The sequence below is a fragment of the Canis lupus genome, chromosome 6, assembly GCF_048164855.1.
Source record: "Canis lupus baileyi chromosome 6, mCanLup2.hap1, whole genome shotgun sequence".
In the NCBI taxonomy this organism is placed as follows: Eukaryota; Metazoa; Chordata; class Mammalia; order Carnivora; family Canidae; genus Canis; species Canis lupus.
In genome coordinates, this window is record NC_132843.1 from 33,050,514 (window position 1) to 34,203,946 (window position 1,153,433).

A 1,153,433-nucleotide genomic window follows, 5' to 3' on the forward strand; every position below is an offset into this window, starting at 1 on the left:
TTGCCCATAAAGTTCAGGGTCCACTTCTGGATTCTCTATTCTGTTCCACTGATCTATGTGTCTGTTTTTGTGCCAGTACCACACTGTCTTGATGACCACAGCTTTGTAGTACAACCTGAAATCTGGCATTGTGATGCCCCCAGATATGGTTTTCTTTTTTAAAATTCCCCTGGCTATTCGGGGTCTTTTCTGATTCCACACAAATCTTAAAATAATTTGTTCTAACTCTCTGAAGAAAGTCCATGGTATTTTGATAGGGATTGCATTAAACGTGTATATTGCCCTGGGTAACATTGACATTTTCACAATATTAATTCTGCCAATCCATGAGCATGGAATATTTTTCCATCTCTTTGTGTCTTCCTCAATTTCTTTCAGAAGTGTTCTATAGTTTTGAGGGTATAGATCCTTTACCTCTTTGGTGAGGTTTATTCCTAGGTATCTTATGCTTTTGGGTGCAATTGTAAATGGGATTGACTCCTTAATTTCTCTTTCTTCAGTCTCATTGTTAGTGTATAGAAATGCCACTGACTTCTGGGCATTGATTTTGTATCCTGCCACGCTACCGAATTGCTGTATGAGTTCTAGCAATCTTGGGGTGGAGACTTTTGGGTTTTCTATGTAGAGTATCATGTCATCGGCGAAGAGGGAGAGTTTGACTTCTTCTTTGCCAATTTGAATGCCTTTAATGTCTTTTTGTTGTCTGATTGCTGAGGCTAGGACTTCCAGTACTATGTTGAATAGCAGTGGTGAGAGTGGACATCCCTGTCTTGTTCCTGATCTTAGGGGAAAGGCTCCCAGTGCTTCCCCATTGAGAATGATATTTGCTGTGGGCTTTTCATAGATGGCTTTTAAGATGTCGAGGAATGTTCCCTCTATCCCTACACTCTGAAGAGTTTTGATCAGGAATGGATGCTGTATTTTGTCAAATGCTTTCTCTGCATCTAATGAAAGGATCATATGGTTCTTGGTTTTTCTCTTGCTGATATGATGAATCACATTGATTGTTTTACGGGTGTTGAACCAGCCTTGTGTCCCAGGGATAAATCCTACTTGGTCATGGTGAATAATTTTCTTAATGTACTGTTGGATCCTATTGGCCAGTATCTTGTTGAGAATTTTTGCATCCATGTTCATCAGGGATATTGGTCTGTAATTCTCCTTTTTGGCGGGGTCTTTGTCTGGCTTTGGAATTAAGGTGATGTTGGCTTCATAGAACGAATTTGGAAGTACTCCATCTCTTTCTGTCTCTCCAAACAGCTTTAGTAGAATAGGTATGGTTTCTTCTTTAAACGTTTGATAAAATTCTCCTGGGAAGCCATCTGGCCCTGGACTCTTGTGTCTTGGGAGGTTTTTGATGACTGCTTCAATTTCCTCCCTGGTTATTGGCCTGTTCAGGTTTTCTATTTCTTCCTGTTCCAGTTTTGGTAGTTTGTGGCTTTCCAGGAATGCGTCCATTTCTTCTAGATTGCCTAATTTATTGGCGTATAGCTGTTCATAATATGTTTTTAAAATCGTTTGTATTTCCTTGGTGTTGGTAGTGATCTCTCCTTTCTCATTCATGATTTTATTAATTTGAGTCTTCTCTCTCTTCTTTTTTAAGGCTGGCTAATGGTTTATCTATCTTATTAATTCTTTCAAAGAACCAACTCCTGGTTCTGTTGATCTGTTCCACAGTTCTTCTGGTCTCGATTTCGTTGAGTTCTGCTCGAATCTTTATTAGCTCCCATCTTCTCTTGGGTGTAGGATCTATTTGCTGTTTTTTCTCTAGCTCCTTTATGTGTAAGGTTAGCTTTTGTATTTGAGTTCTTTCCAGTTTTTGAATGGATGCTTGTATTGCGATGTATTTCCCCCTTAGGACTGCTTTTGCTGCATCCCAAAGATTTTGAACGGTTGTATCTTCATTCTCATTAGTTTCCATGAATCTTTTTAATTCTTCCTTAATTTCCTGGTTGACCCTTTCATCTTTTAGCAGGATGGTCCTTGACCTCCATGTGTTTGAGGTCCTTCCAAACTTCTTGTTGTGATTTAGTTCTAATTTCAAGGCATTATGGTCCGAGAATATGCAGGGGACAATCCCAATCTTTTGGTATCGGTTCAGACCCGATTTGTGACCCAATATGTGGTCTATTCTGGAGAAAGTTCCATGTGCGCTTGAGAAGAATGTGTATTCAGTTGAGTTTGGATGTAAAGTTCTGTAGATATCTGTGAAATCCATCTGGTCCAGTGTATCATTTAAAGCTCTCGTTTCTTTGGAGATGTTTTGCTTAGAAGACCTATCGAGTATAGAAAGAGCTAGATTGAAGTCACCAAGTATAAGTGTATTATTATCTAAGTATTTCTTCACTTTGGTTAATAATTGATTTATATATTTGGCAGCTCCCACATTCGGAGCATATATATTGAGGATTGTTAAGTCCTCTTGTTGAATAGATCCTTTAAGTATGATATAGTGTCCCTCTTCATCTCTCACTACAGTCTTTGGGGTAAATTTTAGTTTATCTGATATAAGGATGGCTACCCCTGCTTTCTTTTGAGGACCATTCGAATGGTAAATGGTTCTCCAACCTTTTATTTTCAGGCTGTAGGTGTCCTTCTGTCTAAAATGAGTCTCTTGTAGACAGCAAATAGATGGGTCCTGCTTTTTTATCCAGTCTGAAACCCTGCGCCTTTTGATGGGGTCATTAAGCCCATTCACATTCAGAGTTACTATTGAGAGATATGAGTTTAGTGTCATCATAATATCTATTCAGTCTTTGTTTTTGTGGACTGTTCCACTGAACTTCTTCTTAAAGGGGAATTTTAAGAGGCCCCCTTAAAATTTCTTGCAGAGCTGGTTTGGAGGTCACATATTCTTTTAGTTGCTGCCTGTCTTGGAAGCTCTTTATCTCTCCTTCCATTTTGAATGAGAGCCTTGCTGGATAAAGTATTCTTGGTTGCATGTTCTTCTCCTTTAGGACCCTGAATATATCCTGCCAGCCCTTTCTGGCCTGCCAGGTCTCTGTGGAGAGGTCTGCTGTTACCCTAATACTCCTCCCCATAAAAGTCAGGGATTTCTTGTCTCTTGCTGCTTTAAGGATCTTCTCTTTATCTTTGGAATTTGCAAGCTTCACAATTAAATGTCGAGGTGTTGAACGGTGTTTATTGATTTTAGGGGGGGATCTCTCTATTTCCTGGATCTGAATGCCTGTTTCCCTTCCCAGATTAGGAAAGTTTTCAGCTAGAATTTGTTCAAATACATATTCTGGCCCTCTGTCCCTTTCGGCGCCCTCGGGAACCCCAATTAAACGTCGGTTTTTCTTCCTCAGGCTGTCGTTTATTTCCCTTAATCTATCTTCATGGTCTTTTAATTGTTTGTCTCTTTTTTCCTCAGTTTCCCTCTTTGCTATCAACTTGTCTTCTAGGTCACTCACTCGTTCTTCCACCTCGTTAACCCTCGTCGTTAGGACTTCTAGTTTGGATTGCATCTCATTCAATTGATTTTTAATTTCTGCCTGATTAGCTCTAAATTCTGCAGTCATGAAGTCTCTTGAGTCCTTTATACTTTTTTCTAGAGCCACCAGTAGCTGTATAATAGTGCTTCTGAATTGGCTTTCTGACATTGAATTGTAATCCAGATTTTGTAACTCTGTGGGAGAGAGGACTGTTTCTGATTCTTTCTTTTGAGGTGAGGTTTTCCTTCTAGTCATTTTGCTCAGTGCAGAGTGGCCAAAAGCAAGTTGTATTGGGAAAAAGAGAAAAAGAGAGGAGAGAAAGAAGGAAAGAAAAGAGAAAGAGAAAAAAAAAGGGAAGAAAAAGAAAAAAAAACGAAAAAAAAAAAAGAAAAAGAGAAAGAAAAAGAAAGGAGAAAAAAAGGGGGTGGGGGAAGGAAACAAATCAAAAAGCAAAACAAAACAAAAACAAAAACAAAAACAAACAAAAAAAGAACCACAGGGGAGTATCTTCTGATTCTGTGTACTTTAAGTCCCTTGGCTTCTCCTGGAAGTTGTCCGTCTAGCTGGTGTTCTGGGGGAGGGGCCTGCTGTGCTGATTTTCAGGTGTGAGCACTTGGGGGAGCTGCTGTGCCCCTGCCTGGTGCAGGGCTCAGTGGGGGTTGTTTACCCCGTGAGGCCGCAGGAGGAACAGCCCCAGTGGCGGGGCAGCTCTGGAAACCTGGATTCAGCTCCGGCAGGAACTCCGTCTGCAGGGCCTGGAGGCTCCGGGGCGGGGCCGCTGATGTGCTCAGCTGGGGCAGGAGCGTCCTTGCTGTCCTGGGCCCTCCCGGCCTCTGCCTGTCCCGGGGGAGGCGGGATCCTGGGCCGTGTCCCGGCGCCCTGTGCTCCGGAACCTGCGCTGTTGGATTCGCGCTCCCGGGCCGCGCAGCCCCCTCCGTGGAGCCGCCGCCCGAGCCCCTCCGAGCTGCTCCTGGAACCGCGCAGGCCCCTCCGCACGGAGCCTCTTCCTCCGCCCGAGCCCCTCCGAGCTGCTCCCGGGGCCGCGCAGCCCCCTCCGCGGAGCCGCCGCCCGAGCCCCTCCGAGCTGCTCCGGGTCCCGCCGGGTCCCGCCGTGCGCGCTGCAGCCCTTAGGGAGCTCGGCGCACTCTCCTGGGCGCGGAGTTGCTGTTACTGTCCCGGGGAGCCCGAGGGCATCCCCGCCCTCCTGGGTCCTGCTCCAACTCCCTGCGAGCCCCTTTCCGCCGGGAAGGTCGGTGCAGCTCCTGCTCCTCCGGGACGGGACGGGGCTCTCCTGTCCTGGGGACACTCGCCCCGGCCTCAGCCCGGCTCCTCGCGGGCCCCTCCCCCTTGGAGGCCTTTGTTTCTTTACTTCTTTTTCCCCGTCTTCCTACCTTGATAGAAGCGCGAACTCTTCTCACTGTAGCATTCCAGCTGGTCTCTCTTTAAATCTCAGGCCGAATTCATAGATTTTCAGGATAATTTGAAGGTTTTCTAGGTAGTTTGGTGGAGACAGGTGATTTGGAGACCCTACTCTTCCGCCATCTTGCTCCTCCCCCCCTCTCATCCTTTTTCTTAGAGGATTTACTTTAAGAAACTTGAAAATTTTATAAAAAGGATGTGGAAAGTTTATTTTTCCTTTGCATAAAGCCAGTTAACTAACATGGATGGATCACCCTAGTTATCAGGTAAATTTAGGATGAACTATGTGTAATAAATGGTGCTGTCAGCTCCATCTACCTGAATACTAGTTATTATTTATCTAGAGGACATGTAGGTGGTGGGTTGTATTTGCCTGACTATACAAAAGGGTAAGATTTTATTCTTTGAAATTGCTTACTGGATTGTCTGATGTGCATCACATTTTGGTCAAATGTTTATTCGATAATCAAATACTTTTCTACCACCATTCTGGAGAGGCTTTTGAAGTTGGGAGACTATTTTCTTTCAGTAGGCTACATGCCTGGCATGGAACCCAGTGTAGGGCTTCAGCTTTTGACTTGGGATCAAGACCTAAGCTGGGATCAAGATTTGTCTGCTTAACTAACTGAGCCACCCAAGTGCTCAGTTGTTGTTTTGTCTAACAACTTAACTTATAGCTTCGGGGCTTTGAAGGGAAACATCCTCAGTAGACGATGGAATGTGGCAAGAAATCATTTAGGTCAGGGTTGGCACTCTTTTTTTTTTTAACTTTTAAATATTATATTTGGGAGAGAAAGAGAACAAGTACAAGCAGGAGGAGAGGCAGAGGGAGAGAGAAAGGGAGAAGCAGACTTTGCTGGGAGCCCAATGTGGGACTGGATCCCTGGGCCTGGGATCATCACCTGAGCAGATGCTTAACTGAGCCACCCAGATGCCCAGAGCTGGCACTCTTATTCTGATCAAAAGGACTCTTGGCTGAGTAGGAGGCAAGTGAAAATGGCAGTACAGGGTAAGAAGTTCTCTTCAGCTCAGTCACTTCCCTGGATGTTTAAAAAATGTCCTTTGTATATGCTCTCTACTCCTATATTTGTCCAGGCATTTCCCAGACTTTGTTCCAGGAAAACTTTCTTGCATTGTTTTCCAGACTTCTGAGCTTTTCCATCTAAGAGTAGTACCTACTCCACCCTATGTCCAAATTAACATTCTCCTTTCAATACTCAAAACATTCCCTTCTTTTTTTCACAGCTGTTTGCATGTGGCTTTTCATAGAGGATTTATAGCCAGTTAAAACCCAGTCAAGGGGCAAGATGGTGGAAGAGTAGGGTCCCCAAGTCACCTGTCCCCACCAAATTACCTAGATAACCTTCAAATCATCCTGAAAATCTACGAATTCGGCCTGAGATTTAAAGAGAGAACATTTGGAATGCTACAGTGAGAAGAGTTCGCGCTTCTATCAAGGTAGGAAGACGGGGAAAAAGAAATAAAGAAACAAAGGCCTCCAAGGGGGAGGGGCCCCGCGAGGAGCCGGGCTGAGGCCGGGGCGAGTGTCCCCCGGACAGGAGAGCCCCGTCCCGGAGAAGCAGGAGCTGCACCAACCTTCCCGGGCGGAAAGGGGCCCGCAGGGAGGTGGAGCAGGACCCAGGAGGGCGGGGATGCCCTCGGGCTCCCGGGGACACTAACAGACACCTGCACCCCGGAGAGTGCGCCGAGCTCCCTAAGGGCTGCAGCGCGCACGGCGGGACCCGGAGCAGCTCCAAGGGGCTCGGGCAGAGGAAGAGGCTCCGTGCGGAGGGGGCTGCGCGGTTCCAGGAGCAGCTCGGGGGGGCTCGGGGGCGGCTCCGCGGAGGGGGCTGCGCGGCCCGGGAGCGCGAATCCAACAGCGCAGGCGCCGGAGCACAGGGCACCGGGACACAGCCCAGGATCCGGCCTCCCCCGGGACAGGCAGAGGCCGGGAGGGCCCGGGACAGCGAGGACGCTCCTGCCCCAGCTGAGCAGATCAGCGGCCCCGCCCCAGAGCCTCCAGGCCCTGCAGACCCAGAGCTCCGGAGTTCCTGCGGGGGCTGAATCCAGGGCTCCAGAGCTGGCCCCGCCACTGGGGCTGTTCCTCCTGGGGCCTCACGGGGTAAACAACCCCCACTGAGCCCTGCACCAGGGAGGGGACAGAGCAGCTCCCCCAAGTGCTAACACCTGAAAATCAGCACAACAGGCCCCTCCCCCAGAAGACCAGCTAGACGGACAAGTTCCAGGGGAAGTCAAGGGACTTAGAATACACAGAATCAGAAGATACTCCCCCGTGGTTTTTTTTTTTTTTTCTTTTTGATTTCTGATTGCTTCCCCCACCCTTTTTTTTCACCTTTCTTTCTTTTTCTTTCTCTTTTTCTTCTCTTTTTTCCTTTTTTTCTTCCTTTTTTCTTTTTTCTTTTTCTCTTTTCTTTCCTTCTTTCTCTCTCTTTTTCTCCTTTTCCCAATACAACTTGCTTTTGGCCACTCTGCACTGAGCAAAATGACTAGAAGGAAAACCTCACCTCAAAAGAAAGAATCAGAAACAGCCCTCTCTCCCACAGAGTTACAAAATCTGGATTACAATTCAGTGTCAGAAAGCCAAATCAGAAGCACTATTATACAGCTACTGGTGGCTCTAGAAAAAAGCATAAAGGACTCAAGAGACTTCATGACTGCAGAATTTAGATCCAATCAGGCAGAAATTAAAAATCAATTGAATGAGATGCAATCCAAACTAGAAGTCCAAATGACAAGGGTTAACGAGGTGGAAGAACGAGTGAGTGACATAGAAGACAAGTTGATGGCAAAGAGGGAAACTGAGGAAAAAAGAGACAAACAATTAAAAGACCATGAAGATAGATTAAGGGAAATAAACGACAGCCTGAGGAAGAAAAACCTACGTTTAATTGGGGTTCCCGAGGGCGCCGAAAGGGACAGAGGGCCAGAATATGTATTTGAACAAATCCTAGCTGAAAACTTTCCTAATCTGGGAAGGGAAACAGGCATTCAGAACCAGGAAATAGATCCCCCCCTAAAATCAATAAAAGCCGTTCAACACCTCGACATTTAATACTGAAGCTTGCAAATTCCAAAGATAAAGAGAAGATCCTTAAAGCAGCAAGAGACAAGAAATCCCTGACTTTTATGGGGAGGAGTATTAGGGTAACAGCAGACCTCTCCACAGAGACCTGGCAGGCCAGAAAGGGCTGGCAGGATATATTCAGGGTCCTAAAGGAGAAGAACATGCAACCAAGAATACTTTATCCAGCAAGGCTCTCATTCAAAATGGAAGGAGAGATAAAGAGCTTTCAAGAGAGGCAGGAACTGAAAGAATATGTGACCCCCAAACAAGCTCTGCAAGAAATTTTAAGGGGGACTCTTAAAATTCCCCTTTAAGAAGAAGTTCAGTGGAACAATCCACAAAAACAAGGACTGAATAGATATCATGATGACACTAAACTCATATCTTTCAATAGTAACTCTGAACGTGAACAGGCTTAATGATCCCATCAAAAGGCACAGGGTTTCAGACTGGATAAAAAAGCAGGACCCATCTATTTGCTGTCTACAAGAGACTCATTTTAGACAGGACACCTACAGCCTGAAAATAAAAGGTTGGAGAACCACTTACCATTCAAATGGTCCTCGAAAGACAGCAGGGGTAGCCATCCTTAGATCAACTAAAATTTACCCCGAAGACTGTAATGAGAGATGAAGAGGGACACTATATCATACTTAAAGGATCTATCCAACAAGAGGACTTAACAATCCTCAATATATATGCCCCGAATATGGGAGCTGCCAAATATTTAAACCAATTAATAACCAAAGTGAAGAAATACTTAGATAATAATACACTTATACTTGGTGACTTCAATCTAGCTCTTTCTATACTCAATAGGTCTCTAAGCACAACATCTCCAAAGAAACGAGAGCTTTAAATGATACACTGGACCAGATGGATTTCACAGATATCTACAGAACTTTACATCCAAACTCACTGAATACACATTCTTCTCAAGTGCACATGGAACTTTCTCCAGAATAGACCACATACTGGGTCACAAATCAGGTCTGAACCGATACCAAAAGATTGGGATCGTCCCCTGCATATTCTCAGACCATAATGCCTTGAAATTAGAACTAAATCATAACAAGAAGTTTGGAAGGACCTCAAACACGTGGAGGTTAAGGACCATCCTGCTAAAAGATGAAAGGGTCAACCAGGAAATTAAGGAAGAATTAAAAAGATTCATGAAGATACAACCATTCAAAATCTTTGGGATGCAGCAAAAGCAGTCCTAAGGGGGAAAAACATCTCAATACAAGCATCCATTCAAAAACTGGAAAGAACTCAAATACAAAAGCTAACCTTGCACATAACGGAGCTAGAGAAAAAACAGCAGATGGACCCTACGCCCAGCAGAAGACGAGAGTTAATTAAAATTCGAGCAGAACTCAATGAAATCGAGACCAGAAGAACTGTGGAACAGATCAACAGAACCAGTTGGTTCTTTGAAAGAATTAATAAGATCGGTAAACCATTAGCCAGCCTTATTAAAAAGAAGAGAGAGAAGACTCAAATTAATAAAATCATGAATGAGAAAGGAGAGATCACTACCAACACCAAGGAAATACAAACGATTTTAAAAACATATTATGAACAGCTATATGCCAGTAAATTAGGCAATCTAGAAGAAATGGACGCATTCCTGAAAAGCCACAAACTACCAAAGCTGGAACAGGAAGCAATAGAAAACCTGAACAGGCCAATAACCAGGGAGGAAATTGAAGCAGTCATCAAAAACCTCCCAAGACACAAGAGTCCAGGGCCAGATGGCTTCCCAGGGGAATTCTATCAAACGTTTAAAGAAGAAACCATACCTATTCTACTAAAGCTGTTTGGAAAGATAGAAAGAGATGGAGTACTTCCAAATTTGTTCTATGAGGCCAGCATCACCTTAATTCCAAAACCAGACAAAGACCCCACCAAAAAGGAGAATTACAGACCAATATCCCTGATGAAGATGGATGCAAAAATTCTCAACAAGATACTAGCCAATAGGATCCACAGCACATTAAGAAGATTATTCACCAACACCAAGTAGGATTTATCCCTGGGACACAAGGCTGGTTCAACACTTGTAAAACAATCAATGTGATTCATCATATCAGCAAGAGAAAAACCAAGAACCATATGATCCTTTCATTAGATGCAGAGAAAGCATTTGACAAAATACAGCATCCATTCCTGATCAAAACTCTTCAGAGTGTAGGGATAGAGGGAACTTTCCTCGACATCTTAAAAGCCATCTACTTAAAGCCCACAGCAAATATCATTCTCAATGGGGAAGCACTGGGAGCCTTTCCCCTAAGATCAGGAATAAGACAGGGATGTCCACTCTCACCACTGCTATTCAACATAGTATTGGAAGTCCTAGCCTCAGCAATCAGACAACAAAAAGACATTAAAGGCATTCAAATTGGCAAAGAAGAAGTCAAACTCTCCCTCTTCGCCGATGACATGATACTCTACCTAGAAAACCCAAAAGCCTCCACCCCAAGATTGCTAGAACTCATACAGCAATTTGGTAGCGTGGCAGGATACAAAATCAATACCCAGAAATCAATGGCATTTCTATACACTAACAATGAGACTGAAGGAAGAAATTAAGGAGTCAATCCCATTTACAATTGCACCCAAAAGCATAAGATACCTAGGAATAAACCTACCAAAGAGGTAAAGGATCTATACCCTCAAAACTATTGAACACTTCTGAAAGAAATTGAGGAAGACACAAAGAGATGGAACAATATTCCATGCTCATGGATTGGCAGATTTAATATTGTTAAAATGTCAATGTTACCCAGGGCAATTTACACGTTTAATGCAATCCCTATCAAAATACCATGGACTTTCTTCAGAGAGTTAGAACAAATTATTTTAAGATTTGTGTGGAATCAGAAAAGACCCCGAATAGCCAGGGGAATTTTAAAAAAGAAAACCATATCTGGGGGCATCACAATGCCAGATTTCAGGTTGTACTACAAAGCTGTGGTCATCAAGACAGTATGGTACTGGCACAAAAAGAGACACATAGATCAATGGAACAGAATAGAGAACCCAGAAGTGGACCCTGAACTTTATGGTCAACTAATATTTGATAAAGGAGGAAAGACTATCCATTGGAAGACAGTCTCTTCAATAAATGGTGCTGGGAAAATTGGACATCCACATGCAGAAGAATGAAACTAGACCACTCTCTTGCCCCATACACAAAGATAAACTCAAAATGGATGAAAGATCTAAATGTGAGACAAGATTCCATCAAAATCCTAGAGGAGAACACAGGCAACACCCTTTTTGAACTCAGCCACAGTAACTTCTTGCAAGATACATCCACGAAGGCAAAAGAAACAAAAGCAAAAATGAACTATTGGGACTTCCTCAAGATAAGAAGCTTTTGCACAGCAAAGGATACAGTCAACAAAACTCAAAGACAACCTACAGAATGGGAGAAGATATTAGCAAATGACGTATCAGATAAAGGGCTAGTTTCCAAGATCTATAAAGAACTTCTTAAACTCAACACCAAAGAAACAAACAATCCAATCATGAAATGGGCAAAAGACATGAAGAGAAATCTCACAGAGGAAGACATAGACATGGCCAACAAGCACATGAGAAAATGCTCTGCATCACTTGCCATCAGGGAAATACAAATCAAAACCACAATGAGCTACCACCTCACACCAGTGAGAATGGGGCAAATTAACAAGGCAGGAAACCACAAATGTTGGAGAGGATGCGGAGAAAAGGGAACCCTCTTACACTGTTGGTGGGAATGTGAACTGGTGCAGCCACTCTGGAAAACTGTGTGGAGGTTCCTCAAAGAGCTAAAAATAGACCTGCCCTGTGACCCAGCAATTGCACTGTTGGGGATTTACCCCAAAGATACAGATGCAATGAAACGCCGGGACACCTGCACCCCGATGTTTATAGCAGCAATGGCCACGATAGCCAAACTTTGGAAGGAGCCTCAGTGTCCATCGAAAGATGAATGGATAAAGAAGATGTGGTTTATGTATACAATGGAATATTACTCAGCCATTAGAAATGACAAATACCCACCATTTGCTTCAACGTGGATGGAACTGGAGGGTATTATGCTGAGTGAAGTAAGTCAGTCGGAGAAGGACAAACATTATATGTTCTCATTCATTTGGGGAATATAAATAATAGTGAAAGGGAATATAAGGGAAGGGAGAAGAAATCTGTGGGAAATATCAGAAAGGGGGACAGAACATAAAGACTCCTAACCCTGGGAAAGGAACTAGAGGTGGTGGAAGGGTAGGGGGGTGGGGGTGGGGGTGAATGGGTAACGGGCACTGAGGCAGGCACTTGACGGGATGAGCTGTGGGTGTTATTCTGTATGTTGGTAAATTGAACACCAATAAAAAATTAATTTATTAAAAAAAATAAAAAATAAAACCCAGTCAAACTATTAATAGCATAGGACTTTTTGAGGCTTTGCCTTTCAAAGTCCTGTAGGACCATGAAGGTGGTGATGGCACTGGGGAGAGATAGGGCTGGTTTCTCCAAATTCAGATTAAGTAATTAACAAATTTAAACAACAAAGCAGTGTTCATGTTTTTAAAAGAGTGAATTTTCTAATACTTTTTTAAAGTGCATGTAGATGAGTGCTTCATATTACCTGATCCGCATGGGCCTCTTTTGGAGCAGGATTTGTTTGCTTTGTAATTCACACAGTCAAGGGACCATTCTCCCCCTGTAATAGTATGTCTTGAATTCAAAGTGATGTTCAGAAATTTGGGCATCTCTTTGCCTTGATACTCTATTACCCGCAGTAAAGTTGTAGCTAAACATTAAAGGGCTATACATTATCTAACCAATATTTATATCACTTGGGGAAAGTTTCATTTTATTAAATGTTTCTCAATGCAACTTTTATTTTCTTTGGCTCCAATGCAGATAATGCCTAACAGTCAGGAAGCTTTCCTCTCTTGGCATCCACATCCATGCTGGCTGCTTCTGGATTTTGCTTTGGTGTTTTCTCAACCGTAGAATGGCACTTCTTTATGTCTTCAGTATCAGCAGCTAGCATGAGAGGGGACTGGTGAAATCCTTTTATCATGCAGTGTTGAATATTCACCTTGGTTATCCTGTGGGTAGTGGTGCTACTTTTTTCTCTATGTGCTGTAATGGCTATTTTCTGAGCCCTAACAGTGTACAAAAAAATTCATGGGCTTTTTAAATATGTTATTTAATTTCTAAAACCACATGGGATAGAGACTGTTTATATCTCTATTATCTTAGAAAAGAAAAACTGAAGGTTAGTAAGTTGCCCCTGGTCACATGGTAAAGCACCCTGTCTGGATTACAGAGGTGGGCCTTTCTTTAAGTATGTTGCCATACTACTGTAAAGTAGGTAAAGTTTGTATTTGGTTAGTAATCATAAATTGGTTCAATATAGCATTTATAAAGCAGGAAGCTAAATCAGTATTGTATGGTAATTAAGGATATAGCTCCATTGTCTGAATGCCTGTGTTGGTTGTTTCCACTACAATATACTATAATTAACAAACAAGGAGGCTAAAGATACTGCCTAAGTTTGGTAAGGGAACATGTCCAGCCCAAAGCACTCTTTGTCTAGATTATTGTAATGGAAGGGACTATCTTATTCTTCGAAGGCTGTTACCCACAGAAATCTCCCAACTCACCAGGTTCATCCATGAACTCAAAATCAGTAATTGGGGTAGCAAAATGAATCCATCTTAAAAAGTGACCAAAATATGAAATGAATTGAAAATAAGTGAAATCCAGACAGTCTGTCATTTCAGTTAACTCATTTGCTCACTATAAGATTAGGTCTTTGGAACACATTCTAGGGATATTGTATGCCACTTTCAAATAATAACTTCAAATTACATTTAAATTCTCAGATTCAAATAATACTGAGTAATAACCTTTGATGGGTTATTATCGGAATCTGGCCAGAGGGGTATCAGTCAAAATGAGAAGATGAAAGACAATTTGTACAGTCCATGAAAGCAAGAAATTGACTAACACTCGGGGCCTTTAAACCATCTATTAGCTTTATGAAAAATAACCCCTCTGTCTTGTCGGCCTGATATGATGACCACCCCTCAGCAAAATGCACGCTGGATTTGAACTGCAAAATCTATTTAATGCTGTATAGGGCTTTTGCTACATTTCATTTATAAACCTAAACAGCAAACATACTGGCCTGGAGAAGGGTTCATTTTTAGCAAAGCTGCCTTTTAATTCAGGTATAACAAAGTGCCCCAAGACTCTTGTAAACTTTTCCTGGTAGATATTTTCAGATCTATTTATCATGTTCACAACATGAAGTAGTTTCTGATTTATGGGGTGAGCTTCAGACTTTTGGTATTTTCTCTCTTGGCCTCAATCCATCAGGAAGCAAGTCTGCATCACATTTAACACCAATATAGCACTGTCGATAATGTCCCAGTACCCAGCGTGCATAACAAGGAGGGCCCTGGCGGAAATGGAGGGTCCAGAATGTGAGCTGGAAGTCTAAGCGGTCGAAACTGAATGATTTTTCAAATACATAGGAGTTTGTGTGTAAGTATGGCTTGGGGGGTGGGGGTAGGGGGTGTTAGATAATGTATGCTGCTGAATTAGAAAGCCAGAGAGGATATCATGTATAAATAGAGAATTATAGCAAAACTCCATGGATTTGGTATTTGAGGAAAAGGGGTTTTGGTGAGAGAGAAGGAGAGAAAGGGAGAGAGAGACAAAGAGAGAGCAATTTCTCAGAAGCCTGGTCAACCAGACTGGAGACCTCAGTGTCACCAGAGTCCTATTATCTGGCACAGAGCCTGAATATGGAAGGTGCCAACAATTATAGGTTGGATATAACTCAAAGTCAAGTCATGCTATAGTTGCTTTGACTTCTAGATTCCTAACTTGCACCACACCATCATTTCACACCTGTGCTTGACTGGGATGATACCTCACGTTTGTCAAACTACCTTCCTATCTAGTTTCTCATTTTGGTAGGGGAACCATTTGATGTTCAAATTCTAGTTGAAGTCATCTTGGCTAAGGAGAGACATGAAGCAAGTTACGTATTTGTAACTGAGTATCAATCTACTTTCTGAAGCCTAGCCAAATGCTTGTCTGTGATACTGCATTGTATCTCTGCACATGCTAGATACTAGATGTTTGGTGAATTTGCTGACTAGTTTAGATAAATGTAATAAAAAAGCAGGGCTGCCATATAGATGATAGAGAATTTGTAACAAACACTAGCCAAAAAACGTTTGTTGATTCAGCAAATACTTACTGAGCACATATTATGTGTCAAGTACTTGGGCTATATGCTGAAATTCCTCTGGGCACTGGGAGCTCAGAGTTTATTTTAGTAACACCCAGGTTAAGAAGGAATGACAACCCAGAGTGGGGGAAGCTAAAATGTTAGAGAACACACAGCAAGCAAATGGGGTGGGGATTTGGAAAGAGATTCACAGAAGAGAGCAAAACAAGACTAAAGGAATTGTTTTATTCTAAAACTTTTATGATTCAGCATACTTAAAGGAATGTGAAATTTGTACTGTATACTGGTTTATTACAAATTGAACATTCATGTAAAGCAGTGAACTATCTGTGCTGAAAGACCAGGTTTTCTTTTTTCCCCCCTAACCTACCAGTTTAAGAAAGCAATTGAAATAAAATACTAAAAAAGAAAAAGATAAAAATGTATACTTTTGGAAAGCCAGTAAAAATGAATTACCAGCAAAATGAAAGATAAACAAAACAGAACCCTTTATATTGCTATGTCAATTTTTAAGTTGGATTGATTGGTAGCAAGGAATTTAGCATTCTCCTTTTGTTTTTTTTTTTTTAAATTGAGGTATAATTGACATGTCATATTAGTTTCAGGCATGCAACATATTGATTCAAAATGTGTATATATTGTGAAATGATTGCCACAGTAAATCTGGTTAACAGTTGTCTCCATGAATATTTCCAAAATTTTTTTGTGCTTTTATAACTTTTAGAATCTACTCTTAGGGATCCCTGGGTGGCGTAGCAGTTTAGCGCCTGCCTTTGGACCAGGGCCCGATCCTGGAGACCCGGGATCGAATCCCACATCAGGCTCCCGGTGCATGGAGCCTGCTTCTCCCTCTGCCTGTGTCTCTGCCTCTCTCTCTCTCTGTGACTATCATAAATAAATAAAAATTAAAAAAAAAAAAAAAGAATCTACTCTTAGCAACTTTCATCAGTTATAGTCACTATGCTGTATATTACATCCCATGATTCAATAAACTGGAAGTTTATACCTTTTGAGCCCTTCAAAAAACCTGAAGTTACTAGTCAGATAAAGTTTCTGAACATTTACTCTGTTTCTCTACTTATCTCATATGGACTCATGCATTAATGCTGATCGTTAAGGTTCAATTACTAAACAAAACAAAACAAAACAAAACAAAACAAAAACCAACCATCTGGGATCCAAAATGGCAATGCTTGAAATACACAGAAAGGATACAGCATCAAAGTGAGGCTGTGGATTACAGTCAGAGGCTATCTCCCAGCAAGTGTCCAGAGAGGTCAGATGGAGGCTTCAATTGTCTTACAATACAGGGCCTTACTGGACATACTTTCTCTTTTGGACCATCAATGTGTACATAAAATATTTTGGATGCAGGAGTCCAAAACGGAGTTTCAGCTGGTGCTTCTTAAACCTGCTAGTCATGTAGGCACATTCATATGTATATATGTGACCATCTCCAATAGGTATTTCTCTATTATGGAAAAAATTGAACATCTTTTCATCCATTTATTGGCCATTGAGGTAGAAGTGTCATCTAGTGAAGTTTGCTGTATATTTTTCTATTGATTTTTACTTTTTCTTACTGATTATGGCAGTTTTTTTTATGTTCTGGATGTAATTTCAGATATATGTGTTGCAAATATATTCTCCCATTGTGTGGATATTTTCACTCAGAGATACTTTCTGGTGAATATAAATTATTAAAAATGTTTAATTGAAGTGTAGTTGACATAAAATAGTAAGTTTTAGGTGTATTTTCATAATACAATTATGTGTATTATGGAATGCTCACCACAGTAAGTGTATACAATATTATTGACCATATTTCTTATGCTGAACTTTTCTTAATGTAGTACATTGTGTTGGTGCTTTCCTTTTATAGTTAATAGATGATTTTTCCCATTCAAGACATCATTAGCCATCCCGAGATCATGAAGATATTCTCTCTATAATCTTATAGAAGCCACATTGTTTCACATTTCACATTCAGATATGTTTTGTATAATGCGAGGCTGGGGTCAAGTTTTATTTATTTTTTCACTTGGATACTTAATTGACCCAGAAACATTTATTGAAAGGGCCATTCTTTTCCACTGGTCTCTAGTAGCACCTTTGTCATAAATCATTTAAGTGTGGGTCTCTTTTTGGGCTTTCTATTATAACCAGTGATTTTTATCTTTGTGTCCATATCACACTGTCTCGACTACTATTAGTTTCATGGTAACTCTTGCTGACTGGCAAAGTCTTTCTGTCCTTACTCTTAACCCTTTATGTTACTATGTAAATTTGAGAATTAGCTTGACAAGTTTTACATCTGGTCAAAATTGTGATCATAGAATATGTCTCCATTCAAGTTTTCATTTGTTTTACTTATTTTGTACTTACGTGGATTTGCACACATTAATATATTTATTCCTATATGTGTTTGCTCTTCTGTTTTAAAATTTCACCTAGAAACACATTTTTGTATTTATCATGTACCAATAACCTTGTTAAACTCAATTATTAATGATAATTTATCGTTTGGATTTTTATAACCACAGTCATCTGCTAAAGTAATGACAGATTTATTTACCTTATATATCACAGTTTAGATACCCCTATAAGCAGACCCTGAGATACAATGCAGATGTTTTGAGAGTTGATCTCAGGAAAAAATAGTATTGGAGTAAAAAAGTGAAGGACAGTTGATAATTCCATATCAATCAAGTCACCTTGTAGGCTTAGTTACACTGGGGAATGTATGAATCACTTAGAGAACTTGTCTTAGAGTTATCACATCCAAGAGACCAGCAAAGTAAAGTACTTTTTTGTTGTTGTTGTTGTTTTTAAAGTCCTGTGTGACCGTAGTTGAGGGATCCTCCCAAGGATGAGTTAATTCCCAGGGGCAAATCATGTCTACCCTGCCATGAGAGCAGATGAAATGATTCCAACAGGGAAAAAAAGTTCTCAGCAAAGGAATGAAAGTGCCTGGTAATTGGCTGGTGTGTATCAGAATGATAAAAGTGAGGTGGTATTGACAAAGCACCAGTAGTACTCACTAAATTTTCCAATCCTTGTAGAATTTCTTTCTTTCTCTTGCCTGAGTGTACTGACTAGAACCTGTAGTTCATATTGAAATAAAAGAAGTAATAGTGGTTATCCTTACATGGCTCTTGATCTCAAAGAGAAGACTTTCACTGTTTTATCATTCGCTAGGATGTTTGCTATAGACTTATTATAAATACCCTTTATCAAATTAAGGAAGCTCTCTTCTATTCATTAATTTGTTTTTAAAATAAAAAATGGATGTTTAATTATATCAAACATTTTTCTGCATCTAATGAGATGATATGATTTTTCTCATTTATTTTGTTAATGTGGTGACTTACATTGATTAATTTTTAAATGCTTAACTAAACTCACATTCCTGGAATAAACCTGCCTTGTTTGTTTTGGTTATCATGTATTACAGAACTCATTTTGCTAATATTTAGCTTAGGAATATTGCATTTATATTCCTCTATGAGATTGCTGCTATTCTTTCTCTTGATTTACTTATCAAAATTTCTTATGAAGGTTATGTTGATTTACTTAAATGATTGAAAAACATTCTTTTTCTGTTCTCTTGAAAATTTTGTATATTACTGGCATTTTTCCTTCCTTAAATGTTAGGGAGAATTTGTTGATAAAAGGTATTTTGTTATAAAGATAGATCTAAACTAAAGTGCATAAGTTCACCCTATTTCTGATACTGAAGCAGCCAAAAATCCCATCTATGCTAAACCAAAAGACATAAACAATTTCTAAATAAAAGGTCATCATTCATATAGTATTTGTCAAGATGCCAATCTTTTTTGATCTATTAATCTATCCTTTGTTTGTAACCTATGCATACTCCAAGACTTAGAGAATATCATGTTTTGCAAAAACAGTTCTTTGAAACTTCAGCCCACTCCTATCTGCTTTGAACTTCTCTGCTATTGATGGATGGTTTACCCAGTGACTTTGCTATCGTATGTGTGTGTGAATACCCTCTTGAACTATGCCATAAATTCTACAAGGACAAAATCCATGAATTATGAATACATTAATCTATATATATAGACAAGTATGCATTTTATACGTATAAAATGGCAGTTGTATGTTTGGATGCTACCACTACAAATTTCTGCAAATTAGTTCTGGTGGCTCAATTTGGTCAGGGGTAAGGTTTTACCTTCATGTCTGCAATACCCTTAAAGGATGAAGATCTCTAGTCTCTTTTGTGGGAGAGGGGCTGAATCTTCAAAATGCCCATACTAAATAGTGGGAGGTGTTCATAACTCATGTGTTATACCAGAGTAAGCCAGAATCATTCAGCGCAGAATATTTTTAGGTGACACAAACAACATGCTAACCCATGGCAACCAGGTAGTCTCACCACATGATAATGGAAGACATTGCTCATGCTGACCCAGCTTCTCTGACACTTTCTAGCTCTGGTGACTCTGTAATTAGATAATTTAATTCTATCTCCATTTCTGTTACAGAATAATATTTGTGTCCCCTCAGAATTCCTATCTTGAAGCACTAAGCCCCAGTGTGATAGCATTTGAGGGGTGGCTCCTTTGGGAAGTAATTAGGTTTAGATACCATTATGAGGGTAGAATCTCCATGAGGGGTTTATTTAAGTTTTAAAAAAGATTTTATTTATTTATTCATGAGAGATACACAGAGGCAGAGCATAGAGAAGTAGGCTCCCTGTGGGGGAGCAGGACTCAATCCCAGGACCCCAGGATCAAGACCTGAGCCAAAGACAGATGCTCAACCACTAAGCCACCCAGGTGCCCCTTCCATGATGAGGGGTTTAGTTCCCTTACAAAAAGAGGCACCAGAAGGTGTCCTCTGCCCTTTTCTACCTATGAAGACACAGAAGGAAGGTGGTCATCTCTATCCAGGAAAGAAATCCTCACCAGGAGCTGACTTGACTGGCACCTTGATCTTGGAATTTCCAGCCTTCGGAGCTGTGAGAAGCCTACGTCTGTTGTTGAATCCATCCGGTCTATAGTACACTATCATAGCAGCCCAAGCTGACTGAGAGATTTATCAGTACCAATCCTCTGCTGTCCATATAACCATGTTCCTCTGTCCTCACTTCAGTCTTGGTGTCTTTTTTATCTAGCAAATCTGCATCTGAAGCTTTTCCTCTCACATGAAAGCCAGAAGCTTTTTAAAATACAGATATTCCTGGCTCTTTGTTTATAGTTTATAGTAGGTGATTCACATCTATGCATTTGGTCTGGTATATAAAAAGAGGACTACTAGAAACACTGAAGGAGGGATATGGAAGGCATGGGAACACTTAGAAATGTTAATCCACCTTACCTATTTATCTACCATCATACTTGCACTTTTTTATTGATGTACTTCAAATGCACTCCTGAGCTCTAATGGTGAATGAGCACAGGAACAGATGCAAGCCAATAAAGAAGTTAACAGCCTGTCTAAGGTACTCGTCCCCTGCCCCTACCCTACAATGCCTCTAGAAGGTTTTATTTTACTAATTAATAAAGTTGTAATTGGGTAATTTAATTCTATCCAAGAGCTTCTGGGAAAGTTTTCAGGAAAAAAGAAAAAATTATGAGATGACCTATTACCTCCCCGCCTCCCCATGAAAATAAATGAGACTTCACTTTTGGCAGTATTGCATTAGATAACTCTTACCAGTACTGTTTCAGAGGACAATTAGACAAGCTAAAGACTGAAAATTTGAAAATATCTGCTTGAAGGTATTGAGGAGCTAGCCAGACATTAGGAATTATCAAGCAAAAAAGCAGAACCTCCTACTGAGGACAGATTTTCTCCTGAGAGTGGCTGAAGGTTGAGTAAAGCAAACCAAAGGCAAACGAATAAGTAAGATAACCTAATCAACGAAAGAGAACAAACATGAAATAGTGAGGGTCACTAGGACCAAATATGGTTCTTTGAGAAGAGCAATACATTTGATGAAGCCCGGGTGATACTGATGAAGCAGAAGAAAAGGTGGCACAGAAATAGCAAATGTGTGTGTAGAAACACTTTTTATTACAAAAATGATAAAAGTCAATACATTTAAACATTTTAATGAAATGAAAAACAACTTTAAGGGACAACTTAACATGTGAGGAGAAATAAAAATATGAACATTCATATAGCTATTAAACTGAATCTGTAACTAAATATTTCCATAGAAAACAATTAAGTGTCATAGGCTAAAAATGTCTATCAATAGCACAGAAGCTTAAAGCATATAGATGTGGAAGTATTTTTGCAAGACGTGATATTCTTCAGATCTTGGAGCATAAGTAAGTTACAGTATATGGGAGCCAGGACATTAATAGAGTAAAACAGATTGGCATTTTGATGTGTACCCTATGAACAAGAACCTTTTATTCAGAAATAGGTTTTGTCTTTTGGTTTACTGTAGATATGACTTACACTGCTTCATTACTAGAAGTAGGGTGAACTTGTGCATCTCACTTTAGGTCTTTCACCATGTTTGTATTCAGAGTTACTAAAGCATTACAAATCTTGAGATTTGAGATTTGGAGGCCAATACTAGAATGACATACCTTTTGCATAGAACATTACAAGACTAGACTACAAAGACCAAATACCTGTAGTTAGGTGAATTGTCATGTTGATTTCTCAGTGAGTTCATTTGTACCACTGGCCACACTTCATAGATGGTGATTTTCTTGACTCTGAGACTGTGGCTTCAGGAGTTTGGAGTTTTATCCCAGGTCAGCAAAGACAAATCAATGGCAAACATAAATGCGTTCCCTTCTCCTAGCCTAACCAGTCCTCTCACTGATTCCAGACCACCTCAAGGGTCTTTCTGACCAAGATGATTGAGGCATTTCCTACAAACCCATTAGAGCTATCACACGGATTTAAAACTTACTAAAAAAATCTGTGGTTGCCAGGGAGTTTCAACCAGCTGAAAGAGACTGTGTTGATTAATAATAGCAAGAACACGTATGTTTCGGCTTTTCACGACCAGAGAAAATAGGGCATTATGACCCAGGCAATTAAGTTTTTTCTTTATTAATACAGCTCAATGCTAATAATTTAGAGTGAAGCTTTTCAAAGACATTTAGTCCTCTACTAGGAATTGAAAGAGTAGAAGTTGACTGGCAATGTCTGTCGTAACAAGGAGCCTTGAAGGTGGTAGCTCCTTGACTGGATGATTCAGTTTCTTTTTTCTTTTTTTTTTTTTTTTCAGTTTCTAAAGCTTATCAGATCTTTTTCTTTCCCCAGTTGTATTGGCTTTCCCTCCATGGTTCAGGGTTGGAAGATGGTTATCACAAGCATTGTCTCCTCCTACAATAATTTTCAACACAGGTGGGAAGGATAGTTAGGGATGACTCTACATTTTACTTTGTATTTATCAGGGAGGAGTATATTTCCAAGGGATCTTCAACAGAATTCCTCATAGATCTTTATTATTTTTCTTCAGCATAGCTCACACACAATGTTAGGTTAGTTTCAGCTGTACCACATAGTGCTTCAACGTCTCTATATGTTATGCTATGCTCATTACAAGTGTAGCTATAATCTATCACCATTCAATATTACAATATATTGATGATATTCCTGGGCTGTGTCTTTCATTCCCATGACTTCGTCCATAAATGGAAACCTGTATCTCCCACTGCCCTTCACCCATGTTACCCATTACCCATCTCTTCCCTCTAGCAACCATCAGTTTTTTTCTCTATATTTATAGGTCTAATTCTGATTTTTTTTAAAAGATTTTATTTATTTATTCATGATAGACATAGAGAGAGAGAGAGAGAGAGAGAGAGAGAGAGAGAGAGAAAGAGAGAGGCAGACACAGGCAGAGGGAGAAGCAGGCTCCACGCTGGGAGCCTGACATGGGACTCGATCCCGGGACTCCAGGATCGCACCCTGGGCCAAAGGCAGGCACCAAACCACTGAGCCACCCAGGGATCCCCATAATTCTGCTTTTTGTTGATTTTTTTCTTCTTTTTTTGGTTCCACATAGAAGTAAAGTAATGATATTTGTCTTTCTCAGTCTGACTTATTTCATTTAGCATAATACTCTCTAGGTCTTTTCATGTCATCACAAAAGGCACAGTGTTATTCTTTTGTAATATTCTGGGGTGTGTGTGTATGTATGTATGTGGATTACATCTTGTTTATCCAACTATTTATAGACTTGGATTGCTTCCATATATGGTCTACTGCAAATAATGCTGCAATAAACATGATCTTATGAAATTAGTGTTTTCTTTTTCTTTGGGTAAATGAAATTTCTAGGAGTAGAATTATGGGATCATATGATAATTCTATTTTTAATTTTTTGAGGAGCTTTCATACTGTTTTCCACACTGACTATACCATTTGACATTCCTACCAACATGGCATGAGGGTTTCTCTTTCTCCACACCTTGTCAACACTTGTTATTTCTTGTCTTTTTGATTTTAGCTGCATTCATAAGTGTTAAGGTGATCTCATCTCATTGTGGTTTTTATTTGCATCTCTCTGATGATGAGTGATGTTGAGCATCTTTTCATGTGTCTGTTGGCTATCTGTATGTTATCTTGGGAAAAATATTCAGGTTTTGACCGTTTTTTAATTGGATTTTTTTGGATGTTTTGTATTTTGTGTGTTTTTTTTTGAGTTGTAAAAGTTATGTATTTTGGTTATTAACTCCTTATCAGATACATCATTTGCAAGTGTTTTCTCCTATTTAGGAGTTGGCCTTTTTGTTTTGCTGATGATTTCCTTCACTGTGCAAAAGATTTCTTCTGATGTAGTCCCAATGGTTTATTTTTGCTGTTTTTTCCTTTGCCTTAGGAGAAATGACTAGAAAAGTGTTGGTGGGGCTGATGTCAAGTAATTGCTGCCTATTTCTTTTCTGAGACTTTGATGGTTTCAGATCTATGGTTAGGTCTTGAATTCATTTTGAGTTTATTTTTGTATATGGTGTAATAAAATGATTCTATTCCTTTTTTACATGTAGCTGTCCAGTTTACCCAGCATTTATTAAAGAGATTTTTTTTCCCATTGTATATTCCTGCTTCCTTTGTCATTACACGGGTGTAAGTGGGAATTTATTTCTAGGGTCTATATTCTAGTCTAACTGATCGGTGTGTCTGTTTGGTGTCAGTATCATACTGCCTTTATTACCACAGCATTGTAGTATATCTTGAAATATGGAATTATGGTACCTCCAGCTTTGTTCTTCTGAAGTTTGCTTTGCCTATTTGGATTCTTTTAAGGTACCATACACATTTTATTATTTGCTCCAGAATTTCCTTGACTCTGTAGGTTGCTTTGGGTAATAGGGGCATTTTAACAGTATTCTTCCAATCCATGAGCATGGGCTTTCTTTCCATTTGTTTACTGCTATCTTTAATTTCTTTCATCATTGTGTTTTAGTTTTGGGAGTGCAGGTCTTTTACCCCTTGGCTAAGTTTACTCCTAGGCAGTATTTTAGGTGCAATTGTTGATGGAATTGTTGTCTTCTCTTTCTGATACTTTGTTATTAGTGTATATAAATGCCACTGGTTTCTGGGCATTTTGTATCTTGTAACTTAATTAATTTATTAGTTGTAATAGTTTTTGGTGGATTCTTTAGAGCTTTCTATGTATAGTGTCCTGTTATCTGCAAATAATAGTTTCTTTTTTATCAATATAGATGCTGCTTATTTATTTTTCTTGTTTGATTGCTATAACTAGGATTGCCAGTACTATGTTGAATGAACATAGTAAGAGTGGACATTCTTGTGTTGTTGCTGATCTTAGAGGAAAGCTCAGTTTTTTACAATTGAGTATGATGTTAACTGTGGGTTTTTTCATAAAAACTTTATTATGCTGACTTATTATGTCTCTACACCCATTGTATTGAGATCTTTATGAACAGATGTTAAATTTTATTAATGCTTTTTCTACATCTATTGAGATAATCATATGATTTTTGTCCCTCATTTTGTTGATGTGGTATATGATGCTGATTAATCTGCAAATATTGAGCCATCCTAATATCTCTGGAATAAATATCACTTGACTGTGGTGAATGATGCTCTTACTGTATTGAATATGATTTGCTAATGTTTTGTTGAGAATTTTTGCATCTATATTTGTCAAGGGTGTTGGTCTATAGTTTGGTTTTCTCTTCGTGGAATCTTTGACTTTGGTATCCAGATAATGTTGGTGGGGTAGAAAACATTAGGAAGTTTCCTTCCTTTTGGTTTTTTAGAATAATTTGAGGAGAATAGGAAATAACTCTTCCTTAAAGGTTTGATAGAATTTACCTGTGAATCCATCTGGTCCGGACTTTTATTTTTTTGTAGTATTTTTTTTTAATCATTGATGGAATTTTGGTACTAGTAATTACTCTGTTCAGATACCCTCTTTTTTCCTGATTCAGTTTTGGAAGATTGTATGTTTCTAGGAATTTCTCCATGTCTTCTAGGTTATCCAATTTGCTGGTATATATTTTTTCATAGTACTCTCTTACAATCCTCTGTATTTCTGTTATGTCAATTGTTCTCTTTCATTTCTGATTTTACTTATTTGGGTTCTTTCTCTTTTATTTCTTGATGAGTCTGACTAAACATTTCTCAATTTTGTTTATATTTTCAAAAACCAGCTTTTGGTTTTACAGTTTTTTTTTCTATTGTTTTTTATAGTTTGTTATTTATTCCTGCTCTGATCTTTATTATTTTCTTCTTTCAACTTACCTTGGTTTTTTCTTTTTTAGTTCCTTTATGTGTAAGGTTACATTTTTTTTTTAACTTTTCTAGATTCTTAACGTAGGCTTGTTTCAATATAAATCCCTTTAAGAACTTCTTTTTCTCCGTTCCAAACACTTTGGACCATCATGTTTTTATTTTTGTTGTCTCCATGTTCATTTGTTGTTTGTTTTGATCTTTGATTTCTTCACTGACCCATGGATTATTTAGTAGCATGTTCTTTAACCTCCACATTTGTGTTCTTTCTTGGGATTTTTTTTTTTTTTGAATTGATTTCTAGTTTCATACCATCGTGGTCAGAAAAGATGCATGCTATTATTTCAGTCTTAAATTTATTAAGATTTCTTTTGTGGCCTGACATGTGATCTGTTTTGGAGAATGTTCCATGTGTGCTTGAAAAGAATATGTACTCTATTGTTTTTGGATAGAATGTTTTGTATATATCTTTATTTTTAATTTATTTTTTATTGGTGTTCAATTTACTAACATACAGAATAACCCCCAGTGCCCATCACCCATTCACTCCCACCCCCCGCCCTCCTCCCCTTCCACCACCCCTAGTTCGTTTCCCAGAGTTAGCAGTCTTTACGTTCTGTCTCCCTTTCTGATATTTCCCACACATTTCTTCTCCCTTCCCTTATATTCCCTTTCACTATTATTTATATTCCCCAAATGAATGAGAACATATAATGTTTGTCCTTCTCCAACTGACTTACTTCACTCAGCATAATACCCTCCAGTACCATCCACGTTGAAGCAAATGGTGGGTATTTGTCATTTCTAATAGCTGAGTAATATTCCATTGTATACATAAACCACATCGTCTTAATCCATTCATCTTTCGATGGACACCGAGGCTCCTTCCACAGTTTGGCTATCGTGGCCATTGCTGCTATAAACATCGGGGTGCAGGTGTCCCGGCATTTCATTGCATTTGTATCTTTGGGGTAAATCCCCAACAGTGCAATTGCTGGGTCGTAGGGCAGGTCTATTTTTAACTGTTTGAGGAACCTCCACACAGTTTTCCAGAGTGGCTGCACCAGTTCACATTCCCACCAACAGTGTAAGAGGGTTCCCTTTTCTCCGCATCCTCTCCAACATTTGTTGTTTCCTGCCTTGTTAATTTGCCCCATTCTCACTGGTGTGAGGTGGTATCTCATTGTGGTTTTGATTTGTATTTCCCTGATGGCAAGTGATGCAGAGCATTTTCTCATATGCATGTTGGCCATGTCTATGTCTTCCTCTGTGAGATTTCTGTTCATGTCTTTTGCCCATTTCATGATTGGATTGTTTGTTTCTTTGGTGTTGAGTTTAAGAAGTTCTTTATAGATCTTGGAAACTAGCCCTTTATCTGATACGTCATTTGCAAATATCTTCTCCCATTCTGTAGGTTGTCTTTTAGTTTTGTTGACTGTATCCTTTGCTGTGCAAAAGCTTCTTATCTTGAGGAAGTCCCAATAGTTCATTTTTGCTTTTGTTTCTTTTGCCTTCGTGGATGTATCTTGCAAGAAGTTACTATGGCCGAGTTCAAAAAGGGTGTTGCCTGTGTTCTCCTCTAGGATTTTGATGGAATCTTGTCTCACATTTAGATCTTTCATCCATTTTGAGTTTATCTTTGTGTATGGGGCAAGAGAGTGGTCTAGTTTCATTCTTCTGCATGTGGATGTCCAATTTTCCCAGCACCATTTATTGAAGAGACTGTCTTTCTTCCAATGGATAGTCTTTCCTCCTTTATCGAATATTAGTTCACCATAAAGTTCAGGGTCCACTTCTGGATTCTCTATTCTGTTCCACTGATCTATGTGTCTGTTTTTGTGCCAGTACCACACTGTCTTGATGACCACAGCTTTGTAGTACAACCTGAAATCTGGCATTGTGATGCCCCAGATATGGTTTTCTTTTTTAAAATTCCCCTGGCTATTCGGGGTCTTTTCTGATTCCACACAAATCTTAAAATAATTTGTTCTAACTCTCTGAAGAAAGTCCATGGTATTTTGATAGGGATTGCATTAAACGTGTATATTGCCCTGGGTAACATTGACATTTTCACAATATTAATTCTGCCAATCCATGAGCATGGAATATTTTTCCATCTCTTTGTGTCTTCCTCAATTTCTTTCAGAAGTGTTCTATAGTTTTTAGGGTATAGATCCTTTACCTCTTTGGTGAGGTTTATTCCTAGGTATCTTATGCTTTTGGGTGCAATTGTAAATGGGATTGACTCCTTAATTTCTCTTTCTTCAGTCTCATTGTTAGTGTATAGAAATGCCATTGATTTCTGGGTATTGATTTTGTATCCTGCCACGCTACCGAATTGCTGTATGAGTTCTAGCAATCTTGGGGTAGAGACTTTTGGGTTTTCTATGTAGAGTATCATGTCATCGGCGAAGAGGGAGAGTTTGACTTCTTCTTTGCCAATTTGAATGCCTTTAATGCCTTTTTGTTGTCTGATTGCTGAGGCTAGGACTTCCAGTACTATGTTGAACAGCAGTGGTGAGAGTGGACATCCCTGTCTTGTTCCTGATCTTAGGGGAAAGGCTCCCAGTGCTTCCCCATTGAGAATGATATTTGCTGTGGGCTTTTCATAGATGGCTTTTAAGATGTCGAGGAATGTTCCCTCTATCCCTACACTCTGAAGAGTTTTGATCAGAAATGGATGCTGTATTTTGTCAAATGCTTTCTCTGCATCTAATGAGAGGATCATATGGTTCTTGGTTTTTCTCTTGCTGATATGATGAATCACATTGATTGTTTTACAAGTGTTGAACCAGCCTTGTGTCCCAGGGATAAATCCTACTTGGTCATGGTGTATAATTTTCTTAATGTGCTGTGGATCCTCTTGGCCAGTATCTTGTTGAGAATTTTTGCATTCATCTTCATCAGGGATATTGGTCTGTAATTCTCCTTTTTGGTGGGGTCTTTGTCTGGTTTTGGAATTATGGTGATGCTGGCCTCATAGAACGAATTTGGAAGTACTCCATCTCTTTCTGTCTCTCCAAACAGCTTTAGTAGAATAGGTATGGTTTCTTCTTTAAACGTTTGATAGAATTCCCCTGGGAAGCCATCTGGCCCTGGACTCTTGTGTCTTGGGAGGTTTTTGATGACTGCTTCAATTTCCTCCCTGGTTATTGGCCTGTTAAGGTTTTCTATTTCTTCCTGTTCCAGTTTTGGTAGTTTGTGGCTTTCCAGGAATGTGTCCATTTCTCCAAGATTGCCTAATTTATTGGCGTATAGCTGTTCATAATATGTTTTTAAAATCGTTTGTATTTCCTTGGTGTTGGTAGTGATCTCTCCTTTCTCATTCATGATTTTATTAATTTGAGTCTTCTCTCTCTTCTTTTTAGTAAGGCTGGCTAATGGTTTATCTATCTTATTAATTCTTTCAGGGATCCCTGGGTGGCGCAGCGGTTTAGCACCTGCCTTTGGCCCAGGGCGCGATCCTGGAGACCCGGGATCGAATCCCACATCAGGCTCCCGGTGCATGGAGCCTGCTTCTCCCTCTGCCTGTGTCTCTGCCTCTCTCTCTCTCTCTCTCGCTCTGTGACTATCATAAAAAAATAAAAAAAAATTAATTCTTTCAAAGAACCAACTCCTGGTTCTGTTGATCTGTTCCACAGTTCTTCTGGTCTCGATTTCATTGAGTTCTGCTCGAATCTTTATTAACTCCCTTCTTCTCTTGGGTGTAGGATCTATTTGCTGTTTTTTCTCTAGCTCCTTTATGTGTAAGGTTAGCTTTTGTATTTGAGTTCTTTCCAGTTTTTGAATGGATGCTTGTATTGCGATGTATTTCCCCCTTAGGACTGCTTTTGCTGCAATCCAAAGATTTTGAACGGTTGTATCTTCATTCTCATTAGTTTCCATGAATCTTTTTAATTCTTCCTTAATTTCCTGGTTGACCCTTTCATCTTTCAGCAGGATGGTCCTTAACCTCCACGTGTTTGAGGTCCTTCCAAACTTCTTGTTGTGATTTAGTTCTAATTTCAAGGCATTATGGTCTGAGCATATGCAGGGGACGATCCCAATCTTTTGGTATCGGTTCAGACCCGATTTGTGACCCAGTATGTGGTCTATTCTGGAGAAAGTTCCATGTGCACTTGAGAAGAATGTGTATTCAGTTGAGTTTGGATGTAAAGTTCTGTAGATATCTGTGAAATCCATCTGGTCCAGTGTATCATTTAAAGCTCTCGTTTCTTTGGAGATGTTGTGCTTAGAAGACCTATCGAGGGTAGAAAGAGCTAGATTGAAGTCACCAAGTGTAAGTGTATTATTATCTAAGTATTTCTTCACTTTGGTTAATAATTGATTTATATATTTGGCAGCTCCCACATTCGAGGCATATATATTGAGGATTGTTAAGTCCTCTTGTTGAATAGATCCTTTAAGTATGATATAGTGTCCCTCTTCATCTCTCACTACAGTCTTTGGGGTAAATTTTAGTTTATCTGATATAAGGATGGCTACCCCTGCTTTCTTTTGAGGACCATTCGAATGGTAAATGGTTCTCCAACCTTTTATTTTCAGGCTGTAGGTGTCCTTCTGTCTAAAATGAGTCTCTTGTAGACAGCAAATAGATGGGTCCTGCTTTTTTATCCAGTCTAAAACCCTGCGCCTTTTGATGGGGTCATTAAGCCCGTTCACATTCAGAGTTACTATTGAGAGATATGAATTTAGTGTCATCATGATAACTATTCAGTCCTTTTTTTTTGGACTGTTCCACTGAACTTCTTCTTAAAGGGGAATTTTAAGAGTCCCCCTTAAAATTTCTTGCAGAGCTGGTTTGGAGGTCACATATTCTTTCAGTTGCTGCCTGTCTTGGAAGCTCTTTATCTCTCCTTCCATTTTGAATGAGAGCCTTGCTGGATAAAGTATTCTTGGTTGCATGTTCTTCTCATTTAGGACCCTGAATATATCCTGCCAGCCCTTTCTGGCCTGCCAGCTCTCTGTGGAGAGGTCTGCTGTTACCCTAATGCTCCTCCCCATAAAAGTCAGGGATTTCTTGTCTCTTGCTGCTTTAAGGATCTTCTCTTTATCTTTGGAATTTGCAAGCTTCACTATTAAATGTCGAGGTGTTGAACGGTTTTTATTGATTTTAGTGGGGGATCTCTCTGTTTCCTGGATCTGAATGCCTGTTTCCCTTCCCAGATTAGGAAAGTTTTCAGCTAGAATTTGTTCAAATACATATTCTGGCCCTCTGTCCCTTTCGGCGCCCTCGGGAACCCCAATTAAACGTAGGTTTTTCTTCCTCAGGCTGTCGTTTATTTCCCTTAATCTATCTTCATGGTCTTTTAATTGTCTCTTTTTTCCTCAGTTTCCCTCTTTGCCATCAACTTGTCTTCTAGGTCACTCACTCGTTCTTCCACCTCGTTAACCCTCGTGGTTAGGACTTCTAGTTTGGATTGCATCTCATTCAATTGATTTTTAATTTCTGCCTGATTAGCTCTAAATTCTGCAGTCATGAAGTCTCTTGAGTCCTTTATGCTTTTTTCTAGAGCCACCAGTAGCTGTATAATAGTGCTTCTGAACTGGCTTTCTGACATTGAATTGTAATCCAGATTTTGTAACTCTGTGGGAGAGAGGACTGTTTCTGATTCTTTCTTTTGAGGTGAGGTTTTCCTTCTAGTCATTTTGCTCAGTGCAGAGTGGCCAAAAGCAAGTTGTATTGGGAAAAGGAGAAAAAGAGAGGAGAGAAAGAAGGAAAGAAAAGAGAAAGAGAAAAAAAAGGAAGAAAAAAACGAAAAAAAAAGAAAAAGAGAAAGAAAAAGAAAGGAGAAAAAAGGGGGGTGGGGGAAGGAAACAAATCAAAAAGCAAAAAAAAAAATAAAGTAAAATAAAAATAAAATAACCACGGGGGAGTATCTTCTGATTCTGTGTACTTTAAGTCCCTTGGCTTCCCCTGGAAGTTGTCAGTCCGTCTAGCTGGTCTTCTGGGGGAGGGGCCTGCTGTGCTGATTTTCAGGTGTTAGCACCTGGGGGAGCTGCTCTGCCCCCTGCCCGGTGCAGGGCTCAGTGGGGGTTGTTTACCCCGTGAGGCCGCAGGAGGAACAGCCCCAGTGGCGGGGCCAGCTCTGCAGTCCTGGAGTCAGCCCCCGCAGGAACTCCGGAGCTCTGGGTCTGCAGGGCCTGGAGGCTCCGGGGCGGGGCCGCTGATCTGCTCAGCTGGGGCAGGAGCGTCCTCGCTGTCCTGGGCCCTCCCGGCCTCTGCCTGTCCCGGGGGGAGGCTGGATCCTGGGCTGTGACCCGTGCCCTGTGCTCCGGAGCCTGCGCTGGTGGATTCGCGCTCCCGGGCCGCGCAGCCCCCTCCGCGGAGCCGCCGCCCGAGCCTGCCCGAGCCTCCCCGAGTTGCTCCTGGAACCGCGCAGCCCCCTCCGCGGAGCCGCCGCCCGAGCCCCTCGGAGCTGCTCCGGTCCCGCAGTGCGCGCTGCAGCCCTTAGGGAGCTCGGCGCTCTCTCCCGGGGCGCAGGTGTCTGTTAGTGTCCCCAGGAGCCCGAGGGCACCCCCGCCCTCCTGGGTCCTGCTCCACCTCCCTGCGGGCCCCTTTCCGCCCGGGAAGGTCGGTGCAGCTCCTGCTCCTCCGGGACGGGACGGGGCTCTCCTGTCCTGGGGACACTCGCCCCGGCCTCAGCCCGGCTCCTCGCGGGGCCCCTCCCCCTTGGAGGCCTTTGTTTCTTTACTTCTTTTTCCCCGTCTTCCTACCTTGATAGAAGAGCGAACTCTTCTCACTGTAGCATTCCAGGTGTTCTCTCTTTCATTCTCAGGCCGAATTCATAGATTTTCAGGATGATTGGAAGGTTTTCTAGGTAATTTGGTGGAGACAGGTGATTTGGAGACCCTACTCTTCTGCCATCTTGCCCCTCCTCCTCCTGTTTTGTATATATCTTTTGTCCATCTGATCTAATGGGTGATTCAAAGACACGGTTTCCTTACTGATTTTCTGCCTGTATGATTTACCTATTGACATAAATGAAGTATTAAAAGTCCTCTACTATTACTGTATTACCACCAATTTTGCCCTTTATGTCTGTTAATATTTGCTTTATGTATTTAAGTGCTTCAGTGTCAAGTGCATAGATATTTACAATTTTGATATCCTTTTATTAGATTTATGTAATGTCTTTGTTTCTTGTTATAGTATGTTAGTCTATTTTGTCTGAATGTGTATTGCTACCCTGACTTTTTTTCCCCCACTTTGATTTACAATGTAAATGTTTTTCCAACCTTTCACTTTTAGTCTGTGTCTTTATGTGAGGTGAGTCTCTTGTAGGCGGTACATAGATGGGCTTGTTTTCTAAATTCCTTCTGCCATCTTAGTTCTTTTGGCATTTAGTCCATTACCTTTAAAGTAATTATTAATGGGTATTTATTTATTGTCATTTTGTTAAGTCTTTACTTGTTATTTTATTTTTGTGCTTCTCAGTTCCTCCTTCTCTTGATCTTGTTGGGCTTGACGAGTGTCTCTAATATTTGGCCTTCATTCCCTTTGTATTTTTTGTATATCTATTATAGGTTTTGGGTTTGTGGTTATCATGAGGTTCATACATAACATCCTAAGTATATAGCAGTCTATATTAAGTTGGTTGTCGTTGAAGTTCAAACACATTCTAAAATAATTTTTTTTACTTGATCCTTTACCTTTTATGTATATGTTGTCATATTTTACTTTTTTTTATTTTGGAATTTTCTAATGTTTAATTATGGCCTCTTCTTTTCCACTTAGAGTAGTGCCTTTAACACTTCTTGTAAAGCTAGTTTACTGGTGATAAAGTTCTTTAACTTTTTTGTCATGGAAACTTTTTCCCTCCTTCAATTTTGAATTTTAACTTTGCCAGATAGCATATTCTTGGTGGTTGATTTTTTCCTTTTCTTTTCCTTTCAGCACTTTGAATATATCATGCCACTTTCTTCTGGCCAGTAAAGTTTCTGCTGAAAATTCATCTGATAGCCTTACAGGGTTTTCCTTGTATGCAAGCTTTTAGTTCTCTTTTGTTTTTAAAATTCTCTATCTTAACCTTTGCCATTTTAATTACATGGACCTTTTTGGGTTCATCTTATTTGTAACTCTGTGCTGCTTGGACCTGGGTGTCTGTTTCTTTCCCTAGATTAGGGCAATTATTAGCTACTATTTCTTCAAAAAAGTTTTCTATATCCTGTTAGAGCTTATTGGATTCCATGCCTTTGCCTAGCTGCCAAGCTTGGAGACTACCTGCCAGGATATAAGTAGATTGAGGCATTTCTAATAAGGAAAGAAGTCAAGAGGAATTGCAACCAAAAAAAATAGCTGCCATATTTACCAAGTAAATATATTTTAATATTCCTCTGAGCTTTATTTTGGAGATATTCTATCACAATCATGAAGAAGTAAAGGAAGGAAATGGTTTTAATATTGATGACAATATCAATCATAATGCTAATTGTTCCCAGTTATGAGCACCTACTGAGTATTAGTGACTATACTACTTAATATTCTTTACATGGATTATTTCATTTATTCCTTAGCTCATGAGACAGCAAATATAATTCATCTCAGCTTATACATGAAAGGACTGATGCTCAGAGAGGGTGGAGTAATTTGTTCTCAAATAAAAAGGGAAAAACTTACATCCAAACTCAGGCAATCAGTTTTCAGATTATGAATGCTTATTGATTTACCATTCTACCTTCCTGGGAAATAATTGCATTCTTCCAAGAAATCAGTGTTTCTATCTTCTCTGAAAGGATTGGAGCATTCAGAAAAAGGGTATTGGGCTCACATTGACTGCTTGAAGAGCTGCCATGTTTCCACAAGCTGTGTCTGAGCATCTTGTGCAAGAAACTGGCAGAGAGGTCAGAAATAATCTATGTAAAAACTAAGTGCTGAAATATGAGGGTCTTTGAAAATCTAAGTTTTTGAAGGGTATGAATTGTCTTTCTTGTTCAAAGTAGTATTATCACTGCCTAACAGATTACATGTTAGGTTTCTAACAAATATTTATCCTTTGTTACCAGTTGTTATTACTTCTGGTGACCTCATATTGCATACAATGAAAGATGCAAGAGTTTGATTTAAATCTATTTGCAGTATATTTAAAAATTGCTAATGATTCTCAAAAATATTTTCTGAAACAGTAAGCCATTGTATATATAAATTAGCAAACCATAAGTGACTCTTAACTATAGGAAACAAATTGAGGGTTGCTGGAAGGGAGATGGGGAGATGGAGTAATTGGGTGATGGGTATTAAGGAGGACACTTGATGTAATGAGCACTAGGTGTTATATGCAACTGATGAATCACTAAGTCCTACACCTGAAACTAATAACCAATTTGAATTAAATAAAAATTCACTAGGTGTTAACTAAGTTGAATTAAATAATTTTTTTAAATTAGTAAATTGGGTCTCTTTGGTTTTGAGACAGTTGAGACTTGAAGAAGATATTAGGTAGGTGGTTATGGATTGGAAGTAGAGAAATATGAGGATGCTTATTTACATAGGGTATTATGCAGCAAGACTGAATGTGGAGAGATCCTAAATAGGGTAGTATGGGCACACTGAAACCTTGGACTAGGAGGAATAGGTATCTTCAGAAGAGGAGGGAACAGTTATTGTCATCAGGATTATTTCTACCTGAACCATTAAGATACTAAAACTCATTAAGATGTAGTGGGAAGAATTTCAGATAAAAGTAAAAGGTCCTTAATTTTAGATCTAATTTCACCAGTGATGTTGTGACTTTGGTAACTTTTCTACTGAACTGGAATTTAAACCCTTCTTTCAGCTATATAAGAAGCTTTAACGTACAGCTTTAATATTCCAGGATCCTGTGAGAGAATAATCAAATTTGCTACTTCTCAATAGCCAGAGATGTCAAAAGTGTGCAGATAGACATATCCATTCCTGGTCCTACTTTTATTGAAGACATTCCTAATCAAGAAGTACACTCTGTCCCGTGAAATGAGGGTATGGCTTCAGGAATCATCAACACAGCATACCAACAAGCTTTTTACTCTTCAATCTAAACTGACATATAGGTCATAATATCACTGGTATACCAGTTTCATAGCTGATTAAATGTGTCTGAATGCTAATATTATCATTTGTGTATTTTAGTACTATTTTAATTTCCTATTACTGCTGTAACAAATTGCCACAAATGTAGTGGCTTATAGCAACACGAACATATTACCTTATATTTCTGGAGATCAGAAGTACTAAAGTCAAGGTGCCAGCAGGGTTGTGTACTTTTAGAAGGGGAAAATTGTTTCATCTTCGAGTGTCTAGAGACTACCTGAACTCTTTGGTAGTGTCCTCTTTCTCTGCCTTCAAGGATAGCAGCATAACATTTTCAAATCTGTCTGACTTCTTCTATCATCACATCTACTTTTCTGATTCTACTTCCTTATTCTAATGACCCTCATGATTATACTGGGCCCACTAAGATAATCCAGAATAATCAGCTCATCTCATCATCCTTAATTACATCTGCAAAGTCCCCTTTTTCATGTGAGGTAACATATTCACAAGTTCTAAAGATTGTAACACGGACACTTTGGAAGCACATTATTGTTCCCACACAAGCGCTAAAAGTTTTTCCAAAGCACCTCTTTTATTCGTTGTATATCCTTACCGTATATTCTTTAAAGTATCTTCAACAATAGAAATATAGGCCCTGTGACCATTCAAATGTCTTTTATAAACAAGTTTGAAAATCAAGATGAGCAAAACTATTTTGGGTCAAAAATAAGACTTACCTACAAAATAATGAGGTAGATTTTCTTTTTGGAGCTACTAATCTAATTCTGAAAGCATTTAATGAGGAGGTGACCCAGAAATGTAGGAAAGAGCGGTGCTGTTTTAAATGTACAGTTTCCCAAACTGAATGTTCTAAATTGCATATTGATATAGATGTGTCTGTTACCACTCCAAGAAGAGTAATGCCTGTGTTTAGGGAGGTTGTATTCATACTCACTGTAAACAAATGCTTAGTACAGAGCCTGACTCATACATACACACTAAATGATTGAATGGATAAAATAATGGTGTAGATACCCAATATAAATAGAAGTGAATTGAAAGATCTAAAATTTTATAAAAATGGAAAATATTTTAAGGGGCATCCCAAAGTCTTGGGGAAGCCATTATATCAATATAGAAGCATATAAATTCTATCTGAAATATTTTGAAAGTACCTTGTCATCTTAAAAAAAGAAAACAGTGATTGCCTCACTTCTGTTGTCTGTTTTGCTATTTTCATCAGATTTAACAGTAAGAAAAATAGAGCATCCTTTGAAAGGGGGAATAATGAGTGCCATCCTTGGCGATTTTAATCACTTCTTAGCTGCTTTCCTGAGAGCCCCATCTGCCCTTCTAGTCCATCTGCTAGTTGTTAACACTTAGTCAGTCACTTGACAAATGCAAAATCTGAACTGAGAAGGGGGTGGAGGGTGAGAGATTATGGTTTCTGATGATTAGATGTTGTGATGATTGACACACACACACACACACACACACACACACACACACACACTATGATGCTTCTGTTCAGGCTTAGCTTGAGTAGGACCTAGAGATATTTTGATCCAGAAAGATAATGTCAGAATGGCTAAGGGAAAATGTACTGAGGAAGATGTTCGTGGTTTTACCAGATATTAATTTCTTCAAGAATCAACTTTGATTTGTCACAGAAGCTGATGATCAAATAACTTGTTTAATCACTAATACAATAAAAAGACAAAATCTCGTTTCCCATTGGAGGAAAACAAGGCTGTTGGAAATCTTAGATTTCTTTGTTCAATACTAGGGTCCATCAACATTCAGAACAAATTCCTTAACAGATGAGTTGAATATACTTAGAAAAGGAAAGGTTATAGAAGGGACTGACTCTATGGTCTTGTATTCAAAAGGAGCGTAGTAACTATCCAGGTGGGTCTTACTTACATTATGGCCAAGAAGACCAAAGTACAGCAAGGTCAAGGGATTACTGAGGGGCATTTATAATGCTTATCAAACTGCCTTTGGCTGGTAGAGAACATCCTTTCAAGTTACCTTCAAACCTTTTTAGCATCCATGCTCCTGAGCTCTAGGAACTCCACATAAGTCTGTCCTTGGTACCCCTCTCCACCAGACAAATTTTCACTCTGTTTTGAAAATTTTAGTAATGAGATGCCTACCAATTTCTGTTAGAACACAATCAGTGATGAGGTAGTTTCTTTGTTGGGATGGGGAAATGAGAGTGGGCATACAACACATTTTGCTGGATGCTTTTAATTGTTACAAATTATTTACAGTAAACTTTTTTTTTCGGTTAAATCCAATTCATTACTTATTTTTTTCATCTGGAGTTACACAGAATACATTTTGTTTCCTTTCTAAGTGGTAGTCTTTTAAATATAAGGACAAGTTACTGTTCATTAGAAGAAGATCCCTACTTTCATACCCATATTTTCAACAACATTTCTCAAACAGGGAAAAAATTATTCCAATCCAACATCTTCTCCTCCTTTGACAGTTTACTAGAAAAAGATTAGGAGACCAATAGCAACAAGTCTCCATGCGAGTTCAAGATAAAAACACAAAAGTGGAAAGTAATTCACGTAGAAACAATTTGTAATTTTTTCTTTAGAGCCAAGATGATGATGTGATGTTAAAAAAAAAAAAAGATAAGCTTAGACGTGGTGACTAGTGGTATAGTATCAAGGTGAGGCTGATTAGCTGTTCCACTGAAATGTGTATTGATGGGATGGCATTTAGAGTACTGTGCTTTGATTGGGTGGACTACAATAAGGAAAAAAATTGATACATAATTAAGAAGCCAAAAGAATGAATAGGGTATTCAGAAACCATGTTACATGAAGAGTAATAGAATTAGAAATATTTGACAAGAGAGAAAATCACTTTCAGAGAGACATGGTGACCTCAAGTAAATGTAGTATTATCAGTTAAAATGAGTTGGACTTAGTTTATATCACTTCAGAAAACAAAACTAAGTCCCTCAGTTAAAAGGTGCTGGAAAACAGAATTTGTCTTAGTATAAATAAGAAAGAATTTTTTAAAAGCTTTTATTCGTTTGAGAGGGAGCAAGAGCACAAGCAGGGGGAGTTGGCAGGGGAGAGGGAGAAGTAGGTTCCCCACTAAGTGAGGAGCCTGATGTGGGGCTCCATCCCAGGACCCTGGGATCATGACCTGAGTGGAAGGCAGATGTGTAACTGACTGAACCACCAAGGCACCGCAGGAAGAAAGAACTTCTTAAGAAGTAAATCTGCCAAGAGTAGAATGTTGAAATGCTGCCACTAAAGGCTGGAATGCCTGGCCTGACAGGGCAGGTGAGAAGATGTCTTTTGAGGAAAGATGTCCTTTATGTTTCACCCAACTTACATGCTAAAGTAAGGACTGCCAAGGATCTACTATGTAAAATGCACTGATAGATTACATGGGTTTTCACTTTTACTATTTTTTTAAAGATTTTATTTCTTAGCGCAAGAGAGAGAGAGAGAGAGAGAACATAAACAGAGAAGGAGTAAAGGGAGAGGGAGAAGCAGGCTCCTGGCTGAGCAGGGAGCCCTACATAGGACTTGGTCCCAGGACCCTGGGATCATGACCTAAGCCAAAGGCAGATGCTGAACCCACTGAGCCACCTAGGCACTCCAGATTGCTTGGGTTTTCTAAAAGAAGTATAGGACAAAGTTTATTTCTAAAAATACTTACACTCTAGTTAAGAAGTCAAAATATAAAAACATGAACATCTATATTATAAGCCTTTTGGAGAATGCATGATATCTAGTTAGGAAGATGGGATAATCGCAAAGGGTAGGAAGAGCCTCCCCCCCCCCAAAAAAAAAAACCCCACAAAAACAAAACAAAACAAAACACCTCATGGGAAAGACTTGAGGGGAATAAAAAGAATGATAAGATAAATGGGAACTTTGAAGGCAGACGGGGGGTGGAAGTGTGACTACACATAGTATGATAAAGAGATATGTCTGTTCAGGTTATTATGTTGTTCGTGACTATAATATTGGGAAGAGGTTGTGAATAGACTGCATTGCTTGAAATTCATATTTTGGAGTTTGACCTTTATTTTTACACAGTTGGGAACCATTTTGTGCCTTTGCTTGACAGAGAAATGGTATGCTGAAAACGGTACCAAAAGAAAAAGCCTGGATATGCTTGAATAAGGAGAATCTGCAAGTACTGAGCACAGGGAGACAGACTGTACTCTGGGAGAGGAATAGACAGAGTGCTTGGGATGGATAATATGCTGTAGGTTGCTTCAACCACTTCAGGCATCAACAATGGCCTTGACACTCATTTAGCAACTTGTCTATGTCAAATAATGAGAGTTACCACTTTATAGCCTTTAGCAACACAGCAACCACAGAACCATAACAATGTTGTTTATCATCTCCTTGTCCAGCCTAATGATGCATGTGTCTGTTGTTTCTTAGACAATTTAGGGAAAAAAAATCTGCCACAATACCCAGGAATATTAAATATTTCAAAAACAGATCAGGGTATTAGCCTCCTAAGTCTGAAAACTTGTTTTCATTACTAATTAGTTTTTAGAATTGTCAGAGAACACACGTCTTATCCCCTCACTCTGTGTAGGAACTTGGTAAATTTCATAAGGCCAGGAATTGTGTGTCTATGTGTGTGTATATAAAAGTATACACACACATATTATGTATAATTTCTTTATGCTCATCATAATTTTTGAGCATAGGTCAATAGATAGGATTTAATTACATTTATAGTTGCTGTAGAGATACAATGTCATAAATGGTCATGTCGTTTTCTGTCTTGGTCAAATCATAATCTTAACCATAACGTAACTCTTTATTGGAAAATGGTTTTTCACTTTTTAATTTCATGTAAAATTTCCTACATTTTAAGCTCCCTCTCATAGATTGAGTGAAGATAAACCTGAAATATGATAAATGGTAATCTTTTAGATTCCTGAGCCCTATTTTCCTCTACAGGACCTGCCAGCAATATTAATGCCTGATTAACTACATTCCAATAAGTATACTGCATAGTCCAAATTAATTTGGTTGTAATGTTTGTTTAATTACAGTACTTAACTTAAATTTTATAGTTGGTTATTCAAAGTGCAAGCTTATTTTTTTTTTCAAAGTGCAAGCTTATTTGATTTTAATTTAAAAAGGAGAGAGAATACTGTGCAGTTCACTTTTCTTGTAGCTATTATGATTACATAGCAAGGCAACTGGTTGATGCAATTTCCCCGAAAGGTCCAGTGGCTTGACCAAAAATTCTCTGCTACGTTGCTTCTTATGATAACTGAAGTGCTGTCATTAATCATTCATGAGTATTTGTTCTTTTCATAGTAATTCAGTACCTATTTTGGCCACTGTGTGTGCCCAGCTTTTTACATAGGAACATGGAGATAGAGTGGGAATGGAATACAATATGGGATAATATAGACACCTTAAAATTGAGTAGCTCAAATTAAATGTGACCCACAGAAATGTAAATTTCCAATTACATTAAAATGCAGTGAGTTACATAATAGACTTATATGAAGAGTTAAATGATAATGTAGGGGAAGAATCAGCTCACATTGCATGGGGGAGACTGGAATACTTCTCAGAGAATAGAAGGAGAGGTTCAAGGGGAAAAATCACCTTGTAGGATGAGTGTTTCTGCCATTAAGTGGCAGAAACAGATATAGTCAATGAATGGCAAATGGCTTTTTGTAGAGATGAAAATCAAGGTGGAGGTTGGGGTGTGGAGAGCAGGAGAGTTTTGCTAAGCAGATCTGAGTTCAGCTTGTGGAGGCGTTGAATATCATGATACCATGAGTTTGATTTTTTTCCCTGAAGGAGAAGAAGGATGCCTCTAGAAAGAAAGGAAAGAATCATAAGAGTGGATTTAATAGAGGAACAAAATGCCTGAAGAGGTATAACTTAGTTCCGGTTATGAAAATGGTGGGAGGGAGATAATAAGGAAAGAGCAGAAGTAAAGCTGAATAGAGAGAAGGATGAATTTGAGGTTATAATAGGAAGAGATGATTATTTTTGTTTTTATGTTTTTCAATAACACTCTAGCAAAAGGCATATCCTCTTTAGATAAAACGGGAAGCTTTTATCAACTAATATCTTAGCAGAGATTCAGTTAGCAACAGCTGACAGCATGGCCCCGAGAGTGGTGGATGGGACAATTAACTGTGGCTGGAAGGGTGACAGGCAACTGGTGCTGAGGATATTGCAGGCAGATGAGAGAGGAACCTGGAAGGAAAACTTGGAGGACTTGAACTATAAAATTTATTTCCTAAAAACCTCTTTTTTAAAGAGCAGGTTCTAGTTTATAAGATACAAGATTGCCTACTAAGCACTAAGGAAATCCATGTACTTGTGTATTCGTCCTTGTCAGCTTCTCTGAAGTGTGATGGACTCACTAAGCACCACTGGATGGGAGGAAGCCCTTTGAGATGGTCAGACCCTGAGAGAGTTCCATAGGCTCACCTTACCTTAAATGTGATTTTTATTGATACAAGGCCTTTAAGGATTGCAATGTGGTTGGGAAGCCATTGTAAAAATATTTTGGGGTTTTGATGCAGCTTGCATTGTTACAGCATTATGAACAAACAGGATGTAAGAGATTCTAAGGGCCCTCTATCTCTTAATGTGAATTCTCAGGACTTCAACTAAAAAAAGAAAAATTCTCACACAGTATCAAGAAAGAGGAACAAGTTAAGCATGAATAGGATAAGTGTGGTAAATTTTCAAGAGTACTCTACATTAACCATGAGGTCTGAATTGGTATCCTACTTTTGTCAATTGCAGTCCTTTAATTTTTTGAAGCAGTTAGAACCAAGTAAGAAAACATATCTGGAAAAAAAAGCTTTGTACATATATGACACATTAGTAGTAGCACCATGTTTGTGTGTGAGACACTTAAATATCACGTGCCATGTCTAACACATAAGTGCTAGAAATTGTTGATCTCAGGCTTAGAAACAAACAGAATTCATATTCCATATTTTAAAAACCAAGTTTATTTTTATTATAAAAATAATGCCTGCTTATTATAGATAGCTTACTACATAAAAAATAGACAAAAAAGTCATGTTTCTGTCACTCAAAGCCAACACATTCGGATGTGTTTTTCTTTAGAGATTTCCTGTGAAAATGTGTAATTTGTTTGTTTCACATAGTTGTAATCATACTTTATGAAATGTTGAATTGGACTTTTTCATTTAACATTAAAACATAAGGATATTCTCATGTTATTTTAACCTTAAAGAAAATCACTTTTAGCAACTTCATAGAATCCCAACCATTGAATATGTCAGCTTGAGTCTCATAAAAAATGTCAGAGTCTGTGGCTTCTGCCAGCATAACTTATTCTAATGTTAGCATATTTTAATTTGTTCTTATGTTAGGATATATCTAACTTAAAAGCACAAAACTCAGATTGAGGTAGGTAATTATGGGAAAGGCATGAAAAACAGGATTCAGTACAAATACTTTTGTTCTTGTTATCTTGGTAGTATAAAATAATTATCTAGATCTGGTATCCACAAATTTTGTTAAAGGCCAGTGAGTAAACATTTTGAACTTTGTGGGTCATAAAGCCTCTGTGGAAAAGCAGCCATAAGTACATCGCTTCAATAAAAGAAAGGATAAAAACCATATCATCATTTCAATAGACTCAGGAAAAGAATTTGGCAAAGTCCAACATCTGTTCATGATAAAAATCTTTAAGTAGGTTTAGAGGGAACATACATCAACATAATAAAGGTCACATATGAAAATCCACAGCTGACATTATAATCAATATGAAAAACTAAAAGCTTTTCTCCTAAGGTCAGGGACAAGAAAAGGATGTCTACTCTCACGACTTTTATTAAACATAATACTAGAATTCCTAGACATTACAATCAGACAAGAAAAAGAAATAAAAAGCATCTAAATTCATGAAGAAGTAAAATTTTCACTATTTGCAGATGCCATGATATTACATAGAAAACCTTAAAGACTCCACCAAAAAATAATAGAAATGACAAATGAATTCAGTAAGGTCACAGGAATACAAAAATCAATATACAGAGAGGCACCTTGCTGGCTCAGTCAGTTAAGCATCTGATTTCATCTCAGGTCATGATCTCAGGGTACTGGGATCGAGCCCAGTGTCAGCCTCCCTGCTCAGCCAGGAATCTGCTTCTCCCCCTTCCACTGTACCATCCCCCCATTTTGTTCTCTCTGTCTCTTTCTCAATAAATAAATAAAATCTTTAAAATACCAATATACAGAAATCTGTTGCATTTCTGTACACTAATAATGAAGCAGTAGAAAGAGAAATTAAGAAAATAGTCCTATTTACAGTTGTGTCAGTTGTGGGCTTTTGACACAAAATTACCAAAAAGGTGAAAGACTTACACTCTATAAAACATTGCTGAAGGAAATTGAAGATGACACAACAAATGGAAAGATAATTTATGCTCATGGGTTGGAAGAAAAAATATGAACAAAATGCCCATAATACCCAAAGCAATCTATGCATTTAATACAATCCCTGTCAAAATATCACCAGCATTTTCACCGAAGTAGAGCAAATAGTCCTAAAATTTGTATGGAATCATGAAAGACCCCGAGTAGCCAAAGCAGTCTTGAAAAAGAAACAGAACTGGAGCTATCACAATTCTAGATCTCAAGATATACTACAAAGCTGTAGTACTCAAAACAGTATGGTACTGGCACAAAAATAGACACATAGATCAATGGAACAACATAGAGAGCACAGAAATAAATCCAGTTATATGGCCAATTAATCTTCAATAAAGGAGACAAGAATATCCAATCGGAAAAAGTCTTTTCAAATGGTGTTGGGAAAACTGGACAACAAAAGAATGAAACTGGACCACTTTCTTAAACACAATTCAAAATGGATTAAAAATCCAAATGTGAGACCTGAAACGGTAAAAATCCTAGAAGAAAGCACAGTCAGTAATTTCTCTGACATTGGCCATAACATTTTTCTGCATATGTCTCCTGAGGTAAAGGAAACAAAAACATTATTTGGGACTATATCAAAATGAAAAGCTTCTGCACATCAAATGAAACAATCAGGAAAACCCAAAGGCAACCTCAAGAATGGGAGAAGATATTTGCAAATGACATGTCCAATAAAGGGTTAGTATCCAATATATATAAATAAAGAACTTAACATCCAAAAAACAAATAATCCAATTTAAAAATAGGCAGAAGATATGAACAGCTATTTCTCTAAAGAAGACATCTAGTGGCCAACAAACTACATGAAAAGATGCTCAACATCACTTATCAGAGAAATACAAATCAAACCACAATGAGATATCCCCTCATACCTGTCAGAATGGCTAAAATCAATGACACAAGATATAACAAGTGATGAGAATGTGGAGAAAATGGAACCCTCATGTACACTTGGTAGGAGTTCCAACTGGGGCAGCCATTTTAGAAAAACAGTATGGAGTTTCTCCAAAAATTCTTCTAAAATATTATCTAGTAATTCTACTACTGGGTATTTACCTAAAGAATATAAAAAACACTAATTCAAAAGGATATATGGACCTCTATGTTTATAGCAGTATTATTTGCAATAGCCAGAATATGGAAGCAACCCAAGTGCCCATTAATTGGTGAATGGTAAAGACAATGTGATAAAGCCATACAGTGGAATATTACTCAGCTATAAAAAATGAAATTTTGCCATTTGCAACAACATGGATGGATCTAGAGGGTGTAATGTTAAGTGAAACAAGTCAGAGAAAGAGAAATACCATATGGTTTCACTCATTTGTGGGATTAAAGAAACAAATGACAAAGAAAAAGCCAACTCAAAAACAGACTTTGAGCTATAGAGAACACACTGATGATTACCAGTGGGGAGATATGTAGAAGGATGGGTGAGATAGATGTAGAGGATTGAGCACACCTAATCATTATGAGACCTGAGTAATGTATAGAACTGTTAAATTACTATATTGTACACCTTAAACTAGTATAATACTTTAGCTACACTGGAATTAAAAGAAAAATTGAAGGCACATGGGTGGCTCAGGAGTTGAGCATCTGCCTTTGGCTCAGGATGTGATCCTGGAATCTTAGGATTGAGTCCCATATCAGGCTCCCTGCAGGACCCTGCTTTTCCCTCTGCCTATGACTGTGCCTCTCTCTCTCTCTCTTTCTCTGTCTCTGTCTCTCATGAATAAATAAATAAAATCTAAGGAAAAAAATTAAGGCAACCATAAACAATGTGTAAATAAATAGGTGTAGCTCTGTTCTAAAAAAAACTTTATTTACAAAAAGAGTCAGTGTGCTGAATTTGGTCCCCTGTGAAGTAGTCTGTTGGACTCATGCTCCTGATTATGGTTCCAGTTACCTATATTAACATGACAGCCTTTTGGACTTTCCCTAGAGGAGTGCGTATTATGGGATGGGGGTCAATCTTCCCATATTATTCCATATAAAAATAATTAAATGGTTCTTTTTATATGCCAGGTAATTTCTTGAAATATATTTATTCAATGAAACTTTAATAAAACTAGAGTTTTTCTAATGTCAGGTCTACTCCTCTATTCCTTGAAAATTCTTCTTTCCCTATTTGAATATTCTAATATGCTAATTTTCCCTAGGTTTTCCAAAATTAGGCTGCTGTTAAGAGAGGGTAGCACAGGTCATTTATATCAAATTTAGTGTTATTAATAATCATCAGGAAGTTATATCCCAAAGCATACACTCTTCCACTTAGGAGATATTGGGGACCATCTCTTTGTCCCTAATTCTCATCTCTAAAATGGGGGACTTTGATGGTTTTTACTGCTCACTATAAATCAGAATGACCATGGGGACTTTTAAAAATATCTATACATTTTGCAAATCTTTAGGGTTGGGCTTTGGATATGTATTCTTACCAAGCTCCATAGATTCTCTTAAAGTGGGTCTAGCGGCCCTCAGCTTAGTTGCATGCTCCCATTACCAGAGCATCTTTCATAGCTACTGTTATTTCCAGCCACACCTCTAGAGATTTTTATTTCATTGGTCAGGGATATGATATGGGCATCAGTATTCTTTGAAGCTTCTTAGGTGATTCTGCTGTGCAGCCACTGAACTATACTGTCATCTCATCCTTGTGCAAGAGCCACGCTAATCTCTGTATTGTTCCAATTTTATAGTATGTGTGCTGCCGAATCAAGTATCACTGAGCTACACTTAAGGTAGTACTCTGACTAGTGTTTGCAGATGGGTTTGGATGGATGTGAAGACATTTTTTCCTAACTCTCCTGAGAATCCATGATTTCACATTTATTAGACATGCTACAGTGGAATCTGGCATTTAGGTTATGGAAAATTATGATTATGTTAGGTCACGTTCAAGTTGTTACTTCTGTGTCCAAACTTACCTAAATTATTTTGAGAATGCTGCGCAGGGACCTTAATAAAACTACTTTGAGAAATATTTGCAGCCTAATAGAAATCATGATTTAACTCACAACCTTCTTGTAAAAATCAAAATGTAATTGTAGTGTATTAAATAACTCAATTCTTAGAGCAACTGGAGTAATGTCCTAAGACCATATTGAAGAGTAGAGTCAGTCTGCCGTTGCTTGTTTGAAACTGAATTCAGTTAGAAGATTTGGATTTGTGCACTTGAGGCTTAAAGATTCAATGATCAATCTATCACAGAACTAATTTATATCCTACATTGGTGTAAGAAAAGCACTCTTCTCTGCTGTGGAGGATAGTAAACTGAAGAAAATAAAATCTCTCTCAGTAATTTATAATCTTCTTTGATGACAAAACTGAAACATGAAACATAAGGCAGTCAACACCAAGTGCCAGCTGCTGTGAATCCGGAATAGCAAGGCTGATCTGTGTGCAAGTGGTAATTGGAGATGGCATAGAACAGTGCCATGGTATGCAGTGTGGGCCACTTTTATAAGAACACCTAGAGTGTGTGTTAAGAATGCAGATTCCTAGGACACATCCAGGCCTGCTCAATCAATCTCTTTGGACTAGAGCTTGGGAATCTGCCCTTTAAACAGAGTTTTCAAGCCTTTACTATATATACAAAGCTTGAGTACTGTAGATGAAGTAGAGGCAAAATAAGTTTGGCCGTCTAAGATGGGTTAGAGTTAGGGACTAGTAATTAGTAGTTTACATGTATTGAAAGCTAGACACGTTTTTTTTCTATTTATTTTTTAAAGATTTTATTTATTTATTGGAGAGAGAGAGAGAGAATCTTAAGCAGGTTCTGCACTGAGTGCAGAGGCTGATGTGGGGCTTGATCTCACAATCCTGAGATCACAACCTGAGCCGAAACCGAGTAGGATACTTAAGCAATTGTACCACCCAGGTGCCCTAGACAGTTTCAGATGGCTTAAGTGTATTCCTTCCTTTAAACTCCCCACCCCCGCAAACAAACAAAAACTACAAGTCAAGTTTTATTATTATCCCCATTTGACATATAGGAAACTGAGGCACATGGAACTTGAGCAGCTTGCTCAAAGTCACACAGCTCCTGAGTGGCAGTCAAGATCTGGGGACAGGCAGTCTCACTCCTGACTCTGTACTCTAAATGACTTTTTCTCCAAGCCAGAAGGAAGGAAGAACAACTTAATTCTGACAAACTCATGAATTCTTATGAACATATGGATGAATTACATATAAACAAAATTCATAAATGGTCTGAAAGGTAGTTATTGCAGTTAGAGCAGGTGAAAATTATAGTATAGTTCCTAGGCACAAAACCAGTTGAGCTGACCCTGGGTTGCCACTGAGAGGTGAAGGAAACATCATGAAGAGATTATAGTTTAAGGCCCTGATCCCATGTAAAAACTTCCCAGAAATACAGAGATTAGCAGGATTAGCAGGATTGCTGCTAAGGATCCTGACTCCCAGAAATATTGAATAAGACCATCGCTTATTCACTGCTCCCCTTATGACCATCTTTGCTAACATTTCCAGTGGAACCAAGTGAGTGAACCCAGACTTTTGCACCAAAACAGCACAGTTTAATTAGCCAGCCTTCCCTCTCTCGTTTGAGGCTGGAATCAGGTAAATTTATGGTAAATAAAGGGAAGTTTTCTTCAGAGAGTAGAAAATCAGTATTTTGGAGGTATCTTTAACTTGAACAAATATTCTTGTAGGCATTCTGGGCATTATCAGGGGAAACAGTGAGGGGCTGGTGTTAAAGTTGTTGAGCAGGGGCAGGGTCTTAAAGCTGTTGTGTGTGACACAGCCGCAGCTGGTGGCACAAGTACTGGGACTCTGACAGCTGAATGAACCCTGCTTGCTTCCTGTGCTGGGTAGCAGCCTGTAGCACTGGCCACAAAAGCAATTTCTGAACAGCCAGGCAAATGCACCAAAGGTGAGACAGAACCAATTAGCCTTGACAGCGTAGCAGACACATTAAAGCCTTTTTAGCTCGTTGGTTTTCGAGGACCCTTTTTTCTTCTTAAATATTACCATTGACCTCTCAAATAAACCTTTCTCAACGCTGAAGAAAAAAGCTGTTAGAAAGTCCATATGAAATATGTAGCACATCAAACAGGAATTAGATAGTTAACGTGACATGTGGCATTGCTGCTTGCTTGAGCTTACCTGCTCCAGACTCAACAGGTGCTATCTGCAGCTACATATTGTTTTAAAATGTAAGTTTTATTATTCTATTATGGTAAGACCCACAGATGACCAGATGATTGCTATTGGGAAGGCAGTTTGTTACAATTTGCAAGAGGAGATGGCACACCGCACCACACGGGGCCATCCATACAAGGAGACACCAGGGTGGGTCAGGAGGTAGAAGGAGCCATGGGAAAACATAGGCAAGAGCCTTTATTCTGGTGAGACAATGGAAACTGATTTAGGATTGAGTGAATATTTGCAGCAGGCCACAGGGCAAAGAGAATGTTCCTTGTTGCATGATACCTGATCCTGGGGTGTTTACAGCAGGGGAATATAGGTTCTAGGGTGTAAGAGCTCCTTAGAGGAGGATGAAGATGGGCTCCGGGGTTGGTTAGTTTGCATATGAAGAGTGTGTTCCTAGAGCAAGTGTTTATAGTAGGAATTAGCTAGTGTCTCCATAATCAGGGCTCCAGATGTCATAACAGCAGGGAGGAAAAGAAGATTAATACATACATGCTAGGTGCTTTATTTTAGGACCTGATACCAACAGTACAATTATTTGTTGAGAATGACTGAACCTAATGAGCGTCACAGTAGAACTTGGCTTTCTGCATAGGTCTGAATCAAATTATAGAAAGGACAGTTGTGTCCTATGTGCTGACTTGAGGGGCAAAGCATAGCTGACCACTCACTGTCCACATTTCAAGGCAACTGGGCTGCTCTTTCCATTTCTTCACATGCAGTATGATTGGAAGAACTTGGATAAACTCCAGATAACTAATTTCATCCTTAAGTTGTCACTGCTTGAATTTCTTGGTCATAAACATTTATTTCGAGTCCTAGAGCACTAATGCAGTATAAGTTGATCTCAAAATGCATTTTACTAATTTTAAAGCCTATAGAGTTATCAAGGATCTAAAAGAGCCACTTAAATATTTTTTGTGTTAATTAATTGTATTATAGAAGGAACATTAAATGACTAGACTCTTTTTAAATTTATAAATCTTCTGTTGTCTCAGGACATATCCTATGAGGATATCGTGTCTACTATCTATAGGTTTTACTATCCAGTAACCTTATGAAACCGGTTGCAAATACTATAATGTGGGGTTCCCTTTTAGAAATCCGAATTTGATTTGTATTACAAAAGAAACTACTGTGTGTAGAAAATACTGAGAAATAAAACAAATCCCAAAGATACTTACTTCTGAAAAAATTGAAATGTATAGTTTCAGATATAAAATATTTTTACAGAAAACTGAATCACTCCATGGGTGCCTTCTATTTGTAACTTAGATATTTCATTTTGTAAGTAGTGAATATATTTTCATTTCTAAAAATAGTTATTACATGATAATGGCTAATACCCCATTATATTTTTACACAAAGATTTATTTAAGCAATCCTCTATTTTAGGGTGTTTCAATTATTAAATGTTGTTAATTTCCTTAGGTTAAATTATTAGAACTGGTAATGATGATTCCAAGAGAATTCATGTTTTCAATTCTTTTAATATAAAAATAACTCCAGGAGAAGTTGATATAATTTACACTCTTCACAAGTATAGAAATATCGATTTGATATTCAGGAAATTATTCATTGTTTTCATTTACATTTCTTCTATTTCTTATGTGCTCTACTATTTTTTTTTTCATGTGCTTATTGTTAGTTTGTATTCTTTGAAATAATGCCTATTTCTTTGACCTTATATCTTTTGGTGGGTTAATGATTTTTTAAAACTGATTTCTTAGAACTCACTCTGTTTACAACACAGTAACTGTAGCAAATTCTTTTGATGCCCTGCATCACATACCCTTGACTTACCTCTTATTTCAGCCACAGCTGTGGGCAATAGTTCTCCACAAAGTCAGATTCTCTGACATGCATTTACGTTCTATTTTAGGGAATTCTCCAAAGTCTCTTCTTGGATGGAAAGGGTTAATACTTACTCTGTGGGGAATGGAAAGCAGTGGGGCAATGCCTCAGCCTCCTTATACTGGGTGGTTAATTCTGGGCAGCATGTTCTGGGTTTTCAGAGGTCCCAGTGGCTACCTTGGCCTTCAGCAATGACCTTGATTTTTGTTTTCTCTTCCTATCCACTTTCACTTTTCCGTGCTCTCTCATTTCTGCTTCCTGGTATCACTTCATACATAAACACTCAAGTCTTTGTCTCAGGCTTTGTGTTTAAGGGGCCTCAAATGACGACATTAACTCTCTTCATTTAGGCACTGGTATTTTAAATTTCTTTCCAGCTTGGGCCAACAGAGTTGTCTCTTATCTAAATTGACCTTTCACATCTGTTGATGTTTTTCTCTAGGTCTCCAGCTGTTTTTTTTTTTTTTTTAAAGGTTTTATTTATTTATTCATGAGAGACACAGGGAGAAAGAGAGGCAGAGACACAGGCAGAGTGAGAAGCAGCCTCCATGCAGGGAGCCCGACGTGGTACTCGATCCCAGGTCTCCAGGATCAGGCCCTGGGCTGAAGGCAACACTAAACCTCTGAGCCACCTGGGCTAACCCCCACCCCCTGCCCTTTTTTAAAAGATTGGTCTCCAGCTGTTTTTGTTCTGTGCCAAGCATATTGGCTTGCTTGTGTTGCTGTAACAAATTGCCACACAGTTAGTGGTTTAAAACAACACAAATATATTTTCTTATAATTCTGGAGATCAGAAATCTAAAATGGTTCTTACTGGGTTAAAAATACAAGTGTTGGCAGAGTTGTATCACTTTCTGGAAACTCTAGGGGAAAATCCATTCCCTGCTTTTTTCATTGTAAAGAAGCCACCTGCATCCCTTGCCTGATGGCCCCTGACTATGCATTCAAAGCTAACAGCATAGCATTTCCCAGTCTTTAACTCTGCCCCTTGTGTCTCCTTCTCACAAGGACCCTGGTGGTTACATCAGCCACACCCATATAACCCATAGTAACTTCCTATCTTAAGACCCTTAATCAACATGCAAAAACTGTTTTGTTATGTAAGGTGACATTCAGAGGTTCTGGGGATCAGGATTTAGACATCTTTGGGGAGCTGTTATTGTGACTATCAAGGTATGCTGAAATTTTACTTTTTGGTATCGAATTCTAGATCAAAGTTAGTGAGAAATTTCTAATTTGTGAATCTGCAGTTGCCAAAAGTTACTCTATAAGGGAGTTCTTCCAAATGATATTCTTAGAGATCCCTTGATCATTTCGGCATGCTCAGTAAAGTGCCTACCACTGGTTGTGGGGACAGTGTTTTCTGTATTTGGAACTCTACCTACCACTCAGTTCGGCTCTGGGCTGCATCATTTAGTTATCTTGTATATTCTGCATCAGTTTTAAAAATTCACCCCCTTGGAGGAAAATATCTCCTAATATCTTCATTAGGGTCTAAAGTGGAAAGGTATGTGTCATGGGTGGAATAGTAGACTCCATAAAACTTTGTGAAAAACTCCAGCATCTTCTCTGGATGCTTCATCTCAGGATTTTTCAGCTTAAATATTTCTTATCCACATCCAGTGCACTAGTGATAGGCTAGCGTGGGTATCACTTGTTGACTCAGTTTCCTGAAGAAAATTAGTTACTGATTTTATAAGATTGAGTCCCATTCTACCTTGGGCAGTATTACATGCTTGGTATATAGGAGATTCGAGTCAGTAACAAATTTAGGTGTGCCGGAGTCTTAAGAAAAGAACATCTTTGGAGTCGGAGATGAGATTGAAGTCTAACTCTTGTACCTATTGGTTGTGTGTCCTTCAGTGATGTACTTAACCTTTCTGAACCCTATTTTTGCCTAGTAATTGATATGTAAATAATCTATTGCCTGGAGAATGGGCAATTAGGGAATGCATGAAATAGGATATGCAATATATAATTTAGCATCTGACATATTGTATGGGCTTAGCAAATATTCACCATTTTAAAACAATTACTCAGCAATTCTCCCCTCTTGCATCATAATTTTTTCTTCTCCACCATGTCATTTAAAATCCTATTGTTTCTTCCATCTAAAGAATGCTCTCAGCCCCCCTTCCCCCTTAAGATATTACTCATTTCTTCTTTTCCCATTCATGATGACATTCTCAAAAGACTCATATGCTGTCTCCGACTACTCTTTTCTGTGTTTCTCCCTTATTGAGGCACAATTCATATGTCAATAACTTGACCACTTTTTGCGTACAACTCTATGATTTTCCTGAATAAATCCTTGTGGAATGATAATTTTAAGTGATGTACAGGATGTTTGTTGTCTGCCTAGATCCTGTTCACCTCCTAGGTTTGCTGCTAGCAGCTGGCACCTATGACCTTGAGAAAGTTACCATTGAGTATTGGAAACACCTTGCTTCTATGAAGAACAAACAGGAAGTGTCTGGGAATTCATGTCACCACCCCAACCCTGAAACCCCAAATCAAAGCCAGTGGCTGGCTGCTGTGGGAGTACTATACTAATACCCACCTCCTTTATCGCACAGTAGGACAAACTCTTGACTTGTGATTTATACTCCAGAGCTGCCCACAGGATCAGGCTGAGGCTGAGATGTGCTTGACTTCTTTCTCCTCCTTATCCTGATCCTTCCCTTCCTTTACTGCTGTCTCTTGAGGACACTTGCTTAATAAATCACTTCCATTTAAACCCTTGGCTATGGGTCAGCTTCTGGAGAACCTGACCTCGACAGGTGGCCAAATGTCGAACTTGTCACAGCCACAGGCAAGATTTATGTTACAGGCAAGGAAGGAACAGGCATTTATCACAGCAGGCCTGGGAGCAAAGTTCGAGTGTGAATCATTATGGCATCTTGAAGTGAGGGAAATTTAGGGAGAGATGGGAAGACCAGGGTCTGCAGTGGGGTGGTGTGAACAGTTCCTCTGAATATTTATTGAAACAGATGACCACTGGCTCTGCATATCATCGAGGTCCACCTCCTTCCCCTAGACCCATCATTTTTGTCTCCAGGGCTAGGCTCTCTTAGTCCATGTCTAGGTCATTGATGTTAGGTGTTCTGCCCTGACCTGTCCAAACTTGAATTTGTATTTGATTCTTTTCAAGAACCACATTTTGGCAATATAGAGGGGGGAGACCTTTGAGTTCTTAGATATTCTTTATTAAAGTCCTTTTCCCTCCCCTAAGGCCTGTACTCCCTGATTTTGGCTTTACAAGTTACCTAGTTTCAGGTAACTTAAAAGTATTTTGTGAGATCTGTAGTTCAAGCTTGTATTTCATGAAGCTGTACATGGAATGGAAGAGGAACAGCAATTCTGGGAGAAGCACACCCAGGAGGCAGGGGGAGTTGGGGAAAAAATATATGCCCACAGAGGAGGCTGGGCCCTGCCCATCTCTATAGATCATGAGGGTGGTCCTGACTTCCATAGAGGTAAGGTAGGTATGGTAGGTTCTGTTTAACATGGTAGGAAAGCACATGCTTTTGAAACATTGCCAATGAAATTGAATGGGTAGACATTTAAATTGTTAAAATTCAGTTTTATATAACACTTATTCAGAGCAGAATGAATTGTTATGATTTTTTGCCATTTCTATCCATTGAGCTATCCCTAAGACTATATAAACTCCTTTTAGGGGTTATTTTCTGTACTATTCTGTTTGCATTTCATAATTACTTATTATATCCTTATTATTCTGACTAAAAGTAGAATCTTGTGTTCACAAACTGTAGACCTTTGGAGACAGGACTCTATCTGTAGAGTCTCTGACTTGCCAGTTAATAATTATTTGTAAGGATTTATTGGTGATATTTTCAAATTAATGACCAATCCTTGTTATCTTACTTTGATACTTCCTTTGCCCCTTTTTGGATAAAATCCCTGAATTATTTGGATATTTAATGGGGGAAAAGTGAGTCAGATATAGTTCTGTGATATTGACAGTGTCCTTCTGTTCAGGATGTTCTGTTTATAGTTCATAACAAGGCCATATATGTGTGTGAGTAAGGATATGTTGGTGGCAGAGCATGGGAGGAAAATGGGTAGGCTGCTAAGTGGTATAGTGCTAGATTGAATCCTAGCTACTGGTTTTAATCAAGAGATCCAACCTGAAACCATCAAGTATTGGGCAGTGTCCTTCCTGATATTTTTTTTCTGCTGTACCTTTGGATTACTGGACAATAGCTACTGCAGCAATGCTGGTCAACAGGAGACCATTCATCCTCTTGCTTGTGGGGTCAGGGCCTGAGATGTCTTCTTGACCAACTAGGGCTTATCAATCATGAGCAGAGTGTCTTCTGAGCTCCAGATCTCCTTTCTGTGTCACAGCATCTTTCTGGATCCTATAGAGGGTGTTGTGAATGGGGCAGACATGTCTGACAAAGTCAGGGCCAAGGGAGGGGGGTGCATCTTGTTGTTGTTGCACAAGTAAAAAGCCCTGAAAGGCCCATGATCTTGTTAGTGGTACAGGATGTCAGAAGGTGCTTAGTTGCTTCCTCTTGAGCCTCAGCAGTACCGGCTTCCAATGGCAAGGGTTACAGTCATTCCCATTTATCCAGCATTTCCCTTTGCATGCTTTCAGTAACCTATGGTCAGCTATGGTCCAGAAGCAGATGATCCTCTTTCGGACTTACTGTCAGGAGGTCATCAGTAGCGTAACACGATGTCACAGTTTCTACATCATCCCCCTCACTTCCTCTCCTCATGTGTCATCACAAGAAGGGTGACTGTAGCACCATGAGATCCTTAGACCACATTCACATAACTTTTATTGTTATAATTCTTCTATTTTACTAGTTAATTCCTTACTGTGCCTAACTTTATTATAAGTATGTATGTATAAGAAAAAAACCTAGCACATATCAGTTTTGATTACTATCCACATTTGAGGCATCTGCTGTAGGTCTTGGAATGCATCCCCCATGAATAAGAAAGCACTGCCAAATTTGTTTTGTTGTGTTGGTTGTTGGTGGTCCATGAAAGGCTGTGCTTCTCTTTGCCCCATCATATCCACTCTCTGTTTTTATGTTGCTTTTGTCCTTCTTTCTTGGCAATCATTCCCCATGTTGTCTAGACTCAATGGTGTTAGGGAAGGAGCATAGGTGAGCTTGAGCAGAAATAGGACTTTGTTTTTGACAATCAGGGAAAATAGGAGGGGAGTCTATTTTTGGTACACCTACGTGTTGCATACTATACTGATATTCTACATAGGTAAACTCATCTAATCTTCATTATAAGTAATTTTTATTTTCTTCAATATTATGGGAAAATAAACTGTGGTAAGTATTTTGTTTGTGGACATATAATCATGTCTTTTTTATTGCAAAGGCCCTACTGACCTACTCTTTCTTGCCATCTGTGTTCCTGTTTTCTCCAATCGTGTGCAGAGGGATTCTCTGTCTGATGTTCAGGCAACTTTGTGGGAGGATGCTTTTCATACAAGTGAGTAGCAAGAAGGACCTAGAATTAGAAAATTTGGGCTGGAATTCCAGCTATAGCACTTATTAAGTGTGTGACAATGGATAAGATAAACAAGTGAAATCTGAAAGCAATGAGCATGTATAAGATAAATTAAAATAATCTGTTGCTGTGTTGCCTTGGGTGAATACTTACTAACCTTAGTTTCAGTGCCATCACCAGGACAGTGAAGCTGGCTCTATTCTTGAACAAATTGAGGCTCAAAAATGCTCAGATGCTTAGCCTTTGGCCTTCAGCAGGATTGTCTAGGGAGAAATATTGAATGTGGACTCTCACTGTCCCTCTTTTATGGTGTCATGATCTGAAGGACCAAAAGACCCATGCCCTCTTTCTTATCTCTTACAAAAATTTAGTTTTAGTACTTTAAGTCCCATGGAAGCTTGACTTCTTCCAAGGATTATGCATTTGAGCTAGGGTTATTGTGGTGAAGTATGTTAGTCTCTAACAGCCAGTGGAAAGATGCTCTTGGGAACAGCAGGCTCTTCTTGGTTTCTCCAAATTATTACAGGGGAAGATTATCAGTGTAAGATTGAATCTTAATGGTCACTATTTTGATGTCAGGCTGAGGACCACTGTGAGCTGAATAATGGCAATGCCTAACCTTCTATGGTGACCACTGTGTGCTAGACAAGACTTCACCCAAGTAGCCCCTGTGTGTGCTATTTACAGTCTGCCCTTCTGTCTCAGGTTAACCCTGGCTTAGTAAATCATTGTATTGAAATTTTAAATGTATTTTTGTCATCAACCAGGAATAGTGATAGAAATACCAAAGAAAGGTATACCTTAAAGTGGGTAATTTCCCTTTAAGAAATTGTAATACAGTATTCTCTCTTTGTTCATCATCCATTTCAGGATATTAAGAACAAATGTAGCTTTACTATCTCTTATCTATGATACCATAATCTAAAAAATTCCCAAAGCCAAAAGTTTTCATAAGGCTTGGATTTGATGAACCTCTTTTGACAGCCAAACCTGATCTGAACTTGAATTAAACAATAGTTTTCATACTGAAAACATGTATATGTTTTGTTGCTGAAAAATTAATATGCTTGGTTGAGTTACTGACCTAAATCTAACAGTATACTATGTTTGCACAGTATTGTCTTTCTACAATCATCAGAATTTGAAACTTAAGTGGCCCAAGGAGTTCAAAAAACGGCCAGTAGATTTGTATAAAATAGCATAAATAATACTGGCTAAAGGAATGCATTGCTTGCTGTGTGATGCTGAGGAGATTATAGTGTGTTTTGTCCTTGCCTTCAATAAAGTGGCCTGGCTTGGAATCACTAATCAGATTGTATTAGAGAATGATGCTTACTCTCCACCATACCACAGTTGACAACAACCTTTATGGAGCTGCTAAAATGGCAGATGGGAAATGTTGGTAGCATCTGTAGTAAAATTGGGAAGATTCTCTGAGAGTTTCTTTTTCTTTTTATTCACAAAGCCATCTGTAAATTATTTGTTCTAGAAATTTACTAAGGGTGGATATCCAACTTGGAAATGTGTAATTTGGACTTTTAAAAATTTTGTACAATTACCTCTACTTTTCTGAATTATTTCCTCTTTCCTACTTCCATCTGTCCTTATTCCCTCTTTGACTCTTATTCTCTTCTACCTACTTCTTCCCTCTTTATACAGTCTGGGAAGATGGGGAGAGAAAATCTGAAATTCAGAGCTAGGAGAGAGGCTAATTCCAGGACAGACCAGGGGCCACAGGTAAGAGATTAAGTAGCATCTAAGACCCTAGAATGGCAGAAAGCATCGCCTTAGCTCACCCTCCCTCTCAGCATCCTATTTTTTAAGTTAATTCTCGAATTCCTTTCCATCAGAATGAAAGTATAGATCTGGAAAGGCAGAGGTTTAGTAGAGATTGGGTATGTGCACAAGATAATGGGCAACAGGAAATCACAGATAAATTAAGTCTAAATTTCTACAGAGGATGAACGATCCTGGCTGGTCTGAAGGCAAGATTGAGTATCATGCTTTTCTGGAATCCTTCAGAGTGGTGGTCTTGAGGGGTGTTCAGGCCCCCTCTCCTTTATACCCAACATACGCATCTCCTCAGAGAACCTCTCACTGACCTGCATGTGGTCTTTTTTATAGAAGTCCTGATATATGCTTCCATCAAGGTTGTGAGTTGGGGTTCATCTATATGATTTGCTGCAGCACAGGCATGAAGTCATGTGTATACAAGTCCTGATTTTTATATCTGGCTAATACAAAGCAGAGGCCACTGTTGGATGGAAAGATCTGGTTATGAGCCCCGTTGTGTTTGTTCTGCATAAATTTGGGAAAAAAAGGTGGAGATGTTATTTAATGAGTACCTATGGTTGTAATGATCTCTTGGCTCACTCTGTGTGTCTTCATTTAGATAAGTCTTGTTTCTACTCAAGCAGGTAATCAGAAGAATGTGGGTGAGTAGTAGTCTTAAGATATGATTCTTGAGTGTATTTTTTCAGAGGAATGTAATAGGCAGAGAATACCATAACTTTCTAGGTATAGACTGGCTTCCCTTACCAGATGCAGGAAGTGGGAAACTTGGATCCCAGGCTCTTAGCTGAACTACTAATACCAGAAAGACTTTGATCTTTTCGATTTTGCAGTTCTACAGTTGTTAATAAAGTTTCCTTCCCCTTTTTTAGTTTCATTTGCAAAATGAAAAGATTAAGCTGTTTGAACTCTAAAGATATCTGGTTTTGCTTATTCTGATATTATGTCAGTCTTGTGGCAACATTAAATTTCTGTCTAACCTCTTCATTACTATGGTGGCCATAGATCTTGATTTGCCTGGGGCAGTCATGATTGATGTCTGCTGTGCTAGGATAATTATTAATTGAGCTCCTTTTACTCTGTTTAAATGATAATATACATGGTCATCGTACTGAAAGCAAACACTGTTCCTAGACACATTCTCTTTGCATCTGTCATAAATGTTCTCTAAGTAAGGGCATGTGATGAAGGCTTTGCTGAGCCCTGTAGGTGATTTGGCTCCCTTTTCCTTCCTGCCCTGACAGGTGATAAATAAATAAAACAAATAGCCTCTCAGGAACTTGTTGTCAACTTTGCTCCTATCCAGCCCCAATTTGAGGTGTTTTTCTGTTCCTGTCCCCATCACTCAGGCCTTGAAAGCTGATAGATTTCTGATTTCTTCCTTGAAACATGACATGATAAATAAGACTGCACACTTTACTGCAAGGGCCAAGGGAGAGAACTATAAAAAAGGGCTGTCCTGTACAATGGGACATTGTTTAACGGGTTTGGCCTTTTGCATAGGGGAGAGGGGCCTCTGTATAGTATGATTTCAGGAGTTCAGGGAAATTTTCTTCTCCATAGATCTGATGGATGCATAGCCTATTTAAAATGTTCTGAAATAAGGACAAAACATTTACTTCCCCAGTAAGAGAAATGGTTTGAATTATAAACAATTCAAGGGGGTGGATTTCAGTGACATCCAAACTGAGCCTTTGCCCACAGTCACATAGGTCCCATAAATAGAAATAGAGTGCTCCTGTCTGGGAAGGTAACAGTTCCTCTGTGCTCTGAGCTGGTTAGGGACACATCTGAAATATTGTGGCCAATTCTAAGTGTCTCATAAGTACTTAAAATGCCCAACACCAATGTGTTACTGTTTACAATGTCATCTCTATTATGGTGTGCTTGTTTTAGTTTTTTTGTTTTAGTGCTCAGGAGGCTTTTCTCTCATCACCTAGCAGATTTCAATTAGGTGGGAGGTGAAGACCAGGGAGTTTTTGAAGGTGTGTGTGTGTGTGTGTGTGTGTGTGTGTGTGTGTGTGTTGGTGGGGGTAAGGATTAGGGTAAGGATGAGCAAGGTAGTTTGAATCTAGAAGCACCGACAGAGGATTGCCTATGCTAGGCTTTAGTGACAGCATGGGGTGCTCTAGAGTAGCAGGAAGTAGCATCCAATCCAGGATGCAGACTGTCCTATCACCTTGATGAATTTTGAGTCTATCTACTTTTCTCTCCATTGCCTCGACCCTAATAATAAATTGAGCATTTTACATGTAATATTTAATTCTCATAAAAACCCTGGAAGGGAAACTCTGCCCACATGTTATAGATGATAAAAAGTGAAGCTTTTGACAGGTTAAGTAACTTCTCAAGATCATACAGCTAATATGTAGGAAAGCCAGGGTCAAACTCATACTTTTTCCCCCACTGATTTCTGTTGTTATTATTTTTTTCTGCTAACTTTTTATTTTCACCTAATTTCAAACTTAAAAATTGGAGGGGAAAAAATTAGTCCTGTGTACACTTCACACAGATTTCCCAACTGCCAGCATGTTGGCATATTTACCCTATCATTTTGTTTCCTCTCTGTATTGTAGACATGTGGTCTTTCTATTCTGAAATACCACAGTGTGTTTTCTAAAAATAAGAAATTTGCTTATATATCCCTAGTGTAGTCATTAAGATCAAGATATTAACATTGCTACAATAATATTGCCTATAAACTTTCATCAGAATTTACTTTTTGTCCCAATAATGTCCTTTATAGTCAAAGAAAATCCTAGATTATGTATCACATCTCACTTCTATGTTTCTTTAGTCTTCTTTAATTTGAATCAGTTCTACAGTCTATTTCATGACATTAACTTTTAAATGTCATGAAATAACATTTTGTATTTTTTTAAAAATATAAAACATTAAAAAAACACTTGTCAGTTATTTTGTAGAGTGCCCTCAAATTTAGGTTGTTTGATGTTTTCTCATACTTAGATTCAGGTTATACATTTTGGTTAGGAATTCCACAGAGACAAGCTCATGTTCTTAGTGTTAGATTCGGGGCATATGATCTAAACCTGTCCTATGACTGTTAATTTAATTTTTATCATTCAAGATAGTGTCTTCTAGGTGATTCCACTGTAAAACTACTATTTTTTAAGTTGATAATCAGTATCTTATCAGAAGATATTTTAAAGCTATAAAAAGTCCAAGTATTTGTCAAATTTCAACCTACTAGGTGAGATGACTATCATTCACAGATGATTCTTGCCTGAAACAATCATTAAGCTGATTACAGAATGTTAATTTTCTAATGCCAACATTCTTTCTACATTTATTAGCTAGGCAGTCTATAAAGAAGAAACTTTTCTCTGTCTTTCCTTTCCCTTCCTTTCCTTTCTTTCCTTAGTAATAAAATTGGACTTAGAATCCTTATTGAAGGATCCATTTTCCCAGCCTCAGCCCTGGAATCCACCATTCTCTAGAGAAGTCTTGTTCTACACAGTGGCGAATGCATTTGAAACCTGTATTTGGGCATTAATTAGGTTTGTAGAGTCTGAACTTGAAACCACTGTGATAACAATGTCACCAAAACATTCTTGTCTGTCTTCTGGACTCTAATAGTCCATTGAAGACGATGTTCTTGTATCCACTTGACTTCAATATGTCTTCCATACTATAGCATGAATATTTGGTTGGTTTGGAATTGGTTGGTTTATTTATTTTAATGTTGCCATGATTTTGTAAACCATGTGTTTTTTAAAGATTATTTGAGAGGGATGCCTGGGTGGCTCAGTGGTTGAGTGCCTGCCTTTGGCCTAGGGTGTGATCCTGGAGTCCCAGGATTGAGTCCCACATCGGGTCCCCTGTGGAGCCTGCTTCTCTCTCTGCCTACATCTCTGCCTCTCTCTCTCTCTCTCTCTGTCTCTCTGTCTCTCTGTCTCTGTCTGTCTCTTATGAGTAAATAAATAAAATATTTAAAAAAAAGATTATTTGAAAGAAAAAGAGTGGGCAGGAGTGAGAAGAGAAGGGATGGAGACAGCAAAGGAGAGTAGCAGACTCACTGCTGAGTGTGGAGCCCAACACCAACACAGGGCTCAATATCATGACCCTGAGACCATGACTTGAGCCAAAATCAGAGTCGGACACTTAACCAACAGAGTCATTCAGCTGCCCAGCCATGGGCTTCTAAGATTTTTTTATGGTATGCCTTTGCAATAGAAACTGAAAAATCCTTAACCTATGTCTTGAAGTCTCTTTAGCTCCTTCTTACTCTGCTTTTTTCCTTACTGTCTGCCCTCCAGGAACCTTTGTCTTGTAAAGTCCCTGTCCCTCCTGGTTTGGGGCTTGCCTGTGTCCACTCCTCTATCTGAAATGTTGTCAGTCCCAAGCCTCTGGCCTGTCTCCATCCTCATATCTGTGTTCAACTGTTAGGTTTTGAGACTTCAGTCTAGAGCAGTCTCTCATCAGGACCTATTTCTTTATCTCTGTTTGTAATTATGCACTTAATATTGTGATACTTTGTTTGAAGTCTCTCTTCTCCTCTTCACTGCAAACTCTGGTCTTTCTATTGCATCCCTAAAAACCAGGGTAGCACCTGACACATAGGGTTTGATTTAAGTTTGATGAATAAAGTGTGTACTCCTGACATGGAGGCATGGGTTGATTTAAATACTTTTGCAATGGTGATGCTCAGATTTAGTCTCTATTTTTTTGTAGTTGTTTTGAAATTATCATATAGTGGTTATGATGAGTAGTATATTATGAATGTAATATTTTAAAAAATATTTATTTATTTGAAAGAGAGAGAAAGAACATGGGGATGGGTGGTTGGAGGGCTTAGGGAGAGAAAATCCAAGCAGACTCCATGCTGAGTGCAGAGCCATTTCAGGGCTCAATCCCATGGCTCTGAGGTTGTGACCTGAGCCAAAATCAAGAGTTGGACGCTTAACAGACTGAGACACCCAGGTGCCACAAATAGTTGATACTTTTATCAATAAATAGAGTGAAATGAGATGTTCCATGTTTTGAATAATAAGACAACAGTAATTTGGGCTTAAACAGTCTTTTGGCATGAAAGAGATTGGTATTGTAAGGGACAGGTCTTTGAGGAAACAGCTAGTGGTTCTAAAATGAAGTTTGTAATGGAAATAACTTTTCTATCTTTTTAAACATAGTTGAAGATACTACTTTTGCTGTCATCAATGTTCAATTCTCAATGATTGTTAGATCCTAGTTTTTGAATCAATAGCAGTTAATAGTGCAATTAATAGTATAATATAATGGCATTACATTAATATGACAGTATATTCAATTATAGTATTGATAGGATTATACTAATATAGCACATTATTAATATATGTTAAGTATTGATGGGATTATACTAATATAGCATATTATTATTAATATATATTAAATGTTAATGGTACAATAGTTACGCTATTTATAATATATTCTCAATTAATGGTATAATATTCTAAGCAACGTCAGTGTCCAACTCTCCAGGTGATTTTTCCCATGATAAAATAGTTACCAAGCTATATTTATTCTTTAAGACTCATTTGTTCATTCTACTACTTTGTTCAATCTGGTACCTTGCTCAGAGATTATGCCAAACAATTGCCTATTCAGTTTTACCTTAATATTGATAGGAGAGAAGATGGGAGGTTTGTACTATACTTAAAAAGGCTTTTTAAAAAAATCTTATTCTGGTACTTTCTCTTTCTAAGGATTTTTAATTATCTTCTAGACTAATTTTTAATAGACTAGAAATCCACAGATGAGAAATAAAAACTCATATAAAAGGTGATTAAAATATAATGGAACATTATTCATTTTCACAAGTATCCTGAATTCCCATGGCAAATTACCAACTTTTACAGTTTTAAAACAGGAAAATGGAGATGCAGTGAGTAAAGAAAAATTTGCATTGGTGATAAAAGTTGTGCATATGCATAATACCCATAAGAAAGACCATTACTGCAGACTTACTCATTGGCCAATGGGCATTTGTCTGATATGCACTTGAGTTCTGTGAAAAGACTGACTCTTTAGCCAAATACCATCTGATGAAGGCAATTGAAAGAAGAGGAGTATGTTGAGGCATTTGTTGTCTGGCATTCTGACCAGGGACTTTGTCTTTAAGAGCATTGGACTTCTCTCCTTAAATTGGGACTTGGGCCTTCAAAGGATGCACCAAAGCAAAGACGAGAAGAGAATACTGATTCTGTAGTTCCTGTGTTTAGAATTGTCACTTTCAGACAGTTGTTAAAAATTGTGGCCTAGCAGTGTGATAAGCATAGTAAAGTACATAAAGCACACTAATATTATGGGTCAAACTGAAATTTTGCACATATACACCCAGGTAATCAGAAGTAAAGTTACATTTCTAGTACCCTAGAAGACTCTTGCATGCTCCTTTCCCATTGGAAAGGAGCCCCATATCCTCTTTTCTGCCCCATATCTACTCCCCTAGCTTCTCTCATATAATGATATCATACATTTTACATTTTATGTGTCTAGATTCTTTCATTCAACATACTATGTATAAAAGTAATCTATGTTGTTGAATGTATCTGTTTATTATATAAAATTCCATTGTATGAAAATACTGCTATTTATATGTCCATCTTTTGGGTTGACATTTGGACCACTTCCTGGTTTGGGTAATTTTTTTTTGTTGTTGTTTATTTATTCATGAGAGACAGAGAGAGAGAGACAGAGACATAGACAGGGAGAGAAGCAGGCTCCATGCAGGGAGCCTGATGTGGGACTCAATCCCGGGACTCCAGAATCACACCCTGGGCTGAAGGCAGGTGCTTAACTGCTGAGCCACCCAGGCATCCCTGGGTTATTTTAAATAAAGCAACTATGAGCGTTCTGTATGTCTTTTGGTGTCCAAATGAATTCATTTCTCTTGGGTATGTACATAGGAGTGGAATTTCTATGTCAAAGGGTATGTTAATGTTTAGTAGGTACTGACATAGTCTTCCAGCTTAGTTATACCCTTTCGTGCTGTTGTAGGAAATATATGAGGGTTTGTTACTTCAAGCTTTGCTGACGTTTGGTAGTGACAGTCATTTAAATTGCAGTCATTTCTGTATGTAATGGATTTTGGGGGGTAACTTTTAGTTTTATATTTTCACATGATCTCTGACTCTATCATTTTCATCCTCAGATACAGCACCCTGTTCTGCTATCTTCATATCTAGGCCAGCTTCTTTGATGTCACTTTTTTCAGCATACTCCAGTATGTGTTTGTTTGGAACTGTGTACTACCTATACTACCCTGGTTTTATTTTTTATCACTCTATTCCTAGACACTAAAAATTTTTAGTTACTCAGATATACCTCAAAAATAAGATAGAGCAACTAAAATGTATAGTTTTATTTCTGCTTACTTCTTTAATTAAAAGGTCACATATAGAGGTGCCTGGATGACTCAGTTGGTTAAGCATCTGTCTTTGGCTCAGGTCATGATCTTGGGGTTCTAGGTCCCACATTGGGCTTCCTGATTGATGGGGAATCTGCTTCTCCTCCCCATCCTCCCTCATTCTCTCTCTCTCAAATAAAATTCTTTTTTTTAAGGTCATATATATATATGGAAAAAGCACATAGAGTAAAAAAAAAAAAAAAAAAGTGTACTCTATGCCAGTACCTAAAAATTGCCAATTTGAGATCACTGGAAAGAGTTAGGTTGATGTTATCTATACAGATCCAAGTAGGATAGGAGATGGTCCTTAAGTGATGGTTAGGCTTTGTGTCACTGACCCAAAAGCTCATCCCGATGAAAGGAGTTGGGACTACTTTGGTATTTTTAGTTTTGGTAGCCAAGTTAGGAAAAGAAAAGAGAAATGGCAGTAAAGACTCAGTTAAGCAGGACCTATAGGTAGTGGTAATACCAGTTACAGCTCATGGGGAATCAAAAATCTGAACCAGATTAACACATTTTTGTCAAACGTTCTTGTTGGGTATTGTCTTTGGGTCCACATTTGTTTTATGTCTCAGTAAGGAGAGCATATTGAGCATGACTGACTGTTTCTGCAGACAAGGAATCTTAAAGCCTTGGTGACATCTTAATGGCTATGAATTCTCAGTGTTCCGTACTAAAGATAGAGACAGAAAATGAAGAGTTCACACTGAATTTGTAATGACTTGAGGATTTGCACTGGATTCTTGAAGTAAAATTGCTCCATTTGGTTTTCTTACCTTCTGCTTCTTTCTCTTAACCCACTGAATTGAAGAACATACTGTTGTCAGCTCTATTTCAATACCAATTAATTGAAACTTTATCATCATTTGCTAATGGATGTACTTAAAGTGAGAGACAGCTTAGAAAAACAGCTGAAAATCATAAAATCACACAAGAATACACAAAATCCATGTTATCATGACTCAGTGAAATTTACTTTATTAGGGAAAAGAAACAAAATCTGAACTTATCCCAGGACTGAAGGAACTGGTTTCTGGGAGTGGCATGTTGGTGATAAAATAACAAGATTTTAAATACAAAGGCTAGAGTCCAAACTCCAGATTGTGAATTGGGTATGACATTAAGTCTTTTTTTGTGAACCAGTTTCTTCAGCCTAAAAATGGAAAAAAAGATAGTAATACTTAAAGGTCATTATGATCAAATTAGAAGATGCACTTAAGAGTTGGGTAATGTGTGAAAACTTAGGTTGATGAGGGATATAATTATCTGGCGTATCAAATGGAAAGAAACATGGAGTGCCTGAGAGGGTGGGATGGGATGGGGGCGCAGTGTTCTCATGTGCTCTTTGGACTGATCATATGTATAGAGATGAGATGGTGTATCATTCAGTAATTAGTGAGTTACTCAAAGTCTCCTTGAGCTGTTTGATCGGAAGCAGCTAGGCTCACCTTCCCAATTTCCATCCTAATTGCTTTGGTTATAATAAACTGAAGCTCACCTATTTAGGGGTTATATCTGATGAGGGAAACATTATCTTTAAGTTATCTGATTAAGCATAATTTGAGTGAGAAAAACTGTCCATCAGTGACTTGTTCTAAAGACTGGGAGAAGCCCCTCAGTTATGTTTACAACCTGAAACAGGAAGATTTGAATATCGCAGATTTCTAGGAGAAAGGAGAAGACGAGTTGGTGTGTTGGAAAAGAAAACTCACTTACATCTGGATTTAGGCAGGAAGGAAGTAGGTGACCATGGAAAAGTGGCTTCTCTTCTTTGGACATCATTCTATTGTATGAAATAAGCGGGTGGTCCTCACATTCTTCATCCTTGTCTACTCCCCTAGTACCTAGTGTCCTTAGGATGTCTTACTGTCCTCTACCAACATTTGCCAGCAAATAATTTAAATCTGTACACACTAAGGCACAAAAAGGGGAGTTTTAAGCTAAAAGAATGAAGTGCCAGCTATAGAATTCCAGGCATTAATCAAAAGGTGGGGAAGTTATTTGGAAAGCAAAAAAGAACTTTCTGGTAGCCTATGATCATAACTTGACAGTAGCTATGCTTTGTATGCTATCATCTGGTGCAAGTGGAAAGATAAATAAGGGAGAGGCAATGGGCACGGGTAGTTAATCACAGTAGGCAGGCCCTGTATGAATGCCAAATGGGGCAGATGAACACCAGGGGAGAAGGACCCCTCTCCTTGCCCTGTTTGTCTAGTTTGTGTCTCAGCTCCCTCTATGTGGGTTCCAGCATACTTTATTTTAGGCTAAACATCACATATATAAAACTTGTTATTATACTCTGTGATTAAACAGAACTGTACAATTCTAAAAGAAAAGAGGCTTGCCTGAGTGTATTTAGTCTGTGAACCACTTAGAAGCTTAGCAGAAATGCAGAGTCTCTGACTCTCACTGAATCGGAATCTGCATTTTAACAAGATCCCTAGGTGATTTGTGTGCACGTGAAAGTTTGAGAAGCACTGAATTCATACATTGGGACATTTATTCCCCAGTAATTAAAATCCCTGGTGAGTGTCACCAAAGGCCCTTTTCCCTAATTTAAGTGGTTCTTCTTGCAATGCTGTTTTCATCCTCTGGCTACTAATATACAGTTGTCAGATCCCCCAGGCCCACTCTGAATCGCTGTGGAGCTCAGCTATACATATTTAGTTCTTTTAATGTTTGCTCATAAATCAAGTCCTGCATCTCCTTAATCAATCCAGCAACTCTCCACTGAATTTGCAGCAATTTGTCAACATCTTTCTATATCTGAGAAGCTCTAGGCCTGAATGTAATTTTCGATGAGGGGACACAGGTATTATTTACAGGATTTAAAAGTCCTTTAAGATATGTGATCAAGGCTAATAATCAAACAAAGTGAAGGCAGTGTATGTGCAAAGACTCAACAATCAGTTGGAAACTCATCTGATAGTAACATCATCATGATGGTGGTCATCATTATAAACTACAATTAGAAAGATAGCCCTTAGCCACAAACTGTGTAGCCTGAATCCTAAGGATACAGAGAGGTGTAAGACAGAACCACATTCCTTGGAAAAGTGAGTCCAATTGTAGAGAAAGGTATGCAGTAAGTAATGGAAGGCCAGAAAGGAGTATATACCGCGTGCAGAATCAGTGGTTGAGACTCAGTAGAGGGAAAGGGATGACTGTGGACCAGGGTTCCTAGGAAGCATTTCAGAGAGGCTGTAAGAACATGAAAAGATGTAGAGTAATGTGGCAAAGCAGAAAGCACATTCAGGAAAGAGTAAACAGGGTTAAAATTATGATTCTAAAGAAACAATTTTGAGTTTTGACTTTCTTCTTAATAGACTCCCCACCCACTGTGTTTTGAGATTCAACATTTATCTCTCTACATTTCCTGTAACCACCAAATGCTCTTTAGTTATGTGCTTTACTTTTAAAATGTAATGATGGGGCAGCCCGGGGGGGCTCAGCGGTTTAGCGCCGCCTTCAGCCCAGGGCCTGATCCTGGGGGCCCGGGATCGAGTCCCACATCAGGCTCCCTGCATGGGGCCTGCTTCTCCCTCTGCCTGTGTCTCTGCCTCTCTCTCTTTCTCTGTGTCTTTCATGAATGAATAAATAAATAAAATCTTTAAAAAAAATGTAATAATGCCTTATGAAGCAGAGGAAAAAATACTTAGGCTATGTTTCTTTAAATCATCTCATCCATCTCAAAGAAGGAAGAGCTGAGAAAAATAGTGTGTATAGAGAAAAAAACAAGGTCTTTTCAGCTGCCCTTGTCTCTCCTTTCAGTTTGGCTTCAGGAAGGGAGAAGGATAGCACAAGTGACTCTCTAAGAATATTTAAGAATATCTAAGAATATTTAAGAATATCTAAGAATATTTCCTCACAAAAAAATATTAAGTAAGATTCAAGGGACCTGAGTTCTATAGCTGGCCCTACTGTGACCAAAGTGTAAGACATTGGGTGTCACTCTCTCATCTGCCAAATGAAGATTATATTGCCATCAACCTGTACTTCATAAGAGCCTTTATTGGGGAATAAGACCATCATGTGGGACTTCCAATATCCTGATTTAAAACTATAATTACTGTTATCAAATAACCATATAATTTATTGTTCAAATCCTGACTTTTGAGGATTAAAGGGACCTCTGTTAATATAGACACCAGAACAGCTGGTATTAACTGGAACTGTCCCAGCCCATCAAGCTGTCTGCTCAACCCAGGTAATGTAGACCAGCCCATCTCTAGAACTCTGTTTTGAGAGAAAGAGAGAGGAATTCTTGGTCTACATAGGAACAGATTGTTTGGCTTTGTGAGACCAAGAATTTTATTCTCTGGAAGCAGTTCTGTTTGGAAGCCATGTTTGTGTGAAGGACACCTTAGTGCATAGGGTGAGAGATGGGGATTTGCTGGATATAATGATTTTCCCATCTCTCCCTCTCACCTCTGCTCTCACAGATTGAGTTAGAACTGCTCTCAAGGCCACAGAATAGATTGATGCATATTCTAATTCCTAATACCTGCAGGGCAATAATTCAGGCCGATTCCTTCAGCTACGATAACAAGGTTTATTTTATTGCAGTTTGAAGGCTGTTTGGGGCCTCAGTAGGAGAGCTTCTCCCCTGGCTCAAATAGGCTAAACATCTGCTAAGTTCTCCCCCAACTTTCTCCTTAACTTTGCTTTATTATTATTACCCTCAGGAGGCCACTAAGCAGAAGTTGGTGGGAGGAAGAATGGAAGTGACATTTGTATCATTATTCAGCACATTTAGGCAGTTTATTATCTAGGAACTCATTCCTCCACACCCCCCCCAAGGAACTTAATATGAAATAATGTTAACACATTAAGCACATAATGTGAGGCTGCATTAATTAATATAGTGTTCTGATCTCCTGCAAACTGTAGTGCAACTGTGCCGCTTTTACTGAGCTTAAACGTGGAGGTAGGTGCCAGTGTGAGAGAGAGCATGGTGGTCCGAGGGGTGACTAGGCATATGAGATGCCTAAAAACAACCTCATTCAGTGTGATGAATAGGAGAAATGTAAAAGTTATTTTCTGGAATTGGAGAGCCTGTCATAGGAAAAAGGAGTGCATTTGTATTTGAGGATCCAGAAGACACAATGAAAGCAGCATAAAACATAGCTTCCTGACAGGTAGTCCTGAAGCCATCAGATGAATATGTAAGGTATTTTAGAAGGGCTGGTTATTAGAAGTAGAGGAGCTTTGCACTGGGTAAGTGTAGATCTGTAAGGAAACGAAATATACAGGATCTGTAAATTGTAGATGGACCCAAAGTTACCTAGTTCTCAGCTGGAAATACATTTGAACCACGGAAATTCCTTTGAACTACAGAAATTCCTTGTTCAATTGTTATATTACTACTCTCTGAATATGTATGTACTCTCTACCCTGCAGAGCAGTAGTTCTTCTTATATATTCAACTGTGATCTCTCTCAAATTTCAAGAACTTTTATTTTCATTAGAAATGCCTTGCATATCATTGGTTGCCTCCCAAACATCCATTTCCTTCTTCCTGATAAAGAGCTAATTTTCCTCAGGTTTCTATCTCTTCTTTATGAAGTTGTGCTGTTCAAGAAAAACAAATCTATCCTCAGTATCAAAGATGAGCTCCAATTAAACTGTTCATGGTGTGTTCCTGTCAGTCATTGGTGTAGGAGTGCATGTGTGACTCGAGTCCGGCCTGTGAGACTCAAGGGGAAATGGTTGGAGGCCTTTGCAAAGGTTCTTGCTCTTATGAGAAAGGAAGAGAATTTTGTTTATTCTCCTTTCTCAGCAATGAGAAAGGTTGGCTTCAGTGACTGCTGGAATCCATCATAAGATCATGAAAAAATCCAGCCTGAAGAGCATCCATAGTGAGAGGAAGAAAGAAGAACAGAAATAAAGCAGATATTCCCATTGGGCCAAGCCAGAAGTCCACCTACCTGTGAACTTCCAGGAAGCCAATAAAACTTCTCTTTAAGATAATTTGAGTTGAATTTGCTTGCATCTAAAAACACTCTGATGACCTAATTCTGTAGGCCTTGATGACCAGGAACTTTATTCACTACCCATCTTATTATTTGACTTTTATTGTGGATTAATTTTAGATTGACAGGAGACTTAACAAAAATAGTAGAGTTCTCAAACCCCTCACCCACTTTCCCTAATGTTAACATCTTACATAACTATACTACAGTTATCAAAACCAGGAAATTAACTTTGGTACAATACTATTAATAAACTATAGACCTTATTTGAATTCTCCCCCTCTTGCCCTCTCCCTCTCTCCCTCTCTCCATCTCTCTCTCCCTCTCTCTCTCCCTCTCCCTCTTGTTTTAGGATCTTACCCCAAAATCCCACATTGCATTTAGTTACAATTTCTCCTTAGTTTCTTCCAGTCTGTAATAGATCCTTAGTCCTTCTTTATCTTTCATTTGGAAAGTGTGATCAGTTACTTTTCATGATCATTGGTTATACTTCTTCAGCTCTGGTTTTCAAATTGAAGAGTCTTGCCATTTTTGTGTATTTACAAATATGTGGTTCAGTGTTTTTGGTTTTTGGTAGTAGCCGCTCCTGGAAAATTGTTTTTTAAAAAAATAGTGGCAATCAACACAGAATAAGAGTTAATTTAGGAATACCTTCTAAGGTTTTTCTTTTTGTCTTTTTTTTAAAGATGTATTAGAGAGAACAGGGGGGAGGGGCAGAGGGAGAGAATCTCAAGCAGATTGAGTGCCTCAGGAATACCTTCTAGTTTTATAAGCAAAAGGGATGTTGTCTTAATTATTTTTTTGTCTTAAATAGACGAAAATTTTCCATGTAAACTCTCCAAGTCTTGAAATTTTGATGTCTGGTGTCTGAACTGTCAGACTTCCTTTAAGACCATTTACCATAGGAGTCATCCCCAAACTGGAGAAATAAACATGGAATCAACAGTATTAAAGCTTTTGCAAAGGTGAAGTATTAATGAAATATTCTTTGCCATAATGTTGAGCATTATAATTAAAGTGAACATGCTATTTTCCTAGAAACAATTGTCACTCTCTGAAGCTCAAAAAATATTGTAGTTATAACAATTGTAATTTGCTCTGAAATAGCTAAAATATGTGAAGCTTAATCTGTAATGCCTTGTAGCCAATGAAGCTGTGTTGGGTTGCTGCCACTGATTAAATGTAGTAGCAAAGCTGGAGCATTTAATCAATCATAAAAGCCACTTTAATGCATTGTATCACTCCAAAGCTGGAGCGATTAGAGCAGTTGCACTGTAGGCCAGAATGCAAAATGTGGAACAAAAAAGAAAGGCAAAAAGAATCACTTTTTTCTACATTCAGGTCTTCATGTCTCAAAATGTGCAGAATGGATGAAGTTTTGTATGCACTATGTGGATCATTCTAGCTGCATAGATGGGACAAAACAAGCATAATTTACAATGTATAGAGCTAAACCCACAGACGTGAGCATAAACAAGTGTAGTAGTTGGAAATAGAAAAATAACGGTGGATTTTTGAAGAATAATGAATATTTTATGATGTGACACTTCTCTTGAAAATTACTTAATTCCTTCCCAAATGGGAATTTCTAATATTGTTCATACTATAGCTACAGCAAAGAAAAGAAGCCAGAATAAGAGGGAAGAGGAGGAAAGGAAGAGGTAGTAGAGGAAGGACAGAGAAGAGAAGGAAAAGGAGGCAGATCTTACTGGTTTTCAGATTTGTAGAAGAAAATGGTCAGGCCTGTGAATCACAATGGGACATGGGGAATGATCTGGGACTGAGAGAAGCAACAGTGACATAGAATTCTCTGACAAAAGAAAACAGGGAGGGATCATCAATTTGGATAGGTGGATGAAGGCTTTTCTTGGTCCATTTTGAGGAGGAATTCTGCTTAACACAATAATTATATAGCGTACATCAATTAGTTATATTACCTATATGTTATATAGGTAACATATACGTGTGTGTGTGTATCTTTAGTTAAGAATAATCAGGGGCATCTCAGTGGCTCAGTGGCTCAGCACCGAAGTCTGACTTTGGCTCAGGTAATGATCTCAGGGTCCTGAGATCAAGCCCTGTGTGGGGCTCTGTGCTCAATGGGGACTCTGCTTGTCCCTCCCCTTCTTCATGCATGTGGGTGCTCTCTCATAAATAAATAAATAAATAAATAAATAAATAAATAAATAAATAAATATCTTTAAAAAAGAATAAATCTGTTTACGTAATACTATGTGTTGAATAACTTGTTTGCCATCTTTTTAAAGTCTCAAGGAAACAGAATTGAAGTGTTGTGAGGAGATATTTCTAAAAGCTGGTTCCAAATGTCATTTGACATTGAAACTGTGGATCCTAGAACTTATGGGATAGGCAAATAATACCCCTGCCAGTGGTCTCTTCTTGTACCATTCTGCACTGTTTAGTGCCAAAATGTTGACTCATCTGCAGAACTAATCTGAAAGGGAGTCTGAGTTCTTACTGCTTACCTGAAGCCTTTATTGCCTTCATTCTGTGCTCAGTGTTTTTCTGGCTCACCCTTTCGCCTTAGTGTTTTGGGATACAGTTCTTGATTATTTGTAAAAATAATCAAGTTGTACTTCTTGACTTTTTTAAGAAAACTACTTTGAGGTGTGATTGATGTAACCAAAACTGTACCAATTTAATGTATACAACTTGATAACTTTGGACATGAATATACTTTTTAAAAATATATATATTTTATTTATTTAAGAGGAGGATGGGCAGAGGGAGAGAGAATCCTAAGCAAACCCCACTGAGCACAGAGCTCAATATGGGGCTCAATCTCATGACCCTGAGATCACCATCTGAGCAGAAACCAAGAGTCTGACACTTAGCCAACTGCACCACCCAGGACACTGAATGTAATAAATATACTTTTATGAAAGCCTCACCACAGTCTGCTATCAACATATCCATCACTTCAAGAGGCTTTTTTTTTTCATGGATGTTAGTTTGATTGCACAATGATAGTCATACAATAAGCACTTTTTAAATGCTTTTAAAGTCAATTCATCTGGTTTGAAGTTTTGAGCTGTAGTGAGTATGATGAATGGTCACAGTCCTCAAGGAATTCATAATATTGAGAAGGCATTGTTAATATACGTGACATGACATGATGTGAACAGCTTATGTAAGGAGAGCATGTAAGTGTAAAATGCAGGATAAAATTCTTGTGAGACCTGAGAGAAGTTCAAAGGAAAATACAGTCAGTAAGACCTAAAGTGGTTTGGGAGAACTTCAGGGAGAAGGTGGGATTCAACTTGGGCCATCATGATGGATTTGATTAATTGACAAAATGGAAAGTTTGAGAAAATCCACTGGGGCCTCATAAACTGCAGAAGCTACCTGAGATATCCTGTGAAACAGTTGAGGGGACAGGGAGTTTTAGAGGTGATGGGAAACATTAGAGGAGACAATGCCCCAGAGGCCACTCTTCTTTAAAAAAACAGTTTCAAGATGAGTATTCATGGTATAGTGTCTGTTAATGTATTTCTGTTAATGACACAGGGTAGCAATGCTAAGGAAAATCACAAGAAAATGGGGCCAGGAGAACAGTTTGTTTTAAAAGACAAACTAAGAAGTGGTTCGGAAGGCACAGTGTTTTGAGGGCAGTATGGGGGTCACGGGGTTGGCACAGAGAAGTATTCAGGATATTGGAAGACTAATATCCTTTGTTCAGTTTTTTTCTAGTAGGTTCTGGATGTCCACATGTATGGCAGCAGTGGCTGTATTTCTTCCAGTTTCTATTATTTTTTCCTTTTCAGAATTAGATCCTCTACATGTTAGCTGGATATATGGCTGCCCAAAATAAACACTAAAATTTCCAGACTTGCTTGTAATTAGGTACAGCCGTTTGTCTAAGAGTTGGCCAGTGGGATGTGAGCAAATTCATGTGTTGAATTTCTAGGCCATGCTCCTAAAAGAGAGTAGGCCATGCCTCTATATCTTTTTGTTCCCCTTTTTCTGTGGAATATGGATGTGATGAGCTTTTTGTTCCCCTTTTTTTCTGGAATATGGATGTGATGAGCTATCATGGGCCACAGGCAAAAGGTAGCACCCTGGAAAGGATGGAGCCATAAGATGGAAGGATTCTGAATGTCCACTTCTGTGGCATCATCATGCCAGGCCCATACTAACTGACTTCTCTTTAAGAGGAAAATGTACTACTTTTTGACTTAAGCCACAGCAAATTTGGGAATCTCTTTTACATGGTGATTATTGTCAAGAAGTTCATATTTTAGTGTATGCTTCTTAAAGGCTTACCAATTACTTGAGTAAATTTGGGAAAGGTGTTTCAGGATACAGGCATAGCATGGAATCTGATAACACTTTCTTGTGAAGAATCTGGTTTTGTTCTTGGCATCAGACATAATTCACTCGGTAGGAAGGATGGCAGCTTCATGGCCCCATCTGTATTTTTCCCTTATTTATTCATGTTGATAGTGGAGTAAGGTACCACATATATATGGCTTGCTGTTTCAGACTGTTGGGTGTCACTGTTGCAGTGAACTAGACGAATATAGTAGCTTGTTTTATAATCCTTATTTTAGAAGCTCTTTTGAAATAGGATGTTAAAACATAGAGGCAGAGAATTTTGTTACAAGGGTTATCATGTCTCTACTTTGAACTTTCAAAAGACCAGGAGGAGTAATCATTTGCCAGCAGCTGTTGTGTGGGGTCATTCATGTCAGCCAGCTTATCACACTTGGTGACACAGAAGCTTATTCTCTGTTGGGTTTCGTAATTTTGTTTCTCTGACTTCATTAACACCAAATAGTTGATGAATGCAGCCTTTGAGACAGTACAGGTATGGATATCAGGGAAGTACAGGGCTCTGCAATGTTCTCAAGGGAAGAAATACTTTTCTAAAGTCATTGGGTGTTCGCTCCTGCTTTGTTTCCTCTGCTTCTTGCACCCTCTCATTCTCAAATCACTTCTGACTGAGGCTGAGGATTAGCAACCTGCAGCAATGTCCTTCCAGGTCTGCAGGGAAAGCCCTGGACTCTGAAGGAGAGAAGTGTGGTGTCACTCAGGTTATAAAACCACAGCCCCTGAGCTCATCAAGAGTGGAAAATATCTGAGGGGGCAGTGGCTGCTGGGTCATCAAAGAGTGATGGCTGTAAAAAATAGTTTAATATTAACAAATTCAAAATTCTCACTTCCTTTCTGCTTCCTTTCACTGAGCTAATAAATGCACCTTTGCTTCTGTTTATTCCCTCATTTTTGTTTTGCCTTTCCTATCTTTCATTATTTCTCTTTCCTTTTGCCGAAGAAATAGCACTTGCAAGGTTATACAGAGCTAACAGGAGGTTTGAGAAATGCAGGCTTAGTGACCCCTAAACCCCATGGGGTAGAGAAAGTAGGTAAGTGTGTCTCAGGAGCCACTGTTCTTTCTGCCTCAGAAGCAGCCCTGTTCAGTCTCTGTACCAGCCAGATACCCAGCAAAGATTCACTGACATGCAAGTATATCAAGCAGATTTCCTAATTTATGTCTGTGGGATTTGCAAACTTCACTGTAATGTATTCTGAAAATTTTGCATCCTTTCAACAAGATGTATTGAATCTCAGGCCCTGGGTTGTGATTGATCCCAATGCTGGGGTAATATGTTAGGGTGGTTCAGTGATCTGACAGGCCTTTTCTATGGATTTTCAAAGGCAGGTATCTTGGGTGAAAATCCTCAAAGGTCATTCCCGGGGAAAAATTTTTAGGATTCAGTAGTGGGTGTGAAATGGAGAGTTGTTTCCATTCGCCATGTGGCTGATGCTAAATATGTGGTGTTGGTTTCAGCTATCCGCATCAAGGTGTGGTTCATCTGTTTCGAGAACTGCCCTAATCCAAGATCATAACTATCATTCCCAAGTAGGAGACACTGATTTTTTTTTTTTTTTTTTAATTTATGATAGTCACACACAGAGAGAGAGAGAGGCAGAGACACAGGCAGAGGGAGAAGCAGGCTCCATGCACCGGAAGCCCGACGTGGGATTCGATCCCGGGTCTCCAGGATCGCGCCCTGGGCCAAAGGCAGGCGCTAAACCGCTGCGCCACCCAGGGATCCCGACACTGATTTTCTTAAACTTGTTCTATAGCTTTAGGGTGCCTGCAACCTTAGACCAGTTTATTCCAAATAAGTATCCCTGGGACCAAAAGGACCCCAGAGGAGTGTTAGTAGGCCATATCATCATAGGCATCCCTTTAAAAAATTGGGAAGTCAGTTAAACCTAAATTTGCCTATCTTTCCACCCAAACTCCTTACTCAAGCTTCTATCTGATGTTCAATCTTAAGAATCTCTGCAAAGGATACTGGTAATAACACAATTTGTGACTACTAACAGAGGTTTAATCAATGTCTTGAGGATTAAAAGCCCCAACCCTCAAAGGAATAAAACTGTAATGATTGAATGAAAGCCTATTTGGTTAATGTTTGGGGAGAGAAATGAGGACACAGTCCCCATAAATCAAATTGTTGACAGGCTTACTTCCAGCCTGGCTGACCCATTTCCTCCCCTGGGGTAAAGAAACCAAAACACTGACACAGTGATGGCAGATCAAGAGTTGCCAGCCGCATGCAAGGACATCATATAAAATTATTTTAGGGTACTTGTCCTGGGCTCTTTCTCAGACTTGCTGAGTCACCATAGAAGTAGTATTTCCTTATTGTCTCAAAAGAGGAAGTTAAGGTAAATGGTTTCATTTTCCAGCTTAAAGGTGATTTCTTTTGTCTCAGGCTCCTGTGGCACAGGGAAACTAGGAGAAGAATGAGGATGGTAATAAATACAGAAGCCCCAGTGAACTTTATTTAGCATAAAGCTAAATCTTTGTGAGAGAAAAAGGTGCCTTAACTCGAGAAGAATTATAAGGGGATGTTGCCTATAACACTCTTGAATTGATGACATTCCCACTCACTACTTCAGCAGAGCTGATTCTTTTAAAAAATATTTTTATTTATTTACTTATTTATTTATTTATTTATTTATTTATTTATTTATTTATGAGAGATACACACACACACACAGAGGCAGAGACACAGGCAGAGGGAGAAGCAGGCTCCATACAGAGAGCCCAATGTGGGACTTGATTCCAGGACTCCAGGATCACACCCTAAGCGGGGGGCGGGGGGGGGAGGGCGGCAGACACTTTAACCGCTGAGCCACTCAGGCATCCCGGCAAAGCTGATTCTAATTTTGCTCTTTGGATACTGTTTTGTGGAACTACTGCAAAGTGTTATTCTTTGCAACAGATGGCTTTCCATGTCTGTGGCAAAATTACCCTATTTTATTTGGGAATCAATCAAATTTTGGGAGGGTAAAATGAAATGATTTGGAACAAATAAGATACTTCCCCCACTCTGTCAGGTGCAAACTTTTAAAAATAAAGTTGTTTGCTGGAAAATAAGCATATGTAAACTCCAAACTGTATATACTCCTACTTTCAGGAGGGGAGAACTGGCACAAGGCTAAGCAGTCATCACTGTTCAGTCTGGAAGGGGAGAATGTCAGGACTCAGGACTAGAGCTACCAGTTTTAGGGTGTAAAGGAAACTAGCTTCTTCCCCTATGGTATGATTTGAAAGGTGAAGGTCAGGCCCCCCCTGAACCAAGAGAATTTGTGAGTTGCAGGGTGCAAAGAGTGAGGGTCCAGTCGAGTTTTAATCAGGGATTGTGGTATTACATAAAACACATGAATATACCTTAGATCACTGCTGGACACATTCAATCAATTTTAACTTTCCTCAATATCATTATAGGTCTGTCCCCACTGTTTCCCTGTGCACATGGCATCCTTTGCACTTACCCTAATATCTTACCACTATTGACTCATGTGCCTTTTCTCTTTGACTGCAGGCCCACAATGGTAGGGACTGAGGTTGAGTAAGCTATTTCTTAGCATTTTGTGCTCATCTAAATTTGGACATTAGATGTTAAAAAAAGGAAGGCAAGTTTTATTTTGCACGTGGAAAATTTCCTCAGCAGCTTGTTTTTCTACTTTCAGAGAAAAAGAGCAGCCGCGGCAAACCCATTCCAGATTCAATTAGTAAGCAGGGTCTGTCTCAATGGTCTCGTGAATCACAAGTCACCACACAAAGATAAGTGTGACCGTAGAAGTGTCTGAAGATAGGTTCACTCCATGCCACACCAACCTTCTCATGGCATGCACATGTTTCCTGTAGTGGCATGCTTCATTTACTGAGCTCCTGGGGCTCAGATGGTTATGATCTGATTCGGCCAGCTAGATGCACCTGGCTGAGACCTTAAAGGCAGATATAAACATCAGAACATAATGATGTGTAGGAAGTACATTCATGGAGTCCCTTATGATTCTTTTTTTTTCTTCTAAAGTTCTATTGGAGGTCCTGGTGTGTCGTCCCTAGTGTTTTGAATGTTAAGCAGTGGGTGGCACTATCAGTGAGATTTCTACTGAAACACCTCTGTGGTGTGGATGGACATCTCCTCTTGTTAAATTAAGAATAGACTCGGTTGCAGGCCTGTAACTGAGAACTGACCCACAGAATAATTGGAACCAGAAGTGGTTGCATGTTCTCAAAGAAATGAGAATTGGAATGGGCTTTATTATTTGGGTGGGGAAGAGTTACCATTAAGGATGGGAGCACTAGTAGTATTCCATGATGTCAAGAGCAAACTTCTGTTACACTTTATCACTTGGGGTTGCCTGGACTGAGGGAGTGGTTTTGACAGACTGTAAAAAAACCCAAAACCCTGTGGGGGAACATTATAGAGAACACAGATACAGGGGAAAGGACTGGATGCTTCTAACTACATTGAAGACCCGAACAACAGACTTGGGGGCTTAATTCCTAGGCTCAGTTAGAGAACAGAGGCATTTCAGTGCCTCACCTAAAACAGCCTCCTATAGCTCCAGGGCTGGTGTGTGCAAAAACAGCCATAGGAGCTGTTCCTGTAGGGTTCTGGATTGAAACATTGGGTGAATTAATGGCTTTATCCAGTCTCTCTGATAAAAGGTAGGGCATTGGTTGGTAAAGAAGTGGGCCCTGGAAGAATAGAATTGGAACATTTAGGAAAATTTGCTAAGTCCAGTTTCCCTGAACATCCTAGGGCAGCAGAAATACTCCTCTCCTGTTAATGAGGCTGATTCTATGATACCTAAGGCATTGTGATGACTTCACAGAATAAGATGCCAGGTTTCCTCCTGCCCCACTCTACCACCACATCTGACATCTGGAGTTAGATCTCAATATGCTCTTGGGGATCAATTACACATCAAACTTAGGTGTTGACTTAAGCATTTCAATATTTTGCATCAACAAAAAAATCTTGGGAAATATGGGAATTGGTCCTAAGGATGCAAGACCAGTGAGGGAGAAACATATTTTAGATGTGTTTGAATTTGTCAATTTTGGTGCATTTTCAAGAGATACTGGATTAATTCATATCAGTTCATATCAAATGAAATTAATTCATATTAGTTCATATCAAATGAACTCAAGTAACTGGATGCACATTTAACTATTATCTTGAATTGTTGATTAATACTGGACTCAGTAGTCACCTTTGCCAAATGAAGTGAAAATGACAGAAGCGTCTTGGGTTTAATGTAAAACAAGGAATCTAGAGTCTTAGGAAGACATGGGATTTGGAATAGATTTATCATGTACAACCAGCTCATTCTTTCAAAACATGTCCTGCAAGGGAACTTAGATGATACTCTCTTGATCTCGCATTAAAAAGACACTGATAAGGGAAACACCAGAGACTTTAATAATTACTTCACTGGCTATTCTCTCTAGGCTTGGATAAAAGCGAGAACAGCAACCATTTAAATGGCTTCCTGATTTCAACGAAAATGTTGGGTACTCAGAGAATAAGAGGCAAATTATTAGCCATTAATGCCCAGAAGCAAAATAAACATGTTACCTTTGAAGGCAGAAAAGCATAAATGGTAATCAGAATAATTTGCTCTACATGGAATTTTGGCCATAAATAATTGATCATGGGTTTTCTAAATGTGAAATGGATATTCCACTAAAATTCTGCTTGATTTGTATGCCTGAAAAAAAGATATATATATAAAAATAATTCAGAATTAAATGAATAGAAGCCTGACTTAGAACACTATAGAAACTTTCAGACTCTCAACCAACTAATAAATCTGACCTAGCACCATTGAAAGGAAGGTTCTTGTAAGTAACTCTCCAAGTATTTACTGTAAACCTTCCTCCTAGCCTTCCTCAAACAGACCTGTGGCAAATTCAAGTTTAATTATTTGCTGACCATTAGGAAATACCTAATTTTTGGGGGGGATTATTAGACATTGTCTTTATGAAAACATTACTCTCTGGTGATTCAGGACAGTACTGTGATCCAGAGGTCAGAATTGAGACTTATGAGGGCCAGGTGGTAGAGAATTTAGGTCTCACATTATCTAATAGTGGGCCCAGTGTGTCCACAGACCCATTACGGTCACTGCTGCATAGATGGAAAGGACGTATCCTCAGAAACAGGCAGGATTCTTATGTTAGTCTCCTGACTTATGGAATGGTCACTATTCAAAACTGAGTGGAAACCCTTGGAACTAAAGGAAATATATACTTAGAATAATTGCAGAGATTAGTCCATCTTTTATGGATTTGCAAGATTCCAAGATGGTTAATTTTTATTATATCCTACTTAATTCTCTTGTAGGGTCTATAGTGTGACAGAAGAGTCTTGGGGAATGACAATAGGTTATTATTGTACATGTAATTAAATAATCGCTCCAGTTGTAAGCACTGTTCCAGATGTGTTATTTTGATTATTAAATAATCCCAACTATTGGCTTCTGTTCTTCAGAATCTAAATATAGCTTGAAATTGTTGGTCCCTTCTCCACATACTAATAACACCAGAAATAGTTTATTTTCACCTAGAAGTGCATGAGTGTACCATAACTAACTTGATCTAGGCCATGTCAGTCACTGTTTGCCTTAATTTATTCCTCAGGAATATTCACCACCCAATTCCTCAGGACAACATGCTAGTCTACCAAAATGACATCTTGCTGATAGGACCAAAGAAGCAGGAAGTAGTAGGTATCCTGAATAGTTCAATGAGACACATGTGCACTGGCTGCCTCCATGAAGATATTGGGGATATATCCTTGAGCATATGAGGATATATCTGACAAAAAGAAATACAAGTTGCAGCACATGGTAATACCTCTCATTAAGAAAGAGGTACAATATTAAATATATCTATTTTTATTTTGAAGACAACATAAAGCATATAATTCCAACTTACTTACCCATAATGCTTATAGCCTTGAGAAAGAGAAGGGTCTGCAGCAATACAAGCAACACTGCTTTTTGGGTCTCATGAGCCAGATAATTCAATACAAGCAACACTGCTTTTTGGGTTTCATGAGCCAGATAATTCAAAACACCTAAGACAAAACCAGATGCTCTGTGGACCTGTCAAAAACTCAGTAGGATATATACCTAGTAGTGCAATTGCTGGATCATAGGGTAGATCTATTTTTTAATTTTTAAAAACTGGCTATACCAGTTTGCATTCCCACCAACAGTGCAGGAGGGTTTTCCGATTTCCCCACATCCTTGCCAATATCTATTGTTTCTTGTGTTGTTGATTTTAGCCACTCTAACAGGGGTGAGGTGATATCTTATTGCAGTTTTCACTTATATTTCACTTATATTATACCACTAATGATCAGTGGTATTGAGCACCTTTTCATGTGTCAGCCATCTGGATGTCCTCTCTGGAAAAATGTGTATTCATGTCTTCTACCCATTTTAATTGGATTATTCATCTTTTGGGTGTTGAGTTTTATAAGTTCTTTAAATATTTTGCATAGTAAATAGGTATTTGCCCAAAGAATACAAAACTGCTAATTCAAAAGGATACATGCAGCCCAACATTTATAGCAGCATTATCTATATAATAGCCAAACTATGAAAACAGCCCAAGTCTGCATCAACCAATGAATGGATAAAGAAGATGGTGTGTGTGTGTGTGTGTGTGTGTGTGTGTGTGTGTGTGTGTGAGAGAGAGAGAGAGAGAGATACACAGAAACATATACAATGTAGTATTACTCAGCCTAAAAAAGAATGTAATCTTGCAATTTATAATGGCATGGATGGAACTAGAGAGTATTATTCTTAGTGAAATAAATCAGAGAAAGACAAATATCACATGATTTCACTATGTGGAACTTAAGAAACAAATCAAACATGGGGGAAAAATCGGCAAACCAAGACACAGACTCTTAACTATAGAGAACAAACTAATGGTTATCAGAAGAGAGGTGGGTGCAGGGGATGGTTTCTCTAGGTGATGGGGATTAAGGAGTATATTTGTTGTAATGTGCACTGGTTGTTGTATAGAAGTACTGAATCACTAAATTGTACACCTGAAAGTAATGTTATACTGTGGTAATGAACTGGAATTTAAATAAAAAATAAACTCAATAGGAAATCATAGTTGAGGTTTCTAGACTTTCTTTAAAGTATGTATTTATTTACTTATTTATTTGAGAGCACAAGTAGGGAGGAGGGTCAGAGGAAGAGGGAGAAGCAGGCTCCCCACTGAGCAGGGAGTCCCATGTGGGGTTTGATCCCAGAACCCTGAGATCATGACCCAAGCCAAAGGCAGATGCTTAACTCACTGAACCACCCAGGTGCCTCAAGGTCTCTAGACTTTTGAAAGCTAAGCCAAGGCCTCTTCTTCAGAAACAAATAGATCCCTTATGAGAAGTAGTTTTTAGCTTGCCAGTGGATTCTAACAAAGAAAAGAATCCAGGAGTACCTGGTTACATTTGACATACCCTGTTTATTTTAAACTGAGAGTAATCAAACCTACCATGGTATAAAGTCAGATGAGCCCAACAATACTTATTAGCAGATTGTACTATTACTTAGGATCTTGGGCATAGGGAAGTCATGATGGAAAAAAAACAAAAAACAAAAAAACACCTCCTAGAAAGAATGCCTCATATACCAGGGTGCCTGAGCAGAGATGATGGGACTAGAACTCACTCGGATGGTTCTCTACGAAATAGCCTTCCTTCTCCTTTGGCTTCCTCTGGGATGGGAAACATACAAAACGTAAGGAGGCAATAAAGATCATTTTGTCATGAAGCATATTTGTCAGGGGTGGGTCTATGATTTTTGAAAAGTGGATGATATACCATTTTTCCCTATGCATTTAGACATTTGAGGAACTGAGCCTAAGAAGGAGTAAATGAATTGCCTAAGGTGACAGTATTAGGAAATGGTGCAGCTGATGTGGAAGTTCAAGGGCTCTCATTCCTCATCTCTATGTACTGTTTTGTTCTGTAACTTTGGTTTTGTTGTGCTTTAACTCTCATTTCTTGAAGCCTGCTAAGAGAATACTTCTACTCCAGGCTTAAAGCTATTAGAGTAGGCCCTCAGTCCCTGCTATGCTCCAGGGAATTTTCAGTTTTCTTATGGCCAAATAACCACCTTCACCTGGCCTCCCATCTAGTCACCCTTTCATCTTACTCCTTATGCATGAGTAATTGGTCTTCAGATCAGGCTAGTTTTCTTCTCAGAATCTGCCAGTGTCATTTTATCATTGCTCTTGTCCTTTACTCCTGTCAACATTGTGTTGATCTCTGCTCATTATTTAATTCATATCATAAAATTCCAAAAATCAGGTGTTGGGGAACTCAGAGCAAGAGCCAAGAAAATGCTGAAGTAGACAATAACAAAAAATTTTGGTCTTGCTTCACTTTCTTCGTACAGGCACAATATCTGTGATCTTGCTTTATACCTAGAGCCTAGTGCTGACCTATCCCTATTTTGTTTTCTGGGAAAGACATTTTGTTCTTTGTGGTCCTTTATGAACACTACCAAAGAGAATTCCCTGCCTTCTCCACCCTGTGACTCAGAGAGTTATTTTGACGTTTTGACAGCTATTATGTCGGTACTGTGTTTCTTTTATTTCCTCCTTTGACTTAGGTAGAGCTCTATGGAGCATTGGAGACCTTTTAATCAATGGCCCAAATCTTCATTTTTCACTGACTTTGACAACTGTCTCATATTTTTCCTTCCCTCCTCTGGCCCAGAGCTAGCCTGCTTCCCCTCTTGCAGGCACATGCGGGACCTCGCCATTCTGCAGGCTGACAGGATGGGACACAAGTGAATAGCGACTGGCCTGATGAGGATGTTGTCAGATGCAGTCAGCCTTTGCTCAGAGAAAGCAGGTCCTGAGTGCTCTTCCAGCTGCTGCCTCCTGGGCCCGTGGCTATGCCCTGGTTGCTCCAGGCTGGCAGTAGGGCTTTCAGAGAATGATTGTCATGGAGTTCTCAAAATCAAGCAGAGAAAAAGCCCAGCAGTCATTTAGCCTTGGGTGTGATATGTTCAAACTTGGAAGCATTCTCAGGAAAGCTAAGTAGGATTCAAGGCAACTCTTTAACTCTATCTGAAGGGTGGAGCCCAAGAAAGAAATAACTGATCAAACATCTTAAGTGCAGATTAACTTTAAAAACCAGGAGTTATTGACAGCTCCTGTTTCTGTTTTGTTTCTTTTTTTTGGTTCCTTTCCCCCAGATGCTGACCTCCTGGTTTCCAGTTACAGGCCTAACAGGAGGCAAAAATGAGAAAGTAAATGTATTTTCATATACTTAAGTGTGTATCCTTTATTACAAATACAATATTTGGTTAGGGAAGGCAAGTCCAGTAACCAGTTAAAAGAGCAGTAGATACTATACTGTCTCTGGTCCTGGGACTCTACAGGCTGGAAATGTCTCTGTATCTCTTTTACTTGTAAAACTACTCTTTTATTTGCCCTTTACTGATCAGTAGTGATTAAGTTAAAGTTCCTTTCCTTCACAAGAATGTAAGTTCTCTAAGAGGAATGGATTCCTCATAAATATGTATATTTCCTGTACGCTTTAGTAAAGTATCATGCCTATAAGGAGACAGTGCAGTGTAGGGGAAAGAGCAAAATCTTTGGCATGAGACAGATTGGATCTTTAGCTACAAAGTCCTTGGAAAATGCTGTATTTATAGAGGGAGATAAGTAGATGGCTGTTGTGCTCCCCTATTAAGTAAATATCTGTCAATTAATCACAGATATGCAATTTTCTTTATGTGTTATAGGTAAGATTAGATTATTATTTTATAAGGTTATAATAACCTTATTAGATTATTATCTTATTTAATTAAGATTATGTGATACAGGAAGTTATGAGTAAATCAGAAAGTTCTGGCAAAAGTAAAAAAATACCAAGGACAGGAAGCGCTAGGCAAGACCAGCAGTACTTTAGATGAATAAGATGCTATGCAATATGACGTATCAGCCAAGAATCTTTTTTTTTTTTAAGGTGACCCTCTTTTTTTTTTAAGATTTTTTTTATTTATTCACGAGAGACACACAGAGAGAGAGGCAGAGACATAGGCAGAGGGAGAAGCAGGCTCCATGCAGGGAGTCTGACGTGGGACCCGATCCTGGGTCTCCAGGATTATACCCTGGGCTGAAGGCAGCTCTAAACCACTGAGCCACCTGGGCTGCCCTCAGCCAAGAATCTTAAGATGAGAACTGATTGCCAAAAATTATCTGTTGTGTGTCCTGAAGTATCATTCTCTCCTGCTCTCACTCCTTATATGTAATTCCACTCTCCAAATGCATTCCAAAGCTGTCTGCTTTTATCCATTTCCTTAGCCACCATTCCAGAGGAAGCCACGGTTCTCCACCAGCAGGATTGTCTGATCTGTTTCTGTTCATTTCCCCTTAGGCCCTGCTCTGTACAGAGGAACGAGGGTGACTCTTTAAAAATATAAATCAAATCATGGCAATACACTGCTAAAATGCCTAATGGCTTCCTTTTGAAATGCAATATTTTAATACTGGTATACAATCTGCTTTTTTACTAAAAGATAGTACTGCATGTGGGTGTCTGGCAGATTATATTCTAACAGAACAAGGTTTGATGCCAGCGGTTTGAGACATGTGCGGAGGGCAAGTGGGTGGCTAGTAAATACTGTAAACTATATTAGATAAGAAGTGACATTTAATAGGGAGGAAATTTTTGTTTCAGCATAAGTCGTATGAAGATGAAGACCAAACCAGAATGATAAAATTAATTCTACGAACACCCTTTACTATTTTTATTTTTTTAAGATTTTATTTATAATTCAAGAGAGAGAGAGGCAGAGACACAGGCAGAGGGAGAAGCAGTCTCCATGAAGGGATCCTGATGTGGGACTCGATCCCAGAACTCCAGGATCATGCCCTGGGCTGAAGGCAGTACTAAACTGCTGAGCCACCCAGGGATCCCCTAGGAACAGCCCGTTAGCCTGGCTTTCTTGTCTCAAGTGTTTCCCATTCTGTCCCAACGGAACCTTCATTTGGTGACTAGAAAGAAGGCAGCTGAGTTTGTGTTTGTTTCTAAAAGGTGAGAATGAAAAGGTTACATAGTACAGTGAAACTTCCATGTGAATATGTGTTTTTATTTGAGTTATACAAAGCTTCCTATTAATTTCACAGAGGGCAAGAAATTCTGTAAAAGTTGAGACCTTTTGATCTTCTGAGCTTATGAAATGTCTGTTTATAGGCTTAAATGACTCTCAATCACATGTTTTAGCATCTGTTGGGGTTAAGTGCATGCTTGTGCCCTGCTCCTACTTGCCAAACACCAGAAATCCTTTCTTGATGGAAATTCAAATTTCTTGAGGGGTCAGCTACCTGGCTGTCCTATCAGATTACTTTCTAGTCCTTGATGTCACTCACATTTAAAAGTGGTTTCTCTTCTAGCCAGAAACTGCAGCTTGGAATGTCAACACTTAATATTTTATGGATGCTTATTATAATAAACAATGAAGGGAAAAATATAAGCACAGAGCTACCTTCAAAGGACCACAGAGTATAAATAAGCAACTGGGCTTAGGATAGAAAAATGGAAGTGCCATGTTCGAATATGAAGAGGAAAGATTTCCTAATGAAATGTGATCATAAGACCAGAATCACCAACAGTAATATATTACTGAATGAATCCAACATTTCCTAACTAACAGCATATATCTTTTTAAAACAGTATAATTAAGAAATGAAGCATTAAAATGTGGAACTGTCTCTGTCACTGTGGGAAATAATCTTCCCTTTTTTAATTTACAGAATGCTTTTGCAGAATTTGTTTTGTAAAGTTGACTAAATCATGTTGAAGCAAGGCATATCAATAAATATTTTGAATTCTTACTGTGTTTCCTGTTCTTGGATACACTGTGCAGTAAAAGAATAATAATAATAAAAAGAACCACCTTTGCTTTCCAGAAGTTTGCTGCCTTAGAGAGGAAATAAATCTATAAAACAAGACAGGATAGCATCAAATGCTAGAGTTTTCAGAATAGACTTCAAATGCTCCAGCATTTTACTTTTGTTGGGAGTCCTATTTGTCTCAAAAACAGATGGATGCCATTCAGAGTCTGGGGAAAATACAAAGTAGGAAAGATTGTTATCTGTGGGATGCATCCAAATGTCCCTGTCCACCTCTCTTCAAGGAGTGATATGGTATGCCCCCCTACAGCTATGGGCTGAGGCTCCTGGAAGCATCACATAGTTCTTTTCTACCACTTGTATCTCAAATTACCTTTCCTAAAATATGCCAGTACAGAAGGTGCAAGCCCTCATCTGACAAAAAAAAAAGTTTTCATTCTTAATGGCTTTTTAAAAAAGACTATTAACTGAAAATTCTTTCCAACTTGTCTCCAGCAAGTCTGTCTACTATGTTTAACTCCAATGGGTACCCAAGATAGGTGTGAATAAAAACTTGACCTAGTTACATTATCTTTCTTGTCTTTATGTCTCTTGTTCAAAAAATGGGAACAGATTTATACTAGATAAGATCTAAGGTTCCTGTCCTAATCAAAATATATTTTAAAATCTCATATTTGGGACATTCTCCAAGTGTCATTATGTTTTTTTTCATGTTTTTCTTTTACCCACTGGTGTATTTTTGATTATGTATATTCTCATCCATCTCTGCTAGTTAGAAATAAAATCCTGAAAGATCCAGATAACACCAAGTGTGGTAATAAACTAACCATTCAGAGTTCAAAACAATATTAGACATTAAATCCAAATAGAAATCTGTCCAGTTCCATTTATTGCATATGTGTATGTATGTATGTACATATATATATATGTGTGTGTGTGTATAAATTATGACTCCTGATTGCCTACATAAGGAAATTAACATTGTAAAAAAAAAACTGAAGCAATATTTTTTTAATATTAAATGTATGGCTCCATCCCCAATGTCTTGGCCATCTGTCCATCTCTTTTCCTAATATCTCCCTTTTTTTTTTTTAAGTACCTCTGCTCATTCCCTAAATGTTTTATATGACCTAATAACATTGTGATCTACCTTCTGGTTCAAGCTAGAAAACATTCTGATTTCGTCTTTGTTATCGGTCCTATCTCCTATTCATAATTAAATGTCATTGCTAAGTAGTGCTCGATCTTGGTAAATTACTTCTCATTGCTTTGATTTACTTATCTCTAAAATGGGGATGATTACAGTGTTTTTCCCATTGGATTGTGATGAGGAGTAGATGAGACAGTGTGCAATAATATGTTTTGAAATGTCCCTGACACATATTAAGATGAATGCTAACTATGATGACATTATCATCATTTGCTGGGCTAAATAAAGTATCTTTCTTTATCTTCTTGACATTGGTGTTTGAATTCCACTGGTCTTCCTGACAAAAAACCAGGAAAACCAGAATTATCTTTCTAAAATCAGGTTCTCATCATGCTGCTATGATTTAAAAGCATTCAAGGGTTCCTCCTATGTGTAGAATAAAGTCTAGACCCTTACCAAGGTGTACAGACAAATGAAAATGGTTTACAACTATTATTTCAGCCTTATCTCCAGGTAATAGTCAGCTTTGTATTAAAGATGGTGCTGACTTAGAGGACACATGAATAGGCAAGACTCAGCCTTTCTCAGGGCCCTATACCCTATGCTGTGGCTGCAATGAGTCCTGGTATAGTTGCTTGCCTCTGCTTTTGCTCAGTCTTCCTCCTGCTTTGAACATCCACTTGCCTCCTTTTCTCTGTGTAGTGAATGTGAACTCATCCTTCTAAGACTTACTAAGATGCCCTCTGCCTTTTGAAGCCTTTTCTATGATACAAGTGTATATATTTGTCTGCTCATTAGTGTTCCCACAGCACTTTGTTTCAGTCTTAGCACTAAAAACACAAAGGTTCTGGGTTGTTCAGATATGCGTTATAAACTAATCAAAACCATGAGCTGGGCTGGGAGCATGATGGGAGTTGAGAGGGGGCCTTCCTGTTATTTTTAAGTACTTTTCCAGGTATTTTTCTTATGTTGTACCATTTATTCCTTGCAGTGAGGCCATGAGGATTTATAGGCCCCAAATAACTTTGGGAGGTTAAATTACTTGTAACATCTATGAAGTATAAAAATGCAAGCTAACTCTCTATTAGGGATAGAATGTTCTCTCAAAAATCACTAAATGGATTGCAAAGATAACTTTTTTCAATACCAACATTTATAATATCCCCAACTTCACTGAGATGTAATTGACATGGTATCTAAAGATTTTTACAATCCCTGTAAAAATTCCAACGTCATTTTTCGCAGAAAGAGAAAAAACAACAACTAAAAATTGTATGAAACCACAAAAGGCCCCAGATAGCCAGAGCAATTGTGAGAAAGAACAAAGCTGGAGGAATTACATGTCCTAATTTTAAACTAGATTACAAGGTCGCAGTAATCAAAACAGTATGATACTGGCATAAAAGTGATGCAGGAAAGATGTTAGGGTTCGAAGCCAATAGCTAAGAAAGAATTCTTGAGATATCTGTGGTACAAAAAGATGGTTTTATTAAAGCAAGAGAACAGGACCAGTGGGCAGAAAGAGCAGTGCTGGGGGCATGGGGAGTGGTCCATTATGTACTTTCCAGTTGGGAAGGGGTTAGGGATAATGTAAGTCTCTAAGGAATTTTGGAAGCAAGGTTTCCAGGACCTTCAGGGGGCTAGTTATTGTTGGAGAAAGTTATTTTTACCCTCTGATAAAACCATAGTCATGAAGCCCTTCAGATGTGTATCAGTGGGCCATATGCTTGGGGGATGTTTGCCAACACTTATCTTGGGTGGTAGGGGTAAAGGAAGTTTCCAAAGGGATTTTTCTATGTTAAAGTAGACTTACAGGATCCTGGGGATCGGGATAATACTGCCTTTTGCCTTTAACAAAGTATGAACAGTTGAGTTTCTAGAGGAATGCCATTCTGTGTGTTTTAAGGACTTATGAATGTACTGTGAGTAGTAAGGAAACTTCATTTTTCTTTTGCCTTTGTTTCCTACATCAAAAGCAGCCACCACAAATCAGTGGAACAGAATTGACGGCCTAGAAATAAACCCTCATGTATATGGTCGACTAATATTTGATAAGGGAGTTAAGGATACTCCATTTGAAAATGATATCTTTTCAATACATGGTGCTGGGAAAACTGGATAGAAAAGTCTTTTGGATAATTCGTATCTCTATTTGTCTTCACCAAGAATTGACCCTTTTTTTCCTGCCAATGAAAACTTAAGTTTAGATTAACCCCTCTACACAGGGCAGCATTTTGCAGGCATCCTCAGAGGTCCAGCGTTCTACAGATCTTCCTTGAAGCTGCTTTGGGGGCAGGAGGGGAGTTCTAGCCCTTTGTCCTTAACCCCTTTTAACCAGAGACCCTGGTTAAAAGTACTATAGTACTTTGTACTTTGAATTGAGGTTCCTTGGAGTTTGGTTTTAAAAAATCCTGCTTCAAATGTTGAAGGTTTTCTGATCTATGTAGCATCTTTAGATCTTATACCTCATTATGTATTTCCCCAGTAACATTCCACCCAACACCACCCACAACAAATAAGCAGTAGTCCCAATTTTTAATTTAAAGTTTAAGTTATGGCAGTCCGTAGTGAAAAGGATTGCAGGATGAAGAACGTTTCTGAATTTCTTTTGAATCATAGATTGTTGGTCTTGGAGCTCCGAAAACAGGTACCTGCAGGGTTGAGAGGAAGTGCATTCACCTAGACACCAGGTGTGAAATCTCACAATCCGTGTCTCACTCCCAAGTGGGGCTTCAACAAACGCAGGAAGCCTTGGAGCTTTCATGGTGGGAAGGACCCACTCTCTGGGTCTGTTTTTGTCCATTCTGACCCCTTTGGCATGGAATCTTTCTTTTTAATCTGAATGGGAATGCAATTTCCCAGCCCCCCCTTGGAGGCTCAGCTCAGGAGGGAATGTATTCCTGTCCATGTGGCAGAACCACCCTGCAGACAGTGTCAATAGGAAAGGTCACCGGCTGATATGCTGCCAAGTGGCTAGTTCTTCAGGCCAAGATGTGTTCAGCCCCTCCCTCCTCAGGGGCAGAGGCATTAAAGTTAAATGTTACAGATGTGAGGGGATGGCAGCAAGCATGTTGGGCTTGCGAAAGAGCTCAGGCTGGGGATAAAAATGCTGTGCACGGTAATAGAATTTATTTTCTGAGCAGAAGGAGTTTTTAAGGACAAAAAATAAAAGGAAAATTAGTTGAAACTCTAGGGCCTCTAATAATCCAGCCCCATCCAATTTGCCCAACTGTATTTTTCCTAATGTGTATATGCATCTCTGATCTCTTCTCTGAGAGTCTGTACACATTTGATTTCCGTTTGAAGGCCCTCTACCCCTTGCCCTTTCTATCCATAAGCTACAGACTAAGTGGATATTTGTGAGCTAGTTTTATTTTTTTGTTGTTTTTATGTTCAAAGGCAAGACTATTGAACTGATTTTAAATGCATATCTTTTACATACAGGTCTTTCCTTTCTTAATATTATTTGTTTTCACATGCATATTTATGAAACTTATGAAGTCGTATAGACTAAGGGAGAAAGAGCTACCCAGGCCATGAGATTCATGTTTTAGGACCATTAAGTCTCTGAGTAGCAAATATAACTGATAATGTGTGATTGGTTGGTTGTCCCAGAGAATTGGCAGCTCATAGAATCTCCTTGTCAGAGATGAAAGCCGCAGTTGATAGTATCTTTTCTAACTGTCTGGGGTGATTAATGAGTGAACTCTCATATATGGGAAAAATATCTGCCATTTATTAATGGAGTGCATATTTGAGCTGATTTTCTAATAATAGAGATGGGTAGAGGTCTATTAGGGAAGCTCAGTCTCTCAGTTCTTTTTGCATTTGGTACTTAAATTTGTAAAATGAATGGTTGCACTTGCCAAAACGAGGCAAAAGTGGAGAGAGGTGTAGTAGTGAATCTGAACCAAGCATGGTCAAGAGTCCCAAAAGCAGACATTCAGAGAAAGCCCCCATAGGTAGATGGTAAGTATCAGAGACTTTGAGGGGCGCATGGCATGGACATAGCCAGAATGACAGAATGATGATTGTTGCCAGCCAGGACTCTAATTCTTTGCAGAAGGCTAGGGCCAGTTCCAAAGAACCAGGAGGGCACATTTAAGACCTCATAGTGTAAGTACAAATGCCCAGGATAATGAGACAGAGACACCATTGCTAGAGCTAAAGGATAAGGATAGTCAACAAATTAGGAGGTACCACACATGTCTTCATATGCTGGTATGGCACAATCCCAGAGAACCACTCTGTTTGGTGGCAGGTCCAATCCCACAGAAAAGACAAAGATAATTATTCAACTTTGGTTTACCTATTATTTCCCAAACTCCTCTTTAACTACGTGTGTGTGTGTGTGTGTGTGTGTGTGTGTGTGTATGAGAGAGAGAGTGAGACTGACAGCATCTAAGTTGGCCTAAGACCAGAAGCATGGGTAGTCTGTTCAGTGCTTCTTCAAGACCGAGTACATGTGTACAGGAGTAGGCAGCCATGCAGATTCCATGGTGGGAAGGTGTGGAAGTTCTTTTCTGATTGCTCCACTTCCCACACCCCCACACCAAGTGAAATAAAGTCATTAGCTAAGATAGAATGTGGAAAAGCTATTGGAGAGAGATGAGAAGAAAGAAAAATGATTATTTAGGAAAGGAGTCAATTCTCAACTTTATCAGACTCCTCCCTTGATTTTTTAAAGCATCTCAGCAAAGCTTGCAATAGCTTGCTGGTCCAGGGAAAGATTCCTCTTTTTTGTCTTTGGCTACTGTATTACAAGTAAATAACTTTCTCTTATATAAGTCTATATCAGGGCCAGATTAAAAGATACAGATATCCTTGGTAGACTAGTAATTTGGTGCCTTTTCAAAGTGATTTTATTTAAGTAGGGCAAATAAGGAACTTAATTTACTGTATAAATTGGCTCTCAAGCAGCTGCCCAGCTGGTTCACTCCTTACCTGAGCTCTGGCCCAAATGGCCACTCATAGTGAGTGATGGCTGAAGTGGCATATGGGGGCATGGAGCTAGAAAGGGCAGTGGGCCAGGAATCCAGAAATGTGCATCCTGGCCTGGGCCCTGTCAGTACCCACCTCTCCTACCTGCAACTTGGGAGCAAGTTACTTGTTGTTAATGGGCAATACTGTCTCATCTAGAGTTGGATTAATCTTTAATGTAACTCTAAATTCTAAAATAGGAAAGTAATTCCATTACTAATCACATGCATAGTATGTAAAAAGATGTAGCTACAGAAAGGGAAAATAATGTGAACGAGTGTTGAGCATCTTTTATGTTTCAAACAAATGCTGAGATCATCTTACCAGCTGCTGGCTGCCCAGAACAGTGCTGGCACATTAGCTCATTTAGCAGATCCAGACCCGTTAGATAAGCTTTAGGTGTCAATTGCCAGTACCCTCCAAGATCTGTCTAGCGGAATGGGAGAGAAAAATCTTATCTGTCCCTGGGTTATTCTTGCCTGGAAGGCCAGTTTTCATACTAATTTCTGTGTTTGCCAGACACAGCACCCTGGTTTCTCTGACTGTCCATGGAACTATGTATGAACACACATATAACACTGATCTTGAACATCTGCCTGTGTCCCTTCTATATACTGCTCCCTGCTCCAGAGAGCAGTGAAGTGGCCAAAGAAGGCTTGCATCCTGCCCCTGGACAAGTTGGTACCGGTTGTAATTTCTCTATGACTCAGATATGGTATGAACTGTCCTTAGTAAGGCTCCTGAGGACAACTGTATTTTAGCTTTGTCAGAGAGGATACGTAATACTTCATAAGCATGTTATGTTGAATTCAATTGGACTGAATATGCTAGAATTCATAATATCGCTCAAGGCCAGGGATGTTCTAAGAAGCAATAATAACGTAGAGGACTTTGCCAGACCCAAACACAAGTAAATGTCAACTAATGTGTCCAAATTGACTTGATAACTTGAGTTTTTCTATCTGATTTTATGTCTTGATTGGCTCAGAATAAATGTCCTATCTCATATTCCAGGTAATGATTTTTGTTAATGTTCTATTTTCCTTATGCCCTGTCCTACCCAAATGCACATGATTCTTGAACAGTGCATTTTAGAGACTAAGGGAATTGACTATCTTGACTCATTTTGGCATTCATGTGAATGTTGGTGGGGGTAGGGGCCAAAGCTAATTCCTTGGTGATTATTCTGCAAATGAGCACTGGCTAAGTTACAACAGAATTAATGTAAAATTAAATATTACAGTAAGGCTATTACCAAAAGAGGTCACAGTGATGAATGGCCTATTTAAATGAGACCACCAGAAGGAATTAGAGCTGGAACCTATTAATCCCAGTCAGTTTGTAGGACTCCATTTTTATGCAGATTAAACTATATTTCAGGTTGATAAATCAGCATGACGTTCTCTGTGACAGAGCCAAATTTCTTTTCCATTCTTTATTTCCATGAGGTTTGGGCCGCAGCTAGGTAGGTAGAGTATCCAGGAACAAGCAGCAGTGATTAAGGCTGGAGTGGCAGATGATTGTTTGGTTCATATTGCTGGACCTCAGGTCCGACTTCCTTTTCTTTTAGGATGACAGCCAGTGAATTTAGGCCTGCCAATAATTGTAGAATTATTTGTGTTGATTGTGTGAACATCTAGTGCTGTTCTTACTCCTACTTTTTTTTCTCAGGAATCCAGTTGTATTTCTGAGCTATTGTTTGTCTCTCTTTGGAAAAGTCCTGGTATCACTAATGTATTTTTTCTTCTCCCTAAATTAAGAGAAATTCAATGAAATATTTCTGGAAAAACCTATGTCCTTTATATAGAGCTTCAGAGGAAACAGTTGCAAACCTAAAGTAGATAAATTCCATGTTATTTGCCCGATTGGAAACGGTTGGCTCCAGAATATGTGATGAAAGAGAGTGATGGATAATGCAGCTGGGAGTGAGGGCAGCTAGTTTAGCCCTACACTAACCAGCTCTCTGACCTTGGACAAATCACTGAAATTAAAACATATAGCACAGCACATTGTGCATGATAGGCTCTCAATGAATATTTAGTATTCAGTGGAGTGAACTTAACTTCTCTGATCCCAGACTTCCTTCTAAATTAGGCAGCATATCTTGCATGGATGGAAAAGTGTGACAACTGCAATTGACCCACTTGCCTTAGAAAATAGGCCTGTCAGCTCTCAGTGGTCTCAACAAATGTTCTGGATGAACAACTTCCTGGTTAATTCAATATTGTTTAGTGTTTTAAAGTTTTTGAAAATGCTTTCATTTCTCTGATAGTCAGGTATTCCATCCAGACTAGGAAGAGTAGGCATCTTTATTTGCCTGATAAGGAAGCACAGGGGCAGAGATTAACATCTTCTCCAAAGTGACACGATGATTAGCCCTCCCACAGGGCTAGAACTCAGATGGGCAATGTTCAGGATTGTGTTCTATCCTTTACTCCTAACTTGTGCAATAACATAGAGGTGATACTATTTAATAAAAAAATAAGTGGCCAAAGAGAATAACCCTTCAGATCTGAAGGCCATGGACACCTGAAGGGTGGGTTGAAATCAGGATTTGCGGTGGTACCCCTTAGTGTCACTGTAGGTTGACTGAGCTCCTTGTCATTTTCTATACCACTTACTGACCCAGTGAGTGGTGAATGGGTTAGGGAGGGAAGGAAATTGGCTTGGTCCCCAGAAGTGTCACATTGCGGTTGAGGTGTGACCCAGTTATGTCATGAGCAGCAAGTCTCACAGAGGGAAAGAGTCTGGAGCCTGGCCAGTGCGGTAGAGAAGCCACATGGTCAGTGAGGACTGGATGCTCTCACTACAGCAGGAAGCAGCCTCCTAGCTGTGTGCCATCTTGGGAATTTGTGATCATGCCAAAGCTAAGGACAGGGACTGTTTGTACATAGAGGAGGTTACTCTCTGAGGGACTGTACTCTCTGAGGACTTCAGATGGCCTGGAGGAGTAAGACTTGCATTAGAAATATTCGGAACATAGCTACTGCAGTGATTAATTGTAGAGGGAAGAGATAGCCATTGAGATGCCTATCGGTAGGGTAGGCATTACACTGAAAGGAGAAAGAAAAGGAGTGTTTATAGCAAGGGATAGGAGATGAGCCTTCATCCCATCCCTTAGATTATTTTTTATGATTAAGAATTTTTTTTAATTCATTACGTTTGAGTATCATTTTTTTTTACGTTTGAGTATCATTACAGAAAATTTTATAGCACAGAGTTGTTTAACATTATTGTTCCTTTGCTCTTGATTTCCACATGAGTACTGTTAACCCTAATATCTGTACAAGACCAGTATTTGATTTGTTTGTTTGTTCTTTACAGTTTTACATATATTGGTTAAAAAGGCTGTCAGCACTTAAGGAAGCATTCCCCCTCCCCCAACTCCAATTTGTGTGGGATAGGGAGTTGAACCTACGATACCCACTATCCTACTGGCCATCTTATCCCTAAACCAGCCCAGTCTATTTGTCTGTCTTGTGTCCAGATACAACTCCTTTCCAAATTGTGATTCTAAAATTTTTAGGAGTCCAAGGTTTAAACCTGACTATATTAGCAATGCTAAAGTGCTAATCATAATTGATTCTCCTAGACTTCTGACTGCGCCAAACCCAGCTATTTGACTAGCTGACTTATCATACTGCCCACCCTTATTTCCCTTTGCATAATTAAGCAGTTATCCACACTCCATGCATTGAAATGTTTCTCAAATGGATGTGTAAAAGGAACCCCTAGGCTCAAATGTAGTAACCAAGAAAGTCCCATTCTAGCTACTCAAGTCACTTGACTATCCATGTGCATAGATGTTGGAAGCTTAAATCTTACCTGGCTTGAGTTTTGTCTCAATTCCTGAACTGAGCTTTAGATCTGTGCCTTAGCCCACCTTCCTGGATATTGAAGGGAAGGAAAGATTGTTCCTCTACTCATCAAGGTCTTCTAACTGGATTAAGAATTAGATTTACATAGGACAGTTTAATAGAAAAAAACCAAAGTTTTATTACATGAGCACAGTCTAATAATGACATTGAGACCTAAAGAAATGACCACAGCAGGCAGTTTTTATACTTTTTAGGCAAAGAGACAATAAATTGGTAAGGAATTGACAGGGCAAAGAAAACCTGGGAAGCTTAAATTCATAAACTTTTTTTTTTTTTTTTTTGAGAGAGAGAGAGGGAAAGTGTGTACACATGGGTGTGAGCTGGGGGAAAGGCAGGGGCAGAGAAAGAGGGAGAGAGAGAATCTTAAGCAGACCCCATGGCTAACACAGAGTCCCATAGAAGGCTCAGTCTCATGATGCTAAGATCATGACCTGAGCTGAAATCAACAGTTGGATGCTTAACCAGCTGAGCCACCCAGATGCCCCAAACTAGTAAGGAATTTTAAACAATTTGAATTAACGTATTAATTTAGTAAAACAAGAAAGTGTGTTTTCTACAACCTTCTTGGCTCTAAATCTCCTATGTCTGGTCATAAGGATATCTCTTTACCTCGTGGTAGAGGGAGGATACCTTTCACATGGGAGATGTATTTCCTGCTTTCAGGGAGAGAAAGGAGGGTCTGACTGTCCTTGCACAGGCTGTTTCTTCAGTAACTTTTATTTATTATTTTTAAATTAAGATTTATTTATTTTAGAGAAAGTGCAAGTGAGGGAAGGGCAAAGGGAGAGGAGAGAAGCCAACTTCCCGCTAAATATGGAGCCCCAAGTGGTGCTCAATCAACCGAATGAGCACTCAGGCACTCCTCAGTAATTTTTATTTATTTATTTATTTAATTTTTATTTAATTTTTATTTATTTATGATAGTCACAGAGAGAGAGAGAGAGAGGCAGAGACACAGGCAGAGGGAGAAGCAGGCTCCATGCACCGGGAGCCCGATGTGGGATTCGATCCCGGGTCTCCGGGATCGCACCCTGGGACAAAGGCAGGCGCCAAACCGCTACGCCACCCAGGGATCCCAGTAATTTTTATTTAAAATAATATGCCAAAATGGCACATTTTGGAGTGGTCTGCCCTTGGCCTCTGCAACATTACATCTGGCCTATCAACAGAGAATTTTTTTCTCAGAAACCAATCTAAGTTTTATAACAACCAGTGAAGAAGACAGAAACAGTTGGTGAGAAGGGTAGGCCACAGTGTGGAAATTGGAATGGAGCATGAATATTTCCTTGGTTCTGGAAAATATACTTATTTTCTACATTTTTGTTTCTGAATTCAGTGTATCCTATAACTAATAATTATATTGAATGCATAATTTTTTTTTCTTTTTTCTACTGAAAAACTTTGCTTGAATCTGTGTTAAGTTCTAAGAAGGAAATATGACACCTTGGTAGTATTTTGGTTACTTTGAGTCCTTTAAGAACATTCAAGTGTGTTGTACAGCTAGGAAAATTGAAATGAGGAGAAACTAAGAAAATCTGGGCTCAGTCAGAGAGCTTGGGACTTGATTTTCCTTTTGACTTCCAATTCTTTGATAAGTATTTCCTCTGAGCTTGTGAGTCTCCTTCCTGGTGGAGCATCTTGCACACTCAAGGCAACCGCTTTGTGTTTGAGGTTAAAGTTAGTGGAGGCTATGTCTAAATTCAATATCCTGCTTTCTTATGATGAACTGAGCCTTTATAGGCACAGGTAAGTCACAGCTCCTCTGTTACTTGCTTTTTTTTTTTTTTCTTTTGTGCTTATTTCTTACATGCCAGAGCAAGCACCTCATACACATTTTATAAGCTAATTCTCATAAAAACCTATGTAGTTTTGACTATGATTTTTTCATTTTTACAGCTAGGGCACCAGGCTTAGAGATCTAGAGATGCTCAGTAAATTACCTGTCTTTGCCTAAGAACTTTGTAAGAAATTTAACTATGTCTGTCAGTCTGTGAAGTCCATGTGATTAAACAGTCATTACCCTGAATTGCAATAGACTTTATACCTCCTTAATCAGATGTTGTGAAGATAGACATATTCTCACCACTCTCATGGATGCATACTATGTATATAATTTACCAGGGACTTTTTTGAGAACAGGTTGAGATCTGGGAGCATCAGGACAGGGTCCAACAGCACTCCAAGGATGAGGAGCAAATGGTAGAAAAAGAGGAGGGGTGAGCTTCAGTCCAGAGTCATAAGTAGTTATGTGTACAGAGGGAAGGAAGCCCCTATGGTGCCTACAACTGAGAACAAAGAGGGCAGAAGGTCACCCAATACTTTTCCAGTCTTCAGGCAGCTCCACATGTAAGCTATTCTGAAAGCATTTATGTGGAATTTGAAATGAAAATGTAGCTGCTTAGTCTTTAATAGAAGACAAACAAAATGCAGGAGTCTGTGGGTTGAATCTGAGCAAGGTACTTTTTTTTAAATGCATCACACCAGGGGGTGATCACATATTTGAAAGGGCTTAGAATACACACAAAGACTCTGTATTTTGACCTTGACTAATGCCAGAGAATGCAAATCCCCACAGCCAGAAACCCACACCCAAGTATATAAATAAAGGAAAAGGAGAAATAAATGAGCTACATTTTGGTATTTTTGTAACTGATCCCTTGGATTGATGAATAAAAAAAAACAAAAATACTCAATTTCACGTTGGAATGCTGAGATCCATAAGGTATGTACAAAATGCAAAAGATATTCTTCTTAACATTTCTTTTTAGGCTGGTTGTCCATGGGGTGATGTGAACGAAAATGTGTTTAGGGAGGAAGAAAAAAAAAGCATCACCCTAGGATCTTAGCTCTGCAACGCTTTAATTCCTTCTCACAGTGACAGAGACCACAGCTGATGCTTTTGAAGTTAAGTTTAATCTAAGAAAAGATTTGTAAGCTTTTAAGAAGACCTCTGGGTGTAAAAGCTGTATCAGGATTTTTTTTTTTAATCTTCTGAACTTCACTGCACAAAGCATTTGGAGACAAGGGAAGTGGAGGGCATTATTAACTGGAGGAAAAATGATGACTTTCCTTTTTTGTCCATTCTTAATAAATTATGTGCTTTCAGCTGAAATAAATGGCCCTCGGTGTTCATAACCATTTCACACTTCCATGTTAACTCTTTTTGGTTGTTCCTCAGCTCCATGTGGGCTAGGTTCTTTATGAAGGTTAATTTTTATTTTTCATTTTTTCATGAGATTATTTAGCATTCTAGATAATAAAGATTATCCTCTTAAACTAGGGACGAGAAAATGGACATAGGTAACCTGTTTTTCCTCTGATTCTCTGAGTGTAAACATAGTTGACACTAGTATAGATTGTAACTTTTGGAGGAGATTTTGCCAAGTTGTGTGTTGGTAAATGTTTAACAATGGGATTTCTGTGAAAAATGAAAGAGAAAAATGAAAGCCTGATTACCATGTTTGCCAATTTCCCTGGTGTCAATACTCTTAGCAACACTGATTTCAGTCTACCACTGCTTTAATAACTGACTTGAAAGTTCCTGATATTTTACAGTTAACAGCCAAATGGGTTGGCTTTGACACCACACTGACTTTCTCTCTCTTAATTATCCTGTCTTCTGGAAACCCTGTCCTTCAAAACTGGTTTAGTTATTCTAATAAGCAGCAGCTACCACCATCACAAAAATATATTAATCAAGACTAACTATGAAGCCCTGCAATACATCACTAGAGACTATATCCCAGCTTTACTGGTTGTGTCCAATTGTGGGCCACAGAGAGGGCATTAAAAACATAAGCCAATTCTCACTCCCGGGTATCTATGAAAAGTATTCAATTTATTTTCTTCCCTTTCATGGGTTTGTCAAAAAAAAAAAAAATCAACCAACTTAAACCAAAGTGATTCCCTTTAACCAAAAGTCTATGTATTTTGGCAGGAAAATTGAATGTGTTCATCATTGTACAGTTCCAGCCCCTGAATGTCAACCTACATTTCATGAAATGCTCTGTCATACTTTTGGCCTGTCACTGATGCATCTCCTTCCCAGCCAACAACCAAAAAAGAGCACAAGATTCATACTCAGCTAGTGAGACAACCTATAGGTTTGGCTTTGACCTTTCAGACTTCATGTTTATCATTAGGTTTGTTTAGGAATAGAGCTCACAGGCTCACTGGCACTCACTCAGTAGCCAGCTAGGACAAATAATACTGATGCACTTGTAGTTGCAGTTTGGAAGACCAATTTCCATAAGTTCATACATCCACACAAACTTAAAACGAGGGTGTTAACTCCTCGATGCTCAGGCTACAGTGTGACCACATGCCAGTTTGCCTGGAACTAAGGAGGTTTCCAGGACACGGTATTTTTCAGTACTAAAACTGAGAAAACCTCAGACAAACAAGGATGAGTTTGTCACCCTATCAGGATGGTAGACAGGTATACACTCTACTTGTATATGCCCAGGTAGTTTGTCTATACTACCAGGGAAATAATCCTGGTTCCAAGGCTAAGAGATAATGGGGTGTTTTGTCCTTTATTAATTAGGACTAGAGATGCTAACATATGCAATCTTAATCTCCAATTTCTCTCTAAATGTTTCTCTGCCTATTTATGGTGCTAATGCCAACCAAGAAGTCATCATTCCCAAACCATATCCACTTTCCCCGAGCTGCCTGAAGTCCAACCATGAGCAGACTTCATCACTCCCTTTGCACCGCCTAGCATCTATCTCCATTAACATTTCATGATTTATAAATGTTTAACTGGATCTTCTCCATTTGGTTGGGCTATCATTAAGTCCAGATATTTTCATCTTGTCTGCAAGAAGTCATGAGGGGCTGGCTTTCCTTAAGTCAACATGTAATAGGCCAATATGTTGGTTTGAGATTTTAACAGACACATCAAAAATGACATAAAATTAAAAGAAAAAATGGCAAAATGTCATGAAATGATAGTTTTGGAATTTTGAAAATTGATGATTCACTATTCAATAAAATATATAATCAACCTCTTCATTTTTCATTCATCGTGTTTTCATTTTCTTATCATTTTGGTGATTTTTATTTTATTTTTTACTTGTTTAGATTTATTTATTTGAAAAAGAGCAAGAACACGTGATGCAGGAGCCGGGGGAGGAACCAGTGGAGGGCCAGAGGGAGAGGGAGAGAGAAAAACCCTAGCAGACAGACTCCCCACTGAGCATAGAGCCTGACCTGGGGCTCAAACTCAAGACTTGGAGATCATGATTGAGCCAAAATCAAGAGTAGGATGCTCAATAGACTGAGCTACCCAGTGGGTAAAAATCACCCACCCCTTCACTTTGGTGATTTTTAAAAGGATATGTGACGTTGTGATTTTGATAGATCTGGTCTTGAATTTTGCATTCTTTGGTTGCCCAAATCATTGATCCCCTCAAGTTCCGATTTACCTTGTAAAAACATCCTTGGCAGAAAGCTTATAATATTTCAGTGAGATAATATACATGAAGAATCTGATCCATAGTAGATGATCAATATATAGCCACTTCCTTGCATTTTAATTTTTTTAAACAGCAGTACTTTGGCTGCGTCTAGTTTTCCAGCCCCCCTCTCACTGTGTTCATAATAATAGTGGTTCTATAACCACGTAATTCAGCAACTGTTGTAGGAGATACACTTATAACAAAAGACAGCAATTCATACAACAGAGTTTCTATTTCCACTATCCTGACACAGAATGTGCTAATAAATGTATCTGGTTACTGTCTTAATATAAGGCTAAAATTTGATGCTCAGTGCCCAATGTAAATGGAAACATATCTACTTAAGGTATAAGCAAGCCTTTGATGAGGATAATGAATCTTTCACGTTCATCCTAAATTGTCATTGAATATTTTTAGATACCTGTGCACCTTAACAAAATGACTCTAATCATAGTAACTGAAGTCAAGCTGCCAGCCCTGATTGATGAGTCATTTGACTGACTTGGCTAAAGTTAGCCTAAATGAACTCTCAGTATATATGTAGAGTCAGAAATGGAAATCAGCATGGAATTCTAAATATAAACACTGAATATTAGAGAGGATTTTGAAGATATGTTTAAGTTCATACAAATCTCCCATTTTGCAGATGGATAAAATAAGTATCAAAAGTGGTCTCAAAATCAAACAGAATTTACAGCCTTTTGGACAAAGATTAAAACTCTTGACATCCTCGTCAAGACTCTATTGTATTGCCTATTTTAAGAGAAAGATTCAGGGAGGGATTTGAAAGCAACGTCTTTTCTCCAATATTCAGGATACATGGTTGTTTTGTTAGTTTTTAAAGAAAAGATATCTTTTTCTTTTTGGGGGAAGAAAAGATATCTTATTAGATGTCTGTTTATATTTAAAAATTATTACATCTAGGGACACTGATTTAACAGGGTGGCAGGAAAGTTTGGTTACTGCCTTCCTGCAGGAAAGTTAGGTTACTCTGCTAATTGTTTTTAGGGGTTGTTGCCCAGGTCGATTGAGCGCTCACTCCTGTAGATGGCACTATTGTGTGATAGAAATCTCTTATCTCTTGACCTGTTACATTAATTGCCTGGTGTTGATAACCCTTTATCTAAACACATCCAGAGAAATAAAAGGAATGCCTAGTGGGGACCATCAGGGTAAGAGCCCTTTCCTAAGGAGAACCAAGATCACAGATCAAGTGACATTTGTCATTATCTCAAAAAGTGACTCTGTCATGAATATTGCTCTTGGATTTATTACCACTAGCCAGTAAAACATTTTACAAATTTAGTTAGTAAAGGAGATTGTACTACATCTCCTCAATGATAGATATGACAAAGTTGTACAGAGGCCTGCAAAAATAAAGAGAAAGGACAAAGGATTCATTGCCAAGCCATTCAATGCTGGGTGGAAACAAAAAACAAACTAGGCCAGAGAAATGGTCAGGCATTGTTTTCTGTTCTTGAAATTTTTCGTCAAATAAAGACCTCCAGGAGGGATTTTAAATCTATTGTTGAAGGATCCCTGAGGCATGTATCCATTTAAGTCTGTATTTTTTTGGAATGTCAAGTCCACACAGGATGAGAAGGAGGGTAGTCTGCCTAGAATCAGCATGGGAGATCAAAGTTAGTGGATATAGTTGAATCTTTTAGGTTTCCCACTTGTTTGTTATGGGGCATTTACCCTGGACAACACACTTTGCTAGATGTAGACAAAGGGTTGGGTTGACGTATCCATGATTACTGTAAGCCATTTCCAATCTCAGCTTTAAACAACAATTATTTATCATAGCTTCTGTGTCTTCAGGTCAGGAGGAGGCTGGTTGATTTTGGTTTAGGTGAACAGGTAGTCTTGAAACCATGGCCTCATCAAGCACTCAGTTCCATGCTAAATTCATTGCTCAGGCTCCCTCCATGTGTATCACTCCTTGGGTTCATTGTCTGCCTGAAGGAACCACTCCTCCCAAGAATGCCAGATGCACAAGAGAGAAAGCAAAACCACACAAGACCTCTTAGCCCCCAAGCTTGAAACATGTATATGTTATCACCATCTCATTTTATTAGCCAAAGCAAGTCCTGTAGATAAGCCCAAAGTCAAGGGACTTAGGTATAACTTGAGGGGAGTAACCACAAAGTCACAGGACAAAGTTAGGAAAATGAAGAGTTGTTGCCAAAGATGCCATCTACCACAGGCAGGCTGAGGGTGCAAAGAGGGTTAATGTGTGTAGTCCTTGCTTTCAAGAAAATCATAATATAGTAAGAAAAGAAAGAAAACAAGTAATTTATAAATTGGTAGGTGCCTGTGGGGTTTATGTAGATAGCTTGGCCAGATACCTTGTATAGAAAAATATATCCCGGGATCCCTGGGTGGCGCAGCGGTTTGGCGCCTGCCTTTAGCCCAGGGCGCCATCCTGGAGACCCGGGATCGAATCCCACATCAGGCTCCCGATGCATGGAGCCTGCTTCTCCCTCTGCCTATGTCTCTGCCTCTCTCTCTCTCTGTGTGTGACTATCATAAATAAATAAAAATTAAAAAAAAAAAGAAAAAAAGAAAAATATATCCCATATGTGTTTGACCAATGGGTGGGTAAACGAATTTTGTTTAGAAAAAGTAATGGTAATATTTGGTACAGATTCTTTCTGTTCCTTTTTTCTTCTCCTAGTCATGACTGTCCTCTCTTCTTTTTGTTCTCTTCTTTTTCCTTTCTCTTCCTTCACTTTTCCTTTCTTCCCCCTCTTACTATAATTTTTGGAAATCTAACTATGGGAAATTGAAAGGCTTGGGATCCTAATTCATTGTTCCAATGTAGTTTTCCTCCCTATGGCCAGTGTACATACAAGCTACTTGAATGAATAAATAGCTGAAAAGCACCTTTAAGTCAAGATATCTATATTTCAAGTTTTCATATGATGTATTATAGAAGTATTTTCCTCCCTAATTATGCTCTGAAAATCTTGTGTTCTGCAGACACTTGACAACATTTTGTGGGACAGGAATTCTCAAGGTCTTTGCTGACCTTTTTCTACCAGAAGACACTGAAATGGTTAGAGCCTGTGTAGTCTCAATGGCTCCCTTCAGGGGGTTGAGTTGCTTTGGAATTGATAGCTGGAAGATTTCACAGATCTCTATTTGCTACCCTAAAGGCAGGGCTGACCAGCTGTGAGGGAAGACTGTATGGCTAATTTTTTTAGGTGATAATTCAAAACTCTGTTTATTGTTTGCCTATCACCAATGCAGTGTCCAAAAACTTCTCTGTAGAGATGGAACTGGCAAATAATGACTAATAGACTGTAAGACCAAATGTTCTTATAAATAGAGTTTTAATGGTGCACAGTTAGATCTACTCATTTCCTTATTGTCTGTGATTACTTTTATACCAGAGTGGCAGAGGCGAGTATTTGTGACAGAAACTAGATAGCCTATAAAGACAACAATATTTATTATCTAGCCCTTTATAGACAAAGTTTGCTGACCTCTCTGTTATGGACACATCCCTCTGGGCTAAAGGTTATTGTCCAGTTGAAACATAAATACAGCTGAAGGATTTTGATTACTCGTGGGTGGGGAAAACCATAGGAAGGGAAGGAAAAGACACAAAAGGCATTCTCTTCTTTTTAATAAGAATTGACTTTTCCCTGGTTTTTAAATGAGATATTCCCCACCATTCCCTTCTTGTTTCCCATTATTTCTTGATACCTCCATATGATTCAAGTGGTTGAACTGACTGAGGGCTCACAGAATAAGTTATTTTCATATGGAAGGAGTAAAAGGCAGAGTGAAAAGAGCTGAGCTTTTTTTTGAATTTCAGCTATGTTATTTTATAGTGATAAAAATTTGTGCAAATTACTTAATTCCTCTGAGGGCCAATCCTTATTATAAATTTCATATTGCTGTGGAAATTGTTCTGAGTATTAAATACAATAACATGAGACAAGGAAAGATGTAACTTCACAAAGGAAAAATACAGTAACAGTAACAGTATTGAGAAGAAAGAATATTCAAACATACAGAATTGAAAATTAACTGTAGAGCTTAGAGATGAATAATAGAATCACTAAAATTAAAAAATCATTAATTAAACATTATAACTAATATTAAAAGGAATTAGATTGTAATTAATCAGATGTAAACAAAATTTTAAAAAGTATGGTAGAAAGTTGTTGAATAGCATTTAATCTATGTCAATTTTTTGTATAAAGTTTGTAAAGTGTGAAGCAAAACAATATTATGTATTTTACATATATAATATTTTCTTTCAGTTTGTATTTTATTTTATTTATTTAATTTTTATTTTTTTGTATATTTTTTATTGGAGTTCAATTTGCCAACATATAGCATAACACCCAGTGTTCATCCCGTCAAGTGCCCCCTCAGTGCCCATCATCCAATCACCCCAACCCCCACCCATCTCCCTTTCCACCACCCCTTGTTCATTTCCGAGAGTTAGGAGTCTCTCAAGTTCTGTCACCCTCAATGATATTTTCCACTCATTTTCTCTCCTTTCCCCTTTATTCCCTTTCACTATTTTTTATATTCCCCAAATGAATAGACTGCATAATGTTTGTCCTTCTCTGATTGACTTATTTCACACAGCATAACCCCTCCAGTTCCATCCACATCGAAGCAAATGGTGGGTATTTGTCGTTTCTAATGGCTGAGTAATATTCCATTGTATACATAGACCACATCTTCTTTATCCATTCATCTTTCGATGGACACCGAGGCTCCTTCCACAGTTTGGCTATCGTGGCCATTGCTGCTATAAACATCGGGGTGCAGGTGTCCCGGCGTTTCATTGCATCTGTATCTTTGGGGTAAATCCCCAACAGTGCAATTGCTGGGTCACAGGGCAGGTCTATTTTTAGCTCTTTGAGGAACCTCCACACAGTTTTCCAGAGTGGCTGCACCAGTTCACATTCCCACCAACAGTGTAAGAGGGTTCCCTTTTCTCCGCATCCTCTCCAACATTTGTGGTTTCCTGCCTTGTTAATTTGCCCCATTCTCACTGGTGTGAGGTGGTATCTCATTGTGGTTTTGATTTCTATTTCCCTGATGGCAAGTAACGCAAAGCATTTTCCCATGTGCATGTTGGCCATGTCTATGTCTTCCTCTGTGAGATTTCTCTTCATGTCTTTTGCCCATTTCATGATTGGATTGTTTGTTTCTTTGGTGTTGAGTTTAAGAAGTTCTTTATGGATCTTGGAAACTAGCCCTTTATCTGATATGTCATTTGCAAATATCTTCTCCCATTCTGTAGGTTGTCTTTGAGTTTTGTTGACTGTATCCTTTGCTGTGCAAAAGCTTCTTATCTTGATGAAGTCCCAATAGTTCATTTTTGCTTTTGTTTCTTTTGCCTTCATGGATGTATCTTGCAAGAAGTTACTGTGGTCGAGTTCAAAAAGGGTGTTGCCTGTGTTCTCCTCTAGGATTTTGATGGAATCTTGTCTCACATTTAGATCTTTCATCCATTTCAAGTTTATCTTTGTGTATGGTGCAAGAGAGTGGTCTAGTTTCATTCTTCTGCATGTGGATGTCCAATTTTCCCAGCACCATTTATTGAAGAGACTGTCTTTCTTCCAATGGATAGTCTTTCCTCCTTTATAAAATATTAGTTGACCATAAAGTTGAGGGTCCACTTCTGGGTTCTCTATTCTGTTCCATTGATCTATGTGTCTGTTTTTGTGCCAGTATCACACTGTCTTGATGACCACAGCTTTGTAGTACAAACTGAACTCTGGCATTGTGATGCCCCCAGATATGGTTTTCTTTTTAAAATTCCCCTGGCTATTCAGGGTCTTTTCTGATTCCACACAAATCTTAAAATAATTTGTTCTAACTCTCTGAAGAAAGTCCATGGTATTTTGATAGGGATTGCATTAAACGTGTAAATTGCCCTGGGTAACATTGACATTTTCAGAATATTAATTCTGCCAATCCATGAGCATGGGATATTTTTCCATCTCTTTGTGTCTTCCTCAATTTCTTTCAGAAGTGTTCTATAGTTTTGAGGGTATAGATCATTGGTGAGGTTTATTCCTAGGTATCTTATGCTTTTGGGTGCAATTGTAAATGGGATTGACTCCTTAATTTCTCTTTCTTCAGTCTCATTGTTAGTGTATAGAAATGCCACTGATTTCTGGGCACTGATTTTGTATCCTGCCACACTACCAAATTGCTGTATGAGTTCTAGCAATCTTGGGGTGGAGGCTTTTGGGATTTCTATGTAGAGTATCATGTCATCAGCGAAGAGGGAGGGTTTGACTTCTTCTTTGTCAATTTGAATGCCTTTAATGTCTTTTTGTTGTCTGATTGCTGAGGCTAGGACTTCCAGTACTATGCTGAATAGCAGTGGTGAGAGTGGACATCCCTGTCTTGTTCCTGATCTTAGGGGAAAGGCTCCCAGTGCTTCCCCATTGAGAATGATATTTGCTGTGGGCTTTAAGTAGATGGCTTTTAAGATGTCGAGGAAAGTTCCCTCTATCCTTACACTCTGAAGAGTTTTGATCAGGAATGGATGCTGTATTTTGTCAAATGCTTTCTCTGCATCTAAAGAGAGGATCATATGGTTCTTGGTTTTTCTCTTGCTGATATGATGAATCCAATTGATTGATTTACGAGTGTTGAACCAGCCTTGTGTCCCGGGGATAAATCCTACTTGGTCATGGTGAATAATTTTCTTAATGTACTGTTGGATCCTATTGGCTAGTATCTTGTTGAGAATTTTTGCATCCATGTTCATCAGGGATATTGGTCTGTAATTCTCCTTTTTGGTGGGGTCTTTGTCTGGTTTTGGAATTAAGGTGATGCTGGCCTCATAGAACGAATTTGGAAGTACTCCATCTCTTTCTATCTTTCCAAACAGCTTTAGTAGAATAGGTATGATTTCTTCTGAATGTGTATTCAGTTGAGTTTGGATGTAAAGTTCTGTAGATATCTGTGAAATCCATCTGGTCCAGTGTATCATTTAAAGCTCTCGTTTCTTTGGAGATGTTGTGCTTAGAGACCTATCGAGGGTAGAAAGAGCTAGATTGAAGTCACCAAGTATAAGTGTATTATTTTCTAAGTATTTCTTCAATTTGGTTATTAATTGATTCATATATTTGGCAGCTCCCACATTCGGGGCATATATATTGAGGATTGTTAAGTCCTCTTGTTGGATAGATCCTTTATGATATAGTGTCCCTCTTCATCTCTCACTACAGTCTTCGGGGTAAATTTTAGTTTATCTGATATAAGGATGGCTACCCCTGCTTTCTTTTGAGGACCATTTGAATGGTAAATGGTTCTCCAACCTTTTATTTTCAGGCTGTAGGTGTCCTTCTGTCTAAAATGAGTCTCTTGTAGACAGCAAATAGATGGGTCCTGCTTTTTTATCCAGTCTGAAACCCTGTGCCTTTTGATGGGGTCATTAAGCCCGTTCACGTTCAGAGTTACTATTGAAAGATATGAGTTTAGTGTCATCATGATATCTATTCAGTCCTTGTTTTTGTGGACTGTTCCACTGGACTGCTTCTTAAAGGGGAATTTTAAGAGTCCCCCTTAAAACTTCTTGCAGAGCTGGTTTGGAGGTCACATATTCTTTCAGTTCCTGCCTCTCTTGAAAGCTCTTTATCTCTCCTTCCATTTTGAATGAGAGCCTTGCTGGATAAAGTATTCTTGGTTGCATGTTCTTCTCATTTAGGACCCTGAATATATCCTGCCAGCCCTTTCTGGCCTGCCAGGTCTCTGTGGAGAGGTCTGCTGTTACCCTAATGCTCCTCCCCATAAAAGTCAGGGATTTTTTGTCTCTTGCTGCTTTAAGGATCTTCTCTTTATCTTTGGAATTTGCAAGCTTAACTATTAAATGTCGATGTGTTGAACAGTTTTTATTGACTTTAGGGGGGGATCTCTCTATTTCCTGGATCTGAATGCCTGTTTCCCCTTCCCAGATTAGGAAAGTTTTCAGCTAGGATTTGTTCAAATACATATTCTGGCCCTCTGTCCCTTTCGGCGCCCTCGGGAACCCCAATTAAAGGTAGGTTTTTCTTCCTCAGGCTGTCGCTTATTTCCCTTAATCTATCTTCGTGGTCTTTTAATTGTTTGTCTCTTTTTTCCTCAGTTTCCCTCTTTGCCATCAACTTGTCTTCTATGTCACTCACTCATTCTTCCACCTCGTTAACCCTCGTTAGGACTTCTAGTTTGGATTGCATCTCATTCAATTGGTTTTTAATTTCTCCCTGATTGGATCTAAATTCTGCAGTCATGAAGTCTCTTGAGTCCTTTATGATTTTTTCTAGAGCCACCAGTAGCTGTATAATAGTGCTTCTGAATTGGCTTTCTGACATTGAATTGTAATCCAGATTTTGTAACTCTGTGGGAGAGAGGACTGTTTCTGATTCTTTCTTTGAGGTGAGGTTTTCCTTCTAGTCATTTTGCTCAGTGCAGAGTGGCCAAAAGCAAGTTGTATTGGGAAAAGGAGAGAAAGAAAGAAGAGAAAGAAGCAAAGGAAAGAGAAAAAGAAAAAAGAAAAAAGGAAGAATAAGAGAGAAAAAAAAAAAGAAGAAAAAGAGAAAGAAAAAGAAAAAGAAAGGAAAAAAAAAGGGTGGGGGAAGGAAGCAAATCAAAAAGCAAAAAATCCAACCAAACAAAACAAACAAACAAACAAACAAACAAACAAAAAACACCGGGGCGTATCTTCTGATTCTGTATACTTTAAGTCCCTTGGCTTCCCCTGGAACTGGTCCGTCTAGTTGGTCTTCTGGGGGAGGGGCCTGTTGTGCTGATTTTCAGGTGTTAGCACTTGGGGGAGCTGCTGTGCCCCTGCCTGGTGCAGGGCTCAGTGGGGGTTGTTTACCCCGTGAGGCCGCAGGAGGAACAGCCCCAGTGGCGGGGCCAGCTCTGGAGCCCTGGATTCAGCCTCCGCAGTGACTCCGGAGCTCTCGGTCTGCAGGGCCTGGAGGCTCCGGGCGGGGCCGCTGATCTGCTCAGCTGGGGCAGGAGCGTCCTTGCTGTCCTGGGCCCTCCCGGCCTCTGCCTGTCCCGGGGGGAGGCTGGATCCTGGGCTGTGACCCGTGCCCTGTGCTCCGGAGCCTGCGCTGGTGGATTCGCGCTCCCGGGCCGCGCAACCCCCTCCGTGGAGCTGCCGCCTGAGCCCCCCAAGCTGCTCCCGGAGCCCCGCAGCCCCCTCCGCACGGAGCCTCTTCCTCTGCCCGAGCCCCTCCAAGCTGCTCCCGGGTCCCGCCGTGCGCGCTGCAGCCCTTAGGGAGCTCGGCGCACTCTCCCGGGGCGCAGGTGTCTGTTAGTGTCCCCGGGAACCCGAGGTCACCCCCGCCCTCCTGGGTCCTGCTCCAACTCCCTGCGAGCCCCTTTCCGCCCGGGAAGGTCGGTGCAGCTCCTGCTCCTCCGGGACGGGGCTCTCCTGTCCTGGGGACACTCGCCCCGGCCTCAGCCCGGCTCCTCGCGGGGCCCCTCCCCCTCGGAGGCGTTTTGTTTCTTTATTTCTGCCCCCCCCCCCCCGCCCCCGTCTTCCTACCTTGATAGAAGCGCGAGCTCTTCTCACTGTAGCATTCCAGCTGTTCTCTCTTTAAATCTCAGGCCGAATTCATAGATTTTCAGGATGATTTGAAGCTTATCTAGGTAATTTGGTGGGGACAGGTGACTTGGGGACCCTACTCTTCTGCCATCTTGCCTCTCTTCCCTGATTCCACACAAATCTTAAGATGATTTGTTCCAACTCTCTGAAGAAAGTCCATGGTATTTTGATAAGGATTGCATTAAATGTGTAAATTGCCCTGGGTAGCATAGCATAGACATTTTCACAATTCTTCCAATCCATGAGCATGGAATATTTTTCCATCTCTTTGTGTCTTCCTCAATTTCTTTCAGAAGTTTTCTGTAGTTTTTAGGATATAGATCCTTTACCTCTTTGGTTAGGTTTATTCCTAGTTATCTTATGCTTTTGGGTACAATTGTGAATGGGATCGACTCCTTAATTTCTTGTTCTTCCATTTCATTGTTATTGTATAGAAATTCCACTGATTTCTGTGCATTGGTTTCATATCCTGCCATACTGCCAAATTGCTGTATGAGTTCTAGCAATCTTGGGGTGGAGTCTTTTTTCTATGCACAGTATCATGTCATCAGCAAAGAGGGAGAGTTTGACTTCTCTTTGCCAATCTGAATGCCTTTTGTTTCTTTTTGTTGTCTGATTGCTGAGGCTAGGACTTCCAGTACTATGTTGAAGAGCAGCGGTGAGAGTGGACATCCCTGTTGTGTTCCTGATCTTAGGGGAAAGGCTCCCAGTGCTTCCCCATTGAGAATGATATTTGCTGTGGGCTTTTCATAGATGGCTTTTAAGATGTTGAGGAATGTTCCCTCTATCCCTACACTCTGAAGAGTTTTGATCAGGAATGGATGCTGTATTTTGTCAAATGCTTCCTCTGCATCTATTGAGAGGATCATATGGTTCTTGGTTTTTCTCTTGTTGATATGATCTATCACATTGATTGCTTTATAAGTGTTGAACCAGCCTTGCATCCTGGGGATAAATCCCACTTGGTCATGGTGAATAATCTTCTTAATGTGCTGTTGGATCCTATTGGCTAGTATCTTGTTGAGAATTCTTACATCTGTGTTCATCAGGGATATTGGTCTGTAATTCTCCTTTTTGGTGGGGTCTTTGTCTGGTTTTGGAATTAAGGTGATGCTGGCCTCATAAATCGAGTTTGGAACTATTCCATCCCTTTCTATCTTTCAGAACAGCTTTAGTAGAATAGATATTGTTTCTTCTTTAAACATTTGATAGAATTCTCCTGGGAAGCCATAGGGCCCTGGACTTTTGTGTCTTAGGAGGTTTTTGATGACTGCTTCAATCCCCCCCCCGGTTATTGGCCTGTTCAGGTTTTCTATTTCTTCCTGTTCCAGTTTTGGTATAGTTTGTGGTTTTCCAGAAATGTGTCCATTTCTTCTAGATTGCCTAATTTTTTGGTGTATAGCTGCTCATAATAAATTTTTAAAATCGTTTGTATGTCCTTGGTTTTGGTTGTGATCTCTCCTTTTTCATTAGTGTTTTTATTAATTAGAGTCTTTTCTCTTTTGTTTTTAATAAGTCTGGCTAATGGTTTATCTATCTTATTAATTCTTTCAAAGAACCAACTCCTGGTTTCATTGATCTGTTCTACAGTTCTTCTGATCTCTATTTCATTGAGATCTGCTCAAATCTTTATAAACTCTCTTCTTCTGCTGAGTGTAGGTTTTATTTGCTGTCATTTCTCCAGTCTCTTTAGGTGCAAGGTTAGCTTGTATATATGGGTTTTTTCCAATTTTTTGAGGGATGCTTGTATTGTGATGTATTTCCCCCTTAGGACTGCTTTTGCAGTATCCCAAAGATATTGAATGGTTGTATCTTCATTCTCATTAGTTTCCACGAAACTTTTTAATTCTTCTCTAATTCCTGGTTACCCTATTCATCTTTTAGCAGGATGCTCTTTAACCTCCGCATGTTTGAGATTCTTCCAAATTTTTTCTTGTGATTTAGTTCAAGTTTCAAAGCATTATGATCTGACAATATGCAGGGTATGATCCGAATCTTTTGGTATCAGATAAGACCTGATTTGTGACCCAGTATGTGGTCTATTCTGGAGAGAGTTCCATGTGCACTTGAGAAGAATGTGTATTCAGTTGCATTTGGATGTAAAGTTCTGTAAATATCTGTGAAATCCATCTGGTCCAGTGTATCATTTACTTGTTTCCTTAAATTCCACGTATGAGTGCAATCATGTAGTATTTGTCTTTATATATACATAATAATGGGTTCATTCCTGAGTTTTATTTAAAACTTTTTAAATTAAAAAAAGTATTTCAGAGTTTTCTATTGTGCTCTGTCAATCTATGTATCTACTTTTGTGCCAGTACCATACTGTTTTGATTACTACAGCTTTGTAGTATATCTTGAGATCTGGAATTGTGATGCCTTCAGCTTTTCTTCTCTTTTTCAAGATTAGTTTGTCTATTCAGGGTCTTTTGTAGTTCCATATGAATTGTAGGATAGTTTTCGTGTGAAAAATGCTTTTGGTATTTTGATAGGGATTGCATTAAATATGCAAAAGCAATATGTAAATTGCTTTGGGTAGTATAGACATTTTAACAATATTTGTTCTTCCAAACCATGAATTTTTTCCCATTTCTTTGTGACATCTTTAATTTCTTTTATTAGTGTTTCGTAGTTTTCAGAGTACAGGTCTTTTATCTCTTTGGCTAGATTCCTATCCATCTTATTATTTTTGGTATAATTGTAAATGGGATTTGTTTCTTAGTTTCTTTTCTTCTACTTCATTACTAGTGTATAGGAATGCAATAAATTTCTGTACATTGATTTTGTATCCTGTGACCTTACTGAATTTATCAATTCTAATAGTTTCTTGTTGTCTTTTGATGTGTTTCCTAAATAGAGTATCATGTTATCTGCAAACAGTGAGTTTTACTTCTTCCTTAACAATTTGGACATTTTGTATTTGCTTTTGTGGTCTGATTGCTATGGTTAGGACTTCCAGTATTCTGTTAAATAGTAATGGTGACAGTGGACATCCCTGTCTTGCTCCTGATCATAGAGGAATAGCTTTCAGTATTTCCCCATTGAGGATGATATTTGCTGTGGATTTTTCATATATTGCCTTTATTATGTTGAGTTATGTTCCCTCTAAACCTACTTTGTTGAGGGTTTTCATCATGAATATGTGTTATACTGTGTCAAATGCTTTTTGTGCATCTATTAGAATGGTCATTCTTACACTTTCTCTTATTTATGTGATGTATCATGTTGATTGATTTGCAAATATTGACATTCTTGCAACCCATGAATAAATCCCTCTTGATCGTAGTGAATAGTTTATTTTAATGTATTGTTGGATTCTGTTTCCTAGTATTTTATTGAGGATTTTGCATTTGTGTTCATCAGAGATACTGGCTTATATTTATCTTTTTTTTGCAGTCTTTGTCTGGTTTTAGTATCAAGGTAATGCTGGCCTCAGTATGAATTTGGAAGTTTTCCTTCCTTTTCTATTTTTTGGAAGTTAAAGAAGAATAAATATTAACTCTCCTTTAACTGTTCAGTAGAATTTGTCTTTGTAGCCATCTGGTCCTGGACTTTGGTTTGCTGTAAGTTTTTTGAATACCGATTTAATTTCTTTCCTGATTATTGGTCTGTACAAATTTTCTGTTTATCCCTGTTTCACTTTTGGTAGTTTCTACATTTCTAGGAATTTATCCATTTCTTCTAGGTTATCCCACTTGTTGGAATGCAGTTTTTCAAAATATTCTCTTATAATTATTTGTCTTTCTGTGGTATTGGTGGTTATTTCTCCTCTTTCATTTGTGATTTTATTTATTTGAGTCCTTTCTCTCTCTCTCTCTCTCTCTCTCTTTCTTGAGAAATCTGGCTAGAGGTTTATAAATTTTGATTGATTTTTTTTTTCCAAAGGAACAGCTCCTGATTTCATTGATCTGTTCTATTGTTTTTGTAGCTTCTATATCATTTATTTCTGCTCTACTATTTATCATTTCCTTCCTTATGCTGGTTTTAGGCTTTGTTTGTTCTTTTTCTGACTCAGGTGTAAGATTAGATCGTTTGAGATTTTTCTTGCTTCTTGAGTTAGGCCTATCTGCTGTATATGTCCCTCTTAGAACTGCTTTTGCTGCAGTTCCAGCATCCAGGTTTTGGAGTGTTGTATTTTCATTTTCATTTGTTTCTATGTGCTTTTAATTTTTTCCCTTGATTTCTTAGTTGACCTATTTGTTAATTAGTATGAAATTTACTCTCCATGTATTTGTGGTCTTTCCAGATTTCTTTCTTATAATTGACTTCTAGTTGTATGTATGGTATGACTTAGATCTTTTTGAGTTTGTTGAGGTTTGTTTTGTGGACTATATGTGATCCATTCTGGAGAACCATGTGCTCTTGAAAAGAGATGGAATGTTCTGAATATATCCACTAAATCCATCTGGTCCAGCATGTCATTCAAAGCTATTTTTTCCTTGTTGATTTTCTGTTTAGATGATCTGTTCATCGATGTAAGTGGGGTGGTAAAGTCCCCTACTTTTACTATATTATTGTTGATTATTTTTTATGTTTGTTATTAGCTATTTTATGGATTTGGGTGCTCCAATGTTGGGTGCATATTTACAATTGTTAGATCTTCTGGTTGGGTTATTCCCTTTATTATTATATAGTGCTCTTCTGTGTCTCTTATTACATAGTCTTCATTTTAAAGCCTACTTTGTTCTGTGTAATATCACTACTATGGCTTTCTTTTGACATCTGTTTACATGACAAATATTTCTCCATCCCCTCACTTTCAGTGTGGTCTGAAATGAGTCTATGGTAGCAGCATATAGATAGGTCTTGCTTTTTCATTCATTCTGTCCCTGGTGTCCTTTGATTTGAGTGTTTAGTCCACTTACATTCAGAGTAATTACTGATATGCAGTTATTGTCAGGTCTGATCTTTGTCTTTATTTCATGGTTTGTGGATTTTCTTTAGTGATATGTTTGGATTTCATTCTCTTCTTTGCATATTTATTAGTGGTTCTTGTTATATGGTTGCCATTAGGTTTATATATGTCCTCTTTTGCATAAAGCAGTCTACATATGTTGATGGTTATTTAAGTTTGAACTCATCCTTCAGTCCTTTCCCCTCTACCCATGTTTTAGGTATATGATAGCATATCTTATATCTTTTTATTTTGTGAGTTCCTTGACTCGTTTTTTACAGAAATATTCATTTTTACTACTCTTTTGTTTCCTACCTTTATACTGTGAATTTTGGTCTCTCCTTTCCCAAAGAGCCCCCCTTTAATATTTCTTGCTGGACTGGTTTAGTGGTCATGGATTCCTTTAGTTTTTGTTTGTCTGGTAAACGCTTTATCTCTCCTTCTATTCTGAATGATAGCTGTGCTGGGTAACCTGTCCTTGGTGACAGATTTTTCCCATTCAGTACTTTGAACACATCATGCCACTAACTTCTGGCTTGGAAAGTTTTTGCTGAAAAATCCCCTGTTAGCCTTATGGGTTTTCCCTTATAAGTTCTTTTACTGCTATAAATTTGTTTTCTTGGGGCACCTGGGTGGCTCAGTCAGTTAAGCATCTGCCTTCAGGCTCCCTGCTCAGTGAGGATTCTGCTTCTTCCTCTCCCTCTGCTCCTTCCCCTCCCCCCAACTTATGTGTGTTCTCTCTCTCTCAAATAAATAAATACAGTCCTTAAAAAGAATTATTTTTCTTTATCATATATTTTGCCAATTTAAGTATGATATGACTTTGTGTGGGTCTGATTTTGTTGATTTTGTACCTCCTGGATTTGGATATTTTTTTACTTCCCTAGATTAAATAAGTTCTCAGCTATGATTTCTTCAAATAAATTCTCTGCCCCCTTTTCTCTCTCTTCTTCTTCAGAGACTCCTATAATGAGAATATTACATTTGACGGAGTCACTGAGTTCCCTAAGTCTATTCGTATTTTGCGTCATTCTTTTTACTGTCTTTTATTCAGTTTAATTACTTCCCATTACCCTGTCTTGTAGGTCATGAATTCATTCCTCTGCTGTTCATTCAAGCAATCAGTCAGGTCATTTACTATGCCCTTTATCTGCTGTCATTCCTTATCTCTGTGTTAAGGGTCTCACTCATATCTTTCATTTTATTCTCAAGTACAGTGAGTATCCTTATGACCATTGTTTTAAATTCTCCATGAGGCATGTTTCTTATACCTGTATTGCTTAGACCTCTGGCTGGTGGCCTTGTCCTGTCCTTTCATTCAGGATAAATTTCTCTGTCTTGTCATTTTGTGTAAGTTTCTGTGCTGTTTCTTTGCATGTCTCTGTCTATGTCTTATTCTTAATGGAAATGGCCTGATGAAGTCCTGTAGTGTCCTGCTATATAGTACCTCCTGTTCCTCAGGGCCTGGCATTTCCAGGGATGTCTCCAATGTGTAGTGTGCGTGTGCTCTGCAGAAGTAGAGGCTCTGTTTGCCTGTTGTGGGCAGTGTTGTTTTCCTGGCCTGAATATGGTGAGTTTTCACTAGGTGGACCCTGGTCTATTTGTGAAATTAGACCTATTGCGAGTGCCACCAGAACTGAAGCTCTACAAAACCCCCTCTGGTTGGGGGATGCACTGTGAACAGGGGTTTGGGCAGGTTTTCTAGAGGAGGGGGCCAAAGTGCTGGGTCTGTGGCAGGTATGACTGTGGGACAGTTCCACTGGAATGGGGAGCACAGATTTTGTGGAAGCCTGTTAGGTAGCCAATGTTGGTGCAGCTCTGGTTCTTGTAGATGGCCTTGTGCTTATGCTGAGGGGTGAGGGAGGGAAAGGTACCCACCAGTTCCTTTGTTTCTGGAGAAGTCTTTCTCTGAACACTGTCTGTCTGGAAAGTACTCTGAGATGAGCAAATAACCTCCCAACTGGATGCCCCTGGTTCTATTCAGATCATTGTTTCATGCTGTGTGCTCCTGGGCTATTTGCTTTGCCTTCTCTCCAGGAGTAGCGCCAACACCCTCCAAGCACTCCCAGAGCCAAGTACACTGACCTTTAAAACTCTAGGTTTTAAGCTCTTCTGGTTGTACAAACTCACAAAATTCATCACCTCTTACTTTCTAAGCTAATTGGTATGGGGATTCATTTTTCCTGTATGCTCTCCTGTGTACTAGTCTTTCACCCTTCTATGACATATAGCTCCCTCTCTACTGCAGGGGCCAAGATCTGTTTCTCCTCTAAATCATGTCTCTGTACCTTCTTCGATGTGACCTCTCCTTTATCTTCAGTTGTAGAGTATATCCTACTGGTCTTCAGGTCAATTTCTAAGGGTATTTAGGATGATTTGATAGTTACCTAGTTGTATTTGTGAAATGAGGTGAGCCTACTCCACTGCCTTCTACTCCATTGCCATCTTCCTGTCTCTACCTAAGATATTGTCTTAAAAGTAAGAGATCTAAATCAGTAGCAAAATGCTATAATTTAAAAATATTTTCCTCAAACATTTTGCTGAGTTGGTTAGTGTTGGAGGAATGGATTGCATGTGAATTGGAAAGACTGGTACACTGAATATGCAGAGACTTGGAGATTTGTGTCTATTCTCTCACCAGTGAAATGTTTGATAGTAGATGCTAGTAATTATGAGTCTTAAGTGCTTTACTATTTATAAAGAAATCCATAGATTATCTCATTTAATTCTTCTAGATGAGGTAGATATAATTAGCAGTTTCATTGGTAGTGAAGCTGAGGCTCAGCTATATTTTGTGCCCAGGGTCTAAGGTTGTCAGATTTAGCAACTATAAATACAGGATGCCCAATAAAATACAATACTAGACAACAACAAAATATTGCTTTAGGATAAATATATCCCATGCAGTGTTTCATCTGGCAACCCTGTATTGCAAACAACTCAAGTAGTCCTGTCATATTAATGCCTGCTTTTACCCAAAAGTTCTCTCCACTTTATCGGAACTATGTCTTCAATCATCCATTTAATGTTTATTCTTTAGTACAACATTAGTGATCACATCATTTCTGTTTTTTGTTTGTTTGTTTGGTTTTATTTTATTTTTTTGTTTGTTTTTGTTTTTGGCTTGTGTAATTTAATGCTGAGGTCATCTCTTCAAGAAGATAACTAGAAATACAGCACTTGCAGGACAATTAAATATGGTAATAAAAAACATGTAATGAAGACAATTTGAGCACTGGCTCTGATTAAGTCATATAGAAGGCACTGCAAGGTAAATAAGAGTAAATTAAGCCTGATCAGTTATGAGGCTATATCCAAGGGATGGTGAATATTAATAGCTAATCCATGCTGTTGATGTTTGCTACCAAAGATACTAGCAATAAGATATTCCAAAGACTGTTGTACCTTTTTAAATTAAATGTTTATTTTGGGCAGCCCCGGTGGCGCAGCGGTTTAGCGCCGCCTGCAGCCCAGGGCGTGATCCTGGAGACCCTGGATGGAGTCCCATGTCAGGCTCTCTGCATGGAGCCTGCTTCTCCCTCTGCCAGTGTCTCTGCCTCTCTCTCTCTCTCTCTGTCTCTCTCTCTGTCTCTATGAATAAATAAATAAAATATTTAAAAAATAACTAAAAAAAATAAATGTTTATTTTACTTATAGTGTAGTTAACATGTAGTATAACAATAGTTTAAGGTATTCAGTAGTGATCCAACAAGTCTATATATTACCTAGTACTCATAATAACAAGTACACTCTTTTTTTTAAAGATTTTATTTATTTATTCATGACAGAGAGAGAGAGAGAGAGAGAGAGAGAGGCAGAGACACAGGCAGAGGGAGAAGCAGGCTCCATGCAGGGAGCCTAATGTGGGACTCGATCCTCTTCTTTCTTCAACTGACATGCCCCTCATGTAGATCTCATGTACTTTTGTAACTTTAAAAAATGGACTAAAGCTTTGTAATAATTCCCAAGTCTTTACAGCATCCTATGCCCCTCTCCTAAGTTCCAGACTCAAGTATCCAGTTGGCTCCATGTGACTCTCACAAATATCTTGACCTTGATGCATTCAAAACTACATTCTCTTTCTTGTCCCCAAATCTGTTCCTCTTCCGCTATTTGATATTACTGTCTCAGGGAAGACTCCGTTGTCCTCTGGTTGCCTGAGCCATCAGATTTTCAGGTCTGAATTACACTTCTATGCTTCAGATCTGAATTATGCTTCTTCCTTGCTCTCCACATTGACTCATTCACCTATTCTGCTAGTTGTATGCTCGAAATAACTCTGAATATATTTATTTCAGATCATCATCATCTCTTGCCAAGTCTCTCACATTTGGGCTATTTTCCCTGTAATCCATTTCTCACACAACCTGAGTCCCAATTCTGAGCATGTCACTTCTCTGATAAAAATCACTTATTGATCACCCTGACAAAAAAACAAATCCAAAGTCCTTTATAGGGTTAAAAAGCTCCTTCAAAATGAGCCCCTGGTTATTTCTTCAGTTCATATCATTTTACTCATCTTTTACCTTATATGTTCTATCCATAATGAGCTTCTTCAAAGTACTGTGCTTTCTTTCTGATCTCCATGTCTTAACTAACACTAGACCTTCTGCTTGCACTGCCCTCCCACCAATCTTGAGCATATTCCGATGCCCCTTTTTAGCCTTAAGGTTAAAGTTATTTCTTTGAATCCCTGAGAACTATAAAGAGTCTTTCAATATTGTCCAAGTCACTCTGTATTTTAATGGACTTTTTACTTGTCTGCCTCCTTCACTGAACCGTAAGTAAGTGCCTCGAGAGGTAGGGTAAAGCAACTGTAAAACACAAGATGTGTCACGTGGCAGGAATAGGACACCAGCCAAACGTAAATGACTCCTGAATCTATCATTCCAAATGAAGTCTCTACCTTAGTCTTCATACACATAACTCATACTACTAGGCTTCCATACCTCAGTATTTCATGTGCTGTGAGTTCAACACATTGAAATCTGTGCCCCCACCCCGAAAGAACCTGCTTTGTCTCCTGGGTTCCCTTTACTGGTGACTTGCACCAAATCCACCCAAATCAACCTTCACATCAATCTCTCAGCCTTCATCTTGTTATTTTCTGATCCATTCTTCATTTAGTCACCTGAGTGGCTTTCCAGAGGCTGAGTAGATCATGCTACTTCCCTACTTAAAACCATGTGTCCCGGCAGCCCTGGTGGCCCAGCGGTTTAGCGCTGCCTTCAGCCCAGGGGGTGATCCTAGAGACTCGGGATCGAGTCACATGTCAGGCTCCCTGCATGGAGCCTGTTTCTCCCTCTGACCATGTCTCTGCCTCTCTCTCTGTTTCTCATGAATAAATAAATAAATGATCTTTAAAAAGAAAATGTGTCCATTCTGTTGGTAGGAATGCAAGTTGGTACAACCACTGAGGAAGAGTATGAAGTTTCCTCAAAGAATTAAAAATAGAATTACCACATGATCCAGTAATCATACTACTGGATATTTACCAAAAAAAATATAAAAGCACTAATTCAAGGTATACCTGGCTGGCTCAAAGGAGCATGCAACTCTTGATATGGGGTAGTGACTTTGAGCCCCATCATGATTATAGGGATTACTTACATAAATGAATTTTCTCAGGAAAACCTCTGAGAAAGCTCAATGTTATTGGTATACATAGAGGGAAATAACCTGGAATGGAGAGGAGTCCTAGAAGTAGGAAGAAAACAAGACAAGAAGTGCTGTCAGTAGCCTGGATAGAAAGAGAACTGGGACAGTTGAATCTATCCTAAGTTAGAATAATACTAGGTAGATGTGACAAAAGGAAAATGTAACAGTAAGATGTTTGAAGTGATCAGAAAAGGAGGGTAGATGGACAAAGAGAGATGGGAGAAGGAAACAAAAATAATAAACATAATAATAGATCTCAGTGTGGTCAAAATATTGCTAATAGAAGTAATTCTGTGAGTGCTGAAAGAAAGAAAGGTTGTGGTCAGGGTGGAATTATTTTTCATATTTATGCACTTAAAATTGCACAAATAATGTATAAATGCATTCTTACTGAGAGTAATTCAGGGTACTACAAATTATATAGAGTAAAATACTGAAGTGACTTCTAGGTCTTCCCCATCATCAATCTCTTCCCAAGTAACCACACTCAGTAGTTTGGCATTTATCTTTTTAGAAATTTTTCTGTGCATTTACATATGTACACAGAGCTGCACATAATTTATTTTTCACCAAAATACATCATAATATTCGCTTTTCAATTAATATATTTTAGTGAACTTCCATTTGTATCTAGTGTATTTGTATTATGCAATGACAATAATTTAACCATTTTCCTCTGGGCCATTGAGTTATTTGAGAGTTAAGTTTCAGATCAAAGGTTTCAGAGGTGGAACAATATCGGCAGTGACAAAGTCCAATATGAGGGCAGAGGGTTAGATGGCAGGAATAGAACTGGTGACATCTTGGTGATAAAAATGTAGGGGAGTGGTACTGGTTGTAAGATGGCTGAAAACTGGGGTTACTAAGGGCACCCAGGGTGAGGGAAGAATTTGGGATTGGCCAAAGGATGGCACACTCTGACTTAAAGGAAGGATTCAGTGAATATAGGTGGGGTAACCAGGAGCATGGTAGATACCAATGATGAGGAGATATTGAAAAATGTATGACTAGGTGCAAAGAACCATGAGAGATTTTCTTTTTTGCTTTTTTTTGTTTGTTTGTTTGTTTTCTAAGGCTTAAGCATAGATGTTCTGAAAGGAGCACTAGAGACCTAGTGGCTGATAATGAGAAATTTCTATTTGAGATGCATTTATTGCACATAGTGTCCTACAGGCACTGTGCACTATCTGCCACAGCCTGAGAGGGGTAGGACAATTCATGAAGATGCTGAGGATGATGGGATTTCCAATGATAGGATCCAGTGGTCTCAAAGGAAATGCTTGTGGTTGGGAAGCAGTGGGGATTTGTGTCCTGGAAAGAGGAAGCCCAAGCAGCGTGGACCTGAGAGAAGAGGCAGGATGTGGGTGGGGATGATGCTTCAAATGTGGAGTAGTAGGTTTGGGTGGCCCTATGGCTTCCCGGGTGGTTAGTACTGCCAGGGCCCAAGTAGGTACTGTGAGTGAGAGGATTTGGGGCCTCTCAGGAGTTTGTGATCTGGCATGAGGGTGCTCTGGAGAGAATTCTGGTCACAGAAGAGACGCTGACCACAGAAACCAGTCCCTGGAACTGTCACCATGTACTGGAAATAACCCTTCTCTCCAGTGGGCAGTTGTGGTGTGGGAAGCACTGTCTCCACACCACAATCCTCTCTCCACTGAGAGGTATTCTCCAGTCTGGGCTCAGTTTCCTCATCTTTAGAATGAGTGGTTACTGGCAATTATCTTAGTGTCAAAATGTGTGATTTTAAGTATTCTAACTCTATTTCATAAGGTGTTTTTTTCCTTCTGAGAACATTATACCATTGTCAAGACTGGCATCAGCAAATAGTTCTCAGTGTTCATGGTTCTGGGTTTCTTAAGGTTTTATATGAGGTGTGACATTTATTTAAATGGGTTTGTTTCTTCTTCTTATTCCATGCTGGCTAGACAGCTGTCCTTGGGGTCTCTTGTCTATCTATGAAATTCCATTCATCATTCACAGAATCATTAATTTGCCTGTGTAGTGTCACCTCCTGAGGTTTTCTTTTTCTGTGTTAATAGACCTGAAAACTAATGTACATTTTTTTTAATTTTATTTATTTATGATAGTCACAGAGAGAGAGAGAGGGGCAGAGATACAGGCAGAGGGAGAAGCAGGCTCCATGCACCGGGAGCCTGATGTGGGATTCGATCCCGGGTCTCCAGGATCGTGCCCTGGGCCAAAGGCAGGCGCCAAACCACTGCGCCACCCAGGGATCCCTGAAAACTAATGTACATTTTATGTGTATTGCTGGGATGGGGCTTGGGGCATGAGTTGGAAAGACATTTCTGTTTCGCTAAAGGATGTACCATAATTCATTTGTTTTATGTGATTCTTGAAGAAAGGAACTCCCAGATGAAGTGAATTACCACTAAAAACATACTTATGCGTGTTAAGTCAGGCAGAGCTCTGTTCAGGTCAATTCAAATTATAAGTAGTTATTGAGTACCTACTCTGTGCCAGGCCCTACACTGGGCTGTCTAGGAGAAAAGAAAAAAAAAACATGAAACATGGTTTTGACCTCAGTTTAAAATTAGGGAGACCAAAATGAACATACAAATGAGTGAGTATGAAAATATGTAATATTTCTTGATAATTAAAGAGAAGGTATTACAAAGTAGAACTTGATTAATGAACAAATGAGCTATACAGACAAGAATTGCTGTAGACTGAAAGAAAATTAAATACTTCAGATTATGATAGACAAGGAAAACTTTGAGGGAAAAGGCTTGTTTTGTCTTAGATCTTCATGTCTTAAGTCTAGGTCTGAAAGTGTTGAATTTGAATACATGGACAAAATTCATAAGGTAATGTATAAGGGGACTGAGAGTGGTCTGAACAAAGACATGAAGGTAGCAAAATGCCTTGCATGTCTGTAGTAAGGCCCAAGTGAATGGAAACATGAGGACTCCAAGCCAGATGATGGGAGTTATGGAAGCTAAGCTTGAGGAATTTGGAGTCCTTCAGAGCCAATCTCTGCTCAGGACAGGGGGACATAGTTAAAACTGTCATATATGGATACATTTTGAGTGGTAGTAAAGAAAGAGGAAAGAATGGAAGTAAGGAGACCATGCAGTATGATGAGAAGGCAACAAAGCTGGAGTGAGTCTGAACAGATACAGGGCAGTGGGGATAAGAGAGAGAACCCTACTGGGAGAAGATAATTGGTTTCAATTCACATCACAAGTGTCTGGCCTCTTCTCCCTGCACACCTTCTTCCCAGGGCCCCTGTGTCCTTGATCCTTCCACCTGTAATGCTGTCCTCTCCTAATGTTGCAGAGCTGGCTTTTGCTTGTCTTTCAGGCTCTTGAAAAGTTATGTTTGTATATATGCTCCAGGAACTTCCTATTACAATATATTACCTTACTCTGTAAACTTTTTTTTTTTTTTTTACTACCCACAAGTATCTTACTCATTATTTGTTCACTCATTGATTTGTTTGCTCAAAATCTAACTCTCTTGATAAAATGAAAGCTCTGCAAGGAGAGTCCCTGGTTACAGTGATTCATGGCTGTTGTCCGAGGCACCCGGAATAATGACCAGCACATAGTAGATGCCCAGTAAATGCTTGTTGATAAAAGACTGAAAGGGTGCTATGGTGTAAGCATAATTTTCAAAGTCTGTTGCTAGCATTATTATCATATATAAGGCATAGTAATGAGTTTTTGCTTAAGGGATTACAAAATGAAGTTTTGGTGCCAGTGACGAGCAGAAAAATGTTACCCCCAGGAAATTAAATGTTGTGTCAAAGAACAGATGTGAGAATCTTTGTTCCCCTATCATGAGCACCCATAGGACTGATTGAGAATTCCTTTAATTCCATTGAAAGCATTTGCTACAGATTCTAATATACCAGCAATATCTCCAAGGCCCCTTTCCTTCCAATGCTAACACTCTATGATTTTAAGTTACTGAATTCACAATCCAAATCAATATTCTTTTCATATAAGTGCTCAGCAAGGGTGGCCACATGCTTATTTCACTGAAACTTCCAATATCTAAAACATTTATAAATGTTACCATAGGGGCCAATATTCATAGCTTGTTTCAAGAACCACATAATTAAATATGTCTCATAACTTGGTACACTTCAGTTTTTGTTTAAAGTTTTATGATACAAACCACTATTTTTTTAAATGAGCATTGAAATGCTTGCTAAGGTTGCATCTGATTTTTTCTACATAATCAGGTTTTGTACAGTGAGAAGTCAGAAGTGAAAACTGAACTTGTTATTCATTTGTTACTAACCAAGTATTGACTGAATCAAGATGAGTCTGAGATTTATTTACATCTCTTGAGCAAGGTTAAATAATATCTTGAATAGAAGGCATCAGAAACATTCCGGCAACCCTTGTATTTCAGTCCAATGAACAGCCTTGAACAGACCAGTTTATGTAGGGATTAGGGTTTAAGGGCTTCTGTATCTTCCCAGGGGAGTGGAGAGCTTAGGTGACCCATCTGGGAAGCAGGTGAAATGAATTCCTTCCATGAGGGTAGAAGAGGGGCAGTAGCATGGGCAAATGAGGTGACTCGTAATAAAAACTTCTGCTTTATCTAAGTAGTGCTCATTTATGCTTAAAAAAGCCAGAAACCTAATTCTTATTGCAAGAGAGTAGAGTTTCCTGTTCCATGAAGACTATTCCTCTTCACTCACTATTCAGCAGTGGTCTAGGTGTGTTATGATGGTGTTAAAAATAAGATTTAAACAGTCCTATTAAAGTGCAACTTAAAGTCACACAGAGCTGCCATAAATGAGTGGTGTGAGAGTCTACACCAGGAGCAGTCTTTGAGGAAGAAGGAAGAAATGAGAAAGGAAGAAGTAGCCCGACAGGAAGAGAATGCATGAAAAGCAAACTGGGGTTTTCAAAAAGGACTGTGTGTATGTTTTGTTTCTAAATTTTGCTCAGAAGTCACTTTCTTCTGAAAAGGAACTCTGGAAACCAGGGAAAATAACTCTAGCAGTGGTTCTCTTCTCTTCTCTGAAGTCACGCAGTCCAGCTTGAGAAAATTCTCTTCATCTAGAAACGAGGTAGATAAAAATCCTATGAGATAAAGCTATAGTGACATGATTGTGGACTTTCCTAAAAAGACCAGCCACCAAATAGAATAGACCACCACCACTAGAATAGCTCTATCAACCCATCCACTGTGGGACACATCAAGACATAACTCTGTGAACTTAGCTGAAGTCCACTATTATTATTACTATTAGGGGAAGAATTGATGTTCTTTAGAAGATGAGAGCTCCTTGGTTTTTAAAGCATAGATATGAAAAGAACAATGCAAAAGAAGTTTATGGTTCAACCTTAGTATATAATCTTCTGAAGTGTTTATAAATACCTGAGAAGTTTTTTTCTCATGATAAAGCTAAGATTTTTCTCTTTTACATAACATTAAAGGAGCTTGACTCTGATATTCTCTTTGGAGCTCTGGTTTGGAGTCCCTGGAACAGGATGATAACATCTTGGAGACTTATTCAAGGAGTATCCCTTCATGATTCCTTATTCTAGTGGTATTGCAAGGGGAATACCATCCCATCCAGTAATTGAATAAATGGTGCTTCAACAACTAGGAAATGCTAGTTGTTGATGATGGTAATGATAGTAATGCCCTTACTTCATTCAAAAAGTAATACATATATTTCAAATTCTGTTCAGCTTTGAACAAGGGTCTTTCTTTGAAAATGAAGACATTAGACTTTTTCCACTCTACAAAAAAATGCTTTTGGTTTTCTATTTTTCTATATAATAATTCTAGGGCAAGATTATATCACCAATGCTTACATTTAGTTTTAATTAGCAACCGCTTCTGAGCTGCACGATGAAATGCTTCAGTGAAAGAAGAGGAAAAATGTATTAGTCTGTCAGTTTGGGTGCAGAAACAAGTCTTTTTTCCCCCAAACTGCATATATTAGAGAAGTTTGCTGAAATACAGATTTTTAAACCTTTTTTTTTTTTTTTTTTAGATTTTTAAGCTTCTTATCCAACTGTACATCTCCTCTCAATCTCTAGGATTCTTCAGCTTTAGCATGTGCTGGATTACTCCTGAGTGTTCACTATCACTCTTGTCCTTCAAGCTCCCCAAGTCTCAGATGAGATAGACAGTGTTCATGTGTGGTTGGTAAATCTCCTTTTGTTGGCTGGAATTGTGCAGGCTAGAAATAACTCTTTTCGGAACAGTTTGGAAATGATTCTGAAACAGGGATCATCAAGTTGCATAGTGGGGTGTTTGGGCATACTGGTCAAAGGCAGGGGGTTACACAGACATACTGTGTCCTAGGAAATAATACCAAGTGAATTTAGTGGAAACAAGTTGAGTGTTTGTTCAAATATCTTATATATAAAACTTGATGTTTCATAGTTAGAGTAGAAGATTAGGACACTATAATTTTCATCCCCTTCCAATCAACCTGCGAAGCAGGCAGAACTATCAGCAGTTCTTTCCATTATTCCACAACTATTCATGGAGCATTAACTATGTGTCAGGCCCTGTGATAAGATCTGCTATTTCAAGGCAAAATCAAACACTGTCCTTATCTGAAAGGAACTTGCAGCTTGAAGCAGAGGAGGAATAGAAATATTTGCCTAGGATAGTGTGATAAATGAAGGGGAGTGGTTTGTAAAGACTCAGGGAAAGCACAAAAAATAAAAGTACCTACCTTTAAGGTGGGGCACTGAGTGTCAAGGGCAGGGCACAGAGGAGATGATGACTGAATTGAGGGATGAGCGGGGGTTTCCCAAGCAAGGTCATTGCAGAGCATAATAGATGCATGGCCACAGACAGCAGGCAGCAGGGATGATTCCAGAGACTGTGGGAAGTCTGATATGATTCTAGGAGGTATCCTTTTAAGGACAAGTTGAGTGGTTTTAGGGTTAGGACTGGTAAGTAAGCACCAAATCACGGAAGACATTTCTTGGAAGGCATATGGATTTAAATGTGATGTAGTTCTCAACTGTATCAAATATGATGTGAGAATGCAACTTAAAATCCAGTTTTTGCAGACTTACACATGATGAAATAGTGATTTAATGAAAAGATACATGACACAAAGCTATAATTCATTCAGTAATGCATTTGTAAGAATTCATACATTATTAATCAGTATCAAAGTACTTGCTGAACACTTGTGCCATTTACTGTGTTGGGAAACGGAGATGCACAGGATAGAACAAAACATTCCCGTTCTTAAGTTGCTTCATGTCCAGTGAGAGAATAGTTCGCAACCAAAACAGCACGTTGTGATCATTCCCATAATGGAGACCTCTGTAAGTATTAGAGGAATTAAAAAGATAAGAATATCCTATTGGGAGAACAGATATTGTAAAAATGTCTGTACTACCCAAAGCAATCTACAGATTTAATGCAATCCTTGACAAAATACCAATAGCATCTTTCGTAGAACTAGAACAAATAGTCCTAAAATTTAGGGTATGGAACCCTAAAAGACCCTGGAATAACCAAAGCAATCTTAAAAAATAAGAACAAAACTGGAGGTATCACAATCTCAGATTTCAAGATATGCCATAAAGCTGTAGTACTCAAAACAATATGGTACTGGTATAAAAACAGACACCTACATCAATGGAACAGAATAGAAAGCCCCGAAATAAACATATGCTTTTATGGTCAAGTAATCTGTGACAAAGGAGCAAGATTATACAATGGGAAAAATTCTCTTCACTAAATGGTGTTAGGAAAACTGGACAGCTACATACAAAAGAATGAAGCTGGCTGGCTTTTTTACACCACACACAAAAACAAGCTCAAAATGGATTAAAGACCTAAATGTGAGACCTGAAATTATAGAATTTCTGGAAAAAAAAAATAGGCAGTAAACTCTTTGACATCAATCATAGAAACATTTTTCTAAATCTGTCTCCTCTGGCAAGGGAAACAAAAGCAAAATTAAATTATTGGGACTACATCAAAATAAAAAGATTTTGCATGGTGAAGGAAATCATCAACAAAATAAAAACACAACCTACTGAATAGGAAAAGATATTTGCAAATGATATATCTAATAAAGGGTTAATATCCAAAATATGTAAGGAACTTAAACTACTCACCATCAAAAAAACAAATACTCCAATTAAAAAAAAGGGCAGAGGACATGAATAGACACTTTTCCAAAAGACCTCCAGATGGCCAATAGACATATGAAAAGATGTTCAGTGTCACTCATCATAAGAGAAATGCAAATCAAAACCACAGTGAGATATCATCTTACACCTATCAGAATGGCTGAAATAAAAAAAAAAAACATGGTGTTTCTACAGTGATGGTGAGGATGTTGAGATAAAGGAAGCCTCATGCACTATTGGGGGGTAAAATGCCAACTGAGGCAGCCATTGTGCAAAACAGTATGGAGGTTCCTCAAAAAAAAAATAGAACTACCATATGATCCCTGCTATACTATTCCATCCTTATAATACTATTCTACTATTGGATATTTACCCAAAGAAGACAAAAACACTATTTCTAAGAGCTATATTTACCCCCATGTTTATTGCAGCATTATTTGTAATAGCCAAGACATGGAAGCAACCAGAGTATACAACCATAGATGAATGGTTAAAGACTATATGTATAAAGGAATATTAATCACCCAAAAACAAGAACAAAATCCTGATATTTGCAACAAGATGGTTGGAGCTAGAGAGTATAATTCTAAACAAAATAAGGCAGAGAAGACAAATATCATATGATTTCACTCATGTGGAATTTAAGAAATGAAAGAACTGAACAACAAAAGACAAAACAGAGAAGAAACTGGTTGTTGCCAGAGGAGAGGTGGCTGGGCGAATAGGTGGAATAGGTGAAGGGGATTAAAAGTACATTTTCATGCTGAGCACTGTGTAATGTATAGAATTTTGAATCATTATATTGTACACCTGAAACTAATATGTGACTATGTCTTATATGTACTTATACATACATATATATATATAAATAATATATATGTTATACTTGAATAATTTTTTAAAATCTTAGTTTTCCTTGAAATTGTCCAAAAAATGTCACAGAATAAGGCAAAAAAAAATTTGAGAGAGAGAGCATGAGCTGGAGGAGTGGCAGAGGGAGTGAGAGAGAATCTCCAGCAGACTCACCACTGACATGGAGCTCACTGTGGGGCTCTGTCTCATGACCCTGAGATCATCACCTGAGCTGAAATCAGGGGTCAGATGCTTAACTGACAGAGCCACCCAGGCACCCCAGGCTTAATGTACCTTTTGAAAAAAGAGTAGGAACTTTTCAAAAAGAAAAAAAGGTGCTATAAAAGGGGGTAGAGGGCATTCCAGGAACAGAGAACAACTCATCAATGGCTTAGATAAAGGGAAAGGCAAAATAGGAACTTTCTGGAACAGCACACAGGTCAGAGGGATAAGAAATTATGATTGACAAGACCTCCTTCTGTCTAATATGGATAATGGTAATGAAAGTAGTGAGTTTTCCAAATGTGTAAGGGGTGGGAATATCTTTGACCATCTTGTTTGGTGTGAAGACTTCTGGGCATAAAAGCTTTTAGGTAGAACGTCCAGTTATTACTGAAATCTTTAGCAATTCTCTGCTTGGTTGAAAGTATAGGAAGAGGGGGTGGCTCAGTGGTTTAGTGCCTGCCTTGGGCTCGGGGTGTGATCCTGGAGATCCGGGATTGAGTCCCACATTGGGCTCCCTGCATGGAGCCTGCTTCTCCCTCTGCCTATGTCTCTGCCTCTCTGTCTCTCATGAAAAAATAAATAAAATCTTAAAAAAAAAACAATAGAGGAAGAAGCTCTGTGGAATTAAACATTATTATGAAAATGGGCATAAACTGAAATTATATATGCTGCTAATTTGAATATGCAGATTAGAGAGAAAATACCAAATGATCATATCTGCATTTTTAAAGTGCTATTCATCACTACTTTGCAACTTACTATTATTGGGCTATTACCTTGATGATTAAACTTTTCAATTATATGTTGCATTGTATTAGGCTTTCTACACTCATTAATTAGTTCACTCACATAAAACCCGTGAGGAAGCAGAGGGATTTTATGACCCACTGTTTCACAGATGAGAAAACAAAAGCAACAAGGTTAAGTGGCTTCTTGAATTTCTCCTGTCAGGTCTAGGGCCTGCAGGATGGGAGTCGGGCCCCCTGCATGGCCAGCCCAGCAAGGCTCCTTCAGTTCTGCTTTGAGCTGCACTCCCTCCACTAATTGGGAATGGGTGCCCCTGGGGTGTTCTTGGAAATTAATGATATTCAGTGCGACAAGTTGTATCTGTCACAGCCTATGTTTGTTTACTTGTGGCAATTAGCGACCATCTGCTTGGGAGGTGAGCGTAGGAAGCCCTCCTTCTCTGGAAATAGTGACTTCCAGGGTGGAGAATCTTCCTGGGCCTTAGCATTTAGGGAAGAGTTGACAAAGGAAGAAGACCTTGGGTCCTCTGGAAAGTTGGTGGAGTGTGCATGCCCAGCTGCCTGAGGGAGGGAAGCAATCAAAGTTGTTCATTCTCTGCTATTGGTGCTTTTCCTTTTATTCCATCTATTCACCTTCAATCCGTGCTCTCCTTTCCTAGACAGGGTTCCCCCTGGACTAGTAATAGTAAGGAGGTTGCTGAACAGGCAGTGTGGTCTCTCTGACCTTGGCCTTTTATGCCTGTGACTATGGCAGAGTTTGGAGGACGAGTCTGCCTCTGCACTGTTTGCACCTATGGCATGGGAATGGCAAGGAGGAGCCATGTGAAAGGAAGAGCATAGAATCACATAAGGGACAGGACACGAGAAAGGAGTTGCATGGTGATGAGGCATGTCCCTAGTGGCTGCCTTGTGGCCTTCCGGGATGATGAACTTGGTCACTTGGCCTCTGTCAGGTGTTCTCAGATCTGCAAAGACACCCAGGCATACTGGAAAATAAGAGGAAGTGCTTTTTTAAAAAAAGTATGTATATATATATATTGCAGCATAATTGATACACCAAAAATGCCCATATCTGATGTATATATCTTGATGAGTTGGGAACATACATATGTACCTGTGATACCATCACTGCAACTGAGGTACCAAACCAAAAATGTCCTTTTTTTTTTTGGTGGTGGTAGTAGTGGTCAGAGCACACAAGATCTAAACAAAACAAAAAGGGTGTTGCCTGTATTCTTCTCTAGGATTTTGATGGAATCTTGTCTCACATTTAGATCTTTCATCCATTTTGAGTTTATCTTTGTGTATGGTGCAAGAGAGTGGTCTAGTTTCATTCTTCTGCATATGGATGTCCAATTTTCCCAGCACCATTTATTGAAGAGACTGTCTTTCTTCCAATGGATAGTCTTTCCTCCTTTATCGAATATTAGTTGACCATAAAGTTCAGGGTCCACTTCTAGGTTCTCTATTCTGTTCCATTGATCTATGTGTCTGTTTTTGTGCCAGTACCACCCTGTCTTGATGACCACAGCTTTGTAGTACAACCTGAAATCTGGCATTGTGATACCCCCAGCTATGGTTTTCTTTTTTAAAATTCCCCTGGCTATTCGGGGTCTTTTCTGATTCCACACACATCTTAAAATAATTTGTTCCAACTCTCTGAAGAAAGTCCATGGTATTTTGATAGGGATTGCATTAAAGGAGAATACAGGCAACACCCTTTTTGAACTCAGCCACAGTAACTTCTTGCAAGATACATCCAGGAAGGAAAAAGAAACAAAAGCAAAAATGAACTATTGGGACTTCATCAAGATAAGAAGCTTTTGCACAGCAAAGGATACAGTCAACAAAACTCAAAGACAACCTACAGAATGGGAGAAGATATTTGCAAATGACATATCAGATAAAGGGCTAGTTTCCAAGATCTATAAAGAACTTATTAAACTCAACACCAAAGAAACAAACAATCCAATCATGAAATGGGCAAAAGACATGAAGAGAAATCTCACAGAGGAAGACATAGACATGGCCAACACGCACATGAGAAAATGCTCTGCATCACTTGCCATCAGGGAAATACAAATCAAAACCACAATGAGATACCACCTCACACCAGTGAGAATGGGGCAAATTAACAAGGCAGGAAACCACAAATGTTGGAGAGGATGCGGAGAAAAGGGAACCCTCTTACACTGTTGGTGGGAATGTGAACTGGTGCAGCCACTCTGGAAAACTGTGTGGAGGTTCCTCAAAGAGTTAAAAATAGACCTGCCCTACGACCCAGCAATTGCACTGTTGGGGATTTACCCCAAAGATACAGATGCAATGAAACGCCGGGACACCTGCACCCCGATGTTTCTAGCAGCAATGGCCACTATAGCCAAACTGTGGAAGGAGCCTCGGTGTCCATCGAAAGATGAATGGATAAAGAAGATGTGGTTTATGTATACAATGGAATATTACTCAGCTATTAGAAATGACAAATACCCACCATTTGCTTCAACGTGGATGGAACTGGAGGGTATCATGCTGAGTGAAGTAAGCCAGTCGGAGAAGGACAAACATTATATGTTCTCATTCATTTGGGGAATATAAATAATAGTGAAAGGGAATATAAGGGAAGGGGGAAGAAATGTGTGGGAAATATCAGAAAGGGAGACAGAACGTAAAGACTGCTAACTCTGGGAAACGAACTAGGGGTGGTGGAAGGGGAGGAGGGCGGGGGGTGGGAGTGAATGGGTGATGGGCACTGGGGGTTATTCTGTATGTTGGTAAATTGAACACCAATAAAAAATAAATTAAAAAAAAATAAAGCAAAACAAAAACAAAAAACACATGATATCTATTCTCAACGTATTTTTTAAAAATTCCAGTGTAGTTAATATATGGTGTTAATAGTGGTTTTAGGTACAACATAGTGATTCAGCATTATTACTCTGCGTTCATCAGAATAAGTGTACTCCTAATCCCCTTTGCCTATTTCACCACCCTCCCACCCACCTCCCCTCTGGCAACAATCTGTTTCTTCTCTATATGAAGAGTCTGTTTTTTTTGGTTTGTCTCCCCCCACCCCTGCCATCATTCATTCGTTTCTTAAAATCTATGTATGAGTAAAATTATGTGATGTTTGTCTTGCTCAGACTGGCTTATTTCACTTAGCATTATAGTCTTTAGATCCACCTATGTTGCTCCAAGTAGCAAGATTTCATTCTTTTATTATGGCTGAATAATTTTCCATTGTATATTTATATAGCACTTCCTCTTTTTTCCATTTATCTACTGATGGACACTTAGGTTGCTTCCATAATTTGGCTATTGAAGGTAATTCTATGATAAACATAGGAGCGCATGTATCCTCTTGAACTAGTGTTTTTTATTCTTTAAGTATCCAGTAGTGCGATTGTTGGATCACAGGGTAGTTTAATTTTTTTTTTTTTGATGAACCTCCATACTCTCTTCACAGTGGCTACCTCAGTTGGTATACCCACCAACAGTGCATGAGGGTTCCTTTTTCTCCACATCCTCATCAACATTTGTGGTTTCTTGCATTTTTGACTTTAGCCATTCTGACAGCTGTGAGATGATATCTCGTTGTGGTTTGGATTTGCATTTCCCTGATGATGAGTGACATTGAGCATCTTTTCATGTCTGTTGGCCATCTGGAGATCTTCTTTGGAGACATGTCTGTTTATGTGTCTGCCCACTTTTTAATTGGAGTATTTGTTTTTTTTTCGGGTGTTGTATAAGCTCTTTTTATTTGTATAAGTTTCTTTATATTTTGGATACTTACCCTTTATTAGACATGTCATTTGCAAATATCTTCTTTCATTCAGCAGGTTCTTGTTTAGTTTTGTTGGTTGTTTCTTTGGCTGTGAAGAAGTTTTTTATTTTGTTGTAGCCCCAATAGTTTATTTTTGCTTTTGTTTCCCTTGCCTCGGGAGACCTATCTAGAATGATACTGTTATGGCCAGTGTCAGAGATATTATTGCCTGTGTTCTCTCCTGGGATTTTTATGGTTTCAGGTCCCATATTTAGATCCTTAATCCATTTTAAGTTCATTTTTGTGTGTGGTGTAAGAAAATGGCCCAGTTTCATTCTTTTACATATTGATGTCTGGTTTTCCCAACACCATTTGTTGAAGAGACTTTTCCCATTGTATATTATTGCCTCCTTTATGGTAGATTAATTGACATAAAGCATGGGATTATGGGGATCCCTGGGTGGCTCAGAGGTTTGGTGCCTGCCTTCGGCCCAGGGTGTGATCCTGGAGGCCTGGGATCAAGTCCTACATCGGGCTCCCTGTGTGGGGCCTGCTTCTCCCTCTGCCTGTGTCTCTGACTCTTTCTCTCTCTCTGTGTCTCTCATGAATAAATAAATAAAATCTAAAAAAAAAAAAAAAAAAGAAAAAAGCATGGGATTATTTCTGGGTTTTCTGTTCTGGTCTTTTGATCTGTGTGTTTATTTTTGTACCAGTACCATACTATTTTGATTACTACACCTTTGTAATAGAACTACAAATCTGGAATTGTGATTTCTTCAGCTTTGTTTTTCCTTTTCAAGATACTTTGGCTACTTGCAGTCTTTTTTAGTTCCATAAAATTTTAGGATTTTTTTCCTAGTTCTGTGAAACATGCTGTTGGTATTTTAATAGAGTTTGTGATAAATCTATAGATTGCTTCGGGCAGTATGGACATTTTAGCAGTATTTGTTCTTTCAATCCGTGAGCATAGAATGTCTTGCCATTTGCTTATGTCATCTTCAATTTCTTTCATCAGTGTTTTAAAATTTTCAGAGGACTGATCTTTCACCTCTTTGGTTAAGTTTATTCCTAGGTATTTTATTATTTCTAGTGCAATTGTAAATGGGACTGTTTTCTTAATTTGTCCTTCTCCTGCTTTATTATTAGCATATAGAGATCCAGTGGATTTCTGTACATTGATTTGTGTTCTGCGACCTTACTGAATTCATTTGCCAGTTCTAGTAGTTATTTGGTGGAGTTCCCAGGGTTTTCTATATAGTATCAAGTTATCTGCAAATAGTGAAAATTTTACTTTTTCCATACGAGTTTGAATGCTTTTTATTATCCTCAACATATTTTAAAATACACAATATTATTAACTATAGGTACTATATTGTAGAGCAGATCTCAAGAACTTACTCATATTGCATAATAAATGATTTACTTCCCCCAAAAATGATTTACCCAAATAGTTAAATAGTATGGCTGATTTGAGAGATAACTAAACCCTAAGATTCCTGGCTGCATTCCCTGGCACACCCTGCTAACCTGACAAGTGACTCAGGTAAAACTGTTTTTCTCAGGCTTACTCTCCGTTTTAGGCTGAGATCTTGTCCTGGTTGGTTGAAATTATTTATTTGTGTCTTTATGGATTTCTTCTATTCTCAGGCCTGTCTTTGTCTCTATGCCTACCTTCTCATTTTTTAGTCTGATCTCTCATTTACTGACAAGTAAAACATGCATGTCCTATGTCTCCTACCATCATTTTTTAAAAGATTTTATTTATGTATTTATTCATGAGAGGCACAGAAAGAGAGAGAGAGGCAGAGACACAGGCAGAGAAGCAGGCTCCACGTAGGGAGCCCGACGTAGGACTCAATCCTGGGACCCCAGGATCACGCCCTGGGCTGAAGGCAAATGCTTAACTGCTGAGCTACCAGGCGTCCCTCCTACCATCATTTTTGATGTTGCCTTTCCAATGGCTCTTTCTCCACCTGTTGCCTGAAATTAGCACCTAGGAGAGTACAGGTCTTAAGTCTAATGCTGTAGAAACTCTGAAATTGGTACCTCTCTTACCTGCATCCTTCCCAGGATTTTTTTTTTCAAAGATGATGGCTGTGGCTGACACATGGGGTGTTTTTCCAAGGGAAGGATTCAGAATTGATGACTTCTGGTGGGTTTGGCCGTGGTGTGCTCAAGCTGGCTTCCATTGGCTTATAAATCCTAGTGCATACACTTCTTTCCCATTCCGTGTCCAGTGATGTTGGTAGTTTGAATCTGGCTCTGGTGGGTGCATTTAGACAATGGAAATTGGCAAACCTTACACATGAGGGCTGGATTTTTTTGGAGAGCCAGGCTACCAGTCAACCGTTACTATTGATAATGGCCAGCTACATGGTCTATTAAAGGTGTTTCTATCTGATCCCCTCTTTATATCTTATGCTTCAAGCTATGAGGTGTTCAGTGTGTTAAAACTATGGTACTCATAATGTCCCTGGCCTTAGTTGTACTGGAAGCAGGCTCTAGAGTGAGCCGAAGGAGCATAGCCTAATTTGAGTCCTATTTCAGGTTGCTGGCATGTTCTGGAGAAAAGAGCCCAGGTCTGGAATCAGAAACCTTATGGGTGTATCTGTGTTCTCCTACTAATCACCTACACTGTATAGGACAATTATTTTATACTCAGCCTTTTTATCTGCATATGTGGACACTAATTTCTTCTCACGTGGCTCTTTGTACGTTGTTCTGAGAAGCAACTTGAGTAGAGTCTTATAAACTGAAGGGCTTTATTTGACCAGGGTGAAGAGTATGAGCTGGGGAATGAGACATATTTGGTTCAAAAGCTGGGTTTGCCCTTTAAGGGGCCACTTGACCAACTTTGTCAATTCTAAAATTCAGCTATGGACACTAAGTAATCGAGATGGTTGTAACAATTAAATGAAGTAAGCCTTAAAAAGTGCTAAGGGCTCAATAAATGATTGCTGCTATTATTAATATTGCTTTGAACATGCTATACAAACTTTTAGGGCCTTTATTATTATTAATCTTCAGTGTATAGAATGTCTGTGTGATCACTTTGCCTAGTACCTAGCTTAGAATACCTGTTCAGTAATTGTTTTTAAGGAATTTGTGAAATTCAGTGGGGTTATTTTCAGTACAGTTCAAGTTCAGATGATTGACTTACCTGACTAACCAAATTCCTTAGAGTAAAAGAGTTTTTGCTGCAGATAAAACATTTTTTGGTAAAGTGACTGAAAGTTGTCCTTCAAAAATTTAAAGAACCTGGTAAGTGAGGCAGACTGGTGATAAATTGCCTTAATAGATGTAAGACATTATAGATTTTATCCTGAGGACTTGAGAGTTGTCATAAAAATGGCACTTACATTCTAATTTCTTGGGGGTTGTTTGTAAGATTCTTGTAAGTGTTCCCTGGGGAATTAACCTATTCACATTCAGCCTGAGTATAGAAATGTTCTTAGCTGATTCCTCTTAGAAATGTAAATCGAATTGAGTTCCACATTTATGCGGTACCAAGAAAGCAGCACCTCATCTTCAGCACCCCCAGCATAGAAAGCAAATGGGGATTTGATTGTTTTTCTGTGTGTAAAACTACTGGGGAGGCAATATGGTCTCTTCATGGTGAGAAAAATATTTCACCTCTCAGGGTCATTAATTTCATTCCTTTAGGTTAATGTCTTACTCCTGAGGAGAAAATAATCATGAAATAGTTACTAGGCTGCCTCACAAAAGGCTCTCATTGACTGTGTGAGCTAAGGAGAGACATTGAGACTTCCTTTGAAGGCCGGTAGGAGTGCTTGGTGAAAGGATGCCTCAGCTTCTAGATCCTGTAGAGTACCAGCAATCTTGGGCTAGTTGCTTAGCTTTTCTGAGTACCCATTTTCACATCTGAAATAGAAGGAAGATATTTGCTACTCTCTGGGAGGGGGGTGATAAGGATTAAAGGAGTTTGTATATTGGTAGTAGAGTGCTGGCTGGGCACAGATTCTGATCCAATGTTAATCTTCTCCCCATTCCCAGAAATTGGTTGTTAACTCTTGTGTTAAAAAAAAAAATCAGGGGTGCCTGGCTGGCTCAGTTGGTTGGGTGTCTGCCTTTGGCTTAGGTCATGATCCAGGGTCTGGGAAAGTGTCCTGCATTGGGCTCCTTGCAGGGAGCCTGCTTCTCCCTCTGCCTATGTCTCTGCCTCTCTCTCTCTCTCAATGTGTGTGTCTTTCATGAATAAATAAATAAAATCTTAAAAAAATCAATGGCACTAGTTAAAATATCATAAGGAAGATTTGGTGGGGGTCACTATCACAACAGGCATGGGGCCCGCTGTGACAGAATGCGGCAGTGGTGGGGAGAGATGAGGCTCACCTCCGGATGTGAATGTGTCATGGGCAAGTGGGAATTTATGGCCAAGGAGCAGGGTGGGGAAAATAACAAGAAAACATCAAGGGTTCAGGGAGAAGTGTGGGTGAACAAGACCTGACAGGATTCTCCTTGAAGGCAGGCGAGGGTGATCAGACTTCACCTGGTTGCTGGGGGAGGATGAGAGATTCAGGTTAACCTGGGTTAGCTGGAGTCCTGCTAAAGTTGGACAGTGCAGAGATGAATACAGGTGTACAAAATTCAGGCCTAATTTGAAAAGAATTCAGGGGAACCTGAGTAGAGTATTGTTAGGAAGAGAATCTTTGTCACCCCCTAGGGCACATTTGTTTCTGATTGCTGAGGTAATGGGTTCTAACTAGTGGGGGACAGAAATAAAGACAGAACCAGAACTAAGGTCATTGCCCTGAGAGTTAGTGTATGAGGCAAGGCTTAGAACTGCAGGTGGCCCATTTGTGGGAGCTAGGGGGTGGGGAGGAGTGTGGGGGAGTTCTGGCAAGTCTCTCCTTCTTTGCAGTTTTGTCCAGGCGATGTCAAGGAACTTGGGGACCTCCTGCCACTGGAACTGCTGCAAAATTTCTTAGGATTTTGACTCTACTTGGATTATCATTACTATTATTTAATTAGTTTATTTATTTGAGAAGGGGCCCCACCTAGACCACTTACCACAAGAAATTAGTCTTTTGACGGACAGTTCCAGTCCCCAAATTGAACATAAAGGGAAAGAGTGGTACTTTGTAAAAGGTTCCCAGGAAAATATAACTGTTGTTTAAAAAAAATAGGCAAGACCAGTCAGATGGATAAAGATGTATGGGTTAATTGCTGAATCTGTGTCTCACCTGCATCTTTTATGTGGCAGATATGAATGCTTTATAGGTAATGAGGTCCTCACAGGAGAGTTATGGCCTATCGGCCTGACATTTGTAAAGCTGTAAAATGTAGGGGAGATTTAACAAGCAGGATGAGCTGCCCTCCTGCATATTAACACAATTATGCACCTATGCACACGTCTAGGAGTAAATAGTGTATTTATAGCATTAGGATTCTCCAAAGGATATTAAGCAGACATTGCAATTTGCATTTTAATTTTCTTACAAGAAAACCTTTCTACTTGTCTTGAAACTTCCAGGAGCTCTAAGCCTTTTTAGCTGCTCCCGTGGTCTCTGGCTTTGTGCTACATCATGTGGCCCATCTGGCAGGACTGATGGCATGCTCAGGTGTTGGAGATGGAGGCCAGGGTAGGGGGTGGTTCAGGCTTTCTAACATGGAGACGTTGCTGCTCTCGGAGGCCAGAGGTTCTGGGGAGCCAGGAGGTGTCAATGCCCACTTCCATGTTGCTGTCAGCTTGTTTATAATATTGGGTTTCACTGTTCTTTGAATCACTTCCTTCCCTAAAAGTTTTTTTGGGGGGAGCCTAAAAATCTGTTGGAATAGCCTAACACTTGAAGTATTTTTATTTAAATAATGAGAGGAAATGAACATCTTTGGGCCACTGGAAGAAAGGAAATAGGTTAGAGAGTCAGCTAAGAGCGAGAGAGAATATCAGCACTGCTCTTTCCCTCGAACCAAGTTTTTCTGTTAAGAGCTCACAGCTGTCTCTGTCTCCCAGCCTGAGGTCGGCTCCCCTGAGTCACAGAACCTTAGGTGCCTTTCCTTGTTCTCTGAGGCCCTCCAGGTCTGAGCCCTCCACCTCCTGGCAAGGCTACTCACCAAGTTCCTGGGGGGGTTTTGAGAGGTTGGGAATCTTCAGTTTACTTCTGACTTGGCTAGATCAAGATGAAGTTGAGAGTCAGAGTCCTCTGTGCCTTCACCCCCATCTCCCCCAGCCCCCATTTTTTTTTTCCTTTCCTTAGAGGCTCAAAAAGACCAAACTCTTGCAGCTTTTCCCAACAACCCCTGGTGACACTGATCACCCTCACAGAGCTGCTATACTTCAGTGAACAGGTCATCTTCATCCTACTCTGTTCTGATTCAGCACTTCCCAAACTGGAATGTTTTCATGAATCATTTGGGAATCTGATAAAATGCAGATTTTGGCTCTTAGGTCTGGAGTGGGGTCTGAGATTTTGCATTTCTGACAGAGGATGTCCATGTTGCTGGTCTAGAGTCTAACTGATTTGTGTGTGCTGGTCTCAGCTGCCCAACTATGCATTTAATGGTCATGAACTATAAAAACCTGACCTTGTACTACCTGTATGACGTGTTGATGAGCAAGTGGGGAGGGGACGTATGCTCACTCAGTGGCGGCGATAGGAGGGAAGATGGTCAGGTGTTTGAATATCAAGGCACACAGTGTCAAGAACTGTGCAGGATCTGAGAATTTACCCTACTCTCAAGCTAACAAATTAGTCTTCCATGGTTTTATGAATGGTGGCAGCAGACACAAGACTCCTGAGTCTGAGACAAAGGGCACTTTACTACTCACAGGAGCTAGAATATCATCATGTGTGCCAGCTTCCAAACCGCAGTCCCCACGGGGCATCATGGCAACAAGGACAGAGTGATTCCTACAGATGCAGTGGGCTGCATTACAGAAAAGGGACCTCAAGGTTAGGAAATGCTAATTATTTATGAAGGGACTGAAAGCAAACATTCTCAACCTTGACTTCAGAGACAGACACTGTGTCTGCCATCTTGGACAGCAGGCATGTCTACCTTCTGTCCAAGAGGTAGATTCTCTATCTCCCAAACTTTTTACTATTCAGGCATCCTTGAAAAGATAGTCTGGATTAAGAGCTGTCAGTACCTCTGCTCACAAGATACACAGAAGTGTGAGACCCGTGGAAAATTGTTCCAGTACACAAGTAAACACAGAAGTGGATTGTATGATAGTTGATATGTTAGTTTTCTACAGCTGCCATAGCAAATTACCACAAACTGGATGGCTTAAAACATTAGAAATTTATTATTTCATGGTTCAGGAACTAGACGTCCAAAACTAATGTGAATGCAGGGCCGTGCTCTCTCTGAAAGCTCTAGGGCAGCATTCTCCTTGTGTGTCAGAGCATCCAATGGCTCCCACTGGCTCTGTCGTTCCTTGGCTAGTGTTTGCCTTACTCTCATCACTTCCTCTTCTGTCACATGACCTTCTTCCCTGTGTGTCTGTGTCTCTGCATCTCTAAATAGCCCTCTCCTTATAGGAACACTACTTATAGGATTTAGGGCCCACTGTAATCCAGTATGACCTTTTACTTAGCTTGATTACAATTCAACTCACAACAGTTAAGTAATAGAAAGAAATTCGCCAGCCCCTTCTAGTAGGAAAGATGAAAGTTATGAACACATGCCCAGGCTAATACTTAGTGTTGTGTAGCAGCAACCAATTTTAAAGGAGATGGACATATCGCTTGCTAAACTCTGTGCTGTTTCAGCAGGCCATTTGCTTTGTTCGAGAACAGCAGCTTAAGGTCTCAGGGAACCAGGGTGAAATAATTCTATGGTTTTGGCTAAATCCGGACTTAATTCTCAATCTTTCCTATGTCTGTATTTTTGTCCCTTAAGTAGAGATCCTATCACCCAACAACTACCCCCTTGAACTCCTACCCCCAATCTGTTCTATTTAATTGTGAATTTATATTTCTGGACCTTTTCCACCCCCTCAGAGGTAATTTGCCATTGCAAGCCTCATTGTGGAAGAAAAGGCTGTTCTCAAAAAAATTGTAGGTATTAGTTATCTGTGAACAGATTACAAAAATATTTTGAGGTAGGAAGCTTGTTCTGTTGTTGTTATCATCACTGTGGATGCCAAATCTGATTAATGAACCTTTGTTTGTGCATGGACACCAAAGAATTATGCAACTGGAGTTTTTCCTTTGCCTGAGTGTCTGAGATCTTTGCTCCCCCACCCCTCCTTCTTGGATCTGAGATAAGGTCTAGGGTGTGCTGTGGAAGGAGGGCAAAGCCAGAGACAATCCCATACTTAGTTGCTTCTAGCAACCTCTTATTTCTGAAAGCTGCTTTTTTGGCTTATAGAATAGCTTTGTTACTTATATGTCTTGTTCCACTTGTGGGTACATCTGAGATGACGGATGAATAAATACCCATTGGATGACCAAAATTATGGAATAGGGTACTGCCTTATTTGGCCTCAAGAATCTGATGAGGAGGTTGGTGTAGAGAAGAACAATACAGCCTCTTATTGTCTTAAAATTCCACGGTAGCACAGGCCATTCTAACAGAAGTTCCATATAACAAAGCTGTGTCTTTGTTTCAGAGCATAAGCCTGTAGTGGAAATTTGCTGATCTGGTTATAATTCACTACAATGAAAATCCACAGGACAGATGATCAGAGAGTTTTATTCTTGGCCAGACCATGAAATAGTCACCGTCTATAGCACAAATCTTGTGCCCTAGCATAGTTCCACTACAGGAATAAGAGATTCTATGGCTTTCTGCCCCTGTTTAAAAGAGAGAGAGAGAGAGAGTGAGAGAGAGAGAGAGAACTAAAAAGCTTCTATGTTCTTTTTAACCCATCACAACCCAATAGAAAATTGGTCCAAATTCATTAATTCCCTGCCCCCTCCCCCCACCATTGGATTCCTGAATAACCAAAATGTGACCAGAATAACTTCTCTTTCTTATTCAGAGCTCACCTCACTCACATCAAACTTTTGGGAAGCTCCCACTATTATTCAGGCACTGTACTAAACACTGAACTAGAAATATAAATGTTGGTCCCTGTCTCTTGGGAGCTCAGTAGCCTGAGGAGGAAAGACGGAAAGGTGACATAGAAGTAGGATGAAACAAATGGGGGAATGAGCTTACATGGTGAGACACATTTGTTGTGTACTAATTAGGCCAGGGACAGCTTCTGGAAGGAATAGAGGACTGAAGTGAATTATGAAGGATATTTAACATAGAACCAGGTCAAGCTGTGGAAGAGAGTTTTAGGAAACAGTATATGCAAAGGACAAGAAGCTATACCCAAGGGCTGGCAAGTGGTTCAGCCTGGCTGTCAGTAGACACTCAATTTATTGACTAATGCTTAGGTAGGCCCTCCCTCATTCTGGTGTAATTCCAGCCTAACAAAAGACTGAATGCCCAGTGGGGTTCATTAAAATGGGTGTGAAATATGTTGCATGCAGTGAATGTACATTACTGAAGGTTGCAGTACATTCATATATAGATATATATATGAATATATATATGAATATATATATCTATATATCTATATAGATATATATATAAGAACCTTGTCTTCTGTGTTGAGCTATGTCACTCCCTCTCATTTAATGTGATTAAAGGCAACATTTAATAGTTCCACAGAGCTTTCTGTGCTGATCCCTATCTCCTGGGTAGCAACCATTTCCTTTTATTCTACATATTTTGATACAAGATAAAAAACCGCAATGTGACATCATTTATAAAATGAATCTGGGTGAAAAATAAAATCACACAGGATTGTGATTCTTTGAATTCAGAACTATGAGGCAGATTTTATACACGTTTCTCTCTCTGTCTCCCTCTTTTTTTTTCTTTTTATGAGAGGTCTCTGCCTCTCCACTTAACAAAGGGAAAGCATGTGGGTGCTGTCTTTTGGTAGTGTGATGCTCTTCCTCTAATAAATTCAAGGCTGAATGATCAGCAGCAATGCCAGCAGCTAGATATTTCCACTGTCCACTATGTCTCCTTGTCTTTAGACAGTTGAATGAACTTCAGGGGGTGTGGATTTGTTTGTGGGTTGTAGGGCAAAGAATCCCAGAGGCTTATTACTAAATGAACCTGAAGAGGAGGTTTTCGTGGGTATAATTGCCTCTGTAGAATGAGTCAGCCAGCCTTAGACCTACTGGATGGAAAAAAGAAAGAGAGGGGTGATCTGAGGGGTGATGGGAATTTCCAGAGAAGTAGTTTGAAGGTTAAAACAAAATACGCTTTTCATAAATGAGAGAAAGGACCACCTCATGTGTAGATGTGTCCACTTCATTTATTTTTGGGGTATTGATTTTGCCTTGTATACTTGGGAGGCTTCAGAAGGAAAGATCTCTTCTTGAGACACATATCTAAGTGTTAATAGGTTTAAGTTTTTGATTCAGTTTCATTCAAAATTCTATAAGCTTATTAAACTTCTACATGTCCTTCATTAAGCTGATAGAGATATAGGAGAAGGGTACTGAGCTTGCAGCCTTATAGGGAAAATGCACATGGGCATGTGCATTTTGCGTATGGTTAGTAAAATTCAGTTCAGTTGTGCCTCAGTAAATTAGTATTAATTAAACATTTACAGAGTGTGTGGTGGTAGGAGGTGCATGAGAAAGAACATGGTCTTTGCCACTGTCCATCTGGGTTCCTTGAGATTCTTTGAGTCTACATTTCTCCAGTTGTAGCATGAGATGTTATCAAAAGCATCTCATCACATTCCAATGTGATGGCTGCATAGCAGCTGGTTCAACACAGGGTGTGCAATGGGTGCTTAATAAATAAAAGATTTTTTTCTCCCTTATCTTTTGATTAAGACCCTCCTCTGGAATTCTGGGTTTCTGGGGACTAAGTTTCTTGACCAAAGCTCCAGACTTTTTGAGACCAGCCTTCTAATAGCAATGATTTTATAGTTGTGGAGTCTCTTCTTAGTAGGGTCTGTCATCACTGCTCTGCTCCAGCTTCTGTTAGAGAAGACATTACTGAATCTCATGTCAGTTCAGGGCCCCTCCCAGCTGGAGGGATCCACACTCATGCTCATCATTATTCCTGGGCTGATTTCCTAGTTTAAAACATCTGCACTCAAGTCCGCTTTGCATGTCTTAATGTACTTGCAGTCTACTCTTCCTCTGGATAACCTCCTTTACTCCTGATACAGGCTTTTTTTTATTTTTCCTGGTTTGACCCAGAAACTACTGCCAAATCCAGTGTCCAGATGTTATTAATGTAGAGCTGGGAAATATACTAAACAAACCAATAAATTCAGAGAGTGATCATTTGCACTCCTCCTTCAGGTTTATGATAGCCATTTCAGGAGGTGGGAAGAGGGAAAGGATATACTTCCCAGGGTCTACATATGCCTCCAGTACTTGACATGTACATCTACAAAGTCCTGATCCATTGTCTCTATAATGCCATGTTATTTGCTTCTTTCAGGACACTGACTTCTAGAGATGCTATTTCATGTGGCTCGCCTAATGTTGGTAATTCAGTGACTTGTCTTTTTCTATCTTAGCATATATCCAAAAGTAGTTTATTACTAGCACACGCTCTGTAGCATGTGTGTATGTGTGTGTAACTCATCAGGTAGGGTGGTAGCACGAGTAACACTGTTATTTGTTAATGAAACACTTTGAAATTTTCGGTATGTTGATGTCTCCACCATCTCATCTGATTTTCACATGAATGGGTTTGGGGGAGTGATTAGAATTGTTTTTTTTCCTACTGATAAGGATGCAGCAATTCAGAGAGGTGAAGTTATCTGGCCAATGTCATGCAGCTATTTAGACTTAGAGTCAGGATTCCAGATGTGCTTGTTCCAAATTTAGTGTCTTTTTTCTACACAATCCTTTATTTTGTTAAAATAACTTTCAATGAGGCTTTAGTAGATGGAATAGGTCAATTTCTTTGGGGATTCTTACATTTCAGTGAAGATCTTGGATGCTTTAAACCTGGGGGCTCATTTCACTTAGAAAGTGTCCCAGGTACCATAGCAACCCTTATGAGATGATGGTGATAGAAGGCCCTGGCCTTATCCACTTGGTCTGTTGCCTCTGGCACTACCAGACCTGCCTGTCTTAGCTGATTTCAATCATGGCTCATAAGTATTCCATAAAAATGGTCTACTAGGTGCTCAATTTATAGGCAGGATTTCAGTTAATCTTTTTAAATCTTTTCTTTTTGAGAAAGAGAGTGAATGCCAGAAAGAGCACAATTTGGGGGAGGAGCAGAATGAGAGGGAGAAGCAGATTCCCCACTGAACAGGAAGCCTGATGTGTCTGTGTGTGTGGGGGGGGTGGCTACTAGGACCCCAGGATCATGACCTGAGCCAAAGGCAAACACTTAACTGGCTGAGACACCCAGGTGTCCCTCAGTTCATCTTCATAGGTAACTTCCTTGTCATGATTTTAAGTTAAATTTTCAGAAACTCTGTTAGTATCTCCATTTTTAACCTGAGAAAACAGGGATCGAGAGATGTTAATTAACAGACATGAAGCAGCTGACAGATCAGTCTTCACATCCAAGTGCGACTTAATCAAGGCGCATAAATGCTTGTGATGCTTCTGACTGGTCCTGGCCTTGGTCTTTTCCCAGCAGCCCAGAGCTGAGGCATACTGCCTGAGGCAGTTTCAGAATTGTATTTATCTCACCCCCTCTGCTGACATTTCCTTCCATCTTCCTGTTGTCTTTCCCTCTTGTCACCAGAGCAGCCATGCCAGGGGGAGGGAGCAGTCTCTGGGCTGGAAGCCCCTGACCGTTTCAGCAGGCTGCACAATGAACTGGTCTCGTGGGACCAGCCCAGTCAGCTCTGTGATGGTAACCTCCATACACCTCGGTTCTCCTTCTCCCGTTCCAAAACAGAGCATTAAGCACCTGGTCCCCTTTAATGTCTGGTGTACTTTACACTGAAGTCAGACTGTTAGCCACAGCTGGGTGGTTCTTTCTGACAGCAGTTCCTGCAATGAAAACCAAGCCTCCCAAATACTCCCAGCTTTTGTTATGTGTAAAGTTATATTTTTTCCATGCAGAAGAGTGACATCCTCATGGCAGAGTCTGTCTCCGACTCCATCGAAGCATAACAACCTTTAGCTAGAGGACCAGACTTCCATGGATTGCTCAGCTGCAGTGCTCAATTAGCTTTCCAATATTTTTTCCCTATTTTCTCCTAACACACTGTCAAACACGTCAAACACAGAGCAGCCTTTCTGATGTGGACACTGGCTCATTAGGCCCCAGCTGAGATCATTAAAATCTGTTTCTTTAAGGCTGATGGAAAGGGTAGATTTATGCTTCCTCTGATAGAGCTGGTCTTAAATTTCCTCCCTATTGTGAGATGGATAGTCGGTGATGAATCAGTGATATTTCAGACTTTACTAGAGGAAAACTGGCTGCTCATAAGATTGAGATTTCTGGAATAGAACAGCAGACATGAAGCCATTGAATGAACACACATTTCTGGTCTTGACTCCTACCATGAGTCAATCTTAATGATGCTGCTTCCTTTAAGAAAGGGTTTCTCAGCCTTGGCACTGTTCACATTTGGGCCAGCTCATTCTTTGTCGTGGGGAGGTGTCCTCTTCATTCTAGAACGTTAGCACCACATCTGGTTTCTACCTACTAGATACCAGTAGCACACCCTGTAAGTTGCAACAACTCAAAGTGTCCCCAGACATTGCCAAATGTTCCTTGGGTGCAAAGTCACTCCCAGCTGAATAACAGTGCTTTAGGATTTTTCAGGAGTTTGGCTGGCCCCCTCAAATTAATTCTCTATAGAGATTTCAACCATGAATCTAAGTTATAAGATGGTAGGCATGAAAGCATTTGATGGTAGTCACTAATATGGCCAGACTGGCAAAATTGTGAATCAGGGGAAAGCAAGTTTGCAGTGACTTCAAAATTGTGTTTTGTCTACCTCGCCTTCCACCCTAATCCCTTTTCTCCCCTGCCCACTGATACTTAATGCTCATCTGCTATGTCATAGCACATGAGTTCCCTACTATAGGCCGTATCAAAGTTGGATCTCTTGCTGACTTTGTACATTCTTAGGGCTTTAATTTTCTCGTCATAGTACCTATGAAACATTACTTTTATTTTGTTCTCCAAGAACTCTGCTTGCTGGAGAAACAATGCAAGAAACAAGAAACAATAAACAATCTTGTTTTATTTTAATAGGCTGTTATTGGTTGAATGGATCAATCTTCTCAGATTTATATGCTGTATATATCTAAATATATGCTTTTAATATTTAAAAAGGTAATGAGGGATTTAGACACCGTAACAGAATTCTAGAGAGGTTATAAGATTAGAAAGCCCTAAAATCACACCTCTACCTAACTATGCAAAACAGTCTCTAAGAGAGACTAGGACAACATTCTTCAAACTGTTACATAATCAGTAATCTATAATCTTTAAAAAAAATGTCTGGACTTCAATATGTATATATTATTTGTAAGCTTAAAGCATTAAAAAACCTAAATATTAATAAAGATCAAATTTTATAATTTTAAGATACTTTTTACAATTTGTTTAAAAATTTTATTTATTTGAGAGAGAGTGAGCAAGAGAGAAAGCACACATGCAGGGAGGAGGGGCAGAAGGAGAGGGAGAAGCAGAGGGAAAGGGAGAAGCAGGCTACCCACTGAGCAGGGAGTCCCACACAGGGCTCCATCCAAGAACCCTGGGATCATGACCTGAGCCGAAGGCAGATGCTTAACCGACTGAGCCACCCAGGTGCCCCTTAAGATACTTCTCATAACTGGAAGTGATCATGTTTTGTTTTTTTTTTTCTGTATCCTTCCAAAGTCATCTTATAATTTTATATCTGCCTGGACTCTTACTCTGGAAATGACTTCTTAATAATGAGCTTCAGGGGACCTCAAATTCTCTAAACCTGGACATACAATTTTGTGACCCTAAGCACATGCTTTATTTTTCTACAGAGAGGTCCATAGCATTCATACATTTTAAAAAGAGGTCCTTAATTCAAAAGATATTAAAGGCCATATGGTAGTCCTTGAGAGTGATCAAGCATTCATGCAATGAGCTGTGATAGAATTTATGCCTTTTTATAGGATTGCAAGGTTAGAGAGCAGCCTTCTCCTCAATGCCAGTCCCCCTTAGCCTCCTGATTCTGCATCAGGGTAGTTTGCCAGTCTCCCCCATTCCTTTCTGGTGATCATGAACTAAATCTTTGAATTTTAACCTTGCAAATATACAACCACCCTGATTTAAAGCTACAAAGGGTTTTAGAGATCCTCTAGTCTTCTTTTCTGTTTTTAGAGGTGATAAAAGCAGAGCACCCAAGGTCATCTAACTCTTGTCCCCAAGTGCCACACTGCTGCTCTGTGAAGATGGTTTTTATAATTGTTGCACCATACAACAGTTTCAATATTAAAAAAGAGAAAATTATAATAAACCCAGGGATTCTGGCATGCAAATGTTAAGAAATATTAAACATTTCTAGAATGTATCTTGAATCTCTCCCTGATCTGAGCAACTGGACAGAGTCACTGAAACAACATCCTTATTTAAATGGATATAAGTATTTGAGGAGAAGTAAATTAGAATGATGAGTAAACCTCTTGAGGAGCTAAGAAGACTCATTTCTTGTAGTCTGTGATGGGGCTGTTTTAGGGATATCACTGGGAGTGCATGCATGCATTAACACATCAGAGCTGTTTTTAAGTAAAAGAAATGACAAACAGCATAAGTACCCATGCCTTTTCCCAGACACTGACATTACATAATCATATGACCCAGAACAGAGAGAATTTCTCTTTTTCTCTGATGCCTGTTGCTTGTCTCTAGTGTTTCAATTCCTGTTCCCCAGGTAGCAGTCTATGGTTGCTATGGTGTCCCCCTCTCTCCTGGGTCAGGAAAATGAGTGGCGATGGGTGTGATTGTGCATCAGTGCTGTGCTACACTCACAGTGCTCAGGGGACTCTTGCCCCACGTGGGCAGAATGCTTCCTATTGTGCAGATATCTATGTCTAAGAGTCAAAGCTTGCTCAAGGCTAGCTTCTTCCTGCTCAAGCTTAGGACAACAGAGGGACCATTACGAGCAGCATATTTCTCCCTGTGCCTCCATTTTGGCTGACAAAGCCATGAGACTCTTATCTGTCGTGTACACTGGATTTCTGAATGACCTTTCCCCCCCAAAAAGTTTGGAAACTATCGATTTAGTCCACCATTCCACTTACGGCTGGTGGCAGAGTGACTTGTCCGTGGTCACTTTCCAGAATTGCTCCTCTAGAGTCACAGGGAATTCAAGTGCCTCTTCCCGGCAGGCCTATATTAAGCCCCCCAGACTTTATCTGTGCTTTCTTGTTTAAATTATGAAGCAAGAGAGTGGGTTTCTATCCCAGGCATTTAATCCTGGGTCCCCTATTGTGAAGACATGAAGATGATCTGACTCTGGCTCTCAGCCTGGACCTAGGCCCAAGGAAAGGCTAGCGGAGTGAAGCCAGGTGGTAGCAAGCATAAAGATCCAGGAGCCAGAAGCAAATACTGAGACTTATAAGCTGTTGAATTTCTTTATTTTTAAGGCGGCGCAACTTCAGTAAAAGCTCATGAAGGAAAGCACTTACTATGTGTCAGACACTGTTCTGAATGGTGGAATAGATATTAAACAAAACAATCAAAATATCTCCCCCAAGGAGATGATATTCTCACTCCTACCCCCATCTCTCTCTCTCTCTCTCTCTCATCTGTTTCTGTGTGTGTAGCATAATATATCTCGGTAAGTAGTGTTTTCTATGTGATGTATGGAAATAAATGTGTTCCCATGCCTGAGGACATGCAAGGAAGCAGCCTCCCTCAACATGTCAGGAATAATTGGCTCAGAACAGGAGAGGAAAAACAGCCATTAAAACACAGAGTAAGTTCCTAGCCAGGTGGGAAACTGGCCTGGGCTTTTTCCTCTTTGCGATCCAGCTTGCCACCAAGTGTCTTTACACTCTCTTCTGCCTTAGGAAGTTGCTCGGGGAAATTCCCAGGGCAGGAAACCAATAAAAATTTTCCCATTTAAAATATTCTAGAAGTGGTCCTGTCTCCACCACATGACATCAAGAGCAGCAGCGTCAGCCGCAGACAAAAATAGCAGTGACAGCTTCCATTTAAGGGCAGAGTGCTCCCAAGTTGACTGCCGCACTTGTAGCAGCCTGGGTAGTCCAGTGTTAGCATTTTAGTACCCAGTAAGAGAAAAACTTTTGCTTTATACAAGCGCCTCGACCTTACAAGGTCTTGACGGACAGATGGAGGATTTCTCCCAGGAAGCTGGTGAATAGTGTGTCCCTGCGAACACTTGCAGGCCATGCAACTTCCCTCTGCTAATCAAGCAGGTTTCATCGAATTCTCTAAAACTGGACACACAATTTTGTGACCCGTAAACACATGCTTTGTTTATAGTTTCAGAAATGCCACATGTCACCCATGACAGTGCAATCATTTGTGTCCTCCTAGAAAACACCTAGGCTGACTGGCGACAATTATATAAATACTCTTTATATAGTTAGAGTTCTCTCTCACACTTCCATATCCTCAAAACACACAGACGTTTATCTCTGTCTCTGTAGAGCATACTTTACTTTACAACCATTTTTACATTTACCCCCTCATTTCATCTTTTTAGCTGCCTTGTCATGTAGGTCAAACAGAATTTATTTTGCGATTCATTAATGTGCCCAGAAAGTTCTAGTAGCTGGCCAAAGGCAACATAGCTATAGAACCCAGTCTTCACATAGAAACCCCTTTCCAACCCATTGTCTGATATTTTTACCATTTTAAAATGCTTAGCAACCATCTCTTCTTACATTTTATGAATATCTGAAGACTTCAACATTTTTTTTTTAACCGCAGTTTCTTAAGAGAGTTGATGTTTTTAAAGGTAAAGGACAAGGCTGAATACCCTCCCCTGTAAGGAATGCCAAGAATGCACTTGATTAGGGTCTAAAATAAGAAAATGGAAAGGGTAGAACCCCAATCTGAAGGGTCTCAACTCAGTCTTATATTTTTGTGGTGGGTGTCCAGTTTAAAACCTGACGCACAGGGAATATTTACCACATTTTGGTTGAGCAAATGAATGCATAAATGTATGAATAAGTTTTCTAATCTAACAGCACATCATGGTAGGCACATGTAATCCGAGCATGTGGGGTACATATCTAAGAAAAATAAAGTGCTCTTTGAAATAGGGCACACACCCTGCTCTAAGAAAACAAATGCCTCCCAAGATGATTCCCGCTAACCACTCTACCTCACTGTGTCTCCCCAGCATTGGCTACCTGTCAAAATGCCACTTCTCTGGTCAGTGGTGACCACTCTTTTGGGCAGTGGGGAGAGGGGCCTCTTGCCTTCTCCTCCTTAGCTCTGTTGCACCACCTCAGAGTCCATAAGACATGTCTTTTTTATTATTATTATTCATTTATGATAGTCACAGAGAGAGAGAGAGAGGCAGAGACACAGGCAGAAGCAGGCTCCACGCAGGGAGCCCGATGTGGGACTCGATCCCGGGTCTCCAGGATCGCGCCCTGGGCCAAAGGCAGGCGCCAAACCACTGCACCACCCAGAGATCCCCCATAAGACATGTCTTAATTTTTGTTGTGACATGGCTTATCCACACAGCTGGCCAGAGCTTATAAACAGCTGCTCCTAGTGGGGAAGGTTGTACGTTTTTATCTATTTGGTGGGAATGGCAACATGACATTTTTGCCCACTCTTAACACTTCTTCAAGACACTGCTCAGTCTGCAGATGATGCTCTGGTGCATTTTCTGACCTTCCTCAGGGATTCTGAGCCCACCAGAGTTGATGGGTATGAGAGTGAGTCGGAATGTGTAGATGCCAGTTCAGTCTCCACCATTTATCAGACATTGCTCTGTGTGTAGCCAATGAACCTCTCAGGCTGAGCTGCTTAAGGAATGCCTTTTTTTTTTTTTTTAACGTAAAACTCTGTTTCAATGCAAAATAAAAGATACTATCTATTGAACATCTATGTATTTGGCAGGCAATTTTGGCTTTTCAATCTACAATCCTTATAAAATCCTAAAATTGAGGGGTTTCCATTATTACAGATAAGAGAACAGAGGGCTTTCAGAGAGGGCTTTCCCTGCTCTGGAATAGTTGGCTCTAGGGATCATGGTCTTCCATTTCCTGAAAATATGACTCAACTCAGAAACTTTGGTATTTCCCCCACTGAATAGCTAATCTAAGCCAAATTGTTTGGTTTGATATTCCAGACCCTCATCAGTGGTCAAAAGCTTCCTTGCCTAACTTCTGAACACTTTGTGACTTTTTCCTGGTTCTCTAATCTGTATACTTGGCTCTGGCTACTGCAACTTCTTTATTGTGCCTCCTTCTTCCCAGTTAAATCCAAACACTTTGTGAGCCCCTGCCTACAAGGTACCTTCTTCCTTGAGCCTACACAGAGGTACACCTAGTCTGGTCTCTTACAACAAAAGTGCCAGGAGAACTCAGCTAATTCCCACTAACATGGTATTTGTAAGTTGTTTCTTAGAACTGCCCTCTGTTTATATATTTATTCAGTTTCCGAACTAAACTCTAAACTCTGAAGAGCAGGGGGAAATAACTGACTTTTTTAAAAGCTTCCACAAGACTTGGCAGAGAACTCCAGCCTTTTTTCAGACAGCCTTACTTAATGAAATATCTGAACAAATCTTGATGGATTGTTCTCAGAAAGTTACCATCTTTAACTCTTCTTTGGTGACACCCAATTGCTCCCTAAAGCTGTTTAATAGTAATACTCTGTATAAAATTGTCCACATGCAAAGCCTTTATGTCATTGCTTAACTCAAGCTTACAATCAACTCAGAAGGCATCTGCTATTATCCCTGTTTTGCAGGTAAAAAACAAGTCTAGTGGCTAAATGGAGTGCTCAGGGTGAAACAGAGTTAGGGAGAAAATCAAAACTGGAACAAAAGACTTCTGATGTCCGATCGAGAGTACTTACACCTTCCAGGACACCTTTCTACCTTTCACTGCATTGCACCCAGTGTGGAGCTCTAGTCCATTTGTACCTTTACGTCACAGTGTTCTCTAAAGATTGCAATAATTGTATGCATATTAGCCTAATAAAAAAGTGATTTACAGTGGCTTACCAGATGTTACAAATTTTCTAGTGAGAAAGGTCTATTGAATCTGGGATTTATATTTTCGATAAGTAAAACCATTCTACTTTTTTTGTGTGAACAGGGTTACGAGAAATGTTTTCTGATAAGCTTGGGAGGACATGGTAACCTGGGAAAGCTCATATGTCATCTGCCAGTTAGAACTTTCAGACCTGAAGCCATCCTTTTGTGTCCTGGTCCCTCTTCCCTTCCTTTATTAAGGTGCAGCTCACCTGTGAGGATGTATTATTATTCCTTCAAGCCGATCTATCAGCTCACTGAAGTGCAAAGGCTTTTCGTACTCACATATAGTATATTCAGTGAACCGCTGGAAAATTACAGGACTCAATAAAACCCATATCCCTAAATTCAGTCCATGCTGTACAGTTTTCCATTTTCCTCACCCATTATTTCTTACAGGTGTACTCAGGGTTACACAATTTGATCACATTATACATTTAAAATTTCCTCACTGATCCCATCCTTCCTAGATATGTCGAAGATAAAATGTTTTCAAGTGCCATTTAGTACTAATGGAATCTGAGAAGTAATAAAAGTTATGTGTGTGTATTCAAAGTTTTTTTGGGTTTTGTGGGCTCTTTATGGGGGTGGGTAGGTAAAGTGGAATACACCACAAAACCGTTCTAGAAGATCATTTTCTGAGTTAATCAGGTTAGGATTTCGGAAATTTAATTTGAAGCAGGTTTTTGTCAAATGTAAGCAAATGATATGAACCAACAAAATATAACTTAAAAAGTAAATATGTTAATTCATTTGTTTAAAAATATTTCCCTAGATCTGTGTCATCCAATCGGAATAGAATATGAGCCAAGCCACATACCTAATTTTGCATTTTTAAACCATATTTTAAAAAGATAAGTAACTATAGTTAATTTTAATAATATAGTTTATTTCCCTCCATATATCTAAAATATTATTTCAATATATTCAATATAAAACTGTTAGGATATTTTATATTCTTTTTCTTTTTACTGTCTCAAAAATATAGTGTGCATTTCCACTTAGAAATATCTCAATTTGGACTAACTACCTTGCTGTAGCTAGCTTACACAGGAGTGCCAGAGCCGATTGTTAAATTTTCAGAATTTCATGACCTGGTTGATTTGTAGATTAAAATTAGGCATTGGAGGAGTATTAATTCCACAGATAACATCAACCATTGCAATTCGGCAGGGTGAGGGGCAGAGGGATAGCTCACTGTTAAATATTCATCAACACACCACTGCTCAACAGCCACTGTGGCCAGTAGCTACCATATTGGACAATGCATTCCTACATAATAAAGAAAATTATATATTTGTTAGACATGTTTCTTTTTTTAAGAATTATTTCTTATTTGAGAGAGAGCATGCATGCATGCACTCATGGGGAGGAACAGGGGTGGGGGGAGAAAGTCTTAAGTAAACTTTAGGGTGTGCATGGAGTGCATCTCGGGGCTCATTCTCATGACTCTCAGATAAAGACCTGAGCCAAAACTGATAGTTGAATGCTTAACAGACTGCATCACCCACATACCCCTATTAGATGTATTTCTTATGCACTTTTTTAGAACTCTTTAATTTATTCTAAGTATGGTGACAGTATGGCGCTTTTCATAGTAGACCTCACTTGGAAAGATACCAGGAGAGATAAAGATAAAAAAAAAGTGACTAAGAACCTATTAGTTTTGAGACCCCATAGCATAACTGCCCCTCTATTCCATACAGTTCCACATGGGTTTGTGCTTGGGAAAGGTTTGTTTCTTCTGACCTTAAGAATGGGTCTAGTTGTGAATGCTGGTATTGATGAGGAGAGGACTAGGGAAAGGAATTAGCATAAAAACATGAGCAAGTATGAACTTTCTTATAGATATGAGTACTGATTTTGTTTTATGAGAAAATAGGGTTTATATTAAGTTATTAGTTTATATATTTAAGCCTCATTATGGGTTATTAAATGTTATCTATTAAAAAGTCCATAATTCCTTCGGTTTTTAAGATTACTTACTATACTTCTAATACATTAAATTTAAGTAATTAAATCTAATTTTAGTGGATCTTGGGGTAGGCATTCTAGGATGTTTTATTATAAAAGTCTCTGATGTCTATAAGAAATATATACACTTCCATAAAACCAATAATAGCTTGCTTTTATTGGGTATGTAACTATATGCCAGGCACTTTAAATATTTATTTCAGTTGATTTACACAATGATCCTAAGTGGTGGATATTATAGAGATTCTAAAGAGTAGGGAAGAAGCTCAGGGACATTAGTGGGTTCAAAGTCAGTCATCTGGTAAATGGTAGACTCGAACAATGAACTAAGGTCTTTCATATTTCAAAATCAATGAGCTTTCCTCTAGGACAGACTAGGACAGACTAGCTTCCTTAGAACTTCAAGTTCACTCCATGTTTTTCTTAGTGGGGAGATGAGACCAAAGACAGATTGGAATTATCATGATCTTAGAAACAGTAAACTCTCTTGTGTTCAACTAGGGAAGGGTGGTAGGGCACTGAGACAAGTAGCAAGCTCAAATGCCAGACTATAAGCTTTATCTGGTTCACTCTGCTAACTGCAGTCCATATGCCAGTGCTAGTGTACTACATGTACTAAATACACATAGGTAGTGTGCTTGGATAGAAAAACAACAGCAGAAAACTCAAGTACAACAAAACCTCTATTCTCCAGGAATAATAATGGAAGATGGCATTTTCTGAGTACTTGCCACAGGCCAGGCCCTGTTCTAGGTGCTTCCTTGTATAGTTCTTACACTCATCACAAAAATTGTATGAGATAGGTACAATTAATATTTTCACTTTACAGATACGGAAAGCTGAGGCATATAAACAGTAAGATACTTTTTCATGTTAAGAATAAAGAGCTGACAGAGATGTAAACCCAAGCAGCCTCGGTCCACAGTTCATACTTCAAGCTACTCTAACATATGTCTGTCTCATTGATTGTATGGCAGACAAGTCACAGACACTTCAAACTTCAAATGAGAACATATTTGCTCTAGAGTGACTATGAAAAAGCAATCTGTCCACCACCATGCATCAGTTCAGTATGAATTTGCCAAATTAGAAATTAAAAATTCTGGTAAAACCTGAGCTCACAGATACAGAGAACAGATTGGTAGCTGCCTGAGGTGGAGGAGGGAGATGGGTGAAATCGGTACAGGGGGTCAAGAGATAAAAATTTCCAGAGAAATCACTTTCTAGTTTTAAAATATGGAAGATAGAAGTGTTGGAATTTAAACAGGCCAGTAAAGGAGAAGTGGGATTTGCATACACAGGGGACATTGAGAGCATTTTCTAGCTAAAGAAAGCAAGTATGAGCAAAGACATAGGAAACAAGTCTAAGTCAATACAGGGGGCAAAAATTTTGAAAATGTGCAAATGGCCAATAGCGGAAAGGTAGCTAGCAGTAAGAGCAAGCTTAAGTCTGTCTCCTGTGCAGTGGGGAATTGAGTTATCCACAGGAGACTCCCATTCAAGGAACCTCTATCACAGGCACCATGAGGACATTAACACCTTCTCTGAGGTGTTAAATTCCAGTGTGCTAGAAGACCAATAACTCTAACATATTGTAGGGGAAGATGAGTAACCCATCTGGCAAAGTGTCATGGAAGGAAAGAAGGAGAATACGGGTGTTAGAGGAAGGGAGGTATAGGGTATTCTCTTGAGGACTGTAAGGAAAGGTCTCATAGGTTATGCTTTGTTTAAAGTACTACTTTCATGGTGTTTAAAGCATCATAAATTAGATGATGAGGAACAGTGGGAGATCAGATTAGAAAGGTCAGTGGAAGTCATAGTGTGGAGCATGTCACATGCCGTTGTTCAGTAGGCAGCCCTGAAGAGTTTTGAGTTCCAGAACTAGAATTTTCAGATTTTCACCTCAGGAAAATATATCTGACAGTTATTAGTAGGATTAAGTGTAGTAGAGGAATCTGTGGGCTGGTATTCACATTGGTGGTTATTGTAGAAGATTGAGGACATGATGACTTTCTGAAATAGGATAGTGATAATAGATGTGGGAGGAAGAGGACATGTGAAAGTTTTTGGGTACCAAAAGAAATTGCTGAATATAATGAGGAAAACCCCAAGACTTGAGAGCAGGGAAATGGCAAGATCAATATTAAATGAGTTACCAATTCTCTTGTTCTCTCTTGCAACCATTTATATAGGTGCTGTGATTCAGAGAAGACAGGGATGGTGAAAATTTAAGAGTTTAGGGAGAGCTGATAGTATTTGTAAGATTAACCTTTTCAGTGGGTGGAAAGAAAGTTGATTATTTGTGGCATGGAGGTGGGGACAGAGAAAGGCATTCTCCCAGGATACAGTGTGAGAATAAATTAAACTATTCATTTCTTGAAGGGAGATATCACTATATACACTAGAAATATAGGTTATTTTTTTTCTTGGCCTAATGCAGATATCCAGGTATTTCTAAGTGTAGACCTCATATCTAGATAAACTAGGTATTAGTATTTCTCAATTATCTGTGATGAGGAGCCCTTTAGTTTAAAAAATTTCCTACCACTCATCAATGCTGTAAGTTCCTATAGAAATGAAGTGAATAAAAAACTGACACATGTAACTTGATGGAGGTGCTCATTATCCCTACAATGACAATCATATTGTAATATATAAATGTATCACATTTACATGGTATACACCTTAAATGTAATGCCATAAGTAAAATATTTTTCAATAAAAACTGGCATATCAATACAGATCCCAGTTTTAAAATTTTATTCAACAAATGTATGATTACTCTTTCAAACTGATAGATCAATATCTTTTTAAAAAGAATATTTTGAGAGAGAGAGTGTGTGTGTGTGTGTGAGCAGCTGGGCAGAAGGAGAGAGAGAATCTCAACCTGATTCCCCACTGAGTGCAGAGCCCCATGTAGGGCTCCATCTCAGGACCCTGAGATCATGACTTGAGCCGAAATCAAGAATCAGACCTTAACTGACTTAAGTCACCCAGGCACTCCAATGGAACAATTTCTAAATGTCTGTTCTCAGTTGCTGAGCTTGTCTCATTGTACCAGTAACAAACAGCTCTGGTACTAGCATCAGCTACACTGCCCACACATCAAGAAATTGGTGATCATATCTATGGTATGATTTCAAAGATTTTAGGAAGGCTCAGAAATTCTCTTTTCTTGCTTTCAAATCCTCCACATCTCTTTTGCCCATCTCCTGCATATTTGGTGTGTGTATGTGGGTACTAAAAAATGTTAATTAATCTTCTCTATTTTTAAACAATTAAGTGAAAATGTGCATACCTTTGTAATGACCTATCCTTTGTGCTACCTTTATGTATACCTTCCTGAGAAATGAACTAATTGACCAAATGGAAAGCAAATCAGTGCCACTACCCTACATCAACCCATTGTCTAAGCCTGTGTTGCATGTTCATCACCCTCTTTTGGTCTTTTCCTTCTTAGGCCAATTTCATTTAGCAAGATCTTCCTCCTTCCCCACTTGATGGAATTGTGAGCCTGCATTCCAAAGCCTGAATGCAGTTCGGGCTTCTTCAGTAGTTTCTCCCTGACCACTGCAATCCATAATCACTCTATCCTGCTCTGACATTTTCGGATCCATTGACTGTACTCCCATTTGGTATTATAACTAATTTCCAGGTGTGTCTTCTTGCTGGGATATTGTTTTTTCTTAAGCATATTTGTCTTGTTTTCTTTTTATGTAAATACAGATGGAAAGAGAAGCACGTTCCCTCTACTAGGCAACATCAAACTTTGACCACACTGGTTGTGCCAATATATACCTCTCCAAGCAGCATGTGACAGTTTCCACTGATGCATGTGCAAGGCATCACTTGATGTCATAGATATTATTAGTGCCCGCCAGGATTTTCTACTTCGTTTCTCTCTTCAGGAACAATAAGGCTGATTACACTTCCTCACCTCTTTTAAGGTAGCCAAAATCAAGTGACTTAGTCAGCCTTTGCTTTGGACAATAAGGTTGATTTCTGGGTGGATGTTTTTAAGTCCTTATAGATAATTTTCTATGTCCCTTCCATGCTGCAGCAGTTCCAGATGGCAGTGTCATAAAATGGTGAGACTTCTTTTAGCCTTGTCCCTAAGTTGTTATGTGCACAATCCCCTGTCAACCTCCTGTGTTGGCCTTAGCTTGTGATTGAGAAATCATCTTTTATTGTTTGAAGCCAGAGGATTAAAAAAAAATTACTGCTTAGCCTAGCCCCTATCCTGGTTTGATGCTTATTGTGTTGTCAGACTTTGTAATTTTTGACAGCCTAGTGATTGTGTAATTATATCATACTGAGGGTTTAATTTGCATTTCCCTGAATATCGTGACCTGATATTTTTTTTTTCATGTTAACGTTTCTTTGGATTTCTTCCTTTGTAAATTGTCTTCAGTAACTTTCCTCCTATTTATCCATTAGCTTGTTTGCCTTTTCCTTATTGATTCATAAAATGTCTTTATATGTTACAGATAATGTCCTTTGTCAATTAGATGCTTTTTTTCTTTCCCTCTCAGTCTGGGGTGTTTGTTTAAGTATAGAGAATCTTAACTTTGATTCTGATGAATTAATCAATTTTTGCTTTTATTGTCCTTGTGTTTTGTCTTGCACAATGAAGCTTTCTTGACCCCATGATAATGAAGATATTCTCTTCCTTTCTCTTCTAAAGTCTTTGGAGTTTTGTCTATTAAGTTGAAATCTTTTCTTTTTAATTGAATTTTGTGTGTTGTGGGAAGAAAATATCTAAATTTATTTTATTCCACAAGGATAACCAATTATCCCAGCATCATTTATTATATACTCTATCCTTTCTCTGTAGATCTACATTACACCTTCTGTCATCTAGCCCATCCATGTCCATATTTTATGTTATACCATTTATGGACACTCTGTATTGTTCCATTGATCTACTTGTCTGTCCATCAATTCCACACTGCCTTATTTACTACAGCTTTATAATAAGTCTTGATGTCTAACAAGATGAGTCTTCCATCTTTGATCTATTGCTTCAGAATGTTTTGGCTATTCTTTATCTTTGTCCATGCAAACACAGAATCAGTTCCAACAGTAAGATCTGTTGGAATTTAGATTGGAGTTATCTTAAACATATAGGTCAGCTTGAGGAAGGATTTACATCTTTATCATACCTAGTTTCCTAATCCAGGATCCAAGAACATAGAATCTCTTTCTTTTTAGGCCTTCTTTTAGTATCTCTCAATCATGTTTCATATTTTTTTTTCATATAGGGTTTGCAAACCATTTTGTAGATCTGTTTCTAGGTGCTTCCTATTTTTCTTTTAAAGATTTTATTTATCATGAGAGACACACACACAGAGAGAGAGAGAGAGAGAGAGGCAGAGACACAGGCAGAGGGAGAAGCAGGTTTTGTGCAAGAAACTCAACATGGGACTCCATCCCAGGCCCCCAGGATCACACCCCAGGCTGAAGGGGGTGCTAAACGGCTGAGCCACTGGGGCTGCCCTAGGTACTTCCTATTTTTGATGCTATTGTATACACTAGCTTTGAGATTTTGTTTTTCATTTTGTAGCTATTTGTTTTTGGCCTATAGCTGTTTATTTTCTTGTGGACTGATTTTGTGTCCAGAAATATTGTTAAGCTCTCTTATCAATGCTAATGTTTTATTTATGATTTCTTTTGGACTTGGTATGATTGCTTTTTTTTTTCTGTCCTTTCCAAATTTTATGCCTTCTGATTTTTTAAAAAATGAATCACTATACTGACTAAATAGAAATGGTGTTAAAAGACATATGGAACTTTCCTGAAAGGAAATACTTTAAATACAGAAATGTTAATTGTTATTTTTGCTTCTAGGTTGTTTTTTATTTAGTTATTTTCTTTTTTCTTTTTCTTTTTTATTTATATCAGGGTAAAGAAATTTCCTTCATTTTGTAGTTTACCAGTATATTTTTTCATCATAAAATATATATTGAATTTTAGTAAATGCTCTTCTAATATTTTTTAAAAAGATCTTATGATCATTTTTCTTTAATTGTGTATACAGTAGTTCCTATTAATTTCTGATGTTGAATCAGTCTTTAGTTATTACGATAACCCAACTTGGCCATAATTTTCATCTTTTTTATATGTTGTTTTTATTCATATGGTGTTTTAGATAATTATAGCTATGTTTATAAGTCATATTGGACTATAATTTTTAACCCCTATAACCTCCTGGCCAGGTATCAAGAAAATTATAGATCAATTGTCCTTAACTGAGATTGATTTTTTTTTCTTTCTAAGAAACATTCGGCAAATCTGGAGAAACTTTTGATTGTTGCAACTGGTAGGGGGATGCTATTGACATCTAGAGGGTAAAAGTCAGGATGTTGCTACGTATTCTTTAATGTACAGAACAGCACACCACAAAGATAAAGTATTATCTGGCCAAAAGTGTTAATAGTGCCGAGGTTGAGAAACTCTGTTGTAGCCTTATAAACTTGTATAATATGGGCAGCCCCAGTGGCCCAGGGGTTTAGTACCGCCTACAGCCTGTGGTGTGATCCTGGAGACTCAGGATTGAATCCCACATCAGGTATCCTGCATGGAGCCTGCTTCTCCTTCTGCCTGTGTCTCTGCCTCTCTCTCTCTATCATGAATAAATAAATAAGATCTTAAAAAAAAAAAAAAACTTGTATAATTCTAAGATTAGAATGATCCATTCCTAACTGTATGGTAGAGCTCATGAGTGAAGACATCTGGGCTCAGGGTTTTCTTTGTGGGAATATTTTTGACCGTAGGTTTCTTTAATGGTCATAGAATTAGTAGGTTTTCTAATTTTTTGCAGAGAGGAGGGGAAACTAATTTTGGTAAATCATACTTTCTGATAATGTAGTTCATTTAATACAAAAATTTGCTGACTAAAGTTGTTCATAATGTAACATAAACTTTTTAATGTCTATAGCATCTGTTGTGATCTCTCCTGTTTTTATTTCCTGAATCCATTTGTGGTGTTTGTATTCCCTTGGCCAGTTTTTCTGTTTCACTATTTTTTTTTTTCAAAGAATCAACTTTGGGTTTCTGGATTCTTCCTGTTACATACCTATTTTCCATTTTATTAATTTTAGCACCTAATATTTATTATTTCCTTTCTACTCTTCTTAGGCTTACTTTGCTATTTTTTTCTTAAGTACTTTGTTCATTAGATGTAGCTTTTTCTATTTCTAGTACAAGCATTTAAGGCTATAATAACCGTCCAGATTTTGTTATAGTTGCATACTCTTGGTATTTGTAAATGTTCCTTGTGAGCTTGGAAATAATTTTGTGGAATATTCTATATATCATTAGGCTGTGTGTTAATCATATTGTGAAAGTCTTCTAGTATATTCTTAGTTCTGTTTGTACTAATTTACTGAGGGATGTGTTATAATTTTGCAGTATGATAACAAATTGTCTTTTTCTTCTTGAAAATATGACAGTTTTATCAAAATATTTTGAGGCTACATTATTAGTTTCTTATTCAGTTTAAAATTTCTATATCTTATTGATGAGTTTTATTTTTATGTAATAAAATCTATCTACGGAAGCTTTTTGCAAAGAGCATATTTTGTCTAATGTTAATATAACTATATTACTTTTCTCTTGGTAGGGGAAAGCATCTTTTCTCTTTACCATCAATGCCTATATCATTAGGTTTTATATTTATTAGAAACCTCAGGTCTAGCAAATGCCCTTAAGATAAAAGCAGATTGCTGTACTCCCTTTAATTCTTTGAGATCTTGGTACTTTTCTTTCACTTATTGCCTAAGAATTCCTTCTCTCTTGTGTCTTGGAATCATTTTTAAGGAACAGTATAAATTTACATCTAAATGTATAATTTAAGATTTTTGTTGTTTTAGTAGAAGGACCAATGCAAATTTCTAGCCCATTTTATTATTAATATTTTGCCTTTTCTACTAAAACTAGTTTTCTAAAGGAATGAGTCTCATGTTTTTAAATATTTATCTATACTCTCTCTTATGATATCATACTTGTAATTGACACTCAATGTACTTTTTAAAATAAATGGACTGCTTTTATTTCCTCTCCTAATATTGAATAAAGTGCACCTTCAGCAGAAAAATTTTATGACTTGTGGATAACCTCTTCTCATCTCTGTGATAGTTGAATGACCTTTATACCATTTGTCCCATGTGGTCTTACAGCATCCACTTCTGTTTGTGATTAATTTCAATATTGTAACTCTCTCCCTCTCTGGAGATCTAATTTTATTTTTGGTTAATTCTGTTCGTTGAAAAACTCTACCTTATGTTGATTTGAAGAATCTTAGCAAGAAAGATGTGACATACATACATATCTGCACTTGAGAGCAATGTATAAATATAATTGGTAAGGGAAGACCTAATTGCTGAGACCAGAGAAGATCCATTCTGGTTGGGATGATTAAGAAAGAAGCAAGACATTTGTTTCTTAAAGATGAAAATATTTCTATGAAAAAGAGAGCTGCAGGAAGGGAGATTCAATGAGTGAAAGCAACTAAAGACAGTGTTTGGTGGTTGAAAAAGCATGGTGGTGTGTTATTTGTGTTTGGAAAATTATAAGTAGTGTGAACAATCTTGTATGAGGTAAAGTTGGAAATGTTGTTTGACAAGCTTCATGGAGCATATTGAAGGTTTCCATTATCTTTTGATTCTTTTTATTGTAGAGAGGGCTGATTTAGGAATATTAATGACCTATTAGTGTATAAAATAAATTATCAAGAGTCTGAAAGCAGGAAAAGTAGCTTGGCAAACACTTGTAAAAATTTAGGCTGGATATGGTTAGGAACTGTTTCAGAGCACGTATGAGAACAGAAGTAAAGGAATGGATTTAAGACATAAAGAAAATGGAGGACATGTCTTGAGTCCTGATCAAATGTGAAAAGGATAAAGAGAAAAAGCAAAAAAATTAAACTCTGGTACTTTTTGAGTGTTACTAGGAACATGTTTCAGAACTAGAGAGCAGAATTTTTGAAATTTTTGAACATGGTGATGATGAATTAAACTTAGGTATGCTGAGTTCATGACACATTGATGACAGTGTCCATTTTTTCTGTAATTGGACATATAAGACTGGAATCCATGAGAGATTTGAGATTAAAAGGAAATGTTTGAGAACCCTCTACCTGGGCATGATGATAGATGAAGCCAGAAGAGCAATCAGACCATCTATGTACAGTTATTTCACATTAAAATAAAAAAGTATGTATTTTAGTAGTGTGTCCAATTGTGCCTGGAAATTCAAAAAGTTCTTTAAGGATTTCTTTGACTCTCCACTGGTCAATTGGAAGTCTTTGATGTGGGGAATTGTGCGGCTGAGTATTTGGAAGCAAATGGTGTATTGAGGATTCCTAAGATCATTAGACTTTCATCTGTAGGCTCAATGAGATCTGTTCAATATAGTTTTCTCTTGGCATAATTGGTTTCCTGAGCACTTGCTACATCCAAATGCACACTTTAGCACATTTCTAGTAAGGCTCTGATTTCCTTTTGGGCCATCCCTGCCTTGATAATCTGTTGAAAGAACTGAAACTTCAGCAACTTCTATTGTTTTCCTTAAGGCCAAGACCAGAGCCAGACCAATACACCCAGCTGCTGTGCTTTTTCCTTGGCTTCACTAAGCCCTAAATAGTAGGAAGTGCCTCTTAAAGTCTAACCTTATTCTACCATTCTGAAAGGAGGAGGGGAAAGCAGGAGGGCAACAAGGAGGAAAACAATCCTGATATTTTCTTTTTTTTTTTTTTTTCTCACCACAGGATCACATTCTTTCAGGAGAATTACCTAACTGTGCATCTTTAGTGTTTTTTTTTAAAAAAGATTTTATTTATTCATTCATGAGACACACACACACACATACACAGAGAGGGAGAGACACAGGCAGAGGGAGAAGGAGGCTCCATGCAGGGAGCCCGACGTGGGACTTGATCCCAGGTCTCCAGGATCACACCCTGGGCTGCAGGCAGCACTAAACCGCTGAGCCACCCGGGCTGCCCAGTGGCTTTTTTAAATAAGGATTTATTTACTTAATCATGAGAGACACACAGAGAGACATAGGCAGAAGGAGAAGCAGGCTCCTCATGGGGAGCCTGATGCGGGAGTTCTTGATAGTAAGTTCCTGGGTTTCCGGAAGTGGAAAATAGTTGGTGAATAGAAATGATAGAATAAGAGTGAGTGAGTGTGTAAGAGAGAGGGAGGGAGAAAAGGGGGACGGAAAGAAGGGGGAGGGAGGCTGCGTATGTTTCAAGATAATAGCAGTGTTAAAGAGGTATTTGTTGACGCTGTGGGTCAGCAGTTTACAAAATTGTCTGCAATTCAAATAATTTGCATTGCTTTTTAATTGATAAGCACATGGACCACATCTCTAGAAGAGTCTAACTCAATAGGTCTGCATATGTTTAAAATATACACAGAATAAGCCAATCAACTTAACAGCTTCCCAAGTGATTCTGAGGGAGAGGGACCTTTCTAACTTTTGTGTCGTTTTTGTGAAATTAGGAAGGAATGCTACCTCACTCCTGACCCAGGGTAGATCCAACATTTTGCCAAGATGCAGGAGTGAGTGAGTGTAGTATTGACTGAATTTTAAGTCCTACCCACCTCCTCCTTGGCTAAATACCTTTGTATAGTACACACGCTGTAAAGCCAAGGATATCAACTATTATACTGGAGTATAATATACTGGAGGGGAGGAGTTAAATAGAGGAAGAGCAGGGGAACCCGCAGTTGTCCTTGTCCCTTCAACACAGGTAGATAAACGCCAAATCATTCTGAACATCCAAATAATCAACCTGAGGACTTAGAGAACAAAACTGCATGTCCACAAGTATAAAAACAACCACCTCATGGAATGTAGGAGCTGCAGAAAGTGGATTTGGGGGCAGTAAGAACTGTAGGTGCTGCAGAGGGAGGGATCCCCACTTACAGAGATTATTGCAAAGTATTATAAGCAGCAGAAGGCTAAATCTGGAGTTTTAGAAGTTTGTGACTGGCCAGCTTAGGGGAGCTTCTGTGGGGAAGAGGGTGAAAACCCAGGAGGAGGCAGCATGGTCTGAGGATTACCTGGGTCTCCCTGGGAGAAGCAGTTCTCCTACTTGGAGTGTTACTTGGGAGTGGCAGTACCACAGAAGAACTGGTGGTGCCAACATGCTGCAGTGTCTCCACGCATAGGAATGGGGAAGCCAGCTGAGGGCAGCAGGCCTGCATACTGATGTTCTCCTAAGCTTTATCACAAACTCCAAATTTCTGCATGGTCCTGCAACCGCTTTCCAGGGGGAAAAACCGGCAAATGGTAAAAATGCTGGGAGACCCTCCCTCAGATGATCAATGCAGGTCCGTGCCTCCTGAGTCCCTAAAGTTTATAATTTTGAAACTCAGCCACATACTTGGGATAAGATGTGGAAGTACTGTGCCACCTGGCAGGCAGGAGTGATCCATACTGACTGACCTTGGTGAGATAAGCAGTGCCACCAACAGGAGACTAGAGCGCTTACACCAAGACCTCCCCTACCACACTCTGCAGGTATCTCCGCTAGGGCAGGTCAGGCCTGAGAATCAGCAAAACAGTCTCCTCTCCCAGAAGACCAGCACAAACCCCTCCCACACACCACGTCTACTGATCATACAGTGCTGCAAAACTTCAATGCTAGGGGAAATGGGATCTGGTTTTCTTTTTCTTTTTATGTTTTTAAATTTTTATTTCAATTTTTAATTTTTAATTTTATTTTTATTAGTAGTATTTTTTTGACTGAATTTCCTTTAATTAGGCCAAACACATGTAGGATCTAGCTCCCCCCCCCTTTTTTTCTGGACAAAATGACAAGACAGAGGAATTCACCCCAAGATAAAGAATAGAAAGAAGTCACAGCCAGGGATTTAATCAATACAGATATAAGCAAGATGTCTGAACTAACATTTGAAACAATTATAAGGACATTATCTGGTATTATCTGGGCTTGAAAAAAGTATAGAAGACACTAGAGAATTCCTTACTGCAGAGATAAAACAACTAAAATCTAGCCAGGCTGAAATTAAAAATTCTATAATATAACAGAGATACAAACCCAAATGGATGCCATAACAATGAGGATAGACAAAGATGAGGAACAAATCAGTGATGTGGAAGATAAAATTATGGAAAAATAAGTTGAAAAGAAGAGAGAAAGAATGGTGTTGGATCACAAATGTAGACTTAAGGAACACAGTGACTTCTTAAAACATAATAACATTTGTATCATAGAAGTCCCAGAAGATGAAGAGAATGAAAAAGGATTTTATTTGAAGATAAAGACTTAGGGAACTCAGTGACTTCTTAAGGCATAATAACATTTGTATCATGAGTCCCAGAAGATGAAGAGAGTGAAAAAAGTTCTATTTGAGCAAATTATAGTTGAAAACTTAACTAATCTGGGGAAAGAAACAGACATCAAAATCAGAGAAGCACAGAGAATCCCATTAAATTCAACAAAAGCCAGCCTTTGCAAAGACATATAGTCAAATTCACAAAATACACAGACAAGAAAAGAATCCTGAAAGCAGCAAGGGGAAAACAAAGTCTTTATCCTATAAAGGAAGATAGGTTCTCAGAGTTCTGTCCACAGAAACTTGACAGGCCAGAAGAGAGTGGTATGATATATTCAGCATGCTGAATGGGGAAAATAGGCAGCCAAGAATACTTTACCCAGTAAGGCTGTCATTTAGAATAGAAGGAGAGAGGATTTCCTAAATAAAACTAAAGGAGTTTTTGACCACTAAACCAGCCCTGCAAAAAATATTAAAGGAAACTCTTAAAGCAGGGAAAATGACCAAGAGTAACAAAGACTGGAAAAGAACAGAGAACATCACCAGAAACATCAACTTTACAGGTAAACAATGGCACTGAATTTATATCTTTCAACAATTACTCCAAATGTAAATAAACTAAATAGATATAGAGTATCACAATGGATAAAAAAAAAAACCAAGACACATTTATATGCCACCTGTAAGAGGCTCATTTTATACCCAAAGATACCTGCAGATTAAAAGTGAGAGGATGGAAAACCATCTATCATGCTAATGGATGTCAAAAGAAGGCTAGAGTAACCATACTTATCAGACAAACTAGATTTTAAATCAAAGACTGAAATAAGAGATGAAGAAATATCATAATTAAGGGATTTATTCATTAAGAAGATCTAAGAATTGTAAATATTTATGCCCCCAATTTAAGCACACCCAAATATATGAATTAATTAGTAACAAGCATAAAGAAATTAACTGATAAATAATACAATAATAGTAGGGGACTTTAACACCCCACTTAACAGCAATGGACAAATCATCTAGGCAGAAATCAACAAGGAAACAATTGGCTTTGAATGACACACTGGACTGGATGAACTTAACAGGTATATTCAGAATATTTCATCCTAAAGCAGCAGAATACATATTATTTTCAAGTGCATGTTGAATATTCTCCAGAATAGATCACATACTGTCACAAATCAGCCCTAAACAAGTACCAAAATTTGAGATCATACCATACATATTTTCTGACCACAATGCTATGAAACTTGAAGTCAACCATGAGAAAAAATTTGGAAAGAAGGGCACTGCTGAGAGTGGCTCAACTGGTTATGTATCTGCCTTCAGCTCAGATCATGAGCTCAGAGTCCTGGGATTTAGCCCAGTGTCAGGTTCCCTGCCCAGTGGGGAGCCTGCTTCTCCCTCACATTCTGCCCCTGCATGTGTGTTCTCTCTCTTTCTCCCTCTCTCTCAAATAAATAAAGTCTTTTTTTAAAAAAAAAGAAAAAATTTGGAAAGACCACAAGTACACGGAAGTTAAAGAAATCCCTAATAAAGAATGAAGGGGTTTACCAGAAATTAAGAAATAAAAAGTACATAGAAGAAACTGAAACTGAAACCATGACCATCCAAAATCTTTGTGATGCAGCAAAGGTGGAGAGAAGTATATTGCAATACAGGCCTACCTCAAGAAGCAAGAAAATTCTTAAATACACTACCTAACCTTACACCTAAAGGAGCTGGAAAGGCAACATCAAACAAAACCTAAAGCCAGCAGAAGGGAAATAATAAAAATTAGAGCAGAAACAAATGATATAGAAACAAATAAAAAAACCCATGGTTCTTTGGAAGAATTAATACAATAGATAAACTGCTAGTCAGACTTATTGAAAAGAAAAGAGAAAAGGCCCATGTAAATAAAATCATGAATGAAAGAGATCAAAACCAACACCACAGAAATATAAACAATTATAAGAGAATACTATGAAAAATTATACACCAAAAAACTGGGCAATCTGTAAGAAATGGATAAATTCCTAGAAATGTATAAACTGCCAAAATTGAAATAGGAAGAAATAGAAAATTTGAACAGACTCATAACCAGCAAAGAAACTGAATCAATAGTCAAAAATCTCCCAACAAAAAAAGTCCAGGGCCAGATGGCTTACCAGAAGAATTCTCCTAGACATTTATTTTTTATTTTTTTAAATTTTATTTATTTATTCATGATAGACATAGAGAGAGAGAGAGGCAGAGACACAGGCAGAAGGAGAAGCAGGCTCCCTGTAGGGAGCCCGATGGGAGACTCCATTCTGGGACTCCAGGATCATGTCCTGGGCCAAAGGCAGGTGCTAAACTGCTGAGACACCCAGGGATTTCCTCTCCTAGACATTTAAAAAAGATATTGTTCCAAAATAATAGAAATGGGAGAAAATTTCCAAACTCCTTCTCTGAGACCAGCATTACCTTGATTCCCAAACCAGACAAAGACCTCACTAAAAGGATAATTATAGGCCAGTATTCCTAATGAACATGGATGCAAAAATTCTCAACAAAGTAGTAGCAAATAGAATACAATAGTACATTAAAAGAATTATTCCCTATGATTAAGTGGGATTTATTCCTGGGCTGTAGAGATAGTTCAATATTCACAAATAAATCAACATGATACACCACATTAATTTAAAAAAGGATAAAAATGATATGCTCCTCTCATAGATACAGGGGAAAAAAAAGCATTTTCCAAAATACAGCATCCATTCTTGATAAAATCTCTCAACAAAGTAGGCATAGAGGAAACATACCTCAAAATCATAAAGGCTGTATATGAAATACCCACAGCTAATATCCTCAATGGGGAAAAACTGAGCACTTTTCCTCTACAATCAGGAATAAGACAGGGATATCCACTTTCACCAGTACTATTTAACATAGTACTGCAAGTCTTAACCTCAGCAATCAAATAACAAAAAGAAATAAAAAGCATCCAAATTGGCAAGGAAGAAGTCAAACTTTCACTATTTGCAGATGATGTTATACTCTATATAGAAAATTCAAAACTCCACCAAAAAATTGCTAGAACTAATACATGAATTCAGCAAAATTGTGGGATATAAAATCAATGTATAAAAATTCGTTGCATTTCTATACACCATTAATGAAGCAGCAGGAAAAAAATGAAGGAATTAATCCCATTTACAATTACCCCCCAAAACCATAAGATACCTAGGAATAAACCTACACAAAGAGGTAAAAGATCTACACTCTGAAGACTATAGGATACTTATGAAAGAAATTGGAGAGGACACAAAGAAATGGAAAAACATTCCATGCTCATGGATTGGAAGAACAAACATTGTTAAAATGCCTATACTACCCAAAGCAATCTACACATTTAATGCAATCTCTATCAGAATACTACCAGCAGTTTTCACAAAGTTAGAACAAACAATCCTCAAATTTGAATGGAACCACAGAGGAGCCCAAATAGTCAAAGCAATCTTCAAAAAAGAAAAGCAAAGGTGAAGGCATCACAATTCTGGACTTCAAGCAATATTACAAAGCTCTAGTCATCAAGACAATATGGTACTGGCACAAAAACAGACACACAGATTAATGGAACAGAGTAGAGAACCCAGCAATGGACCCACAACTATATGGTTAACAAATCTCTAACGAGGCAGAAAAGAACATCCAATGGAAAACAGACTAGCTCTATGACAAAAGGGCAGCAACCTGTAGAAGAATGAAACTGGACCACTTTATTGCACCATACACAAAAATAAACTCAAAATGAATGAAAGACCTAAGTGTGAGACAGGAAAGACCATCAAAATCTTAGAGGGTAACATAGGCAGCAACCTCTTTGACTTTGGCTTTAGCAGCTTCTTACTGGACATGTTATTTGGAGGCAAAGGACATAAAAGCAAAAATGAATTATTAGGACTTCATCAAGATAAAAAGTTTTCACACAGTGAAGGAAACAATCAAAGAAACTAAAAGGAATGGAAGAAGATATTTGCAAATGATATATCTGATAAAGCGTTAGTATCCAAAATCTATAAGGAACTTATCAAACTCAACACCCAAAAGACAGATAATCCTTTTAGAAATAGGAAGAAGACATGAATAGACACTTTCCAAAGAAAACATCCAGGTGGTCAACAGACACATGAAAAGATGTTCAACATCACTCATCATTGGGGAAAAAGACATCAAAATCACGATGATATACCACCTCACACCTGTCAGAATGATTAAAGTTAACAAAAGAAACAACAGGTGTTGGTGAGGATGTGGAGAAAGGGGACCCCTCTTACACGGTTGGTGGGAATGCGAGCTGGTACAGCCACCCTGGAAAACAGTATGGATGTTAAAAATAGAACTACCCTTCCATCCAGCAAATGCACTAGGTATTTACCCAAAGGATACAAAAATACAGATTCAAAGGGATATATGCACCGTGATGTTTATAGCAGCATTATCAGTAAGAGCCAAACTATGGAAAGAACCCAAATGTTCATTAACTGATGAGTGGATAAAGATGCAGTGTGTGTGTGTGTGTGTGTGTGTGTGTGTGTGTATGTGTGTCTACACAATGGAATATCACTCAACCTTCAAAAAGAAAGAAATCTTGCCATTTGCAATAATGTGGATAGAGCTAGAACATATTATGCTAAGTGAAATAAGCCAAAGAAAGACAAATACCATATGATTTCACTCGTATGTGGAATTTAAGAAACAAAAAACAAATGAACATATGGCAAGGGAGAAAAAGAAGAGAGGCAAACCATAAGAGACTCTTAATGATAGAGAACAAACTGAGGGTTTATGGAGGGACATGGGTGGGGAATGGGGGATAGATATTAAAAGAGGGCACTTGTTGGGATGAGCACTAGATGTTGTAAGTGATGAGTCACTGCATTCTACTCCTGAAACTAATATTGTACGAGTATGTCAACTAACTAGAATTTAAGTAAAAATTTGAAGGAAAAAAAATATCAGCACTGTTTGTGGGCTACTCAGGGATGAATCTGTTTATGTAGGGCCACAGAATGTTGAGGTTTCAAATATAAAGATTTCCTATGTTTCCCCAAATATCATTGACAGCCCTGGAACTGGATTCTCACCAGTAGTAGAAAAATGCCCTTTTGCGTGTCCTTGTGCACCATTTCATCCAATCTCTCTTCATCTGCTCTTACTTGCTATCTCATGCAGTGCTCTGACTACTCAGTTGCTGGTCTCTAGCTCATGGTCTCCTCAGCTACCACCTCGGAATGCTCTCTTAATCCTGCAGCATTTATCCTGAGATTAACCTCTCTCCAGAGATAAAGAGGAATTCATTGGCCTTATTTAAATGGACTTACAAAGTCAACTTATCATATTTTGTTTAATTTGTAGGATGTCATCAATGGACTCACAACATTATATTGTCCCATTATTTTGTCAAGTGCATGCAGGCTCGGCAGGAATTATGTTCTAAGTGATTTACTAACACTGCCAGGATGAAGCAAAAGGAGAATGGGCCCCTTTGCCAATTTCAGCAGTGATACACTGCTGTGTCTGAAGGTGATTATTAAGGTGGCATGTACACCAACCAAGTAGTTGTATTGGTAAGTCATGGAACGTTTTTAGGTGCGTAATAGAAAATTCTCGTATATTTGCAAGTAAATTGTAGCGCTTACATTCATTTCTAATCAATCCTGCCCTTCTCTGTGACAGAATATGGGGCATATATCATGTCATGAGACTTACTTGAGTTTTTTCCAAGTCCATCCATGTTTTCTTCTGTTGGGCCTGAAATTCTGCCTTAATTGATTCCTGAATAATAAACAATCCCTAGATCATTTTCTATGTGAGAAAACTAAGTTTCAGAAGAGTAAAGTTGCCAAGGGCCACACGGCTATTTGTTCATGAAGCTAAAGCAGAACTGTGAATTCTAGTTTTATATGCTTTTTTTTTATATTGTGTTGTCTTTGAGTAAACCATCACTCTTGCTAGTATTCGATTTCACCACCAGTCTGAGAGACCACACAGTAAGTTCTTAACACTTCATTATGAATGAGTTAAGAGCTGTGAGATAGAGAAAGTCAGGATAAGATATTATTGGATCCTAAGAAACAAAGAGAAATGGAAAATTGTAAAGGAAAAGGAAGTTTGAAGAAAGAGAGATTAGAAGAGAAGCCTTGGAATGGTAGAGAGAATTTTTGACCAACCTAATTTTCAGTTTTGCCTTGGGCCAGGATGGTTTTGTGAAATATAAAGTGACGTCTATTGTTTGATCCCAAGACCAGTGTATTATCATTGTATGTATATCTGTGAAGCTTTTATTGCCAGTTCTTTTTGTCCCTATTCCTTTTATCGTGAAGGATGCAGACAGTTGTGCTGTCATCTAAGTAGGCGGTGCCATCTGCAGAAGTGTGCTGGTCCCATGAGTAGGGTATTGGTGCTCTTTTTAAAAGACTTTTAAATGAGAAAAGACTGCCACCTATCACAAAGAGAAATTCTTGATTTCCTTGATCCCCCTACTACCTTTTCTAACATGCCACTGCAGTCCTCATATCGCTGAAGGAAGTCAGACATGAAATGGTGTTCTATTTAGTTTAATGGTTAACAGCTCCAACAGCTGCATTCAGCACATTAGCCTCATGCTGAAAGACTTGGTAATTTTTAATAAGGTGAAAAGCTTTTGCTGTCTCATACTGTATGGAAGAAGTATCCTAGACCCTCTTTTTCTCTTCATTGTCACAAAAATGTATTGGAGAATGGTGCTCCATAATAGTGCTTTTCCAGCTTTTGCTTATACAAAGCAAACGGTTCTTAGCTTTATGGAGTTCAAAAAGGGAATTAAAATTGCAGAATTTCCCATAGATTTTGAAAAGATCTTAACAGTCCACTAGTCCAAGTCTTTTCATTTGTCAGTTAAAGAAATCCAATCCAGCAAAGTTGAGTGACTCCAGCATCTATTAAGGCACAACTTCTTTCTTTCCTTTGCTTTTTCTTTTCTTTTCTTTCCTTCTTTCCCTGCCTTCCTCCCTCTTTCCCTCTCTCCTTCCCTCCCTCCCTTCCTTCCCTCTTCCTTTATCCCTTATTTTTTTCTTCTTCCTTTTTTCCCTCTTTTCTTCCTGTGAATCTTCTTAGTGTCATGAGACTATTTATTTTAGTACTCATTCATTTAATAGATGAAGAAATAGATTTATCTGAAATCATGTTAAAACTTCATCTTCCATCTCCTCGAGTTAGGAATTAAAGACTTCAAGAAGAATCATAGTAATTATTGATAATTTTGACTAAAACATTAAGTATTTTGCAAACATAGATCATTATACTTATTTTTCAGAGTTGATCTCATGTTATCATCACGTGTGAGCCTTATAATTACCCTCCATAGTAATATAGAGACGATGTCATTGTCTTCATTCTGTAAATGCAAATTGATTTCTGGGATTTTACATGACTTGGTCAAGTTCACATGGTTTATTAATATTAGAGCCATAATTAAAAACCACATTTACTAACACTCAGCTCTGTGTTGTTCCCACTGTACCAAACTACTTTTACTTATGATAGAGATTACTGCTTGTATGTTTATCTAAGTAGGGAGATATGCCAGTAAGAATTGTAAGGAGAGTCAGACTTGGGAAAGCATGGCAGAGGAGGACAGGGGCAAGATAAAATTGCCACATTTCCCTGCAGGTCGATGTGCAGATAGTGGCAGGTGCCAAAGGGGGCTGAGAAACATCTGGTTCATGAAAAGTAGATTTCTCATCATTAGGGAATTGCAGGCAGGATCAGTCCTAGAAGCAGATTTCCAGGTATGAGGTAAGCACCAAGGACAGCTCCAAAATAAAGTACACTCTGAGACAGGTCATACAGGATACAGAAACACCGATGTAATAAGAAAAGAATAGTAACTGGAACAAATCAAATAATATAGCAGGACTGAAAATTTGGATCTTTCTGCCTTTTGGTCTTAAGTAGTCTATCCAAACAAATTTCCTTAAAAAAAAGTTTGTAGAATTTCTTTGATGCTTTTGTGTAACCTGAATGCATCACTGATGTGCTCTCAAGGATGTATTAAAGTCAGTCCCGTGATATTGTTGCATTATCCATTATCAGCTTCTCATTCTATGGCTCTGTGTCAGGACCTGGTATGGGGAACAAGATCTTCTAGCTTGGGACTTAATAAATGCATACTTGATTTTTCTTTGGCATCTTAAAGACTGATGTCTTGTGGATGTAAAATTTGTCCTGTGGATGATGGCGGATCGTGGTACCATTTAAGATGTTAGTGACATTTTGCTTCACTTAGAGGTCCCGTTGAATATGATGGTCTAAAGGATATGGTTTGAGTGTACATTGTCTCATGAGTCATTTCTAAGTTTATGTGACTAATTTTTGAATATAAAAATAATTCATTTTTCCAAAAGATCCTAGTTCCTTTAAAGTAATTATCACAGGAAGTTATAAGGAAATCCAAACATTTCTCTTTTTTTTTTTGAACTCTTTTGTATACTTGAAAACATTTCCTATAGTGTTTTATAGGATTTTGAAATAGATTAAATCCATGCTCCCCACACTTCCCCCCAACCAAAAAAAAAAAGCATGTTGATCAGTATCATGTACACCATGGGATTATGATTATAGAAATGGAAAGTAGAAATAATCTCCCCCAAAAATTATGGGGACTTTCTTGTTTCCTGTTCATCTGTTTTTTGGTGTAAGCCAGGGACAGTTTCTGGTCCAAGCTTTACCATTAATTAACTGTGTAGCTTTAGGCAAGTATTTTAACCACTCCATTTCTTCATCTAAAAGAATGGATTATATGACCTTTCAGTTTGCTGCCAGCTATATCAGTCTGTGTTTCTATGCTCTACATGATGCTAAATCCAGCATCAAGTTCACTTAGGGAAGGTGTGATCTATTTCTTTGAAATGTTGTCTAGACTCACAGATTTAATGGAACACTGCCAATGACCTGGGAACACTGTCTGTGATGGTTAGGTCATTTTATAAAGTGAAGATGCAGTATGAACTAATATCTTTTAAATTTCTTTTATATTTTGAGAATGTATTTTTTAGTTAAATTCTGAGCAATAGGGACATTTGCAAACTTTTATTCCAGTGGACAGAATGAAGTCTGCAAATAAGCAGCTAACTATATGTATTTATCTTCAATTGAGACTTCCAGAAAGAGCATTGCCAAGCCACAACCCTTGGATGAAAGCAGTACTCAAGAAAGGGGCGGGGGCAGTAGGCAGAGAAAAACAATATGAGAATAAGATAGTTGGAGAGTTATAAATATCCAGATTTTGAAGCAAATGACACAGATACAACTTTGAGCAATCATGGATAAATTCAAAAAATATAAACATAAAAATAAACATAAAGGGGGAGAACAACTGGAATTTTTTTTGGCTAAAACATAATTAAAAGAGACTGGAACATAACTTAGATATTAGCAGACCTCAGTATACTCCATAAGAATGAAAACCAGACCAATTCACCCCCGTACCTATGGAATGTCTCATGTCCTAATACTCAGTAAAATCCCAGAGTCTTGCAATTTCCTAAGCATTAGTGGCCTCACATCTTTCTTCCATCCAGGATTGGACTATATTATAGCTTCCTTCCCATGATGTATCTCCTCCCTACACACCTCATTGACCAAAGGTTGAACTCAGTATCTTGATGTGACTATTCAACAAACCTATTCAATGAAATGTCTGTGAATATACCAAATATTTGGGGTAATGTAGGATGTTTACAGCAATGGAAACTATCTATAATTGAATCTTGGATATCCGTATGGTAGACCATCCCACCATTTGGAGTTCTTTTCTGGTCTCCTTCAGTGTTTGCTTGCCAACCCTGCCCCGTCCCTGCCCAACACCATGAACTCTTAAGGCCATGTTCAAGTAGAAGGAAGAGGAGAATAGCATGACTATGTGTTGTAGTTGGGAATCATCATCAGGAAAGTGGAAATACTGAAGTTAGGAAAGACAAAGAGACCTTAAAGAGGAAGATGGGCATCTAGGAAAATGAAAGATTGAAGTGCTGTTACCCCAATGTGGAATCACATATTTGGGGCCAGGGCAATGATGAAAACAAGCAGGCAGGAATCAGGATGGATGGTAGAAAGAGGAGGAAGGAAGTGACAGGTGAAGGCTGGAGGGTAGTAGGATTCTGAATGAGGATACTATTACCATGCAAGTGCTCACAGGCCCCACTCTTCAAAAATAATTTTGGGTCTCTATCTGCCTCGGTTCCCCTTCTTCTCATGTTATCCCCCAGATGTTGCCAACATGCCTTCCTTACCCTACTCATCTTTTTGAGGGGAGTTCCTTGTGCCAGACTGAATCTTTGGACTTTGGAGCTGAATTTCCAGAAGGGGATGAGTTATGAGGGCAGAAGCTAGAGGGAGGGAGAAGATTCAAGGCTTGACTCATATAATGAAGAACTGAAGAAAAGGAGGAGAAAATTCATCAAGCTGAGTATAGAGGAAGACTTTTTATTTAGCTTTGGACTTTGTATTTAGCATTTCATTTTTTTCCCCAGGAGGTTTAAAGAAAGCATTTTGGAGCAACCATTTTAGAATGTGAAGAAGGTAAACTTTAGAGTCCAATGAATTTTAGTAAGTGTTGCCCATGGATTATATATTTAAACCATCCTTCTGCTTCTTGGGAAATAGAAGCACAAATGTTGAGTTATTTTGAAATGATTTTATTTGCTGGATTGTGTTTCTTGGTCCAAGAAGGGATAGAACCACATAGGTCTTGGCTCCATCCAAATTTCATTCTGAGTGTCAGCTTTTGGTACATGACACATAGTGTGTTTAATTGGAAAGACTAAGAAAGGGGTGAACATTTCTGGAGAGCTTCTGTAGTTGGATTATGAAGCTAGTAAAAAACATGCAAGAGCTTTATGATGATATAATTTTACCTGTGAAAGCCCTGAGCCTTAAGTAACACAGAATTCACACTAGCACTGAACTTCTTGTCTTTTACACACCTAGAGTAGCACATCCTCAATATCCTAACCGTGAGTTGATGCATGTGGTCTTCATGTTTCCAGAAACACTTAAAGTAAGAGATGTAAGTGGTATATGTCTGGCCTATGTCTCATGGAACTCAAACCAGACTTTCATTGGTCAAAGAGTGAATGCAGTTAAATCAATTAAAATGATTAATATTGACTAGGAATAAGGTTTCATATTCTAGCAGATGCTCTTTAAATTTGTCTATTCATATACCAGCATTGTAAATTTTAGATAAAGAAGGTATGTATTTCAAAACCATAATCACTTTTATATACTTGTCTAATTTTATACAATATCAAGTTAAGGATTTTGTACCAGTTTTTCTCCAAAATTACTAGCCAGATATGAGAAAGTCAAAATTATGACTTAGGCTATTCTAAATGATCAAATACCATCATTTTGCTCCAAAAGTAGAATGTGAGAAGAATCTCCGAGGTGAACTAACAAACTTTAAGGAGTGGTTGCCCCAAAAGTGCACATTCTACCAATTGCTGTATCATCTAATGGAGGTAGCATTCACCATGTATTTTTTTCTCTGCTTTTTCACTGCCATCATTTTTTTTTGGCATTCCTATGGAATGTATACATAAAACACAATTTTATGTCTTTTCTTTAGACAATGTTTAATGAGCCTCCCTTCTTCATTGCCTTTAGGATAACAATCTGAACCATTACTTTGGTTTCCAAAATTCTGTAGAATATCATTCCATTTTAAATATCATCTTTTATGAGTTCCATTAATAATAAGATTGATACTAGTCCAGCAAGAAAGCTTACCTAAAGAACCTATTCAAAATAGTTTAATCTCTTATCATAAAGAGAAAATATAACTCTATGTCTCAGTTTTTAAGTTCCCCTGTGATTACCTCCTACCTGTAACCTCTAGCTTTATTTGCCCTGACCTACTTCCCATACTTTGTCCAGTACTTGGAACTTCTCATGTTTTCTCTTGCTTCTTAAGATATTATATATGTTGATTCCTCTACCTGGAACATTTTACCCTAAACCTCCATGGTAGTCCTCTTGCTTCAGCTATCTCTTACCCATCTTTTAGATACCAAACCAACTCCCCCTTTCCTATGGAAAACTTTTCTGGGATACTTGAGCTTAGATACATGTCTATAGCATGCACTGCTGTATCATTTTGCTATGCTTTTATCATACATAGATATTCCCCCACTTTACTATAATTATTCCCAATTATCTGCCTTCCCTAAAAAAGCCAGAATCATGTTCATCCCACTCATCCTTATATTCCAGGACCTCTCATAGTTCCTGTATTATAGCATATGAATAAGCACAATTTGAAAATTGAGAATATAAAACACAAAGTTTTTGTGAAAAGCATAAGGCAACAGAAAGAAAAATGATAAATGCAAATTAGAGTCCCTAAATGATTTTGCAAACATTGTGTCTGAGTGGAGAGTATGGTCATGAACATGAAGCTAAAACCAAAGAAGCTTCTACTCTTCCTCTCAAAGCAGATATAGTTCCTTATATTTGCTCTGGGTTGTTTGGGTCATTACCATGCTGTAATTGCAGATCCACTTTCATTCACTTTATTTTGTTTTTCCAGTTTTTGAGGTTTAGTTCCTTCCACTTGTCTGAATCCTACTTTCAAAACCATTTTCAAATTTAGTTCTTACTGAAGGCCTCCTCTGACACCATTATCTTCTCTCTCTCATCCTTAAATTTCTGTCCCAGCGCTTGCTTTACTGTGACATCATTATTATTCCCAATTTGATCCTACGTTCCTCCAGGGCAGGAATAGGGCTTTGTTCACTTTTGGGCCCTCTCTCAGATTCCCACAGGTGCTGGTTAAGGACATGGCTAGTATTCATTAAACAAGCTACTGGACTGGAGCCCCTGGGTGGCTCAGTCCATTAAGCCTCTGACTCTTGATTTCAGCTCAAGTCATGATCTCAGGGTCCTGAGATCTAGCCCCATGTTGGGCTCTGTGTTCTTGGGGAGCCTGCTTGAGGTTCTCTCTCTCCCTCTCCCTTTGTCCCTCTCCCCACTCACATGTGCTCTCTCTCTAAAATAATAAATAATCTTAAAAAAAAAAAAAAAAAACAAGCTGCTGGACTAATCAGTTTCCCTGGGAGAAAGCATTTCATTTGGCAGGAGCAATAGTTATTTTACAAAGAATGCATGGGTTAAAAAGTAATAATCTCTTTAAAAATAATTACATATTTTCTTGGGTAAGAAGGTAAGATAAAGTCAAAACTACTTTGGGCTCTTACAAAAAGGTTTGGTTTAAAGTCTAAGCTGTGTGAGTGTAGGGAAGGCATGTGAACACTTTAAACTTCAGTTCTCTCATTTACAAAAAGGGAGGCTTGAATCAGAGATTTTTGATCTCTCCTCCAGCTAGAACAGTTCTGTGAATGTCATTGTGCTGTGCAAGGAAAGAGCCTCACATCATTTTTTATTTTCTACCAAGAATCTCAGTGTTTGTCCATGAACTGTTAAATAAGAAATCTATTGATAGAATACTCTTGTCTAAAAATTTCAGTGTATTTATAATAATGGATATATTTATTACAGAGGTCTTTTAAATAATGGACTTGGGAAAAATTCCCTATCTACCCTGGAAACCTTCTGCAGCATGATATAAAAAAAAATCAATCACCAAAACTCTAATATTATCATGTATCTTCAACTTGAATTGAGTTTTACTTTGCTGCTCCAGTGAGTACTACAAAAACATGCTGTGCTTGGTTAACCCCTGGACACATAGTCACACCTATTTAATGTGGAGAAGTTTGCGAATGCCACTTTCCAAAGCTTTCAGGAAGACCAGTCACAGCTAAATGTGTCCTTAAAGATTAATTACCACTCAGTTCTTTTCAGCTTTCAAATATACAATTGCATTAAACATAAATTTACCTTGCAGCTGCATAATGGACACTGGGTAGAGGACTTTTGCTGTTATGTCTTTGGTTCGAATTTATCCCCTGTTTAAGAGTGACTGAAAGTCATTATACTTTGTCACCTGCTCAGTGACTTACGAGATGAGTTACGGGTCTTAGTTAAGTTCCTAGCGTAGCAAGAAAACACCTTCACAATTGATGATCATCAAGAGCTGCTGGAAGTCTAGAAAGAGGGGCAGGGATTAAATTGGTTGTAGACATTGAATTAGCATGTCTCCAATCTTCCTTCTAGACATGCACTGAGATATAGAGTTTTGTCCTTTTCCAGAAGAGAAGAATCTAAGTCTGTAGGGTTGCTGACTGGACATCTTTTATTAGCATAACATGATGGAGACAATCATGTTAGCTTTCTTCTAATTAGGGCAGCACCATTATCCCCACTTTTTCCTTTGCATCAAGAGGTATGTGAAGGCTTAGTCATCTCCAGGAAAGGTTTGTTTTTGTTTTAAATTTCACGGTACAGAAAGAGCATAGCATTTGTTATCCATAGCCTTTGTTATCATTGTGTGTGGGGCAAGAACATGTTGGTATCAGATGATTGTTTCTACCTAGAAATAATGTGGTTTAGTAGAGAGCATCTTTGCATATAAAGGTTATTGCTGCCTGAGTCTTAGTTCTTGTTCTGCCTCTCTCTGTAAAACTTTGAATACCATTTGAAGCCTCAGTTTCACTATACGTAAGATAAAGGACATTAAACTGGATTTCTCAAACCAAACTCTCTTCTGACTTTATTAGATTCCAAGACATTTCCCAAAAGGTCTTGTGGTAATCCTAGAGCTGTGGGAACCTAAGACTTTTCTCCTAGAAAGGGATTAGTATTTTAATAGGTGACCCTTAGATGACAGAGTAGCTTCATTTGGAAGCCACTAGCTGAGAGACATAGAAAAATTCACATTTAATGACCAGTAAGGATTATTGATAGTGACAGTAGAGAACAGGTAAATGAAAGCTAGGATTTAAGTTCAAATGGGCAAGAGAAGCCTGTATAATGTCCCAAGAGGGCAAAAATGTAATTTGGAAGGACTGGAAGAGTCAGAGAAGTAAGAGGCCAAGTGTAAGATGACAGCTGAGTATGAAAAGGTCAGAGACTAACAGCTGGTGTCTTGAGAGTCCAAGGAATCCTATATGATAAGAACTCTCCTTTTCCGCTCCCCTTCTTTCTTTCTCCTTCCTCTCCTCCCCCTTCCTCCCTTGTGCTTTCTTCTTAGGTGACTTCCTCAATCACAATTTGAAAGTTGTCTTTATTTAAATAACTCCCAGATTAATTTCTTCACCTCAGTTCCTCTCTGACTTCTTAACTCGAGAGAAGCTAATGATACATCTCTACTTTACTTTTTCATAGACAATTAAAATTTAACATGTTCAAATAGAATTCCAAATCCCTCCCTAACTTCTTCATCTTTCCCATCTCAGTAAATAGCATCATCATAAACCAATTTTTTAAAAATTTAAGAGTCATCCTTCATTCTTGCTCTTTCCCTCTCTCATCATTGTATAATTTAACTAGTTCAGCTGATATAATTGGATTTTCCTTCTACTCTTCAAGTCTACCACTACCATTTTAGTCTGGACATTGACCATTTTCTGAACCGGTGTACAGGGATATAGCATCTTTTCCTCCCTGATTTCCAATTATCCCTCTCTCCCATCTTGAATTCTTTTTCCACATAATGGTATAAGTGATCTTTTTAAAACTATAAGTTAGAAAACAACACTTTTATTCTTAAAAACTTTTGTACTTTCCTATTTTCATATATATATATATATATATATATATATATATACATGTGTGTGTCTATCTATCTATCTATCTATCTATCTATCTATCTATTATCTATCTATCTATCTATCTATCTATCTATCTATCTATCTATCAGATTAGCCAAAGTTATCTGTGTAGTCTCAGTGTAATCAGAGGGGTCCTCATAGTAGGGAAGCAGGAGGGCCAGAATCAGAGGATGAGATGTGATGATAGAAGCAGAGATTGGAATGACGTGCTTGCTGGAAGGGAACCACAGACCAAGGAATGCAGGTGGCTTCTAGATTCTGGAAAAGGCAAGCAAATAGATTTTCCACTGGGGCCTCCAAAAGGAATACTATTCAGATGATATCTTAATGTTAGCCCAGTGCAACCCATTTCAGATTTTTGACCTCCAAAACCATAACTTGTGTTGTCTGTGGCTAATTTGTGCCAGCAACAATAGGAAGCTGATATAGTCAATTTTTCATTTTTCAACTGTGCCCTGCCTATATGTCTTTTTCTGGTTTTGGAATATAACATGCTGTATAGATCTTCAGGTTTTCTGCACAGGCTGTTTTCTGGGCCTTGTGTGCTTTTATACATAATTACAGGGCTAGTTTGTTGTTGTTGTTTTAATATCAGTTTGAAAAAAAAATAATATCAGTTTGAATGACATCTCCTTAGGAAGGTCTTATTTAATCACTTCTTTCTTTCATCACCTTGAATTTGTTTTATTTTGTTTTCAGATAGGATGTCTTAGTCCTGCAGTGTTTTATTTATCTGTGTACTACTTGGATTTTTTCCTCTTTTTCTTTCTATTGGCCTATTAATTGCCCTATTAGGCTCCATGACAGAAAAACAATCTATCATGTTTAGCACCATATCTTTAGAGTGGTTTCTGGCACATAGTAAGTTCTACATAAATATTCAATGCTTACTTGACAAACCGAATGAATGATTTAGGGGAACGCAGCATATTAGAGGGAGAATCTAGCTGTAGGGAAGGAAAGCTGTCAGATGCTAGCCAAGCATCCTCGCCATTAGAAGTTTCTAGGCTTGACTTTGGTGACAATGGAGATCAGGTCTTAAAAAAGACAACAGGAAAAACTCTGGAGTGATGTAAGGTGTCAAGGAGGAAGCCCAATCCAGATAATTGGGCAGATATAAGAAAAGCAGGTTGGTAAAGGTGTTTTGGGAACTTGATATGCTGAGAGGAGTTGGACCTGCTGTCAGGTGAAGCTTAGAGGCAACACAAGAACCCAGAAGGCAGACCAAGGTATAACTACTAGAATCAAGCAAAAATGAATGTAAGTGGAAAAGAGGGCAGGAACTGTTACTCTCTTGTCCAACTTGGAATCCTGAAAAATTGGTTTAATGTTAGGCACTTAAAAAATTATTAAGAAAAAACAGGCAAGACACATATGAGTGTCAAGTGAATGAATGAGTAATCTATACATGTAAAAGTGATTACTGGGATGCCTGACACTTCAGACCTTTGACTTCCCTCCTCTCCTCTTTCCCTTTATAAACTGTAGCCAAATGTTAGAGTTGATCCTGCCTTCAACATGGTCAGGTACAGCTGTGAGGTGGGAATGGGTTCTTGGGTGACTGGCAGACCATCTCCATGGAAGCTGGGAAAGACAAGTCTGATGGGAAAATGGAGAAGGGCCAGTCATACTGAATATTGCAATGAGTAGACTCCCCTAAGAGAATATTAATATTGTCAGTGTTCAAGTGACATTTCTTCAGGACTTGCTCAGTAAAGTGAATTAGATTAAGTGTTACATAATTAACCCTAAGAAATTAGCTTTAATCAAATATTCCATTCTGCAATTTCCTTGTCCCCTGATCTCTCTATTTCTTTCAAATCCTTTTGGCATTCAGTCCTATTTTATACTATATTGATATCTGTTGAATCAATTTCCATGGTTATCTAAATGACATTTGTTCTAAAAGAGAAATAGGAGGTCTTAATGTCCTTTGTGTATTAGTTTCCTAGGGCTGTCATAACAAAGTATCACAAACTGGATAGCTTAAAACAACAAAAATTTGTTTTCTCACAGTTCTGGAGGCTAAAGATCTAAAATCAAATTGTTGGCAAAGCAATACTACCTCTGAAGATTCTAGGAAAGACTCCTTCCTCATAGCTTCTGGTATTGGCCAGCAGCCCTCGGAATTCCACAGCTGGTAGATTCCTATCTTCAGTTTCTACTTCTGTCCTCACAAGGCCTTCTCCTCCACGTTTCTCTGTTTCCAAATTTTCCTCTTCCTGTAAGACCTTCCACGCTAATCTAGTTTGACATCATGGTCAAACATTATTATGTCTGTGAGGGTCCTATTTCTAACTAGGGTCACATTTGTAGGCTCTGGCTAGTTGCAAATTTTGGAAGGGGGACACTATTGAACCCACTACAGGTAGTGAGACCCAAAGTACTCTTGTGGGATAAGCCCAAACAGAAAATGTTGAGAGAGGTCTGGGGAATTTTTCACAGTCAATCGTGTTTTTTCACAGCTGCTTTTTCACAAAGGACTGTGCCTTAATCATTTTCATATGCTCCATTCTTACAAGTGGTTTTACACACCGTGGGTATTTATTGAATAGTGAAAATACGAATGTTAAGAAAGTAAGTGCTATTGTGACCCTCTTGGCTGCCCACTTCACGGTCCTCTACCACCAACAATGGAGCTTTGTTTTTGACTCAGCTGTTGGTGTGGGAGGTGTCCAAATGCAAATGCCTTGGTCTCCTGGGATTGCCAGACTTTGCTTCTGATGTCTATCACCTGGTCAATTATTCTTTTTTTTTTTTTTTTTTGATACTTGAATTTTGAGGCAATACTTTGAGAACTTAAGCCTGTACTATGAGGGATTATCTTTATTCATCAATGTTACTGAAAGACCAGTCTTTAAGTGAACTGTTTAAAGAATATCCATAGAGACAATCTACTTAAAATAAGAAATGATTGATACAAATAGCTGTTATTAGTTGATAGCAAGCTGTTTGGCCAAACTCAACTGCACCATTTAAAATAATACTTAGATAGTAAAAAAAAATAAATAAAATAAAATAATATTTAGCTAGTATAAATCCAAACCTTTCAACAAATGAGTTGTGGGGAGAGACAGTACTAATAATGTGTAATATTTGCCCAGCACTTTCTAATTATCTCATTTGATTACTACAAGATAGGAAAAATGGATAATTTTCTTCCCTTGTCCAAGAAGGAAACTGAGGCTCAGAGTTTGTGTACCACTATTTAAAACAAAAGGAGGGCGGGGATCCCTGGGTGGCTCAGCGGTTTGGTGCCTGCTTTTGGCCCAGGGCGTGATCCTGGAGACCCGGGATCGGGTCCCACGTGGAGCTCCCTGCATGGAGCCTGCTTCTCCCTCTGCCTGTGTCTCTGCCTCTCTCTCTGTCTCTCTCTGTCTCAAATAAATAAATAAATCTTTAAAAATAAATAAACAAAATAAAACAAAAGGAAATAATGAAGGTGTTAGGACTTGAGGTCTTCATATCCTAGTTACCTGCTCTTTCTTGAACACAATCCTTCCTCATTCCTGGGAGTATCTGAATGGTTACATGATAAGTTTTTGTTGTTGTTGTTGTTGTGTTTTTTTTTTTTTTTTTTATGTCTGCAGCCTAAAGAAGTTATAGTTCACATCTGTATTGGTTATACTATAGGTTTTATTAAGGAACTATTGGATTTTTTTATGTTCAATTAGTTTGAAAATTATTTTCTTTTTTCAAATTCTTCTTTTCTCACATCACAAATAAAAGCATCAAATTAAAGAGGAAAAGCCTGTGTACTTGGATAAGGGGTATCAGATCTAGAAGTTGCCAGCTTGAGTTTAAGTCCCATGGGATATGGGTGAGCTCTGCCCTCCAAGATAGCTCAAGTGAATGGAGCTGATGTGGGTCTCTGCATTTGATGACCCAGTGCTATTCCAGTGCCTGGTTGTGAGTGAGAGGGAAAGATGTGGTCAGAGGAACTTGAAAATACATTGGTCATTCTGGTTGCATTGCCAGTTAGACTTTGCCCAGCACATGAATGACTCTGGGCCTATTGATATTTGCTGTGACACTTAAATGTTCAGCACAGTATTGATTCTGAATGTCGAGCCCTCTGCTTAGATGCTGTTTCTGTGTGATGAGCAGATTATCACAGAATACTAATTGAACCCTTTAAATTCTCTCTCTCTCTCTCTCCTGTATGCACAGCACCAACAAACAGCAATTTAAGTGCCCATGTAGCTAGAACCAGCTCTTAATCTTAACAGAAGCAAAATAACAATGTTTTAAGTGTTCCTAAATAGTTTCTGGTTAGCATTGAATGAAATTTTTTAAAGGTGAATTGCTTTTTACCAAAATGCGTCATTTAACTGCTGCAAAATAAGGTTACATGATTCAAAATTGTACCTATGACAGTTAATTCACCAGATTAGGAATAAGGATGAAGTAGAATACTAATCTGAGAGGGGAATATATTACTGATTATTTACTCATGCATTAAAAAAAAAGGAAAAAATTAAATGTAATTTAGTTAATGCAGTTGAGAAGAAAAAGCAAGGTTTTGAAGAAAGTTTCTAAGTTTTCCCAAAGCATCTATAGGAAATTTGTAATATTTCATAAATATAATTTCACATACTTGAAAGACTATTTATTGGTAAATATGTAGAATAGACATGTAAGTTGATTAATGTTAGTCTACATTGTTGTGGAATTATTAATATTCTATAATTGATGATTTGGCATCTTGGAAGTATAAGCCAAACTAATAACCATAGGTTTCACAGCTGTGCCTCCCTGTGCTTTGAAAGGTACATAAAAATCTTGTTTAAAATTATCACCATAAACCTCAATGTCTGTTTTTCTTCCTGCCGAAGAGGGGATGACCCTACCTCACACTTTCATTCCACTATAGTAATAATGGCTCTCCTCCAAGCTTTCCCTTCACTCCTTCTGTCTCCTGGCCAACTAATTCTTCTCCATGTGGCTCTGTAGGGTGTGGTCTGCTCCTGCTCTTGGGCATTGTAATTAATAAATTCTGCTTTCAAAGACATTGACCTTTTCATGGTATCAACCCAGTCATACTTATAAATTAAATTCTGGGTACATTTAAAGCAGTCATTTTGAGAGTTCAATTTTAAATGATCCAACTATATGTTTGTGTACCTCTTTTGAAGTGTGTAGATAGAGGAATAGACTAACTCATTTTATCAGATACTTGTATACATTTAGTTTAAAATTAGCAAGAAAATCTTGGGGTGCCTGGGTGGCTTAGTTGAGTGTCCAACTTTTGATCTCATGGGTTGTGGGGTTGAGCCCCACAACGGGCTCTGTACTCAGTGGGGAGTTTGCTTGAGAGTCTCTCCCTCTGCCCCCCCCCCCCATAAATAAATAAATCTTGAAAAAATAGAATTAGCAGGAGAATCTTTAACTCACACCCACTTGAGAAATACAAGGTCTCATATCAACAAATCAGATATATCTGGTCAAAATTAGACCAATGTATTTTGTGATTTAATAAGTTAGCTGTGACGTTCTTCTATGCTATAGATCTCACCAGTCTGCTCTGATTCAGACATAATATTCAGGATCAGAATGGCCTACAAGTGAGAAGTGAATTCTCCTCAGTTATCATTCAGCAGTAGCTGCCTTCATCTTTCAGGTAGATTGCACTATGTTTTTCCTAAACATGGAAAAACAAAGAAGCCATAGACTTTGTTGGAAAACAGAACATGCTGGTTTACTACTGTGCAAAGACAAAGATACCCTCCTGGCAACCTACTCTACAACCAAAAATCATACCATCGATATTATCACCTGTTTATTTGAGACCTAGTGCCATAAACTGTGGTTTACAGTTTCCAATTCTTCAAAGCTGAGGCAACACTGTTTGAAATCTTCAGTGGCTTTGATACTTGAAAAGACCAGTGCAGACATCTTATGGGAAAGAAAAATACCTTTTTGTTATGACCAGTGGAATACCATCTAGAATAGTTCATGGATGAGTTTCATTACAGGAGTATCAAATTCACCCCTCAAAATAATGACATGTAAAACCTTGAGCCAATATTGGTTGTGAATAGTCCTTTCATGTTTCCTTGTGAAGATGAGGATTAACTGTGGCTTGCCAAGCATTTACAGGATAATCTTGTTTTTAACTTCAAAAGGCATGTTACATGTGATAAAGCTAGATAGTCCAGCACTATTATTTTAAATGTTATTTTCTTTGGCGCATACATGAAGCTAAATGCACTTGTGCTATTGGGGCACTTTCATAGGTCATACTATCAGAAAAAAAAGGGCATTTTAAAGGCTGTATTGGAGTCTGCTAAGTGTAATTCAATACAGTAGGTGTGATCCTGTCAAGTGCATGAGATATTCTAGAAGTTGTCCGGCAGTGTGTGGAGTTCTCCTGAGCTGACTTCCTCTGGTTCTGTGTAATTGTAAAGCCCACAAGGCAGGGGCCTCCAGTCTAATATCACAAAGAAGGTGACAATGTAATGATATGTTTCTTTTAGTCCGAAAGACAGAGGGATGCAATTAAATGCATGTCCAATTAGCTATTTTAAAAAACAGCTACTTGTTTGAATTTAATTTTGTTACATTTCTTAAATTATTTTATTTTATTTTTTAAGATTTATTTATTTATTCATGAGAGACAGAGAGAGGCAGAGACACAGGCAGAGGGAGAAGCAGACTCCATGCAGGGAGCCCGACATGGAACTCGACCCTGGGTCTCCAGGATCACACCCTAGGCTGAAGGCGGCGCTAAACGCTGAGCCACCTGGGCTGCCCAAATTCTTTTTTTTAATGTGTAGTTTCAGCTGTTAAGAAAATATGCCACTTGGATGTCATTAATACTTGGGTCCTGATTCAGAGAAAATGGAACTCTTTTCTCTCAGCTATTTGAACTCTCTCAGGGGTGGATACAATTCCAGGTCTCTCAATTCAGTTTGCAAGAGATATGGCTTCTAGTTATTTCCTTAACTTAATTTCCAAACCTGACTTTCTAAGGTTGGTAGGAAATTTTACATTAGATCATTTGAGGTTTATACCCTATAGTTTTGCCAAGAGTTGTACCAAGTTTTCATGTTTATAGGGAGGACTAATGTTCCAGGGAGACCTGTCTGATTCTGAGCCTTTTGGTCCATGCTGTTAATTGTGGAGATGGCTGTTGGCTTAGCTCCTATGGATCCTTAAGTCTTTAGTCACCACTCTTTTGGCTTGAAATGGATTTGGCATTTTTGTTGAGGTCAGGAGTTATGATTTACTCCATGCACCCAAGGCTTCCAAGTCCCTCCCTCTTACCCAGGACATTGCCAGTTTAGGGAAAAGGAAACTGCTTCACAGTTCCCCCATAGAAGTCACCCTTCTGTTCTCAAATCCACTTTTAGCAATCATCAAATCACATGGCTCTTGAGGCCAAAGAAGTAAACTAATAAATCCATTAATTTAGGAACCCAGGAGGCCTCTAAAATGGCCTCAATCTGGGACACTTAAAATAATCTTCTGAATGAGTAAGGGTTTATGGAAATGAAACATAGGGAGAAAGTCTTCCCAAGAAGTTCTACCTTCCACCCAATGATAAATCTCTTCAAACGCCAACTAGAAATACACCCCACATCCTTGTAGGTCAAGGGGATGCCAGAACTTGAAACTCTTCTGTGGAGGATAAAAATAACACATACTAGAAATGCAGCCTGCACACTCTCCAGGACAAAACCACACTCTTCTGATCCAGGAGTGCATCTTTGAAGTTACATTTTACTTCCCAGATGACTTCCTGCTAGTTTTCTTCTAGAGCTTCTTTCTCCCATTTTGTACCAGCTTTCCCTAACCCCTTCCCACCCCTATGACCTTATACTGCATCAATTCCTTATTGGATCAAGGATCTTGGAATTGAAACTCCTTGAAAAGAGAAGTTTGAGTCTACAATTCAAATGTAAGTTCATGCTGGTTTTCTTTTGTAGCCAGAGGCAGTCCCAGGGCAGGTCCTCTTTTGTTAAATAAATGGAGTTGGCCACTACTCAGGCTGTCATGATTGGGATGTCAGGATGAGCCAGAGGGAGTTCATGGTTTTATGCAGCACTTTTGACACATCTTTGCAAGGTCCACTTCTTTCAGTTCATGTAAATCCAATTTCTTGAGAGTAGTCTCATTAATGAAAGGCCACATTTCCTAACATCCAGCTGGGAATATGACTGTCCCCCTATAGCAGCTGGGCTCTAATTGCTGCACATAAACAAACATCATCTGGAATAGAGCCATCTTATAACTCTGGATGCTATTCATTTCCAAGACTGCCATGGTCATTTATTACTAATGACAGGAATTTGTAGCTGTCTGGAGTTGGCAATCATTGTCCTATGCAAGCAGCATTTCAAACAAGCAGTGTGCTTTTGGAAAAACAAATAACCTAAACTTATGGCTTTTAGGCCTTGATCTAATTTCCATGTCCTACAGAAAGTCTTCCCATGTCACAATATGATCCATCTGTTGTTTATGTAGTAAATTCATATAGAGTTGTGTATTATTGTCAGATGTTGCTATATAGGCTCTTACATGTGTCTATGGTGCATCGTTAAGGGATAAATGAGGTCCTTGCAAGAAGCAACCATTTCACATTGGAATTATTCAAAGCTGTAAGCACAAAAATTCAGCATTGTTGAGTGCATATAACTGTATGAGGGATTATCCAGTCCAAACCTGTTAGTTGACAATGAAAGGAAAACAGGGTAGGGTAGGGATAGAGCCCACAGTGGAAAATCATCTACTTAATTTGTTGGACCCCCACATATCTCCTTTCCAGAAGTCAAGGACACCTGGCCCCTGCTCAATCCTGCCATACAAAGTGGCATTACTCCTGCTTCAGATTAGAACAAATATAAGGAAAATTATGGCACAAAATTGGTTAACAGTTCATCCTTAATGTAGACCCATTCTAATCTTATATCTAGATTTTTAGTATTTGCAGTCTAATATTTTATGTTTCTTGGGGTAAACTTCCTAATACATATGCTGGATTTCATAACTGATTACCAATTTATTTCCTTTTGCAGTTCTAGATAATATTTTCAGTGTTCCATGCACCATTTTAAGTATTTTTTGTGTATTTTTATTTGATCCATCTAACTTCTCTGAGGCAAATACTATGACCCCATTTTACAGTTGAGAAAATTAAAGGAGAAAAAACGTTTTTTTTTTTTTTTTCCCCAATATCGCACAGCCAGTAAGTACCTAAGCCAGTATTCAAAGTCAGGGGCCAGACACAAGAGTCCATGCTGATAAAGCCCCCTCTCACTGTTTCTTTGACTTAATTTAAGGAAATGGTATTTGTTGTCAGTGGACATATTTGGACACTAGGTCCTATTGGTGGAATGAGGGTATAGGTGGCAAGAATGTCCAGGGAGGGCAGAGGGGCTGGAAATTTAGTTCAGTCACCAATAGCTAATAGTATAATGAATGGCACCTATGTAACAAAGCCTGCATAAAGACCCAAAAAAAGATGGGCTTCCGAGAGCTTCTGAGTTGGTGAACACATGGAGATTCAAGAGAGTGGCTTGCCTAGAAAAGGCATGGGAGCTTTGTACTCCTTCCCACATAGCTTGCCCCATGTGTCTCTTCCATCTGGCTGTTCCTGAGTTGTATCCTTTCATAGTAAACTGCTAATCTAATAAGTAAAATGTTTCTATGAATTCTGTGAGCCACTCCAGCAAATTAATCCAACCCAAGAAGGGAATCATGGAAAGCTCTGACTGATAGCCAGTTGGTCAGCCAGTTGACAACCTGGGCTTGCAATTGGTGTCTCAATTTGGGAACATTATAGGATTGGGCCCTTTACCTGTGGCATCTGATACTATTTCATGTAGATCATGTCAGGACTGAGTTAAATTGTAGAAAACCGACTGGTGTTACTTGATGGTGTGGTGGAAGAAATCCACTTGTTGGAATTGGGAGCAGAATCATTAAGGACATAATAAAGTCTAGTCAAGGAGACAGTGAATGTATAAGCAGACAGATATAGAGTGACCAGTGGAGAACTCTTCAGGTAAGAGGTAAAATGCATACTTAGTGCTAGTATCGAGAGCTAAGTCCAGTCCTTTTTGGCCATCAGGAAAAGGAAGATCAAAAGCAAAGTAGGAAAAGGAAGAAACCAGGACAAGATGAAAGGCAGGCTTAGGATCTTCACATACCCGCTTTGTCTCTAGAATACTTTCCCCTCTGACTCTTTACCAACCTCCAGAGGCTCATCTGACCCCCACTCTCTCCAATCTGTAATAGTTATTTCTGTTCTGTTTGCCTTTCTTAGGACACCTGGTCCTTCTCCCTTATGTAACTTAGTGTGTGTGTGTGTTTGTGTGTGTGTATTCATTTATGCTCATTAATTTTTTTATTGCGTATCTTTCCAACTCAAATACAAATTTTATGAAGTTAACATCCGTTTCTGTTTTGTTCACAATTGAATACTCAGGGTCTGTTCATAAATATGCATTGAATGAATAAATGAATAAACAGGGCTCAGGCATAGGGATAAAAGGGATTAGCCCATTTAATATAATGAATCTGGAGCTGAGAAGGAGACATTGGAGAAAAGAAAAGATCACTTATGTTGAATTACCACATTACCATTATTAGCAGTGATGAGCTACCCAAGCCCTCTGCTGCTAGATATTATAGATATATAACGAAGACAGAAGATAGAGATGTGTGCAAAGTCCCTTTCAAAATGTCATCAGTGGGAGAAGCTTTGTCCCCTAATATAAGCTATCTACTTGGAAATTCAGTTTACTAAAGTGCTGTTATATAGAATGCTCACCAGAAATGGGAATATATTTACCTAGTATTTTCAGTGAAACCTCTTTGAAAGTACAGAATTAAAATTTTAATGGGTTAGCATATTCCACTTATGCATATGTGACATGAAGTTTAAGAATATCAGATTCTTTCTATCTGCTCGTCAAACACACATACCAGCTTTTCCCTTTCCTCCCTTCCCCAGTGGCCTCAATCTTTTTCATTAAAGAAAAAAAAATCACTCTTTCAGAGTTCTGCTGAGGATGTGTGATTACAGATGATGCCAGGGAGCACTCCAGGAGCCTCTAATGGGGAAGACACAAGACAAAGCAATAGATGGTCATTTTTTCTAAGAGATGGGCCCCCTGCCATGAGGAAGCTCTTCAGGCTGCCTCTCCTTTTGTATTTTTAGTTGATTTTAAATAAAGAATATTAAGACTGTATGCCGCCTGCCCTCTTCAAATCCCCAAATACAGATTTGGATTTGAGAGCTAGAGGGAGGGAATGATAGCCCCATGAAAAGTGTGGAGCTAAGAAAACAATATGCAATGAACTTCTCACCTCTGCTCCCTGTCTGGAGGCGCAGGGAAAACAAGATGCCTCTTAAAGGGTTGACTGTTATGTGGGGTCTTGTTAGAGGTCTAGGGCTGCATTGGCAGGCCTGTGCAGATCCCATTTATCTATTATTGATGCCTGCTTTTGCCTTCTTCCTTCTCAGGAAGTTTCTCCTTTGCCAATCCCAAACCACAATCTCTTTTCCTCAGACACAGACCAGAGCTAAAAACAAAGTTTGTGTCAAAAGGTGTAAGTGTAGGAGCCATTATACTCATTCTGTCCTTTTTTTTTTTTTTTTTAAATCAGAGAAAGTAATGACTTCTACCATTTGAATAGATTGCATATTTACTTTGTGTTTTAATAAGACAACCGTGGGCACCCCGGGTGGCTCAGCGGTTTAGCAACGCCTTCAGCCCAGGGCCAGATCCTAGAGACCCGGGATCGAGTCCCACGTCGGGTTCCCTGCAGGGAGCCTGCTTCTCCCTCTGCCTGTGTCTCTGATTCTCTCTCTCTCTTTCTCTCTCTCTGTGTGTGTGTGTGTGTGTGTGTGTGTATTCTCATGAATAAATAAATAAAATCTTAAAAAAATGTAAGACAACCGTGTGGTAACTTCTGATTTTACTATTATTTGCGCTTCAATCAGTTCTGGCCTTTGTAGAACCACACCTAACAGACTAATAGAGGTGACGACTGAACTCACTAATGGTTCTGGAATGGTCATTCCGTCTCCCAGCTCCCTTCCTCTTCTCCCTTAAACAGAATGGTCTGGCCCAAGAATGAATAGCTGAACTTTGTAGGATGCTTTCCCAGGGGTGGGGCACTCCTCTCAAACCCCTGCCACTCTGCTGGACGCTCTTCTCCACCCTCTTCGTGTATGCATATCACTTGGTCACTGATACTTGCAATTTCACTAGTCTGCACTTAACTACTTTGTACAAGTTATCCCATAAAAGCTGTCCTCACTTCATTACTTTGTTTGTACAGGTTATCCCCTAAAAGCTGCCCTCAGATGCTCATGCATTAGTATGAATGGAGTCTTGATGCTTTGCAAGAAAGCAGGTGTGGCAATGAACAGAAAGGATAGGATCTGTGGACACTGGCCCCTGTAGGAAGGACAGCAGCCCAAGAAAACCCCTGAGCTGAGAGTGACAGAGATCTCAGAGGCTGTCAGCACCAACAAGGGTTGGCTTAATTAAGTTTTGCCAAAGACATCCTCTTCCTTTATTCTGAAATTCAAATTGGGAAATTTTCACCACAACCATTTGTTCAGTGCTGCTGGTGGAAAAGTATATACAGATATTTTTCCATGGCTGATGCTGGCTAGCATGGGACCAAAGCAGGAAGGAGACTGTGAAGGACACAGCAGGAGATCCATTACAGGATGATATATAGTGTGACATTTAGAATTTGTTTTTAAATAGATTTACAATGCTCCGTGTATTTTTTTTTCGTTCTTATCCCAGTTGTTTTTTGTTTTCTTTTTCTCCTCAATATTCTTATATGTTCTCTTTTAGGCATCATCTGCCTGTTAGGTAAGTCCATAAAAAATCTGTCTTTCTACATAGATCTATGTGTGTGTGTGTATGTGTGTGTACACTTGCACACTTGTGCCCTCAATGATGAGACTGAGGCACAAGTATTAGAGAAGAAATGACCAGATAATGAGGTTTTGAATTAGTCCAGTCTCCCTGCAGCACCCTCAGGCTGCCCTCTCTTGCATACCCAGTGGATGTCAGCACACCCTGCCCTGTTTCTTAGTGCCAGCTCTTCCTCACAGGAGCAGAGCCTGGTGATTGTATCCATCAGAAGGAAAATTAAGTTTATTCTTCAGCCAAGAGTTGGTGTAAAAGCCTGCTATAAAGTGACACTGGGAAAATGAGTCTCAAGCCACTGGTCAGTAAAAAAATATATTTAGTAAATAGGGAAGAAAATACTATTTGCTACTGAGAATGTTAAAGAAAGAACACAGGATGAGGATCAGCATCATTTGTGGGCCACTAATGAATGCCCTGGTCTTAGGGTAGTCAGTTTTGCTGGGGGTAGGGTAGGTTCATGTGCTCTCATGACAGAGAAGAAGATAAATTTAATGTCTCCTTTATGTATAATTTTATGAGTTTTCATTGCAGAATAAAATTCATTTATGTGGATTCTACCAAATTTCCAAAACCTGGCCCCTGTTCTCTTTCATCTTCCCCTATGCCTGTAGTGAGATAATCTTAATCTCCCTAGCTTTTATTATTAGAAGTCACTCCAATAAGGAAGTTCTACCGAAAGAAAAAAATTAAAGAGATAAGTCTCATTAGGGTATTTCACTGTATTGGGATTCTTAAAAACAGTTCTGAGGAAAGATTTTTAAGACAGTGATAAATAGTGGAATACTTATTTCTGATCACAAACCATTTCTCATTAAATCATACTTGCTCTACTTCCTGCTAAAGCCGTTCCTACTTCAATGACTCAGCTAAGTTCAGCGCATGCGTCCATGCAGCCTGGCCTTCATTTCCTCATTTGTTCATTCAAATACTTTTATTAATTTCTCATGCATAGTATTCCTGCCCATTAACATGGTACCCAGGAGGGAAGATGCCATTCCTGTTCTTAAGGAAACTCCATGTTTCCAACAGCTTCCCTCAAAGTGAATGGGAGATTTCACCTGGGTTCTTTGTTCCTTCCAGTTATTAGGGAAGGGGTCATGGAGGTTGCCGGGGGGGGGGGGGGGGTGGACATCTGCCTAAGGGAAAGCGAAAAAGAAAGGGATTCTAAAGTCAACAAAACATTTTTTTTTTTTACCTAGTGCAAGATTGATGATTCACTCTGCCTTTTAACTTGTGAATTAACAGGTGATGACTTTGGTCAAAGGTCCAGCTGGAGCACTGTCCTTGGCCCTGTGCATGATAGAGCTTGATCAAATACTGGCTGGTATGGCACTGCTTAAGTTCACGGAAATTCTTGAGTGAAAGTGGGGCTTAAGGAGTCAGATTAACACTGGGCCAAAAGGAGGGCATCCTGAATGGGTCAGGGGCATCAAATGGAGGATTAACTGTTACACAAATATGAGATGAACAGTATGGCTGGTGATCTTTTGCATCTTGAGAATGGAGAACTCAAGCCTCTCCAGAGATTTAACCATATAAATGGTTAATGAATAAAGGGTAGGAACTGAAGGCTGGTTGTCCCATACCAGAATTTGGGCTCTTCATGGAAGGAATATTCTGTTGGTCAAGAGCATTTAGAAAGCTGCCTTTAATCTCTCTGTGTGTATTCTCCTGATTTTAAATGTTGATCATGTAGTTATATTTTTAAATCCTTGCAGTAAAACAGAAGATGTCTGCTGGGTAGATTTTTTTTTTTAATTTTAAAAAGATTATTTCAGAAAGAGTGTGTAGGTGCACAAGTGAGGGGAGGGACAGAGGGAGAGAATCCTCAAGCAGACTCCCCACTGAATGAATAGAGATTACCTACGTGGTGAGGGGAGAGTGTTCTGGGCAGAGGACCACAGGAGCTCAATTACACAACTCATGAGATCATGGCCTGGCTGAAACCAAGAGTCAGAGGCTTAACCAATTGAGCCACCCAGGTGCCCCTGACTGCATAGATCTTTTATAAATACTATCAAGTTTGCCTTTGGACTCTCCATCAAGATATTAAGATTGATTTGATGGGGGATCCCTGGGTGGCGCAGCGGTTTGGCGCCTGCCTTTGGCCCAGGGCGCGATCCTGGAGACCCGGGATCGAATCCCACATCAGGCTCCCGGTGCATGGAGCCTGCTTCTCCCTCTGCCTATGTCTCTGCCTCTCTCTCTCTGTCTCTCTGTGACTATCATAAATAAATAAAAATTAAAAAAAAAATTAAAAAAAAAAAAAGATTGATTTGATGGATTTCATCACAGTCATTTCAAGAGACATTTCAAGAATATAGGAATGGGGTGGGAGATAAGCAACTCTGAGCAGAGAGACAAATTAGAATGGTGGTACTTGGTATCTATTTATACAGTGTGATAGAAGGGCAGAAAGAAAAGGCCTGAGAAAAATGGTTCTGTTGGGCATATATCTTCCTGGTGTTATGTGTGTTATTTCCATAATTCTTAGTGATTAGCTTTCAAGGAAAAAAATAGAGACAATAAGAAGGCTATTTGGATATATTTAAGGCTTTTCTTCCTTTTACTTTTCTAAAAAGTATCAACTAATTTTATGGTATCAATGACTCTTGTTTATACTTTCAGAACAGTGACCTCTTGGGAAAAATAACATTTATTTGCGTGAAGTTGTAAAATGCACAATTTGTATCTGAAAACCAAAACTTGACAGCAAGTTGCTTTTTTTTAATCAAACATTTCTGGAGGAAAAAAAAAGCCATTTCTCATTTTTATAGCTAGAAACAAGGTATCGTATAACAAGGATAGAGCTTTTCAATGGTGAAAAATGATGCCAGGAATGACTGGAAGAGATAAATTCTGCACACACACACACTCACAAAATGTTACAACATTCATGCCGTGTGTATCTATTCTTCTGAGATGGCCTTAAGCTACAAGAAATATATGCTTTCCCACAGAGGGATAGGGTCTAGACTGCTTGAGTTAAATATCAGGTCCCGCTTTCTACAAGGTCTCATAGTTATGAGTATTCACCATAATGCCATGAAATCACATCATAAATCTATGTAACCACTTCCTTTTACATTCATTATTTGGGAGCAGAGGCAATGCTCAGAATTAGAAGCAGCATCTACCTAGATTGTTAGGAAGGAAAGGCTTGTAATGCTATTTTTTAAACAAACTTATTTTGGCATATTGCACAATAATGAGAATGTATTAACCCAATTATAACAGCCATAATTTGAAAATGTTTCTTATCTGACTAAAAGTTACTTGATTATCTATAAATTCACATGCTATAATTATTTTAATGATAGCTGCATTCATTTTATCAGTCAAAAATTAAAATCTGAAATACTGTGTGTGTGAGGGGTGTCTAATAAAGTATAGCATACAACTGCTACCCTTCAGACCAGCATCTCAGCAAAATTGTATTTAAATAACATTCCTCTTGACTACCTAGATTCTCATTCAAACTCCTTTCTGTGTGTCCTTGGGACAGTCTCTCTGATGCATCTCAACCTTTCTGAGATCCTCTTCAGGAGATAACCTACTTCAAGATCTCTTATTCATTTCCTTATTCGAATTGCTGTCCAAATAGGCTTTCAAATTATTATTTATACTTTAGGATGAGTATGTCACTATCATTTTAAGGTATATTTCTAACTGTAATAAAAAGCTTTGGTTTATGGAAATGAAATCTCAGACATTTAAATAAAAAAGAATATATTTAGGGTAAAAAAAGTAATTTTCAAAGACCCCTAAAGCCACTCAAAGAAGGTAGCTACCCTATTATATTACTATCGTGGAATCCACACTTGTCCTCAGGGAGCATACAACATAGAGTTGGGATTAACATATGCAGGATGCCTGGGCAGTTTAGTGGTTGACTGTCTGCCTTCCGTTTAGGGAGTGATCCTGGGATTGAGGCCCACATCGGGCTCCCTACAGGGAGCCTGCTTCTCCCTCTGCCTGTGTCTCTGCCTCTCTCTCTCTCATAAATAAATAAAATATTTATATGAAAAGAATTAATATATGGAAAATAATTGTCAAATCAATTAATATATACTTTTTTACTCTGCTGTACTGTAGGATACCATGCAGAAGGATCCAGAAAAGAAAGGGTAGTAAGGGTAGTCAAGGAGTGCTGGATAAAGAACCCACATCATTTTAAAGAAAATTAGGAAAGAAACTTAGACACTTTGAATACTGAATTGGCTTTTGGACAATTTTATTCCTACTCTTTCCACACCCTTATGAATATAGTCCTGCAGGCTCCCTCAGTTTTCTCTGAAATACCAGTATTACTTTTAAATTTAGAAGCTGTTAGAATCAGATCTAAAAAGCCATGGCCATCTTTCACTTAGGCTGTTGTAAATGAATTCCATTAATTCATCAGTGAATCCTTGTACACTTCACTAGGCAAGTTTCAATCCATTTAAGAATATTCTTACAGAGAGAAAAAAGGAGAAAAATACATATATATGTATATTAGAAAAGTAAAGGAAATATCTCTAGATACTAAAATAGGCATCTGCAAGATATCAGAGTTAACTCTGTTATGTTAAATGATTTCATATGTCTTATATACTATTGTTTTAGTGCTGGGTTGAAAAGCTAAATCCTCCAAGTTGAAAATTGTGCCTACCATGTCAGGTGTCATCAATAGAGGTAGGACAGACACTAGAATGTCTTTTAAGAATTCTTATGTAGAAGACTGAATTAGCTTGTCCAAGGAGTGGAGTGGGATGTATCTCCCAACATTTTGACTCTTTTGTGTTCTCAAGAATGTTGTATCTCTGCTGTGCATTACTTACATGGAAATATAGTCATGTGAGACTGTGTCTCCAACTCTTCAACCCTACCTTATCTCTTTCTTTTCTTCCATGTTGAAAAAAACACCCAGGCTTCTCATGTTAACAAATAAAATGAGCTGTTATTCTTTATCTAATTCCTACATAAATAGTACTTAAAGTGACAATAATTTAAACTATGAACTTTTAAATATATTTACTAAAGAGACCAAAGTCATCTTAAAACTTAGATTGTGAAAATTTGAACAGAAAAAGTAGATGAGGTAAAAAGAATAAAGACAAAAATAAGAGAACAATATATTTTTAATAGTGAATTATATCTTTACTGTAAAAATTAATTGTATTATAGCTGAAATGATTTTTTGAAGATAAAAATTAAATCTAAAAGATTAGAAACAGTTAACTGAGAAATCTTTTAGTACTATGAACTCAATTTATGAACACCAATAGAATCACAACATACCCTCCAATCCAATTTGAGATGGACTGCAAATTTAAATATGAACAGTAAAACAATAAAGTTTTTAGAAGAAAACATGAGAAAATTATCATCATGACCTTGTAGTAAATAAAATCTCTTAATATGAAAAGTGCTAATTATAGGAATATACCATATTTATTGAAAGATATCATTAAGAGTGAAAAGGCAGCAGTGCCCTGGTGAGTCAGTTGGTAAGCATCTGCCTTTGGCTCAGGTCATAATCCTGGAGTCCCAGGGATTGAGCCCCATATCTGGCTCCCTGCTCACAGGAAGTCTGCTTCTCTCTCTCTCCCTCTTCCTCTCCTACTGCTCATGCACATGCTCTCTTTCTCTCTCTCAAATAAATAAATAAAACCTTTTTAAAAAAGTGAAAAGGCAGCACAGTTGGAGGGGAAAAGGATCATTACAAAACATATGCTCAAGAAAGGATTCTCAGTCAGAATGTAGAAAGAATTTCTAACAATAAATTTTAAAAATCATAGAAATGGACAAAATACTTGAATAGGCACCTGATAAAAGAGAATATCTAAATGGCCAGTAAACACATAAAAATTAATCCTAGGGAAATGCAGATTAAAACCATAATGCAATACCTTCCACATTCTATGTTTTGTCTCTTGATATGGTGCTAACTATATGAGTATATTCACTTCTTTGAAAATTATGGGATTATGATTGGTGTACTTTTCTTGAAAAGTGTGATTTGAGTACTTTTCTTGTATGTATATTTTTAAAGTGGGACATGAGGACCTACTGAGATCAATTTGTTCTTAGTGTTCTCCTACTCTACCTCCAGTATCTATTCTAAGAGAAAATAAGAGAAACCCATGGTCACTGAGAAAGGGACATTCTATAACACTTCTTTCCCTTCTGCAATTGAGTAGATGCCTGGAATCTGATATAGGAAGTATGTTGGGTTGAACTTGTTCTTCTAGTGAAGGAGGAGAAAGATATTAAGAAGCCTCTGTGAATATTTTCCTGACATCTCCTCCAAGAGAAGGGTTGCTAGAGTATTCTCTGCCCTGGAGAATGTCCTGCAGGAAGACCTCTTTTATTGTCATGGCAAGGAGAATGGGGTAAGTGAGGAAGCCTAGAAAGTTGCTGCACTCCCTAAAATTGGAACTCATTGTATGTACCATTGCAAGCCCAGGAAAGGGACAAGAGGAAGAAGTGTTTGAAGAGAACTCCTCTGTGGCAAATTCTGAATTGTTAAGATATGATGAAAAGAGATCTAATATCCTTGAGTAGGTGGCCTCAGCTGAAAAACCAAGGGAGAAAACTAAAACAAACCTCCTATCTACCCAAGTCAACCTCCATTGGCCATGAACTCAAACTGCATATTCTAAAAATATGTACAACTGGAAATAATGATTTATAAATTATCTGAAGCATGTATGTGAGTACACAAATTCTTAAAATGTGGCTATTTGTTTAGAGAATTACTTGGCTTCCAAATTTGCTTTTTAGAGTATTTGGCACAGGGAAGATTGCCTGCCGTCTTGAAAATTCAGGGTTTTGGACACATAGGAATCTTACCATGATGCATGAAACCTTCTGGTAAAAAAAAAAAAAAAAATTGTTAGAACAAGAGAATTTTTGATAGTTTTCCTTAGAACACTAATCATGATTTTTTTTTTTAAATTACCCAAATGCAAAACAATATTACAGTACTTCATGTCCATTTCCATTTTCTGGCAACATCTCATTTTCCTCTTACCCTCTTTTGCTATCTCACTAGTCTAAGACAGTGCTAATATCTATTAAGTGGAGATAATCGAGGTTCAAAAAATAGCACATGATACTGTTGACTGATTTATTATTTTATTATTCTCACTGTGTTGATTTTATTGGCCTGAATAACCTTAATAAGTGTCCACTTGGTCTTGAAATTCACATACAAAGACAACTTGCAGTGATTATCAAACAATAGATGAGAATTTGAAGTTTTTTGAAGCTTTCAATTTGTTTTTTTGTCCTATAGCATGAGAGCTGGGCTTTATTTCTGTGGCCACCTGAATCAGTGTGTTTCAGACAACATGGTTTGAAAATGCAGAGGCAGGATGAAAATTGCTCTTGAAGCTCTTATCCTTTCCAAATGATCATTGTTGGATCATAAGAGACATTTGTGAAAACTAATGATAACATCAGGTGTGCATCAACATTTATTTACATTTCCTAATAAATTGGAAAATTAATACCTTCTCCTGATGAAAATGGTGGATATATGTGTGTTTAGATAAATTTTATTAGCTAATGAATCCCGTGAAAGTCAGCATCTTCCAAGTCAGTAGTTTACATATTTAATTAAAACACCATCAACTTCATTTACTATTCATAACATTGATCACAGGATTCAAGGATTAGAGGACTTTTGTTAGGAATCTAGAATGTGCTGATATCATGGGCTTCCTTCCTAGATTTTGTGAATCTTATATATGGAAACAGACATTCTACATGTCTAAAAGGTTTGAGGTAAAGAAAGAGGGCTAAGCATTTGAGGAAAATGATTTTTTTTTCTTTCAAATTTCCCCACTTACATGTATACAGTTAATTTTAGTTTCCTAGGCAGAAAAAGAAGAAATTCAAAACAAGATTTTCTCTCCTAGATTGGGAGATGATAAGTTCTCTAGGAGCTGTAGATGGGGACCCCATATGTTAAAAATTACCATGTAACATGGGTATAGACTGAGCAGTGTAGATCCCTGTGCTTTGCCAGGGTTTCACACTGAAAAAATGGGTCTGCACTTGTTTAATTGTTTTTGTCATTAATGCTTTAAACTATTGTCAATGTATTTAAGCACATGTGTTTTAAAGTCCTTATTGCTGGTCTAGGAGTTAGATAGGGCAGCTTATGAATTCCAGTTTTAAGTGGGAATACTGAGTTCCAAGGAACCTGAAGTTTCAAGACTCGGCCAAAGTCACACAGAAAGTACATTGTAACTGTTGACTGGGTAGTTTCTTGAGTTTACACTTGTTTTTGCAAAATGCCTAAATTTGACTCACTTCATGCAGTCATAGGTGGCATTGTATGAAAGGAAAAACAAAATTAAGGCTAGAATTTAGGAAAGCTTTCTGACTTTGCACTCACCCTTTCAGAATCAAGAGGGGGACATATTAGAATATTCCATATATTTTCTTTCTCAGCCATGGTTATGGATGTTGATGTGAAGTCTTTTTGTTGCAATGGTAGTTGTGCTTAAATCCTATTTCTTTGAGGCTTATTAGATGTGTAGGAATATGTATTTAGGTATATACAATGATAATGTAATTTATATTTGCCCTGTTATTTTTATCATTTTGATTATTTGTCCAGATCTATTAGAAATTCAATAATCCTGATTGAGAATAACCAGCCAAAATATATTTATTTGGTAGTGACTATTAGCCTGGTTCTGTGTTATATATGGGTAAAATACAGAAAAACATGGAACATGGTTCCAGTTCTGGTACTGGCTATATTCTATGAGGTGAGGCATTCATTTATAAAACTAAGGACTAATGGAATCCTAAAATACATTACTGACAGTAAGATTGAAGTGGGAAATCAGTATGTTAAGAACCACTATCATGGAGAGGCTACATACAGGAGCCCTGGAGCTAGGCTGTCCAAATTCAAACCCTCCGTCTACCACTCACTAGCTCTGTGGCTCCAACTCTTAGCCTTTATTTACCTCCGTTTCCTTCTCTGTCAAATAGAGATAATGGTGTCTTCTCTTAGACCAGCTGTGCAGATTGAATCTGTTGAAACATGTAATATTCTCAAACAGCATGTGCCCAGTAATTATTGGCTATTTTTAATGGACTGGGATAATCCCAGAGGTTTTATGTAGAAGGCAGAACTTGGAATAAATGTTATACAATGAAAGAATGTGAATGGAGAAGAGAATAGATTCTGGGTCAGGTTAGGAATGTGAATAAATAGCTGCAGTGGGAATGTAAGTAGCTGGTTCATGGATTAGTGGGAAAACCAGGTCACCTGGAGCAGAGGAGGTGGGTAGAAGGGAAATATGCTGAACAGGCAGGCTGGTGTGGAAGAACGGTCTAAGAGATAATTTCACAAAGAGCTGGCCTGGCCTGTGATGTAGAGCTACTAATCAAAATTCCATGAAAGCTGCAGCTGGAACCTTGCTCTGGCCACTGCCTCCCAGTCTGGAGTGGAATGTCCCCTGAATCCAATGATAAGGCTCACTGCTTGCCTCTTATGGAATTGTAGACTCAGTAGCATAGTTATTTGGAAGAAATGACTCATGAGTGATTTAATCAATTTTAAAATCTAGGAATAAGTATTTTTATTTATAGCTTCCCTGGAAAACTTAACAAATGAGTGAATGAATGAAACCATGAACTCTTGGAATACTCTCTCCATATAGAATGTTCCACTAGCACACACAGCCTTAGTGTCAACTTTGCGACTGTTATATTTTAGAAGTAGGCAAGGCTATATGTGATACTCTATTATTTCTTTCTCTACATCTGGTCACTCCCTGTTTTTAGGAATGTCCATTGTTCCAGATTTGTATATTATTTGCGATTATTTCTCCCCCACCCCAGTCAGCCTTCTCCCAAATTAAATGTCCCTGACTTGTATGTAATCCCCAAGGTCCTTTGGACACTAGCTAGTGACATATGCAGCAAACTAGTTCACAAATATATTTGTGCATTATTATAATTTTATACATCATACTTGATCAGTTTACAGAGCAGGCTAAGAAGTGGTATATATCACTGATTGTGACAACAACAAGCGTTTGCACCAGAACATAAATCTAAACATGACTTTCTTCATCCAGGAATTTGTGTTAGGGTGTGCCAGGGTGGTTCAGACAGTTAAGTGTATGCCTCTGGCTTAGGTCATGATCTCAGGGTCCTGGGATGGAGCCCTGAGTTGAGGATGGGGATGTCCCTGCTCAGCGGGAAATTTACTTCTTCCTCTTCCTCTGTCTCCTCTCCTTACTCATGTTTGCTCTCTTTCTTTCTTTCTCTTTCTCTCAAAGTCTTTAAAAAAAAATTTGTGTTAGGAAAATTACAGTACATCTGGTTACAACTTTGACATGTAAAAAGCTTGGAATTCATCATGCCCATCTTTAAAACAAGAAACAGTTTGAACAATCGGAAAATAAACAGCTTTTCTTGGGATTGTCAAAGAACTAAGGCCTTAGGGAGAATGGACAAATAGAGACGCTAATAGATGAAAGAAAAATAAAATCCTCGATTAAAACCACAGGAGGCAGAAAAGAGAGAATAAATGCAGCCAATAAAAACAGATATTGAAGTATATAAATAATTACATTAAATGTGAAATGTCTAAATAAACCAGTTAATAGACAGCGATAAGAAAATAAGACCCAACCTTATAACATCTACAAGAAACTCACTTTATTATTTTTCTCTTTAACAGGAAAAAAGAAGTTTTATTAAGTATGCACAGAGTACCAGTAATGAAATTGAGACCCAAAGGACTGCCAAGGCAGGCAGCTTTTGTACATTTTAGACAAATATAAATCTGTGAGGAATTTACAGGACAGTTATGTCTTATGTTTGGGCACTTCAATTAGTAAGGCATTCTTAATAGGATTTGGGCTGGGGTAGTAAATTAGTAAAAGTAACAAGCTTTGTTTATACAGACTTTTTTGGCCCTGCGTTCCTCAACTCAAGTGATAAGGATGTCTGTCTACTTCCTGGTGGGGAGTAAGTGGGGCACATTTCATATGGAAAATTTATTTCCTGCCTTTTGGAAACAAGGGAGCATCAGAGTAGTTCTTCTTGCACTGGCCATTTATGAAGTAACTTTATTTTAAGATTTTTGTTGCTTTTTAAAAATTATTTAAAATTTAGGTAGTTAACATACAGTACAATATTGGATCCAGGAGTAGAATTCAGTGATCATCACTTACATACAATACCCAATGCTCATTGTAACAAGTGCCCTCCTTAATACCCATCACCCACCTGGGCCATCCCCTACCCACCTCCTTCTATCAACCCTTAATTTGTTCTGTATCATTAAGAGTCTCTTATGGTCTGTTTCCCTCTCTCCTTTTTTTCCTTTTCCCCCTTCCCATATGTTCATCTGCTTTCTTTATTAAATTTGAGTGAGGTAGACTATATGGTATTTGTCTTTCTCTGATTGACTTATTTCACTTTGCAAAATATACTCTAGCTCCATCCGTTGTCATTGCACATGGCCAGATTTCATTCTTTTTGGTAGCTGAGTAATATTCCATTGTGTATATAGACCACATCTTCTTTAACCATTCATCAGTTGAGGGACATTTGGGCTCTTTCCATAGCTTGGCTATTGTTGATAATGCTGCTATAAACATCATGGTGCATGTATCCCTTTGAATCTGTATTTTTGTATCCTTTGGGTAAATACCCAGTAGTGCAGTTGCTATATCATAGGGTGGTTCTATTTTTAACATCTTTAAATCAAAATAACAAATATGCCATAGTGGAACATTTTGGGGGCAGCCTGCTGTGGCTCCCTAAAATTTCATCCTCTGAAACTTCCCTAAAAGTTTCAAATACAAAATAGCTTGAGCTGGCAGTTTATTTTTCAGCACCAGTTGTTAGTCCTGATAATGGGTAGGTTCAGTTAAACTCACTTCAGGAGGTGGTTATGTGGGCGCATTCCTAAAGTTAGGCCTTTGTTTCAAGTAATTAAGTATTAAATAGGCATTTCTATGGAAAGAAAAGAAAAACTGTTGTTACTGGGCAGAGTACAAGAAACCCACTGTAAATACAAAGATTCCAGTTCAAAGTAAAGGGATAAAGAAACTTATAGCATCCTAATGCTAATCTCAATAGAACTAGAATAGCTGTATTATTTTCAAACTGAGGAGACTTCTGAAATAGGCAAGTTATCAGGGTAAAAAGGGACATTACAAAGTAATGAAAGGATCAATTCTCCAAGAAGACATAACCCTAAATGTGTATGTACTTAACAATAGAGTATCAAAATACACGAGGCAAAAAAACTGATATATTTGAAAGGAGGAATAGACAAAGCCACTATTATGACTGGGGACTTCACCACCCCTCTTTAAGTAATAACATAATAAATAATAAGATAAAAAATAATAAAAAGCATAAAATAAAGTAATATTATAAGTCAAAGTATTAAATATTTCTGAGCTCATTGTGTCATGAGTAAATAATGAATAACCTGGGAGAAAAGACAAATCTCCCTTGCAAAGAATGCAAAGGAATTGAAGTAGATGCTCCCCACTCAAGGTGGTGGAACATAGCTCCCCACTTCTTAAATGTGGGCTGTACATGGTAACTTCCTCCAGAATAGCATGGTATAGAAGAGAGTGAGAGAGTAATCACACAGTAGAGGAGCCTCATAGACACTATCTCAGCCAAGTGTTCAAGGTGAACATCAGCAGTGACATCATGTTGATAACATATATTCTTGATATGATATGATGAAAATGATACTTTGCCTCTGTGAACTTTCTTCCCAAAACATATAACCAGAGTGTAATCGTTAGAAAAACCTAAAAGATCACAATAGAGGGACTTCTACAAAATACATGGCAGTACTTCTCAAAACTAGTAATGTCACCAAAAACAAAGAAAGTCTAAGAAACTATTGGAGCTTTAGGAGATGGGACTATTAAACAGATGCAGAGTGGTATCCTGGTAGGATCCTGAACAGCAACAAAAGGATATTAGAAAAAGCTAAGAGGAAAAAAAAAAAAACCTAAGAAAACCTGAATAATGTATAGGCTTTAGGTAATAACAATGTATCAATATTGGTTCACTAATTATTGAGAAAAGGGCCATCTTGATATAAGATGTTAATAATCAGGAAAACTGGGTATAAAGTACATGGGGTCTTTTTGTATGATCTCAATTTCTTTCTTTCTTTCTTTCTTTCTTTCTTTCTTTCTTTCTTTCTTTCTTTTCTTTCTTTCTTTCTCTTTCTTTCTTTCTTTTCTTTCTTTTTTCTTTCTTTCTTCTTTCTTTCTTTCTTTCTTTCTTTCTTTCTTTCTTTCTTTCTTTCTTTCTTCTTTCTTTCTTTCTTCTTTCTTTCTTTTCCTTCCTTCCTTCCTTCCTTCCTTCCTTCCTTCCTTCCTTCCTTCCTTCCTTCCTTCCTTCCTCCTTCCTCCCTCCCTCCCTCCCTTCTTTTTAAAGATTTATTTATTTTAGAGAGAGAGAAAATGAGGGGAGGGGCAGAGGGAGAGAGGGGATCTCCAGCACACTCCCCACTGAGTGTGGAGCCTATTGCAGGGCTCGATCTCATGACCCTGAGATCATGACCTGAGCTGAAATCGAGAGTCTGACACCTAAGTGATTGAGCCACCCGAGCACCCCTATCTTCTCAATTTGTCTGTAACTTAAAACTGTTTTAAAAGGAAATTTTCAAAAGAAAACCTCAGCCAAATAGGTGTGCCTGGTTCATGGGCATGTTCATGGTTCATGTTCCAAAAGGATTTTCTGTCTCACCACAGTCAGTAACAAGCAATTTGAAACTAGGATTTTCTGTCCCTACACTTGGGGTGGCACTTGTGTCCAGCACTTCTGCTTACATTCCATTGATAGAAACTGATCATTTGGCCTTACCTCAATGCCAAGTAGGCTGCAAAGTAGTTCTGTGCATCCCAGGAGGGGAATGTAATGGGTTACTGAACTCAAATCTGTCTGTGCCACATGCCCTTAATGGATTCTTTTGGGAATTGTCGAGAAAAGACTGTTCATCTCTCCCCTCATTGCTGGACAGACTCCTCACTCACATCTGTGATGAAGCATTCTTTCCTGTTGTAGATATCCCTGTCCTTCCTGGGTACACCCTCCTGTTATACATTCTCCTTGTACCAGATGCCACAACTGCAGTTGTACCTGTCTGTGCATGACTAGATCATGTTGGTCTACTCCCTTAGACAGTAATCTTGATGAGGGCAGAGACTGGATTTGTTCCTGCTGATTTCTTTATGTTTTCCCAATGTCTAATGGGTAGTGGATGCTCCATAAGTGGTCGTTAAATGAATGGATAGAAATTATTTAAGATGGTGTATCTGTTTGCTAGCCTGCCATACCAAGTACCAGAGGTTGGGTGGTTTAAACAATAGAAATTTATTTTCTCATGGGTTTAGAGGCCCAGAGTCTAAGCTTACAGTGTCTGCAGGTATGGTTTCTTCATAGTTCCCTCTCTTTGGCTGGCAGATGGCCGTGGTTTCCCTGTGTCTTCACACAGTCTTTCCTCTGTGTGTGTGCATTCTTTTTCTTTTTCTTTTTCTTTTTCTTTTTCTTTTTCTTTCTTTTTCTTTTCTTTTTCTTTTTTTTTTTTTAAGATTTTATTTATCTATTTATAAGAGACAGAGAGAAAGACAAGGGCAGAGACACAGGCAGAGGGAGAAGCAGGCTCCATGCAGGGAGCCCAATGTGGGACTCAATCCTGGGATTCAGATCCACACCCTGGGCCAAAGGCAGGCACTAAACCACTGAGCCAGTCAGGCGTCCCAACGTGTTTATGTGTTCTGATCTCCTCTTCTTGTAAGGACTCCAGTCATATTGGATTAGGGCCTACCCAACAGTATCATTTTAACTTAATTATCTCTTTAAGATACATTATCTCTTTAAGGGCCTCTATTTCCAAACATAGTCACATTTGGAGGTGCTAGTGGTTAAGACTTTAACATATGAATTTGGAGAGTGCATAACCATCCCCGTAACAAATGTGTTATTTGTGTTTGGACCTGAAAACAAGTCTAAGAATTGGTGACCTGTTCAGGTTCCTCCTGGATTTAGTGGGTTAAACTTCTATCCCTATCTCTTCATTTTTCATTTCTATTCCTGGTATCTTCTCTTCCAGTCAATTCTTTATCTGCCCCTTTGACCCAAAGGGTTGGCATGGGATCTGACTCTCTTTAATGTTTGGATCATTACCTTTCCTTTAAAGGATGGTTCTATTCTGCATATATATTGTTCAGAGGGTTTTTCCCTGATATCACTTGAGAACAAACATGTATATTCCCTATTTTACTAATGAACAATAAAGCAAGTTGCTTATACAGCTTATTGAGATAGTTTAAAAAATAACCATGCCTTCGGAATATGTAATAAGCTCCTTTTCACAAAACTTAATTTTTTTTGTGTACTAAAAGCTTTCATATTACTTAGAGAGCCTTTCCAGAAATCCTGTAGCTGGTTACAGAAGGAAACTTACTGGAACTCCAAACTGACTCACAAACACTGAATGCTAATGTCTCTTTGCATCATTTTCTACTTGAACTGGAAATCGCAGGATGGCTGGCAGTCCTGTATCCACATTCTCCCTTCTTAGAATCAGCATGAGTGCTTCAGATAAGGTAGGGAGGAGTTTTTAGACTTTTGATTGTTCAGAGTCTGGAAAGTCAGGCCTGCTGGGGTTTGTCCCTGGCTAATGACACCACAATGTAACATTGGGATTTCTGTAACTCAAGAATTTCTCCCTAGACTCCTACCCTTGAAGCTGTTTCCTTTCTCACTCTTTTGGGGTGATTTATGCACCCCTCATGTGCTATTGTAAGCCTTAAAGACTCAAGATGATAGGAAGGGCTCGACAGAGTCCAATTCACAGAGAGGCGTTTTGCTGCTATTGGGAATTTCATTTATGTGAACAACTAAGATATGTGAAATCCCATCTGCCTGTCATTATTATGATAATGAAAGGTAGAGTGGGATGATGTTTCCCTTTAACTTTACTTATAGAAGAACATATTAAACATATGTCCTTCTCAATATTTATCTCTACAAGCAGGGACTCTGTATGCTCTCTAATATCTACCAGGAACCCCTTACTCAACATTTTCTTTCCCCTCTAGGCACAGTTCACATGCAGAATTAAGTCTGTATACATGGGATACATATGTGTATGTGCATCTATGTGTAACCATGTAAGTGTTGAGGAATACAAAGAAAGGTTTCTCTTTTTCTGGCTAGAGATCACTAGTATCAATTTATCAGGGCAGGGCTTTTTTTTTTTTTCTTTCTTTTTTCGGTCATTTTTCACAAGTAGATACTTGAAATTATTGTATTCAGATTGCTGACTTCCCCAACCAACCCTCTAGGGGAGAAAAAACTCTCAAACAGGAGTGCTCTCCATTTTAATGACTTATTTTCCCCTCTTGAGGTGAGTTATTTTTAGGCTCATCAATTTTAAAGTAGGAATATTTCTTTTAAAGCATTAGGATACAATAAAAGATGGTACTTTGATACCATTTTGGAGAAAGCTCTTGGATCCCAACACTGTCTCTGAAGTAAGGTCCATGTAATCAATGATTATATAACAAAGCAAAAGCAAAGGGCCAAACAACAAAGAATATTAAACTTTCCTTCAGGGCACTGGGTGTCATGAGGGATTAGCAAAAGTCCCCTTCTTATGAAAGACTGCAAATGCAAAAGATGGAGTATGGTTCATTGATAAACAAAAATAATAGTGATCAGGACAATGAGAAGGTGCTGTGTAGGTACACAGGATCATCAGGCCAGAGTTTTAAGCGCTAACAGCTTTACTCCTGCATATTCCGTCAGTGGATAAGCTTTGTACTTTCAGTTTCAGTGACACTTTGAAGATCTTTGCATTCATTAAATTTTTATATACTGCTTTTCTTTCTTTTTATTCATTTGGTTTTCAACACACTAAGAAAGGAACAAGTTTATTGATACATTGCCCAATAAAATCCACATCTGTTGCAACACCATGCATATATTCTATTAGCATTCTCATTTAAAAAAAAATCAATTCATCCATAGACATTCATTTCCAGCACTGAACATATGATATTAAAAGGCAAGTTCCCTTTCTATAAGAGAAAAGAATGTTAGAAAATGACTAAATTTCAGAGTAGGGAATTCACGATGATCAATTTCTGTTTCAAAATCATCAGGTAAAAATTAAGTGCCTAATAATGTATCTTAGGAATAAGCCAGGGTTGGTCCTTAAGACACAGAGACATAAACTAATATGTACCGATAGTTCTAACAGTTTAATTCAGAGGAAAGGATCCCTGTGTGCAGATAAAACCCATTCTGCCTCTATAAACAGATAGTAGCAGTGCCCTTGTCAGAGTCCTCTTCCATTCAGGAAAAACAGTGAACAACTCCTGGGAAAATGAGTACTCCAAATGGATCATTCCTCAAAATGAAGGGCAGCTCCCCCTCCCCACCCCCCACCCCCCACCCTGCCTGCCACTTTCTCATGAGGCATCTCTTCCCTTATGTTGGGATTTTACACTTGCTGTTCTTGATGGCACACGTGTTCTGCTTCCACTTTTGCCAAATCCCTCTCCTGAGCTTCTGCAAGAGTAGTTAATCTACCTAACAGCATTTTGATTAAACAAGAAGATCATCTGATCTTATCTGGGGACAAGAAAGTGGCATGAACAAAGGCTCTGTTTATGTCTCTTTTTCTAAATGATTTTCTAATTTGTAGGAAAGTCTCAGAGTAGTGTCTGCTTAGGAGCTGTATGCTGTGGCTGTCTGTTTATCTAGGTTAAAGGCACACAGAGCTTTCCGCAGTCCCTTGCAGTGATCTTCTGAATTTATTGAAACATGATATTCAGGCTCAGGAAAAGCAGTTTTGAGTTTACATGGTTAAACGAGTTGGATTATAGCAGGAAGAAAAGATTAAAAATAAATTCTGATTTAGTAGGGTCCTTTGTAAGAGGAAATATCAAGAAGAGGCTATTTTTTTTCCCTCTAGTAGTTATTATAACCCCGAACATAGGAGCCAGAAAGCTGTTGGAAAGGATTATGGCTTTTGTCTTTTAAATGTATTAGTTGCAAACTGGATTAGCTCTCCTTATCAGTTTTTGATTGAAAAATGCCCTTGTAATGACAAAACCCTCCATAATAAAATGCCATGTTATACCTATCAGTGGTAGGTTAGAAATAAATCTTTGAAGAGTGAATAAGGACACCGAATTTCCCAAACTGAATGTAAAAAATCAAACTGAAAAAATGCTAATTGATTTTCAAATTTATCTGCAAGTAACTGTGTGAGATTAATGTATATTAGTAATATATTCAATGAATCATACTTGTTGAAAATAAGATTTATGAAACGAGAACACTTTGAAAAAAAATCTAGACATGTGATAGCTTTACAGTTGACCTAATGAATAATTATTATCCAGACTCTCACTTTTAATATTCTTCCTTGGGGTTACCATTAAGCACAATAATGGCTTCATCTCATTCAGGCCTCCCTGTGTCTTTCCACACTGACTCTGGATTTGGTCATATGACTTGCTTTAGCCAATAGGATAGCAGCAGACGTGACACAGCTACTTGACATTTACTTTTTCAGTGGATTTTCCCTCTTGCTTTCTCTTGGAACCTTCTATCAAGTGAAAGAGTCCACTCTGATCTGCTAGAATCAATATGATCTGCTTGAATGACTGTATGGTGGGGAATAGAGATGCCCACCCAGTGTTGGCCAGCCCTTAACTGGCTCAGCAGCTGATAGCAGAGAGCTGACAGGAGAGAGCCCCAGACAAAAAAAAGCAAAACCAAGTTATTCTCTCAACCTGTCACTCCACTAGTTAATCTTGTGGAGACAAGAGAGCCATGAAGGCTTTTCAACCAAATGGGAAGGGGTGATTTTTTTTTAAAGATTTTATTTATTAGAGAGAGAGAGAGAGAGAATGAATGAATGGGAGAGGGGCAGAGGCAGAGGCCTAGGAAGAAGCAGACTCCCCGCTGAGCAGGGAGCCTGATGTGGGACTCAATCCCAGGACCCTGGGATCATGACCTGAACCGACGGCAGATGCTTAACTGACTGAGCCACCCAAAAGGGAAGGGATGATTTCTCATAAGGACTGTTACTCCTTCCTTTCTTAGCTATGTCTGCCATGCACAGAATCTTCATCTAGTAGGTACAGATGGTGATGCTGCTTTCTGGTCATCTAGTGAAAGTTCTAGACAGTTTTTGAGCTTTGTGAGGGTTTAGCCCCTTCAGGACATTTTGTTTGGGGCTAGGAGGAGGGCTAAGTGTGATGAAAAGAATGATTCTCTGATGAAGGGAAAACTGAGTTTTTAAAAGAAAGTTGTATTAGAATAGAACACACACACTTTTAAAAAAAATGTACTGTCTTTTGACCTATAAGGGCCCAGATGTTATGCCCATGAAATCTAAAATATTTACTGTTTGGCCTTTCTATCTTTATAGAGCACTTTGTTAACCCTTGATTTAAGTTATCAGAGTACCTATGTTTTCTCTGTGGGACTAAAAAAACAAAACAAAACAAAACAAAAACAAAAACAAAAAACCTTCCTTTGGAATGGGAAAGTAAGAAGCAGTTCATGCTCATTTTTTATTTTCCTTGAAATTTAATAGGTCTTGGTTCAATAACATTGCTTACCACTGATATACCTAATTATTTGATTATTATTACAAGGTTATCCTACACGTGAAAACCAAAAATGATCTTTAGTGTTGAGAAATTCTCATAGTACCACTGTAAAACATTTGCTAATGGAATATGTCTTGAATAATCAGAGGAAATTTAAAGAGTTAATGAATTTTTTTTTTTTTTTGTCTAGAACATAAGGAAACTGATTGTATTCTCCATGGATTTATATTTAACCAAACAGAAGTCTAAGTTTGTATAATTTCCTTATAATAATAATTAAAAAAGGATGTTATAGAGGTATGAGGAGTCTGCCAAATGCACACAGAAGCCTGATTTTAATAAGACTAGTTTTAAATTATTTACTGGAATTTTTATTGGATCGTAAGATAAGCAATGAAAATTTAGCACGTCCTAGACAGTGCATACTGCAGGTTTAAAAAAAGTTAACAGAAGAAGGAATGGAAAAATACTCAATCTTTTTTCATGCAAATCTTTTCTTTTAGCTATTCAACTAGGTCAGGACAACATATTGGTTTGGCAAACAAATTTTTCTCATGTTTATTGCCTTTAAGACAAAGCCAAATACCTTGACTCCTTAACAAGCAGCTTTAAACTCAGGTTTAAAAAGAGGAATATAAATAATAGTGAACGGGAATAGAGGGGAAGGGAGAAGAAATGGGTAGGAAATATTAGAAAGGGAGACAGAACATGGAAGACTCCTAACTCTGGGAAACGAACTAGGGGTGGTGGAAGGGGAGGAGGGCGGGGGGTGGGGGTGACTGGGTGGCGGGCACTGAGTGGGGCACTTGATGGGATGAGCACTGGGTGTTATTCTGTATGTTGGCAAAATGAACACCAATAAAAAATAAATTTATTATTAAAAAATAAAAAAATAAAAGTAAAAAAAAAATAAAAGAGTCTTGTGTCTCTAGACGAGTATCTGACTGAGCCATTCTTCCACTGAGAAATAGTAACCTACAGGTTCAAGAAGCACAATGATCCCTAAACAGGATGAATGTAAAGAAAAAGCACATCTGTGAAATTATAGTGTAAATATTGTAAATAGTGCATATTGATTTAATTAAATACTGTGATATAAAGATATGAAGAGGCAGGTATATCTTGAGATCATAGGATGAGTGCTCAGTTTTCATCTTCAGTGAAACTCAGTACAAGATGTCTAGAACTGATAAGTGAACATACAGAACTATGAACACTTATTTAGAAAAACTGAGTTACAAGAGTGCTTGGGTGTCTCAGTCAGTTAAGTGTCTGAATCTTAATTTAGCTCAGGTCATGATCTTAGGGTAGTGAGATTGAGTCCCGTATCAGACCCCATGCTCAGTGGAGAATCTGCTTGAGATTCTTTCCCTCTGCCCTCAGATCCCCTTGCTTGTGTGCTTGCTCTCTCTCTCTCTCTCTCTCTCAAATTAAATAAATAAATAAATAAATAAATAAATAAAATCTTTAAACACATAATAAAACAGAAAAACTGAGCTTACATATAAGAGGAAATGAAAAAGTAGAAAGTGCTCCATGTCTGAGAATTGGAGGAAGATTTCAGGGATGGAAGGGGTGAAGTGACTGGACAGCATAGTCTTTTAGGCTACATTTGAAATTTTAACCTTTATATATATATATATGCATTATTTTGATTGAAATTACATAAAATATCCCTACATAAATAAACATACAAAGTTCCAGACAATAGGGAAACATAAGAAAAGAATGGAGAATAAGTAAGATGAATGAACAAAAAAGCATCCAATCCCAGAGGAAGGTGAGATAATTCAGGGAAAAGAAGAGAACTGAGAATTAAATTCTAATTTGCATCCTTAGGGAGATTATTGCATCCAAGCAAATAATAGGCTGCTATGAAAAACTAGCAATCAAACAACAAGTAATGTTTCCCAAAAATCAGAGTATATTTAACTACTGAAATAAAAGTCAGTGAATGGGCAGTTTGTCAGTAGGGAGGAAAAACTAGGAACATCTGCAATTTATAGCAATACTGTAGAAATAGAAAATAGTTAAGAGACATGAAGAAAAATGCAGAATAGACTCAGGATAGATACATCTCTCTGAAATCATTTCCAGAAATAGAGAATATAGATAGCAGAGGAAATAAGTAATCAAAAAAATATAAAATGAAATATCCCCAAGGCAAAGACAGAGTTCAAACTTAAATATCTATCTATACCTGAGGAGGATGGATGATTAAAGATCATACCCAGACACATTCTGAGAAATTTAACTTCTCCAAGGAAAAGAAGAAATCTTAAAACTTTCAGGAAATAGCTACAAAATAAGTATATGAGATTTATTTATGAGAGTATGAAATAAATATGACATCAACTTCTTATTAGCAATTTTGGCTACATCAAAGAATAGTCAACCTTTTTTGAATGTCACTAAGTCATAGGCATGAAGCTAAATATTTTAAATGCATTAACTCATTCTCACCACAATTCTAATATTATTCTCATTTTATGAATGAGAAAGGCAAGGTAAAGAAAAGTGAAGTACTTAAGTGTTAAAGGAGCTAAGATTCAGAGCCTACGTTTAATCCTCTGCCACCTACCACCAAGGGTCATCTGGTCACACACTGAAATGAAGAAATTCCTTCAAAACTCTGAAGGGGCAAATTATATTCACCAGTCCCTCTGTGCATTGCATGTAACTAATCAAGTTTGAAAGCACACACACACACACACACACACACACACACAGGTATTTCTCAAATATGCATAGTGTTAGATATTGAACTATTTATATTTTACTCAACTTGAAAATATTACTATAGGACATAGGCTGATAAACGGACAATGGCAGGAACACTTAAGGGACAACACTAACAATGAGCTGGAAAAATCAAAAAAGTGTAAGCAGAGAGATCACAGGAAACTCCTTTGGCCCTGGGTGCCTGAGGCATTCTCCCTCAAGCAAGGCTGAGGTAGGGACACTAGATTACATTTTTGTCCTTGTGAATCTTGTTTCTTTTTTCTTTTTATGCTAAAATCTTTTTTATTTTATTTTTTTAATAAATTAATTTTTTATTGGTGTTCAATTTACCAACATACAGAATAACACCCAGTGCTCATCCCGTCAAGTGCCCCCCTCAGTGCCTGTCACCCATTCACCCGTGAATCTTGTTTCACTACATACTTCTCTAGAGAATAGTATTTACATAATACTAATAGTGTTAGTACCTTTATTGGGTAGGAAATTTTAGAGTTAACTGTTAGAGAAAACAGGATGATTTTAATTAAGTCACAAGCTGTATATGTTAAATATCAACAGAATTTCTTAAACCTGGAAGGGGAGAAGAGAGCAGAAAAATGGAAGGCTGTGTATGTGTTTGCCATCTCTCACACTGAGAATTTCACAAATACATTCTGAAATTGATGTGACAAAGACTGAGAGTTTTAAGTTTACCATGTAAAGTTACAATATTGAGCAATAGAAGAACAAAAGTAATAATGTAAGGGAAAACAACAAATTGTTAATGTGCTGTATTTTTTCAAAATTATTCACAATTTTAATAGAAATCATCAGAAGAGCTTAAAAACAACCAGCACATTAAAAGGAACAGAGTTCTCCAAACTACTGATAGTGGTTACTTCTGAGGTTGAAATAGGAGGAAGACTAAATTTTATGCTTTAGTGTGTTTTGATTTTTCAAAGATCTTTAAGTCTTCTCTATACCCGATATGGGCCTTGAACTCACAATCCCGAGATCAAGAGTCATATGTTCTGCCCACTGAGCCAGACAGGCACCCCTGTTTTAATTTTTTTAATCAGTCATAAACATTTTTGTTAAAATACCAAAATTATTTAAAAATTAAATAAATAGTTGACCTCCACAATTAGGGGTTGATTAAATACATTGTAGTATATAGTTAGTGTAGAATCAGATGCCCCCTTGGAAAGAGCAGGATAGGTCAATGTTCTGTCATTGAAAGAGAACATTGGTTTAAGAAAAAAGAAAGTAAATTACTGTAAAAGATATAGAACATAATCCTATGTATGTTGAAAAATATATGCTTGTATGTGTGCTTATGCATGTCTGTGTATGTATTTGCATAAAGGAACAACTAGAACAGTGAAGGAGGTGGGATTTCTACTTGTCTGCCATTCAGTATTATTTGAATTTTATGATGATATTTTGTCCCCATAATACCATGATCGTCATTACTCTCTGAAAAGTGAAATGTGTTGAAGTTAAAACACAAGCGTAAGTCAGATCAGCCCCTCATTTTAGAGGTAGAGGCGGGGCACCTCAGTGGCTCAGTGGGTTAAGCATCTGCCTCTGGCTCAGGTCATGATCTCAGGGTCCTGGGATGGAACCCCACATTGGGCTCCCTGCTCAGTGGGGAGCCCACCCCCCACCCTACCTCTCATCATGCTCTGTCTCTATCTGTCTCTCTCTGAAATAAATTTAAAAATCTTAAAATAAAATAGGTAAAGGTAACACAAATACTTCAGTGATTTGGAAATTGAAGATACTGTAATTGAAAGTATCTAAAACTCTTCCTTCTCTTTTCTCTTTATGTTTGACTAGGGAGATTTTGTGATTAGAATGCATTTTCTTTCCCTATGTACTCATTGAATCAATGGATTTGCTCCAGTGACAGGAGAGGTACATAACAGTTGGTATGTCCCTCTTCCAGAGCTCTGAAAATATCACACACACACACACACACACACGCACGCACATTTCAGAGTTACTACAAAATTAATGTAACTCTCCAAAGAAATGAGCAAGACTTTTACTATAGCCCTCTTCCAAGCAAGTTGCTAAATCTGTTTTTAAAAAGTTATTCTTAAAAAAAAAAGTTATTCTTAGTAATCTTTATAGATAGTTTATAAACAATATACAGTCACTTAGGGCCTTAATTATCTATACACACTTTTGCCACTAACCAAGTTTAAAGTAAAAATGAGAGGAATTTGTATTTTCTTAATAGCCAGAATTGGAATTCCTCTTAAAAGAAGCTGTTTTTAATGAAATCTGTTGATAAGCTTCTCAGGGAGAAAGTGAGACCCTAAGGCACAGTTTATGTGGACCCACTGGCTTCCTGTGTCAGTTCCTATATAATGCTGAAAATTCACATTTCTGAGTCCCACCCCAAGAAACTGAACCACAGTGCCTGGGGAAGGGCAGGTGCTCCCTGAGGTTTGTCTCACAAACCTTTTCTGGAAAAAGAATGAGACTTTTTTCTATGCAAGTTGAAGGTAATCGTACAGATTCAATAAGCAGTGTGCCCCAGCTAGTATTAACTTTCTCCATTTATTCAGTAATAATCATTGAATTATCTAACATTTTTATTAAGGATTTTTTTAAAACTTTTTTTGTTTCTGTTTTTTGTTTTTGTGCATGGGTAACAAAAACCGAGTTAATGGTCTCCCACCATGCTGAGTGGTGTGGGGACAAAGCCCTTGAAGGCAGGAGAGAGCCTGGGAACTTGAGCCTTCACAGAGCTAGCAAAAGTCATAAAGAAGGCCCTGTGCCCATATGGTGTGTATTAGGGTTTCTAGCCAATCTCAAGGAGTCTGAAGACCTGAAGAGCAACTAGGTCACCTAATGAAAGCATTGCTAGCAGCCTCCTCCATTTGGTTTGTGTGGTGCCAGCTGAAGCTGTTAGGAGCTGTCAGCAGATCCTGTTGAATGCCGCTTCCTCTACAGGAAAAGTCTCAAGAGACTTGAGAGGCGGCCTGTTCCCAGCCCTAGAGATAAATGTACCATTATACCTCACCTCCATCCCTCTATCCCAGTCACAGGCAGTCTAGGCTAACCCTCTAGCCAGACAGTTCCTCCGCCCAGCTCCTCACCAGCCATTTCCGTGGAAGACAGAGCACCTCTTCTGGGAATGGGTTTTTTGTTAAGTCCAGAAATCTTAGCTTCCTTCTTTCTGAAGATTGAAAGGGTACAGTGCAAGTATCAGGAGAGATGAGGAACCATTTCATGCAGGCAGAGAGTGGGATTGTGGGATCGCTGATGGCCTAAAAAATCACTTGGGTATACAGATGTGAGGGCCTTATTCGAATGAACATTTGAAACACTTATTTCTCTGTGGGATGTAAAAACTATGCCATTCACGTGGCAATCTGTACACATAGGTCTGTAGAGGGAATTGATTGTGGAGATTAGGTTAGTTCAGTCTCCCTTAATTTTAAGAAAAACTGAGTTCCAGAGACTCTCTTAGATTCACACATTTTGATTATAGCAGAGGCAGGATGAAAAAAAAATTAAAGTCCTTATTTTTTCTATTGAAATCAATATACAATGAGTCAGTGCATGCCTATAATTAAAACAATTTGGACAAAAAAGTCAAGAGAATACAAACATTTTCTTAATGTAAATACACTGAATTAAACTTACAGGAGTCTAATTTAAAAAAAAATATGTTTCAAGCAAATGCATAGATAATTCTAGCTACATGGCAAGGGTCTCATATTCCTGCATTTTAAAATTCTGATTTAGTAGGTTGTTTCCATTCCTGTTTTGCTTGAGCTTTGTCTAAGTATTACATTTTAAAATTGATTCTATTTTCTTAGCCAATGCCTTATAAGAGTTTCTAATTTCTCTTTCCCCAACCATGGCAGTTGCTTCCAAGATGCTTTGCTTGCTCAGTGGGTGCTGAGCACCATTGTCATCTTCTAAGACATTGTTCAGATAGTTTTATTACCCTGTTCAAAGCCCCTGGTAGTTTTATTTTGCTAAAAGATTAGTATGAAAGCCACATTAAAATGAATTCAAACCTTTCACAATCTCAGTTTATCACTCCAGAATCTGTGTGTGTGTGTGTGTGTGTGTGTGTGTTTGTGTGTGTGTGTGTGAGAGAGAGAGAGAGAGAGAGAGAGAGAGAACTCTTTCTCCTCCATTCTCAATGAAAGTCCTTTCCTGGTATTCCATATATTCAGCGCTCCAGGCCCAAGGAAAAAGGTATGATCCCTGAACACATCAGATGTTATTCTTTTGTCTGTAAGGCCCTTCCTTTCTTTCTCCAAATGTAGAAATCATTTCTATCCATGAAGACCTAGGTCATATGTGATCGATCCTTCTTTCTTCCTCTCTTTGCATCTTTTTTTTTTTTAGAGATTTTATTAATTTATTCATGAGACACACACACACACACAGAGAGAGAGAGAGAGAGAGAGAGAGGGAGAGAGATGCAGAGGCATAGAGGGAGAAGCAGGCTCCTCACAGGGAGCCTGATGCAGGATTCGATCCCTGGTACCTGGGATCATGCCCTGAGCTGAAGGCAGACGCTCAACTGCTGAGCTACCCAGGCATCCCTACATCCCTTTATTTTCAAGCTATTTGCCTTGCTTAAGTTTGGAATGTGTATTTTCATTTTTTTTTCTGGAATAAAACTAATGAGAATCTGATATACAGTTTGTGCGATATACATTTGTAAAATGAAATGGCTTTCTTAAAAAAATAATCTCAGATTCTTCAAAGTTGACAAAGGCACACTTGTATTCCTCTAAGGAACTGATGTATTTGTGTTAAAAGAGGATTCATACTTTTAGTATTCTAAGACCTGGAGACTAGGGCATAAAACCTGACTTCAGTACTTACTAGCTTTGTGATATTAGGTAAGTGCTTTATGGTCTCTTTGCCTCTGTGTTCTCATCTGAAATAGAAGGTAATAATAGTATTTATCTCATCTGATTGCTAAAAAGATTAAAGGTGTTAAAACATATAACTCATTTAAAATAGGACCCGGCACTCATAAGTACTCAAAGATTAATAGCTATTCTTGTTATAATGAAAGGAGAGTCAGCTGAACACATAGTCACAGCTTTTCTTCTGATGGGAAATTTTACCTTGTTGTTTTCAAATAAGTTACATCCTTTTTTAAAAAAAAAATTTTCATTAACAAGTAGAAATTTGTAAACTTTTACCTTTAAATGTAGTATACGTGTTATTCTAAAATCTACGTCTGGAAATTCCCATTTCCAGGTACAGCCTTATAGGTCTTATTCTATTTTCTATTGATTTTGTTAGATCTTATATATGTGGTGTCTTTTATGTGCTTGACTGTCATTTGTTGTTTGTTTGTTTTGGACAGTTCCATTTAATATTACATTCAAAAGAAAAAATACCTAGGAATAAATTTAAACAAGGAGATAAAAGACTTGTAAACTGAACACTGTAACAACTTGATGAAAGAAATTAAAGACCTAAATAAATAGAAAGACATCCAGTATTTATGGACTGAAAGACTTAATATTGTTAAGATGACAATACTTTCAAAATGATCCATACATTCAGTGCAATCCCTATCAAAATTCCAATAGCCTTTTTTTGCAGAAATGAAAATGCTGATCCTCAAATTCATATCTACTGCCAGGAGGAGTCCTATGATGATTTATTTAATGTGTCAACTTGACTAGGCCAAAGGATGCCTAGATAGCTAATAAAACATTTCTGGGTGTGTCCTGAGAGCACTTCTGGAAGAGATTTAGAATTTATATCTGTCGACTGAGTAAAGGAAATCTGTCCTCATCAATGTGGGTGGGCCTCATCTGATCCCTAGAGGACCTGAATAGAGCAAAAAAGGGAAGGAAGTGCAAATTCTTGCTCTCTCTCTTCTTGAGCTCCTAGTTCTCAGGCCTTTAGACTCAGACTGAATTATGCCAGTAGTTTTCCTGTTTCCCAGCTTGTGGCAACAGGTTGGGGAACTTCTCAAGTGAGCCAGTTCCTATAATAAACCTCTTCTGCTATCTATCTTGGTCTGTCTCCTATTAATTTTATTTCTCTGTAGAACCTTAATTCAGTCTTCAAAACAATGCTGTAAAAGAGTAACAAAGTTAAAAGACCAATTTTTCCCAATATCAAAACATACTACAGAGCTACAGTAATGAAGATAACATAGTACTGACTAAATTAGGATTGACTTATATAGATCAATGCAATAGAACTCAGATGTATACATCTATACATATACATATTCATACATCTCTAGCTAATTAATTTTTGACAAGGGTTTCAAGAGCATTGTTTGGTAAAAGAATAAATTTGGGTTCATCCATCACAGTAAATATAAAACTAACTCAAAATGAATCAACAGCGTAATTGTAAGTGCTAAAGCCATAAAATTCTTAAAACACAGAGGTAAATCTTTATAAGTACAAATTTGACATTATATACTTAGATATACCAAAAGAATGAGCAACAAAAGAAAAAGTACATTGAAGTTCATAGAAAATCAAAACTTTTGTATTCAAGGACATTATCTAGAAAGTGAAAAGATCATCTATAGAATATGGGAAAATATTTGCAAATCATCTACCTGACAAGGATCTACTATCCAAAACATATTAAGAACTCATATAACTCACAGCTGAAAAGTATATACCCTAATTCAAAAATGGGCAAAAGACTGAAAAAGGCATTTTTCCAAAGAAGATATACAAATAACCAAGCATATTGAAAGATGCTCGATATTCTTTTTTTTTAAATTTTATTTATTTATTTGACATAGAGCACAAGCAGGGGGGAGCAGAAGAGGGAGAAGCAGGCTCCCTGCTGAGCATGGAGACCAACATGGGGCTTGATCTTAGGACCCTGGGATCATAACTTGAGCTGAAGGCAGATGACCAACTGACTGAGCCACCCAGGCACCCCAAGATGCTCAATATTCTTAGTCAATAGAGGGAAAAAAACCACAATGAAATATCATTTCACATTCACTCAGATGCTTTAATAAAAAAGATGGAATATAAAAAATTTTGGCAATCAAAAAGTTGGAAAGTAACAAATGTTGGCAAGGATGAAGAAAACACGGATCCTTTTTACAACAGTTTGGTGATGCATCAAAAAGTTAAACAGAGTTAGCATGCTACATAGCAATTCCTCTTCTAGGTATATACCCCAACTAATTGAAAGCTGGTGCTTAGATAATATACATACCTGTTGATAGTCTCACTCTTCACAAGAGCAAAATACATTCTCTATTTATTTTGCTAACCTTATTTTTAACCTCCTTTTAAACTATACTGTATTCATCATCATTTTTTTAATCCAGTTGAACTCTGTTCCATTGCTGAAGACAAAATCACCTCTCTCCTTTATGCTTTTCTCTATCTTTAATGTCCTTACTTCATTCTTTATCTTGGAAGGTTCTGTTGATTCTTTAAGACCTTGGTCATTCTAAGTAGTATTTAGACCTCTGTAATCCTGGTCCTGTTAGTGCTTTGTATGTATCTCTGTGATAGCATTTGTAAGTTTGTTGTATATAAATGTATTTATACTTTTATTTTAATTTCTGCAACATGAAGCTGAAGATGAGTGAGTAAGGCAGCAAATGGTGTCAAGAACCTTATTTTAAACATCTTTGCTTTTCTAGTAGCTAACAGGTCCTGACAGACATTCAAATATTGCTAAATGAGAAGATGAGAGAAGAGATGTATAACTGCTTAACTTTGATTAAATCCATGTATTTGCCATTTCCTTTAGTTTTCAATGGTAAAAATGAGGCTGATAGGAAGAGAGTGATGAGAATTTTTTCTCAAGGTGATAAGGTGAAAATTGGGTGTGTGAGAAAGCCTTTTGGAAAAGAGAATTTACAGAGGTAAAGTGTATCATCATCCGTTCATGCAACAAATAAGTTATTTTTTACTCTGTCTCAGGTAGAGCACATGGAGCATACTGCAACCTGGAAAATGTAAGCACTTTTTCTGAACATCTGTGCCTATTCTTAACTGAGACAAAGCAGACTTTTTGGAGTACTTTTGGAGATACTTCAATCTCTCCATTAACAAACAGAACTTCTCGTAAAATATGGACTTTGAAGGCTAAAGACTTCAAGGCCAAGTGGACCATGCCGAGACCTCTGGTTTGCAGCCAGATGACCAATCCCTGCATTTGGATGAATGATTTCCCAAGGGGCTTTGGACAGATTGGACCCAGCACTAGCACAAAGTTGGCTTGGAGGAATAAGCTCCTGGAAACTTCAATTAGTGTTTGGTATATGAACATTAAACAATGCTGAGGCTGAAAACAATACATCACACGGCAGGTCCCAGGAAATAAGCAGAAGGCTGGTAGCAGGCCAGGGAAAGGGGCCAAAATACTTGTCAAGGACAATTCCTCATGGAGAAATGACAGCAGGCTTGAGGACAGCAGGTATGACCTGAGAGGTAATGATATTAATTACATTTCAAAAATGAGGGGAGGACAGAAAGTGGTTTTTATTTGCCTGTCTAATAACAGACTTTACTTTTTTGGATCAGCTTTTTTGATAGTCTGAAAGAAATGCATGTAATGAAAAATTAATTTTTAAAGCAATGCTGACATATATGAAGCATTACTACACATCAGCATTTTTACAAGTTTTTGAAAAATATTAATTGACTTATTTAGTCTTCACAGCTAACTTTTGGGATAGATATTGTCCCCATTTTTACAAATGGAGACTAGAAAGAATTGGGCAACCTATTCTGGGTCACACAACTAGCACTGATGGAATTGAACTAGAAATCAAACCAGGTAACTGGTGCCAGAGTCCACTGTCTTGAGCATGATATTGTACGGTCTCTCTATTCTGTCTTAATAATTGAGAGGGTGAGATTCACCCAAGGATAGACAGATAACCAGTGGGACATAAAGCAGAGCTTAGAAACAGACTCTGGCATATACAGAATCTTGCTATATGACAACGGTGGAAAACATATGAGGCAAAACATGACACATTTAACGTGGTGCTAAGGCAATTAGTTTTCAAATAGGGAAAATATAAATTTGGGTGCTCACCTTTCACAGTATACAATAATCCCATCCAGGAAGACTGAAGATTAAATGTAAAATGTAAAACTTTAAAACTACTTGAAAAAGATATTTATTGCCTTTTGGGGAAGAGAACAAATTTTTTTGAAAGAAGAAACAACATAGAATTTTTAAAAATAAATTCAATATTTCATTTTATCAGGGTACATATTGTAAAGTGAAAATAAAAGCTATACATTTGAAGAGGTTATTTGCCACATATAAAATCAACAAAAGGTTTGCATCTAGACTATGTAAAAAAAACTCTTATGAGCCAACTAACTAAATAATTCAAAGATATAAAAAGACATTTCATAGAAAAAATTAATGGCCAATAAATATGAAACAATTTTCAGGCTCACTATAAATCAGGGAAATTCAAACTAAACTCATAAAATCTTTCATTTCACATTAATAATTTTGGCAAAAGTTAAAATTTCTGACGGTGTCAAGATTTGGCAAGGATGTGAGACTGTGGGGAATCTTACAGACTGCTAGTGGGAATAGAAGGGTGTATTTGTATAACCACTCTACAAAACTCTTTGTTGCTATTTGGTAAATTTGAAGATCTCTAAATCCTACAACCCAGCAATTCTACCCTTAGATATATACTATGAAGAAAATCTTGGACATGTGTACTATGTTTTTATATAAAACTACTATATAACACCATGTAATATTAGGATATAAAACAACCCAAACAAAAATTATGAAATTAATAAACAGTGATAGACTGACAGAATGGACAATCTAGCAGTAGTAGTCCAACCTAAGGAATGGACCTATAGCTATACACATCAACATGTAAAAGCTATACAGACTTCAACATGTAAAAGCTTATACAGACTGAATAGATGTTGAATGAAAAGAAAAAGCAAGTCACACAAGAATATAACTAATATGATTCAAGTCATCCAAAGTTTAAATACAAGAAAAACTATAAAAATCTGCTTTTGGGATTGTAATCTATTCTAAAACTATAAAGCAGAGCATAAGATTCCTACACCCAAAGGTCAGACTCATGCCTTCTTTTTTTGAGGGGGATGGGAAGGGTAGCAGATTGAAACATGAGGGGGGCCAGCAACATAAGGCGCTTCAAGATTTTCTTGGTGATGGGCATATATATTTATTACGATAATTAATATGCACTATACATACTTATATTTAGGCACATATATTGATTGCATGCAATATAATTCCTTCACGATGCTCTTATCCTCCAGTTTGGGAGACTGACACAGGGACAGATATGCAAATATTGTCAGAGTGTCCATGGCCTAGGAGCTTTGAAATTCTTGTCACTGGATTTATGAGAAAATTTCTTAGCTCTGTGGAGACAGAATTGCAGATGGCAATATTGGAAACAGTGAGATCTAGACACACACACTATAGTGATAATCTAGGCAAGTGATGACAGAGGCCTGGATTAGTATAGTAGAAAGGGAGTTGGAAAGAAGTGGACACATTGGGATATGTGTTGGAGGTAGTCAATAGAATGTGCTGAATGATTATGACATTGGGAAGAAGGGGAAGAGAGGACTTAAGCCCTGTGTTTAGACTTTAGCAGTTCAATGCATAGCAGTACCATCTAATAAGACGAGAAAGGCTAGAGGACCAGCAGGTAAGAGTAGAGGTTGGATGAGGAAGTCAAGATTCCTATCTTACCATCTTAAGTTTGAGAAGCAAATTAGATGTTCCATTAGATATATCATAAGGGTAGGTAGATTCATGTCACTATCCAGTGACAGTTAAGGAGTGAAGATAAAGTTGAAGAGAACAATTACTTGGGTATATTAAAAAATATTTGAGTTTAAGTCCCAATTTTCACATCCACTCATTTTCAGGGAAACTTTTAGAAGTCAGTAAGATAAAATGTGAGAAGTGTTTGAGAAATTACACAGGTAACATAAGGATAGAATTACTAATAGGCAAAGCACAGTGGACTGAGAATTAGAAAGTAGGCATTTTAGGTCTAGCTCTTCCACTGGCTAATACTAACCACCTCATGAAAGTCCTATATATTCTTGATTTAAGTTTGTTTAGCTTTAAAATGATGGAATTAGAATCAGTAACTTAACTGGCCTCTTTTTTATCTAATGTTTGAAAAGTAAAACTTTTCTCTGTTTTGATTCCTCCTCACTGGAAAGAATAGGATTATAATTATTTAGCTGCAAGTTAATTAAACATACCAACCTTGTGATCACTTTATTCTGAAAAAATATTAAATGCCTAAATGGAACATTACAATAACATCTTAATTTTGAACCAGAAAAATACTTAAGAACCAGAGTGACATTTATCATGTTAGCTTGGTGTTCTTAAAGTCTGCTAGAATGTCTTCTGTCAATCCTTCTTCACAGTATTGTAAAGACAAGGCCAGGGAGAGAATATCATGGCTACTGGGAGACTCGTCTCAGACTTACCTCATTCCTCCTCAAATCTAGACCATTGCTAGGCTTAACATTCACCACTTCCTTGACTCATGGATAGTAACATCTGGTCATTAAACTTAAATTCTCTCTCTGTCTCACTTCGTCTCCCTCCTTTCCCCTCTCCTGTCTATTAACTTCCAAATTCTTTGGCTGGACTCTGTCCTTTGTTTCTTAGAATCTTTGCTTATATCCATAGTCGTTTTTCTGGATCTTAGAGCATAGGGTTCTCACTTCTATACTACTTTTTCTGGTGTCATGATTCTTTTGTGCAAATGCTTTTTCTGGGTGTAGGTGAATTTATGAATGTTCATGAAGTACCTTTGCATGACATCTCTCTCTCTCTCTCTTTCTTTTCCTCCTATTCCCAGCCAGTTACCTTATGTTTCAAGGTTCCTTCGACAGCCAGTGTGCCTAGGCTGCCCTCTCACATAGTGCATGTCTAATATTGTGCTTCTCTGTTGGTACATGGAGAATATGGAGACAAATTTTATTGTTATCACTCCTTTATTTCTAAGAAAGCCAGCCCTATTATTAACATAATCTATATAATAACATGATTACCATCATCATCTTGGTAGAAGTCATAGCATCAAAGGGTTTAATTAGAGCTATTAAGTTTGCTGTGGTAATGACATGATAAGTGAGTAAAAATCACAAATACCAAGCCATTATTATCACATCTTATTCAATGTCAAATGAGCCTTTGTGAAACCAACACTGCCATGTCCTCCATTGATTAGCATCACCTCTAAAGATGGTAATTTATTTGGAATTGATCAGCCATTAATTTAACATTTTTAAATGTCAAGATTTAAAGCTGAATGTTAAAATGGGGGACCAAAAGCTATATTCATTTATAATTGGCCTCTTAGATAAGATTTAGACATCACAGAAAGTCTCATATTCCAAATTAGTTGACCAAAAGAAGCTCAACAAGTCCTTTTGTTTTTCTACTACAGAAAATAGAATTAACATTTTAAAATTATAGCTGACCTTTGAACAACATGAGTGTGAACTCTGTGGGTCCATTTATACCTGGAATTTTTTAATACAAATGTGGTACGGTATTATAAATATATTTCCTCTTATGTTTTTCTTAATAGTTTCTTTTTTCTAGTTCACTTTACTATAAAAATACAATATATGAATACAAAATGTGTGTTACTGGAATGTTTATGTTACTTGTAAGGCCTCTGGTCAGCAGTTGTTAAATTTTTGTCAAAAGTTGTCCATGGATTTTTGATCGTATGAGGAGTCAGTGCCCTTAACCTTCAAGTTGCTCAAGAGTCAGTTGTATTTGTATTGTTTTAGACACTTTATGCTTAATTCTCACTACAACTCTGTTATTATTTATGTTATATAGATGTGGAGACCAAAGTCCAGAAAGATTAAATAGCTCCACAGAGAACTAAATAAAAGAACTAAGGTATGGGTATATTCATCCAACCTCAAAGCCTATTTTCTTTCTATATTCTACTGCCCTCCAAGGAGGAACATTTCCTAACACTTTACTAGGAATATTAACTTGGGAAACTTTAACTTCCTTAAGGTCTAGTTCCCTCATCTATAAGTTGGATATAAGAATAGTAACCATCACATAGGATTGTCATGAAAATTCAATATAAAGCTCTTAGTACAGTTTCTTGGTATATAGAAGTTTCAGTCTATGTTACATGATAATTATGAGTATAATGAAGATTGTGATTGCTAGAGATTAAGCTATTCAGAAGAATTCTGGAGCAAGTAATATGGCGTTTTCAAAGGAAAACTTCATTGGTAACATAGGAAGAGAAGAACAGGGAAGCGTTTCTAAGATGTCAAGCCTGGCTAATGGAGAGGATAAGGATCTCATTATATAAAAGGGAAATGATAAGACAAGTGATTTTTTTTTTTTTTTTTTTTTTGGCAGTCAAAGAAGATTGGCTTTGTTGTTGAAACTAGTGGAATCAGTAAAATAGATCAGAATGAGAACTTCATGTGTGGAAAGGAAAGTAATGGAAACAGAAACCACTGGTATGCACATTAAAGATAGAGAAAGATAGAGATAAAGAAATAGAAAACAAGTTTACAACTCAAAAGGCAAAGACCAAGCATTTGACCTATGGCCTTCAACCTGTTGATTACAAAGCAAAGTGAGCCTCTGGGAGAAAATAATTGATTTCCTTTTTTTTTTTTTTTTTAATTTATTTTTTATTGGTGTTCAATTTACTAACATACAGAATAACACCCAGTGCCCGTCACCCATTCACTCCCACCCCCCGCCCTCCTCCCCTTCTACCACCCCTAGTTCGTTTCCCAGAGTTAGCAGTCTTTACGTTCTGTCTCCCTTTCTGATATTTCCCACACATTTCTTCTCCCTTCCCTTATTTTCCCTTTCACTATTATTTATATTCCCCAAATGAATGAGAACATATAATGTTTGTCCTTCTCCGACTGACTTACTTCAGTCAGCATAATACCCTCCAGTTCCATCCACGTTGAAGCAAATGGTGGGTATTTGTCATTTCTAATAGCTGAGTCATATTCCATTGTATACATAAACCACATCTTCTTTATCCATTCATCTTTCGTTGGACACCGAGGCTCCTTCCACAGTTTGGCTATCGTGGCCATTGCTGCTATAAACATCGGGGTGCAGGTGTCCCGTCGTTTCATTGCATTTGTATCTTTGGGGTAAATCCCCAACAGTGCAATTGCTGGGTCGTAGGGCAGGTATATTTTTAACTGTTTGAGGAACCTCCACACAGTTTTCCAGAGTGGCTGCACCAGTTCACATTCCCACCAACAGTGTAAGAGGGTTCCCTTTTCTCCGCATCCTCTCCAACATTTGTTGTTTCCTGCCTTGTTAATTTTCCCCATTCTCACTGGTGTGAGGTGGTATCTCATTGTAGTTTTGATTTGTATTTCCCTGATGGCAAGTGATGCAGAACATTTTCTCCTGATCACATTTTAGCTCCAACTCTGCTCATCTGAAAGATGTTAAGAAATTTGGCCTCCTGACTTCCTGATCATAGCGCAGAGACCAGTGATGTATAATCTGAAGAAAACTGTACTATTTTGTTCTATCTTATGGTTTTTTAAAAATGGGATTAGAGTAACACTGGCTCATTCCTTTTTGATTTTCTTTTCATTCAGGTGCTTTAGTTTTCAAATAACATGGGGGCAGAAAGTGCTTGGTTGGAGGCTGAGGCAGGTGGCATAGCTTTTTATCTGGAGCTAGTTCCCTTGAATGATGCGTGATTGTGACTCCATCCACCTAACCTCACATGTTGAGGTTAGAGAGCATATTTTATAGAGTAGAACTCACATATTATTAAGCAAATCGATGACTCAACAAATGAACAAAATATGATACAGCATGAGCCCTGGTAAAATGCTACATTTGGCATTATGGTTTTTTTAATCATTAGAGAATCAGATAAGCAGTGGGAAGAGAAAAATATTACCTCAAACTAGTAAATCTCACTAGATAAATGGATACAAGATAATGGGGTTTAGGGAGAAGCTTTGCAGATACAGCCATCCTCTGGTGTGCATCGGGGAAGTGGGTTCCTCTATTACCCAAGTAAATGGTGAAGGAAGGCAAGGAGTATCTATGTATAAACACTGCTGAGTGTTAAGTAAGTTTGCCTTATTCTGAGTGAGTGACATGCAAATATAAAAATACACTGTAGGACATAGCATCTGGAAATACTATGCTGAAACTTGAGAAAACTACTTGCTATATTCAAAAGGATACAAATTTCAATGGCATATGTCTATGAAAGAGAACAATAAATTTACAGGCGACGACAAAACTAAAACAGAAGATGAGGGGATCCCTGGGTGGCTCAGCGGTTTAGAGCCTGCCTTTGGCCCAGGGCACGATCCTGGAGTCCGGGGATCGAGTCCTGCCTCGGGCTCCCAGCATGGAGCTTGCTTCTCCCTCCTCCTGTGTCTCTGCCTCTCTCTCTTTCTCTTTCTCTCTCTGTGTCTATCATAAATAAATAAATAAATAAATCTTAAAAAAAAAATAAAACAGAAGATGATACTATAAGGTGTATCCATAGACCTAGAACTGCCTGAGAAAAGGAATGATTGTGCCATTGAAAATCATGAGGGTAGTCATTGGAAATACACATGGTCAGAATTTGGGCTGCAGAAAGTTGAATCAGTAGGGTGGGGCGTAAAATTGAGACACACCTAAATGTAAGGAAATACAACTACTACATAAAAACAGAGAAAATGTATTTTCAAATGGTAATAATTCAGACAGATGAGGACTCTTCTCAAAAATGAAACAAGAAAAGGGGAAAAGGCAAGTGGGAAGGAAACAATAATTTAAGATGTTAAGAAAAGCATTTCCAAAATTTAAGGCATGGGTATTTAGATTGAAAGATTCACCATGTACCAAAGAGATAGATTCAATAGACCAATGGTTAGTAAAGAACATGATAAAAATCTCTCACAAGTATCAGTTTGGAAAGAACATTTTAATATCTTGATCAAACATTATGTGGGCATCAGCATTTGTCTTAGCAATACCCAATATTAGAAGAAAATGAAACTTTACAGGAGTATAGAAAAAATATTGAGGACTAAGAATAGTTCATTAGAAGAAGGGGAAAGAATTTCTAGGATAGGAAGAAGGTCAGAAAATAAGCCCCTCACATTTTTGTTTTCTCATGTGTGGCCATGCCACCTTAAAACCTTCTGTTCTCTACTCTATGGATGGGTAAATAAGAGCATCTTGGAGATCTTGCAGGTCATTTGAATGTGATCATCATCCCTTCTACCCACATTCCACTGTCAAGTACTTGGTCATATAGTCTTAATTCAAGAGAAGTTTATTATTCTAGTGTTCATCTATGTTCAGCTAGATCAGAGGGGATTAGTGAATACCTACCAACTAATGTTACATTTTCTGACCTTTTCCCTTGGAGCTTTGAGGTCAATAAGCACAGGAACTGCCTTCTAAGTTATAGTAGCTGGTGATCCCACCAAATATTTTGCCAGTTATAACAATCTCCAGCAGGCCAGTTTGCCTTTCAATCTCCATTGCCAGCTGGCAATTCAACTTTCTGCAGCCCAAATTCTGACCATGTGTATCTCTTTTCATCAGTTGATGCATAATTTCTAAGCCAATACTGTATGCTTTTGGATTTTTTTCAGTGGCATCTCAATTTTGCTAATAATTTCTAGACTACTTGTGGCTATTCTGCACAAGTATTACCCACACCACTTGCCAGCCAAATCCTATAGTTTAACTCAATGGCATGATGTTCTCTTCATGTGATATAAGGGGTGAGGAGAATCTCCTAGTTGGCACTCTTCCACACAAAGATGCAATGACCCTGGCTTCTTTTCTAGAGCATATCTATGACTTTATGCAGACAGATGAAGAAAACTGAAGATATGGAAAATCACTAAAGATAGCCATTATGACCAGCTTTCTTTTGGCTGCTGCATGGGCAGTAGGGTATAAGAGGTGATATAGGGGAGGAGACTAGGTAGGAGACCTGCAACAATCCAGGTGGGTGAGAGGCAATGGTTGGAGAAGAGAGTCAAAGGTATAGATGAGAAGGACAGAATGTTAGGAAAAAATTTAAGGGACAGCCAAGAAAATTTGTTATGTAATCGAGTAAGGAGTCCAGATTGATTCCAGGGTTTCTGGCATGAGTTAACAAGGACACCATCCATTGGTGAGATAGAGATGACTCTGGTTGAAGCAGATTTATAGGAAAAAATCAGAAGATGAATTTTGAGCATATTGAATTTGAGATGTTCAACAGATATCCCTTTGAGGTTTTCAGTAGCCAGCTGGATAGAGTCTGAAGCTGAAGGGAAGTCTCTTCTCTATCACGTCCATGGCTTTAAATACCATATATAAATAGAGGGATATAAGAGAATAAGGAGTTAGAAAGACCGAGACTAGCAACTGGAGGGAAGTAGTAAAAGACCAAAGTACTCCTACTGGGTGGAAGGAAAGGTATCTGAAGATACCTTGCACTTTTAATTTTAATAATTAGAAAAAAACCCCATAAGAACAAGAATATTTCAGAAAAAATTAGAGGTAAATTTTAGAAGAATTAAAACTTATTTTGTATGTTATAAAATCCTAGGGAAGAAAAAAGCAAAGAAAATATAATTTATATGGTGAAAAAATAAAATGAAGCAAAGAGCAAAATACATTAAAATGCTTTAAAAAGGAAATAAAAATCGAGATGAACATTAATATTGAACTTGTAAATGTATCAGTTACCACTTAATTGAAACAGATTAAAATATGAAGATTCAGGAGTTTCTTTTTTTAAACTTTATTCTGCTTATAAAATATTCATTAAGAATAAAGTGACATACAGCAGTTAGGAACAGAAATGAAATGGGAACTATTCAAGCAAAAAGAAAATGTTGACAATATTAATTTTAATAATATTCTAGAATTCAAGAAAAATCATTAAAAGAGAATTATGAGAGGATAAAAGGTAGAATCCATAATTAAGATTAAAAAAAAACCAATGACTTCATTTATCAAATGTAAGTACAGCTACTCATATAAAACAAACATTTCAGAAATCAACACAGAATTATTATGTGGGATTTTGGTCTATCTCTGTCAGTGTATAATGAACCAAATAGAGAAATAAAAAAGCTTTGGAGTATGTCAGTGATACAACTCCAAATGTAATGAGTAGATCGTGTCAAATTATTCTCCTTGTCTTGAAGAAGGCATTGTCTACTAGGCCCAGAAAAGGGAATGCAGCTAATGTTAATCACACCCTTGCTATGTGTCAGCAACTCTGTTGGACTTTTTGTGCTCATTAACGCTTTAAAATTTTTAGCCTTCATCTAACTATGTGAGATTGGTGTTACTGTTCCCATTGATTACAAAAAGCCTCCAAGAACACTAGTCTAAATTATGTAGCTAGTAAGTGACGAACCCAGGTTTGAATCCAGATCTGCTTATTCTAAGGTCTGAGCTTGTTACACTATTTCTTGTGGCATTGACTTTACTCTTCTGCTTGTACATAAGGGAGGCAAATACTTAGGGGCTCAGGAGATAAAGTCCACACCCACCTATCCCGCACCCACCCCAATGTGTACTGACCAGCAGGGTCACTGTCATCCTTGGCGGGTGGAGAAGGGCTACCCGCTGATACTGCTTAGGTTTCTTGGTAGCAGGTAAGCCCCTCATTCAGTTGCTCAGTCAACTGTTCTTTACCTAATGCTCATGTATTTCTTTGGTTGTCTCTTGTCCATTTTCTCATTTCTCATGACACAGGCCAGCCGGTCTGGTGTCCGACTCTCTCCTCTAACTGGCCCCAAGATGAGATGACTAAATTCACCTCCATTGCTGAGACAACATATAACCTTTGTTCTTTAATTACTCCTACTTGCTTTCACCACATATTGTGATTCATTTGCTTAAAACCACTGCAATAGTTGCTGCCATAACAAATGCTTTCCTGAGAGTAGATTAATGTTCCCTTTTGTTTCCAGCTTATCTCCAGCCTGTCTGCAGTAATATACTCAACCCAAACAAGCATATTTTTCACTCACAGCCTGCCTTTTATGAGTCCCACTGACAGTTTCTTAATAAATAATGCATTTCTAAATGTTCCTAAGCTTTTCTCCTTATTAATAATTCCAGTAGCTTTCCCATGGCTGAAAGATTTTATTTGGTCACTGGCTAGATTTTATTCTTGCTGGTTTCTCTACATTTTACTTTCTTAGCCTACTCCCTGGACAAGGAGGATATTACAACAGTTCTCCATTCATAGCAGATGTTTAATACTTATGAGTTACTATACACTACACATTCACATCTCTAGCAGAGACCTTTTGGGTTTTGTTTGTGTTTGTAGCTCTGGGTCTTTTGTCATGGGAACAAAAGATAATCCTTAAATTCCATTGAGAGAGACATTAGTGCTGGTTCTCAGGAGACACATATGGCCTCACACTTGCAAAATGCATGCTAAGGTCGAATTACTACATTTAGACATGAGAACTTTATGATTGGTGTTTGTGCAAAACTATATTTTGTCGATAATGATGAGAAATTTTAACTAATGCCAGAACATACCCTTTGTCACCAAAAGAACATCAGCTTGATTAACTCAGAAAAACACCAGTGAATTCAAGCAAAACAAACATATCTACACAATTGCTTTCCCACGATGTATTCTTCTATTCTTTTGTGACACTAATCTGGAACATATTCTCTATTTTACTATGAGAAGCATTTTCTAGATAGCCCATTTTCATGCTCCCTGTTCTGAAATCAGTTGACTATATACTACTACCCAGTGTATGAATTCAGTATGTATTCTCTTATGGAGTCTCTTACCGTTTCATTGTTAGGATTTCCTCCAAGTACATGTGCTGTATGTTTTGGGAATTTGGCTTAGTCATATAGCATTTAATATGATTTAGTATAGGAAGGGCACTCAATATATATATTCTGAGTAATTGATTTGTTTACATCTATTTATGTTTTATCTTTTGTACGTTTTATATCTTTTTTGTGTGTACTTGTCAAGAATTTTCTTCTTTGATGGAAATTCCACAAGCCAGCAATTATGTTTTCAGGTTCTTTTGTACCTATGCTGACAGCCAGATTGTTCTATGTATAGTAGGTGTTAATAAATGATGCTGTACAATAAAAAGAAAGAGGAGAAGTTCCACCATGATATGGTGGTTGTTGAAGTGAATTCTTCCTGGAAAATTAAATAGATCTTCACTGACTACAATACAACATATAATTTGTATCATGAGATTCCTTGTGCTGTTGTAAAACCGGGTTAGCATCTAAGTGGACTGCATGTGCTTAGCTTTTAAAAAGGAAAGAGTGTTGTAGAAAAATAATAATAAAAAAACTCATCTTGCTGTAACTTCAGTAGGAAGACTTGAAAAAGAAATTTCAATAATTCTACTTCTGATAATTTATGGTACGCATAATCTTGCAAAAGCATTTCGTCTTTGGAAGGTAGATGCTACCATTTCCCTACCTAACTGTATCTCTCTCCTCAGTATGCACCACTCAACTTCCAACTCCCAGCACCAGGGTTTCTTTACATGAATACTTTTCCTGCCATGGGAAACCCCAGCTTTGCATCCTTTCAATGGAATAATTCTGAAGTGTGTGTGATCTACTAACTCCTAGACTTACCCTGTTGGCTAAGTCTCCAGCCTCCTGTGGTGGCAGTTGGCTTGAAAATTTACCATTTACTACTTCCCTTCCCTTTAGCATGCTTCTGTTTCTGATTTCAATTCCCCACTCTCATACCAGCATTTCCTTCATTTTCCTAATAAGATACTTAACACTGAATTTTTGAATCTCTGTCTATTTTGGGGAAATTCAAAGTAAGATATGTACATTACTTATTTCAATAGAAATTCCTTCTTGGAAAATACAGAGTTCATTAAGAACTTAATTTTTTTAATTTTTAATTTTATTTATTATTTATTTATTTATTTATTTATTTATTTATTTATTTATTTATTTATTCATTATTTTTAGTTTCTCTTGAGAAATAGGAATAAGCATTCTCAGGAAGAGGGTCTGCTGAATAAGCTCAACCTGTATCCTCATGGAGATATGCTGCCTCATTTGCTGGACTGCTAAAGTCAAATGAAGACTTTGGTAGCTAGCTCTGACTAGGAAAGAAGCACTCATGTTCATAGCCCAGGGATAATTACAGTTTTTACATTTATCCTGGGATACTAAGAGGATAGGTGCAAAGTGAAGTGCTGATCCTGTGAGTATAATGTCACTAAAACAAAACTACAAACCGAAGTAATAAAGCCCAAATCACTTCTAATCCTCTAAATTGCCTTCATTTCCATTTCAGGGTTGATCCAGATACACTGTTTCTAAGGAATAGCTGCAAAAAATGGTCCCTGAAATTGTATTGGGTTGTGAGGTATTGGCTCAGTGAAATAAAGAGATGGCATGAGTACCCTGGAGCTGATTTTCTCTCAGAGATACATGTATCTATCTCATCTATCATCTATCTATCTATCTATCTATCTATCATCTATCTATCTATCTATCTATCATCTATCTATCATCTATCTATATCTATCTCTCTCTCTATCTTATCTCATATATATGGGATATAAGTAATAATTATATATAATATATATACAATAACATACTTAAAATCACTAGACCCCAGAATATAAAATGTAACAATCCCTGAGATTTATATCTTGAGTAACACATAATAGTTAACTTTGTATTATTAGTGAATTTGAGGAGTATTCATTATGCTATTCAGCAGGTATCTCAAGCCCAAATCCAAAATATACTTGCTGTTTTGTCCTTTCACTAATTTTCCTTTTTATCACTCACCACGTGCCACAGAGGTTTCCTCCCAAATCTCTCTCCAGTCCACTGTTTCTTTTCCATCCCTATTATGTATTTCATCTATTATAGAATTCCATCTCTCACGTGGACTATTGTAGCAGCCTTTCAAATTGGCTACTGATCTATAGGGCCGGTTCCTCAAACCCAATCTCTACTTTGTCACTAAAACAATCTTTCTAAAGCACAAATTAAACCATATTGTTCTGCTGAAAGTCATTCAATTGATTCCTTCCATAATAAAGTATAGCTTACTTAATGCAGCATGTAATGCTGCTCATGGTCTGTTGCCAGCTCATCTCTATAGACTTATTTTTCTCTAATTCTTGTCCTGAACTTTCATCTTAGCAGCATAGAACTTATCGTAGTTCTCTGCTTAGGCAGGTAGTTATTTACCTTTACTCTGTGCCTTTGCCTATATTTCTGCTCTGTTGTAATTAACATTGTCATATCTCTTATGCCAACTGAGCACACTCATTCATTAATTGTTAATGCCAGGCATAACTTCCATAGACTTAGAACATACTTACAATGGAAACATGAATTTTAAAACATGGGAATCAGTGCTTGTGAAGGCTTTTCGGGCTTTTTCCCTGAGTCCTTTCCCTTGACAATGTGAGGTGCTCTTATTCCTTCTATAATTCCAAGTTATTACTAACATACTTACTGCATGGTTTTGCAATTGTACATTTGCATCTTTATGTCACACATAAGCTCTGAGCTCTCCAAGGACAGAAATTAATTTATTAATCTTTATAGTATTATTACCTAATTGAACACTACATGTAATTCTTAACAATAAATAATTTCTTAGCAAAAAAATATTTCTTATTTTTATTCACTGGCTAACCTTAAGTCTGATATTCTATGTTATGGAAGTAATGAAGAAAGAAGGTAGAATTTTAAAAATGAGAGGAAAAGATAAATTAGAAGAGAATGAAAAGGAATGCAGACAGGAGGGATTTAATTTTCTCATCATTCTACTTGCTCTATGGTCAAGTCACAACACTGCGTTATCACATTATTGACCTTACATCATATAAACAAGGAGGGAGATGGTGCGTGGGCCCATCCACTCTGCTCTCCTGAACACTTGGAAACAATGGGGGAATCTAGAAGAAAAGCAAGAGAAGGACCAATTAATTCACTCACCTCCCAGTCAGCTGCTTCACTTGTTCCCTTGACTGGGACTTCTACGCTCTATCCCTTGTAACTTGGAAGAACAATGCAACTTCCCTTTCAGAAGGTGACCTCTTGGACCTTGAGAAGGTTAATTTAGTTGAAACTGAGAGTTTGATGGGCTTCCTGAAAATTGTATCCTCCCTTTACTGCCTACCCAGAAACAAAGGGTCTTGTATTTAACTTCTTATAGGTAATTGACCAGAAAGGAAGAATTTAGTTTTTTTCTGGAAGCATTTGTGTTAGATAAAATTGAAACATCTTATTAAAATACATTGACCTGGGATCCCTGGGTGGCGCAGGGGTTTGGTGCCTGCCTTTGGCCCTGGGCGCGATCCTGGAGACCCGGGGTCGAATCCCACATCGGGCTCCCGGTGCATGGAGCCTGCTTTTCCCTCTGCCTGTGTTTCTGCCTCTCTCTCTTTCTCTCTCTGTGACTATCATAAATAAATAAACATTTTAAAAAAATTTAAAAAAAATAAAATAAAATACATTGACCTTTGGTAGCTAGAGGCTGGAGTGCTAAAAATATTATTGATATAATGAATCACATTCCATAACGGGACTGGGGCAGTTAAAATATTGAGAGAAATGCCAACTGTTTGAATTGAGAATTTGTGGGCTTTTTCTTCTTCCTCTCAAAAGGTTTTATTGTTCTCTGGAAACAAACTGGCCCCAAGCCCAGAGCCTGCTAACTATCTTTTCAAACTGACACCATGCTAGAAATTTATCATTTTTTTTGTTGTTGTTCAGGCAAGGAACTACATAATGCTAAGAGTTATGGGTGCAAAATGCTCTTCAGGAAGGATTGTATTCTTGTAGTAGACTAGGAATAAAGATAGTTTAAAGGAGTTTAGGGTTAGTTCTCTATTTTGCCATTGCATGCCATGACTCTTTACATTCTTGCAACATAACCCAGCATGTATGATATTATCTCCTTCTCTCTCTGCCTCAAAATTAGAAAGAGGGATCAGAAAATCTGTGCAGCAGTCAGAGATCATATTTTGTTCAATAGATTGATTCATATGACACCAAAATGCTGATGCTGACTCATAAAAAACTAGGGTGAGGATGGAGACGCCTGGGTGGCTCAATGGTTGAGTATCTTCTTTCAGCTCAGAGTATGATCCCAGGATTTGGGATCGAGTCCTGCATCAGGCTCCCTAAGAGAGCCTGCTTCTCCCTCTGCCTATGTCTCTGCCTCTCTCTCTGTCTCTCATGAATAAATAAATAAATCTTAAACAAACAAACTAGGGTGTTGGCCAGGATTAGAGAAATAGCAGGTCTATAGCAGATCTTCTCTATATTGCATCCCTGTCCAACTGCTCTTGAACTACCTCCCAGAGACAGCAGATGAGTCTTTAGAGAGGTCCAGATATTAAAACTCTTCTTCCTTTAACATAGCTATGTACTGGCTCCCTAAAGCTCTTACACTTAACTGTATTCTTTTAAGCCAAGCAGAACAATTTGAATCTGTCTTCCTCATGGTAGTCTTTTGCACACTGCAGAAGTTACTTTATCTCTCCTTTCATGTTCTCTTTTGGAAAATGCAGATTAATACTAGGATGGTAACTACCACTATTTATAGTAGTAGTAGGCGGTTAAAGCTATTGCTAAATGAGATGAGGCATACAAAGTGTCTAATACAGTGTCTGGCACAGGTTAGCATTCAGTAAATGTTGTCTATTTGTACTATTATTTGGAGACAACACCATGGTCTAATTGGATCTTCTATTTAGCATAAATATTCCTACACCCTAATCTCTGGATAGATTCCATGGAGTGTAAGAATTCCCATTAACACAGCAACTAGAACTGAACATGCCATCTTGGTTGGGGCTGAATGACAATACAGGGTGGATTGTTTCTGGGAATGCCCTGCTAGGTGTTATGATTTTAGCAAACTGCTTCCACCAACTTTACCTTTTCCAGAAGCCACTAAACTTTATGAAGTTCTCTGTGCTTGAAACTCCTAAACCTTCTTCATATGAACTTCACATGATCCAGATTCTAATTTGTGTCTCTGGTTTGTCTTATAACTTAAGAACCAATTTTGGCATTTATTCCTAATAAAATTTATATTGTTTGATTTCTTTTTGACCTGTTGTAAACAGATTCTGTACTTCAAAAAGCTATTTATCATTGATAGTATTAAAAAAAAAAAGATAAGCATGCTACTTATTTCAAGCATGTATTTTAAGTGATTTTCAATGTAAAAAAATCTAAAGTAAAAGGATTTGGATTGCTCTCATATGGTACCATGAATAACTGTCCAGTCGTTCCTGTGTTGACATCAGGATCTGTTCAACTATCCAGAGATCTAGTGCTTCATTATTGGCAATATTCATGCTAAAGCGATATGAAGTGTAACAAATAAACCTAAATTTTGCAACTTTAGTCAATCAGTACTGGGAGCTGAGGAAGAAGTAGGAATCTAAATCAAATTACTGCGGTGTTTTAAAAGGGGCCCGATACTGCATATCAGGGTTCAGACCTTTCTGAGTAAGGTGATTGGCCCAACATTAGAAGTTGAGAACACTCAGTTGTTGGTAACAATTTGTTTTAGGCATTTTAATTTCTACCGTAGGGAAGTTTGCTGTATCTTTACTTCTACTTTATATTATCTTTTAGCAAATGAATGTCTATTGGCACTTTAGTCTCAAGGCTGTCAATTCAGCACTTAAAATGATTTGCCTTTTTCTTTTCTTTTAAGAAAAATATCTCTGGAACAAAGGAAGCAATCAATTTCACATCAGTGAAAGAGCTAAGGTTTCACCTTCTAGTTGGATTATTTCTGCACATCATTTCTGAAAAGGTAATTGGAAAATTGTGCACTTAGGTGGTTAAAGACTTGTTCAACCAAAAAGTAATATTTAATACTCTGTCTGCTAGGCAACACATTTGCTAGAAATTCAGAGAAAATCTGTCATTGACCATAGGGATTTAGAAGAAATGGCTTCTGAAGGAACTAGAAGAGAAAAGAAGTCGAGTCTAGGTCATGGATCTTCTTACTGGGTGTGTGGTATCTTCTATAACAAAATTTCTTCAATTTCTATAATAGAAATGAAAGCATTGTGGTTTTAAGAGTAAAATTGCTTTTTCACTCTGATCTTTTCCTGTTACAAGCAATCAAATAGTATAGAGATATTATGCTTATTTCTACACTCACATAGCTTCTCCTCTTGAATGGTATACTTTGTAATATTTTACTTCAGCAAAGTAGTCATAGTTTAAAAATCTCTTTAAAAAAAACTAATGAATTAAGTTAATTTGCAAAACATTTTTTTTATCATCTAATGTGTCCCCATTCCTGGTATAAATGTAATAAGATATGAAAGAAGTATAACATGATGATAGATTCTCAAGATAGAAAATTCTTGTCACTGAGATATTGGGTGGACTATGTTTTAGCCCAGTAACCAGTGGCACCCATAAATTTAGTAAACCCAGCAATTCTTGACATTCCACTGCTAGAATTTACTCCCCTCAGAAGCATTAGTGAAATATATTTTTGTTGAGTAGATGGAAGGAGAAATAGAAGAGCCATTTTGCCTACCATGCCCCTCAGCACAGTCCATAACTAAAACATATCTCTTGATATGTTGACATATCTCTTCTCGCCAGTTGTTCCCTCTCTCAAGCCACCAGCCTTTAGTCACATCTTTTCTCTTTCCCCTTAAAATAATCACCAGTGGATTTTACCCCACTATCAACAATGGATAGATCATCTAGATGGAGAATCAGTAAGAAACCATCAGCTTTGAACAACACTATAGAACAAATGAACCTAGTAGACATATATAGAGCATTCTATCTGACAAAGAATATACATTCTTCTAAAGTAAACATGGAACATCTTATAGAATAGACAATATGTTAGTCCACAATACAAGCCTTAGAAAACCCAGGAAGATTAAAATTATATCAGGTTTCTTCTCTGACCGCAATGATATTAAACAAAAGTGAATAATGAAGAAAACTGGAAAACTCATAAATACATTGAAATTAAACAGTACTCTCCTAAACAACCACTGAACAAGAAGAAATTAAAAATAAAATTTAAAAAGTATACTGAGATTAAATATAAATGGAAACACAATATACCAAAAGATAGGATGCAGCAAAAGCAGTTTTAAGAGGGAAGTTTGCAGAATAAATGTCTATGTTAAGAAAGAAGAAAGATCTCAAACAACCTAACTCTATGCCTTAAGGAACTAGAAAAAGAAAAACTGAACCCAAAGTTAACAGAGGAAAGAACTAATAAAGAATATAACAGAAATAAATGAAGTACAGAAAAAAATACACTAATATTTAGAAGTCTGACCATAGTTATCAATAAAGGAAGAGAAAGAATTTATCATAAATGAGTAGAGTTTATTTCATATTAAGGGTAAAAAAAATCTTGTCAATGGATGGTGGTGCCATGAGAGAGCAGAAGTGATGTTCAAGAGCCCAGAGGCAAATGTGATAGGTTGTGAGGTGTAGAAAATGCTAGTAATTTTGGAAGATTTAGGAGCATCTTGTCTGATTTTTAGCTTTTCAGACACAGCTAGTGGAAAGTGCATACTTCCAAGAAGGTCCATATTTAGTAATTTAGTTCATACACTGTTATCAAGTTGGAAAGGAAGGAATGGCCATGGACTTCAGCAACTGCCAATACCATGCCCAAAAGGCCAGGTGGGACAAGCCATATCTCACTCATCTAAGTTCGGAGTAATACAGATGAGGTGACCCACCTAGCACCACAGTGAACACAGCAAAAACCTGAGGTAGAGGCCAGGATCATGCAATAACTCTCCAACCTCTGAGTTGTAAATGTTTCCCCTTATCCGGAATGACCCTACTTTTAGAAAGGGGATAAGGGGTTGCCTGGATGGCTTAGTCAGTTAAGCATCTGCCTTCAGCTCAGGTCTGATCTCAGGATCCTGGGATTGAGCCCTTCATCAGGCTCTCTGCTTAGCAGGGAGTCTGGTTCTCCCTCTTCCTCTGCCCCTCTCTGTACTCTCTCTTGCTCTCTCAAATAAATATTTTTTTCACTCATTTTCTCTCCTTTCCCTTTATTCCCTTTCACTAATTTTTATATTCCCCAAATGAACGAGACCATATGTTTGTCCATTTCCTATTGACTTATTTCACTCAGCATAATACCCTTCAGTTTCATCCACGTTGAAGCAGATGGTGGGTATAATGAGTGAAAATATCAGTGAGGGTGACAAAACATGAGAGACACCTAACTCTGGGAAATGAACAAGTGGTAGTGGAAAGGGAAGTGGGCAGGGGGTTGGGGTGACTGGGTGATAGGCACTGAGGGGGGGCACTTGGCAGGATGAGCACTGGGCATTATGCTAAATGTTGGCAAATTGAACTCCAATAAAAAAATTAAAAATAAATAAATAAATATTAAAAAAAAAAAGGCAGAGGGAGGGGGAGAAGGATGAAAAGTCTTACGTGTAGGAGGGAAATCCCCAAAGGCCAAATAAGAACAAACTGTTACATAAAAGAGATAGATGAGCTTCAACATAGAAATGAAAAATCACATTTTTGGAAATCTGATTAATACTTTATAAATTTTGATCTCACCGAAAAGGTAATAGTTAAGATTAAAATGAATTGTGAAAAGGAAATGTTATGGGAGTTAGAAGAAAACACATGCTATGACAAGGGGAATAGAAGGAGAGATAAAACATAAGGGTGATTGTGAGCTTGCCTTGTCTGTCAACTGGAACTACACAAACTGAAGACACCAGACAAGGCAGGAAGTCTGAGAAGAACCAATCAGAAGTCAGCACAAAGAAAGCAGTGAGGTGAGGGGAAGGGAGACAGGTGAATGACGCAGTAAAGATCTCTTGAAGTTTTGAGTTTTTTCTCCTTTGTTCTCCAAACATGGGTTGACATCCAATAGGTAAAGAAGAAGATCTTCAAAGCAACTAGACCATGCTTGCTAGAAAAGGATGCCCTTACATGAAAATGCCTGAGTAGTCATTGTCTTTTCTCATCTCTCCAGATGTGGGTTCTTTTCTAAAAGTAATTACCCTTAATTGAAGTAGAACCTTCTTGTTTCACAGATTCCTCAGTGAGAACAGTTGCAAAATCATTAAGGCTGACAAATTTCCTTTAGGCTAAGTAGCTTGCAAAAGATTAAAAGGTTTTCTTTACTTACAGTTTTGCATCATTGTGTAAAATTATAAGTAATTTACATGTTAGAAAAGTTCACCAAAGTTGAGCTTGGTCAAAAGTAGTAACCTGAGCAAGCAGTGGAAAAAGTACATGCTTGGAGTCAAACTGGAGGTTGGAATTTTGTCTGTCAGCAATTGTCATATAGTCATGAAAGATTGAAATTAAATAAGAAACATGACTTACTGTATAAGTTCTGATTGTATAAGGTTTTGTTTTGTTTTGTTTTTTGTTCACATTTCATCATAGTAATTTCTCTGGCTTCTAAAAGAATGTCTCTTTGAACTGAATTTCTTCATTTTTTTTCTTCTAAACTTGCATGGATTTACATTGCTTTTCATGCATAATTTACTCTTCAAATGTGACTGGTTTGGCTGGAACAATTATAACTGAATGGCTCTCTAACCACAATGGCCACTGTTATTTCACTAATTCCAGCATCTGGTCTTTGGAATCAGCATCTCTTTAAAATCATTCAAGAGGGACTATTCCCCAAAGGTTCTAATTCCACATCACGGAGTTTGAAGACTGTGTGGATCTGTATGCCTGCCTTCCTTTTTGGTAATTACCCTATTTTGTCTGCTCCTAACATGGTTAAAGAAGGCCTTATTCCTCACTTCAAACAAAGGACCAATTCATTTATTTTAGCCATGCCATGATTGGTTTGGTTCAATGCTTGTTGGGAACAGTTAATCAATAACTGAGTGACTCAACAAATATTTATTAAACAGTCTTGCATGCAGCAGTCTGAAGCAAAACACAGCATCTGTCCTCAAGGATGGAGGGTCCAAGACCTGACATGTACTTATTGGAGGAGGAGACCCTGAAATACTGACTCTTAAAATACCTTTGGAATGTGGGTGTGCAGAATGTGCAATTATAGACTGGGTCACTGACATGAATAAAAAGTGAACTGAGGGGCATCTGGGTGTCTCAGTGGTTGAGTGTCTGCCTTTATCTCAGGTTGTGATTCTGGGGTCCTGGGACTGAATCCTGCATCAGGCTTCCCACAGGGAACCTGCTTCTCCCTCTGCTTATGTCTCTGCCTCTCTCTGTGTCTCTCATGAATAAATAAATAAAATCTAAAAAAAAAAGTGAAATGAGCCTAATGGAGGTTGAGACCCACAGAGAGTCAGCCATCCAAAGCATTCTCTGTTTAATTTGATGAAGATTATGTGTAATTTTGTGCCCCCTACCAGATTAACTTTCACGGTTATGTAGACTTTGTATTATTTTTATGTTGCTACTTAAGCAAATTGCCATAAACTTGGTGATTTAAATGAACACCATTTATTCTCTTATAATTTTGGAGATCAGGAGTCCAAAATTAGTTATTTTGAGCTAAAATCAGTGGGTCAACCGTTGTGTTCCCTTTGGAGGCTCTAGGGGAGAATTGGTTTCTTTAACTTTTCCAGCTTCTAGAGCTGCACTCCTGGTCCAACTTGGTACATGGCCCCTTCCTCCATCTATAGAGTGAGTGGCATAGCGTCTTGCTTCAGTGGTTATATTTCCTTTTTCATTGGTGTCAAATCTCCCTCTTCCTTATAAGGAGACTTGTGGTTGCATTTGTGGCCTGGATAATCCAAAAAAATCTCATCTGAACATATTTCACTTACTCACATCTGCAAAGTCACTTTTGTTGTGTAAGGTGACATTCATAGGTTCAAGGAATTAGAGTATTTGGTGGGGAGGGATGTCTTTGGGAACCATTGTGCAGCCTATCACAGACTTCTATTGAAGTGACTTCATATTCTAGGAGAAAATATTAACAGGAGAAAATTATCAGTTCCTCTGTTGAAAAGATGGGCAAGAATGGGAAAAATATACCCAGAACTGGGAGTAGAGAAATGACTAATTCAGAATGGATTATTGAATATGTGTTTGGCCTCATGTTTGTCTTACAGACACTATTTGTTGCTTCTGAGATTCTACTATGTTGGGCCCACCTTTGAGTGTCAGTGGGGATACTCTGAGGCATGGACTCAGACTCAATAGGTTATTCAAGGACCCACACCTTCCTCCTGATATGTCAGCAGGAGCCACCTACTTTGAAGTGAAGAAGGACCCCCAACAACTTCACACTGCCATGATCAGTGCCTGGCATCTTGCTCTTCTTCTGGCAGAACACCTTGTCTATACATCCAACAACTGGGATAATCTTAACATCAAAGAGATTTCTATTCAAACAGACATTCACTCTGCCTCCTGGCCACATAGGTAGATGTGGTTATTCTAAGCCAACCCTTTTGTCATGCTGCCAGCCAAATTCATCCTTGAAGCACAGCACAGCTCAATATTTCTTAAGCACAGTATATCCATTTTTATTCATTCAAAGCCACTGACCACTCTCATTTCTTCACACGTGGCATAGTAAGTAGTCCAGGATACCTAGACTTGCACATGCTAACCCTGTGATTTCATGCTGTTCACTGTTCTCCCATTCCCAGGACTCTCAAAAGGTATAAGCTTTCATTTTTCTTTTAAGCTCTTCAAATACAAATGTTCTGACATCGTATTTATATGTCTTCTTAGCCATTGATGTCATCTTAAAATACCAACCTGAATATCACTCACCATTAATGGCTCTTCAAATGAGTGCCATTGTGGGGAGAAATGTGAACTAAAACACTTAGGTTTTGCTTAATTAGGACATAAGTACTATTTATGTTCTGATAATATACTGTTGGGGGACATTTGATAAATCATTTCTCAACTTTGGATTTCATACTTACTATATAGGTGATGCTCAGGGTGAAGAAGGTGATGATTGCAAAGGCATTCTGAAAGGCAATATTAGTACAGGGCATTATTATTTTTTTAATCACAGTCAATTTAGTTATAGAAATCATATGAAAACACTTTTAAGTTTAACTAAAATAACTTCTGAGTATTTATCAATAAATAAAATTTTGTAGTAGAGAAGGATCACAGGTGTTATCTGGTCAGTATCCCAGAGAAATAGGTTCCATAAAGGCAAAGACCAGTTAATGGCAAAGCTAGAGAGTCCAGAATTTTTTTTAGTTTTTAGTTAAAAGAATTAGCTATTCAACCATTTTATAGTACTTCTAATAAATAATGAAAAGTGTGGCTAGATTCCTTATCTTTGATTTCTCCACTTAGATTAATAATGCTTTATGCTTTCTGAGTTCATTAATTAAACATATTTTTTCTGTTTTATGTTATACTTTAATATATTATTAAGGTTTTGCAATTTATTTTCACAGCCAGGTTACTTTGTTGTTTACCTTTGTAAATTGCCTTTTTTTTTTTTTTTTTTAGAGTATTGGCTTCATAATAAGATGTTTTTGTTTTGCTTTGGAAAGGTCAGGTTTCTTTGTTCTCTTTTATTACAATCATTTTGGATGAGAATATTCCAAATATAGACTACATTAGTTTTCATTATTTAGAAAAGATGAACCGAACTCTAATTTTTCTCAGGTGATTGGTTATATATCTAGAGAACCCCAAATAATTTACAAATATTCAAATCAATAAAATAGTCGTTACTGAGTACATGTTTTTGTTTTTGTTTTAACTGCCTTTTGGGATGCCTGGGTGGCTCAGTGGTTGAGCATCTGCCTTTGGCTAAGATTGTGATCCCAGAGTCCTGAGATCGAGTCCTGCATCAGGCTCCCCACAGGGAGCCTACCTCTTCCTCTACCTATGTCTCTGCCTCTCACTCTGTCTCTCATGAGTAAGTAAATAAAATCTTAAAAAAATAAAATAAAAAACAAGCTGCCTTTCTACAAGTCAGAAAACAAAAATTGAAAAAAAGATTACATTTAGGGAAATGAAAACAGCAACAAAAGTTTTGCGAAGGACACTGGCAGAGCACTATTTCTTTGGTCATTGTTGCAAAGGTCTGAGTCCCCTTTCTTCCCACAATGTGATGAACAGATAAAGTGACAGGGCTGGGCGAATAAGGCAGATCTACCTGACTGCAATGCAGCAAGTACCTTTCCATACCTCAACCTCAGTAATCTCTTCTGAAGTCTGGTAGAGTTAATTGTTCATTTTCAGTACTGACTGGGATTCCATTGCATGAACATCTAACAGTTTTTCCATTCTCCTGTTGATAGACAGCTGGGCTATTTTGCTTTTCTGTCTCTTGGGTTAATATTTAGGATTGAAATTGTGGGATCACATATAAAAATATCATATCCAGATTTGAAGCCACCTCATTCCCTGCATGATTGTAGCCTAGGATGAGCGATATGTTTTAGGTCTCTGTGGCTGCACCTCCTTGACAAGTCATGAAATCATGGATCACACATCCTAAAATGTTGTTCATAGAGGTAGTTAATTAATTAAGGGTAATACTCCCATCCATTTGTATATCTGCATAGCTAGGAATTCCTATTTACCTTTCTTAAAGACTATAAAATTGAAACTATATTTGTAGTGAGCTTTGAAAAATTGCACTGCCAGGGAAGAGCTAAGTTGTATTATTATGCAGGAGACATATTTGGACTGGTGTATAAATTGTGATAATCCCAGAGTCTTTGAAAGTACCGAGGGGAATGGATAGATCTATTTTTTAATCGGTTTAGACAGCTGTCTACACAGCTGCATCCTGGCTATTCGTCTTCACCCAGTCACATGGTCCAGGACATCTGTCTGTGCTACTTCCCACCCCTGAGAAAACTAATGAGGTCGTCAGGCACACATTCTAGCCAGATCTGGAGAGGCTCAGTGAATACTGGGATGACTGTTGGTCTGGTATTTTTATTACATTGTAGGCACATGTTTTGTAAAATATCTCATTATTTTCATAGTGGCAATTCCAGGCGCTATAACATAGGATACCTCTTTTGTTTGGAGTGAACACAGCATTTGTTTTAATCTCAAATGCTGGCTATCGCAACTTAAAAGACCACATCTTTTTATTTTATTTTATTTTATTTTATTTTATTTTATTTATTTTATTTTTTATTTTATTTATTTATTTTATTTTATTTTTAATTTTATTTTACTATTTTATTTTATTTTACTTTATTTTTATTTTTATTTTTATTTTTATTTTTATTTTTTATTTTACAAAGAGAGCCATTGGATCTCCCTATTCTGGAAAGTGCCCCCTCTGAGAATTGGTATGCATCTGCCCAAGGAAGAGACAGGAGATGCTTCCTCAAATTTGCAATCCCGGAAAAGGAGACATGTCCATCACCACCCTGGCACCAAAATTCTGGTCCTTAGAAACTGATAAATATTTGCTTCCTTTGTTCTTCTCCCCTGCAAAAGTTCTCTCTCAACCCTATTTACCTCCACTGCTGGCCTTTATTCCTTACATCCACCTGCTCTGTTTTCATGCCCAGTTGACATGTCATCTCCAATGTTAAGCCTTATTCACTTTTCAAGTATATTCTCATTCTCTTTCTGAGTTTCCACCAGATTTTATTTTCACCTTTATTGGTATTTGTGTTCTCTTGTCCACCTTTCTTACTAGTGAAGGCAGCCAAGATAATACCTTATTTATCTTTGTGTCTGACTTATTACAGTGCCAGTGGTTAACAATATCCCAATACTTGTCCTGATACTCATTCCATATTTCTGGCTGATTTATAGGATAATCTACTAAAATCATTAAGTGTGTCCTTTGTATGAAAGTATATATACTATAATTGTTGGGATATTCTTAGATAGACTAGCACACTAAATATTGCCATCTGCAAGATAATTTATATCATTATTGCAAAATAATGCAACTGAATGTAAACTATTCCATTACCCTAGATACGAATTGAAGAATAAGGGCAGGAGACGGACCGAACTGGTAAAACCCCAAAGAATATGATTACAGAAAAGTATGTTCCCGGAAACAAGTTGTGAACAAAGTAGTGTCTAATAAACAAGATGTTTTTGAAGGGCTTCCTTCAGGTTTCTCTATTCATCTTTGGGTTTCTTTGGACATATTCATTCTGATGGATGTTTTGATTTTGCATAGGTTCCTTGGAATGGAGATGGTCTAGAAAATTAGATAAGAATATGCGCTTCATGATTATAAAAATAGCGGTCACCTTTGGAGCAGAGTGATGTTGCCGTGGGCTCCACTACAGGATGAACTCGAAGCAGGCTGAAGGAAGTACGGTAGAGAAAGGAAGGCTTTCCTCCTTGGTGGGTTCAAAAGAGGTCTGAGGCCTATTTTCTGAGGAGATGGGGAGATAGTTAAACATCTTCCATCTGTTAAAGATAAGATTACCACCCCTATCACCCCCAAAACACAGGGATGAAATGTGAATGTGGAGACAGGCAGCGGGCTAAGGAAGAAGTGCAGAAGGAAGCTTTCTGCAGATGGAACTGTGCACAGTGGACTCCAGGAAAGGTATCCATGGACACCCAGTTTGTTTCTTTTTCCTTCTCTGATCCTTAAGTCCTTAGAAAGTTTTGCTAAATTTCCAGAATGGTGTTTGCTGTTCCAGGTGGAATGAAGGGAGGAGCCACGGTTGAACTGAGGTAGAAAAAGGAAAGCCAAAGCAACGTGGAGCAAGGGTCAAGTGCGGACTGACAAGGCAGGCAGAGTAGAGACCAGAGGCCAATCATCACCATGAATGGTTAGTATACTTGGTCAGACTCCTTATTAGAAAGTAGAGATAGAGCTGCCTGCGACGAATCAGTATCAGGGACTGAATGGTGGTTAACTAGATGTTAAAGGAAAGATGATTTCCTGCAGGCTGGAGAAATTGGGGACATTTTATCTTTATAGCCAGAGGAAATAGGCAAAACTCTGGGAAAACCAGCCATCCACTCTTCTTCTCTTAAATGGCCAGGCCATAAGCTAGAAAATCTGAGACCTACCAGGGAGGAACTAATATAATATGATGGGCTGACTTGAAGAAGGCAGGTGTCTTCCCTGTGTAGAACACCATGAGACTGACATTTAAATAGACTGGAGAATGGAGAGAAGTGGGAGCCTGGGTGTAATTTCCTTTCTGATCAGCCTAGGAGTACACTGGTGAACAGCCCGCTGATGAAGATGCCTTTGCCCTTTGTACTACTGAAACACAATGTGGGGGAAAAAGCCTTGAAATACTTAGGCAATATGTAATAAGATCATTTTCTTCCTGACTCCCCTGTTTTACATGTTCATTTTTTAAAATAGTTTGGCTAAAGCAGTTGGGATTGCTCGTTGGGTGGGAAAATCTCTGAGAACAGACTTTCGCCTAGCTCCGACTATGGCAGTGATAGCTCATGTGTGACCTTTGGCGGGGGATTGTGGGCCTTCCAGCACAGGCCCTGGCTATGTCTGGTAGGCACAGATGCTCTCCACTGAAAATGTTCAGATGGGCCAAAGTGAGAGGCTCCTGGCTCTACACATGTTAGCAGGATGAAGGTGGAAAAATAAATGTAATTGCATCCATGTCATCCAAACTAAATGACATTTTGAAACTCTGCATATGGGTTTTGTTTCCCTTTTTTTATGGTTATGGTTTTCAGAAGCATCTGTGAGCACTTGTGGATGTTCAAAGCAGGGTGCCATGGTGCACTTTAGTAAAGGTCTTATCTTAGGTTAGAGCACTTACTTTGGAGTCCGACTGCTAGTGTTTACATCTTGGTTTTGAGTACTATTTCTGCTAATAAACATGCTGCTGCTGACAAAGTGCCATACTTCTGAACTCCACGCATGTAAAATAAAGTAGAAATATATTTTTAAAAACAAACCCTGCTGCTCACCTACACTTTAAGATCTTAAGATATCTTCCTGCCTGGCAGGACAAGGTCTAACCTCAAATCACGGAGTCAGAGTCCTGCGAACTCTGATCTCTGGTCTCTGACCTCTCTAATGGAATTTCTCCCTCCTCCTTCACACCTACCCTCACAGAGCTCCTGTCCATCCAGCCATCTTCACTCCATATGTCTGTCACCATCATACCACCTTGTTTTCTGCCTCCTAGATTTCTCTTCCAGTACTCTCTATGACTAAAACAAGTTTTCCCTTCCTTTAGCCTTGGCCAACTGGATGACACTAGGTCCTTTGTGGGGAGTCACCCCTTATCTCTACATTTAAACTCTGTCTTCATATTTTATTTGTTTCTTAATTCCCAAATAGAAACAACCCCTTCTCCTTTGAGTTCCTCTTGACTCAGTGTTTTTTTGTGTTCCCAACCTGTAATGTAGAACTCAGCACATATAAAATGCTTAATGCCATTGTTGAATTGTTGGGTCAATGAATAGGGAGTGAGAAGTCACAGGACTGTATATTAATGATGCTAGAATAACCCATACTGTTCACCAGTTGAACACCATCCTTATACCCTAATCTTGAAACCCTCTATAGCATCTCCATCAAGATTAACAAGCTAAGACTATCAAGAACTCACCTTTTTAGAAAACCTGCATTCAGTCATCATCATTATAGTCGAGACTGCTTCTTTTCCAAGCTAGTTTCTTTGACACTTTCTCCTCCAACCTCAGCATATCGCTCTGGACTTCGAGGTACATGGAAATGTTTTCTTCTACGTGAGCTATAAACACAACAAAATTATTCTCACCACCCAAGATGGTAGTAAACAAGTCAGGCCTGAAGTCAGCACACCAATAGTGGGTGGGGTTGAAGGCTTTGGAGATTTTGTTCCTGGTTTAGAGCTTAAAGTTTTGAATATTATTCTTCCAGGAAAGGAGAAAGGGTTGTAAATGAATAGGTGACAGGTGGAAGAATAACATTTTCATAAAAACAAAATAGGAATTATGAGTAAATGTTACTGTTACCATTTAAAAATGTTCAAATATATATTAATTTAAATTTAAATTTTCTTTAATTAAATTCTTGGTGCATTTCTGTAGAACTCTAGAGCTCAGATATCAAAGCTTAAAATCTAGTTATCTGCACAATTTCACCAAACTGAACTCTCTGGCACTCCAAAGTAGACCATAGAGAATGTAAAGACCTCTGTCAGTTGACAAGTCCATTTTCTAGGATTTGTAGCAAATCCTTGTTAAAACTAAGGCAACATTTTCACAAAGCCAAAAAGAAAAGTAAGTCACATCCATTCCAAAGCAGTCACTCAGGATATTTGCCTCATGAATTAAAAAAACATATTTTGATGGACATATATGAACCACTCAATGAACCCTTTGCACATTATATGGACACAGCCTTAGAAAAAGCTACATGTGTGAGTTAAGGGAAATATTATTCTTGTAGGAATAATTCATCATATCATGATAACATTTTTAAGATTCTTGACAAAAAGTCTAGCTAAACCAGGGAAACAAATGATGCATGAAACATGGGTGAATTCTCCAGAGGTCTGACGCATTTAGAACTATGACCTGTGTGACCCACATCATATTGAACATCCACTGGGGCAATGAGTATTATTTCTGGTGCCCAGAAATGAAAAATACAAATTCATCTCTCAAAATCCCCAGAACAGTCATGTGAATAAAGCAGGATGCTTCCATCACCAAAATTCGGTTTCCTGTTAAGTATATTCATTAAAAATCCTGGCTTTGTTTTAAATTGTATTCACTCTTAGAAAATTATGGAGTGACATGCTTCCATTCAGATGAGTTTGCTTTTACTTGGTGAGAATAGATGTTTTTGTTTTTGTTTTTGTTTTCTTGCCCTTCCTTCCTTCCTTTCTTTTTTTAAATTTGTGAGCTTGGCTGAATGTGCACAGCAATTTATTTTGGTCAGGACCATTTGCCTGTCATTCTATTTCCTTGAAGTGAATGGTGCTGAGAATTCAGGCAACAGATTTCAAGGTGTGGCCAGATTCTACAACTTGACCTTCAGAGGCCTAATATATGCTATGCACATACTTTATTTTAAGTAGTTTACTTCAGAAATGGGGAATTAATCCAACCACAGCTCATTTCATTGATGCCCATTCACACAATGGTTGTAGGGAACAAAGATTTTTTTGAAATTTATTTTACTTTTAAAGAGTGATACCTAGCTTTGACTAATACTAAATTCGAAGTCATAAACATGTAGTAGTTAGGTGTCAGTGGTCCACAGTCATCTTTTGGGGTGAAAGTAACTGAGAGGAGAAAAGGGCATTCATTCATTCTCTAAAGGTAGATGCTCCATACACAGTGAAAATCACATAAATGGCTGATGTAAATCTTCATTTCGTGGGTTGGAAAAGACTTATGAAATAGGGTTTGATGGAAGAAACTCTGTGCTGAGTGCCATCTCATTGTGCTCATCTCAGGTACCATGTGGAGTTGGAGCTCTTACTCTAGGAGTATTCTTTGTGGTCCATTTTCTTAAGATTCCTCACTCTTGTGTTTTCAATGCTACCTTTGAATTAATCTGATTGTCCAAAGTAGCTCTGTGAATTGTTTGAGTTGTACTTTGGTGTGCAGTGGAAAAGACACTAGGCTTGGAATCAGGATTCCAGCACCATCCCTTGGCAGTTCTGTAATCTTAAAATGTGTTCAGTTTTCTTGAGAGTAGGGTTATTGTAATATTTAAATGAGCTGATACCTGAGCCTACGAAGAAGTTAGGAAACAGTTAATGTCACTTTTTTAGGTTGTTATGCCATTTGGTAAGGAGCGAGCAAAGTTCCATAGGGTGACATAGAAGAGAAGCATAGTCAGTGACTTCTGCAAAGTGAGATATGCTTTTTCAGGTAATATTCAACCTAAGAGTTGTTCTTGCACTGCCAAAAGTCAAAGTTAGTTATGACAATGATTCTCAAAATATGGTCTACAGTCCAGTATTATCCAGAATGGCTAGGTCAGCAATCCTGACAACTGATGTCATAAGAAAAACTATCTCCATTATTAGGGGTCACTTGTTACAAAAGGACATTTAAAACTTTATAGCTCCATAAATATGTACCATGGTGTTAGAATAAACATGAATTGTTTCTTGACTCTGACCTTTGAGCTAGTGGTATTAATTTGACCTCTAACCATTCCTAAGACAAATGTGTTCTTTTATTAAGCAGAAATTTATTATGAATATTGAAGTATTGAACTTTTAATTGCCTTTTCCCTCCATTTTCCCTGATTGTTCTTTATTTCACAAACCTGTCATCTTTGCATTTCATCTGTTGCTTTGGCTTTTCGTGGAGAGGAGGTTTGTACCTGCTTCAGCATGGGTGGAAGAGTGTGCGAAGTTGTCCTCCCTTGGAATGGCCCATCTCTTGGACTTTGGTGATACCCCTCTCTGCTTATCTGTATGAGAGGAAATGGCTGGCAGCCTCTCCATCATCTTCTCTGAAATAAGTCTAAGAACACTAAGGGTTTGGGCTAAATACTGTAGGAATTGGGCTCAGCTCCATCAGACAACAAAAGGCTAGTTATGTCAAAGTGGAGCAAGATAGAAAGTGGCCATTTCACGGTCAGGTTACCCCAGTTGTCTTAACCACTAAATTGTTGTTGCCAGCTTGCAAAGATAAGATGAATTGCTAGGAGGCTGGCTTGCACATAGTTCAAAGCAGTCAGCCATAGAGACATAGGCAGTGTAAAATGGAGGGCAGCTATGCACACTGCGCTGGCAAGCATTGAAGGGTTTTGCAACTCTGGGTCATTTATATGAAATGAGCCACATGCTGAAAGGAAGAAGGAGATAGCTTCTTAGTCAGGAGCCCTGAAATTGGGAATTCATAAGGATTCTAAAAGGAATCTTGGAGAGGAGCTAAGCTAACCTCTTTTTGTTATCTATAAAGGAATTGAAGGAACGAGAGATTAATGCATTAGCCTACTTCAGTACAATTAAGGAGAAAGCCCAAGGTTTCAACTTCTATTCAGTCCTTTTCCCATAATGAAGGGAAAGGTACTCTGCTTCCTTCCAGTATTCCATTTTTCCCAAAGTTGGAACTTGAGGTGGTCTTATATTTTACTCTGCCTCAAGGCTGGTATGATTTTTGATAAATGGATACAGAAGAGGATGAAGGCAATACTAGTTTCCCAAGGAAATAACTTTGATGTCCAGGAGACCTACAGACTAATGTGGAACATGGGAAGAGGGTTGTCTTCTTGACGGCAGAATGCTTAGCCTTTAGTTCAGATTTTAGACTCAGACTTCATTGTACATGTCTTCCTATAATTATACATACAAAGGTATTCTTGAAAAAAATATACCTGTTTAGCCCTGAAGAAAACAAGGTTTCAAATATATCATGGATATTGTGCTATTTCTATTTCTGTTTAATGCCACTCAAGTGATATTTAAATGCGATGGTATTTCTGAACAGTGGACTGCATGATTTCCAGGAGGTAGGATTAGGAAGTAGGTGATTCTGCTATTTTGCAAGGACTAATCAGACAGGAGGGACATCCTCAACTGTTAAAGATAAACTCTAGTCCATGACCTTGTAATGCATTTGGGGTGGGGGGGAGGGAAGCTGTTGTCTTTGTGTGTTTATTCCCATAATATTCAGTAATCAAATAAAAAAAACCAAAATGGAACAAACAAGCCAAAAGCCCTGACAAAGTAAATAATGTATTTTATTGCTATCTGCCTTTTTATTTGGTTCTTATGCAATATGCAAACTTCCCCCAGTTTTTTGAGTTGCTTGACAAACATTACAGTAAACATTCTAACATTATAACATTTTAAATATGAAAATATTTGAGATTGCATTTATTTCTCTTCATTTCTATTTTTGCCTAATCATCAGGTGAAAACAGACATACTTTTAACCCCTAAAAGCATATGACTTTTACTTATTTCTTATCTGTTCCTTAACAAAGTTAGGTGCACAATTATATTTATGTCCTTTATATTGTACAATGCCTTAATTACAAATTCACAAAAGAATCAGAAAAGTTGATGCATACCTGTAAAAAAAAGGTTCACAGTTTCTCCTGATAACTAGCACTATAAACTTGGGTGTTTTAAGAAGGAAAAAAATATCCAGAAATGACTTTTATAGCCAGGCTGCTTGCTGTAACTGCATTTATTGTAAGTGTCAGAACACTATCAGTGATAATGTCTTACTGAATAAGCGGGTAACTCACCTGATCTCCATCTCCCAGCACCTAATAGATATTGTGGGCACACAGATAAATCTCATTTTATGTTATGCTTGGTCACAAAAAAGAATTAGATTGTGTTGTTCTATCAGGCACGAGGATATATATCTGTTGTAATCATCCGTAAAAATTACTTTGAGTCACTAGGAGCTTGTTGGGCACATGCAAAATCTGGATGTTATGTTTTGGCCCATTTTATGCTGACTTGAAAAAAAAAGCGAAAACAAAAAATCCTTATACCTCTGACTGATTTGCCACCAGACCTTTAGAAATGAGACAAATTTGTGGATTTTCTTCCCGAGAAGCATATTGCAAAGGAGAAGTATTGATTTTATTTCATTCAGGCAAAATTGGTTATTTATTTTTACTTATGACTATTATAAAACAGGGCTGAGCTGCCTTGTTATGATCAAATAAGAATGATCTATAATGTTTTCCTGGGTATTGAATAGAATCCAAACTGTATTGGGGTCAGCAGTGTTAGACAATTTCCCGGCGTTGAGAGGCAGGGGAAGGATGAACACAGCCTGTGGACAGCATATCTGAATCAGGGCAATAAACTTCGGCTGTGCATGCACTTTTATTAGGAGCACAAAGGAATCAGAAGCCTCATTTCAGAAATGATAATAACATGGGCTTAGATGGCCATAATAATCTTGTAATTATTTTTCAGTCAATTGGCCTATTTGATGATTCCTGGAATGAAACGCTCTTCCAACTTGACATTTATTGTACACATACACACACACACACACACACGATCTAAATATAGCAGGATATTAATGCCAAATGCCTTTGACTTTTCAATATCCCAAATGATGGTGCACCTAAAACTGTGAAGTAAAATTGTATACATATTCATCAAACAGAATATTACTCAACTCTGTAGTATTAAGGATGAGGAAACTGAGGCCTATTTCTCTATTCCCTCTATTATTTCTATCTCCCAAGTCCCAGATTGGTCCTTATGCCACAACATACTGCTGGTTTGTTCATGGCTTCATTGTAGATATTCTAGAAAATCACTCAGGGAGTCTTTATACACAGTGCTTTGGTCTGCTTTGGTTTTACTCCATCTTGTTCTCCCACTTCAGGCCCCAACCTTAGTTTCCCTCTTCAAAAAGGACTTCATTGATGATCTTACCATCCATCTCTCTATTATGCTTTCTTTATATCTTCCCTAGTTTCCTGTTAGTATTTAGGAAAAATTCTAATTATTTTACTGATGTGTTTGTCAGCAGGTTTATTGCACTCTTCCTACCACTGTGAAAGTTCCCTGAGCAGGATCCTATCTGTGTTGTTTGGCTCTTTATTTTTAGAATGTAGACAGTGCCTGGGGCCATGTAGGTGCTCAATTCAAATTTGGTCATTGAATAAAAGAAGGGAGAATGAGAGAGAAACAAAGAGGAAAACACTGATAGTGTTTAAAGTCCAGAGGGGGAGGGATAAATAATGTAAATTGATATAATATTTAAAATATTCATAAATATACCCTATAGAGATATTTATAAAAGGAAAAGGCAATGGTGTGTGTGTGTGTGTGTGTGTGTGTCTATGTCTATGCATGCATGGGTGTATCAGACAGGGAGTAGTAAATGGAGACAGAAGTAGGAGAGATTGAGAATGTTTGTAAGACATCAGAAAGCCTTGAGAAACCAGTCTAGAGTAGGCTGAATGAATGTCCCCTCCCCCCCCCCCCCCCCCCCCACAGAGATGTCCACATCCTGATCCTTGGAGCCCGTGAACATGTTACCTTTATGGCAGAAGAGACTTTGCAGGTGCAATCTGGTTAAGGATATTTAGGTAGGAATGCTAGCCTGGATTATCCAGGTGACTCTGGTGTAATAACAAAAGTCTATAAAAGAAAAGCAGAAGAGAATTAGAGAAGATTCAGTGATGGAAGCAGAAGTGAGAGAGAAGGAGATGGTGAAAACTTTGAAATTGCTCTGCTGCTGGCTTTAAAGATGGAGGAAAAGGCAAGAAACTAAGTAAGGCAGGTGGCCTATGAAAGCTAGTCTAGGCAAAGATTGATTCTCCTTTAGAGCCTCTAAAAGTGACATGGCTCTGCCAACCCTTTTTGAATATCTGACTTCCAGAACTTTAAGATAATAAATTTGTTATTTTAAGCCACTGTGTTTGTAGTAATTTGCTACTCACCCATGGGAAACTACTATAGGGTCTTATTAAACATATGTCTTAAAGATTGGTTTCTTTTCTCTTATAAATTTATTTTTTGAATGAAAATAACACATGCTTATAGCGTAAAACTTGGAAAATGCAGCAAATATATGCAAGAGAGTAAGATTACCTTTTAACCCCATCACCCAGAGAAAAAAGTCTTAATATTGTGTATTTTATTTTCACAGATGGACTTTTGATCAATGATGTCAGGGAAAGAGGATATTAGAGCTGGCACTAAAAGCACTTTGCCAGACTAAAAGGAACATTTAGTTAATTGTGAAATTATAAGTCATATTTAATTAAGCATAATTTCCTTAGCCCGAAGTATAATAGAAATTAATGTGATAAATAAAAAGTTTTGGAGGAAGCTTATATCTACTACCTTCCCCTTTATCTGGGTCAATTTTTTTTAGGAAGGCAGAGATGACATTGCCCACTTTGTTTCACCAAAGTGTCTTAATCAGGGGGCATGATGGGTGTCAGACCATAGTCAGAGTGAAGTGGGGAGGTATAGCACCCAGCTCTGTTCCTAACAAGCCATATGACTCCCAAGTACTTTCTTTTCTCTGGACTTCACCTTACGCATAAAGCGTGTGTCAAGTTATCTTCCAGGCCCTTCCAGTTCTAACTTCCTAGCACCTAATTTAAAGCACTCCAAGAAGAACTTGCATTATTTCGTTTTCTGTAAACCTCATTTTGTTTTGAAGGGACACTAGTGAGGACTCCCCTGTTTGCCCAAATCACCCAGTAGGCGGATTTCATTTCTGAACCAGTTAAAGAAAGAAATCACCACTTTTGGGAGAATGAAAGAGATTATTAAGAACGGTTTGCCTCAAGAAATTGATCTCAACAGGGCAGCCTGGGTGGCTCAGTGGTTTAGCTCCACCTTCAGCCCAGGGTGTGATCCTGGAAAACTGGGATTGGGTCCCACGCGTTGGGCTCCCTGCATGGGGCCCACTTCTCCCTCTGCCTGTGTCTCTGCCTCTCTCTCTCTCTCTCTCTCTGTCTCTCATAAATAAATAAATCTTTAAAAATCTTTAAAGAAAATATTTTAAAAATCTTTAAAAAAATTATCTCAACCTACACCATTTTCATTTGATCATGCCCTGGATACATTTTCAAATAACCTTTTAAGTTCTCAGGCTTTTGTTCAGAGAAGCCAAACAAATGTCAGAAGAAGCATTGAATTTAGTATTTATGTCCCTTCTACGTGGTCATTTTAAACTTACAAGTCTGGGAGTGGCAAAAGAAGTATAAAAAAAATAGGCAAATCATAGTGCATTTACCTGGGTTCTCTGCCTGGGACCTCTCAGTGCAGACGGCTGTAAGTTTGTTTCTCACATCCGAAGTCTGAGATGATAGATTTTAAAAAACAAAACAGACCTGGTGGCATTTAATTAAGCATTTATTTAAAATAGGGTTATAAATATCCAAATGTGGTAATAAATATTCAAATTTAATAATGGATCTTGCTGAATTCAACCCCCCCTCTGAATTCTGTTAAAGTGCAGCCAGTGACCTTAAAATCAGTGCTAACAGCAAAACCCCTTTACCCTTAGCAGACTTCCCTCTTGAGTCTTTCTTGAGGGTAGAACGGCTCCCCTGGTGTGGCAGAGAGTGGCTGAGTGTTTTGAAGAGCCATTCAGTTCATTATTTGCAATAATAATGGAAACATTGGGTTGAATAATTTAAAGGTCTGAATGAGTCATTCACAACCAGGATCTGAAAAGCAACCATTCACATTTGAAACAATCTGAAGCTTTAAAAAAGTTGTACCTTGACTGGGTAAATCAGGGTAAGTAAAAGGAAATTGAAGGGATGATAAAGCTCTTAGGAAAAATGTTTAGAAATCTGAAAAACATGCCTCAAAATATAGATCTTTATTACAGGAAGAGAGAGAAATGTCAATGACATTGCTGTTGGGGAAGAAAATTCTTCATTTTAAGTACAAGAACTAAATTATATTACTCATTTCATCATAGGGAAGGGCTTAAGAACCCACGCGGTGGATCAGCATATCTGGGATGACTCCTGATTGTGGCTCTGCTGTCTGTATAAATTCAGGAAGATGACTTCTCTTCACTTCCTTCCCTGTACAATGGGGCTAGTAGTAGCATGTGAGGGTCTGTTCCTGGAGAGTTTTAAGGGAGGTGAAGTGAGGTAATACACATGGTTCCTGGAAAATAGTAAGGGTACAGTAATTGTTAGTTCTTTGTAGCACTAGTAGTATTTGTAAAATATGCCCTGAGCAATTCTTATGGGGAAGCAGCAAGCTAGAATTTGAGGACAGAGTGCCATCGCACAGCTCATAGTTTAACGGAGTAACAGACATACAGTAACTAAGCATTATAATTTAAGAAACAACAAAAAAAGTAAGGCATTATGAGCTTATGGAAAAGATATTAAATAATGGTAGGTGGCAAACAGGCAACACTAGGTAGAGAAGGTGAAATTTGAGCCCTGATTTGTATAATAAATTGGAATTTTCCAGGAAGAAAATTACTGTAAGTGAGAAGGATTGGCTTTTTAATCCTAACAGAAGCTGAGTTTGTGTGTGCTTCAAAGTAATTCTGTGACAAATTAATGATACATGATTCCATTTATCTAGTTCTTAGTATTTATGGAATTTGAGGAGGAATATAAAGGCGTAAATCTAGAAAGGAGACAAGAGCCAGACTTTGAAAGACATCATTTGCAAATGTAAGGACTTTGGATTTAATCTTTTAGGCAACAAGTAGCTATCAAAACTTTACAAACTGGAGAGTGACATGATGACATAATAAATTCTTGTGTTTTAGAGAGAATATGATGATAGCATTGTTAAGAATGAATTTTAGGTGAGGCAGATGATAGTAAAGGAAATGCATAGGTGACTATTTCATGTCCTAGTGAGATACAGAGAAAGCTTGATTATCTGAGAGTGAAAGTGGTGATGGAGAGAAAAATGTGGAACATGAGAGACATGGAGTTGTCAAAGATCAACTAATCGATGGTTTTAAAAAGTGATGTTTTAATCACTGATGTTACTAATCAAGATAGAGGATGCAGTTGGGGTTCAGGCTAGGAAGTAGAAAGAGATTGTGTTCTGTTTTGGAAGTGAGTGTGAGGTGGTTAGATTACATAAGGAAGGAATTTCAGATACCACGTGTGATTATAGGTGAGTGACTGAGGGGAGAGGTCACTTGCTTGTTTAGGGGTTGTCACCCAAACAAGGAGTTGTAGGAGTTAGATACACTGAGGTAGTCAACATACCTAACCAGATTATAGACTTGAAAAGAGGGTTCACGGAACAAGTATCATTATTAAAAGTTAAGGCTTAAGATGTTCCACTTGAATTTAACCAACTGAAAAAGGAAATGATATAGAATGCAGACAATTGATTTCTTTGTAAAAAGGTTATATGTATTTGTAGTAGACTTTACAACTTTTCTCCAAGTTTGAAATTTTATCAAAATGAACATGTTACCAAAACAAAACAAACAAACAAAAAAGCAAAACTTCACCATAACCATCAACATACACACTACCAAATAATTCCTTACAAATAATTTTAAATCTAAACTTTTGTGTAGGATGGAAAAGATTGACCAGGTAGATGAAACATTTTTCTTTAATTTTACTTATTAGTCGTTTTTGTTAATGTTGCCAATATAAGATTTTAGCTTCAATGTTAAGTTCTCTGATAAAGATTAATGAAAGCTGACTAGTAATATGATAATGTGAAATTTCCTACTCATTTAGAGTGAGGAATTAAGTGAATTTGTTTTCAATTCAGTCAGTGAATATCAACTAGATTTCTTCATGAAAATAAAGGATGAATGGGGTGTTCAGGTTACCCAAACTGAGAAAGTGAAATGGGAATTCAAGACTGTGAGTTTTGGCACTGTTAGATGAATGTTCATATTAACAGGAGTCAGCCCATTTACAGTCTCTGACTTGCGGCTCTTACTTGGTTAATGCCACAAGAGTGGCATAGCCCATTTTTTCTCTGTAACATTTTCCCATTTCCTTTATCTTGAGAAAATCTATTGGAGCCCAAGGGCTTGGAGGAACTCCATATTCTTATCTGTTTTCTTTGGGAGGGTATGTACAAAGACATGTTATTTTGGTTCTCTAGATGTGGTCATAATGTACCAGCCAGAAGGGCTTTTTTATGGGTTTTCCCATACATGATGAAGGGGATTTTGTTATTAGAATATCAATTACAACAGAGGTAACTCTTAAAATTGACCATTTAATAGCATCCTCTGCCATCTGGCCTTTAAATACAAATATATATTTGAAAAAACTCTACAAAATAAATTTTTAATGAACATAAACATCAGAATTTCATCTAAACTTACTATGAGTTCTCAAAGAGCAGTGTAATAATAAAAATTTGATGTGAAAAAATTTCATAATTTACTTTGGTCCTTACTTTCATAATAACCTCATATTGTGATATGTAGTATGACAAGATTATTTAGGGTACAATTTTTAATCACGTTTCTTGATTGCAAACTCCAATGGTGCTTTCTTCAATTGCATGGTCTTGTGTGAGTTATGCAACCATGCTAAGCCTCAGTTTCCCTCAAATGAAGATGATAACAATACCTACACCATCAGCTTATTATATTAAATGAGATAAGGCATGTAAAATATTTAGCATTGTGTTCAGTCTATTCTAAGTGATCAGTATATACTAGCTATTACTATCTTAAGATGAAAGCTTTAACAATTCATCCTTTCTGACTAAATGTATTTTTTTTTATTTTAGTGGCACAATGAATCAAAATAGTCACATTGACTGAAGTGAACTCACAATGTCATTCTGTTCAATCCGCTAATCGAATAGTCAGGTTTTGAAATCCACCTATTTGTTTGCTATCTTAGCCATTGTAGAGGCTGCAATATTTATGTTTTTCCATCAGGATTATTACTCTTTTAGCCAGAACTGAACACCTGGCTACTGTTTGGGTGTTTTATAATGAACTTGCTACCTCCCTCACTTACTTCACTTCTACTTCATTCAACAACTAGATCACACTCTATGTTCATATGTGATGGATATATGGATGATAAAGGCACTATCTTCAAGAGTCAGTCTAACAGAGGGAAACAAATGACCCTAGTATGGTGATACATGTAGCACAATAAAAGTTCTTAAATGCTAAGATGCTGGTGGAGCATAATGGAATAAAATCAATTATTTCTAGTAGGTCTGTGAGGGCTAGATTGGGAATGGAACTTGAACGGTGCTCTGAAGGATGAGTGGGTACTCTGGAGTTGCAGACAGAAGAGCTCATGTGAATATATGAAGGAATGAAATAAAAAGCATATCCAGAACAAGAACAAATTGGTTGCAGAAGAAAAATATTAAGCGGGTGGGGGTAAAGGGAATGGTTGGGACAAACAGAAAAACCTAATATATCTTGACTATTTCCATTCCCACTACATTTCTTTATGGGAAATCTAGTTCTCAACTTCTTATTGGGCTTATAAGAAACTCTTTCCCCCATCTATCTCTTTCTTGTTTCATGTGAAATGATGATGTGTGTATTCCATCATGGGTGATTTCCTTGCATGGAGGGGTGAGGGAATGGACATTTCCAAACAACAGAACATTTTTTTCCCTAATATCTCCTTGTTATTCTCTAGTGGGGCTTCCATTCACTATGCCATTTATTCCAAGAGCTGGAGTGATGGCGCCTATAAAAGGTTTCTTATCTTCTCCAATAATATCAAATCAATTCTTGATTCTTCTGGAAAGACTCTTTATTCTGAAGGGGTTACTGAGAAGCTCCAAGAAGCTGCTTGATCTGACTTTTGGGGAAATTGTCCAAAGTTTCCTATCCTATCCTCTGAGAAGCCTGTGAAACAGACCCTGCTGTCATACTTCTTATTGATTTTAGCTTTTTTTTAAACTCCTATTTTCCAAGTCAGGTTAAGTTTTATTGAAATAGCTTAGGGAAAGTTCTAAAGTTATCTAGAGGAACCTGCTAAGAGAGATGGTTTCTTGGCAGTACACAAATTCACTGTTGTGGGATATTTGGCCAAAGCACAGAGTTTATTTTTACATGTCATTTCTCCACTTACAGAGGGTTAGAGAAGCATCTATAAAAATACCAGAAACAGTTCTGTGTTTCCCATCTTTCTCCAGATTGGAAAGGAAAACAGGTAGATTTGCGGGCTTACCCTTGACTAACAATATCTCAAGTTGGGGGCATGGAATCTGCCTTTTAAAACAGCACCTACATCACTGTGATTCTTTAGCTTGCTAAAATTTGAAAGTGTCTTATATGAAGTAAAAATTCAGAAGCTACTGAAGAGTTTTTTGAAAGTTGCACTTTGGTTTTGGGAAGATTAATGTGCTAGCATGTACAAGATGGATTAGATCAAGGAGAAATTGGGGGCCAGGACACATTCAGAAAGTTATTGTACTTCTAAAGTGGATATAAGGGCATGAGGGCAGATAATAATCTTGGTGTTTAGGTAGACAACTGACTCTCAATCATGGTAATAAATAGAGAAGATTGCTATATGAATGTTTATTTTGATGTGCATGGAAGATATCCTCTAGCATACTAAACGCTGCCCCATCATTAAGAAATCATGAAGGGATGGGCATGTGCTACAACTTAAAAGGGGCACATGTTTCCCATAAGTGTTGACAGGAAAGTTAGAATTGAATATGACCATTTAACTTCTCAAAGAAAGACATGTACTGAATTAATAAGATCGAGAAAGCCTCATCTCACCATAGCTGTGAATGCGACCAGATGGCCAGTCACACACGCCTCTGAGAAACACTGAAGTGATTTTGCTTTCTTTCCTTTTTTTTTTAAATCTATCTTATGATTATTCCAAGATGAAAGCTATTATGGGAAAAATCCATAAAGATAGGCCAACAATAAAACCAATAGAGAATGCACAAGAAACATAAATAAAAATTAGGGTCCCCGTGGAGACAGGCATAACGAAGGTGTGCAATTCTGCTCTAGTCATCCAGGTAAATGTAATTTCAGAACAGATTTTCTGGAAGTGACTATTGAGGGACCAGTGCCTTTCATTCTACAGAGGAGAAAACAATAATCCAGAGATTGGACTTCTTTTTTTTAAGTTTGCAAACTAGTTAATGACAGCCACAACAGAAGCCTTCTTTCCTGAAGACTCTTGCTTTCCTTTATCTGCATCACAGAGTGTTCCTGTTTTCCTCAAAACTGATACGTATCACATCAACATAAATCTGTGTTTTTATACCTTAATGATTTTTTAAAATCAACTTTTTACTCAGATATAACATAGGTACAGAAAAATAATATGCAAGTCATACACATTCTGATTAATGAATTCACCAAATGAACTATGTAAAAACAATGTGGTTAAAAAAAAACTAAAACTAAAAAACTAAAACATTATCAGTAATCCAAAGTTCTTGCCATCTTTCCCATTCATCACTAGCTACTATATTCTCCCACAGGTGGCTTTTTAAAAATTTTAACAGATTAATTTTGCTTATTTTTATATCTCAGATAATGGATATAAATTTATATATATACATATTTTTTCTTTTGACTTTTTTTTGCCCAACATTATATTCATAAGATTTGTTCCTGAAATATGTAACTGTAGTTCATCATTTTTATTGCTGTTTAGTATTTTCATTGTATGGATATTTATGCTGAATAAATTTATACAACATATTTATTTATTCTACTGTTGGCGATTACTTAGCTTGCTTCTAGTTTTGGCCTATTAGAAGCAATGCTGTTTTGAAATATTTTTATACATTATTTTTATAAATATATATGCTCCTTTGCTGGTTATGTACCTAGGAGTGTAATTACTGGATCATTATATATGAATACATTTAACTTTAGTATAGTCTGCCTGTTTACTGGCAAATAAGTATGTATATGAATGTTTGATTTATAATCAAGTTAGCACAACAGAGATGTGGTGAGAAGGATAGCCTGAATAAATATCACTAGAACAGTTAGATATACAGTCTTTTAAATGAACCTTGATCTCTACCTCACACTGTATGCAAAAATTGTGCCAAGTGGATTGTAGTTTTCAATATTTAAGTTTAAAGAGTAGAGCTTCAAGAAGCTAGATAATATTGTCATGTACTGTTATGATTTGGGGCAGGAAAAAAAAACTATACAAAGCATGTTTCATAAAGAAAAAAAAAGATTAAGCATAACTACATTAAGAACTTCTCTTAAGAAAAATTAAAAGGTAAGGCACCAAGTGGAAGATATTTACCACACATATGACTGTTGAAGGGTATGAATCCAGAATGCAGAAAATCTATGAATCAATAAGGAAGAAAGAACATAATAAAAATTAGGCCAGATCTGGAGTGGGTACTTCATAAAAGAAGATATTCCAATAACCAATAAAAATACAAAACTAAATTAAAACCCAAATTAGATGCCCCTATATATGCACCAGATTGGTGAAATAAAATTCATTGAAGATGAAGAAGAGCACTGGGTTCTCTTACACACTGCTGATGGAAGTGCTAATTGGCCCAACCACTTATACACTAAAGTTACAGATACTTATCTGAGTCTACACTCAATAATAGCATGTACCCCATGAGCCAGGTAAGAATGCTTACACAACTTTATTTCTAATAGCCTCAACATAAAAACAGCATGCATGTTTTGTCAAACATAGTAGAGATTGATAATTTTGTGAATCAAATGGTGGAGTATTATGCAGTAGGGGTTAGCAAACTTTTTCCAAGGGAGAGTGAGAGAGTAATAGTGACAAAGAAGGAGCATTGCAGAGAGGAAGAGGGGCTTTGGTATATCATCAGCACGGTTTCTTTATCTGGATGGTGTTTGGCTGGTTTGTTTTGTGATGCCTCACTGAGCTGTACGATTTTTGTGCACTTTTTTATAGTATGTTATATTTCACAATGCAAATGGTTTAAAGCAATAAATGCATCAAAAATTCAATTAAAAGTCCTTATGTGAGAAAAGGAAGAGAGATATTGTAAGATGGGGAAAAAACTATAGCTCTGAAAATTATCAGAGTACTTTGAGAACAATGATATGGAGTTAAGTTCACTTGATCTTTTCATAGCATCTTTACGGTCTCACCATGGTGGTCTTGAAGAAATAATAAGAGGTAAATAGAATTAGGGCCCTGAAGGTAGGAACTCTCTCTGCAGGACATTCTTCAGTGATATCATATCTTGATTGGGACAAGGCTTTGGTAAGGAGGGAGATTAAAAATATGCTGGTTTTCCTAATGCAGTCACATTTGAAATCATGACCCCTCTCCATTTTTTAACATGGCAGCTGAATTTAGCAAAGTGGGAAAATTTCTGATTAAATCTGTGTTGTGGAGTGCTCTTTCTTTCACTCTCAGGAGCACTAGATCTGTTCCTAACAGGCACTGGTATGCCAGCCTCAGGACAGGTACATCCACAGCTGGCTCTGACTGGGAACAATGAGGCTGGTAGGCACCCAAGACTGAGGCAAAAGAGGCTTCAGCACCAGAGACTCTTCTTGCAGTGAACTTGTTGACTCTTCATTGCTCTCTGACCCCCTCTGTCTTAGTCTCTGGACACGTTCTCTTTACTGACTAATTTAATGGGACTTTTTACCATCCGTCTTTCTCCACAGCTTTTTTGCTGTTGACTCTTTCATGGACAATTGACTCATTGACTTGCCCTCTTCTCTTCGTAGGCTCATCCTTATTGTTTTCATTTTTGTTTACATGGCCTCTGGTCTGTTCATTTCATGTGTGCCCAGCTGCCTGCATCCGGCTTTTCACTTGATCATTTAAATGCCTGCCTCCCCTGACTTAGCCTGGCCTTTGTAGATCATTTATATGCCTGGGCAAATGTGAAGTTTGGAGATACTAGTTTTATAAGAAGCAGTGGAGATAGAGAAGAAGCAAAGGAGGGAGACGAATTAGCTAGAAAGGCATTGAATAAATCATGAGAAGAGTGAAAATTACCAACAAAATAACTTGTTTAGGAGCACAATGCAGTTGAGAATACTGAAGAAGAGTAGCTGCAAGAGATGAACAGAGGGCATGTATTGATTGAAGGACCAAGTGTTAGAGAAGAGAGGATATTTGTATGAAGGTAATACCAAGAACAAAAGTTTAAGGATAATAAACAGGTCTAGTGTAAAGCTCAGCTTCAATTTCTATTAATGGGAAGGAATGTACTTTTGTTCTGAAACTAAGTATTGGACTCAGAACCCAGGAAGAAATGGCAGCAAATTCTCAAATACCAGAGCCAGGCATCATTTCCTACTGTGTACTAAACTGATTCTCGCTGGTTGTAACATCAACCAATAATAGGAATTGAAGACAAGATACAGAAAACTAATTTGATCAAAACTGTCTATCAATTAGATGCTGTGAGAAGTGCTGCCACAAATAACATGAAAGGACAAGATACAGACTACTGATACCAAGCCAAAGCAAATAATCAAATCAAAATCACTGTGTCACCAATGACATCCCTGGGCCTCATGGAAAGTGGTCTTTATCCACTTTCCTATATCGTCATCCATATGAGTCAACATGCCTGCTTTTGTCCCTTTTTCTTTTCCTTTAACAAGGACAGAGCTCTCTTCTTAGGTACTGGGGAAGTGCACAACCACAGCAAACGTGGAGCTTGCCATCAGATCTAGTGACACAGAAAACAAATAAATAATTGATCTATGAATTATGTAAGTCAGTCCTATAAGGGAGAAGTACAACTTGCTAAGAAAGTGTATAATTAGGGAAATAATCTGGACTGGGAATTCAAGGAAAAATGTGTATGAGGTAGTGATATTTATGTTGAATTCAATTCAGCCTACCATAGAACTCTCGCTCTCTTTTTAAAGGTTTTATTTATTCATTCATGAGAGACACACAGAGAAAGGCAGAGACATAGGCAGAGAGAAGCAGGCTCTCTGTGGAGAACCTGATGCAGGACTCAATTCTAGGACCCTGGGATCATGCCCTGAGCCAAAGGCAGAAGCTCAACTGCTGAGCCACCCAGGTGTCCCTCTATCATAGAACTCTTAACACACAGAAAACAACATCCTTTTTCTGCTTGTGCCACCACCCCTGCTCATCCTGCCCCCAGTTTAGAACTTACCTCTTGATTCTTCATGACAGTAGCCTGGTAACTTTCTTAGTGGTTAGGGAGTGGTTGACTTCCCTAAGGGTCTGAATAGATTGGAAAGCTGTATGTTTAAGTCATTTTTTGTATGTTTTCTGAGATCCCATCATTAATTTCAGACCCTCAAATGTAGCACATATCATTGAAGTAGAAAGTTTTACCCAAAACAAACTGAAGAAAACTTCCAACACACAATGGTGGTTTTGAGGTATAGGAGATTGGGCATCATCAGCTTCAATCACCAGTTTGTGGTCCAGATACTTTTTTTCCCCTTTAAGAGCAGCAGCTAATGTAACAAGCAGTGAATGCTGAATATTCCTTCTTTGAAGGATTTATACAGTTACCATTTTGCGTCTTCAGCATTGTGATGATTATCTAGCAGGATGGAAGAAACAGCATATGCAAAATGAGTACAACATACTCCAAGAGTGCCAAGTAGACTCATCTTGGCTGGCATGGTGTGCTGTCTCACTGTGGGGGGGCGGAAGGAGGCAGTCTGGTGGGTGATTGGGAGACCAGGCTTTTGACACAGGGACCGAGATTCAAAATACTTGCCTCACTTTCTTTATTTGTAAAATGGGGATATTATTATACCATTTCAAGATTGTTTTGAGACTTTAATGGGATATTGTAACTTTAACATTTAGGTCAGGGCAGCCTGGGTGGCTCAGCGGTTTAGCACCGCCTTCAGCCCGGGGTGTGATCCTGGAGACCGGGGATCGAATCCCACGTGGGGTTCCCTGCGTGGAGCCTGCTTCTCCCTCTGCCTGTGTCTCTGCCTCTCTGTCTCTCATGAATAAATAAATAAAATCTTAACAAAACACTTAGGTCAGAACAAGACTGTACTAATAAAGAATATTCCTGCTGAAAATGATTAAAGTCAAATTTAAATTAGCTTAAACAAACAAGAGGGTTTTTTTTTTTTTCTTTGTGAACAGTGAAGGATAAAGGTGAGGTTGATTGTTATGGAAAAACTAAATTCAGGAGATCAAATTGCCAAAAGAGCTGCCTTTTCATCTTGTTCATCCTGCTCCACTGAATCTCAGCTTCATTTTTTTCCCTCTTGTTGACTAGTTTCTCTTGTTGACAAACACAATGCAGGTTCTTCTAGAGTCCTCTTGGCTTCCAATTTCAGTGACTAGGAGTGGGTTTACATATCCCTACTTCAGTAGTATATAGATCTCCAAAATGATTTTATTTCTCTAACCATGGACCCCAAGTCCATACTTATAACTATGGGATGGAGGATTTTAGATTGGTATCCTAGCAGAACCACACAGTTGGAGTTGGGGAAAAACAGCAGTCCCCAGGAGGAGCAGAGAGGTATAGTCATAGGAGAAGAAATCAGCCAGATTAAGGAGTGATATAAAGTGCCACTGGTGAATGTTAAATAGACGTCAAGTGTGGCAAGATGGCAGAAACTAATCATAAAGTTTGGGAGTCCCTGTGTTAACAAAATGGAGCTAATGAATGACTTCGTTAGAAGGAAGAAGAGGCAAAGGAAGAAATCCCAACCAGCCTAACCATTCCTGACTCTCATTTGATAATTCAGAATTTGCCCAAAAAGGAAGACTGAAAGGACACATTTGTAGTAGACAGAATGATGGGCCTCAAAGATATCTATGTCCAAAATCCTCACAACTTGTGAATGTGTTTCCTTCATTGCAAAAGTGGTTTTGTAGCTATGGTTAGGTTAAGGCTCTTGAGATAGGAAGAGTATCCTGGATGCTGTGTGTGAGCCCAAAGTACTACAAGGGTCCTTATTAGTGAAAGAGGAAGGCAGAGAGTGAGTCAGCAAAGGAAAGGTAGTGTGAAAAGTAGAGGAAGGAATGTGACATTGCTGCTGGCTTTTGGTGGAGGAAAGGGCCACAAACCAAAAAATGTATGTAGCTTCTAACTCTAGACAAGGCAAGTAAATAATTTCACCATGGAGTCCCCAGAGGAGTACACTCATTCCATGACACCTTGATTTTAGCTCTGGGATCCCCATTTTGGAGTCTGATCTTCAGAACTCTAACATAATGATTTTTTGTTTACCCTATTAAGATTGGGAGTGCCTATCAATTTTCCCACCTTACCTTTGTTCCTGCTATCTAGGCTGCTACCCAGCTATCTCTTGCCTTCAGCTTTTCCAGCCCATGGTCAGACCCCAGTCTGCCATGCTTCTTCATCAGCAGCTGATACCTCATACACTCACAGAAGTTACCATGATATGCATTTGCTAAGCCTGCGTAGGGGCAGATACCTCCCACCATTTCACCTAGAGGCAGGGATTTGCAGCAAACACCTCCTTCCAAAGAAGTGCTCTCTACATTCCCTTATTTTAATCTCTAGTTGACCATATTCTCTCATTCTCTTATCTCTTGTCATTGAGTTCCTACATTTTCCTTTGAAACTTTGCACTGTGGTCTGGTAGTTCACCTTGGTATGTCATGTCTGTTTTGTCTTTTGTTTTATCAACAAAACTTCTAACTTAGCATCCTGTTAGTGTAAAAGGAGAGGTTAGGGTAGATGATCTCCAGAGTCTTTTCTTATGCTAGTTTTCTACATTTCTTTGGGGCTCAAGTGTCTTCTCTCCAGTCCCAAGTCATGAGCCATCTCATTTCTGGTCTACAAATTGGTTCTGGTCAAAAGTTTCAGTGTAAATATTCTTTTTAGAATATTAGACTTCTCACTTGAGTGACTACAAGAGCAACAAGAAAGAAAAATGATTCTTAAATGAGTATATGTGTATTAGCAGTGGATGTAGCTTTCTAAAAAGCCATTTTGTAAAAATATAACCCTCCTTAAAATTTTCCAAGATTCCTCATTGCCTGTAGGATAAAGGGTGAAGTCCCTGGTACGACAAGGAATACAAGGAATTCTTAAATTCCATAATCTGGTCTGTATTAACTCTTTCATTTTTCCCTTTACCTCTCCTCAACATATATCCTCTTTTTGGCCATTGTAAACTATTTAAAGTTTCCCAAATGAATTCGGCTACTCTGTCCTCCATGCCTTTGCTTACTGTCTCCTCTTGTCTTAATGCCTTTCCTGACTTCATCCAAATGGTCAATGATGGAAGTCCAGAAATCACCTGTTATAAAAGGATATAATTGATATTTTATCATTTCCTATGTGATCTTTATTGTGTATCACACTTCTGAAATGACTTTGCAGATGAATGACTCGTTAGTATTTACTCCTATTTGATGATGAGTCTGTCTTCCTCTATCAGACTCTAAGTTCTTTGAGGCAGGTTCTATATAAGTTCTCTATAACCCCAGCAGCTAGTTTAGTATCTTGCATGTGGCATATATTTCCTATATGTTGTTCAGAGAGTAAATTAATGATGTGTGGGATCCCCTTCCATATGGTAACTTGGGATAGAATGCTATGATTCTGTTAATGTTGCCTCTGCCCAAACTCTTTAGGGAAATTCCATTTTAAAACCTGGAGCCATTCCAGAGGCATATGAGAAGGCAGTCTTGGTCTTCCATAACTTTTTGTAATTGGAAATAAAACATGGTGGAATAAAATAAAAGATTAGACCCACCTAGGATGTGAGGATTGACCTCCTTTTTTTTTTTTATTATTATTATTATTTTTTTTTTTTTTTTTTTTTTTTTTTTTGAGGATTGACCTCCTTTAAGAAGATTTAATATAGACATTAAGCAAGATTTTTTTGAAAAAGAGTAAATTTGTTTGAAAAGATGAATATATTCCTTCAAAACAAAGCATCCCACAATATCTAATGGAAAAGTGAAAATACTTTTACAGTATGAAGGACAATCTTTTTTTTCTACAGTTACAGAGTCCTGATTTGATATATTTTTTTCTAAATATTTAGAATAATGTTTGCAGAGTATCTCAAAAAGTTTAGTCCATTTCCAACTAGGTGGTATAGGCTCTATGGCCACCTTAATATATCACCTTTTGTTTCTTAATAAAGTAATAAGATCATGGTGCTTGAATTTTTATTTATTACAAGATTTTATTCTTATTGATGATCTAAATGTATATGAGAGACTGAGTTTACAAATGAAATATACCCAGGTCACAAATAAAACTGTGACCCACAACCTGCAGCAACTTGCCTAGCAAACCAACTTTTTTTTTATTTTTTGAAATATTTTACTTATTTGACAGATTTTATGTATTTGACAGGCAGAAAGGGTGAAGCAGGTTCACTGCTGAGCAAAGGAGCCCAACAGGGGGCTCAATCCTGGGGCCCTGGGATCATTACCTGAGCTGAAGGCAGATCATTACCCAGTAGCCTCTTGCCTAGGAAACCAACCTTTCATTTATAGTTAACAACCCAGAAAGCTGGCCTGCTACAAGTCATACTTGCTTGCAGGAAGCAGATTGCTACCTCTAGTAACCAATCAATCCCCTAATTTTTGTCCCTGCTACCAATTTAGGACCACTCAGAGAAAGCCAGTTTTGTGCCCCTAACCAATCACATAAGGCCTCACCTTCTAGTTAAGCTACTTATATGCTCTCCATTCCAGCAGCCTCTAGTCAGGGCATACCTGGAGCCTTCTACTTTTTTTTTTTTTTTCCACTATTGTAGCTTTCCTCCTTCTCTCCTGGTCTTTGAGTCTCTGCCACAACACAAGTAATAATAGCTGACACTGTCTCACTGTATCAAGCTCTGAATAAACAGCCTCTACCTTTCTCATTCATCTGCTCCTTTTTTATTTCTATGTATGTGATGCTCATGCTTTTTCCCTCCTCCTTTGGAACATGATAGATAACTTTAAAATTATCCTAGTTTCCCCCCAGTACACACACTCTGAATGAAGAATTGTGTGGAATTCTGGCCACAATTTATTGGGCAATTCCTTTATTTTTAGGCTGTTTTTTTTTTTTTTTTTTTTTTTTTTTTTTTTTTTTATTTATGTATGATAGTCACAGAGAGAGAGAGAGAGAGGCAGAGACACAGGCAGAGGGAGAAGCAGGCTCCATGCACCGGAAGCCTGATGTGGGATTCGATCCCGGGTCTCCAGGATCACGCCCTGGGCCAAAGGCAGGCGCTAAACCGCTGCGCCACCCAGGGATCCCTTAGGCTGTATTTTGAATTAGGTTAAATCCGAATCTGATTTAACCTGATAGCTCTTTCCAGTTTCCTTTTATTCTCCTTGCTCCTGATTACCTCATCACTAATTGCAGTTTTAATTACACTCCCATCTTTTCTGAAGATCAGGAAATTTTAAGAGAAAGATGAAAGTCGTTAATTGCCTGCTCACAGAGGATCTCAAAATATGTTTCATCGTATGAATCAGCAGTCCCTAGTGGTTCCTCCTTCAAGGCCCCTTTGAAAAGTTGCTTGATAGATGAGGAAACTATAGTGCAGAGTGCTTGACTATGCATGTGGTGGGGGTTGCTCAATGGGAATTACAGGGTAAAGTGCTGTGACTTGCAGCCTGCAAGCAGCAGCAGAGTAGAATGTCATTTTGGCTTAATTGTTCCCCTTGGTGGAAGGCTTCCTTGGGGTGCTATTTTGGAATCACCCTTGTCTTGGGAGTTGTGATCATGAGATTCCTTTTGTCTGCTGACTCATACATCATGTGTTTGATCAAGTGAAATGCTCTAAATGCTAGCTAGGTTAAGAGCTCCAGGCTATTTGTATTTAATTACAAATGCTATGTGATTTTTTTTTCCTTTCTGAGAATGTATTTAAGAAAAGATGAATGTTTGAATTAGAGTTGGGTGGCAGAGTAATGCCTACCGTGGTGCTTAGGTTATACTTTGACTGGTTGTGACCTTGAAAATGTGATATAAGCTATAGTCACCAGATTTCATTAAATTAATTTTTAAAAATTCATTAAAAACACATAAGCAGATATTGCAAATCAAGATGAGTTTTCAAGCTTTGTGTATCCATTGCTATGTCAGACCATGAAGAGATTGAAAAATGTTTATACTCTTTCTTTTTGAAGAGGAAAGATATGTGCAAATGCAACAAAGAAAGAGGACTCTGTATTTTGTCTTTATGCACCCCCCACACACACTTTTTTATTTTAACTATTTAAAACATCTGTAAGTGCCCTCTAGAACCAAGCATCTCCCTCTCTAAGGTTTTCACAGCTTTCTGGCAGTTGCTGTTACCACAGTTCTCCCTCTGGGCAAGGATCCATGCTCCAGACATTTTCATCCTTCTTCTAAAGCAAAATCTCAATCTTTTCCAGGGATGCCTGGGTGACTCAGTTGGTTGAGCATCTGACTCATGATCTCAGGGTCCTCAGATCAAGCTCCCTGTGCCGCTGGGAGTCTGCTTGAGATTCTCTCTCATCCCCCACCCCCACACACATATGTGTTCACACTCTCTCTCTTTCCGTCAAACAAAAACAAAAAACTTAAACCTTTTCCTTTCTGATGGGGCATACCCTTGTGACTGAGATTCCAAACCAATTTATACTGAGATTTTTAGGGACCAACTGAGTTTTACCCAATCTACATGAATTTATATTTCAGCAGTAGTCTTGAGAAAAGTCTTAGTCTCTCATCCTGGGGACAGATAAGGAGGCCAGAAATGGAGATGTAAAAGGCCGCTGACATCCCCTAATATGACATTTTGATAGACTGTCTAGCTTATCTGTGTAAAGTCCAACCTTAAGAGTGACCTTATAAAGAACCAAATATAGTCCCAGAAAGTCTGAGAGCTCCTTTCTTCAACAAGTAGACTGCTGTGAAACCCATAGAATGGCCAGAGTTATGGTTTGGTACACTCTTATTCTCTTTGAGATATTATTCCTTTCATTCCATCTCCAGGCACTTCGTTAGAAGATGGTAATTCCTTCCAGGAAGGGACTCCCTGACCATCTTCACAGGTACTTAGGTTATGTTTGTTCCAAACAAATTTCTCTGTTCCAAATACATTTTAGGTAAATACTTGCTCACTCATCCCTAGCAGAATTTATATAACAGAAATTCTGAAGTCTTGGTTGTAGAACCAGGACACAACATCAGTATTACTCTTTATATGCTCACCCCTTGGTGAGCCTGTAGTGTATACTGTGCTTGTCTAGGAGACCAAGAGTGGGACACAGACCTTTCTGTAAAAGCAGATTTGCTGCCACCTACCTTCCCATCACAAGGAGCTCTGAGTCATACAGTATGGAGAGCCAACCACACTCTGCAGGCCCACTGTGTGACTTTGGCTAGTAGATTACTTAACCTTTATTAGCATTGTTTGATGTGTTTATCTTTAAAATGGGACTGTAGCATCTACCTTATAGGGTCCTTGCAAAGATTTAAAGCATTATGTGTATAAAATGCATAGTTTGGTATACATGTTCAAAGCTAAGTGAATGGTAATTCCCCTGGCTTTGATTTTTGCTTTGGTGTGGTGTCTCTGATTCTGAAGGCACTTAAAGTCAACAAAACATCTTTTTTCCTTTAAAGATTAAATGTTCTCAAGGTTAAAATACGTTAACAAATTCTAAAACTAGAAAAATTCATTTTTTTGAATCATTACTGAACATCTTAGAATACTTCATATGCTATGATAGAATTTGTAAGTTGCAGATTCTTGCCACCATGGCAGGAAGCCCAAGGGCCCCAAGTGGCAGGGCCTCATGTAGGGTGTGTCACAGAACAGGGGCCATGTGTCTTGCCACCCAGGGCCCCAACCCGGACTGACTGCTCTCCAGGCAGGACATCTGCCCCTGAGGCTGGAACTGAGGCACCCAGAGGGGAGCCTGGGGCTCCCTTGTTTACCTGGCAAGACACCCGTCAGTCCTCCAGCGGGGGGTGGGCATCTTTCCCACTGGCTGGAGTGGAGCAGCCATGCGGGCCTGGGGTTGGTTTGTTCTTTTCACTTCTTTTCTCTTTAAACAAATACCTTGCATGTATTTATTTATTTTGTAATTAAAGTGAAGTAAAATGCAAAAAAAAAAAAAAAAAGAATTTGTAAGTTGTATCCAAAGGGTACCTGTTCATAAAAAAATGATTTTGTATTTGATTTTGAAGGGTAAAGAATGAATCACATGATCTGACATCTTTCCTTCATCAACTCTGAATCACCTAGAGTCAGGAAGGATAAATCGTAACTGAACAAAAAGGAGTTATTGGCCTCAAAGTTCTGAAATTGATAAAGTTAGTCTTTGGTATGCTGATCTCTCCTTTCTGCTATGTCCAGTGACCTCATTGTTTCTCCTCTTCTTAAAAACTCACTAGAAACTGACAGTAGCCAATATTTAAATACCAGACATTGTATGTTGTTCATTTTCTCCTCTTTCTCCTCTTTGCATTTTCAGCTTTATGTATATGAATAGAAAGAAGATTCATGCCTGATTAAAGGTTATTAGAGCCTTTTTCATGCACTATAAGAACATGTTTACAGTAAAAGGGAAGCCCTTTCCAAAGCCCCTAAAATTAGCCTTTAGGAAGGAATATTCAGATTTTATTTTTCTTTTTTATAGACAACAATTTTTTAACCTGTCTAATTTAAAAGATAAACAGATTTGAATACAAGCATGGATGCTTTAAGAGTTATGCATGCCTCTAAAAAGACTAAGAATGAATTCTAGGACAGGTGGCAAACACGTAATGTTACTTGCAGCCAGTCTAGATATAGAATAGCACAGCTGTTATATAGCTTCAATAACTGTGAAATTAGAATACAATTATTAAATATGAAATGTGAAAAAATAAGACAACAAATGTGAATATGCTTTAAAAGCATGTTATACCTATGGGACTGAAGCAATGGAGTTCTCATGAATCAGAAACCATCATGTCTATGAGCAGTGTGGAGTTTTGAGAACATCAGGAACAGTTCCTCCTTTTCATTTGAAAGTAAGTGAAAAGACAGTAAGCTTTCATTTTGCTGCAGTAAATACTATTTATTTAGGTAATTTGGGCAGTAAAATTACACAGTCACAATAATTGCTTTAATGACCCACTTGGGGTTTTTGGACACAAATTGTTTCCAATAAAAAGGAATTTATTAAACGGAACTCAGTATTTTTAGATGAGCCCATTTAGATGAGTTTGTTTACATTTTTGGGATAAATCACAAAAAGAAAATCATAAGAAAAGGCATTGATTATTGTCAAGGGTAAAATTGGGACTACTGAAAGGATGAACACTGCAATATTATTAGATTAGGTTTTCTTGTTGATTTTGATTCTAAGGGCTTACTATTTAAGTTCAATCTTTTGCCTTGTTTGGAATTGTGCTTATGTGGATATATCTGGTGAATGTGCTTCTAGATATGCATGCAGGTCTTATGAATTTCACTTATATTTGAAAAATGCAAAAGTGCTTTCATTTATGTTTATTTGTGTGTGTCTGTAGCAATAGGCAAACTTTTCAAAATAATTAGCTTATGGAATAGAAATGTAAGAATGTAGTGCTTGCTTTGGCAGCATATATACTAAAATCACTGCACAAGGATGACACGCAAATTCATGAAGCATTCCATATTAAAAAAAAATGTAAGAATATAAATATTCATATTAAACTTCTAGGGTTTTTTTCCTAGACATTTGGCCACTAGCTCTCTATATATTCAATATATCAAAGAGGGGCAAAATAGTGGGAATCTTGTGCATTTAAGACTGCAGGTAAGACTTCTTATAAACTGGAGATTTTAAAGACTTTTGGCTGTAATTATACTGACCTCTCCACAAGCAACTGTTTATACAAAGAGAGGGCTAATCGTTCACTTATTCAATATGTATTGAGCACACTGAGCCCCAGTCCTTGACCATAAGGAATGTAGAGTTTAGGGAAAGCGATAAAAAGACAGTGGTTACAGATAAGATCGATATTCTGTGACAACGTGACACGAGATACATGATCCAACTATTTTAGGGAGTCAAGAAAGACTTCCAAAAAGTAAAATTTAAAATAAAAAATAAGGGGGAAGAGGACATGAAGTCATTATAAGAGCTTGAGGTAGAAGTTACGGATTGCAAAGGCTCAGAAAGCCTTCAGAAAAGTGTGTGGTGTTGAAGGGCAAGTGGCAAATTGAGGCTGATGAGAAAAGGGGACCAGGTCATGAGAGGTCTTAATAACTGATCTAAGTAATTAGAACTATATCCTGTGGCAATGGCAATTCCTTGAAAGATAATAAGCAGAGAAATGATATGACCAGGCTGGACCCTTAAAAAATCACTCAGGATGCCTTGTGGAAAACGGATTATTGGGTCTAGAAGTTGAAATGAAGGATAAAGTGCTTTGAGGCTGTGTAATTTGGGAAAGAATATTGGTCACCAGAAATGAGATTGTGTGCTGGTGGTACCAAGAAATACATACATCTCAAAGATGTCACATATGGAGGTAGAATCAAAAAGTCTTTGTGAGAGATTGAAGGAAGGGAATAAGAAAAAAAAGTAAAAACCAAATTCATGCCCAGGTTCCTGGTTTAGGCAACTGGGTTTATAGTGGGTAGTGGTCAATGAAGCAAGTAGGATTTTAAGGGGGATAGTTCATGAGTCAGGATGATTCTACCTGTTACAACAAACGATCTCAAAATATCAGTGACAAAACACTGAGAATATTTTATGTTTCTCACCTCACACAGTTTAATGGAAAAAAAGGTTCCCTAGTTGGCCACTCAGGGATCTGGGGTCCTGCCATCATGTGATACTCCCATTTCAGAGGGCTCTGATTTCATTTGCCCTGCTAGAAGAGAGAGATTTTTATCATTATTTTAAGGCATTGGGATTTTTTAATAGCATTTTTTATTATCCTCACTAATACAGAGGTAGAGTGCTACTATCGCAAATACCTAAAGCACGTGGCAAAGGATAGTGGCAGGCAGCAAATGGAGTGGAGCCTGTATCAGAGATGGAAAAGATATGTGGCCATGTACTGCAGGGGCAGAAAGTTTGGATGAATTTTTTCCTGTAATAACTTGGGCAGCAGACTATATGTACCTCAAGTGAACTAGCCATGCTAGGTGGAATTTGTCAGATAAAATCTCAGTTGGCAGTAATTGGTGTTTGTGATTACCGTGGGCAAGTGGCGTGATGTAGACAGGCCCTCAAGAAACAAGCAGCTTTCAAGAGGCTTGGCTAAAAGTGAGGAACAAGGTAATATTGTCACTAGATGTGGGGTGGGGAGGGTGTGAAAGGAGATTTTATTTTTATCTTTTTATTTGTAAAGATTTATCTATTCATGAGAGACACAGCAAGAGAGGCAAAGATATAGGCGGAGAAGCAGGCTCCCTGTGGGGAGCCCAATGTGGGACTTGATCTCAGGACCCCAGGATCACCACGGAAGCCAAAGGCAGACGCTGAACCACTGTACCACCCAGGTGCCCCTGAAAGGAGATTTTAAAACATGAGAGGGTAAGAAAGGATATGTGAATGAGTCACAGGGGCTCGTTTTCCTTGGGTATTATGGGGAATCTGGTCTTATACCACATTTCAGCTCTGGCTTCATTTCTAGTCCTAAAAAAAATTATATAACTTGATTGTAAATTCCCATGAGGTTAAATTTTAAACTTCTTCAGTACTAGGGATGTCTTCTACTCCTGCATGTTTCCCAGGGCTAAATGCAGATTTGAACACAAGTGAGTGCAATACGTATTTTATTGGTGTTTAACCACTATAGACATTGAGATAGCTTAATTGGGAAATGAGATTCTGAAGGAAATATGTGGTATTAGATTTCAGAAATAGGAACCTGGGATATAAATTAGAAAAGAAAAAATTCCTATTTCCCAGAATTTTGATGAACATTACCAGGGAATTTTTAGAACATTCTTGTGTAATTACTTTTAATTTTAGTTTCCAGGCCACAAACAATCTCCTCAGTTATAAATATGCACTATATAGAATATAAAGCTGCATAGTTACACTGTGTGACAAAGGACTTAGATATTTCTGTAACTGGATTTTTATATTACCTTTTTATTTTTGCTTTATCTACTAATAGTATTCATACCAATAAACTACTACTAAGAGCATTTTCACTTTTATTATTGTCTAACTTTCACATTAGTTATCTAATCCTGACACAGCACTGGAAGATAGGCTAGGAAGATACATTTATTTCTATTTAGTGACAGATCTGGGATTACAATTCAGTGTTTCTGCTTCCCAGTGCAAGGATCTTGCACTATAGAAACTCAATCAGTGCATTTGTGACCTTTATGTCATGTTAGTTCATATAGTCTTGCCAGTTTTTGTGTCTGCCTTCCTTTTCCTGGCTTCTTTGACACATTTGCAAAGAAGAGTAATTAATCTCACCTAAATAGATTTAACACATCCATCCAATATTTATTTGGTGGATGCTTATAGATGATAAGGATTTGAGGGCCACCTTCCACCTGAGAAGCCCATTTAGGTTGCCTGAAAACTTTTTCATGGTATAGGGCTGACATTTAAGGTCTTAATTCTATGTCCAGTCTCAGGGTTCTCTGGGAACCACACTGCAGTGGCTGAACCTTAGAAGCACCACTGTTTTTAGCAATACTGTTCTATCAATAGGTGGGGACTGGTAGGGGACTGGTACTCTATGTGCCTCAAATCACCCAGTATTATTTGTTGTATGTAACTGCCTATATGCAAAGTTGATTGGCCACAGAAGAAGAGCATTCTAGGTCAAACTAGTAGATTGGTTATCAGAAAAACAATTTTAGATAAGAGCAAAATTTTAAGAGATTGTACCCAGAATTGTATTTAGTTATATATATAAAAAAAAAGTGCATGTTACCAGCCGAAGTTATAATATGATAATTCTATTATTATTTTAGTAATGGTCAATCTGCATTTTAATTGTCTCCTCTCTTGTCAAATTGCAGATAATGACCTGTCCCTTTCATGAAAATAGAATAAAATATGCCTTTGGGAACAAAAAGAAAGGAACATGGTCTAATGAATTCAAATGAGTGGTGCTGAGTTGTTGAGTTCATACCCAATTCTGTGCTCTAAATGACATTCTTAGTGGTCATATCTTTTCAAACAGTACTTTTAAGTTATGGGGGGGGGGAGATAATTAGTTGTCAGTTGTAGATATTTCCAGGTTTTTCATACAATTTTTTTCTCATGCCAATTTTGAACTAGGTCTTGCTCCCAATTTTAATAGACCTTGAAACAGTGCCTATATTGGTGTTAATCTTGCCCAGAGAATATCAAGTCTCCAGGAAAGGAATGTCCCTTAGGAAAACAGTACATTGTTTCAATTAAAGAGATCAGGACTGATCAGTAGATATGCATTTTACAGTTAGATCTACCATCAGATAGCTATGTATTTTCTTGAGACAAATCACTTAACTCCTCTGTGTCATTTTTTCTCACCTATAAAATCAGAAAATAATGCCTGTGCCTTTTGCAGGAGTTCTAGGGTGTCAAATGCACATTTCAGTGGAATAAGTATTTGGAAAATATTATCTCATTCAACAAGCCCAAGGTTTATGATTATGTTCTATGTCCTATAATTCACTAGCCATCATGGACCTGGGATACTTTGAAATGTGGTACTCTTTTTTTTTTTTTTTTTTAAGTTTCTATTTTCAAAATTGGCTCACAGCTTGGATATATTTGAGTAAAGCAGCTTTTCCTTATGGCCCCAATCATATGGCTCTTGAGCATATAGGGAAGAGTGTGAAAGAAGAGGGTGGGAAAGCATAACATTAAATATTCAAACTCCCTAGAGTGTTCTTGGCTTGAAGTGTTGTCTGTAAAAAGAAAAAAAAAAAAAAAAAGGTGGGGTGTGGTGGGGGGAGCAAGAGAGAAAAGGAAAGAAAGGAAGAAGCCCAGAGTCTTTTCCCTTGTCTATTAAGACATTTTCTGTGGTCAGATTTACCTCCCTCAGTTTTGTGTTTTATTTTCATTAAGTGCCACTAAGAAATTAGATTAGATTAAACTTTTATTAATCTCTCCTGAGCTCTGATTGAATTTGTATGCACAATCTACAGCAGATATCTGCCTTTAAAGAGAAGCCTCCTCCCCTCCATGCTTTCTATTATTGACTGCCCTGTTTAAAATTCTGCTTTTCATTTATGTCACCTGTGTATGGCTCACTCAAAGGATTGTTGAGGGAATGTGCCCTGTTTGGGAGTAAGTAGCTCAGGGAAGCAAACCTAGCAAGTAGCATTCAGTTTCTTAGATAATGGTGCCATCTTCCTGGCACTTATGGAGACAATGAAATATTCATGAGTTTCTTAAAGGCTTTTGGAAAGAATGTGTGCTGGAATGGAACATTAATGAGCCAGTATCTTCTGGTTTCATGCCAGTCAGGGGCTGTTAAATAATTAAGGTGTGACAAGCCAGAGTTTACACAGGAGGAGGTGGAAAGAAGCAGTCCTTCAGCATTGGAAATGTTCCCCTGCCATATTGAAATGAAGACCCATCTGGTCCAAGTTCTCTTATGTTCCTTGGAGTGCTCTCTTTAAAAACCTCATGCTACCCAATGCATTAAATTGTTTTTGCTAAAAACCTACCAAAGGAATGCTGAACTACTTCAGACATGTTTGGAAATCATTCGATTAGCCTTTATCATAATCAACACTGAATTAGGCATTGGGGGAATAAAAAAGGACAATTGGACCTCAAGGTTGCCGCCTTCTAATATCCCTGAACTAATTGGAAAGCTGTGGAAAAAATTACTCTGTGATCAGTTGTTAAATTGTGTAGAGCTTGAAATGATAAAGGGAGAGAGACACTGAGGACCCTTAGTCAAGAGGTTTTCATGGGTGATGGAAGCCTTATCTTGGGCCTTGGAGAAGATATTAGACTTGTATAAGCAGAGGAGAAAACAAGGGTTCATCTTAAGAGGAATAAGAGAATGAACAAACGTATAGAGAAAGGAATGCATAAAACTTGAAGAAAGTGAAAATATTCTGTGATGCTGTATCATCCATAGACATGTGGAAAATAACATTCCTATTTCACACACGCAAAAATATATAAGTAAAATGAGCCTATGTCCTATTTGGGCGAATGTTGGCTTACCACAACATGCAGACTCTGTGAAAGGGAAGGTGGCCTCCCAGAAGAGACTGACTCAGTGTTCCAGCAAAGTAGACAAATTGAACTCTGAGGACTTTTTATGTGTGCAGATCTTTCATATCAGATCATGAAAACAGACATTTTCACAGCTTTACATTAAATATGCAAAATCTCATGGTTCTTTCATAAGAGAAAATATTCATGCTGCTTCCCTTGGTCACCCATACATTATCCTCAGAGTTGTCAGTCTGCAGCTTTCTCTGCAACACTGGGCTTTGGAGATATTTAATGGCTGCATTTGCCTGTTTATTTTTTCTGTTTTCGCTTGAACAACTAAACACTCGGCACAAAACACAAGGTTTTAAAAACCCATGTTTATCTCCATCTCTCTGGCTTACAAACTAGGTTAGAGAGAAATATGTAAATAAGAAAATTTAATAAAAGTCACCCATAGTCTTAAAAACACAGCTAATGTTTTGGTGAATTTTTATTTCACCCTTTTTATTCTTACCTTATATAACATGTGAAGATCAGTTATTTACTTATTTATGTGTATGTGTATATGTATATATATGTGTATATATTCAGTATAGTTGTAATCTTACCAAATATATAGTTTGTATCTTAATTTTCCCATTGTGTTATATTAGAAAAAATGTTTAAAAAGTATGCCATTTTCAAGCTATGCTTAATCTCCACATAACACACCATAATTTATTAAAATATTCTTTATTCTTGAATATTTGCATGTTCATAATATTTCATTATTGCAATTAACACTTTGATAAACACCATTTAGCATCAATGTATAATTCAACACTTATTCTCTCAGGGTGAATTTCCAGATGTAAGCTATTTGGATCAAAATATATCAACATTTTTAGTGATTCGAGCTTATATTGCCAAACTGTTCCCCTAAAAATACCAACTTATCATCTATTCAATGAAAGAGAAAGCCCATTTATTTCATAAAAGATTCATTGTCAACTTGAATATGATTTTTTAGGAAGATCTTAGTCAATTTGATAGGTGAAAATAATGGCATTGGTTTTATTGCATTGTTTATAAAGTTGAACATTTTCTTTTATTTGATGGGTATTTGTGTGGAGTGTGTGTGTGTGTGTGTGTGTGAGAGAGAGAGAGAGAGAGAGAGAGAGTTGTTTCATCATGACCTTTACTCCCTTTTCTATTTTTTGTAAGTAGGCTTTCATAGCTATTAACAACAATTGTTATTTTTATGGCCCCCATAAAACTTCTAATAATGATAAATGTGGTTTGAAAATTAATGAAGAATTATAGCCAGGACTTCTTTATACCAAAATCCGTATATCATAGGAATAAAATTGGAATCATATGATTTTTTTTAAAACACATTTTAAAATAGCTTCAAGTCACTACACATGAGCTTTAGAGGATGATCACTTTCTTTTAAGAACTAGTTTTATTTTCCCACCCCAAATCTATTTGTTGCTCTTCGTTACTTTATAACAGAGGACTTTCCACATGGTAGGAGCTACTGAAATTCAGAAATAGCCTTCTAGAAGAAAATGCTTGTTTTTTGTTTATTTTTTTATTTACTTATTTATTTTTTTATTTGTGTGTTTATTTATTTATTTAAAGTGACAGCAGATGATACATTTCATTAGGGAGGAAGAATTGTTCTTTAAATGCATGGAAATATTTGATAAACTATTTTATCTTGAGAGTCTTTAACTTACTTGGTCATCTACCTTCTTCCCACAGGCCAGGGGTAAAGCATCATTCCCCAGAGATATGATAATCTCGCTCTTCCATTACCTTCTTCCTTCTCCACCATTGTCCTTCATGACTTATAGGGTTTTGGTGGCTTGTTCCTTCCTTCCTTCCTTCCTTCCTTCCTTCCTTCCTTCCTTCCTTCCTTCCTTCCTTCCTTTCTTTCTTCTTTCTTTCTTTCTTTCTTTCTTTCTTTCTTTCTTTCTTTCTTTCTTTCTTTCTTTCTTTCTTCTTTCTTTCCTTCCTTCCTTCCTTCCTTCCTTCCTTCCTTTCTTTTTTTTTTTCTTTTATTGCTAATCCTTCAGGGTAATAATCTTACTTCTGTTTTTCCTATGTCCCAGCTTAATATAAACTTCTTTCTTCAAATAAGAGAGAGGAAGGTTTTGCCCTTAAAATGTCATGTATATTTTTATTTTAGTAGCATCTAATCTGTAGAGTTGAGAAGCAGGATTCTTATTCTAGAATGAGCTGAATCATTCATTACAATATAGTGGAAGGTACATAGATAAAATGAATAATATATATACAAAATACAGATGATGTTACACATAAAATACATTTTATAAATGCATATAATATATATATAATATCTTTTCATATTAAAAGAGCTTATGCTTAGCCTCATGAATACAATCCCTGATGGATACAACCTAAAAGCATTGTTGTGATCTAAATACTTCATTGTAAAAGTTTAAAAAGTCATCACTTGTCAGGGAAATAAAGTCTCAGGGAGTAAGACTAGTTAGAATACAAATCTAAATGAGTTCTCCCTGTGTCTTAAGGTAACAAAAGTCATCCTTGGTTTTAGCCAGAATGGAGGGAGTGATAGTTTGGGAGGTATGAATAGAAAGATCCGACAGTTTATCACATCTTAAAATGTCTATCATCATTGGGAATATCAGAGCAAATACACAGATTAAAATGTAATCATATTCACAAAGAAATACTTCAGTACACACAAGAAAAAAGTACCCTCATGACCAGTGTATTGTGGAGGAGAACTCATCCACAGGTGGATCAGTCTGGGAATCCACGTGATAGTTATTTTGCTCACAGGTTACTCAAGTAACTTCTTGTAAGCCAATTTTCTCAATAGGGCGAGTCCACAGAATTCTGTGGATGGGCTTTTCAGGATGTGTCTCTGTCCTATGTAAGGCACTGTGAGAGCTGGCCCCACAGTTGTTGCCAACAGTTCTTGGTCACTGGCAATCAGCACAGCTTTTGGGGTTTCCCTAAGCATAAAATGAGGCTACTCTTGGTCCTGAGATTGCTTTTCTCCCTTTCCTTGCCCTTACCCCATTCTTGATTGCCCCTTCCTCATTGCTTGACTGTACTTGCTCACCCTAATTTTACTCAATCTAGTCAACTTGACCAGTCCTCTGGCTATTTCCTATTTCTAGAACCCTGGTTGCTGACCTCCAGCCTCACATTTATTGGCCAAACACCTCAGCTTTCCACCCAGAATGTCTCCGGGGTCTAATTATTTTTGCAACATCTGCATAGATGCCACTCTCATCTAAGCCACACTGTCTCTCTCCTGGTTTGTTTCAGAGGGACCCCTCTAAAGATCTCTATCTTCCCATCATGCCTGTTACCCCCATTATTCTACTCCAGTCACAGTGACGACCTCCTCAGTATTCTTCAGACTTGCCAACAAACTCCTGTATTAGGGTCTTTGCAGTCTTGGTTTTCTCTGCCTGGAAGTTTTTTCCCTAAAAATCCTTATGACCAGGGGCACCTGGATGGCTCAGTTGAAACCTCACAACCATTTTTTCATATTCCTTAAACCTATTAGCAGATATTCTATCTCTGGCCTTGTATAATACAGTAACCTATCTCTATTCCCATTCCTTGTGTCATCTTTTTTCATAATATGTCTCAATTTTTAAAAGATGTATTTATTTGAGTGAGAGTATGAGCAGGGGAAGGTGCAGAGGGAGAGAGAATATCCAAGCCAACTCCCACTGAGTGTAGAGCCTCATGTGGGGCTCCATCTCACAAGCCATGAGATCAGGACCTGAGCAGAAACCAAGAGTCAGATGCTTAACCAACTGAGCCACCCAGGCACCCAACATACCTTGTCTTTGAACAGAACATATATATTTGTTGTTATCTGTTCTTCTAGAATGCAATCTCCATGAGGGCAAAGATTTTTAGCTTTTTAAAATTTGTACTATTTAATCTCCCAGTGCTTAAGATAGTACCTGGTGCAGGATGGCCAATAATGACTAAGTGGTGAATGAAGGAAAGTATGAATGAATAAAGGAATGCATGGTCTTGATACCTCTGTCTTACTTCCTTGTATTGGAAGTAATACATTAGGCCCCTCAAATGTTTAAGTATTGAGGAATTTTTTTTTTAAATTTTTTTTTTTAATTTTTATTTATTTATGATAGTCACAGAGACAGAGAGAGAGAGAGAGAGAGAGAGAGAGGCAGAGACACAGGCAGAGGAGAAGCAGGCTCCATGCACCGGGAGCCCGATGTGGGATTCGATCCAGGGTCTCCAGGATCGCGCCCTGGGCCAAAGGCAGGCGCCAAACCGCTGCGCCACCCAGGGATCCCAAGTATTGAGGAATTTCAATCTAACTCTCAGCATAGTTTTCTAGAAGGGAAAAATAAATACACAAGACAGTTCGCAATGTCAGAAGTCACCAGATGCCTAAGAGATGAGTATTTCTGGGATGGTATATGTATTGCCTCATACCTTATCTCATCCTGCTCATTGAGGCAACTTAGGATGAGAATGAAGTTAGAAGATAAAGAAAGGAGGGGGAGGGGCAAGATGGCGGAAGAGTAGGGTCCCCAAGTCACCTGTCCCCACCAAGTTACCTAGATAACTTTCAAATCATCCTGAAAACCTAGGAATTCGGCCTGAGATTTAAAGAGAGAACAGCTGGAATGCTACAGTGAGAAGAGTTCACGCTTTTATTAAGGTAGGAAGACGGGGGGAAAAAAGAAATAAAGAAACAAAAGGCATCCAAGGGGGAGAGGCCCCCCGAGGAGCTGGGCTAAGGCTGAGGGGAGTGTCCCCAGGACAGGAAAGCCCCGTCCTGGAGAAGCAGGGGCTTCACCAATCTTCCCGGTCCTAAAGGTGCTTGCAGGGAGTCACAGGAGGGGCGGGGATGCCCTCAGGCTCCCTGAGACATTAACAGAGGACCTGCCACCCTGGGGAGAGCACGCCGAGCTCCCTAAAAGGCTGCAGCGCAAACGGCTGGACTCGGGAGCAGCTCAGAGGCGGCTCAGCGCAGAGGGGGCTGCCCGGCCAGGAGCGCGATTCCAGCAGTGCAGGCCCCGGAGCCCAGGAGCCGGGGGACACAGCCCAGGATCCCGTGCTCTCCCCGGGACAGGCAGAGGCCGGGAGGGCCCAGGACAGCGAGGATGTTCCTGCCCCCCCGAGCTGTGCAGATCCGTGCTCTGCCCCCAGAGCATCCAGGCCCCTGTGGACTGGGAGCTGCGGTAGTTACTGCTGGAGCTGACTCCAGGGCTAGAGAGCTGGCCTCCGCCACTAATGTTGTTCCTCCTGGGGCCTCACAAGATAAACAGCCCCCACTGAGAATCACAGTGGCCTCACAGGATAAACTGGATAAACAACTCCCACTGAGCCCGGCACCAGGCAGAGAGCTGAGCAGCTCCCCCAAATGCTCACACCTGAGAATCAGTACAGCAGGCCTCTCCCCCAGAAGACCCTCTAGACCAACAGGGGAAAAACAAGTTATTGACCAAAGAGCACTGGAAAGTTCCAGGGATTTACAGTATATAGAATCAGATGATACTCCACTTGTTTTTTTGTTTTCTGTTTGCTTCCACCCCACCTTATTTTTTCTCTTCTTTTTTTTCTTTTTCGTTTCTTTTTTCTCTTCTCTCTTTTTCTCCTTTTCCAATACAACTTGTGTTTGGCCACTCTGCACTGAGCAAAATAACTAGAAGGAAAAACTCACCTGAAAAGAAATAGAAACAGTCCTCTCTCCCACAGAGTTACAAAATTTGGATTATACTTCAATGTCAGAAAGCCAATTCAGAAGCACAATTATAAAGCTACTGGTGGCTCTAGAAAAAAGCATAAAGGATTCAAGAGACTTCATGACTGCAGAATTTAGATCTAATCAGGCAAAAATTAAAAATCAATTGAATGAGATGCAATCCAAACTAGAGGTCCTAACAACGAGGGTTAATGAGGTAGAAGGACTAGTGAGTGACATAGAAGGCAAGTTGATGGCAAAGGGAGAAACTGAGGAAAAAAGAGAAAAACAATTAAAAGATCATGAGGATAGGTTAAGGGGAATAAATGATAGCCTGAGAAAGAAAAATCTGCGTTTAATTGGGGTTCCTGAGGGCGCCGAAAGGGATAGAGGTCCAGAATATGTATTTGAACAAATCATAGCTGAAAACTTTCCTAATCTGGGAAGGGAAACAGACATTCAGATCCAGGAAATAGAGAGATCCCCGCCCCCTAAAATCAATAAAAACCGCTCAACACCTTGACATTTAATAGTGAAGCTTGCAAATTCCAAAGATAAAGAGAAGATCCTTAAAGCAGCAAGAGACAAGAAATCCCTAACTTTTATGGGGAGAAGCATTAGGATAACAGCAGACCTCTCCACAGAGACCTGACAGGCCAGAAAGGGATGGCAGGATATATTCAGGGTCCTAAATGACAAGAACATACAGTCAAGAATACTTTATCCAGCAAGGCTCTCATTGAGAATAGAAGGAGAGATAAAGAACTTCCAAGATAGGCAGAAACTGAAAGAATATGTGACCACAAAGCAAGCCCTCCAAGAAATATTAAGGGGGACTCTGTAAAAGAAAGAGGAAGTCCAAGGGAACAATCCACAAAAACAGGGACTGAATAGGTATTATGATGACACTAAATTCATATCTTTCAATAGTAACTCTAGCGCTTTCTACACTTGATAGGTCTTCTAAACACAACATCTCCAAAGAAACGAGAGCTTTAAATGATACACTGGACCAGATGGATTTCACAGATATCTACAGAACTTTACATCCAAACTCAACTGAATACACATTCTTCTCAAGGGCACATGGAACTTTCTCCAGAATAGACCACATACTGGGTCACAAACCGGGTCTGAATCGATACCAAAAGATTGGGATCATCCCCTGCATATTCTCAGACCATAATGCCTTCAAATTAGAACTAAATCGCAACAAGAAGTTTGGAAGGACTTCAAACACGTGGAGGTTAAGGACCATCCTGCTAAAAGATGAAAGGGTCAACCAGGAAATTAAGGAAGAATTAAAAAGATTCATGGAAACTAATGAGAATGAAGATACAACCGTTCAAAATCTTTGGGATGCAGCAAAAGCAGTCCTGAGGGGGAAATACATCGCAATACAAGCATCCATTCAAAAACTGGAAAGAACTCAAATACAAAAGCTAACCTTACACATAAAGGAGCTAGAGAAAAAACAGCAAATAGATCCTACACCCAGGAGAAGAAGGGAGTTAATAAAGATTCAAGCAGAACTCAACGAAATCGAGACCAGAAGAACTGTGGAACAGATGAACAAAACCAGGAGTTGGTTCTTTGAAAGAATTAATAAGATAGATAAACCATTAGCCAGCCTTATTAAAAAGAAGAGAGAGAAGACTCAAATTAATAAAATCATGAATGAGAAAGGAGAGATCACTACCAACACCAAGGAAATACAAACGATTTTAAAAACATATTATGAACAGCTATACGCCAATAAATTAGGCAATCTAGAAGAAATGGACGCATTCCTGGAAAGCCACAAACTACCAAAACTGGAACAGGAAGAAATAGAAAACCCGAACAGGCCAATAACCAGGGAGGAAATTGAAGCAGTCATCAAAAACCTCCCAAGACACAAGAGTCCAGGGCCAGATGGCTTCCCAGGGGAATTCTATCAAACGTTTAAAGAAGAAACCATACGTATTCTCCTAAAGCTGTTTGGAAAGATAGAAAGAGATGGAGTACTTCCAAATTCGTTCTATGAGGCCAGCATCACCTTAATTCCAAAACCAGACAAAGACCCCACCAAAAAGGAGAATTACAGACCAATATCCCTGATGAACATGGCTGCAAAAATTCTCAACAAGATAATAGCCAATAGGATCCAACAGTACATTAAGAAAATTATTCACCATGACCAAATAGGATTTATTCCTGGGAGACAAGGCTGGTTCAACACTTGTAAAACAATCAATGTGATTCATCATACCAGCAAGAGAAAAGCCAAGAACCATATGATCCTCTTAATAGATGCAGAGAAAGCATTTGATAAAATACAGCATCCATTTCTGTTCAAAACTCTTCAGAGTGTAGGGATAGAGGGAACATTCCTCAACATCTTAAAAGCCATCTCCGAAAAGCCCACAGCAAATATCATTCTCAATGGGGAAGCACTGGGAGCCTTTCCCCTAAGATCAGGAACAAGACAGGGATGTCCACTCTCACCACAGCTATTCAACATAGTACTGGAAGTCCTAGCCTCAGCAATCAGACAACAAAAAGACATTAAAGGCATTCAAATTGACAAAGGAGAAGTCAAACTCTCCCTCTTCGCCGATGACATGATACTCTACATAGAAAACCCAAAAGCCTCAACCCCAAGATTGCTAGAACTCCTACAGCAATTTGGCAGCGTGGCAGGATACAAAATCAATGCCCAGAAGTCAATTGCATTACCCTACAATAACAATGAGACTGAAGAAAGAGAAATTAAGGAGTCAATCCCATTTACAATTGCACCCACAAGCATAAGATACCTAGGAATAAACCTCACCAAACAGGTAAAGGATCTATACCCTAAAAACTATAGAACATTTCTGAAAGAAATTGAGGAAGACACAAAGAGATGGAAAAATATTCCATGCTCATGGATTGGAAGAATTAATATTGTGAAAATGTCAATGTTACCCAGGGCATTTTACACGTTTAATGCAATCCCTATCAAAATACCATGGACTTTCTTCAGAGAGTTAGAACAAATTATTTTAAGATTTGTGTGGAATCAGAAAGACCCTGAATAGCCAGGGGAATTTTAAAAAAGAAAACCATAGCTGGGGGCACCACAATGCCAGATTTCAGGTTGTACTACAAAGCTGTGGTCATCAAGACAGTGTGGTACTGGCACAAAAACAGACACATAGATCAATGGAACAGAATAGAGAACCCAGAAGTGGACCCTCAACTTTATGGGCAACTAATATTCAATAAAGGAGGAAAGACTATCCACTGTAAAAAAGACAGTCTCTTCAATAAATGGTGCTGGGAAAATTGGACATCCACATGCAGAAGAATGAAACTAGACCATTCTCTTACCCCAAACACAAAGATAAACTCAAAATGGATGAAAGATCTAAATGTGAGACAAGATTCCATCAAAATCCTAGAGGAGACATAGGTACAGCCTTTTGAACTTGGCCACAGTAAATTCTTGCAAGATGCATCCATGAAGGCAAGAGAAACAAAAGCAAAAATGACTTCATCAAGATAAGAAGCTTTTGCACAGCAAAAGAAACAGTCAACAAAACTACAAGACAACCTACAGAATGGGAGAAGATATTTGCAAATGACCTATCAGATAAAGGGCTAGTTTCCAAGATCTATAAAGAACTTATTAAACTCAACACCAAAGAAACAAACAACCCAATCATGAAATGGGCAAAAGACATGAAGAGAAATCTCACAGAGGAAGACATAGACATGGCCAACATGCATATGAGAAAATGCTCTGCATCACTTGCTATCAGAGAAATACAAATCAAAACCACAACGAGATACCACCTCACACCATTGAGAATGGGGAAAATTAAGAAGACAGGAAACCACAAATGTTGGAGAGGATGTGGAGAAAGGGGAACCCTCTTGCACTGTTGGTTGGAATGTGAAATGGTTCAGCCACTCTGGAAAACTGTGTGGATATTCCTCAAAGAGTTAAAAATAGATCTGCCCTATGACCCAGCAATTGCACTGTTGGGGATTTACCCCAAAGATTCAGATGCAATGAAACGCCGGGACACCTGCACCCCGATGTTTATAGCAGCAATGTCCACAATAACCGAACTGTCGAAGGAGCCTTGGTGTCCATTGAAAGATGAATGGATAAAGAAGATGTGGTCTGTGTATACAATAGAATATCACTCAGCCATTAGAAACGACAAATACCCACCGTTTGCTTCGACATGGATGGAACTGGAGGGTATTATGCTGAGTGAAATAAGTCAATCGGAGAAGGACAAACATTATATGGTCTCATTCATTTGGGGAATATAAAAACTAGTGAAAGGGAATAAAGGAGAAAGGAGAAAAAATGAGTGGGAAATATCAGAAAGGGAGACAGAACATGAGAGACTCCTTACTCTGGAAACGAGCAAGGGGTGGTGGAAAGGGAGGTGGGCTGGGGTGGGGGTGACTGGGCACTGAGGGGGGCACTTGATGGCATGAGCACTGGGTGTTATGCTATATGTTGGCAAATTGAACTCCAATAAAAAAAAAAGAAGATAAGGAAAGGAGACAAATGGAAACCAAGATCAGGAAAGGATGGAGTTAGTGCATAGAACTGCAGGCAGATGTTGCCATCTGGCTTTAATTGTCCTGGTTTAAAAGCAAAGAGGGAATATAATCAGCTCAAGATTTGCAAGGTCTATGAAGGCAAACAATACCAGACATGTGATTTGCTGCCTTTCCATACTCGTCCTTATTAAAGCCTTTTACATTAGAAATTGTTGCATCATTTCCTGCTTTCCCTCACAACTGGTATGCTCCATGATAGGTACTGAGCTAACTACTTTATCCCCATTGCAAGGTACACAGTTTGGTTTTAATAAATGTTTGAGAACAAAGGAATGAATGGATGAATCAATTAAGGTTGAGTTAAGAGGGTGAAGATATTTTAGAGCCTGTGCTGAGACAAAGTGTTTAATGAAGCTGGAGCAGTGACTCAGAACAGGTCAGCTCCAGGTTTAAGTGAATGGTGGATACATCATCGTAAGTTCAAAGACAGTACAAATATATTGAATAAACCTCAAATAATTAAATGGCTTTCTGCTCTGTAATGCAGGTCTGGCCAGTTCAAGGGAGACTCTGATTTTACACATCAGTATATTGATGTGAAAGTTCTTGATGAAGGAGTAAAATTTAATCAGCATTGTTCTTAGTTTTGGAATTCTTGCTCATACTAATGTGTTTCAGGCACTGAGTGCTACCTGCCCTCAGAAACAGTGGACTTGGGCTTAACATGGGTGTCTGAACCCTAACCCTGAATTTTTCTTCTGCCTAGCTTGAGTTTTGATCACCTTCATTATTAATTTATTGAGAAGCTAACTTTTAGCAAGCATTTTCTAGATATTTGAGGTAAAGTGAAAGATCCATACCCTGCCCTCACATAACTCACGTTCATAGAGTACTGGACAAATTTGGTTGGATATTTGAAACCTTCCTATAACCTATGGCATAACTGCTTGGGAAACTCAAGTCTCTTGCCAGTCTACAAAGGTACTACTACTTTTTGACTACTAAGATATGAGTTTAAGCTACTAACTCAACCCAGAGCCTTTCTTTCTTCAGGGCTGGCCTGTCATGTCAGATTTCCCAGGACTCAGCCTGAGAACCATCCCCCTGGTCAAGTGTCTTATTATTCAGAGGATCTTTTTGGGCATCCCAACCACTGTCATCCTCAAGATCATTCTCCTGCCCTCCTGGCCTGTCTCTCTGTTTCTGTAGCAGACAGTATGGTTTTCTGTATTTGAAGAACAGGTTGAATTCAGCAGAACTTAGCCTTGATACTTCTCAAAAATGTGACCTTGCACAATTATTTCATCTCTCTAATCCACAGTATGTAAATAGGAAAAATATACCTTCATACCTTCTTCTGAAGGTTTCCGTGACCATCAAAGAAGATGAGATATTGTTTAATCACAATGCCTCTTACAGGGACTCTTGTTTTCTTTTCTCAGTTCCTATGGCCAGTAAACTATGCCTGGAGGAGGAGCCAAGTAGAAGCCTAGGTAATATGAAAGAGTCCATTGAATTCTTAAATTGAAATTATTCCTCTGAAGAGTAACTTTAAGTAAACTATTGAAAGCAGTAATTTATTAGTAATATTTGGGACAGAGTGACCTTGGGAAATGTAGTGTAGTTTTCATAATCACTCTAGATTATTGTATTCCTTTTACACTTCAAGATATAGTGACCTACATACTATATAGACAGAAATTTACAATAATGGAGAATCACCACAACTATTCATTGTTTTTAATCCAAGTCCATCAAACTGCTGTAGCACTCATGTAAAATAGTAACTAAACATAAAATTACAGAAAAATGCTTTTTTCAAAAAAAAGATAATTTCTCTCATATTTCCTTGAATAATGACACTGTGTGTGTATGTGTGTGTGTGTGTGTGTGTGTACAGCCCTGAAGTTTGGGACGTCATTGTAGCCTTTAACTATTGATTTGCATTTGAAGTCCTCCAAAGAGTGTAGTCTAAAGTGCCAATTTAGTTATATTTTTATTCAGTCAATCCCCCACACTTGCTCACACTTGCTATTCCTGAGGCTATGAGTCTTTATTAAGGTTATAAAATGCTTCGACCTTCATAAAAGGCACAGTGACTTCCCTTGAGGTCCAAAGCATTAATGATGAGGTGAAATGCAAAATCATTATCTGAGGGCAGCATCTCTCCTACCACAGAAGCTATTCAAATCATCCGATTGAAAGGCAAACCTACCCAAAAGCTAATAAAGAATTTTCCCTGGCAGTTGAAATATTGGACAAATTGCTTTTCAATCTATGATAGGATGTTAACTGGGTGACAGCCAAATGATGCTGCTGGTTCACTATATTCCAGCTCCACAGCTGGGTAATTGATGGTCTTTGGGTCCAGAGGTCAAAAGTTGTTGGAGACTTTGCAATGAGAAACTTAAGAGTGGAAATGGGCTAGGGGTGAGTGTTTATTACTTGCCATTGTTTCAGCACCAAAGCTCTAAGAGGAAAGCCATGCTTCATTCAGGGTCAGTGTCACATTTGCATTCAAGTATTCATGAAAAACTTGTAAGTGCATCAGTGGAAAATTGAATGCTGACAACATGAGAAAATGTCACTTATATGAAAACCATCATATAAAGACAGGGTCTTACCTCCATCTCTTCTCAAACAGAGAGCTATGTGCACCTATGTATATAATACCCATAGGTGATGCTGGTGACAAATAAGTGTCTCTAGAAAAATCAGTCTTCATTTCATCCTAGATTTGAAGGCTATATTAAAAAAGAGCCTCAAGTATTTAAGACTAGAACATCCATGTTGACCAGTATTTACCCTACCTTTATATATTGAAACTCATTCTTTGCATGATGAAAAAAAAAATGAATTCTTCATAAATATATCAAAATCCAAACTCCATATAGTCCTTATGTTTATTATGAAGTAGATGTTTTTGGGCTTTGATTATGTAACATAATGATTTGATGTATGATATCAGAGACAAAGAATGTCCTGGTGGAAAGGGATCTAAAAATTGTCTAGTTCATCTAGTTCCTGAGTCCACAGAGGATCACCAGTTTATAGATGGTAGAATTGTAGGTTGATAATCGTGTTCAGTATTTCATAAAAGTTGCTGGAAATCATACATTTGCTGGTTGATGTAGGAATCAACTTTATTTGCTTTTGACTGGCTTGATACCAACTCAGGACATAAGTAATACTATTATGGGTGTTCTCGCTGCTATTCAGAAGCTCTGGTTAGCAGTAAAGTAATTTATGAGAAGTATATAAAATCTGGGTTTTCTGTTCAGGCTAGCCAACTAAACTTAACCCTTAATGACTATGTAGTTCTTGATACTGTTGAAGCATTTTCTTATATAAATTAGGCATCGAAAGCACAAGAAACAGTGCTGGCATTTGATTTGACAGCATGTATATTAAAATTGGAATGATACGAAGATGATAAGTGTGCCCCTGAGTAAGGATGACATGCAAATTCATGAAGCATTCCATAGGTTTAAAAGGAAAGGCTGTTCTAACATACTATTTTTGTACTGGAATTTTCTAACTTGTAACACAGAATTTTCCTTTTGGCCAATAATCAGTATTCCTCCATAAGTCACTTAGACATTGGTCACTTGTAAGAAATTTAAACTAATCATTATAACAGATTGAAAAAAGAATAATTGTACTGAAATTAACTTATCTTCATTTGGTTTTAATTTTTAAATGTTTGTAAAAGGAGAAGGGATGAGGAAGAGGAGTGGGTGATTCTTTTCTTAAGTATAAAATAAATGAACATGCATTGGATACAGAAACAAAAACATAAGCACGGGACTAAGAAATCAGGAGATCCAATTTCTAGCAATGACTTGGTCAATGACTATAGCAGTTTTAAAAAGTCATTTTATAAAAAAAAAATAGTCATTTTATTTAAGTTTTTAATTTCTAGTCATATAGGATAATCTCTAAGCCTCTTCCAGTGATGCACTGCAGTGATGAAGCTACATTTTTTTGTTGTTGATGTGCTTCTTCTTCTCAAGAAGGATATGTAGGAGATCTCAACCCTGGAGTTATTTATACTGGGACATTAGGCATATTGAATGTAGGAGGTCTGTTTCCTAAAGACTCAGCAATCTTCTTCCTCACTTTTGGGAGAGTAAGTATTTTTAAGAGCATGAGTAAGAGACTTCTAATAAAGAGGATTTTAAAGTAAATTTACCTTGATCCTGGTTAGACTATGGTATGCTATGAAGATTCAAGAAGTGAATTAAGTGAAGGCTGAGAAACATTTGAGTAATGCCTTCTAGTTGCTCCAGGCAGAGAGTATTTGAACTCTGGTTTACTGGGGGAAAGAGAAGCCATGAGAGTAGCTTAAAGAACTAGTGATGCTTAAATCTATCTCCCTCAATATTTCCTGCAATAAAATAAAGATAAATAGAAAAATATAAAGAAAAATAGAGGGATCCCTGGGTGGCTCAGCAGTTTAGCGCCTGCCTATGGCCCAGGGCGTGATCCTGGAGTCCCGGGATCAAGTCCCACGTCGGGCTCCTTGCATGGAGCCTGCTTCTCCCTCTGCCTGTGTCTCTGCCTCTCTCTCTCTCTCTGTGTCTCTCGTGAATAAATAAATAAAATCTTTAAAAAAAAATAGAGATCAACTGAACTACATGTGAACAACACACTCAACATTCTTGGAAATAGAGTATCACTTAACTTAAAAATAACTGGAACCAAAGCAAAGAATAAGAAAAAAGAGAGAGAGAAAATAAAGCTACCTCCTAGCAAATGATCTTTTATGTTCTCACAATGCCACAAGATTTTAAGATCAATCAAGAATTGTCAAAAAAAAAAAAAAAAGTACAAGGAAGAAACAAGAACAGAGCTAATGACCAGAGCAAAGTTAAGCCAAAAACATTGCCAGGAAGAATCCATCTGAGTGTGTAAAATGGGTAAAGGGAGTCAAAAGATACAAGCTTCCAGTTTTAAAATAAGTCAGTTATAGGGATGTAATGTATAGCATGGTGATTAGAGTCAGAAATGCTCGATTGCATATTTGAATGTTGCTAAGAGAAGAAATCTTGCAAGCTCTCATCACAAGGAAAAGAATTCTCTGTGCAGTGAAAGTTGTTAACGGGACTTGTAGTGGTGATTATTTCATAATATATACAGATATTGACTCATGTTGTACACTTGAAACTAACGAAATGTATCATGCCTCAGTAATAATAAAAAATACAAGAGGAGGCAAAAAGGGAGTCACTTTAGAAAAAGAAATTAAATAAATGAATGTATAAACAGATTTTTACATCCAGCTAAGGTGTTTTTCAAATACTAAGACTTTTAAAAAATATATAAAACAGTTTTTTAAAAATTTACAGGGTACTGTTAATTTGAGGCATAGGATTTAGTGACTCATCACTTTTATAGAACACCCAGTGCTCATTACATCACAGTGCCCTCCTTAATGCTCATCACCCCGTTACCCTATCCTCCACCCATCTCCCCTCCAGCAACCCTGTTTGTTTCCTATAGTTAAGAGTCTCTAAATAATTTTAAACTCATAAAACAGAACACTATATATATATATATACATATATATATATACACACATATATATATATCCTCCATGAAGAATTTATTAGATTAGTTTTATTCAATTAATAGATGGATGGGAAAACTTCACCAAATACTGATGATGGACTTTTTAATGTAGGTAACTATGGACCTATGACAGAAACTAGGTATAAACGAGGGTGGAAGGTGAACACACAGATACTATATTTTATGGCAAAGCATAAATAAAGCAACTAAATGAGTGGAGAAGACAGAAAGGAAGTTGAAAGTAAAATAAACTCATTGGTTGATGTATAGCGAATAGGTAGGATTTAAAGGGTACTGTTAAAAACTAACAAACCAGGGCACCCTGGGTAGCTCAGCTGTTTAGCGCCGCTTTCAGCCCAGGGCGGGATCCTGGAGTCCCGGGATGGAGTCCCACATCGGGCTCCCTGCATGGAGCCTCGCTTCTCCCTCTGCCTATGTCTCTGCCTCTCTCTCTCTCTCTCTCTCTCTCTCTCTCTGTGTGTGTGTGACTATCATAAATAAATAAAAATTTTTAAAAAATCTTTAAAAAAACAACTAACAAACCAGAAAGTAAAGCTATAATACTAGGCTCCAAACTGAATTTTAACTCAAAACTCTTTTCCAAAGAAAATACAGAACAGAGGGCATTTAGAGGATATAAATTCAAAGTTAACATACAGTAGAATGAAAATATAATTCTTTCTGATTATCATTTTTTTAAAGATTTTATTTATTTGAGAGAAAACAGGGAACCCAATGCGAGGCTTGATCCCAGCACCCACAAGATCATGACCTAAGCTGAAGTCAGACTTAACCAACTGAGCTACCCAAGTACACCCCTAGTTATCATTTTTAGTTAAGGAGCAAATACACATTTTGTATTTGTAAATGTAGCAGGTATAATGAAATATACAGAACTATAAAATTATTGTGACAAAAATTGAGACATTCCGGTTACATGCACATATCAATCATATCAATAAATATGGATGAAGTTAGCTTATTTGTTAAAACAATGTGATTTTCACTCTGGTTTACATAGCTATGCCCAGCCATATGCTGTATGCAAGGGGAATAATTAAAGTGAGTCAGAAAAGCAAACAAACAAAACAGACAAAGGTATACTGGGCCCACAGAAACAGTAAAAAGAAGGGATGTGAACTTGATATCACATAAAGTAGTTTTCAAGCCAGAAAGCAATAAAATTGATGAGAGAGATGTTTTAGTGCTAAATATCATGGCTCAAAATGATAAATTTGTGAATATGAATGAACAAAAGAATACAGCAACCATGTTTATGTGGTAAAAAATGTAGAGCATAGATAACAATGGCATAATTATAGAAGTCGTTAGTATACCAATCTCAGATCAAGACAGATCAAGTGGACAAACCAAAAATTAAAGAGCCTGAAGACCTGAAGAACTTAATAACATAGATCTTATCATTATATACCAAATTTTAGGCTTTGATAATAGAAAATACACTTTCTTTTCAAGTGCTTATGGAACATTTACAAAGTTATGCATACACCAGTTCACAAGGAAAACATCAAGATATCCTATAATGCAGAAATACTACAAAATACACTTTCTATTTATAATGCAATAGAACTAGAAATTATTAACAAATAAAAGAATTAAAAGGCCCTTCCACCAGGAATTTTAAAGAAATTCTTCTATTGAACAACTCTTAGGTGAAACAGAGACATACAGATTGAAGCTACAGAATTCAGTCAAATAATAAAAATACTACATATAAGAACCTCTGGGATATGCTGCAAGCAATGGTCAAAGAAAAATTCATAATACAAACACATCCACTAGTAAAAATTTTTTTAAATGAAAACTAATACCCAGCTCAAGAAACTAGAAGAAAACAAAGAAAGCTTAGGAAAAGAAATAATATAAAAAAAAGCAGGAGTTCAAGTAGATTGTAGGAAAACAGATTTGTGTGTGTGTGTGTGTGTGTGTGTGTGTGTGTGTGTTTATAAGTTTCCTTAGGATTGGATGTGGAGGGGTATTTCAGTGAGATACCATGTATTCTTTTGGATTTGAGGAAATTTTATGAAACACATAGAAAGCATTAGGATATAAAACAGTTACATATACTTTTAAATATAATATTTTATTATTTGAGCTGAAATTACTACACAGCAGCTCAGACCTACCCTAAACAGCACTTACACTAAAGGTGATGCCACAAGCAAACTGTTAATTCAGCAGCTGTCTACACTCACATGTGCAGATATGTGGATTTTTTTTTTCTGTAATTCATGATTTTACCACTTGAAATTGGGCATGTGTGAGATTTCTATTACTTCAATTGTTTATACTGAAATGAGAAGAGGGTACTAATACCGTTCTGACCCCAAGTAGTGCTGTTGTGTTCATCTGTCACTGATAGTGTGGTGACAAGAGGAACACAATGGCCATTACTCTTGAGCAAATGAGAGGGGTTATCAATGCCACATTTCTTCAGTTATGTTTGGGGTGTAGAATTATATTCTCCTACCTTTCTTAAAGCCCAGTGTTACTCCACTTCTTTCCGAGGGGAAAAACTCTTCAATATGTTAGGTCTGAAATGCTACCTAACTCCTGTATTTTCCATGAAGCACTCCTGTGAAATGCCTTATTATCACAAACAATTGCATGCTAGCCGAGCCAACGTTTTGGATTGGATGGACTGCAGAAAGGATGCCTTATCTCATAGAATATTTCTACAACGAGGCTAAGAACAGTTGTGCTGAGGGTTGAGATTTTATCTTACGCATGAGGGCCCTGAGTATCCCAGGCTTTCAGAATGTCTATTGACTGTGCCAAAGAGTGAACAATTGTTCATTTTTAACAATTCCAATGCAGATACAGGAGTCTCTTCTTTAGACACATTACAGGTTGTCAATTCCTTTTGTGGTTAATATCTCCCTAAAATTTCAGCCCCCAAGAACAAAAGAATATGCTAGTTCTACAAGACTAGGCCTGAATTATATTTCCCTAGTCAGAAAAATAGTTTAATTACTTTATAAACTTTTCTCATTTAAAAGAAATTTATCCTGTGTCTTTGATGATTACCATAAATTGCAGCCATGCTTCTTCTAATATATTCTATTACTATTTGGTTCCTCAGAAGATTTAAAGGGTGCCAATTTCCTGTACCATTTATCAGACAATATTCAGCAGTGCTGTTTAGAGCAAACTTATAAAAATACAACTTAAAAAAGATTTATCATATTGCTTGCTTTTTAGCATGTTTCTAAGACCAGCAACCTAGTTTCTTCTTGCCTGCTTTTGACAAGAGTAAGCTTAATATTAAATATTAACTCTCCTCCCTATAAAAAGACATAGATATTATTTATTCAGGATACATTTGTTATAAAATTATTTAGAGATGTTCATACTCTACTGCAATGCCTGTATAAGGGTAATGCCTCCTTATTTGATTTGATTGTCTTTCACCATAAATTTTATTTAGCAGCCTTGTCACCTGTTTCTGCCTACACACACGCTCACACAGAACCACTCCTTTAATATGTATCTCCTTTTGGTTCTGAATTTTGGTGAATACACCTGCTAATAGATCTTTCCTATTTTCTCTATTTGGCTGGCTGAGGAAGTTGACTCATAGGACCAATTCCTTTATTTATATTCTTTCTTTCTCACCATACCCCATCCTTCTCACTGAATATTGATAAAAACATGGAATTTTCTTTAGAGGGAGGAAAGTCCAGACTATGAGCTCTGGCCCAGCCCAGTGACTTCTGCATTAAGTCTTCTGGATGCCTGAATAAAATAAAGTGATCCTCCTGATGTGTGCAGGCCCCTGATCCTCTCAGGAAGGTGAGAAGGGCAAGCTGAGCACAGGCCTTTTTAGATTAAGCCTGTATCATTGAGTAGAACCCGAAATCCTACGTGATCTGCAAACATATCCTAATCATTAAATTTGTTAGGGCTTATGAGGGGGCAGCTTTATGTTGCCTGAAGCTGTCTAAGTCTGGTTCCTTCAGAAGGTGGCACCTCTCTGAGCAAAGGAAGACGTGGAAAAGAGAAGCACAAAAATCTCATCTGTTGAACTCTCATTCTGTATCCAACACTAAGTTGTTTATTTACTTTTTTATATTAGTTAAAGTTATTAAATTCACACCGTAGTCTTGTCAGGTAGACATTGTCATGAGAACATTCAAGATCACTCAGACCTAAGTGTCAGAGTTACAGCTGACCCCTCCTCCCTGCCAAGAAGAATAAATAAAATAAAATTATTATAAATAATAATAATTAATAATAATAATAATAATAATAATATTATTATTATTGGCCCTGCCCACCACACACACACAGCTTTTCTGCTGGCCAAGGTGACAGAGGTCCTGGACCCACATCAGAACTGAGGACTGGTCTTATATTATGAATCTCTGTAGGTATTTACATTCTATTCTTCTAAAAAAAATTACATTCTTTTAAACATCTAGTGGAAATAGGTGTCCAATAAAATCAGGTGATTCTTTCAAAAGTATAGAGTTGGGCTGGGACTCAGCTGTCTCCCTGGGTACCCCATACCTCTGCCCGCTGTGCAAAGGCATTGCCATGTAACTGAATTCTCTCCTGTTGCCCGCTCCAAATTTGGATGTCTTCCTGTATGTATTCTTTTCTTTCTTCCTATTGGCTAAGCTGAGCAGGACCACCACTGCTCATGAAACAATTTATTGAAGATAGCAGAGCCACTGTCCCTCTGGGTCTCTGAATCATGGCATTAGCTAGCCGCCCATTGCCCAAAATACCCATCCTGGACTGTTATATAAGAAACAGACCTTTTTATTTCTTAAGCCAGTGAAATAATGTTGGGTGTCTTGTGGCAGCAGAATAGCTTAGTCTATCCTAACCAGGGAGCACTCTGTTGATATGTTTTAGTTAATTTACTTATAAAATTTTGCTGAGTAAAAATATGGTGCACTGTCAATAAATGTGTTTCATTGGTGAATTTATCCTGATAGTTAAATTGATATCTCTGTGCACAGCCAAATTAACTATCACAATGAATATAAAAAAGGGGGAAAAAAGATTCTGTTAAACTTGTTAGTGGTTATTTTGTATAAAAAGTAACTGGTAATTTTGGACTGATTTTCCCTTTCTGTTCTTTTTTAAAAGTACATGTGGACTCATTGCCAGATTAAGTGTTTTCTCACCACATATAAGCAGGAATATTTTTATTCCTTTGCTGCCTCCCATTGTAGCTATGTCCTACATTGATCCCAAATTGTTTCTCCAGAAATATTAATAACAAAAACAAAGACAAATATTTCTAGCATTTGTGTTTATATAATCCATTTTGTTGATTCAATTTCTGTGAATCAACATCTGTGTCTTTTAAAATGTCACACCTTCTTTATTATTGATCAGTTTGGTGAAGTCTTACTGAAACTAGGGCAATGGGATATATCAACTCTCATTGGGTTTTTTTTTTTTTAAGATTTATTTATTTTAGAGATAGATGCAGACAGAGCATGAGCACACTGAGTGGGGGAGGGGCAGAGGGAGAGACTCTCAACCAGACTCCTTGCTGAGTGGGGAGCCTGATTCAAGGCTCCATTCCATGAGATTGTGACCTGAGCGGACACCAAGAGCTGGATGCTCGACCAACTGAGCCATCCAGGCATCCCATCTCTCATAGGCATTTCTAACTTCCTACATATAGGACATGGTTATTTTTAATAATAATTTTATTTTGGAATAATTATTGCAAAAAGGCATCATTTCAAACTTAGTATTTTTTCTTTCTTCATATAACAGCTTAATCCAGTGTCTCAACAATACACTTAAATTGTTTTCATGATCTTAGAACAGGTGGGCATGTATTAAGAAATGTCAGACTCCATCAGCCCTGCTGAATATAGATATTCCACGTGGTTATTTTCAGTATAGTAGGAGAGGGGAAAAAAGTCAATCTGTTAAAATAGCAAAACAGTAATATGTAACTTCAGTCTTCATCTCTCACTTATCCCAACTACAAATGTCTTCTCATTGTTTATATATCTACTTTTACCCTTCATGGCCTTGGCATTCTCAGCTGTGTGATGTAAGTTATGAAAATATATGATGGATTCTATCACATTTTAAATCAAAACCTATTAGATTTGAGAAAAAAAATCTTTAACTTGGTCCACAGTGGACATGAGCAAACCCATGCTTTCATAACTTCAAGTTGTGGTGTTGTATGACTTCATCATTCTTGACACACAGACACCTTGGGTTTTTTTTGTTCTGTGTTTTGGGATTATCTGGTCAATTTTCCTTTTCAACACTTTAAATATTTCCCTGCCTTTAAGACCTTCTCCCTTATTGTTCCTTTTTCAGGAATACTTTTTCCACACTTTTTTCTACATTTCAAGTTAAAGGATGTTCCTTGAAAAAGGCTTTCCCCAACCTTCTAATTGCTAGCTTAATAGTCATTGATTCTCTGGAGTGAATATGTATTATTTTGTCTCCTCAGCATTCCTCTGTACAGAAATACCTTTCTGGAAACTTCTTCTGCATTCCATATCTGTTGTCTTTCCTAGAAAGGTCTTTTATGTCATTGTAAGCCCACCCCAACAATTACATAGTAGAGAGATGGACACCTTATTCGATCTGAGCACCCTCTTCTAGTCACAGTTGATTGGAAAAGGGGCCAGTCAGGGTTCTTCCATAGGATTCTTCAAACTGCACTTGTCATAATCAGTCTTTTCATGAGTAGCACTTGGTGTTCTTGGCAGCCTTGTCTCCACAATTTGGTGAAGTCCTAGACATCCACCATGGGAAAGAATGAGGCTGATTTGCAGAAAGAATCAGAGAAGAGAAAAGGAGAGTACCAGCAGCATTTGGGTGCCTAGTACTAGTTGTTCCAATTACAACATTGATCCTCTTAAAGATAGATCGACTTTATGAGATACTTCAGTCCCTCTGTTGCTTTTACTGATGTTAGTTTGAGTTGGATTGCTGTTATTACTGGAGGTTAGGATGGCTGATTTTAGTATGTCCTGAAAGATGTAACCTCTGCAAGGTCACCGTCTCTGTCCAGGATGCCCAATCCTCCATTTCTTCAGAACAAACATCTTTGCGTCCTTTTGCAAAGGAGGCTCTATCTGCTGAGAGTATATTAAACTACAAAAGAATCACTACTAATTGTCCTACTTCTTTGATTTCTTTATTTTTCTCTAGACTGCAAATGTTTGTATGAAGGTTTTTTGTTTTGTTTTGAAATCCGGAAAGTGCCCAGACTGTGAAACTTAACTTAAATATGGGATTTAATACTTGTTTTAAAACCAACCACTCTAGACTTTGAAAATTCTCCTCCCCAAATGTGAATTCATATTTGAAAATAGAGTAAAAATTTTTTCTTCTAAATAAATATCTTTTGCTGATTTCTAGCATTTACTACTTACTTGATTCTGTCATCTTAGGCATAGTGGAGAAGAACTCAGCTATTTGGGCACATTTGCCCGAGAATATCTTGCTAATGAAGGATCCAGGAATCCAACTGAGCAATGTAAAAATGTAGGCTCCCCTGCTCTCTCAAAATTCCCACCCTGGGACTAAGATCTTGCCACCTCACCATATGCTTAGAATATTTCAGGGAGTAAAGTCAAATTGGAACCATGTTTCCTGCTGTTTCACCATTATTGTTTGTACAACAGATGCAGGCAATCCCTCAATGCCAGGAGAAACTAAGAGAGAACTGCTCTCATGACCATAGACAACAGAACATAATCTTAAATCCTTGCTTCAGAAACAACATAGACTATTATTTTGATCTTTGGAAAAAAATATCATTAATGTTAATATCTTTACATCATCCATTTGTAGATTAAACATAAGCCTTATGGAAATAAAAATTGGATAATTGGATGAGAGAATAATAGTAATAATGACATTAATAGCATGTAACTAATCCTTTATTGTTTACAAACCTCTTCTTAAGCCATTAACACAATTAATGTGTTCGTCTCACAAGAGGTCTCATTTTAGAGATGAGTAAAATGAAATTTAGTTAGAGAATGTGATTGAATAACTATTGCTAGATAATATACAGGGCATACATAGATAATATACAGGGCAGTTACATTTGAATTTGAGATAAACAAAATTTTTAGTTCAAATACATTTCAAATAGAGCATGCTCATCTAAAATTCACATTTATCTGGGTGTCCTGCATTTTTATTTGCTAATTCTGGCAACTCTAGATAAAACTAAGGTCACAAAGTTAGTAATGGGCAGAGCAAGAGATCCTTAACAAGAGGGAGAAGAGGGTGGTTGACACAAACTCTGAAAAAATGGTAGTATACACTAATATGGATTTATTGTCAGGACATTTCAGGAAACATTATTTCTTCACATTTCTTCACAAATTTTCAGGTGTGAAGCTAGTTTGAAATTATCTATGAATAGGAACCAGTTCTGATGGGCCTCTTTGAAATATGTGCCAAATACTGGCCCAGATAGAGAAAAGAATTAACCAGGCAGATTTCTTCACTGGTTACCTACCACAACCACTAATGACAGGCCAAAGACTTCTTTGAGTGCACTTTATGCTCTGGGATATTTATGGAGAACAAGTCCATTTTTAGAAACAATGACCAATGGATTTCGGGTCTCAGCTCAGACCCTATGAGAAAATAGATTGTAAAAAAGAACTTTTTGTGGACAAAAGAGAGGAATAGCATTTACTCTTTTGAATTCTTTGTGAATCAATATGGAAAGTTAAATCAATGAAACTATGGTGGAAGACTTTGGTAGGCTTCTTGGTTCAAGCTCCAGACCAGACACTTATAGATCTTACTAAGACCTACATATTTTTTCACTAATGTCAGTTTTAAGACTGCTAAGGCTAATACAAGAACAAAGATAAAAAGATAAGAGGCCTATAGCTTCTAGCAACAGAAATTTAAGTTCTTATTTCCAGAGTTAGCATTTATAGAGAAATTCTCAAAAGAAACATCGCATTTCTTTCTAGATGTGGTGAGTTCTGGAACTTACTTTAGAACTAGTATCAAGCTAGATAGAATTGGCCAGTGGTGGCTGGTTGTGTTACTTAACTGTAAGATACATATCATAGGCTTGGCTTAGCAAACACTTCCCTCTTTTCAGTGGGCATGTTCCCAGAACACCAAGAATAAGTGCCCAAAGGGAAGTCAGGACCACTGATAGTCTGGAGGAGTGGGACTTTTCCATCAGGTGCTGAAAACAGAGTACTCCCTCCAAGGAGGAAATCAACTGAATGATATTTAATAAACTAGCATCACTTTATTATGTTTTAGATGGATCTACCATTTCAGGCACTCACTCATAAATTTGAGTATTTCTAGAATAAAATAGCTTGCAAATAACATTCCGGGTGTGTGCTTACAGTGTCATGAGAAATGACCACATGTGCCTCTACAGCCTGTGTGTAATGAATGATACTGGTGAGAACTCATCAAGCCTCCATCTGTATGAGCTAAAACTAAGTGACAAACATTAAGAAGCTTAACACTTGACCACAACTGCAACACTGAAAAGCATTAATCCCCAGAATGGTTTTCCAAGGCAGTGCTAACATTTATATAAACTATGGACATATCTAAAAAGGATGGAATCACTTCTATCTAAGGAAATTAATTCCTGTATGTGATGGCGGAAAAAGCAGATTGAACTGCAGGTGGAAAATAACCAGATTTAATCCAGGGAGACACAGACATCACTGTTAAGGAAGATTCTTGGGAAAAGCTCCACTGAAGCCCAGACTTCATGGATTCTGAAGTACTATTCTCATCTTACTGGAATGCAGAGATCAATAAATACTGGTCATTTTTGGAGTCAAGCTGCTGTTCATTCTCCATAAATTATTCCCCATAAGTATCGCATTGTCAAAAAACAACAGATACTATCTCCTGCTTAAAACTCCTTCCTGTTGGGATTGAGTTTACTTGCCATTTGAGATGTAAGTTCCTTAACCTATTTTAGCATCCCTTTTTCGACTAGATATGACAGAAAAGAAAGGTCTGATGGGATTTTACCACAGGTGCAGGTATAGTGCAAGGGAGCAGGTTGCAAATAAATTTTATCATAGGTTCTCTAGTCTTCATCACCCAGAAAGGTACAAAACAAGATCTTTCTGCCTTTTGCTGGAATAGTTTCACTGCCAAAGGCCATGGGCACTGCGATTGTTTGCCCCCAATCACAAGGAAGCAAAGCCAGGTGCATTCAGAGAAGTGAGGTGCCTGACCCTGAGACAGAGGATTGAATGCAGGGTACAAAATAGATAAATCTAGACTAGGGGCTGCATGTGATATGGACTAAAAATTCTTGTAAAACAATTTCAGTAGTTTCTGTTATTTGATTCCTCTAATATTTGACTCATTCCAATTGCATAAACAAAGTTCAAGCCAGTCCTGAGGAGGAAACGGTCTCTAATTTTGGCAGATAAAACAATATCCTCTGACTAAATGAAGACTTACTGGCATTGCCTGTTTTCTACCCTGAAGCCCAATTGGCAGACAGCAAGTCAGGGAAAACATGAACTCTGAAGAAAGGGTTTGGAGGTCTTTTTTCTCTTACTTCTTTATGAAACAGAGAAGATGAGAGAGGAGAAAGGATGTGTCATTAAACTGTGGGCCAAGGAAACATACATACAAGCATCAATCCAATGTACACTGGCTACTCAGTTGACAGTTCCTCTGAATGTGTTGTGTATCTCCTAAACCAGGAAGGGATATAATGGAGCCAGAGATACCATCATTTAGGATGGAAAGTTTATGTGAAGCAGGAAGTTTATGTGAAGCAAAGGAAAAGGAGCTTATGGGAAATTTTTTAGAACAAAGGGATGAGATATTTATCCTTTGCCCAAATTCATTGAAACGGCTAGTGCTTTACCAGGCAGGTAAAGAGAACCATTCATATAGCTCAGGACCTTGCATCTTGAGTAGTGATGTCTCTGGGATGATTAAAAGATTGCTAGTGTCTCCGCTTCTCCCACAAGGGTTATTCGATGAGGTTTAAGTAGATCTAGAAATATTCATTGCCAAAAGTGAATGACTGGATTTATGGATTCTGGCTATGTCTGTTCATTCTGTATGACATATTTACTAGGGGTCTACCTCTCTGAGGGGCTGAGAAGCATCACTGGAGAAACACTGATCTAAAGAATGGAACCAAAAGTGGAAAAGTTTGACTCAGTAACACAACCCTAGTCATTAGAGTATGTACCTCTTGGATTTAAATGGAGTCTCATAATACAGGTCAAGAGAGAGGACTGGGAGAAAACATCTTTAAAAAGTTGTTTTTGGTAAAATCTAAGCCTGATACTATAGAGTAAGGTGGCCCTTCAACAGTAAACTTCTGAAAGAACGTGACAGAGAAAGAAATAGTGAAGTTGTCCTGCTCTTGACCCCAGAACATCAATCAGATTTGGCCCATCAGAGGCTCCAGTGCATCTCCTATTTAAGCCTCATTTCCATCTATAAAATAGGAATGATATTACCACCACATTATGTGATGAAGGGTAACATGTTATTCATGTTAGTTGATACATGATATCAGGAGTGGAAAGATTATTAGAGATTATTCAATAAATGGAAAAGAAGGAAGGGAGAAAGTAATAACTGGAATGAGTAACTGTTCTAAGATCCTAAATAGTATTTTAATAAATCCATATGTAGATTTCAGTTTTATTTACTCATGGTCCAGAGTTTTTCAAAACTAGATAACTTGTATCTATGATTTACTTTAAAATACTCTGGCATGAGCAGTGAGATATCATGTGTATACTAAGAAGTTAAACTTCAGCTTTAGGGGCAATTGTCTCCCCACTGCAGAGATGATAGCTAGCATTATGTGAAAATGTCTGTATTCTAGAAGCAGCTACTACAAGGTATCTTGATCAACAGCTATTCAAGTTAGACTGGTGAATGACAGAAACATTTTTATTGCTGAAATGAGTCATTTTGTAATTTGCTTAGGAAATGATGAAATAGAGTCTTATTGGTGAAATTAGATGGTGTTTAAGACATATGAATCGATTAAAAAAAATCAGAATCACTTCTCGTCTTTGCAAAAACCATGTGCACAAATCTAAGAGATCACCAATTTTAGTTTAGGAATAGTACCCAAGAGGAGGGGGTCCTGACATTGGTTTAAGACAATGGATGGGGTTGCGTGATGGTGATGATGATGATAAGTGTAACAGAATTTTACCTCTGCAGGGATGTCATGTGTGTCTTAAATGGATCTTTCAGATAAAGTGGTGGTAAGAACATTCAGACAGCAGTGACTACAAGCTTCCAGAGATGGGTGGAGTGAATGGTTCTAGCTGCTTATAAATAATGGTGTGTGTGTGTGTGTGTGTTTTAATAATGGTGTTTTTTTTTTTTAATAAACATTGTGAGTCAAATTTGATCTGTAACTACTTTTCAGTATAAATACTGATTACAAGGTTTTGAAGGGAGCATCATGAGGCCTCCAATATTTCAGTGGTTCTTGTCATCTCCAAAAGTACCAAGAGTGGGGGTGCCTGAGTGACACAGTCAGTTGGGCGTCCGATTCTTGGTTTCGGCTCAGGTTGTGATCACAGGGTCATGATCTCAGAGTCATGAGATCAAGCCCTGTGTCTGTCTGTCTCCCTCTCCCACTGCCCCTTTCCCCCTCTTTCTGTCTCTCTAAAATAAATAAATCAATCTTTTAAAGAAAATTGCTTCAAAAGATCGTAAGAGTTAGCACAGATAGGCTTGAGTTAGTTCCCTTGCTGAGGGATTATAACTTTTCGTGGGTATGTGAAGCACCGTAGCTGACCAAGAGGAGAGTGATGTGGGGGAAGGGATTGAATTTCACTGCTATTTAATTCAGAGTTTGAAGGCAATCTCCCAAGGTATCTGCAAATCTCACACTGAAAAAGTTCTCTTTTTTTGAGACAAATAAACATAGTGGAAGATGGGAAATCTAAGGGAAGGGACTAAGGAGAAAGAGATGTCAAGTGAGGATATGGATTTGAGGAGATAATAGTAACACTTTTTGGAAGCACTTCAAGAAGTTCCTTTTGCGGGGAGGAGTATCGACACCTGGGAAAGTGGCTTTAAATAAATAATGCTGCCAAAAGCACATCAGGAGCTTAGATGCACTCTGAGCACAGATTCACAGACCTGAATTAATGAGGACATCTTGTATTAAATCATTTGACAACCTGCATGCTATTTGTCATTGAAATGTAACTTAATATACATTTTATATGCTATAAAATGCTCACCTTCAGATTGTGAGTATTACGTTGTGAATATATATGTGCATGTGGATGTGTATATTTTTCTCAGCCTAATTCTCTATGGGATGCATACTGTCAGGACGCCCCCTTAGATGTTGGAGGAGGGACAACTTCAGGGCTCCTGCTAGTGGCACTGGATGATCTGTTAAAGAATTCCTACTGGAACACCTGGGTGGCTCAGTGGTTGAGCGTCTGTCTGCCTTTGGCTCAGTTCATGATCCTGGGGTCCTGGGATCGAGTCCCACATTAGGTTCCCAGCTGAGAGCCTGCTTCTCCCTCTGCCTATGTCTGCCTCTCTCTGTGTTTCTTGTGAATAAAAAAATAAAATCTTAAAAAAAAAATTCCTACCAATTGGGAAGGCTACATAGGGAATATGTGGAATATGGATACATTTTAACCCACTCCTTCCCCTCCACTCATCCATCTGTATACTGTTGCCAAATTCATGGTCCTCAATCCCCAAATGTGTCTTGTCCCTCTCCAATGTACAGCCTTTAACAATTACCTATTTCTCACAGATGACATCTAAATTCCTTCACCTGGTAGTTCAGAACTAGCTAGGTAGAGCATACTGAAACCCCTTCCTCTGAATATGCCAGAGATTTTTGATGTTTGCTGCAACCACCTTAAATTTGCTTGACTGTGCTTTTCTCAAGCGTTTTTAGTCTGTTTACTTTGCAAAATCTAATTCTGAAAAGAATCAAAGATCTTATATTTAGTAAAAGGTGAAGAAAGATGGGTGTGGCTCTGTCCCCAATTTCTCTAAGTAGTTATAGGCAAAAAGAATTTTTTTTAAAAAAAATACCCTTTTCATAAAAAAATAAAAATAAAAAGACAGCTTGCCCACAAACTCTGTCGAAGCATTCATAAGCAATTTACATAATCAACATGAATTCCAAATATCTCTGTGCTCGATTACGTTAGATAAAAACAGTTTGCTCACTATAAATCCAGTTGGCTCTCCTTTCTATTTACAGTTAAGGAAAAGCTCTCTTTACCTTAAATGGAAAGAGGATGCTTGAGGATCAGAAACTTGTATCAAGGTGCCAAGGAAGTGATGGTGTAACATACCCCTCCTAAAATGATCAATTATTCGATCTTGAGTTTTACCACTGGAGTAAGATATATCCAAAGAAAGAATTAAGAGAAGGAAATATCCACGAAATGGAGGAATAGGGATCTTTGCAGGCTCAAATGAAAAAGAGGCTTGGCACCATGCCCCTGTAGTCTGTGCCAGCCATCCCATCTGTGGCCAGGCTGAGTTAAGGTATGATAAAAATTCTCTACTCTGATTGGGTGTATCAATGTCTTTTTTTCCCTTATTTTTCTATTTAAAGAAGATTTACAACCTTAGATGATAACATTGTTTTTTTCTTTACCTGAGACATGTTAAAATGATGAACAGGACATCAATGGAGGTTTATTATGGTGGGAGCAATATATGGGGTAGATTTGCATCCCAAAATGAATTTGGAAAGTGGAAGCAGAGAGGAATGAAAACAAACAGCAATACCCATCCTTTACTTTCCCCCCAAAGGTTTTAAGAGGATCAGAATAGCACACCAGGCCAGAGTCATGCTAAAGAACATATTCTGAGTTATTTCTGTCTTCATTTAACACTTTTAATTTAATACTTCCAATTTAGTTCCTGAAATCCTAGATTGGTTTCATATCTCCCTCCTCCACCTGCAACCCTCATCCAAGTGAGGCTTAGTCCACACCAGACACACAATATTCTTCAGATTGCAATGGTGGTGGTGGCAGAGAGAGAAGGGAGGAAGACATGTCCACGCTTTTTCCATCCCATTTCTCAGACCCTTTTGGTGTTGAGTTCTTGGTAGTAAAGTTTGGGAGGGCACAGTTTGGTGATAGGTGTGACTTTTGCTTTTGAGAGGTAAAAATAGAGAGGTCTAAAGGAAAACAAAGAGTTAGCAGTTCATGCAGGCCTTATAGGTAGGTGTTTCTATTTGGTTCAATTTATCAAGTTAGCGGAGAGGATAGAGACTTAAAGCAAACATTGGTGCAAGAATGAATGTTCTTTTGGCTGGAGAGTCAAAAATGAAAATCTCTTAAAAGGATGGGAAACTTTATCTTAACTTCCTTCTACTCATTCCCATCACCAGAGGTATTGTGAGGGGGGAGGGAGTTGCTCAATTTGTGGATTAGAAGATTCCAGAACAGTGCGTGGATAATGTTTTCTAGTGGATGGAGTTACTCATTCCTCTTTCTTCTACTCTGTTACACTTACTTCAGAGAGAGAACATTTCATGTATTTTACTTCCCTGATGCTTTTTGCCCGTCTCATGATAGTGGAGAATATATAATATAAAATGACAATGTGGTGTCGTGCTTTAGGACAATGGTTTCTGGACTTTGGAATTTTATGGATCAGTAGTATTTCCAGGGACTTATGTAAGTATGTTACAAGTTGAATTGTGTTCCCCTTTCACAATGCTCCTCTCACCTCCCCCCTCCCCCCAAAAAACATGTCATACATTGAAGTCCTAACCTTCACTACCTCAGAATGTGACCTGAGTTGGAAATTAAATCACTGGAGGTGTCATTTACATTTGTTAATATGAGGTCATACTGGAGTAGAATAAGCCTCTAACCCCATATCACTGGTATCCTTCAAAAAGAAGTAGGTTGGGACACAAACACACTCACAGGGAGACTGCCATGTGAACATAAAGTCAGAAATTGAGGTAAAGTTTGTACAAGCAAAGGAATAACAAAGATTTCCAGTAAACCACCAGAAGTTATGGGAGAGGCCTGGCCACATTCTCTTTCATTTTCTTGCCTTCACAACTGTGAGACAATAAATGTCAGTTGTTTAAGCCACCCAATTTGTGATACTTAGTAGCAGCCCCCACCCCTAGAAAACCAATACAAAACAGGAAGGTAAATCCAGGCCCTATTAATATATCTGGGCCCAAGGCAAACTTGATAGTTATTTCTCATCCAAAACACACAGACAGAGAATTCCTGGGTGGTGCAGCGGTTTAGCACCTGCCTTTGGCCCAGGGCGCGATCCTGGAGTCCCAGGATCGAGTCCCGCATCGGCTCCTAGCATGGAGCCTGCTTCTCCCTCTGCCTGTGTTTCTGCCTCTCTCTCTCTCTTTCTCTCCCTCTGTCTATCATGAATAAATAAATGAATAAATCTTAAAAAAAAAACACACAGACGTCTGGATTCAGTAAATATGCATAGTTTATATTATAACTGATAAGAGCACACTCAATTTTGGAAAAATGCCATAGTGAAGGTCAATAATTCTTTTGTTGTAGATAGCATTCAAATAATTCTGCCTGAAAAGTGTGATAATGAGGAAGATAGAAGTGGGGAATTGCTCTACAATGTGAAGGGGGGATTAAAAAGGTACATTGGCTTGCCAGTTAGGATAGAGATTTCAGGAAGGACACTAAATCATGAATCAGAAAATACAAACAAGGTCCAGCCAGAGAAATCAAGAACACCGGATCTGGTAATAAGGAGCTAGCGGGTCCTTTTGAGGTAAGACTGTCCTCGTCTCCCGCTGCAAAATGTGGTATGCCATGGAGTGTTTTCCCTGGATATTGGGGCAGATCCACAGTCCACAAACTAGTCAATGGACCAGAAGCTCTGAAGAAGTTGCCTACAAGATCATTTCTATAACGCGTTTACAATCGTTTCCTGTGACAAATGATTTCTAATCCAGTGAAAGAATTTTGTATGTGGTTTACAAGTAGGGCTTAAAGAACAATTAAGTGGAAAAATTGAATTACGTAGGCCAGGCTTAAAGTATAACAAAGTCTTCTGTGATGAGAGAGTAAATATTTCATCAAAAGAAAGACTTTAAGGTTAACTTTTTTTTTTTTTTCGAAATCTATGCTGTTTGTGATATTAACTTTTCAGGTCATCCTTTGCTTTTATTCCTACTATATAGCCCATGGCTGATTAATCCAAGACCCTTGCCTTGGGTTGTCATTTGTTTTCACATGTTTTTGATGTTTATCTAGAAGAATATTAAGAATGTCAAAATATTTGATTAGTCAAAATAAACTTAATTTTTTTTTTCCTCGCCCAGTAGATCCACTGCCTTTAAATCACTACTCTTAAAATTTTCAGAGCTAGAGTTTTCACTCCATGGAAAGACCAGCTTCTTAGGTAAAAAATAATAAGCCCTTGAAAACATTAATTCTAGCTTCCCTATATTTCAGCTAATTGAGGCAAATGACCCAAGTGTAGAATTTGCCAGCAGCATAGGTTTTATTTAATATAGAAAAACCTTTCTTATCTATAGAGAGCAGCAAAGAGAGCCTTTGGCACACACATTTGTCTGTGAAGCAATAGTATCTTTTCTGGCCTTGCCCTTTGGCGGAAAAAAATAAAAAAAAGCAGAACAAAGAATAGGCATCTTGAATTTTGAATAGATATACATTCAGCTGCAGTTGTAAGTTACCTACAGGCTATGTGTCTCTAATTATTTCCCCTTATAAATTCTAATTTGTCTAACTGGGATCTTAAAAAAAAAAAAAAAAAAAGGATTAATGAACATTTTCAGGGAAGGAGACCACACATAATCTCTTAGCATGTTTCCTTGACATCTCGCATAACCTTTCAACATCTTTCCCATATTTTCTGATTAATTTAATCTGGTAATTTTTATTAGGCCAGAATCCACTAGAGAAAAATGCAAATAATAGGGCAGAGCTCTATTTTCTTATAGAGCCATTTTCTTAATGTGTTGTTACTCTTGGGCACTCTATTCTCTTGAACTTAAGTGTTTAAGTTTTAGGTTTTGTGAAGCTCCAAAGAAAACGAAGTGTTGCATTCAACAACACAAATATTTATTAAATGCTTTTATGTACCAGACATATACAAAACCCTAGAAATACCAAGATAAAGAAGACACAATTTATTCCTTCAAGGTGTGTTCATCCTGTCTAGGGAGACAGATATGTTTACTGTTTGCATAATGCAACACAGTATACAAAGAATGGGATGAAAAACCACTATGGAAACCCAGAGAAAGAAACAGTTTTTCCTTATAGCCACCCCACCTCTACATAACAGCTACAAAATGCAGTCTCTAAGGACTAATGAACTTGAATGTAATTGACAGCTTCCAAGACTGGAAGCTGGAAGTTTATAGTTTGCCTTAGGAAGGAAGGTACCCTGGGTTTGATTTATCCATGATTTGAAGATACAATCATCTTAGGCTAGAAGGATCCCATAGAGCAAGCATGGTGGAAATCTAAAGTTAGCTTCATTCTAGGCTGAAACACTTTGTTCTGTACACATCCATGTACCTGTATAACTTTATACACCTTTAGAAAATTTATTATCTGGATGCTATCAGTGTCTCTCTGGGAAGAAGTTTACTAAGAATATGTGAGAGAAAAAGATAACACAATTGATGATAAATGACCAAAAGATTCTCATCTAATTTATTTTTTTCTTATATATCATTTGGAGATGATTACGTGGGTAAAAATGCAGGCAAACCAACTTTTTTTCTCTCCCCCTCCACACGTCTTCCGGTTTATTGATTTTTTAAAGAAACAGAAAAGATAAACATGGCTAGCTACCAAATGCTTTGGTTCTTAAAGATATTTCTATGTACTGCATTTAATCTATTCAGATGTGTCTAATTGAGATTTAAAATAGGGTAATTTCTCCTATAATTATATAGGATTTATTAGTGATTTGGGGGGTTTTACAGAGCCTGGAAAGGTATTAGAGTAATGATTCAGGGTGCAGAAGCCTTTTGTGTGAACAAATAACGGTTTTCGGAAACTTGTAAGTGATAATTGATATTGTGCTTGGTGCACGAGAGTTGTTGAGTTCTCTTTTAACTTCATCAAGGATCCCCACGTTCTAGGGTTAAAAGGGAATAAGGACAATTGTTTCTGCAGTTTTTTTTAAATTGTTTAGCAATATTATTTACTTGAATTGTTTATTTTAAAATATTCTCAAATCCGCAGAAAAATTGCAATAGTACAATGCCCTTTACATAGCTTCCCCAGTTGATAGCTTGTGCCATGTTTGCCTTAGCATTTGTTTTCATTTGCTTTTCTGTACCATGTGAGAATAATTTGCAGTCACAATCACCTTTAATGCTTCAGTGTATATTTGCAAGAAAAGAGACATTCTCCTAGTAACAGTAGTACATCCATCAAAATAAAATTAATATTATCCAATTTAACCATCTTATCAACTGACCCCCTTCAAATTTTACCTGTTGTTTTAGTGACACTTAGAATGTTCAGGATTATGTGTTGCATTTAGTCATCATGTTCTTTTAGTCTCCTTCAACTGGACTAGTGGCTCAGCCATTGCTTACATTTCTGGACATTTATATTTTTAAAGAGTATAGCTGACTTACTTTAGATTTGATTGTATTTTCTTATAATTTATGCAGAATTATGCATACACAAATAATCTGGGAGGGGCAGAAGACATTAAAAGTGATGCTGTGATCTTTTCATTACATCATAGTAAGAAACACGTGATGTTAATTTGTTACATTCCTGGTATATTAACTTCTATCACTTGATTAAGACGGTGTCTGACTCCTGTCTTTACTATAAACTTAATAAGTATTTTAAATTCTTAACAAGAAACGTAAGATGATATTAGGACTTTTGTAAGGGAGAGCTCCCCTTTCTTCCGTATTTTTTTTTTCACTTATTTACACCAGAATGTAATCATGGGCTCTTATTACTTTAGTTGTAATTTACAATCTGTGCATGTGGGTGTGTGTATGTGTATATATATATGTGTGTGTGTGTATATATTACATATATATATGATATAAATATAGCTTATGCTTAAATTATCCCAGTCTTGACTCATAAGAAACCCTTCAAGCTGGCTTCTTTGTCTCTGAGGCATACATCCACATTTTCTGCATACTTGCTTACTTCCTGTTAAAATTTGCTCTGGGCTCATCTGCTGCTTTTTGTGCTTTAGTTATAAAGTCAGCCACTTCTCCGAGGACATTTCATTCATTTAATCGTTTTTTTTTTTTTTTTTTTTTTTTTTTACTTTTGTATTAATGTTATTGAACCTGTTTTTGAGGTTTTTAATAGCAGTTGTAACATGGAGTATAAACATTTCATTTAAGTTATACCCACTTTTATAACCAAGTGTGATTACCCTTTGAGGGTAATAGATATACATCTATACCTGGATGTATGTGGACATCCAGGATCCACATAATTCTTTCTCTTTTCTCTGCAAGAGAAAGAATGACACTGAGGATGGTTGTATGTGTATGCATGCATGTGTGCATGAACACATTTCTATTTTGAATTTTTGAGGAAGGGGTGTTATTTTGAACTGGCCTAGGCCAGTTTGGTTATGAGCAATATCATAATCTTTTTGGTAAAAATTAATACGTGTTGATAGTTAGAGGTAAGTGGTAGATATACTTTTCTTCTACATCTATGGGGAAAACTAACTTCATACATATAAACGTTTATTAGCAAGGAAGCATAAAGTAACCACATAACCCATTAAATAGACAAAAATGTCAGATATGGCCTTTTGTGGGTTCTAAGAGCACTTTGCAAGATAAGTGCACTGAACATAAATGTGATGATATCTTAGGGGTAAGATCCAGCTGACTGATAGTCAGAATCATGTCAGAATCATGTTACCAAGAGCCAGTTGTTAGACATAAGGCCAGTTATGAGTTGTGAAACATGAACAATGAAGAATTCTCTAGGTTCTTGTTCTATGTGCAGGCAACAGTGTGGACTGTCTCAATATTTTGGACAGATGTTTTGGCCACCATTAATTTCCCAAGAAAATCTCAAAATTTTACATTTTTATTCTAATTAACAAGTCACTAATTTTATTACTTGTAGGGGTGCCTGGGTGGCTCAGTCAGTTAAGCATCTGACTTGATTTCAACTCAAATCATAATCTGAGAGTTGTGAGATTAAGCCCCCATGTTGGGCTCTGTGCTGGGTGTGGGGCCTGCTTGGGATTCTTTCTCTCCCTCTGCTTCTCCTCTCTTTCTCTCTCTCTCTCTCTCCCTTTCTCTCCTCCTCCCCACTCCCTTATCCCTCCTCCCTTTCTAAAAAAAATTTACTGCTGCAAACTCATTTCTAATATTCATTATGTTAACTTACTAGTATATCAAATATACATTTTGACTGTTTTTCCAGATGACTGAATGTTAAGATAAATATTCATCGGAAGCCAAGTTTGAAGATATTACATTATCATTTTGACCACTTTGGTATATAGAGCAAAACTAAAACCAACTTTCCCTTTCGCACAACATCGGCATCATCTAACAACCAACAAAACGTTCCCTTCTGCCCAAAGGTGTCCTTTGTCCTTTTTCTGTCCTAATCTTGATCCAATCTAAACCATATATTATATCTGGTTGCTATATCCCTTAACTTTCTTTCAAATTTCAAACCGTTTGTGCAATGTCATTCTACCAATTGACCTGTAAATTGTTAATTTGGGATTTGTGTGATTACTTCCTTGTGGTATCACTTAATTTTTTCCCTTATCTGTAACTCCTATAATTTGGAAGTTAATTCTAAATATTCAATTAAATTGAAGTTAATTTTTTTCCCCAAAGAGACCTCATAGGTGATTTCATATGCTTCACATTGATTTTCTCACCTTGTGGATCATTATGTACCAATGACTTTTCATGGACTCATTGTGTTTCAATCAATATAGTCATTATTATCTTTTTGATCTTCACATTGTCACAACTTTGGTTGGTGGAACCCCTTCATGCTGTCACCTTTATTCTCTTGTGATCATACTAATTTTTGAAAATGTCCCAATTTTCTGGCATAGAATATCCTGTTTGGTCACCTTTAACCATCTCTGCCTCACACATAAGAATTAGCCATTTTCCTAGGAATTTAGGATTCTTTTGGTTGAAAAATATATTAGGAAAAAGGTCTGGATTCTTGGAGGATATATCAAGTTTACATTATAAAGACCTGATTTTTTTTTTTACAGTTTTGATGGATACAGAAACATGTATTATTTTTTAAAATCATGAGTGCAGATTTCTATTTCTATGTCAGTGCTAACATTATAGTGTGACTATGAGTATGGAGTGTTTGTATTTATGTATGTATTTATTGAAGTATAGTTGACACACAATGTTATATTAGTTTTAGATGTACAACATAGTGATTTGACAAGTCTATATGTTAATATATCACTTGTTCACCACAAGTGTAGCTACCATCTGATACTGTTATAACACCTTTGACTATATTCCCTGTGCTATTCCTTTCATCCCTGTGACTTATTCAATTCCATAACTGAAAATCTATATTTCTGGAGTGGGTACTTTTAAAATTGGTTTTTAGAGAAGTCCTCATAGAAAAAGTAACATGAAGAAAGTGAAGACCAGGTCAGGAACTACAAGGTATTCTGGTTAGTGGAAGCAAGTACACAACCCTAAGGCAGGAATTTGCTTAGTGTGAGCAACAGTGAGGTATCTAGTGTGTGTGACCTGACTGAAACCAAATGAAAGAGGAGAGAATGAAAAAAGACAAGGTTATCAAGGTATGAGGGGTTAGGGAGGTGATAGCCAGGTCATGCAGGACATTGAAGGTATTTTAAGGACTTTGTATTTTATGCTGGGTAAGATGGACAGACATTTCAGTATTTTTTTTTTTTTACTTTGAGATAACCAAAGATTAAGATGATTAATAACACTGAACCCTAGAGAAGGTGAGAAGAAATAGGAGCTTAAAGGCTTTATTGGGTATTGGGAAGAGTGTTACTGGATCAGCATTTTGGAGGAATTTTCCATAAGATGCATTAAAAACCTGAAATGTTTATAACCTTCAAGTTTGGAGGTCCACTTATAAAAATTTTTCTTAAAAAATAAAAACAAATGTTCAGAATCATTAACAAAAGGAAAAATTAGAAGCAGCAACCTATGAATAGAGAAATGATTAAAACTATGATCATGCAGCCTTTAAAATCATGACAGGAAACTGTATTTTTCACTTGGTGAAATGTCATATTTATAAAAGAAAAGAATAACAAAATAAAAAGGAAGAAAATCATAAGCTTCTTTAAAAAATTTATCCTTAAACACATAATCAATTTTCTGACAAGAGTGATAAAAATCAAAAAGCAAACATAAGTAAAACATAATTTAAAAAAAAAAGAAATAGGTCAGTTATAATAGCACTTAAAACATCACAAAACACATGACAATAACTTTGCCAAGAAAAAAATGGGAATGGGAAGTAGAAATTACTGGAAACTTCTAAAATACTAAATCGATCCAAGAAGAAACTGAAAAATGAAGAGATCAATAAATTTTGATGATAGTAAAATGCTAAACAGAAAATAAAAGCTTCCCTTCTCCCATTCAAACATAACAATATTTGGCCTAGATAGCTTTTTTAGTGTCTTCTACCAAGCTTTTAAGAAATAGATAATATCTATCTTAAATAATATTTTCCAGAAAGTAAGGAATGATTGTTAATTTTATGGGACTAATATAATTTTATACCCAATAAGATATAGACAGAATAAGAAAAGACAAATATAAAAATTCAAAAGCAAATAATTAGGTAATCAATTCCAACAATGCAACACAAAAATATATGTCATGATTAAATAGGATTTATACCAGTATTCAAGATAGTTAACAATACATTACCATACAAAGCCCTAACCATGGCCTATAAACCTTGCATAATGTGACCTCTTTCTACCCATTTCAACCTAATTGGTGACTCTCCATTTCCACTAGATTCCAGCCACAGAGATGGCTATCTTGTTCTGTACAGCATCAAGCTCTTTATTGATTAAGAGCCTTTGTACCCGTAACTCCCTCTTCCTGGAATTTTTTCAAAAGCTTTCCTATTGGCTATTCCCTCTTTACCCCATCTCAGGTCAACTATTACCCTCGGACAGACCTTTTTTACCCTGCTCTGAGTTAGCCTCCCTCTCTACCCTTCCTTCCAGAATTCTCTATGCCTTTTTAAAAAGTTATCATTAGGTTTATTTTCAACATTACATTTGTCACGATCCACACTATCTTGCATGTTACATGTTCATTTGGACATTGTATAATTCCCAGGACTAGAATATAGGCTTCCTGAGAGCAAAGGTTTTCTCTGGAGTAGTGCTGATTGCATAAGACCAGCTACAAAGCTTAATATAAACTTCATAAATGGAGGCAACATGAAAAAGTTACCTAGTATCTCAGTTTTCTCATCTATTATTTGAGCTAATAATCAGTGTCCAATATACCTTAAAATATCTTTATGAGCCATAAATAAGTATAGGAATGAACAAGTCCATTTTGACAGTGAAGTAAGGTATTATTTTTATTAGTATTACCACCCTAATCATGATCTTGGTTGTTTTCATCTTTACAAAACCAAATAGAATCACAAAACACATTTTTATCCTAGTTCTTGTCAGCATCATTTATACGAGGTAGGTCATATGGCAGCTAGATGCTGTAATCATTTCTAATGTGTTCTCTTCAGGGATATAGATATACCATTCAGTACCTGCCTGAAAACCAAGATTATTACTATCATATTTTTCTACCACTGGGCTGTGTCAAGGATGTTTATGTGTGTTTTGTTGCCTTGTAAACAGATGAACAAGATCCAAAAGGGAAACTGCATTGGCCGTGCTGGGATGAAGAGCTGGCTTGCTTTTTAAAAGCCATCAAGAAGAAATATGGGGCAGCATAAGAGTTGGTTGTAAATGGAAGGCATCTGAGACAGGAGCAATCTGTCCATGAATGAGGCAAGCTTCTGTCAACCAGCAATAAGAAGAAATGGGTGTGAGGCACAGGAGACTCATCAAAGCATTAACTTTCAAGAAAGTGGGAAAATTTTGATCTTTAAAAAGGAGTCCTGGGATAAGATTATTCTCCAACTTTGCCATTTGATTCATGTTGAATGGGTTTCTTATGGATCAATTATTTATTTATTAATTTATGTAGCCATATTTACAGAGTAATCAGTAGGGACCAAGTCTTCCTTTGGGTGTTCTGGAGGCTACAAGCATACTCAGCCATGTGTAGGACCTCAGATATGGAAGATGGCATCAACATTTTGCAGACACTTTTGAGTATTCGGTAGTTTGCAAAGTGGTTTTGTGGACCTTATCTTACTTGACTCCCAGAACAAAGTCATTAAATGTATAGGACAATAAAACCAAAACTGTCTAGGCCAAGTGATTTCTCCAAAGTCCCTCAGTTGGTGGTTAGAGACAAATTCAGATAAATTTAGGTCATCTGCTGACTAACCCAGTATTCTTTCCTCTCCATTACATGAGTGCTTGCTGTCTCCAGGTGGTGGGGGATGGGGGGTACACATAGTTACAATAAAAAACGTGATGTAATGTCTATCATGTGATTGGCTGCTATCAAGTAGCTGGAGAAAGAAGGCAACCTGGAAGAGTAAAGGTAAAGGTTTCCTAAAGGGTATGGCACTTCAGCAGAGCACAAAGACATGAAACAGTTACTGCTAACCAGGACCTCATGATCTTGTTGGTACTTATGATCCAGTCCACATCTGAAAACATTGCACAGCAGGCAACACAAGCAAGCGTCATGAAAATAATGTAGATGTCTGATAGATCGCCAAGTAGGAGCAATTGTGAAGAAGAAACAGTAGTCAGGAGCCATAATCAGGAAACCTTCGCTGCACTGCATCTTGAAGGACTAGCTGCCTGAAATGATAGGATGTCAGCATCATGACAGGGGGTGGGGGGTGGGTGCGGGTAGCAGCATCAGAAGCTCTGAGGCATAAGGTTCTGGGGGATGGGAAGAGACCTCAGTGGAGTAGGAACTGTGTTGAAGAATAACAATAGATATTCCTTTAAGAATCACATGGTTTCTCCTGAAATAACCAAGCTAAAAAGAATTAACCAAATAAACCTTAAGATACTCCAGTGTGAGGCCGGATTTAATTAGTGTGCTATAATGGCAATTCATTTTGGCAGGGAGCTCAGGCTGGTATTAAAGCAATCAAGTGAGAATTTATTATAGAGGAGGTCTCTGATATTACTCAGGCTTCCCAAAAGATACCGCTACCCCTGATGGCTATTCAAATGGGGACTATTATTCAGGATTTAAAGTTTTGTTTCTTGTAAGCACAAAGATGCCAATTGTGAAAAATTTAGAAAAGGCTGACATTAAAATGATTTATGATGTTAAATCCTAGGTAAAACCCAGTGCTAAAATCATAGAGTTTACTAGTCATCAAATTCTAGTCTTTAATTTGCAAACTGTATACTATGCATATATATATAAGATGGTTTATACGTCAGGTATAAGAACGTATATATATGCAATAATATGAAATGTTATGTATATATAAGATAGACATGTATATATAAGATAGACATAGGTACAGATCACATTTAAAGTATGATCATATTATATATATACAGTTCTGTGTACTTTTTTCTTCACTTAATAATTGTGGAAATTGTAGTGTGTTATGTAATCCCAAGTGTTAACCTCACCTCTTTTGAAAGTCGTCTTCTAAGCAGACATTGGTGCAAAGTAGAATTTGCCAGATAATTTTCCCTAAGTCCATTTATCTTGCAGGTGCTCCTTTTTGCAAGTTTGCTGCCCCTTTAGTGTCATCATTTCCTCTGCAAAGGCTCTGTGACTAATTCCAAGCAATGCTGTCCTCATCCAGTTTAGCTACCACTGCTGACCTCACCAAAGGGATAATGCAGTAAAGGACTCTATGACTTTTTGTGAATATCACAAAAAGAACACTATATATTTACAAGACACTTTACTGAAGGATGGAGAATAACCAGATGTGATTAAGGTTCTGGCACAGGGAGTAAGGTAGAAGGTCCAGGTCTGATCCCCGGTGTCCTTTGCCAGAGTCAGGAAATAAGCCTTTCATTTCTCATCTTTCTCTAGTCTTCATGGGGGAAAGTATTAGATCAATCTCTTTATATACATTTTTGCATATGGACACACATACACTAAAAACAGTAATTCTCACAAAGAAAATGATCTAAATTCATTTTATAGGAGCATTTTTTTTCTTTTTAAAGATTTTATTTATTTATTTATGAGGGACACACAAACACACACACACACAGAGAGAGAGAGAGAGAGAGGCAGAGACACAGGCAGAGGGAGAAGCAGGTTCCACGCAGGGAGCTCGATATGGGACTCAATCCCAGAACCCTGGGATCATGCCCTGAACCAAAGCCAGACTCCCAGCCATTGAGCCACCCAGGTGTCCCACATTTTTTTTTTCTTAATGCAGTAATATAGCTTCTCCTGCTCATGATGGAAACAGAGATTCTCATGATTCTGTAGAAAAGTATCAGATATCATTTCATCTTTGTATGTCCTCCTCCACTTCAGGAGATGTATGTCCAATGATTCATAGAAATGCAGTCTCATAACCATGCTCTTGAGATAATAGGCCATCTCCTGAAAATAAAGTTTTTCTTTACCCTCAGAAAAATTTCTTGAGCTTGATGCATTTCTCCCTTGAGAGTTAGTATTTACCTCACTCCTCACCAATGTTGACTATTTATGTTGTTTTCATCTCTCTTGTTAACATATCAACATTTAAGGCTTTTTTTTCAGTTCATAACATGCTTCATTTAAAAAGTCATGTCAGAGTTACTAATAGTGAAAACAACAAGCTTTGGAAAAACCTGGATTTCATTAACTACCTTTGGAACTTAGGACAAATCCCTTAAACCTATGTGCTTCAGTCTCCTCCTTTTCAGAATTATAGAGTGGAGCAAAGCAGTCTTTGGGATCCCTTCAAACACTTCTCTATGCCTGTAACAATACTTAAATTGGTAAATCTTAGCCCTGAGCCAGTTTATCTCCAAATACCTTCAACTGTCAATGATAATCAAATAATTATGATTCACAAAGCTAATTATCTTTGATTTTTAAGTATTGCATCTGTCATCATTATTTGGGAAGAATAGTTATCATATCAAATCAAGGCAGGGGGGAGATAGTTGTGGAAAAGTTGGTAATCATAGGTAGCTTCCCCACTTGGATCATTACTGCAGGTTTTCTTCATGCTTTCCTTCACTGACATACTGTTGAGCTCTTGTTATGACTGGGCACTTCTTAAGTACCAGGGATCTAGCAGTAAATGAAAAGTTTTCTTCCCTAGAGACCTTAATTCTACATCTAAAGAATCATCATGGGCTAGACTAAGAGGCTTGTCAGTAATGAACTGGGGAAAGTATTGATGCCCTCATGGATGTGAGGAGGTGTGAGGCTTTGGTACCTAAAAGGTGTTTGGGAAAGGATAGCATAAAGAAGTTATTTCCACTCAAACAAAATAAAAACCTCTCTATCGAAGCCTCAGCAACTCATATTTTTGCCTAATTCGGACAAGCTACCTGGCCTGACTGATCTCACCTCTTTAGAAGTCTCTAAGTCACTGATATTTTCTTTTGCCTATATTCTGATATGCTGACCAGTAAATTTTGTCTTCTGATTCTCTTCCCAAAAAACTTCCAGATAGTTCTCAAATTCCATTCTCAGTGAAGTAATGATAAAGGCATTCCAACTAACTGATATTCATTTATGGCTCCCATTTCCTCCCTCACTCTTTGCTTGAACCAAGGTTCACAAGTCATGATACTCATGTTGAAATCTTGAGAATGGATATATGCTCTCAACCAAACGGTAAGTGTGCTACCATTTCCACTGGAATTTGAACTGTTTCCAGACCACTGTTGTATTGACTGAAAGTGTCACAGTGGAAATTATAGAACCAATAAGATAAAGTTAAAAGAATTTAGATTAGGATTGATAAAGATGAAAAGAAAAAATCAGTGGCTGAGTACATGAAATGGCAAATGATGTGATGGGTATAGATACAGAACCAGATTCTGATATTGAGATGACTACCAGTAGTGCCAGTGGATAAATCATGTTACATCTTTGAACTTTAGTATCTTCAGCCATGAAATTAAACAGTTGGGTTAGAATATCTCCAGTGTCTAAATATATCTTGCTTGTATGGTTTAAGCAGTGTTAATTAGAGTAGATGACCCCTGAACTTTTCCAGGGCCACAATTCTGTAATTCTTACTTTTCCTAAGGTGGCTTCATTCTAGAGATAAGGCTAAGATGTGGCATAATCACCTTTTTTTTTTTTTAAGGACAGGAATTGCTTATAAAATACATAAAGAATTTTCTTTCTCAAGTCCCTGAACAAAGAAAATATAGCCTAAATTTTTGAAGTAGGATTATCTTGACTTTCAGAGAAAAGACAAGGAACATTAAGAGAGGTAGCTAAGAAGATAATTGATAACCAACAGTGTTGAATTAATGGATTAACTATAATTAATTACATAAGTAATTATTAATCTAACTTAAAGGCAGGCAAGTTGTGGTGCTTTATAAAAATAAATTCAGAAACTATTTGATACTCTTACCTTTCAGAATAGAATATGGCAATATTTATGGTTTGTCTCTTTTGAAAGTAGACTAAAAAAAATGGAATCTTCCACCTCTTTCTCTTATTCTCTTTGGTCACTTGCTCTGAGGAAAGCCGGTAGCTATGTTGAAAGCTGCACTGTGGGGAGGCCCATGTGGTGAGGTAGTGGTCTCTGGCTCAGTGAGGACCTGGGGCCCCCAGTCCACCTTCCCACAAGGGACTGAGGGCTACTAACAGCCACCTGATTGTAACTGGATATGGACTACTCCCCAGTCAGGCCTTCAGACTGGATATGGACTGCTTCTCAGCCTGCCTGTAACCTCTAAAATGACCTGGAGTATAAATCACCTATCCAGGCATTTCTGGATTCCTGACCCACAGAAAATGGGAGATAAAAAATTATTATTCCGAGGTGTTAAATTTGGAAGTAATCTGTGATGTAGCAATAGGTAATATGTATGGAGTTCTCAAATTCCCATTCCGTTTCTTTGGGATCTCATTTGTTTTGTTTTGTTTTGTTTAAGACTTTATTTATTTATTTATAAGAGAGAGGCAGAGACATAGGGAGGGGAAGAAGCAAGTTCCCTGCAGGGAGCCTGATGTGGAACTTGATCCCAGGGCCCCAGGATCATGACCTGAGCCAAAGGCTCAATCACTGAGCCACCTAGGTACCCCTGGAATTTCATTTATTAAGAAGTGAAATATAAACCTTTAAGTCTGATCCCCAAAGTCCATTTCAATGTGTTTTTCTAAATTTGTCACACTTTATTTCTATATATACCTTAGGTTTCAGTCTACGTGAAACTAGATTTCTTGCTGAAATTGTGTTTTCAGGCTAAGTCCTTACCTGTGGTTTTCTGAAGCATGGAAGGAAAAAAAAGAGCCCTTCCCACCAAACCATCCCAGAGTTCCAAGCACATCTCATTCACTGTGGCTCCTAGGGTTTAAATGTTTTGACTTAGACATAAATGGAGCTGAATTTGAGTTCTGACACTACTCATTGAAAGTTGTGTGACTCCAAGTGAGTAACATCCTTACATCTAAAAAATTTGCCTATTTCAAAGAATTGATATAGAGATTAAGACAGTACACGTAAAGCACTTAGTGCTTGATATGTTAGCATTTAATAACCATTTCTCTTTGGTATTGTTATTCTACTCCTTAATTTGGAGTTTTTCTATGTTATTGAATTCAGGTACTGTTCCTTCTTTTGAGACTCAACTGTCATTTTTTTGTTCTTCTCCAAGGGCACTTACTATACATTTTTTATTATAATTATTTTGACCTCCTAATAATGTTGTATTGGGATAGTATCTTATCTCTATGTTCTTCAAAGTGCCTTACACGAAGTAACTGCAAATAAGTAACTCACTCCACTACATGTTTGTTGACTTGAGTTGAAACTTGACTGTTGAATTATTTTTTGCAAATGACATTGGCTCCTAATTTTTTTTTTCAAATCTCACTGAAAATCAGGCCATCCAGATGAATAGATGTCTAACTACCATGTTCTTAAAAATCTCTGTTAAAAGACTTCCATGAGAAAAATGAACACATGAGCTCTAGCTTAGACTCTCATCTTGTCTCACTGTATGATAGGTCAAGTCAGTCAACAAACTTAGTTTCTTTCAACTCTCAATCAGAGTTAAGAGGTTTAAATTCCTTTTCAATTCCGACTTCTGAAAGGCATCCTTTCCTTGAATATAAGGAAAAGATTCCATCTTTTGCTTGGGGTTAGTCTGTAGGTAGACCAAGAGATTAGCGTTTTAGTAGTTCAGGGTTTTTTTTGTCCCTTTCTGCCTTGTATTATAAGAAATCATTTCCTTACAGGACAAATAACATTGACTTTTTTAAATGCTCATTTCAGTCTCCTTCCTTTGGTTTTACAACACGAGTAGTCTGACATGTGAATTTAATGACACAGATAAAATCCTGGTGTATGCACACAAAAACTGCATTTATGTGTGTTCCGGTTCCTGAGCAGACTGAAAGCTTATGTGCTGGTCCAAGAGACAAAGGGGAAAATGGTTATTTGAAAGGTAGTAAAAGTTTATTTTATGTCCTAGTCTCATTTATGCCACTAGCTGTGATTACCTTAAAGTCTTTATATATACATATACATATATATTTCTTTTGCACATAATAAAAGGCAAAGAAAAAGACATTTTTGTTCCTAGCAGATTATGCTGTTTATTAGCCACATAGGTATATTGATAGAATATATTAAAATCATAAATTTTTGGAAAACTGGAAGAAAATTAGCTTGGGCATTATTTTATCTAGTGATTTTTAATCCAGGGTTCCTGAGAGCTGTTTTCAAATATTTTTCAAAGCCCCATATAAATTATACATTGATCTATGATAGAAATAGGCAAAAACTATTTTGAAGAAAATTTAGACAAGAGGAGAAGGAAGAATAACTGATAATGTTTAGGCTGGTATTTTTCAGCCTTATCCTTAAAGATAAGGAAATTAAGCCAAAATATTTCAATTATTTTTCTCAGGTTGAATAAGGATTCTGGTGTCAGGAGTCACAAGCCACTTGCTGACTCTTGTTCAGAATTCTCTCTGCCTGGGACACCCGGGTGGCTCAGCAGTTTAGCACCTGCCTTTGGCTCAGGGTGTGTTCCTAGAGACCCAGGATCGAGTCCAATGTAGGACTCCACTGGGCTCCCTGCATGGAGCTTGCTTCTCCCTCTGCCTATGTCTCTGCCTCTCTCTCTCTCTCTGTCTCTCTCTCTCTCTCATATGAATAAATAAATAAAATCTTTTTAAAAAAAGAATTCTCTCTGCCTTATCTTTTGATTAAAAATCATCCTGAATCTGAACTAATTCTTTGTGGTCAGGGCCACAAAGACACCAGTCAGGGCCTTATGCTTCTATCTGTAAGCTAGAGAATACCCAGGTAAAAGCCTTCAGAGAAGTAGACTCTTATTTTTGTTGCCTCACACCACCACACACCACCATGTTTATAACTCTCTGATGGTCAGCTATCCAGTTTTCTTTTTTGTATCTCTTCCTCACTTCTTTGAATCTGTGTATCTCTTTGCTTTCTGTGCAGTTAGAACCTGTCTGATTCCTGACTTACATTCAAAGTTATCATTACTCTTATTTTGCCATGACAAATTATTTACTGAATACCTGTTATATCATCATCATTTTATTAAATACTTTGGACACATACTTCATTCAAAACTAACAGTCCCTTGAGGTTTCAGAAAGTAACACTCATCTAATTTAAGTAGAATGTGACCTCTCAGCTTTGAGCATTTGGTCCAGGCATACCATTCAGGCATTTTGATTCTAAAATTAATGTGCTCTTAGTTCATAATGCAAAAAACTTGGACCTGCAAAAATCATTTTCCTTCATTCAATCAGGACCAAGGTCGTCAAAATTACAAAATAGAAAGGATCGGTAGGTAATTAGTATAGGTGTATGTATTTATAAATATTGTGTTCAGATGTATATGAGTTGTTTTTTTTTAAACTATCTTGCTGTAACCAGCTTTTTACATAACTTACCAACTATCACACGGGATACAGTGAGCACTATTATAAATGAGTAGAATTGTTGGAAACCATTTACCTCAGGGTTATGGGTTGATAAATATAGTTACCTAAAGAGTCATGGGTAGACTTTCATTTTGTTATGCTGTGTTGTGTATTTCCATGATCTCTTAGAATTTTTCTTTCTCTGTTACTTAGGTAAATTACCACCAGATCATATTAACAAAGATTCTGGCTAATGTCTAGAGCTGGATGGAAGGATTTTTTGTCTAGCAGTCTAAAGACCAACTTCAGGGAATCTATGAATTCCATGAAATTATGTATGTTCTGGGGTAAGGCTCTGTAAGTGTAGTTGTAGGCATGTTGAGTGGGTGTATGTAGGTGGACATATAGGTGTAAGAACCCAATCACACATGTGTAGGTAAATATTTTTATTATATTTCACTAGACTCACAAAAATAACAGGACACGAAAAAGATTTTAAAACAGAACTTTTGCCTTCTAAGAGATTTAGCATCCTTTTTCACAATGACTACATCTAAACCCAGGCATATCCTGTCTCACTTATTTCTAAGGATTTCTCATCATTCTCCCAAATCCTTTTGTAGACCTGACATACACTTCAGGCTATAGTGCAGGCTCATTTTTATTAGACTTAGAGCTCATTGTAAAAAATGACTATTTTTCTAGCAACTCTGCTCTTTTTTCCTTCCTGTCCTGCTCATTCCACTTGATCTCTCTAAATACTTTACTACTATTTCTTCTTCCTCTGTTTCCCCTAACCAAATGTGATTATCAGCAGTTATTATTCATAAGAATTAGAATCTCCAAATCACCTGTCCAAATCTCTGGCCCAATAACATCTCGCTTCCATGATGATAATCTCTGTTCTGCATTCCTATCCAAGTCATCTCCACCTGAAGCTGGCATCCTGCTTCAGCATTCCCATGATATTCCTAACAATTTACATGAATTTAAGGAATACAGTGACAAATTTTCCCTAATGAAATAAATTTTTCTTTGTTTAACCTCATTTGTTCCTTACAATAGGGAGTTCGGTAGGGTTCACTATTCTTGTTTTTTGAAAAAGGCAAATCCAAAGTCCAGAGAAATGTAAAATGTTTTCATGATCAAAAAATTCAGTCACCAATAGACCTGACACTGTATCTCACATTTCTAAACTATTCATCAAGACCTAACTGCAGGCATCTGTTTAGCTTAGTGACTGGATAAAACCAAGTAAATCTGGAGTACCAGAAAAGACAATGTGTTTGTAATAAGAAACTAGGTGCACCTGAGTGGTTCAGTGGTTGAGCATCTGCCTTTGGATCAGGGCATGATCCCAGGGTTCTGGGATCAAGTCCCACCTCGGGCTCTCACAGGGAGCCTGCTTCTCCCTCTCTCTATGTCTCTGTGTCTCTCATAAATAAATAAATGAAATCTAAAAAAAAAGAGAGAGAGAGAGAGAGAGAGAGAAAGAAACTAGATTGAAGTCATGGCATTGCTGTTTACTAGATTTATGATTTTATGCAAATATTCAGATAACTTATCATCTCTGGATATTATCTTCAATGTTTAAAAAAGGAGCTCATGTTTGATTTTCTCTAGTCACCTCTCTGCTCTAACACACTTAATAGTCTTTTGTTCATTGACTCTATTCTCCCACTGGTGGAGGAGGTGGTAATGATCAGGTCAGATGTGTGCATAACTCTGTTTTGCTTTTTAGCATGGAGGGTAAGAAACTTGTGCTTCCTTGAAGGAAAAAGGAAAATGCTCCTGTAGAATGTAGGCTCATATGACCTTAAATATCACGTAATTCAGCTTTGTGGGGGCAAAGGGGACCAAATGACCTGAAGCAGGATTTTGACACGCCTGTCTTCACCAATTCCTGCTAAATTGCTGATACTGTTTCTCTTTGTGAATCACTCCGCACTCACTCATTTGTGTGATCGCCAACTGCTCTTGTTGGCAGGACCCTCTGAGGGCTTTCCAGGCCACTGCTTATGGCACAATGCCAAATGGATTGTGGAATGGATGATTGACAATCAAATAAGCATCCTGCCTTGTGGCCACACAAAACATAACTGTTATTATTACGTATGGAGCCTTTCAAAACACCATGTTAAATAGCCCAAGTGAAAGGAAATTAATGCCAAATTACTATGAGGAGCTACTTTTAAAACAGATGAGTTGAGAGGCCAAGGATGCTCCCTTCTAATCACTCATGAAGATTTTTCTCATTTCTTCCTCTTTCATGTCTTTTATAGCTCAGTTACCCATCATTTATCCATTAATTTGCTACAAGAGCCTCTTAACTAGACTTTTGCTCTTGGTCTTGTCCATTTCAATCTATTTTTCACACTGCTATATCCTTCTGGAAGGTCTTTTACATCATTCAAAATAAAACCCAATCTGCTTGGTATTCTAAAAAATGCTTTTCCTGAGAGACGCCCTTCCAAACTGTCTAGCTTCCTCCTCTGCCCCATCTCACTGCTCACCTTCCATATATCCCAGCCTGTCTGTTGGTAGTTTTCTCAACATAGGCAAGTCCTTAATAAAAATGAATACTTAAATGCAAATTTTTATTGAAATCAGTTAGCTTATAGAGTTCTAAGTCAGATATTCCTAGCAGGAGTGAGTTTGTTTCAACTTCAATGTATGCAGCTGGCCCTGATCATGAAGCACAGCTCAGAAACACATAGTTTAAATTGAATGCACTCATATCAGCAAGAGAAAAACCAAGAACCATATGATCCTCTCATTGGATGCAGAGAAAGCATTTGACAAAATACAGCATCCATTCCTGATCAAAACTCTTCAGAGTGTAGGGATAGAGGGAACATTCCTCGACATCTTAAAAGCCATCTATGAAAAGCCCACAGCAAATATCATTCTCAATGGGGAAGCACTGGGAGCCTTTCCCCTAAGATCAGGAACAAGACAGGGATGTCCACTCTCACCACTGCTATTCAACATAGTACTGGAAGTCCTAGCCTCAGCAATCAGACAACAAAAAGACATTAAAGGCATTCAAATTGGCAAAGAAGAAGTCAAACTCTCCCTCTTCGCCGATGACATGATACTCTACATAGAAAACCCAAAAGTCTCCACCCCAAGATTGCTAGAACTCATACAGCAATTCGGTAGCGTGGCAGGATACAAAATCAATGCCCAGAAGTCAGTGGCATTTCTATACACTAACAATGAGACTGAAGAAAGAGAAATTAAGGAGTCAATCCCATTTACAATTGCACCCAAAAGCATAAGATACCTAGGAATAAACCTCACCAAAGAGGTAAAGGATCTATACCCTCAAAACTATAGAACACTTCTGAAAGAAATTGAGGAAGACACAAAGAGATGGAAAAATATTCCATGCTCATGGATTGGCAGAATTAATATTGTGAAAATGTCAATGTTACCCAGGGCAATATACACGTTTAATGCAATCCCTATCAAAATACCATGGACTTTCTTCAGAGAGTTAGAACAAATTATTTTAAGATTTGTGTGGAATCAGAAAAGACCCCGAATAGCCAGGGGAATTTTAAAAAAGAAAACCATAGCTGGGGGCATCACAATGCCAGATTTCAGGTTGTACTACAAAGCTGTGGTCATCAAGACAGTGTGGTACTGGCACAAAAACAAACACATAGATCAGTGGAACAGAATAGAGAATCCAGAAGTGGACCCTGAACTTTATGGGCAACTAATATTCGATAAAGGAGGAAAGACTATCCATTGGAAGAAAGACAGTCTCTTCAATAAATGGTGCTGGGAAAATTGGACATCCACATGCAGAAGAATGAAACTAGACCACTCTCTTTCACCATACACAAAGATAAACTCAAAATGGATGAAAGATCTAAATGTGAGACAAGATTCCATCAAAATCCTAGAGAAGAACACAGGCAACACCCTTTTTGAACTCGGCCATAGTAACTTCTTGCAAGATACATCCACGAAGGCAAAAGAAACAAAAGCAAAAATGAACTATTGGGACTTCATCAAGATAAGAAGCTTTTGCACAGCAAAGGATACAGTCAACAAAACTCAAAGACAACCTACAGAATGGGAGAAGATATTTGCAAAGGACATATCAGACAAAGGGCTAGTTTCCAAGATCTATAAAGAACTTATTAAACTCAACACCAAAGAAACAAACAATCCAATCATGAAATGGGCAAAAGACATGAACAGAAATCTCACAGAGGAAGACATAGACATGGCCAACATGCATATGAGAAAATGCTCTGCATCACTTGCCATCAGGGAAATACAAATCAAAACCACAATGAGATACCACCTCACACCAGTGAGAATGGGGAAAATTAACAAGGCAGGAAACAACAAATGTTGGAGAGGATGCGGAGAAAAGGGAACCCTCTTACACTGTTGGTGGGAATGTGAACTGGTGCAGCCACTCTGGAAAACTGTGTGGAGGTTCCTCAAACAGTTAAAAATATACCTGCCCTACGACCCAGCAATTGCACTGTTGGGGATTTACCCCAAAGATACAAATGCAATGAAACGCCGGGACACCTGCACCCCGATGTTTCTAGCAGCAATGGCCACGATAGCCAAACTGTGGAAGGAGCCTCGGTGTCCAACGAAAGATGAATGGATAAAGAAGATGTGGTTTATGTATACAATGGAATATTACTCAGCTATTAGAAATGACAAATACCCACCATTTGCTTCAACGTGGATGGAACTGGAGGGTATTATGCTGACTGAAGTAAGTCAGTCGGAGAAGGACAAACATTATATGTTCTCATTCATTTGGGGAATATAAATAATAGTGAAAGGGAAAATAAGGGAAGGGAGAAGAAATGTGTGGGGAATATCAGAAAGGGAGACAGAACGTAAAGACTGCTAACTCTGGGAAACGAACTAGGGGTGGTAGAAGGGGAGGAGGGCGGGGGGTGGGAGTGAATGGGTGACGGGCACTGGGTGTTATTCTGTATGTTAGTAAATTGAACACCAATAAAAAAAAAAAATAAAAAAAAAATAAATTGAATGCACTACTGGCCTGAATTGTGGCCTCCAAAAAGCCCTATCTGCACACCAGTCCCTGAAACCCAAGCATATTACCTTATGCGGCAAAAGTTGAACATTACTATATGGCTTAGTCCGTTTGGGCTGCTGTAATACAAGACCATATATGGGTGGCTTAAACAACAGAAATTTATTTCTCACAGTTCTCAAGGCAGGGAAATTTCCTAGATCAAGGTGCTGGCGGGTCTGGTATGTGATTCTTCCTGGATTCTAGATGCTGTTTTCTCATGTCCTCACATGGTAGAGAGCACAGCAAGCTCTTATGTCTCTTCTATAGGACACTAATCCTGTTCATGAGGGCTTTATTCTAATGACCTAAAGGCCTCACTTGCTAACACCATCACACTGGGAATTAGAATTTCTACATACAAATCTTAGAGGGACACAAACGTTTAGTCCATAATACCACATGTGATAAAATATATGGTTAAGAATCTTGAGAGGAAGTGCTTATCCTGGATAATCTGGATTGGCTCTAACTGCAGTCACATGTATCCTTATAGGAGAGTGGCATAGGGAGTCTTATGACAAAAGAGGAGAAAGCAATGTGACCAGAGAGACAGAGAGTTGAATGATGTGACAAACCTAAAAATTCCCAGAGCCACCAGAGGCTAGAAGAGGCAATGAGGAATTTTTTCCTAGAGGCTTTGGGGGTGAGCATAGTTCTGCCAACACCTTGATTTTGGAACTTATAGCCTCTAGGTCTATGAGAGGATACATTTCTGTTGTTGTAAGCCATTAAGTTTGTTATAATTTTTTACAGCAGCCACAGAAAACTGATACAAACACTTTAGTGAGAAACACAGGTAAATAGAGAGCATAGAATCAAGCAGAAGGATTAATAAAGACTTATAAAAGAAGATAAATTGTTTGCCTGATGCCAAATCATCATCCTCACACCAAAAATAACTTAGATATCATTTCACTGTACATTTTATTTGACAAAGGAAAGCTCAAGGCCACCGAGGTTCCTTGGCTTCCCATAGCTGTCTGTGTGGTGAGCGGTAGAACCATGACAAGAGTTCAGGTCTCCTAAGGACCCTAAGGCTTCCTTAATCATCCCTCACTGGCACTCAGCTAAAAATGGCACACTGTTCAATGTAATTCTATTTGTAATTGTAAAATGTTGAAATATGGCTAAGTCTCCAACAATGGAAAGTTGCTTTAGATAAATTGTGTTACCTTTAATGTTAGGATACTGGGAGTCCATTAAAAATATTCTAGTCATTGAAATAGATACTATAAAAATGTAAGAATGAACATTTTTCCCAGTATATTTTTAGGGAAAACAAGAAGTTCACACAGAAGAATTCTGAGCACAATCTCATTTTTATAAAGAAATCATAAAAGATACTTCAAAGTATAGATTTGCAAGGCTATATACCAAAGTGTTACTGATAGCTCTCTCTGATCACAAGGATTACAGGGGGCTTTTATTTTTCTTTATTTTATCATTTCTCTATAATAAATACATATTGATTTATAATAAAAAGGATTTTATTCTGACGTTTCAAAGAATTCACATTGTATGTCTATCTCTCAGGTGCTGTTCAAGAGACCAGATATAGACATCTTATCTATATACTATCTTATCTATATTTCATCTAAGAATGAGGTTAGGGTATTGGGATTCAGGGCTAGTGCAAGGCAGGAGATAAAGTAAGAATGAATAGCAAAGAAGTGAGAATGAATATGGTTGACAGATGTAGAAAAAGGGGAGCAGATACACTGGCCAGAAGGTGGCAAGTTTGTTGATAGCTTCCCAGTCAGCTAGCTATATATCCTGTTTTATGTTGCCCTTACCAATTCCAACAAATAGATTACTTTGAAGACCCAAAGTTTTTCCTCTGAGTCCAGTTTCAGACAAGGCAGTCTCTGGAACATCTAGGCAACATCATCTGAATGGCATGGAGATGCACCTTCCATGAAGACGGGCGTCTGCTGAAGTCAGCCTGACCAGGGAGAGGATGGCTAGTGATGACAGGGAACAGTTAGAGGTTCCTGGACCTGCCAACAGGAGAGAACTCAGTCAAGGAGCAAAAGTGTGTACAGATCTATGTCTGTATTCATGTGACATTCAGCCCTTATGCTACCCTACTACACTTAGAAATTTAGTGAAATTAATTTTTTGTTGAGAGTTGACTTTTGAACAGGGCAGAAGAGAGAAACATTAGAATACTCCAGCCTGAAACTAGAATGATAAGAAAAGTAAATCTTAAAAAAAAAATTGCTGGTGTTTTATATCTTGCCCCATAGCAGGTTCTAGCTGTACTTATAGCTGAAATAAATTGTTATTCATAGCATCTTTTGGGGATTGTAAATTGATGTGAGGTACTTTTACTGGGAAACAGTTTGCCACATTTAGCAATTTGTCCAAAATCTTTAGGACATAATTTGAAAAGCAGACAAAAATCATGTATAAATATGCCATCACTGTGATAGTCCTGACATTGAAAGTCTAAACAAATTAAATATTCAAAATTAGATGAATGATTAAGTATTATAGGTAAATATAATGGACTATTCTGTGGTCATCAAGAATTATGTTGATAAATAATTTAGTGAAAACAAATTATTGTACATGAAACTTTATACTAACCATACATTATTTGCATGGGTGTATGTGCATGTGGGTATATATACATACACACACATATATTTACATATATATATATACACATACATACATAAAATCCTTCAAAGGGTAGCTTTCATTTAATAAATTTTTAAAAAATGAAAAAAAAAAAAAAAATTTTTAAAAAATGATCTTATGCAAACCAGTTTTCAAGAATGTACTGGGTGCAGTGAAGTATCTAAGTAATGTCATATTGATCTTTCTTTTTGCAAAGTAATGAATATCTTATTCTTTCAATATCAGAAGTTCCAAAATATTGAAGAAAAAATACAGACTAATTAGAAAAATGGAGAAAAGAATACATCAAAATAACACATTTCCTTCTTTGTTTTAAAAGACTGACATATACTGACAGATGTCACTCATTTCCTCTGCACTTTAGCACGTTATCGTTTATAGGTAAATTGTATGAATGCAAGGGTAGTCCTTCATAGTTCTGGGCCTTAGGGAGACAAAATATGAACTACAAAATCTCCCTCGCTGATGAATTCCTTAGAGGAATGCCTTGACACAAAAACTGAAACAGGAAAGATTTATAGGTAGAATTACCCACATTAAAATTCCCTCATGGATATTACCTGGCTAACAGAGAAGTCCCTGGCATATAGAGGAGGTGCAGCTGTGGTAAACTACTCAGAAGCCTACTTCCCCCCCCTTCCCCAGCAGCAGCCATTCCCTGCTAAGCTAACTCTGATTTTGTCATAGAACAAAAGGCTTTGCATTTCAAGAAAGGCTGGATCAGACAGCAAATCTTGCTGTGTCTAAATCAATCATGGTAGCAACAGTCCCCTTACCACTGACATGTGATGTCATTCTGATCAATGAGATGTGAGAATAAGTGCAGATGTTGCTTCTGGGAGGAGTTCTTATCTCTTAAAGTAATAGCGAAGGGATAATGTCTTTTCTTATGGATATAGTTGCAGGCGGATGTGATACTGCAGCCGTCTTGTGACTGTGAAATAGCTAGTCAAACATTAAGAATGACAGAGTAAAAGCTCAACTCCCAAGAATATGTGTCTTTTTCAAGACACTTTTCGAGACCCTAAATTAACCCACTGGGATTGACCCCAGAGCCGTCCTACCTTAGCTTTATTTTTATATAACGTGACAAAGCTCTTTTATGGTTTAAATTCTTCTGAGTTGGATATTCTGTTGCTCAAATAATTTGAACTGATATCGAAGGTAAAGAAACTGTTGGGTTGAATTCAATTATAAGTATAATGTGAGGACTGGGTTCCATCAGTAGACCCAAAGTGCTGGGAGAAAGAGAGAGGGTGCCTGTTCATATAGGACTTTATGATCTGCATTAAAGCTTTGCAGTGATGGGGAGCCTTTAGTGGTTTTGAACAAGAGTGGTAAGATTTGATTTTGCTTTTTTTAATGAATTTCTGTGTGCCTCCAGTTGTTTTATCTACCCTATTTAGACTTAATTCTTCAAATATAATAAAGCTGTTTGCTTCTATTCTTCCCATCTTTCCCCTTAGCCATTTCCCTTTTCATTGATCTTTCATAAGTCTTGTGATCTTAACCCTAATGCTATTAATCCAGGTCTCGACTTTTTGACCATATTTCTCTTCTGTTCTCTCTTCTATTTGGCCCTTGGCTCTGGATATGCTTTTCAGGGCTTTTAGTGTCTCCAAATATAAAAGTCTTTTAAATGCACAAGGTCAGGGTGAGGACTGCATTTACTAAAGTGAATACCAATGTAATTGAAGAATCTCTTTGCAAACTAAATAATTAGTCTTGAATGAATTTTTCTTTTAAATTGAATTTCCGTTCTTAGGATTGATTTTTTGTTTTTTTAGAAAGGCCAATCTACAAATGAATATATTTTTTTCCCATTCTGAATTCTTTCTCTTTTTCATAATATGGAGTCCTTAGATTCTTTCTGAAGACTTAAATTTGTTATTCGTGTTTCAGTGGAATTTGGAGCCTATGTGAAATACAACATATTTGAAATTGAGATGCCTTTTTCTTTTCCTCTTCCCTGCAATTATGTTGTGTTCTGTTACATATCCCCTGGAATGTGCCTGCTTAAACATTTAAGCAATATTCATCAAAGACCTTTTAGATTTTATTTCCTTGAATAATTAAAATAGAACTAAACAGATCTGTGCATCACAAGGGCATTGGTTTCAAGCCTGTTGGCTGTTCAACTACACTGGGGAAATTGCATGTTCAACATCGGTTTAATTATAGAGCATTTAATAAGTTTACTGATGTTATGACATCAGTGGAAAAGTTTTTTTTTTTTTTTAATGCCTTGATTTACTTAAAGGTCGGTGACTTGATTAAGAAATGAGACATAGGCAGCAGTGATCTGCCTTTCAATAGAGTTGGGCATACCTTACATCCTTTTGAGACTTCATTCTTCACTTTCTGGGCATTTTAGCAGTGGTACACATCAGGCTGAAGTTTTAGAGGGAGAACCTTCCTTTTTGACCTTCCTTTGTAGAGTGCAAAAGGAAAAATAAAGATTCCCCTTGATTCTGTCTTTTAAGGATCATAAATTATTTTTGTTTTGCTGCAAGCATGCTGGCTGATTCATTTCTAAAAGGAAGAAGGCTAATATAATTTTCCAAATGGACCCATGTACTCTCTTTTGAAGTACATTATGGCAAGACTTTCTCTTCTTTTCTATGGAAAGTCCAGAGTACAAATGTGTTATTTCACCAACACTAGCTACATTTATTTATTTACTTATTCATTTAACTCCCACTGTATAAGAAACTATGCAAGGTTTTTTTTTAATATACATAACCTCATTTATTATTCATGCCCATCTGTGAAATAGTATTTTCTATTATTTTCATTTTACAGATTAAGAAATTGAGGCTTAGAAAAACTGTGACTTGCCTAATACCATACTGTTTATTTGGTTAAGACCATTTGTTTGAAATTAGTGAGGATTAAGTGATAGGCAATTTTGAAAGAACAAAATAGGAAGCATGTTTAATAGGATTAAAAGGATAGATAAAACAGACATAATGGAAGAGGAAGAGAAGACCCTGAGAACGTTTCCTTGATCGTCTTGCCATGCCCTGGTCCACAAAGCAGCCTATCCCAAGAACAGTCCTCTGGGCAGACTTTCCTTCTGTCTAACCTCTTCTGCATTTACCCAGCCCTCTCCTTTCTGAAGGTCCCAGACACTACCATTTTATTTCTCTCTGAAGAGCTTCCTGTAGCCATTCTAAGTGCTAGACCTAAAACATCTGTTAGCAGCAAATTTTCTTCCTTTCCTGTCATCTGAGAATGGGTCTATTTCCCTTCCCTAGAAGATCATTTCACCCGATATAAGATTTGGTTGGCCAGTTCTTTTCTTTCACTATTTGAAAAATGTTATGCCACTTCCCTCTGGTCTCCTTTGTTTCACGTGAGACATTGCCTATCGTGGACATTGTTTTATCTTTTCCTGTTAATGTGTCATTTCTCTCCAGTTACTTTAAAGATTTTTTTCCTTTGTTTTTACTTTAATCATGATGTATCTTAATATAGATTTCTTTGGGCTTATCCTGTTTATAGTTTTCTCAGCTTTTTGTATCTATATGTTTATACATTTCACTCAGTTTGAGAAGTTTTCCACCATAACTTCTCTGAATAATTTTTCAGTCTGCTCTTCTCTTTTTCTGGGACTTTGATAAAATGAGTGTTAGATCTTTTGTCATTAAGCCACAGAATGCTGATGCTCTGTTCTCTCTGTCTCTCTTTTTTTGAGTGTAATTGACATACAATGTTACATTAGTTTCGGATATACAACATAATGATTCAGCAACTCTATACATCATGCTGCGCTTACCAGAAGGATAACTACCATCTGTCACTATACAATGCTAGTAAAATACTATTGATTGTATGTATTCCTTTGCTGTACTTTTCATCCCTATGACTTATTCATTCCATAAATGGAATGCTATACTTCCCCCTCCCTTTCACCCATTTTGCCCAACCCCCCCTTCTCTGTGGCAATCATTAGTTTGTTCTATATATGGGTCTGTTTCTGGATCTTTTTGTTGTTTATTTCTTTGTTTGTAGATTCCACATATAAGTGAAATCATATGGAATTTGTTTTTCCCTTTCTGACTTATTTCACTTAGCATAGTACCCTCTAGGTCCATCCATGTTGTCCCAAATGGCAAGATCTCATTTTTTTCTATGGCCTAGTAATTTTCCATTTTGTGTGTGCATGTGTGTGTGTGATACACCACATCCTCTTTATCCATTAACCTATTGGTGGACACTTAAGTTGTTTCCTTATTTTGGTTATTATAATTGATGTTGCAGTAACATAGGGGTTATATTTGAATTAATGTTTTCATTTTCTTTAGGTAAATACTCAGTAGTGGAATTACTGGATCATATGGTAATTCTATTTTTAATTTCTTGAGGAGCCTCTGTACTGTTTTCCACAGTGGCTGCACCAATTTACATTCCCACCAACAGTGTATGTGGGGCTCCTTTTGCTCCATGTCCTCACCACTTGTCATTTTTTGTCTTTTTGATACTGGCCTTTCTGACTGGTATGAGGTGATATCTCATTGAGGTTTTAGTTTGCATATGCTTGGTGATTAGTGATGTTGAGCATCTTTTCATGTGTTTGTTGTCTTCTTTAGAAAAATGCTTATTCAAATCCTCTGCCCATTTTAATCATATTTTTTCCCTGGTGTTGAGTTGTATAAGTTTGTTAAGTATATTTTGGATATCAACTTTTTATTGAATATGTTGTTTGCAGATATCTTTTCCCATTCAGTAGCTTGCCTTTTATTTTCTTGATGGTTTTCTTCACTGTACACAAGAGACGGTTCTTTTGTTTCAGTCTTATTTCTCTTGTTTACATTGGGTGAATTCTGTTGATCTATTTTCAGATTTACTAATTCTATCCTCTATCCTCTCCATCCTACTTTTGAGATCATTTGGTGAATGTTTTTTATTTTTTAATTTCAGTTATTGTATTCTTTTATGCTTTCCATATGGTTCTTTTTTAAAAAAATATTTCTTTGCTTAGTTTTTCTGTTTTTTCCTTTGTTTCAAGAGAATTCATAACTAGTTGTTGAAGCATTTTTATGATAGCTGCATTCAAATCCTTTTAAGATAATTTCAACATCTGAATCATCATGATATTGGCACCAGTTGATTGTCTCTTCTTATTCAGATCATGATTTTCCTCATTTTTGGTATCTGTTATATCCTGGACACATTAGTTATTTGGATAAAAGATTGTTGATCCTACTTAATTTCCAATTCAGATAGTTATGTTGCTTAGGTACAGTATATAGTTCTGTTCCACTTTTATGGGGTTTCATTCCAATGACAGTTTACAGATCCCTTACAATGTTAATTTGCTCTGCTTCATTATTCTGGTAGTGGTGGGACTCTGTCTCTGCTGGTGTTATGTACATGGGCAAAAGGCACCTCCTTTCTATCTCTAGTCCCTGTTCTATGTAAGCAAGAGGACAGAAGCCACTGATTCTGGGTGTCTCTGTAACACTAGGTAGAGGGCAAAGAAGCAGGGCTCTGCTGATGCTGTCACTTCCAGATTAAATTGCCACATAGGGCTCCAGTTATGGGGTGGAAGTTGTTTTGAAGTTTTGCTGTAGCTCCTAGTGATGGTAGTCCTCTACTCGTAATGCCCTGGTTCCAAAGTGGAACTGTGATGGCTTGGGGTTTCCTACTGCTAGTGGATCAAATTGCTGCCCTGCTCATTTGTGAAGTAGAAGCTTATATAGTTAAGGTCTACTGGTGCTGTTCTGTTGCTGGCTGATTGGGCAATTGCTGGGGCCTTGGTTATGAAGCAGAGCCTGGGACTCCCTGTTTTGTCTCTTTTGGGCTTTACTCTTCCCTATCTGTCTTCCCTACCTCTTTCCTTTCTTCCTGTCTAGTATATCGTCTGGGAGTATATGAGAAATAATAAAGAGACTCTGGGAACTTAAATTGTCATTACTCAGTTCCTGAGTTTCCTAACTGGTCTTACAGTTTTCAGAATTATCAATGTCTGATGAAGAATTTCAAGAATATTTTATTTATAGGAAAGAATCAGGGAATAGTAAGTTTATGCCCCATCTACCCAAATTCATTTTAATCAGTACTGTTTGCTGGGATCTTGGGGTTTCTATCTGAAATTTCTACAGTCATTTATACAGGTCCCCAATGATATTTATATGATAGCTGATGAGGGGTAACACCAACCCTCTACTTGTCTCTTCTATAGTGTATTAAAAAAAATCTGATCCAACACCTCTTTCTGAATGAGAAGGGATAACAAAGGAAATGGAAACAAGGAAGAGGAGGGGCCTAAGATTTTAAGCTGGGAGCCTCAAAACTTGTTTTGAAATGCATTCGTTTACTGCATCCCTAGTAAGGGCTTAGTTTTATAGGATAAATAACCTGGACTTTGTAAGCATCGCTGTCTTTAGGTACTTTGTTTACTTTTGTTTTCTGTTCTCCTTCAGAGTTCCAAAGGGATATAAAGCTGTCTTGGAAAATATGAACCCATTTAGGTTACATTAAATTAGAGAAGTAGAAAAAAAATAAAACAGGAAATATAACGAAAGATCACAGTGTTCCTTCTCTTTCCTTCTTTCTACTGAGATCAACAATAAGGTCAAACTAGAGGCTCAGAAAGTTTGAGAAAAAAAAAAAAACAACAATACCTAAATGCCTTATTCTCTTGTTTCTCACGGATATGATACACCCTAACCTCATTCATTTTCCTTAGGTACAACCTCTGACGGTTTGCTGGTCTTCTTCCCTTATGACAAGAGTCTTCAGGTATTGAGCAAACACATGCTGTTCTCTATTAATGAGGTTTGATATCTTTATCTTCCTCCTTCCTTCAGCTCTATGAGCTTGATTAGCTTCTCAATTATAATAAAACATAACACAACAAAATAACCTCAATCACTTCCTACAAATTGTGTTCTGAGTCTCCAAGAAGTGGCCTTAATGAATTGAGATGTGTTGCAGACATCAAAATGTTATAATAAGCAAAGGACTGATGTGTGGAATACCAGCAGAGTAGGGAACACTCTAAGGATGCTCAGTGAAATGGTGACATGCAGTAGCCATACTCTCCTACATAGAGTCAAAAGGATCCTTTCCAAGAGAGTTGAACAGATATAGTTTATTCAGTTTATCTGAATAAACTCGTTAGTCTGTTCAGAGAAGGGCTTTGTAAAATTCAATGTGAAGAGGAGGAAAGAAGGAATGGTATTGCTATGAAAATGACAGCATCACATTTTCCAGAGTGACCCATTTTCTAAAATTTTTATTTAGCCCTAAGTAAATTATAGGTACTAGATTAAATAATTTCTGACAAAATACAGTTATAGTATTTCACTGTATTCTACTTCCAATCTATTCTCCAGAGCCAGAATTACCATTTTAAAAGGCAAACAATTTATAATTCATCCATTTAAATCCTTTAACAGTCTCTTATTTTTCTCAGGATAAAGACCAAACTCATAACTCTCACCTGAACAGACCTGCATGGTCTTGTTCTCAATTTCTCCTCCTGTCTCCTCATGTCATAGACCTCTGTTATCTTTTCCATCCCTACTATACCAATCATCCCTGCTGACCATGCATCCACTTGGTTTGGGGCCTATATGCATGCTGTTCTTGATGTCTGGAACACCTTAATTTCATCCCTCTCCTTGTGGCCTAAATAAATGGTGCTTCTCCTTCATATCCCAAACAATCTTCATGTCTTCGAGGAAGTCCTTATCTCCTTAAATTCTGCTATTCTGGACAATATTTACACACCATAACTCTCCATCATAGTATTGGTTATAGTCCCATTTTAAAATTATAAATCTAAATATTGCTCTCTTTCTTCCTGATTAGACTAGATGCTCCAAGAGTCCAGGGACATTCACTGTTTTTGTATAGGTATCTCCAGAGCTTAGTGCAGTACTTGACACAGAGTTAGGTACTCAGAAAATATTTTTCAATGTATAGATGAATGCTTTGGTTTATTATATGATTATTGATAAGATAATAAAAAACATCAAGCAAGGTGTGCTGTATACAACATGAGCTAAAAAATACTAATGAATACATGAATAAATGAATGTTGAGTGAATTAACAAGTGACTATATGTGAGTGAATTAACTACTTGTGAATTAGTAAATCATCTATCCTTTTAGTTTGACTTTTTCTGGCCCTATATTTATATCTATAGAATTCCTCTTTCCTCTCAAACAGGAGGAAGAATACAACTAATTTCTATTATTGACCTTTTAAAAAATAATAAATTCACAGGATGTGCTATAAAATAAATTATGCAATATGTGCCAAAGGCCAAGACAAACCATTCAAAGAATATCCATCTTTTTGTGTCCTGGTCCTATCCCCATTCTCTATGGAAACTGATTAGCTCTTAGAAAGGAGGAGGATTTGGGTGAGCCAAAGTCACAAAGTCTGTGTGATTTAGGCGTGATGTGACTTGTACATCTGTAATTCATAGTTGTTTTGGTTTCTCTAGCATCTCCAGGGCAGTGGTACACCAGTAGTGCTTTTATTCCTCTCTTTACCTCTTCTGCACATAAATATACACTATAATTGCTGTAAGTCCAGCACATCTCAATAGTGATATGTTTTAAATCTTGAGTAAACTCCCCTTAATTGACATGCTCACCCCCTTGTTGAATGCATCATCCAGAAAGATGACTTACAATAGCATTGCTCTCAGTATCCTATTGGCCTAAGCTAAAAAGGGAGGTAAAGAGTCCTCATATTTCTAGATTTTAAAGAGACACTACGGATCTATTCTAGAAACCATACTTTTTTAGTTAATTTATTAGCTGGTTTTAATTACACCTCTAGAGAAAGCTGAATGATGCTCAAATTGCAACATACAAAGTCCAGCAAATAAATTATTGCTGTGATCTTAGTGGCATGCTGGGCACATCAGAAAAAATGTTTTCCCTTCATATGAGATAATTTTTACTAAAAATGGAAGATATAATAACCTAAAGTTATTCTAACAAAATTGGTGCCTGGAGTTGATGACACCTCACGAGCCTGAGGTTGTCACATCTCTCTTCCCTCTCTGCCTCTTCGAGAGACAAGAAAACATTAAAGGGACAGGCATTTTCATGCTGTTTTTTGGCCTTGTAGGACCCTACTGGGCAGTAAGGGGCATGAAAAAGGAGAACCAGAATGAGGGTGAGGAGACATGCCTGGAGGATTGTCTTTGCTCTGAACCTCAGTTTCCTCGTCTATAAGAGGGAACCAGGTTATGATGATTTTTATGGTTGTTTGAAGCACTACTATTTAATTGATTATTTTTCTTTAAGGTTTTTTAAGATACAAAGGCTAATTACTATGGAATATATTTTAGTTGTTTAAATATTTATTTGAGAGAGCAAGTGCATGCGTGAGTTGGGGGAGAAGCAGAGGAGGAGGGAGAAGGAGAATCCCAAGCAGACTCCCTGCTGAGTGGGGAGCCCAACATGGGGCTCCATCTCATGACCCTAAGATTATAACCTGAGCCAAAATCAAAAATTGGATCCATAACCAACTGAGCCATCCAGGGGCCTCAGTACAGACTATATTTTTTAAATGAATTGGATATATATCACACTGATATCATTAGAACTTTGCACCCAATTTTATAGGGCTGGAATGTTGATTGATTGATATGCTTTCTTAGCCATAAAATTTAATTATTTACACCAGTATTTTGAAGGGAGAGAGTAACATTGGGTTATCTCAATATGTAATGGGATATTAGAGGTGGAGTGGGACTTGAAACAAAAAGGGTGAGGAAGTGTAGGATATAGTCTCTCCACGTGAATTTGTGTACATGCTTACAGTCTGCCTAGCTTTGATGTTTAGTATCCCTTTATCTGTGCACAATCCTCTCACTTTGTGGCCTCTGTTTCCATTGTTCTATCCTGTGTGCTCCTGGTTCCCATGTACAGAAGGCTACATAGATCTGTTATCCCTTAAATGATGCATGGTCTAGGTGTTCTTCATCCATAAAAAATTTACATGTTCTTTGTGCCTTCCATCATAGGTCCATCTGCTCTACTTTTAAAAATGGCAATTAATCTTATGACAAATATATTTATGTTGTTGACATTTTAATGAGAAATTTTCTACTTTTTTTAAAGCTTTTATTTATTTATTCATGAGAGACACACACACACAGAGGCAGAGACACAGGCAGAGGGAGAAGCAGACTCCCTGCAAAGAGCCCGATGCGGAAGTGGATCCTGGGCCCGGGGATCATGCCCTGAGCTGCAGGTAGATGCTCAACTGCTAAGCCACACAGGCATCCTGTAATTTTCTACTTTCTTATATTTACATTTATAATGGATATATATATGGCCTGAAAAAAATAATGGCATTTTGCCATCTAACCCCAGGTAGAAACTGTAATGGGAAAACATCAAAGAAAGTGCAAGGGTTCAAGTACAAGCTGACAGTAGAGAATTTAGGCTAGTTTGGTTTTAGGATGTCTTCTAGTATCATGTGAAGACTCAAACCAGAAGAACTACAACTTCAGTTTATATAAATATGGTGATGGGGATCATTATGTTTTGAAATATTTTAAAATATATTCTGTCTTGAAATTTTTCTTGACCCGTGGCTTTTAAAAATATGTAACATCTTTATTAAGGTAGGTTTTTATAGTCTGAAGCAGATTTTGGTGCTTCAGAAGAACATAAGCCACCTATAATAAGGCATTTCTCATCTTGGACTATTAAATTCTATTTTCTTGTTTATCTTACATGCCAGTATGTTTTTTCTTTTTCTTTTTTTTTTTATGATAGTCACAGAGAGAGAGAGAGAGAGAGAGAGGCAGAGACACAGACAGAGGGAGAAGCAGGCTCCATGCACTGGGAACCTGACGTGGGATTCGATCCTGGGTCTCCAGGATCGTGCCCTGGGCCAAAGGCAGGCGCTAAACCGCTGTGCCACCCAGGGATCCCATGCCAGTATGTTTTTGAAGGATAACTTAGAGAAAAGCATGCAGCCTACTTCCTTCCAGCAGATGGCTTATGGAAGAGAGACACTGAAAAGCAAATGGACTATATACATTAGGATCCTTTTCCTAATCCTACACCCTGGGCCCTTCTGGCTGACTAATGGTGGGAGGTTCCTTACAACCAATGACAGGAAAGTTTGAGAACTTGGGCTAGTAACCAAGTTTCCCATTCATGGACACATTTTGTGTTTATAGCTGATATGGTACATTCTAATTTATTTGTGCTTGTATATCACTTTTGCTAATTAATAAATACTAGGAATAAGCTGGATTACTGGGGGCAGCCCCACATGAGCTAGATAGAGGTGGGGGTAGGCAGAGCTGCAGAGCCTTACTGAGTCATTGCTCAGGAATCCCCATGACCTGTGTGTGGCATATGAGTGATCCCAGAGAGAGGCACAGGTGCTGGTAGAGGTGTCTGGAAGAGACCTGGGGTCGAATAAAGACACTGTGTTGGGAAGGACCTTGAGACCCAAAGGCAAAGAGCAATGCCATGGATACCAGTAGAAAGCTCCTATTTATCATGGCCCAACCTGCCTACCTTCAACATACCTCAGAGTCAACCAGTCTGGTAACAGAATCAGATAGTTACCAGGGACTGCAGGGATGGAGAGATGGGGGATTATAATCAAAGGCTATAAAGTTTCAAGCAAGATAAATAAGCTCTAGAGATCTGATGTGCAACATTTTACCTGGTCAGCAGTAATATATCGTATAGTTAAAAATTTCTTGAGAGGGTAGATATCATGTCAAATGGTATGATGACAATAAAATAAAGTTGAGAAAAAGAAGAATCAGGCCAGACCCTTTTACATTAATTTTTGTATCCTGTCACTTTACTGAATTCATTTGTCATTTCTAGTAGTTTTTTGGTGAAGTCTTTAGGCGTTTCTATAGATTTTATCATGTCATCTTTAAATAGTTTTATGTTTTCCTTACCAATTTTATAATTTTTATTTCTTTATGTTGCTGATTGCTGTGGCTAGGATTTCCAGTATTTTGCTGAATAAAAGTGGTATGAGTAGACATCTTTGTCTTGTTTCTGACCTTAGGGGGAAAGCTCCTAGTTTTTCACCATTGAGTATACTATGGGTTTTCCATATAAGGCCTTTATTACACTGAGGTATGTTATCTCTAAATCTGTATTGCTTAGGGTTTTTATAATGAATGGATGTTGTACTTTGTCAAATGCTTTTTCTGGACCTATTGAAATGAGTAGGGTTTTTATCCTTTCTTTTATTGATGTAATGTATCATGTTGTTTTGTGAATAATGAACCACTCTTGCACCCTGGAATAAATGCCACTTGATCATGGTGTGTGACTTTTAGAAATGTGTCATTGGATTAAGTTTACTAATATTTTAGAATATTTTGAAGACTTTTTTATCTATATTCACCAATATATTGGCCTGTAGTTGTCTTTTTGTGGTACTTTTATCTGGTTTTCGTATCAGGGTAATGCTGGCCTCATAGAATGAACTTGGAAGTTTTCCTTCCTCTTTTGTTTTTTTGGAATAGCTTGAGAAGAATAGGTATTAGAGCTTCTTGAAATGTTTGGTAGAATTCCCCCAGGAAGCCATCTGGTCCTGGACTTTCATTTGTTGGAAGTTTTTTGATTACTGATTTAATTTCAATGCTGGTGAACAGTCTGTTCAAATTTTCTATTTCTTCTTGCTTTAGCTTTTGGTAGGTAGTATGTTTCTAAGGACTTATCCATTTCTTCTATGTAGTCTAATTTGTTGGTAAACCTTGGCTAAACAGATTAAAGAGAATACTGAGGATACACTATAGAACTTGGAAGAAGGGGGAATTCTATTGCCATGAGCTCATGTAGGCCATGCCTTTCTCTTATACCTACATATAGTTTTGGAAAGGAAAGGAAGCGGGGCAGAAGTTTGAATGATCAAACACTGACCTAAGTACATGATGCAGAGATTGTGTCATTTAAAGATACTTCTTAAATTATTGCCTCATATTAGCATTAAATTACTGCACTGAATTAAAATTTAGTAACTCGTCCCCCCACAGCTACCCATTAGTCAGAGGGCTTGTGAGAAAGAACAGATGAGTTAGAAATAAAGTAGCTATTTGTTCCTTGCACTTCTGACTGTTATGTGAGTAATGTTTGACCCAAGTGCCCATGTTTTTTCCTCACTGGCCTTTTCTATGGAAGTTCCGGAACTCAACCTGTACCTACTGAACACAAAATATAGTATTTTAGATGGCTATTGTCTCTGATCTGAGAAATTATTTTACCATGGGGAATCACAAGATAAATTAATGAAAAACACCTCAAAATAGATAAATGATATATTTCTAGATGGCAGAAAACTGTGTTTAGAATTTCCTAAGTGCTTTGGTACACGCACACACACCCATATATACATGAACATGGTATCTAGAAAACTGCTTGTTACATAGTAGGTTTTTAGTTACTATTTGATAGATTGTGCTGGGGAATTACACATTCATCTACAATGCAAATGGATATTTATTTTCAAGAGTTTATTGACAGTCCCTTGGCAATGCAGGCATGTGTACTTTGTGGTTTTCTTCTCTGAGCTTTTGAGATTGACTTAGATATTTTAGGTCTGGTTGGAAGTTTTCAGGGATAATGATCAAAAATAAGATCTTGGCATTTCAGTCTTATGGCAAGAGAGTGAATTAATAGCCCATGGACAGAAATAGCTAGGTTTTATTCTTCTGGAACATTTCCTTCTGCCTAGAAGAATGCTTGAAGTCTGCCTCAATCTCTGCTTGTAATAAGTATCTCAAATTCATGCAGCTCCCAGGTGATACTTTGCAGATCCCCTTCTACAGAGTGAAGGGTTGGACCTGGCACATGTTACCTAACCTAAACCCCTCTAAAAGTTCCTGCAATTTATAAATTATTTATTAGTACTCAAGGAGTATAAAGAAAGAAAGAAGAGTAGAAGAGATTTAGAAAATTCTAGAGCCAAAGACAGTGGAGCTGATAGTAATAAATTTATATAGACTGAGTTATGTTAGGAAATGCACGAAACAGTCTTAGTACTCATAGACTGGGCACTCATCAAGTTTTCAAAGATGGAGTTTCATCATATAGAACTAAGTGCCAAGTACTATGTTTCCTAGATTGCATCTTCTAGCAAACAGAAGAGTCTGACGGAATATAGTATTTACAGGGTCTTCCCAGGCTTGAAAAGGTTCTCTGGAGTCCGGGGCTGCAGAAGGAAAAGAATGTGCAGGAGGCAAAGAATGTACTAACCTAACCCATTTTTAACAGGACAGAAAGAGACTATTAAACAGAACCAAGGCAGGAGGAAGCAAAGAAAGACCCAGTCTGTAACTTTAAGAATATCTTTAAATGATCTCTATGTGTTCTCTTTTTTACTTTTTCTCCTAATTATGAAAAGATGAAGTGGATTTAGTTTCAGGACACTATGGAATGGGGAAAACTGATTAGTTTGTGTCCTACACCATAGAATATGAGGGTTGAGAAAACACCAAAGGGAGACAGCTGGCAACAGTTAATTGCATGTCTAGTACATAGGATCAAGAACAGTGAAGTCCCTGCGGTTTTGACAAAGGCCTTAGCTCCAAGCAACAAAAGGACCCACAGGTATATTATTCTGAAAGGCTAAAATTTTAGTTCGCCAGTTGAAAATTTATGATTTCTAAATTCCTTCCAGTTGTATCTATGTTACTATGTTAAACGTGTCCTCTCATCTAATGTATAATCCCACTGTTCTTCAGCCAAGTGAGTCTTCCAACTATATGTTAAGCTACCTTGAGTCATTCCTGCATTTTCGGAGATTAACAAGTTGTAGGGGCATTGTGAATGAAAGAATAAGTGTTTACATGTTGTATGATAACTATGCTCTTCATCCTTCCTTTTCTCCAATTTGTGATAAAAAACTGTCTCCAACCCATGAAGACTGGTTACATGGTTTCCATCTCATGTTCAACTCTTATTTAATACTTGTCTGTTAAACATTCAAAACTGTGTGGGTAAGGTGCTTTCTAAGTTTGAATTTGAATAAACCAAATCACACAGTGGGATCAATGAGTGAATAGACAATTTCATTTTCCATGATGATCCTTTGTAACAAATAAGAAACAAAACCTTCTAACTGATGGTATTTCATGGTTTGAGTAAGAAGAGATAGGAAATTATGGCAGCATACAGAGAATATAGGATCTCTGGATCAACAAGGCTCTTGCCTTCCAGGTGGTCCCAGTGTAGGTGAAGCAATCCTAAGAGGGACTCCTAGTGGGAGGGAGCAGGGTGTCCTTCTACGAATATCTGAACCACCAAGTTCCTATCAGCCTCTCTTTGCCTGCTACAAAGACAAGATCCTTTTGCCACAGCTCAGCGACTTCACGGTGATAATTTTGCTAAAGCCTAACAGGGCAGAGCACTGCAAATACAGGGATATTTTCTTTCAGCCCTCCAATGACCCACAACTGGTTCCTATTATTAATAATTCCTCTAAGATTTATCTTCACAAAAAAGCACCAAGACTTCCACAGTTAAGGAAAGACAGGACTGCAGACTCCTGCTCTGAATTGTTTCCTGAGCTTCTTCATTATTTACTGAGATTCCTGAAATGCAAACAATCAGAGTCTTATCAGGCAAAGGCAGATCCCCAGAGCCTTTTATCATTCAGTCTGCAATTTTGAATTTCCTCTATAACCAGACAGCATACCAAATGAAGCTAGACTCTTTAAAGGGAAATGAGGCAATTGGAATGTCAATTTTATTTAGTAATATATTGTAAAATCTTAAACAGCATATCCGGCTGATTGACAAAATCCATCCAACTGTTAAGGGCAAAACAAAACTATCTCAAGAGGTACAGTTATGCAGATCTTGCTTTTACCTATAGGCAGATATTTAAAGAGAAAGAGAGAGAGAGACAGAAAATATTGAAGCAGAATGCAACATCTGGAATTGTCCAACTGATAAAATTCAGAGAAAGAATAAGGGAGTTAGAAGCAAGGATATCATGTCATGTTTTCTTTCTTCTTCTTCAATGAGCCTTTTAACTTTTTCCACAGGCTGTCTTTTCTCTTCAGTTTCTTTTCCATCAAGGATGGCATGGACTCCTTCTTGCGGATTTCTCTCACGAGACCATGAAAGGCATCATCAATGCAGAATCTGAGGGCCGCAGAGGTCTCAAAAAAAGCACAGTTATATTCCCGGGCCAGACTCAAGCCTTCTTCTGTAGAGACCTAAGGAAAAATAAATGGTAGTAAAAAGAGAGAAAGGGAGAGATGCTTACATCAAAAACTATGTTTTCTATCAGGACTGTGGACATGTTAAATGGAAAAAAATGTAAAGGAAAAGTATACTAATGAGAATTTGTTGTAAAGGGAGATTTCTAAAATTTCTTAACTTGAAGGGCAAATGAGAAATCAGAACCTCTAAAAGCGCAACTGAGTAATTAAAATTCTCTAAACTTCCAAAAAAACGGTCCAAAAAGTGGTCAAAACCATGGCTTTAGCATAAAACTGGTTTCTAAGTTTCAGCTCTCCAACTTTTGAGTCTTGCAAACTTGGGTAAACTTCTTAACCTTTTGGCCTGAGTATCTCATTTGTAATCTAGGATAATGACACCTACCTCCAAGGCTCTTTGTTAGTGTGTTTGATACACCTTTACAGATAATGTTGCTGAGTACATACTGAAAACTTTATAACTACTATTATTTATTAACTATAGTCCAGAGATTTCAGTTAAGAATAAGCCATGATAAAGTTGCCATGAACTTGAAAAACAATCTTCTGACAAAACAAAAGCAAAACACCACCATTATAAGTCTCTAGCTAAGCACTTTAGAGCATGGTTAGAGCTTTACGTAAGTTTCATGGCACTAAACCATGATGTGGTGCATGTTATTGCAATGGGTCCTCTAGAGATGATAAGCTGAAGTCATAATTATGCCTTAACATCTCTTTAATGTTAACTACAGTGCCTGGTACTTAAGTCACCATTAGAGGAGAAAGGATGATTAATAAAAAAACCTGGATTAAGATGCAAACATAAGTGATGCACAAATATTTAAACAGGGAATTATATGACACTGTAGTTGGGTGCCAATGATACTGCTCAAACTTTAGCATTCCCATTAAGCTCTACTAGAGTATTCACATTGGCTTGAAGAAAGCAGGAATAATGCTGCTTTGACTCAGTATGTTCTGATGGCCTCTTTGTCCATACTGGTCTATTTATTAAAGTAACTTACACGGTTGTTTATTTGTATATTCATGTTTCCTGCCAAATTTCCATTTGTATATGGTGAACTGGAGGACTCCATCAGCCTGCACTCTGAAGTGACTGACTATGGGGAGTAGAGCACCCAGTTCACCAGGATGGACATATTCACCAGGCATAACTAAGGAACTTTGTTCTGTTAAGCTGCTGACATTTTGGAGTTGTTTGTAACTAGAACATAAACCACTTTTTCTTAACTGATACACCATATTGTATTGCCAAAAAAGGGGGGTTGAGCTGGGAAATAAAAACAGGTCTGATTTCAAAGCCAGGTCCTGTCTAGTCTATGAAAGATCAACCTCACTAAGGGCTTTCATTCCTGCTGGCAAACATACCAGTCCTTTTCTAAGCTCATGTCTATCTTATAGTAACTAAAGAACACAGCTAAAAACAACCAACTGAAGTTATGAAGATTCTGTCTTACCGGCAATTAGACAAAGTCATACATTAAGTTGTCTAATTTCTAAGGAATCACAGGTGACAGTCTTACCAAATGTTTTGACACTACATACCATGTGTTGCCATTTATTTTTTAGTCTCCTACAACATTTTTCCCAACTCAGAAGCTAACGGACACATATTTTATGTGCTTTTTATAGTAACACCATATTTCTGGTACGATTTTCTAGATTAATCACCTTTCGTTAAGCCACACACACACACACACACACACACACACACAACTCCAAAATCTCTGCTGTGGTTTACAAAAGTGTTTTTGTTCTTACTGCTTATTAGCAGCTGGAGGGCAACTGTGTCAGTTTAGCTCCAGACTATGGATTGAGATCTGGTTGATCCTTTCTGTATTCTTATTCTGAGACTCAGACTCAAAGAGCACATCTTATCTGGGATATGATATTCCCATGACAGAGCAGTGGGCAAGAGGCAGAGAGTATTTTATCTACATCCTAAAGGTCAAAAGACAAGTGAAGAAACCTGAAGTCAATGAAGCAGGATGTATCCTCAGTTCACAAAGAATTATAAAGAAATAGAATTTACCAAAACCATTTATATGTAAATGGAGCATACTATCCAGTTAAAAAAGGCAAACATTGTCAGTTAAAAAAAAGACAAACATTGTCAGATGATTAAAAAAAAAAAAAAAAAAAAACAACACTGGTAGTTAGAACACCTTCCATGTAAGGATATTGAAAGTAAAATCTGAATGGAAATTAATACAAAAAGATGTTATATTGATACATTATCAGACAAAGTAGATTCATCTTTTTAAGTAATAATTTTTAACTATGATGATGGTATTATACATTTGTATGTACTAAAAATCTAGCTTCATTTTATGTTGACAGAACTAAAATACAAAATCGTAATGAGATATTTTAACCTTTCTCCCTCAGCAATTGAAAGAATACATAGATAGGTCCATAAGGATGTTGAAGGTTTGAATAAAACACCACATTTGATCTAATTTACATATGTAAGATGCTGTACCAAACAACTGATTTATTTTCTTCAAATGAACGTAAAGCATTTATAGATATTGACTTCATGCTAAGCTATAAAGCAAGTCTCAAAACACTGCAAAGAATCAAAGGCAGAAAAACTCAAACTTCATGATCAAAGTAGCCACCTCAAGAACTTACCCCCAAAATCAGCAAATTAGACCGAAAGAAGCAAAGGAAGGTATGGTAAAGACAAAAATAAATGAAATAGAAAATAATCATTAAGTGGAGAAGACTAAATCTGAAGTTGTTAAATTGATAGAGCCCAGACAAGGTTAGAGGTGGAAAAGAGTGCAAATAAATAGTATCAAGAATGACAAAGTCGACATAAGTACAGATCCTACAATCATAAAAAAAGGTAATTAAGGAATATTATATTTATGTCAAGAAATCTGACAAATTAGATGAAGGATAAATTCCTAAGACAAAATTTACCAGAATTTACTTAAGAAGAAACAGAAAATCTATATTATCCTATATTTTAGATTGTAATTAAATATGTAATTAAGACTTTTCCACAATTAAGTCTCTATAACCAGAAGTTTTGATGAATATGTGTGGCTATATGTACCAAAATATTTGTACAGAACTGTTCTTATCAGCATTATCATAGATGCAAAAAAAAAGTAACACAAATGTTATAAGTGAATTTGATAATTTGTTGTATATGAATATAATGGAATACTATACAACGCAAATGAATGGAATATTGTTATATAGAACTCAGATAAATCTTACAAACATGATAGTGTTTAGTCAAATCAAATCTATGAAACATTTCTAATAAACTAGTATATTAGATTTTACAGAAATGTGGCAAAGATAGTACAGATAGTTTTCATATACCTAACATCTAATTGCTCTTGTTATATTAATATGGTACAAAATTACACTTTTAGAAAATTGAAACACGAAAACTAGTATTGAGGATCAATATGTATTTCCTTTGGGAGGTGACACAAGGGGGTCTTCTGGATGCTTTTTATTATCTTACTTGATCTATATGGTGGCTTCAGGTGGATTCCCTCTGATGATTTACAAATATATACTTATAATTTGTGTGCTTCTGTATTTGGTGCATCAATGAAAAACTCAACTGTACTATATAATAGGAAACACACCCTCTGAATTTGAAGCATCACCATTTCCTCAAGTACAGTAGTATTTCTATAGCTAAATGTCTCAACATTCATGGTAAATAGGATATGTACAGTCTCATATCACATCAATCATGGTGTGTCACAAAATGAATTGGGTCTGGTCAGATTTTACAAAATACGTTGAAAAATGTGTATTTTAGATTTCTGAAATCAGATAACATCATGGACTTAGGTTCCTAGCAGGAAAGTTCAATACCATAAAGATTACAAATCATCTCAAAGTAATGTGTAATTTCAATAAAAAATACATTCAAATCCTCAAATCTTTTGAACCATAGACTGTTATACAGAGATAGTAAAATTCATGGGGAAGAATAAAGGCAAAAATAGGAAAGAAATATTTCAATTCTAGTAAGGAGGAGGCAGAGAAAAGAACAATGGTGTTGGACTCATTCTACTACACCTCTCTGTAAATTTATAGCAGTCCAGAGAGTGGGGTATCAGTTAAGGGCTAGACATACCAATCCAGTGCAATGGGGAAATCTAGAAACAAGATGATCAAATATATGGGGGCTTGATATACTATTGGGTAGCCCTCTAAATCAAAGTTTGGAAGTGAAGATGCATTTAGTGGTACCCTGACATTGAGTCATCATCATTTTGGGCTATTCTTGATATATGGAGATTATTTCTACCAGCACAGTAAGGTAATTTTTCTTTGGAAAGAATAGAAAAGGAAAGAGGTTTGAGTCTTTAACTAAATGTATATTTGTTTCTTACACATTTAAAAAATTTCTTTATACAAACACATGTTTATTAAATGTTTCCTAATTATAAAAATGAATTACACAGCATTGGAAACATCAAAATTCAGTTAAAAGTCCAATGTGATGGTCTTAAAAATTAGAAAAATTCCATCCAAAGGTTCATATTGAAGTCACATAAGCAAATAATAGATGACATACTGCTTATTATTATAGCAGGATAAAGTGTTTTCAAATTTGTAGCTCCTCATTGCTTTGGTAAGTAATCATGAATTCTATTTCAAAGCATGAAATGTATATATTCTTAGATTCATTATTGGAATATTAATTCCATGTTACAACTCAGTAATTTTCACATTCATTATAATGAAATCCAAAAGGAAATTAAACTTAGTAAAATATTAGATCTCTTCTATAATTCCTGAAAAAACTCTTACTAGATCAATTACCTAAAGATTATATAAAGTTTTTATTTTAAAAAAAATATTAAAGTGAAAGCATACTTTAAAATTCCCATGGCTCAATAAATTTTATCTCACATCAATTTTGACGAACCACAATCTGTCATCCCTACACTTGAGTCCAAACCTATAAAAAGAAAATAAGTTCAAAAAACAATTTTTACAGGGGATCCCTGGGTGGCGCAGCGGTTTGGCGCCTGCCTTTGGCCCAGGGCGCAATCCTGGAGACCCGGGATCGAATCCCACGTCGGGCTCCCGGTGCATGGAGCCTGCTTCTCTCTCTGCCTATGTCTCTGCCTCTCTGTCTCTCTCTCTCTGCATGACTATCATAAATAAATAAAAATTAAAAAAAACAATTTTTACAGATTCTGGGCTTTTATGTTTAGTAATTTTGGTCTATTTGAAAGCTATAAATATTTCAACAGTATCACTGGAATAAGTTTTATTCCACTAATGGTTCTGAGTGGTTCAGAATTGGAGTAACATAAAAAGTAATTGCTTCTATATTAGGCTTCAAAACCAGGATATGTAATATTCATCCAATATATTATATCTTAACTATCCAAAATTTAAGTAAAATCAAATATTTTTAAATGAAAAATATTTATCCATGCCAAATAGTAACTGCTAAGAAGCACAGTGTTAAAAGGGAGTTAATTATTTTTTCTTTCTCAAGTGAGGAGTTTCAGGCCCCAAAATGGTTAAGCAAGTGGTTCGGGTCACATATCTAATTGAGTAAAACAATCATCAAGTTCTACTCTCTTCCATCATGTATTATTTCCAATCCTTGCTGTTTCTCATAGGATCTCTCCAGTTCCCTCTCCCTTCCATACACACACACACACACACACACACACACATACACACATTCACAATATATAAATATAAATATATATATATAATTGATTATTCTGATCTGAGGTTTGCTAACTTGAGATGATTCTTAAATTACAAAGAAATGATATAGGACATTTTATATTGTATTTACAGAAAAAGAAAAATTTTAAATACAGAGACAGAGGAGAAAAATAAATATTGTAGAAAGATTATTTGGGGGTCAGGGAAAGAACAGATTTCAGATTTGTTCAGATTCAGATCCCATAACACCATGCCCCTCAATTGCAAGGATGGGGAGTGTGTGATTAAATATGCCACCTGCAGGCTTTAGAAAGCATTGGCAGAAAAAATGGAATAAAGAAAAATGTTTTATACAATAGAAAATTTCAATAACCCAAGGGAACCATCTTTTTAATATATGTGACCTTTTTCACCAAGGAAGATCATTGTGTAATGCACCAGGTACTCCCTGAAATGCCATTTCCCATCTGCCTGAGGAGGCATTAAAGCACAGCCACAGCTGCATGGGGGTTGAAGAAACCCCTGGGTGTGATGGCAAACACAGCCTGTTCCAGTCCTGGCCCAGCTGCTTGTGGGAAGCGGCAAGCATGCTGGTCAATTCAAGTTCCTGTCCCAGCAATCTGCTGACTTTAAGAGCTTCATCACTCTTTATTGTAAAGGTAAAGGTACTCAGGGTAATGGGGGTCGGCTAGTAAGCCATATAAGTCTTAGTAGCACAAAGGAAACTCTGACACTGCTTTTCTATATTTACTAACCTTGAGTGAGGAGAGATTGGCAGAAAGATGGGTCTGACTCTTCCAAGAGAAGCTTTGCAAGTGTAATCTCTTTGTGGTTCAGCCTACTGGGTACTGTTAAAATATTCAGTGTATAGAACAAACTCTTCAAAATTTGTTAATATTTTTTAATATCTTCCTGTGTTTCACTTCATTCTTACCTACAAAGATATTAATTTTCATTATAGAGCCTGCATAGTCTTGGTAATAGGAATCGGTTTCTTGAAGAGTTGGGACCAAAACATTTTATTTGTTAATAAGAAGGAAAATTTGCCCAAACTTAGCTTGTTCAGTTTTCACTTCATTTAGTTGTGTACTTGGTTTTGATCTGTTTTAATGAAGAGTAGCCTTGCCAGTTTCCTTGACCAGCTCCAATGAAAGTGCTTTTGATTTGTTTGCTTTTTTAGTCTGGAAGTTCTTTCTTAAAAGGATTTTTTTTTTTTAATTTTAAAGAGAAAGAGAGAGCCCAAGTGGGAAGGGGTAGAGGGGAAAAGAGAGAGAATCCCAAGCAGATTCCATGCTGAGTGTGGAGCCTGACACAGGGCTCAGTCTCACAGCCATGTGATCACAACATGAGCTGAAACCAAGAGTCAGACACTTAACGAATTCTGCCCCCCAGGTGCTCCTACAAGTTTTGTTTTGTTTTTGTTTTGTTTTGTTTTTACACATAGCTTCCTTCTAAAGGTAAGTGCATAGATGTCACCTTAGACTCCCTGCAGGGAACACCAAAACACAGCAATGCACTGGCAATAATTTCCCACCCTCAGCTGCAGTCACTGACATATGAGAAACTCATTCTTTTTAATTTTCATTCAAGTGTACAGTGTTATATTAATTTCAGGTATACCATATCGTGATTCAACAGTTCCATATATTACTCAGGTCTCACCAGGTGTACTCTTAATCCCCTTCATCTATTTCACCTCTCTCTTCACCATTCACCACCTCACCTCTGGTAGCCATCAGTTGTTCCCCATAATTAAGAGTCTGTTTCTTGATTTGTCTCTTATTTTCCCCTTGTGTGTTTTGTTTCATGAATTCAACACATGAGTGACATAATATGGTATTTGGCATATTTTGCTTTGCATTCTACTCTCTAGCTCCATCCATGTCATTGCAAGTGGCAAAAATTCATTCTTCTTTATAGTTGAATGATATTCCATTGTATATATAAACTACAGCTTCTTTATCCATTCATCTATTGCTGGACACTTGAGCTGTTTCCATAGTTTGGCCATGGGAAATAGTGCTACAATAAATACAGGGATGCATATATCCCTTCAAATTAGTGTTTAAGTATTAGTTGTATATTTTGGGTAAATACCCAGTAGTGTGATTACTGGATTGTAGGATAGTTCTATTTTTAATTTTTTGAAGAACCTCCATACTGTTTTCCACAGTGGCTGCACCACTATGCCTTTCCATCAGCAGTGCCCAAGGGTTCCTTTTTCTCTACATCCTCACCAAAATTAGTTGTTTCTTGGGTTTTTTATTTTAGCCATTCTGACAGGTGTGAGGTGATATCTCATTGTAGTTATGATATTCATTTCCCTGGTGATGAGTGATGTTGAGCATCTTTTCATGTGTCTGTTGACCATCTAGATGTTTTCTTTGGAGAAATGTCTATGTCTTCTGACCATTTTTAACTGTATTGTTTTTTTGGGAGTTGAGTTGTATCGGTTTTTCATATATCTTAGATATTAACCCTTTATCAGATATTTCATTTATAAATATCTTGTTTCATTCAGTAGGCTTTTAGTTTTATTGGCTGTTTCCTTCACTATGCAGAGGCTTTTTAATATAGACACAATAGTTTATTGTTTTTTTATTTCTCATGCCTCAGGAGACCCATCTAGAAAAATGCTGCTGCACCCAATGTCAGAGAAATTACTGCTTGTGTTCTCCTCTAGGATTTTTATGGTTTCAGGTCTCAGATTTAGGCCTTTAATTTATTTTTAGTTTATTTTTGTATATGGCTTAAGAAAGTGTATGTTGCTGTATGTATGGTTTTCCCCAATACCATTTATTGAAGAGACTTTCTTTTTTCCATAGTATAGTCTCGCCTTCTTTGTCAAAGATTGATTGACCATATAATGGTATGTTTATTTCTAGGCTTTCTATTCTGTTCCATTGATCTATATGTCTATTTTTGTGCTACTATTATACTGTTTTGATTACCATAGCTTTGTAATAGAACTAGAAATTTGGAATTGTGATACCTCCAGTTATATCCTTTTTTTTTTTTTTCAAGATTGCTTTGCCAATTCGGGGTCTTTTGTGGTTCTTTTTTTTTTTTTTTTTTTTTTTTTTTTTTCTTTTGTGGTTCTATACAAATTTTAGGATTGTTCTTGTTCTGTGAAAAATGCTGTTGTTATTTTGATAAGGATTGCAGTAAATGTTTATGTTGCTTTGGGCAGCATAGTCATTTTAATAATATGTGTTCTTCCAATCCATGAGCATGGAATGTCCCTCCATTTCTTTGTGTTGTCTTCAATTTCTTTCATCAATGTTTTATAGTTTCAGAGTACAGGTCTTTCACCTCCTTGGTAAGTTTATTTCTAAAGTACTTTATTATTTTTGGTTAAATTGTAAATGTGATTGCTTTCTTATTTTCTCTTTCTGTTGTTTCATTATTGGTATACATACATACATATGATTTCTGTACATTGATTTTGTATCCTACAACTTCATTTAATTCATTTATCAGTTCTGGGAGATTTTGAGTGAGTCTTTCAGGTTTTCGATATACAGTATCATATCATCTGCATAAAGTGGAAGTTTTACTTCTTCCTTACCAATTTGGATATATTTATTTCTTTTTGTTGTTTAATTGCTGTTAGAACTTCCAGTACGATGTTGAATAAAAGTGATGAGAACAGACACCCTTGTCTCTTTTCTGACCTTAGGGGAAAAGCTCTGTTTTTCACCATTGAGTATGATGTAGCTGTGGGATTTTCATGTATGGCCTTTATTGTATTGAGGTATGTTCCCCCTAAACGTACATTTTTTTAAATCGTAACTGTTGTACTTTGTTGAATGCTTTTTCTGCTTCTATTTTAATCATAGGATTTTTCCTTTCTCTTATTGATGTATCATGTTGATTAATATGCAAATATTGAACCACCCTTGTATCCCACTAGATCATGATGAATGATTTTTTTATGTATTTTTGGATTCAGTTTGCTAGTATTTTTTGAGTATTTCTGCATATATGTTCATCATAGTTTGATGTAGTTCTCTTTCTTGGTGGTACCTTTTTCTGGTTTTGGTATCAGGGTAATGCTGGCCTCATAGAATAGATTTGGAGGTTTTCCTTCTGGTTTTGGAATAGTTTATTTACAAGAGACACAAAGAGAGAGGCAGAGACATATGCAGAGGGAGAAGTAGGCTCTCTTCAAGGAGCCTGATGAGGGACTCAATCCCAAGACCCCAGATCATGCCCTGAGTCAAAGGCAGACATCCAACCACTGAGCCACCCAGGTGCCCCAAAAAGAATAGGTATGTTTGGTAAGAATTCTTGAAATGTTTGGGTAAGAATTCTCCTGTGAAGCCATCTGGTCCTGGACTTTTGTTTTTTGGAAATTTTTTACCATTGCTGGTAATCAGTCTGTTCAAATTTTCTACTTCCTGCTTCAGTTCTGGTATATTATATGTTTCTAGGAATTTAATCCATTTCTTCTAGGCTGTTCAGTTTGTTGCCATATAATTTTTCATAATATTCTCTTACAATTGTATTTCTCCAGTGTTGGTTGCTTTCTCCTCTTTCATTTGTGGTTTTGTTTGAGTCCTCTCTGTGGTTGGTTGGTTGTTTGATGAGTCTGGCTAGAGGTTTACCAATTTTATTGATCTTTTCCAAGAACCAGCTCCTGGTTTCATTGTTTTGATTTTTCTCTATCATTTATTTCTACTGTAATCTTTATTATGTCATTGCTTCTGCTAGTTTTAGGTTTTGTTGGTCAATTTCTAGCACCTTTAGGTATAAAGTGAGATTTTTCTGCTTCTTTTTTTTTTTTTTAAAGATTTTATTTATTTATTCACAGAGACACAGAGACAGAATGAGAGGCAGAGACACAGGCAGAGGGAGAAGCAGGCTCCATGCAGAGAGCCCGACGTGGGACTTGATCCAGGGTCTCCAGGATCACGCCCCGGGCTGCAGGCAGCACTAAACCGCTGCTCCACCGGGGCTGCCCGATTTTTCTGCTTCTTGAGGTGGCCAGTATTGCTATAAACTTTCTTCTTAGAACCACTTTTGCTGTATCACTTTCATTTGTCTCCATGTATTTGTTGATATCCAATTCTAATTTCCAGGTTGACTCATTCATTGTTTAGTAGCATGTTTTTAACCTCTATGCTTTATGTATTTGTGTTCTTTCTAGATTTTTTCTTCTGGTGAATTTCTAGGATCATAGTGTTGTGATCAGAAAAGATGCATGGTATGGCTTTGATCTTTTTGAATTCACTGAGAATGGTTTTTCAGCCTAATATGTAATCTGTTCTGGAGAATGTTTTCTGTGCACTTGAAAAAAAAATGTACTCTGCTGTTTTAGGATGGGATGTTTTGAATAAGTTTAAGTCCATCTGGTCCCATGTGTCATTGAAAGCCACTCTTTCCTTGTTGATTTCTTATTTGGATGATCTGCTCATCAATATAAGTGGGGTATTAAAGTCCCCTACCATTGTTGTATTGCTATCAATTAGTTTCTTCCTTTTTTTTCAATTAGTTTATGTTCTTTATGTTTCTTTATGTTTTCAATTAGCAAATACTTTATGCGTAAAGTATTTGGATGCTTCCCTTTTGAGTGCATATTTGTAATTGTTATATCTTCTTGTTGGATTGTTCCCTTTATGCTTACACAGTGCCCTTCTTTGTCTCTTGTTATAGTCTATTTTGTCCCATATAAACATTATTACCCCAGCTTTCTTTTGATATCTATTTGCATGGTAGATGTTTCTCCATCCCCTCACTTTCACTATGCAGGTGTCTTTAGCTCTGAAGTGAGTCTCTTGTAGACAGTGTATAGATGGATTTTTTAAAATCCATTCTGTCACTTTGAATGTAATGGATTAAATACACCAATCAAAAGGCATAAGGTGATTATTTTTCCCTTTTCTCTCTCTCTCTCTCTCTTTTTTTTAGTTACATTAGTCTCAGGTGTACAACTCAAGTCAATTGTATATGTATTGCCATTTTGGTACTTGTTTTGTGGCTGTTTGTATAGTTCTCCTTTGACCCTTGCTCTCTTTCATGGTTTGCTGGCTTTCTTTAGTGATATACTTGGATTCCTTTCTCTTGATTTTTTGCATATCTATTATGGGTTTTTGATTTGTGGTTATCATTAGGTTTATTAATATCTTTTGCATATATCAGTCTGTATTAAGCTAATCATTGCTTAAGTTTCAACCCATTCTTTACTTTTCTCCTTTGTCATTTTTTTAGGCATATGTTATATTTTATGCCCTTTTATTTTGTGAATCCCTTGAGTGATTTTTACAGATATACTTATTTTTACTGCTTTTGTGTTCTCCACTTTTTTTATTCCTATTCATGGTCTTTCCTTTCCACTCAAATAGTCCCTTTTAACATTGCTGGTTTAGTGATCATGAACTCCTGTATCTTTCATTTGTCTAGGAAACTATCTCTCCTTCCATTCTGAATGATAGCCTTGCTGGATAGAGTATTCTTGGTTGCAGATTTTTTTCCAGTCATCACTTTGAATATATCATGCTACTTTCTTCTGTCCTACAAAGTTTCTACTGAAAAATCAGGTGATAGCCTTATGGGATTTCCCTTGTATGTAACGGTCTTCTTTTGCAGCTTTTAAAATCCTCTTTATCAATATTTCCTGCCAGTTTGTTACTGTGTGTCTTGGTGTGGACCCGCTTGGACTGATTTTGTTGGGGGATTTTCTGTGCCTCCTGGATCTGGATATCTGTTTCCTCCCCCCACCCCCCAGTAGGAAACTTTTCAGCTATTATTTCTTCTTATAAATTTCCTGCTATTTTTTCTCTCTTCTCCTTCTGTGATCCCTATAATATAAATAAATGTTATGCTTGATAGAGTCACTGAGTTTCCTAAGTCTGTTCTAATTTGGCATATATTTTTTTCCTCTCACCTGTTCAACTTGATTACTTTCCTTTACTCTGTCTTCCAGGTTGCTGATTTGCTCCTCTGCTACCTCTCACCTCTCACTACATTTATTCCATGTAGTGAATTTTAAATTTAATTTATTGTGTTCCTTATCTCTGATTGGTTCTTCTCTCTTTGTTAAGTATCTCACTGATGTCCTCCACTGTTTTCTCAAGTCCAATGAGGATCTTTATGATCATTACTTTCAATTTTTTAGCAGGCATATTACTTACCTTTTTATTTAGCTCTCTTGCTATGGTTTTGTTCTCTATCTCCTCATTTTGTCTAACTCTATGTTAGGAAAGTGCTCTTGAAAATAATGGCCTTATGAAAAAGTCCACTAGTTCCCTACAATGCAATGTTCCTGTTCACCAGAACATGGTGCTTCAGGAGGTGTCTCCTCTGTGTGTTGAATGTGTCCTGCTGTTGTGGGCATTGTTTACTAAAACTCTGAGCCCCACTCTGGTGTAGGGCCAAGGTGTGTATAGCTCTGTTTGCAAAATGAGACCTGCAGTCACCACTGAGACTGGGTCTGGCCTGGGCAGATCTGCAAAGCAAACAAAATGGGTAGGGTGCACAGTTGTAACAACATGGTACACCTGGGCTATCTCAGGTCCTGCCACTGCTGGGACCCAAGCTATGCAAAATGTGCAAGTGGGAAGTCATGGTTTGTGCCAGTCTTCTGAGGGAAGGGAACCCTAGCTCACAGACCAAGGCAAATGTGACTAGGGAAGGTAGATCTGCTGAAATGGGAGAGGCAGGGATTGGTAATGAATGTCAGCACAGTGCTCATTCCTACAGAAGTCCTTCAGCAATCCCTGCCTCTCTAGAACATGCTCCAACCTGCCCTGAGACATACTTCCTCACATGCCATCTGTAATATTCTGGCCTTTGAGTATTGCACATTTCCTCTGCCTGGAGTGTGCCCCTCCCAGTACTTCTTATGGCTGATTTCTTCTCATCAGTCATGTCCCAGCTTAAATATCATCTTCACTGAGACACCTTGCCTAACTTTTCTCTAGAAAATATTTTGCCCATTGCCAGTGATTTGTTCCATTGCTCTGCCTTATTTCTTTCTTAGCACTTAATCACTCTCTGAAATCATTTTACTAATTTATTCCTATGTTTATATTCTGTCTCCCTTCAGTACAATGAAGCTTTGTTATAGCAGAAATTTGTCAGTCTTGTTCACTGCTGTACCTAGAGCCATCACAGTGGCCAACACTTAGAATGACACTACTGGATACCTTGGCCATAGAATACAGCATTGGGGTTATGATAAATAAGGGAGCTAGTTGTCAGGGCAATAGGAAAATTATAGTGATTTGGAATTTCCTTTTTAATCAGTGCCATGACAGCACTATGGTGACATTTATAAGTAGTGCCCAGACCCTTATTAGTGGTTCTTGGCTCCCTCAGGGAAGACAGATATCCTTGTAGGAGACCTAAATGACAAGTAGGGAGTGTGTGTGGGGGGAACCAGAATAAGTCTCAGATGGAAGGACTAACAATGGCCTAAGGCAGAGGTGATAATGGTGCTTTTGTGGGATCATCAGCTGTTAATGTGGTGTAGAGGAAAGCATGAAGGAGGAAGGAGAGAATGAACAGCAGCACTATCAGAAGGAATGAGTGAGCTTAAGTGCCTAATTTATGTAGATTCATATGAAATTTGTTAGATTCATATGAAATTCTTATGAAATCCATCAATTAAGTGATTTTTTTAAAAGGCCTATTTCTTGAGTGCCTACTCTGTGCAAAGAAATGTAAAAGGTTTTCTCTCTCCTGTTGAAGAGACATTGATTGAATGAAGAGAAAAGCAGGACATAATAAATGGTATAGTCAGTCCTTCTGAGGCACAGGATGGTAATGGCTCTAGGGTAAAGAGTTTAGACTGCTTTGTATAAGAGACATTTGAAATCTCCAAGGCCTTGTGCTTTTCATCCAAGAAGCCCTGGTATGCTGGGGGTTGGGGGGATGGGGATAAGGTTGCCATGGCAGCCAGTAGTTGCTATGAAGGGAAAAAAGAGAAGATTAATGCTAAATATTTTGCTAACAGCAATATCTAGCTGCGGCTTTGAATTTTTCTCCTAAGGACTACTTTTAAAATATCTTGTTAAAATTATAAATCAATAAAGTTAGGCAGTATATGAAATATATATGTCAGTGTGTGTATATATATATATATATATATATATATATATATATACACACACACACATACACACACACATATATGTATGTCCAGGCCTTAGTGTATCTTAATATATTTGAACTAATAAATAAATGTGTGTATTTGATGTATATTAAAGAATGGTTTTCCCACACTTTATGAATAAAGAGTAAAATTTTGGCCACTTGGAGAACTTAAGTATCAAAAACATATTTCAACAGTTAATTTATTACATTAATAAATTCATATTAGATAAAAATAGAAGGAACTTATGATTATATTTGTAACACATATAACAATTATAATTAAGCAATAAATTGTATAGCTGTGTGATATCTGGATCCCCTACAGAATATAAGACCATGAGGGCATGGAACATTGCTTTCTCAGCAACACCTCACTATTTTGCACATGAACCAAGCTCAGTAACCATCTTTTGTATCTCTTCCTTGAATGGGTGGTGAATAAAGGAAAAGAAAGGAAACCAAGGAGGAAGCAACCAACTACTACAGCAAAAACTCTCCATATATTAACTAGAGAGCTCAAAAGCCCAAATCCCATTTGAACTGCCAAAGGTTTTGAGTCCCACAAAAGCACTATTATTTATATTCTCTCTATATAAAGACGTGCACTGCAAAATCTCTAAGCAGAGAAAAAAAGAAAAGGCTGGGGCATGATGCTTTCTTGAGTGGAGTCTAGGGAACAGAGTGGTGGATGACTGATGTGATCCAAAGGAAAGCCAGAGGTATCAGGATTCCTCCAAGTTTATGGTCAACATATGTATCTTTTTGCATTATATTCAGAAAAGGTATGCTTTGCAGAGAAGAATGAGCCTGAACAAAGTAAGTTTGATACAAGTTCTAACTCTGGGATCTGCAGAATATAAAACTGAACCAATGTTCCAAGGAGCTGGGCATTTTTTTGAAAAATTTATAAGCCTGTACTTATTGGCACTACTATAAATTTAGTTTTCATTTTTAGCAGAGCCATCAGTGCCCTTGTCAATCATTTTACTTATTATTAGCTAGTGCCCTTTCCTATTCTCATTTAGTTCTTCAAAATCTTCACTTCTCATTTTCAGCAGATGATCTTGCCCTCACTTCAACTCAATGAGAAAATAAAAGCATCCAAAAATAATAAGTAAAACATTCCATACTAGCACCTAGAAGCTCACCTGTGTCATTAGCTACCTTATCTTACTCTCTGTGTCTCAAATGAAGATAGGTTACTGATTCTGTCAAGTCTAATACCTCCATCTGGACTCTGTCTTCTTCAGTATCTGTCCTCTTCAGTATCTGTTTAAGTCTGCCAGCATGAGTTGTACCCCTTCTGTTTTATATTTTAAGCTTTTTTAATAGCCCCTGTTTTTCCCAGAAAAAATAATCAAGTCACCTTTTTTAAGAGCCCAATTCTAATTACTTTCTTTTAACTGTAGATTCTTCAGGAAAGCACTTGTACAAGGTTAAAAAGGGGGAAGAATTGGGCTGAGGCATGAAAATTTTTGGAAGAAGGATGCACAGTCTTAAAATAAGGTACTGTACTGCATGGGAGAGGATATTTACAAATGATATATTCAATAAGGGGCTAATATTCAAAATACATGAAGAACTCATATAACTCAACATCCAGAAAACAAATAATCTGATTAAAAAATGGGTAGAGGACCTGAATAGACATTTCTCCAAAGAAGACATACCACTGGCCAATAGACGCATGAAAAGATGCACATCACTACTCATCAGGCAAATGCAAACCAAAACCACAATGACACCAGTGCATACCTGTCAGAATAGCTAGTATCAAAAAGACAAAAATGACAAGTGTCGGTGAAGATGTGGAGCAAAAGGAGCCTCACATGCACTGTTGGTGGGAATATAAATTTATATGGCCACTGTGGAACATAGTATGGAGGTTCCTTAAAAAATGAACAATATAAATACTTATGATCCAGTAATTTTACTCCTGGTATTTACCCAAAGAAAACAAAAACATGAATTTGAAAAGATATATGCACCCCTAGGCTTACTGCAGTGTTATTTAACGATAGTCAAGATATGGAAGCAACCTAAATGTCCACTGATAGGTGAATGGATACTCAGTCATAAAAAAGAATGAATGAAATCTTGCCATTTGCAACACCATGGATGGACCTAGAAGGTATTACGCTAAGTGAAGTAAGTCTGACAGAGAAAGACAAATACCATTTGATTTTACTTACATGTGGAATGAAGAAAGAGAGAAAGAAAGAGAAAGAAAGAAAGAAAGAAAGAAAGAAAGAAAGAAAGAAAGAAAAAGAGAAACAGACCCATAAATACAGAAAACAAACTAGCAGCTGCCAAAGGGGAGAGGGTTGGATAGGCAAAATGGGTAAAGGGAAGTAAAAAGTACAGGTTTCCAGTTATGGGATGAATAAGTCATGGGGATGAAAGGTACAGAATAGGGAATAAAATCAATGGTATTATACTGGCATTGCATGGTGACAGATGGTAGCTACACTTTGTGGTGAACATAGCATAACATATCAAATTATTGAATCACTATTATGTACACCTGGAACTAATGTCACATTGTGTTTCAACTATACTTGAATTAAAAAAAGATGTCAGAGGTTTACGTGCTGATTTAATCACTTCTGATTTGCACATCAATGTTCACAATCTGGATTCAGCTTCCCCCCTCACCTAGTCTCCTAAAATGGTTTCAAAGGTATAAATATGACCCTTGCTGCCAAACCCAGTAGGTAATTCCAGATATCTTTCAGCATCTGCATTATTTGACAAATTGACTACTTTCTTCTTTAAACTTCTCATTTGACTTGGTGATCTCCTTTCCTGATTTTTCTAACCTCTTTATGATTACTTTTTCTGAATATCTGAATATTTTCAGTGTCTTAAATACTCTTCACTCACTCTTCCCATAATTTACTTTGCTTCTATTCTTATTTGGCATTTGTTCCTTATATATTTTTATTCAAGTCCATTGCTTTAGTCATTATTAGAGTGTTCATGAGCCCCTATTGATGTTTTCAAAGCTCATCTTTCAGGTTAAGTCCAGAATCACATGTACAAGTCTCTGCTGGAGAATTTTTCTGAAATGTCATATAAGCATTTCAAATTTGTGATCAAATTAATTATTTTTCCTTGCCACATGCTCCATCTTGGCTAATGGCACCAATGTTCTCAGTAGTCTAGGCAAGATCTTTAAAATCCCTCCAGATTCCTCTATCTCCCATATCCTTAAATCTAGCTGATAATCAAGCCATTTCATTTCCATCTCTTGATTATTGTATACTGACATCTTCCTTCTCCTTTCATAGCCAGTGCCTTAGTTTGGGGCTCTTGTAGATTTATCCTCAAAATGATCTTTCTACCTTCAGACTTAACCTCCTCAAATCTATCCTTCATACTCTAACCAGAGAGAAATGTCCATAACATAAAAGCAAATATTTAGCTCTCCAAGTTGTTTTTGTGATTCTCCCTTCATCAGTAACAGAGTGGGTAGCACATGATAAGTGCTCAAAAAAAAAAAAAAAAAAAAACAAACAAACAAAAAAAAAACCCAGTGGTTTATTCCTACAGCAATTAGTACTAGATGAAGTCAGGCTTAGCTCTTATTTGGATAAATAACCCTGCCTCTCAAACCCCAATTTCCTTCTCAAAATAAAAAGGATAATACCATCTCCTTCAGAAGGTTGCTATACAGATTATATATAAGTTATGTAGTAATATGATCCATAGCCTTCTAGCACACAGAGTGTATTTAATAAATAGTTACTTTCTCATAATTACTAATGGAGCACTCTGGACTCTTAGAAGAATCAAGGGCATCAGTTGAGCTACCAGAATTAAAGGGATATGGAATATCCTCAAAATAAAAGAATTCAGGATTGCAATGGACTTTAGAGTCATCCTTCAGCCACCAAGTCATTGTATGTCATTCTACAACAACTCTATCAATTACTATTTTTTGTAGGTTTATACAGATGGCACATCCCTCTGTAAAATGACCCCTCTTTTTATCAAAAGGTTCTCATATTTAATCAAAAGAGATTTTGAATTATAGAGAGCTGAAATTGCCCCTAGGCATCCTATACTCTAAATCCTAAATAGTTTGAGAATTCCTTAATTTTTGAGATAATTTTTGAGTTCTTCTATGCTGGGGTTGGCACTAACACCCAAGGCTCTTTTTACCACCACAGATGCATCACTGTCTACAACACAAAGACTCTGGCCTGAAGAAATGGTGCATGTGACAAGTAGAGCCCACAGGGTATAAAAGTCCAGAGAAGAAACTTCCTGAAGCAAGCAGGCTTGCATGGAGTGAGGAAGACAGAAACTAGGGTCTTTTCCCTATTTAGTCAGCAGCTGAGGACTCTGGAAGTCTGGATCTGGGGCTTTCACTTTACAAAATTTAAATTTTTATTTTTAAAATGCATATTCTATACATTTTTAATAATAGAACATGTATCTGCTAGTTCCACCACTTTAGATCTGGAAGATATATGTAGATTCAAGCAGCTACACAGATGTCAGCTTTAACTGTTACAAGAAACCCCTCTGTGGCCTTAGCAACACCTTTCATTTGTTGCTTCTCAAGCCCAGTTGCCCAGTCCCTCCCCAGGTGGACAAAAGGACCTGCCCCTAGATGGCTGTGCATACAGCATGCCAGAGAAAGGAAGGTAACCTTGACAAGTCTGTTAGGAAGCAGCGGCCTGAAACTGCATCTCCAAGTCAGTGACACCTGTTTTCTCTTCCAGATTCTGGTCATGTCAGAGCATAGAGCAAACAACACTATCACAGCAATGACTTGTCAGCTCACTGACATTATCTGTGCTCTATCTTCCACAGAAGCAGCTAAGAACATAGTCTATGTTAGTCAAAACAGCAGTTCTTTCTAAGATACAGGGAGAAAAGTATTCTACTTAAGAGGATGGCTTGTGAAACCAAATGGCCTGAGTTCTAATCACATCTCTTCTGCTTACTAATCAAGCGACCATAATTGAGTTACTTACCCTTTCTAAAACTCAGTATCCTAATCTTAAAATGGGGCTAATAAGAGACAGAAAGGAGATAACAGTATACCTTATACTAATTACATAGTAAACGTACTATAATTTGGACTTTTTTATAAAAGATTTTATTTATTTATTCATGAGAGACACAGAGAGAGAGAGAGAGGCAGAGACACAGGGAGGAGAAGCAGGCTCCATGCAGGGAGCCCGACATGGGACTCGATCCCAGGTCTCCAGGATCAGGCCCGGGGCCGAAGGTGGCACTAAACCACTGAGCCACCCGGGCTGCCCTGGACTTTTTTGTTTATTCATTTAATACATAGAACTGGCTTGTCTCCAGTCAGAAATTATGTAATGCTGATGAATGAGAAGATTCTTATCTTTACACCACCTATCAGAGTGGGGGATGGGGCCTTTTACTGTCAAAGTTACTCTGATACACTTGACTCCATTGCCATGTCTATCCTTAGAATGGTTGAATTCTCCTTTGGCTATATTTTATTGAATGTGGCATAAAAGCATTTTGCTCAAACCACAAGTCTCCCCCTCACCCCAAGCCACCAGTTATGCTATGTTTTATCAGTTAGGGGATGGGGTTACTCTCCTCAATCTACTAAAAACCATGATTACTACACTTCACTTCTTCAGTTGTTTTCCTCACCTTTCTCCTTCATAGCCTCTTAAATTTCTTGTTTTCTTCCATTTTCCTATCTTCTATCTCTATCTTTTCTTCTCATCCTTCCTTTCTTCAGATCTTCACCATACAATATTCTACTAATCCCGCAGGTTTTTTAAAGTAATTACCAGACTCTGTTCCATGAATTGTTTGCTGATCCCCAGGCCTTCTCCCCATTTTTAAGTCCCCAAGCATTTGGTTTTTGTCACTCAGTTTTTCATTACAATTAATGTTTTTCTTCCTCTGTACCAAGGCTAAGTTTCATAGGCACACTGTTCCTTTCAACTCTGTGTCTGCTACATTTGGGATCATCATCAAATTGGTTTCAAAACTGCTCCTCTCCTCTCCCATTAATACAGTGTTTGCCATAGGGATTCATTTTTTCTTCATCTCCCCTTTTATAGTATGTGACTATCAACACAACCTAAATTTTGCTCTTGTGGTCAGATCTTGGTCTTTCACAGTGACATCTAATTCAGCAAAATTCCCAATTCCCTTAATCAACTGTGAATTGTTTAAGTGCAAGCCATGCTGAGTAGAGAGGTAGACCATGGAATCATGGAATCATAGACATTAGAGACAATGTTGTAAGGAAGTCAGACATCATTGCTTTTAAAGCATTCCTATGAGATGGGGCATAGAGACCTTTTTACAGACCTTTCCAATGATGAGTCTATTCACATATCACAGAATTCCAGGCTATGATGTGTATCTCTCACTGGCTGAAATTCAGTAATTTTAAGAAGAAAATGTTCTCCCTAGATTTTCTATCTCTTGTCCTAATTATAGCCTTAGAAGGACATTCCAAATATTATTCTCCTACACACAGCCTTTTCTTCCATATGACAACTCTTTTAATACTGGAAAACATAAGTGATGTCTTCCGCTCATAGCTTTACTACTGATTACATTCAGAAGATGGTGCTGTCTTATTTTCAGAAGATAGTCTTCATCTTCTGGAATCTTAAACAACAAAAATACTCAGAAGAAAAATACTCAGAAGAAAAGCAGATGCTTCCATTTTGCTTTGTTCTTACAGAGTAATGTGTGACCCACATTATGAAACAGACCCACTATGAAACAGATAAATAGCAGCAACAACAATGAAACTTTGGTTGTAAGATTATTACTTTTCTAACCACAGAGGATGCCTAACTGCTTAGCCACACTAGACATTAGCTTTTTTTTAAACTATACTTGTTACTTCCTCTGCTACGATAAGGGCAGATAGTTGGGCCTCTACATTTTTATTTCTTTGATAAACAAGAAAAAATGTAATAGGGTGAAATATACCTTTGCAATGACATTATCAGTACTGTCTGCTTCCTAGGAAGTAGCCTTCTTTGATGACTCATTCAAAAATACATACATCTTCCCTATCATCTAGCCTCTTATGGATAGTTGCAATTCATTAATCCATCTCAAAGTAACCAACACACTGCATTTGTATACTATAAAGTCTCAGTACATATATACTACACTAGAATAGTAAGGTGACCATTAGTAAGAAGAGTCCCATAATATATCTGCTTTTTGTGTGTCTAACATGGGCAACCGTAAATTGACAGAGAAAGGTGATCCAGATCAAATAATAATGCTCTAGGGAAGAGGAAACCAGTGGAATTTAGAAATGACATCTACACATGAGTTTCATTCTATGGAGGTGGGCTACATTCGTGCTCTGCAAGGACACCAGTGTCCTTATCTATAAAATCAAGGGAAATGATGTCCTAAGGTTACTTCCACCCCTGAGTTTCTCAAAACTCATTATTTTTTTCCCTTTCTCTCACCATGCCTACTCTCTTTTTTTGAATCAGACTTTTTTTTATGTCCCATTCCTAAGAGTATTGCGAGTGCTCACCCAGTTGCTAACCACTCCCCATCCTCTGTACCCTACACATTTAAAAGTCCTTGCATTTTTCCCAAATGCATCATTCCCTCTGCCTAGATGCATTTGCAAGGAATGTACCACATCTGTTAATTAACCTCTGCTGTCCTTGAAGTAAAACATTAGCTACACTCTCCACCTAGTATATCTTCCCAGGTACCTTATGGTCTAGATGCATGCCCCTTTGTTGTCATAAATAGCACTGCTTGGAGGTAGAAACTATCCCGTTCACTTTGTATTCTCATAATTTAACCATAGCAGCAATTTGCTAAATATTTGTTGAATGAATTGGATTCACAAATAAAGTCATAGCATCACTAATGTTATCTTCTTTTCTTCAGATTTGTATAAGAGATTGCTATGGAAAAACTTCCTACTGACCTTGTTATTTCACTAAGTCTGTACCATTTCTGAGAAAGCTATGAAGTATTAGCATAAATGATTAAAACAAAGGCTCACTTACCAAACTAATTTTAATGCAGACTTAGTTTATAGTGTTTACTGGCTAGCTGATCTTAGATATTTGAGAGGTCATTTATCTAGCTATCTGAAAAGCCCTTATTGCCTTAATATTTAGGGGCACTCAATCTATCCTTCTCAATGGGGGCTTGGAATATCCATTAATTTTGCCATTAGTTTCTGGATCTGATGTTTGGAATGCATAATGAATGCATTTGCAAATTAGTGGGGTGAATATTTTATAATTATGAAGGCAATTAATATTTTGTTTGTATCAGAAGAAAAAAATCTTTCCATAATCAGGCATTCAATAATAAGAAATGTATGCCTAAGCTGTAGCTCTATGTAAAGAGAATCATTACAGTAGAGTAATGCAAATGATCCAACTCATGGACAATTTAAGTAGAGTAAACTAACATGGAAAATGTCTTCATTTTTTCTGAGGCCAGTTGCCATACAGCCTGTCCTCATGTAAAAGGAAATATTTACTGTCTCTGTGAGGTATTTTATAACATTAAAATTCTGTTTGTGGCTTTTGTGAACCTCCCTTGGAAAATTACAAGTGAGATTAAAAGGAACTCTGACAGCCTGGGGAGGAATTGATAGATGACCTGCCATATTTAAGACAGCCAGCTCTCTGCTAAGGTCAGCCCTCACATACCGAGAGGACAAAAGCAAAACATGAGGTCTAGGGAGAGCCAGAAGGCTGAAAGAACAAAGTGTGTTGACATCAGTGATCTGTAGTCCTGGCCTAAGGGGAAAGACTATTCTCTTATGTATGTGTATAAATACACTTAAATGTTTACTTGCAAATTTATTATTTATATAGGCACATAATTATATATTTTTATATAATTTATGCATGACTTAGTATATAGAATATTGCGTGTGTGTGTGTGTGTGTGTGTGTGTGTATCCACATGAAGGTAGAAAACAAAATGCAGTAATTTTCCCATGTCCTTGACTTACCCTTACAGGAAGATTTCTGCCCCGCATCCTGCTCTAGTGGAGTTTGAACATTTACCTTTCTGAATGAGTTTGTCAGAATGATACTGGGATCAGCCCAGCATAGATTTTGGTGGGGAGTTACCATTAACAAAAATCATCTAAATCAGGATGGCAGGCCCAAGTGCTGGTTTTGAGGCAGCCTAGCAATAAATTGCCCTCTGGGTACCTAAGCCTGCCGACCACCAGTCATTAGAAGTTCAAGGTTTCCATGGATACCACATCCTGGGTACAGGTGAAATGATAACTCTTTAGAAGGCCTTTGCACAAACAGGATGGCTTGGAGTTAAGTGGAGGTTAGCCTAATTAGTTACCAGAGGGAAGCAGGTTTCTATGAATGGCTTCCAAAGCCCACTTTAATTAAAGGTCAAAAAGGGGTGAGAAGTGAAATTGTAGAAGGCAGTAAAGGAAAATTCTAAAACTCAGATCTGATTGTATTGCTCTTCTAATACTACTGAGTGTTTTCCATATTGCCTAAGACAGAAATCCCCAGGTTTCTAGTTTTCACAGACAAGGGTTTTTTCTTTCTTTCTTCCTTTTTTCTTTCTTTCTTCCTTTTTTCTTTTCTTTCTTTCTTTCTTTCTTTCTTTCTTTCTTTCTTTCTTTTCTTTTCTTTCTTTCTTTCTTCTTTCTTTCTTTCTCTCTCTTTCTTTTCTTTTCTTTCTTTCTTTCTTTCTTTCTTTCTTTTTCTTTTTCAATTAGGAGGAGGGCTTCTGTAGGCATCTACAACAAGTAGGTATTCAATGATAGACATCTATTTTTGCCTACCCAGATGATCTTCTCCCTCTTTTTGAAATAGCATCCCAATATCCTTTGGGACAGCTATCCTTTTTCTATTTAGCAGCCCAATAATTTTGATGGGATTAACCCCACTTCTTGTTCCAGAGATAAGCAAATACCCTACCTAAAATTTTGGTTGTAAAATTAAATAAGACCTAAGTAAGGCTAGCCACCCTCCTCCCTCAGAATTTTGTTAGCATTATTCAGAAATAATCGTGGTAGCAATAGTTAAGTTTGTGAAGTGCAAGTGCGTGGTTAAGATTAAAGTCGATAGAAAAGTAACAAAAACGGAAAGATTCTGATGATATTGTTAGGGGCTCTGAATCTAGGTATACCTGAAGGAAACATAATTGGGTTTTCCAGTTAAAGGACCTAAATAAATTTATTTTTTGTGTGTTTTGTTGTTGTTTGAACTAGTATAGATGGAGTTATATAAGAATTGAATAGTTTCTGCCTAATATACTTGTCAAGCTTTTATTTCAGCAAATATTATAAAATGATGTAAAGTATTACTGAGACTCCTTTCTGGTCCCCTGTGGTTACCAACAACTATAGGAACTGTAAGAATTACTCTGGAACTCACAATTGGAACAAAGATAAGTTTCAAATTGCCAGGTTTAATGAGAGCCTGATTCCTGGTGCCAGGTGTTCATATTTTGCATCAAATTTCAGACTAGCTAGATATTATTCGATTCCAGAAATATTTTTAAAGAGACTAAAAAACAAGTAAATTAATTTTAAGTGTGTCAAGAAAACGGTGAGCAGGACACTATCTTTTCTGTTTTCTATCACATGTGTCTTAGAGTGCTGCTTTCTCTGTGATTACTTGTAAAAATATATATCTATATTCCTAGCTGTGCACTGGATGTTTCTGAACTGCAGAATAGGCCAACATGTTCAGAGCCGTTAGACTATGAGAAATGAACCTTAGGGAAAGGGCAGAACAATGTAATACATTTGCAACTCCAGTATTGATTTCCACAGATCAAAGGCAGTCATAGCTGAAATTCCTAGGCTATCTTGAGGTCTAGATTAGGTTTGGGAAGAGATTTCAGTTTCTAGTTGACCAGAGACTGTCCCAGAGAACCAAGAATTGGTTTTCTGGGAGACAATGCAGAGATGACTGTGTGAGTACAGGAAAGAAGTGTAACTACAACATGGGATCTCCAATGTTAGAATTATTTCACATCACCTGGGCACTGAATGACAAGCTAATAAAGCAGAGATAATTCAGGTCCTTGTCAATGTCAAAGACGAACCTATACAGTAGTCCCTGGTAACCACAGCCAGCAGAGAAACCACAATGACCTAGAATCAGATATCAATCCCTTCTCTCTCATTATCTTTCTTAAGGTTGATGGAATGGGAAGAGAGAGAGTAAGAGGAAGGTGAATTAGCACCCCCTTCCTTTGGCATGAGTCTCATTCTGGATTTGTGAAACATCAGCCCAGGCTTTTGAAGATAGAACTCTGAACCAGACAGTGGCAAACCATAACACCTAGTCTTGTTTAAATATTTGCCCAAATTAGGATAGCCTTAAACTAGAACTGATTAAAAAGACAACAGGACTGATATTTTTTGGAAAGGACAGAGATAGTGTTAATTGGCAGTATTAATTTCCTACTTTCCTATGCTAGTTTATGATGGGTAGGAACATAAAAAAGCAAAATAGATTTCCAATTCAAGTACAGACACTTGAAGAGGAATGAAGAAAGGAAGGGGATGAGGGAGGAAAAACTAAACCTCAGTTCATTAAAGAAGTTCATTTTCAAAGTAAAACATCAAATGAAGTGGAAAGAACTAATATGAAAATAAAAGATGTAATTTCATACAGGGTACATGTGAAAAAAAATCACCTACATGTTCCTTTGTTTTTCCTGCCTATTTCATGGCAGAATGGTGCAGATTTCATCATGGATTGGCATTGGGACATGATACAGACTTGCATGACACTTCTGTGATTCCTGCCCATTTACCTTTTCCTGCCCAGAACCATCTCTCACTTTCCCCCTGGACTCTTGATTGAAACCATACCAAACTAATATAGATTTTCTTGAATGTGATTTGCTTGTCTTCCCTTCGTTATTTTTGAATAGTGGAATTATCAAATTCCAAATAAAATTATCTTTCCTTTCTTGTCAGCCTTAACAACCAATAATTGTATATCAAGACAGAAATGAAATGTCAGTTTCATTGTGATGCCACTCTTGACTCCGCCAAGAAGAGTTAAAATTTTTTCTTATGTATTTTGTGCATTCTACATAGTACTTATGATATTTCTTTCCCTATTTGTTTTCATATTGATTAACTTGAAGATAAGCTCTTTAAAGAAAGGGAGAAGCCTAATGTAATGGTTATAAGCATGAATAATTTTTTAAAAGATTTTATGTATTTATTCATGAGAGACATATAGAGAGGTAGAGACATAGGCAGAGGGAGAAGCAGGGTCCTATGCAAGGAGCCCAATGTGGGACTCTATCCCAGGACCCCGGGATCACAACCTGAGCCAAAGGCAGACGTTCAGCCATTGAGTCACCCAGTTCCCTTAAGCATTGATTCTTATACTAAGAGTTCAAATGAAATGTTATAAACGTGAATTCAGATGTTTGTTAAAATGCTTGCTCAGTCACTTGCTAGTTAGTGGCGTTAGGCAGACTCTTTTACTTCCCTGAGGCTCAGTTTATCTGTTATTCATTTTTAAACCCAGAATTCAGTATAGTGCTTACCATATTGTAAGTATGTATAGATTATTAAAATTATGGGTGAAATTCATTTGAACAAATACATTGAAGATACTAAGACAACCTTTACCTTAAATAAGAGGAAATGTCCCTAAGTAATTTGTAAAACTTTTCTTTTCCAAGTGGAATTATGTTATAGCTGATAGAATATAGGATAAGTAATTGAGTTTGGTACTTATTGACTGGTAGCAGTGTGATTCTGGGCATATTTATCCCTCAAATGTGAGCTATATTATAATGAAAGAATTACATTGACCTTTCATGTAAGGCAGGAATTAGAAATATTGACAAATTTCCATTTGTAGCATTTTTAATAACTGTCAGCCCATGTATGTATGTTGTGTTAACATGGCATTTATCCCAGGTCCAAAGAAATATAAAATAATAAAAATAGGGTCATTGGATGATGATGGAGGAAGAAATTCCATTGAGTGTAGTCAAGACACTAGGAACTAAAGGGAACTCAGAAGTTGTCTGGTTATAGGACTTGGTATCTCCAGAAATTACGTGACTCATCCTAGGTCACATAGCAAATTAGTGACAGAGCTAACATAAGCTCACATGTCTTCTGACACCATGTTGAATGCTTAATGACACTAGCATGACATAGCAATTGCTTCTTCTTGCCTCAGATTGCTCCGTGAAAATCAGAGACCGATTTCTCTGGAGACAGAAAATACCTGGCATTGACACAAACTTCCTCACTGTTCTCAATGGCAGAGTATTTTTGACCTTGTTTTTTTTTTTTTTTTTCTCTCAATATCTACATCCTCCTGAATTTTAGTTCCTTAATTGCCTATACTCAACTTCTTGCTTAACCATATGAAGGCCTCTCTAAGTGGCACCTTCAAGTCTCCAGCCTCTTATTATTTGATATAGAAATCCTATGAAGTTCTAAGCATTCTGTAAGTATTCAAATCCTGCCAGATAAAATTGTTCAAACCTCCAAGTTGATTCTTGACAATTTCAGCTGGATTCTCAATCCTTGGTAATCATTCTTTTGCTTTTCTGTGGCCATTACCCCTGTATTTCATGTAACTGCTTTACACATTCCTCCTGTCCTAGAGCCACCTACACTTCCACCACCTACCCTAGCAGATGGCCTGCCCCTCGACTTTCCAGAGAATATAAGTGAATGTAAGTGGGCTATTTTCTATTATCAAACTTCTGAGTTTGGACTCCACTGTTTCCTTTTTAGCCCTGTTTAAATGCTCATTTTTTCAAGGCAAATTTTTACACTTGATCTACGGATTTTACTCCTTTTCATTTCCTCCAGAAGTTCTTTCTTCTCCCATTCCCTCTTGCCCTCAACTTTTTCTTCCTATACAACTTCTTTCCTTCACCAAATAAGTTGCATGGTATCTTGTATGTTTGCACATATTTTCCTGGATAACTTTTATTTACTCTGATCACTATACCAGTTTGATTCACTCAACCCTCCATATACTTTCCATAGATCAACTTGCTACAATTAGTCCTTTGCTTTACCTTTCCACTGAAACTGTTCTGGCAAAAATAAACAATTACAAATAAATGGAAAGACATCTTATGTAAATGGATCAGTAAGCTTAATATTGTTAAGATGTTAATACTTGCCAAACAATCTACAGAATAAGTGAAATCTACCAGGACTAATAATGTGTTTTTACAGAAAAAGTAAATGGAATGTATATGAAATCTTAAGAGATGCCAAGTAGCCAAAATAATCTTGGAAAAGAACAACAAGTTGAAGCTCTCATACTTCCAGATTTCAAAATTTATTATAATGCTACAGTCATTTGAACAATATAGTACTGGCAAAAAGACTGACATAGAAACCAATGGAATAGAATAGAGATTCCAGAAATAAAACCTCACATATATGGTCAGATTATTTTTGACAAGAGTTGCAAGATCTTTCAATGGGAAAGGGTAGTCATTGAAAGAAAAGATGTTGGGAAACTGGATATTCATGTGCAAAATGACAAAGTTGGACCTTTACCTTACACATACACAAAAATTATCTCACAATGGAACAAAGACCCAAATATAGGAACTAAATTATAAAATCCTTAGACAAACAGGAAGAAAAGCTTCATGACATTGGATTTGGCAATTTCTTGGCTATAACATCAAAAGCACAGGTAATAGAAGAAAAGAAAATAAATTGGACTATACAGAATTTTTAAATTCTGTACATCAAAAGACAGAATGAAAAGGCAACCCACAGGAGAAAATATTTGTAAATTGTATCTGATAAAGGAGTTAACATCCAGATTATGTAAAGAATCCATCCAATTCAATAACAAAAAGAAAGTAAACCTGATTGAAAGATGAGCAAAAGACTTTAATAGACTTATTTTTAAGGAAATGTAAATCAAAATGAGATACCACCTCATACCTATTAGGATGGCTACTAACAAAAAAAAGAAAGCATCGGCAAGGATGTGGGAAAATTGGAACCCTTGTACACTCAGTAGGAATTAAAGTGGTATACAGACACTATGGAAAATAATACATCAGTTCCTCAAAAAATTAACATATAATCCAGCAATCCCTCTTCTGAGTACATACACAAAATAATTGAAATTAAGATCTTGAAGAGCTATCTGTATACCCTCTTCATAGCAGCATTATTAGCAATAACTAAAAGGTGGAAGCAACCCAAGTGTCCATGAACAAATGAATGTATAAGATGTGGTGTATACACACAATGGAATATTATTCAGCCTTAAAAGAATTTTACGCATGCTACAACATGAATGACAGAGGAATTTGCTAAATGAAATAAACCAGTCACAAAATGACAAATACTGTCTGATTTCACTTAGATGAGGTTCTTATCATAGTCAAATTTATAGAGGCTGAAAGCAGAATGTTAGCTTTCAAGGGCTAGATAATGGAGGAAAGGGGAAGTTATTTAATGGGTATAGTTTGTTTTGCAATATGCAAGGACTTCTGGAAATTATTGACCAACAATGTAAATGTACTTAACACTACTAAACTGTACACTTAAAAATGGCTAAGATGGTAAAATTTTATGCTATTTATTTTACAATTCTTAAAAATGTTGTTACTAGGAAAAAAATGGATTAGAGGTTGACTTAGTGTTTATCTTCCTTTAAAAACAAAACAAAAAAAACCCCTTTGTTATCATCTCCTATCCCAGTATTGTTTTGCAGTCTTAGCTTTTAAAAAAAATTCTCTGTAGTATTTATCACTGCTACTCTTCTTTTAAATCCCATCCTCCACTAGATTCTGTGAAATATGATTCTCTATCTCTCCTGTTGGCTCTTTGTCGTCTATCCATACACTAAGGATAAGAATTGCACAGAAATTTGGACTCAGTATCTTAATACTGGTAGTAATGTCCTTGGGCTTCAGTGATCAAGGCCTTTGCCAGGTGGTTCCCGCCCTACCAAAGGGCCCTCTGTGGCCCTCCTCTGCTGATACCCATCCACATAAAGTGAAGGGGTCAAGATTAGCTACTAACCTGGATTCCATACTTTTCTAGTAATTCATATCTGGGACCTTGGAATTACCTGCCCCGATGGTCTTAAACCTACTTTCAGGCCTCATCTCTAGATTCATTCTCCCAATAGAAGTCTTCTTTTTATCAGTAAGCATACCCCTAAAGAGAGAGGCGGTCAATTGGTGGCTCTCTGAAGAAAATGGAGTGTGAGGGGGCATATAGAGCTTGGCTGTGTGGGTAGAAGTTCTTTTTAGATAAAATACAAAGTCCTAGATGAAAAGGAAGGATGGATCTTGGCCTCGGAACCTCCATGGGCATTTATTTTTACCCTTGACCTAGGAAGGTCAAGATTACTAGAGATAGACCTGACTGTGCACATTCCCTAGACACATATATTCACTCCATATTTTATAATCCCACCAGCCTGCAATGGATTCCTACATCTGTTGCCTTGAGCACTATTCCCTCTGCTAAAATTTAGGCATGAATTTCTCATTGCCCCTCTAAATACATATCCACTTGGATTTCCCTTACTTTCAAAATAAATATCTAAAAATAAATTCAGCGTACCTCTTTCTCACACATTTCCCTCTCCCTTGTGCTACTTTACTATATTAATAGCAAACCAACTTCCTAGTGATTTATTTTAAATCCGTATTTCTCCTTCACCCCCAACAACCAAATCAGTTATTAATAATGTCCCATTATATCCCAGGAATCCCAAATGCAAGGTTCAAGAACTTTTAGGATAAGTTCAGGAATAGGAGATCATGATGGATTTTAGAGGCCAGCTGAATGTTTATCCTTCTTTGTGGGCTATTGAGGCAAAACATATATAGTATAAGAAAAGTGTTAATAGCCACAAAAAAAGCAATCAAGATCATTCAGGAAAAATTGATTCAAAGTAAAAGTGAGCAAATTTTCTGATTGGAGATGTCCATCAGAATGAATGAGGTTCGGGTCATGGTACCCCAAAATATATATTTGAAACTGAAGGTATTTGAGAAAACAGGAGAAGCAGGAAGGTGACTCAGATATTTTTACTGCTGGTATCTCATGAGTAGATCTTAATACCTTCATGTGAAATGTGCTCTCCCTAAACCTGGAGGAAAAAATGTTCTTATCTTCAGAGACAAAGAGACATTGAGAAGAATCCAAACAGGACTTGATAAGTTTCCCCCAGGTTCACTTCATACTCTTTAACCTATCCTATTCCTCCATGATTTTCCACTTCTCATCAAACCCAGCATAGGCCAAGTGGCTTAGCAGTTGAGCATCTGACTTCATTCAGCTCAGGGCATGATCTCAGGTCCCGGGATCGAGTCCCACATCGGGTTCCCTGTGAGGAGCCTGTGTTTCTCCCTCTGTCTCTGCCTTTCTGTATCTCTCATGAATAAATTAAAAATCTTTTTTTAAAAAATCAGCCTAAAAACACTTACATCTGTTTATTTTGGTCTTTATGTTCCTTACGAAGTCTCCAATGTCAGTGAAACTTATATTAAATAGGTTTTTATGCTTTTCTCCTATTAATCTATGTTTGTCAGAGAGGAGGGTGAAACAAAACCTTTTCCTTCCCTACAGAAACTAATACTAAATTTGTATATATTAATTTATAAGCATTGGCTTCCAATAAAAGTGGACCGAGGGAGGCAAGGGCTGGTATATTTGGAAGGATGTTTGTCTTTACCTTTGGGATATTCTTTTTTATGTTGCTGCCATACAGTAGGACTAGGGTGGCCTTGGGGAGACATGGGTCTGGGTAAAGGGTCAGGAGAAGAGAGCAAACATATATATATTTAAAATTCTCCTCTTGTTTGACATGACTTATCCTCTGAAAAGAACCATATCTGTACACGGTATAAAAAAGCCTATGTTTTAATACACTTTAAATACCTACTCCTCCAAGGAATAGTAAAATTGTTTTTTAGCCCCCTTCTGTGCAAAGCAAAGAGTAAATATTGGTATTTTCTTAATAAATATTTATGTGAATGTAAATAAGTAAAAGTCTTTAAAACTCCTGATATTTATGAACTGATCATAAAGTTTGAGGCAGAACTGACATCTCTGACTCACTGAGAAAAACAGATCGAAAGGAAATCAATTCAAACCAAAGTAACGGAAGGTAGCTCTTTGTATATGCTTGGAATAAATGAGAGAAGGAGAGCAATTGCATTGGCAAACAATTTATGAATATCAAGGATATAAATTGATGGATGAGAAAATAGTTTATTTTCTAGATCTTAGGCATGGCAAGCTAGGGTATTAACAATGGCAGACTTCTATAGTTAGCCCATACAGAGATAAACCAAATGAAACGTCATTTTTTAGGTAAACTTGTTTTAAGTTCTTAGTGCGAAATCTGTGCTATATACTCGATGAACAAAATCAGATATAGTCCCTGCCTTCAATGAATCTATATTCACTGTGTAGAACACATAGTAATTATTCAATTTAAAATAAAATAACAATAATTGCTATGAAAGATAATTGAGTGAAGCTTTAATGAATACAAACATTTGAATATATCCTGTCAGTTAAGGCAGAGAAATGAGCCTTAAGAAGTAATAATTGAATAGACGAGAACGGTTGGCATTAACTATTATTTCCCATGTCTATCTCTGTCATGTGAAAGCTGGATTAGTCCTCTATTGTATTCTCAATTATTTTAAAAATACAGCAAAATATATGCTTTCATTTTATTTTATTTTTCTGTAAGTTCTAAAGGCTACATAAAAGAGTTTGTAGAAAATCTTGGACCTGGCATGCATGAGAAAGTAATGGAATTGACAATTTTACCAATGCTGTGAAAAGCAATTAATCAGTGTCATTAGGAGCCAATAGGTTAGCACTTCCTTTAAACAAAGTTAAAAAGATATTTCCAAGCCCATAGGATTTAAAAGAAGGAAAGTAATTCAGATCATTTACAAAATGTTTCTCTCCTTTAAGTTTCAATTCAGGACTGATTTTGTTTCAACATGTACATATTTAAAGGGTAGACTCAATGGAGTTGATTTTATTTTACTCCTTTTTTTAACTCCATTGGTGTCTTAGCTAGGTCATTTTCTCATACCACTATCTAATAATTTGACTCTAGGGCAAAAATCACTACAAGGCCAGAAAGAGGATTTTACCCCTTTTCCTTAGAGAGTAGCATGCTCTCTCCCTGCCCTACGAATTGACATCATTCCACTGTCTGTGAAACCTGGGCCTGAGCCCAGAAGACAAAGCACAGAAACACAATTCTGTCTTTTCCCTAGACAGTGTCTATGTGGTATAGAGACATATGGTCAGTCAGTTAACAAGACATTTTCTCTAGATAGAATTAAGTGTTCAGATTGACTAGGATTTTTTATTAACCAAACGACTAATTGGACACCATGCAGATACAGCCTTATTCCATTTGTTCATTTTTTAATATCGATATTAGCATACAATACAAGGAAAATTATATTTCTAACTAGCTGTCGTTTTTCCACAAGCAAACATTTTGTAAATGAGAGGCTCTGAGTAGATTCTGAAGTTCAATGATCTTTGACCTATAGTGATAGAGGCACAAGCACACCCATGACCATATGTATGTTTTTCTTCTAAATTTATATGCAAAAGTATGACAGCAGAGACTGAGACTTAAAATCATATTATCTTTTTGAGTACTTAGCATGTTTCTTATTTATATTTTTCTCATTGCAAAAGAAACAAGTAGAAAATGACATTTTTGTTGAGAAGAGCAACTTATGGTAAATGAGAATAGGCAAGGTCATGTTGTAATAATAAAACCGTAAACCTCAGTGGTACAAAATGACAAACCTCAGTTTGTTGTCTGCACCAAATGTTTATCACAGGTTGCCTGAGGATTGCTAATTGTAGTCACTTAGGGACACCACCTATTGGAACAGGCACCATCTTTAATAAATTGAGTCACAATGCCTAAGAAAAAGAGCTCCATAGAGCATCACAGTAGCATTAAATGCTTTGGACTATAAGTGACACATATTATCCCATTTAAAATTCACTGGTCAGAACCAATCATATGCCTCCATGCAAACATAAGGAAACTCTTCAGAAGGCAAAGATCCAATATTTTGTATACAGTATTGATGACTGCCATGCCTTCTTAGGAGGAAACTGATAGATATCTAATAGGCATCTATGAATTTCCTCTTTGCTCAATTTCCCAAAACTAGTTTCCAGATGGAAGAAACCTAATACATGTGCACACCCACCCACTTTTATACTGTCTCTTCATAGTGCTACTCAGTAGAGAAGTATAACATTTAAGGCAATAAATTGATGTGATGAGAACATGAGAGGTGCCTTGAAGACTCAAAGGTAGGTTCAGCTTACATTGGGAAAAAAAAAAAAAAAGAAAAGGGACAGCTATCAGTGCACTGGCTTTTCAGTATATTGTAAAACAGAGTAGAAGAGGGAGTAAACTGAGAGGAAGGGTAAATTCTGAAGAAAGATTTTCCTAAGACCTGGAAAAGCCTAAGTATATGAACAGTTGGAAAAGAGAAAACCAGAAGGAGAAGAAGGAACTGAGGGAACTGGAGGGTATTATGCTGAGTGAAATTAAGTGAATTAGAGAAAGACAATTATCAAATGGTTTCACTCATGTGGAATATGAGAAACAGTATAGAGGATCATAGAGGAAGAGAGGGAAAAACTGGGAAGTCATCAGAAAGCAATAAAAGCCATGAGACACTCTTAACTATGGGAAACAAACTGAGGGTTGTTGGAGGGGAGGTAAGTAGGCATGGGGTAATCAGGTGATGGGCATTAAGGAGGGCAGGTGATGTGATGAGCACTGGCTGGTGTATGCAATTGATGAATTGTTGAACTCTACATCTGAAACTTATGTACTATATGTTGGCTAATTGAATTTTAAAAAAGGATAGACAATTTCTGTTAGATTATTATTTCATTATTTCATTCATTCAACAATGATTTACTGGTCCCCTGATATGTACTAACCCCATAGTTGACTCTGGATGTGGAGTATACAAAATAGACCCAGTCTTTGTCTTCATGGAACTCACTAGTTCATGGAGGAAATATCAACATCACCATGATAATCTTTAACTTTGAGAACTTACTACAGACTCATTCTCTGTGTTTGTTAAAAATGATATAAGAAAGTAGAAAATGTCAGTTTTAAGTTGATTCTTACCAAATACCTTATTTACTTCTCAAAACTAACAACCTTGAGGTGGTACTATTATCATGCCCATTTACAGGTAAGGATATTGAAAGCTCAGAATCTAGATTCAAAACTAAGGATTTTGACCCTATATCCCACATTCCCAATTATTGATTACCGGGGGGGAAAACAGCACATATAAAGTCCTATTGCAGGAGTTAAGTGTGATGAGAAGCCACAGGGAGAAGATTAAGGAGAGAAGTGACATTATCACAGACACGTTTTCAAAAAGATCAATATGTATATGAATAGACCACAGGGAGCCTACAATAGATTTCTTCTTAACCTTCTTTTTTTCTATCAAATACTTTGAAAATATATGATAGTAGTTCAGGATGATGGTAGAAAAGGTGATGGAAAATGGTCAGATTTGACTGTGAAGGTATTACCCTTGGGTTGCGTGTGGACTTGAAGAAACACTAGGGATTGTTCCTAGTTTTGTGGGCTGGTTAGTTGGGTGAACAATGTACTGTTCAACCAGAATTATTTACTGAAATTAAAAAGTAGGAAAGAAAAGTTTTAGGGGTAGGGAAAATAAAGAATGTTGTTTATAAATCTTTTGAGAGGCCTTACTAATTATTCCAATGGAGAAGAGATGTCAGTCTGGCAGTTGAAAATACACATCTGGATTTCAAAGTAAAGAAAAATAAGACTGGGAACAAAAATTTAGGATTCAAACTGTATAGATAGTATTTAAGCTCTGGTCATGGGTGTTTGAGTGTAAATAAATCTCTGGGGCTTTCCACATTTGCACATCAGGCAAAGGAGAGAACAGTAAAAGGAGACTTAGAAGCAGCAGCCAATAAAATAGGATAACCTGGGGAATGTGGAAACTTGGATACCAAATGAAGGGTGCTTCACATTTCAAGGAAAAAAACAGAAAAACATGATCATTGGCACATGTTGCTTATAGGTGAAGTAAAATAGTTTTGAAACTAAGCATGGAACTCAGTATGATGGAATTCCCCAGCAATATTCATAGTATAATTTAGTTAAAAGTCATCCATCATTTCTGATTTGTTAGAGATTTCAGAAACAAAGCCTTATTCTGGAGTCTCATTCTATCTGTGGAATGTAATATTAACAAAAATTGGATTTTCACAGTTTATCCCATCAAAGATGCTGGCTACCTCCTCCTAAAATCCTATCCTTACCAGGAGGAGTGTCTGGTTATTATGAGAACACTATGAGATTAAGATCATTACAAACAGAGAAAGCTAGAATATAGAAACAATACCAAATTCTAGTATAGTATTCAGGCATTATAATATAATTATTATAGGAAGCATTAACTATATAATCATTACTACAAAATAACCATAGATATGCAAAATATATTCAGTAAAATAATTGCCAGTTCATAAAAAACAGTGACACCATTCTAATTCGAACTTTACTATTTCTCTTACTGATCTTCATTTACACATTGATTTTCAAGAAAACTTTTTTTGGTCTGTCCTACAGCTACCATCAGGAACTTTGCTATTCAAAGGCCTCATGTTGTCTGTGGCTGGCCGCTGTGCTTTTAAGAGTAGAGGCATAGAGAGGGACTGATGTATACATGTTTCTAAAATCCTATCATTAAGCCCCTTAGTTAATTAGGACTGGACTGTTCCTTTCAGCAGTCAGAGCAGGAATTATATGCTCATTTTCTCTCTCATAGTGTCACATACACAAAAAAAAATCTTTACAGAAAATATGGCAGCTCCAGATGGTGAGTTTCTGTCAATTAAGAGAACAGATAATTTTAGTTAACCCTTGGAAATCTCACAGTCTTTCCTCCTCTCCTTTTCATCTATACACTCTGTAAAATGTCCTAACGTGATCACTTATGATTACTTGTACACAAATATCTACTGGACTTTCCACAAGGACCTTTTTCTAAAATATACTGACACAGATTAAAAATGACACTTACAAAAGACCAAGATATTTTCCGGGTGAATGCTTGAAATATGTTTTGGAGTAAAAATGACAACACACAGACATGGAGTCAAACTCACATTTTTAGAAGCCATTCTGCTGTAGGGCTTCCCGAACCATGCCATGTCAGTGGCTTTCTAGTCACCATTCCCAACTTTATCATCTTCTACTTGAAGTCTGCCTCCCTTTCCCTTGAGTCCCAGAGGCTACAGCCAGCACATAAGCATTCCAAATGTCTATCTCTGAATAGCCAATTTCTCATTTCATGCATTTTCCTTAATTATTTCTTGAGCATCTTAAAGCTTTTGAGCACTTCCACCAGGAAATGGGCAAAGACAGCACATGCACACAAAGAGGCAATATATTTGTAAGTCACAGTACTGAAAAAAAAATTGCCAGGGATAAGACATTTGTTATGATTCATTAACTCTCTGATTCATTTGACTTCTCTGTGTAACTCCCTCAAAAAACTATTAACACAACTCATACACATTGTAAAAATAAGTTTGACTAAGATCTTTTTGGATTCCAAAGAAGAAATTAAAGAATAAAATAATGAAGCATGAGAGCACTTATTTTGAAAATTTGCAATCGTAAATTCCTTCTTTATGTTTTTGAGATGTAAGTCTTCTACAACACAGGAATGTTTTCCTTAAGGTCCTGGGAGCCATCCCTTTGAAATGTAATCCCTAAAAAGGATAGGAACCCTGTCTCCCATCTCAGTGGAAGGGCAGGAGTCTAACTTCAATAAGCAGACAAGTAGCAAACAGATGCCTTATACCACACTGAACAAATTCCCTCTCCATTTTCTAGCTTGATTGCTTTGTTTTTTTTTTTCCTCCATTACCTCACCCTGTATTTAAAAATCCTCCCACCTTTTGTTTCCAGGGAATTGAGTACAGTCCCTAGTCCTGATTGCAATGTCTTGACCCCTATTTCAATGGTCGTGGATAAAGTCTTCCTTTCAATTTTTAACAAGTATCCAGTGCAATTTTTCTTTTATAGTATTATAGCAGGGGCTGAGAAAGATATGGAAGAAATATAAATACTCTTATCAACCTATAGAGTTTATCATCTGTTTAATATTAGATATAAAAATATAAAAAGAATTAATGAAAAAGTAAGAGGAATAGAGGTTCTATGAAAGGAGAAGTCAATGTGATTTGAAAATAGTCTATAAATGAAATCATTAATTAATGCCTATGTGAACCGAATAGTAATAGTTGTCCAAAGGGCATCTCTGACTTTGCCATTGACTATTTTTTAACTTGAGCAGGTTACTTAATATCTGTGAATTATTGAGGTGCCTAGATGATTCAGTTGGTTGAGCTGTCAACGCTTAATTTTGGCTCAGGTTGTGATCTCAGGCTCCTGGGATATAACCCCAAATTCGGTTCTCCACTCAGTGGGGAGTCTGCCTGAGGATTTTCTCTCTTTTCTTTTCCCCCACCCCACTCTCACTCATTCTCTGTCTTCCTCTCTAAAAAAGTCTTTAAAAGTAATAATAATAACTGTATTCTTTATGAAATAGGAAGAATTAACTGATTTACTTATGTTATGAAACTTAAAAATAGCCAATAATTATGGAGCACTTAGGATGGGGCTGATGTTATGTTCTAAAATGCTTTACCTGTACAAATCATTTGAGTCTCACAACTTCAGGTGTAACTATTTTCATCCTTGTTTTGCAGAGGAGGAAACTGAGGCACAAAGATAGTGAATACCTTGATAAAAAGTATCATCTTATAAATGGCCGCTCTACAGTGACAATCCAAGCACTATACCCTATTGCTTACTTAAATTTGTGAAAGTGCTTTCAAACCACAAAAAACAAATACATGCAAAATAATACATGCAAATACATGCAAAATAAATAAATATAAAAAGAGATGAATGTCCACTCTAAGAAAAAGGGAAAACTTCGTTAATTTCTCTGACTTTATGCACTCTGGTACGTGGGGAATAATAAACATAAACTCTAAATTATAATTTTCTGTTACATCTTCCAGTTTCAACATTCTAAAAGAACACAAATCTGTCTTTTTCTTATTTAAAATGCTGCTTAAAAATCTATACTCTTGGATCAGAAGCATCATCTCTCATGAATGTTTTTCTTCATAATACTGAGGACAGATGGGAATTCGTGCCTTGTCTCCACTGAGAGCAACAGGGAGAAAGCCTTGGAGCTGTGAACCCTTCCTTTTGTTTACCCTGCCTGGCCACCCGCCCATAGCAGCCTCTTGGATCTCTCCCTGAGAGCTTCAATAGCAGCTATTCTGAAGGTCAGGTCTGTGCTCCACACATCTGTCACTATATTCCTTCTGATTTCCAGGCAGAAGACTGGTAGAATTGAGCTGGGTTATTGATAAATATTGATAGTTGTGTATGAAAATGTATGACTTCATATGAACTAGTTCTGATATTGGAGGGATTTCTGTTCTCTTGACTACTCTCTCTTGCTCTTTGCTTTTCAGTTATTTGCATACTTGTTAATGCACATCCTGTAGGACAAGGAAGGACAAGGAGAGCTATGCAGACTTAAGTGAAACCATCCAGGCAGAGTTGTAAGTAGGGGTCTGACAGGACCATGTTAGAAATGACAGACTTCTGCTGTTTGACGTTTGGTTGTGGAGCAATAAAGAATTTTCTTTTTTTTTCTTTTTTCTTTTTTTTTTTGCATTGTTCTTTTCTGGCCTATTTTTCATCATTGTGAAAAAATAAACACTTTGCAAATACATTAAATATTAGCTTTATTTTTCAGAAAAGCATTAACTGTTCAATATCTTTTAAAACATAAGCAAAATGTGCAGTTTCTTTGTATGTTCAGTATTGATTTTATCTGGATGCAAAGTATTGGGTCAACCACAGAAGTCTGGAAGAAAACCATTTAACTATTGATTCAATAGACATTAAGTTGGGCTATTGTCTCTTGCTCCTATAGATTATTAGTAGCATTAATAGGAGTTACTGCTCATGTATTATTGAGTACAAACTTACTGAGCACCTAATATGCTCTCAGTAGTTATGTGTTACATGATGTATTCTTAAACTAAATTGTTATACCAAATAAGCAACAAGATGATCCGTCTTTTTATTGTAGATATTTATCCTATGTAATTTCTTATTCCTTCATATGTTTTGGCTACCTGGCTAGCAAGATGATTGATAGGTAGGTAAGTAGAGGATACAGTATATTATATAAAACAATGTTGTATAAGTAGGTAGGTAGAGGATACAGTATATTATATGAAACAATATTGCTGTATAAATGTAAGACAATTCAGATAAAAAATAGCATACAAAACACCATATAAGCTATAAAATGAATGTTCTAAGCATAAGATTTCTGGAGGTCAGTGTTCATATGGTGAATCAAGGAAACTAAAAAGTATTTAAGGTTTAGCAATTTTGATTGTAAGCCCAAGTACAATATGACCCCCAAGGGAATCTAAATGCTTCAGTGACAAGACAGAGAGCCTTAAATGTAGGGCCTGGAGGAAGTGGAATCTGTTATCTTCTCCTGAGAAAAGTAAAGTGTCAAATATAGACACAGAATAAGGAAGATCATTTCTAGGGAGCTGGGAAAATAAATGATCGTAAGGATCCAAAAAAAAAAAAAAGAAGGTGAGAAATAGAGGGCATTAACCAATGTGTACAGTCACACATGATCAATCATCAGCTAATAGAACAGCCAGATTATTCCAGGAACTAAACTGGCACTTACAAAGTCTATAGATTCTAGTATTTGGAATGTGTTTAAGTCTCATTCCTTTGGTTCTAAATATTAGTGCTTTACCCAACAAACACATGTGCAGATTCTAACACTATAAGTGGAATTAATCATGTGATATATATATATATATATATATATATATATATATATCAAAATACACAAGAATATATATTATATATATATAACTCAAAATACACAATATATATTATATATATATAACTCAAAATACACAAGAAAATATATATATATATATATATATATATATATATATATATATATAACTCAAAATACACAAGAAATTAAGAGGAATGTGAAAATGAGTGAGGGCTGGAGTAGCTAGGGGAGGCCTCATGAATGAAATGGAACCTGAACTAGACATTGATGAATGGGCAAAAATGGACTGGCAGAGAGTGGTGAGAGAAAAATTAGGGCACGAAAAATTCTAGAAGGTAAAGAAAGGACTCAGCAATGAGGGGATGTCAAGATAAGTAGAAGGAAATGAGGCTTTTTACATGAATTGATCCAAATTAGTTGGCCTGTGCAATTTTAAATGCACCCCTGAACATTAACTTCAAGGGTAACAAAATTATATTATTTGCTCAACATAAAAGACAAAATTTTTGCTAGTTGAAGTAAAAATGTTGACTTTTTAACTTTTTTTTTTTTTTTTTTTTTTAATTTCCAGTGGCTGAACAGAAAGGATGATGGCGTACACAGCCTTAGTGAGGCCAGCATGTGAAATATATGTGTTCAGGGTTACATTAAGTGCTATTTAGTTCTGTGGAAAGCCCTCCATGGGCAACCATGAGGAGAAGAGTGAGTCTGAAGATGGAGAAGAGAGAATCCAATAGTTTTTCCCTAAGTTTTTTCAAATATCAAGCAAGTCTCACAGAATATGACACTAGCTGTCAATGCTAACTTCACATTAACAAGTTTATGTGCAAACAGTTAGTAGACAGAGACAAAAGTCTACTTTTGATTATAACTTGACATCCAATGGAAGGTGGCATTTCAGTTCTGGCAAGGTCATTTATTATTCATTTTTGGATAATATATTATGGATATTTGTTCTTCCAACCTTTGGTCAATCATAACTCAACATCCATGTAATCCTAGTTGTTCAAGGAAAACTTTTTTTTTTTTTAAAGATTTTATTTATTTATTCATAGAGACCCAGAGAGAGAGAGAGAGAGAGAGAGAGAGAGAGGCAGAGACACAGGCAGAGGGAAAAGCAGGCTCCATGCAGGGAGGCTGACCTGGGACTTGATCCAGGGTCTCCAGGATCACACCCTGGGCTGCAGGCGGTGCTAAACCGCTGCACCACTGGGGCTGCCCCTAGGAAAACTTTCAGTGGAAGAGAATTTCCAATTAACAATGGCAAAGCCATGTTTTTCTTTTTCACTAGTCAATTAGGATGAATGCAGTTACACATACACAGTGCATCTATAGTTATAAACTCACTCACATTACCATATCTTTCCATACCCCTTTTGCATATCTAAATTGTAGAGTGTATATCTAAGTCTCTTAAGGCCAAACTCAATGTATAGTCCCAGCATAAAATCTTCCTTGCCAATTCCCATCTTCACTAATCTCTCCCTATAGATATTTTTTTAACCTTAAAATAGAATGAAAGATTAAGGCAACACAGCATTATGGTTTATGAACTCAGGTAATGGATTTAGATATACTTGAGTATGGACCATTGTTCTGCTATTTTCTTTATGCTATTAGGCAAATTACTTAATCTCCCCTTAGCTTCAATTTTCTCTTTGTGAGAGAGAACAGCAGCAATCCTGAGGAATGTTATATGAATTGAATGAGACATTTTTGCAATATGCTGTGCTTGGTGCTTGACTGATATCTTGGACATCAGTATCTAATCACAGTATGCTGTGCTTGGTGCTTAAACTCGATAAATGTAAGACATCTTTGGTGGTGGTAATAATAATAATAATGATAATAATAATATTACTATTAGTCAACGAAAACAGATAAATTTTTTAAAATGGAATGACTGTTTTTAATACTCACTGTGACTACAATGCCTTTTCTGTCAATAAAATCCTAATTGTCCTTTAATACTCTGCCCATATCTTACATCTATCATTTAAGACTACCTCAAATACCTCAGTAACCATTAATCTCCTTTGAAATATCCTAGGATTCAGAGGAAGTTATACAAAATTTTAACATGCTTTATTGAATACAGAAGGCGCTTTCAATTCTAACACACCTGTGCTTGAATCCCTTCTCTGTAATTTCCTAGCCGTGTATCATTAGACAAGTATCTATAACTGATCAAATACAAGGGACTTTCCAAATTCCAAATGAGAGGATCCAAAAGAAGTTTTAAGTTTGTAAACTGAATTACATATTTGCTTATACATTTAATTATAAATTTAGTAATAGATTAAAAAAGAATTATTTAATAATGTGTTAAAGCAGTCTTTTCTCATGCTTTATAAAAATGTATCTATACTCTTCAGAATTATCTTGGACATCAGTATCTAATAAATAGAACAATTTGAAAGGTCATCAAATACTGTTTTCCAGATCTGATTGAGACATTGCACTTTGAAATTTCTGAAAAATGCTGTCAGTGGGAATTTTACTTCAAGTCTCAAGTTTCATTTGCAAAGCTTTGGCACAGTTGATTTTTTTTTTCCCATTTGTTTTGTAGAAATAACTGGGATCCTAATGATTTACTTTATTGGTTTTCTAAATGATCTTCAGAAGTCTTGTTTATACTCACCCCCATTACCTGGAATCATTATTAAATCCACGTCAAATTTCTTGGCACCAAGTGTTTTTTCCAGTTCTATTTCTATAAACTGGCTATGACTGAGGTTTTTCAAGCTATGGTGTCTTCCTCACATGCCATTTACTTGTGGAAAATGAGGTAATTTGAGAGTACTCCAAATTTTGAGCACAACTGAAGAATTCCACCATAAGGCTATTCCTTTTATAAGGGTTAGTTTCCTATCTGAGCATATATAGAACTTACCTTCCTTGAGCATCAGCCATCTTCTAAAATGGTGCTATCTATATCTACAGTTATAGAACAGTTAGATAATTAGCTAAATGAGATGGCATGTAGAACACCTGGTATTGTGTCTAGCACATTTTGCTTTTTTTTTTTTTTTTTTTTTTTTACATTTTAGAATTATAAGGAATCACAATTATCATCAAAGAATACAGATGCCTGGATAATTTTCCCAAAGCAATGCAGCTAAAATGAGAAGCCAAGTTTTCCAAATCTATATTCAGCTCACCCTTGGGTAAGCATTTAAAATGCCTTTTTTAAATTTAATGTACCATGAATGAAAGTAAATCACTTCAGAACTAGATTAGTGGAATAGTAATTTGTAGTGGATTTTTAAAAGATGAAAAAAAAGGTGAGTGGCCCCAATCTCTGGCATATGGAGATTAAAAAAAGGCCAATAACCGGGAAATTCTCACAGAAATATAACTGGCAAGTAGACAATACATTGACAATTATGTTATCTGTTAGGATTTTTTTTTATAGTTGTTTGATTCCTGCTTGTATAAGTTTGAGTTTTCCAGTACATAAGAGATTTGAATTTATTCTGATCATGTTTGACCTTACAAATAAGGAGAATTTCCTGATCAAACTTGTTTAATTAGATATCTGCCTTTCATATGTACTCTTATTTACTTGAGGCATTTAACAATTGGCTCACTGTTCCAGAAGTAAATATATTTATAGAAGAATTTTATATCACTACAATTATATCTTTATAACTAGTTGGTATATTTGTTACTAATAGAAATTAAATTCACTCATTAAAATACATACACAGCTATCAAAACATACAGATATTAAAATGTAAATGGATGTTTATTTTAATGTGCTTGTCTTTGTCTGCCAGTTCACATAGCTGTTTGGAAGCACATGTCTGGAAATTAGAGTCCAAAGTCCTGAATCTTAGGACTGCTGATCATCCTGTTTGATCACTGGTGGTAGTTAACATTAGCCTTTTATGTGAACTCTTTGGCTATAGTCAGAGCTCCTAATTTTCACTCACACATTCTTGTAAAAATTTTCAATATTATGGCATTGTGTTACACCTGAAAAACCTGTACTTTTCTGTCCACCTATCAAACTGGCTGAGTTTTCAGGTCCATCTTTATCACTCTAGAGAACTCCCCTATGACCGAATATTGTTTTACCCCCATCTTGTTCAGAGTTCATATAGCTCTTATTGTCATACTAAGTCATATAGAATTTGAATTTCAGAGCAGAAGGAAACCTGAGAGGTCATGAAAATTATGAATAGGAAGACTGGACCCCCAAAGGACAAAATGAAATTTCCAGTTAAGGGAAATATGTTCACTTCAGCCTGTGTTGCCTATACTTTATTAGTGTCAATGAGCTTTTTTCCTATTTTCTTCTAGAGATTGTATTACAGTGTTAGGTCTTACATCTAAGTCTTTAATCTATTTTGAGTTAATTTTTGTGAGCACTGTAAGCTAAGGTTCAGGACCACACTCTTGAAAATTATTGAAAAGCCTATAGATCTTTCATTCATGTGAGTTCTGTTAATATTTCTATATTATAAATTAAAACAGAGACTTTAAAATCTTAAAATAACTAATTTACAAATTTTACGAAATTTACAAATTTTTACAAAATTTTACAAAATTTACAAATTTTAATATTTGGTGAAAATAGTATCACTGTTTTACATTTTTGAAAATCCATGTGGCTTCATAAAAGACAGGTTTTCATATCTGCTTCTATGGCTAATTTTATGTGTAGACTGGGCTAAGGAATGTGTGGTAAACCATTATTTGTGTGGTAAAACATTATTCCTGGATGTGTCTGTGAGGGTGTTTCTGAAAAAAAAAATTAGCATTTAAATCAGTAGACTGAGTAAAGATCCACCCTCACCACATCAAGTGGGCATCATCTAATCCAATCCCTTGGAAGACTGAATAGAACAAAAAGGAAGAGGGAGGGTGAAGTTGTTCTTTTTGCTTGAGCTGGGACATCCATCTTCTGCCCTCACACATCAGACTGAGACTCAAACCATAGCATCCTCTGGTTCTCTCGCCTTCAGACTCAAACTGGATTATACTGCCCACTCCCTTGTTCTCCAGTTTTCAGAGATAGCAGATAAAACCCTGACTGATAAAGCTACTTAATTCCTTATTTGCCAATATGTTATTTGGTTAAGGTATATAATGAAATACTGGGCTCTAATTGGGAGGGAAAGAAGTTTTTTTTTTTTTTTTTTTTTTTTTTTCCAGATAGTTGCATATATTCCCTTTTGACACGACACCATAACTTGGAAGGAGTTGTCTCTTAAAGGCTAGTTGCAGTGTGGAAATTTGAGACCATATCAATAAACTCTTTAAAACTATTTCACTTAAAATCCATTGGCCTATCTTGAATTTTGAATTAATCTTTATCCATAACTGGTTGAAAACTCCTTCAAGTTTCATTTGGAAAACATTGGTTTACTGACCAAAGCTGAATTTCTAAATGGTGATACATTTCATTATAAGCTGTCAAGAAGTCAGATTCATTAACACTGCCAGTGATTTTATCAGAAAAGTTTTTAAGTGTTCAATAGCTATCTAGGTTCATGTGGTATCTACAGATTTTCTAAAGTCCTAATTTTTATTTGAAAGTTTGATAATGCTGTCATTTGTTTTCCTTGAAATAAGAATCCTATTCATTGCCTTTGGAAAATATCTACATCTGAATAACTATATTTTGTCAGTCAGCCATTATTGGAAACAAAAAGTAGTTTTCTATGAACAGAGTGGTTAATTTAGCATGTCAGTGGATTACCCAAGTGCTTTTCCTGGAGATAACTATCTAACATCACTATGGGACAGAACTACTTTACATGCACCTCCCATTTTTTCATAGAATATTTAAGACCCATTTTCAAGGGTAAAAGTTTAATAAAATTTCTACTAATTCATCAAAGACATTCTTAAATGAAACTGGTATATGTTTACTTCAAGGGTGTGGTGATCAAGAATAAAAAAATTACTAGTATAATTTGGTACCATCACATTGACTTACTCTAAGGTACCAGCAGTTTTATCTACCATCATTTCAGGACTGTCAGTGCAAATGTCAACACACTAGGAAAAAGAAAAACTGAAAATACTAAAACACACTGTTTTATTATTAAAATAATTTTCACATTAAGGATTCTCTGAATAGGTCTTGGGGATCCCCCGGTCAATGTACAGTGCTTTGAGAACCACTAATTTAAGATTGTATATTTGAGAGAGAGAGAGAGAGAGAGAGAGAGAGAGAGAGAGACACGAAGACAGAGAGAGACACACTAATGCCACTACTTTGGCCAAAATATGTTTTCCATAGCCAACAGCAGTGCCAGCAATTTTATACTCTCAGAAAATTATTATCTCCTCCTCTTAAACCCAGGAATGCTATTTATAAGGTCTCTAGTAGCAGGAGTTTCTGTAGTTTGTTTTCAATTATACATCTGTTAATCACTCTGAGCTACCAACTCAGGATCAAGCACAGACTCATAAATTGACAAGTAGCTAATGACTATTATCATCTTGACTGTAACCCTCTCTTCTGTGGAATCACTTTGACTCAACTAGCAAATCACCACCACAAAGCACTTCATGTTATCAATTTTGGAAATAACTGGGGGTATTATAAATATATTTTTAAAGCAGTTTTTTTCATCTTTCCTCTTTAAGATTACTTACGAAGCATGGCACTCTTTTATGCAACACCAGGCTGACTTCAAAAGAGAGACAGAATACCAAGAAAGGAAAAGAGAAGAACGAAATAATGAAGAGTGAACACATATCTACCTGATAGTTGATAGTAACACATCCCAAATACATATGCAAAGGTAAACATATTTTAGGAGAGACGGAGGACTACATATGTGAGTGAAAGGAGGGCTTTTTAAAAATCGTGTTCAAGATTAAAAACAAAACAAAAGCATAACACCAAGGCTCAATAATCTCAACATCTTGGGAAAACAATTTATTTTGTCACCACATAAAATAGCCTGATGATGAGATAGCTCTACAGATTCCTCACTTTATTTTGTATGGGCTGTAAACTTAATAATTACCCTAACAAAGGCAGTATTTCCTGAGATAAGAAGGAAAGAAGTAGACTCATTTTTCAGTTCAGGAGGCTGCATGAAGTGGTTGTCATAAATGAGAGTCCTCTACTAGAGTCCCCAGATAAGACGCTTTTTCACTCACTGCATGTTCTTACTTGGGGGTCCATAGTTTAAAAAAATTATAATAATCAGGAAAACCGTATCAGTCTTCAGTTTCTTATTGGGAGTTTTTCCATCGCCTCATCTTACACGTTTTTGTGTTTGAGTTCCACTATTGAACACACTGATTTTCTTTTTAATGACATGTTTTTCTATTTTCCTTGAGATTCCAAGAGAACGCTATCATGTGCAAAATGAACAGGGCAGATATGGTTCCAATGGTTTATTGGGTTAATGATCCATAATATTGAGATATCTAACATTTTCTGTTAAAATGTAATTCTGCTTATCACCTTAAAAGATAGTCAATTGAAAGGGAGAAAAACCTGAACCCCAAATTAATTTTTTATTGTAATAGGACATAAAAATTGCCGTATTAATGTCAGCTTATTAATATCAAAGGTCTCATTCTACTCTTCCTACCCTCCTGTGCAAAACTGTAGTAAAAGTCCTGTTTTGTTAACTATATTTTCCTCCTTCAAAGCAATAGCTGATTATTGAGTATTCTTATCCGAACAGCAGGGGAATTTTGGGAAATTCTCCTTTCCCATGAGCATCTTCACTATAAACTTAGAGCCGTCAAAAAGAATATGTGTTTTAACACTCATGTTTTCATTAGTTTCCAACTCCTCATTAGAATTGTTTGAATTTATTTAGTAGTAAGACAACCTGATGTACTGTAAGTGGTTCCTTTAAATGTGTGGGTTACAGGAGAGGGCAGCTATATCCATAAAATGATCCTAATCAAATTATCTGAGCACTTTTCTCCATGCTACCCAACATCGACTCTCCTTTTAAACTGAACTATTTAAAGAATGAATGAATGAATGAATGAATGAATGAATAAATAAATAAATAAATAAATAAATAAATAAATAAATAAAAATAAACTGAACTATTTTACTTCTTAGCTGCTTGGACAGGACTCAGGCATTTTTAACCAATTCCTATAAATTACACATGCATATATCCTTCTTCTCTGTCTAGAAATCTACTCTATCATTTAAAACTAGCTCAGATCTCAGGAGCTCCACCAAGCCCATCCCCATATCTTAAAATCCAGTCATCTTTCTTATCTGGACTCTTCTTATTTAAGGGAGTGGTCTTACCCAGAGAATAGGAGACTTCAGCATAGTGATGATAAATAATGTCATGAAACTGAATGAGATCATATAGACAGAAAACAAGGTCTGAACAGTGGTAACATGAGGAAGAACCAAAGGAAGAACAACTAAGGAAGATCGGACAAGAAATAAAAGGGGGATGGGGAGCAGGAAAGAAAGCAACAGAAGATAGTATTTCATGTAGGAGAGAGTTGATCAACTCTGTCAAATACTGGAAATCATGAGTCCATCTATTTCCACATTCTTTTTATTCAGTGATAGGAGATGAGGATGGAGATTAACTGCAAAGTTTCTTGATTTTTTTTTTTCTTTCACATTTTTCCTAGGACAGCCTGGTAATTTTTGGGAACACTTTCTCTCATCTCTAAGCCTTTTTGTATTTCTCCTTAGCACCCCTTACAATTAGCACTTTTCCTAATATGTCTGTTTTCTCTGCTACAAAGTTTAGCTCTTAACTAGTATACATGAAAGAGCACAGTAATTTCATAAACATATATGTACCCCCAAGAGGGCCAGGCCCTCTCCCCTTCCTTCCGCAGCAGGGAGCTCGGCCACACATTACCACTCAGACACAGTAAGAACTGCACAAAGCTTAAGTGTGGAGGCCGAGAAAAATCAAGGCCGTTCCACCTCAAGTTTAGCATTAGCACAAGTACAACCATCTTAGGCACCTGTGAATAAGAGCTGAACTTTATAGGAAAAACTGCAGAATGTCCTCAATGTCCTCACAGAGAATCCCATATCAGAAAGTTATGGTAGAAAGTACCATATTAGAATGAGAACAGAGCTCAATGCCCTTAAGCCCCATATCATAATGTAAACAGAACTTGAGAAATTCCTCCACCACTTCTGAAACTCCCCTAGACCAGCCTATAAAAAACTCAGCTGTTACCCACTTCGGAGTCCAAGTCCCTGCTCCACTGTGTCCGGTATACTTGGACCCAAGCTGGAGCTTGCTAATAAACCCTCGTGCGCTTGCTTCGGTGTCGGCTCCTTGGTGGTTTCTCGGATTCGCAATCTTGGGCACAACATAAGGAGTAGAATATACTAGTCTGGGCTCTAACACAACTTGGGACTATCAGTCAAGTCCACTGTCTTTTTAATCAGTGGAGATCTCATTTTTAAAGCATAAATACCTAGGCCACATCAAGTCAGACATTTACATCACATGGAATGATATAAATCATTGAATAGTTTATTATGTGAAAATAATGGGGTTAGCTAATTAGTCAGTTCTGCATTAGTTACAGTGCTTGTTTCTACATTATTTTTCCAGCATTCTTCTAAAAATTATCTGGGTTATGAGGGTTAGAAACACCATTAACAAGGGTTTGCTTTTCTTTTTAATGTTAAAATAGGTAAGTGAGGGATCCCTGGGTGGCTCAGCGGTTTGGTGCCTGCCTTTGGCCCAGGGCGCGATCCTGGAGACCCGGGATCGATTCCCGCGTCGGGCTCCTGGTGCATGGAGCCTGCTTCTCCCTCTGCCTGTGTCTCTGCCTCTCTCTCTCTCTCTCTCTCTCTCACTCTCTCTCTCTCTCTCTGTGTCTATCATGAATAAGTAAATTTAAAAAACAATCTTTAAAATAGGTAAGTGATGTCTTGGAGATACAGGTTATGCCTCTGGCTTTTACTTCTGATTTTAAAAATGGTTTACATGGATACCTCAATGCAAACAGCTAAAATAAACTCCAAATCCAATAAAGGCAATGGAATTGTTGTATGGTACACTTTTATTATAGGAAACAGTTCATATTGTATAGTAAAAGCTGATTCATATCATATCATATATCAAAAGAGGAATGAAAAATCTTCAAGTCCTGCCTTGCTAACTGGGGAGGATATTATTTTTCTTTCAACATTATGAGAAATAATACATAATAAAAATGATGAAAATAACTGTCAAGTAAGCTGACACCGGTGAGAGGCATACACTGTAGGTAAACAGTTTACCTACAGTGTATGCCTCTTCCACAGAAAAATTTGGAACATGTCAAAGGCTGTAGAAAAATCATTTTGAACATTTAAATTGTTCCCCTCCCTTGAAACTAGGGAGAGGGACACACAAGAGCACCCACATGTGCTCCTGAACACAGTGAACTGGGTGTTAGGTGCAGGGGTTTATGGGAGTTTTCTCCCAGAGTTGTCTTTCATTAGGTATCTGTATGAGATGAACACTATTATCCTGGTTTAAAAAAAAAAAAAAAATTCACATAGTATGTGACAGGATTTAAATACAGTTCTAAAAGATAACCATCTTTTATTTTTTGTTTTTTTTTTTTAAACCTTGGAATGTTATTACCAGGTTTCAATATTTTTTTCCTTTCACATAAGACCTTCATCTAACTTCCTCTAAACAATTCTGAACAATTCTTCAGAATCAGTTCCTCTTCCTGTTACCTTCATCAATAGGAGTGATATCCTTTGTTTGTCTTAAATCCTCTTCAACAAATTTCCCTCATATGTGTATTCTGGATTCTTCCAGAGAATTCAGTTACCAGAACTGCAATATAAGATCTAAATGGAATGAATTGCAAAAATAATTTGTCGCTGGTCTTGTAAAGTATCCAGCTATGGTTTCTGTCTCCTTAAGTAAAGAGAGGAAGTAGCTTGGAATATCAGGGTAGTGGATCAAATAGACTTCTGGAGACAGCATAAAAATAAGTTAAATCTCATTTTTTTTCTGCAGTCCCCTGCTGCCTAATCTTAGATATCTCCAAATTCTTATGTGCCCATTTGTAATGCGAACTAATAGAACCTCACAGATGACTGAGCATTTTAAGGAACGTGTTTCAGAGAGCATCTACACATCAGGCCCTCACTACGTATAATCTCTTCCTCTCCTTCTTTGCTTACTTTGTAGCTGTGTAGAAGAAATGGGAGGATAGGAAACGAGGCACATAATCTAAAAAGGAACTCAAGATCTCAAGGAAGAGGGTCATTTAGGAAATCAGAAAACTTCACCGTTGGGGATTGCAGTACTGAGAAGATAAAGTTTAGTGGTGGCACTATCTTTTCTTTACTTGAAACCCAGGAAGAGAACACATTTCTATGGGAAATCCTGGAATGTATAGCCAAAATTTCATCTCTTTCTATCCCACAAGGTTAAAAACAAAACAAAACAAAACAAAAACCTGGCAAGTGAATAAGATTTAAGTATTATGGAGATTAGTTTATAGCCCTCTTTTATTTTGTTATAAATAATTTGAAAAATTGAGCATTTTATATATTGTTATAAATCATGAGGAAGAGCCCTCACAACCCACATCGACACAGGCAGATCTAAGACAATCGAGACTTGGTTGTGACTATCAGTCTGGGTCACCATTTGACTTTGAAGCAAGACTGCCCCAGAGACTTTCAGAATACATTTGCCTCTTTAGCTGATGTTCAAAAACATTGCCTTGTTATAAACTGGATTTACATGGGAAAAACACATGGGAAATAACATATTTTTCACTAGTGGGAAGAATAAGGAATTTACTTATTTAAAAGGCAAATTTAAATGTCTCAGAGAACACTAAAATGACAAGGTATAATCCCCTAGAATACAGTAGCCAAATAATGGTAACTCTGGTAGAGTAGAAGTTAAGACCTTGATTAAAATTCTGCCTCTAAAAAAAAAAAAAAATTCTGCCTCTATCATTTCAACTAGGCTTTGAGTTTACATAACTTAGATACCAGATTTTCTGTCCACTTATTGCCCATCTTAAAAAAAAGATTTTATTTATTTATTCATGAGAGATACACAAAAAGAGAGGCAGAGAACACAGGCAGAGGGAGAAGCAGGCTCCAGGATCACGCCCTGGGCTGAAGGCGGGAACTTAACCACTGAGCCACCCAGGCATCCCACCCATCTTCTTTATTTACTCTCATGTCTACATATTCTGTTATTCCAGATCATAATTCTTCCGTAAAGCCTATGTTTCATTTGGCATATGTATTTGAGATTGTTGTTTTGTCTTTAATCATTCATTACTTAAAACTGTCTATCCCCAGGTGTGAAGAATCATTTTGAGTTCAGAAAGCTCTAATCAACTGTCTCAAGAAATTTCCCTTTGGAGTCACTAATTCTGAAGGAAATAAAACAGTCTAGGATTTGTGAAACTCATATTATGGAAAATTTTACTCTACAGTCATACAAAGTTAAAACTGAAGTCACTTCCAGGAAACAACAGAACCTTTCTTATTTTTAAAGCTTTGAGATTATATATAGTGGATGAAAACTAATTTGCTTTCATTCAATTTGCAATCGTTTATTATAATATTGGCTTTCCCTCCTAATAAAGTCTATAGAGCCAAAATTAAGTATTACAAAAATAAATAGAATAGAGCACATAACCAATAGATATTAAGTTGGAAAGATAATTACAGATCTTCAATCAGACTGGCCCATCTAATGGAGCTATAGGAAAGCAAACTTGTTAAAGGACATTCTATTGTGCTTTATGTTCAATTCTGACCTACTGTCTCCCTAACCCCTCCCCACTACTATTGGCACCTAGCCAATTAATGGCTACACTGCTTGTTGAAAATTGGGTTACCACAGATTTCCAGACAATTGGTTCATAAAAGGGTTTTGTCTTTATTCACAAAGGCTTAATTGGAAACCTTCTGTCCTTCTGTTAGAGAAAGCCTAGTGATGCAGATGCAGATGGAGCCATAAAGAACCCTCCCCTCAGGATCTCAGCATGCTGAAAAGAGGATTTTCACAGGTCTTTAATCATGATCAACCCAAGGAAATGCACCCAATCTTATTGCATAAACTGTTTATTTTAGTTTTAGTGTTTGTTTGTAATTACTTGTTATCCTCTACTACTGTCACACTGTCAACATATTAACTTCAGCAGTTATCAGGAAGGAATTAAGTATTCTGAAAAATAAATAGGGCACCTCTGTCAGGCCTTAAGAGCTTGAAGAAAGAATACAATGAATCATGAAATTCTACCTCTTTGCCCTCCTTGCCCCCTGTGAAGCTGTGACAATGGATTCAAAGTTTATTCCCTTTTCATGAAATTCCGATATTAGTGTGTATTAAGGTGTTACAGCATAGTAAGATTATATACTTTCCTGGAATGGACCTTGGAAATAACCTAGTCAAACCTTTTATCCAAAGCACAATTTCTCACTCCTGCATTTCTCATAAATATTCATCTTTCATATCTATTCACACACCAAAATAAATGTATAAAAATATACTGAATTCACTTCTTCACCTTCACTGCCATTACTATAGCCCAAGCTAACACTCTTCCCTGATTAAACTATTGCAATATCATCCTAGTTATAACATCCTTATCCTCAGCCTCACTTGTTTTCCTCTCAGCTACCGGAATGATCTCTTAAAACCAGTCCATGTCACTCTCTTTCTTTGATGATTACGTCTTAATATTAAAGACTAACATCTCACAGAACCTTCCCTGCATGATCTGGATTCTGTATAACCTTCTGGTCCCATCTAAGAATCCCCCTCCCCATGATGACACATCTCCATCCTACTGGCTTTCTGTTTGTTTCTTATGTCCAATGATCAGTTTTCTGTGTGCAGTTTATGGGCTTCCTCTGCCTCTTGGTTTGGCAGGCTTCTCTGTCACAACATTGCCTCCATCCAGAGCAGCCTTCCCAGAGTCTCTGGGACTAGCCTAATTCTCCCACTACAGTTATGATAGATCTTACACTTGTGTTTGAGTTTATCATAATTGAAATTTAGTTAATTATTTGTATACAGGTTTTATATCTCTTCTCCTCAACTAGGCTATAGGCTCTATGAAGTAAGGAATGTTCCTATGTCAGTCTCCATTTTATCCTTGGCAGTTGAAAAAGTATCTGATATCTGATCTGGCTCAATAAGCATCGGTTAATCAAAAGAGTAGCTGAATAAATGACATTCATTTAAAAAAAATAGCATTTCCAACTACTCCTTTGTGAGAGAAATCATTGCTCTAATGGCACAACAGATTCAATCCATTCTTAGTTTGGTTCTGGAGCTACACACAATTGATCCTATATGGGTTTTGAGATAGTATATTTCTTATGCACTTACTGCTTTTTTTTTTTTTTTTTTTTTAGGATGACTTTTACTGTAACTTTATCCACTTTACATAGCATTAGGTTTCAACTGCTAGCTGCTCTCCTCAGGATCTTGATTTCTACATTACTTCAGGGATTTATATTTAAACCATTATTCACACTCACTTTAACCTGCTTAAATTGCTCAAAGAGGTAAACTTCAGAGTTGAATCCTTAAGGTAATTGTCCCTCCTTTTGTTCTCAGGACACTGATTACTTCTTCAACCTCCCTTACATTTTCCTCGTAGTTTCCCTTTCTCTCTGAACAGCTCCTACTTTTTTGAATTAACAATCATATCCTCTCCATTCTATCAATTCTGCATGCATTCTCTTGGCATTTTATCTTCTTCCATAGGCTTCACTAGCATCCAATGATTGGTGACTGCCATTCTTTATCTCATATCTATCATATTCAGCTTCTGAGTTACAAGGAAGTGTTTTTGAAAGTGTTTCTCAAGACAGTCTTTTGTTTAATATGCAAAAATATTAATTGGATGCTAGTGCTAGTAAATATAGTTGCAGTTTGTTGAACAATGAACTCACAGCTTATGACATTAGACCTCTGCTCAGCATCAGTTTGGACATCAGATTCAAAGAACTACAGGGCTTTGCCTGTCTGTAGCTTACTTTATTTCTCTATTTGACATAAAAATGACTTATAAAGCAGGCCATGTAAATAATACAAGAAACACAAACTGCAAAGCTCAAATACAAAATATAGGAGGAGATCTAAGAATCAAAATTGGATAGAATTAAAAATAGGGTAAAAACTGAAAGCATGAATTTTAAATAGGATTATAATTAGGATGTTATTTATCCTAATAGTTTTATACTTGGGTTCAAAAGTCGTGAAAAATGCAGAAATGCTTGAGATCTTATTTAAAAACCAGTTCACGCAGAATGAGAGCAGTTTATTAGACTGCTCAATGTGATGGAGTAGGGGTATGGTGTAGTTATGAAAAGGAGATGCAATTTTAGGCTGAATAAGTATAAAAACTTATATATATATATGTATTAAAAATTTAAATATAAAAAATACAAAAACTAAAAAATCAAGCAATTTTATTGCTTTTGGCACAGGTCAGAAAACATCTATTGTCTTGTTTGTAGTTTTGGGTATCGTGTTTTGAGAAAAATATTTATTGAAGTATGCACTAACATGGAAGACTGATGAGTAACAATGTCTAAAAACATTTCCTGTTTGTGCACTGACAAGCTAAAAATAGGAAACACTGCTAAAAAAGAGTAAAGGCTAAAAGGATAGAGGAATTATTTCTTTTGTAAATCCTTCCTGGGATTGAGAGTATGTTTTACCATAAAGTGGTTCATAAACTATATAGAGGGATTTTTTCCCCCTCTATTCATGGTTAGAATTGATTGTCCTGATAAATTGATATTGCTTATCACATAGATGTTTATATTCTCATTTTTCTCTCTAGGTGGGTGTCCTGGAATCCCCAAAACTATGTTGATATCAGGCAATTTGAAAGTTTATGCCCTACCTACTTATGAAACAAAGCAAAACAAACCTCTAACATTTCTTTTTAAGCTTTTTTTAGTGGCAGTAAACTATGGGTTTGGGAATTAGATAGCCTTCAGGGAACTGTGGCTCTTTCACTAACTGGCACTGTGACTTGAGCAAGATATTTAACCTTACTAAGTCTGGTTTCCTCATCTGTAAAATGGAGATAACAGTGCCATTAATCCCTTTATTCACAGATTCAGTACACATTAACTGTTCTCCCTACCAACAGTAAATTCCAATAACTTCATCTTCTCAACCTAGGGTTTTGTTTGCTTCTTTGGATAAATCAATCTTACCAAATTTTCTTAGTCTCACAATATCCAAAGTAAATAACTAAGCCACATTATTTAATACTAAATTTAGGAGAAGAAAAGTAAGCTGTTACCTTTTGAATTCACTAATGTTTCTATCTTTTTTATTACAGAAACCAATACCAGCAGAAGTGGTATTTTAGATGATGGAGTTAATCATCTTTCTATCCCATTTACCTTTTTATCAAAACTTTCCCTCAAGTTATCCATAATTATGTCTCCCTTATCTGGTAAGATTACTGTAATTTAGACTCAAAGGCATATTCAGACAGGTTGTGGCAGCAATTAATAAATTAGCAGTGATCAACAGAGCTAGTAAATTATTAGTCTAAATATATTGAAATAATCTAAAAAGAGTTTTGTAGGCAACTGCATATGAAGTTATAAGGCTATACAATGTTTTTTAAAAGGTAAAACAAATCAAGAAATGTAAAAAATAAACATTTGGTTTAAAATAGAAATGTTAGGCGGTGGGGAGCGAGATTCCAACAGGACAGGCCCGGGATCCCAGGGCACCAAGCAGACACAGTCCACGATCCTGTGCTCCCCCCCGGACAGGAGGAGGTGGGGAGGGCACAGGACAGCGAGGACTCTCCTGCCACCGGGCGCCCCATACTGTGCAGATCAGCAACCCCCGCCCCCGGAGCATCCAGGCCAGTGTGGACTGGGAGACTGGGTAGTTACTCTGGGAGCTGAGTCCAGAGCTGGAGAGCTGGCCGCTGCCAGTGGTGTTGTTCCTCCTGATGTCACTCACCTGTGCCTGGGATGGAGTGGGGGCGCCAGGGAACAGAGGCCTCACGGGTAAACAGCTCCCGCTGAGGCGGGCACCTGGTGGGGTTGGGACAGCTCCCCCAGGTAGATACACCTGAGAATCAGCACAGCAGACCCCTCTCCCAGAAGACCAGCTGGAAGGATAGGGGAAGAGCCAAATTCTTGACTGAGCAGCACTGGAAAGCTCCAGGGGAAGTCGAGGGACAGTATATAGAACCAGAGGGTACCCCTCCTTTTTTTTTTCCCTTTTTTTTTCTTCCTTTATCCAGTACAACTCGTTTTTAGCCACTCTGCACTGAGCAAAATGACTGGAAAGAAGAACTCACCATAAAAGGAAGAATCAGAAACATTACTCTCTGCCACAGAGTTACAGAATTTGGATTACAATTTGATGTCAGAAAGCCAATTCAGAAGCACAATTATAAAGCTACTGGTGGCTCTGGAAAAAAGCATGAAGGATTCAAGAGACTTCATGACTGGAGAATTTAGATCTAATCAGGCCAAAATTAAAAATCGGTTAATTGAAAAAAATTTTTAAAAATATCAGTTAATTGAGATGCAATCCAAACTAGAGGTCCTAACGATAAGAGTTAATGAGGGAGAAGAGTGAGGGACATAGAAGACAAGTTGATGGCAAGGAAGGAAGTTGAGGGGAAAAAAAGAAAAACAAAATACCATGAGGAAAAGTTAAGGGAAATAAATGACAGCCTCATAAGGGAAACTCTATGTATAATTGAGGTGGCAGAGGGCGCTGAGAGGGACAGAGGGCCAAAAGCATATTTGTACAATTATAGCTGAGAACTTCCCTAATTTGGGGAGGAAAACAGGCATTCAGATACAGGAGATAGAGAGGTCTCCCCCTAAAATCAATAAAAACCATTCAACACCTTGACATATAATAGTGAAACTTGCAAATTCCAAAGATAAAGAGAAAATCCTTAAAGCAGCAAGAGACAAGAGATCCCTAACTTATATGGAGAGAAAATTAGATTAACAGCAGACCTCTCCACAGACACCTGGCAGGCCAGAAAGTGCTGGGAGGATATATTCAGAGTCCTAAATGAGAAGAACATGCAGCCAAGAATACTTTATCCAGCAAGGCTCTCATTCAGAATAGAAGGAGAGATAAAGAGCTTCCAAGATAGGAGGAAACTGAGAGAATATGTGACCACAAAACCAGCTCTGCAAGAAATATTAAGGGGAACTCTGTAAAAGAAAGAGGAAGTCCAAAGAAATGATCCACAAAAACAGGGACTGAATAGGTATTATGATGACAATTAATATCTTTCAAAGTAACTCTGAACATGAATGGGCTTAATGATCCCATCAAAAGATGCAGGGTTTCAGACTGGATAAAAAAGCAAGACCCATCTATTTGCTGTCTACAAGAGACTCATTTTAGACCTAAGGACACCTACAGCCTGAATGGTCCTCAAAAGAAAGCAGGGGTAGTCATTCTCCTATCAGATAAATTAAAGTTTATCCCAAAGACTGTAGTAAGGGATGAAGAAGGACGCTATATCATACTTAAAGGATCTATCCAACAAGAGGACCTAAAAATCATGAATATTTATGCCCCTAATGTGGGAGCTTCCAAGTGTATCAATCACTTAATAACCAAAGTAAAGACATACTTAGATAATAATACACTAATACTGGAAGACTTCAACACGGCACTTTCTGCAAATGACAGATATTCTAAGCATATCTCCAAAGAAATGAATCTTGAAATGATACAGTGGACCAGATGTATTTCACAGATAGTTACAGAACTTTACATCCAAACACAACTGAATACACATTCTTCTCAAGTGCACATGGAACTTTCTCCAGAATAGACCACATACTGGGTCACAAATCAGGTCTGAAATGATACTAAAAGATTGGGATTGCCCCTGCATATTTTCAGACCATAATGCTTTGAAACTTGAACTCAATCACAAGAAGAAATTTGGAAGAAACTCAAACACGTGGAGGTTAAAGACCATTCTGCTAAAAGATGAAAGGGTCAACCAGGAAATTAGAGAAGAATTAAAAAGATTCATGGAAACTAATTAGAATGAAGATATAACTGTTCAAAATCTTTGGGATACAGCAAAAGCAGTCCTGAGAGGGAAATACATCATAATACAAGCATCCCTCAAAAAATTGGAAAAAAACTCAAATACACAAGCTAACCTTGCACCTAAAGGAACTGGAAAAAGAACAGCAAATAAAACCTACAATAAGCAGAAGAAGAGAGTTAATAAATATTTGAGAACTCAATGAAATAGAGACCAGAAGAACTGTAGAATGGATCAACAAAACCAGGAGTTGGTTCTTTGAAAGAATCAATAAGATAGATAGACCATTAGCCAGCCTTATTAAAAACAAAAGAGAAAAGACTCTAATTAATAAAATCACAAATGAAAAAGGGATATCACAACCAATACCAAGGAAATACAAACGATTTAAAAAACATATTATGAGCAGCTATACACCAATAAATTAGGCAATCTAGAAGAAATGGACACATTTCTGGTAAACCACAGACCACACATTTCTGGTAAACCAAAACTGGAACAGGAAGAAATAGAAAACCTGAAATAGAAATAGAACAGGCAGATAACCAGGGAGGAAATTGAAACAGTCATCAAAAACCTCCCAAGACACAAAAGTCCAGGGTCAGATGGCTTCCCTGGGGAATTCTATCAAACATTTAAAGACAAAAAAAATACATATGAGAGACTCCTAACTCTGGGAAATGAATAAGGGGTAGTGGAAGGGAATTGGGTGGGGGGATGGGGTGACTAGGTGACAGACACTGAGGGGGGGCACTTGATGGAATGAGCACTGGGTGTTATGTTATATGTTGGCAAATCGAACTCCAATAAAAAAATACAAAAACAACAAAAAAAATTAATAAAAAAATAAAAATAAAATAGAAATGTTAATTCTCAATTAGTTTTGATATAGTTTTCTTTTTTCAACTGATAAAATAATATCTGAAATAATTTTTAAATTATTCACCAATTAGAGAAGGAAATGTTGAACTACCTCAATTAACTAATCTTTTTATGATGCATTAGTTGACCAGCAATAATTTTCTAATGTGATAAGCATAAAAAATTCCTATGCAGATAAGTGACATCAGCAAGATGGCCAAATAAGATGCCTTGTCTATATTCCTTTCTTCCTCAAGAATAATTTGGCATTCATCCATAGACAAAGTGCCTTTGTGGGAGCTGTGGGGTCCAGTGCAATACAGCAAGGGTACTCCCACTGAATCCTGCTGAACCCTGTCTTGTGAAATGGGCATGCACATCTCAGTCCCATGAGCCCTGAGATGGCTCATAAAACTGTTCCACTCCCTCTCAACTCTAATCCAGTACTGTCTGGAGAACTCTGAATTAGATTATTTGCCCAAGGTCAAGAGAGTCTTTGTGGAGTCCAGAAGTCCAGTGGAGAAGTCTCAGTACACCATTAGAGAAAAAACAAAATCCAAGTTTAGACACATTGTATAAGAGAAGTGAAACTATTTGACTTTTTCACATCACTCCTCTCACAGTGTGGCACAGCTGAGTGTCAAAAGAACCCTTCTCAGCCATGATTTCTTCTATGTGGGAAAGTGAGAGCACACAAGTGAGTGCCCAGATTACCTAGCTGTGCAGGATATTGCCAAAGAAGCCCATTTCTCCCTTGTCTCATTCAGAATACTGAATCATAAGCTATACAACCAGGGGGCAGTGAGCTGTTGGGAGAGCAGCACCTAGAACTCTGACTATATCTAAAAGTATGTAGATCCTACAGATGGTGTCATAGACTCCTTTGGGAGGTCCACTCATGAGCCATGGGGGTGTCTTACCTGTGCATTACACAGTGCAGGCATTCCAGGTGTTTGGGTGCCTTACCCAAACACCTCCCCACCCCACGTGTAGCTCCCTGTAGCCACTTCACAGTGACTGTGAAAGCAAGCTTTCACAAATGGTTAGTGAACATGCAGAGAAAAAACAGCTAAATCTGTGGGCAGAAAGACCACAAATTTGAGCCTTTACACTGCCCTTGGAGAAGCAAAAGGGAAAGTGTTGCACCTGGCACGTTGTATTATAAGAAAGCATGCAATCTTGGGAATTTTGCCACAGGAGGGAGCAATAAGTGTAGGGTAGATGCATCTATAAAAGGGTCTGAGAAAGTCTCAGAATCTCTAGCAGGGCTAACAGAATGTTTTTCTCTCTGGAAGGAATAATAACTAGAGGAGGTGATTGTTACTTCAAATGTGAAAATAACAATGCAAGACTTTAAGGAACAAGAAAAAAATCAATGAAACATGACACCAACAAAAGATCACAGTATTCTTCCAGTAACTGATCCCCCCCAAATGGAGATGTGCAGTTTACCCAATAAAGAATTCAAAATAGCTGTTTCAAGGAAGTTCAATGAGCTATGAAAACACAGACAATTCAGTGAAATCAGGAAAACACCACACACACAAAATGAGAAGTTTAATAAAGAGATGGAAATCATAAAGAAAAATAGAAATTCAGGAGCTGAAGAATACATGAATAAAATGAAAAATGTAAAGCAGAAATAAATGAAATAGAGATCAGGAAAACAACAAGAAAGACTAAGGAAACTAAAAGCTGATTTTTTGAAAATATTAACAAAACTTCTAAACCTTAAGCTAAACTAAGAAAGAGAAAATTTAAACAAAATCAGAAACAAAAGAGGAAACATTGCAACTGATACAAAAGAAAGAATCATAAGAGACTAAACCATTACATATCAACAAATTGGATAACCATAAAAAAATTCCTAGAAATGCACAACCCACCAGGACTCAATCAATCTCAGTCCTCAATGAGGACTGAGAAAATCTAAACAGACCAATAATGAGTTAAAAGATTGAATTAGAAATCTCCCAACAAATAAAAGCCCAGAAACAGATGATTTCATGGGTAAATTCTACCAAATTCACAGAGAAGAATTAACTTCAATCCTTTTCAAACTCTTCCAAAACTCTAAGAGGAAACACTCCCAAACTAATTTACAAGGCCAGCAATGCCCTCAAACCCAAGCCAGAAGTACAGCCAATATTTCTGATGAATATAGATGCAAAAATTCTGAACATAGTATTAGGAAACAGAATTCAACACCACAGTAAAAAGATTGTATACCATTATTAAGGGGGATTTATCCTTGGGATGCAAGAATGGTTCAATATACACAAACCAATAAATATGATATACTGCATTAATAGAATGAGAGATCGAAAATCATATGATTATCTCAATAGATGAAGAAAAAGTATTTGACAAAATACAATATCCATTCATGATGAAAAACTCTCAAGAAATTGGGTACAGAAGGAGTGTACCTTAACTTAATAAAGATCATATACGACAAACACACAGCTATCATCATACTCAACAGTAAAAGGTTGAAAACTTTCCCTCTAAGATTAGGAACACAAGTGATCCATTCCCACCACTTTTATTCAACATAGTACTGGAAGTATCAACCAGAGCAGTTAGGCAAGAAAAAGATATGTCATCCAAATTGGAAAGGAAAAAGTAAAGCTGTCTCTGTTTACAGATGGTATGATCATATATAGAGAAAATACTACAGACTCCACCAAAAACAAAACAAAACAAAAAAAAAAACCCTGCTGGAACTAATCAACTAATTCAGTAAAGCTGCGGGATGCAAAATCAACAGGCAGAAATCAATTGCAATTCTGTATACAAACAACAAACTAAAAAAGAAATAATTCCATTTGCAACAGCATCACAAACAACAAAATATTTAAGATTATATTTAACCGAGGTGGTGAAAAATCTGTATACTGAAAAGTGTATGACTGTGATGAAAGAAATTGAAGACAACGCAATATAAAGGTATCCCATGTTCATGGATATGAAGAATTCATATTGTTAAAATGTCAGTACTCTTCAAAGCTGTCTATAGATACAATCCTTATCAAAATTCCTTCGGAATTTTTCATACAAATAGAAAAAAAATCTAAAATTTATACAGAAACCTAAAAGACCCTCAATAACCAAAACAATCTTGAAAAAGAACAAAGCTGGAAGCATTACACTTTCTGGTTTCAAACTATATTACAAAGTTATAGTAATGAATACAGCATGGCACTAACATAAAACAAATATAACCAATGAAACATAACAGAGAGCCCAGAAATAAACTCTTACATAAAACTATTATTTGTCAAAGTACCAATAATACTCAATGGGGCAGGATAGTCTCTTTTAATAAATGGTATGGGGAAAACTGGATAATCACATCCATAAGGATGAAACTGGATCCCTATCTTATACCAGTTACAAAAATTAACTTGGAATGGATTAAAGACTTCAATATAAAACCTGAAACCATAAACTCCTCATAAAGAAAACTTTAGAGAAATGCTCCTTGACATTGGTCTTAGCAATGATTTTTTTCAATATGACACTAAAAGCACATGCAACAAAAGCAAAATAAATAAGCAGGACTATATTAAACTAAAAAGCTTCTGCACAGCAAAAAGATCAATCAACAAAATGAAAAGGCAGCCTACAGAATAGGAGAAAATATTTGCAAGCCACATGTGATAATGTGTTCATATGCAAAATATAAAAAGGAACTCCTATAATTCTATAGCAAAAAACAAAACCCCCCAAACAATACAATTAAAAATGGGCAGAGGACCTGAATAGACAGTCTTCCAAGGAACATATTAAAATCACCAACAGGTGCATAAAAAGATGCTCACTATCACTAATCACAGAAAAATGCAAATCAAAACCACCATGAGATACCACCTCAAAACTGTTAAAATGGCTATTATCAAAAAGACAAAACATAAGCATTAACAAAAATGTGGAGAAAAGGGAATCCTTGTGCACTGTTGGTGAGGATGTAAATTGGTACAGCCACTATGGAAAACAATAATATAACCTAGTAATCTTAATTCTCAGTATATATCAAAAGAAATGAAATCAGGAGTTTAAAGAGAGATTTGTATTCCTATGTTCATTTCAGCATTATTCACAATAACCAAGATATGGAAATAATCTGAGCATCTGTTAATGGATGAATGCATAATGAAGATATAGTGTAGATATACAATGGATTCTTATTAAACCATAGAAAGGAGGAATTCTTGCCATTGTGACAACATGGATGGATCCTGAGGACATTATGCTAAATAAAATAACTGAGATAGAGAAAGACCAATACTGTATTGTCTCACTTATACGTGGAATCTAAACAAACTGAATTTATAGGAATAGAGAGTAGAATGATTGTTGTTCAGGGCTTGGGGTGGAGGAAAAGGGGAGATGTTGGTTGAAGGGTACAAGCTTCCAGTTAAGATTAATAAAATCTGAGGATCCCTGGGTGGCGCAGCAGTTTAGCGCCTGCCTTTGGCCCAGGGCGCGATCCTGGAGACCCGGGATGGAATCCCACATCGGGCTCCCAGGGCATGGAGCCTGCTTCTCCCTCTGCCTATGTCTCTGCCTTTCTCTCTCTCTCTCTGTGTGACTATCATAAATAAATAAAAATAAAAAAAAAGATTAATAAAATCTGGGGACCTAAGGTATAACATGGTTACTATTGTCACCATAGGTGTATTATATACTTGAAAGTTGCCAAGAGTGAATCTTCAATGTTCTTACCACCCTCACAAATGGTAATTCTGAGAGGTGATAGAGATGTTACTTATCCCTATCATGGTAATCATTACACAATATACACAATACATAAATGTTTATTAAGTTAACACATTGTACACTTTAAATGTATATGATGTTATATATTAATTATACCATAATAAAGGTAGAAAAAATTCTTATGCACTTCTATAGTTACTCAAGGTATTAACTAACTCAAATCATTATAAATTCAGAATCACTTGATTCTGTTCTCTGAACATTCAAATAATGGAGTAAATAAATAAATCTTGACCTAATCAGTTATATATCATATATTCATTTTCTCAGAGATATGACTATCCTGATCAACATCATTGTTCCCTTCTAAATGTTATTTTTCAATGTATATGAGACAGTGTCAGTTGTCACTGGTAAGATATCAGGGAGATTTTTTTCAAATTTAGTATTTCAATATTACAGCAAAACTTTGTGTTTGCCTATAATTCATACACTAGGATATTTTTAAATAAACAAATAGGAAATTATCGATTTATTATTTTTTAATAATTGGTTATTCGTTATATATTTCAGTACAAGGGATTCTTCAAAGCCCTAATACCACAATGAGTGAGACAAGATTTTCACAGATGACACACATTAACTGAAAATAGGCACATATAAATTCAGAATTTTAAGAATTTATATTTTCTAAAGAAATATAGAAAAGTAAAGAGTAGGTAAAAGTAGACTGCTCAGGGGAGTTGTTATAGGATAAGTGGGATTTTAATTACTCTTTGTTTATTTCACAAATAAGCCTTTTTCTTTGTTAAACAGAATGCTTTGAACCTGGGTCTTTTTTTTTTTGACATAAACCATAGGTAAAATGTATATCAATTCTGGATCAGCTATTGAAAAATTCTACATAACATTAAAATAATCTCCCAACCTAGGAAAACATTTTTAAAGAAAGGTCTATACAGAGCCATTTTGAATATTTCATGCAATATAACATCATAAAGATCAATTGCCTTTTTTAGTTTTTACTTACACCTGTTTTCAAGCCAGTGATCTGATTGGTGAACAGACAACATTATGGGGTCATAATGGAGACAATTAGGCCAAGATCCAGGTCTCATCTCCTGTTCTGAATAATATTGAAATTATTTTATTCATTTTAATAGCTTGGGAAAATTATTTGGCTGATTGTTGAGGAATAAGTTGGTGAAGGAAGGATTATAATAGGGAACTGGACAATACTTACTATAAATATCCCCCAATTATAATAAATTCTAGTGTCAGTTTTAGAATCTCTACTGGTAAGACATGTTAAAAGTCTCCAAATTATGATTCATTAATCAGTTCTCTAGTGTATGTCTCCACTATAGATATAACTGTCTTTGGCAAAACTTCATCATTTTATTTGTCACATATATAAATTTGAATCCTCAATGTCTTAACTTAGGCTTTTAGAATTAGAAGGGAAATCAGAGGCCAACTACTGTATCCAGGAAAGTTCTCAGAAATGCTCCTGACAGATTGTTTCCAGAGATAGTTGTCCATTTGATACGAAGAACCTCAACACTCCATAACGCAACTCTTGAAGTGGTTTGATGCTTCCAACATCTATCACAGAATTTATTCTACTGAACATTATTTCCTGCTGCCGTTCTCCACCAAATTGTGTCAATTCCTGTTATAGAACTGTATATAAGTAAGCTTAATGTCTACTTCATGGGCACTTCTCTCATTACTTAAATATGAGCCTCATCTCACCCCAGTGACAGACACAGACTGAGTGCCTATAGTTTTATGGGCAATGTGCTAGCCATCGTAAGTTTGTTCAGTCTTAATCCTATGATTTGCCCAGGGGCTTCAATCACCTCTGTTCTCACCAGGCTCCACTGAGAGATTCAAATATCAACAAACATATATCCCCCTCACATCATATATTATGAGTTATGATTATTATATATTATCACATTACATCATATATGATATCATATATCATATATAATTATATATCATGTTATATTATCATATATGATATATCATATATTATCATATAATAGTCATATATTATGATTTTACAGGCAAAAGCTCTGTAGTGTAATCACATATCTTTTACTATATAACCTTTATATGATACCTGAATTTATTACTGTTGTAGAGAGGGGGGAAATGCTCACCAATCCCATTTTCTCTTTGTGGACATGTAGGAAGACAATTTCCCAGCTTTCATTATTCATACAGGGGCCATGTAACAGGAAGCTGACAAATGTAGGGTGGTCAAAGTGATGGAAGCTTCTTCCAGGTCTGGCATAGACCCCTGTGTCACTGTCACTTTTCTCATTCCCAAACCACAATGGAATTGTCACAAACCTGAGAGAAGCCCAGATCCCTGAACAAAAACTGTCCAAACTACATCAGGTTCTAATATGAGTAGCCTGCATCAAGTCATTGAGAGTTTGTTTCTCTTTAACTTTATATAACAGAGTTTAACCTCCTTCAATTTACTGAGTAATTAATACCTGAAGTGGGTTACTGTTATAACCCCAAATGAGGTTCATGAAGTTGGCTTGGTAATTGGATGGCATGCAAGCAAAAAACTGATATCAGATGCTATAAAGATGGAATTTAGTGATATACAGTGGAAAAAAATATTAGTGAAATTGTTACTCCATAGATCCTAGAAGGCATTGCATTTGCCTAGTGAGATTATGGCACTAAGGCAAGATTTGGAAAATAAAAATGTTAGCCGTATATGTTGGGTTTTATTGTCTGTGCTTGGCAAAGGGTTATAAGATAGAGATAAGTTAATAAAATAACTTGTGAGTTTCAAATGGTTTCAAATGGAAAGAGAAGAGAGAGAATCCAGAAAAGTGGTACCTTACTTGGACAATTGCTACTAGAGCAGTATTTTCAAATAGATATATGAGTCACATAGGTAATTTAAAAAAAATGTTCACTAGGAAATATATGGCTACAAAGCCATATTGAAAAAGTAAAAAGAACTTGGTGAAATAAAATTTAATATCTTTTTAAAATTTATATAGGAAATATTATTTCAACATGCAATCAATATAAAAATGTTAAATATTTTACACATTTTTTAATCCTAAGATTTCAAAATCCAGTGTGTATTTTATACTTACATCACATCTCAGTTTGAACTTGCTACACTTAAATGCTCAGGAGCCGTACGTGACCAGTAAGTAAAACATCAGACAGTACTATCTTTTTAAGTAGAATTAGAATTTTGCAAAGGCTTTGTGTAACAATGAGCCAATTAAAGTTCTCAGTTGAGTAAAGTATTCAGAAAAGGCCAGGTTAGGGTACAGCTATTTCTGTTATATCTTTTAAAGTTATATTTTTCAAAGAATATTGAGAGTAGTCACTTAAGCACATCAATCAGAAGTTTAATAGCTTGTTCTGTGAAATGCATTGCCAAAGAACCCATACGTTCAATTTAAACATGCCTCACTCTTCAAGACTTAAAATCGAGCTTTCAGTTCTCAACTTTTCATGGACAAGAATCAGCTTTTAGGTCTATATAGGCCCTGAAGACAGTACATTTCCCAATGATCAAATCAGATGTTAAGATCAGGTATTAAAGACATTGATGAGCAGAAGAAAGAGGCCCTAATCAGGTAACCCACATTGACTCCTGGTAGGGAGTCCTTTAAAATAACTGTGAAGCTGAGTTTCAGAATTACTAAGGAGTGGTGACTACTATATTTCTCATTTGTTCTATTTTCTAAATGGTAAAGTCTATTGGATTATTCAGTTTCTATTCCTGTATATGCACCGTGACGGGAGGTATATAAATAATTTAGTGGTACATAGGTCACTGGGTGAAAAAATCACACACAGAAAAAAAAACCCATGGTGAAAATAACTGCACTTCTACCATAAAACCACTATGTAATCACACATTTTCTTATTCTCTGTGCCAACTACAGATATTCTGTGTTGAAGAAGACAGCTTCACAAGATGGAAGGAGCCTACTCTGTGAGTCATTACTTGGAAAAAAGTCACTCAAAAGAACTGTTCAACCTACATCACATGCTCTTAAGCTACGAGATTTTTCTTGGTGGTTGTAGTAGGACGTGGGGAGCAGGACCTTCAGGAACCCCTTACTCTAGTGAAGCTTTTAGACTTTAGAATCAAAAAGTAGCACCTTCAGCCATTATCAAGATACTTTGCACTTAATAGACTACAGAAAAACAATGCATGAATAAATAGTAAGCCAATAGTTCAAACACCCTAAGGTGGATCATGCTTAGACTCTCACTTGAAACAAAAGATCAATTGCTGAATTTTCCCTGCACTGGAAATGTAAAGCTGGGAAGTTAAAAGAATCTCTTCATGTGTTGTGACTTTAGTGCCCACATAGAAAGCCTTGCTGTCAGTTTCAACAGTTCCTTGAAAATAGCTGGTATCTGACCGGTTTTGATCTCCATCTAATTTTGTAACTGAATACCTTGTGTCAGTGTGAGTGTGTTTGCAGTCTAGTGTAAACAATGAGAACTCTTCTTTTCTCTGCAGCTTTTCTGTTAGCCTTTCTGTAAGTGGAGCATGGAATGTCCTATGCCCTCTTTTAGCCAGAGTGGCATTGTAGGATGCAAGGGTTGCCTTGGCAACTCCACCTGATATAAGCAATAAGACACAACAGAGCATGTTTTATGGGGCAATTAATACATGTTTTGGTACATTTCAACCTGATGTTATTTGCTGCCCAAGGTGCTTATTAATAGTCCTATAAAGCATTTTGCAAACAACATTGCTCTGATAAAAATGGAAGCATTCATTTTATAAATTCAATTTCAGCAAGAACTCTGTTTTAATTACTTTACAGAGATATTTCCATTTTAAAAAATAGAATCTGATTATTAGCTAACATAGGACTGGGCCCTGAATAGGATGGAGCACAGGTAAGTTTTGAGGCATCACGCTTCTTTAAAATAGTCTGTTACCCATCACAATTTTTATTACATTCATATCTAAAAGGAAACCATGAGCCAAAGGGGCTGAAGGCATTCTGACTAGCTAGTGAATCATACCAGTTATAGGTGAAGAATTACAGTAATAATTGAAGAATGGAGTCACAGATGGTAGGTTAGATATCAAAAAAAATATATGAAAATAAACTTTTAAAGACAAGATGGCCCAAGGGAACTTTTTACAAATACATCAGCATTTCTAGGCCAACAATATACCTATTAAACATAAATTAGACTAGAAGGAACATTCATCCCAACATGGATTAAGATTTATATTCTTAGAAAATTGAAGATAAATATCTTCTATGTATCCCCTAGCTTTCACCCATATCTAACAAAATATATTTGATTAGCTTACGTCCTTAGTCCTCAAAGTAGGTGTTAATTCTCATAGCTCACTATGACCCACGCCAGCTATTTCTACTTGTTTGAGACTCTATCATCACCAGCTGACCAAAGCTCATAGTCTCTAACTCCCATTTTAATTTCCAGGTAGGATGAATTTAAAAACCTATACTTTGTCATTCTTTTTTTCTACTTGTGTCCTAATCAGGAAAAGGGAATATGACATAGGATGTGCAGTTTGAGGATACAGGAGACCTAGGGTTCTTAACAGAGACTTGAAAATTATTAAGACGATCTTCCTCAGCCTTTTTTATTAATAGCAAAAGCAAAACCAAAAATAAAACACCTTTCTTTGTATATCAAAATATGAAACTAAGGTTCTAGATCAGTGGCTTCTAATGATTTATTTGAATTACACCTGCTTATATGTGCCATTTTAGAAATTAAAACTAATAATTTTAATTATTAATTCATTTAAAATATTTAAATATTTTTAAAATGATGATAAATCATTGTCTGTCACCATAAAATAACTTTTTATTAAAAGTGCTTTTTCCGGAATGCCTGGGTGGCTCAGCGGTTGAGCATCTGCCTTTGGCCCACGGTGTGATCCTGGAGTTCTGAGATGGAGTCTGCTTCTCCCTCTCCCTCTGTCTCTTTCTGGGTCGCTTATGAATAAATAATTTTTTTAAAGTGCTTTTTCCAAAGCTAAACAGGTTTGTGAGCCAAATGGCATTGTTACCTTTCTACAATCTTGTTAATGTCTGGACAAATATAAGAAAGTTGGATTTTGGTATTACGTTTTTCATTTAATATGTTAGAATATATTATTTTTGCTACTACATGCAGACAATTTGGGCTTATGAAGTTGCAAAAGGAAGGAGTATTTGAATAGACTTTCTGTGTAATGGTGGATATTGTTGTTATTGTACCAAAACATGATTGTTAGTTATGATGCTACTTGCATCATAGAAACTGAAACTGAGTGAATGGCTTGTACCTTCTTACAGTTAAACCTATTTGTCTATCTTATATATTTTTTTTCTATCTTACATTTTGAATGGATTTTTTACTCTTACTTGATTTTGTAACCTCGTGTATTGATCATTTGGAATATATTGGTTCACTGAGTGATGCTGATATTCCAAATGTTAACACATTGATTATATAATATCAGAGAAATCACATTTATTAATATCATGGGCAAGCACAGAAGAGAAATTTTCATGTAGAGAAGCTGCAACTACTGTTGAGCTTCTATATGCTGCAAAACTGTCTTTTGTGACTTTCCATCTCATCAATAAAATAATTTAAAAAAAGACATGTACTCAAGGGTAGAGATTCAATAAGATTCATAATTTTTACTGATTTATCAAGGGCATTTTTAAGTGAAGCTGGCTTTCTTTTCTTCTTTTTTTCTTCTTCTTCTTTTTTTTTTTTTTTTTGGACTGCATGGCCTTGAAGAATACAAGGACTACTAATGCAATTTAGGTACCATTGCCTTGATTTTTTTTTTTTGCTAACGAGCCAGCCAGCAGCTTCATAGTAAAGGGGCTAGTAGCAACTTAGTATTATTATGAAAATACTTTTGATGTCATAGGGTTTCAGGGATCTGCGGATTGTGTTTTGACTGCAACTATACTAGATTAACATCTTGCAAGGAAATTAACCCTGAATTTACTTGATTTAAGTAAATAATTACTTAATTTGCAAATGCAATATTATAAAAATTTTCAGTAATCCTCTAATAAAGGAAGCCATAATTAAGTAACACTGAGGAAATGCAAAACATCATAAATAAGAATTTCTAGGCTTAGCGTGTGAAAAAAAATTTTCTTTTGAAGGAAATAACTTTATCACAGTAATTTTGAAGGATGATTCCTATGATATGTTTATGGGGGGCTGTATGGCTTTAAAAATATCTTGTATTGGTCACAATTGTTCATATTTTCTTACATTTTTGTGTTGATTTATTATCCCTATGGTATTGATTTTTTAAATTATGTGTCTCCAAGTTTTCAATTTATAAATTTGTTACCTTAAATTAAAAAAAAAATAAGACCCTTTTATTCTGGGTAGGTCATTTCTCCCTTAGAATTTTCTTGATAAGACACAGTCCTTAGACAATTATGTTTTTTAAAATGTGTTATGCTATTTTATAGTTGTAGACAGCCTTGTTCTGAGAACACTGCTATTTTAAAACATGGTATCTGAATAAAAGAAAAACATGGTGTCTGAAAACTATATCATAAATATAGTCAGAATAAAAACATAAATAAAACATTTCCAGTCCTTGTGCTTTTGCTATTATGGAAACTACTGTCCCTTAGAAGCACAAGGCTAGAGACATATTATTTTTTTTATGATTTTTTTTATTTATTCATGAGAAACAGAAAGAGAGAGAGAGAGAGGGAGAGAGAGGCAGAGACACAGGCAGAGGGAGAAGCAGGCTCCATGCAGGGAGCCTGACATGGGACTCGATCCAGGGTCTCCAGGATTATGCCCTGGGCTGAAGGTGGCGCTAAACCACTGTGCCATCCGGGCTGCCCAAGACAAATTATTTTAATACAATATGAGTACATATCTCATCTGAAATAAAGTAAATTAGATGTGAGTTTGCTTGGGAGCTTCAGCAGGTATTGGTATAAGGAACAATCGATGCTAAAGACGTTAAGGTAGGGTTTTTTTATTATACTGGCTTATAGAGAAATGAAGAAAGGTTCAGGACTGGTTCTTTTAGCATATGTGGGTGATGTGTTAGGAAGAACCCAGCAGACTCTAATGAGCTGTCAGGTGGCTAGATAGTCAAAATTCTCAGTATGCTGGAATAGATATGAACAAAGGCTTAATGAATATCTGGAAGGCTTAGCATGGCATCTCTCAAAGTTGTTTTGCTCAATGGTGCAAAAGTAAAATCATTTAGCATCTATTCTCTTACCTCAATGTTGAATGAGCTAACTAAAAACACTGAGTTACTGCAGGGAAGAAGTAAACTATTAACACAAAGTTCTACATCACAGATACTGGCTATTTAGCATGTTTTGAGGCCTGCATTCTGTTATGATATATTACAAGAATCTGGAAAATGATGTACTTCATAGGAAAGAGATGATGCACTCATGCAAAGAACACATGTAAAGAACACGTAAAGTCATAATTTTGTAGTACATAATCCCTAAAGAGATGAGCTATTGTTTTCTCTCTAAAGAGAAAGGAATAGTTCTATATCCTATTTCAATGTATGTGTTATGATAAAAAAAAAAACAACTATGTTTAAATAAGCAAGTACGTGTCATATGAATCAAAAAGTTGGATAAAAAGGAAAGAAAAGGATTCAGTATCTTTTTACTTGGGGAGCAAGAGGAAAAGGGGGCTACCAACTGAAAGTTTGATTAAACTGAAAATTAAATCATCTGTGCTTAGTATATAGTTCCCTCTTAAAACTACTTTGGCCCTATTTTGTAAATATATGGAAGAAGTAGGACATATAAATCATCACTGGTATAAAAATTCATCAAAGACTGGACTCAATAAATAATTGTGAACTCTAGCAATAACCTAAGTATAATTTTACTCTTCTATTTAGACTAGTTCTCTACCAGTACCAGTTACTAAATGTAAAATGATATGGATACTACCAGAAATGTTAGCTTCTTAAGGTTTTACAAAAAAGATCTAGCTTTCCCAAATTTTATATTTGTACCATTGTAATAAGAAGACTTTACTTAGAATGTGTTTATATTAGGGGAAATTTGTATTACATTTGACCTTATTTTCAAGGATTTTACAATACTGTTGAAATAGGATAGGTAAAACAAAAAGCTAAGGTCATATGTACTCATCATATTATATGATTAATAACAAAGAAGAAACACTAAATTCAATTTTTTAAATTCTGGTTATATTATGGTTTGAAAATAATCTGAGTCATATTTTAGTACCAGAAAGAAATTTAGAGAAAATGAGGCAAATCATTTATTCAAATGAAAAACATAGTGAGAACAAGATTAAAAGACTTGACCAAAACTCTGTAAGTAGAGGTAGAGTTAAATTACTTAAATTCAAACCTCCTAAATCCCTGTGGTATTTTCTCTCCATCACACTAAGCTTCTCAGTTATATGTTATGTGGATTTTTGTCAAAGCTTCATTTTGAGCCATGAAACTGGAAAATTCCAAATGAATTTTAAAAGCCATATTGATTTATTTACTTAGTTATTCAGAGTCAATTCTAAATAAAATGTTGTATATCTCATCTATTGGGATAAATGTTCAACCTTTTCAATCTTACTGTATGTGTCTACTTTGTACAACTAATTACTACCAGCCCTGAAAAAGGTTTTACATGAATCTGCATGTAAAAAAATAACTATCTAAAGAGAAAGGCAGGGCATTAAAGAATTGTAGGGTAATATTTAAGAAGGTATGATTTGGGGTCATACTAATAAATAATGGGATTCATTGTTGTGGGTTATTACAAATACTTCTGTCAAAATTTCCTACCTATGGAAAAGAAATCATTGTTCGCCTTTATAGTATAACTCCTCCAGTGAACTTGCAACACAATCTAAGAAAGACATGCTCATTAGTGGCTCATTACTTAGCTGGATAATTGCTGTTCATATCAGCAACACAAATCACAGAAAAAACTTATTAAAGTAACCTATTAATTTTTTTCCTGACGAGCTTCATTATACAGTATCTTCTCCTAATTAATGTAATCAGTACCATAAAAAATCCAAGATGAAAGAGAACTATTAGGTCATCTGCATTCAACTACCTGGAAATGGAGAGGCTATTCTTTGCAATGACCAGTCCATTAATCTCAAGCAAAGAACCTCATAGATTCTACTATAAATAACATCTTTCCCTTTAAAAAGCCCTACCTATGACATTAAGTCTTTTTAGTCATGAGAAAATTCCTTAATTTCTTTAAGAGGAGACCAGGAGTTCAAGGTCAGAGCAATTCCTTCACATGAAACTTGCAATGCTTTCTCACTCACTCCAGTATGAGGCTCCCCAATCTTAAAGATATGAAATCTAAACTACTTCCTTTGTGTGGCTTTTAAACAGTGTGGCCCACACTAGCTTCCAGTTTCAGCTTCCTAGTATTGCCTGCTCTCTTAATTTGATTGCTAACGCTCCAGGTAAGTCTTCCCAAGTGTTACCTCTCCAAGAGATTTTACAGTTTTCTCTAGCTTTGCTTTACTTTGTGCCATTCTCTCAGTTTGGAATGCCAGACTCATTCCCTTCAACTTCACAGCTGTGCAGGAAACTTCAGACTTTGGCTAGGGAATTAGAGTAGATGACCCCAAATCCTCTACCAATACTCAGATATTATTATTTGATTTCTTATCAATCCCTGAGATACCATCTGCCATTCAGATCATATAGACCATACAGACAAAATAGAAGGTCTGGAATGGGATGATTAGCACAGACATGAAAAAAAACTTAAAAAAAAAAAAGAAAAAAAAAATTAAAAAAAATAAAAATAAATAAAAAAAAAGAAAAAAAAATAATAAAAAAAAAAAGAAAAAAAACTTAAATGCTGCTTTGATTCTTGACCAGTTGCAACATTATCTATGGTTTCCACTGAATATGAAATGATAGTACATTACCATAACAGAAAACATTTCTCAAAGTTTACAAACTGTTCACATTAAAGGCACATTTGTAGAAGACAACTATGTGCAAGGATACATAAAGCAGAAATAGTTAAGCATGGCCACAGCCAGAAAATAAAGAGCTGGACGAAAATTGGAGGATCCTACAAATGCTTGATGCCACAAAGGACAATGTGGTAACAATTCAGGAATGTCACCCAGGCTATAAAGATCTAGCAAGAATTGAAAAAGTTATAGTCATGTACAATCAAATGGTTAAACCTTGTGTTTAAACCCCCTTTATCATGGGATCTGAAAAAAAAATTTTTTTTGGCAAAAGAGATAAATTTTCAAATAAAGTGATAGTCAATAGATAAATACTATCTAGAAATCTACAAATCACCCTGTTTAGTTGAACAATATAATGAGAATTGAATGATTCATTTGAAACATAAGATACTAGAATTTTGGATATATGATCACTGACAAAAAGGTGTAAAATATGAGAAATACATAGAATGGTAAGGGAAAAGGGAAAAATCAACAAATTATGGAAAGATAATTACCCAATGAATTCGAGGACTCATATTTAATGGCAAGCAAGCATAAGATAAAGTATGAGGTACTTGTAAATGTTGAACATTTTTTAAAGATTTTATTACTTTGAGAGAGAGAGAGAGAGAGCACACTCATGAGGGGAGTCAGTGGAGGGGGGGGCAGAGGGAAAAGAAGAAGGAGACTCCCCACTGAGCAGGGAGGCCTCCCTGGTCCCAATCCCAGGACCCTGAGATCATGACCTGAGCTGAAGTCAGATGTTTAACTGACTGAACAGCCCAGATGTCCCAATACTGAACATCTCTACATGAATATGGAAGTCCTAGACCTAAAAGAAGATACTTGAAAGCAGAAGAAAACCTAGAGACTTAGCAGTATGAGGAGTAGTGTACTACATGGCATAGGATCAATACAAGTATCTTGGTGTGGATGTTATTAATTCTGCTCACCAACTATTTCTATTTTCCAGTACACAGTAGCATTGTGTATTCTGGTCACCTTTAATGTTAGTTGTGGCCATGTGACATGGTTTGGCCAATAAGATGTGAGAAATTTTAAGAACTGGTGTACAAGTCTTCATATTCCCATTTTCCTGCCTTGAGAGCAATGGATGAACAGATAGGGAGCTTCCCTCAACCTCGATCCTTTAATGAGGATTACATGAAGTACAACTTTCTACCAACCAAAAATTGATAAGAATGTGGACAAAAAAATGAAGTTTTGCTCTTTTAACTCAATGAAATTAGAGGAACATTTTCAGCATAAACTACATCATCTTGAATGATATATTTACCTTGGGGGAAACTGTTAAAATGCATCCATCTCTTTAGTGCACTTGCTATATTTATTGTATAGCATGGCAAATGTTTGGTTAATGACTCTTTCATGCATAAAGACAGAATGCATATCTTCCTTATTTTGTATCCCTAGGGCCTAGCACAATACCTGTTGTTTAACAATATATCTAATGCATTTTTTTCATCTAATGCATTTTTATGGAAGTAGGGAAAGAGGAAAAGAAATGAAAAAAGGAAGGATTGATGCAAGTGTCTTGGGTTTTTCATGATGATTGCATATATGAAAGAATGATCTATTCCAGAGAGTTTGTGAATTCTATTTACCCCTTTCAAAGATGAATCCATTCTAAAAAATAAAAATAAAAAAAACACCTTCAAATAACTGTAATGCTGCAATCATACAGGGAATATTTCTCAAAAAATAGAGTCTGTAAACCTTTTAGGTTGTTCACAAGTTATACAACAAATTTTAAAATATAAGTTTCCAATGGATGTCCATATTGTTTTTAAAGGATATTCTGGCTTTATTTGCATGACCACCTCAGTGAATAATGGATCCTGAGATTATGTTAATGTTACAGTTGATTTTGGTCCACATAAAAGCTAAGTGAATTTATGGCATGGAATAAAAGAGAAGGCATAAAAAAGTGTAATGAGCAACCCTTATTTTGCATATACAAACTTCCAAGAATTCAATAGCAGTTAATTGAGTAGTAAGAGTAAATGAAGGGTTTTTACTTAAAGTTATTTTTATATACTCAGTATTTTGTTTTGGAGGTGTTTAACTAGTTGCCTTATTTTCATTGCCAACAAACTCTCAGAGGGTGCTATGTTGCTGGTCTGAGGACCATGCTTCAAATAGCAAAAATCTAGATTTTAGTAAAATATTTATTTAGTTTCCTCAGTCTACAATCTGTCTCTGAAGTAAAAAAATGAAGAAGCTACATTGACCTTTCTATTCAAACTTGGTCAAGTTGAAATCAGAGCCCAGATACAGGCTAAACACAACTCCTGATTATCTCAGAAAATGGCATTTTTCTGATAGACTCACACAGGCAGCATGTAGGATAGGTGGAGGGAGAGAAAATGTGTTTGAATCACATCAGCATTTTTAATAGATCTGAACACACATGGTAGGTAAAACATTCACAATTCAGTTGAAGCTAAATTGATCATTTGATCACAGTGTTCTCAAAGTTTATTCTCTTTTAATACTTTTCATCTACTTAAGTAGTTTCACAGAATGAAAGACAATGGATTAGATTTGCAGAGTTTTGTTGGCATAATGGAAAAGAAAATCCATTTTGTGACCAGTTTGATCTATAATAATTAGTTTCACAATTATTATCCAACAGTGTCTTTGAATAATTAATTGGATAATGTTCATGTAGGTTTGAAATTACTTCCATCAAAAGGTTAACATTTATTAGATGTCATAATTATGATATGTACTAAAGGAGTTTAAAATAACAGATTAGCATAGATTTGAAGGCAATTGCAATATAATGGAAGTAAAACTGGTTGAAATTCAAAATCTGTCTGTGCTGGGATTTTTTTGATGTTACTTATCTTTAAAGGGAGATTGAGAGATGGAGCTTAATCCAGGGAAAGAGGGAAGATTTTGGAACCAATGATATCTGGGCTTGAAATTTTCATTGGCCAAGTAATTATGTGTCCTCAGACAAACCAAGTTGTCTGAACCTCAATTTCTTTATAGATGACATAGTAAGAATACTATCTTTTGGGACTGTTGTGAGTATAAGATATAATAAAGTAGTTAGTGGAGTGCATAAACAAAGCAGGCATGCAATAATTCACCATTTATAATAACCATTATCATGGTTAGTATGGAAATTTTTAAATTATTCCCTATGCTACACTTTTTATTAAATAATATATAATATGAATAATTTATTTAAATATAAAGCTTACATTTATACCAGAGTACATATTATTAAAGTAATATATTAGTCATGTTATTTTGATATTTCATGAGATCAGTTTTTATTGAAAACAGTAATCACTATTATTAATGAAATATCTGTTTAGTATGCTCAGTTGTTAAGATAAAATGAGATACTATATATGAAACTTCTTTTAAAAACTGTAAGGTAGGATATAAATATGAGTTAACTTGTCACTCAGAATGAATTGGCCACATATTGCAAGATATACACAGCCAAGATACTGATGCTCAGAGTGGGCAAAATTAGGAAAGCTAAATTCATAAGGAAACTTTATAATTCTACTTTGCCTGTTTCTACTATGCATTTACAACTGGTACTATGAGAAACATTTTAAAAGTATAAAATGTGATCCTTTGCTCCTGAGAAATTTGACGACAGAATTCATACATGAAGCATTTAGACTCTTAAATGGTAGACTGTATGGTGTTCTTTTTGTACATGTAAATATTTAGAAATCTTTGGATAACACAATCATTAAATAAGTCTGTGTGGAAGTCTTGGTATCTAATGTTTTGACTGTGAAGGTTAGGTTAGATTTGGAATGGTTGCTGCAGGCAGCAATAGACCACATTCACTTAGCTGAGGATGTCAAGGAGCATGGACAAAGAACAATGAATAAGCAAAGAACTCTGTAAGCACATCACTAATTGCAGTGAAAAGTGGATCCATGGAAGACATGGTCAGTATAGCTGGGTAGAGGATGGGCAAATTATGGAGCATCTGGATTATGATATAGCAGCATTTGGGAGCCATGTGATAGGCAGAACAGTAACACAATAAAGGCAGTGCACTCAGTTAACAATTAGGGTGGTCCTACGTTAGAAGAATTGGAATGGAGAAAAATTCTGTCACCATAAGGCTCATAAATAATGAATCTTTAAAGTATTTTCCCACATCTCATTTATATTTCAAGTGTTAAATGTGATGAAAATACTGTACAGAATTGAGAAGAGGACAAAGAGTCCTATTATTATATGCCAATGTTAGATCAAGAAATCATTTGTTCAAGAAAACAAATTACAAATGAAGTCAGAGATGGTAAGAAACTCAGTTTGTAAGCAAAAGTGGGAGGTTCTTCTACAAAACAAGGGTTTCTCTTTCTGCATTATATGATGATATAACTGAAAAGGAACTGGTAGCATCCAAAATCATGAGAGTTACTAAATTTGTATTCAGCATGTCACAGGATTATGCAAAAACAACAAATGCTACAATCCTTGCATTTGTATTCTAGCACTTGATGCCAAAGGCCCTTAGTTCCGTTTCATTAGAAATCACCAGTTATTTGGACTAGCATGTGAGCAATATGTCAAACATAGAAAATATTGCAATTCATAAAGTATTTCCAAAGAATATCTTGTTAAATCATCATTAATTTAAATATGCTTTTGTATTTCTTCTAAAGTAAGCCCGACTGTCTTTATGGTGTTGTGTTCTCCAGCACAGTGGGCTTTTATCAACTGTTTTTATACCTAAATAATGTACATCATTATGGAAAACTCATTGTACTCTACATATATGAATTCACCCTGTCCATGTTATCCCCAGGTCTTAAAAGATGGAGCTCCTATTTTATATTACATAGGGAAACAATAATTTTGCTAACATGTACTACTGACATGCCTGAAGTAATTGCCCAATTCCATCTACCCAGTTAAATTAACAGATAATTCAGTAAAACACCAACAAATAAAACAAAAAGCAGTAGGTACAAAATACGAACAAACATGTACGTACACACACACACACACACACACACACACACACCCCAATAGACTATTTGGGTCACTAATTTTTTTTTTACTCAAATTGCTTGAACAGTTTAGTAAAGTTGGATATTTTCTATGTGATTCCAAGCTGAGTATTCAATTACATTTTTATTCCACAACTGGCATTCACCTTTAGTTTAGCTTTGAAGAACATTTATTCACTCATTTGTTCACCACCTTACTACCTTTTAAGCATCACACACCATGCTCAAAGCTAGAGATTTAAAGATGAGTATCATCAGGACCCTGACCTTGAACAGAAACTGAGTGTCTAATGTAGGAGGCAGAAACAAGGCAGTTTAACATCATGGCAAATTCTGAGGGTTCTTACAAAAAGGAACACATGAGAGGGCATATATTCATTCACTTATTTTTTTGTGGTTAAAGAAAAGAAGGCACATAAATTCATTTACAAGTGAAGGATGGAGGAGTCAGAGAAACCTTATTAGGTTTAGAGGACAGTTTAGCGTCTTGAAGGACAAGTAGTTTTCTACGTGGCACCTGTGGGATGTTCTAGGAAGCAGGAAGAATGAAGGCAAAGGAGCAAAACAAAACGTGCAAGCATGATACTTGAAGAATTCATCACTGTGCAGTATTAACTGTAAAGTGCAAGTTGAGAAAAAGTAGGAGCTTACACAAATGTGATTAGTGAAAGCAAAATCACTGAAAACCTAGAGGGCTCTAGAAAAGTTTAAGCAACAGAGTGCCATGATAGCACATCTATTCCAAAACACACAAGTGGCAATGAGGAGAGTGAATGGGAGTGAGGTACCACTAGGAGATAAACATTAATTAGCAAGTTATAGTCTATCTCAACCATATAATTTTTATTAAGCACAGCATATGCAGAGACCTGGTAGTTCATTATGGGATGCAGTCACTCCATTGATATTTTACCTATTCATCCTTCATTTTCTCCCAGGGCTGACATACAGCCAAATTATAGTTAAGCTTTACTAATTCCATTCCAGATGGCAGAAAACCACTACCTTGAGCCCCAGAAGAGCCTTCCACTTGCTGTTCCACTCATATCAGTCTCTCTTGGGGCATCTCAAGATTTCTAAATCTACAGGATCTTGCTTTAAGTCTATAGTCAGCATCCTTCTTGGTGGGTGGGTGCCAAATACATAGATTTTTAAATATTTTGAATGTTAATCCTGCTAATCATCTATCTCTCATTTTATACAAGTCTCCCTCTTGTTCTTGACTCTTGGCTCTCTCCTTGGTTTATCATCTTGTTTATTTCTCTTTGGACTTCATGCATTCTGTCTCTCCAGCCACTCACCTTTTGTGTTCTAACGTGGTGCTATTTGACATTTTCTCACTGCTTTTGACTAACTTGTTAATACTCTTGATGTTTTGAAAACTACTTCAAATCTCTGTGCTAGGAAGGACAGGACAGATTCCAGCCAGTTCTTACTTAGAACACACAAAAGAGAGGAGATTCTGATATTAGATAATCCACAGAGACTCAGGATTTCATCTAAAACACATCACATGAAGGATGAGATACAGCAAACAGATTTGAAAGTTATTTAGAAAATAAATTACATAGATTTATAAAGGATTAACTATGGATAATTAGAAAGGGAAGCTGGCTAGGGTATTAGGATTATTCGGAGGTTTCTGATGATTCTGAGGTAGATAGCATTGTTATCATTTGATACAGAGAAACCAGGAAAGACTACTTTGGGAAAGAAGAAAGACTAACCCTAACTTTGGAAAAAATTAGTTTGAGGTCCTCTGTGATATCACATGATGATGCTTGAAAACACAGACTGAGAACTTGTGCATATGTAGGTATAATTTAAATCAATGAGTATACATAGTATTACCTACAAAGAATATTTGGCAAAAAAAAAAAGAAATGATTATAGAGAACACTACCATTTATAGAGTTCATAGAGAAAAAAAAATGGGACAAAATAGAAAAAGAAATGGTCTGGGGCATCCCAGGTGGCTCAGCAGTTTAGCACCACCTTCAGCCCAGGGTGTGATCCTGGAGACTCGGGATCGAGTCCCACGTCGGGTTCCCCATATGGAGCCTGCTTCTCCCTCTGCCTGTGTCTGCCTCTCTTTCTCTGTGTTTCTCATGAATAAATAAATAAAATATTTAAAAAAAAAGAAAAAGAAATGGTCAGAGAGTTAGGAGGAATATAAAATTGTCATAGAAACTAGTAAAAGACAGTTTTGAGGAAAAGACAATGTCATCATTGTCAAATAATGCAGGGAGCTTGGATAGGAAAACAAAATAGCAGGTCTACTGATACAGACTGATATCAGACCAAATTCAGTGCCATGAAGAAAGTGCCATACTAATTATTGTGGGGTTAAAGGGTAAATAAGAGGTAACAACCACTGCTAGATGGGCAACAACCATCTAGCTCCAACCAATGATGTGGATGGAGCTAGAGTATTATGCTAAGCAACATAAATCAGTCAGAGAAAGACAAATACCATATGATTTCACTCACGTGGAACCTAAGAAACAAAACAAATGATCAAAGTTGGCAGGGGCAGGAGGGGCAAACCCAGAAACAGGCTCTTAACTATAGAGAACAAACTGGTGGTCACCAGAGGGGAGGTGGGATGGAGATGGGTGAAACAGGTGATGGAGATTAAGGAGGGCACTTGTGGTGGTGAGCACTGAGTGTTGTATGCAAGTGTTTAGTCACTATATTGTACACCTGATACTAATATTACACTGTATGTTAACCTCCTGGAATGTAAATAAAATGAAAAGAAAAGCATATGGGAAGAAAAAGAAGTGACAAGAAAGAAGGGGACATTTTGCTTTAGGAGGTTGGTCGAGATCAGAATAGAACAAGCAAGAGATGTTTGTACTTGTCATGTTTTCCCCACTTAGAAATCAAAACTAATGTAAACGATATTACAGTTTTATAACTCATCTCTAATAACCAACTATGTCCAAGAGAACATACTAAAACACAGTCCCTGCTTTTAAAGATGTTCAGATTCACTTTCATTGTGCGCTAACACATAAACAAGGGAGGATTTGTTTTTAAAAACAAATCAAGGCAATTAAGAAAGAGCTATTGTCTAGCATACAAGTTAATTTCACAGGAATAATATGAATTATACGTTATAAATTCTCAAGACTATTGTTTTGTTTACAAAGATAGAGAGAAAAGGAGAGCTGAATGGTCTTCCATTTGTGTCTCCCGCTTCACGTTCTTATTTTCTGCACTGGATCTCTACAACAGTTTGATCTATAGGAGCTATATCAACACCTTCTTATTCTAATTTTCTGTAGGATTCAGTCAATGGGAAACCATGAAAGGGATTGATGTGAAAAAGAGTGATATCAGACTATTTATTTCCCTGACTTCCTCTTCAAAGGGTCGTTTTGCCTAGGACACTCTACTGAGAATCACAGAGCCTGTCATACATGGTGCCCTTTCTTCCTGGTTTTGTTTACCATTCTAGCTCTCTACCTTGTCAGGTCTTAGGATCTTAACTATGGGATACCATATATTTTTGTGTGTGTGTGTGTGTGTGCGTGTGTGTGTATGTATTTTTTTTTTCTTGGCTATACTTTGCTGACCTTTGTATATAATAGTCCATTTATAAATTTATTATTTTTTTAATTTTTATTTTTTTGAGTGGGTCTTCTGTTTCCCACTAGGATTCTGACTGATAGGCAAAAGCTTCACGAAACAGATAGAAACTATAACCAGGCTCTATAGAAAGGATTTGAGGGATTGAAGCCCATGAGGAAGAGGTTAAAAGAAAGAGAAATGAACAAAAATACTTTAAACAATGGCCTAAGGATGGTACAAGGTGGATTTACAAGACTATAAGTAGGTTAATTTTGATAAACTAGACAATTCATGCTGTGAAAATGGGGGAAATAGGCTGTAATTATTACTTTAAAGCAATGGTTGTCAACCAGGGAGGAATTTGCCCCTAGGGGACATTTGGCTACATCTGGAGACATTTATGGTTGTCAAGACTGGTTGGGGGGAGGGGGCTGAGAGATGGTGCGGGGGGGCGGGGGGGGAGCAGTGAGGGAAATGCTACTGATCTCTAGTGGCTAGATCCCAGGAATGATGCTAAGCATCTTACTGGACACAGGATAGCACACAAAAAATGATCTAGCTTCAAATGTCAATAATGCCAAGGTTACAAAACCTTACTTCCCTGCTAACTGTGGAGCACATTCAGTACCCCTTCACTGCTTGTCCTTCCAGGAAAATGTAGCTTGGCAACAAAGATTCATTAATTACTTCAGCAAGTACTGATTCTATGCTTTGTGAACAACACCAAAAAACACTGTATTACAAGCGTATCAAAAAGATACGCTTGTACCTAACCTCCCAGAGCTTTGAATCACGTGGAGAAAGACGACACTTGTCAAATAATCATGCAAATAAATGTAAAAGAGAAGCTATGTTAAGTGTGGCCACTGAAAATATAGCAACTTAAAATGGGTATGGGAAGGGTTGGTCTAATCTGAGATCAAAAAAGACTTGCCTGGACAGAAATTCAGTAGGAACTAAGTAAGTCAGGGAAGAAAGCTAAATTCAGAGGAGACAGCATGTGTAGTCACTGGGGATATGAACAACTGGCCAAGCCCATCCATATATGTATATGTACATGTATGTGTGTACTTGAATTGTAAAGTATATTGCTTCCTTGATAAAGTATTTTTATTTGGGGGCACCTGGCTGGCTCAGTAGGTAAAGTGTCGGACTTCAGCCCAGGTCATGATCTCAGGGACCTGTGATCTAGCTCCAGGATGGGCTCCCATCAGCAGGGAGTCTGCTTCTTCCTCTCCCTCTGCCCCTCCCCCAGGCTCATGCTTTCTCTCTCTTGCTCTCTCAAATAAATGTTTAAAAATATATATTTTTATTTCATGGCTGAATTTGTGTTTGAAACTGTTTTATCTCCAACTAGAGAATGAATTCACCAGAACTAAGAGCTGTTGCCTATTCTTTGGAGGCTTCCATATCTATAAGGAATAGTCTATAAATGGCACTAATTATAATCTGTTCAGTGGCTAATCATGTGCAAAACTCTAGATCCAAAATTTTTGACAATGTCACTCATATTGAAGAAAACTTGAGTGCATGTTCGTGGAGAGATGAGGGTAACAGTTTGAAAAGGAGCTATCCCAAATCTCCTTAGACCTTATATTCTAGACCATTTCATCTGTAATGCTTGGTTCCAGTCTGCTGTAGTACAACATTAATAAAAACTCCCAATTTGGAGCACTGGGTGAAAGCACAGGAAACTGAGCAGCAGACCTGGTATCTACCTCCAGCTCTGCTCTAACAACTCTGATACACAGCAACTTCCTCAAACTGTAGATCTGTTTCTCTCTTGCTAATGAGATGTATTAATAGAATTCTCATTCTACATTTTTAAGACAACAATGATACCATGTCTTTAAGACAGTACTAAAATGCATAAAGTACCATGCATATGTAAGGGCATATGCAGCAATTTGAGAAAAAGAATTGGGAATTCACAACTTAAAAAGCATCCACATGAAATTCAAAATGCAAAACATTGGCCAACATCCAAAGAGAGTAACAACCACAATAAAATTGGCAAGGCAAGCATTTACCCTTGAAAGCACAGTTCAAACCAGGAAGGAGCTGATTGATACCCACTGCTGAGACTGCCAGAGAAGGCTATTGTGGGAAGCCCATCTGTGATAAAGAAATCAACATCAAAATGGCCACAATATGGCATCTAGATCCTAATAGAAGCCTTGCTAGGACAGAGGTATTGATAACTTCAAAGCAGACAACCCTGAAGTCTGCTTTCTGATAGGTAAGGGCAAATAATACTTCCATCATTAGAAAAATTTCTAGAAGTGTTTCCTCAACTGCACTATTTTACAACATAGAGCTAGTCAAATTCAACTGTAGAGGGCATGTATCAAATAATGTCTCACACATTTGCCTCAAAATCATGGAGATGGATATGGCAAATAACTAATTCCTGACAGATATTTCGGCTTTCCCCTTACACAGTGTGGATGAAAAATCAACAAGAGAAATATGAACCTGCTATCCATATATTTGAATTTCACAGGCATTTATCAAATGCCTACTTTGTGCAAATCATGGTTGTAAGACTGTAGGAACAAACATTAGGCAATTAAATAATTGCTTAGATAAAAAGCCTATTTGGTGGAAACAGCATTGTAGGAGAGTCAATGATCAAGCTCTTCTAAAATCTACCTCATATGTTTATGCCGGAGGCTGGCAACTTACCCCTGTATACTTCAGTTTGCTAATAGTAAAAAGAGAAGTGGATTGGAACAAAATAATAGTAAACCCAATGTGTATAATTTGTTGCCTCTTATGGATGAATACTATATGAGGACTTTTTACAACTATGACTTATTTAAAGCTCACAAATTTAAAGCAAATGTTTGACGTAAATATCCATGTTTAATAAAGGAGGAAACTAAAGGTGAATTCACAGAGCCAAATTTACAAAGTGACAAGAGACAGAGCTGGGATTGAAGCCTATATTCTTTCTCTTCCCATTCTAATATGGGGGGCAAGGTGGCAGCAGGATAGGGGGTGGTAAACAAGCATGTATTCAATTTTACTACCATTTTGTAAGGTTCGATAATAACATCAATCATTGCCTTTTCAGATGAGGTCTCTAGGTTCATCTTCCTATAGCTCCATTCACCTCCTTATTTATATTAAAACAACTTGTTAATAAATCACAAGAAAAGATCAATTTTACTATTATAATGGCTTTTAGATTCACAAGTTTAGGACTATGGGAGAAAGTTGAACTTTCAATTCTCTCAACATGTAGCACATTGTTAATTTTGAATAGGATACACTGAAGGAAGTGAAAGTGTAATTGGATAAATTTTCTTGGTTTAATTTCATACGTTCACTCTTTAAAAGTTAAAGAATGGATACAAGGTCATAACTCAGGAAGTCAATTAGACTGTAACAAAGAATAGTCATAAACAAGGAATGACTTATGAAGATATGTGCTATTTTCACTCCATTGTCCCTTCTTGCTTGGAATTAAGTCAATATAAGGGTGCGATATTCACAGCTATTCTTGACACTACATTTCCTACTGTAACAGTAGACAGAAGATTCATATCCATGCTACTTTTCAACCTTTTTTCTCAAAGATGCATAAAATTATATGGTAATCTAAGTATTAAGCTGAGGAGATAATAACTGACATTTCAGATCTAATAATGCATAGTTATAAATCAGATAATTTTATATCTCTGCAGATATATTAATCTAAAAATCCATTTGAAGCAGTGGGATTTTAATAATGATATTCATATCAAATTATTCTCCTAGGCGAATCTCTCGCTAAAGCTAGTTTAAATCCTGTTTTTTTTTTTTTTTTTCTTTTTCATTACAGGGAGAAAGAACTAAGGAGAAAAATTGTGAGAGAGAAGAAAAATGTAGACCACATAATATCACTGCTTTATTTGTAAAATTTCAACAAGTTATGTCTGCGTCTGATAGAAGGTCACGTTCAGAGGGCCATGTACATGAAGCTGAATTAACTTCCATTTACAGGCTAAAAGGAAAAATATTGGATTGGACCATTCTCATCAATTCCAATAATTGCAGGAATTTGACATTTTGCACACATAACCAGTTCTACAATTTTGACTGAATTCATAATTCTATTTAGTCAAATAACTTGATGATTTAGTTAAACTTATATTTCTTAATTTAATGAGAAATAATGGTCACTTAAAGTATTTTTTTAATTGGTCAAAGCAATTTCCATAAATATACATAATTCATCAAGACAAAACAAATATTAATTATATGGAGAAAATGGGGTGAGGAAAAGATAACAGTAAGAAAAAGGCAGGAAGCCAAATTCTTTCCATAATGTCTTAAATATGTTAGAGGTGGATTATGAATTGAGCTCTAACCTTTTAGTAGACAGTGCAAACAGGGAGACATGGCCAGCCAGCCACATGAGTCCGTGTCTTTAAGATATTAAATGATTGCTCTAGTCCATAGAAAATTATAGCCCAATTTACTTAAGCATATAGATATAAAAATGCTGATGTATAAATAAACCAACTTGACTATATAAAATAATATCAATGACAGTAACCGCTATATGACAGTGTGAATTTTATGTTTTTACATATACTTTCACATATAACATACATATGTGTACTTTTACATACAAAACATATGTTTTACATATACTTTTACAAGAGTATATGTATGTGTATGTTTGTGTGTGTATATATATTCAAACAATCTCTGGGGAAAATTAGGATAGATTTTTAAATGAAACAAAAAAATATTTTTTGATTAAAAAATAGGGATTATCCAGTGCATCCTCTGGGTTTATCTGATTATATACAATCTGTGTCTTTCATTGTCTTTGAGCTATTTCACAACTCTGAAAATTATAGAGAACTAACTTAATACAAATAATTGTTGAGTATAGAAATGCAAATATTTGTGTGCTGTGGAATACAATTTATTATTGCCAGTGGATAGACCAAATTGGCATTATCTTTGTAAATTTATTTCAATATTGCCTATTGCCTATATGTGTGATACTTTTAATTCTTCTTTGAATCAGTTGTGACATTTGCTGAGTCCCTCATTAATTTGGAGCCTGTTTATTTCATATTTGTATGAAAGTCAGGATTTTATATTTTCCTTAAAAAGTTATTTATACACACACACAAAATAAGGTAGGCACTCTTTAAAAACTAAAATGTAGAGATATTAAGTAGCTTCTCTGAGGCTATTCATATAGAAATGATATGGCCAGGATTGAAAGACAAGGACGGTTAGGTTTGTCCCAATATTAGGATATCTATTATTGTAATAGAATACAGGAACAGGAGCACTTGGGTGGTGCAGGCAGTTAAGCCTCTGACTCTCAGTTTTGGCTCAGGTCATGATCTCAGGGTAGCGAGACTGAGCCCTGAATTGGGCTCTGCACTTGGTGCAGAGTCTGCTTGAGATTCTCCTCCCCTCACCCTGCCCTTTCTGCTTGTGCTCTCTCTCTAAGATTAATAAATCTTTAAAAGAGAGAATGCAGAAATAGATTAAGTAAAAATAAACATTCAATTACTACTATAAAAGATACAGAGAGAATCTCATATAATTTTATATTTATAGCTCCCTACACCAAAGGAAACAAGGCATTAAAAATAAACCATCTTAGCACCCTGATATACTGAGAGCAAATATCATGTTTAATGTTGACATTTTAGAATTATAAAGTATTATCACCTTAACAATTTGATATTATACAGAAGTTCTAGGTAGTGTCTCAAGATAAAATGAAAGATTTGGAATATGTTATTTATAGAAATTAGGATTATCTAAATAGAATATACTAAGAATTTCCAGGAAAAATACAAAGAATTTAGCAAATTTGCTACATATAAGATAAATTCTCAAATATCAATAGCATTTTATACACTACAAATAAACATTACAAAATATGAAAATTCATCTTAACAAAATAAAATATACTTAGGATCAAGTCTCATGAAACTAAGTCTTTAAGAGAAAAAAATTATATATGATTGAGAACACAAAAAGAGATAAACCATGGTCATGATAGCATTTAAAATATGTCAGTTCTAAAAATTGGACATAAAGGTCCAAGCTTGCAAATCTTAAGACAAAAAACAGAATACTTGCATGATGAGTTCAAAGCTTACTGAAATTCTGTGTACTTCTAGTAATTAGAACAGAATGGTATTCATGCAAGAATTAGCATAACAGAGGATTTAGACAACCAAAAAGCATATAGGCAATATTATATTTTAGATGATATATTAGAAATTGTTGAGGAAAAGAACAAAGCTTTAATAAAGAATCTTGAGACAATTGACTTTCCATTTGAAAAAAAAAAAAAAAAGCATGAGATTTCTTCACTGAATCACGTACAAAACAAACATCAAATGGACTAAAGACTCAAGAAGAAAAACTTTAAAACACCAAAATTATAAGAAGCTGACTCTAAGACCTCAGGGTAGTAAAAGATCTCAAATCAGATTTAAAAGGCAAAAATCACATATAAAATAAGAGACATTTTTGTATAAAAATCAAACACCTCTTTATAACAAAGAACTCCTCAAGGTAAAAATCAAAAGATAAATAAAAAACTAGGTAAAAATACTTGAAGCATAAAGTAAATAAGGGATCCATTTTTGGGAAACATAAAAAGAATTTCCACACAAATGTGGAAAGCAAACAAAATAGAACACAATAGAAATTAGCTATAGGCTATGAATAGGCAACCCACAGCAGAGAAAATGTAATAGACGCTAAATGTCTGAAGATATTTGATCCATAAATAGAAAAAAAGTAAAACAGAACAATGAAATACCATATCATCACCACAGATTAAAAAAAAAAAAAAAAAGGCAAGAAGTTTGACAATGCCAAATGTTGATAAGGATGTATGTTGATGAGGAACTCTGAGACTGCTAGCAATATCATAAATTATTACAGCCACTTTGGAGAGTAGTTTGTCAATATTTAATATATTATACATGTATATTCATCAATCCTAAAAATAGCTTAGGAAATATTTAGTGCAATTATTATCCAACACTTACAGCAAGTCATTAAAATAAACCTCACAGTTGTATGCCAATAGAATAAATATATTATCTTGAACTTTACTTGAAGCATCCTTAAAAATTATATATTTGCAAAATATCCACTTAAGGTGACTTGTTTAATTTGTCAGTGGATTTCTTAGCTACCATCCAATTATGTGATGGGAGGCTTCCATTTAAAGTGGTAACTCTAGTTTTAGAACAGTTGACATGTAGCCCCTCATTTTGGCAGAAATTAACAAGATCATTTGACTATTAAAGCAATGTAATTTGTCGAGTTAATGTAAGACAATGAATCAGCCAACTTAGACAATAATGAGCCAAGACCCTTCACAGAATGAGAACTGATCCATGGTGGTATCCTGAAAGGAGACTCAACATCAATCCCAAGGAAAGAGATGTGGAAAGTCAAGGGAATGGTCATCATGTCCTGGAGCCTGAAGGTTCACAGTATCCTGCTCTCTTATGAGAAACAAACAGAAGACTGAAAAAGCCTTGCCTCAGTCTTGTCATGTTTCCCAAAACATGGGAACTAAATCTATGTTCTAGAAGTACTATGAGCATCCTTCTCCTTAGGCTCTGATATCCAGTGCAGGAGAAAGAGTATAAGTCCTGGAAAAATGGGGTTCTTCCCACAGGAGCACAGCTTTTGCCTATTTTGAGTCTCCTTTCACCACTGTCTATTGGCAGCAAGCACAGAGAAGTGCCTTGAGACCCTGCCTGGATGGTTGGAGGAGACCTGTAGATATGTGGAAGTCAATATACTAGAAACAGGTTGGTGCCAGAAACTTGACTATTCTCCTTACACAGCTTCCCTGGAGCTACAATTGTATCTGATTCTTTAGCAAAACCTGTCCTGGCAGAAAAGGGTGGTAAAGAGCAAAAAGAAGGCATGTCTCTGAGGAAGACTTGCCTTTTTTTTTTTTTTTTTTTTTTTAATCTTTGTGTTTCTGGCTGCACTTAGAATTGAATAATGAACAATATATTTTAGAGGATCACAACTCTTAGAACAGTTTTAAAAACTAAGATTATAGAAGTGAAAAGTAACCTTAATATTAGGAAACATACATCCCCTCATATCAAGTCTAGACTATATAAGAAGGAAGCATAGTCACAAGTCAAACTATGCTACCTGTTTGCTACCCTGTATGCTATGTGCAGGGATAATTAGTCCTTGTTGGAAGGTTGTCTTGTGTGCTTCCTGTGTCATTAGGTGGAGCCTAGTGGGGAGATACCCTGAGGAAGAGAATAGCTCAGGTATGGTTTCCAATACCGGGCAGCATATGGTAGCTGCTAAAGGTCTAGGAGAAAGCCCCCTGGCTATGTATTGTTGGACTGGACTTTCTCAAACCAGTACCATCTTTCTATATATGTTTCTTAAAGATCAGCCAGAAGAGCAATCAAACTTAAGGAAAACTGTAAGAACAGAATGTGAATGTTATGAGAGGTGAGGAGATGTGAATTAAAAAGTAATTAAAACTAAAGTAAATAGGGGCACCTGGGTAGCTCAGTGGTTGAGTGTCTGTCTTCAGCTCAGGTTGTGATCCCAGGTCCTGGGATCAAGTCCCACATTGGGCTCCCCACAGGGAGTCTGCTTCTCCCTCTGCCTGTGTCTCTGCCTCTTTATCTGTGTCTCTCATGAATAAATAAATAAAATCTTTTTTAAAAATCCTAAAATAAATAAAAGTAGTAAAAACAAAATCTATCATATAATTTAAAGAAGAATTTAAAGGACCAGAAAATAAATCTATTGCAAAATTAAAATGAAAAAATAAATATAAAATTAGATGGGTTTAAAAACCAATGGTAGGAATTTAAAAATAAAAAATATGAATATAGCATAAAAAATAAGATGGAGTAAAGCCATATTTAAATGACAAAAAAAAAAAAGTGAGAAGAATGACAGAGGAGGAAAGGGGGAGAAATTAACATGTCCAAAACAACCAAGAGTGAGAATTTGTAAGAGGTCTCAGAGCTGTCCAGCTTTCCTTCTTGTTATCCTATGGTGCCCCATCACATGATACTTATGGGCAGAACTCAGAGACAGTGACTTGCCAGCTATACCTACTCAGCCATCACTTCCTTAAGGAGCAAGCAGATAAAGTTATTATCTGGAAAGATAAAAAACAAAAACAAAAAAAAAAACACATGAGTTTATATCACAGAACCACTGATATAGTTTCTGAATTACAAAAGCAACTGCCAGTGTGGGCTGCTAAAACATCTTAGTTTGGTGTTGCCCGGTCAAGTGTTTTCTATTCATAGCAACCGTTTGGAATAGCAGCGTACGCTACTCTCCACTGTAACATGGTCAGCATAGTAATGGTTTCACATGGGCCACATAAATGGATGCCAGTGAGAACTCTCAGTAAAAAACTTCACTCAGTTGCTGAAGAATGTTCCAGGAGGAAGAGCCTCTATAAATTGGCTGAGAGGAAATTCTATACTGCCCATTCACTGAACTTGATAGACTAGAGGGAAAAGATTTAACTTTGGATTTATAAAATGTATAGACTCAGACTTTACTGGAACTAAAGACAAGAATTTGTATTATAATCATCTGGGGCTGGAAACAGAGTTTCTACTGGAAAGTAAACCTCAGGAGTCTTCCCCATCGCTCTGTATACCTTGTCTGAATGCTCTTTAAGTGTAAAATAGGTGATCTAAGAATTTGAGGTAAGATAGGGAACAAATCCTATCCAGTCATAGATTGGCTTATAATAAATGCTTTTGATGATCGTTTTTGGAGTTTTATCCTTACCAGGACCTTAAATGAATTGAAGTTGAACAAGGTCTGCACTTAAAACCAGAATCACTGGGTCACCAATATTACTTTTTTTCCAAAAGTAATTGTAGAAATGGATTCTTTTTCCAACAGTATTTTTTTAATTTACTCTTCTGAAGAAGGGCACAGGACAAAGATGTAGGAACTGGAAGTGCTTTTCCTTATTGCATAATGAATTTCTAGCGTGCTGACCTCTTGACCGTGATATATAAGTCTAATGATTTTAAAATTACTTTTGCCTGCTGAGTTGTACATTCTAGCCTGGGACTAACTAATTATCATTTTAAACTGAACAGATTATGTAAATGAGTGTGCTTGATAGTTTATTCTTTTCTTTGTGTATACTATGAGAGGCAGGAATGGTTTCTCAAATAAAATGAATTAAACATCTGTGCTTAGATCATCTAAGTGCTAAAATGCTTGTTTTCTCATAAAGCTGGTTTTATATCTAAACCAGCAAATGCTTCAGAGGAAGATTGATTTGAAGGACAGCAGGAAGCTCCCATTCTCCACAAAACTAGCTCCTGTTTTTGTTTTTGCTTTTTCTCCTAGATTTATCCTTTTGGGTTAAGAATTGGCCACACTGATTTTTTTTTTTTTAATATAAACCCTCTAATAGTTGGGACATATTTCCCTTGGTATGGTGGTTTGCCTTATTTTCTCTTCTTTTAAAATTTTTTTTACTTAAATTCAATTTAATTAACATATAGTGTAATATTAGTTTCAGACGTAGGATTTGGTGATTCATCAATTGCATGTGACACCCAGTGTTCATTCCAGTGACTAGAAGATAAGGGTATGAATGCTCAGTGTGAGGGTGGAGGTGCAGTCTGTTCGAGGTCCTACAGGAAAACACCCAAAGAGCAGACAGAAACTGACAGAGTCAAAGGACATTTCTTCTTGGGAGAAAAAAGATTAAAGGAAGAAGAAAATTAAGTTTACACCTATGAATGTTAAGGATCTTACATTTGATCCAATTCCTGTAGGTCTGGAACACAGACAAAATACAAACTAAACTTAGAAAGGGATCTCCAAGGAGAGTTGACTGTTGTTCCTCCTCTCCTCACCAGTGTCAAGTAAGAATACCAGTCAGGAAAATTGTCTGAATGATCAACTCTGCTTCTACTCTTCCCTGCCTCTCCCCTTCCCTGCAACTGCTGAGATCCTGCAATGACCTCCCGGTTTCTAGACCACTAATTTGGATGATCAGACTTCAAACCCACCTGAATTTTGACCCTACAAGCACTTGGTCAAACCCAAGCCACAGGAAGATTATGTCTCTTGTTTTTATACTTGAGTTTCTTTTCTGAGGTCAGACACAGACTTGAGGAGAAAGCTTCAGGGCAGGCTATGACCAGTGGAGCAGTTTCCAGGAAATACTGGAAATGGAATGGAAATAAACAAACAGGAAGGAGGTTGGTGAGGAGGCAGGTAGTGGTCCAGGGTGTGCTGCTAGATTTGGCCTTTAATCAATCAGTGTAAGAATGAACTTTAATCATCTAGGTAAGAATGAACTCATCAGGCTTAATCTTGAGACTGAAGCAGGAGCAAATAGCCCAATATTCTAAATAAATATGTAATCAAACATTACAAAATAATGTAAATTCCAAGTGGAAAGCATTGATGAAATAAATTTATAGTCACTTCTCTACCCCATTTACAAAGCCATAAGAACAGTTATTCTCCTTGTTTTTGTTTTATTCTCTAAAGCTGATTTTCAAGCAATTCCCACTGTCAGAACATGGCTAAGTGTCCTCTTAACAAATGGTACTGAACGGTGCTGAATGCAAATCTTAACTTTTAAATGAGAGGATAAACTGTCAGTAATAAAATTACTTATTTGTATAGCATTTTACAGTACATGTGCATTCACATATTCTGGTTCATCTAACTGAAATAGGTAAAATAATGCACGTATGATCGTGAAGTTTGAAAGTTAGAATCAATGTGAGACAGGTTCACATTGATTCTCTTGACCCAAAATCTCAAGTTATCTCAATTGCAAATTAAACTAGAATCACTTATTCAAAGTACTTTTATGAATCCAATTCAAATCAGTGAATGTAATTCAAGCATCAACTATGTCCAGCATTTTCTCTTTTTAAAATATTTTATTTATTCATGATAGACACACAGAGAGAGGCAGAGACACAGGCAGAGGGAGAAGCAGGCTCCATACAGGGAGCTGGACGTGGGACTCGATCCCAGGACTCCAGGATCAGGCCCTGGGCTTGAGGCAGCGCTAAACTGCTGAGCCACCTGGGCTGCCCGTGTCCAGCATGTTCATAAGCATTGACAGAAAAAAGATAACAAGATATTGTATCGCTCTCAGGAAAATTGTACAGGGAAGATTGTGGTGAAACATATATCTGAAAAAAGTGGAAGGGGGAAGAAACATCACATTATTCTTATTGTCTGCCAGATAAGATGCTTGGTAATTTAAAACATACTACTTTAATCTTATAATCACACAAAGCACACATCGCTCCATTTTTACATGGTGGAAGCGCAACCAGAGAAGTTGAGTAACTTGTTACCACACCCTTTGAAGTTGGTGTGGAGAGGACTCCGTCAGTCTCCTTTCCTCCCCACCATACTATGTTCTTTCCCTGAGCTTATAAAAAAATAAAACGCAAAACTCATCTACTACAGGAGTTCACAAGGAGGAGAGAATAGCTACAGAAACATGTACAGAGAAGCACACATGAAGTTAGAATTGAAGTCCAAGGTCCCTATTTGGTTTATGCTATGGTTGAAAGTTTTCTAGATTGAGGATCAAAAAGTCTGCAGTCTAATTTGTTTCAAGCTCATTTTGCAGACTTGAGCAATTCATATGCAGAATGTACTATGAACCTTAATTTTCCCACCTATAAATGGATGGGTTGGATTAGACAAGCCCAAAGGTCCATCTTATTTCTAAAATAGTGCTTTAACTGATCTTCGTACATCTACATTAATTACATCTCTAAATACTTGCGACTCCACTATTTATTCATGCAATAGGCTAGGCAATGGAATTTTGCAAGTTCTCTCTCTCTCTCTCACACACACACACACACACACACACTTCCCATAATGGTTTTGAATAGCTTTCAAAATTTATTTCCAATGAAAACAGGATTATCTCTATATAAATTACTTTCTACTAAGTAACAAGGGGAAATAATTTGAATTACAGAGATGAAGATTTTAAAAATTAGAAGAGATTTAAATGTAAAGCTATAGAGAATCATATATTTTTCTCAAAAATATCACACTGATATGTACAATAATTTTCTCCACTTGAGCACATACCTAAAAAATAAGCTAAAAGGGATTGATGCCACAGTGAATTCATTGCATCTTTCAGAATGCTTTTGACATGCTTGACATAAATTAGTCCCATAACAGACATGATTGCTAAACTATCTAAGCACAGAACAAAATCCATTAAATTTTGCTGAATGAACTGGTCAAGCAGGAGTCCTCGAACTGTCCTCACTCTGTAGTTCAACATAAGGAGACAAATGATTCTACTTAAGGTCCCCATGCAGTTATAAGTCATGACTCTTCTGGTTAAGATCCCTCACTTTATTTCTTACCAGAGTAAAATTTCAAATCAAAACTATTTTAGAAATCCATGTTCTACTTTGTTTCTACTCAATGCTACTTGTAAAGACATTTATTTCTCCTAAGCTTATATTAGCCCACTCTATTCATTAAACATTCTCTTAAAAACTTTCACTTTTATTTGTTGATTCAAAAGGTATCTACCCAAGATTCAACAGATGTGACAGATTGTGTACAAACATGTACAGAGAAGCACACATGAAGTTAGAATTGTACCTTAGAATGACATCCTTTAAAAAGAAGGTTTTCAATATGAAGGAAATAATGCCTGCAAATATTGAAACCAACTTTAAATAACATGGGGACCAGATACTTTCAAAATGACTCAAGGGGCCCCTGAGTGGCTCAGTGGTTGAGCATCTGCTTTTGGTTCAGGTCGTGAACCCCGGGTCCTGGGATCAAGTCCCACACTAGGCCCCCCACAGGAAGCCTGCTTCTCCCTCTGCCTATAGTCTCTGCCTCTCTGTGTCTCTCATGAATAAATAAATAAAATATTTTAAAAAATGACTCAAAATTAATGAGTCTTAAATGAATGGGTACCACATTGCTCTGACCAGATATTTTATTTGTTCAAAATGGAATTACTTAAATAAAATTCATAAATTTGTATTCCTCTAAATATGAAATTGTTTCATTATCAACAATAATGCATTTGTTTGTATGAAAGCATCCAAATCATTTCACTTTTTAGGGTCTCATTTTTCTACTTAGTAAAATGATGGTGGAGAACTAGCTACTCATTACGTTTTCTTCCTGGGTATAAATGTACTTGTTTCTTACCTAAGAACTTATTTCTTACATACTTCCTGTGAGTTGTGGATAGAAAAGCAATTGGGACAGTAATAATCCACAAAGGTATATGGTATACAAACTTTAACTAGACCAAAAAAAAAAAAAAAAAGAGGAAACCTTTGCTTCATATTTGATTGTCTTTTACAAATATGTCTTTTTCTTTTTTTTCAAGAAAGTACCTGTACTTCCGTGACTTTCAGCTCACTGCTAGGTTAATACCTCTCTGAAAGCAATGATTTATACAGCCACCATTTTAGATTCAGACTCATCAGTGTCTGATAGACGCTCAAGAGTGGGATGGGTGGGGCTGAGGGCACAGCAGAAGTTTCCTGTTCTGTCTTGGGAGCCTGGGCCTGTGGAATAGTTGGGAACTGGGCGGCAGCATGATTGTCCTGGGTGTTGGACGCCAGAAGGTCAGAAGACAAAAGAGAAAAGAGTGATGAGAAGGTGGGGTAGGCAAACCTCACTTTAGAGTTTTACCTCAAAAAGGTACTGAGCTGGAGATAACAGCTCAACTTTTCCCCCAGGCTGGGTCAGTATTCACAAAGGGAAATTAAGCCCTGTAGAAATGATATGGGAGTGCCTGGGTGGCTCAGTTGGTTAAGCATCTAACTCTTGATTTTGGCTTAGGTCATGATCTCAGGGTCCTGAGATTGAGATCTGTGGCAAGCTCTGCTGAGCATGCAACATGCTTGGGATTCTCTCTTTCTCCCTCTTCCTCTGCCCCTCCCCTCCATGCACTCTCTCTCTCTCATGCTCTCTCTTATGTGCACTGGTGTGTGGATGTGTGTTTATAAAAAAAAAAAAAAGAATTGATATGAATAATAGGGAACAAAAATGTCACTAGGCTGTTTAGCTTTTGTGATAAATACCTGAGTCCTGGTAGTGTTCACTTTACTTTGTGATTACCAAATAAGTCAGAGAGAACAGATCATCCTTTATGTCATCCTTCAAAAGGGAGTCATAGGTTGAATATCTCACAGTTTGTAAAAATGTCTTGTCATTTGTATAAGGATTTAATGATGCCTTTCCCTAATACCAAGAACCTCAGAATGCTGTTCTCAGTGGTATGGGCTATGGCTGCATGCCGGACAGGCCTGGACTAAGAAAAATTTCAGACAGACCCACTAGCTTCACTAACACAGTGTTTTTCAAACTTTCTGTGGGTAGGGCTCTTTTTAATTTTTTTTATCCAGCCATCACAGGTAGATACACAGTCCTACTGTGCTGGTCTGTATAGCTCAAGCCATACGCAAATAAGCATGTCAAATCAATCACGTTAGAAATGGTCTACACCCTCTTCAAGAAAACAGTTCAATGTGTTAAGCCCTTGAATGCCATGGGAATGTTAAAATGCTCTAAAATTTTTGAAGTACTTTCCATTTTTGTATTATTTCATCTCATACTACTAATACACAATTCATGGATTGGCACCTACCTCTTCAAAGGACTACTTTGAGCAGAAATGCTATTGAAAGCTGTTAATTTGAGTAAGACTTTGATGAAATCTTTTCCAATAACATTCTGTACATTAGGAGAGCACAACTACAGGAAAGGAAGATGAATAAAGAAAATACTAAAATTTAGAGCAAATCATAGTCTTTCTGGTCCTGGTTTGAGCCATTAAATAAAACTAGGACAAAACTATTTTTTATTAATTTTTAAAATACCTTACTACATTTTTAAAAACCTTATTTTAATTGAAATTAGGCATTTAAAAAAAAAAGAAATTAGGCATTTTAAGAACCTGCATACTTGAGGTTTGTGTCTACATAGTACTGAGGATATCAGGTAAATGTAGATAAACAACAGCGAAACATTGCACAGAAAAATACATGAAGCATATTAGTAAGGAAAACACTTGAGTGAATTAATCTGGCAGCAGGAAGGGTGGGTTATGGAAGAAGGGAGTACAGATGTCATGGTAATATAAAAACTTCACCAATTTAAGGATGACAAATTTCTTCTCTGAAGTGTGGAAATCCTAAGTGGCATACATAATCTGATCCCTGATTATATATTTCACTATATTGTTTTTTTTAAATTCACTATATTGTCGATTGCTTTATGTTTTAGAGACTTTTATCCAAGCAGATTAAAAGCTCATCAAAGGCTAGTTTCATGTAATATTGCTCTTTTTCTTTGACTCCATAGAACTGATGTTGACTTCTGCTGTACAGGGCAGAGTAAGATTTCAGGGAATAGCCCTTTCCACTTTTTTCAGCCCTTTTACAAACGTTCTTCCAAAGGCTTACTCTGCAATAGCATTTTTTATTAGAAAATATGATGCACTGGAGCCCTGTTAATTTTTAAAAAATAACTTCTAGATGTCCTTTTTCATTTTCTAATTATTATTGTTAGTAGTAGTAGTAGTACATGTTGATGCCAACGCTATTATATTTTATAATATTACCTCTAATTTCCCTCAGCAACTGGGTATTATGCCCAACTTCATAATGAGAAAACTGAAGTTCAGAGAGGTCGAATGCCTTGTCCCTATTCACATAGCTACTAAATGGCAGTGTTATTATGAAGTATTAAAACAGCTCTGTCTGGATCCAAAACTTACTTCCTTCATATTGCTTTGTTTTTTCCTATAAAGCATGTAACCTTTATAAATTTCCAATATCTCTTTGTCTGAAGGCCTCAGAATTTGAAAAAGTTTCAACTTTTAGATGCCCTAAAGCCCATGGATTCTGATTAAGCACTAGATAGCTTGCTTCAGCTGTTATTTACAACCAAAAAGAACAAGCATCAGAAACAGCCACATATGTTATTGAAACTGGCATACACAACTTTCCCTTGCTTGAGAAGAAGGAGCTTGCCAGAATTAGTGCACACCTCAGCTTGCAGAACTACTTCCGGCAACAACCGCCCAAGGCAGATGGGTCCTGGCAGTATGCAGCACAACACCCGGCCCAGAATGACAGGTTGATGCGAACATGACAGAAATAATCCCAGCCAGTAAACATGTTAAAAAATCTTCCTTCATCCCAAACCAATCCATTGTACACTGGAAAATGAGAAGAGCAAAATCTCAATAAACCAATAACAAAAATCAAGAAAGGGCCAAGCTCCATGTCTGACTTTAGCTGACCCCCATTAGAGGGCCATTCCTTCAGAATCAATACCCCTAATGCATAACTATAGACACTACTAATCAATGGAAAGTGATAAAGGAAGCAGAATCAATAAACATTAGAGGGGCTAGAGAGAGCAAAGAAAGAAAAAAATGCACTGAAAATACTGTACTTTGTTGAAATGAGAGGTATGGGAATTGCTTGAGAACCACCTGTTTTCTCATTAATCTAAACTATTTCCTGCACCTGAAAAAACTTATGTTTTGGCCTCAGTTGATTTTATGAGCAGATGGTTAATAGCAGTGTGACTTGAGGACTTTATTGACTTAAAAAGTATCCTTAAGAAAATTCCATGGTCTGGAATTACACCATAACAGATTTACTTTGTCATGCTAAGGTGTTCTCTTCTCCTTGGTCTTCTTATAAAATGCAAACACTCCTGGAAGACTAACATGCCGTGCCATTACTGCTGAAATATTAGTCATATAGCGTCAACGACTTAGCAAGTACTTAATATTAGTATTGCCAGATGGGATTCACAACACCATACAATATTCAGGGCTAAGAAAATGAATATATGAATGGACAATAGCCCTATTTTTTATCTATACATATTTTTATATATAACATTATATATGTATGTATATATTATACACACACACACACACACACAGAACTCTGACCCGTAACATTCAGCAACCTGTCAAAGAAATCAACCCTTTTTCTACAATAAAAAGCCCAAGGAGCCCGAGAAGTAAGGCTGCTAAAAATCAGACTTATAGAAAGTCAGACTGCTATCTCTAGTGACACCCCAGGAAGCCAAACACTCCTTCTTATCCACTGGCCCAAAATGGCCAAGACTTGATAAATAACTGATTAAGCTTCCCTAATTTTTGCTCCTGCTTAGAATTTAGGACCACCCAAAAGAAGCAAACTATGCACCTTTATAACCAATCAAACAGGATGCCCATTTCTAGTTAGCATACTAGCAGCATTTCTTTTTTAACCACCAGCCTCCCTCCATCAGGGCATACCTGAAAACTTTTTTTTTTTTTAACCATAATTCTTTCTCACTACTTTGCTTGCCTTTGAATCTCTGCCAAAATGCAAGTGACAGCGGCTGATTCCCTTGCTATGAATAAATAGACCTTGCTTGTTCTCATGCTTTAGTCTTCATTTATTTTCACAGAACCTACTTACTACTTGTTTATCTGAAATTCAAATTTAACCAACATTCTAATTCTTTTTTTTATCATCTGCTAATTCTGGCAACCCTACTTATTATATACCAAGAACTGCTGTGCACATTTGATGTATATTGCTTTTAATTCACAATATCCTGAAGTAGATAATGTCATTCCCAAGTGGGGCAATGGTAGTGTAGTGACAGATAGCAACATGCTTCAGCGCTAGAAAGAAAGAGTAAAAACTACATGTGTCAGCCTGCAAATCTCATGCCCTTTACTACTCAACTTCCAAAGCCTAGCATTTCCACCTTAAAATTTGCACAGAACTCCTACTTAGGAACACCCGAATGCTGATCTATGAGCTTGAGAGGTGGCAGAAATTGGGACATAAAAATCCTAAGTAGAGGAAACACAGCTGATGTGCTAGATTGGGGAGAGGAAAGAAACAAGAGTAAATGAATGATGTGAATAGCATGTTTCTGTAAATGCTCTGATGAAAATCCCATTTAAAAAATTTCAAATAACAAGCATAATAATTATGATAGACATCTCAGAGAAACTCACACATATTTTCCTTTCTCCCTATGCCTTGCTCACCTTAAACCTGGGGGAAAAAAACAGCCTTCATTTGGCATTATAGCAGCTTCTCATTCATAAAGCCTAAACTAAATAAACCATCAGTTTCCTTGAAGCAAAGTGTGCAGTTTTTAAATATGGAATGATAAAATGTTTTCTAATTTTCCTTCTCTAAAGAGCTTACGTGATGAATTTAGGGGAAATGTGGTTTCTACAAAAAAAAAGTTTCTCACTCCTTATGATTTGCTTCTTTCGTGTAACAATAAAAATATCTAACCCATAATTTTTCCTCTTTATATACTGGAAACCCCAAATCACAGTCTAATTTGGGACTAATCTGAATTCTAATCTAAACTCTGCATTTCAGATTGCATATCCTAAGCTTCCTTTAAGATCTTACCTTCTGGGATCCCTGGGTGGCGCAGCGGTTTGGCGCCTGCCTTTGGCCCAGGGCGCGATCCTGGAGACCCAGGATCGAATCCCACATCAGGCTCCCGGTGCATGGAGCCTGCTTCTCCCTCTGCCTATGTCTCTGCCTCTCTCTCTCTCTCTGTGACTATCATAAATAAATAAAAATTAAAAAAAAAAAAAAGATCTTACCTTCTCTATTTTTATATCTACCATTCAATAATTTTATTATAAAACAATATTTTATTACAAAACACTCAGTATATTAATTTGGATTTTGTCATTTATTTTCTCTTTCCATTTATGGGTTTTAATTTTCTTTTAAAATTATAAAATATGTAAATGCTTCCATGATTGTACAAGAGAACCTCCTTTATTTTTATTACTTCAGCCTAAGATTCTCAAGCTTTTAAGGCAGTTGATTTTTGCCATGATGGCACACTGAGTCTCCAGTTTTACTCAACCTTCCAGACCTTTGTTTAGCTCATGCCACCTAAGTCTTGCATATTTTGCATCCTATATTCATATAAAGAATGCTTTTAAACAAAGTTAGAGTTTCACATTTATTCCTACTAAATTTCACTTCTGCTGTTTCCCCACTTTTCCAGGTAACTTCCAGCCAACTGAGGAGGTAAAGAAGCACTTATTTGCTCTGGGATGATATGCAACTAATTTGTCTATTAATGACATTTTCCTTCAGGGGAAAGTATTCTTCAGGAACTTTGCCAGATTCACCTTCTGCTGTGATGCACGTTTGACTGTCATTTGTTAATTTTATTTGCGTTCATTGATCCATTAATATATATCACACCCACAACTTAACTTAGTTTCCATCTGGTGGAAAGGGTACGGGGATGTTATCAAATTGTCTAGGAAATAAAATCGCCTTGGGTCTCTTATTATCGATGTCTGTCATCCTTTAACAAAAGTGTATAAATTACCTAGTCAGAAAGAGGCTGAAATTGAAGATGCAAATATAAATTACTCATGTAAAATATTTGCTTTTCCCTCAAACCATTTTATTGAATATAACTCTCTAAAAATTAATTTATGTACATCTATATTATAGGAGAAGTGACTAGATGTCTTATAAATGTGTTCCTCAGATGCTTATCAAACATATAGGTAGAGCTGGAACTTTAAGAGAAAACTCACTTACTTTACTTTCCTACCTCAAGCTGAGATAAAATTTCAATCCCTCACTTTAAGAAGACATGTATTACAGCTTGATAAAGAAAATACTCACTCCTGACAGTTTCCACTATGGCAAAACTAACTTTCCACCAAATAACTTAGTAGCTTAATCAATAAAGAAGTCAATGCACATGTTAGCATATGGTGAATGTCCAGTGTTGCCCTTGAGCTAGGATGGATGTAGGGAAGTACAAATATGTGAAACTATTTTTAATGAAATACACCAACAACAGATGTATGTCAGATAAGTACAACTTGAAAATACAAATCACAATACTGGGTAGGATCCATATTCTTTTTAATCTAACAAAGTTTCCAAAGGACATATATTAGGAGAGAATGCTTTCACTCCAGATGTTAAATTTTCACTTAACACATTTGAGGCACTAAGTGTTAATGTTTATGGCATTCATTTTTGAATAGTGACCATGCTTTCTCCTTACCTAGGTTAACAACATCAAATTCTCCATATAATTATCTTATTAAACATTTATATGGTTTAAATGAGACTGACTCAACCTTCCAACACAGGTGTAAGTACATGATCCAGGCCTAAATCAATTAGTGAATTATATATCCTCTCACAACAGTAATAATGGGCATAGGACCACATTTTTTCAGGTCGATAAGAATCAAGTATAAGACTTTCATTCAAGCTATTAGGGAAGAGAAAAATCTCTTTTCTGCTTGTATAGTCCTTGAGACATACTACTGGCAAACAATGTGCAAGCATGAAGAATGACTATTTAGGAATGAAGTCATCTAAAAGAAAAAGTGCTCAAGAAATGAAGTCAAACTGGTTCTGGTCACTTCAGCCCCTTAGAATTATAATCTGTTAGAGTGGAAAGAAAACTTGGAGATAATCTCTTCTAATATCATTCTAAGGTATAGCAATTGAGGCCCAAGAAAGTTCAGTGAATTTATCAGGTCCTTTGTTGATCCCTAAGCCAGTGATGATATTTTATTATCATGTCTTTGTTGGAATCAGTTAAATTCACCATTTTTACCTAGCAGCTACTGTACATTAGCTATCATTCTAAGCACTATGGATATGATGGGGAATAATATGAAGTCTCTTGTCATCATATAGCTATTGACTACTGGTCAAGGCAGTAACCAGGCAATCACATAGAGTGTAATGAGTGCCACACAAAGGGTAAGCACAGTACTATGGGAGCTCCAAAAAGAGACACCATATTTGAATTATGGGAGAGAATGAGAAAGGGACAACATGTTCAACTAAAATCACCATCCATGAAGACTTCTTATATTAATGAGTAATGCCTGAAACCTGGGAACTTTAAAATCTGCCATCTCTGCCTTTCAAAAAAATCTTCAGCTGCTTATAGGTCTCTTCTGTGAACTTCTCCTGTGTCCCTACTACTAAGATACCAAAAGGAAGCAATAAAATGTTAATCTCAGGAAAATAATTTTGAGATTATCAGATACAGTTTTATGAAACTCTTTGGTGCCCTGGCTAAGATCTCTTCCAGGGCATAATTACCTATCTGAAAACTTGGTGCATAGAACTCAGACAGAGTCACAAAGGAAAAGAACTAAAGTACGAATACCTACCTACCTACACACACACACACACACACACACACACCTGTAGAGCTCCATATTTAAAGTACAACTCTGTTGATTTATCATTTTATTGGCCTCAGTGACATTGGAATAAAGCAAGCAAGCTCAGAGGTTTCCCAATTTAGAAAGTTATTGTGACCTATTTCTGTAGAACTTTGGCCGATGTACAACTGAGACATGGATATTAGAAAATTGTTGAGGTTTGTAGCAATGACCACAGAGACCGTGATGAAACACGGTCTCTCTCTCAAGAGAAGTCTCAGAACACAGATTAAGTTTCCCAATGGAATTGATATAAAAGACAGAATCTGAAAGACAATTTGAGTTACTCTGGCAAAGAAAAGGGATAAAAATATTCTTGGAAGAGTTATATGTTACTTGCAGCAGAGATAGGACTAGTGTGACTTAACTATTAAAGATATAAAATCTAATTGATAACTTAAACAGTGCCATACATGTTAAGAGACATTTGAAAATATGTGAGTATTAATTGTATAGAAGGATGATGAGGTAACTAAAGGTAATATTAAAGTTTCTGTATAGGGTAACTTACTGCACACTGCTGCCATTAATTGCCACAAAAACATAAGCATGTTTAAGGAAAGATGATGAGTTCAATTTTGAATGCCTTGAATTTGAGAAACCTGTAGGATATAAAAATTGAGAAGCTGGATATATAGGATTGTATGTCCTATATATAACCAGTAAAAAATATCTTGATAATATAGTTTTAGTAGCATTAGCATATTGAAGACCATTGGAACAATGAGAATGGAAGAGATTGCTGAGGTGTTTATTTAGAGAAAAAGAGTTGAAGATAAAACTTCATGGGCAATAAAAATTAAGGGCTAAAAGGAAAAGAGATTACGAGTCTAGGCAGTAATTAACATTTTCCATCATGTGAAGAGGTCAAATAAGATACTAAATGAAGACAGTCAATCAAATCAGACAACAAATAATTTATTTGTTATAAGTTATTTGTAAGCTTGACTAGAGCAATTCCAATACGATATTTGGAAGAAAGGACTGAATGCATTGAGAATGAAGAAGAACGAAGAACGAAGCAGCTAATCACCATGGTCTCTGATAATTAGCAGTGGTTAAGTCAACATCCTTTGAGAATCTTCCACAAAGATTCCCTGATCTCTTGTCTATGTGATGACTCTCAGATGTGCCTGCATTATTTTGTTTGCTGTGTAACAAACTACCACACATTTAATGGCTTAAAAAACAACCATTCATTATCTCACTGTTCTTTAAGTCAAATATCTGGGATGACTCACCAAAGTTCTCTGATTAGGATCTCATAAAGCCAAAACAAAGATGTCAAGTAGGCTAGACTCTCATGTAGATGCTCAGGGGAAAGAGACCATTTTATACTCATCCAGCTTATTGGTAAAATTCAGTTTTTTGTGGTCTGTAGATCTGAGGTCCTTGTTTTCTTGGTGGTTGTAAGCCTAGAAGTGTTCTCTGCCCACATTCTTTCTTTTATGGCCATCTGCATCCTAAAAGCATCAAAGCTGGCAATGTCTTTGACTTCCCTTCCTTCTGCCATCAGCTGGGGAAAACTCTACTTTTGAAGAGTTTATGTGATTAGATTGAGCTCACCTGGAGAAACCCCCTTTCCTCAAATACTGTGAGAAGCTGGATGAGTATAAAATGGCCTCTTTCCCCTGAGCATCTACATGAGAGTCTAGCCTACTTGACATCTTTATTTTGGCTTTGCAAGATCCTAATCAGAGAACTTTGGTGAGTCATCCCAGATATTTGACTTAAAGAAATACTCACAGAAGTGAGATCTCATCATATTCATGCACAAGTAGAGGGGATTATATAAAAAAGCAAGGGTCATTTAGGATCATCCTATGTAACACACTTCTTTCTTCAGAAGAACAGAAATTTTACTAGAATTGTCACTTTACTTCTGTACATAGTCCAAACCAATGACAATAACTATAAAGTCTCTGTATTATAATATATATATGAGAGCATGTCTAAAGTACAAATTGAGCATAAACTTATACTATGAATAATAGTAATAAAAATAAACACTCCATATTCTAATAAAATAACTACTGGTATTCTATTTCTACTACCAATGTCACAGGAACTTTGGATAAAATTTCCTGTGAATCTGGGTAGTCCGGGTGGCTCAGCGGTTTAGCGCCTGCCTTTGGCCCAAGGTGTGACCCTGGAGTCCCGGGATCAAGTCCCATATCGGGCTCCCTGCATGGAGCCTGCTTCTCCCTCTGCCTATGTTCTGTCTCTTTCTATCTCTGTGTATCACATGAATAAATAAATAAAATCTTAAAAAAAAATTTCCTGTGAATCCACCCACACACATATACAGGACAAAAAGGAAAAATCAAAGCATGGATTTGAAGGCGTGAGAGAGCTACAAAGACAGTAGGAGCTGGAAAATATGAAAACCCAGAGTAGTCAGCCCAGAACATGGTTTCACTTTTCCCTTCTATGAAGACCTGTCCTGATTCTTAAAAATGTAGGTGAGAGTCTCAGAAACAGGAATAAAAACCCCACAAAAAAAATCAACATTCAGATTCTCTGGGAAATAGGAGGATAAATTTTGGAGTCCTGGATCCAGTAACATTTGGTCCTAATAAATCTATGTGCTCTGGATCGGATCATGGAAGGTTCCATCATAGGAATGAGTCCAAAATGAATGGAATCTTGCAAAGGTCAAACCCAAATTCAAATAATCTCAAACACTGAAAATAGACTGTTTACCCCAGATTTAAATTGTCCTTAGCCACCACCCAGAAAAAAAAATACAAATTTTGCTTAACAGGAAAATATTATACTAGGACTTATGCTAGTTCTAAACTATTTCATATAACAAGTCTTTAGAAAGTCAGGTCTTAAAAAATTAAGCAGATAATAAAAAAAAAGAAGTTAAATCCAAGAGAAAAAAATTGGTATTATAAACAGAACAGTGGATTCAGCCAATACAGTTACCCAGCATAGACTTTTACATAATCGTGACTAACAAATTCAAGAAATAAGATCAAGCTGAGAATTTAAGGGATACACTTCAAAATGCCAAAGAAAACTTCACAGTATCAGAAAAATACAATTCCACATGTAAATAATCTTAATAACATAGGCTCAAACATATGACAAAACTGACCTAATTTGACAGATAAAATTAACAAAAAATTCAGTAGAAATATACATTTAAGGTGCATTGTTGGCAAATTTGATCTAATTAATTTACAGAATATATCCAGTCACTGTAATATAAACATTTTTCAAATGCATGAAACAATTATAAGTATTGACCATGTATTTGCATTAAGAAAGCTTCAAATTCCAAAGAATAGAAATCATGGAATATTCCATAATAGTGAAATTAAACTTAAAAATCATTAAAAAATAGAAGTAGGATATTTTTATATTTAGATATTATTAAATATATAAATAACCAAGGCCAAAACAAACATCAAGATAAAAAACTTCTGCCCAGCAAAGGAATCCATCAACAAATAAAAAGGCAATCTACTAAATGGGAGAAGATATATATCTGATAAGGGATTAATATGCAAAGTGTAGAAAGAATACCTACAATGCTGAAAATAATCTGATTAAAATGAGAAGAGGGAAAAAAAAAAAATGAGAAGAGGACCTGAATAGACATTTTTCCAATGATGATATTCAGATAACCAACAGACACATGAAAAATGCTCAACACATCACTAATCATCAGGAAAATGTAAATTAAAACCACAATGAAGTATCACCTCACACCACTCAGAATGGCAAATATCCAAACAAGAAATAACAAGTGTTAGGGCAGATGTGGAAAAGAGGAAACCCTTGCACACTATTGGTTAGAATGTAAATTGGTACAACCACTGTGGAAAACAGTATGGAGATTCCTCAAAATATTAAAAATAGAAATATCATGTGATCCAGTAATTCCACCACCAGCTATTTGCCTAACAAAAATAAAAACATTAATTCAAAAAGATATATACACCTCTACTTGTCACAGTATTATTTATTTACACTAGCCAAGATATGGAAGAAACTCGTGTCTATTGATAGGCTGATAGATGAATGGATGAAAATGTGATTCCTCCCTCTCTCTGTCTCTTACATGCACAGTCACACACCGGAATATTATTCAGCCATAAAAAAAAGAGTAATAAGATCTTTCCATTTTAGAAAATGGGTGGACTTAACGGGGTATTATCTAAGTAAAATAAGATAAAGACAAATACCATATGATTTCACTTACATGTGGAATCAAAAAGTAAAACAAATGAACAAAAACAACAATAGAAGAACAGAAAAACACTTATAAATACAGAGAACAAATTGGTAGTTACCAAAGGGGAGGTGGGTAGAAGGATGAGTAAAAAAGGTGAAGAAGACTAAGAGGCAAAAAATTCCAATTATAAAATAAGTAAGTCATGGAGATGAAAAGTGCAGCACAGAGAATATAGTCAAAATGTTGTAATAACATTGCATGGTAACAGATAGTGACTATACTTATCATGGTGAATACTCAGTAATGCAGAGAATTTTCAAATCACTATGCTGTACTCCTGAAACTAATACAATATTGTATGTCAACTATACTTGAATAAAAAAACTAATGCATGCATCAAAGAAGAAATTGATATGGAAATAAGAAAATACTATGAAATAAATTATGAAGAAAACCTTATTGCCCAGCTGCCAGGAGCATGGCGGTCACTGAACAGTCTTCCCTATTAGTCCTTTGGGAATTGGCTTTCTCCAAACTGCCTGGCCTACGTGCCATCCCAGTGTGATACAAAGTCTGAACTCCCAATTTTAATTTCTAAATGTAAACAGCTTGGAAATTATCATACCCATTCTTGAAATGAGAACAATCTTGGCCTATCATTTTAGTCAAAGGAAAATATACAGTTTTCCTTGTGTTATCCTTCTGTCCAGGAAATTACATGAACATTTGTAATTTTGTAACTCAAGAAATCTTTCTAATCCTTATATAAAATAAATTTATTATTAATAAAAATAAATTCATTTAAATATAAAAACAAATCCCTTTCAAAATCTTAAATTACTAAGGCCTCTTACCCATTGTAAATGAATTTTTTCTGCATCATTTTCACAAGTTATATTTTCTGGTAATGATCCCTAATTTTTACATTTTCTAATTATTTCCCCTGAAAAAAAATATACATTATGTATTTCATTGCCATGCTTAAACTAATTCAGGCAATAAAATGTATCTCTGGAAAGTAAAAAAAAAAAAAAAAAAAAAAAAAAAAGTCTGAACTCATGTTGAAATACAAAGGCCTGGCCATCTCAACACAAATGAGGACAATCCAAAAAGACAATTCTAGGTCTCTCAAATGGAATTGGCTGAGACTTCCTTAGGAATTTATTACAGTACAAATTCTCCCTCTGTTGCCTTCTCGTTTCTTCTCTTCCCTTTCACAGGTGTGGGATCCCAGGAAACTCTTTAATAAACATCATACATGCTAGTTTCATCTCAGAGTCTGTTTCTTACAAAAATCCAACCTATAACAAGTCCTATGGTTTTAAAAGGGTTAGGTAGTATAACATGTACAGGAATGTGAAGCCTGAGAGATCTTTTTCAATTTAAGTTAAATAAGTAGATATCTCATCACATAAAGATCTTCCTATATTCAGAGGTCTAAGTATTCGCTATTAGAACCTGGCACTTAGCGTAGAATAATATAGTTAAAATTTATACAGTACTCATCCTCTGGGAAGTTTCTGCATATTGAGCCAAAATTCAAGCAGGCTATATGGCCTTAGTGCTTTCATCTATTAGGCTGAACTGCTTATCATTCACAGAAGCACTTTGTAAAGTTTTGTTAAATAGTGATAAATAGTTTCAAAGTATAGTTCTGAAGGGGCTATTATTAGATCATTCCATTTTAGGAACTAGTAATTGGAAAAACTTGATTGAAACAGCTATTTTGGTGCTTGCAATTATTGACCTAATTTTAAGAAAAACAAAATCACTGATTGTGATTTTTCTAAGTCTATAAGTGTGTAGATCATTATTTCCAGGCCTCCTATCCTTTTGTAATTATGAAATCAGATTATGAGAAACCAGAGAGATGATTTGATTTATTGTGTTTGCCAGTGTATCTAAACATATTCTAGTCAGACTACCCAAATTCAAATCCCTACACCCCTACTTACTAGCCTTAAAACCTGAGGCAAGTTATAACTCACCTGAGTCTCTGGTCTCCCATGGATAAAAGTGTACTCACAATATTTCTCAAGCTAACTGTGAGGATTAACTGAGATTATATATGTTAAATGTTCATCATGTGTGTGGCATGTGGTAAGCACCCAATACAATTATTAATATTGATATTAATGTACTACTGAAGCACCAAATAATATTTGAGAGTGGACTTTGTCAAGAAGAAAAACCAGAAAAACCCCCTTTAACACAGAACTCTCCAAATCATACAGGGAATCATGGGGTATACCATCAGGGAATCGCCTCTTTTAACTCTAACAGGATAATGTCCATGAGTTACCTAATGTTAGCTAACCCAGTATGATGACCTGGGAAATCCTGGGGAGACAGGAAATATACCAGGTTCTCACCTCAACAGCGCAGCCAATAATGATCTATAGAACCTGAGGGAAGCCGTTTAACCCTCTTGGACCTCAAATTTCTCATCTATATGATTAGGACTGCATAAAATAAATTCCAAATTTCCTCTGAAATGTAATAATACAGAATTTTCATGGAAAGTATTCTAAAACTAAGGCCCAAAGGACACTTCCCTCCTAGTTCTAAAATATTCTATGGAGCAAAATTTATATTTAAGCAAAGCCACCCTAAAAGTATAAAGTAACAAAGTGAATAAAATGAGAATAAATCCATTTTGGGGCCATACTGGGATATCTAGGGAGGAAATATATCTGGCAATGATATTCTTTGGAGTGCTCCCCCTCTTACCTCTGTTTAATTTGCTATCAAAACAATCAGTTAACATCTGGCCAGGAAATTTAAAATGCCACCAGTTTTGAATCATTTTACCCTGGGGCATGGCTATCACTCAGTTTCACCATTACCCACATTATCTAAATTGTTTGAACATGTTTATGCACAGTTAATGGATTATATTGTAAAGAGTATGGTTGGTCTGGACATAAATCTGGTGGCAGACCTCATTTGATGATGAATGTGTTAATAGCCTTTATGCATGAATTCCTTTTACAAGTCAAGCAGAATCACTGGCAAAGATATTCCTAGAAGATGGAGTGATTTCAAAGGCTGGGGCAGATAATTGAGAATGGATGAGTGGGAAGAAAAATTTTCCATAGAAGCCAGGTGCAGAAGACTCAGTTTTACCCTTTACAGGTCCTTTGGCCTTCATAGGAGATCAATTAACGTTGTTTCTTTGACAGAGAGGTTCAGATCCCTACCTATTCTTTCTTCCTGGTTGCAAAAGTCCCACTTTGTCCAGGATGCTTAACTCCCTGCTCCCATACCCAATGATCTCATCCACTTCTGAAATTACCATCTTGACAGCTCATTAGGCATTCTCTCTACTAATATCCCCTGTCTCTATTAAATGTATCATTCTCCAACTACTCTCTAATTCTTACAAGTCAGGAACCAGAGGTTATATTCTTTTATATCCTCCACATTGCCTCCCACAGCAGTGTGCATATAAGAGGTAGTCATGACTGAGGAGATGAAGAAAATAAATGAATCCATGAATTTATGAACTAAAGTGGTTAATGCCAATGACAAAAAAAATAATCTTTGCCTAGTTTTGTCTAGTTCCACTATTTTACTCAGTTAATGCCAAAAATCCAGCAAAAATGAGACTACCATTACTCAGATGTCCCTATTTCAGGGTGGTCATTCTCTTTCCTGCCTCTGTAGAGCTACTGGATACTTTATATTTGTGACGTGCTTATAATTTATAATTTACTTTCTAATATGGAATCCTGTTTAATCTTGACAATAAGCTAGAAGCAAATGTAAAAATCTTAATTTTGCCCATAAATTGTCTTAGAATCTGAGTATTATAGAACAGGACATGGGAAAGTAATGTTTTGGAAATATAACAGAAACAAGCATAACAACACAGAAATGAAAGGTGAGAGATTCTTCAGAATTGTGCTCAATAATGCCTATCTTATTTATAAAATCAGAGACACCAGTAGAACGGTTGGTTGAAAGGCAGTTGTTTTCAACATTTTCTTCCTTTCCTTCCTTCTTTCTACCTTTGTACTCTTGAAAGACAGGTAAGGGTCTCACAGCAGAAAAGTAACACTTATGGGTAAAGTTTGCTTTCTGAGGGGCTGTTGAGCTGTGATGGGCTGCAGGATACATCCAGGGGATTCTGTGTATGTGTGCAAAGTCATCCCTGATCTCTGCCTGCGGGCAGACACTAGGCCATGCCTCCAACTTCAGTTAGAAGCATAGCACAAGGATGCAACAGTGCTAACCTGCAAACACTGTCATTCTCAATGTTCCAGCATGGATTTGTAACCTCTAAATTAAGTCATTAATTCTTCAAGACATTGATCAAACACAAAGTATACCTTAAAAGAGTTAAGTGGCATATTATGATACTGCTCACTTGCATTTAAAGTTTAAAACATCTAGATGAATTAGTTAATCAGGCTCCTAGCTGTTGTTTTAAATCCATGATATGGCTCTAAAACTTAGGAAAGCTCAGTTTTGGTAGAAATTTAAGGTTGTAAAAAAGGCTATAATGAATTTAGAGCATAAAGGATCACAGATAAAAATCCTAGTGGATTAGGGGCATGAGTAAATACCAGCAGGCTCTGAACAGCTGAACTGAGTTTGAAGTAATGTGGCTTTTATCACACAATATTCAGACCAGGTCTCCTTCTTCATTTGCACCAGCTGTTTGCTGCTCAGTGATGGTGTTGAGCAACACAGAATCAAAGCTAAATGACAGTGAAGTCCATTTCCAAACATTTTCCATTTCAAAGATTCACTCTCCTTTGTGATCACATGCCCTTCCTAACTCTATTGCTTCTGCCTATGCAGTTTATAATTTACATGTCTAGGTAAAATTCAGTAGATTAACTTAATTCTCTTTTGAAATTTTCTTTTAAGGATTCTGTAATAACGTAGGATAAATTTATGGTACACCTTGTATGTATGCTTAAAGTTATATGTTTACTATTGATAAAATAATTTTTAAAAATAGATCTGCTAGGACATTTGGGCTACTTAATGAGTTGCTATAGAATTGTCACAATTGGGACTGCTTTGCTGCATATGACAAGCTCTTATATTTTCATAAACCCTTGATTATGCACAAGTCAGAATTCAAATGCATCACTAGCATAAACTCAGGCTATGTCTAAGCATAGCAACTAAATCCATCATTTAGAATAAATGGATAATGTCTCTGTTCTCTGAATTCCTATAACTTCATCATGAGTATTTTCTAACATTTGCATGTTAAAAGCATAAAATATGAAGGAAACAGATAATCTTATACTTGAACAGGTTGCCAGTTCTGTGGGATCCATTTTCTCACCTATGACTATATTTTAGGCTCCTCTCCTCAGACCTTAAACTATTATTGTTTTAATTCTGATTCTGAAGAATTTCTGAGAATCTGAGTCCCTTTCTTATAGATGTGTCGCTCTAGCAGAAGCTATTAAAATCTTGTGTACTTACTCAATAGTTTTAACTAATTATATAGGTTTTCAAGCTAGTTTTGGCTCTGCAGAAAAATGTAACTCAAATATTTCTCCCTAAATCTCTGACTTGTGTGTTTAAAAATAGGTTGAAATAAATGCCGATAGAGGAATTCTGGGTTCATACACTGATCAAAGGGTTAAATTTGATCTATGCAAAAGAACCTTATCTTCCTCTTGGAAGTTCTATTGAACTTCATAGAAATATCCTTCTCTACCTTCTTTTATTATAACATGACTAGCACAGCTTATCATCTTGCTTGATCCTTCAACTGTATCATACAATTTAGCAATTTATAACTTTAAAAAATATTTTTTACAAATTTTCTGTCTCTACAATTAGGTTGTGAACTCCTTGAGGGTAAGAGCCACATCTTACACTTCTTTGGTTTCCATATTCTATGGATCAGAACTTTGCCCAAAGTGATCACACTATACATATCTTTATTGCTTTCTTGGTTAATAAGGATCCCAATTCCCCACCCAATAAGTCAGAGAAAAAGATAATGTAACTTCTGCTTGATTGGCAGGGGCCTATGTATTGTTCATATTATATCTCTATAGCTCCTTGCCTAGGATCTTCAATATAGTGAGCATATAATAACTAACTGGCAAGCAAAAGATCTGAGAGAAAAAATTCTACCCTGTATTCTCAATAATTACAGGGTTAGAGTGTTCTTATGTGGGGTTGTTTTGAGCCTTCTCTTACCCAGAATGCTCTGTTTTTAATATTAGTTTCTACATTTCTTTTAGGGTCTTAATAGTAACTGTGAATTTAAATTGACCTTTGGAACAGAAATGGACATAATTTTCCTTCCCCTCCTTATTGGGATCAGGCATATTCTGTCTATGTGTTAAACAATAATGGGACCAGGGGCAGCCCGGGTGGCTCAGCGGTTTAGCGCCGCCTTCAGCCCAGGGCCTGATCCTGGAGACCCGGGATCGAGTCCCACATTGGGCTCCCTGCATGGAGCCTGCTTCTCCCTCTGCCTGTGTCTCTGCCTGTGTGTGTGTGTGTGTCTCTCATGAATAAATAAATAAAATCTTAAAAAAAAAAAAATGGGACCAGGCATACAGATAACAATACTGAGAATGAGCAAAATAATTAAATTATTTGCTCTGGGAAATACTTCTAGAAGGAAGACTATGACTCAACTAAGATGGCTTTGTATGAAGGATCAAAACTTACTTCTCAAATTTGCGCTAAGATCTTTACCTTGCTGTATCCACCAATCCATGATGTGATAAATTCTGAACTATGTTGACCATTTACTGTCTTTGCTTAGACCCACCTAAAGATTACATATCCCAAGTCAAAAATCATAACTTCCTCTTGATCTTCCCTGAGACACAACTAAGAGCCTCTAAAGGTACTGCTCTCTCTTATTGCACTTGTTATAAAATCCTGAAATTTGGGCAGCCCAGGTGGCTCAGTGGTTTGGCACTGCCTTCGGCCCAGGGCGTGATCCTGGAGACCCGGGATCGAGTCCTGCATCGGGCTCCCTGCATGGAGCCTGTTTCTCCCTCTGTCTGTGTCTATGCCTATCTCTGTGTCTCTCATGAATAAATAAATAAAATCTTAAAAAAAAAACACTGAAATTCATTTTATTAACAAGTTTTTATGATGATCTTTTGAGAGAGTCAATGGTAAATTTTAGAGCAAGTAGGAAATCAGTCAGGTGGGGGATCTACATATTATAAGTGTTCTCATTTCTGAAAAATAGCACAATATTTTGCATAGCACATGTCCTGCATCAAATGTTATTTTAGGAAATTTGAAAGATTTTTTTTTTTACATTCTTCACATAACAAAGACTGTTGGGAAGTTGCTTTTGTTTGAAATCAGATTATCAGTAGAAACTTTTCTTCATCAGGGATTTACCCTTAACCCTTCTAAGAATTTCACTTAAGAATTACCATCCGAAATTTATATAGAGATTAAGAGATAAATTTTTATTCCAGAAGCACTTGGAAAGGGCAGAATAGTCACTCAACATATACAATTATAAGAGAGGTTAACCATCTTCTGCTCACTGCTATAATTCACCAAATGTATCACACAATAAAATTCTCTGATAATTCACTTTTCCTGACAAAATCTGTAATGAGAACAGAAAATGGAATAAATTCCTCTATTCACTTGACCCAACATATAAGTAGAAAGGGGGAAATGCCATAGAATTACACCTTCTAAAAGTCACCATTCAGCTGTAATCTCATGGTTTTCCTTAGATTACTTAGCAATCAATTTATCTTTTATAAATCTTACCTCTCTCCCATTTAAAAAAGTTCAGAAAGTCTAGTCAGCATTGCAGACAACAGTTAGAGAGTTTAACCTAAAAGAATACACTGAATCCTGTTCTTTCTATTGTCCGTAGTACTACCTTATTTCAGACATTATATCAAAAGCAATAAAAAGAGGGAGGGAGGCAAACATTTGATTAACAGTAAACTATATACTTGTCACTTGTTCCGTTGAATCACAGTACAATTTCAGTATTTTAAGATTTAGTATGTCTTCACTGTCTTTATTGAGGGTGATATCAAGAGGAACGCTGGACCTGAAGTCACAAAGTCCTCTAACCAGATTTTACTTTGACTTGAATGTCACCCAAATCAACTCATTTGAAATCACTAAGCTTCAACTTCCCTCCTCAAAAGGAAAAGACTAAAAAGTGATTCTCAGTTGGTGGGGAGAAGAATTATTGTTCTCTCACCTCAAAGAAATATTTTGATCGCCATAACTTCGGTGCAGGACTATTAGCATCTCGTGGGGAGAGGCTGGAAATGCTAAGCATCCTACAACACAGAGCCCCCCCCACCCCGCGACAAAGCATTCTCCATCCCCAAATGCCAATAGTTTCACAGTTGAGAACTCTGGACTATGGTACTAGGAGACCCCTTCAAATCCTATAATTGTCTAACTCCTTTGTCCATGAGATTCTTTTCAATTAATCTTTACATTAAACTACACATTTATACAAAGCACTGAATTGTTATGAAATACACTAGTAGTATTTTAGTGGTTTTTTTCTGACCTAGTCTGATCTTTAGCACATAAAGTTATACATATAAAAGAATAAAATAGAAATGAATTACTTGACTAAAGGATACATATTTCCAGAACAAGATATTTTAGATCAAAGAGCTCAGACTTGCTGGTGTATTTGTATGACATTCCATACACATCACAGCCAATGCCTGGAAAGGGCCTCCATAACTCAAAATATTAGACTTGTGCAATGAAGTGGCCCTGTCCCAGAATGGTTTTGCATCCATTGACCTGGATGGGGGTCCTTACATTTGCAACTAGGGTACATAGGATGCATTGTTAAGAAGTAGGTTGTAGGCAAAAAAAAAAAAAAAAAAAAGCTTTATGGAGGGAATTGTATGGTGTTTGGGCAAAAGCCTAGAAGGGTATCAGTAATAGCCAATGGAAATAACTTCATTAAAGACTATGGTTTGGGGCTCAGGTACAATTATTTTGGCATCTAGGCAATAAAATGTGACAGTTATGGAGAGAGGGCATTACTTTGCTCTTGTATGAACACACATGCTGCTCTGGAACTTGAGAGATTTCAGAAGTATAGGCATTAGAGCTGGGGAGAGAGAGAGAGAGTGAATAGGGCATGTGCAAAGCTTGGGAGAATCAGAAATTTTTCTTTAATAAATACTGACTGCTGTAAGCAAATGGCTAATGTTCAGAGGTTTGAAAAGTTGACATTGACATTTTTTGAAGGTATCCTCATTAGGTTTATGGTGAAGATTTTTGGAAGCCCTTCCTTCAACATTTCAGAAGTGGTCTTCTGTTCCATTAAAATTGGAACAAAAATTATTATGTGGTTCCCTTTGAGCTCAGTTTGGAAGAGGATGGGGATCCCTAGGTTGCGATACAGAAACATTTTTACCAGTCTTTGAGTAGCACTTGGTAGGCTATTGAGGCCTTTGTAATAAACCTGTTATTTTTTTTGTTTTGTTTTGTTTTGTTTTGTTTTGTTTTGTTTTTAATTTCAGGAGCAAGCCATTAGGCAGAGCCTGAAAAAGATGAACTAAAGAGAAAAGTGGCATCACTCTGCCCATCCATGTTCATATAGTCCCAGGATGACAAAGGTTACACTTTGTGTAAGGAAATGATTTTCTTCCTCATTACCTATCTCTGAGAATTAATCTTCACCTTTATGAAGGCTATGTGTATGTGTGTATCTGGGTCACAAGTCTATTCATATTATACCCAAACATATGGAGAAGATATAATAACCTATCTTTTCTCTAACTGATCTGATCTTTCTTAGAAGGCTTATACCTATGCATAGTGAGGAAATAAAACAACCGTATTTGGGGGCATCTTGTTTTATAAAACAACCGTATTTCAGGCCATCTGCTTTTAAGTCTGTTAAGACGTAATAATTCAAATGATTCATTTTGATTTACACTGGATGATTTACTCAATAGTCCACATTCATCTCCTCTTCTGCCAGACACTCTCAAGTGGTATGTGAGTATAGTAAAAGTATTTGAGTAAGCCAGTAACTAGGTAAGGAGATTTATCATTCCTTTCCCGAGTAGAATCCTCTGCGATGTATCTGTCCCGGTTTTGCCTCTGGATTCCACCATTAAGAGACTAGGATTTGGGGGGCACCCGGGTGGCTCAGTGGTTGAGCATCTGCTTTGGCTTAAGTCGTGATCCTGGGGTCCTGGGATCAAGTCCCACATCAGGCTTCCCATAGGGAGTCTGCTTGTCCCTCTGCCTATCTCTCTGTCTCTCTCATGAATAAATAAAATATTAAAAGAGAGAGAGAGACAGACAGACAGACAGACTAGGATTTGGATAGCTGCAAATACCTATTTTTTGGTACTCTGCCCTGCCAGCTGCTTCAATTTTCTCTTGTCTCTCATGTCTCTCTGTCTCTGCCATGTATTTAATTAGGTACTTATTTCAGACTCTGTAATCTGCGTCTCTGTGGTGATACCACCAGGTACTCTTACACAGTGTGACTGACATCAAGCATGCTACCTCTCAATGGAACATTCACAGGACAGGAGAACAAAGGAAGACTTAGAAATACAGAGTCCTGTTTGCCTGACAATGCTGTTCCACCCCTATTAATAATTTGACATTTTTCTTATGTTGGTTTGGGATCATTCATTTTGTTCAGAGATCCTGCAGAAAAGTGTTCTTCTACAGTTTCTAAAAGTGTGTTAATAATCTCTGTCTTCTATTTCTGTCAATTTATCTAATATATCTTCTCTCTTCTTTGCTAGATGCTAAACAGGGCCTAAAGGAGAGTAGAAAATTCTCTCAGTTATAGCTGGTTTTTGATCTTGTCATATTAAAGCATACTACTATTTTTGAGCTCCAGAAGTTCTAGCTTTCTCTGTATTCCTGCTACCAATCTTAACCCCACTTTCGACCCCAGAAGTCCGATTTTTAAACTCTATGGGGGGATAAGAGAGAAAGTCAGGCATGTCAAAAAGCAAAAGAGAAAAACACAATACTCTGTTTTTCTTTTTACAAAATACTGTCATTACATACATCTGTAATTCAATCCAGAGAGGCAGAGAGAAACTCTAATTTATGAAGCCAAACATATTTTACCGTAACGCTTAATACAATTGCATTAATCTTAGAGTAGGAATCAATAATTTGAGGCTGTATTTTCCAAATTATAACTTGTGAAATTGTCACATCAATTCCGTATTTTTTGAGTCCATCAAAACCTAAACTAATGCTATTTCTCACAGGATCTCTGTATATTTTTTTTGCTAAGTCCTTATTCTATGTTACATACATTGTGCTCTATAACCCAAATTAAACCTGACTCCATACCTGTGCTTGTCAACACCAGTGACTTAGTTTCCTGAAAAGGTCTTGCTTTTCACCACAACTTTATTCTATTGTGGACATAGGTAACCCTCCTAGTAAGATTAGGAAACTTCTGAGAACAAGGACAAATGTGTTAATTCTTTATATTCTTACTAACACCAATGATTAGGTTGGGCATGATGCTGAAGACTATAAAATGCATATTAAGACATATATATATATATATATAACATACACAATAAATACATACCTCTATTAATACTTAGAATCTTTAAATCCCCACAAATATATCAATTTTGGATTTGCACATTTCTTGTTTTATTCTGTTACCTTCTTTGGGGGGGGAGGAGAGATATCAAAAAGATCAAGTATTTTCATGAAATGACTTGAACAAAAGCCTTAGTCCAGGTAATTATAGACTGATAATTATATATCATGATCATACTCATAGAATTCACTATGTTGACATGCCAATTAAATTTTAGATTAGAATTCTCATATAAGTATATTTAGCAGAATTTCCTCTTGTTGACTTTTGGCATTCAAGGGTGTGTGCATGTGTTTAAATTTTCGGACTTCTCATCATTCAAAAGGCCACTTTGAAGAATACATGTTTCGACTCAGTAACAGAAGGATTTCCATCCATGCATACTCCTTCATAAATCTCGAGTATTTGTTTTAAAATGCAAAATCTTGCATCCTATCCAAGACATACTAATTCAGACTGGGGAATAGGAAACAGCTTTTAAAAAACAAAAGAAATGCTTTCTGGACTAGAGGAAGTTTGTGGATCACTAATTTAAACCTATTGTGGGTCTTTGGGGCATTGATTTAGGCTGTTGTGGATTCAGTAAAACACAAGAATATATGACACATCAGTCCAAGGTTGGCCATAGCACAGCACAGGAGGAATTAAAATCTTCCTTCAGTGAAGCTTGACAAAATCAAGGGACTCTTAATTGAAACTGTCATAGTTTATCATTATTTTCCCATTAAATATGCCAATATTTAACTATTCTTGATTTTCCTTTTGATGTTTTTAAGAAATGAGAAGAAAATTTTCCTTCTATGCTTTTCTTAGTTTCTGTTGCTCAGCTAGATAGAAATTCTCTGGATAGAGTAACAAGAAATTTAACTGGATCTCTTGTACAATAGTAAAGCAAATACTTTCCAAATGAGACTTGAAAGTGAAACATATTCCCTTAGAAGCTCCAGGAAGTGGATTTCCCAATTATTCTTCTATAATAACTCCTAGGATATTCATGGAATCTTCCCCATTTCTCCAGCCTTGTTTCCACTACTGCTTGTTGAGTTATTCTCCCAGTGCGTAAACTTGGAATACATCTGCAAAATACCTCATTGCTAATCTCAGGTCATGCTATCTAATTATTTTCAAATAACCACAAAGGATGTATATGTCAAGAATACCTCTAAATTAGAGAAAAGCAGAAATAAATAATTAATATAATGAATTGGGAGACAAAAAAACAATTGAATTAAGTATTAGTTTCATAGAAAATGAACAAACAATAATGAAATATCATAAGACATTGATCTGGGGAGCTAGCAACTCTATCCATAAATTGAATAAAAGACTGTTTAAAAAAATGGAGAAAAACTATAGGAAGGTAATACTGTTAAACAGAATCAATCAACCCTTTCAATAACTTCCTGACCCAAAACACACTAAATAACACTTTTTTATCAATCACTCATGCCTGCCTGCTGCTTATCATGTCTGTCTGCCTTTTACTTGAAAAGCCCAAACCATCACAGAAGTAGGACCTGTTATCAACTCTTGAGATACCTACATCACTAATGAGATTTTCAATTTGCTTTTCAATTCCATCTTTTTCCACATTATGCCTCTGAATAATCGAAAAAAAAGTTTTATAAATTACAAATCCCCATGAAACCTCTGTGTACAATAGTCATTTAATTATTCAATCCTTTCTACTGTTATCATTAATAAAGCAATTGGCATTTCCACTGCACACTCTGTACTCACTATACTCTGAATAGAAGTACAGTTCTTTCACAGAAATTAGCCGAAGTCTGGATACTGCCTCGGAATGGGAGAAGCATAGGAAAGAAACTAAGAATCCTTTCTTTAGTTAGTTAAATACTTCAAAGAGACTCATACTGAAATTATTGGTCATTTTTGTAAGAAATTCAATACCATTAGAACCATATCACTTAATCTGCCATTCCCTTTATGCATCATAAAGAACCACGATCCCTTTTTCACTAAGCCTAAGTCTATATTATTTTTCTCATTCCTACCCAGCTAGAAATTCTATGAATTTCAATCTACAAGTTCAACACTGCCCAGTCCCCCACTAAGCCTTACAGAGTCAGGTTATTTTTGGGAGCTTCCATACACATTGGCAGGTGAGGGTTGCCTTAGACCAAGGTCACCATATGACCTATGTGTCCATGGTCTTTGCTGATCTATGAAAATTTTTGCCTAGTAGGAAACCCAAAACACTTCTTTTATTTATGAGATGGACTGCTAGCTATTCTTCTGGCACCTGAGTATCCCTGTGAATTTCAATCTGATTGACTAGAGTCCAGACTTTGTGACTCATTCCTGTCAGCTTTCATTCCTAAGAGGTTTGACTCAATACTTCATACCCAGAACTGCTTATAGGCCAGTTACTCATTGAACTAACTGAACCTGAACCACAAGCATTCTCAACTAGTTTTCCTCATGACCACTCATGTTAGACCCCAGCATATTAATGCTAATCTTAATCTAGCATAAGATTTGAGGATTGATTGTGATAGCTGTCACCCCAATGTCTCCCTAGACCATGGTCCTCTGGTCTCATTCTACAGCTGTTGAAGTCCCTATGCAATTTAGATCCAAGTATATCTCTTATTGTGGTTACTGCATACAAAGATTGAATTTAATCCTTTGACAGAAGCTTTCCTGTGACTTTCACATGGTATATGATGGTATTTCTAAAAAATGGGCAGATGAAATGAGTAAGTCTATTACCATGAAATTAAGCATATGAGATCTTCCCCAAATTTGTAATACATTCTAAATATCATTCACTCATTAACTTAAGAATATGTTCCTAGATCTTTTGGCAGGATAATAAGCAGCAAAATAATTTAGTACATTTAGCATTTTCCAGTATCTAATTTTTAAATAAAAAATAAGACATTAAGATGCTAAGAAGAAATTATAGTTTTGAAACAGTTGGCATGAAAAGCTTATGGGTTATTTCTTTGCACCCCACAGTCTTAAAACATTCAAGTTACCAATGTATATCTTAAAGCAATGCACATGTCTTATCAATCATTGCTCGGAAAATATTTAATGTTTAAAATGAACAAATGTACATCTATATTAAAACACCCATAATGTTGCTAATATTTGTAAACAAAAATACTTTATAGACAAGTAATTCTGTGGGCAGAGTCAACACTGGGCAAAACTCTGAAGAAAATATTGCATTCCTGTCCCTTCTAGCCCCTAAATTCTCCAATAAACTACCTTTTCCTTGTTCTTCTATCTCTATTTTATCCCCAAATCAAGCAAGTACAACCTCATGACTCATACTGAGAATGGCATGCTTCTTCTCCAAGTTCTAAGGTTACATTCTTTTAAGAATTGGCCTTAGTGCTATTCAAGAGAACAATTATTTCAGTATTTATTTTGTGCTGGTAAAAAGAGGATGATGAAGATCTAGTCTTCTGGGGTCATTCTTTTTTCAGATAATGTATGAATTTAATTTTATAATCTTTAGAAAATATCTATAACATTTATTCTATTCATCTATAGTATTATTTAGCTCAGATGAATAATTGATACATATATTCAAAGCATTATCTTTTAGATTTAAACATATTGAGACAATTCAAAAAGTCCTTACTGTAGAAATTTATTTCTTATATTCATCTTATATACTTCTTTTGCCTTATCTTGCTTGATTATACCTAGTTCTAGGTCAGCACTGGCACCTCGGTTTAATACCTTCACATTTTAAGTTTAAAAATCTCTATTTTGTCAAAGCTGAGCCATCATTTATTCAACTCAAAATATTATTTAATGCTCCTCACAAGACTGTTCTTTACCTTAATTGGGAGGGAAGCTTCTTTATGACCTCCTCCTGATTTTCTTTCACTTTATTATTATTTTAAAAGGTTTTATTCATTCATTCATGAAAGACAGAATGAGAGAGAGAGAGAGAGAGAGAGAGGGAGAGAGGGAGAGAGGCAGAGACACAGGCAGAAGGAGAAGCAGGCCCCATGCAGGGAGCCTGACGTCAGACTCGATCCTGGGTCTCCAGGATCATGCCCGGGCAGAAGATAGGTGCTAAACTGCTGAGCCACCCAGCCTGCTCTTTCACTTTAAATTTTAATTCCCCTACCCCATGCCATTTCTTCTAACCTGAAAACATTAATTAAATGTAGCTGGTGACAAGAGGCTTTACAGGGATCCTTTAAATTTCATATTTCCTGTGTCAGTGATATTCAAGTGAGAATGCATTAAAAAGCCTGAAAAAAAATAGTTTTTGGGGGGTCCTAATCCTAGATTTAGGTTTCAGAAAACTTGGAGTTGATTTTTTAAAATGTGTACTTCTAACAAGGGCCCAACAGATGCAACTGGCTTAAGGACCATATTTTGACAACCACAGTCCTATAGAATTCAGTCTCATTGTGCTCTGTAAACACTTAGTCCAACAGGCAATCAATATCCTAAATAGAGCAGGTGATTTTAAAAAGTGCTATTCTTGCCCACACAATTCTCAGCAATGGCTGCATGCTTAAATTATCTGAGTAGGGTGGGGAGGTTCTTAAATCTCTGGAACTCCAGGTCAATTGAAGTAGAATTTCTGGGGTTGGATCTCAGGCATAGTAGTTTCCATAGGTGATTCCAATGTATAGCCAACCTTGAGAATCATCACCTTATTTTAAGAAGTATTTATCACAAGGTAAGTCAAAATTAGGGACACCTGTGTGGCTCAGTGACTGAGCATCTATCTTTGGCTCAGATTGTGATCCTGGGGTCCTGGGATAGAGTCCCACATCAGGGTCCCCACAGGGTGCCTGCTTCTCCCTCTGCCTATGTCTCTGCCTCTCTCTATCTCTCATGAATAAATAAATAAAATCTTTTTTTTTTTTTTAAAAAAAGGTAAGTCAAAATCAGTAAGTTTTAAAGTTGGGAAGATGAAATTTGTCTTATCAATTTACACTATATGATTTACCAATCTACAAAATGGACACAAGCATATTCTCCCATAATTCTTTTTAAAATCACTTAAGTTTACCTACTTCCCTGCCCAATCACACACATCAAAAAGAAAAGTGATTTAGATGAACGGTCATTGACTTGTGTATTCCTGTGTTTATTTCCCCAGTAGGATCTCTCATATGTGCCCCTTTATTTCCATGGCCCTATTCAATAACTTATTCATAATGACAGCCAACATTATGCAGGCCATTTGGGGAAGAAAAACAGGCTAGGTTCTACTTTGAAACCTAATTTTAAAGAAACAGAGAAAACCACGGCTGGCTTAAAGATATTACACAATTTTCGAAAGGTCTTATTACTAGCAAGTTTAAGTACAACAGACAATATTTTTGATTTCACACATTCTTTCATTGAAAAACTATTAAATGAGTGCTTGTTATTTACTGGGCAGCATTATAGGCACTGCACATGCTTTAAACTTCTACTCTGTAAGAAGTCAATAAATACATGAGTAATGCTCAACTATATGAAGGTGAAATATATAGAGATCTATCTCATGAGGCAACAGCTCCATCTTTGTTAACATCCAAACAAACAGATTAGTGCAGTGAAGCTCACCAGTGACTTAGAGGTAACCATGTACCAGATTGCTACAATTTATTACTGGTAGCATTTCACTGGAAATTAGAATATCATAGAATCACTGTAGAATCAAGAATCTCAAAGGCCATCTTTTTTCTCAGCCTTCCTCCTAATTTAGTTATATCTATCATAAAACTTCTTTGACAGATGACAGTTTAGTACCAGCTTGATCACAGAATGAAGGGGCTCTCACTTCTCTGCTAGACAGCCTGTCTCGTTGGTAGAAGCTCTAATTGGCTAATTCTGCCCCAAATGTGTTTATTCGTGCATTTTCCTTTTGGTTTAAACCGTAATATCATTTGTGGGACAAATAAATTTTTTTCCCACATGATAGTCTTTCAATTCTGGTTTCTTAGATGGTAATTATTTAGGGGTCATTCGTCTCAATACTTTGCTGAGCATTAGAAAATAGAGTTTGTCTTCTGATGACTTTGTAATCTAGTTCAAATTTACATACGAAGTAAATATTGATAATCAGAACTCTTTGTAGTAATAGAACCAAGTGAGGTTTACCTAGTTAATATTCTGATGTTCTACCTTCTAAAGTCCTTATTTCCTAGGATTGTACTTTGGTACTTAGTTGTTAAACAACATTCTAAAAAGTATCACTTTAGAAACAAAGACTCATCTTTAAAGCATCACTAATAAAGATGGCATACTTGCGGGAACTCTGAGCAGGAAGCCAATCAACAAGATCACCTCACTCATTGCATTCCATGTGAATGGTTCCCTGAAAAAATGGGTAATATGACAACTCTTACGGAGACAATTAAAAAAAGAAACTAATTGATAACATTCAAGATAGAAGTTTTACCTTAAATCCTGGGAACTTCACTTTCAGCTGTTTTGCCAATATCCCACTTCATAGTTTCATAGTACACAACTCCTTGATGACTTCATTTTCTTCCAAAAGACTGAGTATTTCATTTTAGGGATTAACTTCCAAATCAATAGAAACAGGTCTGTTATTATCATTGTTATGTGGGTTGCTATTAAGCTATTAATTAACAAGCTGCTGTATGTTCTGACTCTGATGACCTACATCACACATTGGGCCACTCTCGCAATAACTATTTCATGATGGGAGATAATTATTCATAATTATTCAGCTTATAAAGCACTTCTGAGAGTAAGTCCTCTATAACTGCTCCAGTCAATATTTACCTAAACCCTCTTAATACTGTTGCACTAATAAGCAATAACACATTTTCTAATTATTACTTAATATTCCTGTCTGATCTTTATCTCAGAAACTATATTTAAAAAACATTTTAAGCTCTTTGTGCAAGTCATAAAAATATTTATCATGTGAAGATGTGTGTATATAAAGAGAGAGAGAGACTATAGTGGTGGGTGGTATGGGACTTGCCTTGGCCAGCAGGAAGAAGAGCTTGCAAACAAACAAAAAAAAAATGTATAGGTTAGCATAAGAGTTGCTAAGTAACAGTTTTTCTAAGGAGCAATTTCAAATGATCTGTGAATCCAGGAACCATAGTAGGGAATACATACAAGTGTCTCGGAAACATCCTCATGTGTCAAGAGTAGGGACATCATCCAATGGCCTCGTTCCAGGCTTGTTCAATCCAGGGAACTAGCTCCCTGAGAGGCTGCCAGATGAAGGAAGCAAGTGAGCATCCAAGGCCATCCCCATTTGTCTCTCATCAAAGTATTATAAAAAGTGATCCCTCCATATCTAAATTTGATATTAATAAAATTTTCAAAAACTAGGATTTTACAGATTTTTGCCTTTCAAGGTAACATTTTAAGTTAGTTACAAATAAACTGGTTTTCAAAAGGGCTAAGACAATAAAGGGAATTGCTTGGCTCATAGAGCTTCAAAGTCCAGACAGCACAGGATTCATATGTGTCTTGTAGGAGTTGTTCAAATGTCATAAAGATGCCAATTTCTCTCCTTTTTCCTCTTGGTCCACTGTGTTTGGCTTCATCTTCAAGGTCCACATTGTAGATCTATGAACATTCCAAATACGGTCCACTCCTATGATCACAAAATCACTGCCAAAGAAAGGGAGCTCCTCTTCACAATAGTAGTTGAATAGTAGTCTAGCCCTAGAATTCATTGGCTAGATTTGCATTTTGTGCCCATCCCTGAATCCATCACCTAATCCAGGTGAGCTCAAACTTTTTCTGTACACATCACTCTGTGTGTCAGTAGTTTTTTCATGCCTTAGGCTAAACAAAATACAAAATGTTTCTATTTATTAAGTAATTAAGCCCAAACATCTTAGTAAGTATATGTTTTAACAGCATAGTAGCTGTTCCAAAAATAAAATGTTCCTAAGTTAAAATTTTGATTTTTTTAAATAATCACAATTACTAATGGGATGCACGAGGCCCTGCACAACTTCTCAAACCTTGGAATCAGATTGGACAACACCACCCTTATTCTTGTTCCACTTCGATTTTTCACTCAGCACTGAAATTTTTTTTTTTATCACAACCACCACCAAAGAACCAATTTCACAAACATAATGTCACAGAAAGTAAGCCTTTATAGTCCAGTGTTATTTGTGATGTCCAAGAGAAGACATAGAATCACTTTGTTTCTCTTGAAATTTTAGAATATCCCATGGTCCACAGTTTGAGAACTATGAATGTCATCAGAATGGCAGGAGATAGTACTTAGGTTTGGTTGGTCATAACTCAGTCCCTGACCACAGGGTGAGGTTGACATGGAATTGACTGAGACTAGGAACAAGGGATTCTTCAAGGGAAATAATTCAAAGTGTTGTTAGGTAAAAGCATTCAGAGTGTCGCTGGGCAGTAAGATGCCCATTATATCCAGTTTGTTTTCCTTCTGATTGAGATGTAACCATTATTTGCTTCTTGTGTTTTTTATATTAAATGAAACTTCTGGCTCCTCAAAGGAAGAAACTTTTATATGGTTGAAACAATTACATTTAAAGTCTATACTTTTCCTACATTAAAGTCCTTCCCATTCATATTATTAGATTCCCCTCTGTGAGTAGAGCAAGGCAGATCTGATAATAGGTGGTATTCAAGAACTGATTACTGGCTGACAATGAGTGTGACTGTTACCAGTGAAAACAAGGAAGCAAATCAAGGAACATTTCATTCTAAATAGCATCCCCTACATTTATTTTACAGTTTTGTTTTGCAGTGATTTTATAGTTCTTGATTTTTTTTTTGGTTCTTCTCTCAGCTGCTCTTTGATGTTTTAATTTTTTTTAATTAAAGCATATTAAGGAGAAATAATATTTTTCTTAGGCTGAACAGAAAGAATATTCAAGATGATGAAAGCAGATACTGGAAAATTTTTAAAGCAATTCTTCCTCAAAAATGAAATTAAAAGAACCCTACATTCCTAAAAAAAAAAGTAATTTCTCTGGAGAAAAGGGGGGGGCATACTTCTAAGCTAATAAAAGAAAATTAACTTCTCTGTCCTTGGCAATGGTTTTGAAGCAGGAGGAGGCTAGATGGCATAATGCAGAGAATATAGATTTGGGAATCAGAAAACGCAATGGTGAATGATCTGTGGTCCCTGGGAGAACACAATGTCACTTACTTGCTGATAATTGCTGAGTTTAACTTTAGAGAGTGCAACTTTAGATACAGAATGGGAAATGAAAGCTGATTCTCCATCACAGCATCATTCCACTGAGAGATGGACGGGAGAAAATTATGAATCAACATAACCCTGCTCTCGCCTCTGAATTATTGAGTATAAAACTAAAACCTTGGAGAGGCTTAAACAATCTATCAGCTGCTAAGCTTTCGTTAGAAAATTAGCTCGTGATATGTAATGGTCTTTCTTATACATTTTAATTCCTTTAACAGTTTAAATAGAATTTGAGTAATAGCTTCTTAATGTTCACCACAGAAGGTAACTAAATCTTTAATGGACTCCTGCTGCAGCCTTCTTAATATTGTAATTTAATTGAGGACTATGTAAAAGAGATTTTTTTTTCATATTTATACTTGCAGATTTGTTGAGATCTGTGTTTTTGTCAAACTGTTTTGCATAAACACAACTAAAATTTGTATGTGACTGAAATGGAGATCTTTACAATAGCCAGAGCCTCATTCTCTTTTGCATTGTTGAATTCTTAGATTTGAAGATATTAGATTTTAACAGAAAAAGTAATGTTTGGCTAAGTGCTTATTTTTTATTCACACATGTGCAGAACTCAAAACCTATCTTGTGTTTTCCTGGTCTTGCCACTGTGAAACTACTGTTTAATTTCCTGGTAACCAGTGCACTTCTCTCTGTAACAAAACTTTAGTTACAGATTCTTCATCATACAAAAATAATTTTAAAAATTTGTTTTCTCCTTTAGTAGAGAATTGAAATTTCCTTAGGGACCAAAATGTAAAGCTGTAGTTATAATGATTTTGCCTTCCATCCATAGTTCAGAGAAAATAAGTGAAGTCTACATAAGGGACAGTTTGCATAGACTGTGGAGAAGGCCTGGTGCCCTGAGAATCATGCCACATGTTAGCCTGGAATCTATTCCTCCTAAGTTAGAACTGATCCTGTACATGAAGCCTGTAGTTTAATAGTATACGCTCATACTTTGTACTGAAGCAGGTAAAAAATTCAGAACCAGCACAAACAACATGTCACTGTGACTGGCACCATAAAGAGCCATGGCCTCCACTACATCACTTCTGCATGTTCCCTCCCTACCCGACTACACTGGGTGCCATTTCTGTTCTGCAGCCCCTTCCAGTCATTCTTCTCTTTCTTCTTATGCTTTGTATTCCCTCTGTAGCTTTAGCATGCTCTTCCTGTTCTTTTAGGCAAATGACAATGGATATGCTCTCACTTTGTTTCAGATTTTGGCTCTCCCCCTTGGGCATATTAATTTACTCTTTCAAAGTCCTAGTTGGAAGCCTTCTTGTCTTCTCTGCTTTAAAAAAAGGCGGGGGGTAAGGGGGTTGGGTCGGGGAGGTTCCTGGCTGACTCAATCTGTAGAGAAGAGCTAGCCACTCTTAATCTCAAGGTGAGAAGTTCAAGTGGCAAGGTGGGCATGGAGCCCACTTCAATAAACAAACAAGCACACAAGAAAGCTACCTATTTCATACCACTGCTGTGAGGCTTAAATGAGATGTATAGCACATAGCAGTTTACAAACTATAATGTACTAGGAAGGGTCTCCTGTTACTGATGCTTTTATTTCTACACAAATAAACTTCTGAAGATGTAAGAAACAGAGATGATTTATATACAGGCAAAACCATTAGTTGATGCCATTTCTGTACTCCTTATTCAATATGCTGATTCCATGCAACCATGCTATCGTTTAAAAACTTATTTTAGATTTGGATAAAGCACATTTAAAAACCAGGATAATTTTTAGTACCATTAAAAAATGGGAGAAAAGATAGAATAGACCCTTTCACTAATACCACCATCTTAGTCTCCTTTAACCAGTAACACCCAAACATTCTTAGCCTGCTTTTCTCTGGTCTTTCCTTTGGGGTAGACAGTAACCTAATCAACTTAAAGAGTTCTAGGGATACACTACATTGCCTGGCTCTGCTATTTGCATTTGAGAGAGTACAAAAAGGGAAAATAATGCTTTATACCAAGGATTTAAACTTAGGTGATGTCATTTTTATTATGGAATTTGGGAAGGAGATGGTTGAGCAGTGGATTGCCTTAAGCTAGAATTCCTCCTTAAGGATCAACCTAATGACTAAATGTCAAATCACTAATACACACAAAAAACTCAATTCAGTTAGTCATTGCATTATATTAGTCAAAAAGTTTAGAGCTGGAAAGGTCTTCACAGACTATCTACTAGTTCAATACTCTGACTTTTTGGTATAAAAATTAGGTTTCAGAGAAGTGAGATGATGAATACATCTCTCATTCAGATAGCCAAGACTATCTAACTCAGGCCTTCTTATTTTCATCACATACTCAAATACACATAATGCATTCTTAAATAAAACATTAATTGAATTGTCTATGAAGTTTTTTTCAAGAGAATACACTGACTTGTTCAGAAAGATTATTCATATGAGTTATTACTTCTAAGGGAGTAGAGAGAAAGGGAGTATCTAGGATGATGCAGAAAAGGAATGAGGTATTAAATTAACTTTGTTTTCAATTTCATGCCTCTTTGCTCTCCTTGGTACCTGTCACTTGTGAAAAAAGTAATCATGAGGGGTGAAAGAAGTAAAAACATTGAATAACACTATTACTGAATATTGTAAAGTTTGTAAATAACACTAGAAAATATGTTTCTAAGTAACTTTGAGAAATTCATTCTCCATGCTCATATATTTAGAATTCTATATTTATTTTAGTTTTTTTTTCTAATAAGTAACAAATGATGATCCTGAAAGCAATTATTAAAATGATAGCATGTGCTCTTACTTTTTTATGGGTACGTCCAGTTTTTTGTTCTTGCCCAATTTAATACTTTGTGGAAATTAACTGCTATCATATGAATGAAAATATCTGAAAGTCAATTCTTATGAAATTCAGAGATCTAGATTTTATAATTCCTGCCAGCCCTGGCAAGTGCAATGGAAAACTCTAAGCCCTTTGAGATATATCCCTAAAATTTTAAAGTCTACTTTCACTAGATGGACTACTTTCTGTACTGAAAAATGGCACGGATCATTAGCCCTGGAGGGAATTTCTCCTAGCTTTCAAAGCCTTTTTCTTTTACAGATTGTCTTAAGAGCTTCATATTTCCAGGGTACCCAAGGAGTAAAGAATAATTCTGCCTTTCTTTCACTTCCCACGACCGATAGGAGGTATAATTTTTAGACTTTCACTTTTTGTGAGAGAGAGGCATTCTTGAAGCAAAACAAGATATCTATCAAACTATTAAAAAGGATCAATGCAGCTCAGATATAGGTAGATAATATATGATTAGGACGTATATATACATGAAGTTAATGTGATCATGTTTCTCTAGAAATGTTCAATTATGTTCAATATGCCCATTAAGTCTAGAGTTTGATGGTCCATAAGATCAAGGGTGAGGATCGTATCTTATTCATGTCCAGTAACTGATTACTTAGGTAGGGGTAAGGAAGGTGTATTGGCTGAATGAATGAAAGCAAACTTGAATGAGCAAAACTGACTTTAGTCATAAACACCACTTGTTGTGTATATATAGGCAATGAGTAGAAAGAGCTGAATATCCAAAGAGACATATTTGTAGAGAGGAAAAGGTTGGGAGGGAGAAGACCAAAATTGAATTACTCATAATTTTGCTCAGATCTATTCCTGTCTGTGTCCATCAGCCTGTGTGGAACAACAGAGGACTTATCCCTAGTTCAGATTACGGCAGGGCCACACTTGAACTCAATAGAGAACAGTCAATTTACTACATTCAGTCATGCTTTATAATAAGTAGTGAGGCAAAAAAAAAAAAAAAAAAGTAGTGAGGCAGTTGATTGGACTTATGCAGCAAGACAAATATAAGGAACCAGTCATCCAAGACCCTCCATGTACTATTGTCCAAGTTCACACTTTGCGTTTCCATTCTGCTTTCCTCTACTCAGTTTATGCTTTGAATCACATCATCTGAATGTTTTATAATGGAAGCATGTATCTTAAATTTCTAATTGTATTCTGGGCATAGGAATGGATCATTCCAGAGCACATTGTTCATTTAATTTTTTTCCACATGATTGTAAAGATCTTATTTTCTCCTTGCTACAGAAAATAAGCATTTCATGCTTTTTCCAAATTAGCCTCTGGTTGCCATTTACACTTCCCCATTTCAGATGAATGAGATCATGTTGGACCCTTGCCTTCCATTTGATTAGTTTTTAACTATTTATTTTCTGCCATTCAAGTTTACTGCTGAGCAGTAAAAGACAAGCTTAATGGGCCAATATTCAAGGATGGGAAATCATCCAGCTACTGAGGCATTGAAGATATCAAATTAGAGGCAATGGTGATCCGTTCCCTCCATACTTGACATCTGTCTGCAAATACTTGTCAGCCAGAATATAAGCTGGATCTCTGACTTTGGTGTGCTATTTATTATAAATCTGAGAATTTTCCATTCTTTTATTTATAGTTAAAAATATCTTGGCAGCAGTGTTTGTTAAATTCAGTGATGACCATTTACTTAAAACTGGGACTCTGGCTATATACTTTTAAGTACTTTGACCTGGAATAAATCATCAGTTCAGTTAAACAGCCAGGTAATTCACACTGATGTTTTACACTGCACTTACTACTATTGGCTGGTGGAACCGACTAGGTAATTCAAAGGGGATGAGTTTTTCATGTCAGCATGAAAAGCTAAAAGTTAGTATCAAGATCTCAAAGTCTAGTCACCAACACTGTTAGCAGGCTTGACTTGGTCAATGAAACTCTAAACTTCGATTTCTTCCTCTGATAAATGAGGTGGTTGGGTGCAAGGAGTACCACAGTCTAATGCTAAGCAAATAGCCCTACTTGGATAATTAATTCTGGTTCTGGAACACCTTTTGCAGTCTCTGGGTATGCTGCTTATAATTAATTATATCAAATTATGGAGAACTAAGAACATTCTTAGATTTATAATATGCCTTTTCCCAAACTTAATTTTTTATAGTGGGTAGGAGGGTTGATAACCAAGGAGGTCATTGTAGGATGAAAAGTGTTTTTGCAGATAGGAACTTTACTGACAGCACTTGCCTATAGCCTTCCTTTTCCAAATAAACATTTTACTCCAATAAAGCTCCCATGTTTATTGAACGTTCCTTGTTTGCCAGAAACCATTCTAGGTGCTAATGTCACAGTGATAAATACTCCAAAGTTCTTCATAAGCTCACATTAATTACATATGTGAGTATGGATGTTTATCTATATGGGGAGTGATTTTCTCCACACAAAAAGTAGTTGGGGGGGAACCCCAAACCCAAAACTATAAGTATAAACTATTAAGGTTTCCTATGTGAGGAAATTTTTCTTTCAGGAAAATTTTTACTCTGGAATTGTACATACAGGAGAGATGTAAGTTTGTTTTGTCTGGAGCATTTTCAAACCAAATAAAGATAGCATCCAGGAGGATTTGGATAAACTATTTGGAAGCAGTAATGATAGCAGGGAATCTGGTAGTGCAATAATTTCTTCCTTGATATGATCCCTATAATATTTTAAAAATTTACACATGACATACAAATATGAAATTATCATATATGAAATTATATAACAAAAATTATATATTTATATTATAAATAATTATAATTATTAACATTATATTAACATTATTATAATATACAATCATATGTAATGTAATCAACATTAACAATGATAATTATTATTAATAATTAATAATAATTATTAACATTATAATATAATTATATGTAATATAATTAACATTAATAATGTTAATAATATGTTAATTATAATTATATTACATATAATTATTACACATATAATTATAATACATATAATTATTATTAACATATTATTAACAGAATCATGTAAGAATTAAAAAAATTCTTACTATTCAATACATACCACTACTTAGGTTTATAAATTACAAAATAAGAGTACTTTTGAATTGCAACTAAAAAAAAAGAATGAAGTGATTGTGTGTGTGTGTGTGTGTGATTCTAAAAATGCATTTCAGAACCCTGGGTAGACCTAGTGTGTTAGCATATGTAAAATCCTGACTGCTACACAAAATGCCACTAAGCTAAGTTAGGTTTGTTCCTGACAATAAAGCCAGTAACACAGGAAGCTGGTGATCTAATATTGCTTAATGGACTACTGCACAGTGCACGATGTCATTGTAATTGCTCTGTAGTTAATTTGAGGTACTCTCTGTATTTGTTCCATCTATGACTATGTTAATTTCCTTGCCAAACATTATCATACTTCATGTGTAAATCCTCTGTCGAAGAAATTGGACATTAGAGCCTCAGCAGGAGACAGATTCCAAATAGCACTTTTGCAAATTGGTTACTATAGGTGAATGCTTGAGGTTTCTCAGATTTCCTTTTGCTTTGTCCAAGATTTGTTGGAAGAGCAAATCTTTTCTCTCAGTGGGAAGCCCCAGTGCTATTTTCAGAAATCATTGAATTGTGAATATGTAAATAATCCTTTGAAGCAGCATTTTTTGATTCTGGGTATATAAAGAAAGCAAAGTTTTATTCAATTGGTGGGGGATCCCAGATGTTTGGGACATTTGACTCCCCAGTCCATCCTCTGTTCAGATGACTAGTCAGTAAAACTATTACTTCTATAGAAGAGGACTTCAAGGTCATATAGTCTAACTATCCTCATTTTCTGATTAGAATCCCAGTAGTATTAAATGGTATCCCTAAAAGGATGTGGCTCATTAATAACAGGTCAGGATCTTTTCTACCATACTGTACATTATAGAAGTTTAAGAGTCATTCAGCCTTAAAGAAATCTTTAAAAGTTTGCAAGACAATAAAATTATATGTATTCCTACAAATAAATTTAAATTATAAACATCACAACATTAGGAGTTCTAATGTCCTGAGACTTAATAGTTTAGAATTATGCTCTTAAAACTCCTGCCAGTTTAAAGACAGAGCGTAGCAGTGAATCTCAAAGGCTTTTCTAAGAAGACAAGGGTAACCGGGATCTAAAGCAGTCCCTCCTGGGAGCTGACAGCTCTTGAACTTTATATATCTTCTGAGGCTGACTTTCCCCATGGACAGTCAGTTGAATTTTCGGAGCACAAAGGGTACAGACTCTCAAAGGAAATCAATCTCTCACACTTCCCTAATGTTAACAGTTATAACTAGGAGAACCCAAAGGTAATACTAGTCATCTGAGAGAAGTTCCCTTCGGAAATCTCCATATAGAACCCTGAAATAAACAAAAGGAACTTAAAGTCTAACTTCTGTCATAGTGGACAGGTTTCTATCACATATTTTCTTCATAAAGGTTGTTGATGTTATGTAGACCTCTTAGGTTGTGTCATTCCAGACATGCTGGATACCTAGTTCTCAATATTCATTCTCCAATCCCACCCCCATTGTTAGAGATGTTCATTCCAACTGCATGGAGAGTCTTGTCAGTGCATATTTATGTTACCTGGAATAGTAATCCAGTAACCTGCTCTTGTCCATAGATCACAGACATTTGTCAGATGAGCAAAATGCCACCTAACAGGCTCTAGTTCATTTTTTACTCAGTTGCCAGAAGCTTCTACTACAGAGTCCTATTGAAATTGTTCTCAGGAAGGTTATCAAAGTGAATGGCTTAATATTCATTAGATCATTCCATTGGACTGACTCTCAAGTCAGTTGTCATATTGAACTGCTTCTTTTGCTATTTCATCTTAAATCATGTTAACACTTGGTTAAAAGAGGTGTGGCCAGAATCAAGCTAAAAAGAAAGCATTGAAATGGAAGTAGGAAGCAAATACAGACAACTCAAAAACCTTAGGTACTGCTTTTATGAATAACATTCATTTCAGAGGTGACAAATTGGACTCAATTACACTTCTAATAAAAACACCAATCACTAATGGAAACAAGATGGAAAGAACACTTTTTTTTTTTTTTTGCCAATGAGAGAATATACAATTGAAATCCACAATAGGGAGAGATATAAGAAATATCACAAATAAATTTTCATGAATGTTTACTATGACAAGAGAGGGCTAGTGGGATAGCAGTAATATCCCAGTAGTCTTCATATTGTAAGACTTCCTAAAGAGATGTTAAAGACCAACAACCAAAGTCACTTAAAATAAATGTAAGACTTTTTTGAAAGACTCAAAACTTATTTGCATATATAATTTCTGGAATTCTTGCTTAATAATCAATTCCACAGCTTTATACTTCCAAAGTTCCCATATTTTTACAAACTTCATCAATCAGCAAGGAACCAGACATGGAAGTGAACTTATTACATTAGTTCTCTCACATGACAATTAAAGGATCTAAGGCTAAAAATAACACTGCCTCCTCCTTAGGAAGTGTTTTGTTAGCAACAAGAATGTGTGATTAAATTAATTTAGTGGGGTTTTTTTTCTTCAAAATGAATTCTTTTCATTCTTTAAATGAAACTGGGAAATAAAGGCAAAGTGGTCATCTTTGATTTACTGTTGTCCATGGTTTTCCATGATAGGCTGCTGATTGAAGCATACATTTTAAAAGTATAAATTTTGAAATATATTTCCATTTGTCAGTTGCAGTATTGCTTTCCATTTAAAACATGAGAACTCCATCAGACAACAGAGGGATGAATAGTTTAAATATATTTAAATAATGTATTGTGAACAGAATAACATAATGAGCTTAATAACAAATAGTGGGGTATAAATAGATTCTAATACAAAAATGATGGCATGCTAGATTTCAAAATAGGAAAAGATAGACCATTAATAAATTGAGCTGTCTGGATTTTATGAACCCATATCCCAGCTATTTTATGTCTATTGTGAACAGAGAGATTCTAATGCCAGCCTCTCACAGTCTTTCATGGTCAAGTAGGTCTGCAGGAACATTTGGGAAATTATGTACATTGTTGTGAATCTTAGAAAAGGGAAGGTAACTGGGCACTTAAGTTTTATTGCCCTTTCTTGATTTAATGAAATGTATGCAGTATGTGAGTGGATTGGCAGGTTATTTTGTTGCACATAATGAATGCTAACATAATTTCTGGTGTGGAGCATTAATACAACAAATGAAATGAACCAATACAGAGAGTAATAGGAGGGGTATGTGTAAATTAAACTACAAATAATCTCAGTAGTAATATTGGCTGTTTTCTAATTATGAGATAATGTAGGGATGCCTGGCTGCCCCCAAATTTCTTTGGATTAGATACAATTTATTTCCAAGAGCACACAAGAGAGATCTGATATTCTGTTTTTGCAAGACCTCAGTAACACATTCACAACCAAAGAATTAGAATTGAAATCTTACATCATTTAGGGTTCTTTCTAGAAAGAAAGGTGACAGGTCTGGTGTGCTATGAAATTATGATGTATAAAACAATTTTGTGACTAAAATTTGTCTACATTTGTTTAAGAATAATATTTTGCTCTATTTCATTCATTTTAAGATGTGATTTGGAAGAAAAAAAATGTAATGCCAATGAGACTAATCATATCTAATCAGATAAAATGCTAAATAAAAGCACCAAAAATCTAAAAGATTTGTTAGAGGAGTTACTATGGATAAAATATATACAATATAAATAATAAATATGAAGAGAGAAAACAGGGGTTTTCCTTAAAGAAAAACATAGCTTCTAGATGGAAAAATAATGTTAACTAGAATTTTATACCAGGTGATGTACATATTTGATTCCATGGTAACCCCTCCTTGAGTTTTACAAGCAGTAGGACATAGGAAGTTGCAGAGTTTAGGTTTAGTTAATGATGTAAGAACTTGGTCAAACAGAGGTTCCAGAGGTCCAGGGAAACAGATGGTCAAGTTCAGAAAGATTCAGAGGTGGCTGACACATAATGTTACGGAAATGTGAGAGTACTGGCAACATGCTACAGGGACTCAAACACTGAGTATGCAATTCAGTATAGAGAAATTTAATTCTCTGTCCTCATTGGAGAGTGCCAAGTTGCATATTAAAAAAGATACAGAATCATGTAGTCAAACTTCCTTCAGTACCTTCAATTCCTTCCTTCCTTCCTGAAGTCAAACCATCCTTCAGTACATTGAAACCTCACTCCCCCATCAATTTGTTCTTAAGAACTTCCACTTTTGGCCATCTGGGTAGTTCAGTGGTTGAGTGTCTGCTTTTGGCTCAGGTTGTGATCCCTGGGTCCTGGGATCAAGTTCCACATCAACCTCCCCATAGGGAGCCTGTTTCTCTGTCTGCCTATGTCTCTGCCTCTCTCACTGTTTCATGGGTAAACTTGTGTTTTTTATAAGAACCTCCACTTATTGGGGGCATCTGACTGAGTCTAGGTTATGAAGCAATCTATCTCGCTCAAGGGCACACTCTCCAAAAACCACCACTACATGTGGCCTCAGGTGGGTACACTGCACCCTAATCAAGTGCTACTCTTTCTGCTTTTGCACTCAGAGGGCCATTTATGGACATTTATATGCAAGAAGTCCCTAGTGTCCAGAAGTATAAACTATAGATATAGGGGGAGGTAAAAAGGTACAATTGAGTCAAGCAAAGGGAAGAAACTATAGTTTCTAAAACTTGATTTTTAGAAATCCAACTTGATAAAGGGAGAATGTTCTAGAGGCCAGGTATAAAAAAAGCGCAAAGTAAAGAAAAGCATGGGTTTTGGAGTCAGGCTGACTTTTATCAGAATCAAGTATGCCAATACTACCTGTAAAACTTGAAAAAAGATACTGAGTTAACTCTAAGCTTTTAGTTCTTCATCTGAAAAACTAATATATTACAGATTTGGTTATTAGTACTAGCAGTATATTGTATTTATATTATTTATATGTATATATTCATATTTACCCTTTGCAATGGTTGCCATTCAATGTGTGCACAATTAGTTAAATGCTTCTATTAGTATTTCTGCTATTAAGGTTGCTCCAAGTTAATTTGTTTTTTAGCATCTTAGTTCCAGACCTGCTACCACCTTGATGCAAAGGAATTGGCAGCTTCAGGATCTTATTTATTAAGATGATATCATATTGAACAACAGAAACAGAGTCCTTCTTGATGTCCATAGTCTTTGACATAAGAAAAGTTTCTTTCCAAGAAGGATTTTATCATGCAGAATGAGAGAAAACAAATCATCCATCTGCTCTGGGCCCTATAGCCCAGGGACTGTTAAAGAAATATATCAGAATGATAAAATAACTTCCAAAGATATCATCAGGAGCCAGCCAAGTCACTGAAAAAATCCAATTTCTTTTCTTGTCAGTTAACATAGAGGAAATGGATAGTGAGAAAGCAAAGGACTAGGAATGAATCACATAAGGTGCTAATATGGTTTGTGTGTGTGTGTGTGTATGTGGTGTAGTAAGGTATTATGTTTCCTCTTCTCTTCCTTTCCATATCCTCTAATGTAGCCTCCAACCTGGAATCCTCAGCTAGTGGCCCCAAGCTAATCTTAGTTTCTCCAGTAATTAGCCATCTGATGAAAGGGTAAGATGTGAGGGCTGATCAATATTTCTAAATATCCTCATCATATTGTATACTAGTGATTTACTTTGTCTCAAAGCATGGATTTTGGGAAAGGAATTGAACCACATCTTCACATGTATGGATTAAAATGGAGTGAGAGGTATAAATCCTTAGGTTAAGCCCTTCTTAGATGATTGCCAAGAAGATTGCTGATCTCAATCTCACGTTATAATATTTGATTTTAATAATGAACTAATTAATGGACTCGATTTCTTTTGAAATGAAGAACAGCTAGTTCTGTGATACTATTATTTCATCTGTCTTTAATTTGTAGATCTGGATATACTATCACTATCAAAAGAGTGGCTGCTCTATTTTATAATAGTGCAGGAAAATAATATTTTTCTTTTAAATGCTCCTCCACATCCATCTACCTTGTCCAAAGCATATCAAATCAGATAGGAAATTTTCCTTTAATAAATACCTTACTCAGTATGTTAGCTATTGATAAATTAAAAGGATCTATAATGTAATCATTTTAGCATCTTCTCCATACCCGCGTATACATGAATGTCTACCACTACACCTATAATTGGTCTTAAATGTGTATTAACTTTGCTGTTGCAGTATGTCCTGAGATATAACTGATAGAAAACTGGTATAACTATAAAAAGTAGATGAATCCCCTAATGTAATTGGAGATTTTTTTTTTAAGATTTTATTTATTTATTCATGAAAGGCACAGACACAGGCCGAGGGAGAAGCAGGCTCCATGCAGGTGCCCGACGTGGGACTCGATTCTGGGTCTCTAGGATCAGGCCCTGGGCCAAGGCGGCGCTAAACCGCTAAGCTACTGGGCTGCTCTATAGTTGGAGATTTAAACACCCTAACAGAATTGAATATATCCAACGAGCAGAAAATCAGTAAGTTCATAGTAGAATTCAACAGCACTATCAACTGGATATAATTGGCATCTATAAGCAACAGCAGAATATGCATTTTCTCAAGCTTACATGGAATATTCACCAAGATAGACCACATCCTGAGCCATAAAACACATCTTAAGTTTAAAAGAATAGAAATCATGCAATGTCTGTTCTCAGAGCACAATGAAATTAAATTAGAAATCAAGTACAAAAAAAAAATGCTGGAAAATCTCCCAATACTGGGAAGTTAAACACACTTCTAAATAACATATGAGTCAAAGAGGAAAATCTCAAGATAATTTTATATATACACATACTTTAAGTGAAAATGAAATCACATCAAAAATTTATGGGATGTAGCAAAAAGCACGACTAAAAGGGAAATTTACAATATTGAATGCATCTATTAGAAAAGAAGATCTAAAATCAATCATCTGATCCTATACCTTATGAAACTAGGAGAAAAAAAGAGCAAATTAAATCCACATAAGCAAAAGAAAAAGAAAAATTGCAGTAGAAATCAATGAAATTGAAAATAGGAAATCAAGAGATCAATAAAAAAAAGTTTCCTCTTTGAAAAGATCAATAAAATCAATTGCTACCTAGAATAACTAAGAAAAAAAGAACACACATCACTAATAGCAAAAATAGAACAGATCATTACAGATCCCATGAACATTAAAAGAAACACAAAGGAATCTTATGAACTCTGTTCCCATAAATTTCAACTTAGATAAAATCAAGCAATTTCTTGGAAAACATAATTTGCCTAAACTCACACAAATAATCAGGCAATTTGAATAGGCCTATATTTATTAATGAAATAATATTTCAATAAGTGATAGCTTAGAAAGTACCAGGTCCAGATGGAGTCACTGTAGAGTGAAAATTTACCATAACTTTATCAAATTATACCAATTCTCTATGATCTCTTCCAGAAGTTAGAAACAGAGGAAATCCTTCCTAGATCATTCTATGACACGGCATTGCCCTAATACCAAAACGACACTTCAAGAAAACTCCAGACCACTATCTCCCATGAAAAAAGGTGCAAAAATCCTCAGTAAAATATTAACAAATCAAATCCAACAATGTATAAAGAATTATACACCATGACCAAGTGGGATTTAACCCAGGGTTCAAGACTTGTTCAATATTCAAAAACCAATTAATGTAATCAATTATGTCAAAAGGCTGAAAAGGGAAAATACGTGATCATATCAATACAGAAAAAACATTTGATGAAATCCAACACCCGTTAATGATAAAAGTTCTGAGCACACTAGGAGTAGAGAGAAACTTCCTCAGGGTTTATTTTTTTAATCTCCATAAAAAAAAAAAGAAAAAATCTACAACTAACATGACACACAATGGTAAGAAACTTGAAGCTTTCCTGCTAAGATCAGTAATAAGGCAAGGATGTCTCCTTTCACCACATATTCAACATTGTAGCAGTAGTCCTAGCTAATTTGGATTAAAAAAAAAAAGTGTGTATGTTGGGAGGGGGATAAAAGGTGTATATATTGGGAAGAAATAAGACTTTGTTCATGGGTCACATGACCCATCTATGTAGAAAATCTAAATGAAAAACAAAACAAAATCCTAGAAGTAAAACCACAATAGCTAAGTTGCATAATTCAAGGTTAAAAAAGAAGTAAAGCATTAAAAGTCTCTCAACGATGGAGAACTGAGGATTGCTGGAGAGGAGGTGTGGTAGAGGGGATGGGCTAAATGGGTGGTGATGGGTATTAAGATGGGAACTTGTGATGAACACTGGGTGTTACATGTAAGTAAGGAATCACTAAATTCTACTCCTGAAATCAATATTACACTATATGTTAACTACCTAGAATATAAATTTTTAAAAAACGATACCAAAAAGAATGCAAGGTAAATGTAAAAGAATCACATGCTTTTCATATACTAGCAATGAACAAGTGAAATTTGAAATTATCATAGTTATCATTTCGTAATGTATAAAGATATCTAATTCAGGACACCTGGGTGGCTCAGCGGTTGAGCATCTGCCTTCAGCCCAGGGTGTGATCCTGGAGACCTGGGATCCAGTCTCACATCAGGCTCCCCGCATGGAGGCTGCTTCTCCCTCTGCCTGTGTCTCTGCCCCTCTCTCTCTCTCTCTCTCAATCTCTCTCTCTGTCTCTGTTTCTCATGAATAAATAAATAAAATCTTAAAAAAAAATAAAGATATTTACATCTTAGCTTGTGCATCTGAAATATTGTATGTCAATTATAGCTTAAAAAACAATACCACTTACATTAGCAACCCCCAAAATAAAATACTTAGATATAAACAAAATATGCATAAGATTCATATGATAAAAACTATACAACTCTGATGAGAGATATCAAAGAAGTAAATAAATGGAGAGATACACCGTGTTCATGGTTAGAAAAACTCCGTAAGATATCAGGGTTTCCAAAATTGATCTGTAGATTCAATACAATCTCAATCAAAATTTCGGTAAATTATTTTGTGGATATTGACAAGAAGATTCTAAAGTTTATATGGAGAGGCAAAAGACCCAGAATAGCCAACATGATATTGAAGGACAAGAACAAAATCAGGACTAACACTACTTGATTTCAAGATTTCCTATAAATTGGTAGTAATTAAGGCAATACAGTACTGGTGAAAGAATACACAAATAGACTAATAGAACAGAATACAGAGCCCAAAAATATACCCCCATAAGCACAATCAACTGATATTTGCTGAAATAATAAACACAATACAAGAGAGCAAAAAAATCTTCAAAACATGTTATTGGAACAATTATATATTCATATGCAAAAAAAATCTACATGCAGACTTTTTGACCTCCACAAAATTTAACTCAAAATTGATGATAAAAAATGATGATAGATTTAAATGTAAAACTATAAATTGCCTAGAAGATAACATAGGATAAAACCAAGATGATCTTGGGTATGGCAATGATTTTTTTTTAGAAAAAAATACTTTTTTAGATAGAATTTTCCTCATAATCCATGAACAATTAATTGGTAAGCTGGAGCTCATTAAAATTAAAAATGTCGAGCCTGGGGGCAAGATGGCAGAAGAGTAGGGTCCCCAAGTCACCTGTCCCCACCAAATTACCTAGATAACCTTCAAATCATCCTGAAAATCTAGGAATTCGGCCTGAGATTTAAAGAGAGAACAGCTGGAACGCTACAGTGAGAAGAGTTCGCACTTCTATCAAGGTAGGAAGACGGGGAAAAAGAAATAAAGAAACAAAAGGCCTCCAAGGGGGAGGGGCCCCGCGAGGAGCCGGGCTGAGGCCGGGGCGAGTGTCCCCAGGACAGGAGAGCCCCGTCCCGGAGGAGCAGGAGCTGCACCGACCTTCCCGGGCGGAAAGGGGCCCGCAGGGAGGTGGAGCAGGACCCAGGAGGGCGGGGGTGACCTCGGGTTCCCTGGGACACTAACAGACACCTACGCCCCAGGAAGAGCGCCCCGAGCTCCCTAAGGGCTGCAGCACACGGCGGAACCCGTAGCAGCTCGGAGGGGGGAGGGCGGCGGCTCCGCGGAGGGGGCTGCGGGGCGGGAGCGCGAATCCAACAGCGCAGGCCCCGGAGCACAGGGCACGGGTCACAGCCCAGGATTAGGCCTCCCCCCGGGACAGGCAGAGGCCGGGAGGGCCCAGGACCGCAAGGACGCTCCTGCCCCGAGCTGAGCAGATCAGCGGCCCCGCCCCGGAGCCTCCAGGCCCTGCAAACGGAGAGCTCCGGAGTTACTGCGGGGGCTGACTCCAGGGCTGCAGAGCTGGCCCCGCCACTGCGGTTGTTCCTCCTGCGGCCTCACGGGGTAAACAGCCCCCACTGAGCCCTGCACCAGGCAGGGGCACAGCAGCTCCCCCCAGTGCTCACACCTGAAAATCAGCACAACAGGCCCCTCCCCCAGAAGACCAGCTAGAAGGACCAGTTCCAGGGGAAGGCAAGGGACTTAAAGTATACAGAATCAGAAGATACGCCCCTGTGTTTTTGGTTGGTTTTTTTTTTTTTTTTTGCTTTTTTATTTGTTTGCTTCCCCCACCCCTTTTTTTCCCTTTCTTTCTCTTTTATTTCTCTTTTTTCTTTTTTTCTTCCTTTTTTCTTTTTTCTTTTTCTCTTTTCTTTCCTTCTTTCTCTCCTTTCTTTTTCTCCTTTTCCCAATACAACTTTTTTTTGGCCACTCTGCACTGAGCAAAATGACTAGAAGGAAAACCTCACCTCAAAAGAAAGAATCAGAAACAGTCCTCTCCCACAGAGTTACAAAATCTGGATTACAATTCAATGTCAGAAAGCCAATTCAGAAGCACTATTATACAGCTACTGGTGGCTCTAGAAAAAAGCATAAAGGACTCAAGAGACTTCATGACTGCAGAATTTAGATCCAATCAGGCAGAAATTAAAAATCAATTGAATGAGATGCAATCCAAACTAGAAGTCCTAACGACGAGAGTTAACGAGGTGGAAGAACGAGTGAGTGACATAGAAGACAAGTTGATGGCAAAGAGGGAAACTGAGGAAAAAAGAGACAGACAATTAAAAGACCATGAAGACAGATTAAAGGAAATAAAAGACAGCCTGAGGGAGAAAAACCTACATTTAATTGGGGTCCCGAGGGCGCCGAAAGGGACAGAGGGCCAGAATATGTATTTGAACAAATCCTAGCTGAAAACTTTCCTAATCTGGGAAGGGAAACAGGCATGCAGATTCAGGAAATAGAGAGATCCCCCCCCTAAAATCAATAAAAACCGTTCAACACCTCGACATTTAATAGTGAAGCTTGCAAATTCCAAGGATAAAGAGAAGATCCTTAAGGCAGCAAGAGACAAGAAATCCCTGACTTTTATGGTGAGGAGTATTAGGGTAACAGCAGACCTCTCCACAGAGACCTGGCAGGCCAGAAAGGGCTGGCAGGATATATTCAGGGTCCTAAATGAGAAGAACATGCAACCAAGAATACTTTATCCAGCAAGGCTCTCATTCAAAATGGAAGGAGAGATAAAGAGCTACCAAGACAGGCAGGACCTGAAAGAATATGTGACCCCCAAACAAGCTCTGCAAGAAATTTTAAGGGGGACTCTTAAAATTCCCCTTTAAGAAGAAGTTCAGTGGAATAATCCACAAAAACAAGGACTGAATAGATGTCATGATGACACTAAACCCATACCTTTCAATAGTAACTCTGAACGTGAACGGGCTTAATGACCCCATCAAAAGGCGCAGAGTGTCAAACTGGATAAAAAAGCAGGACCCATTTATTTGCTGTCTACAAGAGACTCATTTTAGACAGAAGGACACCTACAGCCTGAAAATAAAAGGTTGGAGAACCATTTACCATTCGAATGGTCCTCAAAAGAAAGCAGGGGTAGCCATCCTTATAGCAGATAAACTAAAATTTACCCCGAAGACTGTAGTGAGAGATGAAGAGGGACACTATATCATACTTAAAGAATCTATCCAACAAGAGGACTTAACAATCCTCAATATATATGCCCCGAATGTGGGAGCTGCCAAATATATCAATCAATTATTAACCAAAGTGAAGAAATACTTAGATAATAATACACTTATACTTGGTGACTTCAATCTAGCTCTTTCTATACTCGATAGGTCTTCTAAGCACAACATCTCCAAAGAAATGAGAGCTTTAAATGATACACAGGACTAGATGGATTTCACAGATATCTACAGAACTTTACATCCAAACTCAACTGAATACACATTCTTCTCAAGTGCACATGGACCTTTCTCCAGAATAGACCACATACTGGGTCACAAATCAGGTCTGAACTGATACCAAAAGATTAGGATCGTCCCCTGCATATTCTCAGACCATAATGCCTTGAAATTAGAGCTAAATCACAACAAGAAGTTTGGAAGGACCTCAAACACGTGGAGGTTAAGGACCATCCTGCTAAAAGATGAAAGGGTCAACCAGGAAATTAAGGAAGAATTAAAAGATTCATGGAAACTAATGAGAATGAAGATACAACCGTTCAAAATCTTTGGGATGCAGCAAAAGCAGCCCTGAGGGGGAAATACATCACAATACAAGCATCCATCCAAAAACTGGAAAGAACTCAAATACAAAAGCTAACCTTGCACCTAAAGGCGCTGGAGAAAAAACAGCAAATAGATCCTACACCCAGCAGAAGAAGAGAGTTAATAAAGATTCGAGCAGAACTCAAATGAAATCGAGACCAGAAGAACTGTGGAACAGATCAACACAACCAGGAGTTGGTTCTTTGAAAGAATTAATAAGATACATAAACCATTAGCCAGCCTTATTACAAAGAAGAGAGAGAAGACTCAAATTAATAAAATCATGAATGAGAAAGGAGAGATCACTACCAAAACCAAGGAAATACAAACGATTTTAAAAACATATTATGAACAGCTATACGCCAATAAATTAGGCAATCTAGAAGAAATGGACGCATTTCTGGAAAGCCACAAACTACCAAAACTGGAACAAAAAGAAATAGAAAACCTGAACAGGCCAATAGCCAGGGAGGAAATTGAAGAAGTCATCAAAAGCCTCCCAAGACACAAAGGTCCAGGGCCAGATGGCTTCCCAGGGGAATTCTATCAAACGTTTAAAGAAGAAACCATACCTATTCTCCTAAAGCTGTTTGGAAAGATAGAAAGAGATGGAGTACTTCCAAATTCGTTCTATGAGGCCAGCATCACCTTAATTCCAAAGCCAGACAAAGACCCCACCAAAAAGGAGAATTACAGACCAATATCCCTGATGAACATGGATGCAAAAATTCTCAACAAGATATTGGCCAATAGTATCCAACAGTACATGAAGAAAATTATTCACCATGACCAAGTAGGATTTATCCCTGGGACACAAGGCTGGTTCAACACCCGTAAAACAATCAATGTGATTCATCATATCAGCAAGAGAAAAACCAAGAACCATATGATCCTCTCATTAGATGCAGAGAAAGCATTTTACAAAATACAGCATCTATTCCTGATCAAAACTCTTCAGAGTGTAGGGATAGAGGGAACATTCCTCAACATCTTAAAAGCCATCTATGAAAAGCCCACAGCAAATATCATTCTCAATGGGGAAGCACTGGGAGCGTTTCCCCTAAGATGAGGAAAAAGACAGGGATGTCCACTCTCACCACTGCTATTCAACGTAGTACTGGAAGTCCTAGCCTCAGCAATCAGACAACAAAAAGACATTAAAGGCATTCAAATTGGCAAAGAAGAAGTCAAACTCTCCCTCTTCGCCGATGACATGATACTCTACATAGAAAACCCAAAAGCCTCCACCCCAAGATTGCTAGAACTCATACAGTAATTTGGTAGCGTGGCAGGATACAAAATCAATGCCCAGAAATCAGTGGCATTTCTATACACTAATAATGAAACTGAAGAAAGAGAAATTAAGGAGTCAATCCCATTTACAATTGCTTCTAAAATCATAAGATACCGAGCAATAAACCTAACCAAAGAGGTAAAGGATCTATACCCTCAAAACTATAGAACACTTCTGAAAGAAATTGAGGAAGACACAAAGAGATGGAAAAATATTCCATGCTCATGGATTGGAAGAATTAATATTGTGAAAATGTCAATGTTACCCAGGGCAATTTACACGTTTAATGCAATCCCTATCAAAATACCATGGACTTTCTTCAGAGAGTTAGAACAAATTATTTTAAGATTTGTGTGGAATCAGAAAAGACCCCAAATAGCCAGGGGAATTTTAAAAAAGAAAACCATAGCTGGGGGCATCACAATGCCAGATTTCAGGTTGTACTACAAAGCTGTGGTCATCAAGACAGTGTGGTACTGGCACAAAAACAGACACATAGATCAATGGAACAGAATAGAGAACCCAGAAGTGGACCCTCAACTTTATGGTCAACTAATATTCAATAAAGGAGGAAAGACTATCCACTGGAAGAAAGACAGTCTCTTCAATAAATGGTGCTGGGAAAATTGGACATCCACATGCAGAAGAATGAAACTAGACCACTCTCTTGCACCATACACAAAGATAAACTCGAAATGGATGAAAGATCTAAATGTGAGACAAGAGTCCATCAAAATCCTAGAGGAGAACACAGGCAACACCCTTTTTGAACTCGGCCACAGTAACTTCTTGCAAGATACATCCACGAAGGCAAGAGAAACAAAAGCAAAAATGAACTATTGGGACTTCATCAAGATAAGAAGCTTTTGCACAGCAAAGGATACAGTCAACAAAACTAAAAGACAACCTACAGAATGGGAGAAGATATTTGCAAATGACGTATCAGATAAAGGGCTAGTTTCCAAGATCTATAAAGAACTTATTAAACTCAACACCAAAGAAACAAACAATCCAATCATGAAATGGGCAAAAGACATGAACAGAAATCTCACAGAGGAAGACATAGACATGGCCAACATGCACATGAGAAAATGCTCTGCATCACTTGCCATCAGGGAAATACAAATCAAAACCACAATGAGATACCACCTCACACCAGTGAGGATGGGGAAAATTAACAAGGCAGGAAACCAAATGTTGGAGAGGATGCGGAGAAAAGGGAACCCTCTTACACTGTTGGTGGGAATGTGAACTGGTGCAGCCACTCTGGAAAACTGTGTGGAGGTTCCTCAAAGAGTAAAAAATAGACCTGCCCTACGACCCAGCAATTGCACTGTTGGGGATTTACCCCAAAGATACAAATGCAATGAAACGCCGGGACACCTGCACCCCGATGTTTATAGCAGCAATGGCCACAATAGCCAATCTGTGGAAGGAGCCTCGGTGTCCATCGAAAGATGAATGGATAAAGAAGATGTGGTTTATGTATACAATGGAATATTACTCAGCCATTAGGAATGACAAATACCCACCATTTGCTTCAACGTGGATGGAACTGGAGGGTATTATGCTGAGTGAAGTAAGTTAATCGGAGAACAAACATTATATGTTCTCATTCATTTGGGGAATATAGATAATAGTGAAAGGGAATATAAGGGAAGGGAGAAGAAATGTGTGGGAAATATCAGAAAGGGAGACAGAACATAAAGACTCCTAACTCTGGGAAACGAACTAGAAGTGGTGGAAGTGTAGGGGGGTGGGGGGTGGGGGTGAATGGGTAACGGGCACTGAGGGGGGCACTTGACGGGATGAGCACTGGGTGTTATTCTGTATGTTGGTAAATTGATCACCAATAAAAAATAAATTTATTAAAAAATAATTAAAAATGTCTGCTCCGTGACAGGCAATGTCAAGATAATAAAAACACAGCCACAGACTGAAAAAAAATTTGCAAAAGACATATCTGATGAAAGACTGTTAGCTAAAATACGCAAAGAACCCTTAAAACTTGACAAGAAAAACAATACATTTTAAAAATAGACCATAGATTTTATCAGACACCTCACAAAGAGGATATACAAAGGGTATAACCATATGAAAAATTGTTCAATAGCGTATGTCACTAAAAAATGCAAATGAGATGTCACCACATACCTATAACGATAAGCAAACTCCACAGCAGTGACAGCACCAAATGCTGGTGAGAATGTGGAGCTCATTCATTGCTGGTGGGACTGCAAAATGATAGAGCCACTTTAGAAGATAATTAGGCAGTTTCTTAAAAATTCAATATTATCCTTATTGTTCCAAAAAGTGATCATGCTCCTTGATATTTACCCAGAGGAGTTAAAAATGTATGTTCACACAAAAGCCTGCACGTGGATATTTATAGTAGCTTTACTAATAATTTTCAACATTCGGAAGCAACCAAAATGCCTTTCAGTAGGTGAATGGATAAACTGTGGTACGTTCAGTCAATGGAATATTATTCAACACTAAATATGTATTATCAAGACATGGAGAGACTTGAAGGGACCTTAAATGCATATTACAGTCAGTGAAGACAATCTGAAAAAGCTACGTACTGTACAACCCGACTATTGGACATTCTGGAAGAGGCAAAAGTATGGAGACAGTAAAAAGTTAAGTGGTCACCTGACAATGAGGGTGCTGGGGACAGATAAAGTACAGAGGATTTTTAGGGCAGCTATTCTATATGCTACTCCAGTGGTGAAAACGTATTGCATTACTCTAAATTTGTCAAAATACATAGAATGCATAATACTAAGAATGAACCATAATGTACAGGATGGACTTTGAGAGAAAGTAATGTGTCAATATAGCTTCATCCATTTTGACAAATATACCACCAGTATATAGAATGTTGATAGTAGGGAAAATTATGCATGTTTGGAACAGAGGGCATGTAGAAGCTCTTTATTCTTTCCTTTCAATTTTCCTATAAACCTAAACTGCTCTAAAAAAATAAAGTTTGTCAATTTAAAAAGATTTAAAAATTAAAATACATTTTAATATAGCAGACAGCAATTCAATCAATTGCATTTGTTATATATGTTCTAAAAATAAATATTATATAGACTTTATAAGACATCTAGGTATCCAACTTCCCTTAGGTATACTGATATATGAAGAGATTCTACTAACTCAACATTAACCAATGTATTTGCCAAGGTATAGTTATAGTATGTAAGTTAATTTAAATAACCTCTTTTTAACTAGGGTTTCTTGCCTTGATCACATGCTAAAATTTTTTATTTCGCTTCACCTTAGATGCATTATATTATTTCTGTCATTATAATTGTATGTGGCTAGCTGCATTGCTTTCTCATAAGGAAATAAAGTAGACTCACCATTGACCATACAACATCATGGATATCTAATTTCTTAATATCCCTGTCATGGTGGGAGACTTATTATCTTGAACATGTTAATTCAAAAGGGTTACTACTAGAAGAAAGTTGCTGTTTTTACAATGATCCAACGGGTAAGTCTGTTCTCTGCTTTAGAATGGGATGATGAATGGCAAATATGCCTTAACGCTAAGGAGAAAGTCATTTTGTGATGGACATATTATTGACAAGCTTCCTTTTAAAAATGTATACTGCTATCAAACATTTATACATACAATTACAGAAGATAAACACACACACTGTATCTCATGTAACATAAGCAGGCATGTGTGTTGACAACAAAGGGACAGAAAAATGCAGAAAGAACATTAGGTTGTATTGATATTTATACTCTTTTACTTTGAATAATCTCAAGCAGGGATAAGAATCACTGCTCGTTTGACCAGATTTGCCTTTGTGCCATGAATTTGTTTTGTTTGCTTCTAAGGACATACATCTATAGAGAGTAAACCTCTCTCATTCCCTCCAAATGGTCAGATACTTTTGAGTTATTTCTTTTAATGATCATTAAATATATTTATATGTTTAGACATTATGGGATTAGATACTAAGCATTATGCTATCATGCAAGAAGCTGGGTGATCTGGGCACCATTTCTGGCTACCACTGAGATGATCCTAAGAAAATCATTTGACTTGAGTGGTTTCAACTTATAAAGTGAGTTTTATGGTGCCTTATTACTATATTGCCTTCCAGTCTATTTATGAAGCAAACAGTTATTCCTACTATTCATTATACTATTTTAAGCAATGTCTAAGCAGAAACTTTCAAAGCTACCAGTAGCAGAAAAAGCATAGAAAAATATACCTAACCTTGAGAATATTTCTTTCTAATACTACTTCCTAGATAGCATGAGAGCCATTTTGCAAGACAAACTTAGTTTTTGTAATTCTTTAAATGTGAAAAAAAGAAAAAGAGGAGAAAAAGGATTTAAGAGCTAATAATAAAAAGGTCCAGAATATTTGCTGTCTTAGGCATTTGCTATGTAGTGGCCAAGGTCATTAATACACCTACAATTTAGGCTCAGTTTGGTTCCAAGTTCTCTTAGCTACATTGCCAAGTCTGAAAAAACAAACATCAAATCAAAAAATAATAAAGATAAATAATCTCACCTCTGTTTTCTTAAGCTTCCATAAATACAGAGCTATTTTAAGGAATGGAACAGCTGCCTAGGGTATAACTGTGGGAGGGAATCTAAAATATCATTGGAAATAGACACAATGAAGAAATTTATATCTACCAGAAGTTATTCGGTTTGTAGTTGGAAGATTTTGATAAGCCTTTTTGCATGAAGGGGAAATTTGAGCCCTCTGACAGACATATTCAACTCAAAATAGATTATTCAATAGCTTAGAAAAGTAAATATCTAGTTAACTGCAGAGCTTGTATTTGGCAAAATCCAGAGTACAGGGGCAGGGCAAAGTGATAAAGCAAAGATCGGCACTAGTACCATTAGTTCTTTTTCCTTGCCTTTCCCTAATGCTATATCCAGCCTTAATCTTTAAAAAAAAAAGATTTTATTTATTCATGAGAGACTCACAGAGAGGCAGAGACATAGGCAGAGGGAGAAGCAAGGTCCATGCAGGGAGTCCGATGTGGGATACAATCCCAGAACTCCGGGGTCACATCCTGAGCCAAAAGCAGATTCTCAATCGCTGAGCCACCCAGGTATCCCCAGCCTTAATCTTCAATTAAACATTTGACTCATATTTTAAAAATAGCCACTTGAATGTATATCAATCTTACCAGATATTTATAAGCTTTTATATATCATAGTCCTCTATCTCCATATTTTTTAAAAAAGATGATTATGAGGACCTCAAGATAAGGTCACTCAATTTATTAAAATATTTTCTCTATATCTTATTTACATGTGTCATAAAACTCTATCACATATCCACCCAAAAACCTGCATAGAGATGTTTATAGCAGCTGTATTCATAATTGCAAAAACTTGGAAGCTCCTAAGATGTCTTTCAGTAGGTGAATGAATTAACTGTTGCACACTCAAACAATTGACTATTATTTAGTGCCAAAAAGAAATGAACTATCAATCTGTGAAAGGACATGGAAGAAACTTGAATACATATTACTAAGTGAAAGAAGCCAATCAAAAGAGGGCTATATACTATATGATTCCAACCATATGACATTCTGGAAAAGGCAAAACCATGGAGACTGTAAAAAGTTAAAAGTGTTTGCCAGAGGTTGGGAGGAAGGAGGAATGAAGAAGCAAAGGATTTTTAGGGCAGTAAAACTACTCAGATACTGCAATAGTGGATATGTGGGCATAGAATGTATAACACCAATGTAAACTATAGACTTTGGGTGATCATGATATATTGGCATAGTTTCATTGATTGTGACAAATGCACCACTCGTGAGGAAGGCTTGATAGTCAAGGAGGCTATGCATGTGTAGAGATGGAAGGCTTATGGGAATTCTGTACTTTATGCTCAATCTTACTATAAACATGAAACTTGTCTACAATAATGGAATTTATTAAAAACAATAAAAATAACAATGAGCCTATCCAGGGTTCAAGGTCCAGATCAGTGTTACCTCCTGCCACATTTCATACTTGCCTTCTCTGATCTGCACTCTCTGTGTTCATTTCTGAACTCTAAGCACTTCTCACTTGGACCACTAATTCAGACCTTAGCATATATCCTGGCTTGCACTGTTAAAAACTCTTTCATAGATTTAGGCCACATTTTCCATGAAGTAAACATTTTTTCTGTAAAATCTAACCCGGAGTTGGACTTACTATGATTACAAAATCCTCATAAATTAGTGTATTTAATACTAACTTAATTGGAGTCCATTGCATTATACATATCCTTATGCTATTTAAAAAAGAAAAATCTCTGTTCTCAGAGTATCTTGCTGCTTCAGAGAAAATAATCCTGCTTAAGAAGTTGAGATCTGCATTCATAAAGGATTTTGCCCATATTAAATCTCATCTGCTATTGTGCTGCCTGAACCTTAAATGTTCAAAATCTGAAGTTGCTTTGTATCTTAACAAAACCCACTATTTGAAAATGTAGTTGGATAAAACACCAAAGCTGCTTGGGAAATAAAGCTACTAGAATTATTATATAAAATATGCATTAGTGACAAAATGCTTATGAGAAAACAAAGAACACCTATTTTTTCCTTCAGAGAAAGATGGCTAAATAAAATTACCTGCAATTATGTTTCTTATAAAAAAGACCCTCTAACTCATTCTACTCTGCCTGGGAAGAAGTTTGCATACTGAATTCACAGTGTAGCATTAACAGGTCTTTGGTTGGTCCATTCTCAAAGTAGTCTAAGTTAGGTCCCTTGAATTATGAGAAATAACACTGCTTATCTCTGCTTACTGCTTCAACCTTTACCTGACTTTGAGGCAAAAAGGCATTACTACAGTATAGTGGACTTCATTGAATTTTTATTACATATACATAAGCAGTGAACCCTAAAATCCAAAGCCCAGTGCATTTGGAGACCTCAGGTTTACTCTCGGCTCTTTAAAACTCTGATTGTAGGATCCGAAAAATATGGAATTGGTTATATTAAGAAACGAACCATATTAAAAGTGAAACACCACCTTTGAAATATATTTCTGTATGTTGTTAGTAGGAGGGTTACAAATATCTGTAACAAGAATGAAAGAGAAAAAAAGAAAGAGGCAGTCAAAGAAAGATCCATCATCTTCATTCTATCATGGGCTGCTTTATCACTGCCATTTTTGTTCCCCTGGTTTTTTTTTTTTTTTCTCTTAGTCAAAACTCAATTATGGAAATGTTTTTAGCTTATCAGCTTAAAAACAATGAACACTGGCATATGACTAAACTATAGGATTAATTTCTTCATGAAATCTTTGCATCTAAAAGATCAAATTTTAGTAATAATAATTTATCAATGGAGAGATTGTGAGCTGTGTCCAGGGTAGCAAGCCTGATAGAGCTCTTTGTCTATGTCAGAAGGCTGACAGCATTCAGTGGCAACAGCACAGCTTAGCTGAGCCCTTGCAGCTATACATCACTACTGTCAGATCCCAGTGTACCCTCTGGTGTTAGTAACAGAAAAATGTGGAGATAGGACATTGCCATAGTCAAAGCAGTGAGTACTTTTGTAAGGTAGCTGGCAAAACAAAAAGATTGTCTATCACAAAGGCAGAGATGTCACAGACTGTGAATTTCTTGGAGGCAAATTTTAGCAGAAATCAACAGAAAACCAATGGGAACCCAATCATCACCAAGACATATGGGAAAATTTCAATCTCCAGGGAAGAAAAACTTATCTCAAGTAAGCAGCAGGCAGAGGTTGGTAAAAGGGTACAAACTTCAGTTATAAGATGAATAAGATCTGAGGATCTCACATCTAACATGGTGAATACAGTCGATAATAGTGCAATATATAATTACAATTTGCTAAAAAGTAGAACGTAAAGGTTCTTATAAAAAAATAAGTATGTGAAGTAATGGATATTTTAATTATCCCCAGGGTAAGAATCAAATCATCATGTTGTAAATGTTAAATATATTACAATTTTATTTAACAACTAACCCTCAGTAAAGCTGAAAAAAGTTAACTATTTAAAACTGTAACTCCAATTTGTTAAAAATAAAATATTCACTTTTCTAGAAGGTAACACTCACAGATTTTGAGGATTAAAATGCAGACATATCTTTCACAAGCACAATATTCAATTTACTACAAGGTGTAAGACATCTGACCAACAAGAAACCAAGTTTAGATGATAAAAAGGAATTTGAGTCCCTGTAAGCATATTAAGATAGTGAAAAAGAATAAGTAGGTGAGGAGCAAAGGGTAAGTAAGAAAGGACCAAATGATGTAAGAGGAGACATACATTAATAGACTGGGCAAAATGAAGAGGACAGTTAGTCCCTGGATAGAACTAGGGTAGAAGTTCTAGATCGGAGCTGTCAAAATATTACACATGAGTCTGACTTGATAAGTGGAGATTTGGAGATATAATATGGGCTCCATAGGGAGGCTGAGTTTGGCTGTGTTTCTCACATAGTGGTCTGTAGACCATCTACCTACCTACAATAGCATCACCTTGACTCCTGGTCATCATACAGATTCTGCTGCCCTGTCATAGCTATAGGGTCACATGGCCACAGTGAATCTGAATCTGCAGATAAGAGATAGGAAGCTTCAAAACTGATGCTGGATTATTTGTATACCCAGAGAAATGTAGGAACTTTTGAGGTAGTCTCAAAGTTAAGATGCTTCCATTATGGGATTTGGTGAGTGAGACAGAGATGCAGAATAACAAGAGAGATGAAGATAGTTGAGATTCCTTGTATACAGAACAAGGCTATGTTATCTGTGATGCCCACCTCTGCTTCTTCTGTACCCCTGATGTCTGTTTTCCTCATAATTTGCTCATCTATTCTATGCCTAAAATTTTTTCCTCTAGTATATATTAAAAAAAAAGATTCCCTAATCTTCAAGACTCTGTTCATATTGGTTTGTTACACATGAGTTCTAAGATAATCACCTTTATGTTGATGCACGGTCAAAGGTGTGAGGTAATGCAAACCTAAGGTGCATTAAAAGCTCAACTTTGAGATATTCATTTCCTTCCTGAAATACCACTTAAGATATAAAAGTGTTTGAACATACTCTGGAATTTGGATATTCTAATGTTTAAAGCAAAAGCCTATCTTGGCAGCATTTCCTTTTCTTTCTAGTGGGAGAATTTCAAGGCAATTTTTCTATACATATTACTCATTCAGATGAGTTGGTTATAAAATAGCTAAGAAAACATGACCCAAAACATTTATGTAGTTAAACACATCAGGAAAGAGTATTTTTCTCCAAATGATTACTGTATTTAATTCAAAGAACAGCATTCAAAAAATATTTAAGAAATTTTCATAATACATCTGGATTACTTTATGTCATTAAAATATGCCGCACCATTTAACAAGAGTTTACATTTTAAAAAAATCTTAGTGAAAGAGCACCTGGGTAGCTCAGTCAGTTGAGGATCCATCTCTTGATTTCAGCTCAGGTATTGATCTCAGGAGCCGGGGATCCAGCCCTGTGTGAGGCTTGTGCTGGGTGCCGAGTCTGCTTGTCCCTCTCCCTCTGTTCCTCCCCCTCTAGCTTGTACTCTCTCTAAGATAAATAAAATCTTTAAAAAAAATCTTAGTGACAGTGCATTTTCTCAATGTTGTATTACATAGATAATCCCAAGTTAGACTAAAAATATGAAACTATATAATCTCAAAACAATTAATGGGATTGAATAAATGAAAATGAAAATGAATAATCAGAAACTAAGTTGATTATTAAATATTATTACTGGGATCTAGTTAATCAATTAGTACATACTGAACATGCATATTTCTTAATCTAAATTAAGTATGTGATTAAGAAACTTAATTTATCTTTAATGATGTGATTATCATTCTATAAATTTAATGCTATACAATTTGGTGAAATTTTACTTCTCTTAGGTGGAGGATAATACAATACCTCACATGTGATAGATATTGCACAGTCAAATAATTAGTTTTAAAATTACAATGTCTCTGGAGTTTTTTACAAAACCTACTTGGAATCAATATTCTATGTGGGAAAGTGAGATTAGTAGTCCAGCCATGACAGAGGTAAGCAAGCACCTGTTAAAAGTAAGCTAATCCCCAGTTCTAAATGCAGGTTTAGGATGTGCCAGGTCAGAACTGCATGGCTAGTACATTCATTGTACTATAGCTTTCAGTGAGAAAGAGGCTAAACAGCACACCTGTGAATGCCTTTTAGTGAAAGTTTCTTTTGAAGGTACTGGCTTTATCGAAATACCATGCCAGCACCTCCCTGGTTCAGACTTCTACCACAGGCTTCCATAAAAGGATAAATATTCTATTAAGCAACATTCCCTTTTCTAAGATCAGTATTGATAGTATTTCAGTGAACAAGATATATGAGGATAATTGATTCAACTTTGTAGGCCGAGGCAGAAGGACTCAAAAGTAAAGGGAAAATTTGAAGATGTTAAATAGGAAAAAAAATTATGTAATGATATACCAGAAAAAATAACAAGAGATATAATCAAAAAGTAAATAGTGATTCTCAAAGTGTGAAACATAGAACTTTGGGCATTCTTAAGACTCTTTCAGCAGATCCAAGAGGTCAAAACTATTTTCATACTATTGTTAAGATTTTCTTTGGCATTTTTCCCACCGTGCTGGCATTTGTACTGATGTGTACAAAAACAATATTGGGTAAAAAGGCTGGGGCTTTAGCATGAATCCAAATAGTGACACCAAATCAAACTAGTACTATTGTATTCTTTGCTGCCACATACTCATGGAATAGTAGTTTAATTTAAGAATAAACTTGATGAAGCAGTCAAAATTAATTTCATTAAATATTGACCCTTGAATTAACATATTTTAATGAAATGTAAAGTGTGCGTAAAGCAGTTCTCTGCTGCCAATATACAATGGCTTTCTTGAGTTAAAGCACTTACATAATTGGCTGGAGTTATGCCCTAACTAGCCACATTTTTAGAAAACACTATTTTTTTGCCTGAAAAACAGACAAACCATAGTTATTCAGGTGTAAATACCTGGCACACATTTTCTTGACAATTTAGAAAATGAAACTTTCATTTCAAGGAGTACTACTGACAGTATTTGTGGCCAACAATAAAACTTAAGCATTCAAGCAAAAATTAGAATTTTGGAAACTTTATATTCTCAATCATGAACTTCCCAATTCTAGAAGACTTTTAAAATGAAACTGGTAAGTTAAATTAGTGAACCTGATACTTTTATACTATATAATTAAGTGTGTTATCATCTGGAAGATCTATATACCTTAATGAACCAACATTTTCCAAAAGACCAGTGCATGATATTCGAAAACTATGTATGTATTTTCATTAAAGGTCTATTCAAAAATGTAAGATAAATCAATGAATTTTACGGTACAAGAGTATGAAATTCCATTGACATGGCTTATAGATTCTACTAGGCAACTAATTTTTAAGAAAATATCCCTTCTTGAATTTCCTATATTGTCAAAGAAGGATAGCCACAACTATCTGGAACAGCTAGGAAAATGTCTTCCCTTTTCTAAGGTTGAATTTTTTCCATATGCTGAACCAAACTATGTTCATTGTAGATTGGATAAAAAAGCAGCTATGAGAATTCAGCTGTCTTCTTTCAGGCCAGACATTAAAAAGATTTGCAAACATTATAAAACAATATCACTATTAGTAACTTTGCGGGAAAATATAGGTTAATTTCATTTAAAAAATATATTATTGATCATAACATGTAATTGGCTTACTATTATAATTTTAATGATGTATAAATAATAAATTTAAAAGTTCTATTTTAATGTTTAATATAGTAAATATCAATAGATAAAATTCAGATAAACAGAAGATCTTTGGAGGTCTTCAATAATTGTAAGAATGTAAAGGGACCCTTGAAAACAACTAGCCTTTATGTTTTCTTGCCTATAAAATGTGTACAAATATGTTATGATGAGGACTAGTACATAGACATAGTAAGAATCTAAATTAAAGCAAATTATGAATATAAATTCAGAAGAGGACAAGAGGAAGATGAAATCACATAAAGGACGATAGGGAGCTTTAAATGTTACTAAGAAAGTTCTGATTCTCAAATTGGACATAGAGCTTATTCATATGCATTTTACTATGTATTTCACAATTTACATATATTCTGTTATATCAACTATCTCAAAATTTTAAAGTTAGAAGTAGGATTCTAAGTAACAACTAATTAGAATATAGGAATGGGAAAAATTGGAGGTCAGTTGAAGTATGCTAATGTTTTGTTTCTCATAAAATAAAAACACCTATGAATTTTATCTTCTCAGGGGAAAATATAAATATGTGGAACACTGGAGGATGACATATGAAGTATAAACTAGAACTTCCAAACAATGACATTTTTTTAAAGTTTGTTTTAAAGTTATTAAAAAATAAAAATTAAATTTTTTTAAATTTAAAAAGTTATTAACTAAAGATAAGAATGCATCAAAAGAAGTCATACCATGCATCTTTTCCAACCACAAATGCTATGAAACTAGAGATCAACAACAACAAAAATACTTGAAAAGGTACAAATACATGCTATTAATAATGAATGGATCAACTAGGAAATTAGAGGAAATAAAAGATTACATGGAGAAAAATTAAAAGTTTTTTCCCTTTCAATTTATTGAGAATTGTTTTGTGACCTCATATATGATCTATTCTAGAGAATTACATGTGCACTTTAAAAAAATGTGTGTGTTCTACTGTTTTACGGTGAAATGTGCTAAGTGATACACCTGTTAGATATATCTTGTCCAATGTGTCATTGTTTAATTGTTGATTTTCTGTTTCGATGATCTATCCATTGACGTAAATGGGGTGTTTAAATCTCTACTTCTAATGTATTATTATTGATTTCTTTGTTATTAGCTGCTTTATGTATTTAGGTGTTCCCATGTTGGGTGCATAAATATTTACAATTTTTATATCTTTTGTGTGTTGTTCCCTTGATGATTCTATGGTGTCTGTCTTTGTCCCTTGTTACATTCTTTATTTTAAAGTCCATTTTGTTAGTTCTAAGTATTATTACCTTGGCTTTCTTTTTACTTTCATTTGCATGATAAATACTTTTCCATACCTTAACTTTCAATCCACATGTGTGTTTAGGTCTGAAACGAATTTTTTATAGGTAGCCTATTGATAGGTCTTGCTTTTTTATCCATTCTGTCACCCTATGTCTTTTGTTTGGAACATTTAGTCCATTTATATTCAAAGTAATTATTGATAGGTATATACTTTTTTCCATCTTATTCTTTTTGATGGCTGTTTTTATAGTCCTCTGCTTCTTATCTTGCTCTCTTCTGTCAAAATTTGTTGGCTTTCTTCAGTGATATACTTGGATTCTTTTCTGTTTATTCCTTGCATATCTATTACCAGCTTTGATTTGTTTTTACCGTTAGGTTTGGTATAACATTGTGTCTATATAGCAGTTTATATTAAGTTGATGGTCACTTAAGATAGAAACCATTCTTTACTCCTCTTCTCCCAATGTTTTAGGTATATGGTATCATACTATATAACCTTTTATTTGTAAATCCTTTGATTTTTTAAAAATTTATTTGTTTATTTGAGAAAGAGATGGGAGGGGTTGACAAAGAGAAAGGGGGAGAATATCAAATATGTTTCCTCTTGAGCACAGAGCCTGATGTGGGGCCCAATCCCATGACCCTGAGATCATGACCTGATTTGAAATCAAGTCAGATGCTCAAGCAACTGAACTATCCATGCACCCCTATAGATAATACTTAATTTTACTGCTTTTGTGTTTCCCACTTTCCTTACTTCTATTTGATTATTTTTCCCACCATATTTTGAATGTATCAACAATTAAACAATGACACATTGGACAAGATCTATTTAACAGGTGTATTACTCAGTACATTCCACCATAGAACAGTAGAACACACAAGTTTTTTAAAGTGCACATGCAATTTTCTAGAATAGATCATATATGAGGTCACAAAACAATTCTCAATAAATTGAAAAAGATTGAAGTCATACCATGCATCTTTTCCAACTATAACACTATGAAACTAGAGATCAACGACAACAAAAATGCTCAAAAAGGTACAAATACATGCTATTAATAATGTATGGATCAACTAGGAAATTAGAGGAACTAAAAAAAAATTACATGGAGGCAAATTAAAATAACACATTGGTCCAAAACTCTTTGGGATGCAGCGAAAGCTGTTTTAAGAGTGAAATCTTGAGCAGCCCAGGGGGCTTAGCAGTTTAGCACCACCTTCACCCTAGGGCCTGATCCTGGTCCCGGATGGAGTCCCACATCAGGCTCCCGGTGTGGAGCCTGCTTCTCCCTCTGCCTGTGTCTCTGCCCCTCTCTCTCTCTCTCTCTGTCTCTCTCTCTCTCTCTCTCTCTCTGTGTGTGTCTCATGAATAAATAAATAAAAGCTAAAAAAAAAAAAAAAAGAGTGAAGTCTTAGCAATACTGGCCTACATGAAGAAGAAAAACAACCACTACCTAACCTTACTCCTAAAGGAGTTAAAAAAAATAAAAAGAAAAAAGAAAAAAGAAAGGAACAAACAAAATCCCAAACCAGTAGAAGGGAATAATAAAGATTAGAGCAGAAATAAATGACACAGAAACAGAACAAAACAAAACAAAACAAACCACAATATAACATATCAATGAAGCCAGGATCTAGTTCTTTGAAAGATCAACACAATTGACAAACCTTTAGCCAGACTCATCAATAAAAACAAAAACAAAAACAAAAAAAACAAAAACAGAGAGGACTCAACAAAACTACAAATGAAAGAGGAGAAACAACTGACACAACAAAAATACAAAGCATTATAAGAGAATGTTATGAGAAATTATATGCTAGCAATTTAGACAATCTTGAATAGATAAATGTCTAGAAACATAATCTACCAACATTGAAGCAGGAAGAAATAGAGAACTTGAACAGACAAATTACCAGCAATGAAACTGAATCCACAACCAAACAGCTCCCAATTAAACAGAAGTCCAGGACCAGAGCCTTCACAGATGAATTTTACCAAACATTTAAAGAGTTCATATCAAATAAAATAAAAAAATAAAAGAGTTCATATCAATTCTCAAAAAATTCCAAAAAAAAAAATAGGAGGAGGAAAACTTCCAAGTTCACTCTATGAGGCCAGCATTACCCTGAAACCAAAACCAGATAAAGACCCTACAAAAAAGAGAACTGCAGACGAATACCTCTCATGAACACAGATGCAAAATTTCTCAACAAAATATTGGCAAGCCACATTCAACAATACATTAAAAAAAACATTCACCATGATCAACTTAGAATGATTCTAAGGATGCAAGTATGTTTCAATATATGCAAATCAATGTTCTACATCATATCAACAAGGGTAAAAAACCATATGATCATTTCAATAGATGCACAGAAAACATTTGACTAAGTACATCCATTCATGATAAAAACCCTCAATGAAGTAGGTTTAGAGAGAACATACCTCAACATAATTAAGATCATATATGAAAATCCCATAGCAAACAGCATATGGGGAAAACTGAGAGCTGTTCCCCTAAGGTCAGGACCAAAACATAGATGACCATTCTTACTGCTCTCATTGAACATAGTACTGGAAGTCCTAGTCACTGTAATCAGACAACAACAAGAAAATAAAAGGCATCCAAAAGTAAGGAAGAAGTAAAACTTTTACTATTTGCAGAAGACCTGATAATATATATTGAAAACCCAAAGTCTCCACCGAAAGACTATTAGAACTGATAAGTGAATTCAGTAAGGTCACAGGATACAAAATCAATATACAGAAATTTGTTGCATTTATATGTACTTACAATGCAGGACCTGAAAGAGAAATTAAGGAAAAAACCCCATTTACAATTGTACCAAAAATAATAAAAAACCTAGAAATAAACTTAACCAAGAAAGTAAAACACCTGTACTCTGAAAACTATAACACATTGGTAAAAGAAATTCAAGCAAACACAAAGAAATGTAAACATATTGCATGCTTGTGGATTAGAACAAAATACTGTTAAAATGTCTATACAATCCAAAACAATCTGCAGATTTAATGCAATCCCTAACAGAACACCAACAATATTTTTCACAGAACTAGAATAAACAATCTTAAAATATGTATAGAACCACAAAAGACCCTGAATAGCCAAAGCAATCTTGGAAAACAAAACTGGAAATATCAACAATCCCAGCTATCAAGATACATTGCAAAGCTCTAATAATCGAAACCATATGGTACTGGCACAAAAACAGACTAATAGATCAATGGAAGAGAACAGAGAGCCCAGAAATAATCCCATGATTATATGGTTACTTAATCTTTGACAAAGAAGAATATGCAATGGGAAAAAGATCGTATCTTCAAATGCTGTTGGGAAAATTGGTCAGCAACATGCAACAGAATAAAACTAAACTTTCTCACACCATATACAAAAAACACCCCTTTAAAACGGAGTAAAGACCTAAATCTGAGACCTGAAACCATAAAACCCTAGAAGAGGGCATAGGCAGTAATTTCTCTGACATCGACCAACATTTTTCCAGATATGTCTCCTGAGGCAAGAGAAACAAAAGCAAAAATAAGCAATTGGGACTACATCAAAATAAAACACTTCTGCACAGCAAAGGAAACAATCAACAAAACTAAAGACAAGCTGCTGAATTGGGAAATATATTTGCAAATGACACATCGTAAAAGGTTAGTATTCAAAATATATAAAGAACTTATACCACTCAGCACAAAAAAACCCAAATAATCCAATTAAAAAGAAAACATGAACACACATTTCTCCAAAAAAGGCAAGAGATGGCCAACAGACACACGAAAAGATGCTCACATCACTCATCACTGGGGAAATGCAAGTCAAAACCATGAGCTATCACCTCACACCTGTCAGAATGGCTGACATCAAAAACACAAGAAACAAGTGTTGGTGAGGATGTGGAGAAAAAGAAATCCTTGTGCACTGTCAGTGAAAATGCAAACTGGTGCAGCCACTGTGGAAAACAGTACAGAGGTCCTTCAAAAAATAAGAATAGAACTACTCTATGATCCAGTAATTTCACTACTGGGTATTTACCCAAAGAATATAAAAATATGAATTCAAAAAGATATATTCACCCCTATGTTTACTTGGGCATTATTTACAATGACCAAATTATGGAAACAGCCCAAGTGTCCATTGATAGATGAATGGACAATGAAGCTGTGGAACACACACACACACATATTACTCAGCCATAAAAGGAATGAAATCTTACTATTTGCAATGGTATGGATGGATCAAGAAGGTATAATGTTAAGTGAAATAAGTTGGTCAGAGAAAGACAAATACCATAAGATTTCACTCATACATGGATTTAAGAAACAAAGAAAAAAAGAAACACACCAAGTAACAGACTCAACTGTAGAGAACAAACTGAGGGCCACCAGAGAGAGGTAGGTGGGGGAGGGAATGGGGAAATAGGTAGAGGGGATTAAGAGTACTCTTATCCTGATGAGCACTGAGTAATGTATAGAATTGTTGAATCACAATACTGTATACCTGAAACTAATATAATACTATACATTAACATTCTATCCTAGAACTAACATTTTATACAGAATTAAAATTAAAAAAAATGATTTGGACTAGAGCAGGCCTAAAGTTTACAATGTATTTTGGTGAATTTATAAATTAGTCTATTATTTTGTTCATTAAAAAAGAAGCAATTTGGAAGATTCAATAACATATACCCATGTGTTTCTAAGAAAATTATCTTGCGTATGATACAATCTAATGAAATTATTAGAAAAAGTGGACAAATCTTCAGTCTTATGAACCTCTCAGACCTCTTTCAGAATTTGACATAGTAAAGAAAACAACTAAGAAATTTATATAATATATTGACCAGCAATACCAGCTCTATATCACTAGAGAAGAAATTTTTAGGCAAATCTCCAAATACAACTCACAAACTTAAGCTGAAAAAAGAAGTGACATATTAGTGTTTTGGGGTGTGTGTGTGTGTGTGTGTAAAATAAAGAATTCATCAGAATATTTAAGAAACTCCTATTAATTCATATACAAAGGCATGTAATAAGAAAAATGTGGGCAAAGAGTAAAAGGGTACAACAAACATATGAAAAAGTGTCCAACTTAATTGGTAATCACAAGAATGGAAATCAAAGGAATGATATATTTCACATTCGACTGGCAAAAATGTAAAAATCCAATAATTAGTACATAGAAAGGATTTTTTAGTACATTCTACAGGGTGCAGAAATTGATACAATTATTTTGGAAACCAATTTGTCAATACCCAGTACATTGAAAATATGCATGCCATCACCCAGTTCAGTTTTTTTAAATTTATTTTTTATTGGAGTTCAATTTGCCAACATATAGCATAACACCCAGTGCTCATTCCATCAAGTGCCCCCCTCAGTGCCCGTCACCCAGTCACCCCCACCTCCCACCCACCTCCCTTTCCACTACTCCTTGTTCATTTCCCAGAGTTAGGAGTCTCTCCTGTTCTGTCTCCCTCTCTGATATTTACCACTCATTTTTTTCTTTCCCCTTTATTCCCTTTCACTATTTTTTATATTCACCAAATGAATGAGACCATATAATGTTTGTCCTTCTCCGATTGACTTATTTCACTCAGCATAATACCCTCCAGTCCCAGTTCAGTTTTACCTCAAGCTATTTTTGCTAAGGTTGTTTTTGCACATATGTTTGAGGAGATGTGCAAAGAAATGTTCATGACAGCATTGCTAGTAATGTGAAAAAGCTGATGGAAACATTTAACAATAGATCAATATAAATTGCAATGTATTAATTGATCGAAATATTATGCAACCATTAAAATGAATGAGCTAGGTTCATATATGTCAAAATACATATATAAAAAAATAATAACCTTGTGTGAAACAAGAGCAAGGTATTTGGATAGACATGTAGATAGGTAGACAGACCTGTATACCTATATATATGAATATGTGTATCCTATATATTTAAATATACTCAAATTCTACAATATGCAACCTATTATTTCTAACTACACATGGTTTGTAAATGTATAGAAACATGTATTTATGATTAGAGAGCAGATAAGGTAAGGAGGCTTGCTCTAGAACCCACAACTAGGGATAAAGACTGAGGAGGAAAAGAGGAACTTACATTTATAAGCAATATTTTTTCCTTTTATTAAATAAAAGTAACAGAGGTAAACATATACACATATATATATGTATATATATAAATATATATCAGCCTCCCCTAGGAATATTTTCATTTTAAGCCTTGCCTCTCTTGGAATGAAAGTCTTTACTCCTCAATATTCAATAGTAAGTTTCAATAAGCAGGGAGAGATGTGTTCTGAGCTTGAGAGCAGCAGCCAGTCTGAATTCACATTACATATTCAGTTATACGCTCTGCCTATTATTATGACTCTATGTGCCATCAGGCAAGAATCAAACACAAGTTTTCTTTTGTTCTAAAAACAAAAACCAAATCCATCCTCTCTTATAATGTCTCGTTTTTATAGACACATATACTGAATATACAGCAAAATAGAGTAAAAAAGGTGCTAAAATCATATTACATTAATGTCATTACCACATGAATTTCTTTATAAGAGATGTCTTTCTTTATAAGAGATGTCTTCTTTGATTATAATGTCTTTATTTCTTGATCTTTTCTATTTAAAGCAAATTTTATAAGAAAAAGATAAATCTTAATTTAAATAATAGCATGTTATACTTAAGATATTCCAATGATTCTTCTAACATTATTGGTTTCTTAGAAAAAAACCATCTTCTATCCAGGCTCTCCCCTGCTGCTTCTCATGGTAATTTTAATTGCAGATTATTCTCATTTTGCAGCATTACTGATAGGTTGGAAAGACAGATGACATACATCATTAATTGCTGTGTATAGAACACTGCATTTCAAAAACCTGTCTTTTTTGCCCAAGATTTTGTCTGATATTAGGAAATGGCTTTGTTTTCTTCATTAGGACAATCGTTACTGAAAACAATGTAGCTTTTCCAATTATTCCCAGTTTCCTTACACTAAACTCAAGGCCTGGATTAGCCTTCCCTCCTGTCTGGTCTCTCTCATCATTTCCTTTATATACTTAGTGTTGGTGCTTTAAAAGATGTCCATACATATTTTTGAATTGCCTTTCCCTAGCATGGTGATGTTTCATGGAATTATCTCAAACTTTTTGTTTCTCTCCATCTTTCCTCAGTTTGCATCTAATGAAAAAGAACAAAAAGGAGTATTTCTTTGCCTATTTTTGTTTATAGTCTTTCTTCCAGGGACACCTTGGTGGCTCAGTGGTTGAGCATCTGCCTTTGGCTCAGGTCATGATCCCAAGGTCCTGGGATTGGATCCCACATCAGGCTCCCCGCAGGAAGCCTGCTTCTCCCACTGCCTATGTCTCTGCCAATCTCTGTGTCTCTCATGAATAAATAAAATATTTTTAAAAATTAAGTCTTTCTTCTATGTTTTAGTTTAGCATAAACTAGTTCCCTCTTCCACTTACTGTACAGACCAGTTGTGTAGGCGGATATATATAAAATGGACAGTGTGAAAAGTACAAAGGCACTAGTGAGTGTAGAAGTCACAACAAGAAGGGCACCTCAGTGTGTGATGTTCAGTGAACAAATGGTTTAGTGTGCTCATGGTTTAAAATTTAAGGCATAGGAAGTTGGCATGATAGAGGTACACAAGGGCTGTGCTTAGATGGGATCAGGCATTGGAATTAACTCTGTAGAATATCAGAAGGATTGTGTACAAAGGACAAAATTATCAGATATATATGCATTTGGAGGAAAAACAAACACTCAGCTCAAAGCAGGGACCTACCAAGGTAGGTGATAGTTAACATATCATTAAAATTTGAGGGTAAGTTCCCCTTCTAGAAATTGCCTATGAGGTAATTTTGAACAACCTTCTACTGAAAAAAAACTACTAGACCTGGAAGGACAGATCAAGACAATGTTCCCAATTAGATTAAGTTGATGTGGGATTTTTTTAATTTATTTTTATATTTAAGTCTTTCTAGTTTCCTACCAGAAGTAAATTTGATAAGTCATAGTGACTAAAATATCAAAAGTAATTTTAAAAATCTAGGTGGAAAAAGAATAAAAATAAAAAAATAAAAATCTGGGTGGATAAAAAAGTTGTTATTCATCACATATTTAAATAAATGTGTTTAGCATTTTCAAGGACATAAAAGATTAAAATTTTTAGCAAGTAAGATGAAATTTTAAAAGCAGAATTGCTAGAATTTAAAAACAATCAATTTAAAAATAACTCAGTAGGTAAGTTCAATAAGATTAGGTGTAAGAGAAATAGTAAACAAAAAGAACATTCAGAAGAAAATATCTAGGATGAAACACAGGGAGATAAAATGGAAAACAAAGAAAAAAGCATAACTCAAATACACGATAAGGTGAAAAGGACTAACATAAGTCTAACTGGAATCCTAGAAGGGAATACTAAATAACAAATACAAAAGTAATGTAAGTAATATTTGAAGAGGTAATGACTAAGAACATTACAAATCTTTTTCTTTTTCAAAAAATAAGCCAACTCAAAATGCACAAATTTTAACAAACACATACACAGAAGAAAGTAAGCAAGCATGAGAGAGAAAGCCACATAGGTACATCAGAGTAAACTTCTTAAAAATTAAAGACAAGGGATCCCTGGGTGGCGCAGCGGTTTGGCGCCTGCCTTTGGCCCAGGGCGCGATTCTGGACACCCAGGATCGAATCCCACATCGGGCTCCCGGTGCATGGAGCCTGCTTCTCCCTCTGCCTATGTCTCTGCCTCTCTCTCTCTCTCTCACTGTGACTATCATAAATAAAAAAAAATTAAAGACAACAAGAAAAATGTTAAAATCACCAGGGGTGGAAGATGTGGTATAGCAGGTACGGTGCAGAATACCTTCAATTAACAATTAACTATTCACCTTTAAGACGAAGTCCAATGGAACAATTCACAAAAACAGGGACTGAATAGGTATCATGATGACACTAAACTCATATCTGTCAATTGTAACTTAATGAATGGGCTTAATGACCCCATCAAAAGGCGCAGGGTGTCAGACTGGATAAAAAAGCATTTTTATTTGCTGTCTACAAGAGACTCATTTTAGACAGAAGGACACCTACAGCCTGAAAATAAAAGGTTGGAGAACCATTTACCATTCGAATGGTCCTCAAAAGAAAGCAGGGGTAGCCATCCTTATAGCAGATAAACTAAAATTTACCCCGAAGACTGTAGTGAGAGATGAAGAGGGACACTATCTCATACTTAAAGGATCTATCCAACAAGAGGACTTAACAATCCTCAATATATATGCCCCGAATGTGGGAGCTGCCAAATATATCAATCAATTAATAACCAAAGTTAAGACATACTTAGATAATAATACAATTATACTTGGTGACTTCAATCTAGCACTTTCTACATTCGATAGGTCTTCTAAGCACAATATCTCCAAAGAAACGAGAGCTATAATGATACACTGGACCAGATGGATTTCACAGATATCTAAAGAACTTTACATCCAAACTCAACCGAATACACATTCTTCTCAAGTGCACATGGAACTTTCTCCAGAATAGACCACATACTAGGTCACAAATCGGGTCTTAACCGATACCAAAAGATTGGGATCGTCCCCTGCATATTCTCAGACCATAATGCCTTGAAATTAGAACTAAATCACAAGAAGAAGTTTGGAAGGACTTCAAACATGTGGAGGTTAATGACCATCTTGCTAAAAGATGAAAGGGCCAACCAGTAAATTAAGGAGGAATTAAAAAGATTCATGAAAACTAATGAGAATGAAGATACAACAGTTCAAAATTTTGGGATACAGCAAAAGCAGTCCTGAAGCGGAAATACATCGCAATACAAGCATCCATCCAAAAACTGGAAAGAACTCAAATACACAAGCTAACCTTACACCTAAAGGAGCTAGAGAAAAAACAGCAAATACATCCTACACCCAGCAGAAGAAGAGAGTTAATAAAGATTTGAGCAGAACTCAATGAAATCGAGACCAGAAGAACTGTGGAGCAGATGAACAAAACCAGGAGTTGGTTCTTTGAAAGAATTAATAAGATAGATAAACCATTAGCCAGCCTTATTAAAAAGGAGAGAGAAGACTCAAATTAATAAAATCATGAATGAGAAAGGAGAGATCACTACCAACACCAAGGAAATACAAACGATTTTAAAAACATATTATGAACAGCTATATACCAATAAATTAGGCAATCTAGAAGAAATGGACGCATTCCTGGAAAGCCACAAACTACCAAAACTGGAACAGGAAGAAATAGAAAACCTGAACAGGCCAATAACCAGGGAGGAAATTGAAGCAGTCATCAAAAACCTCCCAAGACACAAAACTCCAGGACCAGATGGCTTCCCAGGGGAATTCTATCAAACGTTTAAAAAAGAAACCATACCTATTCTACTAAAGCTGTTTGAAAAGATAGAAAGAGATGGAGTACTTCCAAATTCGTTCTATGAGGCCAGCAACACCTTAATTCCAAAACCAGACAAAGACCCCACCAAAAAGGAGAATTATAGACCAATATCCCTGATGAACATGGATGCAAAAATTCTCAACAAGATACTAGGCAATAGGATCCAACAATATATTAAGAAGATTTTTCACCACAACCAAGTGGGATTATCCCCAGGATGCAAGGCTGGTTCAACACTCATAAAGCAATCAATGTGATTGATCATATCAGCAAGAGAAAAACCACGAACCATATGATCCCCTCAGTAAATGCAGAGAAAGCATTTGACAAAATACAGCATCCATTCCTGATCAAACCTCTTCAGAGTGTAGGGATAGAGGGAACATTCCTCAACATCTTAAAAGCCATCTACGAAAAACCCACAGCGAATATAATTCTCAATGGGGAAGCACTGGGAGCCTTTCCCCTAAGATCAGGAACACAACAGGGATGTCCATTCTCACCACAGCTATTCAACATAGTACTAGAATTCCTAGCCTCAGCAATCAGACAACAAAAAGACATTAAAGGCATTCAAATTGGCAAAGAAGAAGTCAAACTCTCCCTCTTCGTCAATGTCATGATACTCTACATAGAAAACCCAAAAGCCTCCACCCCAAGATTGCTAGAACTCATACAGCAATTTGGCAGTGTGGCAGGATACAAAATCAATGCCCAGAAGTCAGTGGCATTTCTATACACTAACAATGAGACTGAAGAAAGAGAAATTAAGGAGTCAATCCCATTTACAATTGCACCCAAAAGCATAAGATACCTAGGAATAAACCTAACCAAACAGGTAAAGGATCTATACCATAAAAACTATAGAACACTTCTGAAAGAAATTGAGGAAGACACAAAGAGATGGAAAAATATTCCATGCTCATGGATTGGCAGAATTAATATTGTGAAAAAGTCAATGTTACCCAGGGCAATATACACGTTTAATGCAATCCCTATCAAAATACCATGGACTTTCTTCAGAGAGTTAGAACAAATTATTTTAAGATTTGTGTGGAATCAGAAAAGACCCCAAATAGCCAGGGGAATTTTAAAAAAGAAAACCATATCTGGGGCATCACAATGCCAGATTTCAGGTTGTACTACAAAGCTGTGGTCATCAAGACAGTGTGGTACTGGCACAAAAACAGACACATAGATCAATGGAACAGAATAGAGAACCCAGATGTGGACCCTCAACTTTATGGTCAACTAATATTCGATAAAGGAGGAAAGACTATCCACTGGAAGAAAGACAGTCTCTTCAATAAATGGTGCTGGGAAAATTGGACATCCACATGCAGAAGAATGAAACTAGACCACTCTCTTGCCCCATACACAAAGATAAACTCAAAATGGATGAAAGATCTAAATGTGAGACAAGATTCCATCAAAATCCTAGAGGAGAACACAGGCAACACCCTTTTTGAACTCGGCCACAGTAACTTCTTGCAAGATACATCCACGAAGGCAAGAGAAACAAAAGCAAAAATGAACTATTGGGACTTCATCAAGATAAGAAGCTTTTGCACAGCAAAGGATACAGTCAACAAAACTACAAGACAACCTACAGAATGGGAGAAGATATTTGCAAATGACCTATCAGATAAAGGGCTAGTTTCCAAGATCTATAAAGAACTTATTAAACTCAACACCAAAGAAACAAACAATCCAATCATGAAATGGGCAAAAGACATGAAGAGAAATCTCACAGAGGAAGACATAGACATGGTCAACATGCACATGAGAAAATGCTCTGCATCACTTGCCATCAGGGAAATACAAATCAAAACCACAACGAGATACCACCTCATACCAGTGAGAATGGGGAAAATTAACAAGGCAGGAAACCACAAATGTTGGAGAGGATGCGGAGAAAAGGGAACCCTCTTACACTTTTGGTGGGAATGTGAAATGGTGCAGCCACTCTGGAAAACTGTGTGGAGGTTCCTCAAAGAGTTAAAAATAGACCTGCCCTACGACCCAGCAATTGCACTCTTGGGGATTTTTTCCAAAGATACAGATGCAATGAAATGCCGGGACACCTGCACCCTGATGTTTATAGCAGCAATGTCCACAATAGCCAAACTGTGGAAGGAGCCTCGGTGTCCATCGAAAGATGAATGGATAAAGAAGATGTGGTTATGTATACAATGGAATATTACTCAGCCATTAGAAATGACAAATACCCACCATTTGCTTCAACGTGGATGGAACTGGAGGGTATTATGCTGAGTGAAGTAAGTCAATCGGAGAAGGACAAACATCATATGGTCTCATTCATTTGGGGAATGTAAAGAATAGTGATAGGGAATGGAAGGGAAGGGAGAAGAAATGGGTAGGAAATATCAGAAAGGGAGACAGAACATGAAGATTCCTGACTCTGGGAAACGAACTAGGGGCGGTGGAAGGGGAGGAGAGTGGGGGGTGGGGGTGAATGGGTGACGGGCACTGAGGGGGGCACTTGATGGGATGAGCACTGGGTTTTATTCTGTATGTTGGCAAATTGAACACCAATAAAAAATAAATTTATTTAAAAAAAAACAATTAACTGATTTTCCAAAACAAGGGATATCATAGAAATGAAATTCTATCTTCAAATTGTTGGAAGAAAATGACTGCAAATCTTGACATACATGAATTACCATGCAAAAGTATATATTCTTTCAAATATATACATGGGACATTTACAAAAAGTGATCATATGGCATGCTAAAAATCAACACTTTACAAATTTCAAAGGACTAAAATTATACAGATCATATTAAAAATAGCAGACAATAAGTAATAAGTTCAATAACAAAATACCTCATAAATCACTATAAGCCCAGAAATTAAGGGCTATACTTCTAAAAAGCCCATGAGTCAAAGCAGAAATCACAATCAAAATTAGAAAATATTTTGAATTTAATAGTAAATAGGATGTAACAATTTAGTGTATAACTATAACAAAGCCTTCTTTAGAGAGACAGTTACAACCTTAAATGCCTACATTAAAAAAGAACAGATGAAAATCAATGAGCTAAGCATCCATATCATGCATTCACAAACAGAATAGCAAATAAAACTCCAAAAAATTAGGAAAAAATAATTAAAATATAAACCTGGCAATTATAAAATACAAGATTCTAAGATAATCTAATAAAGACAGAAGATATAAAGGATAATATATTAAGATGTGGGCTTATTCCATGACTATATGGTATGTTTTACAATGAAAATGAATCCATAAAATTCGCTATTAATAAAATAAAGCCCAAAGTTGGTGCTTTGAAAAGACTAACAACATTACTAAATTCATGCCAATGCTGTTCAGTAAAAAGGGAAGCACAAATTAACACTAGCAGGAATTTAAAGGAGCTATCATTTCAGTTTCTACAGACACAAAATGAACAGAAGAACTTATAACAATTTTATGCCAGTATATTTGCAAATTTGACAAAGAATACAAAAAAATTAATTAATAAAAAAACACTCACTGGATGGTCTCTATAGTAGAGAAGGCAAACGATAGAATTAGTAAATTAAAGACAGATCAATAGAACATACTCAATCTGAACAGAGAGAAAACAGACAAAGTAAAAAATGGAATCCTCTGCTGAAACATTGTAATAGGGAAGGAACAGCCTTTTCAATAAATTGTGCTGGAGCAATTAAACATCCATCATCAAAAAAAAAAAAAAAAACGGGGGGGGGGCAAAAAAAACCCAAACACTTTAAACAGAAAATAATTTAGGATGAATCATGCTCTTTAATGTAAAACATAAAACTTCAAGAAAAGAATAAGATGAAAATCTTTGGGACCTAAAACCAAGTGGTAGTCTTTGATTTGATAGCAAAATTATGCTTTATTCGATAAAAAGAAAAAAAACAGACTTCATCAAAATGAAAGTTTTTTCCAGCAAAAGATCCTGTTAAAAGGATGAAAAGGCAAATTATACACCAGGAAAAAATATTTGCAAATCACCTATCTGACAAATGCCTTGAATCTCAAGTAAATGAAGAATTCTCAAAACTTAATATTAAAAAATAATCAATCAATGGAATAAATCAATTATACAATAGTCAAAGGACAGACATTTCACTGAAAAGGCTATACAGATGGCAAATAAACATATGAAAAGATGCTTAATATTATCAGTCATTGAAGAAATGCAAATTAAAACCATAATGGGTTATCACTATACACCTAACAGAATGTCTAAAATGGAAAATAGTGATAACATCTAATTCTGGCAAGGGTGAGAATGTAAAATAAGTACAGATGCACTGAAAAATACATTGGCATCTCCTTTCAAAACTAAAAATGGACATATCAGAAGACCTAGCACTTTTGGGGCTTTATCCCAGAGAATTATAGACTTGAATTCATGCAGGAATTTGTAAATAAATGTTTATAGCAGCCTTATTTATAATAAATGAAAACTGGAGACTACCCAAATGTCTTTAAAGGGTGATGGATAAACAACCTGTGGTTATACCCAGAATGCATGTTATTCAGTAATAAAAAGGAACAATTACTGATAAACAAAACTCAGATGTGCCTCAGAATATAGGACTGAATGAAAAAAAGCCAATCTCAAAAAGATGTGTATTGGATGATTCCATGTATGTAACAATCATGAAATAAACTCTTTGCATAGAGATGAAGAACGGACTGGTGGACTGATGGTTGCCAGGAGTTAGGGTTGGGGTGGGTAGGGGATGGACGTGGCTATAAGGAGTAGTATAAAGGAGTCTTATAGTAATGGTACAACTGGGTATCTTGACTGCAGTGGTGGTTATGCAAGCAACATTGATGTCAGAATTGCATAGAATTATACACATATACAACAAATGAATATGTGTAACGGTTGAAATTCAATAAGCTCTATGGATTAAACCAATATCAATTTCTTGTTTTTGATATTTTACAGTTTTATAACAATCATACTGGGGATGCTAAAAGAAGGGTACACAAGGCTTCTCAACATATTTGCTTGTAATCTGTGCCTGTATAATTATTTATTTTATTTATTTATTCATGAGAGACACAGAGAGAGAGAGAGGGAGAGAGAGAAAGAGAGAATGAGAGGCAGAGCCATAGGCAGAGGGAGAAACAGGCTCCCTGCGGGGAGCCCAATGCAGGACTCGATCTAAGGACCCCAGGACCATGAACTGAGCCAAAGGCTGACGCTCAATCATTGAGCCACCCACGCACCCCTGTATAATTATTTCAAAGTAAATTTAAAAGCAAGATGATTGTGTAATTTCCTAAACACGTGATTGAAGTTGAAGAATTTCTAGTATGCAAACAAGAAGTGTTCCTCTTTCAGAAAATAGGTTTCCTTCACTACTAGAAAGTTCACTTTAGAAACTTTGCTTTTGCTAAGACCTACATTACTATCTGTTTTGGCTATTGGAATGAAAACTGAAGATGATTTTCACTTTTACAAAATGCTATTTACTTCTTTGCTTTACGCCCTTCTGGCTCACGAAAGGTTTCATAGGAACACTCTCCTATGCAGATAGAAAGGAAAACCGGTATTTGTAATTCAACCTATCAATATAATTCTTTTGGATTTAGGATTGTCTTGGTCTCTATGATAGCTATACTTATACATATAACTGTGCACACATACATACAATGTTTTTTTTTCATTTTTTGTGTTTTTTTTTATATAAAGCCATAAGTCTGAGAATTTAAAATCATCTCAAATATCAGAGTTTGTCTACAACAGGATACCTAGGGAAGGGCACAGAGAGTTGACATCTCCCATGGGATAATAAAAATTGTAAAGCTTCACTCACTTGGTATTTCTTTTCAGGTAGCTTTTTTAAGTGATTGGTTTGAAAATTTTCAAGAGATCAGAACAATTTTGTAATCTTGGATTTCACTTCAAAGCTCCAATCTGATTCCCCATGCACGTTTTCTTTCCTCTTTTCCTTAAAAAGAAGCTTATTTCTATATGCTGCTTCTGACTTGTCAATTTTACAAATGTGGCCAATGATCCGTGAAAACCAAACAATTCATTTTAACACCATTTAAATAAGGAAGGGAAGCAAACAGTTATGTCAGTTCAAGCCGAATAGACACAACCTGTGTTCCAATGAAACATGAAACTGCCAAATGGAATGTGACTTAGTTGTAGGTGCATAATATACGCAGCAAAATTTAGATTTTTTTATGACACATTTGATTGGAGAAGTGGATTTAATTCATGTTATTTTCATCATTGTTCTTTTTATATAAGAATTAGTTTTTACTTTAAAAATTTTATTTCTTATGTATATAGATGCTTGTGTGTGTGAGCATGCATGTGTGTTTTTCTTTTAGGTTTCCAATAGCTCATTTAAGACTTCGAAAATGCTTCAAGGGTCTAGATTCTCTCTTATGGAGTCTTATAAATGACCTCATGTCTTTTCATCTATATTCCTTCTAGCCCAATGGTTCTCTAGCTTGCTGCAAAATCGCTCCATTTGTTCAAATAGATTTCTGTGCCTACTTCCACTGTTTCTGATTTATGAGGACTAAGATACAACTTGAGAATGTGTGTTTCCAACAACGGTTTTAGGTGATGCAGGTTCTTCTGTTTAGGGGACTATAATTTGAGAACCACAGGTCTCATCCAGGGTGTTTGTCCATACATAGTAAAATTAGCTTTTCTGGAATAGCTAGTAATCTTTATGTCTTTCTCATTTATTGCCAGTTTTTACTCAGTTTGACTTTGTTCATGATCTAATGGGGAAAAACAGCGCCGATTCCTCCAAAGCTCTGTTCAAAATTCATTTACTTAAAGTTTGTTTACCTAATTATCAGATGTGAAACAGAGTAACAATTTCAAACTTGAGTTTACAAAATCTGTGCACTAAAGCCTATATACTTTATCAGAAAACTCACTGGGCCTTCCTCCAGTTTTAATTACTCTTCTTTTTGACACAATTCTTACATATTTCTTCCTGTGTGATTTTTTAAAAAAGATTTTACTTATTTATTCATGAGAGATACAGAGAGAGAGAGGCAGAGACACAGGCAGAGGGAGAAGCAGGCTCCACGCAGGGAGCCCGATGTGGGACCCGATGTGGGACCCAATGTGGGACTCGATGTGGGACTCCATCCTGGGTCTCCAGGATCACGCCATGGACCCAAGGTGGCGCTAAACCGCTGAGCCACCCGGGCTGCCCCTCTTCCTGTGTGATTTGTAGTCTTTCCCAGTTCAGAGACCCCAAGGGTAGTAAGGAGCTCCTTTCTGGGTCCCCCCTACAGGCTGTAGGTTTCTTTCTGGGTTCTCTTGCTTTTTTCTCCCCCTTTAACAGAGGGCACCCTGGGTATCTGTCCTTGCCTTCGTGATTTTAGAGGTTGGTGCTTTCCCAAGAACTAAGTCACGGGCTTACGTGCTTCCCCCTCCCTTAACATCACCTCCCCTAAGGTGTGTGCTTTAGCCCCCCCTCCCTCCTCTAGGGATGAGTCCCCCTCCAGAGGAGATTGGATCAACCTGTGCCGTCCCGGTCCCATCCCACTCAGACAGGTCTTGCTTTCATTTCTGGCTAGTGAGTTAGACTTTTGTGTTTTTGAGGTTTATTAGCAGGTCTGCTCAGGAACTAGACTAACCAGTAGCTTTATATTGGATAACCCCAGTATATTGTTTTGGGGGCTGATAAAGCAGGTGTAGACCCCATCTTAGATCCCAGTGATATGCCCTTTAGCTCCCCACCCCCAGCCTCCATGGGAGTAACAGGAGTGATGATAAAAGTTTTCATTAAAAAAAAAAAAAGACACATTTGCTAGTGTCTAACTTGTAAAACAGCAGATAAGAACATAGAAACCCAAAGTAAACAATCCAGGTGAAGGATGAGGATGGTAGTACATAGTAGTTACTGAGTCCCTGGTTTGTACCAAGCACTGTGCTAGATAATCTAATGACATTATGTCATCTACCCTACCTGAAAACCTATGAAAGTCCCTGTTCTACAGAAACAGACACTGAGACAGACTTTGGAGTGCATAATACTGGTTAGGGATCAATACTTACAAAGGAAGGAATAGGAAGCTGGATTGGGTCGAGGGAAAAGCTGAATGACAATGCAAGCCCCAACAAAGTTTGCCAAACCAGCACGGGGATCTGGAGCAAGATTTGCTTGTCATGGTGTCCCATTGGATTGCAATGGCTAGATGTATGTGCCCATACTTCACTGAAAATGGGCAAACCTGGAAAGAGTAGGACCTCAGACAAGGAGGCTTTGTGTGGCTAGGGATGGCCCTGAAGCAGTCCACAGACTATGCCTCCTATCTCTGTGCTGGGAGTGAGGCACTTCTTTGAAGGAGAATTTGGGTGTTTGTCAAGTTTGTCACTTATTTGTCCAAGGATCATCTCAGTGAAAATTCAAACTCAGGTCTATCTGATTCTTTTTACAATATACTTCATTGTTTTCTGAAAAGTATTTGCTAAGTATATGTCTTAACCTTGTCTTGAGGAATTCATCATGGACATTCAGTGCATTGTGTGACAATGAAACCATGACCTCAGGTATCACTGAACAATGTAGCAGTTTGTCCCTACATGAATGGTCTCCAAATTTCACTGTAATTTTGTCACCTGTCATCCGGTCAGGGTGTTGCACGAGTATGGAATCCATGAATAGTCTATTGCTTTCACCCACGCTGCCATCATTTTTCATCCTGATAACTAAATCTCCTGACTGGCCTTCCTGCTTCCATTCTTGTCCCCCTCCAACAACTAGATAGATTATGAAAATGCATTCTTGCCACAACTCTGCTCAAATATTTGAAGTTATTTCTCTTCCCATGTATGTATGTGTGTGTGTATATATATATATATATATATATATATATATATATATATATATTCTAAGTGTGTATAATTTTATTCCTGACACCATTTTTGCAGTATGCAGTTGTTACATACACACTCAAACTGGTCATTATCTGTATCTCCCATACTATAATTTCAGATTCTTCTAAAGTTTTTATCTGTCATGTTCACTCCTGAACACCAAAATCTAAAAAAAATTAAAAAAAAAAAACAAAGAAAAACCTTTTGTTACCCATTGAGTAATTACTAAATATTTTGTAAATACTAAATTGAATGAAAGAATGGTGAAATAAACAAATATATATATATGTAAGTATCAGAAGACTGATTTGGGTTCAAAGTCTAGTTTTAAGACCCACCCATCTAGTTAAATTACACCAAACTCTAAACTTTGTTTTGTTTTCCATCTTAATTGAAGTTAATACATTGACATTTAAAATATATATATTTATTTGAGAGAGGCAGAGACCGAGTGAGTGAGAGGGAATGAGTGAGAGAGCAACGAAGACTCCCCACCCTATCAGGAAGCCTGACATGGGGATCCCATCCTGTGACTCCAGGATCATGACCCAAGCTGAAGGCAGACATCTAACCTAATGGAGAGAGCTACCCAGGCATCTCAATACATTGGCAATTTTAATGAAAAAAATAGCATATAAAGAAAATGCTATGGAAATATGTAAAGAAATGCTTTACATATTTATGTTTTGTGTTTGACAAAGTTGGTCTTCAAACAGGTCCTTATCTATGAAATTATTTTGAGGCTGCTTGATATATATGTGCTAGGCAGCCTGGTCCTCCCAAATCCTCCTCCTGAACACTCCATGGCTTATGCACACTCACAGTACCCCAATTCATTACCTCCTTTCTACATCTACTCTTGTTGGCCCTATCACCATTCACCTGCTCCTTCTACCTGCTCCAGATGCTTCTCCATTCAGCATCGTCCCTCCTCAAAAATACTACCCACATTGATCTTTCCTGGTTTTCAGAAACAATTGCAATTATACATGGTGTCATACTGTTCGATATTCAGTTTTGTTGTTTAATATAATGTTCTATATCACATGCATAGATCCCTTCTGAGGAGAGAGAAGTCCTTGAGGAGAGAGATGGGTTCTCTCTCATTCTTTTTACTGTGCCACAAACTTGCCATCTCTCCACAAAGATAAGCAGATGCTTGACAGAACTCTAAATAGAGGTTATTTTTCTTAACACAGCAATTTCTGATCTCTGCAGCTTTTATATGCCCCCTCTCAGTAAAGGAATTGAACCATTTTCATTAGATAGATTACTGAAGAATAAGCAAGGAATATTTCCTGATCCCAGACCTACATTCAAAGAGCAGGCTGTGGAAAGCAGGGTTTCAAGGCTTCAAACTAAGTATTAAGCTCCAATTAGACTGTCCCTGCTGAATGGTTTGTCATGGTCTATCTTCAGGATAAAATAGTTTGTGGTCTGCGACTGATATAAAACTTTCCTAAACCAGCTCCCAGATCCTTGGAACTCACTCCATTCATAGCACCGTTTTTACTTTGTACGAGTGGTCATGGTTTTGCAAAAACAAAAAAGCAGAAATTCTTGCCTTCTACTCCCTAGTGTGACAGCAGAAGACATAATACAGATGAAGACCATGCAAGTTCTGAGACCTAATGTAGTCTGGGAATTTAAAAAGAGGGCTTTAGAATCATCTGGATGGACTCTGGACAAAATTATGCTTCTAATAAGAAAACATTGCCTTTCAGTGGTTTTGAGCATCATTTCCTTGTCCTTATTTTTCCTCACATTCTTCCTAAGTTCTGGCTGTTACTGGCTTGTCTAGTACCTGGAGCTCATCACTCCATTTCCAAAGAGCTATCATTTCACTTCTTCCTGCTCCAATACAATGTAATTGCTTATGTTCTATCCTCTGAAGAGCATGGTAAGATCCTGAAGCTGATATTAAAAAATTTAAGAAAAACAGCAATGACTTGGAGCCCCAAAGTATAATGTAGTGTGATTTCAAATCAGACATACTGGACATGTTCTCATAGCCCTATCTAGCTGTGTGACCTTGAGCAAGTCACAGAATGTATTAAAGCTTCAGATGACCCATCGGTAAATAGGTATCATAAAGGAGCCTACTTGGTGGCCTTGTAGTGAAGATGAAATGAAATTATGTGTGATAAGTGCCTGGCATGGAGCCTTGCAATACTAAATGCATCATGAATATCAGTATCAAAATGGATATTGTTCTTAGAGAAAATACAACTTTAAACAGAGCCCTTCAATATTTTTGTTTAAAGACCTCATTAATAACAAAGGACATGAGGCATCAAAACTTGTTTCTTTTTCTTGGTATAAAGGGACTTGGATTCACCAAAATGCATTCAGGATGCAGCCACCTACTCTACCAAACAAGCATGACAAGAAACAGCTGTTATCATCAGTGCTTTCCTTTCAATCACTTTCAACGAGGGGGAAGAAGAGCCTCCAAGTAAAAACCCTAATTTCTCTGCCTCATAGCCCTGAACAGAAGCACCAGCATGATTTCCTTTAGAACCTTCCAGACTTTAACATTATTATTCTAGGATTCTTCACAAAACTCTTCTGAGCTAGAGATGATGCAGGTGTCAGCATCCTTGTTTATACATTAAAAATAAATAAATAAAATGGACACCTAACAGTTGAAGACTCATATAAGAAAAAGAGTACATGTGATCAGGGTTTTAGTCTTAAATTTGTCACTAATAACAGCATTATTTTACTGAAATTGATTTCTACCAGTATATTTACTTCTCAAATATTCTCATCCATCCACTGCTTGCCTTACAACTACACAGAGCAGTTATAGGATTAAAATAAAGTGTGAATGGAAAGTATTTTGAAAAAGAACTACTCTACAATTATAGGAACAATTATTCCCATCACAAACACCACAGCCAGAAGCCAAATTTGCATATCAACACTTCATTATTGGAGACGTTGGTACGTGAGCAATTTTAAAAAGATTGTAATTTGAGTTTTCATGGTTTTTGCACTTTCTGTGACTATCTTGTTTACTTGCTTTTCTCTAAAAGGAAAAGTCTGTCAAATCCGCTAAATTACTCAGTTTACTGTCATTTTTCATATTTGTTTCAGTGATGTTTGTGAGTCACACCACTGCTAATCTGCAATTACCCAGGCTGAGACAGGGGTCCCATTGAATACCTTTGAGCCTGGGGAAGCAGAAGCAGAGCAGAATGGTGAGGGGAAAGCAAGTGTCAGCCTGTGTTGGAATGATGGAGAGCAATCATTCTATAGACAATCTGATTAACTTTTGCCTGAAAAAGGTTCCCTCATGTTCTCAAATCCACTAGCTTACAAGAGCCACTTGTAGCTCTCTTGACTGGCATTCAATTAAAGGTTTATGTTCTCTAGGAATTCTGAGAAGTGCAGTAAAGGTGGCCATATAATCACCAATGGTATATTTCCATTTCTCAGGGTGCTCCCTCATGTCACTTCCCAGAGGTCCTTAAAAAAAAAAAAAAAGAAAGTAGAATATCCCCACTTTTAAGAGGAGTACCTGAAAGGTTCACCACTAGACCTATACTTACTTCTCTTCTTCCTTTATGACAAATATCACAGAATAGATTCATATTTAGCTGGTGAGACAAACTTGAATTCCTATCTAACCATATTATTCTAAACATTGCTTTGGAGAAAGAGAAACAACAAAGAATGTAGGAAAACGGGTGCAGAGGAGACATATAGCTCCTAAAAAACAGCTGCCACTTTAAGATGCTTAGATTTTCAAGTAAAATATAGAAAAACATGCAACTACAAAAATGTACTGCACTAAATCATAGAAATGTTTCTGTATTAAGCATAGATTTATAAGCATTGACCCTATGAGATATTTTCACTGTAAGTAAACATAAAATGCATTGGATACAAAAGTCCAAATATATATAACATTTAAAATAGAAAAGAATTGTTTTAGTAAAGATTCTTACCTTACCAAAAGGCTTTATTAGGAGGCTACTTTAAGTCTAAAAAACATTAACTGGAAACATACAAACTATTCAAATCCAGTTCAAATTTAAAGTCAATGCAAGTAAAGATAAAGTATCTAAAATTAGAACTAAACCATTCAATTTAGAGAATTTGATTTATAAAAATTTGATTTGCATGCAACTTCTTAGCAATTTGATTTTGTACAAAGTAAGTCATGGCAATAGAATTGTGAGATGATTTGTCTGCTCCCTGAACTAGGTTTTGGTCATTTAATCTCTTTAGGAGTACTAAGGACAACTGAAGTATTATTACCTTGCAAAGATGAGGCCATCTCAGCTTGCCCATCAGGCTCTGATAATGTCTGATCAGAGAAGAATAAACCATAATGAACTACGTGAAATCTGGTAATGGCTCACAATCCATGGTTCCTATATTATCAGAAACTAGCCATGGTTTCTGCATTATCAATTTTGTTGGGAGAAATGAACTGAGATCACAATGAGATCTCAAGCTGCAGGGGAAGCTTGAAGCAGATTGATGTTATATGGAAGCCATTTATACAATCTGACAAGTGGGGCTTGTTTTAATTCTGGAGGGTGGGAAGGGTCCTGTGAACTCTAATGGTTAGTTTGGTCTTTACACGGTAGCTGGATCCCAAGAGCAAGCATTTTAAGTGGCAAATGACGAAGCTACAGAACTCTTGCAGCTCAAACTCTGAAAGTGTATAGCATCACCTCTACTAAAGTCTACTACCCAAAACAAATGGCAAAGCCAGCCCAGATCCAAGGAGATGGGAGAAACAGATTATGCCTCCGGTTGAAGTGGTGAGGACACTGTAAAGTAGCATGTGGGATGAGATATTTTGTCGCAATCTACCACAGGATTTCGAAGATTTCTTAGAAAAATCACAGCATCATTTATTTCTCATAATTCTCAGTATGAACCTTGGTAAGTGGTCATACTTTGCCAAGTACTATATACCCTTGGAGTTAGGAACAAACAAAAATTTGGCACTCACCTGGCGGAATTGTTCTAGGTCGATTTTGTTACCCACCAGCACCAGGGGAATTTCGTAGGTGTGGCGGACTTGAAAAATGAGCTCTTTAAACTTGGCAGCTTCCTGGAATGATTGGCGGTCAGTGACAGAGTAGCAGATGATGAATCCCTCCCCACCTCGCATGTACTGCTCCCGCATGGCTGTGAACTCTGCCTGCAGGAAAAGAGCAAAACTGTTATGTAATTTAAGACAATGAAGCCAACCCGTCAATAAAATAAAAGGTCAAAAGTAGATAAACTATGAGACGAAGTAGTTGGGTGGAAATTTTGTAGAAGTTTATTTCTGGGTTTTGGATGTAGAAAAGTATGAGGTCTAAATGTACAATTATGAAATCTGAATGCTTTAAAGTGTGCTGAGTGTTGATCTTTAATCATAGAAAATTTGATTCAATAGATCTTGGGAGAGATATGTTAAATAGTAGGTTAACTAATGAACTCTTAGGGATTAGATATATCCTTTTAGTAGCTTTCTACTTAATGGTCTAGTTTTAAGAAACAGAATCTAAATTTGTTTACTCTAAAACCTAGAGGAACTAATTTTCTCCTCAAAAAGATGAAAAGAAACACATGTTTAACCTTGATTATCCCTGTGAACCGAGGAAGTTATAAATATAGATAATCCCAGACTCAGTTATGTGCTTGGGTTTTCTTAGACTTGTCTCCCTAAGGAGCATAAACAGAGGACGCTTGATGGTTAGTTAAGTCATGGGGCACTTTCCACCTTGTGTTTTCTCTTATATCCTTTTCTCTCTCTGCAGAGGACAGGATGGAAGGAGGGAAGATGGCGGAAGAGTAGGGTCCCCAAATCACCTGTCTCCACCAAATTACCTAGAAAACCTTCCAATCATCCTGAAAATCTATGAATTCGGCCTGAGAATTAAAGAGAGACCAGCTGGAACGCTACAGTGAGAAGAGTTCGCGCTTCTATCAAGGTAGGAAGACGGGGAAAAAGAAGTAAAGAAACAAAAGGCCTCCAAGGGGGAGGCCCCGCGAGGAGCCGGGCTGAGGCCGGGGCGAGTGTCCCCAGGACAGGAGAGCCCCGTCCCGGAGAAGCAGGAGCTGCACCGACATTCCCGGGTGGAAAGGGGCTCGCAGGGAGTTGGAGCAGGACCCAGGAGGGAGGGGGTGACCTCGGGTTCCCTGGGACACTAACAGACACCTGCGCCCGGGAGAGTGCGCCGAGCTCCCTAAGGGCTGCAGCGCGCATGGCGGGACCCGGAGCAGCTCGGGGGGCTCGGGCGGCGGCTCCGCGGAGGGGGCTGCGGGGCGGGAGCAGCTCGGAGGGGCTCGGGCGGAGGAAGAGGCTCCGTGCGGAGGGGGCTGCGCGGTTCCAGGAGCAGCTCGGAGGGGCTCGGGCGGCAGCTCCGCGGAGGGGGTTGCGCGGCCCGGGAGCGCGAATCCACCAGCGCAGGCTCTGGAGCACAGGGCGCCGGGACACGGCCCAGGATCCGGCCTCCCCCGGGACAGGCAGAGGCCGGGAGGGCCCAGGACAGCGAGGACGCTCCTGCCCCAGCTGAGCAGATCAGCGGCCCCGCCCCGGAGCCTCCAGGCCCTGCAGACGGAGTTCCTGCCGGAGCTGAATCCAGGTTTCCAGAGCGGCCCCGCCACTGGGGCTGTTCCTCCTGCGGCCTCATGGGGTAAACAACCCCCACCGAGCCCTGCACCAGGCAGGGGCACAGCAGCTCCCCCAAGTGCTCACACCTGAAAATCAGCACAGCAGGCCCCTCCCCCAGAACACCAGCTAGACTGACAATTTCAGGAGAAGCCAAGGGACTTAAAGTACACAGAATCAGAAGATACTCCCCGGTGGTTCTTTTTTGTTTTGTTTTGTTTTGTTTTGTTTTGTTTTGCTTTCTGATTTGTTTCCTTCCCCCACCCCCTTTTTTTCTTTCTTTTTCTTTCTCTTTTTCTTCTCTCTTTTTTTTCTTTTCGTTTTTTTCTTCTTTCTTCCCTTTTTTTTCCTCTTTCTCTTTTCTTTCCTTCTTTCTCTCCTTTCTTTTTCTCTTTTTCCCAATACAACTTGCTTTTGGCCACTCTGCACTGAGCAAAATGACTAGAAGGAAAACCTCACCTCAAAAGAAAGAATCAGAAACAGTCCTCTCTCCCACAGAGTTACAAAATCTGGATTACAATTCAATGTCAGAAAGCCAATTCAGAAGCACTATTATACAGCTACTGGTGGCTCTAGAAAAAAGTATAAAGGACTCAAGAGACTTCATGACTGCAGAATTTAGAGCTAATCAGGCAGAAATTAAAAATCAATTGAATGAGATGCAATCCAAACTAGAAGTCCTAACGACGAGGGTTAACGAGGTGGAAGAACGAGTGAGTGACCTAGAAGACAAGTTGATAGCAAAGAGGGAAACTGAGGAAAAAAGAGACAAACAATTAAAAGACCATGAAGATAGATTAAGGGAAATAAACGACAGCCTGAGGAAGAAAAACCTACGTTTAATTGGGGTTCCCGAGGGCGCCGAAAGGGACAGAGGGCCAGAATATGTATTTGAACAAATTCTAGCTGAAAACTTTCCTAATCTGGGAAGGGAAACAGGCATTCAGATCCAGGAAATAGAGAGATCCCCCCCTAAAATCAATAAAAACCGTTCAACACCTCGACATTTAATAGTGAAGCTTGCAAATTCCAAAGATAAGGAGAAGATCCTTAAAGCAGCAAGAGACAAGAAATCCCTGACTTTTATGGGGAGGAGTATTAGGGTAACAGCAGACCTCTCCACAGAGACCTGGCAGGCCAGAAAGGGCTGGCAGGATATATTCAGGGTCCTAAATGAAAAGAACATGCAACCAAGAATACTTTATCCAGCAAGGCTCTCGTTCAAAATGGAAGGAGAGATAAAGAGCTTCCAAGACAGGCAGCAACTAAAAGAATATGTGACCTCCAAACCAGCTCTAAAAGAAATTTTAAGAGGGATTCTTAAAATTCACCTTTAAGAAGAAGTTCAGTGGAACAGTCCACAAAAACAAGGACTGAATAGATAACATGATGACATTAAACTCATATCTCTCAATAGTAACTCTGAATGTGAACGGGCTTAATGACCCCATCAAAAGGCGCAGGGTTTCAGACTGGATAAAAAAGCAGGACCCATCTATTTGCTGTCTACAAGAGACTCATTTTAGACAGAAGGACACCTACAGCCTGAAAATAAAAGGTTGGAGAACCATTTACCATTCGAATGGTCCTCAAAAGAAAGCAGGGGTAGCCATCCTTATATCAGATAAACTAAAATTTACCACAAAGACTGTAGTGAGAGATGAAGAAGGACACTATATCATACTTAAGGATCTATTCAACAAGAGGACTTAACAATCCTCAATATATATGCCCCGAATGTGGGAGCTGCCAAATATATCAATCAATTATTAACCAAAGTGAAGAAATACTTAGATAATAATACACTTATACTTGGTGACTTCAATCTAGCTCTTTCTATACTTGATAGGTCGTCTAAGCACAACATCTCCAAAGAAACCAGAGCTTTAAATGATACACAGGACTAGATGGATTTCACAGATATCTACAGAACTTTACATCCAAACTCAACTGAATACACATTCTTCTCAAGCGCACATGGAACTTTCTCCAGAATAGACCACATATTGGGTCACAAATCGGGTCTGAACCGATACCAAAAGATTGGGATTGTCCCCTGCATATTCTCAGACCATAATGCCTTGAAATTAGAACTAAATCACAACAAGAAGTTTGGAAGGACCTCAAACACATGGAGGTTAAGGACCATCCTGCTAAAAGATAAAAGGGTTAACCAGGAAATTAAGGAAGAATTAAAAAGATTCATGGAAACTAATGAGAATGAAGATACAACCGTTCAAAATCTTTGGGATGCAGCAAAAGCAGTCCTGAGGGGGAAATACATCGCAATACAAGCATCCATCCAAAAACTGGAAAGAACTCAAATACAAAAGCTAACCTTACACATAAAGGAGCTAGAGAAAAAACAGCAAATAGATCCTACACCCAAGAGAAGAAGGGAGTTAATAAAGATTCGAGCAGAACTCAAATGAAATCGAGACCAGAAGAACTGTGGAACAGATCAACACAACCAGGAGTTGGTTCTTTGAAAGAATTAACAAGATAGATAAACCATTAGCCAGCCTTATTAAGAGAAGAGAGAGAAGACTCAAATTAATAAAATCATGAATGAGAAAGGAGAGATCACTACCAACACCAAGGAAATACAAACGATTTTAAAAACATATTATGAACAGCTATACGCCAATAAATTAGGCAATCTAGAAGAAATGGACGCATTCCTGGAAAGCCACAAACTACCAAAACTGGAACAGGAAGAAATAGAAAACCTGAACAGGCCAATAACCAGGGAGGAAATTGAAGCAGTCATCAAAAACCTCCCAAGACACAAGAGTCCAGGGCCAGATGGCTTCCCAGGGGAATTTTATCAAACGTTTAAAGAAGAAACCATACCTATTCTCCTAAAGCTGTTTGGAAAGATAGAAAGAGATGGAGTACTTCCAAATTCGTTCTATGAGGCCAGCATCACCTTAATTCCAAAGCCAGACAAAGACCCCACCAAAAAGGAGAATTACAGACCAATATCCCTGATGAACATGGATGCAAAAATTCTCAACAAGATACTGGCCAATAGGATCCAACAGTACATTAAGAAAATTATTCACCATGACCAAGTAGGATTTATCCCTGGGACACAAGGCTGGTTCAACACCCGTAAAACAATCAATGTGATTCATCATATCAGCAAGAGAAAAACCACGAACCATATGATCCTCTCATTGGATGCAGAGAAAGCATTTGACAAAATACAGCATCCATTCCTGATCAAAACTCTTCAGAGTGTAGGGATAGAGGGAACATTCCTCGACATCTTAAAAGCCATCTATGAAAAGCCCACAGCAAATATCATTCTCAATGGGGAAGCACTGGGAGCCTTTCCCCTAAGATCAGGAACAACACAGGGATGTCCACTCTCACCACTGCTGTTCAACATAGTACTGGAAGTCCTAGCCTCAGCAATCAGACAACAAAAAGACATTAAAGGCATTCAAATTGGCAAAGAAGAAGTCAAACTCTCCCTCTTCGCCGATGACATGATACTCTACATAGAAAACCCAAAAGTCTCCACCCCAAGATTGCTAGAACTCATACAGCAATTCGGTAGCGTGGCAGGATACAAAATCAATGCCCAGAAGTCAGTGGCATTTCTATACACTAACAATGAGACTGAAGAAAGAGAAATTAAGGAGTCAATCCCATTTACAATTGCACCCAAAAGCATAAGATACCTAGGAATAAACCTAACCAAAGATGTAAAGGATCTATACCCTCAAAACTATAGAACACTTTTGAAAGAAATTGAGGAAGACACAAAGAGATGGAAAAATATTCCATGCTCATGGATTGGAAGAATTAATATTGTGAAAATGTCAATGTTGCCCAGGGCAATTTACACGTTTAATGCAATCCCTATCAAAATACCATGGACTTTCTTCAGAGAGTTAGAACAAATTATTTTAAGATTTGTGTGGAATCAGAAAAGACCCCGAATAGCCAGGGGAATTTTAAAAAAGAAAACCATAGCTGGGGGCATCACAATGCCAGATTTCAGGTTGTACTACAAAGCTGTGGTCATCAAGACAGTGTGGTACTGGCACAAAAACAGACACATAGATCAGTGGAACAGAATAGAGAATCCAGAAGTGGACCCTGAACTTTATGGGCAACTAATATTCGATAAAGGAGGAAAGACTATCCACTGGAAGAAAGACAGTCTCTTCAATAAATGGTGCTGGGAAAATTGGACATCCACATGCAGAAGAATGAAACTAGACCACTCTCTTGCCCCATACACAAAGATAAACTCAAAATGGATGAAAGATCTAAATGTGAGACAAGATTCCATCAAAATCCTAGAGAAGAACACAGGCAACACCCTTTTTGAACTCGGCCATAGTAACTTCTTGCAAGATACATCCACGAAGGCAAAAGAAACAAAAGCAAAAATGAACTATTGGGACTTCATCAAGATAAGAAGCTTTTGCACAGCAAAGGATACAGTCAACAAAACTCAAAGACAACCTACAGAATGGGAGAAGATATTTGCAAATGACATATCAGATAAAGGGCTAGTTTCCAAGATCTATAAAGAACTTATTAAACTCAACACCAAAGAAACAAACAATCCAATCATGAAATGGGCAAAAGACATGAACAGAAATCTCACAGAGGAAGGCATAGACATGGCCAACATGCACATGAGAAAATGCTCTGCATCACTTGCCATCAGGGAAATACAAATCAAAACCACAATGAGATACCACCTCACACCAGTGAGAATGGGGAAAATTAACAAGGCAGGAAACAACAAATGTTGGAGAGGATGTGGAGAAAATGGAACCCTCTTACACTGTTGGTGGGAATGTGAACTGGTGCAGCCACTCTGGAAAACTGTGTGGAGGTTCCTCAAACAGTTAAAAATATACCTGCCCTACGACCCAGCAATTGCACTGCTGGGGATTTACCCCAAAGATAGAGATGCAGTGAAACGCCGGGACACCTGCACCCCGATGTTTATAGCAGCAATGGCCACGATAGCCAAACTGTGGAAGGAGCCTCGGTGTCCAACGAAAGATGAATGGATAAAGAAGATGTGGTTTATGTATACAATGGACTATTACTCAGCTATTAGAAATGACAAATACCCACCATTTGCTTCAACGTGGATGGAACTGGAGGGTATTATGCTGAGTGAAGTAAGCCAGTTGGAGAAGGACAAACATTATATGTTCTCATTCATTTGGGGAATATAAATAATAGTGAAAGGGAATATAAGGGAAGGGGGAAGAAATGTGTGGGAAATATCAGAAAGGGAGACAGAACGTAAAGACTGCTAACTCTGGGAAACGAACTAGGAGTGTTGGAAGGGGAGGAGGGCGGGGGGTGGGAGTGAATGGGTGACGGGCACTGGGGGTTATTCTGTATGTTAGTAAATTGAACACCAATAAAAAATAAAAAAATAAAAAAATAAAAAAAAATAAAAAAAAAAGAGGACAGGATGACCTTCCAAGTATACCTACGTCCCAACCTGGGAGATAATGCTGTATCAGTTTTCACATTGCAGCCCACCTGAACTACAATTTCCTGGCAACTCAGAATTTAGGATTTGGTCTGAGATTCAAGCCAAAATATTTCTTTTAGTCTGAAATAGCTGTTTCATTCACTGCTACTCTGCTGAATCTATTGTTAAAATCACAAGGGCTAGTTAGATACAAGCAATGGGAAATATAAAACTTAAGACTATCTGTGGAACAAGCCATGTTAAAAGAACACAAGAACACATTGTGAATTGGAAATAAAGTCATTGAAGAAAGAAAGATTCGCATGAGTTTGAGCTGTATTTGAAAATTTGAGGAGGTGTGAATTCTTCACCACCCCTGTAAGCTATTTATAAGAATTACTAAAATGCCTTCCTCAGAGTAATTGTTGAAACGAATGTTAATTTGATTTAACATGGCTTCATTTTTGAGCGGTAGGAGCATTTGCATAGATCCAGAAATTTTGGAAAACTGAGGTGCTTACAAGTGGAGAGAGGATGATAAAGCTAATGGGGTCTTGAATTAGTAGGTGAATCTTTCAACACATCTTCAGTTAAAGTGGAATGGATGTAAACAGTATACTAGGTTTAACCAATCATTTTAAAGCTTTATGAATTTGAACATGAATGCAGAAAGGAAAAAAAAAAAAAAGAAAGAAAGACTTTTCCAAGGATGAACAGTCAGTTAATATCAAGTTGGTTGAATAATTTATCTTATCTCATTCACACTAAATCAATTTACTTAGTACCAAAGTTTACCTCAATCCTACATTTCACCATGTGAGTGTCATGTACTAACAGAGGAGAAAGAAATCCTACAGGGCCTCAGTTTCTTCATCTCTAAGACAAAGTTGGCTGATAAAATTTCTGACATCCCTCCCAGGTCTGGCATTCTCTAATTCTGAAAACCATTTGCCTCAGTGAGAATCCCACAGTTGATGTGGACTAACTAGAGCAGTATGGACTAAAATCGATAAATGAGTTTTCTCTGACATGTAATTATGTTTTTCAAATAGAAATGGTAGAATCATTGCAGAAAAATATGTGATACTAAGAAAACATAAATGGATGACATCCGTGTATATGATCAAAACCATAAAAGTGCAAACTAAACTGGAGAAAATTTACGATTTACAGTTCTATGTATTTGCCAATTACTGTCTTAAGCATCAAAATTATTTGTCTATTGTATATTGAAAAATAATATACACATCACAAAATATCCAAAAGGTAAAGAAGTATATAAAATTTAATTTCCTTATCTCCAACCCCAATTTTCTTTTCCAAATGCATGACAGTTAATAATTTCTTTACCCTTACAGAAATAGTCTATGGGCATACAAGCAATATTCCACCTTTACACACTTTTTAGACTCAAATGGGCACATAATATATACAGTTTTAACTTTTAACCCTAATTAAGATTTAATATCCTTAATATACCTGGAAGATCATTTCACATAAACACAAGTATTATTTGCCATGAATGTACAATTCCTTTAAAGTATGTAGCATAATTTATGTAACTAGTTGCCAATGGATAAAGGTCTTCCTTTTATTTCTCTAGTCTAGTCCACTATGCTGCAATATAGATTCTTATGAAACTGCATTGCACAGATGTATATCTGAGAAGTAGTATTGCTACATGAGAGAGAACACACATTTTAACTTTTGAGAAATAGTGCCAATCTCACCAAAGATACCATACCAACACTCTTTCCAACGTTGTATAGAAGTACCTGTTTCTTCTCATTCTCACCTATGCCACTTATCAAATTTTTCTACCTTTTATAAGTTTTTGAGTAAAAAATAGAATCTTGTTTCTTTTGTCTGTATTTATAGGAGTCATACTGAACATCTCCTATGTTTCTTATCCAATGACAAATTCTCTCTGGACATGGTTTTATTTTTTTAAATGAAATGTTTTTTATTCTTTGATTTGGGGATTTAAAAAATTTCTGAGAAAGTTCTTTCTATGTGAGACATAAGAAAAAATACATTTGAAAAAATTAACAATAACTACATCATAGGGAAAATACTAATAAATTTGAAGAAGTCTAACACCTATTAGGAAGCCGGGCAAAGTACAGGAAAGTAAAATTCACAGAAAACAATATTGGATGAATGAATGAGTGAATATCTAACTGTGCAAAAGTATAAATATAGAAGTATTTCTCGAATATTGCTTAATCATAAAATTAAGGTTTGGTTGTGTTTTTTTCCTCCAAGTAGGAGAATCTTTCTACCAATAAAACAGATATAATTAAGCTATCCCAATGAAAGGGGAGGATACTTCCTCTTAGCTGACCTTATCTATACTAACTCTTTTCATAGCATATATATGTTTTTCTTAAAGATGCACTGGAGGCTGGTGTGGCAAAGAAGTTGAGCAGAATCTCTGCAGCTATTATCAACTTAATAATATATGATACTGAAATCATTTTATAAGAAAAATGCTATCTTCAACATGTTGCTTCCATCTCTCTACACCCATGAATTAAAGATCTCTATGCTTTATGTTCGGTGTACCCTGAATGTTAATATCTTCTTCATTTGCTTCTTGCTATAAATGAAACTTGTTGGTTAATTATTCAGGAACATGACTAGGTTCCATTTGCTATACATAAGTAGTAAAATATCTATGAAAGAGATCTACTGTGCAAAATGATACAAGCATAACCATTTTTTAATATTTCTTTTCTCTTTTTTTAAAGAGGGAGGGAGGGAGGGGCCAGGGGCTGAGGAAGAGGGAGAGAGAGCTCCAAGGAGGCTCCACACCCAGCACAGAGCCTGATGTGGGGCTCGATCTCACAACCTCAGCTAAGATCATGACCTGAGCCAAAAATCAAGAGTTAGACACTTAACTGACTGAGCCATCCAGGCACTCTTTCTCTAATATTTTCCAAGCTATTTTGGGTACAGTGCTGTGGCTTTATCAGTTCCCTTTGATAGATTTTCTTATATTAAAATAGGGTGAGAATACTCTATTTTAAAAGATATTTTAAGAAATTTATTTATTCGTGAGAGACACACACAGAGAGACGGAGACATTGGCAGAGGGAGAAGCAGGCTTCTTGCAGGGAGCTCGATGTGGGAGTCAGTCCCCAGACCTGGGATCATCCCTGAGCTGAAGGCAGATGCTCAACTGCTGAGCCACTAAAGCATCGCACGGTGAGAATACTCTTAATTCTGAACACAAAGTATTTTGATTAATCTCAGTTTCTTGACTATCAGAGTATTTTAAGCAGGCTATCAGAAATGTAGGGACTGGACCAGCTGCCCATTGCATTCAACCAGTGCTACTCAATGTATAGATGCCTTGCTATTTACAAAATGCACTAGCACTATGGTCAGGCCAACTCTCAAATGCTTTCTAGCACAACACACACAGATATACCATTGTCTCTACTGGTTGCCATATTCATGATAGCCACATCTCCATACCAAACTTATGTTCCTAGTACACCAAAAGTAAATGAAAAAATAAGTCATTCATGCAGTTGACACAATGCCAAGTGGTCAGATATATAAGTTAACAAAAAAGTCTGACCTTGTCCCAATTGGGCAAACTTAAATAGGCCAGGAGAAAACATATGAAGAGCAAGGAAATACTATCTGAACCAAGTATTTAGAGAAATGTAAGAGCAGTTTGCAGGAGGGCAAAGAGCACTTGGTGGAAGAAATGAGATGTGTTATTTTTTCTTAAATTTGTCAACTGCAGGGATCCCTGGGTGGCGCAGCGGTTTGGCACCTGCCTTTGGCCAAGGGCGCAATCCTGGAGACCCGGGATCGAATCCCACATCGGGCTCCCGGTGCATGGAGCCTGCTTCTCCCTCTGCCTGTCTCTGCGCCTCTCTCTCTCTCTCTGTGACTATCATAAAAAAATAAAAATTAAAAAAAAATTTTAGGTTTGTCAACTGCAAAGGGCTCCTCAACTTTCATGCAATCCTACTTCCAAAGATTATGTATTGTTACCCTTTAATAATACCTTAAATAACCTTTCATGATCCAAATTCAGCATCAGCATGGCACTTACTGATACTGCATATCAGTTCACAATTCAGTTTTTGAAGGCTGTCAGAGGAGCAAAATGGTTCTTGTTGCCTTTGTTTCATGTTTTTAAAAAAGGAAAAAAAATGAAAACATTATAAAAGTGATGAAAGTGTAGGTATCATAAATTTTCTGTAATTGATACAAAGTACCAAGATTGAAATCAACAATAGGGTGGTTCTTCAGTCTCAAATGGATGCCTTATAGTAGTTGAGGATGTTCAATTAAAATGAAAATGAACAAAGAGCTTTTATAAATGCTGGTAACAAATGGTCAAAGATGGTATCTAAAAGGCCAAATATAATTAATGAGTTTATACTATTTTGTAGTTTTCAGAGAACATAACCACGTGCATTATACATTTCTCTGTCATTGTCTTTCAATATTTGACACTCATGGGTTTTCAGGAATGCATTAAACCATGGAATACTACCTAAACTCATTTCTCAAATATTTATTGAGCACTTATGTGTGACAGACATGTCAGATTTGAGATGGCTTAATATGTATAATGAAACAAAAATATGAGTAAATATGGAAAAGAACAAACAGAAATTAGAACATCAAAACCAAGATAAAGTGGTTTGATCTGAACATTTGACTCAACTTGTAGACAACCAAAGCTACACTGGAAACATGATCAATTCCATCACTCTTGTGGTCAATAACAGCAACATTCTAATGTGTCAAGTGACATGAGTCTCTCCCTGAGCACTCAGAGCTGAATACAATTTCTCTTATAAGGTTTCAAATAGGGAACAATACCCTCGATGTCAACAGGATCCACAGTAGCAGGTTTTCTAAGGCTAAGTGTCTGTGATTTTGCAACTTAAATGTCACCAAGTATTTTGTAGATTTACTCAATGATACTGCAGCAACACTCAACTAGGGTAACAGAAAAGCTGTTTTGTAGAAAATACATGTTAAGATTGTGGATGATAGTTAAAATATTTTTATTTTAATGCTCAAAAAAACTAGGAAGGCCCTAGATTTAATACCCAGATATGGCATTGAACACTGGCAGATTCATAGTGCCTACAATCTGGCTATAATGAAGATTACTCCTACAAGTAAGGCTCCTGCCTCAGTGCAACTCAAAATAAGTGCTGATGTTGCACTACAGGTTACATAATTCATGGGGCCCCATGCAAAATGAAAATGTGGGAACCCTTGTTTAAAAATTAAGCATTTCAAGATAGTGACAGCAAAACACAAAACCACTTATACGACCCTTCTCAGCATGGAGTCCTGATACAAGCATATTCCTGGGTGATTGCAAATTCCTGACCCATGAAGCCAGCCCTACTGACATGGTAGGATCACCAAAGAGCACCAAATACCAAGGATCATGGTAGAATCACCAAAGTGTATGTGAGAAGAACTCCAAAAAGATGGTGGTCCCTGGGGAGGTCTCTCAGTGAAAGGGACAATGTCAGTTCTGCTCTGAAGCTTCCTGACCCCAGTAAGGGACACAAGACTGGATAATAATAAATGTACAGGGTGGGAAGAAGTGTGATATTGGGAAGAAAATGAAGGATATGTGTGTGGTAGGGGACTAGAATAGATACTTCATATGGGAAATGTTATTACTGTAAAAGACAGGAATATGGCATAGGTAAAGGGGTGGCATGTTCCTTTTACTGAGTGAAGTCATTCTGGAAAGCCCTGACAATCATGTTTCAGATTTGATGTGATAGGAAACCAAGAACTCAAGAGAGTTTTGGGGTTCTTTATAGGAGTAAAATAACCTGCAGCCCTATTTCAGTAGGATTGATCCAGCAACGGGAATGATGGAGAGAAGAGAAGTTAAAGGCAGGGGAAAAAATTGAAGGTTTTTTCTCAAAAATCCTGAAGTGAATTTCCATGGGGGAAAGTGCAAGGGGAAAATACTTGAATGAGAGGTCACAAAACAGGGAAATAGAGAAATATTTCTTACATTTCAAGGAATAAAAAGGAAAGACTTGATGCCCATCAGTTTGGGCATGAGAGAGAAGAAATGGAAACATGCTATTGATGGTTCTATCAAGAATACCAGGTAATTGGGCAGCCCGGGGGGCTCAGCGGTTTAGCGCCACCTTTGGCCTAGGGCCTGATCCTGGGGACCCGGATCGAGTCCCGTGTCAGGCTCTCTGCATGGAGCCTGCTTCTCCCTCTGCCTGTGTCTGTGCCTGACTCTCTCTCTCTCTCTCTCTCATGAATAAATAAATAAAATCTTTTTAAAAATAATAGTAATACCAGGTAATACGTTGGTCTTTTACACATGCCCTGACTAGCTCCCACATTAGATAGAGAAACAAAAAGAGCAAACTATAGAGATACTAAATAATATGGCCAAAGTCCTAGATCTGTCAGTAAGGAAATCAGAGACATATCATATCACATTTCCTCTCCAGAGACAAGAATGAAATTAAATATAGCACCGGTTTTGTCACTCTGGAGCCTGGGAAACTGCAGAAGTAGTAACAGAAAGAATTGAATTAAGAAAGTCAGTAACTTAAGGCCCATTTTGTCTCACTCAGATTTGCACTTGTCTAGTCAGAGTTGACCCTTAAACACCTGGTAGGAACTGTCTATGAGTAACTGAAAATCTGGTTTACAGGAAATAATAACTGAATGAGAGAGGATGGAAAGCCACAATCAGAGGACATGTCTTTTGGGCTGACCAGAGGATTTGGGTATAAAGCAGCATTTGTATTTTCAGCACTAAGGGACCATGCCTGGACCAGAGTCCAATAGATAATTATATTATCATTTAGTTAATTACTTACTTTAAGCTAAATGTTTTTAAGCAAATGTTACTATTCCCTAGATGATGAATATTTAAGAAGAGGTTATAGGATGAAGACAAAAGGAAAAGGAATCAAATATCTAAACCAAATGGATAAGACATTTACTTACTCAACCCTATACATCTAAGGCCAGGTCTAGTTTAACTTTTTTTTTTTTTAAGAGGATATTTATTTATTCATCAGAGAGAGAGAAAGAGAGGCAGAGACACAGGCAGAGGGAGAAGCAGGCTCCACGCAGGAAGCCTGACGTGGGACTCGATCCCGGGACTCCAGGATCATGCCCTCAGTCAAAGGCAGGCGCTAAACCATTGAGCCACCCAGGGATCCCCTAGTTTAACTTTTATGTAAATGCATTTTCCATTGAATTCTGCATCAATTAAAAAGTAATTGAATGTTCCTTATTTCATTCTTTACTTGCAATCATCCATCTTATTCTGAGAATGAATCTTCTTGTCTTTTGATGCATCAAATTTCTTTCCCATAGAAGTCTGTTTGCCTATCCCCATCTGATTTGTATTTCCTTAAAAACTTAGTTTCACAACTGCCTCTGGTGGTACAAATCCACTAAAAGATATACGTCATTACAGCTGGTTTCCTGTTGATGTTGGAGGTCATACACACTGGGAGCTGCTTTCCTGCTGATATACAAAACTGCATTTTAGAAGAAGGTTGCCTAACTGTGTCATGAAAGGATTTTGTCCACTGCATTTTAGTCCTTCTCAATGTGACACTGAAATCATGATCCTCCCAAAAATACTAGGAAAACCCACATGGAAAATTGCATTCTCTAATTGACTTAGGGCATGTGATATGATAATACTCTAAGGAAAAAATGGTATGTACTTGAAATATATAGTATCTAAGAAAAAATAGGTCATATATAGGTCATGTGCTCTAAAAAGCTTATCACACAAATTCATATTTCTATAGCTAAAAGGCAAAAAGATACTGTTTCCTTCCAAAGTAAAAAGCAAATCATCTTGTTTTATAATACAATAATTTGCCTCTAGATAACCCCCAAAATTTAGAGTTTATTGAGAAAGTGGGATAGAAAGGGGAAAAGATGCTCAGAGAAGATGTATTCATCCTCCTTAATATCAGAATTACACTGACAAAGTTTATTTCTTTGATCAAATTCTGCCTAAGCTCCCCTAAACCTATCAACTAAGTCTCAACTTTCAAGCTTTTCTGTGTATATACTGTCAAATCTTAGCAAGAATCCTGCTAAGTTGATTTAGCTAGAATTTCCCATTATCCTCAATATCTAATTAGGGTCCTCAACCTCTACCAACCTCCAAGTGATGTCCGATTACTCTGGCCTGCCTTCAGTGAGACTCCTGTTTTGCCCATTTATCCAGTAATCCCCCCATCCCTTAAGGTTTCTTCTTAGCAATTTCCTATCCACAGAATCTCCACTCTGTTCCTTAGCTATAAATTTCCACTTATCCACACTGTATTCAGAATTAAGCCTGATGTTGTACTAAGGTTCTTTTCCCCTTTTGCCATATTCCTGACTACAACCTACTGTTTGTTTTTTTTTTTTTTAACCACTTTAATTGTCCAGCTCTGATTTTCCTTCAACAACCAGGCAGAGATTGCAGGAATCCTGGCACTTGTCAAGTGCTAGCTCTACCTAACTTCTAGTTTAGTTACAGCCTCCTGTGTTGCTGCTGTAACCCCAGGCTCTCTTTTCCAATCAATCCATCATTCATTTATTTCCCTGTCCAACTAATCTTCTTTAAGCACTACAAATTCATTATGTAGCTCATCTGCCTCCAAAGGTCCAATGGTTACCCATTTGCTTTCACATCAAATCTATACTCATCTGCCTTATTTTAAGACCTTATGTAATCTAATATCATGCTGCATATCCACCTTTATCTCCAATTAATCCTGAATATGCACTCTCTGCTGTAATGGGGTCACTTCCTCCAATGGCTTGATCATATTAGTTGTCTCCTCTCCCAGTTGTGTATACTGTTCCACACACTTGAACTTTTTCTAGCTAATAGAGATTTTAGTGATTATCGACTACAACTCTTACTCTGCAAATGAGAAAATCTGAGCCCAGAAAAGTAATGATATTACCATTTTCTCATGCCAGGTCAGAAAAACTAGTATTCTAATCTCTTTTATATTGTTGGAAAGTCAATTTTCATCTCAGCGATTTAAGTGCATACTCTTCATGGTCAATTATTTTTTCTTCTTGTATGCATCTATGTTAACAAATTAAGCCCTGATAATTTTTCTGTTTTGAATAATTTCCTCACTTACAAATCTCAAAATTTAGCAATTGTTTCGTATATTATTATTTGAGTTAGATTTGTGTCATCAGGTAGATTCTGGGAGTCAACATCAAGGCTTAAATTGTTTTTAATGTTTATATTGCCCAGATTTTTGGATATATGAAAACTTCAATTAAATTGCTGCTATTTGAATGGTTAAATGCCAGTTAGGATAAATTATGCTTGATCTATATAGAATGCATATGTTCTAGAAAAGATATAATCAGGCTCCTAGAACCACAGGAGTATGCAAAAGACTTAGAAGACACATTTTCCTTGATCAGTCTTAAAATTTGGAGGAAGAGTTTTAAAAATGTATACTTTTAAAGGACATGTCTGCATAAGCAAAATCAGAAGTTTTATTCATGTCAGCCAATATCCCTCTTACAAAAACAAGTTTGACACCTTGTATACCAATATATAAAAACAACTTTGAATACATACAAAATTATTTGCTCCAAATTATTTCAACTTCCTGCAGTAATTGTGCTTTCCAAATAATTTGGTTACATGAGCATAATTGTGCTCCATTCCATTTTTAAATTCAGTGAGTTCCTCAATGTGTTCCTAAAAACAAAATAACTTTGTAATTCTAGTTTGGTAATTTCAGAATAATTTTCATCTAGCTATTTAAAATGCAATAATTTCAAAATTACTCATTTAACTATAAGCCAAGAAAATGATATAATGAGAAAAGATAATGAGAACTGAGTTTTGAAACTATTAACATGGGTTACTCTGTGTTGTAAGATGCCTCAAAATGGATTTGGTGGGGAAGATAACAATTCTTATGAATTTAAGTTGCATAAAAAAAGCATATATATTAATATAAGCTTACAAAACATATACGCTTTATTATTTTAAAAATGTACTTGGTGCCTAGTCCATATAAAAATTTGAGGCATTCTCAGAAACCATCTCTATTGCAGTGATATTTAAAATTTGGAGGTTTGCTGTTCAAAATGGTTGACAACTTCTCTGTCCCCTTTACCCCTCAAAAAATACAATTGAATTTTAAAATATATATAGTATCATTGGAAACAAAATGATGGCAACAGTACCTCAAAATTTCTAGGATATTAAAGATGAAAGCAGAAACAAGATCATCAGAAGGCCTCCTAATGAAATTTTGGGCACTGTCACTGAGTCACCAACCTATAGAATAAGTAATAGTGGGTCAGGGGGCAGTTATGATCACTAAAGGAATAGCTGGGACAAATGATACCACTTTGCCCCCCTTCAGCATCTATGGCTTTTGTTCCCTGCAAAAAGCCCACTGATGCTATTAAAGAGAGTGGACCCTCCAGCTAGACAGCTAGGGAATATCTTGATGGATTTGAGGAGGTGAGGAAAAGTGTTGAGAAGGTTAGAAAAATGTCTAGTACCTCTGATTTTTAACCTTAGTTTTCTAAAATTTCTGAGAATGATGGCAACAGTACCTCAAAATTTCTGAGATGATTCTGAACTGCTTCACAGGAAAACAGAGTGGGGCAGTGGTGAATGAATGATGGACTCCTTAGATAGAAAATGTACTAACAGAATATTCTACATCATCCCTAGACCAAACACCTCCACTCCCCTCACATTTTTTTTTTTTGATAAATATTTGCCTGCAAGTCTTTCAGATTTCAACATCTATGGATGCCTCCAGACTGGTTAAGTGCCATATGCTCTGTACTAATCTATCACAGTGCCTGATAGACAATGTTAGTTCAATTGTCTATGGTACTCCGGTGTGACTGGTAGATCCATGAGGGCAGGGAACCTGTCTAATGTATTCATCCTTATTTAGCCTTCACACTATAGCATCTGATATATTAGACACATCATATGCTTTTAAAAATCACAGTATCAGGAGCATTATTATTTCACTGATGAAATTTTCAGGATGCTATAAACTTCCATTTCCCAATCAGCTTTTGTAATAACAAAAATAGAACCCAAATCTCCAGTCATACTGGATATTAGGGAAGTTCCACTGAAGTAGTTGAAACAACCAAGAAAAGTACAATACCCCACCTCCTCAGGAAAGTCATAAATAAGAGCCATTCTCAGAAATTTTAGAAAACTAAGGTTAAAAATCAGAGGCACTAGACATATTTCTAACCTTCTCAACACTTTTCCTAAGTCCTGGTCACTCTGTGATACCCAGCTTTTAAGAGCTATCATACTTAGAACATTAACATAATCCTGAAATAAATGTTCCTCTATTACATGTGATGGTCTTAATCTACATCAAAGTCAGATTACAGATTATCATCAAGGTGATATAAAAAAGAAAAGATGACTTAGAGTCCTATAAACATGAATTTGCTAGGCAAACTTCTTCACTTTGCTGACCATCTATTTCCTCATCTAGAATATGGAAAAATCAATGCTTCTCTAATACCAATAATGTAGAAATTAAGTGATATAATGTGTCATACATATATAAAAAATGACATATACTATGTTTGGTTCTAAAATGGTTTGCCACTGAAAAATACTAGTGAAAAATCCCTATTATTTTTATCCATCCCCTTGGAAATGAAAGTAACAAACCCTAAGGGCAATGTTTTATTACTAAATTATTTAGTCACCAACTTAATTTGCAAAGCCTTTGAAAACACATCTGCTTTTATGTGCAGTGCCTATGTGGAGAGTATTGTTATCAGAGTGAGTCTAAAATTATGTTTTATGCTACTTGGACTTCAGAAGTATATTAGAGAAGCTGAAAAGGGGGAATAGTAAGAGTTTGACATCCCAGAAACATGGTAGCAAGTAGCTTGTCTTGCATAGTTTCAGAGGTAAGCAGAAGGGGGTGGGGGCGATAAGTAGGAGATGTGCTCTGGAGAACATCAAATCCATATGCAAAACTGATTTAGTTATCAACTAACCACAAAGCTTCCTGCTCTACATATTTCAGAGTTGAATCCAATTTGCTCAATAAAAAAAAAAAAAAAAAAAAAGCAACTAAGACATGGATGGAATATTTCTGGGAGTTACATAAATTTACAAATAGAGATAAAAATGCATTGGGGAAAAATAAAGGCCTACCTAATCTTATCAGATCAAAAAACCCAGGAAATGGTAATTGTGACTATTTAGGGAGGTAATGGGATAAATAAAACTCTTCAAGAGGCAAACAATTGGTCATGGTTATTTGAGAGGCAAATGTAGGATGGTGGCCAAGCCTTCAAGAATTCCCTACCTCTGATAGAGGACTCCAATAGCTCTACAAGGTTGCCTCATGTTAATAAAAACTCAGAATCAGGCAGAGAGTAGACAAATGGAAGATTGTTCAAATATGAATTTCCAAGGTAATTTGAGAGTTTAGTATTTGACACAAAGGTAATAGGATTGATGTCAGAGAGAAAGGCAAAAAAAAAAAAAAAAAAAAAAGAAAGAAAACAGTGTTCTTGATACAATAAACGTTTAAAATTTGGTATTTGAAGTTTATAAATGAGAAAAGAGATCATTTATGGAGTGTGGTTGAGAGGATAAAATAATAATGAAAGAAAATAAAAACAAGACACTTTTAATCAACATATGCAGAAAACCTTACCGTAAAAAGGTCTGTCTATGAGATATTTGCAATGGGACTGTGCAAGCTTGAACCCATATATTTCATGAGATTTCTGTCCCACATGGAGAAGAACAAAATGGCACTTGGTCTTCAGGATTGATGAGAGGTGAGCACACTGAAAGGAGGCACTCGTGAAGTTTCCAAATCTTTTTTTCTTCTCCCTTAAAAATACCATCTTTCAAAGCTGCTGAAGGAAAACTTGACCAGGTGACAAATTTCAACTTTAAATCTCACTCTATGCCAATTTAAATGTCTTTAATGTCTTTTTGTTGTCTGATTGCTGAGGCTAGGACTTCCAGTACTATGTTGAATAGCAGTGGTGAGAGTGGACATCCCTGGTCTTGTTCCTGATCTTAAGGGAAAGGCTCCCAGTGCTTCCCCATTGAGAATGATATTTGCTGTAGGCTTTCGTAGATGGCTTTTAAGATGTTGAGGAATGTTCCCTCTATCCCTACACTCTGAAGAGTTTTGATCAGGAATGGATGCTGTATTTTGTCAAATGCTTTCTCTGCATCTAATGAGAGGATCATATGGTTCTTGGTTTTTCTCTTGCTGATATGATGAATCACATTGATTGTTTTACAAGTGTCGAATCAGCCCTCTTCGCCGATGACATGATACTCTACATAGAAAACCCAAAAGCCTCCACCCCAAGATTGCTAGAACTCATACAGCAATTTGGCAGTGTGGCAGGATACAAAATCAATGCCCAGAAGTCAGTGGCATTTCTATACACTAACAATGAGCCTGAAGAAAGAGAAATTAAGGAGTCAATCCCATTTACAATTGCACCCAAAAGCATAAGATACCTAGGAATAAACCTCACCAAACAGGTAAAGGATCTATACCCTAAAAACTATAGAACACTTCTGAAAGAAATTGAGGAAGACACAAAGAGATGGAAAAACATTCCATGCTCATGGATTGGCAGAATTAATATTGTGAAAATGTCAATGTTACCCAGGGCAATTTACACGTTTAATGCAATCCCTATCAAAATACCATGGACTTTCTTCAGAGAGTTAGAACAAATTATTTTAAGATTTGTGTGGAATCAGAAAAGACCCCAAATAGCCAGGGGAATTTTAAAAAAGAAAACCATATCTGGGGGCATCACAATGCCAGATTTCAGGTTGTACTACAAAGCTGTGGTCATCAAGACAGTGTGGTACTGGCACAAAAACAGACACATAGATCAATGGAACAGAATAGAGAACCCAGAAGTGGACCCTCAACTTTATGGTCAACTAATATTCAATAAAGGAGGAAAGACTATCCATTGGAAGAAAGACAGTCTCTTCAATAAATGGTGCTGGGAAAATTGGACATCCACATGCAGAAGAATGAAACTAGACCACTCTCTTGCCCCATACACAAAGATAAACTCAAAATGGATGAAAGATCTAAATGTGAGACAAGAGTCCATCAAAATCCTAGAGGAGAACACAGGCAACACCCTTTTTGAACTCGGCCACAGTAACTTCTTGCAAGATATATCCACGAAGGCAAAAGAAACAAAAGCAAAAATGAACTATTGGGACTTCATCAAGATAAGAAGCTTTTGCACAGCAAAGGATACAGTCAACAAAACTCAAAGACAACCTACAGAATGGGAGAAGATATTTGCAAATGACCTATCAGATAAAGGGCTAGTTTCCAAGATCTATCAAGAACTTATTAAACTCAACACCAAAGAAACAAACAATCCAATCATGAAATGGGCAAAAGACATGAACAGAAATCTCAGAGGAAGACATAGACATGGTCAACACACACTTGAGAAAATGCTCTGCATCACTTGCCATCAGGGAAATAGAAATCAAAACCACAATGAGATACCACCTCACACCAGTGAGAATGGGGAAAATTAACAAGGCAGGAAACCACAAATGTTGGAGAGGATGAGGAGAAAAGGGAACCCTCTTACACTTTTGGTGGGAATGTGAACTGGTGCAGCCACTCTGGAAAACTGTGTGGAGGCTCCTCAAAGAGTTAAAAATAGACCTGCCCTACGACCCAGCAATTGCACTCTTGGGGATTTACCCCAAAGATACAGATGCAATGAAACGCCGGGACACCTGCACCCCGATGTTTATAGCAGCAACGTCCACAATAGCCAAACTGTGGAAGGAGCCTCGGTGTCCATCGAAAGATGAATGGATAAAGAAGATGTGGTTTATGTATACAATGGAATATTACTCAGCCATTAGAAATGACAAATACCCACCATTCGCTTCAACGTGGATGGAACTGGAGGGTATTATGCTGAGTGAAATAAGTCAATCGGAGAAGGACAAACAGTGTATGTTCTCATTCATTTTGGGAAAATAAATAATAGTGAAAGGGAATAGAAGGGAAGGGAGAAGAAATGGGTAGGAAATATCAGAAAGGGAGACAGAACATAAAGACTCCTAACTCTGGGTAACGAACTAGGGGTGGTGGAAGGGGAGGAGGGTGGGTGGTGGGGGTGAATGGTGACGGGCACTGACGGGGTCACTTGACGGGCTGAGCACTAGGTGTTATTCTGTTTGTTGGCAAATTGAACACCAAGAAAAAATAAATTTATTATTTAAAAAAATAAAATAAATAAAATAAATCTCACTCGGGGAAGCCCGGGTGGCTCAGTGTTTTAGCGCTGCCTTCAGCCCTGGGCCTGATCCTGGAGATGCTTGATCCTGGGATCAAGTCCCACATCAGGCTCCTTTGCGTGGAGCCTGCTTCTCCCTCTGCCTGTGTCTCTGCCTCTCTCTCTTTCTCTCTCTCTATCTCTCTCTCTCTCTCTCTCTCTCTGTCTCTCTCCCCTCTCTGTGTATTCTCATGAATAAATAAATAAAATCTTTAAAAATAAATAAATAAATCTCACTCTAAAGAGCACATTGCCTCCATAAATAGCAAACTGTCTGCTCCAATGTTAGAATTTAGAATAATCCAAATATGGAAACTATTCTTTTTATATTAGGCCAAAAAAAAATCAACAGAAACATTAACCTACTCTGATAAAAGATTAGTAACACACATGATATATTACATCTGATTTGTTTAGAAGAGATCTAGTACAACAACTGACTTAGAAATTTTTGAGAGTCATTCAGAACATAAAGCAGAGGATTTGAAGTCTGAAAAATTCAGAAAATTAAGACTAGGAGGAGAGGGAGAATAGAACACTGCTTCAGAGCTGCCTGGATTTAATTTCTAGGACTCCCAGGGACTCTGCTTTTTCATTTATGCAATGAAGTTAACAAGAGTATTTACTTCATAAAGTTTTTATAATGATTAAGTGAATTAGTACAACCACGGCTTTGTGAAAATTTCTCCTTGCAAAACACTTCCAAGAGTTTCTGCTACACAGTGAGACCCAATACCACCTACCCCTGTCCTGCTAGGTCTGTTTACTCTGCTTACCCCATGATAGACCCAATAGCTCTACTTGTCCTAAATGGTCAAAAAAAGGGATGTAGAAGATGCAATTTGGACTTGCCCCTTCTAATCACCTATTTTAAACTCACAGGGTTACAAATGAGTCTAAAGCCACAGAGAATTTTCTACAGGAGGAAATTTTAATTATCCCCTAAAATGATTTATTGATGATTAACCTGGTCTAACTACTAAAAGAAAATAACTATTTTAAATTAAAATTTTTGTTTTATTTCACATTGATTTCAAATGTGTATTTTTTAGTTTTAGTTCTTCAGCATTAGTTTTTATTTCCAAAAAGAATTGCAGTTCTGATTATAGACCTTATTCTCCCTTTCAGCACTGTGCTAGAAAACGTGAATTTTGATAGCTCTTGGCACATCATATAATATAGAAAACAAAAATACCTCAGTTTTTTTTTTAATTTCCATAAGTACCGAGTTTGAATATAGGACTCGAGCCAGAAGGATCTGCTTGAGATGATTAAATACAAAAATTCATAGCAATTTGCATTAATCTGGCCATTTCCCTATTGTTTGTCTACCTGAATGAAGGTCTTATAGGTATAAATCATATAGATTAACAGTCTGAGAAGCAGCCAACACTGGTGTTTTAACGCATTTGTGCAAGTTAATGTAACTGAGGCTGAATAACTATGCCTCAGGAAAGATATATTTTAACGTCCCTGTGCATTTGCTTATGCAGTTCCTATGCCTTAAATTCCCTTTTCATTCCTCAAAGTTCAGTTTAAATGTTGCAGGTCAAATCTCCTCAAGTTTCCTTTTAGAGCAGAAATGCTCTCTTAGATTTTCAATGTCATGTATATATATAATATATATCCTCGTTCTACATTCTCTACTGCATGGTGGACTGCCTGATAAGGTGACTATACACTGCACTTAGTAGGCCCTCTACAAATAATTTGTTAAAGGAATGAAGATTCACACTTTATACAGTTTACTTAACAGATTAGGAAAATGAAGCTCAGAAATATTCAATACTTGGACCAAAGTCAGAGTTAATGAGTAGAATGAGGATTTCAATTGAACTCCACCTGACGTTAATTCTGGTGCACTTTCCACAATTCCATGCTGGTGAATTTGCTAACTCTTACAGCAACAATGTCATTTGTTTCCTTGTACAAAATCCCAACAGTCTAGGACCTTAAATGCAACCACTGATAGTGTAAACCAAGGCCCCATTTATTCCTAGTTTAGATCTTGGAAAATTGCATTCATTCATTCAGGCTTGACACTCAGGCTTCTAATACATATATTTGGCTTACTGACATTCAGCAGAAGGGGAGTTTTAAACCACACCTAAGGGAGAGAAGGAATAGTTTAATCATGAATGTGGAGAAGGGATATCCAGACTGAGGTTTTACAGAAGCAAAAGAGAAATGAGCAAGTGGTGTATATCATTTTAAGCAGATTTGCATGACTGGAGCCAAGAGCTTCTGTCAGGGAAGAAAATAGACTGGTTGTACACAGAATCGGGATAGGAAACTGTCAAGATGTTATGATTTGAGGGATACTAAAGCCATTCCCTTGCCTAAAAATACTTTCCCTACTGACCTCCCTTCCACCTAGTATGACTTATTTTCCTGAGTTAAAGCATCAAAAGTTTCTGTTTACAGACATATTCATTTTCTGAGGGAGACGAAACTTCTATTGTTTGCTGTTCATAGGCATAATATGAAGTAGTTGATTAGCAAAGAGTAGTGCAAAGGGTAATTAATTTCTTAGAACAGTGAAAGTAAATCCAGAATGAGGCACATAGACAAATGTTTCTAAAAAACAACTCCCTTGAATTCATTACTCTTGTTACTCACCTACTCATTTACAATTTTGGCCAGAGCAGTCACAGATAAATAATCAGAACTTGAATAGTTTCAGGATACTATAATCCCACAATGTTATGCATGTCCCTGAAAGAAGAGAAACACTGCCACCAACTCATTACGTGATCTTCAGTAAGTCATAGTCCTCACAGGTCCAGTTTCTTCATTTTTAGAAACAGTAATGATAATCCCTATCCTTCTTAACCAAGAGGACTTTGTGAATGAGTCACATCAATTTTTTCCTTTGGGAGAAAAAACTCTAGACATATGTAATGGATTTAAAATCTATTATCTGATATATTTAATATAAGAATTCATTCATTTCATAGCTATCAGCAAGTGTTATTCTGGGACATATTATATATAAAATTTCACTTTATTTTTTTAAAGACTTATTTTAGAAAGAACATGCATGCATGAAGGAGGGGAAGAGATAGGAGAGAATCTCAAGCGACTCTACATTAAGTGGGGAACCCATCATGGGGCTTGATCTAACAACTCTGAAATCATGACTTGTGCCAAAACCAGAGTCAGATACTTAACTGTGCCACCCAGGTGCCCCCAAATTTAACTTATTTTTAATAACAATCTTTTGAAGGAGCTAAGGAACTAAAGAGAAGAGAAACTAAGGAACCAAGAAGTTAAATAATTTGTTCAAGGTCCCATCACTAGTCATGTGGTAGAACCAGGATTATTGTGATAGCTACTTTTATTTTTCTCATTTCCACTGTACCAGTTTATAAAAGAATAAACTATTTTCTTACTGATACTCAAATCCTCAAGATATCATTTAAGTGTAAATCCTTAGACATGTCACTTTAGAACTGTCGTCTGAATTGTCCACGTTAACAAAATAATATGTCAAATACCTACACTGATTTACCATTTGCCTTTCAAGGTAGAAACACTCTTGGAAGCTAAAAATAACAATTGAATACACAAAAACTACTCAGTGTGGATTGGCATATGGACTGTTTCTGTCTCATGCAGAGACTGGAGGATACTATCACGAGGTCTCAATCTCTATAATTAGGCAATATGCATGACCTTCCAAAATTGGGACAGTAGAGAAGGAGTAGATTCTCCTCCGCATCTGAAACCCATTTAGGGATCCCATAAGTTGCCTCCCCATACACATAAGATACAACTGAATTTCACTGCTACATACAGTCTTTCCTTCTTAATGATCACTCTAGCTTTCCATTGCTTCAGTCCTAAATTATGGAATCATCCTTGACTTTTCTTTAGTTTTCTATGACTTATATTAAATCAGCATATTTTATCCATTTGCTGTCAGGATACATCCAGATCCCAGCCACTTTTGTTTTACCACCGATGTCACCTTGGTGCAGGTCACCATCACCTCTCATTCACTTGATTATAACAGTCTCTCAGAGGCTCTTCCTGCTCCTACACTTGCCCCTCCCAGGTCTATATCAACACAACATTTAGAATGAGCCTCTTAAATATGTCAGATCAGGTCCTATCCCAGCTCAGAACAGGCTGATGTCTCCCCCTATCATTTGGTGGAAAACACAAAGTCATGACAATGGGCCAGAAGGCCTTAGGCAGACTGCTCCTCACTCTTTGCCTCTCTAATCATGTCTCTTAATACAGTCCCCTTGCTTTTCACACACTAGCCATGCTGGCCTCTTCTCTGTGCTTCAAATATGCTGATCATGCTCCTGTCTCAAGGCTGTGACATTAACTGGCCCTCAGATGTCCACATGGCATACTCCCTTATCTCTTTCAGGGCTTTACTTGAATGTTGTCTTCCAAAAAGAGCCCATCTCACTGCCCCCTCCCTACACTCCCTGCTCATTCTTTCTCCCCATTTCCACTGAGTTGGCTTATAGGTCTCCCCTACTATAATGTAAGCTTAGGGAGGTCAAAGATTTATGTCTCTTTTATTTCCAGCTATAGCCCTAGTCCCTAAACTATGCCTGGCACAGGGCATGTGATCACAGAGTTTAAGAAGGGGAGATCGGCCAGATGGGCATTTGTGATTTGGAGAGCAAGTATAGATCTTAATGAGATAGCTTCTGCTTAGCTCTAGAATATGATTTTTGCATGGTAGGAAATGTCAAAAATCTGAATTTTTGTGATATATCTCCCGATTTTAAGACCGAGAAATGATTTTTTAAGTTGTTGTTCTAGCTCTTCAAACAATTTCTATATATAAAGTTACACCCACAAATCACTACTTTGGGGGCTCTACTCTGAGCCTCTGAGATGCTAAGAATCCTTTAGAGCTAACAGTCAAAAGATTTTACCTAGGTCCTGTTTACTGAATCATACTTATTTCCATGAAAATGTGTAATTTATTAAAACCAATATTTCTTTAAGATTTTATTTATTTATTCATGAGAGACACACACACAGAGAGAGAGAGAGAGAGAGGCAGAAACATAGATAGAGGGAGAAGCAGGTTCCTTGCAGAGAGGCCGATGTGGGACTTGATCCCTGGACCTGGGATCATGCCCTGAGCCAAAGGCAGACACACTAAACTGCTGAAACACCCAGGTGTCCCTAGGACCAATATTTTCAACTATTCCAGGAGAGAAATTATATAACTTTTGGGAAGTCTCTCTCCATTTACCCTTCTAGGAGAGATAAGAAGGCAGTCCCAATGGCAAATAGAGTTTTGAGAGGGATTGTTTAAATTATTGCAAACCAAAAAATTTTAAGCATTAGTTTTGGGGTTTTGTTCACAAAATCCTAGTTTGCAACATTTTCTTTAATAACTAATTACTTAAAAAAAAATAACTAATTACTTTATTGAATGTAAAAGATTCCTACCTTTTTTGTCAAATGTAATTTCTTTCCATCTGATCATTTTAGCACTTGTACTTTATTAGATAGAAGTACGTTGATGTGACTGACCACTTAACATTAACTTAAACTGTTCATTGATATCTACTTCCTAAGAAATTTCCTGCATAGGGTAATCACATTCTATCACCAAGAGTAGCTGATGAGTGAATCTTACTATTTAAAATTTCTTGTCTCATGGAAGAGAAAATGTTGGGATAGGAGTTTAACACACGTTTAGGCATAGGACTTTTTCTTTAAGAGTCAAAGCAGATTGACAAAGATTCCTCCTGTTAGAACACTGCAGGCTTAACATGTCTCTGAGAATCTGGGTGCCAACACCACGTGAATCGGGTATAGATTTTGACACTAGAAAACTACATGAGCAAACATGAGTTTTATTGTTGCACATTTCCCTATGACAGAATAAACATAGGCTTACTTCAATCAGGCAGTGGTCACCCTACATTTGATTTGGGTATTAATTATTTTGCCTTAGTGTGATCTTTGACTTCTGGTCATTTTCCTTTTCCAAAAATTTACTTCTCAGACGTGTGCAATGACTCATCATATCTTATCTGTTAAAAACAGGGTTTACCAGATGAGCAAGCTACAGAAAGCAAATCTGACATTAAGATCAAATCAGTTTATCAACAACTAAGAGGCAAAATTAGTCAAAAATTTTGATAGATTTTAAGCTAGTTATTGTATTTGATTTGTTTTAGAAAACACAGAAAAAGGAAGTACCAAATAAAAAGAGTCATTGTAGACCAAAAAAAGCACTTATTGGGTAATGTTTTTAGTTCTTTTTAAAAAATCATACAGAAACAAAATTTAAGTTATGAATACTTTGGATACACATCTTACGTAACTGCACGTTAACCTTTAAAACAAAAGTTCTTCAAATATAAAATTAAATATGCTGGCCATGATATGTGAACACTATTAAAGAATATAGTAATTTAGTCTAAAGTGGTACAAAACTTGGGAGCTGATCAGGCATTGTTATCAAAAAGTCAAGCTTTAACTAACTTCTAATGTAGACCAGTTTTTTGGAAACTAGCAAGCATCAGCATCACTGTGAGGGCTTCTTCACACAGATTTCTGGACCCCAGAATTTGCATTTCTAGCAAGTTCCCTGGTGATACCTGATACTGCTGGTCTAGGGCCTATACTTTGAAAATCACTGATGTAGCTGATGTGTTTCTATATCCGCTTCTTTTTGGAAAGTCTTTACAAAACTGTATTAAACACAATACAAAACAAAATTCTTGTATTCAGGAAATAGTCTATGCTCTTTTAAGCTGCAGTGAATCTGTTTCCTATTAGTTTTGAAATTATGAGGGTATATTTTTTTAAACATTCTGTTTACTATACCTATAATTCAGAGAGATTACAATTGATTAAAGGCTATTCACGTATTTTAAAAAAGATTTTATTTGAGAGAGAGAGAAAGAGTGAACACAAACTGGGAAGGGGGCTGCAGAGTGAGAGGAAGATGTAGACTCCTTGCTAAGCAGGGAGCCCAAGGCAGGGTTGGATCCCTGGACCCTGAGATCATGACCTGGAGCCAAAGGCAGATGCTTAACCAACTGAGGCACTCAGGCATCCTATTCATATTTTTATTTGCTAATGGGGATATTATTTTAGGTATAGAACAGAGTATTCTTGCTAAAATGTTTAAGCAGCTTTATAATCTAAATCTTGCCAACTTTGTTCTTACTAAGAGAGTTGTAAAACAACTAGGAACTAAGAATGACCAAGGATAATGTACTGACCTAAAAATATCATTCTTGCTATAGAAGATTTAAGATAAAGTTCCCTACCAGTCCAAAGAGATGTAAATAAAAGTATATTCAGTCCATCACTAGGATCAAAAGATAGTAAAGAAAATTAAAAATCAGGGCCAAAGTTAGTCCTGACAGTCCCTTAGTAGCCTTGAATTTTCTGACCAACTATGCATTAGAAACTCAAAAAAAAAAAAAAAAGTAGAAAGGATCATCTTTTAACATCCATTCTGGTAGGTTCTAGACTTTCTTTGCCTGGCAAGAGTTATGTTGGACAGAAGGAATATGGGTCAAATAAAGGAATCTCTCTCATCTAAACTCGGGATAGAATTTAGACATTGCAGATACAAGGCAAACTCACTCTACAGGAGCATAAGTATTCACAAAGTCAAGGAGGTTGGAAATCGAGGTGCATACATGGTGAATGATTAGTGGTTTTGTTTGGAGAGGAAGTTTACATGAGAGCATTCCTTGTCCTGAAAACAAGATTGACAGATTGATTAATTCCTTTGTGGAATTCAGGTCCAATTGTTTGTGAATGTTGTGATCAGCTGAGTCTTCTCAATTCAGTGGCAGCAAGCATTTCATTGCCCAAAGCTGAGCAGATTAAGGAAATGGAATTGAGTTTCTCTAGTGGTTTGTTTTGCATTTCCTGTATGGACCTTTTTACTTCCGGTGCCCTTTCAGGACTGATTTTGCACAGCATGTTAGATAGAACAGCCCCTCAAAAAAAGCTACTGCATTAAAATTTACTGCACTTAAGAGGAACTTTAAAAGGTACAGACCTCAAAATTAAGGATTTTCTGTACAGAGAATGAGGCCATGAATAACAACACTGATATTATTCCAGCAAAGTATACTAAGCAGGAGCCCAAAGAGTGAACACACAGAAAAAAGGGTCAGTAGCACATGAATGAAGTATAGTTCAAACTCAATCAGAAAAGAGAAACGAAGCGCTGAAAACTGATATACAATACCACTGCTGAATGTTCTTAGTAACTGCATAGAAAAAAAATAAGTAAACAGAATAAAAAGTACGTAGTTCTTATCCTAGAGGGTAGGTGTTATCTTTCCATATTTTTTTTGTCCTATGCCTAAATATCTGAGCAAAAAATACCTCCAGGTATAATTTGTATATATTTATATCTGTGTCTGTACCTATACAAATTAGATGGATTGTATCTAATTAAAAAAAGTTAGCAGAACTACTTAAAGAATGCAGTTTTCAACAGACTTATTTCTGTCTGTGTGATACATCATACCTCCTACCGTTCTAAATGTGGCACATATAATATGTTTTTAATTGGAATGAATTAAATTTAATTTTATGCAGAGAATATTGAAGCATTTGTGATATCTTTAAGCATAAAGAAAGATGGGAAGCAAGGTTTGGGAATAATTTTCTTATAAATACAATAGTTTCATATGTTGTTCAAATGTTGAAAGGCATTAGCAAGCTCAGAGGAGAGGGGGTGGTTTGGCAGTTCCAAGTTTACACCAAGTGCCAGATCTTTGGTATTTGATCTTCCTCAGCAGCAGTCTGAGATCTATAGAAGTACAGGAGGGTTTGCTATTTAGAGCAAAGTACCAGTTCTAGGGCCATGACAAAGAGGCATTTTGTTGGATTTTGAGTCTAAGAACAAGCCACGTCAGATGATAAGAATGACAATCAGAACATAAAGCGTAAGTTCAGGAAGTACATATGTGTTCTAGCTAATGGCCCAGGGCAGAATGAAAACTAGGGGATATCCCGTTTGCCCAAGAAGTTCTGGATTATGCCTGATTCATCTTGATTCTTTACTAATACATCCCTTATATGCTGAAAAGTGTCTGCTTTGGATAATAATTACATGGTCATTTTAATCAGGGAAAACTCAAGAGAGAAACACTTCATTTAAAAAGGGATTGCTCCCTTAGCTAAAGTAAGCAAAACATTCTAGTACCAGGACCCTTCTCCCAAGTCTCCCCCTGGCCACCCACGTTCCTCTCCATTACACCTCAAGATACAGCTGCACCCTAAAGCATAGGGAGAGAAATGAAAAAGAGAATCCTGCCCACCCTGGGAGCTTGGAACTCTCAGAGCAACTTTGCTTTTGTTAAAGCTTCATTGGTTTTTCAACTCACTTTTCAGTTCTTCTGATTTCCCACAGCTCTACTTCCCATCTGTGTTTCAGCCAGTTGCACAGCTGGGGAGAAATTAAAATAGAGATTGCAGAAGCAATACTCACAACTAGGAGCTCTAATTAGATGCCCTGTGACACAGACCAGGGTTTCCAAGTCAAAAAGAACTACATCACTCATCTTCCTGCTACAAAAAGTGTGTGTGAGTGGGTGGGTGGGAGGTGGGACCCAATGAAGTGGCAATCCATCCCCTTTGACTTGAGGGTGGTAGGAAGCTGGGAATGAAGGACCTGTGAAAGGACAAGACAACCTGGGGCTTTGGATTTAACAGCCTGAGAGCTGTCTCACAGTAGGGAGAACATGTGAAGAATCAATTTCATTGAATACAAAAGGAAAAATCACACTGAATCTCCATCCCAATTGATCTGCATTCCAATCTGTTCCCTAAAGGGGCTCTCTTAGGATATGGACTATATATACACAAGAAAAAAATCAATATCTGCTTCTCAGTTATATCCATGTGATAGAGAAGCATTTCCTAGCAGTTCTAAGTTTTTTTAATTAAAACTATTCAAGTGCAAGATGGAAAAAAATTGAGTATTTCAAGACATATACCAAAAAAAACACCATTTTATTCCTCCCAATATTTTATCTTTCTGCATAAATCTTCAGCTAATTCCTCTATCCTTAACCTCAAACCTCATCCTTTTTAGCTAATAAAAGATATTTTTGCAATGTTATTAAATACAAAATCTGATATGTGTGTGTGTGTGTGTGTATCTCACAGATACATACAGGTATGATAGAGTATCTGCAATGTGTAAGGAATAATAGAGGCACCACCCAGCTTAAGAAGTATATTATTCTTACTATTCAAATTTCCTATATATCTTTTTGAGAACAAGGCTCTTCCTTTTGAGGTATATATTATCTTGCTTTTTACCCTCTCTTTGTTTATAATTTTATGCTTCTGGTTTTTTTCAGTACATTATACTTCCATTTCTTAGCTTTTCCAGGAATCTATAGAATAAATCACATTATTTTTCATTGTTGTCTTTGTCCACAGACACCTAGGTTGTAGTTTTCAATAATGTACAGAATCAGCCCATTCATCTGCTTGGTTTCTTCCAAAAATGTGCTGTAATCTCTTATCTGTTGTCTTCTCTTGTGAGTAAAATTTTAGTCTTTTAATATCAAATTTCAGTCTTTCAATTTTAATGTCTTGAAAGAGTGAAAATAGGCATGTTAATCTGTCATGTTTATCTGTACATCATGATACATCATGTAAGTATAAATTTAAATCTCTCCCAAAAACCTTCTTTTTTATTATGGTATTGATGCATGACAAAGGGATTCCAAGAGTCAACAATTAGATGGCAAAGATATTTTATGGAAGAATCAGACATCTCAGCATTTCCTAAAATTGAATGTTCCACACTAGGGCCAGATACAGCAGTTGCTTTGGAAGTATGGGAAGGGGACAAGGAAGACATTATCAGAGTGTGTGAGATATTTTCAGAGAAGGCAGTGCTGCTTTGACTCCCATGGCCCTCTGATTCTGCTCTATCAGGGGTAGGAATGTTCTCAAAAGGTATTCAAGCTCAATATTTGGTTAAGACTAGTTGCTTCTTACAGAGTCATCAAAATATGTGCCATGGAAGGGTTTTACTATCCTTGTAAATGACAACTTTAAAGGCTTGGGATACTCCACACAGTCTCTCTTCCAATAATATACCAAGTTCTTCAAAATTTTATTGTGATTCCCAATGCCATCCTTTTAAAAAAAATCAGTTATTAGCTTTATATATAAAGGCTTAAAAGTAGTATCAGAAAGAATGGGATTTTAAAAAGTAAAATACTAAAGTATAACTGGTTAGGATATCTGGAATCCTTCTAGCTACAATATTTCAGGCTGAGCATTGACACAATTCTTTCATTATCTTCCAAAAGGGATTCTATTTCTCACCTGACACTTGAAAAGAAAGGCTCTCAAGTTTGCTGAACATGATTCCCTTGCAAACTACTGCATTTATGTTACTCAAGTTTCTTAAATCATAAGGAAAAAAAGTCTCAGAAGAATGAAAAAAAGTAGTATTACATACTTTAAATAAATAAAATTTTAAGGGGTATCAACTTCAAAAAGAAACTAGATGAAGGATAAAAATTTGGTCTTGTATAGGATTTTTTAGTGAAGCATGTTCCTTCTTATTCAAAATGTTCCCACAAGTTCCATGTTATGTAGATTTCAGTTTTTTTAGTTTTGTACTAGCTTGAACCAGAGTCTATTTTGAACTTTCATTTTATAAAAACAACATTTAAGGGCTTAATGAAGTATGTAACCTCAGAGTATTTTAATGGATTTTCCCAGCGCATTTTTTAGGTCCCTAATATCCAGCCCATCCATGCTTCCTCTATATTCTACCAGAAAGGTCTTTCTAGGATAGATCTGGCTCATGGTAGGATGGAGCAATGATTCTCATAACTTCCTTTGGCTTACAAGAACTGATGTGAAACTGCATTTTTTTTTCTAACACTGATACTGAGCTTTCAATTTTAGGGAACAAATGTAAAAAACCTATCATCTCACCCCTATACTTGACAAAACCATTACTGTGGAAGTGTCCTAATTATTGACAAGAATGTCAATTGAAATGTTGCTCAGGACTATGCAAACAATCATCAATATACAAGAAATTGTCCCCATTCTTCTCTTCTCTTAGAATCATGCAGAGAAGTTTGGGAACTTACGTAGAATAGAGAGAAATGGCCAAAAGCAAGTGTGCTAATAAATGTAAAACAGTTGCTTAAATACAGGTAGAATTCTGAATAAATGTATTCATGAACTACATACAGCTAAACTGTTTTAGAAATGTATTTTTCATTAGTTTATTCCCTGAAGTATAAAACTGTACTAAACAACTTTTGGGGACACTGAACTGTGCCTCTGTCAATTATCAAATGGAGCATGACCTCTGTTTCTATCCTCTCCATTAAAAACTTCTATCTTTATCTCCTCAAATATATAAATCATTTCATTTTGCATTTATCATCTCCCTTACCGTCTTCATTACTTGAGATATGGTGAATCTAATCACAGATCGATCTTCATTACCATATACCCCACTTTTCCCTGAGTAAATAACAGAATTAGGTCACAGTAATGAGTAAGCAACAAGTTGTATTTTTCTTGATAAAACTCGTGTTAGGAAGTTTATCAAAGCATTTTACACCAGACAACTCATTACATGTGGAGCTCTGAAGGCCAATAGGGTAGGCTATTGTTTCCATGTTAGAGATGAAGAGACTAAAAGATCACATAATATCATATTTTAACACATTTCTGAGGCAGTCATAAGCAGTGAACAAATTATCAGAAAAAAAATTGTGTGTGATAGTTCAAGTTGAACATAGAAACCATAAGAGGCAGATTGATAGGTTGAAATGGTTCAATAGTACTATTGTTAATTTAGCCAAGAGTTACTGCTATTGGAGCCCAAAGTGCATGAAGAAAGGGAGAGCCTGGAAGTACCCAAGAATTCAGATTAAATATGTGATAAATGACTAAGAAATACCCAAAGTTTCTAGGTTGATAAAGAGGCCAGTTGACCATGATTGTACATGTACAATAATGACTTGACCTAACCTTTCTTTGCTATTCAAGTTGCTCCAAAACTTCCTCCAGTAAAGTTTTAAAGAGGGTACTATCAGGTTAAAGCTTAACATAAGGGTCACAAAATCCATCCATTTCTCTCATCTTGTAAGATTTCATGGTTTTTCCACATGAAAGGGCTAGTCAATGTTAGAACAAAGATCTCTATTCCTTAGTTATATGCCTGAGTTTCTGAGTCAGATGTACTGATGTAATTGATTTGGTGTAGCCTGATCCACAGGATATTTTAAAATTGTAATTGTTTGAGATTTAATTCTTCTACTATAAAATTCATCATTTTCAAGTACACAATTCAGTGTTTTAGTACACTTACAAAACTGTGCAACCATCATCACTGCATCTAGAATACTATCATCACCACAAAAAGAAACCCCCAGATCATTAGCAGTCATGCCTTATTCCCTCTCCCCTCAGATCTTGCCAACCAATGATTTACTTTAAGTCTCTATGGACTTCTATGCCACAAGATTCATATAAAACTGAATCACTGGGGGATTGGCAAGTCTAGATTTATTCAGGATATTGAGACAATCCTTGGCATTCAGGAGAGACTAACTTCCCTTAGCATCGTAAGGGCAATGCTAGCTTCTACCTATGCCCCACATCCCTGCTGGGGGACACTAATGATTAAAAGAAATACATCACATCCCTACTAATCCAGCCACCACTGACTCGGGGGACCCAGAAATAGAAGATCATTTTTATTCCTCTATGTGACCCCCTTTTGTGATCTTTCTACTAAATCTTTGATCAGTTAGGTATCAAAATAGTGCATCTATAACCTCCACAGACTTTTCAGGCTTTGTGGCACAAGACGAAGGTTAGAGATAAATGAAATGTACTGAAATTGGATTTCTTCTCTGCCCCATTTCACTGGTTTGAGATACGGTGAATCTAATCACAGATTGATCTTATTAAGGCTAATGACCTAATGATTAACAAGAGAAATGCATCTGTAGTCAAATTGCCTGTTTTAATTATTCCAAGGAGCTGTACCATGAACAGGCAGCAGGCTCTTGGATGAGCATTTCCTTGCACCTGGTGCTATCTTCATTATTATTCTCTTGGTATCTAGTAGAGGAAAAATAGCCAAAAAGCTTTGGTGTACTTAATTTCTCTCTACTTAGAACAGGCAGTCTGTGGCAGAGGTAAAACTTTTGATCCAAATATGGATCACAAATTGCCATGGAATCCAGGTGTCAGAGAAGGCAGCTAAGAGAGGAAATGAGAGCAAGCTATGTAGACATTTGGCAGGAGGCCAACTGTTGTGAATCAGAGAAGCCATATTCTGACCCAAGAAAGTAAAGATCTAGAGGACAATATTTACAGGACAATATTTACAATCATATACAATGATTTGGGCAGACAGCTTTTGGTGTCTGGCTGTCCTATGGCCAGGGACTCTTAGGGACAGTAAAGTCTCCCCTCTAAATGGTATCAGTTAAAAAGTATAGTAATTTTAGATGATAAACATTTTATATTCATTTTAAACACACAAGTGTGTATTCATCCATCTTTGATGGTGAGCCAACACACCCCTTTTTTAAAATAAGTCTGCCAAATGGAGTTATATTTTTGCACAAAACATCCATAATGCATCGTTCATGCTTTCAAGTTTTGATATCTTTAAAGTGGAGCAAAAATTTAAGACACTTATGATTCAGAGTTTAGAATCATAGATTTTTTAATGCCACATTTTAAAATCATCTTGCCTATCCCTGTTTCAGTGACCATTTGAGAGGCTGGAGAGCTGAGATTGACTGTTAACATGCCATTTTGAAACACTTAACTTTGATTATTAAATGCTGTCTGTTCTATCACTCTTTTATCAGTACATTTAACTTACTTAAATTATATCATTACAAAATTATGTACAACTGGGATAAACTGGTTGAGAAGGCAACATCCCCAAATCTTGATAAGCCTACTGGAAAGAGCTTAAGTGGAGAATAATTTGCCAGGATTGATAATATAATTTAGAGAGGAAGTAAGGAACACTGGTTAACCTAGTGGGTGAATTAAAGAGAACTCTGGTTAAGAACTGCTGTTATAACAGGTAGCAATAACAGGGTGAGATTTTTTCACAGACTTTGGGAGCCACGGGACTGCCCATTTTTACAAGACAAAAAATGGTTTATAAAAATGAGGTTTTTTTAATCAAGGCTTTATTTCAAGAGTAGCAATTTGGAGATTTTTGCAGTTTTATAAACTTGGATCTACATTTCTGTTTTTAAATCTAATTTTGCAACGGCATCTTAGCAATTTTCATCTGTCATTCTACATAGGGGATAAAGTCCAGATCTGTTATGTTGCAGAATATATAGAAACTTATTGACCAAGGTATTAGCATTCCAATGCCTAAATATTCATTCAGAGACAAGAAATGACCTGTTAGATGGTTTAGGCTGCTGGAATAAGTACAATTTCTGATCAGTATAGTAGTATCAGCAAGCAGGAGTTAATAGAATAACACACCCCATGCTCAGAGTACCTAAATAAATTAGGAGTACTTGTCATCAAAATTATGGGAGAAGTGTTTTTATAATAAGATCATTTTGCAGAATATATAATTTGAACATGAAAAATATTGTCAGACCATGACTAGAGTGTCATGATATTGTCAGTTTTTTTTAACTCAAACATTTCCCTGAATCTTATTTCTACATTTTATTTCCACATCTAAAATGATTCTGGAATTTGCCACTTCTTCCATCCAGCTGGTCAGACTATAATGCTTTGCCTTGAGTTCTATAAAGGCCTCTTAATGTTTTTCTACATTTACTCTATCTCCTTACAGTTCTTTCTCTACACCATACCAAAGTGAACATTTAAATACAATCCTGATACAATTCCTATCAAAATACCAACATTTTTTACAAACCTAGAATAATCCTAAAATATGCATGAAACAAAAAAGATCCTGAATAGCCAAAGGAATCTTGAAAAAGAACAAAGCAGGAGGTATTACAATCTCAGATTTTAAAATATACTACAAAGCTGTAGTAATCAAAACTGGATAGCACTGGAACAAAAATAGACACAAAGAACAATGGAACAGCATAGAGTCCAGAAATCAATGATAAAGGAGGCAAGGATATACAATGGGGAAAAGACAGTCTCTTCAACAAATGGTGCTGGGAAAACTGGACAGCTACATGCAAAAGAATGAAACTAGACCACATTCTTATAGTACACACACAAAAACAACTCAAAGTGGATGAAAGAATTAAATATGAGACCTGAAACCATAAGCTCCTATAAGAAAACATAGGGAATTTTTTTGGACATTGGCCATAGAAACATTTTTCTAGATAGGTCTCCCCAGGCAAGGGAAACAAAAGCAAAAATAAAATATTAGGACTATACTACAAAAGCACAAAGCTTTTGTACAATGAAGGAAACCAACAAGAACAAAAAAAAAATGTAACCTACTGAAAGATATTTGTAAACAATATATCCAATAAGAGGTTAATATCCAAAATATATAAAGAACTTAAGCAATACAAAAATAATAATTCAATTAAAAAGTGGACAGAGGTTCAAACAGACATTTTTCCAAAGGAGACATACAGATGGCCAACAGACACATGGAAATCTTTTCAACATCACTAATCATCAGGGAAATGCAAATTAAAACCACATTGAGATATCACTTTATACCTGTTATAATGGCTAAAACCAAAAACACAAGAAATCAGTGTTGGCAGGGATGTAGAGGAAAAGTAACCCACATGCACTGTGATGAGAATGCGAATCGGTACAGCCATTGTGGACAACAGTATGGAGGCTCTTCTGAAAATTAAAAATAAAATGTATGATTCAGTAATTTCACCACTGGATATTTACCCAAAGCATAAAAAAATATTAATTTGGTGGAGCAGCCCAGGTGGCTCAGCGGTTTAGTGCCGCCTTCGGCCTAGGGCCTAATCCTGAAGACCTGGGATCGAGTCCCATGTCAGGCTCCCTGCATGGAGCCTGCTTCTCCCTCTGCCTGTGTCTCTTCCTGCCTCTCTCTCTCTCTCTGTCTTTCATGAATAAATAAATAAAATCTTAAAAAAAAAAAAATACTAGTTTGGAAAGATACATGCACCCATATGTTTTTTGTAGCATTGTTTACAGTGGCCCAGATATGGAAGAAACCCAAACATCCATCAATACATGAATGGATAAAAATGATCACACACACACACACACCCTCTCTCTCCACATGGTGGAATATTACTCAGCCATAAAAAATAATGAAATCCTACCATTTGCAACAGCATGGATAGACACAAGGGTGTAACTGTAGGGCTAAGAGAAATAACTCAGTCAGAGAAAGACAAATACCATATGGTTTCACTCAAAAGAACAAAGTTTTTTTAAAAAAATGGACAGACCAAAATACAGAAAATAAACTGGTGGGTGAGGGGGATGGGTGAAATAGAAAAAAAAAATATGCACAATCCTGATTACAACTTCTAAATTTGACTGGCTTAAAAAAAAATACAACCCTGATTTTGTTACTTTTCATCAAATACCAGTATTCTTGAAGTAAAATTCTGAAGGATTAACTTCCCTTGGCATGATCAACCTGACCTCACTAGCCCCAGCTTGTCTCACGTGTCCTCTCACATGTGACCTGCTGGCAAAGTACTGGAACCTCTCAGTTTGCAAACCTATCATGATCTCCCCTGCTACAGATACCTCCACAAGCCAATTTCTAAACCTGGAATTGTTTTTGTTATTTCTGTTTCTATCTGCTTCATGAACTCAAACTCCTATCTCAACTTAAAGCCTTCACTCAATCCTCCACATTAGGCCAGGTTTTCTCTGCATCGTTGCTGTTCCTTTAAGTTTACAGCTTTTCATCTGTCTTCTACATGGAACTTGGCTCCATGAGAGAAGAGCTCATCTCTGCTTTGCTCATTCACTTCCTCAGTTCAGTTGCATATGCTAACAATATAGTCTCCTAATCAACATTTTCTGACTAAATCCATTATTCGTATTATTTACAAGATAATTCAGGGTCTTATTGTTTCACTGTTTAAATGCTGGAATTATAAACTGCAGTAAATTTGTTAATATTCAGACAGTCATTTTAAAACAACCAATAAAATACTTTTTATAGCAACTTTAAAAGTTAAGGTAACATGTCATTTCTGGTCAAGGATTAAAATATACATGTGTGTCATATTCTAAGATATGTATCTTTTTCATATCTAATATGTATATAAAATGAGAATATGACAAGTATTAATTACATCATTACCCTTAAACTCTATAATTGAAGAGCATTCACTGTAGATCCTCAGTAGACACTGTTAAGATGACAGCTTTGTGGCTTATTGAAAATTTTCATACCTCAGTCAACTTTCTCTGGGATTTACATGTTAAGAGGCAGTTTATTCTATTTTGAAGCAAACAGAATTGAAGGCCCAGACCAGAATGTTGCTATTTTCCTAATAGGCTATAAAGATGAGTCATCTGTCAGATTAGGCCACAGCTGTCAGTTTAAGATTAAATCATGGGATGAAATTGTTGCACTAATAAAAGTTTATAATTTACTTTTACTATGAACCACTGCTTAGAGGTTTACTTGTTCCAAAGGGAATCAATAGCCTAGTGAAGACGTTATAACTTTTGGAAAAATAACTGAGTCATTTATCTTATGCCTACATGGATTTCTAAAAAAATTCTGAGATGATGTCTATGCATGTGGACCCCCTGAAGCAATCAGCAGGTACCTCTTCACTAACATAAATTTAGCAGTCAATTTCCAAGAAAATGCAAATGAGACTATGCACATTACCAATGAGAAAATGAGAGCAAAAATATTTTTAAAAAATAAATGGTATCAACAAATGATTAGCAAGTTCATTTCTATAGATTAATTGGAATGTCCCAAACCCTGTTAAAGCTTTGCTCTTTTGTGGAAATTTCTAAAAAAAAAAAAAAAAAAAACACACAAGTTCTTCATAAGGGTTCACTATTCTGAGGATCACCTACAGAAAATTTAAGAATTGTCACAGAAATCTGTCTTACCCAACATCATGAACAAACTTACATCGGCAAAAATCCTTAGAAATTGAGAAGATTTGGGGCAAATTCTTTGAGTTATTGCCAACGTATGCAGTCGTTTTCATAAATGATCAAGAGTCCAAGCTAATGGTTAATACAAGCTCTATGATATTAATAAGCTATGAAGGTATAGCTCAACTTAACTTTCTTAACAGATCTTAAACCATGGCATAAGCCAGCACATATTCAAGATTATATATAGTTTACTATTATTAGGAAATATGTTGACTGTCTTTTTTTCCAGACAATGCATTGCTCATCATGCCCTGAGTATAGAAAGATCTTTGTGGGGGGATCCCTGGGTGGCGCAGCAGTTTAGCGCCTGCCTTTGGCCCAGGGCGCAATCCTGGAGACTCGGGATCGAATCCCACGTCGGGCTCCCGGTGCATGGAGCCTGCTTCTCCCTCTGCCTATGTCTCTGCCTCTCTCTCTCTCTCTGTGACTATCATAAATAAATAAAAATTTAAAAAAAAGAAAGCTCTTTGTGTTATTGAACATGCTTCTCAAATATATTTACATATTTGTAATTTAAAAAAACTTTAGAAGAAAGGTGATTCAACACTTAAAATACTTGTTAGGGTTTTTTGTTTATTACTTAGGCTTCTGAAGTTTCTCAGTGCATCTTAGAGAGTCTGATTTGTAGGATTCCAGATGTAGTGCTGTATTTCAAAACTATGTTATTCATGGGTTGGCTGCACAGCTAATATAGCTTTGGGGATTATTTTAAAAGTGATTCTGGTTTATAAGATTTATACATAAAAATGAAAAAGCAAATGTTATAGTTATACCCACCTAGCATTTACTCCAATTCTCTACTATAAAAGCAATTCAAGAATTTCAGTTTTTTTTCTGAAGTGACCCCAATCTTCATGGTCTTTCTTCCCTCAAAGATGGATAAATGTCCAGTTAGAAGTATTATTAAAGTTGTTACCGCTGATTGTAGAAGTGGAGTTTTGGAAATGCCTACACAATTTGTTGCTGGACATATAAATACAGGTTCAACACTGGAATTCTGAATCCCTAAAATGATTACCCATGTACTGAGAGTTCTCATCAAAACCTAGCTAAAGCTATTCAAGACTCAAGCAAGCTCACTTTAATTACCCACCCACACACACACACACGTTTCCCTGCTGTTTCTCAGTTGTAACCACACATTTGTAATCCAGTACAAGATCAACATCAGAGCAGACATGGACCTATGACCAAGTCAAGAGAACAGTTGTGGCATCATCATATCTATCGTGAAGATATTTGACTGCATGAGTGATTTGATCTCAAGTTTTATAAGCCTTTCCCTGGAGCCACCACCTGTATCACTATTTAGATTACATTTCCAATGGTCTCACCAGAGCTACTAAGTGAAAGCAGCAATAAATTCTTAACCACCACAACTACTAGAATGAAGTCATCTGATAGTTTGATGCCAAGTATTAGAAGAGCTTCCCCAATTGGTATTCATAATGATTAATTTTAGGTGTCAACTTGATGGGGCTAAGTGATGACCAGATACCTGGTAAAACTAGCTCTGGGTCTATCTTTAAGGGTGTTTCTAGAAAGATTAGCATTGAATTGCTGAACTGAGTAAAGCAGATGGCATTCCCCAATGGGGTTGGCATCATCCAACCTGTTGATGGTCTAAATAGAACAAAAATGTGGAGAAAGAATAAATTCACTCTGCTTGAGCTGAGACATCCATCTTCTGCTCTCAGACCTTAGAGATAGTGGTTCTTGGGCTTTTGGACTCCTATTGGAATTTATACCATTAGAAGGACCCCAGTTCTCAGACTTTGAGGATTTTGAACTTATACCATAGACTTTCTTGATTCTCCAGCCTGCAGACAGTATATTGTGGGATTTCTTAGCCTCCATAACTGTGTGAACCAATTATTGTAATAAATCTCCTCTTATCCATATCAATATTGATATTTTATTGGTTCTGTTTCTTTGGAAAACCCTAATACAGTATTCTCTCAGAAGAGAGAGAAGACATTCTTTTCACATAGCACTGGCACCAGACTTCCTGTAAATGTATTGGTTCCTTTGACTTTCTACAGTTTAATGAGATGTTCAACTGAATTTAGTTCATTAGTTTAAATAAAAATGAATGTCTCACTTATGTCTATTTTTTATTGCTCTATAATTCAGTGTTTTCTCTCCCTCTCCCCCCCTCTTTTTTTTTTTTTTTTTAAGGTGCAAGACTAAAGGAGAGAAAAGTTCAGGAGTAAGAATGGATAGGAGCTATAAAGGTAGACTTATACCACATTTATACATGAAACCTGCCCCAAATAAAATAGTCATTCTACAAGGAAGCGTTTTGGCTTTCCCAGAACAGCAACTTGGTTTTGAAATCAAAGTTCAACATTTGCAAAGAAATGTAATAGCATTTTATCGTAATGGGGCTTTCCTGTATTATAGTTGGAAAAAAAAAGTGGGAAAGGGAACCTATTTAAAATGGTTTTAAAACTATTTCTAGCCTTTGAGGGACTCAGCTTATGAGCCATTAAAAATATTACTGATAAAATGCATTTTGAATTTCCATTAGATATTTTAGCTTTCATTTGAAACTTGAATTGATTCAGGATGAGAGAACAGCACTTTTGGATAATAAGCTGCAAGAACCTAGATAACTGTCAGAGCAACTCACAGAAGTATTATGTTTAGGTATGAAAGTGTATTTATCTGAAGAACCTTTGGGAGTTGAAAGCTTTGCTTCAAAGATGAAAGCAGGGTGCAAAATTTTTGGTTTAGGAGCCTGGCAGGGAAAACATGTCTCTTGATTTCTTAGTGATATTAAAGATACTTAGTGGGTAGACTCATCATTTAGTTTCAAACTGCCAGCCTAACAGAGACCCCCTATAACTTTGAGTAATCACTAAATGAGGTGCTCATTATCATTTTCATTTGTATTAAAAAGAATTCAGAATTTAGAGGATGTTTGGAATACGGATAAACTTAGTCTTCAGGATAATTTTATTATTAAGTGGCTCTTCATCAAATTCCATTGATTAGAAGTTTCTTACTTTGAAGGCACTTAATGGCCCTGGGGCAATATATTTTCTAAATCTTTTGGTCACAGTTTGTCTCCAGTTGCTCACAGAAGCCAAAATCAGCATGCTATTTACCAGTAGTTGGTCCTAAGAATAACTCAAGTTACTTGAATGACAGCAGCTCTGCTGCCTATTTGCCAAATTGATTTCTAATGGAGAAGTTTGGTTTCCCAAACTCCATCTGTTTCTGAATTTCATATGAAATGCAGCACACTTATTTTCCAGAGCTTTTAAAGATTCTTAGGCATAAGAATAGGTTTAACAAAAACAAGTTCACCAGGAGTCCTGAATCAAAAAACAAAAAAGCTAGATTCTTTTCTTCCCTACTTGATTTCAAAACAAACAAACAAAAAAAAAACTAATGAGACGCTAGACAGTGACAGAAGACATAGTCCCTCACTTAAAGAATTTTTTTTTTAAGAATTTTTTAATCTTCCAGAGGAGACTGGCACAATTTTGATATATTAACTATGAAGTATATAAGGGCTACTGGCATTTCCCAAATGATTTTCTATAGTATTCTATTTACCATATGTAGGATCCATAATCATACCAACCAAATTCATATCCTTATTTCTGGATAAGTTTTCTTCCCCTTATTATATGTTCCCAACATGCCAACCTGGGCCATAAAGTATAGAAATATGATCTCCAAGGAATCAAGGTTACTTCTGTTAGGCCTTGATTTTCAAGAACCCAGTTGTTTTTTTTGTTTTTGTTTTGTTTTTGTTTTTGTTTTAATTTATTCATGAGACAAAGAGAGAGGCAGAGACATAGGCAGAGGGAGAAGCAGGCTCCCTGCAGGGAGCCCAATATGGGACTTGATCCCAGGGCTCTGGGAATCACACCCTAAGCCAAAGGCAGATGCTCAACTGCTGAGCCACCCAGGTGTCCCAATAACCCAGTTTTCTATTTTCTTTTGAAACTGCTTAAAAGCATAAGAAAACAAAAATCAAAATGGCTGCACTAATGCTTCAGTGAAGCTCCATTCTAAAGTTAACTTTTTTTGTCCACAAACCTCCCTTCCTCAGCCTTTTGTTTCAGGAACCTGGTACCACTCTGAAAACAACTAACTAGGCTGGCAGCACAGACAATTCCTGTCAAAACTGGATAGATCTTGTATTTCCCCATAAAACTCCCCAGCCCTTTCCTCCTGATGGGCTTGTAGTTTTTGAAGGCCATGGCCTGCTGGAGCCTCCTTTGCCCTGCAAAGCAATACAGCTATTATTCTTCCTCTTTATCCCAAACTGTCTTCATGTTGTGTTTTGGCTCCAAAGCACAGAGGTTGGTTTTCAACAACTTTCCTCTGATTCCTGTCCCTTTGTGGCTTTCCTGATTTTACATGATGCTCCAAACATACCAGAATCACTCTATCCCCCACTCCACCAAAAGAGAGAGAGAGAGAGAGAGAGAGAGAAGCTTATCATAATTTTGCTATATTCCTGAAGAAAAGAGAAACCAAATCAAGGGGAAAGTCTTTATAATACCTTTGGTTTTATCAAAATTATCTACTCCTGAAAGGTGTATGAGGACAGGGCATTATTACCCACTTGTTTTTAACATACTCAGGTGTTAGAAGTTATGCATATAAATATACTTCTCAAAAACTAACAATTTATTGGGAGAAGCCCTTGCATGTTATCTTTATCTGCTTATCATTTTGCCTGAGCAAAAACAGTGGATTTTCATTCTTTAACTTGAGAAGTACTTTTATGATGAATTAGTGACATATTCTCTTAATTATTCAGGTATCTCTTGCCTCTACTACTAAATTGCAAGTTTCTTAAAGGCAGGAAACATTTTTTATTTTATTTTATTATTTATTTATTTTTTTTAGGAAACATTTTTTAAACTTGTTCCAATCTATCATAGCTACTAGAGCTGGTGAGAGAGCATGAGCAGTATTTGGCATGTAATAATTCACCGTTGAATGAATGCAACAGTTTTGAGAACATAATGATAGAGCACAAATATTTTTAGAAAACATTTAATTTAAGCTATTTTAAGAATGCAAAGAGTGATTTAGAGACAATATTTGTCTAATTCTACATATCCCCCTTATGCTGGATATGGGAAATATATAGGTCATATGCCCAAATATTTCATTCATATTTTTTGGACTACTTATTCTTAACTGGGTTACTCCTTAAGGATAGAGATGTATAGGAGTTCTACAAGTGGTATGGGCTAACCCTATTATTCTTGCTACTTTGATCATTTGTAGAGATATCAAATGTATGCAATATTATTTTTAATTTATATCACCTAAATCCTTTCCTAATGGACCAATATACTGAATGTAACTCAAGGAAAAGAACTGCAAACACACACCCTTGAGATTTAGGATTAGGGAAGATAAACTGTGCAAAATGTTATAAAATACATAAAGGGGATAAAAGATGGTGGCAAACAAACTCTTATACTGATGGTATTCTTTTTCCTTAGATTCTTCCTGGGTTTTACCAGGTTTAGTTTTTGATTCATTGTTCTTGTCAGCTTCTTGTACTGGGGGTTTTCAACTAAGATTCTTTTAATCAAAATATCATTAGTACTGTCAAAAAAAGTGATACACTAATAGCAAGCAGTACCAGTCGTGAACAGTTCAATATTGTCCACAGAAATGGTGTTTAGAGGAGGCAATGTAGCCACACCACTGCAGAGTTTCAGTAATGACTCCTGGGCATAGTATGACTTTCACTCAAATGGTGCTATTTAAAAGCCACATAACCTTGGATAAGCCAATTACCTCTTCTGAGCTCTAGCATCTGTAAACAACAGAATCTAAGACATTTGATCTCTAAACCCCCTTCTAATTTCAAACGTTCACAATTAGATCCATTTACATAAGTATTAAGAAAAGACATTTAGGAATGGACTAGAGATTCTACTAAGGACTATTGCAGAAGTTCTGTTTACACAGGAGCCCAGCAGTAATTATAGGCTGCAAAGCTGTGCATGGTCCACCACAAAAGGGGAATATGAAAGGAAATGCTTTGAATGATGAGGTCATTGAATGACAGTCTGTTTTTCAGCTATTTTTATCGAAAGTATACTTCAGAGTCTTGGTAGTCATTTTACTTAGTACATTTAGACTATATATCAATTTTTTTTTTAATTTGGCAGTTTTGGATTTGAAATTGCCAAGTTTCAGCTAAAAATATAAATGATAAATATAAATCTTACTGTTCCACATATCACTTTGGTGAGTAATTAGATGCTTAAAACATGGTTTAATAAGGAATACTCACTCCATATAAGAGAAAGCTAAAGAGGTGATATGATTAAAGACACAGAAATGAAATTCGACATGTCTGTCCTCAGTTCTGAGTCTAGATTCTTTCTTAAATATGTGCAAAAATAAAAATTCAAGCTCTTTAAGGCCAGGGACTATAATGATTTTGTTTCTTTTGTCCTTATAAAATGATTAATCCGGTGTTGTAAACCTATGGATGCCCAATTAATCATGTTGAGAATGAGATATGTGTATAGATATATATAGGCACAATCTCATCATTGCATTTCACATATACTGAATTACTGAGGACATTGTAATGGGCTTCTGTATCTCAAAGATTTTTATACAATTCTTGGTCTAATTATTTTCTCCTTATGTCAATAGAAATTTGTATTTAGAACTTTTAAAAATGGTCATCTTGTAAGTTTTTTTATATCATACTTTGTCTTTAGAAAATCCAATATAATTTATAATTTTTGATAGTAGTATTTATGAATATCACTGTACCTAGCTACAGAAATGCCTGCATTTAAATCAAATGGTCCCAGATTTACATGCTTCTAAAATATTACATTTCATTTTGTTTTAAAATAATTTTCTCTTGCTCCTAAATTATAGGTTGTCAGTCCTTTTCCAAGTATAAAAATATTTACTTCCAGAAACCCACTTCTGAAGATGTGCTTCTAAAAGTACTGTAAGGAAAAAAAGCAACCAGCATGGATTATATCTGCCTCCAACAAGAAATAGAGACTGAGAATGGAGAATTTCCCTCATCATGAGAAAATTCTCAAGGAATACAGGAAATTTATTCCATGGATTTTTTTTTTTTTTTTGACATTTGGTTTGGCTATTACAAGTCCTATTTTGTTTGTGGTTTATGGTCTTATTTACACAGAGGTTTGCTTTTCCCAGGCATCTCTCAGTTTGTACTTTAATCTCTGCCTATATTTTCAAAATGTATTTTAAAATTTTTCTTTTGCTTTTTCTTCATATATTTGACTCTTATGGCAAGCCCTTATGACAAAGCCTTATTTCTAGAGTTAAAATAGTTTATATAAAATTTACTAAAGGGAAATCCCACTTAAATACAGTCAGGAAGCTGGAAGGGAGAACCCTATCACCAGGGTCAATTACAGGAAAAATTGTCAATTCTAGATCCCAACAGAAGAATCATCAAGGCCTCAACCAGGGAAGACGTACATCAAAATTTTCTACAAGAAATCAATTACCTTTGCAACTCAGCGAATGATGAACTATCATCCTGAACTCTTGTTTTCCTCCAATTAACTTGCATTTAAAACAGTCCTCTCAGCTTCATCCTTCTCCATAAAAATAACATTCCTCTCCTTTGTTAGACTTCTCTACGATTTTGCCATAACTTGCATGTCCTGTCTTGCAATTCTCTATTATTTCTGAATAAATTCATTTCCGATGGTAAAATAAATTTTTTAAGGATAACATTATTTAATGATCAGAGGTGGGTTCCAGAGATGACCTCTAATAATTGAAGCTAGTTAGGCAACAGGTTCTAGGACCCACAGAGCCAATTGAGTTCACTTGGTCTCTTGCTAACCCTGCAGTTTGAAGTGAAGTTTTCTCCTGATTTTGAGCTCTACTCTGTGCATTTTGAGCTCTCCAGGCTTTACTCACCATCTGTTTTAAGGATTTACTTACCTTTTTGAGAATACTCCTTTTGCCTTTGGTCTGACTCCTGTCAGACTCCAGTCCTGTGGGACTGGACTATTCTTATTGAAACTGTGCTGTTTAGGACTTTTTTTTTTTCCTCTAGAGAAAAACCTCTAAGAAATGGGATCCAACCATCCAAATGCTTTGAAGGTGCCCCACGCCCCCATTCTGGGACTCTGGCCAGACTTTTGTTTAAAATATTGCTGTCTCCTCCTCATATGCATTTTTTAAAAAGATTTATTTACTTGAGAGAGAGAAAAAGAGGAGAGTGCATGAGAGGGGAAAGCTGGAGGGAGAAGGAGAGAATTTCAAGCACACTCTCGGTAACACAGAGCCCAATGCCAGGCTCAATCCTACAATCATGACCATGAGATCATGCTCTCAACTAAAACTAAGAGTCAGACACTTAACTGACTGAGCCACCCAGGGGGCCCCCGATATGCATTTCTAACTAAATGGATCAACCCAACCAAAAGTAAATTAGAACATCAATGACCATTATGGGGAGTTTTTCATCTTCTCAAACTCTTCTCAAAACGAGTTGGACAGCATGGTTCTAAACTATCAGTGAATGGTATGTCTATTTTGATTGGTATTTTGAAACTCCCAAACACCATCAGGAGTCTAAAATTGCCGCTGTGCAAAATTCAACGGCTAGACTAACTGAGGAAAGCAAACAAATAAAGAACAAAAAGGCTTCTGAGGCTTTTTCCTTTCCCATCTTCTTTGTCTCAGGACACATGGCAGCCACCTAATGCTGAGGTCCCACCTTCCATGATGTCATCCTCCCCATCTGCACTGGGTCCACCACCACTATACTTTAGTTTCCTTATTCTAATTCTCTCACCAAACTTCCCTTTCCTTCTCATCTCTCCTCTGTCTCCTTCTTCTCCAACTAATTAAAACCAGCCCCTTTAAAGTTAAGTCAGATGATTCAAATAAACCCATTTATTCTGTTCCCTGGACTAAAGGGGACTTGTGAGCCATGCAGTTTCCTGAAGTGAAAGTGACTGAAGTGACTCAGGAGCCTCTCATTCACTTGCTGAAGAATTTGACATAATTATTCAAGCCTACCAACCCGGTTTCTTAGATTTACATCTAAGTTAGCCAAACATTGGATGAAACTAGCCTGACAGAAACATTTTGAAAGGGATTTAGAGAAACTGACCCCTAACTTTTGGCAAAATGCTAGAACACTTGCTGTGTAGGTATCTCCACCAAACAGTTACGGTAGCCTTTCCTAAGCCTATTGATTGAAACAAAATTCAGGCTTGTACATAAACACCTGATGAACCTATTTATTACTATTTCAATCGACCCCAAATTGTCCTTTAGATGTTGAATCTACCTGAGTAATTTTAACTTTATTAATGAGCTGAACCATAATCTCTTAGTTAAATAGACGAGGATGGAATGGAAACTATATCCACTCCAGATTTAGTTAATTTGGTAAACCAGCATACTTGTAACCCTATATTAGTCACCTAAAAGAGACCTCTAAAATTCTTTATTTTCAACTTTGGTATAAGAAGGCCCCTACACAAAACCCAAACCTCCTGGCTTCTGCTATTATTGCCAGGGGCCAGGATGTTGGAAAAAAGACTGCTAACCATTTTAAGTGCTTCAGCCACCTTCAGCCTATCTTACATTCTCCTGATTCTCAAAAAAGGGGGTTCTAAGGAACTACAGGGGCTCTTCCCAATCCTCTCTTAATTGGCTCCAAAAAAATCACTTTCCAGGAACGAATCTCTGTCCTTATTGACACTAGAGCAACATTCTCACTGTTTTAAAATAGCTCCTGCTTCAGAGTACTGAAACAGTTTAAATAGTGAGGGTCTCTAGTAAATCTCAACAGGTTCTTGTCTCTAAACCTATTCCCATCATCCAGGTCCTTTGAGAGATACACACTTCTTTGTCCTTAGTTCCCTGCCTCTATTCATTTAGGGCATAGAGATTTCTTAGAAAAATATACCAGAATTTCTTTCTCTCGAAAGACAGAAATAACTCTAGAATTTGACAATAGTAATCAAAATAGCCAACTAAGTGAATTTAATGAACTTTCAACATCTTTTACTTGCTCAGTCTGACAGTACTATAGTTACCTTCAGATCTATGGTCTCAGTTTAGAACCACCAGATAATTTGGGATTGTTATACTACTTCTGTACAATTATTTTAAGTCTTATATTTTGTTGCCTGTCAAACTTTAACAATGATTACCCAATAAGATGATCTTCACTGTTTATGATCTTGATAAATATGGACTATAAATGAAAAATACCTGAGAGTTTTCCATCATCACCTCCCTAGTCCCCCAAACATAGTCATAAGTGGTTTCCAACTCCTTATGCATTTGCCTTGTCATGTAGAACATGATAAACAGGAAATAGTCTTTCCTGGCACTGAGGAACAAAACCACTAATGTGGTAGAAAATTGACTTTTCATCAGTGATGCTTCTAGAGAAAGATCTTGATCTAAAGGGAGAAATGTGACAATTAAAGAGAAACCTCACTAAAGTAGAATCAAGGGCTAGAAGGGAGACCCATATCCCTCAATATCAGTTACAGAAAGAACTCCCAATATACACCCCAACACAAGTTTCAACAGGAAAGAATTATCAACTGGAAACCTCAACAATAAAATATATACATTGAATCTATAAGAAATAGACGACTCCAGCAACTTAGCCAATGAGAAACTATTATGAACTCTTGCTTTTTAATGAAAGACTTTCATTCAAAACACCCCCTCTCAACTTCTTTCCCCATAAAATAACATTTGTTTGTTGGGCTTGCCTATGAATCAGCAGCAGTGAGGAGAAGGACACAAGAAGGGGTATTAAAATCAGGACAGCAGAAATCTCTAGACTCCCTTAGTGCCAGGTTGGCTAAAGGACTTGCTCTGATTACAGAGTTGGTTAGGGGCTAAACCAAATACAATATTATGGTGACAATTCCCATTACTTCAGAATACATTAATACAGGCAGTAGCCAGGTACTAGTAGAATGGATAGGTCTAGGAAGTTTCAGTGACTGGATATATTAGCACATCTAAAAAATATAATTTGAAGTGTTTGGAGGACAACTAATATTATTTCTAATAAGGAAGAGTAAGATTCAATACATCTATAACTAAACTTATTTTGTTAGTTTCACTTAAATGTAAAAATTATTTTTAAGCCTCTCTTCCTTTATTTTTTATTTTTTATTTATTTTTTTTTTGTATTTAGGCCAGAACAAAAAATAATTTAGGCATCTTAGATAACCCACTGCCAAAATTTCTACATTTCTGCTATACTTATCACAATTTGCTGCAAATTTGGTATTCTCCCATTGCCCCAAATCTCAAGCATTTTAAGAACACAGGACCAAATTTATTCTATTCTGCATCTTTTAAAAGATTTAATTCATTTTAGAAAGAGAGCACTTGCAAGTGGGTAGAGGGGCAGAGGGAGAAAGAGAATCTCAAGCAGACTCCTTTCTGAACACAGAGCCTGATGTGGGGCTGGATGCCACAACCCTGAGATCATTATCTGAGCCAAAATTGAGTCAGATGCTTAACCAACTGAGCCATCTAGATGCCCCTCTTCTGCATTTTCTTGAACTAGGATAATACTTCATACATACTAAGGGGTTGGAAATGAAATAAGAAAAATCTTGTATAGTAGTATAGATAGACTCTAGTAATAGCTGGCTCAATGGCTTGCTATTATTTTAGTTAAATCATTTAACCTCTGTAAGGCTTAAATTTTCCATTTCTAAAATGAGTAATAGAATTTTTTTAAAGGATCTGAGACCAATAGGTAGATATAAAAAGGAATATTTAATCTTATTGTAAGAAAATCCTTAAACATAATTAAGTTTCCTAAAAGCTCTATTTGTCTGTTTCCAGAAGCAGAGTACCTAATCAACTGAAGTGGTCAAACATAGGCTTAATGAGGATTTGGCATGAGCATTGAGAAGAAAATTGAAATATTGGAAGAATGGTTAAGGTTAAAGTCCTTTCCAACATGGCATTTGGTGATGGCCAACGATTCTTCCATGGGATCATTGTAGCACTGCAAGGCTTTGTGCATAGCACAAACACTTTGGAAGTTGGCCCTACTACCAGTATTGCCTCCAAGACGTAATTTCTTTGTATACCATTTTATTCAAATTCTTGGTGGCAACAATAATTTTTCCATCTACTTCCTGGGTTTGTTGTAAGGATAATAAATTTTGACAAATGTTGAATAGGAATAGATACAAGAGAAAAAAAATGGTATTATTAAATATGTTTCAGTGGTGTTCTCTGCTGTCCCCTACCTTGACATAAGTCTTATTAATTCAACTGTATAGATTATCTCTTATATGTGAGAGGTTAATAGTTTGGAAGCCAATAAGTCACCACCATCTTTTGAGCCTGAGGCATTCCTAACTATGTTTGACTGTAACTGAAGCTAGCTCACAAAAATAAAGGTATACACATGTAATGATTTTTTTTAATTATTTACAAGTTTTTCATTGATTGCAGAGCAAAGAATCTCAGAGTTAGAAAGCTCTTGAGTCAGTGTATGCAGATTTCTCTATCACTTAGCATTTCATCTATAAACAGGTAATATTCTCGATCTCTAAGCATACTGCTGCATCAGCAGTCAGCTATTGTCATGATAATGCTGTGTGACAAAGCTACTCAAATTTAGGGGCTTGAAGCTAAGTCTTCATGTTGAATTAGAGTACATGATTTTTCTAGTTTGCCAATCTGTGCAGATGTGATTCAGGCTGTGAGTGGGCTGGGCTTTGCTCTAGTCTTTAATTTGGGTTTACGTCTGTTCCATGTGTTTCCCTCCTTCTCCTGGGACCAAGAGTTACCTGCCTCATCTTCGTGCCTAGCAGGAGCACCCTAGTGCTTTTTAAGAACTCAAACCAGAATTAGGTTGAGTCATCTGCCTACATTTCATTGACCTCAGCAGTGACATGGCCAAGCCTACACCAATGGGGAAGAGAAACATCCAGTTATCCATGATTACATTAGTACCAAATGTGACCAGGTAAGTGCTCATACATACTTGTAGACTGTATAACTATTAGAAATACAAAGGATTTCACTTTCTTCCAAAGTATAATTCTAGTTAACTATTTTGGTTTGAGAATTTCAGTTGCTACAAATATCTTATTGTATTGAAATTTAACCTACTCTATCTTCTTCCAATTAGGCTTAAAGTTCCCCTGAAATGGAGTATATTTCCTCTTGGATAATGCAACTCTTTCAAGTAACTGAAATAATTTCTACATTCTAAATAGACCCAATGGCTTCAGTCCTCTTCCACCACCATAAGCCCATCATCCAAATGTCCCTCGAAACAAATGAGTTTGTTAATATATGGATTTCAAATAGTCTTAATATATCTCTTAAGTATAGAAAGAAACCATGTATTTTCAGTGGCTTATACCAATATACCATTTAATACATTTTTTAAATAGTTACGTCAAATAAACATTTAAACATATACATTCTTTAAGTACAAAAGGAAAACAATATAATGAAGATCTATATACCTATGACCTAGATTTATAACTATTAACATTCTCCTTTATTTACTCAGAAATTTATGAAACATGAATCATTACATACATAGTTGAAGTCCACTTTGTATCTCTACCCTTCCTGCAGGAGAGGTAGCCAGTAGCTTAAATATATTCCAAAAAATTATCACATCCTAAGCCACAAAGTAAAATTAAATAATCAATCTGCAATAGACCACATTTTTTGCAATTAGATTTAAGAATCAAAAGTATAAAAACTTACATGAAAAGAATACCTACTCACATACTGACAGCAGCATTCAAGTTAAATGTGTTCTTAAATCTACAATTTCACTACTTTTTGATGTAGCACTTACTGACAGAGGTACATTAAAGTTTCCCACTACATAGGCTTTCAGATTTATGCTTTTTAAGATTTATACATTTGTCTTGAATATTATATACCAGAATTTATCTTTCATTTTTTTCTATTATAATATGACATTTTTATACTTTAATAATGCTTTTTGCAATAAAATCTATTTTGTCTGATATTTATACAGTTATACCCAGTTTAGGTTTGGTTACTTTTTGCCTAATTTTTTTCCTAATCACTCTTTGATTTGGCACCTTTCTGTATTCTTATGTCTCTTTTAAACTAAAGAAGTACAGTTAGGGCAGCCCTGGTCGCACAGCGGTTTAGCACCGCCTGCAGCCCAGGGTGTGATCCTGGAGACCCAGGATCGAGTCCCACATTGGGCTTCCTGCATGGAGCCTGCTTCTCCCTCTGCCTGTGTCTCTGCCTCTCTCTTCGCTCTCTCTGAATGAATAAAGAAATAATAAATAAATAAATAAATAAATAAATAAATAAATAAAAAGAAGTACAGTTAATTTTGTTCTTCTATTCAATATAATGCCAAAAATTTACTTGACTATTCTGGGAGAGACAGTATATCCATTTCCATTTATCTTAATTCCTGGTATATTTATTATGTTTCCTTTATCTTCTTTCTTTTCAACTTTATATTAATTTTTAAATTTATTTTTCCTTACTTCTCTTCTAATTTTTAAGTTGTATTTGTAAGACTTTTCTTTAAAAAAATAATAAAGAGTTTTAGGTTTACAAAGGAAAGGTGTTTTATGTCTGGCATTTGATATGTTTATATATAATGATTATATTTAAAGTAGGAAATGAAATAAAATCTCCATCTTCCTCCCAAATACAGCAAGGTTTTGATTCTAACTCTTTTCCCATTTTACGTATAATTGCCGCAGAGTATTTTAGTTCTATATTTTTCTATCACATCAGCTATGCTCTCCTCATCATCTTTCTTCGTGTTCTTATCTACACATCTGTAAATTCGTGTATTAGATTATGCTACATCTTGGTTATGTCACCCATTCCACCTAAGTATCTCTAGCCTTGGTTTCAGGAGCATATTTGCTAAGTAGACCTTCCCTTTTTTTATGTCACTAAAATTTTTAAATAAAAACTATCACCAGATTAGGGTCTAAGACAAGTTTTGCATACATCTAAGTCAAAGGAAGCTATTCTGTTAATTTTATAACCTTAGATGGCAATATTACATCTACACTCATTTTCATATTTCAAAAATTAAAGGAATGTTAAAATATTCTAGCTGGCAATGAGTCACATTTTCCTGCCAATTCTTATTTAATGTCTCATCACTATTGCAAATTTGCTCTTGTCCTGTTTGAATTGTCGAACTCTTCTTTGTGGTAAATGTATTTGAGATTAAAGACTAAACTGGTCTCAGAGATCAGAGAGATCTAAGAAAATTACCTACCTGACCAGCAGTGTCCAAAATGTCCAAGTAAGCTGGCTCATTGTCAATCCTAACCTGGGTCTTATAAGCATCTTCTGAAAAACACAAGACGGAGTTTACTTTGAGATATATTCAACTGAAAAGGCATGATCCATTTTTAGATTTTATAACAAAGAATTTCTAAATAGGTTAACTAAGTAAGAGAACCCAATATTCTAGTCAAGTACACAAGGGGAGAAGGATATAACCCAGGAAAACATAAGAAAGAATTTCTGCTTAAAGTGAAGTCAGATTTATTTCTTCTTCATTAGGAGAATTATGATCTGAGGTACCTTGGTCCTATTACCTACAGAACAAATCTTGAAACAAATTCATCTGTTTTTCATCATGCACTGCAAATTTGCATTCCAACATCATATTCAATAAAAGACTGAAGGCTTTTCCTCTAAGATCAAGAACAAGACAAGAAGGCCTGCTTTAACCTTTATTTAACATAGTACTAAAGTCCTAGCCAGAGCAATGAAGCAAGAAAAATAAGTAAAAACCATCCAAATTGGAAGAGCAGTAGTAAAATTTTGTTTATAGATAACATGATCATATAAGTAAGAAAGCTCTTCTTGCGTGGGAGTTGGGGGGGGCTTTTGGAACTTCTAAAAAAAAAAGCAGTTGCAAGACACAAAAATCAAACACACAGAAGTCAGTTGTGTTTCATACACTGATGATAAACAATCTAAAAGGAAAATAAGGTGTTTTCATCTATAATAGCATCAAAAGGAATCAAATACTTAGGAAGAAACTTAACCAAGAAGGTAAATTGTATACCAAAAACTATATGTTTGTGTACTTGTTAACTTGTACAAGTTTATACACTCTGGATTTTAAACACTTATCAGGATTTGTAAATGTTTTTTTTCCTATTCTGTAGGCTTTTTTTTAAAAATAAATTTATTTTTTATTGGTGTTCAATTCGCCAACATACATAACACCCAGTGCTCATCCTGTCAAGTGCCCCCCTCAGTGCCCGTCACCCATTCACCCCCACCCCCTCCCCTTCTTTTAACTATACTAATAATGGCATCTGATGCATGAGAGTTAAATTTTATGGAAAATAATTTTTGTTGTTCAAGTTTTTAGTGTCCTAAGGATCTATTCTAAAATTCAAGATTATGAATATTTAACCCTATGTTTTCTTCTAAGATTTTCATAATTTTAGCTTTGCCCTTAAGTCATTGATCCATTTTCAGCTATTTTTTGGGGGACACCTGGATGGCTCAGCAGTTGAGCCTCTGCCTTTGGCTCAGGGCATGATCCCGGGGTCCTGGGATCGAGTCCCACATTGGGCTCCCCACAGACAGCCTGCTTCTCCCTCTGCCTCTGTGCGTCTCTTATGAATAAATAAAACCTTAAGAATTTTTTATTTGTTGTTTGGTAAGGATATAAATTTATTTTTATACAATACAATCCTATTATCCTTTATTTCTGTAAGGTTGGCACTAATGTACCTAATTTCTTATTTGCGTAAACTCTTTTTTAGTCAATCTAGGTAAAGATTTGTCAATTTTGTTCAGCTTTTTGAAAAAGTAACGTAGTATCATTGATTTTCTATTGTTTTCTCTATTCACCTCTTCTAATCTTTAGTATTTCCTTCATTCTATTTGCTTGGGGTTTAATTTTATCTCCTCCTCCTCCATTTCTCAAGTTTTAAAGTAAGGTAGAGATTTTTTTTTTTACATTTTATTTATTTATTCATGAGAGACACACAGAGAGAGAGGCAGAAACACAGGCAGAGGGAGAAGCAGGCTCCATGCAGAAAGCCTGATGTGGGACTTGATCCCAGGCCCTGAGCCAAAGGCAGATGCTCAATCGCTGACCCACCCAGGGTCCCATATCTTTTTTATTTTTTTTTTATTTTATTTTTTTTTCCGTATCTTTTTAAATGTGAGCATCTACAGTTATACATTTTCCTTTCAGCACTTCTTTTGCACCACACAAATTTTGGAATGCTGTGTTTCATTTTCATTAATTTCTAATTATTTTCTAATGCCCTCTGATTTCTTCTTTTCTTCACTGGTTGTTTAACTTCCTCACTTTTGTGTATCTTGTTTTTCTTCTGCAGTAGATTTCTAATTTCATTCCATTGTGACTGGAAAAGATACTCTGTATGATTTCAATCTTCTGATATGTACTTGAAAAGTCAAGGAATGCTTCATGGGAGAAGTAGCACCTAACCGGAGTAGGAGTTAAGATAAAGTTAAGACAGAGAAAGGCAAACTGAAAGCCAGAATACCAAATGTTATAAAATTGATGAAACAAAGGGGCACCTGGTGGCTAAGTGAGTTAAACATCTAACTCTTGATTTTAGCTCAGGTCATGACCTCGGAGTCCTGGGATCAAGCCTGGTATCCAGCTCCCCACTCAACAGGGAGTTTGCTTGTCTGTCTCTGCCTCTGCCCTTCCCCCTGCTCATGCTCCCTCTTAAATAAATACTTTAAAAAATGATGAAACAAAAGTAACCTAAATAATTTTAGTGTGATTAAATCCTAGAGTTTAGGGAAGAAAATATAAAATTTAAGAGCTAAATCAGGCTTACCTATGAATATATTAAATGGAATCGTATTTCTGAGTGAGGTGGTCAGACTGCTGGGGTTTAATCCTGGCTCTACCACTACCAGCTATCTGATCTTAAGGGGGTGGAAAAATCATTTGGTCTCTCTAAAATGCATAGTACTCATTTGAAGGTTATAATATTTCTATTTAACTCATGGAGTTTTTCAGAAGATTCAGGAAGATAACCCATGGAAGGCATCTAGTACAGTGCCTTGTGTTTAGAATATGCTCAATAATGCTTATGCATAGTTTTTAAGAAATTTGGACTATCATAACACACATTATCAGATATTTTAGAATGCTCACTTGGGCTGAATTGTGGTGAATAGATTTTAAGGTGGGAAACTAGAAAGATTAAGTTGATACTAGTAACCTAAGTGAGAAAAGATGGTGGCCTGTATTATGACAGTGGCAATAGGGTGGAAAAAGAGTGGACAAAAAAAGAAAAGAGAAAGGAAAGGAAAAGAAAGGAAAAAAGAAAAAGAAAAGAGAAAGAAAAGAAAAGAGAAAAAAGAAAAGAGAAAGAAAAGAAAGAAGAGAAAGAAAAGAGAAAGAAAAAGAAGAGAAAAGAAAAGAAAGAAGAAAAGAAAGGAAAGGAAAGAAGGAAAGGAAAAGGAAAAGGAAAAAAGGAAAGGAAAGGAAAGGAAAGGAAAGGAAAGGAAAGGAAAGGAAAGGAAAGGAAAGGAAAGAAAAGAAAAGGAAAGAAAAGGAAAAAGAGTGGACAGATTTGCAAGATATTTAGAAGGTTGAAACTATAGCACTTAATAGTATATAGGGGCCAAGGAAGGAGGATGATGCAAGAGTAGCTCCCCAATTTCTGAAATTTGCAGATGGGCAGATAGCTAGGGTGTTTACTCAGGGAGGAAAGGAGGACCACCACAAATGAAACTTAGAAAAAGACTTTGCCATATCTCCGTAATTCAAGTGGAAACAGTAAGTGCCTGGGTCTGAAGCTCTGGGAGAGATCTGAGGGTTTTATTTCATTAAATCCATTTATTTTCTCATTTCTTCCAATCATGATTGGAAACATGGTTGGACCTCCTGAGCCTGGAACTGAAACTCCTAGAATCTGGCTATAGCTTCTGTTTTATCCACAATTTATGTTGTAAGTAAAGAGCAACTGAACTACTACTAAAAGCATTTAAAACAGCATTGAATTTTGGCACAACTTCAATAATTATTCATACTGTTGATTTTGAACTACAAATGAGTTATTTTCAGAACCTTTTGGTTTACAAATAATAACATTCAATAAAGGAGGCGCTTTTGAAAATAATGAGCACTTCCTCAAAATTAGATTTTTGCTTGCTGTTGGAGATATGAAGATAGACCCACACATGCACACACAATTAGTTCTCTACTCCTAAAAACTTAATTATGATGAAAGACATACACATGTAATGGGATGTTAAGATTCAATAATTTATAGGACATATACCTTATCGTTTTCAAGGAAATTCATTTCTTATGACTGTGCTCCAGAAATAAAGTTGTGGGAAGTATAACTTGCAGGGTTGTCAATCTGGTGTTGTTTTAGCAACTACCAGCCATTTTATAACACCATTCAGTATATGGACAACCACATAGTCTATTTTCCATTCCACCACTCTTTGTTCTTTCACTGATCTTGCTCTTACACAAGAGAAATCTTGTGGATTTTTTTTTTTAATGTATGTAGTTGTTTTTCAATTTCATAGGGAAATAAGAATAGTTACTCTGAAAAGAATGCTGTGACCTGAGAATCACATGTGAGTCTTTCAGATTTCATGTTTGTTTATTTAACTCAAAAGGCCCCAAAAGGAGCCTGCTGAGGCCAGGAGCATGCTGAGTAATCCAGACGAGAACTGCTCTGTGTGATTATCTGAGCCCTAGATAAACCCAGCACATGAAACATATATCAAATAAAAGCTTCTCCTGGGATCAGAAAACCCCTTCAAAGAGACTTGATGTGAATTGGCTGGAAATTAAGCCAGGCCTTCTATCCAAGATTTCTTTCTCTCTTTTAAGAAGTGTCTATCACAGTACACATTCCAGTGTTGTGAATCTAGGTCACCTCCCTGGCCTCCATAGCAACTAATCCCTTTCATTTCCTTCCAATAAACAATCTTCCCTCCTGTTTCCATCCATCCACTCCCTTTGAGACCTCCCATGTAGAAATGCAGTGACAGAAATACTCTCTTGAATACATATAAACACCTCCCTGAATTTCAATCATCTGCCTATAGATGCAACCCTGAAGTGAGCTCATTTATCTTCCAAAGCAAGAGGCCAAATGTATACAAAGCTTTATCAGGCAGAAATAGTAGCAACTGCCTGCTATGTTGTTTGCACTGAAAAGCACAATGGAGCTACATTCTTAGAGGTATCTCTAAAATTCCACCTTAAATTCTAAAATTCTACCTTAAATGCCACTTTAAAATTCATTTGAAAACACTGGTTTTTGAGATTCTTGCTTCTCTTAGGATAGGTCTTCAGTGTCCTTCTCCAGAAATTTACAGGAGAAAATTACCAAAGACCTGTATTAAAAAACCTCACATCCATCACTAACTTTTACTGTTATAATTGGCCAACCACTTAATCTTACCTGTAAGATGGAGTTAATAGTACATGCTTGTCAATGCATAGGAAGGAGTTCTAGAAGGATCAACTAAAGTGGAATATAAAATGGTGTGAGAAAGAGAAAGAAAAGGAAGGAAACCACAATTCAAACTCAAGGCATGTTATTTAGTAACTTTTTAAAAAATATTGCTTTGTTAATCATAAAATCATATTAAAATTAAACCACTTCTACTTCTGCCATTTGTATTTACACACGTGGGAATGCTTTTTTCCCCCCAACATGTAGATCAGAGACTTTGTTAGTATAGGTTAGTATAGGTCTACAGTAATCTTCCAAAATATTAATGTTTATATAAAAAACTTTAAGATGTTCATTTAATTCCTTTGCAGAATATATTTAAATATCTTTAAAGTATGTTTTTATAAATATGAAATTGGGATCATTTAAAACCGCAGTAAATAACAGAAAATATTCGGTTATTGTTGAATTTTCATCAGAAGACTCTTTAAAAAAAAATCTTAAGATACTTGAGTAATTTATATATGGTTTACCTGAAAGCCTGAAATGTATGATAACTGGTATTACATTGAAGATATATTTCCGTAACTCTGAGGTAGTATACATCTCTAAGATACTAATCATTAATTCAGTTCTTTAAAAAATATGTAGGTTCAGGTTCAGATCATTTATAACAACTTTCTCAACGAATTTCCTAAATAAATCATCCTAATTGTGTATATGTTTATAAAGCAGATACATCTTGGAACAAAGTACACTGGAGATTTTCTCTTGAACAGAAAGAAACCATGGCTGAATCAGTATTGATATAAATCTAATGTATCAAATATGTGCTTCAGTAGATCATCTGTGCTGCACACACTGATGGGCACAGAATCTACCATGTTGAGAAAGATAGTGGATTTCTATCCACACAGTTGGTACTCTTGGGAGAATACATAAACAGGCAATTGTACTGTACTGGAATGAGTGCTCCATTAGAAGCATTCGAAATGTGCTTATTTAGGAAGACAGCAAAAGACACCAAGCTGAAGTTGAGCTAAGGTCAGTCCTCAAAAGCAGCAGATAGGAAATAGAGTTTAGAGTTTACAAGAGGGAGGCCTGGTAAGAGGCCAAGAAAGACAGGGAATTGCATGGATTCTAGCACAGCCCCTCCTCTTGAACATAAACATGCAGTGAAATCAATTGAGGGTATATATGCCTGCTGGATTTCAAAAAGGATTTGAAAAGTGGCTGAATTCAGCTTCAGAAAAGACTCAGAGTAGGGATCCCTGGGTGGCACAGCGGTTTAGCGCCTGCCTTTGGCCCAGGGCGCGATCCTGGAGACCCGGGATCAAATCCCACGTCGGGCTCCCAGTGCATGGAGCCTGCTTCTCCCTCTGTCTCTGCCTCTTTCTCTGTGTGACTATCATAAATAAATAAAAATTAAAAAAAAAAAAAAGTGTCTTTAAAAAAAAAAAAGACTCAGAGTAAATGAGAACACACTTTCCTACCATGGTAATAAGAGCTGAAGAAAGGGCTATCATTAGAAACTAAGTCCTGGAAATTCATGGGAATTTTCAGGCAGAATCTCGATTTTTTTCTCATGCTACAAAATTGAGGACTGGGCCAAATTTATCTACGTCCGGGAGGGGTAAGGACTCTGTGATGATGCCGGAGTTACACAGCAATTGGAATCTTTCCAATAGACATAGAAGCCCATTCTAGGGGGTGATTTCATACCAGTCAGCATTTCCCTGCTGCTCCCAGGGAAATGCCCAATGTCATTACTCTGGGAAGTTTAACTCCAAGGTGGACAACCACATGCATTCCGTAGGGTCCTCAGGTAGATTTTCCACATAAGACCTTTTGAGGTGGTATAAGCAGGAGTGCTTCCGTTTGGAATCAGAGGACACCACCTGGAGATTTCCACCTGCAGAAGGCCACTACTGGTAGATGCCATTCCAAACAACGGCTTCTCACAGCAAGGATAAGCCAACAGGTCCTTAAAGAGGTAATAGTCCCCATTACTGAGTAGACCTGCAGTCTGGCAAGGCGTCGCAATTCTTCCCTCAAAACTATCACCTACAGAAAATATTTCGGGACATCCACATCCTCTCAATGGTAGAGCCTTCTAACCCTTTTCTTTCAGCCAGTTAGAGGGGTTTTGTGGGAAACCTGATTTCTTGGCTCTCTTCTGCTACATAGAAATGAGAGGTAACAGGATTGGGCTACACTGACATTGAAACTTTGAACTTGGTCTCTACCTCACTTCTTTTGGGATGAGGAAAAGAAGAGTAGATTTCTCCTCTCCAGCTCCTTTAGCAAGACATGACAACATCTCATTTCTACCTTTCTTGTTCCCATTCATTGTAATCATGATGAATGGCTACATGATCCTAAGGCCATGATCTGTGGAATGGTTGTCCCTGATTTTAAAAGAGAATGCATTTACATACAGACTATTTCTTCACAGAGATAACTGGCTTTCATGGTGAGAGCAATTTTGGGAGTCCCATAATTTCTCCAGCTCTCTCCCGTCCCTTGATGGACACTTTCAGAAGGGTTCCAAGGACTCCTGGAGCCCACAGATACGGTATGAGAACATCTAATGCCAGAGATTTGATTTATATCAAGACCATGGTTCCTGGGAAGATGAAACAGATGTACTTTTCCCTATGCCTCCTGCTCTATACAACATAAAACCATGAAATTTTTTTATAGGAAAAACTCAAGACTCTGAAAGGTGGAGAGGAAAAGGCAATCTGGCTAGGAACTTCAGGATCCAAGTAATAACCCAGTGGGGAGTTCTCTGGGTTCTTTCTTTGCCTCAGGCTTGGAACTGAAAAAGCTGGCAGCCTGGAAATACCAATGGGTACAGAAAAAACAAAAGCCCAGGAGAAATGAAGCAGAGTAGCCAGTCAGGAACTCTTAGATTATAACACACCTAATAGTAAACCAACTTAGAACTCTTCAAAAAAAAAAAAAAACAAAAACAAAACAAAACTTAGATGTAAGTAGAACAAAATATGCGTAGGTCTTATAGGCTAAAAGCCATTTAACACTGATGAAAGAAATTTTAAAAATCATAATACAGAGACATACCATTCTCATGACTTAGAGGCTTCAACATGGTAAATATGTTGATTCTCAACAATTGATGTAAAGATTGAACACAATTCCTATCAAAGTCTTGGAGAATTTATGTGTACATGTGGATACGGGCAAAATTCTTAAGTTTTTTTTTTAATAAATTTATTTTTTATTGGTGTTCAATTTACCAACATACAGAATAACACCCAGTGCTCATCCCATTAAGTGCACCCCTCAGTGCCCGTCACCCATTCACCCCCATCCCCCACCCTCCTCCCCTTCCACCACCCCTAGCTCGTTTCCCAGAGTTAGGAGTCTTTATGTTCTGTCTCCCTTTCTGATATTTCCCACACATTTCTTCTCCCTTCCCTTCCATTCCCTATCACTATTATTTACATTCCCCAAATGAATGAGACCATAAAATGCTTGTCCTTCTCCGACTGACTTATTTCACTCAGCATAATACCCTCCAGTTCCATCCACATTGAAGCAAATGGTGGGTATTCGTCGTTTCTAATGGCTGAGTAATATTCCATTGTATACATAAACCACATCTTCTTTATCCATTCATCTTTCGTTGGACACCGAGGCTCCTTCCACAGATTGGCTATTGTGGCCATTGCTGCTATAAACATCGGGGTGCAGGTGTCCCGGCATTTCATTGCATCTGTATCTTTGGGGTAAATCCCCAACAGTGCAATTGCTGGGTCGTAGGGCAGGTCTATTTTTAACTCTTTGAGGAACCTCCACACAGTTTTCCAGAGTGGCTGCACCAGTTCACATTCCCACCAACAGTGTAAGAGGGTTCCCTTTTCTCCGCATCCTCTCCAACATTTGTGGTTTCCTGCCTTGTTAATTTTCCCCATTCTCACTGGTGTGAGGTGGTATCTCATTGTGGTTTTGATTTCTATTTCCCTGATGGCAAGTGATGCAGAGCATTTTCTCATGTGCGTGTTAGCCATGTCTGTGTCTTCCTCTGTGAGATTTCTCTTCATGTCTTTTGCCCATTTCATGATTGGATTGTTTGTTTCTTTGGTGTTGAGTTTAATAAGTTCTTTATAGATCTTGGAAACTAGCCCTTTATCTGATATGTCATTTGCAAATATCTTCTCCCATTCTGTAGGTTGTCTTTTAGTTTTGTTGACTGTATCCTTTGCTGTGCAAAAGCTTCTTATCTTCATGAAGTCCCAATAGTTCATTTTTGCTTTTGTTTCTCTTGCCTTCGTGGATGTATCTTGCAAGAAGTTACTGTGGCCGAGTTCAAAAAGGGTGTTGCCTGTGTTCCTCTCTAGGATTTTGATGGAATTTTGTCTCACATTTAGATCTTTCATCCATTTTGAGTTTACCTTTGTGTATGGGGCAAGAGAGTGGTCTAGTTTCATTCTTCTGCATGTGGATGTCTAATTTTCCCAGCACCATTTATTGAAGAGACTGTCTTTCTTCCAGTGGATAGTCTTTCCTCCTTTATCGAATATTAGTTGACCACAAAGTTGAGGGTCCACTTCTGGGTTCTCTATTCTGTTCCACTGATCTATGTGTTTGTTTTTGTGCCAGTACCACACTGTCTTGATGACCACAGCTTTGTAGTACAACCTGAAATCTGGTATTGTGATGCCCCCAGCTATGGTTTTCTTTTTTAAAATTCCCCTGGCTATTTGGGGTCTTTTCTGATTCCACACAAATCTTAAAATAATTTGTTCTAACTCTCTGAAGAAAGTCCATGGTATTTTGATAGGGATTGCATTAAATGTGTAAATTGCCCTGGGTAACATTGACATTTTCACAATATTAATTCTTCCAATCCATGAGCATGGAATATTTTTCCATCTCTTTGTGTCTTCCTCAATTTCTTTCAGAAGTGTTGTATAGTTTTGAGGGTATAGATCCTTTACCTCTTTGGTGAGGTTTATTCCTAGGTATCTTATGCTTTTGGGTGCAATTGTAAATGGGATTGACTCCTTAATTTCTCTTTCTTCAGTCTCATTGTTAGTGTAGAGAAATGCCACTGACTTCTGGGCATTGATTTTGTATCCTGCCATGCTGCCAAATTGCTGTAGGAGTTCTAGCAATCTTGGGGTGGAGGCTTTCGGGATTTCTATGTAGAGTATCATGTCATCGGCGAAGAGGGAGAGTTTGACTTCTTCTTTGCCAATTTGAATGCCTTTAATGTCTTTTTGTTGTCTGATTGCTGAGGCTAGGACTTCCAGTACTATGTTGAATAGCAGTGATGAGAGTGGACATCCCTGTCTTGTTCCTGATCTTAGGGGAAAGGCTCCCAGTGCTTCCCCATTAAGAATGATATTTGCTGTGGGCTTTTCGTAGATGGCTTTTAAGATGTTGAGGAATGTTCCCCTATCCCTACACTCTGAAGAGTTTTGATCAGGAATGGACGCCGTATTTTGTCAAATGCTTTCTCTGCATCTAATGAGAGGATCATATGGTTCTTGGTTTTTCTCTTGCTGATATGATGAATCACATTGATTGTTTTACGGGTGTTGAACCAGCCTTGTGTCCCAGGGATAAATCCTACTTGGTCATGGTGAATAATTTCCTTAATGTACTGTTGGATCCTATTGGCCAGTATCTTGTTTAGAATTTTTGCATCCATGTTCATCAGGGATATTGGTCCGTAATTCTCCTTTTTGGTGGGGTCTTTGTCTGGTTTTGGAATTAAGGTGATGCTGGCCTCATAGAACAAATTTGGAAGTACTCCATCTCTTTCTATCTTTCCAAACAGCTTTAGGAGAATAGGTATGGTTTCTTCTTTAAATGTTTGATAGAATTCCCCTGGGAAGCCATCTGGCCCTGGACTCTTGTGTCTTGGGAGGTTTTTGATGACTGCTTCAATTTCCTCCCTGGTTATTGGCCTGTTCAGGTTTTCTATTTCTTCCTGTTCCAGTTTTGGTAGTTTGTGGCTTTCCAGGAATGCGTCCATTTCTCCTAGATTGCTTAATTTATTGGCGTATAGCTGTTCATAATATGTTTTTAAAATCGTTTGTATTTCCTTGGTGTTGGTAGTGAGCTCTCCTTTCTCATTCATGATTTTATTAATTTCAGTCTTCTCTCTCCTTTTTAATAAGGCTGGCTAATGGTTTATCTATCTTATTAATTCTTTCAAAGAACCAACTCCTGGTTCTTTTGATCTGTTCGACAGTTCTTCTGGTCTCGATTTTGTTGAGTTCTGCTCGAATCTTCATTAATTCTTCTGCTACTGGGTGTAGAATCTATTTGCTGTTTTTTCTCTAGCTCCTTTATGTGTAAGGTTAGCTTTTGTATTTGAGTTCTTTCCAGTTTTAGAATGGATGCTTGTATTGCAATGTATTTCCCCCTTAGGACTGCTTTTGCTGTATCCCAAAGATTTTGAACGGTTGTATCTTCATTCTCATTAGTTTCCATGAATCTTTTTAATTCTTCCTTAATTTCCTGGTTGACCCTTTCTTCTTTTAGCAGGATGGTCCTTAACCTCCACATGTTTGAAGTCCTTCCAAACTTCTTGTTGTGATTTAGTTCTAATTTCAAGGCATTATGGTCTGAGAATATGCAGGGGATGATCCCAATCTTTTGATATCGGTTCAGACCTAATTTGTGACCCAGTATGTGGTCTATTCTGGAGAAAGTTCCATGTGCACTTGAGAAGAATGTGTATTCAGTTGAGTTTGGATGTAAAGTTCTGTAGATATCTGTGAAATCCATCTGGTCCAGTGTATCATTTAAATCTCTCGTTTCTTTGGAGATGTTGTGCTTAGAAGACCTATCAAATGTAGAAAGTGCTAGATTGAAGTCACCAAGTATAATTGTATTATTATCTAAGTATGTCTTAACTTTGGTTATTAATTGATGGGTATATTTGGCAGCTCCCACATTCGGGGCATATATATTGAGGATTGTTAAGTCCTCTTGTTGGATAGATCCTTTAAGTATGAGATAGTGTCCCTCTTCATCTCTCACTACAGTCTTCGGGGTAAATTTTAGTTTATCTGATATAAGGATGGCTACCCCTGCTTTCTTTTGAGGACCATTCAAATGGTAAATGGTTCTCCAACCTTTTATTTTCAGGCTGTAGGTGTCCTTCTGTCTAAAATGAATCTCTTGTAGACAGCAAATAAATGGGTCCTGCTTTTTTATCCAGTCTGACACCCTGCGCCTTTTGATGGGGTTATTAAGCCATTCACGTTCAGAGTGACTATTGAAAGGTATGAGTTTAGTGTCACCATGATATCTATTCAGTCCTTGTTTTTGTGGATTGTTCTACTGAACTTCTTCTTAAAGGGGAATTTTAAGAGTCCCCCTTAAAATTTCTTGCAGAGCTTGTTTGGGGGTCACATATTCTTTCAGGTCCTGCCTGTCTTGGAAGCTCTTTATCTCTCCTTCCATTCTGAATGAGAGCCTTGCTGGATAAAGTATTCTTGGTTGCATGTTCTTCTCATTTAGTACCCAGAATATATCCTGCCAGCCCTTTCTGGCCTGCCAGGTATCTGTGGAGAGGTCTGCTGTTACCCTAGTACTCCTCCCCATGAAAGTCAGGGATTTCTTGTCTCTTGCTGCTTTAAGGATCTTCTCTTTATCTTTGGAATTTGGAAGCTTCACTATTAAATGTCAAGGTGTTGAATGGTTTTCATTGATTTTAGGGAGGGGGGGGATCTCTCTATTTCCTGGATCTGAATACCTGTTTCCTTTCCCAGATTAGGAAAGTTTTCAGCTAGGTTTTGTTCAAATACGTATTCTGGCCCTCTGTCCCTTTTTGGCGCCCTTGGGAACCCCAATTAAACGTAGTTTTTTCTTCCTCAGGCTGTCGTTTATTTCCCTTAATCTAACGTCATGGTCTTTTAATTGTTTGTGTCTTTTTTCCTCAGTTTCCTCTTTGCCATCAACTTGTCTTCTATGTCACCTGTTCTTCCACCTCGTTAACCCTCGTCGTTAGGACTTCTACTTTGGATTGCATCTGATTCAATTGATTTTTAATTTCTGCCTGATTAGCTCTAAATTCTGCAGTCATAAAGTCTCTTGAGTCCTTTATGATTTTTTCTAGAGCCACCAGTAGCTGTATAATAGTGCTTCTGATTTGGCTTTCTGACATTGAATTGTAATCCAGATTTTGTAACTCTGTGGGAGAGAGGGCTGTTTCTGATTCTTTCTTTTGAGGTGAGGTTTTCCTTCTAGTCATTTTGCTCAGTGCAGAGTGGCCAAAAGCAAGTTGTATTGGGAAAAGGAGAAAAAGAGAGGAGAGAAAGAAGGAAAGAGAAAAAGAAAAAACAAAAAAGGAAGAAAAAAAAGAAAAAAGAAAGAAAAAGAGAAAGAGAAAGAAAGGGAAAAAAGGGTGGGGGAAGGAAACAAATCAAATAGCAAAAACAAACAAACAAAAAAACAAAACAAAACAAAAAACCACGGGGTAGTATCTTCTGATTCTGTGTACTTTAAGTCCCTTGCCTTCCCCTGGAACTGGTCCGTCTAGCTGGTCTTCTGGGGGAGGGGCCTGTTGTGCTGATTTTCAGGTGTTAGCACTTGGGGGAGCTGCTGTGCCCCTGCCTGGTGCAGGGCTCAGTGGGGGTTGTTTACCCCGTGAGGCCGCAGGAGGAACAGCCCCAGTGGCGGGGCCAGCTCTGGAGCCCTGGAGTCAGCCCCCGCAGGAACTCCGGAGCTCTCGGTCTGCAGGGCCTGGAGGCTCCGGGGCGGGGCCGCTGATCTGCTCAGCTGGGGCAGGAGCGTCCTCGCTGTCCTGGGCCCTCCCGGCCTCTGCCTGTCCCGGGGGGACGCCGGATCTTGGGCTGTGTCCCGGCGCCTGAGCTGTTGGATTCACGCTCCCGGCCTCGCAGCCCCCTCCGCACAGAGCCTCTTCCTCCGCCCGAGCCCCCCCGAGCTGCTCCTGGAACCGCGCAGCCCCCTCCGCACGGAGCCTCTTCCTCTGCCCGAGCCCCTCCCAGCTGCTCCGGTCCCGCCATGCGCGCTGCAGCCCTTAGGGAGCTCGGCGCACTCTCCCGGGGCGCAGGTGTCTGTTAGTGTCCCCGGGAACCCGAGGACATCCCCGCCCTCCTGGGTCCTGCTCCAACTCCCTGCGAGCCCCTTTCCGCCCAGGAAGGTCGGTGCAGCTCCTGCTCCTCCGGGACGGGACGGGGCTCTCCTGTCCTGGGGACACTCGCCCCGGCCTCAGCCCGGCTCCTCGCGGGCCCCTCCCCCTTGGAGGCCTTTGTTTCTTTACTTCTTTTTCCCCGTCTTCCTACCTTGATAGAAGCGCGAACTCTTCTCACTGTAGCATTCCAGCTGTTCTCTCTTTAAATCTCAGGCCGAATTCCTAGATTTTCAGGATGATTTGAAGGTTATCTAGGTAATTTGGTGGGGACAGGTGATTTGGGGACCCTACTCTTCTGCCATCTTGCCCCTCCCTCCCCCAAGTTTTTTTTTTTTTTTTTATGAAAGAGAAAAACTAAAAAAGTTAAAACATTTTGAAAAAGCAAAGTAGGAATATCACATTTTATACACAAATTAATCTAAAATGGATCATAAGCCTAAACATAAAACTATCAAACTTTAAAAAGAAAAACATGGAAAAAATCTTCAAGATACAGTGCTAGGCAAAATCTTAGACTTCACACAGAGTCCATAAAAGGAAAAGTTTATAAATTGGACTTCAAAATTTTAAAACATGGCTTTTGTTCTATAAACGACCCCATTAAGATTTTAAAAAATTAAAGCTATGCTAGAATGGGAGTAAATATTTACAAACCCCATATCTGATCAAAGGCTTCTATTTAGCATGTACAAAGAACTCTCAAACCTCAAGAATATTCTATTTAGAGAGTGAACAAAAGCCATGAAGAGACATTCCATGAAGTATGATACATACATGGCAAATGAACACATAAAACATCTGTTTTGACATTATTAGCCTCAGCTGGCATCATGGACATGCCACCTGTTCAGTCATACAGTACTCTATGCCTAGAAGGGTCTGCTTTGTTTGAGGCTTTGCTGTCACTGTGATTCTTAATTTTAGAATCAGAAGTCTGTACTTTTTCTTGCACTGGACACCAAAAATCAAAGAGGTGATTCTGATTACAATAATGCAGGGAAAGTGGCCAATAGCTGCAAAGTTGAAATAAGAATCCAAACTAAATTGGGTTTGCGAAATCTTTTAGGAGCTTGAAATTCAAATTAGAGGCACCAGGACACAGTGACACTGATGGTGAAAAAATGAATACCAAGCTGAATACATTATTGGAAGACCACACTCCTCAGACCATCTTAGTTGTTTCAGGATAGAATCTGATTCATTCTGGAGATACTACCTCAAGATAATTGAAATGGAAGTCCGTTGTTAAAAATTATTAGCCTTAGGTAAGTGCAGATTAAAACCACAATGAGCTATTACTACATATCTATCAGAATGATTTGTAAAAAAGTCATAACACTTAATACTGGTAAGGATGTGGAAACAGGGGATTACTGATAAAAATCTTTTGCTGTGTATATTTTTAAAAAGATATTCCACATGCTGGGGTATGTAGGTGGTTCAGTTGGTTAAGTGTCTGCCTCTTGGTTTGGCTCATGTAAGGATCTCTTGGATTATGAGATTGAGCCCCTACCCTAGGCTCCCTGCTCAGCAAAGATTCTCTGCCTCTGCCCCTCCCCTCCTTATGTGTGTTTGCACACATGTGTGTGCTCTCTAAAATAAAATCTTTGATTATTATATATATATATGTATATAATATATATATCTCTATATCAGTCTTGGAAAATATATATGTATATCCCACATGAAATATGTAAAGCAGCAATTGCATTCTTGGGCACTTATTATGGAGAAATGAAGACTTACATTCATATAAAGATACTCCTTTTTTCCCCTAAGTTGTTTGTAGTGGCTTTATTCATAATAGCTAAAAATGGGAAACATGTCAAATATCTTTTTTTTTTTTTAAGATTTTTTATTCTGAGAGACACAGAGAGAGGCAGAGACATAGGCAGAAGGAGAAGCAGGCTCCATGCAGGGAGCCCGATGTGGGACTCGATTCCCAAACTCTAGGATCACACCCTGAGCCAAAGGCAGATGCTCAACCACTGAGCCACCCAGGCTTCCAGTCAAATATATTTAAATGGGTGAATAATTATACAATGTGCTATACCCATATCATGGAATACTAACTATTCAACAATTAAAAAAAAAAAGGAATGGAAGGTTGATATATGCAACAGCCTTGATGAATCTCCACAAGTATGCTAATTGAAACAAGCCAATTCCAGAAGGTTACATACTCTAGGATTCTGTTTATATGATAATTTGTGAAGTGACACAATTATAGTATGTATGACAGATAAGTGTTTGCTGGGCATTATGAAGAGAGTGGGTGTTGTTTTCAAAGTCTATGTAAAGGATCCTTGTGGTCATGGAAATGTTCAGTATCTTGACTATCTGTATCCTGATTGTGATGTTGTATTAAGTTGAAAGTGCTACTATTGAGGGGAACTCGGTAAAAAGACATAGAATCCTTTTCTTACAGTGCCATATGAATTTATAATTATCTCAAAATAAAATAGATTATCTGCTTATGTATAAAAAATTCCAAAATCTCAAAAACTTTCTAGCAAACTAGGCATAGAGGCAGCTTGCTTTACTTCTAGTACTGAGTAGTTAAATAAAATTTAAAGCAAACATTATGATTAATGAACAAGTACTAAAACCATTCACTTAGATTGGATATAAAATGAGAATTTTCATTATAAATATACTTTATTTTGGTGGTCCCACCTGTTCAGTTAGGTAAAAATATGGCTGGTGTAAAAGTTTCAAAAGGTAAAATGTCACCATTCATAGAAAATGTCTTTTAGGTTTGTAGAACTTTTAAAGATTCCGTAGATAAATTCGTATATTACTAATAAGTTAGCTAAATTGATTTATTCAATCAATTTTCTGGAAACAAGATCAATACAGAAAAAAAAATCGCAAGTAACAAACAGAATAAGTGAAACTATGGTATTAACATAGCATCAAAAAATATCACATCTTGGGACGCCTGAGTGGCTCAGCGGTTAAAGCGTCTGCCTTTGGCTCAGAGCGTGATCCTGGGGTCCTGGGATGAAGTCCCCACATGGGGCTCCCTGTATGGAGCCTGCTTCTCCCTCTGCCTGTGTCTCTGCCCCTCTCTCTCTCTCACTCTTCCTCCCTCTCTCTCTCTCTCTTTCTGTGTCTCATGAATAAATAAAATCTTTTAAAATATCACATCTCAAAGAATAAATCTTGCAAAAGTTTTGCAAGACTTCTTAGGAAGTTGTAAGACATTATGACAAGAATTAAAGATGACATAGTAAGAAGTATATACCATGTTTATGATTCGGTAAATTAAATATTTTAATGAGGTCAATTTTCCCCTAATTGATCTATAAACACATTATCAAATAGACTTGAGTGGTGGGGGGATGTGTATAGATTCACCAACTGATTTTAAATCAATATGGAAATGAAAATGGACAAAAATAGTTGAAACAATCTGCAAAAAAGAACATAAACTCTACCATATATCAAGACTTACTGTTAATTTACAGCAATTAAAGGTGATATTATATTGGCACACAAAAATAAACTGACAGAATGAGAACCCACATACTAATGAATACTTTTTTTTTTTCTTTTGGAGGACAGAATTGGCATTTCAAAGCAATAGGAAAAGTATTTTCAATAGCACTGTCAAACAGGTATAAAATATTGAAGATAACAGAAGCCTACTGCTATCTCAATATATACAGAAATCAATTCTAGTTGGGTTGTGTGTAACTGTGGCAAACAAAACTTCTAGGAGATACTGTAGGAGAATACCTTCATGGTTTGGAGTGATAAGACTTCTTAATAACTAATATAAACACTAACTATAAAAGATTAACAAATTAGGATTTCTACAAATCCCTCAAAGAGTCACTCTTCTCCAATAAAAAGTGGGTAAGACATTGAGGGATTATTTTTTAAAGTAATAGCATTTATTACTATCATTCATTAAGCACTGAAGTTGTGCTAGTGTGATAAATCTATTTCACATTAATCATGTCATTTAAATATTGTAATAACCATATGAAGAATTATTCTCACCTCCAGCTATGGATGAAAAGTTAAAGGTCATAGAAGTTACATCACTTGCCCATTATTACACAACTTGTAAAGAAAAAGCATGTTATTTTAGAAAAATTTTCCCTTATCCATTTATGGATAGGAGGCACCAGGGATGTGAAGATCAATAGCAACATGGCCCTTTTTTTTTTTTTAAGATTTTATTTATTTATTCATGAGAGACACAGAGAGAGAGAGGGGCAGTGACACAGGCAGAGGGAGAAGCAGGCTCCATTCAGGGAGCCTGACATGGGACTCGATCCCAGGACTCCAGGATCATGCCCCAGACAAAAGGTAGGTGCTAAACCTCTGAGCCACCCAGGGATCACCCTGGCCCTTGTCCTTAAATGAGAACACAAATGAAGTATAACAAAGTCCCTCTGGAGTTGGAGGTTGGTAAATAGGCAAAGACTTAGGGGAGGTGACCCCTGAGCTATCTTAGAAGTTATCTCACTGAGAGGGGTAGGGAAATAAGAATATCCTAGGTGGAAGGAAGAATATCAAAAAGAGTATAAAGTTTCTTCCTCTTCTTTCCCTTCCTTGAGGTTAGGAGGCATTGATAGTGACACCGGGGTTTGAGGAGAACAGTAAAAAATATGAGATGCCAGGACACCTGGGTGGCTCAGCGGTTAAGTGTCTGCCTTTGGCTCAGGGCCTGATCCTGGAATCCCAGGATTAAGTCCCAGATCGGGCTCCCTGCATAGAGCCTGCTTCTCCCTCTGCCTGTGTCTCTGCTTTTCTCTCTCTCTCTCTCTCTCTGGCTCTAATAAATAAAAGTCTTCTAAAAAACAAACAAAAATATGGGATGCCTCACAGATTTTCTTAGGACCATGCTAACTTTTCAATTTAAAATTCTTAATTTTAAATTTTTTTAAAGATTTTATTTATTTATTCATAGAGACACAGCTAGAGAGAGAGGCAGAGACACAGGCAGAGGGAGAAGCAGGCTCCATGCAGGGAGCCCGACGTGGGACTCCATCCCGGGTCTCCAGGATCACTCCCTGGGCTGCAGGCGGTGCTAAGCCGCTGCGCCACCGGGGCTGCCCAAAAATTCTTAATTTTAAATTTTAAAACTGCTCCAATTTTAATAAATGTAAAGTGAGATTCAGATGGCTGATAAGTTTAAAGCTGTACAACCTTCCTAATGATCAGTAAAAAGTGAAAACTACAGGATACAAATGTTCTCACAAGAGGACAGCAGATTTAAAAAACTGACAATACCAAATATTGCACTGCTGGAACCATGGATAATGGTCATCTACTACTGGGGACACATAAATGAAAACTGTCTAGAACTGTCTGCTAAAGCTCATCATACTATAACATGTGTTACATGGAACTGTTGGTCTCACTTCTTCTCTGTATGGATATTGTATCTGTACACCTTACCATGGAGTGTAGGTGTACTTACACCTTATAGGGCATGGAGTATACTTACCCATTATTTGATTTTTAAGCTTGATCATATGACCTACCTTGGCCAGTGGAATGCCAATGGATGTGATAGGAGGCATAAAATATACATGTCCAATGGGACGCATGCTCTTTGATTCTTTTATCACCATAAAATTATACCCTGAGATACCCACTGGTTTCAGAAGATAAATACTAGTTTAAAGGCAAGACATTCCAACTAACAGAGGTGAGGGAAAAATAGGTTTTTACCAGATTTGGGGCAGTCTGTAATAAGCATTTGCATGCATCAAGAATATATACACATGTGCACAAAAGATAAATGAAAATTTGTAGAAGCCTTATTCATACAATCTCTAAACTACAAACCCCAACTTCATCAGTGGTATAATATATAAGTGAATTCTATTTCACTCTATAGTGGATTATTTTTATGTGAAATTTAGACAACTAAGCATCCAACATAACTGAATCTTAGAAACCATTTTGAAAAAGCTAGACATGTTTCCATTTATGGAAAATGGAAAAACAAACATCGAAGCTAAACTGTATTTATTGGAAAATCCTTAACCAGGGCGGATATTATTTGGATATTTACTTCCTGATAAATCATTCAATTTTTTTATTTGTATTATACTTTATTTTTAAAAAAGTTTCTGATAAGGGAATATTTTAAGCTCAAGTATAAAGAGGTAGAAAATACCTAGTTCTAGGTCCCTGATTGTTCATTTTGTTTAAGGTAATATAAGTAGAGTTAGGGGGTCTCTGGAAAAAGACGTAACTCTCTTGACACAATAGTCCTATTAGGCCCCTAGCCATTTTGTGATCTACGCCTAACCCATACTAGTTGCCCAAAGAACATTTCTTGCAGAACTTCCTGGGATATACAAAATAGACCCTGGTGGATAATGATTTTATGAGAACAAAATAATGTGAGGACAAACACCCACTATCAGGCCAGGAGATAGCCTAATCATATCAGAGAAAATAAATCAGTGGTCAAACTCCCAGTGCTGGATCAAAAGTAAGGATTGACCTGATACACATTCTTGAGTTACCTTTGCAGAATTTAAACCCCTTAGAAGACTCAAATACCACATCAACTAAAGACAGGATTGATGATGTTGACTCTTGCTGTCCATCATGACTTTGACCTGGACTAGCACCTTAAGCTGACTTTTCCCCCAATTCTATTCTGATCTCCCTCTCCATTGGGCAAGCCCCTTCATGAATATGTATGCACCCTCAGCTTAAAGCTGCCCTAGTTTTATTGCTCAAGGAGACACTGCTTTGGGAAATCTCTGATGTTCTCATTTACTTGTTGCAAGTAAAACCCCTCATTTTTCTGCTCTTTGGCTTTCTTTGGCTCCGTTGGATCCTTTGGCTTGACACCCACCAAGAGGGAGACCCAATTTCAGTTACCAGTAGCACAATATTTGCACAAAAGTAAATGAGGACTTCATTTTTTCATGATCCTTTTTCCTTTGTATCAATTTTATCTCATGTACGAAATGACAACTTCAAAGATATTTAACCTTCATATTAAATAAATTCTGACAATGCTGACAAATATGGATTACAGAGATGGAAACAGAATGGTGCCAAAGGATCTTTCTGTCCAAAATATCTTTCTCATTGGCCTGGCATGATGCCCCAAATTCTACCCCTCTGCTTCATTCTCTCTAGTTAAGAAAGCCATTTTATTTCCAGGAACTCTCTATTAAAATGCAATAAAACTACAGGAGAGGTAAAATATTAAGCTATTATCAAGCACAAACACGTTACTCTGATATTACTTCTGCACAAAATTAGCTGTCATGAGAGAAAGCAGAAAAGCAGGGCCCAGGGGGAAGATCAGAAGGGATGATAAAGAGGAAGGATGGGGAGGGAAAGCTGCTAACAGTTGTGGGCAGATACCGAGAGTGTCAGGTAAGCAATGGACTTGCAGGAGGCCTGCAGGCACTGGAGGACCAGAAAGGACCCTAGGTTGGGGCAACAGCCTGCTGAAAACAAATGGGTACATAAGAGGAAACAGTTCATTCTCCTTCCTCCTCAAAACTGATGACAAAATGAAGTTCTGCTCCCCAAGCTTGCTAACAACCAAACTATATTATATATATATATATATATATATACACACACACACACACACACACACACACACACACTATTCACAATGCTAGTCTTGCCTCTTGTGAAGTTGAATAATCTTTCCTATGTCAGCCTCTCTCTGAATCAGAGCTGCAGAAAGGAAATTTCTACTACAGGAGGAGGATGAAGAGGGGTATTTTGAGGACAATGGGCTAAAGTTCACAAACTCTTCTGTACAGACAAGTCTCCTCAGGATCTAGTTGAGGGGCACATTCTGATTCAGTAGGTCTGGGGCCAGGATTCTGTATTTCTAGTAAATATACCCAGGCAACTGGTCCAGGATGAATAGCAATACTACCAAACAGAAATAAAACATGAGGGCAGCCCGGGTGGCTCAGCGGTTTAGCGCTGCCTTCAGCCAGGCTCCATGCTTCTCCCTCTGCCTGTGTCTCTGCCTCTCTGTCTCTCATGAATAAATAAATAAATAAAATCTTAAAAAAAAAAAAAAAAGACAAGAGCCATCCACAAGATTTAATGTTTCTGGTATCCATAGGAAAACAAATGAAAAAAAAATCTTAATGTGTTATTTAACTAAAAATTTAAGATATTTGGGATCCCTGGGTGGCGCAGCGGTTTGGCGCCTGCCTTTGGCCCAGGGCACGATCCTGGAGACCCGGGATCAAGTCCCACGTCGGGCTCCTGGTGCATGGAGCCTGCTTCTCCCTCTGCCTGTGTCTCTGCCTCTCTCTCTCTCTCTCTGTGTGACTATCATAAAAAAAAAAGAAAAAAATTAAGATATTTAACTGTGTAAGCAATATAAAAAAACACAAGAGATATTATACCTTTTCCTTGTAGTTTCTGAAAATGTATTTCACACAATACGATAAGATAAGATCTTGGTTTAGGCCAGTCACATATCAAGGGCACCACAGCCCCATTGGCTCATAGTTACTGTATTGGCCACAGTAAATCTAGAGAAAAGAATATTCTGGAATATTCTGTCATTCATTAGCAGCCTTTTTTTTTTAATTATAGAGGAACAGATGTGAATTTAAAATATAAGTGACTGTATATTAACTATAGGATTTAAAATAAAGTAAAATAAAACACAAGTGAATGATGGCCTTAATTGTGTTCAAACCACTACTATTAAATGGTATCTTATCAGTGTTCTCCAGAAAAACACAGTATGTAATACTTTTATTTTTTTTAAGATTTTTTTTCTTTATTTGAGAGAGAGAGAGAGAGAGAGAGAGAGAATCTGAAGCAGACTGCCTGCTGAGCATGACACCTGATATAAGGGACTCAATCTCACAACTCTGAGATCATGACCTGAGCTAAAACCGAGAGTTGGATGCTTAACTGACTGAGCCACCCAGGCTCCCCAGTATGTAATATCTTTAAATAACATCCTATTTACACCTTTAAGTTGCATCTTAATATGTGATTAATTTTAAAGAATTGGCCAATTCAATTATAGAGACTGAGAAGTCCCAAGACCTGCAGTTGGTAAGCTGCAGACTGATAGTGTATATTGTAGTCCAAGTTCAAAGGCTTGAGTAACAGAACAGCCCAAAGCAAAAGTTACAGTTCAAGGGCCAGAAAAGACCATTTCTCCAGCTCTCCAGGCAGGCAAGATTCTCTTTTACTCAGCTTTTGTGTTCTAGTCAGATATTTAAAACTGATTGGAAGAGGCCCACCGATGTTGGTAAGGGCAGTCTGTTCTACTCAGTCTAACTTTAGACCTTAATCTCACCTAGAAATACTCATGCAGACACACCCAGAACATTTGACCAAATGTCTGGGTACCTGATGGCACAGTCAAGTTGATACAAAATTAACCATCACATTTCCCTTTGAAGCCTTCCTATACTTGCCCAATGAGAAACTTTATACCCCATCCCAGGCTCTGTAATACCTGCCAAATAGCTCTATTAAAGCACTTTAACCATTCTGTTTAAATAGCTTTCTTAATCTTAGCTATTTGAAAGCCTAGGATCTGATTTATTTATCTTTGTATATGCATTTTCTATCATTGGGACAGGCACATAAGTGGTCAATAAATTCAGTTTACCTTCTGTGTGTAGCATGCTGCCCAGTTCTCTCAGATATATAGCTTACTTGTACATCACACTGTATACATAGCAATATACCCAATTTAAATATGAAAAATAAACCCCAGAGGTATTAAACTTTACAAAGCTCATGAAGCTAGTAAGAGGTGGTTGGAGACTAAACTTGGTCTGCTAAACACTAGAAGCTGTTTTTATTTTGCCGCACTGGTTGTTTGTCAAATATTATTCAAATGCATAAAGGGTTTTATATTGAAGATTAAGTCCTGCTTCTTAAATGAATTGAGTGAATACATAACTCCCAAAGCTGGTCCAATCTTAATACTCAAATATAGAGAGCTGAGTCTTTGATGAAACTACATTTAGTAAAAGACAAAAACCACCACCACCACCACCACCACCCAGCATAGTGGGCAATTGTTAAATTTATGATCACTGTGAATTTTTCAGACCCTACATTCCATGACTGAAATAGAAGCAGCAACCCACTTTCCCAGCTGCCTTTGCAACAAGGCTACAGACATGTGACCTAGGTTCTGCTAAGAAGATGTATCCAATCAAACTCTTGATTCAAATATAAACCACAGGTGGGTGCCTGTGCCATAGGTATTTGAGTTTCTGGGAGTATGATAGAGCATGGAGAACACCATGTCCATGCATAGAGGCAGTAATACCAGCTTCATTACTTAACTGGTGCAACCACAGAATTTAGGCCTCATTCAGGATGCATACACTTGTAATTTACTTCACTATATCCCCTACTGATTATGTGAATGATGTATACCTAACTTCTTTCTAATTTAGGGCACCTTCAAGGCATCCTGTGGAAGGGACTACCCACACTTTCAAGAGGACTTGAGGTTGGCCACCCACCAGCTTGGCTCTTCTAGTGAGATAACCCGGCACTGATCCCCCTTCCTTCTTAGAGGATTCTACACCAGGCAAGATTTAGTTTTCTCATCTTGTCCACAGCAGCAGTTCTCATTTAGAGTCTAGGTGTTACCATCAAACATCTGGTCTCCATTTACCTTTTCACTACTCAGTGGGAGCAGCCTAGTGTTTCAGAGCTATGCATTAGAGCAGAAGACAAGAGCACACAGCTGCTGACTGACTTTTATAGTACATAATTTACATTTCAGCTTCTCCCTTCTCAGGCACTGAATGTAGAAGATATATGCCAAGTCTGGAGGCTGTGTGATTGGCACATGTCCCTCCGTACTTGGTTAGGTGCTTACAGATGTGTGTCTCTTCCCACCTCCTCCTCCTCCTCTCTCTTTTATGTCCCATGTCATGGTTGACTTTTGGAAAAACAGTGTTTGAGAGACAAACTGACCTGAAGTTACTACCTGTCTAAAAGTTCACTTTGTTCCTTTCATTCATACCAGACATGGCAGATGATGATAATCTTATAAATCATATATGTCATCACGGGTTTCATTCATTCAAAAAAATATTTTGACCACTTTCTACATATTTTGTTCTGGGGAATATTAAAACATATCCTCACTGCCCTCACATGTTTTTTTTAACCTAAAAGGGGAAAACTTAAATACACAGTGATAAATACTCAAGTACAATTTTATTAAGTCAAAGTGTTTCCATCAACTCTTGAAAAATAGTGATTTTGAAGGGGTTCCCCTCCCCCTAAGAATGTTCCACTTTGGCATATGGATTATTTTGAGCTGAAGGTTCAAATTCATTTTCCAAACTTACTTCCATTCACTGCTGTGCATCCTGTATTCTAAGAACACTGGGCTAGTTTTTGCTAAGACATGCCTTTTTCTACATCTCTAGTATGCAAAATACTGCTCATGCCTTAAGGCCCAACACAAGTATTATCTACTTTGTAAGGTTTCCCTTACCTGTCCTTTTCTGAATAATTAACAATTCTCTTCAGCTACTCCAAACCAATTTTCCACACCTCTATAAAAACACTTAACTTTTACTTCTGCTCTGAAGAGTCTTCATGACTGAACAATAGAAGCTGAACCATAACACTCCACTACTTTGATCAGTTCATATTAATTTGAAATTCGAGATGCAGGATCACATTTTTGAAAAAAAAAAATACCGTAGATTATATATGGTATAGTTCCAGATGGTCCCATTTCCCCTCAAACTCCAATGTGAAAGAAACGACCTGGAGTTGTGAAAAACAAAGGTGCAGACGTAAGGAAAAGGGAGGATAGGTAATATATTTAGGTGCATATGTGCACCTCCCCCTCACCTACAGCTAGGGGAAGCGTTGGGATATTTGTAAGGCAGGAGAGGATGTTTCTACCAGAGAGCTAAAAATCAAGCTGTCCAACTTGGAAAATTAAGGACAGGTTTCAAAACCAGAGATGGCCCAGATAATTATGAAGCGATTTAGGAGAAGAAACTGGATGAGAAACAGTACTTGGCCCACGGGGACATTGGAGATTTTATCAGGAGATGTGAAGGTTTTAATTTCACTTCTTTCAAACTTTAGAGATGATTTGCAAAAGATACAAAAGACAATATATCCAGAAAGACGACAAAAGCAATGTATAATGCTGATGAATGGCAAAAACATCAGAATTTCTTTTTCTTAGAACTGTATTGAGAATCAAAAGATAAAACTAACATTTGTGAAGAGAATGAAATCCTAAGATTGTGATCAGATTTTAAAGCAGTATGTTGCTACTCCAGTGGAGTGCAAATCTGTTTTAGATTAATGACATTTTAGGCTTCTACAAAGTATATGAATGGCATTTTGAACCATTGCTGTGCAGGGAAATGGGATTCAGATGGATGTTGGACTTGCAATCTCAGTTGATAAAATGGAGAAGTATAGACTGGGCCCAAATATGATTGAAGGGATTAGTAAATGTTCAAATTACTCTATCCACAATGATAAATGGTAAACCATTTCAGTACATATGAAGTTTTCTAGTAGTTTTCTCTATACTCTGTCATTTGCCACAACACATTTTCCATTTTTATTAATAGTTTTGATGAAGGTACAAAATACTATTCACATGGAGAGATGGTTGAAAATAGAGATAGCAAATATTGTAAATGGCAGAATAGGTTATGCAAAAGGTCATTGACAGGGTTGAAAAAATGGATTGTTTTTTAATAGGACAACATTCGCTGGGGATGGATATAATTTTCTGAGTATATTTCCTATCTCTCTTAATGTCTATGGACAGCTTGAGGTTTGAATTCAGTTTTATAAGCTATCTGAAAATTTTTCTATTGACAAGGATCCTATCATGAGTTAAGGAAATAAAGTATTTACAAAAACTGGGCAGAATCTCTTGGTTTGTAGCAGGTTAGAATTAGAAAGGTACAAATGTTTCCATTTATTTGGGACAAGGAGTTAAGAACACCATATTCTCTACTGGTCAGGCCATAAATTAACTATTTTAGCTATTGCAGTGGGATACCATTCCAAGTGAGATATTGATAGACTGATGTGTACAGGGAGGAACAGGAGGATGGTCTGAATTTGAGATCTTACTACAGAAGAGATTAAGGAATAGAGGATGTTCAGACTGGAGAGGAGAAAGGTCATGCAGTAGATGTTTAATATTTTTGAATATTTTAAATGCTTTCATGTGGACAAGAATTAAACTCTTTTGCATGTGTGGTTTTAAGGGAGGAGAAAGAAGACAAAGTGGTTAAAGGACAAGGAAAAAATAAGAGCTGACTAGAAGGGAAAAACCATACAGGTAAGGAAGAATTGCAAAAAAAAAAAATAGGATGAATTTTCTTGAAAGAAAATACATACATACAGGTAAACATGGGTTATAGTCAAAAGAAAATGCAGTACATCAGGTACAAACAAGAAATTAGATATAACTTCCCAGCTTAAGACTACTCCATCTCCTTGAGGAGGAACCACAGAAACAGATGAGTGAAATGGCCATAAGGACATTTGGGAATATAAATTGAATGAGCAATAAATAGTACTTACTCCATAGGGCATTTGGGATTTTATCTGGAGGCTTAAAAATTTATTATCTTTTAAACTTTGTTTCTCTTTGTTACACATCTTCTCATTACAGTTTTTTTAAATCTTTTATCAAAGGTCTATTCTTCAGTTACCATGGGATTGAATTTTTTTTTTCAATTTTAGATTTGACAAAATTAAGAAAACCAAGAATCCCTTTCTACCTTTCCTGCTATGTAGGTACACATACAATAGGACTGAAATTTCAGAACTTCAGTAGGAAGAAATAATTCAAGAAGGATTCCTTCATATCAAAGGTAATTTTTAGAAATACCCAAATATTGCTGACAAAGTATCACCCCTCTTCCTGAAGATAGACCTCAAGACATGAAGGCATGAATAAGAACAAATTGGCTTCACCTTCCAGCTTAGCCCTTGTAGAGACTAGTACATCACTGAACCACTAGAGGAAGGAGTATTCTGAGCCACTTGAGATAGAAATCATGATCTAATATCTGTGGAAGGAAGAATACTACCCCCCCCCATCTAGCTGCATAGGTATTGATTCTCAGAACCTCTAAACACATTATTGGGCAAGAGGACATTAAGGTTACAGATGGCTTTGACATTGCTAATCAACTGACCTCAAGATAGACTCATTATCCCAGATTATCCAGACGTGCTCAAGATAATCACAGGACCTTTAAAGAAAAAGAGGCCAAAGGGAAGAATCAGAGAAAGACTTAACTAAGGAAGCAGGGCTGGAGAGAGGCCGTGTTGCCAGCTTTGAGAATGGAGGAGAGCCACAAGCCAACCAATGTAGGCAGTCTGTAGGAGCTGAAAAAGGCAAGGAAACAGATTCTTTCCTGGAGACTCCAGAAGGAAATGCAGCTATGCTGATGCCTGGATCTCAGCTCAGTGAGACTTATATCAAAATCCTGATCTGGCTGAGTGAAGTAAGTCAGTTGGAGAAGGACAAACATTATATGTTCTCATTCATTTGGGGAATATAAATAATAGTGAAAGGGAATATAAAGGAAGGGAGAAGAAATGTGTGGGAAATATCAGAAAGGGAGACAGAACATAAAGACTGCTAACTCTGGGAAACGAACTAGGGGTGATGGAAGGGGAGGAGGGCGGGGAGTGGGAGTGAATGGGTGACGGGCACTGGGGGTTATTCTGTATGTTAGTAAATTGAACACCAATAAAAAATAAATTTAAAAAATCCTGATCTGTAGAAATTTACAACAAATTTGTATTGTTTTAAGCCATGATATTTATAATTTATTATTAGCAGAAAGAGAAAACTGGAACATCCAATCATAACCTTTATTTAGGAAACAAAGAACATATTTAAAATAGGATTTCACTTCAATGCAGTTTTAAAGAAGATTTGCCAACGCTAGATTTCCCCTCATTTGCATAAATATGACATCTTTGAGTGAAAACACTAGGACCTCAGAATACCTTGAGTGTAATAGAGTTGATTTGTTTTATCCCTTCAAAATGAAACCTCTTAATATAGTAGAGGAGAGCCTCAGTTTTCCCCTAGCAAACATTCACTAAATCAAAATGAATTTCTTCTATGCTACTCACATCTACTTTGACTTCCATTTTGTTAACCCTGATGCCGAGGTCTATAATAATTTGAAAGGAAAGAAGCTCCAATTCTTTGGGGGTTTACTCTGCTTAGCCAGCTAGTAAATTAAAGACTTGAGATTAACACTTTTGTCTTCCTGATGCTAATTCTAATTCTTTCCCTTTATCATTTTCAATTTTTTTTTTCATCAGTGATCTATGTAGAGACACATTTTGATGTTGTTCCCATGGACTTAACCAATATCTTAAAGAATGTTCATTATAGTCTGGAATAGTGTGCCTTATGCTCCACTTTGAAAAATCTCTCACACTCCCCCACCTCCCAAGATCCTCACTAGGGCCTCCTTTTGTGGCAACAGATTTTCTTTCTCTGATGCCTCTGTGTCCCATTCAGCACATTAAGAGGAAGATCTGGGTATGATACAGACTGCTTCCCTCTCTGCCAAGATACCTCTTTTCAACTGCCAAGAGCAGTACAGAGTCCTTTAATCATCAGTAGTGATGACTATTTTGCTTAGTCTTGAAAACTTTTCTGCTTAAAACACTGTGCATTTATGAAAAGCGCTTTCATGTCAGGCTACTATTTATAAGCACACCTTTGAGATTGGAGAATTCTTTAGAATAGGGTCTATAAGAGGAGATCCAATTATTAAATTTTTCCCATTCCTGTGACCTAGGCCTGACTCAACATGCCTATCACAGGGAGACACACCCAGCAGGTCAGGTTTTCCTGCCCTGCTTAAAGCTTAGCTCATTGAGAACTGTGGCTAGAGAGGCTTTGTGAAAACATGACCTACAATCCTTGTGCATTATGGTATTTCCAGTACCTCAAGGGGTGCTATAAACATTTAAGACTTTTCAAAAGCTTTTGTTTTTATTGTTAGCATGAGCCATGTAACGGGACTTAGCAATAAGCAGATTTAAATCTATTGGGAAACTTCAAATGCCCCCCTCCCGTGTGCCCTGAGCTTTCTGGGAAGTACAATTAGTCCATTTTGCTGACTCCGGACTTTGCTCTTACACTGATCTTCCCTCTGGAATGCCCTTGTACCACCTCTGCTTCACAATTCAACCTCACAGACTCTGGCTAAGTACTTCCTCTTTTTCATGAAACCATTCACTAGATCGAAGAAGTAATTGCCCTTTGCCACTCTCACTCCTTCATTATCCTTTGTTGTAAGGTTTTTCACATTGCACTACTGTAATTATTAATGTTGTCTATTATCTCTCTATTAGATCATTAGATCTGCAGGCTCTGTGACTGTCTTCATGTTTGCCTGTCTCCACAGCATTGACCATGCTAACTGGGTGACAGAATGGAAATCAAACTACCAAGAGAGGGGTCAGGGAAAAGCCTATTGTACCAGAATCTAGAAAAATTATCATGTGTAGCCCTAAGATACCTTAACTGTGTGCCCTTAAACAAATCTCTGCAGTCCTCTTAAGACTCCACTTCCTTGTCTAGCAATTTCTGCTATAACGTTTTGTAAATGCAAATTTGTTTCAAAGCAATCGATACATTAGGGGATCATTTGAACACAAGTTTCTTCTTTTTAAACACAATTTGATCCTTGAGAAACAGGTGAAAGAACTTGACCTATATGAACTGAGTAAAAATATAACATGTTTACACACACACCCTAGCTACACCTCAACACACCATGTATTATGAGCCTCACTCATGCACATTGGGTTATTACTACTTTCTGTCCACATTCAGATCACTTTTCTTCCACAATGTCCCTATAAGCTACAATTCTTGTAACACCTACTTCCACAAGCACCTTTGGATCTTTTTCCAAAGAAAATTATCATAGTACTTATGTTATAACTATGTATAAATGCCTTATTAGGTTCCTATCGTATTAAGGTTTTAATAGGTCATTGATGAAGTTAAAGTGTTGAGCCTCTTTTTTCCCCCCATAAACTCATTTTCCAGTTAGTATAACTTTATACAGCATGGTGATTTTTAGGAATGTATGTTTAATTTAGAACTGACTAGATAAGGGAACCTGGGTAACTCAGTAGGTTAAGTATTGGACTCCTGATTTCAGCTCAGGTAATGATCTCAGGGTCATGAGACAGACCCCTGGCATCTGGTTCTGTGCTCTGTGGGGAATCCGCTGAAGATTCTCTCTACCCCTCTCCCTGCTCACACACATGCTCTAGAATAAATATATTAATCTTTAAATAAGAAAAAGAACTGACTATATATAAAATAGAAATTTATATAACCTCCCTATTTCATACTTTATTGTAATATGCTTATGTAATATCAAAGTGCTTTGAAATGTTAGCATTACAACAAGCTTCTTTTAATATGTCCTCCCCTTTCTCAGGCTTGCCTATGTTTATAACTGCCATTATTGTGGTGGATTCTGTAAAGTGCTTGCATGCACTCTCTTTCTCTTCTTCCTATTCTTGGATCTGTTCTCTATTGCTATTTAGCAGTTAACACAAACTTAGCAGCTTCAAACAATATTGTTATGGACAGAGCTGTGGTCTTTCAATATTCTTATGTTGAAGCCCTAACCTTCTCTGTGAGACTCTGTTTGAAGATAAAGTCTTTTAAGGAGGAAACTAAAATTAAATGAGATCATAAGGGTAAGGACCTACCTAGATAGGACTGATGTTCTTTCAGAAGAGACACCAGAACTCTTTTTAAGCACGTGTGCACGCATGCGCACGCACACACACACACGAAAGGCTAGTGGAGACACAATGAGAGGGCAGCCATCAGCAAGCCAGGACAAGTGGCCTCACCAGAATGAGCCCTGCCACCACTTTGGATATTGGAATTCCACCCTTCAATACTGAGGAAAAATAAGTTTTGTGGTTTAAGACACCTGGTCTGTGGGATTCTGTTATGGTAGCAAACAGGCAAATACAAATGTCCATATATTAATTCACAGTTCCTGTTGGTCAGAAGTCTGAGTATAGCACACTTTCTATTACAGTCTCATATGATTAGAATCAAGAGATAAGCAGAGTAAGGTTATAATCCACAACTTTGCATCCTCTAACAAGTTCACTCACATCATTGACAGAATTCAGTTCCTTGCAGTTATTGGACTGATATCCCAGTTTTCTTGCTAGCTGCTGACCAGAAGTCATTCTCAGTTCCCAGAACCCACCCACCTGCCCCTGCACCTCTGCAGCCCCACCACATGGTCCTCTCAACACAATGCCTTTTGTTTTGCCAAAAGGAGAATTTCTGACTTCTTCGTCTCTGACCTCTAAACTCTAAGGGTTTATCTGATAATCTCCCTTTTGGTTGACAGACTTTATTGTAAATAGGACTTAAACCCAGCTGATTAGGAAAGTTAAGACATTGGAGAGATACCTTCACATTTGTCAAGTCATGTAACATTTTCATGGGAATGACATCCTATCACTTTTGCCATAATCTAGTCATCAGAAGTTACAGGCCCCTCCCACACTCAAATTGAGGGGATTGCATGAAGACATTAGTCATTGAGATCATCTTGCAATTCTACTTACTGTAAAGGAACCTTCAGTATGTTCAGAGAGCAGTGTTCTGATACTTACTAGTCCCCTGATATTCTCTTGCAGGTAAGGACAACAATAGGAAGGACTTATGTCAATATTCTAGATGAGGCTTCCAGGAAACCATTTTAAATGGGGGAAGAATGGTCTTAACATCCATTTTATCCTTTGATGTATACCCTTCTGTCTTGAATGTATGTGTAATGTCTAGATTTTCTGGAGCTACCTTTTGTTCATAAAGATTATAACAGGAAGGTGGAATAGAAATTCACAAGAATATTGGGCCCAAAGTCCCCTTAGCTGTCACCATTTCTGGGTTCTATGCCTCCAGTACTTTTTATATGAGAACAAATCATTTTCTGATTAAGCCCTGTAAGTCTCTATTATCATAGCTAAATAAAATAGAACTGGTAACACAATCAAGAGTAGCTTCCCCCTGTGGCAGTACTCAGAAATATTTCCATTAATATTCCTTCTTCCTAACACAGTTCACTTCAAATAATTCAAAGAATGTAAATTCCCTTATGTACTTCCTAAGGCTTTAGAGAAATAAAAAGCTCATGCTTTTAAGCAAATATTGTATAACCTTTCTATGGGAGGGAGGAGTCACAATGTAGGGTAGTAAGTAAGCAGGGAAAATAAAACAGGGATAATCACATACAATTCTAGATTATTTTGTCTCTAGTCTTCAACGCTTTACAACCAATGCTTGAGATAATTCTATCTCACTTTATTCAAACTGGTTTCAAAGCCTGCTGTGATTAATTCTTGGTAATCAAAGACCTAGAATATGAAATTTGATTGTAAAAAGGAGATATTTTGCAAATGAATTTTTTTATAAAGTTGATTCACCAAAATGAGATAAATTGGCTATTAACAATTTACAATAATCAATATACAATAGATAACTGTTTTCTATTTCTATATACAGAAGCAATTGTTTATAATAACAATATCTTAAATATCCACAATAAAAGTTTCTGTCATCTGAGATTAGAAGACCATGTTTTGAGGCTACGAGATTAAGGTCTGAAAGGATAATGAGAAAACAGTGTAACAAACATATCTATTTATCTATTTTCCCCATTATGAGGGATTCACTCTATTACCCTAAAATCCCATGTTGGCAGTGATGGCACTGCCCAACTCTATGGCAGTGATATAAAACAAAACTATTAGTGTTAGTTTTCTCAAGATGGGAAGACGATGGTGGCGGAAGTTTTGAAGCTTCTTCAATCTCCCCCATCCCCACACGAAAATAATCTCTCAGGGCAAAACCATAATCTAATTTGCAAAGTATCTCATCTACCCTAAAGAACTACAAGTCTTAGTTAAGGTTGACATCTGTGCAGGAGAAAACTGAGGTAATCAACATGAGGCCTGATGAATCTGAAAAGTTTAGTAATGCCAACTAGCACACACTCAAAAGGTCAGACAGGCCACCTGGATAACAGTAGCTGAAAGTGGGAGCGATTTACATACTTCAATAGCCGAAGAGGGCAAGGATACTCAGGAAGCATGAACATAGAGTAGACTATTCCCCCCAAGTACTTACAAAATTAAGCAGCTTTCTTCCAGAAACAAGTTCTAACGGGGATCCCTGGGTGGCTCAGCAGTTTAGCACTGCCTTGGGCCCAGGACATGATCCTGGAGTCCCGGGATCAAGTCCTGCATTGGGCTCCTTGGATGGAGTCTGCTTCTCCCTCTGCTTGTGTCTCTGCCTCTCTCTCTCTCTCTGTCTCTGTCTCTCATGAATAAATAAAATATTTAAAAACAAAACAAGTTCTACAATAGAAGAAACTTGGGTGGAAAAAACTATTAAGCATGACAGGATTAATAGAGACAAAGGGAAAAAAGTTTTAGATAAAAAGTTTTAGGTAAAAGTAAGGGAACAAAGAGGCATCCAGAAAATAAGCTCCAAATAGAAAAAAAAAATGTGCTTTATACCTGTAAAATGAGAAGAAACTATTCTAAACAGTGCTTCTTGATGGAAGTTTGGGAAAATATTTCCTGTAAAAATTTCTAGCAAGATTGAAGTTAATTTCTATACAACCAAAAAAAAAAATACCCATGTAGAAGAAAAGCAGGCTAGAAAGCCCACCAATTGGAAAGGTTACTAAATATGTGAGTTAAAATGCATTAAGAAAATACAAAGTAACAAATCAGAATTAGGAGAACTGAAAAGTAACATGATAGAAAATTACAAGTGTCAGAAATAAAGGCTAAGCAGAAAAGCACATAAAAGTAAGTAAATGTCATGCCTTGGTTATAATGGAAGATTAATATTTTTAAAGGAAATAATTAAAAATTAAAATGATTTAAGTACAAATATGCCAAACAGGCAAAGAATTTCCAAACTATTAATAGTAGCCTCTAAAGGAAAACAAAGACAATATTAAAAACTATAATTCAAGAGGATTTCTGAGATCAAAACCAATTTGAAACTACATATTAAAAAGATTGTGGGGATCCCTGGGTGGCGCAGTGGTTTGGCGCCTGCCTTTGGCCCAGGGCGCGATCCTGGAGACCCGGGATCGAATCCCACATCGGGCTCCCGGTGCATGGAGCCTGCTTCTCCCTCTGCCTATGTCTCTGCCTCTCTCTCTCTCTCTCTCTCTCTGTGACTATCATAAATAAATAAAAATTAAAAAAAAATAAAAATAAATAAAATAAAATAAAAAGATTGTGAACCTGAGAAATCAACCCAGAATCATCACTAAGACAAAGCCTCATAAGATCATTGGACTTTATAAAACAAAACAAACAACAACAACAAAAAAACAAAAAACAAAAAAACAAAATGTTCCTGGGCATGCAGGCAAAAAGCAGTAATAAAAAATAAAAAGATTATTAGAGTGTCATCATACTCCCTAGAAAGCTGTATTATGTTTTCAGATACTTAAGGATGTGAACCAAACTTTCAAGTATAAAGGCATTAGAAACACTATCATCAGCATGCCAAAACTTAATGTTGTTTTGATAAGCTCTATCTTAAGAATATACTGATGGAGGACCTTCAGGTGTTCCCAAAACTGGAGAAATGGATATAAATGGTGATAAACATTATTTCTAAGTTATATTGGGAATTGTATCTACATGAGGTAGCTTATATAATGGCCTTATGTTCAGACCACAGAGATACACTATGGCCATACAAAAAATTAAGATAATGGGGCCAGCATATGTGAAATGTTAAGTTTCAGTAACCATTTCCCAGTTCTGCTAACTACAAAGGCCTAGGAACATTGAAGCTCAGTAGCAATGATTATTCCTAGCACATAGGTTACAGTCTTAAATCATCATTTTGCATACAATTAACTAGGGCTTCTTTGAGAAATAGCTATATCAGGTTGTGTGGTGGGAAATGAACAACACATCCCTAGAACATCTTGTCTTAGCAGTTAAGAAAACTATCAGTGATTACTGGATATGTGTTCAAAAGACTCAGGAGTCAACTTGGAAAGGCTCCCACTGGCAAAAAAAAAAAAACAATATAAACCTCACTAAGAACAATGATTGCAATGAAATAAGATCCATCAAATATGTTTAAATCTATAAATTGATGTAAAAATCTGGGCAGCCCGGGTGGCTCAGCGGTTTAGCGCCCCCTCAGCCTGGGGCGTGATCCTGGTGACCCAGGTCGAGTTCCATGTTAGGCTCCCTGCATGGAGCCTGCTTCTCCCTCTGCCTGTGTCTCTGCCTCTCATAAATAAATAAATAAAATCTTAAAAAAAAAAATCTAAATGATCACTTTTAGAGAATCAATTCATTTCTTGGAATACTAGTAAATAAAGGGAAAGACTCAAGCAAATATTTTGCCATCCCTGTACAAATCAAGTCACTGAGTAACCAAGTAGTTTGAGATTAATGCATTTAACTACACAATGCATAACATTAGAGGATACTTATAAATTTAAAGCCATAAATTCCTTGGAAACAAAGTGACAAAGGGGAGATCTATAGATTGTGGGATTATAAATCCTTGCATATAAAATCATATATACATATAAATATTTGGGGGGACTCAGGAAGATAAGGCTAAATTACAGTGAATTAGAGGATAAAATTACAAAGGCAAGTTCAGAAATGATTTCATAAGACAAGATTTCATATCGTAGAGCGGGTATAGGGAAAGCTTTTGGGTGACTGCTAAAGTTCAGTTTTCTTTCACAGGTGGTCATTACAAGAATGTTTTCCTTATAATTCATTCAGCTGTACCATGCTTTATGTATCTTCAATAAATAGCAATAAAAGTAAAGAAAACTAAAGTTGGTCATTTCTAGATCATTTATTTCTTTATGAAATAAGCCTTATTATATCATTCAATATTAATCCATTGAGCACATCTTTATTTCCATGAATTTAAGATACAAAGTTTGGATAGTTGTATGTAAATGTTCTTAAAATACTAATATTCTTTAAAATAATCATATTACTTTAAAATAATTTACTCTTCTAATGAATAGCATAAATATGTTTGTTACAGCAAATGAAGAAAGGATTCAGAAAAATTTTTAACTATAAACCTGAAAAATCAGGTCTCTGTGAAGCTCAGGTTCCTAAGTGGTTAAAATATGTAAGGATTAGGTATATCCTGTGAGAGTTGTGTGGGGATAAGATTCAACTGAAATGAAAGAGCAACAAGGCATTACTTTAATCAAGTATACTAATTTCCACCATTCCAAGTGATCTTCAAATTTTAATACAGTTTTGAAGATTTAGTATTTGTTCTAAAATATGAATTTGACACCAATAAGAGGAATGTCCATACAGAATCTCAAACTTACCTAAACACAATCTATGGCATTTCAATTTTCCATGTCTAACTCCTAAGGATTTTGGCTAAATATGTACAACCCAGTCAAACGTTATAAAAAATATTTAGAAAATGTAATAGTGTTTTTCAAAGAAGGAAAATAAATGCAAGAATTTTTGGTTCCATTTTTTAGTAAATTGATCTAGCCATATGAGTAGGTCATTTAAGACAAAATGGCCCAAATGGAATTTGTACTTAGTTTTCCTAGGGTACTTTGATGCCATCTTTGTGGGGATAGGAAGCAGACTTCTTCAAAGAGTTAAAATGCTTCCACTTTCAATACAAATGGAGTAGAAAAAGGGTCAGGCAACAGAAAGTTTGTCATTGGTGGAGTTTAGAGAAATTCAGCATGGAATAATCTCACAACCCACCCCTTCTTTCAACAGCTTGAATATTTCCATGGTCTTATTAAAGACAATTTCAGAAATGTTTTTCTGCATCACTGGATACCATTTTAGCCAGACTAAATCTTATGGAAATTTATGTTTAATTCTAAAACATGTTCCACCCACCACCCTATTCCAATTAAAGCATGACATTGACACATCTCATGCCCCCGCCTGATACACTGTTCAGAATCCACACGATTTCACATGCTGGTATCTCTCCAAACCAGGAAGACACTTTCACCTCTAATTTGCATGATGCATTCATTCTCAGATCAGTCACGTGATTAATGAGCATGTTGGAGAGTGTCCAGTTTTACCCACTCTGTCATGTACGCCTTATTCCCATCACCAGACTCAATTAACTCTCCCAGCTGTTGCCAAGTGGTTGCACTCAGTATAAATTATGCTTGTTCATTTGTTCCAGAAAACAATCACATCCACTGCAATTTAAAAATTATTTTCCATTGGTGGGGATAATTAATTGTTAAAAATGTGTTTCAGCAAGTATAGTATTTCTCCTTACTATACAAAGACCAAACCTTTCAACTATTCAATATTCAATATTTATTACACTCCAAACTTGTACTCCACAACCTTCATCTCTGCTCTCTGAATAAAACACTGCAGATTGTAGAGAAATTTTCATAATAAGCTATTGCCGTCGAACTTGAATTAGGCTTCAGGACTCTACTAGAAGGGAATTAGTATAAAAAATGGCTTTATAATGAGGAAACTGAAGAGATAAGTTATTGTTTTCTCACTATCCAATTTTCCCCCTCTCACAACTCAATTGAACTTTGCACATTTTAATTCCTTGAACATTCAGCCACAATATGAAAATGAAGTTCTTTTTTTTTGTCCTCCATATCATCTCAATTTGATGACTTTTCCAATTCAGACATATCCAAAAGAGAAAGTATCCTATATCTTCCCTATTTCATTCATGTTGGGGCCCTTAATAATAATTACAAACTCTTGAAAATAATTTCTTTTTAAGATCATTTCATTTCAGTGGAAGTTCCAGGCTGTACTTCTGTTTCACAAAGGAGGAACAGCCACTGGGGCATCTAAGATTGCGTTATTTGCGGGTAAAATAACAGTTTAATTGAAGAACTTGAGAATTTTTTTTTTATTTGAAAATGCACCCATATGCACATGCAATCAGAGCTCTGGGCTGTGACTAAGTTTTATGGGAATAGAAAAAAAAATGCAGAGGTAATGGTGTGATCGAGAAGTTTCCACAGGCTCAGCTTTACATAATTTGGTGAGAAATATGGGAGAACATTGTTTTCCAAGAGATAACAGTTCCCAAGATACAATTCTGGGTGCTGGGGACACAGCACGGAGGTAGACGAGGTCTCTGTTTCTGTGATAAGACAATGAAACAAATCTATATCCAAGAAAAATAGCAGATATTGATAAGTGTGCTAAATAATTTTATAAGGTGGTATAATAGATGGATTCTAAAAAGGAAAACATTTATGATGATACTTGAATGACAGAAAGAATTTAGCCAGGGAATTAGGTAAAAAGATCTTTGGGTAGAACAACTAGTGGGTACAGTCACCAGAATCAGGATCAAGCTTGGGGTGTTCAAGGTATAGCATAAAGTTGATGCTATAGGACTGGAGAATAATGGGCAAGGGATAGGGTGGGACAGGATGCAGATCAGAATCACAGGACACAACTAAAGGTGCCAGACAGCAGGGTCACAAAGTTCAATACGAAGCAAGGGATGGAGAAGTCTCTCAGGCTGCTGGATGGAAGACAACAGACCAAAGTGGGGCAAGAGAAGAATCAGGGAGGCAGGGGAATTACCATCTCTACCGTAAATCACTATCTTTCCCCATTTCTGTTTTATTTCAAGCAAATTTATATCAAGGAGGACTTTGGTAAGGAGAACAGAAATTAAGATTAGGCAAATCATTTTTATCCTGAAAATGAGCTATTCCTAGGTCTAACTGAAGAAATGTACGTTAAGCTCCACTGATATGAATTTGGTCCTTTTATCTCTGTTCACTCTCCACTCTACTTCCATGAATACTCCTTTCCTTCTACTAATCCTACAGTTATTTCAGGGTCAGCATGTTTTGTGTTCCTACCACTTTGAAAGTTCTCTACCTTCAAGAGATCATTTTGCTTTCTGCAACTTCTGAACAAACATAAGTGTCATTCCCTTGAAATATTCCATGGAGTGTTAATGGTTTCATTATACATTGACCCTGGAACAACACAGGGATGAGGGGTACCAACCATTCCGTGTAGTTGAAAATTGGCTTAGAACTTTCACTCCTCCCCCCAAAAAACTACTGTTGATTAGAACCCTTACCAATAACAGTTGGTTAATATATTTTATGTTAGGGGTACCTGGCTGGCTCAGTCAGAGTATGCAACTCTTGATCTTGGGGTTGGGAGTTTGAACCCCACGTTAGGTGTAGAGATTACTTAAAAATAAAATCTTTAAAAAATACATTTTGTATGTAACGTATACTATATTCTTACAATACATATTTTGTAGGTTTTGTTTTCTCAGGAATATCTAACATTGTTATTTTTGCTGTTATTTCTATGCTATGTGTTTTATCTGCCAGTTCTCAAATTGTTTCAAATCTCAAAAAATTTTTTATTTATTGAAAAAGATATCCCTATGCAAGTGGATCCATGCAGTTCAGACACTTATTGTTCAAGGGTCCACTGTGCTTTTATGTTTTAATAGATGTCCTCGATATTTTGATATTAAGTGAAAGATTGTATCAGTTATACATGGTAAGATATTAGGGTCAGAAGAGTTTTCTGGGATCTCTGATATTACTCCAGTGGCTATGCTTAGGTCTGCTTAACTTAGTCCATAACCTTGAACAGCATTAAAAAGAGTAGAGCTGTGAGCAACATCAGTTGTGAAAGGGTTAATATTAAAATTTAACGTTCTTTAATGCTCATCTCATTTCTTTCATATACAGTCTGACCCTGAAGTATAAATTACTGAGGACTGAGGGTTATTCTGTAAAGGTCAAAACTATTTGTTTAAAATTTACTGGATTGCCAAGCAATGGAAAAATACCTTATTGCCTTTTCTGCCTTTTTTTCTTTGCTTCTATAAATCAAAATTAGCGTTTTTCAAATGGGAAAAGTAATATCTGTATGTGACCTCTCCAGAGCTGCATTCTAAACTCAAATTGATGTACAATAGAGCAGTCATATTTAACATATAGTACAGATCATTTATTTTGGGAGATTTGTATATCATACTTCTAAGGATACCAGAGAAAATTAATAAATTCAGATTTCAGTTAAACTTATGGAAATACAAATGGTTATAACTTTATTCCAATATCTCTTTTTCCCATTTCTGACTTTTGGAGTGTTATCTCCACTCAGTTTTTTTGGTTTTACTTTTAATACTCCATGCCAAGGATAATTCTGCTAAATATTTTATGTGTTTATATATAGTTAAGAGCATATATTTACAGGGTATGATTATAGAGATTTCTATTTTTAAAACAGGACTTTTGATAGTTAAATCACATATTATTTGACTCAGTCCTTATCACATCCCTATATTTTGATAAGACAGATAGATATTAACCATATTTTATGATTGAAGAGACTCTGGTCCCAAAAGGTTAAGTAACCTGCTAAAAACAGATAGTTGTGTGTTGGGGGGGGGGGGGAATCCATCACAGAAAGATGCCACAAACTTATCAAAACCGATTTTATAAATATTTTAGTTATTCTATCACATAAATTCCAATGTGATTTGGTAATAAGCCATATAAGTGGGGGGAAAAAAACCATTACTACACCTTTTGTATATAAAATGCACTTCTCCAAACCAATCACTTGTTTTCCAGATGTCCAATCCTCTTTAAAAGTGAACATTGTATGTGCATGTGAGTACAGTGCACAATAGTCCTATTTTCCAAGATTGCAACATCATTAAAATAATGGCTATTCAAAATGATGGTTTTGAAGAAGCTCATGTGAAGCGCTGATTCTGGTACTTTTATTTACAAATTGTTACACTATGATGATGAACCAGTGCTTTTGTTTAAGAGCAAACTGAATAGGTGATATAGCTAGCATGCATGTGTGTAATGAATATAAATATGTGTCATTTTCACTTTTCCTGTGCTACTTAGTGATATAGTGTCTGGGGACAAGGACTAAGAAATACTGCACTTGTAGTTTGATTCCCAGTGGGGAGAATATTAATCTTTCATTATCCATTGACAAAGTTTGTTGCTCCTACTACTTGTAGATGAGCACAGAAAAAGAAAACACAACTCTAACAGTAGAGCACACAATCATTTGGGGCCAAGACAAGCAGGGATATTTGTTATACTGCCATTTTTTTAAAAAATTTATTTATTTATTTATGATAGAGAAAGGGGGGGCAGAAGGCAGAAACATAGGCAGAGGTATAAGCAGGCTCCATGCAGGAAGCCCGATGTGGGACTGGATCCTGGGACTCCATGATCACACCCGCAGTCAAAGGCAGATGCTCAACTGCTGAGCCACCCAGGTGTCCCATAGAGCCATTTTTTAAAAAACATTCCTGTACCATAACTGTTTTGTTTTGCATTAAAAAGACCCAAAGCATTGGGCTTTTTGGACTCATTTGGCTCTTTCATGGCTATGACTTTAGTACTGTAAGAATGACTATCAGTATAATCTATTATTCCACTAAAATTTTTGGTACCTAATGTTGTGGTCTAGGAAACTAGGTAAGTGCATTACAATTGCGGATGGGTAAAGAAAAAAAGGTAAATGGAGTTTGACAAGGGATTCCAGGTTCTCTTTTGAATATCTTTCATAAAAAAAGGTCCTTTTTGGTTTCTTCAAGGTTCATCAGCTCTAGGCTGGGTATATGAAATGCTGCCATAATTTGATCACTAAGCTTCTCTTGTGGACTAAAGAGATCTAAATTGGCTCCACAAATACAAATTGAGTTTCAGGGCTCTAGGATTTCAAAAGCAAACATGATCATGAAACCAGTGGTCACATTCATGAAGACATGGTGTCTCATGGTAAATGGATGGGATGGTAAATGGATTTGGATATCCTCAAAGAAGTGATATCTGTGATGAATTCTGAAGCAAGAATAGATGTTAACTAAGCAAAGCCAAAAACTGAGTTTAAATGTGGAGGTGGGGCAGCCCCGGTGGCGCAGTGGTTTAGCGCCGCCTGCGGCTCAGGGTGTGATCCTGGAGACCCGGAATCGAGTCCGACGTCGGGCTCCTTGCGAGGAGTCTGCTTCTCCCTCTGCCTGTGTCTCTGCCTCTCTCTCTCTCTCTCTCTCTCTCTCTCTCTCTCTCTCTCTCTCATAAATAAAATCTTTAAAAATAAATAAATGTGGAGGTGGAACAAGGCATAACATTTTAAACTTTTTTTTAAGATTTTATTTATTCATAGAGATGCAGAGAGAGAGATGCAGAGAGAGAGAGAGAGATGCAGAGAGAGAGAGAGATGCAGAGAGAGAGAGATGCAAAGATGCAGAGAGAGATGCAAAGATGCAGAGAGAGAGAGAGAGATGCAGAGAGAGAACCAGGCACCATGCAGAGAGCCTGACATGGGACTTGATCCAGGGTCTCCAGGATCACGCCCCTAGGCTGCAGGTGGTGCTAAACCGCTGTGCCACCAGGGCTGCCCCATTTTAAACTTCTAGATCACTTTGTGAAGGAGCATTGTGCATGGAGGAAAGGCATTGTATTTAGTACAAATAGGTAGTATTACTTAAGGGCAGAGAGAAAGGAGAGAGAGTCATACCCAGGAAAGCTTAAAAGGTTGACAAAGACCAGCCAACTTACAGCTTAAAAAGACATTTATTCTCCAAAATGCCAGGAAAAGTCATTATGATAAACAAAATGTTAGGGTCTCCTCAAATGCATATTTGAAACCCCAATGGGATAGTATTTATAAGTATTATTTTTTTTGGAGGTGATAGGTCATGAGGGTACATCCTCATGAATGGAATCATGCCCTTGTTAAGAGTTAGGGAGCTAGCTCTCCTTCTACAATAGTAGGAAGGCGGGGGGGGGGGGGGGGGGGGGCAGTCACCTAAAAACCAGACTATACTGGTACCTTGACTCAGATATCCAGACTCCAGATTATATGTGAAGTTATTATCAGATTTGGAAACTTTATTTCTGACTTAAAAATCTAGAAGTGAAGAGTTAAGCATTATAATAATCCCTTAATTTGCCAAGAAAGAGTTGCTCCATGGATTAAGAATTGAATAATAAAAAAAATAAAAAATAAAAAATAAAAAAAGAATTGAATAATACTTGAAAAAGGAGGAAAAGTGGGAATAAAGCTGAAGGAAAAAAAAAACAGTGAAGAGAAAACATAAAATAAGGCAGCAGGAATGTTTCCAAATACACCACTAATTTTTTTTAAAAAGTGAATGGACCAGACTATTCTATTAAAAAAATAAATTATTGAGATGCCCGGGTGGCTCAGTTAAGCATCTGCCTTCAGCTCAGGTCATAATCCCAGGGTCCTAGCACTGTGTCGGGCTCCCTGCTCCGTGGGAAGCCTACCTCTTCCTCTCCTGCTCCCCCTGCTTGCACTTTCTCACTCTGTTAAATAAATAAAATCTTAAAAAATTATTTAAGTAGAAAAACTCATGAAAACTACATATGTAAATAGCAATAGAACATTTTGGAATCTGTACAGGGCCATATCAGAGAAGCAAAAATTAATTTTTATAGCTTCATGTAAAACTAGTATGAATTTCACAGAAAACAATTATTAAGAAGCCAGATACAGAATAATACAGACTATACAGTTCCATTTATAGAAGTATTAAACAGTCAAAATTAAGTTGAATGTTTAGGGATGTTTGCTTGTATTCATGACTTAAGAAAACTAATGAATTTTAAGTTCTAGAGAGGGCAGTTATTCGAAGGTGGGATGATGAGGTTTCTGAGATGCTGACTCTATGCCATCTTAGTTATGTGCTGCATGTGAGTGGCTACTGTGTGATAAATGAGTGATTGGTACTTTATTTTGTACACACTTCCATAGGTTATGCTTTGAATTCAAAACATATTTAAGGCAACTCAAAATCAATGATATATTTCATTCATTTGGCCGAAAGTAAAAAGTGAATTTTTAGTATTGAGCAAGCTATAAAAATTAAGGACTCTAGTCCAGAATAGATAGTATAGGTGTTAGTGGGAGTAATATAGTAGAGATAATAATTAGTGGGGGTAAGAGGGTTGTCTTTTTTTGTATGTTCAAATTGTCATTTTATTTTTATGTTGTTTGCGGATGGGAATATGGTAAGTGCGGTGCTGTGAGTCGTATGTAGAAGTATAGGTTGAGCAAGGCAGTGATGGCTATTAGTGTTGGGAGAATAATTATATTATTTTTTGTTAGTTCTTGAATAATTATTCATTTGGGGATGAAGCCGGACATACACCAACAGGGAATTTAATATATCTGCTCCAAGGGTAATTTTGTGATTTTCTTTAAAATGTAAAATTCATGTGCATTATGGCCTAGCAATTTCTATATAGGAGTCTGTAGTCTACAGAAACATATACATACCCAAGGAGGAGGTTTATTGCATTGTTGTTTATATATGAGAAAAGGTAGAAATAAGTCATCCATCCTTAGGAAGTGGCTAAAAATCACTTAGAAATAATTTAATCATCCATAGTTACATATCAAAAAGACTATGATATATAGGATATAGCTTGAAAGCTATAACAGCTATAGCTATAACAGCTTATAGCTTATAGCTGTTAGCTAGTAAGGTTGACATAGCTATGTTCTGACCTGACAAGTTCTCTATCTACTGACATGACCAGCTCTAAGACAGATTTTTGACTTAAAAACACAAATTGTAGAAAGTTGCATCTGATCCAAAATCACTTATGTATATAAGAAGACCTAAAAAGCAGTATTAGATCTTTTTCTCAGATATGGGATTATGTGAAGGCATAGCAGCTTTTCCTGGCCAATATTAGTCATTATCTCTAGAGTCCAGGGGATAGCCCAAGGGATGGTTAAAGATTATATAATATTTGTATAAAGTAAGCTGCTGTAGATATACACTATTCTACAATTACAAATTTTCGCCTTTTTTTTAGCTACAAGGTAGGGATAAGGAGAAGCTGGAGCATGAGAAGGATGATACAATGCCCTCACTGAGAAAGCTGTAGAATAATTTGAGAGGAGCTGTAGCCTTTATGATAGTGCAAATGTATTAGATCAATGATAATATGACTATAAGTGGTAAGTAAGAAGACTTAAGGAGGACTCCTAGTTTTGGAGTTTGAATTACTAGGTGAATAGCAGTGTCATTCACTGACACAGAATACTGCAGGAAGACATTTTCAATAGAGGTCAGATCATGAGTTTAATCTGAAAGAGTCAAAACTGATACACATCAGGACACCCAATAGAAAGAGGTCAAGCTAGTAGTTGTATATGCAGGTCTAGAGGTGAGGAAAGAAGTTGGACATAGTTCTTTATATGTTAGATATACAAATGTAGGCATTAGAGGCATATTAGTTCTGATAAACACCATGCTAATGGGAGAGATTGCCTAGGAAAAGAGCCAAAAGTGAGAAAAGAGTCTATGATTAAACCTTGAGGATTGTCTAGACATCATGGCTACATATAGGAGGAGGAGTTTTCAAATGCAGCAGAGGACTGCCTGAAAACTTAAGTCCCAGGAGTTTAGGACGTCGAAGAAAATTAAGGCTTCCACAAGGTCCTCATCAACAGTATTGGTTGCACCTGAGAAGAGTAAATAGACAAATGTTTTTTGGATTTAGAGCATGATGAAGATTTAGGGCTTCCTTCCCCCCCCAACCCCCCGCCGCCAGTCAAATATTAGTTGTGGAAGTCAGATTAGAGTAGCTTGAAGAGCTAATAGGAATTTAGAAGGCGGAAACAACTAGCATAGACAATTCTCAAAAAGATGATAGCAAAGAGGACAAAGGAGCAACTCACCGGAAATACAAACTTCAAAAGTTAACATAGGGGGGAATATATGGAAGTGTAAGGTAGCTGCGCCGACCACATGCTGTTAATTGAAGCCTTTGCCTTTCTTAGTCTATTATTCTCCCTCATGACCATTGCTGAGCAGTTTCCTTTAGTTAACTTGGTTCTGAGAAAGGGAAATTTCACTATTCCTAGATGGAAGATATAAAGGAACATGAATTTTCTTTTTAAAAAATGCTACTATCTAGCATCTAAATAAGAACAATGAAGGTATTTAAAAAATATATGAAATATTTGGATAGCCAAGTCAGCATGACAAGGAGTCACCTTCGCTTAGGGTGGGCATGATTCTAACCCCTAACAACTTGGCAAATATGTCTGAGTTTTATAGACAACCTACATGTCTGGAAAATTTATTCCTGTCATTTTACACGACAAATAAGATAAAGGTAACATGGTCCATTATAAAAACAGTTGCTCTCATTGCTGTGGCACTTCATAATTTTCAAACTGATTTTCCACATAGCTAATTTTTGCCTCAAAACAGGTGTTTCCTTTTTAAAGAGAAATCTTTAAAAAAATGTCTGCCACTCAAAGACTCACTTGAAAACATACTAATTTGGACTCTGCTTCTAACATCTAATCTAGTCCCTTTACAGTATGCAATTTCTATCTGTGCAGGACATACTGTAACATGAACTTATAAAAGAAGGTTGTTTCTTCCCCTAGGTAAATCATACACACACTAGCTTAAATAGCTGAGTCAGGGAAATAGTCTACGTCAAAAGAATATCTTTGTCCTAGTGAGGATGCATACTATGAGACAGTCTTTAAATAAAGGAAGAAAATTGTAGAACATGGATAGATGTAGGACATGTTCAATTTGATTATTTACATGACTCTAACAAACCAAAAATTTCTAAAGGTCTCTCATTTCATGCTGAGTCAATACATGCTGATATGGACAACTTTGATGTGAAATGTTAAAACTGTTGACCTCTATTCTACAGGAATCATTTTAACATAGTAGTTAAAGTTACACCAGTTAAATTAAGAGTCTTAAGTCAAATCAGCCATGATTAATAAAGATTCTCTTTGAAGACAGCGTAAATTAGGAGACAATAGTTAAAAGCTGTGACTGAGTTAAAAAATAGGTTTGAATTCTAGTTCTACAAATTTCTAAACATATGGCATTGGGTAAGTAGATCTACACAACACTAAAAGATGGAAATACCAAGAGGAACACTACACTTCTGAAAGTTTTTCCTGAGAATATTATACACTTGGCATCTTTTTTTTTTTAATTGAGATTAGAGAATTGGAGACAGTGAACAAGTTGTGTTAGCTCTTTTAAGATATGCTTAAAATAGTTTTTTTGATCACAAGTTATAGCCATCAGCCAATTTTTAGGTCATGCCAATATGAGTATTTCTTTAAAAAAAAAAAAAAAGAAGATTCCACTTATTTATCTGAGCAAGAGCAGAAGGAAGGGTCAGAGGGAGAGGGAGAAGCAGACTGCCCACAGAGTAGGGAGCCCAATGTGTCAGGGTTGATCTCAGGACCCCAAGGTCATGACCTGAGATAAAGGCAGATGCTTAACCGACTGGGCCACCCATGTGCCCCTCTTTTATTATAATTGTTTAAGGAAGGGTGCTCATTAGGAGCCAACAGAATACTAAAGAGGTTTTTAAACTACTGGGGGAAAAAAATGACAGTATTAATACAAGTCATTGGACTCCATACTAAGTTTCCACTTATTATAACTACTGAGTATAAAAAGAAATGTTGAGAAGTATTTCTGTTGTAGGCATGTGATTTTCCTCAAGGGCATCTATATCTACAGGAAATGACAGAATTGGTGCATGTCTTCTTGCTTAGGTTGACCACAGATCATTTTAGTCAGCTGAATACAGTTGTCACAGATGGCTAACTAGACGTTGCCATGGTTATGGTGCTATCTCACAACTGCATTGATAATAATAAGAACATTGTTGTTACATAACTTTGCTATGGACTAGATTTTGGGCAAAGAGTTCTGTATAGGTCTATTTTTTTAAAAGCGTCCCCCCCCCCCCACCACACACACACACACACACACACACACACACACACACACACTTCCCCTTCAGGCTCAAGCAATTTAGGGTAGGTTTAGTTATCTCATGGGGTGTATACATTTCAAAGAGGTGGAGCTTGACATCGTCAAGGAATAAAGAACATGTGTTTTTTTTTTTTCTTCTAAGATATTAAGGGTGTATTTATTATCAGAACTTTAGGATAATTTTTAAAGTTTTCTTTGTATGAGGGGTCACACTGCATGGAACTCTTCATCTCTTTCTTTGTTAATTACTTGAACATCCTCACCTTTATGTTCCTCATTTCCCTGGGGATTCCACCTCTTAGCTATTCAACTAGGTTTTGTCACAAACTCTCAAACCTTAATCTGCAGCAGTTTGTGTCCTCCTAGCTTTGCAAAATGCCACTCTATGGTCTCCACTTTATTCTCCTGCTCCCCCACCTTGCCTGCCAGCCCTGAGGCCAGCAGATTAGTAACAACCCCACATCCTTCTCTAATCTTAGCACTTCTTCCAGCCTTCCAACTATAGTTTCTGCTTCTAGTTGCACATCAGTAGCCAACTGAAGCACCCGTGAAAGGTCCATCCCTTTGCACAGCCATGCATTTCCCTCCTTTGCCACAGTGTCTATGCACAGTTCCTCAAACAAGAGCGTTAGAGCAGTTGTTTGGGGAGCATCACCATATGCATGAGACAGTGTCCAGAAGCAGGTACATGGGTCACCCCTCCCCACACAGAGGTCAATGGCCAATTTGGGACTTCCCCCAAGGCTGCCTATTTCCTCCAACCCATTTCTCTGATCTTCTGGCTGGATCCCCAATTGTTGGTTCAGAAAACGACCCTTGTCCCTGGAGGCCATGGAAAAACTGAAGAAAGAGTCAGAATATTACAGATTAGTAGGTGGCAATTTTAAAAAAAACAAGGGAATTTATGGAAACTGAGGTTAAGCTTCTGCAAGATGAGCGGCTCTCTGGACCTGCCTGCCAACATCTTGAGAGTTTATATAGAGGCCTTAACTAGGCTCATTCATGTGTTACCATCCAGATGGTGTCAATAATGCATTAATCTCTCAAGACTGCATCTTGAAATGTCTCCAGTGATACAAATGGAGTATGAAACATTCCAAAGAGAGGGACAGGAGTGAGGAGCCCCCTGTTGCCCCAGGCGGGTTTTCAGGTCAACCAGAGGTCATGTCCTCTTGATAACCTTCTTCAACAGCAGTACTTTATACTAAGATTTACTTATTTATGCACTAACAGTACTTAGATTTATGGGATGATTACAGTATACTATGTTCTATGCTGGGCAATTCACATCTACTATCTCAACTAATCCTTGTAGTAGTTTTATGTAGGAATAGTTATTATTTTCATTCTTCAGGTGGAGAAATAGAGTCCAATGTAGGAATGTAAGTATCTTCCCTGGGGCAAACAGCTGGGAATCACACGGTATTTAAAGCCAGATCCATATTCATTAGCGTTTCACATATGAGGTGGTAGGACTGGCCTTTACTGGTATAAGGTTCACCTTATTTACAATGAGTCAATAATATTATTAATTTTGGTAACTAAAGGGAGAAAATTCTCTTTGCAACCTTACACACACACACAGTCCAGAATTGCAAATTTGTTGCAATGTTGCTGGGTTTGTGCCAATGTGAACTTTCTCCCCACCCAACTTTTTTTTTTTTAACCTCTTTAAGATTTGGTAGGAAGATGCTCTAGCAATGTAAGCACAAAATCAAATAGTTCTGTAAAATTAGTCAAAGTGACAGCACTTGGTTCAGGCCAATAGACTGTGACATAAAAAAAAAAAAAAAAAAAAAACCCTGAAGCTTCAGGGCTGCTCACCTGCAGTGGTCCATTCCAAAGCTTTTCCCTCATTTAATATTCAAAATTTTATCAGTGTTTTTCTTAAAGAGGTAGGAGTATTTCTGGATGCTATACCAAGTGAGCTAGCAAGAACTTGACTATACATGGAAGCGACTGCCAATCAAATAGATACGTGTGATTACACTCAAATAAAATATGTCCCCAAATTATCCTCCTGACATTATGTGTTTATTTATTAGTTTGAGTGATCTTCTCCTCCACTGAATTATAATCTTTATGAGGGCAGAAACTTTGTCTTGTCCATGACTATAGCCCAGCTCCAAAAAGAGTACACAGTACACATTAGGTGCTTATTCATTATTTATTAAAGAATGAATGTAAGTGAGAATATTAATAGGCAACACAACCTGAAAGAGTCATAATTACTCCTAACCCACAGAACTCAATAGAAAAAAGATTATGTTAATTTATATAAACAATGAATGTCAATTCAGTGAATGTCATTCAGAAGGGGATTAGTTTATTATATATACTGAGAAAACAGCAGGTGTTATTTCAATTATTTCCAGGAATGATCTAAGAATAGTCCACTCTGGAGCCAAGAAGGAGGTGCTGTAGCCTCCAGCTCAAAACCAGTGTGGTCCTGGTGATGTCCCTTGTTCTTAGCCTGACATCATTAAACTTCCAGTTCTATTAACTAACTCCCTTTGGACTGATTCAATGCCTTACAGGCAACTTTTATATTTCCATGTAAGATAGCTGTCATGGAGATGGTATGCTGCTCATATCTACTCTTTTTTTTTTTTTGATAGAGACTTTATATGGTAAATTGAATCAGGGATTTATAATTATGATTTGTTCTCCTTTATGTAGGCTGGCCACAGGAAAAATGTCCATAAGCATACAAGCTTTGAGTAATTCCAGTTGCAGTGACAGTAACATCATTGTAAGTTAATAAATTGTCATTCTGATTACTTTGCCATCTCTCCAGCATGGATTCTCTGGGCCTTCAAAAAAAAAGCACAAAATCTAGGTGGTCTTTTCCTGACAGCTTTCCTTATTATCATTTTTATCTTACAGTTCAATTGACTTCTACTGAGGAAACTACAATATTCATTTTGTCTTGAGCAGAGTGTGAAGCAGTCATATATATATTATCTCACAGAACAATTATGAGAAATAGTGTCATCACCTCATCTTTATAGATGAGGAAAGGTCAGCAATGTATGCTAATTTATTCAAGGTTGAAAGGTCAGTATTTTAAACATTCATTCATTCAATTTATTGATCAGCTCCTATGAACCAGGCAGTGATCTAGATTCTTGGGAGTCTTTTGTGACCAAAACAGATTATGTTCTAGCAAAGGAATACAAATGTAACTATAGTGAATTAAAAGGTGATATATGCTGTGAGAAAAACAAAGATAGTGAATGTAATCAGGAGTTCTGGTGGTGTTTACTATAAGCCTGACTGAAAAGAAGCATCCATACCCAAAGGAAAGACTTGAAGTAGGTAATGAGGTTAGCTCTGTGAGTATCCCAAGGAAAGAATGTTCCCAGAAAGGGAAAATCAAGTGCAAACAGGCCAAGATTAGAAATTATCTGGCATGTTCCAGAAAGAACAAGGGGATTTATGTGGCCGAAATCAAATGAATGAGGAAGAACGGTAAGAAATAGTCAGAGGAGGAGGGGATATTGTTTCTGAGGACTTTTAAGGCCTTTGCCAATATGTTAGCTTTTACTCCAAGTGGAATAGGGAACTACTGAAGGGTTTTGAACAGTGTGACATAATGTAGATTAACTTTTTAAAAATAATATTTTGCCTGCTGTGGTGAAAATAGACTGGAGAGCAGGATAAAAGTAGAAGCAGAGAGACCTCTTAGAAACTAGAGTAATAATCCATCATGGAGATTCTGCTGGTGTATACCAATATGGTAACAGGAGCAATAGTGAGAAATAAGCAGATGTGGGATATATTTTGAGAGAAAAAGCTCACAGGATTTCCTGAGGGCATGTTGTGTGGACAAAGAAAGGATTCAAAGAAGACTTAAAAGTTTTAGGCCTGAATGATGGGATTGCCATAGAAATAGGAAAGGCTATAAAGAAAAAAAAAATTCTTTTCCTTTGTGGAAAAAAATAGAAGTCAGTTTTTGACAGAGTCTATTAGGAATCCAAATGGCAGAGGTGAATAGAAAGCTAGACATACAGGTCTAAAATTCAGGAAAGAAATAAGAGTTGGAGATAACATTCTTGAGTTGTGGCATATAAATAGCATCCAAGCTGAAGGAGATCACCAACAAAGAATATGTGGATAGAAAGATAATAACAGGACCAAGCACTGAGTCTTACAGTCACACTCCAATATCCAGGAGAAAAGGAAGAACCAGAGCCAGCCAGGAGTCAGAGAAGCTGACATAGTAGTTAGAAGAAAACCAAAAATGGATGTCAAGTAAAAAAAAAAATTAAAAATAAAGAAGTTTGGATGAAATCTGAGAGTGGTAGACCATATCAACTGCTACTGGTAGATCAAAATGGATAGAATGAAAATCAGCCATTGGATTATCCCCTATAGAGTCAAACTGACCTTGATAAAAGCAATTTCAGTGGAGTGATAGGATTGAAAATCTGGCTAGAGTTTATTGAAGAAAGTAAGAGAAGAATTAGAACTGAGGATATAAACAACTCTTTGAGGGGCTTTACAGCATAGATAGTGGGAAAATGTGGTGGTAATGGCAGAGAAAAATCAATCAAAAATTAAATTCTTTTTAATATTTAAGATGCAAGACATAGCAGCATGTTTTTATGATGATGCAAAATGCTCCATAAAAGAGAAAAAAATTTTACTTGAGTGGGATTCTTCAGCAGAAAAGGAGGATGGGATCTACTGACTGGAAAGTGTGGTACACACTTATATAGGAACATGGATATCTAAGTAATGAAATTAGTAGGAGGACTAAGTATAGATGTAGAGAGGTGGGTAGCTTTGGAAGATTCTTAGGGTTGAGATTCTTTGGAAATTTATCTTCTGATTGCTTCAATTTTTCTCAGTACAGAAACAAGCAAGGTCGGGGGTATAGCTCAGTGGTAGAGCATTTGACTGCAGAAATAAGCAAGGTCATAGAGAGTGTGAAGATGGGAGAAGTTGCTGGTGTTAGAGGTGTTAGAAAATGAGTAGACAATGACCTGTATGTATTTGCTGAGCTTAACTCAAAGTCCACTTGAGGTATATCTAAAGTGAGACCAGGAAGCATGGTCATGCTCAGTTGACCCAATGCTGTTTCAGAACAAGCAGATGTTTGGGTTTAGCCTGGGCAGTGCTTAGCTTACTACATCAAATATGAGAAAGGAAAGAGATCTGAAATTCTGTGATTATGGAATATAATGTAGATAAGAGGGGAAAAGAGGACACCAAAGTCATTCACACATTCTCTAATTCAACAAGTATTTTCAGCATTCCCTGTAAACCATTCACTATGCTAGGTTCTGTGTAAAATACAGTGAACAAGGTAGACATGGTCCCTACCATCATGAAGCCTATATCCCACATGGAAAGACAGACAAAAAACAGCACAGTTTTCAATGTGGAATTTGATAAATATTATTAAGGAGAAAAGACACGTGTTGATATTGAGAATAAATCTGTATGTTACACAGGTGGTGGGGATTTATGTGTTGAGCAGCTAAGTTGGGAAAAGAAGACCTTTTTGGGGAGGTGATATACAAGCAGAGTGCTAAAGGATGAAAAGGAACTTTGTAGTGAAAAGCAGAGGAAAGGTGTTCAAGGTAGACAATGGCATATTGGCAAAAGCTAAAACTCAAGGAAGAGCTTGCTTGGGATATTTCAGGAACTGAAGGAAGACTGGTGTGGCTGGAGAATAGCAAACAAGACAGCGTTACAGGATAAGTGGAAAGAAAATCAGGGGCCAGAGTGAAAACAGAGTTCAATTTCTGATCTGATTCCATACTTACTTCCTTTCTGTTCTAATATGTTTGGCATTCCAGAGCCACTAATGCAATCCTTCAATTTCAGTTTTTTAAACCTTAATTTCCTTCAAGAATTATACTCTGGCACTTATTCTACCTGGTAATAATACCCCCCACTTCTCCAAATCTCATGCTATCCCTTCAGTGCTGCTCTAAGGATCATAGCATTGTGGTTTGCTCACTAGAATAATCAGACACATTAATCTATGCTAATGTATAAATGACTCCTAATGGTTCTGGGCATTACCTCTCCCCTGAGCATTTACATTTTAACAGGGATTTTCTAGTGACACAAAGAGGTGACTCTATTAGTGTACATTTTAGACACTAAGCAGACCATTTCAGTTGATTCAAACACACTATTTCCTTTAAATTCTTAGCTTAGGAATTTTGTGTTTCAGCAAAGATACTGAGAAATGTATACTTAATGTGGTACCGTTCTCCTACACCGGTCTAATCACATTGATATTTTTCACACTCATATATTGTGGTGCAATCATAATCATTAGACATGGTGCTATCCACAGACGACCTGTCCATATTGTTGATGTACTTCGCCACCTAAGTGAAGCCCTTGCCCTTTTTTTTTTTTTTTTTTTGGAATTTCCTAAATCATTCAGGAAGACTTAAATCTCTATATGACATTTTCTTCTTTTCTTGTAGAGCTTGTTAAAGTCTTTACCAATTGTTCAGAAAGAATATAAATCTTTCAGGTGAATGCATTATGCAGTATTCATGCATGGTCTGTAAGTGAAATTGGAAGTCTAAAACACTAAAAGAGGAAAAGCATTCACAGCTGAGTCAATTATAAAAGAATATGTACCTTGAAGATAGGATAGGTAAGTATAGCTGGAAACCTGTTGGTCATATGAATTTCTGGACACCATAAGAACTGAATAAATGTTTGGACAGGTAGATTAACAAAGTGATAACTGATTCCTGGGTTGTGAAAGTTGTTTTCCTTCTGCAGGAAAAAGCAACCCAAAGAAACAATTGGATAGGTCCTTAAGACCAATTTTCTTCTAATCAAATTATGTGATTGATGTACTTATACAATGACCTCAAGTTATCCTAATGCAATGAGGAAAAAAGGATAATTTGACTCTGGATAAAGAAAAATTATCAACTCTTACAGATAATGAAATAAAATTAGGCAGAGAGGCTCAGAGAGGAATGCATTCCTGCTTATTTTTGGGTACCATCCATTACCATGCCTTATACAACGCCCAAATCATGGTAGCTACCCAACAAATATGTGTTAATAAATTAACATTGAATAGAGAAGAAGAGGAGAAATAGTAAAAAGAGAAAGCAGAAGAAATTATAATTGACATTAGTATAGTGCTTTTAATTTTTCAAAGAAATTTTCTTCTGGTAACCATTTTAGGTCAAGAAATAGCCATTAACATATATAGGGAGTTTCTAGGGAAGACACTAACACACTTTTGATTAATTATTAGTCTAATCACTCCCTAGGACTCTAAAGTTAACTGTAGCAAAATGTAAAAGCGATTAATTCTTTTCTAGAAATATTTATTCATCCAGTCTTTATTCAATAAATATTTATTGAGCATCTACTATATGCCTGGCATAACACAAGGTCTGGGGAAACACTAGTGAATAATATATTGAAGTTCCTATCCTTATGATACTTTAATTAAACAAATAATTTAAAAGGTTATTTAGTTATATATTGATAAGTGACGTTAAGGTATAGTCAAGGTTCTGAATGAATGTATGAAAGTAGAACATATTTTTATTCTAGGTAATCAAAGAGGACTCTTAAGGAAGCAATATTTAAGCTGAAACTGGACCAGTGTATGACCTACCCAGGCAAATATGGAGAGTGGAGAGGTAAAGAACGTTTAGGGCTAAAATATATGCATAAATGTTTCAAGGCAGAAAGAGGCTTAGGAAGTTCGTTCATCTAAAATAAGGTAGATTTGGTTGAAACCCAAAAGGAGGTGGAATGTGACAAGTGTGTAAGCAACAGTAGCAAGACCATGAGAATCTTTATTCTTAGAATTTTATTCTTCATCCTAATAATAACTGACAACACTGGAAAATGTTAAGAAGAGCAAATTTGTGTTTTTAAAGATATTCCTGGACTCCGTGTAAAAACAACTGGAAGAGCTAGTCTAAATTGGAAATGGGGGTAGCTTAGAATAAGAAGGCAATGGCAGTTACAGAGAGATGGGGACAGTTTCAAGATATTTTTAGGAGGTAGCAACAACAGAATTTGCTGAGTGATTAATATAGGACAAGTTGAGATAGGTATCAAGAATTCTGTTGGGTTTTTGGCATGAAATCCTGTGGATAAAGAGGCTTCCTATGATAAATAATCCTAAAAGAAGTAAAAGTCTATTAAAGATAATCCATTATTAGCTAAATTTGAGGTTTACTCTTTTCTGCCTCAGAGCTATCTAAATGTAAAAGTCAATAATATATATATATATATTTTTTATCTCAGATAAGAGTACAGGACTGTAGATATTTAAACCTTTAGTCAGATCTTTAAAGACCTGGAGTCTTTCCCACCCTCTTGCAACTCTGCACATTGTATCATTATTATTTCATCTTTAGGACTTCTGATTCCAGAAATGCTCCAACTCAGTCACATGTTGTATCATATTACTTGGGTGCCTGTATTTTTTGTTCTTCTGGGAATGTCTTTTCTTCTTTCCTTCACTTGCCTAACTTCTATCCATCTTCAAAACTCAGTATGGGGAATAGTTTCTCTCCACATATTTGTTCCCCTTCAGGTCAGGTGAGATGTTCCCACATTGCCCTCTTCTGCATCTTCTGTTTTTCTATATCATGAACTCATTGCATGATCTTGTTTGCTAATTTATCTTTTCCACCTAACTGGGAGTGCTTCGAAAGCACTTGTGTTTTTCTCTCTATATATCCATGTATAGTGTAGTACCTGGCACATAATAGGTGCTAAATATCTATGTGATAAAATTTTATAGGCTTGCAGAGAAGGGAGGCCAAAACATTACTCTTTGAGGACAGTGAGAGATAATTACTAATTATGTACATGACTTGATCAAAGTTATGATACTGTGTAACTGAGAGGGAACACAAATCCTTCATGGTTCAAAATTTTCCATCCAGTATCAAATCTCTTATTCAGAGCAATCTATTTGATGCTATGTCTTGTTTCCACCCATGTAATTTTCCAAGTAAAGTTACCTGGTTTCCTATGCTCACAAGTTGCCTTCATTTGATTACCAATAAAACATGAAGAGAAACAATTCTCAACATATAAAGATATCAATAAATAATCATTTGAACTAAATAATCATTTGAACTAAATAATAAATAATCATTTGAACTAAATATACAGTCTACAAATGAGAACCTGATATTTATATTGTTGGTTTTGAGGAAAGGAACACTGTACTGTATTTCAAAAAAAAAAAAACTTGATATCCGATTGATATTAAACTAAAATTACATACAATAAGATTTTTAATTTTGAGTAAGTTACAATAAAATTTAAAGGACATAGCAAAACAAAGCATCCTAGGTCATTTTCTCAAATAACTCAAGTCTTTGAGAAATTCAGACTTCTCTGAAAAGTCTCCTCAAAGGATCCTGAATTCTAGAATGGACAGCAGGAATCTCTTGGGTTTTTTTTTTTAATTAGTTAATGAATTTTTAAAAGATTTTATTTATTTGATAGAGATAGAAAAAAAGAGGGCACAGGTAGGGGGAGCAGGAAGGGAGAAGCAGGCTCCTCACCCAGCAGGGAGCCTGGTGTGGGGCTTTATCCCAGGACCCCTGTCTCAGGACCCCAGCTGAAGGCAGACACTTAACTAACTGAACCACCCAGACACCTCCTCTCTTGGCTTTTAAACATAGGAAACTGTGATCTGAAATCACAGTGAATACAACTTTAAGAGGGGGTCACTGAACTTCCTCCCCATCCTTTCAAAACCTCTCAGCACTTTGCTTCTTTTTTATAGTAATAACTAAGTTCATAGATAACATAAATATTTGTGTATTTGTCTGAATTCTTTTTGAGTTGAAAATTTCTTAAGGGCTTGAACTGTGCTGTATTAATCTTTTATTTCTAGAGGACAAGCAAATTGCTTGGCAATGTAGGCATTTAAATTTTTTGCCGATCAAATTACATGCAATAGTTATTGCTAATGATTTATTACTAATTAAAAAATAATGTGTGTTTATTACGAAGGGTTGAACATCAGGACTTTGGTCAAAACATTTCTTATTATTCCATAATTACTTTACTATGGAAAAAAAATCAAACCATACTTAATGTCTAATGCTTAGAGTTACTCATTTTAAAGATTAAATTAAAGCTTCAATTTATCCATATTTGGCACCTAATTAAATTAAATTAAGTTCCTTAATTTAATTTTTGAGTGAAGTCTTCTCATGAAAGAATAGAATCAATACCTTTCAATATCCCTTTCATAGGTATCTTCTGTGGATTTGCAGATGCTAGACCCATTGCATTGGTTACTAAGATTGAAAATGTTGTCACTTAAGAAAAACAATTATGCCTTTGGGTACAACATTCATTGGTATCAGATAATATCCCTAATTCTTGTCAGTTAATAAAGGGAATCTAAATTTTCAGAATTGATGTAGATTTGAAAGAAAAATAATTTTAAGATGAATGTAAGGAAGAAAAACAACATGCAAATCCTTCAAACATTTCAGAGAAAAGCTCTTCAAAAACCTCAGTCAGTAGGATGACAAACAAATCTGCACAGAATTGAAAAAATATTCATTTCCTATATAAATTGTGAAATAAGTATCCTTAATAGGCATATTCTTCTCTAATTTGTACGATTTCAAAATGTACTAATATGAATTTCCCCTTGAGGGGCCATTAAATCAGCCAGACTGAGTTATAGTTATGTAGCTTGAGCAGATGAAAAGTAAATTATTGGGATTTTTACCTTCCTCAAACAGGATACCAATGGAAAATTATTAACCAATATTTTCATTAGAAAAGACAAGACATAAAATGATGGGAAATCGAATTGATAGTAATAAAGTGCTCTGTGTCTCCACTTTCAAACTTCTTCCTTTAAAGCTATTTTATTTATAGCCAGATAAAGGTACAATTTTAGCTGTCTGTTAGTGCAGAATGTCCAGTTAGCTTAATTTCAAATGATGGATGTACTTTATGGAAATCTAAAAAAATCATCATCATATTCTTCTTATTTCTTCCTCTTGAAAGAGCCATTTATAATTTATTCACATATATTGTCCTATTCAAGCTGTAGATGGGAGAGGCTGGTGAGCAAAGGTAGCTTTTTCAAATACCAAAGCATAGAAAGCTTAAACGATGATGAAAAGTAATGAACAACAGAGTGAATTTGTGATTTCACAAATGATATATTATACTGTTGAATTTTCCAGACTAGAGATTTCTCCTCTTCTGTAATTCATAGTGCGTTATGCAAAGTCACCAGCATTCCAGAAGCGAGATATTTAGAAAATGGATTTAGAGGATTGCTTCTAAAACTTTACAAAGTGATTATTTTCTCTTCAGAAATAAGACTCAACTCCTTGAGGAAGTGCTTTCTGATTAACAATGCATAAATTTCCTGCACTGAAATCTTACTAATTGGTTTAACTGATGAAGTCTTGCTGAATTGTGGGACATTTAAAAATGAGTACATTTTATTCATTTCAACAGCAGTATTCAGGCAGATACCTTATATCCTATTACATATAGGATAATATTTTATATACACAGTAGGACCTTGAATTAAAATTGCTTGATGAGCAAAATAGGAATTAGAGGATCATACCCCATGGAAGTGATGGTAGAAAATACTCAGACAAAGGGAATAAAGAGGATAAGGGATGAGGTGTATAGTCTAAATTGCTCACAATCTAGGCAACCAAGCAGCCATGAGGGGTCCAGAACTATGTGTTTTCCTTCTCCCATGAATTAACATTTGATGTGTTTTCAACAGTAATATGTTTCTAGACAACAAGTCCTATAGCAGACTCTGGGAATTTCCAACTGATCCTGCAGAGTAGCTCTTTGCAGGAGTAAAGCAATGTTAAAAACATCTTTTCTGCTTTGAGAGAGGAAGAAAACTTGTTCCCAATTGCAGTATTTTTGCTCTTAGCATGATAAAAAGAAAATTGGATAGGAAGAATGAAACATGCCTGGATTTTTGGCTTTAACAATATTTTGACTCTTTGGATCTCAGTTTCCGCATTTACCAGATGAGACTGGTGAACAAACTTATATCTATATCTAAAGTCTTTTCCAAATGCACCATTAACATGGTTAACCAATTCTGCAGTAGAAGATCCAGACACTGGATCCAGACACTAAGTGAGCAAATGACCAAATAAGCATACAATCAACATCAGTTATATTATCCAGAGCAGAGCTTTTCAAATGCAGGTAGATATCCATTAGTGGATCCTGAAGTCAACTTAATGTATTCCAGCCATCATTTATCAGGAAGAAATAGAATAGAATGAAAAATATGAGAGTACACAGTCAGAAGTAGGGACAAATACTGTTTCTCAAAGCTTGTATTATGGTAGCTTATAAGCTCTATATTTATGTGTATGCGTACTGGGTCATAATGTAAACATATTTCTTATTCTCCATAAACATCAACGATATTTGTCAGCCACTTATTTAGACTGTCTTTATTTGGTCTAAAAGAGAAAAGAGGCTCATACTCACCAATAGTGGGGTCGTGATAATCAGGAAACTGATGGCTAATAAACTGCATTGTCATTGCTGAAAAAAAATTAATTCAATTTAATAAAAATTCACCAATTCATCAATAAGTTATTCACCAATGTAGTTCATCAGTCTTTTAATAAGATCTAGTAAGTGACTTATTTCTCTGAGTGACTAGTTTAATTATGCAACATGAACCACCAAATGATAGAGAAAATTCTAGAGGAGAAAAAATGTTTTCTAGAAAGAAAATAATGCCAGATACTTCTCTGGAATAAATATATCAAAATTTTAAGTGTATTTTAATAAAAATTACATTGTAGTAAAAATAAGGCTCTTGGCATAATGAGAATATAAAGTAGCTATAGAATCCTTCTTGGCTTGCCTTGGTGTAAAAGTTGGTATTGGTTGAGAACCTTTTACTAAAGGTTCTATACATATTCTGGGACTTAGTTATCTCCCTCGTGTTTAAAATAAGGAGATAATCTCTGAGGCTCTGTTAGTTATTAAAGATACATGATTATATGAGTTTTTATCCTTAGCCAGCTTTTTCATTAAAATTATTTGTCACTGTTGTTTTGCTACTTAGGTCCTTTTGTTAATTTTCATTACTTTTGGGGGATATTTCCTCCAAATTCTCCACATTCTTTTCCAATCAATAATTTTACAAAATATCCATAATTTTTCTATTATAGTTTCCTCATGTAAATGTCCATTATTAGGAGACAAATAGGATGCTGAATGAAGCAAGAAACTTGGAAAAAGACTTGTATATAGTAGTTCTCTTCCTTCCTTTGCCCTTGCTAGACCTGCATAGCCCAGTGATAGCAAGAATCCTAAGTCAAGTTGGTGAGAAACTCCCACTCATGATATTTGATCTCCCTGGACTGTCTTCAGCAAGAATCATTTTAAGTCTGATTGGTAAGAATTCCCCTACTCCTGTTAGTAATTATCTATCCACCATTGCCTGTCCCCCCATTCCTTGCTCATAAATCTCCACTTTTCCTTGTTGTGTTTACAGTTGAGTCCAGGTCTATAATGAGTTCTCTTTAACCTTATTGCAATAGTTCCTGAATAAAATCTATTTTTACCATTTTACTACCCAGCTCTGGTTTCTTTTAACAATGTGTTCATGCTCCAGCAAATGTTTAAAACAGAGAAGACAGTTAAATTCAGCAAACCTGCACAAGGCACTAGACTAAACCTGCTGAGAAATGCAAAGAAACAGAATCTGACCCAGTGATAAAGAATTTCTGTTTACACTTTAATAGTGTTGACTTCCTGTCTTTGCATTGACAAAGGAAGTCTTCATATGAAAGTATTTCTTAATTTGACAGTTTAGGGCAAATTTTTGAAATGAAAATTAACATTTCTTACAGATGACTTAAAGAGTTAAATATTTCAGGTAAACAAACTGAAAGCAACATGTTTATTAAGTAGATATCAAGGAAAATTTGGATTTTTTTTTTTTTTTGTGAGTTTTTAAAAGAGCAGTATCCTCTATCTCTTACTGCCTGGCTGGTTTACTCCCAACTAGAGTGCGGAGATTGGAGGCCTAGCCTCACAATGAACTTTTGGCTTGGCTAGTCAATCAACTAAATTTCAAAGACAGCTCAGACTTAGTAACTTTAGAACTAAAAGGAGATTACCCACTCTACTTAAAGTGAAGAGATATGTACCTATTCACTAAGTGACAAAAGCCTCATCATCCACCTTATGATAATCAATTATCTAGGCTAAAATCTTGAAGATGTCTTTGGACATTTCCCCTCTCATATCTTCCATAGTTTCCATGAATTTTTATTTTACCTCTAAAATATCTTTCAAAATGTCTTAATTGTGATATTACACTAGTTTAGAATCTTTTATTTTAAATCCCTGTTGCCATAGACTTAAAATTGATTTCTCTGGAGCTCTTTTCTTTAACTTCCATTAACTTCCACAGTGACACCAGAATCATCTTTTTTTTAAAAAAAATCTAGTTATTCATATGTAAGCAACTGTTAGGATAAAGAATAAATGTGGTCCTTCATGGGTTCACTACATCTCTTCAGGCTTGACTTCTACCACTACTCAAACCCAGCTACTCTGTGTTCTCAGACTTAAAGAAGGAAGGACGTTCTACTCATGAGCATGCCTTTATCCTGTAGTGTAGCACAGCCTTCACCTTCTCCTTCATTTTAATATCATACTAACAAAGGCTCTCCTTGACCAAACCTTCATTAGGCTCCTCTGAAGCCTCCTTCTAAACCAGGCCATGATTGTCAGGCATCCATGCTCATCTCTGCTTTGCTAAGTTTTAGCTGTACCCTACCAAGTCAGTTTAGAGAGAATTTTCCACATTGATAAATGGTCACCCTTGATATCTGATCAAGTTCTTCATCTCCATCTGCCATGTTTGCTTTGGCTGACCTTCAGCAAGAATCCTATTAAGTTTATTCAGCCAGAATCTCCCCTGATTTTCCATTCACTAATTTCCAACTTGCTTCTTGGCTATGCATTCCCACTTGTCCCTATATTTGGAATTGAGCCCAGTATTGAGCCTCAGTATTGAGCTTCAGTATTGAGCCTCAGTATTGAGCCTCAGTTAACTGAGGGAGTTCTTTTTCCCCTATTATAATTTTTGTTGAAATCTATTTTCACCACTGTAGTGTCCAGCTCTGCTTTTCTTTAGCAATATGATAATTTCTCCACGCAAGTGTCATACTATTCAATCAACATATTTAAATTCTTCATCAACCAGGAGCCAGTACATGATAGTCCTCAAAGTTCCCAAGAAGCATTAGAAAACACTGTGTATAACTAGTGTTTAAGTTAATTTCTATAAACCTTGGAAAGAATTTTATTTTATTTTATTTTATTTTATTTTTTTTTTTTTGGAAAGAATTTTAAAGGTGAAGAAGTTTGGGACAAATTTAAGAAAGAATATATAACCATTTTAAAAACTGATATATATATATTTGATATAACACTTGAGAATCACAAAACCAGTATCAGAAATAAATGAATCAAAGATTTACTTCTTCACTTATTTATAAGAATACCTAGCATATATTTAGATGATGGAGTTTGTGCTTTCATGGAAACCTGCTGCTTTTTGTATAATTGAAAAAGCCCTTCAATTCTCAAATCCTCTGCCCTACCACTGAGACAGAACCAAAGAAAAGAGAGCCAGCTGAGCTTTGTTCCAGAACTTCAAAAGATAATTTTAGAAAGATTGATTTGTAAAAGTTTCTTTTGTGTTTTACAAAGTGGATGCCTGATGGGATGTGTAAGAGCCAGTTCCCTTTGCGAAGATGATATGTAAAACAAACAATTTTTAAAAAATCTCGCCTAAACACATGTCAAATTCAATGTCGGAGATAAGTAATCTGCTAAATATCTATTGATTGTATTGGAGACTAAATTTTATTTATTTTATAATATACAGGTTTACATCCTTAAAATCTGGGGATTCTACTTTCTTTTGCCAAAGAGCTATTCTGGCAGAAACTCAATAATAGCTCCTCCTTTCTTTTTAGATATTTTATTGTATCTTTATACAAAGGCTTTATAATGTCTTAACACATTGGTTTTTAAGTATCTAATGAAAATGAAGGTTTTTCCTGCCTTCCCCAAATATGCCATCCTATACATACATGTACACAATATATTTTTTAAGATTTTATTTATTTATTCGTGAGAGACACAGAGAGAGAGAGAGAGAGAGGCAGAGACACAGGCAGAGGGAGAAGCAGGCTCCATGCAGGAAGCCTGACATGGGACTCGATCCCGGGTCTCCAGGATCACGCACTGGGCTGAAGGCAGAGCTAAACCGCTGAGCCACCCGGGCTGCCCACCTGTACACAATATTAAGAGATATTGTCCTAGCGAATAATAAATTTCAGCAGTCAATCTTTTGGTTAAAAAGAGGACATCTATAAATATTGTGATTTAAGAGCTTCTAAAAACCCCAACCTCACATCTACCTCTCAGGCATTCCTAATATTCAGTGTAGATACCCATTTCTTATTATGCATTTTGGTTTATTTTTAAGGATTTTATCCATTTATTCATGAGAGACACAAAGAGAGAGACAGAGACATAGAGAGAAGGAGAAGCAGGCTCCCTGTGGGGAGCCGAACATGGGACTTGATCCCAGGACTCCAGGATCACCCTGAGTCAAAGGCAGATACTACTGAGCCACCCAGTGGCTGTATTTTGTTTTGTTTTGTTTTGTTGGTTTTTTGTTTGTTTGTTTGTTTGTTTGTTTGTTTGTTTAAGTATCCCTTGAGGAGTAGTATACAAAATTCCTAAACTTGAGTGTGAACCAGGTTGATGGATCAGTTGACAAAAAATACACCTGGAAATCATGAAAAAATTATATGTTCAGAAAGACTTAGGAAAGGAGGGCAATATATTACCAGAAATAAATTTCACAAATATTATCCTAGAGTTATTCTGTATGACTTTGTTGTTCTGTAAAAGATTATGAGTCACTTTGGAAAATTTTGAAGAGGAACAATCTCATATTTTCCATACACTTTAGAAAAGTTGCTGCATCAATAGAGTCAGAACATTTTTCAGGGATTACCAAAAAAAAAAAAAAAAAAAAAAAAAGTCTTTCAATAATAAGACAGGCTTGTTGTGAGTTTTTTTGTATATAAGTATGTATTTGAAATAGTTAAGAAATATTCTACAAAGTACTGAAACTCTGGACAATATAAAGAGGTTTATTGTATTCAGAGATTCACTCAGAGTCAAAATCATTGCCAGTGTACATTTAGCAGTTGTCTCAGAGATAGTATTACTGAACTCAGCTGTAGGCTGTGTACATCAGCCAGAAATAAGAATGCTAAGGAGGAAATGGGATGGGATGATGGGAAGCAAGCACAAAAATCGGTTGTATCCCTTTAGGTATCTTAGAACCCTTGATCAATATAGACTTGTGTGTATGAATTAGATAAATACTGGCATTGGACCACAGAATCTCTGTATCAAAGAGAGCCATTGGGGTAGTTATATTTATTTTTATGAAGGTTATTGATTTGTATATGCTAATTTTAAACTCTCTACTTTCCTAAAGGATTTTATTATTTGAGCTATTTTTATCATACATTTTAGGAGTTTCTATCATATATATATATACAAATAGAAACAGCTTCCACTTCTTGTTTCATAATTTATCTTGTTAATATTCATTGGTTAATTCATCTATCCAGGAAAGAATTAAATAGCAGTGCAGACAATGATCATTTTGACTTTTTTCTTGATCTCAGTGGGAACAACTTTTATTTTCACAGTAAAATACTGGCATTAGTATTGTGATATATTACATATTTCATCATATTATGGAAGTAGTAATTGATTTCTGCTTTTTTGAAATCAATAAGGAATCAGAGTTGTACTTCTTCAAAGATTTTTTTCAGTATAATGTAGATAATCACATGATTTTTCTCCTGAAAACCATTAATGGATAACATTTTTTGATGACTTATTTTAATAGCCATCCATATATTAAGCCAAATTTGCATCCAGGATTGAATCTATTTTGTCACAATGCCTTATTTTCCTTAATGTGGTATTAGAATATACTAATACGTTATTTAGGATTTTCAAGTTCCTATCCATAAGTAATGTTTGTTTTCTTTGTTGGGTTATCTTCACCTGGATTAGTATCAATCCTATGTTTCCCTTATAAAATAATTTGGGAGATTTTCATTCATTTTCTATGCTCTGAAACAATATAGCATTGGAACCATATGGCTTTTGAAAGTTTAGTAGAACCTATGAAACCATCCAGGCCAGTTGTCTTTTTCATAGAAGTAGTTCCTTGGTAACCTTTCTCTGCTTATTCTGTGCATATTTATCTATTCAAGTTTTCTAACTCTGCTGGGCACAGTTTTAGGAAACTATTATTCCAACAACTTTTCCATTTAGATTTTCAGTCTTTTCAAAGAAGTGTGCCTTGTGATGTTTTCAATTTCCTTTTTATTAGTACAGTTTCCTCCTTATAATTTTTTTCCTGTATCCATTATTTCTTTGTTTAAAGTAGTTTTCAGTTTGTCTATTTTGTAGATTGTTTTCAAAAGATTTTAATGCTTGTTTCATTATGATTACTATGATTAATAATAATATCCGTGGATTTTCTTTTATTTCCTTTGTTGCTTTTGTCTGTATTATTTCCCTGGTTGTTTTATTATTTCTTTGGTTTACTTTTTTCATTAACTCATTCATTTATTTTTATTCTTTTAAATTTTGTTGATAAACTTATTGTAGATATGAATTATCCTCTGATCTCTACTTTCTATCTTCTATATAGTTCTATATTCTTCTTCAGAAATTTATGATTTCTACTTGTATTTTTCCTTTCATGTATGAGTTGATAAGTAGGAAGCTCTTTTCAATTTCCAGCTGGTGGAGATTTTTTAATTTTATTTTTAATTTCAGTTTTATTGCCTTGTGATCAGAGAGTATTACTTCTAATAACTGCACTTTATGTAACTTACTAATATTTGGGGGGCCTTAAAATATAATTAATGTGTTTAATAAAGCAAAATATATTGATAAGAAAGTAGTATTTGATACATATATCAATAAGATTTACTTTATTATTTTTAACTGTTTCATATTCTTATATTTTGTCCACTGCTCTTTGTGCTGAGAATGATGTATATGTTCATGAATTATAGATAATTATAGTCTTATTTGGTGTATAAGTATTGTTACCAGTAATATCTTTGCTGTGGTTTGTGGCTTTTATTATTTAAAAAGTGTCTTTCCTCATCTCATGTAATTATTTTTGTCTTTTTTGTCTGATACCAATATTATAATTACTGCTTTGTTTCTAATTTGCCTACTTTATCTTTGCCAATTATTTTGCTTTTAAATAATTTCATTTTAGGTGGGTTTACTGTATACTACATAGTGTTGGATATTGTTCAAGAGGCAATTTGGAAATTGTTTTCTTTTAATAGGCAAGTTTAGTTATTCACACCTACCTATTCTTATGTTCCTCCATGTTTTTGCATGGCTTGATAGCTCATTTTGTTTTAGCACCACATAATATTCCACTGTCTGGATATACCACAGTTTACTTATTTATTCACCTATTGAAGGACATCTTCATTGCTTCCAAATTTTGGTAATTATGAACAAGGCTATTATAAATATCATTTGCAGGTTTTTTTGTGGCTATAAGTTTTCTTTTTTCTTTTTTTGAATATTTTATTTATGTATTCATGAGAGACAGAGAGAGAGGCAGAGACATAGGCAGAGGGAGAAGCATGGTCCCTGCAGGGAGCCCGATGTGGGACCTGATCCCAGGACCCCAAGATCATTCCCTGAGCCAAAGGCAGATGCCAACCACTGAGCCACCCAGGTGCCCTATGGTTCTAAGTTTTCAATTCCTTTGGATAGATACCAAGAAATATGATTGCTAGATATGTTTATATCAAATATGTTTTAGTTTTCTAAGAAACTGCCAAACTGTCCTCCAAAGTGCCTGTACCACTTTGCATTTCCAGCAGAAATGAATGGAAGTTTCTTTATTTGAACTTTAGCTCCATATCTTTGCCAACATTTGGTATTGTCAATAGTCTTGATTTTGACCATTCTAGTTGGTATAGAATGGTGCTTTGTTGTTTTAATTCATATTTCCCTGATGACATATCATGTGGCACACATTTTTATATGCTTAATTGCCGTGTAGATTTTTTTCTTCAGCAAGGTGTCTGCTAAAGTCTTTAGCCATTTTTAAGTCATGCTGTTTGTTTGCTTATTGTAGGTTTTATGAGTTCGTTGTATATTTTGAATGTCCCTTTCTTCCTTCCTTCCTTCCTTCTTTTTTTTTTTTTTTTCTTTAGAGAGAGAGAGAACACACAAGTAAGGGTGGGAAGGAGGGGCAGAGGGAGAGGGAGAGAGAATCTTAAGCAGGCTCTACACCCAGCATATAGTCCATGCAGGGCTCAAACACATGGCCCTGAGATCGTGACCTGAGCGAAAATTAAGAGTCAGATGTTTAACTGATTGAACCACCCAGATGTTCCTGCATAAGTCTTTTATCAGATGTGTCTTTTGAAAAGAGTTTCTCCTAGTCTATAACTAATTCTTTTGATATTGTCTTTAGGAGAAGAGAAGTTTTTAGTTTTTTTAAAGATTTTATTCATTCAGAGGCAGAGACATAGGCAGAGGGAGAAGCAGGCTCCCTATGGGAAGCCTGATGTGGGACTCTATCCCAGGCCCCAGGAACACAATCTGATCCAAAAGCAGATGCTCGACCGCTGAGCCACCTAGGTGCCCAGAAATTTTTAATTTTAATAAAGCCCAGCTTCTTATTTTTTTTCTGCCTTATGCCAAGATATTGAATCTCAAAAGACATTGCCATACCCAAGGTCTTCTGTTTTCTCTTATGTTATCCTCTAGGATTTTATAGGTTTTTATTCTACATTTATGTCTATGATTTATTTTGAGTTAATTTTTGATCTGTATAAGGTCTATGTCAAGAATCATTTTTTTTGTATGTGAATCTCCACTTTTTTCAGCACTGTTTATTAAAGAGCCTATCTTTGCTCCATTATATTGCCTTTACTTCCTTGTCAAAGATCAATTCATTATACTTATGGGGCCATGAGGCTTAGACGTATTTCAGGAAGGAAAGGAAATGGATTTTGTTGAACACATAGTAATCTGTAGTATATGGAGTAAAAGATCATCAGAAGGAAATGTGAAAATGTCAAATGAAGAAAAATAAAATGTCACCCTTTTCACCCCCGCAAAGAATAATCAATCATTTCCTGAAAAACTAAGGTCTTAATGTTACTATTTTTCTTTCTAATTTCCATGAAAGATGTTTCTACATTTTTTAAAAATAAAACATCTTTAAAGGTGAACACCTCAAGGAATTATCAAAAAAAAAAAAAAAAAATCCACACCTGTTTCACTTCTTACAAGTTGAAGCAGTCTACATGGTGGAAATCTACGTATAACTTTGTACATTTTAAAATTAATTCTCTAGCTAGGAGTATTTCTGAAATGATGGGTAAAGGTGTTTTGTTTTGTTTTGTTTTATTTTTCAGCTTAATTCTGTGGTCATCATGAAAAATCTGGGACAGGAGATAGTGATGGGAGGTTTGTCACACTCATGCACATCAGCACTTCTTAAATTAGTTTGTCTTTCACTGGCTTTATGAATACAAAGAAAGAGTGGAGTGCATATAGGTAGACATTTAAAAATTAGAAACACTGAGTCATCCATTGTAATCTTAGTAAGAGTAATTAGGTATAGAAATAAAGAATATTTGGTGGACTTGTACTCTGTCATTTTTATTTCTAAGATTATTCCAGTTAGCGGATGACCTTTGCTAGCAAATAAGATACTTCCCCTCTCCCCACCATTGAAATGGACATTAACTTAATATTAAGCTACAGATCAGGAAGTGCCTGATGGATTTTGTATCAAAGACGCTTTTCTGTTACTAGTGGTCATCCCATTAACATATGTTATGTAAATGTAGTGATTGCTTAGACTTTATAAAATATTCATTAAATACATACAATAAATAATAGGCAATTGCATCTTCAATGTTCATACAAAAGTATGGTAAGAGATGAAATATAATCATTTTTTAAAAAAACAAACCCATTTTGATTCGACTCCTCTTTTTTCATGCATATGTTCCTTATTTAAATTTCCATTTTATTATTCAGATATTCCAATAATTTACTCTTTCATTTTAAAGTTAAATTTAAATCAACTGCTTCTTGTTTTGCATAATTCAGTATTAAACCATCAAATTTACCTACATGAAAAATCTGACAATATTATATATCACCTTGCTTGGAATGTCAGAGGTATTTACCCCAAGGCAGAGACTAGCAGTTATGAAAAAGGGAATTTATAGAAAGGAGTAATTTTCTACAAATTTTTTAAAAGATTAAAATATTGCATAAAATCACACTACTTTATTATTACTCTCCTCAGCTTTCTGACCCCCAAAGGAGTTTAATATTTATGGAAAGTACTGAACTGAAACTTTGGGGAATGATATAATCTAATTACACAGAGATGGAGGTTGACAAGTCAATGCTTTCCCTTTGGGATATTGAAGCCTGTCAGTGGAGTAGGGAAGATGACGGGAATCTGGTCTGGTCACTAAGACATACTGCCATTTGTCTCTTGGTTTGTTGTGGTACCTTAATAAAATTACTTAAACTTTCTATGTAATTTTTCTTATCTACAAAATGAGAGGAAGACAGAAAGACAATTTAAAAATGCATCCAGATTAAGCATTCAGCAATACATCTTCATTTTATTCTCACTACCATCATTTGTTCTCCGTCCATTTAGGATCGTGTTCTGTTATCTCTATTCTAATTTTGTCTTCTATTGAGTCATTGTCATATGTTCCAGCCATACACTTCTTGAGGGTTTTTCAAGCCTCTCCAGCCATGACCCTGTCCAGGGAAGTCTTTGCTGGTGCTATTTCCTTTGCTGAAATGTTCTATGCCCAGATAACTGCTTGGTTTGCCTGTCTCAGATTATCAAACACATGTGACTTCCTTTGGGAGGTGCTCTCTCACCAATGAATTTAAATCAAAACCCATTCCTCCTCACTAGAACTCCCTATGCTCCCTTCCTGATACTCATTCATTCTATTCGAAAATATTTTTTATGGACCAGACACTGCTTTATATAATGTGCCACATCCTGCTTTCAGGTGCTTCAGACACAGCATTTAGGAAAATGGACTTCTGCCCTTTAGGGTCTTACATTCTAGAAGGTGAGAGAGATACAAAAAATTGGAGAGAGATACAAAAGTAAAAATGCCACACATTTGCATATACATCAACAGTCTGTTAATGGTGACAACTACTACTATAGAAAAAGTAAAATTATTATAGGATTATGTTAAGATATAAAAATATGTTATATTAGGATGGACTCTGTGGAAAAAAATTAATGGAAATATAATTCCCAGGAAGAATAGGAACAATGTCACATTTTTAACTACTAGAAAACTTGTTCATGTAGTTTTTTTTTTTTTTTTTTTTTTTTTAAAGATTTTATTTATTTATTCATGATAGTCACAGAGAGAGAGAGAGAGAGGCAGAGACACAGGCAGAGGGAGAAGCAGGCTCCATGCACCGGGAGCCCGATGTGGGACTCGATCCCGGGTCTCCAGGATCGCGCCCTGGGCCAAAGGCAGGCGCCAAATCGCTGCGCCACCCAGGGATCCCTGTTCATGTAGTTTTTAAAAAGAGAATGTCTTTTACGCCTCAATGGATATATTTATTAGAAATATATCATTATTTAAAACATCATTACTTAAAGTAAGCTGAGAATTATATCCTATAAAAAATTTAAATTTAGGATGAAATTTTTAGATATCAATCTAAAAGTACACAAGTTGAGGGCACAGGGTGGCTCAGTTGGTTAAGCATCCAACTCTTGATTTTGGCTCAGGTCGTGGTCTTAGGGTCATGAGATGGAGCCCAGTGTCCAGCTCTATGCTAAGCCTGGAGTCTGTTTGAGATTCTCTCCCTCTCCCTCTCCATCTGCCCATCCCCCCACTTGCATGCTCTGAATAAATACATAAATACACAAATAAAATCTTTTTAAAAAGTGTACAAGTTGAGTACTTAATCCTTCAAAATTCCTTTATGGAATAATATAACAAAAATGTTTTAACATCTGTATTAACTTGATCAGGGTCACAGATCTATCATGAAATCAAGTTGGTTGGGCCATAGAACTCACCCCAAAGCCAGAGCTTTCCATTGTACTAATTGCTTCTTATTAATTCCCCTCTCTTTCTCTTTCTCTCTCTCTCTCTCTCGGTTTCATTTTTCTTGGTTTTTGAGAGAGGTTAGGGAAGGGAAGAGGGAGAGAGAAAGAATCTCAAGCATGACTATGCCCAGCTCAGAGCTCCACACAAGGCTTGATCTCATGACCCTGAGATCATGACCTGAGCTGAAATCAAGTCAGCACTTAACTGAGGCTCCTCTAATTCCTCGCTCTTACTTTTTTTTTTTTTTTTTTTTTTTTTTATGATAGGCACACAGTGAGAGAGAGAGAGAGGCAGAGACACAGGCAGAGGGAGAAGCAGGCTCCATGCACCGGGAGCCTGACGTGAGATTCGATCCCGGGTCTCCAGGATCGCGCCCTGGGCCAAAGGCAGGCGCCAAACCACTGTGCCACCCAGGGATCCCTAATTCCTCGCTCTTAACTGAAAATGTGTGCTCTCTCATGAATGGGCCATTTGCTGAATAATAGCATAGATATGTCAGAAATATTTTTATTTTTGAATGGATAAATATGTGAATAAGTCTAAAATTATCTCCTGATTTAAACTAAGGTGAAAATGGTTCATAGTTCTCTTATTTTTGCACTAGAACTCCCAGTCACAAACATTTTCTAAAATGCACTGAGTCAAGGGGTCAGAAACAGCCTCATGAAAAGCCATAGCATGAGGTATTTCTCAAGGAGGGCAGGCCATCCTGTAGAGTACTTGAGGTGGCTCTCAACCTGGAATGCTCCAAACAGGAATAAATAGGATCCTTTTAAGGTCAAGGTAATATGGAGGTATTAGTAATAGCAATATAAGAGGGTCTTTATGGAGTTTACAAAGACATCCAAAGATTTTTCTTTTCTTCTTTGAAGCTTTTAATACTGAAGAGTTTAAACTGTTGGGTAGACTGAAAAGAATACTGACTCAGAAATTAGGTGAGAGCAGTCATCTTGACTCTGATGCCACCATTCTTTTTCACCAATTCATATCTCTCTAACATGAATGGGGGTCTCCTGTTCATCTCTAACATGATAAGGTTCTCCTCATCTCCTGTTCTTTCTTTTTTTTTTTTTCTCCTGTTATTTCTAGGGCTACTAAAGTTTCTTTTTTTTTTTTAATACTTTTTTTTTATTTTTTTTTAATTTATTTATGATAGTCATACAGAGAGAGAGAGAGAGGCAGAGACACAGGCAGAGGGAGAAGCAGGCTCCATGCACCGGGAGCCCGACGTGGGATTCGATCCCCGGTCTCCAGGATCGCGCCCTGGGCCAAAGGCAGGTGCTAAACTGCTGCGCCACCCAGGGATCCCAAGTTTCTAAATTTTTACAAAATCAGCATTTAGAAAGTGGAATTCAGCAATGGGAATTTAGTGCCTTCTAAATCAAAAGTATAATTTGACACATTTATATGAGGATGCAAGAAGCTCGTAACCCAGATGAATGCCAAACCTATGCCTACAAGATCTGAGTTTTCTCCACTAATTATTATATTCTTGGACTAGAGCCATCATAGTTCAAAGGCAGACAGGTAATCTGAGAATGTAATTTAAATTTTCATTTAGTTATAAAACATGTATTGCAGGTCTGATATATTTCCCTGTGCCCATACATCTGTGGATATAGGATAAAGACGGTTGAGAGGGAAGATTTGAGATCTGGAGGTTAAGGAGTAGATTAGAAAATGGTATCATTTGAGGGTACCTGGGTGGCTCAGTCTTGTAAGCATCTGACTCTTCAACTTAGCTCATGTTTTGATCTCAAGGTCATGAGTCAAGCCCCACATGCCCAGGATGGTACCTATATAAGGAAGAAAGAAAGAAAAGAAAAAAAGAAAGAAAAGAAAAGAAAAGAAAAGAAAAGAAAAGAAAAGAAAAGAAAAGAAAAGAAAAGAAAAGAAAAAAGAAAAAAAGAAAAGAAAAAGAAAAAGAAAGAAAGAAAAAAAGAAGAAAGAAGAAGAGAGAAAGAAGAAAGAAAAGAAAGAAAGAAAGAAAGAAAGAAAGAAAGAAAGAAAGAAAGAAAGAAAGAAAGAAAGAGAAAGAAAGACACCATGTGGTTGGGGGAATGGCACTAAACCAGGGAAATGAATGGGAGAGGCAACCTTGCAGTTCTCCATTTCCTTGAGGGTTTCCTCTTCCATGGAGTACTTCCCTTCCCTTCCCCTTTTCTTCTTCTCCCCATAAAGTATCTGACAACAGAGAGAAATGGTGCTTTCTAGGACATTAAAAATTCTATTTATCTTCACTGACTGATTTTCAAGGATGATTGATGGGACACAAAAAGAAGTGATGGATATTAAAACTCAATATTACCAGTCAATCCTTTTTGCTCTATTCTGACGGATTATTTTGTACTCAATGAAACAAAGAAGAAAAATAGACATTTTCACCAGTCATTTCCCAAGTATTTTATCATTTAGGATAAACTTCATCTCTTTAAGTAAATTCAATACTATTGATGCTGTATACACATGTACTAACATAGGTAAATATATCTTTCTCCCTAACTCTATTCTTAGAGTATAATAATTAATGGAGACAATTATTGGAGTCTGATTCATGTGAATGGGTAATGGTAACCAGAAACTCTTAAAGTGCTCAGATTTTAGAATATATTTGGTTTGCCATGGAAGTTGTAATAGATGTTAATATCTAGTCTATATCTGAATATTCTTATTATTTGCCACAGTAAGAATTTACTCTGTCTTGACACCTTGATCCTGCAGTCAAAGCATTTCCTGGCATTTCATCATGTTAGTAACTGATAGACATTATACATCTTGGGACTGAAGGCTTTTCTTTCATAGCTTTGGAAGAAGATTCCCAAAGCATAAAATACCTGTGATTTATAGTATTATAATATTTTCATATTTGCTAAGAATTTTTCTTTGTTTGATGAACCTCCATCTTATTTCTAGGAATTGTGTACTACTCTGAAGACTAAGTCATAGGCCGCTAATGAGGTTCAGGACACACTACCCCAAAATATGGCATGGTGGCATATTGAATATTAAAGTGAAGGAATGTGAGAAACAGCAGGTATAGGAAAGATTCTCAGTCTCCCTTGAAGCAGGTCATAAGGCCCTCATGTGAAGGCTGTCCTCCTATACTTAGAGGAAAAGAGTTGAAGAAGGAGGGATGCTGAGAGAATCAAAACAAACTGGCCTTAATAAGTCCCCCCACCTACAGCTCCCCCATTTATCACCCTTAGGTCGTATCTTTTTGTCCTATCACATTTTTTTGTAACTTTCCACTCTTCCTCCAACCTATAAAAATAATTAGGCTTACCCACTTCTTCAGGTCTTCATTTCCTTGTGAAGACTCCAATGCCATGTAAAACTTAAATAAATGTATACACTTTCTCTTATGAATCTGTTGTGAGTCCAACTTACAGGGCTCCAACTCGGGGACCTAAGATGGCTAGAGGAAGAGATGTTTCCTCTCCTACACTAGTTAGCTGCTTACCTTACCAAGAAAGACATTGGAGTGTATGGATTATTTTCTCTTGCCCCATTATAGCTCCCTTCTTCCTATCTGAAAGTTCCCTTTTAATGCCTTAAATGACTCTGGATTCCAGGACTTTCTTTTTAAAACATTATCAATTTCTATCAGTTTTTATAGTCAGTCCTTCATGATACAATAGATGCTTCAGCCAGGGAGAAAAGCTCTGGAAAGGGAAGATGGGTGGTACACTGAATAAGAGGCACACTTTTTCTGTGGCCTCACCCAGATCATCATTACATTAATAATTTTACATTAATAATGCTAATAACTATAACAACCTTTATAACACTACACATTTTTTAAAATATGCTATATACTTTTAAGGACATCTTTTGGTTTATACAATATTTTAAGCTATACACTTTTTTTCACAACAGATACGAAATGACATAAATCTAAAAGTAAAGGCTAATAGACCAGGTATCAGAAGGAAGATTTAGGGCAATCCTGACAGGATAGAATGATGGAACAAACTCAGAAATATGAAAAGTAACAGATTAATGCAAAAGTCTTACATCTTAGTTAGAATAATCAATTTTACAGTTACAAAAGCATAGAATGAGTTGGACCTGGTACAACATCTGTTCAAATGAAAAATGACATGGAGGTTAGGATTAGGTCTACATAATTATGACTCAAGATAAAATTTAAAGGAGATGCACAGTTTAGGGCAGATTGTGACTACACTATTAAATCTCAACATGTTGCTGGTTGATTCTTTATTCTGGATTTGTGATGGTGACATGAATAAATCCACTGGCTGGATTCAGCACTCATCCAGCCTCCATGATAAACATGCTTCCATCCCAACAGAACTCTGAAATGAAGTCTGCCTGCAACTGGGGCTTCAGAGGCTTTCAAACACCTGATGGGTCAGGAGACCAAAAGCACAGTGATGCAGACAACACAGGTGCTTGCTCTGTTGACATTTACAGAACTGAATCATGCTGATTTTGTCTACGGAAGTGGTTCTCAAAATACATTCAAAGAACTGAGGGATCTGAGAGGCCTTTTTGCAAGGGTTAATGAAGTTCTATATATTCCATCTCCGTATCTGCATAAAACTGAATTTTTTTCATAAACAACCAAAACAACAGACTGCAGTTTATTGAATACAGAAGCAGATAGGTAACTCCAACTGTCTTTTAAGCTAGATTATCTTTGGAAATTTTAAAATATGTAAAATACTGTCATTCTCCTCAAATTTTTTTGTTGTTCTGGAAAATATGGGTATAAAATATTATTTCTTGGGGCACCTGGGTGGCTTAGTTGGCTGACTTCAGCTCAGGTCATAATCTCAGGTTCCTTGGATCCAGTCCTGCATGGGGTTCTCTTCACAGTGAGGAGTCTGCTTCTCCCTTACATGCTCCCTCTGTGCATTCTCTCTCTCTCTCTCTCAAATAAATAAATAAATACATAAAATATTTTTAAAATGTTATTTCTTGAAATATTTTTAAATTAATATTTACTATAACTTTTTAATGTATTGCTTTAGTTTTATAAAATTTTAGTTTTAATTCATAATATGCTACATAGCAATAGAAATAACCCATAAAATTAAAAATTTGGGGGTCCTCAATAATTGTCAAGTGAATGAAATGATTTTAAGATCAAAACGTTTGAGTACCACTCACCTAGAATAAAACCTCAGCCTTGGTTAAATAAAGGCAGTTGAAAAAAACTATGATTATTCATATATCAAATAATAATATTTTAAAGCCTATAATTAAAAATTAAACAATAGGGCTTTTGGGGCAAGACGGCAGAGGAGTAGGCTCCCCGAGTCACCCGGCCCCGCCAGCTTACCTAGATAACCTTCAAAACACCCTGGACACCTACGGATTCGACCTGAGATTTAAAGCGAGAACAGCCCGAACGCTAGAGAGAGAAGGGTTTTGGCTTCTAACAAGGTGGGATGGCGGGAGGAAAAAAAATAAAGAAGGATCAGGTGGGGGGGGGGGGCCCGCGAGGAGCCGGGCTGAGGCCGCGGCCAGAGCCTCCAGCTCGGGAGAGCCCAGCCCCGAGACGCGGGAGCTTTAAAGATCCGCCCGGATTCGTCCCGGACGAAAGGCGCTCGCAGGGAGCTCGGGCGGGATCCCAGGAGGGGCCGCGGAGCCCCCAGTCTCCCGGGGTCACTAACAGGAGGTGCGCCCGGGGGACAGCGCCCCACACCCCGCGGCCGAGCTCGGGGAAGGGCTGCAGCGCCCCGGCGGGGCCTCGGGAGAAGCCGCTGGGTCGGGGGGCTCCGGGGGAGGGGGCTGCACCTGCTGCCTTCGGGAGCCGAGGCCGGGAGCGCGAGTCCAGCGGCGCAGGCCCCAGACCCAGGGCGCGGGGGACACAGCCCAGGGCCCTGCGCTCCCCCCGGGACAGGGAGGCGGGGAGGGCCCAGGACAGCGAGGACGCTCCTGCCAGGGGCCCCGAGCTGTGCAGATCGGCGCCCCCGCCCCGGGAGCATCCAGGCCGGTGCGGACTAGGACTAGGAGCTGCGGGAGTTACTGCGGGAGCAGACTCCAGGGCTGGGGAGCTGCCGCCGCCAGTGTGGTCGTTCCTCCTGGTGTCACCTTGTGCCTGGGATGGGGCCGGGCCCCAGGGAACAGGGGCCTCACGGGGACAGCAGCTCCCACTGAGCCCGGCACCTGGCGGGGGGGGGGGGCTCCCCCAGGTGCACACACCTGAGAATCAGCACAGCAGGCCGCTCCCCCAGAAGACCAGCTGGAAGGACAGGGGAAGAGCAAGTTCTGGACCCAGCAGCGCTGGAAAGCTCCAGGGGAAGTCGAGGGATTTACAGTGTATAGAGCTAGAGGGTACTCATCCCCTCCCCCTTTTTTTCTTTTTCCAGTACAACTTGTTTTTTATATCAGACTATAAATTTCCAATAGTTTCTCTTTTCCCACCTTAGATACAATATTTTACCACCTCTTCACTTTTAAGTTTCTTCCTTTTTGACTTTCATATTTCTACAATTACAGGTCTTAGATATATTGTCCACTTCTGGATTCCCTTTTACATACTCAACTTAAGTCTGGGAGATATACAACATATGTTTTTTGTTTTGTGTTTGTTTTCTCTGCCTCATGTTGTTCTACAATGGCGGAAGTTAATACCTTCTAAAACATGACCAGCATGCACGCAGAAACAAGTGGTAAACCGTGCTGGTTCATTCTGTGACATTATATTCTCTCTTCATTCCCATTCTGCCCCCCTCCTTTATCTCATTTACGTTTTGGTGCTCACTGATGGGGCCCTCTACAAGTATTGTTTTTATAAACTTGGGACTGAGCATCTTCTAACATACAGAACTTAATATACTCAGAACCAAGAGGATTTAACCTCTAGGACCCCTCAGGTAGACTACATTCCCCCTCCACTACAACTTCGTCACCACCACCATCTCCCAGTCCCCTCCCTTTATTTATGTATGTATGTATGTATGTATGTATTTATTTATTTATTTATTTATTTATTTATTTTACCTGTATGATCCAGTAGATTTATTTACCATGTATGGACATTGCCCTGCACACTTTAGACACTTTAATTCATTTAATTCTCTCATTCCTACAAGTACTGCTATTACTACCGTTATTTCCTATTTTATGCAAGAAGAAACTGAGATACTACTTTTCACACAGCCATAGTGGTGGAGCTTGGCTCTGCACATGGGCAGGCTGATTCTGGAATGCTGTCTTTTAACCAATGTGAGATCAGCTCCTAGAATGTACCTGTCAACATGTATCAGTCCATTGAGACTTTTTTTCTAAAACTTGGGTAGATTTGATGGTTTTACATGGAAAACATTGATGGTGAAAATTATTAGAACAGAGGGATAGGTTGAATTGGTGGAATAAAGATCAGAGAAATAAAGATCAGAGAAAACCACTTTATAACAGCTTTTCTATAATAACAGCTCTTCAGGGATTTAGAAAGTGAGCTGCTCTGTTTTCTTGCATGTACGTATATCTTTGACTTAGGGGCTGTATGGTGAAGAATGTGTAAAGCATCTTCCTATCATTATTAAGCAGTTTCTGTTTCACTCTGCACTGAACAAAATGGTTTAGACTAGAAGGAAGAACTCACTACAAAAAGAATCAGAAACAGTACTCACTGCCACAGAGTTACAGAATTTGGACTACAATTCCATGTCAGAAAGCCAATTCAGAAAAACAATTATAAAGCTACTGGTGGGGAATCCCTGGGTGGCTCAGTGGTTTAGTGCCTGCCTTCAGCCCAGTGCGTGGGCTGGAGTCCTGGGATCCAGTCCCACATTGGGCTCCTTGTGTGGAACCTGCTTTTCCCTCTGCCTGTGTCTCTGCCTCTCTTTCTCTCTCTGTGTGTCTTTCATGAATTAATAAATAAAATCTTTTTTTAAAAAAAAGCTACTGGTGGCTCTGGAAAAAAGCATAAAGGATTCAAGAGGCTTCATGACTGTAGAATTTAGATCTAATCAGGCCGAAACTAAAAATCAACTAAATGAGATGCAATCCAAACTAGAGGTCCTAACGATGAGGGTTAATGAGGTGGAAGAAAGAGTGACATAGAAGTCAAATTGATGGCAAGGAACAAACTGAGGACAAAAGAGGAAAAACAATCAAGAGACCATGAGGAACGGTTAAGGGAAATACATGATAGCCTCAGAAGGAAAAATCTACATAGAATTGGGGTCCCAGAGAGCACTGAGAGGGCCAGAGGGCCAGAACGCATATTTGAACAAATCATAGCTAAGAACTTCCCTAATTTGGGGAGGGAAACAGGCATTCAGATACAGGAGATAAAGAGGTTCCCCCCAAAATCAATAAAAACCATTCAACATCTTGACATTTAATAGTGAAACTTGCAAATTCCAAAGATAAAGAGAAAATCCTTAAAGCAGTGAGAGACAAGAGATCCCTAACTTATATGGGGAGAAATATTAGATTAACAGCACATCTCTCCGCAGAGACCTGGCAGGCTAGAAAGGGCTGGCAGGATATATACAAGGCACTAAATTAGAAGAACACACAGCCAAGAATACTCTATCCAGCAAGGCTCTCATTTAGAATAGAAGGAGAGATAAAGAGCTTCCAAGATAGGCAGAAACTGAAAGAATAGGTGACCACCAAACCAGCTCTGCAAGAAATATTAAGGTACAAGATACTGTACATAGAAAACCCAAAAGACTCCACCCCCAGATTGCTAGAACTCCTACAGCAATTGGCAATATGGCAGGATACAAAATCAATGCCCAGAAGTCAGTGGCATTTCTATCCACTAACAATGAAACTGAAGAAAGAGAAATTAAGGAGTCAATCCCATTTACAATTGCACCCAAAATCATAAGATACCTAGGAATAAACCTAACCAAAGAGGTAAAGGATCTATACCTTAAAAACTACAGAACACTTCTGAAAGAAATTGTGGAAGACACAAAGAGATGGAAAATTATTCCATGCTCATAGATTGGAAGAATATTGTGAAAATGTCAATTCTACCCAGGGAAATGTACACATTTAATGCAATCCCTATCAAAATACCATGGACTTTCTTCAGAGAGTTGGAACAAATAATCTCAAGATTTGTGTGGAATCAGAAAAGACCCCGAATAGCCAGGGGAATATTGAAAAAGAAAACGAGAGCTGGGGGCATCACAATGCCAGATTTTAAGTTGTACTACAAAGTTGTGATCATCAAGACAGTCTCGTACTGGCACAAAAACAGACACATTGATAAATAGAACAGAATAGAGAACCCAGAAATGAGCCCTCAATGCTATGGTCAACTAATATTCAACAAAGCAGGAAAGACTATCCACTGGAAAAAGGACAATCTCTTCAATAAATGGTGCTGGGAAAATTGGAATTTTTTTTTTTTTTTTTTTTTTTACAGACCGATGCCCAGAGAGGTCATGGTCACAAAGCTCCCAGGAGACAGACACCACTAAACCTGGGTCTCCTGATTTTTGGAGGACTATTTCATGGCTATTATGTTGATGTGTTTTCCTTTCTCATTTTCATCTTTCCCTTTCCCCTCACTTTTTCTCTCTTCCACACACACCTGTTTCCATTCTTTTATTTTTTTAGTGACATGTGCATCTCACATACATGTCCCAGCTTGGTTTTTGCAAGACTAGATTTTTGAGGCACAGAGCTGAGTAAGTACATAGACCTGGTGTCCAGCAGATGTTTGAGGCTCTCCTCTGAAAACCAGAGGTGCTTATTTATAGGGCGACGTGTTTTGCTTCCCACCCCCTCCTACTCACTGATGATTTGGTGGCTCCTTTGAGACTGAAGAATGAAACTAGACCATTCTCTTGCACCATACACAAAGATAAACTCAAAATGGATGAAAGATCTCAATGTGAGACAAGAATCCATCAAAATCCTAGAGGAGAACACAGGCAACACCCTTTTTGAACTTGGTCACAGTAACTTCTTGCAAGATACATCTATGAAGGCAAGGGAAACAAAAGCAAAAATGAATTATTGGGACTTCATCAAGATAAGAAGCTTTTGCACAGCAAAAGAAACAGTTAACAAAACTAAAAGACAACCTACAGAATGGGAGAAGATATTTGCAAATGACCTATCAGATAAAGGCCTAGTACCCAAGATCTATAAAAAACTTATTAAATGCAACAGCAAAGAAACAAACAATCCAATCATGAAAAGGGCAAAAGACATGAAGAGAAATCTCACAGAGGAAGACATAGACATGGCCAAAAAGCAGATGAGAAAATGCTCTGTATCACTTGCCATCAGGGAAATACAAATCCAAACCACAATGAGATACCACCTCACACCAGTGAGAATGAGGAAAATTAACAAGATAGGAAACAACAAATGTTGGAGAGGATGTGGAGAAAGGGGAGCCCTCCTGCACTGTTGGTGGGAATGTGAATTGGTGCAGCCACTCTGGAAAACTGTGTGGAGGTTCCTCAAAGAGTTAAAAATAGACCTGCCCTACGACCCAGCAATTGCATTGCTGGGGATTTACCCAAAAGATACAGATGCAGTGAAACAGCAGGACACCTCCACCCTGATGTTTCTAGCAGCAATGTCCACAATAGCCAAACTGTGGAAGGAGCCTCAGTGTCCATCGAAAGATGAATGGATAAAGAAGCTGTGGTATATGTATACAATGGAATATTACTCAGCCTTTAGAAATGACAAATACCCACCATTTGCTTCGACATGGATGGAACTGGAGGGTATTATGCTGAGTGAAATAAGTCAATCAGAGAAGGACAGACATTATATGGTCTCATTCATTTGGGGAACATAAAAAATAGTGAAAGGGGAAAGGAGAGAAAATGAGTGGGAAATATCAGTGAGAGTGACAGAACATGACAGACACCTAACTCTGGGAAACAAACAAGGGGTAATGGAAAGGGAGGTGGGGTGACTGGGTGATTGGCACTGAGGGCGGCACTTGACGGGATGAAATAAATATTCTAAAATATACAAAATATTTTAAAATATACAAAAAAGTAACAACAAACAAATAAATAAATAAAAATAAAACAATTGATAAGCTCGCTTCATCAAGGTATCTAACTCTAATTTCAGATCTCTGTTTTGCTTCTTTCTCATTTCCTTTTTTCTGCCTTCTCTTCTCTGCGTCTCTATGTCATATATTCATGGCTATTATGTTGATGTGTTTTCCTTTCTTATTTTCATCTTTCCCTTTCCCCTCACTTTTTCTCTCTTCCACACACACCTGTTTCCATTCTTTTAGTTTTTTTAAGATTATTTAGTTATTCATGAGAGAGACAGAGACATAGGCAGAGGGAGAAGCAGGCTCCCTGCAGGGAACCTGACACGGGACTCAATCCCAGGACCCCAGGATCACTCCCTGAGCCAAAGGCAGACACTCAACCACTGAACCACTCAGGCATCTCTGTTTCTCCCCATTCTTATCTTTCTTATCTTCGGAAAGAGATTTCACTACTACCTCAAATGCACATAATATCAAATTATGTAATTAAAAATAAATGCTTTGTTTAAAAAATAAAATTTTAGTATATTTCTATCAGATCTCTCTCTCTACTCTTTCCTCAGGATAAATAAAATTAATATTTCTGAAAACCAAAAAAAAAAAAATCCACCCAACTAAATTTCTAACTTATACTTTAATGTAATGTTTGAGTTTCTCTTTAGAAACATTTTTAACATTCCTAGAAAAAAAATGTAAAGAGAAAACAAGTATTTATTTATTTGTTTGTTTGTTTATTCATTCATTAAAAGATTTTATTTTTTATTTGAGAGAAAGAGAGAGAGCACACAAGCAGGTTCCCTACCAAGAAGGGAGCTGGACACGGGGCTCAATCTCAGGACCCTGAGATCATGACCTGACCTGAAGTCAGACGCTTAACTGACTGAGCTACCCAGGCACCTCTCATTTACTTATTTTAAAGAGGAAGAAAGAGAGTAAGGTTTGGGGGGAGAGGGAGGAGGAGCTCTGGGAGAGGGAAAGAGAATCTTAAGCAGGCTCCACACCTGGGCAGAGCTCTACATGAGGCTTAATCTCACAACCCAAATATCATGACCTGAGCCAAAATCAAGAGTCTGATGCTTAACCAACAGGCGCCCTGAGAAAACAATCATTTAAAATATATTTTTTATTTATGAAATGGGAAATGAGGAGTTTATGTGTGAAGAATAAGTGAAATGTGAAGAAAAAAGGAAGAGATTACTCTGACAAAGTCTAAAACCAGGGGCTTATTAAAAATCAATATTTGTTTTTAAAGTCTTCTTCTGAAATGATTTCTTTGATTTCTCCCAGAGAGAGAGTACATGCCAGGGAGAAACACTGCAGTGGGTTATGGCTAGAAAATTTGAGGCTACTTTATGACAGAAGTTAAATTTGAAGCTTGTTTTAGCTTTGTGTTGAAATTCCATTCTGTTGTTCCTTTTCTTTACTGAAACTATGTTATATATAAAATGCTGGGGCATTCTACTGTGTAGACCCACCCTGAAGTGGATGGTAGTTGCCTATGGATGATGGCAGCCTTAGGAACTGATCGCAAAACTGAGACCAGTGAAGTAGCTACTGATGGAGGTTGACCCAGGGAAATTTAAGTCACCTTTGGAATCACCAAAGGATCCTGCCTTCACACAGTGTGTTGTGCTGGGGCTTAAACCATTAAACTGAGAGATTTTCTGACTCCTAGCCCAGGTATTTTAACTACCATTATATCACATCAATTAGTGTCTTCTTCTACTAGATGTCAAGTTAAATTCAAAGCTAACCTAGGTCAGGGATAAGGATCCTATTTTTCTTTTGTAACCATATTGGTTTTATCCATTATTAAATGTGATTCTAAAGGTAGTAGGTGTTTGGTAAAGACTGGTGACTGATTTGCCACTGATAATAGATGAATACATCAAATCTTTTGAAACCAATAATTCAAAGAGATGGATGTTTAGGTTGTAATATTAAACTCAACTCTCAGTGTGGTGGAATAGTTAAGAAGTATTAGAGGATTGAGACATTTTCTGGATTTGAGTCTTGACTCTGGTATATACATGTTTCTGTCTTTGAGAGAGTCAGGAAATATTTTCTTTGGTTTCTCAGTTGTCTCATTTGTAAAGCAAGGTTATTAATAATATGTATAATGGGTTGCTATAAAAAGTAATACATATAAAGAACTTAAACTTGTGAGTGGGAAATTCTAAACTCTCAGTGACCATTATTTATCAAGATTTTTAAAACTCTTTTATGTGGAATGATTTATACGATTTCTCTTTTCCAATATTGCATTGTGATCTAAGGGTCAAATTAGTTAGAATACAATGTTTTTGTAAACTATGACTCACATATGTTCATATGATACTATCCCATCTGTTTGAAATATAATATTTCAATCAACTGGTGTTTTGCTTTTATGAGTACACTATGTTTCATAGTCCTTGTATTATCTTGGGAATGCCTGTTGTTCATTTATTTTTGTTGTTGTTGTTGAATTAATGAGTTAGTAGAAGAGAATATAATCAATGCACTGGTTTCTAACATTGTTTCAATCAGATTACACTAAAATGAAAAAAAAAACTGTGTGCGCCTAGAATATGCGCAACCAACCCTGCTTACTTGGTTAGGGTTATTTTCTGTTATTTGCTCTTCTCAGTATATAAATTGCAACACTACTAGTATAGCATCCAACTCTCTGGAGCAAAAGGTAAGTGAATTAAGAAGAAATAACCAGCAAACTGGCATTGATATTCATGAGGATAGCGAGCACTGGCACGTGAAATCTCAAAGACAGGCTGCACTTCCCTCTATAAACAGTGACACAGTAAGAACTACCTGGAAATTGTCCAGGATTTGATAGAAAGATCATTGAGTAATAGTGTCAAGAGAGCGGAGTTCTCAGAATGGCTAATGCTAGCTCATTAATACAGACAAATCACAGTAACAGCTCTCATTCAATTTCTTTAGTGCTAATCCACAAGGGCCATACTAGATATATTGCTAATTTTTGTTCTTCTATACTTTTATTTAACAAACAATTACACTACACTTAGGTACTCTGTTAAGTTTTGGGAACACAGAGTTGAAATAGGTAAACTCTTCAAGGAATTCACAGCAGAGTAAAGGACACTAAATGTTATGATAGTTAATCATAAGTTCTTATTTAGGCGAGGAAGAGAGACATACAATATCATCTCAGAGGTGAGTAATTATTTTTCTGATGGGAAGGGGAAACCTGAATCTTGAATGGTGAATATGTGTTAATAATGTGTATAGAGTAGGAACTAGTAGAGACTTCCAAGCAAAGGAAACAGCATGCTCAGGAGTTCCAAAGGCTCAGGCAACATGCTACATTTAGGAATTTCTAGTCCTCCAGTATAGAGCCCAGGGTATGGAAGAGCCAGATGGAGGATAGAGAGAAAAGCCATGGTCATATTACCAAGGGCCCATTATGCCATGCTAAACATTAGAAAGCAATGGGTAATCATGAAATGATATTTTTAGAGGGAAGTGACATATTCTAAATTGCATATTGAAAACAAAACCCATAGCAAAAATGAAGCAATAGATATGAAGTGGACTTACTGGGTGCAAGGATGCCTGTTAGGAAACTGCTGTGGGAAAGCAAAGTAAGAAAAAATGAAGGCTTGACACAAGACTCCAGCAGCGAAGATGGGAAGGGAAGAATGGAATTGATAAAAATTACAGGAAGATAATTTGCTGGAAATTAGAGACTGATTAAATGTATGAGATGTGAAAGGTAGTTATTTTTCTAGGTGAATGATGTGGTACCCTTTGTTGGGAGGTCACAGGAGAGGGAAAAGGTAGAAAAAGAGGATGGATTTCCATATAGGATAGGTTCAGTTCAAGGTTCCTGTGAATTTATAATGGAAGACATCCATCAAAAACTTGGACATGAATCTAGAAATCAGAAGAAAATTCCTCATTTTTCAAATAATATTATAACTCAATTTACAAAAAAAAAAAGAAAAACTAAGAAAAAACTTTAGTGTTAACTGTATGCTAATCACTAGTCTAACTATGAATCATTGAAAAAATATCATTTAAGTATTTGTTATATGTATTGCTCTTGCTTTGAAGTAGCTCATTAACTCAAAGAAATATGAGACTTGTCTAATAATTAACCCACAAAACAGGAAATCAGAAATGCAAAAGAAATGTTCAATTTTTAAGTCTTTAATGTGTTTATGGATACCTTTCAGTCACCTTTACCCAGACAAAATTGGTACTTTTTCAATTTAGAGCTTTGTTTCCTTCCCACTCTATCCTAATCTTTTTGTATGGCATCTTGTATGATCACAACACTGCTCATATCCTGTATAACCTAGAGATAGACGGGGGATTCAGGGCTCTTCCAAAGTTTTACAAACCAACTATTGCCAGATAATAGCCTCCTGAATAGCCTACCATGAATCCCTCCTAAGCTTTTTCTCCCTTTGCTGCCATTGTCCTTCTGTTCAACAATGACTAATAAATAACAATCAAGTCGTTTTTCCTTCTTACTATGTCAACCCTTAATTATTGCATTAACTTTTATTACATGTATAATTAAAAAGTGAAATAGTACCATTGATATATGTGAAAAATATATGAACCTGAATCATTATAAAAATATGTGTGCTCTAAGACATTTAATTAGGACTGCGTAAAGAATGAAGAGCTATGTATAGGAGTGATTTATTAATTGGACTTATTTGTTTCTATTACAATGTTCATGGTGATTCTTATGATATAAAATCTAATTTGAAAACAGATGATAATATTTCCTAACTTGAACTACCTGAATCATACATAGGGTTTATCATAAATCCCCCATGTAAAACTCATTGCATATTGAATCAATTCCAAACTTTCTGGTTTGATGCTCAAAAATCCTTCCTAATGTGATAGATTGAATTTGAACATAAAACTGTGAACTCCACACCTGTGGTTTGGCTCCAGCCATGTCTCTTATGTGCCTATTTCCTTCTCTGTTCTAAACTCAACATTTAGCTCTGTTTTTTCCTAGTCTCTGAGAACTTCCCTGATCCTTCCAGTCTTCGGTAATTCTAAATACCTTAAGCATTTATTCTCTGTCTCCTTTCCCACTTTCTTCAATTATCCATGTCTGTTTCCCCAAGTAGCCTATGAAGGAGTGAGGGGGGAGAGGTAAGTGGCTTTAGCAGTGAACAAGTGAAGCAAGTTAGACCTTGCTTGCCAGTTGCAGACACATTGTATGTTTTCCCAACTTTCAATAGTATTATTGGATAGATATTAGTATTTGTGGATAATTAAATACAAGGTTCAAAGAGAGGTTCAAATAACTTGCCAAGGCATCTTTCAGTAAGGAGCTGGATTTGAATCCTGTGCTGCCTGGTGTGTTCTTCCTCCCCTCACCCATGGCCTGAGTATAGTGGTTGTGGGCTTTGAAGTCAGGGGGGTAACAATGCTGCTGCACACTAACTGTGTGGCTTCACTTATTAAATACTTTCTATGTTTTCTGTCAAAGATTTCACACACCTTATTACAGGTAGAATTGTGAGCAAAATCCCTAAGCCGTGGTACTAAAACTATCCTCGCTTTATAAATAAGAACATTGAAGCACAGGGAAGTTGGGTAACTTACCCAAGATCATGGAACGGGAGCCACAACTGGACTTGAATCTGAGCCCACACTTTGAATCACTCTGTTCATCATTATGCATCTATGGGAAAGCACCTTAATTTCTTTAAACAGCAAAAGTGTCCTTATGGATATAGAATTGTTTTTGAGGATTAGATGGGATGATGGGGAAAGATTAAGCTTATTAGCTCACACATGGTAGAAACTAGATATATAATATTTGTTGTTATCTTTCATTATTTTACTGAAACACGGAAGGGGAACAGCAATTCAACCTTTTTATCTTGCTCTTTTTATCAAAAAGTAGTCCTGTGTCTCATAAATACTTACTGATTTCATTATTTAATATATTAGCTGTTTTGAAAGATAGTGAGGAGAAAAAGGGTGTTATCAAATATTGACATACATTTGTAGAGCACTAAACTACTTTGGGTTTAAACCATTGTAAATAATCAAGCCTTGTTTTATGCTACCATACAAAAAGAAGCTCCTTGGAGGAGAAATTTCCTCATTGGATCTGACATCTATTTAATAGAAGAAGTTATCAATATAATCTACCTCAGAATCTGAGTACTTGTTTTACTCATATTTGTCTATAATACAATAATTTAAATATATTTTGGAATTTGTTCCATCATTTTCTATCATGACTCCCTTTAAGATACTCTGATATTTAAAAGTGCCCTCAGCAGAGCACCTGGCATACATCAAGTATGTGGAACTCTTTATTTGCAATTCTATACCAGGAGAGGACAAGTTATGGTCAGCCCTTTGTTGAAAGTTAGTTTTTCTATGCCTCCACCTCCAAATTCTAGTCAGTATCCCTCTAAATATCTGTCTATGATGGCAAAGGTGGCAAGGATGAAGTGTGCAGCTGGGTCAATATTCAGATATGCCCCCTGAAAAAAAAATGGATGACCTGACAGTAGACAAAATAATGACATCAGCCAGTTGAGCACACAGAGAATTCCAGAATGAGATCCAAGTGTCCCTTTGAGGCAATTTATAAATGTGTTACAAATAAGATTAGAAAGATTGCTGTATCTCAGAAAGAAGACTAATCTGTAACTCCTGGGAGCTAAATTGGATGATGTCGAGTAATACGTTAAAAAAGTAAAAAAAAGGGATATCTTCCTCAACTTGAGATGGTATTACAGTCTGATAAACCCAATGTAAGTTGAAAAGATAGGTTGAAAATGTATTTAATATGTCTAACCTATAATCATCATAGTTTAGCACAGCCTATCTTAAAACTACTCAGAACACTTGCATTATCCTGCAGCTGGGCAAAACCATCTAACACAAAGCCTATTTTATAATAAAATTGCTATCTCATGCAATCTATTAAGTACTGTACTTAAAGTGAAAAAACAGAATGGTTGTATGGATACAGAATGGTTGTAAGTGTATAGATTGTTTACCCTTGTGATTGCCTGACCCACTGGGAGCTGTGATTCGCTGCCTGTAACCTGTATCACTGGGGTATCGTACCACATATCACTAGCCCAGGAAAAGACCAAAATTCAAAACTCATAGTACAGTTTCTACTGAATATCACTTTTGTACATTGTAAAGTCAAAAAATCATAAGTCGGACTATCATAAGTCAGAGACCATCTGTAATAAAAAGGAGGGTCCATATGGAATCAAGAAAATTAATTGAAGAGTAATCACATGCCAGGGTTCTAATGTCTAAGGAGATATAAATGATATCTGGAAAACGAGTATTTTAATCATCAGGAAGACAGACTCTTAAAATAATCTGGGTAAAATTTTCCACAGCCCTCCTCAATTTCTTATACTCTGTTTCAATTTTTAAAAACTATTTGTTTTCCTATTCTGTTTACTTGGTATCTTGATAATAGAAGGGCTTCCTGGAATAACAGAAAATATGTTTCTGGTCATTTGAAAAAGCATAATTCTCATTGTAAATTAGCTATTCTGGTTCTTAAATTACTCTCTATTTTATATAAAAAAATTTGATTAGAGTGAATTAGTCTCAGGATTTATTAATCCCATGGTATACTCATAAAAGTTTGTTTTTAAATCTGAAAAGCAAAGAAGATCTTGATTCTGTAGAGATGCTCCCATGGTGATATTTGTGGCTTTCGATCTATTGATATTTTTTTATCCACTCTCTGGTTATTAAATCTAGTTGTGCCTTGAATTCACCTTGGTTCCTTTTGAATGCATCTGTTCATGGGTATCCCTCCAGACCTTGGAATCAGCCAGGGGCTTATATATTATTATTATAACAATTTCTTCAGCTGATTCTGATGGTGCATTTGCTATGCCTCCTGAACTACAATAATACTGTGTTTATGAGAAAAGGGCAGCCCAATAAATTAGGATAGCTGCTTGATTATTCATGCAAATAAACTAAAAAATAGAAAGATATAGGCATATTCTCCTTATGGAGAAAACCTGGGTGAGCAGTATAATCCCCTTTGTGTGGGGCCTCACCTAGGGCCATGTCCTCTGATAGTGCTTGATGGATGCCTGGTGACGAAAAAAAAAAAAAAAGATGAAACGACACTAAGAAACCAAGACAGAAATTATGCTTGTGGCTGAATTAGAAGAAGTTAAGTTAGGTCAGTTTTCAACTTCAAGTTATCTACCTCAAGGTCAGAACATGATGTTCTTCAAGTTCTCCAGAAAATAATAAAAAATTATTAAGTAATAATGTCAACCTTATCCACAACAGGGAGGATGCTACTTTTTTTTTTCTTGGTATTTCCTTTAGTAACTCCTTTTTAAAGTCACAGACAAAAAAAAAAAAAAAGATTCTTCACCGTGTTTGAGGAAAATGATGTAATTTAAAATATAGCACAAAGTGGAAGTCCAGTTCTCACACGGAATAGATGATATTGTCTAGTAACAGGAGCACTATTATAGGACTGATTTGGGAGTTTTGTGCACGCTGTTAGCTTAAGAGGGAAGAATTTGGATACAAAGGAACATAAAAGTTCAACCAATGGGAAACCATGGGTCTACTAAGCAAGGAAGTAAACGTAGAGAAGGAAAACAAATGACCAAGGGGTAGGCAGATACTGTAGCTTTTGGCAAACAGGTCTTTAAAGGTTTTGGGTTAGTGATATCATTAGGATCCAATTATGTGGATACTGTACTTAGCTCTCAGCTGTTCTCTGAATAGTATTGGCTTCCTTGGTGTATGTTCATGCAGAGGCAGAGTCCAGTCCTGTTTGTAAAATCAGAATTAAATGACGTCATTCTCAATAACAAGTGTGCATCTACTCATAGTGTACACTCAATAACTGGTCATCAGTATCACACCTAGAGGAGCCAGAGCTGACTAGGAGTGTCTTGTACAATGATATATTTAATGGTACAAGAGATATTTACACTTTTAGAAGTTCCTGGTAAAGACAAAGTCTAGGATGCTAAAGGATGATTCAAGCTCTGGGTAAAGCTAAGCTATCACTGCAAAATCCATCAATACCCCAGCACACTGAATGTGAAAACCAACAAAAGTAATATTCCTCCCAAGACTGTGCAGACACTGTCATCAAAGTTAATAAACATTTATTGCAAAAGATTATTGGGAAGCTTCCCAGAGCTGTTTTCTCCCAGGGAAATATATACTTACAGAAGCTGTGGTTTAAAGGTAACTCGATCACCCATCATATTTTAGGTTGAGAAATGACCAATAGGGACAGTGTAAGCGGTAGCACTTATGAAACAAGAACTTGGCACTTGACAGCTGTTTTATTACACTTTGAACATATTGAAGAAATAAATCAGGAAGGTAGTAAAGAATTTGGATTTCTAAAACCCTACGCTAGGGAACTCAAACCCTATGGAGTCTCAGAAGACAGATTGTAGGCTCTGAATGTGTGCAAATTGCTCTGGGCATCAGTAAGGACCTCTGCCATCATGGGTCCCCCAGGCCTTGCCAGGAGGAATGACCAGGACAATAGCTTTTCACTGAACAAAACTGTTAATCTTTGAGTTACCTTCAGCAAACAAAGCAAACTCCCTCTTCCATTATTCTTGTCTTCTCTTACTAGATGTCAAAATATACTTTTATTTAAATATATGCATGGAATTTTGCTTTTCCATGGTCTGAGTTCATAAAAAAAGAAGGAAAGCAAGAACTAAAGCAAGCAAGCAGGGAAGCAAGCAACAAAGAAAGTTCTTTGTTCTTGTTCTTATGGTGTAAGTTAGATAAGCAAGTTTAACCATCTCAGAGTGTTATATAAATGTGAGGTGCCAGTAAAGACTATTTCTGGGTATAGTACATTGTGCTATCCACTTATTAAGGCAGGGAGGATCACTAACAGAATGAAATGTTTATTCATATTTATTGTATCCTGATTTTTTTGCCTCTTCTTGTCCCCTAATATATTGTTCTAATCAGCAGACCTATTTTCTGCCTTCTTTGATACCACAATCTTACTTATTGTTTGAGTTAAATCAGAGAAGGCTCTAGCCCTTGGCTTTCCCAATGTGAAGTACTATATATAAAATGAGTTACTGCAAATAAGACAAGGCCAGTGCCATAAACCTGTCAACCTCATCTCCAGGATTTTCTTTCCAAATAGCACCACACACTTTCTTGATATTACCTCGCATTGAGAAAGGGCAAGCCTCTATTAAAGTTAGGCATTTATGAATCTCATGTTTCAACACATTCTCAATAATGTAAAGGATATGGGAGTATTAAGCATGGATCATTTTGAATGGGTTTTGGTGGGGATTCATCACATGTGTGTGCATTAAACCCTTCCCTTGCAAGGGTTTGAATAGTTAGTTAGTGTGAAAAGCAAAAGGCATTTTAGTTTGGGTTTAAGATTTGGTGATAGCATTCTTCAATTTGCCACACTCCATCCAAGAACATCAAACAATCATGGAACAGCAGATGTTGATATTTTCTCTAGCAATGGAGCTAACCTCCAAAGGATTGGCACTTCCTCTTTTGTATATCATCTAAAGCAAAGCCAGATGCAGCAAATGGTCTTGGCCAAGAAATTAAAATTAGATCAGAAGCCAAATATCCTTAGGAGGATTTTGGTGTGTCCTGCTGGCAACACAGAATACAATATTGGACCTTCTGGATCTATATGAGAAGAGGCAACACACAATGAACAAACTAAGCTAATTAAACTGTATCGGGAAGATTTTCTTTTTAGCATGGCATCTGGTCAGTTTATTATATCTAAGTAAAAGTGGTAATTAAAATGAAAAAAAAAAGGAACTAGGCAATGGCTTAGAAGCCAAGTACTTCACTGCTGTCCTAGATAGTTTAGAATCATAGTCTGGATGTAACTTTGTTTATAGTCATATTGAGGCATTTATATATATGTGAATACACATATTAGATAAAAATAACTACTTGAATATACAGTGACCCAAAAATTACCTTTGGATCTGCAGAAATATGTGGCCAACATGAGAGGCTCAGCTGTGAATTATGACTCAGAAATTAAAATTCTACATTACCTTGCTATTCAAACAGTGATTCGACTTTGGATTCTTCAGGAACCATGTTAGAAATGCAGATACTAAGGCTACACCCCAGACCTACTGGATTAGATTACATTTTAACAAGATCCCTGGGTTATTTGTATGAACATTAAAGTATGAATGCACTGCTCAATTATACTAAAAATATGTGAGGTATCTGTGTCTGTGTATGTGAGTGTGTAGGACACACACATAAGAATCACACTGTCATAGAAAATCACAGTTTATAAAAGATGCTCTTTCATTTTTAAATACACTACAGTTTTGAGCCTATAACTAACACTGTTCCCTGTCTTCTCTTTGGGAATCACTTGCTCCCAATATTCAACATGGTTTTCCATCTCTGCTGACCTCAAACAAAGGAAAGTTTTCACAGGGGCTGTAACCTTGAGGAATGAGGGAATAAAATTTCCTCTATATTTTTCCAAAGAAGGATGCTATGAAATTTTTTAAGATAATAAGAATAATATATAGTATTTATTGAGCACATACAATGTGCAAATGTCTCACAAGGATTTCATATGTATCATCTCATTTACCTGCCTAATGACACTATTACATAGTTATTATTGTTCCCTTGTTCTATAGTTGTTGATAGTGAGTTTCAAAAACTTTAATAAATTATCTAAGATCAAACAGGTAGCATGTGGAAGGATCCAATCATATTCATATTCATAATAGCTATTCAAAATAAGCAATATGCTAGTCTCATTTGAGTCATGCCACCAAATTACAAGGATTTGACACAAGTTCAAGCTTGAGCAATATCAGGATATAATAGGAATTATCACAGACTAGATATATATACCAGAAATTTCGCTATGAAATATCACTGAGCTAGAAATAAGATAAACAGAAGTGAGTCCATTGTCCTCTCACCTAAATCAATTTTTATACTTACATGGAGATTTTTAAAACTAATACACAGTTATTCTAACCCCTTTGAACTTCTATAAAAACTTATTGGACTCAAATCACTTTGACTACTTACTAACCTAAATTCCTCTATTGCCGCAAGACATGTGTAATTTCTCCAGCTATCCTGTGAGCTTCTTATAGAGACAGAGACCACACACACCTTTGTCTTTTATCCCAGAGGGTGGATGGCACAATGCCCTGCCTTTAGCTTTTTTCCCCCTGCCTTTAGCTTTTAACATGTTTATGGATTAATTGGCACACTCTGGACAACCTCTGATTTCAAGAAATGCCCCAGAGTCGGAACGGTATTTAGATATTTACACCAAGTGGGAAGTAAACTACAGGTCATCTGCCTCTGAGGCGAGTTTTAGGATGTTAACATCAGGGATAGTCAGGCTTAAGACACAGTCTTTATTTCCTTTGATAACTGAACTTTATCCATGACAATATAGAGTTTTAAATAAATAAATCATTTGAAAGGAAATATTGAGAGGTACTTTTCAGAGAACAATAGAATTTTAGAGTTGGAGAATACAGAGAACAGTATTCCAACTCCCTGAATCAGAAATCAGAGTTCATAGAGGATCTGTGAATTGCCCAAGGTAGCAAAGAAAAACAGACTCAAATTAAGTCTTATACCCTGATAGCCTATCCAATATTATGTCCCTTATAGGATGCAGTATCCACAGTCAAACACTTTCTTTGACTGATACAACTCCCCAGTCAGGGAGGATGTTGAATGCCATTAATCTCTTTCAATGAGGCACTTGATTTCAAATCCTGCAATATAGTAATAATGATGCCAAAATAATCCAGCAGATTATATTGTGCTTGTACTTGAGTGCCCAAGTGGTTGGCAAAGGAATCAGAAGAGACTCTGAGAGAAATGGCAATATCCCTCAGTATTATTCTAGAGGGTATTTGGTACAGCTTCCATTCACAAAGCTAGATCCAATAACTTGGTTGATGCCAATAACACTAACTCCATGGAGGAAAGGATTAATAAACATGTGAGCTTTAAAAATATGGTCATCTACTAATTGGATAAAGTCCACCCGAGGTAATTTAGCAGAAAATAAGCAAATGAACTAAAAAGTGGTCACAGAATGTCTCTTGTATATGGTAAGAAAAAAGTCTCATGTTAGATTATCAGTCAAAATCAGTCATTATTCAGTTGCATCCTTATATAAAACTGAGTGCCCATACTTCTCCAATCTGAGGAAAGTATTTCTCACACATGGATGAACATGGTAGAGAACAAACACCTAGGACTTTCTAAATCGTTATTATAGCAACTAAATAGTTGAGCATGGCATACTCTATGGCAAGTGTTTACCACACACTCATTTGAATTATTATAGTAATCCTTCTGAACAGATATTGTAATCCTCACATTATATATGAGGAAAATGAGGATCCAAGATACCATAACCAGCACAGTATCACATAATAAATAAACGACTGAGACAGAATTTGACCTCAAATTTGCCAGGTTCCAAAATCAGTACTAACAATTCTTTTATGATAGGTTATTTCCTGACTCCTTAAGACATTTTGGCTTTCCTTACTATTTTTTCATGATAATAACTTTGCAACTTTATTAATTAGACTCATGTGAAAGAATATTCCACAAAATAGACTGCTGTTTCTCAATTGTTTTGACTCTCAAGAGTTTTTGTTCCATATATAAACTTATTCACAGAAAATCCAAGACTTTTTTGTCTATGACAGAAAAATAATAAACATGGGAGATCAGATTCTTGTCAGAGTCCTGTATGCTACAGGGAAGGTAACATGTCTTAAATGTTTTATACAAATTGCTATTTAAATATTATGGATATGGTTGGGAAAAATTACCATAGGGTTGTGGTTATGTATGTTATTTAATACCATTATGGATTGATACAAATTATAAATTAGTTTTACTATACAATATATTGTGGAAACTTATTCAATATCCCTTCAGGAAAGTTGAGAGTGATTATATACATGGTATTTCAATATACAGAAGAGGAAATTCCTCTGCCAGCTAGTATTGCCATGCTGGAAAACAGTATGGAAATTCCTCAAAAATTTAAAAATAGAGCTACTCTAGGATCCAGCAATTGCACTACTAGGAATTTACCCCAAGGGATATAAATGTAGTGATCCAAATGGCTACCTGCACCCCAATGTTTCTATCAGTAATGTCCACAATAGCCAAACTATAGAAATAGCCCAGATGCCCATCAATAAATTAATGAATAAAAAAGATGTGCTATATCTGTATACCATGGAATATTACTCAGCCATCAAAAATGAAATCTTGCCATTTGCAATGATGTGGATGGAACTAAAGGATATTATGCTAAGTGAAATAAGTCAATCAGAAAAAAGACAATTATATTATTTCCTTCATATGTGGGATTTAAGAAACAAAACAAAGAAGTAAAGAGGAAGGGAGGGAAAATAAAACAAGACAAAATCAGAGAGGGAGACAAACTATAAGGGGCTCTTAGTCATAGAAAACAAACTGAGAGTTATTGGATGGGAGATGGAAGGGGGGATGGGGTAACTGGGTGATGGATGTTAAGGAGGGCATGTAATGTAATGAGCACAGGGTGTCATATATAACTGATGAATCACTAAATTCTGTATCTGAAACTAATACAGTCTATGTTAATTAATTAATTTTAAATTAAAAAAGAAGAGGAAATTCCTCAAGATGGTCCAATTAAAAATAAGACTATCAATTCCCTTTCCCTCTATATGTTCTGTATATCTCTAACATACTATAGTATCATCTACCATCCTCAATGTCTGAAGAGGTTTTGCTGAGCTTTATCTTTTGCAGTTTTTAATATGGGAATTATGAATCCTAATATTCTATTGAAAATAAAATTGGACTATAATATTGAATATGCATTTTCAAATTGCATAATATGCCCAGAGATTTGATAAGCCACCCTTTGTTCCCATGAGAACCAGTAAATCAGTGAGCTCCACAATACTAAGGTCCTTAGTTTCAATATCCTCTCCCAACAGCCTAGACTTTCTAGAACAGTACTGAGAAAAGTAAATATACTTTTGATAAATATTCATCTTACTTGACAGAGTGGAATGCCTATGTGTTAGTGATACAGTATCATCTCAGTGCATGAAATAAAAAGCAATTCTGACGTGCAAATAGGCATCTAGAGTGGCATATAAAGCACTGATTAGATGAAGTCTTCCTAAGCCAAGTAATGTGGATAACTTAGAGAGTGTGTGGCAGCCAAGATAAATGAACCTTATTAAGAAAAAAAAAAAAAGAAACTTGTGGTTATTTTTAAAAGGGAAAGGCTGGGGACACACTTAAGCTAAGGACATACTGAAGAGATGGCTTGGGCAGCAATTACAGGTCTACTTTAAGAGTAAAAACAAGAGCAAGAAGCTTCAATCACAAAACAGCAGATTTAAGTAAAACCATAAATATTAGACTGTGGCTGGAATCATGCCTTTCTTTTAAATTGTTTTTTCAGTAAATATTAGATTTGAGTAAAAAAAGAGATACTGCGTTTTATAAATTTTAGTATGAAATCATTATATTGTATAATCAATCTATTGGAAAAGAGGATAGTTTAAAATAAGAGTCACCATATGTGTGTCTGGAACTCTTATTCCCACCCAGCCATTAAAAGCAGAGTCTACACCTTTAGCTTAAGAAGCTTTGAACAATATGGACTGACTTGCTTGACTCTGGGGGTCATCCTTGGGGTTGAAGAAGTAGCCAACCTCTGTTTTATATGCAGGAATTAAAATACAAAACCCACCAGGACCTTTCCAATTCTATAAGAAATGGGGACTGCTAACTCTAAGGCACTGGCACATTTGATAAAAGTCATTTCTATTACCGCTTTTTTTTTTTTTTGGAATTGATTTTAAACTGTATTGGAGAATTTTATAGCCCCCTTTTTGGTAATATGATCCCATCCAAAGGCTTTAAAGTTCAATTTTGATTCAAAGTTATTTTCCTTTGTTCAGGGTATAGATTTTTCTGTCAATATGAAAATGAAAAAAATATAATTCTTGAATGACAGCTTAGAAAATTAAAACAGTGAAAACTAAAACTAAAACTAAAATCAAGGATTAGAAACTTCTTTAGTTTTGTTACTAAACAGACAACCAAGCATGTTAGACTACAGATAAAAAGTGGGCCATGGAAATGATGATGGAAATGTCCATTAGGGGAATTGTGATTCATGGAAATCACAGGAGGGAGTGAGCCCTCACCCAGGTGCCAAGTCCTCAGAATTCCAATGTCTTAAAATGAAAAGCATCCCCAAATTTAACATATATATATACATGTGTATATATATATACACGTATATATACAAATTTGTAAACATATATATATATATATATGTTTTGGATTTGGTTAGGGACATATCAGTGGAAGTAGTGGATGAAGACATAAGATTTCATGCTTTCCCTAACATTCTATCAATAAAGTCTATTAACTTAATGGATGGATACCCTCATATGGTGGTCACAAATTTCAGGACAGAAATGAATGGAATCCAATCTAAATTTTGTTGAAGGAAAATAGATTGAGTCAGGGATAATACTGGCATCTTCCCAACTCCAGAAATCCCAATTTACCGTAAAGTCACAGACTAGAATATATAATAAACTAATAAAAACATTTGTTAAGCATAGGTTTCAAAGTTAGAGCAATGCATGGCCTTTTCTGAGGAAAGTTAAGCGCATTTATTATTTGTGAATAGCTTATTCCCCTGACTGCAGTACCTCTAAGTAATATACATTTTGGAGGGGAGAAATCTCTTTCACATCCTATTATTAAGCTATGCACATTTCTTTAGGATAACATGGGAATTCAATAAAGAAATATAATTTCAGACAGAACACAGTACTTGGGATCAGTAGATGCCAGGCAGGTCTCCACTAAACATTTAAGGAACACCAGAGCAATATGATTGCTGAAGCAATTTTTCTTCTGTGTTCATAAGATATATTTTAAAAGAAATGTCTTTTACAATGAAGTTCTGAAATAACAATGGTCTCAATAAGGATCCTTTTCTAGAAATCAGAGCACTAAATTCTAATGCTTAATGAGTTTATTGGCCACATGTCACTACAATTTCACCAAATTTTTCTTATATTCTCTAATCCTCACAATAAAAATTCAAATAGATTTATCTTATTGAGAGGTATTAAGTTTTAGTGAGTTTCTTCATCATGACCTCTGTCCCCCCTGACTTTTACCTTTTCTGAGCATGTGAAATAAATCACAGGATGGTAACTCATTTCATTTTAAATGAAATTTCTGGTTTTGCTTTTACTTCTCTATGCTTTCCTTCAGTTAATGCTGCTAATCAGTAAACTTTTGGGGATGTAAGGCAAATATCTTCAACCACTGGTACATACACAGGTTCTTTAACAGTAATCGAAGTGGTTTATTGATTCAAATGAATAATACTTCTATTCCCACCCACCCAACCTTTGGCTTAAAAATGGAAAATATTAGGTATGTATACACGCTATTAAGAATTGTGTGGTAAGCAGAAAGAAAGGGGAAAAGAAAGCAGAACTAGGTAATTTGAACTTAATACAGTCATGGAAGGTTTTATAGAAAACAGAGCATTTGAGTGAGAGAATAAGCAATAAATATAATTCAGAGAGGCAGAAATGGCAGGTGGAAAAATCTTTCATTTATATAGGTAATGGCCTAGTCCAGAGCATGGAGTTGAGGAAAAGCAAAGAAACATCATTTAAGTGGGTAGCATTTGTGTTTAGACTATAAAATTATTTTCAGATCAATAGACTGCTTATATTGTAAGACAGTAGATTTTTAACTTAGAGCAATATTCCTCAATTTTATAACCTTGTGGATCTCAAAAGAAGAAGAAGAAGAAGAAGAAGAAGAAGAAGAAGAAGAAGAAGAAGAAGAAGAAGAAGAAGAAAGAAGAAGAGAAGAGAAAAGAAAGGAAAGGAAAGAAAGAAAGAAAGAAAGAAAGAAAGAAAGAAAGAAAGAAAGACACTTAGTATGACAGACATGGATTCCAGGTGGACTAAACTTGAGTGGCAGCTATCTAAGTGAACACTTGATGCATCATCATTGCATTAAAATGTAAGCACATACACTGAAATGATGTGGCAAGTCTGAATTGCGAAGTGGCCATCCAGAATGATCCAGAATATACTTGTATTGATTTATAAATTGCTATTTAAATGAATTCACACAATTAAAAAGAAAATTCATAGAGAAATGCCATACCCTGATAGGAAAGATCTGTAAACCTCAATTTTATTTTATTTTTTTATTTTTGTAAACCTCAATTTTAGAGGCACTGTTTTATCGTCGATATAGACCCAGTAGAGTTTAAAAACACAATCATATTGGCACTTTAAAAGAAATATTTTAGAGAATTTAATCTTAAGAGACACTGGGGAACTTTCGAAGTAACTGGTTCATTAAAGGATTCTGTCAACTAACATTTAGCTAAGCCCCTAGATTCCACCTCGGTGTTAGGTGCTAAAGAAACAAAGATGAATGCCTGGTTCTGCCATAAAGCTCATGGTCTAGTTGAGGAAATAGTCCTCTTGACATATAAGAGTAATAAAATATGGAGATGCAACGATAGAGAGGTTGAAAGAGAAGAGCTTTTTAACCCAGCTTTGAGACTAGGGAAATGAAATGATGAGGCTAAGTGTTCCATACTGAACTGAAACTGTGTTTAAGTTTGAGCATGAGTGTATGTGTAGGGGCAGGGGTGGGGCATTTAAAGAAGAAAGAACAGCATGAATAGATGTTCCTTTAAAACACTGCCAAAGAGAAAAGTTTGAGGCAGGAGATGTTAGAGAATGAAACTGGAAAGGTTGACAGCAGCTCATAGTCAATTGGCATCAAGGTGCTTTGTCTTCTTTTTTTTTTTAAGATTTATTTATTTATTCATGAGAGAGAGAGAGAGAGAGGCAGTGACATAAGCAGAGGCAGAAGCAGGCTCCTTGCAGGGAGCCTGATGCAGGACTCAGTCCCGGATCCCGGGATCACAACCTAAGCCAAAGGCAGGCACCCAACTGCTGAGCCACCCAGGCGTCCCAAGGTGCTTTGTCTTTAGGCTATGGAGAGGTAGTAGAGCAGGGAAATCAGGGGATGACATAGCTGACTGGGTCTTTAAATAAGATAACTCTGGGGAAAAGAATAAAGAGGGTAGACAGAGGACTCTTGTAATGTTACTCAAAGTGATGATGAGTCCCTGGACTAGAATATTCGTGATAGAGATGGATAATAGAAGAATTAAATTATATGTAGAAGATAAAATCAGTAGGATACTGACTTTACACAGCGAGTGATAGAAAGGAGCAAATCGAGGATATATTGGTTTTCCAGGTTAGAGATAACTATCAACTGAGAATGAAAATATAATAAGAAGAAAACACATTAAAGAGAAAATGATGAATTTAGTTTCTGACATGTTGAGAGTATAAGGCCTGTGGGAAACCCAATTAAAGACTCTACTGAGGGATGAATATGCAAGCCTGAAATAGTATGGCCTAGAAATACAGTAAGATTCAACAAGTTCACAGTGGAACAATTTGGTGAGTGATATAACTTGAGTGATATAACTTACTGAGCAATTAAGGAGGAGCTGGACTGTTTCCAAAGATCTTTAAATGAATTATTTCATTTACAACTCACAACAAGTCCATGGAGTAGGTGCTGGTAAAATGTTCATTTTACAGATGAGTAAGTTGTAAGTGAGCTGGCCCAAGGTCACACAGCTAGGGAGGGTTGGTGCTTAGACTGAAGCTCGAGAAATCTGGTTCCATGGAATCCATCTATAACTGCTCAATTATATGACTTTCTGGGAAAATGTGTAGTAGAAGGAGCTATAGTTAATGGCCGAACCCTGCAGAGCACCAGCATTTGCATTTCATATTTATTATCTTGGTAGAAGGTTAGCTGATGAGTGAGATGAGTGAGAAAATGAGAGATTCATGGAGAACCAGGATGCATGGTGTTACAGTAGTCAAGAGGCTGCAGAAGAAAGCAGTGGTCAATTATACAATCTCACTTGAGAAGCCATTAAACAGTCATCATTTGGTTTGGCAATTATGAGATGACATCTGTGAAAGTGGCATCAGGAGAAATTTTGGAATAGAAGGCATATTACGATTGGTAAGGTAGTAACTGACTAACGTGACTATAACTCCTATTTTGAAAGTTCAGAAGAGAAGAGTGAGAGATTCAGGGAGGAAGACCAGAAGCTTTGATCTGTGTTGGTGCCAATCTGCATGATTATGTAACTTTCAAACTTTCCCTAAATTCAGCTTGTTCTAGATACTGTTATTTCTGTTAACTTGGAAATTCAACCAGTTATATCACCTCCTCTTTAATCCCAGCTGGATTCAATTTGTCTCCACCATCTAAGCATCCTCTCTGCTTTTGCCCTTACCCACCTACATCTATTGTTCATGGAGCAATTAGAGCTATACTTGGAAATATAGATCATATAATTTCTTCACTCCAAGTCTCCCAATGCCTTCTTATTACACTTAATATAAAATCTAAAATCCTCATCAAGACCTTCATGGACTTTCTGATCTGCCCCCTGATAACTTTGTGACCTTACACTTTACTGAGTCTCTTTCTGGAGTATTCTTTACACAGATATTCATACATATTTCCCCACTCATTCCCTCCTGGTCTCTGTCCAAGGTGACACTGCCTCTGAGAGGACATATTTGAACACAATAGGATAATAACCTTCCCATGACTCTCTATCCCTCTTTTCTTGTCTTTTATTTGTCATAGCACTACCCATTACCTTCATTCTATATAAATAAGAATATTTACATACTTATGCTTATATATGTATAAGCTTATATGTATAAATATATATGTAAATATATCTGTATCCTCTAAAATGTTAATTCCATAGGTCCCTGAGCTAGAACAAAGTCTTGTATAGAGTACCCTTCAAATATATGTGCTAAATGATTAGACAGAGAAAGAATGTTTATAGCAATATTGTATATTGCTAGAAAATAAGGAAGGTACCTATTCCCTTTAGAAGTTTTCTCTGAGGGGGGAAAAAAAAAGAGGTTCTCTTTGGGAAATAATTCCCCATGGCTGTATTTACGAAGGCATAACACTGCACTCTCAAATAGATAATATGGAGGTAGCAGAAATTGATAATCAATAGATAACAATCACTTCACCAGGATCTGAAAGCTTAGGAACACAAAGGAAAGCTATAAGCACAATGTCTCTTTCTTCACACAGAACCATTTCAAGAGGCCAATCTTGCCATGGCTCTCTAAATTCTTTATTTATATCAATGCAGAATATAATTAAAAGAGTGATGATTTGGGTTCAACTCAGTAAAACTACAGTGAGTCCCTGAGTGCCCCAGTCTGTGCTAGATACCAACAATAGTATGCCATTTTAGAAAGAAAAGTATGGCCTGGCCAAAAAAGCAGATTTGTTGTCAGGTCACACAGGGTGTATTTTTAACCAAAGTGATGCAGCACGGGAAATAGAAGCAGCTTTTATTGATCTTGTTATTTATATGAAAACATGATTTGCCTGTTTACCACAGTGTTCATTAAGTGCATCAGCTATTATGTAATGAATTTCTCCAACACAATGAGTATAGTCAGTTGAAAATTACCAGGGCAACCCTTTTACAGAACGATGATTCCTGGGAGAAATACAACAGTAATCCAGTCAGTTAAGTGTCTGCCCATAGATTTGGGTATTGCTATAACAGTCCACATGCTTCCTGCAATTCTAAGCCAGCTCTATATTTATCAGCTTATTTTCCATATACAACCAGTTTTATCACCCCTTATCCCTATAAAGGAGCTGGTAATTAACCCTTTCTTGTCACGTGTGTATAAAATGTGCCCCTGAAACAACCTAGCATAGAAATGCACACGAATAGTAGCTTTTCTGTGGTTTTTATTACTTCAAAGAGAAATGTTTATTTTTTCAGTATCATTTTCTGGATTCCTCTATCTGAATGATAGAAATCATGTAGATTTATTCCATTGCATCTGTGAAGAAGGAGAATTTCTAATCCAGAGGCTTGCTTGAGTGGCTCAGTTCCTCTGAAATTTGGAAGTAAGTATCTGTAAAATTCTTCAAGATCCTCTCCTTCAAAAATGCCTTGGAGTCCGTCTTTTCTTTGATAACTCCAATTATTGGAGTTTCAGATTTTAGGTTAACTCTACTGTCTATAAATATTATCCCTGGAGAGGCCAAAATAAATGCAATTAAATCCCAAATTCTCATGTAGGGGTCAGTGAATTTGAATGGGACAAACAGAGGGTATCTTTATTTTTAATTAACCTCTAATTGACAGGCATTTCCTTTCATTATGAATATAATCAACCACCTAGAGTACTATGAACAGGACCTGTGACTTTGTCATGAAGAGAAACGACAGCGATTCTCAAATCATCTGCGAGTTGGACAGCTTTCTCAAGACATAGCTGATGATTATAACTACTTAGAAATTATTTTCCCTTCTGATTGACCTTATTTAATGTGCTATTAGACAAGCAGTTACATTACTGTATCACATTTATTAATACTGTGATAAGTAAATTTCAATGTAATTGGGTTTTTTTTGTAATTCCATGCCCTTTATTTTCTGTGTGTGAAAGCATTGTTCTGAGGAGGAGCGCTAGCTTCCCAGACTGTCAAATGTGTCTAGGACTTAAAACCCAACAGGTTTTTGGTGTAGCCTGTTCCTTTTTTGTTCACAAACTTAGTCTCCCTTGAATCAGACAATTGCCAAAAGAATTGTCAGTTTTCAGAATATTCCTTCATAGCTCTAGGTGCTCTAATTGTGGGTATTTATATTTCTATGCAGTTCACCAAGAAAATTCCAGAGGTGGAATCTATTTTCTAAAGCTTTTTTCCCGGTCAATCTGCTCCCAAGATTGTTGGCAGAATTAAAAATTCAGTCAGTCATTTAGGGCTAAGAGTTCTTTTGAGCTTTTAATGACTATACAGAATTGCATAAAGGAAATAAACTGTCACTCTTCGAGATAAATGGGAAGAAGCCCATCAAGTCTTCAGGAAATTACAATCCTAATATTACAGTGAAAAACAAAACAGTCAGTTAACAAGCTAGCATCAATTCCAGCCAAGCAGCTGCGATGAATTGCTGGTCCAGTTTTTGGTCACAGAACATTGGAGATTTCCCCGTATGCTGGTTTCTTCCACAAATCTTTCCCTTTTTAAAAATCTCTGTGCTAAGGCAGCCCAGGCAGCTCAGCGGTTTAGCGCTGCCTTCGGCGAGGGCCTGATCCTGGAGACCTGGGATCGAGTCCCACGTCGGGCTCCCTGCATGGAACCTGCTTCTCCCTCTGTCTGTGTCTCTGCCTCTCTCTCTGCATCTCTCATTAATAATTTTTTTTTAAATCTCTGTTCTACATTGCATCTGCTTATTCTGAATCTCATTTGCTCCAGCTTTTTGCAACTTCACATATCTCGCAAGGTACGTAATCTCTTAATGGAATTGACACTGATAGGGGAAAAAAAAAACTGGGAGGAAGTCTATTTACATCCACTTATTCTTTCATTTAGCATTTGCTGAGCACCTACTAGGAGTTTGCTGTTGTTGGGGAATAAGAAGAATAAAGCTGGGTGCCTCCTCTAAGAACTCTTAGGCTCCCCAGTTCCCTCTTCTCGCTGCACTATGCCACCCACACTTCCCTTTGGTGTGTTTCAACAGATATCAGAACTACCTGAATTTTAAAAGTGACCTCCAAGTAAATTGTTATTTCTAACTAGAAGTGAGACTTAACTACAAGACTATCCAATTAGGCCATATTCCAGTTGTCTGAGGAGAAAGGGGAGACGGCATAATTGGGAGAATTTAGTGTCCCCATCTCCCCATACAGATGACAGTCCAGCATCTCTTTGCTTAGCATCAGTCCCGATGGACCCAGTAAATGTTGCTCCAACTTGTTTTCATACTTTTAAGCCAAAATGAGATCATATTGTGCATACTGTTTCATATCTTACCTTTTTCAGCTAATAATTTCCATATTTTCACTTGAATAAATGTTGATTTTATCTAAAATCCATACTCTGTTCAATTTTTCCCCAATAATTCATAAGATATCGTTCACAGATCATTTGTCTAAACTAGAATTCCATCCAGACTGTGCATTGTCCTTATTTGTTTTGTGTCTTAAGTTCCTCTGTAAAGACATAGTATCAAAATGTGTCTTAAATTATTTATCATTCTTAGTTTTGTGGTTGTTGGTTAAAGCACAGGGATGCTGGGTGCCTGGGTGGCTCAGTTGGTTAAATGTTGGTCAAATATCTGCCTTCGCCTTTGACTCAGGTGATGATCAGGGTCCTGGGATCAAGCCTCACATGGGGTGCCCTGCTCAATGGGGAGTCTGCTTCCGCCTCTGCCCTTCCCCCTACTCATGCTCACTCTCCTTCTCAAATAAATAAATAAAATCTTTTTTTTTTAAAAAAAGCTCTGCCTCTTTTATTTTTAATATGCCCACAATTACCAATGAAGAAATCCATTCTTTCACACCAATCTATGTATGATACAAGCAAAAAAATAATGTATCTTTTCATGAAGAGCTATGAACAGAGATTATGGTAACAGAAGTTTGCTGACACGTTCTTTGTGTGTCCATGAATGAATTTCTTGACAAGAAATTGACTCCTTTGTAAATGTTCATGTTTAATTAGTTCAGAAACTGTCAGAGACTTAGATATAGCCAGTCCTGAGCATGCTCAATATATACCTATTTTATATTTCTTTTACAGTTTGGCCTTTTGTAGAAAATTAAATTGAATTCTATCTTAAGGCATACAATTTAAAACATGCAGGTCCTGTGGAATTTGGTTAAATATGTTACTTGTTTCTCAGCCTAAATATACATGCATATTATTTTCAGCATAATTTAATCATAATTGGAATTGTAGTTGCAACCATCATTCAAAATTGCTGCCATTTTGCATCTTGGCACAAAGGTTCATTCTGCTCCCCTTCCACTTTGTCTAAGAACTCTGTCAGCCTCATCAAATGAGCAGAAATGCCCTAGCTTTTTTCAAACTGCACGAGACAAAAAGGAAAAGAGAGAAAAATGGGCTTTTTGAAGATGATTGAATTTTGTATGAATCCAAAGCTCATTTCCTCTCTGGCTTTAGTGAATAAAAAGATATTTGCAAAATCCTGCAATACCAAGTATCATTTTTTATCATTTTAACATGGGGAGCTAATTCAATAGAAACAAGCTGAGATGAAGGACAGTAACACATAGACCTGGTTTTAGAGTGTTGTTGGCATTCCTAGAATGGTTCCTTTTTTGTGATAATATCTAAGTTCTATTCAATTTTCTCTGCTTTATAACGGGGTACTTACAACATCACATTATTTGAATTCTGAGAATATATTATTTCTTCCTAGTAAAGACCTTAAAACAGGAGTGAAACCCAGATATATAGGATATTGGCAAAAACAGGGCAGTCCCCAAAATGTGTTGGATGATTTCTGCGGTTCATTTGGTGCTTATGAAATGCCTGTCTACTAGAGCTGCACAGTTATAAACTTCCCTGATGTTGATATGTTTTATTCAGTCAACACGTGTTTCTTGAACATCTACTATATGTGAAGTCTGGGAGACAGCAGCAGTGAACAGAATTTAAAAAAAAAATCTTGCCCCAGATAGTGATAAGAAGTAGACAATAGGGAAACAAAGGTATGATACTAATTCTGTTGGATATGGTAAGTGCCAAGAGGACACCTAAAGTCTAAGCAAGGGTTGGGGATGGGGCAGTTGCCAGAGGCAGTCTCAGAGAGAAGGTAATATTTGATGAAAGCCCTGTAGGAGATAAAGGGACAAGCCTTGCAGGTATAAGAAGGGATATCCCTACATGTTTCAGGGGAAGGTAGGGAAGATTCCTGAAACCAGGATGTCCTGGGCATGAGTGAAATTCTCAGAAATTCAGTTTACACTGTAGACTCTCTTTTGGTCTTACTGCAACTCTGAGTAACTTGCTGAGCTTTTAGACCTCATGTGAAGGTTCAGCTGGGTTCTTAGCACTTTTTTTTTCTCTTGAGGGATAATAGAAATTATTATAACTGTTTAAGTACTTAATACTTTCCAGGCATTTTAAGGTCTTTACCTACAGTGTATATTTTAATCCTCTCATCAATTCTCTGGGACAAACCAAGGCAGCTTATTTAGCAAGGGAGGGTACCAAACTCAGTGCTCAGCTGGTAGAGAACAGAACTGGGGGGGGGGGGGGAGCCCAGATCCAAAAGAGGTGTCTGTCTGACTCCACACTGTGAATTCCTGACTGCTCTGCCAAACAAATACCAACATGTCCTGAGATGCATGTGTGGACATATGCATATATAGAGTAAATAACATTTGCATAGAATCTTCAATTTTCAAAGCAATCATACATTTACTTTTTATTTATATCTCATAACCACCTCATAACATTGATAAATTCATGTTATCCTTATCTCCCAAATGAAGAGTAGGCTTAGGATTATGAAAATATCTTCTCAAAGTTGCATGCCTAATAATTAATGGCATCTGGTTTGAGTCCTGCTCTTTGGCAGTGAGTCTACAACTCTTTCCACTAGCTCTAAAGTTAATTTCCAAATTTCAGAGAGTGTAGGCATAACTGACAGTCACCAATACATTGCATTTCCATATTTAAAATTTTGTTATTATTTATGAAGCGGTACTTAAAATGTTCTCCATGAAAAATTTCACAACATGCAGACACATGAACACATACACACAGACACACATATATTAACTAAGTTGCGGCAGTCACACTGTGTAGGAATTTCAGAGCCTGGTTTTGAACGGCATCTGCCTCTAGAGCTATATTATTACCCCGTGAGCAGTCAGCATGGGTGATTTCCTCCCTCTTGGGGCATCATCTATTAAGATGCACAGGGGCTTATTTTGCCCTGAGATAACAATGTCAAATATTTAGCTGTTTCTTTTTAAGAGACTCATTTCCAAAATCTTCAAATACTGCTATTATATGACCGATAATTTTTGTTTCTTCACAAACACTGTCAGAGAAAGCTCAAGTATGGGATGTGGGAGGCGGTGGTGAATGACCCATAAGAGAGCTTTCTATGGAGAAAGCAAAATTCTGCTTCTGCATATTTACATGTGTATCATAGAATCACACCCCCAAAGTAGCAATCTATCACTAGCTAACAGCATCAAGTGCAAACTCACAGTTGGGGCAGAAATTCTTTGCTCTTGTCCCTGACCAGATGGCCGAAGCATCCCCTTGAACACTTCTGTCTGTGATGTTTTGTAGTTGGATAGCTTCTGTCCCAGGGAAGTACTTTTTCATGTTGAGTTTAAGTCCGGCCTTTTGTAACTTGAAATCCTATCTGTTTTATGTCTATTACATTTTTAGTGAGAATAGTATATTGTCAGGAGACTCAAGTTCTCATCCAGTATTGAACACTAACTAGTTTTATGGCTGTGATGATTCATGTAACATCTTTGGATTTAAACTGTAACATGAGCAACATAATAAGTCCTTTGTGATCTGACAGCTATTGTGTCCCCTATGCTATCATCCTACCTATTTCTACAGCCTACACAAAGTCTGAGTGCATTTACCTACATAGTCTTTACTAGACTGGACTGGAGATTAAAACAATAGTGTCCAGAAGAGTAGTATATAGCATTTTTCCTAGGACATTGAATTTTTTAAAAAATGGCATTATATTTCTGTTTTCTGAGTAAGGTGAGGCAAAATTTACCTAGATAGGGCAGCCTGGGTGGCTCAGCAGTTTAGCGCTGCCTTCAGCATGGGGAGAGCCTTTGAAGACTCTCCAGCCAAAGAAGGAGAGTCTTTCCCTGTCCAGGTTCAACAATCTTATACTTGAACCCAGAAAATTTCATGTCATAGACAGATGAGCTTTCTGCTGTTTAAGTCATGACTATTAATACATATTTTGTGTTGTTAATACCTACTTTGTTCATTGGAATCTCCTTGACTGATATTTCAAATCTCTCCATAGTCCATCCTCATATTTTGTGTTGTTAATACCTACTTTGTTCATTGGAATCTCCTTGACTGATATTTCAAATCTCTCCATAGTCCATCCTCATCTCATTCATCAAAGCACAGCTCCATTTCTGCACAAAACTAAACTCTCCATGTACTGAGCCAGACCTCTGATGGTCTCTCTGTGAGCCAGGGTCATTCTTGCCTCTAGACCTTTGTGCAAGCCTGACTGTAAGGGCCTGGTCCTTTCCTTCAGCAAGTCTTCCTTCCACATAAAGCTAAATTCCCACCTTGACAAGAAATCCCTTCCTGATCACTGCAACCTCTTTAATTCTGTAAACTCTGAATTCCAGAAGTGCTAGAATTTATTGTTATGGACAAGTCCAGTGTCCTCAAATAGTCTGTAAATTCCTTTAAACCACATTGATCATTGATTGTATGCATGCTAAATATTTCTGGTTGCACAAATATCTAGCATTCCCTGATTTCCTCCAAGAGGAGGCGGTGAAATAACATATGGATATAGATTTGAGGCAAACGAAGGAGAAGGGTGAAGGACAGCCCAAACTCCTGCTCCTCCAGACATTACTGGGCTTGGTAATGGAGCTTTGGACTCAGGAGAGCTAGAGGCAACATCCCGGATTTTCTTTCTTAATTGTTCTTCTGATTTGCTTCTCTGTAACTGCTTCCCTTCCACCTGAGCTGTATCAATCTGTGTTTGAAACAGGAGGGATCAGTGAATAGCTCAGAGGAGCAGATCAGGGAACATAGTCAATTTAAAGGATGTACCCTGGCTGTACTAAGGATCCACTCTGCAATTAAATATAATTCCAGTGACAGAGCAGAACCAAGTCAGATACAGTATATTGTTTGGATACTGAGAACTCTCTCTCTCTCTCAGTCAAACACTAAAGATAATTTGTTTCATTTAAAAATAAAAATAGTACCTTGCAGTTGCTATTAATTTATAAATATTGTTCCAAAAGGTATCCAGATCATTTACAGAACTAGAGAGCCCTACAAACCACCTAATTCAATTTCTAATTTTTCAAATGAAGAACCAAACAAAACAAAAACACTACCACTAACAACAAATGTCACAGAGATTTGTAAAACTCATTTAGGACTATTCCTCAGTGAATGCTGGAGGTAAGAAGACTGGTGTGCATGTGTGTGGTTTTGCTTTGTTTTGTTTTTGTTTTGTTCATTTTGACTAATAAGGTTGGTGAGGGGAAATAAAAATTAAATTGAAAAATAAGAAAGGATTTATTGGACATAATATAATTAATGTATTTTTACCTCATTACGAAAATTTGGTGGCCAAGTACTAGACATTAAGAAAATATTCATCAATCTGATATTTTCATCTGAATTCAGATAAAACTAATTTCTGAGTGGAAAAATTCAATTTCTTTTCTATGGGACTGGCAGGATCCCCATGAGTCATCCTAAAGTAGAGCTATGATGACAACTAAAGCCATCAAGTGGCTTCCATATAGTAATTGAAAATGAGGATGACCTGATTTATGACAGGTGAACCCAGAAAATGGTTTTCCTTCCTCATATCTGAAGTCAGTGTTATTTTTTCTATTGTATTCTCAGCTCTAGCAGCATGTCCAAGCAAGCCAGAGACACACTACCTGTGAAAGTAAGCTCAGGGTCTATAATTCTGGTTTCATCAGGCTCACTATAGGTCAGTGAATTCATCATTATTGGACTTCTCACCTACAAAGAAAACGAAATCTCTCCTGTCTCCAAAGTTCTGAGCTCTTGTCAAATTAGAATATGAGAGACTACTAAGCATCAGGATACTGCAGCTGCTGGCAAAAATTGCCTTTTGTCATATGCTTGAGTCTTGTCACAAAGACTGCAAAACTCACTGTCATCACATGTAAGGAAAAATGCTATTAGATACTGATTTCATTAAGATTTTGGTTAATTTCCATCTTCAAAAAATAATCAATGAACTGAGGCATCAAGGCCTTAAATTTCACTCAATGCAGTATTCACTACACTTAGTTTTTACCTTTCTATTTATTTATTAAGAACTGAAATCTCTGGATCTTACTGACCTTTAGACCACCAATCTTCATTCAGTTCCTATTCTATGCAGAACACCATCCTCTGATAGAGAACATGTACATATTGCCCTAATTCCTCACCTTGACTCTGGCAAAGGCAAATATTATTGTTCCATCCTATTGATATGAATAATAAGGTATATAGACCGTTTTAAGAGTTTTGCCCAAGGCCATACATGCGGTAAGTGATAGGTGTGGGATTTGAACCCACAGCTTTCTGATTTCTCATGCTCTCTTGTCACTCACTTATTACTTGTAAATTATACCATTGACTAGGGCTTTTGCACAACATTTGGATATTTGATCACATTGACCCAGACATCTAGCCCAGAGTAATTCCAAGCTAAGTGACAAAATAACCCAACTGCCTACCCCACACCCCTACTGTTCTGTTCTGCCCCTTTGTTTTTTTCTGCCACTCGACGTGAAAAATTGGCAGAGACATTAAAGAACTCATTTTGTTTTTCAAAACTCATTATGTGCTTATTTCATTTGATACTCTCAATAAGCAAGGGAGGGAGGGAAACTGAGTCTTCCAATATAATGCAGAAGAAACTGAAACTCAAGGAAGCAGTTCAGTGACATTAAGCCCAACTCAGGATGGGCTTAATGTCACCTGCTGCAACCCACTTACTCCAAGGACTGGACTCTTATTCCTATCAGGACCTGTGTACTTTCCTGGCGTTTCTTTTTCTTAAGAATGATGTCCATATAATTTATTATCCAAACCAGAACACTTTTGAGAATGAAAGAGCCTTCTGCTAGTAATTAAGCCAGCACAACAGGAATAAACCGGGATCCCTGGGCAAACCTGAGCAGATGGTTACCCTAGTCATAAGGAACTTGCAGTTCTTTAAAAATCATAATGTTTAAAAAAAATCATAATGTTTATTAGCAAACTGTCAGAAGTTCAAGTAACATGTGATGGTCTCTGTTATGTAAGAAAACTAACTTAGTTTCTCAGTAATTGATATAACAATCATCATATATATGTCCATTAATGGACATGTACAAACACTAGTCAGAAGACTTCAACATATTTTATTCTTTGGGCTTTTGAACTGTTTTTTACATAGAGATACTTAGAATAATAATTATAGCATGGCTTGTGTCTCAACTTTTGTAATTTATATACTACTCTTGTAAGCAGCTAATATATCTTACAATGTATATAATAATTTTCATGACGATGTCACGAAGATGGTTTGTATTTACTGAGCAATTATTATATCCTGACTGATTTAAATGCATTCTCTCAATCAATCCTTTCAGTAAACTAAGGAGTGAGTATTACTATATTCTCTATATTACGGAGATAGATTCAGAGAGAAATAGAGGTACGGTAACCTCATTGCATACTGCTGGTTAAGTCTGATTCTCAGACAAGTATTCTTAACTACTATGTGCTATTAGCTTCTCCACCCTGAGAAAAACAGGGCATGTATGATCTTTCCTGCTTCTTCCACAGATGAGCAAACTAAAGCACAGAGAGGCCAAGTCCTTCTTAACTGTCTCTGATTACTATACAAGAGAGCACTATTTAAACTCAGGTGTTTTTTTTTTTTCTTTCTTATTTTAGAAGGGAGGAGGGAGGGCAAAGAGAGAGAGAGAATCCCAAGCAGACTCCATGCCCAGCACAGAGTCCCAAGCAGAGCTCGATCTCATAACCCCGAGATCATGACCTGAGCTGAAATCAAGAGTCCAAAGCTCAACAAATTGAGCCACCCAGGTGCCCCCAAACTCAGGTATTTTAACTTCCTATTTTCCCCCTTTTACCAAATAGTAGTTCATTAATAATAAATTTTTTTTAATCAATATGATAGTTCACAGAATCATGCTTTGACCCTTTAATGTGTGCTTCGAGGCCAACACCAACTTCACATCCTCTTACTCTACTGAGCTTTCCTTCTTTCCCTCCTTCTCCCTCTTTCCAGTATTTTTTTTTCCTTTCCTCTTTCCTATGTTCTACCATCCAACATCTCTGAGGACCTACTTTATGTTTAGCACAGGCTAAGAATACCTGAAATGGACATTCTCATATGGATATCCATAGGATACCTGAAACAGAGGATAGTACTGAACCCTATATATACTTTTCTGTGTTATGCTAAAAGTTTAATTTATAAATTAGGCACAGCAAGAGATTAACAACAATAACCAATAATAAACTACAACAATTATAATATACTATAACAAAAGTTTATGTGAATGTGGTCTCTCTCTCTCAAAATATCTCACTGTGCTGTACTCACCCCTCTTCCTGTGATGATGAAAGATGATAATGCCTACCCGATGAGGTGAAGTGATTAGAAGACACAGGCATTGTGACATAGTGTCAGGTGACTATTCACCTTCTGCTGATTTTTTAGGATGATCACCTATTTTGGACTGGCCAGGGTTGACTGCATATAAGCGCATAACTGAAATGCCATAAGCAAAACCACTGATCTGGGGAAGAGGACCGCTGTGCTCTATGAGGGGACTGAAAGGTATTAATCAAGAATTACTGTAGCCTGTGTCACAGCGATGTGTGAGGAGCAGTGGGAGCACTTTATGGCCCTAAGGATAGAAGTGGGATGGGGGGAGGGGTGGAAAAAAGAGAAGGAAGGAGGGAAAGGCTTCTTTGAGGAAATGCCATAGTGACAGTACAGGCAAGCAGGAGATAACTGAAGAATGAGGGAGGAGAGCTTCTGTAGATGGAGCTAGTGCAGGACTCACAAGTGGCTAGTGAGGCAAAAGGAGACAGATCTTGAATGATCTTGAATGACCCACTACACGCACTTTAATGTAAAAGCTGGGAATGGTGACTATGCCTCACTTCACCAAAGGCACTCAAGAGCTGCCCAGAACAGAGGCTCAGCAGCCACATCAACCAGTCAAATAAAGCTGGCAGGGAGAATCACAGTGAGGGCTACAGACACACAGCAGGAAGCCTATGGACTCCAGACCTCTGGGTGAGAAGATCATGTCTGGTAACTCTTGGATGTGTTTCAATAATAACACACTGCTCTTACTATGTGCCAGGCACTATTCAAGCATTTTATGTATATTAATGTAGCTAATCTTTAAAACAACCCTACGAATCACTTAAGTACTCTTTGGGCCCCAAACTCTTTGGTATTTGATTAATTTTAATTAATTGTAAGTTGACTTTACTCAGTCCCACCCACAAGTAGCAGCACAGTTCTTTTTTATTTCTGATCCCAGAGGAGCTGTTTGCAGTGATCCTGTGACTGAGAACCACATGTGACCCTATTTCCAAGTGCCCTTCAGAGGTTATATTTTTTGTACCACCTTAGTCCTCTTAGTTTCAGCGATGAGACTGAAGGAATTTGTCTACCTAACCAAACAGCACAGAGAACATCCATGGGATTATTGAATGGAACTTGCTCTTTATCATTCCTGCAATAAAGTTGCTGTACCCCTTTGGTGGTTTTTGGTGTGGTAGTGGAGGGGGCCAGCTGACATTCTGCTGCTCACCAGTCTAAATGCCACTGTTCTAGTGGACACAGAGAGGCTGGAGTAGAGAAGCAAACAGATGTGGAAAGAGGAAGGGGAGGTACCCAACTTCTTGTACAACCATGTGTTATTTCAGTGACATTCACAAATATAATGACCCCTTTTTGGAAACACACCAAGTGACAATTATTTTAGAGATACGTCCAGAAGTCAAAATTTGCTTCAAGTTAAACACACTTATTAGTCTATTGTGTCTTAATATTGTATTGTGTTTCAATTTTACATACTTAAATTTTATTATTCATCTAATAACAGTTACAAAGCTAATAACCAAAAATCAGAAGGGATGAGCTCTAGATCAATCTTGGCCAGGTAACAGCTGTATAGACTTGAGCAAAACAGTGTCTTTGATTTGTCACCTTTGAAATAGGCACTCTGTATACCAGCATTAACTGGCTCTTAGAGGGACTGCAAAAACAGAGAAAAAACTTTATAGACTTCTGAATGTTGTTAAAGGATTATTAATGACATTATCTGAAGCAGTCTTTCTAGAGATGTTTTGAGCTACCTAACATTTTTTAAATGATGATGTATAAAACAATCATGCTCAATTATAAATTCTTCAGTGTTGATGTACTTTTAAAGAATGGTGTTTTCTTTGTAAGCAGTAGAGTAAGAGTAGTTAATCAGAAAAATTAAACAGCATGGAAAGCTGCCTAATTCCTATATTGTGAGAGCATAGGAGGTAACTTTTATGATGCTTCTCTTACATAGATCGTTCTCATAATAAAAAAAAAGATTTAAAAAACTGTTGTAATTCACGGGAAGAATAGAAACAGGATAGTGGGAAATATACTAAGTTGTAGCAAATTAGTCTATCATAAATCATTTTGTGATTTTATTAACAGCTAATACAAAATTCAAAATGAATTATTCATGACATTTGTCCACAAACATTTTCTTGAACTTGAAGTGAGCTTTGATGAACACAGCATATTTGGTTAAAAATATATATTTATTGTTATTTCCAAAATTCTTATTCCTCTCTCCTTGGATCATTATCAAACAGCTACACTGAATAACTTGAATCCATAGTAACCAACAAAGAGAAACTCGATTGGAACATATCAATGCTCAATATTCTCCACATAATATTTATCCCTGACAGACACAGTTGAAGGGGGTTTACGTGAAAGTGTTAGTTGTGGAGAAAAGATATTGTAAAAGTTTCATCACCAGTTATTGGGGGGAAAATATAGAATGAAGTTTCATTTAAAATAAAGTTAACTGAAAGTCTGGCTATACTTCTTCACATATATTTTTTAATCAAGTCTCCAATTTTTTCTCCTAAATTTATTTATTTACTTAAAAATTTATTTATTTAAAAATGTATTTATTGAAAAATTTATTTTTTTTTATTTTAGAGAGAAAGAGAGGATGGGGAGGGGCAGAGGAAGACATAGGAACTCCAAGCAGACTCTGCATTGAGAACAGAGTCCCATATAGGGGTCCAATCTCACAACCCATAGACTAAACTTGAGCTAAAACCAAGAGTTGAATGCTTAACAGTCTGTGCCACCAAGGCTCCTCTGCCCTAAATTTAAAGGTAACTAAAGAGAACTATTCTGTTCATTTTTTAAAACATATATACATTAAATGTTTACTCTGTTCAAGGGACTAGCCTCTGTACTATACCACAAGACAAAACAGTACCATTGCTGCCTTCAAAATGTTTATATACTAATTCGTAGGGAAGACCAGACTATGCATACAAATCTTGAGACAGAGGCATGCTTTGTTTTTTGTTTTTGTTTTTTTCTCACCATGACCAAACTTGTTCAAAGTCTGAACATTTGTCTTGCCACTTATACTGTACCTTTGCTTTGGTGTTGTAGCAAATGAGGGTTTGAAACATATTAAGGAAATAAAATGTTAAATAACACAGCCTTTCCCATGGCCCCACTGGGAAACTCCTTGCTTCTGGTAAATGTGGCTATAAGTAGCTCATGATTACCTTCACTTGGATCCTCTCCTGTGGCTGGGACTGTGAACCTGATTTCTGGGGAGCCACATGTGCACCTGAGTCCTTCACCTTAAACTGGATCATTCTCCAGAAATTAAAACAAAATTGGCTATTCAGTTACATAGCAAGAAGAAAAAGTGCTACAAAAGAAATTACATTATATGGTCCAAAGACAAAGATGACCTTTGGATTATCTGTTATTTAGGATTCTTAATGCTCATGGTTCCATCTCTGCCTGTGATAACTGAGAGAAGATATCATCTGTTTTATTTAACCTTTCCTTCTTTAGTATTTTTTAAAACATCCAGGTCCATTCCTCCTTGGATCTTTGCTATATCTAGCTAAGCGCTAGCCGCATGTATCTAAATGAGACAATTCCAAGCATTGAAATGATTCCAAACACTGATATCCTGAATCATTTGTCACTCCATATACATTACCTTATGGATAATTGTAGTGATGGAGCAGGTCACCACCTTCTTCTATCTATGGCATCACATGCAAACACAACATTTTTTTAAAAATGCCTACTTTCCAAGCTAGCAAGTTACCCACTACCTTTGTAAAATTGTTAGAGGCCATAGAAACAGAGTCTTTGGTCTGAAGATGCACATGCAGTTAGGAACTATATGCTTTTTTAGCAAGAATTTCATAGAGATCTAGTCTTTAATCTCTACAAATTAAGGCTCCTAGATTTCTAAGACTTGAGGCCCCATCTATTTTCAAGAACCACAATCCAGACCTAGTTCTTCATGCTTAAAGTGAAGAAATCATACCTGCCTTATCAGCTTGCACTATTATGAGATTTGAATGAGAAGCCTTGAGATACTTTCTATAAAAGTGCTTTTATTCTGAAATCTATTTAATTAAAACTAAATGTTTGTTATCTCACCACATGAAAATGGTATCTCACTGAATATGGAGTATATATTTGAGTGCCTGTAAGTTAAATATAGTCTCAAGATTAACTCAGGGCATTCTGGGAGCATTTTAGACATCTTTTTGGATGGGAGATCAATGTGAGGATAATGGCTTCAAATATAAGCTCTATATTGACTTGTAAGGTTAGAGGCTCAGCATGCAAGAAATATTTTGTGCTCAAAACAGCTTATTATCAAGCAAATGCCTGAGAATTGACAGGGAGGCAAGATGGCATTATGTAATTGCAAACAATACAGTATTATTAAAGCAAGGAATTATGACTAGAACTCAGGCCTTATGATATAGGCTTCTTGTTTTGCCTTTGTGTTGAGCCAGTCTGGAATGGCAAGGGGAAGTTTCATTTCAGCCTTTCTGTTAGTGAAAGAGACAATTTAATGATGTGATTTTCATCACCAAACATTAGCTAATGGGAGCTTTGACAAAGACATGGTATATTTTTTTACGGAAGCAGGGTTATTTCTACACAATGGCTATCATAATTTTAACAAAGGATAAAATTACAGTATAATCCTACTAACACTTATTTTATTAGCTTGAGTCGAACAGAGAAACTTCTTGAGGAATCATGTGAGCAGGTGGGGGATTTTTTTTTAAGTGCTGGAAAGCATCTTGAGTTAAACTAATTCAGTGCTTTCATTTTTTAAATGAGAGAAGTGAGCCCCAAAGGAGTGAAGGTTACTGTGGTATTTCTTATTAAATTGCATCACTGTCAATCAAGGAAAAATGCTCATCTTCCTGAGTCCATCAGAGTCTGCTGTAATTCACCGTCTACTAACAATGGCAAAGCCTAACAACTGGTTTTCACTGAGAAGATGAAAATGTGCTTCCCCAATTTTCTGTAGCAATAATTCACCCTTACTTTGGCTATATTGCAGGAAAAGATAGGGTTTTTTTAATGTTTATTACCACCAACAATTTAGTGTTATAGACCTTTCTCTTCTACTGACCCCCCTCTCTGTTTTTAGGAACTGAGGACTGGTGGGAGATGTGTTTCTCAGAAGTAGGCACATTTAAATATGTGACAAGTCAATCGGAGAAGGACAAACATTATATGGTCTCATTCATTTGGGGAATATAAATAATAGTGAAAGGGAATAAAGGGGAAAGGAGGAAAAATAAATGGGAAATATCAGAAAGGGAGACAGAACATGGAAGACTCCTAACTCTGGGAAACAAACTAGGGGTGGTGGAAGGGGAGGTGGGCGGGGGGTGGGGGTGACTGGGTGACGGGCACTGAGGTGGGCACTTGACGGGATGAGCACTGGGTGTTATTCTGTATGTTGGCAAATTGAACACCAATAAAAAATAAATTTATTATTCAAAAAATAAATAAATATGTGACAAGGGCATAAAGTGACTATCCTACAGGTGATGGAACCTGTCAGCATGGAAAAGACCATGCTTTCCTCACAATTGAAACTTTGCTTCTTTGCTTTCCAAAGAAGTCAGTTCTGTGGTAGCTCAGTGAAAAAGGAGAGAAAACTTGGTCTCTGCATGATTTATTTCTAGCACTTTGGTTAAGGAGAGAAATTTGAGACAGAGACATCTGAGGGATGCAAACTGTGGAATCTAGTCGCCACTCATGTCACTGCTGACACTGTCTCTCAGAAATCTAAATTTTACTTTCATCACACAATCTTCATCTTTTTAAAGATTTTATTTATTTGACAGAGAGAGAGAGAGAGAGAGCACAAGCAGGGGGAGGGGCAGGCAGAGGGAGTGGGAGAGGGAGAGGCAGAGTCACCACTGAGCAGGGAGTCCAACCAACGTGAGGCTTGATCCCAGGACTCTGGGACCATGACCTGAGCTGAATGCAGATGCTTAACCAACTGAACCACCCAGCTGCCCAACAAACTTCATTTTTACATTATATCAAATATCTTTGGGATGCCTGAGTGGCTCAGTGGTTGAGCGTCCCCCTTCAGCTCAAAGTGTGATCTCGGGGTCCTGGAATCAAGTCCCACATTGGGCTCCCAGCAAGGAGCCTGCTTCTCCCTCTGCCTATGTCTCCGCCTCTCTCTGTGTGTTTCTTATGAATAAATAAATCTTTTAAAAATAATTTTAAAAAGACTTTGAGCAAAATGAGCTATCAAGTTTTGGGCTACAAAGGTAATAATGTATATGTGGAAAAAATTAAAAGCCAAGATGAAAATAGGGTGAGGCAAACACAAAATTTAGGGGAACCCCAAAAAAATCAATACTCAAAAAAATAATTTTAAAGCAATATTTTAAATTTTAAAATTAATGCAAAAATCCACCAAAATATTTTTTTTTCATTTTTGTCTTAGGCTCCTATGTGGCTTGGTATGGCTCTCATGGAAAGTATGGAAGATTCAAAGGAAGCTGGAGAGAAATAGATTAGATATTTTCATGGCATTGACTGTCATATCAGTGGGATTATAGAGACTGAGTATTTACAGAATTTTGATTGGAGCTGGATATGAAATGTCTGCATATAGATTGGCTTTATATTTATCTCCCTCTTGCTTTCTAGTCATTCTATACTGTGTATGTACCAGTGGTCATATAATGTGTAATATATTTCCTCTTTAACTGGTTCTTGATAGCACTATGAATTTTTAATTACTTTGGATTGAATTGAATGTCATTCAAAGTACTAAAGAAGACACTCAGGGCAACGCAACAGGGTTTGATGATACAGAAAATGACAGTAGTTTCACATGAAAATATGTTTGGGGAAACTGTGTTGAGAACATGCCTGCACTGTTGGGATAAAAGCTTCACAAATAATTAATATAGATATTTGGAAAGGCATATGGATAGATAGCTTCAAGAAATGAGGGATTAAAAAATAAGTCAAAATAATGGTCATAAATTAACAAGCTGTTATTCCCATCAATCAAAAAAAAAAAAAAAACTGAGATAGTAGATCCAGTATGAAACCACAAACAAATACACAAATGAATTTAAAGTTTACTACTTAGGAGAAAATGTATTCAAACCACCAGCTCATATGTAAAAAGACAAACTTCATTTAAAATTTAATGTAATCATATTATCTAAACCAAATGGCATAAGGGAAATTATATCTCTAATATCTATTTATGCATTTATCCGTAGTATAACTTCATGTACTGGCTGATTTTGTAAATTGAGTAATACTTCAAAGATACATTTTCTAAGTATTTAACTCAATTGCCAAGACAATTTGATTGGACAAGATATTTTACATTAGTATTATCGGGAAAAAAATGTATACAGAATTTGGATATTATCTACTCTGCTTCTTTCTCTCTAGTATCAAAGGTAAGGAATTTAAAATTAGGAGCTGTTTGTTACCTTGAGTCTCAGTTGAGAGATTCTGACTTACTAAGACACAGTGAACATTTATACATAACAACATCTATATTTACATAATCAAAACTTTGCCGAAGTATCAACAATCAGGAAAAGTCTCTTGTAAGGTACGTGTTCAAAAACCAGCACAAGCCAAGCAGAGAGAACATTTCACATTAGAGAAAATGATAAAAGGAAGAAAAGCAAAGGAATGAATATAAACACCAATTTGTCAACAAGTGTGTACCTGGGGCCTGTTAGGAGGTCCAGGAAAGAACATTTTCTAATTAAGATAGTCTGGATCAGCCCCAGCCAAACAGACACAGAAGAATTGAAGAGAACTATAAAATTTGGCCTATTTGAATTTTCATGGTCCATATGTTAGTAATTCATAGAATTACTGAGCCAGGGATCATGTTCTTCCTTGTCAGGTTATCAGACACTATCCCTTGAAATTTAGAAGAGGAACAGTCCTCCTAAATCTAAAAATGAATACACACTTTTTTTAAAAAAAAAAAGCAAAGCATGCTCATCATATCACAGGATTATAAAGATCATTTCATAGCATGCTAAATTCCTGTTCAAGTAACAATAATATATACTCATATTTTTGTTCCATTCAAAGATACCGTGAAAATATGTTATATATGTATAACGTTTTGATGACTGCTGGAGGGATACTCCTGCCTTTACTTTTCTCTTTTGTCAGACTATAATATCTAACATGGTTTGAAAATTATGTTAGTTTGGTCATTAAAGATATTCAATAAAACAACTAAAATCACCCATTTTAACTAATGAATATGTGAGTGTCCAGTACATGCTTAGCCCTGGCTATTCTGGGAAAGAAAGAAAGCTGTGTGGGGCACCTAGGTGGCTTAGTGATTGAGCATCTGCCTTTGGCTCAAGTCATGATTCTGGGGTCCTGGGATCAAGTCTCCCCATCAGGTTCCCCGCAAGGAGCCTGCTTCTTCCTCTGCTTATGTCTCTGCCTCTCCCTCTGTGTCTCTCATCAATAAGTGAATACAATCTTAAAAAAAGAAGAAAGGAAGATAGCTGTGTGGAACATTACTACTGATACTACAGAAATGTATAGGATCCTAAGAGACTACTTTGAACAATTATATGCCCGTCAGTTAGATAACCTGAAATAAAATGGATACATTCTTAGGAACACATGACCTACAAGACAATTAGGAAGAAATGGAGACAAAAGGAAGTATGATACAGAGAACTAATTCCCAAATACTGCTGCACAATATAACCATCTGGGGAGTTTTGAAAACATCCCAATGTCCAGGCCGCACCCCAGACCAAGTAAAATCCACATCGTGGGGAATGGTATAGGTAGCAGTGTTTTCAAAACTCTCCCAGGTGATTTTGATGTGCAGCCAAGTTTCAGGACAAGTTTGGAGTTCACACTTGAGTTTATGTCAGTAATACCAAAGCGGTTTGCTAAAGTTCAAATTTCTGGGTTGCAACCTCAGAGCTCTAGTTCTATAGACCTGGGATGAGGGAGAAATGCATTTCTCATAAGTACTCAGATACTGCAGCCACTAAGAACCAGGGGACCACACTTCAAGAACTATTGGCATAGTTAAATTATTAAACTAGATTGTAACTTAAGGAATTTGTAGTATAGTGAATGGATAGGACATACACAGAGAAAGTTAAAAATATAATCAGAATATGTTAAGTGTTAAATGAATAGTATGGCTATTCTAGCAAAGCTAGGAATATTGAGAGGAAGACAAATTACAAATTTACAAATTACAAAAAAACAAATTACAATAGGTTTGGATGTTTATCTCCTGGTTCTTCAAAAACAAATGGAATTTAAATAGGCAGGGAAAATTCCAGAAGGTCATTGAACCTAGGTGGTCATTGAGTAGGACTCCTTAAGCAAAAGTTAGGTAAGGATGAATAAAATCTGTTTAGGAGACAGGTCCCACAGAGGGTGGTGCTAAAGGATCTACATAGAAATCTGAATAAAAACAAAAGCAAAAATAAAAAATAAACAGAACAAAACAGTTTATCCACCAGTTAGTAGGCAAGTTCTCAAAGACCTGAAGAGTGTCCCTTATAGGGCTGTTTATTACAGTGATCTCCCATGGCAGGTTTCCAGCTAGACTCCAGTGAACTCAATATTACATAAATCAAAACCAGAGTCCTATCCTTTGGAAGCCCATTCATCACTTTCAGGAATGAGGCATTTTTAATATCAGCAAATTAAACACAAATGGATATTAAAAACTCCAACAGATAATTAATCAATACAGGTGGAAGCGGAGGACCTTATTAGTTAGATAGGGATTAGCTGGTGTAGCTCAAGTGCTAGCTATAAAATTTGAAAATTAAAAATAATTGCACATGCCAGGAGTGATGGAGAGCAACCCAGAGAGACATAAGAGCTGTGACCTTCCATGAAAAGCTCAAACTGAACAGACTATTGAAGCTACCCTGGCTTCTCTAATTCTCCTACAAATTCGTTTGATTTGAAAATCTCATTGTACATAGGGTTTTTCACTTAAAACATGAGACAAAAGCTTGAAGTGTTGGAATAAGTATTAGAACGTTCTTCTTTGAGTGTTCAGGATGATTCCAGGTAGCGACTCCTTACAGTCAAATAGAGAATTTTCAGAAAGGGTAGAAATATGTCTCTTACTTTCTGAAAAGGACCAGGGGCTTGGGATTCAATAGCCACCTACTTCCGTAGAAACTGGTTAGAAAATCTGGCCCTGACTCCCCATCCCTCTAGCCCATTTATTCAGGGTTACATAAATATTTTTACCTTAAACCTCAAAGAGCCATTGTTGCAGGTAGGGAAGTAGATAAGAAATGCTTTTCTAGGAATGGGAAAGGTAAGTAATCTCAGCACTGAACAAAATGTAGAAAACCTAGTCCTCAGCCTGAATTAGACTGAATAAGTTCTCGGAGAGACATCATAATTAATAACGGGGAGAATAGTGACAGCAATCACAACAGTAGCTAGCGCATACACAGAAGTGCCCGGTATGGTTCTAAGCACTTTATTCTCCTTAATTCATTGGAAGTATGTGCATTAATTCCTTGCAAGACCAGGGTATCATCCTCCCTATTTGACAGTGAAGGAAAGTGAGATACAGACACACTGGGCAATGTGCTTGAGATCACAGCATTATTATTATTTTTTTTTTAGATTTTATTTTTTTAATTTATTTATGATAGTCACAGAGAGAGAGAGAGGCAGAGACACAGGCAGAGGGAGAAGCAGGCTCCATGCACTGGGAGCCCGACGTGGGATTCGATCCCGGGTCTCCAGGATTGAGCCCTGGGCCAAAGGCAGGCGCCAAACCGCTGCGCCACCCAGGGATCCCAGATCACAGCATTATTAAGTGATGGCCAAGCATTTGAATGTTGGTAACAGGATCTCAGAACTGTCCTCTTCAGCTACTGTACAAAACAAACCCAGTCTTGGATGAGTAAACAGTCCTATGGGTGTTTGGGATGAAAGAAAGAAGGTGAAACAGGTGAAGAAGAAGGTGTCATCTGAGCCATGCACCTGGGAGAAACCTCCATGCTATTGTCAAAACCTCCATGCTACTGACAAGAAAGGATCAAATAAGGACAGCAGAGGAAGGAGATTCCTGATTTTCTATTTTGGTTATGTCTAATGCACATAAGGCACATTTATGTGGAAAAGATAAGCAGAAAAGTGAACACCAGCAATGCCAGCTTTCAAACTTTGGTGACATTAATTTTCCCAGTCTCTCTTTACCATTATGCTAGTTTTTGTGAAGGTGGGAGTGGAAGTTGTGTTTCTCAGTACCCAGAACAATGGCTTGAAAGCAAGAACTCAGTATATCTAAGCTGCATATTAAATGCATGAGGAGTTTGATTCAAAAATCTCCTTAATAGAGGGAGATTTCTAAGATTACTATGATCTATAAGTTTTTATTTACTGTTTCCACTAGAGTGGATAAGTGTAAATTTGCATATTTACCTTATACTTATTAATGTTTCTCTTTCCTACTCACCTCAACTATGAGCCATTTTATTAATATAAAGAATTTCAAACATTTATCAAACACCTACTCTAAGTATGACCATTGCTTTATTTGGATTTAATCTTCATACCAAATCTGCAGTATGAGTTCTATTTGAAAAGGTTCTCAACCCAACTGGAATATAAGCATCCAGTAATGGGTCTATGTGTGTCTCTTTATAATGTCAAGAGCTATGTATACTTTCTTTCACTACATCAGATTAAGAGAGGGGCACTAGGCTGGCTTAGTCAGAAGGGCATGTGACTTGATCTCAGGGTCATGAGTTCAAGCCCCAGGTTGGGTGTAGAGATTACTTATGTAAATAAAACTTTAAAAAAGAGAGAGAGAGAGAGAGAGAGAATAAGCTTCTGGGTTTTTAGTGCCAAGAACTTTATATGTAATAAACCTATTGTGCTCTATGGCAAAAAACACCCTTCTAATTGTTTGGGCCAACAACCTTTTCCTATCAATTCTTTCCTTTCCTTTTGACATTGCTTTAAAAAAAACTACCCAGAATCTTATTTCTTCTCATCTTCATTGCTATTATCTTGAATCTAACAATCCCCTGGCAAGGGTGGTATTATTATCCATGCTTTAGAGATAAAGAAATGGAGTCTTCACAAGTTTAGGTAATTTTATTTCATTTATGCAATGGGAACTTGAGAAAACAAAGACATTCTGGTTGGGGAAAGCCAACAATAAGCAATAACATAATAAATAATTGACTTAGAAAATAATGGGTACCATATGAAGAAAAAAGTGGACTCAAGAAAAAAGATATTATAAGGAGGTGTTTTACATAGGTGAGAGTTTTCAATAAAATAAGCTAGTCAGGGTAAGCCCATTGAGACAACAACAATAGAACAATCTTGGAAGAAACAGAGCAAACCAAGCAGGTATCTGGGGAAAATTATTCTAGGAAGAGGAAAAAGCTAGAAAAAGACCCGAGGGGGAGAGTGTTCATGTCTGGCATATTTTAGGAACAGCAAGGAAGCTGGTGTTGCTGTGGCAGAAAGTAAGAGAGATAGTAGGAGGATCAGAGAAGTGACATGGGCCACTGGGAGCACTGTGAGTGAAACGGGGCCCATGGTGGTGTTTTAAGCATAGGAATTACAAAGTCTGAATTTTAGTTTTAAAAAAATCACCACTCTGAGGGGCACCTGGGTGATTCAGAGAGTTAAGTGTCTGCCATTGGCTCAGGTCATGATCCCAAGGTCCTGGGATAGAGTCCTACATAGTTGGGCTCCCTGTTCAGTAGGGAGCCTGCTTCTCCCTCTTCCTCTGTCTGCCACTCCCCCTGCTTGTGCCCCCCCCCATCAAATAAATAAATAAATAAAATATTAAAACAAAACAAAACATTCTGAGAAAAGGCATCCTTTGTGTGTTGGCTGGAGAAATGTGAATGGGTACAGGCACTATGGAAAGCAGCATGGAGGTTCCTCAAAAACTTAAAAATAGAACTACCAAATGATCCAGAAGTCCCACTTCTGGGTATTTATCTTTAAGAGATTAAATTACCCTCAAAAAAAAATTGATGAATCTCAATGAAGTCACTTTCAGGTTTATTGCAACATTACTCACAATAGCCAAGATGTAAAAACAACCTAACTGCTCACTGATGGATGAATGGAAAAGAAAATCTGGTGTGTGTGTGTGTGTGTGTGTGTGTGTGTGTACATATGCACACACAAAAGAAAAATATTCAGCCCTGAGGAAGAAAGAAATCCTACCATTTGAGACAATATGGATGGACTTTATCAAGGGTATTATGCTAAATGAAATAAGTCACAGAGAAAAAGACAAATACTATATGATCTCATATATGGAATGTGACAAAATATTAAAAAAGACCACTGTAGCTGCTGTGTTAAGAAAATTACAAGGGGATATAAAAGCATGAAGAAGAGTCAGGGCAATCCTGCAGATTGTAGATAGTACCTGGGACCAGGGTGGTAACAGATTGTCGATGGTACCTGTGACCAAGGTGGTTAACAGCTGAGTTTTGAGAAAAGGAGACCTCTGGATACATATAAAAGACAGAGTCAAAAGGACTATGACTTGGATGTGGTAGTATGAGAGAAGGACAGGAGCAATCACAGCCTAAGATTTGGGGCTGAGCAACTGAAAAGATGGAGGTGGCATCAATCAATTAGATGAAACAAGTTTGGGAAGATCAGTGGTTTAGTTTTGGACATATTTGAAATTGCTATTGGCTATGTAAGTGGAGATGTGAAGTAGAGAGTTGAATACATGAGTAGAGTTCAAGAAGGAAGTCTGGAATGGAGATACAATGTTTCAAAGCTTCACAAATCTTTCCTCTGAAATTTGGTATCCTTGAAAGTACACAAAAGAACATTTTTACAAATTCTATGATTGAATCTATTCTAAATTGATTCTATGATTGATCTCAAAGCGAACACTCCTGCTACTACAACCCACCTGGAAACATTTCCGAACTCCAGAGTTCCCATGCCCTTCTCAGTGACTGTCTCCTCCCTCCCTCCCTCAACAGGCAACTAATATCCAAATTTCATGGGTGTTCCTTTTTTTGTGATATATATATATATGCACATGTATATGTATACCAACATATATACATACAGATAATATGTACATATATATGTGTATCAATATATACACACATATAGATAATATACATATATATATAAACCTTATATATGTAATGTTAAATCTGTTCTAACACAATTGATTTATTCACTCTTACACAGATGAGCATTTTGAGGATTTGACTTTTAATTTAGGGGAAATTAGGAATAATGCTACTATGAACACTTTGGCCATGCCTCTTGGTCCGTACACGTGTGAGTTTCTGTTGGTCATATCTAGCTAGGAATAGAATTGCTAGATAATATGGTCAGCTTACGCATCTCTTCAACTTAATACATGGTGCCAAGTCATTTTCCATGGTGGTTGTATTAATTTATACTCCTATTACATCCTTGTCTCCATTTGGTATTCTTTGTCTCTAATTTTAGACATTTTAGTGACATCTCCTTCTGGTTTTAATCTACATATGACTTTAATCTAATTTCATCTGAAGATACAAAGATATATAAATACAGCCATAGGGCTGGATGAAATAATCTAAGAAATTAAAGATGAGGTGAGGTTCAAGGTATAAGCCCTGGATCCTCCAACATGAAAAGACCAGGAAGAAGAAAAAGAAAAATCAGCAAAGTCACTCACCTTATAAGTAGCAGAACCGAATTTCTTTTTTTTTTTTTTTTTTCAGAACTGAATTTCAATGCAAGACTATTCATCTTCGAAGTCCACACTGTCTCAAACATGCTGGGCTGCCTCAGAATTACACTCAAGGAAAATGCAAATAAGCCCAGAGAGGCAGATAACTTGTGTGCTTGTCACAGCAGAGTATTCTATGTAAAAATGTTTTCCATTTGCTTTTGTGTGATGAATGAAGTAAGTGGGAGACATTTTTGAAGGCAGAAAAATATTAGAGGTGTTTGTGGTGTGGGTCTAAAGAAATTATAAAAGCTGATACTAGATTGCTTAAACTCTTTCATGAAGTAAGTAGGTAAACAACAGGAAAAAAAGGGCGGACTCTTAATACTAGCACAGAATTATTTCACTTTTTTCTTTTAACAGCAACAATAATTTTACCTATGAAATGGATCTTGCCTGCTTGATTTTAGAACTTCATAAAACCAGAAAGAAAGTATGATACCTTGATTAAAATCTGGCCCTGTGACTATCTGCTATTCTTCGGGGTTCCTCTTTTCCTTCATTTTCAAGTAGAGGTTGTCAAAATGAAATCATGACCTGGGATGATTATCACCCTCACAGGAAACAATATGGAAACTCATGGTTGGTTTGGAATTCAGAATTACGATCACAATCTAAACTCAGTTTTTCTCAGTGTTAATCAAGAAATAATGTTTCACTGAGATGTTAATAAGCATTTTGAACTAAAAAATGCAGGAGTGAGCAAAGTTCTATAGGCTCTTTACTAAGGTTTTCCAAGAACATTTTTTTAAAAAAATTTATGTATTTATTTGGGAGAGAGAAAGTGAGAGGCAAAGCAGAAGCAGGGGAAGAGGAGAGGCAAAGGGAAAGGGAGAAGCAGACTTCCCACTGAGCAAGGAAGCCAGATATGGGCTCCATCCTGTGACGCTGGGATCATAGTGTGAGAGGAAGGCAAACACTTAACTGACTGAGCCACCCAGGTGCCCTGAAAATATTTCATAAAATATTCTTCTTGCACCCTACCTTCTTCCTGGTATCCAGTGGAAAATGGTTTGGTGACTAAAACATGAGTTATTTTCAGTGTCTCCTCATCTGTGTTCAGCTGCCAACTGTCCCCTGCATTTGGCTTTCAAGGATTGTGCTCTATTCCTGATTCCACAGTGTCTGCCTAGCGCACCATCACTTCCTACAAAACAGCACATGCATCTTATTCTTGCCTATCTGCCAGACTTTGGTCCACAATCTTACTTTGACCTCTTTGTGTTTTTGAGCATCCTAAACATACAGCAGGCTTATTCACCTTCAAATCCATTGTCACAAAAGAGTATTCATGCTAGCCTGAGCCTAGGTTCCTCCCAAGCCGCAGTCTCCCCTCCGCTCACATACCTACTGTACTTCTATTGGTTCCAGTTTCTTTCTCTGTATTCAGGGCTCTTTGCATCGCATAATTTTAGAATATCATTTAGTTTTATTTCACTACATAAGTGTGGTGTCTTACTCTCTGTCCTTTCTCAAAGATGAAAGAGGGAAATTGAATGTATAAATATTTTTGAGAATTTACTATCATATGGTTTCATGGGAGAGAAAAGACAATGTAAAATCTATTTCTTATCCTGCAGGAATTTGCATTCAAGATGGGAGATAAAGTATAAAAAGACTGCAAGTTACATAAAAATGCAAGATTTAAATAACATTTTAAGACCACAACCAGACACTAGAAGAACCTGTGTGATTATGAGCAGTTATGAAATGAACAGTCAGAAAGAATTTTAAGTGTAAGGGGACAAATGTTAGGCTGGGGTAGACTGGGAAGATATGAAGGAACAGAAAATACTTGTGCAGAAATCTGAGAGGAGAAATAACACTGGAGAAATTGAGAGAAAGGAAGAGGGCACTTTTGTTGGAATAACTATGTGAATACTATAAGATAAAAACCTCCAGAATTTGAGGGGTAAAAGTAAAATGATTGGTCTAGAAGACAGATCCTTCTGGTAGTTATGGGTCTTTTTAGATCAGGGCACAGCTCAAACTGAAGGAAGGGGAGAGACAGAGACACAGAGATAGAGAGACCAAGAGAGAAATGAGAGATACAGTGCCACAAATCCTATCACACCAGGACCAACAGAAAATAACATTTCTGCAGCATCTAGGCCTTCATATCCTCAGTTCTAGATCTTCCTACTTGTACTTCATTGATTCTACTAACAAGGTTTTCTTGGTTTTCTACTTCAACCCTTTACTGATCCCTCCTTACTTCTGATATTTATCTCTGTTCCCTGGTTCTCAAATGTCTACCCTGTTCAGACTGATTTCCTCTTATGCCATACAACACAATACTACCTCCTATGTGACAAGCCTTGGGGATGCCTCCTGGATGATCAGTTGATGGACAGTCCCAGATGGTCCATCAGGAATCCTGTGAACTTTGGGCATTAGCATTGCTTGTTGGTAAGCCCCTGAAGATGTTTGAGCAGGAGAAGAAAAAAGTAAAATGGACAACCACCTTGATGGTGAAATGGGGAGCAAAACACAGTGGGATGTCCATGTGGGTTAAAAGATGATGGGAGGAGATCAACTAGTTGAAGTATATAATTCAATTTCAAATAACAGATGTACCCCTTGTGCTTCTAAATGTCTGATTTCTTCCACTTAATAAAAATCTGTATATGTAGTTTACTATTAGCCATTCCTACAACCATGAAAGAGGGCTCTCTATTGCAATGTAGCAAAGCTGCTACTGTGGAGAATGAAGGGAACATCTTATTATTCGAAATTCATTAAAACGACATATGCATTAGGGAAATTTCAGTCCAAATTCAAGCACAGGCCTGCTTTATTATAAACTGTAGCCCCTTCCAGAAGACCATTTGTACCTAGTGTATAGCAGGCCAGGCAACTGTCCTCAAATCCTCAAATCCTTTCCCTCTGAGGCAGTGGGGGTGGGGTGTGTGTGCATGTGTGTGCATGTGTGATGGGTCAATTAGAATGAATACAGGGATTGTGTACTAGGGTAACTAGCAAACCACCATTATTATTGTCAGTGAAATTGCTACTCAAGAGACTAAAGCTGCAACTAATCAATACAAGGACCCAGAGAGCAAGAGTGGGCCTAGAGCGAGTGGATATACAATGACACATTTACAATATTCAACCCAAATTGCATTTTCCTATAACCCATTGAAACATCTGCCCTCACTCACCAACCCCCACCCTCTTGAGGTGAATGGCCTTAGGTGGAGATGTGGGAGAAGGGAAGCAGAGAAAGAGGGAGGGCAGCAAGCAACTGCTTTTATAAAGATAAAATATCTCAGGTACTATAATTCACAGTATTTAATATTTTCTAATATCATCTACACGGCAATCTTCTGAGGTAATTTTAAAGAATGTCATTTTTTTTAGGATTGGGGAAAACAGAGACTCACAGAGTCTGAATGGCCCCTGCAAGCTCAAACACTATCAAAGACAAAGACAAATTATCGATTTATGTTCCGTGCACTATTTGGCACTTGTTGTGTGCCAGGTTTTTGTTATACATGCTCAAGTACGCATCATGGTGGTTGGTATTGTTGTTAACCTTATTTACAGAGGAGAAAACACAAATCTAGGTCTCTCCAAGCGTAAGCCTCCAGTTCACATTGTTGTGTCAGAATTCCTATACTGAGGCGTCACCCTACAGATCAAGGGCAGGTGGAGAACATGGGGCGGTGAGGGGTACAGTGCAGGATGGTTCGGGGCCTGGGATCTGGCAAAGGCTAACTCCTGCAGGCCACCACAGGTTCTGCATGCCTGCGTGAGTTCCCCAGCCTCTACAAGCCTCGCTTCTCTCATCCCTAATCTAAGGATGATCACCACAGCTCCACTGCAGTGTCTTGTGAGGATTCCACAAAATAAGGTACAGAAGGCATTTAGAACAGAAATAGGCACATTAAAGACTCAAAAATCCACATTATTTTCATTGGGGCAAGAAAATGCCAGCCAGGGTCCGAGTTTGGACAGAACAAGAATCATCCCTCCTGATGAGTAAACATGGGCTTAAGCACAGGCAACGCTGACATGCTTCTCATTTTAAAGCATGTTAAGAGAAACTGTGGAGTGATAAACTCTCTAAGATTTCCTTTTCCATTCACTAAGGAACTACCCAAACACCCAACAATGCCTTCCCTGTACAAGCAGGCTTCTGAACAAAGACCTTCCCCTACCACACAACTTATCAAACTAGTTAAAAATCCTTGTCTGGTATCTTCTTGTGAGACCACAAGTTTTCCACACAATCTTATTCTAGTTCAAGTAAAGATCTCTTCCAGGGATTCTAACCCTTGTGCATCCCCTGATTCCCTTCTCAATACAACATCCTCAGCTTCCTCCAACATCCCCCAGCATACTCCATGCTTCACACACACACCCTCCAGGGAGAACCTGGCACCTCCTGCTATCTCTTCACTACAGTTGGCAGTGGCAGTGGCAGGATGCTCAAGTACCTGCAAGTGTGGAGACCCAAACAGGTTATATTCCGATGCTGATGTGATGGTGTTGGCAGAGCAGGGTTACGGTGGGCAGAAAGGGCAGGATAGATTACCTGGCACAGTTGTCAGTCGTGACACTTAGCCGGTTCCCGCTGATGAACCAGAGGAGCAGATGGCATTGCTTAGTGATGGTCGTCAGAGAGCTGACATTTATGAGCAAAACCCAAGTGATTGAGTTGAGAACATCACTGGGCTTTGTAAATAACAGCCAAATTCAGTGATAAGAGAGTTTCAGGCATGCTTGGGAGAAATGCAGAGGACTGCCCTCCATCAGTGCATATACATTCATGATGCCATGATTGGTTTGTACAATTCTTTCACACGAATCGTTGCAAATATACAGACTCACACACACACACACAAACACACACACATACAACAGTCACCATCAGTAGCCTAACCTCCAATGAAGAGAAGCATATTTTATTCTGGTTTATAAGAGGCAGCATGGTCCCATAGAAAAATCCACCATCCAGGAAATCAAGAGGGCTCTGTTTCCAGAAGGAAATAACCTATGGGAGGTTATTCTAACTTCTTGAGCCACAGTGTACCTTGCTTTAAAAATATCATGTGTACATCTTTCCCTTTGCACCTACCCCACTGCACTACAGTTCTCTTTTTGCACGCCCCTTTCACCCCACTAGACAGGGTGGGCATTGTCATTCTTGATAATAGTTCAGGGCCTTTCATAGGTCTAGGCACACAGACTACACACACGCAAGACACACACAGACATACACCAATATGCACACATGCACACAGATACAAACACAGACACACACATACACACCTTCTATTATTATTAAATAAATGGACAGAGAAGATTATTCCCCATTTGTGGCCTGGAGTTTCTTTCAATTACTCTGTAATATGTACATACAAAAAAAACATTCTCTCTATAACAGATCGGCACCTAAGAGATTTCACAACTCCACCTAATGTATCCAGCACCCCATTTACTTTCTTTATTAACCTAATCCCAGTTTTTAATAATTTCTTATTGCTTAGTTACTTGATTTTGCCAAGCTACTCAGCTTGACATCACTCTCTATGTAGATGAGGCTCCCATGGGTCTCAGAATGGACCAGAACGCATGATGTCCTTGGTGCCTACACCTTGTTGGGTCAGAACATCTCACGCCTCCCTCAGTTGTACCTAGTCAATGTTCCCCGTTGTTTTATACAAAATTAAAATCAACCATATACTTTGGTGTATATGATTTTATCTGATGTCTGAAATATATCTATGAAGATTTACCTGAAGTCAGAACTCAGGTTCATTGTACCATCTCCTCAAGAAATACAATGAAAACTCTCAGGATGGAAAAATGAAAATAGTGTAAGCACTGAACTGATAGATATGTACGTGCCTCGGGCTCATCATTTCATATCTCTGTGACTCTGGGCACATTACTTTTTTCTGTGGGCCCAGTTTTCTCATGTATAAAATGCAGACACTAATGTCTACCTCACAAGATCGAGGTGAGGAGTAAATGGGGTTGGGTGAATGCAATAGATCATTGGCCACTGGGGCTCCAATGTGAATGTGTACATGTAAGACACCCAGCAGCATATGGGTAGTCAGGGATCAATACAACAAGTTCATTCATCTCCAGGCCTTCTTTCTGATAAAGACATAGAATGATACAAAGTCTTTTTTATTACCTTAAAAATCTATAGAGGGCATATAGTCTTGGAAATATTGTTCATCAACACCTTTTACCTGAATTACACTTTCAATTGTTATTTGAGCCAGTGGCTACCAATTTGCTTCTCTACTGAGCTTTACTTGGACCTCTTGGCCAATTCTTGCTGACAGGAGTGCAAGTGAGTGATGACGTACAGTATGATTAGGGTGTTGACAATCAAGGATGAGAGCAGAGGGCAGCCCAGTCTTGAAATCTTTTCATTTTTCCCTTGTTTATTTTTTTCTCTTGCCTTTGCAATTCAGAGGGTTCAAATAACACATGGTCATGATGTGGCGATTATTCAGCTTTGTCAGATCCAAAGTTCTGCTAATGAGGTAAAACAGAGCCTTAGGGACATGGAGAATGTACCTGGTTGTTTGCTTGATTTAATTCATCAGATAAAGGCTTGATTTTCTACCTGCTTACACCAATTCATTGTGGTTGAAGGAATCGGTTTTGTGCTGCTTTCTGTTTACTTCAGAAAATACTGTTATTGCTTTCATTTTATAAAATCCCGCTTCACAAAACTCAATGTATTTAAGAAACAAATTGCAGAAGAGTGTGAAGCAGAGCAGGATTGCCTATTTTATGAATGAGTTTTCTTTTTACAAAAAAATTCACAGTAGAGGCATGCTAATGAATTCTGAGTTCCCTAATACTTTTTATGCTTTCAGCTTCTTTGTTTTGTTTTGTTTTACTTTTCACAGTTTTCTGAGATAGTTTGAAAGCATGACTCAGGGGAGATTCTTCCAAATGCCTCCAAAGGTACCAAGTTATCAAGATCCCACCATCATTGTGATCGCTCTCACATTGCTTTTCCTCTTTGTATGCTCTGTTCCTGTTAAATTCTCGTCTCTATCCCCTGCTCTCTCTGTACTTTTCTTTCTCGACTTCAAGAGATCCTGTTCATCCCATAATACACAATTCAAGTATCATCTCTGCTGAGATTCCTTCTTAGCTTTTGCATGCAGATTTAGCCACCACTTACCCTGAGCTTCCACAGACCTTATGTCAGAGGCCTCATATAAACATATCAGTTTGTAGTATACAATATATTCCCTGCCCCCCATGAGATGGTGAGCTCCTGAAGGGCAGGGGTCATGGCTGGAACAGTAGTGAGGAACAACACCCTCTCCTGACCCAGTCACTTGCACACTATTTCAAACATATTTCGCCCTTGACGAAACTTCACCAAGGTAACTCCAAAATGTGTCCTAGGGAATGGAAAAGTCCATGTAGATCTCATCTGATATTCAGATACTCTCTCTACTTTTCTCGTGAGATTTGATAGAAAACAATTTCGAGCTAGAAAACATGAGTTACTTTCCTATTTCTTACATCCTTCTGTATGCTCTAAGACAAAAATCAATACTTGTGTGCCTTGTCAGAACACAGGGAATAGATGACCTGCTCGTCTCAAATTATTTTATCCTCAATTCAGATCATAAAACAGAGTAGGAAAAATATATCTTGGAAAGTAAGATCTTATTATTGTTGTATAAGATCTGCAAAATAATTTGAGTTTGAAGTAGAAGAACCAGACGTGCATGCAGGGGAAGAAAGCACACACTAGCTGCGCTCTGTCATGGAGGAAAAGCCTTTATGTTTCAAACTACAGAGACAGAGAAAGATTCATGTTTAAAACAGCTACAAGGATTGTTTAGATTCCATTAAACTCTTAAACCATAGCTGTGAGATTTTATTTTTTTCTCTGTTTTGAGGGAGGGGAAGAAATGGTAAGCAGGAGAACAAAGAGATAGAGGCTAGAATGTGCCTAATTCACACCAAACTCGTTGGGTAATCGATCCAATTTTCACTTACAATACCCTGTGTAAAAACTTGGATGTGGAGTAGAAAATTATTTCAAGGGAGTCAGGAGGGTTGTGTTCTAGATGTGACCTCTGTCACAACTGTGGCATGAATTTGCCAAGTCCCTTCAACTTCTAGGGCCTCAGTTCTTCCGTCTTTCAAATAGGGTGGGGACTCTTTCTTGTTTATCCTGTTTTCTCAGTACTTATAACACTCTTAGATAACATTAAGTGTAACTTTTAATTATGAAAACATAAATATTATATAAATGTTTTTATTTATAAATAACATAAATAGTATATTTGTTCACTTGTATTCATTTAAAGATTAAAAAGGTACAGATGCATAAATGAGAATGTTAGTCTAGATGGTAGAAATCTATTTTAGATATAACACTCAAGAGGTAGAATGTTATATTTATAAGCTATTTCTTTTTTCCTTCTTTCTTTTTCTCTTTTTTCCTTATTTCTTTTTTTCTTTCTTTCTTCCTTTCTCTTTAGAGAGAGCAAGCATGTTGGGGGTAGGGAAGGAGCAGAGAGAGAGGGAGAGAGCAAATCCCAAGCAGGCTCCACACTGAACTCCACATGGGGCTTGATCTCACAACCCAGAGATCATGACCTGAGTCAAAACCAAGAGTCATATGCTTAACCAACTGAGTCACCCAGGCACCCCATTTCCTTCTTCATAGTAATTGGTAGAACTCTTTGCTCTTCCTTCTAGGATGTTAAATATAATGTAGAAGAGTCAGATAAAACATCACAGAAATCTACTATTACCTCCATGACCAAGGACAAGTGGTTACTCTGGGCTTTAGCTTTTCCATTTTCAAAATGACAACGGCTATTTATATTGTGAAGACTGGAGATTATCATGAAAGCCATGACCCCATATCTGCCACATGAATATTCACTTCCTTCTTATTTCCTCTCTATGATAACTAGGGCAGGGCCCATGCATCGTATGTGCTCAAAAACTTGTTGATCAGTGACTTGAAATTTCTCAAACACAGTACACTTTTTTATCCATACATTTTAAATCTTGTGAGAATTCCTATTTCAGTGAAGTTGCAAATCCTTCCAAAATTTCCTACTCACCAAAGGATGTCTTAGTAAAATATGGATAGAAAAAAAAATAAATTTCACAGTAAGCATAGACAATCTCCAAGATTCTGTTCATTTAAAAATTATGGTTCCAGTAAATTGAGTTTCTCATTCATGTTCAAGGCAGACGCAGAATGACTCAGAATTAGAAACAGATGATAGCTTGATACATCTTCTTCAGTTTCTTCAGAACAGCAGATTTCTCCTTAAAATTCCTTCAAATAAACCCACCTTAATTGGTTTGTACAATTCTTTCACACAAATCACTGAAATTGTGGGAAGAAAAGTAATTTGGGGCTCAGGTGATCTAGATATTCAGTAATACAAAGTGGCTTTTTTATTAAAAAATCTTTTGGTTCATTTGAAAGCAAACATTTTAACCTTCAAAAGAGGTTAATGTTGAGAATCAGTGCTTGAATATTTATGTACTGTTAACACCAAATGAATCACAGGGGCAAAACCCAAGAGTAAGACGTGATTCCATCACTCTGATCCCAACATTTAGCCATGAGGACAGCATTTTTTGGACCTGGGATTGTCCTATGTATTATATTCTCTCTAAAGTAAAAGCATAGCAGAACTATTGACCTTCTTTTATTCTTAACTATCTCAGAGGTGATCTGGCTACTCCTGTGTTAATCACACTGAAAAAGTTCTTGCTCAACTAATGTACACAGTGAAGGTGGGAGAAACTCAGCATTTTGTGATGTCAAAAATTTCTGCCAACATTTCATTATGTCAAAAATGCCTGGTTTTGGGGAAGGTGACAATGACTGGTCAGCACACATAGTATATGGGGAAAGTCAAAAGAGTGGATGTCATATTACCTCCAGGATATTGCTGAAGGATGCTCATATCCCACATCCCCTCTCTCCACAGTCCATTTCCACGGAATATATGACTAAAAACCAGTCACTTCATTCCCACATCCCCCAGGCTCCTGGTGAAATAGAAAAATACTCAGCCAGGAAGCAAAGGTAATCCACAGGCATGCTGTGGGACTTTTGCAGCATCTCTGTGACCTCACAGACTGCTGGTGGCATTTCTGCTGATTTGTCTCCTGCCTTTTGCTTAGAGCTGTTTTTCTCCTATTTTATACTCTCATATTGCTCTTCCTCCTTGCATCTGACTGACTATATTCTTTCAAAAGATAGTTTTATTTTGTGTGGATCGTTTTCTCTTTATCCTTTTTCTGTCTTTCCCTCCCTTCCTAACCCTCACCTATTTTAGTTTTTCCCCTTCAAACCATTACATTAAAAAAGAAGAAAGACAAGCTTTTAGAAAATTCCTCATTCCTACACCATTGCAAAGTTTTTCACTTCACATTTCCTTATTAGAAGAGATGACTTATTTTTCTAACTTAGACAAGCATTTAGGGACTGACCAAATCCAGATTCACCTATTTCTTTTCTTTTTATAGTAATGCCTTGTGGCATGTTGAGGTTTCTTTGCAGGGAGGGGGGTGTTGGGGGCATTCAGTTTTATGTCTCTTCCTATTTTTCTAACCTCTTTACCTTTGTTGTTTGCTAGTCTCACTCCCTATTCTCTTTTCTTTACTGATCAACTTTCTTGCCACCTGTGGACTCACTACCAAAGTTATCAGCTTTCTTGAGGCAGGGATATTTCTTATGTCAAGAATGTTGGCCTCAACTTTGAATCTTTTTGTTAAGCATAAAGCCAGGTATATATATACTTTTTGTCCATGTTAACTCTCGTATTTCTTCTGTCTTCTGGTATCCCCACAAATGTATCTCCCATGGGGATTTTTTTGAATTTACATAAAAAGTTCTATTTACCTTTTTTATTTTCTAGTGCTAATCATAGCCCCAAAATAGTCACCATTTGATCAGCCTCAAACACTACTACTAGACAATATCTATTATTTGAATTTGTTATGTTTGGCCTTTTGAACCCCTCAAGAAACCTGACCATTGACAACTTCTGGGTTGTTTTTTTTTAATAGTGTAGCAAAACAAATTTACCAGTCTTTACCTCCATTAGCATCCCATATCCCTTTAAGCCTGTATCTCTCTCTCTTCTAAACCTGTTAAACCACAAAATTTGGTTTGATCACCTTGCACAGGTCCCACAAAGAACAGCATTCCTTCAACCCCTGTCACTTTCAAAAACCAACTTTCCTCAGGGCTTTCAAAGACTGACCAGACTCTGTCAGAGCGGAGACAAGGAGAAGGGGACAGGAAGTTCCTAATCAAAGAAACAAACACAGCAATCAGCATTGATAATCCTGCCCCTGGGTCTGTGTTTGCATCTGTGTGTTTCATTGACTATGCATAGCACCTCTTTCTTCATGTGAGTATTTCTGAGACCAGGAGCATATTTTTTCTTGATGTCATGGCTATTTTCATAAGTACCATGTTATTATTATTTTTTTTTTAAAAAAAAGGACATATACATTACGATCAAATATCACCCAGCAGGGAATCAAAGGGAAAAAATAAATAAATCTTTACGTTCTATACGTTCTCACTAGCTGGCTTTCCATTCTTCTGACCCGTCCGCATCTTTTCAACGGTCCTTACTACTTTTAAACATCCTGCCAGACCCTCGGGCTTCACTGCTGCTGCCTGCGAGCCCCCCGCGTTAGACCAGCACATCTCGGTCCTTCACTCCGGAGCCTGGCCTCTCCGCAGCTCCCTTCCTTCCCGGCCTTCGGAATGCAAACTTACCGCTCTTCCCAACTCCCCCAGCTCCCAGCATCACCACCTTGTGCTCTCGGGACCCGCCTGCTGCGCGGCTGGGGGAGCAGCTCGCTTCGTTTTCCAGATCCATCTTACCCGAGAGACGGGAGGAGGAAAACGCAGGAAGGAAAAAGTCGCCCGTGTCAGGTGCTCGCTCAGAGAGTGAGCAACTCTGAAACTGTGTCAAAAGAAAGGTCTAGGACGAGGTAAGAACCATCAGCGTGGGGCTGGCGGCTGGTCCTCTGCTCCAGCGAGTCTCATAGCAACCACTTCAACTGCTTCCAATAACAATCTGGCTTTTACACCCCCCCCCCCATCCTTCACTCTCACGTCTCCCACGATTTCTCTCCTTCTCTGTCTCTGTTTGTTGTTGGTGCCCCCCCACCCCCTCCGTCTCTCTCTTCATCCCCTTCCTCACGCAGGGTCGCAGTTTTGGGGAAGCTCGCATTTGGCCACTTTCCAGGCTGGGCTGCTCGGATGGAGTCAATCGGAGACTTAGAAGATGCTACGTCTCACAGGCTGACTTCTGTAGCCACAGCTTCAAAGACAACAGTTTTCTTTTAATCAGAGTCAATTAATTAAGAAAGAGGTCTGTTGCTTATTTCCTTGTTTTTTTTTTTTTTTTTTTATCATCAGCTTCTCGCATGGTTTTCATTCTGGGGAAAGATATGTTACCAATTGAGAAAAAGAAAAAAAAAACCACCCCACTCCAGTAACTCAGGGCTCTTAAGGACGAGTGTTTAGTGTTGTTGAAATAATAGCTGGCTAGCAGGAATTGTTTCAGCTCACTTGACAGCTGCAGCTCTAACATAAGGAGGTATTTGAATTAGGTCATTGTCATGTTTGGACATGGATCGTCCCTGTTTACACTAGTTTATTAAGGATAATCTAAAACACAAGGAATCTGCCAACCATGGAAGGGATACTTGATAAATATTTTTGCTGACAATTATGGCAGTATGAAAGATCCTAGGCGATTCTTTTTCAAATGTCCGAACTCCTACCTCTCACTTGGATTCTTTCAAATTCTGCTCTCCTCTACCGTGTCTCTGCTTTTCTTTGGAAAGCTTCTAAATTATAGAATTTATTGAACGCTTTCAATAATCGCTGATTGTCAGTCAGACCCTGTCTTTCAAACAAGTGATGATGATGCTCTGTTTTCTGACTGTAAAACTGGATTATGATTAGATGTAGTCAAGTGTTTGCTTATCCTTCTGTTTAGATGTTAAGCTCCTCTAGGAAAGGAACTATATTTAATGAGTTCCTTATGACTCTATGGTGTATGGCCACGCATTGGGCACAGAGGAGATGCTCAATATGTTTTTGCTGGTAATTGGAGAGGTAGCAAATAGCCATAGTCAAGAGCATAGGATCTGCAGCCTGACTGGGTTCAAATCTGGACTCAGCCACCTTAGTAGCGTGTGACCTTAGGTCAATTACTTGACCTCTCTGTGCCTCAGTTTCTTCATCTATAATATGGTTTATTAGAACCTTGCTCTATTAACTCATTAAGTCAGTTGAATGTTTGCACGGTGCTTAAAATAGCATCTGGCAAATTGTAAGCCCTATTTAATTGTATGATAATTATGATTAGTATTATTTTGAGTTAATGGTGCTCCCAGCCCACTGTTTATAAGCACTCACCAGAAGAGAAAATCATCTCTACAAGTGTTTATTGGCCATCTGCCTGTATGCCTTCTTTGCTAAAATATCTATCCAAACTTTCTGTCAAAATATATCAAGATGTTTGTTTCCTTATTACCGTGCTGTTGATAGTTCTTTATATATTCTATATAAGCCTTTTATCAGATATGTGTTCTGCAAATATATTCCCCACCCCCACTCCCCAGGTCTGTGGCTCTTCTACAGTATCTTTTAAAGAGCATGAGTTTTAAATTTTGTTGGAGCCCAATTTGTGTTTTCCTGCTGAGCTTTTTTTTTTTTTTTTTTTTTTTAAGATTTACTTATTTATAATAGAGAGAGAGAGACAAAGACACAGGAGGAAGGAGAAGCATGTTCCATGCCGAAAGCCTGATGTGGGACTCGATCCCTTGACTCCAGGATCGCGCCCTGGGCCAAAGGCAGGCACTAAGCCGCTGAGCCACCCAGGGATCTGCCTCCCTCTGAGCTTTAAAGGTGAACCTGCCTCCTGGACGCTCCCATTAGACACCCTGCTTGTATCCCTCTTATCCTCAGTAACCAGGTCAACATCATTCTCTGTCTCTACAGGGAGCATGTCACCCTCCAAGTTTAAGCTTTAATTCATCCTCTTCTTGTATTTGACCTCTGTGCCTGAAGAGTTGTCCTACAACTTGTCCTCCCTGAGTACAGTCTCCCTTGCCCTTTTCCCTTTCACACCACTCAATTCATTCTGCATGCTAATGTCAGGGAAATCTACCAAAAATGTCGACCTGGCCAACCCTATTGTACACATATTTGTGAATCAAATGCCTAAATAACATAATCTAATAATCTAGAATGGCACGCAGGGACACAAAGCATTTATTCCAGTCTTGTGTCCTCGCACTTGATAGAACAGAGTCAGGCAAAATGGGCTACTTGCCTTTCTTCCAACAAAACTGTCATTTCCATAATTGGATCTAATAAAGAATTGTCGCTTTAGTATAATTATCCTTTAATTGATTCATTGAAACTTTATTCCTCAATGAAAAGAGATATGTAAACAGTAGCATTTAGCTTCAAGGTCTTTCTGGTTTTTTGTTTCTACTTCTGGTGCAAAATTCTTATGACCTTGAGCAAATCACTTGCCCCTCTGGCTATCTGTTCCACCATCTGTTACTCTGTTTTCCATGTCAGCCATTCTGATTTGGTGGTAAAACACAGGAATTGTCATGCCAGATGTGTCTTCGGTGTTTTTTTTTTTTTTTTCAATTATTTTAATATTGGTTAAGAGAAAAGAGTCCATGGAAATACCTTTTAACAGCAAATAGAGGGATCCCTGGGTGGCGCAGCGGTTTAGCGCCTGCCTTTGGCCCAGGGCGCGATCCTGGAGACCCGGGATCGAATCCCACGTCGGGTTCCCGGTGCATGGAGCCTGCTTCTCCCTCTGCCTGTGTCTCTGCCTCTCTCTCTCTCTCTGTGTGACTATCATAAAATAAAAAAGAAAAAAAAATAAAAGTAACAGCAAATAGATGAGTGGCTTGTCAAATATCAATGGGCATTGTGAGAGGGAAATTAAGTGAATTAGCTTTCTCCTCAATGTTTAATGCATCTGTCCAAATTCCTCAAATGGAAGTCAGCAAGATTTTTCCTTATTTACATGGAAGATGAAAAACATGATGTGCAGGGGGACTTTCCTAGTTATAAAGCTTTCTTTGTCTATCTCTTCTTTGAAATACTAAGGTACTCTAGTTACTTCTCTTGAGATACTAAGGGCCACAAAACTCCTGATTGATGTTTGAATTTTGAAGCATTTTAATGCTACTGACTTTCAGTTTTAGTTCGTGAACTTTTGTGAATTTGCATGCCTGGTTCCTCGGCCAGTACACCCAAAAGTATACAGGTGTGTGTGTGTGTGCATGTGTGTGCGTGTGTGCCTGTGTGTTTGTATGTCAGAGATGAAAGAGAAGAAGGAGGAAGGGAGGAGGAAACGAAAGCAAAGCAGGGGGGTGAGTGACCAGAGAGGAAGGTATCTTCCAGGTATATAAATGATCATTGAAATGCAATAATTAAGTAACTAAAGTCATTACATGGCAGATTATTAAGCTTTTAGGAAAATCATTAAATGATTGAAGTTTATTTTTGCTTCCTCTAACCTATCTTGGCACTTGCCATCTTTTTTGAATGTCACATGATTCCCTTTGAGGGCTCATGTCCACCAGATGAAGACCCAGGTGTTCCATGTTGTTTCAGAGCCACTCAACTCCCTGAGCAAGATACAAGTAAATGCCACCTCATTTCTGTCAGCTGCTGCTCACCTTTTCAGTCCTTACAGGACAAGCAATTCCTTCAAAAGGAATACATTAACCTATTTACATGGATATCATTCTCAAGTCCTTTAGGCACAGCTAAAGCATCCAGTCATTGTGGATGCCATCCTACTTTACTCTAGCAGGAGGTTAGACACATCCAGAGTTCCTCTCTTACTTATCTAGCCACTTAGAGGCAGACCTCCTGACACCCTTGTCAGCAAAGCCACTCTTTCCTTTATTAGAGTATTTATGATATTTATTACAGCGATTTATTTACATTCCATTTCACTACTCAAAAGTGGTGACCCGGCCACCATCTTTATCTCTCCAGAGTTTAATACAGTGCCTGGTGTGTGCTACATGACTAAGATATTTTTATTAAATGAGGTAATTAATTGTACCAAATGGGTGACTGTCTATTGCACTACTAATTAAATTAGCCTTTCAAAAAATAAATAAATAAATTAGTCTTTCAAAGTGAATTATTTACTATTTGTATCCTAATGAAAAGATAAATCATAGAGGGAAGAAATAGCAACTTCGTTGATACCCCCTGGTAAATTCATGTTTGACACGCACGTTCTCGCCATGAAATGTAAACCAGAAGGTAGCACCACTGCTCAGGACAAACAAACAAAACTGGAAACCTCAAATGGAAAAGAGCTAATTTTGCAAATGAGAGGCAGAGTTACATCTGCACAGCACAGACTTCTGTATCACATTGACCTTCTTATAATAATAGTAATATTTACATTAGATGTTAATAATTCCTGTGAAATAACGCAACTTTTTTCCTGAAGGGTTATTAAAGTTGAAATATCTGAAAACAGGGCTCTTGTATGTGATCTAAAGAACCTGCATTCAATCATTTATTCATTCTAATATAGACTCATTCTTTAAATATGGACTAACTTGCTTATTCTCAAAATCATTCATTCAACTCTGTTAGGGCTTTTCGAAAAATAAAGGAACACAGTCCCTGAGTTCAAAGTGGTTATATCTTCATGTGGGAGAAAGACACTGCATATCAGTTTCTGGAATATGCAAGAATGTGGCTGGTAATTGGATAGATGAATGAGCAGAGTCTGTTAGGAACCTGAGGAAAGGAGAAACTGATTCAAATAAAAAGACAAGGTAAGGTGTTAAGGAAGGGGGAGTATCTTGGACTATATTCAAAATAGGACTTCAAATCTGTCAATTGTTTGACAAAAACAGGAATATTCAAAGATTAGATAATAGAGTGGTGAATTGCAAATTAACAGTATATGGCTGATGTATAAGAACATAAGAACATAGTCCAAAGGTTGGATGGTATGTGAATCACTGTGGACTTTATTTTTATTTTTATTTTTTTTAAATATTTTATTTATTTACTCATGAGAGACACAGAGAGAGAGAGGCAGAGGCACAGGCAGAGGGAGAAGAAGGCTCCCTGCAGGGAGCGAGTGTGGGACTCGATCCCAGGACCCCGGGATCACGGGATCATGACCTGAGCTGAAGACAGACACTCAGTCACCAAGCTGCCCAGGTACCCCTCACCATGAGCTTTAAATTGCAGCCTACGGAGTTTGGATTTCTTTTCTTTTCTCTCTTTTTTAAGCTTTATCTTTAAACAAAACACGATGCCCAACTTTGAACAGTAAATAATACAAGCTTCTTATTAGAGGAAAATCAAGGCCTTGCTCAAATTACTTTTCTTTCATTAAGCTTTTGTGACTTTTTCAAATCCCACTCATTTGAAGCTAAGCTAATTTCTATATATTTATTATTCTTGTAGTCACTCATTTCACTTAGCATTCCACAATTTGCTAAATTGCAATCTACTTGAGAAGGAAGCCTGTTACATCTTTTAAAAAATATTTCCCAGGTGCTAACATATCAAAAAGGATCAATAAAAAAAATGTTAAGACCTTTTTAACAAATAAACTTCATAGTAAAATCTGATATGGTTACTACATATTGCAATTGATACTATTCAGTCATCAAAACTGACTTCCACCTTGTAAAAGCAAATATTAGGGCTTAGCCTATTTAAACACATGGACAAGATAATGGAGTAAATATTTAAACCACAGGAAAACAAAAAATTTTGTATGCAAATTCATTTCAGAGAAATATCTAAATTTCTATCTGCATTTTATTGACCAGAGATTTCAGTTGTCTTTTATTTTCATATATCTATGGTACAATTATCTTAATATACACAATGATAACTCTGAGGCTATGAGATAATGTAATATGCAAGAAATATTTTTTTCAGTATTATTTTGATACATTCTACTTATTGTGATTTTATCTTATAATAGATGCTAGTAAATTAATTATCAGCTTGAATTATTGAGTATCCAGAATATATTGTGTTCAAAATCTGGATAAATAAGAGGCTACAAAATCTACAGTAATGTACAAAATGGTGCTATATCAGACTGAATAAATAATCAAGCTTTTTACTATTGTATTTGGATAATTTTATATTGTTACAAATACCACCACACAGCCTTGATGTTAACACTAAGATAATAGCTTTCTGGCACTTAAAAACTGAGATATTATTACAATTCTACCAAGAGTTAGTGGTGAAACTATCTCAGTTTCCCCTGAGAGCAAAGAAATTAGAATTGGGGAAGTGCCTTGAATTAATTTAGGATAACCTTCCATCTGGGGAAGAGATCTCATACTCACTGATCACTGATCAATTCTTTGAATAATGAGTATCAGAGAGTTCATTACTTTACAAAATATACCACTGTGACCACCTAAGATAGTGGAAAAACACTCAGATTTTGGAGTAAGAGAGGCCTCATTATTAATCTGACTTCTTTCACCAACTAAGCAACAGTGTGAAAGTGAACAAATCTTCTCATCTCTCAGAGCTTTAGTTTCTCATCTGCAAAATAAAAACAATATACTTGGTATTTGTGAAGTTCAAATGAGATGATATAAATTCAGTGCCTGAGAACACTCGTTCATGGTGTTAAAATCAAAATATTGGAAAATTCACTCCTTTATCAAACACCATCCAATAAAGAGAGAAATGCTCTGAGGATCTTGGTCATTTTAGTCCCATCCAAAGGGAATAATGAGTTGAAGCAGGGACAGGTCAGTGGGAGAGGTACACAGTTTGGGCCAAATCATGGAAGAAACAGCATTTACTGGTTGAGGCCGTTGTTCTGTATAGCATGTGCTATGTAAGAGGGCTTGTGTATATGTATAGGATGGTGAAGAAGAAAAGTCAGAAAACATAGTTTGGAAGTAAATTCATGGCTTTTTTTTTTTTTTTTTTTTTTTTCAATTCTGAGAAGTTTGGACTTACCTAGCAGGTGATGTGAATCCAAGGGATAGGTTTAAGCAGAGATGAAATATGAAGGAATGTGTGATTTATAAAACTTGCAAAAGCTCTCTCTAAAGGTAGTATGGAGAGTGGATTACAATGACAATAAGCTGGAGACCAATAAAATGGCTTGGATGGCTCTTTCAGTCTTCCCGCAGAGAGTAGATAATAATTTGAACTTGATGAACTAGATCTATGGCTGAGAAACTGGAAAAGGGGAAAGTGATCCATGTCACACGACTAGAGGAAATTTGGCAAATATTAGTGTTCTGTAGGTCCATGGGAATAAGCGAGAAACAGGAACTAAAACTGGCTGAGGTGTTTTGTTTTGATCACTGGTTACACTAGAAAGTTAACAGTAGGGATCCCTGGGTGGCGCTGCGGTTTGGCGCCTGCCTTTGGCCCAGGGCGCGATCCTGGAGACCCGGGACGGAATCCCACGTCGGGCTCCCAATGCGTGGAGCCTGCTTCTCCCTCTGCCTATGTCTCTGCCTCTCTCTCTCTCTCTCTCTCTGTGTGTGACTATCATAAATTTTAAAAAAAAATTAAAAAAAAAAAAAGAAAGTTAACAGTATTAACGCTTGAGGTACAGAATTGAGAAAGAGTGGGCAGGGCTGACCTCAAGGAGGGAAATGTGAATAATGAGTTAAATTTTCATTGCATTAAGTTTAAGGTACTGTTGGAATATCTGGTTAGATATATAAAGAGAACAGTTTCAAAAGGTAGGTTTGGAGTTCAGAAGAAAGGCAGAGACTTAGACATATGGGTATGGGTTAGGAAATCTTCAGTTTATTACTGGTAAATGAAAACATAGCAAAAGATAAGATACCCTATGGAATGCCTGCTAGAAAGAGGGGAGAATAAAAGGTGAATGGACTATAATCAACCAAGATAATATTGCTGAGTTCTCTGGGCAAGGTATTGGATAAGAAATTTTTCATCATTTTCTTATTGAATCTGCACAATAATACTACAAGGTGTATATCTACATTGCCAATAGGATACAAAAAAGACACAGAGATGTAGGAAATCCACCAGAAGAATAGGATGCAAGCAAGGAGAGCCTTCCTGAAGCAAGAGTTGGTCAGTTCTGTTGGTCATGTAAGAATAGAAGTGACAATATGCCATTCTATTTAGGAATTGAGAGCTCATTCATAAAGAGAGAAATCTTGGTAGAAAAGTGAGCATGGAAGTAAAATAATAAAAGACAAAGAAATGAGTAGGAATTGAGGAATTAAATACAAACATATATACTTTTCATTTCAAAAATTTGGTAGTGACAGAAAAGAGTGTGATAAGATCACATATTGTCTTTGTCAAAGATATGACTTGGAATGATTATAGAACTGGGATAGGAAATAATTCCTAAATTATAGCAAGCCAATATTCATATGTAGCAATTAATGTTCTTCTCATTATGCATATTTAAAAATGCCTTCTCAAAGATGCTACAACTAGGGAACAGGAAGTGTCAAGACTTGATCTTAATTTTGACAATGAATACTTAATAATCATTCATCTTTATTTTTTTAAATGCATTTTTTCTATTCTTGTAAATTTTTTAAACAACATTTTATTACAGGTCTGTGACAGATCTTGACTCTTGTGTGTTAGTTATGTTGCTTGGTTTTGCTTTCAGCTAAAAACTTTCTCTTTTTATAACCTATTATAAATGTTCCCTCACTTAACTCCAGACAATCATTCTTGTCCTATTATCTTTCGTGACTGTAAATAATTTGCTTTGTTTATTTTGTTACCTTGACGATATTTATAGATCATGTCATAGAGATCCTCCCTTAGAGACCTCTCTTTTGTAGACTGTATAAATTTAGTCCCTTATGTCTAAACTCATATGTCTCATCCTCTAATCCTGGGATATATTTTGTTGACCTTCTAAAGTTTTTTTTTTTTTCTCAACTCACCTCTATAGCTTGTCAGTATTACAAAAAGAAATTATGGTAGAAAGCTAATAATTTGAAATGATATCTACTAAAGAGCCAAGATGTAACTTCTCTAACATTCTAATTAAAATAGACAAAGCCAGGGAACAAAAAGGCTAACCAGAGAAAACAGTATCACTGACATTTGTGGACTTGGCTTAATGAAATCAATCAGTCAACTGCCCCTAAATTTTTTTTTTGCCCCTAAAATTAATAGGGAAATCTGTGAAATGTATACACTCTGCACCCACCCCACCCCCAGCTTAGAAATGAGGGATTACCCCAAACACAAAATAAAGCATAGATTATTCTATTTTCCAAATGCTGATTTTTGAGATGGTCAGAAGCCCACTTTCCTACCATCTCCTAAGAAAATCTATTCATAACTGCAACTCACAGAAATGGAGTGTGTCAGCTACATGAGAGGGGTATGGATATCTGAGTATTGCACTCTGGAAAGTTAGTCTCAACAAAACCAGAGAAATGAATAGCCCTAGAAGGAAGGCATACTAGATACTGCGGATTACCTAAATACTCCTGTTCAAGAAAGTAAGAATGAGGACCATTAGTCTGGCCAAACAGGTTCAGACAGATCCACACATCTGAGGATGGATGAGAAACCAGACAAGGAGTTTCTGAAAAATACTGTGACACCAGAAATAAAAGTTATCCTGATGACAAAGAGAAAACTAGACCTCTGAACATCTTAAAACTCTTTAATTTTTGGTCCAAATGAATATTTACAAATCCTTAAGAGTATGTCCGAATATGGCCTCTAATGAAAAGTAGAAATTTCTAAAATGAGCAAAGTCTCTACACAAAAGTAAAATGCTATCTCAGAGGAAAATAGAGCAATGAGAGATACAACATAACAACCATAAAGTAATGCATGTTACGTTAGTACCAGATACCAGTACTGGCACATAGTAGGTTCTCATTAAATATCAGTTCTTATCTGCAATGACAACAGACAGATTAAAAATAATAATAATACAAAATAGTGAAAATGCAAAGAAACTTTTTTCCAATAATGGAGCTTAAATGCAAATCAAAGATAGTAAAATCAGATTTGACATTATTAAAACTTAAATCAGTAAAGTGGAGGTCAGACTTAAGAACTCTTCCCAGGATGCAGAGGGAAGAAATTTGATGACAAGGGTGACAAAAATCCTAGAGGTAGGAAACCTCAAACTGTGACCCTACTCATTTTCCTCTTCATTCTTCTTAGAGAAGGAAGAATGAGGGCATTAGGCACAGTGCTGAGTTTGATGCAAAGCACCAGTTAAACTGTAAGGTCAGAAGCCAGTTGCAACAGGAGCAGATGAAGGTCAGGGAGGAATTAGAATTTTTTTCTCCAATTAACTGCTATGTGTGTTTCTTAGACAAGAAGTATAAGTATCTTGGAAAGATACCAAACAGAAGCTAAGAGAAGCTACTCTGAGGAGGATGTCAAACATCACACTGATGCGGGTACAATGGAACTCCAGCAAAAACAAAAGAACCCAAATCAGACGCTGTGGGATCCAGCCAGGAGAAATATCCTGAACTGATAAATCCATGTTTAATTAAGTGCCTTCAGTGTGTTATACGGGAAATAGCTCTTCCAGGAGTGAACTTTGCCTAAGAAGAATCTGATTTCCAGAAAATATCAGTTAACTAAGTCTAAATAATTAATTTATGTGTCAGTTAGGTTTTGAGCCCCCCTAAGAGGTCTTGTTTTGTTACTGAGCATAGTTCAACCCAAGATGCATAAGAAAGAGTGTGTTGGTCTAAATGAAGATGGACGGCCAGCAAGAAACCTAAAAAATGAAATGGAAGTCAGTGGAGAAAGAATTACAGGGCCTCAACCCATGTACCTTTGGTCAAATCCAGAGCCCCGGTCTGCGATTGGGAGAGTTCTAGGTGCCAACAGAGCCTGCTGCTGCCTTAAGCCTTGGATTACGTTAGTCCTGCACCCACCAAGCAGAATTATGGTATAAATTTGCCCTAATCTGAATCCTGAATTTCAGAAAGACTTTATCAGTCACCTTCGCCTCCTGGTCCATCCCTGCAATATCCCAGAGTTGCATTCATCCAGCTTTGGCTCGATACTTCAGAGACTGAGAGCTCAAGATGAACTAATTCAGTGTTTTAACATTGTTATTATTACAAATAATTTATTTATATTGAGATGAAGTCTTTTGCTTATCTTCTGCTTATCTTACTTTGGCCTTCAGAAGTGAAGTAGAAACAGTCTGGTCCCACTTTGATGAGGAAGCCCTTTGCATCCTTTAGCACAATTACTTTATCCCTTTTGCTCTTCTTTCTAGACACAACATTTCCATGACAGTTTTGTGGCACAGATTAGGACTTATTAGTATCGTAATAACCCCCATATAAAGGTGCTCTTCTAAATTCTTTCTGTTGTTAAAGCTTCGAAAGCTCATAATATGTCTGTCCACCCAGATATTCCTCACAATGAGATGGGAGAAACTGATAAAAATCACCTGCAACTGTGTATTCAACTAACATCCTGCACTGTTCTATGTGGCCCCAAAATCTAAGTGAAGTAGTTCTTGGGTTTAATTGCCGCTTTATATATGTGTGGAAATGGTTTCCATTTTTTTCCCCAAATACAGATTTGCTCTTGGATGCAGAAACTCCTCAACCAACTTCTTAGACAGCAGAAGCCATGAAATATTCACTAGCTGTGCATTTCTCCTTGCTTGCTAAGGCAGTTAGTGCCTCTCATAAACATTCCCAAATAGACCAGGAATGTAAAGTATAGTGGATTTTGGTGGTTAATCTCAATCTCCAATGGGAGAAGACATTGGCAACTCCAAGGAAATAATGTGGACTAAATGTTAGACAAATTAAAAAGTAAGACAAAGTCCTTATTGAGATTGGAAGGTATTGATTCATCGTGAGATTAAGGATACACATTAAGCCTCTTAAAGCATCAAAAATGCTGCTGAAGTATTATTGGGTTTGCTGAAGAAAGATCAGGATACCTGATAGAAAAAATTACTATTCACCATGAATTACAGACGTCAGTTCTCTGCAGGCTGTGAACAGAATGAAGTTGGCTAAAGATGGAGGCAAAAATATCATTAGATATCTGTTAGACACTTAAAGTAGAAAGTAAAAGTCTCCCAAACTGAAACCCAGCTGGGCTTTCTACAGAGAGCAGCACTAGGAAACTTAGATTTTCAAATAAGAAAAGGATTGGTTGAAGATAACCTATCTAAGTCATTCTTGGCCATGAACAAGGTTAGCAGAAACTGTCTTATGAATTACTTTGAAGACTCTACAAAGTCTTGGAGCAGCAAAAGTGGTGAGAGTTTGTCCCAGCAAAATTTGCCAGCTAATTAAGGACCCCCACAGATGGTCCTGCTGTGTCTTCTTGAATCCTTGCAGTGACAGACAGCGAACCAGTCTTTAGCATGAATCCAAGGTCCCAGTGATGGCTAATTCTGGGACCTAGCACCAGAAGACATTATTTAATTCTCATCCCTGCCATCTACTCCAAGGATGAAGCAACGTGCTTTATATTTCCATTATATATAAAACAAAACAAAATTAGGAATAGCATTCATCATAGACTATACAAATATTAGTGGGTTTTGTTCATTCTTAGCTATAAAACCAACATATGGTATATAGTTCTTTCATTATTAGTTTGCTGAACACTATAATATATTGATGTGTAAGAGGTTTCTTTGTAATTTCTTCCTATTTGCTTGAGTGTTACTATGTGCAGTATCAGAGTACAAACACAGTCCTTCTCAAAAATAAATGTTCAAATATTTGAAGTTATTTTTCTCCAGCTTAGATTTGTCTCTTGGAGGAAAGTACTCTAAGTTACTATGAGGGGTTTCTCTTTCGACACACTCTCCATTACACTGCTTACCTTCCTCTGAACATAACATACTCAGTTTCTCGGTGCTGCTTACAACAGTGGGCTAGAAGTGAGCATAACATTTCCAGGATTACCGAGTGCTCCTGGGTGCAGTAGGATGAAACAAAACCAAAATTCTACATTTTTGCTTAGGCATCTCTTAGCCTAGTTATCTGTGCATGTGTTAAAATGATTTTTTGTTTGATTTTTGCATATAAATGTTCATTCAAATCTTCTTCCCTTTACTGTGCATTTTGTGACCATTACTTCACTAAATGGATGGTCAAACTTTTAAGAGTGTGGATTACTCCTTTGAAACCCTGATGTTACCCGGCATGGCATAGTTCTGGGCTCAGAGTAGGTCCTCAGAGAGATTATGTATTAAATTGAATCTAATTGAACTGTACTTGAAACTTCAACAGACAGCAGTCTAGCTAATGTCCCAGCAGTCTCCTAAAGGAATGTTCCTTAAATATTCTTCTCACACAAGGTAAGAAAATTAGAATCTCAGGAAATAAAAAAAGAAGCTGGCAAAGACCACCTGCCTCCAATGCAATTAACCTCTGTTCACTAAAAGCCTCAATGTGAATATTCACAGTGTCCATATGTAAGTTACACAATAGCATCACACTGCATCATGTCCACACCTAGGACAGGCTAGCTTCTTTAAGAAAATGGGTATGCCTTGATCAGAACTTGCTAACATGTGAGTAAATGATTATTCTCTTTAAAAAGCCCACACTGTACATCCCAGTCTTTGCATCCCCAAATAGCATCCCAGTCTCCCAGTACATTTCATTATTTCCAGATCATTAACCATTTGATTGAGAGGTCGTGGGGAATGGGGAGAAGGGGAAGTGGGATTTAAAGCTAAAGGTTTGGAGCCACTTCTAATTGAAGGTCAACCTGAAAATGAGCATCTGGGAATGAAGATCTAAGTCAGAAGCAAGCAAGGATTTTATTTGTAAAGGTTGTAACTTATCAGAGAGTTGTGCAAAGGACTGACTGCATGGGATGGAGGTGCGGAGCGCTCACCCAGCAGCCCCCCACCAGCATGGCACTGCGATTGTGCAGGGTTGTTCCTGAGAAGTTATAGCAGACCCATGGGGCCTCCACCACTCAGCCTGCTCTTCTAAATCCTGGCTCATCCTTTTCCCTAATGATAGCTCTTTTGCTCTTGCCTCCCATGTTTGTGTGTATGTGTGTTGTTGTGTAGTATTACATATTTATAGCCCTCATTCTTACATTGTTTTCATTCTTTTATTTTCCTCTCAGCATTCTTAAGTCAATGTATTCCAAATTGTGATTTTTTTTTTTTTTTTAGCTATTTTAGGAAAATACCCAACTTTGTGTAGCAGAAATTCTGACATTTTTCTCAGATCAGGGAAGTAATTTTAGACAGTTGAAGACTCTTGTCACATCCCTTAGATTGGGAGGGGGTTCCCAGAGAGGGAAGCTTGAGTAGTTTGGCTACAAGGAATCCAGGAAATAACCCAGCTGCCCCCTGCATCAGTGGTAGGAGGGAAGGAAAGATAGCATTTGGGATTTCCCCCTCAGTGGAGCATCAAGCCGCCTTTGCAGCTGAGGGAACACTGGGCTTTCTGACGCTAAAGGTCAGGTTGGATTCTCCGGATTGTGATTTTGAGATTAATGAGCCCCCCAGGGAGCTCCACTGGAGATGATTTTTAGAGATGTGAGAGTTTTCAAATAGAGAAGCCAGGGCTCTTTGAGCAAGGTGTCTCCACATCAGGCTGTGTGTTTAAGACAACAGCCACTTCCAGCGGATGGCACACTGCTATGGGAGGAAGATTCAGAACTAATTTTGAATTGAAAACAGTTGATTTTCATAAAATGATTAAAATTTGCATGCAGCCCTTGCTAGTTCTGTACTTATAAAAGGACAGAAACCAACCCGTTGTGCAAGCAGGTCTAAGTGGAATTTTCTCTGTCATTTTTCTCTCTAGATAAAAATATTAGCTCTTTAAAAACTCCTAACTCTGGGAAATGAACAAGGGGTAGTGGAAGGAGAGGTGGGGGGGGAGATGGGGTGACTGGGTGACAGGCACTGAGGGGAGCACTTGATGGGATGAGCACTGGGTGTTATGCTATATGTTGGAAAATCAAAATCCAATAAAAATATACAAAATAAATGAATGAATAAATAAAAATAAAAAAATAATCAAAATCATATTTGCCATGGTTTATAGGTGCAAATAAGCCCAGGAAGGCTAGAATAAAAATTAAAACTCAAAAAAATTTACATTTTGAAGAGGCATTTGGGAATTCATGCCACCAGATATGGCCCTTTTTTTGATGAAGCTGTATATGAAGTAAGCTGACATTGAGACTGGGGAAAGTCTGCCTCACACTTCATAGTGGCATATGATATAGGTGAATGATCTGTTTTTAATTTAAATGCTTGATTACCATTTTTAAATAACAACCTGATGAAATATGCATTTTAATTTGAATGGGAAATAGGACATTTTGAAGGGAAAGTAAAATTTTACTGTGATGTACAAAATATGTTAAATTTTGATTACTGATTTGCAAATGGAAAATAATTCAGGTACTTTTTCTGATTTTACTTAAAAATCATTTTAAAGGCACTTCTCAAGTACTTAGAATGTGTACAGCGCAGTTTTCAGTGATACTGCTTTAGATATAACCTATGCCCAGTCTCTTATCTACTCGTTTATCTGTGTATGAGTTGCATACTTTGCTCAAGACTGTCTATGAGCTGAGATTGTGGGTGGGAACCTTGTATAAACTGGTCTTACTTGTAAACAGAGTATATAGGTCACCTTTATGAGGGATTTGGAATCTTACTGTCAGATGTCTACATCATACAAATGTCCTTATGTTACAAAGTCTAGTGATTTAGATACAGCATGTTTGAGTTCAGAGGGATTTTTGGAGATGGTTTATTTGCAGCTCCTCATTTTAAACATTAAAAATCTGAAATTGACAGAGACTTGGTGATTTAACCAGGCTAACCCTCAATTTTGTTAGTAGCTAGGTTAATCAAGGTACCAGGCACCTTGACTCCCAGTCTAATGAGGACTACACTCACCTCTTCTTACTAAATTCTACTTTTAAAATCTGAGTTTTCCTGAGACAAGTTAGGTTAAGAACCAGCCCAGAGATTTTCTTTTTGTTGCTTTCCTATATGTAAGTTTGCTGTTGGGGCCCAGGAGAGGAAGGGATGGGTTGGTAATTGCAAAATGGCCCCATTGGAAAAGGGAGGGTAAAAAGACACGTAAACAAACTGGTTTGAGCCATCTAAACACATTATTTTAGAGCAGCTGCAGCTTTTGAGATATATTAAATCAAGCCACAGTACTTCTCTCAAGATAGGATTCTCTGATGATACCTTTGGTATTTGATCATCTTTCTATCCCATCCCTGACTCCTCAGTCCCTAGGAAGAAAATGCTGTAATGAACATGAATGCCAAGTTGCAGAAGCCAGCCCCATTCACATGCCATTTCCCATGTAGAAGTGTGTTTCCTGCATGCTAAAGGGTAGTCCAGGGGGAGATGGCACAGGCAGGCCCTGGAGGCTTCCTACGAGGTATGTACATGCTTACACTTCCTTTTCTTTTCTTTTTTTTTAATGAAGAGATTTCCCCCACCATCTAATTTTATTACATTTATTATAACTGTGCCTCTTTTGGTATTTAACATAAAATATCACATGCCTGATCAATGTAATTGGGAGCAAGAACCAGCTTATTTTTGATGGGTCAGAAGTGGATTGATTAGAGACAGAGTGATAAGCTGACTGACAAATGCACTGGATGTGTCCAGAGGGCAAAAGTCTAAAAATGGCAGGAAGGACTGAGGAACTCAGCTAGAAAATAGAAAGAGAAACACACCAGAGGAGATTTAAATAAATTGGACAGGACCTAGTTTTTGCCTCTATTAATATGCAACTGTGCAACCTTCTCACTTCACCACAGGAGAACCCCAGCTGGATGGAGAAGTGAGTGGGGCCCAGCAATGTGTGGTGTTAGAGGGAGGAAGAGCTGGCTTCAAGTATTTGTAACATGCATGGGTCCTACTGCCTAGGTGTAAACACCTTAGAGGGGGATGGCCAAACAAATAGATAATTCAAAGGAAAGTAAACATTGACAATGCTGGGGGGAGACCATTGATTGGTTTCCTAAGACAGAACCCCTTAGACTCTGGGGAAAGAAAGAATGTCCTCATTGAGGGAGATGCATTTGACTGGGAGTGTGTACACTAAGAGACTCTAAAGGAGAGTTAGTCCAGATATAGAACTTCAACAGAATGGTGATATGATGCAAACCTGGCTCTTAGGCAGATCCTGCCTCTACTCTCTCATTTCATCCTCAATTAGGTGGGCATGAGGTAAGGATTAATAGCACCATTTGTCAATGAGGAAAGAGAGGCCCACAGACACCAGTAACACACCCAGGACCACCATGGCAGGAAGAGAATTCAAAAGTTGGATTGTAGCCTTTCCATTATGCCTTGGGACACTTGCTACATAGGCATGTTATAAAATGCAAATCAAGCAGAAAAAAATATAAAAACATTTTCTGAGGTTTTCTGCTCTGTAAAAAGGAATAGTAAGAGTAGATACTACCTTATAGGGGTAAGTCCTTACAGGCACTCTCCCCGCAACTTGGAGGAGAAATCAGCACCCCGGCATTCTCAGGATCTCTCTATGCACTAGGACACAGTCATTCCTCCACGAGGCTGGCACTGGTTCCTATAAGTGAGAGGGGCTCCCACTTCTTTAACCAGTAGAAAATTTATGTTTGGGCTCTTCAATTCACTTGTTCTTCTATAATAGACAGCCTACTTTTTCATACTCTCTCTCTTTGATCCTAATTAAAATGCATACAAATTCAAAAATTATTCATCATGTCAGTGTACTAAGGGAAAAAGGTACTGGACATAATCTATAGTTTACTAGGAAATTAAAGTTCAGAAATCCCATGATAATTGCTTTCAAGCTTGAGATGGCCAAAAATGTCTGTGATGAGACTGAGAAGTAATACAAAGGAAGAATATGCCAAGCATAGGGAGCCTCCAGATGATCAAATTCCATCCCACTTTGCCATATTCCATTCTTTATTACCCTGTTGATAGAGATAGAAGTAATACTTACTGAATTTTAAAAGTACCTATACACCAAGGTGATCCATGTGCTATCCCATGGTTTTTCCATTCCCTGCTTCACCCTTCTTCTCCATCAGCATTTAGTGTAGCACTTGTGGGAGTTTTCCAGAGACCATTTCTAATGGAATGAATTTCAAATTTCCAACCAAATTTAAATCATTCAGACTTTAAAAAAATTTTTTTTAAAAGATTGTATTTATTTATTCATAAGAGACACACAGAGAGAGAGGCAGAGACATAGGCAGAAGGAGAAGCAGGCTCCACGCAGGGAGCCTAATGTGGGATTCGATCCCAGGTCTCCAGGATCACACCCTGGGCTAAAGGTGGTGCTAAACCGCTAAGCCACCCGGGCTGTCCCAGACTTCTTAAAATTGCAATTGCATTTTAATGAAGACTACTACAACTTTTGCCTTTTACTATGAAGAAAAATTATTTCTAAATTAAAAAGGAAAGATATTTTTTTCAAAAACATATAATTACCTGCCTCTCAATTCTATAAGTTCATAATTATTCATATCAGATATGTATTTTAAATTAATGGGGTTGATATTTTTATAAGTAGATTAAAGCTCATGCACGCAATTTAATGTTACTCTGAAGCAGTCCCTGTATAACACTATTATAGTTATTATAGCTATTTATGAAATGCCTAAATATTTCCACAATTCTTCTTCTAGACTTATCTTCAGGTTAATTTCACAAAATGCAGAAAGCATAAGCCTCATAAATTTATTGTGCTTGGAATTATTGATTACCCTATCCAATAACAGTTTCCAAAAATTTACCTCATACTCTATGGAAATTCCCAAAGAGAATATCTAAGATTATTTTCAGAAAAACAGCATCTTTGGTTTAGTCTAAGTATATAGTATAATGGGCCCATTGGCACCCATTAGCAGCATCTAAGATAAGGAGTTGTATAAAAACGGTTCAGAGGAAGATCTGAAGAAATTTTGAACTTTATTTAAGACCAAGTTTACATTCTTCAGCTCCTGACAAAGTGAAATATTCCTGAGTTTAGTCTTATTGCTGGACTATTTGGTTCAAAGTTCTCTTGAAAACTTTAATGGGTGCCTTTGAATTTTTGTTACTGAGACTCATGGCCTTACCCAGTCTGGCCTCTATGAGCTGCATATGCTGGTACTGCTCAGGCCCCTGGTTCTGATTATTCTCTTAGGACTCCAGAAGTGATGTGTCACTTCCCAAGATCCTCATTTGGAAAACAAGTAAAAATAACTTTCACTGGAATATGTAATTCCAGTGTTTGTTTAAAACTCAGTTATATTACTTGGAACCAGTAATTAATAATGACTTGTCTCAAGAGTTGGAGTAGAATTGAATTCACTTTCCAAACTAAATATGACTCTGATCATATGAACAACAGCAAAATAAGCCAGAATATGAACCAAGCAGGTGCCAGTGAGGGCAATTCATTCTGCTTTTCTGTTTAGAATGCTGTCCCCAATTCTCCCCTTAAGAGCTCCATTCGAGTGGTCCCTCCTGTCAGAGCTTTCTTTAACCATACCACCGCACAACTGTCTCTTTCTTTATCTATGACATCACTCCACAATCACTCATCCATTTTCCTGTAACTTCTGCTACGTTGTCAGTTAAAATATCTATTTAAAACCTCTAATATTCTTTAATTTCTTGTGCCGATCTTGTCTCCTTGGATTCCCTGATTAGAATGTATGATGCTTTAGAGCACCAATCATGCCTTGTCTTCTTCTATATGCCCTATACCATGAATAGCTTTAATGTTACTTGTTAACTGATAATCTAATGAGGATTTTCTGCATGGACCTGCTTATCTTGTAGGTATAAAAATTCCATTTCTGAAAGCACTGCAACTTTATATTAACGTTTTCCACTTCTTCTTCTCACTTTGTTTTTGGACACTTGAAATTTTGGACAAAATTTCTGGGTTCAGGAGAAAGGGACAGGCCTTAGTTCATGAGGCTCCCCCTGTAGTATGTACCTGACTTGAATTGAAACATGGCTGCTAAGGCCTACCGATGTTAGGGAGTCTTAGAGAATAACACAGGAAGCCTGTGAGAGAAGAGCATTCTGCTAGGACTAGTGACCAGAAAATACTGGAGGGCCTCATTTTATTTGAGAATTCCCTCCATGACAATTGCCTACAATGTGTAGTGTGTAATTACTGTTTTAGACCAAGTCCCAGAAGTCCAAGAATCATAAATGTGCAAAATCAATATGTAGCACATTCAGGGTTTAAAAGACAAGCTGAAATTTTACAGAAATAATGTTAACTTTTACACCTAGATTTTTTTTAAAGATTTTATTTATTTATTTATTTGAGAGAGAGAGAAAGAAAGAGAGAGAAATGAGAGGCAGAGGGAGAAGCAGACACCTAGCTAAGCAGGGAGCCTGATGTGGGGCTGGATCCCAGGACCCTGAGATCAGGACTTGAGCTAAAGGCAGTTGTTTAACTGACTGAGCCACCCAGGTGCCCCTTTATACCTAGAATGTGTATGGATATGTGTGTGTATGTTCTAAAGATTCCATCTTAAAATATGTATCAGCAGATGAGATTGACAAAAAAATCCAGATTTTGGTTGACTACAAGCTACCGTTATGACCACTATGAAAATCAACACTAGCTTACATGAACAAAAATACAGTCTAAATCACACTTTCCTATATATTCTACACTCATCAGCTCACACCTGAGTATGGTCTTCAGTTCTGGATAAAATATGTAAGAGTTCCATGATACATTGAGGCAGATCCACAGTGGACTGGCCAGGATGACAAGTTTAGAAACACAGTTACACAAGTAAGAGTTCCAGGAGGTGAGGCTGTCAATAAAAGAGAGACCTAAGAAAAATAAGATAAAGAGGAGTTCTTCAAATATCTGCAGTACTAATATGCGGACAGAGCACTGTTTATGTTGTTAAAAAAAAAAACAAAAAAAACTATTACTAGTCATTGTATATTAAGAGAAAGTTCAGCCAGAGAGATTGCCTGACAAATTGAGTTGTGCATAGTGGGGCCCGATGACTGCATGGGTAGGAACTCCCCATAGTGGAGCTGTTCACTAGATATTGAAGAAGCACTGGTTATCAATGCTAAGAAGGGATTCTAATTCTGTGAACAAGATGGCCACTGAGGTTATTTCTCCATATCCTGAGATACAGATGCAGCAATAGAGAATCAGAAGGACTTCACTTCTCAATAAAATTCAGTTACCATTAAAATATTCAATGCTTTTGAGACTTTCTAATTTTTTAACATATTAAGAAAATCTTTGTTGACGTTTGCATACAACACAAAGCAAACTTACAATAAGAGAGCAAAATAAAAGGGCATTGTCTTCCCATGGTACGTTTGGTTTCACTGTGTAGTAACTATATCACAACTTTTGGCTACACAGGACAACCTGAACCATGTAGTTATTTGTTAAGAAGGACTTTTAAATGAAATGGTACACAATTAATGCCTATGTTTTTTTCCTTGTGCATAAGCTATCCTAAGCACATGTCATCAAGGCCAGGGAAATAAAGTGAACTTCATCCTGCAGGATCACAAGCAATGTTAATTCTCATAGAGCCCCCTGAGAATGGGGAAGAAACCTACCATTTCCCACATTTGTTTTTATTTTAGAAAAGTTCACCTAATTTAACTGCCACCTGACTTTTATTTTCCTTCATGAGGGGATGCCAGATATGATAAGGACCCAATAAGTCAAAAGCCATTTTTGGCCTCATTGTCTCTTTGTTAACAAAGCCTCATAAAAGCAGATGGATAGCCCAGGCCCACTTCTTTCTATGATCAGCCAAAGATAAACATTCCGTGCCTTATCAGCTGAAAAGGGAATTCTTCATTTTTATCAGAGAATAGACTGTAGTTGCTTAGTTTGAAATAAAAATCAATGGCTCCATTTGGCATTGTTTTTTAAGAATCTTTTTTTTTTTTTAGTTTTATTAAAGCAGAGAAAAACAACTAGATCTTCCAATTATTTCCTTCCTATATAAATTCTGTGTTAAACAGTGAATGCTAACTCTTGTCTAACAAACTGAATGAAAATGGAAGTGTAGACTCTATATACGGTATCAGGAATTTTAATGAGATCATAAAACTAAATTTTCTCATTATAATTATTTTAAACGAGTCATAAAAAGTTTGTATCGCAAGTTTATACCCAAACTCTTACCTAATATAATGCACTTTACTAGGTCCCATTGTACTATCTCACAGACCTCCCCTCACCTCACCCTCTACAGACTCCCGTGATCCTGTCCCCTCACCCCTCAGTTCACAGTGACACCCTACCTTTTAATTTTTATATTTTTGTAGCAATCATTTGAGAACCATATAATGCACCACCCTGGTATTTAACTTCTGACATAGGCCATCCTATGGAATGGACCATAATATTCTCAAAACTGGAAACCATGTAACTCCAGTGCTGTATCCAGAGGTGCTTTATGAGTGAGCAAAGGACCCTAAAACCAATGAATGTATCTGCAGAAGTGTGTATGCCCAAGTAGTGGGACACTTGGAATTAGAATGCAGGTTGTCTGACTCATGAGCCAGCTTCTTTCTCCTTCATCACCTGTATCCATTGCATCTCACTCCAAAGTATTGGTCACTCTGGAGAAGGCCTAAAGAGTTATTTAATCCACATGGTACCTTAGTTTCTCTTTCTTCTTTATTTTAAAGGAGGTAAGAGAAAGTCAATGATGAGACATCAGGTGTTATAGTAATTGGGTAGATGGTTTTGCTCAACTAGGGCCTCTGAATCATAAGTTTCATAACAATATAAACCACTGCCAATTCTGCTTATGTAAAGCCAGTCTCTCCAGGGAGTGTGCTGGGATAATGATAGTGCTATAGTCCAAGCAAACTGGGCTCCTCTGTCCTCAGGGTAGCCGTACTTGAACACAAATGGCACGTCATCCATGTCATGTTTACCATTATTTCTCCCAAAGCTGACAGGTACATTCTGGCCTTCTAGCCTTTGCATGTTGGCTTTATCTGATATAATATAGTATAAGAGAAACTATACACATAAAGAGAAAAATAATCAAATTGTTTGCCCATTAACAATTATTAGTGCAAAAGATATGATTTTTAATTACTAAACCTAATGGTGCAAAGATATGTAGTAATGACAAAAATGTTCATAACAATTTCCCATCTAATCACTTTCTGTGGTTTTGTAAGTACAATTTGTACCTAAGCTCCCAGCCAACAATGTAAAAGAAGCAAAAAGGAATGCAAAGGGAACATGAGAAAATGTCCCATCCTTAAGGAAATGATAAATTTAAGGAACTCTTATGACAATAAAACATGAGACAAATGAAAATAAAGAGGGCACATCACTCCCTACCTAATTGTTTGTGTAATAAAATCAGAGTGGCTCAAATATGGGAGAGATCATTGTAAGATAAAATAGTTGACAATGATTATCGGAACCATGTCTCACAAGGTAAGGGTCTCAGCTGTCACAACTGCCCAATTTCTATCCAACTACTTTCTGGAGTCATTTTCTTAAATATTGGTCATAAAGGCAATAAGAACAACTAGGTTGTTATAATATTGATAGTTGACATACTTGGAGTTTACTTTATGACTGGCACTGATCTCAGGACTTTACACACATTAAAACCTTAATTCTTCACAACAATCTTTGGTACTAAGTACTTTTATCAGGCCTATTTACAGATGAGGAAATTGAGGCAAGGAGTTAAGCAAATTGCCTATGGTCACACAGCCACTGGAACTCAGATCTCACCCACTATACAATATTGCCTCTTTTAGCTATCTAATATTTCCCCTTTTTATAGACATTTATTGAGTGTATACCTGAGAATTTGTTTTTACTCATATCATGACACCCAAAAGGAATCAGAGGAAAATAAAAGTCTAGCTTGTAGGGGCCCTGCGTGGCTTACTCAGTTAAGTGATGGCCTTCAGCTCAGGTCATGATCCCAAGGTCCTGGGATTAAGCCCAGTGTCCTCAGGGCTCCTTATTCAGCACAGAGTCTGTTTGTCCCTCTCCCTCTGACCCTCCCCCAACTTGTGCTCTCTCTCACTCTCTCAAATAAATAAAACCTTTTTTTTTTTTTTAAGGCTAGCTTATAGTGAACTTAGAGTATAGACAGACATTAAACAATTATACAAATGGCCTGTTTCATCAATGACTTAATATAAAATAGTGTCAAGAGTTCTTCTGGGAACCATGGTTGATTTGCATGAGCTCTTGCTAGCTTGATTGCCAGAAACAACCACCCATCAGCCTACTTGGAGTGATCCCCTGGTTTCTGAAAGTACCCAAAATTGCTACTACATGCAAGCTCAGGATCAGCTTCCTGGAGTCTATGTGTTTTTGTTGTCACCTGTTTTGATGATGCCTCTTCTAAAATTACTTTCTTCTGGATACAACTCTTTCAGTTATCACCACTGGGCCACCTACACTTTAATCCACCAGTAGATCTGATAATTCCATAAATCCAACATTTTTTGGTAAAATCTTACTAAGGAAAGCAGATACAACACAGAGAACTATTGCTAGTTGAAATAGCAGTATTTGGACTTTCAAAGGCTGCCTTCCTAAGCCTTTCTAAGGCTATCTAGCACTCATTCCACACAAGATCACCTTATACCCAATCAGAAATGCCCAGGACCTAGCATGCCCTATACTCTAAGCCCAATTGACATATATCTCAGAGAGAAGGCAATGTTTCTTTGTTACTCTTGTCTAGAGCCCATCATCCATATTCTCATGTTCTTTCATGGAGTCAATTCCTTCTACTGGTGATGAACAGAAAAGCTCCCATTCCCATGGGTTATTGTATTGGCCTAGAACGTTCCTTTGGACAATGAAATTACATCAAAATATAATGAACTAACCTGTTATGTTCAGGACATTATAAATTAGTCAGTTTCATAAGGAACCACATCATTGGTCCAAGCTAGCTACTCTTTTTCTGACTTCTCTCATGTGAGGTAAAGCTCATGACTCTCTGCAGCTTGGATGGATTGGGTAGGATGGGCAGAGATATTAACCCTATTTTCTTGCTTAAGCAACTAAGAGCTCACAACAATGGTGAGGCACAGATCAGAAAGATACAGAAACTCAAAAGAGTCTTTAATAAAGACTGTTTACAAAGTTGACCAGTAATAAAGGGGGCCAACAAGGAATGGCAAAGCTAGTAACAGCAAGAGAGCCATTGTTATGGGATATTCTATTATGGAACCAGTGAGACCTGTAGGTATAAGAGATGCTCACCCCACAGAAGAAAGAAACTGAGCCACTACTGCACAACCACCCATCAGCAAGGCAGAGAGCTAAGGAAGTAAATACCCCAGTTCTTTCCTCTATCTTCTTCTGATCTCTTGCTGCTATATCCCCTTGGATGAATCCAACCAGAAGCAAAGGACAAGGTGACTAGCTGATGAAGTCTATAAAGGTCAACCCTGACAGTCCTGCAGCTTGGACCTGGAACAGAGAATGTTGACTAAAACACATAAGTCAGTGTGCCAGTAGATACTTTATAATATAAAGAAGTTGTAGATCTATACAAATGTAGCTTCCTGCTCCCAAACAGAATTAAAGACCACAAAGGCTTGACTCTGCTAAGAGTTTTTCTGAGAATAAAAATGCAATAATTTACCTTAAAGGTAAATTCTATTTTACATTTAAATGTAGTTTTCTGAAGGGAACAAAGATGCTTATAAATTTTAATTACAGTTGTTATTATTATTTTTGAATCTATCTGGTTTCACAAGAGGATCTTAGATTTAACAGTACATTCTTACAAAAGGACAAAAGAGGAGAGCCAAAACTGAAGTGGGTGTGGTAATTCCAAAATAAAACCCCAGCCAAGGACACTTGTTGAAATTGGGCATAAATTTTAGTTCAAGGCATCCTGGAAGACTAGAAATCTGATGAGTCATTGATCTCACATTCTAATAAGAGAATTTGTCTGAAGAAACAGCCTTTTGTCTTATGACTTTTGATCAGGAGCAAGATTTGAGAAATGATTTAGAAAAGCAACAGGGTAGGAACGTTTAGATTTAATCAATGAGACAAGATAGCAGGAAGACTACTTGGGGTGAGTGAGGTAAAAGATCTGCAGGGGCATTAGAGATGGAGGAAAAAGAGGTGCTGGGTCCACTGATGTGTTAAATGCGAACAGGATTTGGTGATTTCATGGAAACAGAGGTTGATGAAGGGAGAAAATTTTCAAAATACTTAAACTTAGGGGGCAGGGTAAGGAAGATGATACAATGAAGAGGGAAAGGAGCCCTCTGCAGTACAAGAGATGAGTTCATTTGGGGAAGTCCACAGCTTAACACTACCTTCATCCATTCCCATTTTATGATATTCACAGAAAGAGCTAGCAAAGGATTCTATCTTAGATGGACAAGTATCCAAAATAGATTTATCTGTTGTGCCAGAAATCAGGCTTTGATAGACATCAATATATGCATTCAACCTCTTCCTTCTATTCTCATTCAAAACTCCTCAAGAAAGGAGTGTAAGGCGTGCCAAGGACTACATACATATAAGGATACACTCATTGTGAAGCCACTGGAGAATAAGACTGACCTTTCCCTGCATCTGAATTAAGAAATAGAATGTTTGATTGAGACAAAATACCTGTGCGTTGGAAGTAACCAACAGTACTTGTTGCCTGAGTGAATGAGTGAATGAATAAATGGGTTCTGTATTGAGGAGGCTTAAAAGAGTATCAATGTTACATATTTGTAAGATATTTCAAGATAGTAGTAGCAAGTCTGCTATATTAAACAAATACATATTGTCTACAATGCCAGGAAGAGTGTCATGAGCTAGGGAGACTATACTAATAAGGAAATGTGAATTCCTGCCCTTCAGGATCTGGGACTGCAGAGATGCAACTTACTTTGCAAACGCCTCAATTCAGGAGCTGAAAGTTTCTGATGAGTGGACAAGGTGAAAAGAATGAAGCAAGCTGACAAATTCTTGCTCTGATTTAGGCATGAGGGAGGAAGATAAAATAATATTTATGAGGCTTCTTCAAAGTCTGGCCTGGCGCATCTCAGGAGAAACACAAAGGAGGATTTGGACAGAAGTTTTAGCCAGGGGTAGAGACTATATTATACTGTGAGCTTCATGAGAACTTAGGTCTTGTTTTATTGCATCTAGCAACTCATTAGATTCTCAATAGACATTTGCTTTGGATAAAATAAATGCATTAGTCTAAAAAACAAAGAACAGTTAAAATATTTTGAAAAAGTAAAAATTAATCAATGATGGCATTTTTACTCAATATTCAAACAATGATGTGGTACTTTTATATTTTGATAGATTAATAAAACAAAGCAGATAATCCTGTACCAAACATAGGTGTGTATGTATATGTATAAAATTATGAATATATATGAAATTATTAAATGTATACATGAAAAGAGAAGCATCATAATATTTATTACATAACACATTATTCAGGGAAATAAATGATCACATCTTATACAGAAGGATTTTAAGCTACATTACAAAGTAAAAAAAGAAAAAACATAAAACGCAGAAAAAAAATGCAAGTGAATATTTAACATGCCTGTTCTTAATGGTTCACATTAACCCAGGGCCCTTGTGAAACAGGCCTGACTTTCACAAATTACTTTTTACTATTTTCAATTTTGCCTCTGGCTTATAGCATTAGCAATAAGCGATCTGTAAGAGTTATGACCACTAGAGGAGAAAGGCATAAAATATTCTAAGATGTCCAAAACATTAGATTCCTTTTGTCTAAGCCAGTCAAGAAACCTAAATCATTTGTAGTTGAGTTTTGAGAAGCATATGGACCATTCAATATCCCCTGCAATAGAGTGACCAAATTTAGGGCTTGACAGTCAAGTTCATTCAGATCTAGGGCTTATTACCATTGTTTTATTGAGAAATATTTTCACTACTTTTCTTTCTCTGGAAACTTTCTTGAACTCCTTAAAAATTCACTCAGGGAGTTCCACATTTGTTACTAGAGTTATAGAAATAATAGAGTTAACTTCTGAGACTATCCAGGCAATCACTGGCATCTCTTTGGATATCTAGAGTTATAGAGTGAACACAACTTCCAAACAAGCCCTTCTTCCAATATTCAGTTCAGTTTTAGAAACAGTCTCATGAGACCCTAAATAGACATTTCAGAACTGAAACCTCACAGTTATATATACTTACAAGCCCATTCTCCTCTGGCAAAATACCCTAAAGCTGCTTCTTTCTATCTCTATTAAAATAATCTTTTATCTTCAATGTGACAACACTTCAACTCTGTGCACACCCTGTGCTTTTTGTCCAGCAGTTAAGGTCATTTTAATGAAAATACAGAAAACTTGATTTGTTCTACAAACTTCTGGGTCTGATCTTGGCCTAACTTCTTAATTCACCGAGTCTTCATTGTAATTATTGACAATAATCATAAGCTACTGCATTTCAGCTCTGCATATATATTATCTTCACCCACTGGCCAATTTCTCATTCATCTAATCTACATGGCCTTTCTTCTTCCAGTCTTTTATCTATTTGCCATTTATAAACAGTTAAATCAGTACTATACATTATTAACTAGTCTATCATTTTTAATGTGAAAAACATAAATCAATATCTCATCAAAAGAGACAGTAGTACATAATTACAATGACTATACATCTACAGAAGTAGGAAAATTAGAGGTGATGAAGATTGGAGATTTGTTATTTAGTGGCAGCCTTCCTCAACACTTTCTTCCTCTTTTTTTTTTTTTTTTTTTTACTAAGGATTCTTTTTAAATTCCTTACATTGAAATTTTCTTAAAGCATTACTTGATACCCACCCACACTCTGATGGACACTCAGCAGCATTTTGTAAATAATTGTTGAGTTCAGGAACTTCTCCAGATGGTCGCCCATATTTCTGGATTGGCCAGTACTACTGCTCACACTTAGTACAGCTTTGCATTTCAGCTGTGGAAATGCCTTGTGTTTGAGACATGGGTGTGTTTATTACACTTTTTTCAAAACACAATTGAGTCCTTCAGCCACTCATAGAACATCCACAGAAATAAGAAGCTTTATGATTTTTCAAAATATTTTATTTATCTATTTGAGAGAGAGAGAGAGAGAGAGAAAGAGAGCAGGCAAGAGTAGAGGGAGAGTGACAAGTAGACTCCCTGCTGAGAGCAGAGGCCAAGGCAAGACACAGGGCTCCATCCCATGACCCTGAGATCATGACCTGAGCTGAAATCAAGAGACCAGTGCTTAATTGACTGAGACATCCAGATGCCCTGAAGTTTTATGATTTAAATAAAATATTACATGTGACACAGTGCTCAGTACACAGGAAGCTCTCAAATGATGTTAGCTATAGGTTTAGCTTTCTCTCCTGGTGTATTTTATAAAGCATAATTGAAATTCATTGAATTTTGATATAAATTTCCAAAAGTTTTTAAAAGTACTGGCTCTATTTGCAGCAACTATAACAAAGAACAGAACAAAGATCTTGGAAATTATGCAGCATCAACAGGTAAGTGTGAGAATTAGTTAACAAAGAATATGAAAGTAAGTTTATTCATGTTTTAAATCAAAAGAACAGTTTATGGTGAGTTGTGATTTCTTTGGAGTGACTACAGTAAACTTTCTGGGCCTCACTCAGTAATGACAGGCAATTCATCATATATCACAATAAATATAAACTTAGAGTTGAAGATCAGAATGAATGTTAGTCCAAGCAACAGTGGTTGGATTGGCAAATTACTCTCCACCATAAATAGAGTAACCTTGGAAAATTGTTGAGCCATAAAATTCACATCACAAAGACATTCGATACTTGAAAAAGGACCCTGTATTAACCAGTGAAAGAGGGCCATCAGTCTTCCTGATAGATGGGTACAGATTAATCCTGTTTTCTGGTTCATAGCAACTCATGTAATGCTGATCTTCTTCTACACCAAAATACTACACGCTGAAATGTCAGACAGTCTCTTTAAACATAGATTAATATTCTCCCACCTTCTATGCATACTTGTAAGATCATTCTTATTTCAGCTATAATAACTGCATCCTATTTTGCATATGTCGTATTTAAGGCCTCCTTAGGGGACTGCTTGTATTAGATGTCAGTACATTTAGGTGAATCGCATTTATAGCCTACTTATATGTGTTGTTAGAAAATTATTTTCTCCTCTGATATATTTGAAGAGATTCTATTGACAATGCTAAAAAGTTCGGCCCAATAAGAGGCTAAACAATTAATTGTTAACCACTATTTATTTCTAGGTTGATAACATCAAAAAGCTATCAAGTTTCATTTTCTTAGGTTTTGAAAGTTGATATTATTATTACCCATAAGCCATATTTTATGGTTAGACATTATATCACCCTGCTGGTAAATATAAATATTGTACATGTTGATTAAAACTTCATCCATACAAGCATATAGGGGGGATCATATATTTCAGACCCAATTGTCATAAATAAACATGTATTAGCTTGAGAAAATATTTTCACAAGTGGTTCTCAAAATAGAGAAATCATAAGCCTTGTGCATTTTTTCTGAAATACTAGCTTCCAAACACACAGCTAATAAGATTGCCTAATGTGTTGAAAAAATAAATAAAAATAAAAGAACTAAATTGAAATCTCTAATACTTCTTTTGATTTTTTTCTGATGTATTTTGGAAGTGTTCTCACTCTTCTATGAATTCTAAGACTTGAATATCTGTAGCATTTATATTATAACTAATCACATGTACTATTAGACATCTGTTCTGTTGTTTCCAAGCAAATAAATGTTGCTTGTTAACTTTTCTCATACCACTATGAATGTAAGAACAATTTCTCAAGCAACTGTATAATCATTAATGATGATCATGGTTTGTTAAACTTCAGGGGAAACAATTCTAAAGTTTATCAGATACGTTATTCTGTAGATATTAGTAGTGAGGTTCACAGAGTTTAAGTGACTTGCACAACATCATTCTAATTATTACAGGCAGTTCCAGGAAGAAAATGGATCTCTACCTTCTTGCCTGATGTTCCTTCCTGTCATCTCTTTGGTAATACATATGATTAATTCTACTTAGGGATTCCACAGTTTGTGTTCTGAAGAAAAGGCACTCATTACAACCATAGACTACTTTCCTTGCCAGAAACTTAACATCTTGCCTCTTTGTCTCTTTTGGTGCCATCTCAATACATCACACACACATACACACCATAACATTTATTGGGCATAAAATATTTGTAAGTTCAGCCTTGAAAAATGCACTCACTGGCACAACTTGCTTACTACTGTCTTTGGGTTCTTCTGTGAACTCACAAATCATAACTTTGTTTTACTTCTATTGCTTTGCCATCACTCCTTCATTGAAGCATTTCAAGTATCAGGGAACAAGCGTGATCAAGGGGTAGAACACAAAATTCCCAATGGTCAATTCCAAGGAGGAAGAGAGAAAGTCATGGCCAATAATATTACCTCAGAGTTTATCGTTCTCCACAGAACACAGTGCCCCATAGATGGTAGGCATACAGATATATTTGTTGAGTTTGTTTCAACTTGATTTTAAAATAGGATTTTTAGCAAAACACTGACCAACTGTTCACAATTGCCTATCACTTACCCACTGATTTAACTTGGCCAAATATTAGGCCGACTTCTCTCTTCTCTGCAGGTCTCTGAACTCCAGCTTGCCCCTGAATCTAAGCCACCACTTAGGTATAGAACATCCCCTCATAATAGCTCATTTAGAGGATCAACTGACCAGACCTAAAAATATTTCCCAGCAGACCACCATGATCATGCTGTCACCTCCATTTGCTTGTCCATTTTCCCCTCAAAAGTTCCCACAAGCCCTAGTTACCCTACCTTGCAGATAAAAGTATTTTTCTGCTTGATTTTGAGATGCTTGCAAATCCTGTGGTTCGGACACTATTGTAATAGCCTTTTTAAAATGAAGTTTCTCCTTACCTAAGTCCAGATTTGACATTATTTGACATTATTATTAGGTCATAGAAGAAGAAAATTCCTTTAATATGTCGCATGTCATTCTCCTATAAAAAGAAGAAATCTAATAGCATTATATTTTTGGTGTTAGAATACCCTGTGAAACAAACAAAGCTCTCTATGTTTTTATTCTTAATTCTTCAGAAAATTCAAGCAATGGTATTGGTGTCAGTAGGTTTGTAATAGAGAACAATGAGGTATTCTGAGCAGCTGTCAGCTATGTCAAACTCTTAACCATAAAGGTACTGACTGCAGGGAAGACTAATCAGAATTCATATTTTATATCCCAATTTTATTTTTGAACAGCAATAAGACAGGCTCACTCAGGAAATTCTGCATAACTGAAATCAGTGGAACTTCAGTCTGGTGTCTTAATACCATCTGAAATGCACTAAAGATTGCTGCTTCAGGATGATAAGGCTTGAAATATGGTTACTGGTTTAAATTTAATGTACGAAGAATAATAAAACCATTTCACAAAGAAAATAATGTAACATAAAGGGAGATAAGAAAAGACTATCAACATATCTGGCATTCAGAAATCTACATATCAGAACATTATTATTAGAACAATTTACTATTATATCTTATTTAAATACCACATTATTTCTGAAGCTGTTACTACCAGATATAATTTTCACTCTTCTATGGCTCTATTCCATGGCTTCAAAAAAACTTTGCAACTATTTTAGAGTTATCTTCTTCTTCAAGAGTTAGAAAATGAAGGATGGAAAGGTCAAATTGTTCAGGACGCAGCATCACAGATTTGGAAAATGCTTGGCAGCACTTCTTATTTCCCTGCATGGCAAGACCCTCAGTTTATTGGGGTTCATGCAATTGGGCCCTCATTTTAATGGAGTCTGAGTTCTACTATCCATGATTTGCAGAAAGTGGTGTATTCTAGAGGATGGAGGAGTTGAGACTTTAATGCTATTTTTATATTTTAAGAGATAATATCTGAGGAATACACTGAAATAACTATGGATGTATTTTAACCATTTCTGCCTTTACATCTACAGTTTGGAAAATCAGTCACATCACTATGAAGGGGACAAAGAAGTTTAAACCACAGTGGGATGTTGCTCGTTTTTTTAGGTTTTAGGTTTTTTTTCTTTTTACTGACGTTTGATTTGCAATAACTGAAATGCACAGTTCTTAGGTACTATAAGTTACTGATTTATTTGTGACTTTCTCCATATATATGTATATGTTTATAAATATATATACATTATATAGAGATATATAGAGATATAATGCACAATAGCATATGCATTATATCTGTACCTATATATCATATAATAGTATAATTTTACAAAACCAGCAGGCAGGAACATGCAAAGTGTTTTAGGGACACAAAGAGAAATAGGCTTGGATGAAAGCTAACAGGAAATCTTAGGACTAAAGCATGGAGGCTCCTAAAATCAGGTGGCGAAATGTGTGTACTTTCTTATGGCTTGTTAAGAGCAACTAATGTTGGATTTTGATAAGCTTAAAAAATCACCCATCTAAACAACTTTTACCTGATGTGGATATTCTGAAAAGTTGTGAGTGATAAAGCTGAAGACCTTTAGATCACTTCAAAGGGTATTGTACATAAATCTTTTATGAAATAGCAAGAGTCAAGAAGGATGGCAGAGTAGACCAAACCTTTGGTTTGAGTCAATTTGCAAAGGACCACAGGGAGTCACTAGCCTCCTGAGTCTCTGTTTCCTCATCTGGAAAATAGGGAAGGCGACACCTGCTTCATCACAGTGTTATGAGCATTAAATAAGATAACTCACCCAAAGTCCTAAGTACACACTGCATTTTTACTGGAAGACACAACTACATGAGAGCACCAAGAAAGAAGCAATGAATTCTAGCCAGGGAAGGAGAGAGTATGGCGGGGAGCATTTAGAGAAGAAGAGATATGAATCTGACTTGGAAGACTTTCAACAAGCAAGTTGTGCTTACAGGCTTTTTTGTGACCTCTTACATTTTTAAGGGGCTTTCTGCATTTGTAGGTTAATTTTTAAACTGAAGCAAAATAGTATGAAAAATGACTTTGTAATTTGATAATATATGTTCTGAGCAGTCTTTATTTTGCTGCAATCAGTTTGTCTGAATTTTTCTTATCAACACACACATTCTGTTACTGGTATGAGTTTCTGCACATGCAAGAGAGTCTTGAAGCAACATAGAAATATATGTGTTATAATTTTCTTAGCCTGAGATAATAAACATTTTTTTTCCAGTTTAGAGGAAATCATTCCTGGCAGCCAGCCTTCTTGTGATTGATTAAAATTCAGGAGAGATGGAAAGAATGTTGGCACATTGAATGAAAAAAAGGGAGAGTCTGGGACTGTTTTCCAAGGATATTACATGGTTATGGTCCATGGAAGTGTTGCTTGCCCTCATAGGGTTGGATTATGTTCTCATGTTAATAAGCTTAACAAACCCTGACTCACTCTGAAATTCTAATTGAATCTAGATTTTTTTTTTTTGAGAATTTGTTAATAATGAATACCAGTTTGGGCTTTATCTGGCAAAGAACTGTGAGCTAATTCTTTTTTTTTTTTTTTATCTAAATTCAATTAGCCAACATACAGTACACCATTAGTTTCAGATGTAGTGTTCAATAATTCATCAGTCATGTATAATACTCTGTGCTCATCCCATCATGTGCCCTCCTTAATGATCGTCACCCAGTTACCCCATCCCCCCACTCATATCCCCCCTCAGGAACCTATGACTTAATTCTGAAAGTAGGCTGCTGTGGACTGAGACCCAAGACATATAATCTCACCACTAAATTTGGTAGTACAATTATCAATTACAAAAGCCATTGCCTTGGCCACTTGAACATAACAGGTCTGTAAGTATTTGAGTGGGGCTTTTCTTCACCTTTCTCCCCTCTTTACTCAAAGATTCAAAAACAGAGAAATTTCTTCCTAAAATGCTGGAGGAAAGGCTGGCTTTGCTTTGTAATAAGGGTTAAACTGGCTTCAGGCAGAGGGGTGAGGAGCACTTGTCAACGCAATAGAATATAGAGTGATTCAAATGCTCTGACAAGGACATAGAAAGAAAAGAACAGTGCTCTGTGGTTTGCCAGGAATTCATCCAAAGAACACTGTAGTTGTGCTTATAGAAAACTATGTATTATAAAGCACTAAGTCCCCTTGTTTATATTATAATATATGCCGCCTCCAGATGAGAGCACAGTGAATTAAATAAGCTCTCTTTTAATATATAATAATAGTAGGTTGATAGTTCAAAGAAGTTTCTATCAAAGCATCTGAGGGAGCTATATTCACATTAATTGACTTAGCATTAGTTACTGATTGAAAAGTTAGTATTATTACTCTTTTCATTCTGTGTTAGGGAATTTTATCTTCCCCCAGTTGATACATTTTATTTTTGTAGATCCCATCATGAATTATGACAATAGAATTCATCATATATAATTAATAAAAACTATTTGATATAATTCCAAAAGTAGAATAATTGCAGGATTTATACTATGAATCAGATTTTTTCTTTTTTTCTTTTATTTGCTAGGTATACTTTTCTTCCCAAGGCTCCCTCTGTTGTTTGGACATTTTATGTCATTCTGCTGTTTATCAGAAAGCTTTTATAGAATCATTCATTCTTCAGACCTCTTTGCCTATTGAGAGTTTTGTTTTTCTTGCAGGATCAACACAGTTCCTACATTCGCAGGAAAGACCCCCCGCTGTGTGATCCAAGTTTTTTTTTTTTTTTAATTTTATTTTTTAAATTTTTTTAAATTTATTTATTCATGAGAGACACAGGCAGAGGGAGAAGCCGGCTCCATGCAGGGAGCCTGACGTGGGACTCCATGCCAGGTCTCCAGGATCACGCCCTGGGCTGAAGGCGGTGCTAAACCGCTGAGTCACCTGGGCTGCCCTTTTTCCTCCTTTTAAATTTGAGAATAGTTCTGTAATAGGCCTCAAAATTACTTACCTAATGTCTTTCAAAGGTTGAATCTGTTAATTGTTCTCCAAAAAGATTGTTCTATTCTTATTGACACATTAAAGGCAATTCTGATTTCTGCTCTGGCTTTGGCAGGTCATATCTGACTGATACCCCCACTGGGAAGAACTGGAAAAACTGGATAAAATATTTTGGGGAAAAACACAACTTTTTGAAGGCTTTGAAAAGCTATCATGCCTCTAAGATCTAAAGGGCTAAGTTCTTTGACATTAGGAAAATACAGATAGGTGAGCCTGACACTTGGTGCCCCATTTTCCATCACCATATTTTCAAATTCAAAAGTCAGCATCTCAGGAACTAGACAGAGCTCTGGGCTCTGTCTGGAGGGATAGAGTTCAGACTCTGCAAAATGGAGCACCACTCAAAGTTTCATAGAGTGACCCTAAGGCCTATGTCCTTAGATTAAATGTAAAGCAGCATTCCTCAAAAGGGTACATTCAATATTTAATCAATTAAATCCCTGATACAAATTATGGAAAACTATCCCTTACCCAAGAATATTCAAAAAACAAGTTCTTACAGAGCGACAGCAACCAAGATAGTGTGGTATGAGCATGACAGACATGTAGACCAATGGAATATAATCAAGAATCCAAAAATTAAAAAAAAAAAAAGAATCCAAAAATAAACCATCAGCATCATAGTCAATTGTTTTTTGACAAGGATCTCAAAACAATTCAATGCAGGGAAAGACTATTCAACAAATGGTGCTAAAACAACTTGATGTCCACATGCAGATAAATAAAATTGAATTCCACATATAAAAACGAATTCAAAATAGATCAGAAACCTAAATGTAACAACTAAAACATATAGCTCTTAGAAGAAAACATAGGAGCAAATCTTCATGACCTTGGATTTGGCAAAGCATTCTTAGATATAACACCAAAACTACAACCAACAACAACAATAACAAAAAAGATAAACTAAAAAATTAAAACCTTCTGTGTTTCCAAAACACTGTCAATGAAGTGAAAAGAGAACTCACAGAATGGCAAACAGTATTTGTAAATCATATATCTTATACAATATTTTTATCAAGAATATATAAAGGACTCCACAATTCAACAAAAGGAAAATCCAATTCAAAAAGGGCAATGGGTTTGAAATATATTTGTCCAAAGAACATAAACAGTTGGTGAACAGGCACACAAAAAGATGCTCGACATTGTTAGTCATCAGAGAAATTCAAATCAAAACCACAGTGAAACACCATTCCACAGTCAGTGGAATGGCTATAACCAAAAAATAGAAAATAAGTGTTGGCAAGGAGCTAGAGAAATACATAGCTAGTGGGAATGCAAAGATATGGAAGACTTGAACAGCATGGTACATAGATGTGAACTAATTGACTTAATATTTTCAATATACATATTTCTTTAAAATTTACATGGAAAATTACTAAAATTAACTTTAGTTAAGAAGCTGGTCTTCTATTTTAAAAGACTGAAATAATTCAGAAAATGTTATCTGAACACAAGTGAATTAAACTAGAAATATAAAACCTAAAACAGCTTGGATATTATCAAAAGAGAATTAAATAATGCATGGGTCAAAGAAGAAATCACATTTGAAATAAAATGCAATTTAAGAAATGATACTGGGAATATATACTCAACTTTGAAGTGCAGCTTAAGGGATGCTTTGGGGAAATTTTACTGTCTGATCTAAGGCCAATATGAATAATAGACTCCTCCCATAGACAAATAATAAATGATGAAAAATGAAATTAATAAGTAGAAACTTTTTATTTTTTTTAAGTTTGTATTTGTTTATTTGAGAGTGAGAGAGAGAGCATGAATGGGAAGGAGAGAAAGAAGCAGGCTCCCTGTTGAGCAGGGAGCCCAACATGGGGCTGGATCCCAGGACCCTGGAATCATGACCTAAGCTGAAGGCAGACACTTAATCAACTGAGCCACCCATGCATCCCATGAATCCCTTTTAAAATGTTGAAAATAAATGTGAAATAAAAACAATTCAGTGGAATAAATCCAATGAAAGATGTGGAAAGCCTCCACGTAGGGAAATATAAAATTTTGAAATAAATTCAAATTATACACAAAACACTTGATATTACAAAGGTGCCAATCCTACTAAATAGATCTTTAGATTAACTGCCATTTTAATCATAATCCCTGCAGATATTTGTTGTAGATATTGACAAACTGACTCTAAAATCCATAAGAAAACACAAAAGATCAAGAAAGCTTAATTAGTGCTGAAGAAGAATAACATTGGAAGACTTTGGTATGCTGGAAGACTTTGGTATGCTATTAACAATGATTAAAATAAAATAGTAATAAAAACAATGTGATAATGAAACATTAATAAACTAGTATAACCATTGGTACAAAATAGTCCCATACAGATTTGGAAGTAAGAATTATAAAAAAGATATTACTTCAGAGCAGTGAAGAAAGGATGGTTTTATCAGTAAATAGTACTGGCTTATTTGGATATCCATATATAGATGACTAGTCATGGAAAATCATTTTACTCAATCAGTTTGCTGCTCAAACAAGTCCTAATTTGGATGATCTGCAAGAATGGACAGCGTGGGCCTGCCCTGGCCACACAAAGCATCATATACGGGGAGTCAAATGAGTCTCCTCACTAATATTTACTTTTTTAAGTGACTCATCAAAAAATTCCAAGTACCTAGGCATCATTTCCCATTTGTTTTTGTCTAGAAGACTTGTAATGTTCTCTGTGATAGAATTTCAGTGCAGTACATAAGTGGGTAAGAATCAGGAGGAAATTTGTATGCAGTTATTAAAGATATTAAAATTAACAGCATTATTATTTAAGATGGCTCAGACATTTGTACCCAGAACATATTACTGTCTCTGTGTCTTCCCAACTGGATAATCTGGTTAGGATTCACTTTGTATTTCTAGCACAGACGATTATGTCATTGATTTCGGGTCATGCAAAAACTGTGTAAAGTTCCTTCTATGTTAAGGAACTGTGCAGGCACTGTGGGATACATAAGTGAATGAGAAAGAAATTCTTTGATTCTATGAAGTGTGAGAAGTGATATCAGTTGAGTCGTTTAAAAAACAGAGAGAGAACAGCCATTACATTTTGGAGGGAATGCCTTACATGTCCTGTTTTCTTAACCTCTGAAATGGGGCAAAACACCAGGATACCAAGAAGTCAGCAAGAACAAGAAAATCCTGCTTGAAGAGACTGATGAAAACGACCACTTTGCCTGACAAATCAATGAGGTACATACAAATCTAGCCCTATTTGGCAGCACCAGTGAAATCTTCTTCAAAACTTACCTGATCTTTCTTTTTTCCATAAAAGCCCCAAGTTCACTGTAAATGGGACCCTATTTGGGTTTCTACCCATATCTATGTACCCTGAATTGCAATTCTTTGATATCCAGATAAACACCTTGCTTCTTGAACTGGTGTCTTGGTTTTATGTTGACAGAAGTTTATAATTTAATGTGATATTATAAAAATATTGGTATTTTTACTAGTCAATAATGGGTTGAAACCATTCTTTTTCCCCCTAATTTCCCACAGTGGCTAAGTACCAGAGACTGTATGTTTTTCAATCTGTGTTGCCTCTAGGAAATATTATGTTTTAGGATTTTGCTTCTCAAAATGCAGAGGAGAAATTTTTCTAGTTTTAAAACACTCGTATGTTCCTCCTTGTCTCCAAGTATATTCAAAATAATCTAAAAACCAAGTTGTGTTCAGCAACTCAGGGATGGCTACAATCTTTTGAAATAAATAAGCCCTTCAGTTTTAGTCTGAGGAAAGCATTGGGGTCCTGATTATTTTATAAATAAGAGAAGTGATTATACCGTCTTCCATTCCAAATCCCCATAGGTAAGAATAGCCACCTTGCAGAGACTGAGAATTTTATGAATGCTTATTGGAATGAGACATAAATCCTACTTATAATTGAAAACATTGATTTACCTTTCAAAAGGTGAATAGGGAAAATGTATAGGAGGGAAAAAACGAAAGAGAGTGAAACTCATTTGAAAAATTTTAGTTGGCAAATCTTTTTGCAGACATTGCAAACTGTATTTTCTTGATTATATCTTTTCTTGTACTGCATGGTGTGTTTGACACCACACAATATGACATGTCAAAAGCAATATCACAAATGGAAAACAAGGACATGGCATATTTGGGGCCTCTGAATTGCAGGGCTTGGTTTTGGTTTTTTATATGTCTTAATAACTTCAATTTCCCCATATATCGTCAAAAAAAAAAAAAGAATTCATAGACTCACCTCTAAAATTGTTTGGTGGTTTTTGTACAGTCCTCCCAAAGTCTCATTTCCTTGAAGAAAATTAAGAAAATTTAAATTCACATTATTTTAGGACATGATGAAATATTAACCTAAAAAATATTTTTTTAAATGTAACTTTAAAATGTGTCCTGTTTTCTAAACCTCTGAAATGGGGCAAACCACCAGGATACTAATAAGTCAGCAAGAACAAGAAAATCCTGCTTGAAGAAACTGATAAAAATGACCACTTTGTCTGACAAATCAATGAGGTACATACAAATCTAGCCCTATTTGGCAGCACCAGTGAAATCTTTAAAATCTTTAAATAATCTATCCAGGGGATCCTTGGGTGGCGCAGTGGTTTAGCGCCTGTCTTTGGCCCAGAGCACGATCCTGGAGACCCGGGATCAAATCCCACGTAGGGCTCCCGGTGCATGGCGCCTGCTTCTCCCTCTGCCTGTGTCTCTGCTTCTCTCTCTCTCTCTCTCTCTCTCTCTCTCTCTGTCTATCATGAATAAATAAATAAAATCTTTTTAAAAAAATAAAATAAAATAAAAAATCTATCCAAAACTGTTTTAAACTACCATGTGGCACCTGGGTGTTACAGTTGATTGAATGTCTGACTCTTGGTTTCAGCTGGGATTGTGATCTCAAGGTCATGATCTCAGGGTGGTGAGATTAAGCCCCAAGTCAGAGCTCTCTGCCCTTCCCTACCTCTCTTTAAAAAATAAAATAAAATAAAAATGTAACAATATCCAAATCATTTTACAATGTTTTAAAGCAGGTAGTTTTAATATGTGTGAGAAATGTGCTGCAATTCAGTTTCCAAAGGCCAAATTACAACTACAATCACCAATTATAACTGGAATTTCTAATTAGATAGCTTCTCAATCCAGCATTCAAGGAGGTGCTCAAGCATATTCTGAGAGGTTATTGAGGTCTTTGTAAAAAGCCTTGAGTGCTTTTATTTTTCACGATAGCATATATTCTGAGCATATTCTTCATTGTCCAGTTACATTTGTAATCCAGTAGAGCCACTTAGTTTTATTGCCCACTTTTGCATCTGGGCCTGAGATATTATTTCCACCAAGTGAAAGCCCAATAATCTCTCAGTTCATTTAGCATCTGGTAAGTCCACTGAGCAAAGAAAGAGAATTTTAGTGAGTGTGGTGACATAGCTCATGGCGGTGATGGTGATGGGAAGGCATGCAGAGGTCAAGAACCACAGCATTTTAGGCAAGTTAATATGCGATGGTCCTTGGCAATGTTATGAATACTTACTAAAGTATATTGTGCTTCCAATGTTAGCAAATAATTTTATTGGATAACTACTACAGATTTCAGTATAGTTGCAATATTACTGGAAAGATTTCATGCAGTTATCAAGTAAACTTCATTTGAAATGAAGAGTTTAGCAAAATCTGAAATCTGATTTCCTCAAACAAAAAAGCTTTGAAATTATTGGTAGCATCTGTATGGAAAATCTTAGGAGGATAGTTATTCTCAGAATAAGATTATTGATACATTTAAAAATATAACAACGTAAACAAAGATTAAATATAGAACCTTCTCCCAAGCTACATTTTCATATCATTAGACCTAAGATTAGTGATTTAATTTCAGAGGAAAAAACATAATCTATGACAAAATTTTAATGTTTAATGTCATAATCTATGACAAAATTAGAATTTATGGGTTTTATAGATTGGTCTTTATCTCATTTGTAAATTTTTTTGCTCGTAAGATTGTATAAGAATTATAATTATGTAGATTTTAGTTAGCTTTATTTTTGCATACTAAGGATCCAGGAATACATTTTTCCCTCTCAACAATGACCATAAATATGGCCCATATATAATTTATTGTCCCACTGGGATACTTTTGAAAGTGAAAGGGAATACAAATAGTAATTACTTGGTGAGGCCAGGTATAAATAAGATATTTTCTGGGCAAACTGAGATGTAGGGTCATTTAATATACATGACTCAAATTTGGAAATTATTGATTTAATCCAAATGTTTTGAAAATGAAAAACTAGCACTCAAAGTCACATGACTTGTTAATAGCTAGGCTGACACTTTATCTTATGATTTCTGAAATTATTCCTTCAATGCCCCTAGTTACATTATAGAATTATAAAAAGGGTTTTCAAATAACTATAGTGCAAAATCTGTTACCAATTTTCAGCTGGTCATAGAGCCTGGAAGGCTTAAAAAATAGAATACAAGCACCAGCACTGATATTTCCACTTTGCAAGTGATACATACAGCAAAATAAGCTTCCATTCACCAATATTCTCAACTAATTGAACTTATCACATTACAATGTGTGGTGTTGAATAGCAACAACATAAGTCAGAGTTACAAATGCATTTGACATCTCATGTATGTCACTTGCTCACACCATATCTGGGCATGTGTTAGGCTCAGGGCAGTTTGATTCATTCCACTTTCGCTCATCTATTTTCTACTCTCAACGTTTGACAAAAATATATGATCTATAAATCCAATTCAATAATATTCTTAATGCCAACATTTTAATCCAAGAAAGTGAAAATATGCATTTTACAAAGTATCTCAACAAGTGTGAAAGAGGAGAGGGAATTCAGGGTAATCATCCACAGACGAGGAAATTCAGGTGGCTAGAACACTTTTCCTTCTTCAATAGCTTTCCAGATGATGGAGGTTTTATTATAATGTGCTTTACATTTGCTAATGTAGTTCTACTAAAAGTCACATATTCTAAAATGATATTTTACTTCTCCTCTCTCTTCCCCATGCATGCCATCATTAAACACCATTGATACAGAGCCACCTGTGTATACAGCACTCAACCAAGCATGGCATTTCTGAAGTAATTTGGAGAGAGATGACAGCAGGTGAAATTGGAATATTCCCAGAGGATGCTCATTCTGCATTCAGAAGCATTCCAGATATTTTTGAAGAATTTCTTTTTCCAATTTGCATTATTTCTAAATACATTTCACATACTTCTCCAAGTTTACTAGCTGTATTGCAATATGTACATTAATATTTAAGCTTATGTCAGGCAGGCTTAGATATATGAATTAACTAAGAGGCATAAATTAAGTGAACATTTATATAATACTCTGTGGAAGACATATTATTGTGACTCATAGCTTTGGAAAGGAGATAAAAGAGCCTGAGAAATCCTTTCTTATTGACCCTGCTATGCCTTAGAGTACCTTTTTCTACCATCCTTAGACTGCACATGGCAGCAAAAATTGCCAGCAGACTTCAGTAAATAGAAAACTGAATTTGTTAATAGTTTAAATCACAATTATAGAGGAAAATCACTTACTGTCAGGCTTGAAAAGGGCCTCACCTCAGGAAAAAAAAAAAAATCAGACCCCATTTTTCATCCATTCTTTCTCTCAAACAGGTCTACTTGAAACTTTCCAATTACCATCATTACTTCTGAAAGTTGGCTTTGTAAAGCTCTAGAGGTTCTTTGAATATCACAATATCTATGTTAGATAGAATTTTAGTCTTTATTATCTTCAGTCCTTGGTTTTACTCTCATGGCATATTATGTTACATGGCAAACGAACTTTGCAGATGTAATTAAAAGCAGAAAGAAAGTCAGAGATTGAAAGCCTGAGAAAGGTTCAGAGTGCAATTCAAGGAAACAGAGACTTCAGTTCTTCAACTATGAGGAACTAAATTCTACCAATGATCTGAAAAAGCATGAAGCAAATTCTCTCCAGGGCCTCCATATAAGATCCCAGCTCAGCTAACAAGGTGATTTCAAATTTGTGAGACCCCGAGCAGAAAACCCAATTGAGCCACTCTGTGGCCAGATTTCAACTCCCTCACTCTTGAGGAAAGGGGACTCACCCAAGGTCACAGTTTATAAGTGGTTCTGTCATTACCATTACATACTAGTCTCCTAATCTTACCTACTGCATTACTTTTTGGCTTTTTCATTAAAAATATTATTTGAATGACTCTTACGTAAGGAATGAAGACAGGGAGTTTGGGATCCTCCAGGGGGTGTATTTTTTAACTACTACTATGTACTCAGTATTTCATTTGATGCTTTAGATGGATTTATTTTTTTAAATGTTGGTATGTAAATGACTTAGTAGAAAAAGTTATGACATGTATATAAATAAGAATATTACAAAAAATATAATAAGCATTAAATCATATATAGGAGCTATTTGATAAAACTGGGTTCAGAAAAGGAAAGCTTAAATTTCAATGGAAGGAATCAAGGAAATTTCCATAGAAATTCTAACATTGGTCTTGGGATTCATACATAGTGAGAGTATACTGCATGTTAGCTCCTCTAAAGATTTCTGGCTGTTCATAGATTGTCTTTGAGTAGCCCAAATAAAGGCATCAAAAGCAATGCATGCTTATAATCATGACATTTGCCCTCATCTGCCTTTCTTCAATCCTTTAAAATGTGTTTCTTTTATTGGGAACCCAATTTATTTAACTCTACCTAATATGGTTTGAATTCAATAACCAGTAGTATTAGGGTATGTCTTATTCTTTCCTGATCTCCCTCCTTTATGACTTCTTCCAATACTTTATTCTCAGTATGATACACCACAACCATAAGCAAATGTATTATTCCTATCCAGGCTATTCTTATATACCAAGCCTCACTGGTGCATAAGGGATATCTAAAGATAGAATGTGAATAAATTGAAACCAAGAGCATGACAATCCCTATAGATGTAATACATGAGCTGAAACACAAGCTGGCATCCAACTACTTTACCATAGTAGTTGTACTGTTCTGTTTACTTGAGTATAGGGTGTGTGAAAATGAAAAGTCTATATTACAAAATTAAGTTGTCATGAGATAACAAAAGATCTTATTTATATATATATAAATTTATTTTTATTGGTTTTCAATTTGCCAACATATAGAATAACACCCAGTGTTCATCCCATCAATTGCCCCCCTCAGTGTCCATCACCCAGTCACCCCCACCACTCCCACCTCCCCTTGCACCCGCCCTAGTTCATTTCCCAGAGTTACTAGTCTCTCATGTTCTGTCTCCCTTTCTGATATTTCCAACTCATTTTTTCTCCTTTCCCCTTTATTCCCTTTCACTGTTTTTTATATTCCTCAAATGAATGAGACCATATAATGTTTGTCCTTCTCCGATTGACTTACTTCACTCAGCATAAAACCCTCCAGTTCCATCCACGCTGAAGCAAATGGTGGGTATTTGTCATTTCTAATAGCTGAGTAATATTCCATTGTATACATAAACCACATCTTCTTTATCCATTCATCTTTCGATGGACACCGAGGCTCCTTCCACAGTTTGTTTATTGTGGACATTGCTGCTATAAACATCGGGGTGCAGATGTCCTGGCATTTCATTGCATCTGTATCTTTGGGGTAAATCCCCAACAGTGCAATTGCTGGGTCGTAGGGCAGGTCTATTTTTAACTCTTTTTTTTTAACATTTTTAATTTTTTTTTAATTTTTATTTATTTATGATAGTCACACAGAGAGAGAGAGAGAGGCAGAGACACAGGCAGAGGGAGAAGCAGGCTCCATGCACCGGGAGCCCGACATGGGATTCGATCTCGGGTCTCCAGGATCACGCCCTGGGCCAAAGGCAGGCGCTAAACCGCTGCGCCACCCAGGGATCCCTATTTTTAACTCTTTGAGGAACCTCCACACAGTTTTCCAGAGTGGCTGCACCAGTTCACATTCCCACCAACAGTGTAAGAGGGTTCCCCTTTCTCCACATCCTCTCCAACATTTGTGGTTTCCTGCCTTGTTAATTTTCCCCATTCTCACTGGTGTGAGGTGGTATCTCATTGTGGTTTTGATTTGTATTTCCCTGATGGCAAGTGATGCAGAGCATTTTCTCATATGCGTGTTGGCCATGTCTATGTCTTCCTCTGTGAGATTTCTCTTCATGTCTTTTGCCCATTTCATGATTGGATTGTTTGTTTCTATGGTGTTGAGTTTAAGAAGTTCTTTATAGATCTTGGAAACTAGCCCTTTATCTGATACGTCATTTGCAAATATCTTCTCCCATTCTGTAGGTTGTCTTTTAGTTTTGTTGACTGTATCCTTTGCTGTGCAAATCTTCTTATCTTGATGAAGTCCCAATAGTTCATTTTTGCTTTTGTTTCTTTTGCCTTCGTGGATGTATCTTGCAAGAAGTTACTGTGGCCGAGTTCAAAAAGGGTGTTGCCTGTGTTCTCCTCTAGGATTTTGATGGAATCTTGTCTCACATTTAGATCTTTCATCCATTTTGAGTTTATCTTTGTGTATGGTGCAAGAGAGTGGTCTAGTTTCATTCTTCTGCATGTGGATGTCCAATTTTCCCAGCACCATTTATTGAAGAGACTGTCTTTCTTCCAGTGGAGAGTCTTTCCTCCTTTATCAAACATTAGTTGACCATAAAGTTGAGGGTCCACTTCTGGATTCTCTATTCTGTTCCATTGATCTATGTGTCTGTTTTTGTGCCAGTACCACACTGTCTTGATGACCACAGCTTTGTAGTACAACCTGAAATCTGGCATTGTGATGCCCCCAGCTATGGTTTTCTTTTTTAAAATTCCCCTGGCTGGGATCCCTGGGTGGCGCAGAGGTTTGGCGCCTGCCTTTGGCCCAGGGCGCGATCCTGGAGACCCGGGATCGAATCCCACGTCGGGCTCCCGGTGCATGGAGCCTGCTTCTCCCTCTGCCTGTGTCTCTGCCTCTCTCTCTCTCTCTCTCTCTCTCTCTCTCTGTGACTATCATAAATAAATAAAAATTTTAAAAAAATAAAATAAAATAAAACAGCTTTCAAAAAAAAAAAAATAAATAAATAAAATTCCCCTGGCTATTCGGGGTCTTTTCTGATTCCACACAAATCTTAAAATAATTTGTTCTAACTCTCTGAAGAAAGTCCATGGTATTTTGACAGGGATTGCAGTAAATGTGTAAATTGCCCTGGGTAACATTGACATTTTCACAATATTAATTCTGCCAATCCATGAGCATGGAATATTTTTCCAACTTTTTGTGTCTTCCTCAATTTCTTTCAGAAGTGTTCTGTAGTTTTTAGATTATAGATAGATCATTTATCTCTTTGGTTAGGTTTATTCCTAGGTATCTTATGCTTTTGGGTGCAATTGTAAATGGGATTGACTCCTTAATTTCTCTTTCTTCAGTCTCATTGTTAGTGTATAGAAATGCCATTGATTTCTGGGCATTGATTTTGTATCCTGCCACACTGCCAAATTGCTGCATGAGTTCTAGCAATCTTGGGGTGGAGGCTTTGGGTTTTCTATGTAGAGTATCATGTCATCGGCGAAGAGTGAGAGTTTGACTTCTCCTTTGCCAATTTGAATGCCTTTTATTTCATAACAAAATATCTTAAATACCAAGCTATAAAGTTTGGAGATATAAGACTTTTAAGAAAAGAAAAAATATTAACCAGATGAAGATTTTATCTCAAAATTAAAAAAAAACTTTGTTGAGAAATTAGAGAACTAAAATTTATTTAATAGCTAATAGATTGACCTTTAGCAAAACTTGAAATCTCAAAAAGATTTCAATAAAAATTTTTACACCCATACTTTTTCTTATCCACTCACTTCCCATTCCCCAACATATAATTCAATATTATTTTTGTTTGTTTCCAACCCCAGAGTTTTTATACAAATCTAAGTGTGTGTGTTCACACACATGCCTATGCACGAACATGTATGCTTTTATCTCCTTTAGTCTAAGAAAAATGGTAAAATATTTTGCTCTGTTTTGCTTTTTTATTTAATCATGCATCTTGGATAGCATTCCACAGTAAGGAGACTCTGTTTCTTCTATATTTATAAAACTCTACCTTAAGACATTGGAATGATTCCAGCCTTTTATTTCTCCCATCAATGCTGAAATCAACAGTCACATATTCCTACTTTTTTGCACGTTTAGAAGTATAGCAGAACAACATTCTGAGGCCTGAAACTACTCTGTTAGTGCATCCTGACCACGTCATCTTCAGCAGAAGTTGTATATTGATACTCTAACCATCAAGCAGGAGAGCTGAACACTGAAACTTAAGTCATATTTCTAAATTCTAGTCAAATTCCTATATTTTATATACATATATATTATATTTTATTTATATGTTATGTGGGGCAAATCAGCAAGCCATCACCATCATATTTATCAGATATTTAAAGGAGTCTCCTTAAACTGCAATGTTCAATATGGTCTCATTCATTTGGGGAATATAAATAATAGTGAAAGGGAATAGAAAGGAAGGGCGAAGAAATGGGTAGGAAATATCAGAAAGGGAGACAGAACACGAAGACTCCTAACTCTGGGAAATGAACTAGGGGTGGTGGAAGGGGAGGAGGGCAGGGGGTGGGGGTGAATGGGTGATGGGCACTGAGGGGGGCACTTGACGGGATGAGCACTGGGTGTTATTCTGTATGTTGGCAAATTGAACACCAATAAAAACTAAATGTATTATAAAAAACAATTTAAAAAATGCAAGAAAAAATAAACTGCAATGTTCAGGTACTGGAAACGTGTATATACCTTTACATGTCAAAGTACTAAAAATAAAGTAACATAATGGTGAATCAGATTGGAAACAAATTATATACCTTTCACCACTTCTGAAACAGAGTAGACTATAAAAAGACTTGAATCTTCTTACAATCTGTTGATTCAAATAAAAATCATGACCTGAAGTTTCCACCACACACACACACACACACACACACATTGATTGTCCCATTTTTATAAAGATTTATTTAAGAGAGAGAGTGTGCGTGAGAGTCGGGGGAGGGGTAGAGGAGAGAGAATCTCAAGCTGACTCCCTGCTGAGCTTAGAACATTCCGTGAGGCTGGATCCCAGGATTTTGAGATCATGACCTGAGCTGAAATCAAGAGTCAGCTACTTAACCAAGCCACCCAGGTGCCCCTGATTGTCCCATTTCTGTTTATGAACAGAAAAGTACCTTAAAGAACACTTGACTGAACATTTGGCAGCTTGGGGTTCTCACTCCAATAACCGGATTCTCTTTTTATTTTTTTAACTTTTTAATTTTTCTTATTTTTGGATAAATTGGAAAGTTTAGCCCAGTAGTATGCCAAACCTCAGAACTAGATGAACTTTAATGTTCTTTTTGTTATTGTGTTGGAATGATTTCATAGTGTCCCAAGTCAGTTCAAAATTCAAAAATAATTTTAATCTCATTTCTTACGCAGATGTCTAACCATTTCTTAAAATTTAGTAAAGTCCAAAGTAAAGTCCACAATGTTTCTCAATTTGTACTTTCTTTCGATTCTAATGCCACTGTGCTATTTCATGTCCACTTTATTTCTTATTTGTATTATTACAAAACTCTCTAAAAATTTACATAAACACACACATATATGTATATGTACATATTCATATATATACGTGTGTATAATATACATATTATATATATATAATATCTGCATATAATATATATATATACACACACACACATATTCCCCCCTGGGATTATCTATGTATTTCAATTATTTTTCGCCACACTAATTTCTCAGAGCAATAAGAAGCTGGGAATTCGTATACAGACAATCTTATGAAAGTATGCAATAGTTCTATTCAGTAAAAATTTATGATGTTAACTAATAAACATCATATAGAGAAATTATGTAAATACATTATTTAAAATATTTTAGGTTACTAATAGTCACTAAATTTGTTAAATTAATAAAATGAAAGTTATTTCAAGAAGATATCACTTGAAATGCATGCTCTTGGCATATAAAAAATGTATTATTGTTGGCACCTCAGGAGGAAAAAAACAATAAAATATCATGAAAAAATTCACCTCAGAGAAGAAAGTCAGTGGGAAAGAAATGAAAGTCAGATTGGTTTATATATAAAAACAGCTGGAAGGCTCCTACTTGGCTGAATTCAATAATTTCTAGGTTATTCCAAGGTAAATGTATATGCATTTTAGGTTGTTTTTAAGGTATCTCACAATTAAGACAACATTGTGTCCAATAAATGTGTTTATAATTAGAAAAGTTATATTAATATCTGAATAAGAAATTGTCTTTTTTTTAAAAAAAATTACAAGTGAATAATGTATGGGCAATGTCTAGTTATAATCTGGATTTGCACGGACTATAATATTACCAACATTCAAATATATTTCTCTTTTCATTTTAGATAATAAAACAATGACGTTGAGAACATGGCACTGGAGTTGTAGGGCTAAGCTGAAATGTTAGTAAAAGATTAGTCTTTTATGAACATGGGCTGGGTTTAATCCCTTCTGCATTTACTAGCTGTGTGATATGGAGAAAACCATTTTACATTTATAATATTCAATTTCTCCATATGACAATAATCTTAATGATTTAACTTTATGCTACCATTTTGAAGATATCTAAAATAATATAAAGCATTTAATGCCACGTAGGCACAGTATTTTCATTGTTACCATCATCATCACCATCGTCTCCTGTAGGTTTATTTATTTATTTTTTTAAAGATTTTATTTATTTATTCATGAGAATACACAGAGAGGAGAGACAGAGAGGCAGAGACTCAGGCAGAGGGAGAAGCAGGCTCCACGCAGGAAGCCTGAGGTGGGACTCGATTCAGGGTCTCCAGGATCATACCCTGGGCTGCAGGCGGCGCTAAACCGCTGAGCCACCAGGGCTGCCCTTCGGTAGGTTTAGATTATGTTGGGCCATAATGTATGATCTTGACCCACAAGGAGATAAATAACTGGAGTAAATCTTTTATGGGTAAAATATGAGCCCCTTGTGGGTGAAGATCATGTATGATTCATACTTAACTCCCCCAAATAAGGTCAACAGTAGAATCAACCAGTACTAACAGAGCATCTACTGTGTGTCGTACATTGTTAAACATTTCCCAGACATTCTAACAGAAGTGCTGTTAACTCTACCTGAACTGAAAATCCTTTAATGCTTAAGAACTGGTAAGTATGGAACCTGGCCACAGACACAGGTCTCTTTCCCCACAGGTTGTAGCTTTACTATAACATCCCCTCATTTCTCCCCAGGACCTAGAATGGTGTCAGATACACACTAGACATTCAGTTCAAATTTGTGCAATTAAAAAAAAAGTAACCTAAGAAATAAAGCCTGAATATCAGATTCTTTATGAACTAAAGGTTAGTTTCATTGCAGACACCTTTATATTTTCTCAGGGAAAATTATTCTTTGTTCTGAATTAAAATTTAGGTTTATTTACCTACACTGTTTTTATGGAAACTTTGAAGAATTATGTTTGTGTATCACTAGTAAAATCAATTGAACTAAAATATTAATTTGGCTGGTAACATTGCAATATGCCCCTATTTTCCTTTGATAAGATAGTGCACATGATGAACTTAATTTGGCCCATATTTTTAATTATAACTGTTATTACAGAGTTTTTACTTTAGTGTCTGTAGATTTTACTTCCAAAGCCAATAAAAATGAATCCCAGCAGTAATTTATGAGCACCATTTCCATTGTAGGTAGGCTCTGAATTAAACCCACTACAGTTCAGTGTCTGCCAAAGATGAGCCCTGAGGAATGGCTATCCAGAAAGCTGCATGCTATCATCAATATGGACTTTTCAAGTACTGGTTCTCATCATTTGTTCAGTTCATTAGTCATACTGCTTTCCAAACAAGCAAATCCGATTATTGTAGGACAATGGCCCAAATATCCGTGGATATTACTATTCTGAGAATTCATTTTCAAGTTATAGTGTAGATATGCTGGAAAAGCTTAAAATGACTTTCTTCTCTTGAATCAATTCCCCCAGCTGTCAGCATGAACTCAACTCATATCCAACACATTTGAGACTATTGGAAGAGAAGTTCAATTTAAATTAGACACAATTAAGTCTGAAAATAACTTGACTGAAAAGGAGCTACTTTCTTAAATGCACACGGAGATGTAGATACATATATATAAGCGAATTAATTGGAATTAAATGGTTATTGATTAACTTAATAAAGTCTGATTTCCTAAAGTAGATAAACTCAATGTCCTTCAAAGGAGTCTAAATTGACTCATGCTGGTTTCTCCTTTTTATTAATTGTCTTAGTGTCTTTTATTTATATACTTGAATTAAATAAAAAACAGACTCATGTTTGCTTTCTTTGTTTTACTCAGGTATGTAAGTGGATGGGATTATGATTAATATAAACAGATGAGATTAGCATTTAGTTTATAACAGGCCTCTGGAGGCAGAATCAATAAATCAACATTATTAAAGCACCTGCTTTCCTTGGGAACGGGTTTCTTCACAATGGAATTTTTGTCTCATGTCCAAAGAACTGAAACAAGTCTTATAACAGCTCATTATACAGCTTGAAAGAATAAAATATCTGTGTAAATTTGTGCCTTCTCTTCTAAAAATAAGCTTACACACCTCATTAATAATCTACAAGAGTCAAAATCAAGCTGCTCCATAAATAAAGAGATAAAGTAAAATTCCAAAGAAATTGTTCAGCAAGATTATCTGTATAAAGTCTCTAAAATGACCAGATTGTATGCCTAAGCTCATGGAAAAGTCAATTTCTGAATCAGAGAATCAAAGATCTTTGAGTTGAATGGAAACAAAATAATCATCTGATAATAAAGAAAAGACCATCAAATTAGATCGGGCCTATGAAGGATTTGGACAGTATTCCACACACTAGTATTATCATCTTCATCACTATTGTAATCACTATTAATATTTTTCACACATTACTTCAACACTCAGGAAAATTAACACACTCAGTCAAGAGGACAAAATTCCAAGCTTTGTTACCCAATTACACATTTAAATCTCACCCAAATTCTGGTCTAAAAGGCAAATATCAAGCACAAGAATGTAGTGTTATTAGATCCAGTTGAGGGGATAGAACTTTGCTCAAATATCACATTTTGATATAGTGTACATCATTCCACTTATTGTTTATTAATTTATAGGTGATTTGTCTTCCCAATTTGTTTTTTCTAGAAGGGGAATGTAATGTTAAGCACAAAAAGATTATTAAATTCCCATATGGCTATCCTTTTCAAGTATAATAAAAATACACCTGGTCACACCCAGAAGTATGAAGGACCCCATGAAGCCATAGAAAAAGCTTGGCACATTGTCTTAAAACATTGTTTTTTATAAATGTTAAATAATAAACTATTATTATTTTGATATTGAATAATGGGTTAGAATGCCACATTTGTATGAACTCTAGTGATGAGAAACATAACTTGAATTATTGTTCCTATAGATTACTTGAAAAAAATAAAGAGAAATCAATTCTGTTGTTGACTGGCAAATGTTGTTAAGAGTCAACTTAAATAATAGTGAAAGGGAATATAAGGGAAGGGGGAAGAAATGTGTGGGAAATATCAGAAAGGGAGACAGAACGTAAAGACTGCTAACTCTGGGAAACGAACTAGGGGTGGTAGAAGGGGAGGAGGGCGGGGGGTGGGAGTGAATGGGTGACGGGCACTGGGGGTTATTCTGTATGTTAGTAAATTGAACACCAATAAAAAATAAATTAACTTTAAAAAAAAAAGAGTCAAACTTTCAAGTTTATGTTTTCTCTGTGCCACTTGAGTCTTGTGATCTTAGTTAAATTCATCTTTTCAACTTCCAGGTTTCTCATCTTCAAAAAGGGGGCACATTAGGACTTAACTCAGAGTTGTTGTGACTACTACATTGTTTAATGCGTGTAAGATGATTCACATAAAATCTGGGAAATACTAAGTGCTCATTCTCAGGCATTGTAAGTGATATATGGTTCACAGTATCCATTTTCTTAAAGAGGAGAAAACTTCAAGAAAGCACATAATATGGAAAGATACAATGTTATAAGCAGAGATAGGAAAGTGCTGGAGGAAGCCAAGTAAATTTCTACATTTTAAGAGGTCATTCTTCTCCTTCTTTCAATCTAACACCTTATTCCAAAGATAGTCACTGGGAATTCATTGATAAAGAAGTACACAAGGACTTTGATTTTCTTTCTAGAGGGAAAAGACAGAAAAATACATATGAGTATCAATGACTAAATAAGCACTACCAGACTTGTACTTCCTTCTTTATTTGTGAGGAATGAAGATATTATCATATAATTACACTGAAAATATACAATAATTGGAGAGTGTGCCATGCTGACATATCAGGAAAGGTGAGTGACTACATTAAGGTTTTACTTAGTAAGGTACATCCAAATGGGCTCCTTTGAAGAACCTCGAGAATTATAAGATTTCTAAAATGATCATGAATTTACCACATAGGAAAGACAGCCAGAGACAAAATGGTGAACAATGTATACTCTGAAAACTATAAAATACTGATAAAAGAAATTAAAGATAGCACATGCAAATTGAAAGATATTCCATGCTCATGGATTGAAGGAATTAATATTGTTAAAATGTCTGTAATATCCAAAGCAATGTAATCTCTATCAAAATACCAACAGCACTTTCCACAAAACTAGAACAAATAATACTAAAGTTTAAATGGAACCACAGGAGGCCCCCTGAATAGCCAAAGCAATCCTGAGAAAGAAGAACAAAGTTGGAGGTATCTCAATACCAGATTTTAAGATATACTACTAATCTTTAGTAATCAAAACAGTATGGTACTGACACAAATATAGACACACAGATCAATGGAACAGAGTGAGACCCCAGAAATAAACCCATGATTATACAGTCAATTAATCTATGATAAAGGAGGCAAGAATATACAATGAAGGTGACCATCTCTTTAATAAGTGGTGCTGGGAAAACCGGTCAACTACATGTAAAAGAATGAAACTGTACCACTTTCTTACACTATACACAAAAATAAACTCAAAATGGATTACAGACCTAAAATCCCAGAAGAGAGCATGACAGTAATTTCTTTGACATGGGTTATAGCAATATTTTTCTAGATATGTCTCCTGAGATGAGGGGGGGGGGGAAGCAAAACTAAACTATTGGGACTACATCAAAATAAAAAGCTTTTGTATAGCAAAGGAAACAATCAACAAAAAAAGACAACCTACTGAATGAAAGAAGATATTTGGAAATTATAAATCCAATAAGGGGTTAATATCCAAACTATATAAAGAACTTACACAACTTACCCTAAAAAAACACCAATCCAATTTAAAAATGGGCAGAGGATCTGAAGAGACATTTTTTCAAAGAAGATATACAGACGGCCAACAAATGCATGAAAAGACATTCAGCATCACTAATTATCAGGGAAATGAAAATCACAACCACAATGAGATATCACCTTACCCCAGTTAGGATGGCTAAAATCAAAATGACAAGAAATAACAAGTGTTGGCAAATAAAAAGGAACCCTTTTACATTGTTGGTGGGATTGTAAACTGGCATAGCTACTATGGAAGCAGTACGGAGGTTCTTCAAAAAATTAAAAATAAACACCAATAAAAAGAAATTAAAAAAATAAAAATAGAAATACATATGGCCCAATAACATTACCCAAAGATAAGGAAAATGTTGGGGTACATATACACACACTCACTGGAATATCATGCACCCATAAAAAGCATGAGATTTGCCATCTGAGACAATGTGGATGGACCTGGAAGACATTATGCTAATTGATATATAATAAGTCAGATTGAGAAAGACAAATACCATATGATACCATTCATAATTAGAATCTAAAAATAAAAACAATGAATAAACAAATAAAAGCCGAATCAGACCTAAAAATACAGAGGACAAACCAATGGTTGCCAGAGGGAAGGGAACTGGGAAGTTGAGTAAAACAGGTGAAAGGGAGAGGGAAACAGACCTCCAGCAATGAAATGAATAAGTCACAGGAATAAAAGGCAGAGCATAAGGAAAATATGATGTAATATTGTAATAGTGATGTAACGAGACAGATGGTAGCTACACTTGTGGTGAATATGGCATAATGTATAACTTACCAAATTACTAAATTGTACACTTGAAATCAATGTAACACTGTGTATCAACTATACTCCAAAAAAAAAAAAAGAAAAGAAAAGAAAAGGAAAAAAAATCTGAGGTCCAGTAAAGGTCTACTGTCTTGGAATCACTCATAGTTCATGGTCTTTTATTAATTCCATCTGGTTAAAAACAATTGTAATGAGTAATATTAAATTTGCATATTTCCTGGGCTTCTGGTTCTTAGAGCGTGTTCTCAAATCTACACCACCAGCATCACCTGGGAACTTTTAAGAAATGCAAATCCTCAGGCCCCACCAAACACCTACTGAATCAGAAATTCAAGAGTGGGGTCCTACAATCCATATTTTAACAAGCTGTATGGGTGATTCTGATGCAGGCTAATGTTTGAAATTTGCCATCCCAGATAAATATTTATGGAAGTTATTTTTTTTCTTTTATACAGTCCTTTTGTTTGACAACACAAAATAGTACATTTTAAAAAATCAACAGCTTCAGTCTGTCAATAGTCTTTAGTATTTGGGGGATACTTTTTCAAATGATAGCGGATTCCTCTTCTTGAAAACTATTCAGAATAGGACAAAAAGGCTGGAAGACCTAATTAAGATGCTCAAAGCACTTGTGTTTATTATACCATTTTTAAAACATATAGCAAGAATCAAGGAAAAGGAGATGAGGTAAGCTAACACCCTTAGAATGGAGTCTGTCTGTTGTGGGCTGAATTGTGTGCCCCATAAAATTCATGTTGAAGCCCTAGCCCTCAGAGTGACTGCAATTGGAGCTAGGACTTCTAAGGAAGTAATTAAGATTAAATGAGTACATAGAAGTGGGACCCCGATCCAATAGTTTTATTGTACTTTTAAGAAACACCAGAAAGCTCAGATGGAAGTTGCTTAGAGCCAGCTAGTCATACTTGCTCTGTTACAGAATGGAAGGGTGCTGACATCTGCTACTATTATAGTCTACTGGCCAAGATGCTTAGCAGCTCTAGGTTTCATCTTCATGAGGCCAGAACTGGACCATAATGTATGTCAAACAAGTATCGTTTTGCCAGATAAAACACGGGCTGCAAGTTAAATTTAAATTTTGGATAAACAACCTTCATTTTGAGTATAACTGTGTTCCAAATATTGCACGGGTCATTCTTAACATAAAAAAGACCCCAAAACTGTACTGTTTATCTGAAACTCAAATTTAATTGGGTGTCCTATATTTTCCTTTGCTAAATTTGGCAATCCAACATCAATGGATATGTATTTAGGTTTAATGATCTTGTCAATCATGATCTGTTCCCTATATTTAAGATTTAATTGGTGTTATATCCTTTTCTAAAACACTTTTGATTATTCCATCGTTTTTATCTACAATCAAAACACATGTGCCCCCTTTATTCTATGACTAATACGTCTCACAAGTTACTAATCAGTATATATATTTATCATTTTTCATGAGTTTCACCTATCCCATTGTGTTTCTTCCTTAGGAAAGCTGAATAAAATATTCTCAAAGAACAGCAAGCATTTATTGTACCAATTTTCCTAATGATGATCATGTCATTTCCATCTCAAACCAAAATTAGTTTAGGAACAGAGTACACGTTTGACTCATCTTTGGGGGTGACCCTGTTGCACCTCAACCTCACTCATTGTTGAAGCTAAAAGTTCCTACCAAGATTCAACCTACCCAAATTTTGGACCAATACCTGCAGAAGCAGGTGAAATTTCTTCTGGATGGGGAAGAGATATGAAAATATGGAAATACAACCATTGCCTGGTGGGCTTGAGCCTACCAAATCAGGAAAACTTTGTCTTCTCCTTGTCATTTACATATCACTCCTATGTAACATATCACTCCTAGTGAACATTTCACTCCTATGTTCAGTGGAACATAACTGCTCTTAGGAAAAAGACCACTACCCTTCATGTGGCTTACAGGTTAGCCCCAGGACAAATTTCAGTTCCTTGTATATGCACTGCTTTTCATGAGGTAGACACTTTTTATATGACTTACCTACCAGCAGAATTTTGTTTGACTCCAATCTCCTCCAACATTACAAACTTATCCTCTACATCCCAGGTAAAATATCACTTTCCTCATTCTAAATTAGGTTCACTTATCGCACATTTTCATCCCACTATGTTCTGTTCTTTATAGCATTTATCTCAAAGGACGTTAGGGGCTTACTTTTTTAGTTAATTAATTGTTGGCCAATAGCATATAAATTTTATTGCATCATTTTTTATAATGAGAAAACATCCAGAATGGTCATCAGTGGACAGTTTTGAGATTTTACATCCCCTACACTTAAGATTGGTATATGGCACATGCATCACAGTCAAGCTGAGATGGATTTCTTTTGGGCCTGACAAAAATAGAAACCTAGACAAATTAGACTAATATTCTCATACAATTTATAATTTAATTTTTCTAAAGGATTTTATTTATTTATTCATGAGAGACACAGAGAGAGAGGCAGAGACATAGGCAGAAGGAGAAGCAGGCTCCTGCAGGAAGCCTGATACAGGACTCGATCCCAGGACTCCAGGATCACAACCTGAGCCAAAGGCGGATGCTCAACCACTGCTACGCAGGTTCTTCTTATTATGTTTAAAGATTGATTTTATTTATTTATTTATTTATTTATTTATTTATTTATTTATTTGTGGGGCATGCAGAGGGAGAAGCAGACTCCCCACTGAGCAGGGAGCCTTGTGAAGAGCTGAATCTCAGGACACTGAAATCATGACATGAACTGAAGGAAGCCACTTAAGCTTAAGACTGAGCCACTCAAGTGCCCCTATAATCATATTTTAAAGATAAACTCCAAGGATGTCTCTCAAATTGGTTTAGGAAAACCAGCACTGAAATAATGAGTATAAACTTCTCAAAAGGAGCTTTATGAAGGCATGCCTTTATCTTAGTTTGATGTTGGCATGTCTATTTAAAAATATTCTTATTCCCCGATAATAGTAAATAAAAGTTATGATTTTATTTTTACATTTGGGCTAATTTTAATTTTTATTACACTAGAGACCTTAACTTCAGTGGTGCTTATTTATGCATTTTGGAGTATCCTAATTCACTGGTGATGCTCTTCTAATGAAAAGTCTAATTTGAGCAAAACTTCATGCAACTGGAACAAGAAACCTTAGCCACCATAAGATGATAACAAAAGATGCCACATGCATGTTAAACTGACAAAGGCTTCAGAATTAAGTGAGGAGACAGGTGTCGTCAAGCTTTGTCATCTTCAGTTCCCAAGATATTTTACATTTTTCTAAACTTGACTGCCTGAGACATAAGTTAGGAACCAAATGATATCATTAAAATTCAGTCAGCATCCCAAGCTAGAATTTCACTCTGTGTTTAACTTAAATCCCTGTAAAACTTTTGGATGCCATTTGTGCATAATTCCCAAACGTTTCTTGTTGCTCTCAGAGTTGTATCTTTCTGTCTTCTGCTTCCAAATCATGTCTAACAGCAAAACAGGCAAGGTGAAAATAAGAGAAATATGAATGTTTGAATAAGAACTGGTTAGTAGAATACACCATACCAGATAATAGTATTCAACACATTTCCCATGTCCTCCCTTTACTTTCCATGATGGGGATAATCAATATAAATGGACAGACGAGGGTGGTAATGTAAATATTGGCCACATAATATGAACAAAAGCTGACTTTTAAAAAAAAAGAGAGAGAAGACATTATTTACACTTTCTGAAAAACCCATCATAATCAATTTTATTCTTCAGAGATACCTCTCTGATCACAACAAAAGGCAGGATTCATTGAAATCTCTCTTGCTGCCAAGATGTGCACCAATCTTCCACTGATGGTTCTGTTATTTGTTCATTGAGAACTCTGTGAGCCATTTAGCCTCCTATAAGCAACCCATCATCTGGATTGAGGAACAGAATGATAGATGAATATGTGCTGTGACAGCAAACCATGCCTCTCCTGAGTGGTATCCAAACACTCTCTCTACTTGTGCACAGTTATAACGCTGAAAAGTAATGATGCAAGAAAGAACTTCAGCACAAACTAGTAACAAAGCTCTAGCAGGAATGAGGTGGGTGTGCAGTCTTATATGCAAGAGTCTGAGTGCGTGTATAGGTGTGCACATGCATTTATGTGCATGGAATTGTGTGTGTCTGTATAGAATAGAGACAGCAGGAGCACCTAGGTGGCTCAGCTGTTGAACATCTGCCTTAGGCTCAGGTCGTGAATCCAGAGTCCTGGGATTGAGTTCCACATGGGGCTCCCGGCAGGAAACCTGCTTCTCTCTCTGCCTATGTCTCTGTCTCTGTCTCTCTCTCATGAATAAATAAAATCTTTAAAAAAAAAAAAACAAAAAACAAAAAACAGAAATCAACGGAGACCAGAATAGCATATAGACAGGTAGTTAGCTTCAGTGGCAGAGACCTAGTGCAATTTTGTTTTCAAGCCAATCACCAAGCACTGTGCTTGGGACATAGGAAACTTTTTAGATAAAATATGGTTGAAATGACCAACCATTGATAATTTATAAGAGAACAGAGACATTGTTGGGTTAGTAATTTACCATGGAAAATCACATCTTAGCATGTTTTTGCTGTCCAATAAAAAGCTTTTTAAAAGCTTAGAGATGAATGCTTTGAGTCTATAAATGGGGATTTCTTTATGTTTAAGTTTCTTTGAAATTAGGGTCCCATAAAAGCTGTGTTAAATGAACATAATACTTCAAGAATGGTTGCAAAAAGTTATTTTAACTTAAAACTGTCTGCATTTTAGTGATGGTTCCCTTGTTAAACAGCTGGTAGTATTTTAAGTGAAACTTTCATTAGTAGGAGCCTCACAAATGAATATAAACAGGGTACTGCCCCTAAACACTGCTCTTTAAAAACCTGTCAAATGTTCTTTATTTCCATTTTCCTTATTGAGTGAATTATTTCAGCACTAAGCAATTTGTGCATCATGTATATTAGTTTTCCAGGCTCAAAAAAGGTAATAATTTTCTCATTTAAGCTCTTTTGAAGAGGTATACTTAATATGTCAGGTGTTAAGTAAATGAATGAACTTTATAAACTCTGGTTTATAATTATTAGAAAGTGATCATAGCATTATTCAATCTTCAGGTTGGAAAATGGTCCATCGTGATCATTTTCATTAGAGAAACAATTTATGCAAGTAAAAACTTAGGCAGTAATGCAATACATAAGTATTTAATTATCATAAATGTATTTTATGAGTTTAAATTAATAATTATGTATTACAAAACTAAATAGAATGAGTATTTTATGACCACAAAAATTTCAAAGCCACAGTTTTATACATGAAATATCTGGCTCAACATTTATTTCTGTAATTTGTTTAGGTTGAAATCCTGGTATAATGAGTTATATTATTACAAATGGTTAACACTTTAATCTATGATTAAGAAATCTATGATTTTTTCCCAATGAATTGGCCTCAACGTGAAAAATGAAATTTTCTGGGATGCCTGGGTGGCTTAGTTAAGTATCTGCCTTCACCTCAGGTCATGGTCTCCATATCTTGGGATCCAGTCCCACATCAGGCTCCCTGCTCAGTGGGAAGTCTGCTCCTCCCTCTCCTTCTGCCTCTTCCTCTCCCCTCTGCTTGTGCTCTCTCTCTCTCTCAAATGAATAAATGAATAAATAAAATATTTCTAAAATATTTTTAAAATTAAAAAAAAGAAAAAATATAATTTTCTTTCAATTTTAAATGTTCAGTTTTGAATTTTCAAATTAAATTTTTAAATTTTAACTTTTTACATACTTGTTAATTTCTAACAAGATTATTGAATAATTTAGTCAGACATTTATAAATATTCCTTGCTTAGACCAAAAAATTTTCTAACATATGTTATAAAGTTTTAAGCTTTGAAAATGTCAGATACATAGTAGGTTGTCAGTATAGATTAAACTCTTAAAAAAGAATCGTTATAGAAATAACACAGCAGATTACATAGTTCAAAAAATGAAAATTTTACCATGTAAAATGAGTTTCACTCCACCTTGACACAAATTCTATGACTCATCACAAATTACTCTTGTCAAAAATGCATTGTGTATTCTTCTATACTCATTGTGTAGACATACTAAAATTTATTTAATCTGTTTCCTATTTATGATAGTGGTTTTTCCCAGTTTACTATATCAGCATTGCAATCAGTATCCTTGTACATACATTTTGGAGCATGTGAGTGAGTGTTTTTATGAAGTATGTTGTGTTACAATATCAAGTCCCCATTGGTCCAATCAAACAGTTTATTTCTCATCCACAAAGTCTGCTACAATTTCAAAGAATCTCATCAGGAACAGTACTGCATGTGATGACATAGCGCTTCTGCTACTTTGAACTTTTGTTCTGCTATCTCAACCAGTTGCTAACTCCATGATCATCATTGCAAGGGAAGAAAGGCTGAAGAATCATAGCAGTAACTAAATGCTACCATGTCTAAATGATACTTATCACTTCTGCTCCCAACTCTTTGGCCAGAATGAGTTATAGGAGTCTAACTGCTAAGGGATGGAAAATTCTAATTCGCTCATTTGTCCAGAAGGGTAGAGGTGGATGTGTGGGGGCAATAGTAGTCTCTAAAACAGATAAATTCTAGAATTGATATTACCTTGTCAAAATTCATCCCATATGCTCATCAATAAATTAAAAATGTGATATTTTGATATGTCAGTTATCTCAGTACCCATGACCGTCAGATATTTGTCCAAAATTTCCAAGGAGTAAATTTTATTTAGTTTTGCACGTTGTCTAATTTGAAACAGGCTAACTTTAAGACCTAGCACATCTGAATGGTGATTCTTTGTCTTACTAAATTATAACCAGGAAGTACCCTAAAATTAATGAATTATAATACACTATTATTAAAAGGAAGCTTTTCATGTTCACCAGTTGCTGTACTACAATCATGCCAAGACTAGAATATGAGACTAGAAACCTCATCTGAGTCCTTTCCCATGTTCAGCATAAATAAGCTGTCCATATGGTGTCAGTTTTCTTTGGTTAGTTGTCCTATATAAGCGAAACTGACAAACAAAACAATGAAGGAAATAGTCCAAAGGAAAAGACCAGTAGAGGGCTGAAAACTTGCACCATGAAACATTTCCAAGAAACTTAACTTATATATGTACAACACTAGTGGGAATTTTATTCTTTTTTTTTTAATTTATTTTTTATTGGTGTTCAATTTACCAACATACAGAATAACCCCAGTGCCCGTCACCCATTCACTCCCACCCCCCGCCCTCCTCCCCTTCTACCACCCCTAGTTCGTTTCCCAGAGTTAGCAGTCTTTACGTTCTGTCTCCCTTTCTGATATTTCCCACACATTTCTTCTCCCTTCCCTTATATTCCCTTTCACTATTATTTATATTCCCCAAATGAATGAGAACATACAATGTTCGTCCTTCTCCGATTGACTTACTTCACTCAGTCAGCATAATACCCTCCAGTTCCATCCACGTTGAAGCAAATGGTGGGTATTTGTCGTTTCTAATGGCTGAGTAATATTCCATTGTATACATAAACCACATCTTCTTTATCCATTCATCTTTCGATGGACACCGAGGCCCCTTCCACAGTTTGGTTATTGTGGCCATTGCTGCTATAAACATCGGGGTGCAGGTGTCCCGGCGTTTCATTGCATCTGTATCTTTGGGGTAAATCCCCAACAGTGCAATTGCTGGGTCGCAGAATTTTATTCTATAAACTTCATGGAAACAAATTAAACTTGGCATGCCAAACCAATTTGTCAGTCATTTCTTGTATGTTAAGTTTAATACTTAATGTTTATAAAGTGATTTTGTTAATTCCCTAAATTATTAGGAATATGTTAAAATCTAATTTTTAAACAAGCATTTGTGTATAAACATATGAAGGAGTACAATTTGAAAAGTGTTGCCTAAGGACTCACAGAGGGATGTTCATTTCATTAGAATGTAACAGGTTAGAGATACGGAATAAAAATCCACATCAATCTTAAGCAGTATGAAAAGCTGACGTAGTATCAGGAATTGCTTAAATTAAAGCAAGCTCCAAATGTAGTTTAAGTGTGATTTTAGTGGATTTATTTACTCTTCCAATATGAATGAAGTATTTACCTTGGTGGTTAAGACAGAAGCAAACTACAAGATTGTCATTGTGCATCTTTATATGCCTCTTTACATATCTTTTTCTTGAGATATACGACATATATAACCTAAGACATGTAAAATTAAGTCACTAGGCAGTTACTTTGAGACCAATTATTTTTCCAATTATTTTAAATGCCACTTTTATAGTTTATTAAAATGTTTACTATTTTGTAAGTTCTTATAGATAGCATATTATGATTCTAGTATCACATCATGTTAAATACTGTGGCACCAATTTTAATGTATTTAGTGTACATATTTTAATATATGTGGTAATATTCTTGTTCAACAAATTCTGGAAGTTATAGGTTATTCCCATGAAATATTATGTTAATAATTATTTATATTACTATTTCCCATAAATATATATATATTATTTCCCATGAAATTTAGGCTTATTTTATTAACTTAAAAAATCTTAAAAAAAAAAATCTTTTACTGACATTTAGTGATATTTAGATTAATTTTAAAATAATTTTATCCTTATAATATTCTACATTACTATTTTAGAAACAGCAACTTTATTCAAATATTATTTTCTATTGCTGGATATTGTATAATTTTTCATATATATAGAACAATTTAAATAAAAAGATGCTGTGAATATTTCACGTTGTATCATGTAGTATATAACTGTATGCTATTCAAAAAGTATATATCATATTGAAATAGCAAATTATGTTTGCATAATTTTTCTCATAGCTTATTATTAATAGATGAAAAAATGATTTTGATGTTTGCACATTTATTGACTATTTGATCACATTATTAACCATTTATATTACCTCAAAAGTTTTTCAGTGGTTTTTTTTTGTTGTTGTTAATTTTATTTATTTGAGAGAGAGCACAAGTGGGGAGAGAGGTATAGGGAGAGAGAAAGGGAGAACCATACTCCCTGCTGAGCAAAGAGCCTGATGAAGAGCTTGTTCCCAGGATGTTGAGATCATGACCTGAGCTGAAGTCAGATGTCACCTACGTACCCCTCAGTGAGTTTTATTAAGATTTTTTTTTAAGATTTTATTCATTCATGAGAGACACAGAGAGAAATGCAGAGACACAGGAAGAGGGAGAAGCAGGCTCCCGACAGTGAAATTGATTTGGGGACTTGATCCCAGAACCCTGGGACCATGCCCCAGGCCGAAGGCAGGCACTCAACCACTGAGTCACCCAGGTGCCCCAATTTTATTAAGTTTTTTAGATGACCAATTATATTAATCTAGATTAATGATATTTTTATCATCTTCTCATTTTTTAACCTCTAAACACATTGCCTCATCTTCCACTAGGATGCTGCATAATAGATGAAATATTTTTTCTTTTTTTCTATGTTTCGTGTTTCACCTGTTCAAATGAATCTAATAATTGGTTTGATTTAGATATTTTATTCATGTTAAGAGGACATTCTTTTATTATTAGATTTGGTATGGATAATCGATTTTATTAAATATTTTTCTAGCATCTATTATCCTTATGACTTTTCTCTTCTGAAGTTTTAATATAATTAATTTTAATGTATTTCCTAATATCATAGTCTTTCTTTTATTCTTGTAATAAGCCTTAACAGATCTTGTAACAAAACAAAAAACAAAACAAAACAAACAACAAACAAAAACAGATCTTGTAACAGTATTCTGACCGAATGTACTAATTTTTTAATGAAATTTATATCTCTACACACAATATTGGAATCAGGTATATTTTAACTTAGTAAAATGAGTGTGCAGTATTTTTTATTTCATTCCCCAGGCTTTTAAACAGTATAAGAAATAAATAAATGATATGGTCTTTAAAGAGGTTAAAAAAAATTTCCTCTATACAAGATAGTATTTTTTTTCCCAATTACGTGGTCTATTTATTTTGGTTTTGGTAACTAATTCTTGAATCAGTGTTAATCATTTATACATTTCCATACCATTCTTACTTATATCAGTACTTCCAATTTTATTATATAGATTTGAATGTGATAATCTCTTAATGTTTTTTCCATCTTTACTACATTGATATTCTATTAATTTTTTTACATACTGTTGTGTTTTTCTCAATTAAAAAATATATTGGCCACTTTGTATCTGTTTATTCAAAGAACCAGCTCTTCAATTGAGTTATGAGGTCTTTTTACTGTCAAAGTTTAACCAATTTATTAAGTAGTTTATTAATAAAATACTTGCTTATTAATTTGCTTTTTAATTTATTAGTTTATGTTTCTATGTCTTATAAGACAATGATCAGTGATATCTTTGCATTGATGCACTTTGCATTGATGCACAAAATCCTTGCCATTAACCATTTGATTTTACATTGAACAAAAATCATTTCAGTATCCTAATATATATCATTTCAAATCTCCATTCTCCTCATTGTAATGAAGTGGGGGTTTTTTTAACCTTTTTTTTTTTTTTTAAATCGACTTTCATTATTTATCTTAGAAATGAGAAGAAATAAAACAGTCTTCACATTCTATAATTCCATACTGGAGCATTATATAAATATCACTCTAACTTTTATGATCATTTTTTCTCAATCATTTTCCTCCAGAGATTATTTTTTTAAGATTTTATTTATTTATTCATGAGAGGCACAGAAAGAGAGAGAGTCAGAGACATAGGCAGAGGGGGGAAGCAGGCTCCCTGCAAGGAGCCCAATGCGGGACTGGATCCCCAATTCTGAGATCACACCCTGAGCCATAGGCAGCCGCCCAACTGCTGAGCCACCCAGGCATCCCATACTCCAAAGATTAAAAGGTGATTTTAGACATCTTACCTATCATTTACAAGCTTTAGTTCAAGGTACTGTCCTTCTGATATTCAAATTTTATAGACTTACATTTCCTGTGATTAACGTTACCTTTTCTCTGTATATGTATTTTTATTCCCATCTTAGATTTGGGCTTTTCATAGAATTTACTATGTGAGTAAATGAATAATGAAGAATAGGTTCAATCCTGGCTTTCTTTGTTTGATTGCTTCATTCATACACCGCGTTTTTGTGTTTAGTCAACTTCATTTAGATACAATTTACATAAAATTAAAGGTACACATTTTAAAGGTACAAATACAATATCCCAAAACTTTTGGTATGCAGCAAAAACAATAGTTAGAAGGATGTTTAGTGATAAATGCCTACTTTAAAGAAGAAAAAAGATCTCATATAAACAACCTAACTTTACACCTCGAGGAACTAGAACAAATGAAAGAGATAGAAGAGAAAGAAAAGAGAACAGAAAAGCAAGAAAAACAGATTGACCTTAAAATTAGAAGAAGGGAGGAAACACTAAAAGGCAAAGCAGAACTAAATGAAATAGAGACTAAACACAGTTGTTTGCTTCCCTGTCCATTTTCGTCTTATTTTGTCTTCCCTTCCCTTCCGTTCATCTATTTTGCTACTTAAATTCCACATGAGTGAAATCATAGGGTATTTGTCTTTCTCTGTCTAACTTATTTTGCTTAGTACAATATACTCTAGTTCCATCCACGTCATTAGAAATGGCAAAATTTCACTCTTTTTTGGTGGCTGAGTAATATTCCATTATACATACCACTCTTTTTATCATTCATCAGTCCATGTTTAAAATTGAATTCTAAAGGTTTATATATATTCATAATATGTTGACAGAAATAGTATTGTGAATATTTTTGCCCACCCTGTAATGATTTTTATTGTTCATAATAATTCATTTTAAAGAGAAGATTTTTTATTTTGGTCAATTTCAACTTACCAGCTTTTTTGTGCTTTTTTTCTTTCAGTATTCTTATATTTCAACTTTTATATTTAGGTCTATTACCCATTTTCAAATAATTTTTGTTCATGGTATGTGGTCAGGGCCAATATTCAACTTTTAATATATTTATTTATGCCAGTCTCATGTCTTTTAAAGGAATGTATCATTTCTCCCATTGAATTGCCATACTGCCATGATTCAAAAAATTGAATATTTGCATATGAATTATTTCTGGATTGTTATTTTGTTCCATTAACTTATATATGTATTTCTATATGAATGACTATTTTTAAACATCTGTCACTTTATAGTAGGTCATAAAATTTCTATGTCTACTTAAGTTTATTTTTGTTATTCTAGTTAGAGCAATTGCCAGTTATAAAATATTCATTTTCTTTCTTTCATTTATAATTTTATTTCCTCTGTTAAATTTCTTGTTTCCTCATTAAAATCAAATTTTTCTTTAATTGTGTGAGCATATTTTATAATATGCTTCTTTAACAATGTTTGCTAAATCTTATATCTGGATTATTTCAAGATCAGTTTTTATTGAGCACTCTCTTTTCTGAACTATGGGAACAAGTTTCCAGTTTTTTGCATATCTAGCAAATTCTTTATTGCATTCTGGGCAATGTAGATACTATGTTGTAAAAAATTTGGATTCTGTTATCTTTCTCTGAAGAATGCTGATTTTTGTAGTAGGCAGTATAATTACTGAGTGATTTCCCTGTCCTACCATAGGCTTGCTTTAATGCATTGTTAGGGCAGGTCTCTGGAAAACTTAAAATGTTTCTCATACCCCTCTAACTAGATGGTACTCAGAGTCTATCTTGCATATCTTGCAAGGATTTGATTTAATTTTTTTTAAGATTTAATTTATTTATTCATGAGAGACACAAAGAGAGAGAGACAGAGATACAGGCAGAGGGAGAACCGGGCTCCACGCAGGGAGCCCGACATGGGACTAGATTCCGGGTCTCTAGGATCACGCCCTGGGCGGAAGGTGGCGCTAAACCGCTGAGCCACCCATTCTGCCCAAGAATTTGATTTAGATTGGATCTAGAGTAGGTCCTATTTTAAGGTGTGGTGCTTGCTTCTTATAGGAGAATTTTCTGAAGTCCCAGCAGGATGTCTGAATGTTAATGAGATAATAGGTATTTCTGCCACTCTTTGAAAATATAATGCCCCACCACCATCCCTAGACCTCTTGGTATCTCTGTTCTACTCTCAGCTTCATGGCAGCTATTCTTGGTGACCCTCAAGTAGTCTTATTCTTTGCATGTGCTGCCCTGTCCTCAGCTGAAGACTCAATTGAGACCCAAACAGATTTCTGGAAATAACCTTCCTTCCTCAATTCCACCTCTGTGCTGCATTACAGATACAGACCTGCTTTAGCTTCCCTTCACACATATCTCTGCCCCTTCATCTCACCAAATCTGCTGAGTTCTGATTGTATTCTAGCTTATTATGCATTCGTCCTTTATTTCTCCAAGCAAAGAATGGAACAATATGGGAACTTATCTCTTGAGTTTCCCACCTCTCTAGACTTGCAATCTTGTTTTGTCTATTGTCTAAGACTTTGCCTTTCTTTCTCTGTTTCTTGGTTTTCTAATCTAGAAAATAAAAACTGTAATACTGATTTATTTCTAAGTTCTTTCTCAGTTCTAATCTTCCATGAGTCTGGAATATAGAAATTACTTTCTTTGTAATTTTTATTTTCCATGTTTATCAGGCACTAAAGTGTTTGTAAAGAAACATTGATATATTTTTATAATGAGAACCTATTCAAAATATATAATCAGCTTATACAAATATAAACAAAAATACATTGCAATTTCTTGAAATTTGTGTCTAAAACTAATATTGAAGTATAAGTTACTTTTCATTTATAAATCATTTCTGTCAGCAATATGGTTCAGTATTTCAGTAAAGTATTAAAAAAAAAAACCCAAAAAACAGTACATCTAAGAGGCTGAAGAATCTACTTCTCCAGCTACTTGATTGCCCTTAGAATGGAATAGCAGAAGAATCTCCTCATAATCATAGCAATTCAGTCTCATTTAACCAAGAGTATAATTATCAGAGGTGATTTTGCACCTGGATTTATACCTAGTATTGAACTCATGATGAAGAAAACACTATCTAAATTATTCAAATTAATAAATTAACTAGGTCAAAAAGCACCTTATAAGGAAAGTTTTTCTGTTTCTTGCTAGACTAAAAAGGTAAAATAAAAAGTGAAAGCCTTTCTTAAATACTATTTCAATGAAAAAAAAGTCTAATCAATTTTAAGTTTATTTAAAATTGATCCACTCCTATATGTTAAAGTAAATAACTTATGGAATAGCAGTAATCAAGTACTACAAACAATTGAAAGTGTGTTGAATGTGAGAGAAAATATAAGCAACTTCTGAGCACATTCATGATTAAAATAGATTTGAAAGGAAAGGTTAAAATGGTTGTATTTCTATTTGGATAATAAAAAATGTTCTAACAAGAAAATTGTCAACTTGGCATTTTGGTCAATCTCCATTTCATACTTAATTTTTTATTAATAATAATATTTAAGTAAGATATTATGGAGGAATATATTGGAAATATATTGGAGGACTTAAAAATAAGCCTACTCTCTTCTTATAAAATTTAAAGCCCATTCTTATCTGTAATAGAAATCAGCAGAAATGTTCAAAACCTTAACTCACCAAAGGAATAGAAAAAGAGAATGATGTAACAGAGTCAAATGCAGAGTAAGCACACACAAATAAGGTCAGCTGATCTTTGACAAATGCAGAAAGAAAATACAATGGAGACAAGATAGTTCTTTCAGTAAATGGTGCTGGAACAATTGGGCATCCACATGTAAAAACAAACAAATGAACCTAGATGCAGAAAAAGATGAACTCAAAATGGATCACAGACCTAAATGTAAAGGACAATAATATAAAATTCCTAGCAAATAACATAGTAGAAAATCTAGATGACATTGGGTTTGACAATGACTTTTAGAATCAAATAAAAACTTCTGATCTGCAAAAGACATTGCCAAGAGAATGAGAAGATAAGCAATAAACTGAGAAAATACTTACATAAGACATCTGATAAAAGGACTGTTACCTAAAATACATGAGGAATTCTTTAAACTCAAGAAAATAATCCTTTAGCACCCAAAAGCATAAGATACCTAGGAATAAACCTCACCAAAGATGTAAAGGATCTATACCCTCAAAACTATAGAACACTTCTGAAAGAAATTGAGGAAGACACAAAGAGATGGAAAAATATTCCATGCTCATGGATTGGCAGAATTAATATTGTGAAAATGTCAATGTTACCCAGGGCAATATACACGTTTAATGCAATCCCTATCAAAATACCATGGACTTTCTTCAGAGAGTTAGAACAAATTATTTTAAGATTTGTGTGGAATCAGAAAAGACCCCGAATAGCCAGGGGAATTTTAAAAAAGAAAACCATATCTGGGGGCATCACAATGCCAGATTTCAGGTTGTACTACAAAGCTGTGGTCATCAAGACAGTGTGGTACTGGCACAAAAACAGACACATAGATCAGTGGAACAGAATAGAGAATCCAGAAGTGGACCCTGAACTTTATGGGCAACTAATATTCGATAAAGGAGGAAAGACTATCCATTGGAAGAAAGACAGTCTCTTCAATAAATGGTGCTGGGAAAATTGGACATCCACATGCAGAAGAATGAAACTAGACCACTCTCTTTCACCATACACAAAGATAAACTCAAAATGGATGAAAGATCTAAATGTGAGACAAGATTCCATCAAAATCCTAGAGAAGAACACAGGCAACACCCTTTTTGAACTCGGCCATAGTAACTTCTTGCAAGATACATCCACGAAGGCAAAAGAAACAAAAGCAAAAATGAACTATTGGGACTTCATCAAGATAAGAAGCTTTTGCACAGCAAAGGATACAGTCAACAAAACTCAAAGACAACCTACAGAATGGGAGAAGATATTTGCAAATGACCTATCAGATAAAGGGCTAGTTTCCAAGATCTATAAAGAACTTATTAAACTCAACACCAAAGAAACCAACAATCCAATCATGAAATGGGCAAAAGACATGAACAGAAATCTCACAGAAGAAGACATAGACATGGCCAACATGCACATGAGAAAATGCTCTGCATCACTTGCCATCAGGGAAATACAAATCAAAACCACAATGAGATACCACCTCACACCAGTGAGAATGGGGAAAATTAACAAGGCAGGAAACAACAAATGTTGGAGAGGATGTGGAAAAAAGGGAACCCTCTTACACTGTTGGTGGGAATGTGAACTGGTGCAGCCACTGTGGAAAACTGTGTGGAGGTTCCTCAAACAGTTAAAAATATACCTGCCCTACGACCCAGCAATTGCACTGTTGGGGATTTACCCCAAAGATACAAATGCAATGAAACGCTGGGACACCTGCACCCCGATGTTTCTAGCAGCAATGGCCACGATAGCCAAACTGTGGAAGGAGCCTCGGTGTCCAACGAAAGATGAATGGATAAAGAAGATGTGGTTTATGTATACAATGGAATATTACTCAGCTATTAGAAATGACAAATACCCACCATTTGCTTCAACGTGGATGGAACTGGAGGGTATTATGCTGAGTGAAGTAAGTCAGTCGGAGAAGGACAAACATTATATGTTCTCATTCATTTGGGGAATATAAATAATAGTGAAAGGGAAAATAAGGGAAGGGAGAAGAAATGTGTGGGAAATATCAGAAAGGGAGACGGAACATAAAGACTGCTAACTCTGGGAAACGAACTAGGGGTGGTAGAAGGGGAGGAGGGCGGGGGGTGGGAGTGAATGGGTGATGGGCACTGGGTGTTATTCTGTATGTTAGTAAATTGAACACCAATAAAAAAAAAAAAAAAAAAAAAAAAAAAAGAAAATAATCCTTTAAAAAATAAGAGCTCTGAATGGATATATCTTACCAAAGAATACATGAGTATTGGAAGATAGGCCCAACGTCATATGTCACTAAGGGATTACAAATTAAAACCATGAGATACCCTACACATCAATTAGGATGGTCAAAATCCAAAACAGAGAAATCAAAATTTAGCAAATATATGAAGCAAGAGGAACTCTCATTGCTAATGGGAATGCAAAATGGTACAGCCACTTTGGAAGACATTTTAGCAGTTTCTTAACAAAACTGAATGTATTCTCACCATATCCTATAACAATCATACTCCATGGTATTTTCCCAAATGAGTTAAAAACTTATGTCCATATGTAAAAACCTACATATGAATGCTTATAGAAGCTCTACTGATAATTGCCAAAATGTATAAACCATCAAGATATCTTTCAGTAGATATATGGATAAGTCAACTGTGGTAAAAATAGAATTTTTTCAGTGCTAAAAATAAATGAAATAATCAAGCTATGAAAAGACAGGAGAATCTTAAGTGCATAATACTAAATGAAGTAAGCCAATCTGAAAAAGAATACATACTATGATTCCAGTTACATAACATTCTAGAAAAGGTAAAACTATGAAGACAACAAAAATACCAGCAGATTACAGGACATAGGGGAGAGGGAAGGATGAATGATAGATTGCAAAATATTTTTAGGTCAGTGAAGCTACTAGGTACTATCATGATGGGTACACATCAATATACATATCCTAAAACCCATAGAATATACACCACCAAGATTGAGCCCTACTGTAAACTACAGATTTGGATAATAATACCATTCAGTTTAGATTTGTTGATTGCAACAAATGTGTCACTCTAGTGCAAGATGTTGATAGTGTCAGAGGCTGTTCAAGAAGGGGTATAAAGGTTACTTAGGAAATACGTACTCTCTGCTCAATTTTCCTGCAAACTTGAAACTGCTCTAAAATTGAAGTCTTTATTTTTTTAATATATTTTAAAGGTTTTATTTATTTATTCATGAGAGATACAGAGGGAGGCAGATACACAGGCAGAAGGAGAAGCAGGCTCCTTGGGGGGAGTCTGATGTGGGACTGGATCCTGGGACTCTGAGACCATGCCCTGAGCTGAAGGCAGATGCTCAAACATTGAGCCACCCAGGTGTCCCTCTTTTTTTTTTTTAAGATTTTATTTATCTATTAGAGAGAGAGAGGATGAGCAGGGGGAGGAACAGAGGGAGAAACAGACTCCTCACTAAGCACGGAGCCTGACAAGGGACTCTATCCCAGGACTCCAGAATCATGACCTGACCCAAAGATAGATGCTTAACCAGCTGAGCCACCCAGGTACTCCTAAAAATGAAGTCTTAAAAAAAAAAATCAAACGATATTAATTTCAAAAGAATTGAATATTAATACATACTGAAAGACAATTATGAAAAATCTGTCCTAACTGTAATATAAATAATATGATAGGACTACACACCTATTATGAGTTACAATTTTGCACCCATTTCTGATGTAAGAAATTTTTACTCTTATTATACAATTCTCAGACACTAGTTGTTATCCTTTTTTTTAAAAGATTTTATTTATTTATTCATTCATTCATTCATTCATGAAAGACACAGAGGGAGAGGCAGAGACACAGGCAGAGGGAGAAGTAGGCTCCCTGCAGGGAGCCCGATGTGGGACTCGATCCTGGGTCTCCAGGATCACGCCTTGGGCCAAAGGCAGGTGCTAAACTGCTGAGCCACCCAGGGATCCCCACTAGCTGTTATGTAATTTAACTCAATTCTGTCACAGTTTACCAGGAGATAGAATCAGGTGCCAAAGGTTAAGGGCTCAGTCCTATAAGACTCCCTCCCATACACACCTTTAAGAAAATTGCAAGTCCAGGTCATTGCCTGTGCTTCTGACTGGTTATAGATCCAAGGTTCCCAAACCCCATTTTGGGCTTAATTTGCTAGAGAACAGAACTCAGAGAAACATTTTAATTGCTAGATTATTGGTTTATTATAAAAAGCTATAACTCAAGAGCAGCCAGATGAAAGAGATGCATAGGTCAAGGTATGGGAAAGGGTTAAGAAGCTCCCATGCCCTCTCCAAAAGACCACCACTCTCCCCAAATCACCATGTTACTCCAACCCAGAAGATTTCCAAACAGTGTCCTTTTGGGTATATGAGGAGCATTATAACACAGGCACAGTAGAATAAACCATTGGCCATTGGTGATCAAATTCAATCTACAACCCCTCTATCTTCCCAAAGGTCTGAGAGTAGTACTGAAAATTCCAATCCTCCGATCATATGGTTGGCTCCATTGGCAACCAGCCCCCATCCTTAGGTGTTTCTCAAACTCACCATATTAATCTAAAAAAAAAAAAGACACCTTTATGGTTCTCATCACAGGAATTTCCAAGAGTTTTAAAAGCCCCTTGCCAGGAAAAGAGTTGAAGACCAAATATATATTTATAATTATAATTCACAATGTTACATGAGTCAAATGGGAAAAAAGGTAGCAACAGCTACTAAAAACATGTATTCACATCTTAGATTCCATTAATTGAGGGTGTTTGTTCAGAATAAAAGTAGATAAAAGTTATAGTCTGTGCTACTCAAATCACATTAAGATGTGTGTCACTTTGAGCTTCTTACCACATAAATATACCAAGGGGATGGTATTAGAATGAGAGAAAGGCAAATTATAAAACTCTAGGGTAAAGTAGACATTTTAAACTTGTGTCACCAATAGCATTTCCCATTGTCAGAAAAAAAGAAAAATGGAAGTGTCTCCTTGGATAAAAGATAGTTCTAAAATGGTCTTGGAAAGTATATGTAATTAGCAATATGTTATTCCAAGTAGGATAGTGTTCAATGATAACAGATAAATTCCCAGTCAGAGTAACTCAGCATAACAAAGGTTAATATCATCACCTTGGAGTATCCAACATGGATGCTACTGGTCGTGTTCTCTGGGGCCATTATCCTATTTATGCTGTTTCATGGATTCCGACTTCCTCTGGCAGAGAGAGGACTTCCATTCATAGGTCTTTGCCTCCAGGTGCACGAAAGAAATGAAAGCACCCAAGAGAAGTTTTACAGCTAAAGACCTAGAAGTGACTTATATCACTGCTCCCCACAACCCACTGGCCAGATTAGTTATATGTCCTGGCCTAAATACCAGGAGAAGTGGGAAATGGAATTTTTGTCTGCTATAAATAACTCTCTCCAACATTTTCCTTGGCAAACAATTTATTCTTATAACAACAGTTTGGCTTCATACACTAATTGATTTCTGTTTTTTAAATCCCATTCATTAATATCACAATAATATTTATATTTATGATAATGTATAAAACTTTCAAAAACTTTTTTTATGTCTAAATTATACTCACCGGTATAGCTATTTGTGAATACATAGAGGTACCACAAACTGACTTGTATTAATGTTTTTCAGTTGGTTAGGTAGGGGATTATCCACTGCACAAATTCTTCACTTTTCTGGTTTGTACTTAGCACTCCCTATGAGACTACTCTAAGAGACCTTTTACTAATCTGGCATTCACAGAGATTTCTTCAGCTGACTTGGGTATTTCTTCAGTTGCTCTGGGGTTTGGGTTATCCTTTCTTCCTAAACATTCCCATTTTCCCCACTCAGAAGCATATAATGTGCTATATAGTATTCCCCTAAAGTCATTTTATCTCAAAACAAATGCGAATTTGAGAGGTGTTCACACACACACAAAACCTCAATGAATTTAGTAAAATCTAGCAATAGAGCAGTTCAATCTGTGGGAAAACATTTGTAATGGCCTCAAAGATATAGATGGATAATGTATGTGGACATTTGGAACAGAAGAAACAAGTAGCTACCATTTTTCATAGCTTCATGGGAAACATGATAGATGGGGAATAGGGAGAGGAAAAAAGAAACAAAGGCTGGATATACATGTGATGTTTCTACAAAAACCCCCAACAAATGATGAAGAGATTGGCGGACAGGTGGCAAGCAGATATTCCCAGAGCAGACAACCGACAAAAACCAGAGAAGCACTAGTTATTGTTATCCACCTGACTACAAGTTAATTAAGTCTGGTATGAATAAAATAATCTTGTTATTACCTACAGATGTGATCCCAGGGCAATTTTAAATCATTTGTAAGATCATGTAGCTATTGAGTGAATCTTGTTTTCTTACCTTCATTCCAGTATCTCTTTACCTGAGGACACATGCTGCTCTGCCTCTGAACTTTCTCCCACTACACCTTCCCCGAGCAGAGTGCCGACACAGGAGAGGACGCTTTCATTTTTGAGGATTGGTTTAGAATCACCCAGACCTGCAGCTGTACTAAAAATTGCAGAGAAGTTTCCACTCCATCCCTTACCCCATCCCTTTGCTTCCTTATCTCCAGCTCTGTAGCAGAGCAACATTCAAAAATAGCAGAGCACATGCAGAGAATGGTTTCCATGTCCACGAGCCCATTCTACTAAACAGTGAAAGCAAGCAGTGATAAAAATGTTCTGATCACTTCACTTAAACATTAGACAACTTTTAGCATTTTTCACTATCTCACAGAAGCTTAAAAATATTCTAAATATGCATTCATCCAATCAAAATCAAAGAGACTTAATATCTCTGCTAATCTGTGACTCTTATACAATAAACTGCATGATTACTACAAAGGCAGTGCTCATTCCCTAAACTCTCCTTCTTAGGACTTTCAGACATCTTTCCTTCTTTCTCCATTATTAAAATATATCTCTTGGATGTGCACAATGACTCTTCCATCAATTCTATAAGTCTGTTTTGGATTCTCTGGTTTGCTGTAAAAATGTTTTCTCCTTGACTTATTTTCTTTCCAAGGAGAAGTAATGAAGACATGATCAGCTGACTGCATGCATAAGATTTTTCTTCCAAATATACAATTCTGTTGTTCTATTATTTATGAGAAGGGAGGGAAAGGCTGTAGTAATGGTAGTAAGATTTTTTTCTATTTTCTGGAATTATATTTCTATAATAAGTGAAGAGAATGAAAGCCACTTCAGAAGAAGATATCAGGTAATGGATGATAGCAGGAAGGATCAGAAATATACTGAAACACAGATTGGCAGGGGAAGTATAGAAAACGTTTCTTCCAGTGAGCCCTGGGGAGAATAAGTTGGTCACCAAACATGGTTGAAATTGTCATCTCTTGTTCAGTGCAATTAGATCTTTTCTGGGACATAAGATCTTTATTCAGCCAAGTCACCCACTCTGACTATGGAAGACATAGGTCAAAAAAGGCCATATATTGGGCTGCCTGGACGCCTCAGTTGGTCAACCATCTGCCTTCAGCTCGGGTTATAATCTCAGGGTCCTGGGATGGAGCCCCATGTCAGGCTCCCTGCTCAGCAGGAGTCTGCTCCTCCTTCTCCCTCTGCTCCACCCTCCTCCCCTCCACCTCTGGTGCTCTCTCTCTCTCTCGCAAATAAAAATCTTAAGAAAAAAAATAGGTCATATAGACATGTGGCAATAAGGAACTATCTTTCTTTTCTGATATAAAACTCCAGAAATGAGTGGAATTCTAAGTTTACACAGAAGTTAATGGATATTTCTTTCCCAGGAAGGCCCAAGTTCCCTGTTGCAGCATGGTTTACTGAGATTTTTTTTTCCTAATAAAGTTATCCAGAAACCACTCATTAGTCTTTTTGCCTCTCACATTCAATAAATAATTCATCCTTCAATATTGTGCCTATAAAAATAAGAGAAGTCAATCAAGCAACGCTTTTATAAGCCATGGGAGGAAATTTCTCAAAGATTGCTCTTTATGTCATGACTTTCTCGCAAAACGGCACTAATCAGACAGACTACAGTGTTTCTTACAGCCTATTTATTGCTTAATTTTTTTTCCCTTCTGCCCTAATAAAACTCTTATTCTGAACAGTGACTATTGAATAATAGATCCCAAGTAAAACCATTCTTACTGATTGAAGGATGGTTATTTTAGTACTGTGGCTGTTGGCAGGTCCTCCTTAATCTTCAACCACCTTGGATTTTGTTTTTTGAGGTTTTTTTAATCTATCTCCCTCAAGATTGGACATCGTCAATTTTATCTCATATCAGAAGAGAGGTCGCTGGATTTGAAACATGATATGAGTGTATAACATAAAATTCTAGCACTATCAATATTCACAGCTGACTAGATCTTTATCTATAAACTCCTTTCCTGGCTGTAGGTTCACAACCTCTGGGAGCTTTCCCAGCTCCCACATGTAGAGGGCAAGGAGAGACCAAAGAAGCAGCTACTCCTAGTAGGTAGGTGGCAGTGTTAATGACAGCAAAGTGAACTTACTTACAAAGCTTGTCTTCTGTGGCAGCAAGACAAATGGATCCCCAGACCCATCTTTTAAAACTTAAAAGCTTTTAAAGAGACTCTAAGTGGATTCAGGCATGTATACTATGCAGGTGTTTTCAACATCACATCACCATCTCAAGGCTGTGTCCTTGGAGCAGCCTCTAGGAGCAAGAAAGGCAAACAGAACCCACAGTCTGAGGACAGGGGAGGGGTGAGGAGCCTCTGAGTGCCCAGGTTCAGCTCAGGGGTCAATTGCAGGTCACCTCTTTTCAATCATGTCCCGCAACACTGGCATTCTAATGCATCTGAACTCTCTAGAGAATTGTTTTTTGGTCTCCTTTTACGGTCTCTGATCAAGTCATTACAAAAAAGAAATTTGATTTGAAATGTAATTGATATGATGATCTTGTTTATCAATACTTCTTTTGATGGATAAGCCTAAATATTCTAACATTGGCCTAGGGATTTTATTATAAACTACTTAAACTTAGTTGGCATGACTAGATCCATTGCAAGGCCAATAAATCACTTGATGCTCCCCAAAAATAGTTTCTAAGGGTGGATATGTTCAGTATTGTGGAAACTTTCACAGAAGGAAAAATCATTCACCTGCTTCAAGGAAATCTGTAAGAATAGGGGGCTACTTAAGAGTAAGGTATATGGGATCTCTGGGTGGCTCAGCAGTTTAGCACCTGCCTTCAGCCCCCCCCCCACCCCCCCACCCCCGGCATGACCCTGGAGACCCGGGATCAAGTCCCACTTCAGGCTCTCTGCATGGAGCCTGCTTCTCCCTCTGCCTGTGTCTCTGCCTCTCTCTCTCTCTCTCTCTCTCTCTCTCTCTCTGTGTCCTCTTTATTCATGAGAATAAAGAAATAAAATCTTAAAAAAAAAAGTAAGGCATACTTCATCACTGAAGTGATTGGAAAAGATGCTCATACATTCAATAGTATTGAAGAAGAAAGCATTGTAGGCTGCCATAGCCAGCTGAGGTGTCCTATGAGAGAGGTGGTTCTTGAAAGCAATATAGATTTGATTAGGCAGAGAGGAGGGCCAAAAGTTTAGGGAGAGGTGTAAAATGAGTAAAACATCAAGTTGAGAATTAATTGTCTTTAATTGTAGGTGAGTAGAGGAGGCAGTTGAAGTTTTCTGGGTAATATCAAGAGATCAAATGTCCGAGAGGGCCTGTGCAGTGTTCATTAAGTACCTAATCAGCCAGTATCCATACACGGTGTCCACCTTGATTGAAACATTGATTTTGATGGAACTGAAATAAAATGTAATATGATGGGGTAAAAAAGACTGAGTTTTTATCATGATTCTGCTACTAACTAGCTGTAATCTTGGAAAAGTTTATTAATTTCTCAGTACTTGAATTTCATTATCTATAAAATGAAGTACCTGTAAAGGATAGTCTATAATATATACCTCCAAAACAAAAGTACGTAAGTAGTAAGTGCCAAGTTTGATGACTGTCCTAAGTGAAATAGCATGTTTTCAAACAAATAACATCTTTAAAAAAAAAATAAAACATGTGTAGGGCACCTGGGTGGCTCAGTAGGTTAAGCATCTGATTCTTGGTTTCAGGTCTGGTCTGATCTCAGAGTCCTGAGATTGAGTCCTGCATAGGTCTCCGCACTCACTGGGGGGTCTTTTTGAGTTTTTCTCTCTCCTCCTCCTCTCCATGCTTGCTTTCTCTCCCTAAAGTAAACAAATAAATTTTAAATAAATAAATAAATAAACAAACAAACAAACAAACAAATAAATAAATAAATAAATAAAATAGTGTGTGAAGTTTTTTTTTTCCTGAAGTTCTATGATTGTTATCTGATTTGCTTGTAGGAAAACCTTCACATTTTCTGTCTCAGTCTACATCTTGCTCTGTCTCTCAAATTTAATGAAATGAAAGGTCAGTGTGGTTCGAGTGCAGTAAGCAAATAGGACAGTGACATCAAGCAAGACTGACAAGTAGGCAGCATAAAGATCAAGGAAGAATTTATAGTCCATGTGGGTTAGATGGAAGTCTTGTAGATTCAAGTGTTAGAAGTCCAGCTTAAACCAAGCAAAGTGCTAAGAGGGAATGTATTAACTTAAATTGCTGAAAATTCCAAAGTGGAACTGGCTTAAAAGTACAGCATGATGCAGGAATCAAAGCAAACAGCCAGGAAACTCTTGTCTCTCCCTCTCTCAGGTGACTTTTACTGTTTCCTTTCCTCTCAACCACATTCTCCATTCATATGTAGTGGGCATGATAGCCATCAGCAATTCTCCTCTTCCTTCTCCTGTGCATCTCAGAGGAGACATTGATCTTCTTTCCATTCTCCCTTGTGAAGATTCTCATTGGTCAAGTTTTGGTCACATGCATGTCCATAACATTTATGGAGGGCATGAAGCTGGAATGTGCTGATTGAATGCACATGACTCAAATAATACTGGGCATAAAGTCAGCCCGGCTCCAATCATGTAGTCTGAGGTAAATTCCCAGCAAGAGACACAAAAAAAAAAAAAAAAAAAAAAAAAAAAAATCACTGAAACTGTAGCAGATGTTCACATTACCGGAAGGAGATCAGACTGCTTTGTAATGAGATGGAGAGACACAGAATGGTTTTAAGCAGGGAAATGTCATTTTTGAAATCATGTTTTCAAATTTGGTTCACTGGTTTCAGTCTGGGAAAAAGATCTCGGAGGAGGTGTGACTTCTGTGCTGTGGATTGCCATAAAGTATATTTCCATCGCTGCAACCATGTGGAAGGCAGCAAAGCCCTCTACTTTCACAAGCAAATCATCCTCAATACCCAAAATACTTGCAGGTATGATTTGAGATTATTCGTTGGCTACTTAGTCTACAGGAGAAATTTTTCCATGTAACCTAAAGGCTATTGGAATGTAGCTGAGGTTACAGGAAAGCTTTTTGTTTTTTTTTTTTCTTTGGCATTCAAAACCATGGGGCCACTAAAATGAGTGTGAAGTGACCATATCTTGTGTGGTAACTATGTATCCAAGGAAAGACTCAACAAATTTTTTTGGGAGGTTTGAATTCAAGCCTTGTGAGAAATCCTCAAACTTATTCTTCCTCTAACTAGTTAGGAATCTTGAGTAAGATGCTGAACCTCTGTAACCTCCTGTATCCTCAACCTCACAGGGCTTAGGTAAGTATTAAATATAATAAAACTTTTGTCATGCCTAACATAGTAGTGGGCAGTGTAGACAATTAGCAAATGTTCTTTACTTTTATCACCTGTGAAATGATATACCTGCACCTGATAATCCCCAAAGTCTCTTTTTCAGGGCTGACAGTCATGGATCCTATGTTATTTTTTTTCTGTACCTCAGCATTCTTTTATGTAAAAATGCAGATAACATGCATTAATATAAAGAGACTACTGTGAATTTAAAAAATGCATTGAAGATGTTGAAGAATGCAATGTAGCATTATTATGGCAAAATTCTTCGTGGAATTGATTATGACATCTGCTTGCTTTTTGAGACCCTTCATACTCCTCAGCCCTAGCTCTCGTATAGTACACTCCATATTGCACAAATGTTGAAATTGTACTGTGTGGGATGAGATACTCTACGTGTGATATAATGGGAAGACATTGGAAGACTCAGACTCTTACAGACTCCAATAGTTTTTATTCTGCTCTGCCCCACATTAGCTGTGAGATTTTGAATAAATTATTTAACTGTTATGTTCATTAGTATCTCTATCTGTAATAAAAAAAGGAGGAAGATAAATGGCTAATATCATCTCTGTAGGATTGGTATGGGGATTAGCGATGTTTGTAAAGTTCCTAACACAGAGTTATGATTCAATAAATGATAGCTATTAATACTAGGCATTGAAGAATTACAAGTACATAAGAAATGATCCTTTCAAGAATATTTCAATCTAGACATAAAACAAGAACATATGCTCCCCTCTCTACTATATCACTGAGGGGGAACTTTTGACATTAGTCAGACCATTGGAGAACTGCTGACATCTGACCTCACGTAAAAATAAATACCGCCATGCTTGGAGTTATTCATTAGTACCTGTAGCTATCAAATAATAGGAACACTGTAATGGTGTCCTCTGCTTAATTAGCATTACCTCTGGGGACTTCAAAGTAATTTGCAGGTGGAAAATTAAATGATGCAGTTCAGGATAGAATTGAATTCCAAATAATTGTTAGAGAATTAAAATGCAATTGAACCAGAAATTCTAATCAGATATGAATCCAAGCATGTTCCTGCTGAACTGTGAGGAAAACAGTTTATGGAAGAGGATGTTATTTTGCTCCTACAAGGGCTTCCATGACATATATTTATATCCTTTCTCATTGTAAGGATGTTGTAGTGGGGAAATAGGAAGAGCATCCGCAAGAACTTTCTCACAAATGAGCTCCATAAATCTTGGGGCAATTGTTTTCCCTCTTTGGGGCTCACATCTTACGCGCAGCCATTCACACGTTACTCAATAGGAACATTAAAATCCAAATCAGATCTCCAAAGTTCCATCTTGCTGTTCCCTTGCAACAGACTCTGCTACTCTGGTGTGAATGGAAACTGATCAGAGTGAACAGACAGAGGCATCAGAAACATGTTCGCCTTTATTCTAAATAATGGGAAGAAATGGCTGCATATATGGAAGTCCTTTCTACCACCCTTTACAAGACAGGGAGAACATCCAACTGAGCACTGTAGAAATAAATGAAGGCCATTCAAACTCCACAGGGCAGAGTTCGTTGAATGTTTGAAGAGATGTCTGACCCCACCCTCTTTCTCTTTGTTTCACTCACCCTGTATATCAGAAAGCAGGGCATCATGGCATCTGCAGCTGTGGCTGGCCATGTCCAAGGGCAAGGTACATTGTAGCCCTTTGGTACCACTAATTCCAGTAGCTCTTACTTTCAAAATGACACTTTATCCCTAAGAGATGTGATTCTCTGCTAAACAAAAACACGTTGTGACTTATCATCATTCTTATAGCTTAAACATACACATTCCAAGAACTTCTTAAATATGAGGAAAGAACAACACAAAAGCTGCCCCCCCCTTTTTTTTCCTTCTCAGGGGTTACCATAGATACCAAGATTGCAATGGCAACTGCTGGCAAATTCACCTAATTGGATTTATACAGGGGTTAAAAAAAATGCAATTACTAACTTACAGGCTTGTGGTTTTATTGTGAAATAGTTAATTGCCCTCAATTATTAGCAAGCTTCTCTATAGTGCCATGCATTGTTTGCAAACAGCTTTCCCATTTATTTATCCTCATTATGCCTACAATAACTCTCAATGCTATCCCTGAGAAAGAAATGTATATGGTGTGTGTGTGTGTGTGTGTGTAGAAATGATGGAGGCACAGCTCAAGATAAAAACTCCAAAAAAAAAAAAAAAAAGAAAGAAAAAAAACTCCCACAAAACAGATATAGAGATATAGAGGAGTTACAAATTGCCAAGTTCCTTCAATGGGTTTAACAATACACCCACTTCTTTATTCAGTTGAATTTTTTAGACATTTGTTGGACCCTCCACTGTAATATGTGTACCCTAAACACCTCAATCTTGTCTCCCTTTTCCAAAAGTAATGGGAAAAAATGTGTTGATTCCAAGCATCACAAAATGATTGGATTTTAACTTTTTCTTTGTCCCTTCCTTTTTCAAGGATTCATTTTTCTCTGAAACATATTGTCAGCCTCTGCTTGGTATGAATGAAATAGTTAAAATGTTAAAGCTCACATGACACATTGAGAAGTTGCTGCATCAGACCTCTACAATGTATTACCTTAGGGACTAGTTCCCTGACGTTTTCTTCAATTTACCTTTTTTGCAGTTTCCTCACATTACCCAGAGAGTTAATTACACCCTTTTGTAGCACAAGTAATTCAGCATTTTCCCATGGTATTTACATCTGTATGGACTTGTAGATGGTTATCTTATCTTTAAGACCAATAGTCTCTCTTCCTTGGACAAACAAGAACATACCATTAGACCAAGTCTAGAATGTAAATAATTCAAGTCAGGTTAACACTTAAAAAACAAATGGAATAACAAGGGAAAAATTAAAGAATAATTTGGTATCCTTAACAATTAAGAGTTCCTTCTCATTTTGTTTTGTTTTGATTTCTTTTCACCTTAACAACTATTTTTAAGACCCCTGCTACAGGGAGATGTGAAAGAGTACCATTTTAAGCCTAATGATTTATGACTAATTTACATAGAAAAAGTAGGTCCAAGGAAGAAAATAATATTATTGTATAGAATTTAGGGACAAAAGATCCATATTATGGCCATGGTTCTTTGCTTTCATGTATTGCATTGGTAAATTAATTTTTCTGGGTTTAACCCTCAGAATCTCACCCATTTTCAGCCACAGACCCACCACCACCTTCACTTGATAAATGGTACCTTCTCTCAAGAGCTTAACTGCCACCTATTTTCTTGGCTTTCACTAGTTTCCCCAACGTATCCAATCTTCTCAGACTTTGGCTCAGTTCTCACCATGAAGTATAACAGACACCAGGAAGCTCTGGATTCTATCCCCTGTTAGGGACTATCATTGACAAATATGTTCATTTTAATTTAGTGTTTCCTGAGTCACATTCCTTCCATTTTACTCCTACAGATCTAATTTAGGTTCCTGTACTCTTTACTTGGACTACTATGATAAAGTCCTAACTCATCTGCTCACCTCCACATTCCACTCAGTTCTTCACATTAACATAATCATCACACAGTGTGTGTGTGTGCGTATGTGCGCGCGCGCGCGCGTGTGTGTGTGTGTGTGTGTGTGTGTGTAAGTGAGCACAAGAAGGTTCCAATGATTCTCTGTTGCCTCCTGGACAAATTCCAACCCCAACCAACAGCATGACAGGATAAGATTTCTCTATTAAAATGCCTTTTGTCCAAGTCACTCTTTATGCTTATACCACATTTAATTTTTTGCCAAAATCTCTTCATTCAAGACCTAGATCAAAGTTTTGCTTCAGAAAATCTTCTCTTAATAGGCTTGGTTGGATTTAAAAAAAAAAGAAAAAAGAAAAGAAAAAGAAAAGGAAATCTTCTCTTGGCTTCACCTGGAGTTGGTAACTATTTTCCATGTTTTTTCTGTAAATGCTGCACCTGCCTCCAGAATAGTGCCTGAGTAAAGAAATAAGCAGATGAATGTATTAATGAATGAAAAGTTTTGGTGAACAAAATCTCCACAATCACTTGCACCTCTAAAGTTCTACAATTCTTGACATTATCCAGATACTGGTGGGAAACCTAGACTAATTAAAAAAGCATAAGCAGTGTGCATGGGACAAAACATGCAAGTAGCATTTCTAATAATCATAAGCAAAACAAACATCATTGTCATTAGCCCAAATATTATCTCATTTTAAGCCTCACAAAACCCTTTAGATAAGCGGAAGTGATATTATTACTATATTATCAAATTCAATGATAAGGCAAACTGGAATTCTTGATAAAATGCAAATTTCTGTTCTCTGTCTTGTATCTACCGAGTCAATTTTAGGAGAATGGGTCCACAAAATCTGCATTTGTATACTCTCTCTCCATCCACCTGATTTTTACACATGCTAACATTTGAGAACTGTTGCAAGAGGATATTTTGGTTCATTAGACTTATCAGATTTCATGCACATGTCTGAAGCCTCCCCACTTATAAGAGAAATCTAACTGCTGACAGAAATAGACTGAAATATAGAAGGGGTTGAGAGGTTGGCCAGGGGAATCAGAGACTTAGTAAAGGTAGAGAAAATGCAGAGTAAAAATAAGTGGTAGTCAAGAAATCAAGGAGTCTATGGTGTATATATACAATAAATTAAAAGGAATGAAGCCCTGTCATCTGCAAAACATGGACGGACCTAGAGGGTATCATGCTAATTGAAGGAAATTAGTCAGAGACAGACAAATACCATATGATTTCACTCATATGGAATTAAAGACACAAAACAAACAAAGAAAAAAAAGACAACAATGCAGACTCTTAAATACAGAAAACAAATTCATGGTTTCCAGAGGGGAGGTAGGTGAGGAGATGGGTGAAATAGAGAAGGGGGATTAAGAGTACACTTATCTTGATGAACACTGAGAAATGTATATAACTGTTGAATTATTATATTGTATACCTGAAACTAATACTGTATGTTAATTATACTTGATTTAAAAAAAAGTAAATCAGGAAGTCAAGGTCAGAATCCAAATTTGGTTGGGCAGATCTGAGATTGACAGGCAGAGTAAGGAGGGTTATTACTCCAGAGTTAACACTTGCTAATTTAAGTCATTCTCACTAACTTGTATTTGAAATTATTACCTTGTTTCTTCAATGTTAATAAGAATTTTGCTCTTAAAGGGGAATTTAAGTAATGACCTTCACTGAAGTTTGGATTTCTTTAAGAGCAGACATATATGATAATATAGAAATAAGTATTAGAGCAAGTCATGTACGGATGTAATAATCATTCCTGGGTCCACTTGGGCTAGTGGGCTGACTACTTCCTATACTTAGAAAAAATGGAAATGGAGATAGTTTACGTCAATACTCTTTGCATGTGTTTTGGTGGTAACTTCCTCAATGAAAGGCACCTCTTGCTGAAAATAACTTTTTAACTAACCTTTGGTCAGAGAGAAACTTCTTTGATGGTTTACATCTGATCCTGTGAGAAGTCAGTATAATACCCCATCCTACCATAGATTGTCTGGAGGAAAGCAATAAAGCTGTGGATAGAATATGTGTTTAGAGCTTTTATAGAACAGAAAAATCCTCTTGTATATTGAAATAATTTCTATAACTTCCCTTCTTTGTTTAATTACTTCACAAGATAAAATGAACCTCCCTGCAAGACTGCAGTCTTCCAATGATTTGGAATGAATTTAAGACAAAACTCCTCTTTTAACCAAACACCTCTAGTTCCTTCTTTCCTCCATGATATGGTTTGTTTGTAACTTCACCAGCTGAGTTCCTTCCTGGACAGGCTTCATCTCTGTTCAGTGCTTGGGATGTGATTCAACCAAGGAAAAAACTCAATCGAACTTGCATGTCCTCAATTCAAGTAGTCTAGTTCTCTCTCTCTTTGAAAACTAAATAGTGTTCTCTTCTTGGAAGCAGTTTTGGTATTACTGGAACACAGGCTTAAAAAAAAAAAATGGAGGAGACCAAGATTTAATCCCAGCTTCACACTCTTATTAGCTCTGTGCATTTGTCAGGTTGTTTAACATTTTGAGCCACATTTATATTACTTATTTAATGAAACACTTTAATGAGAAATGCAGGATTATTTTGAGAGGATTAAGTGAGATAATTAGGTAATTAGCATAGACCGAGTCTTTACCTTAACTAAAATCGTCAAAAAAGAAATTTTAAGGCAGCCTGTATCTGAACAATTGCCTAAAGCTACTTTTGTATAGGAGAATGCATTCCCTTAATTTAATTAAAGGTTGTCTGACAAACCACTCTGTTGAGCAAACATAATGTAGAACAATTAAACTTTATATACATTTCAATTTATACATTTTGCCCATTTAAATGTCGCTGCTGCCTACTTATGTTGTAATACAGGCTTGAGATTTCTAGCCTATGCACATGTGTTCTATTGTATATGCTGAGTATATATCATTTTTATACTGTAATACGCTTCACAGAAACTGTCCAAGGGAAAATGGTGAAATATGGACAGATATTCAAGAACATTCAAAAGAATCAAAGTATACTAACTGGGATCTCAGATGAACAAAATAAATATGCTAGAAAGGCACTCTAGAAGAATAAGAAGGCAGAAAAGAAGAGACTCAGCTTGGACCCTGCCCTTACTCCTGGTGACCATGCTCTCATACACAGGGACCTATGTGTCATCACCTGTAAAATGGGGAAAACATTCCAGCTACTAAGTAAACAAAAAGATTAAATGTGAAATGATAAAAATAAGATAGAAACTGGTCAAAGCTATTTGCAACATATATAACACGAAAGTAAATAAAACTAAATAGTGTTAATGTCTTACATTAATGAAAACAATCACACAAGTTATTGAAGGAAAATTTGATTTAATGGGAAAAATAAGCAAAGAATGTGAATAAGAGACTCATAAAGAGGTAAACTGATGAAATAAACAAAATATATGGTTTTATATATTTAACTCAGACAAACTTGGGGGAAGAGATTTATTTATTTATTTTATTTACTTACTTTTAGTTACTGAATTAGATTTACTGAAGTACCCTGGTCTTATCAAGTTTAAAGCAAGCAATATGGTGTCATTACCTGCCTCATGAGACAGAGTTCAACACTGTTTTTCTCTTACTCACACACTGTCTCATATTAACAGGCTGTAATTATTCTCTTGAATATCCTACTTGTCAACTTCTCACTTGGTTCTTAGCTATTAGGGAGTCAAGGATAGAGAAAAGAAAAACCTACTAGAATGTCTACTCCATCTCTTTGATGCTTGTTATCAGAAAATATCTTCTAGTACTTTGACCAACTTAATTGTAGGTGATCCGAGCAGCAGAACTTCTGCAAATTCCATTAGGAGGGTTGTTTACTGCCATAGTCTGGCCTCTGTATCCCAGCCAATTTTTACACAAGTCACTATTTCATCAAGGCCACATAACTGTCAGACTTACGTGTTATTATTTTATATCAGACTATATCAAATGCTTTTTTCAAATGATTTTTTTTTAAATTTATTTTTAAGTAATCCCTATACCCAAGTTGGGGCTCAAACTCACAACCCTGAGACCAAGAGTCACATGCTCTACTGACTGATCCAGCCAGAAGCCCCTTAAATGCTTTTAAAAATTCTGATTCAATTACTTCTACTCTTTGGTCGTTTTGACTTTCACTGTCAGTTTCTTAAGAAAACATATCTACTACTTTGGAGTAAAAGACTGATCTAAATACTCCCATGTTGACCTGGTGTTTTGAACACAAGGGGAGCTTGAACAATATCACTAAATTCAGGTATTCAATTTGCTCTATATCCTCAGAAAACTAATAAATTTTAAATTAATTTAGGAATTAAATTAAATTAGAGGAACTTGAAAAATATTCTGCTGCCTTTACTATTGAAGTTCTATTAATACATTGTTTTGTTTGTGTGTCCCCTCCCTACCACCACTGATGCAAGAATTAATTGAACTCAGTCATCATCTCAAATTTTGTGATGTAGAAACCATATATTTTCTTACTTTATAGAGGAAGTCATGACAAAATTAGATTTTTTACTTCCTTCATCCATCTATGCCCCATAAAATTTCCTCTTAGATCTACTTACAGATTTAGAATTCTTTTAAATGTCTTAAATCTTGGAGTGATGACGCCGTACAAATTAAGTACAAAATGAAATGGAAAAGAACTACCATGTCATGAATTCAAATGTATTTGATAGTTTTGTTTTTATTTTTTCATATTTTGGAGAATGACCATAGAAGAGTCACATAATCTCTTCAAGTTTCTATTTCCTCGTCAATACTTTCTTTAGTGTGTTTTTACACTAATTATCTGGATAATTTAGACCTACTGGCTTCATCTGGAAGTTTTCCATTTTTTCTTCTCCTATACTTGATAAGAGGTAAGATATCCTTTAAAATCAGCTTCATTCTCCCAGCCATGACGCAGTCAGGAAAAATTATAAACTCAGATGAATTTGTTTAGATCTTTCAGATTATGAACTAATATATTTTAGTTCACAGCAACTAATAAATTTTGCCTTTCATATACAGTGAAATTTGTAAAGGAATAACTTTTTTTCTCTTCGCTGCCCCAGTGAAGAAATATTCATATGCTTGTATACCCAAACAGTAAGAATGTAAGGGCTAAACACACATCGATAGATCCAGTTTTCTCCAGCATCTGAAGATCTGATTTCAAGTATTATCAGAGGTTGAAGTATTTTCCCTGATCTGTCCTTATGTTCTGGTCCTTCTTTTGTTTCTCCTACAAAATCAGGGACTCAAAAGTTGAACATCTCTTTGTCTCTATTCAAATTGAAATTTCTATCTGTGCAGACTGACTGATTGTGAAGTGCCAGAGAAGGAGAAAGGGATTACCATAACTCAATCAAGCAATTTCTCTGCACAAATTCTCCAAATATCTGCAACACGCTCAAAACAGTAAGTGTAAATTACAGAACAACACATACAAAGGTGTGAGATATAACTCAGAGATTCAAGATGAACACACAATAAATAAGTTAATCATGCAATATATAAACAAAACTAGATATTTATTTAAGTGCCTTAGATTATAAATCAAGAATGGATTCAAGGAAGTGAAGGAATAACAAGAGCTGGAAGAGCAAGTAGTGGCTTCACAGAAAGGGCAGGTCTCAATATGACATTAAAGGGATGAGCTGAATTTATTTATTTTTTTATGATTTTATTTATTCATGAGAGCCACACACACACACACACACAGAGAGAGAGAGAGAGAGAGAGAGAGAGAGGCAGAGATATGGGTAGAGGGAGAAGCAGGCTCCATGTAGGGAGCCTGATGTGGGACTTGATCCCAGGTCTTCAGGATCATGCCCTGAGCCAAAGGCAGATGCCCAACTGCTGAGCCACCCAGGCATCCCAGGATGAGCTGAATTTAGATAGGAAGAGGAACAATAGTAGAGACTAGTGAACAGGACACAAATACAAATAAAACAGACCCAAATCTTACGTCAAAGAACGAGATAGGTGTCATTACGTAATAATATGGCAAATAATATATTATTAGAGGCACAAAGCCAAGCTCTCCACCTGCAGCCTTTTTCTCACATTGTATAACATTAACATTACACTGTTTTGATTATTGACTATAACAATGGGAAGAGAAAAAACTACCCCATTGTCTGCATCCTAGTGACTCATTTTTCACTGAATCTGTCTTTCCTATAGACTACTGCTAATTTGCTTATCTTAGCACTGCCTCTGTCAGCTCCCTGCTTAAATTCTTAAATATTTCCTGGATACAGTTCTAGTCTTTGTACTCAGGCCCTTCAGTGATCTAGCTGTAATCTACCTTTCCCAGAATATTTCTCACTTCTCCCCAGATGTATCCTGGACTTTAGCCCAATCTGATTTTGCTTTTCCTAGAATGTATTTGGTTTGAAGCCTTCACTTAGAGTGTGTCTCTTATATTCCAGTCTTCAAAATTCCTCCAGTGCCTTAATACTGACTGTTTTACCTACTTCAGTCTTTGGATAATCCAGATGGAGATATCCCTCACTTTTCAATGTGCCTGCATTTATTTATTGCATTGCTCTAAGATGTTAGCTTTGTATACTACACTCTAGCTAATTCTATCTACTTTAGCTTCCCCTCTGGTTCAGGTAGAAACCATATATCACAAATAGTCCAGAACCAAACATTTAGTTATTGCTCAGCAAATGGATGTGAATTGAACTGAATCAAATAGAATATATTATGCATGAGCAAATGTCATGGCCCATGGGATCCATTTATCTGCAAAAGGAAATTGTGAGGATAATTGCTAATTTTACAGAAGAATTTTCCTTAATCCCAACAATGACTTGAAAATGCACTTTAACACATTCTGCCATGAATTTTTCCACAGACTTGAAAGGCAGTAGAATATTATTACCCTATTTTACAGATAAGAAAACTGAAACTCAGAGACAGTAAATGAAAGTTTTACAATTTGGAAATTCCAAAGCTAAGCTTAGAAGTCAAAGTCTTCTCGTTTCAAGACTTGAGTTCATTCTAATAAACCACTATGAAACATGCACATCAGATCATGGTAAATAGGGGATACATGTACAATGGGAAGGCTATAACCTATTTGTCCACTTCTTCTATAAACCAGTAAAATCAGATCCATGTATTTAACAAACATTTGTTAATTGCCCCACAATGCAAGCATGAACACACATGTATGCATGCACATGTGCACACACACATACACACACAGTCACTAGGATGATCATAATTGCTGGAGTTCCACAGTCCATATGGAACCTCCCATGACTCTGGGAAATGGGAGAGAAATAGCGAATGCACTAGTCATCCGGATGCTTCTCAAACATCCAAAAATTAGACATCTTCAGTTTTAAATTTACCTGCGAATGTTTGATATCACATTAAACATAATTGCTGCTTACATGGAACTGAATCTAATGGGTTTAAATCACCTCAGTTCAGTAGTTGGATTTGACTAAAAGAGAAGCAATCAATGAATGAAGATTTAACAAAAAAACCAGAGAATTTTCACTGGGGTCTCAATAGAAACTAGACCAATGTCTGTATGCTAGGCATTGCACAACTGTAGTGTCTTTTTTGACATTATGGATATTGATGAGCCCTCTAGGGTCAGGATCTCAACCTTGGAAAAATTGCTTATTCAAATGATCTGCAATCCTAAGGCTGCTGAGTGAAATGCAACTCAGCCTCTTTGTGAATATTCCCTGGGCTTCTCAGCCTGGATGGAAAAGTGGGCAAACGTGCTCAGCTTGCAAAACCTATGTGCCATTTAGGTCAGTTTCTGGATGGAAATAGGACCTAAATTATGTTGACTGATGTAAACATGTGAGGAGTGGGAATGGTTGTAGCATTGGTCTCGAAACAGAAAAGGTAGAAGGAAATGAGGTCATGATTTAATTCACTTGGTCCATTTCTTGTGCTTACATACTTATGTGCTTATAATCAACAGTTGAATGCCTGTGACTTTTAGCCCAGATTTCCTATTTGTCAATATCAGCACTGTTACTGATAGCTGTAAGCAGGCAAATACAGAATGGGCTAGACATGGCTTTATAGCTGAGATACACTGTACAAGGACTTCTGAGGAGAGTTAGTAAAAAAAAGAACGTTTGTGAAGCTAACTTGACTTCAGTTGGTAAACACCAGGTTACTGCTTAAGGTGGCTGCTGAGACCAGAAAAAGTAAATTTGACTCTGGGGATTCTATGCTGGTGTCTGAGAAGGGCCAAGCAGAAAACATAATAAGATGCAAGGAGTGAGTAGGTATGTGGCTGTTGAGTCGAGCGAAATATAACATAATGTAAGTATGGTAAAAATGTCATTTATAAAAGTTCAGGAAGGATCTGTGTCCAAACTATGAAGAGGGAAAAAAATGAGGAAAAGGAGATAAGACAAGGGAGACTTGTTCAAGGATTGCCAATCCCAGCTGATTCACACGTGTAGGTGCATATAAAAGCATAACTATGTCAGGGAAACATGACTCCAGCCAAGTGTTATCTATTCTTGACCTCGGTGTCATGCACTCTTGCTATGTGAGGGAGATGAAAGAGTAGTGCACAAGTGTGAATGCTCTGCCAAGCAGCCAGTATTCCACCAAGCAGGTCTGATGATTACAGTAGAGCAGAAAGCAGATTCAAATCTAGTTCTGACATTTTTAATCGCTTCTAATCATTGGTCATCTATAATTTGTCAAGCATTTTACATGCATTTTCTCAAAGGCCTGCAAGGTTGGTCTTCACTGCACAATTTTACAGCTGAGAAAACCGTTCTCAGGATAAGTTGCTCAAAGTCATGGAGCCAATATTGAAAACGATAAGGTCCAAAGCATGATCAGTGTATTGGCATAGTCTATACAACTTTCCAGAGATGCCAAGCTGCCCCTTGGGCAGTCAGAGTCCTAGCTATATGATCAGGGGTTATTATCTGAAGTTGATGAGGACTAGGAGTAAGGAAAATAAAAACATGATGATTTTATAACTTCATGAATTTATAATGTGCCTCCATGTAATAAGGGGACTGCCAATACAGCAAGTTTAACCCTCTCAAAAGACAACAGTATTTAATAATAACAAAAATTTTTGGAAAGCTATGATGCTGATGACAATGTGACACTAAGTATTAATAATATGAACATTTTGCTCTGAAATACCAATAAACATCATCATCTCCACAAAGGTAACCAGAAATGTGTGCACAAACATTTCAACGAATGCAACATAAATTTCTCCCCCCACTACAATGAAATGATTGAGTCATTATTTTCTAGATTCCTTAGTATTTGAAGAGAATTATGCATATCTTTCTATCCTCTGGAATAAATTTCAACAAAATATGCATAATTTGCATAGCATGGTATCTGATCTGAAAATAAATAGGCTTGGCAGGGGGACTACCTGAGCTCTTTTGCCAGTTGTACTTTTAGCATATGATTCCAGCACTGTCAGGTTTTCCTTTCATCTTGCACAAGTAAATTGTCCTAAATTCACGGTTTAAAAATAGTATTTGGGTTCTCCACTTGTGTTGGAATGAGACATTCTTCAAAAAAAAATCTATGGTGTGTTAAAATTAGGCTTGAAGGGAGCAAATTTAGTAGCATTAAAGGAAGGCACTTCTACAGTGGCATCAGCTTTGACAAAGACTGAACATATGTTGGTTCCAAAAGGATAGGCTAGATGAACAGAGTTGCTAAGGAAAGGTTAGAATTTAAGTCTGGAAGCAGAGCAGAGTGAGAAAATCACACAACTGACAGTAGGATTCTAGAGTACTTTGCTTCAAACCAGTTCGACCTTGGGGAAGTCCTATTACTTCTTAGGTGAGCATTTTCAAAACTTGGGGAATAATAGCAGTAACGTACAACTCCCAAATCTCAGTGGCTTTAACCACAGCAGAGTAGCCCTGAGCTCAACTCCACATCCTAGGAGTCCAGGATAACAGAGCAATAGCTCCATCTGAAATATTGCTGAATACCAATCAGGGCAGAGGGCAAAGGAAGCCGGAAGAGTACTCCTGCCTCTTCAAAATTCCACATAAAATGACAACATAGTTTTTGTACGCATTTAATTGGCTCAAGTAAATAATCTGGCCTTACCCACTTTCAGGTATAATCTTTTTATGGCAGCAAAAGAGTGGGAGATTGGAAGCTGGGAAGAGTTATCAGTCACCTTCTAACATGCCCTGGGAACCCTATTCCTAAGACTGCAGAGCACTGCATGAGGAGGCAGTGCTCTACATGGGTGTCCTCCGATCCAAAAGGAGCCCTAAAAAAAAATAAAAATAAAAAATAAAAAAAGGAGCCCTAACGCCTACCATCACTCCTAGAAGAGTTCTGGAAGCAGGTTGGTTTTCACTTAATCAATCTTTCTGGACCCTAGGATGGTAGCATAAACTAGCCAAACCAACTGAATAGGTTGGATTACCTGATCAACTCATAAATATTTATTTATACCACACCAAAAACATAGCCCAGTCATAATAGGAAATGGGCAAAGTCTATTTTCATAAAGGGGAGGGAAGTTCCAGCCCTGGGAGTTAAGGTGTCAGAGGATTCAATGTAATAGGGGACAGTGGAAAAGTAGCCCAAAGTTCTGGAGTTTGAGGAAAGAGGGATAAGGCAAGATAGTTTCTGAAATTAATTCTTATTGTTATTGGTAGTGTCTGTAATCATGAGGATAATTACAATTTTATATCTGGAAGGTTTATATTTTTACATTACCATCACACTCGATCTGGCAAGAAACTATGAGACAGAAGCCACTTTTGTTGGCACTCGTAGAAAGTTAAACCAGGCTCATTTGATTAATGTACAATATAGTCCCAAGAAATAATATACTTGATACAGACAGGAAACCAAGAACTGAGACATCCCCTTGGCAGGCAGAGGATGGAAGGAGGAGAGTTGTATGATTTCATAGCAACCACTCATCAAGATATACTATCACTGTGCCACTCCAAATTTATTAGCAAACCTGGGAAAAATATATGACACGAAAATTTAACTTTCAGCTTCAACTTTTGTTTTCATTTGCCTAGAATTAGCAATACATATTTAAAAAGAAAAATAATTTTTCAGCCATCTACTGAGGTTATATTTTATTGGGAAGAAATAAAAAATAAATACATAAAAACCACCTGATATGCGAAACTCTACACCTGTTTCCTTCATTTTTTGGTTAAAGACCAAACCCAAAAGCAGAGGGAAATAATAACAAACAACTTTCAATTTACTCAGTCAATACAGATTAATATTCAAATTCCTTAGCAGATCATTCATAGTCTTCCAAAATCTAGTCAAAACATACATTTTAATTCTATCTCCCAAACATTTAACCCCTGATCGCAATGGATTACTTGATAATTTTCAACAATCCATGCACTTTCTTTTGTTTTACTCTTATTTTTCCTTGTATAAATGTCTATTGATATCAGATTTTAAAGTTTTAGCTTAAAATTGCCTCTGCAATACCAGTAGTTTTTGTGTTATAATTACTCTGTCCATTTCCTATAATCCCGTCCTACTTTTATATTATTATTACAACATGGAACACATTCTGCCCTGTACTTTAAGTCTTGTACACATGTCTATTTTCTTTTTGTGGAGGCCTTGAGGGCAAGAACCATGTTTTATTGATCTCTTAATCCCATCAATTACAATTCTACAAGCATTTATGTGCCTAATACTTTCCTTTATTTGAAAGAAATTCCCATTGGTCGTCCAGTATACTACTTGCCTCCAAAGTATCCTGCCACTACACATATATTATTTGCTGCTTTTGAAACTTTCCTGGGTCTTTAAAAGGCCAGACTTTTTAGATTAGTAACCAAGCAATTTCAAAATCTCAGAGCCCTGGTTTAGCTTCTCAGAGATAAGAATTTGATGATTCATGATATCACCATGATAATTCTGCCAAATACTTAACTTGAGGTCAGCCCGTTAGTGCTGGGAGAACAACAGAGATCATCTGACTCACTATCCCAATTAATAGGAGTCTACACAGCACAAAGCACCTCTGCTTACCTCGGGATTTAAGGATGGTTGGAAAATATGTAGGGGTCTTAAAAGGACCCTGTTAGTGTCCCTTTTACATGATGCCACGGAATCCAAAGAGAGAAAAAAATCAGACGTATAAATTAAATGTAAAGGTTGTGTGTCAGATAGGAGGGGGCAGTGCAGGAAGATTGTTCGTACCACGCGAAGAACTCATTCCGTTTAATTTCCACCTCAGCCCCTTTGGGATTATCCCTGGGAAACTGCATGTGCAAATTACGGCCACAGCTAACTGGCCGAGTGAAAACTGGAAGGCCTCTGAAAAGGACTATTTTAATTTGGTTACAGGAGAAGGAGAATCTCTAGGACTCATCTAATTTGACGCAAAATTAAAAGGCAGGGAATTTTCAACATGTCGGTGGAAGTCTACATTACGGTGTGACCTCCAGGCTCTGGAAAGTACCAACCCCTTGCACTGGCGGTAATGGTGGTCTGGGCCAATGGAGCAGCTTCCAACAGGAAGCATTTGTTTGCAGCGTGAGCACTGCCAGCAGAGCTAAGGCTGTGGCAGGAGGAAGCTTGCTGTGACTTTAGAGAAGAATCTCTAGAGACCCTGATGCTTCCAGAACATCACCACAGGAAGAGCACCTGTCTAGTAAGCAGGAGCAAATGGCCAGTGTTGAAAATAGACCATTGTGTGCATATAGGTGATGTTCCCCAGGAGCTCTCACAAGTGGAAGATCACATGGTGCTGGGATGGAATGATGGGAGATGAGCCAAGAATGTTGGAACCAGAAGCATTTGAGGGAAGATCTCAATGACTCCTGCTTCTGGCTGTGAGTGTGATATCAATTGTCATCCCTAACTGGTATGCCAGAAAAATAATAACATCTTAGAGGTGAACAAATAGGCCAAGCAAAATGAATTTTTCCACAACTAGAGTGAAAGCTGACATTTCATTTCCTGGTCTTTCTTCAGTATATTCTAGAGCTCTTACTCCCACCCTTAACTTTCACAGAGAATCAAACACCCTTATGCTGCTCTTCATCTGGCCAGAGGACCTGACTTCCAATTCTCTATGATGCATTTATTTCCAAACCTCTTGACTCCACATCAGACCTAACTATCCAGGAAGCCAGGCTCTTCCTTTGTGATAATGCAAAGGCAATGTGTAAACTACTCAGAAAGTCTGAAATGTGAGATACTGGAAAGCGACTATGCCTTGCCTGTGCAAACCCAGCTCTACGAAGTGGTATATAAGCCTACTGCATGTCAGTAGGTTTCACTGGTGTCACTGTTATTTACCAGGCACCTCACCTAAGTCGTGTTATCTATTAATTAAGGATGTTAGGTTAATTAGATCTCTATTGTATCTGCTAGTCCTAAATTTCTATCACTCGTATTCTGATTAAAGCTTGAGATTTTGTAAAAGAGTCCTGCATGTTTGTTGCCACTCATGGGAATTCCAGGGCTGCAGGATGCTGCAGGATGGTGCATCTTGCCCAGGAGAGGGGAGCTGTCTGCTTTCATCTACTTTTGAGCTTACAGACCTAAACCTCTTCTTTTGATCTGTAGGTTTTATGTAACATAGCATGTTATTGGTAACATTTTCTTCTCTTGGAAGTTACTTCAAATCACAACCCAACAAAAGGGGCAGTCTCCTGTCACCGGGTGGAATTTCATTGCACCCACTTTGCTTCTAGCATGCCCATGACAGATTGAGCCTTTTCACCTTCATTGCAAAGCGGGAGTTGTCAATCGAAAGCAGATGACAGCCATGTTCCAAAGGTCAGGCACAATTTCTAAGAGCATTTTGTGCTTAAGATTCAGGAGAGAAGTTCCTGCATAGAGTCGCCTTCCAACTTTTTTTCTTTTTTCTTTTTTTCCTATTTGGGCCTTCCTAAATTAAGAAATTGGATGAAAGTAAAAATTGAAGAGTACAAATTTTGTTTTCAGCTACTTGCTTACATTCCTTTGCCCATCTTCCCAATGGCGATTAATTAGGGACTTAGGCTCTTAAGATGCCCAAGTATTGTTAAATTGAAAATTGTTAAATACATTTTTAAAGGTATCCTAGAAGGAGGTTTGGAATAAAGTCACATATTGAGGAAAAAATGGAGGGACTGGCTCTTTCTTATCCTCTATTAGACATGAGAAAATACAAATCACTTCCTAAAGAATCCTAGGGAATCCTAACCTCCAGATCTGTTTCTTTGCACTCCATGGATTCTAGGAGTGCACACAAAGGAAGGGGTTTCACGTAAAGAGGCATATAACTCATAAATATTAAGTGCAAATTGAAAAAGTTTGCTTTTAACAAACTGGGCCCTGTTTCTCTCATACATACATCTATTTCACAAATGTTGACTGAAGTCTTCAAGAGATATAAGATGTGGGAATGAAGAAACTGGGTCATTATTCTAAGGTAAGGCCTCCATTCTGGTGGTTGGAGATGGAAAATCAACAATTAAATACTTAGTTTCTCAAGAGGAAATAAGAGCTACAGAGAAAAATAGTGAAGGTGGTAGGGGAGGCAGGAGATGGAGTTCACAGAGTTTCCCTGATGAAGGGACATTGAGTATACATCTGGAGGAAATGAAGGAACAGAGTACATTGGAATTTAAGGCTGGGGCCGTACTTCTACAGGTGCTGAGAGCAGGTGTTTGATGTGTTTCCAATACACGTAGTAGCATGGTAGTGGTGGAGATGGTGAGGTGTTTTAGTGGACAGATGTGCTACAAGCTGGTTGTATGGGTTTGAAAGAAGGAAAGGAATTTACATGACTATATGATTTGGGACTGAGTAACTGGAAAAATGGAAGGGCCATTTCCTGAGAAGTAGAAGAGCATGGTAAGAGGTTTTGTAGCTGGCAGAGAGCTGATTCATTGTGAGTTCTATTTTGTTTTTTTGTTGTTTTGTTTTGTTTTGTTTTGTTTTGTGAGTTCTATTTTGGATGTGCTAAATTTGAGACACCAAATTTAAACATCCAGGTAGAATTCCTATATAAAAAAACAGAAGGAAATGCCAACTGAAACAACAAAGAAAACCCCTATACTCTTCAGAAAATGAGAAATGAGAATTCAGAAAATTCTTCACATCTCAAAATATAAACTTTAAAAAATAATCTCTATGGCATGATATTGAAGAATGGATATAAAACGTAAAAAATAGAAGACTTAACTCAAATCCTCCTTTCTTCCACTTTGGACAAGCTATATAATGCCCTTGAGCTTCAGTGTCCTCATCTGCAAAATGGGCTCAAAAAATAACTATCCTAAATTATTCACACAGCTTTTAAAAGTAATATTTGATGAATTAAAAGTGTATCAAGGTATATAAAATTAATGTTGCTTAAAAGTTGCTGGTGGTAAGAAGTGCCCGCTGAGGTTTCATTTGGTTTTGGCCAATTTGTACGTTTGCTTTTAAAACTTATTACCTAACCCTATCTAAAGTCTACTAAGACAGAAACTTCAAGAGGGGGACTTGTTAATATTTCCAAAAAGTAAAGGTGCTCAATTTTCCATTTCCCTGAGGTTTAAAACTCCTTGCTCCAAATCCATCAAATACACACAGTATATTTTAGAAATTTTATCCCCTTATATAAACAATTCTGTGGAGTCAAATCAGTATTAAATAGGATTTGATACACAAAACTTTGTTTGTTAAAAACTTTCCAATTGGTATGTTCTTCAGATAACACAAATTCGATAGCAACTCTATGGCCAAACCTACAGTACAAATTGGAAGAACATCAGGTTTACCTTCAGAATCCACCATCTTTCACACATTCTTTCCTTTTTCATTTGCCATCTTCGCCTCACAGATAGGAGCCCAGGTCCTCTTGTCCACGTAACCTTTGTGATTTACAAACATTCACCTCAGCTCATAACATCTTATGTATTGTACTTCTACTGTAACTTAATGTCAAGTAATATGTCAGCATATTCCACAGTGAACATCTGCAAGCGTTAATATTGAATCCTAAGGAAAGAAAAGAAGAAAAATAAAACCCAACAAAGTATCTCCAACTAAACAGCTATTTAAAGGAAGGCACTATTTTTTAACTTTTTATACCATGCTCTTTGGGAAGTAGTCTCTTTTACCTGCAGAGAAAATAGATCTCAGTCAGTCTGAAAGAAGATGCTGAGGGAACATGGTAGCAGCAAAGGTTCCAAGTCAGTCTCTGAAGTCAGCTGATTCTTTTATTTCTCATCTGTCATGTCTGGGTGGGGGCAATGAAGGAGCAGCTAGGGAGAAACCACTACAGAAAGAAAAAAAGGCCCACATGGACCAAATATGAGTCTTGACTTCAACATTGTTGCTTGAAATTTCTCTATCTTTTTTTTTTTTTTCCTGTGCTGTCCTTCATGAAAATGCAGAAGAATTGAATTGGCCAGAGTTGTCAAGGAATTAAATTATATCACAATAGAAGTAAGTTATCTTGGGTCCTGCAGACGTATAGGACCTTAAAATATTAGAATGGAATTGATTTCCCATGCTAATAATAGAGATTGGATTAAAATGATATTGAAAAAAAAACGATATTGAAACCACTGGTCCTATTTCAATCTGGCACTGTTTCACACTACCTTTTTATAGGTTTTTAATTTAATATACACATTTCTATGACAACATGATACAATTATAAAATAATTTTTCACATTTTATAGCAAATTCATTATTACTTTTAGCAAAAAAATGATCTATAGTTTATGGAATGACTAGTTTTGGTTATATTTTTGTCAGTTATGAAGCAGCCAATCAGATGATATCTGCCTCTCCTTTTTTATTTTACAAAAAATATTATAAGTATTAATTATATTGAAATACCTGTTACTAGTTTATTCCTACAAAATGTATATACAGAACAAGCTACAAAGTTTAAACTATCTCTCTCTGGACAAACCGTTCTTGTGACTGGCTTTTGGGAATAAACAGACCCTGTTGTCCACATACTTCAAAAGGAGGGCAAATAGAAAAGTCTCGATATCAATGTGGTATCCAGAAGTTCTACAGTGAATATAAAATAACATTTCAGTATACATTTAGGGGACTAAAACTCTCTCTCTCTCTCTCTCTCTCCATTTATTATGGGCTGAATTATGCGTCTTTCCCCAAATTAATATACTGAAATTCTAGCCCCCAGTGTCTCAGAACGTGACTTTATTTGGAGATAGAGCCTCTTTAAAGAGGTAATTAAGTTATATGAGGTCATATGGGTGAGCCATAATTCAATATGACTGGTCAGCTTATAAAAAGAAGAGATAAGGACTCAGAACATACACAAAGACTAGGTGAAGACACTGGAAGAAGACAACCATTTTTAAGCCAAGAGAGGCCTTTGAAGAAACCAGCCCTATGAACACCTTAATCTTGGGCCACTAGCCTCTATAACTATGAGAAAATAAAAATCTGTTGGTTAAGCCAACCAATCTGTGGTATTTGTTACAGCAGCCCTAACGAACTAATACACCACTTATCTTTTTTACATTCTTCAGAGTGCAGATCTATACACTGTCACTGTATAATTAATTGAATCATTTGTTTCCATTATAATTGTTTAAACAACATTATTATGTAAAATTAATGATACTTAATGATGTTCATCTTTACAAATACTCCAGAAACATTTGCCTTAGTATGATTTCTTTACAGTATTGGAAGCTTAAAAAAGTAAAAAAAAAAAAAAAAAATTGCTTTTGCTCCTAGTAATCCATTTGATACAAAGTACCCAGGATTTTGCATGTATATAGTAATATTCATGGATGAAGGTAAAGCTGCATTAACATAACAATAAAGTAGGTCGACCAATAAAAGTGATGTTTTAATTAATCCAAAATAAAGCATTTTTCTAATTTTATTTTATTTAAAAAAAGATTTTAAGAGAGAGAGAGCTAGAGAGAGCACATGCTGGGGTCAGGGAGAGGAAGAAGCAGAGTCCCTGCTGAGCAGGGAGCTTGATGTGGGGCTTGATCCTAGGACCCTGGAACATGACCTGAGCCAAAGGTAGATGCTTAACTAACTGAGCCACCCAGGTGCCCCTCCAATTTTATTTTAAATAAAATATTTTTTATAGAGGTGGTATTATCTCTTTGTTCCCTTGACCCCATCCACTTTCCCCATTATTCATGCCATGTCTCCATCATGATGGTTTGGAATTTTTCTAAATCATAATTCTTTTTCTCTGTTTTCTGTGTGTTTTATCTCTGTCTTACCTTAAACCTAAACTGTGAAATGCTCTCTAGTCCTACAATTTTTCCATCCCCCAATTGCCTCCATTGGTAAAATACAAAAATTAATCTCTGATAAACCACCAAACTTGCAAATGATAGGAAAACAAGATCTTTCCTACCGTCTTCATGAATTCATTGTAAGGGTTAAATATTAAAATGGTTATAACAATATAATGTGATAGAACTATAAGCTTCTAGAAGCAGTTGGACTACTAACAGATATCAATACCTATTTTAAAAGACTTGCAGTTTAATTTACTAGATTTTCTTTTTTTATTTCTTTGAATCCAAAGAAATTCAATACACATTTTCGGAAACCCATCTCCACACAGAATTAATCATTCTCACCACTATTCTATGCAATCTGGACATTATGTTATGATGGAATTATTATCACCCTTTTTTTTAGAGATAGAAATTGAGACATAGAAGTGTTTAATAATAAACAGTTCTTACACAGCTAATAAGAAATGAAGTCAAGATTCAGATCAAGGGAACCTAAATATGGAACTCGAGCTTTTTTAATCCATTAAGACAAAAAGATAATGAAAGTATTTTATATGAAAGAGAAGTTGATCTAATAAATAAATTTGATCAATTCACATTTTACCAACATAAAATCAAGAACTATGGAATTTTACTTACTAGAGACTGAATGGAAATACTTCCTTTAAACTAGGAAAACACTTTCCAGTATATAGATAATTAAGCCCATCAGGTTTTTGTTAAGACATGGTTTGGCCTCATAGTCCACTTCAGCATGGTTTTCCACATAGGTCTGACTACTGGATTAGCACTGGTATTCACAAGAACTCTGAGTTGTCACCTCTGTGTCAAACTTTCAAATATTAACGTCCAGAGAAGTAAACAGAAGTTCCCAAAAACTTTTAGTGGAAAACCCACACATCCATACCCATTTTCATTTTCTATCACTGCTAACATGTTCTGATGCTTGTTAAACATAGCAAGGAAAACTTTATTTAAGATTAACGCAATAAGGGAGAGAGATTGAACTCCAATCGGAGTACAGCCAAGAAAATTAGGGATTAAGAAAACAATGAGCAGAGTGCAGGATCAATGGACATAAGATTACTAAGAAGAACTTCATTAGATATCAAGAGTAGAGAGATTCTTAGTCAATTGGCTTGCCAGAATCCTTGCTAATGGCAGGCAAAAACTTAGATATCAAAGATGGAGATGAGAAACACGATCAGCTATCCAGAGTGGGGGAGGGGGATTTTCAATAAACTGGCTTAGCAAAATTCTTTGCTAAAACTTGGTCAACAGGCTAAGGTTGGGCATCAAGAAGAAGAAGGCTTGTGGAAGCCCGACCACCAAAGTTTGGCCAAAGAAGGAGTCTTTGTTGTATGATCCGTGTTAAAGAAGGAAGGAAGGAAGGAAGGAAGGAAGGAAGGAAGGAAGGAAGGAAGGAAGGAAGGAAGGAAAAAAAGAAGCAAAGAAGGAAGGAAAGAGGGAAGGAAAGGAGGGAGGTTAGAAGGAAGAAAGAATGAATGCACAAACCTAGGGAATTAATGCAACCATTATTTCACAGTATTTTCAGTGTTTGCCATAGGAATTGGGAAAGAAGTAAAACACATGATTCTGTGCCAGCTTAAAAGCAGGTCAACATGATGCTTATACACAAAATGAGGACTTAGCATTCAGGAGGCCCCAGGTTCCATCCCATCTTTGCCACTGCGTGGTTCAAAATCGGATAAGACTCTGAGATTTATCTTTATCATAAGGAGAACTAAAGGAGTATTACCTACATCCCGGGTCGTGCTATACATTAAGTGAGATGATATAAATTAGAAAATGCATTCTATTATTGTTTTAAATTTCAATCCAATGAATATTCGCACTACCTACTACCATGAACAGATATGTAGGATGCAGGAATGCCTATCACAGAGAGATTCTCCATCAGGAAAGAAAAACTTTAGACAACTAATTCCAAGTGCAAGGTAGTGGTTGTTAGCACTAGCTATAATACAGATTCTAGTGTCATCAGTATTTTCTGCAACCTGGGTCAGGGGAGCAATTTGGGGTTGAGAACTAGATGTATTTCCTATCCCAAAGTCATGTGTCTTTATGGGTTCTCTGTTGAATCAATGAATGACTTATCATCATAGCAGAACCTGAGGCAATACTTTGTGTGCTCCTGCCTTCGCTGCCTGAGCCACATGGCCATTCAAGGTGTGGCCTGGGCATCTACTTGCTTGCTTGGATTTCTCAAATGCTCTCTGTGACTTTGCATAGGACACCCAAGTAGGTCCTTCAGGAATTTCCTGCTCTTAAAATCTTTTGCTTAGATGAATTTTGGTATTTCTTGGGCTATCTTTCATGTGTGCTATACATTTTCAATGTTAGGATTTCAAATCATCCACAGAAAATATTTTTTCCCTCCCTCATCTACAGTAAATTTTCAAGTGAAATCCATATCCAACTGGCTTTTAAATTGTCTTTCCTTGAGCTCAGATGATGTCCTTTCAGGGAATACACAATCACTTTAGTACTAGCTTAATAGTAGAAATTGTGATTATAAATCCAATTCTAAGAAATAAACAGTAAAACATAGTTCATCCCAAAACTAATTTGAAAAAGTTTGGCATGCCTATTATATTCATAATTCTTCTCATATATAATAAATTACATCAGAAGGACAAAAAATCCTTTTAGACCTTGTGGTGACTTTTTTTTCTACCATCATTCCTTAACAATAGTGGTTTTTACAATTTCTCCCATATAATAATCAATTAGATTTGATTCAAATCTGACACAGTGACTTTTACTTTAATTAAATAAATATTCATTGAACTTCCTATATGCAGCCTAGCTACTTTAGTTATGTAAAGATCAATAAAATACATGAAGGCCTTATGTTATAATGGGAAAATAAACACAAGTTCCCAAATAGCCATTCAAAATTGATGCTGTGAAGGATTACTATATAGCCATAAAAAGGAACAGGTCTTGCTCTACATGCAGCCAGGGAATGATCTCCATGATATATTGTATAGCATGCTTTTGTTCAAGTAATAAACAAGGAGATATGAATATAGGTACACATTTTTTACATTAAAAATAAGAAGGATGAAACTATAACTTTCAAAAGTCATTATGGGGCACCTGGGTGGCTCAGTCAGTTGAGCATTTGCCTTCAGCTCAGGTCATGATCTCAGGATTCTAGGATCCAGTCCCACATCAGGCTCCCTGCTCAGCAGGGAGCCTGCTTCTTCCTCTCACTCTGTGCCCCCTCCTGCTCATGCTCTCCCTCTTTCAATCTCTCTCAAATAAAGAAATAAAAATCTTGAAAAAAAAAGTCATTATGTATGGAAAAGGAGAAATGGTTGACTGTAGAAATAGAAGAATGGGCTTCTGTTAGACTTTGTTTTGTAAATGGATCTTAAGGAAAATGCTAATATTTAAATATTAAATATGTAAATATTTCATAGAACTATAAAACAAAGTTGAATTTAGAAATCTATTTCTTAAAAATAGAAAAGCAAACAAAATGTACTTTAGTGAATGAGTTGATGGCAAACTTCCATAGGAACCACCTCAAAAGACCTTACAAGGCAGTCATCTATATATTCCTGGGGAGCTATGTTAAGAGAAATGAATTGCCCCCAATGTATGTTAAATATTACTAATATTCAGAAATCATATTGCTGGTAGTAATGTTAGTATTATTATCCCTTTTTGTAAAAAAATGGTTATAGGTGGCTTCTATTGTATGTTTTTTTTTTCTTAACAGTTTTATTTATGGATAATTTATATGTAATAAATTGCACACATTTAAAGGGTATGAATTGATACATTTTGATACATGTATCTATTTGATACATGAAACTATTATCACAATCAAGAAAATGAATATACCCAACACCCCAAAATTTCCTCCTGTTCTTTGTAATCTCTCTCACTCACACCTCTCCATACTCCCCTTTTCAATTCCAAGTAAACACTGATCTGCTTTTATCACTAAAGATTAGCTTGCATTTTCAAAAATTTTCTATAAATGAAATCTACATTATATACTCTACATTTTTTGGGGTGGGGTCAGGAGAGATTATCGGAGTATAATTATTGTTAAGACTCATGTATGTTGTTGCATGTATCAGTAGTTCATTTATTTTCATTTTGGGGTAGTGTTCCACTGTGTAGACACACCACAATTCATTTACCCATTCACCTGTTGATGAACATTTAGGTTGAGTACAGTTTTTGGCTATAACATGTAAAGCTGCTATGGACATTCATGTATAAGTGTTTGTGTAAACATACACTTTAATTTTTTTTAGTAAATACCTAGAAGTAGAATGACTGGGTCATATGGTGAGTATATGTTTAACTTTTAAGAAACTGACAGCTTGTTCCCCAAACAAGTTTTGCATTTTACATCCCCACCAGCAGCATAGGAGAGACCTAGTTCTTCTAAATCTTCACGACACTTGACATATTCAAACTTTAAATTTCAACCACTGTCATAGACATGTAGATGTATCTCACTGTGTCCTTAATTAGCATTTCCCTAACGAACAACTCCCTAGGAAAATCTCCTCAGTGTCTCTGGTTGCTTCTGGCAACTAAAATATATTTGAACACTTGAATATAATGGCCAACGACCTCTTTGGACTTATCTGTGTGTGCTCCTAACACAGTTAATACGATTTGCGACAAAAATATAATGGCAACAAGTTCTAGTTGCATTCCACTTACAAGGCTGTTTTTCCAAGTGTGTTAACATAGAACTCCTCTGCATAGACTGGTGTTATAAACAGTGGCTGATCCTCCAGTGGCAGGTACCATAGTTCCCATTCGCCTTTACTGGTGTTTGATGGGAACACTGTGGATGTCCTGAGAGTTTTTCCCCTCTCTTTCTAAGGAGAAATAAGATTTCCACATCATTTTTCTAACCTGATCTATCTGGTGCAAGGATACGGGAAAAATGAAAAAGAAAATAAAAAGCAATAATATATAATAGGTAATGAAAGAGACTAAAATAAGATCACAAAAGAAAAAAAGAAGAGTAAAGAATAGTGCTAGAAAATACTGAAAAAGTAAGTACAATAGGGAAAAGTGAACATATTGTAGAAAGGAAAAGTCTTGGGGTGCCTGGGTGATAAGCATCTGACTTGGACTGAGGTCATGATCTCAGGGTCCTAGGGGAGTCTAAGTGTTCCTTTCCCTCTACCTCCCCCTACCCCACTCATAACTGTCCTTAAGTAAAAATTAAAATCTTAAAAAGACAACAACAGAAAAATCAAAGAATATGGGCATTATTCCCTTTAAGGGTCTAGGGGATCCAGTTGATGAGGACTTCTCCAGGAGGGAAGAGCATAGTCAGCCAAGAAATCCTTCTATTTCCTATCCACATGCACTTGAGTCAATTGCCTAAGCTTCTCAAGTCTCGAGTTTTGCTTTTGTATCATAGGAATAATGATAATTGCCTCCAATGATTATTGTGAAGATTAAAGAAATTAAGATAAATGGAAGACCTTGGTGCTGAATCACTAATGATACCTATGCTATGCCAGGAGATCCATTCAGGAAACTTAAAGCTTAGAAAGAAATAAGATTCTTATTACAGAGTCTATTGGCAGAAAGTTTGAGTTGAAATGGGTTGGGCAAAAGCAGCAATTTATTCATGTCTTACAAACATGGTCTTACAAACATCATACAGAGCTGGCACAAAAGAACAGACACCATCTCATACACCATGCTTCCTTCCAAATCACTTCTATTGAGTTACAACATCAGAACAAGTCAGTTACTGAGTTACACGGTTCTTCAAACATAAAGACCTCCCCATTAGGGGGGTTGGATTTGCTAATGAGACAAACAATTAATTTACATGTTTCATACAGCGCAGGATTTGTAACAGAATTCAAGATATTCACACTGATATTGTAATACATTTTAAAACAGTAAAATTTTCAGAAGATGATGGGATCACATGTCCCTGCCTGTTTCAATTTCTTTCTAGTTTTCCTTTTTTCTTTTCTTAAAAGCAGTTACAAAGAGTTTTACTCAACTTTTCACACTCGAAAACACTTTAAATTTTAAAAACTAAAAACTATTTACAAATTATTCATTGTAATTTTAAAAGTATTTGTTGTTGGTTTTGTTCGTTACACTTAAAAAAAAAAAAAAATCACCCGCCAACAACCATACTTTACTTGATACCACTGTTAACTTCTGGCTGCTGTGAAGGATACTTAGAGTTGACTCCTCACAACTTCTCAGAGCTCCAAAATATATTATATTACATGGCCCATGACACCAAATATACATACAAGAAAAAGGCCATTTGACGTCCCCAAACCACACATTGACTATAATTCATTTCATGTTGCTTTCGTAGAAATGCTGTGCGGTAACTTTCTGATGGAATAAAGACAATGATAGGGGATATTCTTTTTTAATCCCAAAGTCATCTTAAAGCACAAAAAAGAGGCTGACTTCAATCTTTGTACAAACAGAATGTAAAACATTTTCTTTACATTAGGCATAGTCATAAAAAGCATGTATAAGTTGTTTTGAAAATGCATTGTCATAGAATTTACAAACACTGTGATATCAAACACATTCTCAAAAACTGCTAAAGTACTGACACAAAACCTGACTCAAAATGTGAATTTTTCAGTAGACTTTATTTCTAACTTGCATATTTAATAATTCGACTGTACCCCGTTTCACTCATACTCGCTAAAAACTCAAATATAATGATGCTACCTCAAGTTCATTCTTTCAAGTAATCCCAGGGCGTTGCTTTGCTCTCGCAGGTTGCTATTGAATTTTAAAGCCCTGGTACTGGAAAAACCATACAAGACACGAGTCTATAAACTGCTCCACAGACAACAGCTCGAGACAAATTAGCCTAGAAAAGATAGTGAAACATACTTTGTTGTGCTAATTTGACAGCCTAAATATATTTTGTGTGAACATGTGTAAATTATATTAGGCTTTGCTGTGTAGCTATTTTTTAGGCATTACTTAGTTTGTTGGCTTAAGTGACGCTTTCTATCTGGCAAGGGTTAAAACTTCAGTTCTCATTCTGTTTCTTTCCAAATAGTAGCTTAGTCCATTCTAGGGGAGGACAAGCTAAACGAAGACTTAGCTATGCCCTTTCTGTGCACAAGGGATGGCCCTGAATGCACACTTACAGACTGTACATATTTCTTTTCAGAAAGCTGCATTTCTAACTGCATTTCCAGCTGAAGTTTATTTCTTGACCCACTAACTAATTCCACAATTTCACAACGGTAAACAGGGCTTTCTTAGACCACGCTGATGTTTATGAAGGGCAGTGAATAATTCAAGGCTGTGGTTCTTATGTGAGATCATATTTTACAACAATTTGACTCACATATAACCTTAGGAGGGAGAAAAATAATATTTCAGCCACAGTGTTCTCAACTCAGCCCTTTGATAAAGTGATTTCTCAGCTTGTTCACTGTCCTTTTGAAACAAAAGCAAGTTACTCTTTGTATGATAAAGTATCAAATAATTACAAACTAAAGAGAAATGACCATATGCTTTTTTATATGCAAGACGACCATTTGCACACGACATAATGAATAAAAACAAACTAGAGAATGTTCTTTAATATCTTTGGATTTAAAGAAAAATGGACTTCCCATCTGAAGAAAAATGGATGAATTTTCATAAGAGAAAGCATGCTTTTCATTTCTAAATCCTAAAAACCACATGGCTTTCCAGTGATACGTTCCCATGAGATCATCACCTTCTAAACCATATCCATAGCTTGGGATTGCACTGCCATATTCATAAAATGCTTGGCTACTCTGGCCACCTGCAGAAGAGATTAAATACCTCAGGAAAATTTATCCAACTTCTCGAATATTGGGGGGAAAGCATCATGACACACATTTATAGTTACTTTCTGGTCTGCTAATTCAATCCATTTCTAACAACCAAAAAAAAAAAAAAAAGGGCAGCTTGTTTCCACAAGCTTGTAATCACATATCAGGAAAAAAAGAGAAAGAAAATTGCTCCTTGCCTAGTAAAAACCATTGAGTTCCAACTCATCATAGCTAGGATGCTACCCATCACAGAGCATATGCCACTTGGCAATTTGTCTCCTGGGATAGTCCCAGATCTCTTTCCAGTGCTCTCCACGGGTTCCTTCTGCTGTTGCTCCCAGGACCAACCTCCCTATCACCTCATTTCTGGATCCCCTTTCAGAATCCAAAACCAGAAATTCAACACTTATCTCTTCAAGACTCTCACAAGGAATATCAAAGACAAATAGTTCATTGAACACTGCATTGGGGGTGCATTTCTTCACGTGAGTCTTCTTTTTAGAGATTCTCTTTTTGGCATGGTACAGGTTCACTTTCACGTAGGGATCTGCAATGGTAAACGACAGATGTTATACTGGCAGAACCTGGCTGGAGAGTTGATCTCCACATACTGGTGCCCTTAGAGATTGTTGCATGCCAATAAAGTGAGATGGTAATGAAAATGAGTCAGAACAAAGTGAAAATATGGATAAAGCCTGGACTCTCTATTAATCAACGAATTGAAAACAAGTAAGAATGTGCAATGTGAAGAGAAAATAGCTCTAAACCACAGGATGGGAAAGGAAGTATAATGGCAGGAAAAAGAGATAATATTTAAAAAATTAATGGTCTTGATTACTTAGAACCCATTCCAGAAAATAGGATAGAAGAAAAAAACATCAGACAAGACTCAGCCTGACTGAGTTGTATGAGTGGGTGAGTCTCTCTACCTCTCTATTTTTTTTGTTGAACAGGCATTTAGAATTCACAATGGCAATGTCCTTTTTTGCTTTGAATTTTGTGCTTCTCTATCACCAGCTGGGTTTGCTTCTTGTTTTCAAGTGCTGGTCTTCCCTGTGTCATCCTTAATGTGTGGATGTTAGGATCATACTACCTTATCGCACATTTAATTATATTATTTTGCCTCTTTCTAGTCGAAGTATATGATTCCGTTCAGCTTCCTAATCTAAACATTTGAGACATTCAACTGCCATTATTAAATAATAGTAACAGTAATAATAATAAAAAAAAAACCTAGATGTCTTTTAATGAAGTATATCTTTCTAGTCTTCTCAATCCCCCTAAAGTTAAGTATTATTATATATAGTTTGTAGAGAGATTATGAAACATAACCAAGGTTATATACTAAAATGGAAGGATTTGGATTTGAACTCATATCACTTTAACCCATAGGCCATGTGTTCTTTTCACTGTGCAATACAATAAATAATTTTTTAAAATTAGTCACAAAACTAAAAGCTAATGCTTAAAGCAGATGCATAAGGAATTAAATGAAAAATAATAAAATAGCAACAGAAGTGTAAATGAAGGCAGGCTCATTAAAAACATGAAAATAATGGACTCTTCTCCCAAACCATTGCTGTTTTTGGCAATGACCTCTCACCTCTGCATTTATCACTGCCTTCTGCTTCAAACCCACTCAATCAGACATCTACGATGTATTAGCAATGGTTTAGATTTTAGGACTATGTAGTTTTATTTTTCTTGCTAATGGTTTGGCTCACATCGTTATTCCATTAAATGAGAAGCAGAAAAAACAATCACATCACTTGCTCTTGTGAGTAAAAGGTAAATCAAAATCATATTAGTTGCCAACTATTTTGCTCAATTTATTACTCACTTGTACACTGAGACTTGAGTTTTTTTCAGAAGCATTCTTACCTGAGAGTCCAGACACATCAGATTTCGGCAGGTGTCGAGCTTTTAAAACAACCACAGTGAGAGTATTTGTAGTGGATTGATAGCAGAGAGAGATCAGTAACTCACCCCGTCCTGAAGACTTCTAAACAAAGAGAGATGTGGTGTAAGTTTTTTTTATTATTTTTTGTTTGAAGTTTATACTTATAGCAACACTTTAAAGCAATACAATGTTATGATTTAAGTGTAATTTTCTTACTTATTTTTAATATGCTAAGGAATTCAAGCTTTTGTGCAGTACTCTCACATTCTAAAAACAACTGGCTGCCATCTTGTGGTGATTTTAGGTACTACAGGATGTTAAAATCTATAGAGTTAGCCACACCCATTACTAGAAATGTTTAAAAGGGTAATAGAGTATAACCTATACAGGTGTTGTTTTTTGTGTTTTGTTTTGTTTTTTTTACTTTTGCTTTTTAACTAAAATAACTACTTTTTAAAGTTATTAATAGTAATAAAAATTGTCTAATCATGTGAATGGCTCTGTAATAGGGCAAAATGATTCAAGCTTGATTTGATTTGTTTTTTTCAAAAGCACTGACATTATTGAAATTTGAATTCAGACCAACTGAAATTTATTCTAACTGCTACCGTCTCCTGCCCAAGGGGGCTGATGGAGTTAAAAAGCTCTGTCCCCAGCCCCCACTCAAAGTCCTCATTCAAATCTAAGAAATGAATTAAGTATTGGAGGGAATTGACTCAATTTTTAATACTTTGTTTTTGGAGAGTATCATAAGATCCTTCTTTGTATGCTACTTAGATTTTATTTTTACTTTAAAGATATTCGGTAAGATGATGAAGAACTCAAATTACAAGTTTTATATGATAGTAACAAAATGTAAACTCAGGGCTAGATTATAACTAAGAATGATGGCTGGTCATATAAAACTTCAATCTATATACAAAAACTATAATGGGGTCATTATAGGAATAAGGAGTCCAAGAAGAATAAGAGCTAGGAATATATCTTTATTCCTACTGTGCCACTAAACAACTGGGTGTCTCAAAGAAGCTACTTAATTTTCTGGCCTTTGACTTTTCATTAATTTCAACAAAGAAACAAAGGTGAGCTTTATGGTATTCTATAAAATCATGCCTTATAGAAGCAAGTTATTCTGAAATACTACAGTTTAAAGCAATTGAGTTCTATACTTAAAGGAGAAATAGAATTAATTTTGATATCTTATCATTGTCTAATAGTCTCAGAGCTACCAAAGCAGTGTAACTACAAAGGCAGAATAGCTCACTTCTTGTCATACAACATAGTGATGAACATTTATAATTCAATATGATATGATGTCTCCTCCTTAAAAAGAAATTCCATGAAAAGTCAATACAACTTCCAAATCATCAGGATAAATTGATTTTACTTTAAATTTCAAATTCAATTATGCTGACCTTGAAACATATTTGTTAACTTGTTTATGCATAAGAAATATTTGCCTGTATTTTAGTTTAAGTGGCAATCTTAGTCAAAATACTTATGACAGGAATTAATAAAAATACTTATATAAGTATTATTTAAATATCCATAAAAATGCCTATTCATTTGATATAATTAAAATATTTTAAGCATTTCAGTTGTGGATTAAATATTCTTTCATACACTCTATTCCCTTGTTCCCCATTTGACTATGATTAATAATAATTAAACATGGTAAAGGTGATATGTATAAAACTTATCAGTTTAATGAAAATCCCCTAGATACAAAAAAGCTAAATAAAAGATTGTTTATAAATACTTTAAGCACTAAAAATGAATTACCCTAACATTTCTTTTGATAATCTCTCTGTTCATTAACATTTTTCCATCAGATAATTCAATTCCTGCAAGAGGGATAAGGACTTCTCCAATGATATCATCTCTTGAAAACCTGTCAAAACTCAAGATTGTGAAGTGCAAGGCCAACTCTTGGATCTGGGTGTAGAGGATCCCATAGAATGTGAAGGTCTCATCAAAAGCCGGGTCCAAGGTCTTTCTCAGAACTCTGGTTTTCACTTTATGCTTCTTCTCTGGGAGGATCGTCATTTTGATGTATGGGTCAGAGGTCATTGACTGCTCATCCATGGCAGGCAAGCCACGGGCTTCCTTGATATTTACCACAAACGCTTTCTTCTCAAAGTTGTACTCTAAGGAGAAGAAGAGGGTTCCCAGCTTCTCCTGCTTCTCTTCTGAAGAAAGGGAAGTGCTGGACTTTAAGCTATCAGGGGAAACAGCCTCTTTCTCCCCTTCTGAAAAGAGCTTTGGGGTCACATTCTCCAGATCAGAAGGGGTACTAGCTTTGAGGTTTGTTTTGGGAAAATTGCCATTGAGATCTCTCTTCTCAAGGTCAAGATGTAATGAATTCTTTGGCACAGCTGGTTTATTCTTTACTTCATTTTTGTCATCTGCTCCGAACTTCTTCTTGCTACTTAGGTTTTCAGGATAAATATCAACTCCTTTTAGTACATGCACAAACTTATATGGAGGAGTCTTGTTAGACTTGGATGATTTTCTCTGACAGCAGATCCATGCAAATAGAGAGACTGTGAAGACCAGGCCAAATGCACTGAAGATCCCCACCACTGTGGGGATTTCATCTGAAAAATCAAATGACCAATAACATATTAAAGGAGCAGAGTTGGAGGTATGAGCCTATTTGAAAAGCATACTGGAGCTGGTAATTGCTGTAGGCTGCACAGATTGGATTACTTTCCGACTGTTCTGGGTATGAGTTATGTACATGTTTCATATCACCTTAGGAATAAACACATACACTGTGTGACATACAGAAAAAAATACACTATGATAGAAACTTTCCTATTTCAGTAATTTTTCACAAATCAAATAAAATGATGAAACTGGGCTTAGGTCAGGGATGAGGGATGCCAAATGACCCTGACCTACCTTTCTTTTCTCAGATAACATGAGTTAACTCTAGCATGATAGGTCAGTACTAATTTCATTATGTTTTCTTGACATTTTGAGGCTTTCCAGAAGCATCAATTTTTACTGACTATGAAACTCTAAGTGTACATTCTTCAAATACTGAGAGATTTTATATTCTTAGTAGTTCTTTATTTATCCTAGATTCAAGCAGCAGACATTCAAGCACTGAGCAAAGGGGCTCAGTGGTTCCAGGAATTTTAAGAAATGAAGGAACATTATATGCTATTGTCACAAACTCGTTAATAATTTCCATCTCAATTATGGAACACGGTAAGAGAAATGTGACATATATTGGGGAAAAAAGAACAAAAAACAATGAAGAACAGGATATTAATTTTACATAACTTTTTTTTAATTTTACATAACTTATAAACACTACAAATTCCTTGTATACAGATCCTAAATTTCTCAAACACTGTATTTCCAAAGTACAAATTAATTATACCTAAGTGGGATAAAAAAAAAAAAACAACAACAGTTACAAATGAATCACCATTCCTTAATGTGTAATGAGAAGAGTAAGTATAGATAATTTAGAGTCCAATTTTATCCATAAACTTATTTTTTCTAGCACATTTCTACATGGTAAAGGGTAATCAAATTGAACTTGGCATTCTTTCCTTGAATGAGGGCACATTAAATTACTGACATTAGGTAACACTGATTATGCATGAAGCTTATCATGTCCCATATGTAAGCATATTTCTCCAACAAATGATTAATAACACTGTGTAAGTAAAAGCATATTGCTAAATCTGGACACAGTGCGTCAACTGAGTCAGTGTTTAATATAATCATAGTGACTATAACTAATGTAATATTATCTGCAGTTAATTTCATTCTTAACTATTTTTATCCCAAATAGTGAATAGTAAAGTTAGAAGTCAGTCAGGAAAGGGTTAAGGCTTGTTTGAATAACCCCTGAAAGAATAATCTTTTGTTACTCCCCTTCCTCATCCCTCCAAATCTTCTGCCTATCTCTTCATAATTCAAAACTAAACTCAAAGAACATAAGAATCAGTAATGACAAATAAGAACAAATATATAAAAGATTAAAAAACAGCAATAAAAATTCTATACTGAAATTATATCAAGAAACTGATCATGTAGAGATGAAAAATAAACCTTTAAATTCCCCAAGTAGAAAAAGCAGCGAATTCTGCAGAAAAAGAATGAGGCGAGAGCTAAAGATAATCAGCTAAACTTACTATCAGCTTTTCAGTTTTTCCTTCTATTCAAGTCTTTGTGGGGGGAAAATTCCACTCCTGGACTCTCTAATAATCCAAGGCCAGGAAGCAAAACCAAATCATAAACTAAGGTAGTTCTTTACCCAATCGTGGGAGAACAATAAAAACAATAGAAAATTGTCCCTTTTCCCTCCTAAATAGATCAAAGGGCCAATCTATAACATATTTTTCAGTAGCACCATCTCTGAAAATGCCTCAGTAGTAGAAAATTTCTTCTTTTCAAATCAGAAATCAGGAATAAGCATCACAACAATATAAATTCAATCACCCAAATAAAATGTTGTAAAATAAACTCATTTCTGAATTAATGTCACAGATTGTATTTATTCAATACTTATGTCACAAGGCAAAATTTCAAGGTCTCCTGGAAAGACTCATGTACTCTGTACTCACTGTGTATTCTCTACTGAAAAGGTCTTAAGCTTTTGAGAGCAAAAACCTCAGTCATTTCACTCAGTTTAATAATAATTTTCATGTACTCGGAGATATCATTTCTTATCCACAAACTTCTGTAACATTTCCTGAATTTTTCTGAATACTTGTAAAGTAAGTAAAACTCCATCTCTTCTCTTTGGGATATAATAGGACCTAAAAATACTACTTTTTAGTTTGAAGTACATCTGATTTTATTTACTGAAAGAGAGAAAGAGAGCAGTGGTGCCAAAAAAACTGGTACAGGAAAAGGAAAATTGAACTGGAAAACATGATTCCTAATTCTACTTTCCAGTACCTTTTAGTGAAGTGTTCGACCTGCAACACTTCCCTCATCTCTCTGGGCTTTGGTTACTTCACCTGCGAAATGCAATGGACCAAGCTAGTTCATTTCAAATATCACTTTAACCCTAGCATCATAGGATTCTGTGTCTTCCACTAGCAACATATTTCAAGGATACAAGAAAAACAGCAGAGAAAAACAACTTTACGTTACACTCTGTAATAAAATATATATATACAGATTATATATATAATTATATATATTTTATTTTATATATATATATATATATATCCCAAACTACCAACATACAAGTTGCTTTATACTGAGATCAAACCCTTATGTAATCACAGAAACATTGGCTTCTCCTGGTAAGTTAAATACAGATTTACCTACCAATAAAAACCACCTACGGAATTAATGGAACCCACAGCAAACAACAGACCCCTTTCCTTTACTTAGCAGGTGCTGCAATTTACAGAGCTGCCTGAACGTTTCGGAACTTCTTGGATGTAAAATCCCTGTAGCATGCAGAAGGCAATTTTAAGGAGAAAGACAGCAAGGAAGGGGGAAACAACAGAGATAAGCCACGATTGCCCCCTTTACAGTTCTCATTTTCTTTTCAGATTACCTAGGAAATCCATATTCAACATCCCCTGGAAAAACAACAACATCATCATCATCATCATCATTATCAACAACAACAACAACAACAACAACAACAACAACAACAACAAAGCAGCCCACCCTGGAGTATTCAAGAATCAACCGCAGTTCTAAGTTGGGTAACTTGCTTACCAAATTCTTCCCGGCTGGTAGTGATCGGAGCCATTTTTTTGCTGCGTGTTCTGTCCGAGGTGCTGAACGGAAAACTCCCTGGCTTGGTTCACTTGCCCGGATCTGAGGCGCCGGCTTTCCCGAGCGCTGGGAACAACGGCGCGGAGCCCAGAGGACCTGTGCCCTGAACGGGAGGAGGCAGAGAGGGAGGTCCTCCCGCCCTCGCCCAGTGATTTGCCACCCCTGTTCCTGTTTTGGCTCTTCTGAGAAGCTCGTCTCTGAGACTCTAGACGTGGCTGAAACCCGAATTGACGCAATCCTGACGCTACAGGGTTGAAATCAGCACCTGCCCTCCTTCCCTCCACCCTCCAAGCCTCTCCTCTCCTTCTTTCTTCCTCCCTTCTCCCCTGAGGATTCAACACATACTCATCAATTATTTTAACTGTTGGACTACTGGAGATTAGCTTTGCTATTCGGGGGGGGGGGGGGCCACAGGAGGGGGGCTCACAGACACATGGTGATGAGCCCCCAAACTCATTCTTGTCAGTTTCTAATATAAAATCTCCTGATCATCAAGATGAGTAAAAATGTGCCTGTGAGTTATCAGAATAACGCGATTTACAGGGATGATTTAGGCTAAGAGTCAGAAGACAGAAATGTCTGCATCAAATGAACATTGTGACATGCAGGAATACGTTTCTTGCTTTCTAAATTTTTCTTTGATATGTTATACCTACGTTAGAAAAGAATCCACTGCACATTAATCCATTTGAAATAAGATAACAGTTTTCCCTCTATAATCACTTATTTTCTAATAAATAGTCTAAACATTTTGCTGATGCTGTTGCTCCATCTGTCTGTCAGTTCTCTTCCCTTTAATATCTGACATTTGACCAGTTGAAGTACTTAGGAACAGATGGGAATAATCCCTTCTGTATTCAGACTCACTCTCAGTTATGACTTTTGCATATAATGAGACTGCTCCTGGAATGGCATTTCTGGTTAAAAGCCTTGACTTCTAACAGGATTGTGCAAAATAATAACAAGAATCAGACCAAAATTGAAAATTAATGAAATTGATGATTATTGGTTATTTTGTTAGGAAAACATTTTTTTTTCTGAATGGATAATATTTCTGGGTTTGAAGAACTGGAGAATATAGGGTGTCAGGATCTGATTAATTTTAATCCGAAGAGTATTCCTTTTAAAACAAATGTTTAGCAATTTTCCAAAGGAGAGAACTCATGTTGTAACTTCAACTGTCAATTATTGCTCCGCAAAGAATTCTTTTGCTCTGGAGCTCAGTGAGCAAATGACATTCAGTATGTGCTGGGATGGGGGAGGACGGGGGCACTGAGTGGCTCCCAGAAAGCTACTACATAAGTGACAGGTTCCTGCACATTGGTGAGCAGTCGCCCTGAGCGTCAGGATTGTGTCTGGGGGAAAATTAGCTTCAGTCTTTTGCATCATGGAAAATTTTATAAACCAAAGTCCTTTTCTTTCCCTTTCTACTGTTCCCACATACTTGGCATTTTAACATTCTTCTAACAGATTTTTTAAAACCCTATATTGTCATGCTATGAAAACATAAACTAATTTACTATGTTTAATTTTTTTCCATTGGCAGAACCTGTGTTTTGTGTCCTCATCGTTTCATTTCATTCAGATTACTTGCTTCCTCAGTTATGCATGAACCTAGTGGGATTGTCCCTAGGAATAGACATTCATTAGATGAAAGTGGTATTTATTTTGATTCATATACCACAGGTAAACAAAATATATGGTGTGAGGCTTACTAGAATATGTGTTTCCTGGCTAAGTTATTGCTAACATATGGTTAAACTCATTTGTTGTAAATGTAAGTACCTTATTTGTATGTTTTATATAAATTAGTATCTCATTAATTTTGCTTCAGGTGGCAAAATGCTGTCATCTAAAATCTGTCTAGACTGTTTAAACTCTCTTTCTACAGAACCCCATCCCACCCTGGGCTGTCTCATTTCTAAGGGCACATTGTGATAAAATTACCTCTTGCCCAGAGCTAATGCTATTGTGAAGATAGTAACTGTTTCATTGCTTGCTTTAAAACCAAACTGAAATAAATGTTATTAATTAAAATGTCAGAGGTTTTCCTCATTTTCATTTGATGAATAGCATATTATTTATTATCCAATCTCTTTATACAAGCTTCTCCCGGCACCAGATGAGGAATGGGAAGATGATCCAACACACAGGAAAAACCTGTAAGTTTCTTATGTTTAAGATTCATACCCTACCACATTATTACATTGTTCTCGTTCGATTCAGCAAACAAGTAATCAATTCACTGACGTGAACAATACCATTCTAGCTGCAGAGACTTGGGAGGAGGGGTTGTTGCTAGGTAACCACCTTTTTGCCACCCAAAACACACAGCCTCAAACAAGTTCCCGCCCTGGGAAACAGACCATTCTGTACAAGTGGCAGTGTTTACTTCAGAATGATTCGTTGACTGTTGAAATAGTTCAGTATTTATCCTACTTTATTTTGGATTCCGATTACAAATATCTATACGTACTTTGAGAAACAATGAACAGAACACTTGAGTTCTGTTGGGTTTTAAGAAATCTAGTTGAACTTAAGACTACTGATGATTCATTATATGGTTATTTCCAGTCATTTTATTCATTTAAAAAAAATTAAACTCGGGGCAGCCTGGGTGGCTCAGCAGTTTAGCGCCACCTTCCGCCCAGGACATGATCCTGGAGACCCAGGATGAGTCCCACCTTGGGCTCCCTGCATGGGGCCTGCTTCTCCCTCTGCCTGTGTCTCTGCCTCTCTAGCTCTGTGTGTCTCTCATGAATAAATAAAATCTTTTTTAAAAAAGTAAACTCAATATATAGTTTGATAAAGCTTCTATAGCTTTTTAATTAACATTGTCTATATTTTCTCTGGCCCCTTACTTAAAAGTAGTAGTGTTGGGTGTGCTTAGGATCTTCTGCTAGGCAAAAGAAAATTTCAAAAGGTTTTGAAAATGTTGCAGTGATCTTCAGTAATCTTTAGTAATACCCAGATTAGTGATACAAAGGCATTTTACTGGTATGTGGGTGGAGTGGAATGAAGTATCTGATAACGGATAATGGATAATTGTTTTAATGTTCCATATCATTCTATTAAGAATGCTAGCTCTTATGTTAATGGAAGAAATTTATGTTACAAGTACACCCAATTCGAAATCCTGCAACACAAATGCTTTCCCAAGTGGTATCACAAAAATCCTTTCAGGATGAGCCATTTCTTCATTTGTTTTTCTCCAACATATTCAGTATTTACTTTGTGACTACCTAAATTAGTCTTTGATGGTTCCTGATTGCAATACTCATTGGCCCAAAACACGAAATAGCTTATCATCACCTTCTTTTCTTCTTTCAATGCACAATTATTAAACATGCATTAACTCTTAGGTTTTTGGTTAAGTAGAGGATTTATATTGTCAAGATGATAAAAATGATCCCTGCCCTAATGACGCTTACTGACTAAAGAAGGAATGGACAGCTTTTCCTCTAGAACTGAGAAAAAATAGATGATAATTACAATTATATTTCTTTCGCCTGTTATTTCCTATCAGGCAAGATTGGTCAGCAGTACCATTTTCTTACACCATATGCAAAAATAAATCCCAAATGGATTAAAGACCTAATGTGAGAACTGAAACCATAAAAGTCCTAAAAGAGAGCACAGGCAGCAACTTCTCTGACATCAGCCATAGCAACTTTTTTTTCTGAGGCAAGGGAAACAAAAGCAAAATTAAAGTATTGGGACTATATCAAAATAAAAAGTTCTACACAGTGGAAGAAGCAGTCAACAAAACTGAAGGGCAATCTATAGAATAGAAGAAGTTATCTGCAAATGGCATATCTAATAAAGAGTTAATATCCAAAATATTTAAAGAACTTAGAAAACACCCTAAAACTAAATAATCCAATTAAAAATGGGTAGAATACATGAATAGATATTTCTGCAAAGAAGACATACAGATGGCCAACAGACACATGAAGAGTTGCTCATCATCACTTACCATCAGGGAAATGCAAATCAAAACTACAATGCTATATCACTTCACATCTCTCAGAATGGCTAAAATCAAAAACACAAGAAACAACAGGTGTTGGCATGGATACAGGAGAAAAGGAACCCTCTTGCACTGTTGGTGGGAATGCAAACTGGTGCAGTCACTGTGGAAAACAATATGGAGATTTCTCAAAAAGTTAAAAATAGAACTACCCTATAATCCAGTAATCACACTATTATGTATTTACCCAAAGAATACAAAAACATTTATTCAAAGAGATACATACACCCTTATATTATAGAAGTATTATTTACAATAGCCAAGATATAGAAGCAGCCCAAAATTGATGAATAGATAAAAAATATATGGGATATGTATACAATGCAAATATTCAGCTATGGAAAAGAATGAAATATTGCAATTTGCAAAGATATGGATGGAGTGGGAGAGTATAATGGTAAGCAAAATAATTCAGTGAGAGAAAGACAAATAGCCATGATTTCACTCTTCTGGAATTTAGGAAACAAAACAAAAGGAAAAGAGCAAACAAGAGGAAACAAGAGCAAAAGGAAAAGAGAGAGAGAGAGAGAAAAACCAAGAAACAGATTCTTAATTATAAAGAACAAATTGATGATTGTAAGTGGGGAGATGGGTGGGAGGATGTGTTAAATAGGTGATGAGGATTAAGAAATGCAATTGTGATGAGTGAGCACTGGGTAATATATGGAATTGCTGAATCACTATACTGTATCCCTGAACTAATATAACACTGTGTTAACTAACTGGAATTAAAATTAAACTTTAAAAAAAGAAAAAAGATTGGTTAGCAATACTCCACAGCTATTCAGTCTGTCCTTATTGACCCTTTTCTTCATAATTGTAAATTCATTATTATTGTTGAGTCAGATTGCATTCTTCCATTTTCTGTGTTTCTCCACATTTCTCTCCTTTAAGAGTCAGCTAAAGTTTCATTATACAATGAAGTTTCTGACTTATCAGTACTCAAGGATTCATTCTGATTTCAATTCTTATAGCACTAGCTCTACTGAAATCCTTTAAGTCAGCTTGACATATTATTGGCTATAAACCAATAATTCCCAAAAAGATAAATCAAAGGCCTCCATCAATGTTCACTCCAAATAATCCACAAAGTTCCCATTTGTTCATGATCTTCTTTGCACCAAATTTTTCATGACTCCTGACTTAATTTTATTTTTACATTCCAGGCTTGTTTTTACATTGTGGTCTTTGAAGTGACTTCTCTAATTCTTGGGTCTTGGCCCTCTAACAAGAATTGGACCTGGAACCATTTTAGAAGCTTGTCCTATTTCAGTTCACCTTGAAGATATTTCTTGTTAGCTCCTCAAAACACATCTGTCCTTCCATTCCCAATCTATTCTTTTTTTTCTTAAGATTTATTTATTTTTATTTGATAGAGAAAGAGTAGGTGGGAGAAGGGGCAAAGGGAAAGAATCTTCAAGCAGACTCCCCTTTGAGCATGGAGCTGATGTGGAGTTCGATCCTATGACCCATGAAATCATGACCTGAGCCGAAACCAAGAGCTGGTCACTCAACCAACTGAACCACTCAGGTGCTCCTCCAATCTATTATTCTTAAGTCAGACTTCTCTTAGCCTTCCATTAACAATAAAACTTGGGATATCTTATGTTTAGGGGAAGTGTGGGAGCAGCAGAATTATACTAAATTTTTCAAATGAAATAGTGGAGATTTAAAAATGTCTTATTACTTAATAATTAAACATATATTTATTTTCAAAATATAAAAATAAACACTGGTACAACTGACAAACATTAATATCTAATAAATCATTAGATAGTATATATTCTAATAAAAAAATAGCCATAAAACACAACAGGCAGCTAGGACAAAACTAAAATGATTATCAACAACAACAAAAAAATAAATAAAATGTAATTATTTAAGTAAGCATAGAAAATTTACAAACTCCAAGATAAATGGTTTCATAGTTAGTTAAAAAATAAAGTCTAACAATATATTGCTCATAGTAAAAGTACCAGACAATGACTACAAAATTAAAATAATAGAATGTGTCATGATTTTAAAAAATACAGAGATGAGGGGCATCTAGGTGGCTCAGTTGGTTAAGTGGCCAACTCTTGATTTTAGGTCAGGTCATGATGTCAGAGACCTAGGATTGAGCCCTGCATAGGCTCTGTGCTCAGTGGGGAGTCTGCTCAAGGATCCTTTCCATCTCTATCTCTCTTTCTGTTTCTCCTCCTGCTCATGCACTCTCTCAAAGAAATAAATAAATCTGTAAAAAATATGGTGATTAAAAAATTATATTCAAGTTAAAAAGTCAAGAAAAAACATCAAAAGGAAGAAAATATGCAACTTATATTGATACAAGTATATACTGACAATAAAAAGGCAACAGTTCTTAAGGCTTATGTTCCAAATAACCTTTCAACAAATACATAAAGCAAAACTGTGATAAGTGCTGAAGAAAAATAAACAGAAGCATAACTTTTTAACAGACATTATAATCATTTCTCTTAGGCTTTTACAGGTCATCATAATTCCAGGTTTAGACCACTTATCTAAGGTGGGTCAGTTTTACTTACAGTGCCTTTTTAAACCATAAATAAATAATTTTTAAAGCATACAAATTCTTGGAAAGAAGGGAAAATTTCTCAAATATTTAACGCAGGATTACCAATAATTTTTTAAAAAGCGAGACAATACTAAAATATATAATATTTCATTAAAAATATAGGCTTAAGCATCAATACCAAGTAATTTTCAATGATGATATATTAGAATATCATTTAAAGAAGTAAATAATTTTATGTGTATATACAATCATTCCATCATCCCCTCATTAGCACATATACATCACAAATTCTCACAAACGACCATGAGGTGATATGTATGTTATTATACACTGTTTGTAGTAGCAGGGAGTTGAAGGCAACATGTGAATGTCCATCAAAATGTGAATGAATATATAAATTGTGTTGAAAGCAAATTATGTCATATTATCCTGGAGTTAAAAGCAATAAGCTCTACTAACTATATATACATATATATATACATGTACACACACATGCATACATACATATACAAACTACTTATATACATAAATATATCTTATAAAATACTGAATAAAAAGTTATATTAAAATATCATTTATGCAAAATAAACACACATAAATATCACTACACATTTTCAAAAATAAAAAACAGACTTATTTTCAGGTTCTAATGGATTCATTTGTAGCAGACCTGCCAAGAATAATTAGAAAATCCACATAAAATCTGTTTTAAAAAGTTTGTTTTAAGGCATTTATGAATTGACGAAGCAATTAAAGCTTCAAGGGCCAAAATGTAAGTGAAACAGCAGAGAGATAAGCTGATATTCTGCAAGTCACTTTTCCTCTCAGGAAATTGGCTGATTCTTAAAAATCGGTAAGAAACTGAGCTAAGAAACAGAAAAACAAACAGATTTTTTGGCATTCTCACAAGACTGGAAAGGCAATAATTATAGTTAGGGAAAGCCTAGACAGTGAGGAGAAAAGTGGCTGGGATCCTGGAAAGGAAGGAGGTACAGAGATAGCTCCTGCACTGAGTGATTTTACACCCAAGACACATGCTCAGTTCTTCAACTTTGCAGGCAAAAGGCTTAGAACCTAAGCAGAAAACTGCTGAAAAACAAAATTATGGTTTCAGTTGACTCCTGGGGCTGAGGAGACCAAAACTATGCCTTATTATTCATCAATGTGAAAGATCTTTAGTTATCACCATAGGCTTTAGTTGGAAGCACTGAAGAACTACATCAAGACGAGAAGATAAATCGGCAGTAGAATGAGATCTAAGAACTAGAACCCAGGTTCCATTCAACTTACTTCCTAAAAGGATTAATGTGATGTATTCCCCCACAAAGTAGCCCATACCAGAGGATGTTTGAACCCAAGCTAAAGAAGATAATATCATATAGAGCTGCTATAACTTTTCATATATAATATGCTTCATTTAATTAAAAAAAATCAAGTCTAATGAGAAACTGAACCAGGGAGAAAATGCATAATTCTAAAAAAAAGGTCCATAGATTAGTGACATCTATAATGTTCACTAAACTTTTGATAAAAGAGATTATAAGATATTTACTAGAGAACTATAATTTATAAGACTCAGACTAACATTCTAGAACTGAAAAATAGAGTTTTTTGAAAATAAGAAATGAATGGGTATAATGAACAGAAGACTAAATAGAGTAGTAGAGAAGATTAATAAACCAGAAGAACAGTTAATAAATAATGTCCAGACTAAAGTACAGGGCACTAAAAGTATAGAAAATTCAGAAAACAGCTTCAGAGATAAATGGGACATGATAAAAGGTAATAGCATACATAATTGTCATCTGGCAACTTAGGTAGAAATAATGTTTCAAGAGAAAATAATGGAATTTCCCAACCCAAAGAAAAATATCAACTCATATATTCGAAAAGTATTGAGAAATCCAAGCAAAGGTAATAGGTAGAAAACCACATAGTGCATCATGGTTAAACAACATCATAGTGTATCATAGTTAAACAAAAGACAAAGAGAAAACTAGAAAGCAATCAGAAAATACAATATACTACCTTCAAAGAGCAGCAGTTAAGACTCATCTAATGTCTCATTAGGGATGACATGTCTGAAGACAATAACTCTAAAATGATGAAAGAGAACAATTGTTAATCTAGAATTTTATATCAGCAAAACTCAAGGTGAATGAAAGAAATTTCTAGAAAAGCAGAAGATGAGAGAATTCATTGACAGTAAATGTTAACTAAATGAGAGAAAATGATCACTGACCAAAACAGAAATGTCAAAAAAAAAAAAAAAAAAAAGAACATAGAAAAGGGTCAATATATGTCTAAATGTAAATGAATATTCACAGCTTAAAACAGTAAAAACCTACTGTGGTATTCAAAAGATTGTAGAACAGAATGGTGGCTAACAATGATTCAGAGGCTAAAAGGAAGTAAATTGAGTTCCATTGTTTTAAAATCTGGGAAATGGTAAAAGGAATAATTTGTTATCCAGGGAAACTCTGAACAAGGAGCAGGGGGAGAAATGGTATTTAAGAAGTTAACAAATGCCCAAAAGCTAAAAGAAAAAAGAAAAGAGAGAAAAAAGAAAAAACCTGTTTCTACAAATGATATTTTGGAGGATACTTACTCAAAGATACCAGTAATTACATTAACTAAAATTAACTAAATATTACTATTTTTTTAAGATTTTTAAAAATTTATTCATAAGAGACACACAGAGAGAGGCAGAGACATAGGGAGAGGGAGAAGAAGGCTCCCTGCGGGGAGCCTGATGCAGAATTTGACCCCAGGACCCCGAGATCACAATGTGAGCCAAAGGCAGATGCTCAACCACTGAGCCACTTAGGTGCTCCTAAATACTACTATTAAAAAAGGGATAGCTGAGTGAAGTAAGTCAGTTGGAGAAGGACAAACATTATATGTTCTCATTCATTTGGGGAATATAAATAATAGTGAAAGGGAATATAAGGGAAGGGAGAAGAAATACGTGGGAAATATCAGAAAGGGAGACAGAACGTAAAGACTGCTAACTCTCGGAAACGAACTAGGGGTGGTGGAAGGGGAGGAGGGCGGGGGGTGGGAGTGAATGGGTGACGGGCACTGGGGGTTATTCTGTATGTTGGTAAATTGAACACCAATAAAAAATAAATTAAAAAAAAGGGATAAAATATTGTCAGACTGGAGGAAAAGATAAAAACCCAATGCACCAAATCTATGGCACTTATAAGAGACAAACTTTAAAAGACAGAAAGCATCAAAGTAAAAGAATAATAAACATACGTCTCCTATACACCAGCCAAAAGAAAGCTGTAACATTTATTTTTCTGATATATAAATCAGATAAGTAGACTTTTAAGTCAGACAAAAGGGCATTAGGAGAGATAATAAAGGATATTTTAAAATGAGAAATCTGTAATTTTATCGGGAAGATAAACTTCTAAATTCATATGTGCTCATTAATATAGCTTCAGATTGAAAGAGAAATAGAGAGATCCACATCATCGAGGAAAATTTTTCCAAGTCTTTCTTATATCTGATAGAAGTAGACAACAGATCAATACAGAAACACACTATCTAAATGAATTAATAAAGCTGAGCTAATTATCAAATGCCATACTTAGTATTCTTTACAAGTGAATATAAAATATGTAATAAAATTGACCATAAGGCAGCCATAAAACAAGTTTCAAAACATCTCAAAGGACAGACAGAAGTAATTTAGTTTGCTCTCTAACCACAGAAGAATTAAGCAAGAAATTAGTAGAAAAAACTATCTGGAAAAAAATCTATTGTTTCAATAATAAGCAAACCCCTTATAAATAGCCCACAGGTCACAGGAGAAATCTCAATAGAAATAATAAAAAAAAGTGAACTGAATGACAATAACATTTAAAAAAATAAAAAAGAGATAAAATCTTTTTATAGACCAAAAATGGTCATAGTAGCATTATTTGCAGTAGCCAAAAACTGAGACTGGATTCAATAAATAAATTTATATGTTAGAATATTATCCAGAAATGAAAAAGAACAAAATGTGGCTGTAGGTAACCAAGATGAATCTCATAAATATAACGTTTAATGAGAGAAATCAGACTAGAAAGATTACACTATAAGATCCACTTATTGGGATCCCTGGGTGGCGCAGCGGTTTGGCGCCTGCCTTTGGCCCAGGGCGCGATCCTGGAGACCCAGGATCGAATCCCACATCGGGCTCCCGGTGCATGGAGCCTGCTTCTCCCTCTGCCTGTGTCTCTGCCTCTCTCTCTCTCTCTCTGGGACTATCATAAATAAATTTTTAAAAAATTAAAAAAAATAAGATCCACTTATTTAAACTTCAAAAAAAATTTGAACAACATATCAGTGTTAATAGAAGTCGTTTGATAATTTTCTCTGGAGGAGGTGATAACTGAGATGGAGCACAGTGCAGATTTCTGTGGGGTTAATAATCCCTATCTTGATCTGGATAGTAGTGACTATGTTTTTTGGATTTTTGGTTTTTTAAATTCATTGAGTTGCTCAGTAATACTTGTGTACTCTTCTGTATATATATTATGTGTGTGTCTTTAAGTTTGCTACATTATTTTACAAGGGTAAATTATTTTCAAGGACATATACAAACACATTAGGTTAGATATCAAAGTAAGTGCATATGAGGGAAGAAAATATCACTGGTAATTGGACATAGAACAGAAAAAAATTAGAGATGGACTGTATCTAATTTATGATGCAACTATACTTTTTTTCCCCTCAAGTTGAGGATTCTTCTGACCTTTAACTTTCCAAGTATCTATTCAGTTTGGATCCTATCTCACAAAGATCTTCACTTCCCCTATGGATTTACAGTAACATATCAGTTCTATGCTATTTCCTACACAGGTACAGATATTATAGAAATAGTTGGTATGAAACTGAAAGTACTAGGAATCAGCTCTGCATAAAGATTATATAAAGAAAATGTTTATGAAATGTGAACTTCTTGAACTTCTACATAAAATGAATGTGCATTTTAAATTCTTCCCATGGTCTCCGCATTACCAAAAGAAATGAACAAGATAAAAGTCACACATTTCACCTGGTGATCCTAGAAACTCCACAGCATGTGGAGTTTGATTATGTATATAATTCAGTTAGGGGTGAAGTTCAGGGAGCTGGAACCATTATGTAGCATCAGACTGGAGGGATAGGAATTGCATGATTTTGAATTCCATGACCTTAAACTTTCTTCCAGTTATTCAATGCTAAGAAACAATCCCCTCAGTTCAACAGGTGAGCTTCTGCCTTTGGCTCAGGTCATGATCCTGGAGTATCGGGATCGAGTCCCACATCAGGCTTTTTGCAGGGAGCATGCTTCTCACTCTGCCTGTGTCTGCCTCTCTCTGTGCCTCATGAATAAATAAATAAAATCTTAAAAAAAGACAGAGAGAGAGAGAAAGAATCCACTACCCCAGAGGTAATTGCTCAAATTCTCACATTACTGAACCCATTCTGCACTGAGTACTGCTTGCAAAGCCAAAAGACCGGATATAGCAATATACATGTCCAGAATAAAAAAAAAATGAAGGTGAAATGTCTTTGACATTGTCATCCTTGCTTATGCAAACTTTCCTTACCATACAGCATTCACTCCTTCACCAATTTAGTATTCATCTGCTTATCTATTTTTCCCCTCTCCCTTCACAAACACATGCCTTTCCTCAGGTGAAAAATTAATAATTATCGCTCAAGCATACTTCGAAATAAAATCCTTTTGTGACATCTCTTGAGGAGATAGGTTTTTAAATACTTATATCTATAAACAAAACCAAAGATGCTTCTTTACTCCAGGAAGTTAATAAAGGTGTGAAAAAACAACTGTCCCCCTACCCAAGCTTCTAAAAATCATATAATTCAATGTAATCATGTAAAATCGATGTAATTATGCTCTTTTGTCTCTCTTCACAGTTTATCTTTTCTTAGGAAGCAGAACACATACCTGAGCAATACTGGGAAAATTAAGATCAAGTTTTAATAGTATTGACTTAATTGGCAAGGAAGAAAAAAGACAAGAAATTGAGAAGTTTAACTTAGAAAATCATTTGATACCCAACAGAGTATCCATCATCTGGAGAAAGTTACTGTCAATGATAGTTTAGTAAGTTTTTTAGGGTTCCTGGGCTCAATTTCCTTGTGGATGCGGTGGGGTCACTCACACACACACACAGCCAAGCAATCCTCAGATCCCAGCCAGGTGTTGGAGAATTTAAATCAATTCTGAAATTATCCACCTGGAGATGATAACAGATTCCATAGATTAATGGGATCATCCTCCCTCCGCCTACTTCTTCAGATGCTTGTCACTCCTGACACACTGGCTACAGACTGAAGTTTCCTCCTTAGAGTCTTTTAATTTGCTAGGGAGGTTCACAGAACTCAGGGGAACATACTTACCACTTCATTAAAGAATATGATAAAGAACACAAATCAATAGCCAGATAAAGAGATATGTAGGGTGAAATATAGGGAAAGGACAAGGAGTTTCCTTCCATGTGCTCTCCAGGTGCTCCACTGTCCCAGATCTCCGCATGTCCACCCACCCAGAAGCCTTCCAAGCCCAGTCCTTTTGGGTTTCTACAGTGGCTTCATTGCATCGCCATGCTTGACTAAGCCATTGGCCACTGGCTGATTCAACCTCTAGCTCCTCTTTCTTCCCCAGAGTTTCAATCCTCTTAATCACATGATTGGTCCTCCTGGCAACCAGCCCCTGCCCATTATATCTCAATAAATCAAATAGTAACAACTAAAATGTTATATTTTTAGAAGACAGAGCACAATGACACAGTTAGAAATTGCTAAAATTAATTTAGTCTAGTTTGTATATTTTCCTGTCCCCCTCATTTTACAGGAATCCTTATTTTTAAATCGATGTATAACTTTAATTAACTTTTGGCATCAAACCACAGTTAGCCCATTTGATGAGCAGTCTTGGCTCTCAGAACTGCTGATTAGTTCCACTGAAGTTCTAGAAAATTATGAAATGTCATCAAAACATCTAAACTTAAACTGTTATTAATGCCCAAGAGGTAGCATGGGCCAAGAAACAAATAAACAAAGGAAGAAAAAGGAAAAACAAGAAAAAAGAAAAAAAAAAACAGAGGAAATAGTGAAGGGTTAGAAAAATGGAAGAAAGGAAAGCAAGAATGTAGGAGAAAGAAAAAAGTTAGGCAGAGACGTGAGTGAGGAAGGAAGGAATGAAGGAAGAGAGGAGAGGGAGGAGGGAGAAAAAGAATTTCTTTTTGAATGGAGAAATTAAAATATATCTAACTTAGTAGTCTACCAGCAAATGATTGATTAGTAGTCACAGAAATATGCTTCTCTTTGACTCCTGTTATTATTCTCTGTTTCCTCTGTCTCCTCCTGTTGTCTGCTTTTTTATCCTGGGCTTTGTTTTCTTTATGGCTATTTTTAAACTTAACATTTTAAATTATCACACAGCAAATTTATTTTTTTCTTTTCATATATGTTTCTATGAACTTTAACACACATGTAGATTCATATAACCACGACCACTATTCTTCTTTAAAGATTTTATTTATTTATTCATGATAGTCACACAGAGAGAGAGAGAGAGGCAGAGACACAGGCAGAGGGAGAAGCAGGCTCCACACAGGGAGCCCGACGTGGGGCTCGATCCTGGGTCTCCAGGATCGCGCCCTGGGCCAAAGGCAGGCACCAAACAGCTGCGCCACCCAGGGATCCCACCACTACCACTATTAAGCTACAGTCTGCCACTCTAAAAAACTTCCTTGTGCTGTATACTTATTGTTATATCTCCCCACCAAGTATAAACCTTGGCAACCATTACTATAGTTTTATCTTTTTGATAATTACATCTAAATGGGTCAAAAAGTATGTACAATGGCCTTCTTTCACTCAGCATAGCGTCTTTTGAGAATCATCCAAGCTGTTGCATGTGTTAATAGTTCGATCCTTTTTATTGCGGAGTGGTATTCAATTTTATGGATGAAGCACAGATCGTCAGTAACCCAATGAAGGACATTTGGGTCATTTTCAGTTTTTGTCTGTTATAAAGAAGACTGCTAGAAACAATCATATTCAGGATTTTGTATAAATTATTTTTTATTTCTCTAGAGTAAATATCCAGGAGTTGGATAGATGGGTCTTATGGTAAGTTTATTTCATTTGATAGGAAACTGCCAAAACATTTTCCAAAGTTAAATGTTCCATTTTTTTTGCATTTTAATCAGTAATGCATGTGTTCTAGTTGCTCTTTATCTTTATCAACAGTTAGTAGTATTAGCATTTTAAAAAAATTTTAGTCTTTGTATTAGATATGTAAGGGGTGTAGAGATATTGTGCCTTGGTTTTAATTTACATTTCCCTAGTGGCTAATGATATTGAGGATTTTTTCATGTGTTTACGTCCTTTTAGGTGGAGTGTCTGTTGTTAAAAGGTAAACTGAGGCACACATTTTCAAGAGTTTAGTTGAGCACACCTCAGTTGTCAGATTGGGCAGCACCAAACAAAAAGATGGTGAGGAATGCTCCACCAATAGGAGCGAGGGGCAAATTTGGTATAGAGAGGAAGAGGAAGCAAAGCAAATCAATTATTTAATTGGCTATAGGTTAAGTGGTGGTTAATGTGGGAAAGACAAATTGGCTGTTTCTTATTGGATGCTCTTAAGTTTCACTTTCTTGGCCTCTAGTGTACTGACTCTGGCTTGGGTTTCGGTTTGCTTACATAGGCTATTAAGACATAAGAGACTCCCCAGTCTACTGGCCTCCTTTGGTTAATTACTTTACCACTGTCCAAGTACTTTACTTACTTTTTAAAATTGGGTTGTTAGCTTTGTTATTGCTGAGTTTTGAGATTTCTTTGTATATTTTGGTATATATATTATTTGTAATGTATACAATATAAATAATCATAATGTATATTATGTATATAATCTCCTGTATGATTTACATATATGTTCTATGAATCTGAAGCTTGTCTATGCATTCTACTGACAGAGCCTTTGGCAAAGCAAAGCATTTTAGTTTTGAAAAGTATAATTCATGTTTTTTTTAACAATAAGATTTATGTTGAGCTTCACTTTTGTTTACATGTGGATTACCAATTTGTTGAAATTATTGGTAATCCTAATTTGTTGAATTACCAACAATAATTTGTTGAAAAGATTGTTCTTTCTCCTTGAATTAAACACTATTTATTGAAAAGATTTTTCTTTCTTCTTTGAATTACTTTTGTACTTTTTTTGTCAAGATCAAATGACCCTATTTACATGGGTTTATTTTGAACTCTATTATATTCCATTGATGTATGTATCTATTTGCCAAAATCACATCATAGTTATTTCTACAGCTTTCTAGTAAGTTTTAAATTTTGGTAGTAGTGGGCCCCTGCAAGGACCAAAGCTAAGATGATGAATTAAACTGAATTAATAGTAGTAAAGTGTATATTCTAGTGAAGAAAGTTATAAATATCATCAAAGAATCACAATAATATGCAATAAGTGTTAAAAAAACATACATATTTACTCATCCTAACCCAGTGATCATTTGAAAATATTTTATGTTTTCAAGGGGTAAGGAGTATCTGTGAAAAGTAATTTTAAATGGCTCTAACTCCTCCATAAGAGTAAGTAAATTTTATTTTACTCTATTCCCCAAACTCAGTCACTCATGAATTATGCCTTTCCTGACCAGAGATTATCAACCTATAACAGCTAGTCTTCAAGCTATTATTAGCATTACCTGGAGTGGTCTCAAATTTGGGTTCAGTTATCCCAAAGTTCATGCTCTATGAATTCAGAGTCCATGCTCACTTCTAGAATTGTAAGCCTTTGCTAGACTCCTCTCATCTCCATTTATGGAGTTAACATGAGAACCAACAAATATCTGTTGAGCATCCACAGAGATAAAGATACATTTCAGGAAGTGTGGAGTAATAGATGAAAAGCATAATGATGGTCCTTGACTTTAGGGAACTGTCATTCTAACAAAAGTGCTACCAGAAGGAATCCGGTTCTGTAAGCTTCTCCTCCTGGTTTTGTATTTTGATCTTTTAATATTTAATATTGTTTTCTACTAAGCTTTTTCTAAAGTTTCTCTTTTGTTCCTGTCCTAAAAAAATGTATGACAGAGTTACAAGGTATTGAGGGTAATTCTGAGACCTGTTTTTGCAGTGACATCCCTCTACCAGATAACCAGATTAAGACAGTAATATTTAAGGGTGGTCCTTGGTATAAAAATAAAAAAAAATTCATCTTCAGCATTTTCTGATTCACTTTCGACTTTTCTTCTTTCCTCTTTTTCATCTTTCAAGCATCTGAAACTCTCAGAATTTACCACATGGCACCCCCACCAGGAAAATAATTTACCTACAGCCCAAACTTGGCTTCCCCTTCACTTTTCTCACTTTTATTTAATCTTTTTGGACTTTCCCCATCCTTGCTAGAACTTACCTGATTGATTAGATTCAATTCAGTATTGAGGCATAACGGCCTTCTGTGGTTATCCTCCTTAGGTACTATTTATAATTTAATAGATATGGTATTTGCAAAACCACATAAAGAAGTAAGCAGCATGAGCCTTGTATGGAAAAGTTGGAAAAACTTCTGAGTGCTTTAGTGGGGGACCTTATATACAACATCACGTTGGCAACTCTTTGCTATAAGGATGATCCTTGTCTTGATAATTTCCTGAATCTCTTTTTCAGTTGACTTTTCTCTGTGATTAGAAAAGAGGATATATGTTTTTTTCTGTGTCATGATACTTTGAAGTCATTGTGCAACTAGAAAAAACTCAATGAATCCTGAAAACAAGGGTTTTTTCAAGGAGGCAAGGATGAAAGTCATTTTCCTTTGTTGCCTTGGCAATATCTTCAATAACTCTGGAGTCAAAACTAAAACCTGAGAACAGATAACTGATAATAAATAATGTTTTCTTGTCTGCCTGGGCAGCAGCTTACATATATAAAGTGGTTCCTTGTATTTGGGCATGTACACAAGCTGCGTTTTCTCTTCTCAAGTCTCTGTAGCTTTAGTTATAATCATGTAATCTTTGTGTTATGTTTATGGTTCCTTGTGATGTTGTGATGTTTGCCTTAGTCTACTTCGTGTCAGTATTTACTGGGGTTTCACTCTGAAGCACAATGTTAGAAAAATAAAACTATGTTCTTTTATTTTTCTATATCACTAAACTTGGTATAGATGGCACTTCCGTATCATACCTGAACTCTTCTGTAACATGTACAACCTACTGTGTTTCTTGCCTATTCTTGCTAATTTTTTTTGTTTTAGTAGGTGATGTATTTTTTTATAACTCATAAAATATACATCATTATATTAAAATTTTTACACTGCTATTGTCTTGGCAATACTTCAAAACCCTGGGTAAGTAATCTAAAATGATCTAATATTTATGTCGAAACCTAACATGCTTATTTGTGATGACTGTATCAACCTAAAATAACATCATTAACATTGTTTCATGAACATTAGTGAAAATTTCCAAAAAACAAAACCTGAACATTGTCATTCTAACTCTTGGGTAGGAAGAGTTTGAAAAGACTACAGAGGACAGTGGTAAATGTAATATTTACCTCTAAATGAAGCAGAAAAGGGGTAATATACAATGGTTAGAGTAGGCTTCAACATGAAATTGATATAATTCCATTCCTTGATAAACCTTACTACTGAATCTAATTGATATTTTTGTGAGAATAATATATCTATTGTTTAGATAGTGATATTAAGGCACAGCATGAAAAGTATAAGGGTTTTTCCTTTTGTAGCCTACCTATACAAGTATACTCTTAGAAATGAATTCCACAGGTGTTGATGGAACTAATAAGCCTCCGAAGCCATACGGGAGGGGTGGGGGGGGGGGGAACTAAAAAAAAAAATTGAGTAAATTGGACTTTGTTTATACTGCATACATTTTTGTTAATCTTTTGACCTTGTTGAGGTAATGTGCCCTGTTGCTGTACTGTTGCTCTCCTCTGCAACCTGGCACAGGCGCTCTGGTAGCAAAACAAAGTGATGAAGAAGTAAGGAAAATAAACCAATTGTGACATATACAACTTACTGCAAAGTGTTTGGAACCCCTAAAAGACAAACATTCTTGTGAAAGTGTCTGAGGCTCTAAGAAAGGATTATCTGTTCTTTATGTATCTGATATACTGTAATTTCCCACAGATTTCTAATCAGTTGAGTAATACTGGGACACAATAGTTTTCAAAGCAGTTAACAATTAAGCAGTAAGAACATTGGTTCATTTATCTATTTTTATAAAGAACGGTGTCCTTCCACTTCTGATATAAATGTTTTTATTATTTATTGTCTCCTCAAGTGAGTGAACACATGACTCATAACTGAGATAGTTCTTTATACATGTGGCATCATCTGATGGCTTTGATTGAGGATGATGATGCAGAATGTGTAAAGTGTCTACATTAGTCAATGGATCTGCAGGAGAAATGACTGGAAATGAGTGAATCATCAAGTGCAACTTCTGGCTTCTATGAGCAACTTCAGTTCCCATTTGCATTAATGCAGCTTCCTCTCAAGTAGCTGCGGATTTTATTAAGATAATAGAATTATATAATTTTAGAGCTGTAAGAGACTTCAGAGATCTTTGTACCATCTTCTTTAAAATCTTGGTGAGGACAGGGGTGCCTGGATGGCTCACAGTTTTTTGAGAATCTGACTCTTGTTTTTGGCTCAGGTGGTGATCTAAGGATTGTGGAACTGAGCCCCACGTTGGGCTCCTTGCTCAGCAGGGAGGCTGCTCAAGATCTTCTCTCCCTGTCCTTCTCCCTCTGCCCTTCCCCCAGCTCATGTGCACGTGTGCGCTCTCACTCTCTCTCACATAAATCTTTAAAAAATCAAATCAAATCAAATCAAATCAAATCAAATCTTGGTGAGGACACAAATACCATGATCATAAAGAGTTTGGGTAAATGATCACACAGCATGGTAGTATCCAGTTTGAACCACACTTTTTTTTTTATCAACCCATTTTTATCTCCTTTCAAAATAACTTTTTCAGTTTCTGTGTTTGATAAATTCAACACAGTTCATCCATCTCTTCTACTGATAAACATCAAGGAAGTGGAAACAAGTTTAAGTTATGTTATTCTGTTTAAAGTTCTAAGAAAGTGCTGAAAAAAAATTCTTTTCTTCATTTTTAAGATACATAAATCTACTTTTCCTGGTTATGTACTTCAGAATTGTGTCAGACCTAAGTCAGACCTATTCTACTTCAGAAAAGTAGATATAGTCTATAATTAATGTATAATATTACAAAAGGAAAAATAAAATCTATTTCCTACATGATGAAAGTCAACTGGAAGAACCCAAACCTCTGCATGATGCTCCATTAAAAACTGTCCCCATTATCATCTAAAATTAAAATCCTCCTTCTGGTTACAAGCATTATTCTCATTGCTTCTCTGTGTGCATTGATATTTATGGATCAATATGTAATTTAGTATCAGTATGTTTAATCATAATGAGCCAGAGTGCTGTGTTTAGTTGAACCTACAAAATGTACTATAATGATTCTAAAATGTTTAATTTAAGAATCACTGCCTCTGTGCATATGAATCAGAGACCTGTATTTAATTATTGATAGCAATTAGTACACAGAAGCAGACAAACACCATCTGGTGGTAGAAATGGTTCTATAGCTGTACCCTTTTCACTCCTGGTTTTAAAATAATGCATTGTTGACTATGTTCCCCTAGATGAGAAAATTGGTTTTCTTTCTATACCCCAACTACTGGAATCTCTGTCACTTTAAACCCCATGTTATCAGCAGCCATTGTTCTCTGAGCTAAGATAAAACTATCAAAACTATGGGATGGTCAACTGGGTTCGGTTGTCATAGTCAGACTTAAGTAAAAATTTTCAGTAAGAATTCCTCATTCTGTATGCATCTTATGAATAATAATAGGAGTGATGTTAAAGTGGTTAAACTTCAAGGTCAAACATTCAGAACAAACAGCAATGCTTGAATAAAACCACAGCAAATGCCAAATTAACTAATTAGGTGTTATTTTACTCAGACAAGAACAGGTGTACATGTTTATGCATGTATGTGAGCCCGTGTGTGTCTGTTGCTGTATGGCTTAGGTAGATGGACTTCTACCTAATGAAATTTAAGGAAGTATTTGAAATAAGGGTAGAAGAAACTACCAGGTCTGCTCTTAAAGGGACCCACCACTGTCATCTCACTTTAGTACCTTTTGATCCTTCAGAACCACTGCTTAAATCTCACTTAACAAGATGCCACCAGGGCCCCAGAGTTGACTCTTCTTTCTTCCTTTTTCTGTTTAATCCAACCTTTGTAACCTGTGATGCACGAGGCACCAAACTGAGCTATATGTGTATGAAGATCTTAATCCTGTCAGCCCTCAGGGCAGCCATGCTGGATCTAAGACAGCCCATCTCTTGGTAGCCCCTCCAGCATCAAATGACCTCATCTAGGACTCCTCAGACCAGATTTCACTACAAGGTCCCCACTAAAATAGGCGTACTGAGTAAAATCAGATTGCTATTCCATCTCACTGAGCATAGTGCAGCCAGGAGGAGGTGCTGTCACACCAATGCCTACTTCAGCAGCCAGTGACAAAGTGACAAGGTGTCTAACAGTCTTTTATGGGAAGGGTGCCTAAGGAACTGCTGGGAGAACTTGTGGGCCTGGTGTAAAGAGTACTACACCCAGGTCAAAGAGCAACTGGGATGGAAGATGAAGGCTTAGGAAGAGTCCCAGGCTGAGATCCTAAGTCTCTGACTATACCTAATTTGGTTCTGTCTTCACGTATATTGGCTACTTCTAGCCATTTGAAGCTTATATGTTCTAAGCTGAAATCCAAGCTGGAGGATAAAAATCAGTAAAAGCAAACAAGAATTACCTTAAAAGTCTAATGAGGTGAAGAAGAATGTAGAAGCAGGAGGTTTCAAGGTATATTATACTTCCAGGCAATTTGTCCATTCACAAGGGGGTTCCAGTCTCATGGGAAGAGGGGCATGCAGGAGACCCAAAAGCCCCACCCAAGTTATTGAGCGATCAGTATAAGACACTAGTCTGATGGGACCCCTGGGTGGCTCAGTGGTTGAGCGTCTGCCTTTGGCTCAGGGCATGATCCTGGGGTCCCGGGATCAAGTCTCACATCAGGCTTCTCCCTCTGCCTATGTCTCTGCTTCTCTCTGTGTGTCTCTCATGAATAAATAAATAAAATCTTAAAAAGAAAAAAAAAAAGAGAGTAGTCTGAAAGAAGTCTGGTACAGCAGGAGGAGTGCTTGAGAATTTCCAGAGAGTGGGAAGAAATCAAGGCCCAATTAGGTTTCTGGCCTAGTCTAGGCAATTTAGACTACATGCCACAAAGCTAAGGGGTCCTATGGCAATGTCTCAGGGGCCACTTATAAGGGTAGTAGTTAAGCAAGGAAAATCTGGGCACCTCAAACCAGGTATTACCTATTTTATTTATTCTGCATAGTAGGTACCTTTTATCTATTAGGCAGAGCAGATGTCCATGAAAGATTTCATTTGAAGAAAGAACTCACTCATTACAAAAGCCTCTAAAAAAATACTTGACTAGTCTACAAGGGTGATAGGAATGCAGCATCTCAGAAGCCAGATCTGGGCCCTATTCTAGTGAGTAGCATGATCACCTCCAAACATTGATGTAATATGTAGGCTTCTGCTGCTCTTGTGACAGATTCAGGAATGGAGGTAGCCTCTGCAGAAGTGGCTGTCTAGGAAAGACAAGAGCAAGGGGATAGATAGGGGCTGCTGAGATAAACAGGCACTCCTAGAGGATGGGATGGCACTCCTAGAATAATGGATGGGTTGGGTACATGGGCTGGTGGCTACTGTGCCCTCAGGGACTAAGGCTGTAGAACAGACTCCTATGAATTACCTCTGCCAGATGCAGGGGATCTGATCAGATTCTGATTCTACAAGTAAAGTTACATGGGTTCTTTATTCAGTCTACTGACTTAATTCAATTTCCGTGAAGAGGTTAAAAACATCACAGATAACTGTACTATTTTCTTTATACATCGTCCCTGAACTATAGATAATTGTAGCTGCAGCTGTTCATGAAATATTCATTTATTCAAACAGGGCTTAAGAAAAGTCAAGACCAATAACATATTTGCAATGGGGCAAATATGTTCAAAAGGTCACTCATGTAGTGTCCCCCAAAAATATCCTGGTAGAGGATCTAAAGAGATAGTAATTTTTATCATACAAAAATAACACATTGAGCCAGACTCTTGCTGCTAGGAAGAAATTCTAATTATATTTTTCCAAAAAGATGCCAAAAAATGAATGTATTCTTATATCATAAAAACAAGTCCTTTTTGGTAACCTTTGCACTTCATGGCAAGACCCCCTCTACCTAAATAATTTGCACAACTTCCTACTACAGTAATCATGTAGGGGTGGGGGTTTAAAGGATTTGTTTTAATGTCCAGGAAATATCTTTTTGAAATTGTATCAGGTTTTTTATTCTCTGGCCCTTTCCTCCCTGACTCCAGAAGATTCCTTTAAAGTTCTAATTGCCTCAGGAAGGGGGTTCATAAGCAGGTTGATGGAAAGTAAAAAGGTGATTTATCTAATTAGAAGTATGGTAATTCATATGAGCAATTAAAGTCAGAAATTATTAGGAAAAAGAATTCTACCTCAAGACAGTAATATAAAAAGCTTGTGCAAATTTCTAGACTGTCAGCCTGCCTTATGGAACTGGGATTTGCCAGCACTACAATTGTACACAATAGCCTCCTGTCTCCTAAACGATACAATTTTGGGAGTACTGTCAGTGGATTTTGGTAAATCACCAAGATGACAACACAGGTTGTTCCTGACTTCACTCCCTTCACAAGAAACCAATTAACAACTACTCAACAAGAAGATATCACTGAGAGAGTCTTTGAACACAAGGGGAGCTGAAGCACCCCCACTGCACCACTGCCCCCTGCCCCAGGTCAGTGCAGTACCACACAGAAAGGGCTTTCCTGGGCCTTCAGTTCTTTCCAGTAGGAAAAAAAGAACCATGGAGGGTACAACCAGTCTTCTCCAGCACTGTGGGTTATAGCCGGTGGCACATCCTATTCCCATCCTCAGAGCTCAAAGAGTTGCCTCACTCACCAGTCATTAGGGAAATGAAATGCACGTTAGTCATATTTTAGAATGTCTATCATCTAAAGGATAAGAGATAACAATTGTAATATAGATGTGAAGAAAAGGGAACCCTTGTGCATTGTTGGTAAGATTATAAATTGGTACAGTCACTATGGAAAACAGTATGGAGGATCCTTGAAAAATTACAAATAGAACTATGTATGGTCCAGCAATTCCCCTTCTGAGAATATATCCAAAGGAACTGAAATTGCTTACTCAAAAAGATATCTGCATCCCCATATTCATAGAAGTATTATTTACAGTAGACAGAGCATGGAAACAACCTGTGTCCATCTATGGTTGAATAGATAAAGAAGTTATGATATATGCATCACACACATACATATACACATACATATACTATATATATCACAACTTCCTTACTCATTTATACTATTTTATATTGATTATATTATATTCACACACAATGGAATATTGTTCAGCCATAAAAAAATAAGGAGATCCTATCATTTGTGACAACATGGATGAACCTTAAAGGCATTATGCTAAGTGAAATAAATCAGACAGAGAAAGACAATACTATATGATCTCACTTAATGTGGAGTTCAAAAACAAACACACAAACAAAAATGCAGAAAAAGAGACCCGACTGGTGGTTACCAGATGCAGCGGTAGGGGAAGGAGGAATTGGAGGAAGATAGTCAAAAGGTACAAACTTCCAGTTAGGAGATAAATAAGTATTAGGGATATAATGTAGAACATGATGACAAGCACTGCTGTTTAAGAAAATTGTTAAAAGAGTAAATCTTAAGAATTCCCAACACAAAGAGAAAATTTTTTTCTTTCTCTTTCTTTTTTATTGTATCTCTATGGGAAGATGGATTTCTGCTGAACCTATTTGTGGCAATCATTTCACCATATGTAAATGAAACCATCATGTTCTATGCCTTGAACTTATGCAGTGATGTATGTCAATTATTTCCCAATAAAACCAGGGGAAAAAGGGAATAATAAAAAAAATGTCGTGTCTGAAGAATTTCAGAACCCCTACATCTGAAGGCTGAGGTCAAACTGAGTTTCTGAAAAGGGCCAACTAAGTATTTGTAATTCCTGACCATTATTATTGACACACCAGAGGGTCACCAGATGTATGTGATATGAATCAAAACCAGACTATAGTCTGTACAAAATTAGATCTGTGGCTTGGACTGAATGAGATAACAGCAATATCTACAGAAATTTCTAGTATATATTTTTGTTAAAGAGTCTTAGTGAAACACTCTAAGTTTAATGTTTTTATAGTAGTGGAAGGTAAAGGAATAGTACAAAACCAATAGGTTATAAAGAAATCTAGTTAAAAGTGTTAAGAGCTTAGAGGAAAATATGCTAAAATTAGAGAAACTGTTAAAAATATGCCCCATGGGTAGCCCAGGTGGCTCAGTGGTTTAGCGCTGCCTTCAGCCCAGGGCCTGATCCTGGAGACCCGGGATGGAGTCCCATGTCAGGCTCCCTGCATGGAGCCTGCTTCTCCCTCTACCTGTGTCTCTGCCTCTCTCTCTCTCTCTCTCCCTCTGTCTCTCATGAATAAATAAATAAAATCTTAAAAAAAAGATTAAAAAAATATGGCCCCATAATGCATTAGAGTTTGCACAACTAAGACATCTTTTGAAATAATTGAATCTTAAGATTTGAAGATATTTTAAAGGTCATCTAGGCTCATGACTCAGTGTTTAAATATCCACAGTTCTTAGTGAGGACCACTGGTTCCTGAACATATTTAGGGGATTATGAGATAAATAGTATCATAATTAAAACTTGGCCTCAGCCAAGTAGACTCCACATCTGCCATTTACCAACTGTATAACTCTGGCAAATGATTTGACCTCTATAAGAGTCTGTTTCTGCATTTGTAAAATGGGCACCATGATACAATTAATCCTCATTATTCAGATTCTGTATGTTGTAGATTTGCCTACTCCTAAAATTTATTTGCAACCCCAGAGTCAATACTTGTGGTGCTTTCATGGTCATTCACAGAAATGCACAGAACAGTGAAAAATGTGAGTTACCAGATGATGCTCATGTCCACAGTTGATGCCAAACAAGGTAATGTTCTTCCTCTTGTTTCAACTCTCCTATTATAAATGATTGTCCTTTCATGATATATTTAGAGCCATATTTTACACATTCCTAGGCTTCTTCTTGGTGACTTTGCTGCTTAAACTGCTCCCAATCATAGTGCTGAAATGCTGCCTAATATTTCTAAACACAAGAAGGATATGATGAACCTTATGGAGAAAATCCATGTTCTAGGTAAGCTTCATTCAGGCATGAGTTATAGTGCCCTTGGCCTTGAGTTCAATGGTAATGAACAAACACTATATATCAAATAAGATGTCTTTAAACTGAAAGATACATAAAACATGGATGTGTATTGATTGGTTGATGAAAATATTATAATCAGAAGGTCACAGGAATGCAACCTTGTATTTCTCCTAAGAGCACTGGTTCAGTGTTCACTAATTCACTGCACTTGGAAAGTTTATAGAACATAACTATTGTGGGTAATAGGAATCTACTACACTTACCTCACCCAGGAGATAATGCATTTTAAATTGCTTAGTACTAGAACTCAGCCTCTGGCATATCAAAAAAATATGTTTAATACAATGGACACTGTTATTAACACAATATCATGAAGAAGCTTCTCTTATTTTTAAACATTTTACACTAACTCATTAATTTGTAGCACCTACAAACTTGGTGTGTGTGCATGTGTGTGTGATAATGTGATATAAGAAATATACATCTAATCTTCATCCCTGGTTCCTAGTATAAAAGTCTCTAAAACTTTTGGAATTTCCTGAGTGATGAGGTGATAATAGTATTTTTTGTCATAAAATCTCATCTTTGTTCCTGGTTCCTGATACAGAGTTACTAAAATCTTTGTAATTCTTTGAATGGTAAGAGTGTCTTGGTAATAAGAAGAAGACTTTTGGCTGGGGAACACCCAGATAGCTTTAGGATGGGAGCTGGTCACCAGAAAATCCAACCAAGTGATTAAAGGGTTGGAACTTCTAGCTTTACCCCAGAACTTCCAGGGAGGACAATGAGTTCAGTCACTAATGACCAACGATTTAATCCAACACACCTATGTAATGGAACCTCTGTCAAAACCCTAAACAAAGGGTTCAGATAGCTTCTGGAGTGGTGAATACATCTAGGTGCTGGAGCATAACACACCCAGAGAGGGCATGGGGCCTCTTCTCTATCTTGCTGCATGCCTCTCTTACTCTGGGTAGTTAGTGTTAGAATTGAATTGAATTGAATTGAATTGTAGGTTACCCAGCTGGTGTCCAGAGAGTTGCAGAACTGCTTGGTGTGGAAAAAATTCTACACACATTTTGTGTCAGAAATGTTTTAAGTAGAAATAGATCAATTTGATATCTATGTCTACATTCAAGTGTCTATTGCAATGTTAACCATGAAAAAACCCTTTGACCCCTTATTAGAGAATTCCTTTTGGAACTGTGTCCACAAATACACTCATAACACTCATTGAACATGTGAACTCACTTAACCTATTACAGATCCTAAAAAGGAATAACTTCTCCTTCAGTGTTTTGTGACTTTGCAGGGGTTGGGGAAATGGATGTACAGTAACCTTTGCAGTAACTTGGTACAGTGAAAAGAGTGGCTGATATGGTAGAAAGAGATTACATGTCTACCATAGTTGTGAACAGTTTCTTCTTCCAGGAAATAACCAGATGATGGACATTCCCTAGCTTTTCTTGACATTAACACGGTTTTGCCAATGTAATGTAAGTAGAAGTGAGGCATGCCACTTTTGGGCCTGGCCTTGTATAAATTTTCCATATTTTTTTTCCTATTATACCACCTTGCTACAGATAGGGCTTCTATCTTCTAAAGCCACTGGTGAAGTCTGTGTCCTTTATTCACACTTTGAAGAAATTGCCTAGGAGCATCTACTTTGTACTTTACCTGAATGGGAAAGTTATATCATAAATTAGTTGTTACCCATTTTGGTATTTGTTTCAACATACAACTTACTTTAATTGATACAGCTAGGATTCTAAAGATTGAATTCTGGTATGAGCTCTACCATCAGATAGTGATGAGGTTTAAACTCAGATGAAGTATTTACTCTTGCCATATTTTGGCATCCTTGTCTGTAGAATGGCACTAATTATGCTTTTTCAACCCATCATACAGGATCACAGGAGAGCCCTAATAAGATAATGGATCAGAGAGACCACTGAAAAGCATGACATATGATATGTGTTCAGGGAATTATAAAATAATTTAGGGTGTCCAGGTCTCTTAAGTGACCAATAAATTGAATTAATACATCCACTCTGTGATCAACTGATCTTGCTTCTTCTATGTATGAATGATTTCCTGCTCAGTTTCTGAAATTCTAATTAGTATAGATGAAGCATCATGATGTTCTGAAGAGAGAGTTAGCACATGGTTCTATATATCCCTGCCTTTCACACCACGGGATTGAGATACTCCCCTGTGCATGTTTGTTGAAAGGGGAAATGTTAAATTAAAAACTAAAGTCAATCATAATCTAATCTGTAACTTCAGTCAGGCCTAAATAAGATTAATCTCATTGTGGTAGACATGCAAATGAGAAAAACACCAACATGTGATATAAGGACTCAGATGATGCTGATGGCCTGACTCTGAAAACTCAGAACAGTGCTTTCAAATTCACTAACCTATTCTTCCATTTCTTTCATTGTAATTGTTTGCACATATAGAGTTGTATATGTAAAATTGAATACATGCATTCTTTTCCTTTTTACCTAAATAGCAGCAATATTGATCTAAATTATACTTCAGGTTGTAGAAAAACTTTCCTTTCACAAATAATCAGTAGATTTAAAAAACACACTGTTAAAAATTAGCTGATGGAGTAAGATAAACTAAGCTATACCTGAGGCATCACTGTAATATGTCCCAAAATCTCACCTCCTTCATCCTAGTGCCCACCCACCATCTATCTCATTTGGCAATGCTTTTCAAGTATGTACATTCTTAAACATTATTATTTAGTTTATAAAAAAGGACATATTGCTGCATATAATCTTTTGAGAAGGACTGTTTCCACTTAATATTACATTGCTAGGGTTCATTCTGTGATGTTACATCATTGCAGTTCATTTATTTTGATGGTTGTACATGTGATAGGCAGAATAATGACAACCAAAAATGTCCCTGTCCTAATCCCAGAACCCCTATAGGAATATGCTAAATTATGAGACAGAGGAGAATTATGATTGTAGGTGGAAATAAGCTTGCTAAGACCCTTGAGATGTCGAGATTATTCTGGACTATTAGGACGAGCCAAACGTAATCACATTTTTTTATATATATAATCAAATTCTTATAAGTCGAAAAAAGCACACCAGGATGATACTATGTGAGAAAGAGAGACACTACTAGGTATTGATGGCTTTAAGAGGGAACGGGGCAATGAGTCAAGGAATTCAGTAAATCTCTGGAAGCTGGAAAAATCAAGAAAATGGATTTTTCCCTAGAAAGAAACAGCCTTGCTGACAACTTGACTTTAGCCCAATAAGACTATTTCAGACTTCTGACCTCCACAACAATAAGATAATACATTTGTGTTGTTTTAAGTCAAAGTTTTGGTAATTTCTTCTATCAGGAGTGGGAAAATGACTTATATACTATTTAATGGACTACATATAGCATTGTTTACTCTTCGACTTTCCACTGAGGGATGCCTATGTTGTGTCCATGCTGTTGCTCCTGTAAACAGTGATTCTGAGAACATTCTTGTACACATCTCTTTTTTGCACATGTGGACATTCTTCTCTTAGATATTTACTTAGACATGAAATTGCTGGATTAGTGAATGTAAAAATGGTCAAATGTAAAAGGTATACTTAACCTATTACCCAAAAGGTTATAAACCTTTTCATACTTACCAGTACTGTATAACAAATTATGTAGGTCTACAACTTCTTGGCATTGTTAATTTTTTTTTTATTATTGAATGGGTTTAAAATTCTATCTGATTGCAATCTGGATTTGCAATTCCCTGATTATGAGAGATATCGATCATGTCTTAGTTTATTTACTGGTCATGTCTTCCATCTTCTGGAAATGTTTGTTTTGCCTATTTTAAAATTAGGTTACTTGTACTTTTAATTTTTTTGTTAGAATTTGTATACATTTTTATACTAATCTTTAGTGATGTGTCCTAATATTTCTAAGGACTTGTATGACAGACCTTTTTTTTTTTTAAAAGATTTTATTTATTTATTCATGAGAGACACACACACAGAGAGAGAGAGAGAGGCAGAGACACAGGCAGAGGGAGAAGCAGGCCCTGTGCAGGGAGCCTGACGTGGGACTCGATCCCACGTCTCCACGACCACACCCTGGGCCAAAGGCAGGTGCTAAACTGCTGAGCCACCCAGGCTGCCCAATATGACAGACTATTTTAAGTATGACAGTATTATTGGATAAAAATTTTAAGTTCTAAGAATTTGTCCTTCAATATCTTGAAAACTATACTCCATGCTACATCTAGTGCAATCTTAAAAATGTCTTTCCCTTTGAATATGATGTTATTTCTCTAAGCTTTTGGAATGTTTTTGGTATGTATAGTATTCTTGTACTTCATGATGTCTAAGTGCCTCTCCTCATTGGCACTTTATAGGTACTTTCAATCTGAGATCTGTCATCTTTTTTTTTTTAATTTTAGAAATGGATTTTCATTGTTTGCTCACGTGTTTCTTCCTCTTAACTTTAGGTTTCACCCTTTCTTGGACTACTCATATGCCATCACATTTACTTCTATTATCATTTACTTATATTATCATTTACTTCTATTATAAAAAATGTATACATTTTTTTCTACCTATTTCTTTATTCTCTCTGTTTTTGGTGGGGAGAGTGATACATCTTCTCAATCTACTCTTCCAGGGATCCCTGGGTGGCGCAGGGGTTTGGCGCCTGCCTTTGGCCCAGGGCACGATCCTGGAGACCCGGGATCGAATCCCACATCGGGCTCCCGGTGCATGGAGCCTGCTTCTCCCTCTGCCTATGTCTCTGCCTCTCTCTCTCTCTCTGTGTGACTATCATATAAAAAATAAAAAAAAATAAAAAAAATCTACTCTTCTCAGTTTGCTAATTCATTCCTTACATGTATTTCACCTTTTCTTTTTTAAAACTTCTTTTAGTTATTCTATTTTTCAAATGTCTGGTTCTTCTATAATTTATTGAGTTTATTTTACGTTGCTAAACTTCACCCTGGTAGATTTCCCAAGTAGATAAAATATAATTGTTCAATTGAATCAAAACATTTCAGGCTGTGATCCAATTTTAGTTTTAACTCACCAAAGATATATCTGCAATTTAAAAGTAAGACACAAATTAACTTCTAATTTGTAGACTATGTGGGCTAGTAGATTTTGGCAAAGAGTACTTTATAATTTCTTGACTAATCTCTGAGCCAACAAAGCTATTCTCAAGAAGCAGAGAATAGCATGACATGAACTGACATGAACTGCTCAAAGGCTGGGAATGAAGGGCCTGATTCACAGCCCTAGAACAGTGTCTGACTCCCACACAGCAGTCAATAAATATTTGCTTAATAAATCAATGAATAGGGATCATGTAAGAATAACCCAATTTAGTTTTCTCCACTTATTTAATTAATCAGAGTAGAAAACACCCAGATAAAAAAAGAAACACATGTGTTCCATTCTACTATTTCTAAATCTGTGTAGATAGATCACTGAGAATAATGCTCACCTCACTCTGAGATTCTAGACTGTAACACTTTTAAGGATGTAACAAGATCCAGAATGTCTTCATTATATTGTTTAACTGAGAATGATCCAGGGTAGACTTTTAACCATCTTGACAAAAGAAGTTGCTTTTCTTCTCCAAAGAAAGATTGACATGAGGAAAGGAGGAGGGGAAGTTAAAATACAAGACCGGCTCTGTAGAAAAGGAGAAAGAGTCTAGGTCCCTTGAGCAGAAGATATTAAGAGAGAGCTAAGATGCAAGTATTTAATAGGAAAACACCTATGAGAGAAAAATGGAGTGGGAGCCATGGAAGGCTGGCAGAGCTGTCATGTAGTGATGCAAGTCTGTGTCTGAGAGAAGGAAAGAGAAAGATTGGGTATGAGCATCCTAGACCATCATGCAAGCCAAGCCTTCAAGATATTCTGAGGCCAAAGCCAGCATCAAAGGAGCATGTGTTTTCTAGGAAAGGTCTCCCTTGGAGTTGATACTGAACTCATCAGCTAGCAACAGGGCAGGAGAGGCATGGCCTTGGTGCAAAAGCAGCCATGGATATTGGAGCTCAGCCCCTTCAGCCCTCAGTCAACTATGTTGCCTATGATTGAAGAACCATGAAGTCTTTTCCTATAGCTGCTATAAGCCTGGAAGTATTTGATTTCAGATTTTTGGCCATTAATGAGGACAGTACTATGGTCAGAATGGAGTGGATAATTGAAAGATGACATAAGAATCTCAGTTCTTGTGTATAAAGAGAACAGAATAGATATAAGCTCTACTGTAATAAATGAGAACCAAAGAGGTGGTGTTCTTTGTTTTTAAACTTATGCACGTGTATGAAGTTGATGAATAGTTCCCTCAAAAACAACATTCCTTGACTTCTGAAATCTTATTTTAGATCAAGTTTCCTTAGTATTTACAACATCAGCTTAGACCCAAGTTCGGAAAGCTTTTTCTGTACAGGGACAGAAAGTAACCACTGTACATATGTGGGGCCGGATAATGTCTAACACATTTATTCAACTCTGTGAGAGCGTATCCACAGATAACATGTAAATGAAGAGGCATGGATGTATTCCAATAAAACTTTACTTATAAAAGCAGATGTCAGCCTGGATTTGACTCATAGGTCATATTTGATAACCACTGATTTGGCCATTTCAAGCAATCAAATACATATGCATGGTCAGTTATATCAGATTATTCTGAAATTCAAGCCAGCATGGTGTGTGTGTGTGTGTGTGTGTGTGTGTGTGTATACATATATATATATTGAGTTTCACATTTAGGAAATTGTGAAAGATAAAGCTCAATAGGTAGCCAAGGCCCAAAGTATCATTATATCCAATTCCAAAGAATTTTAATTGTATCCATTGTAAATCAATTCTATGTTTAATGCAGGGAAATGACATAAACAATCATAGAGACAGTGCAGAAGGAGATGAGGCTGCAGAACACACAATTAAGAAATCGCACAGCAGATTAACAAAATACTAAGCCTAACTCAAAGGGGAATTACCTTGATTAATGAGAGCAAGGAATGGGTTGGAAAGCTCTAAAAGGTATAGAATTTTTGGAATGCTATAAACTTAAATGTAGAAAATAGGGATCCCTGGATGGCTCAGTGGTTTAGTGCCTGCCCTCGGCTCAGGGAGTGATCCTGGAGTCTTTAAAATCTTTTTTAAAAAATAAATAAATGTAGACAATGTGGAAGGAAAAGTACCATAGAAGGATCCAGTGCATCCTTTAGACTTGAGCCTCAAGGTGAATGATGGTGCCCTTCCCTAAAAGAGGGGGCATAAAAGGAGTTTTCTGATTCAATGGGGTCAGATAAGGAGCTCTGTGGAAGAACTTGAATTGTCTGGGGGATGTTGAAATGGAAATATGTAGTAGGCAGTTGGCTCTTTGGCTTCTGAGCTGAAGAGATAGATGTATCCGTCCAAGGACAGGGGTTGAGTATGGAATCTTGGGAACATCAATATATAAGGGAAGGATAAAGAAAGAAGTCATTGAAGGAAGACTTGCATATCTTTCCTTTCACATTACTTTTTTCATCTTCCTTTTGAATGTTGACATTTTCCGGGGTTCTGTTATTGTTACCCTTTTTAATTTATTATATATATAATATATATATTATATATATATATTATATATAATTTATTATATATATATATTTGTTAATTTCTTTAAAGATTTTATTTATTCATGAGAGACACAGACAGAGAGAGAGGCACAGGCAGAGGGAGAAGCAGGCTCCACACAGGGAGCCCGACATGGGACTCCATCTGGGTCTCCAGGATCACATCCTGGCCTGAAGGCGGCGCTGAAACACTGAGCCACCAGGGCTGCCTTGTTCCCTTTTTGTAGTTGCTTCACATGCTTTTCTCTTGATGATTTTATCTATTTTTGCCTTTGGCTCTAAGTTGACAAAATTTCTAGACATAATCTTTTCAGAAATTCTAACATATTTCCAATTGATCATAAACAGGACCAGTTCCAGAAACATGAACTTAATACACCTCTCACTTAATTATCTCACCCAAGCAACAGCCTCAACTTCCAGGCTCTCAAGGAAAATGAACACTCTCAACATCTACCCAATACACTGCTCTCATTATCATATGCTGTTAACAAACCCAGAACCTTGACTGTCCTCTGATACATCTCTCTCCACTGACATGGTCTATAACTTCACCATTTCTTGCCTTGGACTGTTGAGCATGTATCTGGACTACTTAGTCCCAGGGGTTCCCAATTTCAGACCATGTTTCACGCTGTGCCAGAGTGATCTTACTAAATAGGGATCTATTTGCTGTGAACATTTAGAACTTTTTATGTCTCAACACCTTACCCCTAGCAGTCATGTGTGGCATGTGTAGCATATTTAACAGCAAGTATTTAGGGCCTATTTGAAGAACTGTTGCCTGAAATTCTAAGAGATTTAAGATGGAAGCGGACAGAAAGAGAGCCTTTCACGAAGATTTCCTCATATTAATTTCCCAAATCTTTTCTCTTCAATGCCATTCTCCTCTTAGCATATATGATAATCCTTTCATCTATTTGATAGGAGGAAAAAGCTGCTACTGTAACATTTTCTAGCCTACTCCAAATCTCAGTTATCTAAATTCCAAATTTTGTATGCCGGTCACATTTCTTTCCCACACCTTTGTTTAACAAGTTATGTCTGATCCCAGTTTGACCAGAAGAGAAGAGACAAGGAGTAAATATAATAATATATCTGGTAATTATTCAAGGTCATTTTCTTTAAGGTGAAATTTTGCTTCCCTAAATACTTTCGCCACTCCCAACTATCGAGCTCACTATTAATTCTGTTTTAATATCATATAAAAAAATAAATTTAAAAAATCATATCATCATCATCTTGGCATATATGCTGCTTCAGGATGCTTGGCATTGTGTTAAGTGCTTTACATTTACTAAGTCATCAATTACCCAAGCCACCTAAGGAGGTAGTTACAATTATTGTCTTCATCTGGAGATGAGGAAAGTGAGAAGTTGTGAAACTTGTTAAAGGTCGCACAGTTTATAAGAAGAAGAGCTGGGTGTGTACCCATACAATCTGATTTCAGAGTCCATGATCTTATCTATTACCCAACACTGTCACAACCATGTACTACACTGAAAACCATATAAACAATATAAACTGATATTGTTCCTGCCACTCCACAATTTCTTGAGTAATATCCAGACTTGTGATCTCAGAATATAAATAAAGTCCAAGTACTTCTGCATCATATTTTCTCTTTAGTCTTCTAAAGGTTCTGACTGACCCTTGGTACATGATGCTCTTATGGTCCTAGAGAATCTCTACATGAGTTGATTCACAACCAGGTGATAATGAGGGTCACAACCAAATATATGAAATTTGTCTGTATTTGTGTCCTCTATAAAACATGAATGACTCAACTTTTTGGGATGGTGTCTCAATTACATTTCATTTTCCATAACTGATAGGCACTCTGGAAATGCACAGATAGATAAAAAACAAAGAGCTTATTATAAACCTTAGTTATTTAAAAATCTTAGCTTTTAAATAGAATATGTTAGGTTGTGTTGTTACTTTGTAATAAAGAAAATAACACACTTTCAGTCTTTTTGCACAACTCAGGGTTTGTAACTGTGGAAGCACATGTCACTTTTGATTATATTTTGTAAATATTTATTTATATTCTACTTCGTTCCACATGCACTCACACATATGAATAGCATAGTCCTTTTGGTTACATGAAGAGCACATGGATGCTTGTCAGTCTGCATTTTGCTGTGAGCATTTAGCGAAACAATCCCTGAGGCAACCTTTCAAAACAGGCTGTTTTTAGAAAAAAAAAAAAAAAATCTCCTTAGGGAATCCCTTCTCCTGTTAACTCTTTCTGAATAATCCGTTCTCTTCATGTATTATGAGACAGGATGAGTTGGGTATAGTGTGCTGTAACTAGTGGCGCAACATCCTATTGTTGCAGGAAAGTGGAGGGAATAATAATCAAGTAATAAAGTCACCATGGTAAAAAATTAAAAGAGGAAAAACTCTCTGTGTGTCAAAAGATATAGAAAAATCATTTGAGGGCAGCCCAGGTGGCTCAGCGGTTTAGCGCCTGCCTTCAGCCCGGCATGATCCTGGAGACCTGGGATCAAGTCCCATGTCAGGCTCCTTGCATGGAGCCTGCTTCTCCCTTTGCCTGTATCTGTGCCTCTCTCTCTCTCTCTCTCTCACTCTGTGTATGTGTGTGTGTGTCTCTCATAAATAAATAAGATCTTAAAAAAAAAATCATTTGATAAAATTCAACAACCCACCGATGATGTAAAAAAAAAAAAAAAAAAGCTAGCTCTCTCCTCGGGCCAGCCAACAAGCCAAAAGGAAGAAAGGCTAAGGAGAAGGTTGTCCTGGCCCCTACTGTTGTGAAGAAGCAGGAGCCCAAGAAGGTGGTCAAGTCCTTGAGAAAAGGCCAAAGAATTTTGCATCAGATGGGACATCAATCCCAAAGGGGGCCTTCCTCACTTTGTCAAATGGCTCTGCTACATGTGGCTGCAGCAGCAAAGGACTACACTCTATAAATACCTAAAAGTGTGGCAGCCTGGATGTCTCAGTGGTTTAGTGACGCCTTCGGCCCAAGGCCTGATCCTGGAGACCAGGGATCAGGTCCCACATTGGGCTCTCTGCATAGAGCCTGCTACTCCCTCTGCCTGTGTCTCTGCCTCTCTTTCTCTCTATGTGTCTCTCATGAATAAATAAATAAAATCTTAAAAATAATAAAAATAAAAATAAATAAAAGTGCCTTCCCTGATTATTCAGTTCACCCACACCTTGGACTGCTAAACAGCTATTCAAATGCTTAAGCTGACCCACAAAGAGACTGCAGGCAAAGAGAGAGGTAGAGATTGTTGGCCACAGCTGAGAAGAAAGCTGCTGGTAGAGGATGTCCCCACAAAGAGGCCTTCAAACTCGGGATATTACTATCACCACCTTGGTGGAAGACAAGAAGGCTCAGCTGGCAGTAATTGCTTATGACGTGGATCCCACTGACATGGTTGTCTTCCTGCCTGCTCTGTGTCACAGGATGGGGTTTCCCTACTACTGTACCAAGAGGGAAGACCAGGCTAGGACGTACGGTCCACAGGAAGACCTGCATCACTGTCGCCTTCAGACAGGTTAACTCAGAAGGCAAAGGGCTCTGGCTAAGCTGTTGGAATGTTTTGGGACCAATTACCATGACAGATATGATAAGATCCACCATCACTGGGGAGGCAAAGGCTAAAGAACTGGCTACTGATTTGGGCTAAGTATACAGCATTGAATTTTCTGTACATTAAAATTAAGAAAAGTTTCTCTTTCAAAATTTTAAAAAATCTAAACTCTTTTTTAGCAAAGTAGGAGTGGAAGAGAAAATTATTTTCATTTGATAAAAAATATTATCAAAATTACTCAAGGTAAACCTCATACTAAATGGTGTTTTCTTTATGATTAGAAACAAGGTAAGTCTGTGCATTATATCCTCACTCTCACAATAATGTAGTACAGGTTTTGGCTAATGCTCCATGGCAAGAACAATCTATAAAATATGGTTAATTAAAAGGAAGACATTAAATTATTATTCTTGAGAGACAAATTATTTATGTAGAACTTCAGCAGGATTATATTAATTTGAAGGGGCCAGATTATTCTGTGATAACAAAGAGCCACAAAATTTCAGAAGCTTAAAAGACAAAACCTGATATTTTATTCACACTATATGTCTAATAAGGATGAGCAGAGAAATGCTCATTGTATTCTCTCAAGGATCCCAGCTAACAGTAACCCAAATGAGACAAGAACAAAGGGAGATGAGAAAATCATCAAATTTGTGAATGTTGGTTGCTGGTAGATTAAACCCATTACTGATGGAAATTGGATCTAAGATAGTCATAAAGGGAATGAGGTTTAGTGGTAAAGGCATTGCTAAGTTAAAGAGTAGTGCTAACTGCAAACAGAAACATCCAACAAGCCTTTAGAAAAGGTGGGGTTGAAACCCAGAGTTGAAATTGGGATTCAAGATGAAAATCCATGAAGAAATAGTAACTTGATTCAATGTGTTCAATATACACTGGTTAATTCTAGGACTATACATTCTTTAAGACTACTGATTGACATTTTTGGACTAAGAAATCCTGTCTTTTATGGAATCTTTTCTAATCAACAGTGAGGATTATTTACACAGACTAAATCTGATACCAACAGTTCATTGTTTCCCTCTTTTTAAAAAACCAAAAGGAGGGCAGCCGGGTGGCTCACCAGTTTAATGCCGCCTTCGGCCCAGAGTGTGATCCTGGGGACCCGGGATCGAGTCCCACGTTGGGCTCCCTGCATGGGGCCTGATTCTCCCTCTGCCTATGTCTCTGCCTCTGTGTGTGTGTGTGTGTGTGTGTGTGTGTGTGTCTCATGAATAAATAAATAAAATCTAAAAAAAAAAAATCAAAAGGAAAATACAACTTGGTTGCCTCAGAGCTGTATCAGACTGGGCATAGAGAATTTTTTTTTTCAAAGTCACTTGTGATGGAGGTCTGAAAAAAAAAAGAGTAATCATAATGAATAGTACTTATGGCATGATGGCATGTAAACATTATTAATAACAATATCTTTATCAGAATTCCATCAGAACTCACCTTTTTTTTTTTTTTTTTTTATTTATGATAGTCACAGAGAGAGAGAGAGAGAGAGGCAGAGACACAGGCAGAGGGAGAAGCAGGCTCCATGCACCGGGAGCCCGACGTGGGATTCGATCCCGGGTCTCCAGGATCGCGCCCTGGGCCAAAGGCAGGCGCCAAACCACTGCACCACCCAGGGATCCCAGAACTCACCTTTGAATAAAGGTTATGTTACTGCTCATGTTACTGCTTGAAGAAAACCCTCCATAAAACAGCAGTAAAAATCCCAGAAGAGCAGGGAAAGGAAGATCTGCTGGAGTGGGAATGGGGGAGGGAATATTGTGAAGGAGGACCATGGGGGCAGGGAGTGGGCAGAAGCAGTAAGAAAGAAGAGAATTATGAAATCTTTTCCTTTGGTACTTAGATATGGATGTAGTTTCGAATTATGCCATTATATGCACAGATTTGTACTTATGTGAGTTTAACTCATAAGTAGAGAAAATTATTTTAATTGAGCTATTTAGAAAACACCTCCAGCAAAATCAAAAGTAAACTGTGCTTCATTCTACTTTCCAGGGCACTCTATTTTAGCGATTGCATTTTACCTTTATGATAATTATCAAACACTTATGTTTTATGGATAGAGCCCTATAGCATAATGCTCAGTCTGCTTTGCATAACTATGATGATTTGCTCCCCTTCTTAATACAGCATAAATGTTTTTGTCCCTATGCAATTGATCTTGTTCCCTGGTGGCTGGTTCAAGACACTGGGCCTGCATCCAAGGTTCTGTTGCAGAATATTAGTCTCCTGATAATAATAAAAAAAAATGTTCATTTCCTTCATCTTCTGTGATTTTGTTTTTTTCCGTCTCTAGCTTCAATAGCTGAACATCCCTTTAGCTAGCTTTCAGTTAATTAAAAAGCCTGTAGCAGAGTACAGAATGTGCCCACAACAAAACCTCAAGCAGTGCAGATGGCACCACCTCTGCACTCAGAAGCAGCAAAGTAGTTCTCTGAAACAGCTGTGGGCTGGAAGGCTCTGGGTGGCCTCTGCCTTCTTGGCATGCAAATAAGAAGAATGAATCTGACTTGAATCTCCCCTGCTCAAATCAACTAATGCTACAGTAAACAGCTTTTCTGCTGTAGGAGAGTTCAAAATGTACTCTCTGCAGCCATAATTTTGTGCTGAAGTTGTGTGTTATCTGGAATGATGTATGTGCTACATATTGCCCAGAAAGCTGTGCCTACATGTATGTGGGTATCGAAGATGGAGAAGTTAAAGGAAGAAGAGGCAACAGTACCCCAGATGTTTTCTACAAGCTCCCATTTGATCTCTATAAAGATGCTCTAAGGTGTGGGGTTGTACTTTCGTTCATTGTTTTCCTCTCATTGCTCATATGACAGAATTTGGGAAGATTCTAACAGCCAGTGGCTTAATTGTAGCCAGGTTTTACCTCACCATATTGTATAAGCAATAAATATTGATTGGATGTAAATGCATTCCAATGTATTCCCCCGCCCTCCATCCCAAACACAAAAAAAAACAAATTACTAAGGGGCACAGAGTTCAGTTCTCTTTTTTCTGAGTATGAAAAATCTTGCTGTAAAAGCAGACTGAAAATTAATGACCCTGTGATATTCCCAAGGGCTTGGTAGAGGAAAATACGTCTCAACCCAGAATCAAGGAACACATAACAGCTTGAGGTGGAGTCTCCACACACCAGTGATTGAATCACCTGTTGGATATGACTTTTAAATTAGTGACAAATTATACTTTAGCCAGAGGAGATTGATCTTGTCACTATTTCATTTCTCTGTAGGTAGATTACCACTATACCCTACACATCAGGCAATGAACAATCAGTACTTTAACAAAGAATGAGATGAGGTGAGATGATCTCATGCCTAAGACCAATAGCCACTTCCAATGACCAACAGTCATTTCCAATCGATCAACTTCTATACTTGTCTTTAATATTCAAATTGACTGACTTTCTGTTATCTGGTCATTATACATTGGCAGGGGGAGAGAAACTTTTTTGGGACCACAGGATGCAGGACAACGTAAAGCTATCTCATAGAAAATGATTTAAATGTATAATAAATAAATAAGAAATTAATAGCAGCAAAATGGATTTTGGGTTTTATGGGGAAAAATGTATTCATTTCTAAAAAAGAGCCATCTTCTGCTGCCAGAGCTTATTATACTTCATTTAGGAGACAGCAATGTAGTTATAGTATTTATCTATCACTATAATAAGAAAACCATAGCAGTGTTTGTCCCTAATTACAATTAGGGTACCATGGGCTTTTTATCCAAGAACCAAAAAAACAGATTTTGCCTTTATTTTTAATGCTTAAATGAGGAATGCATTGAGATACAAATTGCTGTGTCAAGATTCAGGGTGGAAATGCAATCAGGATTTAGATAACAAATGAGCAAAAACACATGATCATTACACTTGTTAGTATAAAATACTTCAGTAAAGACCTTACTCTCATCTCATTTATGTGCTGTATTACAACTCACATTTAAGAGAGTTAAATAAGAAGTGAAAAATCCATGAGCCATTTAAGATATAAGCAAATGAAGTAACTATTGTCCAGGAAATGATCTTTACATGTGAGTATAATGAAGCTACCAGGAAATGCCACTATGAAAGTCATTTATCTGGAATCAAACAAAAATTCGCTTAGCAAGAAGATTATAATTCTCTTTGTGAATAACAACTAATTCTAAAAAGATGTTAGACAAAATTCCAGTGGGTTGTTAACTAAGAATTTTTTTAGTGATGTCACTTACCATTTTGAGATTTTTCTCGATGGTAACCATGAAATTCTGTAACAAATATCCTTATTTTCCTTTTTGGATCAAAAGTAGGCTCCTTGGCTAGATGTACTACTGACCGATTATTAGGTCAGTAAATCAGGTCTTTACAGCATAAATCCAGCTCATAAATGGTTTCTGATTTTTAAAAGTTTATTATCAGTTAATTTCGAGTCCTAAGAACAAAAGCAGAATGTTCAAAGAGGTAATACATTCATGAATATATTTTATTTTTAAATACTAAAACCTGTACTGAGATTTAAAGTTAATTTACATATTAAAATTAAGTACATATCTTCCATTTTATTATTAATAAATCACCCTGTATTACCTACGTTTGGAACTGTCACAATCTTGACATCATACCTACACTGTTTCAGACAAAAAGAGGGACATTTCAAAACTAGCATCACTCTTATGAATAAAATTTGCCCTTGCAATGTATACTTCTCAGTGTTCATTGTGGGAGGATAGAGTACCAGCAGCTGACCAGGGGACAAGGGAAGGGATAGTATACTAGATCACTGAATCAGGAGGCTTCCAGAGCTAGTGAGAAAAACTGAACTTGTTTTCCAATTCTGCATTAAAAATCAAGTATAGCTGAGTGAAGTAAGTCAGTCGGAAAAGGACAAACATTATATGTTCTCATTCATTTGGGGAATATAAATAATAGTGAAAGGGAATATAAGGGAAGGGAGAAGAAATGGGTGGGAAATATCAGAAAGGGAGACAGAACGTAAAGACTGCTAACTCTGGGAAACGAACTAGGGGTGGTGGAAGGGGAGGAGGGTGGGGGGTGGGGGTGAATGGGTGACGGGCACTGGGTGTTATTCTGTATGTTGGTAAATTGAACACCAGTAAAAAATAAATTAAAAAAATAAATAAATAAAATAAAATAAAAATCAAGTATAGGTGTTTATGAGGAAAAGGAGGTATTCTAGTACAGTTTTGAAAATGGCTCACAGTGGGCAACAGTAATGATCATACAGGAGTAATATCTAAGTTAAAAATTCTTAATCTTGGGACACCTGGGTGGCTCAGCGACTGAGCATCTGCCTTTGGCTCAGAGCGTGATCGTGGGATCCAGGATAGAGTCCCACATGGGGCTCCCTGCATGGGGCCTGCTTCTCCCTTTGCCTGTGTCTCTGCTTCTCTCTCTGGTCTCTCATGAATAAATAAATAAAATCTTAAAAAAAAAAAAAAAGAATTCTTAATCTTTACTTCAGGTCCTCTTGTGAACTTTGAAAAATTGTGTAGAAAAGTGTGTGTTTGTATGTGTCTGGAGAAAATTTAGAGTTTTGACTAGTTTTTCAAAAAGAACTTCTATGTCCTCACCACCCTTACCTCTGAGATGGGTATAGACCACTGGCCAAAAAGTATACATTTCTTGTTTGGTATAATGGGGAAAGCATCGCTGGAGTCAGACAGAATTTGGCCCCTGGTTTCACAGTTCCTTAATTCAAGAAAACTGAGCTAATCATTTCAGCTCTGAGAGTCTCTGGTACAAGCCTGGCAAGACTTAGTGTGTTTTTGTATTATAAAAAGAACATCTTTCTCCCCCAGGCTGAGAATGAAATTCAGCTCCCCGTGGCTCTGTGACTTTGAGTAGCATACAACTCGCCACATACTCCTTATTAATAACATGGGAATAATTTATTCAAAAATATTTTCACTTACTAAATGCTGGGCTCAGTCTTAAGCAGAGGAAGCACATATCAACAAGTCAGACACACACACAAAAAACACAAAACCCTGCTCTCTTGGAGCTTATATTCTGGGTGGTGGTAGTTGGTTGGGGAGTGAGGTGGTAGAAGAGAGAGAAAATAAGCTATATGATTTATTAACATTTTCCTTAACATAGGGATGCCCAGGGGGCTCAGCAGTTGAGTGCCTGCCTTCAGCCCAGGGCATGATCCTGCAGTACCGGGATCAAGTCCCACTTCAGGTTCCCTGCATGGAGCCTGCCTCTCTCTCTGTGTCTCAAATGAATGAATGAATGAATAAAATCTTAAAAAAAAAAACATTTTCCTTAGCATATAATATACTTAGATGAGGTTTTGTATTTTGAAATTATAATATGAAATGTTATTGAGAAAAATAATGTTTCAATTCTAGGAAGTTCAAAGTGTTCTTACATGGCACTACATTGCAAGTGGTTTTTGAATCGTTAAAAGGACACAGTGCTTTAAATCATAGCCTACAAATAATTCAAAATGACAGTTTTCGCCCTTCATGCTTACTTCAAAGTCCCCAAGAAAAGATCTGAGCATCTGGAGTTAGTAAGACCCACCATAGGAAATGGGATTCTATATCTGTGTACAGAAAGGAGGAAAGGACTGAGATTTTAACAAGTTACCTCCCTTGCCCCCACTGACAGCACATCTGGGTTGGCAGACAAAGGTTTGATGGGAAGCAATCTCTGTGACAAACCACTTGTCTTCCTGGTTAGCCAAGGAGATATTTAATAGAGTTGCCAATCATTTTTGGAAGAAAAGGAAAAAAGAAGTAGACGAGAGAAAAAATTTGTTCATTTTGCCCAAAACTATTATTTTCTTTTCATGATTATAAAATCCTAGCCCCATTGCCTGAAACAGATTTGCCTATTAGCTACTTTACAGGCTGAGGTGACTGCTCATTTCTTACTCTTCACAACAAAAAAGTGGGTGAGATAGTCTTTATTTCTATTTCTATTTCTTCTGAAAGCTCTATGAAAAGGAACTCTCCTTGGAGACTCATAGAGGGGTAATTAAGCCACAAACTTGGCTATATTGCTGGGCTACAGTTGTAAAAGAAGAAGAAAAAAAAAAAAAAACAAAAAAACAAAATCTTTTCCATTACAGTGTTAGCTTCTATCTTGAAGCCCTAAGTGTAACTTGACCCCTTCCTGGGAAGGAAGGGAGCATTACTGCACTTATCTTGGTTCATTTAAGGTGGAGATACTGTGTTCACAAAATGAGGCTTCATAACTGTCTCAAGTCACTGTCCAAATCCCAGGGCAACAATAAAATTCTGATTATAGATGTGCATGGGTCATTCGGCTTTCCCTCTGACTTCCCAGCACGGCTGACTGAATGTTTTCCCTGCATGGTAATAAAATTCCCAATTCCATCTACCATTGCAAATGCATCCTTTTTAATCGAGAAATTTGTATTTCTGTCATAACCATTATTACTTTGTGATATCTTTAAAACCTTCTAAAACCTGGCTGTCTGTCCCAAGCTCTTCTCTGGGTGTTTATTTAATTAAAAAACAATACATTTACAGATCACCTATTACATGCAAGATGCTATGTGAGGTAGATGAATAAACACGGTATCTATTCTAGAAAAACTCATAACCTTCTCTTTTTGACCAAAGTTTTAGAATTTTGTCAAAATTATAATTGCCTATTGCCCATAAAATGGCGAAGTAGAATCCAATATTAGACTTATGAAAACATGTAAAGCATATGCTTACATTTTTCTAATTTCTCAAAAAGCATTTCATTGTAACCATACTTTTATATTTAGAAAAATGATTATGAAATCATTTATGAAATCAGAAAGTGATTATTTAGACAGACATAATTATTTTGCATGTCTATTCTATTATCTGGACATAATAGACCATCTGAATTTCCCCTGAGTGCTTTAATTTTTCAAGCAGATGTGTAAAATATGTAGTTAAAACTTCTATTTGCCTTTAGTTACTTGGAAGCTCTAAATGTTTGACTTTCCAAATAAAGATTTGCTTATTTACCTAACAATATATATTGAGCCTTACATGTCTGTTAGGAACCATGCTAAGAGCTGTAGATACAAAGAAGTCAAGCCTTTAAGGATTTTTCATTGTGTGTTGAGAGCACTTTTTTTCTGAGATCAAACTGAACATATAGAAAAATGACTTAGAATACACATGTATTTCTTTCTTTCAAAACCTTCTCTGGAATAGTCTTACTCTACATTTCTATTGCCAACCATAAACATTTATAAGCTTTATGCTTCCCTCAGATTCAACCATTTGCTATTCTCTGCCCTTGCCTATGGTCCTACCTTTTACTTTTGTGTTTTCTGCTTCCATACCACTGGCCTTTCCTTCTCCCAGCATCTGTAGCTCCACATCCATTCATCTATCAAAGTCCTGCGGCAATCCCACGTCTCTATGACATTTTATTCAGAGCATTTTAGTTGGAAAGAATCTTTATCTCATATAATTGTTTCATAGTACTTTGTCTGAATCTCTTATGACAACATCCACTTCAAATATTTATTTACACCAGTTGTCATCTCTCCTAGATGTTGTGTAGCCTCAGGAGAGGATTCCTATCTGATCTGCCTAGACTAGCTCCTTGATATGAAAAGTACTCAATAAATATTTCCTAAAGGAGTCAATGATACAAAGTACAATCAAAGCAGAGCTTCTCCAATTTCACTGTGTAGAAGCATCACCTAGAGAGACTGTTAAAGACTGCAGGGCCCCACACTAGAGATGTAAATTATGCAGATCTAAAGCTGGTAACAACAACAACAACAACAAAATTTAAAAAAAATAAAGCTGGCAACAAGCAACAATAATGCTGATAGTGCAAGGGTCCATGAGCTACTGAGTAACACCCTTCCCCACCACCACAAGCACAAAGAATACTTGGGGGAGGGGGAGGATTAGCTTCATAACCATCTTCCAGAAGTGGAAGATATAAACCATAGGCAAAAACTAGCCCCATCAGGGCAAGAAATTATTTTAAGAATAACAAGGGTATTGAGGTAGAAGGAAAAACCAAAAAACACCAAACAACCAATCAAATAAACTTCCACAACATCGGCCTTACTATATATAATGCGGTATTCTCTGGGAAGTGTATAGGAGGATACAAGACTTTTTTCTTTGTGCATACAGGGGAGGCAAAATTTAGGGTTTCTTGACAAGGCCTGGATAATTAAACAGATGTAAGATCGATTTATAGGAGGAAAACATATCAATTTATAAAAGGTTTATGTGACATAGGAGCTGCATAAGGAAACAAAGATTCAAAGACATGCCAAAATCTAAAGGCCTTTTTAAATTAGGTTGAACAAAGAAAAGCAATCATGGAAAAGTAACAGAATTATGGGGGGATGGCAAGGAGTTAAAGGAAGCTAAGAATTTTTTTTAACAATGTCTATTTGTGTAGAATTCTCTCAGCTATGACTCTTCATCAAAGAACGTTACTATTTTTTCCTGATAAAAGGAGGGCATCTTTCACATGGGAGTTTTTATCTCCTATTTTCGGGAAGAATAGGGAATATTCCTAGAATACCCTTGAATCTGTTTTTCAAACGCCATTAGCTCAAAATAATATTTATACCAAAATGGCATATTTTGGGGTGGCATCACTCTTTACATACTTTTGTTACTGCAGCAATTCTTCACCATTGCCATGCATTATCCTTGCTTTTCTGAACTTACCTGACAGATATTCATTCATACACTGTATTAATTATCAAGAATATAAGAAATAGCAAGTGAGAAATTATTGTATGTTGTGATATAGCAGAAAATCAATTAAAAATGTTTAAAACAAAATCTTAGGACAAAAAAGGAATGAATCACATGCAGAAATACAATGAATAACTGAAAAGGCATTTATCCAGTTCTCACATAAAAGTTGATCTTCCTAATAGCTGGGCTGAAATTGTCCATGCATTTTATAAGAAAGCAAGTATGGCTGACATCAGAGGAGTATAAAGTAACTTATGGATCAAATGGATTTCCCAAGCTCACAATACTCATTGTCTAATCTTGGTTGAATTTAGTCAGGAAAGCAGCAGGAAGTTCCTTTCCTTCCCAAAGATATCATTGACATTGAAACTTGATGAAGAGGTTGAGGTCAAAAGAGGAAATGACCTATGAGACCAAGAGTGCTGATGAGTGCTGTGTGTGCATTCACTCCAACCGCCTTTTAATATTTGCATTGACAGCTTTTATTAATGAATGGGATGCTATTTACTCTGTTAGGCAGAGATACTGTGATGCTGTTTCCCAAACCCAGAACATAATTCATACATGTTACAAGGTTCATTGCATTAATATGTTCAAGAGCTTGTTATAACTGAAATATTGGAAATTTTAATCTGGTAGGCAATTTCTTGCTGTTTCTTGCCATCTTTGATAATTAATGCAGTTTATTAACATCCTTTAGACAGGTTTGTGATGGCAATTCCCATTCCTAATTAGGTAGTTCTGGATAATGGGTACTTAGTAATTAATGCTACTGCCAATTACTCTTGTTTTTATACTTGTCAGAAGAAAATGGAAACTCCTTGCTCTTAATGGAATGAAATCCAATAGTAACCCAACTAATGTACAAGCAAATGTGATTTTATTTTATTCTTCTCAATTCTTCCTCACTTCTACATACTTGTCTTTCTTTCACTATTCATTCTCACCAAGGAATAAACAGATTTTCAGTCCCGACTGTTTTTCTACAACCAAATAGTACTCATATTTTTAATTGATTTCATCTTCGAACTCCAGATTTTTACTCCTGAAGGAGTCTCACATAACTTGAGAACAGAACCAACCATTTAGAGATGGAAGGGGGCTGGCTCAGGAACAAGTAGGTCCCTGAAAACCAACACATTATTTCCTTAGACTTCAGCTAATATTTGTAACATTAGCACTTCATTTAGAAGTTAGTAATTAAAAAATAGCTTTGAAAATGTCACTATTCTTTAGGAGAAATAACCTATTATATCTTCAATTCTCAAGATTTAGTTTGCATAAATCCCTGGAGCTTATAAAAATTCAGATTCCCAATCTCCATTTCCAGAAATTCTGTAGGTCTGGGCTTTTGTAGGCCTGATAATTAGAATTTTGTTTATTCCGATCGATGAAAACATTTCCTTAGAAAAATAACACTGTTGCTAAGTATAACCCAATGGGAAATTTTGGAGAAAAATGTACATGTAGGGTACATGTATTTTTGGATACATAGAAATAAAACAGAGTTTACTTTTTTCCTGAAGTCAGAATTTGTATTTTCTAATGACTAAAAAATACAAATGATTATTTAGTGATAGTTTTAAATGACTTTTCCGGACCACAATTTCAAAAAGCTGAGTTCTGAATTTCGGCAAGAAATCATCAGGAAAAGGATTACTGTTCACTTCAATAGGGGAACCCAGTAAGGATCTCTAGGAGGCTGCAAGTTTTATTCCTTAATTAAATAGATAGTTATTGAGCATCTACTATGAAGTGGAAGTGTATATTAGGCAACACTGGAGACTCTCAAACCATAAACTTCAGGGACATTCAGTTCAATAAAGAGAAATGCAGAAACGGCTATGTCACAGGGTAGAAAAATTAAGTCATGAATGCTACAACCAAGTGCCATGACCATCAAAGGGAGGGGCAGATGAGTTCTAGAAAGGGTACTTTAAGGAAGGTTCTACGAATGCAGGGGTGTTTTTTTTAAGGATTTTTGATCATAGTAGGTATAGTGAGAATATGGACAACTATAGAGGAAGAAAGGCTGGCATTCTTTAAGCACCTCTCCAGGGCAAACACTTTGCCTATATGCATCCAGGTACAGATAAGGGGATGCTTAGGGGATGTTTAGGAAAAGATGAATAGTTAAGTTCACCCAGAGTACAGAGCTCATGAAAGACATTTAGGAGTAAATTGAATTTGAAAGCATTTTAGGGGTAATTCATAGAGTCCTTTGAAGTCTAGATAAGAAATTCATTCTTTATTAAGTTTAACATGGCAACAATGCATAGAACTGATTGGAAAGGAGAACAAACTGAGTGGGGAGTGGAATAGCTAATAAGGATGCTATAATTATTATCCCCAACCAAGAGAGGTAGGGGCAATAGGAATGGAAAAATGGCAGCCCATATGTGAAGTAAGATAGGCGAGTAAGGAAAGTAAATAGGATAGTGTCATAAATGCATTATCTTACATGAGCATGACTGACCCTAATTTAGAAACAGGAGTCATCAAAACCACAATGAATACCACCTCACACCAGTGAGAATGGGGAAAATTAACAAGGCAGGAAACCACAAATGTTGGAGAGGATGCAGAGAAAAGGGAACCCTCTTACACTGTTGGTGGGAATGTGAAATGGTGCAGCCACTCTGGAAAACTGTGTGGAGGTTCCTCAAACAGTTAAAAATAGACCTGCCCTACGACCCAGCAATTGCACTGTTGGGGATTTACCCCAAAGATTCAGATGCAATAAAACGCCGGGACACCTGCACCGAGATGTTTATAGCAGCAATGGCCACAATAGCCAAACTGTGGAAGGAGCCTCGGTGTCCATCAAAAGATGAATGGATAAAGAAGATGTGGTTTATGTATACAATGGAATATTACTCAGCCATTAGAAACGACAAATACCCACCATTTGCTTCAACGTGGATGGAACTGGAGGGTATTATGCTGAGTGAAGTAAGTCAATCGGAGAAGGACAAACAGTCTATGTTCTCATTCATTTGGGGAATATAAATAATAGTGAAAGGGAATATAAGGGAAGGGAGAAGAAATGTGTGGGAAATATCAGAAAGGGAGACAGAACATAAAGACTCCTAACTCTGGGAAACGAACTAAGGGTGGTGGAAGGGGAGGAGGGTGGCGGGTGGGGGTGAATGGGTGACGGGCACTGAGGGGGGCACTTGACGGGATGAGCACTGGGTGTTATTCTGTATGTTGGTAAATTGAACACCAATAAAAAATAAATTTATTAAAAAAAAAAAGAAACAGGAGTCAGGGAGAATTTTAAAATACATCCATAGGGTACTGGCTCAGAACATGTGACTCTTGATCTTAGGGTCATGAATTTAAGCCCTACACTGGGTGTAGAGCTTACTTAAAAAAAAAAAAAAAAATCTACAGAATAGTCTAGAATAGTGCCAGAGAGAAGAGTCAATTAACAGTTATTCATAGTTGTTTGACATATTTTAAATACAGCTTGTTAAAAAAGAAACTAATAAATATAGGCTCACTAAACTAGTAAGTTAATGGGCACCTATTATTGTCTGTTTAATAATGCAGGCATCAATCTTGATATCTTGAAAAATCTGCTACTCCTACTCTCTGGAATAAATTTACAATTTGACTACCCAAACCAAAAGTACTTCCAAGTTTCTACTAGTAATTTCAAGGAAGGTAACATTTCAATATATCTTTATGCTCACTGACCTTCAGAATTAGGATGTCTTTAATCACTGCCCTTCCTTTAAGAATGTTACAAATGTGATGTGAATTCACTATAATATCATAATTGTCAAATACAGACAGATACAGCAAAGCAAAAGAAAAAAAATTATTGTTATCTATAGGAGTAAACAAAACAACCACAACAAAAATATTAACATTTTATGTGTATCCTTCTGGTTTTTCCCTACACATATGAATCCTATTTAGTTCTTTGCCATGCATATAACCCTCTTATCAGTTCCAAAGGTGTTCCACACTTTAAATTATGTCAGCTCTCCACACCAATCTATTTGCACATTCAAACTGGTTAAATATTTTAATTTTTTTTGTTTATTTTTTTTATATTTTTATTTTTAATTTTTTGGTTAAATATTTTAAAACATGACAAACATAAAAGAAAGTTTTTAAATATGTAAGAAAATCTTCTGGCCCCACAACCAACCAGTTGGAATGTTAAGTTATACATCAAAATGCAATTATTTAACATGCAGAATATAAAGATGCCAAGTTGGATATTTTATCATTCACTTTAGATTTCTAAAATGTAAAGTATTTGCAAGAAAAGATTAAAACCATGCTCAGCTTTCCTATCTATGTTAATAATGTGTTCTTTTACAATTCTGTTTTTTTAAAGAACAAGTATTTGTGATAAGGTGAGTTTTACAAATTAATATCTCTACATTATAGGCAGATGTGAACCTTATCTTAGTATTCGGAGAATAACTTTAGATTTATCATCACTTGCTAATAAAATCAAACAAACTAAGGGAAAAAGAGTTTCTTTGCCAAAAAAAATGTAAATAGGACAGCTAAGAAATAATCTATTTCAGGAAAAATATATAGGGTTGTTTGTGCAGAGGTATGCTGTAATTTCTTAGTATTTTCAGAAAGGAGAGTCTAAAAACAAAGGAAGTAAACAGTGCTATATTACTCCAGAAGTAGGCTATGAAATTATATACTCTTTATAATTTTCCCCTAAGTTGACATATCCATAAATAACTAGTGAGAAGTTCCAAGGGCTAACTTGAACTTATTCTCCAGAGTCATGCAAGTGACAGGACATAAGATTTAAACTGAGAGAAAAGGTATCTTCCCCAAAGGAACATGCTAATTAAAGGTGAGGATGAAAAACACAGTTACATTTATTTAAAATAAGCATAAAACAAACAGATTACATCTCTGTTCTTCTCTTTGAGTGTGATTTTCAATAACCATATGTCTGTTCTGTGGATGTGTGTGGTCATTTATATGGCTATGCCTAGAGTTGAAGTCCTTCTATTACTTACCCAAAGACTGATGTGGGAAATACATTTCAATGAGTGTGGGCTATGGAAAAGTGCTTAGAAAATGCAATGAAAAATTTCTTTAGCACTGAACTTGCAAATCTAAATATAAAAATTAAAGAAAGAAAAGGAAAAACAGGAAAGTGATTAGTATTCCTTTTTTTTTAAAATTAGTATCCCTTTTTAAAATATGAGGATAAAACATTAATTTTTTTATACCATCTAGTATTAAAAATAGTGGAAAACATACTTTAACTAAGTTCTTACTTTATTCCCTGAGCTGGCCTGAATCAGTGTCTTTCAAAGTAGTTGGTAACCTTTTAAAGGATTCTCAACCACTGCCACTGGAGGAGGTGGAGCAGGCTAGAGAGATGGCCACATTCAAACAAACCTATTCCACTCTTGGAAGGTAAACAGATATGAATGAACAAATGACCTCCTAAGCCTACATGTCCACGGGCAGCATCAGGATATTGCCATTTCAAAAATGACACAAGACTTCAGAAATGGCACAAATTTCCTTGTAATTTTACTATTTTCTCTAACTATGATCCATATTCCCATACATCAGTAGTTCTTAATGCGTGATCTCTGGGCCAGCGGGATCAGCATCACTTATACCCACTCAATCCCCAGTTCCCATTGAATCATACACTCTGGTAGTGGGGTCTAGTAATGTGTGTTTTAATAAGTCGTCTCCAGATCACGCTCAAGTTGAGGACCACTGATATACGTAGCTTATACACGTTCTCTGTAGTAGATTTCTACAACATACCTGCACTGCAGAGAAATGTTTATGCTGTAGCAAATTTAGATAGAAACAACCAAACATAAAATACTTTAACCACAACCATGATAATTTGCAATTTATTCCATCTCAAAACAATTTCAAAAGGACTAGGAAAAAATGTTTATTTATCTTGCCCCAAATTAAAGAAATGACCTGTCTCAGAAACCACCAAAATCCTTGAGAAGAAAACAGGCAGCAACCTCTTTGACCTCTGCTGCAGTAACTTCTTACTAGACACATCTCCTGAGGCCAGGGAAACAAAAGCAAAAACGAACTATTGTGACCTCATCAAGATAAAAAGCTTTTGCACATCAAAGGAAACAATCAACAAAACTAAAAGTGAACCTACAGAATGGGAGAAGGTATTTGCAAGTGTCTTATCAGATAAGTATCTGATAGGGCTAGTATCTAAAATCTGTTAAGAGCTTACCAAACCCCCAAAATACACAATCCAGTTAATAAACGGGCATAAGATATGAATAGACATGTCTCCAAAGAAGACATACTGATGGCTAACAGACATATGAAAAGATGCTCAACATCACTGATCATCAAGGAAATACAAATCAAAACCACAGTGAAATATCATCTCATACCTGTCACAATAGCTAAAATTAATAACTTAAGAGATAACAGATGTTGGCAAGGATGCAAAGAAAGGGGAATCCTCTTATATTGTTGGTGGGGGTGCAAACTGGTGTGGCCACTCTGGAGAACAGTTTGAGGGTTTCTCAAACGGTTAAAAATAGAACTACCGTAGAACACAGCAATTACACTACTAAGTACTTACCCTAAATGTACAAAAATACAGATTCAAAGGGGTACATGCTCTCTGATGTTTATAGCAGCATTATCAACTATAGCCAAAATATGGAGAGAGCCCAGAGGTCCATTGACTGATGAATTGATAAAGAAGGTGGGGTATATATTATATACATATATAAAATATATTTCATTCAAAAGAATAATATTTTGCCATTTGCAACAACATGGATAAAACTAGAACATACTATGCTAAAAGTGAAGTAAGTCCGTCAGAGAAACACAAGTTTCATATAATTTCATTCATTTGTGGAATATAAGAACAAAACTGATGAACAGAGGGGAAGCGAAGGAAAAAATAAAGTAAGATAAAAACAGAGAGGGAGGCAAATCATAAGCAACTCTTAACTATAGAGAACAAGCTGAGGGCTACTGGAGGGATGTAGGTGGTGGAACTGAGCTAAATGGGTGATGGGGATTAAGGAGGACATTGTTGGGTATTGTATATAAGTGATGAATCAGTAAATTCTACTGAAACCAGTACTACACTATATGTTAACTAACCTGAATTTAAATAAATAAGTTAATTAATTAATAATAAAAACTAAAGAGAAAGAAAAAGAAAGAAAAAGAAAGAAAGAAAGAAAGAAAGAAAGAAAGAAAGAAAGAAAGAAAGAAAGAAAGAAAGAAAGAAAGAAAGAAAAGAAAACGAACCTGTCTCAAACACCTGAGATTGTGGAATGATGGCAGTTATTACGAGGCTGTGGATCTGAGCAGGGTTTACCTTGTTTAGAGTGGTCATGTGCAGGCCACTTAACAGCAGGGTTCCCTGCCCTGTCATAGGCTAACGTGGCAAGCTCTGTTGTAAGCCATCTTCCTGCTCTTTTTTTTTTTAATTTAAATTCAATTAGCAACATATAGTACATCATTAGATTCAGATGTAGTGTTCAATAATTGATCAGCTGTGTATAACTCCCAGTGCTCATCACATCACATTCCTGTTCTTTTTGTAATCAGATGGTTGCTGTCACCAGGATGTAGGGGTTTTCCTGTGGCTGGATGAAGCTTCCAAATATGCCTTTGTATGAAATGTGCTAGTGTGACAGGTACATTATCTGGCTGTTCTGAAACTATGGCCTATATTATACCAAACTAAGAATCCAGAATGCTTTTTCTTAGAACATGCTATTCGGAGGTTCTTCCTCCTGGTGGGATCCTGGTTTCATTGCTCCTGCAGCAGTGACAGCCAATGATAACTCAAACATTGGAAACACTCTTCATTTCTGAAGAACGAGACATGTGCAACACACACTTTTTAACTTTGAAAAATCTCATGCTGTCATTCCCTCTCCATGGTGTCCATTGGTAGTGGAAGACTGCAGTTCTCAAAACTTCAAAATTCCCTGTTAATTGTACTGTTTTGCTGTTGAGTTTGTTTGTTTCCATTTAGGAAATGTCAGTAATGGTAAGAAGTTAGCCTGGACACCAAACATGGTCATAAAATTCACTTGTACTTATTCCAATGTCAGGTACCATCCCAGATTGTTACGAAGTATTTAAACTGACATCCCCTGCACTTCTTTTGCTTTATCCATCGAGGAATGTTGAAAGAATTAGAAGGAGGCCACAAAGGTGCTGAAGTTTAGATGTTAAAACACTGATTCACAGGCAAAATTTTTCACATCCTTGTCTGATTTTTATCTCCACAATTATCACCTATGCTGTATCATAACCCACCAGCAATACAGCCCTGATAAATTGGTGCCAAATGGAGTTTAACTTTGGCTGTTAATGCACCCCTGGGATATTATTTATTTTTGGCTCCATATTTTCACGGCAGTAGTGCATGATCTGTAAAAAGAACTCTTTCTTGTGTAGTAGAGTTAAAGGAAAATAGTTTCCAAATGTTTCTTTACTGAGGCATAGCTTGCCCCTTCTAAGTCAGATGATATAAACTCACCATGTTGCCAGTTTCAGCAGTTAACTTCCACCACATGTATATGTTTCAACCACATGTGTAATTCTCATTTACTCAGTTAATCATGCAATCCATAAATTGATATCAAGTACCAGTTTCCTCAAGCAACTGGATTAGGTGTTAGAAAGGTGCAGACAGGAAAATAAAAGACTCTCATATTTTTTCTCATCCTGCAGCATCTTGTATTTCCTTAGGAATTCATACCCTTTGATGGTGAATTCCACTATTCTTTTATTTATTTATTCATTTGAAATATTTTATAATTTATTTGAGAGAAAGAGAGCACAAGCCAGGGGAGAGGGAGAGGGAGAAGTAGACTCCCCATTGAGCAGTGAGTCTGATGTGGAGCTCCATCCCAGGACCCCAAGATCATGACCTGAGCCGAAGGCAGACGCTTAACCAACTAAGCCACTCAGACACCCCTCCACTATTGTTTTAAAATGTCAGCTGCTTGTTCCTGGAAGTATGTCTATAGCACTACTTAAATTAGTCTTTTTTTTAAAGTTCCTCATGATATTGCTCAGTTGGCCTGGCTACATCATTCTTTTTTTTAAAAGTCTTTTTTTAAAAGTTCCTCATGATATTGCTCAGTTGGCCTGGCTACATCATTCTTGTATATGTATAGTCTAGCCAGCTAGATAAAAGTTACATAGTATTGAAGCCACACAATGCAAATCAATCAATTTAATGTGATTTTAAGGAAATTTTAGGATTTCTTTAGGCAGATATTGGGAGTAGTGGAACACATTTGGGATATATTCAGGAAAGGTAGACTGGTTCTCCACAGATCATACAGTTCAAGGTGGAGGGTATATTATGGAAGGAAATACTGCAAATTTCATGTAGGAGCCATATTTGACAGGAATTTGGATACCAGGTATTGGACGCCAGGTGTTAACACGAACCTATGTGAATAGGGAGCCACTGAAGGCATTTCAAGTGCAGACTAAGCTCAGGTGCAGACTTAGTCTGCTCAGCAAATCTGGATCAGGGAAGTGCCTATGGAAGCTAAGTAGAAAAAAAGAGTGGAGAATGGAAAGGAGCAGGTGATGATGAAAGCTCCTGCAGTTGCCAAAGTGAGCAACAATGACTCCCTGAGGTCAATAGCTAGGAAGTGATCACAATGGTGAAGAGGAGGAGGATGCTGGTATTAGTAACAACTTGATAGAGTGATATGCATGAGGACATTGCTGCAGCACCAATAAGCAAAGTTATTGCCATAAGACATACAGCAAATCAGAATAAAATGTCCTTATCTGGCTTTCTTGGAAATATAAATACTCAATGCATGACAGCTATATAGTTTGGGTCCATTATCATATTATTTTTAATATAAGACAAATATTACAATATGAATGGGTAATTACTTTAAGTGGCAAATTCCAAATTGTGTGCATTAAGTTTAAAGTCTCTCAACTGAAACAATGAGCCAGAAAACATCATAAAGGAAAGTCTTAAGGGATGGACCTATGTTTGAATTATGTTTTTGCTTAATGGATGCCTTTGGGCCAAAAGTTCAAGTTGCTTTTCCAGAGAAAAAAATTAAAACTGTTTCCTAAAAGAATGAGTCCATAACCACTCTCTTTCCTCTCCATTCTCATTCTGGTGAATCCAATTCATTTCAATTAAGAAAATTATTACTGAATGTCTGAACTATGTAAAGCATTGCATCTGGTGGGAATGGGGCAGGGAGATGACTGAATGAGTAAAAGGTAGTCCCAGTACAAAAATCTAATAGGGAAAAATGTTGCTAAAGATAAAAATGTTGATAATGAGACAAGATTTTAAAGCAGTCTCAGCTTTAACGGAACATAGGAATCACCCGGAAGCGTTAAGAAATACTCATTTGTTCTCCACCTCCTGAGATACTGACTTAATTGGCATAGGCTGTAGGAAGGACATCAAGATTTTCTAAATCTTATGAAACGTAAGTGTTTAATTATGAAATAGGTTATATTTGAGGTAAAACCTTTGTGGATGGATAAAATCTTGACAGGCAGAGATAGAAGTGAAAACAGAAAAACATTTGCAAAGCAAAGAAGGCATGTAAGTGAGAGGCAAAATGAAAAACATGAGGCAGGACCATATTCTGGATTTCCTCACAGAACAGATAATGCAGAACTAGGAAGGACACCCGGTTAGATCCAGGACACCCAGTTTTGCACCTTGAATAAGCCCCTTAATTGTGTGAATTCAGACTGTTCCCCTAACTTCTGAGTACTGATATCCTCTTTGGTAATATGGATATTACCAATATTAGCTATTTCTCAAGCTATACGGAGTCATGAACACTGTTATGGGCTGAATTGTGCCCCTCCCCATTCCTGTGTTGGAGTCCTAACCCCTAGTCCTGACCTGCATCAGAATGCGACCGTATTTGGAGATGGTATCTTTACAGAGGTAATTAAGTTAAAATGAAGAAATTAGGGGCAGTCTTACCCAACGTGACTGGTGTCCTCATAAGAAGAGGGAACTTGGATCCAGAAAGGTACAAAGGGAGAACACTGGGAAGAGATAGCCATTTATAGGCTAAGGAGGAGGGCTGGCCTGGGACCCATCCTTCCTGCAAAGGAACAAGTTCCACCCTTGAGCTCAGATTTCCCGCTGAATCAGCTTGAGCTGATTAAGCAGCTCAGTCTGTTGCACTTGGTTACAACAGCCCTAGCAACCTTACTCAAGCATCAAGATGAGTTTATATCAAATCTGTAGTGTACAATCATTGAAAGATTTTTTAAAGATATGTGAAATCATTGGAGCACTTTCCTTAACTCCCCCATCACCTACCCCTTTGTTCTAAGTCCTCAGACTTTACTTGTCTCCTTTCTCTTCACTCTAAAGTCAAATGTAGGCATTTGAGGTCACTCTTAGGTAAGATTTCTTTTTTTTAATTTATTTTTTAAACGTATACTGTTAAGTCCTTTCTTTATTATTGTTATTATTTTTTTAAGTATGCTGTATAATACCTAAGTATGGAGGGATTGAATTTTCAGTGTTCCATGTTCCCTCAGGCAGGGGAAGCTGACTTTGGGCCTTTGAGATAAGTGAATGCTGCACAAATGATTCTTTATAAAGCTAATTAATTCTCGAAGCAGCTTGTTGGGAACATGTAGAAGTGAATTTCATTAAGAAATTAAGAAGTGAATCTTGCATAGTTCTTGATTATTTTGTGTTTTGCTTTAGAACATAACATCACAGAAACAATTCCCTTCAATATCAATGTGATAATTTAATAAATATTTAGGCAGATGCAAATGAACTTCATTTGAAAAGCATAAAAATGGGCCATGAACACTATGTGGCCTCTATGGCAAGAGACCCATCACATGAAAATCTAGCAAATGGGGACAGTCTAGGATTCAAATTAAGCAACCTTCAAATTAAGCCATAACATTTAGAATCTAGACAATAAAGCAAAATACAGAACCAATTTCAACGTACTTATTTTTCATAATCAGAAATGTCAGGGTTTTATAGACTTAATCTTTAAATATATTAACATCTATACAACTAAGTACTTATGTTTACTCTTTAGGTAGGATTAATAGTTTACAAATAAATTGTGACCAACATGATGCAATCTACTGAGTGAATTGTCAAAAATTGTGCTATAATTCAATCAACTCTTGAGGAGAGGGTACTAGACTTTTTCATCTTTTTCATACTTTGCCTGGACTGTGGCAATCTGTGAAATGTAGGAATTGGGCCCTGCTTAGGCAGTTGTAATAAATACTCATTTCCATTTATTTCCATTTATTCCATCCTGTTCTAGTACTTTTCAATAACAAAGCAAAACTGAGTTATAATTCACAAAATTGATTTTATGATCCTCTTATGAGTCATGGGTCACTAAATGGGTCACTCAGCTTCAAATCTAATGGGCCACTAAAACCTGTATTTTAAGAAACATTGCACTAAAAATCTCAGTGTGCCCTAAAAATTTCAGTGTGCTCATTGGTAGGAAACATCCATACCTGGAGAAGTCTTGGTTCTTTACCTCAGACAGAAACAAGAATCATGATATCCCTCTCCCATTAAAATAGCATCATAGTTATAAATGTTAATAAACGAGCATTTCTGGACTCTGAGCATTGCCAGAGGGCTTTTAGAACTGAATCTGATGTTCATCTGAAAGAGAAGCTAGTATTTAGTATTTCACCTGGCAATGCTAAGAGGACTTTGAATAAACCTAAATATGTCGAAAAAAATCACGTGCTTGTCTTTAAAAACTTGGCTGATTCCTCCAAAATGAGGTTTTTTTTTTTTTGTTTTTTTTTTCCTGCCACTGACTGGAGTAAAATGCAGAGTTAATGGAAGAGTGTTAATATTCCATATGCCATACTTGTGAAAAGCCTCAAGCATTTTGCTCAGATTTTAAGAGGAGAAATTTCCTTTGAAATACAAATCAATCATTTTATGAAAAGATTCCATATTGCCATCTTAGAAATATCACAGAGTTGGACCTTACTCTCTTGCAATGGTTATTTAAAATTTAGGCTGCGGCAGATCTCGTCGGTGTCACCTTTTGCTTGGGATATCTTCAGTGGAGTATTTCCAGCCAGCCTGCAGCTTCTGAACTAAACAGGCTGAGGCAAAACAAAACAAAACAAAACAACAACAACAAAAAAACCACCAAAAACTGGTTTGGTTAACTGAAACTTAACACTAGCTCTGGTTAATGTTCTCAAAAAAGAAATAGGATGGTAGTTTACTATCTTGCCCCCAAAAGGTAACATTCACCCCTCTCTTCTCTCTTGCCAGAATTGATGTTGCCTGCTCTGAAAAGTAAGAGTCTTGTTTCAAACAAAGCAACTGTACTGCACATTCCTGCTTGACCATCTTGCCACCTGGCAAAGTGATGGCATTCACTGGCTCCTTGAAAATCCTGAGGCTGCCTAGCACGTCCCCCTGCTGCCCTGTCAGGTACCATTTTGAGGTGTGTTCTCACGTGTGTGTGTGTGTGTGTGTGTGTGTGTGTGTGTGAGTTAACATAAAGAACACCAGAATACTTAACTTCTGAGCAAATAGTGCAGTTCGCATGCCCAGACCACAATCAGAAGACAGGAATGTCTTAAAATTTACATATTTTTTAAGATGTATTCTGTCCACTTTCCTCTACTATACTGTAAATGCAATGAGGATATGGATCTTTGTCTTTATTCATTAATGGTATTCCTCAAAAGTAGAATAGTGCCTACATTTATTTCTAAAAGATTTATAATATTTCTTAATATATAGAGATATAAAGATGATTATTTGTCTCATATATTGTAAATTTTTCTCAGTTCATAATTTGACTTTTATTTATTTATTTTTTAGTGTAGAGTACTTTCAAATTTTTAAGAAAATTATGTCTATCGATCTTTTTCTTTATGGTCTCCTCAGCTTTCTAGCTGCCTATGGTATCCTCAAAGAAGTGTAAAATCTTCCCCTGGCATTTCCTATTTCATTTATTCTTTGTGTATATGTGACTGATGTGTGAATCTAACTAGCACAGAACCATACAATTACTTCAGCACTTACTATGTGCTCAATGTCGCAGCAGTACTATGAGACATGTAGTGTATGTACAACATAGGAACACACTAAATGTTTCTGATACATATTCAAGAAATAAATGTGCAAATATTAATATGAAGAAAGCATAAATTCAGTGACCTTCGCAGCAGATGATGGACTGCCAAATATAGATCTCCATTTCTATGAGTTCAGCATACAAAAAAAGGATGACAGGGAACTAGAATGAGGTGAAAAGTTCAAAGTAAACCTTAACATTATCTGAAGGGCTAACTTGGCAATGAAAAATAATAATTTCACTGCACTGAAGCAATAAATTGATATTTCTCCTAGAAAATAAAAAGTTTGAAATGAACTGTGCTCAATATTAGTACTGAATCATTATAAGAAAGGAAAAAACGAGAAAGAAAGCAAGGGAGGTGTGAGGAAAGAAAAAGGGAAGGAAGAAGGGAGGAAAGAAGGAAGGGAGAAAGGAAGGAGGAAGGAAGGGAGGGAGGGAGGGAGGAAGGAAGGAAGGAAGGAAGGAAGGAAGGAAGGAAGGAAGGAAGGAAGGAAGGAAGGAAGGAGGCATTCTAAAAAGGCAACTAGATTTCTTTTGGTTTCATGTAAAATTTCCTGAATGGCTCCCTCTCTTACATACTCTAGCAGAAGTAAAGCATTTGGTGATAATTATATTTTCCTTGATTGTAATCCTTGGTTGGAGGGTACGATCTATGACTCTAGAGGATGACACATGCCCACTTATCCTCAGAAATCTGAGTAGTTGTGTTGTGGTGTGAGGTCATTCCACCTGGCTCAGAATCAGCCAGACTGGCTGCTAACCCAAATTGCTGTGGCCCACATCTTAAAAGGGCAAATGAGTATGGGTGAATGCGTTTTACTCACTCTTCCTGGGACAGTCCTTAAATGCTTGAATGAAATAGCTGCTAAGTCACAGAACTAGCCAATTCTTACCCATGCAGGGTGAAGGCAAGAGTCTCACTTGCTTACAAACAAGAGAAATGATACCAATGATGGAGAGGCTTGATTCTTTTGGAACTGTACATGTCTTAATGCTCTGCTAAGTGTTTAAGGTCAATCTTATTATAGTGGCTTGGCTTAGACTATGGTGACTGACTTTTAAAGCAAAGACAATCAAAATGAAGTTAGCATACCTCATTGCAAGTTATTTAGTGAAGGCAGAGTGTTAAGTGTGAAAGAAAGTGAGAAAGCAGGTGTGCTACATTGCTGAGGTTGTGCTCAACAAAATGTCAGCGATGTGATGGCTCCCTGCACTTTCTGAAGTGGATTATAACCCTGGCAAGGGCTCCCCTCACCTGACTTGGCTGGGAAGCACTCCTGCTCCAAGGATCTTGTTGGAATCCTGTTTAGTTGTGTAACCTGTGGACTTGCTATTCTACTTCCTGTTACTGGCTTGACCTTCTGCGTGGCTCCCCTCCACCAGGGCATGATCATGCACCCCTTCTTGGTAGCTTCTTCATGCAGTACATTTCAATATTCACTCATTATTTAAAGGTGAGCCTTACCAAGAGAGCAAATATCTATGTGGCAGATACAGAAGGAATGCAGCAAATCAGGGACCACCTTTACCGAACCTACCTGTGTGTATACCATATAGTCAGCAGACCAGAAAAGGTCATCCTGATTATTATACTCAGCTGATGATATTATTCTAATTAGTTATGTCTAGACAAATCATAAAGAGCTTCTCAATATAAATCCCAAAGCTCTTCTGAAAAGTAGGAGGAATTTAATGTGAATTGTACCCTTTTATGAGAAACTTCTGAGCACAGTGACTTAGATTGAACTAAGATTGTTACTTAGATTGAACATCCTTTTTATGTCCTCTTACAGCTGTTGAAGCATTGTAAGATAGAAAGAACACTTTCTCTTTATCTTCCCAAGTTTAGGAGGGAATATGTCTCACTGCATGCCATTTTGACATTGCTGGTTCTACTGTGTACCCTTATGTCCCGTTTTGGGGACTCCTTTTCTATGCTTCACTAGTCATTGCTCAAACTTTTGCTGCTACTTTGTCTACAAGAGTTAAAGATTTAATTCATTCATTTATTATGTCATATATTCACCAAACATTTATTTAGTTCCTGTAGTATGCCAGATGCTGCTACAGGCACCAGAGAAATAAAGAAAAAAAAAGTGTTCTCTGCTGTCAGGCAACTCACATCCTTGTGAGAATAATTAAAAGAAGTTTTTACCTCATTTTTCTTTGAGTAAAAACAAGTATCACATACGTTTCTATGTTTTAGTCATGTCAGTGAAAACTCACAAGTCCATTGATAAATTTTTGAGATTCACTGGTGTTTTTTTACTGTTTTCTCAATCTCTGACTGAAGTTTACTTGATTATTATAATATACACTCCTCCCTTCCCCCTTCTTTCTTCCCTCGCTCTCTCCCTCTTTTCCTTTCTTTCTACTATATGTGTTGAAATGCTTGCTCTTTCCTTCTTTCTTTCTTTCTTTCTTTCTTTCTTTCTTTCTTTCTTTCTTTCTTTCTTTCTTTCTTTCTTTCTTCTTATCTAATTAGTTTTGACAGTAAATGACAGGGTGTTTCTGAGCAGGAAAAAAAATACTCATACCTGGGAGCCTTGATTTTGGTGTAATGGAGAAAGAATGGAGGATAGAAGAAGAACCTTGCTACCATTTTCCTTGTGTTCTTCTGTGAACAAAAACAGAGAGCCATTAAGCAAGGATGTGGGACAATGTTGTACATGGGAGCTAGGAAGCAAACCCTTGTTTTGACGGGACAAGACACTAGGCTTTTCACCAGAAGACCTGTTAATGTGAAGTTACATGACCTGCAGAAGTGCCATTACTCCAAAGAGAACCCACATTGGCTTATTCCATATCAGAGTTGTAACAAGCATTAAAGCTAATATTTTTAACCATATTTTCAATTTTAGGAATGTATACACAGTACTTTCTCACAAGCATATATGCATTTCATTTTATGTGGTTATTTGGCCTTTCAAATTGTCCAACTATTCATCAATTCTTTTGATTTTATATTTGGCTACAAGAATCAAATTTAGGAATGACACTGATTTTTTTTTTTTAAGATTTTATTCATTTGTTTATTTGAGAGAGAGAGAGAAAGAGTGAGAGCACTTGAGTGCGTGAACAGGGGAAGGAGCAGAGAGAGAGGGACAAGTAGACTCCATGCTGAGCACAGAGCCTGATGTGAGGCTCAATCCCAAGACCCTGAGATCATGACATGAGCCAAAATCAAGAGTTGGGTACTTAACCGACTAAGCCACTCAGGTAAGCCAGGAGTGACAATGATTTTTAAGTAGTTTTATTGTTGTTGCTTCCAAAATTTTGATCAATTTCTGATTCATTGCTTTTATGATCAAAGAATACCCCCTGTATTGTATTATCTCTCTTTTTAGGTGTATTCTTTGTGCCTAATGGATAGTCAGTTATTTTGAAAGTATTCTGTGGGCATGTTGAAGAAGACATATTTTATTTATATAGAGTATGAAATTTAGAATATACTGTATAATTATTAAATAACCTTATTCACTATATTATTTAGGTATTTTTTAAAAGATTTTATTTATTTGAAAGAGAGAAAGAGAGAGCACAAGCAGGGGAGGCACAGAGGGAGAAGCAGACTCCACTGAGCAGGGGAGGCTCGATCCCAGGTTATGACTTAAGCTGAAGGCAGATGCTTAACTGACTAAGCCACCCAGGTGTCCCAATATGGGTATTCTTTATCCTTATTTACATTTGTCCTATTTGATCTGAGACCAAAAGAGATATACTCAAGATTCCACACTTAAGTCCTCTCAGCTTTCCTTGATTTATAGGAGTTTTCACTTAATACATTTTAATGATCTATTCAGCCCATAAAGGTTTGTGACATTCATCTCATCACTGTAGAGTTTACATTTTGCCACTAAAACATAACCTTCATTTTCTTATTTAGCTCATTTTACCTTGAAAAGAGGCTCTATTAATATTGCCTCTTATTAATATTGCAACCCTGCTTAGTTTTTTGTTTGCATATGCAAGGACTATGCTACTCTTTGCTTTAAATTTTTCTAAGGTTTTTTTTTTTTTTTGGTTTAAAGTTTCTTTGATACTAAATATTTAGACTGGTGTTGTTTAAATAAATCTGAAGGTTTTTTCCCTATTTTTAATAGGTGACAACTTAAGGACTTGTTAACTATAAAATCCTCACTTGCTAGCTGTCAAGTCAAAATACATATATATTTCAAATATATTAAAATATATATATTAAACACTTTCCAGTGTGGTGACAATACTGTTTTGCCAATACTGTTCCATTCTGTTCATATAAGTACTTTGTCCAATTTCCAATTTATGTAATTTACTGTAAGAGTAATATCATTAAACTTTTTTTTTTTTTTTTTTTTTTTTTTTTTTTGCAGAAGATATAGTGAAAAATTTGGGCAATGTCACAAGGTCATGCATTTAGAGTTGGCCAGGGATTTGTAATGTGGCTTCTCCCATCCTCACACTATTGTACAGAAAAGGTAGCAAAGAGAGATTAGATTTCATTTGGTTTAAGTTCCTTGTGAACATGTTGTTTTCAGTGTAAGAAGAAAAGGGATCAGAGAAGCTATATTTAAAGAGCATTTGATATATGTAAATAATTATGTGAATTGTTTCAGTTAGCATATTTCATCTAAGACTACCAGACATAGTTTAAAAATATAAAAAAATTCAAGACACTGGAAATGATCACTTATCAGCTTGGCCTGTGATGACTACCTTTATTCTTAGCCACAGTAAGCAGCAAATCCTTGACAAGGACAGACACTGGCCTAGTCTGGGGTGTATGTTTGAGTACACACACATACATGCACACACACACAAAAAACATTTTCCTTGATCCTATAAACCTCAGTTTATTGGTAATTTAGAACATGTTCATAACAAACAGGTATCTTCTTGTAAAGGGTTTCACAAAACGGCATTAATTAACATCTGAGAATAAAAACGTATTTAGGAAAATTTTTGGATGAAATGGAACAAGCTACATCTTAAGACAATCAAATCAAGATTTGAAGAGTAGGTTTTCTCTCTGTCATGTTCATTAGAAGAAGTAGACTGAAGGGATGAGAATTGTGTCTACTATTCCTGGGGTATTAGCCTGATACACCTGGTCGAGTATTCAGTGTCTGAGTGGTCCCATACAAGTATAAGAAGTGAGGACATTTCCATTCCTTTAAGTATCTGGCCACTACATTTTCTCAGCATCCCCCAGGGGTTATGAAATCCATGCTTTTATGTAGTGTATCAAGCATTTACTTTCACATTTGATTGAAAATATGAAGTCACACAGAACCCAAGTTATGAAAACCTCAGCCAATTTGCATTTGTTTTTATTGCCTCCTTTTATCCCTGTTGGTAAGGGAGGAATTTCTGCCCGAAGGTTTCTGGAGAAGGCTAAATGTAGACACTTGCCACTTGGACAGATGAGATCAACAGGAGTTTATAAGCCATATATACTCAAGGAGAGTAAGACCGTGCAAGCCATGCAGGGCCACACAAGTGTTGCACCAGATAACGAAGTGAACAACCTGGGGCTGTGGGGTGCAGGCTCTGTAGTATCAAGGAGATAAGGTACTGCTGGTTCCTGCTAAAGGCTATGACTGGCTTGTCTGAATAATTCTAACAGGCTTATTTGGTTTAGGGAACTGAAAACACGTGACTCTGGGATAAGCAGGAACTGTGCCTGGCCTTCAGATAAGGAGGATTGTTTGAAGCATTCCTTGTTTCATATGTCAAGGCAGTACATCATATTGAGTGCTAATTTCAGGACTTAGGTTACAGACATGGAAGGACAAACCCTCTACAGGGGAGATTTACCCAGAATCATTTTTATAACAATGTTTGATCTAAACAGAAGAGCTCATATTCATGTGGAAAACTGCTTGTATGTCAAGGTTCTGCCTTTTCTGAGAAATCATTTATCCATACTTCTTCCATTTTTGGCCAAGTTAAATGATTCCCCAGCTAGACTCTGTACCTTCAATTGCTGAAACAATGCTGCCCACTTACTGCCCAAATTTGGGTAGTTCTTTTGCCTTCCAGGTCTCTGGCCATTATGACAGAATTAGGTTTAATTACTACCTTCCCTTGGGACGAGGGTGGCTCAGTGGTTGAGCATCTATCTGTCTTCAGCTCAGGGCATGATCCTAGGATCCCGGGATCAAGTCCCATATTGGGCTCCCTGCATAGAGCCTCCGTTCTCCCTTTCTGTCTTTGCCTCCTTCTCTCTCTCTGTGTCTCTCATGATTAAATAAACAAAATCTAAAAAAAAAAAAAAATTACCACCCTCCCCTACTTTCAGCCTCCAGCTGAAAAACCTGAACATAATAGTAAGTTCCTTATGGGAAAAGATTTTTCTTCATGATCACTGTGTCCCTTTTACACATACTCTATTCCCACTTGGTTAAGAATGTAGTCCTTAGAGGAGAAGGAAAAGCTGGCAAAAGTTAGCCTCAGCTTCTCTGCATTCAAGTTCTTCAGAATGAAGGTAAATCTAAAGTGAGAATGAGTTTGGGAAGCCAGGAAGAACACCTGGGGGGAAGGTATTTGCATTTGAACAGGGAAGTAGGCAGGTAGTGACAGACATCTCCATCCTCTGAGCTTTCAGAGCATTTGTAATCCATGGCCTATTCATTTTTCCCAAGTATATATTACCTTATTCAAATAATTAAATTGAATTTGAAACATGTAATTATAATGAATACTCACAGAGTCAACTTGTCATTATATTTCTCAATGAAAGGAGAAGGCTACACAGAGGATAGAAGAAAATATTCAAGAATCTAAAAATAGTATGTGCTCCTTTAAAGCAATGATTTGAATACAGAGAGAGCTGAAGATACAGGAAAATCATCTTTCAACATAAATTAAATTAAAGTATCTATATTTTATTGACTGTTCTATCCTATGGAATGTGATGGATTGGATTTTGATGTCCCTTCAAAATTCGTAGGTTGAAATCCTAGCCCCCAGTATAAGGAAGAGGAGACTTTGGGAAATGATTAAGTTTATTAGAATAAGATCCTCAGGAGTGGGTATTAATACTCTTTATAGGATCCCTGGAAGCTCTCTCTGCCTTCTTCCATGTAAAGATGCAAGGTAAAGACAGTCATACAAACCAAGAAGCAGGCCCTCACAGACACCAAATTTGCTGGTGCCTTGCTTGATCTTGTACTTCCCAGACTCCAGAACTGCAACAAATATATTTCTGTTGTTTAAGTCACCCAGTCTATAGTATTTTGTTATAGCAGCCCAAACAGATTGATATGTAAACTCAGGAAGAGAAAAAGTCAATTGGAGGAGAGAAAGAAAGAAAGAATCTCAAGCAGATTCCCCAGTGAGCACAGAGCCCAATGTGGTGGTGTGATCTCATAACCTCATGAGATCTCATGATCTCAGTTGAGTATCTGACTCAACTGACTGAGCCACCTAGGTGCCCCAAAATCGTTTAATATTTTAACAGTAGAGTTAAAATTTTGTTTTGTCATCCAGAAAATATTCAAATTAATGAGAAAAACTTTTCATAACTTCACAAACCCTACTCTAAGGAAGAAAATGGCAAAGTGAGTTTTATGTGAGTTTTATGTGTGAGTTTTATTCTTTGCTTCATACCAGCAATCCCAAGAGTCTTGAGAATCTTAAAGATTCTTAATTTTCCCCATACAAACAGGAATAATTCAAAACACACTTCACTATTACTACGGCAACTGTTGATATCATACTTAGGAAGTTAGTGTCTAGAACAAAAGGTAACTCAATTAATGTTAGTGATTGTTTTTTAACCTGTGGGCTGGTAAGGGTCTCAGTTATTACTTCCACCTCGCCCATGACAATACAGATAGAACAGAACATAATCTAAAACTGCTTGCCAAAATATAGTCCATTGTCCAGTCAGTTTGGCCTTCTTGTTTCCTACACAGACCACAATTCTTGCCTCTGTGCAATCATACACTGATCTCCCAACTAAAATTATTTTCTTCTTTCTTCTTTTTTTTTTCTTTCTTCTTTTTTTTAAAGATTTTATTTATTTATTCATGAGAGACACACACACAGAGACAGAGACAGAGACAGAGACAGAGAGGCAGAGACACAGGCAGAGGGAGAAGCAGGCTCCATGCAGGAAGCCTGATGTGGGACTTGATCCAGGACCCCAGGATCACACCCTGAGCCAAAGGAAGAGGCTCAACCGCTGAGTCACCAAGGAGTCCTGAATTATAAGATTTTCAAGAACCTGACTAATATTTATCTCAGTATCTTAAAGCAATCTTTCATCTATTCCAACTTTCAGTAAAGACAATTAGCATTGACTCATTTTAGCCACAGTACTGGCCTCATCAACTGCCTTTCTCTCATTAAATTACCAATGGATTTTATCAGACTTCATCAAAGGTATCCCTTCCCATCAGTCTTGCCATATTCCACAAGGCTATATGTGGACAAACTTTACAAAGAGACTAATCTTGTGCCTGTCTTGTTAAAGGTCTGATAGTTTGATTTAGCTTGACTTTGGATCTCATTTTCCAATTCTTCCTAAAAATATGCTAACAAAATATCTCACTTATGTGCATTCTGCTCTGGTCTTTGGCTTTCTTCCTCATGCTTTTCTCTCCCTGTCTTAGTTCTTTTATTCAACATGCACAATTTATTGAGTGGAAAAATGCATACTATTTACTGTGTGCTGGGCTACAGAAATTTAAAATTAAATAGGTTCAGTTTCTAAACTTATAGGGCCAAAGCATTATGAGGGAGATGGGCAGATAGACAAATGATTGTAAGCCAATGTTCCAGTTTATGTAAGAGATCCTTGTCAAGCTAGATTAAATTAACTCTAAATAAATAATGGCAGAATACAACAAAAAAAGTAAAGAAATTTTCACAGGAAAACTAAATTTTCAGATGAGTTTGAGCAATTACCATGCTTACCAAGTTAAAAAGTAGTTTCCAAATACTTCAGAATAGGGAATCAGGGTGTAGTGTGAGACAAACCACATTCCTCATTTGCAGAAACCTAAATAGTTAGGATCTGAATAAAATTTAGAGTCAGTGGAGTAGACAAATAGGAAGATAGATTGAAGAAAGAAATGAAGCTTGAAGTTTGGTTTACTGAATTATTTTGAACAATAATTTTTATTTTTGGATGAAAGATCGTATGCTCTCATGATTGATCATTCCCTTCTGCTTGTTGCCATCTATTTCTTAGCATCCTTCCTTTTCTTTGGCCCATATGACTCTATGCTGTCCCTTGGGAGGCCCAGAGGAAGTCATATAACATGCCTTCCCAAGGACCTCTCCCCAAGCCACAGCTGAAGACATAAATTGCATGTGGTTCATTCCCACTAATTAGATCTGGCTAACTCATATCTGGACATACTAGAAAGGTTAATTAACTGTTGCAATCTTTGTGTCAAAAGCAATAGGCATTCATGAAGGAGGAATAGACATTCAAATTCATGGAGTAATTATGGAGCATCCTCCGATAAAAATGTCTTTCTACACAGGTGAGGATGTACCTCCATACCTTGTTCATGCACTCCCATCTACCCAGTATACTTGTCTGGTATTTCGTCATGTTGAAAGTTTCCCATTCTTCAGTCTGAGGCATCTCTACTTCATTAAGTTCTCTACATGGGAACTGTTGCTCTTACTTCTTTAGAGAATTTACCATATTCTGTCTTTTATATTCAGGTACTTAACTACATCCTGTTGTAGGCGGCAAGTTCCATTGGGTCACGCATCGTTTTCCTCTGAACATCATTATACCTCATTGCATTTGGCACTGGGCCTTGTGGAATCAAATAACTCAAATGAAATTATCTTTGGTCTTGATAAAGAAAAAGATAGCAAAAATTTTCATCTAGAAGGGGAAAAAAACTATACCTAATTTACAAATTATATATTTCCACTCAGAGATTGAACATTCCTGTCCAACTCCAAGATATAAATTTCCTCTGCTTGTCTGAATCATTTTGTGCTTGGAAATGATTCAGAAAGCCTCATGTTTTCTAATCATTAAAATTGGTGACTCAGTGGTTAACATGCCCTCCAAACCCATCAGCAGCAACAAAAGAAAACAAAGGTGCTCAATGAAACCGTTTCCTGGCCAAGCCAAGTGAGGAGCTGGAGATCTTATATCTCAATGTTTGGTATGAAGATTTTTTTGATGCATATTGAGAGATAGAGTTGGTTTTCTTAAAGGTCAAAAATTCCTCACCAAGATCCCTATGTCAGCTTGAGCATAAGCTTGATAATGAGCAAAGCTGAGTACAAACTCAGCTCATGTAACAGGGTCATCATGAATTCAGTTCCTTTACGCCTTTTGCAATTCTAAGACTTGCTTTATTTATTTATTAGTGTTTATTTCTGTACTAAACAGTGAGACCAATATGATACATTTTTCTCCCAATAAATAAAATAAACTTTAAATGGCATTAAACTTTAAACTGAGAGTGCAGTATTCCTTTATTAGCAAACTGACAAATTCAACTATTTTAAAATTGATCATTATATTCCCATCTCATAGAACCCATTTCCAATAATTAAAAAAAAAAGAATTACACAATATCCTAACAGTAAAACTCACAAAAAGAATAATATCCTTTAGTTTCTATACTTTTATATTTCAAGTATTTTCATTTTTCCAGTTTTGTTTTTAATAAGTTGTTCATTTGCACTGTTATGTTTTATGTGAATCGCAAATAAGACATGGGCTCTGATAGCTAAAAATAGCTCAGCTTTGGCTTAAAAATATCCGGTTTGTTCAGATACTTGGTATTTATTAGAAAAAGGTGACAAGTAGACAATAATATACTCAATTATAGTGAATACATAATAAAAATGAAGTGATGATAGCCTGCCTATATGCAAAGCTGTGTCATGAGTTGAAGTCACGGAAAAACAAAATTCTTGGAAAAGACCAAGCTAGGAAAGAATAACGCTGAGCATAAAAGAAAACATTATAAATATTAGTCTCTACTACTAAGTTTTTTTTTTAAAGATTTACTTATTCATTCATTCATTCATTCATTCATTCATGAGAGACAGAGTGGTGGGGTGGCACAGACACAGGCAGAGAGAGAAGCAGGCTCCATGCAGGGAGCCTGACGTGGGATCCAATCCCAGAACTCTGGGATCATGCCCCGTGCCAAAGGCAGGCGCTAAACCACTGAGCCACCTAGGGATCCCCCTCTACTACTAAGTTTTTTTCAGGGTGTATGGACTAAATGTTTGTGCCCTCCAAAATTCATGTTGAAGTCCTAATCCTTAGTGTGACTATATTGGACATGGGGCCTCTAAGGAAGTATCAAAGTTTAAATGAGGTTCTAAAAGTGAGGCCCTGACAGGAATGTGTTCTTTTAAGGAGAAACCACAGAGAGCTCACTTTCTCCAAGAACACACAAAGAAGTCACGTGAGTGGTGGCTGCCCACAAGTTAAGAAAAGAAGCTTTAGAATGAAATCTACCTTATTGGCACTTTAATCTTAGATTTTCCAACCTCTAGAACTATAAGAAATCAATCTCTGTTGTTTAAGCTCCTCAATCTGTGGCATTTTGCAATGGCAGCCTGACTAGACTACAACATGGAAGTGGGGAAAGGGTTAAATAATCATTCCCAAGTGCACACAATATCAAAAGATTTTCTGATCAAGAAAATGGCATTGCCTTATATCTCTAGCCTGTGTCTTCATCAGCAGACTGGATTAGATCAACTCCAAAATCTGTTCAAGTTTTGATAATGTCAGTGAAACCTCCTTATCATTCTGACAGATTGCGTTTTCCAAAAACAGTTACAATAATATCTCTCATCCCACCTGCTTTTCTTAAAATGTAACTTGGGCATTCTTCCATCAAGATGTGGGATCCATGCTCCCTGCTTTTGGTTCTGGGTGGGCTTTGATGACAGCAGAAATAATCTTATGAGATTTTCAAGGTGAGGTCATAAAAGGTGATAGAGCTTCCATCAGATTTTCTCAGTATGATCTCTTAGAACTCAGCTACCATGCTGGGATGAAGCTTAAATGGCCATGTGGTGATGCCACATGCAGGTGTTCCAACCAATAGGCTCAGCTCTGGTCCCAGCCAACTATACCAATTACCTGACATTTGAGTGGATGAACTTTCAGATGACTCCAGCCTGCAGTCATTAATCTACCTCCAGCCATTAAGTCCTCCTGGTTGAGTTCCAAGACATTGTGAAATGAAAAACCATCTATTCTGTGTTCTTTCCTGATTCCCAAATCAAAGAATCCATAAATGAAAAAACATTCCTCTAGATTACTATGGTTGGGGTGGTTTGTTATGCAGTGATAATAACTAGAATAAACATAAACTTCAGGCATACCAGATTATTGTCAATTTTTTTTTTCTTTTTCTTTGCTGCTGTTGCTGCTGTTGTGACCACTCAGATGAACTGGGCTTGAAAATTTAGAGAAAATCTGTCTAATAGTGAATTATGCTGGGTCAGGAACTTGTAATTTTCCCATTGCTACAGGTTTTCAAGTTGAGACTAATTGTCTGTTGGTCTTGACTGCTACAGAAAGCTTTTCTGCACTCATCAGTTGACTTGTCTTGGCTGGGATGTTTCATCATTTGTATATTTATGGTATCTAGCCAAGTATCTATCCAAGTGGTACAGATCTGCTTACTGAATGTGGGTTTAAATTTAAAGATCTTTCTGCATTGTAAGATTTTGATAAAGAAATGGCAAAAGTGGACTTGTTATTAATAATGGTAATAATGACAATTATCATAATCATTATTATAACTAAAATTTCCTGAGTGATCACTATGTGCCAGGGCCTGGCTATGTACTTTATTTTTTTTTAAATATATTTTTAAATTTTTATTTATTTATGATAGTCACAGAGAGAGAGAGAGAGGCGCAGAGACACAGGCAGAGGGAGAAGCAGGCTCCATGCACCGGGAGCCCGACGTGGGATTCGATCCCGGGTCTCCAGGATCGCGCCCTGGGCCAAAGGCAGGCGCCAAACCGCTGCGCCACCCAGGGATCCCCTGGCTATGTACTTTAAATGTGTTTTCTTTTCTTTTTTTTTTAAGATTTTATTTATTTATCCATGAGACACACACACACACACACACACACACACACACACACAGAGAGAGAGGCAGAGACACAGGCAGAGGGAGAAGCAGGCTCCATGCCAGGAGCCTGACTTGGGACTCGATTCTGGGTCCCCAGGATCAGGCCCTGGGCTAAAGGCAGAGCTAAACTGCTGAGCTACCCAGGCTGCCCTTTAGATGTGTTTTCTATTCAATCCTGACAACTAACTTTCTGGGGTAGTTATTAATTTATAGGTGAGAGAAATTTCTCCAAGGTTGATCATTTCCCCATTGCCACTAATCTAGCCAAGTGGTGGCTGAGCTTAGAATCCAGGCCATCTGAGCCCAGGACCTATGCTGCATCCGCATGTAATATGCTCTTGACTAACCACTGGAACAGTTACCAGGTGGGAACGTAAAACTATACCCTGCTCATTTTGAATTGCAGTAGTGTTTCACCTGCTCCTTTAGTGGTATGCATATTCCCATAAGCAGCTTCTCCTTAACACCCCTTAGGTACAAAAGCATGTCTCTAAGATAGCTAGTTCCATTCTGGAAGGCCAGTGCTTTGTTACCATGGGGAATAGTGAGATTAATCAGTGGCCCACAAGAAAGCTAAGTTAAATATACCTCAGTCTGCTGAGAAACTACTGAGCATCAGAGCATGAAACTTGTATATTTTATATACTTACATGGTAATTTCCTCCTCAGCTCTCAGCCATCCTATAAAAATAGTTTATCATTAATCCTCATAGCACCCTAATAAGAATCCCACGTAAAAAAGAAAAAAAAAACTACTTAGGAATGATCAAATAAATGCCATATAATTGCAGTAGAAAATTTAATTACATCTCTTATTTTAGTTTCTCTGAATAAAAATAAATAATTGCTGTCAATTATGAGCTAAACCAATTTAAATGGCAAATTTGAATTTTGAGACTAAAAAGCGTTATTGGATTCAAACAAACAAACAGCAATCAAGACATAATTGTATGCTTCTAAACAATATCCTCATGAATCTCGGGGGTAACTGGTCAAAACAACAACAAAAATTACTGAAAACAAAGAGAAAAAGAAATCTTGAGAATTTTGCTGCATTAGTAACAGTAGAGTCAGGGATAAAAGACTGAATACTGGCCTAAGAATCATGTTATGCTGGTCATATGCCCAGTTATGACCCCAACTCCCTAACTATGAAAAAAAAAGCATTCATTGTCTTTGTGTCCCACTTTTTTTTTTTTTTTTCATTTGCAGAATGCAATGGAGGGAATTTTTGAATGCTCACTCAATTTTTTTTGAGATTTAAATTCAGCAATATTTAAATTATGAAATCTTTATGGATTTAAACAAGTCATATTTAAAAACAATGATATATTTTAGGACAAATTCTTTTGCAACACAACTCCTTTCCTGTTTGACACAAACAGTAAAAAGAGATGTTAATGCTTTTTCATTGGCCAGTAAGAATCTTAAGGCAGGTTTTGGGAAGCCAAGGTTTTGGACATCAGGTGAAAGCATGTTGCAACAGAATTTGTCTCTAAGTCAAAATGGACTAATTAAAATTCCTTTATCTATCTCCCCAGGAAAGTTTTCTTTCTGCTCTCTGAAAAGATATTGAGAAAGAAGAGATAATAAGAAGTTATTGAGCATTTATTCTATTGAGTACTGACCTAAGCATTTTACAAGTAATATTTCATTAATCATCACAACAACCTCGGGAAGTAAATGATATTATTGTCCCTAATTACAGTTGAGAACAGTAGGGCTTGGAGATGTTAAGTCCCACAGCTAGCAAGTGGATTGGATAGCATATCAGAAAAATGTTCCTGAGGAGGTAGATTCTTCTTCGGTCTTTGAGCTGCATGTTTGGTGTTCGACTATTCCCCTCATACCAGAATTCTGTCCACTAATAATGCCCTGGAGTGTCTGTTTCTTATCTATAAGTTAGGGGTCAAGGTTCAGTAGTAGCATCTACAGTGTATCTAAAATTTTCTATGTGAAGTACCTATTAGAACACATTTGTGACTTTGCAGGCCATGCACAGTCTCTATCACAACTACTCAATCCTGTGGTTATAGTGTGACAACAGGCATACACAACATGTAAACAAATGAGTGTGGTTGTATTCCGTGAAACTTTATTTAAAAATATAGACACAGGTTCTATCAGGCTGGCAGGCTATAGTTTGACTCCTAAATATCTTAACTGTATCTATCACTCCAGACCTCATAAAATTTTTTTAAATTTATTCTGTCTAAAATTAAAGTGGTCATGTGCAGTTTAAACAAAAGGAAACTTATTTATTTTAAGAAAATGAAATATGCATCAGTAAAAAGAGTTCTGATTTTGGTGGCCTGAGTAGTTTTAGTGGCTAGACTCCCATTGTGCTGCTTTCTTTATGTTTTTTGTTGATGGATCAGCTATGGAGCATCCACCAGAGGTAACCCAAGACAGAGGCCCTCAGGGGTTTCTGCTCTGATGGATGGCAACATAGTTTTGCATAATCCCTCAGCCCATAGTCTTTGCTTGGGTCTCTTTTGTATTTGCCATAGAAGTCAATGATTGTATCCAAAAAATGACTACCGTGACTCAGGTATTTGGAGTCAAAAAGGATTTCTATCTTGCTCCTTTAATTGTTGGCATGCAAAAATGGAGTGGCAATCAATTACTGGTTAAAATAAATGCTGTAGAAAAAAAATATATTAGTTGCTTCTGTTACAACTTGATTGCTGTGAAAAGTACAACTCATGATTAAATTTTCATCCCAATAATTCATGGAATTTAGAGGAATAATATATTTTTACTTGTGGCACATTTCTCAATATGTTGCAATGTAACAGGGCCATATTCTTGTGGACTAATGTTACTTTTATAAAAGAAGAGAGGAGACTTCTGTTGCTGGCTGCACTAGAATAGCTGGTATCAGGCTAACAATCCCACTGTGAACAATTATAAAAGCTGGATACCAAGCATACAACAGCTGCTCAAATGAAATGGAGACCAACCAAAGCAGTCAGGACTGGAGAAACTGAAATCCCAGGGAAATGCCAGGTAAACCCTGAATTCTCTGCTGCTGCTTCTTGGGACATTTGCCAAATTCCTGCAGGTAAAGGACGAACAGAGCAGCCACACACAATGACATTCAGTGCTATTAAGCAGGCAGCAGGCAGAATTTGAGATGATGGGATTGGGGAAGGAGGTCTGTCTAAAGAGCCACACATTCTGTGCACAACCGTTCTTTCCATTCTTTCCATGTATTTGCTGACTTCTAGGCCAAGCGCAGCACAACACAGGGAAACCAAAGAGCAAGTAACTACTAAAACTAAAGTAAAGACCTCGGTAGAGAATGCTAAAGTTTAATCTGGGGTGATAAAAAATTAGATTCAAATTCCCACCAAATAAAGAAGGCCCAGGTCAACACTTCAGACTTAGTTGTGAAGCCTGGAAGGCTAAACTATCGAGTAATAAGAAAAACTGGAAATAGATCACACTCTTTTTAATATAACCCATACTCTGTCTTTGCAAAATTGCAAAAGAAAAGAAATGGGGGATGGGTAGGATCAATATTTATTTAAAGCAATAGTGTGATAAATTTAGGGAAGTGATATTTTAACATTTACCAAGGCCAAAATGACTTGGCAAAACATCGAAGCATGGGCTGGCTCTATTTCTGCCCTGAACACACATTGTTGTCTGCTTTGTTAAAGAAAATAACCAAAAACTTTTAACACAAAAAATAAGGAAAAGGAAGAAGCTTCCTTGGTTCCCATAATATTAAAGTTATACAGCCCTGCATATACTAGATACTCAAGATAAGGGTTGCTACTTTTTGAAATGTCTTTTGTGTAATGATTTGTAACTTTTTTTTTCTGATTTGTAACTTTTTATAAAAAATGTGTATAACCCTATACCAAATGTGCCTTGGCTGGAGCATTTTCTTCTTTGTGAAGATTGTGTGTCCCAGGCAGTTGTCCAAACTCGGCCTGGAATAAAACGTTCTTTCTTTTAGAAACTTTAAATGGCTTGTTCATTTCGCACTGACAACTGGATACAAATTTTTCAAAACTGAGGGAGAAAGTTCAAGACATAGATTTAAGAATTTTAGCAAACTCCAAAAAATAAACAAAGTACCAACAGAAAAGCTATACCTAGCCACATCATAGAAAAACTGCTAGTGATGAGAAATAAAAAGAAACTCAAAAGCTGCTGGAAAATAGTGCATTGCTTTCAAAGGAGAAATAAGATACTCAAGGCTGATTTTTCAACACAAAAGAGGCAAACCATAGATAAGAATGGAGTATTTGGTGACGCCTGTGATGGGAGAACAGGGCTAGCTGAGGACAAAGCACAGCTGACAATGCCACAAAGGACCACCCCCCCCACCCCCCCCACCCCCCCACCCCCCCACCCCCCCCACCCCCCCCACCCCCCCACCCCCCCCACCCCCCCCACCCCCCCCACCCCCCCGCAGCCAGGATGGGATATGTGTGACATTCTTCAGGAAGTTTCCAATTGTCTTAATGTTAATACCTTGCTAGAGGGAAAGCAATCTAACTTGACAATGGCAAGGTCTCCAGTATATTGTAGGTCCTTCTTAGCATATGAAAATCCTTTCAAAATTTCCTTTTTGCTTACCTCCCCCAACTCCTGGGTATATAACCAGCCATCCCTCACAATCCCAGTGCAGCCACTCTTCCTGCCCACGGGTCCTGTCCCTCGGCTTTAATAAAATTTTGCACCTAAGATGTCTCAAGGATTTTTGGTCATCGGCTCTGGACCTCACCTATATTCCAAAATTTCATCACCTGGGTGGCTTAGTTGGTTAGGCATCTGCATTTGGCTCAGGTCATGATCCCAGGGTCCTGGGATCAAGCCCTGTATAGGGTTTCCTGCTCAGTGGGGAGCCTGCTTCTCCTCTTCCTCTGCCTGCCACTCCCCCTGCTTGTGCTCTCGCTCTCCGTCTTTATTTCATAAAATAAAAATCTTTTTTTTTTTTTTTTTTTTTTTTTTAAGCAATGGATAATTAGTGTTGGGCTGGCTGAGAGACAGGGGCACCCAAAATGGCAGACATCTCAAATTGGGTCAAAATGGCAGATCTTCCCGCCAAAGCAGCCATGACCACCACATCATCTCCAGTAAATCAAAGCCTAGACAGGGAACCCGAAACTTTCCATCCAGGACTTTCCAGCCAGGGACCGCCCCCCATCGTCTGTACTATCCCCACCCCCAGCCTATCACCTAGGGACATGGTGTTCCCTTGCCTAATTTGGCAAGAGACCCACCCGGATCCGGACCGGAACTAATAAGGCTAAAAACCCCCCACACACCCCAACCCCAGAGCGACTTACCTGACTCGGGCCACCTCTCCGAGGGAGAACCTCCCCCGGGAGCGCTCCCCATTAAAAGCACTCTCGAACCTATTGCCTGGCTCTCTGGTTTTTTGTTTTGTTTTGTTTTGTTTTTTCTCTGCCCTTCTTTTTGGAAAAAAAACTAACAATTAGAAGTGTTGGAACTTAGAACATGGAATTTTTTACCCAGCTAATATATTACTCAAAAATAAAAGTGAAATAATGACTGAGGGAATGCATTGCCATCAGGCAAGCACTGAAATTAATCCTAAAGGAGTGCTTTGGGTAGATTGACAATAATCACAGATGAAGCACAATAATGAAGGACTCATTGAAGAACAAAAAGGTAAATATGTGGGAACATCTATATGAATGTTGGCTGTTTACAGCTTCTTGTGGGTTTAAAATTTATGTGGATTCAAAATACATGGCAGCAGTTACTAGAGGGAGTAAATGAATTTAAAGTATTATAGCAGCTTTGTACTATGCATGAAATACTAAAAATACTAATTTAAGTAAGAATCTAGTAAGTTAAGAATGCAGGTCATGAACCCAGGTTAAAGTTTAATAGCCAAAGAGGGAAATGTAATATAAAATATTAAGCTAAATAACTTAATATAAACCAAATAAGCCAATAATATAGGTATATATTAAGACAACAGAAGGTAGGAATAGGAACTAGAGAAACAAAGAATACACAGGATTAAAAAGAAAACAAACAGCAGGCTTTACAGACATACGTCCAAATATGACAGTAATTAAACTTAGTGTAAACAAGCTAAATATTCCAATTAAAGCAAAGAAGATAATCAGACTGGATAAGAGCAAATATACCAACTAAGAGAAAAAAAAAAAACAATATTTGGGGCATCGAGGTGGCTGACTCGGTTAAATGTCTGCCTTCAGCTTGGGTCACAATCTTGGGGTGCAGGGATCAAACCCCACTTTGAGCTCCATATTTGGCCACCTGCTCAGCGGGGATGCTGCTATTCCCTCTCTCTTTCTTCTCCCCTGCATCATTTTCTCTTTCTCTCTCTCTCTGATAAATAAAATCTTTAAAAAAATTTTTGATCCATCAATGAAACACATCTTAAATATAACAACTTAAAAGTTTCAAAACCATATACTATACAAATAACAGAACCTTGTATAGCTAAATTCACAAAGTATACTTTAAGGCAAGAATTATTATTTGGGATAAATAGGAACATTTAATAATAATAAAAGAGGCTAGGGTTCAATGGGAAAAATATCAAAATTCTGTGTGTTTTCAAATATAAAATAATAGCAGAAATAAAAGGATAAACAGAAAAGTCTAAATCACAATGAGAGACATAAGAACTGTCTTACACACAGATAGGTAAGCTGATGAGAAATGAGTAGACGTGAAGAGAAACTGAAAAACACTATTAACAAAATGACCTAATTGAGATCTCATTTAGGTCACAAGCAAATGCAGAATATGTTTTTTTTGTTTGCCTTATAGATTTTATTTATTTATTCATGAGAGACAGAGCGAGGCAGAGACAAAGGCAGAGGTAAAAGTAGGCTTCCATAGAGAGCCTAAAGCTGGACTCCATCCTGGACCCTGGGATCACACCCTGAGCCAAAGGCAGACACTCAACCCCTGCGCGACCCAGGCATCCCTGCAGAATATGTTTTAAGTAGCCATGGAACTTTTATAAGAATGAATGATATGCTGAATCATAAAGCAAATAAATTATAAAGCAAACTGAAACATACAGAATATTTTCTTTTTCTTTTTTTTTAAAGATTTTATTTTTTATTTTTTTAATTTTTATTTATTTATGATAGTCACACACAGAGAGTGGGAGAGGCAGAGACACAGGCAGAGGGAGAAGCAGGCTCCATGCACCGGGAGCCCGATGTGGGATTCGATCCCGGGTTTCCAGGATCTTGCCCTGGGCCAAAGGCAGGTACCAAATCGCTGCGCCACCCAGGGATCCCTATTTTCATTGATTGTAATGGAGTAAAACAAAATTTGAATAATTCCATATTCATTTTTAAAGTCAATCCATTTTTAAAAACAAGTTGGGCAATGTTAGCACCACATCAATATAATGATATTGTCATCTCAACAGATGATGCAATTTTTTAATAAATGCAGTACCCACTCATGATTTAAAAAAACAAAAATAAAAACTCTTAAACTAGGAAGAGAATATCCTTAATTTGAAAAAAAAAATCTTAAAAATAAGCAAAACCTATACTAGTTACATTTATTAAGAACAATTAAATGCTTATCCCAGAAATAAAGAACAAAATAAAGATGTCTATTGTCACCAGTTCTTTTCATTTTTTTAAAGATTTTATTTATTTATTTATTTATGAGAGACAGAGACAGAAAGAGAGGCAGAGGGAGAAGCAGGCTCCCTGCTCTGTTGCGGGACTCAATCCCAGGACCCTGGGATCACAATCTGAGCCGAAGGCAGACGCTTAACCACCTGAGCCACCCTGGCACCCATGTTGTCACCAGTTCTATTCAAAACTATCTTGAAGGCTCTAGCCACAGCAGTAAAGAAATAAAAAAATAAATGTGTAAGTAGACCACATGATTTTATGTAGAAAATACAAAGAATTAAAGCTAAATGATTAGAAGTATAGATGCCGTAAGTTAAGTTTTTGAGCACAAGATCAATATGAGCACTTTAATTCTATTTTAATGTGATAGCAGCAAAGAAGTGGAAATGAAATTTTAAAATACCATGCATAATAGCATCAAATATTTAGGAATAAATCTAGTAATATCCCTACTCTGAAAATTATAAAAATTACTAAGATTTAGAGAAGATCTAAATAAATGGAGAGATAGAACATCTTCATGGATTGAAAGACCCAGTAAAGATTTCCAAATTGATCTATATATTTAATCCAATCCGAATAAAATATCTAACAATCATTTATTTATTTTTTTGATGTGGGAACTGTCAAGCTAATTCTAACATTTATATGAAAACAGCAAGTAAGAAGTAGAACAGGAATGGAGAATTTACTAGCAAAGCATATCATTAAGCTATATAACTAAAACAGCTCGATAATTGTGTAAAGTTAGTTAAATAAGTCAATGGGACAGAAAAGAGATTCCTGAAACAGACACATATAGGATCACCTGCTAAAGAGAAAGATGTCACACCAAGGCAGGAGCAGAGATGGAATGATGCTCTTTTCAGAAAGTAGTGCTTTATCAACTACATCTCCCTATGAAAAGAATTCCTAAACCTTGACTTTCCATCTTACCAAAAGAAAATTCTAAATAAATTGCAGAATTAAAGGTGAAAAGAAAAGCAATATAGCTTCTAAGCTGCTACATAGTCTATCATAATATTTAGGTTGGCAAAAAAATTTCTTAAAATTATGTAAAAGCACCAAAATCAAATAAAAAGATTGATGAATTAGGTTTCATTAAAATTAAATATTTATTCATTTAAGAATACCATATAAGAGAGTGAAAGGAAAGGGGTGGTGTGGAAGGTATTTATGATACATTTACCTGACAAATAACTTTTACTCAGAATATAAGATTGCCCACAAGTCAATAGAAAAATGCAGATAACCTCCATGAAATGGTTGATCTGAACAGGTGCCTTCCAAAAGAGAATATTAAAATGTGATAAACTTCTGAACAGGCTCCACTTTAGCAGTAATTGTAGATATGCAAGTGAAGACCAAAATGAGATACAATATGTAAGCAATGAAATAACAAAATTAAAATACATAACCACACTGACAATATCCATTATTAATGAGAAAGTGAAGAATCTCTAATTTTCATACTGCTGCTGAGAGTGTAAATTGGTACAACCATTTGGAAAACTGGCAATATCCTCTGAAGCTGAGCATATACATACCCTATGCTCCCCAAACTCCACTACTAGGTATATACCCAATAAGAACATGTACACATGTGCCTTAGTAGACATGTCCAAGAAGACAGGTTAGCAGCAGAATTCATAATAGCCTCACATTAGAACCAACCCTAAGGTCCACCAATACTGGAATGAAAAATAAGTTGCAGTATATTCATAGAATAGAATATGATAGAGCAATGCAAAAGAACAAATGAGAGCCACATATAACAGCATGAATGAATCCTGAAGACAAACTGCTGAGATAAAGAAACTAGACCTGATTCTGTTTTTATAAAAGTTCAAATAAAACCAAAGTCAAATCTATGGAGATAAAAGTTAAAATATGGCTAACAGAGTATGAGAAGGTGTGGTGAATTGTGGAGGCAATAAATTTGGGAGCCTTTAGCGCTCTGGGAATGTTTTGAATTTTTATTTGCATGGTGATTATACAGGCAGTTTAATTGTTTTTTAATGCACTGAGTCATACACTAAAGATTTGATTCCTTTTTAGTGAAGGTATGGTATTTGGCTCCAAACTATTTTCATTAAAAAACAGTGTAGAGCCAAACATGCATATGGACATGCATGCGCAGGCACACAGGCATACACATATCTCAAAGAGAAAGTTAGGTGCCTTTAGTTATCAATTACAGTCCAGGTTCTTTATGACAAGCACAGCATATCATGTGCATTTTCTTTCTCTCATTCTTTCTCTCCATCCTTTGTTCTACTCCTTGTTCCTTTCTCCTCACTTATGCTGCTATTATCTGGTGCTTTCATGTCTTCCCACTACCTTATTATTACTTCTGAAATTATTCCTTTTCCTTCCTCTTCACAAAGACCTTATATTTGGTGACCTAACTGTACTGTCCAGTTTGCACTAGCCCCAATATATATGCAATAAAATGTTTAATACCTCTGTTCACTTAGCACAGATTTTTATAGGACTGTTAGCATAGGAAGCATAATAACCCCACAGTATGGTTAACCTCCATTTATTTCTCTAGTTATGTGGATTCTACCTTGTAGTCACTTTAAAGGTTTGGAGGAGCCTCATTAACTTTACAAGGCAAGGCTGGATTTACAGAACCAAGATCTATGTGGAGAAAGCAACGCCTGGAGGTTCTGTTTTTATTGGAGGTTCCTGTTGCCTTTCCCCTACTAATACAGATGTCTTTTATAAGATTACTTTTTATGGAACAAAAGCAACAGGCAATTTCCAATTAAATGCAGATGGCAAGGTTTCTCTTCCTACAGGCACTCAGGTGCTAGGATATGCCCCAAAGCCTATGAATTTTATGAGGGGTTAATTCAGTTAGTATATCTTACATTATTTTGAATATTAATTACAGTGTAAATACTGCCCCTATTTTAGTTAGCATATTGTCTAAACAAATTCACATCTTATTGTAAGTAACCTTTCAAAACAAATATAAGATTATTACCAGTTCTAAATTATTTTTCTTTTCTGCTTTAGCTTGCTGTTTTTTTTCCAGGGACTACACAGTGAAATAATTAAATTTGGTGCTTCTTATTGTTATTCAGCTTTGACTAGTGCTTAACTATGAGGCTTAACTATTTGGAGCATATGACAAAAGAAACAAGCCAGGACAAGGATTCAGTCATTCTTTACTATTAGCAAGTCTATTACATATTTGATTGTTAGAAGGAGGAAAATACACAGAATACATAATTAAGTGCCAGTTGATTGAATATATATAATATGTTTCAATAATACCCACTACTATATGGAAAATTTATAATAGATGTCATAAACAGATAATTGGGTTACCACGTGAGACTGCATTTTTCTCATGTCGAGGGAAGTGCGTAACACATTTATCCCTGTTTCATGTTGCTGGCCCACTCTACCTAACATTTCAAGTTCTACTCCCAGGCATATGGTAGGATTGCACTTTGTTACACCTTGGTATAAGGTTTGACTATATGACTTGTTTTGCCAGTAAAATAGGAGAAGTATTGCATGTCACTTCCAGGTGGAAAACATTAAGGGTCAGTGTGAGACTTCCTCCATTCTTTTCCTGTGCCAAGGATGCAGCTATGTTCCAGTGTCTGCTCTGGAAGTCTGGATCTGGGAGTGAGCAGGATGCCTGGACAACCTGTGACAGACACGTTGCCTCAAAGAGAAATAACCTCTTCTGGTTTTAAGTTACTGATCTTAGCAGTTATATATGACCAAACTTAGAACTTAGAACCCAATACACCTTGAGCCTAGAAGGATGCTTTTCATAGGTGCTCAATGGGCCACTTCGGTTACTGAGGAAAATACTAAGATGTACTTAAAAAAAAAAAAAGAAGAAAAAAAAAGAAAAAAAAAAAAAGGCCTACTACCCTTGCATGGCATAAATTTGAGAAAAGCTAGTAAAAGCTAAATTACAACACAGAATAACAAGTCAAGAGTGCTCACTTAGTTACCAAATAAATAGTGCATGTAATTGGGAGATGTGAGAAATGACTAGGGTCAAATTCCAAAAGGCCTCTGGGAAAAAATGTTCCTTAAACATTGGTAGACTCTGAAGAGGCAAACATGATATTGTAGGTGAAAGAAGGAACCTGAAGAAGTAAGGAAGTAATTAAGTTGGGCAGATTCAAGAATAATAAATAGATTGGAATAAATAAATTTGGAAGAAACCAATAATGTACACATTTCGCAGACCAGAGGTAGACATGACTGGAAATGTGTTGTAGGACTTGATGCGGCAATCCTTTAATGAAACTTCAAGAGTTTGAATGTTATCCTCTAACCAGGCAGGGGTCATTGAAATTACTCTCCTGGGAATTAATGAGAAAACTGGGTAGCTAGTTCAAGGATCAGACTGATGAGAGAGTCTTCACAAGGAGAACAGAAGTGAGGTGTTTGGGAGACATTTCCAAAACACTAATAAAAGAATGCTTTTTTGAATACTGGACTTTTAGCTAAAGTTTGGTGATGAGGAAGGGGAAATAGAGGGCAGTAAGGATCAAAACCTCAAATTAAGTATTATCTATCAGTCTGTCAAATAAAACAAATGCCAAGACAGCTAAAAATTACATAGCCGAGTCTCCATTAACTGTGACAAGCAAGAAATACACACTAGTGATTAAAGTCACTGAGTATTTTGGTGAAGGAAAAGCTCAAAAGTCTTGTAGAACTGAAAAGGAGAAATTCATGGTGGATTGTATTCAGTAAGTATTGAAAACTAGCATATTGGAGAGGATGTAATGAGACTACAGGCATGTATACAGTTGGTTAAAATAATTTATTTGTTCCCTAGTTGAGAAAATGTTTGTTAGTTCCAGTAAGGGTGGTAAGGGCAAAGTTCAGGGCCCAGTATTGGCTTCAGTAGGCTAAGAGTAGTTGGAATGAAATCCAAGTCAATTTTGATACTTGAAGGCAAGAGCTGCTAATAAGACAAACATTTTCCTTTTGAAGTGTTCCTAATGTTCTTGTTCATGCCTGACTCAAGGCTTTGTTTCACTGATGTCCTCTGAGGCCATGTAACAAGAACCTAGTCCCTCTCTTTGCAGGAACTGGCTCCCACCTTTGTTCTTAATTGAGGTGTGGTTCCCAAAACTCTGCCTCCCAGGTTGCCAATGAACACTTACATTATGCTAACTTACTGTGTATTTCTAATCTTTTTCTTCCTTATAAACTAGCACCAGACTTTACCTTCTATCACCAAGATCAGTTTTTCCTTAAGAGAGTAGCCATTTGGTCTGAAATGAATTGTTTCTTCCCGCAACCCTCTTCTCTAGAAGCGCCTACAAAAATATTTTTCTTATGAACTTTGAAAATTCCAAATATTTTCTTCCTAGCCTATATGTACAGACTTTAAATTGTGGACATGGTTCAGAATAACAAAAAAGCAAGGAAAAGAGGAATGGAAGAAATGGTGTAAGAGATGAGAAAAAGAAAAATTCAGATGGGAGAGAGGGGATGAGAACTGTAATGCAGCCAGCTTCCACCTCTAAAGTTACAGACACCTATTCCATCAGCTAAATGCTAAGTCACCCAAGGAACTTAGCATTTGTGGAGTTTTTTTTTTTTTTTAAGACTTTATTTATTCATGAGACACAGAGAGACAGAGGGAGAGAGAGAGAGAGAGAGAGAGGCAGAGAGACTCAGGCAGAGGGAGAAGCAGGCTCCATGCAGGGAGCCTGACATGGGACTCAATCCTGGGTCTCCAGGATCACACCCTGGGCTGAAGGTGGCGCTAAACTGCTGAGCCACCGGGCTGCCTGGAAATTTGTGTTTAACTGTGATCAGACCTTAAAGAAAATGCTTAGGATTTTTTCAGTAGTTTCAGACACATATGGTCATGGGAAGAGGATATTTGTATTCCCTGGCACACTCTCCTTTTTTTTTTTTTTCTGAAATAAAATATTAGACAACCATCTATTTTTCTAAAATAGAGAAGACATGGCCTTGTTGAGTTGCTACTATTGTGTGGCACCCATTATCTCTGTATTATTCAGTTGGTTAAGAAAAATCCCAAGATTCTTTGTGCAGTTAAGAAGTTCTAACGTGCCAGACATAAAAGAGAGAAAGCTTGTTTTTCAACATTGGTTTTGTCTTAGATTTTCCTTGGGCATAAGGGCAGACGGTCTTTCCAGAACAAGAGTCTTTAGGCTGCTGCTGCCACCTACAGAGCTAATTTGATATTTCTACACAGCCGTCCAAGGAAACAACCAGGCATTGTTTTTTGCTGTTGAGTGCTGTGCCTGAGTCTCATTTCAGCATCATGTATAAGCCACATGGTGTTTTCAGGTAACATTGTGCCCTGAAGTTAAATCACTTCTACACTTATTGTCCGAGTACCTTATAGGCTTGAGAAAGAACTGGAAACCTAACAGTTGTTGGCCAGACGGTCCCATGGAATTTCTAGAACTGAAAGGTAGTCTTCATAATTCTGTCAGTAAAAGCGGAGCATTCAGAGAAATAAGAACAAATATTAGTTGTTCTTTGCATGCTGATATCTTTAGAGTAATCCAATTCAAATGCATTTATATTTACCTGTGTTTAATTATACTTTTTTGAATTTACTTCTCTTGCATTTATACGCTTTATGACAAAGCTATTTAATAGACTTATATATAACCAGAAACTAGTATCTCCTATTCAAAATTGAGCATGAAAGTCAATATCTATTTAAGTTCCTTAGTCTTAGAAGTTAATAGTAAATTTATTTTTGAATTGACAGTGAAATTACCTATAAAATTGGATATTTTCCTAAGTTCCTTTTCTAGAGTTTAAGAAAATTAGCTTCTATGTTTTCATTTGCTGTTGTTGTATGTGTGTTATATGTTTTTCTATGTCATTTCATGACATATTTTATTAATAAAGTCCTATTGTTGAGAGAACACTAATATTACAACATTTTATGCCAGTCAAGGGCCTAGATGTGTACATTAAGCCCAGGCATTATGGGGAGGGCTTATATTATGTAAAGAATGACAGAAGAAGCAAGGATGTCAATAAACTCTGCAATCCAGAAACACAGGGGCAGCCCTAGTGGCTCAGAGGTTTAGCGCTGCCTTCGGCCCAGGGTGGATACTGGGGACCTGGGATCAATCGAGTCCCACGTCAGGCTCCCAGCATGAAGCCTGCTTCTCCCTCTGCCTGTGTCTCTGCCTCTCTCTCTCTCTCTCTCTCTCTCTATGTCTTTCATGAATAAATAAATAAAAATCTTTAAAAAATAAAATAAAAAATAAAAAAATAAAATGGGATTAAAAAAAATCCAGAAATACAAAGTCTATTTCTTACCAAGAAACTACCTGGGACTGGTGAAAAGATAATGCTGCTTAAATAACCTTCCCTGTGGTGGAAGACTCGTTTTTTTCCCTCAATCTGTTATGAGTGCTACTTTTAGAAAGCAAAATAAAAATAAACTTGTAGAAAAATGAAATACAAAGATAGCAAAGACATACACAATGCAACTGGGTCCCCAATTTTAAATTATTATATTCAGCAGACATAAATTTAGCTTATAAATTGGCTCAAACACTTCCACATACTCACTCTCAATTTCATTACTCATTGCCACCTGGTATCAAACAGTTCCTGAATGGATGTAGGTCCACAGACCCCACTTTGAGTAGCATTGCTCTAGGCCAATTTCAAAGTATGATGCATTTGGAAAACAAATTGAATCTGTGAGCATAGGGGGCTGTTACTACTCTTGCTCAGGCTTAAAGCTTATGTATTTAGCACAGTCCCTACATTCAATTTCAAAATCAATAAAAAGACACAGTAATTTCAGACATAGAGAATAAAGCCTGGAAAGGTAAGGGATTCCATCTCATATTATCAGTCAAATTATACTCTCATCTTAATCCAGATTCGTATTTCCACATTTGGCTTCAGATCTGTTATAGTCAGAATAGGATACAAGCCCAAAAGCCTCTGTATAGCATGCAGGGAGAAAACTGTGTACCGCAGGAATGACACAAAGTGATTCATGTGACAGCTCTAAGGTAGGAGAAGAAGGAAAGCAATCTTTTTGGACTCCTACGAAATAATAGCAAACCCTGCTGAGAACGGCTTTATCTCCAAAATCTTAACATCTGACCTTCCAGTATTCACTTTCAGGTTTTTATTGTTCCCGCCCCCTGCCCTTACTTCCACACCAACTGCTCTGCTATCTTCCCAACACCCCGGGGGCCTTTACCACACCTTCCTCTTCCCTGTAAAGGCAGCTTTAGATTTTGATTTTCATGCTTTTTTCTTCTTTTTTGTCCTTGTTCAGCCCAGTGTAAAATGGAGACATTTTTTCTATCAACCACCCTTTCTCTTTAGAAACTTCATTTTTTTTTCTTATTGGTACTCTCTGCACAAAATATGTGTAAATGGCTACCATATTTAAAAGCTCCACATCAATCTTATAATTTATTCTCCTACCTACGTTTGTTCTTTATTTACTATATAAAGCTCCTCCGGACAGAGTAGCTTCCCTCTCTCCTCTTCATCTCTCTATGCCTTCATCTCTATGCCTTGACCCACTGCAATGTGACTGCTGCCTCTAACTTTACACTGAAACTGTACAGATCACCAGTGACCTCATAAGTGTTTTGATGGAACTATGCCACGTTATCCATCTTGATGCCTATGTTTTGTCTATTTGTTATGATGTCTATGCTTCTTTTTGTGCTATCAGTATCTAGGGATTGACTTCATACCTTCACCAGGTAGATCCTGATTCCATCCTAGAGGATGTCACCTATACAGAATAAAAATAAGCTTTTTTTTTTTTTTTTTTTTAAATCCTGGAATCATCTGTTCAGGTAACTTCTTTTTACATATTTTTTCTAATGTCATATTTCTAAAGATGACATAATCCAGGTGAAAGAATCCAGACACAAGTTTCAAAGTTGTGGTTTGCCTTGCCTGCAGGCCCGGTGCCTGCCTGTTTCCTTAAACTCTTCCTGTTTTTCTCTTCATTTTCCGTTCTTTGGATCCACTGGTCTTGCTGTGCACACACCAGGAACCTTGTTTTCTTCCCTCTGTCTGGATTTTTTTTTTCCTTTGGATTTAACTCTTCAACGTCACTCATTTTATTGGAGTACTTATCACAATCAGAAATTATATGATTTGCTTTTTTAATGCATTTATTGCCTTGTATAACCAGGATGTAAACACTGAAGGCAGGGGTTTGTTTTCCTCATGACTGGGTGGTCTGAGCCCTGTCCAGATTCTCAGAGGACAATTAAGCCAGCCTCTTCTTTCAGTAGGTGGGGAAGCTGAAGTCAAGGGAAGACAAATGATGTATGCCAGGTTTTTCTCTTGGTAGCAGAGCCAGATCTGACACCCAGACTTCTTCCTACCACCAGTGCTTTTCCATGTTCCACTGAAGTATCCTTAAAGGCAGAGGGGACTCAGTGTGGATACCAGGAGATCTAGCATCAGAATCCAAAGTGACTCCTGGACATAAAAGCATTTGAATTTGTTTTAAGAATTTAAGCACGTTTTGTATTTTAGTTTACTATATATCTGTGCTGGATTTAACTGATACATAAATCATGGAGTAATGATTTCTTTCTACTGTGATACATTATGTGTATTCTGAGGACTTTGCATTAGACAGATCAGAGTTCAGATCCAGGTTCTAATATTTACTAAATGTGAACCGAAAAAATCAAGTAACCTTTCTATGACTCAGTTTTCCTGTGTTCAAAATGAAGACATTTATAGTTTCTATTTCAAAAGCTTTTTTTTTTCAATTTAAAAGAAATAATACTTATAATACTTTTAGAATAGGTGCCTGAGACATAGAAAATGGCCAATGAATATTAGGGATGATTACGATCTTCACTGTCTGGGATACACAATGTAAGTAACACCTAAAGTTAAGGCATATGTGCTACCTTGGTATCTGAAACCAGGAGAACCTGGAATGGCTTAACCACAGAGTCCCTCCTAACTCTGCTCCCATGGATGAAGTCCCCCAGCCAAACAACCTCCTTGTAAGAGGGACCAGACATAGTTCCTGCTTGCCCCTAAGGAGATGGTTTTGTTCTGGGCCAGCTTGTAGAATTATTTAAACATGCCAATCACATACTTCCATAAGAACTAAGGGTGAGCACATTCTCTTGATGCTACAGACTCTGCTCTCCATAGCCCCTGGTTGTTCACTCTGTTCATCAATGCAAAGCCTGTGTGGCCTTCCTGGATGTCATAGTCCATGTGACTACTATGCTTCACAGCATATGTGACTAATACACTGCCGTTTATCTTCTGTGCTCAGTGTCAGTCACACATTTATTTGGCTATCCTCACAATCATATAAGAACCCTCCCTCACCAAGAACTACATAGAAGGTGATTAAAAGAATAACAACACACCTTATAGTTTAAATTTTGAGAACAATGCAAGCTGGTCTTTGAGCTCTGTGATGAAATATTCTTTCTTTTCAATTTCATTTCAGCCTATATCCAACACACAGAACATGTGTTTTAGTTGAGACATTCTGCTTTGCTTCATAGAAGACTTGATCATGCATATTATGATATGTAAAACTAAAATTGAACCATATTTCTGTCCTGCTTTAAACCCCTCTGCAATTCTTATCAGAGCAAACTAAAGTCTGCATATAAAAGCAGACTTTGACCTATTTTCCCAGGCACATCTTATCCTGTACTTTGTGTTTAAATATTATTAAGTTATACCTGTATTTTTATTTCATGCTTCAGGTATTTGGTGATTTCATTTTACCTACTTAGAACAATATTCTTGCTTTTCTTTAGTTGGATAACTTTAATCATTCCCCAAGAGTAAGAATACACACCTTCCCTCTAAGAAAGCTCCTGAATTAAAAACTTGGGCCAATTTCCCTTATTGCTGACCCATAAACAACATCATGGATTGGCATGTTCTTTCTCTTCATCTGCTGTCAGGAGAAGCTTTGTCTTACTCATCTCTGGACTCTTATGGCCTAGAAGAAGACTCTTATTCCTATTCACAGGAATAGCAAACACTAAATACCTGTGATGGAACTGACCAGATCCACCGCTTTTTTTATTTTTTATTTTTTATTTTTTTTTTGCCCTGGTTTGTCATACGCACTCTCTATCAGCCCATATACTCCAATTCTTCTGCACTTAACCCAAAATTAATCTTGCATTGGACTTTTATTTACTCTGTGGCCATATTATCTGTCTACAAAAATAATCAAATCTTTCTTTTTTTAAAAACAAAATGGCATAATTAAAAATGCAAAGAACAGGATGTAAATTATACTTTTTTATAAAGTGAAGAGTTAATTTTAAGACTTTATATCAAGACAACTTGATATGTATCAGAATTACTCTGAATGTAGAATTTTATCAATAGCTTTAAAATTGGATTTGGTATATGTATGAACTCTGTATAAATGTGACATAAGGTATACCGAGAGTCACTTAAATAATATTCTGATTGACTGACTTCATCCATTCTCCACCTCTCTATTGGCTTTTCTTGGCCTTGGTCAAACTATTTGGAAAGAAAATTAAACTCCTAGGAAAAGAATGGAAAATTGATTTTTAGTATAGTTTTATTAAATGACACTTCATATTGGAGAAGTAAATACTGTTATTTTTGATATTTTGTCTGAGAATCTTTCCCCCTATAATTATCTATATATTTTACATATATACACATATATATGTGTTATATATATATATATATATATATATCAGATTCACTGTAAAAAATCATTATAATTCTTTAAAATAAGTGATGGATTAAAATATCTCCAAATGCAAAATTAAATTGTTAGAGCAAACATTTTTACTTTCTGGACTGTCCAGATATCTTAGAAAAACAAAACTTTTGGGGACAAATCAGTTTGCTGGAGAAGCAAGCATTGGGTGGTAAGAAATAGCCAGGCATTTTATTTTAGTAATATTTTCCTCTGTTTCATTCTTCCTACATGACCATGGGAAGTCAGGCATGCTTGATGGGAGTCTTTTACAATCTCATGGAAAACTCCATCTCATTTCCTCAATCCATCATTTTTAAATTTCTTAGTTTCTCTGTCTTCAGATCATTCATGTGCTTCATTAGAATTAGACATTCATTTTCTGTTTGAAGAAATATTTGTAAGTGATTGGGTTTAAAATAACATGACTTAACTATATACAGAAGAACCTGTATTTGATGAAAAATAGGAGCAAAACTAAGGCATGGCCTACATATCCATTTTTTCTTGAAATTTCTAAATGTTGATGTATTCCTATGAGAATATGAATCACTATCCAAATTCTAGGATATTTAGTTGTTTCCTCGAAGAATTTCATTTTGCATAATTTTTCCAAAAAAAAAAAATTCCTTTGCTCTAGATAATTCGGTCATCTCAGACTATTTGTTGCTTTTCTCAAGATGACATCTGGAGAGTGACCATCTTTCACTCTTATGATAGAGACATGAGTCTAAACTCTATCTACACAAATCCATTCTGCATGATAGTTTCTAATTATTCTTGGAGTATCACATTTATCATACTTGTGCAATAAAGTAAATTAATAAACAATGCAAGACTGGATGAATTAAGGTCTTGAAAGAGAGTTTGGGTAGCAGGGTTGGGCTGTGGAGGTGCAGGGTAGAAAGAATAGCTTTCCACTGCTGTGATGACTTTTATTTTCATCAATGCTCTTGTTTCCCAAGGACATGCTGGCAAATATTTAACAATCCACTCTCTGGTGACAGGGACATAGGGTGCTGATTTGTAGTATTTATTGGTTCATGTAGTAGCAGTATTCTTACCATGACTGATTTCAAGCTCTCAACATGATGTCACTGAACATAAAGTTGGCAAGAGATGCACACAATCAGATCTTGTGAGCCAGTACCAGCCAAATCTGGCTCATCACTGCTTATACCAGTGTTTCCTTCCTAATTATTGAGTAGTATTCCATTGTATAGATATTTGTCAATCCTTTCACCCACTGATGAGTATTTGGATTGCTTCCAGTTTAGGGATATTACAAATAGAGCTGCTATGAATATTCTTTTTTTATTAAAGATTTTATTTGTTCATGAGAGACACACAGAGAAAGGCAGAGATGAAGGCAGGCATCCCTGCTATGAATATTCTTGAATTAGTCTTTTTTCGACAGACTTTCATGTCTCTTAGGCAAATACCTCGAAATGAGATGGCTGGGTATATTTTAAATGTATACCTTTTTAAGAAACTGCAAAACTGGGCATCTGAGTGGCTCAGTGGTTAAGTGTCTGCCTTTGGCTCAGGTTGTGATCTCAGGGTCCTGGGATCAAATCCCACATCGAGCTCCCCTCGGGAAGCCTGCTTCTCCCTCTGCCTGTGTCTCTGCATCTCTCTCTCTCTGTGTTTCTCATGAATATGTAAATATAATCTTAAAAAAAAAAAGAAACTGCAAAACTTTTCCAAAGTGGTTGAACCATGTTACATTCCCACCAAATAGTATAGGAATGTTCCATTCGATCCACATTTTCCCCAACACTTAATATTACCAGAATTTTTCATTTTGGCATTCTAATAATATTGTAATGCCTTATTGTCATTTTATTTTTAAAGATTTTATTTATTTACTCATGAGAGACACACAGAAAGAGGCAGAGACATAGGCAGAGGGAGAAGCAGACTCCCGGCGGGGAGCCTGATCTGGTACTTGATCCCAGGACTCTGGGATCATAACCTGAACCAAAGGCAGACACTCAATCATTGAGCCACCCAGGTGTCCCTCTTACTGTCATTTTAATTAACATATACCTAATGACTAATGATGTTAAATGTCTTTTAACCTGTATATTTGCTACCCATATATCTCCTTTGGAAAGTATCTATTCCAATATTATGCCCCCCTTTTTTATTGAATTGTATTTTATTGAGTTATAAAAATTCTTTATATGCTTTATTTGAAATCCTTTGTCAGATGTATATTTTGCAAATATTATCCTGATGTGGCTTGGCTTTTCATTTTCATAAATGATGTTTGAAGAACAATTTTTTAAAAATAATAATTATTTTTTTCATCATAGTAAGTGTACTCTTTAATTCTCATCACCTATTTCACCCATCCTCCCATCTACCACACCTCTGGCAACTACCAGTTTGTTCTCTATAGTTACGAATCTGGTTCTTGATTTCTTTCTTTTTTCTTCCTTTGTTTATTTAGTTTCTTAAATTCCACAAGTGAGATCCTATGGTATTTGTCTTTCTCTGACTTATTCCCCTTAGCATTATACTCTCTGGTTCTATCCATGTTTTGCAAATGCAAGCTTACATCCTTTTTTATGGCTGAATTAAAACCTCACTATCTATCACTATAGATAGATAGATAGATAGATAGATAGATAGATCCCTCTATATCTATCTCACATCTTCTTTATCCATTCACCTATCGGTGGACACTTGGGCTGCAAAGTTCCATTGTAAATAATGCTGCAATATTATCCTGATTTGTTGCTAAGTTTGATTGTAAATAATGCTGCAATAAACACAGTCGCACATGTATCCCTTTGAATTAGTATTTTTGTATGTTTTGGGTAAATACCCAGTAGTGAAATTCCTGGATAGTTCTATTTTTAATTTTTTGAGAAACTGCATACTGTTTTCCACAGTGGCTGCACCAGTTTGCATTTCCACCAATAGTGCATGAAGGTTCCTTTTTCTCCACATCCTTACCAACACTTGTTTCTGATGTTTTTGATTTTAGCCATTCTAACAGGCATGAGGTGATCTCTCATTATTTTGATTTGTATTTCCCTGATAATGAGTGATGTTGAGCATCTTTTCCTGTGTCTGTTGGACATGTGAATGTCTTCTTTAGAGAAATGTCTCTTTATGTCTTTTGCTCATTTTTAAATTTGATTATTTGTTTTCTAGATGTTGACTTGTATTAGTTTTTTTAATATTTTGGATACTAATTCTTTATCATGTCTTTATATGTCATTTGCAAATATCTTCTCCCATTCAGTAAGATGCCTTTTAGTTTTGTTGTTTTCTTTGCTGTGCAGCTTTTTGTTTTGATGTAGTCCCAATAGTTTATTTTTGCTTTTGTTTCCCTTGCCTCAGGAGATCTATCTAGAAAAATGTTGATATGGCCAATGTCAGAGAAGTTACTGTGTTCTCTTCTAGGATTTTTATGGTTTCAGTCTCAGATTTATGTCTTTAATCTATTTTGAGTTTATTTTTTTGTATGGTGAAAGAAAGTGGTACAGTTTCATCCTTTTGCATGTAGTTGTCCAGTTTTCTCAACACCATTCCTTGAAGAGATTGTTTTTTTTTTTTTCTTTCCTCACTGGATATTCATCCTCCTTTGTTGAAGATTAATTGACCACGTAATTGTAGATTTACTTCTGGGTTTTCTATTCCATTCCATTGATCTATATGTCTATTTGTATGCCAGTGCCATACTGTTTTAATCACTACTACCACTTTGTAATATAACTTGATTTCTGCAATTATGATACCTCTAGTTTTACACACACACACACACACACACATATATATATATATATATATATATATATATTTAAAGATTTCACTTATTTATTTGAGAGAGAAAAAGAGTGCAAGTACAAGCTGGGGGGAGAGGCAGAAGGAAGAAGACAAAGTAGGCTCCCCGTTTAGCTGGGAGCCCAATGTGGGGCTCCATCCCAGGATCGTAGAATCATGACTTGAGCTAAAGGCAGATGCTTAACTAACTGAGCCATCCAGGTGCCCTTTATCTTTCTTTTTCATGGTTGCTTTGGCTGTTCAAAGTCTTTTGTGGTTCTATATAAATTTTAGGATTGTCTGTTCTACTTCTGTGAAAAATGTTGATATTTTGATAAGGATTGCATTAAATGTGTAAATTGCTTCGAGTAGTATAGACACTTTAGCAATATTTGTTCTTCCAATCCAGGAGTATGGACTGTCTTTCCATTTCTTTGTGTCATCTTGAATTTCTTTCATCATTGTTTTATAGTCTTCAGAGTACAGGTCATTCACCTCTTTTGTTAAGTTTATTCCTAGATATTTTATTGTTTTTGGTACAACTATAAATGAGATTATTTTCTTAACTTCACTTTCTGCTGTTTTATTATTAGTGTATAGGAATGCAACAGGAATTTCATACATTGATTATGTATCCTGTAACTTTATTGAATTCATTTATCAGTTCTAGTAGTCAAATCTTTTTAGTTTTGATGAAGTCCAGTTCTTTGATATTTTCTTTCATAGTTTGTGCTTTTATGTTTTCTTAAGAAATCTTGTCAAAACACAAGGTCACCAAGATATTTTCCTTTGTGTCTTTCTAGAAGTTTTAGAATTTTAGCTTTCAAACTTTGATCTATATTCCATTTTGAGTTAATTTTTTGCATATGATATGAGCTAAGAGTTAAGTTTCATTTATTTGGATGTGGCTAACAAAATTATTTGTTGAAAGATGATTATTTCTCCATTGCTTAGTCAATTAAATAATTATAGGGACGCTTGGGTGGTTCAGCAGTTGAGCGTCTGCCTTTGGCTCAGGGCATGATCCCGGAGTTCCGGAATTGAGTCCCAGATTGGACTCCCTGCATGGAGCCTGCTTCTCCCTCTGCCTATGTCTCTGCCTCTCTCTCTCTGTTTTTCTCATGAATACATAAATAAAGTCCTTAAAAACAAATAAATTATAGAGACTAATATAGGACTTTAAAGTTAACACATGCTAACACTGTATCTTTAAGAACTTTGAGTTTCAGCTTAAAGAATTTGAATTTTATTGTGAGGTGTTCCAGAAAGAAGACATAGAAATTCTGTGTAAAGAAAAATGAGCTTATAAATAATAAGTCACATTAATGATTTAAAAATAAACCCAAGGCACATAACAGAGTGATTTGTAATTTTATGAATGGTCTTTCGAGAATTTCTTAGAAGTTAACAAATCTTCCAGAAAAGTGCCTAAAAGTATACTGACCCAAACATTTACATGTAATACCAATATCCCTTAAATTGCATCTGTGCTCCTACCTGGAGGTTTGTAGACACTAGTTAAGAAATACAGAAAAAACATGTTAAAAAAATACTAAGGAGGTTCAAATGTGGGAAGGAGAGGGACCAAGACATGTCCCAAGAAGTCAGCCTGTATAACTCATTTCACTATTGTATAATGAACAAGGAATCCTAGGGAGAAGACGTGGCTGGGAAAATAATAGTTTATTTAAATAGTAATCATAACCATAATAATATAAAATCACATAAAGGGTATAGGAAAGAATGAGTGCTTTATTCCAGGCGAGCACAAAGAGAGCTCCAAATGTGACCTAGTATGTCCTAGTATGTCTTGCTAGACTTCTACATCCTAAAATTATACGTACATCCTCCATCTTTGTATCCTTCCCCCAAATCCACAACCTGGGGTTGAAAAGCATCCAAAGTAATTGGGTAGCAAAACCTTTCTATGAAGTATTAAAGACCACATAAACCAGAGTAAAAAAGCCAAATGAAATAGAGTTACTATGATTAGCTTTTCAAAATGTTTTGTTATTGTTGTTTAACTAAGCAGATACCTGTCTGACTAGATGGTTTTATACCAACAGGAATGCAAAACAATTTCATTTGCTAACCTAAAGCAAGTTAACTTCAAAATTAAAACCAAACCAAACTAAACAAATCACAATAAAATGATTGTAATTTACTGCTGAAATTATTGCAATTCTGCTTAACTCCTTTCTGTAGAGAACTTGAGGGCAATTTCAAATATTTAAAGAAATGCCCTGAAAATTCCAATATGATTATAACTAGACTCACACTGAATCATTTCTCTTAAAAAGCACTTATTATGCAAACTGAGTGTTTAACAGTTGTATGAAACTGGTGATGGATTAAAATAATCTTTTGGTTTTATTTATTTTTATTAATTTTAAAATTCTAGAATAATTAACATACAGTGTTAGTTTCAGATGTATAAAATAATGATCCAACAATTCTATACATTACTCAGTGCTCATCACAATAAGTGTTCTCTTGATCCTCTACACCTGTTTCACCCATCCCCCGACCCATCGCCCTTCTGGAAACCATTTAAGTATTACTGTTTAATGTAACTATATTAATATAAGTAAATGTGAATTTATTTTCTGTAAGAGTGTTTTTCAGGTAAATGTACCACTTATTGGAAAAAGTCTCTTTGTTAGTATTCATGTTTTGGTGTGCAAATTATGTTTACTGTATCTGAACAGGTGAAGGCAATTTGTTATATATACCTCTTGGAGGGATCCTAATGGAATGACCTCCAAGCTGAGGATAACCTACAGGAAGCAACATCAGCTTCTAAAATCACTGAAAGTAGAGTAAATCCATAAGACACTGAGCTACACAGGAACTGAAATAGTGGAGGAAGTATATGGCAGTAAATGGCAGGGAACATCAGATGTCATTTATTCTTGAGTGTAGGTAGGCTACTTTCTGCACACTCCTCACATTCTCTAGGAAAGAGGAACATGGCAAGGAGCTGGATTTTGCATTGGCATGTGAACACAGAGCAAAGGATTACATGCTTGCTCCAGAGTAGGAATAGCCACATATCTGCTTCCAGTACTAGCCTTCCACACTGGACATGAACAGTGAAAGCGTCCTAGCCACGGGCCTGCTGCCTGCTCCCTCCCCTCACTGTACTCCTTGCACAAACATACTTTTCATACATTAGATTATGCCTAAAATTATATTCCTAGAATTTTATTTATCCCCTCTCCCCCTGTCCACCCTCTCTACAGTCATATATCAGTGTGAAGAGACTGGAATTCAGACCTGCAGATTATGAGGAAGGTGATGCTGGGGATAGGGGCAGCAAGATGCAGTGGGGGTCTGGTGAGGAAAGAGAATGCCAGCAGGGAATGAGGCCAAGAGAAGGAGGAGGCTGTGAACCCAAAACCCAAAGGAGTCCTCCCTCAAGATTTCCTCTTACCTATGTGTCTACACCTCCTGAAATGAAACCCATGACTGCATCCTCAACTTTGCTGTTTCTTTGGTGTTTGTTAACATATCTGTCTCACCTTGTAGACTGCAAATTTGTCTAGAGCAAGAATTGTGGCATTTGGTGAGACCTTGGTTTAAAAGTAAATTAACTTAAAAATACTCCTTAAGTTCAAAGTTTTATTGAGAGTTATTTTAGAGTGCTCCTCGAAAACAGTCATAATTCTCAGTGTTTAATATTAGAGACTGTGTGTGTGGGGTTGTCTCATGAATTTACTAGCCCAACCATACTATTATTTCCTGTGTGTGTTTGTATGTGTGTGTTGCAATGGGGGCTGTGGTTCCAGAGGAGAAGTGATGCTCAAAGACACTTTTTACCCTGCAGGGTATCCAAATATCCAAATTCCATTATTTCAGAGTTGTCTCTTAAAACATTTCTCATCTTGCCATGATGAAAATTGGTTCATATTCAGGACACTCCCATCTGGAATCCATGTCTTTCTCTGTGGCTGTTTATGCAACTCAGAAGCAGAAGCAGACCCCCTGGCTTTCTGTAAGAGAATCTGCTCTTCCTCATGGTGGATTATAGGCCACAAGTACCTTAGAGCTTCCAGGGGACTAGCAAGCACAATTTGTTGTTTATCTGTACAACACATCCTAGTGGTTTCTTCCCACTTTAATGGAAGGTATAATTTGGAGCTAAAAGTCTGTAATGCTCACGGCTTTTAAATAGATTATTTCTTTGTTTTGGTTATTTTGAGAGTACATATGTTTCAGCTCCTGGGTAAATTATAGGCTTTTAAGGCTGCACATAGCTATTTTGTTTTTAAGCAGACAGTATTTCCACCTTTATTCCTCCTGAGTTCACTCCCATATTTACAGATGAGAAACAGCAGAGGGTAGCATTTATTTACTTTCTGTGGAACATCAGCCACACATATGTCCAGAAGCCTAATGGTGGTGACTGACACAGGCCTGCCTTTTTGGATTCTCACCTCTGAGACCCTTTTCCATAATGTCAGAGCAAGCAGATGAGAAGCAAGGCCTGCAGAAGGAATGGTTATGTGAAGGGAAGAGTAGCTCTGCCCTGGAGAAAAGTAGATGAGTGGGAACCAAAGGACACAACAGAAAGGCTGAGGAAGGGATGAGGTTTCTTCAGCGTCTTAGCCCAGTTTCCCAGGCTCCAAGATAAAAAGAAAATTATGAAAGTGATAGCATGAAATCCGCTCCCCTATTCCTTACATGGGACAAATTAAGAAAACCGACATTTGAAGCCGAAGTGTTGTTTGTTTGAGTAAAAACAATGAATAAAGAGCAATTTTTCCCATTTCTTTTCTATAATTCTGATGAATGAATGAGGTTAGTTAAAAGAGAGAAATATCTGACCATGGAGGCCGGAAAAGACTGGAACTGGGTAACAAAGGAAGCACTACAGGTTTTAAAATTCCTTGTTTAGTAATAGTGATTTTTCTCAGTGTTATCCCTCCGTGCTGCTATATGGCCTCAGCACGTGGAACTGCTTCACTGCTGCCCTGGCAGTTCCTGCAGTGTCTGGCCTCCAGGCCTCACACTGGTTGTTCTCTTGATCTGAAGTGCCCTTCCATCCTTTGCGGCTCCTTGAATTTCTGCTCCTTGAAGGTCCTTTAACCAGGCATGTTAAAATCCTGGTTCTCAGCAAACCCTCACTTTAGTCACACCATAAAGAAACCATAGAACTTTAGAGAAGTCACTTCACTGAGATTCCATCTCTCCACCTTCTAGAATGAGCAAACTGGAATTAATCTTTAATGTCACTTCTGTTTCTGACCCTCGAGTTAATTCCACAAGTACAACAATGTCCACGTACCTTGGAAACCTCTACCTCTCCCCACTTTTCAGGCACATTCCTTCAATTATGTTCATAAATTGCACAACATAACATATTGTGGTTAAATAGGAGTTTTGCAAGTGCTCAATTACCTAATTTTTCTTTCTACTGGACTTTGAAATCATTATGATAGTACTATTTATAAATTTATTTTTCTGTTCTCTAATGCTGTGCATTTTTAAGTTCTCAAATATTTGTGGAATGAATGGATAACCTAATAAATTTTGAGATTAAATTTTTTTTAAATTTTATTTATTTAAGAGAGAGAGAGAGAGAGCAAGCATGAGAGAGCACAAGTAGGGGGAGAAGTGGAGGGAAAAGTAGGCTCCCTACTGAGCAGGGAGCCTGACTTTGGGGGCTCGATCCCAGGACCCTGAGATCACCACCTGAGCATAAATCAAGAGTCTGATGCTTAACCGAATGAGCCACCCAGGTGCCTCAAGATGAAAGATTTTTAATAGATATGATGATGCAATAATGTGTCAGTGCACAGCTTACTGTTTTATGTTATCAGGAAAGAAGAACAGGTAGGAAGAATAATTGCTGCTTCTGTTATCTTCAGGTTATGGTTTTAAATAGATGACTAATGTTTCAAACTGCCTGACAATGAGGGCATGATGTGGTAAGTTTCTGTCTTCAGACATGTTTCATCAGGGTTTTTAATGGACACTCTGTCAGAAGGAGTCACACATGGAAGAAAGGATTATTCTAGTGGGCTTTCTAGTGGGCAGAAGAATGAGTTGATGAATCTAGAACCCTATGAAAGTGATTGTTCATGCTGAAGGCCTGGAAGTCTAAGGACATTGTGGTCTTGGCATCAGAAGCATGAGCTCAGGCTCAGGCTCTGCCAATAAAAGCCTGTAGCTTTGGTCATATCTTACCTTCTAGGGTTTCAGATTATTTTCCAGAAAAATAAAGGTTAGACAAGATAATTTCAAATATTCTTACCAGCTTTAAATGACTATATATATAAAAAATGATTGTATATCAATAAGAACTGAGATACATTTTTTGAGATACATTTCATTTCTGAAAATACCAATAGATGATTATCCAAAGCCAAATAGCCTGAACCAATTCTGTACTTCACAAAATTAATCTTTGTTTTACAAAGGATTTCCTTGAGAAAGCATGCTTATGAATGTTTATATCAATTTTTACTTACACACAGTTTTACTATCATGAAACAAAATTAGTAAGGATTGTACAAGTAGGGGTGAGGGGATTATAAACATTATCATCATTTATCATTATTGTTCAATTTCCTATATATAAACTACAGTGACTAAAAATGATGATTTTACAACTCTCCTATTAATCACAGAACTATTAATCCATTACTGAGTTTATGCCTGCTCCATGAAAAAATCCTGATGACTGAGAAAAAGATGAAAACATCAGGGTTGCTCAGAATGAGCTCTAATTGAAAGGGCTGGCTTCAGTGAAGTTTATGGTTTAAAGAGGGCTTTCATTTTATGGTTGGCTTTATTTCTTTAAGAGCTAAATATTACTTCATTCCTCTCATGAATTGCATTTCAGGAAACGAGGAAAATAAAATTCTCTATCAGAAAATAGTGAGAAATGACAGGCTTGGGACAGAGATAACATGCCAAGTCAGAGGTAGATGGCAGAAAAGTTGAAAGTCAGAAGTACACCTTTTCTACTCTAACTCTGGTTTTTATCCGCTTACATGCATCCAGCATCCCTACCTCTCATTCAAGTGTTTAATGCCTTAGATAATCCCTGATTTCCGTGCCATCCTTAAAAGGGGTCTTATAAATTCACCTGCTCTGAGCTGCCAATGGTTAAACTTCTTCAAAATACCAAATCCATTATCTATCTAAGATTGAAGGAATTATAACCAGATTACTAAGGTGTGTATAAATCTTTATACTTAACCAAGCACCTTTTCCCATAAATTATCTGATTCTAACCTTACAATATTTTTTGAGGTACATATGTTAGATATTATTCATAGCTCTTATAAATGGTATGGGAAGTGGTTCAGAGGGTTTAAGTGGCCTATCCAGAGTCACTAATCAGTGAAAGAAGATGAATTCCAACTCAAATTTCTCTATTACAAGAGGCTTTAAAATATGCTTTTGCTATAGCCATCCATGCCAACCATGTGTCCTAACTCAACTTTTCCTCTTAGTGTTGTTTCCTCTTCTATTTTGCCTTTATTCATTTATCACATACATCTTCAATTTCATTATCAGAAAAGTCCTAAGTTAGAAAAAAGAAAAAAACAAAACAAAACAAAATAAAACAACTAATCCTTGGGGCAAATATCTAGTTTTCAGTGATAAATGGCCAAAATCCCTGCATGTCACCATCTGTGTTCTTACAGATTTCATGAAATAGTGCAATGAAAATGACATCTCATCCCAACTCCTTAACAGATTAGAAAACAGGATCCCTTGAACAATGTCAAACATCTAATTAATAGTAGAACTAAGGCAGAAACTATAGATGCCAACACTGACCCTTGTACCTATTTTTTATTAAAAATATTATTTTTCTCTTTAATGTTCTCTAGGAAAAGGAGTTTCATAAAGTTTTTTAGTACCCTGTTCTATTATTCCTTCTTACTAGAATCCTTTCTCTCTGTCCAACCAAACTATAAAAATTCCTAGTATCGTCTATGTCTGCCCTGCTCAGAAACCAATCAAGAATTACACTCCTGGGATCTGTGAGTGGCTCAGCAGTTGAGCATCTGCCTTCAGCTCAGGAAGTGATCCTGGAGTCCCGGGATCGAGTCCCACATCAGGCTCCCTGCAGGGGGCCTGCTTCTCCCTCTGCCTATGTCTCTGCCTCTCTCTGGGTCTCTCATGAATAAATGAATAAAATCTTAAAAAAAAAAAAAAAAAAAAAAGAACTGCACTCCTGAGTTTAACACTTCATGTAGTGGTGGTGACTTGAGTGTCTAGTTGCTAACTGCTAAGGCTCATATGGGGAAATGCAAAAGGGACAGTGGCAAAGGGGTACTTTTGCCTTCTAAAATTTAGTTTAGTGGCCAGACTGTGTGAATGAAACTCAGCTGCTGTGCAATGTCCACACATCGATGAGGATAAGTAAATCGCTTGGCGGACGTGGCAATGTGCCACCCAGACCCCCTTTAAGGAAAGAGCTGCTACCAGTTGTGGGAAGTGAGGTCAGTGGCAATCTCCCACGGTTTCTGCTTAGCTCTATGGAGCTGGAGCCCCCTTTTACTTGAAGTCATGTTCTTCCCACTTCTTCAAGGACAGCCCAAATCTCATGCCTGAGCAAGAGGGGGTATAAAGGTGACTCACTTCAGCCCGGCAGACGACAGCCCTGATGGGTAGTACTTGCTCCAGAGCGTCCTGCCAGCAGAACAGTATGCACCACAATTTGATTTTTTCTCTGGCCAATTCTGTTTCCTCCCCCCTTTCCTTCGCAGTGATTGCTAATAAACATCTTGTATCCCAACTATTTCAGCCTCTGCCTTCCAGAAAACAAGTCTGCAACAGAGAGCTGCCGTGTTGGGACAACTGAAAGAGCAAACGTGCAGGGAGAGGCAGAAGCAAGAGTCCAAAAGAGAATTATGATAGCTTTGTATTTTCTGCTCTTGTTCTGAACCCAGCTATAATTCTGCCCTTTCATTCTGTGTGTCAACCTTGTGGATTAGAATAAGTCACTCTCATTATTTTTACTATTAGTTTATTTCTTAATTTAATTCAAATCGGTTTTTGTCTCTAGCAACCATAGTCGTAACTATATAACTGAATGTGACTGAGTCTGTATATGTGGTACTGATACAAAGTACAATAAAAGCTAAAAGAATGAACTTATTAGTATGAGCTTCTAAAGACAAGGATATAAACAAAAATGCTAAGATTTTAACCATTTGTTCTCTAGACCCACTCTTTCTCCCTGCCCCCCTTATTTGTTTGTTTATTTATTTATGCCTCATTTTTCCTCTCTGTATTTTCCTGGTCTCTTCCAACAACTGTTCCTCTCCAACAGCCTGAGAAGATTGCTATGGTGCCAGAACAACAAATGGGGTTTTCTAAGAGTGGTATGTCTATCTAGTCTGGGATATTACAAAGGACAGCTAGTGCCTGAATTGCAGATCTTATATGGCAATAGCAGAACGCATATCAGAGAAAAGAAATAGATCATGAACAAGAACATTCAGGTCCTGCTGCATTTTATTTCCATATAGAAGAAATTATACTCTACAGCCCAGTTAAGATAACCAATCCTTCTATGCTTTTAAGCCTAGTACCTTCGTATTCCTCCTCTCTAGTTCAATGACATTTTTCTCATCTTTCAAATCCTTAATTTACTAGTTTGGAAGCCCAATGAGAGGGAAAAACATACCTAGTTTTACCTTGGTGTCCCCAAGCCTAAGATGAGACATTTTTCTCATCTTTCAAATCCTTAATTTACTAGTTTGGAAGCCCAATGAGAGGGAAAAACATACCTAGTTTTACCTTGGTGTCCCCAAGCCTAAGGGATCATAGGGGATATTTCACTGTGTGTTTCTCTGAACAGATAAGTCTATTTATTAATAAACGGATGTCTAGCCTTTGTCACTATAGTGTATTTTATATACATTGTTTTAATTTAACCCTGATGACGTGTTAGCTCTCGGATAAACTGAGACCCTCAAAGAGCTGCCCTCAGGCAGATCCAGAGCATGAGTCCAGTGGGGTCTTTTGCATTAAGAGGCATTTAACTTTCCACTAGGACACAGCTGCACCTTCGTTAGTAAGAACAGCAGTCAGTTAGTCTGCTTCTCATAGTTCCTCCCATAGTCAGCTGCTGACATCATGGAGCCTGCTTCTCCCTCTGCCTGTGTCTCTGCCTCTCTCTAAAAAGAAAAAGGAATACAGCAAAACTTCCTGGGATGCAAGCAGATGAAAATTACATGTCCTTATTCTGAAGATTTAGCTTTGTTTTACTAACATAAAAATGAGTGAAAAGCAAAGGAGGTTTTTCAAAGTTTCATTTCTCTTGTTGGAGTAGGAAAAGACTCAGTCAGAAGCCCAAAGGAAATGCTCCAAGGAGATCTGCAGTCTCTTGGAAACCAGATCAGCTGACAAAACCCCAGGGTCTGGGGTAGCCACTACAGTAAGTGATGAGTGAATGATTAGTGGGGACTCGGTGAGACTTCAAGCATCCTGGAAAGTATAAAATAGCAACTGGTTCTTAAAAGGAAGCCTCAGTCTTGGAAAGGAGCACAGGATTCATCAGTGCATGAAAAGGCAATGTGGAGTCTTTGACCTAATCAGTGCCTGCAGTTACATTCTCAGCACAATGGTGTCTCCTGATGGTCTGGCACCTGCATTTTATGCTTCTCTTTTAATCTTTCAAGCTCTCCCTAGTTATCTGTTCTCAACCCCTCCCTGCTTCTTCCCATCTCCTCTTGAATGGTTCCAACTGACAGCTGCACAAGAGCCAAGGGGCTCACCCTGCCCTATGCTACACTCCATGCACCTCCCCCTTTTCCCTCCTAATGATTGCTCATTCTATCTTATCCAGTTTCCTTAATTACTACACACACATTTCTAAGAATCACAAATATAATCTAAATGACACATAGCTCAGCCTTTTAATTTACACTGCTCTTCTCTTGACATTTTTTTTCAGGACTGTGTGCAACATATGTTCCTGCAGGTCAGTGGGTCGTGTTTTATAATTCCCAGTGGGTTAGCATGTTACAAGGTCACTTACTATAAAGTGGCCTCTATAAAGTAAGTGACCTTGTAACATATAGTTATATATATGTTGCATACATACTTACTATATGTAAGTTACATATATACTTACTATAAAGTAACACATGGAGAGATCCATGTGTTATCAAGCATTATATATATGTATAAATAATTTGTTCCCCTACCCTATAAAAATATCTGTCCCCCACCCTTTTACAAATATCTTTTGGCATTTTCAAGATGCTTCTGGAAATGAAAAAGGATTGGCTCTAAACATGAACAAACATAAATGTCATCAACAAAAAGACACTATAAATTACACACAAAGCCCCTTCTAGTAAATCCAACCATATTTAAATCTTTTTGTATGTTTAGTATGACAAACTTTTTCTTTACCCATCCTGCTCATATTTTAACAGCAAACTTAAAGAAAATCTTATACATTATTACAAATGCATTTTTTCATAAACTCACTGAATATTTTTATTTCATTTTTTCTTAATTTGCAGAATGGTAAGGTTTAAAGACATTTTTTTTATACAGAACACTTGGAAGTTGCCTTAATAAAAAGGAGCTCCATGAATCACCAGGTGAATTCGGCAGGCTATTTATCTCCTGTTGCCATGCCAATGACGTCTGACCACAATATGACGTAATGAGTGCTGTCTAGCTTAATAAAAGATGAGTTCCCCTCCAGTGCTTCAGGACAGAGATTTCAATCAGTTCACAGTCTGAGACCCAATCTACCCTCAGGTTGAAATCATGCTGTCAGCAGCATCTCAGCTTGCCATGAAGAGTGCTATTGGAAGCATGTTAGCTTGGACCAGCTCCAGACTGAGAAAGCCCACAGCAAAAGATAAACTAACAAGCAAGGACAAGAACATTTTCCAAGCAGTGATGACTTCTGATCATATTCCTAAATTCTTTATCCTCTGTTTGGATGTGGCACATGTAGGCTTTGATCTAAAATCAGTTAAACTCCCAGAAGACTGGTGTCTGAGGAGAAGGCTATCTGATGTGATAAACAGGAAATTTCCATCAGTCCACTGCAACTAGAGTCCTCTGTAAAAGAGAAGAGTATGAAGAAAAAAACTCAGTATAAAAAGGATTCTCTCTTCTTGGCTGAGGGTCTGGTTGACTGCAAAGATATGCATGGAGCTATGCATTACACAGATCCAGCAACCAGAGCTGCCCTATCATCGCCACATCTCCTCAAAATTACAATCCTGTATGGGTTTCTCGCCCTAGGTGAGAGCCCCAACATTCAAATGAAGGAATCACTCTTCTTTGAGTCTGACATAGCTGGGCTCAGGACTCTGTTGTCATGGAGAAAAGAGATTACTGGCCTCCACAGTAACCCATTAAACCTTCTGGACAGATCAGGAGACCGAGGCAGTCTTCCCAGTTTCCTGGATTCTCACTGTAGCAGGGCAGGACAACAGCTTTGGAGCTGATGGGCCACAGTCCCCTTGCCTCTCTGACACACTGCCCTGTTGGGTCTGACAACGGTCATTCTAAGGAAGAGAAGAAGTCTTTTCAAAGACTGATGATGAAGCACCTACCCAGCATTAAGCACATTTAAGCATAAGTCAGGTATGAGCAGAACGATGTTTGGGTATCACAATGTTAACCTAGAGTTCCTGTTTTGTCTATCAGAAGACACAATCTTCCTCCTACACCTGGACCATGGCACAATTTCAGCCCTATAAGGAGAGATCTGCCAGCCTGCTCTAACTGAAGCGCAAGTCAGTAGTTAAGTATGTAATTCTTACTGTGTCTAACTCAGTTTGCTCCCTTTGCTACTGTCATTAAGATCAGTATTTTTTTTTTCTGAAGAGTGTGGTTAGTAGAGTATTTCTAATAGAATACTGAAAACTCTTGCCTTGTGTTAAATGCAAAGTTATAACCAAAACCAGAAAGAGAAATAAGCGAGGGTCGGCAAATAATAACAATGATTTAACACATCTGTAAATGTTTGAAAGGTAATGTAAGAAATTGGAACAAAATAGCACTTCTATATTATGTTTTAATCACATGCTTTACTAAATGATTTTTATAAAACTAGATAACATGTAATACAGTGACAAAGTTAATGAGATTCTCTAAGTATATATATCATGCACATATGTATAAGTAATGAATATTCATTAGCTTATCAAATATTCTTTATTAGATATTGAATGAAGGTTATTTTTATGGAAATATCAGGTGCTTAATACATAGAAAGCAAAGCACTGGTAATTGTTTTTATCATTTCATAAATCTTGGAGGTTTGCATGCCTTTTTTGCTTGGCCACGATATTTTTTACATTATACTCAACTGGGAGGCCATACCACCTATATTATGTGTAATTACTGAAACCAACAAAATGCTTTTATGTTTTTAAGTCTTTCAGGAGTGTTTATATTCCTGTGTATGGTGATTTAAAAAAATAGTATTATGCTCATATAAACAAGTATTTTCTGAAGTCCCTCCAAGACCAGCTCTCAGTGGGATGCTATAGCTAGAGAGGATAAATTCTCAAGGTAGAATTAATGTCTTTAATGAATGAATGTTCTCTTTGTAGTAATAAAACTCACACAGAATAAGCCAGTAAAAATCAATGTAGGAGTGCCCCTATTCAACCATAGGAAAATTAGTGCTATCTTGACATGGTAACTTCTTGCCTATAATTTTTGTTAAAGTACAATATAACAAAGCACCCAACACAAGAATGAGAAAGTTGAATGACATATATTTATCACCCATTCCCAGGAGTGACCTAGGAATGTGAAAGAAGTTTTAGGTCAAATCTGTAATAGAAATGTAAGTGGCATGCTAACTTTTTTACTCCAGGACTACATACAAATTATCTAATTCAAATTACGGGGTATGTTGAGTTTAACTTTTTCCTTCTTTTTTTCCTTGCCAGTTTTTTTGGAGGGACAGTATCTCCTTAACTTAGTATCATGCAGAATTTCCTTCATTTGCCAAAAAATCAAATTTAATTAATAGGTTTCTTTGCATCTTTATCTAAAACATCATTTTATAGAAATTTATAACCAGATTTACACTAACGTCAATTAGGAAGATTAAACAAAGAGAAATACTTACCTCAAATGAAATATAGTAAACCTAGAGCTATTCTAAAATTTTAAAAGTTTAAGAAAATACTCTAATAAGGACATATTTAAAAATTAAGGTAAAAAGCATGACTGGCTCTAGTCTATGATTGAGAATATAAATTTGATCTTTATAGAATGTTCTTTGCCCATCTAGATGAGAAAATTGAGTCTGTTTCAGTGTGATTAAACAAATCATTCAGAATTACATGGTTGTTAATGTGGCAGAGCCAACACCTAAAGTCAAGTTATCTAACTCCAAAATCAATGCCTTTCCATTATTGGCATTTAATTTTAACAACAACAGAAAGAACTCATCAATTGATTAACTAGTTAAGCAAGATCATAAGAGAGCAGATCATGTGGTAAATAAATAGCTTCCATCAAATAGGGATGGAATAAAGCTAAATCCAAGACTGTGCTTTGCTCAGGAGAAGTGGGGTTAGGATAATACTGTTATGGGGGCTCTGAGTATCCAAGTATTACCAGGAGCACAGCATCAAGATGGGGATACAGCAGGGAAATGATGCAGAGGGCACTGAAGGAGTAGAAAGGCAAAAAATAAAAACATAGGCCAAGTTTATAACTTTTCTAAATGCTGGACCTGAAATCCATGGTTCTCCAGAATTACAGTGTATAACAACCAAATAGCAGTGTCCTGTGCTGCTGCCACTAGTGGACATACTCTCACACCTAGCAGGTGTAATAGTTAGCTTTATGTGTCAACTTGGCTAGGCTATCATGCAGTACCCAGTTATTAATCAAAATTAGGTAATGCCATGAAGGTATTTTGTAAATGTGGTTAATTCCTACGGTCAGTTGACTAAGTAAAGGAGATGGCACCCTATAATGTGGGTGAGCATCATTTAATAAATTGAAGGTCTTAAGGGCAGAAACTGAGGTTTCCCATATAAGAAGGGATTTTTGCCTTAGGACTCAGCTTTCTGGGCTACTTAACTATCCTCTCAAATCCATTGTCTTTACCCATGAAAGAGTAGCAATAATTCCTAATCCTAAAACTTTGAACATAATGTAAGATTAAGTATTAACAAGAACCTGTAGTCAGTATATTTTGTTATCACTAAATTAATTTCATATGCTGTTTCTCACTGACCCTCATGATAACTTGTGAAATACATGTTATTATTATTTCTATTTTATGAATGTTGACGTTGTTAATTTGGTTTCTCAGGATTAAACTTGGGCTTTCTCTCATTAAAGTTCAAGTCCTTTCTAAATCTAAGGAGCTTAATACTATCTTTTAGTAAATTCAGATTTTTATGTCTTTACAGAAAAATTTTTTTGTGGTACTGACAGAAAGTTCTTATTTTTACATTTTGCTACATGATAGGAAAATTAATGAATATAATCATTATTTCCAAAAATGAGCTACCACATTAATACATTAGAAAGAAGTAAATATTAGAATAAAGTTTTATTTTTTTATTTTTATTTTTTTTTTAAATTTTTATTTATTCATGATAGTCACAGAGAGAGAGAGAGGCGCAGAGACACAGGCAGAGGGAGAAGCAGGCTCCACGCACCGGGAGCCCGATGTGGGATTCGATCCCGGGTCTCCAGGATCACGCCCTGGGCCAAAGGCAGGCGCCAAACCGCTGCGCCACCCAGGGATCCCTAGAATAAAGTTTTAGAAAATCAAATCAGCTTTTTATACTTGTATTCCAGTGCAAAGAGTGAAAATTTTATTGTGTATGTTAATTAGGCAGTATTATTTTTTTTTCTTTTTTCTTTTTTTAGGCAATATTATTTGAAGGTGAATCTCTTTCACAGTTTTATATTGTTAGCAACGTAGTTCAAATGATCAACAATTCATTGTTACCTCGTGTGCCAGCACCATTCTAATTGTTAGGGGGATATGAAAAAAAAAAGTATAAATGAAAGTATTTGGCCTCAACACTAATGGTTAATCTTACAAAGAGTAGTTAATGGATGTTCATTATGAGCCTGGCATTTTGCTAAGTGCTATGCAAGCATTACGTACTTTACGCCTATGTTGGAGATGCCCCTACTTCTATTCCTGGGAAGCTTACAATGATTAAGTTGTCCACTATCACACAACTAGAAAGTAGTAGAGCAGAACCCAGACCCAGGCAATAGGACCATAAACTTTGAACTTTTTACCTGTAAGCTTTACTCCCTAAAGACAAAACATACAAACAAACCAATTACAGATGTATAAGACAGCAAACAACACAACACGAGATGTGAAAAATTAGATATTCAAATGTCAATATTCAAATGTGGATAAGAAAGGAGAAACCCACTGAGACCTAAACCATCCTTCACTGGAATGAAAAGCATGAGGCACAGCCATTTTTCTGTCTTGTTTGTGGTTGAATTTCTAGCCTCTCACCCATAGTCTGGCACATTATAGGCACTTAATAACTATTTTTTGAATTAATTATTTTAAAATGATTAGCAAATCAACATTGGAATAGATTTTGAATGTATGGAGTAGAGGGAGAGGGTCATTACTAATGTGGAAAACATGGCTTTGTCTTTCATTTATTCTACCGACAAATACTGCTGACTTTCACTATGCTAATGACTCGTATAGAAAATGGTGATATTAATGTGGGCATGCAATTCAATTATTCTTAGTCTGATGAAAGGAGCCAATCCAAGCTTTTGGAGGAAGCAGACTAAAGCACAGAAGTTTATTTGGACAAGTACAAACGGTGGTCTGATCTTGCTTATGTCCTGGAGCAACCGCATTAACTTGAGGGAAGGTCATAATAACTTATAAGGACAGTGTGCTTTGTGACCCCATTATATATCTACATCTATATCTATTTCTATATACTTAAGTAGACCTTAACAAAACCTTAACTAGGAATCATTTGAACACAGACCTACAATTGGCATAATTGATGAAATCTGAAAGTCATTTAGATGCTTTTATTTATCAATATTAAATTTCCTAATTTATATAATTCAAATATGGTTCTGTAACAGTGTTCTTGTTTTTCAGAAATATAAGCTTAACTATTTACTGCTAAAAGAGTACATTATCCTCAACTTAGAAATATTTCAGAAAAAAAATACAAATACATGATAAATTCTAAAGCAAATGAAGCAGAATAGAAACAGTGAATATGAGTAAAGTTTACAGAGGAATTCCTTGTGCCACTTTGCAACTTTTCTGTAAATTTGAAATTATATAAAATTATACAATTTAAAAGCAAAACAAGAACTGCGGATTAGCTCTTTAAGTGAGGTTACTTATATCTCCATCTAGGACTTGGCTTAACATTACCTGCTTGATATTTGAACAAGCAAGATATTAACAGATTATCATATGAATTATCATTTCCAAATGACTTGCAGCCTGCATAGTGATTTTTTGGGTTCTATTTGTAATTTCTGCTAAGGCAAGCAACCAGTCGATTAGGAGAAAGTAAGGCATTGTGATAGACACATTGTATATATTATATTTAAAATGTCAGTGCTAAGTTTTAAAGGATGAATAGTGAATTTTTTAAGGAACATCTAAGTAGAGATAATTATTCCTATTTTTTGACAGGTAAAATTAAAGCTAAAAGGGCTTGGCTATCTTGGCAATTACCAGTAAGCCATAGAGCAAATATTCTGTGTTCTAGCCATACAGTAAAATGATAGGGGGAATTCTGAAAAACTACCATTGCCTGGGCCCTGATCTAGAAATTCTGGTATAGTTTTTCTAATGTGAGTCTGGGGCATCAGTTGTTTTTAAATGTTCCTAAGTGATTCTAACTTACATCTTGGGCTGCAAAAAAATAGCAGTAAGGATAGGTTGCAAATAAGTGGGTAATCTGACTCTAAATCTTCTCATCTTTCTATAGCAATATGTGCGATAAAGTAATAATTACAACTTATCGGGATCCCTGGTGGCGCAGCGGTTTGGCGCCTGCCTTTGGCCCAGGGCGCGATCCTGGAGACCGGGGTCGAATCCCACGTCAGGCTTGCTGCATGGAGCCTGCTTCTCCCTCTGCCTGTGTCTCTGCCCCTCTCTCTCTCTCTCTGGGTGACTATCATAAATAAATTAAAAAAAAATTATCCATGTAGAGTTTAATGACTGTTCATTCTTTTTTTTTAATATTTTATTTATTTATAATAATAATAATAACAAACAACAACTCTAAAATCTCAGGGAACACAATTTCATTTCTTTCAAACAATACACATTCACTGCATTTGGGTGTGAGCCTAGTGCTCATGAAACAGGGACCCAACAGGTAGAGTAGATGCCATCTCTAAGACTGCCAGTCACAGTGCTAGAGGGAGAAGGAAAGCCCAGGTCACTGGGCACAATTGCTCCACACCCTGCCTGATCTAGTGGGGAAAAGGAGAATGTGCCCCAAAGGGGGGAAAAAAGCTCTTCAACTAATAACATCAATGATTACCACACACTGGTCTTCTGGTGAACTCACACAATTCTTTCAAAATTCAACTCAAATATTTCTACCACCTATGTACCCATTACTCTTATTTGTACTTAGCATATCATACTGAAATGATTAAATTACATGCTAGTTCTCCAGCTACATTATTAGTTTGTTGAATCCAGAAAGTATATACTATTCTTGAGTTTTGGGCACCTAGGTCATTGTGTGTTTCATTGTGAGGATATTGTTCAATCAGTGAGAAATCAATAAAATTAATCTAGCCAACCAACTCTTCAAATTTCATAAATGTGTGACATTTGCCATTAGACATGCAGGCTTCTGGTATAAGGCTATCCATTCCCTAAAGAGGTCAAACCATACCATGAAAAAATAATGTATTTCTGCATCCTTATAAGTGAACCTGCTAGATTTGTCATTTATATAACCATAAATCTGTAACAGGCATTTTAATTCACTTAATCTGCATATAAACCCATTTTACAGACAAGGAAAGTGAGACACAGAGAAGTTAAGGAACTTGCCATGGCTAGAGAAAGGCAATGCACAAATGAAACTGCAAGTCATCTAGCTTCAGACTCCTTGCTCTTGACCACTAGACTGTGCTGATATTTTTGAGCAGCATAGCTTCTTGAAAAGATAACCGAATACTTTGTTTGGGGAATACTAAATGGAGGGTTTTACATTGATCATATCAGTAGTACCTAAACACTTGTCTATCTGTAGATTAATATTTGGATTACTGTGTGGGATTACTGGGTAAGAACTTCCCAGGGAATCAGACATTCTATTTGGTATATTTGATTTAGAAATAAACAAAACTCACATTATATTTATACACAGTCACACTTGTAAATCACTGCTTTAGATTATTTTTATTTTCTTGTAAAGCAATAGGAGGCTATTCATTAACCACCAAACTAATAATGTCAGGTAAGGAGATCATTTATCATAATGATCCATAAGGATGGAGTATTAGTTCTTTCCAAAGAAACTTGTTCCAGTCATATGATAAAAGTTGAAAAGCCCCATGGATATTAGCTCTCCCTGTTGCTAGCTTATGGAAATGTTAGTACCATACTTATGGGCATATGATAATTCTAAGAATTATCTGTCATAATGACAATGTAATTATATTAAAATTCTTGAAATAAAATGAAAACAAAGTTTATAAATGTATATTTTTATTTGCCAAGAATTTTTCTTTATGCCAGCTAGTATTAAAATATTTTTAAAGAACCCTAATGTATTAAGTGAACTGAATAAAGATTAGACAGGTGCTTCAAAAAAATAGTAGGGTTGTTTAAGCATTGGAATAATTTAGCTCAACTGATGAAATTAATCTCCACATAAGGGCTTCATGCTAACTTGCACTAATGTTACATATAATTTATATGGGGTACTCAGCTTAAAGTGATCACACAGATTACAACAATAAAGCATACTGACAGCTTAAAAAAAGATAAGCAAGAAAAGTTTATCTGAAGATCAAAGAATAAAATAGGTGATATCAAAAGTCATTTTTACATTTCAGTCCTGAAACAATCCACTAGCAAGATACTCATTTCTGCAAAATGAAAGCACACACACACCTGGTACCTGCATTTCTGCATATACATTTCCAAAATGCCACCAATTAGCTCTAAGATGATAATATGACCAGTCTACAGGGCTGTATAATGGATGGCGTTGTTTTAATTAGTAATAATTGATGTATTTATATGCTTTCTAGTCATAGGAGAGTCCCACTAAAGAGTCATTGACTCCATATGACATCCCCCAAATCATACCCCAATGAAAGCTAATGACACTCATTAAAATAAAATAGCATTCATAGAAAGACACTGGGAATTCAAATGATCTCCCATAATATAGAACGTTGTTACTAGATTGCTTTAGCTATAGTGATGGGAGAGCATATATGAATATTTGGAAAAAGAAAATGTAACATTTGCTTCTTTGTTGTATTTCACATCTATCCACATCAAACCTAACCTTACTACCCATTTCTGCTGTGTCCAAAATGCTTCGAAGCTTTAGAAAATGTCTGTCTCCCTTTGGGCTGGTTCCAAATTTATGTCACCTTCAGTAATCATAAACATGAACCCTTAGACTTCTCCACAGCGAGGTATCATTTTAGATTCTCCCACTTTATTTAGTTTCTTCTTTTCACATTTAACCTCATGTGGTTACTTTACCACTCTCTCTTCCTCCCTTTTTCTCCATGTACACATCCACGCACACACATCCTCCCCCCAACCATTTCAGGATACATTACACGTACCATCTGCACTACTATTAAGGAGATGATAAAAGTTTTCTCTATTAGAAGACTTCTCTTTACCCATGCAAATGTGGTTACATTTATTAAGGCAATTTATTTTTCTGTTCTGTATTGTGGATAGTTATTTACATTTCCATCTTTATTAATTATGGTAAAAGCCTCTTAAAGATCCTGGCATTTTTATTTTTAAGAATTGCCTCCACATTATCCTGACTCAAGTGATTTTTTTAAAAAATGCTCTGAGGAGAGTGATACTTATTTTTTTTAGATTTTATTTTATTATTTTTTGAGAGTGATGCTTTTAAATCATCTCTATATCTGACATTGTCTAACTAGTGCTCAGTAAACATTTTTGAAAGGGAAATATTTTATTTATTTAATTTTTATTTTAGATTTTATTTATTTATTCATTAAGGACACAAAGAAAGAGGCAGAGAACAGATAGAAGGAGAAGTAGGCTATTCACAGGGAGCCCAATGTGGAATTCGATCCCCAGACTGGGATCATGCCGTGAGCCACTGCTCAGGATCACTGCTGAGCCACCCAAGTATCACGAAAGGGAAATATTTTTTAAAGGAAATTATTTAATAAAGTTCTCTTGGTCTTTAATTATGCAAATATTGATGAATTAGGTCTTATTTACCATATACAAAATTCTCCCTTATAAGGAAAAATGGCAGGATGAGATACTGGTTGGTTATTGTATATTCTCTATAGTCAGAAATACTGTACACAAGTATTTTTAATTTGGTTCAATCTCTACCTAAGGCTAGATTCCCTAGAAGAAAAACCTGACAAAGATTCAAGTCCATGTGATTTTTAAGGCAGTGCCTTCAGGAGAAAGAGCATAAGGGTGCAGGACAGGGCAAAGTTAAAGAACATAACATAACGTCCCAGACAAGGCAGCTCCCATTTGGCTGAGAATAATTCTATTTGATCATTAGCAACCAACACTCACAGCAGCTGGGGGACATGTGCACCAAGTTGGTGCAGGGGATCTGGGAAAGGCACCAATGGTGTCTACTACAGCTCCAATTTTTAAACACTTATTTAATATTTAGCAGGGATCCAGAGTGTTCTGAACACTGTGAGGTCTCTTCAAATGTCCAGCTACATTTTAAAATTTAACATAGGGATCCCTGGGTGGCGCAGCGGTTTAGCACCTGCCTTTGGCCCAGGGCTCGATCCTGGAGACCCAGGATCGAATCCCACGTCAGGCTCCCGGTGCATGGAGCCTGCTTCTCCCTCTGCCTATGTCTCTGCCTCTCTCTCTCTCTCTCTCTCTGTGACTATCATAAATAAATAAATAATTAAAAAAAATAAAATTTAACATAATGTTAAATGCTACTAACTTTCATGACTCTTATTAGTAATTAAGCTTTACAATGCTATCAGGCAGCTATTTAAAAAATATTTTCAGAAGGTATATATAATAACATGGTTCTTCAGGATGGAATCTTGGCAATGATTATCTACATTTTCAATGTACACGAGACACTGCCCCTTCCTTCCTTTCATTCACTATCTTTAATTGAAGCTGTTTATTCAAGTATCCCTCCTTCGCTTAAATGCAGCCTCTTTAGGCAATATTTGCATTTATTCAGATATACACTACTGTTGCATTCCTATTCAGTAAGTGCTTAGTTCATGACTAATGAGTAACTAAACATATGTATGAATGTATACAACTATAATGATATGGTGCTTGGACCGAAAATTCTTTTAGTGCATCTGAGAAGGAAGACAAACATATGGAATACTAATTAGCTTAAGTAAGGTATAATTTACTTCTAAAATTGGTTAGAAGAGCTATGACTAGGAAACTAATGGAATGATAAGACATTCAATCTTGGTGAAATATTTTTCAGGCTGAGAATCAACAAGGATGAATAATCTGGTTGTTGAATCATCTAAATGGAACAATAAGGCCCTGCTTGTAGGGAAAAGATTGGAATGAACTGAAATAGCTCATTCTTGAATTCTGTGTAAATACATATTTTCAGGTGGTGGATTAAATATGGAACTGGGAGAAGAAACTGGTTTACTTCTAAGCTTGCACATTTGTACATCATTTTTTTTTCAATTTGTCAGATTCTGGGTACAGATGGTGTACCAGGTGGTTTAAAAATCTGTCTAACAACAACAAAATCTAAAGTCATCACTCCTTTTCCGCAGATGTTGATTTTTGTCCTTAGGGCAGGTACCAAGATCAATAATGTCTTTCCCCCTTAATAACACACATTTTATTTTTAGTTTATTTATGCTCAAACTTTAACCCCAAAATGATTTTAAGGTGATTATAATGATATTTCAAAACAAACATATTGTTCACTTAGTTCTGTTTGGTTTCATTTTCTAAATATTTTAGCAGTTGCCTTAATATTGATTATTGAAGGTGTGCTCTACCTTTTATCTTTGTCCCTAATGTGAATCCCCATTTTCTAACTCACACCATCATTGTGGCCAGAGCTTAAGATTCAGGACTCATTATTTAGAACAAAAGCTGTAATACACAGATATCACGTTATAGAAATGATGTTGGGCTTGCCAACACTGATACCTTGGAGAGTAGAGGAGGAACATTGAGACGAGCATGGAAAATAGAAAAGAGACAGCCCAGGTAAGCATTAGACTGGATGTCCAGACAAGCTGCTGAGACAATGACCAGGTAGTAACATAACTGGAGGATTACAGAAAATCGTTAGACAACAAATTCCGCATTCAACCCAACTACTCCTTTTTCTTTAAATTTTACACCTTTTTTATTATTTATTATAGAAAATAGGACCTTAGCATATTATTCCTAATTTAATAAACACTTATTGAACAATAATCATGAACAAAATATTTTAAGTATTAGAAATGACTTTTTATTAAGTTGGAGATCGCATATGCTTATTTGAGAGGCACTAGTATATAAACCTTGATATTTAAAAGAGCTTGGAATTCAGAGGCTATGAGGGGAAGGACAGTGAGTTTCCTCAGGTCTCATTTCATGGATACCTAGAGGGCCTGGGTTGTAAGATTCAAGTAGGAATGAACCAATAAATCTCTGTGAATATTTGCTAAATAAGGGGTATAATTCCCTTGAACTTGCTCTGATTTATCTTAAAAATGCCTAGGGGTCTACCGGTTATAAAGATCAAACTAAAACCAGATTAAATCCTGCTTTAATATGCAGAGAGCTCCTTTGGTATGGCAGATACTATGTTGGGTACAAGGGACTCAATAATGAAATAAACATTGTCTCCTGGTTTCATGGGGCTTATAGTCATGTGGGTTTCAACCAGGAGCAGTAAAACTCCATAGGTAGGGTATGGAAAAGTGTCACGTGAGGAATGTGTGTGTACGTAGTAGGGGAAGGGCAAGCTTGGGTGCTACTGACTGACATAATAATTTGGCAGTGCTATGGCTCTTGGGTGGTTAAGATCTAGGTACGGTAAACATCCTATACTGCCTTGGAGAGACCCATATAAGGAAAAATTGCCTGCTCAAAGTGTATATACTGTCTCCCTTGAAGAAATATTATAGGAAAGATTATTAACGTTCCCCTAAAATATGGCATAATTCATATAAAATTAAAATATGGCATCACAGCCCATATAAAGGACATTACAACATAAAATTGAGATGTCTAACTCAACTTTAGAGCTTTAGAGAATTAGGGAATTTCTTTCATAAGAAGCAACAACTGAAGGATGAACAAATTTAATCACATGAAATTAGGATTGAAGAGATGTCCTGTATAAGGAACAAACAGAAATTTGCATAGAGGTTATATGATTGCTGGTGGGTAGGGGAGAGAGATGAAGTTTGATCAAAGGCCAGGGGCAGGTTATTCAAGGCCTTATGAGTTATACGACAGGCTCCTGCATATTACCCTGAGGAAAACAGAAGGTCACTGAAGATTTTACATTTATAGAGTGACATGACCATAGATGTAACATACAATCTTTTCACTTACAGTTTATAGAATAAGTTGAGATGATCTTTCAATATCTATTTATGTCTCTAATAAACTCCTCTTCCACTGCTGTCCAAAAGCACTTAGAAGGATGAACAAAGAATAGAGAAGATAAACACTGTAACAGAACACAAACTGGATACTCAGTATGGAAGGAACATTTTTCCTGCCTGGACCTTCCTGCTGCCTGATATAAATATAATGCAAGCCACCTATGTAACCCTAGATTTAATAGTAGCCGTATTAAAAAAAATTACAAAGATACAGGTTACAGAAATGTTATAGAAATCTAAGTTTAATTGGGGTTCCAGAGGGTGCCGAAAGGGACAGAGGACCAGAAAGCATATTGAATAAATCATAGCTGAGAACTTCCCTAATTTGGGGAGGGAAAGAGGCATTCAGATCCAGGAGATAGAGAGATCTGCCCCTAAAATCAATAAAAACCATTCAATGCCTCGACATTTAATAGTGAAAGTTGCAATTTCCAAAGATAAAGAGAAAATCCTTAAAGCAGCAAGAGACAAGAGATCCCTAACTTACATGGGGAAAAATATTAGATTAACAGCAGACCTCTCCACAGAGACCTGGCAGGCCAGAAAGGGCTGGCAGGATATATTCAGGGTCCTAAATGAGAAGGACATGTAGCCAAGAATATTCTATCCAGCAAGGTTCTCATTTAGAATAGAAGGAGAGATAAAGAGCTTCCAAGAAAGAAAGAAACTGAAAGAATATGTGACCACCAAACCAGCTCTGCAAGAAATATTAAGGAGGACTCTATAAAGAGGGAGCCCAAAGAAATAATCCACAAAAACAGGGACTGAATAGGTATTACGATGACACTAAATTCTTATCTTTCAATAGTTGCTTTGAATGTGAATGGGCTAAATGATCCCATCAAAAGACGCAGGGTTTCAGACTGGATAAAAAAGCAAGACCCATCTATTTGCTGTCTACAAGACACTCATTTTAGACCTAAGGACACTTCCATCCGGAAAATGAAGGGTGGAGAATCATTTACTATTCGAATGGTCCTCAAAAGAAAGCTGAGGTAGCAGTCCTCATATCAGATAAATTAAAGTTTATCCCAAAGACTTGGGATAGTAAGAGATGAAGAGGACACTATATCATACTTAAAGGGTCTATCCAACAAGAAGACCTAAAAATCATGAATATTTATGCCCCTAATGTGGGAGCTGCCAAGTATATCAATTAGTAACCAAAATAAAGACATACTTAGATAATAATACACTGGTAGTAGTAGAATTCAACATGTCACTTTCTGCAAATGACAGATCTTACAAGCACAACATCACCAAAGAGATATGGGCTTTAAATGATACACTGGACCAGATGGATTTCACAGATATATATGGAACTTTCCAACCAAACACAACTGAATACACATTCTTCTCAAGTGCACATGGAACTTTCTCTAGAATAGACCACATACTGGGTCACAAATCAGGTCTCAACCAATACCAAAAGATACCAAAAATATACCCTGCATATTTTCAGACCACAATGCTTTGAAACTAGAACTCAATCACAAGAAGAAATTTGGAAGAAACTCAAACACGTGGGGGTTAAAGAGCATCCTACTAAAAGATGAATGGATCAACCAGGATTAGAGAATAATTAAAAAGATTCATGAAAACTAATGAAAATGAAGATACAACTGTTCAAAATCTTTGGGATACAGCAAAAGCAGTCCTAAGAGGGAAATACATCGCAATACCAGCATCCCTCAAAAAATTGGAAAAAACTCAAATAAACGAGCCAATGTTGCACCTAAAGGAACTGGAGAAAGAACAGCAAATAAAACCTATACCCAGCAGAAGAGACTTTATAAAGATTCAAGCAGAACTCAATGAAATAGAGACCAGAAGAACTGTAGAACAGATCAACAAAACTAGGAGTTGCTTCTTTGAAAGAATTAATAAGTTAGATAAACCATTAGCCAGCCTAATTAAAAACAAAAGAGAAAAGACTCAAATTAATAAAATCATGAATGAAAAAGGAGAGATCACAACCAACATCAAGGAAATACAAACAAATTTAAAGACATATTATAAGCAGCCATATACCAATAAATTAGGCAATCTAGAAGAAATGGATGCATTTCTAGAAAACCACAAATTACCAAAACTGGAATAGGAAGAAATAGAAAACCTGAACAGGCCAATAACCAGAGAGGAAATTGAAGCAGTCATCAAAAACCTCCCAAGACATAAAAGTCCAGGGCCAGATGGATTTCCAGGGAATTCTACCAAGCATTTAAAGAAGAAATAATACCTATTCTACTAAAGCTGTTTTGAAGGATAGAAAGAGATGGAATACTTCCCAGCTCATTTTATGAGGCCAGCATCACCTTAATTCCAAATCCAGACAAAGACACTACCAAAAGGAGAATTATAGACCAATATCCCTGATGAACACAGATGCAAAAATTCTCAACAAGATATTAGCTAATGCGACCCAACAGTAATTAAGAATATTATTCACCATGACCAAGTGGGATTTATCCCTGGGATACAAGATTGGTTCAACACTCGTAAAACAATCAATGTGATAGATCACATCAACAAGAGAAAAAACAAGAACCATATGATCCTGTCAATAGATGCAGAGGAAGCATTTGACAAAATACAGCATCCATCTTGATTAAAACTCTTCAGACCGCAGGGATAGAGGGAACATTCCTCAGCATTTTTTTTTTTAAGATTTTATTTATTTATTCATGATAGTCACAGAGAGAGAGAGAGAGGCAGAGACACAGGCAGAGGGAGAAGCAGGCTCCATGCACCGGGAGCCCGACGTGGGATTCGATCCCGGGTCTCCAGGATCGCGCCCTGGGCCAAAGGCAGGCGCCAAACCGCTGCGCCACCCAGGGATCCCCATTCCTCAGCATTTTAAAAGCCACCTATGAAAAGCCCATAGAAAATATCATTCTCAATGGGGAAACACTGGGAGCCTTTCCCCTAATATCAGGAACACGACAGAGATGTCCACTCTCACCACTGCTATTCAACATAGTACTAGAAGTCCTAACCTCAGCAATCAGGCAGCAACAACAAAAAAATAAATAAATAAAAGGCATTCAAATTGCCAAAGAAGCCAAACTCTCCCTTTTCACAGATGACATGATATTGTACATAGAAAACCCAAAAGACTCCCCTCAAAATTGCTAGAACTCATACAGCAGTTCTGTAATGTGGCAGGATACAAAATCAATGCCCAGAAATCAGTGGAATTTCTATACACTAACAATGAGACTGAAGAAAGAGAAATTAAGGAGTCAATCCCATTTACAATTGCACCCAAAAGCATAAGATACCTAGGAATAAATCTAACCAAAGAGGTAAAGGATCTATACCCTCAAAACTACAGAACACTTCTGAAAGAAATTGAGGAAGACACAAAGAGATGGAAAAATATTCCATGCTCATGGATTGGAAGAATTGTGAAAATGTCTATGCTATGCTACCCAGGGCAATTTACACATTTAATGCAATCCCAATGGAAATACCATGGACTTTCTTCAGAGAGTTGGGCAAATAATCTTAAGATTTGTGTGGAATCCAAAAAGACCCCAAATAGCCAGGGGAAAATTAAAAAAGAAAACCAGAGCTGGAGGTATCACAATACCGGATTTCAAGTTGTGGTACAAAGCTGTGATCATTGAGACAGTGTAGTACTGGAACAAAAACAGACACATAGATCAATGAAACAGAATAGAGAACCCAGAAATGGGCCCTCAACACTATGGTCAACTAATATTCGACAAAGCAGAAGAGACTATCCACTGGAAAAAGGACAGTCTCTTCAATAAATGGTGCTGGGAAAATTGGACATCCACATGCAGAAGAATGAAACTAGACCATTCTCTTTCACCATACACAAAGATAAACTCAAAATGGATGAAAGATCTAAATGTGAGACAAGATTCCATCAAAATCCTAGAGGAGAACACAGGCAACACCCTTTTTGAACTTGGCCACAGCAACTTCTTGCAAGATACATCTATGAAGGCAAGGGAAACAAAAGCAAAAATGAACTATTGGGACTTAAGATAAAAAAACTTCTGCACAGCAAAAGAAACAGTCAACAAAACTAAAAGACAACCTACAGGATGGGAGAAGACATTTACAAATGATGTATCAGATAAAGGGCTAGAATCCAAGTTCTATAAAGAACTTATTAAACTCAACAGCAAAGAAACAAGCAATCCAATCATGAAATGGGCAAAAGACATGAACAGAAATCTCACAGAGGAAGACATAGACATGGCCAACAAGCACATGAGAAAATGCTCCGTATCACTTGCCATCAGGGAAATACAAATCAAAACCACAATGAGATACCACCTCACACCAGTGAGAATGGGGCAAATTAACAAGGCAGGAAACCACAATTGTTGGAGAGGATGTGGAGAAAGGGGAACCCTCTTGCACTGTTGGTGGGAATGTGAACTGGTACAACCACTCTGGAAAACTGTGTGAACTCTGGGAAATGAACTAGGGGTGGTAGAAGGGGAGGAGGGCGGGGGGTGGGAGTGAATGGGTGACGGGCACTGGGTGTTATTCTGTATGTTAGTAAATTGAACACCAATAAAAAATAAATTAAAAAAAAAAGTTAAAAATAGAACTACTCTACGACCCAGCAATTTCACTAGTGGAGATTTACCCCAAAGATACAGATGCAGTGAAAAGCTGAGACACCTGCACCCCAATGTTTATAGTCGCCAAACTGTGGAAGGGAGGGAGCCTTGGTGTCCATCGAAAGATGAATGGATAAAGAAGATGTGGTCTATATATACAATGGAATATTACTCAGCCATTAGAAATGACAAATACGCACCATTTGCTTAAACATGGATGGAACTGGAGGGTATTATGCTGACTGAGTGAAGTAAGTCAATTAAAGAAGGACAAACATTATATGGTTTCACTCATACGGGGAATATAAAAAATAGTGAAAGGGATTATAGGGGAATGGATAGAAAATGAGTGGGAAAAATCAGAGAGGGTGACAAAGCATGAGAGACTGCTAACTCTGGGAAATCAACAAGGGGTAGTGGAAGGGGAGGTGACTGGGGGAAGGGATGACTGGGTGACGGGCACTGAGGGGGGCACTTGACCAGATGAGCACTGGGTGTTATACTCTATGTTGGCAAATTGAACTCCAATAAAAAAAATATACAAAAAAAACCCCAAAAACCGAAAAGCGGAATCCCTATTTGTACCAATTGATTAAAATTGGGAGAAAGAAAGAAAACATCATGACCCATTTTCTTTCTGTCTGTGGATAACTTTATTAGGCTAACTTCATGTAACAAATTGATGATTGTTTTGTTCATAAATCAGGACCTATAGTGTCGTTGATTTTACCAAATGCCTATTGTAAAACTAAACAAGAAGTGAAAATTCCTGTTTATTTTAGTGCTTCACTTACGTGAATGTTCAATTTCTGAGATAAGTGTAAACAGACTTAGAAAACTATTCATTCAAAACCCAAAGTCCTGAAATACAGTTAATTTTCATTATTGCTTCCATTTAAAAAATTGCACACTGTGTAAAGTCATTGTGAGGATTCAAAGAGCTAAATATATATAATACACTAGACCTGTACCTGGGGCACAAAAGTGCTATATAAGATATAGGTGTCTTTGTTTTTTAATTAAATTGTTAGGGATAAAAGTTGTCTTTTTTTAAATTAAGTTTTTATTATTTATTTTATTTATTTATTCATGAGAGACACAGAGAGAGGCAGAGAACACAGGCAGAGGGAGAAGCAGGCTCCATGCAGGGAGCCCGACATGGGACTCAATCCTGGGTCTCCAGGATCAGGCCTTGGGTCCGAGGCAGGTCTAAACCGCTGAGCCACCTGGGCTGCCCAAAAGTTGTCTTCTTTATGCTGATCTTCCTGCCTTGCCCTTTTCTTAAGCAGAGAGTTCTCTAGATTCCATTCTAAGTGTATTAAATTTATAACCTATTGTTATTTATTTTCCCTTGTTAAGACTCTAATTAAATCAATAAAATTATGTACTTTTAATATAGGTGTTAATCTCTCCTATAAGCACTTCATAATAAATAATTTGTAGATGTGGCTTGAGTGTTTTCTTTCATTACTATTGGGTAATATGGAGTTTCTGTATTCCATCCCTGCAGGGGAGCTTTGGTATATTTTTTCCTTGGATACCAAGAGAACTTTGATCCCCTTTACTGCTCATGTTTGTTAAGGGTTATAAAGCCTCAGATGTACTCAGGAATTTATCAGCCAGAGCAAGCACAGAAAGAGATGTGGGGTGACAGTCCGTCCTGGGACCACTAGCAGACTAATTCTGAAGCAGATGTTTTGCAGGCTCACTGGGATGCCACCTATGGGATGACTGCCTCTGTGAGTTTCTTCAGATAAAATATATCTTCATATACTCTATCCTGAACAAACATTAACATCTGGTTAAAGAAGTCTATGCAATACTACATACAATTGTTAAATATAATTCTTTGTGCTCTGTTGTGCTTTGACATTTGAGAGTTCCTCTGTATGCATTACCTATTTGGACATTTGGGCAAGCCCTATCCTCCCTTATCCAAATATATCTTTGCATATTTAGATTCCAGATCCAGCCAAGGCTCCCTTTGCCTTTGAACTAACCAGCCTTACCTTGGCTCTGTAGTAGCCACATGAGGTCCTCTAGTTATGGGTGCATGAATATAAGGTATTGGGTCAGTAAGATTTGAACTCTTTGAGGTAGCATTGCATTTCACAGATTTCTACCCTGGCAGCATGTTTTATATATAGTTATGTTATATAAATTGTTTCCTATAGAACTTCTGAGAAACCAAAAGCTTTTATAACCTTTTTAAAACTTAAGCTAAAGGAATTGACATGAGCTTACAAAGAATTCTGCACTTAGAGCAATTATTTATAACTGCCTCCAAATAGAACTAAAGCTGTGACAGAGATTTGGAAACTCTGAAGGGAGATTACTTTAACGTTTTTTTGACTGGTGAGGTATTTTAAATGAAAACTTCATAGAAACATTGTCTATTGGCACAGTGTTTTATGTTGCAATTACTGGCTGCTTAACTTCTCCTGTGTTTCTGACAGTTTGTAGACAACAGACAAAAATCCCCAAATGGACTTATGCTTTACATGAAAATGTTGAATGGGTGAAGTCTTCACAAAGAATATATTTACCTGATGTGAGTATATTGGAGCTGGGCTGCCATATAAAGGAAGAACCCTATTCCACAGGCATTCTGCTTCCCGAACAGTACAATTGTAAATTGGCAAAGGTAATAGATGTTTAGGGAAGCTCAGAGTCTAAATTTGTGCATTTTTTTTCTGTGTGGAAACCCATTTAATTCCCATTCTTTAATCTTGTGTTTTGTTTGCTTAAAATTTCACTGAAAGAATAAAGATGTACAGGGCTTAAAACTGTTTCAGTCCCTAGGCTTCACTGGTTGGTGATTTTGAACAGGTCATTGACTTATTGGATTTCGGTGTCCTTATCTGTAAAGTGAGGGTAAGATTTGTAAAGACAACTCTCACGTTGTCCTCCTCACTCCTTAGCCAGTTGAGAGGCCATGGTCAACCATTATAATCCCTCATTTGCATGCATTCTCAGAAGTGATGCTGTGCCCTCCTTTGTTCATCACCAAGGCACATGATTATCAGCTAATCCTAATTGTGGTGATATTTATTTTACTCATTTGGTTAAGGTGGTGTCCAGCAGCGATCTGCACTATAAATTAACCTTTTACCTTTTAAATTCATTATTACTTTGGAGATATTTTGAGAAAATGTTAACCTCATTCTTCTTATCAAACAATCACCCACTAGGTATTGAATTCCTTGTAGACTGTTTAACTCAATCATGCCTTCTGTATTTAAAAGAGCTTTTCCTTCTTTTCATTAATTAATTTGTTTATATTAATACAGTTTCATGGATTCTTATTTTATTCATTGCTTTAATTATTTATTTTGATACTCAAATTGTCCCAAGTTTGGCAAGTGGGACCACCTTTAATCCAGTCTCTGTGTGTTTTTGATAAGTACAATGAACACTGCCTTACTTTCTGGTACAACAACACAATCGAGGGTCATCAGTACTTTCACTGCCTTAGCAGAGCAGTCAGCCTTTCTTTCTAAGGACTCCTGTTTCTTTTAAAGAACGATATTAAAGATCTGATGTAGTCCTAATAGTTTATTTTTGCTTTTGTTTCTCTTGCTTGAGGAGATATATCCAGAAAAGTGTTTGGCTGCTGCCAAAGAAATTACTGCCTATGTTTTCTTCTAGGATTTTTATGATTTCAGGTTTTGTATTTAGGCCTTTAATCCATTTTGAGTTTATTTTTTGTGCATGGTGTAAAAAAGTGGTCCAGTTTCATTCTTTCACATGTAATTGTCCAGTTTTCCCAACACCATTTGTTGAAGAAACTGTCTTTTTCCCATTGCATATCTTGCCTCCTTTGTCATAGAGTACTTGACCACAGAAGTGTGGGCTTACTTCTGGACTCTATTCTGTTCCATTGATCTACATGCCTATTTTTGTTCTACTACCATACTGTTTTGATTGCTAAAGCTTTGTAGTATATTTTGAAGTCTGGGATTGTGATACCTCTACTGTCGTTCTTCTTTTTCAAGATTGCTTTGGCTATTCAGGATCTTTTGAAATTCATTACAAATTTTTGAATTATTTATTTTATTTCTGTGAAAAAATGTTTTTGGTATTTTGACAGGGATTGCATTAAATCTGTAGACTGCTTTGGGTAGTATGGGCATTTAAAAATTTTTGGTTCTTCTAATCCATGATTGTGTCATCTTCAGTATACTTCATCAATGTTTTTAAGGATTTTATTTATTTGAGAGAGAGCAAGCATGTGCAAGGGGAGGAGCAGAGGGAAAGAGAGACAAGCAGACTCCCAGCCATGGGGCTTGATTCCACGAACCTGAGATCATGACCTGAGCTAAACCAGGAATCACACACTTAACTGACTGAGCCATCCAGTTGACCCTCATCAATGTTTTTTATACATCAAAATAAAATGTTTTTTTGCACAGCCAAGGAAACCCACAATAAAACAAAATAGCAATCTACTGCATCAGAGAAGATATCTGCAAATGATATACCTGATAAAGGGTTAATAATATCCAAGATCTATAAAGAACTTATACAACTCAATACCAAAAAAGCAGATAGGCAGAGGACCTGAATGGACATTTTTCCCAAAAAGCCATAGAGATGGCCAGCAGACCCATGAAAATATGTTCAACAGGGAAATGCAAATTAAAATGACAATGAGATTTTACTTTATACCTGTCAGAATGGCTAAAATAAAAAACACAAAAAGTAACTAGTATCAGGGAGGATGTGGAGAAAAGAGTATCCTTGTACACTATTGGTGGAAATGTATATTGGTGTAACCACTGTATAAAACAGCATGGAGGTTCTTCAAAAAATTAAAAACAGAAATACCACATGACCCAATATTTCCACTGGGTATTTACTCAAAGAAAATGAAAATGCCAATTTGGAAAGTTATATGCACCCCTATGTTTATTGCAGCATGATTTACAATAGTCAAGATATGGAAGCAATCCAAATGCCCATTGATTAATGAATGGATAAAGAAAATGTGGTGTATATACACAACAGAATATTACTCAACCATAAAAAAGAATGAAATCTTGCCATTTGCAACAACATGGATGGACCTAGAGAGTATAACACTATGTAAAATAAGTCAGTGAGAAGAAGACAAATACCATACAATTTCACTCATATGTGGAATTTAAGAAGCAAAGCAAACAAATAAAAGAAGAGCCAAAAAAAAGACATTGGGATACAAACTGGTGGTTGCCAGGGAGGAGGAAAGAGGGCAATGGATAAAATAAAGGGGAATAAGAGTATACTTATCTCAATGGGCTGTGAGAAATGTATAGAATGACTGAATCATATTGTGCATGTGAAACTAACATAATGCTAATGTGCTAATTATGCTTCAATTAAAAAAAATCTTAAAGAAAAAAGAAGACATGGAGATCTAGCTAACTAATCCTTGCTACCAATGTTTCATTGTTTCTTGACTTTCTCTGGCTGAGAGTTTTTTTTATTGGGAATGGGTGTTTCTCTCTCCAAGCAGAAAGCAGACTTAATCATGGGACTCACAAATTTTTAAAAATGTTTGTTCTAAGTCAAATCTGCTAATGGGAAACAAAGCAAACAGAGGTGACATTAATAGAATAACTACCACATAAACATGGCAAATTTATCATGAACTAAAGTCCTGACAAATACTACATGGTCAGAGTTCACATAGACCCAAAATTTGGTCTCTGAAGGACACAAAGTGAAGATGATGCCTTTGCCTCAGTCAACTTTACCTTTTTGTTTGATTTATTTTTGTGAAGTCTTATCCCTCTCCAAATTCAGGCAGAGAAGTGAAGGAGATGGAGGAGGATGGGGGTTTGTACATTCCACAGCTTTCATTTGTTCCCTCTTCATAAACACATCATAAGTAGAACAGTTCATCTTTTTTATGGTACCTTAAGACTGAAGAGAAGCAAACTAAGGAGGTGTGACATATTTTGTCAGGCACATCAAGCTCTTCCTCCCGAAGAAATAATTCCATACAAAGAGTAAATATGTTTAAGCTGTGTAATGTCTTTCTCAAATATATCAGCAAGTTGTATTATTTTACTGTACCAGGCCACCTTGTTGATGTTCACTAGTCAAGTGGGTAACATGCCATTTGATGAAGATGGCAGAGATTAATTTTCTCTATCTACTTATTATTTCACCAATAAGGTTAACAGCTGAGAGTATAAAACTCTACCTATAAATCTGGGCTATACTATTATTATGAAAGTCATTTAGTTTGGTAAAATAATGTACTCATTACCATAATACAATCAGAATGATTCATTTCTAATATTTCATTATATTATTATTGACCTTATAAGAGAACTTGCAGGCAAAGCACAATCCAAGTGAAGAAAACTGTAGAAAAATGAAAATCCTGTATCAATACTTTATGTTACCATGTGTGTCAACTTTAGTTGTAGTTATTAATTCTATTTTCGTTCATTGTTCACTCTTGAGTTTACAGATAAAATTTGCAACGGAGCTGGGAAATACACCAACATACTGTACCACTTTCAAAGAAAATTGGGAGCTGGCTGAAATTATATTTATTCAGCAAACATTTATTACTTATATGATGCATAAATCACAGTGTTTAGATAAATTGGAAAATATATATAAATATATGTATGAGGAATCCCTCTGGACCTTATAATTATATTGAAAAGTCAAGTTATACCTTGGCAAAGTACTGCAAAGTACCTTCAGAATTTTATTCTGACTTCTGACTATTAAGTATTATTAATATTATCCAATTTCAAATTGAAATATTAATGACAGACAATAACAACAATGAATACCCTAATGTAAGAACATGAGTAGCCTTTCTTTTTCTTTTTTAAAGAATTTATTTTTCATGAGAGACACAGAGAGAGAGAGGCAGAGACATAGCCAGAGGGAGAAGCAGGCTCCTTGTGGGGCGCCCGATGTGGGACTCGATCCCAGGACCCTAGGATCATGCCCTGAGCCAAAGACAGATGCTCAACCACTGAGGCACACAGGTGCCCCCATAAGAAGCCTTTTTGAGGTTACATGGCTTATGTGATGAAAGCTGAAAGCAAACTCAAGTCTTCTGATTTAAAAACTTTATGTTTTAAAACCCCTACACCAGTTGGGAAACTATTATATTACAAATGATTGTTGGGATCTATGAGTATTGTGGGTGGTTTCTGGAAGTCAGAGTTACAGAGGTGATGGGAGCTGGGCTATGACCTGAATAATTAATGGGCTTTCACAGAGAATGGAAGATGAGGAGATTGTTGGCAAAAGGGAAAATGATGGGCAAAGGACTGAGAAGCATGCCAGCTTCTGAGTTCATGTTCATGAATATTCTATGAGAGGAAAAGTGCAAGATTAAAGGACCAGGAATCCAAGAAGCGTCAGGGCTGGCTATAGTCTGAAGCATGTGCCAGTCCTATAAGAAAAATCAATCATTCTTAGCTCTATTTCTGGGGGAAATTATCCTATACTTGAAGAAGGGGTCTAATTAGAAAGCTTCCTGATTTGCCTCCATGGCAAGAGACATTTCTTATCCAGGAAAACCATCCTTTTCTGACTCTTTTAAAGCCCCTTTTTTTTTTATAAGATTTATTTATGTATTTTTTTATTTGAGTGGGGGGAGAAAAAGAGGGAGAGAGAGAATTCTCAAGTAGACCCCCCACAGAGTGTGGAGCCTGATGTGGAGTTTGATATCATGACCCTGAAATCATGACCTGAACCAAAGGTAAGAGCCAGACCCTTAGCTGACTAAACCACCCAGACACCCGTGACTCTTTTTTAAAGCTTCTGGAACGGTCCGGTGACTTCAGGGCTACTCATGTTCAAGGTGTGAGAATCTTGCTCACAGGAAAGGTATCTTCAACTCCTTCTGAGGCTCCCACAGAGGTGCAGCCTTAGTCAAAGGGAGAAAATGATTGCCCAGGCACTCTGATTTCAGAGGCAGCAAAATGCAAAGAAGACTAGAACACACAAAACCTGAGCATCTAAAACTTTGCCACTATAAATAAACTGCCTTGAATTTCTGAGTCTCAGTTTACGCATTTACTTTAGAACTGGAATTAATGCCCTCTTGATTGACTTCCTAACTTTGATGACATTTTATTACTGAGGAGGCCTTCCTTATTCAGTATTTCCCAGCTCTAGATATTTTCATTTTTATGGGTTTTGGTATTCATCTTTAAACCATCTCTTTATAGTAACAAAAGGCAATGTATTTAAGCCAGCAGGGTGCATACTGGCCAGAACTGTTGATATCATTACATATGATGCTGGGCATCTCTCTTATATAAACCCCATTCTTTGGTAAAGGGGGATTTCAAAATGGAGCAAGCAAGCTTAGCTAAGAGAGTCTCTTTTAAAATAGGGTTGGGAGGCCATAAGAGGAAGAATTTATGCACATCCTCATCAGACAAAATATGAACTTTTTGCCAGCTGCAAGCCCTCAGCATGGACTTCACTCACTCCTTGCCATGACACCTGAACCTTGCCCATTCTTCACTTTGAAAAGAGCCAACAAGATTTGAGAAGCTTTAATCTCTCCTTTGCATATTAACTCTATAGATTTCAGTTAGACTAATTTCAATCCTTGTTTTGCTAGAGGACCTAAATGAGAATTGCATTCATGACCTTTCATATTTATAACTCTGACTCCTCTTTATCTTCCTGGGAACATGAGTCAGCTTTCTACTTGAATCTGTGTCTTCCAAATTGCAATTTCAATTGCCCCAATAAATGCCTGTTTGCTTAAATTTTCAGTGAATATTTCTTAGTTGATACATTCCATTCTTACTCCCATGGTCTTAGTTCAGGCTTACATTTCCAGCCCAACAACCCCTCAAGCCCAACCTACCCCATTTGAATGATTCTTCTCACTCATTCAGAGTAACTGTTCACTGTCCTACTCAAAGCTCTTTAGCTGTCACTGACCTTCCTCCCCACTCACACATTTCTACAAAAAAGTCTAAATCTCTCATCCTTGGCATAACACACAGGACATGTCATGATCTGTCCTCTTAATGTCTCCCCGACAACACAGAATGGCTAAGGAAGACATTTAATCTGGCAGTTAAATCCAAGTTTTCTTAATCTTAGATCAGTTTTTTTTTTTTTTGGTCTGAATGATATTGGTAAAATATTTAACCCATGAAGAAAATGTTATTACAAGTAACTATATTAACATCAACAGTACTGTTAACATTTCAACATTTCTACTTAAGAAAAACATATATGTGGAAAATAATATAGATTAGCCATGTTCATCAAAGTATCTTAACTATAGGGACTCCTGGGTGGCTTAGTTAAAGTGTCCAGCACTTGGTTTCTGCTTGGGTCATGTGGGACTGAGCTCCATGTCAGGCTCCATACTCCGCATGGAGTCTGCTTGTCCTCTCCCTCTGCTCCTCCCCTCACTTGCACTCTCTCTCATTTTCAAATAAATAGAATAAGATAAATAAAATAAAATAAAATAAAATAAAATAAAATAAAATAAACCAACTATAATTAACCAATACATACTATTGCCAGGCATGATGAAAAGAACTGATGAGGGATAGAAACAGAAAAATGTTCACCTTTAGCCCAGAAGGTTGATCTACAGCCTGCATAGTTCTGGAAAGGATCAAATATGTGCTGGTTGCTACATTCTTGAAAGGTCTCATGACTGCCTGTAAATCTTACCAACAGTTAATATTGAACTAAGTGGTATGCACCAGAAAAATCGTGTGAAAGCAGTTTTATAAGTAAAAATTCAAAGAAAACATTTATGATCTAATACTCCTTTCATGTCTCCTTCCCCTTGAGCACTAAGCATATAATCACCAGCTTCATACAGTGAAAGCGTAGCTCTATCTATCCTCAGGTCCTGTCCCAAGGCTACGTAAACAAACTTACTAAATTGCGGTGTATGATTGTCTTAAGAATTCTTTCTTGACCATCACAATCCAACATACCGAAATAGAACTTTGCACACATCTATTATAATTCTCATTGTAAACAGATAAACCTGTACCACCTTATCCTTATTTTATAGGTGAAGAAATAGAGATTATGTTGCTTTTTCAAATTAAAACAACTAATAAGTAAGGAGTGCATGCATCTGTGCTTTTCCTACTAAGATCTGTAGTTAACGGAAATAGCCATCTGACTTAGGGGATGAGTGTGTGAAGAGGAAAACATTTAAAATCTGGTAGAATACAAAAGAAACTGAATGTTTAAAATTAGAAGTCATCAGTTAAAAAAATATCATGGACATATCACTTTCCTAGTTTCCTTTTTTTTTTTTTACTTTCCTAGTTTCCTAAGTGGGCACTTCACATTTCCAATTTTTTCTTTCTTTCTTTCTTTCTTTCTTTCTTTCTTTCTTTCTTTCTTTCTTTCTTTCTTTCTTCTTTCTTTCTTCTTTCTTTCTTTTCTTTCTTCTTTCTTTTTTTCTTTCTTTCTTTCTTTCTTTCTTTCTTTCTTTCTTTCTTTCTTTTTCTTTCTTCTTTTTATATCTATTTACTTATTTTAGAGAGAGAAAGAGAATGAGTGAGTATTGGGGGAAGAGCAGAGAACCTTCAAGCAGACTCACTGCTGAGTATGGAGCCCAATGGTGCGGGGCTATATCTCATGATCCATGAGATCATGACCTGAGCCAAAACCAATAATCAAATGCTTAACCAACTGAGCCACTCAGGTGCCCTCATATTTCTAGTTTTCTAAGTATCCAAAATTTTTCCAAAACATAACTGACAAAAATATTATTTATAATTAAGTATATAAAGTAATATTTTCTTTTGCATTTATTGAAATCACGGGGCATATTGTATGGCTATAGTACTTCCTGAGCTATTTATCAAACATCTTTATGATTTATTTTTTAAATATTATATTTAACTAAGAGAATGTTAATTAGATTATACCATTCATGAATCTAAGCAAGTAATTCTTGACATATAACATTTTCCCACCTTAAATTCAATTGATATGTTCTAAGAAAAGATTTTAAATTAATCATTGACATGTGGATTACATTTTCACATTTTAAGAGGAAATGGTTCTGTATAGCCATGCTTCCTCCTGATACCTAATTATCTTCTCCCTCATCTGAGTGAAATAAATTGTCCTGGACACCTACATTCAAATGATGTGTGCACTGTGTAAAAGAAGGGAAGATAATAAATTTCTTTTCACCACTTTCTAATTTATGTCTCTTGTCATTGATTGATCCCCCTGGTATGCGGTAGTATAAATTTCTACTTTGCATAATACTTGGAGGACTTTCCTAGTCAAAAATAGGTGCTGAGGGCAGCCCAGGTGGCTCAGTGGTTTAGCGCCACCTTCAGCCCAGGGCGTGATCCTGGAGTCCGGGATGGAGTCCTAGTCCCATGTCCTGCTTCTCCCTCTGCCTATGTCTCTGACTCTCTTTCTCTCTCTCTGTGTTTCATGAATAAACAAGATCTTAAAAAGAAAAAAAAAATAGGTGCTGACATGTGCCTTGGGAACTCTGAGTGTGAATGTCTTCCCACTTATTTAAGTCAGAAATACTTGTGAAAACTCTCCATTCCTAGATTTTGAAGCCAGGGAGGACTGTTTGAGGAGTCCTTTGGTGAACTTGATGGAAAGACTTCTGAGAATCTTTTTTACCAAGCTAATGTTTAGAGACAACACTACAAGTCACACATGGACCTTTGCTTTGTGGAATAAATGCTTTGCTTTACTTACTTAAAGTGCATAAATGGGTCCCACCCAGGAAGGTCCTACCTGTAGATAATTTTGCTGAAAGGAACTCATTCTAACGCAATAAAAACTTCACATTTCCCTCTTCTGTTAAAAAAAAAAAAAAAAAAGGTATTCTCTGATGACGTATTTTGGAATTTTGCTTCTTTGTGTAGAGGAAAGAGAATTCTATTGGTTGAAAGATGAAAACAATAATATAGGATTCAGGCTCTTGGTGGAAGTAGGGTGACAGCCTGCGAGAAAATGATTAGAAACAGTCATGGGCTATTGTTTCTTTTATTTCTGTTTTATTTCCATCTTTCACTCCCCCTGGCCATTTTATTATTTCCTTTTTAAGATTAAGAGTTGACTGTAGAAATGTCCAAAGGCTGATACAAAATGTGTTCATGCACTCAGAACTATCAGATGTTAAATCTTATGAAATGTTTTATATTTTATATAAAATAACATATTACTTGAGATTGTGCCTGAGATTTGCTTCAAATATCTAATGATGGAAGCAAGTGGGAGTAGAGATGCAATAAATTGATGAGATTTCACAGGGTTGAATCTGGGCTGTTGGGTACATGACTATTCTGTGTACTTTGGTGTATGTTTGTTTGCATTTCTTATAACAAAACATTTTTAAAAATCTTATGTAAATAGCTTCACATTTGTGTTCTTCCTAATAAATCTAACTTACCACTCTTTTAATAATAGCCCCATTAAATTGAACCCTGTTTAGTTCTGGGGAAAAATACACAACAAATAGTGTGAAAGCCCACTTACTCTGCCCCGTAGTCCTGTCTTCCTTTCCAGTTGCACAAATAGGATTTTAGTTTTATTTCAGTCCATGTATTTTTTAGGTTTATTATATACATATATATCTTTAAATAGTTTATTACTTTCTGTATTTTAAAGTCTAAAACTTTAATGTTTAACAATGTTATATGTTACCTTAAGTAACTTACCTTTTCCTATAAATAATTTACTTTTAGGTTTATCCATGTCCACACAAATAAATCTATTTCTTTCATTTTACCTGATAAAGAACATTCTATGGCTGAATATAGCCAAAATGTTGACTTTTGCTGCTACAAGCAATGCTACAATATAGCAGTTATACAACTGCTTATACACCATGGCAAGAATTCCTAGAGTATAAATCTAGAAGAAAAAGATTTCAGCTATAAGGTGTTTTCATGTTCACCTTCATTAAATATGGCTGGATTGCTCTGTAGAGTAACTGGGGGAGCTCAAAGAATGGAAGAACCCCTGTTTTGAAGTATCATTTGAACAGTGTTTAGAATAGATTGGCTTTTTTTCCTTGCTAATTTGATAGTATGGAGCATATATCATTGTCATTTTATTTTTATTTCTTGTATTACTTGTGAGATTGAGCATCTTTTCAAATTATATTAGCCTTTAAGATTCTTTCTTCTGTGAATTGCCAGCTTTTATATACATATATATATATACATATATATGTATATATTTAGATTATTTGATTTTTCTTGCTGATTTATAAGCATTCTTTATACATCCAGGATACTAAACTGTGGATAATTATAACATAGAGATGATGCCAATGAATCGAGATATGTTCTATCACCAGTCCAGGGTCTCTCAGACAATAGCTATACCCATGGCACTTAGCTACAAATCCCTTTTTTTCCCTACTCCATACTGTCTTCCAAATATCAAATAATAAGGCTAAAGGAAAACACTTCTAACACCCTTTCCATTTCTGACACATCATGGTTTTATCAATTGTCAAGTTCATTAAGAAGGTAATTTTTATTCCATGTAAAATTTAGGTGGTTTGTATTGGTGAGTGTATGAGGATGACATTAAGAAGAGCAAGAAAATTCAACAACTCTCTTTTCAAAGACAGCCTCCTTAATTTGGAGTCTTAAGAATTTAAAGTACAGCAACACCAACTGGTACATGAAAAGATGCCCAATATCATTAAAGATCAGAAAAATGCAAATCCAAACCTACAATGAGAAATCACCTCACACCTCTTATATTGGCTAGTATCAAAAAGACAAAAAAAAAGTAAGTGCTGGCAAAAATGTGGAGAAAAAGGAACCCTCATACACTGTTGGTAAGAATGGAAATTGGTGCAGCTATTCTGGATAATAATGTGGAAGTTCCTCAAAAAATTAAAAATAGAATAACCATACAACCTAGCAATTGTACTTCTGTGTATTTATTTGAAGAAAACAAAAATAGCAATTTGAAGAGATATATGCACTGCTATGTTCATTGCATCATTGTTTATAATAGCCAAAATATGAAAGCAACCTAAGTATACATCAATAGATGAATGAATAAACGTGATCCATACATACAGACACACATACTCACACTGGAATATTACTCAACCATAAAAAAGATGGAGATCTTAATATTTATGACAACATGGATCAACATGGATCATGGATCATAGGGTATCATGCTAAGTGAAATAAGGCAGAGAAAGACGAACACTGTCTTTACTTATATGTAGAATCTAAAAAAATCAAATGAAGAAACAACACAAGATAGAAACATACTCATAGACACAGGAAGCCAACTGTTGGTTACCAGTAAGAGGAGAAGTTGAGGGAGTGGGCAAATAGATAAAGGGGGTTAAGAGGTACAAAATGCCATTTATGATAAATCATGGGGATGAAATGTACAGCATAGGGAATATAATCAATAGTACTGAAATAATTTTGTATGTGACAGATGGTAACTAGACTTTACATGGGGATTGTTTTGTAATGTATAAAAATATCAAATCACTATGATGTATACCTGAAATTAATAAGATATTGTATGTCAATTATACTTCAATAAAAATGAAGAAAAATAAAATATGAGAACACAGCACATCAACAGATTATTTTCCTGCAGTGGATGTAGCTCAGTGTCACATAAAGGGTTCATATATGGTGGACACTAATAAAATTTAATCAATTATCTATAGGCTTGCTGAATATATGATAAACTCTAAAATATTATTTATTTAAAAATACAATTATTATTTAAAAATACAATTATTACTGTATTCCCACTAAAATACTTGTGCTTCTTGACATCACTAGGGAAGCAAACAGGTGACATTAACATTAATTTGAGTTAGCAGAAATTTGGTACAAGGTGCCAAGGAGACAGAACTATTCCTGTTTGTCATCTTCTTGTCATAGAATATTTCTATATTTGTAAAATAATATGATTCTTGTGTTGTCTTAAAGGCCCTGAAGCATCATCATAGGGATGAATAATATTCATAGGGATGAACAACATAGTTGTCTATGAACAACTCATAGGGATACAGAGAACTCAGAAGCATGGCCAGCCTCATCTGGTTTTGCCCTTAGGCAGAAAATGGATGCAAGTGCTTGGGCCAGGTTGTTGGCTTTGTTGTTATTGTTTCATTTTTTCAGCATCTCATGTGAACTTAAATTTATTATTCTTATTGATACTTAAAGGTCTATGATGTACTAAGCAGGGTGTGCCTTCCTCGGTTGAATACAGAACCTAAATGACAGAATCTCATGGATTGTCAAGTGTTGAAAAGAAAGGACCAAACAAAAGAAATTCTGAAAGGCAGGAAAGAATTTTGTCCTTACTAGTTCATCCTTTGTGTCTCTATACACAATTAGTAGCTTACAAATTCCAATTAAAATGAGTGCAGTTTCAGGCATATCCATATTAAAGAACATACAACAATGAATATATTCTATAGGCCAATGAAATAAGCAAGGGTTTCCAGATGGTAAACTTTTCCTGGAATTCATCCATTTAGTTTACCATGGGTAGCAAAACACTCATTGCTGATGATGAATTTATCTAAATGAACAAAACCTAACCAATGAACTCCTGCCTCAAATCTGCCACTCTTCTATTTCCTTGTTCATGTCAATGATGTCTATCAGTATTAATCATCTAGGCTTAAAATAAAACATGGAGCTATTAGTAAATGTTAGTAAATACTTTTAGTCTTAAATTTCCAAAGTGGATCATGTGAAACTTTTTCTTAGAATAACTAGTAGGATTCCAAATTTAATCTCACTGATATTTGAATGTAAGGAGAACATATAGCTGATTGACCCACTATTGTTTATTAGGGAAAAACAAAATTTCTTTCCTCATTGCACTGTAGTAGCCCCATTATTGTTATAAATAAGGTAGTCGCATATACACTGGTTTGCTTCTGAACTATCTATTCAGTTTTATTGGTCAGTTTGTCTATCTTGGCCCCTATAACATGACCTTGTTTAATGTATTAATAGGTCTTATATTTAATGTTACATATCCTTAGATTTGTTCTTCAAAATTGCTTCGGATATTCTTGATCTTTTGCTTTTCTAGGGGAATTGTTGTTAACTAGTTAAATTTGAAAAAAAAAGAGTAAACACTTAAATTTTGATTAGGGTTGGTTAAATTTATAGATTAATTTTGGGAAAATTGACATCATTAGAATATCAAGTATTACGATATTGAGTATGATACATTCCTCTATATTTAGATTTTCTTTTATTTCTCCAAAATATTTTTCAGATTTTATTGTAGAGGTTTTCACATTTTCATTAAGTATTCTGATATGACTACTTTAGATTATACAGAGTTCATTTACTAATAAGATAAGTAAGAATTTGGAGACTAACCGAATTCAGACAGGGAGAGAAGTAATAAAAAGCAGGTATATGAGTTCAAGAACTAAAGAGGTAAAATAAATTTGTTTTGATGACCAAACATGAAGAACAAAGAATTCAGAGAAGTCCATGAGGGCTTTGATATTTTAGAGTGAGTTAAACTTTGTAGAAAGATTATTATGTTTTATGCAATTGTAGAAGGACATCAAGGTGATAGTTTCCCAGTAAGGGTTGTGTACAAAATCTGGTTGTATGAAGAGACCACTTAACTTGTAAATTTCATGAGATTGGTGACCTTGTCTTGTTGACTGTGGTATCTCCAGATTCTAGCATGTGATACGTATATATTCAATAAATACTTGATGAATGGGAGAAAGACAAAAAGAAATAAGAAAAAGAATAAGAATAAAAGGAAAAAGGAGAGAAAGAAGGAAGGAGGGAGAGAGGGGAAGGAGATAGAGATAGACACATGGTGGGGGGGCATAGGAAAGGAAATAAAAATAAAAGAGAAGAAAGAACTCAGGAGATCTCATAAAAGAGGCCCTTTTCCAGTAATATAAGTTATTTCCTTTTAAATAGTTTCATTCTCACTACTCTGGTCACATTGTTAATCTCATTTTTATCTGAGATGTTTAATATGAACATAATGTAGAAGGGAGATTTGGATGTCTTTATTGTTGTGAAAATCCTAATAAAAGGGAAATGTGATCATTCAATGAATATTTATTTGTTCAGGTTAGTAAGTATAATGATAATAATTTTTACACAGCAATAAAGCGAGGAATGAGAATGGGTTATTGCTTTTACAGCCCAACGTTTATTTCACTTGATTCAGATACTTTCACATTATTGCATTTAAGAAACAATTACTATACTATCAGGTTGTCATTTTATTAAAGTAAAGCCATCTTAATACTATGACAGTTAGATGCAAATTTCAAGGTAGGAAATCTCAAATTTAAATGAGTCTATATCCTCAAAGTTGTAGGAGTTCCATTGGTTTCTACTAAGGAAAATATTTTTGAGATTTCTTTGCTGAAGAAGGAAACTAGAATTAGATTACAAAAGGTTTCTTAGGTTAGCCTCTCACCTTCAAGCAAAGTTAAGTATATTTCATTGAAGAAACATAAAACCCTATTCTTCTATTCTACTCTTATATTACATTGATTTTCTTTCTTTTGATTATAAATTCATGAAAAACAGGATTTAAGTATTTGGTAGGCTTTTTGTGTGAGGAGTTGAGTCCAAGAAACCTTGACATGCAACATTTTCCCTAACCAATGACAGAATAGAGAAACTAGCAGGGCATAGAAGGTGAAAAAATAAAGACCTGAGTAAGCCAGGAATCATTTTAATGACAAAGTCAAACATCACTTTGGCTAGAAATGATTAGGGAAATTCTTACTCTAATTCTAACTCATTCTAAATAACATGGACTGTTGGTAAGGTGACCATAATAAAAAAAAGCTTAAGAAAATTTCTCATCTTAACATGGTAGCCAACTTTTTTTAGAAAAAATATACTCCAAAAATAGAGAATATTTAGCCTGAATTCAATGCCTTTATATTTCTTTTTATTTATTTATTTATTTATTTATTTATTTATTTATTTATTATTTATTTATTTATTTTTTATTGGTGTTCAATTTACCAACATACAGAATAACCCCCAGTGCCCGTCACCCAATCACTCCCACCCCCCGCCCTCCTCCCCTTCTACCACCCCTAGTTCGTTTCCCAGAGTTAGCAGTCTTTACGTTATGTCTCCCTTTCTGATATTTCCCACACATTTCTTCTCCCTTCCCTTATATTTCCTTTCACTATTATTTATATTCCCCACATGAATGAGAACATATAATGTTTATCCTTCTCTGACTGACTTACTTCACTCAGCATAATACCCTCCAGTTCCACCCACGTTGAAGCAAATGGTGGGTATTTGTCATTTCTAATAGCTGAGTAATATTCCATTGTATACATAAACCACATCTTCTTTATCCATTCATCTTTCTATGGACACCGAAGCTCCTTCCACAGATTGGCTATTGTGGCCATTGCTGCTATAAACATCGGGGTGCAGGTGTCCCGGCGTTTCATTGCATCTGTATCTTTGGGGTAAATCCCCAACAGTGCAATTGCTGGGTCGTAGGGCAGGTCTATTTTTAACTCTTTGAGGAACCTCCACACAGTTTTCCAGAGTGGCTGCACCATTTCACATTCCCACCAACAGTGTAAGAGGGTTCCCTTTTCTCTGCATCCTCTCCAACATTTGTTGTTTCCTGCCTTGTTAATTTGCCCCATTCTCATTGGTGTGAGGTGGTATCTCATTGTGGTTTTGATTTGTATTTCCCTGATGGCAAGTGATGCAGAGCATTTTCTCATGTGCATGTTGGCCATGTCTATGTCTTCCTCTGTGAGATTTCTCTTCATGTCTTTTGCCCATTTCATGATTGGATTGTTTGTTTCTTTGGTGTTGAGTTTAAGAAGTTCTTTATAGATCTTGGAAACTAGCCCTTTATCTGATATGTCATTTGCAAATATCTTCTCCCATTCTGTAGGTTGTCTTTGAGTTTTGTTGACTGTATCCTTTGCTGTGCAAAAGCTTCTTATCTTGATGAAGTCCCAATAGTTCATTTTTGCTTTTGTTTCTTTTGCCTTCGTGGATGTATCTTGCAAGAAGTTACTGTGGCCGAGTTCAAAAAGGGTGTTGCCTGTGTTCTTCTCTAGGATTTTGATGGAATCTTGTCTCACATTTAGATCTTTCATCCATTTTGAGTTTATCTTTGTGTATGGTGAAAGAGAGTGGTCTAGTTTCATTCTTCTGCATGTGGATGTCCAATTTTCCCAGCACCATTTATTGAAGAGACTGTCTTTCTTCCAATGGATAGTCTTTCCTCCTTTATCGAATATTAGTTGACCATAAAGTTCAGGGTCCACTTCTGGGTTCTCTATTCTGTTCCATTGATCTATGTGTCTGTTTTTGTGCCAGTACCACACTGTCTTAATGACCACAGCTTTGTAGTACAACCTGAAATCTGGCATTGTGATGCCCCCAGATATGGTTTTCTTTTTTAAAATTCCCCTGGCTATTTGGGGTCTTTTCTGATTCCACACAAATCTTAAAATAATTTGTTCTAACTCTCTGAAGAAAGTCCATGGTATTTTGATAGAGATTGCATTAAACGTGTATATTGCCCTGGGTAACATTGACATTTTCACAATATTAATTCTGCCAATCCATGAACATGGAATATTTTTCTATCTCTTTGTGTCTTCCTCAATTTCTTTCAGAAGTGTTCTATAGTTTTGAGGGTATAGATCCTTTACATCTTTGGTTAGGTTTATTCCTAGGTATCTTATGCTTTTGGGTGCAATTGTAAATGGGATTGACTCCTTAATTTCTCTTTCTTCAGTCTCATTGTTAGTGTATAGAAATGCCACGGATTTCTGGGCATTGATTTTGTATCCTGCCACGCTACCGAATTGCTGTATGAGTTCTAGAAATCTTGGGGTGGAGACTTTTGGGTTTTCTATGTAGAGTATCATGTCATCGGCGAAGAGGGAGAGTTTGACTTCTTCTTTGCCAATTTGAATGCCTTTAATGTCTTTTTGTTGTCTGATTGCTGAGGTTAGGACTTCCAGTACTATGTTGAATAGCAGTGGTGAGAGTGGACATCCCTGTCTTGTTCCTGAATGCCTTTATATTTCAAAAGGAAATCTATGAGACATGGAATTAATGTCCAAAAGTATGTTAGATAGGGTACCTGGTTGGCTCAGTTGGTAGAGCATACAACTTTTTTTTTTTTTTTTTTTTTAGCATACAACTCTTGATCTCAGGATTGTAAGTTTGAGCCCCTCACTGGGTGTAAAGATTACTTAAAACCAATAAGTAAATAAATGTTATGTACCACATATACAGACACACAAGTGATTGTAAAATATTAGTAATATATGAATATTCAGAGCTTTCTGCTTTTTTTTTTTTTTACTGAATGCAAAATAGTATTCTGTCTTTGCCTTTCATTTTAGTTCCTACCTCACCCACTAAGAATTTTGTTGACCATCTTTGTTCTAAGTGTCTTATTTTTTTATTACAATTTTTGTTGAGATAATTATAGATTTGCATGCCGGTATAAGAAATAAAACAGAGAAACCTAGTACAATTTGACCAGTTTCCCAAACAGTAACATTCTGCAAAACTGTAATAACTCAATATTGTTAAGATGCCAGTTCTTCTCAATTTAGCATATAAATTCAATACAATACTAATAAAAATCCTAGCAAGTCATTTTGTGGATACTGACAAACTGATTCGAAAGTTTATATGAAGAAGTAAAAGACCCAGAGTATCCAACACAGTATTGCTGGAGAAGCACAAATTTGGAGGAATGATATCACTGAACTTCAAGATTTTAAGGCTCTAAAGTTACAATAATCAAGACAGTGAGGTAATGGCAAAAGAACAAAGAGATCAACAGAACAAAGGAGATAGTTCAGAAATAGATCCACATAAATACAGCTGAGTGGTATGAAAGCAAAGGTCCATGAAAGAAATAATTCATAAACATGATTTAATTAAATTAAAACATCTTTTCTTTGAAAGACACTGTTAAGAGAATGACAAACCAAGCCATAAACTGAGATAAAACATTTATAAAAGATATCCAACAAAAGACTGGCACCTAAAATATACAGATAGCTCTTAAATCTCAACAATAGAAAAACAACTTAGTTAAAAAATGGGCTTAGGACCTTAACATACACCTCACCAAAAAAGATATGTAAATGGAAAATGAGCACATGAAAAGATGTTGCACCTCATATGCCATCATGGAAATGCAAATTAAAACACCAATAAAATACCAGGATACACCTATTAAAGTGTCAAAATCCAGAATACTTACACTACCAAATGCTGACAAGAATGTGGGGCAAAAAAAAATTTCATACACTGTTGGTAGAATGCAAATTGGTATGGCCACTTTGGAAGACAATTTGACTATTTCGTACAAAACTAACATATGTTTACGATATAATATAGCAATTGCACTCCTTGGCATTTACTTGAAGGAGATGAAAACACTTCCACACAAAAACTTGTACACAAATGTTTGTAGCGACTTTATTCATAATTGAAAAAAACTTGGAAGCAACCTAGATGTCCTTCAGGAGGTGAACAGATAAAAATATTGTGGTATACCCAGACAATGGAATATTACTCAGTACTAACAATAAATGAACTGTCAGCCCTTGAAATGGCATGGAGGAATCCTAAATGCATGTTACTAAGTGCAAGATGCCAGTCTGAAAAGGCTGCATACTGTATGATTACAACTATAGACGTTCTGGAAAGGGCAAAACTACAGAGACAATTAAAGATAAGTGGCTGTTCAGGGTTAAGGGGAAAGACGGATGAATAGGTGGAACACAGAACATTCTTAGGATATAAAGCTACTCTGTATGATATTATAATGAAACTACATGCATGACACATGTCATTTTCAATTTGTCCAAACTCTCAGAATATATAACACCAAGAATGAAATCTAGTGTAAACCATGGACTCTGGTTGACAATGATGTGTCAATGTAGGTTCATCAGTTGTAGCAAATATATCCTCTGGCAGGGGGCTGTTGATAATACTGAAGGTTATGCCTTCTACTCAATTTTGCTGTGAACCTAATATGCTCTAAAAAATAAAGTCTATTTAAAAATCAACATATAATATAACCAGGATATTGACATTGATAAAATCCATCCATCTCATTCAGAATTCTCTGGTTTTACTCAAAAGATGTCTTCTAATGTAAAATTTGAGCAAAAGATGAAAAAACAAAGGAGAACCTATTACAGAGTTTTTGCCTCAGAAATGGCTGATATTTCACAAGTTAGAAAAACTAAAGGAGAACCAAGGAGAAGAGGTTGAAAAGGAAGAATCTGTTAGTTTGAAATAACCTTTTAGCTGTGGGCAGAAAGTTGAGGGAGAGAGTCTTAGGACTATGTGTGCTATCTTGTGAAGAACACTGAAAATAACAGCAATGGACAGTGAAGATTTCAAAGATATTTATAGTACTCTCAATGTTACGCAGAGTCTGGGTTTAAAAACTGGACTTTATTATTATTTTTCTGTTATATTAATATTTTTTCAAATATCACTGACAAAGCTAGGGCCACAAAGATCCCCATAGAATTAAAACAAAGACCAAACAAATGAGAAGAAACACATTACTTATTCAGAGCTTGCTACAACAAAAGGAAGTCAACCGCCATCATTTGCATTTAGCAGAGATCCAAAGGCAGGAAGGGGAGTGGGGAAACTTTATGGTGCAAAAAAGGAAAGGCTTAGGATATGCTCTCATTAGAGCTTGTTTGCTTGGTGAAGCTGGAAGCAGGCCGACCAGGCATTGGAAGAAGGAATAAAAATTAGGAAAGCTGAGAGTCCTTTACCAAACTCTGAATATTCTGGGCCAATTGCTGCAGAGATTGGATTTGGTTCCCTGAGCTGGTTGCTGAAAATATCATGGGTCAAAGTTTTTGTCAAACCTGATTTGGCTGTTGTCATTGGTTAGCCCAGGACTATCCCCTCCCTCCCTCCCTCCCTCCCTTCCTTCCCACCTATCCCCTCCCCTTCCTTCCTTCCTTCCCTTCTTTCCCTTCCCCCACTTGCTTCACTCCCTTTCATCTATCCATCCATCTCTTTGTCAAACTTATCTAGCTGCCTCTTAATTGCCCAGCTACATTTCAAAACTTGGATTATGAGGCAACATTTACTAACATGGAATTATTGTCAAATCATTTGATTAAGGTATACTGTGGAATTCTAAGGATGGAATGATCAGCATAAACTGAAAATACAGAGCAATCTTTAAAGAGAAAGTAAGACTATTTCTTTTTTCAAATACACATTGAACACTTAAAAAGTAAAGATAACATCCTTAACCTGGATGATACTATGGTCACAGTTTTATTTACTGAAAATTTCACAGTGCATATAGGAAGGTAGACAAAACAAAAAAAACAGTTAGGAACTCATATATGTGTGTGTGTGTATATATATATATATATATATACACACACACATAATATATATATACATAATATATATAATATATACATATATATGAATGAAATAATTATTTTAATATATTTTAATATAAGTTTGAACAAATTTCTGTAAAATAGAAGGGGAAGGCTATCACTGCTAACCAAATTAGATGGAATGGACTTCACAGAAAGGGGATGTGCATGACTTTCTAATGCTGAGTTGGCGCTTGCTGGGTGGACAAGAGTGAAAGGGCAGTCCTTACAGGAGGATATCTGCAAAGGTGCTGGAATATTAAAGATCTGGCACACTGGAGGGATGGTAAGAACTGTGATATGGAAAAAGATTCCTCCACATTAAAACCTGGGTCAGGATTTTAGAAGACATAGTTTCATGCCTGGAAGATGATCTTTGCTCTTTCAGGTACCCAAGATACTTTTTTAATTTATTTTTTTTATTTATTTTTTATTTATTTATTTATTTTTTTTTTAAGATACTTTTTTTAAAGCAGAGAATTAATATAATTTAACATTTTTAACTGATGGTTCTAGTAGTAATGTGGTAAGAATACTTGAAGGAAGAGATGTGTTAGCAGTAATGAGGGTTAGAAAAGTGTGCTGTACTTCAGAAGAGGAACCAGATGAGACTGAACTAAGACATTCCAAAGGGGTGGAGAGGTGAGTGAGTCATACATACAGTAAAAGATACTTTTGGGAGAGAATTTGGGAGATCTGGTAATCAAGTAGATGTACAGACAGAAGGAGGGATTAAATGTACTAGTTTATGAGTTCTGATGAATGATGACCAGTAATTAAAACAGGAAATACAAACTGAAAGTAAATGGATTGTGTGTTTAGTAAATAATGTATTTACTAATTTTGTTTCGACTATGTTTGTGGGGCCTTGGGGCATCAGTTTGGAAATGCAGATTTGATATCTGGAAAACACACAGGAACTAGATAATAGATATTTGGATCTTGTGTCATATATTTTGGAGTCAGAGACCTCAAACAAAGTTTTTGGATTTATAAGATTGTTGATGACATTATCCAGTGTTCCCAAGGGGAATTGGCTGTGAGATCAGTGTTAGCAAAAGTACAACAATGGGATTAGAAAGTATTTTATCATGAGAGACTTAATTAAACAACCCCATGCTCTAGTTTTTTAAAATTAAAAACAAAAAAAGATTGCCATTCATATTTCCATTATTTCAGTTGAAATCAGAAACTTTTAATCCTCTCAAACTGTATCTATACCTGCAAATTAAGGGGAGGCAGAGCTACATTTTATTTTATTTTTGGTAATTCTTATTTTCCCTCAAACATAAAAAAATGCAGTTATACTTGTGTACATTCTATTAATCCCTCAATTCATAAATCATACTTTTGTATATATTCATTCTATTAGTTTCTTAATTCATAAATTACTTTTTGTTTCTAGTGTTCAGTGTATAAAAGTTTTCTAGTAAAAAAAGCATTCTTTTAATTCCAAAAGAATGATCCTACAAATATTCTTAAAAAGTGAGATTTTTGAAAATGCTTGATGAGAAACTTGGCAGTAGACTCTTTGAGATTGCCTCAGGTAAATGCATAATAATTGAATAATAACTTGTCTGCTTCTTGCAAATGGAAGAAAGATACATGCAATCATTTTTAATAACTTCCATGTGCCTGATAAGAATCTGTGGCTATTTTATTTTCTAAGCACTCTAATTATTAGCAGGGGGAAAAGCCAAGAGATGCAAGAGCATCAATATGCTCTTTTCTTTTCTCTCCTCAGAAATAAAAGTAAATTCAGTGTGTGATAACAACAGCTAGTAATGCTCTTCTCACTTTTATATTAATGACTAGCAATGTAAATGCCTGGGGCATCGCCTTCAGGTTTTGATAGTTGTGAAACCCAGTGCTAAGACTTAACAATGGAAGAAATGGCTTCTCCTGCTCTGTAAAGATTAGTGATATTCTTTAAGATAATGCTGCAGGTACATAGCCAATAGCTTTCTTCAATCTGGATGGATTTTGAAAGAGCCTTTCTCTTGGGACTCATCAATAAAACATTCGATTCAGCTTCATCTTAGACCAATCTTTTAAAGGAGATAGGTTTAATACAGAATAAAGATTATAATATGAAAGCCAGAAGAAGTACAATTTGCAAATGAAAATGAACAGAATGGGGAGGCACAGGGAAGGAAGGTTTCCAGTGATAAATTAAAGTTAGGAAATTATAGCTTTAATTTAGCAGATGCATTTTTTTCAAGAGAGATATCAAAACATTTAGATGAGAACACATTTTTTTAAGTCAGACTTTTGAAGTAAATGGCTTTCTTTAAAACAAATAACTCTAGCCACATACTTAAAACCCACATCATAAACTTAGACATTAATTGGGTCTAGCTGGATCTAGAAAGAGATAAATATTGATTTATGAAATGAATAAATGAATAAATTGGGTTTGGGTGGGGAGTGAGTTATATATCTAGTTTTTGTTCTAAAATGTTGAGCCCTTTGAATAAGTACAAACATACACACACACACACATACACACACTTAAATTTAGAACTTTTCTTCTAGGAAGAGTCATTAACACTCTCTCTCTTCTAGGAAGACAATGTTAAATAACTTGGCTTCATAATAGGACCTTGTATTATGTGGGACAAACCTTTGTGTGTAGAGATCTATATGTAGGTTTATAGTCAGAATACTTGGCAGCATGAGTTTGTCCAGTAGCCAGACAGCAAGCAAGCAAACAACAAAGACAACAATAACAAAACAAATTTTAGGCCAAGAGAATAATCTGTGGAGAAATGATGTTTTTGCTTAGGACAGGTGATAAAATTCCAAATGGGCACTATTAATGAGTAGAGTGAGTCTCAAGTGCTATTAAGATGGTTTTAGGCAAGGGAACAATAAATGACAAATACTGCCTTGGTGCTCATTAAGCACAAGACTGCTCTATTATTAATCAGGCTTTTGTCATTAAAGAAGCTAATAAGTTGTGCTGGACCGAAGGGGCCCTGGTTTTGCCAGCACTGCAGATCCAAGTGGCTCTGGTCCTCCCAATCTTCAATCTGAATTTTGGAATCTGTAGTTTTAATGAGATGCAAAACTAATACTTCTCATGTCAGTGTAATACCTTTGGAACTTGCTATCATACTAAAGAATATGAGAAGATTTGAAAAGAGAAAGGAGACCAGGCTAACTCAGGTTCTGATCTCTCTAACCACACAGAATTCATCATTATTCCAATCAAAAAAATTAAGCTCCTATGTGCCAACTACTATTTTAGGCACTGGGATTATAGTAGTGAAAAACTAAAATAACAACAACAGCAGAATACCCCCTTCTTATGGAGCTCACATGCTAGTTCGTAGAGGAATAAAAAGATACAAAAAGATCACTTCAAGTGGTTAAAATAGCAATAAAGCACAATGAAGCATGTTACAGTGCTGGAGAGGACTGGATGAGGGCGTCCATTTTCAGCTACATAACAGATTTACAACACTGGCCAATATCTCAATTGTGTTGGGAAAAAATGTAAAAATATTTTAAAGCATATTTTAAAATATTCCAGTGTACTAAAAAAAAGAAAAGAAGTTCACAAAGCAAAAATTAAGGAGAGAAGAAACTTATAAAGGTAAGAAGAGCACAGAGTTTGGCTTCTGTCTTAAGAGTATTTGTCAAATCCAGTGAATATGAACTTGGGTTTTTCATTGCCTAACTGGACATGTGGAAGAAAAAAAAAAGGTTTGTGCAAGAGGGAGAGGCTAAGAGGAGATCTCTCCTCATAAAGCTGAGACCCCAACTGGCTAACTTTTAGTGGGTAGGTACCACAAATAAAACTTCCATCCTTAGGAGAGCCCAAAGAGATTTTTCAGTGATGAACCTGACTGATGGATGAAAAGGGAAAAATATTTTCTGAGAATTTATAAATACAACTAGGATCTGTGGCTCTGAAGCCCAAACTCATGCTACCTGAACAGTATAGAAAAAACAATCAGGGATCCCTGGGTGGCGCAGCGGTTTGGCGCCTGCCTTTGGCCCAGGGCGCGATCCTGGAGACCTGGGATCGAATCCCACGTCGGGCTCCCAGTGCATGGAGCCTGCTTCTCCCTCTGCCTGTGTCTCTGCCTCTCTCTCTCTATCTGTGTGTGACTATCATAAATAAATAAAAATTTATAAAAAAAAAAAAAGAAAAAAACAATCAAGCCAATAATTTGTGGTTAAGTGATCCCTGATATGTAGTTCCCCAGAAAATAGGCAGAAGCAAATCCTCTCATAAAGGGTCTACTTTGAATTTGGTCTTAAAGATTTTTCCACACTTATAGTGCCAAGAACTGTGATCCTACAGTAAATAAATAAAAAATCCCCAAACCCCCAAACTCAGGAAACTCCAAAACTGATACTTTATAGATACACACACACACACACACAGACACACCCAGACTTGCAAATTACTTGGATATTAACACTGCAGACTCAGAATACAAGATAATTATTTTTAATATACATTTTAAAAAGAAGGAATTGCAAATATGAAAAGTAAGAGACTATACAAAATGACTAGAGATAACTTTTAAAATTAAAAGGAACTTACAAAGAACTTATAAAGCTTATAAAAAGTATATAATAATAATAACTAAAACATAGTAGATCGACGATAACAGCTTAAACCCATTTAATAAGGGAATTAATAATTTGGAATATGGGATGCCTGGGTGGCTCCGCAGTTAAGCATCTGCCTTTGGCTCAGGGCGTGATCCCGGGTCGGGGAATCAAGTCCCACATCGGGCTCCATGTGAGGAGCCTGCTTCTCTCTCTGCCTATGTCTCTCCCTCTCTCTCTCTCTTATGAATAAATAAATAAATAAATAAATAAATCTTTAAGAAAATAATAATTTGGAATATAAAATTAAAGAAGTCACCCAGTATATAACATAGAGAGTATAAGATAAATGAAAAATATGAACAACCAAGACATATAGAGTATATAAAGAGAACATTTATTTTTTTAAAAAATTTTATTTATTCATGAGAGACACAAAGAGAGAGGCAGGGAGCCTGGGTGGCTCAGCAGTTGAGTGTCTGCCCTGCATGGAGCCTGATGTGGGACTTGATCCCAGGACTCCCGGATCACACTCTGAACCAAAGGTAGATGCTTAACTGCTGAGCCACCCAGGCGTCCCTATTAAGAGAACCCTTAATGTATACCTAGAAGGAGGGAAATGATATAGAAGAATAAATATTTAATGGCTGAGTTTTCAGACATGAAAAATAAAAACAACCAATAGATTCAGAAAGTCTAAATTCTCAAACATAATCAAAAACTGATATTTTAAAATGTTGGCTACACATTTCGCCAAATATCATAATTGAAGTACCAATAAACCTCAAAGGATTGATCACATATAGATTACATAGTCCTTTTACTCTACAATTTAGTTCGGTGTTAATAGCAGAGAGATAATCAGCCTAATATATATTTTGAAATTAAGCAACGATCTTTCAGTGAACACTTGTGTGAAAGAAAATAATCACAAAAGGGATTAGATAAGAATACCTTAAAGCCACATGCTAGTGATAGTAATGCCTGGATATAATGAATTAAGCATTCAAGCTGAGAAACCAGGGGGAAAAAAGCTAAATAGGATAAACTGACAAAAATGGTGAAAGAGAACAATGAACACCTTCATTAATTTTCTCTAGTTGTGTATCTAGTCTCTCAAAAAGTGTCAGTGACAATGACATTTGCATCATCATCTATTTCTTCTATAACTCCCTTTACATATTATTTGAATTCTGCAAAATATTTGCACAGTATGATAGAACCTTTTGCCATACTGTATACATATTCCTCATTGGTGATTCCTGCCCTGAGGTTTCAGTGTTTTCAGTTGCATGCTTTTGACATATTTCTTCCAAAATGTAGTTAAGCAACTGTATGATCACTAGTTTCTTTGTAATTACCATTTTCTTTCAATGCGGCAGGTAACTTCAATTCTTTAGCCTGAATGGTATCCTTGACTGAGATTTTTGTTTATTACAACCTTCTATCCAAAGTAGAAGGAAATGCTCTATTTCAATCATGAAAATCAATCAACTTTCTGTTCTTAGTAAAATTTAAGCTAAACAACGCTGAAGTGACTTTATCTGGTTTTTAAAGTTCACCAGGAGTGCCTAGGTGACTCCATTGATTAATTCTCCAACTCTTGATTTCGGCTCAGGTCTTGATCTCTTGATAATGACCTGTGTGAGACTCTGAGCTCAGTGTGGAGTCCATATGTCCTTCTCCCTCCTCCTCTGCCCCTCCCCCTGTTTGCTCACTTGTTCATTCTCTCTCTCTTTTGCTCACTCTCTAAAAAAAAAATAAATAAGTAAATAAAATCTTTAAAAAATAATTTAAAAATTCATCAAACTTTCTCAATGTAGGCCTAGATTTGGTCCTATCTTTGCTTTTATCATTTTCAATTATTCTAACCACTTCCCAAAATCACTCACAGTGATTTGTTTTTCATGCTACTTTCATCTCTGTTGGTCAATCCCTTCTTTTCATTATCTATATCTGAAATCATCATGCTTGCCACAGAGGCAAGGAGGTAAACACAACTACACACTTTACTGTCTGTTCATGAACTGAATAACAGTTGCTCTGTAACCAGTCACTAAAAGATTGGAAAAAAAAAGTGACACAATTATGAAATGACTCACAGTTAATATACTGTGATGACTGAAATTTTAACTGTGTTGTTGGGGAACATGTATTTCTGAACTAAACTGTAAAAATTGAAAATTATGGATATCAGAACACTGCAAAGCAAGACTGCTTGAATATTAATAGTGAAAACTGAAAAATTCAAAAGCTGGTCCTCTTAAAAGACTAATAACATTGACAGATCTCTCTCTCTCTCTCTCTCTCTCACACACACACACACACAACACACACACACACACACACACACACACGGAATGATAGTGACATTTTGTGGCAATGATATACTAAAAGGATATTATGAAATATTATAGCCACAAGTTGCTACAAAATTATTAAATTCCTAAGCTTAACTTCTCAAAAATGAAACAACAAAAAAACCTCAACCAATTACATAATCTTTTAAAAGTTGAAAGAGAAGCTTAATATCTCCTTGAAGTAAAATAGTAGATACAGAGAGCTATTCTGCTAAATCATAGTAAATATGCAGGGAACAAATTATGAATCTTCCATCAACTAGCCTGGATTAAAAAAGTAGAGGGAATACTTTTCCATCTCAATTTTTATGAGGTTAATCTAACATAGATACCAAAAACCGGACAAGAAAGTACAAGAAAGGAAAACCATATTCCTATCTCACTCAACAAATCTGAGTGAAATATTTTCAGCAAAATATTGCTACATCAAATTCCACCAAGTATTAATATTGGTAATAAAACCACCTTAACAGATTAAGGGAGAAAAGCATTATAATCTTTCCAATCAACAGAGATTTAAATGGATTTGATAAATTCCTCCCCAAATTTTTAAATAAGAATAGGAAAAACATATTTTAAAAGTACCAAAAAAGTATCTTATAGCAAGTTGCCTGCTATATCATGAAATATTGACATATTCTTTTTCAAATGATAAAGATAGTGTAGCCTTTTCCATTACCATCATTTAATTCAGCACTGTAATAAAAGTCCTAGTGAACAAAATAAGGCAAGAGAAAAAAGCATAAGGTTTGAAACAAAGAAATGAAAGTTTAATATATTTGCATGAAATATGTATAGTCTATAGACAAATCATTATAATTAATGAACTTAGCATGTTGTTGGATACAAAATATCTACCCATTTATCAGTTGCATATGTATATATTTAATAGTTTATACACACATATGACAACAGAATAAATCATCTTTTAAACATATAATGTATATATAATGTATATAATTTACAAACTAGTTAAGAATCTAAAATAATGCATAATTCTTTAAAAAAACCCTAAAATCTCATTAAAGATATTTACTAATACTTACATATATTTAGGAAATCACTGTCCATACATTGAGAATGCCAATTCTTACACATTCATATTTAGATGCAATGCAGTTCCAACCAGAATATTCATGTCTCATTTTATTTGAACTTGGCAGGCAAACTAACTCTATAATTTATACAGAAAAGAAAAAAAAAAACACGAAGAGGCAAGGCTATCCTTAAAAAAACTAGGGGTGGGGGGCAGCCCTGGTGGCTCAGCAGTTTAACACCGCCTTCGGCCCACGGTATGATCCTGGAGTCCTGGGATTGAGTCCTGCATCGGGCTCGTTGGATGGAGCCTGCTTCTTCCTCTGCCTGTGTCTCTGTCTGTCTCTCTCTCTCTCTGTGTGTCTCTCATAAATAAATAAATAAAATCTTAAAAAAAATAGGGGGGTTGGAAATGCATAATAAACAATCATGACAGGGTGATTTTGGCATAAAGCCAGGCAATATGATAAATTTAGTCCATGCATTTTTGGAAACTGGATTTTGATAAATCTGTTATTGTACAGGAGTAAGAAAATGGCACATCAGTTAAGAAGTGGTCCTGAGACAATTGACTAATGATTTTTATATGAAAAAATGAAATTGTATCTTATTTAAAAACATACATAAAAACTATATCCAGGGCAACCCCGGTGGCTTAGTGGTTTAGCGCCACCTTCAGCCCAGGGCTGTGATCCTGTAGACCCGGGATTGAGTCCCGTCGGGCTCCCTGCGTAGAGCCTGCTTCAGCTTCTGCCTCTCTCTCTCTCTCTTTCTCTCTAGGTCTCTAATAAATAAATAAAATCTTAAAAAAAAAAAAAAAACTATGTCCAGTTGCTTTAAAGAGAGAAAAATAAAAGGCAACTCTTGAAAGATGATATAGGAAAAGATTATTACAATTTTGATTGGGGAATGATTCCTGAAACGAGCCACAAAATGCACAAACCATAAAGGAAAGATATATTAAACTCATAATATTAAAATTAAAAATTTCTCTTCATCAAAAGACAGATACCAAACACTTACATAATATTGGGTACTGGATAAATAACCAAATGATTTTCAAAGCCAAATGGGAATTGCACCAACAGAGAGCCTGGATGGTTATACTAAGTAAGGGTAGAGGGACAGACGAAAGTTTGGAAGAGAAATCCAATTACTAAAATGTCTTTAGAGTTAGATGAACTTAAATTTGAATTTCTGCTCTTAGGTCTGCTCATGGGACAACCAACACAACATTCATTAACTCTTCAAACCATAGCCGTCAATCTGCCAAATAGAAAAGATATCCTTTACTGTATAGGCTTTCTGTGAAACTAACTGAAGTAATTAATAACAGAGCTGACACCCATAGAGTGTTAATGAATTTAGTCTCAATAATGCTATGAAGTAAGTGCTATATTATTCATGTTTTTCAAATGTGGAAACTGGTTTGACTGAGGTCACACAACCTATAAGTGGTAGACACAAGATTCAAACCCAGGTGATATGGTCAGATATGGTCTGCTTCCCATATCTGTAAATAATTTTTTTTTTGTAATATACATGGATACTAAAACAGCAGACAATAATGACAGTTTTTATTTTGCAAACAACCCTTCAAAATGCACACTATTGTTTACCTTATAGCTAATAAAAATAATTTTAAATTATATAGTTGGGAAGAAAAATTTCTTACTTGATGTAATTAAGGAAACATTATATTTTGTTCACATCTTTCCTTGAGGTCTAATAATATTGCAGTAACTTCTTTATGTGTCAATTTTTCCCACTATATACTGTGGGTTTCTCAAGGTCAGGGGCTGTGCCTTTTTTACTTTTTGATTCTATATCAGTAACAATGCCAGCATATAACAGATGCTTGCTTTATGTGATGTAAATAAATGATCAAAGATTATAGAAGGAGCTACCCAGTACTAGTTTGGAAATAACATTTGATTTTTGTGTTGGTTTTGTCTTCTCAGGTTATTCTTGTCTCTCAAGTTATTAAAACACGCATGTTAATAAAAATGGAGAAACAAGAATGTGGACTGAATTGGAACTCATATGGTTTTATTTGCCTGATATATGTGTGCATATCTTGGGCACACAGAAGTCATTTGCAATTTATTTTTTTTAAAGATTTTATTTTTTATTCATGAGAGACATAGAGAGAGAGAGGCAGAGACACAGGCAGAGGGAGAAGCAGCCTCCATGTAGGGAGGGATCTCCGGAATCTGGCCCTGGGCTGAAGGCGGTGCTAAACCGCTGAATCACCGGGGCTGCCCTCATTTGCAATTTCTTACTGAATTTTCAGGATATATAATTGTTTACTTGAAACTAATGCCCAAAAGTATGCGGTCAAATTAAATATTGTAGATACTTGAGATTTCCAATTTCCTAGATTCCTTTAAAATGATTTTACCCACCATGCATGGGATGTCCGAGTGGATAAAATGTTCTAAATCAAAGTGAAAAGACTGCTTAGGAGTATTGTAAAGCGGTATTTCTCACATCTTATAAAAATCAAATATTCAAATTGTTGCCTGAAGCCTTATAGTGCTGGGTGCATTTTATTATTTCTCTTAAAAACACTGATGTGTATAAGTAAATTTCTACAACTATATGAATAGTGAGTGAATGACTTGGAGGAGAGAAGGCAATGCTAGAGCTTAAATTCTCTGATTTCACAAAGTTCTTGCATTTGCTCTTGGGGTTTACACATTTTGGTTTTTCTTTCCTTTATACTTTCTTTTATTTTTTCCCTTTTATTCCATTTCTTAGCTAGACATACCAGAACAGCAGTTGCAACTTGATATAATTATTTTAATTGTTTGCATGCAATAAAGCTGTTAAAAGCAATTTTAATTTTTAGCAGTAAATAGGTTTTATTGCAAAGTTATATTGTTGCTCATAGCTATCCAATGTAATGGGTACTTAGGAGAGTATTTTAGTCTGGACTGTTATGTCTCCTTTATCCACTGTATGCCTAGCCAAGTGTTACAATTTTGCCCACAGGATAACAAAAGAAATGCAAATAGGAGCAATTAAAAGATATGAATAATACTGACACTTCTTTATTATCTTCCAGGTACCATTGGAACTGCCTGAGACATTAAATGGTAATGATGCAGTTACAGCTATTTGCCAATCAAAGTGATTCCTGAGGAGGCACAGAGACACTTACTTCCAGGCTTGAAAGCTACTGACTTCATTATTAGATTTGGAAAATAAAGCCGCTGTCAATAGAACTGTCTACATGGTAACTGATGATGCCAGGCTCCTCCAAGGAATCAGTACACATGGGCTAACTTTTTATACCAGATAATAGAAATTAAAACTGTTTCCTGTGCTCTTTCATAATGTCAACTTTCTTTTTAACCTCCTCCTCTCTTTTCATTCTTCTCTCTTTTTAGTAATTTTGTCATTTTTCTGTGCCTCACTCTGCTCCTCTTACTTCCTGTCTCTTTTTGTAGTTGAATGAAACCCCATTATAGACACACTCATCTACTACCCTGAAAATGTGATTCTGTCACAGGGCATTTGACCTCAACATCTTTCCTACATCACTTGTGGGCAGTGTTTGTATCTCAAAGTTCTTCAGCCTCCCACACATATCCTGGACACAAACAAATACATGATTACATAAGTGGTTTATGGATAATTATGTATTTATTTTTCTGCTCACATTCATGCTAACCAGTAGTAAAAATGAAGCAAACAAACAAAAAACAGGTAACACTGGGGTACATTCAGCTGTCCTGAATTCTAGTTTATCCCTCAGAATTTCAGCTTAGTCAGCTGTATGTAATTTTTGTCCTAATTGATCTTAGAGTTTCCCTATTCCAGTATAATAACCATCATTTCCTCATAATGACAATATCAGTAGGCTTGCATTAATTTTCATTAAAAAGTCACAACAGAGGGCCCGAATAGACATTTTTCCAAAGAAGACATACAGATGGCCAATAGACACATGAAAAGATGCCCGATTATCACTAACCACCAGTGAAATGCAAGTCAAAATCACAATGATATATCACCTCATACCTGTCAAAATGGCTAATATCAAAAAGATAAGAAATAACAAGTGTTGACAAAAGTGTGGAGAAAAAGGAACCTTTGTATGCCATCAAGAGAAATGTAAATTGGTGCAGCCACTGTGGAAAACAGTATGGAAGTTCCTTAAAAAAACAAAAATAGAATTACCATATGATTCAGTAATTCCACTACTGGGTATTTAACCAATGAAAGCAAAAATACTCATTTAAAAAAATATATGCACCCTTATGTTTACTGCAGCATTATTTACAATGGCCAAATATGGAAGCAACTCAAGTGTCCATCAACAGATGAATAAAGAAGATGTGGTATGTAAATATACATATATATGTATATTAATATTTACATATATACTATATATATTTGGAATATTTATACAGCCATAAAAGTGAGATCTTGCCATTTGCAATAACATGGGTAGGCCTGGAAGTTATAATGTTAAGTGAAATAGGTCAGAGAAAGACAAATACCATATGATTTCACCACTCATATGTGGAATTTAAGAAACAAAAGAGAAAAAGAAAAAGAGACCAAAAAACACACTCTTAAATAAAGAGAATAAACTGATGATTGCCAGAGGGGAGGTGGGTGGGGCATGAGTGAGATAAAAAAAAATTCACAACAGTCAGTAAAAAAACATTTTGTTGCATATCATACATATACCAGACACTAATCTGCAGACTGAAAATATTACAGCGAACAAGAGATAAAATGTCTGCCTTTGAGAAAATGGTATATTTTATTTTTTAAAAGATTTTATGCATTTATTTGAGAGAAACACAAAGAGAGGATGAGTGGGAGGAGGAGCAGAGGGAGAGGGAGAAGCAGACTCCCTGCTCAGCAGGAGCCTGATGCAAGGCTTGATCACAGGAACTTCACATCATGACCTGAGCCTAAGTCAGACACTTAACCAACTGAACCACCCAGGCACCCCAAGAAAGTGATATTTTAAATGGGGGAGAATAATAATAAACACTTTAGAATTTTAAAAAAATATTTATTCAATTCACATATAGTTTTAAATGTTAGGGAGAAAATGAAATGAGGTAATAAGATTTAGAGTGTCAAGGGGGAGCTTCATCAAAGGTCAAGGGGAGAGCTGAGCTGAGCAATGAGAAGCTGAGTCATTAAGCTGACCTGAGGGATGAGAAGGGATGAGAAGTAGGCAGTCACATAAAAATCTGGGGAAAGGGGCAGCCTCGGTGGCTCAGTGGTTTAGCGCCACCTTCAGCCCAGGGTGTGATCCTGGGAACCTGGGATCGAGTCCCGTCGGGCTCCCTGCGTGGAGCCTGTTTCTCCCTCTGCCTGTGACTCTGCCTCTGTGTGTGTGTGTGTGTGTGTGTGTGTCTCATGAATAAATAAATAAAATCTTAAAAACATCTGGGGAAGATGGCAAGTGTCCTGTCTCTGGTGACAAGGATTAAGTATGATGGAAGTCTCCAGAAGATTCTAAACAATGAGGCAGAAGTTTAAAAAGCACTCTACTCTTCCTGCTATTTGGAGGATGCACTTTGGGATAGTACAGAGCAAGAGAGATGCCAAGGAGAGTAGAGGGGAGATTTTGATACAGAACCAAGCAATTCAATTATTTAATTGGTTATAGGGGTGCCTTATTTGGGAAAGCCTATTTGGCTGTTTGTGATTGGTTGTTCTTAAGTTTCATTTTCTTGGATCCAAGTGCATTGACTCTGGTTCAGGTTTTGGTTTGCTTATACAGGCTACCAAGACATTAGAGCCACTGCAGTCTACTGGCCTCCATGTTAAATTACTTTAACACTTGATTACTTTTACACTTCTGTCCGTTTGGGCAGAATCAGGGAATGCTGTCTTTTCCTGAGCTGCAATGCAATGCAACTAGCAGGAAATATTCACAGAACTGGTCAGCATGGGACCACTCACAGGCGATTATGGTAAAACACAGAAAAGCTGTTTGTGGAGGTTCTGAATTCCTTTTGAATCATCTCCTTCTATTTTGGAATCCTCTTCCTCAGATAACCCAGATTCCCCTCTCACATCTTCAAAACTTAACTGTTCATTTTCTCACAGATTTCTCTTTTCCAGTTGTATAGATCATTAACTACTCTATGTATAATCTAACCCTAGCTTAAGTAACAGCCTAGAGAAATAAATCAGAGAGCCAAAAATGTTTTCTAAAGGACTCAGATTCTCATCTGGGCAACAAATACAAAACCACTGCCTTAAATTGTCCATATGATTAGAAAGAGAAAGTCCACTCAAAGATGCTGGAGAAATTCTATTAGCACAGGGCAACGATTATCTTTGTGGCAGCTACACAAATATCTTCAGAAATTTATGAATTTTGTATGACAATATTTTAAGATTTTGTCTCTATTTTGATAATACTATATGCTTACAAAATTAACGCAAACATATTATGCATTATCTGGGTGAAAGTTACATCTGGGATTTGTGTCTGCTTTTGATTTGTGATTGCCATGGTGATCATACCAAGCATACGACTTGAGTTGACCTGATTTAGGAATAAAGAGCAAATGAATAGTTGTTGGGCTCTCTCTGGAAGAAAGCCCAAAAGTGAACCAATATGAAGATTTATAAGTAATTAGAAGACAGAAACATAATAGGAGAAATAGGAAAACTGAATTACTACACAGCACAATAGTAAAGGTAGCTATCAGCCCATAAGTAAAGAACAGGCAGAGATTTAGTGTCAGTTAAATACCATCTATTTCATTAAATTAATGTCCTTAAAATGAATTTCATCAATTTTGTGGCATCTGAGTATTTTTTGCATTTGATTTGCAAATTTGATTTTGGTTGCTATAAATTTTGGTAAAGAATACTGCAATTCATTCTAGTGAATATTTAGATTTACAATAAAAAGTAATTTAAGTAAGCTATGGATTTTTGAGAATGATTTTTCTTTAAAATACTTTAATACCTAAATAAATTTTGGAAAACACTGATTTCTGAGCAAGACAATGTGATTTTTATCTTGGTGCTACTTTTTACCAGATGTGACAATTTGGTAGTTCTTTTAACAACTCTGAGCCCCAGAGATTTTATCTACAAGTTAAGGATGATACTTGTCTCATTAGACAGTTGTGGTGTTTATAGAATCATGTATGTAATGATGTCCCCATATTTTCATGTCTCATCCAGAACCTCTCCTGAGCTCAGTAGCCATTATATAATCTTCACAGTAATGGCTATATCCGCTTAGGTATCTCAAAGGCATGTCAAACTCAATTTATTAGAAACAGTCTCATTCTCCCAAAACTCCCCTACTGTTCCCTAACTTAGTGATGGTACAGTCATAAATTAAACCTTTGTCATTGACTTCCATTCTTCCTCTTGCTTCACATAAAACATGCCCAGGTCTTTCCACTTTATGTAGTAACTTTTGAATCAAAGACCTCTCTGTATCCATCTGTGACAACTTGAGTTCAGGTCTCAATCACCTTTCTTGGATTATTAGAACAGCTCTGATACAAGCATCTAGTCTTTCTTGTCTCCAATCCATTTTCTATGATAAAGGAAGATTGCTTTTTGAAAAGGTGAACTTGATCACATCTGCTTATCAGCCTGATGCCACTGCCTTCAGAATATAGCTCAATTTGTTACTATGGCTTATAAATTTTTTGATGTTCTAGTGTCTGCATGTATCTCCCAGTTTATCAGTCTCATGTCGGCCATTTTTTCAGCCATCTTCAACTACTTGTACTAGTTGTAATTTTTCAAATATGTTATTCCTTATTTATCCCTCACATACAACATTCTGATTCTTGAATATTCATGCTTACTCCCTATTCTCCTTGATATTTGTTTGCCTGTTAAGTTTCAAACTTCCCAGGCCTGCAAAGACCAGATGTGGGCCCTCCAACCTGACACTCCAAATTACAACATCATGTTTAATTCATTGCATAATATTACTTTCAAAAATTTTACTATGATCTATTTGCAAAAGATTCTTTCTTACTCATAGTCATATATTCACTGCCTTTTACACATACTATTTTTAAACAATTTTTTGTTGAATGAATACTTAGTACAAAGTAAGCACTGACTGAATACTTGATTTTTTATTGGATGCTTATACTTTCTAACTACACACAACATTTAGGATCTTTTCTGTTTTCTTCTTTTTTTCCTCATGTATTTTTTATCTCTTTGTGGAAAGAAGTTACCTATTAGATTTCTTGAGTATCCCAGGGCTTCTGGGACAGTTCAAAACTCACAGTAGGTGCTTAAAATACTATTTAACTGCGCAATCAAATTAATTAAAATGCCAGTGAATTTATAGGTATATTTGTCAAAATGATTACTTGAAGCTGTTCAGACAAAGGCACTGGTTGAATGACTAAATATTTAATCATCTGATTAAGTATTTTTGCACCATTTATTTCTTATGATATGAGAGAGGTGTATTCTTCTTTTAGCAGAAAGACCCTGACTCTGGAAATTATTTTTAATCAGTCACCAGAATAATGTTCAATTAGCCAAACACCATTTTTAGATACTTCTGGTTAACGATGTCCAAAAAATTCCCCACATCTCTTGAATATTACTTTTCCCTCTAGTTTTTGTTTACTTTATTAAAGAAATAGAGAAGGGGAAATCATAATAAACTGTCTTTAATATGTACCTTCAGTGACAGTTCTACTCAGAGGAATACAAATATAATAATAAAAATAAATAATAATTACTTTAAAAGCTTCCATATATTAATGACTGGATTTTTGTGCTTGTCATGACTAATAACCTTGTTTTAGATATATCTGAGAAAGGAAATGGAGAACAGAGAAACCAGTTGATTCTCTTGACAGATAAAGCTAAGTGATGACAGTTAATTATGATTAGCATCTGGGAATAGCATTGTATTAAAAAGCCTGAGAAGGGAGAATGATCAGCATCTCAATTTCTTTTTCATTATCATGCTCTGTATATAAGACCATTTTGATGGGAAACCTAAAAGAACAATTCTCAAAGGGTTCTGTATTGTTCAGAATAATAAATACAAAGACATATGGATCTATAATGCCTTGTTTATCATATGATTATACTAGGATTAAACTACTAGGCTAATAAATCTAATGAGTTGTTTTAATAAACTTTTTAAATTTGAAATAATTTGGAACTTAGAGCAAAATTATAAATATAATACAAACACTTTAATATCTCACCCATTTTTCCCTAATATTAACTATTTGCATTATCATGGTTCATTTGTCAAAAGTAACAAACTAATGGAAGAGAAAGAGAATTATCAATATCAGAAATGACAGAGGGAATAACACTACAGATCCCACAGATGTTAATGATACTTAATGGTGAAAGAAGGAATGCTTCCCTCATAGGATACAAGATCAACACAAAAAATTCTCACTTTTCATAGGAGTAATGAACTACTGGAGACCAAAATGAAAGAAAACAACAACAAAAAAAATGCCATTTATAATAACATGACAAAAAATGTAAGCAAGTATAAAATAACAACACAAGAAATCTAAAACAAGTGTAAAATTTATATGCTGAAAACTCAAAACAAAACAAAACAAATCCCGCCCTGAAATCAAAGAAAATTTCTGCAAATTATATATCTAGCTAAGGACGTATATTTAAAAAAAAAAGCTCCTAAAATTCATTAATTAAAATTAAAAAGTAGTCTTAATGGGCAAAATATTTGAGCAGATACTTAAGAAAAAGGGATATACACATGCAAATAAGCACCAGAATACGTATTTAGGCTTGTCATTTTAAAAATGAAAATTGAAACATTAATAAATAATCTATGCTAAAATTTTTGAAAGTAATATTATGCAATGAATTAAACATTATATACCCATTAGAATCTATTAAAATGAGTAATACCAAACGCTGGTTAGGTTGCAGAGCAACTGGAACTTATATCCATTGCTAATGGAAATGCAAAATGGTAGAGTCACTTTGGAAAACAGGTTGGCCAGTTTCTTGCAAAATTATATTTACAACTTAAGCAGTATGGCCTAACAATACAACTTACATTTATCAAAATGAACTAAGATCTTATCGTCACACAAAAATCTCGATGCAAATATTTGTAGAGGCTTTATTCATAATTTTCCCAAGCCAGAAAGAACACAAATTTCCCTCAACAGTGGACGTAGTACATTTTTCAATGGAATACTACTCAGTAATAAAAAGGATTAAACTACTGATATACTCCACAACATAAATGATCTTTCAATGCATAAGCTGGGTGAAAGAAACCAGAATAAAAAGGATGTATACTGTATTAATCCATTTATATAACATTCAGGAAAAGGCAAATCAGTGGTTTCTAGAGGGCTGGACACTGCAGGAGTGAGGGGAGCAGAGAGAATTTGGCTTAAACATGACCCAGATGAATTTTTCTGTGGTAGAACTATTCTATCTTAATTTTGGTATATTTATATGATCAAATACATTTATCAAAACTTTCAAAACTGTACACTAAAAGTGCTATTAGTAAACTTTATTTATGCTAATTTACTTTAATAAAACAAAAAAGAAAAACACATATTGGATTTTCACTGAAAATGTATTGAGCCTATTTTGTAGGCTTTTCTAAAACTAAATGGCCATTTATTTACTTAACCTCTTCAAGAAAATATGCTGAAGAATCAATCAATCAATCAATCAATCAATCAAAAGGAGGGGAGAGGAGACAAGACTAAAGACTTAGGAAAAGGAACTGATAGCCACATTCTCAAAGGTATACAAGTAACATCAAACTATGAGGTCCATTCTTTCCTTTTTCTTTCCCCTTGTCTCCCATGAGGAAAAGGAATATGAGGACTCTGCCATATCCAAGTCTTTCAGAAATCTAATCAATTCAATATTTTTCCAAATACAAGATTTAATTGGAAAAGTAAATTATTTTGTGTTATAAAGAAGATTATTTTGAAAACCATTTATATACTAATTAGAACTCTAATTAGTTTTCTATAATGAGAAATATGTGATGAAAATTTATTTCTCCAGAGACTGTCTGGGAATATTAGTAAAAAGTTAGTTTAGAAGGAACAACCAATTAAGACTCTTACTTTGGATAGAAAAATAAATGTAAAAAGCATTTTACCTAGCTAACTCATTAGAAGTAAAACTAAAGACAGAGCACTATGAAATAATTAGAGGGAATATTATAATAATCTTCATTTGGTTCTGCACTAGCACAAATAAATGAAGATGATGTATTATTTCTAGCAGATCAGATCCATTTTTCTTTCAGTATTTATCCCATAACAACACCTCCAACACACAGATATTTTTCATACAAATTGCCTCTCTAAATTCTCATCTATTTCTGATCTATGTCCAGCTTACAGTTGAATTTGTATTCCTAAAGCACATCTTCCATCATACACACTCACCACTAAGTACTTCAAGATGCACCACATCTTCCTTTACCTCTCAGAGACTACACATCATGGATTGGCTTTGGCAAAAGTGTTGTTTACCCACCTTTTGGGCTTTATTTCCATAATATTAAAAAATACCCATTCTCTCCTCTAACCACTCTTTTTAATTTACTTTCCAACCTAGGTAGCAGTGGGGTGTTTTGTTTTGCTTTGTTTGTTTTTTTGCCATCTCTGACAAAAGAAAAGAAAAGAAAAAAAAGACAGAAATGAAGAGGGCCTTAGACAAAGCTGAGACAACATTATTCACATCACATATGTTATCATGGGAATACCAAAGGAAAGGATAAAAAGAAAGGAGTAGAAAAAAATGTGAAAAAATAATGTCTGAACACTTCCCAAACTTGATGAAAACAATAATCCATATGGTCAAGAATCTCAAATTCTAGGCAAGATAAACATAAAGAGATACATACTCATGAAAATATTAATCAAAATGTTTAAAGTCAAAAATAAAGAGAAAATCTTGAAAGTAGTAAGAGAAAAATGATTCACTACATACAGGAGAATCCTATTAGGATTAACAGTTGACATCTCATTAGACAACAGAGGCCAGCAGGCATTGGACCACAAATTCACAAAGTTTAAAAAACTCTCAACTGAGAATCTTACATCCAGCAAAAGTATCTTTCAAAAGTAAAATAAATAAATATATTTCTAAATTATAAAACAAACAAAAATCAAAATTCATTGTTAGAAGACTTGTCTTACAAGAAATGCTAAAGGAAATTCTTTGGTCTGACATCAAATGACACTAGATGGTAATTCAAAGCCACACAAGAAAACAAAGAATGCCATTAAATTAAATATGTAGGTAATTACCAAAGACAATGGTTTATTTCTTCTTACTTCTTCAATTTCAGAAATAAGTTGCATAAAATGATATGTATATAACTGCATTAATGATCCTATAATGTATTTGACAATAAAAACACAAATGAAGTGGTTGGGGAAAAAGGTGTATGTGAAGAAGGAACTGACAACAGATGGAAGCACATATTCATAAGAATAAATGAAGAGAATCAGAAAGGGTGTCTTCCTTTATTCTCTCAACATCATTAAAAGATAAATGATTATTACTTTAGTCACTTTGGGCTGCTATAATGATTACCTTAAAAGGAGTAGCTTAAACGACAAACATTTATTTCTCACAGTTCTGTAGACTAAGAAATTCAAGATCAAGGTGCTGGCAGAGCTGGAGTTTTTGAGATCCTGCTTCCTGGTTTGCATATGGCCATCTCTCATTATGGCTTCATATGGCAGAAAGGAGAGAGGAAGTAAGCTCTTTTGTGTCTCCTCTTATGACACTAATTCTATCATGAGTACTCTACCTTCATGAGTAATTATGAAAGGTCTCATCTCCAAATGCCATCACATTGTGGATTAAGGTTTCAGCATACGAATTTTGGAGAGACTCAAACATTCAGTCCATGGCAAATATAGAAAAGAATAATTATAATATGCATTATTGGGTTTAAATTTTACATATATACATATACACACATATGCACATTATATATATACAATATGTTTATAATTTATCATATATGTGTAAAACTTATTTTGATATTTATTTAATATACGATAGTACCAAACAGTATGAAAAAAGGGAAGAGGGAATGGACTATATAAAATTAAAAGTCCTATATTTTATAGGAACTAATTCAGGATAAATCTGAAGTAGACTTTGATTAGTTAAGATTTACTGTAAACCACTGAACAACCAGTAGGGAAAAAGAAAACTTAAGAAAATAATTTAAAAAAAATCATTGAAGGTTAAAATGTTACACTAGGAAATATCCACTTAATAAAAAAGAAGGCAATAGGGGATCCCTGGGTGGCTCAGCAGTTTAGTGCCTACCTTTGGCCCCCAGTGTGATCCTGGAAACCCGGGATTGAGTCCCACAATGGGGTCCCTTCATGGAGCCTGCTTCTCCCTCTGCCTGTGTCTCTGTCTTTGTCTCTGTCTCTCTGTCTCTCTCTCTCTCTCTCTGTGTCTCTCGTGAATAATAAAATCTTTAAAAAAAAAAGGCAATAGAAGACAGAGAAACAAAAATATCATGAGACATGAGGAAAACAAAAATGAGCAAAAACTGTTAGATATATATCCAACCCTATCAATAATATTAAATGTTAATAATAAATAATCTAATCAAAGGTCAGATTGTATAAATGCCCCATATTAAAAAAAAAAGATTCAACCTTATGTTACCTGTAAGAGACATACTTAATGTCAAAAATTCAAATAGGTTGTAGGCAAAAGCATGGGAAAGACATACCATAAAAACAGTAACCATAAAAGAGCTGAAATGTCTATGCTAATATTAGATAAAATAGATTTTAAAGCAAAAAATGTTACAAAACATGAAGAGGCAAAAAAAAAAAAAAAGATGAAGAGGCATTTCTCTCAATGATAAGATGGTCAATCCATTAGGAATATGCAGCAATAAGCATACATATGCCTAAAAAGAGCTCCAAAATACATGAAGAAAGCCCTGACATAAGTGAAGAGTGAAATAGACAATTTAACAATGATAGAGACTTTAACACTTCTCTCTCAATAACGGAAAGAATAAGTAGGCAGAAGATCAACAAAGAAATATTAGACTTGAGTAATACCACAAAACAACTAGGCCTAGCAGACATCTATAAAACACTTCATCCAGCAGCAGCAGAATATATATTCTTCTCAAGCACACATGGACCTTCTTTCTCCAGGACAGATTGTCTGCTAGGCCGTAAAACAATCACTAATAAATTTGAAGAACTGAAATATTGTCAGCTGGTTAGGTGGCAGAGTAGGAGGACCCTAAGCTCACCTCTAACCACGATACTAGATAACACTCACATCAGCATAAATAACCCAGAAAATAACCCAAAGACTGGCTGAACAAACTCTACAACTAAAGGCAGGAAAGAGGCCACACACAAGAGGGTAGGGAAGGCAAAGATGAGGTCTGGGAGTGACATGAACCATGGCCATCCATGGTGGGCAGAGAGTTGGTGGTGCTGAGAAAAGCGGAAAACAGAATTTCACACTTGGGAGCCCTGGAACAGGAAGGACAAATAAATCTCCACAATGTTTGCTTTTGAAAGTGAGAGGGGCAGAATTCTTTCAGTTCTTAAGACCATCAGGAGTCTTACACCTAGAATTTTAAAAATCAGTAGACTGATCTCTGGGAGAACCTGGAAAGTATTAAGCAGCAGAGACCTTGCCCTTAAAGAGACAGTATGACAAACAGACTGGGCAGATATGGCGTGGAACCAGTAGTTTGAAAAACACTGTGTGTAAATGGAAGGGAAATTATTTGCTCATCTGAGTATACACAGAGAAATAAGGTTCATAGGGAGACCTGTCTAGGAACAAAGGAGCTGGCAGGCACTGTTTCCTTCCCCAGTATAAACAATGCTATCTTTCTGTCCCACAGCATAAACAAAGGCCACATGGAAGAACAAGGACAGCACTGATACTCCTTACCTAACTTGCTCACAACAAACTCTCCCTCCCCATGCTTTGGAGGGTCTGTCCATCCCAGTCCCAATACCCAAGTCTCAGTGCTATGGGCCTCTCCCCTAGAAGACTGATCACAAACCCTGACAACACCACATTTCCTGACCTGTGCTGGACCTCAGTTCTGGCAGTGGTAGGGGCACAAGTCGACCAAGAGCAGACTACTTTGATGTCTGCAATGAGCAAAGAGAACCTCTGTAAACAACTGGACTGAAAGAAAAAGAGGCTAAGTCTCAATCACAGAGCACATGCAACACACAGAGGAAACCTCCCTGAATCAACAGAGGCTGAGGTACAGGAGGCACTGAACTGCACTGTACTAAAGGACCTCTTCTTCATAAGCTTATTAGCATTAAGAGCAAGAGAAGTAGCTGACTCTTCTAATATAGAGAAACAAACACAGAAAGACAGAAAAGGAGACAAAGAAACATCTCCCAAATGAAAAAACAGGACCAAACCACACCAAAAGGCCAAAGCAAAACAGATATAAGTAACATGCTTGATAGAGAATTTAAAGTGATGATCACAAATATACTCAGTGGACTGGAGAAAAGAATGGAAGACATCAGAGAGAAAAAAGGCCCAATTCGAGATCAAGAACACAATAAATTAAATTAAAATACACTTGATGGAATAAATAGCAAGCTAGATGAAACTGAGGAATGAATTAATGACCAAGAACAGAGTAATGGAAAGTAACCAAGCTGAGCAAAGAAAGGGGAAAGAAATTATGCAAATTGAGAATAGACTCATGTAACTCATGACTTCATCAAGCATAGTAGCATCCATATTATAGGGATCTCAGAAGAAGAAGATATAAGGGGGCAGAAAATTTGTTTGAAGGAATAATAGCTGAAAACTTTCCTAATCTGGGGAAATAAAGTTCCCAGGTCCAGGTGGTACAGAAATCCCTCCACCCCCACCAATTCAACCCAGGGAAATCCACACCAAGACACATAGTAATTAAAATGGCAAAAGCACAAAACAAAACAAAACTTAAAGCATTAAGAGAAAAGAAGAGAGTTATATACAAAGGAAACCTCATAAGGCTATCAGTGGATTTCTCAGCAGAAAGTTTGCAGACAAGAAGGGACTAGCAAGATATATTCAAAGTACTAAAAAGGAAAAATATTTTGCAGCCAAGAATACTGTACTCAACAAGACTATGATTCAGAATAAAGGAGAAATAAAGAGTTTCTCTCTTTACCAAGAGAGTGGCTTTGTCAGTACCTGAGTAGCTCAGTCAGTTAAGTGTCTGACTTCAGCTCAGGTCATGATCTCAGGGTCTTGGGATCTAACCCCACATTGGACTCCTCACAGTGGAGAGTCTGCTTGTCCCTCTGCCCCTCCCTCAGCTTGTGTTTTCCCTTGCTCAATAAATAAATAAATAAAATCTTTAAAAAAAATAATTTCTCAGATAAACAAAAACTAAATGAGTTCATGACCACTAAATTAGCCCTACAAAAAATACTGAAGGGGCCTTTTCCTTTGGAAAGGAAGACCGTAAGTGACAGTATGAAAGTAAAAAACAGGGATCCCTGGGTGGCGCAGCGGTTTGGCGCCTGCCTTTGGCCCAGGGCGCAATCCTGGAGACCCGGGATCGAATCCCACGTCAGGCTCCTGGTGCATGGAGCCTGCTTCTCCCTCTGCCTGTGTCTCTGCCTCTCTCTCTCTCTCTCTATGTGACTATCATAAAAAAAAAAAAAAAAAAGAAAGTAAAAAACATAAAATCAGCTGAAATAAATATTTCTGTAAAAATCAGTCAAGGGATTCATAAAATAAAGGGATATAAAATATGACACCATATACCTAAAATGTGGGGGAGAGAGGAGTAAAGAATGGGTTTAAACTTAAGTGATCATCAATTTAATACAGACTGCTATATGCAGAAGATATTATATACAAAGCTAGTGGTAACCACAAATCAAAAACCAGTAATAGATATACAAACAATAGAGAGAAAGGGATCCAAGTATATAACTAAAGAAAGCCAACAAACCATGAAAAAGAGCATAAGAAGTATCAGAGAAAATCTTTTTTTTTTTTTTTTTTTAAAGATTTTTTATTTATTTATTCATGATAGTCACAGAGAGAGAGAGAGGCAGAGACACAGGCAGAGGGAGAAGCAGGCTCCATGCACCGGGAGCCCGATGTGGGATTCGATCCCGGGTCTCCAGGATCGTGCCCTGGGCCAAAGGCAGGCGCCAAACCGCTGCGCCACCCAGGGATCCCTTTTTTTTTTTTTTTTTTTTTTTCAGAGAAAATCTATAGAAATAACTATAAGACAAGTAACAAAATGGCAATATATATACAACTATCAATAATTACTTTGAATGTATATGGACCAAATACTCCAACAATTGACATAAGATGACAGAATGGACTAAAAAATCCCCACCACCACAACAAAAAAAAACAAGATCTATCTATATGTTGCATACAAAGGATGTATTTCAGACCTAAAGACCCTGCAGCCTGAAAGTAAGGGGATGGAGAAACAACATGCAAATGTGTGACAAAAAGAAGCTGGGGGAGCAATACTTATATTGGACAAAATAGACTTTAAAACAAAGATTGTAACAAGAGACCAAAAAAAGGACACTATATAATACTGAAAGGGATAATCCAACAAAAGGATAAAACAATTGTAAATATGAATGCCCCCAACATGGAGGCATATACAAATACATATAACAGTTAATAACAAACATAAAAGAAGTAATTGATAGTAATGCAATAATAGTAGGGGAAATAATACCCACTTAATCTGATGGACAGGCAACAGAAAATCAACAAGGAAACAGCAACTTTGAATGAAAGACTGGACCAGATGGATTTAATAGACATATTCAGAACATTCTATCCTAAAACAGAAGGACACACATTCTTTTCAAATGTGCACAGAAAATTCTCCAGAATAGATTACATATTAGGCCACAAAACAGGCCTCAACAAATTCAAAGACTGAAATTTTACCATGCATCTTTTCTGACCATATTAAGAAATAAGAGAGCAACCACAAGAAAAATATGGAAAGAGCACAGGTACAGGGAGTTTAAACAACATGCTATTAAACAATGAATGGGTCAACCAAGAAACCAAAGGAGAAATAAAAAATTACATGAAGACAAATAAAAATGAAAACACAATGGCCCAAAATCTTTGTGATTCAGCAAAAATGGATCTAAGAAGGAAGTTTATAGCAACACAAGTCTACCTCAAAAAAGCATGAAAAATCTCAAGTAAACACCCTAACTTTACACCTAAAGGAGCTAGAAAAAGAACAAATAAAACTTAAACTCAAGAAAAGGAAGGAAATAATAAAGATTAAAATAAATGATATAGAAATTTGAAAAATACAGTAGAACAGATCAATGAAACCAGCTGGTTCTCTGAAAAGATAAAAAAAATGATATACTTCTAGAAAGACCCATTTAAAAAAAGAGAGAGAAAGAAGATACAAATAAACAAAATTACTAATAAAAGAGGAGAAATAACAACCAACACCATGAAGATACAAACACCTATAACAAAATATAATGGAAGGCTACATGCCAACAAATTGGACAACTTAGAAGAAATGGGTCAATTCCTAGAAACATAACCTACCAAAACTGAAGCAGGAAGAAACAGAAAATTTAAACATATCAATTACCAGCAATGAAATTGAATCAGCAATCAAAAAATTCCCAAAAAACACAAGTCCAGGACCAAATGGCTTCACAGGTGAATTCTATCACACACTTAAAGAAGAATTAATATCTATTCTCAAACTATTGCAAAAAAAATAGAAGAAGAAGGAAAATTTCCAAAGTCTGTAAGGCCAGAATCCCTGATGACAAAACCAGACAAAGAACCACAAAAAAAGAATTACAAGCCACTAACTCTTTCATGAATATAGATGCAAAAATCCTCAACAAATATTATCAAACCAAATCCAATATATTTTAAAAATCATACACCATATCAAGTGGGGTTTCTTCCTGGGATGCAAGGATGATTTAATATTTGCAAAACAATCAATGCGATATGTCACATCAATAACAGAAAGGATGAAAATCATATAATCATTTCAGTAGATGCAGAAAAAGCATATGACAAAGTATAACCTCCATTTATGATAAAAATCCTCTGCAAAGTAGGTCTAGAGGGAATATACCTCAATATAATATTTATTTATAAATAAATAATTTTTACATAAAATATATAAGTTTTAAAATAATTTTTAATGGGCACCTGGGTGGCTAAAAAACTTTTATTAAAAAAGATTTTTAATAAAAATAAATATATATTTTTTATTTCAAGCTTTTATTTAAATCCCAGTTAGTTAACATAAGGGTTTTTTTTTAAAGATTTTATTTATTCATTTATGAGAGATACATACAGAGAGGCAGAGTCATAGGCAGAGGGAGAAGCAGGCTCCCAGTTGGGAGCCAAAGGTGGGACTTAATCCCAGGACCTCGGTTATCACGACCTGAGCCAAAGGCAGATGCTCAACCACTGAGCAATCCAGGCACCAACATAAGATTTAGTATTAGTTTCAGAAGTAGAATTTAGTGTTTCATCACTTACATATAGAATTTAGTGTTTCATCACTTACATACAACACTCAGTGCTCATCACAAGTACCCTCCTTAATACCTATCACCATTTAACCCATACCTCCACCCATCTCCTCTCTAGCAACCCTCAGTTTGTTCTTTGTAGTTAAGAATCTACTTTATGGTTTGTCCCTCTCACGGTCTTTCTTCCCCTCTCTCTCTCTCTTTCTCTCCTTAATGAAAAGCCCACAGCCAAAATCATACTCAATGGTGAAAAACTGAGAATTTTTCTCCTAAGTTGTGGAATAAGAAAGGGATGTCCACTCTCACCACTTTTATTCAACATAGTACTAGAAATCCTGGCCACAGAAATTAGACAACATAATGAAATAAAAGACATCTAAATTGGTAAGGAAAAAGTAAAATTTTCACAACTTGCAAATGACATGATACTATGTACATAGAAAACTCTAAAGACTCCACCAAAAAATTCCTAGAACTGATAAGTGAATTCAGTAATGTCACAGGATACAAAATCAATGTATAGAAATCTATTGCATTCTTGTACACTAATAATAAAACGACAGAAATTGAAATTAAGAAAACAATTCTATTTACAATTGTATCCAAAAAAATAAAATATCTAGGAATAAAATTAACCAAAGAGGTGAAACACACCTCTACTCTAAGACTATAAAACACTGATGAAAGAAATTCAAGATGATACAAAGAAATGGAAAGATATTCCATGCTCATGGGTTGGAAGAACAAATATTGCTAAAATGTCTATACTGTCTGAAGCAATCTACACATTTAATGCAATCCTTATTAAAATAGCAACAACATTTTTCACAGAACAAGAACAAACAATCCCAAAATTTATATGAAAGCAAAGAAGACCCTGAATAGTCAAAGCAATCTTGAAAAAGAAAAACAAAACTGGAAGTATCACAATTCCAAACTTCAAATTATATTACAAGCATTAGTAATTAAAACAGTACGTTACCGGCACAAAAATAGAGATAGAGCAATGGAATAGAACAGAAAATCCACAAATAATCCCACAATTATATGATCAGTTAATCTCTGACAAAGGAGAAATAAACATACAATGAGAAAAAGACAGCCTCTTTAATAAATGGCATTGTGAAAATTAGACAGCTACACACAAAAGAATGAAATTGGACTACTTTCTCTTATGATATACAAAAGGAAACTCAAAATAGATGAAAGACATAAATCTGAGACCTGAAACCATAAAAATCTTTGAAGAGAGCAAAGGCAGTAACTTCTCTGACACTGGCCACCAACATTTTCTAGATGTGTCTACTGAACAAGGGAAACAAAAGCAAACACAAACTATTGGGACTAAAGCAAATACTATAAAAGGTATAAAATACAGATACTTTTGTCTATACAGTGAAAGAAACAATCAATAAAATTTTATTATCAAAATTTTAAAATAGAACTACCCTATGATCCAGTAAATACTGTAGTAGGTATTTACCCACAAAATACAGAAACACTAATTCAAAGGCATACACGTATTCCTATGTTTATTGCAGTATCATATACGATAGTCAAACTATAGGAGGAGCCCAAGGGCTTATCAATAGATGAGTGGATAAAAAAGAGGTGGTATAGATATACAACAGAATATTATCCATTCATAAAAAGAATGAAATATTGCCACTTGCAACAACATGGATAGAGCTAGAGATTATAATACTAAGTGAAATGTCAGAGAAAGACAAATACCATATGATCTACTCACATGTGAAATTAAACAAACAGGGCAAAGGGAAAAAAATAAAGAGAGGACAATCTAAGAAACAGCCTCTTAATTAGGAGAAGAAACTGTTGGTTAGCAAAGAGGAGGTGGGTGGGAGGATGGCTGAAATAGGTAATGAGAATTAGAGTACAGCTCTGATGATGAAAAAAATGATAAAAACAGAAAAAAGAACTGAAGTATAAAATACACCCCTTGACCATAATGCAATTAATTTAGAAATAAAAAAAAGAAAATTTGCTAAGTTCACAAATATGTAGAAATTAAAAGACACACTATTAAATAACTAGTGGGTCAAAGAAGAAATCACAAAGAAAACTTAAAAATATTTTGTGAATGAAAATACAAAATACCAAAGTGTATTAGATGCAGCTAAAGCAGCATTTAGAATAATCTTTTTAACTGTAATTGCATATATCTAAAATTGAGAGACTAAGAAAAAAAAGCAAGAGAAAAGAAAAATTTTAATTATTAAAATTAAGATGAACTGGGGATAGGTACTAACTTTCTAGAAATATTAGTAATTTTAAGAAAATACTATGAATAATGGTTATGTACACCAACAGAGTAAATAATAGTTGAAATGAGCAAATTCTATAAACAAATGAATTATAGAAAATTACTTAAGAATTAGAAAATCTAAATAGATTTATAGCAAGTAAAGGATTGAATTAGTAATTTAAAATTTCTCACAAGGCAAAAATCTAGGTTCAGATGGCTTTCACTGTTGAATTTTACCAGACTTTCAAAGAATAATGCCAACCCTTCACCAATTCTTCCAAGGAAAAATAATAGGGAATACTTCCAAACTTATTCTATGGATTCAGAATTATTGATAGTACAACAACATATAAAAAGAACTGTATATGCTCTGATCACCTGGGATTTAGCAGACACACTTCTCAATTTCAAAACTTACTATAAGGCTACAATAATCAAGACAGCATTGTACTGGCAGGAACAATGGAAGTAAGAGTCTGTAAATAAACTCTTACATTTATGATTTGTTAAGTTTAACAAGAATCTCAACACAGTTTATTTGGGGAAAGAACAGTTTTGTTTTTTTTTTAACAATGGTGATAAGACTGGCTGTATACATGCAAATGGATAATATTTTACCTCTACCTCACAGCATGCACAAAAATTAACTCAAAATGGAGGATAAACTTGTATGTTAGAGATAAAACTGTAAAACTCTTACAGGAATACATGAACATAAATCTTTATTACCTTGAGGTGGTCATGATATCTTAGACACAATACCAAAAATACAAGTGACAAAAGAAGATTAAAAGTTTAGAACATTTTTTGCCATAAATGGTAGTCAGTAAACTGAGAAGACATCCCATAGAATGGGAGAAGACATCTGAATTTCATTTATGTGATAACAGACTTGTGTATAGAAGATTTAAAGAACACAAATCTTTTTAAAAGATTATTTATTTATTTATTTATTTATTTATTTATTTATTTATTTGACAGAGAGAGTATAGAAGGAGAGTGAGAGGGAAAGCAGACCTTCCACTGAGTAGAAAATTCCACTTCACTTTTGATTCCAGAACCTGGAGATCATGACTAGAGCTGAAGGTAGATGCTTACCCCACCAAACCACCCAGGTGCCCCATTACTTTTTTTTAGATTTATTTATTTATTTTAGAGAGAGAGAGCAGATGGGGGGGGGGAGCAGAGAGAGAGAAATTCAAGCAGATTTCCTGCTGAATGGAAAGCCAGATGTGGCATTTGATTTCACACCCATGAGAGCACAAACAGAGCCCAAACCAAGAGTCAGATGCTCAATTCACTGAACCATGTGGGCATCTCCACATATGACTCTTAAACAAAAAGACAATCCAATTTAAAAATGTACAAAGTATTTGAATAGACATTTCTCCAAAGAAGATATGAGTGGCCAATAAGCACATGAAAACCTGTTAATCATGATTAGTCATAGGAAAATTCAATCAATACCACAATGAGATATTACTTCACAACCACTAGGGTGGCTACAGTAGAAGATTATCAAGTGCTGGCAAAGATTTAGAGAAATGAAAACCTTTATATACTGCACTTGGGAATGTAAAATGGTGCAGTCACTTTGGAAAACCGTTTGACAGTTCTTCAAAATGTTACATATAAAGTTACCATGTGATCCTGTGATCTCAGTCCTAGTTATACATCCAAAATAAATAAAAATATACATCCACTCAAAAATTTGTACACAAATATTCATAGGAACACTTTTTATAGTAGGCAAAAAATTAAAAACAATCCCTATGTCCATCAGCTGATGAATGGGTAAAAAATATATGGCATATCTACATAAAGGGATAGTATTCAGCAATAAAAGGAATAATACTGATACATGCAGCAATTTGTGTTAACTTTGAAAATATTATGCTAAGTGAAAGAAACAAATCCATAAAAACAGAAGGTAGATTATGAATTATGTGCTTGCTAAGGGCTGGGAAAGAGAAGTAGAGAGGGGAGTAATGAGTAGTGGCTACAGATACACACAGGTTTTCTTTTGGGGTAAACAAAAATGCTCTAAAATCCTATTGTTGTGACTGTTGCACAATTCTGTGAATATATTTATTTGCTTCTTTAAAGATTTATTTATTTATTTGGAAGAGAGGGGAAAGTCAGGGAGGGGCAGAGGAAGTGAGAGAAGCAGACTCCCTGCTGATCACAGAGCCCAAAGTGGGGCTAGATCCCATGACCCTGAGATCATGACCCGCACCAAAATCAACAGTTGGAGGCTTAGGCAACTGAGCCACCCAGGTGCACTCTGAATATATATTTAAAAGCAGTGAACTGGGGATCCCTGGGTGGCTCAGTGGTTTGGCGCCTGCCTTTGGCCCAGGGCGCGATCCTGGAGTCCTGGGATCGAGTCCCATGTCGGGCTCTTGACATGGAGCCTGCTTCTCCTTCCTTCTGTGTCTCTGCCTCTCTCTCTCTCTCTCTCTCTCTCATAAATAAATAATTAAATAAATCTTAAAAAAAAAGCAGTGAACTGTAGATTATAAATGGGTAATCTGTATGCTGTATTATTTACCTCAACGACACTTTTAGAAAACACAATTCACATCATGCTAAATTTTTGCTTAAAAACTTCCAATGATTTCTCATTTTACTTGAAGCAAAACCAAAAGGTTATGTTCATCAATAGGACCCTCCATAATATGATCTCCAAGTTAACCTCTCTGTCATAATCTGCTACTCTTCTCTTTACTCGCTTAGCTACACACACTGCTTTGCAGGTCCTCAAACAAGTTAGCAAACTCTTGTTTTGGGGACAACGTGTTTGCTGTTTTTCCACCTGGGACATTTTTTCCCTACATCCTGTGTGGATTGTTCTCTCATCTTGTGCTTTTGCTCAACAAAGCCTTCATGAGACAACTGTGCTTTAAATGAAAACTCCTTCCACTAAGGCACTACCATCCTTTTCCATGTCTTTTTCTTTTTTTTTCCATGTCATTTGCCATTGTTTGACCTCCTTTGTTTTGTGTTCTACCATCTACTTGCACTAAAATGTAAATTCCCAAAGGCATGACATCACCTGTTTTTTTCACAGTGGTTTCCTGGTACCTAGAACAATAGGTTATTACATGGTAGGCATGAAACAAAGGTATTTGCTCAATGTATTATTTATACTATGTGGCTAATATCTTTAATTTTCTACTGTAGCCAGGAAATGTAGTAATTTTGTAGAGTTTCAAGTTCTTTTATAAAAATAAGAGCAGTTTATTTTTTGAAATGAAAAATGTGTTAAAAATCACATATATTTTCTCAGCTGAAGTTAAAGCATGAATGTCTGGTAAGTCATATCAAACAAGTAGGATGAGATTCAATTAATTGACTTTTTTTTTTTTTTTTTTAATTAATTGACTTTTGCTGCAAACACAAATTATAGTTTGTTCTCATATCGCAGCTCTGATAACATCAGTTAATCTTTGGGTACCATTCCCTGAAATATCTTTGTCTTTACTGCTCCAGGTTGAAGAGATTTAATCAGTTTGGCCTGACCACAGCTACGTCTGCCAGTGCCTGCAGGGGCTGATAGTCAAAAGAGAGAAGGGGTGAGGAGACTCATTTGTCTACAGTCACCACGGTAACCAGAGGCAGTGGCTGGCCTTGTTGACATTTCAGGCAATGATGTTCAAGATTAACTTGTGTTTTCATTATGAAGACAGACAGAAAATGTGACTCAAAAGTCATAAATTGATTATTGCCCAGGTGCAACATTTGTGTTCTTGCCTTAAAACACATTATAAAGTATGAAATATGAAGGGGGTATTGGAAGGTTACCCGATACACAAAATATATTCCTCACTGTCCTGACATGACATGTGCAATTATCAACAATAGTGGTTCCGTCCTATGATTTAAGAAGTATTGTTCTTAGGAGTCCTCTGCCAAAGAGACTACTCAGAGATGTTACGGATAAAAACACATCATCTGCTATTAAGAGTATTTTAAAATAGAATAATGTTTCATATTTTGTAATTCTTTTGTCTGCAAATATGAGAAACAGGCTTTAGTCAGTTTAAGAAGAAAGCCATAATTTACCATGAAGACTATGACATGGGCTAGAAGGAACTAGAATCAGATTGAAACTTTTCTCCCCCAACTTTTTCTCCTTTGCTCCTATTTTCTTGCATCTATAAGGGGTTGCATTCTATTTCCCTTTCTTTCTCCTCAGCCCATTTCCCAATATTCATTTTGCCTGCTTCTCTGGTCCATATGGTCAGTTAAAAGTACCTCCCTGTGGCTTCCAAATGCACATTTCACCTCCAGCTGAAGAATATGAGACTATTTGTCCCTCTCATACCAACTCCAAAATTCCTACAGAGATATGTGCTCTATACAGGGCCCACACTGTGATTGGAATTATACTTTCTAAGAGGCAAGGTCACCTTATGCCAAATAGCTTCCATGGTGCCTTGGTTGATTAGGGCGGACAACTACATGTAGTGTCAGAAGCTGGACAGCATCTTCACAATGCCTTTGTATGGAACATATTTTTAAATCTAGTTTCAAAAATTAATAGATGTATATAAAAATGCAGAAAAATGTTATAAATCTACATCTGAATGTACCTCAGATCTCTTCACCAGACAACTGCTATTAAACTTGCAGTACTGGACTGTTAAACCTTAGCCAACAATACTCTAACATGGACATGTTGGGGAGGGGAGGAAAAAAATTTCCTCTACTCTTTAATGTTCAGTGCTGGGGAGGCTGTGAAGTAAACTGATAAAAGACAGATTAGCAGGAGAAAAAAAATTTAATCACATTGGTTTGAGAGTTCACAAAGATGTAACTCAAACAGGCGGTTAGAATTTGGGGAATGTACTATCTTAATAGGAGAATGTAAAGGAGAAAGGACACTTAAGAGAAAACAAATGACTTTACAGAAAGATGAATGGGTACTTAGGAGTACAGATGAAGGAGATGATAGTTTTGGGACCATGTCTGCTTACGTGTGGTGTAGAGACTTCTCATCTCTGGTGATAAGTCAACCTTCTCCAATTGTTCCAGGAAGGAGATTTATGACAACTGAGTTTTTAAAGGAGGCTTTTCTTCTAGGCACATAAGATTTCTGGACCTCAAATACCTTATGCTCAAAATAATTTTTGTGCCATAGTGGCATATTCTGGACCCCTTCATATATATCAGTGTGATTTCTCATCAAGAGCAATTAAATTACCCAGGAAGAGGTTCAGAGGATAAATGGCCCTGTTTTATACAGAAGCCACAAAGTCAGAAAATGTTCTAAATAAAGTCAGCTCCTGAGAAGTGGTAGGAGGGAGCCTGGAGAGGGTATCATGCAGAGGAGCAGGTACCAAGGGATACAGGACAGGCAAGCTTTATAAAGCACAACAGGTCCTGCCAGTGCCAGTCCATGTGAGTTCTGAAACAAACCAGTGAGATGAGCATGTCTGCTATCTTTAGCTCCCTGGGAGGACAGAACCTATCTATGAGGAATATGGCTCCTTAGCTGTGATAATTCACAGTGTAGCTTCTGGAAGGAGTATCTGAAAACATAACTTCTAATTTTCGAATGGGTCTCACATACAATGTTTACAAGCAAGGTCAGCACCATGTGGCAGAAACATCAACTTGATGTAGATATTGAAAAGAGTATACAGTGATGTGTATGGAAAGCATGAGGCAGTGTCTGGCACACCGTAAGTACCTCAACAAGCGGTAACTATTTCGAGGCCACTGTGAAAGGGTGTATGGATTTGTGGTCAAGAACAGGGGCTCTAGAACCAAATTCAGGAGGCAGTACTTGTTTCTTTGCACACTGACTGTGCTAACCTTTCTATTCCTCATTTTCATCATTTGCAAAATGGAATATTTATATAAACAGTCTCTGAGGCTTCTTTTTATTTTGTTTAGTGGGGATTAAATGAGTTAATATGATAAGCACTTGGAACATTTCTTGTAAGTAATATATGTGTTACTATTACCAACAGAATCGTTAACCAGGATGCAACTGGGAAGCCCAAAGTGGAGATGAGTTATAGGATGACTAATCTATGACCTCAAGGAAGTGATCAAAGACCCAGTTTCTTCCCACTGCTCCACTGTTCCAGCCAGAGGACTGGGGCTTGATTTCATGCTACACACTCTTATAATGGAAGGTATTATTTAATTGGTTTAAACAAGTCGACCTACTCCTCTGAATCATGCAAGTCTTGCCGTCTCATTTGTTGGCTTGATTCTTTTTGTCAAAACAATTAGCTTTCCTTTTTAAACATGTACTGACAAATTGACAAATTTACCCTTTTAATCTGTGGCGAGGACAACTAGTAATTTTAATGCAACAGTTGCAGCAGATTGATCAAGGTGCCCCAGTGCAGTGACCTGATTGTTCAATTCCACTGCCAGAAGCAGTTCCTGCTATTCCACAGTATCTGCAGGTTAGTATACATAAAAACAAAACAAACAAACAAAAAACTCCAAAAATCCCCAACCGTGGGGTTGGGCACCTGGATGGCTCAGCTGCTAAGCTTCTGCCTTCAGCCCAGGTCAAGATTCCAAGGTCCTGGAACTGAGCTGTGGGTGGGGCTCCTTGCTCACTGGGTAGTCTGCTTCTTCCTCTCCTTCTGCCCCTCCCCCCCAGCTCATGATACCTCTGTCTCCTCAAATAATTAAATAAAATCTAAAAAAAAAAGTCATATTAAGAGCTAGTGGGTGTTGTTTTTTTTTTTTGTCCCTGACTAAACAAAAATAATTGATTCTCACCTATAATACCAAATTACATGTCCACATTCACGAATTTTTTTTTTTTTTTGCAATGGTGGGATTACTTTTACTGTCACTTAAATTCTTTGACAGTTGCTAACATTTTTACATTATGCTTTCAAATCACAAATTATTTAAAACTATTAGGAAAATGAATCAGACAAAACAAGAAATTTGAAAACTGAGATTGAATGTAGTAGAAATGCATAAGTTAACAGGGGTGATTTAGAAAAACTTAAAGCCAGAAGTCTGTAAAAGAAAAAAAAAAAAGGCATGGAAAGTGTAGTAACTAGGACTTCCAACAGTGCAGTTGGCAGTAAAGGTAACAGAACTATATCAATAGGAATAGTGGATTAGCTTATAGCAGGGAAGTCAATCAAAAAAGTTTGAGAATTTATCTAGATAATTACTTAAATATAAATTTTGTTGCTAGAGAAATTCAAAAGAGCCTACAACTTAGTAAGTCATAGGAAAAAATTTGTCATGAACAACCACTATTTTAGTAACATGCACTGATCTTGCAATGGTAAAGTAGTAGTCAGATATTTTTGAAATAACACAAGAAAATTATAAACAAGGAACTACAAGTTTGGCCTCCAAATCTACTTGAACAGTACAGCTCACTTAGTACAAGAGGAGCAATGTGCTCCATACCCAGTCTGTATGAGGCTTCACTCCACCTTCAAGAGATGTAGTCTAGTTGGGGAGAAAGACTGTGGTCTTGGGAAGAAAAATAATTTGATCATTAGCTGGTAAGCTAACTATAATATTAAAAGTGCTCTCACTTGATTGTACAGCTTAGTCTGATATTTTCTCACATGTATATTGTATCTGAAAAACTTACGTGTTCTGGTTCACTTGTTATTTTTTCCTAACCATTTAAGATGAAGCAAAGACTTCCCTTGATCATGTCTGTCAAGACTGATGAAAAGACAAAGAGTCATTTATGCTTAGACTATCAGTATTTCTTTAAATGCTATCAGCTGAATTATTGATCAGAAGGATTGTTATAGAACAATCTCACATTTCTTAGACTTGGTATCAACAGCTCTGGAGAGAAGCTGCAGGACAGGTGACTCTAGGACAGAAGGGCTACATGTAGGACGATGGGAGGACTGGGGAAAAGATATTGGGAAACACCAGGTTGCAAAGCCTGCAAACGTGAACAGAAAATGAGCAGTTTCCATGGACAAGAAAGTCTTGACGTTTAGTTTCTAACAGCAGACTTGAGGCTTGGTTAGGGTGCTGCAAGAGAACCCACCTGGTAGAAAAACTAGCTTCTCAGTTCAGCTTCCAGGCATAGTTTGCTTGAGGTGTGGGCTGGGACAGCTTTTAGAGATTGTTGTTTTTATGGGCAACCTGGATCACTCCCAGCATCTGTATCTCAGAAGAGGATTTTCTTGTGAATTAGTAAAGGACTCAATAGCCTAGAAAATTCAGTGAAGTGACTTCTTGTTCCTAACAAATCCCAACTGTCCACAGCAGATAGGTCATTTGCAGTTCCCCTTGAGTGATTCTAGTGTCCAGTCTGGGGAAGGTGTGTCCCTCAGTGTCCCAAGATTTTTTCTGTTCATTTCAGACTAGGATAACTTATTTATTTGTTCCCAACAGTGTAAATATTGCTATGCCAGGAGATGACAAAGATGATGATGATGATGATGATGATGATGAGAATAAATAATAATAATTATTGGTTCTAAAACACAGGTATGTGATTAAGGTTCAGCTAGTCTGATACACCCATAAGAGATGCAAAGATGATTCAGAGAAGAATTATATGGGGGAAAAGAGAAGAGATATGAATGAAACATTAATTTTGGTTCTATGAAGTGCCACAGGGTCAGCCTGGTTCTGTACCTAGCACTGTGGTGTGGCTTCCTGGTTTGAAAGCTTCCTGAATATGGTTCAGGTTGCAGTTCCCTTACTGAACCAGTTTTAGAGTTAGGAATCAAAATTGTGCTGGCAGCTCAGCCTGGAGTCAATTTCTTCAGTTTTTTTCCTATGTTTCTATGAATTACCTATATAACTTATAACATCCCTATCTCTATTCATCATAGAGGGAACCATGAGTTCCCTGGTTAAGAACTCATACTCACAAAGATCCTTTGTAGAAAGCTTTTCTCTTGTAACACCCTCAGCTAGTCACCTCTATTCTGTTTCAAATAGACATTTTTTAAATTGTCCTTGATCCATTTAGGTATCCTGTCTTAATCGCAAATTTACATTAGTTCAGAAAAATGTATCAAGGTATATTGATATATATGCCTTAAATTCTGCTGGATTCAGAGCTAATACAAATAAATACAATATTATTTTTATCTTTAAAAAGGTTTTTCTGGTGAATAAAATGCAGAAATTAAGAAATTTATTTTTGATAAATTTTTTTTCTATAGTAATTATTTAATTAGCAATGTAAAATTCTGGAAAGATTGATCTTCTTCCTCTAAACTCATGATGTGTTTGGCTGAGCTGTATTTCTGTTATAGTATTTATTATACATCTTTATAGTTGTGTGTATGGGTGTATGTGTGCGCATATAGCTTTGTGTGTACAGCTTTATCTTCCTATGTGGAACCTCCTTTGATGTAAGGCTCATATATTATTTCTCTTTCCACTACTATCCTTAGGACATGACTGGTACTCATAAATAGTTACTGAATGAAAGAATACCCAAAGTAGGCAAGGTATATCAGAAAGAATCCTTAAGATCCTATAGAAAATTAGGCAGAAATACCTCTCCTTTATGATAGAGTTCTTCCCTTAGCCAGGCCTCCTACACTTCCCAACATATCTACCAATTATGAGGTAATTTTGTTGTTGTTTTGTTATCACTGTACAGGCACAGCTAATGACAAGACAGCTATAAACCCAGGGAACACACGATGAACATTCTCTGCTTCTGTCTCATTTCCCCAGCCCAGCCTTGGACTGTGCCTACTTTAATTTATGAGAACCAGTGCCCTGTAGGAATAATGGGGTTTCTGAAACCAGTGTTCTAATGGATTAGCATTTTCTGGGGAGCTTTTCAAACATTCCTGATGCCTAGGCCACATCCCAGACCAATTAAATGAGGAGCTCTTAGGGAGAGCCCTAGGCATCAATGACTTCTAAAACTCCTGAGGAATTCCAATGTGCAGTCAAGGCTGGAAACACTGCTCTAATGATTTAACAATTAATTTAATGATTTAATATACTTTAATCAAGTGTATCTCTAAGAAAGTCTTAAGATGAAAAGCTACTCAGCTTTGTGTTATTGAATCCATCAGAGTTTGCAATGTGAATAAATGTGTAAATAAGACATCTTTAAAGTATCTTCAAAGAGAGAGCATAACTCCCAATCATAATAATGTGTGCGAATCACATAGGCTTTTAGTATTCCAAATTGTTCTAATGTAATCTCATCTCCATATTGTTCTAAATTGAGTACATACACTGTCCAGTTGAACAGAATTCTATTTCAGATTTATGACAATTAAACTTCCTGATGAAACACATTTTTTATTTATTCCGAATAAAAACATAATCAGTGTCTTAAGAAAAAAGTAAAAAACTGAACAGGAGCCTTGTTTTAAAGTTTCTTTGATTTATTTATTTTTTTAAAATTTTATTTATTTGAGAGAGAGTGAGCAGGAGGGAGAGGCAGAGAGAATGTGAAGCAGACTCTGCACTGAGGGCAGAGCCTGACACAGAGCCTGATCCCAAGACCACAAAATCATAACCCGAGCCAAAACCAAGAGTCAGATGTTTAACTGAACTGAGCCACCCAGACACCCCCTTTCTTTCCTTCAATTAATGTAATGAGTTTCTTCTCACTGAGAAGAACTTTATTTTTAATAAAAGTAATTAAGAACATATTAAGTAGAACTCATGGTTAAATGTTTTCCATGTACATTTATATAACCAAATTTATATGCAGTTATAAGGTAAAATAGCTAGGGGAGGATTTTAGATAGGTGTATAACTTTGGATCTGTTATGCCTTCCTAATCCTTAATATTTTCCCTGTTTCATAGACAATATTTTCCAAGCAATGATAGCTCCCATTCTTTTCCCTTTTCTTCCAGGGAGGGATAAAACTATAAAATCTAGGAATTAACTTTTCTGCCATTCCATCCTGTTATCTTTCTTTCTTTCTTTTTCTTTTAAGATTTATTTATTTATTTATTTATTTATTTATTTATTTATTTAGAGCACGAGTGGGAGGGGCAGAGGGAGAGAGAATCTCAAGCAGACTCCATGCTGAGCACAGAGCCCAATGTGGGGCTCGATCTCACGACCCTGAGATCATGACCTGAGCTGAAATCAAGAGTCGGACACTTAACCAATTGCACCAGCCATGTGTTCCCTACCCTGTTTTCCATTACAAGTATTCCCTCTCCAACTCCCCCACCTACACTTCTTGGCTGTTTTCCCCATCTCTTTCTGTGTTGTTTTCTACTTCCTCTGAGATTGCTGGTTTCACCTGTTTCTTAAGGCCCCAAGGCTATGAAACCAAAGGTAGGAACACTGGAAAGAGGTCTAAGTGACCTCTCCAAGCTGGATCACAGAAGTGACAGTTGACTTCCTACTCTGCATCTGGAAAGGCTGGCTGAATTGGTTCTTATGTTTCCAAATAGCCTACATTTTAATTTGATCTATTTATTTCCCATGCACTGGATGTAAATGTATATATAAATCAGAACTGGTATGAATGTTCATCTGAAAATAGAACCTAGGGAAACAGAAAACATTACTTACTAGGCAGGTGATCCCGAGCAAGTTAACACTTGTGTGCCATAAATTTCTAAATATTTAGCATGGGAATGAAAATAGGTAATTTTTTGTCTACTGTAAAGACTGGAGACAGGTTATATAAAGTACTAGCAAAGTTCCTGGCACATATACTATACCCTCAAAAAATGTATTCAAAAATTATTTGCAATTTATAAATCATCATGAATATTAACTATTACCAGTAGCTTATCCTATTGTATTTCATACTAATGTAAACTATTTTAATTTTTTAAAAAAGATTGTATTTCTTTATTTGAGATAGAGAGAGAGAGAGAGGGAGAGAGAGCACACACAAGCAGGCGAGAGGGAAAAGCAGATTCCCCACTGAGCAGAGAGCCCAACGCCCGGGCTTAATCCTAGGACCCTGAGATCATGACCTGAGCTGAAGGCAGATGCCTAACTGATGGCGCCACCCAGGTGCCCCAAACTATTTTGATTTTTTTTTAAAGTGTGTTTACTAATCAAATCCTGGAATATATAAAGACACTGATTAAGTTAAAACTATACATTGAACAGGTACAATTTCCATATGGAAATGGATTTCTTAAAACTGCTAAAGAAAAGTCAACTACTTAAGGGGATGATGGGGGTACTGGAGGAGAGAAGCCCAGCTACCAATTCCATAAGGTGTATTACCTCTATGTCCTAGAAATCCTGAAGCCAACATTGATTTGTTTTTTTGTTGTTTTTGTTTTCCAATTAAATGCTTTGTTGTTTCCATTCTCACCCCTCAAGTTATCTTATTTCATTCTCTGTGAAAAAAAATTTCCTCTTTGAATTAAATCTCTAAAGCTGACATTTTGATGTCAATCCATGTTAAATTGGCCACCCACTGAATCCTGTCAAGACTGGAAATTAAATGACTGTTAAACTTCAGATGAACTCAACAAGAGCTACAACTGGAATACTAGGGGATTCATTCCTATTTGTATTCTTTGTTGAATATAAAAGATCCCAAATTTGGCTATAATAAGTCTATGTGCATTATAAATCCTTTATGAGCCAAATTAATAAAAAGGTGTTTTTTTTTTTTAAGAGAGAGAGAGGACATGCACACAAGGTGGGCAGTGTGTAGGAGGCAGAAGGAAAAGGAGAGACAGAATCTTAAGCATGTACCATGCCCAGTGCAGAGCTCAATCCCATGACCCTCAGATGATGACCTGAGTCAAAATTAAGAGTGAGATGCTTAACTGACTGAACCACCTAGGCACCCCAGTAAAAGTTATTTTTTAAGAAAAATCTTTTATTAAACATGTAATCAATGCTTATTATATAAATTAATTAAATAGAATATAAAATTATCCACAGTCAACTATCCAGAGAGAACGGCCTATAAAATTGTTACCATTCTTATGTGAGTATTTTAAATAAAAATATAACCAGAATATGTATCTTCTTTTTGTAAACTGATTTTTAAAACATAAGGCTTCAAGTTTCTATGATAGCAAATATCATACAATACCATATAATATTTTCATACCATTCCAAATTATTGGCTATTTAGGATGTTTTAAGACTTTCTTTTTAAAACATGCTATGATGGTCATTTATATTAATCTCTATGCATATGCAGTTACATTCTGAAGACTAATTCCTAGAAGTGGGATTGCTTTGCCCAATAAACATAAGTTTAAGGATTTTGATAGATATAACCAGAAATGTTTTCTATTTTTATTTTTATTTTTTACCAACTTCTGCCAACAGCAATTTAAGCTCATGTCAAGTGCTTTCTTACGTTGGGGCACTTCTTACACATGGCAATGCTTGGATTTTCATTGCTTCTTAAAGATCTTTCTCATATGATCATTTTAGGGTGTTGTCCTTATTAATATTTGAATGGTTTATTATGAGGGTGGCTGACCCTTGTTCAGGAATATATGCTGCAATCATTTCCCTAGTTAATTTATCTTTAGTATCACCTAAGGTACTTTTGACACACAGACACTTATGTTTCTCAGCAAAAAATAGACAGTTGACTCTTGAACAACACAAATTTGAACTGTGCGGGTCCACTTATATGCAGAAGTTTTTCAGTAAATATAGCACAGTACTATAAATGTATTTTCTCTTCCTTATGATTCTCTTAATAACATTTACTTTTCTCTAGCTTACTCTGTTGTATTTTTATGGGCAATGTTTGAACCCTTTAATATATATTCTGGGTGCAATTAGAAAAGCTTTTAGTGAATACCTTCAAAGGTAGGAGTCTTTGCTCTATTCTGAAGGGACAGAGAACATACTATATTCTATAGATGGAATTTCCTTCCTAGATATCTGCTGTTGTGCATAGGTTTTTGCAGTGTGACTGGGAGGATCATAAGGACAAGCCACTAGCTTGACAACTGATTCACCTGGATTTAAAAAAAAAATTAACATGTAAAATTATTAAACCATTGATATTTGTTCTCTACAAATCTTATTTCCTCTTTCTAAACCTCTACCTCATCACCCTGTCTTACTAACAGCATGTCAGATCTCAATGATTTTGTGCTATTTCTGTTAAGATCATAGTATGTACCAGGATGAAAAGAAATCAGACTTGGTGTTTAGCATCAAAGGAAGTAAACATGGAGGTGACGAAGACACTCATTCCTCAGTGATAGATAAAGACGAGAAGGAATGAAATGAATGGATGTTCCCACAACATTTAGGCAGCAAAAAATCAGATTCAGGCCTGATGAATCTCCTGTTCCAAAGAATGAGAACTTCTCTGGAACACTAGCAACTTTCATAAGAACTGTGAGTAAGTGCCACCAAGAAACATGAATCCTAGGATGGACGTCAGGACGTATGTACAGCTTTGCTAGGGTTGCCAGAATAAATCACCACAAACTGGGGGGCTAAAACAACAGAAACTTATTGTCTTCAAGTTCTGGAGGCTAGAAATCCAAGATGAAAGTGTTGACAAGATTGGTTCCTTCTGGGGGCTGCAAAGGAGAATCTGTTTCGTGCTGCTCCCCTAGCTCTGGTGGTTTGCTGGCAATTTTTGACATTCCTTGACTTGTACAAGAATCACCTTGATCTCTACCTTCATCTTTCTATGGACTTCACTGTGTGTGTATCTGTGTCCAAACCTCCCCACTTAATAAAGACACCAGTTATACTAGATTATACACCCTAATGGATTTTAACTACATATTCAATACTATTTTCAGATAAGGTGTTCTAAGGTAATATGGGTTAGGGCTTGATCATATGAATTTTGGGGAGAAAAAGTTCAACCCATAGCAGCATATAAGTATTTCCATGTGCTTCACTTATACAAAACAATATTTTGGAGCCCTTCCCACACCCTTGTCCCCAGCTACTCACCCACTCAGGCCTTTTAGTTATAGTATGTTTATAATGCATATTAAAAATGCTGCTAAACCATTACTTTTCAAATTGCATCCATCCTAAGCAGTAAGGAGACAGACAGGAAGAGTTCTATTCAAACTCATTTATACCATGAAGGCAATTTTGTTCTAATGTACCTTTTATTTTGAATATTTGTGTAAGGACTATTTGAAAAAATAGTCTTATTGCCTTAAAAAATTGAGAAATAATGAAATTCAAAATCAAACTTTAACATTAGGGATTGACAGAGTGATGGAAATGTTTTGAAATTAATGAATAATGATAGTTTCACAACTTGGTAATGTGCTAAAAACCACTGCATTATATACTTTGAAAAATGAACTTTATAGTATATGAATTATATCTCAATTTTAAAATGCTTATTTTAATATTTTAATTTTTAATATCTCATCAGGAGAAAAACAGGTATGTATAAGCACATTATGCCCTAATGTTGCACTTCACCCCCCAAAAAATAAGAAAAGGAAAAACCACAAAGAAAAACAAAAACAATTTGGTACTAACCCTTAACACAGGAAGTATCTTCTTTTAGTAAGACACACTAGTGTCTTCAAAGTTGCTCTTTAAGACAACTAGTGTGTCTTATTTTTTAATTTCTTGCTAAAGGGATCGACTGAAATAGAATAGCTGTACAATAAATAAAATGGTAATGGAAGTCATATTAGTGAATGAAGACTCTAAATTTCAAAAGCAGTCACACCTTGATGTGATTTAGGCCCTGCCACATTGTAGTCTGGTGACTCTGAGATGTCTAAATCTCTCCAGGCTTGCAGAAATGGATGTGATAACAGTTACAAATGATTTCAGAGAGTTTTAAGAAAAATGATGTGTGTTTATATATATAAATGACTCATTGTAGTATCTGCTGTATAATTGCTCAATAAATAGTAGCTATACATCACTATCACTATTATTAGTAGCAGTACTATTGTCATTGGTTATTATTGAATTGACTATCCTTCTTCATTAATTATATATACTTTATTATTTTTTTTCAGAATGGAAGATTTTTTTATTTTTTGGGGGGATTTTGTTTTTATTTTTATAATAATACATTTATTTTTTATTGGTGTTCAATTTACCAACATACAGAATAACACCCAGTGCTCATCCCGTCAAGTGCCCCCCTCAGTGCCCGTCACCCATTCACCCCCACCCCCCTCCCTCCTCCCCTTCTACCACCCCTAGTTCGTTTCCCAGAGTTAGAGGAGTCTTTATGTTCTGTCTCCCTTTATGATATTTCCTACCCATTTCTTTTCCCTTCCCTTCTATTCCCTTTCACTATTATTTATATTCCCCAAATGAATGAGAACATATAATGTTTGTCCTTCTCCGATTGACTCATTTCACTCAGCATAATACCCTCCAGTTCCATCCACGTTGAAGCAAATGGTGGGTATTTGTCATTTCTAATAGCTGAGTAATATTCCATTGTATACATAAACCTGTATATTGTTTATCCATTGTATTATCCATTCATCTTTTGATGGACACTGAGGCTCCTTCCACAGTTTGGCTATTGTGGACATCGCTGCTATAAACATCAGGGGGCAGGTGTCCCGGCGTTTCATTGCATTGTACCTTTGGGGTAAATCCCCAACAGTGCAATTACTGGGTCGTAGGGCAGGTCTATTTTTAACTCTTTGAGGAACCTCCACACAGTTTTCCAGAGTGGCTGCACCATTTCACATTCCCACCAACAGTGTAAGAGGGTTCCCTTTTCTCCGCCTCCTCTCCAACATTTTTGGTTTCCTGCCTTGTTAATTTTCCCCATTCTCACTGGTGTGAGGTGGTATCTCATTGTGGTTTTAATTTGTATTTCCCTGATGGCAAGTGATGTGGAGCATTTTCTCATGTGTGTGTTGGCCAATTATATATACTTTAAAATTGAAGGCCTGCCTTTTGGTGCAGAAGCCCCTTATTGCATTGATTGGACTGGATAACCGCTTACCAACATACACTCATTCAATCAGGGAAATAAATATTTATTGAGCATTATGTAGCTTAACCACTGGGCAAAGTCGGGAGTCTATATGCCACTCTGTCATCAACTTTTGGCTCTGTGCCTATTTGTCCTCATTTTCAGCTTTAAGCCAGCTGTCTCTGTGCCCAGTGACATAAGCTTTATGGTTTGTTCAGTCTCCCAACTTTGATCTATTTGTTGTTCAGACCTCCTGGCTTATTCTCAGTCCGTCTTATCACCAGCCCCAGGGTTTATGGCCTTTGATTTACAGTTTACATTAATGAACTGATTTGGAGTTCAAATCAGGTGTGAAGCCTCCAGATCCAGTCATCTATGTTTCTTTGATGTAAATCTTGGCAACCGAGGTCTATTTATTCTCCTACTGGCTAAATTTGCTAGAACACCAGCCAAATGAAATTAATTCTATAATCCTAAATTCTATCTAAAAAGTAATAATACTATTCCCTGCTTTTTTTTCAAAAAATTTAAAAAATAGATGTCTAATATTTTCACTAATTTCTGTATAGCCATGGAATATAATTTACTAGACTTGATCTTCCTTCCTTCTTTATTCCTCTCTATACCCTATCTACCTAAATTGAGAATCCATTTAGCTTTCCTAAAAATACCTCAGTCATGAACATCAGAAAGGCTTTAGGGTTCAGGGTTCAGTTGATTTCAACTCACAAGCATGTTCTCTCTTGCATACATTTTTAGTCTCTTCAAGAAGGACTGTCCATATTCAGATACAGATTTAACATTTGGATCATTTTAAACACATCATTGGAGTTCATTAGCTGAATAATTTATTTAAGAATTCAAGTTCTTTCCCCTTCCTTCTATCCTTTTGCATTTCTTTCCTTCCTTTAAAACTGTTTGAATTTGAAATAAGTCAATCGGAGAAGGACAAACATTATATGGTCTCATTCATTTGGGGAATATAAAAACTAGTGAAAGGGAATAAAGGGGAAAGGAGAAAAAATGAGTGGGAAATATCAGAAAGGGAGACAGAACATGAGAGACTCCTAACTCTGGGAAACGAACTAGGGGTGGTAGATAGGGAGGTGGGCGGGGAGTGGGGTGACCGGGTGACGGGCATTGAGGGGGGCACTTGATGAGATGAGCACTGAGTGTTATTCTATATGTTGGCAAATTGAACATCAATAAAAACAAATTTATATAAAAAAGAAAATGAAATAAAAGATATATCAAAAGAAAAAATACTGTTTGACTTTGCCATTTTTTTGATTTCATAACTTTGGTCATAGGAACAAAGTCAAAAGTCATTATCCATAGCATTACTGAGAAACATCTTACTAGGAAAGATTACCATACATTATTAAGCTATCTTCTTATGTAACAATACAAGCCCATTGTGGGAAAGATAAAAATAAATAAAATACTATCTTTGAAGTGTCAAAGTGCACAGAACTAGTGTATCTACTTATATGGATGAATCTCTTTATGGCTCTGGTTTTTGTCATTTGTGACCTGCTCACAATGCTGGCAGGCATTTTATTCCCAATTCTGTTATTTTGGCTTAGGTATCATGATGGGGCCTTATTTAATTCCTGAGTAGAGCTTCCCAAACATAGTCATCTCCTTGTTTCCAATTCATCCGTAATGGAATCAAAATCCATAAGCAAAAAAAAAAAGAAAAAAAAATCCATAAGCAAAGAACTAAAGGCAACTGTGAAACATGTGTTCGTTCTACAACATGCTTGAGTGTCAACAATACCAGTTATTAGGTTCCACATGGTCAGAGGGAAGTCCTATAAACAGGCCAATGTTACTCTATTGCTTCCTGATATCTGCCCCATGAAGACTGCATTAGTTAGGCTGACTTATCTGGTATAAGGTAAGCTCACACTCAAGTTGCTTCATTAAGTGGGGTATATAGGGGCAAATATATGGGAGTGTAAGAAAACCAAAAAAGAGCTCAGAACTAATGTGAATAGACCTAGAGGGAAATAAGCAGTTCCTCTAAGTAAAATACACAGGTACCTAAATTGTTTCACTGACACAGTATGTCAAGTCTCAACAGCAACTAACTCTATTACTAATCATATCCTCAGAATGAGACATTGCTTGATTTCTAGCCTTAGAGTCTCTTTTTATTTTTTATTTTGATAATTCCCTGGAGCAGACCAGATTAGCCTGGGCTGTCATCACCCTATGGGCAATACAAGTCTGGCAGAGAAGTCTCAGCATGAACCTCTACCCAGACCCTGGCCAGCCCATGGGTGCTGTTCTGGTCTGCTCTGGTCAGGAGGATGGAGTCACTTGGTACAGAGCATGATGACCTATAAATAGAAACTTTTCTCAAGAAGGGTGGGTACAGGGCAGATTTCCTATGGCAGGTACTCAAAACTCATCTTAAGCAAAGGAATGGCATCCAGAAAAATAATTTAAAACTTGTATCACTGTTAACAAAAATGGCCTGTGTTCTAGTTTTTCTTAAGGATATCTAAATTGCGCATTAAAAAATTATGATATGAGTGTAGGATGGTTCAGGCTCTCTTCCTGCTACTGTCAGTCCAGTTCTCCTACAGGCTTCTAACACATGATACCCAAGTTTTACTTAGATGATTCTAGCAGACATCAAAAAGCTTGGAATAAATTTTCCAATAACTACAAAGCTACACATCTATCAAAGGAACACAATAAAAGTATCTGGTATAATTAAAGGCAGTATGGTTATTTTTAGAGGCAGGGAGCCGAGGAAAAATATGGGGTTATAAATTAAGGTAAAAAGTGTACCTGTATTATGTGGTGTTGGTTTATCAGTTGTACATACCTACTTCCTCTTTTGACACATCATCCATCAATTTTATTTCTAGATTCCATGGCTTTGAAGTTCTCTTCTCATGATGTTGGTAACAAGGGTTTATTTCATTGGGTTTCTCAATACTCTTGAAGTACAATCTAGAAGGAACAAAGGACATTTTTTTTTTAAGAATACTAGAAGGCAGTTTATGATGCATCTTTGTTCCTGCATAAAATAAAAGCAAACAAATAGCAAAACACAATTTTCCATCTCTACATGTAATATATATAAATGGACATGATAGATTATTTCTAAACAAATATTTTGCCTGTCCAAATAAAATTCTATGGTGGCAGGAATAACTAAGAAAATTTTGTTTGACATAATAAAATAAAAATATTTAAAATATTTAATATTTAAAAATATGTACTGTCTATTGTGCATTCTGTTAGATTTGGACAGAAGTATAAGCCTTTGTTAATAGGTAAGATTAATTCCCTGAGGTAAATCAGGGAAGCATTAGCAGAAAGACCTACCCGACATATGGCAATCCAAAAGTAGCTTCCAAGGATAACTTTCAAGTAACCCACAGCAATAACACTGAGTGGTTCATTACTAACTTTGTCTTACGATTTCTAAAAGTTCCTTGCGGGGCAAATGGCTTTTCTCAATCAAGGACAGGCAGGAAAATTTTAACATTTTTGAGGGTTGTTTTTCCCTCAATTTCTGCAGGTCCAATAAAGCTTGAAAACCCCATTGGATATGAATAGAGGAGTCTTCTTATGAAAAGAACAATGTTATTTCCTCTGGCACATGTACTAGCCAGATTTGAGTCCTCTACTTTAGAAACCAGATTATTGATAGATGAAGCAGATTGGTTTACACACATTTAACAGAATTGTGTGCTGGACTCTTTAACTTGAATTTAGTCCTGAGATAACTCTTGGAGCTCCTCTCAAAATATCAGCATTTTCCCATGCTCAGTTATCTTTGTTTTTGTTGAACTGTTCTTAGTCTTTTCTGGACAAAGTATGAGTTTACAGGTTGATACATCAAGATCAGAACTTACACTGCAAGGTGGAAGCCCAGATTTAGATTATGATTTGTGTTCTTAACTCAAGGATTCTTAATTCCTATAAGGGACCACACACATGCATACACACACACACACACACACACACACACACACACACACACTGTTTGTTTTCTATCCTTGCCGTTGCTATATAATCCTTCCTCAGAGAAACACTGGTATGGGTTTAGCTATCATAGATTGTCAGCAACTAATTAAAATAATTAACCCTTAAATAGGGTTTAATTATTTATTAAATAAATTTCCAGTTTATTGAAATAAACAATTTGTCAACTGAAATATCTTCTGGAGTACCCAAATTTAAAGTTGCTATTTGGATATATATAAATATTTGAATTCATTTAAAAATATGTTGATTACAGCCTGTTTTTGTGAACTGGATGGTATTTTTTACAATGGGAATCAGAAGAGAGGACTGTTGTGACTTGTATGTTACTTAATGTAATTTGTTACCGTGACTTACTGGATCCACAGCATCTTCCAGTCTGAGTTTACATGAGGACCAGAGTATTGGTCAACCCAATTTGTTAATCAAGAAAAATAACATCAAATTGATTTGCTTTTGTGTAGATAGCAACACAATCATCAGGGATATGGTCCTATCCTCTTCTTGAACATTTCTGCTTTCTGTATGTGAAAAGCAGAAAGATCACAGCAATGAGTATATTGCCCTTTTAATTTGAGAACTACTGAATCCCAGATTATCTAGCAAATAATCACTCCTAAGTGGTCTCCATCCCTGGAACAATGCCTTCCATCATTCCTAAAACTTTAAAAAAAATCTCAAGTTAGTAGTGACATTAGAATTTAGTTCTCTCTTATTTTATCTAATAATTCTCATTTCTCCTGAGATCTTTTTCATTTTACTCATATTTTCCTCATATTCTCTTCTGCATGTGCTCCAATCCCCTTTCAGCAAAATCAACTCTTATTCATCCTTCAGTAAACCTATCTCACCCACTTCAACTTGTCATGGTTTCTCCTTAATTTTATCATCTACATTATACAGTCACATGAATCTTCTTATTTTTAAGAGACTTTAATACTAGTAAAATAAGTGGATTCTATAGCAAATATATTGAATATCAGCAATATATTTATTTAGTATAATAAATCTCAGACTGAAAACTTTTGAAGCAGAACAAAAAAACAATGTAGGGGAAATTGACCAAAGTGTGGTTGAAAAAAGATTAATATAATTGTGTAGATAAAGCTGATAAATCAGAAGATTTTACTTAAGGCTTGAGAAGTATTAAACTGAAGAGAATAAGAAACCATTATTTTTGGCATCAGCATTACTGTCCTCAGAAAACTCACTTTTAATGGAACCTTGAAGAATGAGAGTTCAACAGGAAACAGAATTCAAATACTCTGACTGTAATAGCCTTTGGGATGATGTCACTGGGAAAGTGTCAACTGAAGGGAAAAACCTGAGAGAAGAAAAGACCAAGTAGAGGCCTAATGGAAATCATGACATTTTAAAATTATTGCTTTGAAGAAGAGTATTAGATAAATAAAATGAAATTATGTCAGTCATAGGAGTCACAACACAGGCCAATAAACAGAAATTATGGAGATTGATTTAATAGGGGGTAGAACTTTGTAAGTATTAAAATGGCCCAAATAGAATATATTACCCCAGAATTTAAGAATCAGTAAATTACTTGTCACTGGTTGTGATTAAGGAGAAATTAACAGTAATATTCTGGAAACGTTACAGAAGATATTAATGTTATAGAAGAGATTAATTCAGTAGTAAGAACAGATTTCATTTAGCAATATTTACTAAATCTAAGACTTCATTTTATTTGTAACTATTTTTACTTTCTCTCTAATTAAATTGGGAATTCTCTTAAGTCAGTGTCTGTGCCCAATATATTTACAAATTTTTCTTCAAAGCTATTTAAAGCAGTGTACATTTATAAATAAAAACACTTTAGATAAATACTTGTTGATTAATCTACAAATGTGTTAGATAAAAGCTAAAAATATGTAATGACAATGTTCCACTATAGTGCCTCAAATCTGTCCATGTGATTCTTAGGATCAAGCTTGGAATCCTCTAAGAGACATTCCTTATGCTTTAGTCATAGCTCTTCATTTTCTATTAGGGTTTGTGGTTCCACTTACTAACCAGTATGTCCATTAGGAATACGTTATCATCCTCCATTCTAGTTTCATAGCTGAGCCACCACTGCAGCTGAACTTTTGAAATGAGACTGAGATGCAATCCTTCATTATTCAGTTTTGCACCCTATTCCCCCATTGTTCTCTCCAGTTATTAGAAACTGTGTTCAGAATTAATTCATTTCATTAGTGGCCTGTCAACTCAGTGGGGCCTATTTAAAACAAATCAATTCTGGACATGCACTTGATAATTTGAAGCCAAGGGTAAATCCAACATCAGAAGACAGAAATAGAAAACAATTTCTAATAATGAAACCGTTATATGGTGACAAAGATTATAAGTCAGTTGATTGCCTCTCTTTATCGTTGGATCCTTTATTTTTTCTTTTGACAATAAGAAAAGGTCATGGGTTTCTTCTTCAAAAGGAGCTGTATAACCAATTCTTTGGTTTCTGTTCATCAAGTCTATTTAACTAGTTGTTTACATGGAGATTTTAGAAGAAATGGCCTCCGCATGGTCCTAGTGTTCATTCAGCAGCACTGCTCAAACAGCTATAGCTATGCCATTTGTTTGATCAGTTCCCTAGAAGCCTGAACTGATTATAAAGATTCTATTAGCTTTTTAATTTTTTTAAATAGGCAGACTCTTCTTTTTTTTACATTGCATCTTTGAGTCACATAGTTACTATGAACATTAGGGTACAAATAAAGTATCTGACTAGCCTATTCTTTTACAGAAGATAGTGGGAAAGACCAAGCTCAGAATTTCCACCAGGCTGCTGAAAAATTAGCTAAAAGATGAAGAAGGTCTGATGATGATGATGATGGTAATACTGACAAGAAGTATATACTTGAAATAAAACAGAACTATTTCTTTTTTTAGTTAAGTGTTGCAAACTTGTGGTTATATCTGCATATTTATACTGGTTCTAGCACATAGAAAAATGTCATACTGAATAAAAAATAACACAATTATGGTACCAATTAAAAGCAAATCTTCTCTGTACTTTCTGGTCAATTTTTTGTAGACCTAAAACTTCTCCAAAAACAAATTTTTTAATTTAAATCATCACAGTAGTATCACTGATTAAAACAATTATAACACAAAGGTCTTGTTACTAGCTGCTAATGTACAAAACTACATAAAGTGAATAGTAGATTTATAGGAAGACCCTAAGAAAATCTGCAAATGTCATGTGTAAGCAGATTGATATATATTTAACATATTTTAATAAGGGATATTAACAAATTAACCTGTCAGTTAGCTGGCATTAATAAAGCTTTCTAAGAACTTTTTAAGCTCATGAATTGTATTTGCCCAAAATAAGCCAAGCAATCTTTTTAGAAAAATTAAAGTGACTCTCAATGTAAGAGGCACATCATGATGTCCTAGTGTAGATTTCTGAAACACTTCTAACCGTTAAATTCTCATCTGCTTTTATCAAATGTTTCTGAATAGCTGGTAAAGCTCTTGCACAAAACTTGATGTTGAATAAGAGGCAATGCAAAAGACTCTTACAATAATCGATTCACTCTGCTGAAGTTGAGTCGACTGTTGAAAGATCCTAGAGCAGAAATGACACACGGTACAAATGGAGTAGGATATTCTAGTTTGGATCAGTGTTCACCACTAAGATGCAGTCAGATTCAAGTGTGTTTGAGAATTTGGAGGAGCAGAAATCTATTTGCATCAGGATCTAAGCAGCTTCCAGGGAAAAGAAGTCTAGAAATGGTAAACCTGACTCTAATAAAATTAGCTTCCTAGAGAGAAGTGTGTCCTGAACACACATAGAAGATCTCAAACCAGGAATGTGTTTTCAACCTGGTCTATTGTGATTTATATGATGATAGACAGAAGCCACAGTCAGAATGAAAAGACTTGCTTTTTAATAAAATCTACTGATGCAGAGATTTTCAGACTTTAAGATAAATGTAAATCACTTGAGAATTTTGTTAAAATATCAATTCTCTTTCAGTTGGTAGGTTGGGCGGGGTAAGGCTGATGATGCTGTGGATCCAAAGAACAACACAAGTCTCTGATATCAGGATCTAAGCAAGGATCTATGATATTAGGGTCCAGGATGATGGCGTTATGGTGGTCCTTTTATACAGTATGACAATTAAAGGAGTAGCATATTCCATGTTTTGTTACCAGACACTGAGTAGGTTTGTAAGATCACAACCTTCAGCTCTGCCAAGATATCCATGTGAGCCAGCTGTGGCATTTAAGCTAGCAGATACTGAGAGAGGAGTCTAGGAGAAGAAACAGGCCACCCTGTTGTGGAGGGTGCCTGTGCATGGGAGAACCAGGCAAAAAGGAAGGCATTGCGGAGTACAAGACCGTAGGGCTGCTGAAGCAGAAACACCCCTTCTTCAGCATAGAGGAACCAAGCAGAAGTGAGAAGTGATAGAAGCATGGAATGATATTGGACTAGTTGATGAGGACTTTGGAGAATCATGCCTTAGATATGCCCCTAAATAAAATGAATTGTTGGGGAAAGTATGAGTCTGCTGTAGCCATTAGGATATGAGATGAAATAAACATAAATAAAAATCAAAACTACAATTATAATATTCATAAAAATTCCAGAAGACACTTCATTCATTGAATTTTATAATTTCAACGGTATTTTTACATACAAAATGTCATCATAAGAATTGAGATTAAGTATAAACTAATATAGAGTGGAAAGGAGGAAGGTAAAACAGGCTTCTGAAGGAGATCGACAAGCTTTGAATTGGCATTTCTTTCAAAGTAATTTGCCCAGAGTAAGCCAAGCAAACATTTTTAGAACTTTAAAATGTGATTCTCAATTTAGCAGGCACATCAGAATGTCCTGGTGTTTTAGAAACACTCCTTTCTATTTCTGAACTTCTTTCCTACATACTGAAATATTCTAGCTTGTACTAAGGGCAATCATTCTATGTCTTAAAATCCCCAAATAATTCAACTTACAGTATAGTCAAACTCATATATTTTGTTTCACAGTGCCAGATATCTACAAGATCAGTGTCTGATTCAATATAGCCATTTCTAGATTGTTAACTCATAAAGAATGGTTTCTTTATACTAGAACAAAAAGAAGATAATATTGTTTTAATATTGCAATAATTTGATATTCTATAAATAGCATTAATGTTAAATATTCAGGCATTTGATTTCCCATGAATTATCCAAAATATACAAGTACTTTTGCCTCCCCCTTGGCTGGCCCTCTGCCTATGTTTCTGCCTCTCTCTCTGTTGCCTCTCTTGAATAAATAAATAAAATCTTTACAAAAAAAAAAAAAAAAAAAAGGATGCCTGGGTCGCTCAGTGGTTGAGCATCTGCCTTTGGCTCAGTGCGTGATCCTGGAGGCCCAGGATCGAGTGCCACATCAGGCTTCTGGAATGGAGCCTGCTTTTCCCTTTGCCTATGTCTGTCTCTGTCTCTCTCTGTGTCTCTAATGAATAAATAAATAAAATCTTGAAAAAAAAAGTTCTTTTGCCTACATTTGTTGGAATCTAAGTTGATAACTTACAAGAGGTCTGAACACTACATTTCAGGTATCAGCTGACATTGAAATAATTTACTTTCCTGGTTTATGATCTTGTATTTTTATAAAGGCAACCTAGTCTATTGGAAAAAATACGGACTATAGAGTCAAGTGACATAGATTTTAATCTCCACTCTGTAATTTACCAGCATTGTGACCATAAGCAATTCACATAACCAATTTAAGACCCAATTACATTATCTATAACATAAGGATAATTAACTTGGTCAATGATTAGTGAGGATTAAATGGGATAATGTGGAATATCAAGTACAGCGAATGATATGAAAATAAATTTCTTACTTCTTCTCTGGGCTCTCATTTCCTTACTTGTAAAATGGATACAGTAGTATAATTGATCCCTATTTCATAGGGTTGTAGTGATAACCAAATTAACTGAAGGATATGACATGGACATTTGTGATGTTTTTGGACACTCTCCTTACATTTGGGTAATTACTTATATTCCCAAGGAGGAAGACAGAAATCTCTCATTCAGCCTCCATTGTAGCTAGATTTCTTTTTTTTTTTCTTGCTTAAACTAGCTAGACTAGCTAAACTATTGCTTGCAAAGAATTTTTTTTTATTTTTACTTTCTAAAAATTTTATTTAAATTCAATTTGCCAACATATAGTATAATACCCCATGCTCATCTCATCATGTGGCTTCCTTAATGCCCATCACCCAGTTACCCCATCCCCCCACCCACCTCTCCTTCTGCAACCTTTGTTTGTTTCCCAGAGTTAGGAATCTCTTATGGTTTATCTTCCTCTTTAATTTTTCCCCCACTCAGTTTCCCCCTTTCCCTTATGGTCCCTTTCACTATTTCTTATATTCCACATATGAGTGAGACCATATGATAATTGTCTTTCTCTGACTGACTTATTTCACTCAGTATAATACCCTTCAGATACATCTCATGTCAATGTAAATGGTAGGTATTCGTTCTTTCTGATGGCAGAGTAATATTTTATATATATATATTTTATATATATATTTATATATATAATATTTTATATATTTTATATATATATTTTATATATATATATATTATATATATATATACTTCACACCACATCTTCTTTATCCATTCATCTGTCGAAGGACATCATGGCTCCTTCTACAGTTTGGCTATTGTGGGCATTGCTGCTATGAACATTGGGGTACAGGTGTCCTGGTGTTTCACTACATCTGTATCTTTGGGATAAATACTGATTAGTACAATTGCTGGGTCACAGGGTAGCTCTATTTTTACCTTCTTAAGGAACCCACACACTGTTTTCCAGAGTGGCTATACTAGCTTGCATTCCCACCGACAGTGCAAGAGGGTTGGTTCCCTTTTTTCCACATCCTTGCCAACTTTTTTGTTTCCTGTCTTGTTAATTTTAGTCATTCTCACCAGTTTAAGGTGGTATCTCATTGTGGTTTTGATTTGTATTTCCCTGATGGCAAGTGATGTGGAGCATTCTTTATGTGCTTGTTGGCCGTGTAGGTCTTCTTTGGAGAAATGTCTGTTCATTTCTTCTGCCCATTTCTTGACTGGGTTGTTTACTTCTTGGGTGTTGAGTTTGATAAGTTCTTTATAGATCCTGGATACTAGCCCTTTATCTGATATGTCATTTGCAAATATCTTCTCCCATTCTGTAGTTATCTTTTAGTTTTGTTGACTATTTCCTTTGCTGTGTAGAACCTTTTTATCTTGGTGAAGTCCCAATAGTTCATTTTTGCTTTTGTTTCCCTTGCCTTCACAGATGTGTCTTGCAAGAAGTTGCTGTGACCAAGTTCAAAAAAGTTGTGCTTGCAAAGAATTCTGGTTAGTATAGGACATAGCTTTTGCTTTGTAAATAGTCTATATTTAATTTGCATTTTTTGGAAGCTGCAAATTTTGATGAAATGGATTTTTTTCCTAACCAAACCTTTACCAAAACTTTAGCAATCTTCAGGAAATCTTCACAAGAGTCTTGCTCAGTTAAATCTGCTCATCAGTTTTCTCCAAATGGGAAAATGACATTATATATTTCAGAGAGACCCAAGGTATCTTTATAAATAATTTATGGCAATTAGGTAATCATAAAAAGTAGGTTACAACCTATCTTCTTTTTATTCCAATATAGATTCTAGATAGAACCAAGACTTAAATGTAAATTCCAAATGAATAAAAATGCCTTAGAGGAATATATTAATTTAAAAATAAAGTCTAGAATAGAAAAGATGTTAAAATTTGGACAAATTACCAAAACACAATTAATTAATGACTAATAGCTATTATTATATCAAAAAATCTGAGTGGAAAAATTTCACCATAAGCAAAGTCAAAAAACAAATGAGAAACTGGGAAAATGGGATCCCTGGGTGGCGCAGCGGTTTAGTGCCTGCCTTTGGCCCAGGGCGCAATCCTGGAGACCCGGGATCGAATCCCACGTTGGGCTCCTGGTGCGTGGAGCCTGCTTCTCCCTCTGCCTATGTCTCTGCCTCTCTCTCTCTCTCTGTGTGACTATCATAAATAAATAAAAATTAAAAAAAAAAGAAACTGGGAAAATATTTTCAACACATATCACAAAGGTCTACTTTCTGCAATACACAAAAATCTCACATAAAAAAATGAGAAAGAAAAAAAAGAGCCTAATAAAACACTGGATATGAACAATTATTTCAACCAAAAGAATAGTTTAATTAGCTTTTAAACATAGAAAAAATGACCAAAAATATCTGTACAATGTAAATGTACAAGACAGTCCAAATATATCATTTTTTTTAGGGAAGTGAGAGAATCTCAAGCAGGCTCCCAATGTGGGGCTCAATCTCATGATCCTGAGATCATAACCTGAGCCAAAATCAAGAGGCAGACACTTAACCAACTGAGCCCCCTAGGCATTCCAAGATACCATTTTTTATATATACAATATAATAACTTTATGATACTGTGTTTTGATGGGGCAAAAAGGACTAGTACTCTCAAATATTGTTGGTGGGGGTATTAGATGATGCAAAATCTATGAAGCAATATTAGCCATAACCACTCAGGCTTCAATTTTTAGGAAGTCATGCTCCAAACATGATACTAATGAACCCAAAATAATATGCATAAGGCTATCACTGCAACATTCTTTAATATAGGAAAAAAAATTAGAAATAACCTAAATAAATGTCTACTAATAAGGAATTGGTTGCATAAATTATAGTAATTCCATACAATGAAATAGGGTCAATTTCAGGATTGGGGTTATGATTAATGTGAATGCTAAGACAGGATCATCAAGACAGCTTAAGTAAAAAAATCAAGATGTGAACAGTGCTTAGCAAGCCATCATCTAATATATTTCAGTACATAATATTAGTTTATATATATGCTTTATGCATACAGAAAGCCTTTATAGGAATATATAAAAAATCCCTAACCATGATTTTCTCTGTGGAAGACAACTGGCTGACTGACAGACTGAAAGCCTGACATTTTAGTTTCTAAATGTCTGTATTTTGACTTTTGTATAATGGGCATAAATTATTCATTCAAAAATTGATTAATGATAATAAATTAGAACAATAAAATAACCACTGTATGATACTGCAGTTGTATGTAACTTCTCTAAGTTAAGGATGCTAGTGGTAGAACTCTGTTTGAAAACAAGATTTTATGATTCCATGATAAGAATTCTTTTCATGATATTGCATTCACTTGGAAAAAATAAAAGAAAGAAAATATCCAGGGATTATAGAAATCACTTAGGTAACAGAATTTTAAATTAATGTAAACATTTTTTACATTTTGTATAGATGTGAAAAGACAGATCTTATTATGTTCTTCTTGGGGATAGCCAAAAGAATCACAAAGCCATGTACATCCAGAACATATTGATTTGACCAACTGAAACCTAACATCATGCACATTGTACATTGATTTTTCAAAGAATGCCTGAAATGCATCTGCACATTTTTCCCTGCTGAGTCTGCAGACTTGCTATTAAAATCAGCAAATTGCTTTGAATAAAGCTCTACTGAAAGCCAATTAGGTTTAAGTTGGGGTTAAAACTGAATGACCATGAATCCATATTACATGATGTTAACAAGCATTAACCTGAAGTCATAAACTAGCATTTTATAAGCTGGGTGAGAGGCTGTGAATCACAGCTTCAAAGATGCCCATCTTAAATGCCCTGCAAGAAGTTTACATTCCTCTTGCTGGAACAGTATTGAGGATGTCCTTTCAAACCACATCTAAAACTAGGGAAAGATCAGTAGAGACTCTAGTCTGATGTCTTCAGTTCTGTATATACATGGCAGTTCATAGGATTCAAAAGGCTCACAGGAAAGGGAGCCTGTCAATTTTAGATCAAGAACAAATTGAAAACAACTAAGAAACTTTGCTTTATGTTTTTTTTTCTGTGTTTCTTAAGTGAATTTATGTCTTCAGGATATTTTTTTCTAGCAATTTCTTCCAATGGCCATAAGTTAAATTATTGCATTTTGTTACCTCTATTAGATTTCCCCAGAACAATAATAATTTACATCGAATGATACTGTAAATGTAATACAGATAATAATTTTGAGGTATTTAATGAAAGTATTTTTGTCTTTCATAATCCCAAGGACTTAATTGTCCCAAGCAATGCCAACTGATTGGTGGGGTGTCATCTATCTCAGGGGGTTCAGCAAGGACCCACAGGATTGTGTGAGGAAAACTGAGCTTTCCTCAAACAGAGTGCTTGAAAAAAGAGGTTAAGAAGAACTTCTCGAGAAAAGAAAAATGGCTTGATATTTACTCAAAGGGACATTTTAAACCAGAAGAAATATTTTAATACCCTGGAGAGCCTACCATCAGAGGAATTAAAGATGAATTAAGATCAGCTTAATTACAATCATTAAAGAAAATCACATTCTTTTATTTTGCATTTCATATTCACTGTGTGTGAAGTTTAAATCAACCATATGTGCTTTATTTTTATTTTTGTTAAGATTTTATTTCTTTCTTTGAAGAGAGAAAAAGAGAGCAAGCAGGGGGAAGAGCAGAGGGAGAGGGACAGGCAGACCCTGAACTGAGCTAGCTAGATGCAGGCTCTATTCTAGGACCCTGGGATCATGACCTGAACCAAAACCAATAGCTGGATGCTCAACTGACTGAGTCACCCAGGTGCCCTATATCATGTGTTTTAAAACATACAAACAGATAATAAAAAGCACATACATTATGGCACTGAGTAAGTTAAGATTAATACTGGCTTGCGGGATCCCTGGTTGGCGCAGCGGTTTAGCGCCTGCCTTTGGCCCAGGGCGCGATCCTGGAGACTCGGGATCGAATCCCACTTCGGGCTCCCGGTGCATGGAGCCTGCTTCTCCCTCTGCCTGTGTCTCTGCCTCTCTCTCTCTCTCTCTCTCTGTGTGTGTGTGACTATCATAAAAAAAAATACTGGCTTGCAAGTGACTGAAAACTCAAATAAATGTCTTAAGTGTGATAGAAATTAGGTTTACTTTCAGGTAAATAAAATCCTGTAGAAACAGTATCAGAAGAGTGGGATGGCACCATAATTTTCAAAAAAGATTTTATCTATCTATTTATTTATGAGAGAATGGGGGGAGGGGTAGAGGGAGAGGGAGAAAGAATCTCAAGCAGATACTATGCTGAACACAGACACCAACACTGGGTTTAATCACAACCTGAGCTGAAGCCAAGAGTCAGTTTCTTAAATGACTGAGCCACCCAGGTGCCCTGATGGGACCATAATATCAGGCACTCGTATATCATGTATCTTGTCATCTGTCTATTCTTAACATGTGATTTCTATTCATGATCAAAACTGGCTACTCATACTCCAACCATCATGCCTGCATTCCAACAAAAAAGGAAAATGAGAAAAGACATGTCCACTCATTCAGGCACTTCCTGAAAACTGCACATAGTATTTCTTTATTTATGTAGTTGGAGAGAACTTGGTTACATGACTGTTAAAACTGGCTTGAGGAAAACCCATGTGACTAGCTAATAATTGAAATGTATTCCTATAAAGAAGATGTGGTTTATGTATACAATGGAATATTACTCAGCTATTAGAAATGACAAATACCCACCATTTGCTTCAATGTGGGTGGAACTGGAGGGTATTATGCTGAGTGAAGTAAGTCAGTCGGAGAAGGACAAACATTGTATGTTCTCATTCATTTGGGGAATATAAATAATAGTGAAAGGGAATAGAAGGGAAGGGAGAAAAAATGTGTGGGAAATATCAGAAAGGGAGACAGAACGTAAAGACTGCTAACTCTGGGAAACGAACTAGAGGTGGTAGAAGGGGAGGAGAGTGGGGGGTGGGAGTGAATGGGTGACGGGCACTGGGGGTTATTCTGTATGTTAGTAAATTGAACACCAATAAAAAATAAATTAAAAAAAAAGAAATGTATTCCTAGAAACCTAGAAAATAAAGGGGGAAATATAGACATTTAAACTGTAGATTCCCAATTTAGCACTGAAAAAACTACACCAAGAGTACTAGTTGTGCAGTATTTCTTAAAAGCAAGTCTCAGATTCCCTCCAAGGTTTTCTTCTGAGTTGCTGACAACTCTGCAGATTTTGCTGGTGGTGGTCATCCTGACAGCAGCTATTTGCTCCATGACTATTGAATGTACAGGTCAATGCTCTGTTTGCATGCCTTTTTGCATAGAACTTTCATTTCCATATTGAATCAGAAGAAAATCATTTTTTAAAGAAATTGAAAAAGCAATCAAACTCACATGTGTAGTATGAAATTGCACATAAATCAAGTGAAATGATGACAGATAAACAGCTCTGTGACCAAGTTTTCAGAAACAGAAGTGGTAACAACTATAATACAATTAATGTGATGTGTTTTTAAGATATTACTGATTAGAAAATCACCCTAATTTCAAAGACTTTAAAATGTAAAAAAAATAGATTTTAGAATATCCATACAATACAATTTTTAAACTGACTGCAGAATTTTAAAAGAAGATATATTTACGCTATTTAATCATAAATACTAGAATGGTGTTAATTTCTTCCAAAATAGTTTGTAGAATTACTTAATTTTGATATAAAATTAAGGTCAGAATTTGAAATTTTGAATTACATGATATTCCAGTAATTACATTAACTGACAAGAGTATTAGATATTATTTTTATTGACTTAAAAAATACTCAAATTCTCTCATTACTAATTTATTTTTATTTATTTTTTTAAGATTTCAATTTTTTAAAATTTTTATTTATTTATGATAGTCACACAGAGAGAGAGAGGCAGAGACATAGGCAGAGGGAGAAGCAGGCTCCATGCACCGGGAGCCCGATGTGGGATTCGATCCCGGGTCTCCAGGACCGCGCTCTGGGCCAAAGGCAGGTGCTAAACCGCTGCGCCACCCAGGGATCCCTCTCATTACTAATTTAATTTTTGCTTTTGACAATTTTAATTCTAATTTTTAATATTTAGTTAACATTTTATTAAAAATCGCCTATTTTACTGAGAATTTAGAATTCTTTTAACATATAGTCATAAGATTATTTTTAAAATTCTCTTACAATTTTACAAATATATTTTTTCTTGAATTATTTTATAGATGTTAGTATACTTATTTTTTTATGAGAACAGCTTTATTTTTTTATTTTTATTTTTTTATATTTTATTTATTTATTCATGAGAGAGAAGAGAGAGAGGCAGAGACACAGGCAGAGGGAGAAGCAGGCTTTATGCAGTGAGCCTGACATGGGACTCGATCCTGAGTCTCCAGGATCAGACCCTGGGCTGAAGTCATCACTAAACCGCTGAGCCACCCAGGCTGCCCAGTATACTTATTTTTAATGAACAAGCTATTGAATTTATAAATTTGATGTCTTTTAGTATTTATTATTTAGTTTTGTTTATCATCTTTTTTTAAATGTTATTTTTTAAGATTTATTTATTTATTTATTTATTTATTTATTTATTATTTATGATACAGAGAGAGAGAGAGAGTGAGAGAGAGGCAGAGACAAAGGAGGAAGGAGAATCAGGCTCCATGCTGGGAGCCCGACGTGGGACTTGATCCTCGGACTCCAGGATTGCACCCTGGGCCAAAGGCAGGCACCAAACCACTGAGCCACCCAAGGATCCCCTTGTCTATCATCTTTATTGTTTTTTTCCACAGTATATTTGTGGGTGTTCGCATGCTTTTTCTAATTATTTGAATTTTAAGTTGAATATTTTTTCCCTTTTACATTTTATAAAAACAGTATATTATAAAGTGATTAATTTTCCTCTGGATGTTGCTTTACTAAAATCCCATGTATTTTTGATACGTGGAGCTCTTACTTTTATTGTGTTTAAAAAGTTTATTACTCTTCTTTCTCACTTCCTTCACAGAATGTTTACTTTGGCAAATATTTTTAACATCAAAAGAAGTATAGTTCTATTATTGCTGTTTTTATTCAAATCTGTTACACTTTAAAAAAAAATCTGTTACACTTTTCTAGTTGAGGTGCACTTTTATGTGATAATATGAGACCATGTACGTTTTGTTTTATATAAGATAGAGGCAGTGTTGGTTGTGTGTCGGCATGGTATAGGGGCATATGTGTGAGGGTGGGTCTGTATATGCAAATGTGCATGAGTGACAATTTGCAGGGGGAGGCACATATGTCTCTGTGTACGCATATCAGTGTGTGTGGTTGTGAGAGAGAGAGTGTCTGAGTATAGGAGAGTAATTTTGAGAGGATGAATGTAGAGGATATGACTGAATTTCAGTGGCATATATTCATTGGCTGTTTGTTTCTGTTTGTGTTTGGGTATGTATTTTATGTAGGATGAACATTTATGTGTGTAGGGTTTCTTTGTGGTGTATGTGTGTGTGTACACATGTATGTGTGGGGTGAGGGGTATGTATAAGTGTTCATGTGTAAGGCACGTCTGTTTCTGTATATAAGGAGGGGATTTGCACATGTAGGTAGCTATATGAGTGTGTTTGTTGGGGATAGGTTTGTGTGTGTGGTATAGTGTTTGTGTGCAACTTGGAGGATTTGTATGCATGTATATGATGGGCATGGGTGGATGTTAGTGTGGGTATACAGTGGCAGAGAGACTGGGTAGCACACAAGAGGACTTCAGGATAAGGGAGTGTAAGGTATACCAGGTACAAGTGCATCAAAGTGACTGAGCAGGATGTTCCAGTAGCTCTAAGTCAGCCCGAAAGATGGGCCCATGTGGGAAAGAAGAGAAAACTGATCAGGCAGGGAGACAGGAATTTCACAATGAGGGGCTGGGCTCAGGATGTACTCCTGTACTGTGGGGAAAAGAGAAAGGGAAAAGATGGTCCCTCAATCTTATTTTTTTCCCCTTTGTCAATCTGTATAACCATATGTCAGTTGAGAGAAGCTAAAAGGGCACATCTTCCCAGGCCAGAGGGAGAAATCAAGTTCTACAGAAAGAGATGTGACTGATGGGATCAAGGCCCCAGAGCTGATTTGAGAGTATGGTTTCAAGAGTGTAAGGAGACAGAGTGATGACTGGAAAAGTTCCAAAACCATACATATGTAGTTCGGAAACATTTGTTAAATGAACACTATTTCCACAGTGATTTAAGGAAAAAGTCAAGTCTTGAAATATTAGACATGTTAACTAACTTGGGTGTTTAGAAAAATAGTAACATTTGTAAAAAACTGGTTTGGTCAATGGGACATTAGATAATTAGGGATGGACAAATCCTTAAAGTCTAAGGGAGACACACACACACACACACACACACACACACAAACCCTTAACTTTTCTGTGTCTCATGCCTGATTCTGCTTCAGTAAGTCTTAGGTAGGTCTCTGGGATTGGCATTTCAGGTAGAGCATGAATGCACTTTCAGACAGTCTGCTCCCAATATTGAGTGACACTGAGAGATGATGGGAGCTTTTTAAATGTGGGGTGCTGAATAGTGTCCCCCAAGATGTCTCTATACTCTAAACCCTGGAAACACTGAATGTGACCTTACATGGTAAAAGGGACCAAGCAAGTGTGACTAAGGTAAGGACCTTGAAATCGGAGGATTATACTGGATTGTCTGGGTGAGTGCAGTAAAATCACAAGGATCCTTATACGAGAGAGGCAGGTGGGTCAGAGTCAGCAGTAAGAAATGTGACCAGGAAGCAAGAGGATGGAGAGCTGCAAGGGAGGAGTCAAGAGTGCAAGACTTCAGGCAGCTTCTAGAAGCCAAAGAAGGCAAATGAATGGATTCTCCCCTTAGAACCTTCAGAATGAAGCAGCCCTGATGACCCTTCAACGTTAGCCCAGTGAGACTGATTTTAGACCTCTGGCATCTAGAACTATCAGATGATACATTTGTGTTTGAGTTTACAAACGAATGCACTGAACATACATTTTAGTGAAGTCAGTTATCAATGTAGTTAAATTTCCATACAAATAAATCAAATCAATTTAGGATAGATGAGAGATAAAGATGATGAGGACTAGGGCAAACTGGGTGACTCAGCAGTTTACCGCCGCCTTCGGCCCAGGGCATGATCCTGGAGACCCTGGATCGAGTCCCATGTTGGGCTCTCTGCATGGAGCCTGCTTCACCCTCTGCCTGTGTCTCTGCCTCTCTTTCTCTCTGTGTCTCATGAATGAATAAATAAAATTTTTAATTAAAAAAAAAAGAAGATGAGGATTAGTCTGGCCTGAGTTGGGAGATGATAAAAATCAGATGCAGATGGAGATGTGTAGGGTGTGTGGGAGGGTGGACATGGAGCAGGATTGGAAGAATAGAGAGAAGAAAAGCTTTTGATGAGTCGGTGGTCTAGGACTTTTGATGACCAGGAGGTAAAATGTAGGTTCTGTGGGGCACCTGGGTGGCTTAGTCTATTAAGCATCAGACTCTTGGCTTCAGCTTAGGTCATGATTTCAGGGTCAGGAGATCTAGCCCCAAATGGGGCATTGCACTGGATGTGAAGTCTGCTCAAGATTCTCTCTCTCCTTGAGCTCTTCTCACCCTTCTGCTTCTGCTCCTCCCCACCCCCGTTCTTGCATGCACCACCCTCCATCTCTTTCTCTAAAAAAAAAAAAGTTATAAAATGGAGGTTTTGTATATGAGAGTAGGCATAAAAAGAGGAAGTTTTAAGAGGGGAATGTGCAAAATCTGACATGACCAATTCCCTTTAAAAGCATTCCTCAATCACCACTACAGACCTAACTCGGTAATTGCTGAAATAGAAAGAAACGGAATTCATGAATGGTTTGCTAGCATCCACACCCGTTGTCCATTTAGACAAATTTAATGGGTTAGACACAGATTTAGAACTTAAACGATGTGAATTACATATGGCTTCTGTAGCAGCAGACGGCAGATTTTATAGGATTGGATATTCTAGAGTTGTAAATTTTAACTGTAGGCAATTTTATTCTCAGGGGAAAAAAAGGACTTTAAATATGGGTCAAATAAGTCTTAGGAAGTCTAAAAAAGACATGCCAGATAAAGAACAACACAGATTTACAGAATGAGCTGGAAAAATCTTCATGTTTTATTTGATCTGGCTCCCTGATTTAACAACAGTAACAAAAAATAGGTCCAGATAAAGGAAAATATGTAGCACCTAATTCACTTAGCAAACATGTAACTGAAATAATAAAAGCAGACCCCCTTATCAAGAGGCCAATAACCTCTATTTTTCCATACTGCAAACCAATTAGTGAAGCCCCCTTCACCCCCGCCCCCCGAAAAAATCCCTGCCTTCTTGATTAATTAGAAAAGTGCTGAATGCCAATCCTACAAATTGATGTGAACAAAAACAATCCTCTGGTCCTAAAATTTACTCAAATAAGCAAAAATGAATTAAGTTACTTCCATGTGCCAATCACATTGTTGTCAATACAGAAATAAATAGGATACCCTGCTCTTCTTGAGAAGAAGACAGATACGTAAACGTTACATACATGGACATTCCACCTTGATCCTAAGTTATGTCTCTCATTGGCATGTAGGTGTAGAAGTGAAAAAGACCACAAGGAATTATCTGAGTAAATAAACAAGGAACAAGAATTTGTGTGAAAAGCTACACGATACCCTAAAAGAAGAGGGAGTTAGAGAAAACTTTGGCTCAAGAATAATGCAGTTCCCATTCATAGCATCATGTCCATCTTTTCACATGTATTTCTAGTGATTTCATATCATTGAGACTATAATGCCTAAGAAAAATTAATTGATAGGTTTCCAGATATTTTGTGTGACATTACAAGACAAGTAAAAAATGTGGTATCTATAACAAGAGAAGAAAACACCATCTTCTGTCTTCCCCACTCTTGGATAAACATAGTGTGTCTTTGGCACATTGAAGTTCTCCAGGGAGGGCCCAATGGCATTAGCACCTTCTGGCTGGGGTGATGAAGGGGTCTGTTGCTCAGCAGCAGTGCCTGGCACAGCTTGCTGAGTGAATTTAGGCAGTGGTGTGGAAAGAGATTGCATTTTCTCAGGCAGAGATGTTCACCAAAAAGTTCCAGAACAGGAAAGAGAATCACAGAGCCACAGTGGCAAAAGCAGCCTTGGGAGATCCCCAAAATGCTTGGATGCATTTAAAAGAGAAGCTGCATGAATTATGGAATGCAATTCAAAGGATTGCTATTTATGGATGTTATGACTCTTATCTGTATTCCACAGCTAGTATGGTCCATGGAAGCACGGATTTTCATATATGTAGGTAGCTAAAGAGATATAAAGAGATAAATAAGAGAGTTTAATACACACCATAATAGGAATTATGTAAGGTAGAGAGAGTTCATACACATACATATGCAGACAAGTGGCCAAGTATGGGTTGTAAAGACCTGAGCATTTTATGTTTTAAAAAAATTATTCTGGCATTTTCCAAAAATGCAGATTCCTCAAAGAGGACCCATCCTTTCTACTTGCAGAAAAAATAATAGAAAATTAAAATTTTATAAAAGCATGTGGCCCATGTCAAGTCATAATGACTTCACCTGTAATAAAGGGTCTATTAATATGGATGAGTTAAAAATGATCTAGTTAATCGGTTTGAAACATGATGAAAATCTATCAGAGCAGAAAAAGAACTAAAAATCTATGCTTTCAAAAGTCAAGAACAATTAAATTCTCACAAGGAAAATGTCCAAGGGAATTTCACAATTGCAGGCAAGTGAAGAGGAGGAGACTCAAAGATATTGCTCACTTAACTCCCTGCCCTGGCAAGACCCCTTCTTGTGAAGGCGCTGATACTGCAAGTATGCCTTCTTTCCCAGTATTCTTCTTACTAAAGGGACAAAGATCTTTTGTTTCTATAATCCAAATGGTTCTCAGGGGTAGACAAGTACTGTTAACAAAAGGGCAACTGTTTTGCTGAGAGCCTTAAGGAATTTGTATACAAAAGCTAGAGTATTATTTTTAAATCTGCTTGTTATGACTAATTAGTGGATTCTGAAATCAATTTGGAGTTTCCATTTGTATATGAGGAAGCAGACTAGACTAGAATAGGTGATATCAAGCATCTCTCACCTAAGAAAGGAGTGAGTGTCACCTTTTTGTTTCCTTTCCATGCATGCATGCAATTTGGACTGAAACACAAAAATGTGTTTCTTATAGTATATCATGTTGGAAAAAGTTTGAATGCACAGAATGGAATGCTGAGGCTCACATTCTCACTTTTCCCCAGGACAAGAGTCTATAGGTTCACTATACTAAAGAAAGGTTGTTAATGTGGAAGTAATTTTATAACCTACTTCTCCACAAAGTGCTAGCACTTTTGTCAATTTTCAATGTTCTTCAGATACCTTCACAAAACACCTAACAGGATGGTGCCTCATTTCAAATATTCTTATCTGAACAAAGAGTGCCTCTAGACTAGCTTCGGTTTTTAATACATCTCTGTTTCAAGACAGAAACTCTGGTTTGTATTTCATCTCCCTTTTCTTAAACTGTTTTTCTCAATATATCTATTCTTCATGTTTTGGTATCTTCAACCAGTCAACTTTATACTCATGACATAAGAATATAGTTTGTTTTATACCAATAAGGTTTAAAAGCATTAAACATTCAATCAATCCAAGCATAGTATTCTAGTGCTGAAATGTGTGTTATAGGATATAATAAATACTTGATGTTTCACTGTCAGTAAACATATAACCTATAAGAAGCAAAACATGTAAGATCCTTGGGGAATACAATACATTATGTGATTAAGGACTAAATTGTAAGAATGGTACAGATAAGTATTATAGCACTACAGGGGCAAAATTGAGCCACCAAGACTAGAGTCATTCAAAGAACGTTTTAGGGAGGGTATAAAACTAGAGTCTACCAGGAATGCCCCAAGGTAAGTGAGTTGATGGTTTTCTTCTCCTCTGAGAAGCCCGGAGAAAACAGAACAAAGTGAGTTTTGATGACATGAACATGAGAAGGATGGGGCACTTTAGGAAGGCAGGGCTGGCTGAGATTTAGCCTGGCAAAGCTCTGGAGTTCTGGGGAATACCTGGGGGGACTCAGAAAGGTGGAGGGTGATGGGACACAGAGGTAAGAACATATTAAAGATAATTCAATGAATTTAATGTTTTTTTTTTGTTTTGTTTTGTTTTGCAAACCAGCACATGGAAATTGATGCTAAAGCAAAAAGTGGAAGAAGGTCATAAATTAAAAAGAAGTGGAGAAAATAGTTTACTCTCCAAAAAGAGAGCAGCTATACAGTACTTCAGAAGACTGATGTTATGTCCCAGGGACATCTCTCTTTTTAGCTAAAAGCCACATATATGTATTTGGAAAGACTATTCTCCTTTATCAGAAACTGTTTAGTCAAAGGGCGAAAACTGACACACACACACATACAGATAAAAAACTTCCTTCCTTCTCCTTTTTAAAATGCTTTTCACCTGTGGACGAGAGAGCTCTAATAATTCAAAACAATTCAGTTTAGTCACCTATTAATTATTACCATCTATGAGGAAAATTGATTTCAATAATTAAGAGACTAGATATACCAGTAAGTTAAAAATTGAAGTCTAGAAGAAGGCAGAACAGGGAGATATATCAGCTTCATGTTGCCAGAAATGGTATGGGTTTTGTTTACATTTTTTTTTTTCTCTACCATCTTTAACATGTGGCTTTATTCTCATGGTCAAATATCACTGCTGGAGCTCTCACCATTACATCAGCATTCTAGGTAGGAAAGTGGAAAACAAGAAGAGCAAAAAGGGCAAAGGCAAACACCAACTGTCTGGAATGGGTAATTTATAAATTTCCTTCCAACTCTATGACAAAAGGCATAATAGTGCTGAGGCCACAGAAAGAGGGTCTAGTATTAACACAGAGCAATTAAAACATACTTCTGTACTCTTAAAACTATTATAATTAATATTATTATTATAATTAACATTTAAAAAGTTATTTTGTCTGACACAAAACACTTTAAACTAGTTGTCTTTTTATAGATAGCAATTATTTGGGGTATGAGAAAAATGTTGTTATTACATCTTAGTATGGATGGCAAAATGGAGATTTAAACAACATGCCCATTATCATACAGCTAGTAAATAAAGAAGACCAGAATTTGAATGAATTTGCTAACTACAAATGCACTTAATTCAACATATAATAAAAATAGAACATGCTAAAATAAAAATTTTAAGTGCTTCCTTGCAACCTCCATAATTGGGGATGAGGGTGCCAGGGAAGAAAGCCTACAGTTAGAATCTCCATGTGTATCCATCAGAAATAGGAATCCTTTCTCATCTTCAGGAGATTGAGTGAGACACTAGAATATGGCTGCCAATTACCAACACAATTTAACAAAGAACAAGATATTCACTTTAACAAATCCTATAGCCACCAAACTGGAACTCCAGAAATTCCCTTTAACCAATAACCTTCCTGTTCTTTCCAGAATGCCAAAAAGAGGCTCTAAAATATCTCTATTAAGAGAAGTCAGGAGGCTTTATAATGATTGAGTCTTGAGCTTAACCAAATAAAAGAAAACAGGGCTATCTAGTTAATGAGAACTGTTTAAAACACTGAAAGTGAAAAATGAACATAAGCTTAAAGCATGAAAAGAGAAGTTCATTTGTCTTACTAATATAAACTATGATATCTTATTTTTCCATACAATCTTACATGAGGATTAAACTATTCTATTAGTGAATGAGATTAGTGCTTTTATCTTAACCCACAGACATTGCTTCCATTAAATTTCATAATTATAGAGCCACATCATTTTTCCATTGTATTGTCTCAAATATTTTCCTCTTCAATCAGATGTTAGTGAATAAAAGGCAGATCTGAGTAAACAGAAAGTGATCCAGGTAATAGTCATCAACAGATATGTGGAGAGTAACCAAGACATTTCGGTGGGAAAGGAGGCTAAATTGGAAAACAAAAGAAAACAAACAAAAACAAAGCAGAAAAGAAAGAGGGATACAGATGAAAGAGGAGAGCGAGGATGAGGGGGTGGGTGGAGAGAAGATGAAAAGAAAAAAGAGCAGAAGAGATGGAGATAAAGAAAGTAGGGAAGGAGAGAGGAAAGGAGTGGGAGACTTGGTGATTTTATTTATTTATTTATTCATGAGAGACACAGAGACATAGGTAGAGAGAGAAGCAGGCTCCATGCAGGGGGCCCAATGTGGGACTAGATCCCGGGATCACGCCCTGGGCCAAAGGCAGGCGCTAAACCGCTGAGCCACCCATGGATCCCAGGCTTGGTGGATTTTAAATCAGTCTTAAATACAAAACTTAAAGTTGACTCCATGAAAGAGTTAGAAGGCCTCACAGACTATCAGTAACTCCCTCCTCTCTCGTGTTCTTTCCTGAGCCACCCACATAAATCACAGATTAGAGAGAAAATGAAACAAAACAATGTCTGACTATATGATAAGGTTTTATGACTCTGAAATAATCACTTGAGGTCATCATATCAGGAACCTGATCTCTGAGGGCCTTTATGGGCCTTTATGGGCCTTTGTTTCAGGTGTGTTAAATGAGAACAATAGGATGAATAAATGTAAAGACTCTAAGATTTTAAGTTATTTTTAAGGTCTCTCTCTCTCTAAGATAATCCTCCAAGAGAAACCGACTATCCTGGGAGATACAGTCTGCAGGTGCCTAGGACATCCTGCATTAGTTACTGATTTAGTCCCCTCTTTCTACATGTTTGAATCAGAGACTCTGGCAGAGCATGCTGCATTAACTACCACAAATGACTTTTGTATGATGATTATGCAGGCCAGTCAGCCTGCAGCACCTCTTCATTCCCCTCTGCTGCTCACAAATTCTGCATCCTTCCTCCTTCTCCAGGGAGCCCCTTGCTGCTGCATGTGTGGAACTTCTTATCCCTGACAGCCCCTTTCCTCAGCCTTACCTTCTCAGGCCCCTGTACTCTCAGATGATTCTGCTATCCACCAGCTGATGGATGATAACACAAAATCCAGTAATTGCATCACTGTGCATGCTTCAGTAAGCTTGTAAATTAGCCCATTCCTAATTATAACTAACATGAATATAAATGGACCCACACTTGTAACCCTTCTTTGGATACTCTGGGATTGTTTGGTACCAAAGAGTCAGAGCACACATTTGAAAATGAAGGTGAAATTTTCTCAAATAATCTGTTACACAACTGCCAGTCCTTTGGGGAAAAATTTAACACTGGACCAGAAAGTAAGTATGTTGGAAGGTGGGACTGAAGAAAAATGTTCTTTTTTTCAAACCAAAGTTTGATTGAATCAGGTGTTGAAATTTTAGGATTATGGTGGAAAGTGTTTAAAAAAAAAAAAAAACTTTAAAAAACTTATGTTAAGGTATAAAGACCCAGGAGAGGAGTACTGAATGAATTCGCAACTAACATGAAGAACTTCTAGAAAGCCTAGTCCTACCCTTTATTTGAAATTATCTTCCAAGTTAGCCACACATATAGTCTAATATGTCTATTATAGCAAATTAAGATCATATTTGCCATGAGTGTTCTTTAAAATTCTTGGTCAAATTCACTTTGAACCAGAAAAGCAAAAGGGAGACTTCCAAACCCAGATTACTAGGACAACAAACTGTTCTATCAAACATGTTTTTTTATATACCTAAATTATTTTTAATTTAAATTTACATAGCATTTGATGCAATCCATGCCTAATTATTTTCTTGACTCATGTGAAGTCAGCACACTTTTTGACATTATTCCTCAGTCATTATGTATTACCTATAGTTGGACTATAATGTTTTCAGGAGCCTCTGAAATATATAGGTTATATCTCCCTGAGGGAAATAAGCTATATACAGATTTTTAAAATCCCTTTGGATTGTCTATTTAACATCCTGTCTCCTTTCTTATTATCAGTTATGATTTTGTTTTACTCTATGTTCTTTCTTTTTATAGCCTATTTTGAATCTTCCAATTTGCTGCATCTTACCTATTAAAGACTTGCAAATTTAGTGGCAAGTAGCAATAATTTTGTTCAAATGGTATCACAAATAAATTTTGAACCACTGAATGAGGGACATGCTGGTTGACACATGCTTTGGGATTTCTATTTTTTGTTCACTCATAAATATTTCAGATTTTACTTATTTCCCAGGCTTGTTTGTATCCTGTGTATTCAAAATTGCTAGATAATTGAATTCTGTTTTTTTAAGAAGTCTAGTATTCAAAGTTGGAAGCTTGCTGTTAGATCATGAGTTCATGACAGATTAGATGGATTTTGTCATTATTGCTAATAAAGCAAACTTTCACTTTCCTGTCATTCTCTGTTTGACAAATTGGTAAGTGCTTCTTTTGCTATATTCTTCACTATCTACTGCCTCTTTCTTTCATAGAAATGTTTAACAGCTTTTTACTCCAGCCAACACTTGGCTAAAAGCCATTGAGATATATATTCAATGAACAATATAGTCTGTGTTTAATTAACTTTAAAAAAGAAAAAAAAACACCTATTTTTAAACTTACATAGGACAAACTATTGTGTCAGTATAAGAAGAGAATGTGTGTGTACCTGGCAACAGATGGTCTTGGGAGCATAACTTAATTTTGACTTTAACGATAAGTTTTGATTAATTATTTTTGTTTGTATAATAAATTATTCATCTTAAATTGCAGGTTAAGGTTTTAGTTTGAAACAGCTTGCTGATCATTTGTCTTTTCAAAGTAGAGAGTCGTTAAGATCCAAATTAACTACCATATGCTGGATTTCTTTGTTTCAAAACTGTTAAAAACATATTTCAGAAGATGAATGGCCTGGTCAAAGACTCTAGGGGAAGTTAGTCAATGTTATTTGAAGATGCTCATGCTCCGTCATCTATCTCAGAAAGAAGAATGATCCTGTTACAATAAGGTGACAACCAGGGACATACCAATAAAGAAAGTAGTGTAGGTTTATAAGGAATCTTTTCTCTGGTTATCTGTAGTGTGAGCGATGCTCACTAGAACAATGGTAAATCAAGCACCAAGTTCTTGATAGGGTGGTAAATGATCAATTCCATTTGCTTCTTAGGATGAGCTGGGTTACCACTGCCACAATTTAGCATCATTTTCTGCTATACATCTTCACACCTGGATCGGATCGTTTGCCATTTCAACTAATGGCTTGACACCACTGAAGCAACAGGGGGATATTTGCTGCAAATACAGAGAATGGCAAAGGATTAGGAGTTAGTACATTCTCCAAAGTAAGTCTGTATAGATAGCGTTGCCATGCCTAGGGAATGAAGAAATAAAAATGACGGTGTGGTAAAGCGAATTCAAGCTGACATACATAAAACACATTTCAAGACTGGTGACACAGAACAAAGAGCCTCAAATAACACTAAAGGCCTTTGTTGGGCTGTCAAAGGAAACAGAAGGGCAAGAAAGGTGTCGGTTTAAAGTATTATGCTTCTACAGTCATTTTTTCCAGCCATTTTATCCCATAGCACATTTTCACACTGTATTTGTATAAAAGATCATTTATGATCCTCATGACCACTTTCCTGATCTTGTTTTGACCACAATTGAAGTGTCCCCAATATAGCCTGTTTCTTCACAAAGTTTTCAAAAATGCTAATTTGCTTCTATGGTCAGATCTTCCAAGGGCTAATAGACCGCCAAGGAAATCCAAACTTCTCTATCCTGGATGTCTATTGCTGAGGCCCTGAAGACTGAAAGCAGGATTTCTGGGGCCAACAACTTGGCCCATGCAGGAATGAAGTAATTGTTAGTGTCTACTCAGTCCTCACTCTTCTTGGAATACTATTCCAAGCACTTTTTCTGTATTAATGGTCAATCCCCACAATAACTTTCAAGGTTATGCATTATCATTAACTAATAATACAGATAAGTAAGCTAATACATAGGCTAAGCATTTTTATTAGACAGTTTTGGATAAATATCAGATACAGAGATATGGCAGAGTGATACAGAAGAGAGAAGCATATTTACAGTAAAGTGATGGATAGCTTTATATAAACACCTAATTATAATAAATAATAAAACCAGTAATAATCCCCTATTCCCATTGTCCCAGCTCTTTCCATCTTCCTTTTTTTTCATGGTGCAGAGTTCTTGAGAGGTATCAGGGGGCTTGCTGAACAGTGGTAACAGTGAAGAGAGGAGAAGTTCTGAGGCACAATGACAATTCGTCTGTCAGTGCCCAAGGGTGTAGGGTGTAGGGTGCTGGGTAGAGTAAGAGATGCCATACAAAAGTGTTTCAACTGTGCAGTCCCTCACACCTGAAGACACAACACTCTAGGGCAGGGAGCTACATGAAACAAATCAGTAGCCTAAGCTATCAGCTAGCATCCTGAAGAGGATGAGTACAGATGTGGCAAATGGGGGAGATGAAGGAAATGAATGGCACAGTTGTGAGACCAGTTATATTCAGCAAATAAATAAGCACACTGAAGATAACAACAGCAGGATTCCTCACTGGGAAAAGTGAGGGACCCAAATATTCGAAGAGTAGAGGGCAGAATGACCTTTGGTATTAAAATCCATTATATATATAAATGAGTATTCACCCATATAAATATATTACATAGCTCTGCCTTCTAAAAGACCAAAAAGTAATGGCACCCCACTAGAAATGAACACATGTAGTAGTACCCAGATCTTGGTTTCTAGAACCATCAGGGCTCTTTTGAAAAATATTAGAAAAAATATGAAATTTTAGGACCATGAGAAGTAAAGGACAAAAACCCTAGACTATCTTGTTGTGGTAGATGCTCAAAGAATGTTGTAAATGTGTCAAGAAGTAATAAGAGCTGGCTCCTTGCTGGTCAAATATGGAACAATTAAAGTATCAAAATAAATAATAATGAATTCAAACACATTGGATAAAAATTCATGAATTCATACTGATATAAATAAATTTATGAATAAATTTATAAGCAGGGCCAGGATGAAAAGTTTTTCCTTACAGTAGAATGCCCAGAATAACATTAGAAAAAAAAAGATGAAAATTGAAATTTGTAGTTTGGTGATCATCATTGCGCTAGTTGATTCAGGTAGGAGTTGAGAGTGGAGCTGAAGCTGATGAGTAGAGGTGCTGGTGTTTTAATGAAAAACAGGACACTGGTATAGTCTTGGAAAATACTCATTGATTACACAGGGGAATATTGTGAATTTACAGTGGGAAAGACACTAACAGACAGGCATTAGTGGTTAATCATTAATGATGGGATGGATGGATATTCTATGAAGAGAAGCAAGAAGTAAGAAGACTAAGAAGAGTACAGAATTCTTTTTTTTTTCTTGCTAAGAAAGCATAATATGCATCTGATCATGAGGTAATACTGGACGATCCAGTTAAGGGTCATCCTACAGAATAAAGATTCTGATATTTTAAATCTAAGACATTAAAGACAAAGAAAAGGTGAAAATCTTTTGCAGTCTGAAGAAGATTGTATTAATATATAGCAATTAAATTAATGAGTGTTCTGGGATGAGAACTTGGATAAGAATAAAAAACAAAAAGACAGTTGGACAGCAATATCGTATCCTTGTTGATTTTCTGATTTTGAAGGCTGTATGGTATTTAGATAGGATAGCATTTCCTTAAGTTGGATCAACTGAACTAGAATATTTAAAGGCACCTGAAAAACTCTCTCTGCAGCTTGCTCTCAAATAGTTCAAGAAGGACTGATGATCATATGTATATGTGTGTGTGTGCATGTGCATGCTTATGGAGAGAGAGAGGTTATGGAGCAAATGCAATAGAATGAGATTTTAACATTTGTAGAGTCTGGGTGGATATGGGAGGTTTTTCTGTACTCGATTTTTAAAATTGTTATTGAAGTATACTTGCCACATAATGTTATGTTGATATCAGGTGTACAACATAGTGATTCAGCTTTTCTATGTATTATGCTATGGTCACCATGGTAAGTGCAGTTACCATGTGTCACCAGCAGTAAAGAGTGGAATGAAATTCAGCTCATTATGTAAATCATTCAGTTTTCATTTCATGTTTACTTGTCCAATGCTAGTTTGTTAGCAAGTCAATAGCCAGATCTCCTGAACCCTCTGTTGAAATTTATTAAATGTTGGGCTTCCAATGTGTCTTACTCCCTCCTTTCATATGGCCAAGGCTCTGGTTAATATTCCAGCTTAAAGACTCAAGAGCTAAAATCCTGGCACTCTTTTATTGACTATCATTTGATGTTCAGTATTAAATGTTCATGGATATTGATACAGTTTACAATCATGAAAATAGCATGTTTCCCTGACCATCATTTTTCTGTTTCAATTGCTTTTATTCACATTATCTCCTTAAATTTTTAAGAAGTCTCTATGATGAAGGTAAAGACATTTATTCAAAAATTTTGTTTGTTATAAAATGCAAAGATGGTACCCATGATCACAAACATTTTACCAAAGATTCAGGATTAAAACCAATGTCTCTCTGAATTCCTACCTTGTTGCATTTATAATACAGATACAACACAATGCTATAATTAAACTCTCATTCACATATTAATGTGATCTAAAAAAGTCAACTAATTGTCATCTGCTAGTTTGTAACAGGTCCTGGTTATAAAATGATTCTGTTGAGAAGAGAGACCAATAAATGCACAGCATGACAAAGGACCGCATTTGAGGAAATATGCAGAATGTTGTGACGAAGTGTGTGTGTGTCTGACGAAGACTCAGGGAAGATCATTCCAAGATAGAGTAATTGTTCTGGAATTCCAAAAAAAATCTAGTTAAGTCAGGGAAAAGACATGATTGATAAGAGAATCCCAGGAAGTCCTGTCAGCTTATCAATGAGGCAGGGGAAGCACAGGCTCAGAGCTCCAGAAAAGCAGAACTCCAAAAAAATTAGACATAAGTATTAAGAATTTGGTATTTGAAATATTTTCTATCACAGAAAAAATATTTTTTCTGTGATATCAAAAAAAGATATCAAAAATATTTTTTTTCTGTGACAAAATATTTCATTGTATTTCTTTACACTTAATGGTTTTAACATTATGTTTATTTTGAATTTCATAAAATTCAGAGAACACGGTATTTTCCCAGCAGTTAGGATTTCTGAAATTCTCAATCCCACCTGGTCTAGAGGAAGGAGAAAACAGGGTATTGGGGGAATCAGAAGATTTAGTCTGGTCTAAATACACTCATGGAATCCGAGTAATGATGAGAAGCAAGCAGTGTCATTCAGCATTGTCTATATTCAACAACCTTGTTGGGGTAGGTGGAGTTTAGACCTTGCCATAAGAACCCCAGTGAGCTGTGGAGGTGGCTTAGTGCATTAATAGCCTAGATTCTGGAGTTTGAATCATACCTCTGTTGCTTACTAGCTAGGACTCTGGACAAGTTTCTTCACCTATAAGTGCCAGTGTCTACATTAGGAGGATTGAATGAGCTAATGAGTCTAAAGACTACACTTCATAAATGCTTAATGGGTTGTTGGTTAACATTATCAAAAGAGTTTAATCAGGTGAGTGGGATCATCAGATTTGCATCTTAGAATATTTTCTAGGTTATGGTAGGCAGGATAGGAGATAAGACTCGAGTTAGAAGGATGAATTAGAGCACAGATCTAGCATGGTGATTGTATCCAGAATGATCTGAGTGAAAGAGAGTTATAAAGAAGGAAGTGGATTTCCATAATAGACAGTCTTGATTGATTAATGAGGAAGGAGGGGAGAAAGATAATATGTAGATAGAGGAATGGCTTGAGAGCTATTACTTATGGGGAAGAGACAGTTTATGGGTTTAAACCTGCCTGGTTGAAGTATGGGACCAGACCACAGGGTGGGGTCTGGGTCATATAACAGTCTTGGAATATGAATTAGGAAACCAAGACCTAATATGAGATTTTGTAACATTTGTGGCCTGCAGAAAATCTGCTAATTTTATGGCTCTTAGACTGCTGTTCTTCTGATCTTAAAATTAGGGTCTGGTCTAAACTGTTTTTAAGGTTACTTTCAGCTTTTGTATTTGGTGGTTATGATTCTAAAATGTGATAAATACCTACTAAGTGAAGAGCAATGAACAAGGGGTTTCACTGAATTGCTAAAGACCTAAAAAAAGAGTCTGAGTGGAGATTTAAACCCAGATGATCACCCAGTGTTTGTTTTTCCATTAGCCTGGCAGGTAGTTGATTTCATGGATTTTACTCAGTAAGAAGTGGAAGCTTCTAAGAAACTTTTAATATAATGACTCTTTGAGATCAAACTAGTTTTTTCCCTATACATTTACTATTTTGAGCCAGAGGAACATTAATTTTACTGATGACTTTCATACTTTGAATATTCATTGTAGAATAAAATTGTAAAAACTCAAAATTAATACTTATGATTACATTCATGAGAAGTTAAAAAAAAGGTCCACAAAATTTTGAGTTCTGAAAAAGCTTGCATATGTAACACTGAGAGATCTGAGTAGCTGGTATGTCATTGAGGGATGTCAGTGCCCGTCTGCTTACCATAAAGGGTTATTGTGAGGATCAAACGAGCTAATGTAGTTGAAATAAAGCTGTTGACTTTTTAATAGGAAGAGCTTTAAGGTATCTGTGGAGGGATATCATCACTTCTCATGATAGAACAGATTTTTACTTGGAGCACTGAGCTCACATAATATGAAGTCCTGGAAAACTCAGTATTAAATAGGCAGGAGCCTGGGACGCCTGGGTGGCTCAGTGGTTGAGCATCTGCCTTTGGTTCAGGGCATGATCTCGGGGTCCTGGGAGCGAGTCCTGCATCAGGCTCCCTGCAGGGAGCCTGCTTCTCCCTCTGCTTATGTCTCTGCTTCTCTCTCTCTGTGTCTTTCATGAATAAATAAATAAAATCTTAAGTAAATAAATAAATAGGCAGGAGCCCAAGCTATTGTCCTATTTTAAATGTACTTTCCTCATGCTTTCTAATAACTGGTATTTCCTTCATGTTAACAAAATGCAAATGTCCTGTGGGAAATTTATGTTCTCTTAAGCCTTACTCTGAATTACTTTAATTAGATAACCAACTCCATGAGGCAGATAATAGTAATGAAAGCAAGGGATTATCATTGAAACTGAGAAAAAGAAAATTTTTGAACAACTTCTGCTAAGAAGTGGGTAATTTAAGGAAAATTGATGTCTCGAACACCAGGGAAATGAGAGGCAGAGGATGATCTAAAGGAGTCTCAGAATAAGACTCAGGAGAAAAATGGAGACAAACGGTGTACACAAATGGCCTAGATGTGTGGTGGCTTCTGATAAGTATCAGAAGGTAGGTATCTGATAGGTACCTTTGAGTTTCTTAACTGAATTAAAGACTACTTTGAAAACCTGAGTTCCAGTTTTCCCAGTTCCACCCTATTTTCTTTTCCTTGTTATACAATAAAGAAAGCAGAACAGAGGAAGATGTAGAATTATCTGGATTTGTCTAAATTCTTCAGTTTCCTTTTGAGTCTAAATAGACAGTAATGCTAACTCCCATTCACCAGTAGGTTGAGCTGAAATCTTCCAATAACTAGTAAATTTTCTAGACAAAAATAAAGACTATTATAGGGAATTACTATTTATCAGGCATAGGTCCAAAGTTTTTGTAAGTATTACATCAAAACACCAAATATCCTGATAAAAGAGCAGTGTTATTATGCCCATTTTATAGATGAGCAAACCAACATTCAGGGCGGCTGAGTAACTTCTGCAAGGTCACACAGCTTATATGGGGAGGTGCTCAATTAGAACAGAGTTGGCCTCTTGAATCACACTCCTAATAACAGAATACAATGTTTCTTTGTATTTGTCTCTCTTTACTAAAGGAATTTCTCATTCCCTTCCCTTTACTCTATCTCACATTTTATATACAGTAAAAGAATCAAATGCAAATCTGTAAGTTCTTTGCCATGTGTTAACTTTCAGATAAAATAGAAATAATCATTGTTTTCTGCTTCCCTTTGTTTGTATCTTGACTATTTTTTTAGGATTTATTTATTTTGAGAACAGAGGGGGAGGAAGGGAGGGAGAGAGAATTTTAAGCAGACTTCCACACTGAGTGAAGAGCCTGATGTGGGTCTCCACCCCATGACCCTGAGATTATGACCTGAGCTGACACCAAGAGTTGGATGCATAACCAACTATGCCACCCAGGCACCTCTCAGACAACTATTTTTTTTAAATAAACAATGTCCTTTCATTCTTCTCTTTCTTCCAAGCAATTCCATCTATCCATAAGCCATGCATTAGGGTCTCCTTTATTATTAAGGTGCTTGACCTTCAAGTTCATCTCCATATGTCCCACACTATATAAAGCCAATCTCTTCTTACTCCATTCTAGATGAGTATTCTCATATTAGTTTTCTTTTATTTCTGTTACATCAATTATCAGTTTGCCTGGTCCCACACAAAGTGTATTTCTTGAGGTAAGTATATTGTGTGCCTTAATTTACATCCCACTACCTAACACTATCCTAACAAAGAACAGGTACTCCATGCAGGCTTGTTTTTGAAAGAATGTCTTGTTGTTACAAGGATCTGTAGAAAAGTTAAGAAAAAAGATCAGTGTTTCCTGCTGTTGAAATTGCTGAGCTTTGAAAGGGGCACACGCAGCACATGTTTTGAAATGTATACTTTTGCCTTTTCCCAAATAGAAGCAGCTGTCCCTTAAATTTAAGACAGAAACTTGGTGTAAAGAGCGACACTTGCTCTGTTCCTGCAGATGTCTCCAAGAACAGCTTATGTGGGTGCAGTTGCACCTGGCAGGGAATATTAAAGGTTTGGCTTGCTTCCTTTCTCACTTTCAAAAAGATTCATATTGAAGTAAGTCCCATTTCACCAAACAATGATCTCATTTCAACTTTGCTAAATATCACATTTTCTTTAAGACTACTTTCAGGGAATTATTGACTGAGAAAGTGGATTAGGATAAGGGTCACAGAGTCTTTCTTTCTCTCCCCAGACCACTAGCCCCCACCTACAACTCATCTCAAAAGGCAACATTACTAGGCAGCCCAAACCCAATTCTTCAGCTCCTGTTTACCTTTGAAGGTGCCATGGAAACACATCTGGCAAAGTTTTCCTTTGAATCAGTGAACACAGACTAACTCCTTTTGTCCAAATGCTGAAGCTGACCTGCTTTATTTGGTAGTTCCAACTTTAGCTGCAAGGTCCCTCTATTTTTAGCTGCAAATGCTATGACCCTTTAATTAGAATAAAGTTTTTGCTAGGTGAATGTTAGAGGTGATGACAATATTATCAGGTTGCTGTCTGCATTTGGAATCAGCTTCTGTTCAGATCCTATTTCCAGACCACTATCACTTCAAAACAGAAAAACATTATTCACCTTTTAAATATACCTCAAGGGATAGGTTTTATCAGGGCTTACAATGAATCATTTTGCATGTGTTCATCCTTTGGTTTAAAAAGACAACAGAATGGGGTGCATTAATACTAAGATTCTGGGCATAATTTTTTAAGACTCTACTTTGATTTTGTGATATTCATTGGCACAGCTCTTACAGTAGTAAATAATGAGCCCCATTGAAATATTCTCTTTTCTTGCTCTCACATCCCAACTTCTTCCTATTCTTATGTGCAAAAATGGAGCTTCAAAGGGATTTCAACACTAAAAGCAGAGAATGAGACCACAGGGATTTCAGAAGGATCCTCTTCTCTTTCGAGGCTACTTCATCACGCCCATGGCTTGCTTCTTCAATTGCTCTTGATATGCCAACTAGTTTTGAATACACACACACACACACACACACACACACACACACACACACACATAACCCTATCAGTCCTCTGAGGTCAAGATATGGCCAACTCTACTTCCCCAGTGCATTTCTCCAGATACCCTGGATTCTATCTGATAAAAGAAAATCTTATGTTTTCCAGTATCCCTTTCAAGTCTATTCTCTCATCCTGTGTGAGAATATTTATTTATTTATTTATTTATTTATTTATTTATTTATTTATTCTTTTTAAAGTAGGCTCTATGCCCAACATGGGGCTTGAACTCACAATTCTGAGATCAAAAGTCGCATGCTCTAAATACTGAGCCTGCCAGGCACCTAGTCTCCATGTCTTGAGAAACCAAACTGCTACTTCTGTACAAACCAGGAAGCTAAAGGCCACTTTAAGCATTCTCTCAGTTCTTATCTGCCCATATCTAATCAATGACAAAATTCTAACATCTCAAAACACCCCTTGAATCTAAGTACTTTGCTTTCTAGTTTTGCACCCCAATAAGCTCCAATCCTTTCCCATTTGAATTACCATGAGAGATTCCTAATGGAACTGCCAACATTACATACATCCTTCCATTAACCAATTTACATTAGATAATCAGAATATTTTAAAAATTACAGATCCAATCACATGGTACTTCTAATTAAATTCCTCAATGAATTCCTGTTGCTCTAAGAATAGGGATCTAAATCTTTAAAACATCCTGCCAGGCTGCCCTCAGTCTGGCCTCTGCTGTCTCCCTCCTCACTTTGTGCTCCTTTTCTATGAGGTCTCAGTGGTTAAGCCACATTGACCTTTCTTCAGATTCTCAGACATGCTTAGTTCCCTCCTGCTACAGGGTTACACTTGTGTTATTCCCTCTGGATGCAAAGTTTTTACCAACTCCTCTTTACCTAGTTCTCCTACAATGAGGTCAGTTCAAATGTCACTTCCTGAAGGATGTATTTTGCTGAACCTACATATAATGTCATGTCTGTAGTCATAATCTTCCATAGAATACATCAAAGCATTTAAAAAATAATTCTGTTTAATTAACTGTGTTCTATTTTCACACTGTGGTAGAATGTAAGGTGTCTGAGGAAAGCGGCCACTTTTTGTGTGTTTATTATAGTATTACCCATAGCTAATGACAGTGACAAACAGAGCTGATGCTAATTAAAGCTATAAAAGATTTTATTTAGTAACTACTGGCAGTAGGAGGAAGAGCTGGGCTCTGGTTCTGATTTGTGCAGAGGTGACTGGGCATTTTATTTTTATTTTATTTTTTAAGATTTTATTTATTTATTCATGAGAGACAGAGAGAGAGAGGCAGAGACACAGGCAGAGGGAGAAGCAGGCTCCACGCAGGGAGCCCGATGTGGGACTTGATCCCGGGACTCCAGGATCATGCCATGACTGGGCATTTTAAAGAGAATGAGGGAGCAGACAGGTGACAGGGGGACTCAGCTGAGTCAAAGAACTTAAAACTACAAAGGGGTCATTCTAATTGTGCTTAAGCCAGCTATGTTTGATAGCTGGCAGTTCCTGAAGTTAGGATTCTAACTGCCCACATTGACTGGGAGACTGAGGCCCCATCTTTGCTCATGATTACATTTCAAAGGAATGGCTCTTAGGTACGAGAGAGAGAGAGAGAGAGAGAGAGAGAGAGAGAGAGAGAGAGGGAGATTCTGAGTTGTAAGAGATACATATTTGCAGCTGTAAGAACTTTTTTGGTTTATCTTTAAGAGAGGTCAGGGGCTTATGGTGAGGTATAGGCTAGAACAAACAAAATTTTCCCGGTAGTGATGAGCTTTCTCAGGCAGGCATTTTAAAGAGAGGGGCGGGGAGTGGGTAGGTAGGGTCATTCTGGGGAATATGGCCTTAAGTTGCTAGAAACCATGCAGCACTTTGGTCAAGTCTCTTAGTGCAGGGATTTGGAAGAAGGAGTTTTTAAACACTGGGAGGTCTGCATTCCTCACCAACACAGTGCCTGCCAAGAGTAGGCACTCAGTAAATAAACACTTGCTGAATGACACCATGAATTGCAGTTCCCTCAATAAGCTTGCTTAGGGTGTTTACTATTAAGGAAAGGAAATGTGGTGTGACATAGTGCGCCCAATTTTTCTCAGACACCTTACTCTTATTACCATCAGCATTTCTAGCTCATTCAATTATTACACTCATTACGGAAGAATAGTGATGTATTTAACATGATATGTTAAAGTGAGTTTCAAGTTCACTTCCAATTACTTTGTCATTCCAGTATACTCTACCTCTCCACATCCATATCCCACTGTTGGGTGATCTGAAAGTCAGGACATGTCTGGTTGCTGGTACAAAAATCTGATTCAAATCAGACACAATCTGACTTAATCTGATCTCTCTCAATAAAAAGAGAATTTATTGGCTTAGATAACTGAAACATTGAGGGGGAGAACTGGCTCCAATATTGCCATACTGGGTAATTAGATGATGTTTTCAAGGCTCAATTTATGCTCTATCCCTAGCTCTGCCTTCTGCTGTGTTGGCTTCAGTCTCAGGTCCCACCTGGTAGCAAGCTAATGGGAACTGATCCATACAAGTTCATATTCAGCAGGAGAGAGTAAATGCACTACTCTGAAGGCTCAAACAAAAGTACTTGCATTGCGGCTGTGGAGTTCTGATTAATCTGGTAGAAGTATGTGTCTATCTCTAAACCATCCAGTGTTGGGGGGCAGAATGAGCTGATGGGTTCATAAGCATTGCTCACATATTCCACTAATAAGTTTCGGTTAGAGCCAGCTTTCTAGAAACTACACATCCTGAGAGTAAGGGAAAGGGTGGGAACCCTAAACAGATATGAGAACTCTTTCTCATAAGTATGTAATGGGATGTCTCGTAGCTCAAAATACAACGAATACCATATTGACGTCTTACTGCATTCATCAGATACAGAGAAAAGAAACTGAATAAACTCACAAATCAACAAAAGCTTATTGTTTCTAAAATTGTAAACATATACAGAAATCTGTATAGCTATTTTTTAGAGGGGAATTCAATCTTTGTAGATGACTCTAAATAAAACAAATTATTATTTTAAGGATGTGAATAAAAGATTCAGAACTCTAAAGACCAATATTACCAAAAAAATGGTATTTTAACAAAGTAATTTTTATTGACTACTAATGCATTCATAAACATTAGATATAAAGGTTTCTTAGCATCCCGTTGTAGATATTTTTTATACTAATACATTCATAAACATTAGATATGAAGGTTTCCTAGCATCCCGCTGTAGATATTTTTTAACTGTTTAAAAAACAAAAATAGTCATGAGCTCCCACCCATTGCCTCCATCTTAGAAAGAGTGAAAAAAAAAAAAAAAGAGGTTGTTGTTGATTAAGCTTATTGAGAATGACATGGGCATTGTGTAGCTTCTCGGGTAATGAATGACCTTTCTTCCCCTGGTATCATCCATATTTCTCTCTGTGAAAGAAATTGAGAGAAAGAGATACATGGGTCTACCTGTTAAGATTTCTAACTATAGTGAATGTGAATGTTCAGAGTGAATTCAGACTTTAGTGGAGGGAGAGAATAGGCATTCGTTCTTCTATGCCAGGATATAGAGAGCCATTTTGTGCAATAAATGGTATTTCTGAGCCTAACCACACCTGCTAAAATAGTACATTTATAATCAGGCAGTAGTTCACTCATCTACCAGAGCCACTTTCAATATATAATTAGAATTCTGCTGCCTCAACTCTGTTCTCCAATGTCAGAATTATTTCTGGCCTCATACTGCAAACAGTATTCTATTTAGGATACACGGCTTTCTTGAATGCTTTGTTCTAGGAACTATTTACCATTAATTTGTGTTCAGGTGCATTTATTATGTTAGCCCAGCACAGTAATTAAATGGCTGAAGTCATTCTGTATGTGAATACACTATGCTCATTATTACCATTTCACTTAATTCAGCATCATCTGTAGACTTCTAAATATTGCTTCTACATCATCATCAGCTACATGCTAAGTAAGATTCTTGCAATTTAAATGTCTTTCATTTCCCGCTGTGATTTTTGCTCCTAAAGTTTCATCAACTGTAGACCACAATATAGATTTGTATAGTAATGAAATTGCAGCTCTGAGAAGGACTTGCATAGTTCATATGGTTTGTCTCCTGCATTTAGACTGAATCACATTCTAAAAGATTGGATTGCATTTTCTTTTCACATACTACTGAGACAAATCCTCAGTGTTCTCCCAGTGCTTGTTGGGCCTTATACTGCAGATATGATAGTGCTCAGCTCAGTTCTTATGTTTCGGGGAGTATAACTGCCATCCCTCTAGATCCACTATTTTCGCCAAGGTCATACTTCCTGTGACTGCCCGCAGGAAATGACTGAGCATTGCAGGAGCTAAAAGCAAGCTTAGTCCAGTAAGACCTACTCCTCCTCTGACAGATGACTTGGGTTTGAGGCTTTCCGTGGGCCTTGCCAAACCTTTGTTGGAACCATGCTGCAGTCAGAGACTCCCTGTTCCCCAATCCTTTTTACCTTCCCTCTCTCCTAGTCTGACGGCTTTCTTTTTCTTTCTTGCTTTGTCATCTGATATACCTCTGTCATTTCTAATTTCATCTTGATGTCTGCTTCTTGAAGGACACAAACTTCAAACACAAACTAATGCAATTTTCTATTAGGAAAACTTTCCTTAGGTCCAACTGTAATTCCACATACTGGGGGGAAAGAGAAAGATTCACCTCTTCCAGTTTGTTGGGGGTGGAGAAAAACCATAGGAGGATAAAATATTCCTATAACTGAAGAGTTGTGTACTAAGGTATTTGAAAGCATTTTTTCCTCCTCATTAGTGTAAAAACTCTGTAATTTAATGTGTTCTTACTGACATACACTTAATTTATTGTTTCTTTTGTTTCTACCATGTCATAGATTCTAAGGTAAATGTTTTTCACATTTTTACATCTCTGAAGTTGTGATGTATTTTACAAGTATGACTGTGTCATAATTTAAGTGGTACCTCTTCTCTTTAGTGTAAATTAATTAATGGAGTATCTTATAATTATTGGCATCTAAATTCTGCCAAGTTCTGTATTTTCTCTATTTAGTTTCTCTGTATTTTGTGTATACAGTGTGTATGTATGCATGTGTGTGTGTAGAGACCTGAACTAAAGCATTTTGTATTTTATCCATCTCTATTTCATCTGTGATTTATATGTCTAATAGAAGAGAATCTTTGAATTCCTCCATATTTCATCTCCATTTAGTCATTCTAGTATATCTTTCCTAGATATCTGAAATAAAATTTGTTCAGAAGTTGAAATGCTGGGACTCCATGACTTTTTTTTTTAATATCTTTACTGTGTTAGGTTTGGTGAATATATTGAAAGCTTATGATAAGAATGCTTGTTTGGAATGTAGATTCAATTTATTTTCATCAGATGAAGTTCCCATTTTCATTCATTTTTGGTGCATTTGCTTCCATGAAGGAACAAAGATCATTTCGGAAAAAAAAAAAAAAAAAAAAAAAAAAAAAACTGCCGCCACCAAAGATCAATCTTACAATGTAATCTATTGATAAACAAGTTAGAGTTCAGCACCAAGAGGGTGTAATGTAAGGGAGTGATTATGGAGTGATTAAGAACAGGTTGTACAGAGTAAGCTCTACTTGAGTTCAAGTCTTTATGATATTAACTTGCCTTAAGTATTTTATATTTATTACAAATTACATCAGTGACCTTATACCTCATTAGGAAATTGCACCATCATCTCTCAGTTCCAAACCCACTCTTCTATATTCTGCTTTGTGATGCTGAGCTTCGGACTCTACAAATCACTTTTCTGCTTTGCCAGTGTTTCCCTGGTGGGTTCTGCATGTCAGGGAGACTGCAAAGCCAGAAGAAGAAGGGGCTCTTTCCTTTCTGCCCATCTGCTTTACTGTCGGTGTCACCATAGCAACACTTCTTCACTACAGCAGCAGGGATTCCTTCCTGTGGCAGCAACCAAGTCCAATTTGTAGTTGTTCCAATGTTTGTAGGACCAGCTTTATGGCACTCCTCTTTAGAGACATCAGCATCAGTAAACGTACTGGTGTCCACCCTTCAGGTATCTGGGGCCTAGTCCCATAGTGTCCCTCCTCCAGACGGAAGACTCCAGGACTAGTGAAGCAGCACCTCCTCCTCAGAGGTCAGGGTTTCCACTCCTTGAGGCTTTCTTCTAATCTTCTAGGTTTCCCTAATTCCAACAGTTTTATAGAATTTCACAATTTCATTAGTTCTTTGTTTTCTTAGTTCTCAGTGCCTGTGGTGTGCTGGAGCTCCTTGCAGCAAGCTGACAAAAGCTGATTATACTTGTTCCCCAGCTTTGTATTCAGTGATGTCAAATTGGGAGCTTGATATTAGCCAGAGGAGGAGTAGGTACACCACTAATATCAGAAAACACTAAAACAACAACAACAACGACAAAACAGCAGGGCTCTCCCCCAGCTCCACCTCTTACTTCCCTTTTTAATTTTTAACTTTTCAGTTACCTAGTTAATAACTTCATATTCAGCTGAGAGGTCTTTAACTTAAAATCTTTTTGTTTAAATAACTAGTGTGATTTTTGACTTCTAACTGGACCCTAAGTGATCCAGTATTATCTTTATCAACTATAAAATAAGGAAAATTGTGTTTTTTAAAAAAGACTTCATTTATTTATTCATGGGGGAGACACACACACAAACACAGAGGCAGAGACATAGGCAGAGGGAGAAGCAGGCTCCATGCAGGGAACCCATGTGAGACTTGATCCTGGGTCCCCAGGATCATGCCCTGAGCTAAAGACAGATGCAAAACCGCTGAGCCAGCCAGGTGTCCCAAATGAGGAAAATTATAATAATTACACCATAAGTTTCTTGGCGGGGCGGGGGGGAATTGGACAATGTAGATATTTAGGCTAGTATGTTTGAAGCAATTTTAAGTGATTTGGGGGCCAATTTATTAAATTTCAATCTATCTTTTTAAACCTGTAAACCTTTGTAAACCTTTAAAACCTTCCACCATTATTAGATCAGAAATGTCACAGAGGGGATAAATTAGTCCTCAAGAAAATATTTGTTAAGGTCGTGAGATGTTTTTAGTTGTCACAGTTTATAAGAGAGGGTGCTATAGACATCTAATGGGTAGCATCCAAGGATGTTTCCCAAACATGCAGTGTGTAGGACCGCCCCTCACAAGGAATTATCTAGCTTAGAATGACAATACTGCTGAGATGGAGAAACTCTGAGTCAGGTTCTGAGTATTTTCTTTCTCCAGCAATTTCCATTAAGCAGGAAACAGAAATGTTTCAAAGTCACTGGGTCTTCCCCATTTTGTAAAGGTGTGGGCTCACTGAAGAACTGATACTAAGAGAGAGAGACAGACAGAGACTGAGAGGTAGAGAGAGAATGAGAATGAAACAGAGAATGGAATTCCATGAGAGGATTTTAAGAGAGTAGAGAAAGGGAGAGGGATTTTTCCAAGAAGTCAGATAATGGAGAAGACCAGAGCTGTACCATTCCTGGCAGCAAGGTACCTAGAGCATTTGCAAAACTTCAGAGGCTGATAACTGTGTCAAGGGGGGCTAGAAGCTAGGTCCAAGCTTCCCAGCCTTAAAAAGGGGACCTGTGCCCCAGTGGCTCACAGAGGCAGAGACTTGAGATCCTAGCTGCCGTGATGTGACCAAACAGATCCCCCATGCTTTGACTGTTTGCATAATTCTACGAGGAGGGAGCCCTCCACATAATTCACTGAATGTCCTACTGGCATGGCAGATTGGAAGTTAAACTCTGATTTACAGAAAATGGAAATAAAAGTGATTTTATTTTTTACACAACTTATTCTGAAGTCTGAGTCAAACTCAGTTATTTTACTATGACATACTGAATGTGGTAGATGGAACCTTAGTGGTAGCGTGGCGGCTGTGGTTCTGGAGTCAGTAACACCCTCAGCAGCTAGAGCAGCAGCTGCTTTCATCTACTCAGAGTAATGCAGACATATGTTTCTTCAAGTAAGTTAATGTTTCTATTTTCACAGGCTCTTTTGGTACAAACTTGCATGCCAACATAAATAGAAAAAGAACTGAGGGCAAAAAAAAAAAACAAAACAGTAGTGGTAATAGGGTGAGAGGCATTTTTCAATTTATGGATTTATAAAACCCAGAAAGATGTTTCCAGAAAATGACTCTTATTTTTAAAAAATTATTATTAATTCAAACTGTTTCTTGTATATGTGAATTTTTACTATAAGGTATAGATGTGTTCATCTGTATTATCAATGTTGCATACAGATATAAATATATACGATTAGATTTTTATTAATCTGTCATATATAACACAGGTATATAACTTGATCAAGGGTTTTGATTTTTTTCCCCTCATAATGTTTCTATTGCCCTAAAAAAGTCTAATTATCTACCAACATCTTCATGAATGAAATCAAGATAAAATGTTGCACTGACCTGATTTCCTATTACACAAAGTAAACGATGTAAGGGAACCAGTGCCAGCACCTTCAGTGAGAACTAAACACAATTCATAAAATGCCTCACCTACAAGCTTGGTGTACACATGTTTGAGGGTGTTTATGGTAAAGAAGGCTCACAGATTCGTAGTGGAAGGAATATGAAAAGGATATTGAGTTCTATCCCAGCCTTCAGGGAGGTCTGGCTCTATCATCTACATTGAAAAATGAGGTCAGTGAGGTTCCTGAGATTAAGAGACCTGCCCAAGGATCCAAAATTACTAGTATACTAATAACCTCAGGAATCTTGTATCTATGGAACCTGTTATAACATGAGGTATTACCTCATGGTATCCTTTAGGTTACATTTGCTGTGAGTAATACAACTCGTCTTCCCACCAAACAGACAATGTAGCTTGAACAAGGCAGAAGATTCTGTTTTTCTCACATATGTAGCCTGGCTGAAGTCAGTCTAGATTTTGCATGATATTCCACAGTACTAGGAAGACAGATTCCTTCTATTCTGTGGTTTTGCCATGTGTATCTTCTATACTCAAATCACTTCATTGTCTAGGATGTTGCAGGGCCCCAGTGCGTATGTCTGCATTCTAATATGTACAAAGGAAGACCAGCTGAAAGGGGGAAGGCAATCCTTCTCATTTTAAAGGTATTTTTGGAACTTGCATGTATCACTTCTTATAAACCACTAGCTAGAACTTAGCTTCAAGAAAAGCAAGAAAAGAGGTCCTATTCCAGGTGATCATATGCTCAGTTAAGAATCTGGTATCCTATTACTTTAGAACAAGAGTAGGCACCTGGGTGGCTCAGTTGGTTTAAGCATGCATCTGACTCTTGATTTTGGCTCAGGTCATGATCTTAGGGTTTGACAATTAGCCAGGTCAGGTTCCTCACTCAGTGGGGAGTCTGTTTCAAATTTCTTCTCTCCTTCTCCCCTGCTCCTCCTCACCATGCTTTTTTTTTTTTCTCTCTTTAATAAATGAATACAACTTTTTATTTTATTAAATCTTTTATTTATTTATTTGAGTGAGGGAGACAGCATGAGCGGGAGGGGCACAGGAAGAGGGAGAGATAATCAAGCTGCCTCCAGGCTGAGTGTTGAGCCTGATGTAGGACCTGATCCCAGGGCCCTAAGATCATAAACTGAGTGAAACCAGGAGTCAGACATTTAAGCAACTGCAACATTCAGGCCCCTCAAATAAATAAATCTTTAGAAAAAGAGTCAGCAAATTTTTCCTTTTGCAAAGAGCAAGGCAGTAAGTATTTTAGGCTTTGTGGGCTGCAAAGTCTCTGTTGTAGTTACCCAAGTACTTGTGCTGTTATAGTGCAAATGCTGCCATCAACAACAAGTAAATGAGTGATCATGGCTGTGTTCCAATAAAACTTTATTTACAGAAACAAGTGGCAGGCTAGATATGACCCAAGAGCCATAGTTTACCAATCCCACTCTAAAAGATGAGGCAAACAGATAACGAGACAGCTAGTGGTCTCTGACACCATGCAACTGCCAAACACAATATGGGAGTAGAACTATGAATTGCCTTTTTGCCAGGCCAATTCCTATCAACTTGAAAAGTCCTCTTTTGGTAGCCTGTCCTTAAGATGACTAAGAACTGGGTTTCCCAGGATTCCCAGGACAGACCAGTTCATTCCTGTTTTCCTGTTATCCCATCCTGTCTCTTTTCACCTTAGAGTGCCCCCAAATCTAGCCACACTCTTAGGAGATATTTACTAAGAAAAAAGAAAGCTTAAGTCTATATAAAGACTCATGCATAAATGTTCAGAGTATCCTTTATATGTAACAGCTAAAGGCTGGAAACAATACAAATGAACATAAACAGGAGACTGGATAAGCTGCAGTACATCCATAAAACAGAATACTGCTCAGGAATAAAAATAGCAGACCACTGATATATAAGACAACATGAATAACACTCAATAATTATGTTGAGTCAAAGAAATTAGACAAAAAATAATATTTACCTTTTTATTCCATTCATTTAAAACTCTAGGAAATATAAACTAATGTGTAGGGACAGAAACAGATTAGTTGATGCCTGGGGAAGTTGGAGGGGGGCAGGGTAGGAGCTAAGGATTACAAAGGTGCAAGAAGAAAGTGTTGTGGGTCATGTTTTCACAATGCTCATTGTGGTGCTGGTCCCATGGGTGTATACCTATATCAGAATGTCTCAAATTTTACCATTTAAATACGTGCAATTTATTCATATGTTCATTAAATTTTAATAAGGCTATTTTGAAAAAGTGTCTCAGTTTGAATCATAAGCTCTATCTAGCTCTATCATGCCATGTATATATCCCTAGTGTATGTCAAAGGAATTTTTGTTGAAATGAAAAGCTGTTTCTTTTTCAATAGCACCAAAACCAAAGGCATAAGATTAGATGAATTAGCAGGGGATGGGTGTGGGGTGAGAATTAAGGAAAGGGGGATCCCTGGGTGGCGCAGCGGTTTGGCGCCTGTCTTTGGCTCAGGGCACGATCCTGGAGACCCAGGATCGAATCCCATGTCAGGCTCCCGGTGCATGGAGCCTGCTTCTCCCTCTGCTTGTGTCTCTGACTCTCTCTCTCTCTCTCTCTGTGTGACTATCATAAATAAATAAAAAAAAATTAAAAAAAAAAAAAAGGAAAGGGAAAATCTCTGTAATGAGACATTTAAGTTACCAAGTTAAAACCATGTTTTCTTAACCAGTAAATTCATCTTTAGTTAAAAAAAATCATAGGAGAATGTCTAAGATTTTTCATGGTTGAAATGGCTAGCTCTGCTACTAAATCAACTTCATTTAATTTATTGACTTAAAAATGGATATGACTGACTGCTTAGAAGTAATTTATTTTTCTCTAATTGGTCTCTCAAAGTGTCAATAAAAACAAATTGACATTTACAGTGATGAAACTTGTTGGGCATCTGTGCATAGATGTAGACAGACATCTATTCTTACTCTGTTATACGTGCTCTAGCACTTTATATTACCTTTGGGCTTTCCTTTTCCTGTCTAGATAGAGTGAGAGGAATTCACTTCTAAGATTTTTTCTAATTCCGAGATTCTGTGATTCCTTTACACAAATCTACTTGTACCATTTCTTCTTTGGTAAGACTTCTGGTTTTTTGTTTTTTGTTTTTTTGTTTTTGCATGTCTATCTTCCTTCTGTCTCTCTTCCATGAATATACGTATATTTCCAATCTTCCCTTTCTTCTCTGTCCTCCAATCTAATGCTTTTTCTATTTTTGTATTATTAATGACCCACATTTAGCAGGTTTTTCATTATAAGTATTTGAACTGAAAATTGTCTACAAAATTCTTAAAACAAAGCCCTGTTACTTAAGTCTGAAACAGGGGTGCTGCAGCCTATTTTTGCCAAGGTGTAGGCTTGTCTGTATTTTAAGAAATCAAATTCTTATGCCACCTGGTGTCTATCAAGAAAAACACAGTCAGAAATATTAAAAGTGCATTTTCAACAAAATCAGAGAGGCATATTCATTCCACTCTACCGAAGTTATGCATGATTTATTCTCTTCATATGACACATCTCTCCATGATGACATGCTGTCCCTCATTGAACCTCACCACTGAGCAACCCTAGCATCAGCCTACACAGGAATTTGTTACTCCTCCTTCATACTCCCTAGTTCTCTATTTCCTACAGAAAAAAAGAAATCCCTCATTTCCTCACTTCTCTGTTTATTGATACAATATCCGAAATTCTAGAGCTGGAAGTGACCTCAAAAATAAGCAGATGTAAACTTCTCACAAAATGCAACTAAGAAATTAGTGGCAGATTCATTGGAAGAACACAGGCCTCCAATAAAAAAATAAAAAATCCTCTCACATTATTTCTCCATGCCTATTTCAGAGTTTATGATCAATTGAGGAAGATGAGACATAACTAAGAGAAATAACTAAGAAGCATACATAAAAGAAAGAAAATACTATGAAAATTATGAATATGTAGCGCCTTTACAGCTTGTCATTTTTTTTAATTCACTTATTTATTCATGAGAGACACTGAGAGAGGCAGAGACATGGACAAAGGGAGAAACAGGCTCCCTGTAGGGGGCCCAATGCAGGACTCGATACCAGGACCCCGGGATCATGAGCCGAAGGCAGACACTCAACTACTGAGCCACCCAGGTGTCCCATACCTTCTTGTCATTTAAAATGAAGATTGTTGGTATAATTACATGTTTATTTACTTAGCTAATAAAAACAGAAAGAAGGCAGAGGTTGCTTGCCATATCAAGTGGAACCTAAAATATGCAAAGAGTTGCCATTTTCTGGAAAGAATAGTGCATCTGAAGTGGAAATGAATAATGTTTGTAATTAGGTGAGGCTCCTACATCACAATTCTTTAGGGGACTTGAATGGCAGAGTTACCTTTAATTCTGGGAGAAGGAATACTGGGAAGAATGAGGGCAGCCTTATGCTAAGCTCTGAATTTTGTTGCTGCAAAAGAAGACTTGAGTCTCAGATGTTACTTGAGCTATAGACAAGAATATCAAAGTAGTGGTTCAATATTCAGGGTAAGACAACATAGCAATGACAGAACCAGGCTGAGTCACTCTGAGTACACAGGAGCCCTGAAACTATCACTCCAAATGCTGAGCCAGTTGGTGCTAACGAGACTGTCTCTAGCTGTCCCCTATTAAAGAGAAGCTTCCTATTTCACACTCTAAGATTTCTTCATTTAACACTATTTACTGAGGGCTTACCCTGTGCTGGGTATAATGATGATTTCTAACATAGTAGTTAAACACAAAATGCATTTTCTGTCAACATGGAGCTGGAATTTCTGTGGGAACTACATGCAGCTGAAACTACAGGTTAATACACTAATTTTCTGCTAGGAGGTATGGCTGGAAAGTTGTAAGTTAACTGTGTCAGCTTGAATTATTTTTTATAATTGATAATTGTGGAAGCAGATTCAAATAATAATCCCCAAATTCAATACCTTCACTGTAATGTTTTAAAATAAAGTAAAAAAAATAAAAATAAAAAAATAAACTAAAGTAACTTTGGCCAATTGTAGACACTGAATTAATGAGTAAGAGGCAAACATCACTTTTGGCAACACAGCAGATAAAGAGCAAAGAGATTTCACTGAACAAGTGAAACTGTGCCAAGAGAGGCGGTGATGCAGGTAAACTTGGGACACTACAGGGTAACGCATTTCCTCAGAGCCTGTGGAGAAATGGATGCTCCTGAAGCTCCTATATTTCTCTGAATACATTAATGCCTTACTTGAGGATATTGACTGGCTCCCAGTCGGCATGCCATAAAGATTCATGGAGTGAATGAATAAATGTCCATGGTACTTAACATGACCTGTACTTCATTCTCCTTGGCCTGTGGTGACGAGCTGAGTAGACAGCCAACCTAATACTTTATCCACTTTCATTAGCAATTTGTATCTTAAGTATATCCTTTCACCATCCCTTCTGTTTTACTTGTTGGTCATTAAAAGCTTTGGAAAAGGGATCCCTGGGTGGCGCAGTGGTTTGGCGCCCGCCTTTGGCCCAGGGCGCGATCCTGGAGACCCGGGATCGAATCCCACATCCGGCTCCCGGTGCATGGAGCCTGCTTCTCCCTCTGCCTATGTCTCTGCCTCTCTCTCTCTCTCTTTCACTGTGTGCCTATCATAAATAAATAAAATAAAAAAAAAATTAAAAAAAAAAAAAAGCTTTGGAAAATAAAAAGTATCTCTTCATTGATAAGAACAAAGGTTGGGGAACTATAGACCACAGAGTTAATCAAGACTTTTAGTTCTTGAGTCTGATGAGGCTGCTTTCAGTACACACCAGCCCGTCTTATTGACAATGCAGCAGACTGAACCATTCAGAATGACTGGCAGCTCCATTTGCCAGGCAGCCATCGTGAGTGGCAGTTTCACTAGCACAGTGTCCATTCTGAGTGGCATCTCAACACCAAGAACACCTAGTTTGATTGACAGCTTCATATACAAAGACATGAAGCCAGGATATCTCTGAAAAGCTGAGGAAAGGATGTGGGAGACTTATGTTCTTTGGGCCTTGGGTTCTTCCCCACTCTTTTTTCTGTGAATATTTCATCATCATTGCTAGAAGAGCATAAATACACACACGTCAAGAAGACAGCATTTGATTTCTCACAGCTGTGGTTCAAATCAAAATTGTTTTGTGTTGTTCCACATGAAAATATTTGCATCCCTCTAAATGATATGAAACACAATCTTATTCTTAAATTATTATTGAAATTTTAGGCACACCTACTAAAAGGGGCTGATTAGCCAGCAAAGAGAACTGATAAAACCCAATACTTCTCCAAGTGTGTGGCATAATTCTCATACTATTTTGGTGAACATTTTTGACTTTAGATTTGTGTTCAATGCAAAACATAAAACACAAACATTACCCACTCCATGTGAAAAAGTAAAATGATTGATTTTTTTAAAAAATAGGCTCTATACCCAACATGAGGCTTGAACCCATGACCCTGAGATCAAGAGTCAAATGCTCTATCAACTGAGCCAGTCAGGTGCCCCCTGGGAACTAGCAGTCCAAATCAAGGTGTTGGCAAGTTTGGTTCTCTTCATGGCTTGCAGATAGTAGTCTTATCACTTTGTCTTCACATAATCTCTCCTCTGTGTATGTACATCCCTGGTGTCTCTTGGTGTGTCCAAATTTTCTCTTCTTTCAAGGATACCAGTCAGACTGAGTAGGAGCCCACCCTAATGGCTTCATTTAGCTTAATCACCTCTTTAAAGACCAATTCTCCAAATGTAGTTACATTGAGAGGTACTGGGGTTCAGGGATTCAACATATAAATTTTAGGGGGCACATGAGTCAGCCTATAACCATCCCCTAACCAAATCTTACACTTAATTCTACAGAAATGTAGAATTCCCACTCCCTATATTTTCTCACCACCCCACCTTTGAGCTGAGTACTTTTGAGATGTAAGATAGGGATTACATAGGTCTAGTCAACTCATTAATATAAGAGAAGAAACCTGTGGCTTTCTGAAAAGAAAAATTAACTGACTGACCCAAGGACTCAGAGCTGGTCAGTCAGTGACATTGTTAGAAGTAGATAATGCCTTGCAAACAGGGCAGGGACTTTGTACTAATGGTAATGTTTCCTCTAATCTATTTCTTCTGATTAAAATGAGGCTCTCAGACGCTTTTACCATTTGGAAACTTATCTGAACTAAAAAGATTCCCTATGTGGAATCTTTCAGATGAAGACCTTTTGATTCCTCTAGATAGAAATTAACCTTCTCTTTCAGAACATTTAAGGCTTCATTGTATAGAGTTTCCCATGTTATATTTAGCTGTGTATTTGTTTCAATTGCCTCTATCTATACTATAAGTTTTTAAAGTAGTGAATGGATGAAAAAAAAGTCATTTTCTTTCCATGGTCACACTTAATATCTTTGTTTGCAATTGTATGTATCAGATGCTCAATAAACATTTTTTTTCCTTTAGATTTTTTGTAGTGTCAACCTTACTATAAAACTGCCCCCAGTTTTAAAAAAATGAAGTAGTAGGAAGAGGCAGAAGCACTTAATAGGTACTTCAGGTGCTCCTCAAGTCAGGAACTCTCAGAACTTCTTTCTTTTTTTTTAATAATAAATTTATTTTTTATTGGTGTTCAATTTGCCAACATACAGAATAACACCCAGTGCTCATCCCGTCAAGTGCCCCCGTCAGTGCCTGCCAACCAGTCACCCCCACCCCCTGCCCACCTCCCCTTCCACCACCCCTAGTTCATTTCCCAGAGTTAGGAGTCTTCCATGTTCTGTCATGGAAGACTCAGAACTTCTTTCCATTACGTACCTATCATTGACAATTTTAATTAGATTGCAATCCCCACCCCCACCTCAAGAGGTTATGAGAACCTAACAAGAACCTGTTCTTGTTAATCTTTGTAGCCCTAATATTCGGGCTGCATATAGTATTGCTCTGGAAGTCCTGAATTAGTAAATATGTAAATGCAGAGACCCTTCTAATCACTGGAGTCCAGTATTCTGAAGTGCAACTTCAAGTTGCAAATGCTTTGTATTTAAAGACATCAAGTAGACATAGATTGCCATCTAGTGTAAAATATACAGCAATGCTACCAGAAAATGGAACTCCTCTCTTAGGACATCATTGAATTTTTACTGAGCTGCATTTGCCCTTACAAACGTCATCATCATTCTAAGATGAAGAGAGGATATAACTATTATTGCCAAACACCACAATTCATGTTAGAGATTCTTTATTATATATTTTTAAAACATTTCTTTGATTAAAAATTAGTGAAAAATTCTCTGAATTTATTGAAACCAGGATGCACCTTCCACTATGCTTACATGCAAATGTGTATCTATCCTTTTAAATAGAGTACCTCTTCATGCCCCACATTGGGCTCCACATTGGGGTTGGAGCCTCCCTAACAAAACAAACAAAAAATAAACAACAATAAAAAATCCTAACAAAGTCAAATAATGTCCATCTTGTTAAACTCACTCCTCTGCTCTGCTTTGTATGTCTGTTAGTTTTCTACCAGTAGACACACATTGAGCTATAGGCAACTTTTATCCAGGCAAGCACAGTCTCTCTTAATATCTTTACATATTCTAAAATTTAACAATATTTTAGGATGCCAATGACTTTTTTGTTGAAATGGCTTGAAACTGGAATCTGTGTTTATATTTTTGTATGCTTTTTTCCACTGTCTCTGAAATTAAAAATAGGACACTAAGATCTCAGAAGTACATTTGCTGATAAGGTATATGGTTTGAATGATTTTGCAAGCCACATCCCATCCTTGGTCATCTATTCCACACTTATGTAAAGAATTTAACATATTATACTATTAAGAGCTATTTATTTAATGTTATTCTATTGAAATATTTTATTTAACTTATATAACAGTTTAATACATGGCCCTAGTCTAGAAAAGTTTAGTCCATTAAGGGAACTCATATTTTTATTCAAAAATCTATATTAGGAATACTTTTAGTTCTGGCCATAATGGGGGTTTAGGTGTTGAACTTATTTGGATGCCACAGACACACACACACACACACACATCAGACAAGACAAATATAATGAAGCAATTTTTTTTCAGTTACTAGGCGATAGGTGTAAAAGTGTTAAGATCCTTCAGAAAAGGAAAGCACATTAGATGAGTTCCACAACCACATGGGCTTTCTACCTGGGACATTTTTCAAATTGGCATAGCAAACACACAAAAGAAATGAGCACAGCATCAGTACGTTTGGGGAAAACTCCAAGCACTTTAATATAAAAGAGAGGAAAGAAAAAATATTTGAAAAAATATTGGAAAATTTGAAAAATGGCCAAACATTTTTCAAATTTGGTGAAAATTCTAAATCCACAGATCCAGAAAATGAATGAATCCCAAACAAAAGTATACCAAGTATTACTGTAGTAAAATTACTCAAAGTTAATGATAAACATAAAATCTTAGATTCATCATGAGGAAAAAAAATACATACAGAAAAACAAAGATTATAGCAGATTTGTCATGGAAAATAATGACAGTGAAATACCGAAAGGAGAAAAAAAGCTGGTAACCTAGAGTCCTATATCCAGCAAAATATCTTTCATGAATGATGCTATAGATTAAATGTTTGTATCCTCCTCAAGTTCATAGTTTGAAACCCTTCAGTGTGATGGAGTTAGAAAATGGAGACTTTGAGAGGTGATTAGGTGAGAGCAGAACCCTCATGAGTATGATGCATATCCGTATAAAAGAGACCTCAGAGAGAGCTGTCATGTTTTCCATCACATGAGGACACAGCAAAAAGATCGCTATAATCAGAAAGTGAGCTCTTGCCAGACACTGAATCTCTTATAGCCTTGATCTTGAACTTCCTGGTCTCCAGAACTGTGAGAAATAAGTTTCTGTTCTTTATAAGCTACCCAGTCTATGATACTCTTCTATAGTAGCCTGAATGTTTCAAGAGGTGGGGGTGCTACTGTAACTAACTAGAAATGTGGAAGTGGGGGACGCTGGGTGGCTTAGCGGTTGAGCATCTGCCTTCAGCTCAGGGCATGTTCCTGGGGTCCTGGGATCAAGTCCCACATCGGGTTCCCTGCAGGGAGCCTACTTCTCCCTCTGCCTGTGTCTCTGCCTTGCTCTCTGTCTCTCCCATGAATAAATAAATAAAATCTTTTAAAAATGTGGAAGTGGAGATCCATAATAGGTAGAGCTCCATAATAGGCAGAGGCTTGGAAAAGTTCTGAGGTGCACTAGAAAAAGTCTACATTGCCATGAATGGACAATTAAGGGAAGCAATTCTCTTTTGAGAGCTAAGAAAGGAAAGAGGAGAGCTTTAGAGAAAGCCTCAGCATTCTTGGAGAATTATCTGAACAATCATGAACAGAATGTTGATGGAAATAGGGACGGCACAGGCCATTCTGAAGAGGTTTGAGATAGGAATGAGGAACATGCTATTGGAAACTGGAGGAAAGGCGATCCTTGATAGAACATAACAAAGAACTTGGCCTAATTGTGTTCATGTCCTAGTCTTTGATGGAAGGTAGAACTTGTGAGTGATGAAACTAGGTATTTACCTGAAGTCACTTCTAAGCCAAGTGATGAAGGGTGGCTTGGCTCTTCTTGACAACTTATAATAAAATGTAAAAGAAAAGAAATGACTTAAATGCAAAGTTGTTAAGCAAAAAGGAACTAGAACTAAAGACCTGGAAAATTCTCAGTTTATCTATATTGCAAAAAAATAAGAAAGCTTGTTCAGAAGAGAAGAGTACAGCTGTTATCACCAATCAACTCTCTAATAAGGAGATTAGTATGAGTGTGAATCATGGCCCTAATCACCACCTAAACAGAGATGTGCTGTTCTGCCAGATGGAAAGATGATTCATAGATCATGAGGGCTGCCTCTTTGATTTCTAAGGAGGAACCACTGTCTCAGGTTCAACCAAGTGAGGACAAATGGCTCCTTCCCAAACCATGGGAGCCCAACCACCCTAGTAAAGCTGTGGGCAAGACAACTATTGCAGTGGTAGAAGGCAGAACCTCAACCCCAGCATGACTAGAGGGCAGAGCATTGAGCCAAAGAGGAAAATTTTTGAACCTTAATATCTCATAGTTTGCCTTATAGTTTTGACTTACTGGGTACCTATTTCTCCTTTCTTCTTGCCTGTTTCTCCCATTTAGAATGAAAACGTCTATCCTATACCTATCCTGCCATTGTATTTTGGAAGTGCCTAACTTCTCTGAATCCACAGGTTCATAGCTGGAAAAATATTTGCCTCAGAATGAATTGTACCTAAGTCTCACCCATATCTGATCTAGAACATATTTAGATGAAATTCTGGATTTCAGCCTTTAGAGTTGATGCTGGAACAAGTTAAAACTTTTGGGGCTGCTGGGATGGAATGAATGTATTTCGCATTCACATGAGAAGAACATGAATTTGGGGGTTTGCAGGGGTAGAATACTGTAGACTGAATATTTGTGTCCCCCTAAAATTTATATCCTGAAGCATAATCTCCAATCTGATTGTATTAGAAGGTAAGGCCTTTGAAAGGTGACTGGATTAAGAAAGTAAAACTCTTATGTATGGATTTAGTGGTCTTCTGAAAGAGACCTAGAGAGCTCCCTTGCCCCTTCCTCCATGTAAGCCCATAGTGAGATGATATTCCCCTATGGACCGGGAAGCAGATTCTCACTAGACAAAATCTACCATTAGTTTGGCTTGGACTTCCCAGCCTCCAAAACGATGAGAAATAAATCTGTTATTTATTAGTCATCCAGTCTATTTTTTTCTGTGATAGCAGGCTGAACAAACTGAGAAATGAAACTAAAATAAAGATACTTAGGAAATACCAAAAAGATGAAATAAATAATCACCAGTGGACCCCTACCAGCAGGCAGAAGGAAAATGATACAGTATATGAATTTGAATGTACACAAAGGAAGGAGGAGTATCAGAAATAGTAACTATATAGAAAAATATAAAAACTTCAAAATTTTATTTAAATTTATTTTAAAGATAATTGAATGTTTAAAGAATAACAACAGTGTGGGGATCCCTGGGTGGCTCAGCGGTTGGTTTGGCACCTGCCTTTGGCCCAGGGCGCGATCCTGGAGTCCCGGGATAGAGTCCCACGTCGGGCTCCCGGCATGGAGCCTGCTTCTCCCTCTGCCTGTGTCTCTGCCCCCCCCCCCCTCTCTCTCTCTCTCTGTCTATCATGAATAAACAAATAAATCTTTAAAAAAAAGAATAACAACAGTGGATCGTAGGACTTTATTCTACATAAAGGATTAAAGTGACATCAATAGAACAAAGGCTGGGAATGGAAAACTGGAATTGTGATATTGTTGCAAGTGTTTTTATTACAGAAAAAAAGGGTAAAAATAGCATTTGAAGGTCGATTGTGGAAAGTTAAAGATATATACTATAGACCCAAAACATCCACTGCAATAACAAAATGAAGAGTTACGGTTCATAAACTGACAAGAAGCCAAAGGGAATCATAAAAATAGCACAATTATTCCAAAAGAGTATGGAAAATATGGGAAAAGGAAGCAAAGAACAGCTGAAACAAATAGAAAACAAACTGAAATATGGTAGATTAAAATTAACAAAATAAATAATTACATTAAATGTAAATAATCTAACCATCCAGTTAAAAGGTACTGATTGTGAGATTGGACAAAAGACCATGACCCAAATGCATGCTGCCTATAAGAGATCCACTATAGGGGCCCCTGGGTTGCTTAGTCCTTTAAGTGTCTGCCTTCGACTCAGGTCTCCCAGGGTCTTGGGATCAAGCCCCAAGTCTGGCTCCCTGCCCAGTGGAAAGTCCCCCACCCCCATCCTGCTCTCTCTCTTACTCTCTCTCTCAAATAAATAAATAAAATTTAAAAAAAAGAAACCCACTGTAAATCTAAAGATAAAAATAGTTTAGAAGTAACAGGATAAAAAATAATACACTATGCTAACATTAATGAAAAGAAGCCTTGAATGGCTATATTAATATCAGTCAAAGTATATTTCAGAGCTAAGAACATTGCCAGTGATAAATATGTTCATTTCATAATGATAAAGAGGTTAACTCAGCAAGAAAACATAAGCAAACACTGAAATATTTATGCACCTAAAAACAGAATTTGAAAATATATGAAGCAAAAACTTATTTAACTGCAAAGAAAAACTGTCAAATAAACATGTTGGAGATTTACATACTTACCTCTCATTTGGTAGAACAAGTAGACAGTAAAATAGAATGGACATAAAAGACATTAATAACACTATCAGCCAACTCATCCTAACTAATATTTATAGGCTATTCTACCCAGCAGTAATAGAAACACAAACTTACCAAGCTAGACCATATTCTGGGCTTTCAAATAAGTATTAATGAATTTAAAATGAATTTGTTATAAAAAGTATGTTCTCAAGCCACAATAAAATTAAAAATCAATGTTTGAAAATCCCCAAACTCTAGGGTACCAAATATAAGAGAAATGATATAATTTCTAATTCAATAGAGTGGAAGACAGAATAATAAACTATAATTAATCCAAAAAGGAAGCAAGAAGGGGGAAAAAAAGGTAAGAAATAGGTAATTTATGCATGAATGAAATATAAGTTCCAATTAAAGCAAAGCCCAAAGGGGTAGGAAACATCACTACCGATCTTACAGACATTAAAATAGAAGGGTTTATGAGCAAATTTTTACTAATAAATTTGAAATTTTAAACAAAAAGACACATTTCTAGGCAAATAATTATTTGTAAAACTGAAACAAGATGTAATTTAAAAATTGGGATAGTCGTATGCCCCTAAAAATGAACCTAAAGTTAGAGTGTTTCCAAAAACAAAATTTCAAGTCAATAAAGATGATAAAAGTTGGACAAACAAAAGTGTTTATGTACATAGATGGTAAAGTTTTATACATAAAAAGTTAAATAATTTATTTTCAAATTTTCAGAATTAAACTTGTTGCATAGCAAGTAGATACAAGGGTAATTGTGGACAGTCTAGAAGGAGACTGTCACATTTATGATGAAGATGGCCCATAGTAAGTGGAATAAGTGATGATATTTCACTAAATGTTGATTGCTGGATCAATCAACATGGACAAAGAAATGAACTGTGATGACTATCACCTCTTACCATAATAAGATGTAAAAAGTGACTTGAGAAGGAAAAAATGATATTGAATTAGGTTAAAGAAAACCTCTTTATAAAGGACACTTGAAAGAAAAAATACAAGACATAGAATGTGAGAAAATATTTAAAATCCATGTACAAGATAAAGAATCTATACTTTGAATACATATAAGGACCTACAAATCAATACGAAAAAGGTAGAAAATCTGATACAAATACGGGCAAAAGACTTACTGGGACACTTCACCAAAGAAAAAATGTACTTAACCAATAAACATTTGAAAGATTCCCAACTTAATTGGCTACTAGGAAAATGCTAATTAAAACTATAGTTCAATTTCACTGTGAGGATACACAGCAATTGAAACTTTCAAAAACTTCTGGTACAACCACTTCAAAAAACTTTCTGATGATATATAATAAAGTTAGTTAAACACATAGATTAAGACCCACCAATTTGACTCCTAAATAACAGATTTGTATACATATTTTTACCAAAATATCTGAACAAAAATTTCTATAAAAACAAGTGTAAAAGCCATAAATTAGTAATAAATAACCAATACAATGATAAACATAATATACTATATACTATGAGTTGATAAGTAATTGTGGTTCAATCATACAAAGAAATATTATACAGAAAGACAATGAACTACTTACAATTATCTGCAATAATATGGATGAATCTCACAAACATAAATTAAGCAAAAGACACAACAGAGAAATGATGCATATCATATAATTGAATAACATAAAGTTCTAAAGCAGGCAAAACTAATTTATGGAGCTAGAAGTTAGGATACTAATTAGCCTAGTCAGGTATGAGAAAGCTAGGAAAGAACACAAAGTTTCTGGTAATGTTTTGTTGCTTGAACAGGGTGATGGCTACATAAGTGTGTTTACTTATGAATATTCATCAAGCTGGATGCTTCTAAGGTGTGCATTTTTCTTTAGGTATATAAAACTTCAGGAAAATTTCCACTAAAACTGTAGATTGGATTAAGGGCCCTATGCTTAGAATACCCCAGGGACTTACCACTGTAATTACAATAACATTTATAATCATGAAATAATAATCAAGTCATAATTGTATGCCAAAATATTGAAAAATAAATGTGTACTCTGAAAAATATATTATCAATATTAATACTTGAAGAATATTATGGAGAATCTAAAGAGTCTAAGCATTACAAAAGAGAATAAAAATATTACCAAAGATCTACTCTAGAAAACATCAGTCCCTGAGAGTGTGATGGAAAAAAATCATACCAATTGTTTAGGGAACTGATAAAGCATGTGTTAAATAAACTGTTACAAATCATGATGAAAAAGAAAATTCTGCAACTCATTCTATAAGTCTGTAATAGTTTAGACATCAAAACCAAAACAAGATACTATAATGACACAAGCATCTGAATAAGCATAATAATACACACCTACACAAACACACAGAGAATAAAAGGCTAATCTCAGCTATAATCATAGACACACAAATTTGAAATAAAATATTTTACATCTACACTAGGCAAATAATAATACCACCACAAACAAGTATATATTATACTAGATATTCAAGAATGGTATGGTATTGTAAAGTATCTTGATAGAATTTATACTACTAATGGATTTTAAAAAGTAAAATAAATGTGATCCATTTAGTACATGTTGGAAAAAAATCACTTGATAAAATTCAGTAACTCTTCTTTATAATTTTCTCTTTATGATAAAGCTCGTCTATCAAAAACATATAGCATACCAACATGATTAATAAGGATAAAATGCTTAAAGATTTCTTGAAAGAAGTTAAATATGCCCACATTCAAGGAGAATAAACTGACAAGCTGTTATAAATAAAAAGTAAGTTTAACTAGGAAGGAAGAAACATTATCAATATACAAAAATCTGATTTCCAACATACCAGTTATACTTAACTAGAAAATGATTAATAAATTTAATGAGATATAAATTACTACAGCTATTTATTTAAGATTTCCAGCCAGAGAGAGATTCTTTAACATATAAGAACACTGGTATCCGAATGAGCAAGTAGGAAACAGAATGTAGAACATCTTAAAAGGAGAGTATAAAATAAAATGTATTCCTATGGTACACAGAGCCAACTTTGGACAAAGTTATGAAATGCAAATGTTGACTCAGGCCTGTTGTCTAACCACTCCTAAGTTTCATTCCAGCTCCTGATGGATGTCAAAATCTGTCAGTGCAAATGTGTTGTTCACAGTGTTTGTGGTCTTCGCTGATATTGAGCTGTTCTGTGAGGTTTGCTTATCAACTAATGACTTAGTGATCAAACTGTGCAGTACTTTGTGCATTCTGGATTTTAAAAGCTTTATTATTATGCGTTATATCAAATCTACCACTGTATGAGTGGAAATTAAGACTTTATGTAGTTTTTATATGTTGTCATATTTCTTCAAATAAATCTCTCCTGGGATCCCTGGGTGGCGCAGCGGTTTGGCGCCTGCCTTTGGCCCAGGGCACGATCCTGGAGACCTGGGATCGAATCCCACGTCGGGCTCCCAGTGCATGGAGCCCGCTTCTCCCTCTGCCTATGTCTCTGCCTCTCTCTCTCTCTCTCTCTCTCTCTCTGTGTGTGTGTGTGACTATCATAAATAAATAAAAAAATAAAAAAAAATTAAAAAAAATAAATAAATCTCTCCTATAAAAAAAAAAAAAAAAAAAAACCTGATGGATGGTGGTCTGATGCTGCTCCACAGATGTAACAGTCCCATTCTCCCAGACATGGAGACCCATGAAATACTGCCAAAAAAGGCCTCTCACAGCTCCCTCTTGAAAACATAGACTTCTCCACAATCCTCAGGTTTCAGGGCCCTGATGTTGCTTTTTCCTTTAAAAACTGCAGCTCAATAAGTATTAATGACTTATGCCTCCACTCCTACAAATAACTGCTTGTTATGGTAAACTGGAAACTTCACTTTAAAGGAAGTGACACAGGGTGACGTTTAAGAAGTAACTAAAGTTAACACCTAAGTAGGCTGACAAAATAAATTCTGGTTTCCTGTCATCTCATTGTGCTTACACACATTTGGATAAATAACAGTAACATTAATAAACTAAAAGGTTAAAACAGTGAATGAATCCAGCAAAAAACAAAAACAAAATGTTACACACATCTATGTGATGTTTAAAACTTGTAATTTTTCACCCTTGAGAGTAAGTACTTTGGTGATGGTGATGGCTTAAGGGGAAAATGAAAAGGTCTGTACAGCTGTGTCAAGAATAGTTCTGTGACAATACTTTCATTTAAAAAGCAGGAGACAGCCCGTGCTTAACACAGAGCGTTGCACATACCAAATGTGGATATATGTACCAAATTCTATGGCAAGTACTCTCTCCTCTCCTCTTGGTCAGCTTGTTGAAAATACAGGACCACAGTCTCCATACGGACACATTTGGTGGATTTCTGGGGTAGCATCCAAGAGCTATTATTTTCCATGCAGGTGACCTAGGGTCACACTTTAAAATACTAGAAATGTGATTACTTCTTTGAACAACAGATGGCAGTAAAGCCAAAAGAAAGATGGGATTTTTTTCCTAGCCTCAGAATTGTCAGGAAGCATCTCTGAACCTTTACTTCAGCATGGACACACTTTTGAATAAAGAGCTTCTTTGAAAGGTTGTTGGTTCAAAACATAATTCTTATACAGAATAATATATTATTATTTTACCTGATAATTTCTGTTTAGTAATTTAAAAATTTAAAAAGTCCTTTTAAAAATACATATTACTGAACTGTTCCATGAAGACTTTATTTACTCTAACCACTGATACTTGATATGAGCAAGTGTATTAAAATAATTATTTGTGTGTGTGTATTTCATCATTTTATCTATTCAACAATAGCTCTTAAGCTCATGCAATGTGTTCTCAGACAGGTTGTGAGAAAACAAGACTCACATAATTCTGATGGATATAAATAAGTCCAGAGATAAATAAGGACAGAGTCATTTAACAAATTTGGTAATGGGAATAATAACATGATACCAGTCTCTCTTTGGAGAATTAAAGATGTTTTTCTGCATGAGGGGACATGAGGATTGAAGCCTAATTTCTAAAAAGAGTAATCCAAACAAAGGAGTTGGAGAGAGAGAGAGGATGGAGTATTCTTTGCAGAGAGGGAACTCCATTATGAAAAAAACCTTCAAACCAAGAAACACTGCAGTGACTTTGAACAACTTCAGTTAATTTACTGTGGTTGGAGCAAAGATTTAAGGTAGAAATGAAAGAAATTTCATCCAAATGTTAAGAACCAAACCATGAAAGGTCTCAAATGACCAACTCAGTAATCTGAAAGCATTGCAAAGAAAGTTTTGGGGGTGTGGGCATGCCTGGGTGGCTTGGTGAGTTAAGCATCCTACCCTCATTTTCAGCTCAGGTCATGAACTCAGGATCCTGGGATTGAGCCCTGAATCAGGCTCCACCCCTAGCACAGTAAGCTTGAGATTCTTTCTCTCCCTCTCTCTCTCCTCTTCCCCCAGTTTGCATGCATGCTCTCTCTCTCTCAAATAAAGAAAATCTTTTTTTTTTTTTAAGGAAAGTTATTATGGGGGTTAAGGAGGTAAAAAAAAAAAAAAGCTCAGTTACATCAATTATATTCTTTGCTACTCATTAAAGATAGAAGTTAGTCACAGAAGAATTCTCAAATAGAATTCTAAGAGGGAGAAGAAAACCATTAGAAACATTAAGTGATTTTCTTCAAGATCATGTAGGTCTGTTAGGCAAAGACTTAGAAAGAGCCAGGACTTCTGAGTTCTGCCCAGTGCCCTCTCTAAAGTAAGGGATAATCTTACATCTAACTGTGCTTGGACTGAAAGCCATAAACACCTCCATGACTCACTTTGTGTCAGTCAAAGACTAAGTATTTAACACGAAGTATTTCTAATCCATACCAAAAATCCAATACAGCTATTAAACCCACCAAACAGATAAGGATACTCTGAGGCTCTGGAAGTCTGAAAAGTGGAATTAATTTTAGCAAATGGAAGGATTGAAGGACTGTAAATGTTACTGGCCTTAAATTTAGATATATTTCCTATTTGGCTGAGTCAAAAGAAATAAAATAATCTCTGTTGTGTATTGGTGTTCAGGTGCTTTGTGGTTGAGAAAACATTGTGTTTATAAGGACTACATAAAAATGACAGAGATTAAAAGTCCCTATGGATTTAAAGCTTCCCCATACTTTGAAATGACCTTATATTCAGACTGCAACACTCTCATTTCATACTCCTAAACAGCTCACATGAAGGTTCATATTAATATTCATACTTTACAGATGAGGAAATTGAGATTCAGAGAGGTTAAGTGACTTGTACCTACATAGCTAATAAATGTCAGTCAGACAAAGCCAAGTGCAAGATAGAAAGAATAAAATGCTAATAAGCCCATTTATATATAGATAGCATATAAAAATAACAAAAGAAGATTATTTATCTTTGTAATGATATTTTATTTTCTGGTTATAAAAGTAATGTATGTTCATTATTGAAATTTGTAAAAAAAAAATGGACTTTTATGGTCAAAACAACCTAAATACTGAAACTATAATATAAAAAGGAAAATGTCTAGAAAGAATATGGTGGGCACTTAACCAACATTCTATCTTCTCAAATTTTCTAAAAATACTATCCCTATCAACACAGGGAAATAGCAAGTTAACAATATATCTAATGGATTTGCAACTACAGAATATATCTTTTCTAAAAAAACCCATAGAAAATATGATAAGCATTAAAAACATTTCTAAGAGTTATGTTATCGAAGTTGCAATGAAACTTCAGACTAATATTTCAATAAAACAAGAGTAACTGTGATGCCTGGGTGGCTCAGTGGTTGAGCGTCTACTTTTGGCCCAGGTCATGATCCTGGGGTCTTGGGATCGAGTCCCACATAGGGCTCCTTGCATGGAGCCTATTCCTCCTCTGCCTATGTCTCTGCCTCTCTGTGTCTCTCATGAATGAATAAATAAAATTTTAAAAAGCCTCTTAAAAAATAATAAAAACCAAAAAAAGAGTAACCATTTATTCAATAAAACAAGAGAATAATGAAATAATGAAAACAAGTACAGTATAACAAACCTGAACTGGGAGGGAAATTCATTGCTTCAAATATTCTTTATAAATTATTATTATAAAAATAGAAAATGTAGGAAACATTCATTTTTGAATTAGTGACATTATACACACCACATGTCTGGAAAGTATCAGGGAATTGTATTAGGAAAATGACAGAATTATCATAAATATCTCAATCACATTTGCGTGATATATTAGAATTTCTTTGGTGGCAAGTGATAGTAACTCAGCTCAAAGCAGATTAAACATGAGGATATTTTTTCAATGAATTTTGAGAAGCTAATAGAAATTATTATAAATAAAAGAATCGGGGATATTGGGGACCACAAGGATAGAATGTACTTGATGCTTCCAGTCGCTCCCCCCTCCTCACTTTTACATCTTCTTGGTTTCATTTCTTCATGTGACTGCAGCAGAATGGCCACAGAAAGCTGTAGATTTTGTAGATTTGTGACCTGAGAAGTCAGTGAGTTTTCCTCACAAACTAGAATTAGAACAAGCCTGTGGAAGAATTTTTAAGTCTTATTTGAGTCATTTAGCTATTAAAAAATGAGGTATACTTCTGTAGTTTAGACAAGTTAAGTTTTCAAAAAAATAGTGGGGAGATCCTATGATTGGGAAAGCCCAAAGCAAAAGATGATAGGAACTTCCCAGAAAATGAAGCTATGTGATAGAAAATGTAAGATTCCAGCAGAAGCCAAGTTCTAATCCTCAGCTTGAACTGGAAGTTATGTCATGTTGAGACAAAGAAACAGTACTAAAACCTCTAATGAAAACAGGAAGAAGTAAATAAAAATACGATGTAAAAAATATATAAATAAAAATATAAGTAAAATATAAAATAAAATATAGACTATATTCTCTATATACATATACACACATACTTATGTGTGCAGATATACAAAAAGAGGAAACTGTGAGTTTAACAAATAATGAAATCAGAGGTTCTTTGTAATACCTATTTAGCAAATAAATTATGATGACAAAACACACTCAGGACCTGAAAGAAATAAATACAACTAGAGGCAGAAATCAAAAAACAATTATTTCTCAGAAGTTAGAAAACTTCAGGATGGATAACTATTAACATGATACCATATACATGATGCATTGCTTTAGGCTTCATTTAAAGATTTGAGGCTTCAAATAATAGCCTGAATTTCACTGTTTCCTTTAATCTGTCTCCCCTCCCCCTGAACTTATTACAAATGATTCTACTTAAACTCAACTAAGAAGCTCCCAGGGATGTCTTATGTGTCTATCCAACCACAGGTCTAGTAAACTGTCCAGTTAGTTACTGTATGGAATACCAGTTATTTCTTTCCTTTTCTATTATTCTGTTGTTGAGAACTGAGAGGTCCACTGGACTTACTGTCTTCTAGCAGGGACTGGAGTCCTCTCTGGACATCTTCCAGATGCCCCTGTGTTATCTAGGAATTACCATCTGCCAGAGCCCATAGTAGCTATGAATCCAGGAGATAAAAAGCTGAATGTTTCCTTTTTGAAAAGAACTGTCTTATAAAAGATACCAAAGTAGTGTTGTTCATATCCTAATGCCTTACAGGCTTTATGAAATAAAACAGCTCTTTCAATTTTTCAGTCTCCTTATTCATCATAATACTCACACATAAATCCAGATGGGATCTGGACAATGAAATAAATCTGAAGGACAGATAATGTGCTTTCCTCAAAAGTGACTCTCCTCCTCTCCTCTTTGTCAACCAACACAAGACATCTGTTGATTTCAATGAAGATGGTTCACTATTATTTGCTCCTATTGCCTTTGGAATGATTGTTCTTTCCGATGCATGTTAAGTGCAAATTTTCTGCAAAGCAGTGACCTGGACTTGAGTCTAGGTGTTCTGATATTGGATTAATTTCTCTAGGTACTGGTAACAATCATGGATAGTCTATTTTAAAAGGATAAACAAACCAAAGACAGACAGACAAACCTATACACAACTAGAGAAAATTGGAGCATCATGAATTGGACTCTCTGTTTCTGACTCTTCTCCATTTGAATGCTATGTCATTGAAACGTTCCTTGGTTTAATATTCTTCCAAGTCTCCAAATGAAACGATCACTTGCAGTCTAAAATAACACAACACTATTTTAATTCTATTTTGTCTCATTTTGTTCTCTAGTTGGTTCCTGTATGTTGATCATCTGACTACATAATGAACCTTGAACAGACAGGAAACATGTCTCACACTATTGTGACCTCAAAGTATCTAATATGGAGTTGCATACAGAACAGGGGCTCAGTAATTGCTTATTTCCACTCATATCTAACTTACATGTTGAGCCAGTCTTTCCCCTTTGCCAGGATTGGATACTGAAATCATTAATGCAAAAATCAATTTGTATTAGAAATTCCTCAAATCATATTCCTATTTTATTACCATGTAATTTTCTGAATATGGTAGAAAAATCTTTGCCTGTTAATGAATTCTGTTTCAAATGCTCTCATTATAAAACTTTCAAATCTCATTAACTAAACCAGGCATTAAAAATACAAGGATAATAGAATGAAATGGGAAACTGTTGATATGATTAGATTTGGGTAACTCTTCTTTTACTGTGGGGAAAAAAAATACACTGCCTGAGTAAATGATAATTTAAGCATAGGAAACATACACTTCTCTACATGTTCTAGAAGTATCAACAATTTTCTCAGCCAACTGCATCCTAGCTAGAATTATGGATAGAAGTATGAAAATGTGGTGTATCTTAACAAGGCCATGCCGATATTAGCATTTTTATGATGTGCATTTTCAATAGTGATATAGAGCGAAAATATGCATCTCATAAAGATACCCTCTACTAATTCCAATCTTCCTTCATGTATAGTCACCCAAGCCTTTATTCAAGTGTACTTACTGGAAATTTAAATTCAAGTTTATTGACCGTTATTTACTCTAGACACCTTACCACACTTTTCTGTAAATGCAGAAAAGAAATAACACTTAGGAAGTAGTGTAGAGTTCTAAAAAGTGTTGGCTTTTCCCCAAGTATTTTTCTTCTCTTTCAGTTGCATACTATATATACTTCCTGGAGGCAGAAAAGAAACAAAACAAAACAAAACAAAACATATGAATAATAACTCATCCTTTTCTGGCATATTTAAATCCATTAGAGAATCATAAAATGTTAGACCTAGAAGCAATCATCAGATCACTAGACCTACCTACTATGTAACTGGGAGCAAAGGCAGTATATATTTATTCAAATCTGCTGCTAGTTGAAGGCAGAATAATCAGTCCCTGGCACACCTAGTAATATGCTTTCTAACATTCCCCAAAAGCTGAACGTTCAATAAAACAATTAATCCAACCCTTAATCTGCAATCTTTTTTTCCTATTTCCTGATACCACATTCCAACGGGGCCTGCCTGTATCTGTCGGCTGCTAAACTAACTTCTGTTTATGCTTTTTCTGCCACTTCTTGGTACTCTATGGTAAGAACTTAGGTTTGAGGAAGAGCCTGAGGAGATCTAACACCTATACTCATCCTGCCACAAAAATGTTGGTAAATTGAACACCAATAAAAAATAAATTTATCTAAAAAAAATCAGGTGGTGATGAAGGTTGCACAGCTCTGTGAGTATAGTAAAAACCATCAGGGGTGCCTGAGTGGTGCAGTTGTTTAAGCATCAGACTCTTGGTTTTGGCTCAGGATGTAATCTCATGTTTGTGAGATCGAGCCCAAGTTGGACCCGTCTCAGCATATAGTCTGCTTGAGATTCCCTCTCTCCCTCTCCCTCTACCCCTTCTGCTCATGCTCTTTCTTTCTCTCTCTCTAAAACAAATAAATAAATCTTTCTCTCTTTTTTTTTTGTATTTTTTTATTGAAGTTCGATTTGCCAACATATAGCATAACATCCGGTGCTCATCCCGTCAAGTGCTCCCTTCAGTACCTGTCACCTAGTCACCATCCCCCCACCCACCTCCCATCTTTTTTTTTTTACTTCCCATCTTTCTAAAAAAGTATTTTTTAAAAGCCATCAAATTGTACCTGTGAAATAGCTAAGCAGTATTGGTGTAGTATATGAATGTCTCAATAAAGCTGCTTCAAAAAAACAAAAAAACCAAACCAAACCAAACAAAACAAAATATCTATGAGACCTTAACCACATCACTATATCTTTTTGGGTATCATTTTTTTTCACCACAAAAACAAAAACAGACACTAGAGAAGGGGATGTAGGTCTGATTTGTACTATTCAAAACATGGCCAAGGACCAGTAGCATTGGCAATACTTTGGACCTTGTCAGAAATGCAGAATCTCAGGCTCTGCCACAGACTATTGAATTGGGATCTGCATTTTAACAAAATGTTCAGGTGATTCATGTGCACACTGAAGTTTGAAAAGTGCTGAGGGAATTAAAAAAAATGTTTTTCTTCCTGTTACATATCATTTATAGTTTTTGGTAGAGGGATGATTCTACGCTATCAGTTTTTTCCCTTGAGAAAAGATACACTATTGGTGATACACAGAGGCAGGGAAGTTTTTTTCCAGATCCCTTACCATCAAATTCCCATTTCTCCCTCAATATTGTCATGGCTTTGAAGCAGACCTTTCTCCCACTCCAGTTCTGTTTCTGTCCATATAATGAAGTACCACTTTCTGTTAGCTTTGTCTGCATGATCTCATCCAGCTGGGGGATCCTCCTGCCAGGCCAGCAAAGGACCAATCACATCATCCCTTCTGAGGACAGCACCCTGGGATGGTAAGTGACTGGGCAAAGGTTACCTGGCAAATGGTAGGTGGAAATTAAAATCGAGGGAGATGGCTTACCACCTGGCGAGGTCCTGAGACCATTAGAGCACTTTGGGCATAATACTGCTCTCATCTGTATTATATTTCATGCACATTTCCTGCCCTGCAGCCATTGTTACCATTGTGATTACAGACTCATATTCAGCTGCCTTGAGAATGCTGATGGTTGTAAAAGAGAACACTCGCCACAGTGGGTGGGAAGGGCACCAGCAAATTGCAAAGTTCCTATTGTGTAAGACTGGAAATCTGTGATTTTGGCTGACTCCTCACCACAAAGAAAGACTTCATATGCACACTGTGCCCCCATCAACACCTTCTTTGCTTAATTTTGTCAAAAAAAAGTTAAATAGAAACAAGCAGGCAGAAGATGCTTCAGACCCAAGTGGAAAGCAAGCAGAACACTACTTCTGGATTAAGAATAACAGACTACATTGGTCAAGACTAATACCTAAAATTAGAAAAATGTTGCCTTACTTGATTTGACATGAAGCATATTTTTAAGGATGCTGTCTGCCCCAACACCATCATTCTACCTGAAACTGGACCACAAGCATTCATTCTATGAACGGAGGAATCATTTATTATTTAAGGATTCTTTAAAAAAAAAAAAGTTGCTTTTTAAAAACTTGTTTTTGTTTGATGCAATCTTTTTGTTTTAAGAGGAAACATAAAGGAAAAACATGGTCTAAAGGTTAAGTACCCCCCCTCACTGGACCAGAAGAGACCTCAAGAAATCATTAGTGTCCTTTCCACTGAGTCTGAACAAGGATCTAGATGCAGAATCTTTTGTAACACAGGAAAGCAGGAAGCAGAATTACTGGCAGATTAGAGGTAATATGATAAGATTTAGAACTCATTCCTGATTTGGAAGAACATTAATTTTAGAAAAGTTAAAGTTACTGAATTAAATTGATTTACGTAGTGCTTCTCCTAGCTCTCCTGCTACACCACCACATCTATACTCATCCAAACCTTTATTAACCTGATAGCCTATTAAAAAAAAGAGAAAGGAAACAAAGAAAAAGAAATATGGATTTTCTTTTTCCCTACATTAATACCTTGGAGGAAAGAGTTTTGTTGTTGTTGTTGTTTGTTTGTCTTTAAGATAAAATTCAACTAATATAAAATGGTTATCACTTTGGAAAAGAGTTTGGCAGTTTCTTAACAACTTAAACATAAATTTACCATGTAATCCAGCAACTCTACTCTTAGGTATCTACGCAAATGAAACAATCTGTTCAAACAAAAACTTCCATGTTAATGGTCATAGTAGCATTATTCATAATAGTCAATAAATGGAAACGACCCATATATCTATCAACTGGAGAATGATTAGGAAAAGTGTGGTACAGCCTCCACACAATGGATGCTATATAGCAATAAAAAGAAATGAGCCATTGATGAGTGCTACCACAAGGATGAACCTCAAAAACATTATAGTAAGTGAAAGAAACGAGGCACAGAGACCACATACTGTACAGTTTCATTTATCTGAAATGTACAGAAAAGGCAAATCTAAAGAGACAAAAAGTAGGTTAGTGGTTGCCTAGAGTTGGGGATGGAAATGGGGATTAACTATAAAAAAGCATGGGAGATCCTAGTGGGATGACAAAAATGCTCTACAACTCTGGTTATGGTTGCACAACTTGGTAACTTTACTAAAATTCAAATGCATGATTTTATGAAATGCAAATTATATCTCAATAGAGTTGTTAAAAATTTTCAGCTAACAAGGAGAGGGAAATAACATAGCCTTAAGTGAGAAGGGAAAAGTTAAAGAGTGGGAAGAGCTGGGAATGTATATTGACAGCCATCATTACCCGTAGACCAAATTTATCTTCTTCCCAAGAGAGCTGCTATAGTCAAGAGTAGTTATCTTATTTTAGAAGGAAGGATGTCCATGTGACACTGCTAACAAACCTAAGGTAGGAGAGTAGCACAACCAGGTAGTCCTCTGTTTATCTCCCATAGCTCCCAGTCCTGCAGCAACTTTTCTTATGAGTAACTCCTGGCTTAGGTCATTTTAGTCTTTCTCACTAATTCTTAAACATGAAATCAGATTTCTCAAAAAGAGTTTTTCCTCTGCAATGTTCTCCCTCATCTTTTCTATCAACCTATCACATCAAGACCACAGAATCTGTATTCACCTGAAGGAAATCTTAGAAACAATCAAAGGCAGGTGCGCAGACTGGGGAGACACTTGTTCAGAGTCTGAACTCAGGCAGAGTATGTCAAGATCTCACCGTGTTAATCACTGATCTATATTTCCTTGCTAAATTTAAGTCCACATTTGGGGATTTGGGTTTTAATGTAAAAGCAATGGGTTTTGAGAATTCTGTAGGGAAACAGCATGAGTGCCTTGTAGCTATGTGAAGAATAGCTAGGAGAGGGTAAATGTCTTCTTGATGACTCAGATGAAGAACTCTTCCACTTATACTACTGCCATGAATAGAAAAAAGTATAATGTTAAAGTTGTATTGGAGATTTTAAGATAAATATGGTTTAAACAGTGGATAGGAGAGAAACCAGTGCAACTGACTCTAGTAGGAGTTCTATTAATTGAGATAGAAAAAATGCAGGGCTACCAGTTGTTAAGGAAAAAGTTGATGAGGTCACATTTTCACAGGCTGATGTTGAGACAACAAGCCAGCAGAAATTCTTGGAAGACAGTTTGCTAAACATGTCTAGAATTATAAGGAGAGTTGGTGGTCTAGAGATTTAAATTTGAGACTTCACAATATATAAAGGGACAGCTGAAGGCATGTGATACCAGAGAATATATGAATCACAAGAGAAAATATTGGGAGAAGAGATTATAGTTATGTCTGAACTTTGTGCCAGTCTAAGGAAAAAAGTTAAAATAGTCAAAGAATTAGGAGGATGATAGGAGTACATGGTGATATTGAGAGTACGTAAAAGAAAGGAGTGTCTTGCATTGTTGAATACCGCTGATTGTTAAGAGAAAGGTTGAAAACTGGGCAATACATTTAATAAAAAGGAGGTTATTGGAGACAGTAGAGACATTTTTGTCAGAGTACTGGGAGACTGGAGAGGTAGAAGAACTGCATGATGAGTATGCAAATTGAGAAACATGAGTAAACAACTCTGGAGAAAATGGACTACAAAGGAAATTCAAAAGTAATGGCACATCTAGAGGAAGGAAGCGTGGCCCAGTTAAGATTTTATTCTATACAGAAGTGATTGACATGTTATTAACAGCTAGTGAGCAGATCTAGGAGAGAGAAATATATATATTTAATAGTGTAAGGTAAGATGTGATAAGTTCTGTAATGTAAGTGAAAACACTCAATTTAGATAGGAGAATGGCAACCTCCTTTTTTGATATAAATGAGAGCAGAGTTAAATTTGGAAATCTGGTCCACAAAAAATCATTGGAGCTCCTGTATGCTTTCTCTGTGAAATGAATGGGAAGGTTCGGATTAGGCACTAGATAGGAAGGGAGAGTGAACTGGCAAAAGAATAGTCATGTATTTGTGGAGCATTGTTGACAGCCAAGTTGAGGGTGGCAATCATGATTTAGTGGAAGGACAAATCTGTCTCATTGTACGATTTTCCCCAGCATCACTGAGCTGCACTGGTACAAATCCGAGAAAGTGAAGAACCAGCTGTCTCTGGAGTTAGGATTTTGCCACTTGATTCTGATGTAAGATCAGCTGGGTCTGAAAGTTCTCTGAAACAATGATAATCTTTCAGAACCAGCTTTGGGTTAAGGATTAACTTCTCTCTTGTTGTTTAATATCAAGGGTTTATGGATGCAGCACTCTGAAGTTCATGGGTGCCTCTGTACTTCTGGTTCCCATTTCTGTGTCCCATTGACACTTCTTCCTGATTCAGGTGTTCTAACATGGTCACTTTGGTTGGTCCTGCCTTCTGCAAAGAATAGGTTATATACTTAATTTAAACTAAGGCTCCAAGCCTAAGAGTGGCTTTATATGTAACTTGTGTTTTAATGGGGCAGGAGTCCTTAATGCTATTGTGGAAAAGGGTCAGTCATGGTGAACACAGATATTAAAGTGGGAACTTCCCTATGTAATGGGGACAAAGATCATCTTGGGGACTCTCAAACACCTTACCAGCACTGCATATGGTTCCCACTTATCAGGCTGCCTATCATTCTATAGTTAGCTCATAAAATGACACAAAAGAGAGGTTCTAAGATATTTAGAATGAATAACTTTTCTTGCAAAACTGCATAGTCACTGAATGAAGAGAAGAAACAGGAAGAAACAGTGATTTAGTAATAGCTAGTTATATCACACCTAATTCCCTCTTCTGGCCTGAAATTCCTTTAAACTGATATTCAGCATACATTTAAGAAAGGAAAATAGTGTGGTAAAACAATATATCAAAGTAGCGATAGATGTTAGATTTCACTGCACCCGACCTTTTTCTTAATGGAAGTATCAAGCATCTTTAACAAAAGTCTTATAAAAGCTACTTCAACACTTCCCTTACTTCTTAAGACTATAAGGAGAAATTTAAGACTTTGAAATAAGCAAAAGATTAAAGAAGGTCCTTTCCTGGAATGATGGAGCCCCTCTGGATTGACAGACTTTATATGATGAGTGTCTTTGTCTTTGATTAGGCTATATTTCACAACCATATTGAGATAAAAGGTAATGTACAGAAAACTGAGACAAATAAGTACATTTTTCCCAATGGAGCTTCAGTCAGTTTTCTTATCCAGTATGAAAAAAGCCAGGTTTGCATTAATTTACAAATTCATTTCAATATTCCTGGTCTGTAAATGTGTCTGTTCTTTGGATTCTTTTTCAACTGGATGTAACATGTGTGTGTGTATGTGTGTTTCTCTACTTTAATGAATTAAATAAAAATTTGGCATGTGTAACTTTATGTATGTATAAAAGGCATAGCTTTACCTTTTTTTGAAAGTTGTCTTTTAACAAAAGTCAGAAAACTCCACTTTGGAACATCTCAACAACCATTAAAATCAAAAGGATATGGAACTTCTCCCTCTAAAATCCCAGGTTTGCTAGGTTTTATTTTTTTAAGTGTATCATTCATCTCCAAGTCACCCAGGCTTTAACCTTTTTTATTGTTTGTTTTGAAACTGTCAATCTTCTACTCATATCCAATTCTAATTACTAAATTCAAGTGACTCTATCTTTAACAAAATCATAATCCCTTTGAACTGATACTTTGCATACAACTAAGAAGAGCAAATAGTATCAAATATTTTAAAAGTATGAGAGTAGAATGATATCATCTCTCATAGTAAAGCTTTTAGTATATCCATGGATTATAATAGTCCATGAATTGGTTATAAGCAATTAATGGATAATTTAATTAAAAAGAGAATTTAGTAAATCAAGATAAAAGCTAGCCACAAAATGAAGTTTTCAGGAGATCACATTGAAAATAGGATAAAACTAATTAGGATCCAAGGCCCAACCATCATGTTTGAGTATTACTTGAATCTTCTGACATTCTGCTCAACATTTAAAGACCTTAGAAACAGAATAAATTTATCCACTTTAGATTAGCCACACCTTGGCTAGGAATGAATAATGAACCCTGATCTGCATTACATCCCTGTTAATTTATGTACACTGGGTAATTCTCTGTAGGAAATCAGTATGTGACTGGAACAGGTTAAGAGATACTGAGCGACCAAAAAGAAAAACCAGACAATTAGAATTATCATACCCCATCTAGCCTCCCATCTTATACCTCACCATACTTTTGGCACCTCTAAAATGCAGCCAAATTGTCTCTGATACATGATCCCTGCCTGTTATTTGGCCTATATATTTCTGCCCACAACATCTACTTTATTTGTAATGCCCTTTCCCCAGTGAATAAATGTCTAAATTTTATCCACTCTTTAACATTTACTCTAAGTTTCTTCTCTTCAATGGACATTTCCTTCATCTGAAATGCCCTTCCAAGAATCATATTGTAAATATTTGCATACATGTACTATCTCCTTTTTTTGAGTGTACTCTCCAGCTGCACAGGGATTGGGTCTTACTCACTTCTTTTTCCTACAAAGTTTAAAATGGATCTGGTGACACAGTACATATGCAACAAATACTTGTCAGATATATGAATACAGCAATAAGCAAGCACATATTATTCTACTAATTAGGAAAAGAACTAAAGAGAATATCCTATTTTTGCTTTATATTTAAAAGGATGTTATATTCTTCTTTAATCCATTCTGTCCGCCCTTTTAGTGCTAGACATTATGTCCAGCAATTAAGCAGTGAGAGACAATGAGTGAGATGTTTTTCTGTGCCATGCAGATGCAATTGCCAACAATAAGAATTAGCATTTTCTTTCCACCGGAGCCCTCAGCAGCTGCAGAGTGACTCACTGACTGGCATGTGACAGTGATTACATTATCTGGTGATAAGGGGGTCACAATTAAATAATGCCCTTTGCCAATGTGTACGTTGCAACTCCAACCCAGATGAACAATCCTCCCCTTTCCCACTGAGCTAATGCAGATCTTGGAATAATGGAAGATAGAGACTTCTGCCACCCTCTATCATTCCAGCAAGGTTCTGCTCTATAATATGTAGTAGTAATTCAGTTGTAATTAAGCAAGGCCTGATATATTATTTCCTAATGAACCCAAGTGAAGTCATCTCCCACTTCTTCCCCATGCCTCTAATTAGGCAATAAGGACTATATCACAAGCAATAAAGATCACTTTGCTGGGCCAGTGATGAGGGATCAGAGAGCACATTGGGAGGCTGCAATGGCCCAGAGTGAAAGGCAGGTAAGCAGCAGTTCTAATGGAACATCCTCCATTCTTCTTGCCATCTGCTCCCAAATTACCTAGGTGGCAAGCACTGATGAGGAACAAATTAAATTGAAGCTAGAACAAGAGGCTTGAAGCCATCAGTCAGAAGCCCAGTAATTTAAATCAGAGCTTTATGTGGTTTGGTTCACTCTATAATTACTCTGATACTTTATGTATTTCCCAGATTTTTATATCTACTATCGTGTTCAATCTCCAGGAAACTCAAGGGGATTAAAATAAGGGATTTTCATTTTCCTTGTCTTATGCATGAACAGATCAGGATTCCAAACCTTGAAGTGGGAAGGTTGTAGCATTCACAGCAGTCCACAAATGAACCTGCTATCAAGTTCACTCCAAAGCTGTTTTGCTCACCATAATACCCTCCAGTTCGATGGACACCGAGGCTCCTTCCACAGTTTCAGAGAAGGACAAACATTATATGGTCTCATTCATTTGGGGAATATAAAAAATAGTGAAACGGAATAAATGGGAAAGGAGAGAAAATGAGTGGGAAATATCAGAGAGGGAGACAGAACATGAGAGACTCCTAACTGGGAAACAAACAAGGGGTGGTGGAAAGGGAGGTGGGGGGGGTGGGGGTGACTGGGTGACGGGCACTGACGGGGGGGCACTTGATGGGATGAACACTGGGTGTTATGCTATATGTTGGCAAATTGAACTCCCAATTAAAAAAAAAATCTGTTTTGATTATATTTGATTTTCTGTGACACCAACCAGGAGGAATGCTATCCTTGCTTTCTTGTAGATTCTTAGGTGAGAAAAATAGCAGCTATCTTTCTTTACTTCCCTTCAGTTCATTTAAGGCAGTGGTAGACAAACAAACCTCCAAGTTCTTCATCTGTTTTTTGTAATGTCCATGAAAAACTAGGCACTGTTTATAGTATATCCTTCTGATTCTGGATGCTAGGGGAGCTGTTTCACAACATTAGGTTATAACTAACTGAGAACAAAGCAAAAGTAATTTGTGTTTGTAGACATGGAAATAAATACTATGAGTGCAGGGGACAGCTTATTTTCCCTCCTGTGGGAAGGCCAGTTTTCCCTCCATTTCTACATTCATGGCAATATTTTGATATATTAAAATATCTGTTTGGTTTCTTTCTGTGAGTTTAAAAAAATCTTTAACCCATATTTATTTTGCCTCTGTATAACAGAGTCTTTATTATACTCCTTTTTATAATTAGTAAGGTTAGCAAATGTTACTATATTAAGAGGTTAACATATTACTTTTATATTACAACAGCAGAGTTGAGTATTCCCAATGAAGACTATATGGCCTGTAAGCAAAACATTTTTACTATGTGACCCTTTATATAAAAAGTTGCAGATTCTCACTTAAAACAGATATTCAGCCAAGCCCCACACATCTGAAGGAGCCACTTTAAGTTTTTTCCCTACATGTTCAGGCAATAGGAGGGTGGCATAAAAGAGAAACAGTATAATAATTCTTTTTTTTTTTTTTTTTTTTTTTAGTAATTGAACTAAA

The 1,153,433-nt window shown here is 36.7% G+C and overlaps 2 protein-coding genes, 4 long non-coding RNA genes and 1 other non-coding gene across 16 annotated transcripts; 3 read left to right on the top strand and 4 right to left on the bottom strand.

The window, feature by feature from the left end:
* Positions 1 to 226,624: 226,624 nt before the first annotated feature.
* Positions 226,625 to 235,642, bottom strand: LOC140635191 (uncharacterized). The gene is made up of 4 exons (XR_012032558.1): positions 235,484 to 235,642; positions 228,870 to 228,924; positions 227,117 to 227,196; positions 226,625 to 227,011 (listed from the first exon to the last, which is right to left on the bottom strand). It is a non-coding gene; the product is annotated as an uncharacterized lncRNA (long non-coding RNA).
* Positions 235,643 to 307,958: 72,316 nt separating this feature from the next.
* LOC140636102 (U6 spliceosomal RNA) lies at positions 307,959 to 308,062 on the top strand. Its single transcript, XR_012033427.1, has one exon. It is a non-coding gene; the product is annotated as a U6 spliceosomal RNA (small nuclear RNA).
* Positions 308,063 to 366,699: 58,637 nt separating this feature from the next.
* Positions 366,700 to 835,094, bottom strand: RIT2 (Ras like without CAAX 2). Of its 9 annotated transcripts, XM_072829419.1 has the most exons (8): positions 834,833 to 834,978; positions 797,923 to 797,972; positions 707,295 to 707,365; positions 704,171 to 704,249; positions 675,836 to 675,892; positions 614,162 to 614,235; positions 557,340 to 557,531; positions 366,700 to 367,196 (listed from the first exon to the last, which is right to left on the bottom strand). In XM_072829419.1, the coding sequence occupies exons 4-8, from the start codon at positions 704,247 to 704,249 to the stop codon at positions 366,969 to 366,971; spliced, it is 630 nt and encodes a 209-aa protein (XP_072685520.1). In that variant the 5' UTR covers positions 707,295 to 707,365; positions 797,923 to 797,972; positions 834,833 to 834,978; the 3' UTR covers positions 366,700 to 366,968. The 9 variants fall into 9 exon arrangements, 8 of the variants coding, with proteins under 8 accessions (XP_072685520.1, XP_072685523.1, XP_072685522.1 ...); XM_072829422.1 differs by lacking the exon at positions 704,171 to 704,249 and having other exon boundaries at positions 834,833 to 834,975; XR_012032560.1 differs by lacking the exons at positions 704,171 to 704,249; positions 707,295 to 707,365; positions 797,923 to 797,972; positions 834,833 to 834,978 and adding exons at positions 556,634 to 556,682; positions 589,152 to 589,213; positions 757,448 to 757,801 and having other exon boundaries at positions 367,162 to 367,196.
* LOC140635194 (uncharacterized) lies at positions 436,773 to 473,458 on the top strand. 2 transcript variants are annotated; one of them, XR_012032561.1, is made up of 3 exons: positions 436,773 to 437,140; positions 437,453 to 437,502; positions 473,168 to 473,458. It is a non-coding gene; the product is annotated as an uncharacterized lncRNA (long non-coding RNA). The 2 variants fall into 2 exon arrangements; XR_012032562.1 differs by lacking the exon at positions 473,168 to 473,458 and adding an exon at positions 456,918 to 463,166.
* On the top strand, positions 757,256 to 770,457 carry LOC140635195 (uncharacterized). The gene is made up of 3 exons (XR_012032563.1): positions 757,256 to 757,665; positions 757,882 to 758,048; positions 768,045 to 770,457. It is a non-coding gene; the product is annotated as an uncharacterized lncRNA (long non-coding RNA).
* Positions 835,095 to 838,098: 3,004 nt separating the features above from the next.
* On the bottom strand, positions 838,099 to 842,958 carry LOC140634683 (uncharacterized). The gene is made up of 4 exons (XR_012032075.1): positions 842,777 to 842,958; positions 841,751 to 841,900; positions 838,512 to 838,667; positions 838,099 to 838,233 (listed from the first exon to the last, which is right to left on the bottom strand). It is a non-coding gene; the product is annotated as an uncharacterized lncRNA (long non-coding RNA).
* Positions 842,959 to 867,499: 24,541 nt separating this feature from the next.
* SYT4 (synaptotagmin 4) lies at positions 867,500 to 877,640 on the bottom strand. Its single transcript, XM_072829427.1, has 4 exons — positions 877,310 to 877,640; positions 873,389 to 874,203; positions 871,588 to 871,708; positions 867,500 to 870,253 (listed from the first exon to the last, which is right to left on the bottom strand). Exons 1-4 carry the CDS (start codon positions 877,341 to 877,343, stop codon positions 869,946 to 869,948), a joined length of 1,278 nt encoding a protein of 425 aa, XP_072685528.1. The 5' UTR covers positions 877,344 to 877,640; the 3' UTR covers positions 867,500 to 869,945.
* Between the last annotated feature and the right edge of the window lie 275,793 nt (positions 877,641 to 1,153,433).

Coding starts and splice junctions, on each gene's coding strand:
- RIT2 (XM_072829418.1), bottom strand. CDS start 757,550: ATGGATCTGGAAAACGAAGCGAGCTGCTCCCCCAGCCGCGCAGCAGGC. Junction 675,893..757,447: donor TGGGGGAGTTGGGAAGAGCG/GTAAGTTTGCAT, acceptor ATTTTTTTTCAG/CAATGACAATGCAGTTTATT. Junction 367,197..557,339: donor ACCTAGAACAATTCCGCCAG/GTGAGTGCCAAA, acceptor ATTTTTCCTTAG/GTCTCTACAGAAGAAGGCTT.
- SYT4 (XM_072829427.1), bottom strand. CDS start 877,343: ATGGCTCCGATCACTACCAGCCGGGAAGAATTTG. Junction 874,204..877,309: donor TACCAGCCGGGAAGAATTTG/GTAAGCAAGTTA, acceptor TTGATTTTTCAG/ATGAAATCCCCACAGTGGTG. Junction 871,709..873,388: donor TTATCAAAAGAAATGTTAGG/GTAATTCATTTT, acceptor CTCTTTGTTTAG/AAGTCTTCAGGACGGGGTGA.